This window comes from Catharus ustulatus, chromosome 4 (genome assembly GCF_009819885.2).
Source record: "Catharus ustulatus isolate bCatUst1 chromosome 4, bCatUst1.pri.v2, whole genome shotgun sequence".
Classification (NCBI taxonomy): domain Eukaryota; kingdom Metazoa; phylum Chordata; class Aves; order Passeriformes; family Turdidae; genus Catharus; species Catharus ustulatus.
The window spans coordinates 46,469,020-47,622,452 of record NC_046224.1 but is presented as its reverse complement, the minus strand read 5'-3'; the positions used below and the strand labels follow the sequence as shown (position 1 = coordinate 47,622,452).

Below are 1,153,433 nucleotides of genomic sequence, written 5' to 3'. Positions count from 1 at the left end.
CAGTCTAAAAGAGAAAAGGATCTTTTCCCATCAATCTTCTTGGCAGTCTCTGAAATGCACTATTTATTGCTCTCAAATGTCTGGTTAAATAATATTCAGTCACCTCTGCAGCAATTTCAAATGGAGAATGTCCCTGAGGACAGTTAGTAGTCGGCAATGCCTTTTCATTGTATGGGATGCCATAAATGACAAATGACAAGTGAGGACACCATTAAGCTTCATAATTTCTTCAGATGAGTTTGCTTGACACCTGTTTAAATTGAACACCAGCAGTTGCAGAGTGAATACCAATTCTTTATCACAAGCCTTCTTGTGGATTTTGTAGGGAGAAGAGTATTTTGATTGCACAATATAAAAATTACAGAAGAAAAAGGAAATTAGTGTTATGCATAAACTGTGAACAATCTTTGCAAGCAACCAGCCTTAAATGCACCTCAAAGATGCAACCAGAGTAAAGGAGGCACAGTAGAAGCAGCCTTGGGGGATGTCAGTGTACCCAGGGACAGCTGCAGGTCTTGGTGCACCACATCCATGACCAGCCAGACATTTCAGGTCAAAGCCACACTGACCTCATCTGCTCACAAACAAGCTGGTTCCCCTCTCAGATTAAGGGGTCTCTAATGACAGTACCCTAATTAACTCCAGTTCATCAGTGTGCAGCAGAAGCAATGGTTTTTTTACCGGGCAGATGTGCATTCCCAGGCCCTGCTGTGCTTTTCCCAATCTGCCCCATATGGTCACTGCTGACCTCTGGCTCAAGGTCACCATTAATTTGGCATTGTCAGTGCAAAGGTTTCAACCCAATTCAGTCAACAAAAGACAGAAATCAGCAATTTAAACTGTGCACTTGTGGAATTTTTGATATTAGTAAGATAAGCATAATTCCAAATACACTTTACAGCCGTAAACCTGACCAAAATTTCTGGGACTCCGAGTTCCACATAAGGCCACAAAGAACTACACACCTAAAACAGGCTTACTCCCAAAAGTCAGGGTCATCTGACAGATTGCTAGCATGATTGAATTGGGTCTGATATCTCAAACATTTATTCTAATTTTAGACACCACTCACATTGCTCAGATGGGCACATACTTTTAGAGAATTCCGTAATTCTACTTTTAGAGAATTCCACTATTCAACAACCCATATCATGTTCAGTGTCCTCAGTACATGTGAGCATAATTCGTTCTCCAAAATCCTCATTGGTAAGAACATGTATGAACAGGAGAAAAAAAAGCAGAAGAAGAGACTGGATTTTCAGAATGAACGTAAAAAAACACTTCTTCAACTGTCATGAGTTAGCAGAACATTATAAATAACCAAATCCATGCATATTGCCCCCATTCTGTTCTTGTGATAAGCACAATTAATTAAAATCATTTCTTAAGTTGTGCAGCCAGGTAAGTGTACACTGGTTGCCTGCGCAGAGCATACAACAGGACAGAGCAAAATCTTACTGCCAGATATAGAACTCTTGCCTGAGGTAGAAGGTCGCTGCATGAGGAATAATGGGATTAAAGGTGGGAAGTAAACCCCTCAAATCTAGTGGTGTCAGTCACATTTGTGGTGAGGGCCATCCTTAGATGTTCTACTGGTTCCCAGTCTTCAGGTTTACTTGTGTCACTTTTGTACAAAAAGCAGATTAAAGAGGTGGTCCATCTGTTTAAAATGAAATTCCTAGAAGGTAAAATATGTGTCCCTGCTAAGACAACCTTTCTCTACTCATTTACCCTTACGTGGCCTTGTTCAAACTGCATTTACATGCTGAGGGGTCTCCTTCAAGAAGTTTCTGATCTCTGTAGTTCCAGTGAAAGAAGAAAATTTATCCCAGCAAATATGTTCCAGATCTGTCTCTCAGGAGCCAAGATTCAACAAAAATGAGCTGCCAGCTGCATGAAAGTTTTACAAGAAGAGTAATGGAATGAGAGCAACAGTTTATTTGTAGAAGTAGAAGCAAGCAGTCTAAATAAATGAAGCAACTGATAATTGTTTAGATATTCAGAGGTTTTGTAAACATTTCATTAAATTGATGGAATCAAATGCATCCTTCCAAATTTTTGCAACATAGAAAATTATATGGCTAGGCCCTTTAGCATATCTCTCTTCAGCATTTTTTTCCAAACTATTGAGGGCACTGAGACTTCTAGGTCTCAAATAATTTCAGGTCTGTGACCTTAGTGAACTTCAGTTTTGAAATTTAGAGGACACAGACCATCTCACAGCTATGCCTAGACAATGTTTTGTAGAACTTCTGCCATGTACATCTGCAACCATTTACTGTCCTTCAGTGTTCTTCAGGAGAGCCTAACCTAAAGAAAACATGTAAGATCCTGCTCAGAAATAGGAATGTCTAGATCCAAAGCAAACCAAAGCTCACTGTCAAAGTCACTGCTTTCGACCCCTCTACATAAAATGGTCTGGTGACCTTCAGGGGAAGGTCAGATCCAAGGAAGGAACACCTTCTACAGCAATTCAAAGCCCATGTAAAGTCAGACACTGCCCTTCCATCTCCACTTTTCTCAGATGAAATCTTTTGGAGGTGATTTTTTAAGTCCTCTGCCCACAATGTTGGCAAAGGTTGGACTATGTTGCCAGCACTGAGCAGCCAGCAGAAAACAGTAAATAATTCTCTTTAGGGAAAAAAAAATTATCCTGAGTAGAGTTGTTTGGTTTATTCAGTATGGTTGGGGGAAAAAAAAGGAGAAAAATGCATCCTCTAATCATCTGTCTGGAGCTGCTAGCACAAGATCAGGTGGTTCAGGCCAGTAATGGGAGTTTCTGTGAAAATAAAGCCAGTCCTCAGGAAAGGGTCCCTATGTTCTTCGGCCTCTGCCTTGGTTAGATTCACATCACATGCTGCTGGTGCCAGGTCAGAAGTGGGGCTGCTGCTGGCCAGGTATGTCCCAATATCTGTAGAGTCTTTGTTTCCTTTTTGTTTCAGCTGGGAACTAAACAGTCCACGGTGCTAATGGTGTACAAATTCCTTTGCTCTAAATCCAGAGAAAGGGGCTAGATAATCAAGACCTCACTATCATCTTTATATTCAACCTGTGGTTCCAATTTCATGCTCTTGCAATCACCTGAGTTCTGAATTCTGTTTATTAGAAAGCCATGGACAGTATGAAGACTCTCTTATAGAGACCATACTTTCTGATAAAATGTTGAATCACTGCAAGATAAAAAGATGTTTTATTTTAAGATTGTGCAAACAGTAGACTAGATTACAGAAAAAAAATCATTCAACAAATCTGAAAGAGCACTTTTCCCCTTACCTGTTCTATTTAATTGCCTTGTTTTTATGTCAGTGAGCTCAGAGCAACATTTTTCCAGAAAGACCAGTCTGCCAATACCGATCAGTTAACACCCAGAACGTTCCTCTTTTGGTCACATGTCAAAACAAATGCCATCATTACAACAGAGCTTCCCTGTTTGTGAGGATGTATAGAAGTGCACTGCTGCACACTGCAATAGAATGTGACCAAAGCAGGTGTAGAGGTGACACGTGTTACTGCCAAATGCTGGGGACAAGGCGGAAGGGGTGACAGGGTGTGTTTGTTGTTCTTCTCTGGAGGGATAAAATGGAGATGATAAAGGTCAGAAGAGGATTCGGAGACTGTAAGAGTCATACCTCTGTTAAGCAACGCTATCAAATACCTAGTTAGTGAAATATGAGAAGAACAAAGCACAATATCAAAAAGCCCAGCCTCCTGTATCAGCCTCATAAATGTAAAATTAAGCAAAGAAACTGTTGTGAGAAACTGAGGTAATATGAGAGCCTCATAATTTGTATAAAGATGCACTTACAAAGTAGAATGAGAAAATTGCTAACACTTGCTTGATCCATTGACTATTAAAAGACACCAGCAGTGAAAAGAAGTGAGGACACCATAGGGGATAGGAGAGTTCTATAACTACCCAGTATGGGAAAGTGTTGAGGGGAGCTCGAGTGTCCATCTTTGCACCAGGTAAAGGCTGTACCTGCCTCTCTACCAACCAGACACAAAAACATGTTCTAAATGCATGTGAAAATAACCATTTCCATCTTCCTTATGGACAGGGCCAACAAATTCCTAGAAGTTACACAGTAAATGTGACGCCTCTAAAGGAATATTTCTGTAGCCCTGTTAGCTCTGTACTACACACTACACAAAACACAGTAGATTAGACTTCTAACACACAATTTCTTTTAGCTGGCAAATAATAATCTCTGTCTTTCAAAGCTTTGGCAGGAGCCATTTAAGAATTGTAGGCTGAGCTTTGAAAGAAATCTGTTTTGAAATCCCATCTTTATTAGTTGAGCTATCATTATTACTATTCAATTCTAGCCTAAATGTGCAGCTTTCATAATGCAAAATGCCACTTCAAACTCTTTTGACAGCATTAGATGCAATGTCACTTTCGCTATTCAGGCCAGTTCTTCAAGATCCCAAAATGTCCCAAATCACCCTGAAACCTACTGACAATACAAACTGGAGGGGATGAGACCTCTAAGAACAGCACAAAGGATCAGAGAAGCCTTCCTTCCAATTAACAGTGGCAATTATTCGTAACAGGCAAAAATTCAATTTCTGCTGGGTTGTAGCTTTGAGAAAGACAAGGCAACAGGACAGGCTCACCCTTTTACTAAGGAAGAATAACAGTTTGAAAAGAGTAATCCCTGATAAAAAATGCTGAGGAGGAGAAGAGGTGGGAAGAGAATTGAGAAGGAATCATCTGTTTCAATAATACTGCCTTGTTGATCTTCCCTCCCTCCACCATGTGGTTTCTATTTTCTTGCATTAAACCATGCTTCCCCTCCCTACATTTTTTCATGTGGTTGCCAGTTTGAGGTCAACAAGTACTAAGAATGGACTGAAAAGAATTTCCAGGATGTTTTTTAAGACTATTAATAACCGTAGCAGCTATTCAAGCAAATAGCACTTCATGTTCATTGTACTCCAGGGCACAAAATCATCCCTTGAGGAGGCTGATTCAGAATTTCCTCACATTGCAACTTGTATAGACAGTCAGGTACAGTGTAGGGTGTTGGAGGCAAGATATCATTTTCACTGGACACTGAAAAATAAGGAGCCAATACTGTACATATCAATGGGGACATTTCCCAAGGATGAGAAAACTCCAGAGACTAGTCTCACAGGGGATTTTTAAGTGTTGCCACTTAAAAGATTGTATTTCCTAATTTCCTACCACCCCACAGAGAGGCATCCTCAAAGCCCTAAGATGTGAGCTATTGCTCAACAACATGCAGCAAGGCTGAAGTACTTACAAGTAAAATCTGCAGAAGACAGCCAAGCCAGCAGACTGCCAGAGTCCTCAGGGGCAGGAGGCACATCTGGAAACCTGTGATTAAGTTTCATCAGTACTGAGCCATGAAAGCCTGAGCAGCATCCCTCACCACAGAGATGCAGGGGCACTCATCTGGGCCTTGGAGGAGAAAGGCACTGTGAAACCCACAAGGCAGTGAATAAAGCAAAAAATAATCAGACCCATGATGTTGAGGACAACACACCTCGAAATTACACCAGAGCCTTCCACAGGACAAATTGCCAACCAGATGATCATCAAACAGGGCAGAATTCTGTGGCTTCACATGCCTCAGTACTCTGCTTTAACAGATATAATGGGCAATTTGCAAAGACACAGTCAATCTCATTCCTCACTATTTTCTGTGGGAGGCCTAAAACAGCATACATGCTCTGAGAATGCCCCAGATTAGAAAAAATTAGAAAAAGAGAGTAAGGCCTGGAACATGAGAGAGGCCATGGAAGAGATGATCTGAGAGCCCCTCAGAGGCCCAGGCAGGAGGCAGCCTGAAGGCGCCAGGTGTGGCTGCTCACACACAGACAGATGTCTCCGTTCATGTGTAATCCCCTCTGCTTCCAAGGGGATTAGACATCTGACCTTGAAATACTTCAAACAGGGCCCAAAGCCTATTTTAAAGCTTTTACTTACAAATTGGAATATTATGTTTATAAAAAAAAAGGAAGAGACTAAAACTTATTCAAGAGGAAAAGAAGCACTATGTCAAATTTCAGACTGATATACGAGGGCATAAATTGCATATCTGAAAGGAAATATCAGGGAAAGAAGTGATGAGTTCAAACCAAGGGGAATGTGTGCTATATCCTAGTCCTCCAACAGACAACAGCTTTTGGGCCCACAGGGCTTTCCAACCCTAAAAACTCACCATAGGAAATAATGCAAACTTTTTTCCCCAAGGCTTTGCCTTGTGTTTTCCTTATTGATTTTGTATTTCAGAGGATAAACGAAAACAAGCAAAGGGATACTTAGGAAGGATATTAATTTTCTTTCTTGTCTTCCCTGAAAAGGACACAGTTAATCAGGAGAAAGATCACAGGCATTTATGGATTTTTTGTTTGAGATGCAATGCTAGTTCTGGCATTCATATAAGCACTGTACACCCAATCTGAGTCTCAGAGGTTTCCAGTACTCATTCACAAAGGTAACCAGAGACAAGGAGTGACCCAAACCTGCAGCTGACATAGCTGGACCTGAAGGGCAATGAACTGAGGCTCCTCACAGAAAGAAGAACAAAATTCCAATAAATAATGAGCCAGAAATGCAATTGAATTATTCTTTCTCTAAAGCAACTGCAGCCCTTTCCATTTTTCACTTTTTCTGATGCCTGTGGCTCTGAAGAAGGCTTGTATACCTTACAGTAATTTAGCTAAGTGCCTGATCCTAGCAAAGAGAAACAATGGAGAAATTTGTCTGGTTGATGGCTGTAGAAATAGCAGATGGAATCATAGAATCATTTAGTTTGGAAAAGACCTCTAAGATCATCAAGTCCAACTGTTAACCCAGCACTGCCAAACCCACCACTAAACCATGTTCCCAAAGCCACATCTATGTGTCTTTTAAATATCTCCAGAGAAGGTAACTCCATCACTTCCCTAGGCAGCCTCTTCCGGTGCTTGACAACCATTTTGGTGAAGAAAATTTTCTCAATGTCCAATCTAAACCTCCCCTGCTACAACATGAGGCCATTTCCTCCTCATATTCCTGGTTGCCTTGGAGAAGATACTGATCCCCATCCAGGTACAACCCCCCTCAGGTAGTTGAGGGTGTGCCAAGGTCTCCCCCTGAGCCTCGTTTTGTTCCTCAGCTGCTCCTCGTAGAAGCTGGAGTGTCTCTGGCCACACCACACTGTAGGCAATGCCGTGGGGACCTGCTTACTCTTTTTATGTTGAACATTACTGTTACATTTCCTGCCCGGTGCCTCAACGATTCACATTAACTAGACTCAGTTAATCTTAAGAGCAACTTTGGTGTTGAGTGCTAAATACATACAGTCAGCAAACCTGGTTCACTCCTTTACCTGCTCTCTCCAGCACCAGAATGCCTGGGGCAGACTCCTAGGGCAGGGCACGGGGAGCAGCTGAGCTGAGTTTGCAGAGCTCCCACATCCCAGCAGAACAGGAGTAAATACTGCACTGTGCTGGGATGGGGATTTCAGCTGCTGGGCTTTCCTCCAGGCTTATTTATTACCTTGGGCAACTTATTTAACCGTGTCCTGAGGGCCCAAATTAAAAGCAAAGCAGTGGCAATCCTGTTCAGCAACTGTGCTCCTTGGGCTTTTCTAAACATCCCTGAGGCCAAGGACTTTTTCTCACTAGAGCTTGTTCTAGCCATGTTCTAAATGTGGAGCTGAATGCCTGTGTGGCTCCTCTCTAATGTACTGGGCAACACACTCCCACGCAGAGGAGTGCCCATTCCCCTCTCCTGGTTAGCTCTCCTTTATTTCCCTCTGTATCTATGCAATGACTGCTCCAAAGCATTTGCATTTCAGCTGGTCCAACATTCCCAACATTATTTAGCCGTGTCATTGGAAATCTAATGGCTTTTTTTTCTAGTGCACAGACATGTTTTCATTAACTGTGGTTAAATTCCAGCTAATGCCTTTACATGATCCCTACCTTCCCTGGCAGTTGCAGGGGAGTTAATATTGCATTTTCACTTCCTGCCTTTAAAAATGAGACAACTGTATTGTTTCAAATTGCCCTGTGTATAGCACATTCCCTTCATAGTTTCAGAAAATCTGGGAAAGCTTGTGAGATATGATAAAGGTCATCAGAAATCTGTTCTCCATTGGATATCCCTAGAAGAGTGTCTGCATTGAAATGTTTGTGATGAAGCTTTGGGCACTGGTGTGTACATGAGTGTGAGTGCAGAGGAAGGCTGGCAAGAGCCATTATGCTTTGGGAGGAGGAGAGGGACAAAGGGGCACTGGTACTGTTGAAAGTGAGTCTGAAATAGATTTTATATCCTCTGAGCTAAACCAGTAAGAGGAGTCTTGGGGGACATGGCAAACAAATTTTTCTCACCTCTAAAAAGCCAAAAATTATTGCAGAGCTGGTTGTAACCATAAGTCTGGACACAGCCTGGAATGCTCTTGTCAGAGCTGTAGAGAGACAGCCCCACTCCACCTCCCCCTTAGCACAACAGGGCCACATCACACTCTCCTTGGAGGAAACCCCCGCCCAGTGCCTCTCCTCGGGCTGGATCTCTGCAAAAGTCCCCAGATCCACTTCCAGCAGGCAGAGCAGAATGAAGGTCTTTCTTTGGCAGTCTTGGGGAGCAGAAAGGCCAAAGTGCATAGTCCTCCTCCAGCAGCCCTTTACACAGCCCACCTGTCCCCACATGAGCCCAGATTAGACACAGTGTGCAGGGAGTATGCAGTGCAGTGCTCCATCCTGCCTCCAGCAAATCCACCCCTGGTTACCACAAATAACTTTTTGTGGGACGTCACAAGGAGTGGAACAAGGTTTGGTCAAGGGCACCACATTTTCAGATCAAAAGCATGCATTTATATCCTGAGTAGATTAGATTAGGACTCAAGTGGATGTGGATCTGCAGCCAGGATGACATTTCCTGTTGATTTTTTCTAACACTTTTTGGGGCAGAAGTTGGATACATGTGGTAGATGGGTTTCCTGAAGGCGTGATATAATCTTTGCTATATGGGTGATATAATCTTTGCTATATAGGTGATATAATCTTTGCTATATAGATGATGGAGTTGAGATGCCTAACACCAGAGCCAGAATAATGCTCCATTTCTGTCATTATTGATGGCTAATCCCATCTGAGGCCTGTGGACTCAGATAGGTACTAGTCACTGAGCTGGCTGGATTTCCAGCTGCAATTAATTTTATTTCAGGCAGGTGATGGCTCCTTCTGTTTCACTTTTCATTCCCAGATTTTGGAAGACCACAATGGCTTTTTATGTTAATTGGACTCTGCTTCCTCAGACAAACATTTAGCACAAAGCACAGACTGCTCTTTCCTCAGCCATCTGGCGAACGGAAATCAACAATTTTTCAAAAATCAGACATCTGAAAATAATGTATTATATCCCCCTTATATACACTGAACAAATCAACAGGCAACTTGGAATATGGAGAATGGGATGTCGGTAGGGCACACCATTCATCTTGCCCTTCAGCATCCCTAAACAATCAGACTAAGGCTGCAAGATTATCAACACAAACCCACCCTCTCCTAGAAAGCCAATGCCTCCTGCAGCCCAGCATCTGCTACACAAAACATTAGGCATGGAAACTGTTTTTTTAAAATGGATTTATGCTGCCAAAAAGAAATAGACATGTATCTTTAAATATACACATGCATGCACACCCCTATGTCTGGGATGTGGAGCATTTTTTGCTGTCACATTACATCATACTTGCCTTGGCAATAAAGCTTTTCTAGCTAAAATAATTTGTAAGGTCCACAGTCAACACCTTTATCAGACAGGGCTGGAGAGCCTGTCTCGGTGATGTAACAGACTCCAGTTTGCTGGAAGACAGACTTGTGAAATGATTTCTTCTGTGTGACACAGCTACCTGAGGAAAAAAGAGAACAAAATTTCAGCTTCCTGGAGCGCCCCCAGTCATCCCATTGCCCAGTGACAGAGCAGGAGGAAGCCACCCCTGTGTTTAATGCCAGTGGCAGTCCAAGAAGTAAAAAAAACCCACACTGCATTCAAGGCGCCCACCTCAAAAAGAAGTGTATGATATTCACAAAATAAACCTGCACTGTACCTGTGTTTGTGCTTTTCATATTTACCTGCATAGCACAGCCTAGTCCCTTGCAGTTCACTTACATCAACTCTGAGTTTATCAGGAATACCGCTTTTGCAGGACTTTTCCAAAGAGGAAAACATATAAAACATTTAATGGGACAGTCACAGTAGCACTGAATGATGAGGACTAAGAAACTGTAACAGCAAGCGAATTGACATTTGGTAGAATTTTTGTCATCCTTGACCAGTTTCTAAATGAAAGACCATATTCACACAGAAGATTGTTGCAGTGGAAATATATGAAAATTCTATTTGAGCCTCTTTCCAAAGAATAAATTATTTTTTGATTTGTTACATTTAAACCAACATTTAAAAAAAAATTTCTGAGCACAGCTTTTCTAAAAAACCTATTGCAAAATCGGTGCTTGATATCGTCATTTGCAATATGTGGCACTTTTCCCCTTGCATTAATTCTGCCAGCAAAACCCCCAAACAGCTGTATGCAGCAGGTACCTCACTTCTACCCAATTGTGTCTATGACACAATATCTATATGTTTATCCCACAATTTGTGTATGTGGTCATCCTAAAGGCTCACAAACAACTAGAGACAGCAGTTTCTGCATTTCCAATTTCCTTTCCCTGCTCTCTGAATTTGTCAAACTACCACAATATGCTGTCTGGAGTACACAATCTCCAAAGTAAATCTGGAGGGTTAACTTCCCACTGGAGATGGTGGGTGTTTCAGTGTGCTGGAGACATACTGGTACCTCTCCATTATCACTGTACCCCTTATCTGGTAAGAATAGCACAACTATTGAAAGGAAACAACACCTTCTTTGTCGACATGACTTTGCTATTAGAATGGTTTTCATAGCTTAAAAAATGCTGGGCAAAATTGATCTCAGAGGAGGATGTCATCGCTGTCCAGCCAGCAAGGATAAATTATCATCAGCTCTCAAAAGCAGCAGTCTATCTTCCCAGTGCAGGGAGCCAAGCAGATGGATGCCTGGATGGACGGTGTGGGGGTAGCCATAGTAACCATCATCCTGTGCAGCTCCTGCTCACATCTCTCTCTCTATCACTGCTGGGGAATAAAGCCAAGGCTTGCCGCCAGGGTGCCGATATCCGGTCAGACCTTCGCCTCCCAGCTCCAGCTGGGCTTCCCTTTTCTCTGCAGCAATTTTCTATTTTCACCTCCTGTGTCTTCACTTCATGGATAGTGAGTAAAATTCAGTCCCAGGGGAAGATGCCTTGAGCAAGTGACTTCCCAGCTGCTGCAGCCCACAAAATGGGTGGGTGTACTGGTGACTTTTACTCTCTGCTGGGTGCAGGATGCCCCTCAGCCTCTCCTGAGCCAGCAAACAACTCTTCTGAACTCACCTGGAGTGCTGCATGGCCCATGAAGGGACATTAGGGTTGACCCAGCCCCGAGGCTGGATGCAGCCCATAAGAATTCATTAAGAACACAGGTACAAGCAGCTTTGTGCTGTCTGGCTCCTAAGGGAGCTGCCTGGAGAGTGCTCTCGTGCCAGTACCACCCTGGCTCATCAGAGGGGACAACAGACCTGAGAGAAGACTACTCTGCCAAAGGTGTAACGCACTCTCATTTTCACTTAAGGTTTTATCATCATTTCCATCAAGGGAAGAAGGCTCTTCTCAGAGCAAAATGATACCTGAGGCAACTCATCCAGCTGCCCTGGATGCTCACAGAATGTGCTTGCTGAAAAGCAAATACAATCACTTGCATTAAGCTGGAAGGATAAAGCCTGCTCCTGTTTTGGAATCATGGAACAGTTGAAGCTGGAACTAGCCTCTGTAGACAATCTAGTCCCACCCCTTCATCCTTTTCTATAGCCTGTACTTCATCACTGAAGGCAGCGTTGAAAGCCTTGCTAAAGTCAAGATAAACAATGTACTGCTCTCTGCTCTTGCACAAAGCCAGTCAATGCACTGCAGAAGGCTACAGGGATGGTCAGATGTGGTTTTCACTTGGTAAATCCACACTGACTGCTCCCAGTCACCTTCTCATCCTCCACACATTTAGAAGTGGTTCCCAGAGTGATTTGCTTCATCGCCATCCCAGAGATCAAGGTGAGGCTGACTGGCTTGTAATTCCCTGCCTCCACCTTCTTGCCCTTCTTGAAGAAAACAGGGCATCTGCTTTATTTTGTTTCCCAGTAACACCCCCCAGTTGATGTGACCCTCCAAAGACAATTAAGAGCTGCCTCACAATGACAGTGTCAGCTTTGGCTTAATCTGTCAGGTTCCATAGGCTTCTGTGTGTTAGTTTAAATGTTCCCTGTCCTGATCTTCCTCCACCAAAGTAAGTCTTTCCCATGGTTTCAGGAACCTGGAATTCCTGAAGGCAAATCTTATCCATGAAAAACAAGAGAGTGAGTACATGAAGACCTGTGTGTCTGAAATCTCCTACTGCAAACTTGCTTGACTCAACGTGTATTTGCTTTGTCTGAAAACCACAGCTAAGTCACAATCATAGTAAGGGACTGCCAGGCACTGCTGGTGACCTGATCTACCTTCAGGAGGTTAATTGGCACAGCAGTCACCTGGAGCCTGACAGTGTCACTCTCTGCAGCTCCACCCTTCAAACAGGCCTTGGACTTTAGCCAAAATCAAACTACTTCCAGTTCAGTTTTGGGAACTGTGAGAATTTGTTAATTTTAAAGCTTGGTGACAATGAGTAGATTAGGTTAGACAGTTTGTTTTGAAGAGGCTAATCCAAGTTATTCCATCACACAAATACCATTGACTTTATTAGCATGCACTGAAAGGGCAGCCATAAATTACTGAATGTATCACAGCTGTCACCTCCTTCTCTCTCAGCCTTGTGAAGATTTGGAATTGGCTAAAACGTGCCTGGTTTATGAGTGGAAGAGAGCAGGTAAAGGGAGCTGGAAACCACCCATCATTACCTGGCAGCAGGAAGGGCAGGGGCTGCAGAGCCCTGCTCACTCACCAGCCCTGCAGCTGTATGCAGCCCTCCTGCTATCAGCATGTGGACCCTGCTGCATGTTGTCCCTCCTCTTTTCATTAAATAAACAGCCAAATGTTAAATTTATTTGTGTGTTTACTTTGCAAGGCATGGATCTAAAACAAAAACCCCTCACTTTAGCGGAACGGCTTCTTCTGCCTTACTCTTCACTTCTTTCTCCCCTCTCACCCAAGGCTTGCAAAATTGCATTTGTGAAGCACAGAAGTGTTAAGCAAGGAGCACTGAGAAAAGAAAAGCTTACAAACAAATTAATAATTCTGTATTCATAGCAGGGCTTGAATAATGGTCCCTGGAACCACATGCTGCGAAAGGAGGAGAAAACCAAATACTGAACAGATGCTCATTAGAAAAGCACTAGCCTTCCCAAGCCCTTGAAAGACACAGGAGTTCTGTGGGGAGAAAACACTGCGTGACCAGGTAATTAAAGGCTCTATCAGTGTCACAGGGGACTGCAGCAAGGCTACCCTGGCTTTGCAAGCCTGGCACTCTTAAAACACAAACACCTGTCATTTTCTGGGGTCAAAAAACAGGGATCCAGCTCCCCAGGACACAAATTGTGCTGTGTGTGGTTCCAGGAACACATTCCAAGGGGGAGCTGAGAGCTCAAAAGAAGGGGCCTCTGCCACTGAGCCAACAGGAGAGCTGGCAGCACTGTTTGATATCCTCTCACTTGCACATAGAGTTGGGGTAAGATGCTCTGTGCTGGCACTTACCTGGGCTCCTCTAGCATTTGCCAGCAGTAAAAAGGACCCTCAAGTGCCAGACACCAGCGTGACTGAGTCCCTGGGATTTTGTTTCTGTGTATCGTGTTTCTGTGTGCCTTACCTGCACAAGTCTGCAATTCTACCAGGATGTTTTATCACAAGTGAAATAATACATTCTCCTCTGGCTCCATTTTGGAAAACAGTAGAACTACTACAGCAGCAAGTTTGGAATGAAAAATCAGCTTCACATGGATACTGAAAATGAAATATTTAGTGTCTGATGGGTTTATCTGGCACAGCCATCAGCAGTTCACAACAGAGGTATGGAACAGAAGCATTGAGCAAACCAGCCCTGCCCTAAAATGCTGATGTTCAGATTGAGGTGCCGTGATTTTACTGCTGTTTTTGTGGAATACAGGTGCTTAGAGGGAATGCCTGATCTCCAGATGTGTTGGAGAAGAAAGAGTAATTGCTGTTGGACTGCAATCACTCCCAAAGCTTTCTGCCGCGAAACACCGGAAGAGGAGGCATTTTTGCACTCTAGTGAGGTGTAAAAATGCCACAAACATGGACCAGCAGGACTGGCTTTCTGAGCCTGTAGTTATCCTGCAATTTTGACTCTGGTTAATGGAAAATGAGGGTTGTAAGCCAATGAAGGCAAAATTCGAAAGCATCCACTGGGAAACTCCCAGGAATTAAAAAAAAACCCATGAAGCTTCTATTATTTTCTGGGTTAATTTTACTCCTTAAAGCTCCACATCACACTTTTCTAACTATACAAATGCCCAGCACTTCTGCCACACCTAACCCCATCTTCTGAGGTTTCAGTGGTAACTTTTAGCCTTTGGCATGAGTGGGGGAAGGTACAAAGCTACTTTTCTGCAGGGGTGAGGAGAAGGAAAACCATTCTTTGGAAATTTCCCCTCTCCAACATGTGAAATTTATTTCCCTTTGCCCCATGTCTCCCCAGGAAGCACTCCTGTGGCTCTAGGGGAGCCCATTTTTGCTGTAGAACTGCACTTATCTTGCCTCCTCAACTTGGTTGTCTGGTCTGAGCAGCTCTCCTGAGTCACCCTCGCAGCACTGGCACCTTTGGTCAAAAGCAACAAATTTAATGCAGAAATTTCTGGGTTGTTCTTTTTCTTCCTTCTGCCTTCTCCCTTCCCCTTTGTTTCCTTTCTCAGCATGAGTGATGAACCTGTAGGGATGTTCTGTGCCTACAGATTTCCTGTGTGACTAGCTTTAGTGTAAGGCAGTAAATACTGCAGGTCTGCCTTACCAGGAAAAATAAGTGGCTCTGTGTGTGTATATGTAGATATACACACTAATATAATTATACCTGTATAAGAGAGGGAGCACAATGTAAGTACACATAATTACAAGTAGGTAAAAATAATGGAACAGCTTGAACCTAGTGGAAAAAAAAAATATGTTTGCAGTTTCCACTGATGCATTGAGCATCTGCAGAAACAGCCAAGTGCCCATTTTAATAGCAAAGTTAAATACCGCAGGCTTCCTATTTGATTAAAATAACTGCATGAAGGAGTTTCCCCAAGATAAGGTTATTTGCCTTTGGAAACAAAGGCCTCTGTTTGCCTGCCGGGCACAGCTTTGATCTGTGCCAACAGCACCCCCCAAAATTGCTGGGCACTTTTCTTCTGTGTGGAGTGAGGATATTCTGAGATCCCCGCAGACACCCCGCAGGTGTTTCCACAAGCCCACCTGCACTCTCTGAGAGCCAGGTGTCCCTGTTTGCCAGCCTGCAGAGGGGTGTGCACTGGCAGAGCTGGGAGCTGCAGGGGGACACCCTTCCAGAGACACCCATCATTCCACAGGCACCTCACAAACGGGGTGCCACCAGCTTATCTTCTACACCAGCACACGGCTTGCCTTAGCCATGCAAGGTTCAGGTGAGAGCCAGATCAGTACCACTAATGCAAGACAAACCACGCCAACAATACTTGTCTCAGGCACAGGTCCCATTGGGACAAGGTGCCCAAAGTTTGGCACTTTGTTTGTGCACTAGTTTGCACCAGCTCAGCCCTAAGAGTCACCAGGTTGCTATATTTGTGTCAGGTGAGAATCAAATGCAATAATTAGCAATAAGCCTCCAGTGTACCATGAAAAAAAATTGTCCAAGTTTTGAATTAATTACTTCCTATTATATGTACCTCTGGGAAATAAATATGTTTTGATGTTTTTTCTAGAGTCTTCAAGCAAGAGGATGAATATCAACACTACAGTATAAAAACACTATCAAAGTTCCCATAATTACCAAACTTTCAGCTTCTGGGACCCAAAATCCAATTCCTTTGGAAAGTGTATTGAAAGTGTAAGTGAACATGAGCTGCCCACTGCTTCACAGACATTTACATCTGGATTTTTCTTCCCTTTCAAAGAGATGTACGAGGAGTGTTCCAAGAGGTGTATCCTTCAAACCAAACACTACTCAGAACTACAAGTGATGTTGGCCTCATTTTGTTACTGCTGCTTTGTATCACCAAGGCAGCTGGGCACAGACTTAGGGTGGTGTATTAATTAACCTTTAAATAAAAAACACACTCACATTCAACTGGAACATCTTGCTCCAGTCTCATGTTGCCATCCCTTTGAGGTGCAAGCTGGCACTTACTTATATCAGGGCTCCATTTTGTCCTGTAGAGGATGAGAACATGCAGTTTTCAACTGTGAGTATTGAAAGGACAGAGGCATTGCCATAATTCTGCCTGGGACGTGGCCAGCAGGGAGAATCCAACAAAGTCGCAGTTGCTACTTGCCTTCCCTTCAGCCCCTATACAAACACCAACTCCCTGAGCACAATTAACATTTAAGTGATTGCTACCATCTCACTTCCACCTTACCACATTTGCACACCCCTCTACGCTGGATAAATGGCAGGATGGGGAGGGATCTTTGGCTGCCCATGCCACCGTCTTCAAGTAATCTTGGAACAAAGAGATGGTCTCTGAAATTTGCAGGTAAATTCACTATTTGTAACTTAATTTCCCCTTTCCTGCTCCAAAAAACTCCCCCAAAACATGCACCGTTTTCAAGCCAGCTGCCAGCACAAATGTAGCCTATTTATACCATCTGTTTCTCAGGTAAGAAAGCAAATTCAGGTTATCTGCCTGACCCCAGCCTTGCTGAAGTTGATTGCAGTGCTTGCTAATGCAAAGCCTGACCCTGTTGCACTCCCAGCATAATTTCCACCATCTTCAAAGAGGTCCCAGGACTGCCGCAATGACTCCCACGGGCTTGGCACCAGGCTTTAAATCACCGTACAAAGTCACTTGAGAAGCTGTCGGCAGTCAGAAATGAGTCATTAGTATGCTGCCAACACAGTATTCAGTGACAAAACCCAGCTGCCACTGTAGTCAAGAATGCAGTTTCTTTAGCACTACTGTAAGTCTTATTAGCATAGAAATCAAGTGTATGTATGTAATTGAATTTCTTTGTCACATCCTACTATGAGATTTTCCATCAATCCTGATTGTTACTAAATTTGAACTAACAGCCCATATTTGCACTTAAGCAACATCTGAAAGAGGACTACACAAAGAAAGACTTTCCTAAGTCAACACATCCTAGAAAACAGCAGCTGTGCAAAGGCAGAGGCAAGCAATATTTCATTTTCCTCCCCGTAGCACTCTATCTCTTGGCACCTCCGCTTTAAATCTGGGTTCTGCTGGCAGCCCTGCATTTTCCCTCAGCAGAAAAGAGCTGTGATGCAGCCAGTGTGAGAGCAGGGGCTGTCCCCAGCAGGAGAGTCTGTCTGCAGGATCTGTCAGGATGTTGTGGTGCTGGTTACTGTTGATTAGGAAGTGAAATAATGCTGTAGGTAAAGTTCATTTTAGGGCACTGGTAAGATCAGCTCCTGGGGAAAAAAAAAAGAAGTAATAAAGACAAAAAGGGAATATCAAAAGTGTTGAGGAGAATAATTTCTGAGTTGATTTCACAGACATAGCTGTTCAGAGTAAAATGAGTCTCAGAAACATGTACATGGGCTGTCTCTGCAGGTTTGGGGTGTGCTGGGGATAGGTAAAACTGACTAATCCAGCCTGCAGTGAGAATGCAGCCACCATCACTGTGGCTGACTTTTCAGCGGTTATTTCTCAAGGGACCACATTAATCCAGTTAAACCACCTGGCCATATTTTCCAATGTTTTCCAAGCATAACTGTGGTCTAAACCACAGACACTTGATGAAGCAGAAAAAAGATGGTGAGCGAGGAAACTAAATATCCTCTCCCTGTACAGATAAATAGTCATGGTAGACCTTGACTAGGTTTGGCAGCTAATGGCTGTATTGTGTACACATCCCTCCAGCTTTGCTACTACAACAACACTTCTCCAAGGTCACTGTCCCAAGCAATCTACAGAGCCATCAGCCCTTGTCCATAAACTCAAAACCAAGTCCTACAACCCCCAGGCAGCCTAGTACTGGAGTGGGGTCAGAACCAGGGCACAAGATGTAGCCAAGGACCAAAGGTAGAGTCACTCTGCAAAATTTCACAGTTCATTCTGTCAAAGATTCTGACAGGAACCAATTTCCCCTGAGATAGCTATTGATTTTCAGGAAACATGACTGTTACTTCTACAGCTCTCCAGACCGTTGTAAGGCAGGATTTTGCTCCTGGCTTTTAATTGTTGTTGTGGGTTTGGTGGTTTTTCTTAATGATGGTAACTGCAACTAAATAGAGACAACAGAGGAAGAATAACTTTGAATAGTGGATTCCCTGTAAGTGGCAAATCATAGTCAGATTTTTCCCAGTATATTGCAATTCCACGTGATTTCCTCGCATTATGAAACTGATATCATCACCCACTGAAGGGAGTGGGCAGACACAGAGTTCACTTTGGGGTCCAAAATTCCCCACTGCATTTTTTCTTCAAGAAATAAGCTCCATGACCAGGTGTCTTCTAAATCAGCTGGAAGGAAGGAGTGAGCTCCTCTCTCCCCTGCCAGAGAACAACAGAAACATCAAGGAACAGCTAACTCCACCACGAACAATGATCCTGAGCCTTGTCTGGGCAGCTCTGGGATATTGCTGGCTGGATGTTCCTTTTAGGGAATCATAAAGAAGGAAGGGAATGGGTAGGCTGTGTGTGTGTAGCATTAGCTTTTCCCTGTAGTTTCCATCCATGCTGCTGATTAATTACTTCACTTCAGTCAAATTGTGTAACTGTGTCTCCCTTTGGATTGCTATAAAATTGACTTTTATTCCAGGCTGAATTTACCATTATTTAACTTTTCACTTTCACTTCTAGGAATTTATTTTGCTACTATAATTTCAGTTATTGTGAGCTCGTCCCTTTTCAAATTTACACAAAATTTCAGATATAGAAGGCAATAATTTAGGAAAACATAAGGATTTCAGAGAAAGGGGACAGTGATGTGATGGGCTCTATCAGCCAGGCTGGGAGACCTCCCACACTGCCCTGTGGCTTCCTTTGCCTTCCTGGCTCCACAATGCCAACGGGTGCCAGCCTGCCCTCTGCAAAGAAGGGACAGTTTTGGAGGCATAGAGTCACTTCAGTCAGCACTTGCAGAATGGTCTCTACAACAAAACCTTACTTCTGCAGGAGCAGATCCCAGCCCTGTCCTTGAGCTGATGTTTTTGGCACCAAGTGATATAAAACGGGGATTCCTCTGACGTCACCATCTGTCAGTTCCTGTTGCAGACACTAAATATCCCCAAGGACATGGAGTGCATTTGCTCCAGCAGAACACTTAGCTAATATTGCTGCCAGCCTCTCTTGGGGAGTTTTTTCTGTTTTGGTTAGTTTGCTAATTTAGTAAATATTTAGAAATCCATGTTCTGGCAAAACTGCAACACTGGATACCATTCCCTTTTGTTCAAAATTATTTACAGAAATAGGCACAGTTATATCATGATTCCTAGTTAATATTCACTGGGCTAAAAGCAAGAGATCCTAAAAGGGGTAAAAACAGGGTAGGAGGAAAAATGGGAATTTGCTACAGCAGTTCAACAGTGCCTTGAAGCCTGTGTAGCTGAAACTGTAACAGAAAACTTGTTTCCAAACAAAAACCAGAAAGAATTCAAAAATAAGGCAGGGACAATGAAGGTTCAAGACAGCATATCAAATGTGAACTTTCAAAAGGTGAAAGATGGCAAGAGGCTGCCTCTAGCACATGGCACAGAAAGCCAGGCTGTGCATGACTATAGGGAGACATCTCCCAGGAACATGACATTTTTATGGAAGTGCTTCTGCTGGGCATGAGCGCAGGCCCCTGGGTTTCCTACCCACTGGTGCTCCTTTTGCTGCACACTGGTGCCCACTGGTTTGCCCCCAGCCCACAAGGGGCCAGTGTCCCTGCCCCAAGTGTTTATCTGCAAGGGAGCCAGCAAACCATGGGAGCAGCCGCCCACTGGGCACAGGTCTCCAGAGCAAAGCAAAAACAGCTGGCACCAGAGAGCCCAGGTCCAAAGTCCAGACGATTTTAGGGGGAAATTCTGAATTCCCACCAGTCCTTAGCAGGCCTGAATACTAGAGAACACAATCCAAAATGTCAACAAGGAATTGTGGTGCCCTCGAGGATGCAAAAGGCACCTGGTGGCATCAGGCATTCTGGGCTTAGCTTCTGACTGAGGAAGTCAGCCCAGGAACTTGCTGCCTGTCACTTCTGCGTGGCTTTTTCTCCCAGGAATGAAAAAAACCCAGGAAGGCTTCCCACTCCCTGCAGCTGCTGTAACTCTGCTGTGAGCAACACCCATGGTGGATGGTTAAAAAAGGGTTCAGCTGTGTCCATAGGACAATTCTTCAGCCAGCTCACAGGCAGGCAGTTGCCCCTCAAGTGTCCAGGCGGAGGTCAGCAACTGTACAACCTGGAATTACTTTAATTATAGGACAATCACTTTCTAATGTATTGGATAAACACCTATTTTACACAGGACCAACCCCAGGGAGTCAGCTCCACTTCAAAAGGAGGGCTAATATCATGGTTTGCAAAGCACACACACGGCTTCTTTGAGCCAGCTTATCAAGATGGTTTTCCACAGCAGTGTAATTTACCTTCTCACAATGCAGGTCAAAGCACAAGGCTCTCAGTGGAGGGATTTCCTCCTGAGAAATGTACTAGGGAGACAATTCTGACTTTTAAGTCCCATTTTAACCTGCCACCAAAACCAGTCCAGGCAGCACAAAGAGCAAAGGGATGGAAATCCAGCACTTCTGCACAATGTTACATTACATCCCCAACGTGAGTGCTCCCAGGGAACCCCCAGGAGAAACCCACTGCAGCTCTCCAAGGGAATTAGAAGTAATTATCCTCTCTTCTGTCAAGAGTGTTGGGATAATCCATGGGATTTGTCTCTCTGTAGATGAATCTGTGGATGCTGTATCTGGTCCTGAACATTACTGAGGGGTCTGCTCTTCTTTCATGGTGCAAGAATCTTGAAATAGGAAAGGAGCCCTCCTGCCTAACAACATCCCTTCATAGGCTTCTTCCCCTTAACGTTTTCCATCAGATTTCAAATCTTTACATTATTCCCCTCTTGACAATTACAGTTTAGTAAGATTTACACTCTTCCACCATGGCAGGATAGGTGTTTCCTTTGAAGAGGGCTGAGCAGACAAAGAAAAGATACTCTGGGATGTACTACATGTATTTGGCTACTCTGAAATGTGAAAATAAAGCATGACAGACCCTTGCCACACGACATCAGACTATATTTGAAAAAAGCACCAGGTATGCTGTATTCAATAGTGTAATTTATGTGAGGCCCAGTACACCATCTCAATGTACATTACAATGTGGGCACCAAAATAACATGGAGAGCTGAAATGCATTAGGACAGCGGCTGTACCTGAATCTGCTGATTCAACTCTCAAAGCTGCATTTAGCAGCTGTACTCTTTGAGCCCTGCAGATGTCTATTTTAATCATCTGTCTTAAAATATCAGCTGGTTTTATGCCCTATTCTGAGGCTTACCATCCCTCACAGAGGCTGAGTTGATTTCTCCAGGCACTGCCATCCAATCAAAATTGCAAATGGGCAGGAAAGAGAGAATATACGAGCAAGTTGCTTTTGTTTGTAGTTATTTCCACACATCTTGTACTGCTTGTGGCTGAAACACCTTGGGAGGGCGTAGCTGCAGAAACTGAACCTGCCATCTGGATGACAGCAGAGGGATTTTTTCCTTGGAGATCTGAAACACAGCTAATTGAGGCAAAATCCTCATCAAAAGCAGAAATTCAAGTCAGCAGAGACATCCCTTATCCAAGACTTCCTCCTTCTATTCTGACTTGCTGGCTAAGAAACATGGCACTGAACAGCAGAGAAGGTGTTCCTTTTTGTGGTAAAGTGTCCTGCCACCAAGCAGGGCAAGGATCCTTCCTAAGCCACACTCACAGCATCAGCCCACCAATTTCTGCACTGCCCTTTTAGGTTACTTTTTGCAAAAACTAACAAAGAGAATTTCATAATATTGTTCCTCTATTGAAGGCTCTGCTCCCTCTCACTGCTGTGCTGGCCCACATGCTGACCATCCAAGGTGTGCCATGCTCATGTGGTCTTAGTATTTCAGCTATCCTCAATGTGCCTGCAGTTTGTGCAGAGCCTAGGAACACCTGTAATCTTGGTAATTATTACAATTATGGTCATTAAGGACATATTAGGGAGCTCACTGTTAATAGGAGTTTCCATAAAGACTTTCAGCCAGAGCAGCTGAGGCCAGATCCATACACAACTCTTCACAGACTTCCAAACAAAGAGTGTGAAGTGTGGGATCTCATGATCCTCTGCCCTGCACTCTCAACCATGGAGCTTTGCTCATCCATGGCCCATGTCTGTTACTTATCATCCTGAAGCCAAGGCCTTTAGCATGTCTCCTTGTGGCTGGAATAAGGAGGAAACACCTAGGAGGAAAGGAGATTGTGGCGAGTTGGGAAGCCTAAAGTTCACCAGGGGAGGTTTAGATAGGATATTAGGAAAAAAATCTTCATATAAAGGGTTGTTAAGCATTGGAACAAGCTTTCCAGGGAAGTAGTTGAGTCATTATACTCAGAAATATTTAAAATATATGTAAGTGTGGTATTTGGGGACATGGTTTTCCTGTGGACTTGGCAGTGCTGGGTTACCTGTTGTACTCAATGATCTTAGAGGTCTGTTCCAACCTAAACAATTCTATGAATCTGTTATTCTAAGAGGTAAAAATGGTGTCTGGGAATGTGAGCCACAGCCCAGCAGCAAGAGGTGAGACAGGTGTGAATGGCTTGTAGACTGGTAGCCCCTTCTAACAACCACAGGAAGGAGCTACTCTTGTGGCTCTGACACAAGCCTGTTCTGCACTAGTCCTGGCCAGAGCTGATGCCTACCTTTCACAATGCAAGAGTGGGTGAGGTGGCTGCAAGCCTCGTGCCACAGTCTGCCCAAGTCAGCCTTGCTCCCCAGGGCAGCAGCTGCAGGTGAGGCCAGGTGAATCACTCCCTTGACTCACAGCAATCTTTTTGTTACAATTGCAGCCTTCAGGATGGAGTTGAGGCTCTTCCCCTGGTCAGCCAGGCTTTGCAGACACCAAGCCAGACCTTTGCTAGGCACCTGTGTTTAGAAGGGTGGGAGGAGGTTTTCCCTCCAGAGACAGCAGCCTCTCATCACAGCAAAACAGCGTGAGTGAGCTATGGTTTCTCATGCGGTGTCACACCGAACCCTCAGGCTCCAGGCATGTGTATGACTCTCCATGTATCTCAGAGAGCTTACAAACACATTCTGAGGGCTTTTATGCTAATAAATGCTAAATAAATTTTAGCTGCTGTTTTCAATTTTCAAAGCCTGCTTTGTCGGTGGAAACCCGCATCCTCCTAACCATGGCATGGCAAGCTCTGCTGTAATCCCGCCAGCAGTTACAACACTTCACATTAGGTGGTCCTATCTCGGGAGAGGAGACAGCTGATGGATGGGGAGGGGAAACTGATATAGCCTAACCATGGAGTCTCACTGCCTGCCTGGGAAATAAAGGACACCAAAATATAACTGCGTGGGAAGGACTTCTAAGAAGAATTTGTCCCAAACCATTTCTGGAAACTGATGATAACATTATTTACTCAAATACAGGAAGCTTGAGATTGCAATGAATGATGAAAGGATGAGGGGGAGAAATATGTACTTTCCCCTCCCCCTTCCCAAAAGATGGAAGTAAAATCCCCACCAGCAAACTCCTGGTTGTTAGGCTGTGCAATCAGAAGCTGATACACCCTCCTGTGTCTGTGCATGTGCACATCTCACACCCACACACTTCTGCCCGTCCTTCTTTGGACCCTAATGCCAGGGGCTCTTTCCAAAGCCAGGCACAGCATCCCACAGAGAAGAGTCCAGCTGTTGGGATCTTTCCCAGAAATCAAACACTGCTGCATTGAAGCTTTTCTGGCCTTTCAGTAGTTAATCTGGGATACCCAGAAACCCTCTCCAATGAGAAGGGATAGGAAGTGAGGGAATGTGCTTAAAAGGTTTTGTATTTATTTATTTATTTATTTATATATTTGTGTTCATGTTTATGTGAATTTTGCATAAATCTAGATTGAACTTTGGGAGGTTGATCTCTCAAATACAGAATCCAGCTGTTTGAAATCACGAGGAATGTACATTCCCACCAGCAGTGTAAAGCCAAAATATAAAAAGGCAAATAGCTCGGCTAGCCAAAAGAGGGGCAGAGGGGGGAATAGCTCTCAGACTGGCATCCTATCTCCTTGTGTATTTAGTTTTTTATTGCTGCTGCTTACTCTGGCGGGGTGGGGAGAAGAGGTGGGGTGGGATAGATGTTGGTTGTTTTGGAATCCACCACAAGATGAAGAATCTGTGAGCATCTACTCAAAGAGATTCCCAGCCATGGACTCTGCTATGCTCAAACCCAGTGACAGCAGTACAGTCCCCCAGGTGTTTTACTACGCTGACAGACTGACTGATCTCGATTCAGCATCCTATTTATCTCAGCAGTGCCAAACAGCCCAGCCACTGTGAATCTGCTGGTAGACCAAAGAGTGCCTCCTCATCACACTCCATGGCTCAGTGTACCCATAGTGTACCCACAGAATCATAGAACCACATAGATTTTGTTGGAAGGCACTTTAAAGGCCATCTAGTCCAACTCCCCTTGGAGTGACCAAGGATATCTTCAACTAGACCAAGTTACTCAGAGCCCCATCCAACTTGAAAGCTACCAGGGATGAAGCATGTATCATCTGTCTGGGCAACCTGTTCCAGGTTCCTGTTCCTCACTGTAAAAAACCTCTTCCTTACATCTAATCTAAATCATTCCTCTTTTAGTTTAAAACAATTGCCACTTGTACTACCCCAAGGCCAGCTCAGCTCCTGGAGGGTTTTAGAAAAGCTGAAGGTCACAGTTATTCTGGTCCTGGCTCCATGGCACACTGACAACATTCTCAGTCCGACTGCAGAATGCCAAGCACCAAGACAACACAAACTCACCATTTTCATTTGTCTATCCTCAAAGCAATCCAGCTTGTTAACTTTGTTTGAAGGAGCTACATGTTAGTACAAGTGTCAGCTGCAGGCCACATCCTCAGCACAAGCTCCACGTCGTGTGTTCTGTAAAATTTAATGGCAATGTCAGCACACACACATGCACACACCTGATCTGTACGTACACAAATGATGGGGCACTCCAGTGAGAGCTGCAGTACTGGTGACCTCTGAGGTTCAGGCTGACACTCACTGACTTCAGGGTAGGTTATAGCTGTTCCTTAGGCACAGAAATGTATATAACATCTCTGCAGAATACATTAAAGTACCTGCTACAGAGATCAGCCCTCTCTTCCCAACTATTACTTTATAAAAGGGGGAGAAGTTACCTTCTGAACATTCTTTAAAGCCCTAAGTTAATTGTCAGATTTTCAACAGCATTGTTTTAGTGAAATCAGTGAATATTATAATTATTATTACAATAAAGGTTATAATAAACGTTTTGGCAATCTGCTTTGATACCTGAATGTGGAATTAGGGTTATAATGCAAAAACGTCTGTTCAAATGGGAAATAAGCTCATGGCTTAGGGCATGCATGTACTTACCTTGCACCCTAAATGAGCTATGCAGTACATGCAAACACATGAATTAACAGCTCTCCAGTTTTTATAGATAATCGTTTGCACACACGCAAAAATGCATTGGCAGAAAGGAATAACCAAGGGTGAAGTCAGCAATTCAGAGGTTAATTACTATCATTAAGAAAAATATCCCACTTCAGGCACATCAACTCTAAAGCTAGTTGGAAGTGGCCCTCTAAGAGGTGGAAGCAGCAAACAGCCATAAATAGAAGCTGTTCAATCTGTGATATAGTAAGTGTGATGTGATACAAAGTCTGCGATAAAATTTCATTGTAAAAGTGCCTTGCCAGAAGAGAGAAGGGGCAAATCAGTTCAATGAACTCTGAGAGCCCCTAAACCCGGATGGATCTCTCACTGATGCCTAAGGTATTTTATCCCCTGGCCTGGCACAGCTCTGGGAGTGTGACAAGTATGTGGCCTGACTTACACCAGCACTTTGCAAGTAACAGATGAGCCCTGATTCCTGCAACATTGGGGCCCTGACTTCACCACTACAGAAAACTCCCTGAGTTTCTGTACAAAGCCTCTGCAGCTCAGGGGTGGGTACCCTCTGCCTGCATAACCCAGTTTTCTCTCCTCCTGTTTTCCAGATGGGAGCTCAAAGGGAGCAGTGCTCCCCCAAACCTCCCTGATGGCTCTTCATCCTTTCAGCCACCAACACCACTTTTCCTAGTCCTCAAGGCGGCCTTTGCTAGTCCTTGTTGAGTGAGTAGCTGTGGCTGAGCAGAGAGAGGTAAGGATAGCACTTGTGGGTGGATACACCTTGGGGCACAAAGTGAACACTTCAGCTGAGCACAAGAGATTTCTTCCTGCTGACTGATGCATTTCAATGTCAAAAATCACGTATCAGTGTTTAGATTACAGCTTTTTTTACATTTACGATGCCTGTGTTACAATGATACCTCTCCAGAGCCCACTGGTGACTGAGTGCTGGTAATTAAAATTATTCAGATTATCCCTATTTATGCCTTTTCCCAGTGAAACTGCCTTGATGACACTTCCCTTAAATGCTTCTGCAGCACCTGCCACTGCAGAGAATCACTAAGGAATGAATTACAGCCACGATTAAGTTTCAGCTTTCAGAAAAGAAAATGCTTGAACTAAAACCCATCACCTGTTTTGATACAAATTAAAAACATTAGTTTTCTTCAGTAAGTCATAGCTCCAAATGCTGCAGCACCCTAAATTCAAGCAGATGTTCTTTAGTCACAGCTATCTGCTATTACTTTTTCCTCAGCTAAACAACAGTGCAGTTAGCAGAAGTCATGTGAAAGGGGCTGACATTAAACAGAGAATGTCATTAATGTTATGATTCCAAAGAAAAGTGAGATTTCTTTTATATTTGTTCATGACTGTGGCTGATAATTGCTTCCTGTCTTACACCTACACAAAATTCATGAATATAATTACAGCAGCACAGTGCTGAATTCAATCAGAAGGGAGTATTGATTTGTGTATAAATCAAAAGCTATCTTCCTCCAGTTCTATTTACATGGAAAAGAAAAAAAAAAAGACTTTTCTGAAAAGGCTGCAGAGCAAGGAAGGGTAGCGTACTGCAGAAAACCTCACTTGTAGATTATATGGCCAGAAGGGAATATGATAATCTAAATATGTCTACATATCAAACCACAGATTTCCCAAATTAATTAAGCTTTTCTCTACAATGTACTTTTTGAAGAAAAAAACACCCACTTATTTTGGTAATTTTTCAAGTGCATAACATCATTTATATGCACATAAATTATTTCCATGTTCTGTGCAGCAGAGCCTGCTGCCTGGAACAGGAGCAGGTGCTTCTGTTCTTGGGGTGCACATCCAGGTGACTGTTACTCACTGGCAAAGGCAGGGATGCCAGCTAGCACTAGGGGCTGCTAACAGGAGTGGGGAGAAACAGCTGTGATTTTTCAGCTCGCTCACTTTCTTCCCCTGCTAAAGCCTCATCATGACTGGGGGACACGAAATGAACTTTGCAGTAAAGACAAACAAGACCACATCAGTCCCTTTGCTAAACATCCCTCACTGAGTATTCAGCTCAAATCGACTCTCTTGGGAACACTTGCAAGTTCTTGACTTCACCTGGGACTAGTAGCAATTAAAGCTTGTTGTTGTCAGGCGAGAAAGAATCGATCAGAATCAATGGCTGCATGGTTCTGTGCGGATGGTTCTTTCTCCTGAGCCACCTAAACAATATTAAAATTGATTTTGTGAAGTATTCTTAGATGTTTTAGTAAATGTATAATAACAGTCCATTTATGAGGCCACAATGTAGAAGGATTAAAGCCTGATCAATTGTGACATGCCTTCATTTTTAAATAGGAGCCTGTTTGAAGAAACACAATCTATGCAGACTATACTTACATATATTAAGTTATGCCAGAGTCTGTTCTGCCACTGACTTTGTAAAATTAAAAACATTGCTAGGAAATGGCTAACTAACTAATCAAACTGGCTCATTCCCAACCGCATTCATTTTATCAATTTTACCTCAGATCTACTTTTATAGAAACAGTCAATCAAAATAAAAAGCTACTGCAATGGAAATTGCCTTCAGAAAGTCCTTTAAGAAATCACAATAAAGAGTGCATTTTTTTCCATTGCTCTAATACAATTCAGAAATTTGAAAAAATAAAGTGTAAATATCTTATTTCCAAGTATCAGGGAAAGATGATGGATGAGGGGCACTGCCAAAGCACATCCTACACATGAATACATACAGCACTTACCTTCTTTGCCAAGTGTCATCCTCCACAGATAAAAACACAGAAAGGAATACTCGAAGTCTTAAGACTTAGGTAGCTGCATTGTATTAAGCACTTGTGTCACTGAGTTTGTAGAAGATACCTGAAGAGCAGCTATTGCTGGGTAACTAAGGACTTAAAGCCATGGAAAAGTGTTGTAGGATTTTCCTTGAAGTCTCATTTAGTAAGACTACTGCCAGAGTCTCAAAGACAGTGTTGTTGTATTCCGGCACCTAGCAAGCAAATGACCAGCTCTGTGGGGCATTTCACAGAGTAAGGTTAAGAGTAAATGCTCACACACAACATAGAAGAAGAGTTTAACCTCTCAAAACGGCATCCTGAGCAGACAGCACGTAGCTACCTGAGAAGATGATGAAAGGCAAGGGATGTTTCCTGCAGCTTTCTCAGGTGAGGCACCTCATGAGGCACTGAGCCACAGCAACACCTCCCTTCTGAAGATGAACCATTGTCCCCTGGGGCATGGAGGGCCACATCTTCATTTTCTCTGTGCACATAGAGCACAATAAGCAGTCTTGTTGAACCAAGGTTTATTTAAAGAATGTTAGAAACATAAAGGGAATGATAATGTAATAAAACTAGCAGTTTTTCAACAAGGTTCCTAGCACAGTTTCTACAGTGTATTGTGTCTGTTGATAAAGGAATATCTAAGGAAATGAAATGCATGATCCAACAGCTGATCAAAAACCCCCACTGCCTCAGAGAGCAATGTCAAAAGATGTGGTAACCCCTAGCTTTTGGCCTGGGATCTAGAATACTCATAGAGAGATCCTGGGGAAAACATGCCTTCCCATCCCTTCCTGTGAAGCAAGAGTTTTGGGCAGATGGGTCTGGGAAGATGATGAGGCAATGCAAAAAATAAGCTAGAAAATAACTTGACTCTGTAAAGTAAAAAACCACTGTATATAGAATATAAAGAAGACAGTCCTTTTAAACAGAGTCTTAGATACACAAGTCCTTTTATGAAGACTTGATTTTTCTCCTACTGAATTAAAGAGGATTCAGACAGTGAGCCTACCAAGGTGCTCTGGAAACCCTCTCAATAGCATATGTGCATATTGACTTGCTTACCAGCTTGAGAAATTGGACCCTGACTGCTCACAGCATGACAGCCTAGGTTGCAAGAAGGTGACACTCTCTTCTGTGTACAGAATTAGTTAATCCCCATCTGCTAGTGTGCCTACAATTCTAGTCATCTCCTGAAAAGAGATCAAAAGCCAGGCAGATAATTACAACACAAGATGTTTTAAAATGCAAAAATTTTCACTCAGTCAAGCAGCTGAAATAGTTTTTGCCATTTTGTCTCCTTTTGCCTTCCCCAAGCATTTGATGAATTTGTTTCCTGACAGGGATATTCACTAGACATTAATGTTCTGTGAAATGCTTATGGAATATCTATAAAAAGCAGGTCTGAATGATGCCAGCACTGATGTTGGCATATGCAGCCTACACCTTGCCAGTCAGGAGTCACTGCATGTCACACACACTCACTGAGGAAGCAGAACACAGCTGAGAAGACCAGGGATAAGGAGAAACATCATCATTATGAATGGGTACAAAAAGTTCTCCAGGAAGAGAGAGATGTTGCATAATTTGAAGATGTCCATTTGGCCAGATGACATCATAAGCCTAATCAGCAAGCAGGATCTCCAATGAATACTTAGTTGGGGAAATACCTGGGATGAAGATGAGAAAAGCCAGCCCAGGCCAGACTGTCCAGCAAGACCACAGCCCAAGGACAGACAGCCCTTGTCCCCAGCTGCTCCAGGGAGCAGCACCAGCGGTGGTGGCACAGGGCCATGAGCTCAGTGGCTGCAGGGTGGGACCATGCTGCTACAGCAGGGCAGGGGGCAGAGCTGGCTTGAGTCCAGCTGACAGGGACATGTCACTGCTGCCACACATCCCTGCAGGCACTCCACTGAGGACCTTGATTTTAGGCACATTTAAGATCACTTAGCATTTTAGCAAGGGTTTTGCAAAATTGCATTTTCAGTTGATGTTCCTGCAGTGATACTGGGATGGTTCCTGTTCGTTTACCTGCCTATGGCCTAATTATTTGAGAGAATGCTCCTAGCAGCATTACAAAGAGTGAACTTTATTCTTTGAGCTCTTAACACATGGCTAAATTTGACTAAAGCCCCTTCCAAACTCCACAGTCCTTAAAGGCCTTGGAATTTGAACCATCATGACAACTAATTACTTAATATCTGTGGCCCAATTTGAAATAATTAATGTTGTTTCACCTTCTTTTATTCAAATTAGAGTTCATCCTGAGTACAGGCTACTTAAAACACGAGAGACTTACTAAGATGGACTGTCTTACGGATGGTCCTTGGATAATTAATTTTTGTTCAAATGCTTACTGAATTACACATGTATGCCACAAAATAAATTCAATAACGTCAGAAATTTCATCTCCGTGGTAAAAGTGTCCTGACATAAGGACTGTTCATGTTCCCCAAATGCAGCCATTTGTTCACAAAAGAAATCTCCAGTTACAGCCTCCCTTAGAAGCTGTCCTCCAGCACAGCAGAATTAAAATCCCTTCATTTCTTAGTGAGAAGGCTTTGTGACAAGGAAATCTGGAAAGAAAAGAAAAAACTCTTATATTCTTTTTTTATTGTTGTTGCTTGCAAAATCTAATAGTCACTACATGGCAACCAGCATATGAGCGCTGAGAAATGGAAATACTGTTCTTTTGTCTCCTTTTTTACAAGGCTGCTTTCCCACATGGGATTGATGTATGCAGACAACCACTCACAGTGTCCACAGCACACCTGGTACATGATTGAGGACATCAGGGTGAATGGGAGAAGTCACCTGTGAACACTACAGTCCTGCTTTAAGCAAAATATCCCAAAATATTACCCCAGGCTTGACTCCCATTGCATGAAGGGCAAGGTCCCTTTACCTCTCTCTCCCTCAGCATTCCTGCCACTCTGGGTCTCACAACATAATGATCAAATTTGATTATTTGATTTGTTCATCAGAGGGCAGGAGCACCTCCCTTATGAGGACAGGCTGAGAGAGTTGAGGCTGTTCAGCCTGGAGAAAAGAAGGTTTTGAGGAGATCTTATTGCTCCTTTCAGGATATGAAGGGGGCTACAAGAGAGTTGAAGAGGGACTTTTTGCAAGGGCCTGTAATGAGAGACGACAAGGGGGGTGGCCTTGAACTGAAAGCAGCCAGTTTCAATTAGCTATTAGGAAGAAGTTTGCCATGATGGTGATGAGGAACCAGAAGCAGCTGCCCAGAGCAGTTGTGTCCCATCCCTGGAAGCGTTCAAGACCAGTTTGGATGGAACTTTGAGCAATCTGGTCTTGTAGAAAGTGTCCCTGCCTGTGGCAGAGGGGTTGGAACTTAGGGTCTTTAAGGTCCCTTACAATACACACCATTCTGTGATGATTCAATGAATATCATTAAGGTCCACCCTTCAACTGGAATCATCAGGACTCTCCTCACAAGAGCAGGACAAAGCCCTTTGTTAATACACTCTTTCAACACCTAACAACCCAGTGATAAGCCATCTGAAGTGAGTGGCTTGGAGGGGTATTCTCCAAATCGGTGGGAACTTGATTCAGAGGAATCCTCATCCCTTAACTGTCCCTTACATCTCCTCCTCACACACAGTCATGGGGATCTGGTCCCCCATGGGCAGTGTCCTCTCCAGAGAAGTTCAAAATGGAGATGGAGGAGGCAAGGAAGGCAGCTCTCACAAGCTGCTGGCAATACCGCTGCAATCTGCAGGAAACTCCGTGGAGCTGGGGAAGAAGAGTGGGAATCAGAAAGTTCCTTGCCTACGAAACAGCAACCCAGAGGCACTGTGAGGCTGAGGATAAGACACAGGAGGGAGCATGGGGAGAGAATACAGATGGGTTTTGTGAAACTGTCCTCTGCTATATAACAACCACTGCTAAACACTCCGTGTTTAAAATGTCCTTAAACTGGAAACTGTCTACCAAATGTAGCCTGAGGGCAGCTCTCCAGCTTGCCTTGAAACGCTAATCTGCTATCAAGGCAAGGAAAACATAAAAAACAGATTTCACAATTAGGCAGGTAGCAGCTCCCCCAGCCCCTTGTTCAAGTGGGAAAACTAGGTAAGAGACACAGTGGTGGGGCCAGGCAGATGCTCCAGGCTGGACCAGGTTTCCCTCCCCGTGCTATGGGGTAGGGCTCGTGCAAGAGGGACACATCCTGGCCTCCTGACCCACGAGGGGGTGAGCCTCCAGGGCAGCCAGGTTTCAGCATTCAGACATGTGAGGAGGAGCACAAAGAAGCCATTTATGCTGCTGCAATTGCAACATTAGATTTCAGTTTTATTCCCAAACATGAGCTGAGCTCTCAGTCATAGACGGGCTTTTTAATCAGCCCTGGCAGAGATGAAAAGCCTGAGAAAGAGAGGCAGTGTCTGTGCAAGAACAGCTCATTTACATTAAATAATTATCCTGAAGGAGAGAAACAGCAAGGGAGTTAATTTTTTTAATTATAAAGAAATAATTGTAGTCTGGAGGACCGTATATAGAGTCATAGCTTTCCCTGCAAGTTACCTATTTGCAGTAGAATCCAAACAGTAGGTCTGAGAGATAAGAAATATTTGTTTGTTATTATTTTGAAAACAGGGTATTGTACGAGAAGAAACACAGGGAAATACTTCTGCATTCCCAAAAGGCTGCTGCTTTTATAATGTCTCCTCTGCACAGCGGGATTATCGCAAACATAAATGCTAAAAATACAAGAGCTGACACAGAAACACATTCTGTAATCTGTTAGGAATGACTGTCAATGAATGTCTGTGTGTGTGTGTACGAGAGAGCAATACAGCATTCTCGTACAGGGGTGTCTGACTGCTGCACAAACTGCTTGTGCAAACTGCTCCATGCTTCTTCTTCCTTGATATTGCTTATTTAGTACAGAGAGAAAGGATTCAACTCAAATATTTCCCCATCAAAACTACTTTTGAGATGAGATTAATAATAGTAATAATAATAATAGTACCAAGTCCTCAAATAAGGAACTTCTTTTTCTTTTCTTTTTTTTTTTTTTCATTGCCAGGAATTTATGATAGGGCTGCAATCTCTTCTGGTCTTTTTGGATTACTTCCCTGGATGGAGCTGAAGCCCTGAGCCTCCTGGCACATAGCACAAGAGCACCGTTTTTTGGAACATGAGCCTTCCACTGCAGGCTCTGTTGCTTCCACCGAGGAAAGTGCCAAAATCTGTGAGATCCTGCCTGTTCCTCCTGCAGAATCAGGGCAGTGCTCAGCAATTCACTACTGCTCCTCAGCACAGGGCAGTGAGCACATTTTAGCTTTACTTGGGGCCAGCCTAGGAGACAACCAGCACTACATTCAGCAACAGCATGAAGGTGGCAGGAGACAGGGAGCTCCTGTGCTCCCTGCTGACCTGAGTCACTCTACAGCACAGCCCTGGTCATGCCATGTGCCTCAGGGCCACCAGTGGGGACCTACAGGCACAGCAACCTGCAGCACCTCGGGGTGCCCTGCTCTCCCAAGCCTCTCTCCTCCTTGGGCTGTAAAAGTTACAGGACTGCCATATTTATGCTCTGAAGGGGTCTGCCTCCTGCTTTTATCCACTGCATCTTACTGTGCCTTATCCTTGATTAAAGACCTCCTTAGTAAATGTACCTCTAGCAACGGCGACAGCTTAAAATTTGAAAAATATTAGTTCACTTTGAAAAGAGAGAGAAGTGCAGTCGTAGGGGAGACAGGTAGAAGTGAGAGGCTGGAGAGAAGAGGCATGGCAATGGTCACTGGTGGGATAGGGCAAGGAAGGGCTCCCACAGCCAGGAAGATGAGCAAAGAAACAAGGCTTCTTTGAAACAAGGCTTCTTTTAGACTTCCCCCTGAGAGCACATGGCAGCTGCTGCTTTGCACCTTAGCTTTGCCCTGTCACCAACACCAAGTGATGGCAGGGTTTATCAGTTCACATAGCCTTAGTTTTTACACTGGTAAAAAGTCTGAAATGTTGGTTTCTATCTGCAAGTGAAAGCAGGCTGTGAGCTGACCATCCTCCTGTGATGATCAAAATGATTGCTGCTGAGATCACAGCACATGTAATTAATACAGAGCTTTTGTGTTGCATACAGTTGCAGAAAAATATATAGAAAAATAACAATGTATACAATTACAGAATAAAATTTACTACATTAATTCCTTCATATGCCAATTCTAGAATTTTTTTGCTGTCTTAAATTCCCAGTAAATCTCCTTTTCAGGCCCTGCAAGCTACTATGTTAGAAAATTTAAAAGCTTACAATAGCAGATATACAAATGAGACTGTAGTGCTCATCTATACAAATGTCACTGGAACGTGACCATCAGGAACACTGATTTACATTTACAGCTCTAGAAAACGGATTTGGTGTCATGAACTGTGTCAAGTACCCAAGACAGCATAGCAAAATTAATGTGCATAATACATTAAGCTAATGGGATTCAGTCAAGGGTGAATATGTCTCTTTGGGCTAAGAAAGCATCAAGTCTGCTCACGTCTTCTGAAAGCTCTGCAGCCTGCTGAGTGCTTCTGCTATGGGCATGAATGTGAAACCAGAGCAGGAGAGGAAAAGACACAGGGTGTATCTGAGAGAGCAGGGATGAAAAGATGTCAAAGAACACAAAAAAAGACCAATTATTTTCAGCTGGGGGAAAAAAAAAAGAAAAACAAACAAAACAAAAAAAAAGAAGAAAATAATAAAAAAAACACCAAAATTTATTTTCCTTCATATACCTATTTTGAACCAAATCCAGCTGTGAAAGGCTGACCACTGCTTTGAAAGAATATGATCAAAATGGCCTTGTTTAAGGAGAAGATAATTTTAAACAGCAAACTTATTTTTGATAAACATGGGTGAAAAAATACTTCCCTCTGATCCCTACTGAATCCTTTAGACAGATAACTTCCTCCCAGATAAATTCCTCCCACCTCTACCGTGCCATGAAATTTAATAGGGAAGTAAGTTCAAAGACTGAAAATTAAATATGAAGAGTAAAGATAAATACCATTGATATAAAGGATTATATTTTAACCTCATTTTTACTATTTCCACAGATGAATAGAAATAGCACCACCAACACCACCACCTCCCCAGTCCTCAGCCAAGGCTTCAAACAGGCTCTTCCTTGGCTTTGTCCTCTTCCTATAAGGAAGCAAGGAAGGAGGAATTTACCTTTACTTATAAGCAGCAGATGAGGCAGGTTACCAAAAACAGAACAATCCAGAGCACAGCCAAGAGTTTCTCCTGCAAACTCTCTGCTTGCAAGGACTGAATCAGCACTTGTCTTCAAACATCTACACATAATTTTTTAGGTCAGCTCTTAACACTAGAGCTTCTCAGCTGTTTTATATATTCATACAGAAATATGTTTCCTCTATGGCTTGGCTCAAAACTTTCTTTTATGGCAGTGCATTTTATTTCAAGACTTCAGAATTTTCTATTATTCTCAAAGAAATAGAATTTGAAAAGCTGAGGAAATTCTTCTTCATAAGGTGTGAGATAAACCATGGGTAAAACTCCCAGCAGAGAATATTAATTTAAGTATTAGTAGGCCCCTCTATATGTCTGTGTTTGTATGCAGGTGTCTAAGCTCACTGTGTCTTCAGTTCCAGCTCCTTGCATTCATATTCTTCCTTCTGGGTACCTCCTGTTTGCCTTGTCCGTGTCCCACCAGCCCACTCAGATGTGCCTCTGCTTTCCCCCCTTTGGCTGCCAGTCTGATCTCAGGCACTTGTACCTCTCCTGTGCCATCCTACATGGAGCCTTTCAGGAAAGGTTTTGTCACACAGTGCCATCACAAAGACTGGTAGGATACACAGGACAGGAGAGTATTCTCAGGCATAGCAGATTCACTTTTACATGAGACTCACAAATACTCAACACAATGAAAACTCTGCAGCATTTTCCAGTGGACAGACATATTTAGTAGGCAGTATTTTCCTGAGTGCAAAAAGGTCAGAATAAATTAAAATATTATAATAACTCTAAGCTAAACACTAACTGGTCATTGGTCTGCAATGCAGTTGTATATTTATATGTTTAAATATTGGTGTAAAATAGTTGTCAGAAAACTGGTTTTCTCTGGAAGATGTCACACCCAATCAGTGACCTCTTCAAGAACTCAGGAAAAGCTTAAAAGATGATAGATCTAGCTTTGTGATCTAGCAGCCAAATTCTAATCACGTTTTAAGGGAAGATGGAGATATCAGAACTATAACAAGCTATGAAATATTCAAAATACTTGGAGGATTTGAGCAGCAAAGCTTCCTTGTCAGCAGAAGATATTAAATCATAAAAGTCCAGATTATGCTGCACAAAGTCTTGCTCTGGAAGAAGATCCACAGAAATAAATTAAAGGAAAATAACAGGACTATTCAAAGGCTTCATTATTTTTCACCAGAAGGATATCAAAATCTGGTCTCTAATACAGTTGATTTCATTCCTTCCCCTTATTTCTGAGATTATTTGCAAAACTATAATCAATCACACAAGCCAGTACTTAATTAAAACTGCAGTACTGGGCCAATATGAATGGTCATGACCTCAATGGCATCGAAATCTGAAACAAGAGAAGAAAAGAACTGTGGTGAATGAGACCATCCTCTAAACAAAACCTGGGCAGAAATGGTAACCCCTGGGGAGGGCTGGGTGCAGGAGATGTTGGCAGGACAGACCAAGTTCTTACCACTGGACTTGGGTAAGCAGCTCTGGGTTCAGAGGCAGGCTACCCATCAGCTTCATTCAATCCCCACTGAATTAAATTCAATCCTTACTACGGGCGGTCGTGCACAAATAAAACCCAGCTGAAAGACAGCAAGTAGCAGATCTTTCCTGGAAGCAAACACATCCTATTTTAGTGGGCCACTGTAGACACTGATGCCTGGTGTATAAGGAAATGGGCATGAGATAACACTTTCAAAATAGACGGCGACACTTGTGCCGCATGGGGTCCGTGGTATTCTGATGAGTAATGTCCGTCCTTATCGGCGCGTGGGATTCATGCCCAGCAGCGGCACGGGGTCCAAATGCCAGCCAGTGCTGGAGCAAATGCCACAGCAGCACTGGTGGCCCTTCACCTTCCCCCGCCCCAGAGCTGTGTGCCCCTCCAGAGGGATGTACCCTCGCACCACAGCTACTGCTGGCACCAGCACAGGGTCCAGGAGGGCACGCTTGTGCTAATTTAAAACGCTCTTCCTCTGCAGACACATCGGCTCTTCCACATCGCCAGGATGGCTGAGCACACAGTATGAGAGCATTGCTGCAGAGAGGTCACAGACCAGAGGCCTGTGGAGAAGGGGAGCACAACTGGAAGGTGGAAGCCATATTCAGCAGGATTTTGTTGTCCTTGCACTGATAAACTGCCTGAAAGGTCTGGCATCAAACCCAGCTGGCCTCGTATGAAGTGTGTCTTCATGGAAGGCAGAGTGATGCCGAAATACTCAAAGCAACCCACATTCCACACCATGAGTGGAAAGAAAACAACTCAAGATATGAGAAAAATCATGGCATCTTCTGATTAGAAAGACGTGATTCATGTTTTCAGTGCCACAGTATACATGTTCTTATCATCAAAGTTTACAGTAGCAATAGAAAAAATTTTAGCACAAAAAGAAATTAATATCTTGCATCAAAACAGTTATTTATTTTCTTATTCATTTCTCTGGATAGATAATTCAAGCAGGAAAAACATCAACATATTTTTTCTAAAAAACTCCAATGTTTTCTCACTCAATCCTAGCCTTTTCTTCTCCCATTTCCCTCTAATTTCCCTGTCCTCACAATAAAAAATTAATGTGGAAAGTAAGGAATGTCAGATAATGTTTCTAAATAGATGGAGAATGGCCCAGACCCTTTCACAGCTCAGTCAGGATTTTGGAGTAGGGTGGAGGGGGATGGAAGCAGCTCAGTTCAGGTTACTTGTGTCACATTATACTCAGGAATTATTATTTTTTGCTTGAAAACAGTTACTAGGTAAAAGGAATTTCAGGGTATACCCACAGCCTTTACAACCATATACTGTTCTTCATGAATCATTTCCTCTGAAGTTAAGGAGATGAGGTACACAATCGTATCATTGCACACGCTTGTATGAAAGGTACAAAAGGCCTTTTCTTTTGAAGTTAATAGCAGGAGAATGAAATAATCTCTTCTTTTTTTACAAGAGAATAGTTTCATTGTTCTGCCCACATACTTTATTTGTTGATCTGACATCTGTAATAGTGAAGTGGAAGAGGAAAGGGAAGCGGATGAGAGAAATAAGTGAATTAAAATATTTGGGATAAGCTTTTGGAGAACACTATACAACTATGCTTGAGTAAACTTGATGTGATCTAAGTAATAGCACAAATAATCAAATGCTGAAGGAAAAAGTCCACTCTGATCTGATTGCAAACATTGACCTCTCTCATACCATCATCCTTCCTACAGTGTTATTCTAATTTGCTTCTAAAGCTGTTCCCTGAAGACCTAATTCCCCTTTGTGCGTAGACAAAATTTCCACTGCTGCCTCTGAGAGTTGTTTTTTACTAAAATGTGTTTGCTTCTGACAGGAGCTCCTTGTGCTGAGTTAACTCCTTCAACTTAAATTTGGTTCCTCGGTTTTAGATGCCCCATGGGGTTCACAACATACTGCTGTGGACAGTGCTGAAAATATCAACTCCTTGGCAGGGCTAGGGAGTCTTGTCCTTATCTCCAACCCAGAGTCCAGGAGAGGGGCAGCCCCATGTCCTTGCAAGGTATGAACCAAATGTGGCTGGAGGGAGCCTTCACATCTCACTTCTGGCAGACAACACCAGTGCTGGCATCTCCAAGCCACTACAGCCAGTGGTTGAGCATCCTCCTTCAGGGGAATAACTCACACAGAATGGGGCTGTCTGGAGGGATAGCAGCCACCTGGCTTGGTGGCCCTATCCTGTCACCAGGCAGGGGAATTTGTGCTGGAGAGGAGGAGGAGACTGAACTGCATAGGAAAAAAACATACCCCAAGATTTGCAAAGTTCTGCTGATGAAGGCAACAGTCCTTGCATTCTTTCCTTGTGCCAGGAACTTGCTGCTGAACCAACAAGACTTAGGACCTTGAATAGCAAGTTAGAAGAATTTGGCACCGTGCAAGGAAGCCCCTCAAATTTTGCCAGTATTCCTCAGCAATGTCTCTGCTTGTTAAATATTTTCTGGGTGTCATGCGAGGGATAGGTTAATTACCATGTACATTTTTATGCGGACCAGCTGTCTACTCTGTCTGCTGTCAGAAACGAAAAGTCCTCTGGGAATCCCTCTGAGAAAACACATTTTGTCTTCTAGGAATAGAATGGTTTTCTTTTAATATCCCCTTCAACTGTAACTCATTTAGCTTATAAATCTTGACAACAGATTCTGGCCACTGATGTACTGTTTTCTTACCCTAAGCCTTTTTTTCTCTCCTTCCTCCTTGGATACCTTATACTCTGTGTTTAATGTGAGACACAGCTGTCTCTGCCAGCAGGAGTTCACATTCTAAAAATCACCAAGATTTATGCAACAGGTGTTCTACTAACCCACTGTGATAAAAAACAAATCAAAATAAAAGAAGAACAGATTTGCTGACTGGAAATAAGACTTGGCGCAACTTCAGCTTAAGAGCTGAGGGGTGTTTTTGTCTTACAGGAAACCTAACTAGCTTCCATGTAAGTGGATAGGTGAAAATATGCAGGTAGAATATAAGTAAAGGATTGACAACCATGGGACAAGGCTTAGTAGCAGGAGGATAATTGGGAAGAATCTTCTTTTAAATACATGTGTCAGTTGCCCCAGTACCACTTCATAGAATACTCCAGGTACATTTACTAACAGAAACAAGGCCACAGAACAAAGCATTTCAACCTCTTACAACTTTCAGTTCCATAATATTTTTCCAATTCATGATATGCAGAGCCATGTGTAGAAACTTTTAAGTTTAGTGATTTTTACTTTTTTCTTCTAGTCCCATTTCGAAGATCCTTCAGTTACCCACAGACCACGAGTTTAAAACTATTGCTTGAGTCAAACAAGCTTCATGGCTGACAGAAGCTCCTCACATCCCCAAAAAGCTGAAAATAGCTACTAGTAGTTTTAAAATATATGCTGTATGTACACAGTGTATGTATATATAATGTAGAATGTCATTATATTTAGACATGTGACACATAATATTACAGCAAAAGTGCCTCTGCTGTTGCAAAGAGAGGAGGACTTTAAATGTTTTATTCAGTTCTGTAAAAAATCATTCAAAATTTCAGTATGTAAGAGACAGAATGACACTTGGTAGTCAAGCTTTCCAATGGATCAGATTAGCTGTCCCTCAGGAGACAGAGTTACGAGCTCAGGAAACGCTTGAGCACTTATCTGCTTGCTTTCTTCTGACAATGTGTTGGGAGGCAGAAAGTGGGGACAGCAAGAGAAGCAACCATTTCACAGGGGAAATACACAGTACAGAAAATGCCACTCGAGTTCTAGGAGTGGGATCCTGCTCTTCACACCAAAAAGAAAGACAGATTTGATAGCTCAAAGCTCTTTACAAAGAGGACTTTCAGTCTGGGCACATCTACCTGTCTCCTGCCTCTCCCCAAGGCCAATGCCAAGTGTTTGAATGGCCTTAATTCATACTCAGGAGTAAGACCATACACCCCTGAGAGCTGTGTGGTTTTAAACACGTGGAGCATTTCACCCTTCCTTCTCTAAATAGGTTTATGATGAGAAACTTCAAGCAAAGAAGGAAGATAAGTGAAAAAAGAAAGTTGGGAAAAAACCCTATGATAGGATTACACACACGTTTAATCCAAATAATGATGATACAGAATAGATAAGACAGTGTTGATCATGACCATACATGTGTCTCCTCAATGTTAGCAATGTATTTGAGTACAAAGTCTTGAATATTTTGGTTAAATCACAGGGTTCACTATCAACACATGTAAAGAAAACTGTGCCAAATAGGTGTGACTAGGGCAAAAATGAAGGAAGGATTTTTGAAGTCCAGGCACTTCATATTACTGTCTTGTGGACATCCAGTGGAAGACTGTAGTGCCAAGAAACTGAGCATAGCCCAACCTGGAAAAGCACCATGCAAATTCAAAATTATCTCATATCCCTTCCTCGATTACAGCTGATCAGTCAGTAAGACAAACCTGCTGCCTTTCAGTAAGCACAAAGGAAGCAAAACCTCCAAGGGTCACTGTGTACCTGTATCAAAAAGCTCCTGAGGGAAATAAAAAGAGCTAGCCAAATGTTGACTGTGAGGATTTAAAGCTCTACTGAAACATGTGCTTCAAATTCAGGCTTTTTCTGTGAATTAGCTAGCTGTTCTGAGGGCACTGAAGATACATGAGAAAAACTTCAAGTCCTAAACTGAATGGAGGGATTGTATTTTTTAATACTGTTCCACAGTGCCCTGAATCCCCGAGGATGAACAACACCTGCCTGCATATGTGACGATTAATTACTGTTGTGATTTGGGATTGACAACTGACAATCACTGTGCCTCCTTGCTAATCACAGTGCAGCCATCAGCACTAAAAGCATTCAGCACTGCAAAGCTGCGTTATTAAGACAACCTCTGTGTTTCTGTGGTGATCAGAGGTGGCTATGAAATGCTTTCAGAGAAAACAGGCCTTCAGATGTGTGAAATGCTCAGACTTCATGCTGCCTGTGTCAGTCACAAGCAGCATGGCGGCAGCAAGACCAGCTCAGCTGCCCAAGCCACAGCAGCATCACTTGCAGGGGGCCACAGGTGGGCACTTAATTTTGTGCTTTCTGTTCTTAAATAAAGCCTCCTTTCCCACTGTATGGCCAGACTCTCTGGAGGCTGGCACACTCAGTGTGGCAGTGCCAACAGCCCATCACCCAGCCAAGACTGCCAGCAGCCCCGCTGCCCCTGTGGCCATGCTGGGTCGGTGGGGACCGTTCCTGCACAGGGATGTGCTGCAGAAGATGCCCAGCCAAGCCCTGCTGCAGTGGGAAGGCCATGATGCACAAGCACAGCTGTTTCCTGGCAGCCTCAAGGCAGGGAGGATGCCCAAGCAGGTTCAACTCATGGCATCCCATCAGTAGCAGTGCAGACCCTCAGCTGTCAGGGTTCTCCCCCTGCCTGAGAGCACTCAGGGTCCTGTAAATGGAAACTCTTTGGCCAAAGATAAGTTATTCCTGCCAGGAATGTATTCCTACCCAGTGCAAGGGCAGCCAGAGGTGCAAGAGGTTTCCCTTATGCTCAGTGCAGCAAGCACTGTGCTTGGAAGGAGCTTGGCAGGAGGTCAGAGCCTCCCAGCCCTTCCACACCTCAGACCAAGCCCTCCCCTGGCCTGCCTCCTGTGCCTTCAGAGAGGGAGCACACCATATGTCATCCCCTTGTAGCTCATCTCCCTTTTAATTAGATTTCCTGTCTTCAGCTAATAATAATTGCTGTAGAGCCATGACCTTATGGTGGCAGCACAAAAAGCTGAGCAGAAAGTCCCATGTGGCTCCAGGATGATGTTCACATGGATGCCCTGTCAGGGAAACAGCTGGAATATTATTTGGAAGTGGCTCACCCAGGAACCACCACCAGCTGACATGCTCCCCTTCTGCTTTTAGCTCCTCAAACCTCTGCCCTCTGAATGGACAAGCAGGGACATACTGACACCAGCTTCTGCAGGAGCACTCCCACACCAGGGTGGGACATGCTTCCCTCTCAGATGTCTGACAGCCAAGAGAGACCCGGCCTCTGCAGAAGGGACAGTTCTAGGACTGGCCAGGCTCTATTCCATCAAATGTGTCTAGACCTTGATGAACACGGGAGAAAACTCAGCCCTGCCCTCTCTACCTGTCCTGGCACTGCCAGTCCCACATGTGCCAAGATAAAAGGGGAGGCTAGAAACCTCTAAAGGATCCTGTGAAGAAGCCTGACTCACCACTGCAGCTCCTAATAGTCCTAATGGCATGGGAGAAACAGGGCAGCAAAAATAAATAGGTCTACTCTGGAGGAAGTTCAGAACATTTAGAGCTTGCAGCTGGGCAGCTCTTCTGGAAAAAATTTAGTAGAGGGAACTAAATGTTTTCCCTGGAAGTCTGCACTAAAACTGGATCTCTTGAGTGAGAGGATGCATCCTTTTGGCAGTAATTTGCTGATGCTATTTCAAAAGTGTTGAGGTTGATCATGTACAACTTCTCTCAGCATCTCAGTCATTTTAGTTTTTATGCTCTTCATTGTGGGGATGGGCTTGTTCCAAGTGTTTGCAGCTCATAACACAGTAGTATTATACTGGTTTCTCAATGTTAATACAAAGACAAAATCCTTCAGCAGAATCACTTCTGCACTAACATGGAAACTTCATTCCAAGAGGTAATCAGTTCAGCCCCAACTATTCTGTTTTATCAGGTCACTTCCCTTTGGGAAACCTCTCCCTCTCCATAACAAACAAGCATTTCAAACAGGACTGCATGACAGGCTTCCCTCTGTCCTTCTGCCATGTGATAATTGATTAGCCATAGGCAGCCATATATTTGAGTCCTTGTAATACTTCTGGAAGAAGTAAGATTTCCCACAGACATGGTAGATGATACCTACAGAGCCTACGGTTTTAAGTAACTAAGGATATTTGTGACTGGGGATGTGAAATGATGATGGTAACTTGGCTGCGATGTTCAAGGGTCACTGAGGATCTGAAGGTCTTTTGCTCAGAGATTGTTGCCTCTTCAGGCTGCTCTTCCATGACTCACTCCATAAACCAACCTCATTGCCACAGCCAGGAGGAAATGATTCATAAATAGTGACCTTTCCCCTTGCCACCCCTGCAAAATGAGGTCTGTGTATAAGCACTCACAGAGCTGGAGCCATGGGAATTACAACTAGATAAACCATCCACTGACGGCAACATCACGCAACCACTTCCTTGCCTGTGCTAATGGTGGAGATGTTTGCTGTGAGCCAGGCACACTCATAGAACATAACTGGGGCAAAACAGACAAATTAGGCAAGAAGAAGGTGACTCAGAATTGGGGAGGTTGAAAAGGAAGGTTCAGAGCTGGATGAAATCCCTTGGTCTCCTGTTTGCAGATTAGCATGTCAATGTCTCACAGAAAAATAGAGAGTTAATGAAATTGATATCCTTCATGCCACACACAGTCTGTGGGATTCACAGTGTCAAGTCAGCAGTCATTAAAGAATAATATTGTTTTGTTTATGTTATTGATGTCCTCAGGACACAGGATGCTCAGCCTTGGGTTTGCAGCCTGTCATCGACATGCTGCACAACCGTGAGGTGATGAGGGGTTGGGACCCAAAGCACTCTAAGCTCAAGCTCCTGTCTCAGGAGTAAGTTCAGCAGATGGCAGGCAAATGCAAGAGGGAAGGATGGATGCCTCTTTGTCTCCCTCATGAACCATCCTCATGACCTCAGAGGTCCTCCCCACTTCTAGGCAGATGATTTGGCATCTAGGTACAAGTTGCTCTTCATGTACCAGATAGAACTTCCACCTTTGGACACAGTGAGTGTGGATAGGGAGTCTGACAGCCAATGTGTACTCACAGGGAAAGCCACAGTCTTTAGAGGTGGGGCTTTTCTCCAAGTTGAAGCATTAGGTGGCCCAGCTGCAGCACATAGCTGTGGCCAGCCTGCAGTAGGTCGGCAGCCAGTCCCCAGTGTGGCAGGCTGCCGTGGGCACTGCTGTGCTGGAGTTTGGGGAGGCAGCCGTCCCCCAGCATTGCCCTGGCTTGCCCCCAGGCAGCCAGCTCCCTGACCAACCAGTCCTACAGGTGACAGCATGACAGCATGGACTTGCAGCCAGGGCAGGGCATGTAGGACCATGCAAAGGCAGATTAAGGACCTGCTCCTGCGACAAATTTGGACTTCCACGTTTTTCCCCCAGCAGTGATAAGGTTTTTGCAAAGGAGGCAGCAGCTGTGAATCCAAGTGTGGGGTGCACAGGGTGCTGGCTGCCAGGAGCAGGCAGCTGCCCAACAGAGCATCCTCAGGCAGCCATGGAGGTGGGACAGTGCCATCTCCTCCTTGGCTCTCCTCCGTGGCAAGCACCCCCAGCACAGCTTTCCTCGCAGGCTGCGTGGGACAGCATGTCAGGGCTCGCAGACAGACTCAGCCTTAGCATAAATACAACTCTGGCTGCAAGGGCTGGCTCAGAGGCAGGGTGAGCAACACAGGAGAAGACAGCTCAGTAATTATTTATGCTGCACAGAGGAAAGAATCATTAGGTAGCTGTTGGCAAGCAGGCAGAGGTACTGAGATAAGCCAGGCTTTGTGGTTTAAGAGTTCTGAGGAACCAGTGACCAAGAGCAGTATTTCAGCCACTTGGTGCCATATAGACCCATCTCTGCCAGTGTGACAGAGGTTTACCTTCCTCTCTGATGTCCTCAAAGCAAGTTCTCAACTCCAGCATCCTGCAAAGAAATGTAAGCCAAGAGAAAGGCAGCAAACTTTCATCATTATTGAACAATACAATTTTGTTGCCAGTGACAAATTTTGAATTCCCAGAGGAACTCAATTGGGAAATTGGGAAGTTTGGAAAGTGGAAATGTGTTGAAATGGCTGCTAAAGACTTGGACCCAGGCTAGCTGTCTCTTCAAGGGTGCACAACTGGGTACCATGTACCAATGAAACTCTTTCTTCATTATCTAAACAAGCACTGGAGCTTCTTCTGGGACCAACAGGACTCATTTCTCAGAAATCAGCCTATGAGAGGATGAATGCCTGAATATCTGGTACTTCCCCTTTGGGTGCCTTCATCTCCTCCCAATAAATGAGTAGCTAAAGCAAACAATGGCAAATGCAACTGACTTCTTTTTTTTTTTTTTAAATCTCGTTTTTGTATCAAATATAAATTGAGTAGGATTCCAAGTTTCCCATTTTTATCACAGATTTCCTAAAGGGGCAAATCCTTCAGTCAGTGAAAATCTGTCACAAATTTCAGCAGTGCCATAATTACACCTCTAGAGCTTTATTCTTTATTTTCCTGAATGCCCCATTCACTTAAGCTGTTCTAAATTTTTGGAAAGGTTTAATCACTGCTGTTAGCATGGCAAAGGGGGCTGCACCAGGAACATGTTCACCTGGGGTCAAAGGGATCTCCATGGGTTGTGCATATCTGAGGAAAGCCAGGTCTGCTCTTCACTAAAGCTCCCATCAGCATGTTTGGAAGTCTCTTAGAAAGACTCCCTCAGACATGGGCACTATCTGATTACGAGGCAGGGAGGGGCAGGGAGAGGCCTTGGTGTCCCATATCCTCAGGACCTTTCATGGAGCTGCTGTGTTTGAAGTCACTGTTTCTTAAGCCATTTCACTAATGTGTCGCTCCCACCAAAGGACCGAGGCTCTCCCTGTGCCCCTGGGTAATGCTTAGGCTGAAGGGCAAATGCTGAAGTATGGTGTGCCTTTCCCTCTGGGCCAGCCTGAGATCAAATTGCCAAGGAGGCCAAGCTGTAAGTCAGAGGAAGGGGGGTGAGTTATGCAGCCCCCTCCACCATCCACTTTCCATCAACATCAAATCCAGCAACAAATCCATGCTCTGCTGAATAGCCTTGCAGGGTGCCAGGGGACCAGAGAGGAGGAATCTCCATGTGTCCATCAGGGATTTACCTCCTTTGTGGGCAGCAGGGCTCTGGCACCTGCTGTGGAGCCTCTGTGTTCCATCACATCCATGAGTGACCCTGGGGGTGTGCACATTTCCACTCCTGTGCCCTCCTACACGCTGAAGTACAGGCATTCATTTCTCCAGCAGAGTAGACCCAAGAACTTTTAAATCATCCACTTCCTATGTCCTGAGCTGCAAGATGCAGGAATATGACAGCTTGCCAAGGGTGGGCATTTACTGAACCTCTCTGGCTGCTGAACAGACTAACTCTTCCTCAGTCTTAGCACTGCACTTGTACGTGTTCTGTGAACGTGAAGGAACTGAACACCCTGAGTAGGCTGTGTGCAAACCTAGGGGCTGGAGATCTCTTTGAAGCTGCTGAACAAACTTAAGAGCAAAGTTTCTTGGAGAAGGGAGCATATAAAAACTGAGCTTTACTCTTCAAAAAGCCAGTAAAGGATGTAAAGGGTTGGAGAAAAAGAGACAAAGTTTATAAAAGCTAAGGATTTTATGGGTTGAGAGCATCAGGAAAATTAATCCACAAACACCAGAGGTTTATTTCCAAAAAGGAGACAGAGAAGTCCATTTTGCTGTATTCAAATTAAGGGAGAGGTCATGGGGCATTCCCCTAGAGTCTCTCAGATTTTTGGAGGTTGCAGCCTCCTTTATATCCTATTTTCCCGGCCGCATTTCCCTCTCTCTTTCCCCATTGGCTGAGGTACTTGAGAGGCACAGACTTCCCAGAATGCCCGATATCTAAGATTCCCCTCTAATGTACAACCCTCTCTTATAATTTTTAATTCTTACAGAATTCATAGTTTTCCCCCATTGTTTCTTTCATCTCCAAATATCCCGTTTCATTTATCAGCAAACCTACAGTTTGTTTGTAAATGCAAACATCTTTTCCCATTCATCAATCAGTGGAATCAATCCCATTGTTTCTTTTCTCTCTCAGTGCTAGTCTTATCTGCCAGCAAATCCACAGCTCGTTTGTAAAGACAAATACAACATTCCTCTCAAGAGTGGACAGCAATTAATACAGCTCCCTGCAGTTCTGAGCTATTCAGCTCAGTCATTGTAGCATCTATAGCAATACTGCTAAATAGATCAGCAACAGTAAATTTCAGATACAGCTTTCTGGTGTCATGTAGTCAACATCTGGGAGCTGAAAACAGCACAGGAACAGGGGTGGCCCTCATGAGTGGCCCTAAATCTGGGCTAACCCTGCCAGCTCCAGAGAATGCTGTGTTATTAGGAGTTAGGCACCTGCATAAGAATCATACTGAACAACACCTGGCTTGCATTGCATCACAAACTGGGAATTCTGTTGTAAAAACATTTTTCTCTTCCAAGAGGTACATACAAACCTTGCCACCCTGACCTCTCCCAGGCTACAGGTTAGTGAGATACTGAATTTTGCAGCAGTTCTGTGAAGTCTAGGCTGAAGAAAGGCCACACACACAGTAAGGGAAGACCTGTTAAGAGTATCACATAACTATCCAGTGCTTTTAGAGCATTCCTGCCTTTCAGTGCACCTAAACTCTTGCCTGCAGCAGAAGGGCAGCAGTGACAGCAGGAAAGGCAAACCAGCTTTCACCTTAATCAATCACATGTGGAAAGCAATGTTAGCAGCTGGGAGAGGGGGAGCACCATCTCCTTAACGCCTGTGAATGCTTTTTGTGACTGCAACAAAGGTGTGGCAATAAAAAGGACCTTCCTGAAGGACACCGGTGCAGCAGTGCTAGTGTAGGGCTTTGCCTACCAAGTACCCCTGGGCCAGCCTGGTGCAGACTGTGACAGCTGAATTAAGAGCAAGCTCCAGCTATGCTGGAATTTCATTTTGCAAGGGCAAAGCTAATAGAGGATGGCTGCATACAGACTGAGCAGGGGACGTAGCTGTGGCTGCTCCAGGGCTACCATACCTTTAGGAGACACTAGCCTCATCAGTAAGCCACACAGGATGAAGCATATCCAGAGCTCAGCAAAAAGTAAATTACTTCTCCCAAATTCAGCTTAATTTAAGGTTTCAACTTTGAGTGAAAAAAAATCCTTAAGTGAATATACTGAAGATTAACCATTAAATCCGCTTAGATTCAGTTAAATTAAAACATTAGGAAATCAAAGGCAGCAAAATGATCTTTGCAGCCATGACAGATTTGCAACTATATTTTATTCTTTATTTTATAATTTTATTATTTATTCTTTACTTTTATGCAAGCTTTGCATTGTGTTAGATCTCTACCATTGCCCAGAACCAAAATGAAATATTACATTAAGGTTACCTGCATAAGCATTCACCCTTTTGCACTGTATTTCAGCAGCAAAAGTGATTGCTGAGGATTTTCTACTGTCAGGAAAATTGACCAAGTTATTTAGAATTACCTTTGAGAAGAAAATACCCTTTGGTAGATGGCTCTTGGATGAAACCAGCAGAATTAGGGAAAAACTAGGAAGAAAGACCCCAACCCTGCAAGAGAAGGTGCCACTAAGCATGGATGCTATAGTCCCACCCCTGGGATGACTAGCACCCAGCCCACTGGGCTAGGGGACCTCTGTTCCCAAGGTGTGTTCACCTTGCACCTCCAGCTCAGAGCACCAATTTCCCCCAGCCTAGTTCAAGACACGGCACTGGAGCTGTTTCTGAGCGTATCAGCAGCAGAACTGCAGGGTTGAAGGTGTTCTGCAGAGCCCTGTGAAGCTTTCAGACCTCATTCAGCTCACAGAACCCTGGTGAGGAGTGGCAGCGCTGGGGAAGCTGCCAGCAAGGCAGTGCCATGACACAGCCCAGGGGGGCTAGCAAGTGCCTTCAGTGTCATTTGTGACAACCCTTGTTCCTCTTCTGTGGGGCAGGAAGATTTCTCTGATCAGACATACCTGGCAGAAGGACAGAGGTGAGTCTGGAGCCCACCCATCAGCTCCTGTCTGCCTCCCTCCCGGATGACTAAGGATGACAGTGAGGGTGGCAGGCAGCTGATTGCCCCATGGCTGCAGTTTCACAACTCTAGCCATCTGTGGGCTGCAAGCTTCTTAAGCCCTCAGGAAAACACACAGGAACACTTTCCAAATTGCTTGGGAGTGATTGTAGCAGCTTCCCCGGGGCAGCAGAAGCTAAGTGCTCCTTTGCAGCTGCTGCTCCCAACTGTCTGGGCTAAATCTTCAGCACAGGAACAGGCCCACCTGTCATCCTCTCACTTATGCAAACTGCACTTTTCTCTTAGTCAGGAGGGGGGGTGGAAAGGGAAAATGGCTAATTGTTCATAATTGCCATTGTGGTATGATGTCTTACTGCCATCTCAGCCATGAGGTACCCCTCTCTCTTTGCACCCAACAACTCAGCTTGTGCCTGCAGAATCGTGGTGTTTGCTTTGTGTTCTGCAGATGCATAGGTCTGACTCTCCTCTGACCAGAAAGAGGTCATCCGACCATCCCTGTCCATCCTGCTCACTTCTGGAAGGACAGTCAGTTTATTTTAGAGCCCCAGCCCCCACCCCCAAAACAGCAGCCTTTTCCCAGGCCAGCTGGGTGCCCTGGTGAGGAATGCTGACAATCTGCCGTCCTGGAGCAGAGCTGTCAGCGTTACTTCCCTACTGCTGAGCCCTCAGTCATCACTCACATAAAGGATAAGTATGCAGCCGCTGCCTTGTGACAAGAGCTGTGACTTTGTTTAGGAGCCAAGCACTAGGAAAGAGTACCAGGGAAACGTGGCTTAGTAGAACAGGAAATATTAACAATCTGTGATAAAAATGAAAAAAGCAGCCAGCACACATTTAACTCAGCTGGAGGCACAGCTCTATGACTTGCTGTGAGTAGCAGCAGCCTCTGAAAAAAACAATAAAGAAATAGCTTTTCCAATTCAAGGCTGACTTTTATAAGAACAGTAATTTTTCATGTGTTCATCGGCGTACAAGAAAAAGCCCCTAAGCAAAGTCATCTGCATATTGCAGTAGCTACTGGCACAGGAAAGGACAAAGAGTTTTCAGCTCCACAGATGGCTGAAGGAGCTGTTGTGAAAGCCCACAAAGATAGACTCACAGAGCCCCACTACGGTCCAGCAGCAAGTTAGGATAAGTGGGTTAGTTCCTACAGCTTTGTCCACCAGTCAGTTTTGGGTTTTTTCTGCTAGGAAAACAAGATTGGGGTGTCTCTGACTAAAAGGATTTCTCTCAAAACTCCTTGTTTCTGAGTGAAATGGTTAAATGACAGCAGAATAGTAGGGAAAAGAAAATTATTCCCCCCCTCCACCATTTTCCTTTGTATGTTTTAGTCAAAGCAGGTATCAGGCTGGAAAAGCGGGGTTAACACTGGATTCATATCTAGAGAGTCCTTTCAAGTTATTATGGGTCTGATAACCTCTCTTTGTCCTTGTAATCCACAGTAAATAGAGGAGCTTAATCACTCAGGAAATAGGGAACAACTTGCAGATCCCTTCGTTCCTAGTACGCTGTTAGCACAATGCCTAGTGCTGGGAATAGCCAGAAGCTGATTTAATAATCTGAAGTCATCCAAGACTCTGCTAAATCCCAAGTGAAGCCCAAGTGTGTCTGACTGGCTCTTGTCTCCAAGGACAGGTAACTGCAACACGATGAATCTTTAAGGCTGGTAATTAAATGGCGAGGCAGTCACTCATTCCGGTCTCCATCCAAGGAGCCGTGGCACTGGCAGGGGGATGGGACACTGCATGTGCAGGTGATTGTAAGGAAGGTCTCTACCAGGCACAGAAAATGAAGCAGGCACTGCTGTGAGAGGCAGCACTTCTCACACAGGGCAGGGACCCTGGCTGTGGATGGAGCACTGCTCTCTGGCTCCCAAGGCATGACCTTGGGCAGGCAGCATGGGCTCTCCGGTCCCGAGTTTCCTCTTCTCTAAAACTGAGATATGATATACAAGTGGGCTGAGAGCCTTGCAGAGAGGTGCTATCGCTGGTACAGAGAATTATCATCCCAGGCCTAGGTCCAAAGCACACAGCAACATGGAGAGCCATTCCCTCAAAGGACCCTGGCTCTGGCACCCAACCCAAGAATAGGCCAGATGTGTTCTTTGAGCTGTAGGTTCACTGCTATATTTTCACCTTTGTAAATGGCAGTAGGTACAAGAAATCCTAAAGGCTGAGCCTCAAAACCTGACAACAATTACCAATAATGAAATTATCTCCTCCTAGATGCATATGACCCAGCTCTTGAGCCTCCTACAAGCTAGAATCGAAGCCATATGTACAGTCATAAATATCAGAAATATTTACAAAACACAGACAAGATCTTAAAAACAAAAGCAGTGATTTCTTCATCTCACTGGAAGCCTTACAAAACATGGGGTAAATTGTCTCAATTGAAATATTCTGCTGACCACAGAGAGCTGTATGCTTCATTGTAATGGTTAGTCATTCTATACATATTTACTGGTTCAGTTAATCTACTACAACCGCTCACAACTTTGCAAGACAAAGATTGGGAAGCAGGGTCATTAGAAATTTTGTTTATATAAAATCCACTGTGGTCGTAGCACAATACAACACAAAAGGTAAATCTGAACAATCATTTCCCCTGCACTGGTAGCTGGTATGGCCAGAGACATCTAGATCAGGAAAGGCTGTAAAAGTGGCTAATTTAAAGTTCCCATGATGAGTCTGTACCAGGATACATATCTCTGCTTTGATGCTTTTTTCCAAAAGCCTAAACAAAACCAAAAAAACCCCAAGTACTTAAGCACAGAAACTTCACCTCTGGCTTTTCCTACAAATCTCCAAAGGAAAACTTGTAGGTGCTGCAATCCAACCAGGCTGTTGAGGTAGAGCACAAGCTTCATGCAGATGCCAGCTGGCAGTGCTTCATTCAGGAGCTGATGTCCCTTTCCTTGTGTGTACCATTAGGCCAAGGCTCCACAAGTAATTAAGCCCCATGCTGAGATCCCAAGCAGCTCCCAGGTCCTTTGGGTGCCAGGACACCTTGAGGATGTTCAGCTCTTAGCAGACCAAAGGCACCTCTGCTCTGCTCATCTTCAGCACAGAAGGCACAAAGCAACACTCCCAGGGTCCTTACCTAACACATCAAAAATGCCACACAGAAAAAAAATATAACAAAGACCCATGGTACTGTCTATAACTTTTTTTTTAAAGCTTATTTCAAATTTATAAAACACCTAAGTTGAAAGTCTTTACAATAGTTGATTTTATTAAAAAAAAAGATATGGATAGGTGTGGAAAGCAATTTGGCATTTTCCAAAAAGGACTGAGATGTTCCTGCTAGAAACAAGCAATCAGAGGAGTAAAGGCTTTCATATAATTCTGGTTTGGGTTCAATTACAAAGAAAATTTTTCAGTTTTAGCTGTGCTGTGAATTCAGTGAAATTGCACTCTGGTCTAGATTTACCTGGGGGTAAGGGGACACACACATTTAGATTTGCCTTCTTTTGTATTTTGTTTTTCTAAAAAAAGTATAGGCATTATTTCATCTTCCTCTCCCTGTCATTTAATTGGGAAATATGAAAGGCCAGAATGTCAGTGTTACCCTAACCACATGCCATCAATACTGACACAGATCATGGGCAAAGGTCTTCCTTCTGGTGGGTTTCATTGCTGAGTTTTCTAATTCAAAAGAGAAGCAGCCACCATTTGTGAAAAAAGTCAGTATCTGTTCCAGTCTGGAAAAATTCTGGTTGATTCAATGAACTTTGAATCGTATTCAGATTTTCTCTCTGTACCCCACATTGTACTTCAGATGAGAGAAAACTTCAGAGAAAACGCTAGTAAGGCAATATTCCCCAATAGGAAAATAACGCACCTATTTCTAGGACCATTTCATATGTACCATAAATATGTAAGCAGTCTTATTTCACATGCTCTTAATCAAAAGTTAAAGCAGAGAAGCATGTACTCATGGACTTTTGTAAAGATACCACCAATGATGATGGATCAGGTACAACCACAAACTATAAAACTCTTGTTCTAGTATATTTACATCCTTACGGAGACACTCACCACTGTTATTAAAAGCTTTTAAGGGATACCTCTAACAGCTGTAAGCAACAGTGGGTCCTTGAATAGAAAAGAAATTTAGAGATGCTGAACTGACTTTTCAAAGCTGCTGAGCACCAGTGCTTGTGAGAGGTCAGATCTTTAAGCTATAATTTGCATATCAATATTAGGTTAAAATGCCTGTATTTTGGGTGTTTACTATTGAAAAGAGAACTTGTACTTATTACAGCAAAAGCCTTTTTGTGGAAGAGGTTACTGACATCTCCCCAGTGAAGGCAAACAGCACCAACACGTCTAGCTCAATGTACACTGTCACTGAAAGTAATACACCTTCAGGAAATGCTTGAAAATGAGGACCTGCTGCAATACAAATACATATCAGGGGAGTTCAAGACATCTGAGCAGCTGCAGCTCTACAGAGAGCCCAAAGCAGCACATTCTTCTTGTCATACCTCACTTCTTTTCCTATGAAGCTAGAAAGGAACAGGTTGGAGTTTAAGCCAGATGGTGGAAGTGCTTTTTTTTTTCTGGATTAATTTCAGGTTACTTGAAATGCAATCACAGTGTTTAAGGTATATGAAGAAAAGAGAAACAAAGCACATTTAATGCTTCAGTTTAGACTCCTAATGTCACACGGAGCAAGGCATTTACAGGTAACGGTGATAAGCCTGAATTCTGTGTCCCAAAGACCTGCTGTACATGAACTGTGACACTGAATATTAAGAAAACAGCTACACTTGGTGTGGGTGCTCACACATCACACACTGCAAGAAGCAAAACTGAGGACTCTGAGTCTCATAATTGTGCTATATATAAAAAGATTAATTGGAGTGGTTCTTCAGAGAGTACCTACTCAGGTTCAAAGTGTTCCTCTTAGCCTCTTAGACTGAGCTTAAGGGATAGGAAAAGCTTAGACCAGGCTTTAATCATCACAAATAGCCCATCAAACAACCATTCTTCCAACATATTGAGAGCTCTTTCAATAGATACCTCTTTATTTGAAATGGAATGTATCTTGAAAAATATGAAAAATAAATCACATCTCTCAGAAATCATTTATGAGTCATATTTACACACAATTTTTTTTGACGACACTGGTATTTCTGCTCATGAGAGGATATGCTAGAAAACATTTTGTACATCACTGCAGCCATAATTCAGAAGCTGGCATTTGAATATCACAAACCTTAAAAAAGAGGAATTACTTCAGGATGTCACAGAAAGAACATCCACTTGATCTTCCTTCCCCCCCAGTTCCTAAATTGTCTTGATCACCACAGCCTGCTGAATCTGCCCCTTGAGTACTTCTTTTTTTTTTTTAATTATAACAAGTAATTTTGACCTTTTTATGAACAGACTGCCCCCATTTTGCTATCTATACCAAGCATTTGCCTGTGTGTTTACCAGCATTTTTGCTTATGAAGATGAAAAAAAACCCAGAAGTACCCTTTATAATATCAAACACTTTCTTGGTCAAAAATTACTATCAGTCAAAAAAAACCCCAAAAAAAAAAAACCACCAAAAAAAAAAAACCCAAAACAAAACAAAATAAAAAAAAAAACCAAACAAAAATTCCCCAAAACCCCAAAAAACCCACATGCCGTGGAATTCAGAGCGTGAGAAAGTTGTCAGACTGTCCCCATCAGACAATTTAGCCTTATTTATACTGACAGAGCATGAGCCACACGGTCCAGCTGTCCCCAGGGGACCCCAGCCAATTTCTTCCCATTCAGTTTCCAGGAGACAGTTGGGAGACACAAGTTTGATCCTTACACTCATCCCACCCACTCAGGCTGGAGTTATGAAGGTAGATTTTGTGATGTGACCACCTCTCACACGAGGAGGCTGGCTGACACCACAGTTTTTGAACAGGTAACACAGCAGGCAATGACAAGCAACAAAAGTTTGTTGAATTACATTAGTCCAAAAGGTGTTCAGATCATCCTTCAGACCAACTTAAAACAAGAAACATAAAAGTGGGGTATTGACCTTGAAGCAGTGAAAAGGAACAGCAAATTCAAAATGAGAGTCATTTCCCCATACCTTCATGTCAATTTTCTCACTAAAATTATCATCTTTAGCTTTCAAAGTACAAGGACTTCCAGAAGAACAGTAAAATTTCAGCTTTAGGCTACATCCATAGACTTCTGTGTCATTCAGAGGCTTGCATCCACTGAGGACAATAATAACTGCCTCTCTCAGAGAAATACATGTGTCTCTGATCAAATAAGAATTAATTCTCATCAGTTACATTTATCCTTCAGAAGGCTAAAATGCATTTTAGTAGGTGAGACCAGCAATACATCTGTATACCTGAAAAGGTGGATTAGTTTCTCAGTAACCTGTACTTAATCACTCTAAAGAGAAGAGCCAAATTATAGTCTATTTGGTGAGTCTTTGACTAGCTCATTAGAGAATCCCCTTGCAGCTCTAACATCCAAGCGTTAGCAGAATGACAATGGCAGATGTACGGAGATGTGGAAATTGAGTATTATGATTGCCAAGCCAACGAACCTAATCCTCGAAGATGCGGGGCACCTTCGATTTCAATTAATCACAAAATAACGGCTTTATTAGGACAGCTGTAACCTACCACCTCAAGTTCATCACTCAGCCTTGCCAAGGGCCAGGTCAAAAAGAAGTGCTCAGGAGTAACTACAGAGGGCTTTGATTCTGCACCATGACATGTCTTGCTTGTCTAGGTATGTGACCCTGACCCCTGGGGGAAGGAACAAAGGATGAGACCTGACTCGGACCTCAACTTACTCCTGACAGGACTAAGCTTAATCATAGAGTGCAGAGGAAGGGACTGGCATACACAGTAGCAAATTCTAAAATCTTCCTTTGGCTATCACTTCAGCTTTTTGCTTTTGAAAAAACTTTTGCTTTTACAGATATAAGCTTGTACCAAGAATGTAAGGCTCTTGCTGTCAAGTTACACCTCATTTACACACAAAGAAAAGCCTTGGATGTGTAGCTTTAAAAGACTTTTTTCTATATTAATGTAAATTGTAAAGGGGCCAAAAGCCATTTTCCTCACCACACCAGCTAAAATAAATATCTCCATGGCTTTGACATTTTACCTTGGACCAGAGATAATGGGCCACATTGCTCTGTCTTTCTTGCAGCCTCCCTATTTCATTTAAACCAGAGAACCTGGGTGGTAGCAGCACCCAATGTGAAGCCACCCTTCATTAGAACCCTGTCCTAGAAAGCTGACTGCCCACGCCCGACTCCCTCCTCTGCACTGGGCAAGGAGCTCCGACCCGCTCCCGCCAGCAGCCAAACTCCCTCTGACTTGTAAGAGGCAGCGAAACATACACCAGCTGTGCAATTAGCCCTTTGTTTTCCAACTTCATGGCTTCATCAACGTTTTTAGAGGCAAGATGGCACGCCTCTCTCAACATCTGACAGTGCTGAACACCAAAATTAATCTAGTTCATCTCAGCGAGAGAGCAACTTTCAGCTTATGAAAACTGTGACCAAAATAATCCATTTGCACACTAAAACATACATAAAATGGATTTTAAACTATGGGCTGCTTTAATGCAAGACATTAAAAAACCGCCATGAAAATGCAACAGAGCTTTAGAGTCCAGATCCCTTAGACACAGATGCCTTAGCGTGCAGAGGGAGCCCTGGACACTAAGAAATGTTCATGAACACTTTCCAGCTCTGGCCCACCAGCCTAGGAGCAAGCACACCACACAGATAGCTGGAACCCAACTCAGATTCCTGTATCACAAAATAAGTTGGTCAGATTTTTTCTGCTCATACACTAAACAGATTGGTTTTAATCTCTGAATGACAAGCATGAACAGCCGAGCATTATTAACTTTTTAACATCTTCCATGACATTTAATATGAAAAAAAAAAAATAATTTAAACCCCAGATTATAATTGTTGTTCTCATTAGAGAATAGGTTTCGTATGCAGTATGGGTTTCAGCCATATTTTGAAACACACATCACATTTTCCATGCTGGTGGAATATAGTGTATTTTGGGTAAAAAATGAATAACTTTTTTGTCAAATTGCACACAGTCAAAGTACCCAGAACTTTTTTGTTTTTTCAGGGACCTAACATGCATATTATTATCTTCTCCTTTACTTTTTATGCTACGGCCTACATTCAGGAACGTCTTGCAAATAAGCCTTAAAAAAAAATAAAAAGGAAAACAAAACCAAAAGAAAACAACCCTAATAAATAAAATAAAATACATTAAAATAAAGTTACATCATGTCTCCTAGAAGTCCCATCGCACCAAAGGATCCTTTCCAAGGTTCATAAATAATGGATTTGAAATGCTTCTCGGCACCGAGGTCGGCAAAGCAGCAGCAGCAGCTGGCTGAGGTTCAGGCTATCGAGCCGCTTCTCTCCGGTGTACCTGCAGCTCCGGCGTTTGCCCAGCGTCTGAGCCCCGGGTGCAGGTCCGCCACGAACGCGCTCTGTCCGTCCCGTGCGAAGCGCTCCGTGCCCGTGACCTGCAGTGGGACAGAGAGCACAGGGGGCAGGCAGCCCGTCAGGCGGAGCGCCGGGCGGCAGCCCCGCGGTGCCGGAGCGGGCGCGGTGCGGTGCCGGAGCGGGAGCGGTGCGGGGCCGTACCTGCCTAGGCGGAGTTGGAGGCGCCGCGGAGGCGCGGCCCGTGCGGGGCCGCCAGGTGCTGCTGCTTCTGCCGGGTGGAGCGCACGGCCAGGATGGCCTGCCGGTTCTTGTACTGCACCATCTGCAGCGTGATCGCCGCGTTCCAGCCCTGCTCCTGGGCGCACCGAAAGTCGATCTCCTTCCCCTCGGCCATCACCACCGTGAAGTACACGTACTTGCCCTTCCTCTCCACGCAGTCCACCGTCTTCATGTTGGAGAAGTGAAGCTCCTTGATCTTGGCCGCCGGCTCGGCCGGCGGTGCCGGCTGCTGCTGCTGCTGTGGCGGCGGGGGATGCTTGGGGGGGATGAGGAGCAGCCCCTCCTCGGTGAGGATACAGCGCTTCTTCTTCCAGAGCTGCAGCAGCCCGTCGCTCCTCTTCTCCAGCATGCCCTCCTTCACCGCCTTACAGCCGCTCTCCAGCATCCTTCTGGCAGGGTTAGACGGCCTCCGCCCGCAGGGGCTGGGCTCGGGGTGCAGGCGGCACCAGCCGAGCACTCTCCGCCGGGCGCCGGCTCCGAGGCGGAGGGCCGGGAGCGCCCCGGCCCGCAGGAAGCGGAGCGGCTGCCGCCCGTGCCGCGGCGTGGCGAGCGGCGGGCGCTGCCGGTGCGGGCGGCCGGGCTTGTCGGCGGGCTTTTCCCTCCCCTCCGCTTTTGAACGCGCCTCTCCCAGCCCAGAGTGACACCCAGCGGAAACAGCGGCTCCTCCCGCCCGCCGGCCGCGGGGAAGCCCAGCGCGCTGAGCAGCGGGGCCGGGCGGGGCGGGGGCTGCGCTCCCCGGCGGCAGCGGGGCCGGCACGGCTCCCCGCCCCTCGCCCCAGGCTACGGCACAGCACGGCGGGCGCCGCACGGAAGGAAGGGGTTCCCCGCCGTGCTGAACCGGCGCGGGGCTGATACAGAGAGATGACAGGACGCGGCAAATGCCCGACAGCGCTCCTTTGCCTTCCTCGGGGTGTTCCCGCATTATTTAGTTGAAACGTATTTCCTCAGCCTGCCTCCTTGGACAAGAACAGTAAAGGGTCCTCTTCCGCGTGTCTTTAATTAAAGCCCAGTGAAACGGTCCCAGTTTTCAGCGGAACCCTGATTTTTAAGCGATCACGGCTCCATTAAACAAAGAAAGCCTGAAAGAACCTGGTACAAGAGCTTGATCCCTACAGTGGCCTGGGGAGAAGCCGCTTTAACAGCATATACAAAATAAATCTTTACTTTCTGCAGCAGCTTGACTAATGTCTAAAGAGAGACATCCGCACTGCTTCCCTACGGAAAACTGCAAAAGCAGACTGGGAGAAAAAAAAAAAAACCCAAACAAAACCAAACTGGCAAGCAGCTAGTAGCGATTTTATCATTCTGCTTTGCAGCCACACATTTGCTTATTGTTTGGATTCTCCCCCGAGGTTATCTTTTGAATAAATTTGAGTAGAAAAGTAAAGTGACCTAAGGTTAACATGAAACTATTTAATTCTTAATCCTCTGATGTGTTAGATGCAAATCAAAATTCCACATAGCTGAATTTGGCTGACAAAGCCAATGTAAACTGAATGCTAGAAGTTTCATACTATGTCTGAGAGCACTTACATTTATTATGGCCATTAAAAAACCCCTCCTCACATCAATCTTGGCAGCTAGGAAGCAGATCATGCTGGAGCATGTGCTATGTTCTAACAGATTAGAAAAAAAATCAACAATAATGATAGCTTCAATGGAGTTCATTGCTGATAACATTTTAAAAAGGATTTCCTCTTATAATCTTTTCCTCTTGAAGTTCAAAGTTAATTCTGATAACTGTTGAGGGGTGAACAAATTAAGGCAATAAAAGCAATTAAAATTTAGCTGATTTACCCTTCCCGAGGTAACTGGAAAACACTCAGTAACCAAGGTAACTTGACTAGCTATAAACTAGATGAAAAAGGAAATCAATATCCTAAAACATCCATTTACATAAAGAATAGTCCCTTCTCCTTAGAGCTGAATAGATACACTGTAAGATACAGGTCATTCTCACAATCATTTTATGCCTATTTTAACAGAAGCACTAATTTTCAAAAGATCTGAACACCATTCACCAATTGACTCCACCAGCAGTTCACTGCCATTTGAACCTAAATTTCCTGCATTGTGCAAATACAAGGTCTCAAAAACAGCTGGAGCAACATAAGAGAATTCCTGCCTTTTCACCTGTGTTTTGCACCTATTTCTTTGCTCCTGATGAGGTCTCTGCTCATGTGACACACACTTTTGAAACTCTCCTACTAAAGCATGCTGGTTAAAAAGCATTCACCTAAACAGAACAGCTTAATAAAATACTGAATTTATGTAAGGCACAGGACACTAGACTAAACTTAGAGAAGACCAATTTCTAACAATTCACCTGTTCAGTTTTGGTAGCTGCTCCAATGCTGTAAGCAAGCAGCCATTTGATTCCAGGTAAATGAGCTAACCAGTAGTGTAGAAACTCACAGTAGATTTGAGGGTGCCACTTTACACTGTAACAGCATTCAAAAACTCTGCCCCCACCCCACAACACTGCACTGTAACACTTGAGGACATTAACATACAACCTGTATCTGTATAATTTAATGTGAGCTTTTTCTCTTGCTCTCAGTACTGAGAGTAAACTGCAATGAATCCAGTGGAAAAATGATGACTAGTGTGGAAGGCCAAATATTTTCATCAAACATACAGGAGAAAGAGACTAAATTCCTTCTACTTTGCCCTTCCATGACAAAGCATTGAACGTCAGATTTTTAAACCATCTCCAAACACTGATGAACATACTCTGCTAATATAAAGACTCACAGCACTCTTTATTCCTGGTGAAATTCACCTAAGCATGTGGTCAGAAGCACATATACACAACATCCATTTAAATTTGTACTCTAGAAGCCAACAAACATTAACAGCCATTGAAAACACACTACATTTGACCAAAAAAAACCCCCAAATCAGTCAAAAGTTACAAGACTAGTGCAAGATGAAATACTGACAGTTCCATGACAAAAGAACAAAATATTGTCCAGAACTTGCCAGTAAAGGATGACAAACTTTGTTTTCCTCAATGAAGTCAAAAATGAACTTTAGTAAATGTTTCTTACATTACTATTTTGAAAAACCACATTCAACACAGGCACACTACGATATCCCACTGAGATCTTACTTTTCTTGAAATATATATTTAAACCACTGCATTTATAGTAAATGCTTCACATGTGCTCCCATTATTGAAGTTTTAGTAAATACCAGGCAGGTTCTGCAGCCATTCCTCCAGAAATAACTGATGTTAAGATGCCTCCTACTGTCAAACCTGAAATACTACAGTCTGAAAATGTGACCTTGGGTGCAGACTTTTCCTTTCAGGAACTCCATCTCTGGTACCTGCATATACCCCTCAGTAAACAAAGCCTAAATGAAACATTTACCATAACTAACATAACATTTACCCCAGGCCTTAGCATTCCCTAAAACCCAAACAAAGAAACTGTGGGCAATTCACCAGCTATTGGCGTAGCAGCTTCTCCAGCCCAGCATTTCCAAAGTTCTTTGCACTTCCAAGGCAGTTGTTTTCCAAAAATATTGCAACTTAAGCACACACATTGTAGAGAAAAACTAGGCTGTAAAGGAGCTTTTAAGCTTCTTAGATTTGGCCACTGCAGTAAAATATGCTATGAGTTCAGAACATTTCCTCCACTACAAAGCAAATGTAAATCTGAGCAATTACTTGCCAACACTTGAGCACACAGAAGCAAAGCTCATAACACCAAGTTCAGGACTCAATCAAGCCCTTTCTGCAGCTGCAGAGCCAACTTGTCTTGTCAATTCATGGGCTTTGGTTATGCACCTTCAAACACAAGAGCCCTTCTGCCATAGCCTCTCATGCCTTGTGTGTCCATCCCTGGTATACACCTGGCACAAATATCGAATAGCTTATCTGTGCTTGGTGTACCCTGTCTTGTCTGCTATACTCACTCTGATTTTCCTACAAAAACTGAAAAACAGGCCACACGTGGAAGACTACCAGGCCTGAGCAAAGGTCTGACAAGAAGATTTTAAGAGCAATGAGAAGTGCCGTGGACACACGTGTACCTCCTGTTGATAGTGTATAGAAGTAAAACTTTATTATTTTCAGTAGATAATTTATGCTCAACTTAGGCATACATTAGCAATTAAAAGTCAATTATTTCAACATCCTCTTGAAATCCTAGGGTAACCTCAAACAGGTTGCAGAGGAGCTATTAAGAAATGAAAATGGAAATGTGGTTGCAAAAACTTCTGACCTGTGAAAGTCTTGGATTAGAGAAGACCACATCCATACAGAAAAAAGGAGAAGGTGCTGTAGAGCTGAGTCTACCTACTCCAACATCCATTGTGGCTCTAGACCCAGCCTAGCAGGCCATCAAGGCTGTTCATGCTTTCATTATCAGGCTGTGCCTTTTGTACTGAGGGGTGTAGCATTTTGCTTCCTTTGCTTCCTGCTGAGTGTCACAGCACAATCCTCTGCCCAACAGACGCCATTTGATAAACAACTGCTGCACAGACATCTTCAGAAATAGGAAACCTCTAGCAGAAAGGTTAATCATTCATCCACATGAAAGATTCTTATCAATTTCCAAATCAGATCAACAACAATGAGCCCTGAAATACAGGGAAAGTTTTGACTACTAGTTTGAAGACAAAGATGAACGCAATACTTTTCTGCATTTTTCTATATTCTGCTGGTTTTTTCCACTTAAAAAGTGAAACATGTCAGAATTACAGTATGTGCTATTAGTTTCAGAAACATCAATTTCAAGAACCCAGAACAGAATCTAAGTTAATGAAGCTAGGAGACACTGGTAAGCAGTGTAGCTATGCCCAGTGTTCAAATAATACAATGGCACATGACATCACTCTTCTCCAAAAAGTAAATTAGAATGCAAAGTTTAAATCTGGGTTCCTTTGCTTCAGAATGCTGTTGTTTTTTGGTTTTTTTTTAATATGAACAAAGTTATATCAAACAGGCAATCTCTGCAGTGCTAATCAAATCTAGACTGATAAAAGCAATTATGAAAGAATTGCAAAGAAGCCTCCCTATCCATCGAGCATAAGTCCTGAACACCCTTGCCTGTCATCCAAAGTCTCACTTTATTCTCCTTTCCTCATGAACCTCCCACTTTTCCCCCTAAAATAATTCTCCCTTCAATACAGCAAACAAAACTGGACAGAAGACACCATTTACACAGGTGTTAAATTATGGTGCATTTCTGCAACTGCTGCAAAAGACAGCACTTTCTATTTCAGTGACACATTTTCCAGCTTGAACCTCTTAACAAGGTAACTTACCCTACTCAAATGCTAAATGAGGAGATTCTCTATAGCTGGTATAAATTAAAAGTGAAAAGAATGAGTCACAACACTCCAATCAATCTTGAAAGTTTAATGTTCCTGCTACATACTGCCTTTCAGAACTGCTAAACAAGAGTGTCATTGATAACAAAACTACAGTAAGCACCAGAACAGTTTTAATTTAACCAATGCCATAAAAACTGGCACCTCATTTATATTCTTCTTTTTGCTGCAGTCTGGAGAGCACAAGAACTGCTGATTTAGAACTAGCATGTCAATCTGGAGAGAAGCTTACCAAAATCTGTCAATAGGATGTATTCATGACCCTGGATCTTGCAGGCTGCAGGTGCGCTTTGACATCTAACAACTTCCCTTTCCAAATATTGTATCCCATTTTATGTTATAAAGTATTAAACAAAGTCATCAAAGAGCAAGCCAAATTTGTTTAATAGTGAGTTCTGAAACTTACAATTTTGAACAGTTCCTTTCCTTTTTAAAATACAACTACCAGATGCTGTTAGCAAAAATGGGCTAGATCTAAGTAAGGACTTCAGAGATTTCCCATATTCAGAAGTATGAACCCCAAAGCCCCATCTTCATAACTTCTCAAGCTCAGAACATACCATCACAGTTTGGTCTCTACATGTCCTCAAGTTTAAACTTAACCCTGGGAGATGCTTAGAGAAGAGACCATGTGAAACTCAAAACACTTGGCAGGGTCAGTGCCTCAAAGGATAAGCATATTCTGATACCACAAAAACACAAACACATCTACACTTTAACACATAGCTACTGAGAGTGGTTGTTCACCTTTTGTAATTGCTTTTTTTATGCTATGATCTGTGTTACCTAAAAACCACCCAAGATCACAGCTTTAATGGTCCTGCTTTACATACAGCTATAGATAAAAAGCTCCTTCTCCCAAATCCACAGATACTGGAGATGAGACAGATGAAGCCTGACAGGGATTCTGAAATGAAGGAATGTGGTATTTAAGCCTTCAAGGAGTCAAAAAAAAGTTAAAAAATGAAAACAATTTAGTTAGAGGACACTAGACCCACATCTTCTTGAGGGGGGGCTGAGGATTTAGAAGGGCACTTGGGATAAGCTTCATTCTATAGTACTTATCCTCCAGGCAAGAAACATGCTACAAAAACTCTTCCACCAGCCCTATCCTCATGTGGTTGCTGCCTCCTGCTTGCCCTGCTCTTTTCAAACCTTTATGGCTAAGTGTGTTAAGTGGCATTAAAAAAAACCCCCGTAGCTGCTCCAGAAATAGATCCATGGCTAGCTAGACATTTCTTTCCAACACTACAAGGACCATTCCATCCCTGAAAAAGTTATCTACTTGTTTAAAAGATCAGAACTTACATCAGCTGTGTGAAGGACAAGACACAGAGTACAGTTAGCATGCTACTGACTGGAAAAACCCAGAATATATCAGTTCACAGCCTATTTCAGCTCAGTATGCTTAAATCCACATCTCATCAAGCACCTCCACTGCTAAGTCAGAGACAAGGTCAGAACAAGACGAGAAATATCTTCTAGCCCATGTTTCAACTGACAAAAATATCCAATATGGACAAAGTATGAACCAGAATGTGCAAACACAAGCACAGTGAACAGAACATTAGGTGAAGAAAGCAGAATTTCTTTGGGTTTGTTTCCTCGTAGATACTTGATACAGTGAGGACAAACTAGAATACAGCCATGTATTTCCAGCACTCCCTTTGGCTGCAGGGCATGTTTTCTTCAGGACCACCTAGCTCCGCCTACACAGACGGAAAATCCAAGGCACTTTGCTCCAGATTTCATACTAGTAGACAATGCCTTAGACTCAGGCACGGCAATACTGAAGTCCTTTACCAGATCTAGCCCCACTTCTAAGAACTTGTCTTCTGTAAAATGGCAGTGTGGACCAATCACTGAAACATTGAGCTCAGATTCACAAGTATCACACTGCAAGTGCAAAGTATGGATTAAACTTTCCAAACTATTGTGTTTGTTTTTTAAATGCTATATAATTTACTTTTCAGTAATTATCACTTTTATGTCTAGTAAAACGTGAACTGCAGCATGTAAGATATGCATTACTAGTTTACACATGCAGATACACAAGTAATAAAACAAGACTAGCTTCTTAAAATACTAGGCTTTATTCACACCCCTGCGGTAAACAATAACCTTAATATGATGACTAGGTTTCTTTTGTAGATCACTATGTCACATAAAATACAAAACATAAAATAGCATAAACAAGCTGACAGTTATGAATGTTCAATGTGGTCTCGTTGGGAAATTAAACAAGTTATACTAGTCTTCTCAAGTAGTCAAATTAAAAATGCATCATCATCTTCTAGTTAGTACAAGTCACTGCCATTTCTATAACAAAGTAATGAAGGCACAGCTAGTGCAAGCAGACTTAAACCCGTTCAGACTACTGGGCTGAAAAAATACTTTGGTTGGTTCTTCAGGAGAGAGTTTTCTCTAAACAAATATTGGTCTCAATTAACAGTTCTGATCATCTTCACAGCTGCAGTCTAATAGCTACATGACAAAGACTTCACAAGAACCAAACTATGTAGCAATGAATTAACATTCATGCTTTAGGGCATTTACTGCATTCTACATATTGGCAGAAAATTATACTGTTAAAATGCTAGGTAGATTGAACCTACATTTTAAACTGGTTCTTAAGTGTTCAATTTCTTTTTTTTAACAAATTGGTTACTTAATTCTACCAAGATACAAAACATAAGGCTGTAAGTAACTAATAGTTGTGTTTAGGCTATTACAGTGCAGGTAATCCTCAAGGCCACAGACACACTGCTTCACTGTTGCTTGCATTCTGCTGGGTTTTGATCCTTCTGTTGAAAAAAAAGGAAATACCATTTTACAAAAACTGGTATTTTAAAAGAACTATCAATATTGCTAAGCATGCTTTCTCAAGCTGCAATACTCAAGCTCTTTCATCTTTTCCCTTGCACTTGTCGTTCAGCATTAGCAACACTACTGTCTTTGGATGCAGCAATATCCACACTGCATTTATTCTGGCTTTGTTAGCACATCAGGATACAATCCAGAACAAAAACCTGTTCAGAACTAAGTGTGGTAAAGTACTCTAAAAGACACTGTAACTGGAAAAAGGAGAAGAGAGATGTGCAGGAAGAAACAGCCCAACACAGAAGAAGCATGCAGACCCTCTTCACAGTTTGAGACAAAAGAAACTTCCTATGGGCAGTAACAAGAGCATAGTCTATACCAGAAGACATTGTAGAGCAATGCAATGAAATGCCATATCACAGTTCCTAATGCTCTGAAAGCATCTTTTGCAATAACTTTCAGTTGTTAAAAAATTCTAACATGGAAAATTTCTTCTGTTCCTGAAACAGAGAGTCAGTAATATGTCCCAGTAATATGGGAATTCAAGAAAGTTTTTGGGAGGGCAGAGTTCAGTTGCAGGTTTTACTCTATCTTCCTTGACCTGAACAGCTAATCCAGGACCACGATTCAGCTGGTGAGATCAGTTTGCAACACTATAATACCACTACTATCTCTAGCCCTTGAGCAGCTCTCTGAAACTGAGCATAGTCTTTCCCTTTTCTCAGTTCTGCTTCACTGAGAAAAAAAACAATCTGAAATGGTGGAAGTAAGTCCAACTTGCAACTGTTTCATTTAGATTCCAAAACTTTCTTGACTAGGAAGCAATTTGAATACACTACAGCAGATCAAACAGCACCAAGACGGCTGTACATTTTGATTACAAGTTTGTACCCTGCCTTTCTATGCACAATGCTAAGATTATGTAATTTTCTCAACAGTACTTTGATAATAGCTCAAACCTACTGAAAAACACTTATTTGAAATGACAAGCCCTTTGAACACCAGGCATTTTGGAGCACTTCAGACTTCATGACTGCAACTTTCACCTACCACAATCAGATGCTTTCAGGTAGCCAGATGTACCTTTCCCTCAGCTATTAAAAAGCCATGAATTGTGTGGCTCAGTCTTTTTTTCAGCCTCATTAGTAATTTTCCCTTCCCGTGGAATAAGAAAGCTCCCAGTTGCTGTTGGCTGTTCACATTTTAGGACTTGGCTGTAGACGCATTCCTGAACCTTGACTTCTGCTACTTCAAACAATGAAAGACTTGCCATTTACCTAATGTAAAAGAGCCTACTTTGTATTCTGCTGGGAAAAACTGTGCCAGAGCCAGCTTGTAGCAAGTTCCCAAAAACTGAAGCTGGATGACACAGTTCTTTCCATGTCCTTATAACTAACCATTTAGCAATTTCATCATTAGGCAGCAATTTGGTGCAAGACAAGTTTATAGAAAACCAAGCCTGACTAATCTTAGCACTCAAAGCCAAAAGTAATTTTTAGAAAATGACTCCTGAAGAACTTTTTAAAAAATTCTCTGTCAATTCTAGTCTGTCGGAATTAGGCGGAATTAGCCTCAAATCAAAGCATGCTCACCCAAAGCGATTATTGGTTTAATACTTAAACTAAAATCAAGATTCGACACACATAAAATTTTAAATGTCTGTATGCATACACAAACTTTAAACATTCATTTTAATTCCTTACTTTTGGGTCATAATCAGGATCATTTTCTTCATCTGCTTCTTCTTCTCCCTCCTGAAAGAAAACACTTAATATTTCTCTAGCTTATTCACATTCAGCTTCCTGAGCCATTTTCACGAAAATTAAGATTCAATTGTACTCAGAAATGCATTAATTACCCCTTGGCATTATAAATATTGTATTAGTTTATCCTCCATAAAGCATATCTTTTGACATCAGTGGCAGGTTAATTTTTTAAGATACCTCAAGGGTTGTCCTAGCTTGGTTTGGGTTTTTCTGTTGTTGTCTTGCTGGTTGTTTGCTTTGTCTTGTTTTGTTTTTTTTTTTACTTATTCATCTGAGATCCACAAAACAACACGTTCTATCTTATTTCAGAAGTAATTCTTAAACTTAATGTCGAGAGCGCTCAAAAATTAAAGAAACTCTTATTCCAGATAACAAACTACAACAGGGAAACTATTTGAATCAAGGGCATCTGTCATCTTACCTCATCATCTGCCTCTTCACCTTCTTCATCATACTAGAAGAGAAAATAAATATTTTTGATAGCATCATAAATGCAGTAACTTATAGCTCAAGTAGATGTCAGAGACCACTCAATATTGTGATCTTAAGAGAATCATAGAATGGTTTGAGTTGTAAGGGCCCTTGAAGGTCATTAGCTCCAACCACCCTGCCATGGGTAGGGAAACCTTCCACTAGACCAGGATGCTCAGAGTCTCATCCAATCCTCTCCATCCATCCTGGCCTTGAATATCTGCAGGGATGGGACATCCAGTTTTCATGGGCAACCTGTTCCAGTGTCTCACAACCCTCACAGTAAAGAACTTCTTCCTAATATCTAATCTAAACCTAGTCTCTCAATTTGAACCCAGAAGCTCCTGTGTCTGTCAGATTTAAAAATACTTTTTGCAACCACAAAAGCAATGCTCAGCTGGTGAGCTCTGGCAGGGTAGACTGTCCTTGTTCCACGCAGCCCAGGAGGAGCTGATTACATTGTGGTTCCACTTGGGGACGGCAGGGGACAGCGGAGCCCAAGGTAACCCGTCCTGGCAGTACCCCCTCCTCCTCAGCCCCAGCCAAGCCTTTGCAACAAGGGCCAACAGTTTGGATTCCAAAAATTATTTTTAAGACAGGACATATCTAAGCCACCTTTACAGTCACACTGTCCTTGTCTGAGCGGAGGCAGCGACATAAAAGTGTTTTACACCTGTATAAAGTTCTGAGGCTTCGTGGGTTGTCAACTTCAAGCTTAGCTCTTTTAAAACACTTAGAACACTTTAAGCTTTTGCAGAACTTGCTTTGATTTTTTGGCACGCTTTGAATGTGCTTATCTAGTTCTTTTTTTTTTTTTTTTTTTAAAGTAAGAGTATTTTTGAAAGGATGAGGTTTGAATCCCCTAAAACTTCATAGCCCAGTATCACTGTAAGCACAAAGAACAGGCTGAGCAGTTAGATAAACAGTTTCATTTGTTCTTTGGCAGCTCATTACAGTTCCACAAAGTACTGGGTACACTTCTCTAGGAATGTCTCATACACAAAATGCTACTATGACATCCTCTAGGTGATCAGCTTCCACCATTGCTTTTGCCACAAAACTCTGAAGTCACTACTTCAAAGATTATTTTTATGCTGCTTATTCCTGTACAATCTAGAAAGCTCTGCTGTAACCAACATTACTAGATCCCATTCTGCAGATACTAATGTAAGAAATTACCCAAGGTCTTCAAACAGCATTATTTCAAGGTTTTTACTGTTCTGAATGAACATTATACTTACATCATCATCATCATCTTCAATAGCTTCTCCAGTGAAGTACAGTACTGACCGGGGCACTATACGTTCACGCAAGAAATGACCTATTTCAAAGTCTGCAGCAAGGATTGCCTCGGAATCATCATCCTGCATAAAACAATATTATTTCCTAAACTACAAGACGGTAACTACTTTTGACACATACACACAAGTTAAATAGATTTTGATGTGGTCAGATTTACACAAATTCTGTAACTGACTTTTTGTTTCAGGAGCTGTTTTACAGAACTGAAACTGAGGGGCCAAGTTTGACACTTTCAACAGCCCACCCACATTATACAGTGAGGAGCTGCTGCTTCAGTAAGCCTAGTTATATGCAATTCTGAATTTTCTTTTGTTCCAAGTATAAAGATTATTTAGTAACTCCCATAGGCTTTCAGTTCATATGCACAATATTCTTTAAGAACTGAGCAACAGCCAGGTGAGCCTATCACATTAAAGATTTTACGACCTACTTCTGATTCCTACAGTGCATCTCCTTGATTCCCCCATCAGATAAAGCCACTACTGAAGCACTTGAGCACCCTAAAAATGCTCTCAGATCCAATCCCAGACTTTCACTCCTCTTGTTTTCATATCAAGTGTTCTGCTGTCTCCCATCTGAGCAATTATTTTCAATTCAAAAGATTTCATTTTGGGTTTTGTTTTTCTAAACATTATGAACATACAAATGTTGGTGTCCATGCCAACTAGAGTTCTAACAGCATGCTTCTGGAAGCCTTAATTTTGCATTTCTAACTCAAACTGCATAATATATTCCCTACTGCTAAGTATTTTTGGTAGTTTTTTCCTCCTTACAAAACGTGGCTTATTGCCATAGTGAGCACACAGAAAAGCAGGCGCTTGCAGTTTTCTGTTCGTATTACTTTCTTCAAGAGTTAACAGCTTGAGACATTTTTAACAGAATAAAATACAAACTGGATACATTCTGCCGTTAGATAAAATCATCCGAAGAACACCTGAAGGGACTTACACCACCCATTAAATCGAAGACTAATAATGTAGATCACTACGTTTCTACAACTGTTAACAATTCACAAGGTGACTTTCAGGAAGCATAAACTGTTAAAGTTGACTAAATTAAACTCTACCATTCAACTCAAACACGCCTTCTAAAAAAGAAAACTCAAATACATACTAGTCTTCTCAGTTAAAGACAGGAGCAGTTAAAGCTGAGGTCATTTAACAAATTCCAAAATTCCATAAACACTCCATCATCATTTTTTAAATAAGCCAACTTACCAGGTCTCCACTTTCAGGAACTGTAGAAAAAAGAACAGAAGAAACACTTGTGAGATACAAGTGAGTAAGATACATTCTACATTTAAAGTTAATACATGTAAAGTAGCGTTCAGCTTACCTTCAGGTGGACTAAAGAAGTTGAAGAAAGAGTCATTGGAAACAGTTTTTGTCACTGTCCTGACTGTTCCGCGGCCCTTATGTTTTTGCTTCTTCTTAATGGTTTTCAAAGTAACATTCTTTCCTTTTTTCCAGTCTATTTGGCAACTAAAGAGTAAATAAAAAATGACACTAAAAACCCACAACTACCTGAAGCTTAATAACCGTTCCCCTGGTTACAAGGTTACTGAGATTATCACAACTGCAAGAGAAAACACTATGGTAGTATTTATTTAGTGCTATCTTTTCATTAGTTTATTGGTTGAGTACAAGAGTAACAGATTCATTTTAGGATTATTTTCATCCAGAAGTTTTTCCTTCTCCACTCTATCTCTGAAATGCTAATTTTCATTAGCTACCAAGTAGTGCCTAGTTTTATACCAACAACTAGTATTGCACCATTTTTAAAGGCACCTATCCATTACACAGTACTGTCTTATTTGAGCACGTTAGTAACATGGCCAGTTCACCACATCTATCATTATAACCAGTAAGTCCTTAAAACAATACATCAAGCAGGCATGTAGCTTTGGACTGATTTTGAGTTGTTTGTGAGGGTTTTGTCTTCTTGTGTTATATTCATTTCTTTGGGTTTTTTTGTTCTGGGATTTTTTAACTCTACGCTGCTTACAGAGCAAAATCATGCTTACTGTTTCTCTAACAGTCAAAGCATTCTGGAGACACAAATGAAAGTTACATCAGTGAAACAAACTGCATGTGCAGAAGTTTCTGATGAGATTCTTTTACAGATTCAAAGAAATGGAGTGAGTTGCCTTGGGACAAGAAGGGGCTGTCTAAGCTAAAAGAGAAAACAAGGACTAGGAGTTAATAATTTTTACAGAAGCAGTGGCATCTCACACCAAACTCTGCCAAGATTCATGATTTTCCAATCAGTCCAAACTGGGGAAGACAAAACAGTTTAACCAAAGCTACCCCAAGCACTTAAAACTAAATCTTACAGGACGTGGCAAAACATGTTAAATGACTGGGCAAGAAAGAGATAAATAAGTCAGTATGAACAACTGGAGATTAATTTAAGAGTAAAACCAAACTGTCTATGCAGTGATAGGCTGTAACTTAGTTGTTATCACTCAGAAAAGCAGTCAGAACATTGGAGACTCGAACACAAAAACTACTCAACAGGCCCAAGTGTACTTATGTCAAACCTAGTTGTTCACAAGTTACATGGGGAAGTATCTTTTCCAGCACCTCCCCAAGATGCTGCAAAATTCTACAGCTGGATAATGTTAAGGAAAAGAACTGTTATATTGCCTTAAAGCTATCTAATTAGCACTTACCCTGTACAACCCATGATTTCTGGTCCATCGAAGGAAAAGGGATCAGAATCATCTGGCTCTGACCTCATTCTATATGTCTTTGTCAACACTTCATTTGTGAAGTAGTCATTTGGTTCAAAATGAAACTCTAATGTAAAACTCTTAAAAAGAATTGCAGAACAATAACTTTAGTTACTGACAAACACCTTTAACTTCTTAACACATAAATCCAAACAATACACATGCAACAGAATGCACTCTTCTCCAATACATCCATAAGTTATTCTAGAATTTTCTGCCCAAATTACACAGTAAATCGTTAAATATTTTCATTTACTTGATCTTGCACTTCCTAGTTCAATAATGACAGATCTCCCAGCACATAGCTTTCCTAGCATTAATGTACAGGGAGAATTAAAAAAATATTAGAACTTGGAAAACTATCTGATTTCTGCCAAGGAAATATATGAAATTACAGCAGTTAGACAAAAATTGCCCAAAGGTATCAAGATGCAATAGTGAAACTTAAGTTATCAGATATTAAGGCCAATCTCATCAGAAGCTGAAGGTTAAATTTAGTATACATTCATTCATAGGGTGGTGCAAGACTAGCACTAGACTAGTTCAAGACTTTCCCAAAGCAGCAGCTGTATATTTTCTCATGATTTCCACAAGACAATTGGCTATCACAGACCATGTTGCTAAAATACAAATAATTCTTAAGATAACACAAAAGTAATCTTGTTTAATAAGTCAAACTAACCATAGGCTGTCCAACTTCTGAAAATTTCACTTTTATATCTTTTAAGTATTTCAGGATAGGTTCATCATGTTCCTGCAGAGAAAACACAGTGTATTTAATTTTCGTAACGTTCAATTATACACAGATTTAAGGTCTCACAGAGATAAAAAGCCATGTTTAGAACAAGTTTTCCTTAGGAAAAAAACCTTGTTACAATGCTGAAATGCTTCCATGAACATGACCAGCAGATGGCAACAATGGCTGGGTGCAGAGTCCCCAATACAGTACACAATCAAAACTCATGTAAACACCATGTACAGTTTTCAGTAATGTCTAATACACTTTTCACACACACTCCTACAAGCTGGAAGTTTAATAGTATTGAAAAATAGGTTCAAAAAATAAAACAGCAGGAAGGTATTTCAGTGCTCTGTACTCCCACTTGAAAAGTTACCAGAGATGACATTCAAGTAACAATTCCATTATTGCTCTCCAATAGACATATCAAGCATCATAGTGTTTCCACGGTTTCTTAAAGACCCTTGGATTAATTACCAATGCAACTTTAAACAAGACTAGACCACCACCTACCTGAACCAAATCACTGAGCAAGTCCACATTCTTGAATACTGTCAGCCAAAACTCAGGGATTCCTTTAGGGTCTTCTTTTTCTTCATCTTTTTTTTCTTCTTCAAGCTTAGCTTTCTCTTTCATTTCGTCCTTAAGAAAATAAAAAAATTGGGTTTCCTTAAACTAAGAGCCCATAAGGTTCATCAGTTCTTTGTTCATACCAGTACAATTAAGATGCAATCTTAATCATGTGGATGCTTTAAGGATCCATTAAGTATTAGCATCATTATTAATAGCAAGTAAGCATTACAAATCTGCTTTTTAAAAATTTCAGCTTATTGAATCTTGTTTCATGCTAAAGCTTGAGATACTGATAAGAACCAATTACAATACTCACTGAAATTTCTTCATCAGCATCTGCTTTCCATTCACATTCTTCTTCTGTAGGTTCATAAATGGCATTGATGATTTCACTTCGCTGGAAGATTAAATGAAGAATATTTTCAAATGTCCTCGTCACTGCAATCAGCAGTGCCCTAACCGATAAATTCCTAACCCTAAATTAAACAATTAGTCATACATTAACTACTTATCAAAACTTTTTTTTCTGGCTCTAGAAGATAGATTCAGCAGTTAGGCGTTTTTCAACACACTATAATAAACACTAAAGTCCCAGAAAAGTTACAGTATCATCTGACATTTGCTCAATTAAAATGAGGTCTGATATACTGAAGTAATTTTGGTAACTATGGAACAGACTTAACTTTTCACTCTCTTATTCTTGGTTGATATTCACTTGGACAGCAAAATTGTATCAGCTGAATTGAAGGGACACACATGAGACCAAGTAAACTGGAACATGAGTCTTCTGGTTTTAATAGTCCCTTGTATTTTAGATGAAGTGTTAAAGTACAAATCAGTGTGGCATTAAAATACCTTGTCAAATAAGGGCTGATAGAGAGCAGCATACTTTCTTTCCAGCTCATGAACTTCCTCATAGAACTTCGCTTCTATCTGTGCACACTGAACTTGAAGGTTCTTGAGAGCATTCACACGTCTTTTAACAACTTTAGGCAAGCTGAAAAATTCAGGGATAGAACTGTTACTAACACTGCATTTTAAGCACATATTGATCTCTCCCTAACCAGACCCCTTGCAAATCAACCAACTTGTACGACAACAGATTTTACACTCTGTTTTAAGCTTTAGGAAGTTTAAATCAAAGCTGCAACCAATTACACCAATGAGAGTGAAATCCTTAGCACAAGCTCTTAAACCGAGGCTCAAGCACAGTTAGAACCAGAGTATTCCAAACACCTGGGTAAATCATGAGAGAAATTTGTGCAATAAATCTTCATTCTAAAAACAGGTTCTGCATTATCAATGAGTACCAAAGTAAAATCATAGTATTGAGTACAACTAAGAAAGGTCTCACCATTAATTTGCTTGGTTTTATGAAAAAGTTCAGGACAGCTGAGTTATTCTTTGTCAAGAAATTTAATCTCCAAAATTTGCTGCTTTGTTTCACTGAGCACAGCAGCTAGCAGCACTGTCTTCAGACACACTGTCTGACCCAAAGTGAGCCAAAACTGGTTTGCTAAATGAGCCACTGTATTACAAACGTGTACAAGGAAAGCAATTACTGCATACCTCATAAATGCAGATCAACTACAAAAATTTTGGCAAGAATTCATAGCAAGTTTTGATACATGAGAAAATCACATGAAGTACTGCTGATAACATTCCTCTATCAGCTAATGATTACAGCCTAAGCATAAAATTACTGTATTAGAGACACCACTATAGTTTAAACAGCTGAGGTTTCATGACCAAGGCAAAGCTACAAAACAGATTCCAAGGAGCAGGATAGTATCCTAAGAAGTGTCACATACTGTAGCTACAGTAAATATTAGCATTATTTTCTTCATGAAGCCTCAAATAAAAACTCTTCAATTCTGAGATGCACTACAGACAGACTGTATTAGGTTTTTTGCTATCTGAGCAGCACAGAGGTTTATGACTACTAATGTCATAGACAACACTGTGCAGGAAACAAAGGAACCATTTTAACACTCTGCTCATACTAAATAAATGTTATACCTTTCTACATATCCTGCAGATGATCCTACCAGACCATCAAGTCTTTCCTGAAGGGCTGCAAGAATCTGAGGATTTTGCATCATCTGCACAGTCAACTGCCGAGCTAAATTAAAAAAGAAAATTATGTAAGCACAAAGTGCATCTTTTGGACCAATCTTGAAAGAAAGAATTGTGCATAAAAAAATATTAGACAAGAATTACAGATGCAGAAGAGCTGTTTAAAACTGTAGCAAGTTCTCCTATTATCAAAACATGTTTCTGATCTATAAAATCCAACTTCCCTCCAGGATTCCTAGAGTAGAATTTCCCCTGTTTCTCACTTGTAATAGCTGAGAAACCACTGAAAAAAAGACATTAGTCCTCTCTAGGTTCCTGTGGGACACCTGAGTACTTGCCATTTAATTACTGTATGCCATTTAATTACTTCAGCTAGTGAAAGTGTTCCCTAAAATTGTGCCATCCAGTTTTGAAAACCCTTCTTTTAATAGATTAGCAAAGCGTAACATCTTAAGCAAAATATTTTACTATACTGTTATTACTCTGTTTAAGCAGGCATGTAACATGGCACTATTAGCAGTCCAAGTAATTTTATTGCAGAGATTATTAGTTATTTCTCTTTTGGCTAATTGCTCTTTGGATTCCATCTGTGTTCCCACATTTTAAATACAAAGCCTGAGTAAGACTGTTCAGCACTGACAAAATGAAAGTATTTTGATATGTGCTTATGTTTCTTTTCAGGGGGGGAGGAAGGGATTTATTAATTTCAAAGAGTGGTAACACTACACATGATTTGCTCTGTTCACTGTCAACTTATCAGCAAATTATTAGCAACTAATGAAAAGTAAGAAATACACACACACATATATATATACACATTATTTTTTTATACCCAAAGCTTCACATGTGTGAAGTTTTAAACTGCTTTCAGTTTTGAAATAATTCAGTCACATATCCACAATAATCCTGTCTTTTCCAATTACACAGGTGGGCAGCACTGCCTGAATCTGGTAGTAACCATAACTAAACTGAGTAACTGCAGACAACTTATAAAACTCAGACAATTTGAAAAAAAAAGTCCTTGCTTCACAACTTAAATACAATTGTACATCTTTAGAAACTTAGTTTCAACATTACCTTTGCTGTTGGCATCTTCACCAGTTTCTTCTTCTTCTACTTCTTCAACATCTTCCATATCTTGCTGATCAAGTTCAGACTGTTCTTTGCTTTTAGAAATATTCAATAACAGCATCAAGAAGTTAATTTTATAATATACTATAACGATACTAATGATCTCAAACTAAAGATTTGGGTAGAAACAAACTGTTGCATCTTTTGATCTATGACAAACAAGTCTTAATAGCCAAGCAAAGCCAAATTTGTCTTCATAGAAGTTTCCCTTTAGACAATCCCAGAACAGTTTAAAGAATTAGCAACTTTCCAGAATTACAAAGTTTTCTTTTGTAAAAAGAACTCCTTCTTCTCTTATTCATATCAACCAGCCAAAGCCGCCTCCTGCTCCACATAGCTTCCTTAAGATGTGCAGGCCTTGAGAACTGTGGGCAGGATCACCTAAACTGTACCTCAAGTATCACAAAATAAGAGCACTAGAAGTATAGAAAAAAACCCCACATAAAGTGAAACAACAGGAATGGGCAATCATATCTCTTTTTCCCCTCCAGAATTCCAAATAATAGAGGAAGTTGACTCATGTCTTCTTCCACGTTTATATTTACTTAAAATTAAGATCACAAACCCATTTATGATAAGCAAAATAAGCTTTTCTCCCATATGCTATAAACCTCAGGTCTTGCCACAGTGCTAAGGTCAGTATCTACGTACTGACTATCCAGTATCTGGAGAGCCCACCCATGTAAAATACAGCACAGGACACACTCAGAGCCTCAGTAACCTACAGGTTTTACTTACTTGTCTATGTCTGCCATTCTGCTAGATTTCAAACACTAGGGGAAAAAACCAAAAAAACAAAATAACTTATATGAACAGCAGCACAAGATTCCAGTTATAAACTCTACGGTCATATTCCATAATACTAAAAGAAACATGTCAGTTTTATGAAACATGATAAATACATATTACAGTCTGAAGAGAGGCACATCTCCCTTGCACATCTTGTGCTCTCAGTCTAAAACACACAGAAACATTGAAAAAACTTTGTTCTCATTTAGAACCTACAGATCTACTCACATAAGTTGAAGTACCAAGCACCAGCAAAATGCCATGTTGAGTTTTCGATCTTAGGACTGTACTAGTATGAAAATTAGTCCTAAGTATAGAACTGGAATATAACCTTAGAAAAACTGAAGCAAAAATGGTGCTGGTAACAGTTTACTAATTTCCAGCATAAGACTGCAGACAGAGCATACTTACAGCTAAAACAATTTAGGAATGAAGATGCCTTTTTGGGGCTTTACTTTTAATCCCAACTTTACAAAACCCATCCAAGTAGTTCCTCAGAATAGCCACAATATTACAATATTTTACCAAAAAAAATTTATGTCAGGTGCCAGGCTATTTAACATGACTAATTCCCATGTTCAGAACGATCTCAATTTTCTTAACTATCTCAGTATAATCACTGACCTATTCTATACACAGTAACTAGAAACATTTTACATTATTACAAATAATGTAACAAAGATTATTACAAATCTATTTCAAAGATTATTACAAATCTCGCATACCATGAAAAACCTATGTTCTCAAATATATTATAAAATGAGCAACATATTCTACCAGCAAAACAGCACCTGGGAGCCTAGTCTCCAAAAAGATGTTCTGGGTAACTTGAAGTCTAACACAATACTATGCACAAGAAAACACTGTCCTGTTAACTACCATTTGCTAGTAACTCAGGAGGTTCCAACTACCAGGAATAATTCACTGGCCCAGAAAGCCAGGAACTTAAAGTTTTAGAGTCTCCATTTTACCTGCTGTCCTGTAAGCTAAACAAATTCAAGTTTCCTTCAGGAATTACAATTCCTTACAATGTATTCAAAGGGGAATTTTATTAAAGGGTTGGATGGATGTGTTCCAGAAAAAAGTGAAAACTGCATTTGATCTGTCCAAAGTGTAACACAAAAACACAATCCCAATAAGATCAGGATATTAACAGTCAATATGAAGAAACATTTTAGAACCTAAACACCTACATTTTATGTAAATATAATCTAAATATATTTTTCTGGTGTCGTAACTACTTCCCAACAATTACATGGAAAGAAAAGTATCTGATGTCCACATTTAGGACCACAATTTCATAGTGCCAAATAAAGATCTAGACTGTAATCAAGAAGACTGCATTCCCTAATATGCAGCAAAACTAGAACCAAGTACTTGTCCATCTATTTCAGAAAAATACAGTATTTGCTAATAAATAGAATGGCAGCACTGCTATAAACCAAAGAACATCTAACAATTCAGTAAGAGGAATTACAGCAATATTCTTGACTCATTTTATTCAGATTACATTTGCTTGTCTTGTGATTTCAGTTTTATACATGTAACAATTCCAAAGATAGCATGAACTGAAGACCTACAGAAACTGAAAGCATACAATTACAACTCTCACATATGAGTCCCTGTTTTTCTTGAGTGATGTAACAATTAGCATTATTTTTGATGCACACAACATTGTATCCATGAAACATATACAATTTTTCCTTACACTTACTCTTAACTTGCTTTTAATGCAGGATCATTTCAAGGAGACTGACAGTATTGCTGTGCAAAACAATACAAGATGCAGTCTCTTATACATTTTTTGAAAATGCAACACAGTGATGCTCCTTGCAGAGACCAGTATTTCCTTTCTCTGTTCTGCCTATCAAAAAAACCCCTTAAATTTCTATAAAACAAAAGGCAGTTCTTTCAACAAAGGTGTGACCAGTGGCAGCACAAATCCTGTGGACTCTCCAAGCCAGCGGGCTGGATGAAACAGCAGCTCAAACACCTTAGAGGTTTTCTGAGAGAGACCAACTTCCACAGTTCATTTAAACATTTTTTCCTAAACGAAGACAAAACTGGCTATGAACAAATGATGCCTAAAAACTTTAAGAGGCATGGGATGGATAACCCATCTCCAACAAGGGCCATTAGCCAATATCTTGGAAAAAAAGCAATGACATGGTAAGAACTCCCCCAGAAAGACTTGTAGCTATCAATTACATTCAGAAAAAACACACTGGATCAGAACTGAAGCTATTTGACAATGTCTTAACACATTTTTATTTCAGAAGCTAGTCCTCATTTTGTCCAAGACCATGCAGGTAAGCTGATGATATCATTTAAGTTTTTGAGTTGTAATATTCATCTCAGAGACCAGTTTTAATGTTTTTCTACACTACTGTGTAGCAGAGAAAGTTTCACCAGCAGTCTTGTGTTACTGAATTCCTCGTTGGGCCCTTGTTTTCATCTCTGAACAACTCTACTTGTCATCACAAACTTTCATCCATCCTTTCACTGTTCATCCTCTTTCCAAGATCACTTCTGACCATGCTAAAGGCATTCATCTCACTACAGCACCCTGTGGGACTCCAGCGTCTGCCTCCCTCTGTCACTGCAATGGGCAGTTATCACCCTCCACTTTCCAGCTCTTAAAACAATCCATGCAAGCATTGTATGTTTTCAAATTATGGCCCAGTTTACTGGAAGACTTTGAATAACATTCTTCAAAGATTTTTTTTTTAAATTAAAATAGACTATATAAAGCTGCTGTCAACTTCAGAGCCTCCCTCTAGTGTGTTTCTCTCTCACATCCAATTTTTCCTTATTCTCCTTGCAGCAGTCTTTTTCATGTCCCATCCTTTAATCTTCCCTCCACTTTTCACACAACTCAGTATCAAAATGCACACAGTTGGAAGAGTTCTTCTGCAAACTGAGGAGATACTAGTGTCTGTCATGACAATTATCTGCCAGCTCTAGACAACTGTTCTGGAGTAAGGAGACTACAAGGCACTGCCAAGAAAACTATGCTGGCAGACATTTAGGCTAATCTGTGCAACCCACTAGCATGGAAGAGATGTAGCTGCATCACACTTTGTTTACTGTCATTTACTTAAACAACCATAAGTTTCTCTGCAAACACAGTTCTACTGGCTAAAAAAAACCCAAACAGAATCAAAAACATTACAGAAAGGCACTGAGAAAAATGCAGTCTTTAAGAGCAAACAAACTCCACTATCTGTGCAATGCTCAGCTCAGGGTCCTGGTCTTGTCTTCAGAGTTTCAAATACACTATATACCACAATCAATAGCATTAGACTAGATCACTGCAGTATTTATTTTGCAGTATCTCCTCAAGAGCAAATATTTAAATATAGGACTCTTATCACTCCACTTTCCATAAGACACAGCTGTCCTTCCTAGTTCATTCAGAGGTGCATTTAGGTTCGTAAATAGCAGTTGCATCTTGGCACGTGAGCAACAAAACCACTAGCATCACTGCCTGAAGTAATGCCAGGGAGATATCAGTCCACCAGTTGTCAGTGCAGGATTATAACAAACCTGGTGTATTACTTCAATCCTCAGTGTCTAGGTGACTGGTTTGGACTAAGATACTGCTTGGAATCTAGGCCTCCTGACTGTGTGAAGAGATTTATGAGCACAAATAAAGGGTAGTCTACATGCCTGTATAAAGCCAGCATGCAAAAAACATTACTAGTAAAATATTTTATTTCCCTGTTACTTGAACAGCTACAGCCACTAACTGTTCTAATGCAGTAGACTGCATTATGGTCAAATACAGAGGTACCCACAGGCTTCATTTACAATGTTTTGCTGCTCATTGTAAAAATTTGCAGAAGAAAAGCAACAGTTTATCTTTTCAGGGCTTGAAAGAGAATGTGTAGGAAGTTCATGCTACAAAAAGAAAGCCAAAGTACAGAAAAGCCAGCTACAGTGCAAGTTTCCTAAAGGTTCAAATTTAAAACCTCTTTCATAGAGGTACCTTAAGCCTGCTTGCCATCACAAGAAAGCATTTTCTTTATCAAAATGGAAAGGTTAGAAGACTTAATTAAGCACTATCTTATCCACAGTTGTAAGTGTATCCTGCAGAATTCCTAAAAATTAGGAAAACCCCTGCTAGAATTTAAAACTTATCAAAACTGTGTGAAAATTTGCTAAGTGATTTTGCATAAGTGAAGACAGAAATACAAGTGTTCAGCAGTTCCAAATCTTTCCTTTATCCACACAGGAACTAACCTGAATTTGCACAGAGGCACCAGCCACGTTACAGCTAGGGTGCAGGCTTTGGTGAGAAGCCTTTTTTTCAGATCAGCTTTACATGTCCCAAGTAAGCACACCACTATTAGATTACCCGGACATCCGCACGCCCTCAGGAAGATGGGTCACAGCGAGGTGAACTGCAAGTCAGCTGAGGTAGCAAGACATTCCTGAGACACAGTTCCTCCAGAAAAAAACGGCATTTTTGCACAAGCCCCAAGGCTGGCAGGGTGACAACACAGCTGTGTTCAGCATCTCTGAGCATACCACACCCCAAACAGTAACCATGCCCTCTCTCTCAGGAAACACCTCTTCCCCTTCTCTAGACAGATTGTTCACACAATTACCTTGGAATAGCAATGGAAAGAAATTTTTCATGTTGCTCAAAAGTCAGAAATAGGTTTTTTGAGGCTACCAGACCCCAACTACAGCCAAACTTATTAATTCACATTTTTAAACAAAACTATCCTTTTGTTCAAACTGATTTCCTCAGAAGTCAGTAATTGAGAGCACTACAAATAAAAGTCAACTTGTCCACAAAATAGCATATCAGCCTCTTCCTGTCCCTGCAAGCCTTGGGCAACTGAAAGCAATACATTAACAGAAAACAGGTAACACAAATGAGCCCTATGTGGGATTCAGAGGCTGCAACATAAGGTAACAAACTAAGTGGTGGACTAAGTCAGATGTCAGTGAAGAAAAAAAGAGGTCCAGCTGGAGGACAGCTAGCTGTATTTAAAAATAATCATCAGGATTAAGTCTGGTAAACTATTTGCAGTGTGTGCAGAAACCAAAGGTGCCAGACAAATGACATCATACCAGCCAAGTTCAACTGTCACTAAAGACTGGAAAACTCAAGAGCAATACATTCACTAGAAGTTATTTTTAACTGATGTTCTTGCCTAGAATTCCAGGATAACTTGTAAGATTTCTCCTTACATCATCATTAAATACAGAAAACAAAAATTAGAATAGTGTAGAGATGCATTAGAACACACTAATTGCAGATGGTCAAAATAACTGGGATAGTTCACTCAAAACCTCTAACAGAGGTTTGTAACTTTAAAGAGCTCAGATGCTCTGCACAGTGGTCTTAAAGGTCCTTTCCAACCTGAACAATTCTGTGAGAACTGAGTGAACTGTTTAAAAAGTGCACAGTACATGGTATAGTTTCACACTTCAAATGTCTTGGAACTACAACCAAAAAATGCATCACCCATTCCAAACCGGTTAATATAAGTTGGGTAGGGAAATTGTTATGAGCGAAAATATCATACAGTTCAGTAGTAACTAGAACATTTAGCTCTTCTCAAAAAGATGCAATAGAATAATGCAGTAGGTTAAAAATGTCATTTTAAAAGGGAATAAAGCAGAAGACCAACTGTTTCCTTTATGCTTGTGAGATCAAATTCATGCATCCATTACCACTAGCATGAACATTGATCATGAAACCAGGGATCTGGTATTATTATCCTGAGGGGAGACCTCATCACTCCCTACGACAACCCAAAAGGAGGCTGTAGCCAAATGGGGAGTGGTCTCTTGTCCCAGATTAACAAGCAACAGGATGAGAGGAAATGGCCTCAAGTTATGCCAGGTATGTTTAGATTGGATATTAGGAAAACTTTCTCCACTGAAAAGGTTGTCAGGCATTTAAACTAGCCTAAGGAAGTGCTGCCATCACTATCCCTGGCAGTGCTCAAAAGATGTGTTGATGTGGCACTTGGGCACATGGTTAAGCAGTGACTCCAGCTGTTAATCAGCACAGCAGTGCTGGGTTAACAGCTGGACTCGGTCTTAGAGGAGCGGTCTTTTTCAACCTAAACAATTCTATGTTTAATACAGCAGATAAACATGTTAAACAGATTGTATCATTTATCTTGGAGAAAAGATATACCTTCTGAGGAAAGCTGAAGGTCCCCTCCCCCCTCAAAAAATATCAATCTCAATCAAATGAGCATAATGCAGCACTAGAACATCAAGATACCACATCTGTGTGATGAAAGACATCACCAGCCACTGAACTCTCCAGAGATAATTCTTTTATTAGTGCCTCAAAGTTATTCTCTTAACAAAATATTTCTAACTGTTAACGTAGGAACAAAAATTGACAAAATTTATTTAAATTTTCAAATTTAGAATAGATAATTAAAACTGTCTGCCCAAATACAAGCATAGAAAACAGGAGTATGATATAATAAAAAATACAATACTAATATAAAAGCTACTAAGTTCTGCATAAAGAGACTGAGGAGCTAATGGTCAGTGGAAGCAAGGAATCCAGGTGCCTCAATACAGTAACAAGAAGGTGACACTGGACCCTTGCAGTAACTCAAATCCCTTAATTTTGACACAACTTAACTGTGCTAGTACCAACCCATCCACTACGTGCACAAGACATGCACAGTTAACTGCAGAAATGCTAAACGGCATGGCAATCTATGGGAATCTTTACCAGAAGATGAAGTAAGGTATCTTGATAAAGCAGAAAAGGGCAAGAAATTTGGACAAGCACTGTTTCACAAAACCACCTGGAACTTTTAGCTATGCACATGAGTTTAAATAACTGAGATGGGAAGCCCTCATATCACCATGTGAGGGATATATTCCTTTCATAAAGGGAACACCCAGTTTTTCTTCTGAATGATCTTCAAGTCAGAGAAAGTAAAGCCTGCTGGAAAAGTTTATTGTAGTTCTTCCTTAGCTATGCATAATCCCATACTCCCTTCCTTTCATCAATGCCTGAATGACAGTAAAGTTAAAAAATGTTCAAAGCATTTCTTTGTACAGTGTTAACACCTTCAGTTACAAGAGTAACAGCAGGGTCAAGAGACAGAGGCTGTCACAGGCAAGTGCTTTTTATAACAAGTTACAAGGGTTAGGTAAGTTTGAAGTTACTATGAAACCACTGTTACCTCTCACTTAGGGTAATACAGCAAAATTCAGAATCTGGCTGTAGAGAACAAAACAACACTGAAACAGGATAATGCTGAACCAAGTAACACAACACAATTGAAACTGTTCTCTCCCCTTCAAGTGGTATTTTTTGCACTCCCTCATCACTCCTGAGGTAAAGGCATCAACTTCAGCCATTTTCCAATGCAACTATTTCACTAGTGTGTTACAGCATGAAAACACATTTTCCACATTTCAACTCAAAAGTGCTCTGCTCTTGTATGAGAATGTCAGTTGATAGGAAAAAATCAAATTTTGCAAAACAAAACAGAGGGATGATATATATGTAGTAATATTATCACTCAGCTATTAGTAACTGCAGGATTTGTTTTCATTCATATGGAAACTCATTCTAAGCTTTCCCCTGTACTGCTTTTTCAATCAGGAAATGAGGATTCAATCAACAAATACTGAACTCGTGTCTTTATAGTATTTTTACTGCATTTTAGATAGTGCCTGTCAACTCTTTCAGCAGAAAAAAGTCTCCATACTGAGAAGATGGGACCACAAAATTACAAATTAAAATCAGGACTAAATCATATCTGCATGCTTGTCTATGCTACTGACCTGAGCTCCCTGATCATGTTCTAAAAATAGGGTAATTAGCACACAATGTTGCTTTTGTTCTGAATGCCAAGATTTTGTAGCAGAAAACCTAACAATTTCTATTTAGAACAATCTTTCATTATTAGAAAGGTAACAAGTTTAAATCCAAACCAAGGAAAAAATTAACAAGGATCTTTGTTTCTTTTTAAAACAAACTACTCGCTACAGGTTTTTTATGGTTTTACTTCCCATCAGGCATAACAGGACGAACAACAGCCATCCTAGAGGGTTGAAATAAAAATCTTCATGTATAAAGAAGTATTTTAAATTTCCTAAGATTTCTCAGTATAGTTCATGTTGGTACAGGTATTCAGTTCATTAAAAAGTGGCAAAATAATTTTTTAAAAAATTATCTTTTAACAAAGTTCTTCAGGTGGCAGAGCACACTCTAACAGCTTTAAAAAAACCCAAACTTGCGCGTCCCACAATATCAGACAAGGGGAAAGAGAGCATTAATTGGCTGCCTAGATGGCCACATAATGAAACAACCATATTGGCAATTACATTGCTATCTGCAAAACCCACATGCTGCAGCATTCAAGTTTTTTATCAAATTTGACTTCAAAAACACCTAAGCACTCTTATGTGAAAAGAAGTTTAAAAATACTTAAAAATTACATACAGGTTTCAGAAATTTGCTTTTTGCTAGAACATCTGATGAATGCAATTTTAAATTCATTCACTAACCAAGAAGCCTGAAATTCCTAAATGTATTTGAAATTCCTAAAATGTATTTAGCAACTTCTTTGTTAGCTTCCATTCAGTACTTTTTTCCATGGAAGCCAGGCCACTACTTTAAAACATCCAGTTTTCAACTACCAAGTTAGTGTGCACTTAAAAAAAGAACACAACCACAACTTTAACACATTTTGGAGGCTGTTGGGATGAGGTGTTACAACTGGCAGTAAAACCCAACAGAATGCCCATGGTTATGGTTTCAGCTAGTCACTTTCAAATGAATAGAGGTGCAGTTTAAAAAGCGATTGTAAACATGTAGTAGGGCTGTAGAGAACTTGAACCATAGAACTTGAGCACTGTTTACAAAGTTATCTCCAGAAATGCTCTCTTGTGAATCTCACACAGTCTTGCCTTTGGAACCAATACAGAAGTATGTGATACCTCCAAAACACTGAAAATGGTGGTAAAAGAATCTGTGTCATGAAGATCTCACCCGTTCAAACACAGCAAGCAGGTTTCCGATAAAGCCACCTTGCATACAAAAGAAACAGCATAAAGCACTACACCAGTTCACAAACATTCAAAGATGAGTAATTTCCAAAACTGTGGTATCATGACTTAACAAGTGCTTAAAAGGGTGACCCAAGTGAGGCAAAATAAATAGTATTGAAATCTAAAGTAACAAATAAAACAATTCCAACTACTTCAGAATTCAAAAGCTCAAAACCTGCTATGTAAAGACATATAATAGCATGCAGCCCACTGAAGACTTCTACTCAACATGCAGAAGTGGCAAGAACTGAAATGAATGTGCAGTGACCAAAACACATGACAAAAATCAATCACTGTGCACTTCAGTAATATATTCTCAATGAAAATACTGTATTCACTGCTCAACACTGACAAGAGGAACTAGCTCAGTTAAGGGCCCAGTAACATGAATACCTGAGCAACAGAAGCAGTTCATGTTTTATATAAATAGTATTTGAGCGGACAGCCACAAGAAATTACACAAAAATACGTACATTAACAAGAAGCTCAAAAAGAACTGACTCAAACTTGGTTTCAATATGAACAACTTTTTTTCATGCACCTTCACTGAGTTCCACAACTTAACTTTTCAATGTCTGTCAGGTTTTTAACTAGGGTCTGAACTAAACCAAAACTTTCCCTCACGGGCAAGTCATCCCATAAGAAATCTGAAAGAACTGCTTCTCCTTCCTTTGAAATACTGCATACTTAAACAACACCTAAAGTAGTGGATTGAACCAATCACAGTGCAGATGGTCAGAAAAGATAACAAGCATTTATGTTTCTAACCTGGGTCTTAGAAGTCTAGCAGTTTTTCCATTCCGGATTACAGGCACCCACTTAGTCAAATCTCTTAGCAAGAATCTCCAACACTTGGCTAATTCTAGTATCTCTCATGTTTTGGGTGAAGGTTGCTTCATTATTTGTTTGTTATTTGGGTGGTGGTAGTGATAATTTTTTAAAGAATAAATGTAAAATCATCAGGTGAATGCTTCAAAGCTACAGGTATATCCAAAACCCACCATTTTTTGATCTAAAATTTGCTTTCACCTTTTGAAAAAACCAAGGAGAAAGTGGTAGTACTTTGTTCATAGTCCTCAATGACCAGATGAAACAGTCGATGTGTGAACTGTCTATTCACTCCGGCAAGTTGAGATATAAACTGAGGCATCGTCATTGCAAGTCATGTCCATGCATATGTACATTTAAACACACAGCCCCCAAATGCATCTGTATTTTCCAGTACTAAAATCTAAACAGCTTTCCATCTAGAACAGACCTCCAGTTTAACCTTTGACAAGTAGTTAAGATGCAGATGATGTCTTCATTTAAGCAGATGATGCAAATTCATTTAAAAGATTCATCTTTTGGAAAAATACAAGTCACTTCATATCTTAAATCATTTATATTTTTAAGTAATTCTAGAGTAGCAAAGCTATATTAGAAAACTCTCATTTTTTTATGCTGAAGCTTTAATCTACAGTATGTGAAGTCTTCCTGAAAACTTAAGGTCAAAAGTTATGACTAAATACACAAGGTCACACATCAGTAATTAGGATTTTTCCTTCTGCATTAAGTTTGCAGATTCAGAAAATACATTTAGTATAGGAAGCCCTCATACATTGCTTCTAAATAGCTTAATTTTTCAGAAGGTCATCAAATGTATCCCCAAGCAACTTTTGTGATGCCTTCCAGGCATGTCTGGTTTTCTAGACAAACACATTATGACACCAGACCTACTCTCCAGATTAGCAATGTTGGGTGATGAGGAAGTGCACTAACCTCTGAGCTGAGTGAGAATCAGCTAGATTGAATTAGCTTTAATTATAATCACTTCTGAATGCTAAGTAATTTACAAATGAAAACTGACCTATAAGCATTAAAGCCAGCATCACAACCCTTCCTCAGATTAAACACATATCATGAAGTCCCACTCTATTATTTACTAGCCACTTCCCTAAGGAGAAGCTTGATAGAATGCAGTTGCCCAGACGAACTGAGAAGTCTCCTCAGCTGTACTAAAATAAAACCAGCATTAAACAGTCTCACTTCTGTCTGCACAGTTCTGCCTTCTGTGTAAATGGCTATTAGTACCTCACAAATATCAAAGCACTCCCAGCTCATGGAAAATCACAGAGCCGAAGTTCCATGGAACGTGTATACGGATGCAGAAAAACAAACAGGCATTGAAAGAACACCTGCATTTCCATTTTCTGTAACCTGCCCAATTTCTGCAGTTTCCTTTAGAATCAGATCCTTAGTTTGAGATATGCCATGTTTGCAGCTGTTTCACAAGAACCTGAAGATGAACTGGGTTATAACTACGTTAGCAAAAATGTGAAGACACCAGAGACAAGTCCATTATACCTGTTGTTCTACTGGAATAAACTGCTTTCACCAAAGGATTGAACCAAAATTCAAAATAGAAGATACTTGTTTTATTCCCCCCTAAGATTTTTCACTATTGAAATTAATAGCCTCAAGCTATTTTACTCCCTGAAGGAATACAATTTCTGCCATGATGAATCGAGTTCTTCATGTTACAATTGCTTTAACATTCAGGAGCCTAGTGAAAACAAGTTTTTATCAAATGTACAGGGTAAGCCAAAGTTTCCTTACAGACGTGGAGTTGTGTATTAGAGGACATAGCCTTAGCCTGGAAGATCCAGGTCTCACTCCTAACAGAGTTAACAAAGGTTCATAACACCATGCCCACAGCACCTTGGTTTCAGTTTCGCTCATGCACACGTGCTCAAAACTAAGAAAAAAACCACACTACCCCTTTCCAGGGTGCTCAGTAAGCAGGTCACCGTAACAAGTCCCCCACCTGCTTCCAGGAATAGTTTCTGAGTGAGGCAGGAGCTAGATGGTGCACAAGTGATGGTGGGACCATTACTGTGTATATGTAAACAGACAGCTCCGCAGCAGGTCCGGCCCTTTTGGCACTTCTTGCAACACCGGGCTGGCAGCACAGATGCAGCACGGTACTTCTGCGTGCTTCCGACACTCACTTCCTAGTCTTGTCAAAGTCAAAGACCAGGAGCTCTGAAAAACACCAACCTACCTACTGTGCACAGGACCAACATTCTATAATACTCTGTCCTCAGAAACCAAGAGTACGTGACTGTCACAAAGCACAGAAAGAGTGGAGGGCAGTAGCTAACATGTATCACTCTCACAGGACTAAATGGGACACACAAGCTCAGGTGTCAGTGCCCTGTTCTGAGCATTTATATCAAAGTTTCAGGTACCCAAAGCCTGAGAGGCCTCAAATTCTGCCTGGTACAGGAGCATCCAAGTCACTTAAATTTCCACGTATCTGTATTTTAAATGCTTTTTTCCCCAAAAGATTAATATAATTTCTGCATTTACAAGAGACTGGAAACCACTCAGCCTGCTTCAATCAAAGTACAGTGCTTCTCTCATTCTTTAAAGAGTACTATTGTAAAATGGGCACACCAGGAAGGCTGCTAAAAAGCTACTAACATTTTTGTCAAAAACTACCTTCAACAGTTCACTGCCTTAGGCCTTAAATCTTCTCTCAAGTTTCATTTTGTGACTGTAATTAAAATTATCAGGCACTATCTCCTGCCTGATTAATGCAGCATCTACCAGCAGATGTTAAAATCCCAGGAGGGGCCAAGTAGAGGAGAGTATTTGTCATACCTTGTAGACACCGTGCCTGCTTCTCTTACCCTCCACGCATGAGTTGGAATATGAAATATTAAGTGTATCTCAACAGGGCTGCAGTGAGCTTGAAGACAAACTGTGGAAGGTATTACTATTATACCAGTTGCTTTGTGTTTGGTTTGTGGTTTTTTTCTGCAAGCAAATGAGGTAGGATTTTTTACTCTTTATTGAAAGTTTCACAAGTATGGGCAGTGTAAGGCCCCTAAACATTCAATACAGAACAGACAAAAGTATGTTTTACACGTATACAGATCTAGATGCAAGCTGAACACAAGATAATACTTGTAGTAACTAAACCTTCCAGGTACTATCTCAGCGTTCCTTGGGGACACTAATTTGGGTAGCACCAGCTAACAGGCACCCGGAGAAGCGACATGTTGCACTCCCGGACACCACACCGCTGCACCCTGAGGCAGGACGCGGGAGCTGCCCGGCCCCTTGCTGAATCTCTGGGTCCCCCTGCCAGCAGCACAGCACAACACAGCCGCGCCGCGGCTCCGCACGGGAGCGGGAACAGGGAGCGGGAACAAGGCGCGGGAGGCGGCCCCAGGCACGGCGCGCTGCCATCCGCGCTCCCCGCTCCGCCATGTGCGCACTCACCGCGCGGGCCCCCGCGCCGGACCGGCACCGAGCCCCTCCCGCGCCCGGCCGGACGCTGACCCGCTCCTCCCCGCGCCGCTTTCCGGCCCCGCCGCCCTCCCGCTCCCCGGCCGCGCCGGGCGCGGCCCCGCTCGGGCGCCCACGTGTTGCGGGGCCGACCCGCCTCCCCCAGCGCCGGCCACGCCACGGGCCCCGGCCTAGCGCGGCCCGGGCGCTCCGCGGGGCGCGGCGGAGAGACGCGCGGGAGGCGGCGAGCAGCGCTGCCCGCTGCGGGCCCGGAAACGAGCAGCGGCGCGGCCGCCCCGCGGAGGGGTGCTCGGTGTGGCACGGGCACCGCCGGCCCCCCGCGTCCCGCCAGCCGCGGGGCCCCGCTAGGCCGGGCAGGCATCCACGGCCTCTCCGCGAGGGAGCGGGAACCCAGCGCCCCCCGCCCGCCCCCCGTACCCCCCACACCCCCGGCCCGGGCGGCGGCGGCGGCCGCGCTCCGGCGGTACCTGCGCGGCCCGCGGGCGGCGGTGACTCAGGAGCAGCGAGGCGGAGGCGCCGCGCGGCCGGCGGTGAAAGGACCCGCGCTCCCGCCGCTCGCGCTCATATAGAATTAACGTCACCACGTAACCCCCCTCCCCCGCCGCCCGCGTCTCATGGCAACGCGTGCGCGCGCCCTCGCGCCGCCCGCCCCGGGAGCGCGCGCCGGCCGTTGGCCGAGGGCCGTTGGGCCCGAGCGGGGCGCGCGCGGAGCCGCCCCCGCCGCCGCCCCCCGGGCCGCGTGCCCGGGCCTCGTGCCCGCCGCGTGCCCGTGCCGCCCCCGGCCCGGGAGAAGGGCCCAGGCCGCGGGGCCGCCAGCCGCGCCGCCAGGTGCTGCCCCGGGAGCGGGGGGCCGGACCCGCCCCCGGTCAGCGTGCGAGGCCGCCCCGACTGCTGCGGTGTGCCCCAAGCCCGAGCGCGGGGGTTTCTGAAGGCGCCTGAGCATAAGCAGGAGTTACTCGGGCAGGCACCACAAAACCACAGTCGGTGCTAGCTTACCTGGAAAGACCGAGCTGAGCACCGCGGTGGTTCATCAGAGTTTCGACCATTTCTGCCCTGGCTGGGATGCGCAGCCAAAGGCAGCAACAGCTCCAGCCCTCCCATTTTGACTCGCAGTACTTGCCTGCCAGACTTGGTTTCCTGCAAATGCCTGTCATGCCTGACTTGGGGCTCCAAACAAAGCCGTTCCTAAAACCGATCCCTTTCTAGGGTTTCTCTCCCATGCTCATGGTCTTGAGTAATAACACGGAGCACGCTTGGAGAAGACATCTGTGATCTACACTAAACTTACAGAAATGTAAATGTCTTTGAGACTTCTAGCTCCCCTTGGCTGCAATCAGCCAGTGATTCCAAATATAATTAGGTGGGATGGCCAGACACATGGTGTGGCGGCGTGAGAGCTGTTTGCTGAGGATATATTGCCAAATACTTAATGTGTATTCTTTGGAATTTACCAAATCCTATCTACTTGTCTAAGCAATCTGCAGCCTAAACGTATCTATTTAAATAATGGAAATGAACAACAGAAAGCAAAAGAAGAAGAAAAAGTGGTGGATCTGCCAAGTATCTGCAACACATTCTATATCAAGAACAAGGAAACTATAAAGGATTCTATTCCTTATGGTGCTGCACCAGCTTTGTTCCAGTGTTTGGCAGTAAAATCTCAGCCCCCAAAAGCAGGTGTCTATGGGGGAAATAAATCCCATCTGCAGGGCAGAAGTTTATGCACAGAACTTAAGGATGCCCTCCTATTCCCCAGCACAGTGAATTTTTGAAGGCAGGCTTCTTTATATCATGCAATTTTAAATAGTTTGAAACTACAAAGCTGTAAGGAGGAAAAAGAAGGATCCAGGACAAGGGTTGCACAGCATTGTCCAATAGGTAGGAATTAGGGAGAAATAGAGATGGAGATGCCACATGATTCTAAAATTAAAATACCTGTACCCTCCCTTGCAACCCTTTTAAAATTGTACTGGATACTAATGTCTGGTGCTTGGGAATACGAAGAGGACAGATATGTACAGAAGGCATTTGGTAAAAATGAACAGTCGATTGCTATTATTGTAACAACAATTATAAGCCATTGCAGGCGCTCCCTTTATTCAATCAGCTGAAGTGGCAATCGACTGTAAACAAGTGATTCACAAGGCAGTGGCTCGCCTTGCTTGTCTTTCTGAGATCTGCCACCTCGTGACATGCAGAGCCCTGAGGTGACACCCAGTGGCCCCTGCGAAGGGGTGTGGAAGGAATGAGACGTGCAGAAAGCCAGCAGTGTGGAGTAGAGAGCATAAGGTAGTCGACAGCCACTAAGCATGTCTGAGCTGGAAACGTACCTCTAGGTTGGAGGGAAATGCCTTTTCAACAAGAATTCAGAAATGTCTTTTGGGGGTTTGAATTAGCCAAGTGTCCTTGTTCGGGGACAGGAAGGTGATATCCTTGACAGTCAGGGGAAACTGAACATTCTCAAAAAATGACTTAACAGATTCAAAGGAGAAGAAGGAAAGGCTGAAAAGCCTCATCCCCTGCTCCTCCTCTAACAAACTGTGTGCAATTACTAATAAACCCCCAAAACATGCTATCGGAACTGGGACGCAGGGTAGGACGAAGAAACCATAAACCAAACATACCTGGAACAAACTCCAGCAGCTTTATAAACTTTCTGTAAATCATTATCACCAAGCCCAGCACAATAGTTATTCTAATCCATGCACCTCTACTGAAAAAACAGCAGTGTTAGGGACACTACTGGAGCTATCTCTGGGTAAGAAAATAAGCCTAGGGACCAGAAAGGTATTAAAAAATAAAAAAAGCCTAGGGACCCAAGACACATGGAGGCCTCCACCCCAAGAGACATTATGAATTCAGACAACATGGTTACTGACTGCTTTACCCCAATACAGAGTAAGTACAACCAAAATGCAATCAGAACTGGTTTTTTCCACTTTCTTGGGGTGCAATTTCTGTGACCAGCTAGAAAGGGACAAGTGACAGGCTATAAGGACACAGCTCCTGCTTCCACATGGCACCTGCCATCACAGATGGGTGGAAAGAGGAAAAGACAAACTTACTTCTTACCTGAATTGTATGCACATGCAAGATTTATAGTTTGAGTTGTTTTGCTGTCAAATGGTTCCACTTTATCCTGACATTTGTACAGTCATGAAAATTGAATAAAGAAACTGTAGTTAAACTTGTTTTGATGGCTGATATATTTTTCTTTGCTTTTTGTGTGTTTCCCATGTGCATGCTATGTAACTTGTAATTTCAGTCTGTCTGGATAGTTGAAGTACTGCCTTGGAAATGCACAGAACATCATACTAATGCCATTTTTTGAATAATGGGAATAAAAACACCTGAGAATACCTTAGATATTGACATAGATATATTGCCTTGTAAACATGGAGGGGTTTTGGGGTTGGTTTTTTTAATATTACATCTTGAAGCTTTTTTAAAAGACTTAGAGCATGTAAGAAACATTCAGGTGTGGTCACTGAGTGCACAGAGACACAGTGTTCTCCCAGCTGGGACAAAGAACCTTGGTAAGAGACACTAAGAGAACTTCCCTATGGTATAAGAGTTGGGATATGTCTTCTGAGGACGGTGACTTGACATCAAATTGCTGCTCCAAATCAGCAGAGTTTGAATCAGGTCCCTCACATGCTAGGTTACTGTCTCCTACACAGAGCTGTACAATACCAGGGAATCTGACCTCTCCCTCAGTGCCTAGCACTTATTGGAATGCTCCCTTCTGCATCCAGTCCCCTGGAGCTTGCATCACTAACTCAGTCATTGCCTGTGAAAGGGGCTCAAGCAGAGGCTGTCTCCAGAAGCCTGGAGGGCACTCAGGGACAGAGCACAGCTCTGGGTTTGTACATGGAGGGCCCTGAAGAAGGTCAAGCACTGATGCTGTTGCAGGAGGCTAAACCAGTATTTCTGTAACAGCCTGTTGCAACAGACGGGTTTGGCACTGAGATCCAGGCTCAGTCTTGCTAAGGACAGCCTCCAGCATGCTTGTGCTGCATTCAGGCCACAGCCAAGCTAAAGCAGCTGTGCCTTAGCTTAGCACATTTTTGTGTGTTGGTTTTGAAGCTTAGTATGCTTACTTCAGATCAAGAATTCCACTGTGGCAGATCATTCGTTGAACATTAAAGCTCCTTTCTTTTTTGTACTACTAGAAAAATGCAGAAGGTGCTTAGTATGAACCTGGATGTGATTACCTGGACACCTAGACATGCCTTCAGACCACTAGCCACAGGTTTGGCACCTAACAAAGGGTCAGTTTTAAGGGATTCATGTCCTGCTCAGTCCTGCAAACCTGCAATGTATGAAAAACTGTGACTACACATTCTCTTCTGATCATGGCTGATTTCAGAGCAGCTCGCCCTGATTATTTTCCAAAGGATCAATTACCCAAGGTTACCATCTCCTGAAATCTGTTGGCAGATGTGAGCACTGAGTTACAGCAATGGATGATATGAGCATTCCTTGTCTATTTGTGTCTCTGGTAGCTGGCTGAACTTACAATCACCATGGAAAATTGTCTTGGTTTGAAAGACAGGTGTTTGCTAAGAAAAGCAGGAGCCTCTCTTTGAAATGGAGAATGTAACTCCTCTCCCTCCAAATTATTATAATTTTGGAATTAAGCGGCTCTTGGGCAAAGATATGGGAATTAGCAATAACAGTTATTTACTAGGAAAAGAATGATAATAAAATAAAGATAAATACAGTATTACAAAGATCAAACCCAAAATGCTGACAGAGTCAGAATACAACCTGACACTCCTTCAGTCAGGGTGTTGGTAGCAGTCCCATTAAATGATGGTTGCAGTCCCCCTGCAGTGACAGATGTGATTCAGTTGAAGCAGTGCTCCTGTACAAGGTGCAGTTTTCCTCCAAAGGACCAGTGATGATGTGGAAAGGTCCTGTTTTCCACTGGAATCCAGTGGAAAAAGGTTTCTTTGGTGTTTCAAATCTCAGTTTTTATCTAGGTACGAAAGGCTTGGCTCCTCCCTCTGGCTGCAGCGTCTCCCAATGGGATGGTGTAATTTTATCAGTCATGCAGTGGGACTCAATGGCCTATTAACAGCCAACATCTTCCTGGAGGAAGGATGAGTTGTGGAAAAATAAAGACGATTGTTTCACCTGGTTTTAACGGATGGCCCATTGGCAGAGTATCTCCCACGGAGATAAGGATCACTGCCTTACCTGGTTTCAGCAGATGGTGATAGAATACATACTTTTGGTCACATCCTGTATTGCAACCTCAGACAAAGATATCATCAGTCGCTGGAAATGAGAACAGTCACTGAACTATTTACAAAGCAAAAACTACAAGTGTCAGAAGAGGTGCCCTTTCCTTGGTACATTTTCAAACAGCACTGAAACCCTGTGTGGAACTAGTAGGTTTATCAGCACACAGTGAAAACAGAGAATCCAGAGTATTCCTTTAAAAAGACTAGATTGCTTTCTTGTGGCTGAAAGCACTTTACTGGATGATTATTCCAAATTACATGGCTAGACAATGAATGACACAGCACAGAGCTGGTTAGTTTTCCCATGTATTGTTTACTTTTTGAGGAGTTACTTGTTTTATAAAGGAAAACATCATCCCAGAAAGCAAGTCATGGTTTAGAAACAGTGCCACAGGCAGCATAGAAAGTTCTGCTGAACTAACACATGGCAAATCATGCAAATCCCCATGCAGAGCTGAGTGAACAGCTCTCATAGGTTTCTGGTTTGCACTTACTTCTGCTTTTTGTGAATGAGTGCAAATTTTCCCTCAGGGAACACAGGAGTAGCAGCAAACTAAAGAAATACAGTGCGTGTAACCTTTGACATACTGTAATGAAAGACAAAGAAAAATTACATGGTTTGAAAAAAAGTGAAATGCTGAAATAACACTTCTATTAAATATGCACTTTTTGATACAGTAAAATCTTTAATTTTTCAATGTTTTTTACTGTCTAGGGACTAAATTATGACTCTTTCTTATATTAGAGTAATTGCTCATAGATACAGAAGGTAGAAATGAAAACTAACAGAAAGGATAAAAAAAAAAGGAGAGATAGAGAATATAGGGATATGATGTGTAGTAATTATTCAGGTGTACTGACAGCAATGAAGAAATATATGTACAATTACTTTAGAGGTAGTACAAAAGTTAAAATCCCAAGTATGGAACACTTGGTGGTTTTGGGGTCATTGCTGGTGGCTAGCACTCACTGTAGGTTTTTCAAAATATTGCACTTACTGTGAAATAGATTTATTGGGAAAAAAATCAACAGTCCTAACTGAAATGTCACTGTATAATAGACCTTTTTAAAGAAGCTGTATGTGAAAACTCATGAACTATTAAACCATTATATTAGAAAAAATCCTTTTTTTAATGAATGTAAATTAGTTAAGTAATAAGAGGAAAAGAAGCTGTATCTCTTGTAGTGCTTGTGATCGGTGCTAATGTATCTAACAATAAGACAGTATCTAACACTAATGTATCTAACACTAACAGTAAAACTATGTCCAGAGGGATTCTTGTTTCTAGTATTATTGTTCACTTCGCTTGATAAAATAAATGCCATGGAAATGGATAGTTACAGTCAAGGGGTTTGCTTTGGTATCATAAGGATGTAAGTAATATATTGCTTAAAGGGTGTCCAATACCTTATACATAAAAGGAGGCAGCTCACTCCCTTAAACTACTCTGGTTCTCTGACCTTCCCAGGTTTAATGGTTTGGAATTGGGTTTGTTTTGGTTTGGTTTTTTCATGGTAAGAGAGTATACTGGCCATGCAGAACTCTCTTGTTGTTAAAGTGCCCACTACCACCCCTGGATATATATTCAACCTCAAAGTGAGGCAGGAAATGGTTTGGAGCCATTTGAAAAAAAGTAGCATCCAAAATAATGGGGAAAAAACAATAACCCGTTCTTGCGGGCAGAATTCCTTCCATGCTTTTTCCCCCTCTAAAAAAAAATCACAGATGGAGCAATTACAAATATTCCATCCAGATTATCTTCAAGTGTTTAGTTTTATTGTTACTATTTCACTATCTCTTTATTAGTGTTAGCTCCAATGTTTTCAATCAAAAATCATAATAAAGCCAAATCTTATATTTTATAATCTAAAAATACTAAAAAAACTTTGGCAATATTAGCGCTTTTGTCCCATACACACATCAGGTTGAAACATTTGCTAAGACGTACCCTTTTGGACAAGCAGTGTATTTTCAATGATTTGACAATTACAAATTTAATCTATGACCTTGACCTTTAAAATAAAAATTCTCAGCATCTCTAGTCAGAGTATGACCTGGCACAGGAGAGCTACTTCTTTCCCCTTCTGATTTCTCAGAAGGTGATGAACCTTCAATGAGGACAGACACAGACACTACTTGCTTTTCTCAGTGCATTTATCTAAATCTTCTTTTTTTTCTTCACAACATGAGTAAAACATTTTTTTTCTGAAGGCAGGTGCATTGTCACCACATAGCAGTACAGAATACATGTGGAAAGAATTGTACCTACTCCAGTCAGCAAAAAAATTAAGGGTGCCTCTAAATTACAGTTCAAAACACAGCACTTCAAGTAGATGACATTCAAAAGCTGATTAGCTCCATGGCAAAAGCTACCTGAAGCATGCCAACGCAGGGATACAAACAAGTAAATTTGTAAGAAATGGTGCATATTTAAAACTTTTGTGTAAGGCTCATTTTCTCTCTTTGCTCCTGTACTGCTTCCTCTGTAGCTTTGACTCGGGACTGGAGCTGAGAGGAGTTGAAAGGAAAGGCAAGGATATTCCACTGAGATGTCTGAGTTTGGGTCAATAGCTGCATTGGATCTTGCATACAGATTCTTAGGACAGTCTGTCACGGGCTGACACCGGTTCTGTCCCAGAGGGTGTCTGAAAGAGTTTGTACCGATGGGGTTCTCAGATGCTTAAATCCTGTCTACTGCAACGGAAGTGCACTTTTGACTGGAAAATTGTGCTGGATATTGGTATTGCTCAAGGCCCCCCTCTACCCATCTGAACTGGTTTCTAGGGAGATTTGTTACTTGCTAGGGGCTTGGTCTGCGACATTGTGGAGACACTGATGTGGCATGCCTTGTCCTCGGAATATTGACCCCAGCTGTGCTTCCAGGTGGACACCAAAGCTGCTACCAGGGAAGACATGAGTTGGTGTATGGAGTGTGTCTGCCTGACTGTGGGCAGAGCATGGAGGGCAGATGGGTTTGTTCTTGATCCTGCTGGTGAGGGGAAAGGCTTGACATGGAATGAATGAATCCTTTGGATCAACAAGTGGTTGTGTACCTCATGTCAATGATAGGGATTTTTATTTATGAGCCTAGATCCTTTGTGAGGATCAAAGATCATTGGGGAAGAGATGGGATCCCATCATAGTCGGCAAACCAAAAGCATTTTTGCCAACAGGCTGGCCAACATGGTAAAGGTATTTTGAAAATGGGAAAGATGGGAGAGTGTCAAGTGTCAAGTGAGGAAGGGATTGGCTGGGCTGACAAGTGAAAGATGTAGGGTGAACAAGAAAGACCGTGAAACCAGCACCGCAGGACTGAAGGGGACCTCCAGCCCCTACACCCAAATAAGAAAGTGCTAAGATAACAACATTATGGGGGAAGCTCTCACACTTTTCATGGTAAAAAACCTGCTTAGGGACCTACTTGATGAATCCTACAGGAGATGGACCTGCAGAGAGGAGAGGTCCATATCAGTTTGCTAATTTTTCAAAGCTTAGGAGCAGTCCATCCTGATTTGCAGAAAGCCAAAAAAGTGGCAGGAGGTCTTCATGGACAAGGAACTCCTGAAAAAACACTGTCATATGAAGGGAGCATCACAAGAGGTGGCAACAGGGATATGTGAGAATATATAGAATATATAGAAATATAGAAAATCTTCTTTCCCTTGCATGCTGTCTGAGCATGCAAGAGTAGCATTAGAAAAGGCAAAGCCTCCCAGGACTTGAACCTGCTAAGGGACGTGAAAGGCCGCCAGAAGTGTCTCAGCAGGAAGGGCCATGTGGTGAATAGGACAAACAAATGACATTAAAATGGCCAAAATGCACAATGTTGCCTTTGCCTCAGTTTGCACAGATAAGATTTGCCTTCAGAACTTCCAGGTGCCTGACAGGGTGAAAGTTTGCACCCAACAGCCTCCAGGGTTTCATCAGGCCTAGGGAGGTGTTCCTTCCCCTCTGGTCTGCCCTGGTGAGATGTATCTGTAGTGCTGAATCCCGTCCTGGGCTCTTCAGTAAGGCATGGATATACATACCAGCTCTGGAAAAGAGCTGTCCTGATTAAGAGACTGGGGTATCTCTCCTATGAGATAAGACTGAGATTGTTTAGTCTTGAGAAGGAAAGGCTAAGGGCAATTTTATCAATATTTATTAACACCTGCTGGGAGTAATAAAGAAGACAAAGCCAGACTGTTCTGAGTGGTACCAAGTATAAAGACAACAGGCAACAGACACAGATTGAACTATGCTAAATTTCATTAAACATAAGAGAAAACTTACTCACTCTGAGAGTGAATGGCACAGGACATCAATTTGAATCCTTGGAGATAATCAAACCCCAATTGAGAACAGCCCTCAGCAACCTGTTCTAGATGTTCCTGCTTTCAGCAGGAGTTTAAACTAGATGACTATTCTGTGATTCTATGATAATTGCATAAAAGCCTTGTTGACATTTGATGTTCAAGGATGTGAGATGGAAAAGCTGCAGAAAAACCTCTCAGCTGAAGTTTTCATTATGGAAAATGCCGTGTGATACCATTGGTTTAAAACCACCAGAACAGCAGCACAGCATGCCTAACATACACCATGCTCAAATGTCATCTTATTAATTCAAACATGTCCATGAAGAAGGCAAATCAAAATTGTTCACTATGATTTGCATGGGGAAAGAAAGCATTCATACTTGGGGAAGTTGAAATTGGCTATATTCTCTGTTATTTATTAGGTCTCTTTCTAGAAAGCCATGCTGAGTCCCAGTTATAAATATAGCATTTTAGTGTTCTGCAGGAGAGCAGACTGCTACTGCATCATTTGGCTTTATAATCTCTATACATTTCAAATAATATCTGTAGCCTAATTTAGGCTGTTTTCTTATAAAATATACTAGTATTTAAATGCTGATGGTACTGCTAAAACTGCTTTGACTTTTTTGCTTGTCATTCTGTTTTGTTGCTTTATTTTGATGCTTTTGCTTTTCATCTTTCTCTATCTTCCACTGCAATAAGCAGACTTGGGGTTCTTAAGAACTCTGTGATATTGCTACATCAGCTGAAAAAGGTTGCAGGGCAGAAACTAGGCAGAAAAATAAAGGGAAGTTGCAAAGTATGAGAGAAAAGCAAAGGAGAGGAAGTTTGGTGACTGAAGTAACCAAAGCCTTTGAAAATAAGGTGGAATTAATTCTACCTGACTTCAGGTGTCCTCAGCTTCAAAATCTCCACTTTCCTGTGTTGCATTAATAATGGAGAAAGATAAGCCTTGGTACAGTATAATTCACCTGGGCTGTTTCAGTTGTTGGAAGGTGGGAGGACTTATGCCCTAGAAATGCCTCTTTCTGTCTGTTAACAATACAAGGTCTAGAGGATGATCTCAAATGTAAGTGTGTGCATTTAATGACTCAACATAAATTCTCTAGCACTATTTTCAACACCTGAAGTGAAGAACAGAAAGCTGAATGTTACAAGCAGTCTGGGCAGCTTGTACTGCCAAAGTTGAGTGCCCTGGAATGCCTGGAACAAAACTTGCCCAGGATATTTATTTTGCAATATTAGTATTGTTTTTCCTTTCTATTTTCCACAGTGGTGTCTGGGACTGAAATGCAGAAAGTGTACATACAGCTAGTAGATTGTTTGGCTTGTGTTTGGATCTGTAAGCATAACATCTCTGTCCAGCTTCACCTTTTTCCTCAGGTGCTCCAGAACTACTTTGATTTATGGTGGTTGCAAAATCCCAGGTGTGGGCAGATGTGCAAATATTATGTGATATGTTTCTCCTTTCCCTTAGCACAGCTTTGTTGTTTTGGGGCAGATGTGGTGTTTATCCTCACGATAGCTTTTCTCATTAATTTGCTACTCCAGGAAGCAAGGTATCTTAGTTTTATTGCTGATGCCAGAAGGACAAGAAAGATGGTCAAGATTCCTGAAAGATCTCTATGATAGCCTAGAACAGTGTATGTGACCCTTGGGTGAACAAATCTGCATTGAGCTAGAAACACCTGGTTTTGAAGCATCATTTAAGCCTGGAGAATTCATCCAAAAAGGACACCATACCAGTAAAGAAGCAATCTGATGCAGCAGTCAAGCTATGCAGAGAGAAAAGACAGAAAGCAGACTTATTAATCCAAAAGTGCATCTGTTACATAAACAACTTCTTGAAGAAAACATCACTGTTGAATAGCTTTTTTTTTCAGCTCAAAAGGAATAATAAATGGTAGGTAAAATAACAAAGAACTCAGAAGACCGGGTGAAAATATCCTTTCTTCAAAATCCCTTAAGGGATTCTGAAAAAATGTTTCCCCACGTGTCAAAGGCCAGATTCCCCAATTTCTTAATAGCTGATCATCCAGTCATTAATTCACTGCTAATGCACAATGAAAAATAATAATGATTACAACATAAATAATTTATAAGCATTAGCCATGACTGGAAATACAGACATAGTTTAAAAGGATTCCCACTTTTTATTTAGGAATGGACAAGCATAATTACATTTGTTCTGTAAAAATCAGGTGTCCTGTGTAAATTCAAGATTATACAATCAACTTTTATGACAAGTCTTCAGTAAATTCCTGAATTCAGAAATTTCTAGGGAAGATTTATTTGTTCACAAAGTAAATTCTACCCTGGAGCTCTTGTGATTTCTTTACCAAACCAGTTTTACATTTAGGATAACATACTGGTTTTAAATTATCCATAGCTACTCAAGTAGTGGCATTTCACATATCAATATATTATGTACCATAAAGCACTAATATAAACATTTACTATTATAAACATTTTATTATGTCTATCAATAAAGCGAGTTTTTAAAAATATAATTTCCTATTAGATATTCAGACATGAATATATTCATTAGAATGTCATGGTATTTAAAATATCTGACAAGTTACATAGCATTTTATAACATTAGAGTGGAATTACTTGCATTAGAGGAATAGGAATACAATAATTAAGTAATTAGTAGATGGGATATAAGCTCTTAGGCAATCAGTGCTCCAAATATTTATGAATGTCTAGCATGCTCAAAGCTCTAGTTTTTTTAAATCATAAAAAATACGAGTTGATGCTTTGCAGATATATGCTCTTGACAGTCAATGAACTGGAGGAATCCTGCTTCATTAAACTGATTGCTTACTCCAAAAATATCTCCATCTACAGCTATTCCTCCCAAATCCCATGAGGCAGACAGCAACAGCCACCTGAATGCTTTTCAGTCTTGCAGGATCTCATTAGATGCTGAGTATTCCAGCCATGCTTCTGTTCCTGCTGCCCTCCTTCCTGCTGCTAAACAGTCAGCCTGATCCCAGTCCTACTGACTCCTTGTGCCCAAATAGGCAGTGCTGTGCTGCCCTCTGAACTCAGCCTCTTGCTGTGCTCTTGTGTTTCTCTACATTCTGGTGTGTGTGGCCTTCAGGCAGCTCAAGTCTCCCTCCTGTGTGTTCCCCTTGGTGCTGTTACTGCTGCTCAGTGGAGTCTCTGCCCCTGGCTCCTGGCTCCACATTTAGCCTTCAGTTCCTGTAATCAATAACTACGACTGATAACTGTTATCTAACGTCTCACTAGCATTACATGTATTTGTTTCTGTATTCCTACCAAGGGACTGAAAACATCTAGATGGTGGCTGGGAAAGCAGGTGCAGCAAAGTGCAGCTGCATGAACCAGAGGGTTCTGTAAAGAAAGATGTACAAGTTTTTCAAACCATTTAAACAATAACTATTTTCTGTTTGAACTTTGGCACCTTAATAAAAGGCACTTTCGACATAGCTAAAATGAAAGAACAACTTCAAAGGAAATAAGAATGTGCGGCCTCCTGAATTTTAATTCATTTGCTTCAGCTAATTAACTACTTGCACTGTCTATGTGTATAAATGTGCTCTCTACTCTAACTAGTTTACTTACCACTGTGGGTTTGGGGGGGGTTGTTTGTTGTTTTTGTTCTGGTTTTTTTGTGTGGGTTTTTGGGTGGTTTTTTTGGTTTTTTGGGGTTTTTTTTGTTTTTTGTTTTTTGGTTTTTTTTTTTTAGTTTTTTGCTGTCAGAGTGTTCTGGAAAAAAAATTGAAGCAGATGCAGTGATAGGTGATTAGAGGCCTAATCTTCTTCATGCATTGCTCAGCAACAAAAATTATGAAGTTGGTTTATAGTCTATAAAATACCCACTTGTTGCTTTGGACTTAGATATTGTCAAGACTGGTTGAAGTGTTTGGATAAGAGCCTGTACACTGCAGGAAATCTGTGGAAAAAAGCAAGTATTGAAAGTCCTGCATAGCCATTGGAAAAAGATTAAAAACCCACCAGGATTAAGCAGCAGGCAGGGCATGCATCAGCAAAGGAGAGAGCTACACATCTTTGCACTGCTCCTTGGAAGCACTCCTGCATAGATCCCAACCTGAACAGCCCAGCATCTTTCAGCCACACCTAGAATTGCTCCTTGCTTTGATTTTTCATCCAGTTAGTGTGCAACATTTGTTTAATGGGACTATTGCAGTGGAACAGCATAATTGAAGTTCTTTTCTTCCTTGGTATGAGCATGTGTATTTCGTCTGCCTCATCTGCATTAGTCATGTTTGCTGGGAACATGCAGCTGTTAAGTGGGTCTCTTGGAGCTGGATGGCATGACATCAACACACACAGTCCTTCCCAGTTTCCTTCCCACATGCTGCTTTGCCCTCATGGATAGGACAGACCACTTACTACTCTGTTCCAGCATTCCTGATAAAAGAGAGGCATTATTCTGTACTATTTCTTACCTTGACAAATTAGTTTCTTCCTCCTGAAAACAGAAATTTCTGCTTGCAGCCCTGCAAACTGCAGCTTGATTCTCCCCTTCCTCTTCTCTCCTCCTTTCCACAGGAGCCCAGTGCACTTCAGAAGTTCCTTCAATAGGCACATGGCTACTAATGGCCACTGGTAATTTTAGGGGAAAATCTTAGAGTTGCAGGCTGTGTGTCCCTTTCTTAACTTCATGGTTATGACATACCTTTAGAACTCTTTCCAGAGCGCTAGATGTTCCATTTGATCTGCGTGTTGCATTCAAAATAATTCCTGTCAACCACAGGTGGCATTTTGCAGATGCCATAAATAAAATGTAGACTTGTGGAAAAAGAAAAAAAACCTATGTAAATTCTAATGTAAAGTATCTCTGATAAAGCCCCAAAGACATTTTATGTAGGAAGAACGTAATTTTGAAATTATTTTACAAAGGGAAAAGATGAGAAAGCTGGGAAAATGAGACTGTTTACTTGCTCTTGCTTCTTCTTTGCCCTATCATTCCTTATCCTGCACTTAACCAACAAGAGGTGACTCTGAGGACAGGTTTTTTCTGTTCCCTACAGAACTGATCTGAGAGGCAGGAGCTCCCCTATGCAGCACAGTCATTTCATTAAGACACCATCCAGCCCAGAGCCTTCAGCAGAGCAAAACCATTAAGAGCATCAGCCTGAGCATCTAGCAAGGATTTCCTGGATTACAGCTCAAGCTGATTTTACATCAAAAATGGCAGATAAACCTAGAGATTAAGATTTTCCTCTGTTTCTGGTGGATCTTACTAGAGACCCTGCAAGCACTGTAAAGAGCCTAACCAGGTAGGATCGCTCACCCTGAAGGGTGAAGACAGACATGTACAGGGAATGTGTAATCATTCACCCCTCCTTGATGGCCTGCATATTTGACAGATAAAGTAATATGCAGAACAAAGATAACATCAGGTCCCTAAATTAATGGACTACATGGAACTTCAAAAGAGAAGCAGGAAAACTGGGGAAACTCAGGCAGGATTTTAATAGTCAGGAATCTACTTGCAGTCATATATCATCAAATAGAATTTCATTTGCAAAGGATGGTCAGGGCTTATAAGGAGACAAATTCCATTCTGTGCTCACCACATGGTGTAAAAGGATCAAAAAAGGGCAAAAATACTATGAGTAAGAAGTGAGTAAGAAATTTCTGACTCTGCTGACTTCATCAATGCGCTCATTAGCACCTTTTCAATTATTAATTGCTCTGGCTGCTGCTGTTATTACTGATCCATATTAATCCTCCAAGGAAGTCAGGATGACAATACCAAGTCATGATGACCTTGTCTTTCCATATGCTATGGCTGGTCAGGAATTTTCCAGTGAAACAGCTGTTCACTGGGAAGTGTGAATTTTCAAAAGATACTTGTTTTGGAAATAAACACATTTCATTGATTTCTGTTGTGAAAGTGTTTTTCGATCTGACATGGTCTTTCCACAGCTGATGTTTATGAAGAGGGTTTTTCCTGAGGAGTTTGGATAAATAGGCTCTCTTTCTTCCTGGCAATTTACACAAAGTGAATGAGAGGAGACTGAGGAACACCCAACACAGGCTGTGTTCTAGGCTGACCCACCTTTGAGACCAATATTTCCCAGACAGGCCTCACACAATGCAGCAGATTAAAAAAATAATCTCAAACCTTAACAAAAAATAGGGAAGTGACATCAACCTTTGTTAATTTTCTCATGAGTGTTTCAGACATTTTGTAAGAGTCACAGCTGTGTGAGAAGGAAACATCAGAGATTAACTGTCAGACACCATCAGTTCAACCAAATATTGAATTAAATCTATTGTATTCTGAAAGAAACAGATTCTTCTATTTCAATATACTTTAAAATTATTTAAATTATTTTAAATATATTTTAAAATACAGCTCTGTCATTTGGGTCAATATCTTCTTCCCAAAGTCCAACCAAGCTCCAGTAAATTTAGGAACAATACATAGTTCTGTGTGCATTGAAATGCTTTAGAGTATTTATAGTATTTTAGTATAATTATAGGCTTTTTGCCTTTCCTTTTCTTTTTCCATACTCCTGAATGGTTCAGTGCTCTTTCTGCATATTCAGCTGGGTAGTGGTTCTGAGCAACAAAGAATTATGTGATTAATGGTTATACTGAAATGAACACATTTATCCAGTTGGGAGAGTCTGCTGGAAGCCAACAGATCCAAGAAGATATTAACTCAGGCTTTGTTATCATCAAAGTTTTTATTCATCTTTGCATGTGAGATGAGCAGAGGTCTTTAGAAGGTTCCAGAGGAACCAAAGAGTTATTCTTTTTAGTGTGAGAAACAAAGCTTAGGAACAGCAAGTAAATGGCCAGTGTGCAAGTTACAAGGCCAGTGCAAATTAAGGCAAAAATTTGCTAGAAAAGGGAATGAATGGGATAGCAGATTCATGAAAAAGGAAGAAGATAGGAAGAAAACCAGAATAGAAAATGAGTGAAGATAAAAAGAGAAGGCTGAAATCTGGATTTATAGACTGAAAGATGTAAGACATCATAATTTTTATTATTATTATTACAATTACTACAGTTGCCATTGTTTCCTTTTCTTTAGCAATAATAGTACTAACAGAAATGTGAGGAGTTAGGACAAGAATCCCATAAAACTTGCAAGAGGCTCTTAAAGAGGGACAGAAATCTGCATAAGTGTTAATCGGTTTGGTTGTTGGGTAAAATGTCTCCCACTTTCTATACAAAAATTAGTGGAAAGTCAATATTTGTGCCCTGGAGGCAGGTGTTGATTTGAATGAACTAGAACTAGGGATGATCAAAGGAATGTAAAAATTCTTCAAAAAAGGATTACCTTCTCAGAGAGGGAAACCACTCAAAGTGTTAATTTTTCTGAATGTCAGAATGTTTCAATTCCATTCCCAAGTCAGTAGCAGAGATGCTTAGGAGAAGATGCTTATATGCCAAAACTCTCCCTTTGCTCTCTAGAGTAGCATGGTTCTTAGGGAAAGGGTGTTAATGGCCTGAAAAAATCTCCCAACCCAAAGCCACAGAGATGTTTGAAGGTTGGTCTGTATCGCCTCCCAGGCACATCAAGGGAAAGGACTGAGCCCTAGACAAAAGCTTGCATTTTGTTTTTTTTTTTGGAGGAGAAGATGAGTTGTCCTCATTTTGAATTTAGATAATTTTTAGAATGTTATTTTAATTTAATTTTATTTAAGCAGCTGCTAAATCCCTTAAATGAATCAAATTTTAATTAATTAGACAATGACAGGAACAAGGTGGTGGGAAGGAAACATGCTACCTACTTCTTTTCAGAGGAACATCCTTTTTCATGGAAAGGAAGAAGGAGTCAGAATCCCTCTAAGAATGCATTGAGCTCATAGCATCTTAGGTGATTAAAAAAAAAAAAAAAAGATTTGCAGTAGAACTGTGTAAGAAAAAAAAGAATAAATACGGAACAGCTGAAATAAAATGGGTACTTAGTCCTTAAAATCAGAATATCATCAGACTTAGCATGTCCTTCCTTTCAACTCTCACAGGACACTGATTTAGCTATTCACTCATGTTTTTTCAATTCTGTTTTATTCCCAATCAATGCAATTTAATAAAGATGCATTGTCTGATAGGCCACAGCTATGTTTTCCGAACATTAAATAAAAGGAAATTCCCTGGACTTCCAGGTTTTGTTTATGTTCCTTTTTCTACAGCTTTATATCAACATGGGTAAGCACTTCCAGTGCTGGAATTCACATTCCAAGTGGCCTCTAAAAATGATCCTTCCTTATAAGAGAAAACTTAGCAAGGTGAGTCCATTCAGTAATAATTCTCTGGAGAAGCACCAAATAACCCTAAGCAATTAAGAATTTTGCCTTTAGCTCTTTTCACCCTTATGGCTTCTAATGGGAAGAAGGATGGAATGAAAAGTGTATTTTCCCCTTATTTGTGTGAGTTTCAGTTCATGCTAAATGAGCAGAGATGATGTGCAGGTACAGTGGAATTTTAGCAGTTGAACCATTTGTCTGGGTAGGGTTTTTCCTCCTTAGTGCCATTTAGCACCATTATTTTTGAATGAGACATGCTGAAGAGAGAAGAAATGGGCTGTGTGAAAATATGCAATGCAATTTCCATGTGAATTATTTTAAATCTTCACTTCCGGGATGTCAAACATTAGGGAACAAATGCAGACAATCCTAGTTTCTTCTCTGAAGGAGATCATAAGTACATGCTCATACTTTTTGGAAGGTCAGATGATGCATTAAAATCCCATAAATCCCAACTTTGAGTAGGCAGTCCTTGCAGCAGTTGTAGAGATCATTCAGTGCTTGTTCCCTTTTAGGTTGTTGTTTCTATATCCACTCTTGGAAAGGAAAAAGATGTTCACAATACATTGATCTGTTTATTTATAAATTGCCAGATCTTTGGCTGGAAGCATCCCAAGCACAAGAAAAAAACCAACAAACTTAATATGGAATGCTATCATTTAATTAAATGTGTTTATGTTATCCTAGAATTTCTCCACTAGTTTATTTTCTTTCCTGATTAAAAGGAAAATATTCTATTATTAGCAATGTACTTGTCTCTCATAGTTGAAATTAATCTTCAAAGAAGGGAAGTTCTTACTGAAAATTATTTAAACTTATAATTTTGATGCAAAAAAAACAACACCAATTTTGCATTTAGCTGTCATCCTCACCGTCTCCATTTACATTTCCAGGAGAATTTGGAGCTCAGAAAAGGTGCCAGACTGACAGTGCTGGAAGCCAAGGCCATTTCTTTCTTCTTTCATGGTGCCGCACTGGTGAGGGGACTGGGGGTGCCCGGGAGGTTGGGAGGAGACAGAGCCAGAACATGTCACCCAAACTGACCAAAGGGGTATTCCAGACCGTATGAAATGGTGCACAGTTATATAAAGTGGGGGGAAGAAGGAGGAAGGGGTAATGTTTGGAGTGATGGTGTTTGTCATCCCAAGTCACTGTTACACAGGTGGGGCTCTCCTGGAGATGGCTGAGCATGCCTGCCCATGGGGAGGGATGAGTTCGTTCCTTGTTGTGCTTTGCTTCCGTGTGTGGCTTTTGCTTTCTCTATTAACATTTCTTCATCTCAACCCCCAAGTTCTCCAGTTTTTACCCTTCTGATTCTGTCCCCAGTCCTGCTGGTGGGGGAGTGAGTGAGTGGCTGTGTGGGGTTTGGCAGCTGGCTGGGCTTAAACCAACAAGAGCAAGTTATTTGGCTTGAAGCTATTCCTGCAGGTGGTGAGGAAGAAGACAATCTTCCATCAGGGAGTTGCTATGTAATCTGACATTTCTGTAGTCCATCTCAATTTAAAAGTCCTCTTGCAAAATCTCTGACTAGCAGTCCCAAAGGGGCATACTAGGGAGGAGGGAAAGAAACTAATAATCCATCCTGAAACTTCACCCTGAGACTGAATGTGACAAGGGGCTTCCAAAGTGAGAAGACATTCAGAGCCACTCATTTTTGCCATGTCTTTGCATTATACATAGAGGATGCTTCTCAGCAGGGCAGATGAATCTGTGCCGAGTTCCCTGTTGCAGTGGCGAAATTGCATCCTGCACCCCTGGGCAGCAGGAGTTCACTGCACCCCTCTGCTCTTCCCTTTCCTTGGGGCCTGCAGGGGGGACACCTGATGAGAAGCTATGAAAATGGTGGAATTTTGCTTTCTCCTCAGCAGTTTGGTTTTCAGAAGGACAAAATTGTCAAAACCAATGGTGCTGTTTCTTATTATGCATGTGTACAATAATTGAATCCGGGGCATTGGTAGGTAAAAATGACAAAAATTAAATGCTCAATCTGCAGTTCAAGGAGAGGAGCACACTGAGGGGCATAGGGACACCAGTGTGTGCATATCTTTGGATTATTTGGCACTGTTTTTATTGGTTTCACATGGCAAGGTCTTGGTGTGAACCAAAATCCCCATTCCCCATCTCCCTGCGCTGCTCCAGGGGAGAAGGAATCAGGAGTGAAGTGAAGCCTGGGAAAAAGGGGGGAAAGGTGATTTATGATTTGGTTTTATTTCTTGTTATCCCACTCTGATCTAATTGGCAACAAATTCAATCAATTTCCCCGAGTCAAGTCTGCTTTGCCTGTGACAGTAACGGAGTGGTCTCTCCCTGTCCTTATCTCCAGCCAGGAATCTTTGATTGTATTCTGTCCAGCTGGGGAGACAAGGGGTAGAGCAGCTATGGAGGGCACATGGCATCCAGCCAAGGTCAATCTACCACACTGTTACAACATTTCTACAAAGAAAAAGCCATTTAATTTCTTAGAAATAGTCCATTTTTTATTGTTTCTTTTTAATGTAGCATACTATATATGGAATCTGTGTTGTCATTTGCTGTAATTCTTGCTGCATTAAAAGTTATGTTTATGATGTGAAACACAATGACCCAGCTGACAGGATGTCACCGGTGTAACCCATGTAATCTGTCCCAAACACTTGTTCCAATGGCAAATTTCTGATCTAAATCTATGGTAGTGAATGCAAACAAAGTCAAGACAGGTAAGATAACAAACACTGTGGTTCAACAGCTCATCAAATTATTTTCAGGTATTCTGTGAAGGCTTTTTGGTGAAATTTTGTCCAATCTTCTAAACACTTCACTGAAGAATTAGAGTGCAGAATTTGGGCAGGGTGTGTCTTTTTTTGGTGGGATAGCTTTGCAGATGGCTAAAATGAGGTGTTACAAATGACCTTCTTGTTTGTTTTACCTAGCTGTTTAATCCAACTTTTAAAAGCGGATAGAACTCAAAAGCTGTCCGGTCAGGACACCAGAACACAAATTGTTCGGGACAACCCTTCAGAAGATGATTTAAAAGATCACTACTAATGAGTTTCCAAGGCAATGAATTGTAAACTGCCATGAAGTAATGGTCACAACACTGTCACAGTATTGTCTTTAACCACTACTATCTCTTTTTAGTATCTTGGGGCTGGACCTATATACAAAAATACAATACAGAAAATGAAAACAAAAATAGCAATGGAAGGTTTGGTGTTCACTTTAGCTGAGTATTTAGATGTCTGGTTTTCAGAAATTATTTCTATCCCATAGGATAAAAAAGGCATCTTGACACTTCAGGAACAGGTGAGAATATTGCCATTTTGGGCAGCAGCACAGTGGGCACAGAAAGCCTTAGGGGCAAGGTTTTTTTAACAACTGACACAACCTGGCAAGCAAGCAAATATGAAAGGCAAAGTGTGATGATATGGGCTACTCAGAAATGAGTACAACTTAGGATCTAAAAGCCTTTTTATGAAATATATGTGAAACCAGTTACCCATGGACCTGAATTCTGAAAATCTCCTTATCCCTGCTATTATCGTATTCTGGCAGGTGAACTCTCACTTTTCTCATGCCACAGCCCTCAGCTTACACAAGGGAGGTTACTGAGCCCACGCACGCCAGTGAATCTGCAGATAATCCAGTGTTACCAACAGAATTACCTTGTATTTCCCTCAGGGGGAAAAAAAGAGAAAGAAGATAACTTGTCCTGAATAAATAGGTGTTTTGTCTTTGATTCAGCCAGGTGTCACAGCACTCTCTCAGGTCCCTTGCCTTTTTTTTCCAAGAGCTGCACTTCACCTGCCACACTGGCATCCAAATCCATATATCCTCACTTGTCTGTTACCCTCCAGACCACCAGCATCACGCAGCACTGTCTAGACCCCCTTTTTTCTGGGTTATTTTGAAGTACCCAGTTCTAATGCAGTGTCATCCTCCAAAGCGCCCCGAGGTTATTATTTATTTCTTTGTATCAAGATAAGGTTAAGGTACAGACCTTCAATAGCAAGCAAACTAAGTTTTTGTCCTTTCTTAATGGAATTTTATTCCCTCTCTATTTCTGTACCAGGCAGAGTACAAAAACATGAGAAACATATTTGCCTGAATACATCTCAGAGGGCATTGCAGCAGCTCGGGTGGTAAACACAGCCTCTGCCTTCATATTGACAAAATAAAATAGGCCAACACTCTCTCAGAAGCTGCATAATCTGGAAAAGCTGCTGACTGTGGATAGCAGATGATCGTGATTATCCTGGATACAAAGGGAATAGGAACAAGGAGGTCAAGCCAGAAGTAAATAGGGGCCATAGGATCCAGGTATGCAAATGTAACATTAAAGATGAAAAAACTGTGCTAATGCAAATGCATGACTGACCAGTGGAAGGACCTGGTGAGGAAATTTGTAACACAAGCTTCATTTTTACCAACAGGAAAAAATCTCAGAAAGCTACAGTGACATGCACAGAGTGACCCAGTAAGGTATTTTATAGTCCTGAAGAAAGCACTTTGTCTCCTTATTTCTATAGTTTGCTCTCTCTGGGTTCTTTAGTAGCACTGTAAGGGTCAGAGCATAGACTATCCTAGCAGGATAGACTGCAGGACAAGGAGTGTGCTTTTTCCAGGGTTTGTGAGCTCTGCTGAGTATAGGGTGAGAGATTCTCCTGCCTGTATATTATGCCTTGTTTTCACAAATGCATCCTGAAAAAAAAAAGAGTGCTTTGACTGCTAAAGTGCTTTTCCTTTGAACCTGACCCAGATCTTTCTAAACCATCTCAGCTACAGAGCTAAGTGGAATGTGGCAAAATCCCACTGCTTGCCCTGGCACACAGCACACCTCCTGCTGCACGACTGCAGAGAGAGCTCAGAGGAGCGGAGGTGGGCTCTGTGCTGCACACAGTCTGCACAAGCACTGGCAGGCATGCTGGGCATCTGTCTTGTCCCACTGCTGGCAGTCTGTTCCTGTGTTTTCACAGTGGCAGACTGTGACAGACATTTTCAAAGAAATGCTGCATTCTTTAATATTTAAACTTGCATTGCTCTGAGGTGGGATTGCAATGTGTATGGCGTCCTCATGAAAATCCAGTGAAACACTTCGGCTCAAGGTTTTACTGCAGTGTACTGGTTGAAGACCAAAGGTTATCTTTGTACTCCAGTGCATTGTCAGTACAGGATTTCAGAAACACAAGAAACAACAAAAAAAGGCGGGTTGGAAGCTGCCAGTGACCTTTCCCAAGGACTGACCTCCCCAGAAGTGTGTGGCAAGGATCCAGTACTGAAAGATGTGTTTCAAAGAGACAGCCTGCTGAAATCCTAGCCTGGTAGAAGCACATGGAAGTTCGGATCAGCAGATTTCTACCTGGTTTTTGTAACAGGAAGGCTGAGGTGGAGCTAGCATTTCAGTTTCAAACATTGGGTTTCGAACATGGTAGCCAAACAGTGAGCAAAGTCTAATAATAAAAGCAGGACCTTGAGGACTGCAGAGTCAAGGGCTGTGTCTACTCTTACTCCAGGATGGTTGGACAACCTTGGCAAAAACTTGGCAACAAGACATTCCAAGGCTGAGAAAAGTAAATGGAAAGATGGAGCTTGCAGGAGACAGCTGTTCAAGGACAGAGATAGAGACATGGCATTAGTGTGAGACTGGGCAATGTGTGGGGGAGAGATGGCTTTTGAGGAAAGGGAATCAAGCACACTACTGTTTCAAGAGAAAACTTTTAGCTAGAAAATTACAGGTACTGACAGGTGGAGGGGAGGCATATTTTTCTCCCCCAGTATAGCAAAATCAGTGCTCATTAATGGCTGCAAAACACTGTTGAATATGCAAAGCCTCACCCAGGCTGCTAACAAAAATGTGAGTGTATGGATAGGATTATCCTATTATTATTTTGCAACATTCTCAGGAGTAAGGTCAAAGGAAGGATCCCTGCTCCACTGTAGATAAAAGGTAATTTTCCTTCTTAAAAAAGAAGAGTGACTTTTTTCTTTTTTACTCAAAGAATGGCTCAGTAGAAATAATTCCCATGTAAACATCTAGAGGGCAAGGCTGGAAGTGCTCAAGTGAAATCCTAAATTTTCAGAAAACCACAGCAAAATCATAATCTTCATCTGGTCAAGAGAAAGAAAAATATTAGTACAGATCTGTCCTGACCAAGCTCCAGAGAATCAAGAGATGCTTGTTGAAAGAGCTTTTCCTAGTGGTTATTATTCTCTCAGAATGGGGTGGGGGGTAGAAAGCCAAAGAAAAAAAAAAATTAAAAGACGTTGAATAAAAATGTAGCTATTTCTATTTCCCTAACCATTATGAATTTTGAAAAGATGTTTCATCTTTTGAGCAAGACTAAATTACAGACAGGATGACAGATGGGGTTTGGGCTGAGTACAAGGCTCTGCTGACATCAGACTGCAGGGATGCTACCAGTTTAGGGATTTAGAAATGCTACCACTCAAACACCATTTATTGATTAGTTTGCATAAAATCACAGGTTGATAAATGCTTTTTCCCCCCCGTATATGAACTATGTGTGATCTCCTGATCAGTGCTGAGTTGTATTTGACCAAGTGAAATTAAACAAACCTTGCAACAGTGATGCAGCTGCTCTGCTTCTCTTTCTATGGTTACCCCAGATGTGCTTACTGCCTAGCCCAATCTCCTGGTTCCCTACCAAGCCAGTGTCCTTGCTCTTTTCCACCAGGAAAATATCACTGTGCTGGGCTGTGCAGTGAACACATGGGCTTACCTTAACACATCAGACCTAATGTGCAGCACATTAAGTTCAGGAGAGGCTGCAGCTCAGGGAGAATCCCTGTGCTGAGTGGCACTGAGGAGCCCAGCCCCAGCAGCTGATCACAGATCGCACGGGCAGGCAGATTGGCACATGAGGCTGTGGGTTGGGAGGTGAAACTCAAGGACAGCACATGCTTCTGCTTGCAAGGGACAGTGAGTCAAGAAACAACTGTGGGTGAGCAAGACTGGAGAGCTCAATCTTCTCCACCGCAGCCTTAGTCCTATTTTTGGAAAGATCTGTGCTAACAAGGTCAGGGTGTCATGCAGTCCTATTGCTCCCAGCAGCAGCAGCATCTTCCTGCCCCTTTTCCTGATAGCTTTCTAATAACAAGGCCTGGAAATTACCTTGCTTTGCCATTCATTTAATACTCCCACTGCTGTAATACCTGGTTTTCACAAAGACCTGTTGAGGTATTATTCCTGGGAGGTCAGGGGCATCACATTGCCAGTGGAGCAAGGCAGGAGAAGAGGCACACCTGTGACATGGAGCACAGTGTGGCCAGCAAGTGCTGAGCTCCTGCTGACCCTGTTCCAGAGCTGGGACCTTCTCAGCTGTGCCTGGCAGTGCTGAGCAGGCTGCAGACAGCTGGCTGGCACAGCCACCTCCCTGGGAGGCTCCCGGGCATGAGACTGCGTGTGGTGACAAGGTGCCATATCTGTGCCTGCCTCTACTGCTTGGACGTGCCCAGTGATGTCCCTAAGTACTATTTTAGGATATCAATTCAGCACCATTTTCAGGCTTATAGATATTCCAAATGGAAAACCTGTTATCTCTTTTGGCCATCCTTCCTGCCGAGAAAGGATTATGGCAGCCACTGATAGCTGAATTTGCACCAGTCTTTCCAGCTGTTCTCTTTGCAGAAGTGTAAGCACATTGGCTGCAGATTGTTCCTTACTTGCAGCTTCTGAATCAGACACATCACCACTAGCAATGCTTAGAGGGAAACAGGGAGCATCTGGGTGCAGCTTGCCAAAGACAGGAAAAATCTGTGGGCAGTAGTATTCATTCTTCCTTATCTGCCTCATAATACTCACAGAAGAGAATAATGAAGAATGGCCTGATGTGTGACAACTTCATGCTTCTCCTGCATGCACTCACCCCTCCTGGTGCCTGCAGGACAAGTCAGATTTCCCAGTGTTGGGACTGGATATGGTAGGCTTAATTCCCAATTTTGTCAGTCAAGGCAAATATTCGGAACTATTAATTCCGTCTCTGGAATGTGACGAGGAAGCAACTATCTTGCCTTTACGTGCTTAAACATCATTGCCTCCTGGGGATTGGCAGAGCCTGTTTGATGGTTCTTAAATTGGGTTCTTAATTGCTTTTAGGAAGTAGGTAGGTACTGCTCACACTGCCGAATCAAGTACTTGCTTTGTTATGCAAAGACTCAGGTTAGAGGAGAGAGAAACAAGAACCTGCTTGCGAGCTCCTTTACATCCCTTTGCATCAGGAGCATCTCATCTGAGCCTGCAAGGGTTAACCTGGCACAGAGCTGCTGGGAAGGAGAAGAGAAGCAGGCCCCAGTAGCATACCATTTTTTTCTTGCTAGCAGCCAATTTCTCTTTTGGATTCCTTTGTTTCCCTACTGCAAGAAGTTCCCGGCTCCCGACAGAAGTCGGAGGGAACCTCATTAAAAGTGCAGCCTGTGCCACCTCCACAAAGGAGCCAGAACTCACATAGTGCTGGTGGGGTGGGCAGGTTTATAAAATATTGGAATGTGATGCTGCACTTTATTAAACACAGAGGGCAGAGAACATAAACTAGGAGAGGCGAGCCTGGCGCTCCTTGCTGGACCTATAGGATGATGGATGAGTGTTTGTTCTCAGTGCACTCAGCACTTCCCACCTCCCATGCTAATTCAGCATTTCTGTGGGGCTGCCTTTGCTGCTGGGAGCAGCTGACGGTGAGCACTGGCAGTGCCTGGCTCTGCGGGGTAGGTGTGGCACTGCAGGGACACCCGGACAGAAATCCGACAGCACCACAATGATCTGACAATTAATGTGCTTGCACAAAGCAGCAATTGCAGTAAAACCAGAGAAATCCATGCTGTTATCCTGCCCAGCAGCAGCTCTAAATGGACCAGGACAGTACCAGAAGCTGACCAAAGCCTTGAATTTTTTCAAAGAATAAAATCCCTTTTCTTTAATGCAATATTCCTTTAAATTGGTGTTTGATTTTCTTCAGGCAACTGAACAAACACAATAGCAGATGGAGTCCCTGTTTTATCTCCTGGCATGTTCGCAGCTGGAATGTGCAAAGCCTTAATCTCCCTTTGTAAGAATATTAGGAAATATATTTACCTTCAGTGTTGCTATGGAGGCTGAATGGTAAATAATTATGATCTCAATATACTGAGATGGTTGGCAACATATTAGTAATTGGTACTGCAATACTTCTGTGTCATACTGCAATACTGAAAGATTTCTATAGGAAAATACCTGTTTGATGCATTAATAGATACAACAAATGCAGAATTTTACTGGTGTAATCCTACATAATACTGAGGTCATTTATACGGAATTTTTTTTAAAAGAACAAATCATAAAATTATTCTTTTAGTATGGCAAGGCATAATTTGCCAGGAACTGTCTAAGCACTAGAATACTTTTAAGCTACAGTTTGGGACAAAGAATCCAACAGCTTCTTTAAAATGTGTTCTGGGGTCAGCCCTTCAGTTATCACCTCAGTATGTGAGGGTGCCAATTAAATCTGGTGTTGACACAAACTTATGAGGTTTTGTTGGTCCAGGGGCAGATGGTGGGGTGGTAATCAGATGGCCCAGAGGGCTCAAGTAGCAGGAATCAAATTGTATGAAGCAGAGAAAGGTGGAGGACCAGTACCAGGGGACTAATAAGATGGTAAACTCAGAGCACATCAGCTGGAAACTGCAGAGGAGGAGAAACACCTGGGGACAGCAGCCAAACTCAGGGAGACTATGTGTGATAGCTGCCAGTGGGATAGCCTCAAATGGTCCCTGGGGATGTATTTCCAGAGGCAGGGAAATATGAGACAGTGGCTAACTTCAGGCACTTTAATAGTTTGGGACTATGAATTATTAATATCATAAATGTTAGAGATTATCAATACATCAAGACTAAACATAGAGCAGCACAGCAAACTCTCCCTGCCTTTGGTGTGGAGTTTGTCCTGCCTCTGGTACATGCCATATGCCACTGCAGTGGATTGGATATGGAGAGCCATCTCATTCCTGGCTGGAATCTGCCCCACCTGCCTTTGAGGACAGCCCCTACATCATCCAGACTCCTTTGTGAGAGCCTGCCACCAGGCCTGCTCTGAAGTTGAAAAGGAGCAGGTATTTTAGGAGCTGCAGTGTGTCTGATCTATTTTAGAGAACTACTCTGGGATAAGGCATATCATGTCCTGGAAGTGCCTGTTTCACTCCCTTGCTAGACATCTACATCTGCTCCAACACTCCCACCCTGCCTGCCATCAGCAGGCTCAGCAGGCCAGGCAGCCCAGCTGACTGTGGGAAAGTTCTGCTAAACAGACAGATTCCTCTCTGTATATTACTATTTTATTTACTTTTCAGGAAGGTGTTATTTACTTGGGTTTATTTTTGTTCAGAATCTCTAAATAGTTTGAGAGGTGAACTCTGTGTTTGAATTCTGAAGTATGAATTTAAATACTTACTCGTTTAAGAATAAGTATTTTTGCTGGAAGCTTCTTTCAAAGAGTTCCTTAAAAATAACAAGGGTTTTAATTACTGTGAATTTGTGCACTTATTTTTAGAAAACTGGATTTTTTTTCCAGAAAATATATGAAAATTAGGGATTTCTCGCCTTGATCTAATTTAAGTAAGCTGGCTCCGAGTGTGAGAATCCCAGCTGCTGGTTTTTTTGACTTCTTTTTGACTGGCACATTCTTAATTTCAGTATGGCAACAACTGAGAAAAAGCATGATTTTAACATCCACCATGGTGGTTTTACACCAGCAGCAGGAAATCCAGTGCCTGGTCCAGTCATGCCCCATAAGTGATTGAAGGTCTGTTTTGCAAAGTAGTACGATGCTTGTGTACACTCCTGGGCTGATGTTACCTGTTTGTGCATAGAATCACAGAACCCTGGAATCATCAAATGGCTTGGGTTGGAAAGAACCTTAAAAATCCCCCAGCCATGGGCAGGGACACCTTTCACTTGACCAGGTTACTCAAAGCCCCAGCCAACCTGACCTTGAACGCTTCCAGAGACGGGAAATTCACGTTCCCACATTTCCCAGAACATCTGGGAACATGGAGCCTGTATATTGAGGACAGGGCCTGAAGATGTAGCAGTGCTTCCAAGAGAAAGCCATAAGCAGTTTTTAATGGAAAATAGAAGGAAATACACATTACAGGTTTCACATATCTGACTGTGATTGTGCCCCTTCCTTCACCACTGCTGAAACACCAGCTCTGTCCCCTAGCACACAGCCATTACTGATTACCTCTAAGCCTTGCCATTATTTTGAGGCTTCAACATGAATTTTGTTGGACTCTGTTACATTGTTGGAGGTGTTTTGAGGCGGTTCAAGCATCCACTGTGATCTCCAGGCAGTGCAGACCTGTCCTGTACTCACGCAGGTGATTCCCACTCACTGAAGAAATCCTGCTCAAATAAACGTCAGCAACTGCACAAGTACAGAACTATATAACCAGACTGAACACCCTGGAAAATTTTGCCATCAAAGGAAAGACAGCTCTCTAGAGTTCTCCTTTTCATGTTCATGAAAGGTGGCAGAATTGCAGAGGAGTGAAAGTAAACACCATGCATAATTTAACATGTATTGGCTGCTAAAATATTTTTAAGATTACCTGCAGAAGACCCAGAAAAATGTGACAAATTCATGTTGTGCAGTGTGGAAAACAAGAGAGCCCTCAGCAGTTTGCCATGCTGCCTGCCTGATGGTACTGCTGAGAGGTGGCACAGCCTGATGGTGCTGCTCTGGTGCAGCTGCACCCCTCTCTGGTAGAGATACTCCTGTGGAATGGTGATGGTGGTGGTGCTGTTCTCAGTGCCATGCTCGGGCTCATGGGTGCACCTGCAGCCCCATTTCCACTGTCAGGCAGTACATCTGCTTCCTGCCTGTCCTCAGAGCCCAGCCATGTGGTTAGGAGAGATGGATTTTGGCTGGGTTTCCCTGGCATCTCCCTCGGTGTTATTTCATCTAACTGTTCCTTGCCATGGCAGAGTAGATGTTGTTAAAGGCAACTTTTTGAGAGTTTGGGATTTGGGGTGGAGAATGGATGGAAAGGAGTGGAAGTCCTGTTGGGATGCCATGTCTACCTACATGCACCTGCTTTGAAACAAAAAGGAAAAATACAGAAGACAGAGTATAAAGCACCAGTTATTAGCAAGAAGCAGAAGACTGGCAATACTGAGCTGGCATTGCCTGCCAAGCTATATCCTCTCTGAAAAGCAGCCTAGAACAGCTGTCTCCAAGAAACCTGGACACCACTATTATTGGGTAGCTTCCTGTGGGTAAGATGTTTTTTGTACCTGTTTTAAATGAAGGGGATGTTATGGTCTGAGAAAGGGGTATTTACATTTATGTCAAAACTCAAGTCTTTTTATCTTTAGAAAACAATCACTTCCAGCAATATGAATAGAAATAGAGTGCCTTTCTTAAACACAAGCAAGGATTCCTGCATGCCAGTCTGGGCATACGGTTTGATTTTCTTCCAGTTTCAAGTCAGTGAAAATAAAGACTCATAGTGAAATAAAGACCAGAAAGAGCAAGCAAAACTAGACCAAAACAAGCCAAAAACCTTTAGGAATTTAATTTCAGAAACCAAAGAGGGGAGGCACAGTTAGGTGTTGCAGAGCGCAGGAGAGAGGCCATTGTCATTCCAAGCTGGGTTAATGCAAAGCCTCAGAGCCCTGAGAAGGTGGTTTGTTTTCTTCCTTCTTTCTCTTCCATGTAGGTATGGCCTTTGGGTAACCTGGGCACACAGCAGAAGAAATGTCAAGAAATCGAACTGAGTTTATTTTTTGGGGAATACCCATCAAGCTGAAAGAAAGAAAAGGTCACTATCTATTTAACAGGGTTTTTAAACATTCTCCAGATGCTATGGCTGATACAAAAGCAAAGATTGTCTAATTCTGGGGCAGCAGGAGTGCTCCTAGTGGTGTTTCCTTCCCTATTCTCTGGAGAGAGAAGCCAATTAGAAAAAGTAGCTACACTTCTAAAAAAAATTCTTCTAACTGCATGAAGTGTAGGCTTTGCTATTTGCTTTATTCTGTTGCAGGCACATCAGTTGTTGGGTGAATGGTAATCACTGTGGGATTTGTGGAAAATTTACCCTTACAAGACACCTCTTTCAGGACTGGTTGCAGGTATGTTCTCCAGAGCACCATTTAATCAAATGGTTGTAGCCATAAATTATGTTTTCACTGGAAACCAGATAAATTCAAAAGAGTGAGATGCAGAGTCTTGAATACTCCAAAAACAGTGAACAAAAACTCCCCAGCTTCTTGAAAATTGCCTTGAGTTACTCAGATGTAATTAAAGGTTCATTTAAATTGAAAAAAACAAAAAGCAAAAGGAAATTGTTACACTTTTACAAAAACCTATTTTTAAAATTTGAACAGCCTGTTTCTCCTTAGTATTTTCATCTGTTTTGAATAAAGTGCTACAGATCCAAGTACAGCACTGCTGCCCTTCCTGTTCCAGGGCTGTGTGGGCACTGGGTGCAGGAGAGAACAGCAGGGTCCTCTGCAGGGTCTTCCAGGCAGGCACTTGAGCCCTTTGCAAACACCACTCAATATCTGGAGGTGAGATCATTAGGTATCAAATAGCCATATTGGGTTGTAGATGGCACAGAGAGCCCAAGGGATTAAGGATCACATCTCATGCCTCCTCCTCATGCACTGCAGGGATGCAGTGCCCAAGAAATGCATCTCTTTGTGTCTGCACGGCTACCGACTGCATCTGCTGTCCCCAGCTTCTTCTCCAGCCTGGGCCATGCTCCTTCCAAAGGGATAGTGGGCAGAGCCAAATGTCTGAGCAGTGGGAGCTGACAATAACTCCATGGGTGAGGGGGTGTGTGTGCAGGAGAGAAGCACCTTAGTGGGATGAGGGCAGGGGCCAAAGCTGGCATGAGAGGAATTGCCCAAGAGCTGAGCCCAAGTACAGATGCCAAGAACCACTGCAGCTGTGTGATTCACAGCCCTGCTTTACTCCATAAGAAACACAACTGCTTGAAAAAAAATTCCACCGACATTTTATAAGGGAAAAAAAAAAGGCCAGTTTTTCAAAATATTTTTGGTTTCTGCAGGTTTTATCAATAAGCCCAACACAGACTCCTAGATTTTAGGTTCCCAGACACCCACAGGTTTCCCCAGTGCCCTTGAGAGGGAGTCAGGGCCCTCCCTCCTGCTGCTCCCTCTCCCTGCAATGAATGTCACCAGTTTCCTTATGTCACACGTGTGTGGTCAGGCTAAGGGCACAGAGAGCCAGTCTGGCAGTAAAAATGAAGGCAAGTATCCACTCCCAAATCCAAAGGGCAAAAAAGAACTCTTTCTCCAGAAAACCTTTGGCTGCAAAGAAAACATTCCTGCTGCAAGCCCCTGCATGGGAGGTGCAAGTGAGTTTCTGCATGCAAAGAGCAGAGTTCCCCTGGGAAAAGTCTTTTACTGTAATTCCCACCTCATCCATGTTTTTCTTTCAGCCTCTGTTCACTGTTAATTATTTTTTTCAGACTCTACCAATTTCTCCTGTCTTTTCTCCCCAGGCAATTGCTTCAAGGTACTTCAGCGTTAATGGGCCATGTGTTTATTTTTAGCTCTGCATCTCTTTAGTGTAGGAGAACTTGGTGGATGGCAGAGTAAGTACCTCTAGCCATCAGGAACAAATTCTGCCTCCAGCGCCCTTCCAGATACTATTTTGTCATTTTTTTCAATGAAGTGACAGTAAATACACGGTGACCTGCTGCACAAGATGCAACACGTGCATCTCTGTGACAGGCACCTGCAGGCAGAGACTGCCTGGAAGGGCAGAAATGCTTCCAGCAAACTGTGGGACACCAGCTTCTTCTCTCTGCAAGTGCACAGACACAGCAGAGAATGGAAGAACACTCCAAAAGGACACCATTGCCCAGTACAAATTGCAGACTACCCCTTCCACCCCAGCTGGAAGGACTTCATAAAAGGCATGCCAGTGCTGAAGCACCCCAGAAAACATGAAACTGTATTGAAGGTCTAACTGGTGGTGAGGAGGGCTGGGACAAAACGCTCACAGAGGCATAGGGACAGCCCAGAATAAAGCCCTGGGCTTCTGAGTAGGATTTGCCAAACAAGTTCCTGGCTCAGGCTTGCTGTGTCTGAATTAGCTGTGTGCCAGCACTGCAGGTGGTGCAGAGCCCTCAGCACTATGGTGAGACCTGGAAACACAGCTCAAAGATCACAGCCCTAAATGATATGCACATGCCTCTCCAAGCCATGAGAATTCCCAAAACGGGGATGGGGAGGGACCAACCTGAAATCCAAAGATATCTTCAATATCTTCAGGTAGTCAAGTGCCAGAATTATTGCCATTGGGGCAGAAAGAAAATCCATGAGCAGTGGAAGAGGGTAAAACTCACTTTGTGTCCAAGTGACTATACAGGAGGGTATAGGATGTCAGGGTGCAAGTCACCAGAGGGACTGCAGGTGTTTCTAGGGCATAATTAATCTCACCCCAAAGGAGATGTCAGCATTCAGTCAGAGGGACTGTACCATTTCTCCATCACAAAGGTGTCTCCCTTTGTCATCCTAAGGGAACACTGCCAGAATGGTTCAGTCACCAGTGATTGTTAGGAAAAAAAATAATCTCCCAAAAAGTACGTCATTAACCACTGCCCAGGATAAAGACAGATCTGTTGGGCTACAGTGTCAGAAATATAATTCTGTATGATAGGACACAACCTTGCAAAATAATTGTCACAATGTTTAGCACTCTAAGGCCAAGGAGGATCCTTCCCAGGCCCAGTTATGGCTATACGGGAAAATTTTCTTACTATGTAAGAAATTTTTCAAAGATATCACTGTTCATTCAAAGGAGCTACAGAAAAAGCTTTTTAAAAGGTCAAATCTGAACTTTTTGATTTAGTTTAATTTAATTCCTTTAGTTTCCTTAAGGAATTGAGAAGTCTAAGGAAAGAACCAGATATTTTATAGAGGTCTTAGATGAACAAAATTAATGATACATTTCTAAGACTTACTGTGTGTGCACAAGAGCCCAGGGAAGTAGAACAGGCCTTTCTGGGCAGCATCTGGACAAACCACACACGTTCTGGCAAGAGGGTATGGGGGTTTTACCTCTCCTCTGAGCAAGTGCTGCTCACAGGCTGCTGTTTGGGATGTTTAAGGCACTTTGATTCTTCTTGGGGGTCATTTGAGAAGAGACGAGCACACACAGAGTGCCTGGAGTGGCAGGTCTGGCTCAGCAGTGCCTTGGCCACTGAGGCACCAGGGAGGGAGAGGCACCTTCATCCCTGCACCTCTCCCTGGTGTTGCAAGGGAACCAAGCTCAAGGACTGCACTGCTGCATTGCAAAACATCCACAGCCTTGGGAGGGCTTGTGCAACGGGCTCAGGTGGTTGCTTGTCCACCAGAAACTCAAAAAGCTCCATAAAGTCAGTATGCATCAACACTAGTTTCATCTCCTTGAAAACATGTGTGTGGGAAGGGCTCACCAGCTGCACAGTTTCCCTTACAACTGTTTAACACATGATTTTTTTGACCCATGGCATCTTTTAGGGGCCGTATCTGCCATGGTTCATGCTTCAATATTCTATCTTGGAAGCGATATGTAATCCTGGAGCATAATGGTGATGTCAGGTTTTCCAAAGAGTTGTATCCACTCACACCAGACAAAAATGAAGGATCTAAATGGCTTACTTAACTGGAGCAGGGCTTATTCCTGCAATGTTTTGGCTGATCTGTTCAATGTTGAGCATGTCTTTTCACCAGTGGGACACTCTTCTTGGGCTGGCATTTATTTTATATTCTGCATGGCGTGTGCGATGCTTTAAAAGCTCAAGGCTTTTCCTGACCATTTCCTAGAGTAGTTTTTCATATTGACAATACAGAAGTGACACCACCATGGTGTTCCCTAAAGGACTTCCAAAACATTTCACTCACCACGTGTGGTCCCCTGCCAATGACTTACCCAGCAGGAGCAGCACTGTGGCTTTGCTGCAGTCCAGCAGCCCAATTACACGAAATACTCAGCTCCCATGACTGATTTCCCAGCCCTGGCACCTCGCTGATTGCACAAACAAAAACTTGGAGATTAAGGCTGTGTGTCACACGACCTCTTTGCAGGATGCTGACACAGCAGTGTCCTGTGCAAGACGCAGGAAAAGCAGCAGCCAGGGCAGGTCACCTCAGGACTGGGCCATGTTTGCAAGGAGAAATGCCTTCTGACAAGCTCCTCTTTTCCACAGGCAGGTCTGCATGCTTATCTCTGGGGTTGAAGGTTTTCTTCAAAGCAGGCGTCAGGGAAAAACACCACCTGTACTTCGAATGCTCCTGGCCTCCTTCTGACCTTTCCTCAGCCCCCTCCAGGAGTGAAACCTGGGTGAGGGCCAGGATTACCTCTCTCCTTTCATATCAGTAATTAAATGCAAAAGGATAAGGAGAAAAACTCTGGGATTTCATCCAAGAGAGGCCAGGACAGGGGACTGGGAACTTCGTGTGGGTAAAAGTGTGGAGGTCAGGAGGTCACCCATCCTGGTGCAGTGCTAGACAAGGATGGGTGAGCAAGCCCCATTCATCTTTGTTCCTCCAGTTGCAGGATTTTAATAATGCATGGCGCAGGAAAGTGCTGCATAAAGCAATTACTCATAAAGTCCATCCAACTCATGTGTGAATGAATTCCAAAATATTCAGTTTGCTCTTAGCCTTTAATAAAGAACAGGTTGAGTCTCATTTGGATCATTGATTTTAAGTGAGAGTTCAATATCAAAATGCTTTTGACACATTTGCCACCTCTGTAGATTGCAGAAGTTATTTGCTGTTACTGCATTTTCGATTTGTCTCCTGGCTCCGGGAGCAGAGTTGGCAGGTGTGCTCCCAGACAGGGGGGCCTCTCTGGTGAGCAGACGGCTGGTGGCTGGCCTCCAGGATGGCAAGGTAATGAGATCTGCTTGCAGAAGGTGTCAGGAGCCCCAGCCTCTCTGGGGAAAGCACAGGCACTGGGCAGGAGAAGGACAGGGATTCATCCACCCCTGTCAGCTCCACCCCATTTCACATTACAGAGGTCGGCACACATGCTGGGAGGACATGTATGCAAGCTCATGATGGGACTTGAACTTGAATTGAAAGCTTTTTTTCAGTCCAGGGGGAAAATACCTGACTGAATTGGATGGCTTTTGACCTCACTGGGGGTCCATATAATGCCATTAGTTTGTGGAACGTTATTAAGCTGAGGGAAACCAGTAAAATCTGTGAAAACTATTTTCCAAAATTTTATACTGCATTTCATGTCTTTTTTCACTTTTTAACAGGAGTATTCCACACTACATGTTCTTTCATCTTCTTGCTTTCCTTCCCTGTTGTTGACAGTGATTCAGATCTGCTGAGGGCAAAAAAGCCACACAAGTACTTAGACGGTGAAACATAAAGTTTAATACTTAAATAAAAACTTGCACAAAGATTAGGCAATTTCTTGTAATTAATACCAATCTGTAAGTTTTACTGATGAACATTTCAGCCAAGAAATAATTTTTCTAGGTCTATAAAGTATTTTATAGAGTTATTTTCCCAAGTTCCTTCATAGTCTTACAATAATCAACGCCTGATGTGTTTTTATCTCCGTAACATAATTGCTGGCTGGGATCAGGAAGAAATGTTTCTGTATGTACTTTCCCTCAGTGCATTCCAGCGTGGATTTGTTGTTTTGGAGGCAGTTTTTTGTGTGTTCTGTGGCTTCATAAATAGGTTGCTGCTGAAGAAACGAGACCATTGGCAAATCCTGATGTCACAGTTCATGCACACCTGTGCAATATGGGGATAGGGGGGCATTCTTAGTGCAGGGGGTCAAACCAGGTTTCCTTTAGAGGTCCTTTCCAACTCAAAGTCTTCTATGATTCTATCCTGGCCTCTGGGTCTTGGTCTTTATCCCCAAGTCTGATCTATTTTGCTGAGGATTAGGATAACATGCTGGGAGTTTTTGCAGGGGTGTGTAATTGTGCCCTGAAGTTGCTTCTCAGAGTCAAAAAGAGAGCCTGAGCTGGTGCAGGATTTCACTGCTGGCTATGAAATATGCTGCCATCTCAGAAACAGGGAAATTGAAGGAAGACATTCACACATGAGGTGTTGGCCCACCTGTCAGTTAGGCACAGCTTTCCTGGAGAGGGGCAAGAAGGTGTTTATCTACTCAAAGCTCTGTGAAGTCAGGGAGAAGGAGAGGGCACACAGTGCTACAGATGCCAGCACCCAGTGTCAGGTGGGACCAAGATGGGGATTGGAAAAGGACCACCTTCTAGTTGGAGTTATGAGTTAATAAATCAGAGGTCAGGCAGGGAGATGCATTGCCTGCAATTGCTTGCAGGCCCCTGTGTGTGAGTTTGTGCAAAGGGAGGAATGATGACTGTGATGGAGGATGCAATAGAGGCTCTGCCAGTCATGCTGGATTCCTTTGCACAGGGTCACCATGGCACAGACATGGAGCTGCAAATCCACCTGTCAAATGCTGGAGCAAAGCCTGGCTGCCCAAGCTGATGCAGCTCTGTGGGCAGCAGGTGGTTCTGCAGGCAGGGGTCAGTGGGGGATGCACCTCTGGGACACAGGTGAAATGATGCTCTGAGGGATCCCTGCAGGGAAACACAAGAGCAAAGCATGAAGAAGGGCCTTTCCCCACTCAAGTGGGGAACTGCACCTGGTGTGCAGTGTTGCACCCACCTAAAAGTCCTTGTTGCCTTTCAGATGGAAATGAGCATTACTGAAATGCTTTGAAAATGCTGTGTCATAATTCCCCCAACCCAAAAAGACAGATGCTAAAGAGCACTTTGTGATGAATAAATGATGTGACAAAAAGGAACAAGAGTGAGTATGCAAGCACTTCCCCCCATCACATGCCTGGGCTGAGCTCTTTCCTGCTGCTTCCTCACAACCTCTTTACCCTTTCTATTTTGTACTCATGCAAATATGCACCCTGTACTCTAATATCCCCTATAGCCTTGCTTTATAATCCTCTGTTATCACTTAATCTTCCAGCACTTGACACACAGCCTGACCCACCTTTGAAACAACCCATCTGAGCTCTCTCTTCGAGGGGCTGACTCTCAGCACCCCACAGCTGCCCCGTGCCTTTGTGTCCCTCTGCACTGCCATGGAAGCAGGGCATGGCACCCAGTGGGCTCCCTCCTCCTTTCCACAGCCCCCGAATTCATGACTGCTTCCAATGCCTCTGTGGAAATCAAAGCTGCAGGATCAGAGGCCTAAGGGCTAGAAAATATTGAAGTGTTAACATTTATTCAGTCTCCTTGGGTGTTAGGTAACAGCTGAGAAGGAGGCAGCAGGCAGGAGGGCTTGAGAAGAGAGAGTGAGAGGCTGCAGTGGGAAGGAAAGGATGGATGGGGCTCACATGAGGACTCCTAACTCTAAACCCTGAGCAGCTCAAGCAATATGTGCTGAATGTCAGAGGCAAGTAACAGGCGAGGAGACACTATTTTCATTTAATAGAGAAACATAATTTCTGCAAAATGCTGCCTGCAATATTTTGCCTCTCTGGAGCACGAGTAGTATTTGTGGGAGAGCTCAAGTGTTTGCAAGTCATTGAGCAGGAATAAAACATCTCTCATGTTTCTCCAAGTGCCTGACTGCCTGGGGAGCAGCCACTGGACTCATTGGGCCGAAGTCAATGGGAATTTGACTCCGTGGATCTGCTCCCCCAGTGATACCAGCACCTACATCTCAGGCAGTGTGCTCCATTCCTAGCGGCTGGGCATGAGCAGCCCAGCACCGAGAGCAGTGTGGTGGCACAGAGCAGTGCCAGGGCACACAGCTTGTTAGCCCCCACCCAGAGCCAGGTTCCAGGGGCTCTGCTCACCCTGCCAGCATCACAGACAGGGCACAGGCAGAACAAGTAAAAGGAGATTTGGATAGCTGCCAACTCACCATCTAATTTCCCTACTTGGATTGCAAACTCTTTGGGTAGGGGTCGTCACTAGAACACAACCCAGAAATGTTTGGGATTGGAGATAATCCAGTAATAGCAGGAGATACTAGTTCTTCAGAAAGTTTGTTGCTGGATGCTTATCTCCTTGGATGATTCATTATTGATGGTCTCCACATGACTTTTTTTCAGCAGTCTCTTTTAAGTACAGTTATATGCTCCTTCATTTGTAGAGGAAGAGGAACTGAATGAACATGTCACCAGCTTGTCACTTTTTCATTCCTCTTTCTGCCACGGCCCTTCCTTTAATAGTCTGAACCAATTTTAGAAAAGTCTCTGATGTCATTGATGATCCATGGCCTCTGAGAACGGGAGAGCCAGCTACCAGTCAACGTGGGCTCGCTGTCACTACCGGGGACAGAACAGTGCTAACACAGGCAGGGCTGGTGCAAAGCTGATATGTGCTGTACGATCCCTGCAGCAGCTTCAAAAATTCCATTTTTAGTCCTTTTTTGATTAAACTGACAGATCCTACCCCTGTTCAAGAGACATTTTAGGTTGAACTGAATGCAGCTATCATATGCAGATATACCAAATATGCTACAAGAGAAAAACAGTGAATCTTTAAAGCCATGGTGCCCTGCAAAGACATAACTTGTGATCCACCTCAGTGCCCTTAACTCATGCAGTCCAGCACTGTGCTCAGCCCAAGCCCTCAGTCCAGGCATTGGCATACCTCATCCTCGTTGCAAAGAAGAATAAATGAGGGCTGGGCTCCCCCCTAGCTGAGCAATGGGTCCTTATTCTGGCTAAACATGTCATTGCATGAATAAAGAGGAAAATCTAGTTCTGTTCTATCTCAACCTCACTACTGCATCAGTGCCATGGACCCTGCAGACACAGCCTGGGAGAGGCAGCTCCTGACTGGGCAGCAGGAGCTCCAGATGGCAGCTAGGCTCTGTGCCTATTTTGCCACAGCTGGAGCCAGAACTAATGAAGAAAAGCCACCCAAGGCTTTTTCCAATTTTCCTTGAAGTCATTCCTGAACTTCCCTGGTTGGGCAAGAGCAGTAGGAGTGGGGAAGACAAAAAAAAGAAAAAAAAATCTTTCTCTGCCAGTGAGAGAGAGGAAAAAAGATGAGGGTGGAATCACAAGGGTGAAATTAGCACTGTGCCAAAAGCCAGTCAGGAGTCCTCCATGGATTTCAGAATATGACAGAGAGAGGAAAACCCAACACATTAAATCTAGCCACGCTTGAAAACTATAGCATAAAATCTTTCCTGTTCAGATGCCAAACCTAAGCTGTGGTAAGAGACTTTGCTTGGCTGGCGTTTGGGCTAGCAACACACTTGGTACCAGCTGCTGTACAAATTGTGTTAGCGACTTCTGTTCAAGACACATGATGCTCAAGCCATATAACTGCAAATTCTTATTAATTCTGGGCATAAAAATCCCCCAATGAAGGTTTTTCAATAATATTGCTTATTACATCAGTTGGGAACAGCCTGAAGAGAAATCCCACTTTACTACAAAGAGCCTGTTTACAGCCTGGCATGCAGGAAAGGCCAGTGGCAAGGCTGTAGCTCACACACCCAGTGAAGCCACCTGGGGACTGCACGTGTCCCTAGGAGAGCCTTCATCCTGCAGCATCAACAGAGGCCTGGTGTAAATGGCTCTGCACTGCCAAACCTGGGAGCACTGGAGGAGAAACAGCAACAAAACTTCGATGTATGGAGGCTTTGGGCCTTCTGCATGTAGGAACAAGACAGGTGAAGCCATCCTGGCCACTCTCACTGGCTGTGGCTGATACAGCAGCTGAGCATCTCAACACCACAGGGATGGCTCAGAGCAAATGCCCTGTCAGCCTGGTGTCTCGATGCCTGAGCAGCTCAGAGACATGAGGTCCTCACACCCCTAATCTGAATGCTCCTTGGATGATTCAGCACCTACACTGGCAACTTGTCAAAGCCAGGCTTTCCTGTGCCAGTGATGAGGATCTTCCATGGCAGAGGCAGCTTGACAAGACAGTGGTTTATGTCACCACGATCACTGACCTGGTAGATGTTGTGCCACACCTGGTGAGCAACAGGGGCTACATCACACTAGGCACATTCTCCAGAAACAGAGTCCTATGGTTATGCTAAATGGAATCTTCCCACACCCAGTTTAAAGTATCCACATGTTTTGATCTGCAGGCAGCAGAAAGCTCTGCTTGAGACACAGCCATCATAAATTAGAGCTCTTTATTTTATGCTCAACTCTTCTGATTTTATGACCATGAATGGTAATTTATGTCTGAAGAGATTTATTGCTTTGCTGTCACTCTTCTGTCACAGTGCCACCCAGCACCCAATGCTGGCACCCAGAGGTGTGCAACAGCACTTGGAAAAAACAGGCTGGGCTGGTTTTTCTTCTGTGCTCATTATCATTTCAGATTTACAGGTGGCCTTCGTGTGCCAAAGTCAGAGCAGAGTTCAAGCAACATAAATTCAAATCCAAGCCATGCCTAATGTTTCCCGTGATCTCTGCAGGAAGTTACATAAACTCCTAAGCTGCAGAATAGAGACAAACCCTCCTAGAATTTTGCTGCCCCTAATGCATTGTCTGGATGAACTGCTTAGAATAGTCCCTTTGGTGTTTGCACATCTGGCCTTGAATTTGGCTGAAGACCTGCTCTCCCCATGAGACAAATCAATGAATAGTGTTTACTCCTTCTGGCCTTCAGTAAGGGGAGAGGCTCCTCAAAAAGCCTCTGAGAGCTGGGATCCTGCCAAGCAGGATACAGCACCAAGCACCACAGGCAACAACTCAGTACAACAGACAAGCCAGTGAGTGCATCACCAATAGAACTATGCCTCAGTGTAGCTGGAGAGAAAATGGATTGATGCCGGGCCTAGACAGCTGTGAGGTGACAAGAAGATCTTGCTGGGAATTTGCCATTCCTTAGATCCATGTTTCTGCCCTCATGCATCCCCAGTGCTGCTCAGAATCATTGCTGGGGGGGCGGATCTGCAGCTTGTGCCCATCAGCTGTCAGCAAATCATCAGCCGTGCCTGTGCTGAGGAGGTCAGGGTAGCTTGGGCCAGATAAAACTTTGTCCTCCTGCCATGTCAGGCAGTCAGGACATCCTACCCCAAAAATCAGGGGAGAGGCAAGGCTGTGCTCTCATAACAGAGAGCAGATGACAGCTCGGGGATATTTTATTTGTTTTAATTTGTGGTATGCAAATTCAGATGCTGCAGCAGATGTTCTGTGGTCTTTAGTCAGAAAATGTTTTCTAAATGTCACTTTAGTGATCTTTCCTGCTTTTTTTTGTCAGGTTGGTGATCCTCTGCATTAAATTTGTTTTTAGTGGTTCTTTGTTATTTAGTGGCAGAACACCCCGCAAAACAAGCGTTTTTTCTCTTCTAGAGGTTAGTATGATTTGAAAATCATCCGGCCTATTTTATATATTTTGTGCAAATATCCACAACCTTCTGCAAAGCTGACGTGGAGACACTTCTGACAGTCATCAAGCTATGCAAAAAAATCTTAAATTATTCCGTTTGGGGAATTTCTACCGGAAAGATGACACAGAGTGATGCACTTCACTCAAGTGCCCTTGAAAATACTTTTTATCACATCACTTTCATGTCAAGAAAGTGCTGAAAGCATTGATGGAAAAAATTCAGTATTCAATGTACTTTCTGAGAGCTTTCCAGCAAACATATAGGAGTGCAGCAAAAGCCTCTATTTTTATTTTAATATTTTCATACAACTCCTCATCAGAAATCCAGCAGGACTGGAACTGGCAAGCTCCAGAAGGGCTGTGGCCAGCTAGCAAAGGGGGAAAACATTCCCTGGTGCAAAAAAAAATATAAAAATACAGTTTTCAAACTTGCAAAAAACACAGTAACCCCTTTGGCTGGTCAAAAAGGTGGAATAAGGTCTGGATGCTTTCCCCAGTCTTTCTCCTGGGAAATCCATGAATCAAGGGCTGGGGCATCGTGCAACATCTCAATGGGCAATAGGTTTGTAGTTGTGTGAGGAAAAGTTCTGTCCAAAGATGAATGGGATCTGTGGCTCTGTGGGGAGGCTGCAAGGCTCCTCAGTGAATGTCAGTTTGAGGGTTTTGTTGCTTCAGCCTCTGCTCACCATCACCTCTCTCAGGGCTGCTTCTCCCAGTGGGCTGTTTTCCCTCCTTCTATGCTTCAGGTTTCATTTTATGTCATTTCTGAGCCTCACCTGAGCAAGAGAAATGCAAAAATCTTCTTTGTCAAGAAAATTATTGCAATTAGCGGTAATTTACTAAAGAGTTCTCATGTGAACAATAAGAAAGATTAACATTACACATTGAAAATACATTCAAGTGACAAATGTGTTTCTTTTAAAGACAACATTTGACTCATTGAAATTGGCAATTGAAATTTCAGTGGGTACTGGGAGATTAGTCTCTAGTAAATATGGTCCTGATCCAAAGCTATCTTGCTGAAGGGGGCAAATGTCTGTTCATCCAAGTGAAATACTGATTCCTCTGACAGATACTAAGCTAGCTTGAAATCTTAATCATCTGAACTGATTTCTACAGCAGAGTTAGGGTGACAAAGGGTCTTTCCATACCAGATGTCTCTGAAGCCAAGGTACCACACATTGGCTCTGCATAAGCTAAAATGTGGGCATTTTCATCCTGTTCTCTGTGGCAATCATCAGGAAAACCTGGAGGAATTTCTGAGAGTACTGCTTATGGTAGGGAGAGCACAAGGTCAAAAGCAGAGGCTGATGATTTTGACAAGCTATTTGCATGGTTTTGTTTGCTGTAGATCAAAGCAGGTACTGGGGTGGTGTGTACAACAACAGGCAATGTTAATGTGTGCTCTCACAGATACAACCTGTGGAGGAGTTTGATTGCCTGTGTGAACAATTACTTAGGGCTGGGCTCAGGAGGGGTTGTGTGGGATAGCTGCAGACGGCAAAGCAGCTTCAAACAACAGTTTGTACATGATACAAACCTGGGAGGAGCTGCTGACTGCCTTGAGGGCAGGAGGGCCCTGCACAGACTCCACAAATCAGGGTCTGGGCAGTCACCAACCACATGAAGTTCAACAGGGCAAAGTGCTGGATTCTGCACCTGGGACAGGACAGCTCTGGACGTACGGACAGACTGGGGAATGAGAGGCTGGAGAGCAGTGCCAGGGAAAGGGACCTGGGGGTCCTGGTCTGTGGCAAGTTGGACAGAGCCAACAGTGCCCTGGCAGCCAGGAGGGACAACCCTGTCCTGGGGGCATCAGGCACAGCATCACAGCTGGGCAAGGGAGGGGATTGTCCTGCTCTGCTCTGAGCTGGGATGGCCTCACCTTGAATATTGTGTGAAGTTTTGGGCACCACAATATAAAAAAGATGTTAAATTATTAGAGAGTACCCAAAGGAGGACAACAAGGATGGTGAAGGGCCTTGAGTGGAAGCCTCATGAGGAGCAGCTGAGGTCATCTAGGCTGCTCAGCCTGGGGGAGACTGAGGGGAGACCTCATGGCAGCTACAACTTCCCCATGAGGGGAAGAGGAGGGGCAGACACTGATGTATTCAGTGTGGTGACCAGTGACAGGACAAGAGGGAATGGCCTGAAATTGTGTCAGGGGAGGTTTAGATTAGGTATTAGGAAAAGGTCCTTCACCCAGAGTGTGGTTGGGTGCAGGAACAGCTCCCCAGGGCAGTGGTCACAGCACCAAGCCTGACAGAGCTCAAGAAGCGTTTGGACAATGCTCTTGGGCACACAGTGTGACTCTTGATGATGGTCCTGTGCAGGACCAGGAGTTGGACTCAAAGATCCTTGTGGGTCCCTTCCAGTTCACCTGATTCTGTGATTCTGTGAATATCTGCTTGTCAGTGATAGAAGTCAAGGAGAAAAAAATGCCACAGTCTTGAGCGAGGATGTCCCAGTTGCTCAGGCTTAATCCCAGCTTAGTTCAGGGCAGGACTGGAATCATTATTATGGACAAAAATAAACCCCAGTTGTTGTAGGAAGCTTTCAGAACAAAAGCAGGATCAGAGCACAGCCAGCAACCTTCTTCTTGACTGTGTCTCCCCCAAGAAATAGTTGAAAAGGCACAAAAAAAGTGGGAATTTACTTTTTTGATTAGTCACAGTGGTGTTTCCCCTCCATCTCACTTGTCCTCTCCAGAGCACTTTTTGGTGCCCACCATTTTTTGTTCACTGCTATATTTCTGTGAAGGACAATGCCAAGAAGGCTGTTGCCATTGCCATGGTCTAAGGTCGAAGGAGAAGCAAGATTTGCAAGGAGGAGTTGTGTCTTTTAGACCAAACAATACACTCAGAAAAAAAATGAGACACCTGAATCCCCAAAACCTGCCCGCTCTTTTCTCCTGCCTGTCTGATAATCTTATAAAAGCTATGAGCTCTCCTGACAGAGCCTGTCTCCTGATGCCAAGGGCTCACTTTGCTCTAGCACTTTTGGTAAGCATAAAGACTGCAGGGTGCTTTGTTCCTGCACTCAGGAGTCCCAGGAGAGCCTTCCCACATCCTCTGGTGGGTGCAGACTCAGAACTCCCAACCAGCAGAGACCTCCCTGTTGTGCAAAGCAGTCCTTTGCATAGTTAGACACACCGAGGGCACTGAGCCACCTGGTCAGCTAATTGTCTCCAAATGCCTTCCAGCAGGTATAGACAAACCCCAGAGCAAGGAAGCACTGTATGTATTTAGTCATGTGCTGTGAGACACACACAACCAGCCAGCTGCCTTTGTCCCCACCAGCCAGCCACACCAGCTAATATCTCTAAGTTGAGCCTGTTTTGCTTTGATGGTATTTAATGAGTGATCTCTCTCCCTGTCCTTATCTCACTCATGAATCCTTCATTAAACTTTCTCTCCTCTGTCCAGCGGTAGAGGGGAGTGAGCAAGAAGCTTTCACGAGTGCCTGGCATCTGGCCAGCATCAAACCACAACAGTCAAGTCCCAGGCATGAGAATTGCCCTGTTGGGCTGGGAGAGCCCTCAGTACCCAGCCTGTCCAAGTGCAGAGGACAAGGTCTGCAGGGAGCTGTGGTTTTTCCATCCCAGGGCTATCCTCCTTTGGGCTGTGCAGCTCAAACTGGACCCTGGTGAGCACAGGCTGGGATCTCCTTGGCCAGGTTCTCCTCACCCCAAGATCCCTGGGAGGCAGGTGGCTGCTTGCTGCCCCAGGGAGGGGGACACCAGCAGGAGCAGCTGGATGCTGGGCACATGAGGGATGGGACAGTATCCTGCTTTGCACTTTTGGGGTCCCTGGGAGCCTGGGCCCTGCAGCTGGGTTCTGAGTACTGAGGCAAGAATAATTTCTCCTTCTGCCCAAAAGAGAGGGCAGAATGGTTTCAGGTCTCTGCTAGCACTGCTGACACACTGTGGAGCAGCCATGGCTGAAAATGCTTGTTTCCCTGAGCAAAGATTAAATAGCTCACCAGAATAAGATTGCTATGGTTTCAGACTTATTCCAGTTTTGCAAAAATATCAAAAGAGGGCAAAACCGTAGAAAGAGTTCACTTGCTCTTATATTCAGATTGCTCTTTGGAGGCAGTGGCTGCAATGATCACCCATCCCTGAGCTCCCTTCCCACTCTGTGTCCTGGCTGAACAGGGGGGACATGGGCAGCAAGGCAGCTCCTTCAGTGTGCTCAATTTTCACACCCACACATAAGCAGTTTCCTTTCACCTATGGTCACATGTAGCATCTTTATTCTTAGGACTGAATATTTTATCAAAATTTTGCAAATTGATGCCACTCCTCCCCCAAGTAGTCTGATTTCTGGAAACTCATGTGGTTACTTCTTTTAATGCATAATGTCTGCTCAGTTCTGAATCCAAATAAAGACGAGGAAACTGCAGAGGTCTGCTAGGCAGAAAGAGTTGGATTTATCTTTTTTCCAACCTGATAGGGAAAGGCCAGTATAAGCAATCCTGGAGGGGACATGCTCCAAGTTCAAGGACAAGAGCTGGCAGGGACAGTGGGTGACCTTGGCAAACCACCCTGCAGCGAAACCCAAGTGAAACCACAGCTCTGCTTTCACCTCAGGGCTGCTCACCCTTGAGCCTTGCCTGGGTGGGGAGTTCAGAAACACCCCACATGCCCCCACACTCTCCTCCTCGTGGTCTGTGTTTCTTTCCTTCCATGTGCTAAAGCGAAACAGGCAGCCAGCAACTCCCAGGGCCTTTCCTCTCACAGCCAGGGGATATTTTTGGAGGTGGATTAGGTGGACTTGTTTGGTTGGCTTTTGCTTGTCTCGCACTGGATCAGATACCAGCAGCTCATCTTCCCAGGAGCAGAGTCTGGCAGGGAGCGTGCTGGTAGACATGGCTTAGCCCGCTTTCCTCTCCTTGGGCAAATTGCCTTTCTGCATAATGAAGGCCATATCCTCGGGGCTGGCATGTGCCAGGCAATCCATACTGCAGGATGACTCTGCTCCAGAGGTCCTGAGAGCAGCACTAAAACCATCAGCACTTGGGCAGTCAGTCAGGAGATGCGGCAGCCTCAGTAACCTCCAATCCCAGCCAGGAGATGTCCTGAAGGAACCTGACCTCCAGATACCTTTACTCTGTACTGAGCTTCAGAAGAGCAAAATGAGAAATCACTGTGGGTGACTCACCTCTCCAAGGGCATGACAGACAGTAGCTGTGGCCACTGCCCTCTGCTGTGGATGGTGCTATGAGGTGTCTGGGGTGGACCTGGAGCCCCCGGTCGTGGGCAAGCAGCTGTGAGCCCTGCCAGCCACAACACTACGAGCCCCTGGAGCTGGCACTCTGGGCTGAGAGACTGCATGCTGCAGGAGATTACTTCCCTCTCTGTTGGCGAGGACTCAGAGCAGCCAAGGACCCAGACAGGGACCAGCAGCAGAGCTGAGATGAGGGCAGACACCTCTGTAGGGTCTGATGAGCATCAACACCATCAGAGCACACCACAGGCTGTGATGCCAAAGAATAAGCCACCTGAAGCAGAAGATCCATATTCCTCCTGAAAGCCCAAAAGGCATAACAAGACTGGTGTGACATTCTTGTTCTCTAGTTCTGGAGAACACACACATCTTGATAGTGGGGGCCTCGTGCTGCACTAACAGCCTGGGCAGCTGCTTTGGGCTGGTATGGCCGTTCTGAAGGCAAAGTGATGTCTTGAAGGCCCTTCTTTCCAGGCTGTTCAAGATGATTCTTTAGGGCAACAGTAATTCTTTAGAGATAAAGGGAGAGAAAGAAACAAAGAAAAATTGGCAATGGTAAACACCATTGAGAGGGCATCTTTTCAAAACAAAGCAAGAGTCAGCTGGGACTCAGGACAGATGGGCTGCTTCTGCTCAGCTGTGATTCTGTTGTTTATGCAGCCTCTGAAGCCAGCCTAGGTCACTGACCTCAGCTGTCAAGGACCACAGGCCCTTGCTCAGAGGAGTTCAAAGGAGGCTGCTCTCAGGCCAGCACACACACACTCCCACAACAGGAGGCAGACAGAGGTTTGGTGTTAGGTGTTAATTCTTGGGACCAGCCTCCCAAACAAGGGATGAGCTGCCAAGTACTCCCATTTAGACATTCCATCTGTGTCCCTGGGGCAGTTTCTCAGGGACGGGTTGATAACTCTCTGGGTTAGAGTCAAAGCTGCTGTGGAATTCCCGCTTATCAAGCTGGAGTCAGCAATGCTGAGGCTTTGCTGGAGCTTCACAGCGGCCATGGAGCAGTGATATCACCTACTAACTAAGCAGAAAGTGAATTAAGGAGTCTGTGAGCCAAACCTGCCTTGGTCACCTGTGTGTTCTCACCTACAGAACATGCAAAGTGAAGACTTCCTACACAGCAGACCTGACCTCCCAAACCACTTTCCCACTGCCACTTTCTAGTTACCAACTGACCAGCAATGGGAAATGAGAAATTAACTGTATTCAGATGGCTGTGAAGCACTCCTCACAACACCATGACACTCTTGCTGTTTGTTTACAGTCCAAAATGAGTCACTAGCCTAGCACAGGTCTCCAGATGCCTGCATGGCCCTTGTTGAACATTTTCCTGTGCTGACCATCCATCTTCAAATCCCTATCTATGGCCAGCAGGTACCAGTCCTCTCCCCAGACCTGACTGTGCAGCAGGGGAGCTGTTCATTGAGACTGAGGGCATTGACCTGCACAGCCAGTTTAGCTGCTGTTACACACAAGCCTACACGTACATAGCTGTATCTGTGCACTCTCCCTGTGTGTGGTCCAGAGTGAGCAGAGATCCTTGTGCCCAGAGGCAGAGGAGGCTTTGTGCATACACGTTGTTAGCACGGGACCTGTCAGACCCTGATGGATGCTGAGTCTTTCCTGGGCAAACATGGTGCTCCAGAGGTGCAGAAACAGGGAGAGCTGCACCACCAAGCCATGAGACACCTGCACCTCCAGAAAGTCCCTCTCCAGTGCCTTGGGCAAACATGTTTGAGTCTGGGTGCAGCATCCCTGGGGACAGCAGGTGACGTGCCTTTTGTGCTCCGTGGCCAAGCATATGAGTTCTGTGGCTAATTTAGCAATGGCCACTCAAATCACGAGCACTGCCCCCCCTGTGGGCTCCTCGTGTCCCAGGATGACCGTGCTGCCCATGAGCAAGCCCGAGCTGGCGGGGGCAGCACTGGCTGCCTGCCGGAGCACAGCGTGTCCTGCCCCTCTGCCAGCCCCGCAGTCCCACTGGCAGCCAGCTCTCCAGCAAAGCTCAGGGACAGCACAAACACCAGGGATCACTCACTGAATCATCATGGTTCAAGCTAGAAGGGACCTTAAATATCATCTAATGCAGTGCCACTGCCATGGGCAGAACACCTTCCACCACACCAGGCAGCTCATCCAGCCTGGCCTTGAGCGCTCTCAGATTAATCTCCTTCCCCTTCTGGATGGCAGAAGGAACATCCAAGCTGGATGTTCAGCAGTGTGTCCAGACACCCCAGAGCCATGCACGGGCACCATGCAGGCAGGACTGGAGGCAGAGGTCTCCTAGAGTCTGCCTGAAACACTACAGCCTTCAGGTCAGTCCTAGGGGAGGTGAACCAACCGGAGCTCATTCGGATCAGGCACCCACAAACTCTGCAGCTAGTTCTGCCTGAGCAATAATTCTTGTGCCACCACTGTGGCCTGAGTTAGCAGGGGAAAGGAGCTTTGCATAGTACGTTGAAGCAACCCCACAAATTCACATTTCCAGTGAATTCACATGTGTTCTCCAGAAACTGTCTCAGGGAACAGATGCTTTTATTATGTGCAGATGGTACAGGTGTTAAAACTGACACAATACAGGGTAGGACCTGTACCCATGCACAAAGAACAGAAAAATTTGCTGCAAAATACTGCTCTGTGAGACCTCCCTTGCAGTTGTCCTTCCCCTGGTGAGTAACAAGATTTACTCAAACCCAGCAGGTTTCCCAGTACCTGCAGCAGCCTTCCTGTGGAGACTTGGTGCAGGAGGCGCATGTGGGCTGTAGGAGACCACCCACCTGCACCTGCATCCCTCCTCTGAGACCAAAGCTGTTGCTTTGGGCCATGCAAAGAGTGGAAACACTTAAGGAGGAGACACCAGTGAGCAGGCAGCCTGTTCCAAGCACTGGGCAGCTGGCCCTAACCAGCCTGTGGTGCTCTGGGCAGAATAAAGGAAAAGGGAAAAAACCCAAAAGTAGCCAAGATGACAACAAAACAAAAGCCAAAAATACTCAACCAACCCCCATAGAATTAAGCCAGTCAATCTGCCTCTCTTTTAAGCCAGTTACTTCCTCTCTTTCACAGTTGATTTCTCACTTGCTTGATGCCAATTGCTCAGGCAGGAATTACCTAATTATAGGTTGACTCTTCCTGCAGTTTGCCTTACTACTGAACTGTGCATGATTCTCTGGCAGCATCTGTGCCAGTAGCTACTGTCCACAGTCTTTGTACCTGGTGAGTGTGCGCCCCTCCACAGGAGAGGCATGAGAAGGTTGCTCCCACTTTTCAGGAAGATTTTTGGTTGCAGGCCACACATGGCTGATAGCTCATGATTCCTGCTATTGTCCTACAGTCAGGATAAAATGGACAGTGAGATTGACTTCTTTCACTTTGTTTTCTTAATTTTCTATTTATTTAACATGGGCAACACTATTCATCCTGTAACATTTATTAAAGGCAAGGGACAAAAAGCATGACAATGATTCATTCACACAGAGCAAATTTTACAGGAAAGTTTTGTTTATTTGTTGAGAAAAAGATTAAGTTAATACCAGAAGGGAAAAAAACAAAATTAAGAAAAAACAAATAGGCTGGGCAGGGGGAGTCAGAAGACAGAGAACTGGGTGGGAAGGTGAGGGACAGCAAGGCATCTGTTGTCAGCCATCAAAAATAAGCTGGAATCCACTTTCCATTGATTGCATCATTCACACATATCTGAGGAGGCTCCTGCTTCTTAATCCATGGCTTTACCACAGGAAAGGCTGGAGATTTCAGCAGCAACCCTATCCTTGTGCTTGTCTAATGCCAAGGGTTGCTGTGGCACAGCAACAAGCCAAATGCCCATCACACCAGCTGCTTTCTCACCAGCCCAGAGGGTGAATCACAGGGTCAGCGTTTGGCAGGAGCCAGCAGGGGCTGGTGGCCAGGCTGCCAGCCTAACTCCTCCTTCAGGGCCAGCTCCTGATGGCAGCTGAGACCAGGTGAGGTTTCCATCCTGCACCACTTCACTCAGTGGTTTTATGGACACAGGATTATTAGCAGATTAGTGCACAAGTATTGTAAAGATTTTTTCCTAACAAGTTAAAAAAAGAATTGTGAAAGCATGGCTTTAGCTTTCCAAAGTTAAAGCTGCTGTCCTGGGTACACCAAGGACAAAACCACACATGGGAAAGGTGCCCTTTTCATTCTTATTAGCATCACAGGAGACGGCAGATTAAAAATATACAATAAACAAGCAAATATATTTTCATATGTTTGTGGTTTGGATCTCCAGCAGACATCAGAAAAGCACCTCTTTTTGCAGTGAAGAAAAGCCACTGTGAAAAATATTTACAGCAATAACTTGCTTTATATGCTTGGACTGGGTAAAGAAAGACCTGGTTTGTAGCCTGCTGTTCAGCAACAGCTCATTTCCAGGTCTCTGACTCACTTGGAGCACAGCAGCCATGTGCATTGTTTACTGAACTGCGGCAAAACTGTGTGCAGTGCTCACAGATAATGCCTGATGCTTTGTAGTGTAGCAGGCAGCAAATGCCTGCTGTGGGTGATTTATACCTGAAGCAAAGCAGAGGTACAAAATGAAACTCAAAGTTGCAAGGACTTGGGCTACTTCTGTAAGGGGAGAGAAGGCAGCAAGCACATGAACTCCTCCTATCCACAGCCACTGGAGTTACAGCTGGACAAACTTCTTTTCCAGAAGCATGACTGGGCAGGCATAAATAGCAGGTTGTCTCAAAGAAGTCAGCTGGGGAGAACAAACCAAAGTGGTATCAGGGAAAGGGCCAGTTCTGAGGATACAATATGCAGTATTTAAGGTGGAGTGCTTTGGTTGGGTAATTCACGTTACCTCTGTTAAGAAGGACAGCAATTCCTGCTCAAGCTGCCATGTTACTTTATGACAACACAGAAAAACATGCCTGCAGTACGAGTCCCAAAAACTGGAGCTATGCCAATCATTTAAAGGTTATTTGATCCCCTAGCTTACCCAAAAATTTCTGGACATTTGAGGCTTGCTGCTCCTTTGCTGGCACTGCAGTACTATGCAGACAGCAAGATGTGAAGGCAGTTGCAGCACTCAAGTGCCTCGGTGGCACTTGCCTGGTGTCCCTTCACAGGGGTTTGGAGAGCGCTCTGCCATCCTTGCCCAGACCTGCTGCCATCACTGACCTCAGTGGCCTGGAGCCCCTGCAGCAGCTGCCACACAATGCACCTTCCTCTGCCAAAAACAGGGAACACAGCCAGCCTGCCTGGGACCACTGCTCTGCTCTGTTTTCCATGCCTGCCCAGGGCATTGAGCCTAAAATGCTCCCTTTCCAAATGGCTCCTGAGGAACTGGGGCCTCTGCAGCCCAGTCCTGAGATGGATTTTAAAAGAAAACCATGCAAAAATGATCAACTGCTAAGAAACACAATAGTCTCGATGGGTTGCTCATAGTCACAGCGTACCACCTCTTAGAATGGGCTGGCAGGGATTTAAAACACTGGCAAATGCAATCAGTGGGTTTTGGTGGGACTTTTGAAAAGTATTTTTTGAGCAAAACCTTGTGATAGAACACAGCTTCATTTTCAACATTTTTTAATACTTTTGGGTTTTAATTAATTATTTTCATCCTTTTAAAATTCAGGTTTCAGCTTATTTCTTAGCTATTATTCAATGTTTTCATTACTGTTAACTAAATCCAGGGAGCTTTTGGGGTTTTAGTCTGAATTAAGCCTTTATTCCTCATTGTTTTAAATGCATGGAAGTCAACTGAGTTGTTTTGTTTGATATTCTCCATGGCACAGTGAATTCTGTGCTGGTAGGACTGTAAATGGGCCATGTTGTTCATGAATTACTAATCCCTGTCACTCACATTTTCTGGGGAACACATGCTATATTTAGTCTTTATATTTGGAAAAGTAAAGCTGGAGAACTCTGAGGCTTTTTTTTTCTCATTAGGAGTCTATAGAATATTCCCTAAAAATGATAATTCAAGTCAGATAATTCAACCACCAAGTATAAGTGTTCTTCATTAACCATGGTGGAAATTAGACCCTTGAATTGAGAGGCTAATTAAGATAATTATATCTAAAGACTGAAAGGAAACTATACAGACATTCCATAAAATCCTATTTGTCCTTATGTAAATCTGGACCAACTCCACTGTCATTTTCTGGATTTATACCCAAGTAATTGAAAGCACTATTGAGCTCTTCTAAGCTCTCAATATCAGCAAAAGGCATTGAAGTAAAGCAATTAACAGTCAGGCTGTGTTTTTCTCTGTAACTTCTGGATGAACTTAATATCACAATGTTCTTCTTTCCTTAGGTGTTTTGCCATTCTTATGAATTACTTTTTTAAGAAAAATACAAACCAAACCCCATGATGTATTTATAGGGCAGTCACTAATTTAAATACCTGCCAACTTTTACAACATTAGCAAATGAAGAGAGTTGAAAAGTTCCAGTGTCAACTACTGCCTCCTCTAGGGGCAATGTTATTTTTAATCTGTGTCTTTTCTGTGGAAGGAACTTTCTCCTCTGCTGTTTGTTGTGACTGCAAACTGCACTGAGACCACCCCTCAGTAAAAACACAAAGTGAACACTATACATGAAGGAAGTAGAAAAATGGACAAAGCGAGCAAAGAACACCATTTAATTATACACAGTTATGAATTTTAGCAGTGTGCATTCATGTGCAGTCACCTGCCATGCAGTGGTCAGGAAGGCAAGCCTTTCTTGGTTTATATTTATTAGGAGGGATGGGCAGATTTCCGACCACGACACGCTCTTCTGCCCCCCAGCCCATCCCACCAGCAATATCAGCTGCAGATAGAGCTGTGCCACTCTATCCTACACACAGCAAATGTCAACTGAAAGGCAGCTTGCCTGGCTATGAAACACCAAGCCCTGCTGTCTGCTTATCTCTTATATCCAAAACTTCATGAGAAACAGGGAGAGCTCACAGCTCTCTCTGACCCAGCTCACCAGGACAATTCCAGGAAGCACATCTCTCACATCTAAACTCTGCAGACAGGCAGGACCTAAAAAATCTAAGACCCAAACCATGTCCATCCACATTATTCCATACTGTGGAGCTGGTTTTCCTCTCAGCCTCAAAGAACTGAAGGAACCAAGAGCAAGAAGCAGCCTGGAGGAGACCAGATGCATACAGTTTACAAAAATACATTAACAGGAAAGAAAGAAGGGGATGGAAAGAAGGGCACCATAAGATAACAGCAGGAGTACCAGCTCAGCCCAAGAGGCTCTCCAGTCTTTTAACCTGTTGGCTGTCACCTACCAAGCAAATGCTTGCAAAGCTTCTTGGGATTCCTGGTTCTTCCATCATCATTTGGTGACATTTCAAGCAGACCAAAAACAGAGAAAGTGTGCACAACCTTTACCTGTTTTCACAGGCAGTGTCTGGGATAGGAGGAAGGCCCTCAGGGAAAGAGAAAAGAAAGAGGCTTCCTTTCATCTGGGTCAAAAAGATAGAGGGGAGCCTGGTTAATTTAGAATAAAAGCACCTAAACTGCTTTTGCATACAGCTCAGAAGAGTATCCAGGATACCTGAAGCAGATGTGGCATCTGAGGCCAACATCTGTTCTCATTACTGATACAAAGTGTTGTTTCTTTTTAAAAAATTCTCTTCTTTGGAAGGTTTTCTAGTGCCACACACAGCAGTCAGAGAGAGACTGCCAGCCTCAGCATGGGAGGCTGCTGCATCACAGGGAATGTTAGCTGGCCTCTGGAAGACAGCCAGTTCTGTCTCCTGCAGTTCTGGCATCTCAGCAGGAACTGAGAGTCACTGCCTTGCAGACAGCAGATATCCTCAGCTCCATAAACACATAGGATGCTCTCAACAAAACAGGAGACAAATGCAAATAGGCCCCCTCCGCCCAGCCCCGACTCCCATTCCCATTTCACAGCACCTGCAATCTGAATTCAAATTGAAGAGTCCATGCAAGTATTCCATCAGCTCTCTGGAGTTCAGCATCAGCTCTTCCCAAATGTCTCTTGCCTCATAAAGCTAAAACCTTCAAGTTGCTATCCTGTCAGAACCCAGGCTCTGTAGAGTATCTTGAATTTAGGAAACAAAAGAGCTCTTCATTTCACCAAATGAAAAGGGGAGTTCAAGCTCCAGGACTGTACACTCTGAATTTTTTCCCTATTTGTACTCAGGGATTTGATTTTTATATATTAGGGCAAATCACTGCAAGAGACTTCTTTCAGCAGCAGTAAGGCAAGGCAGCTTTCCAGACAGCTTTCCATGCCCAGGGCATTAAACCAGTCTGCCCCTCTGTGACACAGGAAAGCTGAAAAAACCTTCCCCCCATTTCCCACTTCCATCAGTACTCTGACATTTAATACTCTGTGCACTGGTGGGATTGGGCTTCACCAGTCAATCTCCTGTGCAACAGCAGTCAGATTTTAATCAAAATTTGTTGCTTGTTTTATGAGCAACAATAGGCATCAACCTTCTTTTTTTTTAACACAAAATTGGGGTTTCAGTTGCTAATGGCATATGATTCAGTTCTCTCTGACTTTCCCATATAACCCTGAGGATAATTAATCAGCTTTTTAACACAATCATGCCTCTCTGTCCTTGTCTTTGCTGCTAGGATGTTCTGTCAAGGTACCTGTGGAAATTTAATTTCAAAGTCAGAACATCTTAACAACCTGTCTACAACTAACATGTAATTCTATGAATAAATATCTAATACTCATTCAGAGTACAAGAATTGCTATAGAAATGGCATTCTGTGAATTAAGTATTATACAGCAGATTCCCAAGCAACCAAAATCATCTCTCATAACACCCAAAAAATGTTGCTTTTGGTCCATTGGAACAAATCTGAGCAAAATTACTTCCTTCTCTTTTGTAGATTAGGACTGAAGGACTGAATGTGGATTAGGATCTCAGATAAGTACCTGATTTTGATCTAGAGGTTTGTGTTGGAGCTGTTATCAGTGTAAAGTTAAAAATTATAACTTATTAGTTACAAGTTTCTAGTATTATTTTTTAAAATGTGATCTCCAGTATCTATGGAGAAAGAAGCAAAATTCCACACGTTACATGGGTGGTCTGCTGCACACTTAACCCAGGCTCCTAGCAAACCAAGTGACACACTACATAACAATTTGTTGTTCCCTAAAAAGTTAGACCTAGACTTGGAATAAATGAATGAAAGATCTGGCTGCAAGGGGAGAAGAGACAGTTTCCCAGGCAGTGATTTTCCATACACCTTTCCTCCACTGCTTTTAGGAGACAGAGCTGGTGCCAGGCAGTATGGCAATACTCCTGGTTGGCTGACTATGGAGAAGGACATATCATTGACCTGGGCATCATTACACCACACACAGGCCATGCCAGCTCCAGAAGGGAGGCAGCTTGCCCTTGAAGGCTGGCTCAGCCAGGGATACCAGGGCTTCCTCTGCACCTTTTGGAAGTCACTGCTTCCTGTCCTGGCTGGGCTACACAACACATATCCTGATTTTCACAGAATCACAGAATCAAACTCTCACTTGGAACAAGTTGCTTGGAGTTCAAATCACAAGCAATGGCTCAGAGAAAAACAGGAGGGAAAAAAGGGAAGGACTCATTAAGACCATTGCATTTTAAACATTTCTCTGTGCTGTATGCAGAAATCCTTAGCATGTGAGGGAGCTGTTTTTTTATTAGAAGGGAAAGGAATGTAGGAAATGGTCCCTGCTTCCTCATTAGCAACTCAGTTTTCCTACAGCAGTCATGGGTAAAGGAATACAATATGCAATATCCACAATCCTGAAAGAAATAGTTTTCCTCACTCCATAAAAAGAAAATTGAGAGACTGAGAGGATATCTAATACATTACTTTTTTTTTTTTTTGTCCCTAAACAGACAGTGATTGCACTTGCATCTATCCTTGAATTCCCAATCATTTAAAGCATGGTCTGAAACCTTTATGAATATGAAGCCCACAATTATGATGAAAAATTAATCACGTGGGTATTAACTGACTTACTCCACGCTATGCAGTAAATCAGTGCCAGCAGTAATAAAACCCTGGGCTCCTAAACTCCGCCTCCTCCTCTAGCTGATTATTGTCACTCCATGGCATTTAATAGCTATTCCTGCAGAAGACCAACTGTTGGTTAAGTTTTTTTACAATAAATGCCTGTTATTGTGAAAAGTTTGGAAAGTCCTCAGCATTTGCTTTCTTTAAATTGAATATTCATATCTGCTGTTCCCTATTGAATCATTCAATTACTCTTAAACATAATTTTTGAATAGGGTGATTAAAAAAATGAGAACAGGGAAATAGTAAGTCAAGAGAAATTCGGCATCTAAGATTTTAACAAAATATGACAAGTCTCAACCTTGAGGAAAGAATAAGGATAAGGAATGGCCAGTGTCACATGGCACATCAAAACAGTGCCAGGGAGGAAAATTATGGAGGAAAACACATGTCACATTATGGAAACTAAAGAAAGGTACATGCACACATTTCTTCCTACACACGTGGGTGTTTTTACGAGTGGAGTAAATTTATTCCAAGTTCAAAACTGGAGCATTTGGAAAGCTCACGATGACATTAGGAGCTGTAGAGGCAGCATTTCAAGGCACTAGCATTTATTCTACCTTCTGACACAAACACCCACTCATTCTGACAACAGGAATCCAGAGGGAATAATGATGAGAAATTTATTTCTCTGCATTTTGATATAAATTCAGACTTTGTTATAAGCCTGAGCAATGTCAAAATGTAAAGGTACAATTTTAAAAAGCTGTACAGTTTATGAGATCCCAAATGCCATTTGCAGATGCTGCTAGTTCAGGATCCAATCCTAACTTCAGGCTCAAATTGTTATAAAACTCCAGAAGAAAAAATCCACTAGTTTCCCCCAATGGTTCACAGAGTCAGGTTTCCAAAATATTCAGAGAATTTTCCTACATTTTTATTATCATTTGATCTCTGCAGTTAAAATGCTACAGCCAAAGTCAGTCAGTTACCAAATCATAAAAGGTTTTTGAAATATATATTTACAAAGAAATATTAAAGAAATATATATTTACAAAACCCTAGAGACACAACTGAATAAATGGTTAAAACTCAAATATGTTAAATACAATAGCAGGAAAATGATTTATGATCTTGTTCATGCATTTTAATTCAACCATGTATTTTTTTTTCAGCAGGAAAAGCAATGTGAACTATTACTAAAAAAATCTGGTATCAATCATCTGCTCTAAAGTGCTAGGCAATTAATTTTACTGGTCTGGTAGTCTGTCAAGTCAATATCTTCTGCTTATAATCACTTGAATACATTTGGATTAGAGGTTTGGGGTCTGAATATGCAGAGGCTGAAACCTGCTGTTTTCAGCAGGGGACAGACATTTTTCATAAGTGCTTGCTATTAAACAGACAAGATGCTACCAGCACTGGATTGGTATTGGAGATGCTGGAAACCTATGATTTTTACAAGAACTGTTTCTCTTAAAATGGTTCAGTCTTATGAGAAGTCAGAACTACACAAGAAAATTATTTTTTCTCTACAATTCAATGAGGAGGCTAAAAGCACTGAAAAATAAGCTTGGAGGTCCTCGGCAGGCTTTCTATGCTCTAACACGAGTAAATTTAGATTCATTATCTAAGGCCTAGCAGATGGCAAATTTATCAGCTGATGATTTATGACTTAAATCAGAGCTCATACAATTAGTTTCAAAGCAGTAAACCCAGCAGCTCCCCTGCAGCCCTGTGTTGTTCTCTGGGTGCCCTGAACACGAAGCTGGGCGCGTTCCCCAGGCACAAGGCACCACTCAAGCCCAAGGCAGGAGCCCCTCGTTGCAGAGGCTGGGGAGCCAAACTGCGTTGCTGATACCAGCCTGTACCTGCAAAAGACCTAAGGATCTAAGCACATTCCAGAGGCTCAGGACAGTGAGGACAAGATGTGCTATCTAAATAAATGTAATCCACACCCAGTAATTTCTTACCCACTCCTAGACACTGAGCTTCGGGAACAGAAATGTGAATCTTTATCTCAGGCTGTTGCAACTTTACAGCCCAGGACACCTTGAGATACGTAGACAGACTGTCTCCACAGCTCCTAACGCTTTCCAAGCTAGTCCCCTACACCAGGACAAGAGAAAAACAGTTGTATGGATTTTATAATTTTCCATTTGGCAACTGCAATTTGCAACCAGTCTTCCAAGGGGAGTGGAGAACTTAATGTCTTCCCTTTGCTACTGCTTCTTCAGGGAGAGAGGTGTGGAAGGTGGGGCTGCTTCTCCCCATTCATGTATCTGAGACTCTATTCTTCCTTCTACACAACAGTCCTTTTCTATTTTCTATTCATCAATCAACCTTAATCTTTCCTCCCTCTTCCTTTTGAACTGAGTTTTCTTATCTCCTGTCTTCTCTTATTCCCTCCTTCTCTCCACCCACACACACATGGAGTTATTACCATATTTCACTGCCTCATAAGCTCTACAGTCAAATAGAAAGAAAAAGCAATGACACAGGGGGAGGAAAAAAATCCTACTTTCTGCGTGATTGCACACTGGCTCCTCTTGTAACTTCTGCAGCACTTAGGATTATAGCCCAGGTGGCAAACTTTTCAACAGAGGGAAGTCCTAGAACAAAATGATCCTGATACTACTTGCTAATTACTGCCAAGGTTTAAAACATGTTTCACTGAAAAATTCTGCAAGGTGACAAAAATGTCTTAGATTATGGGGAATGGAATTTCTGATACTTGCTGCATTATAAACAGTGGTTGTTTGGAAGTGCCCCAAAACCCCCTCTGCTTACCTACACCACAGCTTGCAAGATTTACTGAGCTGCTGAAATTCAATGCTAAACACTCTGGTAAGGTGAACGTACTGTACCCCATCTAATCTTGGCACCGCAAGGCTTCTCTTTGTGCAACTGCTGGAGTGCAAGGGCAGAGCTACCTCCAGTACCAACAGGAATGGCAGCAGTAGCAGCAGCCCTGCTGTGGGGCACTTCTCCTCAGGATTATATTCCTAACACCAGGACATTAAAAACACTCATGCCAATAACATCTCTGGTACAGTCAACACTGATAATAGATTTAAATTGTTTCAGCACTTTGTGACTATTTAATACTTTTTCAAAACTGCATAAATACGTAATTAAAAGTCTAAGAGTATTTCTGATTTTAGGAAAAAGCTTACAAGCAGTTTATTTGCTCTACAAATATAATCAAGCAGTTTCTACAATCACTTTCAGTGTTCCAAAAGCAGTGGCATATAAATATAATCCTTATACATGATACCAGACATGTATCAAATCTAAAGTTAATATCTCATTGGATATTACTCTAATCTGGAGCTGTCTGTTCCCCCACGCACACAGAGGAAGCCCTGCTTTGTATTTCCTCTCTGGATTCCCATTTCAAGGTAATATTTAAGCAGATTCTTAGCCTGCAAAATGAAGACACGCACTGAAAGTAGGTCATGATTCTTATCAAAAGCAAGATCACTATGCTGGATTGTTTTACCAGGAATCTCAAAATAAGAATAGATTAGAAAATTTGTTCTGTAAACCAATACTGTTTTTAAAATACTTTTAATGGAAATTTTATCTTTTATAGTTATTCCTGCTGTTGGTGGCTTAGGACACAGCCATGCACGACAGAGCATTACTGATGTGCCCTTAATCCGGCACTGGACCAAAGCCTCAGTGTAACAGTTCTTTTATCTGCTGGTGACTTTGTGAGAAACAAGCTGTTCGCTGAACCAGCACAAATGGCGTCCCTATGGAAAACTGTTTTGTTTTCTTTTTGCCAGGACTGTTTTTAAAAAGAGTACACTGCTTGAGCTATTACAGGAACAAGCATCACTTACAAAGTCTGGTCTTTTATTGAAACATATAATAAAGAAGGAGCTACTATGTATTACACCTATTACATTTTTCTTATTGTTTTTAGTTTTGGAATGCAAAAATTTAAATTCTTAATCCTAGAAGTAATTATTAGCTTAATATTCCATTAAGGAAGAAGTAATTTGCATAATCCTAGATCTAAACATCTATTTCTAGTCTTATTAACAGAATATGAAAAACACCTTACACAAAGTGATACTGCAAAACTATAATTGTGTTAATCACAGCCAATGCATTTCCAAAGTGACTGGTGTTAAATTCAGACATTTACTCCCTTATTTAGTTTTAATAGCAATAATGGGATTAATACTATAGTAAATAGAGCAACTATTTAGTATTTGGGTTTACTAGTGACAAAACCATATAGTTTCTTAGATTTCAAGATCAAAATTAAACTAATCAGAATTTTGCAACTGAACAGTGAAAGCTTCTCTCTCTTAATATGAGATTTAAAAGAACTTGATTAAAAAAATATGCAAGAGAATAGATTAACCTAAACACACATAGAAATAATTCAGCAACGAAAACAGAAGTTTCTACCACGAACAGCAGATCTCTCATGAAACAAAAGGGAAATTCAGAACAGATTAATGCAATTCTAGTGAAGTCCAGAAGATATATCAAGTGAAGAATTTAATCTTCCTTCATCTTCTCAGATGGGCTCTGGAAGATGACTTCTAGAGATAGCAACACAAACAAAATAAATTTTTCTGCATATATAAGATACAGAAAAATATAAAATATGCCACTATACAGTTATGTTCCTAAACAAAGTGTTGCTTTCTCCTGTCCCCTCTTACAAATGTGATTCCACAGTGTGAGATTTATGGCACAACAGAACAAAATTCCTTGTTGTGCCTGGCTCCTATTTAATGATGCTCTCTGCATAGCTGCCAAAACCGCTGAAGGTCAGCTAAGCATGGATGGAAATGTAAGGCCACACTCAGGTTGCATAACTTCCACTAGAGAAGTTAAGCAGTACCTATTTGGTAACCAGGGAGCTGGTGTCATGGAGAGCAGTGAGCAGGGCCAGGAAAGGTGCTGAGCAATGAGGAGCTGGCAGGGTCAGCCATGGGGACAGCACCTCCAGGAGAGCTGGGGAACAGAGCCCGCCTCAGTGTGGACCCAGCACCTGCAAAACTCTGTTCAGACTCGACCCCCACACAAATCAACAAATAAAAAAGTGTGATCCTGTCATGTAAATAGATTATTCCTATTCTCAAGAACTGCATGCAGGAGGCAGTTTCAACCTAATCTTACTGCACATTACTAGACACTATTTATTAAAACTGGGCTTTTTAAAATTTAAGAAAAAAGAGTGAAGGACCTAAAGGTCCTTGTGGGTGGGATGAATGCCTTCAAAATATTCTTATGAATTGTATGTGGGGCAGAATCTAAGTTTTCTAAGGGCTTCAGAAAGGAAAGTTAAACATCAAGATTTTTTAAAGTCATTCTTTTAATATTGGGCTATTAGTATCAGTATCCCTGAACTTTATATTGTATTTCAAGACTGGATCTGAGTTGAAAATCATGTCCATGTGTACCTGACTTCCACTTTGTGTGGAAGCCCACCCATATTTAGAAATATAAAAATAATAGAATAATGGTGCAAAATATAAATAATCTGTGTGAAACAGTGCATGAAGAAAAAGCTTAGGCTGTTACAACCCCAGTGAATGTCCCAACATTGCTGTATGGAGCTGTGGAGCGGCAGAAGAATGCAGCAACAAGACTTCCTTCATGCAGAAGCAGCAGAAGAAGCACTTTATTACACACCACTCTTACATTTATAGAAAGGATCGGAGACAGGGAAAGAACAGTAACTCATTGGTCCAGAGAAAGCAACACCCCTTGTCACAGCTCTCATGCATGCAGCAGGTGTTTATCTTTTGTTATAATTCTTTCTCTTTTTATGTTTACCTTTGAGAAAGCTTCAAGACTGGGAAAAAATCCGAGCAGGGACTGAGAAAGCTCTCAGCCTTGGAAAATCCTGTTAGGATCTTTCCCTGACCCTTTAACAGCATCCACACCAGCATACCTGTCCCTGTAGTTCTGAGTGAGTAAACACATTGTCTCAAGCTATCCCAGGTAATCTCTTTGGTCCCTGTCACTGTGTCAAGTTTTGTCCCCCTGCCAAAGGGCAAGCTACAGCTAGAGGCAGCTTTAAAAATCGGGATAGCTGTGAGATGTCATGAACAATTGCATACCTAAGGCTTAGGCACCAAGGAACATTAAGAGCCCAAGCAGCCTCTGCAGCGTGCTGCTGGAGCAGGTCAGAAACATCAGCAGAGCAGAAATGGCAGTGACAGCACCTGAGCCAGAGCTCAGAAGACAGACTGAGCTGCTTCTCAGGGCTACAAGCAGCCTTTCACTTAAAGGGTAGATGGGACAGCAGTGAACCCAGAACATTTTCTAAGCTAGATCATGTTTAGACATCCGGGCTAATTACTGGAGAAGACTCCTGAGGATAAGAAAGAGCTGAATCCAGCAGTAAATCTGCTCTTCTCTCCAAAGACTAAGTTAATGCCTTTTTTTTTTTCCCCTTGAGCTGGTGCACATCTTGTAATGAGCTTAGACTCCAGGACTGGAACCAAACAGCCAAATCTTGAACAAGCATCCATTTCTGCAGACCAGGACAAAGAAGGAAGGGACATTCCTCTCCAAGAGAAAAGCCTGCCATTTTCCCAGTTCTGCAGACAGAACAGGGAAACAGTAGTTCAAAATGGAAAACTGATCTTTCATAAAATATAAAAGGACAGAGAAGTCAAAGAAATACAGTTCCCGCTTCAATGAATCTTCAGACTCAAGAGGTTTCACCAAAAACAGGTCAGAAAGAAGTTTTATGTAACTCATTTTTAAATTCTCCTTTGCATCCTGGCATGCAAAAGTAAGAGTTCTAGATATGATAAAATTTCTGGACTTTATTCTTCTCAGTAAGAATGACACAATTTAAATCAAATGACCAGAAGGCTGTTCATGTAACAAAATATTTTTAACCTTTCAAAGAAACTGCAGCAAATCTCAAAGTAATCAGATGTGCAAATGGTATAAAGTAATGTGAAATGACACAGTACTCTCTTTATTCAGACAGCACCTTGATTCAGAATACAAAAGCTGCTTCTGCAGAGAACCCCTGCTGCCACCAGGCTTCACATGTTCAGTGCCACAGTTGATAGATTAACCACAGAACAAATCACTCATCTTTGGCCAGCAAGTTGTCAGCACTTTGAAGAGAGTATTGGAGAAACTTGTGCAAGAGCAAAACTGTCTCATCAGCTCATCACAGCAGTAAAATGCAGACCCAAGCGCCTGCTGAAGTGCCAGGGCTGGTGGGAACTCCCAATGCCATCCAGGCAGAACAGGGCACACAGCTCCAAAACCTTCCACAATGGAGACTGCTCTTGGCTCATACTGGAACTGTGACTTTAAGCAGCTTTCAAGAGCTCATGGCAGCAACAAGAATGGGATTCTCTTTCCTCCCTGTTTAATTTTCCCCCACCCCCACACCTGCCAAAAGATTCTAACAAAAAGAATTACTGTCCTTAGTTCTTTATTAAAGAAATCACTCTGGTGAGCCGAGTTTCATATTATTCATCTGTAGATGTCTGTAAGAGTATATTTAGTCAGGAAAAATCCAAAAACCTACCGTGTTTTGTACTACCAGGAATATATGTAAAATGTCAATGGAAAGTTGTAGTCAAACAAAGCACTGCTGAACAATGCTTCAACAACAAAACATCTGAAAGAACTTTGGTAATTTGAGTCTTCTGAAGAAACTGAAAAAGCATAAATTAATGGAGGGGAAAAATCTCTAGTTATAATCATCCCAGGTATAGCAGGTAAATATTTTTTATTCCTATGGTTTTAAACAGCCCCACTAAATCTTATTTAATGGTAGATTTTTTAAAAAATCAAAAAAACCCATTACTCTCAGTATTATGCAACACCGGGAGATGCACAGAGAACCAACTATCAGCTGCAGCTGGTCCAATTACTCAAAAATCTTCTCCATCAAACCTGTAGTTTTTAGGACCCAGCAGAAAGGGAGGTGCACATGCAGGTGCTACTGGGCTTACAGCAAGTATTATTACGGTAAAAATCCTAGGGAAAAAAGAATTAGGGAAAAATAGAACCAAACAAAAAACAAACCCAGAATAAAATCCCTAATGATCAAAGACTGAACTGTCTCATGTTTTTAACACAGAACTGGGTAAACTTTTCCCATAAATACACAGCCTTTTACAGCAGGACTTCAACTCAACCCATGGTAGTTAAAATTTATAGTTGTACTAACCAATTTTAATAAACAAATTTTAAATAAACTAATTTTCCAGAGAAACTGCCCTGAAGTCACAGTATGAAATTATTCTTAACTCTTCTAGTTCAGCTGAAATAAACTCAATGGAAAATTTAAATGCTGCATCTCCTATCAGGTTCACTGGGATACACAACAGTGGTTTACCGCTGCCTGCCCCAGTGCTGAACAGGCTAACAACAGTTATATTTCTCCCTTTATAGTCAAACTCATGATGTACACAAAATACTTTTATTAAAAAAAAATTAATCTGGCTAATTATAAAGTCTACAAAATCCACCCCTTGGTTTGTAACTTGGAAGTTCAGTGGCTCTGCCATACTGGCAAATTTTAACATGCCAAGAACACAAATCACATCTAGCTTGTGAAAATACTCAATCTACCAAAAGAGGCGAATTTGACCCTGGGCTTGAATGTACACAGGATCTTCAGCATGTGGATGGAGACTGCATGGCACATTTTCTGCAGTGGAAATTGGCTACACTTCCTCAAGTTCATATTGTTCACAACCCATTTTTCAAAGCCTTTTTCTTCTAAGAGAAGCAGCATCTTTTAGTCTCTAGCACTGACGTGAGGGTGTCCATTTGGCAAGAAGACATAAGGAAACAACACATAATGAAAATCATTCTTTATTAACAATTTCAAGAGTCATCTTCTGAATCATGATCTGCAATTTTTTGGAGTGGCCGCCTAATACCAATTACTAAGTCTATGGAGAGAAGCTCTGTAACACAATGGAGAACTGAAATGACTAACTGGTACTTGCAATACACTGACTCTAAGCCTTCATCGTTTACAGGTAGTGGCTGATTTTTTCGGAGTAAATTAGTGGTTTCAAGATAGAATTTGGTAAAGCCATCTCGTTCTGCTGTGCGGTACAAGGCCTTGGGAATGCTTAGCAAAGCATCAGCGACCACGTTAGATACAACGATTATCTCTGACTGCTGACACTGTTTTGCATAGTCCTGGATATAATAATGTAACAGGATTTCAAAGTAACCTCCTACTGGCAAAACTGATCCTGCTTGTATGAGGCAATTGGGGCAATCCTGTGCAATACCTGCACAACTCTCCTCCTGCTTAAATGGAACTATACGGCAACATGTTTTCTCCAGACCTTTGCCAGCATCCAGGCACTCACATGCAGTGACTCTATCAGTGTTATGTGCCACTAACACAGCGGTGCCGTGGTTCTTTTGACTGTGGACCAACAGATCACTTTTATCAGGGTCTAAAATTTTTCTTTCTGTTTCATCACCAAGTGCTTTCAACTGACATTCAGAAACCTGGTTACTATTGCAAGTATTTTCTATTACCAGTTGTTTCTGAGTTGCTGAAGAATGCCAAGTGCAAACATCTGACGCTTTGCTCTGGCTTTCACCTTCTGCTTTCCATTCCTCCCTCTGATGAACTGCTTTAAACAGCTGCTGCAGCATTGTGAACGCCTCTTGTAAAGCAGCAGCGTGCTGCTCATTAACACCATCCACCGGCCCACAAAGGATCAGGCAGTGGGGCTGGAAGGCACACACACTGGTGAAGCCAATGTGGGCGCATCTCTTGGAGGCGAGCAGCAAGGGCTGGCAAAACGTTACCACTGCAGTTTCGGTTATTTCTCTGTCCATGTTATCACCGAAAGGTGCGTAAGGGCAGACACCGGTGATTTCTCTGATAAGGGCCATTTCTTCCGACGATAAGCACTCTACCACAGACACACCATATAATTTGGCATAGTAGATAACTACTTCTTCTTGCTTCGCACTCGACAGTAACAGCTTCACGTTGTTACTCTGCAAGTGTTTCATTAAGGCTTCTGTCCTTCTGGCGATCCAGCGCAGGGAAGCCTGATACTGACCTTCGGAGTCTACAACAAACTCGACACCGGGGGCCGTCAGGGCGGGCCGCAGGGGCTCGGTGACGAGCAGGGCCCGCAGCTCCCCGTCCGTCGGGCAGTAGACAGCGAAGTCCCTGCGGAGGACGATGCCGGGCAGGACCCTGGAGCTGGCCAGGGGCAGGCCGGGCACGGCGGCGTGCAGCTCCGCGAACCGCCGGCCGAGGAGCCGCAGCACCCGCGGGCGGGCGGCGGCGGCCGGGGCGCAGCGGCGGCACATCTCGGCGCAGAGCCGCGCCAGGCAGCGCCGCTCGCCGGGGCCCAGCCGGCCGGCCAGGTACGGCTCCAGCAGCGGCTCCAGCAGCGGCTCCAGCGGCGGCTCCGGCAGCCCGGGCGGCGCCGGCCGCAGGTGCCGCCGCAGCCCCCGCGCCGCCGCCCGCTCCAGCACCTGCGCCTCGAAGTCCCGCAGCGCCCGCCGCAGCCCGGCGCCGCCGCCCGCCGCCCGCAGCCCGCCCAGCACGGCCGCCAGCAGCACCACGAAGCTCTTGGCGCCGTCCCCCGTCGCGGCGCGGTGGCTGCAGGCGCGGGCCGCCATCACCCTGCGGGGACACGGGCAGCGTTAGGGAGCCGCCCCCGCCGGCCTCGCCCGGCCCCTCCGCTGCGGTACCTGGCCGCGGGCGGCTCCACGCTCAGCGCCTCCAGCAGCCGCCGCCCGTCCCGCGTTGGCATCGCCTGGCCCGTGGGCCGCAGCAGCAGCGCCCGCCCGCCCCGCGGCCCCAGCGCGCCGCGCACCGCGCCCGCCAGCGCCGCCGCCTCCTGCCACAGCCGCGGCTGCTCCGGGCCGGCCGCCGCCATGGCCCGCCCGGGCCGCCCCTTCCGCCCGCCGCGCGTCACGGCCGCGCCCGGCCGCGGCTGAGGGCGGGACAGCGCGGGCCGGGGAGCGGGAACCGGGAACCGCGCCGCAGGGAGCCCGGGGCCGCAGGGGAACAGAGCCCGGAGACGGAGGTGCGACACATCTTTATTGGAGGCGGCTGTAACAGCTCAGATCCCGCACACAAAGCGCTGAGCCCGGTGTCGGGCAGGGCCGGACAGGACGGGGAAGGGGCGCTGTGTCCTGAGGGCTAGGCTTCCCGCTTGGCAGAGCGAAAGGCCGGGTAGGGCACAGAGGAGAAAAAGTCCAAATAATCTTGCCCTGAAGTTACATCGTTCGAGCTATTTCTGTATTACCACAAAGTAGTGCAGCTTCACTGTAAACATCCCAAATCTTCCACTCTCGGCTCACCAGCCAGAAAGAAGGAATAGTGTAATGTTACAATATTTGTTTCCCCCCGCCCCCCCGGACTGACTAAGCAGGAACATCAATTCTCAAACACAACAGCCCGGACAAAAGGTCTGATACATATGGCACAAACTTGACAAATCTTTACATGTCTCCAAACAGCATAGAAACCCAGCAAGAAGGCACTGTTTACAATACTTGAATATCTGCTAAATTTTCTGTGATTTGCGGGTACTCTTGAAATAAAAATAATTAAAACTTAGAGATGTACAGAGTCTTTGTTACACATTATTTACACAAACAATGATAATAGCTAAAAATAACAGGCTTTAAGAAACACTGAATTACAAGTCTATTTCATCATCATGAGTCTAAGAAGAAAAAAAAATTGCCAAAGGCACAGAAGGGCAGCAAGCAACAAACAAAAAGAAGAAACTTCAACCCTTACATTTTACAGGAGAACCTTGCAAACAATTTGTGAGATTTCACAAGTGAGAGGAAGGACACGAAAACCGGGCTATACACCCTCATCAAGTAATAACTATTAAAAAGGAATCAACACATGAAATTTAAGAAACATCATCTACTGCAAATGATACTTGTTGCATTTCACATGGCATATTTACTTTTTCTTAGCTTAGGTTATCTTACCCAATTAGGCAACCTGTACCTAAATGGCAAATTAAAGGCATAGAGTGCATCTGAAAACAAACCAACCCAACAAAACCACATGGCAATAAATTCTGCAGATATTTCCTGTACAGGGAAAAAAACCCAAAGAAAAACGGGATTTGGAAATCAAATGTGAAAGCAAGTGCTGTTATAAACTTTAAAAACTAGAAGGCCACAGCCCTCAAACATCTGCAAACTGTACAATCAATTTTTATATATGTGCAGAGGTCAGTCTTAGGCAGGTAGTAGTCAAGATCTGCTGTACATCATGGCTGAAGAGGACAGTGGTGACACACTAAAGAAAAGGATCCATACATGTCTGTGACCAACTGTACAGTAAAAAATGAGGGAAGAAGTGTCTTTGCTCTATTCAAATGAGGGAACATACAAAACTCAGCAAAATAAGAATTGCTAACAAAGTTTCATCACATATCCTTGACATTTCCAGATCATCACTAAAACCACTTTTTCAATAGAATTCAACTCTAAAAAATAAGTTGAAAAGGAAAATAAGCATAAGGATTTTGTTTTGCTCTGTTCAAGTGTTTTACTCATCTTGAGCTGAGCATCAACTTCAGCTATGGAATATCTTTTTAGTCTGACAGTGTCCAACACCAAGCTGCCAGCCAGCCAGCTGGCTGGGTCAAATGCAGTCACTACCATGTGGCCCATGTAAAAATGCATGCAGACTGTATTATTCACTGGTCTTGAATAGAAGTGATTGAAAAAAATCAGCATGAAAAGGCAGAAGGACATTTCTATTTACAAGGAAGATAAAAGCTTGTAACTATCGGTCAAGAGTTTCAGCACCACAAATTTAGCAGAGTATTATTTTAGGGGATTTAAGTTATTGCCCAAATCTCACTCATTGGATTATTCTCATGTTCAGAGTATGTTTAAAGGCTTGTAATGGATCTTAAGACAGGTGAAGCTTTGACATCTGAATGCAATAATGAGCAGCCAAATTCCAGGCTATGAATGTTAAAGTGAATGCTGTAATACTCTTTCTTAATGCCTTTTCATACATGGATAACAACTTCAGTTTCCATTTAGAGACGGAGGCATTTGTAATTATTTTGTTTGTTTATGAAGGGACTTTCTATGTTCACAAATCTTGCCCCATCAGCTGTAGATTTAATAGAAGTCCAACCAGGTTTGGTCTTGCTCATGGCTACAAGATCTGGTTAACGTAACACGTTCCAGAAAAATTATTCAAGACCAAACCATGCTAAGGTGAAGGTATATGAAATATCTAAAGTTCACTGCTTACACAATAAACTTTTACATAGCTGAGGCCCAAGGAAGAGGAAGGTTAATGAGAAGGAGGTGTCTGAAAGAGTCAGCCACAGAAATATATATGCTGGACAGATAACCAAGTAAACAGTATTTTCACTAAATACTAGTGAGACTGATGCAAACAGAAAGGCAGATCACCTGGACAGTCAGGTAAGCTGCCCAAGGCAGAAGCATAACCTGGCCACGGCAAAAAGCCAAACATGATTATCGAACTGTTCCACTGCCCAGGATGAATTTGATTTCTGAGAGGATCCTCTGAAATCAAACTTGGCTGTCCTTCACATTGTGTCACTCATCCTCCTGTTGTCTCACCTGGGGTACTGAAAATACCTTTTCATTTCTACAGCCCCTTTTTGCCTTGCTATGCTTGACTGGCACAGGGAACTCACCAGCACTACATTTTTTGCTGGAATTTTACAAATTCTATACATGCATATATTTCTTCAGATAAAAAAGGTTAGAAACCTTGGTTTTGAATTTAAACTGAAGCTTTGAATGAATTTTTATGCCTACAGCATACTAAGAAGGTGCATCCATGTATTCTGGTAGGTAGTATATAGTTGCACTAAAGAGGGATTTCACAAACACTTGGATTTTCCTCTTAGTTGTTTTGAGATGCGTGGTGTTAGCCATCACACAGTTTCTGAGCTTGCCCTGTGTAAACACACACATTGTCACTTGCAAGTCTACTCAACACAGTGCCTGAATCCTGCTCCACTGCCTTTTGGAGATTCAGCTCAACCTACACACTAAGCACACCTCTTCACATTTTGTTTCAAAAATAACTGTGAGTCCTGGAATCAGCAGTCTGTCTGCTTACCGTGACATGGCCATACACAAATGTAAATCCAAAGCTGTAGATTTTTCAAGACTTACAAACATACCAGCACTCCATGACATTTGCGATTCATGAGAGTAGACTAAAACTATCTCCCTGGCTGTCGTACTGTTAAAAATGTGCTCTGTACAGTAGATGTGGGAATGTTTTTATGATGAATCTGAAATTTTAAAACTATAAAACAGCTGGCTTACAATCCTATAGTAAGTAATTCAGGATAAAAACCTCATACTTCCATAACAAGGACATTGTGTTGCAGATTTCCCAAAGACTTCAGCTTTTTACTTGCCATTTCCTAACGCTCACAATTTTTCGTATAATATTGTATTTGTTTGACCTTAAACAAAAGTTTACTTCCAAACACCCAATACCATTTTACAAAAACTGTTGGCTACTTCAAAAGTTTCTTTGTTACAAAAACAGTATATTTATATTTAATGAAGTATGCCTGTTTATCATTCTACCATAATAGGAGTCATATCATACCTACGGGGTCTGACCTCAAAGTTTAATTTGATCTATTCTGTGGTGAAGATTCACCAATATGACGCAATATAAACACAAGGCTGATGTCGTATGACTGCAAGACAGAGGCACACACCAGGAGCAAGAGTGTACTGGCACTTACACAATTCTTACTGCAACTGGGTAGACAGAAGTATGATTCTGAACCATGAACGCTGAGGCAAAGTTCTGTAAGTTGTTGCTACACAGTTCTTGTACATAATATTGCATCATTTAAAGTCCAGCTTAAAATATGGTCCCCAGTAACAGTTTGATCATTCCAGTTCAAGAAGGCCCTTGTTCATGCTTCTTATTTGAACAAGAAATTAATGATAAGCTGTAGCAGAACCATGAGTACAATGAAGACATAGTGCTTAAACTGCAAGGAATGGTAGTCCCAGGGTGATGAATTAGAAATGACTCTATTTCGTAGTGCCATGATCTCCCTGTAAGATAGAAAACAATATCCAGTAAATTACAGACTAGACAATTTGACATTTTCTACTATGTTAGGGCTCCCTTCAGAAGGCAGCTTTAGAGGAAAACTCTGAAACATCAATGAGCAATCAATATTTGAGAAGAGTAAAGCTACATACCAGCCTCCAAGAGAAAAAAAATAACCCCAAACCTATGAGATAACTATTCTCTAAACCATTTCAATTAGTACTACCTCTTAATGTCTTCCTGCGTCTCCTTTATAGACTCAATGGCACTCTGCAGTTCACCAAGGTCTGCCCCTTTTTTCCTGATTCTTGTACTATGCTTCAGTTGTGCTAGAAGAAAACAGAAGGCAGATGTAAGTGACTGCTGCCATAAAAGGAACAAAGTACGAATGACAAACTAAACCCATAGTAAAAATGAGGAGAAAATTTTCTAACTAGCTTCTAGTAAAAACGTCATTTCAGAGTCACCTATACCACACAACAGCAACTGAAGTTCTTGAAATATAATTTAAACCCTCATCATATTGTTTAGCTTCTGCAAACATTATCAACAACAAAAATCTACTCTCTAGCCAGATACTAATCTACAAATTAAAACAATTAACTTTTTAAGAAAGAAAACAGTTTATGAACACCACTCTTTTTCCCTACACATTAAATATGTGCAGCACTTAAGCCAACCCACACTGCATTTTAAAAGGCAGGAAAATTTGCAATTAAAAATATGAGCAATTCTTCTCCTTTTGTTTTCCAGAACCTGCTTCACTGGATAGAACTAAAGCACAATAAAAACATTGAGATAAGAGTATGTGTGACATGGAACTCTTCAGTTTATTTGTGTATGTAAATATATCTTTTCATACCTTCACTCCCAGAGGAATCCTGGTTATCAGGCTCTGGTCCTATCTTCTGACTGGCTGGCTTTCGTTTGATTTTTGGAACAGTAACCTAAAATCAATAAATGTACATTATTTCCAGAGAACCAGAACTGTAGCAAAGCAGCACATTTCAACAATGACAGTTTAAAGCACGATATCTAATAGAAGTCCAAGTTAAAATTTTTGATGTATTAGCAGTCTGAATTTTGTGCATCTTCCCATTTAAGGGAAAATACATATTAAGCTGCTGAGCTCAAGTTTGCATATTTTATATTCCTATCCAATCAAGTAATTTCTACTGCTTAGGAAGCAACACAGAAGTGAAAGACATTGTATGGACTGTGTAGACAACATTTTTTAGGATAATAGCATTTCCCATCAATCCCATTGCTCTGATAATCTTCATACACATAATGTATAATACATACAAGTTCCTGGATCTTGCATGTGCTGTCAGAACTGGAACATACCATTGGTGTTCGATGTCGAACTTTGGTCTGGATTGTGCCATCCTTTTCAAACTGGATCATATCATTCAAAGGGTCCCATGGTCTGGTACTAGACAAAGTAAATAGTATTAATACTACAGCAATTTAAATAAGAAATACTTTCCTGCTCAGAAACTACTCAGTATGAAGTGTTTAAAACTCTCCCTATATAGAAATCAGGTAAGGCATCATGATCTTCTACCTATGGTCCAGTCTTTACCTGAAGGGTCAATAGAGCTAAAAAATGAACTTCACGTCCAGATCAACCCTCCAGCCAGCAGACAGGAGTACAAATATTATATTAACCAACAATATCATTACGATATTTTTTTTAACCAATCATATGTATTTGCAAACATGGAAAGATTTCCTGCTTCAGATACAGTTATTATTTTAAAGCTACAGGGAAAATAGGGGAATTTAAAAATATTTAGACTGCTTTTTGTTGAGTTTTCTTTTTTTCCTTTTAAAAGATGCCTATGAAGGAGATTTTAAGAATCAGTTACCTCAGACCTGATTTCATCCCAAAGTGGCTAATGGTAATCAAGACTGGTTTAATGAAACACTAATGAGCTATGTACAGTTTTCTTATTCTGATTTTTTAAGAGTGCTTTTCCAATTACAGTCTGATACAGAATTTTTAAAAAACCACAACAGCATAAGACACATAGCTCACTGGAGAACAGCAAGCAGCCAAAGGAAAATACCAACATCACCACTGATTACAGACATTTCAGGACAGAAACTGCGAGCTGCAGGAAGGATGTTGTGTCGCACAGCTTTAGTGAGAGTATCTTAAGCATGGATTTCCTTCTGTGTCCTGTATGCCTTTTAAATACCTGTAGCTGTTTCAGATGTTGTGAACACAGACTTACACTTACATCTTAGCTTAACCTGACTTGAATTAAATGTCATCTGAGGTAAGTGGGTTAAGAACTAGGCATTGCTCTCTTCTCTATTTGTAATCCAGATGCCTAAATCCATAATCCAGATACCTTAACAAATGCTCCAGCTCACTGAACACATCTTTCACAGTAACTGTAGAAGACTGCTCTCTACATGGACCAGGTGGTGAGCCAGCATTATATGCTTGAAAGGAGAGAGGGGCTTCTTCCAGGGAATGCTGTCAGTGCAGACTTCTTTCTGATACATAGCAAAATTTCTGTGGCACAGCCTTGAACCACAAGGCCTCAAGGACATCAGAAATAATGCAGGTTAACAAAATAGGTGTTAAAGCTGCAGGGCACAGTCTAACAGATTTCAAGAATAGTTCTCTTCCTAATGGTTTTGAACAGGGTTCAAGAGTACAGGCAGTCAGTTCAGCTGGACTATTCACAACTCTTCCAACAGGAAAGGCACAAACAGCACTAGAGGATTCAAACCAAGAAAGGGTGCTTCACTGAGCATTTAGTGGGGGAATTTCCCTGCTGCACAATGTTTTCAGTGGTGAAAGTCTGCACCAACTTAATAAGAAACCAATGAAATTCATTGAATATAAATTTACTGAGGGCTGGTAAATACCGATTCCTTGTTTGGCTTCAGGAAACCTTCAAATTGCAAATTTGCTGGAGACATGTAGAGTACTCAGGATTCTTATACTCTTCCCTGTACATACACTTAGGCCATGACCTCAGTATCACCCTTCCTGTACAGAGAGGTAAAGGCCTCTCAGGTTTAGCCATGGGAATATGCTTCCAGCATCTACAGATTCAGTTACTTAACTTTGTGTGTATCATCTTTGGCTCTTTTACTTTTACAATCCCTACAATACACAAGCATGCTGGGTACTGGAAAAAAAAAAAAAATCAGCAGAACATGGGTGCTCTGTGAAAACCATCACTAGTAAAGGGCTCAGCTTCAAGATGACTTTTGCAACATTGGTGAGGACACAGAATACATCCTTTCCAGCAGTCAGGGAGACAGCTACATCTTCAGCTTCTGACCAGAGCATCACACGAAGAGATTCACAGACACTCATGTGCAGAACATATTTGACAGCCAAGCAGAGCCACCTGGTCCCAGCCTTAACTATTGCTGTAAACCAATATTTACAGTTACAATAACCACAGTTATTCTAATATGTAACAAATTAAATAGCTCAATACAACTAAGCACAGGCTTCTCTGATTTTCAGACACTAGATTTTCTGATTCCCAGTTGGTATGCCCATATGTACCATATTTTCCAGTTTGGGAAAATCTGTGTAGATGTTCTGGTCAGTCTAGTGGGAAAAAAAAGGAGGACAATGCACCCCAAACTACCATGCCCCAAAAAATCTAGAACATAGCACAGCTATGTCATTATACATAAATAAGCTATATGGATCAGTTCTTTTGCCACTGACACCACAGGAAGAGGTTCAGCAATATTACCAAGCACTCCAGGACTCACTCAGCATATTTGTAGTGCCATTCTCCTGTGACTGCATCCTGATCAAACAGCTTGCATGTCCACTCTTCACCTTTAAGTTTCCTCTCTTTGGCACTCTTTCTCTGAGCTTCTTCCAGAATATATTTCTCCTGAGTAGCTTCTGTTTGGTCTTTATTATTTATTGCTTTTGTCACTTGCTGCCAAAGCCTGACAAATGAACAATATACAGAGTCACAATCTGGTTGATAGAAATAATTGCAAACAATTTCCTCAATTATAGGCTAAGTAAATGGACCACCCTCCAAAGAGAATATTACCATTTTAATGGATGTTTTATCTACATTTCTATCAAAATATCCCTGATTGTAAGATATATATAATGATCTTATATTTAACAGTGTTACTTTCTTTTATCATCAAAGGCTAGTATCATCAAACATGGGAAAGTAATGATAATTTGCTTTTAATTTGGAGAAGATTATGAGTTTTATTTCAGCAAAATAAATACATGGTTCTAAAGTAAACTTACTTCTCTGACTCGAAGTCATCTTGCTCTTCAAACTTCACAGTGTATCTATGTAATCTACGCTGCTTTATATCAGATGTTGGGTCCCAGAATGTCTCTGAATCACCTGTCTTCTTGTCAGTAATAGTAACTTCACTGTCCTGTAACAGATATGATTGGTATCTTAATTGTAATTATCTCAAAGAGTGCCAAAATAACAAAAAAGGAATAACCTTTTTTTTGTAAGAAGAATTTATTTTCTTTAGAATGCAGGCAGTTAAGAATAATGAGATATGCTAACTTTAAAATTCAATTTCCGCCCTCTGTGCTAGGTTCTAGCTTGGAACAGAGATGCCATATCCAAAAATGAGTCACTTCACAAGAACAGAAACAATCATAAATATTTCATGCTGGTGCCATAAAAATTGTTCACAGTACTAATATATCAAAATATTTCACAAGCTTCACTGTGAAGCTTCATTTAATTTTCTTCTTAAACTACTTAAACATGCACTTTTCCACCTTTTAAGAGTTGCAAATAGAACAATGTTGATTCTATATTTTCTTGAATACTTTCAGCAAAAGCAGTACTTAACTTTTTTTAAACATGAGTCTTTTTTGTATTTAAGTGCTATTTTCACCTGTCTCAACTGTGAGTCAGAATTTATAAAAGAGCAGCACTCACTACTTACCCAGTGGCCCTCTAAAAATGCTAGAACTTCTTTGCCAAGCTTAATTTTCCCTGATATTTGGTTAACACTGTCATGGTTACCCAAAAAAGGCTGCAAAACAAAAATAAATATTTCATGTTTATTTTAATAACATATTTTTGTTTATACGTTTAGTCTTAAAGAAAAATGTGAATTTATGAAATGTGCTGTAAACAGCCCTGATATCTTTAATATTGTACCTTCTACCTTTTAATCTTAAAGAAGTGTAAAACCAGAGTAAGTAGTTTCCTCTTCCCTTCTTCTTAAAAGATTTAATGAGTAAAAGTATTGTCTAGCATATGTGGAAAGGAAACATAAAATAATGCAGAAAACCGTGACAAGATATCCCGAAGGACACAGTCATTTGCTACTAATTTCACAGCTTTGACATGGGCCATTTGTTACTAGAGATTATCTTTTGTAAACAGCAATTGCCAAGGATTTTCTTTGGCCTTTTGACAGGCTGCACATAGATCCTGTGGACTGACAAGTAAAACTGTCAGTTAACATACCCTCCCAAGTTTAATGTTTACCCTTTAATTTCAATTAAATACAGTTTCCCTCTCCATGTGCACACTTCCTGAAAACTGTTTTTTCAGTTTTCAATCAGTTTCCACCTCAAGGATGGCAACTGCATTTTTCAGAAGTCATCTAGAAGTAGTTCAGAAATCTTGTTTAGCTTATGCAAGTGGACATTATGTTAATTCTCCTTCTTATGCCCATTCACAGCATTCACTAACCTTGAGTTTGAATTCAATCATTGCACTGTAGCCAGTTTTCTCACAGGTGATATTGACTACTCCTCCAAGCTCTAAGGTCATTGTTCCATAAAGAATTCCTGCAAGAGAAAAGAAGGAAAAAACCAATAACCCCCACCTTAACTAAATGCTTTTAATTGAACAAAACAAAGTTTGTTTATGGTTAACAAAACCTAAGTTACTTGGGTACAATTCCTAGAGTAAACATGCTTGTGCCAGGAAAAAAAAAAAGTATTTTCAATGTGTTTTCACTTTCCTGTGTGATTCTGTGTATACTGAAAGGGAATTCTGGAGTATATGGGTAGACAATACTGATTAAGTTACAGCTTAAAAGTGAGCAATTCTGCAATCTATTTTGTGCTATTACTGACCTTCCAGAAAACTTTACAAAGCACTGACCTGTTTTCCATAGTGAAACTAAGGACGAATGTTCACGATTTACATCAAATCACACTGTGGTGTAGATACTACCTTGCCTTTCGTGTTTACAAGAGGAAAATAGTGGAAAAGCTCCTGCTCTAAAAAAAGGCAACTCAAACAGTAAATTAATGTCATGTAGTGACATAACTACATATATATACACTCTTACTATTTTCTACTAGTTATAAAAAAAAAAATTTTTCCTGTGTCAAAAATTAAAACATGGCAGACACAACAGATCTATTTTTCTCCTGATGTAATATGTGGAAGCCTAGAGCCACCTATGTTGCCAATGTTCAGAACACTCTCCACCAGATGACAGCACATTATTTACAACTACTTAGAATAACAAACTTATTTTCTCTTAACTTTGCCACCTAGAGAATGAAAAAACCCACTACCTTTACAATGGGCATATGGCATTGTCATTACATAATCTTCTCCCCTATTTAGAAACGTTAGCCGTCCTTCTCCGTCTAGTATGGCAGATAATGAATTCCCTGAAATTCAAAGACAGACTGTCACATTTCTCACCCTGCAAGACAGCAGTCAACATTCCCTTATAACTAAGCAATACAATTAAGAACATCAGTATATTTAACACTGCAACATATCCTGTCTAGTGAAGCCACTATAATACACAGTGTCTCCAATTAAAAAGTAAAACAATCCAAAAATAGAAATTAAAATTCTGAAGACCAGTAGCAAAAGCTTTGTAAGGAAAGGACAAATAAAACAACCCAAACACTGACCCTTCTAACAGCCTTCTTTCATTGACAACAACAAAGCTCAGGTGCACAAATTTTGCATGCCTCAATACATGTACAACCAAAAAATCCCCATTATTTACCATAGAATTTTGATTTGGCCAGAATGTTACCACTAAGGCAAAAACCATCCTTGCGGTTGCTAACATAAAAGGCAGATATTGGAGGATGATGTGACACCTGTTGGAAAAAACCACATATTTGAGAAAAACAAAAACAAGCAATATAGTAAATATAGTATAAACTTTGAGCTAATAACAACAATGCAAAATTCAGGCTGCACCTATTAGAATGCAGTTAACATATGTGAAGTTTGACTGAAATCCATAGAGAAGAAGATCAAGCAATCCCCCACTGAATTTTGAGAATTAAGAAAATCAGCACTTGACTTATTCCAGGGGAAGAAGGACATAAATATTGGAAACACCTTCCTCCCTCTCTCTCTTTAGGAAGGCACACTTAAGAGACATCTGTAAGAAAATTATGCTCACCAGGAGAGATTTTAGGATACTATTTGTACATTTCAGTAAATTTTCTGAAACTACCATAGCATTTAACTAGCACAAATATACATTTATTTTTCCTAAAATTATTTATTTCAGTTTTTGCATCTACCTGTTCTGCAATATAAAAAGTCTTGCTGTTTGTCCTTGGATGAATCCACATGCAGCGGAAAAACTCTCCAAGTATAGGATTGTACGGCTTTTTTAGTCCCTAAAGAGAAATTGAATAGAGAGTAAACATACTGTGCAAGTCACAAAACATTTATCAGTCTATCACTGAAGATAAGATACACAGGAAAAAAAAATAAATCACAATATATATGCTAAAGTACATGGTACATTGACTTAGTAATTTGAATATCATGCTCTTCATTCTAGGGAAACTTTCATACCGTCAGTATATCCACTAAACTATTCTACACATAAGGACACAGAGAATATAAGGGTTTGGGGTTTTTTGCAGAATTATTACAGAGTTTTTGTCTGAAGTTAGGTAATAAGTACTTTCTGTCAATACTATTTCCCAACAACATGACCATGAAGAGCATTTAGGGCAAAGCTAAATGAAGTGATGGAAACATTAGTCCTCCAACTGCAGACTGTTATCACTGAAGAATGGTAAATCTAGAACTGGCTCAACTTTATCAAAAAAATATTTAGTTCACCTTCTACTCCAAGGGACAAATGCAATTGAATATAGTCTATTTTAAGCAGGGACCAAAAATTTCCATGATATGTTTGTGTAAGCAATGAAAACTTAACTTTGCTTTTTAAAAAAAATGCATAAAAAAAAAATTTAACAAGAAAAATTTACTCCAGCATATCCCTAAGTCCTCTAACTAGACACAGTACTAAAGACAAAATAGTATATGAAAGTATACCTTTGGCTTTTTGTAGAATCCTGACAAATACCACTTCACTACTTTTTTCATGCGGTTGTAAGCATTCTCTTCAAGAGCAGCTCTGAAAACAGCACACACAGATCAAATATGAGTATTGCATCATTTATAACATGCTATCAATTGTTGTGACATATCTTGAATCTATGAGCTGACTAAAACAGGTCTGTGATTTGCACTACTGCAAAACTTTCAGCCCAACCTCACGAAATTTAAAGTTTTCAAATAGTCTGAAAATTGAAGTCAAACAAAAATGCCTAAAATAGTAGCTCCATATTTGAGTCTGTTCTTTGTAACATTAAATTCTGTCCCACTCCCACTCAAGTTCTTCCATTTATAGGTTACTACTTTTGTATCTTTTTACTACCAGCCTATTTACATGCAGAGCTCTGAGCTGAATAATATTTCAATTTACAATCTTTCATTTATTAGCTACATTTGAGCAAGCAACTGTAAATCTGGACAGAACTTGACACTGTATTAAAAAAAAATTAACTAGTATTGGTTTCTCATTTTAAATATGCTTCTTGGATAAAAAAAAACAAACTCATTTTCATAAGTCTTTCAGCCAGTCTTCAGAAGCTAAACCAGAAATGCCTGCAACACGACTGCTATGAAACTGTATGAGGGGCCAGACTTCAAGATCTACCATATGAGCGCTCAAAGTTAGCTTTCAGGAAACGACAGTATCTGACACTGTTACCTATTTTAATTTAAAAAATGGTAAGAATAAAAACCAGAGACCAGGATCAACTTACTCAGACAGAAAGTCTGCATGGTAGTAGTAATCAGACAGCTTGTCCAGGAAAGAGCGAGGTTCCAAAATAAACGTGGGCAGTACAACCTTGGACAAGTCCATTCCTGGTCGGACTTGCTTCAGCAGCGTCCAGATCAAACTTTTGTTTTCTTCTGACACTACTTCTGTCTGAGAAGCCTCACCTGCCTAGGACGAACCAAAAAACTGCTTATAGAGACGAGAAAGCAAACAACCTCCAGAAGACAGGTCAACACATTCTAAGGTTACAGTGAGAATGGGAAATGGATACTTAAAATAAATCACTCTGGGATGCTGAAGCAACTATGGAAGTTAGATCAAGTTTCTATAAATACACTTATGATACATATTTAATTAAGTATGATAGATATCCTATTCAGCATTAAAAACTGCATTTGTCTTCATCATCTCTAGGCTGGAAAAATTTGAGGTAGAACATTGCTCAGAAATCCTTCCTTAGTCCTTTTCCTGGGCATCAACTGCATTACTCTCTTCTCACATGACGGACTGATACACCAAAGGGCTGTTATTCTGCCAGCTTTTCCCACCCATAAAAGCTGGCATGTCTATGCTTTTCACTGCCTTGGATCAGTCAGCAGCATCAGTAGTTTTCCTTAAAAAAAATACATGACTTAGGGGTAACTGAGCAAAACCAGCAGCCACACCCCATGCTCCTTTCTGTTAAAGATGAGGGGAGATACTATCCCAATTTCTGAAATCAAGAGCAGTGGTTGTAGGAAAAGCAAGGAAAGGCATCCCTTTTTCCAGAACAGTTCTAAAATGCATACTCAAAAATTTGTCACTTAAAAGTCCTCAGCTTTTCCTAAAATACTGCTTTGTTTAGACATGGTACTACAAAGCACTAAAACATAAGATATCCAAGTTCCATGAGTACAAAAAAAAATCTCATAGCATTTGCTCTTAAGGAGAAAGAGATTTGTGAAAAGACTTATTTCAATTTCTGTTACCAAGATTTTTGGTTTATAAATCCCTGTCATATTTGCCTGTATAGGCAAATATATAAAACAACCTGCAGAGGTGGAATAGCAGCTCTGAGGAATCATTAGAATGCAAGGTGACATCTGAAGCACAGCAAGCCTTCCACTAAATTCTGTAGACTACAACTGCCTAACTTCTCTCTTGCAGGAAAAAAAAAACCCAAAAAACAGAAGTGTCAGGTTGCATTCAAACCTTCAACTCGATGACTTTTGGCTGAAGAAAAAACCAGGACTAAGTTAATAAAACTCAAACAGAAGTAACAACAAAAGAACAAGTAGTCATGAAGAACTTCTGCTGCAGGTGGCCCTTTCTGTACCTTCTGTCTGAGCAATACACCATGTAATTTCATTACCTCTGTTAAAATCTCACACATTAGCACAAGAGTGGCAAGGCAGAGAAGAATATATACATTATTGCTGAAAATATGAAAGCCAATCCTGCAAGTCAGCTTTCAAGTATAGTCTGACCCTTAAAGCATCAGCTTACTATTTGGAGAAGCTGCTTGCTCAATACATCAACAGCACTCTTACCTCCCCAAGTTCTTCATGGCTCTGTTCTACGTAAGTAGTTTCCCTGATATCAATCGGTTCTGGATCGACGTAAGAATCATCCTGTCGCTCTGATGTGTCACTGTCGCTTTCTTCGCTTTTCCCCAATCCATCGTTATCAGATTCCTCGTGGTCGGGTTCATTTTCCTTATCAGACTTGTCAGAGTATGTATCTTGATCTTTGAAGTGATGCCTGTCAATTTCACTGTCATTTAACCTATTAAAAACAAAGGCTAAATGAATCATCAACTTTACACAATCATTTCATTGTTTCCAAACCAGGATCTTGATGAAATACACACCAAAATTGCCAGTATCACGCCTGAGGTGGCAGCAGTGTCAAACTAGCCTTGCTGGAAACATATAGGATGTATACTCTTCTCACTGAACTGTCAAATGACACTGATAGGCCTGGGACATCAATCACCTCTCTGAAGCTAACAAGAGACACCAACTTAAAATTTTAATTTTTTTCTTTTTCAAACAGTTTAACAGAGTACTTAACCTTATGGATGTAATACTCCAAGTTCCTTGGGTCAAACTTTCCCCTGAATCCACTTTGCTTAAAAAAAAGACTTTGTTTTATGTGCAGGGCATAAAACACTGCAAACAAGGAATATAAAGAGAACTCAGGAGCAAAACACACTGCAGCCTTTGCCTCCTTGTGCTAAAATTATCACTACAAGGATCTGCCAAAAAGCAATCTGGTTTAGTAATGAATTCACTTACGGTAAGTTTTCTCCACTGTGCAAGTTGTTAGCACGAAGCAGACCATAGAATGAAACATGAGTACTGTCAGATGAGGAGTTCAAATCGTGTTCTTTACCTTCCCGAATCATTGTACGTTTAAGCAGACTTGAACATTTCAGTGCCAGCTCCAAAGCATCCATCCAACACCTGCCTAAAGACAAATTCAGTATTAGACTAAAAATTAAGGATTTAATAGAACTACATCACTTCTGTTTCCTAACTGGGGAAATGAGTCCTTTGGGCCTGCTTGCATTGCCTTTGAAGACACACTTCAGAGTTGTTCCATGTTACGTGCATTGGATTTTACGGTCTGGTGGGGACATAAAAACAACTCACAACCACCCAGCTTCAGTACAAGGGCTGCTTCAGGGCAGGACAAGCAAGGTAAATCATGATTTTATTAGAGCATATTCCAGTATTTCTTCCTTAATGCAAGTCTGATTCCACCCAGGCCATGACTGTGCAATGTACCCAAGTTGCCTGAGGCCCTGCTCTAGCTCTGAAGATTAAGTAACTGCATCATTTGGCAAAATGTGCCCAAATAATATGATAATAGTGTGGAAAAAGAGTTATAATGATAGCATGTAACATTTCAAAGGATAAAAAAGCAGATATTCTAATTTTCTTTAGCAAAAAGTAACTCAACAAATTTGTGCACTCGTTCCTCTTCTTGCTTCTTTTCCATGTATCTAATCTGTTTCTCACCACAGAAGTCAGAGAAAAGTCCTATTTTTTAAGTCTGCAAGGGTATGCTTAATTAACCAGTAGATGAAAAGCACCTGCTAGAAAGAGCTACACAAGAGTCTTAAATTTTTTCACATTGTAACTTTAGAAGACAGTTGCACTGATCACCGCCTTCCCAGTGAAGGGCGTTTACAGAACAACATTTTGAAGGAATTTTTATTACTAGAGTTTTGTGCAACTGCTGCACTTAACACAGAAATGCTTTAATAAGAACACACTCATATTCGCACTTTACAAAGGCACTTGATATTTAGACATACATTAACACAGCTAAATCATAGATAACCCTTTTCCCCTCCTCTACCCAGTCAACTGCAAGGAGTTCAATAACTTTTCCTTCAGGTCAATATTCTCCTTTAACAACCGTGAAAAAGTACTACTACCAACACAACTGAATGCTCTAAATTAATGAACCTCAACAACAATTAAACCTCAATCAAAGTGCTGTAACAGACATAAGACAATTGAAATCATCTTTCTCATAACTGTTGTCACTGCTGAAAGTCAAGGAAGTATCTGTTTACCATCTGATTCTGAAGCAGCTCGGATGATCAAGTAACTGCTGGGCAATGGCAGAGTTATAGCACCAACTGCTTCACCTCTTGGACCCTTGAAATACACAAAACAAGAAACAGCATCAGATATTTTAATTCAGTTTTACAGTTTAGCATTCAATGCAGTAAGAAGCTGACACACCGCAGGGCTATTTACTGTCACTCAGCAACATCTAATGAAGACATGAATAGAAAGATAGACAGCCCTCTTTCACTGGATTTCTTCTTCAAAGACTTAATTTCTAAGTATAGGACCCAATTCAAGCCCACTTTTCAAAAGAATAGACTTTGGGATAAAAAATACTAGTTTTTGGTTTGGGTGCAGTGGGTTTTCCTTTTTTGGTTTTTTTTGTTTTGTTTTGTTTTTTTTGGTTTTTTTTTTTGGGGGGGGGTGGTGCATTGTTTTTTTAGTGTATAAATCAGACTTGGCCAGAGTTTTATTTTCACTATGAAGTTCTTAACACTTCACATTAAAAAAAAAAAAAATCAAAAGACTTTTCCATTTCTGTCAACCTTCATTTTGGAATAAAATGTTAAATAACAATTTTAAGTCCCTTCTAAAAAGTGTTTAAAGACAATTGATAGGCAAAGAGGGCTGTATTAAACATACTTGAATCTATTGCTGAAAGCTGGGTTAAGCCTGCCTAACTGATGAGTTAACATATTTTGATCTTTACTGATTTGCCCCAGAGAAGCCTAATAGAAAGCCAATTCAAGACTTAGAAAAGGGAATTGGAAAGCCAGCAGAAGTTTTGAGCAAAAGCAGATAAAGGCAGGTAATTTTTGAAGCAAGCAAATGAAACAGCCAGAAGGTTTCTGAGGGCAAGAAGTGTGGAAAAGGAGTGGGTTTGGTGGCACTTAAATACCAATACAGACAAGATAGTGCTGGTGTAAATGATGGTCAGAAACTCCCAAGGAGTCACTACAGAGTGACAGCATTTGGGGGTTAGAAACAAGATTCCAAACCTCAGTCTTCTGAGAGAGTGGAGAGGTGTGCCTAAAAAAAGTCCTTGGTGAAGGAGCAATGCTGGGATTAGGAGTTAGTGGGCACCAAGAATCAAGAGGGACAGCCCCAATGCATGACCACTCCTCGCCCCAAGGGGGGAAGGGGGGCAGGGAGGAAGCCCAGTGTCACCTCAGGAGGGGAGAACACCACACCAGCAGGGCTGGGAGAGGTGCTGGGGTGCTGCCAGCACCGTGCAAAGGCCTCAGCCACCAGAAGCCTTGGAACTCTTGGGTCACAGGACTCTGGGCAGATTAAGGGCACACTTCTGCTCATGAGATCTGCCCTTTGGGTTCATACTGTGGGCACTTAAGGGTACACTACTTACTCTGTACCAAACAACTACAGTTTAGAGATGAAGGGCGGTTTTGGTGTCTGGTTTTACTTATTTTAAAATGCAAGAAAGTTGTACTCCCTAAGGATTTTAACAATATATTGATTAAAACCAAGTGAGTAATTTTTAGGAAAGATTTAAGTAAGTTGACTTATTTTACATAACTGCTCATGGATCTTGATTTACTCTAACTGGTTACTGTTCCAAAAACACTAGATACTTTTCTTTGGTATCACCCATTATGGTTTCAAAACTAATGTATAGTAGTTAGTGATCTGTACAAGAGGCACATTAATTCCTTCTTGCTGCTTGACTTTATTTGGATTGTCTCTGTTTCTGATGGAATGATGCTACTACTCCAAGCCAATGGTCGAGTTAAAAATTCCATTAGATTAAAAAATGTTGAAGGTTGCCTTTTACAGAATATTCATGCCAGGAAAACTTAAATACCATGAACACTGTTTCAAAGACAACAATGAAAACTTTTACGCAGTCACCCATGACTAAATTTACTCAGAAAAAATTATTTGCATTAACATTTCTAATTATTAATTGCAGAAAACTGAAATGGCATCAGTACCAGGCACACAAGGAAGATGAACAAGGTACATTACATGAGCCACCTCAGAGCACAGGAGGAACATCAAAGACCACAGCAAAAGGCTTAAGGGAGCATGTGAAGTGACTGGCCACAAACTACTGCAGAAGAGAACCTGCAGTCTGCCAGAAGGACACACCATGGGTAGTGTGTTCAAGTGAGAAAATCTCCTGCAGGACTTATACCTCTATACATGTTTTTTGCAATGCTATCTTTCTGCATTAACTGCAAACAAGGCTCACTTTGTCTTGGACTTGAGGCTCTTTCTGGTAAATCTACTCTAGATCAGTCAATTGCTATCACACTTATGCAAGTTTGCCTCGTGGTAATAAATCTGTAATTAGGACATTATGATTGACTAGGTAAACAAGGCAGAAAAGGGTTTCAATTTAAAGGTCTTTTATCTAATGGAATCCAGTAATTCTCAACTGCAAATAGCCATACCAAAATGAACAAATGCCACTCCATCTCTCAGCACATTTAGAATGGACAATATCAACTTGTTCAGGTTCAAAATTTGACCTACCTTAAAAAAGTAAAAATCTGGTGGGGCATGTCCTCTAAATTCTAAATATCTAGTTAAAAAAACAAACAAATCCATTTCTCATTGCCAAGCAATAAAGAAATATAAGGCTGATTTGTGATCTTCTGCAGACAGACCGCCACTTTGCAATGTATATATATATATATATATAAAATAAAGCACATAACACCAAATGCTATAGCTTTGGAAAAGGATATGGAGTTTGTGTTCTGAAAATGTGAGATCACCACTAATTTCTGAAAAGTTTGCCTAAGCAACAATAAAATATAATAAAATATAAATAAAATAAAATTATTCAAAATAAACTACAAGTGATTTGATCTAAGTTTGGTAAATTTAGATAACACTGATAAATGATCACAATCCAGAATGACCACAAGCATAGGAATTATACTGACTTTCTGGAGAAAAGGATGACAAATTTAACACAGCATATACTACAGATCTGACAGTACATCTTGGCAATTTAAGATTTAGAAGAGCTACTAACTGCGAGACTGTAAGATGTAGATTTTAGAAGGCATAATTAATTAAACAAGAGTCCTAATATTGTACAGTAATTTCATCTAAAGCAAGACTTTATTTTAGAAGGAAAATACGTTCACTTGTGCTGTGCTTCCACATCCCCTCTCCACGTGTAAACATAAAACAAGGACTAAAATAGTTTATCAGATTATAAACAGTGAGTAAGAGCAAGCATTAAAGATCCTTAGAAGATACTGAAATAAACCTTAGCTCTGCAGAACACACCTGTGCTTTTCAACACAGGTAAGAGTTGCTCACAATATCATGCCATGTATGACAAGACAAACAGACATCAGAACCAAATGAAAACATTTATCTTCCTAACACCTTAACAAAAAGGAACAGACTCGGCTAACAAGTAGCAATATGAGCTATTATTGCACAAGCAAGTAATCTGCTTTTTGACTCTCACAAGTAAATTGAACTAAGGTAACATTTTATTACATGAATACAGAGTTGGATACCAAGAAATGTTTGTAACAAAACTCTTTTATTCTGGCACATCTTTCCTTAATTTCTCAGACTTGACTGATGCAAAATATAACGTTAAATACTCATTCCTTTAATTTGTGATTGCCAGTGATGGCATCAACCTTTTAAATGGTAAACCTTAGCACACCACACTTCTGAAGCTCTTTAAGTACACAGAGCAGCATAAATCAAATACTTTTTCTGAAGAATAGGACTAAATGTTGAGGCCTTATATTCAGAATCAACACAAACTGAAGCTGAAACAGAAAACACAGTTCAGCTTTTCATTGAGGTTGTCTTTACTTGCACTTGATTAATGCTAGCCATCCCTTCAGAACCATGCATGCTACCACTAACCTTTGTAGCCCATATGGTCTGCTCCAAAGGATGAAAAAGTTTGAAACAAAAGCCATCTTTTTTAGAAGGCCTCTCGATGAGTTCACAAACGTTCAGCAGCACTGTTCCTACCCACTGGTCATTTTTGGGAGTTTTGTAAAGAAGCAACACTCCTGGTTTCAGTACACACCACAGTTTGGTCCAGCTTTTCAAGGTACCACGAATCTAGAAGATAAATAGTTACAGATGTATCTTGGTGAAGTCAATACCAAAACCACTCCCCTTAACAAAATTAAATTTGAAATTTATTAGCTTTTATTTCAAAGCAAAGTTTATCAGGTCTTTCAAAAGTTTACCCAGGTTTATTAAAGAATATAAAGGTATGCTTGTTCTTCTGTCTTGATGAATACTCAGTTCTACAAATGGGTATGCACTCATTCAGAAATGGGAAGTATGGCAATTCAACTGCACTACTGTTGATAATATGAACTGCTGTTATTAAGAGAGCAGTACCAGCAAGTTCTTAAGAGAGGAAAGGAAAATTACCAGAAATACACAAAGAAACCTGCTTGAAATATCTCACTGAATCATTTTTGCAATTGTTATGTCTGTAACAGAGGCACTTCAAAGGGTAAAATGAGAAGGACAAAGTGAGAATTGCAAAGCCCGCTCATCCCAAGTTGATGGCTATGCACACAAGAACAATGTGACTAAGGTGACTGCAGTAAGTGGGAGCTAAGTTCCTCTATTAGTCCCCTAGGATTTGAGCACAGAGACCTTGGGAGGCAATTAGTGACTGCTGTTCCTGTAGAAAAACATTAACAGCAAGTAAAAGATTGAGCCTTTTCTATTCTGGCCAGAAAGCAGCAAGCAACTAACTGCTCCATCTTCAACTCAGGTTGCACACTTGGATTCTGACCTTCAGCCAGTCAGCCATAACAATAACTGAGGGGTCCGTGATCGTGCTAAGCAATTCTTTCGTGGCTCTCTTCTTTTCTTCTCTGTAGTTTTTCTTCTGAACCTGTAAATAAAAATGTTTACCATGTCATGGACATAAGCCAGTTATCAGCACAAAAAGGTATTGACCAACACAAGCTGAGGAAAAACCTGCTAAATTCAATTTGCAATACAGATATAGAAAAATAGTTAGACCAGCTATGACATAGTAAATTTCAGGTTCTTCTGCAATTTTCTTTTAAAAAGAGGATTTGAAACTCCTGTTACAATCAAAAGGGAGGAAAAACCAACCAAACCAAGTTTCAATATACAGGTACATTATCTGATCTGTGGCCTTTACCCACCAGTTATATTTCCCCGAGAGAAATTCACAGTAATTTATCTCCCTCATTTAAAGCCAAACAATTTTACATTTCTCCTGAAACAGTATCAACCAAACAGTAGAATTTGTTCTTGCTCTAGTGCAGGGGGAAGAAGGTAGTCGAAATGCACTCAAATTGCAATTTTTATCATTCCATTTGTCATTTCATTACATGTAGATATCCTGAGGTCTCTGCCAATCTGAAATAATCTATGATCTTCTGAGTTATTCTACAATATTGTGCCATCTTAAAGACTATTATAGAAACCAATATTCAAGTAAAAATAGAGTAAAACTTGAAGAGACTCAACAGCACAACTTCTCACAATACTTAAATATTCCCCAAGTCTCATCATTATTTGGCATTTTTGTTTTCTCATTAGAGAATAAGGTAAAACTATGTGAATGCATTTATAGTTCACGAGGATTTACTAGGAAATTAATTCACCTTGAGAGATTCTTTTTTCGTAAGTTTGCTTGCAGATTGAGAGATGTCCTTCTCAGAGCCATTGAAAAGCTTGGATTCAGACTGAAATTCATAACACACATAATAAATAAATGACAATGATAGATACAAGAATATATTACTGCTGCTGGCACTTCAGCAAGTGTTTAAAGTGCAATTATGTTTGCAAGGTTCCCATTCCCTCTCACATCTCTACTGCTTCCCCCACTAAAAAACCCCAAACAAACCAACAAACCACAACTTTTAACATGAGCTGTTCACCACCTATTCACAGAGACTCTTTCTGTAAGGGCTTTATGGGAAAGAAGTCTGAGGTTCCTTCAAAAGCAGCTGACCTATATACAGTAAGCATTTAGCTCATGTGGATTGTTACTAGACAGAGCATGCTAGAATAGTTAGGCATTATTTTAGCAGAGAGAGGGTGTTTTAGAAGAATCCAAGTGTTTTAACACAGAAGTCATTCCCAGGATATACAAATCAGAATGCAGAATCAGCTGTCTTCTTCCAAAACTTGACAGCTATAGAGGCACTTACCCTGTGACTCATGAAGGAAAATACAGCCTCTTCAGTCTAGGATTCAGTGCTCTAAATCATGAGAATACAACTGCCCACTAACAGCACTTGTTCTGCTCCTTGCACCCTAACTCCATGCTCTGATTACTTTGCAAGTCATCTTCAAGAAGCTCACGGTGGTGCCAGGCAGAACAAGACCCAGGTTTGTTCGTGACACCCAAGTCTTGATCATGCAGGACAGTGAGCTGCCTCAGCACCACATGATTGCTCCCCCCTCCTCTCCCCCAGGTCTTGTAAGGTTCAAAGTTTACTCCCAGGGGTTTGTTGCCTACTAGTTGAAAGGGAACTCAAGTCACCCAATATACACTGTGGGAACAGCACTCTTTAGGGGAAAAAAAAAGCGGGGGAGAAAGACGAGTCTAAGAGGAGTCTGTGAGAGTTTTCATACCATTCCTATTGGAGGTCAAAGAACATTGAGTAGGTATTCACTATTTACAAACTTCAGATAAATTACAGAGTTGTATTTCTTTCTGCACTGAAGCATAAGCCTGGTGGACCCAAAATTTCTGCATTGTCAAAAAAAAAAAAAAAAAAATCCCCAAAACCAAAACAATGTGACATTCTAAACTGTGCATCCAATTCAAACTCAAGGACATTTTATCAAAACTGACCCTCAAGATGCTCCACATTTCAGATCCCAAACTACAGTGCAAAGTCTATTCACTGAATTTCTATTTTGGAATACTATAAAATGACAAAAAATATGAAAGCTTAGAGTAAAACTTACAACAATAATAAAAACAGTGCACTTGAGCATTTTCTTAAATCAGAGGCTGCTCAAACAAAAGAAACAAAACCTCGAGAGTCACAAGCTGAACAATTTAACCTGGATTCTACTTTACATCTTTAATTCAGAATTAAGAGTTTACAGGAGTCTACTTAGTTACTGTAAAAAAGGTATGCGCAATATCTGGCAAAAAGTAATTTTAGCTCAAATTCTTTTTAAAGATAAATAAATATTCTTTAACTTCTCTATCTGTCTTGGGAAAATGAAGGAATCATCTTGTAATAAAGGCATATTCTTGACACTCAAAATTTCACTTTAAGATGAGTGCGCAACTTGAAACTAAATACCTCTCTCTAGAATTTAAAGGAAATACAGTACTTTAAATGCAGTAACAGAAGAGGGGGAAAATGATTATCACTGTCACATAAGAAGAGGTAATGAACTCATTATGCAAGCTATAATGGAACAACTTAAGCAAAACATTCATAAATATTCTAGTTGCTCCCTAACAGAAAGCTAAGGCAATCTAAAGGTCACGCATAGAAAAGCCCCAAACCAGTAAGTTTCCTAGGCTACAAAACCTCATTTTCTCATTGTCTCAGTTTTAAAGCTCATCAATATAACACTGAGTAAAGGTCTACATTTAGCTGTTCAATGTTAGGAGAAAGGTCAGTGATCTGTATATTTTTAAGCCAGTAACCTTCTGTTATACCTACACAAAGCAGATGGGATAAAAAATTTAGAAGAAAACATCTTAAGAGAACCTTCTGTAACTCCCAGCAAGGTACATTCAGTACAAGATTCCAGGCAACTCCCATGACTGCTTTTCCATTCTCTTAGGAAGAAGGGCTGCTATTTAACTTCCACTAGTAAAATCAAGCCCCACATTGGTAATAATGGCAATAATATTAGTAATATTGTAATATAGTAATATTGGTCTCATCTTTGACAGAAAGACACAAAATATGTAATAGCAAAGAACCCAAAGACTTAAGATGTGTTAAGACAAGAAATAAGAAAAATAAATATAAGGGAGAGGAAAAGGGAATTGGATAGTGAAAGATAAATGATTCTTGAGAGTCTGGAATAAATCCAAGTCAAAGGAGATCATAATAACTTGATTTCCAAGTCAAACTGATTTTGAGGTTTCTGGACAAATATAAATATTTGGATCACAAGATGGTTGGATAGTAAAGTACACTTCCTTCATAGCCCTGACAAGTGAGGCTCTAGGATGTAGTAAAGCAAATATATATGAGGTTTTGTGATCCCAAGTCATGTGTACGACACCAACAGTTTGAAATGCTTAGCTACACACAAAACTGTAGCATCAGCTGCAGAATCTAAACTGCTTATCCCATTGCAATTTCAATGACACCATTTAAGCCTGGAAATGGTACTATAATCTTTAAGTCTCTCTGTTTTTTCGTCAGCATCTTTGTAATGTTTCTCTTTATGGCTCTGATATATCAAATACCACAGAAAAAAAATCTGTGTCCAGACCTTGAGTGCAAACCCTATATGCAAGGGGTGAGGCTGCCTGTGCCCAGGACAAAGTGCTGTGCAAAAGCAGCAAAAAGCAGGAGTTTCCCCCTTTCCCCTGGGAGCTAGCTGTGCTCTAGATCAGGTCATCAGCTTCCAGAGCAACCCACACCTGCTGCATCCCAACTGTTTAAGTGTCTGTTACCACATTTGCCTCCTTAAAAGACAGTGGACATCCCAGCAGAAAATAGGAAACCACACAGCTAGGTAAATTAGAGCCTTTAAACTCTATGGCAAAGCAATTTAAAATCTATGGCAAGGCAACATCCCACTCCAAGACAACAGCAAGAAGACTCAGTATTAGTATTAGTAATTAGAATTAGTATTCAATTTTCACTACTTTGAACCACAGATTTGGATGTGATGTCATCCTGGGAACCATATTAAGAGATTCCATTTAATCTTGATCTATAGCTGAATCTGAAGAGTAATGTTCAAGATTATCTACAACAAAAGTTAAATACATTTGCCTTTAATTAAAAATGTGTAACTCCTATACACACCAACATTTTTAACATAGGTTAGGAGGTTGTTTTCCTTACCTTGCTTTTTGACATAGAATACGCCCCATCTTCTTTACTTTGTGATGTATCATCCTTCCCTTTATCAAAACCTTAAAGAGAAAACAGTATTGTTGCAAATGACTTAAATTCATTAACAAAATGTATATGAACTAGCTTTTGAAATAAATTTGCCAATGTGTTTAGCATAAAAAAGTACAAGTAAATCAGATTTTCAAATAACATATATATACCAATCCACTCATCAGTTGAAAACAGCAGTTACCACCATATACACGAATTTAATACTTCTCACTAAGAGGCAAGAACAGTCCACTGTATTTGGAGCATGCTGCACCTGATCCAATAACCCGATGAATTGCAAATATAACGTGCCAACTTTCGTCCTTTTATTTTCACATTCTCCCCTACCTGCATACAAGCAGGCACAGAGAAGAGCACTAAATAAAACCTTTTTTTTGTTTGTTCATTTCTGTAGCTTTCTGTAACTAGTTAATTGTTAAATATCACCAACATGAAAGCAAATCTGATTAAAATCATCAGTCAGGATTTTTTTGCAAGAAAATGGAAAACATTAGCCTTGAATTTATACTTTCAACATGACACTGAAGAAGCGTAACTACAAGGTTTTATATTAAAACAGTTGTCAAAATCCCATGTTTCTCTTCTGTGACAAACCCCACAGTTCCCCAGTATCCAAAAAGCAAAGTAGGTCAGTGTCCATGTGACAATGGAAAACAGGGACACAGCTGGTGTGGGTGCTGCCACACAGCTGCTATGTGCCAGAGAACATACACTGAGAACCTGGCACTCTCTTGCAGAAAAATCACCTACTGTGCTTACAAGACACATCTCACTCGTTGATCCATTTTATTTGAAAAGCGTGGTGGCAGCATAAAGCTTTTATAAACAGGAATAAAACAAACTGCACAATGCATTTATCTGAGTACATCAGCATGCCATCATTTACACAGCCTCTGGAGAGAAGGCAGATGGGACCATGAAGTCATGCATGGATTTCAGAACAGGCACAGGGGTGTCCAAGAGCTGTGCCCATGAGAGGGCACTGCACCAGCAGGCACACTGCACCCATGGACAACACCAGTGCTTTCGAGTGTCCCTCTGGGCATGGTCCCAACTTCAAAACAGAAATCAGTATTCTGATCCCTGAAATGAGAAGACTTACCAGAGAAACTCTTTGATTTCACATTCTTCAAGGGAATGTGTGTATGCGAGGGGAAACTATGAGCTTTGAAAGAATTTTTAACTTTCTGTAGTAGTGTTGGGTAGTTTGTCTATACTAGGAATTTTTTCTTTTTTTTTTCTTTTTTTTGGTTATTATTATCTTCAGCCTTCCAAAACTTGTAATACCTAGAAATTCCAAGACAGAACTGATTTGTCACAATTACACATCCTGGGAAGATTCATGGACTTAAAGGGGCATTAGGTTGATCTCCAGGTTACATGAGAAATCTCAAGATTCCTCTTGATTTTGGTCTGGTAATCAGTCTTTTAGGGATTTTTCTTCCTTTATATTTATTACCCTTGTGCAGATATTCCTTTTTAAGATCAGACTTTAAAAAATTTTAAACTGCACTTCAATATCTTATTTTACATTCACAGAAAGGAAAACCTACATGCCTTTACAAACCACTTTTACACATCTTCATAGAAGCCCCACGCGGGCATAGTTCATTAAACCCTTCATTTTTAAATTCTTCCAACACACCTGCAATATATTTGTTTAGTTAATGAAAACCTATGTCAAAGACCATTTGACAACAGGGAAGAAGTACCTTGACAGGCAGAAGATTTGTAGTACCAGGGAATCCACAAAAAATCCAGACACCAGAGGCCACACTTCCTATATAATACCAAATGCAAAAGCACATTTTCTACAGCACTAGTTATGGGGTGTGAAACAAAACAAAGGTTGTTTAAAGCCTCAGAGGCTACACTTGCCTTAGTTCACTGAGAAGTTACTGGATGCAATGCTAGACTTAGGCAAACACACACCAGAACCATAGTGGAGGCTTCCTCCTTAACCAGTGCCCAAATGAAATTCCTCAAAAGGAATCAAATCCCAGTGAGAATGCAGTGCAGGCATTTTCTAATGATCTTCCCACTTTTGCTTATTTAATGGCACATATAGAAGCCTTAGTGAGAGGGAATCAGCAAAGAACTGCTAAATCAGGTTGTTCTTACAGATGAGAAGCTATAATTCCAAGCTTGCTTTCTAAAGCACAACAGTTTTATGGACTTTATACACCTTTATCCAACAGACATACCTTTTTTTATTTTCACAAACAAGCTTTGCATCAGTATCACCAAGAAGAAATAAAACCAGAAAGAACCGTTCTGTCCCAGAGAACTGGACATGAAGGCCAAAGTTAGTTACATTTCCATGCATTTCACCTCCTTGCTTTCAGTGTCTTGAGCTGGAGAGACGTGTGTGCCAGCTGACTGATGAATTTACCCACCACAGGGACTGTTCCCTGCTCACCCACAGCACAGAAAAGGGCTCTTTCAGGGGTTCATTAGGAAAGCCAAGTCTGGGTGCTGCACCTCCTGGAACACCTTGCACTGCCCCACCTTGGTCTGTGAGGAAACCCAGTCATCCAGCCTTGCATCCCCCAGCATCCTACAGGCAGCCTCACTCTGTGTGGGGGGATAAGCTCACAATACAGACAGCTGTCTGGAGCAGAGACTGCCAGAGCACAAGAGGTTAGAAGCAGGGTGTAAATAAAAAGAAAGTTTTTCAAGTTTTTCAATATTTATCAGCAGTGGTTTTGGGCTTAATATTTTAGCTTACTTGTTCTTTCCCACTTTGTAAGTCAATCAGCAGCTCTTTAATGAAATAACCGAGCCCACATTTCACAATGTAGAAATTCAGGTGTTGAAGACAGTCTCTTTCTGTAACTTCCTCTCTTTTGAATCCTTTGAATTTATGTATAATTTTCTATCTACAATCCTGAAAGCAATCTTTAGAGTTAGGAGCACCACTACTGTACTCTCTAAAGCAGTTCTGAGCATCAGCAACAGCGTTCAAAGCAATACCACATCTTAACAGACTTTCTCCGAGTGTGACCTTCCTTATCTTAACAGCACAGGTGCCATGGGCCCTGAAAGCTGATCCAATGCCAGTGCAGTCAGTCACAGTTCATGGTATGACCTCAGAACCCAAGTGAAACTGTCCATTAGTGCATTCCTGCTGTGAGCACTCAGCATGTTCTTCCAAAATTTGCAGGTGAAAATCTGCATTAAAACTCATTAGGAGGTTTCAGAGATATTTAAGAGTCTGACAGAGGAACCAGAACCCTTGCATACAAGAGGTCGATGAAGCAAAATCAAATAGTGCTGTTTTAGAGATTGAGACAGGTTATGCAGTCAATACCCACAAAAATAAAAAAATCTTCAAAACACTGTTATTGACAAAAACCGAGGCTATATACAGTGCAAAATTAAAGACTATTTAGGATAAAGACTGTTGCAGGGTACAGTTTCAAAGAAAACTAAGTAATAGATTTCAATTTTTAAGCACAACATATACTTTTTGAAGTTGCACCCACAGCCTGTCCCTTCAGTCAATTTTGAAGGAAGAGAAAAACCAAAACCAAACATAACTCTTACATCTCGAATACTGGTTTTGTGCCTCTCACTAAATGCCATCTGCAATTATGATACATGAGAAAAATACATCAGAAAATAAGCATGTTACTTTTTAATGTCAGATCTATTTTATCCATAAAAGAAATAATTACTATCCACTGGAGGCTCTTTTTCAAACATACAGCAAAAACAGTAAAAAAATCAATGCAATGCACAAAAAGATCACAAACAGCAATCCAAGCAACAGTATTACTGACTTCCAAGTCAAAAGAAAGGAACAGCCTGATTTGATTACTGGTATGCAAATGCAGTTTTGAGGAACAAATAATTGAGCTGGAAAATGCTTCTGGAAGAAGTATGAGAGAATTATCAATACTGGTGCTATATAATAAACACATCAGAAAGAAAAAGAAAAATCTTTTTAAAGAATTGAACACAGGGAAACAATCTTTTTAACTGACTGACTTTCAAAAGCTTATTGACAACCAGATTTGAGAGTACAATCTCATATTAAGTAATTCAGATTCCTCCATGGACTTCAAAAGCAAAGTAATCAGAAAAGTAAGCAAAGTCCTTTTATGTATTTTCTTACAGTAGCATTTTCTTTTGTAAGCACTAGATAAAATAAAAAAACCCAAAGAAACAAAAAACAAAAAAAACTAAAGACTGTCATTGCTGGACCTATACATGAGTATATTTAAAACAGAAAATTACTCTTTGTTTAAACAAATCTGAAGGAGTATATAAACAGTGTTCATTAGGCAAGTTAGGAATGTTGAAATTCTTCAAGAGCTATACGGAAGATTCCAAAAGACAAAGCATTTTTTAATTCTATGTACACACTTGAATTTTTTCATTAAAAACTGCTTTCCATTTGTTCTGCATTTTAAGTAGTCATTCATTGTCTGCTTATGAACAGTGATTAGCTTTAATTGCAGAATTCTATATAGAAAGGAAGCAAATACAAAATAAGATCCCTTTTTTTCTCACTGATTACCCTACTACTCATATTTATTTTAAAGGTATCAAGCACTTGTCTAGTTGCCAACCTCATGCTTTCATGCTTTGAGATCTTTTATTTTGTAAGCAGCTTGAATAAAACTCAGTGTTAGACTCTTGGTAGAAGGCTAATCATTTCCTGAAACAGAGTGAAAGGAAACATTCCAGGATAAAACAAGTTTAATAAAACATGGTGTCTGCAACCTCCCCCATGCTCTGCACTCAACTCTGCTCCAGGGCTTCAGAACCAGGGCTTCCAAATTTAGTGAACCACACAATAGAAAGTGAAAACTATTCTATTCCCCCTTTCCTTCGCCCACAACATTCTGGCCCCACGGGGCTACACAATAAAGTGCATCTCTCTGCATGCACAAGACAAATCATACATCCAAAGCAATTCTGGAGAGAATGCACAATTTGTACTATGCCCCCCCTTCAGGAATGGGTGACCTTGTAACACATTTTCAAGCACTGAAGCTTTCTGAAATAAACTGCTGAAATTCAGGTACCTATGTCAGAAGTGCACAGTATGAACAATGACATGCAATGATCTACAAATTCATTTCAATATTCCAGTACTTTTTCCAGTATAGATTTTCACAAAGCAACAAATCTGAGCAAAAGGAGATTAAAGCCTTTTCAGGGGTTGTAAGTCGTCAAAATCTTGCACTACAGAGTTTAGCAAGGCAATGTTTTTAGCTCTCATTTTCTATCTTGTAATTTTTTGTCAAAACATTGATGACCAGCCTGCAGATTTTCCAGTAGTTACAGCTACATGAAAACCTTCTGCTGTACCTTACAATTTTAAAGCAGATCTATTATGTGTGGCGGAAGGGGGGAGGGAGGGCAGTGGAAAGTACAAGAGAGGAAGGCATTTATAAACCACATCACAGAACCTCAGTCCTAAAAGCCCAAACAACCAAAACAAACATTCCAGTCAGTCTCAAATACAACAGTGCATTTTCAAGTGAGATTTGTGGCAGTGTAAAAGCTAACTTACCACCTCCCCTGTCTGCAAATCTGTCACTACAAAGAGCTGTTATCTAAATACACACGAGCGATACTCTTTCTGATTTCTGCTGACATCTCAGTACATTACTTTCGTTCGAGCGTGAAAATCCGAGGTGGAAATTATATTCGCTTCTGTACATTTTAAGAAACGCAAGAACCAAAACAAACCTGGTAAAGCAGGAGAGAGCTCGTTATATCCACCAAACGAAGCATTCCGGACGAGCTTTCGGCCATCAGCTCTTGGAGAAAACACTGATGAAATCCCAGCACACGAAGAAAACCTACGTCGCACTGGACCTTCTTCCTTCATGAGTTAAGGTGTTTGTGTAAGGATTATGCTCTCTGTGAAAGCTGGTTAGCATAAGCTGCTTGGAGCAAGAGTGTTGCAGTAGCAGCCTCTTACCTCATATTCTGATGAGTAAGATACAAAAGAGGAAAAAAAAGAAACAAACGAAGGGCGCACATGAAAAATGCAGTGAAGGGACAGAGGCTGCCAAATCAGCAGCAAGCCAAGCAACACTATACTGCTCTAGCAAAGCCCTTAGGATGCTTAAAGTGGAATGGCTTTGCTTCAGCTCCTTTTTTCTGGGAAACTCACCACATCTCAGTTTTTACCTCTCAGTTTTGGTCCTACTCATTTCGAAGCACACAAAAATGGTACTTCTGTTTTAAGGATTCCTTGAATCAAGTTCCTGTTAGTCTTTCAAGTCCCAAATTTATACTGCACAAAGGACAACTCATGAGCTATGTGGCTTCCCTGTTTGATATTGTGGTACACTACGGGAATCTGAAAAGGGAGTCCATCGTTTGCATTACACAGCCAAGTTGAACCTTCTGTTCAGGCCCTCACCTAACTCGTTTTTATCAACTGACTGCCATGGCCTCTACATCTTCATTTCTTATTTTTCTTTAAAAGGTGAGGCAACTGCTTTTTCTTCTTAAAAGTCTCCCATTTTTTAATATACAAACCAGCCTGACTCATGGAAGAGCTGCCCTAAATAATCTGCAAAAAAAAGGCTTTTTATTATTAATGCCCCAAATATTTTATTCAATTAATAAAACACTTAAATGGGCCAGCTTAAATTTTAAACATAATAAATATTCCAGTTAACTGTGCTTGAAGACTGGAAATCTGCTGATCCAAACTCCTCCTGCTGGCAGCTACCAGAATAAAGTCAAATAATCTCTCCCTCACCACCTTCATCCACTGCTTGTCATATCAGCAGCCTCTTTGCCACAATGACAAGTGTGCACAGACACTCTCTTGCAAATGTGGAACTTCCTTCCCATTTCTCTGCTGGTCCCATTTTCCCATCAAACCTTAGTTCTGACAAAACGGGTTTTGAAGCCTCTACTAAAAAACAGGACAATGGGACACCAAGAATTGCCTTGAAAATAAGAACTTGAGTTCTTAACTTACTCCATACTAGAGGTCTCCTTTTCTTAGAAAGCGAATCACACACCATAAATTAAATCAATAGCAGCGTGAACATGGTAAATCCTCAAGTTATACTATTTACTCCATCTCCTTATAAAAAGAAGTGTAGTTGACAAGGTAAAAAGATGTACCAGAAAAAAAACAAAGATGAGGCATGGATAGCCATCAACAGAAACCATTTCACACTATATGAAAAACACAATTCACTTAAGCACAGGGAGTAGGAAAAGTTGGATAAGCATCATGTATTCAGGTCTGTCTCCATTTAGCCAATCCTGCATCTCACACTTCCTTCACTGAAACAGTCCTTATCCAGATCTTCCAAAAGGAACAGAAAAAACAACTAAAAAACTAAAGGAGTGGAGTGGGCAGGGACGAGGAGGAAATGCAGGGAGGGAGAACTACTTTTTTTCTGTTTGGCTTTGTTTGGTTTTTTTTTTTTTTTGTTTGTTTGTTTGTTTTAATAAACACAGTTCTATATCAACTCTCCAAATCTGTCTTAAATACAAAACAGAGCAAATACCTTGGTCCAAATCTATTCAAAATATGCATTTTCTTTTTTTTTCCCTAACTAAAATCAAGAAAAGCTGCAGTGGAACTCCCCTTAGATACAGAAGGAACTGCATCCTCTCATTACAGATCTACCTTGCCCAGTTAATGGGGCTGTATTTGCCCCTTTCAGAGTCAGGGTTGTGACCCTGCCCAGAACACTCTGCTGGCACTGGTATCCAGCCTTTCCACGTCTCTCTCCTAACGGGAATGGCTGGGTCACACAGACTATAGGGAGGGGAGGCTCCTCCATCAGGCACCTGCCTCCGGCTGCTGGGCCCCACCTGCCAGCCCTCCAGCTTGTTTTACAACTGGGTCTTCTCTGCCACCTTATGTTCACACTGCTACAGAGTGGCTGTATTCCCATGGGATTTGGGAAACAACATCATCCTGAAAGCCTTTCCCTCCATGCCCTCTCAGGTCCCTTGACATGGCTCATGTAGCCAAACTGTAAACAGGAACAGATTAAAATACCTCTTTGTCCTTCCTATGCCCTTTTCTCCATCTACAACTGAAACTGAGCTCTTTGGGTAGATAAAATTAAGAATTTCAATACATATAATGTTACGTTTCCCCTCTCTGATGTTCTCTCCAGCCAAGGAAGCTGTTATCCAGTATTTTAAGCAACTTTTGCTTTAACTCAACAGCAATACAGGAGAGGCAGGCTCTGAGCCTTTTACCAAAATATGACTATCTCAACCACTACAACAGAGGAGGAAAAGAAAAAAACTAATTTAATCTTCTTTCTTCATCTCCTCACCCCTTCCCCCTGCAAAGACCAAAAAAATCCCATAAATCCTTTTTCTTCTTCTTTCCTTCCTGAAAATAAATTCAGAGAGAATAGGTCCATCCACTGATGAAACAGACTTTGTCATCTTAGACTAATGTCCCAGGCAGCCTTCTATCCTTTAGGCATTAGTTTCAAGTGCTTTCAGAATTTATATACTAGAAAATGCACTCTCATACACAGCTAAGAAGTTTACACAGTTTCAGATACTCAAAAATAGAACTACAGCCAAGTCCAATTGCATCAGTCAGACAAGGCTAAAAACTCTGCATAAATATAGAAGTATCAGCACCTTAGCCTAAAGGCATCAGGTGCGTGACACAGTGTATTTGTACATGAATATCTAAGTTTTTTCACAACAAAAGTTTAAGTCACAATAGAAGGCACTACACTAAGTATGCCACTGAAACAGAAAAATAGTTTCCTGGTTCCTCTGTTTTATAAAACACCTATATCAGCAGGAAGACAAAAATCCCAACATGACTGAAATGTTTAGTTCATATATCTCAGAACAGGAAGGTGGGGAGGAGCACCAGGGGAAGAATCCATTCTCAGTCAGTCTCTTTAGAGGAGGAAAACTTATTAAACGTATATATTTTTCTAAAGGACAGGACACATTTCTCATATCAGATATTGAATTGGGGCTTCTCCAACAGTAAACAGTAAGCAGTGGCTGAAACACCTATCCTAATCCCGTGCATAAGACATTCTTCCAGGATATTACCTGGAACAAAATGTAAAATCTCAGTGTACCAAACAAAATCAAACAGAAGATACATGGAGTTCCGATAACCTGAACACTTTTGACAAAGTCTGGTTTTAGTTTTAAAACATTTCTCCAATGGAAAAATATTTACAGCTGAAAAAACCACAGTCTTAACAAAATAGACCTCTCTGAATTGCAAAGGCATGAATTTAATGAAGCTGAACTCAAAGTAAACTTATCTGGACTACCCGAATGAGAAATTTTCACTATAATAATCCTTTTTAGAGAGATTTTAGAAATTTAGAATAACTGGCACATTCTGCAAACTGATACTGATGCAGTAATACAACTAAGACTATGTCTAGTGATGCAAAGTAAAAAAAAAATAGTCCTTTTGCCCTTACAGGTACTGAAGGAAAAGTCAAAATCTTCTTAAAATCAAACTCGGTGAAAGCTAGAGAAAAAGAAAGAGGAAGGAAAGCTTGGTGTATTAGAGGAAGGCAGAAGCATTTTAGACTTGCCCTGCAACTGACAGTAATTTGCCCTGACATTTCAACATTACTACCTTTTCCAGAAGAATTCTTCCCCCTGTCCATGAAAAGGTCATAAATAATTCTCTATGTGCAGAAAACAGAAAAAGAAAACAGGTGGACTATCATATCTATGAAGGTTTTATCCAACACCTGATTTTCACATATGGATTTGAAGTAAAAGAGATTTTTTTCCTATTTAATAAAAAGGGTATTAAAGATATACTTGCCTTCAGCACTGATATTTGATTCAGAAAAAAATTATACTTAAACCACGAGGTTACAAGTTGGAAAATAGTTGAGAGAAGCAAATTTTTTTCACCAAATATTCTTCTGTTCTCTGGTATTTCCAAGTCCAGTGCAGTTTAGCTGAGAAGTAATTCCAGAGGCAAGCTTCAGAGTGGTGATGAATGACCACCAAGGCTTCCCAGGCACTTCTGGCAACTGTACCTAGCTGCACCTCCTCATTTGCAGGCTGTTGCCTGCTCAGCTCCTCCCATATGGAGTAAATAGCTTTGCTCACTGCTCAGGTTTCAACACTGTCATGTCAACCCTTATGAAATTCTCAAAGTCACGGCTCAGGTTCAAGTAGGCCAGTCCTGCAGAGACTGTCATGAAGAAAGAGAACTTGCTTGAGATGTTTCCCAGCAATCAGCTCTGCTGTGCCTTTTAAACCCAGTACCACAATTTCATAAAGTTATAACCCACACAGAAAGGAGTATATGCAATTTAGCCAAGCCACAAATACTGGGTGGAGTAGCATTTCAGAAATGGCAAGTTCTAATAAACACAATGACTTACAGAGAAGAATGTGCCAGAGTACGCATGAGAGTAAGAAAGCAGGAGGTCAGGATAATGTATTCAGGAGATTAACCACACACAGCAGAACTTAAAACATTTTACAAGAAATTCAGTTTTATAACACAGACTAAGATCAGATTATTTAAGCTCCTTCCTCCTACTGTGACCAGAGCCTCACTCACATCCCATTTAAGACAAGCATCCCTAAAGCTACTCTGAATAAGTTACACAGTTTTGTGGAACTGCGGCTTCACTTCCATACTCTGCCAAAAAACTGAGACGTGACCAGCCGTGTCCCTAGGCTCAGGACCCTGCAGTAGGACAAGAGGCATTAATCCAATACCACCTAAAAATCAACCAGTGCCCACGGCTCCCACACAGTGTTGATTACAAAATACTTGTCATCAAAAGCAAGGCAAGACAAATTAAAATGCATCCTAATAAAACAAGAAAGACCAAGAGTCTCCAAGCATGAGGGCTTGCAAGGTTTGAGAAAGAACTCTTATGCAACAGATGAAAGCAAAAGTGTTAATATTTTTCTAAGACATTAAATGCATTTACTCTGCAGAGAATGTGCCTTACTTCAGAAGCAACAATTACTGTTAATATCGAAGTATCAAGAAAAAAACTTAGTCATGGGAAGTAAGTTCACGCAGTCTCCTGTTTCCCTTCACTGTATCTGTTCTTTGAATAGAGAAGCTAAATAACTTACTATCTTGACACAGTGAGAACAATTTATTACTAAGCATGTCATGTTTCCCATCAGTCTGTCTCATTGTCTCCCTGCTAAAGAAGAAACTGTTAAAGGTCTAATTGAGTTTTTGGAAGAAAAAAACCAACAGTAGTAATTGGCATTTAAGCAGTGATCAACTCCCAGTGCAGTTACAGCCTCACCTGTGCTCAATGCATCCATTTGCTGTAATTATGGGCGTGAGATTTCCCTCCCCAGCTCCAAGGCAGTTCCCCTCTGCTGTGGCTTCAGTCTCATGCATCCATATGAAAGAAGAGGCCCTTGTGACCTCTTGGCAGAAATGTGCCCAGAGCACCACAGCCAAGTGCTGTCTCAGGTAGAGTTGCTCGTACTTTGAAAAGGCTTTGAGTTCACTGTCACAAGGTTGCATCTTTCCTTCTGTTGGCCCACAGTAATTTGTCTTCCACTGACAGCTGGTGAGGAGATGCATTGCTGTATCTCCAGGGCTTCTCGTACACTGACCATCAGGAACCCAGAACAGGGATGAACAGGAGCTCCAAGACCTTTGTTACTGCCCAGCGTAACAAACTGTGCTCCTGCTGTCAAGCTGAGCCAAACAACTGAAACAAATGGGGTTTTTTTAAAGCTGCACAGGTTAACAATAAATCAGCTTTAACTTGTTAGCCTTGGGTGCACAGTCAGTAACATCTGAGTTTGGTATTTTCTGGGTCATTAAGGCTCCAAAAGCATCTCATCCCTTCAACAGCTAATAACTGTTCTTTAGGACCTACTGCTTGAAAATGCCTATTCTTTGCTTTCCACCTTCTCTCACAAAAATAGGTAAATTCCTGTCTTCTTCAAAAATGCAGCATCCTGTGGATTATAATCCTAGCACTAGCACATCCTTTAAATGTTTCTTCAGGAGCTGTTTAAAGTACAAGCCTAGCACAGCCAAAATACCCTAACTCTTCCCCCAAATCACCTTCACTTCCAATTCATGGTGATCATCATCATCACTGCAGACATGTAATTTTGTTTCCACTGTCAACCCTCCTCCCTGCACCTAAGCCACTTCTGTTTCTCAGTCATGTAACACAGTATGTTTTTAATCGCATTGCAAATTGAATTAACAACTACTACTGCTCTGCTCAGATCCTATTTCTTATCTCCTGCCAGGCTCCTTTCTGGGCACACAAATCCCACAGTCACACTCACATTTTCACCTTATCTGCATCTCACTGATGTTTTGAACAAAGACATGAAAAATACAGAAAAGTCCGACATCTTCAAGCATTCTATAACAGTATTTTTAATAATACTATCTTAAATAGATACTTCATTTACCACAAATACTGCTATTTAAGCATTTATGCTGTCTTCATAAAAGGTATGAAATATGTTTTAAGAAAAGATTGGTAAGTTAAAAACATTATTAATCATTTATAAGCAGACTGATGACTTTTCTCATAAATCTTATGTGATCACTATTTCTGCATTATTTCATTTTATGGAAGAAATAAATCAGTATGCCCAAATTAATAAGATTTATCAGAATTCAATTTACCAAGGATAATTTGACATAAACAGATGACATCAGCAAGCAGAGTTCTGCTCTACAACTTTTGAACATGCAGTCTTGTACTTGGTATTTTTATTGTTAATTTTTAATAAAAATAAAAAATTAAAAATAATTTTTAAAATTAAAAAATTAAAATAATTAATAAAAATTTAAAATTTAAGTTTGCAATAAAGTAATTTTGTCAATTATTCCTTTTGGTCACACGCTAGGTTAAAAAAGGAAACATTCTAAAAGTAAGCTCAATAGAAGTTCAGTTGTTTGTTCATTAATAGTTAATAATATTTTTAACCACTGAATGCAAACACAGAAAATGAGCTAAATTAGCATCATACTATTTGTATATCAGCTGCTAGAACTGAAAGATGATTTAGCAGTACTAACATGTATTGCACTACACTTTAAAAATACGGTCTTGGTGAGTTGGCAAGGCCATGCTGCCCACTAGAGCCTAAAGACACACCATCCCACAAACAGAAGCAAAGCTTCACAGATAAAGCCAAATCCACCAGCTCATTAAAGTTTCCATCAAAAGGCTACTGAATTATTTAGGTTGTATTCCAAGTCTGACAAGTTAAATAAAATATTGAGGAAAAAATCCATGGTATAAACATTTAGTATATTCAAGACACATTAGTTCTAGCATTATGATCAGGACTAGGCTCTTCTGACCTAGTTAACTACTTGATGGGCAAGGCAGGAATAAATTAAATCCATGAAAAATAAAATTAAAAGCCCATCTCAGGATCAATGCTATATATGGGTAAGTTCAGCCACCAAAATTCTAAACTTTCTACAGAAACAAGTTAAAATCATACAGGAAAAATCTCCACTGTCCCTTTTTTTTTAAAAAATACATTTCCATCAAACAACCTTTCTTGTGACCTCCATACCTACACATGCCAGTCTGCAGTCTGACAGCTAAGCTACTTCAGCCTCAGAATACAGAACAGCATAACTTCAAGGATCTCAAAAATATTTTGTAAAACAGTGCAAAGATTATATAGAACAGCGACATATGAAATAGACTTTTGCTGAACAATCACTAGACAATGCTGCCAGATCAAACAGTATTCTGCATTTATAAAATAGATCTGCACTGGACTCCAAGAAGAAAACCCCCATCTCTGTCTCAGACAACATACTAAACTCCATCTCACAAGAGGGACAGAAGTGAAGGAGGAGGAAGAAGACATGTCTTAAACTAAGACACCAAGAAGAGGAAAATAGAAGCTTTCTGAAATCCAGAGCTATAGTCAGAAATGAAAATAGTATTTATACACAGCACCTAAAACGATAAAACACATAACATTTACAACTTTACACTGAGATATTATACGGTTCTCTTTGTTCCAAATAGGCAGTCAGTGGCTGAAGCTGATATTAAAATGTTTACCTACCCTCCCTTGAATTAACACTCATGTAGTTTTAGCCATATTTTTAATACTTGTCATTAGGACCTTACTTAAAACACAAACAGATGACACAAATTTAACTTGTTCCAGTAGATTTTCCTAAAAAGGGTCACTGAGCTTGCTTGTCCCTGGACAGCTGCTGGACAGCCACCATGGGGTTTCCATGTTAACACCAAAGTTAGTGCTGGTTGTTCCAGAGACTTGCCCATCACAGGCTTTGTTTCATTCCGACTCACCTGGTTTTGAGCTACAAGTCTTATGCCAAAGTGGCCTTGCAACACAGGTGGTTTTTATTCAGGTAGCAGGAAACAACCTAGGTAAAAGTGGCCAAATAGCATTGTACAACATCCAACTGCCCAGCAGCAAAAGCTAAGTACCTGTGTCACAGCTCTCCCTTATATATATTTAATCAGTTATTTGTAGACAGTATCACACACTTTTCTGTTTTGACTCTGTTATTCTGTGTCTAACATGATATTGAATTGTTTATTTACACTACTCATCTCCTAAGCATGACTTCAAGGTGGCAGTGACTACAAGTATTTTCATTTAGTTCCTTGTGAATGCCTTCAAATTCTCTATCTAAACATTTCCTATCTCATTATGCCACACCACAGGCACATTGTAAAGAGTTTGGTTAACTGGATTTCAGTTACAACAGTCAGCCTCAAGTACTCCATCACACTAAGCTCTGTTCTACTTCACATTTTTCAGGCTTCCACTACATTTCTTCTCCAATATAACAGGCTCACATTTTCACAAGCATTGTAATTTTGCCATAGGAATAACTACCATCAAATCACCACCCACTCTGTAAATTCACCTCTCCAGCTGTAGATAGGCTGCAAGACAGTAACTGTGGGTGCTGAAGCCTAGCCCACATTGTACCATTTCTCTACTAAAATCAAATGCAAGCCAAATTTATTGTTTCATGAAAGCACAGCATTATATCTAGTAGTGCTTCTGGAAAACTAATCAGTGATGACTGATGCTGAAAAAGGCCCTAATTCATTTAACTGGCTTAAATTCACTTACAGAAGCCCTAAAATATTCAGAAGAAAAAAAAATCTGGAGAGAAAACTTAGTATCTGCAAGGAGCTTGACACAGGACAATCAAGTCTTAGTGCTTTTCAAGCCCATTTAAATGATTTTCCTATGAGTGAAAGCCCTGAAAAAACCCAATGGTTTGACTTTATAACTTAGCAGGAACATCAATACTAAAAGGAAGAATTTATTAGAATATTCAAATATACTTGCATTAACTCCAGCATTTGTCCAGTAAAGGATACAAAGTACAGAGGGAAAATAACCAAAAGTTCTTTCAACATAATAAAAATTACAAACAAGTTATATTTATATTGTACAGAAAATATTTTCACAGGCTAAGCTTGACTCAAGCCAGAGGACATCAAGTGCTGTTCCAGTGAGATAACACCAGGAATTAGAAAAGATGTCTGAGCTAGGTGTGTGCAGTACCAAAAATGCTACCATAATAACTTTAAAATACACCAAAATACTCTAAGATTCAGCACAGCAACAACTGTCTTTGTTTCAAAGTTTTTTCTTTTCTAGTAGAACTGAACGGGAAAACAGGAATATGACTCCAAGTTATCTAAGACACTGCCCTGAAACACTGGTATCATTACTTTGACAAAGCAAGCTATAGCAGTTAGGGAGACTCATAACAAAACCTGTTAAAAATATAAAAACATGTTAGGAACACTACTCATGAAAAAAACTAAAGGAAGCATGAATGACTAGCATAGTTGCCAACAGTAAAAGGAAAGAGAATATTAATTTTAGAAGCCTGAAGTTGTCATTAAGAACTGCACCCAAGAAAGATGTCCAATGATTTCCTAAGCAATAAATGCAAGTAGTTTCAAGTGCAAGTAAGCACAAGGAGAGGAACTATTGCTTGTTTTTTTGTTCCTTGAATAGTCTATCAGCATGTCAGGTCTACTAATGAGTTTAATTTTCCATCCAGTCAGTTCTCATGGATCCATAGAGTTTGTTTTCAATGTGTTTAGCAAGGCAGAAGGACCACTTTAAAGTTGACAAAAAGTAGTGTGGAGACTTTTTGTTTTCTTTTTCTAAAGAGAAGGATCTTTTAGTAGAAGTAATTGCTGAAGTATCTTTCCACAAAAGTTCCACCTGTGGTACATCATAACACTGCTGCATAAAGACACAACTTGAATACTGAGAAAAGAATGTTACTGTGGGTTTTACAGGACTGCACACAAATAATCATTTATCATCATGTGGACTATTCTCCTATCAAACAAATCATAGCATGCCTTAATAAATTAGTGCATCACATCATGCATTTTTTTCCTGTTTCAGATTAACACATTAACACATTGTAAAAATACAAATAATCACATACAAAATTTCAGTATGTTTCCTCCTTACCTTTTTATTGTAAAAGGCAGTGATTTGGAACCAATATTTGGAACAGATAATTCATGTCAGAATTAAAGTTCTTTAAAACACCTGTAAAAATAACTTTGTCTTACCATGGCTATGGGTGGGTCCTGGACTGAGACATGGTTGGAGTAACTCTTTGGTTGGAGTAAAATAGGCTTCTTTTCCCTGGTGCTGGTTCATTTTTCCTGGAGTTACAGGCTGTTCATCACTGTTTGTTACCACTGCTGAAATACAAAAATAGATGTTCATTCAATGATGTTATGTGCTTATGGATAGATTTCTATTAAGAACTTCACTGCTGTTTATGAAACTGGTATTCAACTGCTCTGTTGCAAAACATTTCATTCTAAAAACTGAGGTTTTCAAATCAGGCAGTTGCATTGGAGAGGATGGCAGAAAAAAGCCAGTAAAACTAGTCAAAGACATAAGGCAAAAGATGGAAACAAAAATTAGCATGAGCTTGGAAAGGTTGATACTCAATAGATCAGCATTAAGCTGTTGTTTATCTCCTGAAATACTTATTTTCTTTGCCGCTTTTGTGGTACCTTTTGGTTTAACTAGCCATAACTCAGCTAACCCATGAAACAGCTTGCCAGATCAAGCTGTACCAACATCCCAGAAAACTAAGATGAATGTCTGTATATACATCTCAAGAAACAAGTCTTAGCAATACAAATCATGTACAAATTCTGTCAAGGCAAAGGCTTAAAGCAGAAAAGTTACTCCCCTTGAACCTCATCAGTCTGAAAGACTTGTCTGGTGTCTTCTTACCTATTTCTAGGATCACCTGGCCAGCCATCCTGTTTTACAGTTCCTGTACATTTCATTAAGCTGCACACAACAAAACTGTACCTTTCTCATAGTCAAAGAATGGCTGACTCTGTAACACCTGTCGTGTGAAAGCAGATATACTGACAACGTGCTCAAAGAGGGAAACAAGCAATATTTACTAAAGAAAAGACTGGAACTTACAACATGGATGATTTTAAGAGTTCCCAAGCTTTCCTTAAAAGTTCAGCAGAAGATTTGAGTCAAACCAAACAAGTTCTATTCTCTGGATGGACTCTGCAAAGTACAAAGGCCTTCTTAGCTTTATCACTACTCTTATTACAGTAGTGGAAACATTTTGTAGCAAAACCTGGAATGAACACAAAGCAGTATGAAAAAATAAAAAGGTGCTTGAGTGTCCAGAGAAGGGCAAGGAAGAGGAAGATAGTGAAGGGTCTGGAGCACAAGTCTGATGAGGATGGCTGAGGGAGCTGGAGTTGTTTAGCCTGGAGAAAAGGGGATTCAGGGTAGACTTACTGCTCTCTACATCTACCTGAAATAGAGGCACAGACCCAAATAACTTCTCACACCTAACAAGTGACAGGACAAGAGGAAACAACCTCAAATTGTAGCATGAGAGGTTTAGATTGGATATTAGAAAAAATTCTTCACCACAAGGCTTCTCAAGCGTTGGAAGAGGTTGCCCAGGGAAGTGGCACCAATCCTGGAGGGATTTAAAAGATGTACAGAAGTAGCACTGGGGGACATGGTTTAGTGGTGGACCAATTCTGGGTTAACAGTTGGACTTGATTCTCACATGTGTTTTCCATCCTAAATAATAGTTAAATAATTCTATGAAGAATGCAAGGACTGCAGTACACCCACCTGTATTATTATTCTATGTCACTTAAGCTATCTAAAGCTCTGCTCCAGACAAACCATGCTCTATGTGAACTATTGCTGAGGAAAAATATGTGAGGAAATGGACAAGGCAGGCAATGAGCTCATTTTACCAGCTGAGTTTAAGTCTATCAGTGCCAGAAGGCAGGTATTTCAAAGTAGTGTCTGATGTTGCTCTTGTTGTACCAAAATAGCTGCTTATTGTTCTGCAACTACAAGTAAGGGAAAGAGGGGAGCCTGGCAGTTGCTGAAGTCTTGGGAAGGGACTATACTACAGAAGGTCTTGTATGTGAAAATAAAAGGGGAGGTAAGGAAACAGCTGCTTCACAGGTTTGCACAAAATGGGTTGCTGCAAGGAGAGTGAGCTACACTTGTTTTAAAGATTTAAGGTGTACAGTACACTGAAGGAGGACCAACTTTCAGCCAACTAGCTGAAAACTCCTTTTGATGAGCTGCTGGCCACTTAGTTTCTGCAGGAATGGGATTTCTCAGCCTACTGTGCTCTACTGCAGCAGCTGACACTGTGGGCTCCACAGCAGGAGCTGCACTAGCAACCCTCTCCTGAGTAACCTGTGCAGAAGGCTTGTTTGGGAATGGGCAGCATGCAGTACTGCTAGCTCTTTTTTGAGCTTTAAGCTTTGGGAATTCCAAAGGTTTCTTTAAGCTGTCACAATGCAGTATTTTCTCAGGCAGTACTTGCCAGTAACCAGGAGGGTAAGCGGGTCTGCGCACGAGTGTTACTAAAGCATGAGCTACATTCAGCAGCGCTGACTCAGGCACACTAACGGGACTACAAGCTTCAAGCTCACTGTAGAATTCATATCCTTCATTAGGAGTCAATTAGGTCCTGCAACAACTCCTAGAATTGTCAGAAAAACTCAGGTAGGAAAAGAGCCTATGTATCATTTAATATAAAATACCATGTGGCAAAGCACTTCACGTGCCTGTGGATTCAAAGTGAACTTCTTAAACCAAGTGGGTTTTTGAGAAATTCCATCTATAACGCTGAAGAATGATTGGCAGGAGAGTTTTTAAATCTCCTTTTTATACAAAGCATCATAAAAGTACTAAACAAATGGAAATAAATCAGTTAACATCATAACTATTTATCCACACCACAGCAGCCATTAGGAGGAAGTTGTCCCCTTTCTTGCAAAATGCCTCATCCTAATGTTCAGATGTTTGCTCTGAAGTAAGGGAGAAGACAAGGCATTATTTTGGAGAAGAAACAACAAATAGTAAATATCAAAGCCTCCTTGTGACTCTTTAGAGGCTGCTGAGAGTCCAGAATACATGCTTTGTTCATGTTCATCATACTCGTCATCAAATTACTAATACAAAAGTTTGTCAGCACAGTTCATATCTTAGAAGGCACATAAATTGGGGTCTTTATAGCCATTTTGGGTAAAATCACAAAAAATCTGAAGTGTCAGATTCCCACTTCTGTTTCTATAATGAGGCTGTGAAAGTGCCTATACCACTGAAAATTGCACAAAGACATCGTATTCAGGAAGAGGTTTATTACAATTCAGCATTGTTTCTTAAGGTCTATAATAAGCCATATCAGCTAAGACCACAGCTTCTGCACAGATTTCTCACAGAAAAAAGAAACAATTTGTGCCTGCACCTTTCTTTTTCCCACATACACAAACTCTTAATCCCAGACAAAATTACTCTGCCAATCATACTAATGCCCACAAACCAATGGTACCAGTACTGGTGCTGTGTATATACACAAACATCTATCTGAAGTTTTCCCCAGCACCTCATCAGATCCAATCCTGAAGAATTACACTATATATGCACCTGTTCAATTCTGAATATACAAAATTATTGAAATTAAGTGAACCACACATAGCAATAGAAATTTACAAGCTCAAAAATAAAAAACTGTTTCTGAACCATTATTTCTGTATCTTTACAATCTATACTACAATAGCTTTTGAAAGTTTCATTTCAAACTGATAAAAATAGTTTTTTCTCTTCCAGATAAATGATATAAAATAATTTTTCCTGGCCATTATTAGGAGATGTGAAGAATAAACTTTTCCCAGTAAAAAAAATAAAGGTTACAGTAGGGAAACACTTGGATGAGTGGTATGCCAGGCAAAATACTTTTCCAACAGCAAATTTTCATCGCACTTCAACTTCTCAATTATGATACAGAAGAAAACCTAGTATTTATGACAGCAACTATATGCAAAGATATATGCTAACTACTATGAAGATTTATGCAAACATAATGTAGGAGAGAGAAGTCACTTACTTGATGGTCCAGGAGAATCTCTGTTCTCACCATGATGCTGTGTACACATACAATTGAGGAATGAAGAACAGCAAACATAAAAATCCAGGCCAGGAAGAAGCAAGTGCACAAAAAGCAGCAGCAGCAGCGGGAAAGAAGGACAATGAAAACAGTGTTAGTTCATAACTAAAATACAACATGCACCTCAATGCCAAAGGCAAGACCTCAAGGGACTCCACAGTTCAGAAAAGTTGAAGCAACAAATCTGACAAATACGCTTACAGAAAAGCCATTATTAGAAGCCATCATTAGTAAACAGCAACTGCCTCAACTACTTCTTCTGAGTGGAAACTCTCCAGCAGCAATTTAGTGCTTGTGTGACTTGATACACAGCATTTTTTAAGAAATTTTAAGTTGGAGTAGTTTCAAAAGATTGGAGCCCTGAAGAAAGCTGAAATAACACAAAATGTTTCCAAAACCAGTCCACTTTCAGAAAAGGGTTTTGAAAGAGAAAAAAAAAAAACCACCTTTAAAGCCATAAGTAATGTGCAAGCACCTACTAATGCTAGATCCAAGCCTAACTGCTTCTGCATACAAACACAAACTTAAAAGCCACAGATTCAGTTCATCTACAAACATTTAACATTTGAAATTGCTTAGGCTACAAGACAAACAGTGCAGTTTTAAATTTAAGAGGATATTTTATACCTAAGTATTTCCATAGAACCAAGTTGCATAAAATTTCTCTCACTGAATGCATCAAATACAGGCACTAAAGGAGGGTAACTGCACAGTAATAGCCTGTACACTTTTCTGATATTTGATCTGGAATCTTTTTTAAATCCTTGCTAACCAAGACCACAATCAAGGCTAAGATCCCACTGTGTTCAGCCATGTACACATAAAAGGCAAATTCCACTTATGTCTTTAAGGATTTACTACTTTTGAAATCTGAATAATAGAAAAGGAGAAAACAAGAACACTGATCAGCATGAACATTTCCTCCTTAAAAATAAAATAAATCCAAACATAATCTATCTTCTATATCCCAAAGAAAAAACTTGTGCTCCAAAAAAGAGCAAAATCCTTGTTCTGCTTTAAAGAAGATCCAATCTTTCCTCTCTTATGAGGACTTAACAGCAGGAAATGTAAAAAAGAAAAATCATAATCAAAATCTTTGCAAGCAAGAATCTTGTCTTGCACTCCTGACACTGATTTTCCTTTTTTTTTTTTAATCCCTCACATCTGCCTAAGGGTGTTAAATTGTAAATTGACAGTGCAATGTGCAAATGCAAAGTACTGCAATGAATTTACAGCAATTGCAGTACACATAATTGGAAAGGTGAGGGAACCCTTCTTTCATAATTCTGCACTTCCTGAAACAGGACCTTACTGAACAGGAAAAACTGAAATAAAATATAAGCACAGCTGGCAAATAAACTTCTGTTACTGCCAGAGACTAAATTCAGGTCCAAGAGTGAAACCCATGAATTCACCAGACAGGTCTGAGTAGTAGTACATGAAATGTATTCAAGAATTCAATGGTTTTCAAGGCAAAGTGTTTATTCTTAATGTACAGATAACATACTGCAGACTAGGAAACAGTTTATGCTCAGACTGGAACTGTCCTACCCTATGCTGATTTTAGATTCAAGAGAATAGTGGCTGACAAGAGAAGAAGAAGCCTGCAGAAACTATACAGAGATCCAGCAACTGTCTGGGGAGGGTTGGGAGCACACATCCCACACTGGGCTGCTTTATTTGCCACTGGGAGTTGGAAAACAAGAGCACAGAGCTGGAGAAATGCATGGTAAACAGACACATAGGATCAGAGGTACCTCAGACTCAGCCACTGCTCACTGGCAGTGCATTACTTACGTGTGGAAGAAATAAGAGTGAAAAGGCAACACAGCAGGTCCTGTCTCACTGCCTGCCCTGCAAGCAGCCCTGGCCAAGATACAACATGACACCAGAGAGCAGGGCAACCCGTCACCCGAGATGATGATGCAGGGGCTTTTCATATAAATATTTTAGCATTGCATGGTTAATCCCATGAACTGGTACAAACAGCTCCTATGCCAGAGGCTGAAACACAAGCCTGTCTAACTCTGTCCTTGATCTTCTGTTTAATTGGCATTCTGTTTACACACTCAACTCCCTCTGTTGCTGGTCAACTCCCTCTCTTCATCAGAGGTATTTGGGTCTGTGCATTTACCTAAAACTGCAGATATTAATATATACATTTCTAAACATTGGTGCAAGACGTTAAGGTACTGAAATGAAACTATTTTGGCCAAAAAATCCTCCAATGACCTCCATCATCTGTAATTCATATTGCATATTGTAGACTGGGGTTCCAAACAACTAAGGGAAAAAAGCCATGACAGCTTTACTACTTCAGGGCTTTCTCTGAAAAGAATGCTCTCAGGACATTCCTGTCCATCACCGCCCACAACTCTTATTCTAAATATACAAAATTAAGAGAAACATACACATATTCCCAGAGGCACAGCCTACCCTTATTTTCACATTATATAATTAATGACTTTGATTACAGATTACAGAACAAGTCCTTTGACAGTACTCAACACTACGTGATAGATTTCGTTTCTACAGAGGTACAATTATTTTAAAATGTTGCTACCAAAATAGATGAAGCCTAGTCCTCCTACTTAGTAGTTTTACTAAGACTTAGAAGCAAAATCAGCAATATAAATCCAGCAATATAAAGCAACACATGAGACAGCAGGTGTAATTGTTTGTACACAAGCGCAGCTCATGTGCTTCAAAAAAGCACTATTTTTAGATGTTCATTTCTCAGAAGCAAAAGTTTAGTAGCAATTGTTATAAACTTAAGTTATATCTGCCAAGTTTTGCTAAAAAACAATACCCTTTGAATATTAGGGTAAAAGCATATGTCACACTAGCATGCCTGAAATCTCAGACTACAAAAGTTTTCTAAAAACATTGGTTTTACAATCAAAATATAGAGCTAAATTATTAATAGTTTAAATTAACATTCTAAAGTCAAGTTTGAGTTTTCACCTTGCTGAAGACAGTCTCTGATACGTGTAAACCACTAACATTAATCCAGTTAGGTTTAAATTCAGGATAACTAACCCAGCCTACAACTCTGATCAATAAAAAGGACCTCTATCCAATGGTTCAAGGAAAAAAGGTACTTTTATCTCTGTTGATATACTAAGAAGCAAGGACTGACACTGACTGCACAAGTTACATCATAGGTGAATTATCTATTAAATATAGGTCTTAGCAAAAACTAGAAGTGACTAAAGATGACAAAAAATGTATTTCAAAAAAGAATGGTTTATACCATACATTTCCACGTAATGTTCTAAGTTCTGGAGCACTGAGACTTGATTAAATGATTTCATAGAAAAGTAGACAAAAACTGTTCTCAAACAAAATCTCAAAGCATCAATTATTTTGCCCTGTTTTAATGGTGCCAGACTACAAAAATAGTTTGCTGAGCTGTCACAGCCTTTGTCTTCAAATTTATATTCAGTACATATCAACCTAATTGTTAGACAGGAAGAGCATTTAATATTAGACTTTTCTCCATACACTGATTCTGGAAAGACCACAGCATTAAGGTCTGTGATCTCCTCATCTCTTGTTCTTTTACAAGCAAGCCAAAAAAGCAAATCAGAATGCTGACACCTCCAAAAATTGTTTATTTAGATACCTCCTAGAAACATCCCAAAAGACTTAAAACTGGAGAAAAAAGGTGATCAGTATTCCTCATGCACATTGCAACACATATATTTCATTAATTTTATCATGACAATGGAACTTAAAAAAAACCCAAAAATCCAAACAAAGAGATTGCACCTCAAAGTCTGGAATACTGAAAAAATTTAAACATGATTTCAAAAAATTTCCATTTTTGGGAAGTGTCAGGATTTGCACTGACTAAACGTCTTCAAAACTACTGGGCCAATCTCTCTTAAAATACATATGATATTTGTAATATTTAATTTTCACTTTTTTTACTATGATATACACTAGGCTGTATATTAGACTACCAAATAGAGCTTTCAGAAACGTTTTTAGCAACTGTAGTGCAACACACAAAACTTCACATTTTAACTGCAATTCAGACAGACAATTACTCCACTGGTGATATTTTGATAAGAAATGCTTAGAGTACCCTATAACAATATATTATCAGTTAAAAAAGATTATTCTGAGATGACATTTCAGAAGCACACAGGATGAAAGGCAATCTATCCTTACACTTAGCATACTTCTAAAGGAGTCTTGGTAAAACAGAGACTCATTTTGAGGTACCTTCTTGAGATCATGCTATTCTGAAGGCATGTCACAAAAAGAAAAGTAGCACATTTTATGTTACTTTGAAGTGTTTTGTAGACTGGTACTTTTTAATGTATTTTGAGGAAACAAGGAGCGCAGCAACTGAACTGACAGCATTTTTTTTAAAAAATGAAGACACCCTACTGCACAGTTGACAGGTGATACTGATAGCATGCTGAATCTGGGCTATAAATGCATGGGCCAAGCAGCAAATTGCTCATTACAAAAAAAAAAAGCCAAAAATTTTCCTAACACACTGCAAAACCGTTTGTCTCCAAACTCATCACTTAAGATAAAAACAGTAATAAAACACTTGATCAAATTAGTAGCTCCATGTAGTAGCTGACTATCACAAATAAAGTTTGTCAGTAATGAGGTGCTAAATTTGACCTTCACCTCAGTTACAGAAAAACATATCCTATTTTGCCTTTGGGAGGTAATGCTTTGGAAACTATAAAACATTTCCTGCTTCAGCTATTGAAGTGCTTCTACATGACACAGCTTGTGGAAAAACCAAACTCTTAAATAATTTCAACATTTATGATCATGATGAAGCACAATAGTACCCACTAGCCTTTCCTGTTTTTAAATTGTGCTTAGAAAGAGCTTCATTGCCTCAGAAATTTTATAATCAGTACAGATTATCAACTCTTACACCTCAGATTACTCTGATAACAATTAATTATCACTCCTTCTGTATTTTCTGCTCCTCATTCCATCAAGAACTACATTATTTTTTTCTATTGTGCATAGTCACTAACTAGCAAAGGGTCAATTAGACAGAGAAAAACCTTTTTCCTTCGGGACTTTGAGACAAAATCCAAAAATCAAATCCAAAATCCTAAAGTATTTTGACATTCGGGCCTCCTGCCATGAGAATCTAGTAAATGATACGTGATGCTACACGATACTCCAAATGCATTCACCAGAAAAGCACAAATTCAAACCCAAAGAGAACAGACTCGAGTAATTTAACTCTCTCCCTGCAAAAGCATCTTCACATGAATCTCATTATGCAAAGGCACACTTAAGTTACTCACTGAATTTCTATCCAGTTCCCCATCAACTGGGACGCTCTCCATGTTGAAAAAGCTTGTTCTCTGTCTCTATCACTTAGAGTTCTTCCATCCTGCTACTCGAGATCCTAGAGAAGAAAAGAAAAACGCAATAATGTAATTCCAAGGACTGAAATCCAGTAGAGAGCTACACTTGCTCTTCCCTCCGCTTTAAGAGGCTAAATAGTCTTACACGGTAACCTCTGCGTTTGACAGTACCTTGCAAAACACGAACATTCACCCAGAGTAATCAACTCGGGAATGGAGACAACAGTTTCAGCTAAAATGGCCAAAACAGAAACTACTCACAGAGGCAAATGCTTACTTCTACAAATAAGGAAGAGTTATGCAAAAAAGAAGAAAGCCACAGGTTTTGCCCTGTATTTCCCGTTGTTCCAGAGTTCCCAGCAGCACACTGCTCCCGCCCCACAGGCATGTGCACACCAGCTGTTTGGGTACAAAACAAAGCTGTCCTGGGGCAGCCAGAGTTGAGGGCTTCCCAGCATAACTCCAGAAACAGCCATGTATTGCTTTGTGGAGCCAAAACACAGAAATGAAATAATACGTGCAAGCCAGCACCTTCTGTGGCACAACGGGCACTCATCGGGGGTCACCACACACAGCCAGAAAGCAATGCCTCATTCTCTAGGCATTTCCTATTTACTTCTGTTTTTGCAAGACAATGAACCTACAATGACTCTTAGTATTCACAGCATATTTAAAGTCACTAGTGAGACACCCTGGAATCAAGCAAAACTTGGTGGGAAAAAAGTTCTTTGACCATTGACTTGTTAAGCAAGTTTCAGGAGAGGTGCAGATCAAACTGGAATGCCTATTGGTTTTCCAGCTACAGCCCATCACTCTCTCTCTCTCTCTCTCTCCAAGACCTCCATCGAACAAGACAGCAGAGGATTAGCAGGCTGTGTGCTTACCTGTTCAAAACACCAGAGTCAGTATCGCACAGGGAGAAAACCCTTGGTCCCACCCTGCACAAAGCTGCGCTCACTCTGCCCTTCCTAGCCAAGTGTTTGATCAGAGAACTAGCCCAAGGACAATTTTCTTCTTTCCTTTTGTCTTGGGTGTGGTGAGGGGGCAGGAAGCAGCTAAATTACAAACTCAATTGCTAAACCAAAACTTGTGCAAGAACAGGGGCAGCATGGAGATGGTGATTATTTTTACGCTATAATGTTAGCATATTGTGCTTAATTTATGTATCGAGCTCATGGCAAGGTTCAGTACAAGCAGATAAGTGAAGACAGAGGGTGAGGCGGGAAGACACCTCACACAGTCCCTCCAGGGAAGCTGAGAAACATCTTCAATGCAGGAGGATGGAAGAAAGGCAAACAGATAACCAGAATACACAGGATCTTCTGGTTCAAGGTCTGTCTCAGGAAACAGACACTCATGAAAACAAATCTCACTAAAAAGAATAACTATTTATGCAGCTGCTTTCCATGTTCTATTATAATTGTGTTTTTTGTCTTCTATTATGTAAAGCAAGTCAAAATTTTCCTTCAGGAAAAAATATACAGTATTAATACAGTCTCGCTAATTACCATAACATATGCCAGTAAAACACAAAAGAAACCTTTAAAAAAATAGTTGAACAAAACAACTGTGTGCTAAAAAACCTGCAAAGTTAAAAGTTTTTTATGACTTAGTCCAATGAACTGAGAGGGACCTTGCTCAAGCACCTGAGTGATTAACTGAGATGGCACATAACTGGGTAGCATGGCTAGATGTTCTCATGTGTGTAAGCATCTGAAAGGAGATAATCAAGCTATTAATTTTCATCTAATAAAACGAAAGATCCCATTACCACAGAAAGAGGAATTCACCCTAAAGCTCTGTTTCCCAGAGCAGCAGCCACTGTGACCCTTACCTTCTACACCCAAAAATGAGATGCAGAACTGGAGGACGATTTTTGATGTCTGTTCCTTGTCATCTCTCCCCCACACTCCCATTTTAGCTTCTCTTATTAGCAGAAAACTCAGCAACACCAGACTGCATGCATATTCAATTTGCAGGAACACTAAACTCTTCTAAATAGGATGAAAAATGAGTGGCATTACAAACAGATGCAAGCACTGGTGTTTAAAACAGTTTTTCAGCTTTTTTTAGTTACACAAACTTGTAGCCATACTCAAGTATCTGAACAAGATCTTTGCTGACAGGAACATTCAACCTAAAACACTTTTAAACCATTTTTATATTTAACGTGTTTGAACTCTTAATTTTTATTGTCAGTGCTCCAGGTGTATTCTGCTCCTCCATCTGTTCACATAACCACAGCCTTCTTTACATTAGTCTCAAGAGCAGTACCATCAGACAGGTACCCTAAGGTCTAATTCTTAGCATTCATGATCACTTGTGGTCCCAAAGACTCCTAATCCAGCATGCTCCCAAAGGCTGCAGAGGTGTTTTCTGGGAAAAGGAAGGAAAAAATTCTACCCGCTCATGTTTAAACAGTAAAGTAGGTGCAGAAATGGTTAAGAACTACCTTCCTCCAAGTTGTTTAGCTTATGAGTAGATAGCCAGCTTGCCTTATTTTTCTTGGCAAAATGAAGGCTGAAAGTGAACAATATTGCTTCTGTTACATGCCAAAATAAATACAAAGGAAGGAAAAGGGCTCTCTCAGCAAAAGGATATTGCCAAAGAGTCAAGTCAGGATGAAACTGGAGAACAGATTTATTTTGAAAATTACAGAATGCTTCTAACCATCTGAGCCCCAAGGCTTTGAAACAATTTTTGAACCAATGTAGGGAAGGGGAATTTTCTTATTTGTAAATGTAAGGGTGCTTCAACAAACAAGCACGCTCTTTTCCACTTTAGCTAATCCAATAATTAAATTTGAAGATACAACCCCAAATGTAACATTTTATTGATTTGGTATATTTTTCAGCTTTTGGGGAATGTTCATGACACGCTTTTGCTGCTCTCTGTTACATTAACAAGTGTTTACAGTTTGGTCAGCTTGAGGTTTTAATTAACAAATGCTCCTTCACAGTCTTAATTCTTAAAAGCTCAAGGAGGACACACAGAAAGTGAAATCATTATTTGAAAATAACTCCACAATGGCATCCAATTTTTCCTTTATAGACAATGGACACAATCAGGCACTCCCAAAGGTATTACTAAAAGCATTGTACCAATCAGACAAATGCTGCCACAAAATAAGCTCCTTCTCTCCAACTGTCAAGAAGGTTGAACAAGTCAAAAACACGTATTTAAAGCAGAAGAGAAATGTTTTCTTCTTATCACACAATCCATAACCTGTCCTGTTAATACCTGTATTCTGTCTCACTTTTGCTGATGACACCAAACTGTGTGGTGCAGCTGAAAAGCTGAAGGGAAGGGGTGCCATCTACCTTGGCACACTTCAGAGCTGGGTCTGTGTGAACCTCAGGACATGAGTTCAACAAGGCCAGGTGCAAGGTCCTGCACCTGGGCTGGGGCTATCCCCAGGACAAGCACAAATGCACAAGGCTGAGTGGAGAATGGGTTGAGAACATGACCTGGCAACATGAGCTTGCAGCTCAGAAAGCAAACTGTATCCTGGGCTGCATCAAAAGAAGTGTGGTTAGCAGGTCAGTCCACCAGGTCATTCACAGATCCACTCTGCTTTTGCAATGTTTATACTCGATATTAGAAAGAAATTCTTTACTGTGAAGATGGTGAGACGCTGGAACAGGCTGCCCAGAGCAGCCGTGGATGCCCCATGCCTGGAAGTGTTCAAGGCCAGGTTGGATAGAGCTTTGAGCAATCTTGTCTAGTGGAAGGTATTCCTGCTCATGACAGGAAGATTGGAGCTAGACCGTTGTTAGGGTCCTTTCCAACCCAAACCATTCTGTGGCTCCATGGTTTTAACAGATTGCTTCAGCCATTGGCAGTTTTTCTAACAATCTGGTTTTCAGTTCATTGCACCTTGAGAATAGGAAAATCCTCTTTAGGTCTCCCACAGAAGAAAAGAAAAATATGCATCAATGAAAGCTACTACTCTGCATGAACAGGATCTTTTCTAACTATCTATGCACATGCATGCTGAAAAGTCCTATGGGAACTCAAGAAGACAACTCCTGCCCATCAAAAAAAAAAATTTCAAAAGCCATAAAGTGGATGTCTCAGTACTATACTGTTACCCAATATTCTCTTAGATATAGTTATACAGACCACAGATCAAAAGTAGCACAACTTAGGTGCCTCAGCCATGAGAGAAACTGTGGCAGCAAGCTTTTGTTCAGTCCTATAGAGATCAGTGGATATGGCAGTGATCTGCTTTGACTTACGCATTCTCTATCTTAACCAGATGACATCAGCTTTTATTGCAGGGTATGTTAAACTAAATAAAGGGGTTACTAGGCAATGCAAGGCCTCAGCATAACAAGAGCTGATCATCAAACATATTTGTTCTAGGCACAAGAGAGTTTAGCCCTGACACCATGGTAGTAATACCCTATTGGTGGTATATTCATAATGTTAAATCATAATTCAATTCATAAAAGGACTCTTCTTCTCCCACACAAGGTTAGCTTCAGTTCAAACACTTCACTAGATTTGTCCCCACACAAATTCCTGAATTTCAGCCACAATGTACAAGTGGTAGAGATGACCCCTGAAGCTAATACATTTTCTTTTCATCAGTAGACCAAGTTACTTGAACACCTGCATACTGTACTACATAGGCAGGTTTTAGCTTTCTTCCTAAGGACTATCACCTGCAGTCATTAGATAGGGCACTTGCACTGTGATACTGCTCTGTGATCTGTTAGAGTATCACAGTGCCCTCCTGCACTCACAGGGTGCAGCCTCACCCTGACCTGCCACCGGGCTGTGTGCTGAAATGGCTGCTGCCTTCTGACCCAGCCTTTCCAGAGGGGAAGTGTTCTCCTGGGCTCTGACCTCCCAACTGACCCAAACTCTGCTGGATGCCTACCTTCCTTCCCTAAAGCATAAAAGAAGCAGAAGCATTTAAATTGATTTAGATGAGCATCACATAAGAATATACTGTAATTTTTCTAAGATGACAAAAGCATAATAATGTATAGACTTTAAAGGTGAATGTGGCAGTAGGCAAAGGCAAGGCACTCTAGGAGAAAACTAGTTGTTTACATTGAGGTCAAGAAGGGTAAAAATTCACCTAGGTCTTTGCTGGAAAGCAGAGTCACAACAGTACCAAAGAAACGCTATTTCACAGGGAATCAGAGAATGGCTGAGGTAGGAAAAGACCTCTGAAGGTCATCTTGCCCAAGTCCCCTTTCGCAGAAGGATAGCTAGACAGCTTTTGAATATCTTTCTCCAAGGACGAAGACTACACAAACCCCCTGGCCAACCTGTGCCAGTGCTTGGTTGCCCTTCAAGTCAAGAAGTGTTCCTGATGTTGGGATGAAACTTCCTGTGTTTCTGTTTGTACCTATTGCCTCTTGTATCATCACTAAGCACCACTGGGAAGAACCTATACCTGTCACCTTTATACCCTCCCTACAGGTATTTATACACATTGATGAGTTCTCCCTGAGCCTTCTCTTCTCCAGGCTAAAAAGAGCCAGCTCGTTCATCCTTTCCTCACACAAGAGTTGATCCAGGCCTTTGATCATCTTCACAGCCCTTCTCTGGACTCTCTCCAGTACATCCACATCCCTCTTGTACTCAGGAGCCCTGAACTGTACCCAATACCCCAAATGTGAACTCAGCAGTGCTCAGTAGAGAGGAAGGATCACAATTCTCAACCTGCTGGTAATGCTTTGTCTACAGGATTCAGGAACACCATGCATCTTCTTTTATAGCAAGGACATGTTACTGACTCATGTTGACCTTCCTGTCAGGATAACCAAGTGAACTCCAGGGAAGCAGTTTTATAAGATCCATAGCAGGTCTATAAGGAAGTTTAAGGGTATGTAAGTGCTGAAACAAACCAAAACCAAGAAGTTTCCTAGATATTAAGAGCTAACTGTGACAGTTATAGCTACCTAGAACTCCTAAGAGGTATAGGATCAGTTTTAAGAGATTAAAGGAAATCTATACCCTAAAGGGTGATCAAACCAAGGCTCTCAAACAATCAAAGTGTCTTCCAGGCTGTCGTGTGACTGCTGAAGGCACTTTCACTTGGCTCTATGCAGTGGGGGAGCAGCAATAGCACAGAAGGTAATAGAGGTAACATGTCTTACTCTCAAGGCTCTTTGAATACAGTGCACCAGAGGAAGAGCAGCCTCCTGGTTGTAGCACAAGGCCACAGATCATCTTTCTCAGCTAACAAGCCTGCACACCAAGTACACTCCATTATCAAGCTACAGATCAGGCCAGCTTCTTGCACATGACACAGTGCCACTGCATGCCAAGTACCCCGTGTTTGTTGAGTTCCAAGAAAGCAGGAACTGAAGCAGAGTTACTGGTAAAACCGGAGGAGGGGCAACAGGGTCAAAAAAATCAGCAAAATATGTTGTAAACAAAGAAACCATAACTTTTTCTCAACTCTCAGACAAAGCATCTTACAAGAACTCAGAAGAACTAGGAACTGGTTGTATTCTGCAATTCCAGAGGAGAAATCTGAGAGTTATGTAAATCTCTAGGTTCAATTTCTTCGACTGTGAAGTCAGTCCAAACAGGAGCGCTTGACAAAAGCAGTGATTACATGGAAGTCATAGATGACAACCTGCATAGTTACATTAACTCTGAATTGCAATGTTTGAATGCTCAAAAGTCTGCTAACAAGTATAAACACAACAGAGTCAACAACTGCCTCAAGTTCCCCAAGTACACTGTGATCACTTAATGCTATCAGCCACCAAATCTACCCTTATGAAACACTTCCTTCCATCCTGAGTTTCATCACCTGCCTTCTCATTTCCTGAATAAACAGTCCACACGCAGAGCAAGCTGTTTCCTCTGTTTCTGTATTGCTATTTTCAGAAGGGAAAAAATAACAAATAATAAACCACCAAAAAAACCAAGGAAAGTCGAAATGTTTAAGAACAGGACTCGAAAACATCTCTCATCTGGAAAAAACCTGGCATAGTCCAGATACCTCTGCTATCTTTTGAGAGTTAGATGGCAATGAAGGCTAAGGAAAACATAAAAACTTCTGAATGACACTGCAACTTTAATAATTACTACCTCAAACTGGGTTCCAGAAACAAAACTCATCCTGAAAATAATGAAGGAGTACAGAAAATATGGTAAGAGTTACCTACAGGTACTAAATCCAACATTCTCTCTAAAAGCTCGAGTTCCTAGGGTTCTGGAGTCCTTTGGCCAATGAAATATGCTTCAAAGCTCCCAAACTTATCCTACCCAGTCTTCATGATAAGTATTCTGCAAGACTGTTCCATGACTCAAAGAGTTGTTGGTCCTAATGGTAAAAATGTCTATTTCTTCACTCAAAAGTATCTTTATATCTAGTTACCTGCATCATACACTTCAACTTCACAAATAATGCTCCATTATTACCTAGGGCTCAGTCTAACTCTGGAGCATAAAAATAAGAGATGTAATAAACCATTGATTTTATTCATTTAAGAGAGAACCTATGAAACTTCATAAAATATTCTGATGATTTTTTGTTTGTTTCATTGTGAAGTACGACAAGAAGATTTAGTCAACCTTACAACACCAAATCTAGCATTTTATTTTCACATACTTCTTTTTGTTTCTTTGCTGCAGTACTAACCAGCAAAATAACTAAGTGGGTGGCATACACAACCTTAAACAAGGTTAAATTGGCCAATGACAATCTTGATTTTGAAGAAAAAAAGATGGACTAAAACTACGTGGTTAGAGACATTGCAAACTATATTCCTTTCAGAACTCTACCCTGTGATTTTCTTCCACAGCTGTAGAGTTATTAATAATAGCCTCCCACATGGTACTCTGTCTTCCTCATCTCCCATTTTGGCAGCTGTATGTAGAGGCAGTGTGACACACTCTGCTAGAGACAGCTGGAAGGGATTAGGAGATTACCAGTCCTCCACACCTGGTCCTTACCACCTCTTTCCTCACTGTGGCTGACGTTTTTCTGAACTGCCTGTGGACCTCTCTGTGCAGGTGCTCCCTAACCCTCCTCTGTCAAGAGGAATCCCCACTATTGCAAATTATTTTAAACAGACACTCACAAAATGTGTATAATGTCAACTGAGCTGGGTCATAGAATTCTGCAGGCCTGGCACAGCAGGGGTAACAAACAGCTGAGGCACACCTCTTCACTCACCTCCATTCCAGCCATAACAGCCTGGGTAAGCATGGACTGTGTTTACAGCTACAGACTCCCCCAACACCAACTGCTTCAGGAAATGAAGGGAATCAAGCCAAGACAAAAGGAAAAGCAATGTTGTTGTTAGAGGCTTTTCTGAAATGAAAAAGTAAGATAAGTCAGCAGAGATGTTTCCACAGACAAGATGGATAGGTGGCAGAACAAATCCTTCTGATACTGATGCCAAAATGGAATGGAAGTTGCCCTCCTGAAAGAGCAAATAGACCTGGATTTCTTCTGCATGGAACTTTCCAAAACAAAATACAAGATTATGAAAAACATTTTAAGAATATAAGAATTAATTCATCACGCTGAAAAAACCTCAGTAAGAGGATCTTAAAAGTCTAATACATCAAATTATGTAGCCAAACATTTTAGTTATAATAAGATCATAGACAAATATTTTAAGTCTCACCTGCAGGTCAAGAATGCAATCTACTTCACAAGAAATAAAGTTTCAGAAAGCTATTCTGAGAGTATTTATAAATTGTTGCAAGTAATCATAATATTACAGATCAATGAATTATTAACTGCTAGACAAACCGTATGTGACTTGGTGAGTACTTTTTACCTACTGCAAATAAAGTAAAAAAGCTGAAACTATCATATAGTTTCTGTATCTCAGAAGCTGTAGCAATTTTGTGTGGACAAATAGGCACCAACACACAGACAGTTCACTGCTGCATCAGATCCTACTGCAGTCAACTTCCTAAATGAACCCACAAGACTTTCCATTAAATGAATAATATACCTCCAAAACTGAGCCAGTGCAAAGAACAATTTTCTAATGGCAATTGTAATAGGTTTTTAGTCCTTCCTTTGCTCTATGTATTTTGCCACCTCTCAGAACTGAAAAGAATGCGCAACCTATTTTCAAGGATAAAAGAGACCTTAGGGCCTCATTTAAATTTTCATAGTTATTGAAAGGACACCCTAAGTGTCAGATGTCCCAAAGATCTACCAGTACAGAACCACTTTTCTGTATCCCAGTGAGTGTTTCAGCAAAGCAAGAGCTGAGATTACCTCTATAATGAGCATCATGAACACACTTCAGAGGAACTCAGTTAAGAGAGTAACTACAATCCTCATTTCTACTGCTCTAAATGGAAATAAATAAAAAAATTGATTCAAGTTCCAAGATTAAAAATATGAAACAAGTCTTAACACAGACAAACAAGTTTTCAGTTGAGCTGTGTTGGCTGCAATACAGTTATGTTGTGTGAGAGGTTTCTAAAAAACAGGCTTTCTGCAGGTTTAAATGCGGATATTTCAGACAGGAACCTTATGTTTATTCTCATGTACAATTTAATTTTCTTATTTTAGCAGCAGTGTCTCTTTGTGATATTAAAACAGGGTTGATGACATAATGAATGGCCTTCATTTCCATTTCTTTTGGCAAGAGCTAGAAGGTAGTTTACACAAGTTTAAGATACAGGATATCTGCACAAAAATTTAAGAACAAAAGGTCAAAGTAGCCTACTGCAATAGGAAAAACCCTAGAAATCCTAACTTGAAGCAGTAGCAGGTTCAAACAGGCAGCAATAGTATCTGGTTTACACATCATGGTTTATTAAAAAGCTTTAGAAAGTCTAATTTAGATTTCCATTGGTTATGCCAAGTTTGTTTTTTTCACTCTAAAGTAAAACGAGCTGGTGAACCCAACTTTGCTTTTTAGATGACAGTGGTGTTCAACATGATCACGATTCAGGATCTTTCATAGGTTTTTTCGGCAGGGTTGGTTTGTTTGTTTATTTATGGTTTGTGAGGATTTTGGGGGGATCCTAGGGAAGAAAATGTGGAGGTTTTTTGGGAGGTTTTTCATTGCTGTTCTGTGGGGTTTTTTTTTAAATACGGGAGAACAGTATTACAAATAGACTTCATATAGGCTTAACAAGAACTAGTGCTTTTAGCACCAAATATCCAAGCTTGTCTTCTGAAGCTACTGAGTAACTGCTGATCAACTTTGATTTGGAACTGCTATAACAATCTTGCATAGCTTTTAGTTTAATAGGATGAACCAACAATACTTAAACAATATAGCCTGATCTACAGGAACGATACAGTATTATTGCACTGCAGACTTAGCTGGTGACCTAACAATAAACCTCTTGTTTACCTACCCGTTTCTGTTTAACAAATTACAAGCTCCTCTATGACATTTCTTTGGGCAATGACAAGCACCTGGCCTGCCACAACAAACAGCTATGGATGAGTTACAAGGATCAGCAAGTGACAGCCTTCCTGCACTTCACAGCCCTCAGAAATCAGGTCTAGATCTGTCTAATCTAAGTAAGGCCACTGCTCACCCTATTTGCAACAAACAAGCGACTTACATAAAAATTATTTTTGACAGAGATGAAAACAGAAATCAAGCCTTACACAGATCAAAGCCAGCCCTCAAGAACAGAAATTAAAAATATTTCTTCCCAAAGCTATCCCATTTCAGAAGAGCAGAATGCTTTTTGCTCCCAGTACTGCAAGGAGACACTAAGACTTTTCATAGCAAGAACCATATATTATGAGGGTACTTTTAATGCTCTGTTTCAGAGACCAATATAGTAGATAGTGTTTTTTCTGCTTCAGTCAAGAAGGTACCATGGTTGGGATAAAGGGTTCTGTTTTGACAACCAGGGAGTGGCAGTAAGCATGCACAGGAAAACAAGGTCTTGACATTTCCTTGGAAGTTCTTTGAAATGCTTCAGAGAAGAAAACAAAGAGAGAAAATATTATATCCTAGGCAAAACATTATTCTGTTCAAAGCCAACGAATATTTGATGGACAAGGAACCTCCTCCTGCTCTTCCATCCAGTCTGCTCAAGTACTGGGAATTCTCTTTCCCACAAAATGGTTTAATGGGGCCATCAGATAGCTTGAGCACCTGATTTAAAATGGATACATTCCTCTCAGCTGTGCAATCCTATAGGACTGTGTGACAGGAACTTTTGAATCCTGCTTCCCCACCAACCTTTATCCAGCCCCTCAATAATCAGCTAGTTAAAGGAGGTAGTTAAGAGGCAAGAGCCATCACATAGTTCAGGAATGCAGAAGACAGACACAAATGCTGAGAAGGAAGGATGCAATACTTGTAAGCTCAAACAAATTAAATTGCTATTTTGACAATGATAAGGGAAAGAATAATTCCAAGAGGGAATGTATTTCTTTTTTGAAAGGAATAAACCTTCCCTTTAACAGCATTACAGTATTCCAATACTGTCCCCCAAACCAACAAGAATTATCTATTAACAGCATTAGTTTCATATTTAAAATCACACACAATACCAAGATAATACAAGCTTAACTACCAAGATAATATTAGCATAATGCAATTCAATACCCTCTATCTCTGCCAAAGCAGTTAACTACACCTCTATGTACAATGTTACACGTTTTATTCCCTTGAAGGCAGCTTACACGTGTATTTCCAAGTCTAAGGTGCAGGAAAAGAATGAAATGCTAATTTCCATGCTTCACAAAGTAAATGGAGCCAGGCAGCAATAGCTCAGAAGCTGTAACTGAACAAAGACGTATGTCCCAACCTACCCATAGAGGAAGAGTGCGTCCCTGGGGCACGTTCCATCTGTGACGCTCACTTTCAGAAGGAAGAACACTGCAGGCTTTCCCATTTAGACTCCCTACAGGAGCAGCTGTAAGAGCAATTGCCAGCACATGCTTCCAACCATGTGCAATGCTAAAACGGGCAGATGGAGGAACCTCGTGCCCTGCACTTCCAATCCTTTACTGAGTATCCAAAAACAGCTGTCACAGATACAAATCACTCAACTTCAGCAGGTACAGTGTAGTTACAACTAGAGTCTTTAACTTATAAAAACTATGATTTGTCCAAGAAATCTTATAAATGAACATGTAGGAAAGTAAAATTGTATTGATTTCAGGGTTTCTGTTCTGAAACTGTAAAGCGAAAGCCCGTGTAATACTGATTTTAATGACAGCAACAAGCATGCAGAGCCTCTAATCTCAAAACCAGTTTGGCAGAAGAAAGATTTGGTAAGCTTTCCCATGAGAAAGGACTTCATTCCTTCATTTTGCAACCCTCAACAGAATTCAGAGAAGGATGAGCTGTCCTCTTTCTGATGATCACAACCTGAGAAAAAATACCATATGCCAGCAGTTCTTATTACAGTGGCACATTTTACACTCCCATGACAGCTTCTAGAACATCTGTGAAATTCAAAACTTTGGTTTTTTCATATCCAAATCGTCTGCAACAGACATGGAATATGAAATTAGGGCTTGTAACTCCAGAAGTGCTATTAACTTCATAAAATCCAGATTAAAAGTGAATAGCCAGCTAGATATTTCAAAGCCATTTATAAGCACCAAACTGTAAAGTAACTGAGACACCCATCAAAACCACCTAACCAAGATGAGCACACAAACATTCCAGCTACAGCATGAAGCAATAAGCAATTTCCACCCCATGAGAAAAGCACTATGCCAACACTTCACATACAATGAGAATTGACTGTTCCCAAAATGTTAATAAGTATAATTAACCTTCTAACCCTGTCTTTGGCCTTGAACATTAAACCTGAATTCATCTTGAAAACCAATTAAAATGCTAAGCAGTCTGTCTACTTTGGGATGGGAGAACAGCACTCAAAAAAAAGCATAGCACAATTGTCTCAGACACGTTCAAGGATCTGTTAGCTGTTTTAGTAAAACTTGTAATTCATAAATCCCATTTTAACAAGAACTGAAAAATTCTTCAATTGTTCATGAAGATCCTGAAACATTTCAGTTTTATGAAGGCAAAATTGAAGGTTTAACAGAAAAAAGTAGCCACAGGGAAGAAAGACAGAGATGATCTAGGTGAGCTATGAAGTTTGATTTTGCATTTTCATGATATCTTTAACGACAGATATTAATTGTATAGTATAGTTTGCAAAAAGCTTAACTTTTCTCTCTCTCATTCATTCTGCCTTTTAAATTGACTACTCATGAGGAAATTTACTTATCATTTATGTCACCCAACCTGCTTTTTTATGTCTGCCATTTTGAAATTAGCAGAACAACTTAGGCACAAGGAGATAGAACTCTCACTTTTCTAACTTTTTCTTTCCAACATGATAGATATTTCCTCTTATGAAAAAAAACTCCATGCCTACTTGCTATGAAATTTAGATGCATGTGACTCTGTGATGATCACATTTATTTTCATAACCTTACTTGTTCAACAGAAGGAAAAGCAGGTAAAATGATTTCTGATTCTCTAGTGAATCTGAGCTGATGAGTACCATTTTATAGTTACTATTCAGTTTTAACATCAAATTTCTTTTTTCCACTGATATATTCCAGTATTATATTTTAGCATAACTTCATTCACTATTGGAGTTCAGAGTGGCATTAATTACTTGTTCTTCCTCATTTTTAGAATTTATTTTTAAATACACACAATATATCTGCTTAACAGGCATCTGGTCGTGTATTTCAACAATCTTAAACTGGCTCTTCATTTTGAAACTTCATTATGAAGTGGTTGCAAATCAGAATCATCTTCATGTCATATTTCAGGCCTTGAACTTCCAAGGAGTTCTCTCGATGCTGTTGGGTTATCCCTGACAGTGCTGTAGATGGCAGTATTTCACAGAGCTCACCTCCTGCCCTAACCTGGGGCTAAGGACTGCAATACAGGAAATACACTGTAAGGATGCTTCGACAATCTTCAGGCACTTACACAACATACCATACACAGTAAGAACTGCTTTAATTTGAAAAGGAACCTCCTCAGGTGACTAAAGAAATTTACCACAATGCAAGTCAAACAAAAACATTAAAGTTTACCACAGGTGAGATCATCCTTAAAACAGAGATCCACAAGAAATAGTTCCCATGTATGGGATTTGAGCACACTCAGACATTTCATTTCAGATTACCAAAAGAAAAATCAATTTTTCCATAGTAACCTCATATTTCTGACTAGAAAGTGCTGTTCTACAGGTGTACATCTGGATCACCTGGGCTTTCATTTTACTTGAAATTGAGGCACTTCCAGGAAATAACTGCTTGCACAGAAAACATCTCAGTTTTGCACTAAAATATAGTTCTAGTCTGACAGCAACACACTTCACAAGCAGAACCCCCCAAAAGCAGTCACTTTTGTCTGGAAGCTGACTGTTCACATCATGGCATGCATGGCACGAGCTTCAAAGGAATGAACTACTACTCACTCCTGGAAAACATAAGTAACATGAATCCAAGTATATATATTCCTTTGACTTCCAATTCCCTCTCTTCCTAAAATTTTAGCAGGAGTTGACAAAAGCAAAGTACACTATATCCTATTGCTACAACTCTGTGTTCTGCTGCACGTGCCAGAAGCAGACTGAGGACCAAGCTGTGCAAATCCCATGCCACCATGATGGCAGGATCACATTATTTCATAATGGGTAGAAAAATGACTCCATCACTAGCAAATCAGTAGCTTTAGGAACCACCTCAACAGCAATTTCACTGCTCCCCCCAGATAAAATCTATCTCCTAGCTGTCAGCCTCATTATGCGCCTCAAACAAAGTACATAACACTAACTCCCAGGACACTGAGTATGCGAGCTTGTCTTTGTAATGCTCACATATCAGAATTCATAGGAGTCCAGCATTTCTGTTCCTTACATGGAAGGGCAGCCTGATGAAGACCAAAATTACTTTCTTTGTTACTCAGCAAAACATTTGCTGGGAACTAGAAGATGCATGAGACACCAGAAACAGTGATGAAAGAAGAGCAGAAGCCAAGACACAATAATATGTCATCCTCATTAGCTCAGGAAACAAAGTCCAAGGTTGTAATGGAGAGACTGATACCACTGCATTCCACCAGAGTATCAGCAGTAGGGCTCCTACAAGTGCTGGTCAGAGCAAATAAATTTATGCTGATAACAACCTCTCTGGACTCAGTAGTGGGAGGAGAGGAGTGTTGCTAATTTTGCTTTACAGCTCATGCTTGCAGTAATTTGTTTGAGGAGGGAGGAGACGTTGACATAAGCACCTGAACTGCAGCTTCTCCCAGACTGTTCTAATAGCATGATCTTTGCAAGGTAAGCAGTAATCTGTCATGCATGGGACTCAAGTAGAGATATTTAAAATTTCACGACTGCAAAATATTCATGCATCATGCAAGTTTCCATCAGTGAACACCTGTATTTTTCTCTAGAGAAAGTGAATCAAAGCACAAAAACACAGAAGAATGCTGCTAGGTTTCTGAATTGCTAAGACAGGCAGGACAGCAGCAAAGAAGAAAAAACAAATATGCTACCATATGCTGAAATAAAATGAGTGAGGTACATGAGGATAAAGATAAAATCTTCATGGACTTAGAAAAAAGCTAGGATGGAGAAAAGATGTTGAGAAGTGTCAGACAATTAGAACCAAAACAGCTAATTACACAAAACCATCACATAAAAGAGGACTACAGCAAGACAAATATGGAGATAAATGGTTTTTTTTTTAATCACGGAACAAATTTCAAGCAAACGTGACCTTGCAACAGGATGTCACCTAAGGCTGCCAGAGCTCAAGTGGGCTTTTGTTCAGTACTGATGGCAACAGCAGCATTGTGTCACAAGAAGAAAAGAGATGCCAAGTGGAGTTGGAAAATTGTACCTATTGGATCTGTGAATGGTAGAAAAACCTCATCATTTCTTTTCTTCCCCCTCACCACTCAATTCTTGGGACCCTTGACACTGGAGAAGGAAGTGAGGCTTCAGTGAGCTCTTTCAGACAGAAAAGTAAAACCCTGATAACACATGCACACCTTCCTTCACTCAGGTCCTTTTTAAGACTTCACACGAAATTCATTTAGCAATTACTTTTTCCTCCTCCACAATTTCCCCTGTCTTGGCTGCCCTGCTGCAGAACACACTGTGCGGATTGCAGGTGGTCAGCTATAGCAAGTTACAAGTCATTAAAACACCATCTGCTCCCTGACCAAAAAAAAACCAACCAATCAAAAAAAACCACACCACCAAAAACCCCTCATAAACCTTTCTTCCTCCATCCAAAAGTTGACAGAGGTGCAAAATCAAACACCATCTCTATGAAGGCACTTAACTATATTCAGAAAACTATTCTATGAGCCAAGAGCTTGCTTCCATAACATTTCCCCAAAACCTTAAAGCCAAATGAATCACAACAGATGCTACTCATTTGGCAAGAAAGACAACCCAAGCCTCTTAAAATCTGCATTTGTAAGATGGAAATATCTGCTAAGCAAGCAGTTTGTTTTAATCACTTACAAGAAACTAACAGTCAGAAAACCCCAACCAAACCATTTCAGTGAAATTCTTAGCTAACACTGGAAACTAATGCATATTTTTAAACCCACAGAGATGTCTACAAAATGCCTACAATGAATCACAGTTCAGATTTACCTGCCATACCACACACGTTTCAGCCATCACTTTTGAACATCATACATTAAAATCAACACCCTCACTCTAATTTCTCTTTCCTCTTTCTGGCCTGCCAGCACAAATGCTTTTTCACATATTAAATTCTCAGAAAGTCAACTGCCAGACAATATTCCACATACAGAATTAAAAGGAAAAACAAATTAAAACTCATTGTCTTCAGTTCTTAAGAACAATACACAATGAAATTACCCTTAACAATGTTCTCTTAAAATGCAACAAGCCATAGCTTCCTGAAGTTTAAAATTAAACCCAAAACTCAGAAGAGCCAGCAGTCTGAGAAGCCCAAACCTCATTGGTACACAGCAATACCAAGTTGTTACAGAAAAATTACTGGTTTCTTTTTCCAAAAGCAGACTAAGGCATCCGATTTTTCTGCTGGATCTTCATGAGCCTGATGCATAATAGACTGTTGCAAGTTCTAAAGAAGAAGACAGGAAGATATGATTTTTAACTGTTCTCAGCATGAGAAACATCATGCTGGTAAATATTTCAGATGCATAATGAATTCTTGTACCTCTTATAAGAGGAAGGAGTCCACAAATCATTATCCAGAATAATTAAAGAACAGAGTTCAGAAATAAATCCATGTAAGGGAACAAAATGAAAATACAGGAAGACAGGCAAAGCTACATCTGCAACATATTTGTCTGAGATTCCTACTGGCAAATATTTAATTTATATAGGATGTAAAGATAAACAATTTCTTCTCTTTTTGAATGAAAGACTACAGGTGACACTTTGAAGCATTCACAGAATACAGCAATTGAAACAGTACAGCTCAATGTTGACTTTTGCCTTATTCTGTTCATGCCTCAATTTCATCTATGCTGCTAATATGGCAATTAATAAGATGGAGATTATTTCAGTATATTTACACTAAGAGATAACACAAGTCCTGTTCATAAGTAGGTTATATTTACAAAAATAATCTATCAATCACTGAGGAAAGTGACTTAAGATAAGCAAAAAAAGCCAGTTTTCTTCATTTCATAAAGAAGGATGAAATGCAATTCAATATTTGATAAAATAAATAATAAAAATGTGCGCATTGAAGTTCTTTTCTGGTCAATTAGTAACAAAAAATAAATATTTAAACTCAATAAATGGTACAGCATGTAGCCATCGATTTGTTACACTTGAAAAATAACCACCACCTATCAGATCCTTAATCTTCTTCTTGACATAATTCGAGTTCTGTTTAGGAAGATGGTAAAAATCAACAATAAGATATAAAAGGAAGCTTCTTAAGTCTGCTGAAGACAGATTTTGTTTATAAGCCAAAAACAGGGGAAAAGTACAAAAGCTTGTTTTAATTCAACAAGGATGTGTCCCTGAACACCAAAGTAGCACAATCTGTAACATGTGATCTGACGGGGACTAGAGCAGAGGTCTTCTACAAATTTAAAAGGAAAGCAAAGCAAAACCACCAAAAACCAAGCCCTCTCAGACCTCATTTCCAGTTCTTAATTTTCTTAAGAAGAAAGTATGTTTCCCTGCTCCAAGCTGACAGCCAAACAGAGCCGATGACACTGAAAAAAACCTGATTATTAAGCTTCAAAGTAAAATATCCTCGTTAGTGCATGGAGAGGAATATTGAGCGGCGTTCTTTGAAGCACTGACAGTAAGTGGGTATAGTTAATATTTAATTGAAGTAGCTGACATGGTACAGATCCATCTGCACACTCTCTCAGGTTTATTTTTCGACAGTTTCTCCTTCACTTTACAGGACAGCTCATTTCTCTCTGTTCTGCATTCTACTTTGATTAGAACGTATCAGCTTTCTGCTCAGTGCTCCTTTGTTTTTGCAGACTTCTTTTTTTAATCAAAGACGAACTTTTTTCATGAAGGAGGAACATTTATTCTTGTTGATGATTTCAGAATTGTTTTAATTCTGTTTACACTCAGTAATTTGTGACCTATTTAAATAGATGGAAATTTCATTTCTGTAGAGGAAACGCTCTCTGCTTGCCAGTATCACAGGCCTCAAGTTCATGCTTTCCTCTGACAACTTTCTACCCCAAGTATTTTAATGTATCTGCTTGCACAAAGGTTTACCCTGCCCATTTTCAAGGCAGCACAGGTTTGTAATGTTTAAGTACATTCCTGTTTGCAAGCTGGAATCAAGGTACAGTTTTTAAAGACAGCAAGCAGTAAATTTTATAGGTAGTTTAGTGTGGGGTCCTTAAATCTATGTACAAAATAAGATCCAAGTGGTGGCTTATTGGCTTCTCTGCACAAAGAGCACATTTTAATTACTGATGAGAAATTATAGAATTGTGATTTCAGCAGAGGAAATATGTATTGTAACATAAATCTTCCAGCCTCCAAGAGATCATAACAGACAGGCAACCAAGACCCTTAGTGTTAGAATTGTAACCTGCAATGTATTGTGCAGATTCAGTTTAGATTTTTTTTTTAAAGACACTAATTGAAGCAGAGATACCTTCAAAGTCTGCAATTTCCATCATACAGATAAGGAAAGTTGCTTTACTTACCCACACCAAAAACTTCTTTTTTTTCTAAAGGAGTCTGCAAATAAAATGAGGGACTGCAGGTCACAGCTACCCTGACTTGTGTTAAGCAGAAGACCTAGCTGGGAGCCCTGCACTGAGAATTGCCAGCTCGCAGTTTACAGGAGGTTATCTCCTTCTAATCTATTGCTAGGACACTCTTTCCTATGCAAATATATACATGCACACATGCAAATCATATTCTACAGGTTTAGCAAGTCCCTGCAGCAAAGCAGATACTTCACAGACCCTGTATCACATCCAAACTGCACACACCTCTAAGTTACATGGCCAAGCATACCACTTAAGAAAAAAATAAACCCTCCTCCAGCTAGTATTCCTCCACAGTGTCTGATCTATCTGGAGAGAATATAAGGGTATCATCATGCCCTCTTCTAAAATTATGATCTCCTGAAAAACTAGATAAAGCCACAATTAGTCAGATGGTGCCTAGAGCTACAAGAAATCAGACAGAAAAATCAGACAGAAAATTCCCTTCAGCACTTTAATGGTTGTTTTTTAGGAGACCAAGGCAGAAGACAGATGGTAAGTATCCAGTGAAATTGGAACAGGTAATGTAGCTGGAACTGCAAACGAAGTAGACAGGATAGATCTCACAAGAAAAAGCAGCAATCCCAGATGTCTATTCCTCAATAAAGCTAACAGAAGGAGGCCCTCACCATCCTATTAACACAGAAAAAAAAAAAAAAAGAAGAGAAACAAAAAGGCTACCTCTACATTGGCAAATCAGATGTTATTAATTAGGAAAGTGATGCAAGTAGTCTTCACTCACAAAAGAAACTCCTCCATTAGTAAAGTGCACGACATCCACTTTAAGTCAGCCAAAAAAGGATGGCCAGATGTTCAGTCACTAAATTAATCTTATCTGCTACTTCAGGAAAGAATTTAACAGTATTCCTCAATCCTCCTTTCCCTCTCCTGCACATTACCATAACTTTCGTGACATTGCTTGAACTAGAAAAATACATTATCAGGGATAAAAATCAGAAGCCAATACAACATTGCAAGGTTCCCCCATAAGAAACAGAAAGAGAAGAACAGCAGATTTCTTATTCAGAGAATCACTCATGATCAGCCATCTAGAGAGCTGGAAAATATGCAAGTCTAAAAGCTAATATTGGTATGGAAATTTCTCCTTGTAGGCCTTGTCCCTTGGCTCCCCAGTACAATACCTAAATGACTTCTCCTGTTGCAGAACCTCTCTTTTTGTCTCCCAAAGTGGAAAGAGTGCATTAAGAATTATGAACATTAAGAGAAGAGAGCATGCCTGCATTATCTTCTGCTGCAGCATAACCAGTTACTCAGCTGTACAGTCATACAGACAATATTTAACATGTTTTCCAAAATTATATTGTCTGGTGTACTATACCCAGAATAAACGTGTGGTGGCTGCATGGTACATGTAACAAATCCACTGAGATGAGTCAAAGCCAAATTTTCCCTCCATGTGGTCCAGTCTACCGTGCAGACTATTAACCAAGTTTAGCTGATGTACAGTATCTCCATGTGCCAATATTGTTCAGAAGGAGAACAAGCTATTAGAAACAATGAACTGACACTGAGTTGATGCCAATTTGTGGCCCAAGTCTACAGAACTTTTACTTTGCAGTTTCCCTCCCAATCACACTAGCTCTTATTTGCCATCTTCAACAAATAAATTCTAAGCTTTTTCTGTATTTAACTCTGCATCTAGACAAAATTTGTTTCCTCTAGACTTGGATTAAACACATTCATAATTACTGAAACACTACTTTTAAAAGGAGCAATAGCTCCTTAGAATGCTCCCTAGTGGCAATAGAAGTGTCACTTCCATGTCTTGCCATTTTCATCTTGTTATTGTTTCAACTGAGAACCACTCCTCTATTTCTAGAACTGGTATACTAGAACACAGTTAACGCTTCCCTTAGGTACTAACCTGATGTCTTTGGCTACTTTAGTCCATATTTATGGAATACAGACTATGCATTAATAAAATCATCATGTTTCAAGTACTTAAAATATATACTCAGTCTTCTCAATAAAAAAAGTCCAGTAATCTTGAGTGTCCAATAGACCCCCAAAAAGTGCAGTACAGCAGCTTCCAAGACATGGAAAAATGACAAACCTAGCATTAGCCATATTAAAATATTCAACTTCCAGCAAAAAAATTAAATTTACATCTACCTATTAGGAGAAAAAGAGCACTTGGTTGAGGTCTCAGGTACTCTTCACCTGAAAATGACCAAGGCCTGAAGCAAAGCTGTTCCAGGGGTTCATGCCATCTCCACCCAGCATCTCTCCTCTGTCATTTACATCTCATTTAGCTCCCAGTTCTATGGAGCCAGTGTTTGGTACAGCACACAAATGCAGTTTCATGTGCAGCAGCCATGGTGTAGGTGGCAAGGAGTCAGCACAACTGACATGTTCCTACACAGGAAGCACAAAGATTATCTGTGCCTGTCTAAAAAGCAGGAGATATACCAATGGTAAGGTGCCCAAGAACAAATAAATGCCTCCATCAAGATGAGCTGCCTCATTTCCATACTGCACATGTGAGGGTGGAGATGAAGAACAAAAAGTTAAGTTCACTCTTCAAAGTCAGGCCCAAGTAACATAGACTGCATTATATGCATTGCCATAACACATCTGTTTAGACCAAAACATTTTCCTTGCATATGTAATTAATTGCACTGCTCTAAATGGAGATCTAAACTGCCTCAGTTCCGTTCAGAGACACAAATAAACTTGGTCTTGTGATTGCTTTCCACTGGAAAAAGTACTGAAAGAAATATCACTCTGATTACATCAAAAGCCTTATAACAGAGCTCTTACTAGACAAAGGTAAAGTTATGCAAGGAAAGACTGGTGACCTTCTACAGCCACGTTAAATACGTGGTTTTGTATTTGTTATGTATTTAGAGTCTCAGACTGAAACTCCAGTGTGTTTCAGTCCTGCTCTCAGACCAGCTCTCCAGCAAGGAACAATAGGAAACCTGCTCTCCTGGTACAGTATGGTGTTGCTGTATGTGAGTCCCACAGTTGACAAACAATGAACTGCAGTTTATGCAGACCCACTGCTTTATGCCTAAACAATATCCTAGCTATCTTTTCTGTAGTAAAGAACAATATTTGACTAATGCAGCATAAAGGTTCACAAGCTGTGCCAAAACCACCACTGCGAATAAACTGCTCCTCTTCTCCTGGCAGCACCAGCATCCCACCACACAAAGAACAAACCCTACCCTGCTCCTCCCAGCACCCGTCCCATGCACATCGCAGGTCTCTCGGGCAGCCACCTCCGAGTGCAAGAACAGCTTGCACAGGGAGTGGCAAACCTGGGATTTATTCTGAAAGCTTCATGTGACTGTGAAGAGTATTTTTCCCTAACTCGTCATACACTCTTACAGAATGCTCATGCCCTGCAGAAACAAACCATGATATGGCCTACTTTAAAGAAAAACAGTGACCCATAGCAGCTATTTATATCAGAACTAAATATGCAAGAATAAAGAAAAATACACTATTTAGTACTGAAACGAGCTTATATCTGTCACCATGTATCCTCATACCAAGTGATCTTTTCTACTACACTTAGAAAACTAAGTTTTCTCAATTCAGTGCCATTTAAATAGTATCTATTCACAGATTTACAGCACTGTCACAATAATTTTTAAAACCTGAAAAGATTGCAAGACCATAAAATAGTTAATATATTAACTAAAAAATTAGATTAATGCAATATTGAAGCAAATACCACCCATATTTTACCTAAAAAGAGTATTGACTTTGCCCATAAAGGATACTTTTTATTACAAGTCTCAAAAGTAATTAGAAAAAAAATTCACACGAAATTTCAAGCAAATGAATTTGCTGTGTACCTGGCCAAGTGTTTCACGAATCTTACTACATCACATTTCACCTTTAGAATAAAGCCAGGAATCTTTTATAATTTGTGAACTTGACACCAACTAAATCTGTAATTTACTTTCACAAATCTTGTCTCAACAATATGACTCTCCTTTTAAGTATTACCATCCAGTTATAAGTAATAAATTGTTTGCCTTAACTCTCCAAATCATCTGTAATAAATACAAGAGCTAAAGAACATTTGTGAGGAAAAAATATGCCAATCACTGAGACATGGCCCTCTTAGGTAGTTTTCTAAGACCTACTGTACATGAGACAAAGCCTGGTTTGGAATGATGCTCCTGCTACTTGAAGAGTCAAGTAAACTGTTCATGGGTGTTATTCATTACTTTGGAGTGGAATGAGAGGCAAAAAGTATCCTTTAATTTATTAAGCCTTAGGAATAGTTAGGAACAGATAAATAACATCCAAGCCGCAGTTAAGTACCCAACTCTGTTTACTAGACCAGCTGCTTAATATCAGCTTTAAACACGAATTCTAAAAAAACCCACTTATTTTCTCATGTGCAATTCCTTAAATAGCTAAAACTGTCAACCAAAAAAAGTCTCTCTACAACACGCATGCTTCCCTGATAATTTTTTTTTCACATACTTAAATGACCAGTATTACACCTGCACTTCCAAGACCAAGTCTATTCAAAAGAAACTCACTGGTCTTTTAAAATAACCTTCAAAATACCATGGTTTCTGTTTGCAGGCAAGAAAAAGATAACTCTGGAAGGAAACATGCTGGTTTTCTTATCTTAACTGAATAGTCACATTAACAGCTTCTGTAGTACTGCAACACAAACACTGGGTGACAGGATTAATGCACTGCAAAACGGCTGAACATACAGATAGCACATGAACTAGCTCAAGCTTAGATGCAACGAGAACTCTTTCAAATGGATGAATGAATCGTTAATAGAAAAAAAAAAAAAAAGAAAGAAAAAAAAAGTAAGATCAGATAAACACATTCCCATATGGTGTCAAAGTCTCTGTAACCTTAAGAACTTCCTGAGAGACAGATGTAGCATTTTTAGTGGATGGTAAATGCTGTACCCTGTACTGAGGGAACAAGTTGAGATGAAACCTCACATCCAAAATTAAGAGTGTGAAGAAAATGAGGATTATTTATTCCTCTCCTAGCACCAGAAGTCCAAGCTATTTCCTCAAAGTGAAAATCTTACTTCCCAAATGCCTCCTACCATCTGTCAAACAGTTTTAGCTGTTCTCAAGAAGCTTCTTATGCTACTATACACGTTACATCTGCAACAGATTTCCTTCTTGTAGAGTACAGATGGGATTAAACACTGTTTTATAACAAATATAGCAAAATACTGCTCCAGATTTCAACTGTGTACAATCCAGAACCAGTTACTCTGAATAAAACACTTTTAACATATCTGCTCCTAATCAGTGGCCTATTATGAGCACTGTTTCCCAAACTTCACTTGCCACATTTATAGAATTCAACACTCTATATAGGCCTTCCTTTCAAAAGCCAACATCAGTCCTCACAACATCAAGCTCCACCACGGTCTGAAATTACCAAAATGAGACAAATCACCAGACAAACATGCAATTTGCTGTTCCCACAAGCTGGACAAGCATATGTTTTAAGACAAAGCTACACAGACAGAGATGCTTCTACTGCATCTAAACCCCACAAGCTGGACAAGCTTATGTTTTAAGACAAAGCTACACAGAGATGCTTCTACTGCATCTAAACTGATGGAGTTCCTTAGGCAGAGAAACCATCTCCTTCAACACAAGCTAATTTATAAATTTATACTTTATAAACAATGCAGATTTTTTAAGTCCAGGGTAAAAATTAGTCCACAAGGCAGCAATAATATATCTCCTCTACTAGTTATCAATACCATGAAGTATTTTTCCAAGTCAGTAACTCATTTTTTCTAATTTCTGATTACTAGACCTTCCAACACTTAGGAAACTTGTGCAAGTCATACTTGTCTCAAGAGAAACAAGAGAGCCTTACAAAGCCCTTCACATTGCTCCAGCTCTAAACTCAGAGGATGACTCTCCACTCTGTATTAGTGGGAGAGGTGCACGTAGCAGAGGGAAGGAAGGGAACTATGTACCAGCTGAAGCTAAACACAGAGGACATCAACTTTGCCCAAAAGACAAGAGAACAGCAAAAGGAATCACTCAGGCAAAATTCAGAGAGTCCTTTACAATGAGTCAAAGGCTTTGGGAAAACCATTTTTTCGTTGTTGTCACGTTTTTTGTTGGGTTGGGGGTTTTTTTAAACAAAACAAATGACCAAGACTGTGCCCATCATTTCTTCTGTCTTAAACAAGATTTATTTCTGAACTATCAACCACCTGTTCTAATAGAAGATAATTGTAACTGCTGTCTAACAAACCAGAAAAGATCAACTAATTCAACATCATCATGACCACATCAGAATACTGAGAGGGGGAAAAAAGAAAGCTAAAAAGTAAATGCAGTTCACTCCGGAAACCATCTAAAGAATCATTTCACACTTAGAAGCAGCATTTTTAACTTCCACACCAATTCACCAAAACAGCCAAGGCGAAGAACCACGCTGTTTCACTCTTCCTGTGAAAACAGTGCCTATACAAATACCTCCCTTAAAAAGCTCTCTGCTACTGCTCCTCTGCTTCCCAACTGTACATCTGCCATAGAAGATCTTCATGAACACCATAGTCTGTTATGAAACACAATTTACCTGACCAAGATGTTCACATTACAGTTCAGAGAATAGGATCACCAACTTCTGTGTTTGTGCTACTTTAATTACATTGCATAGACTGGAGAAAAACCCACACTTGTTGAGAGTAAGATTATGATGTTTTCTACAGCTATCATTATTGCTTCGCTGAAGATCTTTCCTGTTTTCCTTCACAATTCTCTGTTTTGTTGAACAATAAAGAAATGTTCTTCTGTGTTTAATCATAAATTTTAGCAATGTAGAGTTTGATGCATGTTCATTAAAAAGAAACTAAAAACTAAAACAAACCACATTGCCTGGCCATTAGGAAGTTTTAAGTATATGACAATATGTATATTCCCCAACAAATTTATTTTCTATTCTGAAGACCAAGAGACTAAGGGACAAGTCAGTTGACAGACAGCCTAAAGCAACAGGAATTACATAGCACAGGAAGGGAGAAGGGAGAAAAGGGCCTTTAAAAACTCTCCTGCATGCTTCAGGAAACAGAATTTGTGGGAAATGCAGTGGGGAAGCAGGTGGTGAAACAGCAATCAGTGAAGAGATGAAAGCCTAATAACTGACTCGACACAGTTCATTAAAACTTGGCTGAGTATTCTATGCCAAGATTTACTGGACAGAGAGGAGGCTGGAACACAACTTCACAGAATACAAAGTCTGCATAGTTTCTTTACTAGGGAGCTGCACAACCATTTATTTCAAAGTGTAACAGTAGACCAGACAAAAGAAAATGGGTAAGTGCTGCATCGCCTCAGTCCATTCTTGATCACTTCAACAGAATTTAAGAAAAGGCAATCTAAAAATGAGCCATCTTCAACAAACTTCCCTTTCCCCTAAATTATTTTCCTTTCGTTTTTGCATTTTAGTTCTCTTTGAAGCAAAATCTGAGATAATGCAGTAAGCACTATTAAAAACACAGGAGCCCAGAAGTCTTTCTGTCCCAGTTCAGTTCCCCATAAAAAGTGCATGACTCCAACATTGTTTCCTGCAACATCAGAAAATTCCTCCCTGTGTTGTAAAAGCTAACAAACATCAACAAGCATTTATACAACAGAGTTTGAGGTACTCTGGGGGTTTACACATGCAGCAGGGATATGAGCTAGATAGCCCTTTACTAAAAAGTAATTTTTAAACTAATTTGACAAAGCAGTATGTCTAAAAGGAGTTCTTTCCCTGACCCGTGTTAAAACCAGAAAAAGGATTATGTATTGCTAGGTCTAAGCTACATCAGCCTCAAAATATTTGGTCTACTTATAACAGGATTTTTAGGGTCTTTTTTAAGCTAAAGGATTCTAAGATCTTCACAACTCCACAATAAAAAAAATTTTAAAAAAAAAATAAAATTAAAAAAAAAAATAAAAAAAGAGGAGCCAAGGGGTCCACAAGTGACCACAATCACACATCTCTTTTCCCCACAACTAGTTTCAATTCTGAAGTAGACACATCAAATCAGCATCTGGAAAGGAGGGCTCTATGGCCAGGTTTTGGAAAGTTACATAATCACAAAACACGCTACTTCAAAGCTCAGGAGTTTTGACTAAAAACTAGCACTTGGCTAAAACAACAAATTACCTCTGACATTTACAGAGACTTTTAAAACAAAACAGCACACGGAAAAATTCACCAGTCCTTTCTACAGTTACTTGGTAGCCAACAATGCAACTGTGTTCTTCTCACATTTTCCGCATCACTTAAAAGCAGAACTGTATCAACTCTAAACTCTCACTCAACAGAACTGACAAAGACCACGGGAAGCGCTGCTCCTTCCACTTTGTTACTGCCCATTACGCTCACTAACAGCTCAGAACGAACGCCTGTCTTTCCAAAACTTCAAAACTGAGATTGAGAATTAACAAGCATTAGCAGCGCTCTGATTGCATTAACACTCAACAGATCAAACACATTTATATTTCCTATGTTTAAGTTGAAATGATTGAAGTTATGAAAGTTGCCAGATGAAAATCAACTCTTTTTAAAAGGTATCCTGATCTTAGTCGCAACAATTCTGTTTTGGACAGTGGCAGAACAAAACATGTTAGAAGCTACTTCAGTGACACACCGAATTTCTGGCTTTCCGTCTCTCAGGAGAGTTCTCCGGCGCACTGCAATAACACAGTTTGAGAGCGCTACTATTGCAAGCAGCCGTGCGAAGCCCATCCGAGCGATCCCCGAGCGCGCTGAGCCAAACCCCACGGAGTCCAGGCTCTTTCGGCATTGGGCCATTTGCAAGGCCTGCTGAGAGATGCAGCAGCGCGGCTGGCAGCGCCACGGCACTGGGGACAGCAACTAGGCTGCACTCCCCGGGGCACGGCTACAGCGCAAGGTTATTTTCCCGGTGCGAGGGGAAGGAGGTTACCGGCACTCACCGGAGCTACACTCCAACCGCATTTAACGCGACCGCTTCCAACGGCGGCGGCCGGGCCCGGGGTGCGCGCAGGGCACCGCCCGCAGCCGGCCCGTGGCTGCCGAGCCCCCGGTCGCGGTGCCCGGCTCCGCGGGGCGTGCCGGCGGCCCGACACCGCCCCGAGCCGCCGCAGCCCGCTCAGCCTCCCCGCGGGACCCAGCAACACCCACCGGGCCCGGCGCTACCGGAGACCAGGGGCTCCCAGCAACGCCCTCCCGCCCGGCAGCCGCGGGCAGGCGGCGCGCACGGCGGCGCGGCACACGCCCCCCGCCTCCCGTCCGCTGCGGCGGTGCCCCGGAGCCGCCGCTGCCCTCACCTCTGCCCGCAGCAGTCCGGCGGGAGGCGCGGAGGGGCGCCCGGCCAGTGCGGGTCGGCGGCGGCCGGGACCCCTCTCCTGCCCCGCCCGGCCGTCCCCTGCAGGCGCGGGCTCCGCTGCCCCGCCGGCACGGAGCGCTCCCGCCGCTCGGCTCCCGCTGCTGCCGCCGCGGCCCCGCCCGGTCGCCGCCTGATCCGCTCATCCGCCGCGGCGGGAGGCGCGCGCGCAGGCGCGGGCGGAGGCGGCCCCGCCCCGCGGAGCCGCGCGTGGGCAGCGGGAGCCGCCGCAGCGCCGGGAGCGGGCCCGGAGCCGCGGGAGCGATCCGCGCTGTCCCGGGACAAACCCGCGCTGTCTCGAGCGGCCACAGCCCTGCCGCTGGGAGCCACGGGCAGAAGTGGCGCGGCAGCGCTGTGGCATCACCCAGCGCGGAGCCACGGGATAACTTAGGCAGCGGAGAAGTAACAGTGGAAATAAAACGCGGTCTGAAGCACGCCCGGAAAACTGCAAGACGTGGTCTCAGATGAACATCATAACATTGATGTTTTTCTATTTTTTTTTTCCTATCACCTCAAAATGTGACTTCAAGAAGGTCGCAGAATCAATTAGGTTGGAAAAGACCTCTGAGATCATCGGGTCCAACCTCTGACCCAGCAGCACGACGTCAATTAGACCATGGCACTAAGTGTCATATCCAGTCTTTTCCTACACGTCCAGGGGCGGACGGTGGCTCCACCACCTCCCTGTGCAGCCCACTCCCTTGTCCAATCAGCCGGTCTAGGAGAAATCCTTCCTAGGGTCCAACTTAAACCTTTCCTGCTGCAGCTTAAGGCTGTGTCCTTCTGGCTTGTTGCTGGCTGGCTGGGAGGAGAGACTGTCCCTCACCTGGCTGCATCCTCCTTTCAGGCAGTTGGAGAGAGCAATCATGTTTCCCCTGAGCCTCCCCCTAGCATTTTTAAACACATCCTCGGTAAAAAGAACCACCGTGAGAAATTAACATCTATTACTGTATTTCAAGTAAGAACAGCGTGTGCCTCACACTGTTGCCAGTTGACAGTGCTGAAAACAGTTGCAAGATGAACATCTTCGCTTCTTTCAGGGGAAAGCACTGTCAGTGCATTCAGAAGATATCCAGCACCTTCAGTACTGACCCCCAACGAATGACGCAGAAAAGTTGACACAGGATTAATGTTTTCAGCTCCAAAAATAAGTCTTTTTGCTCCATCCAATTTTCATAAAATCATCTGCTGTATCTCAATTATGTAGCAGTGCAACTGGGAGTCCATTAGCTTGGGCTAATGTTCCACTCACAATCTTTTCATTCCGTTCCTTGGAATCAGAGTTAATTAAAAGGCTGGCTATTATTTCCTCAGTACTTTTTAATGCTTCTGTAGAAAGATGTGTATATATTCCTGCCTGTGGAAGATTGCTTTGTCTTATCAGCACTGAGATATAAAATGTCGAATAATACAGAGAACATATCTAATAATAAAAACAAAATTGAAGTTTCTTTGTACAAAGCTTTTTATAATTAAACAGTACTTCTTCCCAAAGGAGGGCTCTGGAATGAGATAATTCACTCTGACAAGAGCTACTCACCCAGACTTTCTTACTGGGAAGCTTTAATTCACAAGGGTGGTTGCAGCCTACAGAACAGACTCGGTCTAGATTTGGGAAGCAGTCCTGCGCATGTGTGCATTTCATGACTCATTTATGTCTTGCCTTGTGACAGAGCAATGCTTTAAAAGCTGCTTTCAAGGACACCATATTTCACACTTTAGCACTTTGAGGACTCCATAAAAAAACATGGAGTTCTTCAAGTCATGCTAAACACCCATGGAGGGGTCACAGTTTCAGATGGACAAAGTATGTGATATCAGGGTGTTGTGTGCAGCTCAGTGAGTATGCCAGGTGAATCCACACTATGCTTTTTGCTTCTCCTGGAGAGCGCTGGTAAACTCTTGTTTTGTTCCTCGGAGTGCTTTCCTAGCTTTATAGAGTTGTTGTATTCTTGTCTGAGACAGAAGGGGGAGGCTGGCAGCACACCAAAGTAGCAAGAGTTTATGGAGATCTCAGGCCTCTCCTCACAGGGCTTACACTGATTCATATGCATGCTGATGCTTTCACAGGTTGCACAATGCTGAATTATGTCTCCAGTATTTTTCATTAAAGGATCTCCTACAGGGTAAATGGGAGTGAAATGCCCTTAAATATCACAGCTTCAGATCTGAGGACACAGAGAACTGATGAGTAGTGGGAGTCTGCACCTCACTCCTAAGCAGATTTGCCAGGTGCAAAACATACTTAACTACCACCACAAATACAGAGAATCATAAACAGTTTGGGTTGAAAGGGACCTTTAAAGAGCATCTAGCCCTAACGCACTGCCAAGTGCGGGGATGCTCCCACCTAGACCAGGTTGCTCACAGCCCCATCCAATGTGGTCTTGGATGCTCACAGGGATGAGACATCAGCCTGTTCCTGTCTCTTACCACTCTTCATGGTAAGGGATATCTTCCTTACATGTACCCCGATTCTTCCCTCATTCAGTGTAAATCCATTCCCCCTTACCCTATCACTACACACTCTAGTAAAAAGTCTCTTCCCTGCTTTCTTGTTGGTCCCCTTTAGGTACTAGAAGGTGCCATAAGGTCTCCAGAGCCTTTTCATCTCCATGCTGAGCAGCCCCAGCTCTCACAGCCTTATAAGAGATGTGCTTTATGCCTCTGATCCTCTTCATGGCCTTCCTCTGGACTTTTTTCAGCAGGCCCAGATCCTTCTTATGTGGGAGATCCTAGAGCTGGATGCTCTGGACTAGGGAAAGCATTTGGCTGCACTGTATACATCTGACCAGGAATAAACAAACAGGAAGTCCTCAGCTAGCAGAATAAGAGAACTATCTATTTTTTTCCTGTAGAAACACCAGAACTACCAATCTCAGTAATATGAGAGTCAGAGAAAGGATGGAAAAACTTCTCCATGAAAGGGGAGAAGTTGCTTTCCATCTTTGACATAGGCTTTTAATTAGGGCATATTTCTAATCCATTTAAAAGAGCAGGGATACAAGTGACTTAAAGGAGGATCTGATGTTTGAGGTTGTCAGGGAATGGCAAGAACAGGACTGTTCCCTAAGGGAAAGGTGGATGGAAGGCCAAAATTGATAACATACCTGTCAGGGCAGGTGCCTCACCATCCAGGACCCACTCTCACATTCAGTTGAGCCGGATAGACCTAGAGACAGTCACAGCCAGCCAGAAATCCAGAGCATAAGGCAATATCACAATGAAGAGAGATGTGAGGTGAAGTCAGGAGCAAAATCCTTTAGGATGTGTTTAGGATGAGGTCCAGTAACCATCAAGGCAACGAGACCAGGCTGATGTCAAGCCAGAAAGTCAGGGCAGAGGTTGAAGCTTGAATCAAAACCTGCCATCTCACAGACTTAATACTCTTCTGACACAGCTCCAGTAAGGAGTACGGGCCCAGGGCTGTGCTTAAATAGAGCTCTTGGGCCTGTGGGTATAAGTAGAAGCTCCAGATGAGGCTGCTTAGAGCCATTAAGGCTTATTAGTGCACTCAGGACCAGAAAGAGTTCATCTGGTGCCTTTTTACCTTACAGGATAAATTTCGCAATAGTAGATTGCAGCAATCTTTTTACCTCAGCTACCCACAGCTGCTCCTTTCTGACTCAGCTCTTGGGAAAGGAGGGGTGAAATGGTGACAGAAGAGCTGTGTGCTAGACATGAAGCTGAGCCACAGGAAGAGCAGCTTCCCCCTTAGGTGTGGGAGCTTCTGACAGTGCCACCATCTCAAGGTTCATTCCCAAGTGCATCTGTTCTCAGAAAACCAGATAAAATACTTCAGAGTAGAAGGCGAACAACAAAAAGGCAGAGTGTTTTGTTTTGTGGCTGTGCATATCTTTGATTATAATATGCATATGATTAGGGCTGGTAGGTGCTATAGGAACACAAACAAGCTCTGTTTAAAAAGAAGGAAAATTTGCACTATTCTCAGATAACATGCTTGCAGTCACTAGAGGATATTCATTGTAATCCTGCCGGGTGTTGTCTTATTATCTAGTGTTAATACACACCACAGGGGGTTTACCGGTAAAGGAAAACAGAAAGACTAAAAGCAACAGCAGAATCTGAAATAAAGTGAGACTTCTGCACATACTTTATTTTTTGTTTTTTTCTGAAGTGGACAGTAGTTTCCTGCTATATTTACAGGTGTATGGAACCCTGAAAACATGGGAAAAATTAACATAACCAGAAAAACCCCAGAGATACTTTATTAAAAATGTTAAAACCACAGCAGTTTTGTGTTTTCAGGGAAGCTGAAAAGAAGTCTTCCTTGCTCTTCCTGAAGTTTCTGCTTCCAACATCTGTCATATAGTACAGAGGCTTTAGTTCTCAGCTTAAAAAAAAATCGTTTTTAGTTAAAGCTAAAATTGGGACCTTCGTTCTAATTAACAAAACTTGGTTTTAATTGAAAAGCAGCAGGGGTTTGGCAGAGAAGCAAAAAGCTTCATAGGTAATGCTCACTTAGAGTGGTTTAACCTATTCTCTTGGAAAGAAGCTCAGTTCTGGGTCCTTCCTTTGTGGGAGAGCCTTAGTGCTGCTGATAGAGCCATCAGCCCTGTGGCCTTTGAGCTTTTATGGCCTCACTGCAAAGCTTCGTGTTTTGGAGAGATTATCTGCATTCTGACATTAGTGAAATTAGAATTTTAATTAAAATTAGAAAGGATTATTATTATTGGGTGGTGTTTAGTAGTAGCCTCTTTATCATTGAATTTGGTAATGCACAGTTGGTTTGGAACAAATGCTTGGAAACTTTAAGACCACTGACATTGCTAATGATTTGAGTTTTTAATTTAAAGTTAGCAGATTTATGCTAATTAAAAATGAGATTAAAATATTTCCACTTTGATTCTAAAAGCTGTATGGCAGGTATCTGAAGTATTTCTTATTTACAGTACAGTAATTCTCACTGTCTTCACAGTTCAATTTCTTCACAGTTACAAATGCTATCCTTAGGAAATTACTTTTGCTGCAGTAATCCATCATTTACCCCAGTCATTCATAGGGCTACATAAAAGAAGTCAAACTTAGTTTTCCACTGTTAGATAACATTTTTATTTTATTCATTCTGTCACAGACCTTGGCTCTGCAGTGCTCCTCCCTCCTTTAGATCTAAGCTTGTCTCTATGAGATACATCAGTCCTGATTTTCTGCATTACATTTAGTTATTTAGGACATGATGTTACAGGATTTTTAATTCAACTCAGGCATTTTTCAAGTACCCTCATATTTTTATTCTTTTGCATCACCAGTTCAAGTATTCTTAGCCCTGATCTGGTTTGTCATTTCTGCAGCTTTCAGTACGCTCTTGTCTGACAAGACCTCTTTAAATATCTGCTGTATCAGCTCCTCTTCTGTCTTGGAGAAGCTCCTTCCCCCCATGTGTCTGTTTTTAGCCTCCAACTTTCATGTAGAGAACTTCACATTTCTCCTGTACAGTGAACAGAGCTTGATAGGATTATATTTAGCTGTATCAGTAGGATTTTAATCCAGTAATCCTGTTGAGTGGGAGTTCTTCAAGCAAGGAGACCTAATGCACCTGTTTCACCTGCCACTTCGCTTACACACCTTTGCAGTCAGTTTTCTCAGAGCTCTTTGTATTAGTTTTGGCATTGTGAAGAAATAGCAAACAGCAATGTATCAATTCCTGCACTAAATGGTAAACATGAAGGATGCAAAACATTCACATTGCACAGAATGTCAGTTCTTTCTGCCTGCTGCTGGGATGTAGTGAGTGAATTGCTTATTTTGCTTTGCGTATATGCATGGCCCTTGTTTTCCTTACTAAAATCTCTTTATCTAAACCCACAAGTTTTCTCATTTTCACGTTTTCTTGGATGCTCTCCCCATCCTACAGAGGGGAGATGTTGAGGTGTGGAGTGAGCAGTTGCATGGGTCCAAGATGCTGGCTGCGGGTAGCCCATTGGCACATCTCCTTTACCACATGAGATTTTTTCTAGGAAGGAGGGAAGTCATACACACATTAAGATCAGCATGCTCCAGGTTGAACCTTCTTTTACAGAATTTCTTGCTGATGTGTGTTTTCCTCTGTTGCAGAATGGAATAAATATAGTTAAAGTCATAAATCTGTCTCTAAAAAGGACAGAGCTTACTTGTGGGAGGAGGAAGGGACCTCCATAGCTGTCAGGCTTCTTTTTGTTCCCTTCTCAAGTCAGTGGGTGATATCTGCTGGTCCCTCCATTACAGGCTGTTTAACAAGGCTCTCAATTTCCTTTAAGTGAGTATTTTAGTTCCCTGGGATGATTCTTGCACTTTTTTTTATGACTTCTATATTGGATGCAATACGATTCTAGCCTAAATTTGTGAAAAGAAAGCTAATTAAATTCAGAGTGAGTCCAGGCCCTTCCTTTTCTCAGACCTATTTTCGATTGGACCACAACATGTACAAATAAGGTCCCCCTGTGACTAGCTGTTGAGATTGATGCCTCAGTTGAAGCAGCAACTGCAATTGGTCCTTAGCAGATGCTCTCTCTCTGTAAGCTTCCCTCCTGACCCTTGACTGCCAGCTTGACTCATACACTTAATATATGTAGGCTTTATGTCTTTCTATTTTATGTTTTTAATTCATAATCCACAAAACATACACTATTTCCTGGCCTCATCTTAACCTTAAGCAGTGTTGATCATGTCTCATTCTTTTTTTTGGCAGATAACTCTGTTCAGTTGGCTTGTAAATTCTTGGTCTCCAGCACATCATTACTGAAAACAAAACATGTATTCACCATTCAGGGTAGTTAAATAGTCAGTGCTTGGGGGATTTTGTCAAAGAAAGTGTACTGTCACATTTGATTTCCTCTCACAGACAAACATTCATTAATTCAGTGTAAAGCACAGACATCTCTCAGAGTCTTGTTTGGATTCTTATTTAGCAGTAGGGCAATTGAATCAAGATTCCATGCACCTTTGCAAATGTGTGTTGTGATTACTTAGTCTCCAGCCTGTCAGAAGCTTATGAAACATTTTCTAATCAGGGAAAGGCAACTCAAGCAATTGTCTCTCCTTCGGCTCTTGTACCACACAGCTCCTGTGTTATCTGACACTTTGTTTATATCATAAGAAAGCCTGATACAGAGAAAACTATGTAAAAGTAACACACTCCATGTGGTTTTAGGTCCTTTCCATGTCATGCAATTCTATTTTGCATCCTTCAGCATGTATTTCTTATCATCTTAATATAAAAGGCCAGTGTCTGACATCTGGTCCTTGACGGGCTGATGCTGATATGCTGAGAGCTATATTTATAGATGTAAACATCACAAATAGAATATGATGTGTATGCTCACCATTGCCCCAGCTACAGGAAACTTCTTGTCATTCCTCTCTGCTTGTAGCCTTGCTGTCTGCAAATCTAGTTGGAAGTTGCCTAGATGTCTTTGCATTTCTGTCTTATGAAATATCTGAGCTGTCTTTTCCTCTTAGGTTTCATTTGTGTGTGTACAGTTGTCATGAAACTTGTCCGTGAACAACAGCCCGAGTCCTGAGCCCTTTATTTATTTGCAGAAGAGAATATACATTATCAAGGATAAGGGAAATTCTAGAGGTATGTGAAATGGAAATCGCAGTGGCCTCTTTGAAAGGATGGAAGGGGAGAAGAAAACAACCAAGGAAAATACACTTAGCCACTTTTCCCTTCGTAGAAATAGCCCAGCATAAGTTGTCTATGTGTAACCCCTAGAAGATAGCAAGGTAATGAGCAACAGCTGGCATTAATAAATCAGAACAAATCATATGGCATTGCCATCCTTTTCTCTATCCAATGAATTTTCTGAATGGGACAAAGTCAATGTGATATATTTTAAATTTGGTAGTACCTTAGTAAGTACAAGGATACAGTCTACATACAGCATCTGTAAAGTGAGAATATAATATATATTGAATTGTCATTTTCTGGTTTGAAAATAGAGAAGTTGACAGTGGCTCCTGTGGATTTTAGAAACTGGTTAAAGGTAATAGTGTCCTTAATTCCATATACTTCATTGAAATAAATGTGAAAATTCATGAAGTCTGGCCAGTCCACAGCATTTATTTGCTGAAGGAAAGCATTCCTACAGTGTAACATTTCTTCAGTAACCATGAACACATATGAGTGAAAAAAACCCACTGCAATTGGACACTTTATTAAATTATTCTCCAGTGTGCATTTCTGACCTGATTCTGCACTGTGGTACTTTTATACTACAGGAATGAATCTACCTCTTCCTAATGAGCTTCGTCAGAAGGAACGGGTGTGGAGTCAAGCTTATTGCATCCTGGAAACTGAAAAACATAGTTTCAAGGTCTGATTTTCTTTCATGAAAGTTTTAACCGAGCAAATAGCTCTATTAAATAATTCTTCTCATAACTGAAAATGGCTGAGTCTAAACCTAGATGATTACTTCTAATAAATGGTAGTGATTCTGAATTCAATCCTGCCTCCATGGGTAGGGTTCTGTAAAGTCAATGGAGTGATCATTGTACCATAACTCTGAATATGACTAAAACCACTGGCTCCTTCCCCAGCATACCTCAGATGAACTGCTGTACTTCATACAAATGATACAACTGTGAAGTCTAGAATAAAAAAACAAACAGCAGAGGGAGGCATAAGAACAGGGACAGGACAAAAAATGTGGACTTGAGACCTGAAAGCAAATGAGGTGAAAAGAGAGAGCTTGAGGTGCAGTGGGACAGTGAAGGGCAGGGCTGCACAAGTGGGAGGTGGGAGGGTAGCTGCTGGTAGGTACCCAGCCTGTCAGCCTCTGAGAAACCAGCCCATTGCTAGGATAAATAAAAAAGTGGGGGCAGGCAATTTTGAATTTCCTGGAATTCCAAGGAGGGGGAATAACTGGGTTGGGTTTTTTTTGCCCTTTGTCCTGTTTCAAGTGAAACGCTCTCAACTCAGAGAATTTTTACTTTACTTACTCCCAGGTAGCACCAGTTACTGATCAATGATTCAGGTATTGGGTAATGCTGTAACAGAGGTCTTAAACATTTCTTCATTCTGGTAAATCCATGGTTTTCTCTGGTACTGCAAAAATGGCTAGGCAGGCCATACGTTCATATATGTGCAAAAATTCTATAAAGAAAATGTTGCTTTTAAACAATTTTAAACTGAAAAATTCTAAAATGCTACTGATTAAATCCCAACCAAATCTAGGTGAAATTGCATGATTTTCCCTAAATGCCCTCCCCTGTCTTCCATCAGGTACAATTTTTGTGTCTACTAAAAGCAGCTGTTAGCCTATTGATGATGGGGAGAGACTGCCTCCTACTAAACCTATGTGCAATGTGGCTCTATGTGGTGAAAGCCAAAAACAAGGAAAATACTTCCAGGTACTCCATCCCTGCTAGTGCATCACTTGTGAGCAATAATGTAATCAAGTTGTAGCAAAGTTATTTTTGTCCCCAGAAGTCCAAGTTTTTTCTTGAAAAAGAGAGAAGGTTCTCACATAGGCAGTTTTTTTCAATCTCTGCAAATCATATATTGCTGCAAGCATTAGTTGTGATAACAGCCTGTGAGGATGGTGATGGGTTGTGAAAACGCCTTGCCTTTTTAATCTATCTTAATCTAAAGCCTCAGACGCAAAAACTTTTTCCTTCTGTTTCTGTACTTGCAGGTGAAGGGAAGTCTCAGAAATATTTTTCCCAAAAGTACATTCTTTGTGTGATATTCAGGGTTTGGTGTGGGGTATTTTTCCCCTTGCCAAGTTGGTATCTTAATGCCAAAGTGTTTGTATTTTCTCATTTCTTCAGTGTCAGGACTGTTCCAGCTTACTCAGAATTTTTCAAGAATATTTGTCTGCAGTAATGAAGATGTGCTTTACCTCTGTACCCTTCCTTTGTGTTTGAATTGTGAGACAAATTGTCTCTCTGATAAATTTCCACATTTGTTTCAATGTTTTCCAGCCTGTAGTTTTCAAGAGCTGTAGAGATACACTCCAATTGTCCTCTTGCTGGTTTAAGTCCCAAACATGATATTGCTCGAGCCAGGGGCTGAGGTGTAACAAAAAGATGTCAAACTTCCCATCCTGAAGTGCTAAAATAGGAACCCTGTCAAACTCCTGATTAAATTCCATGGGGCCAGGATTTTATCCTTATCTGAAAGCCATGCTATTTCTCCTTCATGGTCAGTGTCTGACCCTGAAGTCTAAACAACTAATTCAAATGTTTTGGTACAGTGTGAGTCTTGTCTGAATTACTACAATTTGGACTCATCTCTCCTGAGGATAAGAAAAGCAGTTTTGAAATATATGCTTTGTATGTCCCAAAACAGGGGCTGGCAGCCTTTCAGAAACAGCATGCATTGTATTGCACTGTGGAGTGCATTTGCATGTTAATAGCATTATAACAATATAGAAATATTTTCATAATATCTCCAAGAGCTAAGTAAAGTATCCTGTTTTTTTAATAGATTGAAATATTGAAGTAGAAAGTCAAGGATTTGACCCAAATTCCAAAGAATAAGCATGTCAGGATTTATGGCTGTTTCTCGAACAGAGGAAAACTTTACCCTGAAAAGGCTGTTATGTCTGTGAGTGATGCCCTGGGGTACCTTCAGCAGGAGCTTCCTGCCTCAGCAAGCAAGAGGCAAACTACTCTTCCCAGGGAGCTCAAAATCTTCATTACAACTGATCTTAGTGCACTTCCACTATAGCTCACAGGGAACGCAAAAATCTTCATTATAACTGATCTTAGTGCACTTCCACTCTAGCTCCCAGCCACCTGTGTACTGAAGGCTCCTCTTGCTGGTGTCAAGCCCAAATGTAATGAATGGACGGTAGGATCAGTGTACGAAGCAGCAGATGGCTCCTATAAGCACTCTCACTTATCCTCTGTGCCCGACAATGCATAAATCACTAGCACCATCTGCCTGCTATTTCTTTCAGCGCCTTGGGCATTTTAACTCATTAGGAGGTGGCAGGGAAATTCATCTCAAACAACAAGGACTTTGCCAAAATGCACAAGACTCAACTCGCAGGGAGAACAATGCCTCATCATTTTGCTAGCACACCGTTGCAAGAAGAAATGCCTGCTTCATTTTGTACTTTTGTTGAGATAGAGAATGGGCTATTCAAAAGCCTGAGGTATTAAGCAGGAAATCCTCATTCTCTGTTTTTCTGTGTTTTATAGTGAGACAGAGTGATGACATGTTCATATCCTGGCAAAACTCACCATCATTCTTTTTTGGCCTGGAGTCACTTGCAGTCACCCCTGTGCTTGCCTGCTTACTATAAATAATAAACAGTCAGAAAAAAAAATTTCACAACTTCTTATTCTATTGCTGGCAAAAGGAAGCTATTTTAACTATGCTTGTTGAATATTTTGGGCTTTGGCTTGGATTTCTACAATCATGCCTGTAATAAATCACAGTAAAACAGATTAGTTGTGTTATATGTTGAGTTTTGTTCAAGGGAGTTTTTACTTGAGAGTGTGAATGAGGAAGCAGGACACCAGACGAGGGGAGTATTCAAAATTGTCTGAGCTACAGAGAGCAAGTAGAGTGGGAGGATGCAGACTGAAAGAGAAAAAGCTACAGGGAAAAAATATGGTGAACAGAATCCCTTAGGGTTCATGAGGAAGAGAACTCATAGGTGAGAGGAAGACATCTGTAGCTGGAGCATGACTAAACTGAGTGGCTGTGGGAGACAGGGACTCCAAGCTGCCAGTTTGATAAAGGTGGTAGAATTCTCATTTCTACTGATAGGAGTTTATTTCTAATTAGAAATATTTACAACTTTTTCCTGATGGTGACCTTCTTAACTAGATGATTTGGAAATTGAATGAACGTTTTCAGTATCTGAATGTTCGACTAGCATCTGTTACCTTTAAAATTATCCCTGTTCTGATCTCTGCAGGCATCTTTTGTTTACTTACTGCTTTTCCCCAGTGCAGGTGCATTCCCTGTGCTGTGTTCAGGCAGCAGTCCTAGTTCAGACAAGTAGTTGTACTGGGTGAGGACTGCATGTGGCCAGGCAACTCAACAACTAGCAAAGGCACCCTTCTCTTGCTCATGTCCTGGCTCTGACTGCATCTCTCAATGAAGTGTTCTTCCAAACCCAGTTTTTGGGGATGTGTGGCCCTGCATGCCTGAACCTGAGTGGTGTTGAGGTTCATAGATGTATAAGGAGCAGAGTGATCAAAGTGCTACAAAACAAGGATGTGCTTAGTCATTTCACTCACAGAGAGAATGCATTTTTCTCTAACCTTGGTTTCTAGAATGATGGAAACATTGGCAATGACTTCCTCAAAAGATATTCTTGCTGTTTTGAGCACTACTCAGTAAAATATTTACAGTCTTGTCCATATACAGAATTCAATGACATTTTTAGAAATTGTTTAATGATACCAGTGTGGGTAAATATGTATATAGCCTTAAGTTGTTTTATGTTGATTTTTATCAAGTTGATGATCTAAACAAATAGCTTATAAAATCTGTGGGTGTCTGTGTAGGGGTGTTACATCAGATAAACCAATTTAAGTTCTAATTTATCTAGTAATATAGGTGTGTCTGCAAGCAAGATTCTGGTATGGATTTTCTCTCCTTACTTAAACATCTTTAGAATTACCTGTTCTGCTTCTTCTAGTTTTTTATTTTTGCATCTTTCCTGCATTTTCTTGCATATATGCATTTTAAATTATTTACAGTATCTCTTTCTGATACTTCCTGAGAAAATCTACGATGTTCTTGTTTAGAATACCTTAGGCACACCAAGGGACTTATTTTGGTGCAAGGTGTTCTTCTAGCTTTTTTTTTTTCCAATTCTGTATGTGGCTTTAGATCAGAAGAACCTATTCCCTTTAAAAAGTAAAGCATCAAGAGACTCCGCCTTTATATTCTTACCCAGTTGTACAATGAAAAGAAATTCTAATCTGCAGCAGTACCTTGTAAAAAGGAAAATATCCTGCCTAATGCCAATGCATTTTAGTCAGGCAGAAGTTTTATGGTAACTGCTGGATTGCTGCAAGTACAGGGAATAGAAATCAGGAGAGGCACATCTTGCCACTACCACTCCAGGCTGTAACTTTGTAATAAAATCTCCCAGAGCCCTCATTCTCTGCCAACTTGTGCTTTGCAGAAGCACATTTTGCAGAAAATTCTCTAGAACTCAATGATCTGCCAGAGTTAGATTATTCCATCTTTGGATACACTCCAGAATGCATATTTTTTATTTTATGTTTTTTTCCAGAAGTCCAGGAAGGAACAAACAGTGGGTTGGATGGATTTTCGTCTTTTCAAATAAAGGATTTTGAATTGTTAAACAAAAGTCCTTTTACAGGATTCTGTTTTATTATTCTAGGTGTAAGATGCACAGAATGCACAGTGAAACCTAGTGTTTTCATTTAGGTACTTGAGTAGAGAAATAATACATGAGATCAAAGATACTTTAGCTACCTTCCTGGATTTTCATGTGCTCCTTGTTGTTTTACTGTTTGATAATGCAGACAGGTATATATTCTGCTTCTTTTGATGATGTTTCTGCAGGTGACTAAAGCAGAATAACCATGTTCAAAATTGGGGGTCACATTACTTTTGGTTTTCTTGCATTACACATGGTAGAAAGAATAAAATATTCTATTTTAAACCTGTGACTTGCAGTGTTATGGAAGAGTTTGACTCCTAGATTGTACATCACTATAAATGCTGTTTAAAAACTGGCAGTCTAGATAGGAATATGTTGGACATTGGGGTTACATTTGGGGTTTAAATAGTGAAACTGAGGAAGAACCTGCCTAGCTTCCTGCAGGCTTTTGTTATGCTCTACCATAGAACAAAAGCTCAGTTTACCTGGAAGAGAAATACCACTAGGTTTTACATGGGTTAAAGGTAAGTAGAGTTGCAGTGTCTGTGATACAGCCAAGCTCCATACAGCTCTGCTCTGACCCCAGCAGACCCATCCAAGAATGCATTCCTGCTGTCTTTGCCCTAGGGCTTGCAGCAGGAGTCAGGGTGGTGCTCTGGAGAAGTAGCATGAGAGAGAACCGTGACTGTTGCTCTGACTCCAGCCAGTGCACCCATCAGAGCCTTGGCAGATGGAGCCAGGATGCAAGGCTGGGCTTGTGGCATGTATGTGTGCTTGATTTAAGAGCTGGTGTCCTGTGTTTACCACAGGGCACACACACCATGTGGCAGGGATGGCAAATGTGCCAGCCTTCTGTCCTCTTGAATCAAGGTTAGCCATTGAATGCAGTCTCATAGAACAAAGTGTCACCATACCGGGTTTGTCTTTCAGGTAACTTGAATTGTGTTGAAACAGATACCAGGCTGGCAAGATGGACAAAGAGAAACCATTACCATGCTTTAAATATGTAATGGGCACATGTTCTGCACTGGTTTGGGGTCTTGAAGAAGGCTGGCTGTGAACAGGATCCAAAGAATCCAGTCTTGAAAAGGATCCAATTCTTGGTGAGATATCTTGTCCCCCAACACAGCTGCCCGTGTTATTCCTGCACAGCATTCCTTTCACTGCGAGGGACAGGTAGCGCATGGATCAGTGTTGCATTTACTGTGTACTTTAAGAAAAAATGGTGTCAAACCTCCCAGCAGGTAATGGAGTCTAGGGGTTTCTCCTTGTTTCCAGTCTCAGATGGCCTCTGAAGTGTGAAGAACTTCTGCTGTGACAAGTGCTTTGTTCAAGTGGCTCAGTTCACCTGCAATACTGACCAGGATTTGAAGAGCTGACTAAAGCCATTTCTGTTCTCAGACCAAGGCACAGGGAGAATTGCCGGCCTTGCTTCCTAGGAACAAGCTAGTGGGAAGTTGCAAAGTGATAAGTAATGAGCTGTACAGGATTGGAGTTACTACTACTATTGAGTTAATTTGCTTCTATTCTGTTCTAGTCAGCACAAAACCCCTGCTTTCCAGAAATGTACTATACCAGGTCACCTTATACCTCAAGAAGTAATAAACTACGTTGAAGTAAACTTTTTTTCCTTGCATGCAGTTTCTAATTAGTACAAATGATGCTAGACTATGTTTGCCTTGGTATGAAACAGAAGCAGGAATTAAAAAACAGAGTTAACACCCAAGATATTAACATATGTATGCACACAAATTACTTAGACAAATTTTTGTACACACAGGATAATTAAAATTTTAAGCTAAAAAAAAAAATAAATATGGAATTACTGAAACAAAAATGAGACCAGAGAACATGAGATGCAGAAAGAGGAGTAGTTATAGCTGCAGAAACCAGAGCTGATTTTCTTCTCTCCAGCAGATGGCAGAATTTTCTCAGCGACGAACAGGTAACAAGTCGAATCACCCGAAATCTGATCTCTAAAGAAGCAACACCCAGCCTTTTTTGACTTGCAGATCCCTGAAAAATCTGGTGGAATAGGGAGTTCAATAGATAACAAAATACATAATCTCTTCTGATGGAAGAAATATGGAAGTCACCTGGCAGGACAGCTAGCAATAATCCATGTAGCTCATATTTATTCTACAGCAGAATTGTCATACCTTATCCACAGTACATATGAAAGCCCACAGAGCTTCTCCACATAGCTTTGACATGCAGTTGAGGAAGTTCAGACAAGCAAATGTGTAGAGTAGGAGGAAGGGGAGTAGAAGGATATTCCAGCTTTTGTGACTGCTCTCAACATCTGTTTTCAGCCACTGATGAAGGTAGGATGCTGGACTAGATAGACCTTTGAATGACATCATATGGCTACTCTTATAGCACTTCACTATGCTACTTACTCTTAAAATTGTTCAAATAATGTGAGAAAATAATATTTTGCTATAGTTGTTTTTAAAACAGACCTTATTCACCACTATGTTGTAAAGCAGCTGCTGGGTTTAAACTCCAGGCATTAATACCTTATTCTCTGTATTTATTTAGGCAAGTCACTCATCAGTGAGTTTTTTCAGCTTTCTACCTGAAAATTTGGTGCAATGCCCTCAAGAGATAAGGTTGTATTCTTTGTATGAATTTGTCTTCATTACGTGCTCAGACACAATACAGAAGAGTTAGATTGATAACCAGGAAGAGGGACTGTAAGCATGAGCTCTTGATCCAAATGCATCTTTTTAGCTAAACTTTGAAATAGCTCCTGAGATCTCATCTAGCAAACACTGCATTTTAGGTTTTTTAATGATGACAATTAATGCTTGTTTTGTTGTTGAAATTGTTGTTTGAGGGTTCAGAACCTTCTTTTAACAGCCCAAGTAGAAGGGTTTATTTCCACTGGGAATAGCAGCTAGTTATCAGGTACTTATTCAGCTTGTGCCAAAATTGTTTTTTATTGTGTTGCTTGACTTTTTAAATGATAAATACATAGAATGTTTTTCAGCTACAGAAACACATGGCCAAATAATCTTTTCTCAGAGTGTAATTCTGGCATATTTCTCATCTGATGTCTTATTGCACAAGTCAGTCTATTAGAATCGGTGGTCAGAGTGCTGTTCTTGCTCTGCTCCCAGCTTCTGTCTTCCTCAGATTGCATCCCAGCTGTGAAACCCTACAATTAAATTCTTCTGCCTGTGCTCTCTTAATACAAGCAGAGTTTTAAATAGATGAAGATTCAAGAACTTTGTGCCCTCTCTTTGAGAAGGTAGAAGGAGAGAACTGAATGCAGCATGGTTCTGTATTAATTCATACATTCTATTCAAAATCAAGGTCAGTGGAGCAGACAGAATGGCTCTTAAAAAATCGGCTGTCATTTATTTCTTGTTCTTTTAATGAGCCACATTAAATATGAGTTTGGAAGTACTAATCCATATTTTCAGATGTGTAGGTTTTATTTATGCTGTTTGGCTTCTGAGTTAACCTTACCTTTTGTGCAGGTTTAGAATTTGTGGATTAGCAGAATTCAAGGGTTGTCATAATACTTCTATTAGCAACCTCTGAATAGATAGATATTCAACCATCTGTCACAGGCATTGTTTACAAGGTGGCTAAATCACTCCTTCAGCCCTAGGATGGCAAGAGTCCCTTAATAATTTTGCTGTAGCTTTTACCATGTTCATTCCCAGCCATCTGCAGTCCCTGGAGCATCATGGATGTCCCCAGAGCATTTAAACCTATTTTCCATCTGTTTCCTTCCCACCTATCAGCAGTACTAACATGCCCCAGAAGATTTTGCTGCTCTCACTGACAGTGAGAGCAACATTTGGAGCCTCCTGTTGTGTGCTGGTGCTGCTGGGAGCTGGCAGGGAAGCATCAAGAATTAACAGCTTCAGAGCCCTGCAGATTAAGGTTAGACTCAGAATTAGACCATGGTCAAAGCCATGGGAATTGAGAAGTTCACCTACAACCTTAGGAGTGCTACTGGGACCTGACACCTGAATGTTCAGAGCTGTTAAAATGATTCCCCTCGCCGTGGGTAGCCAGGCAGAGGGCAGAGCCTTGATTCCGTTTTGCTGTACTTGCTGGTCTGACCAGCGGAGGCAGCAAATCAAAATCAATTTACTGCCCTGAGATCTGGGAAGAAGGAGAAGGAGGAAGGGTGAAGGCGAATTTGATGAGTCTTCTGGGCATAACTACCTGCAAGATATCCCCTCAGCTGCTCAGACCTAAAGCCACAAGGACAACTCATCTCTTTGCATGGAGGAGTGGGAGTGGAGAATGGAGGCAGGTAGTTTCTCGTGCTTTGGGGGATGGGGTAATACTGGAAGAGTTAGTAGAGGGAGTGATTGGAAATAACAAGCAAAAAAAGGAATATCTATTGATTTAGTGATCTTACCTCAGGCCTGGGACAGAGTCCTAGAATTTATTAATCATTCAGCTGTGTGTGCACTTTGGTCATTCATGGTTTCCATATAGGCTCCCCTTTCCTTGGTGCTTCACCTTGGAAGTTCTGTGTCAGCCACATGGGAAGAAGACTGGAGAATGTCTCCATATGTCCTTCTCCATACCAGCTTCCCTGCCACAGCTACATTAACATATCCATGTTTCATGGAGAAATTATTGGTGATTCACAGAAAGCAGTATTGGAGTACTCATTTTTTCCCTAGGTATTATGGTTCATCAATAAACAGCCAAACCATTATTTTGTAATGCCACTTTTATCCATAAATGACTGCAGGGATTGGGATATTACATGATTGTGTTGAAATGATGGGATGGCATTAGGAACAATATCTCTGAAGCAGAAAGATTTTTTATGAGCGAGTCAGAGGCTGAGTAAGCCTAATGATAGGAAAGAAAGATAAAGGGATAGAGAGACACCCATGTGCAGTTCAAGAAACCAAAAAGGTGAAAAAGCAAGAATAGAGTAGAGCAGAACAAAACTCTTAAAAGAGCAGAACTGAAGGTGGTTTTGTAGGGAGGCGTTGTGGATCTTGTGCTGCAGTGATGCAGCAGTGACTGTTGCCAGCAAAATCTGATTCAATGTAATGTTGGGTAATAATCTGACCCTTCATGGCGACATTCAGAGCCTCTTCTGGGTAATGTGAACATCCAGGTTAGGAGGGGTTATGACCAGCCCCTGAAGGTGAGGGTAACTCAGGTTCTTGTTGATAAATCCTGCTTGATAAACCTTGTTGATAAATCCTGGGGTGCAAACCTGGCCCCAGCAAAGCAGCCTGTAGCCTCTGCAAATGGCTGATTGCATGGAGTCATTAACCTCTAGCATTCCAGGCTCTCACAGCAGGAACTTCACTGGAAGGGAACCCTTTCATTCAGCTGAACTTAAGAGCAGCTACCAGCACCAGCAAGGCACGGAGGCTCTTCTGCTGCCACCTTTCTGGTCACACAGAAGTTTCCCCATCCTGGCAGCTTCACTTGACTCTTGGCACGACCCAGGGTTCTCTGTATTAAAACAAGTTCTCTGCTGCCTCCCTGCTTTAGAGATGGAAGTTGATGTTTGGCAGGAGAATGTCCTAGTGTCAGATATTTGCTACTTTTTTGTCTCCTAACAACAGGCTGTTTTTGGAAAGGTTATAAAGCACTCTGGTAGCTCAGTTATTGTGAACTCCAGAAAGACAGTTTGGTACCCATTCTCCCAAGAAATCTGATCTGCAGTAAGCACAGTTCTTGCCCAAGCTGAGACACAGCAAGTAAGAGCCCTGCAGATGCTGCTTCCGGCTGATGAAGACTTTGTGGTCCTCGATAGAAAGCTGAGAGCAAAGAGCTGGCCTGTTTGGGATTTTCGCGGCTCCTCCCACTGCATCAATACTGGCAGCAACAGGACAAGAAATGGAGTACAGCAGGGAGTGATGGGGAGGTGGAGCAGAGTGATGAAAAGGGGCAAGGTGCCTAGAAGGAAGACTGGAGAAGCGAGTTTTTGGAAGGGCACAAATGCTAGAACCTGTATAAAACTGGATAAGGGATTTGATTGTTTCATGTACTTTGAGAAAGGAGTCTGGGATGCAAGAAAAAGGAGTTTCTCCTAAAGAAAGCGTTGTGAAAGCATGAAAGACCAACAATCTATTTCTAAACAAGATGGAAACAAGATTCACAATAACTAACTGATAATGGAAACTAGGAAGTACAGGAGACAAGAAAGAGAAGAGGGACTAGCAATAAAATAGACCTGCAAAGATATTGCTTGAAACATTTGGATACTGAGAGGACAGAGGGAAGGGAAAAGGAAAATAATTTAAAATATGTTTTTCCATCATATTTTATAATGGATAAACAAAATAAATATGAAGATGACAAGAGCTACTGTGAAGTTTACAGAACAGTTTTAAAACCAGAAACAGCAACTTCTTACACATCTACAGGACTTTAACCCATACATATCTCATTCAATGTTCTTTCTAGAAGAATTTGCCCTCCAGCTTCCTACACAAATTGCTGAAGCACTGTGATGCCTGTGATTTATTTTATACTGTAGATAATTTAGAGGAACTGGTAATGTTTGGTCATCAACAAAATCATAAAAATTCTACCTTCACTTCTGAGTGTTCCTGGCATAATTAATAAAAGGAGGGAGTTTAATTAACAGCATACTGGTAACTGCATTATTTTTCCTCTGTAGAGCTCCTGCAGAAAGATTGAACAGGATTAACTGCAGAAATGGTAAAGGAGAATAAAAGAAGAACAAAGAGAAAAGTGAAAATAGACTCCTTAGCAAATAGCTGTCTAATTAGGCACTGTCTTGCAGCATGAATTAGATCAAGAGAAATTTCATCCCTGCTGCCCATCCATTGACTCCACCAGAGACAGAGCAGTACAGAAAAAAACTGTGGCATTCTCAAATATGTGTTTCCTTTGTAGCGAGCATCTAAATTAATTGTGTCTATGTAGAAGAAAAGTGAAAGAAAAATGAAATTCTGTTTCTAGTTTTGTTATTGACTTGGCAAAAAGATACTGTTTATATGCTTAATTTTTATGTAGGATTGTTTCTCTGCACTGCTTCTGAGCATTAGGAGGGATACTTTGTTCCTTGCGCCAGACCCAACTCTTGGGCCACCCGTGTCCTTCAGGACTTAAGGACCACATTGCCTGGGATTGAGAAAAACAGGGATGGACAGAGCTCTCCATACAGCCCAAAACAGAGTGGGCTTCCTGTTCCTGTTGTGTACAGCACCTCCTTCTGCAGCCATTATGTTTTGCTTGCTGCTGACAAAGTCCCTCTGAGAAACAAATGGACACACAGCTGCACCACGCCTCTCAAAGCAATTGGAAACGGAGAGTCCTTTTCGCTGCTGCTCCTGTGTTTCATCTCTGCAAAGCTTGTTGCAGTGGAATACCGTATGGTCTCATCCACTAATGACTCTGAAGCTCTTTTATCTTTGGAGGAAAGGCTTTACAATGACAACTGTAATATTGCAATCCTGTATTAATCTCTAGATGTCCTGCACAGATGGGACTAGAATTTGTGTGTGTTATCCAGTTCAATAAAGAGCAATGTAGTGTTCTCAGCAGACCCCTGAATGACCTTTCTAGGCTTTAAAAAATTGCATATCCAGGTTTGTTATGCTTTTGCAGCAGCAGCATCTTCTAGTACTATTTTCTCCTTGACTGGAAACCAATACCAAATTACTCAAGTAAAGGAAGCTGTATGTGTTTAATAACGCTAGTCATCACTCTGTAATCAAAATCTCATTTCAAATTGTAGAACTATGTGAAAATGCTTTTCTTTTTTGTTGTTGTTCCTTTTTTTTTGTTCTTATTTTTAAAAGTGTTTATTCATTTGGTTTTTATTATGACTGTATATTTCCACTTGGCACTAAATGTCTTGCATATATTATAGCAACTACCATGAACCTAACACCACAGAAAACCAGTTTAAATCAACATAATCCACTGGCTGATGTTATTACACTGCTGTCTAAACAGAGAGCTCCCCTTGGTCTCTTTTCAAATCTGCATATGCAAATTTCCTGATAAACCTCCCTAGGTATCCAAGGAGTACCCAAAAGGTAATTCCTTAGAAAAGTAAGCAAGAGGCATGCATCCCTGAATAGAACAATTATTTCTAAACTAGCAATTGTCAGCAAGTAGTCAGTAAAGAAAGGCCACATCTTTCAAAAGGATTCCTCTATAGGGCACAAGTTTGGGTGGGCAATAACTGGACCAATAACCTAATGTGACATTGACGGAGAGCTGCTACCCTCCTGGCAGAGATAAGGAGCAATCTATGTTCACTTCAACTTACAGACACATGAGTAAAACTGACATACACAAGAACGTGTAAGTACAGAAAATAAATGAAAAAAATAATTATGACCTACAAAAGTGTCTCTCTCAGCAACGTTTAACCCTTTCTGATATTTTTATGTTGCCATTGACAGATCAAGGATTTAGACAGCAAGGATCAAATGAGAAGACACTTCAAATTGTAGTCAAACAAAAGCACCTGTACTATTCATTCTTTTCTTTGCCTTACATTTGGGATTCTCAATTTGATGGGGGGAAAGGGGGGAGGAATTATTATCTCCAATGCTCTCATTGTACTTCTGAGTTAATTTTTTGAGCCCTGCAGTGTGTCTGCACTGTGCCACGGGGAGCTGCACTTCCCCAAAGCAGACCAAGAGAAGCGTGTCCCTTGGGCACACTCTCTCCTCTGTGTGATGGGGAAGGAGGCTGACTACATTTCACAGTGAAAGAAACCAGAGAATGATTCCAGTAATGCAATGAAGACATTTAAATTCTCCTAAAGGGGAGTGCACCTTTGGGTCAGAACTGCTGGATGGAAATGTATTAGTGGAAACTGTAAGAAGCTGTCAGGCACTGAGACACTGACACTGTCAAGGAAAAGCAAATTAGAAGAATGTAATTGGTCCAAGTAAAATAGCACTGGCTGAAAGTATGGATAGTCAGACCAGCTACTGGAGTGAATTTATACTAATAATTTGACCCTTTCCACTCATTAAGAAGTGAAACATAAGGCAGAGAACAGCCAAGTTGTTGAATAAGACTCCTTATTATTCCAGTCAGTTCAAGCAGGAGCTGGAATGTATTTCAGAAGAGTGACAAAGGAAAAGGAAGAAACATGAGAGCAGATGTGCTAAGCTGTTGCCTCTTTTATAAGTGAAATATTGATATATTCACATAAAAGAAAAGAAATATGGGGGAAATAGAAGAGACCAGGAAGGTCAGAGATGACTCTGTGCTCCCAGGTGGGTGAGTGGCTGTCAGTAGTTGCTGTATGTTGAGAGGGCCTTGATGCAGTGTTACTTTTGGCAGGTGAACCAAAGGGTGTGAAAAAGGCCCTTGATACCCCGGTAATTAAACAGTAGGTCCTCTTTGATGTGCTCCTTCTTACTGATTTGGATGCACAAAACTTCAGTGCTGGAGCCAGATCCTAAAATCCATACGTGGAAGTTAGCAACTTCTCTCTGTGTGGGGAGTCAGAAATGGGATGAAAACATGCCTGTCTGCTGATAAGATGGGCTGAGGGAAACACAGCCATGAAGAAAGGATACTGCATGGGATGTTCCCGAATTCAGCTCTCCCCTACTGCCAGGATGAACTCCCTTTTTCTCTTAGGCACCTAGCCTGACTTTTGGATGTCCTCCCTCCCCACTCTGCCTTCTAGAGGGGCATAGCCAAGAAGGAAATTTGATATTTTTGGGACAAGGAAGAGCTTGCTTGGTGAGGAGAGAAAGGCAAATCAAATAAATTTCTCTGCAGGTTCATGTTGCCTCTTGCTCTCTGGTTTTCCTGCCTTGGAAATCTTCTTTGCTGATTGCTGGCCCAGCTTTAACAGGCAGACTGTATTATATTATCTTTTTTCTTATCTTCTTTGCTGTCAGTATCATGATAGATAATAGAAAATTTTTACTGTCAGGGTGGTCAGGCATTGGAATGGGCTGCCCAGGGAGGTGCTGGAGTCACGATCCCTGGAGGTGTTTTAAGGGGATCTGGTATTGGGTGATGTGGTTTAGTGGTTCAGTGGTTAGTTACAGTGGCAGTGCTGGATAGATGGTTGGACTTGATGATATTAAAGGTGTTTTCCAACCTTGATGATGCTGTGATTCTGTGGGAACACGAAGACAGAGACTTGAATCAAGTTGCATACATCCTACTCTGCTGCCCCAGCAACTGAATTGCAGAAAGCACTTCACTAGGCATGTCCTAAGCTGATTTCACTCCTGTAAAGCTTCTGCTGACTGCTGTATAAAGATAAAACTCAAATTTAAATAAGTTTTCTTTAAAGACTACATCTATGGAATTCTAATACTCAAGATTGATTGTTCTGTAACTTGATATCTGGAACAGTTAAAATACCACTAGAAAATAAGAATAATAAAATAAAGTGTTAATAGAATCATTGAAATACCACCTTATTGGTGAACCCATCTGTATTAGTGCACATTATTATTTTAGTAACTAGCTCATGACATATGTTCCACCCTCTGCTTGGAAGGAAACACTCCTTTTCTGCAGAATCATCTATTTTAGCAGAACCTCTAGAGATAAAATCAGTTGGGCAATGTTTCATGAAAGAGTAACTGTTTTTATAACCAGTTTTCTGTTTGTAGAAACTGAATTTGTGAATAATGTCTAAGAAAAATGACAGGAAAAAAATGAAGACAGAACAAAAAGAAAGGCCTAATATATTTTTACGTTGAATCAAGTCTGTCAACCTATAAAATTTCCATTCCCTAATTTTTTAGGATTCAAGACTTTGCCCTGACTGCCCACAGCATGTCTCAGCATGGCAAACAGTAGCATGGGCTTTTAATAAAATGCACATTTAACCAGACAAGAGCTTGGGAAAACTTTCCCAAATCCCAACTATCCTGGGATAGAGCAGCAGAAGCATTTGTTAGAACCACACAGTCCTTTGGGACACATAAGATGTGTAAAGAGCAGCCACTGTGTTTATAAGGGATGGTAAATGAATCCCTTTGCACAGTCACCATCTGTAACAATGTCACTTCAGAAGGATTACACCATCTTCCTCTTGCTTTTGCCAGCATCATTTAGCCACAGAGGCCATACAGCATTCACTTACGTGCAGAGCCTAAAGAAAAGGAGTTCTTGAAGGTCCTTGGGTTTCATCTCTTTCACATTCCCTCTGCAGATCTGACTGAGAGTTTTTTTTCAATTGCTCTGTGTAAGAAAACACAGTGCCTTGTCTTTGTAATCCATGGTTCACACAGATACCACCTGCCACAAGGAGTGCTTTGGGACACCTTCATCATCCAGAGGGGACGGATGTTTCTTCATGCCTTGGCTGGGGGTGCCTTGCAGGCCCTTGGGTTAGGAGACCAGAGCAGTGAGGCATAAGTGACAGCAGAGCCACTGCCAGAGCATCAGAGGGCTCGGTCGCGCACACTGGAGAGTGAGGTTAACCCATTGTTGAGAAAAATCCGCCTGTCACATCTTTGGCAGACACTTTTCTGAGCTCTTCCACTATGCTTCCCTGCTGGGAACAGAACTTCTTGCAGAGCAGGGGTATTTTTCATAGAATCACAGCTGAAAAGTTTGTTTTCTGCAACAATAATGTAGCCTATTATGCTACAGGCTATTCTCAGTCACATTTACACCACTGCTGCTTTTCTGCATCCCTTTCTGCCACCTGAAGGTATAAAATTCCAAGAGAAAGTCGTAAAAAACTGCCATAATATTGCAGGCCATTGTGCTTAATTATGTGTGAACATAATTTAATGAATTAAAAAACGCTAGCCTAACCCCTTCACTTTTTTTGAATGGAAAATTCTCCTTCCCTACTGATCAAAGAAAAGTCCAATTTAATTTTGTCTTTACAGTTTGTTTGATCAATTCTTGCTTCTTAATAGGTGAAAAGCAATTCTTGTCTTGCAGAAACAGTTTATCAGCATTCATATGTCCAGAAATATCTGGTGAAAGGAGCACCTGTTGAAACACAGAGATTTTCAGGAAGACTATTTTTAACACAGCAAAAAAGAGAGAGTATTTGATGTGACTGGCAGGTAGGGTTTTGTGTCACCAGGCCACCACCATAATGGGAATTAATTGGCCACTTTCCTTTATGAATGTTAAATCTATGCAATGATACCTAGCAACATTAATTTAAAAAAATTGTTAAAAAGAAATGCAAAAATGGAGGACAATCTTTTGAAGGTGGCTATAATATTGCTCTTTTATACATATCTGTAATGGTAAATTGTCATAAAAGATTTTTGTGGAAACTGTGGGTTTTTTTTTTTCCAGGCCAAGCATTGAGCATCTGCTGCCCTAATTGCACTAGAATATAATTCTTTATCATAAAATGAGACTTCTCCTGTGCACAGCATGTAATCTTTACTGCCTTTTATAACTCCAGCACTTACTGCATATTTATATTTTCAATTATTCTATTCAGAAATTAACAATCTCATAGTTAATAAAGAAACTTTTTTTCCCCCCACTGGGCATCTGTGGCTAAAAGAAGAGACAATCTTGATATGTTGATCATGTTACACAGGAACGAGATGAACATGCAGAATGCTCAGAAATATCCAGACACGTTTAACACTGGCAGCCACTAACGAGACTGTCAAGTGCCTGTCGAATTTCAGATGTTTTCCTTGCTAGGCTTGGTACTGCCTATGAGCATTGCCAACAGATTGTTAAAATAACCCCAGGAACACACCCTTTCTAGGTCAAAACCAACTGTGAAGCTGAGTGCACTGTAATTATAGTGCACTAAATGAGTTACAGCTTGAGCTAATCACACCCCACTGAACTAAAAAGCTGTAATTACACAGGGAGATAATGTGAGCTTGGCAGGATCTCCTATGGCAGCCTATGGCTTTGAGGGAGAAGCTTCATAGCTGATGTGCTGGTCATTACAAGCTGGGGCTCAACTGGGCAACTTTGTAATTAAAGAGGTAGAATCAAGTTTGTGGTCAGCAGAAGGCAAAACTTAGTGGTATTTACCCAGCTAATACAAAAATGTTTCCATTGAGCGTTTACTTGCAATTAGTGATTTTTGTCAAACCAACCAATATGGTGCTGGGTTTATGACAACATTGTGCTGTTTGAAGGAAGCTAATAAAATTTATTGATGTAACTAAGTAAAGAACTGGGGCCTCTGTATTTTTCTAGTGTTCCATCTGTTCCTCTTATGTTCCACCTATGAAAAAAGTGTCTCGATGAGTTATTAAATTTAGGGCTTCTCATTTACCTCTTGATTTCCTAATTTTCTGAAAGTCTCAATTTTACCTTATATTACTGGAAAGGTACTACTGTTTAGGCAAATTCAACTTTACGCTACTAAATATTTAGTTATTGGTTAGATCTTAATGAGTGGATGGGTTTGGTTCTGTTTGTGATGCATAATGGCTGTGTTACAGGTAGAGCATTTGACAAACAGGACCTCCTCAGCACTACAGGAGATCCCACAGAGAACAGTTCACAGAAATAACTATTTTAATCTTCAATGAAATGCCAGATTTTTGTATTGAGAAACTCATGGTGACCTCCTCTTTATAGAGGAGAAAAGCTGTGATGAATACAACAATGTGAGGCGTAGAAGAAGAGATTACGGGCGACCTCTGGATCACCTGTAAGGGGAGGATTTGGGACTGGAATGTTACATCATTCAGCCTCAGGAGCAACCAGGAGAGCGAACTATGTTCAAGTCCTTGTGCTAGGAGCTGAGTTACTCTCCAGAATCAGTGAACTTTCTTGTCAGCACCCAGGCCCAAGAGGAAAAAGGTTGCTATGTGAAGCCATACAATGATTTGCCATTATCAGTTGGTGAAAAGCAATTTTTGAGTCAACAGTTTGCTGTAGGCAAGTTTGCTGTAGTGAAGTCTCCAGAAGCCCCTCCACTGGCCCTCAGTCCTTGCATGATCAGTGTCTGCATGTCTCTGGTAAAATGTATACCAGAAGAGAAAGGGCTGTGATAACTATTGGCATTTTCACGATGCCCACGTGGAAATGAGTGCCCATGAACTCACATCCTCAGCAGAAGCAATTGGTTAGGACTTTGGTTCATTTTATTAATGTTTTACTTGTTCATATGTATGAAGGCAAAAAAGTCCAGCTGAAAATCTAAAGAATGGGGAGAACCATATAAATATTCAACATAATTCAATATGTATATTTCATGTGTTATATTTATAAACCTTGTGCTTGTATTTTGGAATTAAGGCAGTGCATTAATGTAAATATTAAGCTAGTTCCAAAACTTATGCTATAAAAGAAGGTTGCAAAGTGGAGTTTGGTTTTTAAAAATCTCCACTGCAAATACCTGGCTTCATTTTTATATTCTTAGTTTTATTAGCAAAGCCATCAATGTGTGAACAATGGAGGTTCTGCACTTGCCTTCCCCAGGAAAAGTCTCTCATTATCCTAAACTAAATAGCAGTTCCCTGGAGCCTCAAAGTGCTACAGCAGTATGGGAGCACTGCTGAGAGAGGAGATGCAGGATTAAGCCACCTCCACCCACTGCATCACTGGAGACTTCTCTGGTTTTGTACAGACCACTGTGTGTAAGATGACTTTCAAACCATCACTGTAACACAGAAAGGCCATGGTCACTCAGAGGCTTTGAAAAGCTTGATTTTTTGGCTGGGGTTCAAGGTGGTCAGGCACTGGGAAAGGGATCCTCATAGATTACAGACTCTCCTTCCTTGGAGATGTTTAACTAACTCTTGATGGGATTCTGAACAATTGTTCTAGCCAGGCATTCTTTGAGCAGGCAAATGGACTAGGTGGCCTCCAGAGGGCCCTTCTAGCTTGAATTATTCTATGATTCTATGATCTTGGCAGAAAATCCCTCTCTACTGGGTCACATACGGGAATTTGCATTATTTGTAGATAGCTAATAAAAGATGCTTTTATTGCCTTACTTGTTGGAAATACATTTTGGCTTTTGTTACTGTAACTCTCAACTGTGTCTGTACTTGTTTGACCCCACTGAGAAGGTAATAGAGGTCTCTGAGGCACACTATCCATGTATATTGTTTAATTTAAACTCTGTGCTGCAGGATGGTGCTAGCCTTTCAAATTTTCTCCTTTACCAGGGCATGTGAGTGCTCATGTACTAAGCTATACAACATAATAAGGAAAATCACAAATTAGTTTCTTTAGGAAATTCTCAGCATTTTAATAACAGTACTCAGGCTGGAAATGCTTTAGAGCATTTCATTACAGTGAAAGTTATTTGGAGTCCAAGGCCATCATGAGAATCAATGACACAGGTCTGAAAGCATGAAAGACTTGCATATTGTTTAGATCATTTTCAGGAATTATTTCCAGTTCCCTTAAATGCAGGGAAGAGTAAGGTATTTGTGGTGTATCACTTCAGTGGGGTTACATCTTGGATAATGTTGTCTATCTTTCACTGTCAACTGGGGGATATTTCAAGCTGAGACCCCAATTAAGTATACAGTATTCATGAGCTATGCCTGTGTTATTTACAGGATTGCACTTCATAATAAACACTATTCTGTATTGCATGGTAAATGACAATCAATGTAATTACTGTAACCTGGGTAGAAAATTGCTTCTGAGTTATAATGAAGCATTTTATAAAAAAATAGAATTACTCCAACACTTGAGATAACAGCTTTAATGGAACATTACCCTTTTTTTTCCCTCCCTTCCCACTTTTTTTTCCCCAACTTCAGTACTTTTAAGGCAATTCACCTCAAATGTGCAATTTAGAAGACCATAATCAGCAAAGTGGAGGACTGGAAGACTAGAATGTATTAAGATGCTATCTTTAATGCACTCACATGTCTCTCTGGTTTGTTCTTACTATATCAGTAAAATCATTATCAAAATATAGGGAAGTCTGTGCATGTATGTAAATATGTACGTATGTACACGATCATCCAGACTTACACATGCAACAGCATGACCAAATCCTTGTGTTGTATACTTTAAGGAAGAAAAAAATAAACTATTTGGTCAAGCTATTACTAGAGGTCCTTCAGTATCAACCCAGGGAGCATTTGACAGCTGCAGCCTGGTTTTTGACAGGAAAGGGAAAACTAAAGGGAAATTACTGGTTATTGAATTCAGTTACATGGTCATGCAAGATTTGGGGAGCACAAAGTGGTGTAGCCTCATCAATACAAAGAGCATTTCCTTTCCTTGGTCATGTTGTACAGCAGCAGCAGTGTAATTCCCTCAGCCAGCAATTCCCTCACTTATGGAGATGTCACCACCTGCAGCTGGACCCTGCAGCTGCCCTGTGCTCATACAGCTTCTCTCTCTGCTTTTATGTCTCATATCATTTTCACCCATCCAATTTTTCCAGAACTATTAATAGGTTTTAACCTCAATTGCTCGGTTATTTCCCAAACTGTATACCAACAGACATGTTTAATTTTAGCTACCAAGATGCTAAGTTTATAAAAATTCTTCAATCCTTGTTTCAAATTGCAAAGCAGATGATCTTTCCTGAAATCCATTCCTCTTCTTTCCCCCCCTCCTAAAAAGGTTAATATTCATGCTTCCCCAATTATTCCTTATTGCAAGGAAGCAACCTTTAATCTCTGAGACCTCCTGTACCAGTATTAAGCATTAACCACTGCCAAACATAAAAGTTCTAGGCACATCTAAAATATTACTTTATGGAAATTTGGGCTAGATTCCTCTTTTTGCTTTAGTCAGCATAGGGCTTACTTGGGAATGACTCATTTATATGTTTTCAGGATATATCATGAATGACAAGCTAAAAATCTTTCATCTCTTGTTTGTACATAGTTACTGCAGCTTGTCAATAAGCAATTTGGATTTTGCCCAGTTCTTGCAATGAAAGGCTGAAACTTCTTGTTCAATTGAAAAATATTTACCCTGTACAAATAATGCTATATTAATTACATATGGAGTCTGAGCATGCCCATTTTGATTACATTGATTTTCTTCCACAGCCTAAGGATTATTTTTTATCTTATCTAGATATCATACATCTACTATAATTTCTTTTTTATTGAGTCACTGCTGAACAAAGCTATCTTAGGAGCATGAGAGTCAAACTAGATGGTTCTACCAGTTGATGAGGAAAAATAAATTCAAGCAAGATGCAGCTTTTTTGGTCTAATTAAGCACCTTGTTAATTAGAGAAAAAATTATGGGAGTGATGACAGTCCTATAGATAAAGAAGAGTACAGACTTGGACAGTGCTTTATTAGCTGCTGCTTTGTACCAGGAGGTGCTAGATTTTTAAGACCCAGTAAGAAAGGCATTCAGACTCTGACTGCTATTTATTAGCATCAGTGTTATAGAGAAAGACAGGTAGTATGGATAATCTTATGTCCTTCCAGATGTGTTGTGCAGCTTCAGACAGGTCTCCAGATCCTGTCCATGTAGAAGTTTACCACTTTTAATTTTTTGTTCATTCCTGCTCTTTCAGGACTCTCTTAAAGCAAAACTCTGTTCATCGCTTGTGCTGTCAGATAGAAAGGATGTTTACAGAAGAACTTGTGCTGCAGTTTCAGATAAAGGTGAGGACATGCACATGGTGTAAGTGCTGACACCAAGCTTCTTGCAGGCTCCTCTGTTAGGAGCTAGCACCCAAGTTTACCCTGCAGCAAAGAGACCTGAGCAGCACAGCACGGGTCAGAAAGCTGAGCTGTAGCAGGCCATGCCTGCTCAGGTTAGATGTTGTGTGCATCACTCATGCCTCAATGTATAGTGATCTTCTGGTCCTGAGCACAATGTCTGCTCGCTACATCTGCTTTCTGTAAATCAATAGTTAAGTTTAGCATTTCTGCTACCATATCTTTATATAATTGGGCAAGTTCTATGAGTAATCATAAAAAAATTATCACAAATAAGAAAGAATGCAATTGCATGTTAAATAGAGAAGGTAATTGCCTAAATCAGTCTTACAGTTCACTTGGCAGAATGATGTATTTGGCACGTGTGAAGGAAGAACTTTAACTGAACCATAAAGGTTAGAGAGGTTAAACCTTTGAAACATGGTTGCTGGCAGGTTTGAATGCTTTTCTCTGGAGATCCTTTAATAAAGAGCCCTGTGTATTGGTCTACTTGTGCTTTGACAGTCATAAATATGTCAAGCAAAATGTAAGCTAATTAGAAAGCACTTATTCAAGCCCTCCAGAGTGTATTAAGATGGCAAGTTTCACTTTCAGTCTACAGCTTACTCCTTTCTTATTCAGTCCTATTTTCCTGTTGTGTTGCTAATATTGCCATCGCCATTCAGTGACGGGGCTGTATATCCAGCAGACCTTTCAATGTAGATTCCTTTCTGTGGTCCTACTGAGTACAAGTCATTATCTGGGGAGACTCAGTCACAAAAGTCCTTGAGGAAGTGTGGCATCAGCTCTTTTTGTCCATCCAAGATTGATTACCCCTTTCTCCCCCTTCCCCAAATCATACACACATGTCTCTTTGAAACTCAAAACTGGTGGAACTGGGCTACCTCCAGCTGGGGCTATGGGATTTATTAGACTTGCAAATGGTAAAAGTTCCTGCCTGTGCTATATGCTGCTCCCCAATGGGGTAAAATGGTACTGACTCCCCTATGGCTACATTAAGACTACTCAGTAAATTTACTTGGTGAATTTGGTAAAGCAAACAATCTAATGAGACCAAGTACGTTTATTTAATGGCAAGCAAGTTAGTTGGAGATAGGGTAGTGAAATTATTGGAAATGGAACAAAGTTAAATAAAATTGTATCTTTACATTACTGGTATTTTTGAGATAAAATAGACTCTAGTGTCCTTATAATTAAACCACCCTCTTCTACAGCATTATCCTTTCCTGTGACTCAGTTACTTGAGTAATACTTCATCTTTGCTTCTGCTTGCAAATTAATTCCAGGATAGACTTGCTAGAACTATTCTTTAAAAGTGAAGATAATGGCTCTGTTGAAGAGGGATGGCATTTCACAGCAGGCGCAGTTGGAAAATGGGTTGTTTGTGCACAATCCTATTTCTCTTTATCTATAGTTATGACCAATGACCTCATCTCACTTGGCCTTGTTTGAACACCACCAGTGAGAGAAGCAGAAAGTAGCCTAGATTGGGCTGGAGTGTTTGAGTCTTAAACTTCTGTATTTTCAAATTCAGGGAAATGGAAAGGGACTCTGGCCCTATTCACTACTGTTGAAGGTGATCTGGCTAGAATTTGACTGGAGTTGGAGTTAGATCTGTTGGAGGAGGGGTGTTGCCAGTAGAAGAGAGAAGGCTTTGAGATGCATGGTCTTCAGACTGGCTTTTGGGTGAATATGAGGATGGGCTACTTGGATGAATTTGAGTCCTCAGCTGTCTGGGTATAATAATGTAAGTGAACACAGAGATTAAGTTTATTATTTCAGTTTTACACATTGAAGGCCTCACAGAAGAGGATCTACAGAGGAGAAGGGTAGGCTCCTTCTGGACTGGGTCAGGTGTAAGGATAGCATGGTAGTCATTGCACTGATCATGTGACTGGGTCAAGTTTTTGGGCTGATGCACAAATCTCCCAGTCACTTGCTAGGCTTCTGGGAGAAGCAGCTCAGAGATCTGACCTTGAGCAGGTAAGCAGAGGACAAATGAGGGAAAATGCTATCTCATATATGCCACAAAATTTGAGCTTCTTATTCCTGATATCCTCTGTTATAGGGGATATTAGGCAAGGTACTGGCACAGGGAAAGGTCTGTGGTCCACTTTTTCTGACATGAAATAGGATTGGCCACAACAAGAGCTAGGTCAGGACGACAGTCTGACAAATCTCTCAGGTAGCTGGCTGCAATATCTTGCTCACATTCCCAGGGCCAAACTAATTGTCAGTTTGGGTGTTTATTTGAGGGTTAAATTTTTCCTTCATATCAGATTGGCAGAGGCTCAGCAGCTTTTCGTTTCCTATAGGGCATAGTGCTGGGTCCATCTGCTAGAAATTCTCCAGGGATGTTTCACTAATGGCAGTGCTGTGCCTCTCTTATGTTCTCTTTACAATGATGTTTGGTGTAATTTTTGAGGCTTTTTGCCTTTTGCACTAATGGTCCTGCAACTGTTACATGGCTTCAGAGACTGCTTTGTGATATGAGGTTTAGGTGAGGGAGAAGATACACCAGGATCTATCTGATCCTAATGCTGGTACCATGACAGTGTGATTGCAGAGTTGAACTCAGTGATTCAGAGGCTCTTTCCCACCTGCTGCCTCACCCACTGAGAGCTCACAGATACTGTGACCCCCTTTCTATTTAATTTTCCTATTTATCTGCTGCTCTTCAATTTTCTCTTCCTTACATATATGCTGCTCTGTCTGGTTAGAAGACTACCTAACAGCCTCAACAGAACATTTCTGATATAATTGAATATGGTTAATAATAGTGACATTGGAAATTGTACTATTGTAACAATTCTCACCCATATCTTTGAATTCCTGGATTAGCTTTGGAGCCAGAATTTCCACAAAGTGCTGGAGTTGTAGGTGAATCTTTACATAGTTTGGAAGCTGTGACTATATGTTTTCAGATGAAACATGGCATTTTTTCAAACATAAATTACTTGGAGGCAGCAGCCATTTAAATCGGGTCAGAACCAGTGAATCAATGCAAGCGGGGAGGATGTTAGTGAAAGTAATGTGATTTTTATCTTCAAACTCTCATGAACCACTGAGCCTAGAAAACAAACTGCTGTACATCTTTGGAAGGCTGGACTGAAATCATTAGCCTTCTAGTGGCATACTGCATTGATTTTTGTTCTTAAAGATATCCTGAGTCATCAATAGTCAATGAATTTCCAAATCAGGCAAACACACTGGACACAACAGGACGTTCTCTGCATCTCAAGTGTCTTGAACCATTCACTGGATATCATTCAGCTCTGGTGAAATAAGGACTACCCAGCAGGAGTAAATTGATCTTTAAATAAATAGGTTTTGTTCTCACAGTGTGGGAGAGAAAGAAACGCAGACTTAGATATATATATATAAAAAGATAAAAAAGAAATTGTCTGCGTGGGGCTTTCTTTTCAAGGGTGTACACGTGGAGTGTAAAGCTGCTCCTAAACATGCACTTCTCAGGAAATGGCACTAATGGCACACCATGCATATGGTCTTCAGTTTTAAACAGCAGCTGCTTGGTTAAAGAGGAGGTTCTGCTGCCTGATTTTCTAACTCTGCATGCATTGTTTTTGGAAATACCCTTCATCTGCAAAGCCTTGGGGAAGAAAGTATATTATTTTCCATTTTTCAGTGTGTGGGATTTGAAACTCTAGAAACAGGCCAAATCTTTGATGACATTTTGAAGTCAGCTAGGCTAAAAGTCAAACACTGCTTAATCACAGACAAAGAAAAAAAAAAAAGGCTAGTATTGCACTTCAGATGCATGAGACCCCAGGGCTTTGTTCCCTTGCTCCAGCCTGCAGGCTGTATACATTCTGTAGCAGATTTAGTACAACTGAAAAATTACCAAGTAGTGCCTTTATGATTAACAAACACTTCATGAAACAGAAAACTTTGTTTCAAGAGAAGATGGGTGAGAAATCCCCTATTCTTTCCCTAGCCACCCTTCTTTTCCTCTTTAGTACCCTTCTTTCTCTACCATTTGCTGCCTGTTATAATGGTTTGTCTGCAATTCTATTTCCTCCAAAGCTTTACAGACTCATTTATTTTCTACTCAAGGATCTTTTCCTGGTTTCTCATGCGCCCCTACTCACTCCTTAATTTGCACCTTGTCTCTTTCTCTTTTTATTTCTCAACCTATTGAGAGATTGCTGCCAGGTTAAGACAAGGCTACTGGCAGAGGACAGGACGACAGAGGTGAACTCTTTAAGGAACAAACAACTTAAGAAGGCATTAGGCTTCAGTAATCTGCACTGTGCCCTTGGAGAAAGCATTGAGGTTCATTAGTGCCTAATGCAATAAGCACAATCACACAGTGGCAACTTGTCATTGGAGCAAAAGGGAAGAGCAGATGCTGATCTCAGAGCATTGATTAATGGAAGTCTTAAGTAATTTAATTGATATTAATGTTATCATACTGTCTACACCAGTGTTTGCATAGATACCCACTGATCCTTTTACTTAATAAAATACCCCTGCAAATACTGGACCTGACTCACAGTTATCAGGTGAAATTTTGCACCAGCAGAACTTCAGTGCTGTCAGTGGAGGTAGGCCAAGTTTAGTGATACGAGACCAGGAGCAGCAAACCCAGCCTGTACATTTTCTGAGTGTTTTCCAAAGTCTCCAGTTGTGTTTTCAGAGTCTCTGCATATCTGTTCAAATTCCATTATTCATGTTTGACAGAACCTGCTCTGGCACTATTGTGCTTTTAAAAACTGAAAACTCCTCCAAGGTACAGCATAGAAAAAACTCCCAGAACCACGCTATTGTCCTTGAAGGAAACACTGCAAGGCTGCTGATTCTGTTATTTCAAGTAGACTGATAGCTTTTTGTCCTATTGTGTCCGTTCATAGTTGCTGAATATATTCTAAAACATCTCAATTGCTCCCTATTTTACAGACATTTTTATTAGATCTCTAATCTCATGCCTCATATCCTCAGAGGGTCCACAGTGCTCTGCCATTGCTAAACAATTATCAGGGGGATGTATTTTCTCCCTGATGGATTATAAGCTTTTCTTCCAGAGGCTAGATTTTATTGCACATTTTATGTCAGGACAGCAGAGGCTCCTTGTTTTTTAATTGTTCCCACTAGAAGTCAAAAACATAAATACAGAAAGAAGAGCTGGAGTGATAATCCAGGCAAGAGAGAGCAAGCAATTTTTGATGTCCAACATTCTCATAAAAATGCATTTCATGTTCCTGCTGACCTCTTTCTTGTTGATTCATAGCAGATAAACAGAACACATATCTCTTTTTTCCTCTGTCATAATGCATCAGAGAGGCCAGGCTCCTCTCTTAGCCAACCTCTTTACTGAAGAATAACAGGCTACAGGGTGGCAGATAATTTTGCAAACTTTCATATGTTTGCTGTTCTTTCTGCCCATGCCTTTCACTTCATCCTCTTCATATCCTTGTAAACGTCACCAGCCATAGGTAGTCTCAACTCCACAGAAACCACCACTGAAAAAGCTTGTTAATGCTGTCCCCAGAGCATGATATTTCAGATGCCTGTACTTTCCACAGCAAAACTACACAGAAATACATTCCTGTCTTTCAGGTAAAGGTGTCAAATACATTATTCAGCTTTCTGCTTAATGTTAAGTCTAAACATCCACTGTCTTTCCTCCAGTCATCACAGTAGCAATGTCATAGATAAACAAGACTTCTTAAAGCATTGCACATGACCTGTTTCATTCATATAATGGGCACTTCCAAATAGATATTTTAAGGAATATATATCTTAATGAATTGAAAGGTCAGCATGGCCTGAAGGAATCAGGCTAGATTTCTCAGTATGAGTATTTGGGAGATTTTCTACCAGCTGGCTGCTATGAAGTTGCCAAGATGACAGACTGCTGACATTCTTTAAGCTCAAAGGAGAAGATGGGGAACCCCGAAGACAATAGCACTTTGAGAAATGAAACAGCAAGACAATCACAATAGAATTTTTTAACATAATTCCAGTGGGTCCTTACAGAAGCAAATAAGAGTGTAGCATTAGATTTTTCACTAAAAGGCCAATCGCTACAATGATTTTACTGATTTTGCTGAAAAAATGTAAGGTTTGTGTCTGCAAAAGTCTCACAATTTGAGGCTACTGCTGCCAAGTTTTTTCTCATTTACTCTTCCTTCATTCTGAACACTTTCTTTGCTATGCATTTGACAAGCACTTGAAATACCACCACAAAACAAATGCACAGAGTCAAGCTGTCATCCTCTTGCATAAATGTATTATCTTCAGAAACACCAACATTACTTTGGAGCCAAAGAAATTTTTAAAAATATCCCTCAGAGGAGTGATAGGGTGAAATTATATCACTCCCCAGTGGAGTGCCAAAGGCAGTAGCCTCTGTTGGGGATCACTCACGAATTCTGTCTGTGAGGTTGATGTCTGAACACTGCTACAGCTTTCACAGGTAGGATGTAGGGTCTCTCTCACCACCATAGAAACTGGATTTTATCTACATAGGCTGCACGAGAGAAGCTGGGCCAGGTCCCTCAGTAACCTGAGATGCTTCATTCTTGCCAAGCAGCAATTTGAGAAGGAGATAAATACTCACACAATTAATAATATTTAATGTTTCCAAATCAGGTTTTTTCCCACCCAATTTCTTGCAAAGGTTATCTACTGCCTCCTTCCTGATTCTGGCAGCTGCCTATGTATAGGAAAACCCATGTCTTGGAAAGAAGGGAGCTCATAACCACAGATTTGAAGTGCTCAAGCCTGATAAGGGATAATTTTCAGGTTTAGAATGACCACAACCCCAATGTTGTGGGTTTTTCTGTATTGCTCCTTTAAAAGAATAATACAGTTACACGTGGCTCCTTTTGTTATATTTTGCATTTCTGATTTGCCTTCTATTTGGATATACCTGGATAGGAACTGAACATTTGTAAAGGGCAAACTATGAGGGCTGACTGAGTTTCCAACCAAACAGCACAGTGTCTTACACAACATAGCTTGCCATGGGTTGCACTTCTGTGGGGCAACTGCATTACTTCAGTTTGCTACTTTAAATTGAAGATCTCTTTTGATTTGTTGTCTCTCTCTTGTAGAACTAATGTAAAAATGTTTGGGACTTGGTTCTGATGTGCATCTTTTCCACGTGCCCATCTGGCTCTGCATGATCCCGACCCTGAGCTGGGTTCACATGAACTGGCTCTGCTAACTTTGGAGCTGGGAGCCTTAGGGTGTTATCCAGCTGGCATCTGCAGAAGTGCTGCTCAGTTACTTCTTGTGCTACTTGGTCAGCACAGTGGCTCCATGCTGCAGCAGAGGGCTGCTCAAGCTCAGGTCAGCCCACACCAGGGCTCTCTCTGTGCCCTGCTCCATCCAGCAGAGCTCTGCCTGTCCCTCCTTGACACAGTAATGCACTGAGAGGTTTTTAGGCAGTTCAGCTGGGCTTGATTCTCTGTATTCGGTTTTAATATTCTGTGAGTGGCAGAATCAACCTTGTGAGGATGGACAATTGTCCGCAGAAAGTGCAGGTTTAGATTGTGTATATATATGTTTTTATCTGCTTCAGTACACTACCTTGGGCAGAAATGGTAGGAAAGTATTTTCCATACAATTGTGAGGGGAAATGGAGGCAGAAAAGAGGATTTTATCGATCTACTCAGTACAGGAGGACCCCAATGGTACTACCAGCCCTGATTGTTCCAGCCCATACTCCTGAGGTTCCTCCACACTTCCCATCCCATGTCAGCCACCAGGGCCATCAGCCCCTGCTCCAGAGATGCCACAGCAGCACCAGCCTGCAGCTTCCTACAACTCTGTCTGTCCTGTCCCCCTCCCCAGGGCAGTGACTGATACTGGTGCCCCTCTGCTGCCCCTCTCCCAGCCCAGTGGGTACTCATGCAGCAGCAGCAGCTCTGCTCCTTTGCCTGAAGCTGTAGGACATGATGCTAAGAAAAATTACTGAGTTAAAAACTGAGAATGCCAGACACAGGCTGTCAAGAAAAATGAAGATATTCATAAGAAACTAAGCATATGGCTACTAGGTCTGTATTACATTTCATTTCACCTTCACAGAATTACCCCTTCTCCCTGTGAGACAGGCAGAGACTGGGTTAGTGTTACACAGGGGAGCTCACATCTATGCAAATGCCAGAGTATTCTCAGCTGCAATACACTGACCTGCAACTTTGCAGATGAAATTATTATTTTTGCTGTCAGCCCCCTCCTGCTCTATTAAAATTCAATTCTATGGTGTAACTTTCCCTATGGACGTGTTTTGTTATTTGTTTCCAAGACGTGACAGAAACGTTCATGTGCTTCTAGCAACTGCTGAAACCTAAGAGAAAGAGCTTATAAATTAGCAGCAGCTATAGCATAATAAACTCCTTACTTCTTTTGCTACAGTAGATGACCATTTGTAGCAGTTTTAAAGCCCAGATATATACTCATCTATTAAATACCATTCTGTGTGCCAAACCTTTTACTTCCACTGTATTAAAGCATGAGTGAGCCTTTTTTCTTTTCTTTTTCTTTTTTTTTTTTTTTTTTTTTTCTAGGACCACTAAAAGCACCAGCAGTAAATGAAACCCAAGGTGACCAAGGTCCTGCAAATTTGGAAGTGTTGCCACTTCCCATTACCATCAAGATGTGCAGTTAGAGTGCTGGGAAATCTCTTAAGTGATGATTCTCTTGAGAACAGGAGATGAGAGTCTTAAACTTTGCAGCAATCCAAGGGAAGTCTGTCTCATCAAGCTGCAAGAACCATTGATGCTACTTTGACTGTGTTACCTCAGCATCTGAAGGGAGATAACACAGTCATTACATTGAAAATGTCTTGGCATCTAGAGACTGTTTTAGAAAAGAATCATGAAAGAGGATTAAATAATCTGCCTCCTTCTGGAATTATCTACATTGCCCACGTTTTTTGATGTTTCTGATCAGGCATGTTTTTTGACTTTGATCTGAAAGCTCAGAAAAGCAGACTTGGAATAGTGCATCTGTAGATTTCCATCCTCTCCTAACCCAGATCTTTGCACAGCAGATTAGAGCTGCGTAGCAGGGCTGTCAGCTTTAATGTGACAGCTCAGTTTGCCTGCATTTATTCCAAAAACAGTGCTACTGGTTCATTCCCCACAGCTTCAAGATTTGATTATATCAACTATGCACCTCCTATACATTTTGATGTCTTTTATGATTCCTCTCAAAGCATACAACTTTCCGAACTCCAGGCTTGATTTTTTTGGAATCACACAGCATGATGTTTAACACGGTGTATTGAATATTAGCAATGTTTGAATTTGCATTTCAGATTAGCCATTTTCAATCAAACATTATGAATATTTGATGTATTTACTTACTTTATTATTTTAAAGACTGGTTGTGGGGATTATGTCTTCATTTAGTACCTTCAGTATTCTGGCAGTCCTTATATGAATCTAACAAGGGAATTTTCTCCCACTGTATCAATGAGTAAGTAGAAGAGGTTTTTGCTATGCATCTTTGCTTAGTCAAGAGCAGAAAACTGCTACCACTCTTTCCCATTAAAACACAGTTGAATTTATACTGACCCCTGTGCTTAAAGTACTTGCCTGTGTGCAACCTTATTAATTCATCATAAATTCAACAAAAACCTAAATGAGATTGTATTTCATGCAACATTTTCCATCACAATTTTGAAAGTTTTTCGTAAGTGCTGTTGGCTAATTTTGTCTGTCCTTAATTCCAGTAATTTAATAAATCTAAAATACCTGCATGGCATGCTCTAAGGACTTCAGTAAGCCAATTTATTGTTCTTTACAAAAAACCTCAAACAAAACCAATCATAGAGAATTTAAACATCTCCCATGAAAAGCACATAGGTCAGGCAGTTGGGCTAGATGATACTGTAGGTCTCTTCCAAGTGAGACTTCTTGTCTCTTGCTCTTCTCTAATATCAGAACCTTTCTGGGTTTAATATCTCATTTTCTATTTTACTACTTTTGATGAAGTTTCCCTCTTTAATATTTTTTGCCTGTACTATTCCTTTTTTCTCCTCTTACACGAAGGCAAAGTACCTTTCATGCTCAATGAATGAGCAGGTCAGTCCCTGGGAATACACTTCCCTTGACAATGGGTTCTACATATTCACTGCCATGACCATGATGACAACAATTCCTGAAGAGGATTATAAGACAACAGCATTCTACCATCACACTATTTATAGAAGGGTCTTATTATTTTACCTTGGTTACTGAAAATTATTTTAATTCAGCTAGAAAATTCGCATTTGTAAAGGGGAAGGCTGTTAGTCCACAATGCTCCTCAGAGCTTGCTTTAGATATGAGCAGGGAAAATATTTACTTCATTTGATATAAAGTACCAAAAATAATTCATTTATCAGCTTTCAACCAAAGATTGTAAATGAAACTCTTAACATTTTTTTTTCTCTTATTTTATCATTCAGTCCACTTCAACCCAAATTCCTGAGGATGCAATAATTCCATAAAACCATTGTTGAATATTTATTGTTTCATTCTCAATGGTATCTTTTTAAAGTAGTGGAATTACTATTAATTTTATTTTCTTGGTTTTTCATTGGTGTTCATTTTGGCAGTGAGTTTCTGCCTCAGCAATTGCCTGTATTTCAAAAATTCATTCTTTGGATATATTCTGCACCCTCTCCAAAGGCAGCTAGAATAATCAGCCCAACACAAAAGACGTAAAGAGAGGTCCGGGAGAACAAAGGATAATGAAAATAGAAAAGGAAAAAAGTTAATAAACTGCAATCCAGTCTTCAGTTTCCAGTCTGTTCATTTTCCTTTACAAATATGGAGCATAATCCAGTGTCAGATGTTTTACAGGGCTGTATCACAGTAGTCCTGGATTTCCCCAAAGAATAAGCACAGGCAGATATGTTAGCAGAACAAAGTGGTACGTGTGGTGTGTTACTGAATGTGCCAAGAACAAGCTCTGGGGGAAAACTCACAGGAGACTAACAGACTCAGGTAAGTTAAAAATTATTTTACTACCTAGTCTAAGTGATGGGACCACTTGGTAATAGCCACTTTGACTATAATGAACAAAGAAAAGAGAGATGGTTCTTCGACCTAAAAGAGAGCAGCAAAGTCATCCATGAGTATGATATGGTATCAAGATAAGATATTTAAAACACAATGAGTGGGAAACAGAAGCACATCATCCTAAAGGGGAAAAAAAAAGTGGGAATTAAAAGTCAAGTTAGATAACCCCACTCATTTTCTGCACTTTTAAATCAATGCAGAATTTGTCAGCAATGGAATTGCATCAGCAAAGATAATCACCTAGGGAAAAAATGTGATTGCTTTATGTCACTCAAGGGCTATACATATTTCATGCTAATAAGATTATTTTGGCAGAAAAGAATTACACAATAAAATGCAAAACCACAAAAATGAAGAGCAAGGGTGCTATGCTTAGTAGCAGCTTACTTTTAGTGCTTATCTGTCTGTGTTCAAATACTAAGTAATGATTCTACAAAAAACCTATTTGAAAGCAACAGAAAGTGACAGAAAGAATCTCTCCATAAAGAGAAAAGAGATATTGGATTCACAGGTGATGTGCTTACTGTTTTGAAAGCACAACATTCATTTAGACATTTAGTATTCAAAAAATACAATTTATTCAGTTTTTTTTTAAATAGATGTCTAGCATCTTGCAGTTGATCCCTGTTTTCTCTATGTGCTTATGTCATCAGCATTATATTTCAATAACTCTATGGGGAAATATCCCCGAATGTAATTTAATACAGGGATTTGGGGTCTAATTATACTGTGGGAAACTACATGTAGAAAAGGCTCCCTTTAAATGAAATGGGTGACAATTTCACCACTGGAAGGGCATTTCCATCTTCCAGTAGTCAAATGGACAGTTTGTTCCCTTAAGGAAAGTGAGGGGGAAACAGTACACATGTATTATTTTTCTGATGTTTTACATCAAACATTGTCATTAGGCCTTTTTTAAGACTAGCAACCTCCTGGATGGTTTCCAAGGGATCAAGAGGCTATGCAGCAAAAGAGAAGACTTCTTTAGGCAGAGTCATCCTGTTCCATAAAAGCACCTATCATTTGCAGACCGGCAGACAATATTATGGTTTCCTATCCCATCAAAAGAAGCTTGCCCCAACAGATACACTCAGGAGGAGTAGAGAAGCAGGTGACTTTCCCTTTTAGGACCCCTATCCAGGTTGTGTACTCTACAGGAGGACCCAGACATCGGATATAGTTCAGCTGGGATTTTTCCAACATTTTCCAACAGTTTCCCGCCCTGTTTTAGGAGGATTGCTTCATGGTATCTAAAACTGCCTGGCATGATATGCAGTGCTATTTGGCAAATAGTAAAGGTAAAGGATAGTATAAACTCTTCTCTTCTCTTCTCTTCTCTTCTCTTCTCTTCTCTTCTCTTCTCTTCTCTTCTCTTCTCTTCTCTTCTCTTCTCTTCTCTTCTCTTCTCTTCTCTTCTCTTCTCTTCTCTTCTCTTCTCTTCTCTTCTCTTCTCTTCTCTTCTCTTCTCTTCTCTTCTCTTCTCTTCTCTTCTCTTCTCTTCTCTTCTCTCCTCTCCTCTCCTCTCCTCTCCTCTCCTCTCCTCTCCTCTCCTCTCCTCTCCTCTCCTCTCCTCCCCTCCCCTCCCCTCCCCTCCCCTCCCCTCCCCTCCCCTCCCCTTCCCTTCCCTTCTCGACAATGTAAATCAAGATGACCACCAGTGAATTCAGAAACACAAACTGATTATAAAACTGGTGTAAGAGCATTGCCAGGCTCTCTTTGGTGATGCTCAGGAACAAGCTGCCTTACACAGCGACTGTGACTAATCCTCTGCACTGGCTGGGCAGAGAAGAACCTGACCACACTCAGTAGTGAGGGAAATCACATCACCCACTGCTCTCTTGCACTGGCAGCACCGACTGACATGCGGCAGCACATTGCATGGTCACACGGTCGAGTGGCTGCTGTCCCCTGTCACACCGGCTGACAGATGCTGCCACCGCTGAGTAAGGACACTTGATCCCCTCCTGAATCCTCTCCTGAACTGCCATGGCTTTCAGCCCAGGATGCTAAAATCTCACATCACCTTAGAAGAGAGGGCTGAAGCCTGCAGTGGTTCAGGATTGGATCCACAGTGAGATCTGCCTTCCAGGACAGTCACCTCTCTCAAGAGGGTGAGGCAGCCAGTTGGGACCAAAATCAGGTTTAGTCATACAGGTTTCATTCATATCCACACAACTGTCAGAGCCCTGAAATACTATAACAGAAGCAGTGCCTGCAGTTACAGGAGGCACTGTATTGAACAATTTCACTATCTTATTTCTCTTTTCAATCATGCATATTTAATATTCTCTTAATGCACTTGCTTTGAGAGCATTTTCAGCTGGATTGTACTTTTAAAGACAAATTCTGGGGAGCTGTCATGCAAACTCCCAGACTTTCAGTCACCCAAACTGGTCCAAACTGTGAGAAGTGGATGCTCTCCATGTAGGAGTGAAGGCAGAGAGAAACCATAGACTTGAATAAATCCATGCAAAATGACAGGTTTTATACATTCATTTTGGTATACACATTTACATAGGTGGGTGTAATTTCCAATACATAAAGTACAAGGCTCAAACAGTAACATGATTAGAAATGAAGCATACATAGAGAATAATAAAGATAATTACTCATAGCCTCTCTGCAAACATACTCAGAGAACAGGACCATGACATGGCTTCTCCAGATATTTTAGCCCTGGATAGTGAAGCCTATTTTTTGGATCACTATGTAAGTGACAACTATGCAAGCAAAAATTTCAGAGGCACCTCAGTATGATGGCAAATGCATCTCATTATTTATTAATTAGAATAGGATTAATCAAAACAATGTTTGAAAAGTGAAGGACATGTATAACTGTTCTAAAGATACACATTCTTGTAGGGCTGGGAAAGGTACTTTTGACTTCCTACCTATTTTTGTACTAAGACATTTCATTATTTTAACTTTGGACCTGCCATGAGAATAAACATTTAGCTGTAATTTCAATATTTTGTTGCAAAGGTAGGCACTGTTTACTCACACTATAATACAAAGCTACTACTAAGAAATGTAGAAATGTTAAATGTCTTTTATTTCACTGTCACATTTCACAGTTTAGCAGAAGATAGAAGCTAAAAAGGCTGCACAGTCATGCCTAGTACTGAATCAAGTGTACAGACGTATTCCACAAATGCTTTGTCTCTGCCAAGGGCTTTTTTTTTTTTTCCCCCTAATAGTTTGTTGAAGAAGATAAAATTCATGTTGAAGAATAGAGAATCGTAAGACTTTGTGCCACTTACTTTCCAGTTTGGCTGTTTTTTGGCTTACCTGAAAATTAAAACGCATCCAGACATTATGCCCTTTTCCACAGTCATTAACATAAAGCAAAACAAAGGGAAGAAAATCTGTTTGTCTGTGGTACTGGTGACTATTTTCCTTTTGTGAAAATATGACTTAAAGTAATTTTCTAGTGTGTGTGGTGTTTAACCAATATTACAGACTTGTCCCTATTGCATGCCTAGTTAAGTAGAAATGGATCAAACCTCTTTGGTCAATACGGAGAGCACTTCACACATCAGCTACGGAGCATTCAATGCAATCACACAGAAGAGCATTTCCTGCCCATTGATCAACAATAATTCCTGGCATTTACAAGGCATCTTTAATCAGAGACATGAAATTGCTCTGCAATGGTAATAAATTCCCAGAGTACCCCCCTGAATGAGATGACAAAGTTTTTGATTTACAGAAGAGCAAAGTAAATCATAGAGAAGTGAAATACTTGCTCAAGGTCAGATGGTAAATTTTTTGGCAGAGCCCAGAAAAACATCTAACCTTAAAGCCTTTTAAATTTGTGGGAAATAGGAGTAAACTTTACTGTAGCAGATTACTGAGTTTTAATCTGCCATTTGCCTACTCTGCACAGAGCATAACCTCTTTGTAATGACAATGCAAAACAATGAAGAATCGTGTTTCCATGCAATTATGTTAGATTGTATGTATGCTAGGAAAGGACAGGGAATACTTGAAGCGTGGAAAACTTTTTAAACTTGGGAACCACTGCAAGCTTTTGAACGAGGAGCTCTAATGCAGAGGCACAGTAGTACAATCCTGTATTCTAGTTCTGCTGTTACTTGGCAGTAAAAGGGACACTCATTCTGAAGAAAGATATAATAGGCTGCATATGAACTACACTCACAGATGAGGCCCCAGTTTAAAGAGCAAAAATTCTCTCTACAGATACATATGGAACAGAATTGGTTTGCAAATGTGTAGATCTGTGAAGAACAGGCTATAAATACCTAGACAGATGTCAGAGTATTTGTTTACAAACCTGTTCAGAGCTATGGGACAAATCATAACTTCTTCAGAGCTGCAAGGAAAAAGAATCTGAATAGTAAAAATACTATAAACATTTTTAGTTATTTTATCATCCTTGCTTTTATTATAAACAGGAGTGATGAACTGTCATGATTAATAGGATATCTATTTCTGGAGGTTGTAGGGGGTTGAAAACCCTCTTCCTCATGCAAATCAAATTGCAAATTATATCTAAGCCCTAGTACATTTAATAATATAGACAGTTAAAAAAAGATCCTTTCCTGTATACTCCACATCTTGTTCTGCTCTTTTAGCACTTCGGTCCTTATGGTTTCAAATATGTGCTTTGAGACCTGTTTCACACCCCCGGTTTCTAAATCTTTTGTCATTCTTCTTCACAATTTTGAATTTAAATACAGAAAAAAAAGACATTTATGGTTTAACATTTTAATAATGCTGCAGTCAGATTTTATTAGTGCTTCTCTGTTACATTTTGCATGAGATAGGAAAGAGTAATGAAGAGAAAGAATATCATTGTAGGGTTTTAGGCTTATGAGCTTAATGTATTATGATACAACAAAATGTATTATCTAAAGGTCCCCTTCTCACAAAGGCAAATGACAGCGCCATAGATACAGCAATATAAAGCAGCAGTCAAACCAGCAATAACATTCTGTAACTGCAAAACCATTTTTGATTAAAATGTAATTTATTTTAAAAAAAAAGAAAGAAAGAAATAAAGCGCTTTAGGATTCCAGCTCTTGGCTGTATACACACAGTAGGTAGCCTGTGAGAACAGAAATGACCGGCTAAACAGAACCAAGGCTATTGTGTAACTTGTCCCCAAATCTGCAGCCACCTGGGCAGCGCGAGTGGCTCGGGATGTGAGGAACCACCGGCACAGCAGGGCACAGATGGCTGGCAGGAATTACTTTCTCGGGAAGTCTGGGCAGTTTCAGACATTCCTGCAGCTGCTAGAAAAAGTCTAATTAAAATCTTATTGCTTTCTTCCTATGCTCTCTTTGCTACCCTAGCAGGCATGAAGGTAACGCCAAAGGAAAAATGGACAATTTCTTAGTGTGGAACCAAATCCACATTAAAGGTAGAAGGTGAAGGGCTCTCTTCGCTCACATTCCAACTTGTCATGAACCTTACTCCTTATTAGGAGTACCTCCGTAAACCTCTGCTACACTAAATACTGATTCCAGGAGAACTGATGCTGGTGTACCAGAAGCCTGGCGGGTGTACATACCCGTACGCAGGTACCCTATACAAACACGGTGTGTGTGTGTGTCCATGTGCACACACACAAACAACCCACACCCACAGCCGGCCATGCTGTGACACGGCCCTCCCGCGCGGGCCCCCAGAGGAAGCGGCGGCGCGCGGGGCCGCCGCGGGCACGCGCACTACCCGGCATGCAGCGGGCGCGGGGCTCGCAGGAAGATGGCGGCGCCGCTGGAGGAGTACGAGAAGGAGGCGGGCTGCGTCCCCATCCTGCACCCGGAGGTGCGAGCGGCCCGCCCGCAGGGAGCGGGGCGCAGGAGCGGGGCTCGGGGCGCGGCCGGGACGGCGTCCCGCCGTGGGGCGGTGGGGAGCGGGGCTCGGCGGGAGGACGGGCGGGCGGGTTGCGCGAAGGGCGGGAGGTGCGCCGCCGCCCCCCGCCGCCGGCCTGGGTGTGCGCGGCGGCGGGCCGGGGTGGGCAGGGCCGGGCCGGGCCGGGAGGCGGGTGCGGGTGGCGGGGAGCGGTGCAAGGTCCACTGGGGGCCCTCCGTGCGCCCTCGCCGGCGGTGCTGCCCGCCCCCGGGGCGGGGGGCGAAGCAGCGGCGGGGACAGAGGTGCCGCGGCAGCGCTCGGGGCTCCGCGCCCGGCCCGGGCCGGCTGCCCGGGGGAAAGCGGCTCGGAGGAATAAGTGCTTCCCTTGGGTTTGGATGGCACTGGTGTGCCGCTCAGCGCAGCTCGGGGCTGGCCCCATCCAGCCCAGCGCTCCCCGTGTGGCGTGAGAGCAAGCGGTCTGTTTTTTCCAGTGTGTTGATGATGGGAGAAATGTTTACAGGTAACATGTAGAGGTCGTTTCGTGACATTTTTTTTTTTACCCTTCTTGGGCCGCCCACCGTCAGCAGCATGTGTGTATCCTTGAGGACTAGTATGATTGTTTTGAAACGTGTTTTAAATAGCTTAGAAAAGCTTTTACATACGGACTTGTCACCTGATACGTTAAGGGCTGTAAGAATTGATTTTTTTCAACCTACAAAACAGATAAGTGCGTATGTCAGGCTCCAGTTTTTGAAAAACAGATGGTATCCTTAAACAGTATCTTAAAAGACAGTTTAATTGATCACTGAAAGCTCGGTAGGCCCCTCTGTGCTAGGTCGTCTACCTTACCTACTCTACCTCTCTAAACTGCGCTCAAGACTAGAATAGTCCAGTCTTTTCTGAAAGGAGATTAGCTAGCAATAAACCCCAAGTAAGTTTCTCGATTTTTTTTTGTGGTTTTGTTTTGAGGTTTTTTTTGTTTGTTTTTTGGGGAATATATTTTAAAGAATGTGTATAGATGTTGCTACATGTTTTTTCAGCCTAACTGGATTCACACTAAATGCAGTATCCTCAGTAGCAGTGTCTGATGATTTTCAGAAGTGACACAAGTTTTCAGTAGTGATCCAGACTGTAGGATGTTGATGCTCTTGGAAAGACAGTGTTCTTAACTTGTGGAAACTTTAGATAGGCAATCTAAGACTGGAAAATGGAATAAAAAACATTTACAGCTTGTCAGAAATCCATTGTGTTTTAAAGATTGAAGACTAGTGTTTTTTAACTTTGAGTACTGTATAGCAAACTAAAATCTCTCAGTTTAAATTGGTAGTCTAGCTAGTTAATGTGGTAGAATTTTATACTGTTCCTTTGATGCATGAAGTTGAATGTGTCCACAAAAGATAGGAAAGGAAGTTAATATATATTGTCTGCTATAACATCAACTGAAATTTTTTAATATGCAATAAATATCACTAGTTTGGAGGGAGTTTCATAAGATTGTTCCAGAAATGCTGACTGTCTGACTAGATGTTACTCACAAGATAGTTTCTACATGGATTTCAGTTAGTGTTTCCTTATTCCCTAAAGTCTTTGTACAGATAAGCTTTAAAAGAAAATGATGATTTTCATGTTGGTGGTGAGACAGACTGACTGTTAACAGACACTCCAGACTCTCTTAAAAGCTTAAGGATTGTGTGCCATAGCAGAGCTGTATTGTGACAGACCTGCCCACTGAACAATGCAGTGCATCTGAGCTCAGTTGTTTCTGAGGGTCAGGGGCCTTAATACGTGGTGATTTCCACTTTTTAAGAGAATAGCACCATGTCCTTATGCAAGTAATGATGTTGGAGCATATCATCAATTTCAATATTTGTGTACATTTAAAACTTACACTTTTTATAGGACTGTCAAAATCTTAATTTTTTGTTTCATGGTGCTGTTGTTTGTTTCGGATACTTTTTCAGGTATTTTTTGTATGCTTTTTAGCAAGACTTTTGCTTTTTACTGTCTTTTTGTATTGACTAATTTGGATTATTTTCAGATTGCTGTAAGTTTTTTGTTTGTTTTTGTTTTTTTTTAAAGGCTATATTTGTTTTTATCTAGTCTCCAAGACTTTGGATTTTGCCATGAAATACTATGAATGCAGTATTAATGTTACAGGAAAGAGGTTCTAAGGAATAGTGAAAAATTATTTAAATAGATGTCATGAAAGACTCAGTTTAAAGTGATTGAGTAATTTTGGTAAGAAGAGGTAGAAACTGATGGAAATATGAATGCTTTAGGAAACTTATGGTGGGAGTGCTTTTTGTGGGGCATTTGTGTGGTACCTTATGAGTTCTTAGGCCTCCCTTGCTCCCTCCCTCATGAATGCAAGCTGAACTTAAGTAATAGACTCTTCTTTCTAAGGATATTTATTCTGTCTAATGACAAGTTCAGTTTAGTATGACAGTACAGATCCCACTTTTCTAGCTGTGAGATTGCTAGTGAAACATCAAAGCTTCTGAAGATAATTTTAGTGGTGAAGTACAACAAATAGTATTAATTGCATGTGTGATATTTGTAGAATGATCTTGCAATAGGTGATAAATGCTTAGAGAACTATTGGTTAACTGATACATCCTGGAAATAGTTGTTAGGATTATTCTGGAATTTCACTGTTCCTAAAAGTCTTGGAGGAGTTAGTCTACTGGACTCTGATTTTTTTCTTTAATGTTTTGGATGTAATATCAAAATTGTCAATAATAAGACTTGCAGACAAACAAGATGGATGGGTGCTAAGCAGGGAGGATGGAACTGTACAAAGCCATCTAGAATTAACGTGAAATTATGTTGGTAAAGCAAGGCACATGTTAATGCAGCTATATTCAAAGTAGTACACTGAAGGGAAGGAGCATATGCATGGGATTGTATCCCAAAAGTTATTGACTGATAGGATACAAATACGAACAAGCAGTTCAGCAGAAGTTCTCAGTATAATGCTTTGTTTAAAAATGTATAAGAACAAGGAGATGATTTTTGCTTGAACATGTGGTAATGCTAATGATGAACTTTTGTCTTTAGAAGTTATTTTTAAATAGTGTATGGGAAAGAATTAAAATTTGTTTTAATAATGCTTTACAGTAAATGCCTGCAAAAACCCTGTTGGCATGATCTGAAAAAGTGAGAGGTGTCTTTTTTTTCCCTCTACGTTAATATTTTCTTACTGAAATCCAGTGCTTTATTCAGTTCGTGCTTTACAAGATCCAGTGACTGGAAAGTGAAGTTGAATGGGAACAAATTGAAAAGCACAAGTGGTAAAGGAGGATGAGTAATCATTGTAATGAAGGAAGGAGGGCAGTGGTGGATTATCCAGCTGTTGATGTTTTCAGCTGGAGTTCAGGGATCTTTCTAAAGACCAACTGCAAGTTTTTTTAATTTCACAAATGTGTAACTGAGTGGTGTGTCAAATATGTGAGCGTAGAGGAGTGTAGACTGTATTGGAGTGACTCTGATGCATGTACATGAATTCTTCAGCAGGATTGGAAAGTGCACAGTCGACCAAAGGGAGCCCTGTAGGTGTAGATCTCAGAGTGGACATGACATTGGTTGACTTGCAGTGGGATATGGTAGCTCCACAATGAGGGATGCAGAGCACCCTGCAATGGCAGAGTAACACTGGGCTGAGGTGGTCCCTGCTGGTTTGTTTCCTTCTCAGTGTTCAGGTTTCTGACAGAATAGCAAGCTCTACTTCCTTTTATACAGTGTAGCCCTGGTGTGGGAATGCTACTCATGGTGATTATGTTTGTTATCCTCTGATCAAATTATTTTAATGGGCCAACAGACCTTCTGACTTCAAATTTTTTAGATCCTCTAAATAGGAGTGAATTCCTGACTCTTCTGTGGTAGGTGATGATAGGTTTGGATGTTTCATTCTGAAATTCAAGGGGTGGGCAGGTAGCACAGTCTTAGAAAATGGATTTTGCTTGTAATGCTCCTTTGTATTTGAAAAATACTCTAGATGTGTGCTCAGTATGGACTAAACTGCCAAAGATATTGCAGCTGTTGAGAACTGTATCTCTTCCTAAATGGTAAGAACTATTACTGGAAAGGAAGATCTGGATTGTTACTTCAGTGTAGTGTATTTAGCAGTGTCAGGTGGTATGGGATATATTTGAGAAAGATGGAAATTACTGTTTATTACAGACATCTCTCGGCATTTAAAAAATCTTGTCCAAGAACAATCTTCCTGCAAAGTTGAAAAGCAATTTTAACAGTTATGGGCTCTGTTTGACAGGAATTTTTCCAGATGGAAGACATCATACTTATCTTTGTTTCTGTCCTTGTGGTTCAATTTGTAACTACCTAGGAAGTTAGAAGCGTATATATTTGTATTCCTTGTTGGTACTTTTAAGAAAACAAGTAAACCTACTGTAAGTAGCTTTGCTCTGGTTTTTTTCTGTTCAAAATTTCAGTTCTATTCTACATGAAGTTTTGTAGATATTACTGGGATTGTACTAGAGTGCAGGCTGCTTTTAATTGTCCTGTACGGATACAGGACTTATTGTGTTGTTTAGTCAGGATCACTCCGGAGACAAGTCTTGCATTTGTGAGCTCATTCAAAGATCAGGTATCACTTATTATCCTGCTTAGAATGGACAGCAGAATTATAAAGTCTCAGACCAATTAACGTACTTGATATTGAAGGTTGAGCCTTGCTTTGTGTATCTTGGGCAGCTTTGGAGGTTGAGGATGGAGAGAACTGCAGATCTAATCCAACCTTATATTACAGGCTGAAGTTTTTTAAAGTATTTCTTTTTATTGCCAGAGTACTAATTATAAAGTAAAAAAGAAAACGAAATCGTATGGTAATAGGTCATATTGCATAACTGGGGAAGTTGCCCTCAAATTTAATTAGTCTGTTTAAGACTTAAACATGTTTCTGGTCTGAATTTAATTTATTTCTGTTCATTACATCTGGTGAGATATCTATCCAAATATAGGTCTCTCTGTATCTCTTTAATATGCTGATGATTATCAGATCCCTACACTACTGTTATGGTCTGCAGTCCTGACCCTTTTGAGTCTCTCACGTTCATTCGTTCTTTCTGTGTTTTGATGGCTTTGCTCTCGGTGCAGTAGCTGTGGCAGGAACTTGGGAGCAGAGCAGTTTTCTGGCAGTCACACAGCTGTGGCAGTTGACACCTTCTGGATAACCCATCCCTGGAAGTCTTCGAGGCCAGGCTGGATCAGGCTCTGAACTCTTGTGACAGGAGTCCTTGCCTACAGCAGAGGGCTTGGAACTAGATGGGCTTCAAGGTCGCTTCCAACTGAGGCCGTCCTATGATTCCTGCTCATCATTCCCCATATATATTTGTACTGGTTTTATTGGGAGCTGTCACACTGGAAACTTGTACTCAAATAATGACCATCCCTTCAAGGTAGTTTCTAGGATAGGTCTTTCTTTTAGATAGGACTTTGTTTTTGTTGATAGTTGAAAAAACCTAATTTTGTCCTGTCCCAACATTGCCCAAGTTGTATCAGAGAGTATTAGTTATTCCCCTTTTTCTCTCTCCACACGCTCCCTGCCCTCCCCTCCCAGTAAGAATGATCTGTTGTTTACTTCTAGGTTGCAGACAATGGTAAAAGAGGGTTGGTCAAGGCACAGCCTCTGAAGGATACTTAGTGTTATCATATTGACACTTCTCAGGAGGTTTCAAATGAGAAAAAAATAATACAGGGTTTTTTTTGGAGCATACTCCTTAACTAGGAGAGTATGTATAATATCACAAAGCAAATCATAAGAATAAAGCTTGCTCACCTGTAGTTTTTAATGCATACGAGACAGACCACATTAACTTCCATTATATTCTAATTTCTTAATCAAAATATCAGACACTACTAACCCAAACACTTTGGACATTAACTGTGTTTGACCATTGCTACTAATTTATCAAATGAAAGTGACAGGTTTAATTTCCTGTGAAACCATGGTACTAGTCTTTGCTAGTCTGCTATATTGGTAGTGTTTGCTTTTTTGTCAGTTTTACATCAAAATGTAGAAAAGCCAGCAATAACTTAAAATGGCAGCCATTTATAACCCATGTCATCTTGTATCCAGACTGCAGGAGTTTCTTCTGGCTTAATGAATAGCAATCTTCACATCTTTTGGACTGTACGGTTGACCCAAACAACCTGTATTTCTCAGAAGTTTAATACTTGTTGTTCTATGGAAAGCATTTTATTGGGGCAACTGAAATTTTCTGGCCAGACTTTATTCTGCACTTACCGAACATTTTCAAATTTTTTGTGTATTTGTGTTTTTATTCACAGTTCTATCATTCTTCATAATCTTGACAACTTTTGTTCATCTCTCTTATTGCTAGGATGGTGCTTGCCCTTCTAGGGACAGGGAGGTATTGTATCCTCTTGCTAGCATTTTATTTTTTCATATTTTTCTAATTTGTCACGGTCATTACCACTGCTTCACTTGCCATTCTTACAAGATATGTTTTTTAATAGTTGTTTTGTAACAGTAACCTTTGAAAAGTGCAGTTTTTCACCATCTGGTCTTTTTCTTAATGGTAAAATTGTGGCTTCTTGGGCATCTGGAAAAACACTTAAACTAGTTTTCAGCTATTTAAATTTTTGTTCTGCATATCTTTTTCTGATTTGGGCAGTAATTGATTTTAAAGTTAAAATTTTGTGTTGAGACATCTCTTAATTTATTAATTTATCTCTTAATGCATACGAGATAAATGCCTGGTTTTACCCAAATTTGTGTTGATTCAGTTTGCCTTTACTTATTAAGCACAGGCCTTATTTCTCTCAGATTTCACGGAAGATCTGTCTTTCAACAGTGCTTGTTTCACTGTGTTTGCCTGTTTGCTTATGCAAGTAATGAGACTTTATGAATGTGGAAGAAAATATACAGAATTAAGGAGGAAGATGTTTATTTGCTGTTTGCGTGAAAGCTGAACAACATTGCCATTGGTACTGACATGTTTAGATAGGAGCAGTCTCAGTAATTGGTATTGCAGCATGCACACTGTCCTCTGGCTTTTCAAAGACAGTATGAGATAAAGATTTGACTTTCATTGTATCCTTGTAGCTGAGAGAAACACTGGGGTATATTACAAATGAGACTGTGGAGCAACATGGAAAGCTGTTTCTGAAGTCAAAGGGAGTCTGGCTGAATGGAAGCCTTGGGCCTGTCACGCCAGTGCGTGCTGTTACATTAGACTGCAATTTGTCTTGTGCAATTTTGAAATCTAGTAATTTTGTTCGACGCTTGTAGGATGCCCTGAGGTACGTAGAAGTGTTTCCTTGATTCTCCCTGTAAGGGAGGAGGTACCAAAAGTGGAGGGTAGTGGGCATGCTGTGGTCAGAGCTTGAAAAGCTGCTTAAGATCAGGAGATGATTCGAGAAGGAGGGAGTGCAGTAGCAAGAGAGGGAGGACATCAGAGCATGCTCTGAGAACACTTGCGTTGCTGGCTCTGAGGATGTAATTTTTGTGATTGAGTTTAAACTGGTTTCAAGCCATGGTGGAACCCAGACACAACTCCTCACTCTTCTTGGGGGGAGCTCTTGCAGTTGTGTGGCCAGTGAGTGACTTGGGGTGGTGCTTGCTTGGTGAGTCTGTGACCTAATCTGATGCCCTTACTGTGCTGTTGTGAGAAACGGGAGGTGGTAATGGAGAAGGTGCAGCCAGGACCAAGAGTGTCATCACCTGCCTGATTGCAGGTCACTTCTAGCTTGTCTTAAGCTGATTGTGATTTAGGTGCTTGCAGCAACACTTCTATGCCAGTGATGCTTGTCTGCTCCCAGGATGAGTCAGTTCAGGGAAGTAAATCAGTAGAAAATGGATCCAGTAAAAAACCACTGTGAATAACCTTCTGTCAGTTCACTAAGCCTTCTCCTGGAAGGGTCAAGTGCACTAAAGCACCGACAGAAGGTAGATGGTGAGCTGGCAGTTCTGGTTTGAAAAGTGAGGAGCTGGAGAGAATGGGACCCTTCTGCAGTGTTAGACCACGGATTCACTGAGCTGTCTCATTTGCAGCAGAAGATTGTCTATTAGCATGACTGGAAGCACCTTTCATGCACTTCCTAGTTGTGGTGGGTTAACCAGCCTGTGTTTGTTAAAAGTGGGAGTGGGTGTTTGCTGGCTATTGATGTGAGGCTTCATTGGCTACTAAAAAGCTGAGATGGGAATGGTGAATTGATTTTTTTTTAAGGATTGAACACAACTTATACTAACTTTTTTTCTCTGTATAAGCCAAGGAGAAAAGAGCATCTGTAGCTAGGCTGACTGCTCATTCTGTTGTGTGTACTTACTGGTGATCTAATTCTTGATGGATAGAAAAAACATCTACCTTTGAAAAAGATTTTTAAGAATATCCTCTTCTGTGTATTTTAAAAAGAGGACTGTTTTTCCTCCAAGTAGCTAAGTATCAGTATTTAGCTAGACACATACTTGGGTGCATTTTTGAAGTTTAGTACTTTAAAAGAGTGAAATATGTAAATGGTTTTGCATTAATCTCATGATTGACTCTCTTAATGGTCGGTCTTTCAGGGATTTTTTTTTAGGTTGATGGCTCTGTAAGCTTGTTTATTGTGAGACCCAGACCTGTGTAAATTACTTGGAAAAAGAATAGTTTCGTTTTTGCCAAAGACCTGAGATTTTTGGCTGAGAACATAATGCAACACTCCTTGAAAGGAAAGACAGAAAGATACATGTACATGTTAGTGTAAGTTGCTGCCTAAACAAAAGCTTTATAGTGAGCTTTATGACATAGCATTTTAAACTTTTAATTTTTTTAACCTTTACAAATGCTAGTAAATGTAGCTCTTTTAAATGGCACTTAGGTTTTGATGCTTTGTGTGCAAATACAAAGACTCTTGAAAAGCCTATTTGTGAAGCTATGGCTTCCTAAAGTATAACTATTCAATTTAGGAGCAAATTCAAGGAAATTGCTAGAAAACAGTTGACTGGTTTTGGGTGCTTATTTTGAAGAAACAAAACTTACCATTACCAGCTGTGCTTTAAATCACATGAGCTCTGACCTCTGCCTAGAGTGGTTGGATTAAGGGCTCTAGTTGAGCATCTCTAACTCGTTATGTAAAAAATTAGATTTGTGTTGGAGAGTGTGCAGGATTATGCTCTCTGTGTGATGCCTGACTTGCATGTGGGTGGAAATCTGTAGCAGCAAAAGGACTGATTTATGGTGTTAGAGGTGAGGCTTTTCTCAATCTTATTTCACCATTTTATAAAGAAAACATTGTCAATTTAAACTGTAGATTGATTAAAGAAAGGTTGAGTATTAGGCATAGATTTATTTCCATTGTTTATATGTTCTATAATTAGCTTCTCTAGGGATTTTTATAAATGCATCTTTTCTTCTAGTGCGTCAAGAAACACGCAGTTAGACCAAAATTGTAGGAGGTAAACTGAACAGACTTTACAAAATTCAGTAATATATAAAAAGTAGTGGAAAACAATAACATAAATGCCATTTAATGGAATTTGATTTTATCATGTCATACTCATTTTGTGTAATTTAGTGCTATAATAGGAGCAGGGAGAATCCTAATGGTAAACCATGAAGGCAAGTCTGATGGTATTTATATGCAAGCCAAACACTGAAGTTTTTTTTTAAATGCATAATTTTATCAGTTCATAAAATAAGTGGTATGGCATGCTTTTTTATTTTTTTTTTTCATGGAGAATCTAGTCTGGTTGAGGTGGAAATTTTCTAGCATGGATTAGCTAAACTGAAGGTGTATATGAATCATCCTGGTCCAGACAATCTATAACAGCTCATAGCTACTGAACACTCTGGCTCCTCAAAGTTATGAACCTGCATAGCCCTAGAGAATTTTTAACTTTCTGGGCTAGGTGTTTGTGTGGGTATGAGAAGGATCAGACTGTTCCCACTTGATGACGGTCAACAGTTAGATTAATTGTTGCAGCAGTAAATGTTGGGAGAAACTGGTTTCTGGAGAAGAAAAAGCTACTCTTCTTATGCCTGTAAAATGAACAAATTTTAGCTTCTGTTTCTGTGACTTTGTAAATTGCAGAGTTAGCTTAAGAGGTAGGGGAAGGAGAGTTACCATAAACTTCAGAAGAGGATCTTTCATTAAGAAAATTAAAATACCAGCAGTGTCTCATTGTTGTCGTTTCTGTTTGATCAATTTGCTTGTATTTATTTTGGGAGCATTTTGCTATTAATGTTAGTTCATAAGTGACTAGTCTTTGTGTGTATAAATGAATGTGGGTGTTTATAATATGCAAATAACTATATATATAAATTTGTTATAGAAGTAGGAGGAAAACTGGGAGAGCAAACTATAAAGCACTATACTGTAATAAATGAAAAACAGGGAAATTGAACACCCAAATACGGAGGAAGGAATTCTTTAATACTAATCTCGAGTAGTCCCTGCTAAATGTAACACACATACATGAGGATTATAATTTAGCTTCCTTGAAACAGTTGCAATTACTTCCAATTTTGTGATGATTCTCGGACTGCAGCCAGATATGGAAATATTGTAGTCATCAATTTAAAAAGAAACTATCTTATTTCTGTTAAGAAACAGGTGCATAGTATGGAATATTTTATGGAAGGTAATACTTTTATTTCTAAGTTTTTATTTTAAAATCTGTTAGTATTTTCTCTCTAAGTCTCAATGATCTTGGTCACCATTCAGAATTTGAGTGTCTGATTTTGATCATGGTATCGCTTCCTTGCAGCAACATTGCATAATGTTGAAGGAAAAGCAGACCTAGCCATCTGTTAATGCCTACCAGAGCCATGTGTGGCAGCTGTAAGCAGCAGTTCTTTCCTCCCTTCCTTATGCCCAAGCAGGCGTATTGACCTATTCATATCCTCCTGCTCTGTATAATTGTGAATTATGAAAACTGCTATCTCAGAATAATTCAGTCTTGGTCATCTTATTCTTTCATACATAACTGCTTAGCTTATTTTATTCTGTAAATACTATTCTAAGAATCCTTCTTAAGCTTGTTTCATTTAGGATTTTTTATTGGAAAATATTAAAAGCTTTGAGTACTGAGGGGAAACAAGCATAACTTTATTATGCGTTTGGTTGTGAGGAGGACTGATTGGAAATGCTGATATTAGCAGAGCTTCCAAGAATAAACACTTTTCCCCTCTCCTCTCTGTTGTGCGTCATGCTTTTTCCTTTGGAGTTATATTTCATATTTTGCATTGTCTTCTCTCTCCCTATGTTACTGGTCCTGTTTTCCAGAGGAGATTTGCTTTTTTCTGTGTTGTTTCTTTTTTTTTTGCCAAAACTTTTTTGTTGTTGTTGTTATTTTTAAAGCATTATTCTCTTTTGTGGTTTTTTTTTTCTACGCTGCATTACTTGTGCATCTGTGCAAGCAGTCTGCACATTTTCTGACTAATGAGTAATGACAAAATAGTCACAGATGCATATGAGTAAGATTTGGGCCTTGTCAAAGGATAGTCACTGAAGTGGGAAGCTCATCTAGAAAAAGTGATCCTTGGTAGGAATGGGGGAACCAAATAATACTCTTACAGATGAGCAAAATTTGTATTTCTTGCAGTCTTGCAGCCAACTCTAGCTGTTTCTAAGCAGAATAATTTTCTTCAACCCATGAGCTCAACTTCTTGGTTATTTAAAAGCTGAAGTGTGTTGTCCCTGATTACTTAGTAAATTAACAATTAGCAGGTGTAGGAATGTTCCTGCTGCCTGCTGTTGGCTTACTTTCACTCTGTCAGTGGCTCTGGAGCCTGTGTTTTCACAGGAGAAGCACATTTAGCTTGCTGTCCTACTAAAAGATAAGGTTTTATCTGTTCCTTGTTGACCCCTCCCTTCCCTGTCCTGTAATGAGAGGAGTGGGTGTGGTGTGACCACAGCTCCGAGTACCAAAGCTGGCTTGAGTGAGGCAGCAGGAGCATGGAACCAAGAGCAGTGGATGAGAGTGGGCAGAGGAATGACCTTTCTCTTTTAGTGAAGGTAGCAATGTTGGCTCAAGTCCTGCTTGAAAATGGCTCCTTGAAACAGGATGAAACAAGTAGAAATCTAGTGTTTGCAACTTGCCTCTTTTAAATCAGTGACATCAGACCTCTGACCTACTACCTTCTTACTGGCTTTGCTGACTCAGCTGGGGAAGAGCCATTGTCACTAAAGATCAAGACAGTAAAAAACAAATGCACTTGGGTTTCAATTAGCTTTTCATCTTTTAATTGACTGTTAAGGTTTTTTATCAGTGGATCATTATTGAAAAATTAAGTTTTTCTGGAATAAATATTTTCATCGAAAAAGAGAAAATATTTTAACACTTGGGAAATGTTGAAGCCATTTGTGAATGCCGTTTATACTCTAGGCTCAAAATGTTAAGTTGCTATTTTATTATCAATCTGTCATATCATATGTTTACAAAAGTTATAGTAGTTTCAAGAATTTAAAGTATATTCCTAAAATTTGTGTGAGGGTGTATGAATTTAGGGGAAGTTCATTCTTTTAAGTGGGAACTTAAAAGCCTATACTCACAATTTTTCACTTTTTTAATGCTTATTTTTGTGCCTTTAATAGTGGAAGGCAGGTAATCTAGATCATTGTAGAATTTAAAAGTTGAACTTTCTCTTTTGTCCAGCAAGATGAAGGAAGTAATCTCTATTTTGTGTGTTACTATTTTTTGTTAACTCTGAAAAGATATACTGTGTAAGTGTCCTAGGTGTGATTTCTTTCTGGTTTAGCTGCTGATGCAAAATGACCCACACTGGGCAAATTCCCCCAGGTGTAGCACCACTGCAGCTGGTCCTGCTGTGGCTGAGCAGGCTGTGTGATGCCTGGGCAGGGGGAGCTTTGTTCAGGCAGCCTGCTGTCCAGTTAGAGAGGTGTCTGGATGTGTTACAGCAGTATCTGATGGTGGAGCCTGCTGAAACCATTGTTTGTCGTAGCAATGCATATGAGAAGAGACTACCATTTAAAAAGCCTGTTGTTATTAAACACAGTCTTTTAAATTGCTATGCTAAAAGTTTAGCAATGGGAAATGTGCCCCCTTGAGCAGATACCTGGTTTGTATTTGCTTATTGCAGGTCTTCTAAGGGTCTTCTACTTCGGGCTGTCAGTTGTTTTCCTGTTATTGGTAACTTGCCCAGTTAGTGGCATTGTCTTATTATTAGTCTTTGGTTATTTCTTTCTGAATTATTCTTTCTAGAATAACTAGGAAAAATGATTCTTCTACATTTATATTCAGGTGCCCTAGCCCTGCATGGGAATTTCAGAACTCTGAAGCAATTATTTTCAGTTCCTAGTTGCTACTTTGCCTCTTTCATTTTTGCCTTGTCAGCCAAGCATAGTGTGTAACAGCGTTATTTGCACTGACATGGTCCAAATCACCTATCACCAAGTGAATCAAGTGTTACTGCGATTCACAAAATCCAGGTTTTCTCCTGATTCCTGATAGCTTTTTTGCTCAGGAACCCAGAGGTTCCTCTGCAGATTACAGCCATAAACCAGGCAGTCATAATGCCAGGTTAGAATTACCCCTGTAGAATGGCACTTAAAGTAGCCGGCATGCTACTGTGATAATAGATAATAATGAGTAAAGATTTTGAGTCTAAGATTGGGAATCTGTGTGCAGGCTGCAGAGAATTGACGATATTGGCTGAGAATTCAGATTTTATATGCTTTACTGTGATTTACTGTTAAAGATTTACTTCCAAAATGAGCAGAGTCTGCGTATTCTTCTCAGGCACATCTAAAGTAATCTTTTTTCCTACAGCTTACACTGTAGTATAGAAGACTCCATGGTATGATTTTGGAGGTTGTGATGTTTGTAAAACTTGGGGAATTTTTTTGGAATTGTTTCAATTATTCCTAAACCTAAGATATGAACTCAACTCTCTCTATAAATTATCTATCTCTGGCTTATCTATTAGCTGGGGGAAGAAAAGGTTTGGTCAAGCTGTTGCCTTTTTCAGGTGTGAAGCAAAGCTGTGTTTCTGAATTGTTAGGGGATTGGTTGTAGCATATGATTTGGATGACAGCAGATGCCCTGTTACATTTTTAGGTTGTCTCTCCTGTAGAGATGGAGCAGAGCAATCTTCCTGCTGGGCTGGCAATGCTTAATTGGTTCATCTAGGTAATTTTTCAGGCTAGGGAAGAAAATTAAATTCTGCAGAATAACACTGTGGTAAAAAAAAGAGATAATCTACTGATCACTTAGGAACTGTGTGAAATGGAAGAATTTGGTTTTTTGAAGAAAAGTCATGCATAAGAATAAGTCTTTTGAAAATGACTTGCTGCACTAATCATCAGTGTTAACTGTGTTCTGGTTTTAAAGCTCTAAGTGCTTCAGATTCTTGGAAGGTTTTTAGTGTATAAATTTTCACAATTTTTCCAACTGTATAAATTACTATATTCATTTAGTGCAACCAAATGTACTTAATGCATTAGAAATTCCTACTTGAATTTGTTTTCCTTCTGTCCAGAATAGGTATATGGTATGTAATGAATGCAAGCATGCTTGACTGAAGTTACTCAGTTTTTAGATAAATATCAAGAGTTTTCAGATTTGCAACTAGACTAATTTATTGTTAGTTTACTCTGAAATTACAACTGTTTTTAGACTTCAACCTAAGTGGTACTTCAGCATGTTGAAATTTAGAAATACTTAAAATGTGGGTTTCAGAGTTTGGTTTTTTTAGCCTCTTTCAAAGAGATTATGTATATAATAATGTTAGAGTAGAACTAGTTATTTTAAAATAGCAGCCAAGATAGTGACATCTAAGGGTTAGAGGGCAGTTCACTTCAACTCCCATCCATTCAATGGAGAGCTGTTAATGCCCCAGGAAGCAAGAAAACACTTTGGCTCACTAGCCACAGCTGGGCACAGTAAGAAGTTATTTCTCATTGTGCCAAACATCTCCTTTTGCAGAAATTACTGCCCAGCTGAGAGAACTTGAGAAATAGGAAGGCCTGCTCCTGATGGCAATTGGAATTCTCTCTGGCTGTAATATATCTCTTAGTCAGTTGAGCTAGCAGGGCAACATACACCTTTAGAGAGAGGTAGTGGTGGAGAGTTGTGACTATGAATCCTTGTTAAGGTTAGGTGCACTGCATGATCATTGTCTTGACTCATCTTTATTTTAAAAAAATTAAAAATCTGTGAAGTATAATAATGAACTAGTTGATTGCTCATTTCGGTAACTGTGTAGAAGTTGGAATTGTTTCAATTGAACACCTTTCCTGAAGTGTTTAAAAGCTTTTCGAGGTTTAAAGATAATAATTCTTCTCATGGCAGTATATGTTGGGGAAAACAGAAAGTAAGCATTTTAATGAATTCAGCTGTAATACATTTTTAGAACTTGCAGAGAGCTTGCTCCTTTTTTTTTTGCTTTTTCACTCATGTTGCAGTTTTCATGCTTTATGGAGCTATGCTGAGTTGCATGGCTGGTGCACAGAGGCAGTAAGCTATAGCATCTGCAACATATAGAAAATTGTCCAGAAGATGTATGAAATTAATTGTTCAGTTTCTGCTTGCTGAGCTTTCATGTGTTTGTAAAGAAAAAATGATATATTGCTGCCCTAGTGATGTGTTAATGCAGTGGTTTCCACCAAGGGAAACACTGACCCTGGAAGTGTTTCCCTTCATAAACAGAATTAAGTCAGGGAGCTGTATCTGCCAAAGAACACATGATAGTCCTGCCAGTTACTTTTGAGACCCACAGCTTAAGCATCCACAGATAACCTCTGCTGTTTGAAATGCAACATTTATTTGTAGTAACAGAGAGAAACTTTGTCGGTTTATGGCAAATAACTTTTCTACCTATGTTATGTTGCCTTTATTAAAGCAAACCAAAAATAAAAACCCAAGCCCAATACCATGTAAAGAAATTTGTTCTTAGTTTTTGCTAGTCTTCTGTAAAAATGCAAGTAGGAAAAAAGTGTAGGATTTGGCACAACCTTGTGATTGCAAGTCGTGTTTTCTGTTAAGTGTTTGAAAAGTGTACAGGGAATATGGTGGTGGCCTGCTTTCCAAAATGTAGAAATGTACCATTCTTACATTTAGGTGGCTTTGTAGTACATTGAATTGTGTACTGGTTCTAGTTTTGCTTATTTTTTTTTCCTCAGAAACTTGCTGATTTGGGTGTTCTAAAAGCCAGTTTATATTTTTTAGGAAGTAAAACCTCAAAGCCATTACAACCATGGATACAGTGAATCTCTTGGACGGAAAAGCCACATTGATGATTACAGCACTTGGGACATTGTCAAAGCCACACAGTAAGTTTATTTTCGAATGTTAGATTTGTCTGTGTATCAGTTAGAAACAGTAAAACAGGTTATTTGTGTAAAGTGGAAGATAAACTGTATTTTTCAATCCAATAGTGGAAGATTTCAGAAATAACCTCTACAAAATTACAAATTTATGATCATGGTATAAGAAATATGGAAGGAATTGTGGCAAGTTGTAAATATAGGTGGTTGGTGGACAGATTGTTGCAAAAGAGAATGGTACTGATGTTTATTTTTCATAGGTGGTGATAGGTAAATTTATATGCAAACATAAGGGTTTGATTGATTTCTAGGTTAGGAGGAATGTGTCTCTAACTTACATTATCTCTGATTCTGCAGTCTCAATCCTACTGTGAAACAAAGTTTAGTACTGAAGGAGGACTGTAGGGGTAAACTGAGTACAGATCTAATTGCTGTTCTTTATGCAGATGTATTATACAAATTTGTTTGTTCCACAGTCCTCTAGCAGACACTAATTTACAAGACTTTTGAGAAAGTTGTGATGGCACTATATTTTGGTTTGCTACTCTTTGCCATTCAGAAACCATCACCACCATTACTTCTTTAATGAATTGAGATAGTTCTGTAATATTTTTATTTTGATTATTATATTGCTAACTTGAATGCTTAAACAATTATTTATTTTGTAGAACTATTTGGCTTTTTCTTCTTAAGAGAAGATTTTTCTTGCATTTTTTTCTTGCAAGAAAACCCCTGCCTAAACTGAAAGCAACTTTGCACCTCTGTGTGTGGCACAGGCCCAGTTTAGGCTTAGGAAGTATGTGCTTTCCTTCACTTCTTGTTCTGAGCTGTAAGGAGTTTAACTTCCTGAAAAATATATCTGACTGCTGTTGTTGCTCTAAATACTTAATGTAGCACTGCAACCTATAAGACTCACATTAGGGTATTTTTAGAAATTAAAATATTGGCATGATATCAAGCTAGCTGTTTCTTATAGAAGCATGGAAGCATGTTTGTCGGCAAAAGTGGTTTTAGAAGTTACCTCTTTCTATTCTTGTATGCTCATTGTATGTTTGAAAATCTAAAATATCTTTATCCCTCTTAAACCCGCTTTCAGCTGAGTTGTTACTCTTCTTTTCTGGTCTCCTCATACAAGAACCAACAACTCTGAGTTGACATCTTACCACAAGGACTGCAGTTTCATATTGTAGCCCTAATGGTTACTCTAGCAGGGAAGGGGGACTGTCAACATGATCAAGTCATGGTATCCACGCAGCACTTCCCTAACTAGAAGGAGAATTCACAGAATCACGGAATAAGCTAGGTTGTAAAAGACCTTTGAGATCATCAAGTCCAAGCTGTGACCCAATATTACTTTATCAGCTAAACCATGGTACTGAGTGCCTCATCAAGTCTTTTTTAAACACCTCCAAGGATGGTGACTCGAACACCTCCCTGTGCAGCCTGTTCCAATGCTGAACAACGCTTTCTGTGAAGAATTTCTTTACAATAGCCTAAACTTCCCTGGCGCAGCTTGAGGCTGTGTCTTCTCAGACACACCTTTATTTAAGCATTTACTAGGTTTTGAAGGCCATATTATAAAAGATGTCGGTCATAAAGGGAAAGATCTCTGAAATGTAAGGTAGAAAATAAAACCACCAAATATCATAAGACTTGCAGTAAAATAAATAATGCTGCTGCTATATTAATTCAATGTTCTTGGAAAGATACTTTTTCTCCTAAAATGATGTAGCTATCTGCATTTATAGAAGCATAAGCTATTGGATCCACGTAGAAAAATAGGTGATCTTATCGTCTACCTTTTGTCCTCAAATGTTAATATTAACTTACATTAGAGTTTCTGCTGATTTTCTCTCACTTTGTAATTCAGCACTAATGTAAGAATGTTGTCACAATTTTTTTTTTTAAAAAGGGCCACTCATTAGTCTCCTTTAACTCTTCCCCCAAGCAGGGCAGTAAATTGAAGCAAGATGTAGCAAAATATACTAAGAATTACTTTCAGTCTCTTGGTTTGGGTGAGTTTTTTTTCCCAAGTCCAGTTTCTTTTGGAAAAAAATCAGTTATGTTATTGTCCCAACACATGAAATTTGAGAGCATAGTTCCTTAAACCTTAAAGATGATGGTGAGAAAAATGCGATGAAAACATTTAAAACTCATCTATATTTCATGTATGCTGTTTGAGTTTAGAATTCTATTTTGACATATTTTCATTGACGCTAGATTGCACAGAAATAAAACAATGTTAGTAAAATACTGTGCTCAATTTTGTTTTTCAGCAAGGAGAGATAAGAGCTTGCAAACTCCTCACATGCCTCCATAAGTATTTGTATGTTGCTTCATATCTTACTAAACTATTTTCAGTGCTTTATCTTCTTCATCTGTAGATCGGACACAAATTAACATGATCATACGTTACAATCTACAAATATAATAACTTCTTATAATCACATTAACATTTCATATAGAAAACAGTGGTTTGGCTCACTGCTGAAAGTGTATTGGTATTTGTATTTTTTGTCCAATATGCTCCTTGTAAGTTCTCACAAAGACCTGGGGCCCTAGGCATATTTTGTATCAAAAATATTCAGTCTCTGTTTTTTGTTTTGCAGGAACTTCTTCCGGAGTAAAAATCATAGTGTTTGGTTTTAGGACCTGTTCATACAAAGAACTCTTTTCACTGACTTTGTTGTATGTCCAGGAGCATCTAGGTAGCTTTAAAAGTTGCACTGTCTAGGCCCTTCGTGTTGCAGATGTTAGAACGTGTGTAATTTTTTTTGCCATCTTATATTTGGTTATAACAAAGTTGTTTGGTTCATAGGAAGTCTCCACTGTGTTACTGAAAGCAGTGGCAGGTCACTCATCTGTATTTGAAAAACTATTTTCAGAGGAATAGTGGAAAAATCATCCATGCTTGCCTTTGGTTTTGTTCCTCTGTGATATTCAGAGTTCTCACTGGAGCTCCAGGGAGGGAATGCAGTGTTGTTTAGAGAAAAAGCAAATGACAAAACTATCACAAGTGATTGAAAAGTGAAATTTAATGGTGGCATGTTGGGTATGTCTGTTTCTATTGTGTGGCAGCAGTGGCCCACTGTCATCCAAGGCAGCACTCATAACTTTTAATGTGATGTCTTGGGAAGCGTCTGGTGTTAACCTGACAGAGTTGCTGCCTTTGTTTTGTTCTAGTTTTTTTAAGATGAGAAACTGAGAAGTAGCTGAAGTTCTCAGGTGGAGAAGCATGTGATGAGCTGTCAATAGGAGAACAAAATCTGAGACACATTAATGCTTGCATTGTGTTCTTCTGTTCTACTGAGAGTGAATAGACATTTTTTGCTTGTAGAGAGTTTGATCAAATTCCGGCTTTGTTGAAAGTAAGTTAAATGACCATTTTGAACATGGGTATTAAACATTAATGGTATTAATAAGTGCTTTTGTGACTCTGGAAGATTGATTCCTTGTGCTCAAGTGTTACGATCTCATTATCACAAGATTAACTTTTTTGTTAAGTTTTATTCAGTGAGATCATTCAAAATGAAGTTGTGCACATTGTGAAATAGTGCAGTATAAAATATGAATTATGTTGAATCTCACCAAGGAAAAAGGTTATTGGATACATGCTTTTTTCTCATCAGTCACAGGGTAACTAATTAAAAAAAAAAGGTGCATGTGGAATAAATTAAATTGGTAAGGGTTGGCCAAAGGAACAGTTACTCCTGGCTCTTTTCAGCTACTCACAGGAGAGGGTGGACAGACTGTGACACAGGTACACAACCATTATTCCTGATAATTTGTGTCCATAGAGTCGATTATATTGCTGAAAATGAAATGTACCTGAACCTTATTAGTAATATGGCCACAACTGTCTAGACAATTCAGGGCTTTGGAACAGTATTTAAGAGCTGAATGACTTTTAACACTGCTATTAATAGTCTATTAAGCAGCTCTTGAGTTAAACCTTTTCTATTGAAAACAAAACTGTCTTACTGTTAACACAAAAGCCTTGGGAATGAATAAAAGGCTTTCTTAGTATTTAGTACCATTATTTATGGGAATGAGATTTCCAAAGAGAAAAAAAGATTGTTTTTCTGTTAATTGCATTTCCAGTTCAAACAGCTTTGATTTGAGGTACAATGATAGCAAGATGAGAGAGTGAGCTCCTGGTTTACCTACTCTTTGTTGGCATGGTGATGTGTTCACTGCAGAGAGATTCCTTCCTATTATTTGTGGCCAAATTTAATGTTAATCGTACTGCAAAGCTGGCACTGTCTATTTTCAATAGTCTGTGTGTTTGTAGACAAAAGAATAGACAATGGATTACATACTTAAAATGCAGAAGGCAGTAGGGTACTGTTTTTGAAAGTATTAAAGTCAGAATATCTTTAACCTGGAATGACAAATAAAATGTTGCTGGTTAGTTACTGAAATGGCTTAGAGACTGTGGTAGCAAAATGAGCTTGCACAATAGTATTTTTGTCCTGGACTAATCCCATTTCTTTCAGAACAAGACAAGCTCAGTAATATACTTTAATTATGCTCCATGTTGATGTTTACAGCATCACCCTGTAGAATTCACTCAGATGCTGAATATTTGTTAGATTAATATATCAGTCTTCTGTGAGGATTTCAGTCTTACTCTCCATTACTCTTCAAGGGCATAGAGCCCTTTATAACAACATTGCAAGTGTGATTATGCTGAGTGTCTGAAATAGGTGACTTTGTCTTTTTCTAACCTAACAGTGCGTCGTGAACCTTTGGAGAAGGCAAGGTGAAGTCAGCTGCAGCAAATTGGTGGAACAAGACTGTAGGTTGTATATGAGAGAATAATGCTGCACTTCTGGGACAGAGCTGAAGAAATCATAGCTGCAGCAGATTCAGTGTTTTATTTAATTGTAGAGAGCCTGCTGTTTCCAGGAAGAGGAGCAAATTGTTGTAAATTCCTAATGTTTTTGCCAGGCAGATTTTGTCTGTCAAGATCCTTAAGACCTCTTGTGACAATCTAATAAATTGAAGATTCAGAAAATTGTACCTTGTGTGCTGCATCTTTAGTAAACAGTTATGATTGAGTTCAAAATACCAAACGTAAATTGCTAGGAACAGACAAACTGAGGGTGACTTAAATTTAAAAATTGCTGTATACCTCATTCTCACTATCACTTTTGGGAAGAGCTTTGTTTTCCTGTAAAGGCTGTTCTGATGTATTGCAGATTTTCATGTTCTGTTTTGTGACCATGTACTGTGACTTGCAGATTGCCTTCTACTGGGGAGAATAGGAAGTCTGTAATGCTAAGCCCAAAAGAAGGAATCCATTCCTACTATTCCTTCTTGTATCTGAAGCCATGCCAGCAGTCTTTGCCCAGGGCCTCACAGCAGCATATGGGTGAATTCTAGAAGGAGGTACTTGTAAACATCAGTGGAGCATAATTGGAGCATTCTATGGGAACTGGCAACAGCATTCTGCCTCAGTAGGCAGCAGGGTCACTTATCGCAGCTTTCCTCTGCTTTCATACTTCTTGAACCAAATTCTTCAGAAAGTAGCATCACATTTTCTCTAAGACTAGAATTTATTTTTTTTTTAATTAAATAACCTGACAAATAACCCCTCCAACCTCCTTGCCACAAAAACCCCCGAAGAATATTCATCTCTCCCCAAGACTTGGGGGAATAATTCCCCCAAGACTGTCATAGTGCTTCTTGGTGTTACGCCTATCTTGGCAACATGGTCTGACAAAAACTCGGGTAGCAATCAAAGGATACTTTCAAGGAGGTTCATTTTGTGTTGTGTAGTCAGCTTGATAAGACACTCATCTTAAAGCATATGTTCAGTTTGCACAGCTACTCCCTTGCATCCCTCTGGGATGGAGAAATTGACCAAAAGGGTAAAGATAAACAAAGTTTAATGGATAAAGCAAAGACTGCACACACAGGCAAAGCAAAAAAAAGAATTCATTCACTGCTTCCCATGGGCAGGTAGGGGTTCAGCCATGTCAATGTAATGGTTACTTGGGAGAACAAGCCCCTTCACTCCTGTCCCTCTTTTTTCCCTCAGCTTTTATTGCTGGGCACACTGCCATGCAATATTGGATCTCTCTTTGGTTGGTTGGCATCAGCTGTCCCTGCTGTGTCCCCACTCAACTTCTTGTGCACACACCCCCAGCCTGCTCACTGACAGGGCACCGTGAGGAGCAGCAAAGGTCTTGACCCTGTGTCAGCACTACTCATCAGTAGCTAAAATATTGGTGTGTTAATCAATGCTGTTTTGCTCACAAATAATAAACATAGCCTTGTAGAAACCACTCTGAAGAAGAGTAACTTAATCCCGCCCAAAACAAATACATGTAAGGAAAATCCTAATCCATTGCATGAAGGTTTTAAATTATTGCCTCTTGCATTTTATAGGAAGTTAACATTATTGTATCCTTGTGTTCTTTGTATCTTTTCAAAACTTAGAATATTTTATTTTAAAAATTCCTACTTGTTGTTTTGTACTACTTACTTAAGCAGGATGAGAGTCAGCTAAACTCAGCCTTAGGCAATCAATTTTTTTTTTCAGCTGGTAGTTGTTAAACCTGATAGGAGGCTTAGGTGAATTATTTCTTTCATTATGGGTTTCAGTTTGTAGTTTAAGTGAAGGCAGCAGGCTATCTCCAGCAGGAAGGAGTGTCATAACAGCTGACTGAAGTAGAACAGATTGGTTGCATTGCCATTTTATATAAGTCACTTTCCAGGCTGCCTTCAGACACTGTAATATGGCGGTGTGATACTGTACTGTAGGAAGGTAAGAATTTGTTGTCCTGGTTTTGGAAGTCCTTTCTTCCCCCATCTCTCCTTATTTCTCTTGACTTCTTGTTCTTGCCTGACCTACCTTTTGTAGTTCTAGCCTGTTGCAGTGGTCTTTCCAGCTGACATGAGAAGTCAGGAATGGTATGTGTGTGTTAAGCCAGTTGTACAGGCACTCATCAGGCCACACTGCTCATGTAAACTAGGACTTGGTAGGTGATGTGCTTAAAGGCTGGATTGACTTAGAAGTTTACCAGTTTTCTTAGCAGTTGTGTTTGTCTGAGTATGTGTATCTTGTCTTACTGGTTGCATATTTGTAAGGGATTGTAACCCAGACATCTTCTTCCCACCTGCCCCAATGTATTAAAAAAAAAAGAAAAAGCTTTGTTGTCAAAATTGTTCATGGTTGCTGCTTTTTTACTCAGTCTGAAGGACCACATTTTACCAGTGCATTGCCAGTTGGTATATATTGCATGCAATAGTCTTTGTTCTGATCTCTTGTAATGTTTGAAAAGATAATACATATGACAACAATTTCCAGTATTTTTTGTAGTTTCTCGTGCCACTTTCTTAAGAAATTGAAAACAACACGATCTATGTGGGCTGTTATGTCTGGTACTTTTTAAACAGTGTCTGTCTAATTTCTGTGCTTCAAATCCATGATAGGCTTAGAAAGCGTTCCTGAGTTTTGTTGGCTTTGAGCCATTTGATCATTCATTATGGGAGCACCATCCAGGTTGAGGTTCCATTCAAATACATGAAAGAAAAAGTAAGAATGGGAACTACCCTAGGAAGAAGATCTCTGCATCAGTTATGCAAGCTGCTCAAGTGGAACAGAATAGCCTTTTCTAAGGCTGTCTCTTCTGCAGAAAGTAGAACATAGAAGCAGCATATGAAAAACCTAAGTCACTGAGAGGATTTGAAAATTCTGTTTTAGCAGAAGTCAGATATCACAGGGCATTGACCTTGATTTCAAGGCATTCCCACATTCTCCTCCTTGAGATTTGAGAAATCCCTATCGGATGTACAGAATTTTGAAATGTAATCTTTACTTGCTTTTCTGCATTGCATTTTTGACACTAAAAATAGATGGTAAAACAGTGTAAACATCAAGGCAAAAATTATTTAATGTTGGAGTTACATTAAATGCCTAAGTGATGTTTATGCTTCCTGATTTGTTTCAAATATATGCAGAATTTTTTTTCAAATGGCAGTACATCACATTTAATAGTTCTCTTTAATAAAAGAATAAATTTTGTATTAATGTACAGAATTTCAAAGTGCCCTAAAAAAGAAAATTATACTAACTTGTATCAGAAAGATTGCTATTTGTTGTCTTGAGAAGAATGGGAAATACTTGAGCTGCTAGTGTTTGTAATTGGCTTGATGATCTTATCTTCTGAATTTTAGGAAGATACTGTCAAATCAGCTGACAAAGTTTTATTTGCCCTTCAAGAGCTGGAAAGGAAGGAGAACCGAAGTGGGAGAAACGAATGTAGTGGAGTCCCTGAAAGTGAACAGTTACTTAAATTTAGTATACTACTGGTAGATATTTGCCTTGCTCTGCTGTACAGTTTTCTATGGACAAAAGTTTTCTGTAATATCTTGATTTGATTACTGTAACTTTTGCCAATGGAAACTTCTTGTCACAAGACATCTATAGTCATATAGAAAAGGAAAGTAAAGTTTCCTCTTTTCTCTTCTGTTGAAGATTTTGTATTGTGACCAAAAGTATAGTATTTGCTGAATACATTTTAATCTAAGGTAAACATTTTAACAAATGCTTGTTTTATTCTTCAAGATACGGAATATACGAACGATGTAGAGAGTTGGTGGAAGCTGGTTATGATGTTCGACAACCAGACAAAGAAAACGTAACGCTTCTCCACTGGGCTGCAATCAACAACAGGATAGATCTGGTGAAGTATGTATTATTACGCTTTAAGTTAAATTAATTATGTCCTTAAAAATGTTGATTTCTTTTTTTAAGAGAACTGAATGTCTTTAAATTTTATGTGTCTAATTTGTCCTTTTTTCCTTGACAGTATGTCAAAGCTCTTGGCTATTAACGCATCTCTACCACTGTGGCATACAGCATTGTATCTTCTTCTATTCTTTTGCTATTTACTAGAGTGCATGTAACTACTGATTTGTCAACTGTATCTAAAATTCCCTTTTCTTGATGCAGCTCTTGTACTTCAGATTCCTGTGTCTTTGGTAGAACTTGATTTATTTTTGTTTATGCCACTTTTGTGTGCACTCTCTTTTTGCAGTTAATTTTATTTCCTCAGAATTAAATTACAGTAATTTCACGAATACAAGCCGCACCAATTTGACCAAAATTTTGGTGGAAACCCGGAAGTGCGGCTAATATTCCGGGGCGGCTAATCTATTAACAAAATTCTAAAAGCTGCCAACACGGAAGTGAGAGCCCGCGGCAGCCCCAAGCCAAGCTGGAGCCCGGCCGGCCCCGGCAGAGGTGGGAAAGCCTGGCAGAGGCGGGGCCAGCAGTGTGGGGGGCGGGCGGCAGAGCCTGAGCCAGCAGGGCGGGGCAGGGAGGGCGGCAGAGCCTGAGCCAGCATGGCGGGGGAGCCCGGGAGAACTGGGGCTAGCAGTGCAGGGGAGCATGGCAGAAGCAGGAAGGCCGGCGGGTGGGGCTGCCTGGCAGCGGGGGAAGCCCAGCAAAATGGGGGCCAGCAGCGTGGGGGAGCCCGGCGGTGCGGGGGCCTGCAGTGCCGGCCAGGGCGAGGAAACGCGGCGGCGGTGCAGACGGGAGGGGGCGGCCGGCGAGCCTGGTGGCGGCGGCGGCAGCCCTGCCGGCGGGGCGAGCCGAAGCGCCGTTCGCCGAAGCGCGCGAGCCGAAGCGCCGTTCGCCGAAGCGCGCGAGCCGAAGCGCCGCGAGCCGAAGCGCCGCGCGGCGAGCCGAAGCGGCGCGAGCCGAAGCGGCGCGAGCCGAAGCGCCGCGCGGCGAGCCGAAGCGGCGCGAGCCGAAGCGCCGCGAGCCGAAGCGCCGCGCGGCGAGCCGAAGCGGCGCTCGCCGAAGCGCCGCGCGGCGAGCCGAAGCGGCGCGCGCCGAAGCGGCGCGAGCCGAAGCGCCGCTCGCGAAAGCGCCGCGGGGCGGGCGCGGCGCTCGCGAGGCGCGGCAGCGGGGCGAGCGAAAGCGGCAGCGGGGCTGGCGGCGAGCCCGGCGGCGGCAGCCCTGCCAGCCGGGCGAGCGAACGCGGCAGGGGGGCGGTGCTGACGGGAGAGGGGGGCCAGCGAGCCCGGCGGCGGCGGCAGCACCACCCGGCCAGCCCCGCCGAGCCGTGGCGCTGAGCTGGGCCACCCGGCCCCGTCGGCAACCATGAGCGGGCCGAGCCTGCCTGGCCCCGCCCCGAGCCAGTAAAGCCCGCTATGCCGCGATCCTGTTACTAATTGGCCAATTTGTGAAAGCTGCGCACGGATTCTCGCGACGAACGAAAGTGCGGCTAATATTCGGGGTGCGGCTTATCTATTGACAAAGACAGCAACATTGTCGAGGCACCGGGGGTGCGGCTTATAATCCGTGCGGCTTGTATTCGTGAAACTACTGTATTTAGTGTTTTCTCTTTTTGTTCAAGCCTATCACATCTTTCTCCAAGTGTTTTCAATTTCCACAGTATGTGCAGTGGATAATTTTAGTAAATGTGTTGGCTATTAAGCTTGGTACTACAGAGATAAAGTTATCTACTGTTGTGATACTAGATCTGTGTCTTGCTTAGTGAGTGTTACTAAGTTCACTATGTAAGTTCTTTGTGGTGAAGTAGCTTAGCAGCTTGTCTGTCAAGAGTGCAAGCTTGAAATTAGACTTCTCTTATTTTTAGTATTTCTTCATCCCGTCTATTTTGAGACTTGAGATTCAATGTAGATAATGGTGAAACCCATTGATAGGAAAACTACAGAACCTTTTCATATTTCTATAAATCAGGGATAAGTGTCTACAACACTATTCTGTTTTCATCATGACACTGATCTGTTGGTATCTCTTTAACTCAGTGTTGTAAAAATGCAAAAAAATGGCCTTATGTCTCTGCAGTTACTTACTTCCTACATTTCCCCATCTTCCATGTCAAGCTTTCTCCAGACAAGGATTTCTCTTCTACTTTTCCTTCTAATAACAGTGACTGCATGTACTTTGATTCCTCAAGCGCTGAATGCAAGCTGAGATAGTTTTCAAATGCTTGCCAAAGTCTTGATGATCCTAATGTGGAGATCAGTGGAAGTATTTTCTTCTTAGGGCAACCTCTTATGAGATCTGCTTGCTTTGAGTGCAAGTAGTTTGCTTAAATAGGGCTTGCATGCCTGGCATGTTCTAGTGGAAACTTAAATGACTCACTGAGAGTGGGATTGCCCAGTTCTTTCTTTCTTCAGGGATCTTCTCACCTAGCACAAATTTCCTTCTGCAAGATCTGCTTAGACAAGGAGATTAATTTCTCAGTCTGATTTTGCAGAAAAGTCTTACCATTTTTGTATACTGAAACTGAAATGCAGTGATAAATCTCAACCAAGTCTAAAAACACCCTTAAAGAAACATAAAATGTTATTTCAATGCACCATCTGGCAGGAGATTGTCACCTTGTCTTTTCCCAGTTGTCAAACTGCAAGTTCTTCCTTCTAAATAAAACCTACTAACCAGTAAGCAGTTCTGCTGTCAGAATCTGAACGTATTCTGCGTTTCTGCAAGGACCAGTGTTTGAAGGAAGACAATCTGTTTAGTGTTCACCTCCCCATGAGTGGCTGTCACATCAGAGAGATGAATCCAAGCTTTGGCTGTGAATTCCTCTGCTGTCTTTTTATCTAGACAAGACTTCCTTTGGAGCTCCTTCCCAAGAGGGAAATAAATAGCTCCTCAGTTAGTAGTTGATACTTTACTGTAACAAAAATTGCTTCATTTCTTTACCATATAATGTACTTTTTGTTTTCATCTAGGTGGGATCAAGACTTTTCACAAAATCTTTTCTCATGGAGAAATAAAAAAAACTTCTGCAGAAAGATGTCGAAGTTTTGTTCTTTTAATGTTGGAGATGAGTGGAATAGACTGTTGTGCATCAATCAGAGCAGATCTTGTTTGTCTTTCACACTATTTTTTTTACTTTGGCAAATCTGTTGAAGTACTTCATTGTGTCTGGTGGCTCTAAAGCAACTGTATAAAAATTTTTTCTTTGCATTTGTTTAGTCTGACATGGATTTTTCAGTTTCTATTCCTAAAGGTTCCTAAAAAGGCTGTTTTTGAAATTTCATTTTCTGAATCAATAAGCACTCTAGAAACTGAAGGTAGTTAATTAAAAGTAATGTTTTTTCAAGTTGTTCTGTTTGTTGCTCTTCTTGCCATGTCTTGAAACACTTAACAGAGTTTGAGATGCCAGAAATTCAATGCTGAGGATTTGAAGGACAGCTCGTGTGGGTGGGAGAGCAGTGTTCATATATACCTGACAGGTATTTTCAAAGTGAAAAGTCTGTAGGCACAGGTACTTGAAATGTGCAAACACAAATCTGTAGCTCAGTGGTACTTTTCAAAGGTTAGACAGTAGTGAATGAAAACCTGTAAGTCTTCTGGGAAGGCCTGTATTTAGAAACATTAATTTCTTTCTAAAGCATACATTTTCTTTCACAAAGAAAAAGTAATATTGCCGGTTTAGTGTCCCAGATAAAACAGCAATGAGAACAGTTCACAGAAACATTACAAATTACTGTGAATATCAATTATTGCAGTTAAAAATAGGTAACTTCTTTTGTTCTTACAGATAACTCATTTTTTTATAAATGTCCTTGAGGGAAAAATAATTTTTATCCCATAATTTAGAAATATTTTTTAAATACTCAGATGATTTTTGTCCTTTGATTAATAACAATTGGAAAGTATGTAAAAATCTCAGTCCTGCACTAAATGTGTAACTTAAATGTGATCTCTGGGATCAAGACCTCAGCAGGATTATTCCAGTGATGATACAAGCTGCAAGTGTAATGGTATGTAATTTTACTATTTAGCCAAAATTCTCTAAAACTGATAGTTTTCTAGCATCATAATCTTTTACCAGTAATTCAGAATTCTCTTTAATGCAACAGCCCCATAATATTTAAGAATAGTTTATTAAATACTTCAGAGGTGGCACAGTTTGTACTACTGCATATAGTAATTACTCTATTTTACCTTAGAATAAAATTAGGAAACAGCATAATGTTTAAAACTCAGTAGGAGGCATTTCTAGTCTCCCAACCCATGTCAGAAAATCCAACAAAATTGAAAGTATATGCATGACCTCTACAAAGGAATGTTATATGAAGGCAAGAAAAGGTTCTGGTCTTCTGATCTCTAACTGCCTATTTTACATAACATCAAACATGCTCAATTGTGTCCTCTCTTTAACCAAAACAAGCAATAATGTTTACTATTTGTTATTCCAGATACTATATATCAAAAGGTGCTATTGTTGATCAACTTGGGGGAGATTTAAATTCTACCCCACTTCACTGGGCAACAAGGTAGGAAAAAATCTTCTGAAATTTTCTTTTCTGTTTCTTTGCTTAAACGTGGAGTACAGATAGTTTTATGAAATTGTTATATTTTATGGGAATACTTTGTTCTAGAATTAATTCAGTCTTTCATAATTGGGCTGACTGTGAATGTGGTATGTTTGAACTAAAGGAGCTTTCAGCATATGTTTTTTTTCTGATACAGACAAAAATGATTGCTACAATAAGAAAACATGTAGAGTATGGGCAGCTTACCTTACTCTTACCTCTGAGATCTTTTTTATCAAGTCATCTGAAGTTCAGCGGCACTTTTGCAGATGGGTTGTGGGATGATTTTGTGTGCCTTTGTTCTTGCAGTGTTCTGTTGCGTATGTGGGTTTTTTTTAAGATGTACAGTAATTTCACGATTATAAAGCTGCACTATTTTGACTAAAATTTTGGTCCGAACCCGAAGTGCGGCTTATAATCAGGTGCGGCTTATATATGGACAAAGAATGAAAAGTTGCTGTTTTAGTTTGGAGGACAGGTGTCTGCTGAGAAAGGCAGGAGATTCTCTTTGAAATGGAGAACGCAAACTCCCTCCCTCCAAATTGTTATAATTTTGAAATCAAGGGGCTCTCAGGCAAAGATATGGGAATTAGGAATAACAGTTCTTTTCTAGGGAAATTAAAATAGAAATACAGTACTACAAAGAAACAAACTCCAAACCCTGGCAAAGTCAGAGTGCAACCCGGCACCCCGTCAGGCAGGGTGTTGGTAGCAGTCCCATTAAATGGTGGCTGCATCCTCCTGCAGTGACAGATGTGATTCAGTTGAAGCAGTGCTCCTGTACAAGGTGCAGTTTCCCTCCGGAGGTCCAGTGGTGATGAGGAGAAATCCAGTTTTCCTCTGGAGTCCAGTGGAGAAAGGGGCTCCCTTAGTGTCCCAAAACCTCTGTTTTTATCTTGGTAAGAAATACTGTGCTCTTCCCCCTGGCTGGAGCAACTTCCAATGGGATGCAGTAATTTTATCAGTCACACAGTGGGACTCAATGGGCCATTAGCAGAAAATGACTCTCTGGAGGAAGGATGGGTTGTGAAAAGATAAAGAACAATGCCCTGCCTGGTTTCAATGGATGTCCCATTAGCAGAATATCTGCCGTTGAGATAAGGATCACTGTCCCCACCCTCAACAGATGGTGATAGAATAGATGCCTTTTATCACACTCTGTGGGGCTTATAATCAGGTGCGGCTTATGTATGGACAAAGAATGAAAAGTTGCTGGCACCCGGAAGTGCGGCTTATACTCAGTGCGACTTATAATTGTGAAATTACTGTACTTAAAATCAGATTTCTTATGTAGAAGATCATCAGAGAATGATAAATGGCTGGAAAAATTGAAGACAACCTTCAAGCAGTCAGCCTGCTCCTTCAGAACACCACCTAGAAATAGGTGGGAAAGAAACAGTGTCCATATTAATATTTTTAACTGTAGATGGCAAAAGGACATTTGGAAAATTGCCTTTTAGAAGATTTAATGTATCAAAATAATCTGTTTGCTGAAGGTGAGGACTTGCTTGTTAACCTCTATTAAAGATTTTAACTTCCGTATTTATTTTTGTTACAGAACACAGTCTGTGGATCTGTGTTAATAGCACGAAATTTTGACTAAATTTCCTGGTGTTCATTTGTACCTCTAATCAGTTCTGTGAAGCATTGTCTGAAGTGGCTCCTGCAAAATTGAAAAGGTCTTTTGCTCATGTCAGAAGCTGTACTGACACTTAGGCACTGTCGCTAAAAGAAGGATATGCCTATTTTCATTATGCCAAAAAGATGCATAAACTTTTAAGATAGTGTGGAGGAAATGTAGACCTTCAGTTTTCCTTTTTTCCCCCCTCTTTTTCTTTTACTACAGTTTTTAAGCTCCACAAAAAGTGAGAGTATCTAGCCAGTTCGACATCTCTTAAAATAGCCGGTTTCATATGTGGTTTGTAACAAGTCACAGTGGACTAGATTTCTCAGCTATAACCTGTTTTTTCTGTTGACTTTTTTGCCATGCACTACAGCTAAGCAAATTGCATGTGATGAGTGCACTATACGCATGGAATTTCTCATATAAATGAGTTTGCTTACTTGGAGAATCAGGTCCATGGCAGTTCCTGTTTTTAAAGTGTGAGTTAGTGTGGGATTTCTGATAGTGTAATTAAATGCTAAACATATTTGTTGTATTTTATTATTCAAATTTTAATAGTTTTACTGCATATAGTTATTCAGTTGCTTGTTTTTTGTGTTTTGTTACATTTAGACAGGGTCACTTATCCATGGTTGTACAGCTGATGAAATATGGGGCAGATCCGTCGCTAATTGATGGAGAAGGATGTAGCTGTATTCATTTGGCTGCCCAGTTTGGACATACTTCGATTGTTGCTTACCTGATAGCAAAGGGACAGGTAAATTTTAAGTAATACCATATTTAAATAGATTCTACTAAAATTTAGAGTAGGAACACAATTGAAAGTTACACCTGTCATTAAGGAAATGCAGAATATTTGCTTGAATAAATACAAAAATAATTCCATGTCCTTTTTTGTAGACTACAGTGTTGTGTGACACCTATTAAATTAATTTCCTGCAACAGTTGTCTGAGTACTTTGGCTTTAGTTCACACCTATCTGATGCAGTATATGGAAAATCTAATTCTTTATTTCTGTTGGATATAATCTTTAAGTGTAACTGTGATAATGGTAGCAAGTGTTACAGCGTTCTTCATAGAATCGTGAGTTATACATGGATAAAGAATCTAATGGTACATCAGTCGACAACTTTTAATTATTGCTGTTCCTAAATAGAAAATGTAACACCTGCATACCTTCTTGCTAGCCCCTTATATTACTGCCAGATCCGTAAAGTGTGTATATAACGTGTATTCATTACTGTTCCTGTTTGTCCCATCTGTCCATCTGTCTGCTCAAAACCTTGATCTTGTTTGCTATGCACCTTGCACTATAATTTGTAGATTTACTCACCCGTAGGCATGTTCCTGAAGCACAAATCAGATTTACTCTATAAACCATAGAGAAAAGTGAAAACCTTCCTCTTGCATGACAGTCCCACTAATGGTATTCACACTGCTGTATTCTGCTTCTTCTTTCAAATACCAAGTGAGTTATGATCCAATGAGTCATGTAGAATATGAAATCAGTGAGTTTGGTCTGTGTAAAACAAATGCTAAACTTGCTGCAGAAAATTATTTATACCTGTACATGTGAAAAACCGCAAACTATTGCTCCAGGCAGTATTCAGTTTGCATCTGTTTGGTATAACAGTACTTAGTGTATGATAAAGAGTAAGCTAGGCAAAAGAAGAGTCTGATCCTGTTTTTTATATTTTGTAGGAAATAATGATTGGAGAGGAGTGTGTATTTATGAGGAGCAAGTTTTGTATTTTCTTCTCAAATTATATTTAATTGTGTGTGGATTTTATGTTACCAGAGAAAAAATCTTGCTGATATTATACAAGTGTAAACTTGTTCGAAGCAAAGCATTATTAAAGTACTAATAGCCTTTAAAGTATTGTACTGTGATTTTAAGGTCTCCCTGTGTTTGTCTTTATGTTTATATGCAGATTTGTCCTGTTTATATGAACATATAATGCTTCAATTCAAAATCAGCTCTATGTCTTTACATGATTACATACATAAAGACACAAAGATTGCCTTAAGATGTATTGTTACTTTGAAAACAGCTCTTCTTATCAATAGTTTTTAAAATACTGTTTTTTATTAAATCCATCAAATATTTTCAAGTATGATTTTGGTATTCTTTCCATTATATAAATTTAAATTAATTTTAACAGTAATTTTTCACAACACTTCTAAAAGTTCAGCTTTAAAAATGATGTATTGATCTGTATGTTTAAAATCTAGTAATATCAATACAATTATAATTATAATAACCATTCTTAAAATTATAGTTCTCTAGTTATATTACATACACCTACAGAAACTACATCATTTCTCTAGAAGCTGAAGCTGTGGGAGATAGATGATTCTGTTTTTTAATTTTCCTTTAATTAGTAATGAGGTCATTAATCTCTTCACTTTATTTCTTTCCCCACTTTCTTTGTGGTGCTGAGATTTGGATTTGGAAACTTGAACTACTTTTGCTTTTGTGGGTTTACTCTATAGACTGCTACTTATTTTCCTTTCCAAAGACCAGATAGTCTTTAGCCAAAGAGTAGGCTAACCCTTGTTCTGAACCTAATTCTAGTACCTGTATGGCAAATGACAGCTAAATAAATGTCAAGGGTCAGTGTAGGCTGTTGTGCTGTGTTAGTTCAGATCCTGATGCCTTTGTGGAGGAGTGTTGTCAAAGAAAGCCAGTTTTCATAACTGAATAGAAGACTTACAGGTGGATTAAGAAATTGTTCGTAATGGAGCCCAGCTTCAGTGTTGCTGTTTCACTTTCTTCTGGGCTGCAGCAGCCAATGATAAAATTTGTAATCTGAGGCTTGAGTCCAGTCCTCCAACTTCCAGAGTGGAGTGAAGGGGAAGAACTCCTAGTCTGATGTCCTCTAGCTTTGCTTGAAACCACTTTCATGCCAGCAAGTACTACTCAGCCAAGAAGAGGCAGCAGTGGCTGATAGGTGTTGCTTTTTATTTAGTCACACCTCTTACTGAATTCCAAAAGACTGATAGCTGGCTGTATCAGAATTTGAACATGTTTGTGTCAGTAGGCTGCCTGGGTCAAAATCAAGCCTGGTACAAGTACATAATATAAATATAATCAGAAATCAAATAACAGAATCTGTAGCACAGTTCAAGTTTAGCTAAGATCATTATTTTAAAAATACAAGAAAGAAAAAATGAAAAAGAACTTGAAGACACTTAAAAATGTTCAATGTGCAGTTTGACTGCTTGATATTGTACTTACGCTACTTAAAATGCCAGGGGCAAATCAGGACCTTGCATACATTCACATGGAATAAGTTAAGATATGGATGTGGTATACGAATGGTTGAATAGTGTCTTCTCATCCTGTGTGAGTAACTTAATCATAGATAATGAGTGACTATAAAGTTGATTGTAGGGTAATACAATGTAAGAAATATTCCAGTTCTAAAATTATAGTTTAACTATTTCATACTCATAGTTCAGCTATCACTTTCATGGTTTAACTAGCACTTACTCATCAAGTACATTATTTTTTATTCCCAGAGTTGCAATTTTGTATGTTAACTAATGTCTTGAGCTCTGTAGGATCATCTGCTGAGCTATGGCCTAGAAGTAGGTGGCATCTAGACTGGGAGATGCCAGAGTGGTACCAGCAGATTTGGTTACTTTGGTGCTGTGATCCATGAGCTGTGCTCCTAAGCAGTGTCACTTCAACTTGCCACTGAGGCTCTTTCACTCCACCAAGGCTCAGGCCAGTGTTAAGACACTGAACCAACTGTTTTGTTTCCTAGGCCAACTCAGAGTGCATTACTTAGAGGATTTTAAGACCAGCTGTGGTCTTTCTTATGACTCTCAAGACTGTGTGTTTGATGGACTAGGGTATTCAGAACAGAGCTTTTGTTTGAAGCAATGAGGTAGGTTTAGTTCTGTGTGTCATCTTCCTTGTTGGTCTGTGCTCCATTCTATGGGAATCTTACAAAATCTCTGCTCCTAGTCAGTAACTAGCACATCTTTTCTAAATTAAGAAATCTTGTCAGACTTACATTAGCCTTACTGATAAATCTTCTTTGTTAAATGCTTTAAAAACCTTTTTTCCTTTCCATGGCCAACAGTTCATGTGAAAGGGATCTTTTCCTTATGGGTAATAGGATTCTGAACAAGGATGTGATGAGTCTTTTCTATGAAGGTCTGTGTTTTGTGAAATAAGCAGTAATGGTTCTAAAGAGGATCAGACTCCTAGTTCCTTTCTGTGTGATTTAATGTAATTCTGAGTGGGATCTCGATGCATTATATGCTTTTGGAAAGGCTGTATTGTATCACAGTACTGGTTTGATGATTGCTTGTTGAATGTCCTGTTAAGCCTAATGCTGCTCCAATCTCTGACTGCTCTTCAGAATCTTTCCTTGTCAAGGCTTGCTTTCAGAAAGTAGTATTAAGCAGCAGAAGAGTCGCTGCAACTTCTTTTTATGCAGAAAGCTCTTTCTCCCCAGTATTTTTGCCTCTGAAACTTTTTGTGCAATCTTGTATTAGTGTCCTAGGATTAAGTCTGGTTATCTTCGCATGTGCAAAGTGTTGTCTCTTTTTGAACCAGAGTTGTTATACTTTAGAAACAAGAAGAAATTTTGCCATTTGTGGTCCACAGAATACTTGAACCAGATGCAGAGGGCAGCAGTATGTGCAGTAGTTGATCCTTGCATCACTTACTGTTGGAATCTTTGGTTCTTGTGGTGCTTGCACCATGTCCTGACAGCACAGTCACACCTCTCCATGAGCAATGATCAGTTACTGAGAATTAAACAAGAAAGTAAAGCAGAAGTGCTACTTGGGACATAGCAGAATGGAAGAACAGTCTCTTAATATGAACCAGCTGCTGAAGGTTTACTTTTTTGCCTTTGCACTTTCTTTGATAAAAAGCAGGAGCAGAGCTTCCATTCTAAAAAGTCTCACTTTTGGAGAGTGGAGTAATAACAAGGAATTTTTGATGAGAGGTTTGTTAGAGCATGTGTTCACAGCTACATCTTTGTTACGTCTGTCCAACAGTGGGCAAGTCAGTCTTAGCTGCTTTGCCTCTAGTTAAAGTTCCTTTGAAAAGGGATTTGCCTAAGACAACATAGTAGCTTGAGTAGCAGTTGTAGCCTGCCTGGGTAACTTATGTGCAGGGAATACTCTGGAGCTCATGGGTTTGCGTTTTTTCTTTTAGCTGTGTCACCTAGAGTGCAAAGTGTGGTTTGGATTTCTCAGGTGGAATCATTGAAGAAATTGTTCTATTTACATCCAAACATGTTCCTAATGTCACAAAGAGGTGCTTTTCTAGAAGAAAAGATGAAAGAGTGATTGTTCACACTGCAGTAATTTGTACAATCCTCCACGTATGTTGTTCACACAGTATGAACTGTGAATTGGTCATGCTTCTCAGGGGTGAATGAGCTTGAGATTGGGCTGTGGTTTTAGTTTCCTTCATGACTTCAACCACAGAGGATTAAAGGCAATGCCAGCAGTTGCATGGTCCTGGTAGGCTCAAAAGGATCTAACCTATACTAGTGCTGTGGATAAACAGAGTTGGATCCTGATCTCACACCGTGTAACTCTTCTGAATAAACAGTACAAGGAAGTAAATAAAGTAACTGTTCTGCTTCTCGTCCATCAACTGTGTTTATTTTTTTTTAAATTCAGCAGCAGAGTAAAATCTCAGAAATATGAAGTTATCTGTAGGCTAGAGGTGTTTTAAAAAGCAATTACTTGGAGGAACTAAGTTGGATTTTCTGGGAAACAACTGTGTGAGTCAGGCTAGCAGCAGCATGAGTGGGGATACCAGGATCCTGAGCGTTCGTAGATTGCTGGAGCAGATGAGGTTCTGGGGGTAATGGAAAACAACATCAGTCACTTCCTGGGTTTTTGTCAGGAATTTCTCTAGCAGAAGACTTTATTGAAACACTTTCAATCTAGTTTTTCTGGTAAGAACTGAGGAAAGTGGTATAGGAGGTACTGTCATAGCTCTGTTCCCTCTAAGGAAAACTCCTCATGTTCTGCATTATGTTAATTTGCAGTGATTTTGTTAGTACTGACACCTGCCCAAAATATGCTTGAGAGTTTAATCTGCTTTGAGATATGTAGGAATTACCAACTTCCCTAGGTGAGAAAGAGGAAAAAATGCTTAGATATTAAATCCTTTCTGATGGGTCTAAAGGAGTTGTCTGGGTGATGCCTTTTTGTCATTCTGTGGCTACCTTCTGTTAAATATAATAACATTTTTAATTTTTAATTTATTTTTAGCCATTGATTTAGTCATGACTTGATTGTAGATCAGTTTCGTTTCTGAGCAGACTGTTTTTATTAATGGCTTTTTTCCAACCTTAAAATTCTCTGGCATCCATTAACTGGATTTCCAGATCCATAAATACCTTTGGAACTCAGTGAACTAAGGAAAATTGCTTTGCAAGTGGAAAAATAGGCGCAACAAGCATTTAGTAGGATGTAGGATTCAGACAGCAGTATTTACAGTAATTTATCAAGAATATTTTCAAATATTGGTGCATTATTTTAATTTTCCTCTGCTTTTTAATGCAATAATATACTGTCTATATATATATCTTTAATGTTGAAGATTAATAGTAAGTTAGAAATTACTGGTCTTACATAGCATGACTGTTTCATAGTTTCCAAAATAGATTAGAATAGTTATATTTTGGCCATGGTGGCGTTAATGTTTATTTTCATTTTTTAAGTACTATTTGAGTGCTGAAAGCTTGCCAGTTTTTCTTCCAATTTAGATGATTAGTCTTAGAACACTGCTCCTCATAGCATATGTTGCATCTGCTGGATCTTGAGTATGCTTACTTACCTCACCGATTTCTTTTCTTTTTTTAGGATGTTGATATGATGGATCAAAATGGAATGACACCTTTAATGTGGGCAGCGTACAGAACACATAGGTAATACATGCAGTTCTGACTTCATCTTAGTGCCAAGTGGCATATAGTAGTGACTGGGTGGTTTTTTTGGTTTGTTTTTTGTTTTTTTTTTTTTTTTTAAGATTTTTTCTTGTTCTTTCCACATTTTATTTTTCTTCATTTATGGTTTTGTGAATTGGTAGCTTAGCTGCTTCCTCACTCCTGCCAAGTGGGATGAGGAGGAGAATCAAGAGGGTAAAAATGAGTAAACTCATGCGTTGCAATAAAGACAGTTGAATACATAAAGCAAAATAAGGAATTAATTTGTTACTTCCCATCAGTAGGCAGAAGTCAGAATTTCCAGGTCAGCAGGGCTCTGTCACCTGTAACAGTTACTTGGCAAGGCAGATGCTGTAACTCTGAATGGCCTCTGGTTTCTGCTTCTCTTCCCCAGCTTTTATTGCTGAGCACACTTCCATGCAATTTTGGATCTCTTTGGTCAGTTGGGGTCGGCTGTCCCTGCTGTTCCCCTCCCAGCTCCTTGTGCACCCCCACCCTGCTCACTGTGGGGCAGCATGAGGAACAGCAGAGACCTTGACCCCATGTAAGCAATAACTAAAACATCCCTATGTTATCAATACTGCTTTGGTCACCAATCAAAACATAGCACCATAGGAACCACTGTGGAGAAGATCAACTTGATTTCAGCCAAACCCAGTACAATGACTTTTTCAAGAGAGAAGGAACTGTGAAGAAGCGTTCACTAATCCTTCCTGTGGCAATGACTGGGAAGAATTGATGAAAAATAACACTTCTCTAGAGAACAAATGCTTGAATGAGATTCCTGTTTGGAAGGGCCTATCTTCATCGATTGTTGGGAGGAACACAAACTAGCTCTTACCAATACCTGCCATTATCAATATTCTCATCCTGGTTTATTTTCATCTTCTGGGTTGTGAAGTGGAAACATGTTTTGAGCTTTCGTTGTTTAAGTATATAATCACGTGCATATTTTTACATCTGTTAGTAGTGTTAGATTTTGGTAAACACAAAACTAGATTTGTAGAACAAATGTTTCTTGATCTCTCAGAATCAGCTGTCTTGGGGAGATCCTTTAAAGTCAACAGAATGGTGGTTGGTTTTGGTGGGAAGAAATTTTGAGTCATTCATAATTTGCAGCAAAAAAACATCACTTTGTTATTACATAGTGTACCTGATCAATGATCATAGAAATGGAATGCATCAACAAGAAGTTGGGATGTATTTGACTTCATCTGTAGATCTAACAAGAATTTTCTTTTCTAGTGTGGATCCAACACGATTACTACTTACATTTAACGTTTCAGTTAATCTGGGAGACAAATATCACAAAAACACAGCATTGCACTGGGCTGTGCTAGCAGGAAATACTACAGTTATTAGTCTTCTGTTAGAAGCTGGAGCTAATGTTGATGCTCAAAATATTAAGGTAAATATTTGGTCTGTTTTAATTGTAAGTGGTTTGAGGCAGAAATAACAGAGCCTATGATAAATCTCAAGAATAGGTTATTATTGTGGATATAACAGGATTGTGATATTGAACCAAAAGCAATGCCACTAATGTGTCATTTGGCATTTTTTTCCTAACCACTAGATTTGCACCATAAAAGATACTCAAGTAAATAGTGTAACAATGATTATGTGTAAATATAGGGGAGTGGGGTGTGCAATTAGACTGCATGTGTGAAGACCAGTGTATTTGGATGGAGAATTGGAAACCTGACTGAATATCAGGACAGAAAAGTGAAAATCTGGAGTGATTGTTTGTTGGAGTGAGATGTGAGACAGTCCTATGCAGAGAGCTGACCAATGCTCTGGTTGTTCTCCCAGTGCCAGTAAGCAAAATGGAGGCCTGAAAATGCCAGTTGGAGTAAAATAAGCAAATGGGCACATTAACTTAACTTGCCTGATTGCCAGAATTTCTTAACAATGAATCTAGATTCTGTGCTAACAGAACCCATCTCCAGTGTGTGTTAGACCAGCAAAACAGCTCATAGAATTTCTGCCATAGACTTGGAGCTTCTCCAGCCTTGGGAGCTTTTGCAATGTGGATTTGTCCATTACTTCCAGATACTCTCAGTAATCAAATTAGATGCATTTTGCTACCCAAGCTGTTTCATCTGTGATGTCAGAGAAGAATTCACTTTTAGAAAAAGAATTCTCTTACTCAGTTTCTCTTTGAATATTTGTATTTTCCACTTAGAGTGTTACAGGCAGAGTGGTTATGCTTGAAACACAGCAGTAATTTAATTTATTTGACCTTTTACCATTTTTCTTACTGATTAAGATGGACGGGACCTATTTTGTTTGGCCACAAGTGATAGAAATATATATATATATATGTATATTAAAAAAAATATGCATCAGGTTTCTTGAAGAGTGTGTAACAGCCTTTTTAAGGGAGCAGCCAAATTTTACTGGCAGCTTTTTAGGTCCTACATCCACTTCAGAACATCTGAAATGTTCATAATCATGAATGAAAACTCATTAGAAGAAATCACCTTTATACATGTTTAAAACAAATCTTCTAGCCTCTTGCATGCACTGAGGTGAATCTATATTAATTATTCCTGGTCTGTAAGGTCAGTTGCGTGGAGAAATTGTGCTTCTAGTGTCACTTCTTGTGTTCAAAAGCTATTTTCCTATGCTACCTATGGTAAAAAATTAAGGTATTTTTATGGAAAAAAAAATCAGTGTGTCATACCTTGTCTTGACAGACTGATTAGTATGAGTTCTAAAGTCATCAGCTTACCTACATTTCTGGAGTCTTATGAAATCTGAAACAAAAATTTCTGTGTTTGGCTCTGTTACAAGGTATCTGCTAGCCTGAAGTAGTTAATGCTCTTGCCTTCTTCATTGACAGACAGCAGCAGTCAGTAGAAAAATAGGTTTTTGAATCTGCTGGATCATGGTATCTTTCCAGTCATGCCAGAAGATGTGTCTGGTTTCACTGACCACTGCCTATCTTCTGCAGTGAAGTCTAGGTTTCTTGCGTGCCTTCCCAGGTTTTTAGAAGCTTCAGAGGATCAAAATTATTTGAGCAATGGCAGTATTGCCATCTAGCCAGTGACTTTTATAACAATGCTGATTTAAGTAGTAGTAAATATATAGGAAATACAAAAATGTGGTTGATTGTTAAAGGTCAATAGAAACTCAGTTTGGTGCCCCTCCTTTGACTGTTCAGAAAAAATTTTCTTTGAGCTGGAAACTTAAGTGTTTGGCTCATGTTTCCTCATAAATAAAAGGAATTGTGAAGGGCCTCTTTCTGATGCAGTCAGTTCCAGATTTCTGTAACACTATCTAGTGAAGTCCTTTTCTCAGACAGCCCATGGAATTGACCAAGAATGGTAATAAGACGGCTGAGATTAAAGAAATACATTGGGTGAAAGCTGTTAATCTTCTTCAGATGATGAAGTGACTGAAATATTAGACATGAGCTTTGACTTTATCAGCTCTAGTCAGTGTGTGTTAGAAAGGCACATGCTGCTGGCTGCCTAGGCTTGGAACAGATTGTGACCAGTCATCTCAATAAGGTGTTCTTTGCTTTGCATGATAGTTTGTGAAGTATTTGAACAATAGCACTCCAATTCTAGAGCAAAGCTCGATACAAGCAGTGTGTTAGTTCTGTTTTGCTTACCCTCTTTTTATTATGCTGTAACAAGAAATTAGTATTTTCCTTTTGGTTGTAAGATGCTTCTTTTTTCGTTTTTGAGAACTAGATGAATGTTATAGAGTTGGAAGCTGCTTTTCAGTAATGAAAATAGAGTGGTTTTCTTTGTTTGGTTGATTTTTTTCCTTAAGGAAATTGTCTTGTCACACCAGTAGATAGATTGGGCAGATGAGAACAGGATTTCCCAGGGAGCCAAGTTATCACTAGGGACTTCAGGAGAACTTGTAAATTTTATTGAAGTATGAGGAGAAATTCCCTTTTTTTTTTTAGTAGAGAGATATAGAGTCCAAAAAGTGCTCTTATGGTCTAAGGAAGAACTTTTAAAAAAAATCTGTGAATCATTTATTGAACTTTAAATGTAGTTTCTTGATTATGCAGTGTATCTTAGGTTTGTCCATGGAAGTCTACATGTGCAGTTCCCTATCATAATGACTCTTCAGATTATTTTTTCTGTCTGAATATTTAAATATATATTATTGAAGCCTTATTGCTTGCTGACAATCTTAAATGTGTTTCTAGATCAAGTTCCCCAATAGATTTTTAAAAAATTTTTAAACCATCCACTATTCTTGTAAAGACAAGGAAAATGTTAAAATGGCCAGATGATGAGAAGCATAGTCAAAGACTTCTTTAAAGCTCCCTCAATTTTTTCATCTAGGGAGTTCCTAGGTGTCTCATAGCCCTCTAGTGGAAGGGATGCTCAGCTGGACCCCAAGACAACTTCAGGATTTACTTGGGAGATCAACTCCCAGAGGGGATTGCTTGTCCACAGGTAATCTTTACAGTCTAGATATATAAGGTGATACTAAAACAACAGCATCTCTGAAGTTTCCCAGATATTAGCAATTCAAGGTACTATTAAACCTGTGATGACACAGGCATCAGTAGTTTGATTTCAAGCATTTCTAGTGAGAATGGAGTTAATTTAATTGTTTTTTTTTAATCTGGCTAAATAACTTTGAAGCCAAGTCATAAGTCATAAGGTTATTCTTTTCTAACTGATTTTGCTAGTTAAAATTCTCACACAAAAGGTGTGAAAGGTCCTGTTGAGTAGCAAAAAACTTTACCACATAATTTATATTCTGTGCTATTTACTCTCCGAAAGATTTGGAGCAAGATTTCAAAGGCAGAGATGACAGTTAAGTACTCTGTTCCCATTGTCTTTCTATGGGATATAGGTAGCTAACTGTAGGTTTTAATCTTTGAAATAGCTTCTGTCTATAGTAATTATTGCCCTTTCTGGGTAGTTTCAGTTTCTAGTACCTGTCTCACTTTTTTTTTAGGAGGGGGCCGAGCGATGGAGGATTCAGCCATTTTTCAAGCCTCCATGAATGATTTGTTTAGGAGGGGAGTTAACTCCAGTAGAAGAGAGGAAGAGTCAAATGCAAAACTGAAGCTGGAGGTACCTGCAATTGGTTGTCTCTTGCCTCCTCTATAATTTTAGACCAAGTCAATAACTTTTTCGTTTAGCTCTCTTCCTAAATGTTTAAAAAGCAGTAAAATCAAATCAGTTTGGTAGGCACCTTGGGTCCCTGTATCTTTCGCTCTGTTTCTCTTTTGCTTCATCTGTTAGTCCTTTCTGAAGTTATGGAAATAAATGCATGAGCCATTGCTGGCTTAGCATCCCAAATACATGAAACACAAACTCAGAGTAAAAGCTCAGAGTTGTGAAATAAGTTGGACATGAGCACTTAGTTTGTTCTTTTATGTTTTCTTCCTAGGACTTCCGTAACTGAAATGAACCTAAGAACATGAGGCTTATGGGGAAAAAAAAAATCCTAGAAGCATTCCATAATATTAGAAACTTCAGTCTGCCAAAAGGCAGAGAATTAACTAAGAAGTCAGGCTTTAGACTTGGGAGAGTTTCCATGATCCAGTGGGTCACGAGTTCTTATTCTTTGCTTGATTTCTGCTGCCTGTCAATAGTTGAGGGGGAAGCAGAGTCTCTAATTTACAGACTAGTAGACTGTGTGTAGAATAGTGGAACACAGATTTGTTCTCTGCCAAAGGCAACAATTACTACTGTCAGGACGTACATCTTGTCAGGATCATACACTTAATATGTGACTTGTCCACACTTGTATAGTTATGAGAGAGTGAAAAACCAAAAGGAATGAATGATGTTTGGTGTCAAGTAAGGTGCAGAGCAAAAACTATGCCAGAATGTAGTTAAACTGATTTAAAATGTGTTGGCTTTAACAGCCAATCTTCTGTTTAAAAAGTGTTCTAAATGCATTTTATTTTTTAAATCAGATGTTTCCCACATTTATACTCTTGACAGGGGGAATCACCACTTGATCTTGCAAAACAGAGGAAGAATGTTTGGATGATCAATCATCTACAAGAAGCAAGACAGGCAAAGGGATATGATAGTCCATCCTTTCTGAGAAAACTAAAAGCAGATAAGGTAAGTAGTAGCATAATAGTTGTGTAAACCAATCTTACGGCTGCTCTAGGTTTAGGGACCTGTGTATTTGTTTAAAAGGAGTTCAGGACTGTGGTTTCCCCACATTTCAGCTTTACGGAAAGTCTTTATTATGACTAAAGTAATTGCAGAAGAAAAAGAAAAAGTGCTTTATTTAGGGTAGGAGGAAATAAAACCCTAAGCTTCCAATCACTTACTTTTAACTTTTGTGCTAATTAGAAGCAAGTGTTAGGAAAGTATTGTGTGGTCTCATATTGTGGGGGCTAGCTGAGATGTTCCAAAGCTGACTCTCAGGTAGCTGAGGAAAGAAGCATTTTGGGTATGCTGAACTCTGATCTCTCTAATTATGTATTGTTTATTGTTATTGTGTTGAATGAAAGAAGCAGTATGTCTTAGCAATATAAAGTAATACATAAATCTCTAATGTGGAGACATTTTGCTTCTCAGAGTATTGTTTAATACTGCAGATAGGAAGAGGCCGTCAATGAGGGTGTAAGGCTTAACATACTGCTCTAGCATGTCCTCCTGCCTATTGTTTGATAGTTTGAAAAGAGTAAATGTTTTGTTCTTCGTATCCGTCAACAGGCAGAGTGTTGTGCTGGATATTGAGTGTTGCTACCACTGATTTGTTACAATTTTTTAAATTAAAGATACATTGCATCAAGATGCTCAAAGTAATGCTACACCCTGTGGCACTGTAACAATGCAGTGCTTTAGTTATTTGGAAAGAGTTCAGGGCTCTCATCAGGAGTTGAATCCACACAGTGTAAAACAAAAAAGGTCCTGTGTTTATTCACAGATGCTTCAGTATAACTTAAAAACTGCAGTTGCATGAATAATAAAAATTTACTGACATTATGTGCTGTGCAGCAGCTTAAATACTTACGTATTTGTTTGTGTTTGTTCCTGTACAGGAATTCCGTCAGAAGGTGATGCTGGGAACTCCTTTCCTAGTTATTTGGCTGGTTGGGTTTATAGCAGACCTAGACATTGATTCTTGGCTCATTAAAGGGCTCATGTATGGTGGTGTTTGGGCTATGGTACAGTTTCTTTCCAAGTAAGTGTTTTACTGGGACATTGTCTGTTTGGTGTGCATACAAGAAGTATTTTGCTGGCATCTTTATTGGATAAATGACCTTAAATTTCCAATTGGTCTTTATTTCTGCAAAAGATCTTGTGCAGCTATTGCTCCTGTAATGCTCTATTGTCTTGTGAAACATGGAATTACCTTGGGTGAATACCATTGAGATGAAAGAAGCTAACAGCAGAAGAGAAATTCAGTCATTATCCAGAGGAGGGTGCTGAATGTCTGTCTACAAAGTTTCAGCATGAATATTGCAGATACCAGGAAATGGAAAGGTTACTAGAAATTAAAAAAGACAATGTGCAAGTGTACTATTAAAACTGTTTTCTTTTAATAATTTAAATGCACAAAGGCATCTAAAGAGATTTATAGAGAGAAATCAAGTCAGAATCAGATTTGTGTAACTTTGTTGCTGTAGAAATAGGTGACTAAAGAAAAAGTCTGCTTTCTAATAGCGTCTTTTGTACATCTTGTTACCCGATCATACTTATAGTTTGTTTACTTTAAATTTTTGTAAATGAAACTACCAATATACATACACACACACACATGTGTGTGTAGTCATGCTCCACTGGATTTTCAGGATCTCTAGACTGCATCATCGCTCCTTGGCTTTTCATTATCACGTGTGGCCAAGATAGGAGAACTTGCTGTATCCCCATGCTCAGGAGCTTTCTGGTTTTCTGGGGTGGGATGACATGTTTATTTAGAACCACTTGCTTCTCTTCTCTTTTCCTTCTGTATAAAAAGGAAAATATATCTGCTCCTTAAACCAAGTTCAGGAGATTTTAGTGAACTTAGTAGACCAGGAGGGAAGTGGAAGGTTATCAAGTTTTTTCAGGATCTTGGTGATGATCTGTTTAGTCTTTTTGTCACCTCAGAGGCTGAGCAATTTGCTGGCTTCCTCCCACAAAAAACCCTATTTGCCAATGCAAATCCTCAACTGTGCCTGCTACAGAAAGGAAGGACAAGATTTTTTCCAATCTCTCAAGATCTGTAGTTTTTAAGTTTTATTTTTTTGGCCTAACTGACATGAGTTCAGGATTAACATGTTTATTTTCTCTTACCTGTTGCTTAATATTTAGTATAATTCCTTTTTGAAGTGTTTTGCACTAAGTCCAGGTTTGAATTAAACTTGTGCTGTTATTCTAATAGTGTTTTCTTTCCCTACAGTGTTTTAGCTGATCTACTTAGCTGTGTTTTCCTCCCTACTTTCACACACACAAAAATGCACAAAACTCACTGAAAGAAAGATTAGTGCAGAGTAACTATGGTGTGTCCAAATGTATATTTACTTATTATTCATCAAATGAGCTCATGTTCCTTACAGGGTTTTCTCCAAAGACCTAAGGAACTTCCACTAGAGAAGAGAGAGATACTGTAAGGGAATAAAGAAGTGAAATGGGAACTACTCCCTGCACACATTTGTCTGTGGCACACCCTGAGGGAATCACCAGCACAAAAAGCAAAATGGATAAATATCAGGATGTTTAGGCAGATGACGCAGAAATTTTATTTTAGGGAGGTTAGTAGTTTAGAGTGTCGCTTTCCATAGGTTTCGTAGCAATTTATTCTTGAATGTGGAGTAGCCTAGTCATTCTTCACCTGGTTTGTCTTCACTGTATTCAGCTTTATTCAGAAGAGTCTTTAAAATGCAAAAGTATAAGAAAGTGAAAACAATTCTGATGTCTTAATTTTTTCATATTAATGTAGCAGCATTTTATCTTAGAACTGGGCAAATGTTGTGATATATGGGAAATTAATTTGTCTGGATTTTTTTTCAAATTTCTGTTGGCAACTGTAGCAGAAGCAAAATATTGAATAATCTGAAATATTTCAAGTATATAGGCTGATAACACCGAGGTCTCTTAAGCTTTTTTCTTAGTGATTGTAACGTGCAGTTTTTACTGTATGAGTTTCCAAAATGTCTTTAGCATGAGAATCTCAAAACTTAATATAGTTTTTAACCACTGTCCATGTTGTTAAGAATCTCAGAGGTTCCTAACTGCTTTCAAAGTGTAGTTTTGGCATGAGTATTTACTCATTCTGCCTGTCTGGCAGGTTGAAAAAGGGAATTTGTGGTGAACTTTGAGCAGAAAAGAGAGGAAAATGTATTTATGGCATATTTTGCAATATCCCATATAGTATGTATTTTAATAGGAAGGTTTTTTCCTGAAGCAGTAGTTCAGGATTTGCATTTTAAAAATTGAAACTTACTGTGTGACATTGTTCCTACATTACAGGTCATTCTTTGATCACTCCATGCACAGTGCACTGCCACTTGGAATATATTTGGCAACAAAATTTTGGATGTATGTGACGTGGTTCTTCTGGTTTTGGAATGATATCCTTTTTTATGTACAGTAGCATTTTTTTCATGTCCATATTATGAGGATTTACATAACATATATATGTATATATACATATAATAGTAAGTAAACTAATAAAGTTTTTTAAAAGGGAATCGCCACTAAGCATTGCTTTCTATATTAATGTTGATTGTTTTATTCCTTTAAGAATGTGCATGCTATTGCTGTGCTTCGGTAAGTAGAAGATTTTTCTTAAATTTTACTTACAGTAATCTGCAGGATTTCCTGTGCTTTACCAACTTCTTATGTGGAGGAAACGTTAGCAACTTCGTAAAATATTCTCTGACTGTGGGGTGGCCAATGTAATTGACTCTATTTTTTAGACACTATTCTGAAGAGCGGTAGGCTCTTCGTCATCTGTATCAATTCCAGTGGAATTGGTTTCATAGTTTGATCTTCTTAAAGATTTTGGAAATTCCATTTTATACAAACTTTAGATATATTTGATAACTATATTTTCAGTTATTTTGAAAATGTGTGTATTAACAATACTAGATTATAGAGAGCATATTGTCACATTTTTGTGGATTTGATTGTCTGTCTAGATATGAATTTCCCTTACTCATGGAGGTAGAAATTGATTCAGAGTTCAGTGGGGAATGTTAGTTTTCTATGACAAGGAAATAAATTCAAATGTTTAAACAACTTTCTTGGGTACTGTAGTTTCAGTAGCCAAAAAACCAAAGTAGAAATTCCATGTTTAATACAGTTCTTACAGTTACAAATAATTGAAGTTAATTTTATGAGGATATTGGTTTGACTGTTTTAGAATCTGGTTTTCTTTTCATCTTGGAAGGAATTGCCATGAAATAGGATAGTAGCAGTGCTTTTGTTTTGGCATCTTCTTGATACGTTCTGCAAGCCTAACTAAATCAACTGTGTATTTTTGGGTTGAGAACAGAGAGGAGACCCTGCTTCCACCCTCTACCTTTGGCTTTCATCCTGGCAGTGTTTGCAAAGATACTGCTATGAATAGCAGTCCCATGCAGCTGGAAATTACTCTTACGGCATGTTTAAGAAAAACCAAACCCAACAGCTTAAAGATTAAAATCTAGTTGCTGATAAAAAAAAGAGATAGTAATATTTTTATAAGTATGTCTTGAAACAGTTATTTAGAAATGCTGATCCTACTACCAGTCTTTCTGCCTGGCCTGATTTTTTATGTTTTTACTCAAATTTAGTAGAAACTGCAGAATGAGAAAAGTGAGTACAAAATGAATATGAGAAAGATTTTTAAAAACAGTAGTTAGAAATAGAAGCTCATGTTAGCCAATGCTGTTACATGTTTTGGGTTGAGGTACCGTGAAATGCTTTCTTGTGCTTATATAACATCAGTTTGGACCTAATCTAAGAATGTGTCCAACTTTGATTTAAAGTCCTTGACCACATTAAAATGGCTGCACAACCAATATGACTTGATGGTGGCATGTATCTTAATGTAAAAAGCTGTCCCTTAAAGCTGGCAAATTGTGAAGTTTTTATTCTGAAGGTCATATTTCATTAATATTTCCACCAACTTGCTTAGATTTTTATTTCTGTTACTTATTCTGATTAAATAGCTTGAAGTTTGACTTTTTTTTTTTTTTGGTCATAGAATAATCTTAGATTTTCACTAGAAGTATAGACAATTGCCCTAATAAAACCTGACTTCAGAATGTCAGTGTAATACTGTCCTGCTTCTGTTCCAAGGTGGTGTCTCACAACCTTTGCAACAGTCTTTTTGTACACAGAAGTAGTGGTCCAAGACCTTCAGTTACTAATTACTTTCATTAGACCTGACACAATTCTCTGACAAGCAGTTTTAGAGACCAAGTGCTTGAGGCTATCTTTCTTTAATTGCTGATTTTTAATTGGAAGTTTTTGTATAAGATTCCAAATTCATTCTTCTGGAAAATAGCCCTGTAGCTTGGCTGCAAAAAAGAAATTGCATGCCTCCTCTATTTTTATAGCATGAGGCACAGCATTGTGTTTGGATAAAGAATTCCTGTATTTTTACAGCTTTATATGATTGCTTACATCAAACTGAAATACTGCTTTGTAGTGTTCAATTGATAAAACCCATCCTGGTAGTTTCCACAAATTCTGTCTACCTTTTGCTTAGGGAAGAGAATTTTTTACCTTGAACAACTACCAGGAGTTCCCTTATTGGAACTTTATATTATAAATAACATAAAGATCTTAATGGCTGCAAGTGCAATTTTAATATTGAGGTGTTTAGTGATAATTTTGTTTCAGATATATTGAAAGTGTCTGGGAGATCATCAACTCTTGTGAGGTTAATCCCAATGGGACAGAAAAGGGCAATTAATGCAATGTGTCACAAAGAAAAAGAAGACCAAGGATTTGCAGTGCATTTTCTTGAATTTTAGTGTGGTCACATGAAAAATATGTCTCTAAATTCTAATGTTTAATGATATGTCTTTCAAAAAGCCAGTATTGAAAACGTACTGAATTTTTGGTAAATGTTTCCATTCTATTGGATTTTTCTCAGCAGCTTCTGAGTCTGGTGTATTTGGTAAAGTAGAAATCCTATTCCTACAGGGAATGAGGAATATGATCTGTGTACTTTTGAGTCTGTATATGAGTTTATGCTCCTATGCCTCCCTGTCACTGTTTTGCTGCATCCCTGTAACTATATTTTGCCTGTAACCAAGGTTAGTTATGTCTTGCTCCATTAGTATATTCTAGTTTTCTTGTGTTTGCAGAGTAGGAATGAAAATGCCCTCAAAAATCCTACACACTAAGTCACTAGGTTTTAATTTAGTTTTATTTTCACAAGGAAAAAACTTACTCAAAACTACACTTTTAATAATGTGAGACTGGAGTTCCACATTTCATTCTTTTTCATTAGTATTTATAGGTAGAACATTCTCTTGTGTCTCATAAATGTCCTACCAAGATTATATCTCGATTGTTCATGCCATCTTTTCAGTTCCAGCTGAACAAATACTGCTTGTTATGTCAAAAGGTTCTTACACTACTCTGTTTTTCTAAGATGTCAGGAGTTTACTATAACCTAAAATACTCACTTTTTTTTGGTTTTGTTTCTTGGTGCAAATGGGAGTGTGCATTTTTAATTAAGCATGCTGTTACAACCATCACATCTTATTTGGAGTGCTGAGATTATGAAATTATATAAGGCAATTTATATTTTTAAAAATAATTTATCACTAACTAATACTGTATTGATTATGTTATCTCAAATATACTTCACCAATTGATGGGGTCTAGGTTAAAGAAAACAAACATTACCCACTTTTTCAATTAGGGATAATTTTAAAACTGGGTGTAAGAGAATTCATAATGATTTTCATTCTTTCACAAAGCTGACACTATTGTATAGGATTAAAAAAAAACTGTAACAAGCTAATTGGTACAGTTAAGCAGTTAAGATTGTTACCAAAATTACTTTCAGGAAAAGAGCAAAAAACTTTCATGCAGGAAAAAAAAGTCAGCAGCCATGTTTCTACAGGAACCAAAGACCCCAAAAATCCAAACTCTGGACCCAGCTGTCCAGATTTTCTGTTTCCATGTCTAAATACTTTTTCTGAAGTGAAAAGTTTTTTAAGAAAATCCGGGGTGGAAGAGATAGGATAACTGAATTTATTTGAAAGCCAAGGGATTCTTTTATGTCAGATAGAAATAGAGGTAGAGGGCTTTTGCAGAGCTTCAGTTGATTACAAACTGATTTTGTCTAATAAATGCCCAGTCAAATGAGGCTTCTCACATAGCTATCTGTTACCTGCCTGGGCTCTTAGATTCATATATACAGCTGTTACAAACTGGGGATTTGGAGCATCTTACTTACAAGGAAAGGCTGAGAAAGTTGAGCCTGTTGAAATCCAAGAAGAGATGACTGAGAGGGGCCTCCATCAGTGTGTATAGGAATCTGAAGGGAGGGTGTCAGGATGTTTCCAGGCTCTTCCTAATTGTGTGAAGCAATAGGACAAGAGGTGGTGGGCAGAAACTGATAAACAGGAAGTTCCAGTGAATATGAAAAGGAGCTGCTGTAGTGTGAGGGTGAGCAAGCACTGGAACAGATTGCCCAGGGAGGTTCTCCTCTTCTGGAGGTATTCCAGAAGTGTCTGGATGCAGTCCTGTGCCATGTGCTCTGCTGTGACCCTGCTTGAGCAGGAAGGTTGGACCAGATGACCCAGTGTGGTCTCTTCCAGCCTGACCCATTGTGTGATGCTGTGATTATGTGAATTGGCAGGTTTATTAGCATATATTTGATCTCTTGACAGCTTACACTGGCTGCAGATTTTTCTGCATAGGAGAAAAGGTTTTTTGGTTAGTGAAAGGGCACCTCTGGGTCTGTAATGTGCGTTTTGGCTTGATTTCAGACTTGTATGGTGTCTGATAGCAGGAAGCTGCATGTATTTGGGGCCTTTTAAATAGACTACAGCTCACAATGAAAAATTAACTTATCCCATGTGTACCTGACTTCGAGGTTCTGCAGTGCTTGTTTGGTTTTAATTTTCTTTTTAATGAAATTACCTTTTTCGTTCCAATTCCTGAATAATTTTCAGTGTCTTGTACTTGTTCTAATAATTAAAGGATATTGTTCAGGACTAAAAGTAGGAAGTGTTTCTTGGGTGCTTCTGCTTTGTCTCTCAATGAAAAGTGGGGAAACTGCATAAAAAAGGAGCAAATTAGTGACAAGGCAGAAGGTGTGAATGCCTGGTATATTATGCATTTTGCAGCCCTTAATAATATAGTCATGTACTTTTTCCTTGTGTAACTGTAAATGAGGATGTTAACAGAAAATGAGATACTCTCTCTAGAGAATCAATTCCCTACTGTAAAGCTATTGCAAACCTACTAGGGTTTCTTACATGGGAAGAGTTTTGAGAGATGTCTGTGATGCAAGTTGCTAAGATCTCTTTCAAAGTATACTTCAGAGGGGAGTTCAGCATGATATTAGATACCTCTAGAGTGGGCGTCTATATGGAAGTGTAAACCCTCTTCACAGGCAGTGACAAGAAATAGCCACTTGTAAGAGCTCTGATTCTTTTGCATAATTTAAATAACTTGATACTGAAGATAGATTGGACATGGCTTTTCTTCCTGCCTCATGTCTGTGAAAGCATACTGAGTGATTTCAAGTGGGTGAGATGAATCTTACAGCTGAAGTTGTTTATCTACATCACATGCTGGAAATACCCTGGAGAATAAAACTTCTAAATTCTTATGTAGTCTCCCAGCAGCACAGAAATCCCTTATCTGCCACAATTTACGTTGTCAGCATTGCACTCATCCAACACCACCTTGATAAAAGGACAGGGAAAACAGGCTCTGTGGGGCATCTCATATTCTCTCTGTATTTGAGGGAGTAAAATGGGGGAGGAATAAGGTTAGACAATGGGCAGCTGCTTTGTTACAGGTTACCCAAATTTAAATTAATAGAAAAACAGTTGCAAAGCATTAAAGTTACAAAAACCCTCTTAGTATTTTCTCACATCATCTTTAAAAGTCTAGACATGACATATGGTATTTGGAAATGGGTCATAAAATTGCTTCCAGTTGCACCTTTATTGTTTATTTTAATTGTTGTTTGATTAAGGTACATTTAATGGAAGACCAGTTTTCACTGTAGTAAAAAACCCAGTGATTATTTTAGTATTCTGTAGAAAATGTAATTTCTCTCTAGCCAAGCAATTCAGTTGCACCAGCTAATTCTTGGCAACAGGTAGCTTTAGGAAAAAAATTGGAAGAAGTTGGATTGTGTAAATTTTGAAGTCAGAGCTTTTCGTCTCTAATGTATAAAACAGAACCGTGAGTGTTTAGGGTATAGCTGATGTTTTTCCCCCTCTGTTACAATTTGCAGGAAGCATATTGTTACTGGAAAGATTAATTGCCTTTAGTGAACTGATGTACTAACATTCTACTATATATTATTAAAATTTTAATTTAACTTACCAGTATTTTTTATTAGAAATTCACAACCAATTCCTTGCCCCAACAGGAGGAAAACAAAAATTATTTGGGGTACACTTCACATGAACAACTTTGTCAAAAAAAAAAAAAACAAAAAAAACCAACACATGAGACTTCCTCAAAAAAGAGGATTTGTATTTGTTTTGTATTTGTTTGTATTTCAGGGTTCTTCTGCATCACAAGCTCTTTAGATCTGAATGTATCTAAGTTTCTCAAAATGTAGTGTAATTTGGGTGTGTAGTGTTTTCTGCCTGAGTACTAGGTGTCCTTTTTGTTTGGATAATGCTATAGAGGCTTCTACCACCACAGATTTGTCAAGTAGGGCATCTTCTTGCAGTGATAATTGGCAGCTGACAGCAAGTATCTTTAGTCAGTTTTGTCAGGTCTTTTGTAGGTTTATGAGAATAAATATTTATTCTTGTGGAAGAGAAACATCTGAAGTATTTAGTTTTTCAACATCACTGCTAAAAATGTTTTAATTCTCTGAAGAAATATCAAGTGCTGTAAGACTAGCATGTTACATAGCAAGACATTGAATGCAGGAAATGTATTTTAAAACAAATGGTTATTTTCTGTCTTTATGGTAAGTGATTTTATAAACACTTCAGAGAATAATAAATCCTGTGGGTTTTTTTAAGTATTAGACATATTAGTATGTTAAAAACAACTTTCAGTGATGCAAAGCATGTGTACTGCTTTATTACAGGACCAGGTTTCAGACACTACCTTTCTTGGAGATAAGTGTTGTGACATGATTGCCATGCAACAGTGGCCATTGCAGCAAAATTCCTTCTATGGCTAGAAACAGCCCGTTCTGTGATATCATAGGAATGTCAAGCCACTGAAGACATAGGCAGTCAAATGTCTGTCTTATAAATAGAGCTCCAAAATGTTTATTCTGAAAACAGGAAATAGTTATTAAGAAGATAAATTTCATGGGATTTGATTTAATTTAATAAAAAGGGAAAACAGTTAGAAAAACTGCAGTATCGTTATTCATCTTTCAGAAGGATAAATGCTTTAGAAATAGCTTATGGAATAGAACATTCTAAAAAGTAAGTTTTGGAGGTCGAGCAATGGAAAATGCCAAGTGCCAAGCTAGTTCTTACTGCAGTGCTGAATTTTGTTTGTTCTGAAGACAGTGACTCAAGGGCATTAGTAAAATTTAAATTTAGTTAAATTTTATTTCAGAATTATGAGTGAGAGTGTTTAAGAGGAAATTCAGTTTTACACTTGAGATTCCTTGACTGTAAACACATCTCAATTTTTTCTTTATACATCTTCCGTTCCTTGCTAATAGTGTTGCACTTTTCTACAATTTTGGAAAATCATGGAAATCTGATCCAGGAATCATCAAAGCCACAGAAGAACAAAAGAAAAAGGTAAATCCAAGAGATGCGAACTTGTTCTTCAACAGCCTTCCACCAGCTGATCAGAGTAGTTTTCTTTTCAGTACATCACGTTTCAATAAGTTGTATAACAAAAGGTTTAAAATGTTGAAAATTTTCCCAGATTTATTTTTCTAACATGTGGAATGCATTTCAAGTCTTAACTGGTGCAAAATTGCATATTGGTAATTGTGAGTAGCAAAATAAAATTGTAACTTGGATTTTCCATTTTAAATTTTGAAAAGCAGTTAAGTGAAAAAGAAAAGGCGAAGTTTCCGATTTTTGCCATACTTATTGCCATACTAAAGCAAATAGCCCATTACGGGAAAAGCGTTAATTTTATGAAAACTTTTAGGACTTTCAAGCACCTCTAATTTTCTTTACCTTTGTATCTACAAATATTAAGCTGGCAAACATTTTGTGGCTAAAACAGCCAAAACCCCAGGCAGTTTGGGGTGGGCTTTTATTTTGGCATAAATGTCAGAGAAAATATGGGTGATCTAATGATACCTAAGACATTGTATCATTATTAGCATCTCATATTTTGATTTTAAGTGCATTGTTCTCAGCAGCCAAACTGAGCATTGGATATGCCAAATTTATACAAGCAACAAAAGCATTTTGTTTTGTTTAAGTTTCCTAGAAGCCAGCATTCCACCTAAAATGAACTTTGAGCTTCTACTTCATGGTTCTTTGTGAAAAGGCCTATGTGAGTCAAGATCAGACCACTTGGAATTATGTCCTTATGTAGGAATGAAAATATAATGGCCATGAAAAGGACGGTGTAGATGAAATTATTTTTGTATTTCGCAATAGCTTATAACTAAGTTCTTATTCAATGTGCAGCTTTGGATTTACTCTGAAAATTCCTTTTCTGTTATGCCAGTTTGCCAAAGTAAATTCCAACTAAATTCTCCTCCTTCAACTGGACTGAATTAAGTAAAATAGTCAACTATGATACTTTGGATACTTGCTTACGTAGGCAAGTGTGGTTCCAAAAGTCTTGTTGAACTGGGTAGGAATTGCACAATGCAACTTCTTGAGGCAGATGCTTATGGCTGTGAATGTTTTGGGTTTCTCACATTGCAGCTTACCACATGGTAAAATGTTCTGTTACTAGGGGTATGAACCACTGTAGGTGTGTGTAACATTCATGCAGTGTAGCACTTCCTAACATTTTCATAATTTGTCTTGAACTATATAATGCTGTGTTAGACTTTAGCTTTGAAATAACTGAGTAAGAAAATTCATTTCAGATGACCATATTAAGTATGTGTAGAAGTGTGTAGTAAGCAACAGTTTCAGATATTTGTTTTTATAAGATGTCATGTCCTTTCTTCTGTGTTACAAAATAACCCAAGTCACTCTTAAAGCAGATGAACGAATAAATAAAATAAATTTTCCTATAGTTCAGAAACACAGAAGGTACACAAAAGTTTGTAAAGCACAATGGTGTGGATCTAACTGAAGTGGTCCTGGGTCTGCACAAGACTTATATTTGAAAACTGTTCATCTGCTCTTGTTCAGTTCTGTTCTCCTGAGGTTTGGGATTTTGCACGTGGACAATACTGAACTCCAGTGTTGAGTGTCAGACCTTTTTGCATCCTTTCATTAGTCTGTAGTGTGGTGTTATACTCCCACTGAAATCAGAGGGATTAATTATGAAATTGTCCAGGGTACCAGCAGCACTGAAATCACAGTAGGTGACTACAAATAAGTATAAACTAGAATTAATTTAGAAGTAAATATGCATATTGATTTAATAAAATAGATTCAAAATCAGTTTCATCTGAATTGAATCTGTGTGTAGAAAGTACCCAAAATGAAGGGCTCACAGCCACTGGTCTGAAAATGCTTGTCACCATTTGTTTATATGCTAAATTCTAACTTTTATTTTTCCTGCAGACAATAGTAGAGCTTGCAGAGACAGGAAGTCTGGACCTCAGTATATTCTGCAGTACCTGCTTGGTAGTATATTTTTAAATCAATTTCACCCTTTTTTTTTTTTCTTTAATTCTAAGCCAAAATTAGTTTTCCTGTAATGAATACATATTTGACCTTATTATTCCAGTTTCAAAGGCAGAATTTAGTCTAAGTGGTGTTTTCAATACACAGTATGTACAGAAAAAAAAATGCAACAGTGAGACGAAGAAAAATGATCACTGGGGAAATAACTTGCCAGTGTCAAAATGCAAGTATCCAGTATGTCTACCATGTTGGTTGGTTATACAGCTGGCAAATTATAAAAATAACATGTGACTTTCCAGTACCTCTCTAGCTCATAGTAAAATTATGTTGTGCTTCTAGTAGAATATGTTTTTCAAAAATCAAGTGTGTTTCTCTATCTGGCAATAGTCAGGAGGGGGGAAAATCTTAATTTTTATAAGGCAAATATAACATGCTTTTTCCTTGGAAGTTAACTAGCGAATACAATATGCAGAGCTGTGATGTGTGTGGAACATGAATGATGTTTGTATCTCCAAATTTGATGCTGGAAAATTATATACACATGTGGCACCTTAAAAATTATGTGTCTATATATACATATATATCTCAGGCTACTTCTTTCAAGACATAATCTTTTAAGATAAATTTTTGGGAGTAATTTAGCATTCTAAATTCCATTGAGTTCTGCTGGTTGAGTCATATTTCTGTCTTTAGAAAATAACCTGAAAAGTTTGTTAGAGCTTGGTTATGAATGATACAGAATCATGGAACTCAAGTTCATTCTTTACTTTCATTGTTAAAAGCTGAAATGAAGCTGATTGCTATACAAGGCTCAGTAGCTGGAGGTGACAGAAGTGCTTTGAAAAAATTCTTTGTATATGAAAAATAATGTGAAAATAATTTCAGTGCAGTTTGTAAGGATGTTTGTGTTAAACAGTGTGTAGATTAAGCGAAATAGCTAGGATTGCCTTAAGAATTAGCTTCAAGTTTGAAGTTCTCTGAGGAATTACCAGTAGCACAATAATTTACATTTAAATGGAGGGTTTATATTTTCTTCTATTTAAAATGTATCAGGGTAACTTTCCTTTCTAAGGAAATGTTTATTATCCGTTATAGATACGGAAGCCAGTGAGGTCCAAACACTGCGGTGTTTGCAATCGATGTATAGCAAAGTTTGATCACCACTGCCCGTGGGTGGGGAACTGTGTAGGTGAGTATTTGCTAAAATGCTCTGCAAGGTTTTGCCTGTTCCCATTTCACAGTGGAAGTGACTTGGCTTCTTAAGCTTTTCAATATTGAGCTTAATTCTTTTTGTACATGTGATTCTCTGCATTATTCTCATTTGTATTGTCTATTATAAGCCTGTCTTCAAAATTGCTCTGTCTTAATTCAGTTTGTTACATATGTATTTTTATTAACATAAAGTTTAGTAATGAAAAGATGCAAAGCTTCACTTTCGAAAATGCACGTGGCAATTCCACAACTGATTATTATCCATTACATAAGATGAAAATTTTCATTTTGACCAGTAATACTCAGTAACTTATTGGTAAAGTATGCATATTTTAAATTGTTACGATTATAGACGTTAGATACACAATAACCTTCTGTTGAGGTGTTCTCCTCTTTTCGACCATCCAGGTTCTCTTTTGTTCTCCGCAGTGATTATGAAATGAATGGATATAGAACAGATATAAAGTCTCTAAATGCTACCATTCCCAGTTATACTTTTTGAGAAATGTATTATAAAACCATTGTTATGCAGGCAGCACTGAAGACCTCTCAGCTAGAAAATGAGTGCAGCTTGCTTCACATGTTTAATTTTTTAGGACACAAGCAGAGATAACTTTAATCTTGGGGAAGAATTAAGACCTGGGTTCACAGGCGCTTGACAGTTCATAAAAGCTTCATTGTAGTAATTTCAAATAGATATAGTAATGAATAATCGGAATAGTTTGGTCTGAAAATGAAGAGTAAAATAGTGGATCCTGGCATTTAAATTGTAATAGAACATCTCTAAAGTCTCATTGAGGTAAACTTATATCGCCTCCTCCTGTTTTATGTTCCCTCCACATGTTACTGTCTGAGATATTTTTGGTCTATATTTTAGGTGTTTTACAATGAAAAACTAAGCAACTTTTCATTCGGACAGGCAGGGGAGCATGGGCTCAGGTTTTGCAAGAGTACTGAAGAGTATGTGTTGATGGGACAGAAAGATGCAGTATTTTAATCAATAAGTTAATTTTAATAAGTTACTGATTTTAATCAGTAACTGGAAAAACACCCAAAAAACAGATGGGGGAGGAAAGACCTTAGTTTGTGTGTATTGGGAGAGTCTGTGAGTGATGGGATCAGCGTAGGTGTAGGAAATGGTTTTTAAGTGACCTTGATAATGGAAAAGTAGAATCTGTCTTTCAGTGGTGGTGTAAAGAGTGAGGTAACTGGGCGTAAAACTAGAGCCCTTGAAAGCATGCTGGGAAAAAGCATTAGAAATCATAGTATGGGAGCTGGAGTTGAACTTGAGGGAGTGCTGGTCTGAACAACCTTATATGGCTTCTCTGTCTCAGATTGGTATGTGGTCACTCTAAGCATGGGATTGCAAAACAGAGTCCATTCTTAAAACAGGATGTGTGATATGTTTGCCAAAAAGGGAAACATGAATCATGCCTTTCTGGAAAGGTGGAATTTGGATGTGTGTGGAATTTGTTAAAAGGATAAGAATGTTGCTAAAGATAGGACTGAGAAATCTTGTAGGAGAGTTTACAGACACTCCAAAATAAATCCTTTGGAGATAAAACTTGGCACATAAAGAGACTTAAAATATTTTTACCATTTTGAACAGGTTGACAAAAAGTGAGACTATTTGAAAAATAATTGAATTGGCAACTAGGGCAAATTGTTTTCTTCAATATTTTAGTTAAAATACAGCAAGCGTCTAGAAGTTATTGTATTTATCTTCTAAATGGAGTATCAACATAATTTTGTGTTTTCAGGAACTTGTTTGATTTTCAAGGAAGTGTCTTATGTTTAGTCTAGCTTGTGTTATATGTATGTTTTTCCTCATTTCTTATTGATACAGTCTTCCAGCTCACTTGCTAAAAACTCTTGATTATTTTCTGCCTCCAGAGGATGCTCTCGTTTTAGCAGGGAAAACATTTGACATAATAAAGAAGTAAATGCTGTGCTGGTAAATGATGACAGCCAAATCTTTTTGTAGTCCATTATCATCTCTGTGGGTTTAGTTTACAGCCTGGAGCTATTGGAAGGTTGCAACACTGGACATATTTTGCAAACAGAAGGAAGGCTGAGTACTTCAGAATTATGATGTACTCTCATAAGAGGCATATTTTTAGCTCTACTACTGTTAAAAATAGATCAGTCTTTTAGTAACTGAATTTTCTTGCATTAGAATTCAGTGTAAAGTAATTTTTATCCCATTCATTGTTACAGCTAAGTTCTTAGGCCTTGTCTGTTCAGAATTTGTTCTCCAAGTTTTACTAGATATTTTTATTTTTCACTAACTTCGTCAAGCATCAAAACATAAGATGGGAGTTAGCTTATTTTCAAGGAAGGTTGTATATTTATTCATATTTCTGTTGCTTTTAAGAAAGTGAACTCTGCAGTTTGATGGTTTTTCAGTGGCTTAAAAAAATACTGATGTGTAATTCTTGGCTGTTAAGGGCTCTGCAACAGCTGTCACCAACATTACCTATCAATAATTTTATTCGTTCTTGAAAGAGGTTGCAAATTAATTAGTGAATTGCAGTTGTAATGTGACAGAAAATTAAGAAAAGTTGTTTTGGTGTCTGAGAAATAAAATCATAAGTAAAACAGTTAATTTCACTGAATTGAAGTTGTAGTGGCTTAATATTGTAGAGTAATGTTTCTATGTACCATAATAAACAGTGCTTCCAAGCAAGCAATTAAACTTTCTGGTGTAATGTTCTCTTTCCGCTGCTGAAAGTGTAGTAATTTGGTCCCTGTTGTGCACCTTTAGGAGCAGGGAACCATCGCTATTTTATGGGATACCTGTTCTTCCTGCTTTTTATGATCTGCTGGATGATCTATGGATGTATCTCTTGTGAGTAAATGTGATTTTTTTGGCTTTTTAAAGAATTGCTTCTGAGTAATTTCACAATTATAAGCCGCACCATTTTGACTAAAATTTTGGTCTGAACCCAAAGTGCAGCTTATAATCAGGTGCGACTTATATATGGACAAAGAACAAAAAGTTGTTGTTTTAGTTTGGAGGACAGGTGTCTGCTGAGAAAGGCAGGAGCTTCTCTTTGAAATGGAGAATGTAAACCCCCTCCCTCCAAATTGTTATAATTTTGAAATCAAGGGGCTCTCAGGCAAAGATATGGGAATTAGGAATAACAGTTCTTTTCTAGGGAAATTAAAATAGAAATACAGTACTACAAAGAAACAAACTCCAAACCCTGACAAAGTCAGAGTACAACCTGACACCCTGTCAGGCAGGGTGTTGGTAGCAGTCCCATTAAATGGTGGCTGCATCCTCCTGCAGTGACAGATGTCCAGTGATGATGTGGAGAAATCCGGTTTTCCTCTGGAGTCCAGTAGAGAAAGGGGCTCCCTTAGTGTCCCAAAACCTCTGTTTTTATCTTGGTAAGAAAAGTGGGGCTCTTCCTTCCCCCTGGCTGGAGCAACTTCCAATGGGATGCAGTAATTTTATCAGTCACACAGTGGGATTCAATGGGCCATTAGCAGAAAATGACTGGCTGGAGGAAGGATGGGTTGTGAAAAGATAAAGAACAATGCCCCACCTGGTTTCAGTGGATGTCCCATTAGCAGAATATCTGCCGTTGAGATAAGGATCACTGCCCCCACCCTCAACAGATGGTGATAGAATAGATACCTTTCATCACACTCTGTATTGTAACCCAAGACAGTTGCTGACACCCGGACGTGCAGTTTATAATTGTGAAATTACTGTACTTTATCTCCTCATATGGATTTTTACAGGTCTTTGCTCTATCAGAGTTTTGGGTATTTTTATCCTGGAATTGAACTGCACATTAATATTTTACTATATTGGGTGTTTCAATTTAGAAGATTGTTTTTCTTGTCCTAAATCTTTTTTTCTTCATCACAGATAAGTATGTGCATATGTCATGTGTTCAAGGAGTTGGGAAAGGAAGAGGAAGCAATTAAAGCTCTTTTGGCACTTGTCATTTTCTTGTTTAATTTAACATATTCTAATGTGGGCATTATATGTTGCTGTACAATAAACATACCTTAAATCTTCCGTATATTTTTTGACATTTTTTTCCTCTAGACTGGGGTTTCCACTGTGAGACAAGTTACACAAAGGATGGATTTTGGACCTACGTTACACAGATTGCTACCTGTTCTCCATGGATGTTTTGGATGTTTCTAAACAGTGTGTTTCACTTCATGTGGGTGGCTGTGTTACTCATGTGTCAGATGTATCAGGTATGGAAGAGCACTTCACTCATAATGCTGTATCTAGGGAGTGACATAAGAATATCAAACAGTTCTGTCATTTAAATTCTCACGTTCATTATGCTAGACTGAGTGTTTAATCTCTCGCTTCAGGAGGCAAGTGTCTACTGTCTCTCAGTATTAGGCATCATTCATTTCTAATTCACATGGCCTCTTTTTTGTGCAAGAGGTTAAAATGTCTACCTCCATCTTTCCATTCTCAGAACGACAAAAAGGTAAAACAGACCAGTAAAAGGCAATAAAGACTAATAGAGGATAAGAGCTGTGGGGCCAACCTATAATAATGTGGTATGTTATTAACAGAAAGGGAGTGGTAGCTTGAAAGAGGATGCAATAGTTTCTTACACTGCATCACTGACTGTGAGTTGAGACTATACTGTTGTACTCTAATCTGACCAAACCCAAGTTTTCTTTATCCTTTCTAAGCAAAGAAAATCCATACTGAAAGCCTTGAAGTATGACTTGTCAATAATGAATCATAAGACTTAATCTTTCCAGAAAAATTTCCTGAGAATAGAAATTATCCTCTAAGGCTTAGGTAAAGCTTTTCAGTGAGTTTAAGTTTTGTCCTCTGTTTTTACAACATTCGTTACTTACAACATATATCAATTTCAAAATCTTATGGTTTATGTTTGCTCCTGATAATTTCCCCAGTCAAAAACTCGTTTGTCAAAAGGACTTTAACCCAGTAAATTTGGTCTTTTTTCAGTTTGTCTCATGCAGTACTTGGTTGCATGTTTTTATGTGAGCTAAATTACTTTTTCTTCCTGTCTTAAGATATCTTGCTTGGGTATCACTACAAATGAAAGGATGAATGCAAGAAGATATAAGCACTTTAAAGTTACAACCACATCTATTGAAAGCCCATTCAAGTAAGTTTTGAAGCATATACAAATTTCTTATTTGTGTAGCCTTGCATACATTTGAATCATGTTGCTCATTGAAACAAAACACACCTAAATGCTTTCAGAGTATTTTCTCTACTTGGAGTGCTGAATCTTGTCAGCTGTTTTCACAGTCATACATTTTATGCAGTTAAAGGAAATGATTGATGTTTTGTAGTGTAGAGTGCATAAACAAAGAAAAGAAGGCTTTCCAGCAGTGATTGTATTTCAGTGTAGAGTTGATGGGGAGATACCATCTTTATAAAGCAGATGCTCAAACCAGAGGTAGTTGCTTACTGCAGCATGTCTGTGTTGACCTGGACATTGATTTCCACACAGGGCACTTTCTCCTGAGTAATACTTAACTGTGCTGTTGAATTTCCTCTGTGCAGTAGCTCCCCTTTCTCTCTACTCTGAGAAAAGAGGCTTCACTTTCTTCCTATTCATGAGGAAGAGCATGACCAAAGCTATTTATGGGGAAGGGAGCTGGTTGTCCCTGGAACTGAAGTGGGTGTTGCATGGGAGAGAGCAAGCTAAACATACAGGTTTTGGGCATCAGTATGTGAAAGGGTAGGTTGGGATTCTGGTTTCTGTAGTGATGAGGGTGCAAGGTGAAAGATGGAGGCTTGGGGATGAAATAGCACTGAGATGGGAATACAGGGTCATGGAGCAGCCTGTGGAGCCAAAGCAGGACATAAATGAAGGCATGAAGCTGGTATATTGATGGGTTGGGAGCATGGTACAAAAGGAGCTGGAAAAAGGAAAAAACACATCTCGTCCTGCTGCATATGCTGTGTCTCCTCTGGGAGCTACTGCTCTTTGAGGTGCCATACAGGAGAAGGAGATAATGGGAATTGCGATCAGGAGCAGTCAACATGGCTTCACAAAATCCTGTGCAATTGATGACCCTGGTTCAACCAGGGACCCACTGTGGTTCCTTTCAACCTTGCCCATTCTGTGATTCTGTTATGCAGCAGATGGATTTCTGTGCTAGAAATGTGTGTGGTCTTTTTTGGTATCTCTTCATACAGAACTTGTAATGAGAAGCAGACAAACATCTCTGTGTAGTTGCAGTGTTCCTACAGATCAGGATTGTAAGAAAACCAGATAATTGCTTTGTCTGGAAAACACAGGCTGGTGCACAGGATAGGAAAAAAGTGCTTGTTTGAACCCAAATTACTGTCACATTCACAAACCATTTTAACTAAAATAACTGCTATTATAAAAATTACTCCTGAAAATAACACCAGATGTCTGAAATAACTGACTTGGCATCACCTGTCACATGAAGCATTGACATCAGTTTCATCTCCTTTTTGCTTCGACCTGCTCTCACACATATCATTACATGAGCTTCTCTTCCAGAAAACTGTGATCTATTCAGCGCATGTCCAGTTAAGTTAAAAACTCCATGTTGGGAGATTTTATGTAGGCTTTTTAAATATATAACAGTTAATTTATTCAGCTACAGAAAGTGCTTGAATAGTTACTTAATTTAGGTAATGCTTTCTTAATTTTGTGTTGTCAAGGGACCTAATCGATCCTAGATCTGCAGCTGGTGAACCAGTATTTATGCAGAAACAGGTATCAATAAAGATGGAAATTATTCTAGTAAGACATTCACTTCACGCCTATTTGTTTTGCATCCATCTGTACAATGCAACCGTCCTCTTAGAACAGGATCTGAATTACCAGGGTGTACTACATGGTGGTGGACTTCTAAAAATATGTTTTGGTAGATAGTGGAAGAAAGTTGGTGTCTTGATTATGCCCAAGGATCAAACATTCAGTATTTTGGTGACCACTTCTTGTCTCAGAACTTGCTTATCAATTTGCTTGTCAAGTATGAATAATTCTGAATAGAGTTGGTTTTCTGAAGTTAGAAGCTTCAAGGGTGAAGAATCAAATTTGTACGTAGGTAAAAGAAGATCAGTACTTTGTTAGATGAGCTACAATATTGCTTGCTAACGTGTGTTTTTCTTTTGTTTTTAGCCATGGATGTATAAGGAACATTATAGACTTCTTTGAATTCAGATGCTGTGGTCTTTTTCGGCCTGTTATTGTGGACTGGACAAGGCAGTATACAATAGAATATGACCAAACTTCAGGATCAGGCTACCAGCTAGTGTAGCACCACCTTCATCCTGTGAGCATATCATACGAGTGGTGCCTGAAAAATTCTCTCTCTCTCTCGACTCCGCATCCCTTGAAGAGTAGCATGTTATGTGTAGGGCTGATGATGAATCATAAAGGTACCTTCTCTTCATCAGAATTTTATTAACAAAAGTAAAAATGGACAGAATAAACTGCCAAACCTGATAAGGAAGAGGAGGAAGATCAAAAAGGGATTTTAACAGTTCTTAACATGAGAATTATTCATGACAACATATTCACAGTATTTGTTATTGGGTTTTTTATTTAAGGTCTTTCACAATGGAGCATGAGATTATTGAAGTATTGACATAAGTAGTTATATTGTGCTGGGCAGAAAAATTTGTATCCCAATTATCAATAATTCCACTGAAACAAGAATCTAGAATATAAAGCTAAATTTCATGATACAGAGTTCACTGATTGCTATGTTGTAGTTCCTGTAATGTGATTTTTTAAATACAAATTTTCTGTAGTAAGATGTACATTGAAAAATATGCTTTTCAGTACTGTTAAAAATATCCTGTGGTGGGGATCCCCTGTAACATGTTAAGTTATAGCAGTAGGGCACGTCAGGTAATGTTGAGTAAAAATATGTTGCCCACATTTTTTGGTGATTGTTTTTGCCACCATTTAGTGGTACAATTGAATATTTGTAATAACCCTGTTCTGAAATAATGTAGTCTGAAATAAACAACTGCGCCAATAAGGAAAGCTTTTCTGTCAAAGTTAAAGCCCTGCTTAAATGCATGATACACGTGTAAAATTAGTTTACAGTATATAATGTTCAGGGAAAAAAAGTGGGGAAAAAATAATTATCTTTGAAGTAATTGTCTAAGCAACTTACAAACTAGCAATGTTTTAGTATTAGGTTTGGTCCTCATGCAGTACAGTGTAGTGTATTTGGAGACACGTTGGAAGGGAAATTACATGGGGGATACCACAGATATAAAAGCAAATGTCTCAGTTATGAAAAGGCAAGATAGTTCTAAATTGAATGTGATTGCAGAAGAAGAACCCAAAGTTGCCTGAAATGCTTATTCCATTTGGATGTGAAATAATGGAACCCAGACTTTAACAAAAACAAAAAATTAAGAATCCCCATAGCAGCACGTGCGCACAGAAAATGCAGAGCAGTGTTCTGAATAAGATGGTGTATTGGCACGTGGAAATCACCCTTAATTTCTGTTTTTAAGTTCTCATGCTACAGATGTGTTTGGAAGGTAAGGAATGATCTGAAATTGCATTCCAAAGGGGCTTTTCTTGAATGTGATGCACTGATTTTTGTTATGGTGTTTTCATAAACTCATAGTGAATTGTTCACTGCTTCCTTAACTATTGTTTACAGAGAGACTGAGAATCAGTTTAGTTCTCTTCTAAGTGCTGTAGCAACCCAGTGGTTCGAGGAAACCTGTGAGGGGAGTTTGGGGAGGGACCTGAAAACAGATGTCTGAGACCAGTGTAAAGAATGTGTATCTGTATATAAATAATTTATCAAATAGTTTTCTCTGTGAGTGTGTGTTTAGTGTATTTAAAGCTGCTCATTTTCATTTTATTCAACCAAAAAAGTGTAGGAAGATATCTAATGAGCTTTTAGTGATGTTAAATATTGCTGTTAATAGGCATTACGCCCTGCAAATTCACTGCATGTTTGATGCTTGGCAAAATTAGCGTTTTCTGTAATACGCAGATTACAGGTAATAAAGCAATCTAGTGGTATTCCCGGCCCTTGCCTTAGTAAGAGGAGCAGTGAAACTGTAAATAGTTGATGTTCAGTATTTGCAAGTAAACATTTTTTCTGTAGCTGTTCATGGATCTCAAGACACACACTTAGTTTGCAAGTACCAGATATCAGGATTTACAGAAGTGCAGCATTGGAGTCCTTGAATGTTTAATACTGGAAAAATCAACATTGTCTTGGACACTTTTGACAGGAGAGGTTTGGGTATAAGGGTGTCAAGAAGCTTTGGCTACTGTTGTCAGACAAAATTTGTAATCCTAACAAAAACATGCTCTATTTCTGTGAGAACAGTTTACTTCAGTTATTAATATTTTTTCTAATCAGAAAAAAGCATGAAAGCTTTACACTATGGTTTCTTCTAATCACCAATGATGTTCTGCATATTTGTTCATTCATTTCTTTTTTTGCTTTTTATTTGGGGGTCGGTTGTTGAGGAGCTTCAATATATGTTATTAAATATCACCCAGCCACCAGAAGAGCAGTGCAGTGCATGATGCAAGTTTTGGTCATGTTTGCCCAGTAGCATTAACTGCCATGAATTGTGTCATGCACTCCATGTCAAAAATGTTTGCAAAAGAAAAGGTGATCCTTGGTAGCACATAGCAATTCTGCACTATTTACGTGTCAGGGGCTCTCTGGTGACAGATCTGTTGAGACCTGCAGAATCAGTGATAGTAGGTAGTTGTGAAAATTAACATGCATACATGGATTTGGGATGTATGAAGTTTCCAGTGCAAAATGTAACTTGTCTTGAGTTAAAACTGAATTGTTGATGTAAAATCCTAAAGCAAGCAGGGGGGAGCCAACTATGCAGCGTTTTTCTGTCAAGTTATCAAACTTAAAATTCACTTGTTGAACCAAAACTGCATTGCTTCTGAAATTTAAACTGATCCAGACCAACAGCAGATCAGACCAACTTAATCTGACATAGGTAGAATAAATAGGAATTTTGTCTTGGCCCTAAACATGTACTGTTTCTTTGCAGGTTTTTGTATTCTTTGATGTCCACCAGATTTTTTTCAAATAATGTGTAAGACAGCATCACTACATTTTAAGCTGTGGATTTTTTTGTATATTATTTATAACTGTGCCAAGTATTATTTTAATACTGTCGAGATCTTGATGTGTATTACATTGTGAACAAAAAAAATCTGTAAAATGTTTAATAAACTAGCTCTCCTTACATAAATTAAATCTGTTAAATTTTGTAAGTTATTAATCAAATAAATATTGACTCTTAGATGCAGTGTTTGTATTGACTTGGGGTGTGATTTCATACAGTGTAGTTTGTGTCCAGTTTCAGAAGCCTTTCTGGAAAGATGTACAGGTGTCTTACAGATGGCATGCACCCAAATCTGTACAGGTGCCAAATCCTATGAATTACTGCACTCATAGGATTATTTATTTGTGATAAATTACACCATTGCACTACCAATTAAAGTTAGCATTCACTACTTAAATATTCCTGTCTTTTGAGCGAAGCGTGCTGACAAAGTAACATTTCTTAGGGGATAACTCCATCTAGGGAATGTTTCATGTGGCCTGATGCACTTACATAAAGACATTTGAGGTAGTCTAAGGGTCAGCCAGACCTCTACATAGGGCTAGGATGTGTCTCCAAAGATGCAAGGTTCTGGCTGGCACTTGTAGGAGGAGACAGCCTACCTTCGCTCTTCTGGTCCATGCTGAAGGTTGGAGTTTGAGTTGAAACAAGGTAATAATCCAAGTTCGAATTTAACCAGGATCTTCATAACCAGCAGTATCTATGAAAGTATAAGGCTAGACTTTGGAGCATATCTAAAGGGAAGAAAAAAAGTATTTTCTACTGAGTCTTGGTTTGGTATTGACAGTGAGAATTGATGGTGGTCTTCTCCCCTTCCCCAAGTATTCCTGGTGAGGCTGTGTCCAGGCTGACCACCATTTGGCTTGTCAGGAAAAGATCAGGGAAGTCTTTCAACCTGTGCTGGAGATCTCCATCCAAGATTTGCAGTGCTTGATCAGAGGCATTGCTGTACTTGGGAGTCCTGATGATTTGAAAGCTGGTTCCTGGCTCTGGGGCTTTTCTGGAAAGAAGCCAGCCCTCTGCATCCTCATTACGCCTTGACTAGAGTTCAGTGCCTTGCACCTCCCCGTTAGCTGCCTTTTAGTAAAATCAGACTCGCTTGCTATGAAGCAATGTCAATGGTGTGAGTAGCAGGACGGAGAGTTTTTCCCCATGTTTCCTAGGTTGTGCTGTTCTTTCTGCCGCACTCTCACCCGAAATGTGCTGCTTCAGACTTACTGTAGTAGTTTTCAGTTCTAATCTTCCCTGCTCAGTGAACTGGACAAGCTCTTGGGTCACATTTTGGGCTGGCTTGTTTTTCCTCCTATCCACATGGTTCCTTTATAACCTGTACAAAATGCTCTTTGTGTATTATTTTGAGTAGTACATATTTTTCTAATTAGGCTTTTGGCTTGAATTGCTTTGCTGCCTTAGACCATGCTCATAGATGTTGCTTGAAACCATTTTAAACTGTGCTGACACACAAGCATTCCCAGTCTTGAATGTGTTTGCATAAATTCAGTGTTGTGAAGGGTTCTTTTATCCCAAAAAACAATCAGCCTGCTTCCCAAACCAGACAAGAGTTTCAGTTTTTGGGTTTTTTTTAAATCTAATTTCTTAATCTGCAGCTGTCTGGGTAGAGTACTCCTGCATAGTAGGTTTTGTGCATAACAGCTTTTTAATACCAAAGCATGCACAGCCCCTCAGAATATTATGGTGAAAATGGTTTGGTTTTCATTTGCTAGAGACTCTGTGCCAGAGACAGGCAGCCTTTTAGGCACACAGTTACCCCTTATCTATCACTTTCAGAGCTGTGTGCCCGTACAGTAGATTAAGATTTCTGTGCACCAAGCAGCTCCTTGCCTTTGCACACGCATAGATGATGGAGGAGAGTCATTCAGCTCTGAAGGCCATGACTATGTATGTCCAGCTTTCAGCAGAGCTGTGCATCAAGTTTACAAAGCATTCTTCTTCCATCCCTGAAGTACACAGCAACACTCCGCTCATTTTTATTGCTGACAAAGTAGGCAACACTTAAATTTAGGGTATATCAACAAGCAAAGCTTTATTGAATTGATAATCAAAAGTGTTACAGTGTGATACACAAGGCAAGGAAAAAAGCAGTGTGTGTGTTTGTTTTTAAAATCATGGGCTGAACGTATACTACAGTAACTAGTATCTGTTTCACAGTAGTTAGTAACATTTAGGAAGCTCTCTTGTTCCTTGAGCAGGATCTCAGCAGAGCTGGAAGGCGTTTTTTAGCCCCCTTACTGGGCATGAACAAGGGCACCTGCGCCCTGGCCATACCCAAATCCCTTGGGGCCAAAGTTCTTCGCGTAACAACCTGCGAGGAAGATGAACATACAATAGCTGAGTCTTCTGGCACATTAATTAAGAGCAGCACTCTCTAGGCTAAGCTTCTCAGCAGCCTCTTAGGCACTAAAATATCCTCCTGGGAAGCAATGCTTAGGAAAATTTTGTTAAGCTGCACAGCTAACAGGACTCTTTGGTCCGTGTAGCTCCCCACCCACTGTGTGACAGCAACTCACAGGTCAGTTCTGTGGCTTGGTATCTGTAAGGCATTTGTTGTCATCAAACGTGTGGACACATCCATCATGTGTGGATCGAGTTTATATCCACAACCACTCAAGAAGGCAGAGCAGGATGCTAGCTGGCTTGTTTCCTTAACTCTGATCAGGCACAGGGCAAGTCTGCTGCTGCATTTCTCAGTATGTGATGTTTTACCTGATGCCAATGTCAGCTACAGCAGCAGCTTCAGTAATATCTATTTCATTTTTTACTCCATTCCTATGACTTACAGAGCACTTCCATGTGAACATGAGCCTGAAAGTCTCTTACATCAGCAATATATTGATCACTTGTCCTTTTAAGACATTCTCTTGAACCGTAAACAAATGGTCTTTGCTTCTTTTCTCACCTTTACAATAGATTTCTCCCTCTTTTTCAGTTAGGGTTGTAGATTCTAGGCTTTTTCCACACTTGGCACATCGGAAGCAGTTCTTGTGCCATGGCTAGAGAAAAAAATAAAAATAAAAAAGATAGTATTAATACACAGGATGCCCAGGTTGGTAAAAAACCACATTAACTGGAGATTTCTGCGTCACTGGTGATTAGAGATTGGGGCAATGAAAACCAGCTGAAGTGCACCAGTAGCAGACGAGAGCATCTGCATTCTGTGAGCAGCACACCCAGAATCCTGCTCAGAGCAGCATTCTAAAAGGTTTGGGCTTGCTGTGATCAATTCAGAGCACAATTTGGCTCTCTGTAGTGAGTGAGTCAGACAGCTGGCAGACTGACATGCAGTTTTACATGGTATTTTCACAGACCATCCCCCTTTTGCTGAAATATTCAGCCTCCCTCACAAGCTGCACACCTCAAGATTGTTTCCTCTTCTGGGTAAGAGGGGCTTCTTCTATAGTCTGCTTCAAGTATCTAGCAAGAGACAAAATCTTCACCTCTGAAATTTAAGGTGATCACTCAACACCGTGCATTTCAAGTGCTTTTTTTTTTCAATTAAGTTGATTGATTTGACTATTTCCAGTGCAAAAAAATGCAGTTTTAAGGTAACTGCCCTGCAGTTGGTTCCCTGCTGGGGCAGACATAACACACCTTGCTCAATTTAAAGTCCACAGAGCAAGTACAAAACAGCATAAGCAGTTCATTACCTTTCCAGCTCCTATTACTTTCTCTGCTGCATAAACAGAATCTCCACACCTCGAGCATTTCTCTGTCCCTCCAAACTTCTGAGCAAACTTGGAAGGGTTTGGATTTGTGGTGGGCCGATGAGGAGAAGGCGAGCTGAAAGAAACAGGACATTAGTTTTCTCTACTCTTTTACTAAGTGATCTCTTGCTCTGCTTAGCAACATCAACCAGCATCTGTCACATCATACAGAATAAAGCAGTGCTGCAAAACTGGATAAGTAAGTTACCAGCAAGGCTATCCAATTACATTTGGTAGGGGAAAAACCAAAGCTATGACAACAAAAAGAGAAAGGCCGTGCTTTAAAGGATAAAAAGAAGCTTCTATAAAGGCTAATTTCCTGAGGAGCCTTCCCCTTTCCACTGAACTAGAAGACCTGGACTCTATCAGGACATGGGTTTTTCAGATAGTAAGCTACAAATAATTCTGTTAAGTTCCTGTCCACTGATTATAATCAAGAACCTGAATGGATCACTGAACCTGGCTGGAAAGCATACATCATATAAACATTAAGTAATAATTTGGGAACTTGCATGAAGCAAATTGTGAGACATACCTCAGCCTCTTTCCACATGCTTTGCTTTACAGCAAGAACTTAATCAGACTAGGAATGTTTACTATTTAATGTGACTTTTGGTTTTGGCTATAATTAAGCACAAATGGTTTTTCATTTGCTAGTTAAAAATTCATTCTGCTTGTAGCCCCAGATTCTCAGCTGTCCAAATTCATCCCAGAGCAATGTTAGACCCACAGTCATCTCTGTGAGCTCATCCAATGCCATCAGCAAGTCCATAATCCAATCCCCTACGGCTCATTCATAGGATGAGTGTGTCCTTGCTTCCACTAAATCCTGCTTCTACTATTCTGACTCACACAGCCACCAGTGGGAGCTTTGTGCAATGCAGGTTCAATGCCCTGCATTCAACTAGACTGGGGTATTTTGCAGCACTTCTATTCCAAACATGAACATAAACAAAATCCAGCCTGAAAGACTCCTCTGAAAACAGTACTGAAGGACATGGGTCATGCACCCCTCAATTCGTTCACTCACCTCTCAGGCTTGATGCCTAGTCTCTCTCCCCTGTCCATGTTCAGTGTGCCTGCCCCTTGGCCATATCCATAACCTTTTGGGCCATACTTTTTCCCATAGCAAGATTTGCAATAAACTTCAGCATCATGGATTGCTACAGTTGTGCTGTCCAAGTTTTTCCGGCAGACCACTGGATGTAAAAAAAAAAAAAGAAGTTAAACTGCCTTAAGGGACTATTTCCATCAGCACATATAGTAAGCCAAAAATCAAGTGAGAAGTGATGTTATGGGGTTCCCTGTCCAAAATTCTTCCCATTAGGCTGTGAGACCACCAGAGATTAGAAGGGAGCAAGTTGCTGTTTAAATTCGTGAATTATGCTTAGCCCCATAAAGGGCTCTATTCCCTCCCACCTCTTCATGACTGTGACATTTAAAACCTGGGAACTTGCTGTGGTTTGATGAATGAGGCTGCTCAGAAACCCAGAGAGAGCAGTCAGCAGTTTCCCTTGACAGATGCCATACAGCAGGAAGCAAAAGCCTATCAGTACAGAAGAGCCCCTGTCCTGCCCTTTTGGCCAGTCTGGGGCTGGGAAAAAAAACAAACCTTCAAGGTTGCCTGCCCCTCCCACCTCAATACTGCTTCAGGGCAGAGCTGGGGCTGGTTCACAGCTGTCACCAGAGGGGCTGTGCTTTCCTGGCATTCCTACATTGTCCTTCAGCACAATGCAAACCCTCTACTCAAGGTTACAGTAGAAGGGAGAACTATTTCCTTCTTAAACCTCCTTTTGTATGCCAACTGGCACATTCTTTCCATCTGCAACAGCATTATGCCTATGAAAAAGAATTTGGGGAGAAAAAAAGAAATGCCCTCATGAATTTTTTGTTTAAAGATTTAAATGTTTTCAAAACACTGGGTGAATTTTGCTTATGGCCACATTAGCTCCAAGGTTCTTTTTACAAGACACTAATATCCAATAAGTAAATCAATTAATGCATGCTTTTTAAGTCTACTAACCCCAACACAAGTATGCACTAAGGAAAACCATGTATTCAGACACACTAGAGCCATTGTTTGACTGTAAGTTCCAGGTTTCTTTTAATAGTAACTCCCATAAAAGGCTGAAAATGAGGCAGCCGAGGCACCTAATCTTTGTTTTTTGTGACCACTGTAGAGCTCAAGGAAAGGAGCGTAGGTGTGCCGAGGCCCTCAATGCCAGCACAGCACACCAAGGTTAGGCAGCAGATTTAACAGCAAACTTGTTTGAGGGGCCCAGCTGTAACTGCAGCCAATGAAGGCTAAACCCTAGCTCTGTCCATATGTATTAATCACCAAGCAGGACAAAACAGTATCTCGTATTTGCAATAAGGTAAAATTCTCTACTTCAGACAGAGAGGCTGTCTGCTTGCAAAGTAGGAGCCTGATTCACAGGACCCTTTGTTCCCTTCATCTAAGCAGAGGTATTTTCAGCAGAGAAAGTGATTTTTAATGCCTCACTGGGCTCGTTGGTTGGACTGGAAAATAATGTTTTGGACTCCTTTCATCTGAAATAAACCACAGGCCTCTGTGCCAAGAAAGTTTAGGCTTTTGGCTATGCTAAAGCATCAACAAACTTGGCTGTGCTCGTGTGCACTGCTGTCCTGGTCTGCACAGGACTCCAGGGCAGCAGTTTGATAACTGTTCCTTCAGCTTCTGCCAGCCCCAGGACCACGGGGAGAAGCCCAGCTGAGCTCAGATCAGTGCAAACAAGGCTCTGCCACTGGCCTTCCTCCGCTGCATAAGCAACACTTAAGCCAGGTTTCCAACCTCAAGATCCCTTAGACCCCTGAGGAAAAGGCTGGCAAGAGTGCAAGTGGAAGTCCTCTGCTCTGAGACATACATCCCACCCCCGATACGATAAAACCTCCAGAAGGTGAGCTCTCTCCTTGAGACTGATGAGCCCAGGAAGCACATGGGGAAAACAGGAATCAACCCAAACACGTGGACAAAGTCATCTCTGGCCACTGCCATCCCCAGTGCATCACAAGTACCAGCTGAGTCTGGAACACCTCCTGTGGACCAGCCCCTTGCTGCTGTGACCCTCCCCACAGGTATGCCAGGAGAGATTTTGGAGGAGAATACTTACTGCAGAGGAAGCAGCACCGGTGGAAGCTCCTCCCGTCGCACTGCACCTCCTCAGCATGGTAGACGGTGCGGCCACAGGCACCACATTTGTTGCCACCTCCCCAGTTCGGCATGGTGGTTCTGTGTGCCCAGCCAGGCAGGAGGGGAGAAGGGGAGACCTTTGTTAAACACAGTGTCCTCCACCACCCTGGCCCCAGGACAGCTGGGGTTACAGGCTCCTTTAAACCAGATTTGTGAAGTTTGTGTGGCATCAGAGCACAACCCTGCAATTTCATCAACTGCTAAAAAACGTGACCTTCCACTGCGTGAGAAGTTTTTGGGACCAGTTCAACTTCCTAGCTCTTCAGATGCCAGACCAGACTTAAAGGCTTAGGCAGGCTCTCTATGGTTATTTGTAAAAGCAGACGAACTGGCAAGGGGAACAGAGACCACTGCTGCTGAACAGCAAGAAAACAGAGACACAGTCTCACGAGCCATGTCCTCTGTCCCTGCCGGGGGATTTTGAAAGTTACATAAATTGGATATGCACAAATTACAGTTTCATGCACAAGAGCTTTACTGTACCTGGAACAAATGTCCCCCCAGATGGATATAATTTCAGTTTCTATGCTTCATTAATGCTGGGCCTCTTTTCTGGTAGAAACAAACCAATTGTGCCAGCAATGGCATTTTGTTTTACTGCAGGACCTGTCATTTGGGATGTGGTACAAGCCAAAGTCCACTTCACCGGAAAACCGCTTATTAGGGTTCTAGGAATGTTCTGAGCTCTTTTGAGGTCACACTTGCACTTCAAAGTTTAAGGGCCATTATTTTCCAGGGACTCCACCCCTTTTATATGAACTGCACCTTTACAAGGCAGGTATATCAACCAAACCCAACTGCTCAAGCAGCCACAGCTGGTTTAAAAGGAAGTGAAACCCCCTCTCCTGCATTGCTGGTAATGGACACTCAGAAAACTGTGGGGACAGGCATCTCACCCGTTGTGTCAACCTTTAGCCTTGGGAACAGTTTCTGACATTAAGCCAGAAACGGTGGCTGTTCCATCTCAAGCTGATCTGCCCCACCAACCCCCCCCAAACTCCCCAGTCACCATCACCAGCAGTTCCCCCCCAGCTCAACAGGGAGCTCCTCCCATTAACTGTCTGGGGTTAAAGTTCCAAAGCAGCACTCTGATCATCACCGTTGGGATTTCTGACGCTTTCCTCCCGCCACCACCACCAGGAGTTAATACAGCCGTGTTTGCTGAACTGCCCTTGGCTTGTGACTGCTGTTTAATGCTGGCTGGCTCTCCTGCACCTCTCACCAGCACAGAGGCCAACAGCAGCCACACAAGGTTACCGCCTCCATGAGCTTAATCCAGCAGAGCTGCTCAGCACTCATCACCCCCAGTGCTCCATGCTGACCCTCATTTCACACAGGGTTTTTGGGTAACAACCATGGTTTGCCCACTGGAAGCCCAGAGGGCAACTCCTGCTGCCCTACACCACCACCAAAAGCAGAGTTCCCACAGCAACACTGCAGTTCAGGTCAACTACAAGGGAGGGAGGGAGGCTGGGAAGGAATTTCTTGGGAGCTTCTGACTTTTCTCTGCAAAACTCACCTTCAGTTACCTTGAGAATCTCTCCTAGGCCTGACAAGGAGAAGATACACCCAACAGCACCCCCACACAAAGCCCACAGCCTGCTGCCTTCAGTGAACTTTGCACTCATCCTTCTGAGCCAGAAGCAGACTACCAACCTCCGGTTCCCTCCCTCGTCAATAGGGAGGTGCTGCAAGTGCCACCGCAGGGAGCCAGACAGCAGCACTTTGCTTCAAGAGTTCCTTCTTCTCCCAACGTGTGGGACAGGCCTCAGGGCAGAGCGAGCCACCTCACACCCCAGGCAAGGTAGAGCAGACTCTATCCCAGCTGAGAGCAGCAGTTTTGGCTAAGCCTGAATTACATGACCCATCTTGCTTGGTAAAACAAGCCTCCTGCCCCAGCAGCATGAGCAGCAGTTCAGCAGTTTTAGGGATGCAAGGCAGGATGTGTGGTTCCCAAGTAAGACATGCTGCCAGGTAGCTGCTACAAGACCTTTGTCCAAGACAAGCAGAGAGCCATTCATGGCATCTGGGAAAATAAGATTAGTTTATTAACCTAAATTGGGCCACCTGGGGTACATTCCGAAGCAAGAGCTTAGGAAACTTCCTCAGAGTGGCTGAGCAGTGCCTTTTGCACACCGACACCAATTACTGAGATAGCCCTTTGTTTAATACTTCCACGGGATTAGCATCATTACTGCTCCATGGTTTAGCACTAACACCCTGACCTAGCTCATAAAATTAGTTTTATGACATTTCCCACTTTGCTTTTGTCATTCTTGGCACAACTGTACAGTCTAAAAATCAAGATTCCATTTCTTTTATCCAAGTGCTTGGCTGTGCTACTGCACAGCAGCTGACATCAATCACAGCAAAGAGCGTCCTTAGTTAAAGAGAATATAGGCTGCACAACGTTTTGGAAAAGGAATGCATGCACTGGAAAAAAAACAGAAAAAAGGAGAAGAGATTCCTTTCCACACTGTGTGCTTTCCAAAATGTAAATGGTATTTGGTACAAGAATTACTTCTGTCTTTTCCTCTCATCACTGCCATGCTCATGTTCTTTTGTGCATTTACATGAGCCTACATTATTTTAATCATTTTGTTAGCAAACAATAATTTAATTTCATGCACACTAGAAATGAGGACCTGAATCAGGTTTCCCCAGCTTTGCCCCAGATTTCACATACAATATTGGGCAACATAGGGTGCAGCTCCACCTTTTCTTCCTGAGACAAAATACTAGACGACCCGACAACCATTAGCTAACTCAAAACTTCTCATAAGGGCTTTGGGAATTCATTAAATGAAAAACAAAAAGGAACTAAAGTCGGTACTCCAAGGTAACCATATTCTCTTCCAGAGAAAGTATTTCCATTTATCCTCCCCACGATGTCCCCATGACGGCTTGCGTGGGAAGAACGGCCAATATTTCCCCAGTTATTCACCAGCAGCAGCTCCCTCCTGGCAGTGGGGCTCAGGAGGAGGCGAGGGAGTGCCCTGCAGTACGGAGGTGCCCCGGGACAGCCGCGGTGCCCTGCAGCCATGGAGGTGCCCCGGGACAGCCATGGAGGTGCCCCGGGACAGCCGCGGTGCCCCGCAGCCATGGAGGTGCCCCGGGACAGCCGCGGTGCCCTGCAGCCATGGAGGTGCCCCGGGACAGCCGCGGTGCCCCGGGACAGCCGGTGGTGTCCCGGGACAGCCGCGGTGCTGCCCGCACGCCGCTCCCAGCATTGCCCCGCCGCCTCCCGCCGCCCAGGGCTCAGACCTCCAGCCCCGCCTCAAGCCTGCCCTGCTCCCTCGGGACTCTGCCTAGCCCATGCTCCAGGGAGCTCAAAAGCAGCAATTAAACATCCAGGTGATCTCACTGCCAGCACCAACAATTCTGTCTGGGCTGCGGCTTGATGGCAGCTGTTTGTACTCAGCACGTCACCCACGGGACAAGCCACGGCAGCCGCCAAGTCCTTTCCGACCCGTTGGTTAACAGCGGCTCTAATCCAAGAGACCTAAGCCAGCCGCAAGACAGACACACAAGAATTCCAGGCTCTCCGGTTATCCCAGACGGCTTTCTCGGCGGCCCGTCGGGGAAGCCCCGGTGCGTGGCAGCTCCATCACTAGAGCAGCCAAGCAGCAGGAGCGGGTGAGCATCGCCCCGGCACCCGCCCGTGTCGTGCCGCTCGCCACCCTGTCCCGGTACTCACCTCGGCTCGGCTCGGCGCGTCTCAGCACGGCGCGGCCCCGCGGCGCCTTAAAGGGCCGGGGCGGAGCCACGAGTGCCGGGCCCAGCCCCGCGGCCCCGCTGCCGGCGCGGCGCTGCCCGCGCTGGGCCGCCCGAGGGCGAGCGGCGCAGGCCCGGCCCTGCCGCGGCCTCCCCGGGGGCGTAGGACGTGTCCGGGCTGCAGCTCGCACCGCAGGACCCCAGCCTGTGCTTTTACCCAGTTTAAGGATTCTGCTTGACATTCGTGCAGGCTCCGTGACCGTGTTTCCCCAGGGCACGGGGAAGGAAGGGATGGATGGAGGGCTCGGAAAGAGGTTTCCCGGGAGGTGAGGAGGGGCGAAGGCAGGAGCCCGTGCTCCCTCGGGGGACCCGGCACCGCCGCTCCCGCTGAACCGCTGCTCCCGTGGGGACTGATTAGGGGAGGCTTTAATAGTTTTCACTAAAGGCCGGCAATTAGGGCTGTCTACAGCATGCTGGAGAAAACTGCCCGAGGCTTCAGCTGCTTTTTATAAGTGTCCCCGTCTCCCAGTTTCCCAGGGCTGTTGCACACTGGCTCTGTGGGTTTGAGGATTATGCACAGCGCTCCCTATTTCTAGCGGGAGATGTGGGTTTATTCCCTGCTGGTTATTAACCCAATACCAAATCACCTACTCGTTGCCCACAGGAATGCCGGGCAGCGGGACATTTTCACACGCACCAGAGACAGAGCCCAGGAATGAAGGCCAGCGGGCTTGGTGGAGCAGCACCTACGAGCCCTCCTGCACAAGCACTGCGGGGAAATGGCTGTGTGCTGCTGGGGTGACACATCCCGGCAGTGTTGGCACAGACAGCTGGGTGACATGCAGCCTGTGCCCAAACTGCCTGTACTGTGAGATGACTGAGAATTACCTCCACACCAGGCCAGAGAATGAGAAGGCTTACCTGTCCTCTCCCTTAAAATGTTCTTTCCATGTAATGCAGCCGGCGTGCTGGCAGCTGCAACTTGCTGAGATTTCTTTGCTTTCCAGTTTTTAGTTTTCTTTTTTTAATTTGTAATGAATCTTGAATGACCAGACTGTGCATGATTTCTGTGTGTCTCAAAGTCCTGCTCGTTAAGCAAAGGCAGTATCTGTTCCTGTGGAACAAGTTGGTGTTCCCTGTGAGCAAGACCAAGAGTCTGACCTCAAGCATCATAGCAAAAACTTTAACTTAGGCTTTGAGGGAAGCGAGCTCTAGGAGAAGCAGAAGTGTTAGCAACTGCTGTTTCTCGAGCTGGAGGTTGCATGAAGGGAGGGGATGTCTCAAAATCGGGCAAGAGGCTATGAGTCAGAGTAGGCTGACTCCATTTGCTGCAAGAATTGCCTGTGCTTTCTTGTCCAACCTGTCCTGCTCCCAGCCCTGCTGGAACCACTTGTGATGATGCTAAGTTATTTGCCATGTCTCCTCGGGTAGCCTCCAGAGCTGATAGATTTTGTCGTTTGATACATTTCCTACAGACTATAAAAAATAAACAGCAGAGATCTCAACGGGAAGAGAGAAGCTTTGCAGACCTAGCAAGGGCTGACCATACTCAATGAAAGGAAATTCTCACTGTGACTAAGGGGCCGTGCTGGTATGAAATAAAACACTCTTCAGTGGTGAGGCACTGCTGGCTGAGCTAGAAGACAGTCTAATATCCAGTATTTCATTTTCTCATGTTTAGTACTTAGTTTGTCATAAACAGAGTAACTATGAGGGTCAGACATAAGTATATTAAGTCCATTACTATAGGAACAATATTAAGGAATACATTACTGCAACACTTAGGAATAATACCTTGGAATGTAGGAAAACTAATGAAAGAATGACAACTTTTACTATATACTTTTAAAAAATATTGTTATGGACTATTTTTATCAATAAACTTTAAAAATATAAGTATGTGTATTTGTTATCTATAAATAATGTATATTTGTTATCTATAAATACACAGTTATTTTATTTTTAAGCATACTTATTCTGTCTCCTCTGCAGGTCTCTTTTTCTCTGTTTCTTTCCTGAGAGCATAGTTCAGAATGTATTTAAGATAAAGTCTGAATCCAGCCCTGCTGCATTCCTCTTTGCTGTCCTGCACTCCTTCAACCTGTCACCCTGCCATTGCCCAAACAGCCCACTGCCCCTTCACCTTTCTCAGCCTCCTCCTGACCCGATCCTATCCTTCCCTGTGTTCCTGCCTAACACCTGCTGTAAACTACTCTTTCTGACTCACCCAAAGTTTCAGGTGATGTCTGTAATCACTGGCCTGGGGAGGAATTCCCACCAACCACCGTGGCAGGCCCAAGTAGGCAGCCTGGCTCCTGCAGTCTGCCAGCTTTTTGTCTGACTTTTGCCATTTTGAGCTCAGCAGATTATAATTAGGACAGTTTGTTTTCTGAAAAGCAAGTGTTCAAGTGTATTAACAGCTCCTGCTGCTTTCTCCTGCTGATTCAGCAGCTCAGGGGTAGGGTGGTGGTGTGTGTGTGCTTCCTCTCTGTTCTTCTGCTTCCTTAGCCATGGGAAAGGCTCTACACAAAACTAGTTCTACCCCACATGTAAAATTCACCTGAAGCACGTTTATCACCTCAGAACAAATTTCTCAAGGTTTTAGCCATGCCATAATTTTATGCAAGAGTCATTTTCCATGTTTTGAAAAGCTGAGTAAATCATCAGCTTGTTTGACCTAGTTCTCGAAAGACTTTGCACACATCAGTGTACTCAGGCCTTTTGCATCCACTAAATACCTTCCACTCACCTGGGATTATCTTATCCTCGTTTGATCTTGTAAGCATGGCCCCATGGCAGAGTCAATCTGCTCTGCTGGTAATCTTTGCTATCATTTTCTGAATGTTTATTCCAGCTACTCCAGATCTTACTTTGTAGGGGGTATATTCATATTCTGACACTGTTTTTTTTGTCAGAAGCAGTTTCATCCAAATACTGTTACTACTGACCAACTACCTGAAGTATGTTCTCCTAAGAGCATGATTTTAGGTATTTTCTTCTATTAGGAAAGCTGTTTTGAAGCTAGCATTAGAATTTATTGTTTACTAGCCTGGGAGGTCAGACACTGTGCAGTGCTTCCCATGGTACTGTGGTTAATTTCTCACTGGCCATCCCCTAAACTTACCCCTAGTAAACGTGATTTTCAAGTGCAATATCAGCTAGTGAAAAATTAATTTGTGCCCAGCATTACTCAGATTTTTCCTATCACAGAAGGAACTATGTGTTTTGGTGATTTCCTTGTCTAAGCATCCATGCATCTCAAGAGTGTTATACATTTATTCTACTTTAACTACAATAATGATAAATTAGTGAAGTTTGCACAAATTAATGAAAATACAACAGACAATTCTAGAGTTTTCCAGAGCTGTGATTTTTGTTTTTTAATTGTCTCTTCAAGTCCAATGTACAGATATGGAAAGCATTCTCAGTAAGAGAAGACTGTGCTTGCTAAGATTATTGATTTCTTTATCATTGGCCATGTTTTTATTTTATTTTACTTTGGGGGCTCCAAGTAGAAATGGAAGCAGCTGCAGAGCTGCCCACTGTTAGAAGTGTGAGTGCTGATGGGATTTTAAGGAGATTGAGATTGATTGGGTTTTGACTCAGAGGCTCTCAGATTCCTCCTCAGTTCAGCAAAGCTTTTGGGATCCAGTGTGTTCCTGGTCTCCCAGGGTGATAGATCCATTCATTCTGAGGGTCTTGCATGCAACACTTCAGCCTGATGTGAGACTTTACTAAATGAAACACACGGTTTGCATCTAATCCTGAATACATTTAGTGAGGTTAAGCACAGTGTAGGCTGCTAGTGATGAAGTTATCAGATCACAGCACTGTAAAAACCCAGCAAAACACTGAAGTTACTGTATTGAAGTTGTAAGGGTTTGAACAGAGGTTTCTGAATAGTCTGGGGAAACATGAGCTCTGTTTTACATGCCAGCTCAGCAGAATATGAATACCTGGACTAGTAATGATGTCACCTCCCTGGCAGGAGGCATAATCTAGGCTGAAAGTATGGATTTCTTTAATAAAACTCAATTTTTTCGCTGTACGCTCACAAGGCCACACTATCCCTTGTGTTGTGCCATGGAAAAACCTGCAGGCAAGAGCTTCAGTAATCTCAACCATGTACAAGTTCTGTTGCTGCCTGACAGGATATCATTTGCAGAGGACAAAATCTGAGCACCCACACAGCTTGTTCCAATAATACTGTTACTGATTTTGAGGAGGGCAGGGAAATGTGTTCAATATTAGACATAAAGCAAAGAGGGGATGGCCAGGTGAAACACTCTGCTGTTTTCAGAAACCTTCCCAACTCCATCAGGCTGCTGAGGAAGTTACCCGTATAGCAGATAGCAGTTTCTCCAAATACATAATGTCAAAAAGCACCGGTTGGGCCAGAAAAAAGGAATCCATATGATCTTGTTTTCCCCCCATTGTACCTTCTCCAGTAACTCTTAGTACTCCAAACCCTCCTCACCTCTGCATGCAGCTTCTTGTCCTGATAAGAAGAGGAAGCTCAAAGGCATATTGTGCCAGGGCGTTACATCACCTGTGAGCAGCCTTCCTCAGAGCCACTGGCAGTCTTGTGCCAGAGCTCCCTGCTAAGTATTGTGAGAAAGAAGAGGGCGGACGGTTTCCAAATTGCATTGTGTTGCCATTACCTGAAGTTTCCAGCATCCTTACATCAAAAGAAAAGCATTTCAGACTCCACAGAAACAGCTAGGGGGTGGTCAGCAGTAAACCCAGCAACATGCTGATGCTTGCTACAGACCATTGCTACAAAAGCTGTCCCTGCCCCGGCAGCACCACACGCTAAGGTGCAATGACGCTTTACCCTTCCCAGGCTAGGAACATCAGATGTAGAGAAAGGAAGTGAAAAATTTGGCAGAAAAACTATCCCCCTGAAGGAGAATAAGCTATTGAGTGTAGTGGGGCTGATAGTTTCTAACATGTCTCCTTGCAGTCAGCAAGTGCTTTAATTACCCTGGCTCTCTGCAGAGAGTCTCGGTGGGATTTTGTTCTCATGTGAACAAAACATGAGCATCAGACTCTTTTTTACTGACTGTAATGCCAGTACCAAGCACGTGTCATTTGGGAGTGTATGAGCATGCTGTGAAGCCTGTTTTTCTCCAGCAGTAGAAAAGGAAAGGGTAGGTAAACCTCATCTCACATTGAATCTCCTGGCGGGAGAAAGACAGGACTCTCCATAAATATGATAGTGCATCATTAACAGCCACTGGAGGGGAATAGGTGGCACTGGTCACCACCTTAGTGGTGCTTCTAAGACCGGGTGTGGCAGCAGCAACAAGAGTCAGCCGTAAGACACAGCCCCCCTCTGATCCCTTTGCCTGAAAACTAAGCACCTGAAGCAGGCTCTGTCTAAAAAAGCAAGGGTATTCTGGCTGCACGCAGCTTGTCAAGGGAGACCTGTGTCTGAGAGCTATTCCCAGCGTGCAGAGCTCCTGGTTTGGTGCCTAGCAGCTGCGAATCTGAGCCTCTGTGGTGAACCAGCAGCAGCACTGCATTTGTGCGATGCCTTTCTCCAGTGGATACCAGCTACAGGTGAGGCTGCATTAGCTCCTGCCATCAAAGTGACCTTCCATTAAGCTCTGGCTGAACCCATTTCTTTCTCTGATGTATCCCTGGTGGGCAGGATCCATGGCAGCAGCTGTGTGGATGCCTTGATTTAAAAGACAAATATCTGCCAAGGAAGGTGGAAAACTTCCTGGAATGGAAAGATGCCCCCTCCCTCCAAATTATTGTGACTGCGTGACACAACAGTAATACCTCACATCTGCATTTTGAAGCTGAGCAGCTCACCTCAGTGCTGTCTGAGGAGGAAAGAATACCTTGTCAGTTCAATTAGCTAATCTTATTATTAATTAATTTAGTTATCATCACTGGTAGAAGTATTTTAATTACCTCTATCACTAAATAATTATTTGAACCAGTAAAACCAGGTAATAATAATGCCATAGAAATGCTGATTGTATGCAAAGGTTTTAGCAAGGAGAGGCTGTCAGGACTGAGTGCTTGGAGATGTGTTTGTGATTGTATTAACATAACAGCCATTGTAGTGCACAGGGAGCACCTGATGCAAGCTGCCCAGCAGAAACTGCTCATTTGGATGCTGTTTTTCCCCATCAGCCGATATATCCATAAACCTGCACTGACACTGGAACTCCCCATGTCCCTCAGCCCCAATGCTCATTCCTACTCCATTCCTGTCCATGCTTTACTCCTCTTATTGGCCACAGCATTAATCAGGGTAGGGTGCTCAACAGTCTCCAGTAGAACCGACTGTGCAAAAATCCTACCTAGCGGCAATGCTGCATCATCAGGAATAAATCATTGCAAGGCACTCTGCTTGCCTGTGGTTTCTGTGGATAGCAATTTATGACCCCTTCCACACACAGCGAGTGAAAACAACTGTGCTTAGGAAGAGCACTTGGCCAGCTCTTGCACATCACACAGTCTTGGCAGTGATCCCTTCTTTCTTGGCACAAATACAGAAGCTCTAGGAGGCTGGGGGTGTCAGAACCTCGTCTGCATGGCGCCGATGGGCAGTTTTCAGTGCTTGGCTTAGTCATTATTGGTTAATGCTGCTTTCAGATTATGACAACCACTGTCATGTAATGCACGGTCTGTGACAGCCACACACCGTCCTGCTATGATAGACCAGATCTCTTTTGCTGAGAAATGTGGGCATAAAAAAGCAATGAAAGAGCTGAAAGGATTCCTATGGAAATTTTATCACTTGGGAAGAAGATCCAGCATCAACAGCAGTGAAATTCCATGGTCAGGAAAAAGCCCATACAATTTCCAATATTTTCCTTAATTGGATTACAAATGTCACCTTTGGAATACATTTTAAAGTCAATTATCCTTTTCTCTTTGTTGTGCTGTCAGTTTGTTTTTTACACTTCATTAAGCAAGGCAATGAAATGAAGCTGTTGTGTTTCTTATTGATTCTGCTTTGTGTTTGAAGTCAGTTTATCTTTCTAGATGTTAGGCCACAGCAAACTGTTTTCTATGCTAGCACAGATGAGATGCCTATCTGCACAAACTTTAAAAATAAGGAAATTGTCTACCACAGAGTAATTTCTGGTCTTCCTTGATGTGTATATTCTTCCATACACTTAATTAAAAGACATATTACACCCTAAAAGAGATTGTAGGGAGGTTGGGAAGACAGCCTGCTTAACCCAGCCCCAAGAGGAGATGTACTAACAGAGACTGAAGGGGAGGTGGCTGAGATTTATTGTCTAAAGCGTAGAGATTAAAAAGGGATTTTAAAAAGGAATGTTCTGGAGGTTGTTTTGTAGGCATAAGTGGGGACACTGTAGGAGGCAGAAGAGAAAGTGTCAAGTTCGGAGTGAGCATAGGAAACAAAGACAGTAAACAGGATAAATGTGTAAATAGGGGAGACAAGATGAATGGTACTAAGGGAAACTGGAACAGAGATAAGTAGGAAGATAATATGCAAGATCCTAGGGGAAAAGATTCTGGAGAAGGACAAAGAACCAGCCTTTAATACTGTTTGAGACTGGAGATTGACCTAGGGAGACACTCATCAGCATAAGGTTGAAAAAATATTTTTAAATCCAGAAGCTTATTAACTCCAAACTGGCTATGAGATGCAGAATAGATGTATTTTCTGTATTTCTTGCAAGTTATGTTACTGTTTGTACAGTTAGATTTATCTTTGATTTTACTTTTTTGTCCTAAGATTTTTTCCCTGCAGCAGTCCAGATATTCAAAAGCTTTAATAAACAACACATTAATTGGAATTTAAGGATTTAAGGGTGATCTTTTCTTACCACTTAAAGGTTTGTTCTTGTAACTGAAAATAATTTGCACATTTTGTCAGAGACTGAATTTTAAGTCAGAAATGTATATGGCTCTATCTATCTATCTATCTGGATGCAGATGTGAACCTGTTGGCATGGGTCCAGAGACAGCCAGAACAATGATCAGAGGTCTGGAATACCTCTTGTATGAAGGCAGGCTGAGTTGTGGTTGTTCAGTCTAGAGAAGACTCCAGGGACACCTTATAGCCCTTTCCAGTACCTAAAGGGGCTGGCAAGAAAGCTAGAGAGGGACTTTTTACAGGGACATGTAGTGACAGGGCAAGGGGAATGGCTTCAAACTGAAGGAGGGTAGGTTTGGTTTAGGTATTAGGAAGAGATTCGTTACTGTGGGGGTGGTGAGGCACTGGAACAGGTTGCAAGAGAAGTTGTGGATGCCCCATTGCTGGAAGTGTTCAAGGTCATGTTGGCTGGGGCTTTGAGCAACCTGGTCTAGTAGAAGATGTCACTACTCATTGCAGGGGGATGTTGGACTAGATGGCCTTTAAAGGTCCATTCCAACTGAAATTAATCTATGATTGTATAATACTGATGTCTAGGCTATACACATTATTATTTATTCTCTATCATTTTCTTAACAGAAGTACACACCCAGCAGTCCAATGTAAATCACCTAAACATTTCTGCTCTCAATTGAAAACCCGTAAGTTACCATGTTGTACCCTGCAGTTTAATACTGTGCTTTGTGGGCACATAACAGCCTCAGTGAAATGGTTCAGAGTGGGAGGAAGAGCAGAAGGATTTTGGCATTTTTCTCTCCCAGGGGCTGGTGTAGGCCATGCTAGAGCAGCTCTGGCTGCTGGCTGTTGCTGGCTGCAGAACCCTCCTAAGAGTAGGCGATCCCCTTGTCTAGCCAAGGCTGAGGCCAAATTAAGAACCCACTAATCACAGAGTCATAGAATGGTTTGGATTGGAAAGGAACTTAAAAGTTTGCCTAGTTCCAGCCTTCCTCCCTGTCCCCCCACCATGGCAGCTAAAAGAAGACCATGGATTTCAGCAAGTTTTGGATGGTTTTCCCTCCTTTTCCTTGGCCATCTTACCCTTGGCAAGCGAGGATGGAAGCTGACATTGTGATCACTGAGCAAGGGCAGTAAGTTTTAGAGAGCCATATCCCTATCACAGCTGGTTGAAACTATAATTAAAGGTCACTAATTAAAGGTCAACAGTGTAGTCTGAAGATGAAATGTTAGGCCGTACTGTTATGGTGCTGGCCATTTAGCAAGCAGCCTGCAGTCTGTCTCTCCTTCACCATACGTGGTTTCAGTCTTGTTCCTGCAGTGAGCCACAACTTCTCTTTGCCCAGAAGCAATCTTCAGCACAACTCAGCCAAACCCTGCAGAAACAGCAGTGGAGCAAAAGTGCAACAAACACTGAAAAATTTCAGCAGGTATTGCAGCAGTAAAAGCTTAATAATTTTTCAATCCAAAACCTAACTGTTTTTCTTGCTTTACAAAAGAAATAAAAGACTTTTATTTATTTTGGTTTCTAGCCCATGATAATTTGGTGTTAATCAGGCCTTGTAAAGGCCCCTTGGCATTGTACACGTTCTTCTAAACCTGGAGTTTAATGTTCTAAGAGTAATTACGTGGGCTTGAAATTCACAGATAAAATTTGTTTTGATTTATTTACATGTAATTGTTGTCAGGCAACCAGATACTGTTTTCAATTAGGCATTATGTTCTCAGCAAGAGGGTTAACAGAAGTCAAAAGTAATTAACTCTCCTAAAAAGCAGCCATTTTATGCCAAATAGAAGAGGATTTTTATTTTTGCAGAAGATGTAAGCTGAAATAGAACTGTCTAGCAGGTTAGCAGAATTTTTACTGTTTGGTGATTCTTTTGATGGTGTTTAATAATCAGAGAAGGGAATGGAGCAATTCCATTGCTTGTGGTGAATTTGAAGTCTGGTGGCAAATCCAGTGTGGAAATCAGCTGAGAGATGAGCATTCAACCATTGAACAAGACTCTTACTGATAATTTGGGGTAGCCAGTGATGGTAGTTTCCATCAGCTGTTTTGCTTGAGCAGAGGACTTTCCAAATTTAGGGCACACAGCAGAAGCTCCCTCATGTGCATATTGCCTCCTCTCTCAGCCCACCTGTTGCTCTTACCAGTTTGGTATTTCAGGAAAATGTTCCCTAAGAGCTGGTGTGCTTCTGGAGTACAGCTCTTGTTTGGAGAGATGGCAGGCAGGCTGGTTAGATACTAAATCAGTTTTTGATCATGCAGGTTTACTGCAGATTTACTGGACTTACCTTGGAGGCTTGGAGGTGTTGGAGTTTTCTATCACTTTCTTTCCTTGCTTCCAGCCCATTGTTTCACAGCCCAGCAATAAGTACAAGGCTGGCATGGCACTCAGCCAGACATTTTTTAGCCTGTTTGCCCATGTTTTGTTCATTGTGCTGGGATCTGATTGTATGTGCTCAAGCCTGTGCCAGCTCAGTGAGGCTTTCACAGCTGAGGATGGGGACCCTGCACTTGCCTGTGGATGTTTGTGGGGGTCAGCACATCACTGGGGCCTCGCTTGAAATGAGTTTGTACAAATGAGGAAACAATGGGCTGCCTGGTCCTGCAGATGGAGACCATTGACAGCTTGCTGCCATCAGGACAGAGCTCTTGTTGCTTTGGACAAAGTCTTTCTTCAATGAGGAAAGTCAGTGATTCTTGGAGTTGTTTATTTTAGCTACTGAAACTTAGTATGATATTCAAATCTCTGTGAATGTAATCCTTGTGTTTTCTATGCTAATCACCTTAGTAATGTGTATGGAAGTAGTTTCTAGGGGCTGTTCCCTAACTTGCACAAGCATTTCCTGATACTCATTTTGCTTTCATTGCCTTTTTGCTCCTCCTGCTCTTGCTGTATGGAAAATGCAGGACATAACATGTTGCTTAATCCTTTATTTTCCCCTAGGCCTGGCAGTCTTTTTTGCCACCTTAATTCCAAAGCCTTAATCTGACGTATTTTACTCCTCCTTGCCTTAGAGCAGCCCTCAAGGAGGTATGGAATGCACACACATGCACAGACTCCTGTGCCCATGTATACATGTCTATATACAAACGTATTCTTTTCACATGGACTGGGAGGACAATGTGGTTTACATCATCTCACATCTATTGCCCTGACCTTTCAAATAACTCATGTGAAATTTCAGTGCTATTTTAGTTTGTGTTATAACAAGTTTGAAGTTGAATTTATATAGTGCTTTATAGTTTGAGTCTTTTTTTTCCCTGGTTCAACTCTACTTCAGGGAAGAAATGTTGGAAAAAATAAATACATGTGAAATAAATTTTTTGTGCAATATACCACTAATATATGAATATATCATTCAATATACTCTAATGTTAGAATTTCACTGTGCTATAAATAATTTCATATATAGACGAGGAACAGACTTTGATTTACTACTGTCTGTCTGAATTATTCATATATGGTAAATTTCTCTAAAGAGGTCATATTTGACCGAAGGTGTCTGTTATTGTTGGCATTAGGTGATATGCTTTCTAGAACTGCTAGTCTACTCATGGCACTAGACCAGTTTGTTATTTTGGTAGTAGATAAAGTCTTTGTTTAGCCTTCTGGCACTCGGTGTAGCTCTTAAAAATGGTTTTCTTTGTTTTGCTAAGGTTTTCTGTTCCTCTTAAATCTACTCTGGTCTATGGGGTTTTGTCAAAGGAGACAAGAGGCCTGAGTATTAGGTGTTTTCTTGCTTGGATGTCTTCCCAGAAGGCTCAGTTTCAGGTGGGTGGGAGGGGGACACAAGCAGATAATGTACAATACTGTACTTGTACTTTGCAGTGTCAGCACTCCAGCATTGTCTAAAACCAGGAGCTGTCACTGTTGCTGACACTCACTAGATGTCAGATATGATTTTCATACTATACAATAGTACCTGGAGAAGTTGAATCATAATTTTTTCCACCTATAAGTGTTACCTCATTGTGTACAACTTGCAGTCAAATCCAGTAGAGGACTTGGGCACTTAAAGTGTGGGGATTTTTACCTGATGGCAAAACTTCCTCAGTTCCTGATTTTAAGATGGCTGGACCTGCATGTTTACACAGACCCAGAGCTGCCCTAGCTCTGGCACAGATGTTACCTCGGGGTGTGGAGGATACCAGAGACCAGCTGGGTCTGGGTATTATCCTAAGAAGAATGTTCCTGCCCCGCAGCCACTGCCGTGCTTAGTACACTGGCAGGATTGTTCTCGCAGAAATACCATTGCCAGCTTCCCTGAAGGCTGCTTGTGGTGCTATTGTGTGTGACAACCTTGCAATTAGAGCAGTTAACAAGAGCCTGGGAAACCTGGATTTAGGTCTTTTTCCAGGCAGAGGGGGTGCCAGCTGTCCCCTTGCCAGGCTCCAATCTGCCCTGTGGAAGTGGGACTGTCACCTGAGGGTGCAGAGGGGCCCCTTGCTGTTGGAATAAGGGCTTATCCACCCTGCTCTTCCTTATGCCTAGGGCTGCTTTAGTTCATCACTCAGGGACTGCATCCATAAGAGCATCCACAGGGGTCTGAGCATCTGTGCTACCCCCAGGGCTGTGGGCTTGATCCCAGAGAGGCTTTCATCCTGTTACACAGGATGTTGAGACAGATTTTTGTGAAGCTCAGGAGGTCAGTGGGCTCCACTGATTTACAATCCAGAGCAGTTTGCTAGATTCAGGCTCTGTACTTATGCTATTTTTATTGCAGAAGTTTCCAACAATGCCTTTTGTTTGGTCAGGGATGAAGTAGTAAGGTCCCTGATAAAATGCCCACTTCAGGACATACTTAAGTCCCCAACAGCTTGAATTAATCTTAAGTAGGCTCCCTTTAGTTGCTTTGCAGAAGAGAACTGTGACCCACAGGACCTGATTTCACTGTCCCTGCTCAGGCATTGTAGTCAGTGGAAGGAAGGGGCTAGTATTGCCATGCTATGGCTCAGGTCTTGGAGCTGAGTGAGGGTTGCAAGCTTTGATTCTTAGCAGAAGACATGACTGCCCTTTTAGATGTATAGCACAGAAATGGCACTGTGTTGTCTTTCTGTACTCTCCTGCCACGGCATGTTTTCTAGAGAGTTCAACAGAGGTGGTAGACTTAAAACATTTTTTCATTTGAGGCTCATAAAATGACTCCTCAGCCCTTTGAACTGAAGCACTTCCATATTTTCTCAAGGCGTTTATTAAAATGCCAAACAATGAAAATATCTCCAGGAATCCAGTTTTCTAGGAGACAGCTCCTCATTCATCACAAGTTCCAATTTACACTGTAAAAGGCCCGATTCAGCAATTGTAAACCCAAAAATTTACCTTAAGTACCAAGGGAGCCTTGCTGGATACAGTTCTGGCTTGCATTAGCATGTGTTTGAAAAGCCTGAACCCATGGAAACAGTTATGATGGTTTCATGATGGTTTTATTTGGAAATGTCACTCCAGCAGCCTGTGGAGCTCACTACAGCCCTCAGGAAAGCAGCAGGTTGGTGTCACTGATGCCCTGTGTTCCAGGCACTCTGGTAAAAAAAGTTCAAATGATTTTTAGAGGGATGAAAATATCTTTCAGCACTTGGTTAATTTTTATCCAACACGTGTCCAGTCTGTTCAATTTAGATGACTAAATGAGAGCTTGCAGTGTTGCTTAAAATGTAGGGCTGCACTTTGTGGCCTTTTAGTGAATACTTGAGGCAACTGGATCTTCTGAAACAGCTGAAGGAGCTGACGTGGACAGTCCTGTGTCACAGGTGTATGCAGTACCCCCAATATCCCTGTTTTCCTGAGACCTTGGCTTCTGGCTGTACCCCCACCTTTTGTGGGGCCTGAGAAGAAGGACATGCTCCAACATCCTTGTCTATAATCCCCTAATTCTGGAATCAAGGCTTTGAAATCTCAGCGATGTCCTTTGGTTTGCTTGTAGTTCCTGTGAAGTGACAGGACAGGGAATGTTAGATGAAAAGAAGGGAGGCCATCCAAAGAGAGCAGCACTTAGCTGATGGGGGCAGGCTGGTGGGCAGCACTGAGAGGGCTTGAAAGGTACAGTGTGCTATTGCTGGCCACACCCTGAAGTCCTCATGCTGCTATTGGCTCAAGTGGGCTGTTAGCATCAGATGGTTTGTCTGTATGAGGTGAGGTATATACAGAGTAAGAGTATTTGGTGTCTTACAGTGAGGGAGGGAACTGTAAAATTACAAATAAAGAATATGCTTTAACAAACAGCTTGAAGGACAGAATGGGGGTAAGGGGTTGGACAGGAAGGCAGGTCTCTTGGCTTGTAGCTTCAATGGATTTATACACAGAAGAGCATTGCGGGTACAAGATTCAGCTGCTTTTCGGTTCAGTGTTCTGGCCAACTCATCGCTTTGCTTGGTTTTGGCCGAGTGGCTGTAGTGGCTTGTTTCCATGGTCATTGCTGTCTCATCAGCTTTGCTCAATTCTTTGGCATTTTCAAAGGGACCAATTAAAGCCATTTCCATGAACTTCATCATTAGAGACAGTGCTCAGTTTGTGCATTCTGGTTACTTGCCAGATCTGGTGCAGCTGTCCCGTGTTTGGGGACTTGTGTGCAGCTTCATTTTGTAGAACTGGGATTTCTCCTGTCAGCAGAAGAAAAGTTTTTACCTGACTTGAATTTCCCCAGGCCTAGAATGATACCCAAGAGGAAACTGGAACCCCTGTTTCTTTTATTTTAAATAGATCTGCACAAACATCTGCCGTGAAGGGGGCTTTGAATTACTTGGAGCAGGGGCAAATGGGAGCACTCCACAGGATATGGGAACATTTTGTAATGCATAGGATTTGGGTCTTAATTTGAGTTTAGCCAAAAGAAAGGTGTCAAAATATTGATCTTTCCAAATTCTATGCAGCATGTAATACACTTGGCTGCTGAGATTTTGCTTCAGTTTGCATCAGGATCATTGATACAAGTCACTAATATAAACATTACTAAAAGGTTCATTTTCCCCCTTTAGCATGGCTGCTAGTGCTCTGGAGTTTTCAGTTTCGTATTTTTTTTCCCTGACTATTACTTACTAAAAATACACATTTAATGGGTTACCTTTTTGGCTAGATAGATATTTTATGGTGTGATCTGTGATGTGTATTGAACAAAGCTACAGTCGGGGTCAAAAGTGGTGCAAAATTGCAACTGTGCCTTCCTAATATCTTTTAACAGGAAAGTAATTTTGAAGAAATATAGTTGCTGTCCTACAGTACCTGGCAGTGGATGTATTCTCCTACTTGAAGATTTTTTAGCATCACACTCATGTGAGGAAATGAAACATATTAGATTTTTTAGATGACAAGTGTGCAGACATTTTAATCACAGTTACCCCAGCCAGGAGCCAAGCCCCACACAGCTGCTCATTCATTCCCCCACCAGCAGGATCAAGGAGAGAACTTGGAGGGTAAAAGCCAGAAAACCCATGGGTTGAGATAAAGACAGTTTGTTTGGGACAGCAAAGCACAACAAGGAACGAACTCATCCCTCCCCATGGGCAGGCATGCTCAGCCATCTCCAGGAGAGCCCCATCTGTGTAACAGTAACTTGGGATGACAAACACCATCACTCCAAACATTACCACTTCCTCCTTCTTCCCCCCACTTTATATAACTGTGCGCCATTTCATATGGTCTGGAATACCCCTTTGGTCAGTTTGGGTGACATGTTCTGGCTCTGTCTCCTCCCAACCTCACAGGCACCCCCAGTCCCCTCACCAGTGTGGCACCATGAAAAGCAGCAAAGGCCTTGGCTCTGTGTAAGCCCTGCTCAACAATAACAGAAACATCTCTATATTATCAACCCTGTGTTCAGCATAAATCCAAAACACAGCCCCACATCAGCCACTGTGAAGAAAATTATTTCTACCCTGGCCAAAACCAGCACACTGCTCAGGAAGTTAGGATCAAAGAGCAGAAATGATGCTTCATCTTTTCTTTTTTTTTCTTAATGAATTAAACAAGTTATTTGCTCCTGTCCTGGGCTCTGGCAGCCTGAAATGCGTGGATCTGGTAATGGCTGTTTTGCAGAAAAGATTCCTTCTCTCTTTTTCCCTTTTCCCAGCTCACCTATTTATTTCAAATATATCCATCCATTTATTTAAGTCCTTGTAACTGGGTTTAATTGAAAAATTCAGAAGTTATCTGTTTCCAGATAGTAGTATAGTTAGGAATGAAAATTCAGATTGCTCCAGGTTATGCTGTACGAGCAGTAAATGTACTCCTGCTAGAGAAAATCACTCCATTTGCAATGTTTTGAATGAATGAGCAATCAAAGTGATAAACGTCATACTTTTTATAGGTTTTTTCCTCCTCAGAAAGCACTATTAAACAAAGAATTTATGCATTTATTTTCTATTCAGTACTCACCTGGATTCTGTTCTCATATATACAGAAGCTACATCCTACTTATGTCTCTGGTCTTTCAGCAAGTCACCTCAGCTGAGGGCACTGGGGTTATACCACGTGAATATGTTGATTTATGCCCAGGACAACACATATATTCCCCATGTACTGTGAGCAAATGCCCTGTGGTGAGTAAACACTGGTCCAAGGCTTCCCATCAAATGCAGAACCGGTTATGGATGAGACAATGAACCTGGACCTCCCTTTTCATCCATGAAACAATCTTCTGCTTTTTGAAAACTGGCTAAGAAGCCCATTTGCCAGTAGATTTCCATGCTGAACAAATGAATGCAGGAAGTAAGGAGAACTAAGTACAACAGCAGATGTAGGTAAGGAGTTAATAGCAGGAGCAATGGAAGTTTTAGGATGTGGTAATTTTCTCCCACTGCAGTGTTACAACTCTCTTATATTGTGGAAGGGAAGATGATTAACCATGGCTGTGTTGCTGTAAGGTTATAAAATGGATGGGATTGTATCTTTCAAGGAGACTTTCTAATGGTGCAGTAGCATGGAAAACTAACTGCAGATTTCTCTGCATGACAAGACTAGGGTTGTAATAACAGCTTGGGAATAATTCTGTTACATTTTTCCATTAACAAAAGTTTAATTTCTGGAACTTTGATAGATTTTTAAAGTAATGTAGACATTTCTAACCACTGAAACCCACATCTTTATTACAAAGCCAAACTGTTCTCTCTGAAACCGCATTATGCATGTTGTAACAGTACTCTCCCACAGATGATGAATACTTAGGACATATTTTTCCATGTGAATCATCCATTCACTTAAAAATAAATTCTCTTCTTAAACAAACTACAACCATGTGACACGTTTTGTAGGTTTCTCTCTCCTTTTCATTAGCTTATCAATGTTTTATAACTGCCTCAAATAATTTTCTGATGAGTTCATTATTTTTCCTCTTTACCCCTTCCTCCGCTTCTTTTCAATGTAATATAAAGCAGTTTCCAGCCTCACTTTGTTGCAAGCACAGCTCTGTAAAATCAGTTTCCAAGAACTGATCCTGCAGTGAGATGAGTGCAAATAGAACTGTAGTGTTCCTTGAAACCAGTGGTCACACAGCTGTATATGAAATTGCCTGACTGTATTTCTCTGCTGGAAATAACCCTTAAAGAGAAATCCATCATTGCAGTTCCTGAGCCTGACCCCTGAAGAAAACAGCCTCCACATTTTTTTAAAATTTCCTTCAAAACTAGAAAGTTACGTACAAGGGAGCATGAAAAACGTATGTTGCAATGCTGGTGCTCTGGGTGAGCATTCATCACCAGATGCTGTGTCTTGCCACAGGTGATATGGTTTTCATGGTTATTATCTGACTGTTTCACAGCCCCAGATAAAAGATAAACAACATTCTATGTTCCAGGACTGATTAGTTTTGATAATTGTTCTGCTGCTTGCTTTGTGCAATTTACTTCTATAAATACACACTAGGGGAATCATTTGTCTAGTGTACCATGGCACAGTAATTTCCTATATAATTTCATCCAACTGCTGCAGGAACTCATTTGAGCAATTGTTAATTAATCATTAGCAGTCATTAACTTTGGGTAGCAATGATTGCTAATCAAGATTTTCATGCTGCATTTTTTATTTCTGAAGGTTCTTAATTAATCAAATTAGTAACATTTTTATTATTTGAGAAAAAGAAACAGTATGTTTCTACCAGAACTCTTAGTTGCATCTTTGCCTTTAAAATCCTTGCATGCCTTCACTCTGGCTGGTTTTTTTCTGCATAAATTGCTGGAAAATATTTTGCAGTTTAAGTTAACAATGCTCTCCCATTGTTCATGCTATTGGCATTTATGCTGCTAGGAATAACCATGAAAGTAGTGACACCACTCCAACTATTTCCCTCATGGTTAATTTTCTTTGCCTCATACCTCATGTCTTTGAAAAAAAGAAAAACCCCAGATATTTATAGTACTTTTAATGTCAGCTTTTTCTCAGTGGTGTAGCTAATAATAATCTATTTTTATATTAGTGTACCCTTGTGGCCCATCACCACCATGATTGTAGGCGAGGTAGATATTGCTACAGCAAGATTTTGTGCAGCTCCTCAATAAAGGAACATTAATTCCGACTTTCTCTTTCACTGAAGTGACTTTGCAGTGTCCCCTTAGAAAGAATAGAGGGGCACAACCCATGGATGACAGTGGGATGGAAACTTTCCCTTAGGGAGAAAGGTTGGCCAGGTATCTCTGCTTTCCTTCCTCCACACCTTTGCCTGCTACCCTGGATAGCAATGGTGGTGGGAAGAAAGGAGCTGCAGCTGGGCTACACCACATCTCTGTGTAGCTTGGCCAGGCTGCATTAGACCCACACAGAACTTAGGGTGACCATGTGGGAGAAACTGGACTTAGAGAGTCAAATATTCCCCTTTGTGAGGCGATGGAGAAGCAGCCCAGAAGATGTCAGGTTAACAGTGGAACCTTTGCAAGCACTGGGAGGACAAGCACAAGGGGCTTCCTAAATTAGTGACAGGAGCAGCTCCAGCACCCTGGCTTTAGGCAAGCAACTCCCATATATGTGCCTTCACTCTGGCCAGAAATGTTAATAATTAACTCAGGACTGTGAAGTACTTGAACAAGAAAAGAGCAGCATATTTGAACAGCACCTAAATCCACCTGAGCCTCCCTGTGCGACGCCAGAGCGAGCTGGACAGGGTGTGACCCATCATCCCTGGGACTGAGATTAGCACTCCTATCACTGTGGTTACTGAGATAAACTGATACACACTCACCTCACTGGAGGCTGCAAGGACTAAGATTGGCAAGTGCCTTGACAGAGAAAATGTGTTGAATTGTGCTAACACTTTATCACTGCTGCTTGCTGCACAAATACTTGCTATTACATCTGTTATGAAAACACATTTCCTATAGAGCTATAGACTGCAAGGCTATGAAAAGTAAAAGGCTGAAATCAGGGTGATCTTTTTTCAAGGAATTCCAGAGGAATGAACAATAATTTGCCACTAATTGCAAGGAAGCTTTGATAAAAAACTCTGAACAGATTCCCAACTGCACATATTTTCCAGAGGCCGCCTGGTAATTTTCAGTAAAATCCAAGAACAATATGACCATTAACTTGTATGTTAAATGTCATCCAGATTTGTTAATATCATTCTTCTCTGCAATGAATCTTTTCTAGGCATGTTTTCGTAATTTATGGTGTGTGGCCACATTTGGGCTCGCTCAGTTATACACCCATGGAAAAACACTAGATGAAGGTCAAATTAAGCACACAGCGATGGTGATTATCTTTCCCATTTAACTCTTTAAAAAGTACCAAAGTTACCTTCTAGCCTGTGGCTTCATTTGTAGGGAGATTGTATCTGCACAGTTCTCTTCCCACATAAAGGTGCAGTCAATAGTTCCTTGAAAGGAGCAAGGTCACAGGCAGGGTTTGATGGCACAGTGAGCCCTACAGGAATGGCTTGTGACACTGTCTGCTCTGCAAGGACATGTGAAATAATGGGATGTACTTGTTGAGAAAAATCCCAAACCTCTTCATGCTTGGCTAGTGCTGCTGATGTTGTTTGATGGCTGTAAATATTCAGAAAATTGCCAGCTATTGGTGAGGCTGTGCTGAAGGCTTCTCAGTTCTAGTAATGCAATTTTGTTCTTGCGAGCATTATACAAGGTACAGGTTGGGTCTGCGTGGATTTGTCACCATTTTAACTTCCAATAGCAGTAATCAATACCAGACGAGTTAAGTCACCAGCCAAACAAGACTGATGGATGGTTAAAACAATTTGTAGTACCTCATGGGAAAGTTAATTGTTCAAATTATTCAGCAAATATTGCAAGTTCTAAGACAAATAGAACATTTGAATATTTTGTCATCATGTAAGATCTACGTCTGTGCAGAATATTGTTTTAAATTAATATTTCAACTGACTCATGTTTTATTTCTGTGTAGCTGGCCTGGTTTTGTCCTATTGATAGAGGAAGTAAAAAATGCCTGAACGTGTTCTGATTCCCCAATTCCCTATTTAATAAAACTTATAAAAAAATTAAAAACAAGCTCTAAGGCACGTCCTGCTGTGTGGTTAGTTCTCTTAAGAAGATTAGCAGACAATCCTAGCTGTGCTGTGACCCCAGCTGGCAGTGGCTGAAAGGTTGGGATGCACAAGTCATTAAAAAATATAGTTGTTGATATTTTTAAGTTGCCTGAATTAGAGGTCCTGATATTGCCTAAACTAGGAGATGTGCACAATAATCATTAGTTCAAATTCTTTGCTGACATTAAGCTACGGAAAGAAATGCAATTGACTCTTAAGAACTGGAAATATTTTTAACACAAGACTACTTATTTCAAAATAAAAATACCAGCTATGAGAGTTTTGTGTTTAAATACTAAGGGTCAGTGCAGATGAGATTCTTTGTATGATACACTGCACTTGCTAAGCATGTCAGTAAGGTTTGTTGTTTGTGTCCTGCTTTAAGGTGTCCTCTCCAACTCACGACTTAGATGTGGCCACCACTCTTTCTGGCTGTTTGTTGGTCTGAAGGTACCAAAGAGGAATTTTGTATGAGTCTCTCACAATTTAAGTGTACTCTGATTTAAAATGTAGAGCAATGGTAGATGCTGATGTATTTTGTCATTTAATGAAGCCTCCTTGAGAACTTTTGTATGAAAGAAAATGGCTTGTACCCCAGCAAAGCACTGACACTTTGCTGGGACATGTTGATCTAGTTTTTTGTGGATGAGAATGAGACCAGGTAGAGCAGCAGATTACACCAAGAGAGGAGAATGTGTTTTCCCTGGGGACAGCAGTTTTCCCTCTGCATTGAGTTACAGAAGCTGGTTGGTGGGATGGAGCTGAAGAGCCAGGATGTCTGTCTGCTGGTTTCTAGAAGCTTTTGCCCAAAAGGACATGCTGAATTTAACTGCACTTGGGCATTCAATTAAATGATAACTCAAGCTTCCTAAAATACCTGAAAATCTGGTGTGGATGCTTTCCACATACTCGATCAAAGGTGTGTATCTTAGCCATGGGATCAGCAAAGATAAGGACTGAATGCCTGAAAACCACAAATGTTTGCAGCTGGTCTTTTTTTATAATAGAAAATCCATTATAGCTGCAATTCTGGGGCAGCACAAAGTAAAGATGCACAGGTAGGACTGTGAGACAAGCCCTGGCAAAGGGCTGAGAGGGTCAGAGCAGGAGTATCAGCTTCCCCCATTCACATCTCAGCCTCTGAGTAGGTTCTGCTACAAAAGACAGGGGTCACTGACAGATTTATTGAACTGGAATTGTCAGAGTGCAATTTGTCAACTTTAATCTAACAACAGGGAAAAAGAGCCAAGCAATATGCCCTAACAACACCCACTGGTAAACAAAAAAATGCTTTTCATCAAGACACGTTGCAGATCTGCACCTCAATTTTGCTGTTGTCAGAAAGCACTAAGGTGACAAAATGCTTATCCTTTAAAATATTTATGCAAAAGGACACGGATAGATCTGATATCTTCATTTTTGTCCTTTTGTATCATAAGGTATTTTTAAATTGCAGCCTTCCTATAACTTTATAGAACAGCTATAATTTCTTTCCCCCCGGTTTTTGCTGTGCTTTGTAAAGTCACATTACACTGCAACATTTAAAGCATGGACAGAATTTGACAGTACCTCATACCAAATGTACTTTTCAGGAACAAAAATAATAAATCCCCAGGAAATTGCTGTTTTTACTGTTATTGTCCATTAAATCCATGGAAAGAGAGAAAAACACACTGCAAAGTTGGTAAAAGACCCACCAGCTCAATCTGATTTTTAAACACAGAGGAAACTTCAGTGATGTTTTCTTCAAGCAGGAAATTCTTGAACTAAGAAAATTTCATTTAGAAACCACTAATATAAATGGTAAGCTTTGCCCTCTATTGTGCAAATAAGTTTTTCCATGTCCTTTTCCTTGTATTAGGTGTTCCATTTGAGGCCAGGCAGATTTTGTAAGGCCAAAACCTCAGTTGTCATTAGATTTATGAATCTGTTTTGCTACAATAAGGAGCTCTAAAAGAAGTGAAGCAATCTGATATTTCTGCTATAGGAAACAAATAGTTTTCCACAAACTCAAAAGCATATATTTTTGGTTGCTTAATGATAATATTCTATTCTCTTCCTGGTTTACATGTTTTGGCCCTTCCAAATACCCTTTATCTTCCAATTAGTTTCTCTATTACATGTATAATTGAAGACAAATCAGATTATGGTGATTAGCATATATTATAAGTCATTTTACTAATTTCTGAGGGCATATTCCTACAAGGGATAACATAGAAATTAGAAGACTAATTAGGCCAAAATTACCTTTGCTAATGAATCTAAGCAGTAGTTAAATCCTCGAACAAAAGAGACGTTTTTGCACTTTGGAGGTTGAAGGTATGATTCTCAGGAACCTACTTTAGGAATAAATGTGTGGAATTTCAATATCTAGAAAGGGCTCAGCTCCAAAACACCTGAGCTAATTCTCTGCAAATCTGCTGCCATTGGGTCTGACTGTGGGTGCTGGAGATTTTCATGAAATAGCTCTCTGTGAAGTACAGCTCTTTCCTCTGCTCTTGGGACTCACAAGGAAAAAGAAGGGTTCAGGAGTGAATGCCAAATTTTATTTGTGATGTGAGGTTGTGGTCAGGCAAGGACAACACCACCCCTGTAAAGGCAGGGAGTGTGTCCATGTGCTTGCCCCTTTCCCAGGCAGAGATGTCGCATGAGCAGTTGATGCAGGGCTGCAGCCAAAGTGTCAAAGACAGAAACCTGCAGTGGAGGAGTTCCTTGTGCCTGTCTGTCCACATCATGTGTGCACTGGTCACACTCCTTTATTGAGCAAGAAAATATTCTGAACTCGGGAACAGTTCTAGCAGAACAAAACATCTCTAGGTGTTGAAACACAAGCACAGAGTTCAGGAAACCCAGTGAGATTTGAGGCCATGCTGTGCGTACACAGCCTTTGAAGGTTAGTTGTCCCAAACTTTCACATGCATTTGAGTTGTTGAATTTCCTTGAAATTAGGAACCAAAGGGCTTGCATCTCAGTATCCCCATCATAGAGTACTCTATCTGTAAAGAGGAAAAAAAACCAACTTTCAGCTTCAGATAGGCTAAGTATGCCGAAGAAGGAGGAGTGGTTCAATAGTAGAATAAAGGCAATAAAAGTACTTAAGATCCACCAACTAAGGATTGCCAGAGATGTTGCTGGCACAGTCCTTCCCCTGGCTTGGACTCCCAATGAAGTAGCACTATTCACTGTTCTCCTTCCCTCCTGTTCTCCACTGGGATAGGTATCTGTGCTCAGCCTGGAACAGACTGTTTCTTCCCCTTATTCTTAATCGGGGCGTATCTTCATTCCTGTTTAACAGCTCTATTTTCAGATTATAATTACCCGCTGAAAATTTGGACCTCTGAGCCTAAGCTTTCCAGACCAGGTTTCTACCATGGATTAATTTTATTTAGATGTGTAGTTAACAAAGAGTAGCTATTTTTGTAGGCAGGAAAAATCTCCCGTCATCTGAAGGAAAAAAGAAGAAAGTGATAGATTATTTTGAACAGCTTTGGTGTCAAAATGGGTGGGAGCAAGTAAAGACTGAAATAGTATAAGAAAATAGTCCTTGGAGAGGTGACAAGACTTTCGGAATTCCAGTGAAGCTAGCCAAGGTTTGGGTATGATAGTTTCCATGTGTATAACTGGTTTGCTCAACCACTTCCCTACTTTCTGCATAAAATGAAGCATTGCTGCACGTGGTGATGCTGGCTTTTTGTGCACACTGGAAAACCTCCCTGCCTGGTGAGGTGGGCTGTACCTCCAGCACTCTGCTACAGGTGAGGGTGTGGGAGCAGTGAACATGCAGAAGGGAGCCAGCTTTAACATGCAAAGGTGTACATTGGAAGTGATGGGGTTTGATCTGTCCAACAGCCAGAGAGCTTTTTCCCTAAAAAAAAAAAAAGAATAGGAAAAGACCTGCTACTGCAGTCACTGAGCATGTGCGTGTGTGCATGTAGGCTGAGCTGACTCCAAACTGTGTGCCTCAAGCTGTTGATTGAGGCAGCATGCAGTATCAAAGAAAATGAACTATACATTTCAAGAAGAATATTATGGATTCAGAAACTGAAAGAAGAGAAGTAGGTAAAAGGGATAAAAGGCTTTTTGGAGGAATCAAGTCCCATGAGGGGCTTGTAACTGTTTTTCAAATCTATCTTAAGTCCAAGGACAGTTTTCAAAGTGACACTGGCAAAAGAGCCTTGACTTTGGAAATTAGTTTAATTTTTGTCACATTAACATAATGTTTTAATTGCCAGTTTGGATTTTGAGGAAATGAAGATGATTAAAATAACAGAAAAACACCTTTCCTCCTCATTCTCCTAACTCAGCTTAAGCCAGTTACCTCCCAAGCCTCAGATTCCTTTGTTTCTGCCAACCCTCACACCCAGCCCCTTCCAGGTCCTGTGGAGATAGGCACTGCTGGGATGGTGGATCTGGGCACAGGGGTTTCTTTCAACTACTGGTTCCTTCTTACATTTTTTCCATCTGTTCACCAGCTGCAGGAGTGTCCCTGCTCTGACATGGGTCATGAGTCCTCTGAGGTACTGCCCCAAGCACAGAGCAGCTCCTCCCAGAAGTGCATCACCAGTGTGCTGCCAAGGAGGGGAGAACAAAGTACCAAGTATGAGCAGTAGTGCAGAAGAAATCCAAAGAGGTCAGAGCTGAATGCATGAGTTACTTGGCAAAGATTTGGAAAGTGGAGGTAACATCCCTGGTGCACAGCAAATCTTGTGTCTGAGAGAGGGGTACACGCTCCTGGTCAGACAGCAGGCCAAGAGGGGCTTGGGCTGGAAGTCCAACTCCAGGAGTTTGCAGGAATACATCCAAGCCCAGGATGAGTGTGATGGGGCTAGGTTATATTACGCCCTTCCTTTAAGCATTTCCTTTTGGCTAGGTCAGGTTTCTGCCTCTTAACCTCCAATGCTGGCATGGTCAAGGACTGCAAATCCCTCTCTGGAAGGCAGCCGGCTGAAAAGCTGATCACTCACTACTGCAGCTGCTTGTTGTGGTTTAAGGTCTGTTTACTTTTTCAGAAGACACTGCTGGCATCTCTGCTCCATGTACAGTGGTCCCCAAGCCCAGTTTTTGTGGAAGAAAGCTAAATTCTAGCCAGAATTAGGTGAATGGTGTTATGCACACTATGACTGGGCAAGGACGAAGAGACTATATAAAAAGAAAAGGCTGAGAAAATCCTGGAGATGTAAAGCAAAATTCCCTTAGGGAATTTATTGTCCTATATCCTGAGTGATACATGGATGTGTTCTCCTCCATTTTCCCTGGACATCACTGCCACTCAGCACCTGTGCTTCCTCTTCACCACAAAGTCTTCCTTCCTACAGACTTATACAACAGTTTGTCCTGGTGCCTGTGAGCTTGGTCCATCCCTTTGGCAAGGACATAAAGCTGCCATAAATCGCAGCTTTAGGCTGAGCTCCCCAGCACTGGGAAAGCCTGGCCACCAAAAATTACCATCTTCACTTGGAGGAGACCTGCCTTGAGTGGAGCATGAGTGGAGCAGCTGGAGACCTTCTAAGACATGTGGTTCCCAGTCTTTCCTACCCTTCCTGACTGTGCTGGGTGTTGCTGTGGTTTGATTGATCTGATTGTCCTTGTCCTCTGAAGTGGATACCCCTCAGAGGGGAGTCCTTCAGCTTCAGGTAGCTGGACTTGTTCACGCTGACTGTCTACAACCATCACTGCAGCACATATTTAATCTCTTTAGAACATTTGCTCTAGCCTCAGGAAGGTTTTGTGTTAGTGCAAGCCCTAGGAGATAGCCTGATTAAGGTTGAGTGAGTGTAGTTTTACTGCCTTGGGAGGAAACAGTTTCTGCGACTAACACGCAACAATTTATAACACTTTTCTTCCCTGTGGCACTTAGACAATATGTCAAGTGCAAAGAATTCCTGCCAAATATAGAATTCAAAACACAAAGAGCCTTAATTAATTTTCTGTGGGAATTTATCATGGGGGAATCAGCGGGAGGTGAGAAGCAGAGCTTTTCTCTGTATTTCATTTTCCTTAGCTGTATGTGACAGTAGCTGTCTCTCATCATGGCTCTTTCTTGGAAGCATGCTCAGATACAGCTGGTTAGACTGTGACAGATGGTGCCAAACCTCTATTGTTTGGCTGGAGGTGGGTATTTCGGAATTGTTTTGCTTTGAAAACAACTCTCCTCCAAACTTTCCATTCTCTCTGAAGTCCCGGAAAGATTTCCAGTGAGGCAGGAATCCTTGTAGTGATGTAATGAGTGTAAATCTACCATTACTCTGAGATCATTTCTATGGGCTGGAAGATGGAAAAGCTCAGAAGCATTCCCATGCCTGGTTAAGCATTGCTGCTGAGCCGTTGCTAGAATGCCGTGCTGCGGGACAAAGCTTTCACCAGAGAGCAGACAGACGCTGCCTGTGGTTGTGTACGATTACAGCTGGCAGGGAGCTCCAGCCAGGCTTACCCTGGAAATGCTGGCTGCAGCAGGAATGTTGGCTGGGGTGGAGGCATGTGTTTAATACAGAAGATCAGTGCCAGCAGCTGTAGTGTAGAAGCAGCCATGCTAACACAAGTGCTCTGGCCAGCACAGCGTATGCACAGTATAAGAGCCGCAGAGTCCCTTTCCAGCACTTGGCATCCAAGATGAATTGGATTAGAACCTCCTGTGCAAGCTGCAGAGCTGAGGCCTTGGAGGAGGAATAATTGTCTCTGAACTGGGCATAACACACCTGCCCCGGTGTGGGATGGTGGCTACTGCTGCTGTCCTGAGCACAGCCGCAGGAACCAGTGGTTCCCACTGGCGGAGCAGGCTGCACCTTCAAACAGGGACAGAAGGAACTGGTTCTTCCTGTGCACTGGGACTGCATGGATGTGCCTGTACTGTTGTCTGGTCTCCTGAGAGCTCAAATCAGGACTAATCCCCATTATGGGTAAGTCCCTACAAAAATTCTGCTAAGAAGGGTAAATCTTGGTAAACAGCCATTCCTGCTGGCAAGAGCCATGGCCAGCTGGCTGAAGCAGGCTCAGATAGCTGGTACTGACTGTCTCTTCAAACTGAGCACCCACAAGGCCCTTCAAAAAACACCCCCACTGATACATTCCCAGAGCCAGCATATTGCAAAAGCCAAAGGGATCTTGGGTAGAAGAGATTTTGTTTATTGCTGGGGAGCTTGACATCCTGTAAGAACAGCTTACCTTGTTAGAGGCTAGCGGGTGCCAGTGGGAGGGAATTTGTGTTCACTAGACAAATGTAAATTCCAGTGAGGAGATTAAACTTGTAAGAGTCTTATGGAAAATAAACATCCTGGTTAGGGAGGGAGGCTGGAGAAACAGCACTAAGTATAACCATTGAGTGCTTAGCCTCAGCAAAGAGTATTAATGGATAACTTGATATCCGAAGTGCTAAAGAAAACCTCAAAAGCCCATTTGAAAGGAGTTAAAGAAACTCTGTGTGTATAAGATAAGGAAAGAGGCCAACAAACACAGCACTGTTGAAGGTGCTGGGAGTGATTTAAGAGACAGGAAGAAGATCCAAAAAGCTGTTAAGGCTGCAGGAGACCCTACTTGCAAGGGTAATGGGATTCTGATTTTCACAATCTGAGGTACAGGATACAAGCAAGAAAAAAGATTCAATTCTCAATGAAAACATAACTATTTGAGTAGAAAGGAGCAGAGCCAAAGCTGTTACACCCTTACTTCTATTATGGCTGTTATCTGCCATTTTTCTGTCTAAAGCATATGCTTTTGGGAAAGAATAAGGTGATAGGGCAGAGGGTAAGTCCTGCCAGACCTTTATTTGAGAATCTCTCTCACATACACAAACACACACACACACACACACACACACACACACACACGCACAAATAAAATAAAATAAAATAAAATAAAATAAAATAAAATAAAATAAAATAAAATAAAATAGATTATGTAAAAATTAAATACTGAACTACCTACTTAATATGGGAGGCCTGATTCTGCACTACTCAGTGCTTGAAAGCAGAGGGAAACAAAAATGAATAAGCAACTACAATGACTTCTTGGATTTGTTAGCTTTTTTATTTATTCAGCCAGATTTGCACAAGCATAAATGAATGTGCAAGGCACCAAAATCTGCAGTGTAATAGGGTGTCCATGTTACATCTTAGTGAGCCATACTTTCTTGAGAAAGCATCAGAAGACAGAAGCAGACAACTATAGAGCTGTGCTCATCCTACCCATGGAGGTACTATGGGCTTGTTTAGATAACAAACAAATTATGTTATTAAAAAAGGGAAGTGGTTCCATGTCAACATTCAGGATGAAAGTTGATGAGCTACACACAAAAAGGAATTCACCAGGTGCTAATAGAAGGGCAGGCAGCAAAGGAGTTGTATGAAACCTTTGCTTTAATGTGTGTACACAAAATCAGGAAGGTCAAAGTCCTGGAGCTGATGCTAGTGAGGGATCTTAAGGATACCAGGAATCCTACAAGCATGCTAATTGCAAGAGTGGATGCAGGTCTGTTGGAGGAGAAAAGTTAGTTTTGGACAATATTAAAAAGACTGAGAAACTCAAACAGCTTGTTGCTTTGGTTTGCACAAGCAGAATCTGCTCCCAGACCACTGTGTGCATCAGCACAAGTTGGAGACTGGAAGGACAGGCAGCAGTAAGAACAGCACAGTTGATACTGCCTGGAGAACCTGGATGTATTCAGACCTCAGGGGTTGGATTAAATTTTCCTGGGTGCTGAAAGAATTTGTTTATTTCACAGTGTGTTGGCTGTTCCCTGTGACACATCAGGTGACTGGGAGAGGTCTGTGACAGCAGGAAAAAAAAATTGTAGTAAAACATTAAGAAGTGGAAAAGGGAAGAAATTACTAGGAAACCTCACTGTGTTAAGGCCAGCCAACTTCACTTTTGTTCTGAAAAGGTTATGGGATATATCTTCTTGGAATCCATTTACAGACATGAGATGGGCAAGAAGGTACTCAGAAATAGCCAACATGGATTGCCTTCTACAACAGTGTGACTGTGTGGAGAAGGAGAGAGCCATGTGGGCAGTACACCCACATGGGTGACATTATTAAAGATCTTGGTGCCATCCATCACCTACAGAATTCTCATTTGAAAGCTGAAGAAATATGGGCTAGAGAAACAAAATGCTTGGTGGACTGAGGAGCAGCTGAACCTCTGGAGTCAAAGCTCATGTCTGATTGGTGGTGACTTATGGGAGGACTACTAAAGATGTTGCTTAACATTTTCAGCAGCAGCCTGAATGATTACACAGAAAGAACCATCAGTGAATGTATACAAGATATTTAATTAAAATACACATTTTACAAGATGAGTGGCAGAGCTTCAATCTAAAACACGTTTGCTAAACATAAGGACCAGGCCAACCTGGTCAAACAGATCAAAACAGTTTAACAAGCAGAAATGCAGAGTTTTGCACCTCTTGCAGAATAACCCCATGTATAAGCACAGGCTGGGAAGTGACTGGCTAGGGGTAGTCCTGCTCAAAGTCCTGAGTGTTTGGATGCTGGCAGGGCACTCTCTTTGTAGATAAGTCAACCACTGTCTCACTTGCAAATAAGACAAGACCTAATGTAGTTTTCCATTAGGAAAAATATTGGGATGGCAGCAGTTCTGCTTTGAGCATGAAACTGGGGGAGATGGTATTTAAAGATATATTCTAACCCACAGATCTGTGATCCTATAGCTTCAATATCAACAGCAGCTTAGTTTTTAAATGTTTTTTTCCCCAATAAATCTGTATGAAAGACTCCACTCTCTAGGTATACATCAGTGTGGAATTTAGACAGTACTTCAGTTTTCCACATAGGGTCATCTCCCTTCCCAGGCAGAAACACTTACATGAAATAATAAGGTGGACAGAAGAATATGAATGTGGTGTGTGAAAGTTGGGAGTTGGGCCAGTTACACTCCTACCCTGGATATTTCTGGTTGTCTTAAAACTACTTTCTTTATAGCTTAGCTAATTGATGTTGGTTGTTATGAGTCTTGATAGCTGGGAGGAATTGGGTTATAGTGCTTTCTAGTTTTCACTCCTGGCCTGTATAATCAGAGTTAATAAAAGCAATGATTTTTTAAAATCCACTTTATGTATTCCAGGTATCCTCAGATAAGAGAACAGTATGCCTTATTATACACTCAGCCTTTGTAGCAGCAGCATAAAGTCTGATCTTCTCCTCTGAATCATGGGAGAGGATAATGGAGCACATCCCTTGCTGAGAACAGGGTTTTGAAATTATTTTCTCCATCTTGTTCTGGTTACTCAGAACCCATTTTGGTATACTCATTCATACACCCACTCTCTTTCTAAATTGAAAATGGAATGCTTTGTGCTTTTGGGGATTAGTGACTTGAGCAGAGCCTCTGAGATGAGATCAAAGCTCATGGGAAAATGATGAGCTAGACTTTCTCCAATTAAAAACACAACAGAACCCCCCTCAGGGTCCTGTTGTTGCAGTGGCATGAACACCTTTGGCCCAAATTCATCCCACCACATCATAGGCAGTTAACAAAGCATCTAAATTAAGAGTCTAAATGCTTGAAGTTCTCTTATTCCTGTAGTCAAGGGACTCTGGAATGCCATTTATTCCTCTTACAACCTGAATTACTCTTTCAGACTGTCTGTCACTGGATGCTCAGGAAGTCTTGGCTGACTCAGGGAGGCACTCCAAAACTTTCATTTTGGTATGAAACTCAGGATCTAGATATTTTTCTATGGAAAGATTACAAGTGGTGATTAATTCTGTTAGTTGTATGATTTGCTGCTGTGAGCCAGCCTGGGGCTGACACACTGCTGATTTACTCTATCCCGTCTAGAGGATGCTACAGAGGAATGAGGGAGTCAGCAACCTCAGTGACTCTGCTGTGGACAGATGGGCAAGAGATTAGCAAAGGGTAAGATCAGAACTTGAGAAATAGTTCCACAGCTGAGCCTGCACAGCAGCCTAGTGCTGGCAACATGCTGCAGCTGTCCCCACTCCATTTTCTTGCCTCTTTTTCCTTTTTGGAGGCGTCAGACAGGCTGTGAGAGCAGTATGGTTTGTTGCATCTGTCTGCATGTATTGAGGGAAGAGACTTCCAATATTTCCATTAGCTTCTTTGGACACACATATACAGTAACTCTGTTGCTAGCTGTTTGAGACTCTGAGACATAAATTAGGTGGGAAAAGACCTGTCATAGAGATCTGGTAGCACTTATCTTCTTGCCTCTCCAGATCTTTCTTTTACTTATGTCTTCTTTCAGTCTCTGGATGATCCAATCCCAATAGACATGCAAGTGTTAAGGAAACTTCCCAGTCTGGCCATTCACATGACTCTCTGCCCATCCCACTCCTAATGCCACAAATTTTCACTGCTGGGAGTTAAGCCCCTTCATGGGGGGCAGCTCCAGGGTGCCCACAGGTGCCCTGCTTGACTCCCTGCACATCCCATTTACACTCACACCATGTTTCCTGACTGGTTCGACCCTGGGTTTCCCACAGCAGTATCTCAGATGTCTTGTTCCGTAAAACCATTTGTTCACAGTGCAGTCACACAGAAGCAGCCCAAGCTGGTGTCTCTGAAGGGAGATCCCCCAGCCAAGGAACCCCATGGCTTTTATGCCCTCACAGTCTACTTGTGCACAAGTCTTTCTCCTCTCCTGAGACCTCCTCTCCCTTTGTGTCCATCCACCTGAGGGAGATGCCTCTGCTCTTTGTGTACTTTGTTATCCAAAGGGTTGGCAGTTCATGGGCTCTTGTCTTGGGCTCCCACCCAGAGCTCAACCTGCACCTCAATCTGCATCTCCACCAGCAGCGAGCTGCTGCACCAGATGCATTCCTCAACACAAATGTGAGCTGGCCCTGCTGACCCTGCGCCCCCTGTCAGCTGGGGTCTTTCAGAAGGGTGTGAGATGGTTTGGGTAACATCCTTCCATGCAGCATTTTACACACTAAGTGTGTTGAGAATAATAATGTTTAGCTTTCCTTAGGGTTGGATTGCTTCCTGCTAATGGTTTCTTTACCAGCAGCTTATGTGGACTTTTCTTGGACCTGAGCTGATTCAATCATATTAATTCTCAGCACCATCTCCAAATAGCTCTGGAAGATGGCACCTTCTCCTCCCATTCTAAGGAATGCATTGATGTCTCCCCCTCCATTTATCATACTCACCAGGAATTTTTCTGGACATACTAGTTGTGTCATACTTTAAGAAAAGTATTTATTGCCAGTGTATGGACAGAAACAGAAAGGGGCACCACAAGACAAGCTTTTGCAATCATATCAGGGAAGATTTTTAAAAAACTGTACCAAAGAGTCCAGTAAACCAAGCTAACTCCAGGTGGCAGTTGGTATTTTTTAGGTTTTTTTCAGGTTCCATCAGAATATGTCCATCTTTACTGTTTGCCTATCCTGGACCAGGGCTGGACTGTGCCGTGACTCCTGAAATGCTAAAGGAGGTTATCTGCATCCTGGAAATCCTCTTTCCTGCTGTCAGCCTGGAAAATGCATCCCAAGCCTCAAGAGTTGTTTCTATGAAATAATGGTGTTGGTACCCATGCTGGCTTTCCTGTTCAGATGTCCAAATATACATTTAGCTTTTGTTTCATGCAGCCACCCACTTGTTTGAAGTTGCAAGCACATGCTGAGTGTTAGTTTCCTTCTTTCCTTGTTTCAAAGTGTACACTCCATGTCTGTATAAAAGTATCTCTAAGTGTAGGAAATCCTTCTTCCTTTCATTGTGCATCTATTGGACATGTGATCCATTTGTGTAAACAAGAAGGGAAATTTTGAAAAACTGGAAGGAAAATCCCGAGCACTTAATTGAATTAACACATCTTTTGCCTTTCAATAGATTTCATATTCCAGTGTTACACTCCTGAAACTTTCCACACATTCCTGAGGGAACCAAATTTCCCCCTAGAGACTCAAGATATTAGATCAAGCAGGGATGACTCAGATGTCTGTGTAAGCCTGGCTAGAGACAGAGTGGGCTCCAGCTCCCTGGAAATCATCTGGAGGATGTATATTATATACAAGGAATAGAAATTCTTAGTTCATCTAGGCAGAAGTAAGCAGTGCAGAGTCATGTAGCTGTTGCAGCACTCAGAAGAGCTCCTCTGCAGGGGACAGCCAACCAGGCTGGGCAGTGCTGGGCAGCTCTGGTTGCCCCTGAGGTGCTGCCAGCTGCAGCATCCAACCTTCCAGCCACACACCAGCAGGGACCTGGAGCAGCTGCACAGCCTCCAGTGGCTGGCCTAGCACAGGGGACAGCGACAATGGCCACTCATGTGTAGCCAAGTGTTTCCACAGGACTTTGAAGTGCATTTTTTTCTTTTCCATAGTCTTGCTATCCCAAAGAACCACAGAACACGTTTTACTTCCCAAGGACACCCATGTACCTGTGGGCAGGAAGGAAACACCTGTGGAGGTGAGCAGGCGTGGTGAGTGTTTGCTCTGTGCTGGTTTGTGGGAATTTATTGCAAGCCATTTATTGGAGCCCAGGCATGTGTCTGGTGGGACTGAAGAGCGTGTCCAAACTGATCAGGTGCAGGCTGCTCCCTGGGCACCTGGCAGGAGCTGGGAGGCAGCATCCTGGCACCCTCACTCTGTGTTCTGGTGTGTACAATGCCCACACGTTGTGTGGCACTAGCACACATCATCTGACACAAATGGTGGGGTCAGGGCTCCAGGGCACCCCTGGCTGCTCCAGTCCCCAGGGTGACTTGGCACAGCGTGGGCACATGGACAGCTGGGAGAGAGAGCCCACAAAGAGGTGATACAGAGCTTCTGCTGGAATGCTGGCTGCCCAAGCTGCTTCTGCAGAATGTTTTGGAGATTCGTGGGGCTTTGGGCTATGGTAATTCAACATTTAAAAACAAATGAGTTCTCCTGCCCTACTTATCCACCAGACGATGATGTTGATCCAAAATGTTCGCAGAGCCAAAGGTCTATTCAAAGTGATGGGGGCTTTGAATCCTGCCTTCCAACACTGGGTGTTAACATATGTCTCCTTGGAAATTAGTGCTACAGGCCTAATCTGGCAGGCATGGCTTCAGAAGAGCCTAGATTTGTCTGTAAAAGAATGGCAGGGGTATTTCTAACCCCAGTTGCTTTAAACTATAACAGGATCTGTAATGCTGTAGTTGTTCAGATAGGTGCCTTGGCAATTGTTTCCTTCACCTGGCATTTTCCCATTTTTTCTTGAAATGCATATATAAGAAATACTATCCTATTTTATGGAATTGGTCAGAAACTGGAAAAAAAATCAATTAGAGCAATCGCTGATCCCGTTTTGAAGCAACTTCTCCCCATTGCTCTCTCTTCTCCAGGGTTGGCAGCTCTCTTCATTCCCAGGCATTCCCTTCATTCCCAGCTTGTAATGTCTGAGATGAAGTGCTATTAAATATAATTAAACACATTTAGGAGACACAATCTACCACCTTGGTGGTATCTATAAGAACAGGTGCTTAAAAGCTGTGTGGAAAAAGAGAAGTCCATTATTCCAAGTGTAGCAAACCTACTGCTCAGTAATTTTTTCTGTCAAACTGAATCTCCATGCTCTACTGTTAAAACCCAGGAATCTGGTAGAGTATTTATTTCCAGAAAACCTTTTTTCCCCCTACTGTCTGAAAATGGCCTCTTAGTTTTAAATGATGATTTTAAAACACACCAGAAATTTATTTTCCTACATTGGCTATTCATTCTGCCTTAAGAATATATATAAAAAACAGATGGGACTCATTTTCTCTTACTCGGTCCAAACATTTCAACAAGTGGGTTATTTTTCTTACCAGCCTTTGGACTCCCCACTGTTCTTAACAGGATTATTTGGATAAATAAACTGATCCAACTTTGACCCTTTACTAACCATTCACCTGAGGCAGAGTATGCAGAATTTAAGGGAAAGAAAGAATGTCTGTTCTGGAAAGAAGTGAGCTAATATTGCTTTACTATGAAAAGACATAAAATTATTCTTGTCTGAAACAAAAAATCGTGCATTTTTGGCATAAATATCTTGTTTTATTTTTGATATAGTTGAACAAACACCAAAAAATTAACAGGTTGGAACAGTTTGGAAAGGAAAAAGAAGGAAGGCTTACTCTAACTACTTTATGGTTTACAGATGTTTCAGGTAGGCATATAGACATCTTTGTTTCAGAGTTATCCCTGTAGGACTTTGCCAGTGTTCAAATTAATTTTTCCCTTTAAGGCTTTGTCTGCCTTAACTACAATTGGAGGAAAGCAGGATACAGTCTAGCATACAGCAAAAGCAGTATAAAAGCAAACAGTGAGACAAAACCAGTTTCCGCTATAGACAGGAAAAAGAAATTTAAAAATTGAAATGATAAGTAAAATAGGACAGACATCCTCCTTGTTCTTCAGGGCTGAGTGAATTAATAATACAAAGATTCAGTGGGATACCTGTGTCAGTGGTAGATTTCAAAGACAATACCAAGGTGGAGATCCTGAACCAGGGAAATTAAAAGCTGAGCAGTGCTCTAAGTGTTCAGGTCACAAAAGAGGTGCAGGTTAAATTCATGTATGTCATTCTTCAACTGCTTCTCAAACTCTGATCACCAAGGAGCTGAAGCTGTAGTAAATTGTTCCAGTGGGCTGTACCTACCTTTTGGATTAAATATTTTGGTGCTGTGAATGACAGCCATGACTGAGGTGCTCTGACATGCCACATTGTGTAATGTTTCTGGCTTTCTCCTCATTACCTGGTCTTTTTGTAGAGGGACTATAGGCTCAGTGGAATTGATGCTATGATACAATGGAAGTAGGAGTGGGACTGAAGCATGCTTGTGCCTGGTGGCCAGAGGTACAAGTGACACAAGGAAGCATGCATTGCAAGATGCAGCAGTGAAAGAAGGTGTTCCCTGCTCCTTTTGTTTCTGCTGGGCTGCCAAAAGCTCCTGTTTGCTCAGGTGTGCTAGCAGGGCAACACACGAAACTCCCTTCCTCCCTTCAGTCCCTGTGAGCTGAGGTCACCAACACCTCTGGATGGAATTGTTTGGACTAAGGAGGGGTTGAGGAGATGCTCTCCTGAGGAGAGGGCAGAGTGGTGAGGAGTGGTTTGCAGCAAGCTGAGCGCTTGTCTCTTTGGCTGTCAGCGTGGCATTTGTCCTTGGTGTCAGGCACTGTGAATTTGGCCCAGGAATTCATCACCCTCTAAACAAGGATCTGATTCCATCTGTGCATTTCAAGAGCAGGCATATAATTATAATGTTTTTACCAACTCCTTCAGCTAGAGCTCCATTAGAACAATTAACTGTGGCAACCAAGAAACCAGACAGATCTGTAGCAGTCCTTTTATTTTATATATAAAGTACAAACTAAAAAGAATTCAAGTTGTATAAGAGTGTGTAGGTAATTGCCCTGTACTATATTTTCTCTTTATATTCTATATTGTGGGAATAAACCAAGGAGACAGAGCAGCATATTTCCCAAGAGGTAGAGGAGATGACCCTACACAAGATCATTTTGTTTCGGTATGGGACATATGTCACAGCTGCAATAGCGTTCTGCTCTGGATGAGAAGGTTGTGCAATGTAATTTAAATGAAATATTTAATTCCAGTGTGAATATGGTCCCAATGTGAATATGGTCTAATGAACACTGTGTACTAGTCTCCATTAATGTTGACTGTGTAGTGACCTTGGATAAATCATTGCGTGTCTTTGTGCATAAGCGCATCTACAAAATCTCCTTCTCACAGATATGTAGTGAAGATTCATTAGTTAATGTTTACAAAGTGCTCTGAAGACATAAATAAATACCATTATTATTTTAACAGTGCTGAAGTTTTGAGGTCAAGAGGGCATTTTACCCTCTGCATCCCCCTGCTATTTGGGAGCTACAGTGACTGCCCATAAGTAAATGCAAATATCACATTGGTATTTGCACATAACTGTTATAAATCTACAGGTCACTGGCTATCCACTGTCTATGAGTGCCCAATCTTTTATAATAGGTAAGCAAAAAATTATAATCATTTTTGCAAAACCTGTACACCAGAGATGAAAATCTTTTACATGCACTGGCATGATTTGGCACTCCAAGCAAGTACAGGGTGATTCGGTTTCCATCATTCCTTCATTCATCTAATCCACAGCACTTCAATTCCCAGGCAAACAGCAGAATCATGTCTGTTCCTGGGGATGCCATTAAAATGAAACAAGTTTGAAATTCATAAATTTATTTTATGCCAAATCCCTGGAAGACATTGGCATTGTTGTGTCTTTTCTGAACTTTCAGATGAATTTGCTAAACTGATGTAACTACATTTGTTATGCTGTAGTTTAATATGCAATGGGACATCTCTCTAGTACAGCAAAGCAATAGAAATCTTGATCTGAACTATGGAAAAAATATGCATCTCGTAAAATCTGACTAAAAATAGTATTAATTGCCAAACATTGGATTTCCACCAATTAAAGTTAAATTAGACTTTGTCCCAAATTGGTTGTTGATTGGTTTTTTGTACTCAAACATATTTTTTGGGTATTTTTTGCCCAAAGGAGCAGCACTGCCATGGAAATAAAGAGGAGCTAAAAACTATAAGAGTCGTTCAACATTGTTTCCATGTTGATAAGCACACGGTTGTTATCATGCCTCCATTTCCCTTCTGTTCTTTTGTATTGGAGCTGAACGGGTTCATTTCCACCACGAAGGGACGCATACATGGGGATATGGGGAAAAACAGCTGTGTGTTCTGGAATGGCATGAAGCAGACCATGAAACAGCGGATGAGAGTACTTCCCTTTACCAGGAAGGGTTAATAGGAAGGAAGCAAGGAAGACCATGACAACCAGGAGCATCAGTCACTGATGACAAAACAAACCATGAAGCCACAGGTTTTTTGGCTTTGCTGCCATCTAGCAGGAGATGGACAGCCTGACATCCATCCACCCGCTGGGAGAGAGAAGAACATTGGATTGCTGAGGTGGGTAGGGGATGATGTGCATTGTGGCTCAGGTCAGAGCTGGCCATTCTGGCTAGTTGACTCTTAAAACATGGCTTGTTTCTGGAAGAGCAGATTTAGAAGCAGAACTAGCTGAGACTCACTCCTGTTGTTGGATGAGTGAAAAAAGCCGGTCTCCCCTGTTGGCACTGTTGGATTGAAGGAGATGTGCAGCCAAAAGAACAGGACTTAAGAACGTTCAGATATGCCTTCTAAAGACAAACCTTCTGAATAAGAGAAGAGCCATTTTCCTTTCTGGGGAAAGAAAAGCACTCTTTATGTGTACAGACCACATTTGAAAAGAATCAGTTAATAGTATCAGTCACCTTGATCAAGGCTTGGACAAGGCTCATGCTAAAAATCCCTTTAACTTGTAACACATTTCAAGTAAGTGGTTAGCTGGTTCTGAGTGTGTACTGCTTTATCATCTGAAGGGTCTTGAACAAAACTTAGTTGCATAATGATCATGTTAGGCTCCTAAATGAGTTTCCTTTCCTGTAATTATTAATCCTCCAGCTTCTTTCTTTCTTGCAATCTCATTTTCTCCTGCACTGTATGTTCCTTTTGCAGGGACAGATAACTATGTCTTGCAGACAGTCATTTATGGTCTGTGTTCATTAGTTCACAGGCAGAGGAAGCAAAGCAGACTGTACTCTGATTTTCCCTTTGTGCAATGGAAACTGAACATTTATTATGGTTTAGTTGCTGAGGAGAAATTCAATTGCTAATGTAACACAGGCTAAAAATTTGCAGAAAGAAATATTTCGTGTTCTGGAACAACTGAACTCACATGTGTTTTCCTGGGAGGGAAAAAATTGGCTAAACCTGGGTCAAGGTGTTCTTGGGAGGCTGAGAAACATTACAATAATGTTATGCTTAAACTCAGACTAAGGATTAAACAGGTCACTCAGCCTGAAGGTTTATCTTTAAAAGAAATTCATACAAGTGATGATAGAGGACTATACACTCAAATAATCCAGGTAAGTTTGCCCTGTAGCTGTATTCTTTATATGATTGAAAGTAAATAATTGTCCTGCCAGATCCACTTAGACTGAATTTTTAAAGGATAAATTGAGACGTTTTATTCCCATTCTTCTTCTATTGGACATCACAACATGGCAAAGGCCATTTGACTGTGATGGGCATATCAGAAACTATGAGGCCCATACTCAGCTGAGATTCTGTGACTCTGCTTTTTCTTAGGGCTTATAAATGCAATAGCAAATCACATCCTAGGTGTCTAAATTACATTAGAGATGTACATTATGTTACATTAGATGTCACATGAATGCAAATGTATGTTAAGTAGTTGAAGAAGTGCCCTGGGGAGGGGATGGTGCCCACCCTTCCATGCTGGAAGGGCACAGGGCATGTCTTACCTTCCTCAGAGGAGCTGCCAGCTGGACAATCCCCTTCAGCCAAGCATGGGGAAGCTCTCAGGGGCAGAGGGCTGTTTCACACATTCAGCACCTCCAGAGCCACAGCCCCTCTCCAAGAGCTGTGCATCAGGATACCACTTGCCAGGGCCTGTGTCTAGTGTGGGATAGACATTACCCCATGAACACCCACTTCAGAGTGCTGGGGTGATGGGCTGCAGGGAGGGAGCTGGGGGGTGAGGGTGTGCACAAAACCATCATGGCCCATCAGGATGCATGGGGTATCCAGAGGAAAAGCCTGGGTGCTATGGGCACCCTGTCCCATCCTATACATTACAGGCACTGGGTGCTCCTCCTCTTAACTTTGCAGTAGGAATACTTTAAAGTATTTCACAAGTCTTCTTCACCTATTCCTTTTCCCCAGGTCCAGCAGATCAGCAGGCAGTGGTGTCTCTGCTCAGATATGCCCCAGTAGCCAGCCCTGAAGGGCTCACCCCACATGTGGTGTCTGCAGTGCAGTGACATGAACTGCATGTGCTCCTTGTGGGGCTCAGCCTGGCAGAGCTCCATGGTTAGCCTCTGCTCCTGATTAAGAAGGAAAACATTCATGTATGCTTAGGTAACATAAATGACTTTATCTGAGAGAAAATGAGAGAGTAACTTTAAAACAAAATTGTTTTCAAAGCGTATTGTCAGTGTCACCAAATAATTGTTTTGAATCCAGTTAACTCCAATACAATAATTTGCCAAAATGAGAGTGTCTCATGCTATAGAAATGTGCATTTAAGCCATCTAAACAACACTATTGTGGCAGTTTAAATTATTATTTAAAGTCAGATTTAAATAAATTGATTTTTGCTTCAACACTGATCCCTTTACAATCATTTCAGTCTTTCTGAAGTCCACCCCAATGCATGTTTCCTTTATGAACTGGGAACTCCTAAACACTCTAGAGAACATTCCTTTTTTGTGTTCACCAGGTCCAGACTGGCAGAATTTGGGTTGTTTTTGTTTTGTTATGTGCTGTCCAAACCAACCTCTCAAAGCAAAGGATGTGTAAAGTGCCAATCAGATTCAAAGAAAGTGGAGTTATGAGCATGTTCCTTATATTATTCTGAGTGATGGCTTTATTAAATCACTCATGGCCTGTAAGTGCCCTCTGTGATAATTTACTTGCAGTTGGTCTGGTGATGGGAATGGACCATGGGTATTTTAGTGCAGTCTCGTTAACTGTAAGATGTTGTTGGTGATGCTCTGACCACACTTTAACTGGAGTTAAATTTTCAGGGCAGGAATTATGTTTTCAGATGTCCATATGGGTCCAGTGCAGGATACCAGCATGCTTTTTTGCAACCAATAAATGCAGCTAACTAGAGGAGGCAGAGTTGTGTCTTTCTCTTTGTAAAGGATGTAAGGTATGGCCTGGAAAAGGACAATTTGTCCAACCACCATGGATAAAATCAATTTACAAAAACCCAGTATTAGATGATGGGTTTATGGGCTACTGACAAGTGACTAAAAGGAAAGAGCAAAGCTGCCTAAACCACCATCATCTCTGTTGTGAGTGTGCATTTATGCCTTCCAACATGCGTTGGTGATACTCATTCACTCTTCAGTGTGTTTTATTCATTCCTTTTAACATATTGTCTGGTTTTCCCACAGGAGGAGAAGATGGCTCTTTTTCTAATGCCCTCTCTATACTGTTTTCCCTTCCTCACTCAAACCAACAGCTGTCTGTGTGCAGATAACTGAATGGACAGTTTCAGCTTCCAGCAGAGCCTTTCATGTTCAGGAGATGTCAGCCATGGAACATTTTGGAATGATGCTCCAGAAACCACAGTTTGGAAGCATGATGTTACCCACAAGGAAACAGTTTGTTCTCTCATGTGAAGGCTGATAACTTTGTGGAAAAAATGCCAGGTGCTATCAAGGAAAATGCTTTCTGAAAATTCTCAAAAGCTCAAGGCTTTTAAAAAATGTTTTTCAGAAAACTAAAAAAAATTTGCAGAAAATGTGAGGAATGTCATCTTTCTCTCCAAGATGGAAACCATAAGCTGAAATAGAAATTATTTTCTGTGCTCCCCTGCTGTTGAGATATTTCCAGTCTCAGAGAATTTATGGTTGCTTGGAAAAACTCCTACCTGGGTAGAAGAGTAATAAACATAAGGAAAACTAAAAGACATGCCAAGACAGTATTATCTATGTTATTTAAACTGTTTAGAAACTGGAAAAACCCTACTCTGTTTAAATCATGCATAGCTTTAATTTCTTGCTTGCTAAGGAAAGCTGAAATTACTCACTGCTTTTTGGAATATGAGTGCAATATGATCACTTTGTAATGCTGGGGAAAAGAGGAGGGAGCTCTACATGATAGAGATGGTCCCTGGAGGCAGTAGCATCATTTGATCCTCGGCACAGCCAGTGTCTGACATCATCTGAGCCCAAAGACTGGCAGGTTAGCAGCTATAATATTTACATAAAAAGGCAGCAGTTATGCACCTTAACTGTTTTCTGGAATTCCCATCCTACAGAGTAAATGCCCAGTGCACAGGTTATACTTTGCACATATCTTGAGGAAATGTATGTGCCTGGCTACAAAGAGAGAAAACTAGGGCAGGCACTGGCAAGTTGGCTGGACCCAGAGACCTGTTTTATCCTTGCAGCTGAGCTATTGTCAGCAATGCTGCATTTCTAGGAGCAGCTTCTGCATTCATTCCAGCTGGGGATATTGCTAGTGCTTGCCAGAACCCCAGACTAAAGCACTGACTTGCTCAGGGTCCTTCTAAACCCCCCTATGCAGCACTGTATGTCACATAAAAAAATACACTGTATGTCATATGAAAAAAATACCCCAAGAAACCCCCAAACAACATTTTGGTTACAATGTATTTGGGTTATGAGCATATTTGGGTCTTGAGTGCAGCATTACATATTTCATGATCAAAAGCTGTCATCAATTTGAGGTCACTTGGTGAGAGCTTCAGTGGTGCAAGACTGAGTGGCCACAGTTTTGCTGATGCTGGGGATTTGGGGTGGTTAAAGTGGAGTTAAGAAAGCTTCTTATTCAACTCCACAGTGGGTATTTGCTCAGAAATCAGCAAGCTGTTCATGTGGACAAAGTTTGGCAGAAGTTGAACATATCAGCACTTGTGTAGTGAAGGATGCTCCCACCTGCTTGTCCTCTGAGATCCCCATTATTAAGATTATTTGTGTCTAGGACTTTCTGGAAATTGTAAGTTTCTTAGGGCTAAACCTTTGTAATTCTCTGTCTGGAGCAGGTGTTTGGAAGAGGAACCAGCTGCAAGTGCACTAAGAACTGTGACAAAATAGTGTTGAATAGATGATGAGGAGCACTACTAGCTGGGCTGTTAGGAGCTCTTGGAGACTATTCCATTATTATTATTATTATTATTATTATTATTATTGTTGTTGTTGTTGTTGTTGTTGTTGTTGTTGCTGCTGCTGCTGCTGTTATTATTATTATTATATTATTATTATTATATAGCCAAACAGTAGTTTTATAGGATAGTAGACTTCATCTATCTGTGTTAACTAAAATATCTATATAGCACTTTTCTCAGCTCTTAAATACATTATACTTGGTATGTGATTTTCCTGGCCACAGCAGTTTGTGGTTTGGACATGGTGGTGAAGTGCTCACAGCCATTTGTTGCTAAGTAGAAATGTTGCTTAGTTTCATATCAACTGAAATATTTCCATTAAGTACAGCTCCCATTCCAGATGTGTATTTCAGTGGCATAAACTCAGAAGCTATGAACATCTTGTCACACGTTGCTCCAGGGACAGTGTTGATAGGTCAGAATTTAATTGAGATGAATGCAGGGAGATAACAATCTTACATGGTATGACCTTACTGCAGGCATTAAAAAATGTCTTGCAATGAGACACCTGAGCCTAACTAGCATGCTGCCAAGATATCTTTTTTAGGCATTAATTTTCTCCACATCTCCAGCTACAGCCATTGTCCTATAGTCAGAGAAATCAGTCCCACAAGCCTCACAAAACTGAAAGCCTTAGGAAGCAGAGATCAAAGCAAGATCTTTTGATAGTTTTGTTTTTGTGTGTAACAAACACTCTCCCTGTAGTATGTCATAACATGAATTCTGATGCTTTTCCAATGATATTTAATCCAGGTCCAAAGCAGGATTTTTAAAACCTATGTTATGGCATAGCCAGTGTGCTATAGGAGTGGCTCATTCATCCCTAAAATCTCCTGGAACTGGGTCACTATGCAACAGGATAATCATTGAAAAAATCTACTCCAAAACAACAAGCCAAAAATGCACAGTTGAATTACACACTGTAAAAATAGGAGGTGATTGTGGTAAGGTTGAATGCTGAATCCACTAAATTGAGAGTTTAAAGAATACCTTCAGTATTTTATATATAGATACATATGGATATTTTGCTCATGGTATAACTTTAACTATCTTGAGAAAAAGCACAAAAATATTTGACTCCTCTAGAAGAGACCACAAATATGATTTATGGATTCAAATTGATCTATGAGTTTCTGCTTACATAACTCATGACTTACCTGAATGAGCAGAAGTTTTATTCTGCAATTTCAGCAGAATAAAGGACTCAATATATAAGAAGAAAAGAAAAGAAAAGAAAAGAAAAGAAAAGAAAAGAAAAGAAAAGAAAAGAAAAGAAAAGAAAAGAAAAGAAAAGAAAAGAAAAGAGAAAAAAGAAAAAAGAAAAAAGAAAAAAGAGAAAAGAAAAGAAAAAAAAAAAGGATTTTTGCTCTTTATTTATGGAAGTTCAGCTATAATGCAATAAGGACTCAATTAAAATGTAGCAGAAAAGTTTCTGAGAACAGACTGACACACATTCATTTGATTCCTTAAAATGTAATGTGGCATACCAATGTTCTGGAGACTGTAAGGTGTGGAACAGTCCTCTGTTATCAGGACTAGATGAATTCTCTATTCCTTTTTGAAAGAACTGCTGCAGTGAGGTAAATTCCCTGGCCCCACTTCCAGGAGCTTCCATGCATTGCCTGTGTGTTAGAATGGCTGATTTCTAAATGACAGCTTGGGACAAGAAAGCAAGGACTGTCCCTATGGAAGTGATAGTTACTTTCCCTTTTTAGTCCCATCTCAAAGGATGTGAACAGCAGGCAGTCCTTGAGAAAATTGTTCCCTGAAGCAAGATGGATGGGTGAGGAGAGTCATGCCCCAGAGGGCATGAACAGCTGTGCCACTTTCCAGGCAGCACAAGTATGGATTTACCTCAAATCATAACATCTTCCCTGTTTTACAGAACTTAATTAGGATGTGCATCTGGTTTGCAACATGGAGAGGGATGGGGCCCATCAGAAAATGTCAAAATGCAGGGATGTAACAGGAATACATGGGAAAAGACATTCATATGAGGGGCTATCTTTTGGGAATGCAGGATGTTTGACTCAAAGGGTTTCACCCTCAGTTAATGCATGTCTGTCTCCAGCTGTGCTGGATGAACACCAGAGCTGTGCCAGCTACTGCAATCCCATAGAAGATCAGGTGAAGCTTCAGGGGATGAGAAAACTGGCATGAGAAAACATCCCAGTGCAATATTCAGTGACTGATTGCTCGGATTTGCTGACATTTTTCACTCTTTGTAGGACTGTTTTTGAACCTGGGATCATCTCACAGTTGTTTCACATTTTCCTAGGTTGAAATGGAAATGACCTAACTTCTGTTCTGGTTCAGCTGGCTGCTGTTACCACAAAGGTTTCTGAATTTATTTTCTTACTCTCCTTCTCTATAGAATTGGTGTCAGTTCAGCAATTTCAAGCTTCTGTAAAAAAGTTGTATTACTGGTGAGCAGACAGGAAACAACTTGAAAGGATAAGAAGGACACAGAAAAATGAATTCCCTTTAGAAAAGGACTTGAGTATCATCAGTTGTGGTTAGGCAAATATTTACACTTCCAGTGTGGCAATTAGATGCTTCAATGTTGGGCTATTGGAGGGATATGCAAATATCTTATTATACAGCTTTCTCACCTTTCTGATAAGCTGCTAAGAAACTTTTTTTTTTTTTAACAAATGCTCTGACTGTTTGCTAGAGGAGAGCTTTAGCCAGATATAGTAGGGCACAATTCCCCTTGTGCCCCCAGGGTGGATCAGTGTTCAGTGAGCAGTGGCTGCTGCCATCATCCCACAAATGGCTGAGTTCAACTGGTCCTGGTGAGAGAGTGACCACAGATCCTCTGGCTGGAAAGATATTTAATCTGTCTCTTCTTGCTGCTAGTCATAGATCCAAATGTCCTCTGTTTGAAGTACTGCTGAAGGGGGAAGTTCTTTTTACTCCCATCTGGTTATGATTAATCTTCTCAGCCAGGGTTCCCTTGGCCAAGGAGGAGCCCAAGACAAGAATGGTCTCTCTCCCCCTTAATTACACTGGTTTAACAGAAGAACACCAGTAATTAGAGCCCAGAGATGCCAGTGGGTGTATGTGAACATGGTGTCAGTTTACAAGGTGATATGTTAAAGCTGATTCAAGTCTTTACACAATCTCTCTCTCATACAGAGGTGTAATTAATCACTTTGTCTCATTAGCACACTATTGGATTAAACAGAGTCATTTTAACCTTCCTCCCTATCTTGGAATCTACCCTCACACAACAGAAGCCAATTTCCTTTGGAAAATATGATCAAGCTTTTGCATCTGTGTGGATGTGGCTCTGCAGAGTTAAGTTAATTTAGCCTTTTTATTATTCACCTGAGCTTGAATGACAGGCTAAAGTCATTGTCTTGGAGACATCCCTGTCCAGACATGTCATTGCTAAGCTGAGGAGCTTGGCTGGCTGAGTCCAAGGTGGGGTCCTTTGCTGATAAGGGCTGTGGTGAAGAGAGCTGAAGGTGAGACACTGGCCCTGCTCTCCCTTGGGAGCTGGTTTTAAGCTTTAAGGCTGGTCCCACCCAGGCTAGATGGGTGTGGGCTCAGCCTGTGGCTCGGCCTCAGAGCAGCCTGGTGGCTCAGGCTGGGTGATTGTTGGGCCAGCTGGCCATGGCTGCTGTCTCTGGGCCCAAACCAGATCCTCATGGGCATTCCAGCTCCTGGCTGCTGAGGTGCTGCCTCCACCAGCCTTGCTACCCGCTTGGCTCCCAGCTGTCCTTCCCTGGGGAGCAGTAGTCATTGCTGAGCCCTGCCGCAAGCTCTGAGGAGTCACCCGATGGAGAAGGGTCCAGGTCTGTGTCATACCTCAGACCTTCTCGGTGCCTCACAGCCCTTCATAGGGAGATATTTCAGGGAGGGATTTCTGCTACTTATCTATGAAGCTCATTTTTCTTTTAATATTGGCCAAGAAGAATCCCTCCTTGACAATGAAACGAGCAAATAAGTATGACCCATTTTTGCATAGTATTACAAAAATAACATTTTTCTGTGCAAAATCATAATCCAGACCAAGATTTTCTGAGCTTCAACAGACTTAAAAGGTTTATGAACCTTTGAGATTAATTTTGCTCTCTTTAATTAAACTCACATCTTGAGAAAGCCAAGGGGAGGTTTACAGACATCTTTAACAAATAACAAATGGCAAGGACTTTGCTAGGAAAAAGCTGGTGGTCTGGTACTTTCTTCCTGTCTGCTGTTTTTTCCCAGAGATAACAATTCACTAGGGTTGTGCAGGACTTTGCAGCTTGCCTTCACTTGAAGAGATGTCCAGAGAGACTCTTAACAGGGCAGGAGGGAGGCTGGCGCCTAAGTGAATCCTTTTATCCCCTACAGAGGCTCCTGGAGCTCAGCCCTAGCTACTCTGGCAGGGCATTGCATAGTTATCTGATTATACCAAAATATATTCCCTGAAACATTTTTTCCTCTTTAATTGTGTATGCTGGGAAGAGCTTTTGCTTTCTCAACCTCTTAAAATACGCTTTTTCCTAATGCATTTGAAATGTTTTTGTAAATGTCTCATAGGCATAAGGGCTTCAAACTATGTGATTTCTGCCTCACACTGATGGAGAGGAATCTTGCATTACAAATCAGTGTTCAGACAGCATGGAAGGTCATGCCAAGTTATGCCAAGACCATCAGGCTTGTACTGCAGGAGCACAAGGTTTTGATGCTGTTCCAATCCAGTAGGCTCTGACATGTCCAAGTAATGGGAAGACCCAAGCAAGGCTGAGCAGAAAATTCCTAAATTATTTTCAAAATTATTTTCAAATCAGTATTGTCTGACTGTTCCTTAACACCTGCTCAACAGGGCCAATCCCTGCATTCTTTCCATCTTCCTCCACATCCACAAGCTAGATCCTCAGCTCTTGTGAGACCAGGTGATATTCCTGGTTGTTTGACATTTCTCTGGCTTTAGAGAAGTCAAAGGCTGCTTTGCTCAGTGATGTGCAGTAGATGACGGGTAGAATTAAAAATTCCAGAACCAGGAGACTGACCCTCCTCCCCTTCAAGCCAATGTAGATCAAGAGTGAGTCCACTGGAACTATAAAGGCAGAGAAGAACATGATGTTTGAGTATTTGACACTTAGGCCTAGATTATCTGTAGAAACATTTTAAACCATTGTCGTGCAAACATCCTAGTTTCAGTGCAATAAGGATGAAAATCCCAGTGTAGGTGAGGTGCCCAGTGGGGGATTTTGTCATTACTTGGGGCAAGCCTCAGAGCAGCGCTCCAGTCAGCTCCTCCCTAACATCTTCTACCTTCTGTTCATTTAATTCCTGGTGCATTTCAGGCACATAACTAATTGTTACCAGTTAATTGAGATTTTGAAGAGTGTAGGGTAATTAAATTACATGCTAGTTGGTTATCAGTGAGAAGCAGAGACTAAGAACAGGCAAAGTGTTTTTCTTAATGTTGAAGAATTGGCTGCCCAGAGAAGTGTTCCTTCTGGACAATTTATTGTGGAATCCTTATATTTACTTCTTATTTTCTAGGCTTTAAATTGTTTCCCTTTTCTCCTCAACAGATTAAACCTGGTCCAAATTGGCCCATTTCAGCTGCTGTTACAGACACTTACCAAGATGCAGTATTTTACGTATATTGATGGTATGTTTGGTGTCACTACATCATTATAATGTCATGCTGTGGAGATTAGAGTGTGAACTGCTGGGTCATAGCTCAGTTTTGAAACAAGACAGCAGCTGTTGAAATAAACAAGTTTCATGCTCCCCTCCCACCCAGATTTGGTATATCATCTATGAAATTGCACTGTTGTTACATCCAAGGTGAGAAATACTCAGGCAGAGGGAGGAGAAAGGCATACAAGGCTGGCATCTCACATTCAGGACCAAAATGAGAATTTATTAATTTAGAAAATGCAGTAAAATGGAGGGGCTCCAGCTGAGGCAGAAGGTTTTGTCTCCTAGGAGGTCTGGCGGTAGCAGATTTGGCAGTCCCAGCCTTTTGCCACCCACAAACAAGGTTACCATGGCCTGCAAGGGGAACACGGGAAGGCTTCATGCTCTCAGAACTCAAGCTGGTGTTGACTGACAGGATTAGAATTCACTTCATCGCTCTTGGAGTCCTTGGAGAAAGTGCTTGAAAAAAATACCCTAAATTCTCATCGCATTTCTGGTGCAATAAATGAATCTGGAAAGAATCTGGACGCTAATACTTCCTGCACACATGGATCTTCTCAGACGATAACAGCATGGCTTGGATTTGTCTCAGCTGTGTCTGAAGCCTTTAACTCCTTTACAAACCAAGCTGTTACATTTTAAATTTTTAAGCAGGCCATGGAGCCTTGCTCGGGAACTCTGGGTGGGAAGGAGAAAGCATTGCCGTGACCCAAGCACCTCTCAGGACACCCTCCTTGTTGGGTCAAGACAGCTGGTGAAGACCTGCTTCCCTGGACATGGGGGAGCAGGCTTTGCTTTGCTGCCCTTTGGAGGTTTCCTTTTTGCTTGCCTCGGGCTGGGTTTGCTGGCAGTGCTCAACACCTTCCAGCACCAGGGATGACTCTCCCAGCTGGCTCTGGGCTGCCCAGCCCCGGCTGGGAAGCACTAAGATGTTCATCCACAATGGTACTGCCTGTTAATTTCCTTTTTTCATAGAGAGAACTGAATCAGATGGAATTTGGTGTACTCCCCTAGATATTTTTTACTTCAAAAAAAGGGAGTTTTAAGTGCACCAGTGAGGACAAGAACTGTTGGAAGATACAGCCCTGCTCTTCCTCAAGGAAGCAATGGCCATGGTCTCATCAGTGCAGCTGGAGCAGGGTTAGAGCTTACTAGTGATTCTCATAGTGTATTCAGTCTTACTAAACTTCTAGTTTCTCCTGTATAAATTGAAAGGGAAAGGTATTATTGTTGGAGTAGCAGGTCAGTCCAAGAACAACACTGAGTGAGCTGCTGAGTTTTCCTTTTAGAAATGAGCATTGAGCATCTCAACCATTTGCAATTCCACAATCATTTTGAAGCTGTTGCTGGTGACATGGGACATTAACTCACTTTTAATTAATCACGGGGTGAGGTAAGGTTTGCTGAGATCAATAGTGAACCTGCCATTGTTTTTAATCTGAGCAAACTCAGTTTTGGGTCGAGCTGTGTCTAATGCGTGTGGTTAGGGAAGGGCATGGGAAAGGGAAGTGGATGCCACAGGTCTGTGGCTGTGTTGAGCACTTGCTCTTGCAGCAGCTGGTGGTTCTAAGGACGCAAAGCAAGCACCAGCTCCTCGGGTGCCTGTGGCTGCAGTCAGGCAGGCATTGCTGCCATCCTGTGGAGAGCAGGACCGAGGGATGGCTGCAGGGACACAGGGTCTGGGAAGAGACCCAGGGAGGGTCTGGGCAGGCCCTTGGCGGTGCTGGGGTGGGCTCCCATGGCGCCCAGCTGAGGATCACCACGCATGGCTTTGGGCCAGGGCCACCCAGTCTTGCCCTGGCCTGCTCCAGGACTTTAAGAAGCCAATTTACACAGCACTGTCACTGTTGTTGTGCCTGCAACAGCTGGGTGGGAATTGTGCCCATGCTGCATGCAATAGCTGGATGCTGGAACCACTGGGACAAGCTCTGCTAGTCCTCCAGTGCTCACACGTCCTCAGCTGGACATGCGGTGCAGGAATATTTCTTTTCAAGGAGGTCCTTTGAAAGTCTTCCACACTGAAATCACAGCCTCAGTTTTAATTTATTTTTTTTTATTCTGTAAAACTTTAATATTTTGCTAAAAGATAGTATAAAAAAAAGTATTCAACCCAACAGTGTGATTGGAGTAAAGCTATATGCAGACAGATAAACAGATAGCTAGAGAGCAGGAAAAGCAGGACATCTAATCACTGAAGAACAGTTATAAACAGCAATAAGATTAATATCTATATTAAACTAGCAGTGCAAAAAAACAAACTGAAAGCAGCTTTACATTAAAAATACAGCTTTTTAAATACAGAAATAGCACCAATTTACAGAAGACAATCAGAAATGTAAACGTGGCAGATAGATTCAAGTATAAGTTACATGCTCAGCCTCCTCACCAACTGACTTGGGACAGAAAGTTTTCACAGACCCTGCAGAACCTCCTGGGTATGCACTTTGCTTCAGTGCAAATACAAATTCTGCTTTTCCAAAGCTACTTTGCTGATGAGTTGTTCCTAGTTTATTTAAATTCTTAGCTTTCAGTGAAGGTAAAGATAGGAAAGGTAAACCCATTCCCTCTTGACAACCAACTGCTCCCCCTGACCAGTCTAGTTCAGCAGCTTGGGTACAGAATGAAGCTGCCCGACTGCTTCAGTGATCTCACTCTATTTTAGTGAGAATTTTGCATTGACAAAAGCAAGACAGCATATCAACATCCTCTTTTTCCTAGGCTCAAAAAATACTTTCCCGACCATGACTCACTGAAGAGGGAGTCAATCCTCATTTCCAGACTTGCTGTATTTACAGAAAGTCAAACTGTAAGCAGAAATTGGAAATGGAAAATCCATTTTCACTCCCTGCATTTTCAAGTATAGTTAAGTTAGTTATGGCACACAATAACACCACTGACAAAGAAAGGCAATTTTGGTGATGATGCTTCAACTGGAGCAAAGAGACAATATTAGCTCTAATCCTCCTCCCTGCTCCCAGCTGCCATTTCACTAAAAGGCTGCATTGTACTAGAGGGAGAGAGAAGAGACGAGGTTTGGAGAATCAGCACTCACCATTTTCCCTGAAACACCAGCAGCCTCTTCCTGCCCTGGCAGCAACACATGCATGCCAGCAGAAGTGCAGGGGCAACACTGTGCTAGTTACACACTGCTTTTCAAAGCAAAATTAATCTAAGTGGGTGTATAAGAAGAAATAATTCAGAAGAAAAAACTGTAAACTTTCATAACTGTAGTGTCATTAAAATATAAAAAAATTAGCAGTCTGAAGATGTCTCTTTACCACCCCTGAAATTTCCTATGATAATTCTGATACAGATTTTCTTTCAACCAGGGCTAACCAAGCCCTCTCAAAAACCTGTTATTGGTCTATTCTAAGAGAAGGCCGCATTACTCAAGCTCTCAGCTTCACTACAATTCTTTCTTAAATTTAATTTTCATTATAAAAATAAGATGCCTTCAACAAATCCCCAGCCTCAAAATCTTAACGTCCCTTGCCCAACAAGATGGCACATCCCAGAGTGCATCAACCCTTGAAAAATCAATACCAGTACCAGAGAGCCAATTATGCTGGCCTTACATTTGCTAGAAGTCCAGGCTAAGGTGATGTCAACAGCAACACCTTCTGTCTTTTGAACATGAGACTGCACAAATTTAATTGCAGTTTGCTACATTAGTGAAAACAAATCCAAACATAAGAGCACTAGCTCTTAAAATTATGTCCTATATAGATAATAGCACCATCCATTATTTGAGGACTCTGAATGTGAATTGTTAAGACTTTTCTTCCTCATTATCTTCTCCTAAGGTATACTGATACTTTTTAATTAATTTTTATATTACTTTAAAACTCAAGGCTCCTGGTCTTTTCAGCTTTTTTTCTGGTTTATATAGATAAGATCTCCTTTGTCTTTCTAACACTCTCAAAGGAACTATTAACTAGTCACAAAATTCCTGTAAGTTACGAGTTAGGCACTTAAGTAGATACCCCTTAAGTGCACTTAAGTAAACAGCTAAGTAGGCACTTAGTAGACTCAGGTTAGACTGAATCTAATAATGAGTGAGGTTAATGACTTATCAGTATTCCTGGTCATAAAGTCTAGACTGGATATTTAAACAGGAGATAAAATCTTAGCACAGTCCCCTCAGTGGTTTGTCACTCTCAATCACTTTGTCAAATCTGTTTAAAGATTCAGCTTTTGTATTCTTTACATCTAACTTGCATATTTTGCTCAAAGAAAAAAAAACCCAAAATCAACCAACCCAAGGACTAATACAGTTCATTAACACAACTATAAAAATGTTAACATTCACAGTTATTTTGGTCTTAATATTTTTCACGCGTATACATTCAATCATACTGTGTTATTATCAGGTTTTTTAACCACAAGTGCTGGGCAAATTGTACAACAACCAAATGACATTCAAGTAATCCTACCCTGAGAAAATCTGTTATTCTGAAACTGCAAAAATCCTTTCTTGCACTAATCCCACTCAACATACAAAATAAAAAGCAAGAGGCTGCACTGCAGAGGCAGGATTTGACAGATTGGAACCAAGGAAGCAGTTGCTCTCACAATTGCAAAAGTTTATAATTTTCACCACAGATTTACTCAGGGTAAGTAGAGTACATGCAAATGAAATGCTTACCCCAGATAAGTGCTAGACATCTCACTTAAAACCATGAATAAAGAACCCCTGGGGCTCCAAAAGAATCTGTTTGCATCTCCTCACAGAAATAGTTTTCCAAATTAAAATCACAATTACAATTTGTTGCCCACAAGGCTGAGTGAAGTACAGAATCTGAATTCAAATCAGTACTGAGGAACAATTCAGTAAAAGGATTTCTGTACCAAGGGTGATTTTGAAGAAGATGGCTAACAGAACCAGTGGGTGAATGGTTAGTGGGGAAGCCTGCCCAAAGGGGTGACATTTTAATGCGCTCCGCTTGCCAGGTAAGGGCTTGTTCTCTTGTAATTGATACAGGGTCCGAGGACAATCTGCCCACCCCTTGCAAAGAGTGGAATTAGTCAGGGCTGGTACTAGAGATTTCCAGTCTTCTCTGCACAGAGCTGGCATTTCTGGTCTGGTTGCCTTCATTTTTCTTCCATGCCACAGGGTCTCCAAGACTTCCAGGAGTTTTGAAAAATGCCTCATGATGTGCAGGACGAATGTTCTTGGGAGTGAGAGGAGCTGACGAAGGCTATTTGTGAAAAAAAACCACAAAAACAAAAAAACCCCAAGGTGATTCAGCAGGGTTCTCTCAAAGTCTACACACAAACAGGCAAACAGAGGACATCTGGGAGACATTAATCCCTGTACCCTGCTACTAGAGGTCACACACCCTTTCAGGAACGCCACGTGAAAAGCTATGAGCTTTGTCCCTGCTTTTCATTCTGGAACAGGATGCCAGTACATCACTGCTGGAAGATGAATGCCTGATTTTTTAACCAAAAATCTGGTTCTATGGTAGGTAGATCTTTATATAAAAAGATCAACAATCCCACAAGAATAAATGTTTTCATTCAGCTCTGATGCTATTACCTTTCCATTACAGAGTGAAGAGAGATCAGAACAGGGCTGAGGGGATAACCCAGGACACTACTACCTGAAAAAGTGTTGCAGCCAGCTGACTCCTGAATTCTGACACCTAATCCTCCTGTCCTCCTAATGTTTTTCTGTAGCCATTGCATAACGTACAATGACACTGTCAGATGGGGGAAAAACCTTAGATTGCTGGGGGATTTTAGAATTTCTGTAAGTTATAAAACCACTTCACTGTTCAGGACTAAATGTGCTATGCTGGGCTATGACTTCAGCAGTGTCCCATACCCTGTGCCCCCACTAAGATGGGCACACACAACCTAAGTGGAAGACACCAGCTCTCAGCATGACAACTTGGCACCTGGCACAGCTCTGTTATCACCACTCCTGTTCATCTTTCCCCCTTACCTGCTGCAGCTTCAGAAGGGTCACTGGGTGTCCCATACACACAGGGGAGTCCAGCTTAACAGCACTGCAAGATCTTGTAAGCACAGGGCTCAGGTGCAGAGCAGGGTGAGCCGGCTGCTGTGGATCTGCCGAAGGGGCGGGTGAGACCTTGGGGGTGACAACAGCCGTGGTGCTTATGAACACAGGGGTGGTTGATGCCAGGCTGGACATACTGAAATTCGTGGAGGCAGCAGCAGAGAAGGAGCTGTCGGGAACTGGGGAAAGAGGACTGGTGAATGGGACGAGAGGGAAGGAAGCCAAGGCTGCTGATGGCACCATGACACAAGGTACGCTTACAGAAGGCAACTGGTTTGCGGCCAGGCTGATGGCACCAGGGGCTTGGTTTGCAGAGAACAGGAAATTGAAACTGCTTAATCCTAAACCAAAGAGAGAAAAAACAAAGCATTAATAAACTTGAAAAAGGGAATTAAACTACTGTAACTTTATCTAGAACAAGAAAAAGGTATGACAATAAAGAAAAGTCTGCCCAGGGAGTAAACTATGACAAAAATAACAAAAAATTAGGAAGAAAACTGTCACAAACAGTGACTCTTCTGTCCAGCACCCTTTCCTTATCTTTCTCCATTTTCCCCCCTACTTGTCTATTCACTATACCTGCATCCTTTTACTTCAGTCATATGAAGTGCCAACCATACCCCTTGCTGTTTTCTACTTTTAACTTCAATTACAAGCAACATCCTGGCTAAACAAACTCTTTTTCATCACTAACTGGAATCATCCTCTGCTATATGAAAACAAATGCATTACTTTTAATGAGGAAAAAAACCCCAGATAAACCAAACCCAACAAATGGGAGACACACATTAGGATATATTACAGAGGCATTACTTTTCCTGAGAACAGCTGAACTACTGTGTTGAAGCAGAAGCTGCTCTGGCCCCGGTTTGTCTAACCTTCGAAAACCCCAGGACCAGCAAATGGCACAGACCCCACTCCATGTCATGAGTGAATCAAAGACTAAAGCAGTAGTGATGGAAATATGCCACACATCCTGTTTCCACAAAGCAGTCACCCACTGCACACAAACACAGGCACAAAACACGGTGGACACGAAATCCCATTCCAGTATTTTCAGCTGCTTCCTCTAGAACTCCACAGTGTCATACAAGCAGGGCTGGCTACATTGCCAGTGCCTTGGGTTTCAGGGGCTATACTGATAATGCATGTTACAATACAGTACAAAGTTTGAAGGTGATGAAATTCATAAACTCAGTGGATGCTGCTGTTTTGTATTGGTCAGCTTACTGCCAAATCTAGACTTCCAGCCCCTTTGTGTTTTGAATGCTGGATAAGTGTTTTGTTTTTTTTCTGCACATAATTCAGTCATGCAAATCCCACATTGTTCAATGTTATAAATGTTTGGGAGCAACAGCTCACATTGAATCAAGAGATTTCAGAATTACTAAACTATTGCAGACAACTGCTGTCAGGGCTTGTTATGCTAAATATTCACCTATTTGTAGGACTCAGTATTTGCTCAGTAAACAGACACAGAGATATGGGTGCCTCTAGGTCTCATGGCTGTCCTTACCAGCAGTAGGCTGAACATAAAGATACTGTGGTTGGAAAGGTTGATTGGCATTTTCTTTAGAGATGTGCTCATTTCCTGGAGGAGGGTCATCAGGATCTTTTTTCTGAGATTGTTTTCCTTGCTCCTGACAATCTAACGGCTTAGTAGACTCCTTGTTTGCTGTCTCTGGAGCAGCAGGACTTGGAAGATCAAGATGATTTGTTTCTAGATGTACAGCAGCTGAACAGCCATTTCCTGAGCAAGATTCTGCCTCGGGTGACTCAGAAGGTTTCTAAGCAAAAACAAAAGTGGAAATGAAGAGTCCAAACTGAAATAAAGCAGTGCAACACCTCTCATGCACCTTCCTCATGCATCTGTACAATGGAGCAGCACAAACCTGATTAGCAAATCACCAAGTTAAAAATTTTGTTTGAGGGTTTGCAGAACCATATTAGTGATGCCTAAACCCTGTGCCCTTTGCTGTAGTTCACATTCAGTACTTGGACACACTACATAAGAAATACCTGACCTCTGGGATTACTTTTCTATTGATAAGGAAAAACACTTGTTTCAAATGGTTTATATTCAATATTCAAATGGCTTATATGACAGTCTTGAGTCAGACCCTACTTTCAGTATTTAAGAGAATTATGAGATAACTATGCATCACCTTCATCATCATCATCTTTCTCTCACCAGCCTACTCTGGGCCTGAGAGAGAGGGACTCAGGCTGGAGGGTAGGGGGAAAGAACGTCACATTTGCTATAGCTCAGTGGAGTAAGCAATGCTACTGCTGTCTGTGAAAGCCCAAGCTAACAGGGGAAGATGAGAAGTAATAATTACATTGATTTCTTCCTCTCTGACCCATTGTTTTGCTGAAGAATATAATCAGGATGCTAATTCCAAAGAACTGAGCTTCACATCACTATGCAAAGCAATCCAAGTCCATTTTCCCCTGGCAGTGTGAAAACATCTCCCATTTAATGCTTTTACTTCCTTGACACAGACCACTTGCCAGTTTATTAACATGTGGGACGCAGCATTTTTATCTCTCAAGAGCAGGGTATGAATTTTCCCTTCTGAAAAAACTGTCTTGGACAAAAGTCTTTCCTTACTATGAGATGGCCTAAGTGATAATGAAATTCACTTTACCTTGGATACTACAAGGGAGAGGGGCAGATCCCCATGCTCCAATGTCTGCTTTTTAGCAGCTGGCTCTTCATCATCTCCAGGTGCAGAGGGTGATGAGCACTTTTGGGAGCTGCGTTTTTGGCAGACAGTGGCAGGAATGGCAGCCTGAGCTTCTGCATTCCTGCTTCCCAGTTCTCCTGCAGTGGGTAGGGGCTCACTCAAGTTATTTTCCTGAAGACCACCACACAACATAAAAAGGGATGAAGATGGGAAGCACAGGAAGGGTTGGTTGGGGACCAGGGTAGGTTTTCCATTTTCTGTTTTGGAAGCTGCTGGCATGGAAGGGTGTGGAGCCTGGTTGCTGATGCCAATTGGTAGTGAGAAGCTTGGCACATCGGCCTGAACCACAGGGAAAACTGCCTGAGGCAAAGGGTTAACACAAAAATCAGAGTCCCCAGGAACTGGAAGAAGGGAGACAGGTAAGGTTGTGTTGGACTTCTTTGCTGAACTTAGTACCGTTTCGGTGTCACAAGCTTTATTCCTAAAAAACAAAAAGCCCAAACAGTAATGAAAAGAGGGAAAACATTTATTCTGAAATGAAATCCCTATTTTATCCTTAGAAAAAAAGAGATACATATTTAGACATAAATGTGGGAAAAACCCCACCTTCAAACAACAATTTTTACACAGTTTAGAAGAAGGATCACTTTTTATAATTTCTAATTTTTGCTGGACCAATATTGCTTTTAGCTGCCCTTGACCAGTCAATCATTCACAAATGAATTTAAATTGGAATAGGTGTAGAGAAGACACATGAGAGACAGAAATGCCCTTCCATGGAATCATAATTTGCTCAATCTACCCAGACAATAGGTCAAAGGATGCAGGAATGACCTATATAAGCAGATATGACAGAAAGAACTACTGAAGCAAAACACCAACACTGGTACAAGTACAGATGGGTATAAAACGACCACGAGAACAAAAAGCTATGCTAACATCTATTAAAATTGTAATAATGAGACTTTATGGCATTTTTTAATCTCAGTCTCATCAATGGAGTCTATCCTTAAACTAAACATTACAAACACAAAGCTGCAACTGGACAAGAGTTAAGGACAACCTACCCAGTATCTTCCTCTATTTTCTGCCTGCAGACAGCAGCTAGATTTATCATTTTGGAACTATTTTCATCTGAATTCACAATACAGGCTGAAAGAAAAAAGAGGCATTCAATTAATCACAGATAGGTTTACCAACCATATTTTGATACTGGCCGTATAAAATAATTGCTATAATTTTTCAATCCTGACACATTTTTATAACATCCACTAATCACCTAGAGTCAGAACCTGCAAGACATTCAGAACTTTCAGTCCCACCGGAGACCTGTTCAACATCATCATTTCCTACAAGAGGAAACTGTGAAAAGCCCTGTAATTACGTTATCTTTTTCAACAACTATCCATTAGATTGTTACAGTAAATTTCACTACATTAGAAACTATAAAATAAAGCAAGCATTTTGTGGCTAAAGAATTTTTCTTAATAAAGTTTTCACAGAAGAAACTGTAGTATAGTTGCAGTTAGTACAGAACAGAAGCGTTTACCTGCAGAAAATAAACTGCAGTTTCAATTGCAGTACGGCCCAGATCCACCTAATGTAACTTTAGGCATTTAACTGGAGGTTCTAAACCAGAAGTTCATTATCACATAGACAGTAGAAATATAGGTACCTCCCAAGAATAATTGACATATTTAATTATGCTGATTCACCCAATCAAGTGCCTTAAATTGGTGCATGCCCACATTTGGGCAGGTCCAGTGGAATAGAAAAGAACATGCTTCATTTGTAGTTACCTTGCCTCTCTTGATGTGGGCTGTTAGGCTCAGAACTGAACTTCCTTCTGCTTGCTTCACAAGGCTGTGCACTGTTAAAGGAAGCGTGACGTGTAAACCTCTGCTTTCCAGTAGCACTGGTCTGGTACTGGGCACAGGCTCCTCTCTGTGTCTCTGGCAGAGGATCTGATGCTGGGCTATGCTCTCTCAGCTCATCTGTAGGGACACAATTTTGCATAACAGTCCTTCAGGCTACAGAGCTTATCATTCAGGCTTCTGCGTAATACCAAACTTGGTGTTAAGGGAAGAGGCAACCTCTATATTATCTCACACCTTACAACACTGAAACGAACCTAGAACTCAGTAAGCACCAGTAGACAAGGTAAGGGCTTCCTTCCTATCCACTTCATAGCACCTACAACAACAGCTACATTGTAGTGTGCTAGCCAAGGCAGTATTTACATTATCCTTCATTTTACTTGTTCCTGGCACTGTCCTGATGCAAATATCAAAGCCAAAGGGCTTCCCTTTCCTCTGGTTTCTAGACAAGGAACATCAGCGTACAGAGATGCTCTATCCTACCACCTTGTGCTTAGCAGACAAAGCTTTTTGTAAAAAGGGCCATATGCAAGAAACAGTCCTGCTCTGCCTTATTATGTCCTCTTAGAAAACAAATAATTCACTGTATAATTATTAAAGAATTACCAAAATTTTGCAACCCAGAACATCTGTGGACCCAGGTTTGAAGATGCCAGTGCTATCTGCTACTGCTCTACGATTCATACAGTTATGCATAGAGTTATCTAAGTCAATGTAAAAATACCTACAAGACACAGTATCCTTCATCAATGCTCCTGGGCGTGAAGTCTAACAAGGGCAAATGTTGAGCTGGCAGCAATTAATAACCATGGAGTACCCACTGAATGCTGAGTCATTCTTTACATGCAGAAACCAACCTTTTACCACTTGGGAAGGGACTGTCAAAGCAAAAAGAAAATAAATGCAAGCTTCACAAGTTACCAGTATTTTTAGGGAATTCCACAGGCCCAATCCACTTGAAAGCTGGTTTGCGTCCTCGTTCCTCGGTGACATGGACTTTCTTGATCAAGCCTAAGCTGGTGAGAACGTTGGCAATATCATACAGTCTTCGTACCTTTGCTAACAAGAGAGAGCAAGAGTAGATAAGAGTCAGATTTACAATGCATGTAGGACATATTTATGTGCTAACTTCATTCCAGATTATCACCACAGCTTTCATAGATGAGGTGGGCAAAATCAAATTGGGAAGGACTGAGGCCACCTCCCATGAAGCGTGCCATGCCAGCTCCCACCTGATTGTCACTGCTACTTCATAGTTTAGCAGCTCAGCTTTAAACTCATCTACCTCATTTTGATGGATATAGGTTAGGGAGTGATTACATCATCAACTTGCCCAGAAAAGGCAACTATCTCCACATGGGTAAAGAGAAGCTGGGGGAAAGAGGCACAAGAGTGCACAGCTGATCACAAAGAGGACACATATTTATCATTTCTAAAAAGGTAACACACTCAGAAAAATCTCTGTGGCTTGAGTAAATAACATCTTTGAGCAGACCATGATACCCACATATTTTCCAGCTGAACTCCTCATATTTCTTCTTATATTTGGGGTAGAATTTCAAGAATGAAGTGCAAGTATTGTATTTTAAAAGTACTTTAAAGACCTAAAAGTCTTTATCTCAGAAGATTTATTTACTAATGCTAAGTTTTCCCATGTTATCCAAGCAATTGAAGTAGTAATCCTCACTAACTGAAAGCAAACTCTGCCATCCATCTCTAAAAGAGTTCTGGAGTAAAAAGGACAAGGAACATATTTCTGCAGAGAGAAAATTCATTCCATTAAATTGAACAACATGTTTCAGTTCTGAAACATCATCCAGAGCAGTACAGGAGACAGGGTTTAAGTAGGAAAAAAATCAACAACGATAAGAAATTTTCTTCTGAAGCTGAACTAGGGAGATAATCTCAAAGTGACTCTTCCCCACATGCCAAGCTCTGTTTTCACAAATATGCATTTGCAATGAAAAAAACCCCAGAACACATTCCAGGAAGAGATGCACAAATTGCTTTTGCTGTTACATACTGGTGTCTTTCTGGTGTCAGTCCAAACATGCCCCATTTTCTTTACTCACTGACTGATTTGCCTCTCATTAGCCATCTTACTTTTAAATTTGCTGTGGTCCACTGTATCCTGGGTTTCTTCTATCAATATCTTTGCTGCGATGTCCAGAGTGACTATCTTGGTCTTGGAGACAAGGAACAGCATGACAAACTTTTGGCTCATAATCCGCAATGATTTGTCCTTTCTGCTGTTTGCAGATGCTGTGTTACAAATAATACCCAAGCCTCTTAGCATACGTCATCCGTAACAGTCAGAAAACAAGTAAGAAGGTTTCTCATACACAAAATAACTAAAGTATTTCCTTGCCAGAAAGCAGAAATTTAATAAAAGGCAGCAAGTAACTGATTAATGCAGACGGGAGTCTCTCTATTCACAGAGCAATAAAAATTCAAACTTGCAGAAATAGCTTTTAGAAAGCAAAATTTCAAAGCTGATTTTATGTTATGTTACACAGTTTTGTGCCATTTTAATTTTGCGACTCTAATGGACTTTGTAACTTAAAATCATTATGTTTTATACGGGTAGCATGCAAAAGAGCGGACAAATGAAGATGGTGCTTTCTGTCAGGATAAAGCATTTACTGTCAAATACAGCTGGGGAAAGAACTGGATTGTCCAGCAGAACTTCCTGACAGTCCGCATGACAGAGAGAAAAATCTGTCTTGAGACCTGTTTTAGGGAGAGAATAGAAGGAAGAATTCTGTACCTTCCATGGTGAATTCAGCACCTTTTTGTGTGATTACTTAGTAATCATCTTACCAGAGATGCAATCCGGTTCTGAAAAGTCCAGTAATGGTCTGTCTTGAGAATCTGGAATAATTGCCTTTTTCCGTTCTCCAAATTTGTAATCTAAGTCCTGCTCCTTGTGCTGGGAGGTCATTAACTCTCCATACTGCAGCTCTCCTGCATCCTGAAGCATTTTCAGAGTTTGGCTGAGGTTGTGCCTGCCATGCCAGCAGTATTGGTTCTTGGCCACACGACTGACCAACTGCAACGACTCCAGGACATTCACGATATCGTAAATTCGTCTCCGCTCAACTCCTGTTTGGGAAGGGGGGATGAACAGACAAAAAAGACATAGATGCTCATCTTGGTTCAGCAGAAGCAAACAGAGAACAGGTTGCTCTCTAATAGACATTTTCAATGTTCATGTGGACATATTCTATTAGGTACATCTATTTGCACACTGAAAATCTGACTTATGCGTGGCCAGCTTCACGGTATGCTGCTCTTTGTTAATTTTCTTAACTTCCAGCCCAGCCGTAGCTTCATCTTAAAGCACCTACACTGTGTTTAGAACTGACTGCAGTCTGCCAGACCCATTCACTCAGACCTCCCCAAACTGCCTCAGGGTCTTCAGAGCACTTTGGCTCTCCCTTAAAGAGAGCTTCAACACTCAGACACGTACCTGTACACAAGCCTGTGTGTAACAGAGGGCAGAAAAGGGTCTGCCACAGCAGAGAGACAAAAGCCACTCATACAGGAACCGGGGGAGTGCAGTTCTCCACTTGCACTTACAGTGACACTATTACTTTTACTTGCTACACAAGTACCAAGTAAAGGGGTATCAAAAGCTTCACAAGGTAACATCAGCTGAGCAGACCAAGTACTAGTTCAGGTAAAAGGTTTTGAAAACTTCCCTCTGGGAGGCAAGGCCTAATGTACCTGTTTACCCATCTAAAGATTAGGGATAATACCAGCCTCAAACACATATTGGGTGAAACAACTCATGAGCGTTTTCAAATGTGTGAAGAATTTGGAGTGAAACATAATTCAGAAAAACAAGAGTGCTACACATATTCTAGTGTCTGTCAGGCACCAACAGTACAGCCCCCTTCTGTCAAGAAAGTAATACACATTTGCAGCAAAAGCCGTATCACAGACATAATTTGTTACACTGAGAGCAGCAACATCAGCAGGGGGTAATTTTGTGGTCACCAAAGCAAGTGGATACAAGCAAAGAAGAGAAAAACCAAAGGAAGAAGGACAACAAAAACTTTCCGCCTTCCAGGAGGAAAAATTTCCAAAAATAAGTTTTAGAAGAAAGCTTCAGTTATTTAGGAAAGCAAGGTAATGTCACTCCCAACACAGAATAAAGCACTATTCATGTTCAGCTGTACAAGGTTAGAGCATGAGCATCTCATGTAAACACATAAAGGAGTAACTGCAGAATCTAAAAGAACAATTAATTTTAAAAGCAATTTATCTATTTACCTCATCTGTATTCTATCCTATTTCTAATTCACTCTGTCAAAGCAAATAAATGGGTATTTCAAGGCCTTTCTTAACAGAGTCACAGAAGACATCATTCTTCTATTCCTTTTCTTCCCAAACCAGAAAATTTCATTTTTGCTACTTTTCATTTTAGATGTAAATACAAGATTTATTTAGTTCAACTCCAATTTTATTAAGCCCTTCCTAGCTAAGAAACAATCTCTCCATAATAATGTGTCCTGGCTGAGTCCTTTCTCCCAAGTTTTATTACTTCTTGCAGATATTTCATTAATCTTTTAACTAAAACCAAACTTAACAGCAGAACCAGCAAATGGGCTAATCAAAACCTTCTTGCCGCCTCAAGACATTTTCTCATGGTGCCCTTGCAGTTCTCCCAGTACCTTCCCGTCACAAGGTGATATTTAAAGCTAAGGTAATCTTGATGAACCATGAGATCTCAGAAGATATGATGTCACACATTTAGAAGTCAGGGTGTAAACACAACTGATCTCTTACACATACTAGTTTATAATCATTTCCCCAAAATATTTCATTTTGATAAATTTGTTGTCTATAAGTTCTCCTCCAGAGGGTTTAAATCCTAACTCCTTCAGTGTTCAGCAAATTGAATATTTAAGAAAGCAACAGAATGGGTAAACAGCTGGAAGCAAGATCTGTCTAGTAAAAAAGTGCAGAAAGTCAGAAAGCAGATTTCAAAATGGTCGTGCTACCAAACAACAAAGTCACTGAAGAATATTAGGCATTTCCAACTCTTGATTAGTATGATTAGAAGAGAATCCAGATCCTGGGGAAGGCAGATCAGGAATGCAGTCTGTTAGAACATGAGCTTTGGAAGGCCCACCTGTTAGGTTACCCCAGGTGATCAGTTACCCAGTTTTGCAGGTATACATACCAAGAATTGAAGCCACTTCATCCAAAGAAATGGTAGTTTTCTCTGTTGACAATGGATAATTTGGATAGCGAGCTAGAAACTTTTGGCACAAGAGTCCTAAGCTTTTCTGTTTTCTGCTGGGTCTCTGCTTTTCAAATTCATCAACCGTGCTGTCATCTACTATATCATACTGTTAAAAAATAAATGTTAACCCTTTAGTGCAGAGCTTTTAAAAGCAAGACATAGTCAAGTGAGGCATATTTCAGATGTTACCAATATTTAAGACCAGATTTTCTAATTTAAAAAAACTAACAAGGACTCCTTGAAAGCACAGAGCACTTGGATAACACAACTGCAAGCTCTTCTTATTTCATGACACAACATACCTACAGAAAAATTCTTATGTGCAATCATGAAACTGTGGTCATGCATAAGGAAAAAACCCAGTAAGATCAACACTCAAGACTAGCAGATGATAAGATTATACTTGGAAAGAGTATTTCTTTTGGAAAGAAGAAAGAATATGCTCTCAGACACTTCTGGATTAATAAACCAGGAGATGCAAAAGCCATCACGAAGTTCCTGCAATACCTTTTTTCACTGACTTTTACAGTGACTATCACTTTAAGAAACTGGTGAATAGAAGGGGTGGGGGGCACTTTTCTCAGAAACTATAAAATGTGCTACTCAGTCTTTGAACCTTAAACTTAGTCAAGATGTTAGCTTAAGTAATTCTGTAAGATGGCTTGAACGTGGTCTTTCTGACCTTGCGGCACAAAAAAAATAGAAACCAGCAAAACCGTGGTGGCAAGAATGTAGGAAGAGGTATGTGTATTTATCACAAAACAAGAATGATAGAGGATTATTTTGCACTGGTAACTCTGGAGTTTTCTTCTGTTTTATAAAAAGGAAAAGAAGTCTTGCCCTCTGGCAAAGAAAAGCTGAAGGTAGTAGATGTAGAAACCTATGTTTCTCCGCTTATGGGATCTTAAACTGTCCTTTGCTAGTTGTAACTAAGTAACCTTGTGGCAGGCTGGTGCTCTGATAGAATTGTTTTATACGGTATGGAAATAGCAGTATTCTTTCTTACTCTATAACTTCTACTTCTTTTGTATGCTATCTTTGTAAGTGGAGAAAATTATTAAAGGAAAGTTTTATTAACTAGAAAATATTTGCACTCTTTATAGTTGCCACCCCAAAAATGCTTTGTGATCTTAGCAGGCTTGGAGTGGTAATGAACTAACCTTAAACATCAACTATTTTTTACCTAATAGACACTATGTTAGGAATGATCTTTAAAGAACTGTTTGTTGCTTTGTTATGACCATGAAAACTGCAGAATTTTCTACATTACTGCTGCTACTGCAGTTGCTGTAAAAACTATACTTCTAGAGTGATGTGTACATATGAAATGATGCTTCTCAGTAGAAGGACCAAGAACTATTGTCCTGTTGCTGAAATCACCAGGGAAGGATATCCTACAGTGGTTGGAACAAAAAAAAAAAAAGGCATGAAGGAAGAAAACCGTAATGATGCTTACTACATCTGATGTCATTCTCTCCAGGGACAGACCTCCTAAAGTGAGGACAGGGGTCAACCCCTGCATTGCCTGAGTTTTGTGAAGTAGAAATCTTAATGCTTCACCTTGAGTTCAGACCACTAGTTTGGGGGCTGGGGTGGAAAGTGGTAAAAAGGGTTTTGGTGGACCACTTTGCAGGACAGTTGCAGATGAGGTCTAAGATTTGGAAAGTAGAAATTTTGTCAAATTTATTTTTGAAAAGGATGTTTGTTTAAAACAGATCTGGCAATTGTCTTCGTAATGTGGTTCAAAAGTACAGTAATTTCACAACTATAAGGCGCACCTTAAATCCTAATATTTGATCAAAACCTGGAAGTGCGCCTTATAATCCGGTGCACCTTATATATGGAAAAAGTTTGGAAAGTTACCGTTAACTGACACTGTGCCTTATAATCCGCTGCGCGTTATGATCATGAAATTACTGTACTTCAGCTGGGGAAATCAAACCTTTAAGCTCTACTTCCTTCACTGTCCTTTTAAGTAACATTCAGGCTCTTGAGGGGATCTCAGGTCAATTACTAATAAGACAGTTACTTTTGAAGTCCTACTGCTCCACCTGTGCTGTGTAGGCAGCTGTCCTTGGGGTCTTACAATTCTGCATCTTTCCATAGGGAGCAAAGAACCAGTTAGAAGAAAACTGAGGAGCAACTTAAGGAAGGTCTGAATCATGTCTGAATATAAGGTAATCATACTCTGAGTCTCACCTGTAATGAATCAGGCGTGTCACTCTGCTCACTATTTTCTATGGGTCTGAAGAGCTCTTTCTTCTTTTCCCTGTCCCTCATGTCAGGACTAGCAGCACTAACAAGAATCTTCAGGTTAGCAGTAGGAGTCCAGGGATCAGGCTGAGGTCTGTCAATGATCTTAACAGGTGTAATTGGATTTCTTTCTGGTGTGCAGCCTTTTTGCTTCGATAAATCGATTGGTTCATTCTTAACGGGAGTCTTTGGGGCCATCCTGGATCGATCAAATATGTTTTCCTATTAAAAACAAAGTTTTTTAGACACAAGAGGGGAAAAAACATTCCATCAATCAATTTCATGATTCTTATGAAGGTAATTTTACTGACTTGTGCCTCAGCACTCATAGCTATATTTAGCACAGGTCTTCTGCCTTTGTTCAGAATGCTAAAATATTCTACATGCTGCTGTACTGGAGGAAGTGTACTTGAGATACTGCCTTGAAATACAGAACCTGAGATCAACCAATACAACCTGTGGCCTATTAGGCTTTTAAGCACTGACTGTTATTACAAGACAGCATTGCCCACAAACATAAATCACCAATGACAGGGAAACTGACATCATGCACTGGCCACATTACACTGAGCAAGAAAGCAGAGCTCTGTTTGAAAGGTCCCAGGTTAAAAGCTATGCTGAGGAGGCAGCTCAAACTCACAAAATGTCAAATTAAAGGGGATGTACCCTCATGTGCAAGCAAGCTTTGCATCTTCATTGTCTGCTACTCAAAGCAACCAAGAAAATCTCCATTACTGTTCCTTGACTACAGCTAAGAGCTGCTAGAAGGAAAAGTCTAATTCATCAGCTGATTTTTATCTTTCCAGTCCCTAGCTGCCATCAAACTTTTTCATATTTCATCTATGGAGCTCTTTCTCTTACTGCAAGAATTATCACTACAGATGAATTCACTTCAAGGGACCAACTGAAGGAAGCATTATTGATATCCTCGACATAATGTATTTCATTTTGTGCTGCAAGAAATCCAATTCAGAAATTGAATAAAAGCCTGAAACAAAATCTGAATTTATATTGGATTACCACAAGAACTTTCTTAGTTTTGCCTTTTACTTGGAGTAGTTTAACTATTCTGTAGCTGAAATATATTTAAATAGGCGATTTTAAAGGTCATCCAAACATGTACAGTTTATCTAGAAAGCAGAAAAAAGTTCTAATAACAACTGAAACTGGCTTTTACTAGAAGCAGCTTTGTAGCATTCAGTCTGGAAATAAATCTGGCAAATCAGAAGCATTGTGCTCTGAGCACTGATGAAGAACTCTTCTGCATACATTCATCTATGAATTACCCAAAAGGATGTAATAAATATATCTCCTTTTTTTACAACTAACAGTCAGCCAGTTGTAACTTACTACACTGTGATAAACGGGTCAATTTAGAGGCCACGGTACTTCTTGGAATATATATTCATATAGTGTTGGCACTCAATATTTTCTTGCAATTTCATGTTTGGCAGCAAATCAACAGAAAGACTATCTTCCCCTAAAGTTCCTGTTCATTATGGCGGGTGGTAATAGAACTGCAGTATGGGCAGCTGAAGCAACCTGCTCTTTCAGTACTTCAGCACCACAAAATACCACAATGAAAAAAGTAGTAACTCTACATGAAAAGTATATGACTATGCCCTTTAAAATATTTTTTCCTACCATCATATCTTTATTTTCTGCAATCATAATTACCTACTAAGGTAAGAAACACTTTTACCGTCTCTCCTTTTTTTTTTCCAGCAGCTGCAACACTTTGTGAAGTCCTACCTGTATGGCACAAAACCGCACGGGCAATTGGCAGAAGTATGAGATAGAGGACAGGAAAGGCCAGCTTGATGAACTTTGTATGTAAGCAGTAATTGAAACAAATCTCTGCTACAATAGGAGCAGCATTTGACAAGAAGTGTGTGAATTTTGGAGGACTCAGATTGAGTTTGGACAACAGGTCATGAATTGCATCCAGTTCAGGAGACGTTACAGAGCAAGGTTATGCCAGAGGTTGCATATTCTCTCCTGGCTGGTGAGGCAGTAGGGAAACAATGAGCTTGTTCCTTGCTGAGTGACCCTACTTAGCCTCTTGACTGGAGAACACCACTTCATGAATATAGACCAGAAGGTGAGCCCAGTGGACATGTCCATCAGCATGCTCAAACTATGCTAAATAACAGAACTATGCTATTCTTGTGCCAGGTCAGGCCTGGTAGTTCTTACCTTTAGAACCATGAGTCTCTACAAGAGCCCTCCCCACCTTACCACATGGTAGCCATCGGGATACTTGAGATCACTGTGTGAGTTTTACTCACGTAAAAGCTAAACAGTGTTTCCCGGTGTGTAGTACCAGGGTGCAATCACTTCACTCACTGACAAGGGTGGCATGACTCAGGCTTCTTACACTGGATTATTATCTTAAGGGTAGCGCTGGACATCCCAGTGCTCCAAGTGCTCACAGGTAAGATGCTGCTGTACAGATCGACAGGGCAGAGCGGGTCAGAAGGGCAGCACCTCAAAGGGCAGCCACAGGCGCACGCCCCAGAGCCCGACCCCCTTCCGAGCCCCCGGCTGGCGGCCCTGCACTCGCGGGGCTGCGGCTCTGTGGCGCCCACCGCTCTCGCCACCCTCTCCTCTCCACCCTCTCCTCCCGCACCGCCGGGCCCCGGACCGGAGCGGAGCCCCCGCCGGCCCTCCGCTCACCTTCTGGGCCGCCTCGGTGCGGCCCCGCCGCCCCGGCCGGGCGCTCGCCAGGTCCCGCAGCGCCAGGACGCTCACCTCCATCTGCAAAGCGAGAAGGCGCTTTTAGCCCGGCTCTTAAGAGGAGCCGCTGCCGTCCCCGGAGGGACGCGCGGCTGCTCGGGGCTGCTTTCCCGGACAGGGAGGGACGGAGGGAGAAGGACGGAGGGAAGGGAGGGGGCGGGAGGCTCGGCGGGCTCCGCGCCCTCACCTCGGCCGGGGCCGGGGCGCGCGGGGGGCGCGCGGCTCTGCCGCTCCCGCCAGGCGCCCTCAGACATCGCTTTACAATCCGGCCAATCAGGCGCGGCCGCCGGGGAGCCCCGGCCGCGCCGCCGGCCAATCAGCGCGCGGCAGGCGGCGCGCGGCATCGGGCGCGCGGGACGGGGCTCCCGCCCGCGCGGAGCCGTTTCGCTCCTTTTCTTGGCGCTGCCCGCCCTCCTCCTCGCGCGCCCTTCCCGCCGCCGCCGCCGCGCCGGGCGGGAACGGGCCGGCGGTGCCTGTGCCGGGAGAGCCGCGGGAGAGCCGCGGGAGAGCCGCCGGCCTCTCCCCCGAGCCGCTGCCGCCCTCCTGAAAGCGGGGAGGGAGGGCTGGGGCCGCGGGAGGCGGGTGTCGCCTCGGCCTCCCGGCCACCCTCCCGCTGGAAAGGCGGTGTCCGCGCCGGGGCAGCGCCGCCCGGGGCGTGGGTCGAGCGGCCCCGCAGCCCCGGGCAGCTCGGACAGCCTTGTCATCCTCCGCCTCAGCTCTGCTGCCGGCAAGGTGGAGACGCCATGGGAGCAGCCTGGACTTCTCGCTTCTCCCCGAGACTCTGCTCTGTGGTTTTCCCTCCTTGGGTACCTCATGACATACCGACATAAAGGAAGAGCTGGAGGGGAGCCTTGTCCAAAGTGAACAAACCAAATCCCGGCGGCCTGCAGAGCGGTGCAGCGATGAGATTTTAGCTGTACCTGTTGAGACTGTAAATACAATGTTGCAAAAAAAAAAACGGGGAAAAAATTGTCAAAATTCTAGCTTTCTGCAATGCAGAATACTTCAGTCATGAAAGTAGTTGCTCTAAGCTTGTGATCCTTTCTGGAAAAATTTGCTCTGTGCAGTGTGATTAAATTTGTGTTTTGAAGTGTATTTAAGATTTTTTTTCTGCCTTGTTTTGTTTTGGGAGGACTTCCCTCTGAAATAGCTCATGAGCCCCAGTAATGAGTGGTTGAGGAAAAAAAAAATCCAAGGCGCAGTTCTGATAATTTACAAAAGTATTCACTTAGAAATTTTTGAGGAATAGAAAAAAATTTCTTTCCGATAAGAATGTTGAAAACAGGTAGATGTTTTTTCTTGCATTAATTATAATTTATTCATTTTAAAAATACTCTGATTTTTTTCTTTTCAGCAAGTTCCAGTACACCACAGTTTGCTGAAGAGAATGAAATATTAACTCAGAGAACTTCCTTTTATGAAATAAAAATAAAAAAATAAAATTCCCCATACAAGAAAGCTCTTCATGCTTTTGAAATCTTCCTATTTTTAAGAGGAACATTAATTCCATAACTGCAAAGTGTGTATCTCAGTACATATTTGCAGATATGAAGAGAGAAATATTTCTAAGGAGTGAACTATTACTGCAGCTCTCACTCATAGGAACTCTGAAAACAAACTCATGAGAGTTATAAGAAATGCAGAGTCATGGAAATGCAGAATGTCGCAGACTGACAAGCCCAGGCATGATTTCTAGATCAAAGGAAAGAAGTTGAGAAGAGAGTGTAGCAACTGAGAACTTGCTTGCATGCTGCAGCCCCAGTGACAGGAAATTACCATCTGTCCCTTTTAGTCATCTACTTAAACTAAGGTGACACAGAAATATAAATTCTCAGACCTTTGTCTTAGATCTGTCACAGGCGTTTGAGTATCCACTGCCAATAAGTAACATCTATTGTAAGGTATTACGTGTTGTGAAAGTTTAATAGGTCTAACTGCATTTGCAGCTCTAGCACAGAGACTTTCTTGTTAAGACCTTAATGCTGGTTAGGAGCTTAATATTTGAGTCACTTGCTGAAATACCATGGCATGTGCATGTAGAAATTCATTTGATCATTACAGTGATTGCTTCTGGGCTTAGAAATCTGATCATTTATAAGCCATTAATTGGAATATCTGTAGGTTGACGTGAGACTTGGGAGGCCTAAGTCTGAAAACCTGTCAACATCATTACAGGCTATGTAGGCAATGGAGCACTTTCCACTTGGGATATTTCTGATTTATAATACCATAATTTTGCTACTGTAATGGACCTGGGGCCTTATTTGACATGCAAGATTTGTGTCTTCTTACAGGTTAAGGATGCCTCTGAATGTAAATGAGTTACTATTAAAGTTCTCTCCAAGTCATCAAGGGAGAACTAATTTGAATCGAGTTTGACACTTTCATTTGATGTTGCTGTCGTTTTACACAGACAGTATTCCTGGCAGCAGAGCTGGGTACTGCTTGAAGGGCCCTGGCTGAAATCTGCTGGGTTAAATTCAGCCCCAGAAGGTGTGGAGCTCAGCATGTGAACGAGAAGCAGAAAAGCAGAGTTGGAGGGAGAAAGGCGTCACTGCTGCGCTTAAGGGAGGTGCTAGAGCCACTTTGGCACTGAGCACAGTAAGGGGTGCGTGTGAGTCACATATATAGACTGAGGTGGGAGAAATGAGACATAGCACCAGGTGGGCAGCTGTGGGGGCTGCAGCAGGTGTGAAGGGACACTGGGGGCTGGTTTAGTCTGAGGAAATTATTTTTATTTAGACTGAAGTGCTTTCCATGGGAGTTACTGACAGGGATTTAGATTCCTCTGTAATATGGAAACAAGACTATTTGGGATTAACATATTAAACTGTTACACAATGTGATGAACATATATAACATAAAAATATACTTTGCTATTTGTTATATATTTTTATATAGAAATCTATTTGTTAAGCAATGCTAATCTTTTCCTTAAGGTGAATACACAGTGTTGTAGTGCATTTAATAAGCAATTTGTTTGTTTGGTGCAATAAACGAAAAACCAAATCTCTAATAGTGAAATGCAAATTTTAACTGGTAAACAAGTTACAGGCTAATCAGAACAAAACTATGACACTGTATTTCCTTGCTTGGCTATAGCAGCTGAAAGAAGGTTTCTGATAATCAGGTAAGATTAATTGTTGCAGCCATCATATAACATTTTCCTAGGTGATTTTTATATTTATTTTGTTATGCAAAGGTAATCTACTACAATTGTCAGGAATAAGTTAACGAACTGACAACTAAATTTAAACACAAGTACCTGCTCTTGAAAGACTTCATTATATAACTTTTTTACTGGACCAAAACCCACTATCTGATTATTTATGATTTTGATTGAATGGTACATGCACTATGATATATATATATATAAAAAACATATTCTATTTAAAATTAATATTATTTGTAATATTACTAAAAGTTAAGCATTTCCATTAATTTATGTCCATTTATTTCTAGATTTTAAATACATTTTTCATGCAAGGTAGAGGTGGAAGTGCCAATTCTTTGTGACAAAAAGCCAATACCTTTGACAGAGGAGATGGATAAAAACAAATATCGATGTGTTCAACAGCACTTTTAATTTAGAATAGGAAATAGTTTTTAAGACCTTTAAACCTGTATGACTTCTCGTAATGCAAAAAATATGATGACCAAAGACCGAGTAGTTCCTCTATTCTCTCTTATTTTCTTGGCTGCCTTTTCCTATGTGCTCAGTTGTGATGGAAAATTATATTTCTCCATCTGTTTTGGCTGATATTTGAAATTTCAGGTCAAAAGGAAGAAGAGACAGATGCAATGACAAGCTTTTATTTCCATTAAAAGCCAGATTGAGTCATTCAATTGCTGAGTCGTCAGGGAATCTGTGCATACCAGCATTCTCACCAGTGAAGGTAATGGTGTGCCCAGTGTCTGTTGGTGATGGTTTCCCAAAATGCTGCTGACTTAGGTATCATCTCTTCCCTGGGGCAGCTTGGAAGTTCCCACCCTTCAAGGCTGCCTTCATTTAGGCATGTTCTGCACCAGCAGAGGCAATAGCCATGACCATTTGACATTCAAGAACAGCTGGAGGAGATTGCATTAAGAGTGATTCTATGGACGTATGGCATCAGTAGCAGGGCTGGGAGTGGGACCTGGACCCAGCAAAGCCCTTCTCCCTCTGTGCTGTGGGGTCACTTGCTTTTGTATTCTGCATTCTCTGTAACACAGAACCCCAGCTCTGGCAGGAGGGGCAGAGAGGGGTCACAAATAGATCACAAGTGAGTGGTTCACTTAGTGACAGGGAAGATATGCATGTTGGAAACCATTCCACTAGAGGAAGGCACTGGATGAGTTTCCCGTTTCCTGCCTGCTGTAGTTGCTTAATGTTCTATCAGTATCATTGCTTTGTCCCTTGGCTCTGTCTTATCTATAAAAGCAGTAGGTGATTTCCCTGGACTCACCTACTATTCAAATCAAGGAAGGCACTGATGATGTTTAACCTGAGGCTACAGGTTCATGGAAGTGTTTCCCATTGCCTAATTCAGGTGCAGCCCTGCTCAGGGTTGCTGATTCACACAAGGCATTGCCTAGTGGGTATTGTAGGTAAGTGCTCCAGCTGGTTTGAAAAATCCCTTCCAGCAGCTGAGGAGCAGGCATGGCCATGCCTCAGTCCTTTTATGGGTCTGATCTCAAGTAACCTGACAAAGGTCACATAAGGAAGCAGGTAGCTTGCTGAATCACACAGCCCTTGAATCAGCTTTGCACCTGAAAATCACTTCCAGCCGCTGCTGTTAAAAAATCTGAATCCTTCACAAAGGATTGCACTGATAGCATTGCAATGCCATTATTTTGTTCAGAATTAAATTGCTGTTTGTATACCGAAATTAATGGTCAGCTCTGTGTAAAGTTCCAATTACTCTTATCTAGGTGGGATACAGTTTACTTAATGTCTCACACTGCAAACCTTCTCTGCTAGGGCTCAGGTAGATAACTTTGTGTTAAAGAGACGTGAACAAAGAATCAATGTGTTTACTGCAAAAACATTTAAAAATTATTAAAATGATTACTGAATGGTGAATCTAGAACGCCACATTGATATTTGAAGCCCTGTCCTCCTGCACACAGTGTAATATCTTCATTCTGGATAACCCTTGATCGAAAAGAAAAGGGTCCGTGGATATCTTTCATCTGGTTACTGTAGCAGAGCCAAGCTGTGCAAACTGTCTCTTGTCAGGTTACCTTTAGAGAAAAGTGCTTAAGTACCTCTGCACAGCTTGTTTTGACTCATCCTAAGATGAATCAGGACCTCACAGCATAGGATGCTCTTCAGGCATGAGATCACACATCTATGCAGCTGCAATCTCCATTGATTCAAATTAAAGTCTAGAGTTCTTTGTTTCCTTTGTGGAATATCAATAGAGAGCCATTCCTGCCTAAAATTCACAGCAAAAGATTTCTTGTTCCGTAAAACTGTCAGTAGTTTAACATAAAAAGGGATGCATTCTGTATTGTAAATATTCAGAACTTCTCTTTAGTGATTATTTGGTGTTATTTTGTGTAGAATGGTTCAGCAGTGCTAGTTTCTTCTATGGATCTGCCACCTGAAAGTTTAACTATTGAACTGTCAGTGAAATAGAAGGCCAGGTATCTTACAAATGAATTGTTTTCCTTCCCAATTTTCTGTCTAAAAACACGACAGCTGCTTTTCTTAATAATTTAAAAAATTCTCTTGAGACCAAACATGGAAAAATAAAAATTTGAAAAAAAGGCTCTTACCTGGAAATTACTGTCATAGATGTTATAACAGAAGTCTCCATATAACCCTAGTGATGTGCTACCCAGGGAATTCTGTAAGACTGTTTACAGTGATAAAATCTATTCATGAAATATCCTCTATTGGAGAAAGAAAACCAAACAGATGGACAGGCATGACAGAAAAAAGAAAGTCCCATATTTGTTAAATTTTTAGCACAGTAGTCCTGGCAAAGACTGCCATAAACACTCCTAACTCATTTAATTTCTCTGCCCTGTACTCTTTGATCTGATATGATTGTTCCTAGATTATAAAGCCAGAGGGACCATTAAATCATCTGGTTTGACCTCACATGTGTTGCAGACCATTAAAATTGTATTCATTACCCTTGTATTGATTCTAAGGACTTCTGCTTAGCTAAGGCTTGTGTTCCAGAGAAGCATGTAGTATTGATCTGAAGACAACAAAAGACTGTGTATCCATCATTTCCATTATTATTAGTTTAAATATTATCCCATTGTCCCTATTAATTTTTTTCCTTCTTTCTAATTGGATTTTTTCTGACTTAAGTTTCAAGTCATTAGTTCCTGTTATGCTTTCCTATCCTAAACTGCAAGACCTTCCAAGTATTTCTTTTTCCTATGGCAATAATAAGCAGGTCACCTCTTGCTCATTTTAACAGACTTCACTTCTCACTAAAAGCTATTTTTTATTTTTATGGAGCAGATCATCCTGAGTGCCATCATATAGCACAGACAGGACAGCCAAGGGGTCAGGCCCAGCCGGAATGGGTGTATGAAAGGCAGGTCCTGTTTAAGCAACCTGATCTAACTCTATGACAAATTAGCCCTCATAGTGGATGAGGGGAATGTTGTTGATGTTGTCTACCTAAAAAGTAGGTACCTAGTAAAGCGTCTGACACCATTTCCCACTGGAGAATAGGCTTGCCATGGCTTCCACAGGTGTGCTGTTGGCTGGGTAAGAAACTGGCTGGATGGCCAAGCTCAGGGAGTGGTGAATGGAGACACACCCAGCTGGCAGCCGGTCACTGGTAGCATTCCCAGGGCTCAGTGTTGGGATTGGTCCTGTTTAGTGTTTTTGTTAATGATCTGCATGAGAGGATGAAGTGCACTCTCAGTAAACTGGCAGACAGCACTTATCTGGGTGGGAGTGTTGAACTGGGAGGGCAGGAAGGCTCTGCAGAGGGATCTGGACAAACTGGATCCAGGGGCCGAGGATCAACAAGGCCAAGTGCCAACTCCTGCCCTTGGGTCACAACAACCCCATGCAGTGCTACAGGCTGGGCACAGAGTGGCTGGAAACTGCCCAAAGGATAAAGTAGCTGGGGATGCTGGTGACTGTGGGTGAACATGAGCCAGCGTGTGCCCAGGTGGCCAAGAAGGCCAAAGGCATCCTGGCCTGGATCAGCAATAGTGTGGCCAGCAGGAGCAGGGCAGGGATTGTCCCCCTGTACTTGGCACTGGTGAGGCCACACCTCAAATCCTGTGTCCAGTTCTGAGCTCCTCAGTACAAGCAAGACATTGAGGGGCCGGAGTGTGTCCAGAGAGCAGCAAAGAAGCTGGGGAAGGGTTTGGAGTGCAAGTCCAGTGAGGAGTGGCTGAGGGAGCTGGGGTTGCTATTCCTGGAGAAAGGAGGCTCAGGGAAGGTCTTTATCATTCTTCTTATGAAACAGTCCTTATCTCCTATGTGACAACCCTCCTCACCTGTGAATTTTATCAGTCTTCAGTTTTTTGTCCTTGTTTAAAGTTTGCACTTGCTGAGAAGATACTGCCACAGCTGTCCTTTCACAGTATGTTTATAAAGTTTGCTGCTTCGGCAAGTTACCATCCATCAGCAAAACTGTCACTGGACTCACTGCCCATCAACCTGCCATGGAAAGGACAGCAGTTCCCACTGGTCCCTCATGTTGTATGTGCCATGCTTTAACAAAACTGCTTGGCTGGTGCCAGCTTCTATAAAGCAGAGTTACAAAAATAGGTAAAGAAAACCACTTAAAAAAAAAAAGGGAAGATCTCTGCTGCCAGTAGGACTGAAGAAGCTCTTAGATGTTAATAAGGAATTTATTAGATCCAAATTTGAAGGTAAGGAGCATGTCAGGTAGATTTCAGCATCTAAAGTAGAAGGTTGTTACCAGGACAGCATCTTGTGATCACCAAACATCCATTGTGGCCCCCAAACCTCAGAAGTCAGCTCTTCTGCAGAAAGAGATAGGGGGTTTTCACCTGAGCAGTTCCTGCTGCCTGGGAAGACACTAGATGCAGCCAGAGCTGGAACTGGGCTGCTTACCCCATCACCCTCAGCTGTAGTTGCCGTCAATAGCTAGCTCTAAACTTGATACAAACATATTTGCGTGGCCAGTACAGCTCAATGCATTTGCTCTAAGGGGTGTTTGGGGCTGTGGGTGCCAACTCGCAGGTTCCCGATTCTCACGTTGGAATCTGAAACTCAGTGCTGATCACATTCAGCGTTTGCAGAGGTAGATGCCACACTGAAATGTAAACCCACATGCACAGTGGGAAGCCCTTTACACCCAGACAGCAGGAGATAAGGACAAGACTGTGTTCTGAAGCACAGCTTTACACAAGTCTCTGCCCTATGTGATAGAGCCTGGTGAAGGTGTCTTCAGAGCAACTGAACTTTGGGGTGAAGTCTTGAACTAAAAGTGTGCATTGCACAGACGCTCTGAGTACTGCGTGTCACATTATCTGGAGATTTTGATTTCAGAAGTGTATTGTCTGGATGTTGAACCTGAGCTGGTGCCACCTGACCCTGCACTCATGCTAATAAGCCCTCAGACTGACAAACCCTCCTCACTTCCATTGTGGGCAAAGTATTTGGAACTCCTGTTGCTTATATCACTTTGCGTTTTTTCATACCCCTACTTTTCCCTTTTACCCCAAGGCCATTAACCAGTTCGCTTGGAGCTGCCCTTGATCTGTTGTTTTATAGGCAGTGATATCTCTACTGTTTTTCAATATTTCATTTCTTAGAGTTCTGAGCAAAAGAGAGCTCCATGGTTCTTCAGGGAACTAATTGCAGTCTGGCAGAGAAGCTGTGTTTACTAGCTGGACTACTTCCACACAAAAGCGTTGTTTCCAGGCTATAGCGTGGAGCAATACAGATGCACTCATGCAGGGCTGTCCCTGGGGTAATAAACTAGCACTGAGCTGCTTCTGCACAGAGCCATATGATGTGTCTCCAGCTGTGGTGAGGTCAGTCTGGCAGCCAGATAAATTGCCAATAAGAAACAGAGCAGAGCCGACTATATATCTGAAGTCTTGTGTACTGTGTTTTTAAAAATAATAGCACTTAAAGAAAGCAATGGTGCAGTATTACATTTGATAGATAGTAGGGGCTTATTTGACCTACAAAGGAATGAAGACATTTAGCACCTTCCAGAAGCAGACCCTAAATCTGTTGGTATTTGTAAGGCTTTAGTATTATACTTACAATGCACTTCAATGAAAATAGAAGTCTCATAGTCGGCACATGAAAGCTGTGATTTATCAAAATTTGTTCCCCAATATGAAAGGCAGCTCTTGGAAGTTAAAAAAAAAAACCAAACCTATTTGTAATGATCTTGTCAGGGCTGGAGAAGAGGATAGCATTGCCATCTTTTATGTTTTTGCCATCTTATATGTTTTGTGGGATATATTACAAAAGGTGTCCCAGAGATTTCTTTAAATACATTTTCATTTCTCCAATGTATGTAACCCTGAGTAATATTTTCCCCTTTCTTTGATGTATGAATATGACTGTTTTGGCAGGGGTCAACCAATGCCATAAAATTAACAACAGAACCCCTGCCTAATAGAGTTCAAAATGCCAATAGAGAATGGAGCTATGTGTCTCTGCTAAAAAACAAGTACTATTTGTCTGATGCTCAAGACTTGCTCTATAAGCCCCACAAATAAACTGGGGAACAGCTAGGAATTCGGTACATTTTAGGACCTGACTTACTACATCTTTTCTGTTGCAGTGCAGGGGATTGGATATGAAAGTGGTTTACAAGCCCAGAAAGCCCACCTACCCTCCAGACAGTTGCACTTTTTATTTCCCTTTCTACATTTCTTGCTTCAGTATACTATAGAGTAAACCACAGGAAAACACCCCCTCTCATCAACTGGTAAAATTTCTAAGTGAACCGAACTGTTATCTTTTTTTTTTTAATATAACATAACCATCATGTGCTTAAGCTTGATATAGTTCATACAAAACAAAATGGGAAATGAGATATTCTGCTGGAGCCTTTGGGGTGTGTTTTGAGCAGTGGTTTACTAGAAAGATTGTCAAATTTATGTTCTTTTAGAAAAATACAAACCTCTTTTTGAATCAAAGATAACATTACCTTCTCTCCAATATAACTCTGCCATATGCCCTGTGGGGAGATGATAGTAAGAAATCAGAGGAAGGACAGAGAAGGAAATCACTTAGATTGGGTCTGGTCAGGCCTATTGGCTGCAATTAGCTTGTGTAAACACATTTAATATCCATTTTATTTTTTTATTATTTATTGTATGTACAGTCTGTCGGTCACAGGAAGGATACCAGGTTCAGGGAGGTTACCTTCAGCAAAACTGTGCAGCATCCATGTTGCTCAGGAATTGCAGTTAGTGCTGGTAACAGGAAAACACAGGGATGAGCATATCAGACTAAGCCAGAAGTCTGCCCTAAGCAGCCCTGTTTTTCACAACTAGCAAGGAAAAAACATTTAAGGCAAGTACATCAAATCAGAATATACAGAAAGTGATCTTTTCCCTGATCATTATTCCCAGGCCCAGTACTTCAAGGAGCTTTCTGAGAAAGCACTTGCATCTAGGCAGTCACATGGAGTGGCCACCTCTGAACTTCGCCTGCACAAAGTCGCTTCTGAACTCAGCTGCACTCTGGGCCACCTCAGTGTTCTGAAGTGACAAGTTCCACACTGGAATTACACAGCGGAATTACACAGTATGGAAAGTACTTTGCTTTGAAATATGATGTCCGACTGAGTACATTAAGCTGTATGTTAAAACAGTAAAAATGAACAAATGAAAGGTCTGCTATGATATACCACTGCAGGATTGATCTCCAAGTGTGTTAACATTGCTAGTTGACTTGCAGGTGTAAATCACATGTTTAAGTGACAGTGCTGGTCTTATTCCCAAAAGCCTTCTAGAGCATATGAATGAGATGCTGTGTTTGAGCTACAGTGTGTGCAACCAGAGGCTTCTGGTTCCTTTGGGAATTCAGTTAGAGCATGAAACTGATCTCTTTCAGCTACTCTGGTTGAGCAGGTGAAAAGTGAAAATAATTATCAAGGCTCTGTTGCCCCTAGTAATTGTGTGAAAACTCAGAATATGCCTGCGCTGCAGCTTGCTGACATAGTTTGCAATTGTCTGAAATGAGACAGTGCTCAAAATAAAGAACAGTACCGCTTTCCTCCTAAATGTCTGGAAAGCTGCAAAAACTGGGTAGTCTGTCACATGCCTTTAAAATGCTACTCATTTGCAGTGCAGACATTGAGTGAATTGCTTATTCAACATATCTGGTGTCCTTTTGACATATAGCTGGGAACACCAATAATTGGGCTCAGTGCAGTGGCTTATCTCTTTAGATGAAATACCAAGAACTGATTTTACTGGTGCTGCCTACACTATCAAGGAACAATGCTGTATCCAACCTAGAAAATTGACGCCAAACATTAAATGGAAGCCACTGGGGTTTGGGTTTTTTTTTTGGTGTTTTTTTTTTTTTTTGTCTGAATACCAATGGCTAAATAAAAGGTAAGGGTTTACTTTCATTGCTTGGTAAAAATTGTTAATAATCTAGTGCTTAAACCTTCTCACTCATTAAGGAATTAGAATAATTTCCAGAAAAGTCAGGAACTGATTTTGCTCTTATTTTCACTTAGTCCTTTTTATTTTTTTTCTTTTCTTTTTCAAATGATCTGTACAAATGAGAGACTCAAAGATGCTTAGGAGGGAGGAGGGCTGTTGAAGAATTTCCTGTCTATACTCAACAAATATATAAGAAGATAGTGAAAAAAATATTAGCATGTATATTCTTCTCTTGAGCTTTACAAGGTTTGAAGTTTACAATGAGCTCTGTTCCAGATTAGGTTTGATCATTCTTTTGTTGCTACATTAACAAAAAAGAATAAATTAATTACTAGAGCCAGTAAAGAACCGCTTGGTACACTCACCTGAGTGGACTCTGAAGTCCACAGTTAGAAGCTCACACTCCTGCCTGTGAGAGTGGGTTGTTTTGGAATACAGACAAGACAAATATGTCCCTGAAACCTGAATTCCTTGGCTTCCATGAAAGTATGATTAACAGCCACTACAACAGCTTGGTATCCAAAATCCAGGAGGTGTTTTTAGTCTTGCATTTCTAATCAGGTTACAGACATGGAAGGATGCTTGAAGCACTGGTTTCAGGCCCAGAGGCTATTCCAAATTTCAGATCATCCTAATTCAGTCAGGTGGATTAGGCTTGACCCACTCTCTGCACATTGTGCTGAATATCTAATTTTGTACTTTCTGCAAGAAGACCTTGGCTTTAGGAATTCCACATAGGGCAATACCCTAATTAAATGTAAAATTGAGATCCAGATGGTGTTCATGCATTGATGCTGAGTGTTCCCCAGTTATGTGGGATCTGGACATTCCTCCGTGTTTTAGAGGAGTCACACAGAAAGGTGTGTAGTAAACTGATGTTCCTAGGGCAATAGAGGGAAATGCTGGAAACTGGAGGGAAATGCGGAGTGATTTGGAAGGCAAAGTTGCATCCCACAGCCATCTCCAGTGAGGATTCTTGGTTGCATTTAGTCCAAGAATAGCAGGCTTTCTCAAACATTCAGGTAATAACGTGGCTTCTTGTACAAAATCACAGAACAAGTGGATCTCCTGCTGCTGGCTGGTGACGGGTGACATTGATTCAAGGTCAGAATCTTGTCATCAGCACTAGAGATAAGCATGAAGTATTTACAGGAATGAAATGTCCTTGCTCTGATTGAGACTTGATGACTTGTCTAGCTGAGAATGGAGAAATGCCTCTTTTCTTGTGAACAGACTTGTATTATCAGTCTTGCAAACATGTAGATGGGTTTGTCAAAGTTGCTGCATTCCCAACAAAATTGGGAAGCATGTTAAGTACAAATTATTCAGCAAGTACATTTGTGTATACAGTGTGCTTAGGCACATCAATCACAGACATGCCTAATTGAAGGTCTCAAGGTTTTGCTTTTCTTATGTTGTCTGTGCAGATGCAGTTTGATATGGAGTAGATTTGATTCATGAGGATGCTGATATTTAGAAGGACTGGCTGTCAGTCAGTATTGGTTCTGGGAGTGTACTGTTGCTGGAATGAATTTGACAGAATCAAAGTTCTAAGTGTATACCTGTCACTACTCATTTGTACTTCCTGACCATTTTTATAGGTGTGACACTGGCATCTGAAATGAAAAAAAAGCATGTTAATAGTTAAGAGGTGAAAACAACAGTGTGTAGAGGATGTGGTAAAAAAAAAAAAAGCATGGGGCAGCCTTCTGTTTTCCAAGTAATTTCAATGAAAGTACATTGACATACCATATGTTCACTGAACAAGGTAAGTCAAACTGGAGTGTGGAAAACCCTGTTAAACTGGGGGGAAGAACAGAAAGACATGCTTCAGCTACTGTTTTAAACTGGATTGTGACTATTCTATGCCTACAAAAAGATCCATGACTTGTGCCATGTGTCATGTAGGCAGAGGATAAATTCAGCATGCTATCAACAAGAATTATAAGGACTTCAGTCTAAACACACATCTGCATTCTTCTCATGCACTTGGTTTATACTATTGTCAGATTTCAGTTTAGAGAGGATGTTGAGCTTTTCATCTCCTACTGCGGCATGAGGTCTTCTTCCACCAATGATTTTTTCCAGACATTTCTTGCTCAATAATTTCTCTCCCTCTTGTGGATTCCAATGTTCTGTATTCATAGCATGCCCGTGACATACCTTTGAGATGTTTAATAATTGAAACATTTAGCATTCATTGAGTGGATGAGATATTCTGTCATTTCAGAGTAGATCCTCTTGGTTTTTATTCAGTGAGACTCTGAAAGACACAAGGGATTGGATACACAGCACAAGACAAATGGTTGAGAACTTTTCATGTCATTCCTGCATTTTCAACCTATGTATTATTATTGGGAAGAATAATATTGACACACCACTTTTAAGTAAAGACAACTCCTTTTCTTATGAAAGTTCTATCTGTGTTTCTACAGAGTATTCAAAGAGATGTTCTCAGAAAGGAGTGTGTTACTGGATTTTTGAGGAAACCCCCTTTTGTGAGCAACTGGGCTTCTCTGTTCAATATGTCATTCAATACATCTAGCCTTAGGTCCAGCCAGATTCTATGGCCTGATATTGATCAACTGGATGACAGTAGCCTAATTAAATAAAGGGATATGACCAACTTGACTCAACCTGAACTTTAGTCTTGAAATATTCTTGCTGTTTCTTGACGGATGCAAGGACATGACAGGAAAATAAAATGGAGCTGGAAAGGAAGTTAAATTATTTATTAAATATTTAATGTGACTGTGCTTTAGGTATAGTAATTCTTCTTGCTGCTCATTCTGGTCTGTCTGCCCCTTCCCTTTCTGGAGATCACTGCCAGCTGAGTGTTTGCCTGACTGCTCTTTAAATATCTCTAATGGTTTGGCTTCATGAAATACACAGCACTCTCTCTCAAATCCAGGTTATTGTAATCTCATACTTTCTTCAGCAGACATGCTGCTTTGGGAGTTCCTGTCCCTGGGCACCAAAGGATTACTTCTGACCCCGAGGAATTGCCTGGCCTAGTTCCCAGCACAGCCCCAGAAGTGCTTGGCACTGTTGTGAGGGATGAAGTATCTGAAGACCAGAAGAGAGAAGCAGGACCTTCCTGGGACAGGACTGCCTCTTACAGGAGGACACAGGCTCAAGGACAGACCTGGCATCCCATGGGGGTGGTTTCCACCTGCTGAAGAACCGATGGTCTTTCCATAGCTCTCCCTCTCCTTCCCATCTCCATTCTGCAGTCCATGGGCACTCTTTTAATGCACTGGTGCAGCTTTTTCTGTGCATGCTGTACATGCCAGACCATAAGATATACCAGGTATTAAAAATCTCTATTTGTGGCATGTTTTTAATTTGGATCCATTTTTAATCTGGATCATCCTACTGATATGGTTTAGAGCATAATATGCTAAGGAGTTGCCTCAGCATAACACTGGAAAGAGTGAAGGGAATAATTCCTGGAGTCCAGAAAGGAGGGACAAGGAGAAGAAAGCTCTTCTAAATTGGCTTTGCAGCGGAAGGAAAAACGTACAGTGTTCCAACTATCTCCTGCAGTGAAAGCAGTAGCAAGAACTGCCTTAGAGGGGCTTCTCTCTTCAATTGGCTCTTCTGAGTGAGCTGCAGACTTCTGTGGGGCATGGGGATGAGGGACCAGCTTGTCTGGAAGATGTAACATGCCTAACCACTCCAAAGACACAGCCACCACAACAGTAATTTTGCTCTGTAGCAAACTACATCTCTAATGTGTCTTCACTAGTCTGATACAGCTGATATTGGTATATGCAAAACTCTTAAAAATGTGAAGGAGATTTGGCCTTTTCATGCAGCTTCTTGTAGTCCTCAGACAAGCACAGAGCTCTCTGAAAGGATCTGCAGATATTGTAATGTTAGAGAAGAGTCCTGAGGTAGCAAGAGCTATAATAGAGCATCCCTTCACTGTGTGATGGGCCAAAGACAAGACTGAATATGTAGGAAGAAGCAGCAGTGTTGGTATTACAAGCCTTTTATAGACAATTTCTATGAAGGAAAAAAAATGCTTCTCCACATCTTAGCTATTGTAAAATGCAGACTCGGCAGTATTTTTTATCCTGTCTCTAGAACGTCAAATTTATGGGTTTGATTCAGCGGCATCTTGAAATTTTATGGCCTGGGGGTTTTACTGCTATTTTTATTTTGTTTTCAAACAAAGAAGGTCAAATTAAATGAGCAAAATGGTGCTTCCTGGAGTTGGAGGATATGAAAGGTTCATTCACTCTTATTCATGTTCTCCTTTATAGTCACAAGGCATAAAGTAGCTACCATAGCATTCTTCTTATTAAAAGAAGAAGGGCTCTCAGAACAGGTCTTGCTGTCCTGTTATCTATCTGTTGTTCTACAACTTTCAGTTGTGTATCAAATGCAGCATTAAAACCATCCAATATTGACACAAATGTGTTTTGGACAAGGTAGATAATGTTATACCATGTACCAGATGAAAAATACATGTAAGCTTTAAAGCCTGAAGCATCTCTTGGGTGTTGCAAGTTTTAGTGGCTTTGAAAGTTTAAATTTGCTTAAATTCCAGACAGTCTTAAGTTCTTCAGGCTCCAAAGGCAGCCATTTGAAACCAAACTGATCTGGTCATTGTTCTAGTCTGGTGTGTCAAAACAACCCTTACCAATGGAAGGGTGCATGGAAATTCATATCCAGTAGATGGATTTCAGGTCTTGGCTTTGACCCTTCATATTTCCAAAGTCCTGAAGTTTTCAAATCACTCAAGAGTAACAGTTTGCAGTTTGTTTTTTTTTAATTTGGCCCTTTCAGAGAGTGCCACATCACGTGAGTCTATGCAAGGGTGTCTATTAAATGATGTCTAATTAGATCACATAGTATTTGAAGGGTGTCTCCGTAGAAGAGAATTTAAAGCCCAACTATCATCCTAATAATTATTGAGGAGCTGTGTCTGGGGACAGATGAGCTATGGGCTCTGTCACTGCTTTGTGGTGTGACACAGAGCTGGTCACTGCACTGCTCTGTGTGTCAGTCTCTCTCTCCCCAAAGCAGGGAGAGGATGCTGATCGTGGTAAAGCTATGTACAAAAATAGGAAGATATTAATACTTATTTATGCAATGTCCTATTTATGCAATCTGCTTCAGGTCAAATTTGGATATCTTGGAACAAAATCTTCAATCTGTCAAGGGGAAACGTGTCTGCAAAAGCTGCTGCAGAAGAGCTGCCAGACCAGAACAGCAGCCTGAGCAGAAAGCCTCATACATACACTGCATACAGGTTCCTGTCAGCTGGTCAGGTCCTGGTAGGGTGATACCTTTCCGCCTGAAAATACCTTGATTTTCATCTCTCATTTTTTGGCACTTGTGTGGCAGTCACTTTGGAAGGGGCATCTGTCATTTCTTCCAGCAGTCAGAAGAAGCCAGAGCTTGTTTTCACATTCATCTGGTAGATGCTTTCAGCATGAACAGTGTGTCACCTTCTGTCAAAGAGGAGGCAGGGAGGAAGGAAAGAGCAACAAAAAAGGAATAATCAATTAACAAGGCAAAAGGCTAAAGGCAGAGAAAAATTAAACAGGAAAGGAGAAGAGAACAAGAGGTTCCATAAAAAAAACCCAAACAGGTGAAGAAAAGAGTAAGATTCGTGGAGCAAGATTAGTAAAAACGCAAAGCATGCCTGTTCAAAGGACTTGTGCTTTTTGTTCTTGTGGAATAGTGTTGGGTGGAGTTAGCCAATGAGGTCTATCCCCAAGGAAGATCCCCCTGAAAGGGCTGACCTGCTTCTAGCTGAATCATTGCAAACATCACACAAGTAATGAAACAGCAGTGCCATGGCAGCTGCCAGGGCAGCAGCAGCAGCTCACTGTGCCCAGGAAGCCCCACCATCTCTGATCTGTTACACAGTGGTGTGATGGGGCAGAAACGTGGTCCAGACTAGTCTGGAGCAGGGATAGGGATCAGTCTGCCAAGGCAACTGAGCACCCTCTAAGGAGACAGATGAACAGGTTTCTCTGAACAAGTATAGGCCATTCTTCAAGCTCATTAAATAGGCTTACATTTTAGCTCAGTTCCCAACAGCACGATTTAGCTGGTTTCTGATTTTTACTATGTGTAAATCTTGTGTGAGTTGCTGGCTGTCAAAACTGTGGCTAGAAGTACAGTTAAGTCTATCAGATCATGCTTTAGGAAAGAGCAGGCAACTGAACATAACTTCTCTCCTGAGCTTTTAGAAAGTATCTCATGTCCATTTAGCCATAACCATTCTAAAAAATATAACCTACACTCCTGAAAGTACCTTAATCTTTGTAAAGAATAATCATATTTTTTTCCAGTGGACTGTTTTGAGACATTTTGCAAAAGGCAACCTAAACTAAACATATTTGCAGTTAGTTTTCATTCCTTAAAAAGCACAGAAAGTTGTGTTACAACAAAAGATTGTAGGTTTCATATGCCCTTCCACAGGCAGATCATTGCTGTACTATAGTGCTATAAAAACTATTAATTGCATGTAGAGTGTTGTAGTAGAGGAAGGTGGGTGTCTGGAAGTGAGGAAAGATCCTGACTGTCCAGCCAGGAAGCAAATGTATATTTGGTTTTGTTTGCCAGGAATCATAACAGCGCTAAGCCCCTGGATATGCCTGTGAGCACACACAACACAACAGCCACCCACTGGATGTGTAAGGGGAAATAGTGAATGTGAGACAAAGGCAGCATGTTGAAGTGGGACAGTAAAGCAGAGGAGGTTATAATAATCATTTGGCTGCATAAATTATGAAGTTCAGGGTTGGTTTTTTTTTGTTTGTTTGCTTTATGGTTTGGTTTTTTTAAGTGCTTTTTTGTTTGTTTTGTTTATTTTTTGGTTTGGTTTTAGTTTGGTTTGGTTTGCGTTTTTGGGGTGGGGTTTTTTTGAGGTTTTTTTCTTATATATGGGTCTCATCCTCTGGAGGGACAGTGCTAACATAAATGTCTACCTGACCATCTTTTTCCTCTTTTCCACAACATGCCATACTACTGTATTCCCCTTTCTAGACAGCAGGCGTGTTCCACCATGAGGATGCTGTGTAGCAGGAACCATTTAACCTGAAGAGAGATGGGCTCAGAGCCCCAGGCAGCATGGGGAGGGCACCATCCGATGGCTGTGGGAAGAGAGCACTCACTGCCTGTGAGTTCCTGGCTGTTGCTGCCAGGAGACTGTGCAGTAGCTGGGAAGGGCCTGAGGAGGGTGAGAGTGAGCTCAAAATACCTCTTTACAGATCTGGTTGGGCTGATTAATGTCTGGTGAAAGAGATTTTAATGAGATGTTGGACTTGCATGGGTAGGAAGCTTTTCTCTTGGAGGATCTTGAAGAGCTGTGTCGCTGGCAGCCTGCTAGTCCTGGCAGCTGTCTGGGTCCCAGCAGGATTCCTTCTGCCACTACCAGGATATTTCAAGGGTACTGTGTAGCCTCCTGCTATTTTATGCTGAGAAGTAGCCCCTGCAGGCAGTACAGTAGAAGTTACAGCTCTGAAAAATAAAGGACAGAATATTAATGTCTCCTTCCTAAGTTTAAGCAGGGACTCCATCAGGCAACTGCAGTATGGACAAGGATTCCCAAGGACTGTTCCAGCTGGGTGCCTTAAACAGTCTGTGGAGGCAGGAGGAGCTGAGGGTGGTTCAAGGTCCTGCTTGACATGCTGGAGCAGTCATCTGCAGCTCAGGATAGACTGTACACAGCTGAAGCCATACAGGCATGTGTTAAGTCCAGAAAGGCACTGTCCTTGGGAGGAAGGTGTTGGAAAAAGAAGTGGCAGGGAGGAAAATCACAGACAACCGGTCCATCAGGCTCCCTCAGGCAAGAGGGGCCCTTCAGAAAGTCATGCACTTCTGACATTTCCTTCAGATTTTATATTTAATCCCATAATAACTCGTCTTTGTCATAAAACTTTATGTGACAGCCTGTGCTTAAGAAAATCTTTTATCTTCATCATCTCTAAAGATAACCTCTACCTTTCAGAAGAAGCACAAACTCCAGAAATCCTAACACCACAAATGCAAAAAAGGAAAATAAAAATAGATCTGATGATATACCTGGTGGCCGTTTTTTATGTCAGTGTTGTGGCTGTCAACCTGTTTCTTATGTGGGCTTTGCCTTCAGCTCAGGAGTCTCAAAATTGCTTTCTCCCTCTTGCCACTGAGGAAAACAGAGCTTTGCAAATCCTCTCTGTTGTTATGAACAGCAAACTGAGCATGTTTTAATTAAGGGACGTATTCCTCATAATGAATTACCATGAAAAATTTGTGCTTGTTTATCAGATTGCTTGGATGTGTTTTTCATAGATTTTTACGTGGAATAGCAGGAGACACGATGTGCATGCTTTGGGCAGCACCTCCAATGGGTGAGATGGGCTGCTTCTGCTCTGAGCTCTGTAACAGTGGACTCCAATGTGCTTAGATGTCCCATTTAGCTCTCTTCCTGGTAAACCCATGAAGGAAGCCAGCGGTTCAAGTATGGACTGAATCCTAGCCAGATAATGGATGTTCTGCATTTTCAGGGCAGGCAATAATTTGTAACTGTTGTTCAGATCCTTTGCAGAATGGGAGCCCAGGACTGTGGCTGTGCTCTACTGACTTGTAGGTGATAGTGATCTAATGTCCTATGGTGCATGGTTTCTGGTCCTTCTTCCCAGATAACATTCATTTCTTGTGCCCCTATCATGTTCTTCCCGAGTACCTCCAAAAACTAGGCTTTTCCTTGATGCAAGGAAAAAATCACCAACAGCTATAGATTAAAAAACTCGTCAAAGATAGATTGTTCATTTTATATGTCATTTTATTATTTATTACTTAAGTGCTTCTTAATCTGATTTTCTATTTCATATTTTTCCTGCCCTGTAAAGTTTGGGAATCATTCTTTAGTTTTGGTGTCTGTAAGTAGAATTAGACACCTGCCAAAGTGACACAAGTCTAACAAACAGGTACTAGCATCAAGGGATTTACTGGGCAAAGGAATCCTTAAAAACATCAAATGACTGATCTGGTAAAGTATACCCTGGCTTAAGGGGAAACATTATAAAATGCTTTAGAGCCTCGAGAATGGCTAGGCATGAATTATGCTGATATATATCCACATTACTCTTTTATTGAAAAAGATAAGCATAAAACAGGAAAATCAATCATATTCAAGCAATCCAGAACTACCAAATACATTTTCAACTGCATTAGGCAAGTGTTTTTATCCATTTATGTAGACAAATACTTTGTCTTGGTCATAAACAAAATAAAATGTGTGTTTTTTATCACTGGTCTTTTAAAGCTTTGCTCCAGACATAATGGAACAAAATGGCACAATAGCCTAAGGCTGCACATTCTGTCTGAGGAGCCAATATTGTCTCTTTTTCGTGCCTGAGTGAGTATTTATCTTGGGAGGAAAAACATTCTTTTACCTGGAAATAAAGTATTTCTCAGTGTTTTGGCTTTGATTTTAGTGCTGAATGTATTTTTAGGAATAATGCAGTTAAAATCTGTTCTGGAACCAAAAGTAAAGTCTAACCTTTGTTAGTTTAGTAATGTGAAATGCAAAAATCTAAATCTGTAGTATGCTTCTGTGTAGCTGAGGTGTTGTCTACCAGAAAGCTTTAACAAAAACAATCCTTGAATCTGGCCACTTGAAAAACATATCATGCAACCCTACTCTAGTTATGGAATTTAATCTGTTTCTAGAGGGACCTGTGCTATATCATTCCACAGTTCACTAGAATTCTGCTTTTTATTCAAGAACACTCACTGAACCAAAGAACTCTAGGTTTGACTCAAACTAATTATGCTTGTGAGGATTTACAAACATAATCAAAATCGTGCAAGCAAAATATTCAATGGGTTACATTGCAGAAGCTCAAACCTCTCCCTGCAAATTGAAGAGCTTTCCTCAGATCTCCAGCTAGGAGTATGAGGCTTAGGGGATATCTTTGTTTTAAATAGGGATTTTCAGAGCACAACATGGAAGCAAAATGCTTAGAGACCAAAATGTTTTACAAACTTTTCCTAGTAGGCTGTGCTAAATGTCTGAAAGTATTAATGGCTGAACAGATCATTAGTTTACAGATGGAAAGGTGGATTGCCTTAACCTGGCCTGTTTATGCACTTCTGACTTGGTGCCATGGTAAAGCAAAACATATTAAACTAAGCTAAATATATTGGGTTTATTCCTTAGTTGCAATGAGTCAGAAGCATGCAGATGGTTAGTTAAAATCTTTCTGGGGATGAGTCAGCTTCTCAGACCACAGTAACTCAGTTTGCAGTTAACTTTAATGCCTGTTGTGGTCTGACTTTACCCTTGCCAAACGATAAAACCCCAACAGTCTTAATTTTCCATTCCCTGAGCAGTAATATTGCACCTGGCACCACACACGCCACACCTGGGTGTAACACAACCCAAGAAAGTGTTTCAGAGCCTACATGTCATACAACCATTTCCATTCCCATGTCCTTTCATGAATCTTGAGTCAGGTGGGAGGATTTCAGTCTGGCAAATCTGTGTATTTTTATATCGACACTGCGTCGGCCTGTGAAGCTGTGAACACGATTAAGGATTAGTGACCCACTGAGCAGTGAACTTGCTTGTGTTTGTGGAACTGGCTCCTCTCTCTGAGTCTGCATGGTGCTCACCAGCAGATGCCTAGAGCTGATGAATGTCATGCAGACTCAGAGAGGAGAGCCAGTTCCATGAATGCAAGCATGGCCAGCCCATCTGTTACAGGATTCAGACTCTGGGTTAGATCTGCTTCCTTCATGTATCTCCTGTTTCTGCTGGGTACAGTCCTTAGTAATGGATTCCTAACTTAATAAAACTCAAACTGGCTTTGTTAGGAAGAAAATATGCACTGAACTGCAATGTTTTAAAACCACATAATTGCTGATAGTGGTGTTAAACTTTTTTCTGCATGCTCTACCTCTCACGTGGTGTGTTGAGGGGTAAGAGACCCTCAGAGAATGATGGAGAGCAGGTTCCAGAGGGTGAGCACACTCCTGCTCAAGTTGTGATAGAGGTTCTCTGGAAACCTTGCACCTTAACAGAGAGGCATCTGGAATTGACAGGCTAGGATGTTAGATGACCGTATTCAGAGGAGTGAATTGAACAGAATATACTTCTGTTGCCTTCAGAAGAATATGATGGCACTATGACCCTTTTAATGGTAGGCTCTGCAGGATATATGGGTTATGTCAGAAGCTGTAGCACTTACTGAAGCCATGGTATCCAGTGTTGTGTGCCATCAGATGTTCCACTTTCCAGGCATGAGAATTCCCTGGCTCTGGGAATGAGCAGGAAATACCTGATCCAGGTTTTTCCGGAGAGAAAAGCAGCTGGTGGGGGGAAAGGGTCAGAGGCAAAGGGTCTGGATTAGAGATGACAAGTTTCTTCCAGAGAGCAGGAAAAGGAGTTTCAGAGGAAATTATGGATCCAAGCTGGCAGGAAAACTTTAACAAATATAGACCAATATATGTGTTTGCATGTTTTTCTTCAGCATTTGCCTAGAGTAGAGGCCATGCAATACGGAACTCAACCTTCCATCAAACCCAGTATTTTTGAGGAAAGCCACTGCAGTTGCTGACTGTCCTGCCTGTGTTAGGGGACAGTCACCAGGGAGGGGTAAAGGATGTCACTGCCAGGATGCTACTGAAGATCCCAGAAAGTGTTACATTCCCACCATAACTAAATGTAGTTGTGATGAACTACAAGACTCTAAATATTTACAAGCAATTTGTCCTCCCCCTTAGTAAATTCTTCTTACACACATATATGCTGCTGCATTTGCACCTATTCCATCTTTATACCTACGCTTGCACAGCTAGTGAGCTGTAAATTTTGTCTTTAAATGAACAGATGATGTCATTCTGAAAATATTTATTGCCAGCTTCCTCCTCCATCAGGAATCACAGAATGGCTCAGGTTGGAAGGTACCACAGGGGTCATCTGGTCCAACCTCCCAGCTCAAGCAGGGTCATTCCAGAGCACATGGCACAGGATTGTATTCAGATGCTTCTTGAATATTCCATCAAGGGAAGCTCCATACCTCTCTGAGAAATCTGTTCTACTGCATGACCACCCACACAGTAGTTATTTCTTATATTCAGGCTGAAATTTCTGAGCTTCAGTTTCTGCTCAAGGAGAAGGAAGAAGCAAGAGCTAGGAAAATGATTCTTTCTTTCTGGAGACAGTCTGTGAATAGAGAAGAAATACGAAGAATAAATTTTATTTTGGAATATATTTTCAAATGATACTGGGGTATATCCTCTCTTAGAAAATGGAGATACTTAGAGAACTTTATAAAACAGGTTGTTCCAAAACTGATGGGAAGAATACTAAACAGTAAATTGTATCTCATGAAATGCCTTTCTTCCATCTACTGCTTTTTTTCTTCACCAAACCTTATATCTAACTATGTTTCTATTGCACTTTTCAATAATTCTTTACATATAGGTCATATCTGTTAGCTATTAATTGTGTTCAGCACCAATTACTTTCCTGGTCAATAGCTGTAACAAGTAATATAGTAGCCCTACACCTGCTCAAGTGCTTCCTGCACAAAGGTTGTGCAATCCAGTTCCTACTGAAATCATTGTTATAGCTTTATATTGAACACTCAGGTTATTCTGTATCAGACAAAAGGAGCACAGGGACATCATGAAATCGCGTGGTTGTTGACGAGTAATACTGAAGGATTGCTTCCTAATTGCCATCAGTTATTTGGGTAGTTTCAGCCAGCCAATGGCATTTATTAATCCTACTTTAAATCTGAAGATTATTCTCTTCAAAGTCTCCTCTTTTATCTTTTTCATGTACTGTAAGGTCTATTTGCCATATTTTAAATGAGCTATTTTTTATCCTGTCTGAAGTATTGAAAAAAATTGCCATCTTAGTAATTACTTCAGAATAGCAAATTACCAGTACGTCATAGCATTTTATCTTCTGAAAATAAAAATGCAACATCAATAATTTTAGTCAGGATATAGTGGCTTATTAATTCCATTGTTTTTCGTTCTACTTTTTGAGGGAGAAGGAAGGTAAGTGTGTGTTTGTTTGGTTTCAAAAATGGACAGGAAGATGAGCAACTCTTGACAGAATGATCGCAGCAGATAAGTAACTGGGTTTGTGTGTACAGAGATATGAACAAAAAGGGCAAAAGAGATGTCTGCAAAGAAATTTGAAGTTGATTAAGTGAGGGGTCCTGTGGGATGCTTGCAAGGGCTTTATTTTGAACATTAATTATTTTAGCAAGATCAGCATTATGAATAATGCTGTGTAATTAGCAGCAGAGATAATTGTGAGCAGAATACTGCTCCCACTACTGGCTGATGGCCATTGACAAGCCCTGTGGAAAAGGCAAAGTTCGGAGAGGTCTCTGAATGAACAACCAGCAACTTCCAGGGTAAGAGAGGACTTGTGCTTCTTGAACTTAATATGTGGCAGAGGCAAGGACAGAGGGCTGGAGACAGCATGACAGTGTCAGGTGTGAGGGTTCAGGAGGGGCAGGGTTTTAGCCAACAAGTAATTGCTTCACAATAATATTTTGTTGTTAATCTCACAGCTATAGCTCCATGATGTTAAGCAGACACAGTCTTAACCACAATACCTTTTATGTATCTTTTTCCCCCTAGAGTGCTTCTTGAAATTTATTCTTCTGTACAGTAGATCACTTTATTGCAGGAATGGAAGAGAGAGTTTCATCTATTTCATGTTTTTCAATTTTAAGTTCAGATATGCAAGGAGAGAATAGGAAGCCCAAGGCTTTTCAAAGTCATGCTGCCTACCACTGTTTGAGGAAGGAGAACTTAAGTTCCATACTGTCATCTGGGATTTCAGGTGGGATCCTTGGAGTGGGCTGAAATTATCTATGAAGTCTGTAGCAAAACAATAAGATTTTGTTAAAAGAAAATGAAGGGTGGTTGTGGTTGTTGTTAAAAAGAAAGGGGGAAGAGGCTGTGACTATAACAATAAAAACATTTGCTTAAAGGAATCAAACATTCCTGTTGATAGTAGAGATAATGTCTCTAATTATAAATTAAAATTTAAAAATATAATTAAATGCATACATCATATATAAAATATATAATTAACAATATATGTAGTGGTTTAATTTGTTGATCCTTTTTTCTGCCTTTTTCTTTTGACAGTTTTCTTTTGACAGTTTTCTTTTGACAGTAAAGAAAGGGGCAGAGACTGCTGATGAGCAAAGAGGAAGAAGTGCTATAATAATTCTATTTACTCTGTGCAGAATGTGTGTGCCAGTGCTTTGAAAAGGTGGGTTTAGTTTCAGAGAGATAAATCAGTTTTCTGTTAATTTTGTACACAAAAAGAGGTTACCTGTGCTTTGGATTTATAATGGCGAATTTATTCCCACTCTCAACTTCAGATATAATGCTATTCTACTTTTTCTCGTTATTCACAAGTTTAAATCATTTTTAAACACTGTTTTAAAAGCCCTTTTCTGTATGCTTGTATTGGGATTGTGTGGTGAGGTTTCGGTAGTGGGAGCAGGGATGACAGAAGCTGACAGAAGATTCCCCCATGTCCCACAGAGCCAACTCCAGCTGGCTCCAAGATGGATCCACTGCTGGCCAAGGCTGGTAGCACCTCTGGGATAACAGATTTAATGCTGTGATATGGCAGCAAGAGCATGTGAGAGGAGCAGCTCTGCAGACACCAAGGTCAGTGCAGAAGGAGGAGCAGGAGGTGCTCCAGGCACTGGAGCAGAGATCCAACTGCAGCCCGTGGTGCAGCCCATGGAAAGGCAGGATGTGACCCTCTGGTCTGTGGAGGTCCATGGGGGAACAGAGATCCAGCTGCAGCCTGTGGGGGACCCCACACTGGAGCATGGAGAGCCTGAAGGGGGCTGTGGCCCCGTGGAGACTGTGCTGGAGCAGGGTCCTGGCAGGAGCTGTGCCCCATGGAGACAGGAGCCCGCACTGAGCAGCTTGCTGGCAGGACTGGTGGTCCCATGGAGGACCCACTCTGCAGCAGTGTGTTCCTGAAGGACTGCACCCTGTGAAAGGGACCATGCTGGAGCAGTTTGTGAAGAACCATACTCCATGAGAAGGAAGAGAAGTTTGTGAAGGACTGTCTCCTGTTGGAGGGACCCCACTGGAGCAGGAGAAGAGTGTGAGGAGTCCTTCCCCTGAGGAGAGGGAGCAGGAGAGACAGTGTTTGATGAACTGGCCACAAACCCCATTCTCATCCCCCTGCACTGCTGGGCTGGGGAGGAGGTAGATAAAGTCAGGAGTGAAGTTGAGCCCAGGAGGAGGCAGAGGTGATGTGAGGTGTTTCATGATTTGGTTTTATTTCTCACCACCCTACTCTGACTTTTGTTTTGGAATAAATTAAATTAATTTGCTAAGTTCAGTCTGTTTGGCCCAAGTTGTTAGTGGAAAGTGCTAAGTCATTATGATTGGAGAAATGCTAAGAGTTTCTATCCTGATTTCCTTCTTCCAGTCAATACTTTACCCGCAGCGTGCTTAATCTTTCTGATTTTGAGCATGACATAACCATGTTCAAACCTCCTTAGCACATTAGTGTGGTCTCTGGGCTGGATCTTTGGGAATTAAATCACTTGCTTATTCTGTTTACACTAAAATTTCATTTATAAGGTATATTTATAAAATCTGCTGGCACAAGCTTCTTTTTCCCTTTTGACCTTGTGCATCAGACTCGTATCCTGTAATATAGATGCACATAGAGTAAGTATCCTTGCAGGAAATTGTAGAGAGCAATTCAGAGATCTGGTCCTCTGGTAAAGGCTGATCTATGAGCAAGTGTCCTTGCTGCATACCCTAACCTCACAAAGGAAAAGATTATGGAACATGATCAGATTATCAGGGGTTTGGAATAGCTTTATCACGTGCTGTTAACTATTCCACACCTCTGTCTTTGTTGCAGATATGCAGAAAAAGAAATGTTACTGCCTCTGAATCACAGAATCTTAGAATCCTAGAATCATAGGATATTCTGAATTGGAAGGGACTCACAAGGATCACCAAATTCCAATTCCTGTCCCTGCACAGCTCCAGTCCCAAGAATCACAGCATGTGCTCCAGTCAAAATTATTTTTGAACTCTGTCAGGTTTGGTGCTGTGATCACTGCCCTGGGGAGCCTGTTTCAGTGCCCAGCCACATTCTGGATGAAGAACCTTTTCCTAATACCCAACCTGAACCTCCCCTGACACAACTCCAGGCCATTCCCTCAGGTCCCGTCACTGGGCACCACAGAGAGGAGATCGGTGCCTGCCCCTCCTCTTCCCCTGATGAGGCAGTTGCAGACTGCTAAGAGGACTCCTTCAGACTGAAGAAACCAAGTGACCTCAGGTATTCCTTGGATAGCTTCCCTTCTAGATCCTTCACCATCTTTGTAGACCTCCTTCGGATGCTTTCTAATATCTTGCTTTTCTTGTGGTGGCCAAAAGTTGTGAGAAAAGAGAGAAAGGATCACCAGTAAGACAAAAATAAGCTGAAGAACACACAGTTTTTTCTACTGTGAGTCCTAAAATTTGATTTACAAGTCTTAGTGGTACATAAACCATTCAGATTTCTCACTGAGTATCCAGAAAAGTATTGGATTATGAAGCTAAAATTGATAAAATTTCAGAAGCAAGTAAAAGAGAAACATTGAATATAAATTTAAATTCTCACCTTTCTTCATAATTGTACTGCTTTTAAATTCGCCCATGAAACTTAGAAATTACATGATCATTTTTTTGACTTTGAAATAAAATTGTTACCAAATTATTCATGGTAAACTTTTCCATATACAGTTCAAGCAACAAAAGGAAACCACCTAAGTCCACAAATAAAAGGGCAGAAAAAAAACAGATTTCTCTCAGGATTTAGGAAGTGTTGGTAAGTAATACATGTTGTAGATTGAATCTATGTCAATATTTTCTTTGCGGTTCTTCAAACTGTATGTAAAGCTGGTCAAAGGATCCACCAGTTCCATATTGCTGTGCATGGAGACAGGTTGGTATTGAGCATAGATCACAGAATCATTTTAGGGTTGGTAAAGACTCTTAAGATCCTCAAGTCCAACTGTTAACACAGCACTGCCAAGCCTCACTAGACCATGACTCAAAGTGCTACATCTTTACATTTTTAAATACCTCCAGAAATGGCCACTCAACCACTTTGCTGGGAAGCCTTTTCCAAAGCTTAAGAACATTTTCCATGAAGAAAATCCTAATATTCAATTTAAACCTTTCCTGGAATACATCAGCAGAAGACAAGGATCCAAACTGAAATGCTAATGGTTACTCAGTGCGCCAGATAGCAGCTGGGAAAGCTAAATTATGGGATGAGATGTTAAAATGGTTAATCTTAACTGACAAAAGCCTTGGTTGGTTCTATAATTCAAAATTCATCCTTTGAGAAATTAGTCTATAAACCAAATCTTTTCCTGAGCCTAAACTTGCAGCCACTTAGAATGTACAGGACTCTCCTGAGATAATCTGTCAAGTTTATTTGTCTCTCCAGATAGATTGCCAATCTATTTTCATTGCATTCACACTCCAAAGCAATTTAATAGAAATTTGAAAAGTATGAATTAAAACAGTGGGTACATAAAGCCTAGGCCTCCCTGTGAAATAAGAGGGTGCAAGTTTTTAATTGTTATTTGATGAGGAGTTTCTATTGCCCCTTTCTCACAGCCTATACCTAGGCTCGAAAATAGAGTTTTGAATGTTTTTATTATCACTGCCCCTCATGTATGACATGTATCTTTAATTAAAGAGCCCAGGTTTCAAAAGGTTGAAAATTTCTTTGTGATTATTTCATAAAATAACATGAAACTGTGGGCAGAGATGGGGGCGGGGTGGGGGGGATGTCTTTTGCAGACGCCCCACCATTCTGTGCAGGCTATAGAAAAGCATTCATGAAAACCACCCTCTGGCATTAGCCAGAGGAAGCACTTCTTAAAAAAAAGTAAGTTATTAAAAGACTATAAAATAAAACATGTGTGAGCCCACAATTTCCACTCACACCCAAGTCTTGTTATCTCCACTGAGAGTCTCAGGAGTCAGTACTTCACTTTCAGGGTCCAAATCTGCACATCAAAGCTGTCTCAAACTGAGTAAGGTGGGGAGCAAAGGGGGAAAGCTCTTTTGTTTTAAGAAAATCATGGAAGCATTGCATCAGCAGGCTGCCAATAGTAGCTAAAATATCCATTCCAGTGAGATCACAGCTCTTTGCGCACCTCCCTTCTTCCTCTCTAACCTATTGTTATCTGCAGGGACTAACTCAAAGATGTTCCTGTCATTTGTCTTTCAGGGTTAACTAGGATCAGATCATGAGTAAAGATTTCCTTTTAAAACTTGCTTCTTTCATTACAATGCTCTGTAATAATTTTTCTAGACTCTGTTCACAGACTGAAACCCTCCCCTCCTTTTGCTGCCTAACACTGAAGGAACTCAGATAAATCTCCTCGGTGTCTCTGTGCTTGCATGGAGGCAGTCACTCACTGCCAGTGATTCCCCACCACTTACACTCCTCCCAGAAGTTACTGGCAATCCAGGGGCCAACCATATTTAAACCCCATCCCTAAGGCTGTTTCTGCTTCTTTGTTTTTCTACCCTGAATTTACAGCCTGTAGCTGGTGAGTGTGATCCTCTTGTGCTCTCTCAGCGCACACTGTGAGCGTACAGCAGGACTGGCTTGCGTCACAGCTGACTGACACTCTGGGTGCTGCCTCTGAGTAGGTCACCTCTAGGGTGCTGAGCTGCCTAGGACTGAGGGATCCAGTACCAGGCTCAACACACCCTTATTCCTCTCTTTACTTGGAAGAAGTCTTTTTTCCGCAGGGACAAAGGCAGCTGCCCTTCGGGGGGCCTGCCGTATCACCACCCTCTTTCTTTGGACACAGTTGGTCCCTGCAGTGGTTGCAGCTGCAGTGGTGTCACACAAAGCTGATGTCACGGGAGCTTGCTGTTCCCATGGGATGCTGCTCTCATTTTGGTGTGTTACCAGCCTTGGCTAGGAGACTCCTAGCTTTACCCAGGCCAAGTGACCTCAGTGCTGTGGGCGCTGGCTGAAGGTGACAATCACAAATTCATCCAAGTCTTAATTGCAGAAGTAGTGGATGGATCCTGTGTCCCCACCATAAGGTGGGGCCCCTAAAAGTCAAGATCTTAATACTTCCCCTGCAGTGGAAGGGAAAGAGGATGCAATAAGGATATTCATAGTGTTTAAGGTTCTGGAGAGCAGGCCATCCTAAGCCCACATAGCTAAGGCTTGCCTGTATTGAACTCTTGGCTTGAGCTATGTTAAATAATTCTTCTGCTCTTGAGTCACCAAAATAAGGTTTTCTCTCTGATTCCCAGATCTCAGATCTATAGGATTTCTCTCCCAAGCACAGAAAATGTTCACTGAAGCACCTGAGTGGGGGCTTGCTGGTCAGAGCCTTCCTACAGTGCATCAATAGATGGCAGCAGGCAGTTCCTCCAGGAACTGTCTTCAAAGCAGCAGCAGTAGCAGTCAGTCATGATCTTCCCTTGCGGTGGTTTGAGATTCAAATCTGCCCACAGACACTTTTTAGGATGCAGTCCCCATGAAAAGCAAAATGTGCTGGTTCTCAGGTAGGGTTTATGTTACTGCAGTATGAAAGCAGTAAATAAGTATTGGCCTCTAACTCTATAGTATTGTAAGAAGATTAAATATTTGGAACCCAAGAGATTTTGTGCTACATTCAGCCGCTTTCTTGGCAGTCTTGAGTGTTCACAAATCCCACTTCTTTCATTCCTTCTTGAGTCGGATAACTTCACAAAACTCTGGCAAGGGGATATGCTATTCTAAGAAGAGAAAATCACAGGTAGATTCCATGTACTTAAGAAGATAGAGAAAAAAAACATGTCTTAAAGAAGAGTAGTGTGCTTCATGGGCTTACTCACTCCCTTTCATTCTGAACATTTCAATTGTGAGTTTTACACAGAGGTTGGTTGTTAAATCATGTCAGTCTGTCCCAAGCAATAAGCAATAGCTGCAGGTTGTGTTAAAAATGAAGCTCAAATTCCACACAGAAGAGTATAGACCTAGATCAGGTGTTTGGTGAAATCAACCCCCTATTCACTAAAAAAAAAAAAAAGAAAAAAAAAAGGGGAGAACTTTTGGTATGTCGAACACTTGTAATGGCATAGCACAGAGCTGATACTGCTTACTGACTGAGAGCTGAAATAGCTGCAATTTTACTATGAGTCCAAGCCAGAGCTGGCAAAAAGCTTTTTTGTTTGAGGAAACTCTTATGCTGCAAGGCATTTATGCCCATAATTTGAAAGTATAGCTTTGTTCAGTTCTTCTTAATGAATAGTTGTATTACACTTCAGAATGTGTTGAAAATTACCTGTAGTGACCAGAGTGATGGAAGAGAGTTTTAATGTCCCATCTAGTGGACAGAATTGGCCCGCTCTTGTGTTTTTACCCTTATATGAGACTAAAAGGCTTTGTAAGCTATCAAGCTGATGGTTAACGACCAAGCTTTTGCCTTGCAAACAGTATTAGCAGGCCCTTTATCAAGAGGACGTGATGTCTCTGTGAGCTGGCTCCAGAGTCACGAGCACCAATCCATCATGGTCATTTACAGTGAAAACAGCAAATTTCAGTCTGCAGTGCAATAAAATGTTTTGCTTCCCAGATTTGTGCAATCTCCAGAGAGGTAAAAAAAGAAATTTAAAGTCAAGTTTTCATGTGAAAACATAATATAAACATAAAATTCAGTTAAAGTCGAGGTGAGCTGTATAACAAATTTCTGACCTCAACCTTCAAACAAGGCCTTAAGATGATGTTTTTAATACAAGCACATAGGTTTCTGAGTCAGGAAACACTTCACATGGAGGAATACATTTGAAACCTGTGGGAACCCCCTGCATGGAGGATTCTATTCCTTCTGGGGGTATGTAGATTCTTGGCCCTCTCTTACATCTCTGCCTTCACAGCATAAGGCATTTTTATTTTGAGATGTTAGCTACATTATATGGACTGGAGCAAGGACTACAGTTAATGTTTCAAGGCTGCTGTGGACCTCGATGATTTTCAGACTTGGTGTCACTTTGAATATTTGTGTGTGTAACTGAACAATTTAGAGAGAGGAAAAGAGAGTGAACAGAGACCAAAGGTATTTGACTGATTCACAAAGACCTAGAAATCTGTGTGTTTATTTAAGAACTCCAGGAAGGCATCAAGGAAAGGTTGATAAAATCAGGATGAAATCCAGTGTATCTAAAGCTATTGAACATGAGCAGGCTGCCTTGCCATCTCTTTCCTGTAGGATGTTTTCAAAAGCACAATAATTGAGGCAGAATTGCTCTGTATGCCTGTAGTCAAAGTCTTGATATGTGAATACAGTCAGTGTAAGCATTAACATATTATTCTAAATTTTTTCCATTTGAAACAAGACCTAAATAGCAGAACAAACCCAGCTGCAGATACCAGCCATCAATATCTTTTCATTTTACATTCCACAAATATGGCAGAGCTGCTGTGTTTGTAGTTTTCCACACAGCTGAATAAGTCAGCACTGAATTACTCACCAGCCTTTGGAAATCTTTCATATGTGCTGGCTTCTGTGAGCTGTAGAGCACCAGCATTCACACTCCAGGGGACTAAATAACTTCCTTCCTCTATCCTGATATATATCAGGATGTATGTGTCTTCTTGGTGCCTGGGTGATAAGCTATCATCTTTACATCCTCTGCTGATTGTTCTGGAATGCCTCCACAAGTAAGTTGAGGAAGCTAAAAAGATGTGTAAACATGGAGTGAGAAATGCCTGTGATAAATAGCATCACCAAAATCCTCTTGCACAAACAAGTGCTCTTCAGCTACATCACACTTGAAATCTGCTGTTTATTCTGCCTGTGGCAGCAGCAGTCAGGACCCTTTATCCAGCTACTGGGATAGAAAGAAAATGAGACACTTCACCAGGGCTTTTGGTTCAAGGAAAGTTGGACTGGAAAAGGTCTGAGGTCATTTCCAGCTGTGCAATTTGATGCTGGGGTGACTTGATTTAATAGCTAATTGTCCCTGAAAGTGGCATTCCTGTGGCTCTTCCTGCACTCACATCCCTTTCCTGGTGCTGGCACTCCCCTGTCTGCTCAGAGACTGACTGCTGACATTTCCACCATTATGTGGAGCTCATGGAATTTGGTCCTCTGTGTGGATGGAGTAGCTGAAGCTTGTGTGTTCAGTAGTGCTGGTTTTGACGAGAGGCTCCCATCAGTCCAGCTAGCAGTGCTGCTTTACACGTTGTGCATGAGCAGGAAGCAAGATCAGGGTGGAAATTACTGTAGTTTATTCTGGTCTTTCCTTGAGTCAGTGCTGGCCACTAAATAATTTGCTTAAATATAACTGAAGTAAGGTACATTTACTTTAACACCAGCTCAAAATGCATGTCTCGCTCACCAGAGGGATTAAATCCAGCCTCAACACGGGCCAGCAGCTCTCCACTCAGCAATGAAGGTCAGGGATTGGCAGCAACACCCCAGTCTTTGAGGCAGTCTTGAAAGACATGATGGGCTCATGAAGCCATGGCTTTGCAGCCTCAAGGGATGGTTCTGAAGGACCAGTGGAGTGTTGTTTGTGTGCTGGAGTGCACAGGGGTCAGCTTCAATTGCCTGGATGACACCTGGTGTTACATCCAATGCTCTACAGTATTTTAGACCCATGGGTTTTTAGTCTTGTTTTTTATATTTCTTTTTCCTTTGTCACCCCTTTCTTAGTTATGCCAAGCTATCTTGAATACATAAGATAATGTCTTCCTTGGACAGCTGTGGCTGTTATGTGATTGACCTGGCTGAAAAATTTAGCTCCAGGAAGTGGTATACAATATATAAGAATTATATAGGAATTGCTGTTATTGCAGTTCCATTTTTTTCCTGTTATTTCCTGCTGGCTAAGATATAACAGAATGGTGACTTCTCAGCATGGTGATTTCTCAGCATTGTCCTGCTGGATGTCTGGCTCTCCCCATGCATGGTTTAAAGTACCATGTACCTTTATTGCAGCAGTGATTTTCACTGTGGGACCTGGTATCCTTAGAGTCTGACTCACCCACAAGTTCCTTCTGCCTTAGTTGTCTCAGGATCCATGCTGCAGTATCTGCTGTAAATTTGCACCCATCACTTTGTCAGGTGTGTCAGAGCTGGAAGCTAGTAGACAGGATCCTGTGGCACAGCTGAGAAATATGTCAGTGCAACCCAAAAGACCCTAAATCTAACCTTGGACATGGATGCTTCAGCAGACAGGTGAAGTGGCAGCTAGAGGAGGAAGAGATCTGGTCAGAGGGACCTCCCCTGGGTCGCAGAGATGAGGGAGCAGCCAAGAGGGAGCTCTGTCACAGTGCACACTGGTGCTGCTGCCTGCAGAGGATGTCGAGCTCCTGATACAACCTCCTACTGGTGCTTTGCCCCAGGAATTCAAAGCGTGGTTTGTATTTCTGTATCCCCTCCGGCAGATACGTGTGGTGCTTGGAGAACAGAAATATTCCACTCTGTGTGTGTGTGTGCTGTTTTTCCACGTGGAAATGGATTCAGTCTCACTCAGAGATCTCAAAATAGCATATGGAAATGCGTTCCTGCTTTTATGTTCATTTTGTTCTGCCTTACACCTGTTAGACTTCACATTTTCCACAAAAAGAAAAAGCCATTACCTTTTTTCAGAAAACAACGTTTTATTTCTTTTTGCTGGAGCCAGCTGAACACCTTGTTCTCCTGATCAGTTTAAAAAAGAGCTGTTCACCTAAACCCACAGATAAGTGAATCATATACAATGAGGTCACTTCTTCCCAACTAAACAAATGATTTTCCTTGCAGGGTAATACAATCTTCTGTTACACATAGATTAAATTACTGGGTTTTAAGAAACAGAAGTCTTAACCTTTTATAATAGCAAAAGTTTGGAATTTTTTGTTCAACAGTCTGACTAGCAGAGTGGCTTACGAAAGCAAAACAAGAAATGGTTCTTCTTGAAAATCTTCAGAAAAAATTTGCAGTGTTCTAGCATTCACTTAAATAAAGATTGGTGCTGGAGACTTTTTTCTCTACTGTCCCCAAACTGATCTATTTACTGCTTTTACTGCTATAGCTACAAATGGCTTATGACTTCAAAAAGTCAATTAGGAGAGGGGCTTTGAATCTCTCTTCTACCTAACTCCTGTCTGTGGCTGATGTGTTGCCAAGGGAGATGCATTGTTTCCTAGTGCAGCAAATGAATAAAGTTAAATTCACATCTTGCTGTGTGCTAGAGAAATAGAGATGTAGTTATGTATGCATTACCTTGAATATAAATCATATAGAGATCCCCACCTTCTCTGTCTGCTGCAAGGCATGCATGAAAATGTCCCCCTAGAATAGAAATAAAACCATAAAACACCATGTCTGTAGCTAGAGATGAGTCAGATGCAGATTTTAGAAGTGGATCCAGATTTCAAATGCCACCTAAATCTGTGTGTGCGATCAAAGGTTTTGATTCTAACCCAACTCTAAATCACCATAACAGCCTGGATAAGATCCTGAATCCATAAATCTCTGCCATTTTACACGTCCATTTAACCATATGGAGCTCTTTTCTCAGACTGGAGCCATATGAAGCTGGGGAATGCCTTGCAGGGCATTGCAGGATGTAGGTACGACTGCCAGGTCAGATGCAAAGCTATCTTGTGGCCTTGGGTACACAATTTGCTCCTGGCTGGCATTTCACAAGCAGTGGGGCTCAAAGGGGCAGCAGTGGGGCTGTCAGGCACTTGGGCAAGGCACTGCCACGCTGTGGCACCTTGGGCATGGGCATGCAGGAGTCAGTCCTTAAGCTGGAAGTGCCCTACGGTGAGAGGCTCCCTGCAACCTACTAGCAGGCTCTGCAGCATGCTTGGGGCTGATCCCAGCTACAGCCTGCACAGGAGGAAGAAGGGGAAAAGCTGGGCTCAGTTCCCCTATTTTAGCACAGCTTCTTGTCCTCGTTCCAAATTAAAGCTGCCTCCATGCTCTTAAAAAATCCACTGTCTTGATAATCCTTCTGTCAGTGGGATAAATGCTTTTTCCACTTCACAAAGTCAGTATGCAAAGGGGTAAAATACTCTTTAAATTTTGGGTCACTGAGATCTGACATTTACAAAGGCACAGACTTGCCAGCACTGGGGAGATGGCTAAGATATTTTGTGGATTCATTGGGTGATCTTTAATGATAATTTTATGTGTTTGTTTTGGTGTTTTTTCCTGAGTACAATTTAAAATAGTTTGTTTTCCAACTTTCATTTGGCATAAAATGTTTTGTCCCAAATGCTTTTGTCCCATTTTCAGGACTACAGGTGAAACAAGAAGCAGCATTAAGCACACTTCTCTTAAATTATGTTTGCTTTCTCTTCTACTGTGTTCAAAGTTGCCTTTTTGGTGAGTGCTGAAGGTGAATCAAAGTACCAGTTAACCTTCAGGTCAGACTCAGGTACCAGACTTGAGTTTAGGCAAGTCACCCAACTCAGTGTGACCTATTATGTTCCATCTCCATATGTTACATCCTTGGGAAGCACCATGCATATATTTTGCTCTTCAGGGCAAATGAATTAATTAATGAGCTATTAAAAGCATTAGTGCTTATATCTCCCTCAGTGAAAAAGGACCTTATGTACCACTATGTAACATGACATTAAGCTTGAATGAAAATTATTCCTCTCAGTCCTAATTAAACATGATTTAGCTCAAATTTAGTATGGCTCTTGAAATCAACAAGTGATTTTTGTTGTTAGGACAATGGACGGGATGAGGCACGGTGGCAGGTGATAAATTCTGTCCTTAGGAAGTGTCCACCCCCTCGTGCACTGTTCTCTTTAGAGAGGGAATTACTACAGCTAGAAAGTGAGCAGAAACATTCCTTGTCTACATTTAGGTGCAAAGTCTGCATTACTGCATTCAAGGTTAAGACATGAAGTGAAAGAAAGCATTACTTTCAGCATACAGTAACAACTCCAATTCTAAATGGGAACATTATTTCAAAAGTACATGTGTTAAAGCACAACCGTTCAACTTCAGCCTTTTAAAACTGTTTCTTGTTTTCTGAGGAGAAAAAGAAGCTTAAGGGTTGGAGCAGAGGGCATTTAGGATGAAAATTAGAACAGAAATTTGAAAGTCCAGAAAACTTTCAGATGCCTTAAAAAAATCAAATAAAGAGAACCCTTTAAAATGCTTTTGAGGCATTAACTTAGGTTTCTGGAGGCTTCCAGTTTGACAGAGACACTATTTTATTGCCTCAGCTCCGTGCAGAGAAAATCAGAGCTCATGAGCACTGTGTGGAGATGCCATATGGGAAGCTTTGTAAGCCTCTGGCAAATATCTGTATCAAACATGCACTTGTGTATTACCTCCTGCATACAAAGCACAAAATGGCAACAAACAGAACCTCCCAGCACCAGCGGGAGGCAACAAATTACCTTTTCCACTTACAGATGGCAAAACGGGACCCACCTGCGATCCTTGTAGCCTCATCTCAGAGAATGTAGTGAAAAATGTTGTTGCTCTAAGTCAGTGCGTTTTGTCTGTGGTTAACAAGAGAAGGCTTGGTGGGAAGGGTGATGAATATGATCTAGATCAGGCTCTCAGGCCACCCTTCTCCTTAGGACAGCTACCCACAAGTGGTAAACATGTATTCTCTGCAAAGAACACAGATGCAGGTATTGTACTGATTTGGTAACTGAAAGCTGTGCACATTTATTAATTGTGTGAGAAATACAAATATGAATCAGCTCAGGTTGTGTGGTGGCATTGCAGCATCCTTCAGTGCATGGGGGGTGCCCTCCTTCCGACACCCCTTACTGTCACATGAAATTTCCACATTAATAAGGTTTATCTTGGTGGACCACAGACCTGTCACGGCTCGGAGTGAGGAATCTGGTCTTCAAGGAGCAGTGAGCCGGACGATACCCTTTATGGCATTCGCCCAGGGAAGGCACATGCTGCAAAGCAGAAATGTAAATCATTTCTTCCCAGGCAGACTGTGAAGCAGGATGACTGTTATCAGGTCCATCCAAAATGAAAATAAAAAAAAATGGGCACATCAGTCTTTCCCTTTTCACATACATCTCTCGCACTCAGTAGTCTCCCTGAGCCTGAAATATGGAAGCACCTTTATTGAGCATTAAGATATATCCTACACACCATTAATTCAGCTTCATAATACCATTACCAAACAAGCAATTACGACCATCTAAACTGAGTGTCACAGTAGGTAAATATGTGGAAGCAGCCTTCATTCAGCTCATAGAGTTATTCTGTTCAAAACTATCCTATATTCTGATTACTCAGGCACCATGTAGAGTGCTATGGATTCCTCCCCAAGCACAGCAATTTTCAAGTCCTAAATTTTTCCTAGCCATTTTTACAGAGAGGCAGTTGCAATACTGCAACTATTCCTTGTACAGTCTCTCATCAATAACACCAGCCTCCCTCTCAGACGCCACTAATAAATGCTGAATTTAGCAGCTGTGTGCCCAAGCAAGGAAATCTAACTGCAGGGTTATTTATTGCCTGGAGCATCTACTGATAACAAAAAAAGGGATACAATCTTTATGAACGTCTTACATGCAAGCTAGGTTATGTATCCATAGCTTAATTTAGCTCCCTTATGCTGAGGCATTATGATACATTTGTTGATTACATGATCACATGCTGTGTTTTCCACATTCAACTCCTGCTTGAGTTGTTGCATGGGATGCTCTGTGATGGGCAGCTGTTCAGCAGTCCTCCTTTTCCAGCTCTTCCATGCAGGAGTCTTGTGTCACTCTGACTAAGCACCAAGCAGTGTGAAATGGAGGGAATCAGTTTTTCCTCCTGTGTTCCTCTGAAGCACGAATTGCTGGGATATTGGACCTCTTCACTAATATCAGCACAGTTATCTTTAGAGCTGCCCTATGATAATACGCAAAAGGGATTATCCCGTTTCAGAGACATGGCTGAAGATCATGCAATTCTTGTATCTACTGCAATATTTGCCTGAATTTGACCCCTAACATTGCCAGAAGTTATTCAGTCTCACTTCAGCAATCCCAGGCTGAGAGGTAAAAAACGGACATTTGATTTACAAGGGAAGTGTGTGAAGCCTCCTTCAGAAAAGCTTTGAAATGCAACAAGCTCTTAGCACCCATCCCTGGATGAGCTCCAGACTGTAACTCACAGCTTCCACTGACTCAACATGGATCCTCTTCCCAGAAGAAAGCCAAAGAGGGATGGAGGGTTTTGTGAAATATCCCAGCAGAAAGGGAAATGGATAGCACATGGACCATCATCCAGAAGCAAAGACCTTCCCCTAGGAGGGGAAGATCAGCCCAGATCTTTAGTCCAGTAAAAGAGAGAGAAAACTGATAAGAGAGCTATGTGACTTCAGCTCTGACTACTCTGCCTGGAGTACATCTGAAGACCAAAGCTGCCTAAGCAAACATAAGTGCATGCACAAGGCAAGATCGTGTCTCAGCTGTGAGCGAGGAGAGTGGTTCTGCCAAGGCCCCTTCCATCAGTCCAGTGTTACTGATGTTAATTAAATCCTTCGGCATGTACACCTGCCTGCAAGCCAGAGCTGGCCCAGACTTTATAGCTGTAATGTTACATTAATGACTTCAGATGGCGGGTCATGCCACTGATTTCAGCAAGGCTGTGTCGGTTGCAGCCATAGGTGGAAGTGATCCTTCCTCTTTCTGTAACTGTAGAGCAGCAAGGCAGGAACATTCCACAAGGGACCACCAATAGACTGAGACAAATTAAAGCTGGCATAAGGTATGGCTGTTGACATAATAGTATTTGTGGTAATTAATCTATCAGTTTCAAACAAGCATGACTTTCAAAGTGTGTTTTTCATTGGATTTTCCATGCTTTCCACCCCCACTGAGAAATTTTGTGCATAGCAGGCAACATGCACAAATATGAGATGAAATGCTCTCAGGTACATGGCATGATTCCTGGAGTTGTCATGTGCAGGGCCAGGAGATCATTTGGGTCCCTTTCAACTTGGGACATTTTGTGATTTATTCTAGACATTTTAAACTGAGGGAAAGAGTCTCATCACAAAGGAAATGTCTTTTTGCATAATGATTTGTGAAATCCTGTCCTATAGGAAGTCATGGAGGACGTGAACATTCAGGTTACAGAGAGCAGGTATTTATACCAAGTAGCAGAATAAATAAATTTAAAACAGTAAGCTCCTTAAAAGATTGGTGTGGGTGAAGGGAAGCCTGAAACCTCATACTTCCAGGTTAAGGCATGAAGGAAAAAGCTGTCCAAAACTGTTTTGTAGAACTTTATGTATTTTTGAAGTGTCTGCTGTGTCAAACTTGGCAACTTGATCCACTGTAGAAAAATCTGTATTCCAGCCTGAATAGGATACATCTCGCTTTGTATTAGACTCATGTAAAATATTCTTCATTCTCAATAAATGGAGCAGTCAATGCTGACTGGCAGTGTAAGAACTGACAACAGCATAGTAATAATTGTGGCTTTTCTTCCTCCAAAATGGTAGCATTCTCTGCAAATCATCTTTTACATGGCAGCCTGAAGATCTTGGTGAAGGACTGGAAAATGGAGGTTTGATGCCTACTTCAGTGTAAGGAAGGTTTTAAACTCATTGTTCCAGATTTTTAAGAGACGGTGCTACTCATTATGGAATAGACAAGATGAATGGGGGAAAAAGGTTGGAGACAGGAAGACAAGTTTATAGGTTCCTTTACCTCTGCTCGTTGAAATTGTGCAATTGTAAAAGGAAAAATTAATGGCCTAAGAACAAGGTTGCAAGCAAGAGCCACTCTCTTACCCCAGCAAAGTGGAGACTCTGAGCTATGGGTTGAACCCAGGAGCAGTTTCATTGCACTTTTCCATTAACTGCTGGATAAAATTGTTGGGAGGGGGAAGGGACCAAACCTAACAGAGCAGGACTTAGAGCCAATTCTAGATAAGTACCCCCCAACTAAAGACCAGATGGTTGAGGCTGGTTATACCTGATGGCATTACTCCTCAATTCCTTTGCACTAAGGCCATTGAGTTGGCTCTGCGATGGAGCACCTTGAAGGCTGACAGACAGATGTTTGATTTCTATCAGTATTAACATAGCCTGGTATGAAGGTGTTTTCAATAAAAATGGATAATTTGCTTATTTGACAGACCTGACATTCTAAGTTGTGCTGTAGAAGGGGTTTGCTCATGACTGTGAGTTCTACTGGTCAGAAGTCACAAGAGTGATTAAAGTAACACCTCCAATTTACTTATCTTGACCACAAACATCTAGTACTTTCTACACAAGGCTTCTTTGAAAGAGGGGACTCTTCTCAGCTCCTACATGCACTAGGACAAAATGTTGGGCAAATGCAAGGATGCGAAGCACACAGGTATCAGCTTAGAGGACCATGTGCCAGCAGGTTTTGCCTCCAGTCCACCAGGATCACACCCTCAGGAGCGCCATTCTAGTACAGAACACTTTTTATCCCTGGCCTGGCATTAAAAGGCGACATTTCCTTTCAATTCACAGGAAAAGCATCTGTTGCCCTCTCCCAGCTGAACAGGGTTGGCCTCAAATCTCTAAAGAAACAGCCTCCTCTTGCAAGAAATCTCTCAATGTTTATTAGCTGTGGAGAAGAAGGCACACACCCATTCCCACAGGGCTGGGATGAAACCATCTCTCCTGACTTTGGGCACTGGAAGCACATTAAAACCTGCCAGCTCTGACGAAGGCTCGTGGGCTGAGTCCCAGCACCTGCACTTAATTTTCCTCCAGAGCACATGGGGCCAGTCCTATTTCTGGGTCCTTAAAGAAAACGCACATGTATGTGCTGGAACCTGCTGGGTTTGGGATACTTCACCTTGTATGAGGCTTGTGCCAACTGAGCAAATTGTGGTGTAAATGCTCCATCACCATCCCACTATAGAAGGAAAAGACTGTTTCTGGCGTCTGCAAGGGTCTACCTCCAGCTGCAAGCTCCCTCAAGTGCCATAGTTCAGACAACCATGTGCAGAAAAATTAAAGATCCAGGACATTTTACGTCTTAAACAACTTGGCAGCATTTTAAGACCTGCCACCTATCTTCAAGACACTATGGCAGCCCAGCCTGGAAGTGCTGTGAGCCTCCACTGGCTGCATGGGAAGCAAGGCTGCTGAAGATCTGTAGTGAGGAAAATTCTAAAAGCTGTTAAGTTTGTACCACTCTGATGCTCTTTTCAGCCTAATTCACAAAGGCTTTTACACAACCACTGTTACAGCCTAAGCTCCATTGTTCTCTATGGCCTTGCAATTTCGTTGGAGGTCATGGGGTTGTGTACTCTATCACATTGAGTTATTAAGTGGGAAACACACATACACTACAAAAAATCGAACGAGTCATATTAAGCAGGACTATTCCTTGCAGTCTGCAGAACTGTGCTGTTAAACCCTGAAATGGAGGGTTTAACAAAGGCAGGAGACCATTCTCTCACCGTCTCTAACCACTTGCAATTCGCGGTTGGGTTTTAGCGGAGTAGGTGCCGCAGGATTTGGCTATCATTGAGCTTCTACTCACTCAAAATCTGACAGATGCAGATTTTTGTCAGGAAGCAGATGAATGCAACACTAGTGTCATGGCAGGAGACAGATTGTTTAGAATTCAGAAGATTTACTGTGAATCCAAATTTAAAAAGCATCATTTAATATTTGGCACATTATTAAAGCAGTGTCAATTTCCAATTTTTTTTTATTACACATATGTGGGTTCAGTATAATTACACTTCTGTACAGTGTGTACACATTTTTTGTCTGCATAAGTGTGTGACCTCACATGGGACCATTTTGTGCAATTCATTTAAAAGCACAATTAACAGTCTCTTAATCTTACTTCTATCCTAAGTAGCAATATCTAGTCCAAAAACACAGTAGTAAGGCAAAATGTTCCTAGAGCAAGCCAATCTCTTTTGGAAAACAGGAAAACTGTGTAGCTGTTTTATGCACATAAATACTGTTTAAGTGTATAATTACATGTAGGAAATTATTTCAAACACAGAAACACAAGAAACATCAAATCAAGCATGATTCAGTAAAGGCAGTCCTTCACTGTGCATTTCCAGGAGGGAAGCCTCCAGTTTTAATCTGACATAGTGGTAGTTTCCAGAAATGAAAGGAAAAGCTGAAAGCAGGATTCATTTCATATAACTTTTTCATCTAAAAATAAGGCCTCTTGCACAAGTGTTCACCTAGACTCCCTCAATGATCTGAGAAGTGAGAGGAGAGATCAAGGAGGAAACTCCAGCAGGTACCTTGTCACCTTGTATGATAGGATTGTCAGGAGAGGGTTTTCTCCCAAAGCTACAAATTCCAATCACTATCTAGGCAAAGAGAGGATTAAATCCTATTTTTTTTTCAAATGGCCCAAATCCTGTGATTAAACCCCACCCTGTAGTACTTGCCAGAAGCCTCAGAGGAGGAGGGGAGGGGTACTGGTGGAAGTGATCCCATGGACAGCAACTTGACTCTTGCTAGAGGTGAAATGTCACCATCCTTTCTCTGATCCACTGGCAATCCTCCTGAACTCCACATTTCAGGGTTTCTGTAGGACAGTACTCTTTAGCAGGATTTTCTTGGCTCATGTTTGAACACCTGCTGTCTGTTGAGTCCCACATTCCTGGAGAGGTGCAGACAGAAGTCAGACAGCGAACAGCTGAACAAGGTGCCTTGCACCAAACTGGTACCTTCTCCCCAAGCTTGTTTCTTGCTCTGCACATCAGCATTATACAACTCTAGATTTCTTCAACCCTATATTATTTACTTACCCCTTCTGATTGAACAATATTTTTGATTTTCTTTTCTATTTTCAATTTTTTCCCCTTCATTCATGAAGATACCCTACATGTATATTTTTTAATATGTTTCCCTTGGGGATAAATTAACCATCTCCTGTGCCTTATTTGGGAGCTTGTTTGTATTAAATGCTGACAATAGATAAGATGGTAGTAGAACTATTTGACCTCCAAACATATGCTTCTGATTAGATTATTATTATGAACTACCCTAGGTTTAGTTTAATTAGTAATTTAAACATTATGATGACATATTTGTTGAATTCATTGGATTAAACAGAAGCCAAGTGAGCATGCCAATGGAAATTACGTCCCTCCAAAAGCTGTTCTCAGACCCCTCCTTCCTGGCTCCACTGAGGCTGCTTGCTTAAACACCCCAGGACAACACAGCATTGCAAACCCTACCAGTGCCTGAAAGAGCCTTGTGTGAACACTTCCCCAGGCACCAAGCTGGCTGCTCTGGGCCAAGACTCAGCAGAAGAGAGCCCAGACACCAGGATTTGTGCTAATGCCCACTCACAAAATAGCCTAATCCCACCAAACAGTCATGTTATTTTGTAGTAACAGGGCCATGCTCTGCCTCACTGAGTGTTCCTTGCAGCACTCGTGCTTGTGGGTTGGGTCTGTGATGTCCTTTTGAGAGAACTAGAGGATATCTGGCTGAAGATTCATCTTCCTCCCATGGCGTGTTATTTCACTAGGCTTTCTTGAGATATATTTTGAAGCATTTTTTCCTCCCAAATTACTCTATACATCATCACTGTTGCTTTAGATAGTACGGCAAAAGGAGACCTAAACCAGTGATATAATATTTTCCTCATTCAATGGAAAGCATAAATTCTTGTTTGCTTGTTTTTAAATCAAAGCATAAATCTGCAATTTTATTGGAACATGGTCTCTGTAAAAGGTTTTATGGTTATTTAAGAGGAATACAGGCTGTAAAAAAAATGCAAGTTTATTACACACTTGGATTAAAATTTTCCAGTTTCCCTGCTAAAAAAATACAACTTCTGAAAAACACATTAATATGCTATCTCTCCGATTTTCATACAAGAGTATAAATACTAACACAATAAATTGTGCAAATAAAGACAATACACTTGATATCCAAAATTTTCCTCTTCTGTATTTTGAATAATCTCTTGTAAATATGAGAACAGAGATCTCCATGAGCTCACCCCACCATGTCAGCCCACCTGTTTATTGCTGCTTGAAAACGAACTGGATCTCTAGACACTGGGGCATTTCTAGAGTGATTTATCTCAAAGCCACTAAAGGCAACAGTGAGACCTCAGCTGTTTCTGAGCCAGCTCTTGATGTTATTGTGCAAACTTGACATAATGAATATTTTTACACTGAGGTTTTGCCTTTATTTTTCTTTTCATCAGACAATTTTCAGGCTTTGCGTCACCTAAAAGGTCACTTGCTATTCCTATGTGTTCAGCTTCGTATGCATCTATGCAGTTCTGCGTTTTTAACTGACTAACTGGCACAGAAGTATCTCCTCTTTTCTACTGCATGATCTAGCTCTCAGTTGTGGGTCTTTATTGTCCTACACATATTACTGACTTCTATGTTTTTATTACCTTAAACCCACCTTTAAAGCATCTTCATGGCAATATATAGGAAGAGTAATAAAATACTTATTGAAAACACTATCAGATGCTTGGTGAATTAGCACACAATTTCCCATCTGGCAATATCTGAAATGGATTTGCCACCCTGTCTGGTGAAGGAGACATCCTCCATCCCAGGAGCTGCTCACACCAGTAACAACGCATCCACAGAAATCCCTGGTGCAGAGACATCTTCTTACATTGTAAATGCAACCAACCAACCAAGTGCCTTACAGTTTTCCACAATGAGTGGATGGGATGCACGTGGCAAATGACTCCTATTAATGTTGGGAAGCAATATGTGAACCTCTGGTGAACTGGTGAAAAAATAGACTGAAAAATTGGCAGCGTTGCAGTCTCGTCTGATTCGCATATTTAAATACTTGTGTCCTCTGCACTTTTTCAGTGAGAATGCATAATGTAATCAGGAACAAAATGCAAATTTTTAGCTAAGGAATGTAACTTTAACAAAAGGAGACAGAAGTGACTAGCATCATGTCGTGCTGGGAGTAAAAGAAACACCTTTGGTTTACAACACTAATTACAGTGCGGTCTGTTTTTCTGTTGTTTTGGGCTTTTGTTATTTTAATCTATTCAGTATTGCTGAAACCCGGTCATATTCAATGTCATTAAAATCTTTCTAACTGGTCTGTGTAAAAACGCTGCCATTTGTACACAGAGCTGAGGGGGCAAATATTGAGGATGGTTCAGAAGGAAATGATGATGAATATTGTCTGTAGGAGCAGAAAACTCATTCCATATGTACCCACAAATGTTTTAAAGCTTTAATTTAGAAACCTTTATTTTAAAGAGTTATGTTGATGTATGTTGTATTCAATCTTTAAGATACCACTGTTAGAATAATTTATACACATGAACTAAATTTCCCTTGATTTGTCATGTTCACCAAAAGAGCGATACCAGGGTTTTGCTAAAAGCTAAGTACTGTAAGTGGATGCCCTTTTCTTTAAACTGACTTCAGCCATTTTGTCTGAAGGTTTGTGGGTAATGATGGAATAATTTTCAACTTACTCTGGGACTGTTCATTGAAATTAGTGTGGGACCCATAGAAAACTGTAGCTCATAATGTTTGCTAAGCTTTATGCACAGTATGTCCTGATTTAAAAGGGATATTCCTTATAAAGTGCTGGAGGACACTGTCCCCTTTGGCATGCCATTTTTTAGCTTGCTCTTACTGTAACCTCCACTTTCTGATCTAGCTTTCCTTTTACATGAGACATTGCTATTGAAGTTACTGAAAAATGAGGGTGTTCAAGAAAAGTAGCTCTATTTTCATATTTTAACATAAAGATGCAAATTAGGACCAGTATTAAAACCCTAACAAAATGGATGGAATTGTAAAGCAGAGTTTGTATTGGATGTAAGTAATTTGTTCTGACATTTTGTATAAACATTACAAATAAATCAGGAGCTTTACTATAAATAATGCTTACTGCTGAATAATCTGGAGAGATAGTTGCTGTTATGGAACAGCTTTTCAGTTAGTGCTTTCAGTGTCGGTTTTGAACTGGATTTAGGAATTTACTAGAGTGCCCTTTCATGATGTTTGTGTAGACATTTCTGCGGACAAACTGGGAGGATGAAAGCATTAAGATTGTGCCCAGCTCCTCAAATAGAAAAACCAAAATTTAGGTTTTGAGTATTCAAGGATCACCTCCTCCAAGCTCAGGAGCAATGCCTCCTAGCAAAGAGGAAATCAGGCAGAAGTGTCAGGTGGCTTGCATGGGTGGATAAAGGAGACCCTGGACATACTCAAGCACAAAAAGGAAGTCTACAGAGATGGAAGCAAGGACAAGGAACCTGGTTATGATACAGAGACATTGTCTGTGTGGACAATGATGGGTTTGAAAAGCTCAGAGCTCTTGTGGAATCAAATAACGCTGGGGACATCAAGGCCAACAAGAAAAGCTTCTATAGGTACCTTAGTATTAAAGAACAACCAGGGAAAATATGATGTCTCTCTGGAAGGAAATGGGAGACCTGGTAATCAACGATAAGAGAAGGTGCTCAAAGAATTTTGCCTCAGATTTCATTGACAAGAGTTCCAGCCACCGTGCCAAATCATAGAAGGCAAAGGCACTGGGAGAATGAAGAACCACCCATTGTAGGGGAAAATCAGGTTAGAGACCATCTAAGGAACTTGAAGGTGCACAAGTCCATGGGATCTGATGAGATACTTTTGTGTGTCCTAAGGGAACTGGCAGATGAATTGGCTAAGCCACTAACCATCATATTTGAGAACTCTCGGCAGTCTGGTGAAGTTCCCACTGACAGGAAAAGCGGAAACACAATCCCCATTTTTACAAAGGGAAAAAAAGGAAGACCATAGAAGTCAGTCTCACCTCTATGCCCAGCAAGACCATAGTGCAGATCTTCCTGAAAACTGTGCTAAGACAAATGGGAAATGCAGAAGTGGTTAGTGATAGTCAACATGTCTTCATGAAGGGCAAATTGTGCTAACATGATTGACAGCAGGTTGAGACTAGGTGGTCTTTAAGGGCTCTTCTAACTCAAACTTTTCTATAACTGTGTGATTTTAACTGTGAGACTAGTCTCATGTCACAGGCAATAGATATCTTCTTCCTGTAGGGAATGCCTCTGCTCACATCAGGTGGATGCATCTTGGCTGACCAGCTGTGATAAGCCCTAGTCTCCAGTAGCACTGGTGATGGGACATCCATGAACTCTCATGGGAATTATGTGAGTTCCCTAAATTACAAACCTGAGATACAGTGCTGTAACTGAACCCAAGGGGAAATGAATTCCCCTTCCAAGATTTTTTCTATCGCGCATGTGACCTTATGAAAGGATAAGTCAGGGACTATTTCCAATTGGAAGCCATGGAATGGAATTAGGACATTCTACTGTCACAAAATCAGTACCTGCTGCTCCCTCCACATCTGTGGGGTTGAGTCTCTGCCTGGGACTCTGCCTGGCTGCTGCTGCTCAGTCAGGATCATTTCTTTCATGTGACTCATTGCGTGGGCTCCCAACTGGTCCAAGAGGCTGAAAGAAAGTGCCTTTCCAAACCATGTCATGTGCTCAGTTACTGAGTGGTTTAGAGGTTTCAGAATCCTTGTTGAAACATTGCATCCAAAGGAAATAGAAAGTCTTGTATTTTATTCCAAAACAACCCCCAAGTGAAAAAAAAAATAATAATTTTTAAAAAGGGAAGGAGCTATTTAAAAAATCTAATCTGTAAGAGGACTTTGAGCTCTTATTGGGTGAATAAATCTAGCAAAGAAAACATGTAAGTCTCAAACGAGATAACTAGTGTCAACATGAGTCTGTAGTTTAGGGCCTACAGAAACTATTCTCCATGATACTTCTGCCTGAAAGGTACTTATTTTTATATAAACTGTATTTATGACAAGCAAGATAAGATGTTAAGAACGGGAAAAGTGAAGGAATAAATTGTGATAGTGACGTGAGACAGGAAAGAGAAGAAACTGACTCAAATATCAATTTTCTAAAATAATTTTTTCTTATTTAATTGCTGAAGAACTTACAGTTTTGGGTCACTACAAATGGATGTTCTCATAATGTAAGGTCAGGCAATCCATTGCTGGAGCACCTGTGATTCGTGTTGCAATGAATGTGCTCTGTTGGTTTGGTTCAATGCATTTATCCTCAATACAAGAGCTTTTGGATGGACATGGTATCAGAGCAGCTCTTAGCCTTGCAGTTGTCTCAGCCAGCACCAGGGAGATGCCAACTCAACAGTCAAATAAAAGGTATTGGAGGCTTACCATAGAAAACATCACATTTCCTCTGTAATTTTCTTCCATGCCATCACTTGCAAAAACCTCCAAAAAGACTCTTGCCTTTCTGCAGCCTTTTTTTTTTTTACACCAAAGGGGAGTTTTATCTGACTGAGGATTTTTCCTGCCTAGGGTGAATCCTGACTACACTGAGACCAATGGTGCACATGTTCTTGGTAGTCTGTCCTGACTGTGTCTCCTGGACCACAGAAAATGAGCTGGATCATGGAGCAAAAGGACTCTTCCTTTCAAATGAGTGGGAATCAGGATTCTTTCCTGGAAAACATCAGTTCTACTTTAGCCACTACCTTACAGCTAAAATTTACTAGAGATAGGTAAATTTGGCTGAAACATTAATGGTGAAGTAAATATGTTCTATTCTGTAATCAGATATTAATTACATATAATCAAACAGAAATTACAGATTATATTTCCATGTTACCTACAACTACTGATTGATATACTGTGTTTAACATATGATACTGAGTGTTATGACACTCAGTTTACAGCATAAACTCAACTGAGTATATCCAGGGTCTAAAAATACACTAGGTGATCAAAAAGTAACTCAACCCCCAGCTTTAGAAATGGTGTGCTCAGGGATGTACAGGGAAAGCCTAGTTGTAATATAATCACACTACATTTTAGGAGTAACTTGAAACCACTGCATGCTGTGGTCTTAAAATAAGGTTTTATGATGTTAAAAAATGATGATGTTAAAAGATGCAGAAATCTTTATAGTTATAGCTAATACATGGCTAGAGTACAAAATGCTAGTACAACTACTCATTTCCACATTTTTAGAAATTATTCCTAAAATCAATATAAGTTCTTTGATAATCTATATAGGTTGAAAAGTCAGGAATGAAAACCTGCCTAAGCACAAAGTGTATATCATTTGTATTTACATTTTTCCCATGTCATGCCACAGTTTCAGAAAAGGAGAACAAAACCCAAGGAGGACAGTAGCAGATTTCCCAGGGAGTTCCAAGACCTGGAAAAAAACCCAAAACAAACAACAAAATAACAAAATAACAAAGTAACCATAGAAGGGCCTTATGTGATCTACTGAGTCTCTCAACTCATTGTGCAATGATTTTGCCTTCCAGCCTGAACTTTTGCTTGAACCATAGCATATTGTTTTGTGATACGTTCTTTCCTGTTTTAAAAGCTGCAAGTGAAGGATCAACTATTATTCATCCTCTTTGTTGGAAAGGAAGCGTTTCTAGTCTGAGTTTATCTGGCTCTGCTTTCCAGCCAGTGAATTGTGTGTCTTTTTCTATCAGAAAAAGCATTTAATAATAAAATAAACTCTTATCCTTTTTTTGGGTAAGCAAAATAGACTAAAACTTCAGACCTTTTCAGCAGAAGACATGTCTCAAATTAGAGCATTCTTCCCCTTCTTTTATACTTCCCTGATAAATCAGTATGACACCCTGATCTCCACACCTGCAGCATCCCTGGACCCCTCAAGGACAAGGATAACCAGCACCTTGCCCTCAGTTATCCTGCTTAATGTTTCAGGTGCTGAGGTTGGCTGGCCCCTGCCACTGGGACACAGAAGCAGAAGCTGGAAACAGACTGGCCACCTGGGAAACAGGAGTGGCAGCTTCATTAGTGCTCATGGTCAATTTTGTACTTTGAACTAGCAAACATTATGTACAACAAAACAATAGTATTTCCTTACTTCTTCTTGGCTGTGATGGAAATGATTTGGCTGTGATGGAAATGATTTGCTCTTTTAGCCATTATGCTAATTTTCCTATATTTTACAGCTACTAAATCCTTCTAAAAGCCACTGCTTCCTCTGATATTCTCTGCTCCCCTTTATAAAGGGGTTTGTTTTCTCCTGAAAAATGACCTTATATTTGGTTGTGTTGAAATGTGCATTCAAATGAAACCCTCTTTCCAAGTGACCCTGACCTATGCCCATCATCTCTTCTCTCTCCATTATTTTCTTTTTGCTACAAATTCTATCAGCAATGATTTAATGTTTTCTTCAAGATTGTTGAATGTGATGAAAGCAGCTCCCTGGAGGCTTCTGCTCAAAAAAACCCTAGCCACTGCAAATGCCTTACTTGGATCTACCAGCTGAGCAATCCTTGATCTTTTTAAAATGAGTCTGTATTGATTTTCCTGTACAGCTAATCTTTCTGGGAATGTTATGAAGGACTTGCTCTAATGACCTATAAGGGTTGGGCAACTGAATCAAATTTGTAATGTCACAAAACTTTTGAGGTAGATTATAAAAATTAAAAAACCCCAACAATATTGATTGAATCTCTTGTTCTTTTGACTCCTTGCTGATTGTTTTCCCTGTCAGCCTTTCCTGGATTTTATTAGAGACCAATGTCAATGAAAGCTTGTTTGTAACCTTGCAGGTTGGAATTTTTTTTATTCTAAATTATTGTAGGGTTTATTATCATTAATAATTCAGAGAGCTTCTTGACCACAATTTTTATCCCTTATAGATGAGACTTACCTGGCCTTGCAAAGTCAGAATTGTCTAAACAGGATGTGTGGGAAAGCGTTGTCTGCTGTGCCAGTCCCCAGTGGCTGACTCTGGCTGTTGGTAGCTCAGCTTCTTAGCACCTGGGGGAATCACTGCTTGAGTATTTCTGCCTTTTGTACTTTGTGATCAGTAATCCTGCCAACCTTGTCTAATAGCAGGTCCAAGCTGTTAATGGGATTTAATTTCATTATTCCTGATGTATGTTAATAACTCCTCCTGGTTAGCCTTACCCTGGATGACCAGTGTTGTCTCTTCTATCCTTAGCAATTACGTGTATTTCCACATTTCTTTATTTCTACCCATACTATCAGGATAATTTTGGGTTTAGTAATATTTCTACCTCCCTTTCATCACTGAATTAAGAGAAGCATTTCTCCTCTGAGGAACTGAGTCTTTGTACAGATATGGGTGATTAGGGGTTGCTGCTCTCCTTTCTGCAGCATTTGCTTTCTCTCAACCTGAAATAGAGAGAATATCCACCAGAGTACAGAGCTGGCCTCCCTAGGATGGTGTCTATTGGGTTCATCGGCTGTGGTAAGCTCTGTCCCTGTGGTTACAGTGTTGAGTTTCTTCAAGGCTTTCCATCAGAACAGGCAGACTGAATGTGATGTGGAGCTGCTGCTGCTGCTGCTGAAGGAGAGGCAGAAGTTGTATAAGATCTGGAATGATTTCCTGGAAAACCTGGCTTCTTCCTCCAGCCCCAAATGGAAGGGGAGAAGAGACTTCCAGGTGCTACCAACTTAACAACTGTTCTGGTAGGCTCCTCACCCCCTTACCCCAAAAGCAGGCAGTTCCTGTGTGTTTGGCGACCCTTCCCCTTGGCAATAACAGCACTGTGGCACAGGCAGCCATTCCACCTGTGGCAGCCCACTGTCCTGACCCACCAGGGATACAGCAGGTATTACCCTGCACTCTCACTGGGATGGCTGACTACCATGGGCAGCATAGTCACATTGGTTTGGATCTGTACTTGGTGTGAAAACTCATCCAAGAAGGGCAAATGCCAACAGACAATGCCAAACTTACTTGAGTGCTACCACACATACATTCATTGCTTATCACCACCCTGGAGCTGGTGTTGACAGATTTTCTCCTACTTGCTTTAGCTTGTTTTTTTTCAGCTTTAGGAAAGTGGTGTTCTCAAAGAAGCAAGTATATGTACTACTGGTGAACACTGTAGCTGTTAGCCTATAGCAAGTAAATGATCATAACCCCTTGAATCTACACTGACTGACATGGGTTTTTCACATGTAAAGTGGTTTTATCCCCAGGTCTTGTACTTTTTGATAGACAAATCAAAATTTCACTGTCTAGAGAGAATTTACCTCACAGGTAAAGGGGAACAGCTTTTTGTATTATGCAACCACTAGCTGTTGCTGATAGTTTGTGACATATTTTAGTGTATGATGTTGTTTGTATGGGAAAAGCCAGAAAATGATATTGGAAAGGATACTTGCATTGGTGGCTGATAGACTGGCAGAGGATATCTCAAATAAAAATACTGTTTTTATTAAGTAGTGTGCAATTTAATACATTTTGTCTTTACATGCCAGAGTCCAGTTGATCTTTTAATTAATCCCTTGGATATTATAAATGTTTAGAAATACTAGTAGTTTCCAAAAAAACCCCAAAAAACACTGCAGTTTAGTCTTAGTGAGACAGGTCTTAGCACAGTCGAATTTTTTCAGTTTCTTAGATGGACCCTGAGGGCAGGTGGCAAACTCACCCTGGGGGCCACAGGACACAGAGCCCCACCATATGCATGGCTGGGTGCAGTGAATGATAAAAGCCATATAGGGAAGGGCAGGCTGTGCCACAGGCTATTCCCCCACCATTGCTGCTATTATGGAAAAGGGATCAAATACAGAACAGCAAACCCTGTGTATTAAGCATGGGCCAGTTCAGCTCATATGCAAGATGGAGCATTGAGAGATGTCTTTTTCTTTTTGTAGTTACCATTTGGATCAACTTAGGATTCATGCTTGTAAGTGGAATATTATCCAGGAAATATTAACTAAACTGAATTCAGTTCTGAGTTTGCAGAAGCCATGAGCACAAGGTAGCACACACAGCCTTGGGATGGCAAAAGCTTGCACAATTACAGGACCTTAAACTAATATATAATGCTTCAGTTCTGTTTTCTCTTCAGATGCATGAGGGGCCACTAAGGAGTTACCAAAAATTACATAAATTGAGGTAATTCAAAGAAATTTGCTTTAAGATGCCATAACTTATATACGACAGTTTTATTGCCAATGAGAATCATATGAGAGGCCAACATGCACATTTATGCAAAAATCAGCCAGTTGCATTTACAACAAAGCAGAGTAAACTGAATCCAGACCAAAAGGGGTTTGTTAGCAGCTTCAGATTTTGTTTAAATTTCCTCATAGGACATCTGAACCATATGTGGAAATAAAATCCATGCATAAAACTGCATGTTCTTGTGCAGTTTATTAGATACTTGACATCTCAATCAACATACTAATGTACTTCCTGAGACAACTCTTAAGCATCTAAAAATGTTTCCTTTTGATTGCTTTTTTTCTCTTTGTGTGAAAGAAATCTTCCTCTTCTGAATGTTCTTCTCTGTAACCCTCTTCTGTAACCCTCCCTGTCTGTCCTTGTCTCAGTCCTGGCCAAGCTCAGTCCTATCTTTCCAAAAATGTGGTGAGTCAGAAATTTGTCTTCACACTGGGAGTGTCCAGCTTCTCAGGAGAATCTCCTTTGGTTTCAAACTCTAAGATTTAAAAGATGGAACTTGTAAAGGATACAAAAAGTATTTCAGTATAATTGAAGAGATTTTTCATGTCCTTATGCTTTTTTTGTTTTGGTCAGAATTGTGTCATTTGACTTCTATTAGTAACGAAAAAAAGGTCTGCAGTCTGGCTTGAAGCGTCCCAGGGTACATAAATGTTAATAAATTAGGTAGAGCGTCTGTTCTTCATTCCCCGAAGGGAAGTGGCAAGCTTTGGACTATACTTCTGTAGCAGAAGTTGCTTCCCCATTTCCTCCTGGGCAGAGTGACTGTATCTATTCTGTCTTCTGGAAGCAGATCCTGGCCTGTGTGTCACACAAACTGTGCTTGGGGGCTGTCCAGGAAAATACCGCTTGGCATGGGTCAAATCCATGCTGGGTAATGTGTTACTCCATCTACTCAGTTAAATAGCAGGATGATCACAGGCCAATGCTCTGTCTGTCACCCTGCTTCGTTTGCTAGAATAGGCATAGCCCCCAGATCCCGTCAGTAGGCGTTTCCAGGAAGCTATTCAGAGAATCTTGTCTCAACAGCTTGCTGGAGGAACTCGATAGAGTGATGTAGTATTTATAGGGAGAATAAAAGCCTAGCCCTGTCAGGGATTGGCACTGCTCCTCCAGCTCACCTGCTCTGGAGTTTCCAGAGGAGCATGCAGGAATCTGGTACAGCACAATAGAGGTTTTATTACCTCTCTTTTGGGGTGGTGATGCGCAGGATCACCATGATAGCAGATAGACAAAAAACCCTTTGTATTATGCCATCGTGTTTTCCTTATATATCTTCCTCCCTCTCTGCTCTTGCTTTCTCTGTCCTTCCATCTGTCTCTAGACATCTCTTATAAGGGCTGAAGCAGCACAGATTCTCAATACTGACAGCTCCCAAGAATGCAGAATATCAGGAATTTGCTCAGACCCATTGGTAATACATCTTCTCCCTGCCAAGGTAGCCACACGCTAACGAGAAGGTGACAAAGCAAGCTATTCAGAAAAATCATTAAGTGCAATATGTTTTTCGTTTGCTCGCACTGGAGCACAGAAAGACTCCATAACCTGTGCTAACTCAGTGCAAACACTAATGAGCAGCTAATGAAGACTGCTGACCCCAGAGATCTCAGATCCTCAACTCTAAGCAAAATACCAATCCTACCAGTATGGTGAAGGTAACCAAAACATCACAACCACAACTAAACACAGTCAGGTAATTGAGCTAGGGCACCCTAAGTCCATCTGCCCTTCAGCTTGCACCTAACTTCGGCTCTTTTCTCTTTCCAGGGTCACTCTGTTTCAATGCATCAGGGCCATGTGCTTTGATCCTTCTGTCTGCCCCTGGTGCGTGGAGACAGAACCTTTGCTCTGCTGCTCCATCGCAGCCCCTAATGACACCTGGGTTGCCTGAGCTCTAAGTGCTCTGGGCTGAAAGGGTCCTTCAAGCCACAACAGTTGCTCAGGCTTACCTGAGCAGCAGCTGAGCTACACCAAAGTAGCATCTTTGGTGTATCTGTCCAGAAGTAGAACGCAATGTGAAGACAGAACAAATCTGACTCTATGAGTTACTTGTAACTTTAGGCAGCATGGGAAAGATCTCACAAAATACCCGTGTATGTCAGCAGTATTTTTCTTCACTCTTTCCCTAGCGCTTTAGTTTAAATCAGGACGTCTGAGGACCTCACAGCATCCTTGCTCAGTCTGTCCCCTCATCCCTATCCCCACCTTGCTAATTCAGAGTCGCTGCATTTGGTTGGACATGGAAAGCAAAGAAGAGGAGAGAAAAGAGAACATTTGTGCTCCCCAGTGAGTGTCAGGAGGCTATCCCTGCAGCAGGGACATCCCTGTGGATTACACCAAGGTGGAGGGGAAAGAGCCCATTTACTTGATACAGGAGGAAAGAGACGTGAGTGCTGGGTTGCTGCAGGAGCAGATGGGCCCAGGTGAGGCTCTGTGCTGGAGCCACCACGGAGTGCAGGTGGTGCTGTGGCTCACGTTCAAGCAGGGCTTGGCTCCGGCTGCAGCACCATCAGCCTGGCTCTGGCATGAGCCCCGGCCACGGCTGTGCCTGCAGGAACACAGCCAGCGACCTGCAGCACCGACAAACTGGAGCTGAGTGAAGCCCAAGCTTTCCAACACAGGCTTTCCCAGCAGTCCCACTGACCTCAGACACCTCTGGGCTCTGGGCCTTGGTGGCCAAAAGGGGCCCTGGTGACAAGAGGGTTTATTCAAGAGCTTGAACAGACTGTGTGCCAGCTGAGCATCCCTCCCAGGCTCCTGGTGTCTGAGTAAAAAGCAGCTGCCTGGGAAATAACTTACAAATATTAGCCCTAATTGAACTCCTGGCAAATACCATGGTAAGGTAAGCTGCTGTGGGAGTTAGATTTTTAGGATAAAATTAGCAAGGTTAATTTCAACTGTTTTTCCAGACAAATAATGAACATGGGTAGTAATTCAAACGTTTCAGAGAGCTGGACTAGTACATTTGGAATGGCCCAAGGGCATATGAAGAGATGGTGCTGATGGACAACATCACCTCTTTTTTAGTTTGGAAGCAACATTAGGAGGCTGCATTGCTGAAGCAGAACATTCATGTCTGTTGGCACTGCCATCACAGCCCCTGACAGATGGGGATGCTTCACAGTGACAATTAGAAAATTAGACAATTAGAAAAGCAGAGATAAACAAAACTAATTGTTTTACTGTTCTTCAAACATCTAGTATGGACTAATTTAAAAAACATATTGTTTGAAGATACCATAATAATTTTATTGCAATTTTGTTCCGAAAAAATAATCAGTTTATCAGGTTTTCTTCATCATGTTCACAACTAGCTGAGGAAATAATGAAGAGAAAATAACAAATCTTACAAAAATTTCTGGATTTTCAGGTTAATGTGTTTTTCAGTACCCATTCACTAAGAAATTTGAAAAAGGAAAAAGATATGTAGTTATACATGATGGTAACCACATCTAGCTAAGATAAATTTTATCTATATATTTGTTTATATACATTTATAAATGGTATAAAATAGACTTCTTTAATAAAAAAGGAACAAACCAAATGAACTTATTTAGGAAGCATGCAAGCTGTGAAATCTCTCCATTCATGTTGAAAACTTGCCTATTGGTTTACAAATTGTCTGCATGGATGCCTGATTTTTGACATGGTCTTTGGTCCTTGGGGCTTGGTGGTTGGAGACCAGGCTGGAACCTCAGCTCAGCTCAGCTCAGCTCAGCTCAGCTCAGCTCAGCCTCTCTTCTGCTGCTTGACTTCAGTCCTTCTACTTGTTCTTCCAGTGGGAGCAGAGAATTCACAGTATCTCCTTTTAGACATTAGATAATTTGGGCACTGGACTCTGTTCTGGGGAATTTCACCTCACTCTATATTATCCAGATATGAATCATGGAATAATTTAGGCTGGAAAAACTTCAAAGATCATTGAGTCCAACCACTAACCCAGCACTGCCAAGTGCACCACTAAACCAAGTCCCCATGCGCCACATCTGCACATCCTGAAAACACCTCCAGGGACAGCGATTCTGCCACTGCCCTGGGCAGCCTGTTCCAATGCTTGGCAGCCCTTTCCATGAAGAAATTTTTCCTAATATCCAATCTAAACCTCCCCTAGCACAACCTGAGGCCGTTTCCTCTGGTTCTGTTGCTTGCTAACTGGGAGAAGAGACCAACCCATCCACCTCCTTTCAGGCTGTTGTCGAGAGCTATGAGGCTGACCAGAGCCTCCTTTACTCCAGGCTAAACAACCCCAGCTCCTTCAGCCAAGGACTTCTGACCCAGACCCTTCACCAGCTCTGTTGCCCTTCTCTGGACACGCTCCAGCACCTCAGTGTCTTTCTTGTGCTGAAGGGCACAGAACTGGCTGCAGTATTCAAGGTGTGGCATCACCAGTGCCAAATACTGGGTTACAATCAGGGATCTTGTCCTGCTAGCCACACTATTGCTGATACGAGACATATTTTTGATATAAAGGTCAGGCCTGAAATGATGAGATTTGAAATTATTATTGCAGGGCAGAAAATCCAAAACTTTACCTTTTATGTCATAAATGCAAAAAGCACATGGCTATTGCAAATATGAAGAAGAAATGTCTATTTATCTAACTTACCATAGTCAAATTTTGAAAGGGCACCACTGCATAAAAGCCCATGGGAGGGAGAAAAGAACACACAAAGCCTGACAAGAAAGACATGATATGTCTGAGCAAAGCAATGGAGATGTTAAAACTCAGAAGCCCCAAAGACATCTGCTAACTCGAACATGCAACTGGCAGCTATCACCATGCTGTGCTCTCATGTGGTTCTTGGCTGTTGCTTGCCTGTATTTTCTAATTCCAGCATGTCTCCTTGGTGTTACTCCTACATGAACTGGCAGTGTTGTCAGAGGAAATCATGTCAGTGCATTGCAGACCATTTTTTGCCTTGTGAAGAAGCTAATATTATGGATCTTAATGTTTAAAATAGAAATGCAAGTTCCATCTACACAGAGCTTTATATTTTTGTGCTGGGAACACTGCAACCATGTGAAAAAATCTTCTTTCAGCCATGAAAAAATATCAAGTAGGAGGAAGATGCTTCCTTTCACTGTAGGGTGATGAGGTTCACAAGCAGTTGCAATGGATACTCACATGGTTCAGGGAGAACAGTACTAAAATGTTACTTTCTTCAGTAGTCACTGAAACCAGTGAGATAAAAAAGGTAGGTTGGCCAATTCAACCTAGTTTTGGGCTCACATGGACTCTCAGTAGAAAGCTGAAGTTGGGTATAATTAATTATCAGTGCCAAACAAATTCTTGCAGTCTGCAAGACATATGACATGGATCATAACATTACCCTTTCCCTTTCCCCTGTTTTCATGTGGTAGGTAGAAACACCTCTTTTTATACCATCCTATAGCCAAACCATCATGCACCTGTCTCCTTTTCTGAAACAAAGTCCACTGAAAAGACTGTAAAAATCTTGAATGAATATGACTCATGTCTTTTAGACACGTTCATAAAAATCCCCTTCTCATGGATTGACCTTTGCTATATGTTTTGGGCTGTTGGACAGATGCATTTTGTCTATAGCTTTCATTGTCTTTATATCAAAGGACATGTTTCATAGCACTGATAAAATTCCCCTCTCACTTCCCATGAAACAAACTCTTAAAGCTGAAACCTGCAAAACAGCAATCCCTCTGCTGTTGTTCTTTAAACATTGGTCTCCTGGAGCCCGCCCTACCTCAGGGTTTACTTTGGAGATGGAAAGGAATACCAAGGCATTTTGAGAAATACCCACACTCTTCAGAACAAGATTCAAATGCAGCATTATAATTGTCTGAAAAATTGTGGCTTGCAAGGCAGTCTCCAGTTCTGAGCCTGTAGCCCTGCCCTTTGCATTCATGAAATGCAAACCATCAAGATGGAATTCTGGGAGGATGTAGCTGCCTTAATGTGTGAGGAAAACAGAGAGAAGCTTGTAGGGCATCCTCCAGGAATCCCATAACAGTGTGACAAAACAAGTTTTGCAATAAGGCGCAATGCTCTAATAAATACACCAAATGCTTGTGATAACTATGTTATTCAGAGCTCCCAGGTCCTGTTTTCTGCAGTATGTTCACCTTGCAAATAGGATTGAGCCCAACAGTGCTTCATGGTCTTCAGTGGGGTCAAATAATTGTAAAAAATACACTGCAAAAGATAATCTTCTCCATTTTGTTGCTTCCTTTCAATTTTTCCTCTACCTAACTTCCTCTTTAAAGACAGAGATAACAAATTAACGAAGTGGTTAAATGAAAGCTCATCCTATTGCAGGCAAATAATGTTCTCTGAAACTTCTTCAGTCTGCAAATCCCAGCCTCCCCTCTAGCAAGTGTTTTGTGCAATGTACAGCCACTCAATCTGATTATATGTGACTTTGAGCAGTGGGCGGTTTTGTGCTTGTCATTATGCGTAAAGGTAAATGCCAGAAAAATGAATGGAGCTTTGGATATTACTTATGTGTTTGATGAAACCCTTATACTCTCTTTACCAAGTATACTGTAAGTGCTTGTCTAGATTTATCAGCTGCTTTATAAGGAGCAGCAAGAAACCCAGATTAAAGGTTGCTAAGTTACAAACCAGATAAAGCATAGGCATATTTCCAAATTTATATAAGCACCATGCCTAAATTAAAGAGAAGTGTAAGATGTGTTTTGAGCTCAGGAATAGGTTAATGTGCAAGACATTTTTTTTTTCTGTATTTCTCTGCATGGTTTTACTCCCAGTGATATTTCAAAGGGATATTACAGCATTCAGAACCGATTTCAACATGCCAAGTATGAGAGAAGTAATGCCTAATACCCAGCATGGGGGCTTTTTAATGGGAGTACAAATATTATGCAGCATTTTGCTCCCAAGTCAAGCCGTGCTTGCCTTGAATACAATCTTCCTACAAATACAAACACGTACATCCTCGGTGTACAAGCCCTTGTTACAATGGGGACAAAGTAGAACTGCATTCACACACAGATAACACAGACATTAATCCGACGATTGAAGAAATGGGATTTTGAGCTGTGCAAATTCCAGTTCAAAGGAGGGATCTTTCTCAATATAGATGTCTTTGTTATCAGCCTGTGTTTAGCTAATAAATGGTTTATTAAAAATGATATGGCTGTGAGTGGCTTACATACATATTATTGGGTTTGGAGTGGTCCAAAATTATGGCTTACTGTGCTAGAAGAGGTCTTAGGAGATGCTTGTGCTCACCACATGGGGAAGCAGCATGCAGAAAAATGGAGTTCTAGAGGCAACACTTTTTCAGCCTACTTAAGTTCCCAGGCTTTATTTTGGTCTCATATTATTATTAAATGCCTCTGAAGCACTGAGCACTCAGACTAGAGGTGAGGCCACTTGGTGTGAGGTACCTCATGGCTGGCAGGTGAGCCAGCTGTGAGCCCAGCTTCCCTGGAAACACATCTGCTGCAGACTCCTTCTGCAGGAGAGAACAAACTGATTACTTTGCAATATCTTGTGGAGAAATAATCATATTTTGCAGGCCAGCTTTTGCCTTCAGAAAGGCTAACCTGAGACATTTATGAAGTGATTATTTCCACATATATAGATTTTCTAAGGAAAAAAATAGAAAGAAAGAAAACTTTAATTGAATTCCATCTATGTGTGGCCTGGTGGCTACAAAAGACTCCAGGAGGGGCTGGATAGCTGGGGCACAGAAGCACATTGCCCATGGGCCTTTTTTTCATGCCCTGCTCCTTATGTGGGTACAGAGTCCAGCAAAACCAGGCAAAGTTATGCTACACCATATTGATGCCTTCAGGGAATTTCCAGGAAAAAGGTCAACTAGGGCCTTCTGGCTTCATTGTGGTAGCTAAAAACAGAACAAACACCTGACTTCCAGACTGTGGACACCACTCAGTCTGGCTATAGCATCGCTTGGAGCTCTGCAACATAATGTCTTAATAAAGTAGAATGATGCTGTACTTTCATCTTTTTTTAATTTTTATTTTTAAGGAGTATTTTCACTTACATGAAAGAACAACAAAAATGCAACCTGATTCCTATCCTTCTATTTAATTACCAGTCTTTCTGTTATCAAGCAGTTTTAAGGTAAGGATAACTATTTTTAAAGGGGTTAGGAAGCAGGAAATAATGCTTTTTTTTTTTAGTTAGGAGACAAAAATGTTCTCTGAAAGCCTTGCCAAAGCAGACAGCAAAACATGCCTTAATGTTGCTAAGTTATAGCAAGAAAAAAAAAAGTAGTATGACCCTAGATCTAATGGAAATTCAGGGCATTACTAGGCCTATGGGCTGACTGTGCTCCTGTCTGCAAGCCAGAGACATTTGGGCATTGATTAAAGTCCAGCCTTGTCAGGGGTCCTAAATTTATGTTACCTTTCAGCTGCTGCAACAAAATGCTCATAAGAAGTAGTGTACTTTAGTTTGGAATCCTTTCTGAAGTTGCACATTTTTCGTTCTTCTTAGTAATCAGTCTTATCTCTGGAAAGAAGCACTTCCCATCGGGTTTTTATTTTCTTTGCCATGAAGCCTTTCTCCATTCTCAGCTCAGAACCCTAGAGAGAATTACACTTGGTGGTTCCTCTGCTGGTGGTTCCTTTGTCACTGCTAGGATACTACATCTGTACCAGCTGTTTAACACAAGACACTTGCTCCTTGGTGCTCTGAGTAAAGCAGAGCACATCCTTAGAGCTGCAATCAAAATGATGTTGTTTGGTAATCAATGTTTTGAGGGTGTTTTGTAGACATGTTCTACATTATCCTACTCTTCCTTGCTCCTGGCAAGAGACCACCCTGAGAACATCCAGTAGAAATGAATCTTACTGCAAGATAGATTTTTTGACTAAATATTTGAGTCACTGGCCTTATAGCTAGGTGCTCTGTCTTTTTCTTTATGTATTTGCTAAGCTGACAATTTAATCTCTCCCTACCTGTCAGCTCTTGAGTGTAAAATCCTTCAGTCTGTGCTCCTGGAGATCTCAGTCATCCCAACAACCAGTGCCACTGTTTTGATCATTTCAACCTCTGTGGACTTTTCTATAGTCGTCCTTCAATTTATTATAATACCTGAGTTTGATTCTCTCTTTTCAGCAAGGGAGTAATATGGCATTAACCATTATGTCCATTCTCAGCCGAGTCACTGGAAATTTCTTCAGGGATATCAGGAAATTAGGTTCTGCAGTTTCTATTTCATAGTGTCATGGAATCATAGAATCATTTTGTTTGGAAGATGCACCAGTGCCTCCAAACATTAACCCTAAGTCCACCACTAAATCACACCCCTAGATTTTAAACACCTCTAGGGATGGTGATTCAACCACTTCCCCCAGAAGTGCTGAAGTTCCAGTGCTCTATAGCTCTTGTACTGAAGAAAGTTTTCCTAATGTTCAACCTAAACCTCCCCTTAAGACCATTTCCTCACCCTATTGCTTGTCCTATTTTCAATTCTCTCTCATCCCTTCTGAGATAATCCAGAAGCTTTTAAACCTCCCAAGGAGCAGCATATCAGTGTTAAAACAACAGCGGCCTTTAAAGCTCTTTCCTTATATATCCGTCTTCTCTTTCCTTCTCCCCTTCTTCTAGCAAAAACCAAGGCTTTGTGAAAGATGAAATCCCGTGGAAAAGCTGCTGCAGGGATTGCGACGTAGCATTTCATGGGATAGTCACTGCCACTTCTGAAGTAAGGTCTGCACTAAAGGTTTTTGTAAATCCTATGAAGACCAAGGTCATTTGGGGCTGGACTGCGTTTGCTTAACTGTGCTTACCTAACTCAAATTTGATGTCCAAGGTCAGCCACCTTGAGTCCTTCCTAATTCACAATCTTCCTGATGAGTCAGCCTTCCTGCAGGTTGCCTTCTTTTCCATTGGTTGGGTAGCAAACAACCTGAGAAGAAAATTGCCATTTTTAGAGAGTTGAGATTAGAAGAGATTAATCATATCTCACTACTGTGGTGCCTTCTTGCTGTCATGAGATGTCTACAAGTTGAATCCCTGCATTCCTTAAGTTACCTCTCTAACTTAAGAGGCTTTTATGAGGTTCCCTGCAGCAATCTCTGCTCAATGTCAAAACTCAAGTGGGTGAGTCATGGCCAATGTTACCCACATTAGGTTAAATACAATTACATGCTTATGGAACAAGAGCAATACTTCACATCCAAAGCCCCCTACTTGAACATATTCCTGTTGAGATTTTATTTATTATTTACAATATCTTCGGAAAATCTCACAGTAGTGTGTAAATTACATTGGAGATTACAGCATGTGCATTCTAACCCAAACACTGTGATTTACAGAGAATTTGGAACTCATAATGGAAAAAAGAACTAAAAGCTCCACAACTAAGGAAAAGGACCAGGAGTTAGCATGAATCTTTACAGCATTATCTGTGATAAAGCTGCAGAGATGAAACACAGTTCTATTTCACTTTTATGAGATTATATTCACCAGCAGTAGAGGTAACATCAGTGTTTTCAGAGACCCATGAGAAATTTTAAAAACTATTTTTAAGGAACCCAAAGCAGCAAACTCTAACCAGTATAAGCTGTGGCAAAAAAAGATAGACAGTGTCTGAGACCCATGGATTTATAGATATTTTAAGACTAGCTGTAAATGGGGAAGAGAAAATTTCACTCTATTTTTCTATTCTGTGTAATTTTCCACTTCAGGTACATTGCCATACTCATGCTAGATTTATGACGTTTCTGTTGAGAACAAAGAAGCCACATGCAGTGAGACAGACACCCCACACACCCAGAAACGCTCCCCACAGCCATGGCTGAGAGCTGCAGTTCCCTGGGGGGGCTTTAATGGGGATGTGCTGGGATTGGTGCTGCATCTGCAGCACGTATCCATTTGTGGAGAATCCATACATAATCAGGCCAGCAGGGACATCCGAAAGCCAAACCACCATGCAGCATCTCCATAACAATATCTGAGCCCATGATGGTTACTAATATAATTCTGCAGATGGAGAATCACAAGGGTTCAGGACTAATGGGGAGTCTGGGATAACTGGAAGTTAAAAATAAATGAATATCTCAAACATGAGACATTTAAACCGAGTTTATGTGAGGAATACAAAGCTGAAGAATCTGTTCAGTAACAGACAGATTTAGTCAGAGGTTTAAATTCAACCTAGAAATAAAAACTCCTGGTAATACACACTAGCCCAGCAGCAACCATGATCCTGATGAAGCAAACAGATAAGAGAGTGAAAAAATCCAGGCTCTCTGTTGTCCTGATTCAGAGCCTTCCCCTCTCCTTGTGTCTATTTAATTAAAGCAGGTAAATGGCAGTAGTGCCTGCCAGCTCGTGGCTTTGCATTGGGCAGCCGTGTCTCTCAGACTCGCTGCCGAGTCAATCTGACCGATGAGGAGAGTGCTTTGGCTTTTGCAGTCATTTAGTTCCAGCCTCCACATATCTGTGGTGCCATGCAGAAGTGGTAGGATCTGTTCCTGTGCCAAGGCTTTGGAGGAGCACCCTGTAACTGAGCACTTGCTGCTCCGTGGGCATCCATTCTCTGAGCAAACCCTTTACTATCCCTCACAATTTACCTTTTTTTTTTTTTCCCTTTTCTTTTCCTCTGTATTTTTTTTATTTGGGTTTTTTATTTATTTTTTGGTTTTTTTTGGTCAAATGTAATTCGCAGACAATGCAGATTGCTGTACTCCAGGGAAAGGTAATTATGGGAGAGGAGTAGGGGATTTGCGCATTGTTTCAAGAGGGAAAAGAAGGTCATAAGCAGTATTGTAGAAAAACAAATAACTGCAAATCTTATTATTGGCAAAAAGCCCCAAGACTAAGAAATCAGCTCTGAATTGGGGAAGTACCATTCATGGGTTCATTAATTATTTTTTTTTTTTCTGAATGCATTCTGAATCCGGTAACACTGGACAGCTGCTGATGTCCAAGTAAAAGTGATACAGATAGAAACAAGCTCTGATCATTTTATTTTTCATGTAGAGCTGTCACGCATCAAAGAACTTCACAGACACCAGTGAAGTCTCCTGACACCAGAGTGGGCAAATGAGCGTTATACAGCAGATGGGGAAAATGAGACTTAAAAAGGCTGAACAGAAGTGGCCTCCCTGGAAATACAGCTCAGCAACCTCCTGCTCAGATAACCCTCAGCCTTTCTCCATCTTCCCCTTTGCAGCCACAACACATCTGTGACAGTTGCTTGTGTGAACATTATCTTGGGAGCTGCAGGAGGACTGCAACATCAGACATGGGATCTGTTGCCATTGCCCCCATGCTATGCTGTGGGAGTATGATGTCTGGCCTTCCTCCTCTGGGAATTGATGCCTGTGAGATGTCCATTGGAAACAAAAGGAGCCAGAATTATCCTGCAAGAAGTGCTGGGAATCCCACTGAACTATGTGTCACAGTCTAAACACATCTTTACATTGTGTTTCAGCTGTTAGAATATTTTTAGTCCAACTGAATGCAACCAGCTACACAAAATTTTAGAGTTAAAGTCTAAGATAACCTCTTCAGACAACTCCACTCTGGCAATCACCCAGACAAGGAAGGCAGCAACTGGTAGAGGGCATGTTTCACCATCAAATGAGCTCAGGATGTTGCAGTATTTTTAAAGGAAGCCAGTTCTTTGCTCTCACAGCAACCCTTTGAAAAATGACAGTAAGAATCAAGCCTCTCTATTAGGGAAACTCTCTAGTGCACTTGAAATTGAAATTTTGAAATGAACATCAGCAAAAACCATCTACCTGAAAAATGCTGTTTTATATGACGTGCACTAGAAATATGGAGAGGCCAATTTTATTGGCAGTAAGGTGTGTTCTTTCCTATGGCTTTAACACCAAACTTCTCAATCTTAGAAATAATTTCAGACCTTTGACTCGGTGTTAGAAAAATATTTAGTTTTGTGCACAAACCTGAGAGACGGCCAAAATCTTCCTCTTACAAAATGCAAAAATTTCTGGAGTTACTCCAAGGATACATTTAGTCCCTTCTGTTCAAAATTTAAGACCTGCTGTTTTTCTGACAGTGCAGGTAATTGCTACAGCTGGAGCAAGGCTGTATCTCATAGTCTTCAACCTCAGCCCCTCCCTCCTGCTATTCTCTTTTCCCTCAACAGAAACGCAGTGAATCCCTCAGAGCATGCCAAGGGATGGATCCAGTGCTAAATCCTCACCCAGTGGTAGCCGGGGATATCTCTGCAACCTGCAGCACATTCCACACTGTTTTCCCTGCAGCAAAGAAGGGTCAAGACCTCACCCACATGGGTGTCTTGAAGAAATTCTGCAGATTTCAAGGTGCCTACAGATACTCCCTCCCTTCCACTAGCCCTGAGTAACAAGGGCAAACCCTCCTGCAGTGGGGTCAGTTTCAGAGCTTTTTCTTCCACTTACCTGCTTCTGAGACTGCAGTGTGCCTCCTGTTTCCCCATCACAGGTTGATGATTTGGCCATAGGATGAAAAGCAACTTAAGGCAAACACACGTCTTCCAAATATAACAGGGTAAAAGCCTCTGCCCTGGGGAGCTCTGGAAGAAAGAGAGAAAAAAGGCACCAAGCAGATAATATTAGCTTGTTTTTACAGATGGAGGCCTGAAGCTTAGAGCTGAGATCTCCACAGTAGCAATTTGTGCAAGCCCACAAGCTCAGTCAGATCCATGGTGGGGTGGCGACTCCTCCACTGAGTCCAACTGCAGCATCTCCATTACATGGGGTGGTCTAAACCAAACCCCTCTGTCAAGTCCTGCTGTAGCTACACCTGTGTAGTTCTAAAACCTTCCCAAATGGGAGAAAAATCATGATTTGTGCATGGAGATGAGATGTTTGCCATCTTTCTGGCTTCCTAGCTGTAATAATTCCTTGAGAAACGTCTTTGAAAAGGGCAGGATCAAAAGGTGAATTGTCGGGCACTGTGCTAAGAACTAATTGACTGGCTTTCTCTTGTGCCATTCTGCTGTTGTACAGACACACATGCTCACTCATAAACCCAAATGTCAACAGATTATATTTCTTTCCAGACAGGATAATCTATGAATATATAAACTCTATCTTAAATTAGAAAAATCCATTTTTCTTCTCCCTGTAGGTACACACATACATATGCACGAGTCTGTGTAGACATGTAGTACACTACAAACAAATGTGGAAGGGTAATTACTAAGTCTAAAATAGAGTGGATTCAAGTTACTCATACCAGTAACTCCTCAGATTCCAACACCTCCATGGCTGTATATATCCACCCCATAGGTTTTCAGACTTACTGTTACAAATAATTTCAATTTGCAGTCTTTCCCTTAAACTGATTTTAGATTAATCTTATTTCTTCTCATTAGATACATCTTTCATGCAGAGGGTAAACCAATAATCCGCTTGTAAAGCTTACTGGCATTGGCTCTCATCAAAGGGGCAGGCAGAGAGTTGCAGTTAATGGCAATAGCAGAGAGAGCCTGCTTGCTGGGTGGCAGCACCTCGGCGTTTTTTCTCCCTCCCTGCTGTGCGACTGAAATCCAGGAATTTGAAAGCTGCTTCTGTCTTCATAGTCACTGTGGAGGTATCTGTCAGGCAGCAGCAATTAATGGCACCTGTAACTTTTAAAGATGAGAAATGTCAGCAGCACCTGGAATTCCTCGAAATTGAAAAGCCTGTGGACTTGTCTTCTGCAGCAACCTCCAGTGCCACGACCAATACACAATCAGACTGACCTTTATCATTTTCACTTCTACCTTTTACACTTGTTTGCTCACTAGAATGTGTTGGAATGCATGGATTTTGGTGGTCGAAGGATTTTTCCAGTTGCTTCACCTGCTGGTGGTTGGCAAAGCAGCAGTGGCCCCTAACTGCACACTGGGAAGCACTATTGCTCAGTCTGCTTTGCTCCAGTTCTGAAAAGTCTTTGTCTTCCCTAGAACAGTCGTGACTATGCAAGTAACAGGAGTCATTTTGACTATCCAAAAGGTGAAGCCTAACCTTGCCTTATTTTTCATTTACCTTAAATTAAAAAATGAATTAAATGAAAAGTTATTTTCAAACTGCCTAAAATTCTTCAGTATTTTTAAATGAAATGCAAGAGGAAAGATCAACCAATAACACCATGTTTCAACTTTTAAACAGAGAACCCAAGCTAGAAAATTGTCCCTTACCTGTCTCCCAGTCATATATGTGTATTTTTCCTGCAAAGATATAGTGTTCAGCTATAAGCATTGGTATATAACCTGTGAAAACTTGTTATAGGTCAGTCATTTCACACTGGTCTTCCAATACTATCTGGTATTTTCAAACATATGTTTTAAATTCCATGCAAAGACTTTGCAAGTAATTTTGCATGTATCCTTTTTTTTTTTTTTTTGAGGACTCTGGACCTGTAGAAATAAAATCTGATTTTGTATTGATGAATCTGGAAATGAAATGCAAAATACATTTTTGAGCTGAAGGGATATGAGGAGATCAGAGATACAATACAAATTACATGAAATATAGAATATGTGACCTATTAAAATGAAAATTTTCCCTTTTTTGAGAGCTCCAGTGTCCTGAACGAATAAGAAGCAGCCTTTTCCCTGCTCTGAACTATCTTAATGGCCATTTTAATGACTGTCTACTCAAGTTTAAAGCCAACTGTTTAATTACTAAATGCCAATATTTATGGAAGTCCAGCACATATAAGTTATAATGACGCAATTCAATATTTATGATGAGCAGATTTTTGGTAACTGCCAACACTGAGTAATCACAGTGCTATCTGTACTGCCACTAATTTCAGAGGACAATGAACAAGATTTCCTTGAAATTTAAAATCCAGAGACTATTCACCCTTTACCCTTTCAGTGACTTTAGACCCAGCATGTAGTAGCAGCAAGAAAAGGTTATGATTTCTTATCTCTGAAAACCATTGTTGAATTGATGGAGTGAGGGATATTTTTAAGGTGCTGGGACTAGTTTGCAGACGGTGGGGAGCCTGATGAGGAGATCAGCAGGAAGACAGTGCTCAGTGCTCTGGCTTTTGCACAATAGCTCAGTGATTGAAATATTTGGGGAGTGGGGAGAAGAGGTGGTCAGAGTATCAAACTCTCTTTACCTCATAAAATCCTGCTTTTCTTGCTAGTAGAGTCCAAAGCCCCTTAGAAAACTGGTCAAAAGCAGAGGCTCTTCTTGACTTTAGGTCCTGTGAGATGCAAAGGTCCTTGTTGAGCATAAATCGTTCTCCAAGACTTAGCTGACTCAAATGCACCTACGCGCTGGTTTTGCTGGGCTTTAGCCAGTGGGCACCAGATCCAAAACCTGCAAGGATAGTGCAGGACATCAGGGAGGGTGGGACTGTGCTGGCTAACTTTGTTTCCATGTAGTAAGGGAAAAATTACAAATTTGAACATTAGGGAAGCTGTTTCTGTCTACTGCTGATTTCTGTACTTACATGTTTAGGTTGCAATTATATTTACCATATAACTGCATCCAGAGAAGAACCTCGGGTTTATATTTTATTCAAGAGAAAACTCTCTACTGTTGCAATATTTTATAGTGCTAGAAATGATAGCAGAAATTATGTCAGTAGCTCACACCATTTCCTGCAGAGCCTGTTTTGCAAAGGCATGTTGCAGAGCAATCTGAAGTAATGAAAGGTGTAAATTAAATGGAATAAAATTAAATTAAGTTGAGGAAATATTCATTCTGCCTGGGAATGACAATACAGATATCTAATGCAGTTTAAATTATACATCCTAAATATTTTCCTTTTGGTAACTTGATTACTGTTCCTGACCAGCTCCATCAGATGTTCTCTGCTGGAGTATTAACCTGGCTTTTGCCTTAAGGAGTCTGCTCTGGAGATCTGAAAAAAGATTTCACTGAATTCACCGGGATTTGCATCAGAGACCTGGCTTGCAGGACCGCTGAAGGGAGAGTGGGTATCAGGAGAGCGGCTTGTCTGGCTAACATCAGCGTGTCACATAGCAGGGAACATCCACATGATGTCAGTGCCAGGGCTCATCTGGTCCTGCTTCCTCTATCCCTGCACATTATTAAGGGAAAGGAGTATAAGAACAAAGAAGTGTGTGTTTGCTCCTGGGACTGTGGAGGTGGGATGGTACAGAAGTACAGGCGGGGTAGATCTTTGTATACTTCCAAAGGAACAAGAGAATCCCTGGACTCTGGGTCAAAATTAGGTGTTCATGGTTAGTAGCCACAATGGACCACTCTTTCATGATTTTGTTCCTCTTCCCTAAACTTTTTACACTAATTAAGCTCCATGTGAAAATGCCTTTTATAAAATATCCATTATGCTTTAGCTGCAGGTATCTCTTGTGTTCCCTATCCTATCCTGTTTTTTCTGCTCCTAGGAGGAGCAGTGGCTTCAGCAGCAGGAATAATTAAATGATAGCAGCATAAATTAAGATTTTTATTATTGTCATTTACTTTTGGAGGCTGAGAGGAGGCAAGATGATGAAATGTCAATGGTTAGTTGCCCAAAGTAAAGAAAGAAAGAAAAATGGAAAAAAGTAGAGGGATGTAGTAAGGTAAGCTGAGCCAGAAGCCCTGTGTTTTCACCCAGTACTTGATCCTAACACTCAAATTCTTTTAGTTTCTTTCCAAATGTGTGAAACAGAAACGTGTAGCATACATGATAACATGAGCTACTATGATTATAATCTGTATATTATTTTGAAGGTTTTGGTTACATTATAAAAGCCAAACACATGGGATTTCTTTGTCCTTATTTGCTTGCATTGGCACTGTCCTTACTTAAATGGGTTAAATTATCATTCATTTTTACATATACATACATAAATCATTGAATTCTTATTGAATGTGCTTGCAAGTAATTAAAGCAGCAGTTATCAACCTCTTTAGATCCCACCCTCCCCTTCTGGTTGTAACCATAACCTTTGATGCTTGATTTTCCCATGCTGCAAATTTGCTCTTTTGCTCAATTTTCCTTTTGTTCAGTGAGACAAAGAATTCATGTGACTGAAACTCATTTTCCTGTATGAGGCATGGTAATAACAATTAAAAACTATCTTTTGAACAAAATATTCATATACTTATGGCTCATATCTGAAAGCTTCATTAGAGTGATGCATGAAACCAGAACTTTGACATGAAGGTGTGAAGTAGATCCTGAAACAGAATGAAAGGGTCATTTTTGCAAATACACATTAAATATTCGCCACTTATTCCAACAGTCTTTGCTGAATGGCAGTGCATGTAGATTTTGTTTTGCTGTGAAAAGCTGCTCTTGCCAGCACCTGATAGGGAGAACAAGTCAGCATTTAAACTAAATGACCCATTAAGCAACAGTTATAAAGAGATACAAAATGCCTCTTCCTCATGACTATGAATAAGGTATGCTGAAAAAGGACTGATATTTTGAAAAGTTATTTACAGGACCGAATAATAACAACCTTTGATACACAATTTTGTCTCTGTGATTATCCCTCCTCTTCTCCCTCAACCAAGAATCCTCAGCTTTTAGTCATGATCCATTTTGATTCCTATATTTCAAGGAATTAATGTGCATAGTTCACGTCTTAATTTACTAAGCATGTTGAAGTCTCTTCAGTACCATATCAGAGGATATACATTGTTTTTTGAGCTTTGGTAGTTTACTCAAAAGCATCACCTTCCCTTATTTCTTTTTAAGTGTTTTTAACTGGGGCTTTGGAAGTGTTGAGATGTTACAGAGCATGCAGATCATCATTATGTCAAAGAACAGACAGGAGGAAGTTGTGGTCTAAAAACAGACTGTTCAGACAGCCTGGTTCTCCTTATTCCCACCCACTGCCATTTCTATCTTAGCCTTATCTTAGAAATATATTATTATATAGCTGCTTTCTGTGCATTACAAAGGCAAAGACAATGCAAGTCTTGACACTGTCTGTGCCGTGCCTGTAGAGTGAGGTGCAAAGTCAGCAAGAGAGCAGCTGAGGTATGACAGGGAGGCTCTTTTAATGGGTTACTGGCACCATATGAAGACTACATTAGTTATTTACTGCTGACATGACAAGATACTCCCTCCACAGGGACTATGGATCGAAAGAAAAGAGGTATTGCCAGCCTGAAATCTAAACTGGCCAAGTTTTCGTGCACCCTGGTATGTGCCGGCTGTCAGCTTCCTTGGAGGAGGCTTTGTGAAGTTAGCTAACATTTATAATTTATAATAAGTCTTCAAATAAAATCTGTGCATGAAATGAACTAAAAGGATATGCCAAGTCATGGTACCCTCCTCAGCTGTGGATGTGGCTATTTGGCAGCCTGTGTCCTTGTATCAGAAATGCCACGTCTAAGACAAGGATACAGGTGCTACCATCCCAGCCCCCTTCCTTGGGATTTATATTCACAGGGGGACCTTGTGAGTTAAATGATGGAATTAATCTGGATCAAACAGGCAAAATACAGTCAACGTGTTCAGGAATAAAACCAGTGCAAAAGCACCTGTCTCCCTACCTTTGTATCCATGTCCCTTGGTCACAAAATGGAATACATTTTAAGGAAACTTTCAACTTGCATGCATTTAGCCCTTCAAAAAGATAACTCCTCCATACCCCAAAGGATGGGAGGGCAATCATTTGAAGTATCTATTAAACTCTTTTCATTATTCATTGGATGTCTAGAGAAACATTTTGACTACTGTAATTTTATACACCCAACAGGCTGGTGCCAGAGTTTCCATTAAACGGGTGCACGGACTACCTGAGCTGCCTGCACAGGGACAGCCACAGCCCTGTACTAACCCTTATCGATCTGTGCACCAGTCAGAAAAGATTAAACAATGTGTGAGGAGCCCTAGCCTGTCATTCTGTCTGCTCACGAAAACCTAAAACTTCCATTTCTTCTAACTGGAGCTGAACACACTCAGGAAATAGTTGTTAATTTGAGGATTTCTGCCACCATTTAAATACTAGACAGGGTGCTCTGCCTGAGTCCTCTGTTCTGGACTTGGAGGAAGAAGGTGTGATTCTGCTGAGGTGATACAAAGAGTCTGGAGTTGCACAGACAATAATGAATAAAGGCTCACTTTTGATATATATTTAACTCTGTGCCAGTTGAAGCAGTTTCCTTATCACCTTCAGTGTTGACTCTGGCCAGGTGCCCTGGCCCTGGCCTGCTACATCATTCCCACTCATACCCACTGCCTCAGAAAGCCTTTCAAGATTCCATCAGCCCTTACCACCTTCTCATTCTCAGCTAAAACAAAAATCAGGACTGAGGCAACATGATGGTTTATACAGGCACTGGTTACCTGATTCATCCCAGATGGGCTCTGAACTTGCCCCACAGTGACCTCACATGGGCCCAGTGCATGTGCACATACAGTGAAGAAATGGAATGGCAATTTGAAATTCAGAGGGAGCATTCACATTCTCTAAGCCTACCTCTGTTCCAGAGAAGCATGGCTTTTGTTTAAAATATAGTTTTGTCTGTCTTCAGAGTCACTCTCATTAAGTCCGTTAATCCTGTTAATCCCCTAAAGTAATTTTAATTTACCTTTTGTTGCCCTTTTGCAGCACTGTCATCACAAGTGCTTTTTGGTGTATGAAAATGCAAAGAAAAGGAATTTATGTGCATAAAAAAACCCCCTTTCAACCGAGTTTTGTCTTGCAAACAGACAACTTTCCTCATTTTGCTGTAAGTTCAGGGCAGTGCTGTAGTCTCCTTGCTTTCATCTCTTTTGGCCCTTTTTATATCTGTTCCATTATTCTCTTCTCTTTCTTACAGAAAAAATATGAGTTTTAAAGGTACAAACAGTATATGTGGGTATATATCTTGAAAGAACCCAACCAATACCCAGGTACCATGCATTCTGCTTAAAATCCCATCAACTCAAATGTTTTTCTTCCAAAAGAGTGGGGTGAAGCCTCTTGGACTGCCACGGAAGCAGACTGGGTAGAGTTGTCAAAAAGAATAAGAGTTCAATTGTACAAATAATCTGCAGTTAATGTGAATATTGCTCATTGCCAGGGTAAAAATATCGTACTTCATAAGAAAAAAGTTTCCAGCAGATGTTCCTGTAATACTATTCTCTTTCCTCCAGTTGTATGACATGATTTTTCAGTTTTACTCATATGTCAAAAAAACTTTAATGAATACAATATAAGAAATAATTCATTACAGGCAGGGGAATGGAATAGAAGACCTAAATGATTTCCAATTTCTACTGTTTATTGTTATATTAAGTGTGCTCATAACTAGAAGACAAAAGAAAATTTTTTCTGGTATAAAAACATTCATGTTATTTTTCAGAAAAGTAAAAAAAAATGGCAAAAAGTCATGCCCAACAATTAAGTACTTGTACAAGAACTGTGCATAAGCCAGGCTTGGCAAATGGCTCTATGTGTGGGAAGTTATGCTGGACTGTGCCCTGGCCCCAGTACACTACTTTTCTTAGGACATTTACTGTATAATTTCCTGAAATATTAAGCTAAACACTAGGGTTTTTTTAATCCTTGTTTACAGAACACAAATAAAATTTGCAAGAAGTGCAGCTTCTCATATTCACAGGGTTGTACCTTCTCTCTTTTCTCTCTTCCAATCTGGAGAATGTTTGATTCGAAATTTTGGAAATCTCTTCCTGGGAAATCGCCCTCACAACAAAAAGACGGGAGAGAAAGAAATAAGGAAAGTAGCTGTCTTTACTAAAAGAAAGCAAAGTGCAAAATATAATATTTTAACCCTAGATATGGTAGCAGCCCTCATGGGTTAGTATTGTGAAAGGAATTTCATTATTTTGGGGGTCCCAACATAAAAAAGTGTATGGATCTGTTGGAGCAAGTCTAGAGAAGGGCCATAAAGATGATCAGGGTGCTGCAGCACTTCTCTTATGAAGCCAGACTGTAAGAGCTTGGGAGAGGAGAGAGGAGAGGAGAGGAGAGGAGAGGAGAGGAGAGGAGAGGAGAGGAGAGGAGAGGAGAGGAGAGGAGAGGAGAGGAGAGGAGAGGAGAGGAGAGGAGAGGAGAGGAGAGGAGAGGAGAGGAGAGGAGAGGAGAGGAGAGGAGAGGAGAGGAGAGGAGAGGAGAGGAGAGGAGAGGAGAGGAGAGGAGAGGAGAGGAGGCTCTGGGAAGACATTATACCACCTTCCTGTTCCTTAAGGGAACACACGAAATGGCTGAAGAAGAACTATTTATGAGGGCTGTCATGACAGGACAACAAGGAGGGGTTTCAAACTGAAAGAGGGCAGATTTAGACCAGAGGCAAGGAGGGGATTCTTTACTGAGAGGGCGGTGTGGTACTGAACAAGTTGCCCAGAGAAGTTGTGGATGTCCCATCCTTGGACATGTTCAATGCCAGGTTGTCTGGGACTATGAGCAAATTATTCATGCTATGGAAGGGAGATTTGGGGACTCAGTTATCTTTAGGGTATCTTCTAACTCAAACCACTGTATAATTCTTTGTTTTTTAGTGCTCACTTAACTTCCTAGCAGGAAAATCTAGGCAGTTGTTTCTATTTCCCATATTTACCAGAGATGTGCAAATTGCTTTGATGAAAGAAGGATCAGTTCAAGCAATGGTAATAGATTGGTCAACACTGGGTGCCCCAGCTGAAGGATGGAGATGAAACAAATATTCCTCCCCATGACTATAGTGTTGTCATGCAGTTCAGTATGTCATGTGCAATATAACAGAGTTTCCTTTTGTCACTTCTCAGCAGAACCAACTGAAAAGGCGTTTTTCCACAGGTTTCTTCATTCTGTAGAAAATTGCAATGAACCCTTTACAACACATTTTTATCTAACACCTCCCAATAAAATATAATATTTTTATTAAAGAATTTAATGTCTGAAAATGTATTTTATATATATATATATTTTTTATGTATCTAATCAGCTTTCAATAAAGTAATCAAAGTGTTTTTAACTTTGTTAAATGTCAGGATTATATTTAGTCTAAAAATTGTTAATAATTTTGAAACAGTCCACCAAGAAGTAAACCAAAGCTGGAAGTTAGAAGGAAGCTAGTAGAAACTGTAAAGTACAAATGGAAGTATGAGACCTTCTGTCAGAGTGTATTGCACTCATACACAATGTAGCAAGCAAATATGCTTTTAAGACTTTTAAAATGTACATTATTGAATCTGTAATTGCTGTCTTTGATGCAGGTACAGTATGTATTTGGTTAGGATATATTTGAAGAAGATTATGTTATGTGCAGAGGACAAATTTCAGTGTCATAACACACAGCAGTTTTTCTTCACAAAATTTCTTACACTTTCTTACATCATTGAATTTCAGCCAAGTATTGCAATATACCAGAGGATATTCTGCTCTTATTTCTGCAATAAATGAATCAGTTGCCAATATTTCAAGCAGACTTTAGTGAGACAGATATAATTAAGCAGACTAAAGGGTTTATAAATCATCTTTTTTAGATATCATAGACTATCTTAAAAAAAAAAAGACACATATCATTAATTTCCACAGATAGATGAAGTGCTGATCCCTCTGAAATGCAAGCAAAAACGTATAAGTCAGTGTCTGTCCAGATTAGGGAAACTCCATGGCTGAGCTGGTCTCTCATGCCTCTCCCAGCACTGCTACCATTCCCTGGAAATCAATCCAAATCCAGGCTGGGACATGGACCCAGGCACGCCAAGTCAAGTGCAAGTGTCTGAAGATCTGAACCACTCGTGTCTTTCCTGAGTCCTCTTCTGGTGCACCCTTCCTGCTTCTCAATCCAAAAGCAGTGGGAGTTCCAGGAGGAGGTGTCTAAGAGCAGATTTAGGTCCCTGGGCTATTTGTTTTTTGAGTTAAAAAGACTAAAGTGGTTTCAGTAGTATAATATACACATCGCTTGTCAAGTTTAGATCAAAGCAGCTTTAGTTGTATGAGAATAGAAGATGTCTGCACTTGGCAAACTCCTATTTTTCCTCCAGGTATGCTATACATTCATCAAAGAGCAACTTCACAAGACATACTTTCAGCTGTCACCCACTCCTAAAAAAATATTGCAGCTACCTTCCTTTCTTCCTCAAAAAGATAGAATGGGGCTTTTTTTTAGCCCCAGTCATCCTCCCCACTGTGCAGAGATGTGCTGTGCCATGTGAGTCCTTCAGCTTGGGGACAGGTGTTCATTCCCTCCTGCCCCCAGTGGTGTCAGGAATAAACTTGCAAGCAGAACGCACTAATAGAAGCAGGTGTCTCTGGCTTTTGCTGTTTTATTTTTTTTGTCACTTTCCAGTACTCTGTGAGCAAGTAAACATGTTTAAATTTTTGCAGGGGTAACTAAGTGTTTTGTTCTTGTTGTTGTTTGATGAAAAATTTGGGGGGTTGCCAAGATACAGGTCAAACCAACAGCAATCACGGTCAGTGGGAATTTTCTTTCCAAGTTGAAAAAATTTAACAATTGAATTGAACAATTTACTCTGACATGTTGAGATCTCAGTCATTATTCCATGCACCAAGCTCTTATTCTGGATCATATCTCCCAAGTATTCGTTTAGTACAATGGTCTTTTCACCAAAAGATTCGATGTTCCATAGAAGATGCAATTATTGTACCGAGTTTATGCAACAAAAAGGAAACTACTCAACTACTGACATATTTATAGACCTGAAAAAGGAAAGAAATTCAGTACCAGAGTTGGGTAAAATGGCTCATGGTTTAAGTGGTTTTTTTAATGCTTTCAATAAAAAAATCCTCTGCTGTTGTTTTCAAATATATATGGTCAAATTTGGAAAATGAATATAAGAACATGATGCAGCCACAGTAGGATAATAACTTACATGACTAAAAAAAATAAGCACTCCCCACTCTGCCACCCAATTTTTATGGAAATGTTTAAAGATAAAAACTACAAAACCAAAATTTACAGGGTTATTTTTTCATAAGAGTGGACTAGTATCAATATGATAATGAAAATGAGAACAAACCTCCTGGGATTGTGGTGCTAGTTTGCCCTGCCAGATACAGAAACATTTCTATACTTTTATTATGTTATGTTGTCTTTAATTTTCTTTCATTTCTAGGGAACAACAGTACCTCAGGTCATTTTGATGTCAGATTTTATTTCACATCATTTCTGTATGAGTTGAATTTCTTTTCTTTGGATACTTCAGGAAAACATTATGAGGAGCCTGAAAATTGATTGTATGAGCTGTGGCTAGGATGCAGCCTTACAAAAAGATCATGAGCACTAACTTTCCTTGCCAGCAACTATTAAAATATGTAAACTGGCATTTTAAAGAGTTTGAGTTGACTGGTGGTGACTCTAAACGATTTTTTAAAGATGGTGACAAAAGTACTTATGGGGATTTTTCCCTACACTCCTACAATTCTCTCTTTAATGCAGCAATCATAATAAATTTTTCCAGACCTGAAGAAGCAGAGCCTGAGAGCTTGTCCATCTTTCCTAAGAGTTTCTACTGTTCTCATAAATGTTTCTCTACAACTCTCTCTTCTCTTGTATACACTGTGACATGACCATGGTGCCATAACAAGCACTAACAACAGAAATCAAATTCAGAGCTACAAAACTCATTTTACAAGGAAAACAGATAATGACATAGTGAGTAGTGTCAATATACATTCATGGGAAGAATTGCCTAAGCCCTGCATGGCTCTGAAAGAGCAAGCTTTCCAGTTATTTTGGAATATTCTGATCAGCATGGAAAACTCTGAGAAGTCCTCCTTTGCAGCACTGATTTGCTTCCTGTGTGAGCCGTAGCAAGGTCAGAATCTCTGGAAGCACACTGCTGCTTACCTCAAGATTTCTAGGAGCTTCTGCCTTGCTTCTGGCTTGGAAGACCTTGAAAGACAAAAAGGAAGAGGAAACAAGTGCACTTTTTACCAGGGGTTACTCCATCCATTACAGCTGGCCATGCTTTACAGAGCACAAAGGGAAGATTGACTGCCCATGGGGACATCTGAACCTTGGGTCAGTGCTGGGAACCCCTCCTGGGTGCACCTTGCTTCATTAGACTCAGAACTCTGAAGGCACTGGAGCCAGCAAGCTGGGGGTTAAATGCAACCATTTCATTTTGGGCAGTAATTCACTAATATTTGGGGACTGAGAGGGTTTGGGTTAAACACTTATTACAGCTTTGTTTTTTGGCAGGAGGAGGTGAGAAGTACAGAGCACCTGAAGCAGGAAAGAAGGGAAATGTGCCAAAGGCCAGAGAGTTTGATTGACCACTCGAAGCAGATTTTCGTGGGAGCTGTGGGATGGCTGCTCTCACCTGCTTCATGACCTGCCTTTCTTTGCATGTAAATTATTCCCATTTCTGCCACTGGTGGTGTCTTCTTTTGTTGCTCTCTTTGCTCCTTACTATGAATTATGAATATGCTGCTCAGAGCTAAATGTCAACTGAATTGATGAAGATAGATTATTTATGTCTTCTCAGGATTTAAACTCCATAGAAGAAAAGTGGGGGTCTTGAGCAGATCAAGCAATTTTTTGCCCATGTAGCCCCAGGTAAGTGACTAACTGCTTTGATGGCAGGTGCATTGACAGCTTTAGTTTGGATATGGATGGAAAATAGATTGTTTTTTTGGAAGATACTACTACTTTACTCAAACTTGCTACACCACAGCTCTCTCAAGGATTAGAGAACACCTGGACAGTGTGATCATGCTGTAGCTATCACTATGTCCATGTGTAGTTTTTACTCAGGAGTTGAAGCTTCTTCTTCTTCTAATTAGCTACATCCATCAGGATCTGTTTTGTTTTCTATTATAATAATTTCTTTTTGGAGGAACACAGGAATCCAAGCACCATTCCTGCTGGGGAGGAACTTCTCCATCTGTTTGAAAAGACGGGAATGAAGCTTTAGGGCTACAGAGCATTCTCCTTCAAAAGCCTAATTTCTGATCCCTTTCTGACATTGTCGGGAGGAGATCACTGGGAATGCTGAGGGTGGGAGGATAGGATACTCTCCATAGCCTGCTCTCATGCCCTGCTGTCTCTGACAGTGACTCACACCAGCAATCTTTGGAAAAGTGATGCACTGCTTGCTGCACTGACTACTGGGGCAGCTGCTGCTTAATCCACATTTCTTTCCTGTTTGTCTTCTGGAAAATGCCTGATTTTCTTTTCTGCTTCAGGGAGAAATGAGGAGAAGCTGTCTCACTTGAGATCTACACAAGAAGCAGAAGGATTTCCTCTGCCCCTCTCCTCTCTGGGACAATTGAGTCCAATGCATACCTTGATCTGCACTCACTCCTAAAATCATTCAATCATTGTCCCAGGGAGTGACTGGGAAATATAAACACAACCCAGGGCATACTCAATGAAGGGATTATTGCTCCTTTCTGTCTGTGTATGTGTGTATATATTTTCTGATGGCTTTTTCAGTCCTCCACCCTTGCAGTAAGGGAGAACATGGACTCCACTCTGAGGACATGGAGTCAAGGAAGAGAAACCTCTTCTCTGAGGCTCCTTTTTATAACATAATGCCATACATCACCACCACTTTCTCATTTCCTAAGTCCCTTATTCCACCTGTCAGCACATGCAGCTTCTCTCTTAGCCAAATCATCCTCCATTCCTTTGGTGGTCTTGCCAAGCTCAGAGCCAAATTGAATTGTTACTTGAGACTACAGCTACAGTCTTAAAAGCCTGCTTACCCTGAGGAGGCAGAAATTAATTTGTGCAGACTTGAGCAGAGATAGACAGTCATTTCTCTGTGGATGAGGCACAGAGATGACTAAAGGGTCCCTCACTTTAAAGGTCATGTTTTTTTGGGTTTTTTTAGTAGCCACTGTGGAAAGTGATTGCATCTTCTCACCTGGAAGAAAATCCCAGTACCTCCCGCTCTGTTTTTTATATCCTCATGAACCTCCTATTGACAGCAGGATGTAACAGCCTGTGTAGAGACTGATTAGGTGTTCAGAAAAACCAAAACCGTAAGTCTAGACTGCAGACTCTTGGATCTGGAAATCAAATGCATGCATGGATGACTCATTCTTATTTTCCAGAAAGAAAACTGTACACTTCCTTTTAACTAAGTTTTATGAGTAAAACCCTTCTCACTGTGTGTATTTGAAAGATCTGGAAATGTGTCATATATTGGCAGCATATCCTTGTAATAAAATAAACGCAAATTCATAAGCACCATCCTCTCAAACTATTTCTGCCCAAATCTCTCTGAAATCAATGAAAAACCTTGACAAGGGAAGTAAAATAATACATATTGGATAAAAAAAAATAAAAAAATTCTTCTCCTTTGGCCTTCTCTGTCTTTTTGACCTAGCTTAAAATCCTCCAGTGAGGCATTTATGCTGTATGTGACTTTGGAGAGGCTATACGTGGACATATACAATCGCGCATACCTCAAACTGACAACCAAAACATTTATGAAAAGGTTTCTGAACAATTTTTCAGATACATAGACTTTTTTTTTTTTCAATCATACTATCCTGTTTGTATGTGTTAGAGTGTTTGGACATCAAGAGGAATATTTCGTTTTGTCCCTTTTAAGAACCGCAAATTGCCCAGCCTGTCTGCCAAGTGTGAGGTACAAGCACTGTGAATTTATTGTCTGTTTTCTGACTCTGGCACCCGTCTTTTATGTGGGTATGGGTATGACCCTACACTTTGTACCTCTCCTTGACTCCTGTACCACTCACTTGGATAGCAAACTTTGCAAGGCAGAGTTTCCTGCTTATAATGTGTCTTCTCCAGATCCCCCATGTTAGCTGGAGGTTAATGAACATAACATGAATGGTGTAAATAAACAACACATCAAAATAATATACCTCACTGTTAATTTCACCCCACTCCAAACAATCTTATATCTTGGCCTCCAGATATTAATATTTTACATAAAATAGATAATTTGGAGATATATAAACATTTACCTCCGTCATTATAGAGGGTTAATCTCTTGGTATAGGTTTCCATTCTTTCTGGCCTACTGTGATTATTTTTGCTGGAAGATGCCTCCCTGTGTTCCCCTGCCTTTCTCACAATAAGCCACAGCATGATGTTACGGCAGGCTTTTTGGTTGCCAGTCAAATTATACCATCACAGATGCCCCAAGTTTTTTCCTTCTGTGGGTGATGTAGGCAGTAAAGCTTTTTTGCCTCCTGATCACTATGCTTCTTCTATTATGTTGGGATAATGGGATGATGTCCAGTCTCTGTTAAGGCACAAATGGTAGCAGTGGTAACATATCCATAGGTAATGCCTTAAATAGTATAATCCAGTGGCAGTGAAACCTTTGATTACCAGAAGAGAGGCCTTGAATTAGGTTCTACACTGAACAAAGAAGAAGGAAAAAGCACAGATTACTATTATTAATGATCAGCATATGATGGTCTTTATTGCTAGGTAAAAGGCTGATACATTTTCTACTGGTCAGCTTTCAAGGAGCTCCAGTTTCAGCAGTAGATCTGCAGGAATCAACATCAACATGGCAGTGACCAGATTTAGCTCTTCGTGGTTTATCCAAAATATTCTTATTAATTGAAGACAGACTTATGAGTTTTACTCATCACATTTGATAGGTCAATGGGAATCCAAAACCAATAAGTCCAAAAACTTGACTTATTAACAATCTTAAGATTTATGTTTTTGAAATAAGGATAAGATTTTAAAACATGGTTTCCTCTTCCCATAAGCAACTGCTCTGTTTTGTCTGTATTTGCCTCAATATGACTATTTTTCACAGATAGACAGGACTGCTCTCCATGGGATGCAGAGAAGAAAGGAACTGAAGTCTTTGTGTTTCAGGCTCTCTTACATGGTTTCTCTCATAATCTCACAGCACTCCCCACACCCCAGACGGGATATGAGACTTCAAATGGAGATGTATGTCTGAACAGAGGAGAGTTTGGCGTCAGCTGATACACAGATTTGTCAGGAGCAGTGTTGTGGTTGTGGTCAGTGTAACAAGGCTGAGCTGCAGGACATGCCCCCTGCTCTGCCACACTTCAGCAGTGCAGGTCACTTCATGTGCATCCAATTCTATTCAGTGCTTGAGACAAAACAGCTCTTTCTGCTGCTGCTTGAAGGGGCAGGTGAGATGGTTTGAGATATGCTTGTAGGAAGCTACCAAAGCAATAATGGCCTCTTCAGCTCCACACCCACTAGGCAGAGGAATTTACCTCAAGGCACACGTGGGACCTGAAGGCACATCTGGAAGTGTAAAAGCACCCTCTGAAAAAATTTCCAAATTTAGTTTTAGAGGAAGAATTTGAACCACCTCAGAGCTTTCTGACTTTTTCTATTGTTTTGTTTTTGGGGTTTTTTTTTTTGGGTTTTTTTTTTTTTTTTGAGGGTGTAATAATTGTAATGAACACTACCAAATGTGATTTTTCTGTCTCCCTTCTTTGATGGAAGACAAGCAATGAAAAAGTGGCAATTGCTATTTCTCTGCAGTTTCCTCCAACAGTTATTACAATTTGTATCTTCAGTAGTCCATCAGTTTGAGGTGATGTCTGGAAATGAATAAACATTTTCTTGCTTTGCATTACCACTGCATCCTCAGCTTTAAGAGGATTCTCTCCCTTTCATGTTTAGATCTGGTATTACATTTTCTGCTTTATTCATCCTTAAAATACCAGAAGCCTTTCCCCTCTGCTTTTTAATTTACTTAGGAAAAGCACATTAATTAAACAGTTACATTTGGTTGGTTGAAGGTCGCACATGATATTTATTTAGCTGGAGGTTTATCTGACTGTCAGAATAACTCACTGGTGAGATCACAATTTGATAACAATACTGGGCAACCAATGTGACCTTCAACAGACCACCTGTGGTGGACCATGTGAGCCCACCTGTGGCACTCATCCCTGCTTTTTCTGGCATGATTTCATATGCTACTGCACCTCAGGCACACAGTATGGAACTTCTGTCAAGCCTTCAAGAGACCAGCAGTGTGATTCCGAAAATGCTGATAAATATACAAGGTACCATGCAGAGATAGTCATGTTACCACTTCTTCTAAGGTTTCCAGACTGTAAATGAGGGAGGACTGGAACAACCAGACAATCAATTTATGGAACACTGAAAAGGTCAAGATATTTTAATGTGCTGTGTTGCACTGAACCTACAGGATATTAAAATGCAGATGGTTCATTCCTAGAAAATAATTGCAGTTGCGCAAATACAGAAGTATGGATTTCCACCGTGATGGCAATTACACAAACAAATGGATCTATTCCAATTACAGTCTGAGACAAACATTCTTGTGTGATCCTCTTTGGAGTTTGTATATTGGGAGTATTAAATTGTCCCACTCAAGCAGAATAACTTAACCTGATAACAGGGATAGAAGTCTTCTTGCCACCTTCTTTCTCATAAAGGAAATGATGAGGAAACATTAACAGTCAGATCAACCTCTGCTAACCTTTTAAATTCAACTGTTGATATGACAAAGTCAGGAGCCTCTGTTAGAATCTTTTTACACCTTATTTTCTTTCCTTTCTGACCCTTAATTTGCACTTTGCATTTCTATTGTTTTGCTGGGATAAGGAATTTTGCCACTGACTATTAGCTTTATTTTGACAAGCCTCCGAAATTTAGCTAGGAGCCATTTTAATATAAGGGAAAGACCAGATTTCTGGTCTGTATGACCCTGTACCTCTTACAAACTTTTGAGAAAAAAAACCCTTTCTACAGGATGTGATTTCCAAACCCCTGGTCATTGCTAGTCTAATTGACCCTAAGTGGTGCCCAACATTTTTTAAATCCTTACCAAAATCTACAGCTCAGGCTGCAGCAGGAACACATGGAGCAGAAAGGATATTATATATATCTTGCAGAAAATACTATTCTCAGTACATCCCTCCTCTCAGTGCTTGCTTATACTAAGCACAAAGAGTCACAATCCTCTATACACAGCAGAAGCTGACTATTTAGAAAGGAAATAATTTAGCCAGCTGACCTAGACAGAGAATTGAGGCATTACTTCAGGGGAAATGAGGAAGGGGATGTCTGCCATTTGTCTTCAGTTACAGGAAGAAATAAGGTCTGTCCCAAATTAAAGTAAGAGTTGCAGCCTCTTGCATTGCAACTACAAACAAAGTTGAAAGAGTGTTCTGGTGAGAGCTTCTGACTTAAAATACAGGACATCAGAAGAGATCCAGGTCATGTGAGAACCAAAGAACTGATAGATTAATAAAGGAAAAAAACCATGTCCACATCAACCCAAGATTTGTTTTCTGAAATCCATGACAGAATGGAGAATTTGACAGAAACATATTTGCATATGCCAGGCAGATATCCAGTTACAGGAAAAAAATATTGGCCAATGAAAGCTCTGTTTTCAGTAAGAAAATTGTGGAAACTAATATATTTAATTCCAATTTATATCTAATATATTTAAACTCTTCTATAAACAATACAAAATCATTCTTCAGGATATCTTTATGTATCAGGAGGCACATCTTTTATAATCCTCTTTTATTGCTATATTTGATACAACTGTTTTGCAGTGTTATTTTAAATAATTTAGCTTTCCTTCTGTTTTATGTTTAGAAGTTCAGGGGTTGGGTTATTTTTTGGCATTTGCAAGCAAGTCAACTGGAGAGCATTTTCTGTGCTGTCTAAGGTCAAAAGTAACAACATGGAGTCAGAGGGGGCCATTCAGCAGGCAATTTGTATCCCCAGTTGGGTATCCCTTCTGTTGAATGAAACTGGAATAAACCATAGAGGGTCTGGGACTAATAGAAACAGCAGAAATCAAGAAAGTTAATTTTCTGGAAAAGCTTGAAGTATAGAAAACTTTGAGCATGCTGTTAAAGAAGTTGTGAGTTTGGTTCAGGGTATTCCAGAGTTTATCCCTTCTTCAGTCATATTGTAATTGCTAATGCAGGAAAAAATAGATAATGTTTTTAGATACTTCTAATAGATTGTTTTGCAGCCATAATGTGATAAAAACCAAAATTGTTGAAAAATTCAGCTACATGTGAAAATGAGACTTGGAAAAAATGGTGCTCCTTTACAAGTATTGAAGTTGTCCTCTCTTCTTTGAGTAACTCCAGCTTTAGAGCAGGTATTTGAAAATTACTAGTGAATTAATCATAGGTATGTCCTTCACCATTCTATAGAAACACCTCCACTTCGAGCAATTTTGGAAGCCCCAGCTGCTCTGTGCAGTGGGTTCTCCATAAACAGCCCAAAAGAAAGGTGCTGGAGACTCCACTGAGAAAACCCATTTCAAAACTTGCTCAAACTGTTAAATGTGGAAAACCACATTTGTCCAGTTGCTGCAGGGGTGCCTTGCATTTCAGCAGTTCTGTTTTCTGAGCCCATCACTGTGCACTCCTGTGCACCCACAGCTTTGCAGGCAGCCAGGCCTTGCCTTCCCCAACAGGGAAGAGGGCATGACGATCCCCAGCTATGCAGAGATCCAAGTGCAAGGTTAGGCTTTTGTTGTGCCTCTGCTCCAAAGTGGTGTCAATGTCAGAGGGAACTTTCCTCTCCTTTGTTCTCAGTAACTCCCCATGTGCTAATTAATGATGAAGTTTTACTGCCTACACTACTAAGGGACATAGATATGCAAAAAATTTTGCCTACAGGGCATGATAAAGACATTACAAGACTATATAGTGAGTAATTAGGATAAAAGATATAATTGAGAAGATGCTCATCAAGCGAACATCCTCCAATAGGTAGACCAAGTCTTATATAAGCTCGTTTAAGAGTATGACTGGGCTTAAGTGGCCAAATTATGTTTGGCAGACAATTTAAATTGTATTATTTCCTAATTGTGGAATGCTTAACTTTGTAATTTTTGTTCCTATAAGTGTGTGTGTGCATGTGTTTGTGTACATGTAAACAGGAGATCTGTACACATGATTTGCTTTCAGTGAGGATTAGAGCCTTCTGGGGATTATTCCTTGAACTTTAAGGAAAAAACTATGGGTCTTGCAGATATCTTGGAGAGGAAAGGGTCATAAGACATCGCAATATAGCCAGACGTTCTCCAGAATACAGAAGCTATATCGATATGATAACAGAAATATGGAAACTACTGCAGCTATTTTTTCCCCCACATCAAAACACAATTTCTCTCTCCTGTTTCTCTCCCCCAATATACATTCTTGTGAATTTGCCCATGCCTGGTGTTACAACAAAAGAATGCAAATCATTTTTCAGATCACACTGCCCCATATGAGATGTCCCTACCACCTGAAAGCAGTTGTGCTTTAGTCTTGGGGTCATGTGTGTCCTTGTAGAAAACATGGACATGCCAGTGGATGGTGATTCCAGTATCACACTTGAAAATGGAACATACTTTCACTTGGAAAGTATAGCTCCTAATCAGCGACAATTGCAATATCAACAGTGTTTCAGAGAACTTGAAAATAAGCTCAATTTACAGAAAAAAATGCAGAAAATCACCTAAAAAGGCCAACAATGTAGAAAGAAGGCCACTGTCAAAACCTGGAAGAAGGATGGTTCTTACCAAGAACTTTACTTAAACAAAGAAGGGTTAAGGCAATCCTAACAACAAACAGATGATCTGAAATGTCTTATCCAGTCATTCTCCTGATGGAGACTGGAATTGCCTATTCTTGATAGAGCCTTCCCTTCCCTTCCCTTCCCTTCCCTTCCCTTCCCTTCCCTTCCCTTCCCTTCCCTTCCCTTCCCTTCCCTTCCCTTCCCTTCCCTCTTCCCTTCCCTTCCCTTCCCTTCCCTTCCCTTCCCTTCCCTTCCCTTCCCTTCCCTTCCCTTCCCTTCCCTTCCCTTCCCTTCCCTTCCCTTCCCTTCCCTTCCCTTCCCTTCCCTTCCCTTCCCTTCCCTTCCCTTCCCTTCCCTTCCCTTCCCTTCCCTTCCCTTCCCTTCCCTTCCCTTCCCTTCCCTTCCCTTCCCTTCCCTTCCCTTCCCTTCCCTCTTTTTGACTATTTTTCCTATTTTTCTTTATATCTTTTCCTTTTTTTCCTTTTTTCCTTTTTCTTTTTTCCCCTTTTTTCCTTTTTTCCTTTTTCCTTTTTTTTTTCCTTTTTTCCTTTCATCTTCCACCAGTGCTTTCCTTTTCCTGCTGAGGCAGGGAGGGACCAGGGCATCAGGAACATGGACTCACACTGGGTTTAGCAGAGTCACAAACTGGAAAATTTGAGGGAACCTCTCAGCTGAGAGTAGAAGGAGGAAGTTCTGTCACAGTGCCTGAAGGAAGGGGGACAGGCAGGGAAGGGTCTCACAAACAGCCGCAGCAGGTATCTGGGGGGATGTCAAGTTAAAGTGCAGAGGTACAAATGGACTTTTGACATTTGTACATCTGAAAGGAACTCTGCAAATGCTGGTTACTTGTCCTGCACAGTATCTTTATGGAAAGAAGCTACAGAGCTCCCCTATAGGTTCACCTGCAAGATGTGAAATGTTTGAGCTTTACCATGTCATTTGCATCTGAAAGCTTTTTCAGTTATTAAAAGTTCAGCTATAGTTTTGCATTCAGACATGCCAATATATGATGTGTGAATCAAGATTACCATGTTTTTCATGTCAAGTTAAGAAGGTTTTGCATTTTATTTTAGAGCAGAAAATACTAAGAATATTCAGAATGATTAAGTTAAGATTTTGAGACAAACTTTAGAATTTGGTGTTTTCAAACTTTTTAATAATGCTGTAGCAAAAACTTTTGCTTTAATAAGGCATCCTTTGGGGATGAAGAAGCACACTCTTCTGCTGTCACTTGACACCAGAATCATGAACAGGTTTTTGTCTGAGATGGGAATTTAGCAGACAAAAGGTGCTAATGTATTTGACTAGTGACATTTAAATCTTTGTGGTTAATAGGAGACTCCTTTAGTCTTTGTAATGAGGTCACATGTCATATGATAATGTAATTTTAAAAGGACTGAAAGTCCACAGAGATAATATGTTAGATTGCCTTTGTAAGTTTGTCATTGTTTGGTCATTCACTTACACAAACATATGTTAGCTAAAATATTTGATAGTATTTAAATACACAAGCCAAGATATTGCAATTTCAAATTCCTCTGTATCCTAAAAAAATATTTACATTTAATCTCATGTCAAGGATACCACCATATTTGTTTGTAGCCCATGTAGAAGAAAATTACAATGTAACTAATGTGTTGAAGTTTCATATACTAAAGAGATAACTATGCAGTTTATTCTAAAACTGTCTTAGAATCACCTTTTTATTCTCCACCATTCTTTGTAAGTGAAATGTTTTGCAACAAAGGAAAAAAATAGATAATTATTTAGGTATTTTCTGAGTAAAACTACAAAAGCCATTGCAGGAAATTCTTGCTAAAAAGTAAAGTTTCAATATGTTTTTCTTCTCTGTAATATCACTTCCTACAGAACTGGAGGACTGGTTACATCTCGCTGTAAGACACAGGCTCCTAAAACTGCTTGAGGCATAAGATTAAATGGTTGAGCCTAGGAAACAAAAAAATATTCTATCCATTTGCAAAACCTTTTACGAGAAGGACCAGTAATTCCAGAGTAGCCATTGGCAAAAAGGAGACGGGAGCCTTGTGCCTGCTGCTGTCTGTTTTGGTACCAGGGTCTGCACCTTTACTGACAGAGTGGCCGAGCAGAGGTGGCTGGACCACCAGGTCTGATCTTTGTGCTGGTGAAATGAAATTACTCCACACCACAGTGAAAAATGTCATGCTAACAAAACCATAGTTCTGTCAATGCGAACTGCATTTACATTAGAGGCCTCTGCTGGCACATCTCTGCTGGGTAAAAATTACACCTCTAACCCAATTAACCTTTCAGGGAGAAGTCTTGCAGCACAGAGACTGCTGAGATAACTCACTGCTCTGTGCCTTTCATGCATTGAAAGAAATAACCTCCAGGTTATCCACTCCAGGGACTGTCATTTCTGAGAGATGTCGGTCACCTGGGATCTTCACTCATGTATTTGTAATTCTAATTTTAAGATACTCAGCCACTCTCTTGTCTCACAGCTTTAAGAAAAGGCAGCCTCAGATGTCCCATTATGTTTTATTGTATATGGCCAAAATCTATCCTTGTTTATTTTAAGGAATATTTCAAGTTATGATGATATTTGGAAAGCTGGATTCTTGGACCATGTAGCTGTCAACTCTTGCCTTTTGGTCAGCCCTTTTAAATAATCTTACTTTATTTCCTAACACTACTAAGCTCTCACTAGACTGCAAGTTGCTGTATATTTTATGCCTCTTGCTTTCTTTTTAAATAGAAATAGCTAGCTGAAATGTCAGGCATTATTCAGAACGGGAAAATACCACACAGCTCAATGGGAGAGGTTTTTTGTTTCTTTTGTTTATTTTTCACTCCTGCATCCAAGCATGCCTCCAATAACCAATTCCCTCACCTCATGAAGTAGTTTCAGCTGCAACTGTGCTGACCAGTATTGATGAATATTTGTGCAAAATAAAGAGCTGCAAGCCTTGACTGGTTGATAGACTGGAAGAGGAAGGTTTTTGGAAGACCTACGGGCATCATGGGTACCACTAACTGCAAGCCATCTTCCCTAAACCTATGACTTGCAAAGTGTTCTTCCTCTGGAAAGAATATATTCACATTTTTACTCCAGAAGGGGCTCATTTTCTTCATAGGTATTAAAAGCAATCATCTGAAGACTTTTTTTCCCACTTTTCCCCTTTCTTGGGAGCTGAAACACATATAGTGTTAGGCTGCCACAACAGAGCAAGGGTGGGATTTCACTGTGCTCTGCAGGCAGTAATTTTGCAGAGCTGGAATAACTTAGAAGCCTCATTTTCCATCAGCAGAAACTTGTGGAATATATTCCGTAGGGATTAAAACCCTACCTTTGGGTGCTAGATCCTGAATCAACTGCAGAACCTCACACTGCCAGAGAAGAGAGAGGGCTCATGGCGAGAAATGGGTCACACAGGAGTGGGACAGAGCAGAGCAGCATGTGAGGGGTAAAGGTGGGGACAGATAGGGCAGAGTGAAGTGGTGGCAAGGGCTGCTGAGCTCTGTCCACCCAATCAGGTCAAACTCTGCGTGTGCCTGTGAGTGGCAGCTGTTGGCACAGCTCTCTCACAGTTGGGCTTCAAATGGATCCAGGCTTGCAAGCATGTCCTGCAGGCCAAGCTTGCTTCTCAGAAAAGGCAGGCTTGACAAACGCTTCTGTTTATGAATAATGGACAGGATGATGTGTGTCAGAACTGTTTGTTGTATTTTTTGAGTCTTTTAGTTGCAATTTAAAAATTGTGATTTCCGGGCTGGGGTGATTAGGAAGTTTTCAACCCTTCCTCAAGCGTTTTACACAGTTTTTTTCCCTTCTGTCTGTCCTCACTGCTCACATTACAAGCTCTCAGAGACCGGGGCTGCCTCTTATCCGTGTCTGCGTACAACGCTCATTGCAACCGAGCTCTGTTGAGGCCTTTGGATCCTGCTGTTACGCCTATAATAATTCATATCGCCCAGGGCTACGCACAGCAAACGCGGCGCTCGCTCATCCCCGGTTCCCTGCGGATGCCCGTATCTCGGCGCACCCGCGGGAAACTTTTGGCTACAAAGGCACACCCAGCCGGCCCTGGGCGGCGGGGGCAGCGGCGCCCGGAGAGCACGGCCCCTTTAAATTCCAGCTGTGCGGCGGGGGGCAGCACCGCTGGCGGCGCGGCGCGGGGCTGGGGCCGGGGCCGCTGCCGGTGCGGGGGAGAGAGAACGGCCGGGAGAGAGAGAGCAGCCGGGGGAGAGAGAGCAGCCGGGGGAAAACAGCCGGGGCAGAGCAGCGGGCGGAGAACAGCGCGCAGCCCTGCGCCCGGGGAGGCAGCGGCTCCGGCGCCGCGGTCCCTCGCGGAGGCGGAGAGGATGAGGATGGCTCCTGGCTTTTTTTTTTGCCTCCTCGCGACGATTTCCATAGTAACCTGATCGAGCGGTGCAATTTCGGAAACTGGGGTGGCTTTATTATTATTTTTTTCCTCCCCATTTTTCCCCCCCGCTTCGTCCCTCCGCTCGCCGAGGAGTGCCAGCCGACAGGTAAGGTGCCCCGACCCCGCGGGGGTGTTTCCGCGCCGCCGAACTTCCCGGGGCGGCAGCGGCCGGGCGCGGGGTCCTGCCCGCGGGGCTCCGCTGTGCAGCATCCCGGGGCTGCTGGGGGCCGAACGTCGGGCGGGGTGCCGCGGGGCCGGGGAGCCCGGCGGGGGGTGCCCCCCGAGGAGACCGCCGAGCTCTTTTCCCCTCTCTTTGTTAGCTTGTTCCCGGAGAGGGTTTTATTCTTCCCTTTGTTTCTCCCTCCTTTTCTTCTCCCCCCCTCCCCTTCATCGCTCCCCTGCCTGGTTTGTTTCCTTGATCATCTTTCCTTCCCCCTCCCTTTTGTGAGGGTGAGGGATCGCACGCACTTAACCTTAGAATCTGCGGCGGGCGAGGGCGCAGCCAGCCGGCTGTCCTCTCCCGGCGCTGCCGGTACCTGCGGCATCCCCGCTCGCCCCCCGGCCCGGCCGTGCCCCCGCCGCCCTCTGTAGCCCTCCGGCTGCGGCGGGCAGGGGACCGCCCTCTCCCGTCGCGTCGGAGGCGAGAGGAGCGGGGCAGAGCAGCCCAGAGCATCCCCCAAGCCGGGTGTCACGGTCTGGGTCCCCTGAGGTGGGGAGAAAGCGCACCGTGGAAACCTGTGAGCAGGTTAGTCTAGAAGCTTCTGCCTCCGTGACCTCCTCATTGCCCACCTGCTTGGCCCGTCCGGAGAACTCGGGGATGGTAGACACGTCTTGCCGCTGCCTCGGCGTTGGGTTGGCAAGGATACTGGTGGGTCCTGAGCCACCCAGCCCTGTTCCACAGCCTTCTCAGCAGCCTACATTGTCTCCCCTTCCTGGGTGGGTAGCACGGGAAGGCCCAGCAGACAGGGTTAGTGGCCAGGACTTACTCAGTTGCGATCATACTTGGTTGGCAGTGCCATTGCTCTGGCCAGGTGGTAGTTGTTCACCATGCAGGTCTCTGGTAAAACTTACTGTTGTTTGCCATCTTCCCTGACTGTCCGGGTTTCATCCTGAAATGGTGTTTTTGACTGTGACTATTTTATTTTTTTGGTTTTTTTGAAGGGGGACAGGTTGGGATGGGCAGGAAGAGGGGAGTGTTTGTCATTTTTCACATCACTTTGCAATGAGCACAATGAATAGATAAGTCTGCTCAAGGCTTTTTGTTTCTGTCATAAGTGATCAATAATCATCTGGTGGTAAGATGATCTTATTACAGAAAAAGCCAAAGTGCACACTGAGAACAGCTGAAATACAAGGTCAATAACTCTTGTTATCAACAGTAAACCTGCTTTGCATATTTGAAGATGACGTATTTCTTTCAAAGTAAAGGCAACTTCAAGCCTTTGATGAGATTTATTTTCAGTGCAAAACAGTCAACATAGAAAACAAGCCTTGCTTGAGTGGTCCACTCATCCTTAAACATCCCCACACCTCATTTAATCTTCCTCTGTAGTGAAGGTGGACGGGAATTGCAGTCCTCTTAGGTAAGAAGAGTTTTGTAGCCCCCAATACAAAGGTTGGTTTGTTCCTAGTGCCCAGCAACTGCTACAGGCTTTCCAGACACAAAAGAAAGGCGTAGTCTGTGGCCTGAAAGATCGTACATGCTAAAAAGGCAGTCAGCTGGAGGGTACCACAGACCAACAAGCAGCCCCGCCGCCGCCGCCGCCTGGTAACTGGCTTCGTTCCGGGAAATGTAGCAGTTCCCTGAGACAAGGGATCGGTGCCGAGGTGTGGGGGCTCGGACAGGACTGCCGCAAGCCTCGGGGCAAGCCTGGGGTATGAGGAGCCGGGGCTGCGAGAGAGGGAGCTTGGACGGGAGGAAGCGCTGGGGGCAGGTGAGGCAACCTTTGAGACAGCGTTGGATTACAGCACCGAAGCAGGGGGATGAAATATGAAAAGGGAGCAGGGCAGATAATCGGCAGGGGAAGAGGTTATGCGGGGACTCAGAGCCTAACATAAAAAGCTTCAAGTAATGAGTTTAATCTACGAAATCTAGTTCTTAAATTGTATGTGCTTGCCAATTAGCTAACCATTCTGCAAATCAGAATGGAATTCAGATTGTATCTTGGTAAATGTATTGACTCTGAAGTGCTGCAAGGAGAAAAAAATAATTCTCTCCTCTTTCCCCTACTGTGGGCTTTAAATATGAACAAAAATCAGATCTGAGCATTGAGGAACCTTTTAATAGACTTACTTTCCTGAGTTCACATGCTATCTAGCCTAGACTACCACAGCTAAAATCAAAAACTCCTATGGTAATATGACTTCAGGGGTCCAAATTCAGAGCAGTTGAAGGGCTTTTTACCAGTGAATATTGCCGTGCATTGTGAGGAGGGGTCACCATCAGTCACAGAATGGATTAAAGTGCAGGAGATGTGAGGCTGTTACCTTGCAGGGAGAAAAGCACTTACAGTGTATTGAGGGAACCCATGGCCCTCTCAGGCTCCTCTAATAAACACTCAAACATTGCATGTGTATAAAAAGGAGTTGCAGTGTAGCCTTTATTCTCCTGTATTAAAGAATGTGTTCATGTAGGCATTAGTTTATGTGTGTCATAACAGCTTTCAAAATGGCTGAATGATATTGATTCAACTAAAAATACTATGAGAGAATAGCTGAAATTAGTTTGAATTTCAGTTTAAGAGAATTGTAAAAATAATGTCAGTTTTACATCACTGGACAGCTAGCTGCAGTAATTCATAAGAACTAACAGAAACCTTCATAGAGCTATTGTTTTAGCCAGATTTTACTGGTATGGACTTAGGAAAAGTAGGCATGAGTCAGTGCCAGACATTGCCCCAAGATCAGCACCCTGAACAAGAATATTTACAGCTATGTTTCAGAGTCTGGGAATGTTTGCTTTAGATGGCTGGTAGTAGTGTGCTTTACACTGCAGAGGATCAAAAATTCATTATGTTTGATTGGTAACACAGGGATGTAATAATGCAGAGCTTTTCATTTTCTTGGAAAAGTGCTATCTAATTTGTGCTAAATTTTGCGGTTAAATTTTGCTCCACATTGGGATGGATCAGAGGTGTATGGCTGGGAGGTGTGTTGCTGGCTTTTTTTAGCAGGAAATCTGACTTGCAATGATGCATATGCATTTTTTTGTACTAGCCTCCTGTGGTACTGCCTGCACGTGCTAATGAAATAATCTTCCTGAGAGCTGTTAGAATTTGTATGTAAGGAGCTGGTTTGTTTATATGTAGATTAGTTATTACTGCAAAGATAAATGCATGCATGGAAAATTGTTACCACAGATGGATGCTGGCTTCTGGAAACTGGGCCTCTTCAAGATAAACTTCATACATCATGTCAGAGAAATAAGCAAGATGGGGGCAAAACCAGTACTGTGTTTTTTATTACGTTCTGCTTATGACAACCAGTGTAATACGCATTGCAAGGACCTGATACTACACTTGCCATGAAAAGACTTGGGATTTTGTCAGTGTCAAATCAGACCCTCACCCACATTCTCACAGTTTGCCTGACAATGGCTATAAGAAATACCATGGTAAAATTTCCTTGCAGAAACATTTTGTAAAATCTGCAATATGTATTGGTAATTGCTGCATGTTTTGCTTGTACTGTAATGTTTCTTTTCTCCTCTTGAAAATGACTGCATGCTAATAGCACCTCTTGGTTGTCTTTTTCCACTTCCCTATCTATATTTAGAATTGTATCTATTTAATTGAGTGACAAATGTTCTTTTGATAACCCAAAAAAGACAGGATAATGGGACCGTGAGCTGTCCTCTCTTCCCAACGGTACGTTAGCAGACCACGGTTTGGGTTTGAGTCCCATCTCTTACCATTCCCAAGGCTCACCAGTCCTTATTCCTGCTTTCAGTCCTCTGGATTTGGACTACCTTGAGGCATCACAGAAACCCTGTGCAAGACAGAAGCATTTAAAAAGTTGGTCTTCCTTCTGACAGTTTCTTGGTCCTCACTAGCTTCTTGGAGCGCTGGTTCAGATGGTTGACTGCATGCAAATCAGGTGTCCACTGGTGACACTGTTGGATGGGGCAAGCACTAATGCTCCTTTCTGTGTAACCCTATCAGGAAGCTGTATGCAAAAAAGACCTTTTCCAGGGATTTGTCTGAAATGGAGCCAGTGGATCTTGAGATCTGCTACTCTTTGTTAATTTTTGTGGATAGAGATGGTCAGGTCTCCCAGGAAGGGGCTGGTAAATGTCACTTACTGCAATGACTGGTTCATAGTGTTAAGTGGACTCTATAGAACTAAAGTCAGGCTCATGGCTCTGCAGATCAAATGTGTTCCACATCCAGACACGTATGACAGGAGACGTATTTGAGATGAGACAGCGATGTTCTTCTAGACTAATTCCAAGAGACAGAAAGGAAATGTGAGCAAGAAAAATAAGGTCACGCCATTATGTCTACTGATGGCTCTCAATCTCTGGTGACTTTCCATCTCCAAACTTAATTTAGACAATAATAATTATGTTCTGTTACACCACAATACAGTCATGACTGTTTGGTTTACTTGTACTGCAGCAGTGAGTGTTAAGCTCTAATTTGAAACAGAGGTGGTCCCAGTTGGTGCTTGGAGGGTAGCCCACTGATGATACACTTTAGATGAAAACATTGCAAATAATTGAGAAATAACTGGAAGTTGGTGAAGTAATAGTTTTAATAAAGAAAGTTAATATTTATACTGAACCAGAAAAAACATTTGCATAAAGTTAAAAAAAACCTAAGCACTATTAAAAATTGTAAGAAAGAATGCTTGACTGAGAGCTGACAGAAATAGTACCACTTGCTGTTTCCCCAGATTTTAACCAATCTTCTGTCAGTGTCAAATAAAACATGAAATTTTGTTATTATTTGGAACCATGCTCATAGAGAAATAAAATGTAAACCTGGAGTCCTTTTAAGTGGGATATCCTGCAGTGTACTAAATAATTTGATTTGAAGGGAAAATATATCAAATACGTTTACATGTCATAAAAACAACATGAGATTTTTTCATATTAGGTTTATTACTTATGTACCCTCTTTGTGGAAAATGTGCTTCTTCTCTCTGTGTTATTGACATTTTCATTAACAAGATAATAGATGCTGTTTGAAACAAAATGTTTTGCTGAAGACTAGCGGAAACACTGTTTTAGGTTTGGGAAGAAATATCATCCATAAGGAAGACGCTACAATCTCTTAATGAAGCATTAATTAAGTTTGCAGTTACAAATATGAAATTATGGTGCAATTACCTTTTTTGGGAGTCATTATGGTATTAAGGATACTGTTTTGTTTATATTTGTCTTTTTTCACAATGATGTCAATTACCTGCTACAGTGAAATGTTACTTTTCCTCAAATATGTGCAACATCTAACTTTTTCTGGCCAACTTTTTCACTTCCACCTTGTTTTAAAATAGAAGTCCATGTCTTTCTTTGTTTTATAAAATGTCAAGTTAATTGGAACACCAATCCTAGGTAGCATGGCAACTTGGAAGAGCATGTCAAAATCAAAATTGTTTAATTGTTCATTATGAACAATTCTGTTTACTGCAGATGAATGGGTTTATGGTAAACCTCCAGCTGGACTATAAAACTTTCATCATTGGACTATGTCCTAATGTGTTGTTATTAAGCTTTAAAAATCAATAAAGCAGGGGGAAGTACATTAAATTGGCAAAAGTTAAAATAGCATTGACAAACTGGCAGTTAAAAATTGTTGATGGAACAGCTGATGAATTTGCAGAAGAGTCAAAGATGATAAGGGTTGTTATGGTCTATTTAAAACCATTGCAAATTCATGCAGTATTCCAGCTCTTCTGGAAGTAGCAAATCCAGATATCCTTACAGAAAGTCTTGACTCACAACAAAGCTGATTAGTCATCCAAGCCACCAAAATAGTTAATGCCAATATGTTGGAATATACACTGGAGGATTGATGCAGTTATTTGAAGGCATTTCAGCACACATAAGGCACTGAGTTACACTATAAACTATTAGGCAGTATGAGATTTCAGTAAAATCACTATTATTTAATTGTGAAGCTTTAGCTTCAGTTGAAGACACAAACTCCTGTAGAGTTCATGTATTTTGGGGCATGGCTTCTTTAAGATATATCTGAGGAAACTGAAAAATATAATTTTGAAGAATATAAGAAGGAGGTAGCTGCATGTACGAATCGACTCAGTAAAAGTGAAAGAAAGTGTAGTGTGGCACATCTGCACTGATGCACAGGGCATTTTTGAAGGGTTTTTTGAGATGCAGGCTGGTTATCAAGAGAGAGGAAAACACACAAATTTTAGGAAAAAAACCTAGCAGTGATTTAGTCTGGAGCAGTAATAAATGAACTAGGCTGTTGCTTTAGAGGGTCTGGGAGGAATTTGTTTATCTTCTGTGGCTAGAAAACGCTGTTTATGTAACCTGTTGTCCTTTCTCTTGAGTATCAAAGCAGTCCAGTGGTTCTGTGTCACCATGATGCAGAGGTAATCAAAGCAAACCTTCAGAGACTGTCACAACATTGTCATTATTTTGGCAGAGCATTGGAGATAATTTCAGCTAAGAGGCAAAGAAGCTCTGCATTGATAAGTAGGCTTCAGTCTGGACAGCTGGGTAAAATAAACAGTCCCAAGTGGTCCAATACCAGTTTAAAAACACCCTGCTGAGATTTTTATTGTTAGCAGAATACAGTGCCCAGATCATGAATTACTTCTAAATAAAAGCAATGTCTGTTTAGCTTTTTTATCTCCCCCTCTCTATCCAACACTAACACTCCTAGAATTTGTGCTACGGCACATGGAGAACAGGGAGATGACACAAGACAGGCAGCAGAGCTTCACCAAGGGCAAGTCCTGCCTGACCAGCTGAGGGGCCTTCTGTGATGGAGTGACTGCATCTGTGGACAAGGGAAGGGCTGCAGATGCCATTTATATGGATTTCTGTAAAGACATTGATACGGTGACCCAAAACATCCTACTCCCTAAAGTGAAGAGCAATGGATTCAATGAATTGTCTGTTAGGTGGATGAGGAATTGGTGGGATGCTGACATCCAGAGGGTAGTGGTCAGCAGCTCAATATCCAGATGGAGGTCACTGACAAGGAGTGTCCCTCAGGGATCTGCTCTGAGGCCAGTACAGGTCAGTATCTTCATCAATGACAGTGGGATTGAGTGCGCCCTCAGCAAGTTTGCACAGGACACCAAGCTGAGTGGTGTAGTGACAAACTGAGGGATGGGATGCTGTCCAGAGGGAGTGGACAAGCTGGAGAAACAAGCCCATGGGCACCTCATGAGGTTCAACAAGGCCAAGTGCAACCCCCAGTAACAGTACAAGCTGAGGGATGGAGGAATTGACAGCAGCCCTGCTGAGAAGGAATCAGGGATAATGGTAGATGAAAAACTGGAACTAGAAAGCCTGGTTAGAAAACTAGAAAGTATTCTGGGCTGCAACAAAAGCAGCCACCAGGTTAGGGAGGGGATTCTACCCCTCTACTCTGCCATGGTCAGACTGCACATGGATCACTGCATCTCCCTCTGGAGTCCCTAGCATAAGGATATAGACCCATTGGAGGGGGTCTACAGGAGCACCATGAGGTGATCAGAGGGATGGAAAACAGACTGAAAGAGACGGGGCTGTCAGCCTGCAGAGGAGAAGGCTCCATGGACACCTTATTGCAGATTTTCAATACTGTAAGTGGTCTTCAAGAAAGATGGAAACAGATTTTATAGTAGGGCTTGTGTAATAGGAGAAAGGGTAACGGCTTTAAACTAAAAGGGGGTAGATTTAGATTGGACATAAAGAAGACATTTTTTACAATGAGGGTGGTAAACAATGGAACAGGTTGCTCACAAGGGTGGTAGATTTCTCATTCCTGGAAAGTGCTCAGTACATTCTGAATTGGAAAGACATTTTAGTTAGTTTTTAATAACCACCTTAAAGGAGTTGAAAGAAAGGACTTCTATAACAAGTTACTATAAGCACACTACAAGTATACTTGCTTATACATGTAAGTAGTTTCTCACCCCATGTTATTAATAAATAGATAAAGACAAAATAACAGTCTGTATCACTGGTAGGTTTGGTTGGTAAATGGAAAAGTGTTGTGGGAATCTTACATGTGGCAGTGGCACTAAAAAAGACGCAAGTGAGCATTTGAGCCTAACATAGACATACTATTAGTGTGGATGACAATGCACTAATAATATATAAATCTGCATTTTCTGTAGTGCCTTTTAAATGATGCTTGTGTCCGTGTGATTATTTTATCTGTAGCTGTTCATTTTCATGGAGTCAGTTTCTAAAAACTGACTTTTACACTGAGTCAGTTTTGACTAAAAAACTCTGTAATTTGTTTTTTAAAGGTCTACTACATTAGAAACAAAACATACATTTCTCTTATTTACCATAGGTTGGCTGTAAGATAATTTTCTGTGATCTCATCCATAGAGGAATCAATGAAAAATTCTTGCTACATTCTGTATGCATTTTGTGTGCCTTGATAGAAAATTAAACTCCAGTACCTTTGATTTATATTTTCATTTGGGGGGAATTTACAAATATCTCTGTTGTAAGAGAACTCTGTGGATCTACACCAAATACTGTATCTCTTTCTTGCATAGAGTACTGGAAATAGTTTGCATTATGGGTAAAAACCAAAGCTCCTTAAGTTACCTTGTGGATGTAAAGTAACCAGTTAGGAGTTAACTGGCTGACTACCTGGAAAGCACTATCATATTCTGTAGTCGTTTCGTTTTGGGGCATTGCCTTGGCTTTATTTCTTCATTTTTTATTTCTTGTTTGTAATCTGCCGTAGAAACCATACTTGTTACAACACTGAATAACTGATGGCTTAAATGTTGAACAGCAAAGTAATAAACCGCTTTCAATGCATGTAAAGTAAAATAAGTTTCCTTAGTTTTTAAGGATCATTGCAAGAATTTCCTAGCATCAATGATATGATTAAAGACCAGATTAACACCAGGTGTGAGTCCATGAAATTCTCAAGTGTACAAATTTACAAGCACTTTTTAAAGCATATATAATAATATAGCTAAAGGCGGTAGTTGGCAATCTGCTCCGCCCTAGCTTACTCATCCTCTGCTCATGCTGATGAAAACTTCAGTGCAGTAACTTCATGGCACATAATTCAATGATGTTAAAATAGGATAATTTATTCCCTTCTCTCTCACATTTTATTTCTCTCTATTTAATAAATTTCAGGCTCGGAAATAACAAGAGAGCTGAGTTCGTGACCTGAATATAGCTGAGATTTACCTGCAGATTGCTTCCAGTCCCATCACATGTTCCTTCCATTTTTGAACTGCTGTTCTCTTTACTAATATCACATTAGTTTTCCATGAAAAGATTTTTAGGCTCTGAGTTCCAATAATTTTCTTTTTATGAAGATCGGTCAATGTATGCAAGTCAAATCATGATTTATTCCAGCCATTAGGTGGCAGAGATTCTTGGGTATTTGGACTACAAGCACTGCAGTTGCTAGAACCAGATGCTTCTGATGTTCCAGCACACATATTTTGTGATCTTCACACAGTCAGAGCCACAGAACTGGTGTGTCCTTCCTTGAAGAATGAGAGGGGTAAGTAAAGTTTCTCCCAGGAGGGAGAGGGAGGAGGCCTCAAGGGTTCCAACACACTCCATTACAGATAGAGCGGTCCTAGACTGATGTAACAATGGCCTCAGCATCATCTCTTGGCTCAGTTTTTTTCTCTGATAGGACCTGGTCTACCTGGCAGTTTCTCTGTAGCCACAGTAGGAGAGTTACACATGACATAACACTAGCTGAAGCTTGGTGTGGAAGGTGGCTTCCTTCCTGCTGCTTCCTTGTTGCATGGGCACACAGGATTTCCAATGTATGCCCCAAATATTGCATAGGCTAAGGTTGGCCCGAGGTTAACTCAGTTATTTAAAATCATATGGACTGCTGATAACGTTAGCACTATAGATTTAACATTAATCTTCTGAAAATGTGTGGCACATTTTGAGAAGAAAGAGGGAAAAAACTAAAAAACCGCATTTTTAGAAGCAATGAGTAATGGAAAGTTAAAGAGGGCCCAAGATGTTTGTTTCTGTTTCTTTTTCAAGCCCACTTCCCCAAATTGCTGAATAACAGTGCATGTTTGGATGTCCATTCCTAGCTGCACATGTGTATTAGCTACACGTGTACCCATCCTGTTTCAGGGAGCAGACAGAACAGAGTCAGTCTTGAGCTGCTTAAGGCACAATCCTCCTCCTACCCAGCCCTCTCATCCATGTCTCCTGTGAGATAAAATGACTGATAGTGTTAAGTGACCTGCACTACCACTTTTCACTTTGAGATCCTGAAATAGATTTCCATGAGTCTGATGTGAAAGTCCTGACAGTGCCCTACAACCTTTTGCCAAAGCATGCAGGACAGCAAATAGCAGATATGGAGGCATTGGAGTTTAAGGTAGGATAAATCTGTCTGCAAAGCACCAAAACATGCAACTATCTTTCTACGTGGCATAAAAACGGCCTCCCCTGACAAATTTCTGGAGTTGACCAAAGTAATCATAAAATATACATCCTGCTGCACATACGAAGTGCTTTCCCATCCAGTAATTCCACAACAGAAGAGTATTTAGCAATAAGGTTAACAGACTTAATACAATACAATACAATACAATACAATACAAGACAATTCGACCAGAAGTTATAAGGAGATTTGTTTTAGACTTACTTATTGAAGACTTATCTCTGGTTTTGAATATGAGTTGTCATCTGAGAATATTCACCAGGAAACTTGTCTGGATATAAGCAGAGGCCAGATTTTTTTTATCGACCTGCTAAAATCAAATGTGTTTACTGTAAGTTGCCACTCCTGAAGAGTAGTTATAAATTCATCTGTTTTTTTTAATTCAGCAAATGTGTGTTCGGTAGAGTGGAATTAAACCTAATAAGGAACTTGCAAGCTCAGTCTGTCCAACCAGCCTTGATGTGCCAGAAGTCAGAGGTTCTCATGACTGAGCTATACAGGTGTTTAAATCTCACTCTTGGGGTTTTTTCCCCCTCTTTTCTAACATAATGGCTTAATAGAGTTAGAGAAATATTTTAGGAGTAAATACCGTAGCCTTTTTTTTCACTACTGAAAGGACGACTTGGGAAGAATCTTTGTTCTGTAAATACAAGTAATGATGTTAGAGATTTGCTTAGAATCATGAAGACAGTTTAGGGAGAATTAAAAATAAAACATCAGTGTGAGAAATGAAAAAGATGCATTATACCAATAGGTTCATTCTACCTTGTGGGAAATAACAGAGGAAAAAAATCTAAGTTATCTTGTTACTCTTTTGGTACCTTTCCTTATTGATATGGAAATGCTTTTGAAATTTTTCAAATACTGCTCTATATTTTCTAGATAAGTAGACAACAGAGAGGAACAATGTCTGCTTTCCTCTCTTTGCTTTTATTTTTTTTTCCAGTAAATATGATGGAACACACATTCAGAGAGGGATTATTTCATCCTGGTTCCATCACAGCCCAATATTTTTTATTTTACTGAAGATTTCTGACAATCCTTGAGATAGGAATTTTAATTAATGGGCCAATTATTAAGAATATACCCACTCAGAGAAGCATTCTAAACAGCACAACTGTGAATGTTAATTGTTCAGATATAATTAGAACCATACTCTATCCTTAAAAGTGCTTGTGGATTTCTACAAACACATTATTTAAATAATTTAAATCTAAGTTGGACTAATGTCATTATCTCTAAAATCAAAATCTCCTCCATAGACCTTGGTTATCCTCTTGCTTATGATATTTTTGTTGTGTTACAATGTCAGTGTCTTCAAGATAATAGTGAAACCAGTCTTCTCATCTTTAAACAAACAACAAAGCCTCAAACAAACAAACAAACAAACAAAGCAAACCCCAAAAACCCGGGCAAACTCTTTAGGGGAGAAATGAAACAATTGCTTCTCTCTAGTGGTCATTCCCTTCAGACCTTGGAACAGAAGGCAGAGTCTGTTTTCTATGCAGCAGTTTCCTGAAGATTAACTGCAAAATAATTACTACTTTTCAGTTGTGTGAATAAGTGAGACACAAGGCAAGAATAGTTGGAGGGGTGTTGAAAGACAGGGAGGAGGTGATGGTGTTAATGGAAAAGAAGTGGGTGGTAAATGCACATTAAAGACCCTGGGATATTAACCTTTGACTTGCACATGTTGTTTATTTCATTCTTGATTGATGTTTTTAAAATTTAGAAGGAAAGGCACCTTTTGGCCTTTTAAATGATGCACACCTTCAGTAAAACACTTCTCTTTGTTTTGTTTTTTTGTTGGAAAGGGGAAAATCAAATTATGCTATTCAGGCTCCCAGCCATTTGTCTGCATTTATAGCAGTAGTTGATGGCCTCTTATGTGGTTTCATTTGGAGTGCAACACATGCTGCATTCATCCAGAGGGTTAACTGAATTCTCTGAATTAGGAGGGTGACCTTGTTGAGCACAATGTGTTTGGAGATGTGAGGTATTGGTTCTCCTTGCTTTTTTAGGGAATTTTGGTGTTCAGGCTTTTTTTTTTTTTTTTCCCCTCTTTATTCCTGAAATTTGTAGGCTAGCTTATTTGTGTTCTCTTTCTTATTTATGTTTTTGTGTGATACTGATAATATTCTTAATGTGACTTAGGATGTCACTGTCTTCCAGATACTAGTGAAACCAGTGTTTTATCCTTAAACAAACAATGAGTATTAGACAAAATCCTGCCAGTGCCACACCTGTAGGGTCCTGCTGCTTCCCAATGGAAACCACTTTCAAGAATCCAGTTTGGCTTATAAATCTTCAACCATGCATTGGGAAAGGCTAGCTCTAGGATGGATGAATTGGGCTAAGTGCTGCTCTGCTGACAGTCTTATATTTCACATTTTAACTCATAGTAATAAGTAAATTGTCATCTTTGTATGTGACCTTGTCATATTTCCAGAGCTGAATCAGTGTGATCAGTGCAATTCGCTTGATATTGGCATTTTGCATGACCTCCTTAAAAAAAATTCAAATTCCCACTTTCAGTCTGGGATATTAAAGAACAGATTTTTTAAGACTGTTAAAGGTCTTTGGGTACCAGGTTCCCATTGAATTGTACAGGTCTCTGGTCTAGCTGTGAAATTCCAAGGTCTTGAAGGGGAAACAATCCCCATTTTCATCCAATCCTTAATCCAAATTTCTTTTAGCAACAGAACATAACAATATATAGATACTCTTTTTCTGTAGATGCTTCTCCTTGCATTAGGTGACTGAAATGTCTCCAACATATTCACCTGCAATAGGCTTTAGTTTGAAAAATCAGCATAATGAGTTTTTGGTGTTGTAGACTTTAGTCTGTTTGCATAGCATTCAGTTTATTTCTGTAAACATCAGATATTCATATCTGTTATTTATGTAAATTTCTCTGTCTGCCATAGATTTGCAATCTTTGCATATTCTCTGTTGAACTTTGATTATGCTGTTTGTAAAACACAGACAAGAATTTAAAGCCCATTCCTGGTGATGATGAAGCATTTTCTTGCATCTCAGAAGTATATTTACCCATTTAATTTTATCGGAGGGGAATTTAAATAAATACATCTGGAAAGCTGTCTGAATGGGATTGTTTTTGTTTCTAAAGCACCTTTCAGTAAATGTAATATGGCTGAGAAGAACTTCTGTGTGTGGGAGTAGTGGTGTTTGAACTGCTGATTGCTGCCAAAGGTTACTGGAGTGAAGACAAATGAATCCTTCAAGGCAATTAAAAGTAATATAATTGATGAAACAGAAGCTACTAATCCCTTCCAGTTTCATATAACTTAATATTTAGGGCATCATGCCAGAGACATAAGCTACAGAGAAGGTGAAAGCCACTGCTAAAAGTTTTGTACAAATTGTGTGTCTTTTGGGGTGGAGGGAGTACCAGAAGCATATCCCACAAATGCTCTACACACTCCTGTGGCTCCCTGTTCAATTCAGAATACACTTTGAGGTCGTGATCCTGCTGTTCTTAATGGACTAGAGCCTGCTTGGAGACCACCTTTGCATTTTTAGCCAGGTTGCACAGGTTTAACAAAGATTCTGCTGTGATTACAGCATGGTGTGAAGCTGGGAGCCAAAGGCTGAGAGACCATGGCTTGAGTGCAGGCAAAGGTGAGAGTGAGCCTGGGCTGCTTTTGGCAAGTTGTAAAGACTAGAATTTTCCTTATATATCTTCCTTCAGTGGAGAGATCCAAGTTAGTTTAATTCTCATAAAGAAGTTTTTAATTATTAGGTAGTTTCTCAGGAAAGAAGTGATAAGAGGAAAAAGGTGAAGTGATAGGATAAAAAAACATGGCAGTAAAAAAAGCCAGGAGAATGTAATAAGCATGTGCTGTTCTGGAGAGCAGGCTGATTTTAAAAAATGCAACTTTTTGCTATTAATTGAATTAATTTGCATCCAACAATATTAAAACAGCCATATTTCCTATCTTTCTTGAAAAAAAAATAAAGAAGAAAAAAGAAACCATCTTTGATTTTTATCAATTTTTTCTTTTTTTTATTTTAAGATGAAACTTGCATTTTTTCTCATTTCAAAGATCAGGTTTCTGTGCTCTCATAAAAGTGCATGTGAACTGCTGGCTAGTTGAAGGGTCATCACTTTAGGTCTGCTAAGAGCAGTGTGGTTTCTGTTTTAGAAAAGAAAGATTTAAGTGGAAAGAACAGCTGAACCCAGAGGTTGGAGCATTCCATTGGCAGAAACTGTTGCTGCCCTAAGCAGGTCAGCTGAACTTCTAATATACAGAATTTTTAGCTTACTGTGTCACAACCAGAGCTTGGCTCTGTAACATTTCATACTATGCTTCCACTTTATATTTACACGTAATCAAAAAAAGGATCAAGTTAGGCAAGCCCATGTAATTGGTAAATGTCCATGTAAATCAATCTTGGCTCTCTGTAGATTCATTGCTGTAGAAGGAACTCAGCAAAATATAGTGGATACAACTGCCTCACTCCCTGTGCCAGGTCAGTGGGATGTGGATATTCAAGACACTTTCAGATACCTAGATATTATGTATTTTCACACTCAAAGAGGCAGGCTTACAGAGCAAAGCAGGATTTTTTTCTCTAAAATTCAGCACATTTTTACTATAGCTAATCTATGAGGGGATTAATGCTGTGGGAAGCAGGTATTTATATTGCTGTCCATTTGTGCAGTGTGTGCTTCTCCTGTAGCACAGGGGTTCAGGGAATCTAAAATGTCTTTAGTTATATCAACTGTGGTCTTTTGAGGTGTCCCAAGATAATATTCAGAGAAAAAGCTCACATGGTGTTCATCTTTATAATGATCTCTTCTCTTACCCATTTTCTTTAAGGAATTTCTTTAGGCACACAAATAGGTCAAGACCAATACGTCATATTTAAAAATAGACCTCAAAGCAGAAGTTTTCAAAATACTTTTCATCCTCATGTATCTCCAATATGACCATCACTCATAATCTTTTCTCTACTAAGGACATCTCACATTATGTGATGATATAGGGGATATCTATATGATGATGTAGAGGATATGGGATATGTGCTGCACCTTTAGCTTCTAATCCTCAGGCAGTGATCTATTAGCTCCAGCAGTTGTTAGCCATTAACATCCCTGGGAGATCATGTTGTGTCTGAGCAGCTCCATGACTGAGTACCTGAGCCCTTCAGGGAAGAGCAGGTACCATCCTGCAGCAAGGTTCCTGCAGTGTCACTGGGGCTAGGGTGGGGGACAGCTCAGGGCTGTGGTGTGAGCTCAGGTTTGCTGTACAGCCTGTGTGAGCAGTGCTCCCCACTGCTGCCTGTGCAACTTCACCCTGACCTCCTCTTCTCTCCTGTCTGCTCCAAGGACAGTCCTGTGGGCTGCGCCTCACTTCCATGGATACAATGGGAAGCTGATTTTCCAGTTCCAGGCAGCTGCACCGATTGCGGGCAATACAACTGTTTCTGAAGGCAATCTTCCTAGAAACCTACCTGGAAATATGTGCAAGTGCTCTTGGCCGAGGTCAGGCAAGGTCCAATTTTCCCTGTGGGGTAGAGACAGAAGTAGGGGACAAAACACTATAAGGAAAATATTCTTCATGTATGCTGAGCTAAGTTCTGGAAGCTCTTTCCTGCGATAATACCTGGAGCACAGAGATTGCATCAAGTGCCCACAGCAGTGCTGTGCCCCAGGGAACCCACCATCCAAACTTTCACAGAGACAACAATTGCATGAATAGTTGGAGAGGGAGATGGGGTAGAGAGGTTAAGCTGGGACACAGGAAGAAAGGGAAATGGTCTTCTGCTGGCAGAGGATAGACTGGACCAACTACTCATTGTATAAAGCAATGAGACAAAAGACTTTGTAGAATGAATGGTGTCTATTTTTAGGAGAAAGTAAATTGCTTCTGCATCTTTTACATAAGCAGGGGAACACTATAGATCTTTGTGTAAAATGAAGGATTCAATCTAGCTATCCAATTCAGCCAAAATGCCAGTAGCTTTCATGGATATCTTTAGTGATAGAAAGTGACTTGGAGATGCCATGTCCATGTCCTTTCTACCATATCCAGTAATGTCCTGACAGCTGCAGCACGTTCTTCTGCAAATTCTGAGTTTCATGGGGAGGCCATGAGAGACCCAGGGAAGGGCGTCACTTCCCCACCTTGTCGTGCAAGGCCTGGATTTCACTTTGGGGCAGCAACACTAGGTCTCATTTGCAGATGTGATGGGGCATGGCAGGGAGCAGATCCCCAGCCATTCCGGATTTCAGACTCGGAGGTGACAGAGCGGCTGCGTGCACCAAAGTTGTTATCTTGTTACCATAACAACGTGGCACATCCTCTGCAGTCCAGGCACTCCATGCCTGGCGTGCAGTGCTCAGCAGTTGCTCTAACAACATTCACTTTTATTTTATTCTTGTATCATCTATTGTTTGGGATGGAGAAGGAACACAGCCGTTGGGTTTTCTGACGCGCTTTGCCAGCTTGTCCTAAAACTCCCGAGTACAAGGGAATGGAATGTCCAGATGGCACTGTTTTGCATTCCTGTTTTGAAGATTTGGAAAATAAGTGCACGGCATGTGTATGTGCATGGACAGAAAACACATACAAAAACAATTCAGCATATCTGGGAGTTGAATGTCACAGTTGTTTTTCTGAGTTTTAATCATTGTTAGTAATAGAAAATATTGCTGGAGTTTTAATAGTGTGGTATCCCCATAGTATGAAGTGACTGAGAATTGGTCTGCTCTGTCAGTAATGTGATATAAATTATTAGTGCAGACCATTCTTCACTATAAATTTTAAACCCTCCAATTTTTTGTTAAAGGGTCAGGGTCAGGAATAACATGTAAACAAGGTTTTTTATTCTCTGTGTACGGTCTGTGCTCTCTTATTCTGCAGACATTGAAGAGTCACGTCACTTTCTCAGGAATATGTGAAAGAAGACGTAATTTCTGTTGTGTAATATCCCTAGCATTCAGGAGGACTTTTGTGTGCCTAATGTTTCATACAGGCACAGTTCTTTGCCACTAAATCAAATTCTGTGATTTTATTTACTACCTCTCTATTCGGTAGTACTTACAGTAATTTCTGTGGGACCTGGCTCTTACCCTAATTCTCAAAAAGACCAGAATCCTTTTTACGTGACTACAATCACCTTTTAACACTTTGTGCTAAAGTGCTCTAAAGGTTATTCCAAAGCAAGAATATTAAAATGTTTCCTTTTAAAATAATGAAAAAATCATGTTACAGTTTTTTACACTTTTCTCAGCTGGGTGGGTAAAATATTTTCCTGTTGGCATTTCTGAAGGATGCAAGAAAATCCTTGTTCAAGAGCAAGTTTATATGCAATGAGAAGCTGGAATAGCAACAGCAATCTTTGTAAATCCTAATGAAAGCCAGAGGAATAAGTCTGCTTTATAACACTAAATCATTATAATTGCCACCTACTCTTTCAAACCCACAGACCAGCAGCTCCAAAGTACTGACTCGCTGTTTAGATATACCAGAGTCAAGAAAATTTCTCTCTGTGTGTATACATACATCACCCACTTACAATTCCTAACTCAAGCATCAACGTCAAAATTTTAACCACAATGCCTTGAGGGCAGATGGTCAGCATATTAGTTTACTATTCAGCTGAATCAGTGCTCCCTCCACTTGATTTCTTCATTCAGCATGCATTCCTGTGTGCCATTAAGCTAACTCTGGCTCAAAACCTCACAAATAATCACAATTCCCTTTAAATATTTTGAGGAAATTTTTTCAATAACCCACCTTGAGTAACTGGATGCATTTTACTGCTGCAATGTATTGCAGGTATTTAGTATTTTTTGACTTTGAGACAATAGTTCTCATATTTACAACCGTGGTGGATTAGCAATGGGATATTTGCAACATCATGTTGCACTTGTCAAACTGCCTCTATTATTAGCAGGAGTCCCTGCACAATATAGTAATTTGAGGCCAAAAACAACAACAACTACAACAACAGAGAAGTATGTATTTTCCATAATAAGAAACCTTCTCCTGTGTGACCAAATTACAGTCTGCTAAAATCAACAGTCAATAAACTAGTGAAGTTTTGAAGACTTTTAGGGTAATTCTGGTGCCTGAGCAGTCCAAAAGTTAGGCGCTTGTTTTCCAAGTTCCAAAATGCTAACTTCTTTTTTCAATCACATAATTAATTGTTTCAGAATTAAAACTATGTTATCATGAGGTATTTCAGTGTTTAGTATTTTGAACATTGAATGAAGCATATGTGCGAAAGCTTTTTTTTTTTTAATAAGAATGGGACAAAGGCCGTACACAAGAAAATACAGTGCTTAATTTCTTCAATGTTTATGTAAACATTTCTTGATTTTGGGCAGCTACTCCATGCTACTGTTGGCAATGAGAGTCATGTTAGATAAAAAAAGCTAAAAAGATGGCCAGTAAGAAAAAAATGAATTCTCAACCAGTTTGCATGAGAAAATTTATCTGAGTTCAGGTCTTGGGAACAAAGGAAGTGTTAACACTCCTCTGGGCTGCTCTCCCACTTCAGCTAAGAAGCTGTGAAAAAATAGACTCTTTCAGGGCTCTAATGTGAATGAGTTGAACTCTCCTGTAACTAGGAAATCTTTTCAGAATCAGACAGAACTGAGCAGGTTTTCAGTTGGTCGTATCCCATTCATTCCCTCACTCCTTATCCTCCTCATGCTGATTCAGCTTGTAACTGAGCACGTTAAGGCTTTTGAAGTCTGATCAAAGATCCCACACTGGCTGCAGAGAGGTGGAAAAGAAGGAAGGCACCTTGTCTTTTGTGCTCATCCTAGTTGCAGACTTCACGGCTCCATCGTCTAAATCAGAAGCAAAAAAAGAAAATTCCTCTGGAACTTGGATGGTATTTTAATTGTTCAATTATGACTAATCCAAGAGGTTGGCTAGTGCTAAATTATTTTGTTCTTTCTGTTCATGTGCTGATTGCTTCTCAAATGCTACTCCCTCACCTCCCCAATGTTAACTGGTACTTCTATCTAAAATGCCTTATAAGAAATATTGCCGAGTACACCTGCATCACTACTCATGAGGGAAGAAAAAATTGCCTGGCCCATGTCTAAAGGCCACACCTTATGATGCATTTTTAATCTTCCCATGGCATTGGAAAGATGAGGCAACGGTAAAGCATCTTGCCATTAAATATTTTTCTCCTAAGTGTGATCAGAAGCCTCCTTTTTGTACGAGCTCCATGTGGTTCATCTGCCAGGAAGGAGGAACTGGCAGGGAAGGACTCTGCCCATGCTGAGCATTTTGAAAGAAACAGAAATATTTCTATAGTCTCTGGAGTGATACTAGCAGCTTAAGGTACACAATAATGCAGTCCTGGATAAACTATTACAGTTTTCTTTTAACAAACTTAAAATTATCATAAAGATGCATATTTCCATTGAGGAATAAGCTGTACAATCTCTATATTTTTGCTAACATGTGCTCTACTATTTATCTTTACCCCTGAGAGTACCTGGACATTCAATTTTAAATTACAGAGGTAACCTCAATTATTTTTTTCAATCAAATGCTGGATCATGAGTCAGTGACTCAAGCTGTACCTTCAGCACATGACTATTAGCCCACAACTTTTATGGGCTTGTTGGTGTTTACAGCTTATTGCTGTTTTTCCATTCCTTCCACTTATCCCTAAATTGCTGGGGAGGATAAGGTTTTTATTTCTGTTCGTCTTTTGAACTACTCCTCAGTTCTTATGAAGAAGAAGAGATGGGTTCCATGCCTGTTTTGCATGCCACAAAGCTTTCTGCAGAAGCAGCCCTTGAAAGGATATCATAAGGTCCTTGGAAGATGCGTGTATAACTAGATCCCTGTGCTTTTCTCTTTGCTTTACAGGTCATCTTCCTCAGTAGCAACCTCTTCTCCTGCCAGGGAGCATAGCACCAGGAAGGGTTATGAGGGATTTCTCTAACTGGACACTGGTGTAATTTTGCTGTCCAGCTCTCTTATTACTGAGAGTTTCTCACTGTCCACATCTGATGTCAGTATTGAAATGAACCAAACTGACCAAACTGCTTTTACTAGTCAGCAGCACAGCTCACAAGCTGGCATTTTTCACTTATCTCAGTGGTTTTTTTTCTGCAGAGGAAAAAGCTAATGATTTCTGTATAGCTTCTGATGCAGGGTAAAGTCTGCATCCCACTGTCACTTCATTTCAATTCACATTGCATCTTGTGATTCTATGCGCAGTCAAAAATTATTATTTTTATTATCTGCAGCATGGCAAACAATGAGAGTGCTGATCTGCAGCAAATTCTGCCTCAAGCCTCACACTGGATTGTCCCAAGTCTGTGAAAGGTGGGCAAAGTTCTGGGCAAAGCAAAGTCTGAAGAGCTCTGTTTTCCTTCACAACCTTTTATTTAAATGGCTGCTGATAAATGAGGTACAGAAAATGGCATTAAAGTGACTCATGATGTCAGCGAACATTGCTGCTTGGAAATGTCACATTACTGTGATTGCACAGAGAGAAAAGGACCCAGCATTGGCTGGTGTATACTGTCAATTAGGAGAATCAATCCCTGATCCTTCCTTGCCCTTTGCAGAATAGAAGTTCTTTTGACCAGAAGAGATAAGGAGAGAAAAAGAAACATATAGTTGCATCTATGTTTGTTAATAATTTTTAAATAAAACAGAAATAAATATTTTTGTGACCTAAAATATAATGCATTGAAATGTTTCCTGGTGAGAGTGGTTAGAACAGCATGTAATAGTGTCTGACGAGCAACATGAATTCATTGAAAACCAGCTGTTGAGTCTTACATATTTGATCTGTTTCTATTCCTTATGTTTTATTAATGCCATCCTTCAGTTCTAATAATGCCTGATTCTGTGCTTCTCAGTCAGCTACTGAGAAATTAATTTTCTGGGACTTGTTTCTAAGGAAGAAATGATGTGGGATTGAACCTGTCATTCCTGAGGAGCATTAACCAGGCTTTGGTCTTGGGAGAACTCTTTTAGATCCCTCCATACAACACACGTTTTATAAGGATAATAACATACAGTATGAAACATATTCTGTGAGCTTTGTAGCTTTATATTTTGCTACACTGAAGTCTGGTAGGAAGAACAGGACCACAGTTGGAATACCTCTCTGTGATAGTGAATGGGCACACGTGGGGCCAGGTAGGGAGTGCAAGGATCTCCAACTCATTGTACAGCAAGTAACGGGAACAAATACGACTAATCACCAGTTGTGATAGTGTATTATAGCTTGTAGATTCAGCACCTCTGGGTCTATGTGTAAACCATGAAGACCAGACCTCTGGTCAGCATAAAAAATAAAGACTATGATGAAGCCTTGCTCACACCCTGCACTTTGCTGCTAGAGGAAATCTGAGGATGCTGAGAGGAAGCAGAAGAGCTTTGGCACTGGCTCCATCAGGTGGCCTGGCCCCAGTGGGTGTGGGTTTACTGCCTGCAGAGCATTCAACAATCAGTACATGGGCTGTTGCACCCACACCCAGTGCCTTGCCACAGCCCAGAGCCTCTGCCACTGCCACAGACCCTGCCACCAGGTGTAGAACTCCATTTGGTCTGTCCTGACGTCTGCATACAGAGCCATTAAAAACATGTTGTGAGGGAAAGGACATATGGAGGCAGGAACCATGGCCTGACCTGATGAACTTTTCATTTCCTTTAGGCTGGTTCAGCTGCAGCCTGACTTGGCAGAGAGGGAATGCATATAGTTCTTAGAGGTTTTTTTCTTTTCCCCAATTTTTTTTAATAATTGTTGTCTTTTCATTTGTATTTATTTTAAAATAGACTTGATTTGAAGCTAACAGATTCTTCTAGTGGGATGGTTTCTGAGGCAGGGGGATCAGCATTAAGGCAGAATGGGCAGCCCAGATTTAATGAAAAAAAATGGCAATTGCTCATGTGTAACTGTTGTCTAATAGAGAACCTTACCTAAGTGTACCTTGGTGTTTCTGGGATACAATAAGCTAGCCAAAGTCTCCCCTTTATTTATCTTACAAGCAAGAGATGGCACTTCTGATAATGTTTTCTTAATTTAAATTTAAAAGCAAACACTTGAATGTGTTTTGTTTCTGCAGTTTTGGACTTTTTTTGTTTTGGGCTTTGTTTCTGCAGTACAAAGGTCACAAAATTTGGACTGCATGGGTGCAAACCACTGACTGTAAACATTATACTGTTTGCCTTTGGGATAGCATACAATGTCAATATGTGTTCTATTTATCAGATGAGTGCTGTGTCCTTTTGCATGAAACATCTATAAAGTAAGCATCTCCCTTTGTGTTCTCAAAGCACTTTTAGCCTGATGTTTTAATGCACAGGCGTATTGCAGAATTGGTGTCACACAGCATGTCTTCATTTGTATTTACTGTGTTGCACCACAGAACTATTTTGTTTTCACATTGTAACGTACATTTGCGAGATGCTTTTCTGAAGTAAAAGTACACAATCGATGCTTTAAAAAATATTGCTCGAGGAAATAATTTTATTAATCCTACACACAATATCCTTCCTGTCATATAGTGGAATTTAGATGGCAGAATCAATAATGTAGTATTCACATGGGAATTGCTAATACACAAATTAGTGCATGGTGCTTCTGCACTTGGTAGAAAAGATAGCCTGTGTTCCCTCAGCCTTTTATTGCTGTGCAATCAAAGAGAATTATGGACATAAAAACTCCAGTAAAATATAATGGAATATTTCATGAATTGCAATGTTTACTAACAAGAGAAGTTGCTCTTTTCAAGTAGTGGCTGAACAGAGCAGCAAGCAATATTTAGGGTAGTAATAAAAGGCCAATTATCCCTGTTTTCCTTTAAAACCTATCATGGAGGTAAACTAAAATCTAATGCAATCTGGTGCATTAATGCACTCTCTTATGGCATGGAGTGTAAATACTGTGTACTAATGGTTCATCATATTTATTCCACATAGAAATATCCTTTTGTGTTATTGAAAATATAAAGGAATATAAATTAAATATAATGAAATAATTTAATTTCTAATGGCTACAGAATGATCTAAATATACCGAACAAGACCCTGTGACTGCCTGCTCTAGTAATTGCTCAGTTGTATGCTTATTTTCATAATCAATGCATTACTCAGACTATCTTTAGTGGAATTTATTACCTCATTTTCAGTTTCACGGTACTTAAATATGCAGTAGGCAGTCCCACAGAAAATTGTGATCTGTAGAGCAAAGAATCATGGTGTCAGAGGTCAGAGTTCTTTGTTTTCATTCCTTTGAAATCGCTCTTTAATATTCTAAAAGGGGCAAAAAGCATGTAATTTGCATTTAAAGTACAGCTTTCCTGCATTACATCCCCTTGAATGTATCTTTTGGGTAGTGGACATTTATCATAGAATTCCTCTTGACTCTGGAAACAGTGCAGAAGGTAGCTGAAGAACCTTTGTAACTGTGCAGTACAAGGCAATAAATCTGAAGCTGCCACAGGATTACTATGGTAACCATCCAGACTGTCACTCTTCCAGCTCTACTGAAAGGTAGGTTCAATTTTCAGCTCGTCAACTCCTCTCCGTGATTTACTTGTTGACACCACGCATTTGATGTAGTAGTGTTAATGCCCTCTTGCAGCACAAGGGACTAATACTGACACTGTTTTATATGGCAATGCATAGGAGCGACCCCAGGAAATAATTTAAAATTGTAGCATAGTATTCCTGTCAGCAAATGCATAAAGTGGCATAAATTGCCAGATTTTGAATCCTGTTTTAAGCTGCTCCAACTTTGTATGGAAGAAAGCACTGTCTTCATGGGGCTGTGTGCAGTATGAGCTTAGAAATGAGGTTAAAATTGTCTACTTATTTAAACATTTATAGGAGAGGATATGTGCAGGTCATCCTGGGGTGTTTATCCCAGTGCTTGCACCCTTTTTCAATTCCTTACCAAAGAGCTAGAGAGGGTTTTGGTATGCAGTGGGGATGATTTGTCTTTTTTGTCTTTTAGTATTCTCTATGGAAATGATCTGTGGTTTTGAATAAGTATGGCAAATGCTGTTATCTGCCTCAAAACAGATTACTTGAAATGTTATGTTTTGCATTTATGCACTCACTTACTTTATCCCTAGGGCAGACTGAGGCTGTGTCAGGTGAGCCAAAGAACCCAGGGACTCCTGACTGACATCTTGATATTTTTGTTTTTGAAGCTGTCCGCCAGCTTTCTGGGGTCAATCCAAGTAAGAATAGTGTTTAACTGAGCTTAAAGTGCCTTTGTTACTGAAGAATTAAGAGAAACTTATACTAGTTTTTAACATTGAAATGCATTCAGGAGCAGTGAGATTTGTGAAGCCTGGTTTACAAAGAGTGTTTTTGGGTGTGGATGTGCATGTGTCATATGGAATGTAGTTTGATCCTTTCACGTCTAGTTAGAGGGGAAATTTGGTTTTCTGAATAGGGATAAAGGAAATTTAATCTCTGTTATCATGTATTTGATATGAGTTGATTCTTCCTTGTGTGTTGGAAGCCAGACTCAGAATTTGGCTTTTCTCTCAGTGGGGGCACTGATCAAATTTAACGTCTCTGCTCTGATTCCTGTCTTCTAAAACACTGTAGAAACCTAGTAGATTTTTGACTTCCTCTCTCTGTCAAATTTGGTGGAAACTGACTGGTTGTTGCTAAAGGTAGCAAAAACAGGAGGGAGTTTGTACCCCCTCACATATGCCACTCTATAGCCATCTTTGGAAAAAACCAAGCAGAGAAAAAACTCTGCATACAGAAATTGATATGCTGTTAGTCCAGTGTCCTTTGAAGTGGAGCTTCTTGACTAGAAAAGGTGTGGCTCAGTTTGAAATAACTTTCTCAAGCCATGCCTTTTGGTACCTAATATTGTCATTCACCCCATCTTTGATTGTAAGGAGGATTTGAAGATTTTCAGCTTGAAGGATCTTTAGATATCCATTTCTTCCTTTCCCTAAAATATTCCCCAAGATACCTCTCAAAACTATATATTCATATTAAAGAAACCAGCCAAAACACTACTGATAGTAGTGGTGATTTGCAGCAACGTATCTGCATAAAATGTTACCCTTCTGCTGCTGTGAAATATTCCACCTGCTGAAAATTGTTGGTTTGCTCTCATTGGGACATAAATGCTATTTATCTGTTGGCAATATTCAGTTTGGTTAGTGTGAACAACACAGGAAGATAACATGGAAAACCACCAAATTGGAAGTGTGCTGTCCTGTCCTCTTCTCCTGTACTCCCAGCTGAATCTGGATTGCCTTCTGAATGACAAGAGCAGAAGCAGGAGTGGGTCCCTCATCAGACAGGCAGTGGTTCAGCCACATGCACAAGTTTCTGTTCACTGAGAGGTGGAGTAAGTGATCTCTAACCAGCTGTACAGGTGCTTTGTTTAGTTTTTATTTCCATCTGCAGGGATTAGTTGTTATTATTGGGAAGAGCAATTTTGACCTTGGCTGGCTGCCAGATGCCCACCCAGTCGCTGTCTCACTCTTCCTTGTCAACAGGATGGGGGAAGAAAATAAACTCACGTATTGAAATAAGGAGAGGGAGGTAACTCATGGGTTACCATCACAGGCAAAACAGGCTTAGCCTGGGGGAGATTAATTTAATTTTCTCCTAGTTAAAAATGGAGTAGGACTGTGAGAAAAAGACAGGACTGAAAACCACTTGCCCCATCTCCTACTCCGTCTCAGTTCACTCTTAGGTATTCTACCTCTTCTACCCCTCAGCTGATGCAGAGGGATGGGGAATGGGGTTGTGGTCACTTCATAACATTTCATCTCTGCCGCTCCTTCCTCCTCCCACTCTTCCCCTGCTCCAGCATGGGATTCCTACCACAGGATACAGTCCCTCATGAACTGCTCCAGAGCGGGTCCTTCCCATGGGCAACAATTCTTTATGAACTCCCCCAGCTTTGACAATGCCAATCAAAGCTTATAGTGATCAGCATAGAAATGGAGACCAGCACATTTCCTTACAGGACAAGGAGTAGGAGGTATAAGGGCAAGGTATAAGAGAAGTGGTAGGCATGAGAAGGTGTCAACTTCTGACTTCATGCTGGCACCATATATGCGTTATATCTGATGAAATTATGAAGAAATGTGTTTCTTCAAGAAGGATGGCCTTCAAAAATATAATGTCTTCCTTACCTTAATTAGGCAGATTATCCTGTGTGATGACCTAGTCTCATACTTGGGGATTAGTAGCATATTGTAATTTAGGACCATGGACTTGATGAGGAAACGCTGGAAGAAAACAAACACGGCCCTTTATAAGGGATAGCAAGAAGGAAAATCTGAGAAAGGAATAATGTGTTTTTGTTTAAACATTTGACGGTGATAGATGTTGGCTAGTGTTGCTTTCCAGACCACAGTTGCTTGAAGGCAGTAAAGCTGACTTTTTCTGGCAGGCCATAGCTAGAGCTCTGTTTGAGACAATGTTTCTTGGCTACACTATTAAGTAGAAACTTAGCAGGCATCCATATTTTTACAGTCCTAAAGCTCTATCTGGTCTGAGATTTAGTATATATATGTATCTCTCTGGAGATGGATTCAGTTCTTGTTGGAAAGCTGCTCATAATTTTCTTTGCGTATTTTATGCATATCTCAAATTAGGAACATGCCTGGTACCATTTTATAATTAGAGCTATGTTCAAATAATCTCTTCTAGAAAGGTGTTAAGACTTTAAAAACACTGTTGATTTCCTAGCACGAACATAGTAGATAATTTAGCAAAAGTCTTCTATTTTCTATAATTGTCCATCTTCAAAATTTATCCTTTGCTATAGCATTTGGTTCTGAAATCTGAATTTTTGTTTAAAGGGAAAATGGTCTCTTGACTCTTATTGTGTAAAAACAGTCTTAAAAAATGTAAAGGGAAGTGTGTCTTCATAATTTTGGCAAGGTGAAATATGAGAACTTAATTTAAGAGGTTATTAACTATGAAACTTAGTGCTCTGATAATTTTAAGGCTTGCTCAACTACATCACAAAGGACAGTGCTGTCCTTTTTAGTGGATGCTGCTTCTTTGCTGGCCTGTGCTATCATCATTAATAGCTATATTGATTCAGTCATTTATTTTTATATTTAATTCATTACAAAGTGCTACCACTGAAGATGTTACATAATCCAGGAGTCTCGGTAGATGAAATTGGAAGTTGAAAGAAAGAAGCTATAAATGCAAGGGACCCCTGCTTCCTCTTCATCACAGGAGTTGTCTTGTTTTCTTGATATTTCTGACATATTTTACACACTGTCATTTGGGTAACTTTTGAATTTTCTTCTTCCCTCCATCTCTATATGTTGCTGCCAGGAATTTTTTGTTTGTTTGTTTTGACAGTGTTATTGGCTCTACGCCATCAGATTCCTGCAATACTGCAGCAATGGGAAACCAGTGACTATATAGGAAAGCATGGGTGAAGGAGAGACAGCATCATTATTTTCCATGTTTTTGCAGTTGCAAAGCTGTGATGCATTCACTAGTGCTATTTATATATGTGCCACTAAGCAGTCAATAATATCTCAGTTTTAAAATAAAATATGGCTTTAAAATTCTGTAATAAAACCAAATGCATTGAGATGCAAAAGAGAGTTAATTTTGTTTAACATAGTTTCTTTTGTTATCAAAGACTATTATCTGCCAATAATGGAGCTGAGAGAAGTTATTGTTTGCAACACAGATCTATGACAGTTCTTCTTCCAAAGTGTAAAGGTTTGTAAGGGGTGGAAAATGGAGCTAGGTGGACACTTGAGTCTTAAATCATGATATCAATAGATAGCTAAACATTAGAGAAGGGATTTTAGGGGGATGACAAATGGAACAGGTGCTTTACAGTACATGCAAGCATGGACTGGCTCTCTTCAGGGCAGGAATGGGACTTGGTGCTCTGAGGTAAAGGTTCTGGCAATGTCTCTCATGCCCAGACATTTCACAGAGTGGGTAGGTGACATGTAAATATCCATGCTGGCCTTGGTTCCCTGGGAAGGACTGGCCAGGCCAGAGGAGCCTCACTTTGGGGACATGTTTAGAAGAACTCCATGGTGGATAACCTGTACCTGAAGCACAGGGGTTGGCAGCATAATGGAGAAGTGCATGGGGGGAAATGCAAAGGGTATCTGGGAAGAGATAAACATCAGCACGAGCGTACAGTCACCTGCAGATTTAAAAAAATTACAATAGCTACTTCTTCTAAGAACACAGAATTAATCCCCCTCTATTACAGGCACTATCACATTGTGTATGCAAATTTGAAATTCTCTTTATAACTTACTTCATTTGCAAATCATGCCATTCAATTCCCCTGACATGCAAACCAAAGCTCCTGAATGAAATATGTTTTTTTAAGAAAAGGTGGACAGCAGAATAAATTAAGTATGAAGATGTCGTTGTTCCATGCCTCTTTCCCTTTGGATAACACACAGGAATGAGATTTAGAAAAGGGGGAGGCAGGGCTTGCACTAGAGAAATATATGGTGGTGACTGACAACCAAAGCATGAAGAATAAAGGGACCCATGTTTTCAATTAACCGTGTCCAAGATCAGGCCTTGAAAATATGACATAGTCTCTATGTAAGCTATGCATAATTTTTGCCAGTCTGTGTCCAAATGAGACATTATCACACTGTGCATTAGAATGGGTTGCCAGAGGCAAATGCTTGTGTGATAACTCCCCTAAGGGAATAAAGAAAAGAGCCAAACTTACATGGTGTCAGTTGCAACATTTCACTTGTTTGGCAGCCATTTGCCATTTGAAAAGCATGCTTTGCAAGCATCAGAAACACACCCTTTACACCCAAGAAGAAGGGACAGAGAAATGGAACATATTAGGCTGTATATTTTTGTTTGATTCTAATTTTTTTAAAGTATTTTGCTTTTGGGAATCTTTATCACTCATGTGTATAAATTTTCACTAATTTAATACATTGCTAGTCATCAGAGGTACACAGTACTGCGGAGTCTAAATTTGTATCTGAATTGCCATTTCTGTGATATTTTAATGATCTATTACAGCCATCTATACATTTTTCCATATGGATCTCTTTTAGTGGTAGGAATAATAAAGAGTTTGATTTGTACCTGAATCAAAGATGGATTCTGCTGATAAGGAAAATCCAAAATAGCTTAATTATAGCTTAATATTGGCTGGTGGGTATATCTGACAGTAGACATAGTGCACAGTATCTTATAGATGCTGCAGGTGTTTCCTCTCTGTTCAGGGAGGTGTAGCAGGTGAAAATACCTTGTCTTTGAAGACATGGCAGGTTCCTCAGTTGCAATGAGCTAAATTTGCTAAGCCTATTGATTCATGCGCAGTATTGCACTGGAGCATTCTCCAAGTGAAATCTGTTTTTTAGACATAGTCCGACAAATTTTCTGTATGGAAGAATGTACTTGCTCTGCATTTAGGTTCCAATTTCAAAAACTCCATATTGGTCCAAAGCCTATGCTTTCTAACAGCTGTTAGGCTGCAGACCTTTCAGTCATGGTCACAGTAGGAAAATGGCACTTTCTCTGAGATAAATCTCGGTAATTAGGTACAGTAATTTCACGATTACAAGCCGCACTGAGTATAAACCACATTGCCGGGTGTTGGCAAACATTTCGTTTTTTGTCCTTAGATAAGCCACACCCGAGTACAAGCCACTCTGTCGTTCGCAGCGAGGACCCACGTGCAACAAAGTTGCCAAATAGTAACAGAACCGCGGCATGGCGGGGTTTACTGGTTCAGCTCGGGCTGTGCAGGCTCGGCCCACTAGGGGTGGCCCAGCTTGGCGCTGCTGCTCAGTGGGGCCACTCGGGGCCGGCTGCCACCTCTGGGCTCACTCACCTTGGCCCGACGCTGCCCCGCGGTGGTAGGGGGGCATGGAGCCCGCCGGTAACCACGGTGGCAGTGGCAGGAGGGGAAGGAGCGCCCCCGCTCCCGCAGCGGTGGTGGCAGGCGGGAGCACCCTGCCTCCCTCCTGAGCCGCGGGGATGGCAGCACGGAGCCCCTGCCTCCCCCGGGCTGCGGGAGAGGAGGGAAGGAGGGAGCTCCCCTGTCTCACTCTCCCTCCTGCGCTGCCAGCAGGCATCCCGGCTCCACCCACTGCACAACAGACTAACCAGTTTGTAACAATCACATAAACCCGGGTTTTACTGGCCGGTGCTCAGCTCAGCGCCTCGGTTTGCACTTCTGGGGTTGGAAATGTCAGAAAATTATTCACATATTAGCCGCCCTGAGTGTAAGCCGCATTTCCGGTGTGGGAGCAAAATTTTAGTCAAAATGGTGTGGCTTGTAATCGTGACATTACTGTAGTTATAAAGACTGACGTATTTGCCCCTCTAGCCCCATGCACATCTCAGTGCAAGGCTTGGCTTTGTGCATAACACGGTTTGAGTAGAGGCTGTGTTCAGACCCATGCTTCCTCCATCTCATCTATTTCCCTGGCTTATGTTGCACTGGGTTGAGCAATCTGTGAGTGCAGAGTGAGTCAGTTCAGCCAACTGATTGGATCAAAAACCTCTTGGCAGATTAATCTTCTGCCAGGCAGGTCACTGCACCAGCTGGTGCTGCGGTCGCATGGTTGCTGCTTCTGATGCTAGGGTGGAGTCTGGTAGGCGAGTGCTTCTTTCCATGGTAACCCATGGTTTCACCAGCCTGGGTTTAACTTTGTACTGAATTTCAGGATTGGTGCCGGATTCTGAGGCCTGGTGACTGGATTTAATGCAGTCATTTGTTATGCAATTCATGCTGGACTGATTTTCAGTCTCCAGAAGCACTGAACTGTAACTGCCAACAAGCTCTGGAATTGCATTAGTCTTTATGAAGGGGTTTGTGTCTTTACCAATTCTGTGTGATTACAAACTATAATGAATACTGTTAAAGTGTTGGTTTTTTTCCTCCTCTGTTCATTGCTGCCTGTATTTCTCAAGGTACTGCTGTAAAGTTGACTAGTCTGTAGTGTCTTGGATTCTCTGTGCATTTTTCTAAAGTTCATTCTCAGAAATTCTTTTCTTTTGCCCATGGACACCTCCTCTGTTTATTTTTGGTTTGGTTATTGCCATAAGCCGGTGAAGGAGAATTAATGTAAGCAGGTGGCCTTCTGTGCTGCGTGAGAGAAGAGGAAAGTGCTCTTTCAGTACAGACTTGCGTAAGCTCTCCTGCAGCTCTTTCCAGAGCAGCAAATACATGACAAACACTTTACAGAACACAGAGATTAAGCAGCTGCTCGCTCAAGGCAGCTCCAGAACCCAGACAAGAACTTTCCTTCTGATCCCTGGGAAGTCCTGAGGTCGCTGTTTAGGGTGATTGGTAGACTCTGTAGAGCCAGGTCTTACCCTGCAGGATGGGTGATGCTCCAAAGTTTTTTGAGTGCCTTACTCCAATATTTGGTCCCATTTTAGTACCTCCTTATTAGGCTTTTGGTGGAGAGAGATCTTTTATTCTCTAAGGAGAGGGAAGGTACTTGCTTTGTCTTATGACATTTATCTCCTCTGAAAATTTGTTACTTCTTTCCTACCAGTTTTGTTTTTCTCTTCCATTAATGTTTTAATCACTTATTTTAATGATTCTTGCCATCCATTTTTCTTATTTTTGTTAGTATTCATTCCTTTAATTTGAGGTTAAGATGTTTCACTTTGCTTCCAAAGCCCTCCTAGTGGTGTATGGACTAATGCCTTTAACACGTCAGTTTGAAGACACTATTGCAAAGCTTTCATGTTACCACTTGAGTGTTTCCTCCAGCCCTTATCTGGTGACAGTCTCATAAGTATCTGCAAATGTATTTTGAGGGGGTGTGTGGTGTGTATGTTTGTTTTCCCTCAGATTCCTTCTCTGTTGTAATGTTCTAAAACCAATGGCATGCTGGTGTATTGTATGTCTAGTTGCCAAATACATCATTTCCCTGTCATTTCAATCTCTCTTTCTTTTCCCTTCTTTCTCATCTCTTCCCACATGTTAGCTCTCTAAGACAGAAAACTAATTTTGATTTCCTTTTTAGACAGGCCCAACAGGGGCTTGGTCTATGACAAAGATCACTAAGTGCTTAGGTGTGTGCCACTGATATCCCTAGTCCATGGAAACCTTCTCTGCAGTACCTGTTCCTCAGCCTTAGTAACTCTTTCCCTTCCATCAGTTTTTTAACCACCATCTAGCAATTACCACTGTTGTCATTTATATAAATTTTGGATAACAGCCACAACTCAAAGAAGTCTAATTATTTCACCCAAAGTGAAAGAAAAAATAATCAAGTATCTCGTGTGTTCTTAGTTTGCTATAATATTAATAACAGTAACTTAATTACAGTCGTTATGATTGGAAGCTCTCTCATATGGGAAATAATGTTTATGACATGTATGGAAAACATGTTGTAGAAGTAGAATTAGGATTTTGAAGCTGACATGCTGTGCTTGAATAACCAAGCTGAATAAATGATTTCTCTCATTCTTGGGAAAGCAAATTTATTTCACCCTTCTAGATTTCTCTTTTCTCTCAATTTTATCATCTTCTGCTCACAATATTCCTCCTCTTCTCTTAGCGTTGTCTCAGTTCTATACCATAGATATATATTTCTAAGGTCACAATTGCAATTTTTAAATGTTCATTGCTGTTTAGTTTCAAATAGCTTGATGAAAAGTTGTCTTAAAGGATGTTGGCTTCTAATATAACTGGCTAAAAATGTAAAAAATATATATGGCTAAAACATAGTTACTAGAGAACAACTTTGTAGAACTATAAGAACAAGATCAACTCAAAAGTTCTTCACTAAAATAAGCCATTTGAAATCAACATGTATGTAATGGAGAGCAGAAATAAATTCTTCAGTTAGGAACAATAAAATAATAATATTTTTAAAATAATAAATAATATAAATAGCAATAAAAATATTAATAAAATACAATATTTCCCCTTTCCCCCCTCTTTTTTATATAAGGGACCATGTACCACTGTGGCCATTGTACTTGCCTTATACATGTACGAAATCAAAATTTCTATTCAGCAAGTGCTGCTTAAGGCTCTGAACCCTGGAAAATCCCATATTTAACCTGAAGCATTAATGTAAGAACATCTCAGTAATAAAGCTTAACTGCCTAGTATCTTTACATGTAACTTTACATCTATGTGAAATACACTGCTGTATTTGGAACCAAATCTTGGACAATATCAGATGATGCCAAAATGCTGATCAAGTAACAAAGACATTGAATAATTTAAAAATTAGCTAAAATCTGAGACATTATGTGATTTCCCAGGGCAATGTTTCTTACTTTATGAAGATGGTATTTGCTGATATATATGCATATATATTAGCTTTTTTATCTTTTTAAGCCCTTAGAACAGTTTATAATCCTTTGGTTTATCCATTGCTTTCGTTTTTCCTTTCCTCTTGCCACACCTAACTTGAATCAGGTGCATAAAATAAAATTTGGATGCATGGAATGCTGATTCTATTCTTTTGTTCAAGACTGTCTTTCTTGCTTCATACAATGAAAGTAAAACCTCCTCTGCTTTTCCTCCAAAGACCTTTCTGTTGTGTTGCACATTATTCCCTGATGTTGCATACTCTATATTTTATAGTATCTGTTTCACTTCCCGATATTATTTCATTCTCTCTACTGATCTCCATGTTCTACTTGTTTCTTCTTACCTGTCTGGTTGTTATAAAATCTCTCTTTTCCTCTAGGAAATAGCAGCTGCTTGAGTTCAGTAATTAACTGATGCACACCAGATCAAAGAGCTGAAGACAGGTTTTTAATCTGAAAGTTCATTCAATTGCAGTGTATGAAAGACTCCTGAAACTTCCTGGATCAAAACATTGAGACAGTTGCCTCATGCTATTTTTGCAATATGTTCAGGAATCTACTTGTAAAGAATCCAGATGTTGACACACATCACCCAAATACTTGAGCAAGGATGGGAAGATCATTCCCTTATTGTGTATGATAGAGAGAGGGCTGGATGGAAAATACATTTGCTTTGTGATTTCTATGCCAGTGGGAGATCTGTTTCCTGGAGCCACTGACATTCTAACCAATGACATTAACCTTAGCCTCCTTAACTGATGCCACTTCCCTCCTTCCTGCCCATCATAACAGCAGATTCTAGGCTGGAAAAGATGGTTACAGGTGGATAACAGAATTTCAAAAGTTGTATGATCATGAGTGGCTTTAACCCTGTAAGAAGCATGTGCATTGAAGTGCAGAGAAGGTTTTAGGACAGTCCTCCAGGAGCAGTACCAGTCCAGCGGCATATTTCATCATCAGTCAATATAGCTTTAATTGTGGTTTAGGTTAATAGAGGCTTCAGTCATGAACAAGACAACTGTAATAATATTGTGCATATTTTTTCTATCATATTCCCTGCAGAGCAGAGCTCTTCCCACCATTTCTTTCCCTTTTAATCCAGCTTATCCATGTTTTCAGGCTATGAAATTCATCCTTGACTAATAACACTGATAGAGAAAAGACTATGTTTAATACAGTTCTCTGGTTGAAACATTAGACATCGTTGTTCATCTTCCAGGAAGAAATAAAACAAAATGGTGTTGAAATCATTTGTGACAAAGCAGGAAATGGTTTGGGCATGCTTTCTTACTCTTGTCCTCAAACATGATTATGTTCTTCTCCTTATTGTATATTGCCTTTATCAGCATGAGGATTAGACTTAGCAATGAATAAATTATGAGGAGAAAAGTATACTGCTGTCCAAGAATAACCAGCCTTATTGGATGCTGCATTCAGGAGGATGCTCAAGCAATGTTAGAGGTAGTTTCTGACTTCTGTAGTATATTGTTGTAAAACAAGAGTACTGTCACTCTGACTTTTCATATTCTCCGCTGTTACTGTTGTGTTCTTTGTGTAAACCCATTGGAAAAGTTATAGTTCCCTGTGAAACATGTGAAATATTTCTGCTCTGGTGTGTTCCTGAGGTACTGGCATCCCAAACTTAGCATATGCATGAGTTTAACCTGTGTTCAAGGATGTTGACAGTGATTAGACGTAAGGATCCAACATCTTTGTGGGCTGAACCAGGGAAACTCCCCACCACTCATTGCTATCAGTTGCTGTAGGAATTACTTTTCTGTCCTTTGAAGACTAGGAGAGCAACATTTCCAAACCAAACTGTTCTATGATTCTGTAAGGCACCCACTTCTACTCCCATGGAGATTTTAAGCAATGAGACAGCCTAGGCTGGGGGGCTTCATAGCTGTAAGAAATTCCACTGAGGGTTGGCCTCTTCTCTTAAGCAGTTAGAGAAAGGACAAAGGGAAATGGCCTCATGTGGCACCAAGGGAGGTTCAGGGTAGATATTAGGAACAATTTCTTCACTGAAAGCATGTTTAAGCATTGAAGTAGGCTTCCCAAGGAAATAGTGGAGTTACTTGGGGGTGTTCATAAAATGAATGGACAGGGCACTTTGTGATATGGTTTGGCAGGCATGGTGGTATTCATTTGGATGTTGGACTGGATGGTCTTGGAGGTCTTTCCCGACCTTTTCCTTAACACTGTAGGGTTAAATGCTTTCAGATGACTTCACCCTGCAGCTTCATGCAAGAAAAGAAAGCCTGATTGAAGTTCCACCTTTGAGGGATATCCAAAGCTGTGCAGGCAACTTAGACATGCAGCACCATGTACTGTGGCTCAGAAGACTGTGGGCAGTAGAATGTCTTGGCTTAAACCCAGATGAAAACCCACATTTGTTTCTACAGTGAGAACTGTCAGAATAAACATTTGGCAAGGGGAAGCAGCCCCACTTGAGGGCAGTGGCAAGGAAGGAATTGCGTGTGTGGTCGGTACTTTGCAGTCACTGGGTGGCAGCTGTCACCCTGTAAAGCTCACAGCTGCTGCCTCTAAATCCTGCTTGTGTTTGCCTGTGGTCTTACTGCGGGACTCTGCTTTCTACAAGTAGTGCTGACCCCTCAAGGGATGCAGGAGCACATGGAGGGAGAGAGGAGCCATGCCTGGTACAAGACAGAAGTATTATGCTACAGCTTGGATCACAGCTAGTGTTTTCCAAGAGGGATTTGGACCCATGACCCCATCCTTGGAAGAGGACAGCAGTCCTCTTGACAGCCTTGGAAGAGAGCAGTCTATCTCCAGTGATTTTAATCACAAAGGAAAAAGACCACTTAACATTCTTCCTGTGTGTCCTGGAGTCCTTGTAGAGAGGCCAGAAATATCTAGCCTTCAATGCTTTCCAATGCAAATTTGATTTATTCGTTACTGCCAAAATATGTGCTTTCTGTTTTGTTTACGTTTGGAGAATTGTGGTCTTAGACAAATTGTCATTATTTCCAAGTAAAATAACCTATTCCTTGGTATTGCTTTCAAACTTCAAAGATAGACTGAGGGGCTGGAAGTGTCAATATGTTATTAATTTTACAGTGGCAAGTTCCTGGCACCAGTCATTCAGATGAAGAGCTGTGATAAAGTGGAGCAGTTTAAAATTACAGCAACTTCAAGGTAGATATAGTGCCTCATTCACAGTATCTTCAGGAAAAGTACTGAGATGAAATTGGTGAACTTTGGTTGATTGTTTGTTAATCACACCCACGGACCGAGCTGATGAAATAACCTGTCCTTGCAAGGTAGTGTGCAGATATTCATTTCTGTCTTATCATTCATGCAATTTGTGCAAGAAACAGCTTTTTAAAATGAATTAAAATTGATGCAAGTAGTAGGTAGTGTGGATGCAACTCATGTAAATTGCAGCAATACCCATTTCCCAGGGGCAGGAGAGACAAAACACATCTTCATTATCCCCCATTCATATTTGATGAAGATGGACTAATGTGATTATAGACAGAAAAATAGCTCTGAGGGAAGGGTGCCACCTTGCCTTGCCGTTCAATCCCCCAGAGTGCTGAGCTGTATTTGCTCATGTCCATGGAGGAAAGGAAGATTGCCCCTCAGTGAAGCAGTGAAGCAGCAGGCTTCAGACTGGCTCTGTATAACCCTCCTCATGTGTTGTACTGGAGTCTTTTTACATCTACTGGCATCTCTTCACCTCTTTTCACACAAATTTATTGTGAAACATCCATGTTTCAGGGCTTTACCGAAGCAATGTGATATTTCTGATTTTTCTGAGTAGTTACCTTCCACTTTTCACTGCTGCTATAATAAGCTTCCAGTTCATTACAGAAATGGGTTGAACCTCTTCCTGGAAGTATTCCCATCTCCTTCTCCAAATAGCAGCAAATACAAATAATCACTCTTTGTGTGTGTACCCGAGGATGAGCCCCAGTCTGCTCCTGTCTCTAAGCTGAGGAGGAAGCCATGTGTGATGCTGAGGACAGTGAGGGGGTTGTTGTTTATAAGTAAAGCCTTATAAAATAAGGACCTTGTTACCCTTGTAAAATCATGGCTCAGGCCTGGTACTTAGGCTAAGTAGAAGGGAACTGTGGGAGTGGCTCAGCTGGAATAGGAATAGAGAGATGTGAGAGAGGTGCTGTGTGACTGCCCCATGTCCATATTGTGGTACGTGGTGACAGTTGACTTGGGCTTGTTGTGCCTTAAAGCAATGTAAATTGATAACCAGCTAACTGCTTAAAAATGCCTGGTTTTTGCAATAAAGGGGCACTGCCTGGGGACTCTGCATCGCTCTGCTTTGCACAGGTAATGTGTGCAGGGCGGACCTGGGAATAGCAGCTTTTGCTCTTCTGATGCATTTGGAAGAAATGGAGGAGTACTGTGCAAGAGACAGCCCTGGGAAGAATTTGTATTGAGAGTCCATATGTCGAATTTGCTGTGCAGGCAGCACAAAAAGTGTACTTTGATTTGCAAATGGCTGCATTCTATATGCAAATTACTGAAAAAAGATAAATGTGGAACCCCACAAAGTTGCTTTCAGTTAATGTCAGAATGGAATCCAATTTTAATGAATACAGCCTAAACTTTTAAAGAGATTTCACTTAATTGGAAAAATGTTTATTTGCTGTGTTCATCTTTTTTTCTTAATGAATATTTGAGATGTGCTTGGACTATATTGCATAACATCAATAAACATTTTACTAGCAATATGTCTGGATTTGTGTGTGTTTGAATAAGTTTACTTTCCTGTATTTATACCAGATTGTAATGCAGGAACTCTATTATCTGTCTTACAGCCTGCAAAATAAGCAACAATTTAATGACTCGCTGGGACTAATTAAAAATGAGTCTTGCTGTTCTCTCCTTGTTTTCACATAGGCAAATTTGGAAGTAGTACATCAAAAGTTTTATACATTCCACCTGATCTGTGAAAATTGCCTGTTCACTGCAGGTAGTTTCAGGAAAACTGAAACTTTCAGGGAAAGTTTTTCTCTCTTTACAAGACTGTGAGACCAGTGTGCAGCTCTTCACAAAGGGAGACAGTTTGCTCCCAGTCTGCTAGAGCAGAATCTCAGCTGGGCTTTCCAGAAGGTAAGCACAATGCTCAGGGCTTTTGCTGTGTAAGGGGCTGGACACAGAGGGAAAATTGTTTTTTTTATGAACAAATGGAGCTGAGAGGGTGACAGGATGGTTTGCAACAAGTTGAGAGGGCAGAGGGGCAAAGGGCAAGAGATTGTAGCAGAGAACGGTATTTGGAAAACCTATGTATTGAAATGCTAGAGAAGTGGTAATAGCAGAGGATTTTCATAAACAAAGGGATTCACTACTTAGATTTTTGTATTGCTGTGGTCCTAAGTTAAATGACAGGAGATGAGAATATGGAGGTTATACGTATTCTCTCTTCGCCACCCTCCCTTGCCTTTGGTGTTTTTATTTTTTTTTTTATTTGGTTGTTTTTTTTCCCCCATGGTAATATTTTTCAATTAGTTCCTAAGTTTGAAAAAAAACCTGCTTTTCTTCTCAGACTATAGGAAAACCTCGAGAATTAAACCACAAAGTGTTAGGGCTGTGTGATTGATTTGTCACATTCATGTTGAAAAATAAGTTTTCTTTTTGTTTGTTTGGCTTTTTTTTTTTTTTTTTTTTTTTTACCTAAGGAGGTGATATCAATCTCCAGATCAAAAGATCTTGTTATCTATTCAGTCCACCCAGTCTGGCTTTTATGAGTTATCAAATTTTTTGATAGCAAGAATGACATAATGAAAGAATCATGATTTAAATCAAACTTACACCACTGAAAAGAGACAGAGGCATAGGACAATGTTTCAATTTATTTTAATTCTAATTTTGCCAGGAATAATTTAAGATTTCTTTTATCCAGATCTCTATTATTATTGAAGTTTTAAGTAAATATATGCCTATGTCTGCCAGTAAAATTCTATTTTTTTTTTCAAAAATTCAGAAATAATGTGAATTTCTGGCACTCTAAATTTCTGTGGAGAAGTAAACTACAATTAGGCAGCCAAGAAATCATCTTCCCTGCCAAAAGAATTGGCTTTCACTTTAATTGCAGAAAACAATGCTGTTAGAATAAGCTCAAAATTTCAAAAATGTTTACTTTTTAATAAATTAAAATGTATATGGTAGCTAGTTTAGCAACAGCTTTCTGCAGCAAGCTTTCTCAGAGGCTCTTCTGGCACCCTGAGGCTAACACTGAGATCTCTAATGGTAGACACTCTGACTCAAACTTGTTTGGTTTATTGAACTGAAGATATGGATAATGAATTCTTTAAAACATGGAGGAAAAAATGTTGCATGTCCTCCCCCAAATAGTCAGCCAGCCCTGAGTACTATTTGTCTTATTTGACCACTGCCTGGAATCTATCCTTTCTAATTTTTTTCCTCTATAAATTTTTATCATCTTTCAGGAGCAAATTAGAACACAGATTTGTGTGAAGAGCAGAAATTACTAAGTTATCTGGGAAAGGGTGAGAAGTCATCACACATTTTAGTCTAAAACTCCATTAATTTTTTTGTCTAGAAATGAAGCTTTTCAAAGCTTTGTATATGTTCTTCGTATTTCTCCATTTTTGACATTCATCTTAAGGGAGTGAAAAGGTTGAAGGGGTAATGCAAGGTAAGGTCATATGAACCTATTTTGAATATGCCCTTTGAGCACTATATTTGATGAAGTATCTCAAATGAGCACATCTCAAATATAGTGGCTTCTGACTGGCTGGGCACTGCAAAAAAAACCCCAAACCTTATTTAACTACTCTCACTGCTGAAATATTTCTGAATTCCTCATGCAAAAGTGGAATCTGACAGACTATTTTTCTGGTAAGTGGAGAGGTTTTCATCTTATCCAGGCTGGCTTTTTTATTTTGTAGGGCAACACCTGGTTCTCAAAGTTAAAAGTATAAGAAAAATTAGAATGCAGAAATATTGCATGAATAGCAGAAATTGATAATTTATCTTGGAAAGGATTGTGATTAGCAGTTACCACACAAATGTACAGGGTATGATCAGACGGTAATATGCGAACTCAAGTAGGTGTTTCAACCTCTCTAAAACATGTTATGAACGAGCTCTCCTGTGAACTAATCAAGTGAGTTTTAGATCCTTTGTACCACATTTCATTACAAAATAAATAGGTGTTTCTTGTTGCTGATGAACTGTTGAAACAACATACTCAAATGCAGAGAGGTTAAATTATCTATTCCCTATAGCACTTCAGCACTTCTTGACGGTCTAAAAATTACTACTTGATATTAGCAATTTCTTCTTTTTTTCTTTTTATACAATCCCCAAATTGCATAAACTTGAGATGTTGTCTGAACACACTTGATAACAGCTTTGCCTCACACCATCCACTAGAAAAAAGTAAATTTGTAACATTTCCCTGTTCATTGCTGTCCCTACCAGCTAGCACCAGTGGTTTTGTGTTCATGAACCAGCTGGGGAAAAAAGCCCCATTTTCTGATTTGATTCATCTCAAACCTGTTGAATCAGTGGCTGAGAATGGGAAGACCATGTAGGGAGTGAAAGGAGTGGCCAGGGGGAATGAGGAGAGGGGAGGACTGCTGCCTTTGGCACTGTGATGATGAAGGTGGCTGCTGAGCGCTGTAGGTTCATGCCACACACAACCAGTGAAACTGCCAGCAGGGGATAGCCCTGCTTCTTCTCCATCCCCACTGATTGCAGGCCAAGTCTGTGGAAAGCAAACCAACCTAAACTGAAGTTCTGTGTTAGATCTGATCTTTAAGCAGACTTGTAACCTCCTCCTTGCTATACCAAATGCAGGTAGGAGTTGTTTTACCAGCAGGGTAAGGGATGTGAAGATGAAAGCTGATAGTGTCATGGTGACAACCTGCATGTATGAACTGAACTTGACAAACAGCACATCATTCTTTGCTTTACATTACCTGCTGAAGGTGAGAAGTTCAGTTGTCTTAGGGAGTGAGGCTCCACAGGATTTTTATTTGCATTTGTTTCTCTGATTTCCTGGATTTTATAAAAAAAATTCCATCTTGGAGCTATAAAATATTTGCTGAACAGCTGTAGACTGCTTATTTTGGTTCTTCCAAGACTTTAAGTATCAGTAGTACTGTTATAAATTGTAGCCACCAAGACTGACCTCCATAAACTAGAATACTGAATCTCAGTAAAGATGAACTCTGCTCTTAGAGTCTTACAATTTAAATAAAGACTGAAAAAGAAGGTTTATTCTCCTTATAAAAGGTGAATTGAATCTCAGTGAAATTCAACAGGAAATCTTCTTTCTGCAAAAGTGAGTAAAATAGTTGATTTTTAACAGTAACTTCCCCCTTATTGTGGACTTGCTCAGAGAACAAAGAGAAGAAATCAGATTTTCAGAATCTCGGTCCTGCATCCTAACCAGTTATTCTGGTCATCTTTCTTTACCATATACTTTAAAAATAATTAAATTGCCTTGTTAAGAAAAGGCAGAACTGCTTGGTTAGTGCCAGAGGAATTGATTGAACTCCTTATGGTAAGAGAAAGGTGCACTAGTTATTATTAAACATGTTCTTGATGCAGCCCCAAGCTCAAAAGGTCATTAAACTGTTGCCAGGAGCTGCTAAAGCAGAATTTCTCTATTTACCTTTTTTTTTTGGACATTCTTCCTTCAGGCATCTGGTGTAGAGGTCCCTCACAAAAAAATCCCAAAACCCTATACCCTTAAAGTCGTCCCTAATTATGTGAAGAAAACAGAAAAATATTAATCTGGAGGGAAATGAAATAAAATAAAAGCTCCAGATGATTCTGCAGACAAGTAAGACCAGAATGAGGGTCACTAATTGGAATCATGATACTGAGCTAAATTGTCAGTTGGTTGGGAGAAGTTTGTGTGGTGTCAAAGTTTTAAATAAGAAAACTTTCATGACATTGATCAAGGAGCCCTAGAAGGCCCTTTCAGTTTGCCAGGGAAGATAAGCTCTTCTGACCTTCAGTAGCAGCACATCCATTTGATTTGTTAACATTTGTGTGCAGAAGCTGTTAATCTTGATTAAGTGTTAAAGACTGATTTAATACTGTCACTTTTAGATCAGTATGCAAGGAGATGGTTCCTGGGTGGCAGAAGGCAGAAAGAAAACATGTCTGTCTTTGGGCTTGTTCTCATATCAACCCTTTCAGAACTGTGATGTGGGTATTTATGTTTCTTCTTGCAACATAAAACTTGCCAGAGTGATGACCTCCAGTGTGAACAGTATTTTAAGAAAGTTTCCTGTTCCCCTTGAGCTATTATTTGCTTTTCCTTTGCCTATTGCTGCATAGGTTGTCTGTACCAGTGTGGTAAGTGACACTGGTGGTAGCAATGAGGCTGCAGACTTCTCTCTGATTGAAACTTGTTACCCTTCTCATTAAGTCTGCAGGATGTGTGTTGCCCCATTAATCCAAACTACTGTTGTAATTTCTTCTCCCCATTCCCCACCTGGCAGCTCCTCAGTCAAACACATCCCTCCTCATTCTGCCCTGCCTCCACTGTATTTTTTCCCCCTGAGGAATCACTGAAAATACCTATACACTCTTTGGTGGGCTGTTGCAACAGCTTTTTATTTTAATCTGTAGCTAGCGCTGACGGAGAAGGCTTATGTGGTTTGTTACTGTAAGTCTGTTGCTCTTTGTCAGTGCTATGGTGGCTTTTTTTTCTTTGTATAATTACAGATATATTTATCCAACTTTATGTGACAGTAATGTTCTGACTTGCAGTAAGAGACTCATAAATCAGGAATACTGTGCCTTGCAAAACAGTTGAAAAACACAACATATTTTCAAAGAGATTCCATAATAAAGCATATTTTTTATGGTATGGTATTTTTGAGTATATTTTTTTGCCTCAATTCTACAGAAAACGAATTAAAATGAGTCAGAATGGTAAAACTCATGGGAAGATATTAATAAACAGTGGCTCTGTAGCTGTACACAGATCGTGCTCACATTGAATCAACTTCCACAGTGACATTCTTCTGGTTACAGGATATTCTAAAGCTTCATAAATAAAAGAATTTTCATCACAATGCAAATGACTATTGAGAAAAAAAAAGAAATTTGACACTGTATAACCTGGAAATTCCAGTGTACAAATCTCTAGATTCCAATTAAGATGAAATAATGTCACTTAAACTTGAAAATGAAAATGCTGTCTCTTTAAGGTAACATTTTTCTTTACATTGTCAAAGACAACTGCAATCCCTGTGCCAATGCACCTTCAAGGTGCAGTGGTAGCACTCTGAAATTTGACAGGTTGAAGTTTGGAGTTGAATTATAGTGGCAACCTTTGCCCTTTATGCTTCCCTTTAAGGTAGAAACCTGGAAAACAGTACCCAGTTAATAACAATTGTGCATGTTGGCATAATGTATGTGCCTGAGAGAAAGGAATCTCTCTGAGAGAAAATTTTAGGGCTAAAATCTCATAAATGAGGATGAAATGAACGTGAAGCAGAAATTTGTTGCTCAATAGATGTGATTTTTTTTTAAACTACTGGTCAAACAACCACCCTGGAAACCTTAAGGATAATTCAAAGTGATCTCTTAAGATGATAAGCTGCCTGTAGGAGTGGTGGTGCATCTACCTTCAGCATATGAATTATCTGTTACCTAGACTGCTGCCTTTCAAGGGGTGCAGTCAACTGAAGGTCTCATTTTGCAGGTATATGAACAAACAAGATGCTAGGTAAGCTGTTTTTCTACACAGAAAACCTTTGCAGGGGCAATGAGGACTGACTATGTCTGGGGAGTGTGACTGATGGCAAAAGAAATGCAGAAATCACATGGCTGAGTAAAACCTTCCAAGCTGTTGAAAGAATAGCAAGATTGGAGGGGGGTTTGGTATATTTGTTTGGTTTTGCCTTTTTAAAATTTTTTTGTTCCTGTGTTTGTGTGTGCTGGGTTTGGTTTTCTTTATTCTTGTTATTATTTTGTGGTTTTCTTGTTTGTTTGTTGTTTTTTTTTAGATACCTGGTCCTTTAGGATATATTCAGTTTATGCCTTTGTATTTTTTTTCCCCCTTAAACTATGAGATCCAGAAATCTCCTTTTAAAGTGGAAGTATAGAGGTGTTTTTAAGCTGTTTTTACTTTTATAATTACAGGTTGCAGATAATTTAAGTGACACCAAATACTTTTTTTTCATATTATGTGGTCTAGCTCGCTCCTAGCTCCATTAATTTGACAAGACTTCCTAGCATCTGTTTTGCTTTGGTCCTGAAACCCTCCAGACAGCTTTTGTTCTGCAGCAAGTAAGCTGAGAGCATGGAGAGTCAGTTGGAAATGTGATCCTGCAGATCCAGATGCAGCAGTAAGTTTCTGAAGGCAGCAAATGTGGCTTTGCCAAATGCTCTTGTCATGTACTTTTAACAAAATGTGGTGTCTGATAACTTCAGCTGTAAAGCCCTGGGCCAGCCCAAGCTCTCAAAAGGCTGCTCTGACTGCATGAGGTATCACTCTGCCAGCCAGGAACATCTGGAAGAGTAAGCTCATGCTCTGCTTTCACTGAGAGTCTTGGGGTTCCAGGGATGGTGGGCACAAAAGCAAAACTATAGCTGGATGCAAATTAAATTTAAAGTGTATCAAGCTAGTCATAAAGAGCTGTACTTCATATTGTGGACTGTGCTTTTAATCTAGTTTCCAGTGGAAGCCTATGTGCTTATTTCCAAGCATGATGTAGACGTGATCAGAAATTTCATAAGACCATCTGCTTGGATTTCACTCTAGAGTATCTCCCATGTGATAATTGGTGTATTTATTAAGCTTTCTAGTAAGCTTTATTCTTCCTGAAGATAAAGCAGCACTGAAAAAAGCAGCAGGTAGACTGTGCATTTGTAAAACTCCCAGTCTTAACAGGGAGCTTCCTTCTATTCTGGTGGAGCGCCATCTCTGCTATACTCTAAATAGCTATTCATTATCACTTAATACCTGTGCACATGACAGTGTGAAAAGTGCTTATTTTTATGCCTTTTATCACTGTTAAAAACTTATTCTGTTATATATGTTTTTTATTCTGAACACATGATACACATGAGGTAAGCCATGACAGTACTGTGCGTTTTTCCCCATTTCTCGCCCCTACTGAATTTGAAGGAAAAAAACTTCAAGTTCTTTAAAATCTGTAACAGTGAATGTTTGCTGGGTGATTAAGGATATATCTGGTTGTTTTCTCTAAATGTAGACCACATATGTGTAGAAAGGCAAAAAGAAAATTGAAAATTTCTTGTCAGAAATCTTAGACTCAAGAGACAAAAAATTTAAAGATGACCATATTTCTTCCTCCTAACTGATATCGCTAGTTAAAATATTTTTTTTAGTGTCATTTTTCCTCTCCTCCATTGCTCATGGGAGTGCAGGAAAAATCTGAGATAAATGTGTCTTTGGAGCATTATAGATCTAAGGTCCCAGAATGAAATCTGTGTTTGCTTCTGCAGGTCCCAGAGCCCTCAGGTGAATGGGTCCTGGGGGATCTTCTGATTTACTATTTCAGTTTAGCACTTTAGTGAGGCCGCAAAGTGAAAGTCATCCATAGGCAGAATTCAGTCTTTTCACGTGTGTTGGTGTTCATCAGGGAACAGAGTCTGCTGGTGGAATTAGCTCAGCTGCTTCTCTGATAATGTGTCCTGATGCAGGAATTTGGACACTGTCCAGCCCTGTTGCTTCCTCTCTGGGCCTATCCCACTCAGAGGAACCACTCTAAAGTATTGGGTGTGGTGCATCAGGCTGCTGAGTTTTTGAGTACGAGTCAGAGAAGCTCTGGCTACATTGGAAGCGACTCTGCAGTGATCCCTATGGATCTTGCCTCCTCCATACCTGGGTTGTGGGCCATAGTGTCAGACAGAAACAGTCCCTCTGTGTGTTCTCTTAGCTCTCTTTTTTTTTGGACATCACATGACACAAGTTTTATCTAGGCTACAGAAGTAATTTCTGGGCTTAACACAAGCTTCTTGTAAATTTTTTTCTCTTTTTGTATGTGGTTTAAGGCTAATGTGTTTTCTTACATTTTGTATACACTAGATGAGACTGACTTAGACAATTTTCAGGCAGGGCTTAGTATGATTTTGGATGGTTATAAGTTCTCCAGAAGGGATAGTTAGGAGAGAAAGGAGAGTCAATAGGCTGGCTCTGTACATTGGGGAGTGTTTTGACTATATGGTGCTCCAGGACAGTGATGATTGAGTGTCTTACTTGTGGGAAAGGCTGTAAATGTTGTCAACCTGCACTTCAGTAAAACTTTTGATACTACCTCCCACAGCATTCTCCTGGAGAAGCTGGCAGCCCATGTCTTGGACAGCAGCACTCTTTGCTGGGTAAAACTGTCTAGGTTTTACACCTGAGAGTGCTGGTGAATGGAGGTGGATCCTGGTGGTGCCAGTCCCTGTGCTCTCTCCAAGCACCTGAAAAGGGGCTGTAGCCAGGTGGGGCTTGGTCTCTTCTCCCAGGCAACCAGCAACAGGACAAGAGGCAGCCTCAAGCTGCAATGAGGGAAGGTTCAGGCTGGGTATTGGGAAGAGTTTTTTCACTGGAAGGCTTGTCAAGCTCTGGAACAGGCTGCCCAGGGAGGTGGTGGAGCCACTATCTCTGGAGTGTTTGAGAAACAGCTGAACATGGCACTTTGCGCTATAGTTTATTTGGCATGATGATGTTTGGTCAAAGGTTGGACGCGGTGATCTTTTAAGTCTTTTCCAATTTTTATTATTCTATAATTTTGATTTTGGTATTAGTTTTTAGTGTCTTCAGTCACTAGATGAAAATTGTATAAATTTCTCTTTTCTATCCAAGATAAACCACAGTGTGTGTGATTTCTGGTCACTCAGCCACTGCAGCTCATCAGATAATCTTTGATGAAACAGGGACTTCACAGACAATTTCATGGCTCTATCAACAGAAGATTTAATCTTCTTCAAATACAAATCACTCAAACAATTTCCCCAATGAAAAAAGGTGGTCGTGACTGCTGAACTGATTAAAAGAAAAAACAAACTGATTTCTGCTGGATGTGAGTGCAGTGTTAGAATTGCCACTTATGCTGTGATATCATGGACTTGGGCCTTGTAAAATCAAGATCTCAGAATGAATGCTTGAATGTAATGTTTAGAGAGCAGTAAGGTATGCATGTGCCTTTCCTGGAAATGTTGGTATATTTGTATGAATTAGCTTGGTATGTGGTATAAATACAAATAATTTTAGGCATCATAAATGAGAAAAACTGTTTTTCAACCCTCTCTGTTAGAAGAGAGTTACATTGCATTATTAAGTCTTAAGTTGCTTGAAACTTTTCTGAATATTAAACTTTTGGGTAAAAATCATCCATGGCTCCTATGTGTCTCAAAAGATCTCTGAGGGGAAGAGGTTTATATGGAAAAACATAGCAAAAGCAGCTCTCCCATTTCTCAGAGCAAGTGTATGAAAAGGTAAGTGTTTTGGCCATGTTAGTATCCCATAGGAATATGGGTGAGAAGCTGTTCTCTTCCTGAAGTGTTTTGTCTGGTGGCTTTTTTGTTTGTTTGTTTGGCTTTTTATTTCTGTGAAATCATGTATCTTTTTTCCATTTTCTGAGGGGGTGTTGTTTGGGGTGTGGGTGTAATTTTTAACAATAGCTCAAATCTAATTATGAACCTCTGGAATCTGTTTTCACAGTTACAATATTACAGCTGGTTGAAACTTGGCATGCCTGTTTTCAATGAAATGCCAACGCTGAATTTCTTTTGAATGAGGATGAAAACAAACATTAATTTGTCCATAAAACTGATTTTTCAAAACATGTTATTTTAGCTTCATTGAAGCACTATTTTAAGGAAATCAAAACATTGTATTCGGCTTTTGACTCTTCTAATTGTTCCATACAATAAAAAATAACATTCTAAATTATGTCTTTGAATGAAACATGGCTTTACAGAAAGAAAAAAAGATCATGAATTCAAGAAATTTGTTGTTATTGTACTTATATTTGTTAATTGAAATCCTGAAAAGGAATCCTTGAAATTTCAGTTTCATCAGAATGGTCATTTCCGTCGTTGGTTCTGAACACAACTGAATCATATTAATGTTCAGGAAATGATTAAAATCTCATCTTCATGCAACATTTTCCAAGCCAGGAAGCATTGACTGAATAAGACCTCTCTGTAGCTGCTTCTGTCTGTGGCCAGGAGACAGAGCTCAAGAACACTTCATCTCTATCCTGTTATTTGTTCCTGGGCAGCAGGAGAGAATTTAGTTATTGTTGAGAGAATGTAAAGTACTTCCCTGCATTTTAGGGAGCTGGAAATGGAATATCTGCGGTGACAGTGGACTAACCGTAGATTTAAGATGAGACAACTGTGTGAGTTAGGAATGAGGGGCTGTGCTGTGTCACCCTGGGTTTGACCATCCTGTCATCAGCAAGGATTACAAATGGCACTGAGGAAGCATGTGGCTTTGTAGCTCCCCAAAGAGGACTATTTTGGCTTGCTCAGTGTGCAGTGTGGTATTGTGGATCTAGCTATTTTCTCTGCTCATTTTCTTCCTTAGAGGAAGTAAATAAGGAGAGGGTATTACACTATTTGCAATTGGAGATTTGTAGAATCTATACAACAGTAAAATCTCAAGCAAATAAAAGGATGTCTGTTCTATGTAATATGGTGTAGAATCTGTTGCCAGACAGAACTTCTTATTTTGATATTTTTTTAAAAGTAAGTGTCCCTGTGCTTTGCATGCTTGAAACCTGTAATAGTTGCGACTGAATTGCTGCTTAAAAAAAAAATCAGATTTATTCCTTAGTTTTGCTGCTTTTAAGTTCATTTCTACTTTGCCAGTAATGTTGATCATGATTCTTATTATGTTTTCTGGAATGCTTCTAGTAAATGTTTAGCAGAAAGCTTTCAAAGATAGTGTTTAACTTCTATCTCAGAATTTTCTTCAGGAATGTTTGAACATGAGCAGTGTTAAATGCAAAATTACTCTTTTGTTTTTCTCAAAACCATGTTTGTATTTACCTCCCATTTCTCTGAGTGTTGAAGGAAAAAGGGATGCATTTGCTATTGTATAAATGTGGCTTTATTTTACCAAATTCATCCTTTCCTCAGCAGAAACCCACAGGAGAGCCCACTAGGGAGACAGTAGCATCCCTGTGATTGATTTAAATTTCCTGCAGTGTATGTGATGAGAGATTTGTGGACGTGGGACAGTGCAGTCCCACAGCCCTGCTTGTCTGAAAGACTCTTGGACAAGAGACTCCCTGGGTACCTGAAGGCTTTGGAGAGGGAAGAAGTGACTTCCACAGAAGCAACTGCCTTCCTGAGCTGCAGCCAGACCTTTCTTTTCCTCTTCAGGTGTCACATTTTAAATATATTTTCAGTTGTTTTCCAGATCCCTTGATATAAGCCACAGGGGAGATTCAATGGCTGCTTCTGGAGGAATGTGAGCACTGTCAGTGACTGCTCACTTTATTTCTCATTAACATTGAGAGACAAGATATAGCCACAAACCAGCTATCTAAATTAAACTACAAATGAAGCTTGTAATAAAGTTTTACATGGCAATAAGAACTAAATACAAGATTACAGTGCCAGTAGATTGTAGATATATTTTCTGACTTGAATTCAGGTTTACACCTAGAGGTTTTAAGGTGTTTTTCTACAGTGAAGATACAAAAACTTTGTTTGAGGGTTGATTGCTGGATTAATCTTTCACAAGTAAACCTTGAACTACACTGAGCCCTATAATCATTGTACCCTAGGCTATTTTTTAGCTAAGACTTATCAGCATTTTTCAACTGGATTACCAAGTGTAGAGCTCCTAGGCATGCTTATGAACAATGCATAGTAAACATGATGCCAAAGTGTTTTCTGCTCCCTTCTTCAAAGCCTCCAACTCTTCAAGTTGAAAAATAGTTTTCTACATGCACTATCCAATCCTTTGTAATTTAAATATATAGCGGATGGAGCTGTATTTTTCTATTGTTTGCATGGGAAGTAGATTGCATTTCCATGGGATTTGCATTCAATTTGTCATTATTCTCCAACTTGGCAGCTGGTGCACATCTCAAAATGCTGGCCAAAAGGAAAGGTGAGAGAAGGGGTGCAAGCTTCTAAAGAGAGAATATTTGGTTTTGAGCACCTTTCCCTTTTCCTTATGTGCTAATATATCTTGGGGTTTATTGCAGTTTGAGACTGGTACCTGAATTTTAAACATTTATCACTAGTTCTTACACATGAGTAGGGTGTCTAACTCCTGCTATATTGGTGAAGAGCTCAGAAGTCCCTGAATAGGCTCCCTACCCCTGTGCCTAATACTGGACACCCCTTGTGGTCTTCAGCTGCTGATCCATAGACATGTGAGCCTTCCATCAGCCCCATCTGGTATCTGTCATCCCTTGAGCACTTTAAATGATGGGAAATACCAATGGCAAGGCAAGCTGCATTGAGCAAGTCAGGACAGGCTACAGGCTCCTAGAGAGTGATTTGACTTTTCCCGAAGCAGATACTTTAAATCCATTGCCTTGACTAGTAACTATACTGGGAGCTCAAATGCTTTTCAGAGACTCTTAAGTATGGATGTTTTAATCTTGGATAGATCCCAGCCAGAGCAATTACCTTGCCTCTGATAACGGTTTGGGATTTTGGCTGCCTTAGTTGTTAATTTACATTATGAGAACTTAATTTTTGTTGAACAGCAGTTTTCACTAATAACAAACCTTTAATAAGATTTTCCATTTTAGTGCTGGCCTTCTTTATTATTAGCTACATAATGTTGTTACTAGAAAACCTATAAATAGATGTGAATACCTAGCTGGAGAATACTTAGTTCAGTAATTGTTTAAGCTGAAAGTGGCTTGCTGGGAATAATTTGTACATTGGCCTGCATATAGTCTCCCTGTACACATATACACTAAGAACATGTTTCTTGTATCATCTGATTTAATTTCAAATTGTCCTAACAGCACTTAACATTGTTACCGCAAAATAATTTATATTATAAAGTAATAGTTCTATAAACTATTTATTGATGACTTTTTATGTGGTCTTGGTTAAAGTAGTACCTGCAGCAGTAGAAATACATCCAGGAGTGGCCTGCCTCTTAATCACTCTGACTTCTGAGCAACAAGGCATATCTCTTACCATCAGTTTCCTGGGCTGCATCTCACATGTTGCCTGAATTGCTGTCAGTGTAGATCCTATTTTATTTTGACAGTGATGTTATTAAAAAAACAAAGAAAAAACAACAAAAATCCCAATAGCTGCATGAATATGTAAATCAATTTATCTCCTGTTTGTATTATTCTACACACAGAGCCATTTAGGTTCAAAAAGACCCCTAGATCACTACTTTGTCAACTGAACCATAGCACTATGTCTGCTTGTTCCTTGAGTTCCTGGATGATGTCCAGTGAGAGACATCTCCCAGGGCAGCCCATTCCAATGCTTGACCCTTTCTGTGAAGAAATTCTTCCTGATGTCCAGCGTGGACCTTCCCTGGTGCAGTCGAGGCTGTGTCTTCTTGTCCTGCTGCTGGTTGCCAGGGAGAGGAGGCTGACTCCCACCTTGCTACAAGCAGTAACATTGCTTTGTTGCCTGTATTTTACACAAAGGCTAGGGGTAAATTGTCAGTCATGGAATTTGACAAAGAAATTCGCCATTTAAAACTGTAACAACAGAATCTGGAAATCTTCTAATTCAGGGTGTTGCAAGTATGTTCCCTACCAAATAACTGAAATCAGGTTTGTGAAGAGGGGTAGGAGAAAAATGTCATATTGATGCAAATAGACCTCAGCCCTAATAAAGGGGTCTTGAATTTTCCCTGTATATTAAGTTATGCAGGCTGAAACATTTTTGCTAATAACTAGCAAAGGTAGAGGAAATAATTAAGCTCAAGTAGAATACTGTTTCCTTTTGAGATTTTTAAAACTCGATTTTGAAAGAAGCACAAAATAATTAGGAAAATGGGTGGAAAAACTAATTCTTCTGTGATGAAGTTGAGTGAGATATTTAAGCATATGCTCAACTGTAAACATTCAATGTATTTTTGGGCTAGATCCAACAAGAAAACATATGATTTATTCTATCTAAAGTAAAAATTTAAAATTTTGGCTTGCTTGCTCAGTTACCATCTATCCTGGAGGGAAAAAAAATTATTTGCAGAAAACTTCAATATTTTCTGTGGGCTACAAATATTTCTTATGAAAATGAGACCATTCACTGACAGAATAATGGTATGAATTTTAACGTGATTTTGCCTTTCCAGATTTTAATGTCATTTAGCTTTGGAAGCTACTGTCCAATGTGAAGGCATTTCTGGGTTTTGTTGGGGCCTGACTTCCCCATTGCACTGAATGGGAGAATTCAGGTTTTTTAATTAGGGTTTATGGTTTAGACTGTACAGCTATCTGCTACTAAACTGACCCTTCCTTCACCAAAGTGTAAGTTGATGTTGTGCATAAATCACTGTAGTGTTATTTTGGACTTGCAGATAAAGTTTCTATTGTTTTGTTAAAATTTTCTAATGTTTGAAATAATTACATGAAATGTAGCTTTATCTTTTTAGGTGCAGTAAATGCTTGGTTTACATTCGGGTATTTTTTTATTTTGATATTTCCGTGTGAAAGTCATGGTTTTGCATAAGGATACAAGGCAAAGAATGATAGAGAAGTAAAGATTGATAGTGGAAAACTAATCTGGTGTGTTGTTCAGAAAAATGCAGTGATATTTCCTTTACAGAATGTGCCCCAATAATGAAATACAGCCTGTAGGAAGGCAACAGTTCCAACAATCTGGGTCATTCATGCAGCTTCTGCACACAGATGCCACTGAACGTGAATAGGTATTTCTGGTCTTTCTCTAGCTGAACACACACAAGGTGCTGTCTCTGGCTGCCCAAGCAAGAGTTGGTGGTTCAGGTTATGGCTGAGGTTATTGTGGTGCAGCTGGTTTGCAGAAGCCTGTGAAGTGCAACTTGTGTGCTCAGCTGACAGCCAGCACAGGACAGCTGTGCTTGGTTCAGCCGTGTTTCCCTGTGGGCTAAGAGAAGTCTTTAGCCCCCACCAAATGCCAGTTAGCATGTGCAGAGATAATTGTTCATCTTTTGAGCATCAAAGTAGTAGCCTGTAGTAACTTGCTCTGTATGTTTCCCTGTTTTGGACCCTCTTTGTAGAACTTGAGAACTTGTGACCATTACTTGCTTCTTCCAATTTGTAACTAGTTTGAGAAGAGGATGTAGAAAATAGTATAGCTGACAGGGCATCATCTCAGTGAGGAAAGTTCACTCAGTGAGGAAAGCAAACAGATGTGTTCCTTGCAAAAAGTTCAGCACTTCTCATTTTAGAAAGTACTAGTTCTTCATTCCATCCTTGCCTCTCTGAAAGGCTCCTTAGAAACTGGGCCAGGATCATTTGAAATCTCTCTAGAACATCTTTTTTGAAAGTCTGGTCTCTGCAGGTTGCTCTCTTTTTTTTGCTGTAGCTGATTATTCTTACCTTGTCTCTATCTTGTCAAATCTTTCTCGTGTCTGTCTCTTCTGAGTCTCTACTGTGTGATTTTTCTAATTTGTTTTCACTCTAACATGTATTTAAACTTCTGTGTTCCTTGCCTTTCTTGTCCACAATTCAATACATACACACATGTGGGTCTGATTTGGAGAAATATCTATTTCTTCAAAGTTTTGCTAGCTTACTATTCCTACAAGGAAGGTGGCTATCCCGGATTTTACCAGGACATGGTTTTAAATTTTTTGTGTTCATACAGGTCCTGAGTTAAGTTTGCCTTCTGATAATGTCTATTCTTCCTTTGATTGCTGGTCAGAGCAGTACTCTCGGAGCAGGCATGCTGTTCAGTATTGAGCTGTAAACACTGAACGAATGGGATGCTTTGGGAATCAATTTTTTAATGCAGGTTTCATAGCTAAGGTTGCAATTGGAAGCATAGTTTAGCTGCACTACAGATATTAGAGCAACTAAATGACTGTGCTATATGATGTATGTATAAGATGAATACAACTGTCCAAATCCTATCACATATTTAGTGTTTCATGTGATGCCCTAACTAATGCAAAGGATGGTGAATTATGGATGATGATGAAGGACTGATGTCAGTGATTAACAATATTTTCATTGCCTTTATGTAGATTTCACTTGGAGTCTTTTAATCTCTTCGAGCTTTATTACCTTAGAGAAAATACTTGCCCAGCTTATTTTAAGAGTCAGGTTTATGCCTGGCCAATCCATGAATAAAAAACTTCTCCTCCAACACTTGAGTTCTGCTCAAGTTCTGTTTCGTTTTGTATTTGATATCTCAGTAAATGGTGTTTGGATTACAAAACAACTCCAAACTCACACAAAATTAAAAAAACAACACCAGGAAGTAAAAGAAAAAAAATATTTCCAAAGGTGATGCAGAAAACAAGGATGATGTAACTGCCAGCCATACTTTGCTTATAAATCAGGTAGTCTTTATTTTCATGCTCAGCAATTGTCGTCAGGTTTCTGCATTTTCTTCATGAATCATTTCTCAGATTTGGATTCCAAGGTTAATATGAGTAACTCATGCTGTACCTCCATAATGGTGGGTTTAGAGAGGCAGAATGCTGGAAAGGATGTAATTGCTCAGAAATTACTGGGGTGTTGACTTTATCACACTCTCCAGTGGTGGGGCAGTGGGTGTGAGATACCTATTCTGCCTGCTGAGCTCCAGTACTAAGCAGGATACTGTCCTGTGCAATACTCTACTGTGGAGCACAGCTTCATAATCAGATCTTGTCCAGCTGATATGCCTTACTCTCATCCTGTTTTAATTTGCCAGGGCAAATAATGTCTGAGACTTCTATGAGCAGTGTTGCTTGCAAGCTGTGCAAGGATTTGGACATTGTGATGGAATGTACGTGTCCTTATTTATGCTGACTGATGATGAAAGACAGGCATGGTCTATAAAGATAGTATCCAACTTTTCATACATCTCAGTTCTAGAAGTGATCTGAAAAAGGCTTTTTTTTGGTGGAACACCTGTGTTGTGTGCTGGGCTGCACACACAGTGCATGAGCATATAAAATCACAGGGACTTGTCTGTGTGTTTCTCCAGCTGGGGCCTGTTAACCCCATCAAATAGATCACTTCTGCCCCCCTGCCCTTAGGAGAATGTAAATCATGACTTTCCACTGTTCTTGGTTTCACTAGAGCTAGCCATGTGGGTTTTTTGGGTTATCCTGCAATACAGCTGGACTTTGAAAAGGTTGGACTTTTTCAATACCCCTCCTTCCCTTCCTATCTTTGCAGCAGGATAAAGCTAAAGCTACCTAGAGATATATCTAAAAATTGGAGGCCAGATGTCCCACATGAGTCACAAAGAAAACTCTGAGGCATTTCACTGAAAACACAGTCTTTACTTTCTCAAACTGCAAGAAATTTCAGTCTGTGCAGAACTTTGAGTATTAAAATTCAGCATAGCACAGGATTGCGTCATGTCACACATGCTCTCAAAAATAGCATCTTGTTGATGGCATTAAAGTAACAGCATTTAATTGCGTATTTTTTCACATATTTTCAAGATTCTTGGTGGAATTACATATAGTAAGAAAACCAAATCCTTTTTATTTTGCTCTGTGTTCTGGAAGAGAGCCCAAGGATTGGAAAGGACAAAGCATTTAATTTTACCCTCAAAACTTTATCTACTCTATTTTAATTGGCAGAGCTGTGTCCAATCTACATTTCCCTGCCTCTCTTTGAAACCCTCTGGTTAGTAGAAAGCATTTGAGATTGTGTTGTCCCTCAGAGTCAGGCAGCACTTCAGTCAATATCTGCAGTGGCTAAAATTGTCACTTTTTAATGGGGGATACTACTACAAGTACAGATTTTCTCTGGCAAGAGCCAGGTTTTACAGAGTGTGAGTTTGTTCTAACTTTAACTCTTCAAATAGCTCTAGGTCACTGGAGTAGGATCTTTCAGTAATAAATTTCTGCCATAGAGGAGACAACCAATATGTTCTTTGATCATTCCAAGTGTGTTGATCCCAGTATAGGGCAAAAAAAGTTGAGACCAAGGCTTGGCAGTGGCAGATGCATGCTAGCAGGAAGTCTCCTGGAATAGGGTTTTGGCTGGTGAAGTCTGGCAGGATAAGAGCTTCTCTTTGCTTCTCAGTGTGAAAAGATGATTCGTGCTTGGGAATATGTCGCTGTGTCTTTTGCTGCATATGTAGGCACAGAGCAGGTGGCATATAGATTGTACCACATAGGGATCCACACATGCAAATTAGCATGAACTGAAATACAGGGTGACTCAAGATGGAGGTGCCATGTACCACATACTTGGGAAATGGTGCTGCTTCTTGGAGTTCTGTTCTGCATGCTCTTACTCTCTCTTCCCAAACAGATCTGCACTTGTCCTTCGACTAGGGAAGCAGTTTAAGCCACCAGATGTGATGTATTTGTACAAGACGAACTCAAATTAAAAGAATATTTGTTTCATGTCCCTTTCCTGGATTTGGAATGTAGGCATGCTCTGAACACCTATGGGTTTGAATAGTGGACAGGTTCTCCTGTTCTCTCATTGATTATGTAATGCTTCACACATCAAAAAGCAAGGTAGCTGTAAAGAGCGGGAGATAAGCCTTTTGATCAAATGACCTGTCTTGGTTGCCTAAGTATGGTGAGCTCCAAGTTTAGTTTTTATTTATGTTAGTGTTTGAGCTCAAATTATGGATACACTTTTTAAAAAATTTTGGTTCATAGAGCAGTATTTGAGCACTTACCTCCAGGATGAAACTACACGATCCAACCACCAGTGTGTGTTCAGTCCATGGAGTTATTTAGAAATAGTCACCTTCCCACGCACTATATGCCTACCGTGGATATCATATATTCGACACCAGCTGCTTCACACTACAAATCCTGTATTGGGATTTGCTGCTTCCTGATACAACCCTAAAGCTCTGCTCATGGGAAGAAGGATGGGTGCTTTGACTCAGGGCAATTTGGTGGGGGGAAAGTCTCATCCTGGAGATACAACTTGGTTCTGCTTTACGGTCTAAAGTAATTGAGCATCACTCTCCTTCTAGAGGCAGAGGGTCTGCTTTATGATCAGCAGAAATGATAATCAGACTGGGTCTGAAAATCTGCATTCAGTATACAAACCCTAATTTGTGAAACCCATTGGCTAAGGTCAGCATCTTAAGTAACTATGCTTTGACAGCGTAGAAGTCTTTTACTCCCAAAACTGCTTTATGCAAATATGGACCTATATAGTAGAGAAATTAAATTAACAATGTTAATCATAAAAGAGAAGGACTTTTAAGACCTGTGGCTTGCAGCACCTCTGATCCTCTTGTCTCAGTGTTCCGGAGAAAAAACTCAGTGTTAAATAATTGGCTGCTTTGAGCCTGTAGCTCCAGAGCCTGGCAGAGCTTTATTGTATGCTCAGGTAGATTATAATTTGTTTTCAAGCTTGCACAGCTGTTTTTTGGTGGCTTCACAAGTGCCTATGATGGCTGAGTTAATCTCTCCATGCATATGCCCGATTTACCAGTGCATCATGCAAGATCATGTGCATTATAGATGTCTGCTGATCTTACTCTTTCTTTATGTACTTTAATGAATATATACTTCTCAAGGGAAAATGGTGACGATAACAGCCCTATGTAGGGCAACTTTGATGCAGTTACAGGATATCATAATCCCCAATGAAGCTGCAAATTTGCACTTGTACGTCCTTTTTTCTATGTTCCTTGTACTCATCAAAAAAAAGTCAGAGGTGGATTTTCCCCTTGCCACCCTTATTAAGATCTATTGTGATGAAAACCTGTATTACTTAATTTTTACTGTTATGATTGTTAATCTTTTTAAGGTCTTTACTTCTAAAATCCTGTGTCTGTGGATGTCCTGGTTCTGACAGGATCTTGCCTGTATTGGATAGAATAACACCTTTGGACTGGCCACCCCACTGTAGCTTCACAGCCCCACTCTCAATGACCCCATCTGTCTTTCATTCCCCAGTGTCTCTGCTCACATATAAATCAGAGCAGAAGTGTCAAAATGCTCAGGATGACTTCTGAAGACTTTTTGGCACACCCATGCATTGCTCATACCTCCAACCATGCTTGTGAACACTGACTGTTAATCCTGGCAGCTTGCTTGTTCTGCATGCTCCTCTTCTTGCCTTGTTCCTGTTCTGATCTTTACTTCATCCAGTGGCAAACCCTTGAGGCTTCCTGGATTTTCTAGGTGCTCTGATATTCCTATTTCTACTACTGCTGTAGAAACAACAATTCAATTCAAAGCCCAACCCCTTTTTCTTCTATGGAAAGATTATTCTTTACATAACTGTGCATTATTTTTGCTTTTCTGCCTAGTAATGGGTTTTTTGCAAATCATACTGTTCATTGCTATCACTGTTAAGTCCGCTATTCTGTCACCCATTGTCACATTGCAATGTGTTTATTGCATCTTGTCTCATCTTGTCCTTTAAGTGTTGCAAGCCCTGTCCCTTGTTAGCACCACAAAATCTTGATTGCTTTGGAACTTCTATTACCATAATGAAAATATTAAACAGTAATTTCCTCCTCAGAGGGCAATAGATGTAGCATTACTGTGCCTCCTGAACTGCTTATCAAATAGAAAATTTGTCTTAACACCTGTAGCTGAAATGAAGTAAAATACTTAGTGGCTGCTGTGCTAATGTTTCCACCAAGGAGAAAATCCTGAAATTATATTCAAAACCAGTGATGATGTGTAGTATAAATGTTTAAATCCACCTTTATTAATTGGTGAGGGGAAGTACCATTCTGATATATAGTTTAATAGTGACATTTTTACAGAGAAGAGATTTTTATCAGCATTCTGTTGAGCAAAGAGACTATCAAGCATGTTTCACCTGTAGGTTTTAAGATAGGATGGTATTTCCCTCTTTCCCCCTCTCTCTTGCTCTTCTGCAAGAATTTGATGCTTTGATTGCTTTGATTGGTGCAGGAAAGGTAAATGCTGTCTGCGGTGCTGTTGGATTATTTCCAATAATAGCTGATTCTGTTAAGGAAATTATTTTAAAATATGTTATGGCCTCTGACCAGTGTTGAAATATCTTTTGAAATTAGAGCCATAACTCTGCCTTTACTGGCAGACACTGATGATCCCTCAAGTTTGTGGTCTTGCTCAGATCTAAGAATCCATTGCATCCAGTGAACATGGTGCAAGGGAATAGTCTTTGAACAGGTACCTCTTCAGAGTTACTCACCTATTTGAAGACAGCTTTGCCTTGTCTGCAACAGCTCTCAACTTCAATTCTCCTGTGGTATTGAGACACACCATTTAAATGCTATTATACTTTGGTTTCTGTTTTCCCTGTCATATTATAGAATAGTATTTATGGTGCTATGGCAAGAATATATTTTATGATTTATAATTTACACTGCTCTGTATTTCAGTGTTTAATCACCATGAACAATATCCTTGAAGAGGTAACAGGATGTGCACATCCTAGTTCATGAAGAACATATGCAACAGGATTATTAAGCAATTAGTTACCATAAATCATATTTTCTTTCTGAATTACTATAAGTTTCAAGCATGTTCCAATGCTTGACAGCCCTTTCCATGATGAAATTTTTCTTAATATTCAATGTATATGCCCCCTTAATGCTATGTCCTCTGGTCCTATGGCTTATTACCTGGGGGGAGAGACCAGCTCCCACCTGGACACACTCCAGCACCTCAATATCCTTCTTGCGGTGATGGACCCCAAACTGAACCCAGAACTCAAGGTGCAGCATCACCAGTGCAGAGTACATGGGGAGATTCAGTGTCCCGTTCCTGCTGGCCACGCTGTTCCTGCCTGATACAGAGCAGGATGCCTTTGGCCTTTCTGGCCATCTGGACACACTGCTGGTTCATGTTTAGCTGGCTGCCAACCAGCATCCCCAGGTTCTTTCCTGCTGGGCTGCTTTTCAGCCACTCTTCTGCCAGCCTGTAGCACTGCACTGAGTTGTGACTCATGTTGCAGTAATTTCTTCTTCCCCACTTCGTCCTTTAAATGTATGTAGCTGAATTATTTCTGTACATTCCAGAGTTTTTAAGGAAGAAGAGCTCAGAAATGGACTGAGTTTTACAAGAAATATTGCACCCTTCTCCTGAAATAATCAGTGTTTCATAACTTAAAAGAATGACAAACCTCTTAAACCTTTTGAAAAAATAGACTTAAGTTGAGTATCTTTAATAGGAAACAGTATTAAAATTTCATTATACTAAGATAGCCAAAGTTCAGTTATCATTAATTATCACAGACCTTCAGTGAACAAGTCCAATTTAAAATTCTTTATCCAAATATCATTCATCATTAAAGCTAATTGTTGTTTAATTATTCACAGAACTGTCAGATTGATTTGTCTGCAGTCCTGGGAACTGGAGAATCTGACTCAAATTTTAGAAAAATTGTATAAAACATTTCTCTCATTTTATTTGCAGCATATGTAATTTAAAAAGTGTTGGGTTTGGTTCTTTCTCCTTAAAAGCATTTTGGTTTACCTGTTAATAATCTAAATTTCAAAAACAAAGAACAACATTCGATTTATTGCCTGATATTAAAAGAAAGTTAAAGGAAAATTACAGGGTTTTGCATTAACTTCTATATTTACTGCTTCTAAAGAATAATATTAAGATACCTTGACAGCATGTTTAATGTAGACTGAGTGGAAAAGTTGACATATATTGATGATAATCCTGTTCCTCTTCCTTTATCATTTATTTCAGTGTATATTTCTGTCTGAGGCTATGCTATCTCTCTTCTTTCAGCTCTTTTGGTATTGGATGCCTGATGTTGAGAACCATGTTTCTTAGAGGTGTATAATCTCAGCCATGACAGATATAAATCCAGAGAAATAGGGATGGCAAGAGACCTGGTCATGTGTCCACTGTGTTCCCACACTGATCAGCTTAAGTCATTCCTCACCAGCATTTGAAAAACTTGTTGAAGTTTGTGTGTGTTCATGGATCACATCTATTCACTTTTCTCTTTTTGTGTATCCTGTTTTCTAGACCTCTGGATATCCTCATGGTCATTAGCTGAGTTTGTTTCAGAGGGTTCCCATCTTTATGGACATGCAGAGATATGTAAGCCTGAGCAGTGAAGAGAGCATGATTTTTCACATCTTGCATGTCTTTTATGTTTCAAAGTGCTGGCTAGCTTATCTCTCAGTGTGAAATGGATTCATCTTTTAATAAGTTTCTACCAATATTAAAGAAGGGATGAATTTGCCTAATATTCAGTTTATAGGTGATGGTACTCAGTCAAGCCTTTGCAAGGAAGAGATGCATGACCACAGCAATCCCAAGTATGTTTATATTGTATACTGATCTAGCTTTTCCTCAGTTTACAGGCTTCTTGAACTGAAGTCATGCCTGAACACTGTTGGATGTGGAGCTTAAATATTTTGTCTGGAAATAAATTACTTTTTTTTTTTATCATCAAACTTCAGTTCGCTAATTTAATTTTGACACTTCGTGTCTCATTAGAATTAGGGAATATTATTTTCTATGTACCTTTTTGGGTGATTTGTGATTGTGCAGAAATTTATATCACTTTTGTATTCTCTCCCATGCTCAGACTGAATAGTTCTGCTTTATAGTTCTCTAATACAAAAGTCTTTTCCATTAATTTGTCTCCCTCTCTATTTTTTCTCAGACTTCTGTGATGAGAGTTAGACGCAAGAACTCCATGCAGTATTCAAACTGTGAGCACGTAGCATATATATATAAAATTACCAGATAAAGATTTCAATGTAATTCTTCCCAATATTCTGTTGTCCTTTGGAAAGCCATCAAACTGAGAAATGTCTGTGGGGTGCCTTTGGTTGTGTGGGTTTTTTTGTAGTTAAGGGTTTTTTTCTTTTGTTAACTGATGCTTTTGATAATGGATCTACACTACAGTACTGAAATGGTAATAGCAAGTTTAGAGTCTATTACTGCTTTTGACAGCCAGTGCAAGTCTTGGTTATGTGCCTTGTTTTGGTACTTGAATTTCAATTGCTTTTTATTGCCCAGTTTCTCAGTACTGGGAGAGTTTTCTGTTCTTCATAGATCGGATTTTTGGGAATTTCGCAGTTACTAAAGATGCTTTTTGTTCATATTCCTTTTATCATTAAGCACATATTAATCTCTAAGTTGATCTTTCCTCCTATTTCAAGATGACCATGTTTTTCATAGCTTTTAATCTGAAACCTTGCTGGCTTTGTGACTGCTCTCCTGCTTCCTGATCAAAGGCATTTTGCAAACCCACGAGATCATCTTTTACTTGCATGCTAGCTAATTCCTTCAAAGAGTTTTTAATATTTTTGTCTATTATCATTTCTCTTGCTAAATCTACGTTGGCTCTTCTCCTGTATATCATGGATATTCATTAATCTAATGATGCTATTCTTTACTGTAATTTCCAACACTGAAGATTATTTAAATGATAGATTGTACAAATGGGATATTGCACAATGGTTATGACAATACTTTGGCAGTTTCACATAAGAACCCCTTCAAATCTCTGGGGTGAAAGCCATCTGGCCTTGAAAATTTGTTACCGTTTTTATCGATCTGCCCTACAGCTATTCCACTGACACATTAGTTCAAGACGACATTCTGTGAAAAAGAATGAATTGGTGTGGGATCATTCAAACATCTTCTAGGGCAAACGAGTCTTGTAACCATTTTGCAAGCTTTACAGTTTATCCTTTAGGTTTCTCATTCACTTAATTGTATTTGAGGGAAAACAACTATTGCTGCTACATCATTAGTAAATTGTTTACAAATTATTTACTAATAAATCATCTTATTTTCCATTTAAGCTGCCAGAATTAAGTTGCCAGTGCACTTTATTTCCTTGTGACTTCTGTGACCAGTAGTTGATTTCTCTTGTCTTATTGAACAGGCAAACAATGCGATTACCTTGTGGTTTTTTTTGTTTGGTTGGTTTTTTTGTTGTTGTTTTTTTGTTGTTGTTGTTGTTGTTTTTTACTTCTGTAGGGTTTTTTTAGTTTAGTTTGGTGGTTAGTTTACTTGTTTGGGTTTTTTTTCCTTCCCCTTCCAGATCATCGTCTTTGATCCTTTGCTTTTGTTATGGAGCATGAGCACAAGAACTGGCCCTACCATAGCACTTCTGGACAGATCATCTAGACATGTTTAGAAGTGCCCCCTCTGTACCCAGCAGAGCAGTGTGAGCTTCACTGGCATCACTGACCCAGCCTTGCTTGCTTGGGACTTGCATGTTACAGAGCAGCTTCCAGCATCCTGTACAGTGGTGTGAGCCAGAAAATGTGTGAGCTCCTGCTGGGCTTGTGTTCATGTTTGCTTTCACCAGTAGATTTTGAAGTTCTCTCTGGTTTTTATGTGTTTGTTCATTCCCTCTGTTCTGTTTCTCTTCTGCTTTAGTCTATTGCTCTGTGGTTTTGTTTGTGTTTTGGCTCAAAGTTAGAGGCAAAGGTCCAATTAGCAGATGCACAATTTCATCTGATCACTTGGGAAAGTCTTGCTATACGAAGTTTTTGTTTGTGAATGCTAACAGAAACTAAGGCTTTATTACCTATTTTTTGTGTGTTCTTTGCTGTTTGGTTTTTTTTTTATAGCTACACATTCTTGATGGTTGTATTGTTGCTTTACCAGAGCTTTCAGGAGGAAAGGTAGAATTCAGTTTGTTTATGGGTTTAGATAAAATTAGAAGTTGCCTTGGAGGTTCAGAGCTTTCATGTCATTGCAAAAAAATAAAGGAAGTGTTATTGAAGGGGATGTATACAAGTGATTTGCAATGCTTCAGGAATATCAGACAAAGCTTGAAAGGGTAGGGAGTAAAAACATGAGGGGATTAATACTCATGAAATTAAGTGTAGGATAGTGTTCTTCATATTGCAAATTACATTAAATATTTTAGTCTGATTCCTTTGTGACATGATGACCACTTGCCCTAAATGTGTCTCCTTACAGTGATAAGATTTGTCTCCTGATACTTTTATGACTTCGCACAGATTTATACACTTTATGTGTGTAAATCTTGAATTGCAAGGAGCATTTAATTAATTTGTATGAGCATGGTTTGGACAGCAAGATCTTTCTTCTTACCACTGTCACTGTACCAAGGGCAGCAGGGTTGCAGAGTGCTCTTGTGGAGTTACTGAGAGCAGCTGCAGGACTGCTGCAGAGACGTACAGTTGAGGCCAGGACATGTGCATGGGGAATTCGTTGCCAACTCTTAGCGAGTCTTTGAGCATGCATTAACTTTTTACCCAATGCAGATTATCAGTGATGACAAAAGTCTGGTCCAGGTAGCAGAGGTGCTGCCTGACTGTTTTGAAACTTATACCTCTGGAGCAGCAGTTCCCAGCTTGGTGCTGCTGTTTGAGAATGGGATCTCCACCCCATTCATGGGATGCAGGATGCCTGCCCAATCACGTGACTTTCTTGCAAAAAAAAAATCTGTGTCTTCCTGTGTCTGAGGAGTGTCCAGATAATAATGGCTTGGCTATAACAGATTTCACAGTGCATTTTTGGTTATCCCTTATCCTACCTGCTGGTCAGCATTTTCCCATCCCTCCTGTTTCTCCGTGTGTTTCTAACCTCCTCCCATCCAGTGGGTGGGAGTGATGCTCTAGGACTGCAGGGGAAGGGATAGGTGTGGATAGACTTTGCAGACAGAGGAATCCCTCTGATTGGCAAAGGGGGTGTAACCAAAGGAAGCCTTCTCTCGGATGCATGGACCACTCCTCTCTCATGCTTCAAATAAAAATTGAAAATGTTAGACTACCTCAGACAAACCACTAATAGCCCATTTGATTGATTTTAGCAGGGATTAAGTAATGGAACTGCTAAATCAGAATTATCTGGAACTTTCTACTATAATGTTCCATGTTAAATTAATGCATCCTAAAGTGGGTACTTGGGGTAGACTATTTCAGTTAGAATAGTTCAGGTTATCAAATACATAACTGACCAAAATCAGTCTTAAAACAGATTGTACAATTAATTGAATTTAGTGTTTGCAGACTCACCTCTGTGCATATGCAGATATCTCTGAACACGTCTTTAAAAATAATAGTATACTCCTACTCCATAACTGCATAACTCCTCATTCTAGAGGCTCAAATAACTTTGTAATCCAGCGTGAATGGTTCTTCAAAGTCTCTGTGAGCTGGATAGCTCTTTAGTTTATTTTAGGCCACATAGAATTAGGCTGTCTTCATCATCTGGCTGAAGATTTTATTCTAGAGTTACATTTCTATTAGTAATGCTGTCATTAGTGAAAAGGCCAAGTTGTTAGTGTTTTGTGGGAGTGTTTGGTGAAGATCATTTGAGCATAGAATTCAAGCAGCTTATTGGCTGGAGAAAGATGTTTGTTTATAGGATTAATCATTTGGATAATACTTTTAAATCTAATAAGGGGTTTAACTAAGATTTGTCAGTCCTTCAAGACCACTCAGATGCTCAGATTTCAGTTAAAAATTAATTAATAAAGCACATACCAAAGATAATAGGGAGTATTTAGTGATATGACTATATCCTATGTATATGAATATATTCGATTGCTATTAAACACATTGCAGAAGTTCAGTAGTCTTGCATACTGTTATCTGAGCCAACTAAAATGTATTTTATGTGCCATTACTTTTTTCACCCTCACAGTTTCTTTAATGCTATGGGCTTTTTTTCTTTAATTTGTCAGGAGAGTCTTAGCAAAAAATGAAAATGTACCTTTAGCTGAGAGGATAAATGTTCTTTGATTCTGAGCTGAAACATGACTACAGAAATTGCACCTTTCGGATCTCTATATTTTTTTTCTGTTTCATTCATTAATTTTAATGAATAAAAGGTCATATTTCACTGGGTTTTATCCCAGTAGGTTAGTGAGCTATCATGTAGCAAAAAATAGATTTTATTTTCCTTCATATTTAATCACTGAAGCTGTTAGCTAATCCTCAGATGCAGGGCCAATTTATTCCAAGTTTGGTCAGTCAAATTCCATAGTATAAATTATTTTAAGTGCTAAAGAACTGCATTGGAATAGCTGCAGATATATTTTATTTTTCCTTGCTGTAAGTTTGATAACCCTAGCTGGGCAGAAAAGAAATTAGCTTGTCCTTCAAAACCCACTAGTGCGTGTTTTCCAGCCGCTAGATCTGTACTTTTACAAAGAAACTGTCTTTAAGGTAATTCAGTGAAGATGATTGAGATATTCCCACAAGTATCTTCAAGAATAAAAGCTAAGAAGAGGCGGGACTAATTCTTGGGACTTGCGTGGGCTTTGGGCCATTCTTATGAAAACATTCTTAACTAGTTGTTGACATCATAAATGAATCTGCCTTGTAGTTGTTGCTTTCATGGGGTTTTCTGGGGGCTGGCAATATGGGTATGGTTGACATTTCTTAAATAATTTTTAAGATTAGATAAATAGTTTCTACTGTCTACTGCTGTTTTGACCATAAATGGGAAACTACTATAAATTAAAACGTATACTTGTGTTTTTGATTAATTTTTAATTTATGCTTTCAAAGCTTTGCTTTTTTTTTTTCCTAATTTCCTGCTTCTGATGACCTATTTTGCTAATATGCTAACCCTCCTGTTTGTTCATTAAAATGACTGCCAACTAAATTTATTTAATGTTTATTTAAAGTCTTGTGGAAAAAAAGCCATTCTTTTTGTTCACAATGCCCACAAAGGGCTCTTCAGACATGGTCCAATCTATGTCTTTTGTGGAAGAATTTATACATGCAGGTTTGAATGAATTGCATTTGGAGCACAGGGTTTTAACTACAACCCTCCTCCTTGGTCTCTACAGAGGGGAGGTGGGAAGAACTTACAGGTGCCTGTGCATTTGCTGCCTTAACACAGGTGTGTTACTGTGGGAGCACAAGTTGTACCTAAGGTGGCTCCTGTCTCTTGGACTTTGAGTCATGTCCTGAGTTTCATGTTGGCCAGAACTTGAAAGTTAGTGTCTCAGCTTCCCCCCGCTATTCACCAAATACAAACTGCTTTTTTCTTTGGGTGTGAGAGTGAAATGGTGTGGAGGGAAACCCATGTTTTCTTTGATCAGAGATATTACCTCTGTTGCCTCACTTGAAACATCGAAAGGCCATTCTCAGATGGAGAACTGGGAAATGTTTTATCCTTTCCTTATTGGTATATGGATTATGGAAAAAAGCCAGACCTTGAATCTGATTTTTCTATGTTTATTTTGTAAAGGTCATCTCTGTACAAATTTACAGAAAGATCTTACTGATTCCTTCTGTGGCATTCTTTTGCTTGGTAGGGAGACTCTAGCATGGAGAAATGAAGTTGTTGGTTTGTGTAACGTGTTTGCTGGCCTGGAGAAGGGAGAATTCACTAACATAATTTCTAAGCATGTATGTAGTTAACCAGAATAATCAGATTATTTTGTTTCAAGTAATAGGCGCATATGATAATGTAATTCATACAACTATACAAAATAGAATAGTTGGTCAATTAATATATTTTTTGCCACTATAAAGCCTGATTCAGATATAATGTCCAGATATAATTATCCAAGCAAGAAGTTACTATTTTGATATGCAGAGATTCTTTGCTATATCATTGCCTAATGGCTGGATGTTAGAAAAAAGGCTTCAATGGCAGGATTAAGCATTGGGGAGTAATTAGAGAGAAAACTTGCTCTTTGCTATTCCCATTAACTACAAAATAACTGAAAGATGTTTTATTGAATTGCAGGGCTGTAATCTATAGCCCAAAATATTATTCTGTGTTCTCTTTAATTAGCAGAGATCCATTTCTGGTCCGTGTTGGCCTTTTGTGGCACTACAGTAGTTGCCAATGTGAGTATTTTGGAAACTGCATTAATCCTATTCCGGCTTTTCTGCTCTTGAGAGGTGACAGCTACTGATGCTCAGAGATTGAGGTAGCCCTGGTACAGCTGCAGCAGGCAGGATCCTGTGCCTGCAGGCAGGTGCATCACCTCAGACTTAGCACAGGAACCAGAAAAAATACTAGATTAATTAAATTCATTAATTGAGTTCTTCCAACAGCTTGCAGAAAATTGGGTAGGAAGAGATAATTGAGGATTCAGGGGTAGGTTTCTGAAGTGTACTATAATTTGACAGTTAATTGATAAACTTGGTTTGGCAGCTCTGTTTTATTTTAACAAATGAGAGGATACTTTTTTCCTCTTGAAGTAAATGATAGCATGCTCAATTTCCAGTAAAACAGCAGCTGTTATCTAAAGCATCTATACAAGTGTGAAAAAGTTTGGTAATGTCGCACTATAATTTCTATTTTAATACCAAAAATTAGATGGCTTAGTTATTACAACCAAGTCTTGAGTATAGTTACCTTATGTATGTTAATGCACATCCTGGAACTCCATGCTGAGATTAAATATTCAGATTGGCTTCAACTGATTTACTTAACTTGCTAATTTATGCAGCAGCTGTGCTCCTATAGCAGTCAGCAAAGGAACTCTGTAGCAACCTGGCTTTGTTTGGACTGTGTAAGGGAAATGTGGTGGACCAGATTAATTCCTGCTCTTGAGCTACATATAGAGTTGCTCTGTATCATGCAGCTGTAGGAATTGTTACTATTCATGAAGCATGATATATCTGGACATTTGGGGAGTAGTTCTGATAAAACTCCCTGAGAGTGCCAATGTGTTGTTTTGTTCTAGAAACCTAAAGCAGTTTGTAAAGCATCACCTGAGTAGCTACAGCCAATGCTGTGGGCAAGGGTGTCACACAAAATGTACCTGCATGCAAAACGTGATTCAGATGGAAACCTCTGGTAGCTGATTTGTAAGTAAGGAAAAGGAGCTGAGAGGAAGGCTGGTTTGTCTGGAACCAGAAGGGGACAGAACAGTGGTTCCTGCAATGGGAACTGCAGGATTGAGACAGGAAGGGTCTGGTCAGGAGCACCAGGAGGATTTGGGTATTGCTTCCCATGGCCTTCCTTGTACGGAGCTTTCTCAGGAGCTACAGTCTTTAACATCAGATAAATGGAAATTGTGCTGGTATGCTTCTCTTTGTTGTGCTCTACCTATTTGATTTGCTTCCATGTGCTTCTGTAATTTGCCTTTATTCTTTTTGCATTTTAATTTTTAGTATGGAAAAGAGGAAGGGAAGAAGTCTCTAAATACTTCAGGTAGAGCTGTTGAAACACTAGATTTGGAACTGTGTCCTGTTATTACAGACTTTAAATTACAAGGCAGACCTACATCTCCTTTTCCAGTTCTGTGAGTGGCTGCTGGGAAATCAACCCAAAAAAGTAAAATGTAAGAGATGAATCATGGCATCCCTTTCAGCATTCAGTTCTTTAATCCAAAATTATTCACCACATTTAATCTGAATTTATATACAGTTTTGACCATCTTAATGGTATTTTTCAGTGAATGAAAATTTATGTCTAAGCATTCTCTCTATGTAACTTACATTGGAGCTCCTAAAAATATTAGGATGGTAGATAGCTCTGTGAAAATAAATTATCTGGCAAATGCCCCAGATACTTCCAAGTTCTCTACAGGCAGTTTGACAGACTACTTGGTTTTCCCACTGTAATTTTGTATTACTGATTTCTGCATAATTCAGCATTAGCCTTCTTAATCTGTTTTGATGTCTTACTGTAATAGCAAGGCAGTAAAAGCAAGACTTGAACTGTGAGCATTTGATTTCTCTTGTCAGGCATCTTCTCTTATTTTTGAATTTTATTTTACTTTAGAAGAAGAGATATGTAAAATGGGGAGGGTTTAAAAATAAATTCCTTCTTTAGAGATAGGACCGGGTTCTGAATTTGTTTAGTAGCTTCAGTATTTTAGAGGTAGTGTATTCATTAGATTTTTATAAGAAGGTTTGATAGACTTTGTTGAATACATGTAGGTGATTTGAATCTGCTTCCAAATCCCGTATTTTCATCTACAAGGCTGATCCTGTGGATAAACTGTGAGGATCCAAGTTTTCCCTCCTCAGGCTACTCTGCCTCAAAGTGGCCCCAGTAGAGGATGTTGATTTCTTTTCACAGGGATGCAAATGAATGTCACCCAGTTAAGATTTAAGGTGATTTCTTTTAGTTTCTGTCATTTTGTAGGTGACTGGTAGGTACAGAGGAAATGGTGTATCTTCTATTCACATGTGCCCTATGTGATATTTGGTGCACATACTTGAGGAGGGAAAGTATTATTATCTACATATAAAGATCACAAGGTAACAGTTTTCTTCCATCCTGTTCACAAACCTAAGTTGTACTTTCTGCAAAACCACAGTAACTGGACTTGTTTTTTTAAAGGTTAGTGCAACCCTTAGAACTACAGTGGATGATTTGGGGCTTTGTTTCCTCGTGGCTTGTTTGTGCCCAGGAACTGGTTGCTAAGCAGGGAGGCACATCTGGAGTAGTCTGGTATCTCCCAGTATTTCTAGTTACAGTACCAGCAGCACACTGGAGAGTTCCTCTCACCCATTCTTGTCCCCACTGCCTTCCCCCAACCCTGCCCCTTAACAGGACTAGTTCTTGGCTCTAAGAGAAGGTCACACTTCATGTTTATTATGAATAAAGTATTGTATTCTAAAATCATTGTGCAATTTTATCCCTTGGTAAGGAATCTCTTTGTTGGAGGCATAAATTCATGGAAACATGTAATTTTCCAATATTAGCCTTAGTCCAGATTTGTTGTAGTTTCATATTGAGTCTATAATAGTCTTTGTCTTGGTTTTGCTATCTTCATTCTTTGTAGTAGCTTTTTAAAAAAATTGCCCTGTATATTGAAATAAAATTTTCAGCAGTGGAATAATGATGTTCCACAGAAAAAGGAAACTTTGGTAGAAATGGGTCCTTGATTAATTTAATGTCAAATTTAAAATAGGTAAGTATTAAAATTGAATGCATGAATCATTATAAAATAAAGATCCTGCATTCCTTTAAAAGTTGTAGATATACTCACTGCTAAATAAAAGCAGTATTGGCAAAACTTCTAATGCACATTTTTAGGATCAGGAGTAAATGATTGGTGCATGTGTGATAAGCACTGGTATTTGGACTGACATGGAAAGCCCCTTGGAGGCAGCACTCTGGGTGCTCCCTCTGCCCCATCTCTGTATCATGTGAGGGGAAGTGTTAAGAGTACCAAAGCAGCTCTGAAGTCATGGCTGGTTTGGTATTTGTATTTTTGTGTTTTTGTGTATTTTTTATTTGTATTTCTGTATTTCTACGTCCCCTTCCCTAGGGAAGCCATCAGATCACAAGCCATCTTTGCGTTCATTTTTATTTTTCATTCTTGCAAAAATGGATGACAATAATTTTAAATATATTTGGGAATATGCTTAAAACAAAAAGCATTGAGGTTGCCAGGTTTTAACATTGGGTAAAATAAATTTTACTGAAATCTTATGACTATCAATGCTGACACATGTGGAATTATGGCTGAGAATTTAAAGCCAAGAAGGAAAAAAAAAAAGTCAAGAAAATTCAAAGGGATGGTTACCAAAGCAACTATGATTCTTCCACACTTGTGCTCTTAGTAGTGCTGTATGCTTCTCAGTGCCACCAAGTGCTGATGTGTTAATACATGCATGCAGCATAGCTGAGTTACTGAGGGAACCAAAGTTGTGGGGGATTTTAGATTAAAAATGTGTGCAGGTCTCCCAGCTCAGCAGACAAAAGCACAGGGTAGGAGAATGCAGCCTTTCACATGGCAGAGTATGGTTATTTTCTTGCTCCTGGTAAAGAAAATAAATTTAAATATTAGATTAAAACCAATAAATTAAAACCCGTGAGTTTAGAAAATGGGAAATTATTTAAAGAAAAGGATCTAGCTGGAAGAGTGAGGCACCCTTCCCACCAGCACGAGGCCGCCAAAGCATGGCATTGGGAGGCAGAAACGATGATGCCCAAACTCTCCTGTTCGGCAGAAGAGCCATTCCTGACCAGTTTCTGCTATGTGGTGCAGTGAGAGCTCCCCCTCCTGTTTTCTACCTTACCTGAGCTTTCAGATAGCACCAACCCTCATCAGCACTTCAAGAGTATTTTCAAAATCTGTGAGGAGCTATGGAGCCTGTGGCCAACACTTCTGCACAGGGGAGAATGGCCTTTAGGTGAGGCAGAGAGTGAATCCATTACATGCTGTGTCTTTGGGCGCTTGGAGTACCAGAACAGGTGCTTGAGCTGAGTAAATGCAAGACTGGCAGTGCCATTTAATAGAACAGTCAACAGTTGTTGAACAAAAACACAGTCCCTCTGTCTCAGAGGGAAGTTCTTTATGTTTTGTAACCAGTCTGCTTTTTCAGATTTCTATTTTTGAGCTTTCCCCAGTCAACAAGCAACCCTGTACAGTAAATGACTGTTTTCTTGCTGAGCCCTGCCAACAAGACCAAATAAATAGCAGTAGGAAAGGACATGATAAGATGATGGGAAGAAAATCAGGAAGTTTGCAAGACAAGTTAATATGCCTGCTTCCTTGTATCTCAAACCCTTCAGTGGCAGCTTTATTCAAGCAGTTGCATTCCTTTTGCATTAATCAGAAAATATGATTGTTTTATTCTAGCTTCATGGTTTTTGTGCCAGATAAAATACCTGATCAAGTGACAGCATTACTGGTAGGGTGATACCTTTTCTATTGTAATGCAACTGCACAAGTTGAATTGTCAGAATTGTTTGAGCTTAGATCAGTTATTTATGTCATATAGTCATTGTGGTTTGAGTCTGGACATTAAAATTGGATTTTTCCATCCTGTCAATTCAAAGTTTGGGAACAATCACAAGAAAATAGGCAACTCAAACTTGCAGGTTGAGCCAGCGTTCTTCACACCTTTACAACTCCAATTATTGGTTGGCTAAGAGGTCAGATAATCTTCATTTAGTGTGCAGCATATCCTTTATGAAGATGATAAATTTTATCAAATGTTGAAATTTTTGTTTCATGCTAATAAACCAGAATTTATATACCCTACATTTTAGAATTCACCTGTAGAAATATATTTCTGTGGAGAAGCGCTAGTTAAGCACCCAGACATGTGACCAATTTCAACTTTGCTTTTTTATCTGGATTTTGGGTTTCCGAAAAGAAATTGGAAAAAGCTATATTGATATCATGGATGCTGCATGAGATCTAAAATGTCCTTTAACTTATTGCTGGAAATAGATATCTGATAAGCAGTGTTGGCTTTTTCGACCATGATAAGCAGATTACAATAGTTTGAGAAATGTTACAAACCTTGTAGCTGTGCTCATAAGGTAGGAAGTGATTCATTGTCAGTACATAAGTGAATTTGCTAGAGAATACTTCATTCAAGTGACATAATCACCTTAATGCTTAAGTCAGCCTGGGATACCTTCTTCAGAGCTGCTCTTCATGTAAAGTGGATCACCTATTGCCATCCACATTTAAAAATATTTAAATAACAGTTGTTTGCTGCCTTGTTACAGGGTTCCCTCCTTGATTTATTTTTGGGCACAGCCTTGTTCTGTTTCTTCTTGAGCAGTGCAGTAGAATTAATTCCATAAATAACTTGCCACTTTTGTATAGCACATCTAGCAGACAGCTTCTCTTTTTTCCCAGTGAATATATTCTTGTGTAGGTTACCATTACGTTTTTTTGATGACTTTTGAATGTAGCCACAGCAATGTGATATTAATTTAAATGTCAAATTAAGAATGCCTCTATGGGAGTCAAGTATCCTACCCTAGCTAATTATTCACTAGGGCGTCTGCATTCTATGTTAATGAGGTATAACACACAAAAGACAAAATAGCTGAATATCAAAGCTGCTATGAGTGAATATGCAAGTGACTTAAAACCAAAAAATCCCTGTACAGCACTTCCTCAATGTGTCGATAAAAAAGGAGGTATGTGGATGGCTTAAAGCCATAATAAAATATGAATTCACGTCCCTAAATGTCAGCTAGGAAAGACTTCAGCTATCCACAAATCAGTGGATGGCACATACCTGTGACAGCACAGACATAAACTGATAGAGCTATGCAAATGTGGAGATGGCATTATCAATTTCCAAAGAGCACAGGTCACTGTTCTGAATGGGTCTGAAATTAAGACAGCCTGGATGTATTTTAGGAAAATCTGCAACAAAACTGCTATTAGAATCCCCATTTTCATTTTAGTATTTGGGTTAGCAGTTTTTTTGGATAACCACCATAAAAAGGACTGTGTATCTTTTATCTGTCTAGAGTGGAATATTGAAAGCTGCTGTCTGTTTTTCAGGTTGACCTTAGTCTGGTCCTTCATGTGTGTCTGCCACCTTGCAATCACACTGATCTGATGTGTTAGGTAAGAGCAGCAATTTCCCGCTGGCCTTCAGCAGAGTCTGCCTAGAGCCGTGTCTTGGGAGCTATTTTGGCAACCTGCATGTTTCAGTAAAACCCCTGGCTTTTGCAATTTGAGAGCTTTAAGTTTTTCTAGATTTAGTTAAGAGGGAGAATATCTAGCCCATTTCTGATAGCATTGGCAGAGATGACATACTTTATGTTATGGTCACCTAGAGCAGGCAGTTATTGAGGTATTTTTGTGAAATCACTGGAAAGGATATGAGAGTGTTTATGTTCCCCTGGTGTTTTATTTGTTCTGTAAACTATTATAGAACTGTTTAGTGAGCATAGAACAATTTTCTGTTTGTTGCAATGACATTCATTAGATTGTGAATCTGTTGTACAGGATTCTACACCACAGAAAAGGCCCCTCCAGAATGCCTGACATATTCTATAAATCTAAAGGAATAATAAAAATAGAAAACGTGTGTTGTGCCCAGAATACACAGACAGTAACAGTTCACCTGGGAAATATCTTCTACTGATTCACTGATTGGTAAATAGCTGATGGGATTAGAGAATAGTCAGAGAATCAGTGCTGTCAGAAAGGAGTTTCCTTCTTTGAACTTTAAAATGTTTGGTTTTTAGGGCCATTTAATCATAAATCAGAGGTGTTTGTTTTCTAAAAAAAACGTTATAGATAAAGAATGTTGATTTTTCTTATGAAAATTCTATCCTATTACATCAATAGTTCTTTATAGTAAAGCGTACGAACTTAGATGTATACATATCTATATCTATCCATATATATAAATAGATATATGTGTGTGTGTATATATATACATATAGACATAAACAAGTTTGCATTACATTATACTGCAATGTAATGAGTGTAATGAGGCAGTGGATTTTACTGGAGACTCTGGTATTGCTCATGCTTAAGTAAAAGCCTAGCCCTGAAAACAAACACTTGGCTTAGTAGAAACAGAGATTTCTGTGGAGGATAAAGGATATCCCTGGACAGCCAAAATATCCCCAGAATCCTGTCCTTGCTAGCAAGTCTTTGAAACATTCCCAGTGTTGTCTGACATCATAGGTATGTAGCTATAGCAGGACTGACATCTGGATCAACAGACATATCGGGAATATCGTTGCCTTGCAAAGTTTTATTCTAAGCAGTAATCAGTAGTGTGGGTGCTAGTACTTTGCCAAATGGTGTTATACCTGAAAATTTGAAGAGTATACCAACCTCTTGTAGATCACATTTGAGGTACCCCAGTTTGGCTTTGACACCTCATATACCTGAATGAATATTTACTCTTGCCATTCTACGCTTTCAATTCTAATCTCTCTCCCTGGTCGCCATGGGCTAGCTGTGAATTTTTGTGACAGTTTCTGCTTGTCTCATCATATATTGTTTTGTCGCCTCGTCCTTTCTTCTGTCTTTCACTTCTTGGTGTTCTCACATTATTTATCTTTTTTTGTCTCCATTTCTTCTTCATTGTTTTCGCATTGCGTTGTCCTTTCAGTGTCTCCAGTGATTTTTTTTTTTTTAGTCCTTCTTTTCCCTTCAACCCCTTCCTAATTGCTTCTTTATTTTTCTCATACCTCATAAAATGTTCCATGTGCATCTAAGAGAGGGAAAAAAAATCAGTTCTCTTGGTGCCAATTATGAACCTTCTTACCAGATCTTTCTATCCTTCCAGCACAAGGTGCTTTGTGTGTTCACATAAAGTTGCACTGAGCAACCAGACTGGCTCATAATACTCTCCTGCACATTCTGATTCAAACAGTAAATCATATATGTACTGAGGATTGGAGGGCTGAGGGGGAATAATATTAGGCTTTTTTTTCCACCTCCTGCTTTGAAATAGCATCTAACCTTTCTGGCCTTCTTTGTTCTTGAATAAATCAGAACAAAGGGAAAACATTTAGAAGGGGGAGTGAGGTTGGATATTTACTACACAAACGAAAGGAAAATCCCATTCTTTTGTACTGAGACAACATTGGATCTGTGATTAGTTTCAGGGGTGTTTTTTTCCTAGCCATGGGAGCTACTGTGAATGAGCCAAGCTTTCAGATACTCTACATGCATATAACATATTTTGCACAATTTTAACTGTGTTTTACTTCACTATGTACATGTCCTCTCAATGATGACATTATTGACCTTGAAATTCAGTGAATGTTGAAGGAGGCATAATTTTTTCCTCCTTTTTATGATTGTATTTTAACCTGTCTATTTGTGTGGTCTAAACCTCTGTTCATTTAGCATTATCTATTAAAATGATCTGAGAATCATGTGAGACTCAAGGCTAAGATGTTTAACCAAAAATCTGATTTTTATTCTGAACTTTTAGGAACTAATACTCGTGCATTTAGTTGCCCCCAAATGGTAAGCAGATCAGAAGCAAAATTATCTTTAAAGGGCTTTAGACATACCAGCAGAAACCTACAGCATATAGTGATACACTGATTTAAATGTCAGAGGTCTCAAAAAGTTGCTGCTTGAAGCTGGCAGGGCACATTTGTTTGCCTTATAGCTGCAGTGATTTTTATTGTGAACATCTGCCTGCAAAACAATTCTTACTGTGAATTTTGATGAACTCTTCTTCAATGGTTGTGTTAATTAGTACATATTGACAAACCTGTCCTTATAGGCTACAAGGTGATGTAGAAGTTTTCACTGCCGTACCTGTAGTTTGTCTGTCTATGAGGTTAGCTAAAACCTATCATAGATACTGGATTAAGATAAAAATGTATGGTTGGCAGCACTGGGTAGGGTGTGGTAAGTCTGACTTTGAAAGATTATGAACATTCATCTGTTTTCTAAGAGCACAGTTTCTCTTGTTCCATGGCGGTGATGAATTACAGGAGCTAGAGGTCGTAGAGGACGGTGTGACAGCCCCAGCCTGTGTCTCAGCCTGCCTTTCAAGCTGCGTGCCTCAGCCTGCCTTTCAAACTGACAGACCAGTGTGTGTGCTCTGTGAGCATTGTACTGATGTTGATCATGCTCATTTCCCAGTGCCTCTAAAGGAAGGTGAGGGTCCTCAGCCTATCTGCAGCGCTGGATTTCTTCCTATTAGTCCAAATGTGCCAAATTGTAGCTCTTCAACCTTGCTGGCAGAGCACGGACTGTAAACTGGTGTACAGGATGGGAGCCATCAGGATTGCTGTCCTGGGTCCTCAACAGTGCCATTTGGGTCCTATTACAGAGCTCTTGTGCACAGGCTTCAGCTGAGGCAACTCCCAGAATGTTCCAGTCCAGGGAGGTGATGCAGCCCATAAGCAGATCTGTCACAGCCTCTGCTATGATTAGTTGATGCTGTGAAGCATGAAATAGCATTTGCTTTCTGTGCTACAGCTATCAGATGGTGTGCCCTTCTTACTGCTCCAGAGGTATGATGAACAACTGTATTTCATGAACTGGCATTTCCAAAGAGGTCTTGCTTGTTGAACCAAAGCCCATTAACACAAAGTTTAACCAGCAATGACATATAAAACTCTAAAACTAATTAATTCTAATAGTGAAAACCCATCTAAAAAATGATGTCTGCAGCATTAAAATATAGCATACTGTAGTTTCATTTTCTGCACCTCTGCTTACCCTAGTGGGTATAAAATTTTGACCTTTATTTAAAATGGGATTACTTACAGGTGATCATTTTTTGAAGAAAGGTTATATAAAGGATATAGCTAAAAAAAAATCTCTTCAGTATGAGGGGAAGAATAGAGGGTCTGTAATAGTTGAAAGATGCATCTGTAAGTAAATATGGAAAAAAAAAGAAGAAAAATCTTGTTTCAATTGGCTGATTTTAACAGAAGTATATTTTAGACAGACAGGAGGTTTTGTCCTCACCAACAAATTATTTCAATGAGCTTTCTTTTCAAAACCTAAAGTCTTGGACAAAATCCTTAGCACTGGGCAGACTTTCAAATGTTGTTTTCGGGCTTTGATCACTATCGTTTGAATGACACTCAGTTCTTGTTTAATCTTGGAAATTTTCTTTTGAATTAAAAGCTACTCTTGTTTTTGCTTAGGGAATGTGTCCATTAAGGTGATTGCAGCAGAAATCAACCTCATCTTTCTCTGGATAATGTACATATCGATTGTCAAATACAGATAGGATATTACAACCTGAGCCTCTGTTATGTGCACTGTTCATGCTTGGTTTTAGGGAAGTACTGCTTTTGTTTTAGTACAGAAATCTAGTAACAAAATCTGATTATCCATTCACACAGAATAATTTATTTACATAGATTGCCCCCTTGCAGTTGCTTTGTCTACTAATTTTCTGTCAGCATTATTCATGTTTCTCCTAGAGTGAGTCAATTACATAAAAGTTACCATGAATATTCGCCAATTTGTTTTAATATTAAAGTAATATACAGCACTGTAACTTCTGAACTACTTAAATTCCTGTAGCTTGAATCCTTCCCATTTTTCCTTTTTATATGACACAGGACTTGCTGAGATGATTACATTAATAATGCATAACTATAAAAATTAAAGTGCATCACAGAGAACATACTAATAGGTTTAATTGATTTAAATTTGTAAATGGGTGCCAGCAATCAGAAGCCAGGTGCAAGTCTGACTTCAAATGAACTGATAGTGATAATAGTGCCAAAATCATAGGCAAGATTAATAGTTCTGGTGTTGAAGGAAAAAATAGTTAAATGTTATGGAGTTACTTAAAATTAAACTTGAAGAAAAAAAAGTGAAGTACATGCACTAGACTTTCACGCTGATGCTCTTCATTGCTGCAATTTAGTAGTTTCACACTTTTCTATTTAATTTCTTTTTGAATTTAGTTTCATATTTTAGGATTTAGAATTAATTGTTGAGTAAGATTAGTTTTATCCTATGCAAATGGTGAAAGAAATTTTCTCAAGAATTAATTTAGATTTCAAAGCATCAGAAAAACAGTGAATATTTAGTACCAGTTAAAAGCAGGAGTCTGCTATTATAGTTAGTATTTCTGCTTCTAGTAGCTCTCTAAAAGCAGGGGGAAATGTTAGTATCCTTCATCTTAAAGAAAACAGAATATTTACAAAGCTTGGCTGTCATTGACACACAAGTATTTTTCTGTTTTATTAGCAAGAAGAATTTATATTTCTAAAAAATAGAAATATATAGTACTTTGTAGAGATCTATGGTCATGATTTTATCTATGTTTCTCTGGTTTTGATTTATAATTGCACTTTAAGGTAACTTTGAAAGTGGCTTTGAACTTCCTAACTTGTGTTGCTGTTAAAATTTGGTCATGGAGACAATATTTTAAAATAAATTAATTATGAATATTCAAATGTAAAGTTTACTACTGCATAGTAGATTTCTATAAGAGTTGGCTCCTGTCCAGATTTTACCATGTTCAATATTGTGTATGAAGAGTGGAAACTGGAAATGAGGGTGTTGTCAGCTATTTTCTGACCACTTCAGATACTATGACTCAAATACTGATTTTTGTTGTTCTGTTTTTTTTCATGCAGACCTCTTCTACAGCTTTTGTATCATGTCAATAACATTGAGAAACCTACTCTTTGTTTATGGCAACTCTTGTTCAGGAGGTTTTTGTTTTCCTTTATATTTTTCCTGTCTGTTCCATGGCATAGTCCTTCAGAAAACTTATCTAGAATCTCTACAGGAAGCAGGGGAATACCAATATCTTAAATGTACAGACCTGAAGATAAAAATGGAGGCTTGGGGAAAATCATGGAGGAAACTTATATCAGATCTGGAAATTGAATCCACATTTTAACACATAACTAAACATCAACTGGCTACTATCCATGTCTTTATTTCCTGCAAATTTAAATTTTAGACAGGAAACTTTGGAGATTGTGGGCAAGATTATAGACTATTGAGATTCTTGTGGCTTTTTGTAGAGATCTTTAGAATACAGCACTCTTCCTTTTACAAGAGATAAATCAGCACAAAGGTCCATCCTGTGAATTTGCCAAGTACCTGACCCAGATGTGCCTTGCTATGCAGAGATAAAGCAAGAAACTCTTTGATGAAAGGAGGGGGGAAAAAATGAAAACGGAGAAGAGAATCCAGCAAAAGCAAGTATTGGAGCAGGCATGTTAAATATGTCTTGAAATCGGTGGTTCATCAATTACTTGAATGATTGGCCTGGATGCCTGCTTCACTCAGGCTTTGTAAGTTGTCGGAGAGGCTGGATGCATGGAAGTGGTGGGGGGAATTGCAGAGTGGTGGGGATGAGGATGGGCTTTTAAAAACCGGCAGTGAATATAAGAACAATATACTATCTCTAAAGTCCTGTAGTCTTTAGTTAGATCCTTCACTGTTTCAGGAATAAGTCCCTATTAAAATGTAGTGGGCTATATTGCTGTTCAATTCCTTTGTTTGCTCTCTTGCTTGTGCTGGGGAAGAAGGCAGCTGCCCATTTGTCTTGTCCTGTGGGCTGCGTGCCAGCTTCGATGAAGGCTCTGGGAGGAGGATGACGGCTTGTTCCCAAGGGGAGAAATAAATGTGCAGGAGAATGGTAATTCCTGGGAACAGCAAGGAAGGAACACATGGGAAGCAGCTGGGGTGACTTTCTATGTAGTGCCTTTGGGTCTCAAGAGAGTCTGGTGGGGGAGATCGAGGGGAGCAAGAAACCTCAGAGAAAGTGTAAGCATAAACAAAAGGGTACTTTTGGAAAAGGCAGGCTGATCAGACCTGGAGAGGGATTTGAAAATCTCTCTTACTGTTATTCTGCTTTACACACCAGAAAGAAGTTCCCTCTATTTTAAAAGGCCCTACCTTTTATTCTAATAAAACCCAGCATGGAAGACTCAAAGCCCTTTTTGTCTTCTTTAGGATGCTGAGTGAAAGAAAAGGTGTAGTCTAGGTCGTCTGAAAGGTCATGACCCAGTCAGAAACCCATAGGACAAAGATTCCTTATTTTTGAGACCTGAGTCTCAAGGTTAAAATGACTCCAAAACATTGCAAATGGTAGTGACGTAATTATCTGTGGGTTTATCGATGAACAGTTATTAACATTATTAATGAACAGTTATATTTATTGCTGCATCAGTTATTTATTTAGAAATACTTAAAATTCAGATCTGGAAGCAGCATTTTCTTAATCACACCCTAGAATGGATTCTTGGATTTTCTTCTTTCATAACAGAGGCTTGGCTAAACAGGAAAAAAAATAAAAGGTGTTTGATGGTACATATTAGAAAGCTGTGTGTGGGAGATAAGCTGATGTTTGAAAAATTACAACAGTTAATTACACTTCAGGTGGTGGTGGTGAGAAACTATAGAGGGTTGATATATTTATGTGCTGACTACTGTTTTCTTGTCTACAATATACAAGGGAAAGAATACTGAAAAAGTACTCCACAAACATATTTAAAAAAAAAATTCTCAGAAGTCTGTCAGATTAATTTCTAATACAGTTGTGACAGTTGCATTATATATGCTTTACATGTATCACTTATACATTTGCCTCTGGTGTTCAAATAAGAATTAGTAACTAGTTACTTTTTTAATCAAAATTTTCATTCAAAGGGGGTTGAAAACATGAACACTAGTCATGAATTAATTATTATCTGATTATCCTCTTGTGCATGTGTTTATGGCACTGACAGAACAGACTAACATGACTGGCCTTTTTAAGCAGCACCCTGTTATTATTATTATTATTATTATTATTATTATTATTATTATTATTATTACCTGGTGTATTTAATTGTAATTTTAATTATAGGTTTTATGAGGTGTGGATTAAAGGTAAAAATCTCTCGAATTCAACTGCCAATAGTCATGCTGTGGGTTTCAATTATTCATTTATAATTTCTCCATTTATTCTGCTTAATTTTAGGAAGCAAAGGTCACAGGAATAAATTTTCTTTGTATGAATAAACACTGGGGAAATTGAGGACCCAACTATTACCCTATGAGAAGACAGTCAGTTCAATCAATCTAGATATTTGCAAGTCACAGTGATGGCAAATCTGCAGTTTTATTAGCAATGATGCTAATAGTCAGAAATTTTAAGGGAGCCTTTGAAAATACTCTCTCTGGGGATGGTTGCTCTAGTAAAGCCACTGCAGAATCTGTAGGCCTTACCATGCACACAGATAGATCAATGCTGAACATTTTGGTGACTTCCCTCTTTTTTTAGCAGAATGGTAAGGAATAGAGTAGTGAATGCTATGGATGTGTGGAAACTCCTCCAGCTCCTGTCTAGGACTGCATCAATAATGTCCCTTCAGCTCTCTGTCCAATTTGACTCACCCTTTTTTGAAAATTAGGATATTTTCCTACAAGAAAATATTTCTTATGCCATTTCCTTGGCTGAGGAATCTATCCACATCAGAACTACCAGACTGGAACTAGAAGCTTAACTCTGTCTCAATTAGCTTTGCTGTGAATGCTGTCTCAGCCTTGTGGACACATATAGAGAGGTTTGTAGTGGCTAATGGAATACAGCTGAATGAAAATACATGATGTTATATAAAGAATGATTCTTGGGAATATGGACAAGGAAAAATGATAAAAGGCAGCCAGTGTTTCAGACAAAGAGCTATAATGGAGATCTGTCAAGATGAGGCCTTAGGGTAAGAAATGAAGAACAGTTTTATTCCTGTGTATAAATAGAATTCAGAGCTCCCTGACACAGTGAAGTAAAAAGGCAAAGATTTGTCACTTAGATTTAAAGGAAATGTTGGAGATTTATGTCCCTACACTAAAAAATTTCATATATATAAGCCAGCCAACCATTTTAGTTTTGTCAAATGAGAGGGGAATAATTATTCATTCTGGTTCATGTTCTATAAAGGAATGTGCTTTTTCAAACTAGATGCATCTGATAGAAAATGAAAAGCTTTGCCTTTTCTCTCCTTATAAAAATCTGGTTGCTTTTTTAACAGTGGCATTTTAAAGGAAGAGAAAAAAGTTAGCAAGCAGTAGCCAAAAAAACCCCAACAAAACCCAGCCCAAACCTCCAAACTGAAAATCTTTTGCTGTAGGGGAAGAGGGGAATTGTAATTAATGTTATGCATTTAAACATAAAAAAATTAATAAATCCTGGGAACAAAAACTGAAGGAATTTTAACTGAAGCCTTATTGTAAAGTTTCAAGATGAAATTGTTTGGTTTTGAATCACTGCAAACTGGGATGGAGATTTTCATCTTTGTTGAACATTATTAGCATTATTTTAGTTTTCCTCCAAATTATTCAAATGTGAATTCATTTACACATAGCTAGGATAGGAAAAGTCTTAAGAGAATTTTTTGAAAGATGGTCAGGATCACAGTAACAAAGGTGATGTCTGGACCCTTAACAAGTGCTCAAATGTAACTGCAGATGAGGCCAGGCCTTGAGCACAAACAACTTGGTGAGAGTCTGTGAAGGGTATTTTAAAATCATACACAGCTCCTCTCCCTTATTTTCTTAAGGGAAATTTTAATAAGACCTTGCCAGCCCTTAGGATTTTCTTGCTGGTCATTGTCATTTGACATCTCACCTCTCTATGTTTGTGGTGAGGGAAAGGTTGCCGTTGCCATACTTAAGCACAGGGGTAAAATAATCACTCTGGAAGGAGAGTTCTGTGTTTATGGGTTCTCCTGTTACTGTCAGCGCCTCTACACTTTCATATTGCTGAAGCACAATTTTCATGCTTCTAGGACTCTTACATAACTGCTTTGTTTGTGTGTTCTGAGGAGCCAGTTCTAGCTGTCTTTCCTAGAAAATTATCTATGTAGCTTATTATGATTTTTTTTTGTCATTTAAGAGGGAAAAGTGCTTTTTACCAAGATATTGCACTTTTCCCCCCTTATGCCTCTATTTCCAAATCTGTTTATGTGGAAATGATTATTTTTTCAAGGCTTTGTGGAGGTGATTCTTGGATGCATTTCTGCATTTCTTTCCTCTTTGAGATGATGCCATACACTCGGCATACAAGCAGAGACTGGATATTGCTGTGCTTCATGGGGAAATGACATTGTCTTGTGATCATAACTCATCGCTCATGACACAGAGTTCAGATTGTTTCTTTTGTTCTACCTGAGTGTGAGCCTCACTGTGCAAGTGAAATCTGAATCAGAATACCAATAGCTCTGAAGGTGTTTATAAATGGAATGCATCAAACTAGTTGCTAGTAAGTGTGTTTAAAATATAACTGTTATTAAAGTGTCCTCAGTGTTAGTTTAGACAGGCTTTAGTGGATGCTGGGCAAAGTCTGCTGCCACCTCATCTGTATAAGAAGTCCCAGTGAGAGTAGTGGGGAATTACATTAAAAGAATGAACAACTTCAATTTGAAAGAGACATGAAAGAATTCCTGTGACTTTCTGGGAAGCTCTAATGAGAACTCTTTCAGTGATCCCCATGATCTGGGGAAAGGACAGAAGGAGGAGGAGTGTATAAATATCTGTGAAGAAGTGATAAAAATCTTTCTGAATTCTCTAAATAAAACCAGCCATATGCCCAGAAATAATTTTATCAACTTTTTCCAATGTGTTTCCTGACAGAATGTATCTTAAAAGTGGAAACACGCTCTTATACTTTTAAAATATGGATTTCTTAAAATTAAAAATATGCCACTGCACATTTTAATGGCAGTGGCACTCTTCTAATATAATATTTCTCAAACTTTAGATTTTTCTTAGTAATAATTTTGAGCAGTTTTACAAAAGTGTTGAGCTTTCTTACTCTTTTAGTGTTGTAAAATATATGATTAACATAGTTACCATTGTACATAGATGACACTTCAATTGTTAAAGCTATAGTTCAGTGTCAGAGCCTACTTCCATATTTTATTTGTACTTTGGATAAAAGGAAAAAATGTATAAAACCTTTTATCAATTATATTTTACCTTAGTTAGGAGGATTGAGATATGCAGGTAATATATGACAAACATTTATTAAGTATCTTTACTTCTCTTGAAAAGTCATCTGCTGTCATCTGCACGGCAGCTGTGATCACTGTTATAGGAAGGATTTCAGCATTGTCACTCTTCAAAATGTTTCCATGAATCTGACAGTTGGTACCCAAATAAAGTCATTTCTGAAAGCAACAGCAGAGTAGAGAGTGTGCTGCTGCTGTTACCTTTGAAGAGAATAATTTTTAAGCTCTGATCAGCCTGCTATTATGTGCATGCTGGTTTTACCTTGTTATTAAAATATCACAATGGGAATCAAATTCAGCTGTGAAGAAGAACCATGCTATTGGTATGTAATTCTATTGCTTAAAAGTATAGTATGCTAATAGTCACCTGATGGAAAGATCCCCACAGTCTAAGAATTTATTCAGCTGTATAAAGATGAGGCTGGGCTTAAATATTCATAGTTTTTCCTTTTTAATTTTATTAAGAGATAGAATGGAAATGCAAGTATCTGGGTCAATTTTTCAGGCACATGTTAAATGTACTAAATGCAAGTGGTTTGGGAAGGTATCTCACCCCTATACACAGGGCTAAGAGGGATTTGGTTAGCTCTCACACAGCATGTGGTGGCTGAAGGCAGTTCTAGTTGATGCTGACAGTGACAGCCCCATCAGGGCTTTTGTTGGCATGTGAACTGAGATGACTTTCTGTCCCACATATATATTTCTGCAGTATGGAAAAAGAGTCAGAATAAAATCCATTACTTTATCCTTTCTCAATGCTGTTTTTCTTTTCTTTTATGTTATATAGATTTGTATTTCAGTAAGCTGTCCTGAAACATGTAGAAGTTATTTAGGTTACCTTTTTATAATCCAGGAAATGACCATCTCTTTATGAGGGGTTAAGAGATAATGAGGGATGTGAAGCTGTAATTCCCCAATGTTCTTGCGATCTTCAGAGAACTGGCTATGATATAATAAGCAAAACAATGTAATACTTCATCTTCTGTGTCACTGGCTATGGCACTGTCTTGTTTCCTTTGCTTGCCAACTGCAATGCAAAATTCTGGAAACTTAAGGTACTCCCATAAGCATTTAGCACCTTTTTAGGAGTAAAGCAGGAGGAATTTTCTCTCAAGGATGGATGGTAAATGTACCAATAATGGCTGAAGCATGGCTGCTTTAGTCTTCAGAAATTGTATTCATGTGGGGGAAAGCTCTCATCTCTCAGTCAAATAGTCCTTTTTTCTTTCCCTTGTGGCATTCGCATGCCTAAACGTTCTAGTGAACTGGGACAAATGGGAGAGCTATTGTTTTGGTAGAACAGCTTTGATCCAGCTCTCTGTGAAGTCTGTGGAAAGAGTCCAACTGACTTTCCTGGGAAATACAAAGTGGATGAAAAATGCAATCCATGGGAAGCAAAGCTATTGCATTTTCCTTTTCAAATTTAACTGAGGCATATTAAGCATTTCTGTGCTCCAGTTTTCTTCAGAGAGCAATAACTTTTGTCACCCTCCTTCCCTCTTCTGCCTACAGAAAATCTGGTTTTGCTGGTGTCTTGTTCAATCGGACTTTTTAATGCAAGTGTGATGATACAATATATACCTGCCTTATTTGCAGCATGACTGTGTGCTCTGCTCAGATGAAAAGGCCTCATTCAAGTTGTTAAACAGGAGAAAAAACTCTACCTTATTCCAGTGGCTTACGACTAGGTTGGGAACTGTCAGTTATAAATGTTGAAAAACCATCTAACCATTCTTGCCCTGGGTTAACAGAAGTGTAGCTGAGAGATGGCTGTAAATAGCACTTAGTGTCTGAAAATGCAAACTGGGCTTGTGTGTGACAAAGAGGGACTAAATAAAAGCATCCATTGCCTAGAATATATGGCACTCCACACAGTGGGTACAAAATGTCATACTATCTTCCCAGTTGAGCAAGGCAGGCCTGAATGCAGTGTGGCTGCTGGCTGGCTATCTCTTTCAAATGTGTGGTTGTTTGTGTAGCTTTATGATCTCAAAGATCTTTTCCAACCTAGCTGATTCTGTAATTCTGTGACAGTGAGGAGATGAGGCTTGAGGGCTGCGCAGGTTGAATGCTTGCATGTGCATGGACTGACCCCTCTTGATCTTGTTTGTCAACCAGCTCTTGAACTGCTCCTACCTATCATTATCTGAAGAGGCAGGAAGTGAGAACAGAAGTCAGCAGAGTGTAGCTGTCCTTCTTGGCCTTGCATTCTCTTACTGTGACTTGTATGTTCCTGGAGAGAGCAGAGAGGATGAAAGGAAGGGTACCAGGTGTGCTCTGTCCTTAGTGCTAGTAGGCTAGTACCAGGCAGGTGGCTCTGAAAAGTCTCAGCCTTTGAATAAGAAATGTTAGTATGTGTATGTAGAGAATAGGCATATTTCTGTGAGGCTCTCTAGTTCATCAGATTCCCAGCCCAAGACTGAGAGCGCTTATCAGCCCCTGGGCGACACCCTTGTTGGTGCTCATTATGAACCTGAAACACAGCAGACTTCTTCTGCCAGACATAAAACTAGATGGCTTCACAGGTCATGTGTGTGACCTCATTAATCTGCAAGACTGTGTTATGTGCAGATACCGTTTTTTTAAAGAGCTGGAAGAGGAGAGAATCTTCTACCAGGTGAAGATACCACCCTTCCTAACCTTTTCTCCTAAATTCCTTATTCCCCCTGCTCCAGTGCTGTAATTTTATGTGATGGGATTAACACTGAATTTCACTAAATGCTGTAGTGAGAATTGCTGGGCAACTCTGAAAAGAAGGCAATGCATGGTAGTTCTTGCTTCCTGCACAAGAATATTTAGTGAGACTTTCCCTTAATCGTTTATTTTTATTTGTAAGGCCTGAGTATTTAGTTTTACTTTAAGGGAAAGTTAAAATCCAGATCACATAATATTATCAGTTGTTAGCTCCTAGAGTTACTAGTAACACTGCTTCATATTTGACTTCCAAATATCTTGGGGATGATGAGGAGTAAGGGAACAGCTGTGAAAAGGTCAATCTTGGCATCATCACCACAATTAACTTACTTTAATTTGTTGACTAACAAATGTTCCTATCACCTGGAGACAGGGGTATATTGGTAACAAGTGATAAAGTGACAGAACAAAGTGACCTGATGGAGCCTGACAACAGGCTTGTTAAATACCTTCTCAGTAAAGCTTTGCTTCTGTTTCTCTCGTGTAATTTGTATGTATAAATAAAACACAGAGGTGAACTTGGGAAAAGGGAAATTCCTCTAACTTTTTCTTAAAGTGTATGGAAAAGACAGTTTTGGAGGAATCAATGATACACATTTCCTGTGAGTCTCAAAAGGGAGAGCCCTTTTGCCTCGACCTTCCCGGGCAGCTTCACCAACTGTACTTCCCTTTTTCTGGTTGGTGGCCTGCTTCTTACAAAGGTTTTGTCAAGGTCTTCCCTAGATTCTCTGAGTAATGTCACAGCAGATTTGGAAGTTCTTCAAGGCTTTGTGAGTGTTAGATTGTACCATTGATTAAAGGACAAAAGCACCTGCTTTATAGTATTAACACAGGTGAAACCACTTGTTCTCCATTGTGCTTAACTTGCTGTGAACCTCAGAGTATCTGACAAGTCCTGCTAATAGCTGATAGGAGTGGGTCTGGTGGGTTGGAAACCTGGGGTTCTGATGTGTGAGAATGCTACAGGATACCTGTTCTAGTAAACGAAGCAACATTCAAAATGTGAAGATATGGGTTATGATGTTTGAGGGCATGGCACCCTAGCTGCTGAAAGGCACAGGCCAGCATTGACTACAGTGTGGAAATGCTCGCTGGCTCTTTGTGCAGTATTCAGATTTGTCTGCCTCAAGGAGAACTTTGACCATCTGCTTCAGTCACTTAAGGTGAGGTGAAAGTGTATATTTGGCAGCCAATTAAATAAGGTACCATAAGAGAAGCACCTCGGACTGTACAGAAATTATAAGTACTACCATTTGTAGGCTCTTAAGTTGGGAGCTTCTGTTTTCAAAGGAGTACTATAAGAAGGTACAGATGTTGGACAACATAGCCAGATGTAACTGCGAGTTCTGTAAGTTGCAGGTCATGAAGAGCTTATGCTGTTCTCATAGGTACAAGTGTGTGGCTTTATCTCTTCCCCAATAAGTCTCTGATATTATCTTTGCATACAATTTAATGTTAATTTGATTGAATGTTACTGTAGTTCTTCTCTTGAGAATAACAACAGGTATGAGGAGGACTTGATCTTTATTTAAGAATTTAGAGTGGCAATACAGGAGTCTACTTAAAATGACTGATGTCTTACCTAAACATCTAAATAGGTGGGTTTTAGAGGCTTTTTCATTAAACTAGGCTATATAAATTAAATTATCTTCATGTTTTCCTTCAGCTTGTACGTCGAATACACCTACATTTAAGTGGAATGTAACCTCTGTTTAAAAATTTAATAGAAACATTTAAAATTTGCATGAAGAAAAGATGTTTGAGGGAAAACTGTAGTTTTTAGATTATCTTACCCAAAGTAAACAGGTATTTCATTATGAATTTCAATTTATCTTTATTTTCTGAGCTGACTTAAGATTCAAATAGTGTTTGAACTGAGGTTTTAGGGATTTCCTGCATACAGTACTACAAATGAATTTAAAAAGTTAAACTTCTGGTCAAAACAGAAAAGCTTATATTTACTCCTACTTTGCATATCAAATTACTCCTACCATGTAACAGAATTTTAGTAAATGATAATGCTAATGGGTGGGTTATAAATTTTAATTTTTTTTCTTCTCAGTTTAGAAACAGCCTGATTTCCCTCCCACTCTTCTTTACATGTTTCCAAAAAGCATGTAGTAACATAGTTATAATGTATTTAGGGATTGGGGAGGAAGAAAATTAATAGGATAAACTTTCAACCACTTGCAGCTTGCTTGAGCTCATTTTATTTAAGAAAGGGAATACAAAGTTCTAAATTGACCTCTTTGCATAATGCCTGTTTATTCTGGAGCCACTCAGCTTAGGTCCCAAGTAGTTCTTAAACATCAACAAATATTTGGATAGACATCTTTCAGAGCAGATTTTAGGGATTTCTCTGAACAGTGAGGTATGCAGGCTAGGTAGTACAGAACAATCTCCGGTTTTGGTGATGAAGCCTTTCTAAGAAGTCTCTGTTTGCCTTGTGCCAGTCCTGAGTAGGAGTCTACACTTTGTTCACTGCCATGCTAGGAGTCCTATAGATATTGGGCAGCTGAACTATAAGTGACCTCTATGGAAAAAAAAACTGAGTAAAAAGCACAAAAGAAAGATTTCCCCATTTTCGTACATTTGAACATATTTACATGAGTTCTTTGAACAAAGATTATTAGCTTAAGCAAGTGGGATGTAAGTGTCTCCAAAATACTGTATATTGAGTTTGATTTAACTGTCAGTGGAAGTATCTAGTAAAACTGTCATATGTAGTTGGATAAAATCAGCTGATTATAATGAGCTGCTATGTTAATTTAAAACATATTCACCATGACAGAGACATGCCATGTAATTGTTGAATCGCCTTTGTATTTCTTATAATTGAATATTTAATTATAATTTTGCAATGATAATATAATTAGCATAATTTATTTTTAAGAATCCCTATTACTATCCTTAATTACATTATTTCTAACAATACTGCACATTAAAGATAGTCTGATAAGGGTTCATATACTTCTGTGCCTTGGTACTTGCCCTCTAGATGTCTGATAATAATCCTTACATTTCTGAGGAAAAAAAATCCATCCTTTCAATATTATAGAAATTCACATAGTTTGACAAATCAATCCTATTAACCTCCTTTACCCCATTGGTTTCATTCTTCAGAGCTTTTTGCATGAAACTATAAAAGCATAAAACTAACAGTAAAGTAGGTTTAAATCCTTGCAATCTGTTCTGCTTTCTGGATGTTTGTATCACTGCAGATGTTCCAAAAGAATATAATCCAAGTACAGTGTATATTGGATTGCTCACTTTTAAAGACTCATCTTTGAAGACATATCTGCTCAGTGCTATAAACTTCTAGTTGAACCAGATGTCACAAACGAAAGACTGAACCAGGGTCCTTCTGCAGCAATGCCTATTTATACTATACTATTATTGTGTAAACTGGAAATATTTGGGATATAAGCACGCAGGGAGAACACTGACAGCATTCTAGAGGGAGCTGAGGCAGTGCTGGCCCTATGACTTACACAGGGACTGTCTGTGAAGGAGCTGGAGTGGAGCAGCTGGCTCTCACCCCAGCTCCTGGCGTGCAGGAGCCTGGCTCTGTGCGCCAGCTCTGTCTTGACTGGGTCACATCGGGAGTCCAGCTTCCTGCACATCCCTGCACCCTCCAGCTCCTGCAGGCAAAAATGATACCCTGGGAGCTGCTGCCTAGATTTGGGATCTGGCATGTGAATGTCCCTGCTTCACCAGTCCATGCATCTCTGTCTGAAGGTGGAGAGCCTTTGTCTTATTAAAGCCATTGATGCCAGGAAAGTGAACAAAACTCTTTGGAGTCTATATAAGATACTTACGGGTAAAATATTTATTGCAATTAAAGAAATAAATGGTTCTTTGTCTGTTTGAACGGTTCTGTGTTCTCTTTTTGCGTATTTTTTCTGTTTTGTTGGTTTTGTTTTTTGTCTTTTTCTGTTTTCTTTTCATCCAAACAGAAGCTATATTTGGGGAGAAATATCAGTGAAGTCCAGAGGAATGCATCAAGTTGTCTTTGGAACTTAAAAGTCTTGGCTGTGGCAGGACGCAGACTGTCTGTGTCTGGTGACACTGGCCAGATTTTGAGCATTTGGCCAGATGAGGAGGTTGATTGAAGCATTTTTATTTCACAACCCTTGCAAATTGTTGGTAATTTTAATTTGATGCTAGGCATTTGAAACCCCATTTCTCTCTATGCTTATATAGCCCAGTACAAGGGAAGTATTTTTTTTGTTTGCCACCGGAGACAGAGGATCATCACAACTCAGTAGGGAGATAATATAGTTTAGCAATGTTATATATGTGCATGCATGTCCCTGGAAAAAATCTTTTATATTTCTCATTTGTGTATTTTGGTATGCTTTTCGATTATCATTGATTTTCTTTATTACACCATACAAAGCAACAACTTAAAGTATTCAGCTAAAGTCAGAGTATTAAACATGAATTAAATAGAAGAAAAAAGCCTAAAATATATTTTGAGAAAATAAGATTAAATAAAACAAGAAAAGAACAAGGTTTATTGGACAGAAAAGAAATTGGTAATCCTATGAACAAGAGAGGCTGAGGCTAAAAGTACAAAAGAAATAATGAGCATAGAAAATTAGTTGTTTGTGTAAGGAAAGATGCAAGTTGTATGCAGAGGTGGCAAATGAGGGATTAGAGAGTAAAATAAGGCAGTTACTGGATCAAATGTTAAGGAACCCGGATCAGTACAAAGGGGTGAAAATCTAGGCTGCTTGGGAAAGGATTAGTATTGAAAAGTGATAATTGCAGTTGAAAAGGAAGACAATAAGGCTTGCATGAGAGGGGGGGAAAGGATAAAAATGAATCTGAAAAGCAAAGTAGAAAACCCAGTATTTTGTGAAACAGAGGTCTACTCTACAATAGAAGCCTCTCATTTATTCTAGGAGGGAATGATGATAATACAAATGTATAATCGATTTGGTTTCAGTTGTTCTCACATGATGTGTGCCTCAAATGTTTCCTGGAGGACAGAAACAGGGAAGTCACAGCTGTGATTTCAGGAAATTGATTCAGAGCACTTACCATATTCAGCTGCTGCCTGGTATGGTCCAAGAGGTAAACTTTCAAAACCACAATTGTAAGATGATGTGTGCACAAAAGTTTGGGGTTTGTTTGGATTAAGGATGCATCTCTCTTCCGCTGAGTTTCAATCCTTAAATTTGTAAAGAGACCTCCCATTCTTCCCTAGAGTTACGCATTTGTTAAATGTCTGTGTTTGGATAGTGGTAGGAAATCTCTGTGCAACCAGTGTGAGTTTTGTTTTCTTCCCTTGAGGAGGAAATTGTGGTGGAAGAATAACTCTACTTGCTAATAGTAGAGTTTGGAGAAATTTTGGCATTTTTCTTGATGGAATTTAGTGAAGCATTAATGAACAGAGTCTAACACTAGTAAAATATTTAAATCTCTGATTAGAGGAGTTATCATTGAATGAATTATTCATAAGCTATTTTTCACACACAGATTAAAGCAAAATGTGTTCACATTTTATTTGAAGCAATATTGGAAAATTAAAATAGGATTGAAATTAATAATTTCAACAATAGTAGGCATTGTTCATGATGATTTTTACTTTCTATTACAGCTAAGATATGAAAAGGACTAAGTCAGGTATAGTGATCTGCAATAAAAAGGTTTATGCTGCAGATCTGACCTCTTCCAAGGGAAAAAAAACACTGAGTCCTTTCAGAAATAGCATTTTCACTTTAGTGTCCAAAGTTGATGGCTGCATTAATCTGGTTCTTTGTGTGCTCTGATCATAAGGATGAGGGAGTCCAAAGTTCCAAGTAGCAAATATTCTCTTTTTTGTTTCACAAACAAGTTCTTAAATTTACTTACTGCCTGAGGACTCAATTCTTATGACTTCAGCATTTTGTTTAATTTTTGTCCTTGTCAATAAAGTAAAACATGGAAGTGTAATGAACATCTGTGTATGTGTGCCTTAGTTGGTGCAAGGTTGGATGTATTTTTCAAAGGTCTGTGCTAGTGTGCCATAAGTTCTCGGTTTCAGTCCCAGACCAACTATGATGGTCCCCATTATATGGGCCATGATACACTAGACCAGACTAAAGGCCCCAATCTGGCCTTTTTCAGCCTTGAGTTGTATTGCTCTTGGATAATATATATCTGTTCAATGTGAGACAGAAGCAAAAAGGGTAGACTCTAGTTTGAAATTAGGTATATTAGTAAAAGAAGGTGGTTTTCATCTTTTAACAAGACTATTTTAATTAGAGGGATCTAACAGTAATTGCTACATTTTAAATATTTTGTTACTGCTATTATGGCAGTAGAAGTACAAAGAGAAGGTCTTGGTGCACTCTGGCACTCCAGATCGTAACGCTGTTTCTTGTCAAGCTAGGAGAAACAATATATGCAATGCTCTTGGTGCTCTTCATGTAACTTCTTGCTGCAATTTAAACTTTCCCTGCTGCCATCTGATCAAAACGGACCAATTGTTAAAGATGCCCAAAGAAAACAATGCCTAATGTGTTTTTTATTTCCAAGGTGACTACTTCTTATGAGATCACTGTCTTATCCAGGAATTTGGTAGAACCATACTGATTTAGCAGATGCCTCCAAGTCACCTCTCAGTGCCTACCCACATCATATACTAATGCATCAAATAATGAGACAGGGTAAGAAAAGCTGCCTGGTATGGATAATCATGTTCAGCTTAGTCTGATTATAGTCTGAGTGCTAGACTAAAAAAGTATTTTAAATGGCTCTTTAGGATCACTGACATATCAGATTTGTAACCAACCTCTTCACTTTGCAATGTAAATCTGCATTTTAAAAAGTCTTGTCATTTTTTTTTCCTAAAGGATCACTTACTTTGAATGTATTTCTACTTCCTGAATAGGACATAATAGCTTTTTGATAGTCTTGTTGGATATGCTTACTCAGAAACAAGTGTGGTGCTTTCACTTTTTAGAAGGGTGAAAGATGTATTAAGGGTTAATTGAAATGAGAAGGCAGACAAGTTTTGTCTTTATGAAAACTAGATGTGAAACTTCAAGCATGCGTGAAAGAGCACAGTTAATGTTGTTTTCATCAGCAAAATTGTAAAATTTCCATAGCCAAATTCACCTTGGACCAATTTGTTTCTTTGCTCAAGTTCTGTAGTGAGTGGAATTGATGTTAGAAGCCTTATCCACAAACAAGAGAGTTTTTTTTGAGCAGTCCTTATCATTATATCTTCTTATGGAAGCTCCCACACACCCCTGGGCTGGAGATGAGATCCTTCAATGTGCTGCTGCCTTTGCCCATCTCAGCTCAGCAAGAGATGTGACTGGATGTTTCTTCCCTTCAATGCACAAGATATCTTGCACAGTGTCTTTAGAAATTACTGAACTTTACATTAAGGCTTATTTTTCCCCTTGGCATTGCTCTGGTTTTTGGCTGTGGCAGCACACTTATCTAACTATCTCACCAGACAGAGACATAGCAAAATTTTCAGAAAAATTCTCAAGGCATTCACACTGCATATTGACTCTGATCAGCAAGAAATTATATCTATTATCTATTTTTTTTTACCTCTGTTAGGCAGAATTTTGATTTCTGATGTGGAATAAAGGCAAATTCCTCAGCCCTTGATTGTCTGAGAATTAAAGATAATTGAGAATAAATGTGAATGGACAGAACAAATATCACCTGGATGCAGTGATATATACTGAATAAACTTTAGCTTAATTTGTGGTTTAATGATTCGCTGGACTGCATACCAGCTTCAAACTTTTAAGCAATGCAGATGTTTTGTGGCACAAGATTCCATTTCTGAAATTTCATGTAAACTATAGAAGATCAATTATCAGAAAATTTTCTTGAATGAAAAAATTGCGGGTTTTGACCAGTCTCTTTCAAATGCCAGATGTTGCTGCTGCATGTTGATAGTAAAATATTCAGAATTTCTGTGAGAGCTCTTAACTGAGCACTTCATTTTGTGCAGTAGAGATAGCAATTGGCCCAGGTGACTGTGGTATGAACCAATTCACCCAAATAATTTTTATTGTTACCGTTTTCAATTTAAATACAGACTTACTATATTTCAAAATATTCTTTGAGTTTAATATTGAGGGATAGGTAATGCACATAGGTCTATCACAGCACAGATGATCACTGTTTAAGTACCACGTAAAGGATTACTTATCACAGAAATATCCCAAACATTTTAATTAAATGAATAATTATCTATTATATCAAAGTTTGAAACTAAACAAGGGGAAAAAAGGATTTTGCTGCCGCTGCCTTTTTTCTCTCTATAGAATGGTGCATTGAACTATGTCTCATCTTTGAATATTAAATTAAATTATTAAATGTGCATGTATTCCACACCGCCAGGGATTTAAAATTTGTTTGGCTTTTCTTCTTCTCCCTGGTCTTCTCATGTTTTTTAAAACAGAACCCCATCACCACCATCAATTCAACTTAGAACCACAGGTTCATCAAGGCTGTCTTAGATCAGAATTCTAATTACTATTTTGAAGAAATAAAAAGTCATGAAGACTTAATCTCAGACCCTCTTTTTTTATCCCTCCAAACTGCATGGTAATACATTGGTACAGTCATTATGTACTTTAGTTGAGAATACAGCCTTGCCTTTAAAAAGTGCAAAAAGGATTATCTTCATTTATTTTAACCTATGACAGGAGGGTTAAGGGACAGTAAAAGATTATTTATCAGTTCAAAAGGTTATTGAAGTTAAATTTCCAACCATCCTTCTGTGTTCTGAAAATATCTTGAAGTGATTGCATACTGTTAGCATACAATAAAGATCACACTGTTCAAGGCAAGTTTCTGTGACAAGTTTTTTGGTAGTTATAGAATTTAAAGCATTTGCTGCTGTACTTCGGGCCTAAATTCATGCTCAGCATTCTGACAGCTGGCAATTCTCCAGCAATCTTTGTCTTTGGGGAATTTCAGTGACTACTTACAGGATAGTTCTGATGGTCCCTCCCTGATTGACCTCACTGTTTGAGAGTCTCCATTACTAACTGCGTAACTTGCTGAAGAAAAATTATAACATACCTTCTTTCTATATTGGGTACCAGAATTTCCTCTCATGAGTTCCTTTCCTTCTTATTGTAGCTATATCTACTGAGGATCATGGTTTGGTCAGCAGATGATTTGTCCAGATTTTCAGTGTTCTTGCGGAAGTAAGAGCAGGCCTGTTAGCAAGGTCCCAAAGTAAGAATTTGCCCATCTAATGCATCTGTTTTAAGCACTGAAGCACACAAATGTCTCCAGGTGAAATATGTATCTACAAGAGCATTTGTTATTGTACATTTTTCTTTTAATAACAGTTGAAGTTAGCAAGCTGAAATATATTGGCAGAAATTTTTTTAGTGTGTATGTGACCTGTAATTCATGTTAGAAATCCCCATCTATTTTCACCCTTTTGGAGATGGAGGTGTAGTGAGTTTATGTGATACATTTTTCTAATTACATTGCTTTTGTTTCCTGCTTCTTAAGATCTGCTTCTTAAGATTGCAATTTAAGAAACTTAGGGAAAGAAAACCAGCTAACAGAAACGGGAAATTGACAGGTATTCCTGTCAGCATGTGGTTAACTTGATTGACATTGAATTTCAAGTGTTTGTGTAGCAAACATTTCATCCACTTATTGTAAGCTAAACCTGTGTGACTAAAACATTTGTCTGCGTTTTTGCTTTTGAACAAAATGTGGTCAAAGTTAACAATAGTTCTTGGCTACTTTTTGTGGCATTTGCCAGGCCAAACAACCATCCCTGGATATCTGTTACTGTGAAGATTATATTATTCTCTAGTTCCTCCCAGTAAGGAAATGATAAAGCTCAACTGGCACTGGGTATCTCTCAGTTAGCTTTGTAGCCTGTAGTTGGGTTGAATGCCTAACCATTAGAAAAGTAAGTAAACAAAATTGAAAACAAGGATTTTTTTATGATTTAAAAACCCACAAAAAGAAACCTAACATAACAAAAAGCTAAAAGAACACAAAAGATGAACAAAAGTCATTTAAAAGTAAGACTTGTTCTATTTTGGACTTAATTTACATTTATATGCTAACTAATTATCTTAAACACTTCCATCTGGGGAGATATTTTTATTAGGAATGATTGCTATTTTACCTGTATTTAATTCTTCCCTCACCACCCCCCTCCGCCTGAGGTGATTCAGACCATCACAAGGATAGGTTCCTTTAAGAAAAATAATTTTGAACTTTTGTCATTTCAGTTGTTAATTTAGTGTTCTGCATAATTTCAAAAGCAGGGACTTTCTTTTTACAACAGCCAAACCTCCACAGTAAGATGTGACTTTATTGTGACCTTATTAATAGACTGGAAATCAGAAATTGCCAGAGTGAATGTGATTAATCCCTGTTGCTGTTCCTTGGGACTACAGTGAAGTAGGGTGATTATTTGCTGCCTCATAGCTCAAAAGAGGTGAAATATCCAGCTCCAACATGAGAGCCCACTCGGATGCTGCACAATGGGAGGAAAATTGCTGTCAAAGTTGGAAAACAAAATGTGGAGTTTATAATTCTGTCAAACAAATGAGGAATGTTGGGCAGAAAGGAGACGTAGAGCATTCATGGTGGTCAGGAGACTACTGAAGGAAAGAGAAACAGAGAGGATCCCTTACTGCCATTGCACCTGTGCCTTGTAGAAGAGCTTTCAGGGCAGACATCACTTCTTATTCTCTTCTCTCTTGTCAGGTGTGACAGTGATGACCCTTTTGTATTTTGCTGCAGAAGGCCCTCGGGTGGCTGGTGGTGGTGTGGAGTGGAAGAAACAATTACAGTAATTTCACGAATACAAGCTGCACGGACTATAAGCCGCATCTCTGGGTGTTAGCAAATATTTTGTTCTTTGTCCATAAATAAGCTGCACCTGAGTATAAGCCGCTCTGTTGTTCGCAGCGAAGACCCACGTGCAACAAAGTTGCCAAATAGTAACAGAATCGCAGCACGATGGGGTTTACTGGCTCGGCTAAGGCTGTGCAGGCTTGGGGCTGCTGATGGGGCCAGGTGGCCCAGCTTGGTGGGGTCGCTCGGCGGGGCCACTCGAGGCCGGCCGCCGCCTCTGGGCTCGCTCGCCCTGGCCCAGCGCTGCCCTGCGGTGGCAGGCAGGGACGGAGCACCCCCGCTCCTGCGGCAGGCAGGCATGGAGCATGCCCCGCTCCTGCCGCAGTGGCAGCAGGCGGGGGCGGAGCCTGCCTGCTCCTGCCGTGGCAGGCCGGGGCCGGAGCCCCCCGCTTACCCCACGGGCCGTGGGGATGGCAGCACGGAGCCCCCCGCCTGAAGTAGGGAACTCCCCTGCCTCCCTCCCTCACCCCGCGCTGCTGGCCCTGAGCTGGCCCCACCCGCCGAGCAACACAGGAACCAATTTGTAACAATCGCGAAATCCTGGGTTTTACTGGCAGGTGCTTGGCTCGGCACCCTGGCTGGCACTTCTGGGGTTGTAAATGTAAGAAAATTATTCACATATTAACCACTCCTGAGTATAAGCTGCATTTCCAGTGTGGGAGCAAAATTTTAGTCAAATGGTGTGGCTTGTATTCGTGAAATTACTGTATGTCAGTGGTGTGCAGTGTCCCACTGCTCATCCTCCCCATACTGTGCAGCAGCTGGTGTTAGACATCTCCACCTCACGCACCTTCAGACCCAGCTTTTCCTTCAAAGCTGTGTCTCCCAAACTGGTACCAAAGAACAGGATTTGGCAAGCTGACGTGGCAGACATGGAGCACAAGGTGTAGCAGGCTTGGGAGCTCAGGCAGGATGGGACCTGGGACCTGGACAGGTCCTTCCCAGCAGTTCTTTCTTCCAGTTAACAAACAATAGGACAAAAGGAAAAGGCCTGGAGCCACTACAGGGGAGGTTGTTAACTGGATGTTAGAATAAATTTATTCACCCATAACCTGGTCAAACATTGGAACAGGCTGTCCAGGGAAGTGGTTGAGTCACCATACCTGGGAGTATTTAAAAGACATGTAGATGTGATGCTCAGAGGCATGGATTAGTGGTGGGATTGGTAGTGCTGGGTTAATCATCGAACTCCATGATCTTAGAGGTCTTTTTCAATCCTAATGATTCTATGGTTCCAAAAAAGGTAGCTGCAACCTTTTTAAATACAAGTCATGAATCCACATTGTGGTCTGTTAATCAGCCAGCTTTTGTACCTTGTTTACCATATTTATTCAAAACAGTTTTTTGATTTGGTTTTGTTGTTTGTTTGTTTTCTTCCCCTGGGTATTTAAAAACTCCTTTTTGATGTTGACACATAAACCATTTTTGTTGTTAACTTAGGTGCTGTTGGTCACAGCCAAATGCTCTTGCCTGGCTGCAAATGCAGGGAAATTTGAGTTATTCTGCCCAATGAAACATATTTTTATTTAGATTTTCACTGTGCCATTTCTGAACTGTTGCAACTGGCTCAGAATGCGTTCTAATTAGGAAAACTATTTCTGCTTGGTTCACAATGGATCTGTATCTGAAACAGGGAGAACCCGGTAAAATTTATGCATCTTGTGTGAGAACAGCAACACTGTAATGAAAGGAAATCAGTTGCTGTTCAGAGGTATGAAGAGAGGAAAAGTAGCTCTTCCTAGTAATGCACTGTGGTTAAAAGAAAACACATTTACTGGCTGGCTTTGTTAAAATTGCATGACTATATAAAAAGGTGTTAGAAAATTGAGCATTTTTTTCTCTTCCTTTTTAGATACCTCCCATATTAGCCATATTGTAAGCCTCTAGCTTTAGGAAATAATTTTTTTTTTTAATTTTTTTTTTAGCGACCTTGTGTTCTAAATTTGGGCTTTTCTTGGATTTGGGTAAAATGCAGTATTTCAAAGTAATTAATCTGTTTGTGTCGAGTTTATTCTGGGGACTATAGCCATATTTTAAAAAAAGAGCTATGAGGTCATAAGACTTTTATGAAATAGGCCATTGATGGAAAAAGCATAGGATGAAGCAGCATTCATGTAGGCAGTGTTGGGAGTGGATTTTGGCACAGAAGCAGCACCCACACTGGCTGTGAAGATCAACGTGCCTTCCATTCCGCCGGCTTGGAGCACTGCTTGGTAAGGAGAGATCAGCTACCAGTAATCAGGTACTGACACTTCTAAAATTCAGGGATTTTTGGTATTGAGAGCTTAAAAAGTCTATGGCTTTAGTTCTTGTCTTCCATAAAGAGGAATCTTCTCAGAAGTGATTAAATTGTTCTCCCATGTTATTTATTCTCTGTCTCTGTTGGCAGTATTAGTAGCCATTTGTTGAATCCAGTCTGACAACAGCAAACAGTTGTGAAAGAGTCACATAGTTGTCTAGTACTAGAGTCAGTCATGCATGAAATGACTCGTGAAAAGGTATCAGAACATCTAAATAGCCTGCATTTATGTTTTGAGGGGTGTACTGGCTTGTACTATGGACTGTCAGGTGACTGTAGATGGATGGCTGTTATTTTGTTATCTCAGACACAGAACTATAATTAAGCACTTCAGTGTTGGGCTACTTAACAGGAAGAGAATAAAAAATCTCCTAAGAATTTGAGAGAATTTTTATTCCATTCTTTGCTTTCTTATGTGCAAGTTCTTTTTCAGATTTAAATTTTGTTGCCAGTTCAACTTTCTCCCCTTGCCTGATCCTTTCTTCTTGGGTCTCGTGATCTGCTTTGGTTAATGTGAAAGCATTTTTTTCCTGTCTTGTAGTTCTCCTAAAAAGCCTTGGTGGGGTTAAGTCTGTCTTTGCCAAAATCAATCTGTATGATTTACTCAGTTACTCTGTTTTTAGATCTCTTCCTGCTCTGTGGGAGATGCAACAAGCAGAACCCTCATTTCTATGCTGAATCGTAAATTCTGTAGCAGTTCTAGTGCATATGTTCCGAGTCAGGAAGAACAGAGAATAGTACCTTTGCTTGCTACATCCAAGCTTAAAGATGGGCTCAGCAGGATGCAGACATATGTTTTTCTTATTTCCCCCGGCTACTTTTGGATATCAGTGCTGGATGAATACAGCTTGCTTCAGAGTCTGAGAACTCTGGGGACATGATTGTCTTCTGGCACTTCCCTCAGAAGTGAGAGGTGTTTTAGGTTTTTTGGAACCTGCAAGGGGAAGAAATTACTGATATGTAGAAGGACTTGCAAACTTTGACTGGGAAAAATTGAAATGCCCCAGAGACTTGAGAAGTAACAGGGTGCTGAAATGTGGACAAAGTGTTTGGTGTGATTAGATGCTTGTAAGTCTCTGCAAAACTCATTCTCCCTGTAAATGAATGTCTGAAGTTGCCCGAGGTGATGAATAGAAGCATGGATAAGATTTCCATGCATAGAGTGGATTTGTCCATGATTTACTGAATACTGCTAAAATTCTCAGAAAGGAGTCTTAGCACTTTATTCTGTAGCACTTAGCCCAGGAAATCATGGTCTTGACTAGAATTTCATGGCAGTACCACAGAACAAATATAGAATAATAGCTCTTAACCAAAAAAGTATTGTAGTAGATGCTTTCCAGACCAGTGGAGAAAATTTTATCCCAGAATGAAGTAAAGAAATGCAGGTGATTTCAGTAGGAACCATTTCTTGCCAATGCCATTGAGAATTGCAGACTTACAGCTTCTTTGAATCAAGCTGCATCGATACAGTTTTAACTTGCATTTATTGGAAATGGTTGCACCCAGGCACCTGTAAAAGTATTGAACAGCAAATTAATTTTTGGTTCTTGTAGCAAATAAAATGAACAGCGACTGAAGCTGAAGTATTCATCAGTCTTGAACCTGTGAGTTACAGGAATAATTTTTGAGGGGCACAAAATACAGTTGTTGTTCCCAAATACCATATAACCTGTTCCAAAGGGAACTCCTGGAAACTTGGGCCATGAAAAAGTGCACTATGTACGTTCATATTTCAAGCGCTTTTGAAAATGTTTCACAAATATGTAATGACATGAATTCACAACTGCTGTTTTTTGTGATGTCACTAGATCTTGGTTGTGTCCAGGTAAGTCTTCACTGTTTATTACCATGTCTCTCTTGTATCTTTTCCATTATTAACTATCCAGACTATATAAACAATGATAATTTTAGAGAGAATCCTAGGTTTGGTTTTGCTGGTATTGCAGTGATACAGCTTCTGTTGGCACCTGACTTCTAGTTAGACTGGCTACAGACTTTTGTTTGCTCCTTTTTCATACAGATAACCTAAATAAAGAACAACAGTAATGTTTGCTAGAAGCAGAAGGTAATTCCATAATTTTTTAAAAAAAATTAGAGTTAGTTTGGTACTTCATATGATATTCTGTTTCTGGGAAATCTATAAAACATGCTCAAAGAGAATCAGAAATATTTCTGAGGTTTTTTTTCCCCTCATATTTTCATTTTCATTGATCATTTGGAAGCTAACTCTCTAGCAAGTTAAGTGCAGTTGTTTTCTGACTATGCTGCCGCATGATCCTGTTTCAATTTAAAATCTGAATTGAAGGAAGAACTGTATTTTTGTCAGTCTCCCTGTGTTAATTCCATCAGCTGTTTAAAGATGCAGTTCCACAGCACAAAAGGGATTGGACTTTCTGGTGGAAAGGCTGAATAAGCAAACCTGAATGTATCTGCAATAATAGTTGTGATCAATTTCTGTGCCTGCTAAAATGACAGAGGTTAGATTAGCCTTGAGGTCTGCCACAAATTGCGGCTTTGCAACAGGGCTTAGTAATATGTGTGTGTCTGCCTGCCTGTCTGTCACACTGTTTGATATGTGTCAGGCTCTTGCATAATCTTTTCATTGAATAAATAGGGCACTTGAAAATGTGTCAGAAAGAATAGTCACTCTACACACAGGCAGAGTGATCGACTTGATGATTTATCAGCCTCTTTGCTTCTGTTTTTATTAGACTCTGGTTTGTCCTATATATACATAGCTTTACTATCAAAATACATTCTGTTGTCATAATTAATATCCAATTAAAATTGAGTGATTTAATAATATCCTCGTAAAAAAGATGTTTTCCTTCCCTTCTCCATAAAAGTAAACTTTTGAACTAGACTGAAACTGGGTTTTTTACACAGAATAGTGCTTTCAGTTCACTTTAACACATGCTTAGTTTTAAAGAAATTTCTGTTTGCATTTGTCACAATGCTTCACTCCTGTGAAAGGTGTTTTGCTCACTATAAAGTCTGCTGAAGATTGGTTGCTTAAGGCCCTTTTCACATTCTCTTTTTTAAGCTTCATTGCAGATCAGTTCATTCAACTGACAGAGTAACAAACCTTCAGCTCCTAATTATAGTTCTATCAACTAAAGGGTTATTTTTGAGAAGAATAGAGTGCAAGTGATGGACCCTATTTTGTGCAGAGCCATCATTACACACAAAATTTTATGTGTGCAATTGTAGTGCTTGTATATTTGTTATCTACTTACATCTGCATGATCAGTTGCATTTTTTGTTTTTAAAAAATATGGCTCCAACATGAATCATATTTTATGGATGAAGTTCATTTGCATTAGGCTTAATTTTTGTTCATTTACCTACCATTATCATTGTAATTTTCTGAAAATTACAGTTTAGTCAAGAGGGACTTCAGGATGAATAATAGAGGGGTGAATGAATGCAGCATGTATGTTACTGTTCCAGCCATCTGCAATAGGTTTATCCTGGGAGTTTCCATTCTGATTGAATCAGTACTGTCAACTTTGGGATCCTATCCAGTCTCTGACTACAGAAGTGCAGAGAGAAATTCTGCTTTTGCATGTATCTGTGCTTTTCAGGGTTAGGTAACTTTGGTGTGGAGTGGTATACCAGTCTGAGCTCCAAGGTTGCCCTGTGTGCATTGTGTATGTCTTTCAATGTGAACACTTTCTCTTAAATGAGCTCTTTCAATTTCAGTCATGATTCATCTTCTTGGAAAGAAGCTGCTGTGCCCCTCATAAAAATAAATTTCTTGATATAATAGTAGAGAAACAGACTTTGAAATGTCTGCTTGTGTCAGGACCAGGAAACTCATATCTGTTCAGCTCCTTGGATGGTGGGATGTAACATCTTGTAGCTGGGCAAAGTATGGAATTACTTATGAATGTCATATTTGCTGCATGGAAGGAATGCAAGGAATTATTGGTAGGGAGCACTTTGGTTAGTGGGATTATGTCCAAATACTTTTTTTTAATGTTTTTTTTTTCCTCTGCTAGGGGTTTTGCAGAAACTGAACTTGCACATCAGATTTCAGGTGAAAATCTGGTCTCCTGCCAACAACTTCCATCCCTTAAGGGGGCAAGAAAAAATTCAACCATAATAGCATTATCCTACGGGATAAAGGGGAAGTCCCTCAAAACCAAGAAGCTGATTAATATATCTAAAAGTACATAATTACTAAATTTTTCAACTCAGAGTAAAGAAATACGTAATTATATTTGGGATTGTAAGCTCATCTCTGAGGTTACTTGTGTAGCTTCCAAGTACTTAGAAGTTGGTTATTTTCCTGTCACATTCAGTGAGAATTGAGCTTTGTAATTTTATTTTTTCTTTAGTCTAACAAATGTTTAGATGCCATAAGCACAATGAAAGTGACTTCACCAATCATAGTAGTATAGCATTTTGCCACTGATTACTCTTATGGATTTCTCAATTTTTTGCCATGTAACATTTACTAATTTCTTCTTGTCAGGTCTCTTCTCCCAAATTTTTCATATTTCTTAGTGTAACTAAATGCTTTCTAAGTCACATAGTGGAATTCTATTGTAATAGAAAATTATCATCTTGATTGAAATATCTGATTAAGTTATGTTCTTGGTCTTCCACTGTATCTGATTTTTTACTTCTAGGGGTTTTCATGAAGATATAGATCCACTTTTGACATAGTAAAATTTCTTTTGCATGCAATGGAGAGCTGAAGGTAAAAATAACCATGAGAACAAATACATTTTTTGCAGGGAAATTTAATATTTTACATCTTTCAGTTAGGGAAAAAACCGAATAATCTACATGAAAAGAAGATGCGAGTGTTTCAACTTCTTAATTTTCACTGTGTGGTTTGCCAGTTGGGCATTGGTTTATTTTTGCTGTCAGGGAAGTTCATATGAAGTCTTCTTGCAGCTGGTTGTTTTTGGTTCTCTACAAATCGTTGCTGGTTCTAGCATTTATACAATTTATTGCAAATAAATATTATCATTCAAAATGACTTATGATAAAGAATAATCAAGAATCTAGGTGGCCAAGAAAGCACTGAGTCAAGAAAGAAACAACTTTTCAAAACTTGAAACAAAAGCATACCAAAATAATTATCACATCTTTGCCGTAAGATTCAAAAAATTGCTCAGATTCAAATACTTATTTTAATTGCTTTTGTTCAAGTTCTTGTTCATTCATAAGTGCAGCACTTATTAGAACAGTCTGGCTTCAGATATTCTGCAGGTGAACTAACACATCAAGAACTGCTGGGCCATGGTAAGAGTAACTGATTCTCATGATAACTAATTGATTTTTTATTTTTTAAACTGTGTTTAGCTTGGGGAAAGCTGCATTAGCGTAAGTATAGAGCTAAATGAATAAGATTCAGGAACTTTTAACTTATTTCCTAATAAGAAGAATATTCTTTAATCAGCAGAAATACATGCTGAGATATGCATGTGTGCCTTCTCTTTAGCCCACTTTCCTGATTTTTGCCTTAAGGGTTCCTAAGAAGTATTCTTCCATTTCATGCAGACTAAACATTTCTTTGCAACATCTTTCCTGTGCAAAAACCTTTTTCTGTCTTCTTCCTTAGCAGCATTTTTTTCAAATGTAAATATATAAATTAAAAAAAAGCCTGAGAGGAAAATAAGACAAAGCCTCCAAAAAACTATTAATGCCAGGTATATCCCTATAGCAACATGAATGCAGAGAAACCAAGTAGAATGTGGAGTCTATCTAGAGAGGAGTTGTATTTCTTGATTTAACCTAACTCCTGGAAGGTCTCTTCAAACTCTTGCAAACTGCAGAGCAGAAAAACCCTGGTCTTAGCACAGGGTGTGCTGATGGCAGCAGGAACACCTCATAAGCACTGTCTTCCTCCTCAGCTTCGCTCTTGTACTCTATTGTCACACCATTCTCAGAGAATTGTTATCACAATGAATCAGTGCACTGTTTTGTTCTGCAGGTGCTGATTAAAGGGTGGCAAATATGGTGCAGGACTGGCAAACCTGTTAGGTGTCTTGGGAAATTGCACTGCTGCTCTAGGCTTTACAGAAGAACTTGGGAGAGGCATTTTTTCCTTGAGACTTCAGCAATGAGGCTGTTAGCACTTCTTTCTCATGTTTGTTTGAGAACTGAATGTTTCAAAGCAACTGTCCTGCAGTGGGGCATTATAGATATATGAAATGCACAAGAACAAGGGATTTTGTTTGTGCCCTTATTTTCAGCTGGTTGTTGGGCTTGTTAATTTTCGTGTCCTATATCCCATGTGAACTCTAAAAGAAGTCTTCCCAAAGCAATGATTATCATTTCTTTTTCCCACATGTATAGGAAGCACATGTGTAAACATGTAGTGACTTTTTTTTGAATGACAGCAGTCACATCTGACAGTAACTGCTGCTTATGATTTCTTATAAAAGTGGAAGAAGTCTTTTATATGCTTAATTATATAGAAATATAACATTGAAAAGTGTGGTTTTTTTCAAACTGGGGCTTGGAGCTGATGTGTCTAGTTGGTGAGGAAATACAGTAATAGCTAAAAATGTGTTATTAATAATTCTGAAGATCTGTAAAGACATTCCTGCAAACAAATAATTTTCTGTTGGGAATTTTGTTTTCACTTTCCTTGTTGGATTCTTTCCTAGTAGAGATCATGTGAAAATGTGCTGGCTTACCCTGGTATGAGAACAGCTCTGAGTACATAAATGCAGTTTTGTGCTTATCTAAAATTAAAAGAAGAGCATTATTCTCAGATAGTTCACTGCACCATTAATATGAATTTTTAAGTATTGATATCTTGTAAGAATATCAACAGATATTCTTTTCCATTGGAGCTATGAAGCAGCATCCAACCAGTGTATTATGAGCAGTAAATGAATAACCTTTTTACTAGCCTGTCAGATAATGCTACTATTTACAACTTTGGGATGTATTACATGGCTTTTTATTCCCGAGTAAGCTGTCACAGACTGCTCTGTGGCTTTTAAATGAATATATACTATGAGAAGACACAGCTCTATCCTGGTAACATGAATTCATTGTTACCGGTAATTTTCTGAGTGTTTGTGGCAATACAGAGCTATCTTTTTATTTATTTTCTTTGTTATTTTTATTTTATAAGCTTCAGATACTAGTAGTGAATTCCTTATATTTTCTCCCACTGGAGTAGTGAAGAATGAATTGTTCTATGATGACATTCTGAAATATATAAATGTTTGAGATACTGCATCACATCTGACTTTCCTTCAAAATAATTTTCTTTAATTTTATAATATGTCCACAGTGGAGATGGGGGAGGAATAGGAGCAGGGGAAACTGTCTAGATTGAAATGCAAGTCTTTGTGTAAACTTTTAAATAATTTCCCAAGAGAATGATATTGCAGAAAGGATGGAAGAGAAATGCTCCTAATGGTCCTGGTTGTGCCACAGGGGAATGTAGTCATGAACTTATAACCTGCAAACAAAATTATGGCTTTTTGTTAGGGATGAGCCACATTTTGGGAGCTGAATTTTGTGTTTACTATAATCAAGATTCCAAATGGACAAACCCTCCTCATTGCAGCCTGGGGCTGGGTGCTCTATTAACTCCATAGAGCAGCTCGTGGCCAAGCAATAGAGATTTTGCACATCGTGAGAAGAGACTCAATGTAGTCATAGGACTGGTGCTGGTAACAGAGAGCAGTCCTTAGATGCCCTTGTGGGGAGAGTGAAGTGGAGACAGACTTGGACATGCAGGACTGTGTCAAGTAAACTGTTGAACTGCTGCCTTTGTTGCCTGTGGTCATGTAGCAGGGTTGGATTTTCTATTTTTCTGTTTGTTTTGGAACTTTCACCATTGCAGGAATAAAAATGTTGGAATAATTTGATTCATCTTTGCGCATAACTGCACTTAAGGCTATGAGTCATTTCAGGACTAAACAATACCAGTCCTTCAGGCCTTGTGCTGTGCATTGTGCTGCTTAATTTTTCAGCTATGTAAATATTTCAGTCACTTCATGCTAAATGACTGTTTTCCCTTCTTCCTCTGACCTTAGCATTTATAATCAAATTCAATTTTCCAGGATGGTTTTGTCAAATTGATCTAGATTTTGGAGTCTCCAGGTTGTTTAGCTTCAGCAGGCTCTTTGAGAAAACACCATTTGTTATAGTGCCTAATATTAACTGCTTTGAGGAGCATAATTAGTAACATTGGGAGTCTCTAAGGAGGGAAAGTATAAATATACCATAGTCCAGATTGGCACATGGGCTTCTGAAGGACAGAAGCTGTGGGGAGGGTATGGAAAGACACATCAGTGTGAGCAACTCACTGCCCATGGAGTCTGGGAGGTAGAGGATAGATGTGCCTGCTCTTGTGCAGCAGAGTTTAGGCTGAGCTTTGAAGGAGTTTCTAATAAAGTTTATCACCAACTAAAACAAAGTAGTTTTACATGCCTTCCTAAAGAAGGCTTTTGGCAGTATCAAGGAAAAAATATCACTCTGATATGAAAATATATGAGTTCCTGGAGGTAAGTTTCATCTTTTTCTATGGGTACTTGTTTCTGGAATAAACTTTCTTCTGAGATGGGCTCTAATCCTCTGTTTTCAGACACAAATGAGGATCATGAGCAGCTCTAGCAGATGTGTGGTGTTTTACTGTTTCCTGAAGCATGAGGAGACTGATAGTCAGACAAGATATGACTGACTAACTCCAGATGTGCTATGGCAGTAGCACCGTGTGCTTGGGTGGTGTACGAATCCCATGTCATTGAGTAGTGGGCAATAGCAGCATAGTGATGTGAAAAGCAATTTGTGTGCTTCAAAACAATCAGTCCTGTGCTAAGATAATAGACTGCTATAGAGCCTTTCAAGCAGTGACTCAAAGTAAAAACTGATGGGTAAAGATTTTGGTGTTTTTCTTCTAAGCTTTTCTTGAAAGGTAACCTGTCCTCAGCTTTGTGCATTGTCAAAGGCAAGTGGAGTGATGAGACTTTACCTATGTTAGGCCTTTAAAAATATGGATATTCACCAAGCATAGCTGCATGATGAAAATAAAATGGCTTACAAGAGAGTTGAATGGCATTAGAAACTTAGAGGATCAAGTCTCCTTTTTGCTGGAAAATAATCTATTCTGTATGGGTGAACAGGCCCTGGTGATGATGCAGATATATGGAGCAGATGACAGAATGAGAAAAACTTGTTTCTCAGGGATGAACGGCAACTCATGAAGTCAGGTTGAACAGTTTTCCATACATCAATAGACAAGATTGTCAAATCATCCTAATAGTGTCCCACTTTTTCTGAAGAAGCAATATTTCAGAATGAAGCTAATTATATTTAATACATTTATTCGATGACTTTATGTATAGCATGTCTCCTTGCATTTGATACTAATGAAAAAATTACGGTTTCACAGTGTATTTCGTTCTCTTCATTTCATATGCTTTGGTGCTATCACTGTCAGAAGCTGTATAATCCTACCTTCCTCTCAGTGTACTGTGTTTTATCTGGCCAATTTAAGATGCTAACTCTTCTACCAGTTCTCTTTGCTTTCATTAGATCTGAAAATTTAATTATGCAGAGAGATGATGTTATTAATTATTGTTCTCTTCTTCAAAGCAACCTATAGACTCTATACTTAAAGCAAGCCTACTGATTGTAGATGTATTAATTAAGTTTTTTAAACCTAATTCTAGTAACTCTTACTTCAGTTATAACTCAGGCTATTGGTTTTCTGCTAGGAAGATCTGTATAATAACTCAGCAAATGATGGATTATTATTTATTGAAAACAAAAGGCAGGTACATTAAAAAGATACTTCTAAAGGTAGTAAAAGAAGGGATACTTGGTAGTAAAGAGATTGGACTTTTGTGGTTTACCGCATTTTTCCTTTTTTTCCCCTGTGTTCCTAGATGTCTCTGTTCTTGATCATCTGTTTCTGCCGATATGGCTTGTTTGCCTTTTCTTGTGAAGTTTCTGACGTACTGAAGTTTTATTTAGCCATTGCAGTCTGCTTTGATGCACTTCCTTCAACATTCTATTAGATACTGAAAACTTTCTGATCTTAAACAGCTTGTCTTGTCTATGTTCACTAGGGAGTACGCCAAAGTAATCAAATAGAAGTATATTTACATTTACACTACCTTATTTATGAAGTCAGAGATTAGTGGTTTTTAAATTTCATTCTCTATTTTAGTAATTAAAAATGACTCGGATATTCTCAGTCACCAATACTCAGTTTACTCATGAATAAGTAATTATAATTTATCTCCTAAAGAATCAAAATGCCAAGAGACCTCTACCTGGCAATAAATGTTATGGATGTAGAGTATTATGTAACACAGTATAGCAAATTGCAAGTCCAATTCTACTATACTTTCCAGAGATGGGAGTTCCTTGAGGATTTCTTCGTAGCTCGCTCTCATCTCCTGTCATGTCTTGATTTGGAAAGAAATTTTCACAGAACAGAACTACTTGCTGGACCATGCCCCTACTGTCCCATTCCTCAGATGATAAACCGGCTTCTTTGAATTCCATAGAGCTGAGTGCAAACGAAAACAATCTCTGGATTGCTTTAATTTTCATTCTGTACCTGTTGTGGCCAAAGCACTGAGTGTAAATGTGACTTTTACCCCTTTTTCTCTGCTTGTGCTGAGCTAGGATGGAAGATTTAACCTCCAATTTAGGAATGCCAAAATTCTGAGCATCTGTTTTGAAGCGACTAGTGTTGGAAGGGCCATTCTCAGTGTTATGAACTGGTAACATGGTTAGGATATTTTCAGCCAATTTTTGAACTTTCTGCAGAACCCCATGGATCACAGGTTGCAAAGTACAGTGGTGGTACTAAGCTAATATAGAAACAAGTTAAGCTAGCTGTTACGGTGGTTAGAAAACATCTGCTAAAGCGAGTCGGTGGTAAAGATAAAACAATTTGAGTTGAGAAGAAGATGCTCAGGGGAGACCCTATCACTCCCTGCAACTCCCTGTAGGGAATTTGTAACCAAGCTGGTCTCTTCTTCTTCTTGCTCTTCCAGGCAACCAGCAAGAGGACAAGAGCACACAGACCTAAGCTGTACCAGCAGAGGTTTAGATTGGATATTAGTAAGAAGTTCTTCACAGAAAGAGTGATTGGGCATTAGAATGGTTGGCCCAGGGAGGTGGTGAACTCGTGATCCCTGGAGGTGTTCAATGAAAGACTGGACGTGGCACTAAGTGCCATGGTCTAGCTGACAAGGTGGTTTAAGGTCATAGGTTGGACTGGACCTCAAAGGTCTTTTCCAACCTAGTTGATTCTGTGTCAGTTGCCAATTTATTAACATTTCAGAAAAGCAATTTTCTGAGGTTTTAGTAATAAGTTTCAGACAGCTTTTTGATCTCTCTTTTCCTATTCATTTTTCTGTAAATATTATGTTATAAAGCCAGTCTGATATTTGATGGCCTGGTTGGAGTGCAGGAGTGCACCACACAGATTTTGTCTCTGTGGCTGAATTTCAGGAGGTAGATCTAAGTGGAATATGAACCTCATAATTCTACCTCTATAGTTTGCATATTTTATCATCAAAGGGCAGATTGAATGTCAACAGGCAATATGAAAGAAGGCATAATAAATGTGTTATAGCACTGTCAGTGGTGACTGGAGATTTTGATGAGGAGGGTGGTAATGTGTCTCAATAATTCCTAAGAGACTGGAATGAAGTTGTGTTCTCCTTAAGCAGAAGTGTAATGAAAAGATCTACAGCAACAAAAACCCCAACACCTTTGGGGTGTGAGTTTTATGAATTTTCTAATATAGTGTATTAGAAATGCTGCATGGTAATGAAGGGAATTTATAGAATAGAAAGAAGCTGTAAATAAAGGTGATAAATAGGCACTGAGTGTTTTGTTTCATTTGTTTTTCATTTGTTCTGTTTTCATGGCTCATGAGAAAACTATAGAGACAGTTTGAGTCATCTAATCTTTCATTTTAATATTTTAGTATAGTAGAAATAGGTAAGGTTTACCCTGGAAGGTAAAATCATAGAAGCTAAGGTTGATTAGGCTGGGAACAGATTAACTGGCTTACATATTCATGAAATAAACTGCATTTTCTAAAGAGATCTTTAAATAAAGCAAATGTAAGGAAGTGCTGGTGGAAAAGCAGGGGAAGGCTAGGCTGAGATGAAATCGAGGAAGTTGGCATATTGAAGCAAAATAATTATGTATTATGTATGTGTGCATATTTGTTCATTTAGCTGATTTCTAGATTTGGAAACCTCTTTTCAGATTATGAATGAAATTTCATGGGTTGTGTTCCTTTTTGCTAAATTTTGGTTTTGAGGAAATAGAAGAAAGGCAGCATGATATCCAGTTGGTAGGCTACTTTATATGCATGGAACTGTTGTTTCTTGATGTAATTGAATGCAGCAATACTGAGATTCCAAAATAATGATGCTGCCTTGACCCAAAACCCACTGAGCTAAACGGGCAAGAAAACACTGAATGATGAGTTTTCAGTCAGGCCAGAAAACTGCCCCTCGTAAACCCAGATGTTTTCCCACTGACCTAGTGCTAATAGACCTGTCATTAGAATATCTCAGATGCAATTACAGGGCTTGTTGGAGGTATTATTGCTCTGTTTCTACTGCATGTGTTATTATCTTGTGTCAATTGTAGTGTAATCCCCCATCCTCGTGCACTGTCTGGTAAACCATGGTGATCTCTGTGATGTGGGTTAATTGAAGGGAAAGGAAGTCCTGTGAATCAGCAGTAACAGGCATTACAGGCATTATCAGATTATAACATTTTATTGGCTCCTCATTATACAAGCTTTGAAATCTGGAGACTTCCTTCCAGAGGCGAGGGGGTGGGAAGAAGGATCTGCATTTCATATCAGCAGCCATACCAATCTACCCTCAGGCTACCTTATTTGCCCTTTTTTATTTTCCCTTTTCATTCCCCACCCCTCTTGCCCCACTTTTTTTTTTTTTTTTAATTGGGTATGTCTTTGTCTTAAGAGCCGAATAATTTATTTTTATACTGTAGCACTATTAATTTTTGCCTTTTGGAATAGTTTCAATGCAATGTGTGTTTTAAAAAAGGCAATGAGAGCTTGGTTTTATTTTGGGTAAGAGCTCTTGCTCTTGGAGGAAGCTAAAGAAAAGACATCCTGTAAAAGAATTACGATTCATCATTTTTAGTGACTGACATGTATCCTAATAACCCTTTGCTCTAATTGGCATTTTAATTAAAGATGACATTTTAATTGGTTATTTTACCAATTTAGCTTGGTTATTAGCATCAGCTACTTCTTTCATTACAGATAATTTATCTATACCATCTCAATATCCATACTAGATATTTTAAAATAGTATTTTGCTGTTCTGTCAAAACGGAAATCTTTTTTCTTGCTCCTCCAATGCACTTCCTAGTGCTTGCACTGGAGCCTGCAGTGCTTGCCATTGAAAAAAGTGGAATAAAAGTATAATGAATAGTGCAGATGAACAAGAAAAATATCTCAATACCAAATAATTATCAACTAATAATCACTGTTAATACATTAAGTCCTTAAAATGCAAACCTGCTGTTCAATATTACTTATCACTTACCTGCCAGTCATTGTGTGGCTATGTATTTTTAGACATTTAGAAATAGTCTCATAATTGTCTCCTTCACTATTCTTATTCCGTCCTGGTTTTGTGTATGGTCTTAATTTCGTATTTTGAATTTTACATGAAGGTCAATAGAAAGCATACTCTTAAATCAGAGATATAGTAATAGGATATCCTTCTAGAAAGTAGGAGAGTGCAAATTATTTCACAGGAAACAAAAATGCCCATAAGTACTGCATAAAAACTTTAAAAACCACTCAAATAACAAAATAAAGCCAGGATGGGGCAAAGGTATGTGCTTAATAGTGGGTTTAATAATATTGAGATTCTCATTTCTCTTTGAAAAAAGATCCTTGGGTTGATTAGGAAAGCTAGAAGCTTCAAAGGAGCCCACAGGAGCTCAGCTGTGGCCTTGAATAGGCTTTGAAAATTCAAGCTTAAGAAAATTTACCCTCAGCAGCTTTAGGTTCTCCATTATTATATTTTGCTTTTTAAGTAGCTGTCATATTGTTGTCACCACATTATGCCACAGAGGACAGAAGTGTGGATGAAATTATTATCTATTCTTTAAATACGCCTTTTGAAAGCTAATTAATATTAAGTACTTGAAAATTGTCTGGCAAAAGGGCACAATATAAATGGAATATATGAGAAAATATTTTTTATCATGAAATCAGCAAACTATTTTTAAATACTTGGCTCTTCTGTAATGCCAGATTGACAGTGCTGTCTGATGTTGTATTCAGAGAACATATGCACCCTGGGCAGCAGTATGACAAGTCATCCCACCTGTGTCTGCCCTGTCCTAGGTGGATTGCTTCCAGCTCCCAGCCTGCCTCCTGGCTCTGCTAAAACTGACATTTCATTCCTGCTTTTGCAATCATAGCTTTGTTTTACTATGGGTGATTGCCTGCTGTGAACAGGATGGAGACTATCTTCTCCATTTTGTTTTTCATTCCGTGCTAATGAAGGACATGGTGTTAAGTGGTTTATCTATCTAGTATAGCAATTTTTATATAAAGGAAAGAGACTTCACAAAAAAGGTGATGAAATGTGAATCTCATGGTCATTGTCATTAATTCCTTCACCATTTCACGTGGAGATAGAAAATTGTGTTCTTGTGAGTGTGAATGGTTGCTAAGATGCTTGTTAGCTTGACTGCAGGAGCTGGACCAGAAAGCTGTTTGCTTATAAAACATCAGCATTGTTTTGATTATATTTTAGTTTTGAAAATATTATTCAGAGAAAGGTTACTATAAGAACTTAATGAAAACAATTTCAGGTCATGAATTATAATATGTGTCTCTTCATTTTGACTTTTATGCTGCTAACATCTATTGTAAACTGCACATATAACCTGTCTTTGTTACTAGCCCAATTTTTATGAGTCAGTCATGAAAATTGGCCATGTTTATTTGTTTCAACTTATTTTATTAAGAGTTAAGAATAAAAATGGGGTAAGGGAGGGGATGCATGGTATTGTTCCTTTGTCCTACAAATTAGTAGCATGTTCAAGGTAAACAAGTATGTTCATAATACAGAGACCCTACAAGCTTAATCAGATTTTTAAAATTCCTTTAAATATGACATTTAAAAAAAAAATTTTGAAAAACCAACCATTTTTATGGCCCTATAAAAGAGAGCCTGATATTGCTCTCAGTGATGTTTTCTGTATGTATTAATTAAGAGATATTTAAAGCAGAGTGTAATTGTTCCAGTTGAAGGTATTGATGTTTAGGGTGTGCGTGTCCAGCACTGCAGTGGAGTGCTAATAAAACTTGCTGATTTCAGAGCAAGAAGTTCCTCTAGACTGTAAATACTAGAGAACAATTTGAACTTACTGATAAGTTATGCATAGAAATATCTAACTCAGAAAGCTAGCTGAGGCTTTTTTTTGTTATTATTTGTTTACAGTATAGCTGAGTACATGTTTCATTGCTTACAAGTCTTACTTACCAACCCTATCTCAGACCCTTACAGAGCATTCAGCTTTCTGGTTGCTTCAGTTACACTGAATGACCAGATCATGAATTTTCACGATGATTCTTATGCAAAAGACTGTGTTCTGCTTCCTATTATCTAGGAATGTTGTGTGTCTAAATGCTTAGTTGCTGAGTTAGAGTGGTTTTCTTTCTGCTGTTGTTTTGGAGAAAGCTTAGTCAAATGCTTCTGCAACCCCAAATGTTTCACAGCTTTCCCTTTTATTTTGGTACTCAAGGCTTCTATATTAGAGATCCATTTTCTATCAGAGGGTGTCTGTGCAGAATATTCTTGCAGCCAATCGATACTGCTCCTAATGTGTCAGGATAAAGCAGTGTTCCTTCCACTCCAGGGGACTGCCTTTACTGCCTGTGCAGCTCCCCGCTGCCTGCCAAGACCAGACTTGCCTTGTCAATGTAGTGGTATGGGGAACTGGGCTGTGGGCTGCCAGATTTGCAAAGACCAATAGGCTCAAGTTAAACAGAGTTGTTCTCGATTTGTGGTACTGAGAAATACAGAAAGGTCTCTTTGTCTGGACTGCAGTATCTGAACTAGCTTGGTAGGCTGCTTGGTAATGCTTGTCTCTGATGACAGCAGGGTTTAACATGTTGAGGGTTTAGCACTCTCAGGCAAGCCTCTGTGTATCAGTTTCTGGTAAGGATGACAAGCTGTCACCACTCAATGTGTGTGGAGAACAGAGGTGTCCTGAGATAAGGCTGTTCGTTGTGCTTCCTGAAGAGCATTAAATTTCTATATGACTGCAATGTGATCCACTCCTTGGATAAAGACATTGTTTTCTGAGCCTTTTCTTCTGTCCTAGCCTCTAATTATATGATGCTATTTATTTTTTGTTAAATCTATGAACAACAAGAATGTAGAAAAATGTAAGTACATAATAATAATTCAGTGTTTTCACAGAATCAGTAGATTGGAAGGTCATTCAAGATCATTGAATCCAACACATGCCCTAATATCTCAACTAAACCATGGCACTGAGACTGCCACATCCAGTCTTTTTTTAAACCCAGCTAGGGATGGTGACTCTACCACCTCCCCCAGCAGATAATTCCAGTATTTTATCACTCTTTCTGTAAAAGACTTTTTCCTAATACCCAACCTATATTTCCCTGACCTCAGCTTCAAGCTGTGTCCTCTCATTCTGTCAGTGCTACCTGGAGAAAGAGACCAACACCCACCTGACCACAGTCACCTTTCAGGGAGCTGTAGAGAGTGATAAGGTCACCTCTGAGTCTCCTTTTTTCCAGGCTGAACAAGCCCAGCTCCCTCAGCTGTTCCTCACAGGGTTTGTGTTCCCAGCCCCTCACCAGCTTTGTTGCATCCTCTGGACGTGCTTGAGTGTCTCCACATCCTCCCTGACCTGAGGAGCCAGAACTGGACACAGCACTCAAGGTGTGGCCTCACCAGTGCTGAGTACAGGGGAAGAATGACCTCCCTGCTCCTGCTGGCCACACTGTTCCTGACACGGGCCTGGATGCCTGTATTATTCCTAACACAGGCCTTCTTGGCCACCAGGGCACACTGCTGGCTCATGATCAGTTGGCTGTACCAGCACCCCCAGGTCCCTTTCTGCCTGGGCACTGTCCAGCCACACCATCCTCAGACTCTAACACTGCAGGGGGTTGTTGTGGCCAAAATGCAGGACTTGGCACTTGGACTTATTAAACTTCATCCTATTGGACTCTGCCCATCCATCCAACCATTCCAGGTCTCTGCAGAGCCCTCCTCCCTTCCAACAGATCAACACATGCTCCCAGATTAGTGTCATCTGCAAATTTACTGATGAAGGACTCAATACCCTCATCCATGTCATCAATAAAATATTGAACAGGACTGACCCCAGCACAGACCCCTGAGGGACACCACTGGTGACTGACCCCCAGCTGGATGCAGCATTATTCACCACCCCTCTCTGGTCTGTCCATCCAGCCAGTTCTTAACCCAGCACAGAGTGCTCCTGTCCAAGACATGGGCTACCAGCTTTTCCAGGGAATGCTGTGGGAGACAGTGTCAAAGGCCTTGCTGAAATCCATGTACACAGCATCCACAGCCTTTCCCACATCCACCAGGCGGGTCACTTGGTCATAAAAGGAGACCAGGTCGGTCAAACACGACCTTCCCCTCCTGAACCCGTGCTGGCTGGGTCTGATACCCTGGTCATCCTGTAAGTGCTGCATGATGACACTCAATATACATTTTTACATTACCATGCTGGGTATTGAGCTCAGGTTAGCTGGCCTATAATTACCAGGATCCTCCTTCCCACCCTTTTTGTGAATGGGCATCACACTGGCCAGCTTCCAGTCACCTGGAACCTCCCCAGTGAGCCAGGACTGCTGATAAATGATGGAGAGAGGCTTCCCAAGCTCATCTGCCAGCTCCCTCATCACCCTGGGATGGATCCCATTTGGACCCATAGCTTTATGAACATCCAAAATATTCTCATACAGAATCACACAGTGATATGATGAAAAATTTCACGTTTTTACTGCGTTACCTGGTACGTATAAGCATTTATCGTTCAGATATAATTCATGTCACATTGCTTTGTATAAATTTGTGGGATTTGGGAAACAGTGCTCTATTTTTAAAAACAAATCAATAATGTACCAGTATTTCGTGTGGTTGTTAGTATTATCCAGTAATAACTGTAAAAAGCTTTATTTTGGTTGAGGCTGTTTAGACTGGTTCATCTAAACTACTAAAAGAGAAGTTGGGTCTCATTATGGGAAAATAATTGAAGTACAATGCAAATACTAAGATTTCGTAACTATCTGAAATTTGTGTGCATGCTATTTAATAGCAGTCACTGAATTTGTGTGTAAATTTACACTGAGTGTGTGAAAAAAGCATGGAGTATTTTTCTGCACAAAAATAATATTCTGTGTATATTGGCTATATTTTTAGTTACAGTAATATGTTGAGGATTACACTTTTACTCTGAAATGTCTGAAATGTTATTGGCTGTCAAAAATTAATAGGACTGGGACATCTTTTTAGGGTGAAATCTTTTAATATTTGTACACAAATATATGGTGCAATTAATTACAGACAGTTCTTCAGATAGATACTTTTTTTGAGGTTGAGTGCATAATGCATTCTACAGAATGTATTTTCAGTCTTTTTTGTCAGTTTGAGTATCTGGTGAACAAAATAATTAAATTTGAGTTTTGAATTTCAGAAACCAGATTTTCTTAAAAAACCACTAAATTTCTCTCTGAGTTTTTTATATGCCTGATTTCTGATTATGTAAGGCTAATGGTAAAGCTGGATTATTATACATATGAGATGCAGATATTATCCAGCTACATACTGTTTGCAAGTCTATACATGTTTTACCACATGAAACAATTGTGCTTATTTTGTCATTGTGGATGATCTCTGACCTTTGCATTTCTTTATCTTGAATGATACATATTCTGTGTGTTCACTACCAAGGGTGTCTGGGAGACTGACAATATTTAGATGCAAATACAGCAGTGCAAGCAGTGCACATTTGTGGTCTAATTCAGCAGTGTTTTTGTGACATGAATCACATTTTAATAATTGGGAGGGCAAATTACAAGACAGCTGTCTCAGCAGAGAAAATAAGAATTGTTTACATTGATAATTAGCATTTTTTTTTTAATTATTGCACGTTTCAAACAGAGTTAATTTTTTGGCACTTTTTGAAGGGCTGGAATATGTGTTTGTTTAAAAAGAGGAATAGAACCTCTGGTAGCTCACCTTGTCTGAGCTGTGGATCAGTGTTACCATCAATTTTAACTAGTAATCTGTTCTGATCTCAACATAAAAGTTTTAGATTGCTTTTCCACCCCATTCCATCAGGGTGGGAGGGAGGCAAATAGAGAGTTTGAGCAAACAGCTGTGCCATGCTCAATTTTCAGCTGGTCTTAAAATCACAGCAGAGATCCTGTAGTTAACTTGGATGAAGGTGGATTAACAACCAGAAATTCACTGTTACAATTTAGCTTTTAGGATCTGAGGAAAGTTTGCAGTATTATATGATATTTAAAATTGCTTAGCTATGAGAAATAAAATCTAAGGTGCTACAGACAATGTAATTAGTAGTAAACAGTAGAAGATACTACAAATGTTATTATAAAATGTTGCAAACTATGTCTTTGATTTAAATTTCTTTAATCTCACTGTGACAAAGAATCACAGAATCTCTAAATATTAGCCCAGGATATGGGTGAGGAGGGAACTTGTAGCTAGGTCAGGGATCTATGTTACTCAGGTCTAAGGAATGGTATTTACACAGGAAGGAGTCAAAAGATTGTCCCAGTTATTGTTATTTTTTAAGGGCAACTAACTTGTATGATGCAATAAGGAGATCATCAGTGCTATATTACAGAAATAGGTCAAGCTATGTCTGCTAAGAAAAGACTGTGTCAAATGTTCTGCATATTAAGAGGCAAAAAAACCTCTAAAAGCAGTTTCAAAGGTTTAAAAGACAATGGGAAAGGCCGACTTTACGTCTTCACAAGTGTCTTACTTTTGGCCACGACAGAGTTAATATTCTGCAGTGGCTGAGGAGGTTTTTCTGTATTATCTCACAGTCATTTCCTGGGGTTGAGAAAAGGGTCTTGTGGTTGCTTTTGAGGATGTTCCTTCCAATGAGAGATAATGTGGGAAGAACTGATTGGTATTTGATTGCTGCCTACTGTTGCAGGATTTCTTTGTAAATCCTTTCTTTGTCTTACACCTTTTCCTATTAATACTGTTGCTGTTACTGTTCATTTTCTTATCTTGCTCTTTATAGTAAATGGCTCTTATCTCAACCCATGATCTATGCCTTTTGTGCTCCCACTTACAGGGGAAGAGGGAAACAAGTGCGGAGTGGTTTTAGCAGGACTAAATTGGAAAGTATCATTCTTAAACCACAACAACGAGGTTTATTGTTGATTTGAGTAGCTATGGAATACATTTTATTTAACATAAATGAAAAACAGAAAGAAGTTTTAAGTACTTGAGGTGTGTTTGTGCCTTTTGTACTTAAAATAAACCAGTAAGTATTTGTGATACTATTGAAAAAACTATCTGCCAAGTCAACATTAAACTTTTACGAAAGAAGAGGTATAGCTCTCAGTGAAGCAATTCTTGTAGGCAGCTTTTTGTGAAAGGAGAAGATTTGTTTCTGCTAGAGTAGCTCAGTTATTGTGGCAGCCAGCATTTTCATCTGTGACAAACCAGAAAAATCTGTTGTTCCTGTATCATCCACTTTGAATAAACTGATAGCTGGTAGATTACTTGTATGGGTTTATTCCAGTAGGACCTGATCAGATGTGTTGGCATGTTTCGACTTTCTTTGGTTTTTGATGGTATATATTTTGTTTGTTTGCTTGTTTGTTTTGGTTTTTTTGGTTTTTTTTATAGTAGCTTCCTAACATTTGAATGCATAAGTCTCACGTATTCTGTCTCTTAAGACGTGTGGTTCGAAGCAGAAGATTTCTTTCATCTGATTTCATACATATAGCAAAATTCTGTGCATTCCAAAGCCACTTAGATAATGATTCCTCTTGGTCATGATTCATCTCTGTTAGTTTGGATGAGAAGAATTCTATTCTAAAAATACTTATTTATTTTCTCAAACTACAGAGAGACCACTAAACCATGATTTTAGACTTCTGCAACAGTGTTTGTTCAGATGAATCCCAGTTAAGATTGTCTCACAGACACGGGGTAATTTGGTGTACCTAGTGATACATATCTCTTTACAAGTATAGTGTGACATTATTCTTTAAATATCTTACTGTCAAAAGACATAGTTTAGGCACTCATGAGTGAGCATGTGCTCTAGGTAGACACAAAGACCTTATACTATCCATAATAATGATTTCCTTCATGTTACCTCAAAACTTTTTTTGTTCTACATTTTCAGTAAAACTTAGGACTGTCAAGGTATTTCCAGTCCATGTTATTGTTAGCTAAAGTTCTTTTAACATATGCTTAGAGATTCTTGGGAACAACTGATATAGTGCTTTGACATCTTAAAATGCAGTTGTGTATGTGGTACTCTCAAGGTCTGTTTGAGTTTCACTTGAATGGACTGAGACCTAAGAAAAGTAAAAAATCAAAGATACTCATATTAATAAAAGATTTTTTTATGTGTTCCAAATTGTTGCAATCAGTATATAAAATACATGGAGTGAGCAATTTTAAATATTGATACAATTTGCTTGAAGAATGTAAAATTCGGCTTAAATTTAAAGTCAATATACCCAACTTTTGAGAAACTTTTTAGAGGATTCTTTTCTATTGGGCTGTTTAACATTCTCGTGTAGGAAGCACTGTGAGCTGTGTCACTTGGGAATTTAGAGTAATACAAGAATAGAGCATTAGAAAATACAATGTAGTAATGAATTCTGCACTGGCAGACCAGGAAGCAATTTACCCAGAGGGTCTTTCCCAGCCCAAATTTAAACTAGGTTGTGATGCAGTGATTGTGAGGACAGACTTCTACCATCAAAGGTCATCTTTTTGCTTCACGATTAAGACAGCACTATCTACTGATGCTTTTTGTCTTCAAATTTTTGAAATATTTTTTGTCACTTGCCTCTTTCTACAAAAAATATGTATCATCCTTTTGCATCCCCTTCCCCCCCACCCTTTACCTCTTTCCCCTACTCCAATCAGCAGTCTCATTTAGTCAGTAATCTCTCTGCTCTGCAGTCTCTAGGAGGTGTTGTTTCAGCCACATATTTGCTTGAATCAATTGATTTAATTGCAGAAGACTGGTCTGGACATGGACTGAATACTGAGGTAGCAGAGCACTGTTTGCAATGTTTGATCAGTGCCTATATGCAATTTCTTGTGATGAGCATGGGGTTCACCAGAAAAAGCTGCCACTAAACAAATACTGAAAGAATTAATTGGCAGCTTTTGAAGCAACTGTGAAATTGTCTGTGAGCATAGGTAAGATTTTTTGCTTTATCTCTTGGAGCAGGCATTGAGGTAAAAATGTTCTGAAAATGCAGCTCAATCTTTTATCCAAATGAGTTCTCTAGCAAGTCTGGACAGATCAAGAGAGGCTGTGTAATTTAATTGTATTCTTAAGTTTCAAGAAATTAGATTTATCAAGTTGGGGAGTATAAGTTTTTATTTCCTGTAAAGTAGAGGAGGTGGATTTAAGTGTTTCATGCAAGACTAGCTTCAGTAGGCTCTTTTTGTCTTTGAATATGTAAATTGCTCAAAATAGCAACATATGTCAAACTTTGTGTGCTCCTGTTTTTCATATTCACAGCCTATGAACCAGAAAGAAAACACCTCCCCTTGGGCTGCATTCCATTCATGGATGGTAGCAAGGTTTTAACATACATGGGGTATTGCAATATACCAGATATACTAGCCTCCATAGACCTGCCATATATCTACATATTTCCCAAAGCCCAGGGCCTTTTTCTTCCTGAAAATTATTTAAAGTGCACCAAAAAAAGTGTTTAGTAATTTTTCTGGGATTTTTTTATGTCTTGGCAACCTGATTAGAGCAATAGCTGTAAATGATTAAGACTCCCAAAAGATCAGCCACTGCACAGACACAGGTCAGCTGCATCTTTTTTCAGCATGCCAATCAAAACTTAAAAGCAAGAGAAATGAAGGCTTAATAGCTCCCTAGGAAACAAAATTTCAAAGGTATGTGAGCTCTCTGCTATTTTTGATTAGCCTTTGTCTTTCTCATGAGCCTCATAAATAGTTTTCTTGCATAAAGAGACTGCTTTGGTTAATGGGTCAGAGCAATTTAAGATCCATATAGGTGTACTTGCATTGTTTGATTGAATTGTATTTTCTTGCTTACTCTTTCTATTGCATACCTAGAAAATATGAGAATATGCTTTCTGTGTTCCTCTTCACTTCCACCTCAGTGTTGTCTTTACTTCTCATATCCTATCCAGGTTTTTGGTAGGTTTTGGAGAATGTTTACCTATCTTCTTTTTTAAAGTAGCTCTTTTGTTATACATCCAGAGTTATAATAATACGGACATTGCAGAGTATTTAGCATGTAAAAAAGGAATATTCATTCTTTCTATTTATTTCCAAACATTAGAAATGTAAAAGCTGCACCATACTGTTTTCATCTATTTCAGTAGTATAGAGGAACATTCAAAACAAATTTGGACAGAAATAGAGAAATATTCCACTGAAACTAGAGGTGGAATTGATATAAGATGGAATTTGTCCTTTGCAGCATGTCTGCAGAAGTGCTGTAAGGCACAGTGAAATGTAGACACTTCATGAATCTTTTTAGAGATTGCATATGTAGCAGGGCAGTACTGGGTAAGATAACCAAATATCATTTCGGTCTCATGTCTTGGCACAGAGTACTGTGCGTGCAACAAAACTGTCACCCCTCGCAACAAATCTGTAGGAGACATCATAATAAAAGGCTACAATGGACTATCTCTTAAAAATAGTCTTTGTATTCCCTTTCTTATGCTTCTTTATCTCTGATGCTCAGTGGCGAAAGAATTGGATGATGGGAGGGGGAAGGCATTCCCGTTTGGTAGTCGTTCCAAGCCTGAAATAAAATGGTCATGTAATAGCAGCTCTAAATTCTGCATAGAGAGTTCAGCCTGCTTGATGGAGGTTGCTACGTAAGATAAAAAGGATTTGAGAAAATAAAAAAAAAATTGAGTTGCTGTACCATTTATAACAATGGTTTCTGGGAACAGAACAGTCTCAAATATGTATGTGTGTATATATATATACATATTAGTTTAAATTTATTTTTAGATTTTAATTTATTTTTTATAATTAATTATGTGCTCCAGTGTTAACTTGCGCATTCAGTTTGATGATTTTGAGGCAATTGGCATCCTGTTTAGCAGAAAAACATTGCAAGGATTTGAATATTAGATCGTCCTTTATCTTTTCCTTTAATCCATACAAATCTGAAAATACATGTTTTAATATGCATTGACTAGAGCCAGGAACAATGCAAACAATTGTAATTGTATCCTCACTTATAACGTGGTGGCTCCACATAGCATTCTGTACTGAAGAGTTTTGCCCTATGAAGAAATGCACAGGATAAGGTGACCCCACTTACAGAAACAATACAAAATGTTTCAGCCACACATGCACTTAATAAAGGAATCTCTAGACTTGTCCTTATGGGATCACTTTTTATCTAAGTAAAAACCATTACATTGATTAGAAAGAGCTGCAAACACCACAGCTTCTTGTATTGCCGTGAATCAGGCATGTTTTTGCAGCAGAATTAATTTTGTATCAGAATAAACAATTCTGTAGGCAAGCCTCAGTGCTTAGAGATATGTTTTTGGCTCACCAGCTGCTTTCTCACTGCTTTTATCTGGTGCAGACAAGCCTTTCTATGGCACTTCTATCATATGTTTGTGCAGAGAACAGATACTCACTTCTTTTTCTGAATGCTGGCTAAAAGCAATGTTCCCTGAAAATTGCTCTGAAATCCTCCAAGAGTCAACATCATCTTCTTTTTCTGATAACTCTTTGTGTGTCTGAACATAATGTTTGAAGTTAGACCCATATGGAGAGCCTTAATGCTTTCTCCTTGTCAGAAAAGACTACAAAGAAAGATAAGAAGCTTTCATGGTTGGAGGTTTTTTGAGACCATTGTGAAGCTCTTGCTATGGGTAAGTTAGTAGAGCCGTACTGGTCTGCCACATCACCTAGAAGATTCATAGGATTATATCAAGCATGGAAGTTATACCCCTGATATTCCTGACCTGCCTATCTTCTATGCGAGACTGAATAATTTTGCAGAATGCTAGTAGTGAGCCTTATTGACCCAAGGACAAGTGTGGCAGAGCACGCCTTGCACAAGATGTGCCCCATTGCAATGTCCAAGGAGTTATAGTGTCTTGATATTCTCCCACCATTTCTCTCAGCCATGCTGCCATCCCTGGGAACACTGATGGGCAAGAAGAAAGGCTGTTTTGTATCCGGGATTTGCTTTAGCTGTACACTGAGATTTACAGATGGCACTTATTTTGGTCCTGGCATACACACAGTCGTGTTTGAAACAGGTAAATGGGTATCGTCTCGTTTGTTCTCCCTTCCCAGCCCCCAAATTCCACATCTAGTATAGCTACACATGAACGAGAAGCTCCGTTTTAATGAGATATTAGTACTGAAAATTGCTGTTGTATCCTTCTAAAATTTGCATGGCATTTCCTATCAGCATATCCAGAAAATAATTTCTCTATCTAAATTTACAGAAATTATTTAATAAAAATATAACTCTATAAACATAAACCATTATCAGTGCCACTGATAATACCCAGGATGCAGTTCAGCAGACTTACCCTGTACACAAACAAGAAAATTTGAAAAGTGCGAATTAGTCATAGTTTTATACCTGGAGCTGTCTCATAATGGTATTAATGGTATTATGGTTTTATCGGTATGTCAAAAATTGAGAATGTCCACATGGGTACAAGAGGATTTTGTAAAAGAAAGTAATCTGTTGGGTGTCTAATGTAGCCCTCATCCCCACCCTTGCCAGTGATAACAACCACAGAGCAGTTTTGATGTGAAGCCTTCCAGATAGCTGTTGGAATGAATCTCATGTGGTCATGGAGTTTTAATACATCTGAAGGCCAATTACAGTGGGAAGAAACTTGGGGAAGAAAAATCTAAATTTTTGCTATGATTGTACAGCAACTTTTTCTTTGTAGATTTTGTAGAACCATTATAATTGTCTAAAACAGTAGTTGCTTAAAACACAACCTCCTTCAAACATTCTCCTCAACCAGGTTAATTTGCAACATCCAGGCTCTATAAAGATATTTGTGTGAACATCCACCAAATATTTAGTGAATGTGCCACTTACAGGAAAATACTATTATTATTACTACTACTACTACTACTGCTACTACTGCTGCTACTACTAGTACATGGAAGAGGCCTGCAGGGAGCTTGAGGATTCTGGTTGCTTTCTGAAAATTCTGTCTGTGTAAACTTTTCAAGAACTATCTGTGTTGGTAAAAAGGGCAGCATAGAAGGAATAATTCTAGATAATTCTCAGAATATATTTTGAGGTTTTTCCCCAGTAACTTATCAGTAACCTGTAGCTCACAGAGAAGTAGAAGTGATTTCAGAGACATTTCACCTAACTTGAGGCCATTTGAATTCAGGCAAATATTTGAGGTACTTAAACCAGAAGTTTTACCACTCTGAATGCTTTCCACAGATTCTCTAGAAGAGGAAGTCACTAACCTCCTCCTCCACCCCCATCACAAATATTTCCACATAGTATTTCCCTCATCGTGTTGTTTAGTGAGAATGTCTAAGGATGTTCCTGGCTTGGATAGCTTGCTCCACTTCATTTAGGCCTGTGTTTGCAGTGTTAAATGCATCTGGAAGACTATTTTACTCTAAGTATCTGTAAATTGTTAGAAATTGTTAACCTCTAACTCACCTTGACTTTTATATGTCAAGGTAGCCTACTAAAAATCTATTATTTAGTGTGTGTGATCATCATGCTGTCTAGGACTCTGGATATTTTATTCTGTGATTGTGTTCACATTACATATCAGTGTAAAATAGTGAATAATAAATTTTGTTCCACTGTTTAAAAAAAATTGCCAGACAAGAGCATTTAATTACAGTTGTTTATATTGAAAAGACTGAAGACCATGGAACAATGTGCTGAATGGAATGAGTAAGAATTGCCACCCTGTGCTTTGCATGTTAAAAGTAATGAGGGCAGTCCAAACAAAATTATTTGCATTCTGTCCAACTTTGGCTTGAAAATACCATGCAATTCCACAGAATAGCTTAATTGCCTAGCATAGCATAATTGCCAGCCATGGGAAGTAATATAATTCACATGTCTGACCATGAAATGAACCAGAGAAACTGCTGGGTTTTAACAGCTTGGTTTTGACTTACCTTGGCTTTACAACTGCTGTGAGCATGAATCCAGATGTTGATCCCTGCAGCAGTATCTCATGTTTCGTCTTCCTGCATCCTGGCATTACAGTTTTGTGCCTTCCCTGGATCTGTGAAACTGTCAAATGGGGGAAATCACAGGTGGGGGTGGGAACAGGCTGCACCAGAGAGTGGTACCTGTCTCTGTCCTGGTGTGCTTCAGATTCTGTGGAAATGGGGTGAGAAAAGCTACATGTACTTGGGAAGGTTATTGAATCTGATCTGCTTATTAAGCCAATGAAATCCTAAATTTATGGAAGATTTTAACAGCGTAGTTTTAATGACTACTTCCTATTTTATGGGCAGTTAACACCTTAGTCTTGTTTTTTATTTCACTGACTTTTCTAGGATACTCTAAATTATGAACAGAAAAATGGTCCCTAAGCATTTGAGTTTCCCTTGGTGAGTGTGTTTGTAATATATTGTTTATTTGCAGAAGGAGGTGATTCTCAAAAGTTAGAATAGCAAGGAAAATTTATTTGATTCTAAGGTAAGATATAGCAGGCTAAAGTAGTGTTTGGTTAACAAGCTATCTGGGTATGTGTTCTCTCATATAATAGCTTAGTGCACAATTGTTTGTATTCCTGTGATTTCCCAAGGCAAATGCATCTTCTGTTTGTTTCTAGTTATTTTTGTGAAGGACTTGTTCTTATTGCTTGATTAATCCTTTATTGCTATCGTGTTCAATTGTATATGAAGATAAATATGGATAAGAATAGGTGCCTCACACTATTGTGTTGAGAGTAACTACAATTTTGTTTCTTGTTGGAACACTCTCTAATCTGGGGAAGAAATTTTATCTTAATGGTTCTTTGTTCTCAGTGCTTCTTTGTATCAATATTGATCTCTTGATGTTATCTCATTATCTCACCCTTGTGCCTTTCTCCTACTTGTAACTGGATCACAATAAGAAAGCTTACAGGCTGGACTTGTCATTTTATGAAGGATTTTTTGGTCCATTTTTAATTTAGTGTTTTTAGTATTTTAGCCAAATAGTTCTTGCTATTCTATTTCATATAACTTTTCCTTTACATTGGTAGCTGGAGTTCACTAGCTGTTCGCAATGAATACTCTGTGTGGCCCAGGGATGGAGAGAGGGATGAAAGGGGTCATATATTACTTTACCCTGCCAAGTACTAAATGCATCTCCAGTGCCACTTATCAAAAACAAACAAACAAAAATGCAACAAAACAAAAAAACAAAAGCCAAAAACCAAGCCAAAAACAACAACCAAAAAAAGAAAAAATCCCAAACCTAAACCTCCAAGACAAAAACCACCCAAAATCCACACATACACCTAACGAAGACAGATAATAAAGAGTGACAGAAAACTGTAAATCAATCTTGATTTTTTTTTTTTTTGTCTCAATAGGTCCACAGTCAGGATGTAACCTCCTGTAAAATGGAAACCTGTGAAGAAAGATACAGATAACAGTTGGAGTTAAAACTGGTCGATGAATATTTCTCTTCTTAAGCATCAGCTTCTAAAAACGCTATGGTGATTTGGAAAGCCTCAAGAGTGAACTGCAAAGTTTTCCCCAGCTCAATCAATGCATTTCTTAGTCATTTCTCCAAGTCATTGATGTTCAGAGATGGTGTGTGATGGAAAAAAGCACCATGTTTCTGTGTTTGTAGCCCCTGTTTTGTGGATTAGTTTGCTGCGTTGCTGAACCGATTTCATTTTGAAGGACAAGGAGTGAATGTGATGGATTTATCTTCAGAGATGAACAAACATGGAAGGAATCCAGTAAGTCACAAACTAGAAGATCAAAAGAAGGTAAGACTATTTTTAATTACTTAATTATATTTGAATGACTTGCAAACTCTTCGATGATTTTCAGTAAACTGGAAATGAATGTGCTTTTGAGAGTAAAATAGCCTGCTAAACTCACACAATATTATAGTACAGAAAACTCCCTGAATTTGTCTAGCAAACTGTCTGTCAAACCTGTACTTGCTGATCTGAAGCAAAAACCTGACATCAGCCTGAGACAGGGTGAGATCTTTGTTTTTTACTGTGGATGGGTTTTTTTAATGTGACTACTTCTCATTCTGTCCTGCACATAGTCCTGGATAATGTATTGCTCAATTTTAATCCTTCTATATCTAAGGTAGTTTCAGCATATAAATTCACGATTCTACAGTATGGGAAATTCTTTCACAAATCCCACTTTGGTGACAGACTCTCCTAAAAATCTCATCTTCCAAGTTCATGTCCTTTACTTACTCATATTATGGTCTAGAAATTTGTCTAATGCTTATTTCATAAACCTCAATTTGATGTCTTAAGCTTTTTGGGCATAATAGAAGGATCCATTCTTTATTGGTATTTTTGTACTACATTAATGGATTTTCCATGAAAAGAGCTTTTTACTTGCTTTGTTTTGTGGATTTTCTCAATCTCTAGTTTATAAAAAGTCCAAAACACTCTAATTTTCTTTTTGCCTGTGTTCTAAGATAAGACCTGCATTGACTGGCAGCCAGCAGAGAGAATATGTTCTGATGTAGCATCTGAGGCTGTGGTGTGCTTCATACAGTGCCTTGAAGTGAGATTCACTAGCCTCTTTGAGTTATTGCATAGGTTCAGTGGGACTTTCCAAAATAATGTATTGAAGTGCAGGTTATATGCTTCATTATTGCACAGACTTATAATATATTCTTCTGCTTCTGACTTAGGTCTATTTTTTTCTGTGTGTGTTTCTAAAGTTTCTAATGTCTTTTCTAATGAGTTTGTATAATGTTTTAAATAATTTTGATCTTATTTGGGGAAAAAGTAGAAACTGGTGTAGTTTATGGAAACAAAACAATTTTAAGTCCTATAAAATCAAATATTGGTTTTAGTGTCTCTGAGATTTGTATGTGTTAATCTAAATCATTCAGTCATAACCAATAACCCTCCAAAGTGCAGAGAATCAGAGGAAATATACTATAACACAAATGATGAAATTATTACAGAAAACATATTCAGTCTTTGAGCATTTTTTATGTAATGGAGAAGAGAGAGAGAGGTATATGAGAAAAGACAATTAGTTTACAACATGGTACTTTCTCCACTTCATAATTCCCACCCTTCTGTGGCACAAAAGAAAAGCTGAGAAGCATTAATTTCACCATCTTGTGAACTGTGTTCTGAAGCATTATTTTGTGACCTGGAACTCAGTATACTCAAGTCCCCTTTTCTTCCAAACCCCCTCTTATTTCAAAAGATTTTTTTTCCCTTCATGTCCAATACCTGAAAATACACTCTTAGACACTAGCACTTTGGATTGCTTAGGAGGAGAAGGTTATTTTCAAAGAAGATCTGTTGTACCTAAGGTCAAATCTTTTCTTTGAGCCAGTCTGTAGATATTTTATCCATCTGTAGAACCATCCAGTGACCACCAAAGGTTTTGCAGTTGATAACAGGCTCTGCTTTTGTGCTGTGGTTGGTATTCAAGAAGTGAATGTGATGGTAATAAACAGAAATCTTTTTAGTTTTAATTCAATTCAGGGATCTTTACTAGCAATTGAATATCACTGATATGCTGATATCATTATTGAAGGCTAATATTTTTAAAAAGGAAGCTTTTCTAGGTGGTGGTGAAACATAAGTAGTAGTAGTAATTTGGCTATCACTTTTTGCTGCATTGTCTCTAAATAAAATTTTTACATAATTTTGCATTTTACCACTTTAGGAAATATTGGTTGACTTACTGGCTGACATGGATGGCTTAGTTGCATACTACCCGGGTCAGACTAGGCAAGAGTAAAGCTGAACTTCTTGGATATCTTACGTCCTTTCAATAAATAAAAAATATTGTATTCTGAAAAGACTCAACTGTTATGTTGCTGCAAAATATATTGTTACTGTTTTCTGCATGAGCTATTTAGGAAAAAAGCCAAATTGAGAAAAAAAACTCCATATAAGACTTTTCAAGTAGCTTTAAAAATGCAAACTGTGCCTTGGGATGTAACTTTTCTAATAATTTCATAGCTATGCTATATACATTATTGCATAAGGTTGTTTCTCTGTGGTCTATATTTGGGCTTGAACAACTATATTTAAATAATTTTTCATATTGTTAGTATGTATGACACTCAAATATACTTCTTATCACAAAACCCATTAAACACTATCACTTGCATTTTAAATAGGTGCATACATTTCTTGTGGCTGTCAATTTCCTTATTCTTCCTGTAGCTGCAAGTTGCACTGGCATTTTTGATTTTTGGCAATAGCTTGCTTATATTTGTGGGACTGTCATGTGTCACTGGACTGATGCTCACAGTAAAAGATGAAGCTTAGTCATGAAGTTAGAGCTTTTGGTAGCCATGTGGAAGCAGTAGTCTGATTTTTGTGGCTGCAGTGTTGGGGAAATTAGGGAGGCAGGCTAATAATGCAAAGAGGAAAAAGGTTTTAAAAAGATCATTGTAATTAATTAATTAATGTGACCTCTTACAGTAAACAAATTTTTCTGTCTGGATGCAAAGCCTCAGGAAACTGGGAATGAGCTGGAGCAGGTAGTTCTGGGCTGCCCATCATTTCTATCTACCAAGGACCATGTGTCCATGGTAACTCTGTCTAAAAGAAACCTTTCCTTCCTCCAGGCTTGATGTGCCAGCCATACAGCTTCATCCATGTAGATATTTCAGGTTAAATGCTGTGCTTCTGTGTCTGTTTGCCCTTTCCGCAGTGTACTGTAATTCCTTATTAAATCAGTATGATAAAACTCAAGGCTTTAGGACAGAAATGTCAATGAATAGCAGGTCCATATATTGGTGTTTACAGTATGGTGTGCAAGTTCATGATTTTAGCACATGGCAGAGAGAGCCACAACCTAGCCTATTGAATAACAGATTTCTCTAGGCAACTTGTTTAAAATTACTATTTTAAAACCTGAAAAGGGATATCTTATCTATCTCTATTTCATCGTTCAGAAGGGTTCTTCTGTTTTCAAAATCAACATTGCAATTTGTAATCTACTGCCACATACATGGTTTATGCTAGCCAATCTGCAAAACACATATTTAAAATTTCCCAGCTACTCCAGTCATTTAATTTTAATGTTTTCCTTACACAAAGGTCCCATTGTGGCCATTTCTTTGACAGACTATCCAGGTGACAGTGTATCTTCAAAAAACACCTGCTTGCTGCAGGCAGGCAAAGCCAAGCCTTAGAATGATGCTGCTGCTGTGGCCCTGCTAAAGTCTGGAACCTGGGGGTGGGAGCCTGGCTGTGGTTCACTGTGGGTGTGCAGATGTCTGTGAGGCAACACACAAGTAAATAACACAGGCTGTTGTACCCTCAAGTATCATTTTTGTACTTCATCTTGTGTAAATCTCTAAAATTGCTTCAGAAATACAGGAATGTACAGCATGTTTCCCAATAACAAAAATACTCTGTGCCTTAAAGGTTTGTCATATCTGCTTTGTCTGCCAACTAATTTACTGCTTTCTGCTCCACAATGTCTAGGGTGTTTCAGACAAGCCCTCTGAGTTCCTATCCTGACTCACACCAAAAGATGTGTGCCTGGGTTTGAAATCCATTATGCAGAATACAGGAATTATATTCTTGCAGAATTCCTTGTTTCCAAAATAGGAGACTTTGCACTTCTACACATCTTGTCCATATCCTGGAATTCTGCATGGTCACAGGGACAGTTTTTCATGTAATTTCCTTTAAACTCTCTTGACAAAAGACCTTGGTTGTTCTGTTTAGAGGCAGAGCCAAACCAAATGAAAATAGAAGATAGTTTTTAGCACTGCACCATCTCCTTCCCAAATATATGCTTTGAAGCTAAAAATGAGAAAGTATAAGAATCTCTGTTGTTTTCAGAACAAATGACATTAATTTCTTGTCTTTCTTTTGGTAGGCAGGTGAGCCACTGTACCCAGAGGGACTTTCAAATAGACACTAAGGCTCTATTACTGGACAATAATTAAATATAACTAATTAGCAGCAATAGCAAGCAAACCTTGTCTAGTGTTAGATGTTTTGCTGATCTCCCTGGTAGCCATTTGGAGATTAATTAAAAGTCCAATAATCAGTCAGGTTTTGCTTGATAGGGTAAAATAATAGTTTACTGTGGAAAGCATCAGGCAGTCTTGATATGCAATTCTTTAAAACAACAAATCAAGAGAGAAGGTTTAGAAGGGACAGATATAATAGGAATAATCAGCATGTGCATCACACTGTTCCACCATCCCCTGTCTCCTTTGTCCTAGTCAATATTCAGTGCACAGGACAGCATTTCAGGAAAATCAGATGTTGTCCTCATGAGGCAGTTGGGCCAGAAGCATAATTTGTTCTCATGAACACTCCACTACTGCTGTGTCTGTGCTTCCCATTTTCACACCTCAGTTTTCATTTTTATGACTCAATCTGCAGTCATCCATCCACTGTTTTGAAAAATAATGGCATGAAATCTTGAGCAGGCTAGAGTTGTGCTCTTCTTGTTTAATAGTGTGTTTTCATTTGAAGACCTAGGATCTGAATGATGTTGCTTGTTATGTGAACAAAAAGGTTGATTTCTCCCACTCTATTTTTATTTCTCTCTCTGAGACTGCTCTGAGCTATCTATCCCTTCTCTGCATGCACCCCAGTCCCTCCTACACACGTATATATATACACACGTACATAGACATAAACATAGGCATATACATGTATATTCTGTGCAGCTCTTGTCCATCTACCCATCTGTCTGTCAGGGGATGCTTTGCAAACAACTGGAGGTCTGCAGATCTGCTGAAGAATCAGAGATTCATTAGGCTCAATGCTCACTGTTATCCCATATTGCACAACAACTGGCAGGGATTTTGTGGGGTATTTTTCAGGACACATAAGTATTTTAACAAAAAATAGTGCATCAAGGGAATGGTGAGGCATCATCAGGGTTGAGGGAAGATATCTGGGGTTTTTTTTGCTTTTTTACTTTGATACCCTAGAATTAGGCACAGATAAGAAGAGCCAACACAACTGATAAGAAGAAATGGGCTGAAAGGATGAAACTGCAGTTGCTTTTCTATATGAGCTTGTCATATATTACCTCTGTCATTCCTTCCCTTAAGCTTTCTCCCTCCATAGTCCATGTGTTTTCTGTTTCAAAAGTTTTGCTAGAAAGACTTGAATTATCTCCCTGTCTGTCAAACCTCCCTGGGGCCCCACCATCTGACTCTTCTCAATTTCTTAAATTGTTCTGGGCACACTGCAAGGGAAGTTCAAATTAAAAAAAAAAAACCAAAGAAACACACAACCTTTATAGTCTTAATAAATGGAGTTAAACATCATTTTATGGAATATGGATCCTGTATTTAATAATTTATAAAGTAAACTCGTGTCCTCTGCTGCATATTAACAGGGCTTTTTCTTCCTTTTGGAGAACTATGATGTAAGTAAGACAGTACATATTTCTCTTTTATAGTTTTTCACTGCCTTCCCCAAACCGCTATTTGCAAAAGACTTGATTACAGAAAAGTATTTTGTCCCAGTGCTGCACCAAAGAGCTAAGAAATTAAATACCGATTAAATGAATTATTTTATTAAAATTGTACTGACTGGTTGTTTTTAAAAATATTTTGTTAGTATGCCTCGGGTTTACAGATGGTTGCTTTCCTCCTCCATTGTTATCAATTTTGTCTTAGAGTTGTTGCTGTTAATGTATGCCTGATAAGTGAATAAATCTTCATTTTATTCAGGAATACCAAGTAAAAGTTGTACAGGGTTTCATCACTGCCTGGTAGGAAGAAAATCAGCTGCTTTGCAGCTGTTACTGCTGGCAGATTTTTGTGTAATCAGATAGCTGAAGTGAATCCTATTCTATGTGTATGTATACAGCATGGCTTGGGACACACACTACAGAGATGAGCAAGAGAAGAAGGCGGCTTCTCACTTGGTTGTTTATTCTCTCCCTTTCCCCACTGAAAGAGCAAACAGACTGACTGGCCTTGGTCTTCACTTGGTGCTAAAGACACAGTTTTTAATTTCTATCAGTTACATTGCAAAGGTAGAGTTAAGTGTCTTGTCTCAAATGGTCTTCTCTGATTTGGAATAAGGTACAATGGCTAAGAAGCAAAAAACAGTGAAATTAATGAAATTATTATCATGATTATACAAGATTCTCTAGGACACTTTGGTGGTTACAAACTACCTGCAAGGTTTAAATATGTCAAGTATAAAGGAAAACACAACACTAGAGAACTTTATACTATAAATCCTGGTTTTGGTTGCTTCTGCTCCTACATTTTAAAAAGAAAACGCTTATTAGGCTAGGTACAAAAAATGTTTTAAGTGATAATAAATAGCTAAGCAAGTAAATGAAGCTTTCTTTTTGTTGTTGTTTCATTACAGTGGCACTGCAAATCACAGAAATCACTGTAATTTTTCTTTAGTATTTTCCCACTCTTAGCATTGTTATTTTTCAAACTGTTCTCAGTAACATTTATCTACTTTTGTCCTGAAATAATCATCTGGGAAAATCTTAGGGACTTCAAGGATGAAATGCTGAGCTAATCTGCAAACTTGTCCTATCTTTTATCTTCTAAGAAGGAGCTTAAGCTTGAAAAGAAGTTGCATACAACACTGTACAGTGGAGAATCTGAACTTGTCCTTCTAGCTGCTCCCTCCTCTTGCACTGTGACATTGTTTTGGGAATTTTATCACCCAGCTTCATTAAGATCATACCTTCAAAAGGTGATTTGAGGTTTCTGTTACTTGAAATCTTGTCTTTGTGATAGGTTTCATGATGAGTGCATTAGCACTCAGCTATTCTGCTTGCTGATTATGAAAGTACTTTCCTAAATTTTATTGATTACTCTTTATCAAACCATGCATTTAGAGGAAATTTTCTTGTTCCCCTTGTTCCTTGAACTTACACTTCCTATGGAATTCTTCACTATTTTGAACAGGTTTCATATAACGAAGAATAATAAAAGAATAGAAAGAATTCCTCCCAAAATGTTGGAAGAAGTAAGTAAAAATCACCTGACCCTCCCGCTTATTCCAATTCTAGGTTAGATTTGAATCTCTGAAAGACACAAGAAATCACTAGAGCAAGGTTGACATGGCTGCAACTTAAGATTTTTTTCACTTTGATAATTTTTCTACTTTAAGTGAAAAGTACTGTTGTGTTTACAAGGTAGCTGGGAAAACCTGCTGCTGTTGTTATTTTTACCATATTTGCATTGAGCTAGTTGCTTGAAATCACTCTGTAACATTACCTTGAGATTTAACAGGATCCTAAATTCAGGTCAAGGACTCTGCAGCTTCCTAATTATCTCTGCAGTCTTACAGTACAAGTAAAGCATTGAAAGTGTTGTTGAATCTCTGTCACACAAGGAAGTCCTGCTATTTGCTTCTCTAATTCCCTTGGAAGGCTAATTTTTGAAATTGGAAGGAGAAGCATCTGCTGCTGCTATATCAGAAGTAAACAAGTGAGGGGCTGTACTGCAGTGTGCCTTTGTGGGAGGGATATAAAGACCTTTTTAAGATTGCATTTTATAAACATTAAAGTAAGAATTTTCTTGTGAAATTGCGTTGGGTGTCTGTTTATAGAGCAGAGTTAATAACCTTTTAAACTCATTCTGGATAGGCCTAGCCTAAAGCAATATATGACAAGACAACCTTGCCTGGTACTGTGGCTTTTAGCTCCTGAATAAAATAATCTGGTGGAATATTGAGTGATTGCCAGCAACAATTAGTAGTCACAAATTAAACCAGTTCTGCTCTTCTTAGATATGATATGTCACACACCCTGAATAGAGAAAATGAGAAAGGATTGTATGAACGTAGGCATGATGCACAGAAAATTTAAAGCCTAGCTACTACAAATGTGCTTTTTTTCTGGGTTTTTTTTGGTTTTTTTTTTCCTAAGATTTTTGCATCCTTACTGAAGGAAATACATGTGAAAACCCTCCCAAACCTCAAAACCTGTAGAATCAAGGACAAGGTGTATTGTGAAGGCTGCACTAGTTTGTCACATTAACTTCATAGTACACACAGCCCTTGAATGTGAATCTCTAGAGTCTGGGTATTGTACCAGAATGGAAGACTGTGCTTTGTTACACCTTAACCTGAAGTGCCAGGGTGCATTCATGCTGTGGTCCAGTACAAGAATACTGCTGGCAAGATACTTCATTATTATCAATTTAATAACTTGGTACTGATGTTAGCTGCTCTCCCAGTGCTCAAGTACAGAAGAATACAAAGGCAGGGAAGAGCTCTGGAAATGGCTACCATTTTCTTCCTTCCTTTCACTGCTAGTTAATGGCAAGCACATACATATCCATTTTGGTTTGAATATGTGTGTATGTACAAACTAATATAATTATGCTGTTTCCTGCAGGTAAATGAGAAAAGTTTATTTGCTAGAAGAGAATAAAAAGTTGATAGAGCTACTGAGTTTAATACCAATGTTTCCTCTAATTCACATCTAGGTTTTGTGAGTTTTGTGGTTGGGCTTTTTTGACTGCTTTTTGTTTTGTTTGTTTGGGTTTTTTTTTTTGTTGTTGTTGTTTTTTGTTTTTTTGTTTTTTGTTTTGTTTTTTTTTTCACTTCAGAACACTCTACAATTGGCCAAGTGAGCCTTAGAATATTCCTTTTGTAACATATTAAGGTGTAATAACATTGTAACTCAATAGTAACTGGAGTATGTAAAATCCCTATACTTTTTTGATGTTAAAAGTTCTTGATATCTTCCGGAATTGTCAGCACTGGGCATGGAAATGTTTCTTAATGTCACTTTTTCTTAAGTGACTCAATGTAGATTTTACCAGGGTGAGGGACAGCTCCAGAATACAAGGATTTATCAAAAGTCTGTAGCAAAGCAGCTGTTGTACCAATTTAACATTTATTATTTTTGATGTAAAACTAGACCTGTAGTTGAAATGCAAGTCAACAGGCTGTCTTTATTAGTTGGGCTTTTGGTATTATTTCTTTTGCCTGCTTCTCCTTTCCTTTTGTTGTTACTGTTGTTTTCTCCTTTCTCTGTCAGGACTATTCTCATTACTTGTCATTTTCCCTCCAACCTTATTGCACGTTTGTTGCCCCTTATCTGTTTTGTTTTCATTTTCCTTCTTCTGTGCTCAACTTACCTCAGCTTATCACTTTTTCCAGTATATGTGCATGTACAAACATGCATTCTCATACTGTGTGTGTGAATATGCATGATCATGCATACCTGCATGTATATTTTTGTGTACAAGTATTTTGAGTGAGTGCTTATACATAAACATGCAGTACAGACAACAATGCATAGGAAAATCTCTGAAAATGTTTTTCTTTCTCCATAGTCCATTTGTTTCTTGGTTGTTTTTTTTTTTTTTTTTTTGAAAAATAGTATCCTTAGTGCAAGGTCTTTGTCACACTGTACCTGTGTGCACATTTGTGCAGTGCTTAGGACAGGAACATAGCTGAGGGATCTTGAGTCTTTTAAAACAATTGTAATAGTAGCTATATAATTTAATTTTTTTTTTTTAAGATTTTTTTGTTGGTGGTGGTGAGGAATTTGTGTTTACTTGCTTCCTCAGCTAGATCCTGTCAGTGTTCTCTACCTCAGAAACGTGGCTGTTGCTCTTAGCCCTTGATATATGAGATGCAGCCTTAAAATATTATTGGTCCCTGTGCCATCTGAGTGACATGGATAAAGTTCCTGCTTTGTCTGAAACACTGCCATGATGCCACTAGTAAGTTGCATGGTAGGTCCATGACAATGAGTAGTTATTAGTAAGTACGGTTGAGGCATTGTATTAAGAGAAGACGACTGGGGGGAAGCTGCCAAAAATCATTTTTTATTGTTGTTTTGAGTTGCCTGATGTAAACACTGTGCCCATAATGTGTAATTTGGAAGGGATAATTTTCAACAGGTGCTATTTTTGGCTTGATTGCAGAGGTCCGGCGACTTTGGACTTATTGTTGGCATTGTAAATGAGAAAAAAAAGGGAATCGCAATGCACAAACACAAACCACCCCTGCCCCCTCTACCAAAATCTGGCCACAAAAATCCAGTACAAGGTAGCAGATCAATATTAAATCACAGTTCTGGAAGGTGGTAGTTTAGTTTGCCTGAACATACTCTATAGATGGAGAGGAGCAGTTACAACTTTGTGAAACATCATTTCTGTCTATAGATGTTATACAATAGCTTATTAATAATATAAATATTCCTATTGCTATATGATAGCTGCTGCATTATTGCTTTTAGGAAGGATTATGTATATTGAGGTTTAGGCAAAATACTGAAGGTCTGTTTCTCTTTTAGCTTTGTCAATTTTCTTTGTACCCTCAGGGAAGTTGCTTAAACTCTGTTTTATTCATCTGTAAAATTAAAAGATCTTCTGAATCATTTATCATTGAGTTTCCTCAGAGTATTAAGATCCTCATATTGAAGGTCAAATATATTTACCTAGTGTTTAAAATAAATATGCTGCACTCATGGCTATTTATTTGCATTGTGGAGTCTCAGTCATGAATCAGGATACAGTTCTGCTGCTGCTGTAGGAATACATTAAAAAAGACTGTCTGGTTTAAAGACCTTACAACTTCCTTGTACTATCCCTTGATTCCACCCTTGTATTTAATCCCTGAGAGATGAATGTGTCTTTTTCTTGGTAGAATGTGATCTCCTATGCAAAAACACATGTCATTTAGAAATATGTGTGAGGGAGGAGGGAGAGGAGTGTGTACAGAAAAGAATGAATATACAGGCTTTCTCTTTGTCATGTTCCCCAAAATACTTATCATGCCTTAGCAGTTACTGCATTGTATCTATTTTTTTATCCTAATTTCCCAGTAGTAATCTAAATATGCTCTCAGAAATACAGGAACCTGTTTGACTATACATTAGATAAGGGAATACTTTCTTAATTAGTTCCATTTAGGTGATAGCTAAAGTAGATGGCACTTTCTTGTTATTAGCTACTGCAACATGAATACTTTTTACAATGCCACTTCTCTATGTATTTCCAAATGGTCACATAAAGAGATAAATTTAAGATGACCAAATGGATCAGTCAGAGGAATGGAAGATAGAAACAATAGAAGAAAATGACAGGATTTTCCTATTTTTTTCCTTTGTGAGTGTAGACAACTGGGATTGTGTTCTTTTTTGAAAGCAGATGGAACTGGTTACAATTGGCTCTGGAGTAGCACCAGTCCTGCTGTAAAATGAGACTTCTGGCTCAAAATTCAGAGGAACTATGTTCTTAAAAAATGCACCAGTAATGCAAGCTGATTTTCAGAACTGACAGATATTTAAAAAAATACAACAAAATTATGCATGAAAGAAACACTTATGAGCTATATCTGTCTGTTAGGAGTTAACATTACATCAAGATTTTATTTGCATCTCTTGCAGAAAAGGAGTTCAATATTCTATGCTATCCCATGCTCAACAGTAATGACCTAAAATGGTATGTAAATATTATAAACAAAAATGATCCCAAGAGCCAGATTCCTAAGTGGATCTATATTTCAAAAGTGCCAAGGAGTGATTATGGAGATCTCAGAGTTCATTTTAGCCCATCATAGGAAGAAACAATGCATGTCTACTTTGCTCCCTTCTCCTCTCTCTCTTAGTGTTTTTGTTTGCTTTTGGTTAGCACTGCTATAAACAAACTATTAAAGAGATCCAAAATACCTTTAACAGTAGTTAGTCTTTTTATTGACCTTTATTTATATGCATATTTCCATCAAAGGATTAAAGCAAACCAAGCCATTATTCCATAACATACATCTAATAATTGTGGCCAATCCAAATTTGATCTGTCAAAAATCTTGTGTTATCTTGATATGCCACAACTAAAAAGAAAGGAGGAGTTGTCATTCTGCTAATGTAGAACAGCTGGCATAACAGACTCCAAGTTGTGTGTTCCAAGAATTAATTTATTACGAAGGTAAGTTGAGTTGTAGATTTTAAACTGTTAAACTTTCAGCTCTGGCTGTGCTGCTTGCCTGGGTAGCAATAGAATTCAAAAGAGATAAAAGGGAAATGGTGCAATGTATGTTTGACGGGTGCTGGTCTTAATTTTTATTTTATTTTTATTCCCTCTAAAGGAGTTTTCTGTGACTGAAGTTGATTTCTCTGACAGTTGTGTAGAGAAATCAGAGACTCTTCTCTGTGTTAGTCAGCACATGTATATTATATGATTTTTTAAAAATTTTGTATCTTTATTTTTTTCTCTTAGGAGGATTTTTCATAATAAAGCAACAACTGATACCTCATTAGGGGGGAAAGTAAATCCATTGCTGCTATTTAATAATTTCAAAAATTACTTGTTTCTTCCTATCATGAGATCCTTGTGAGATGAAAAGGACAGGCAGACACTGATCTACAGGACCTGAGGGAATGGCCTGAAGTTGTGTCAGGGGAGGTTTAGGTTGGGTATTAGAGAAGGGTTTTTCACCCAGAGGGTGGTTGGGCACAGGAACAGCTCCCCAGGGCAGTGGTCACAGCACCAGCCTGACAGAGCTCAAGAAGTGTTTGGATAGAGCTCTCAGGCACAGGGTGTGACTCTTGGGGATGGTGCTGTGCTCCTGGAGCAGCTGGACCCAAAGATCCTTGTGGATCCCTTCTAACACAGAATATTCTGTGAGATATTTGTTGTCAATGTATTTTCAGTAGGCTGAACTCCATTATTCTTCTTCCTTATTTATTGCAGGGTATGTTTGGGAATGCTGAGGACACCATATTCCTAGAAGTACACCACTTGAATCATGAGGGTGCTAGTAAAGAAAAAGAATAAATAATAATAATCTTTACCATAATCTTTATGGTAAACCCTGCCCCCCTCCATTTTTAGACTTTAAAATTTATTTCTCTAGGTGTTTTTAATGCTGTGTAAGATTTTTACCATTTAATAACAGATAGTGATTGAATGGGGTAGATACCATTTGTAATATTCGCAAGACACACCATGAATATTTTGGTACTGTATCTACAAATGCATCCTGATAAGTGCTCTGGGCATGTGCCATGAGTGTTTCTAACGTAATGTTTCTGAAAATAAGATCAGTAGCTGAACATGAATTTTTTAAAGAGGTGTAGTATTGCTGTCAATCTCGTGGTTTACGCTGTTCTTGGATTTGCATTAAAATACTTCACAGTTATACTCTAAAGGTGTAATTACTCAGACCTCTAGATAACAGTGGGAATCTTTCCAATGATTTTTGGCAGGCTTTCTGTAGAAAATTTTCATTTGAACTTTGGATGGAACATTTTTTTTCTGAGAAATAGCATATTGGCTAATTTTTTTCTGTGTTTGTTTGGGTATTTTAACTCACCAAAACCCCCCAAAATGAAAAAAACAACAGGCCCAAATGTATCTAGTCACACAGGTGAGAGTTACAATCCCCATTAGTTGCTAGTTTATGTGTATGCATGCATTCTGTGACAAAACTTGACCCCTGGGGTTACATTAAAATAAGGTGTTTATAGCTGTTAACTTCGTAGAGAACAACCTAAATTTAGTTTGTCAGACAAAGGCTTATCAATCTGCCAAAGCTGTTGCAGAGCCATTGAGGTCTCTTTTGTGTTACCTCTTGGTAACATTAGTTTACTGGACTTGAAGAAAAGAAGTCCTAATAACAAACAAACAAATCAATGCCATCCAAAATTTTGAAAAGAAGGTTCCTCAATGGCTTTGTTTTTAAAGCAACAATGCTTTTAAAGGCAACAAATTGCTTTTAAAGACTGAAAAATCTTCCAAACCATTTTTTGTCTGAATGAGACCCTCCAATGAGGCTGACTTAAGACAAGGATTGAATGGGTTGAATTGACTTTAATGTTTTTAGGAATAAACACATATTGTTTCTTCTAGAGGAAACATTTTAATGTTTCTTAAAATTCTTCATTGAATGTATTGTGCTTTTTGATTTAACAGAAGGTCCAGAAAGCAGAACATGAGCTGGTACCTGAAAACAAGAAAATACTCTGATTTTTACTTAAACATTATTTCTCATATAGTCACTTTGCTGCTGAAAATTTATCAGATTTCTCCAGATCTACCAGCTGCTATCTTTCCATAGCTTCCCATGTTATGATTTAAAGTTCATGGTTTCCATGTGCAGTACACCCAACTTGCCTTGATAGGAAAGAGCAACATATAAGTTAAACTGAAGGGGTTGACATGGGTCTGGGTGTTGTCAGTGCTCTTCCTAGGGAGTGAGCTAGGGAGAAGAATGCTCATAAGGGACCTGTGCTCTGCATTTTCTGGGCTGTCCCATCAGTGGCTGCTGCACATCACATCATCTAGTCCTATGTCTTAGTGAATAAAGTCTTTTTAAGAAGATAGACAGTGTAGATGATAGCAGGGGGAGCAGCTTTTCCAGTCATCCCTCCTCTTATAAACACCTATGAGTTTTTTTTTTGTCAAAGGTAGTCAAGCTGTTGGGCGGTGGATGAAGAAAGTTGATTAAAAATTGATGCAGATGAGATTTTTTTGTTTGTTTTTAGAATTTATATGGGAAGATTGTTGTAAATGTGCTTAAAGTTCAGGGTAGAATAATGAGACTTGTGACCCTGGAGACAATTATAATAATTCCTTATATTTTCAATATCAAATCAAACTTTTGTACACTATTTTTATTTGGTTTGTGCTCTGATGCTTAATTTTTTGGGCTGCTTTTATTTTGTGTTTATTACCTTCTATTAAAAGTGTGAGCTTTTAGCACTGTAGAAACTCATTCTCTGAGTGGTATTGATATTACCTTGAAACAATTCATGCCACCTATATAGAATGAGCTGATGCCTTATTTTTCAAATACACATGCATTGCATGCTAGTTTTGAAAACCTAACTGCAGTAAAGCCCAGAGCTTTGGTGCTATACATTATTTTCCTTATGAAAATACATTGGCATATTAATGTTTCTGGCAATTTCAGATACAAATGTCAGGTTAATTTTTTCTACTTTCACCGAGTTCTGAATCGGGTTTTTTGATAAGTTATAAGTGTCCAGGTTTCCATTCATATGGAAATAAATGCGGAAGATGAGAATATCTGTTCTACAGTTTCATGAAGCTGAGTCTTCAGACTGTGTGGCTCTGAAGGCCACTAAAAAGAAAATCAAGCAGTAAATTATCAGGGAAAAAGAACACATTCTAATCCTTAAATGAAAACCTGAAGAAACTGTCATTTAACTTGCATTTCATATCTTTGTTACAGCCTGGATTTTTCAAATAAGCATTCATCTTTTTTTTTTTTTTTAAATTTATTTTATGGTCTTGACAGAAGTAAAAAATCATCTGATGATCTGGTTTGAGTAAATTTTAGGAGTGGCTTGTGAAAGGAGAGAATTTTTTACATGAAGAGGCAATGTATACTTGCCTTTCCCTGCAGTTTACTATTTTTCAGAATCACAGATGCCTATAAATGTGCTATTTTTAGTCAGTAAAGTTGATATTATCTTACATTATTTATGTGGTATCCAGTTTTTTCATTGACTGTAGTATTTTGACTGATAATTTGACAAATAAAAGTTTTGATCTTCATATATAATGTCAAAGATATAATAGGGAGGGAGAGACTGTCTACTCATAGAATCAAGGAAGGAGTGAAGGAAAAATTAGAATACTAGGGGTTAAAGTAGCACATCTCTGTTTGTGCAACACAGATTCTGTGCTGGAGGACACTGGCAAACTCAGGAAACACAGCAATGCCTGTATGCTTCTACCATAGCCCAAACTCTGAAATTGTTGAAATTATGGTAACCACTGGGATTTAACTTGTTGATCTCCTTAACTAGCTCACTATTGCTCATCCTAGAGTATTAGTCTCTTTTTGTTACTACATTCAGTTTTGTTTGCCTGTGTTTTCATTCATCTTTTTTCTCTCAACCCCTGCATCTGTGGTACTTTATCCTAAACTGAGGAGTCTTTGGGACAGTGACTTTTTCTTTTTATGGTATGTCTATGCAGTGCTTGGCTAAACTAAGTTTTCAGTTTCATTTTATACTTGTAGGTTAGATCTCTTAAAGTTTAGTAAATCTGATTGATTTAGCATGCTGACAAGAGAATAAAGATGACCTAACTCATAGCACAGGATGGAGATCCATCTATTTTAGTGCTGTCATTTTGCAGGTAGGCACCTGCTGGATGTTTGTATGCCTCTTGTGACTGAATCCCCGTCTTTAGCTTGGACTTGACAGCAATTGCCCCAGGGAAGAACAAATAATTACTAATGTTATTGTTATTTCATAGTGATTTGTATTTAAGAAGATTTTGGAATTAAGAGTCAGGGCCAGAAAGTCCCATAGTAGTAGGTACTCCTTGTACACATACAAATCATAGGTTGAATTGAAAAATTTTGAGTCTGAAGCAGCATAAGTAAGGTAAGCAGCCTATTCTGAGTAGCTAGTCTACTTTAAGGGGTTTCCAAAATTGTTTAAAAAATTGAAATTTATGCACACTCCCACTGTAAATGTCCTGAATAAAAGGTAATATTTCAAGGCTATGAGTCTATGAGCAAACTGGGTATGTTCTAGTATATTTTTAGTGTAGAACAATTTGACAATTAGAGTTATATTAGAAAGGTAGAGTGCTACCAAATGACATAATTAGGTGGTTGTTAATGAATGAGTAGCTGTACTTCCATTTAGAGACATGATCAAAATAATGTCATAGAAAAAGTAGCTTTTTTGGGACCACATAAAGTGCTGTGTTCAAGACTTACTGCACAGATTTTCACTCACAAAACCTTGCCTCAATGTTCTTAGCATTTCTTCTACTTTATTTTATAAAATAAAACAAGTGTCAATTATTTTATCCCTCCAGTATTCCCTCCTTCCCTCCTCTTTGCTTTGTTTTGCACAAATTTGGCAGCATTTCATCTCAGGGCTCAACATGAATGCTTTCAATCACAGAGCTGAATTTTTCTGTTTTTTTTGTTTTGTTTTTTTTTCCCACAGAAATACATATACTTGTATGGTATATAAATTAGAACAATCCTTTTCATGTTTAAGCAGTCCTGTTAATTAATGTTAAGATGCCATAGAAATATTTTTATCTTCCTTTTACTTTGATTTAAGTGAGAATAGGTGGCAATGACAATTAGATAGGAATAGACTTTTGGAAGAAGAAAATAGTTATATGCACGAAGTCCTAACTACCTTTTGGTGAATTTTGCATCACTCTTGCGGTGTTTGTGTTACAGTTGTATCTAGCCATGACCTTAAATCAGACCACATGGTACCTGTCATCACCACACAAAATTATACTGAGTAATTATTTTTGCATTGAAGTCCAAGTGCCAGACCGGAATCTGTGTGAGCAGGTTGGGAATTTCTAATTATTGTCTATGATTCTACAGTATCTTCGCTTGCTTTTTTTTTTCCCCCCAAGAAATGGATTGTCCCAGTCATGATGCAAAGGTGTAGTCTCCTGAGAAAAGAAAATGCAGAGGACTTAAGGCATTCCTGACTTGAAAGCTGTAACCACGGGATGCATGAGCTAGAGAGAAGAGGAGGAGGGGAGAAAATCTTTCAACTATTGTCAATAGACAGCATATTTGAATGTACTGAAAGGAGCCTTGCAATTTATCCACTACAGCACAGGATATGGTTGATGGCTATACTGTATTCTCCTGACATTTTGTCACAATTAAAGTGACATCTGCCAGAATATCAACAGATTTGAGAATTTTTTTCCTGCATGAATATGCAGCCCTTGTATATGAAGGGAGATGACCCCAAACTGGAAGCACATTAAAAAGTTTCTTGAGAAAGTCAAGTGAAGCACAGATTTTTATAAATATTAGGAAAATATCCTACATTGTTATGTATTCTCATTTAGCCTGACAGTCCCTGGATAGCAGGAGAGAATCATCCTGAGATGGACTATATTGTTTTCTTCTAGGTTTTTCTAATGAAGGATTCTTATTTCTCTTGTGGTTCACTTATTCAGCATGTAGTCTCAAAAGCCTTAATTCAATTTCCTTTCCTTAAAAGGAAACCTTTCTGTGGCTTGGGACCCACATTGAAAATTCTGTCAATAAGTGATTCTTACATCATTCTTACCACATTTTCTTTCCAGTGTTCTGAAGGCTGGGAGGCAAAGTCATGATGTCAAATAGCAAATAATATAGAGCTGAATTTGAAAGAGGTCAACAGTGATGAGAATAAAAAAACACCTGTTATTCCACAATATAGTTGTGATGGTCTACTGCTTGTAAGAGAGTTTGTCCTGATAACAGAAGAGGCACCATTATTTCTCTTGTTTACAACTGTCTGAATCTTTGTTACTGCATAAATTTTGTATTATGTATGATTGTACAATTAAAAATGCACCCATTTCAATATTTTGGTGTTGATACTATTATACGGCCAATGTACAGAAAATAAAAGTCAATGGACTCTGTAGAATTTTAGGTACTGCTTTGAGAAAACTTTGCCTTTAGCTAAATCTGTGCAGTTGCACTAGAATATAAGAGCTTGTTGTCTGAGAACAGCTGAAACCAAATTGTAAAGACCTTTAAGTAACACATCTGCTACTGAGAGTTAAATTTGATCAGTAGGAGTTATTTTCTGCAGTTGGTATTACACCAGCTGAAAACAAAAAATGCTTGATTATCAGTTTCAAGGTGAGGTGAAAAGCTTGTCTCTGCTCCAAGTACATTTGATCTGTATATCATGGGAGAAGTCCAAAATGTTTTACATTCTGCTTTGAAAAGTGTCAGTAAGTGCTGTCATTGAATTAGCAATAGAAACATGAAGTATTTAGTGTATCTAGCCCTTCCAGCATACATGATCTTTACACTTTACACTGCTGCTCTGAGTGAACTCATTAATGTTGTTGATGACACAGCCTGCCTGTGAACCATATAAAACTTCAAAAGGAGAGCATTTCTGAAGAACCTTTTGGGTAGTTCTGTATTTTTCATGTTGTCTTACACCACTTCTCCCTACTCAGGAAGACATGCATGTATAAATGTTGCTTATTAGAATTTAACTAAATGGCTACTGAACTAAATACATGTACTTTTTATAGTTTCCCTGACTCTCTTCCTAAGAAATAGGAAATACAAAGGAAACAAATTTTAAACACTCTTCTAGCCCCGTAGTACTCAGAATAGTATTTTTATGACCTTTGAGCTAAAGAAGTGGGTTATTGAATATACACACTCAGCTATTTTAAACATCCCATCGTGGCATCATTGCTTTTGATGTAATTAAATTTTTGAAACAGCAGTAAGAGTAGCCTCTATACATTCAAAATAAAAGTTTACTAGGTATTATTGAGGTAGAGAAGCTTTTTTCATCTTTCTTCACCAGTGTTTTGATTTAGAAGAATTTTATGATTTCATGGGGTATTTTTTCCCCTCTGGGGCTTACCTCTTGTGCTCGGTAAATCCAAGTTGTACTTTATTAAATGAATTTGACTATCCATTTTCCTTTTATCAACATTTACACTATTTTTGAAACTAGTCTGTATTTTTGATGAGCATTAATCTAGAATATTTCTTTCTTAAAAAGATATGATGTTAACAATCTTCTTGTTACAGTCCTAATCTATTAATGGATAGTTGGAGTTCAATAAAAAGAGTATTTTTCTATTTTTAGGGTTTTTGATAGCCTTTCTGATCTAATATTTTAGACTATTAGCTTAGAAATGTGGTAAGCATGGAAAATGAGATTAAAATTGCAACCTTATAAATATCAACTTAACCTTTCTGGAAAATTATTTTATAGCTTTTAAAATGTTTTATAAATGCTGTAATTACTACAGTAATGGGTAAATAACTAATTAAAATTATAATAAGGATATCAATTGAACATTTACAGTCTTGTGATAACCATTTATCATCTTTTTCTGTTATCAGTGTACATGTAAATTCATGAATATATGCACTTAGATTTGTGCATGTATATGTAAATCTATGTAATATTCCTCTATTACTGCAGTAAGATACAGAAGTCACTTGTAACCTTTCAGCATAACTGTGCTTCAATTGGTAGTGGTGGGTGTTTGTACCAATTTTTATTTAAATGTACACTTCAGAAATATTTTTATCATCAAACCTGAAAAATAATAAATACCTATAAAGAACAAGAATGGACAGATAAAGACTCCTTTGGAAGGCACTGACGGAGCTGACTCAATTTGCTTATGCATTACTACTATTCTGATCTTGTTTTTTTTAAAAATAACTTTCAAGCATGTAGCAGATAAAGTGGGAAATTAATACAGTCAAACCACACTAGGCCTACTCACAATGTACTCATAAAATTCATAAATATGATAAAACTCCAGAATTATGCCATTCAAATAGTATACTGTATTTTAATAGATGTGCAAATAGGATTAGAGATGTTCAGGATCATTGCTGTTTAACATCTGTGAGCCACTGCAAATAGCAGGAATGTCTCCGGCTATTATGAGGTTGTCAGATCATCCAGTGCTGCCTCAAGTCAGGTGGAGAATGAACCACACTGGAATGAGCAAGACAGGGGATCCTATGCACTAAAACACCTGTAATTTATCCCACTGTGTACTAGGAGAAACTGGACAATTTCTTCCACCCAACAGATGTGTCTCTGAAATACAGCTGTGCATTTCCGTGAGTAGGCCTAACAGGCCAGGTGGAGGACACCCTCCAGTTTTGATCAATTTGACAGTGAAAAAAAAAGAATAGCTTTGACTCAGATGTTTCTGAGAAAGCTGTAAAAAAATTGTAGTTATTTCAACTGTTTAGCTGTCATGTTTTGATTTTGGGCTTCTCAGGTGCAGGTGCTTATGTCCAGGCACACCATGGAGACACAAATTCAGTGACTCGTATCGGTGAACTCTCTCTTCACAAGGTCTTTACTATTAAGAAATCCATCTTGCAGTCTGTCCTGAAAGGCAGCAAATCAAATCTGAGACATGGATGCAGTAAAGGGACAGAATATATATGTAGGGTTTGCAAAATGAAAATTCTGCAGAGGCTTTAACTGAGAGAGGTTCGACTTTGGCAGGGTAGGTGACAGAGAGAATTTGGAAAGGGCCGGGAAGCATTAAAACAAAAGAGACTTTGTAGCTAATCCTTGTGTCTTTAAACTCCAGCTATGAAGCCTTGCTTTTCAAATAATTGTAAGAACTGTAGGAAATGGAATGTGCCAGTGTAACATGTCTTCTGGACCATGGTGGATTTTCTCTCAAATGAAAGGTTGCATTCAAGGGGCAACATGTAAAAATAAGAAATCTCTTTAACTCAGTGTCCAAGGAAGATCTAATCAAAGCAATGCAGAAGTGCTATGCTTTCTAAAAGAGATGATACAGTACTATTGGGTACCAAATCTTTTCTTGGGCTGGCAAAAATTATTTCTCTGTTATTAATTGCTCTATTTAATACTGTTTTGTTTCTCTCTTTTTATGTATTTTTAAATTTTTTTCCCAATTAATTTTCTCATTTAACTCATTCCCAGTGAATGAGTCTTCAAAAAAATGTATTCTAAATGGCAGTCAGACATTTATCTTGGAATGGGTGTTTGACCAGAGAGAATTTTTCTGAATAAGAAGTCACATTGGACATTAAGCTAAATCCTAGGTTTCATGTTAAAACTAAACTAAAAATAACTAATTTTTCATTATCAAGTTCCAAATATACATGCAAGCTGATAAAGTGTTTTAAAATGTTTTCCTCATCTGGAAAATGTACAATTTCATATACATTACTTGCAGCACAATTGGCTTAAAATAATGGGATGCTGAGATTTGAGTTACTTTTGACCTCTTTATGGTTCCTAAAAGGCTATATTTGATTGCATTTTTCTTTGGATTGATTAATCTCATATCTGTTTCTCTTTAAGCAGAGGTTTTCACATTCTTTACTTCTTTTGCCTTTCTGCATATATGCCATTGTATTTTAATATTTGAATCATCACTTGGGGCTAAGCAAGTAACATTGGGCCAAAACCTTCATTACTGCTGATGCTGAAGCAAGGCATTAAGTTTGCTGCCAGTGCTGTGCACCTGAACAAAACAAAAAACTTTTCACATTCATATTTCAAGATCTTCAGCTCGTAAGGACAGCGTCATCTATCAGTGGTGGTAGCTCATTGATGTCTAGAGCCATGAATGCTGTTGGGGTTAGTAGCACTGCTTCCCTGTGTTGTTTTTTGCAGCCACCTTTCTGAAGGCATAGCTAGATTTTTGTGGGGTTTTTTAATCTTTAATCTGGTGTGACACAGCTCTGGATTACTGTGGCAGGGTGTGATTGTGTTCTGCAGGTATGACTAGGCTTCTAAAGCCATCTGGCAGTGCTAAGGGGCCAAATTATATGGGACCATCCAGACAATGAAATGGAAAAGATATCACAGTAGCCTTGCTTCACCTGGTTTTGTGTGCCTTGTATGCAGACATCAAATAGATTGTAATGTTTATTCATTTTGGACAAATAAGAGCATGCTGAGCTTCTTAGCCAGCAAATGCAACCTTTAGCTTTTCTCAGTATCCCTGCAAAGATATTCATAACTTAATGTTGCAGTTACATGGTTTTATGCATTTAATTCCTAATTATTTTTTTTTAAGTACTGACTGCCTGAAGACCCAAATCTTCATCTCTCTGCTGAAGCTTGTATGTTAAGATTCATCTAAAACCTGAGCTGTGGCATGCGCTTTTTGAAGTCTTTGAACTGAATATAGCTTTAGTTTGAGTTCTGTCTGCTTCAGAGGGAAAGGAAACACTTTCCTATTCTACTCACAGTCAGCCTGTGCTGGAGGGCTGCTGCCTCTTCTCACAATGAGTGCAGCAGCTAATCATGTGTAATCCCTGTGTTACTGCTTACAAAGAAAATCAGCATCTTTGGAAAATCATAAATCGCTGGATATACACATTTTCCATGGGTACATGCTTATATTTTATTTTATAAACCTCCTCCTTTTGGATCTGCCATTATTCTGCTTTTTATGTGGCAGGTGTCAAGATTTTGTTTGCACAACTTTGCTATTGTGGATTCTTAAAACATCTCCATAATGAGAGGAAAATCAAGGGGGAGGGAAAAAGGGGGAGTTTTCATTTTCATTTTCTAAGATACAATGATTAACTGTTACAACTATATAAAAAACCTATATAAACTCTATGTTTAATAAACAAGAAATAATATGTCTGGGTCTTGGACATGTCTTTTTTTCCAACCTTGTGCAAATGCTGTATCTGGATCTCTTTGCCAACCTGTCAAAAATTTCGAAATCTTGGACAAATAGCCATTGCAAATAGATGAAGTGATTTTCTATTGCAGTGAGTCCAGTGCAACAGGGTTTGTCAGAATAAGTGAATTATGCAATATATGTTTCCATTTTCATATCCAGAATTTTCCAGACAGAATTTTTGGTCCCACTGAGTGTGATGGGTTGTACTTTAACTTATAATATCGAGATCTGGATGATTTGATGCTCATAAGCAAATGTGAGTGCAAATTTTCAACACTTGCAGATGATGATTTAGATGAGATTGCCTACTTCCATTACTGTATTCCAAATTGAGTTGAGCACAGATATATATTTTTTCATTGATGGTTTGATAATTTAGTTCACTGATGGTATCAAAGTACTAGCTACAAGTTGGCCTTTAGGCATTCATCTTCGCTCCCTGTAGAAAAGCCTGGGACAGGTTTAAGTGTTTTGGGATTTCTTCGTGATTTTTGTAATTTCTTTTTACTGGTTAATTCTGGAATTGAGTTTTAGAAAGGGATAGTAGAATGGTGTTTAAATCTTTCTATTCTCTTATTTTGATGGAGTTAAAACTTGATGACTTTCCTGTTCTATTAGCACTCATGCCAATTCAGGATTTAATTTTTCACCTCTTCTAGTGACGATACTAGGTCAAGCATTTTTCTACACTATATCTGTGAAACAATTCTGGGAAGGATTTGGGTTACAGCTGAGAGTCTGTTTGAGTCCAAATTTCCTTTTGCCAAAAGCAGACTTCATTAAATATGGATTTTCTATTATCTGTATGAAATTAAGGCAGAAGTAAAAATTACTTCATCTTTAGTCAAAATCATGCAGAAGAATATTTGAGATGTGGACTGAGTGTTTTTAAATGACAGGAGAGTTATGTTTAATCTCCTGAAAGATGTTTACTAGCCACTTTTAACAAGCTGAGAAGTTTATTAATCTTGGTGAATATTCCTCATGTATTTTTCTAAAACAGATGTTTTTAATATGTCCTTGATTGTACCATATCTGTTAGGGCGACCTTTTCTTCCAGATCAGCCTTTACAATTTTTATCCCTGTCTTTGTCACAGACAGATTGAATCATGGTGTTCTAGACTGAGTTTAGCAAGATACAAAGGCCGTTCAGAAATTCTTATAAAAATAAGTCATCTCTCTTACTTAATCATGTCCCATATAGATCTATACTCTATAGATATTATAGCTAATAATTAATTTACAGACTTTAGAATCTCTTAGCAAAAGAGAGGTAAATCTGGTCTTTTGAGATTTATTGTAACAACAGCTAAAACACTGGAAAAAAATAAAACGAGAAGTACACTTGGCATGTATTTATTTACAACTGGGTCTGCTATTCTGGGTAATAAATGATGTGGGATAGGGAAGATAAAGCAAACCCACAAATTTAAAACATATGTAAAATAACTGCAAGAGCATTCTATACATAATTTATATTTAAACATAAAATGAAGATATGGAGTGAGGTTAAAAATGAAAGGGGAAAAGTTCAGGATCTTTTCTGCATGTATTATGGTTAGTCTGAAATCTGGATAGTTTTTCCATGAGTAATTGAAAATTGACTATACTTCACATTTGTTTTGGCTTAACAAAAATATGTCGGCTTCTACTTCCACTCAGAGCACAAGTCCTTGCATCTTGTTCAAAAGAGTGCTTTATCTGTACCATTTTTTTGTATTTTGCAGGTTGTAGTTGAGGCCCACAGTGTAACCATAATGACTGTTTTAACTGCTCTCCTTGATCCCCCCCTTTATTTTTTGTTTTTGTTTCATTCTATAGTTCTAATATCTGTTATAAGGTACTAAAGGAATTATGTCTTTCCTGTTAAAGCAACTTTACAGTACAAAGACATTGTGAGAGTACTTGTGAGGAAATCTGAGCATCCTTAGCTTGTATTACCAGGCAGACGATATAAGTTTGTTTTGTTAATTTACTCCTGTCTTTTAAAATCAGTCATTGTTCTTGTTCTTTAGATACTGTAAATAATGAAAGACTGAAAGACAAATTATCTTAAAGATTTAGACTAAGATTTTTTGTTATATTCTTGACATGATCTGATTCAATTTGTGCTTTCAGATGCTTCAATCAGTGTCAGAGTATAATTGTGTTATTTTCTGTTCAGCCAAGATGTACTCCCTCTGTAATACAAATTCAAGCTACTTTTTTGATACTCTTCAAGCTACTCTTTTAGATACAGAATATACAGAGTAATCATTAGATTTAAAAAAAAAATATTTCAGGGAATATATTTAGGTTGAATTTCTGTTCTGTTTTAGAAAGAGACTTATGTTTTATGTGAAGCTTCAGAATTTGCAGAAAAGGAGCAATCCCCACATTCAGTTCTGCTCCTATGCTTCAAGGAAAGGTGTGGTGCCATGTTTTGCAGTGTGAGTGCTGTCCTCAGAAAGGATTGTGAAAGAAGTGAAGGAATCCTTGACTGTTTTAGGGATGACATCATGGGTTTCCAACTGCTGAACCCGATTAAAACTGTCATGGCCCTACTTAGCTATTTCTTACTGAGGTGGTTGTCTTTTTATGTGTATTAATCAACTCCAAAATTTAAGTGTATTCACGACTTTTCTGAACTTTGACATACTTATCTGGTATTCTGGTGAGCTGCAGAAGCTTCTTTGCTTACTGAACACCGTTTCCTAGAACAATCCAATTTCTGTTTGCTAGGGGACATGGACACGAAAATGAGCGTAACTGTGATTTCAAGCTAACCCTGCAGGGAAATGTGAGGAAGCTGTTTAAATTACTCATCTCTTAGCAACTGTTGTATCAGACAGATAAAATGTTTCTGAAAAAGATCTGGAGGAAGGAGGTGGGGCAGATTCTGACACTAACTGCCTTTACTATGTCTTTAAATAAGGTGCAAAATCAGCATCTGTACTCCAAATCTAGTTCAAGGAATAGAGGACTGCTGCTGTTTTAAAGTTAGGAAAAAAACCAGAATCTTAGTTTAGAAGCAAAAATTAAGAGAAGATAAGTGGTAACTTGCTTTGCTCCTAATTCCCTGTGCTCTCAGACAGAACATAGACCCATCATGTCCAGTACTTTCATCTCCAAGTCTTCACCATCCTGGGAAAGGCTCATGAGCACTGAAGCCTGAAGGAGAGGACGTATCCTTCCAAAAAATGGCACCTGAACAGTGTGACTGTGCCACAGACTGAAATCTATGGTGGGGCTAGACAGAGGAGAGCTGAAGACCTTGCTCTTCACCACCTTTGCAACATGTCAAGATTCTGTAGATGAACAAAATATGCAGTCCTGTGCTCACAGGAATGCATCTGTTCCCCTCTCTTCCTGTATGGTCCTAGTTCAGCCTCATCCCCTCCTGATACAACTCTGCCATCCCCCATCACCAGGCTGGTCATTGAAGTAGTCTGTCTGCTTCCCATATAACCCAGACTTTTGTTCTAAAGTACACAGTGAAGAAAAGATGAAAACAGAGATGGGTTTTAGCACGTATGTGTAAAAAATTAGGATCTCTCAGAAATAAATAGCTGTGCCATGGTTTGAGTTTTTACAGAACCCAGAAATCATCAATCACTCAGCAGGTGTGAAAATTGCTTTAACATTAAAGCTCTTCAAGGATCAGAACAATAGTATAAAAGCCTCTCAAAACTTTAGTTCTTTATTTTTACTCTTGATGCCAGGTTATGGCTTTGATTTGTCTGACTTCACTGGAAATATAAATGTGCCTCAGTTGTTACATGTAGAGCTTAGGTGAAGCCTTATAGGAAGACTGCCCTGCTTTTTGTAGCAGCAATTTTTGCAGTATGTTTTAATTCTGTCCCAAATAAACAATACTATAGAAAGCAATCAATTTTCTTCACTGACTACACGAAACCACAACACTGGCATTTGACCTTTGCACTTACAGAAAGACTCTTTTAATATAAGCTTGAAATTATTGTTGTGTATATTGCTTGATCCATATGATCTGGGGCAAAGGCTATGGGGATGCTATTTTCAAATTCTGGAATCAAATAGAAATGTCTTAATACCTCTGAATTTAGCAGGTTCTTCTTTCATAATTGCCTTTTTCCACCCCCCTCCCCAGGGGGCTTTCTTCTATTTAGTAGCACATTTTGATGGGCAGAAATAAAGTTGAAGACAGAATTGTTCCAGTGTTTGTGAAGTTCAAAGTATTTGGAAACTTGGACATTAAAACAGTGCAAATATCAGTTCAAATGCATTTTAATTCATCCAAGTCTCTTTGCAATGTTGACGCTAGCACCCCAAGTTTGATATATTTCTAGGTATAATTACTCTGACTTCTGAGAATGGAACTATTTGTTTATTTATTTATTTATTTATTTTGGGGATCCCCGTCTACTGAGATTTGATGCTATGGGAAATTAATTTAAATTCTCTTAATACTGCAGGAAACAGTTTTTTTAGAAAGCAAAGGTTATCCACAGTCCTGGAACTTGCAAGGAGGAATTCTAGCATGGAAACTGGACCACAGTGCCAGCTGAAATAACACCAGAGAAAATGCCATTTTGCAAGTGACAGCTGGAAGAAATCCAGGATACAAAGTCAACAGCTGTCTTCAGTTATCCCAGTACAGTGATTTCATCAGTGGCTCACAGTGAGAATTTTTTGCCAGCTTCTTAGTTTGGGATAAAATTACTATTTATTTGTAGGAATGCTATAGATGAATGAATTTGTCTCTCAAGAAAAAATACAGAGTGAGAGTAGATTTTAGGCAAAGCTTTTGATGCTCTCTCACACAGCATTCTTGTTTGAAGGTGTTTGAAGTCTGAGTTGTGCTCTGATGGACAACTACATAGTTTGGATCATTGAGCCCAGAGAGGGATTTTAATGGGTCATACTTTGCTTGGAGGATGGCAGTTAGAGAAGTACTACAGGGTTCTGTTCTGGTTGTGTTCAATATCTTAAACTATGCCTTGCAGGAGGGTAAAAAAAATGCTGCTTTGGGAGTCTTGATCCTGGGAAAGAACAATTCTGCACAAAGTTACAGACTGAGGTGTACCAGTCTGTGGAAAATGTACTGGGCCTGTGGTGGGTAGAAAGGCAAAGGCAACAAACACCTCCTCAGCTGTGTGAACAGACACATAACCTGAGCTCAAATGAAGTGATGATGCTCTTTACTTGGCATTTCTTATAACCCATCTAAACTACTCCTTACAGTTTGGGGCCCTCTGAACAAGAAGGATATCGATATGCTGTAGGAAGTTCAGCAGTGGGCTACCTGTCATGAGAAGCCAAGGAGCTGGGGCTCCTTGTCTTAAGTCTGGAAGAAGGGATGACTTGAGGAGCAGTCCATCAGCTCCTACCAGGAGGTCATCAAGGACATGAGAGACTCTTTGTCTCTTGTTCTCTCATGTTCAACAGGAGTAAATTGAAAAAAGAGGAGCTGTACTGAAAGGAAAATATGTTTTACCATGAGGACAGTACGTCCTTGGATATTTTCCATCTGGGAACAGCCCTGAGCAAGCTGACCTGAGCAGACTCTACTTGGAAGAGATTGGAGTAGAGGGGTCTCTTGAGGTCTCTTCCAACCAGTAGTAGTATTCTGTGGTTATCCAGAGGGGGTACTTCATAAGCAAATAGAACAACTGCGTCCTGGTCTCAGAATTGAAAGGAAAAAGCCCAAACAAATCTCACAAAAAACCATCAAAACCACCCCCATCAAAAACCCACAACACATCCCTTCCTGAAATATTTCTTATATAAGGACAGGGGCATCAATAGACATATATATCCTCAGAACAGAATGAAGTGTCCATTCCTTCTCAAGGGTCCTTCTCCATCCTGTTGGCAGACATGCAAAATGAGAAACAAACACAGAAGGGCTCTGTATGCAACATCTGAAGAAGAGACTCTGGCTTTCCCCCCAGCTCACTAACTATTCCATAGGCTTCCTCTGTAGAGAAGGGGATTTTCCTCTTTGGCTGGGACTCCTGTTTTATATTACTTTCTTAATAACTTTGATCACTACCATTTGATCTGACAAGAGCTTCCCCCAGGGACTTTTCCAGAAGGCAATGACAATGTATTGGTGTCATTCCTAAGGAAGAAGGGAACTAATATGTGTGTGTATCTGCATATATGAATGTATTTCCTGATTGGAGCTCTGCAAGTGGGGGGACAAAGAACAGGATGTAGTGATTGCAGAGAAGAAGAACACAGAGAGCTAAGGAAGTCAGTCTCAGACACTAAGATGCATGTTCAGTCTCATCGCAAAAGAATGCTAAATGAAGATTACCATAAGAGAAGACAAGTGATGCCACATAAAACAAGACCCAGCTCTTTGTGAAGCATCTTGGGAATGCTGATCTCATATACAGTCATGGCTTACAGAATCAGTGTTCTCATGCAGCCTTCTCTGATCTATCTCTCTCCTACCCTTTGTCCAGCTTAAAGCATTGCTTCCCTTGGAGAACACAAACCCAAATACTTCTTACCTGGATAAAGTGAAATTCCTTACCACAATGCATCATTCATCAGCAGTTTGAGGAACACAAGCACTTCCTCAGTGTGTTGCAATGGAATCTGTGCCTGAAATTTTCCTCATTTCATCAAAAGTAATTGTTATAATTTCTTGACGTGACAATAGAGTACCTTGTGGCCTTGTCCAGCTATCAGCACTGAGTACAAATTGATTATTTCTCATGATGTTGCTTTCAGTTGCCTCCAATTGCGACATACATTTTTCTGCAGAGTGCATAAATCATGCTTTTCACATTCCTGGATAGTGCTGCTGTTTCTGAACACGCTCATAAGAAAATGACTATTGTTTCACAAGATCTTAAAATAAATTAACTATTGAGATTTTTTTTTATTTGCATTGAAGCAATTCTGACTTTCCCTAGGAAAGCTTTTGGTGTGAAAGCTAAAATGGTTATGTTTTCTGCAGTACAATATTAAGATCATCAAAGAAGAAATACAGTGTAATCTGCCAGATATTTCTGTATTGTCTACTGCAATTCCTGCTTTCCAGTCTAACAGACAACAATCCTTAAACCTGTGTTTTCTCCCTGCGTTATTCCAGAGACATGGTATAGTATAATGATAGTATTCATATTCGATTGTGCTGCTTTGTGACAGCACTATTTCAATCCAGATGATATTATCCAACTGGGAATTTTTCTCAAGTTAGCTCCAATGTTACGTCATCAGTTTGATAAAATAGATCTTGTCATAGATGTAAATCACTTCTCAAAATAAATTCAATGCACTTGTTTTTATTTTTTTTTGTGAGGTATGAGTCCTCTTTCTAGAAGTAGTGTCAATATCAAAGTGAAAAGTTCAGGTCTCTGGTTTTTAACCATTCAAATTAATTAGAACTTTTCATTAGAACTTTATCTATGTCCCCTGATGCTGATGCATATGTGCAGGCTGTTGCAAACATCCATTCTGTTCCTTATTACTGACATTTTGGGTATTTAAACTGTCTTTGCTTTTTTTTTTTTTTTTTTTTTTTTCTGGATGAGAAATTCACAACTGTACAAGTCTTATGGTAACAGTTCTCTAGACCATGACCTGAAGTAGAGAACAGATGCATTGTAACTGAATTTACCTCTCTTAGTAGTAAAGCTCACAGATATGACCCAATTCTGTATTAAAATCTTTATTGAGCATTGATGCCCAAGTAATTAGTTTGTTGGTTAATCAAATTAGTTTTGTATTCTTCAGCGGGAGAGACTGAAATAGATTACTATTGACAAGTATTTTCCAAAGAGTGAAAAAAATCTTTCAACTGAAAGATATTTTATATTCATCAAGTCATTCCTATTTGCCATTGACAGACTGATTGCTGTCCCCAAGGCTTAGGGAGACCAAATGTGTCTTTTGTAATGTATGTCTGGAATTTGTAGCTTGAGGAAAGAATTTTCAGATATTCACATACATATATGCTATTCTGTCAGTATGCAAACCTCAAAAATGTCTGGTTGATTAAAAAACAAAACAAGAAACACCAGCAATCAAAAGCAAGCAATTTTTTTTACTATTTTAATTTATTTTTTTTTAATTATGAACATTTTTTGTTTCTCTGGATTGCTGTTGTATTTGCCTTACAAATACTTCATTATCTACAAACTCTTAATCAGAACATGAAAGGATCATTTTATCTCCTGTACTACTTTTTGTGCTCTATTTCCCAAGGCTTCTATTGATTTTTTTAAAAATGCAAATAACTTAAAAGGATTTAATTTCAGTTGTTGCAAAGCAATTACCTTTAGTTAGAAAGGGTTTAATTGTGATTTTATTTGAATGCTATATTGGAATTTCTTCTAGTGGTTCATGATGTTTCAATGTTTTAAGTGAATAAATTATGTATGTGTAAAAATACAAATGAATTTCTATTAGATATTTAAAAAAAAATTTATTAGAGTTCTACTAGGACTGTGTAGGGATTCCCAAACTGTCGACTGTTTTCTGAAGAAATTTTTAATAGATGTTTCACAAGTACTGGGGTATTTTCATTATAACCTTCCACAAATGATTTTGTAATCAAATTAATTGATAATAGTAATAGTTAGCATTAAGTAGTCTGAGGATAAAGACAATGAACATATTTTTAATGATATGGGAATGTGGGGATATTTTTTTTTAAATGTATAAATTTCTTTAGATTTCTGAGTCAACTGGTCATATTTCACTGCCGTATGAAGTATATAGTGCCTGAATTGCAGGGTGATGTTTTGTAACTACTGATCTAACTGCTTCTAATAGTATGAGTACATTTTAAAGTTGAATGGAAAGCTTTCATTGTTCCTGCATAAGAATCAGATTTCTTGACCGATTAATGTTCCAGTAACTTTGGGATATTTTCATATAAGCACTCCCCTTAGTCTTTTCAGCTAGATCTAATGCCCTGAAATTACTCTATTGTTCTCCAGAATCCTCATTTTTACAGGTTAAGAAAGTATGGCCTTCACTTAGGATGCTAAAGGGTATTGAAGATGTTTGCCTAGGTTTGCATAGCATGGATGTTTTATGTTTTAACTTTCCCAGTTTTTCTGTGTGATTTATCTGTGATATAAATCTCCCTCTTAATAGACTGTCAATGCAATGGGTTCTGCTATATTGAGAATACACTTACAGAGCTTGTTTCTCCTTGTGTATCTTAGCCATATGTTGACATCCCTGCTAGTGCTGAGGGGCTCTCAGTTTTGTACAGCCGAAGGAAACACAGTGGTTAGGGGAAGAGGCGGGATGAAGCTGTGTGGTATGCACACAGGGTGTCCAGACAGCCAAAGGTGCAGTTGTGGCTGTGTACTGAAGGTGCAGCAGGAGTAGAGCACACAGCAATAATGGCACAGCAATAATGGCACAACAATAACGGCATGTCACAGGCCAGCTGCTCTGTTCCCAACCAGAATCAGCTCTCTGTAGAGTCTGTGCCGCTGCCGGCTGTGCTGGGCACCAGCCAGCCCCAGTGTGAGCCCGAGGGCTGCGCTCTGCTGCCCTAGGAACCAGGATAGCTATCTGTGGGACAGGAGTGGCACACAGCACTGGGAGCTGAAAGCACTCATGGCACACTGTCTCGAGTGTGCATCTGTCCTTTGATAACCACTCAGTATCAGTATCTTTTGATTTGCTGTCAAGACTGTGAACTGCAAAGTTGCCCATGTCAGTTCTGCAGCACTCTAGATTGTGCCCAAAAATTTAGGACCGACTAAATTCTCTCTAGTTTTTCTCCCTACCACCCCCAGGCTGCTATAACACCTCTGAGTGCCTCACCTTTTCCAATTCCAGAAGAAACAGTAAGGTAGAGGCAGTTGCAAAAATGCCTTGGACAGGCTTCCTAGATCGCAGATCCTCTTTGCTAAATCAGACACGGACAGTGCAGAAATGCAGCATTTCCGTAATTATTAATCAGGGAATTCTCTGAAAGGGACAAGGAAGATTTTTAGTGCAAGGGGTCAATTTCAGGAAGATGTGGTGATGCTGCTCCCCTGTGTCTGCTCCAGCAGCAAAGCACACAGTGCTGAGTGAGAGCTTCAGGACAGATCCCTATCCTAGCTGAAGGCAGGAAATCTAAGCTGTTCTTTCTTTCTGCCTCTCCTGTTACAGCAGTTTTTTTCAGAGGGAGGTGTTGATCTTGCACTGCATTTGGAGTTAAGGATCCAGGGATCCCAGTCTACGTAGTCAGTTCTGTTTCTCTCTGTTCCCTCCTTGCACTTTATTGTGGCTTGCTCAACCTTTTGCACCTAAACATTCTTGAAACAGGGCTGAAAGTTCCTCTGTTCTGTATACATTCAGGGACAACTTTTTCAGTAAGGAATTGTTTAGTCCCAATGAAGAGGGTGAATAACAAGGGAATTTTTTTACTTAATCAAAGCTCTCCAAATGTTAGCTTTGTCTGAGCAGTTTTATCCTTGATGAATCAACTGTCTCTCTTAAAAGCCTCTTATTCTTTAAGGCTATGACTTATTTTTGTAGGAGTGTTTTTTTGTAACACTTGCTGTTTCCATTCTTCTTTGTTTGGATGTTTTGACAATATTAGTGGGCTTACTGTTTCAAAGGCAGCGTTTTAAGGCAAGCAACATCTTACCCTTTTTGAAAAGTGAGGTACTGTGCTATTTCTAGCTAACGTTTGCTTTTCTGCTTAAATGCAGTTAGTCTCATTTTGAAATGACCCCATGTTTTCATACAAGGGTCTCCTTGACAAGAGCCAAATGCATAGCACGTGTGGGATTCATGTTTTCTTACAGAGCAGGATCACATCCCTCAAACAAATAACCTCCATCACTGAGTACAAGGAAAAGTTGAAAATTTAATTCTCTTCAGCTTGTTACTGCATTTATCTCGTTCTATGTGTGGTGTACAACTGAGAAACTGTAAGAGCTTCAATACCTTTGCAGACGACCTCTAGATCTCATAGGGCTTTCCCCCCCACCTCATACTTCTTATCTTTGATTATGAAAGTGAAATGCAGGTATGGTAGGACAGCCTCAAAATTTTTAGGGAGCCTCTGGGATGCAGAGCATTAATGCAGGTATTTGCTTCTACATTAGAAAAGCTATCATTTTGCTTCTTTTATATGCATCATACTGTTCATGCTCTATGAAATATGGTACTCAGTAGAAATTTTTAAAGCTGTGTGCCTGTGTCAGCTTCAACTCTTGTTGCATCTTGATTTGCATGTTATGATAACGATATCAAGGAGAGAGAATAACAAGTTCTTTCCTTTTTTTCTGTAGTTTCATTGACTCACACAGCACCTTTGGCCCTTCAGTCTCTCTACTGATAGTAGTTAACTTTTTCTTAGTATTTGAAGAGATTTAATTTTCATCACATGCACTTGCTTGAATATAGGAATGTTGTGAGCGTATACGTGATCTATGCACATTACTTTTAGCTACGGTAAGTACTCTTAATTAAACTCTCTGAGATTTTGTTTGTTATGTAAGTGAAAGTACATGTGGGTGTGTAAAGATGTCAACTGTGTCTGTTGCACACATCTAATGCGCAAGACAACACATATTTGGCACATAACTGTACGTGATGTTTCTGTAAAACACGAAAGTGCTTTTAGTGTCACTCACTTAGTGATTTCATTGGCTTTTCTCAATATTTAAGACAAAATATCATATGACTATGGCATTTTCAGGAGTGTTTGCATTGGTGAAAACTTTGTTCCAGTCAAAATCTTAGCTAAGGATTTAAAAATTGTCCATGTTGCTCAATATTACTTAATGGTTTAAACTTCAGAAAAAAAAAAAATCTCAGAGGAGTAAATTCAACAAAATTTGCATTAGAAGAGAATAGATGCTTGTTCCCTGTACCAGTTTCTGCCAAGTGAGAGACAGTTCTGTATAAGGCAGATTGTATTTATGCTAACTTTTAAGCCCATTTGAGTACAACAAAAGCTTGTTAGCCCAAATATGTTCCCAGTACACTACCATAAAGATCAAAACCCAGTTGGCCCTGAATGGTGGTACTTCCTCTACAACCCTCTCTGTTTTTGGCCTTTAAATAGACCCTTGTGGCATCTTTAGAAGGGGGCGCTTCTGTTAACCTGGAAGAAATTATGGAGGAGGATCTGGACACATGTCATTGTGTCCTAGTTTTAGGAACTGCTGAGAAAGTGAGGACTTAATGTTCTTTGGTTTTGATTACAAATACCTTGTTTTCAGACAGATGGTTAAGTCAGCCCTGACTCAAGCCCAGTTGAGGTGAAATGCAGAAAGAGTATTTTTAGAGCATCAGAAGAGTTAATTGTAGGAGCGACGGTTCATCCTCCCCAAAGTTAATCAATTTAAAATATTTGATCCAGATATGAAGAAGTTAAAGAAAATATAATTTATGAATCTATATTCACGTGTATGGTGTGAGATCCTCTAAAGATGGTACTTTGGATTTGATATGGGCATGTATGGTTTTTGTTTTAAATGAACATGAGAAGACAATGTGGAGTCCATTTGATTTAGGCTTGTTATGGAAGGACAGATCATGTCTGGTTTGATGTAAACCCTGCTAGTACAAAGCTGTAAATTCACATTGAATCTTTACAAGTATCAGTGGCTATATGAAAAAGGGAATTTTGAGATTACACAGACACTTAGCTGTTTTCAGATGCCCTCTTTCTCTCCCTTCCTATTGTAAATGAAGTAATGACCATTGTTCATTATTGCTTTTGCTTTCACAGTACAATTCCTGTTCAAAGAAATAAAATGCACAACAATTTATCTGTGACACTGACAGTAAATTTGGTCAGAATACCCTCAAGTGATAGTTGATTAATAATTTTTATTTATAAGTATACCATCATTTCCTAGCCAACTGTGTTCTTTAAATGGAAGTTTTTACTTTTTAATAAAATATTTAATGAAGATTTATGAAGAAAGTAAGTTCTTAAGTTCTCTGCTCACAATTTATGAGCAGCAGAAAATGCAGTGTAAAAACATTTCCCTGTGTAAATAAATGTACGTCTCTGTGTTTAACAATAAGATTGCTATCAGTGGTTTTTCTCTTAAAGTAAGTGATTAGATAATTTATTTTATGCAGGTTGTCAGGATTTGATAGATAACAGCTGTACAATAATTTCTCAAAAGTGTAATAGAAGATATCTCCCAGCTGGGCTGTTTGGTTTGGGAGTAAGTTTTGGGGGTCACTATGAAGAGGGATTTTATAAGTCATGTGTGCATAATTGTCCTTTTGGTGAAACTCTGGTAAATATTTGGACTTGTTCTGTGTTTTAGTAAAACTATTTATGTGAGAAAAACTTACGTTTGTAGAGAAAAAAACTCCTTCGGCTGTGTGCTCTACCACTGATCATGTGCAGGAGTGAGGAAAGCATGAAGACTATATAAATCAGTAGCTTATTTAAGACCATTGGTTTCAGAGCAGTAAATGGGAATGTTACCTCTCTGAAAGATGAGAATATAATAGTTCTGCCATTTTTCATTAAAGTACTGAGATAAAGCTATCTTTAGTTTTATGAATGGAATGAAGTATAATATACAGCTCTACACTGAAGGATGATTACATTCAGGTAGAAACGGGGGACTCCACAACTTTATTTTATTTCTTTCTTATCTACAAAAAGATGTTCTTATGTTCTTCATTAGAATTCAGCTCATATCATCTGCCTTTCTGACTGACTGTGGTTTTATTATTAAATACACAGAAGAATAGCAACCAACTACTATAATTTGCCTGAGGAAAAAGTCCATAATGAAGAGTGCTTAGAGCCAAAATTTGTGCCTCTACTGACATCATGGGAATTGCAGTCTAGGCTAGAAAATGCCACTGATCATAAGGTCACATAGTAGAGATTACTGATCTGAAATGTAGCCCTTAAATCTCCTTAGCTTCCCTGCCAGGTTTAGAACTGCAAATTACATTACTTTTCTTAAAAATCTGAAGAAAAATATTTCCTGTAAGCATGAAGATAAAAAATTTTGGGTGAGAAAAAAAAAAGAACAGCTGCAGCTAAACTCTACTTAATAAACCAAACAAGTCCTGATTAAATAGAAAATCACCTTTGAGTTTACAGACGTATATGTACTGAATTCAGCTTGATAGGAATGTTCAGTAAACTGGATGTTGTGAAAAGTTGGAAATGCTAGGAAATCTCTGACTACCTGGTTTGTATGTTTTTGTTTTTCTGTTTTTCTCCAGACAGTCAAGATGCAAAAAAAATAAATTTATCCTTTTCCCTTACCTCACACTTATCAACATATTCACCTTATGCTATCTAGAACCTATATTTTATGAAAATATAAAAAAATACATTGTAGTGCACCAAAATCATTGATGAACCATTTTCTAACAGTTATTTTACAGTGTTGGACATAGCAGAGTTACTTATTCTGTGGTAGCATCATGGTCTCTTATTTCTCTTTATATTGTGTACCACTCAAAAATTTTCCTTGTTTCTTCAGGCACTCCTGAGATTTATCTATATTTTATGGAATGCTGATTTCACTGTGGGACAGGAGCTCTTAATTCAGTCTTTTAGGACTCTTAAGAGTCTGGGAGACTGTAGAGGTAGAAGAACAATTCCATGTAGACTTTATGGTCTTTCTGTCAGAGACAGATTGACCTTTTGGTGTAGCAGTGACGAGGAAGTTAGGTCAGGACTGCACTAAGTCTCAAATCTGAATGTCCATCTTTGGATTTGTGCTTATATTGCAATCCCTAAACTCATGGTAATAAGGAAGTTGATCACATTATCATGTGTTTCAGTTTTGAGTACTTTGATGATAGGCCCTTCAAAAATTCTTCAAATAACCATACCTGAATTTTCTGCCAGACAGAAGACAGGTTACACCATATGCTTATTTAAACTCTAAGACATATTGGTCACTGGCAGTTTCAGAGAATGAGACTCTGCTCTTGTAGGCTATTTAAGATAAAAATGGGAGCTGCTGTACTCAACAGCCATGAAAATAGGAACAGCTTCAAGTTATCTACTTCTAGGTAGGTAAAAGAACATGTCTTCAGACTCCAGGAGGTTAAAGGAGAGTCACATCAATGGTGGGAGGTAGTGACGTAAATGTGAACATATACATATACAGTAGTTTCACGAATACAAGCCGCACGGATTATAAGCCGCACCCCCGGTGCCTCGACAATGTTGCTGTCTTTGTCAATAGATAAGCCGCACCCCGAATATTAGCCGCACTTTCGTTCGTCGCGAGAATCCGTGTGCAGCTTTCACAAATTGGCCAATTAGTAACAGGATCGCGGCATAGCGGGCTTTACTGGCTCGGGGCGGGGCCAGGAAGGCTCGGCCCGCTCATGGTTGCCGACGGGGCCGGGTGGCCCAGCTCAGCGCCACGGCTCGGCGGGGCTGGCCGGGTGGTGCTGCCGCCGCCGCCGGGCTCGCTGGCCCCCCTCTCCCGTCAGCACCGCCCCGCTGCCGCGTTCGCTAGCCCCGCCGCCGGGCTCGCCGGCCGCGCCGCGTTCGCTAGCCCCGCCGCCGGGCTCACCGGCCACGGCGCGCCGCGTTCCCTAGCCCCGCCGCCGGGCTCGCCGGCCGCGGCGCGCCGCGTTCCCTAGCCCCGCCGCCGGGCTCGCCGGCCGCGGCGCGCCGCGTTCCCTAGCCCCGCCACCGGGCTGCCGCCGCCGCTGCCCGGCTCGCCGGCCGCCCCCTCCCGTCTGCACCACCGCCGCGTTTCCTCGCCCTGGCCGGCACTGCAGGCCCCCGCACCGCCGGGCTCCCCCACGCTGCTGGCCCCGATTCTGCTGGGCTTCCCCCGCTGCCAGGCAGCCCCACCCGCTGGCCTTCCTGCTTCTGCCATGCTCCCCTGCACTGCTAGCCCCAGTTCTCCCGGGCTCCCCCGCCCTGCTGGCCCGGGCTCTGCCTCCCCCCTGCCCCGCCCTGCTGGCTCAGGCTCTGCCGCCCGCCCCCGACACTGCTGGCCCCGCCTCTGCCAGGCTTTCCCACCTCAGCCGGGGCCAGCCAGGCTCCAGCTTGGCTTGGGGCTGCCGCGGGCTCTCACTTCCGTGTTGGCAGCTTTTAGAATTTTGTTAATGTATTAGCCGCCCCGGAATATTAGCCGCACTTCCGGGTTTCCACCAAAATTTTGGTCAAATTGGTGCGGCTTGTATTCGTGAAATTACTGTAATTTTTCTTAGTATGATAAAATAAGTATTGCAGATTCTAAATTATGGATGGAATAAACAAAAAGAAACAGAACAGAAATCATAAAACTATGACTATAGCAGTATTTGTTTTTTTAATATCAGTAGAGATGTATTATGCTTGCATCTGTCCTTTTAAGTACAAGAGATGTTAATAGGGCAGTCTGAACTTCTCAGAAGGGAAATCCAGTGCACAAAGGGTTCTTGACTGTATTTTTCTATAATACAGATTATCAGAAGCAACCCTAATGAGAAAATTCAGTGTTGTGTGCTCTTTATGACTATTTGGGCTTCATGGCATGAAGGTAATCTTGATTTCAGATTGAAAGCATCATTGAGACAGTGTTTGTTCACCCTGTGAATTTCATCTGATGCATCCTACTGTTGAACTCAGAACTGTAGTTTCCTGATGTCATTATAATCTTGTCAGTGTTGTTTGCAAATACATAAGTCCTAAGAACTTTGCTTGGTGATGTATTCTGATTCACTTTTAGTATGAGATCAGGTAATACATTGGCTGGTTTTTATTCTACCTTTGTAGAAAATCACAAATCCATTCATTAGCTGAAGTAAAACACTGAAAAGATACTGTATACAAAAGACAAAAATACCATTTGCTTGGTGATAATTGCTAGTGTTCATTTTCTCACTTAAGTGATATGGCACATCACACTGTTGCCATAGCAACCCCGATTCTGTCCCATTAACTGCCTAATGTGAATTTATGAATGCAAGTTTCAATGTGTGGAAAGCTACTCAAAATAGGGAGTGATTCATCATGTACAGCACAGACAGCTGAGTTGCAGGCTAAGTCAGGGCTGTCTCCAGTTTTCAGTGTTAAAAGGCTATGCTGTGGTGTAGGCATCCAATTAAAGATGAAGCAATTTGATATTTACTGAGATTTAAAATGATCGTTGAATAGCTGTTTTAATTTTTGAAATGTTCTGTACTGCATCACAACACTAAAAAAATAAAATCTCTCTTTATGGGAAAGATAATGACTCTTTTACAATTATTTTTTTGAGATTTGAAATATTTTTAAGTTAGCTTGCTAATGCTGAATATGCTCTTGGATACAGTGTTGTAATGGATTTATCCCAAGCTTTAATTTTAGCAGTTTACGCCTCAAGAAAACAAACCTGTGACTATGGAACTGAAAAGACATCTGGATTCAAATCTTGCCTGGCCCATAGACTTCCCTGGTTTTGTGGTACATGTTTAGATCTGTGCATGCTTTTCTCCAGTGAAACAGGGAAAAAATGAAAAATAAAATAAAATTTTAAAAATCCCCTCTTTACTTTTCCTCTTCTATGTCATAGAATTATTAAGGTTGAAAGGGACCTTGAAGTTCATTGAATCCAACTATTAACCCAGCACTGCCAAGTCCAGCACTAAACCCTGTCCCTAAACTATGTCATAGCTATTTAGGCTCCAATCCTGTGCCTGTTTGCAGTTTTCACACTTGTGAAGTTTTAGTAAATGCATCAGCATTTGTAGGAATAGTCTTCTAGCTGAAATAGAAAACGTGTCTCTGCTTACAGCTGCCGACTCAGTCCCAATGTGCTGTGCCCATACCATTCCCTGGCTTTGTTCAGTCCCAGGGGCTATGGAATGGACAGTATCAAATGCAGTAAAACTGTGTTAAAGAAATGATATTATGAACATGAAGCTAATCATGTAGAGGTGGAATTAAGGTAGATTATGCAATTTTATTTTGCATTTGTGCATCTGCATGATGTTGCAGTCCTGTATTACATTATTATAAACTCTTTAGCAGGTTCTTTGGAGTTACAGAAATGCTCTATGTCTTTCTCTAAGAAGTATGTTAGTCTATTCACTGGGATAATAAGTGTTTAAGTTTATTTGAGATAAAATAAATGTACTTCCTTCTACAATATAGCCATCTTTTGGTATTAGACTCATACTATGGGACTATATACTCAATCTTTTTTGAATAGCATAGCAGTGGAGTCAGACTTCAGCCTTCAAGCTTTGCTTTTCTGTGTATTATTACATTACACTGAACCACTCAGTTCCAGAGAAAGATTTCTATTTTATTGCAGTTGATAAATTTGCCTTTCAGGGTTGTTTTGTATGGAAACAAAGGACTCATTATTGCTGCTGTCCTACCTCTAATACATACGACCAAACACAACTTACCCCACTCCTCTTGCTCTTTTTCATGGTACCATTATGGCACCTCTGATCCTGTGTGCACCTACTCATCTCTTCCAACCACTACTGGCAACACCATTTGGTGAAGACAATCCCCCCAACATTACTAGTTTTCCAGACAAAAAGGCCAATTTTGCTCACAAAGCCTTGAACACAAACTTTCAAGTATGTAAGAAAGGTCTTGTTTTCTTTAATGCATGAACTAGAACTTGCAGCAAGTGCTTTGAAACCTCTTGCTGTCAGGATGTTCAGTGAAAGCGTACCGCAGTTTAAAGGATTAAAAAGCCTCATAGTCTTGGGCAGCTGTTCAGATTATCACCTCCCAGAATCACAGAATAGGTCAGGTTGGAAGGGATCACTGTGGGTCATCTGGTCTACCTATCTGCCCAAGCAGGGTCCTGAAGACAATTAACAAGAGATCTTTATATTTTTGGTGTCGCACAAAGCCTATGATATTACTGGAACTGAAACATACATGGCATGTGTAAACCATAAATGTACATTTACATGTGTAGTCTCACATATGTACATGATTGCTGTATAGATGACCTAGCCTCATCATTTTTAACAAAGAAAAAACAAGGAATTTATTTCAATTTATTGGCTTCTTAGGAGTTTCATTTGTTAAAGTAAGCAGATCACAGATGCAAATTCAAGATAATTCCATGGTTACCAATGACGTTAAAGGGGAGCCCACTATTCATACAAAGATGTCACTTTTCCTGCTGACTTGTGGCCTTCTGAAATGTGTTGACCTCATAACTAAATCGACTGCAGATAGTTCACAGTCAGCATCTCAAGGAGTTGTTGAAAGTATACCAAAGTTGAAAAGCTGGGAGGGGAAGGAAGTAAGCTTTGTAAGCAATGTCAGAGAATTTCCTGTATTTCAGTTAATGGAAATTTTGTAGAGTTGGTGGACAAGAATGTCCGCTAAGGATATGCGCTTGACATGACTTTTATTTATTTTTAATTATTGAAATTGACATCAGGGAATAAAAGTTTTTTACATTCAAAGACTGGCAATTAATTGATAAGTTTTAAAGTTTAGTTTTTCTACTAAATGCTGTATATATATATATGCAATGCGAAAGCTCATGAAAGGTATTGCAGTTGACTGACAAATATTTGAAAAATGATTTATAGCATACTGAAAACTTGACAAGAGGTTTTCTAAATTACTTGTATGATTAAGAATTTGAAGCTTGATGTTTGGGGCCCAGAATTAGTAATATAATTAAAGTATACTTAAACCTCAATTGCTTAGTGCAATTTAAAAATATTTTAAAACATAAAGACATAATAAATGCTGTCTGAATACCTAAATTTTCTGCTTATCAAGATTGTAATAATTTTCACTAATTGTTACCAAATAGATCTTAGTGACATACACTTTAAAGGAAAAAAAAAAATTTCTTCTTTTTTTTTTTAATGTGGAAAATCACATCTGTGTTTGCAACTGCTTGTAATAGCAGATTAACAAATAAGGGTGATGCCAGTTACAAATTCATAGCCTCAACTGTGGTTTATACTTGATTTGTATCCTTTTAACCATATCTTTTGCAGAAAAGTTTCCTCTGCTTCACATGCTCTTTGAAAAGATGAGTATTTATAAGTGGTTTTATTTAATGTTGTGATTAGAAAGCAATATATCAATATTTAGCTCTGTATCTTATTAAAATATGTATGTAAGAAAAAGTAAATGTGGACATATTTTGTTTCCAATATTCTTAATGGTATATCACTCTCTTCCTATTAAATTCTCTTAATGAAATCTAGTAAATCCTTTACACTTACGGAATTTTATGGGAATTATTTTCTTCACAACATAGACTTTTTTTTCAGGAGAAGATAACAAGATTCTTCCATTAACAAGCACAGTAAAGACCGTGACTGTTTTTGTGGACTGTTCTGAACAGTCAATATATTCGGTGGATTTAGATCATCTTCCAGAAATACTAACACTACCTTTCAAAAAGGGAGTTATTTTAAATGATAATTGTTGGAAATTATCTTAATGTCTGTCAAGAACGTTTGTAACTTTCAGCAATTTGAAATGGAGTAAGTGTTTGTAATTTTTTCAATAGTACATTATTTTTCTCCTGTTCTTAGATGAGGTACTTTCTGTTATCCTTGAAGATGACTAAAGATACCCTACAATTAATTCTAAGCATTTCAGAACTACCTGTTGCAAAAGGTACACTTGCTGGTACGCAGTGGAATGAGGAGATGAGGTGAATGGAAAGAAGGCAGGAAAATTCAGAGAGTGACATGGGGAGGTCGGATGAAAAAGCAAGGAACTGGATGTTTGCTTTTTGTGGAAGGTTTGAAAAGCATTGTTCATGCAATCCAGTAAATTACATTCTCAAAGTTGTATTTAAGGATCAATCTTGATGGTTTTTAAATGAAGTAACCATAATGACACCCCAAACAATACATATTCTGAGGAATGTTAAATCTTAAGTCTAGGGCTTGGTGAGCCTGAGACTGCAAAGGAGGAAAGTGGTGAGTCATCATTAGCATTGAAGTAGTGAACAGGCTGTCACAGTTTTTTCCTGGCTACCTTTACCAGTTGCATCTGGGTTTAGAGCTGTCTACTAAAGGGGAAAACCTGATTTAAAAACAAACAAATTTCTGAACCTAGCTGACAGCAAAAATATTTAGAAGTTGTAGGAGGTTGCTTGGACGCTATAATACTTAGATGGATCTCAGTGCTTGCAGAGACTGGGAATATGAAGAAGTCTTCCTCTCCAAGGAACCTGAGTGGAAGTCATGCCTAGGCAAGGTGTGCCTCAAAGCACAAATGTATTTGGGCCGTCTCTACATTCAGTGTATGCTACAGGGTTTTGCAGAGCAACCACAGCTGTTCAATTGGGTTCACATCTTCCCTTCTGTAAACCTTTGATGCTAATATGATGCTCTTATGAGAGATTTGTGTGGAAACAGAAGCCCTTTATTTTCAGGTTTGAGCTGAAATTTGAGAGGAGCCTATTTAAAAAAAAAAAATCAAAGTACCTAGAAAGTAGCCACATTACAGATAATCATCTTCATTGGAGAGATTGTACAGCAGTTTTTAGATTACGATTACTAAATAAAAGGCTTTCACAGACAATAGGTTTCCTTTGATAAACCAAGGAGGACCTTTGTCTTTCTGTTTTTTCAGTTTTTGCCAAGTTTATTTTTGTAGTACAGTGCAACACAGACTAAGGTCTCCTCAGGGGTTTATTCAGCTAGTGACCGTTAATTGAAAAACTCATTTCAGATAATCCCTATGAGTGAAATTAATCTCTTGGTTGCGATGAAGTCATACATGACCAATTTCATTAAAAAATGAATTGGTAATGCTTTCCATTTATTTTTAAAAGTCAGGTTTGGATGCTTGCTTTTTTCATTAGCTATTATGACATAATGTTCTTTGTTCTTGATAATTTAAAGAATAGTACTACTATTGCTTCTATGAAATAAAAGCAGGATCTAATTTTTATGCCCTTACATGTTTCACAAAGACTGTGGCTGCCTTTGTTTGTTTTCTATGCCAGCAGAACTGTTCTTGAAATTGATTGACACAGTTCTCAATCAGTTTTAATCTCATTGTGAATTAATTTTTCCACTAATAAATATTTAGAATTTAATCTAGAGAGGCATTTTTAACAATTCTAGCAGAAGACAGAGTAGGGTACTTAGGAGGATCCGTCAAAAACTTGTAAGGAGAACTGGGGTCCTGAAGCAGTTTAATGGCATGTAATTATAGAGTACACTTGAGCAGCAGTGCTTTCTTCTTCTCCTGACACTGCTGTATATTATGCATGGATTTAGTATTCAGTGTGGTGTTACACAACTGCTTTTTGGTACCTTGCAGGTGAGAGACTAACAAAATTTGCTTTTTCAGGACTACAAATTATACATAAATCAGTACCATTCTAGTTTCCATATGTTTTTTTACATAAAATCATGTGTTTACACATGACATTTAGTCATAATAAAAGAGCATTGTCAAAATAGCATTATCACATTAGCAAAGACCAAAGTTGAAGGTGCTGATTCCTCAGAAATTCATTGCTTAGATTTCCATGCACCAGACTCTGACAGCTCTCTACACTTCATGCAGAAACTAGTGAGGAAATTTTCAAACCAAATACCTGATTTTTGACAAAAGTACGTACTATTGAAATACAAGTTTTGTAACAAAATTCAGGTAACATTGATATGCTATGCTGCCATTCCTGTGCTTTGTATGAAGTCAAGCTACCGTCAGCATCATTATATAATAATAAAGATTTAATGGAACCAGTTTGGGTAGCTTTAACCAGTCATTGGCATAAGTGTCATGCTGTGCCCTTTGAAATAGAGGCCAAAGGATTGATTGCCAAACAGGTCCTGTCTGGTGGACACTGCTGCCTGCACAGAAGCATCTGAATATCAGAATTTCCACCTGAGTCCAAGTACTAGTATGTGTCAGTAGGGTCACAGAATACAGGCCTGATATGGTTTGCAACTTTAAGCATGATTTTCAGATAAAGTAGTCACTGTCCATTTAATTTTTTATGCTCTTGGAGAGAAGAGGCTGACTTGGGCATGGACAGTATGGACTCTCTGAATATATTTTATAAGTACGTATGTTGCAATAGGAAGCAGTTTTGCTTAAGTATAAATTCATTATGAACCCTAGCAAGGAAGACTTGGAAAAAAGGCAAGAGAAAAGTTTAGTAAATATTATCAAGTAGGTTACTGTTGTCAGTGATATGTGACTTGCCTAAGCTTGCCTTCAGTAACTTCAAGGCTTGTAAAAATGACAGACTGAAGTAATCACCCTTCATGAATGAATGGATGAAGTGATGGAGATACTCCTGACTTATAATTGTTTTGGTAAGGCAGATATCTCACTTCCTTTCAATGCAGAAGGTTGTGGCATTCCCAGCTTGCTAATGCTGAGAGGACAGTATAGGCCCCTAGTCAGTAAATCTAATTAGAGAATGTTCTGCTCCCCTATCAACTGCAGCGGTAGAGGCAATCTCATTAGTGCGTGACCTGCTGAATGCAGACAATGTTTGTGCCTTTTCAAGCTGGAATGCATATTTTGCTGATAACACATTCTTTGCAACTATCCTTTTCTCCATCAATTTTGTGGGGTGTTTAAAGCTCTGGAATATTAGCTCTTCTTTCGTCTGTCACTGTTGAAAACATCTGAAAGAAATACAGTGTGTCAGCCTTCGGCTCATACACAGCTGATACAGCTCCGTTGTCACACTCTAGTCTGTCTGTGCTGGCAATACAAATGCTCCCATGTTGATAGGTGCAGGTGTGTGCAAAGGTTTTGCAGCATTGAGGATCAAATTCAAATGTTGTGGACTTCTACAATTTGGTTTTTTGGCTACTTGAAGCAGAAGTACTCTTAGAATCATGCTGCAACTGTGCTTATTGAATATTTTGACATTTATTTCCAATTTTCAAAAACAACAGGAGACATTTGCTAAAAGTACCTGATTTCTTAAAAAACCCCTCACTACAACAACAACAAAATAACCATTAAAGAACAAACAAAAAACATGGGAAAAAACCATTAGAGGAAAATAATAAGTTTTCTGTACCTTTTAACATTTCCCTAGTACTAACAGAGCTATTTTTTAAAAATTGCACAATATTGTTTACACAGCAAGAATACATACTTACAAAATGAAAAAAAACCCCAAGATACAAATTCCTCCTCTACTAGTAGCTACTAGTAGCTATTCTAAGCTCCTTTCTGTGTGAAAATCATACTAATATAATTCTTTTGTTTCTATTTTTTTATTTAGTGGGTTCTTTACTGAAGTGACAGAAAGTAGTATTTACAAAGCTAATTCAATTAAAAAAACAAGACCTTCTTAGTGGATTAAAAAATACATAAATTTGAGGATTTCAGAGGGAAAAGATAAAATGTTATTAGTGTCATAAGTAATACAAAAACCGAAAGTAATTTAATAGTAATTGTTTATGTAATTATAAGACACATATGCATTTTCACTACAAGCAACAAAAATCACAGTTTCTTCTGCTGAAGTCTGTTTTCCTAGTTTTAAATAGCTCATTTCTCTGAGCTAATGGAGAACTGTTTGTCATAATAAAGTGTTTCCAGAGATTCATCCATTGTAGAATACAGACTGCAGGTGTACAAATTTGCAAGAAACTTATTAGTAGCTTAAAACAGGCACTAAAAAGTAAAATTAAAAATGAGAGATTCCAGAGCTGAACTTTTACCTGGTATGTTAATTTATTTTTAAACAAATACTTTTGAGACAAATACTTTCTATATCTCCAAGAAAAACCTAGATTTTAATTTAAAATCGTGTTTATTTGACAGTAATGCTATTGGGTGCCAGTGATGAAATAATTCTACAAATAGCAGTTCTGATCTCCTTTATTATATCTGATTCTTTTATAAAATCAAGTTTTGTAAATTAATCAGGTTCATCATTGCATATCGGAGAACTGTCCTCTTAAACCTCGTGTTCCCTCAGGTTTATTGTTATTATTTTTATTTGGGAGAAGCATAGGTGGCCTAAGCACAGCTACATAAAAATTAGGTTTCTAGTCTGTATTTGTTATCTAGCATCTCTGAACAGCAAACACAGAAAATGGGAACCCTCAGTGGGTGAGTCATTCCCCCTCCTCCTTTCCAATATTTGCAAGAAAAGCTCAAGTATAGATACTAAAGGTGGTTGAAATTTGTTAAAGTGATGCTGTCATTAGTGCTGGGCTCTTCATATTGGTATTTTCTACATTTCCCACCTAACTTGAATTAACATTGACTAGAAGTAATAGAGTTTGCTTTATCTTTCCAGAACAGACTGTTTTCCATGATGATTTCAGGGCAGTCAAACAGAGTAGCTCCTGAGTTCTGTATTCAAGCTTTCTTGTGATGCTGAGTTATCTTCTGAATTTTGCCTGGTCTGTCTTGGCTTGTTTAGTGGATCTGATAATACATGCTGTGATGGTTTACAGACCAGACTTTTCCTGTCTTTCCACATTGTGAACATCATAAACAAACAAACACACAAACAAAAAAGGATGCTGCAGGTTATTAAAATAATTTTAAGCAACTCTTAACTCAAATAGAGCAAGAACATAGTGTCTGAATTCTTTACTAGAGTTTGGATGGAAAAATAATGCCAGATCCAGGCAGATTTACTTGAAAGTGCTTGTTCATGAAAAGTAATATTGCTGCTTCACAACTGTATCTCACAGTGAACTTTAAAGGTGTTTTTATTCTGCTTTACCCATTGTGTAAGCTTGTTAACAAGATAATGACATATTTTTAAGAAAATAAATGATGGCTTTATTTAAATACAGGGCCAACCTTGCTTTCAAGAAAATGGGCTTTATCTTTCTGCCCCCCTCCATGCTTCCTGGCCCCATTCTTTGTGCAAAATTGTACCCTGCCTAACAGTTATTTTGAGTTTTCTAATGGGTATGTCTTCTGAAAAATTATTAGTGAGACCAAGCAGTTGGTGGGAGATTGCTGAGTCCTCTCTGATGGTACTGCTGTGTCCCTTCTGGGATGCAGAGGGCAATCCCAGAAGGTAACACTGCCACCTTGGGCTCCAGCTCTGTAAAAGCACAAGGAAGAACTTGTGCCCAGAAAATAGTTTTCTGATGCTGGAGAGCTGCTTGTTGTCTCAGGGTCGGGAAACACAAACCCTGATGTTCCTTCTAAAGAGCAGTTAAGCAATGACTCATTGCAATGAGATTTTCTTGCTCTAACTGTAATTAGTTTCTTCTGGATGCTTTTTGGTGCCTTTAAGAATTAGTTCTAAAAGCTGTTTCATTTCCAGTAGCTCTGTAGTTTAAGAAGTTTTATTTTCCTGTACCTTCTATAATTTCATATTTAACTGACTGAAAATATATTTTGCGTTTATTCTCCTTAAACACATTCTTAGCTTATTTGCCTTCAGTTTGCATTAACTGATGTTTCAGCAAATGCAATATGAATAGGCAGAGATTTGTATGGTTCTGCTTCCTGAAAGGTTTCACCACAGGAAAAAAGAAGGAGGTTTTTTTGTAGTGAATTTTCCCATATGTACTTTGGGTGATGCCAATTCCATAGAGTATAAAAAAGGAAAAAAACAAACACATCAAGATTTTTTTATTAGACTCTGAATTGCATCTCATGAAACTTCTCCAATAGCTAAGCATGCATCTAATACTTCCCTAATTATTAAGAAGATAGGGGAGAAAGTATGGATTAGCATGTCCTTCTTACCCTTCCAAACAACCTTCACAAGTATGACTAGAATATAAAGAGGTGCAACCCTTCAACTCCATGTTGAAGACATTTAAAAATAAAACCATATTCACCAGCATAATTCCTCTAAATTTTGCATACATATTTTTTCACCTCTTTTTACTTGCACTGTTCTGGTTGTTATTTGTAGGTGTGAATGATCAAGGACAAAAAAAAAAATAATAAAAAAAAAGCTATCTGCAGTGAAAAGTAATTATGGGAGTGGAGTGCATCTGATGCAGCTGGGGAAAAGAAATAAAATTTTAAAGGTCAGATATCTAATTAAAGATACCGATTGCCTCTAAAAACTGGGGAAAACGCACTTTTCCTCTGTATAGTAAAGCATTTTCTCCAACTACTCTAGGTAAAGGAACATAAATTATTTCCTTTCATAAGTAAAGTAAGAAGTATGTGTTTTGCACACTGTATGTAAATGATCTTGCAAATTGCCCGATCTTATTTAAAGGAGTATAGACATGGATGCTGTACTTAGGTAAATCATACTCATGCGCATATTTGTGTTATATAGAAATAAATAATATAATATGAATAGCATAAAAACACTGTGCACGGATCTTCTGCAGTCTATTCCATGGCTTCATTACGCCTAATTGCAATTATATAGAAAGTGAGCTACACCCTTGTAGCTGGTGTGGTGTGAAACAATAAGGATACATATCTGAAACAAGAGATCTTAAATATGCTTTAAATTAAGAATAAGTACTAACAATGGGATATGAAAAAGGTAAGTGTTTGTATTTTGGGACTTGTATATTTTCAGAACTGCAACAAAAATTCTGAATTAGTAATGAGGAGTTTTGACTGGTGGCTTGTGAAGCACTCTCAAGGGAATTAATAAACCATTAATGTGATGTTCATTTTTCTTATGCTGGTCATCTTTTCACTTTAGTGCCCGAGACAGTCTGTCCCTATGTCACTTCAATAAACAGCATGTTTTATTCATTCTCTTACAGAATAAAGGCATTATGGTCACTCTCACATGCAACAAGAGTGGTAGAGTGGTGATACTTAAGAAGGTTTTGCAGTGATGGAGATGTTCAGTTACATTTATGGGACTAAGCAAATACTACAAGACATCTAGCCTATAGCTTGAGATGAGTTATGTTCATGGGTAGAATAGCAAGTTGGCTTCACTTAACTGTTTATGGGAGATCTTTGCAGAATTTTAATTTTTTCCCTCTGTCTTAGAGGAGATTGATCTATGGTTATAGCTATTAAGTTTTTTACCAAATGAAAGAATAACTCTCCTGCCCAAATATCTCAGTATAATCTAGTTCCTGCATGTTACCTCAAATTAATCTTGTGCCCACTGCTTAACTAAATTATTAACTCTATTGCAAATCCAAGGTCTAATCTTCTGTCTTTGAAAAGCTGCATAAACAGCATGGATTTGCTTTGAGGATAAAAGGAAAAGAGTACTCCCCAAAGCTGTTTGCCACAAGGAAATCTACTCTGTAGTTGCTATTATGCTCCAGGAGCTTTTGCACCCCTTGCTGTCGCCTGAGGAGCGCTTACATCTAGTGTCAAAAAGGCATTTAATTGTGTGCTTAACACTTAATTCAGCAAGACCTATACACGTTGGTAACTTCAGCACTTGCTCTCCATTATTGGAAAGAGTAGTTTGCTCAACTGAGATTACAGGAAGGAAAGACAGATTGTCCTGGTAAAGTAGATATACATGGATGCCTGCATCTATACCAACATCAAAGAGGTCTTTATTCAGCTCAGAAGCACTCAGATCAAAACTGTAATGCTTCCTTTCCAATGACATGCATAGCAGAATAAAGAAAACAACTCTTCCCTCTCTCTAGAAACATCTTTTATTTCTACACATCCTGCATGCTCATCAGGACAAATGAGGGTGCTGTGGAATTGTCTTTCTTCCTCTACTTGTTTCCACCATAGAGTGGTTGGTATTGCGATATTATTTTTTCTATATTGCCTCATACCTTTGATGCTACCAAAGATAAGTGTGGAAGGAAGGCCATAGTGACCTGCTGTACAAATGTTATTTCTGTTATTCTCTCAGAAGATGTCAAGTCTCAACATTGTACATTCTTAACATCAAAACTTCACAGATGCTCACTCAGTGTCTGTCCATTTCTGTACTTGACAGTTGTAGGATAGAGCTTACTGCTTAAATTATTAACACAAAATTCAAATTAACAGCAGCCAACCAGCACTGACTTACAGTCTAATGCAGCTCCAGCTCAGCTGCCATATTTTCCCTTGGGATTCACCTGAACTACTGTAGTCAGCTCCCTGCCAAGCATGGGAAACCATAGCCGTGTAGATTTCTGACAAGGTATTTCATTAAAGGCTTCAAAAGAAGATGAAGTGTAATGGATGTCACACAGTTAACAATTGGAATGGAAGCATATTGTCATTTTTTTAATGATAGACAGAGGCTTCTAGCTGATTTCCTTTAAGGATTTGTGCTACTCCTGTGAAAAGGTCTATGAAAGAGAATCAGCATTCAACTGACAGAAATCTTTATGTAATACAACATTAGATACTGTAATTCATTGCTGTTCATTTATTTTCTTCTATTTAATTATTGGTGTAAGTGGAACATTTGAATGCCTGGTATTTTCTTATTAGAGAGTTTATCATCAGAATTCAAGTGTAAGTTATAGTCTGCATTTTGTTGGCCAATTATTCAGAAACAGTGCCCAGTCTAACAGCTTTCCTACTGGATCATGCTGTATTAATACACACAGATCTTAGTAGCAAGCTGTCTTTTAGTTTTGCAGTGCTGCAAGGAGTAGGTTTGAATCCTGGACAAACTGGCACGGGAAAGTTGGAAGGAATTCAGAGAAAGCTATCAATGATGATTAATGATTTAGATTTTGTGAAGTCTTACTAAAAACTAACTACATAGAATTCATCCAAATGATGAAATAGCAATATGCCAGTGCAGAATTGTCCTCACTGGAGAAAGGTGAGAATCACTAATAAAGATCAATTTCCAGTCCTCAAACCCCCTCTCCCCGCTCACCAAACAAACAAATGCCAAATCCTGTGGGGTAACACCACTGCTTTCCTAGTCTAGAGAAACAGCTCGCTAGAAAGCAGCAGGATTTGGAGAAGGCAGCGTCCTTGTCTATGTTACTTTGTATAATCAACTTAAAGTTACTTAATTTATAGTTTCATTCTCATGCCCATTGCTGTTACACACTTCTCTCACAGATTGTGAGAGTGAACTTGATGGTAGACTGGTCACTCAGTGTGCACTGTGATTGCCTGCTGCGTAATTCACAAACGTCAAACAACTAGACAGTCAGTGTAGTGAAGTTTTAAGCAATCAGTTGGGAATTGGAAACTGGAGTCCCTCAAACCTAGCAACACTTGATCAGAAAAAAAAAATGCTTTGTACAGCTATTAAACACCTTCAGCATAACAGCATTTGACTGATTAGGTGCCTGAGCCCTCAGAAGTATCGAGTGTTTGTGTTGGGTTTTTTAAACTGATTAGCACAAGTACACAGCGTCATGAAAATCATAGTGTAACCACAAGCCCAGTTACAGAACATTGCTACATTTTGACAGAGCCTATAGAGTATAGATGGAAGATCCTATAGATTTTACTTTTACAAACCAAACTCCCCACTGATATCTTGTGCTCTCAGTCTAGGGCTCTTCCAGCTTGCAAATGAAGTCTGTGATGGAGGGATTCTCCATTGTTATTTCAAGGTTTACCACTGCAGCACCAACCAGCATATAAGTAGATTTTTTTTTCCAATTTCTAAGTTGTTTTTAATTTTATTTTCAGTGTGAATGAGTTGTATATCTCTGAACTGTGGAAAAAACTTGCACATTTCTGCCTTTATCAAAGCTTGTTTTCATGCACATCTTGCAAGGAATACTTCTTTTTAATACTTATATTATAGTGCTGACTACAAGCCCTAGTGAAAATCAAGAAGGTGCCTTGCTTGTTTCTTTGTCTTTTTTTTAAGAATATGGTCTGAAGCAATGTAGCAAGTGAATGATGGCTGATGAAAATGGCTAATTAGCTCAGGTATCTTTGCTTGTGTGAGATTTGGCAAAAATAAAAAGTCTCAGCTTTGGAAAAGTGGTGGGTTTTCTGCAACCCACTTGATAACAACTGCCATTGAAAATGAAAACAGCACATCCTCCTGCTTGATTTACGAGTTTCCTCTCTGGTTGTATTATATTCAGCTATCCACCTCTAATTGTCATAATAGAAATGCCTACCTTAATTTCTTCTTTTAGACTTGTGAAATATGAAGCACATTCTATAGGAAACAGATAATCAAACAGCATGGGGAAGTGAAAAATCTAAATACTGAACCTCATGATAGAACAAAAAAAAATATTTAAAAAGGAAAAAATGCCATGAGGAAAGAACACAGTAATAAGCTTCCTAGCTGTTTTACAAACATTTTCAGAAGCATATTAGGATTAGCCTAACTCCTGTATACACATACCAAATTTCCTCTTGAGCACTACATAGATGCCCATGAAAATAAGCATGACTGAAAAACAAAAGCCAATGAAGAGCTACAAAGGGAGCATGGAACAATCCAGTTTTTACCAGTTAAGTGAGTTAAAGCATGAAAGAGGAAGCTGAAACTATAATAAGGTGAAAGACATGCATGAAATAGCAAAGAATATTTTAGAATGCTAACAGTGATGAGCAGGTTAAATGAATAGTTCAAGCAATAAAAGAAACAACCTTTAAAAATCTGCCTGTTTAATATGGTTTCCTGTAATTATTTCATCTGACCAAGATAATCCACTCAGTGAATGCTCACCAAATTGTAGTTAATGTCAAAGACTATTTAAATAAAATTTTGAGTCTTTCAATTTAGGATTTTTTGTCTGACTTAATAGTTACTCATGCCACCAGTAGTGCTCAGAGTCCATTAATTATTTTTACAAAAATTTTATAGTGCTTCAAAACAAGGTTTATTCTTCAGCTCTGGAAATGGTTTTGACAATACATAGCTGTACAAAGCCATCATCCAGTGATTCAAAGCAGCATTCTTCAAGAAATATGAATCAATAATCATAAATCATATATAAAACTTGCTTCCTTTTGCCTTCTTCTAATTTTTCAAACATGAAGAAGCACCCTCTATTCCACCAAGCCAAACAATTCAGTCGCACTGAATAAATACCTGATTAAAACCTTAATATCTAATTCACTTTGTGTGAGAGGGAGAGACTAAAAAATAAGCCTGGTTTCTAAATCTTTAGATCTCCAGATCAGTGCTTAGCTGTCAATGTGAGCTGCATCTTAAACAGACAGGAAGGACTTGATTTATCTACAGTGTCTGCTTTGTATGATAAAAGAGATCATTTGACCTAGCTAGAATGTGTTCCTGAGCCACAGAAGATGAGTGTTGTTTTAATGGCCTTCAAATTTAAAAAAGAAATACAAGTGATGTGAAATGTACTGTACTCCTTGCTGCAAGCAAGCTCTCACTATTGTTATAGAAGCTGACTTAGTTAAAAGAGAAGGAATACTGGAAAACTGAGGAGACAATAATGGCAAGGAATTTTCCAAGTCTTACATCTGATAATGGAGATCATAACTACAGCATTTGAAGATTTAGTTGGCAGCGCAAGCTAATGAAAGGGCTGATTTTTATACTTAAACCACTAAATAGCTGGATTGACAAGCATAAGTTTTGTGCAGTTTATTGTGTCCTCTGGAAAAATCACTATGTGGAATTTAGGACAAAATTGTTTCAGCTTTATATGTGTCATATTTAAAAAACCTGGAGCTTTGCATAAACTTTGCCCTGACCCCCTCTATGGCAAATAATCTCTCTTCTGTGGAAAATGGGCACAGGGAGTCTCCCGACTTTTCCTCTGCAGTGTGTTTATGCTACCTTCCTCTTCTAGGGAGATGCTTCCTCACCCTCCTTTCAGGACTGGCATCTTTAAAGAAAGATGTGGAGGTGTTTTGCCCCTGGGCCACTGTCAGTCCTTGGACCATTAAATACACCATCCTTGGGTCAGCCTTTCTCTTGGCTTCAATTTTTTAATCAAGTTATAGTCCCTTGACATAAGGACCCCAACATGAATGGGTTTAATTTGTTCAAGTTGGAATAGGTATGACATTTGAGATGTACTAATACTTTATATTTGGGTTTCTTAGCCCATGTTTTTCCTTATCGAATTGAGAATTGTTCCAGTACATAGTGAGACATTGTAATGTTGTCTGCTTTGGTCATTAAAGACCTTCAGTGACGGAATATGCTTGACAGGCATGGAAATAATGCTTACATCCAATAGATCTGTTCAACTTATGATTAATTTTAAACGTTTGTTCTCTTGAAAGAATTTGCTTTTTTAAATGTGTACACACTGCATTTTACTTTCAGAGCTGCTAACTTTTTTTACCTCTGCTGTATATTGGTGACTTTGTATTTATATTTTCTTTTTTTCCCCTTCCTGTTCATTCTATCTCCTTATATTTAAAGAAGAAAATAAATTCAGCAAGTGCAGGCACCATATTTGAATCCTTAAAATGTGACAGAACTTCTGGGAACTGGTTTATTATTAGCTGGCTTCTCCATTCATTAATATATATTAGAGTTCTTAATTTTATAGTCTTTTCTTTTTCCTTTCTTCTTCTTACATCCTGTCCTTATGCCTGCCATAGCTTACCATCAAGTTGGGTCCTTTTCCTCCTGAGGCAGTGACTGATGGTCAGTAGCCACCATGTCCCCTTTCTCCCACTGCAAAAACATGGGCAATCTCTGACTATTGCCTAGTGCCATACATGAGAACCACTGTGCTAGATTTACCAATACAGTGGTGAAAACTTGTTCCAGGCCATGAACAGTGCTGAATATTGTACTAGCAGAAAACATTGAAAAATCAGTGTCTTAAAATTTATTTTTGTTATTGTTGTTGCAATGAAATCGTGGAGAGTCCTCCTCAAGTGTAACGTTTCAATTACAGATGTGACCATGGAGAAACTGTCCCTCCTTAACATGAATAACCAGCTATGATTCTCTCAACTTCCAAACCCGTTATTATAGCATAAAAAACCCTCAGTCAGTGCTGCTGTAATGTCTTTCCTTTTATGAAGAGTGCATTGGCTATATATGACCCCCTAGCTTTACTTCTTTTCTTATTGATTGACAATTTATACTTTAAGAAAATGAGGCATGTTTATTGAATTAAACTAATTTACAATGTGATGCAGCATTCAACTACAAACCTCTGTGCAGAGAGGTCCTCTGCTTTGTTTTGGCAGTGTCTGTATTTTTGTGTCCTACAATGAGAGCTCAGCCAGACTCCCCTCTCTGCATTTCCTAACGTGCAATTTATGTTTACCTGGCAAAAAATATTTTTGACATCTTGTCTTGTCAATATCAACCAATACGAATGCAAAGAATGAGAAGGAAAAAAGTTACAGGTGTCTCTTCTGACACTGCAGATTCCTGAAGTGCAGTTTCTTGTATGACCTTTCCATGTATTCCAAAAATCCTGTGCAGGTACTCACTCTAGAACACAAGTAGGTGGCCATGTACTCAAATGATGACAAAGCAGAGATGAAACTTTGTAGGCCAGAACTTTTTTTTTTTTTCTTTAATTAAGCCTGGTGAGTTCAGTGAATCTCATTACCCTAACAGTTCAATAGGGACTGAAGGAGATTACGCAGCATTCTGTAAAGGATGCATTTTAATGTACACATGCAGTCAGCTAAAGTGAGGTTTTGTTATCTGTGATTTCCAGTATAATCTGCAGAGCAATGCTTGGATAAATGTAGAAGCAAACAAGGTCTGGAAAACAGTAAATAAATAACAGAAGAAAATTAACTGATATTGAAGTACCACTTAGCACACCCACTGATTTTCTTATCTAAGACTAAATAAATGTCCAGGTTCTGTGAGCTCTTTTTAATTCTAAAAATATTTATAGTCATATCCTGAATCAAAGTTGATACCTATGTGCGCATATATATTAACTTAGACAATGTGGTGATAACATCTTCTGGTACAGTGGTCCCAAAATTTGCATTCCAAGTCAGAGTCAAATTAGGATTTTCAGGAGACTCCAGAGAGAAGATAGAAATTGAATCTGATAATGAGAGCATTGCAGGTGACTTTGAAAGATCTGTGATCAATAGAAACTGGTGGCAAGGCTCAAGAGAAGCAGAGCCAGGAGCAGGAATGGCATTCTACCCTACAGATACTGCACAATGCTTCTAAACAGCAGGAGGACTCAGGGAACCATTGCATCAAAAAGCAGATAAATCTAATGGGCTCGCCCAAGCTGCCTCTTTCATACAATCAGTACAGTCTGACTCTGATCAAGAAAGACTGAACATAAATTGTCAGGCTTTTCTTCCATCCTCCAGTTTACTTGGCAGATCACTGTCCCATGCTTGTTTTAGCTTTTGCAATTCTTGTTCTGTGTGTCTGGACTCTCGCTACATGATCTTGTTGGGTAACTCCCTACCCATTCTGAAGGGCATTAGGGTAAAAATACAGATTAAAATTTGCAAGGCTAATTAAGGATTTTAACCAATTCTGCTCTGTGAGGTTTTTTTCCTTTTCCTTTTTTTTTTTTAATGGAATGTATGAGCACATATCTTCAAGGTACATCCTTCAAGAATTAATTTTGAGCTAAAAAAAATGGCTTTTGCCTTTCTTATATGTATGTTATTCCTGTTTGCTGTTCTTTTTTGGCATATTATTATTCTTCATATTTCATTCCTGTTCTTTTGAATACAATAAGATACAAAGTGACATAAATTTTCACTCCAAAATGGGTGGCAGCACTAGAAACATGTAATTTACTGTGTACCGGTTTCTATCCAGTAGTATCGATTGATTGATTGATGTGGGGACCTTATTGCTTAATCTGTAGATGCAAATGCTATAGTTTGACCTGATGATTATAAATTTAAGTGTCAGACATATTACCAATTAGACAGAATGCCCCACAGGAAGACTTTGATGATAGACTTTGATAACAGGCTCTTGCAAATAAATTCTTAGGCTGTGGAGGTTTTAACTCATCAATGTATGAACCTTTGTGTTTACTGCTGAGTATTATCTAGAATTAGGAAATAAAGTTATTGCAGACCAAGAATTTTGCATGTTGAAGGTATTGCATAGATGGATTCAATATCTTTGAAGTAGAACACTGCAAGGCCACAAACAAATTCAGCATGTCGAGAGTAACCTCAGATGTACAAAGAGGAATAGAATGCTCAGGATAAGAAATTTGGTAGCATATAATTTCTTTTCTTCCTATTCTCCTTTAAGATGCCTTAATCAGGTAGATCTAAATAGCTCCAAAAAATAGCAATGTCTTCCTTGTGTATTAAATATTCCTATAATATTCAGTGCTTTGTTACATAGTAGGATTTAAAAAAAAAATCCAAACAGTTGGTTGTATAGTAAATGTACCTGCACTGTATAATAGTCCCTATCACGTATAATGTTTCCTCTCCCAAAAGTTTGAGAAGCTTAGTTTCTACCTAAGGATATCTTTGTATTTAAATGAAAGACAATATATTTTTATATATATTTCTGTATGTGCCTGGATTTTATTCTGTAAGCAGTATTTAATTATGAAAACATGTTCACCAGCTTTCTGGTGTCTCAATTTTCACTCACCATCTTGGTTTGTTTTCCTCGTCCTCATCCCTCCTCCCCGAGATTGTTAAAATAAATAAAGGATGAGCTTCTGGTGTTTTCGATAGAAAGTTAAATTTCGTTGACACTGAGTAATTTCTTTTACAGCTCACATGCACTTTGAATTTAAAATTTAATCTGTTCAAATCAGCTTGCATTACCAGGGAATTGTGCTTAGCATGTTCCATGAATGATTCAGTGGATCTTAATAGCTACCTTAGTAATTTCTTCTGAATCATTGAAAGAGATCACATTAGTAAACATCTCTGGTAAGTGCTAAGCACATTTTTCATAAAATTGTATTTTGCTAATACTGTTGATTCCAATATCTGTTGTGTAGGTTTCTTAAATATAATTTTATGTTGTACCTTAGACTTGGTGTGCTTGTAAAAAAAAATTAACTCTCTGTAACTGAAACAAACAGTGCACCAGCATGACCACTGTTGCATTGTGCTTGCTAGCTCACACAGTGCCACACTCCATGGACCAACCCAAAAAGTGATACAAAAGTTCCTCTGGCTTCCATGTGGAGCCTTTCTTACATTGTACTTACTTATCACATACACTACTTCTGAATTCTAGGAAGACAAATAATGCTATTAGCCATTGGAGGAATAAATATAACATGTGAGACTAATATGTACTAAGGGAGGGGGATCTTTCATAAACTTTATGTCCCAATGACTTTCAAGTAGCTGCTAATTCAGCAGTACAAAAGTGGAGTGATTTTTCTTAATTATGGTTCCCATGAATATTTAAATTATGAATGAAGAATGCCGTTGTTCCTTGAAAGGTGACAATACTTATTTAATTTCAGCTGCATTAATAAAAAAACCCAGAAAAACTAAATATCTTCACATTCAAAACCTTCATTAAACTTCATACTCACAGTTATCACCTATTAATTATACTTAAAATCTTCACCTTTATTTTGAATTTATAGGAAACCTAATACAAGAAACTTTTAAAAATTGTTTTTATTTAGGAAAGATATATGTCACTATGAAGGAATCTGTGTGTTTTATTATCATCTATTATTTGGATGTTTTCAGTGAATTGTTTCAAGTGTGATTTTAGCATTATTATTGACTAAATGCATAAACCATAATGATACAAGGACATAGATGGATAATTATAAACTCTAGGAGTGTCAGTAAAAGTACTTGTATATATTTTGATTTTTTTTTTCCTTAGATTAATTGCCATAAAAATTAATTTAAAGACCCACCACATTTCTCTTTGAAGTGTGAGATGGGAGGACAAAGATCCCAAACTTGGGGACAGAGCTTGGTTGTGGAACTGCTGTGAACACAGAATTATCTGTGGTCAAAAATGAGCAGGATCAGAAGACAGACAGGGCACATTGAATTGCTCTACTGTTCTACAGAGCATCTAAATATATATATATAGAAATATTTTTTCAGTCTCATATATATCCATCATTCTTAACAGTCCTGTTTTGAATTTTATAGTTCTTTTGATTTCACAACATCCCAGAATGGAATTCAAAGTATGCAGAAATAGGTGCATAAAAGATTTTGACACATGCACACCTCTGGTACCCATCAACCTGTACATACAGAAACAGGGAAGAAACTCTGGCAAGTTCTTAAGTTCTCCTAAGTTTCCTAAGAAAGAACAGCCAGGACATGCATCTATTTTGTGAAGTGAGATTCCTTTCTTCTTGCTCTGGAAAGTTCTGTGGGTACAGACTTCACAGTTTTGTGGTTGTCCTGTTACATGACCCTTAGTTAACTTCAGCCTGTATAAAAGTGCTGGTTTTGTCCTTGTGATAATGTCTGTGCTTTGGGGTTTGCTAGTGAGAATGCATCCTGGTAATGAGTACTGTGCCTATGACTTAAGGTTTGGAAGATCTGGCTCTAATGCATGACAATGCATTAATTCCTAGAAGGACACATAAACAGGGTGAATTAAGGTGGGACAAATAGGCATAATTTTAACATTCTTAAAATTTTTAGTGTTTGGTTTTGCAATTACATTTTTTTTTGTTAGTATAGCCTTCGGTTAAAACAGAAAAAACAATTTTTGAACATGTTTGGAAACTGTTAGAGGACATTTGTGCATTTCAGGTGTGAATTTTCCTCATAAACAGGAGCTCAAAGTAAAACTACAGGAGGCAAAATTGGACTTTATTTTGAGATGTAAATAGAAATTTGAGTTAAATGACCCATGTGTCAGCTGACATTCAAGAAAGTCTGCCCTTTTCTAAAAGAGATCCATTATATTTAGCTGGAAAGCAGGAGCTATATTTAATCTTTTTTCAGGAATTTCTTACTCTTTTAGTTTCTATCTTAATTCCAGACTTAATAAAAATAGTGTGCTTCTCGAGTAAATTCATCATGTAGCTATATAAACAGGATTATATTTGCCTTTGTCTCTGGAAAGCTTATGCTGGAAACCATTGATTTATATAGGCATAATAAAGGTTAATGTAAGCAGCAACAACATTTGTCTCTGACCATAAGGAGTCATCACTTTTTCTTTAATAGCAGTATATACCCATATTGTTGACATAGTAGTAAATCAAAGACTTCAATAAGGATTGGATTGCAAGAGAGAACTGTATTGGATTTTTGCTACTTTTGGAGGAAGAAAATAAAATCATAGTACCAACAAGGTTTATGACAATATGTAGGCACAAAATAATGTGCAAGCAGATCTTTTGTCCTCTCTTCCTATATTATCAGCCATTGCAAGGGAGTTTCTGTATAGCAGAGTACAAAATATGAGTGTTTACCTATTGAGGCTGTATTGTCAAACGAGAATTTTGTTTTAGTTGAAAAAAAATGGATCTCAGTTCAATATTTCTTGCAGCTCTTTTTAAAGTAGGTCAATCTTGAAATAAAAATCCTATTCCAGAACAAAATGTTGAAACATTTTCTTTTAAAAATTACTTCTAGAAAGTCAAAAAGCTATCCCAGGATTTTCATTCAGCCAGAATTCTTTGCCAAATCTGAGTTGAAATTGTGAGTAATTTGGCCATGTCCAAAAAAAGCATTTTTAGTTGGATTTACTCTTGGCCAATAAATTGTTTCTGGCTCTGTTATTATGTCCTTACTGTTAGCAGAATGGAGACTGTTAAAGCCAAGAAAAATGTCTCTCCATATTCTTCTAGGCCACTTAAAACATGTAGGGCACCGTAGCCTGCAAAACCACCTTAATAATGGTGTTTAAGGAACAGCTGCAATTATTTTTGATTTCTGTATATAAAACTAATCAGAAGTAGAGCCAAGTGAGACCTTACACATACACAAACTTTCTCAGTGTTTCAAATATGCTGAAGCAGGCATGAAAAGCATGAAAGATAAAGGAGAATTTGGGGTATTTTACAACCACATTAATTTTCAGAACAGATGCAGGGACTTTCTTTTTTGTTGTTTGTTTTTATTGAAGATGTTTCATCTACAATGAAAGAGCTGCTTTTTCAAATGGCATTTTGGAAGGTAATTAGCTTGTGATATTGCTATACTTCTTGTTGATATTTCAGAAATATTTTTAAATAATTCAGCATTTATTGTTTTCAAAGTCCTAAGACTAGTTTTTTCCATGCATCTATTTCACAGTAATAAATAACATGTTACATTATCGGCATATAAATTCTGTTTCATTTATTTGGAATGATTACTGGCAATGTGGAATTGAATGCACCTGCTAATTTTTCTCTCTCACGCTCCCTTGCATGTGCACTCCTAATTTGCACATTTGAATCATTCGTTGTCCATAATATCAGAAGTTTTCTGTTCACTGATGCCTTGACTCATACTCCCTCCACCTCTGAGCTCCTGGTGGCATGGGGAGGGTCCACATGTCCCTGAGGAGCATTGCTGCAGGAGTACCTGCTCCTCCTGGGGTCTCTGATGCCAAGCCCCTCTATTGTTGGTGCCTGTGTCACCTAATGCTGGCAATCAGAACACATCTTTGATTTTTTTTATCTCTCATTTCTAGCACCTAGCATGTGTTTTGAGTAGCCTGTGGTTCCCCTTTTCGGTCAGATAGCTTGAGTGTTACTGCAGCAAGAGCAGAAGCTTGTGGTATAATTAATTCCTTTATTTTAGAAGGAGCATATGCAGCTATCGTCCTGAGATGCAGTTTGGCAGAAAATGTTACAAAGAGTCTGACTTTGGGAAAGTGTATTCTCATATGTGGTGTCTGAGACTGATGTCACTTGAAGGTAATGAACTATGTGCTACATTTTCAAAGGAATAACTCTCATTGTAGACATTTACTTAAGAAATATTACATGTAATTTTCTTTCCCAGCTCACAAGAGAGAGGAGATGTGAGGCTCAGAGAACAGTAATATAATTGTGATTGTCACCTCCTCCCTTCTTGTTGGATCTACAAGCTCTTAGCAACTAAAAATTAATTATTATCTTGCACACTGTTTATTGTGTCTAAAACAACTTAGCAATTGTGCTTCAGTTTTCAGTGTCAGGTATCCTCATGACACATACAATGAGGCCAGTTGGCATAAATTGTCAAAATAGTTTAGACTTTGAAAGAGAAGAAAACATAGGGAAAAACTGACCTGGGTATAAAATGATGGGTTTGTCATCTCTGTTCATCACAGAAACTATAGGATGCTGTTGAGAAATATTCATTGTTCTCTTTTGATCCCTTCGAACTGATCAAAAGTGAAGAGCTTCCTTGTTTTCATAATTTCCTGAGAAATTTTGATTTTTTTTCTTTAGTATTCCTATTTATTAAATTTTTTTTTTTGCTTGCAACACTAGATGTTTATGAAATGTCAGTACCCCAGAAGACGTTACATTATTTTGTTGCTGGGCTAATTATTTAAAGTCATGTTGAAAATAAGGAATCTTGCTTATTAAAAATAAATGAGATTTATCATTGACTTCTGTTGGCTGAACAAAAGATCATATCATTGTGTTTCTCACCAAGGAAAACACATGCTTTATTTTATTCAAATTTGACTTTTTTTAGCCTCTAGCACCTTAGAAACATCAAAAACTCTGTTCTTGAAACTAGGAAAGTTGTTTCTTTAAAAATAGTTTTATGTAGGTCTAGAAGAATATTTAGACGTAGAAAGAAGGAAAAAAAAATCCATACAATTATTTTTAGGCCTACCCCTCAAAAACCCTTAGGCTCAAGGAATTTTAATGTATTTTATTTTTTCATCACCTATACCTGCAAAAATGTTTCTATTTCATAAACAGACTGAATGGTGAGCTTCTACAGAGTAGGACATAATTTCTGATTTCAAGCCCTGTGAAGAGTTATGAATTTTGTATTCTGATGCTTAAAAGCAGATCTTTGAAGAGTCTTGATGAAGACAGTATTAGAAGCCTAATGCATAATCTGATCTATGCGAATTCATAGAGCAGCAGTTTTCCTCTGCTGAAGGACAAGAGGCTCATTAGGGAACTTTAAGCCGGTATAACCTGATTAGTGTGAATACAAGTTATAAAGTATATCAGCTGAAAAAAGGTAAAAACCCGGTTTTCCTAATACTGATTAGTTAGCTATTTTTCCCTCAAGAATAATTTTTCTTAAATTAATGTAAGCTAAGAAACACTGGCAAAACATTTTGTTTATTACAGTCTTGTACTTACAGACCCAGCCATAAATTCAGGATTTAAAAGTGGTTTTGGAAGGTTCTAAAAGTATAGAAAAAGCTTCATCCTGTCTTTCCAGCTGGGAATATGGACAGGTGGTATGGAGAGTCAAGTGGGATTTGAGAATTATGAAGCCTGATTGCACACAGACATTTAAAAACTCAATTAATGTCATGAGTCATGGTTGGACAATTCAGTTACAGTCTGTGACCTTCCCCTTTTAATTTCATCAGTTACTTCTGCCCACGTTAGCCTAGTCTACATCTCCAGCTATTAAAGAATAGTTATGTTTTCATTTTAAATGGAAAAAGAATAGTGACAGACATCCCATTTTGTCACGTTCCAAAAGATTGTGTACCTCTTTTCATAGAGCCAGCTTACAAAATTGCATTAACATTAATGCTTTTAGACTCTTGAAAGTATTTTAATTTATAATTCAAATGAAATTTCAGGGGGTTTTCTTAGCAAATTCTGTGTTTCGTTATATCCTTTTACAAGTGTTGCAAAATCCTGAAAATGAGCATCGAGTTTTATAAAATCATTACATTAACAATTTTTTTTACTTAATGTTTTTCTGATCCTGAGAAAGCACATGGTGAATTCTGCCTTGTCCTGAAAACCATGGTGTTTTAAGAAAATAAAATTTAAAAAAAACTGGTTTCCATTGTTTGAAAGAGCTTTTAGGTTTGTGTTTCAGCCTTGCTTGTTAATTACATTGAGATTCCTACTTTGGTGCTTTATATAATTAAGAATTATGTATGAGGACAGGTTAACTTTTCTTAACTATTATCAGTGTTTTTCAGAGGGCCTTTCTGCATTTCTGTAACTTTATTGTATTGCATGTGGTATCTGCCACCTACCGGGTATTGTCAGAATTGCCAGTTGTTTACATTCTCTTTACAATAATTGAAAAGTACCTTGATCCCCCACGTATCTGTCACAGAAATGAGTGCAATGAGTATCCTTGCACAGGTTAATGTACCAAAGGAAATAGCCCACATATCCCACCACTTCAGCGGTGTGTAGTGGTTTTAGATTGAAATCTGGTCAAGTTTCAAGCAGTGTTTCTATGTCCTGCATCATTCTAACAAATTGATTGTTGCTCCAAAATAGTTATGCATTTTGATCAGGCAGTGAAAAGCAAAATATGAAATAAAAGCAGTAAGCTATCAGAAAAATAGCCAAACCAACCCAACTGTGAAACATACACAAAATTGTTCAGATGGGAGAACTATTCCCATGTTGCAGAAAAATTTGAGACATGGAGTGAAAGCTTTTCAAAGTTAGTTATAAATATTCTGAAAATCATTTTCAGATTTTATGTGTAGTTGCTGATAAAAAGTGGGGTTTGATTTACTGAGTCTGAAAGAGAGTTAAAGTGCCTTGCCAAGTCCCTATAATTTCAGTGCCCTTTAGTCCCAACCATAATTCATTCGCTCTTCTACATGCCTTAATTTGAAATAACCTTTCCTCAAATAGAAATATGCTGAGTCTTGTACACTGCCCTTCACTTCACAGTCCTCTGTTGGTACTGGAAAAGTCTTTCTACCCTTGTTCTATGTCCCAGTCTCATGCATGCAAAATGACCACATGCTGCCTTCTTGGTTTAAAATTACAAACAGGATTAATTTCTTATGTGCAATAACAGTTGAATCTACTTTTCGAATTAGGCTGCTACCTAATTAGAGCTTTCATTCTGGAAAAATTAAAGTTCCAGCTTTTTCAGTCTGCTGGACTCCATCAGTATTTGATTCAATGTGAGATCCTTGGTTCCTTCTACTAAGTTTTTTGCTTATTTTCATTGGTTGATATTAACAGGCTTAATTTTGTCTTTTGTTTAGTTTCCAGTATAAGCTGCTCTCTTTAATAAGATTTAAGTTCTAAATAGGATTTCAGATTTCATACATGAATTGCATACAAACTCAAAGATAATTGAGAGATGAGCTTTTTCAAGTCTGATGGGTAGTGAAAGGGAAGCCTGGAGTTTATAGCAAAGCTTGTAGTTTGACATGATACAGCAGGAATTTCAGGCAGAAATGCATGAAAATTATGTTGACTCTTAAGACTGTCCCTTCAGATATTCTTTCTCCAACTGCTGTTTCTCTTAAAGAGATGCTCTGTGCAAGCTGTTGACACCAGGAATTAATTCTTTTAAATCTTTCCAAAATATGTCTTCCCAGGGGAATTTCAACTTCCAGTTAAAAAAGGCAAAATGTTAAGCTTTTCTCCTCAGTTTCCTAATGTCAGTGTGTTGGCTGATGAGCTGAAGGAATTTTACACCCCACTAAGTGCAAAAGAAAGGGAAAAAACCTCTGCCCTTGAGATTTGTTTAAGGGAACTCGGTTAATTTTTTTAAAAAAAATGCAAAATAGGAACCTAATGCAAGACTAAGTGCCTTAAGTGTGTGTCTCTGTTTAAGCTTTTAAAGCTCTAGATGTACATTCTGGAGGAAGCATGAGATGGAAGAAGAATTATGAAAAAATGTGATATAAAAGAAAAGTAGCTTTAAAGTGATTGGTGTGCATATGGAGCAGAACAAGTAAACTATGAAAAAGCGGCACTCAATATTCAACAGTTCATTTCAGGCCATGCTGCACTTGAAGATATTCTAACCTGAGCCTACAAGAAAATTAAGCACTGTTCCATGAACATGGAATTGAAGTAAATATCATAAGGCAAACCAATATTCAAGTCAGATTACAAAGTACATCCTAGACCAAATATTCCTTTAAGTTTCTACAGTACAACTTCAAGAATTTTCTCCTTCAAGAAGATTTTCCTTCTTGTTCTTTGAATAAAGTTCTAACACTTAAGGTTAAATAGAAGGCAAAAGGTCCTTAGAAGGGTGTGCAGCATATCCCTGCTTTCTGACATGTGATTCATTTATGTGGCAGCTTCTAAAATGAAAGTTGGTTTGAATATAATTTTTCCAGAAGGTTTGGTTGCATTCTTCTTCACTCAAATGCAAAACAGAGTTCATCCCCAAGCATTGTTAGCCAAGAGATGCACAGCTATGAAATGTAAACAGTTTAAAACACAGAGGTTAGAGGGGGAAACCAGAAACATGTCAGTTCCCAGCCCACATAGTCTTCCTATCTCAGGGGGTGAAACAGTCACTATGAGTTGTATTTTGAAATCCTCTGGAATAGAAAAGCAACTTCAGAAAAAACCAAAACCACAGCTCAAAACCTGTTCTCAGAGGAGTATCCAGTAAATATATATTTTATATACAGTCAACTAGCGCTCCATTAACACTTTTGATGTACCACATTAAAGCAAGCATATGGAATTAAGTTCACTTTCATGTTATATTTAACTGGTATTTCCTTTAAAAGGATTTCTTTCCCCCTTACCCTGTCAAAGTTAAAGGAGTCCATACTTGTCTCCACTGTAACTCTTTTTCCGTGTTGCAAACATCAAATACAATGGTTAAAAGAGGTTTGAGTCACACCATCATATAATGAAGCATTTACAATTACATTTTTTGGTAAAGCTTTTCTGCACTAAGGTTCATTTAGTGACTTGATGGAAAGGACTGTTGTGCTTTTGTTTGTGGAAATAGACACTGGGAGATAAATAGTTGATAAAATATAAAACTGTATTCCTGGTAGAGCGTGAGCATCAGTTGCTAAAACTTGCTATTTTGTTTTCTTTGTCTGATTAAGGTGCAGCATCAGAGGAATAGATTTTATCTGGTGTAGCTCAGACAAAAATGTCTAGGTAACGTCGGCTGAGATTTGTTTATGCAATGAGTGTGGTACAGAATGAACAATTATACAAGCCTAGACTGCATTCACAGAAATGGGTCCCTTCACTGTGGATAGACTGCAGTTCTGGCTTTGGCATGAATAATTACTTAAATGCAAAGCAAGGGAAAGAATTGTGTAGTCTTGTAACCCATTTTTATGAAGTAGAAAGGTGACAATTGGACGAAAAAGGGCTGTCATTTTGACAGAATGAAGTAGCAAATGTAAGGAAAGCAAATATTTATGTGACTTTCAAGGTAAATTGTATAAATAATGGAAGGGCCATAGTTAGTGTGACCTGGAACTGACTGTGCTCCACCAATCATAGCTGAAGGGCTTATACCTAAATGTGAAAAATCTGGAGTTTAGACTTTGAAACCAGATATAGTTAGTTTAACAAAGTATGGTTGAGTAATTAATACAACTGGCACAAAGACTGAAGGGCTCAGCATATACTTATATGGATGGCAAGCAGGATAGGTAAATAAATTTGGATCAATGTCTCTTACATGGGATAATGAAGACATAGAGATTTTAATGTAGAATGTGGTATCTTTAGAGTTGTTAGAGAGAAAAATATTTCTGAAATGTGGGTCAATATGGAAGATCAGTCCTTAATTACAAGTTTGAGAACAAACATTTATGACAAAGGTAGATCCCAGCTGTCTCAGAAATGAAAGCAGCATTTTTTACCACAATGCCAGTGAACCAGCAAAAAGAATTTTTTTACTTTTGATTCTGTTCAATTGTGAAGACATTGTAGAACTGTTAGTAGAAAAGATCCTCATATAATGTAGTCCCACATTGAAACATTTAAATAAAATGTAGACTTCTATCAACTTTCATTTGTAATACAGCAAATTCTGGGGAAATAAGGAAGCTTTGCAACAAGATTGACTAGGCTTGGGGGTTGCAGAACTTTTTTTTTTTTTTTTTTTTTGGCAAAACTGAAGGATTTAGAACTTTTACTCTCCCTCCTCTTCTCCCCCCTCCCCAGCTGCCCCCCCACCCCCAAAAAAAAAAAGGTTTTTGTCTTAACAAAATACTATGAGTGTTTGAAAGAGATATCTAGATATGAAAAGAACTTGAGCAGGCAGTACTGCAAGTCCATTTTAAAAGCCAGGAAGTACTGTGAATAAGTGACATTCCTGAAGCGAAGTTGATTAAGCATTTTTCAGGAACTTATGAGAAATTGTGGCAGGTTCTTTAGTCACGTGAAAAGAGAAAGGAGAAAGATGGGAGATCATTCACTGTGAATGTATCATCCAGATTAAAGGTAACGTCTGTGTGACCTCACAACTCAATGAACACTTTGAGTCAGTTTTCAGTAAGGATGTTGATGTGGAACAAGAGGCCAAAGACCAAGTGACTAAATAACAGGAATGAGTGTATAAAATGGAAATTACCATACCTGAGAGGCACAAAGGACTGTATTCTCAGTAAACAGACTGGAATCTTTTGTTCATAAGGTACAGAATGGGAGAAGGGGGAGGCATGGGGCAAGTCTGGCATGTATGAAACCACAGGCCTTGAGTTTTATTGACTATCAAACCAGGGATGGCACTGGATGAACAAAAAATGATGAGTGTTTTACAAATATTTTAGGAAAAATAAATAATTCAAGGAGCTATAAAACTTTATAAAATCCTCTATGAAATACTTCAGAAGAATGAATGTGGAGGTAAATGTATGGTGAGCAAGAAAGTGACATGGATTGACCAAGGTAGGTTATACCTTCTTGTCTTGACTAGACATTTGACCCTCTTACTGAAGGATGTATGATAGACCACAGAAAATCAATAACTATCTGAGGAAGTATTTGTTAAGACAGAGAAAGTTAAAATTAGTACATGATTAAAAAGATGTGTAAGGAACATTAATGAGGAAATCTCATACTAGAGTTTGAAGCAGATTGCTTGAAAATTTGCTGTAGGATAGGTTTGAGGGTGGATCTTATTTAACATTCTCAGTAATGACTATGGCACAACAAGGTTTTGCCAGTGGCATTTGGAGATTAAAAAGTTGAGATGCATCATCAAAGGAGGATCAAAAAATCATGAAAGAGTCTCTAAGGTCCATGAAGTAACATGAAATGGGCCAAAGTGACTCTGCATTTATAATATATGAGCTGCTTCATCAGAAAATAAAAGAAGAGAAAATTATACCTGTTGATCATAAGATTAATATGAGCTCTAAGAGGGATGAAAAGCCAAATGTGATCCTGTAGTCAATGTGCACTGAAAATAATGGAATGAAAACTTCCTTTCTGCAGTGTTGATAAGGTGTCATTTGGAATGTTGTTGTCAGTTCTAGCCTTCATAGTACACATATTGGGATGCAACTAGAGGACTGCTGGGATGACCAGGAGGATCCTCAATTTATCTTGTCTGTTTCTGGAGAGATTCTCTAGCCAAGTGAATCAGAAGTTGAGAGGGGATATAATTTCTCTTTATGAATATATGATAGGGAAGAATGAGCATTAGTGAAAAAGCAAAATTTAATGACTCTTCCAAGAAAGAAAATTCCTCATAAAATGATCCTAAAAAAAAATCAAGGTTAGAAATTAGAACCATGAGAGAAATGAAGTTATGGAATAGTTTTCAAATTTAAATACTTGGGGCGGGGGGGAAAATGACGTTTTAAAATGGAGTAGGGTAATAATCCATGAAAGAGATGATGTGAAGTGCTTGTTCTCCATCCTCTGAACAGAAAAAAGAAAATTAAAAAAACAAAACGAAACAAAGCACAACAACAACAACAACAAGAAATTAAAACACAAAAACCACAAAAAAACCCAAATGTTGATTCTCTTAAATCACTGTTGTATAACTTTAAAAAAAACCAAAACCTCTGTAAGACTCTTATTTATACCAACATGCAGTATTTTTTCCTGTTGCTTCTATAAATGAGTTTCTGCTTAAAATATTAAAATGTTGGCAGACTTTAAAAAGAACTCCAACTTGCTTTCTGTTTCTGTAATCCTACATTTATGTCCATAATCCTGTTTGTTTCTGGAAGTTCCATCTCTGTTATTTGAGTGCTTGTAAACTCAGTTGCTATGAATAAGGATATAAACACTAATAAGAGAGTGGAGTGTTTGTTGCCCTAGGAGAAAGCTGATAATAATAGGATAAAACTAAGCAAACCAAGAGAGGTGAACACCAGGAAGCTGTGAAATCCCTATCATAGAGACATGGAAAAATCCACTGGAAAAATCCATAGCATAAAGTGCAGAGAAGATACAGTCCTGTGGAAAGGAAAAATTACACCACCCGATTTTTCAGTCTAATCTTGATTTTTTTTTTTCTTCTTGCTACTCTTTTCTTTTTTTTTCACCAGTGCATTGTTATGTTATTACAGTGTACATTTCCACATGGTGACTGCTCATAACACTGTAAGCACTAAGATGACTAAACATAACCGACTCATAACAAAATGTGACAGGAAAAGAGGAATTACATTGTAAGATCATCAGTTAAGCTACAAGCAGCTTTACTGGTTTGACCACCCTGTTGCTGCTGATACATATTTTAATCATTAGTCAAGATACAAATGAAACAGCTACTTTCCCTTAAAATCTTAGAGTAAATCAGTCCTATAAGAAGTCTTTTGTCTTTCCCCTAAATCTTCAATACTTGTTTTTCTGAATCATGACTACTGCATGTCAGTGCTACCGCGTGTCATTGTGCTTTGTTCCTGTCTGCACACTGTCCTGTCCCTCCATTCTGCTTTGTTTCCTTTCCTGGACTAATTCAGAATGAATGGATGAAGCTAAGCTTAGTGGATTTTGGTTTTGTATTGATGTGGATTCTTCTGGCGGCTATTTTCATCTTATTTGAAATGTCTTGGCTTTGTTCTTATTTGGATTTTCTCTCTTGGCATGAATATTATACTATTATATTGGTTAGTTGATTTCCAAATCAAATAGCTTATGAAATAATTGGAGTAAAGTACTCTTATAATGGTGAAATACTTTGTACTGCACAATAACATTTGGAATGAGCATAATTGCCATTTCTGGATACTCCTTTGTTTTGGGAATAATTGTAGGTTGGGCTTTTTTCTCTATAATTTTAATAAAGCAAAGTAAAATCATTGAAATGCTGGGCATTTTAAACAAAGTATTAGTTACCAAAAAGAACCTTGTATGGCAGCAGTGTCAGCTTCCTGGTGTTATTCTGGTTTGGAGCATCCTGATTGCACCAGTCTTCTCTTTAACACTGTTACTGAAGATCCTAGAAATAGTCAGGGGTCTTTCCACCAAAGCATGTTATTAATATCTGACTACTGCTTTTTCTTCCTAACAATTTAAGCACCAAGCTGAGAACAGCCAGCACTAGCAGTTCACTTCCATCTTAGAACTCATCAAAATCCCAGCAGGAGAAACTTCTGAGCAGACAAGAAAGAGCCTGAACGAAACCATGCAGATAGAGCACTTGGAGGACAGGCACAGGAAGTGCTCAGAGCCCTGGCCTTTGCTCTCTGGTTTTTTTGGCTTTTTTTTTTGGTGTTATTATCTGATGGAAGTCTCATGCAAAATACATGCAGCTTCCAGGAAATTTCCGGGGTCTGTCCTCTCACAGTTGAGTGTCCTGATCAGAGGGTCAGCTTTTGCTTGATCTGCACTTCAGCTGATCAGTTTTTGTCTGCACAGAAGCTCAGGTGGGCTAGAAAAGAGAGACCTGTGAACCTGCTGGTGGCCTGTAAGTGTAGGATAGTCCTCTGTGTTACAGAGATCTAATTCCATTGCTATGCAAACTGAATACATCTGAAGCCAAGACTCCCTAATTCAGGTCTTCAGCCACACTCCTGACCTTAGCTGTTCTGTAAGGATCTTTCTGAGCAAGTGGAGTGCAACTCATGCCTCGGTGAACCTTGGAAGGACGAGAATTTTGAATAGTAGAAAGCAGTTGTCCTTCCAGGACACACTCACAATTTTCCTATTGATAAAATTCAGAGACCTCCTGTTTCATCAAAATTTTCAAAATGCATACATTTTTTTTTTTTTCTTCTTTCCACAGTTTATTAATTAATGCTGCACAGCATTTTTGCCTCAAGCATACACATACTCTGAAGATGGGGAAAATATAAGTCACTTTAAAACTAAGTCAATACTGTGCAAAATTAATCCAGGCTGGCCAACTCCTAATAAACTGAGGTCTCTATTTGTAATAGTGTATGTCTGGATTTGACATAAAATGAAATTTTCCTTATTAAAACCAAAAACAAAAAACAAACAAACAAACAAAAACAAAAAAACAAAACAAAACAAAAAACAAAGAAAAAAAGAAGCCCAATGAACTATTATACCATTTTGCATCTTTGAAAAAGCTATTTTTTTGTGAGAAATGGTATACTTTAGAACTGAAAGCTATTTTACTGTATCATAGAATTGTCTTAAAGATTGCTAAGGAATTAGTGCCAGTGGAGAATAACAATAAAAGTAAAAATGGGGAAATTACAACACAATTATTTTGTATATTTGCATTTCACCTCTCTGTTGTTTTTTAAAAAGGGCTTGTTTCATAAAAATGTAGTTCTTTTTAATGCCCAGTGCTGCAGGTGGTTCTGAGTTCCTTGACATTTATCCTTTTAGCAGATATTTTTTTCCTTCATGTTGCTTATATTTCTCTATGTGAATGGCAAAAAAAGTCTGGCGGAAAATGAAAGGAAATGTGCCCTGAAAGCTTCACCAAGTGTGTTAGTTTAGATGTCTCAAATAACATAATCTTTTGGATGGAAATATGGCATAGAATCAGAGGTACTCTTCTGTCCTAGGGAAGAGCTTGTGATTTTTCTGTAACCTGTTGACTGCTGCTTTGGTTGCTGTCCTGTGGGTTTGTGTGCTCTGGGACCAACACAGGGTGGCCACAAGTCTCATGATTTGTCACTTACTTCCAGCTCTCACTATTTACTGTGTATGAGCAGAGCAGGAGAGGATGTAAAATCAAGACAGTAGCTGTCATTTCAGTAGTAAACAAAGGTAATAGAAACACTTAGGCATCTCAAAAGAGTAACTATTTACTTGAACAATTTTTTTACCGTGGTGCTTTACAATCAATCAATCAATCAGGAAAAGAGCAAAGAGATATTAAAGCAGAGATGCAGTCATTACATAGCAATTCTCTTGATGCAAGTAATCACATATGACATAATGAATAAAGAAATAAGGCAAGATAAAGAAAACTAGGTTGTTAAATTTATATTAAAATTAGCATCAACAGCAAGCATGAAGGTTAACAGCATGAACTAAAATGCCTCAAACTTCCAACCTCCTGACCCCCAACCAACATATTTTATGCCAATGTGTGTATAAATGGATGAACACAATATAGATATTGAATAAACCCCTTCTCTGTTTAGTTTAATTAAAACACATGAGCACATTAACAATGTTAATTGACACATGCCTGTTGTCATGGAAGTATCACAAACCTTGATCAAGAATCGAATAACTAAGCATAATGGACCATAAATATTTTCCTTAATAAAAGTAAAATTATAGAATTATTACAGTGTGGAAAAAATACAAGTATTTTAATAAGTGAAATAAAACTTACTATTACCAGGAAAAGGGTTTTTTTTAAAAAAAAGTACAAATTATTGATGAACTTTGAGATGGTATTCATTTTTTCTATTAGTTTTTGTTAATATACCTCAGAGTTTATTGTTAACTAAGCTCAGAACATATGGTCTGAATATTTGCTGACATGGTTCTATTCATTTCAAGTATTTTTGTTAACAGCCATATGTGAATTCTGCTGAGAATGAAGAAGTGAATTATGATAAAGTTCTGTTATTTTTCCTGGAGGACTCAGCTTGTTTACAGCCTGATAATGTACAGTTATGCCAATCAACTTTTGTTTACAGGGCCTATTTCAACCCCTATAAAGCAGAGCATCAGTAGGAGAATAGTGCAAAGTTTAGGAAAGGAGAGTACAGTTAATGTGTATTTACAAGACGTAAGTGCAGCAAGTATTTAGTCTTTCACAGTACAACTTTAGAGTGCTGGTTTTAAAGTCTTCACATTTACATGCTTGTCAGAGGTGGTATGAGTCTCTGTGTAATATATTTATCTTTCATTTCTTTGTTGCCCCTTCAAGGCCCCATAGAAATAACGCAGAACTCCCTTGTGTTTCTTGGACTTGCTGTTGCAAGCCACTGCTTAGAAAACTAAGACGAACACTTTAGAAAGAAAAAAATACCAAGAACTGAAGTCATTTTATATACTACCATATACACACCACTATAACCAATGGTAATATTAGTATTTATATAATTTCAAGGGGAAGAGAAGGTTTTAGTCCCAAATTATTTATATGGTTACATCAAGATATTGAAGCTTATGAAAGTCACTTTAGAGTAACCTGACACTACTACATCAACTCTCAAATACAGAATAACTGGCAAAAGTGACACAATGTTAGAAAAAAAAAGGATCCTATACAGTAACAGATGTGGCACAAGGTGTATGCCTGTAGGGATTCCACACCTAAGTTATGGGTTAACAAGCAAACTAGCAAGTATGGGAAAACCTGGTTGAAAACAAATAAATATCAATCAGAAAACATGTTTTGTTCACATTGTTTGAAAACTGTGATAAGTTACTTGTTTAAGCAAGGATTTCAAAGTGTGCTGGTGGACAACCTCCAGTCAGATGGAATGCAGTCTTTGTGGCAGGACCTTTGCACACAAGCCTTGTGCTCAGAAGTGGTTGACTCAGGAGCACACACTGAGAGTTTCAGTGTTGCCACTACAGTACAGAAGGAGTTGGAGGGTAAATTGCTCAGAAATAAGATAGGTTTTCCTTCACATATAATTTCCATTGCTCTTGGATACAAAACAGATGGGGTCTCAATAAGGAGATGATTTTAAAACCAATTTTTGATCTCACCTATACAAATACTATTATATTTTAGGTTGATTACCTTTGTTAGTACTATAGATATGTGACTAGATGGTAAAGAATTAGAAACCTTTAGTTAATGAAATTTATGTGAGGAGATGCAGGAATCTGATATGAAGATCTGTAGCCTGAAACTTTTTGCTGATTATACTAAATAAATAAATACCTTCTATATTCTTCATATTAATGGTGCATTACATTAGGTTTTGATTAGCCTTAATGAGATTTACTTCATGTCTGCAACAGTGTTCAAATTACATCAAAATTACAGAAATGGAATAAAATGAAAATACTCTCCTTCCATTTGGTTGAACTAGCCTTAATTTATGTTATTATGCAGCCCATTGAGCTCTTTGAAGAACATCCAAGCTGTTTCCACACTTATTTTTATAGGGATATGGTTTAAATAAAAGAACTATCAGAACTGTTCTTGTATTTAGCCACATACATTGTCATTACTGGCAGAATATCATCCCATTCCTTTAAAATTGGAAATGTTTGTGAGATATCACAGGTTTCAACCACTCTTCTCTGTAAATTTTAATTAACATGCTATGCTTAATAAGCTGCCCTGAAGTTTTTTTGCCTCATTTTTTATTATGAGTATTTCTAGTGTCTGTTTTAGGATTCCAAACCATGATACAAGGGTTTTCCTAGGAGTTTTATGAGTTTTCTGCATCACTTTTTACTGTTTTGATTATTTGGTATTACACTGTTGCATGAAGTTTGAGCAGATTGCTATCCATTTTGCAATGGGGATAGTCAAATGGGCAGAAGAACATAGGCCAAACTTGACTTTAGAATCAGAATAGAAAATAAAGGAAAAGCTAAAAAATCCCCCTAAAAACCCAGCCAACGAACAGTAGGCAAACACTAATGCTAGAGTCCCATGGCAGCCTAACCGCAAAATCCGCAAGGGGCTCTGCTCTCCTGACTGCAGATTGGATCCAGCACACTGGCATATGTTTTTGGAGAGGCCTCACAGGCATTGGCAGGGGTTGATATCTGAGCTAGCTGATCATGGCTCTGTACCCCAATTCCTTTTTCAGTGACCTTGTCTCTTCATTCCCCAGAATTATTTTCCCCCTGACTCCTGACCAGGGTGCCTGTGGATGCAATCTCAGATCCCTGGCTCTCCTGTCAACTGAGAGAGGTTGTTTGCTCTGGGTTGCCTGACAGGTGCACACCCAAGTTTGGCAGTGAAAGAACTGGAAGAACTTAGAACTTGGTCCTGGAGACATCAGGTCTGGTAGACATTGAGTTTGAGAAAGTCTAGTGGGTCATGGTTTAAGAAACAGGTTTTTAAACATACTTCCAGGCAGCAACTTTGAGACTGTTTTAATATTAAGATAAGAGTGGGAGGATCATTTAAATTCTCTTCTCACCTCATGCATTACACAGTGCTGTTTATAACGTGCGCATCCTTGATATTGAATTGGGAGATAAGTTTCTCTAAGATAAATTGCTTAAAAATATCTTTTCCATTCAAATTAATTTCTCTTTTGTTTTATTTTTCAAAACATAGCTACATTTTCATTAAAAGTACAGTAAAGGCGTACTAGTATAAGGTGTACTAGATTATAAGACGCACTTCCAGGTGTCAGCAAATTTCCAAATGTTGTCCATATATAAGGTGCACCGGACTATAAGACGCACTTTTTGTTTGCAGAGAGGATCCGCGTGCAACAAAGTAACGAATTAGTAACGGAATCGCGTGATCGCGGAGTTTACTGACAGGTGCTCAATTTACAAACATTTTTCATGGATCAGCGTAGCCTTTAAACACGGCTCCAGGCACCCTCCCCGTGCTGCCAGCCCCAGCACTCCCGCCTGCCCCTGGTGCTGGCTGGCACAGCTTACGGCTGAAAAGCAGAACTAAAACTACATTTCACATAGTAAAATCAAATATTTTCAGCAACAATCACGTTCTCCTTAGAATTCTTCCTTAAATTGAACCATATTTTTAGCCTTGAAAGCTTTTGTAGAGAAAAGGTTTTCATCAGCTTTGCTTGAACACAGGAATTTTGGAGGAACAGACTGTGGTTTGTACTGAAAGGAACATCTGCACCCATATGGAGCATGGCAACCTGTGAGTCCACGCGAGCGCTGATGTAGCCAGCGCAGTGGGGAAGGTGACACATGTGCCAAGTTCTTAACAGGAATACATTGATCCAAATTGCCTGCTAAGGGGCAACAACTGCTATTTCAGTCCACAGCCAGCAAGAGACCAAACTGAAACCATGGCCTTTTTGTTAATTATAGAATAATCACTCTGTCTTCAGATACAGAAGGGTGGATTTCAGCCGCAATGTATTTTTTGTGTATTAACAAAACACCAGTCTCTTGCTTTATTCATACACAGCATTCAACTAAGATTCACTTCTTTCACTAGAATTGCAAGATGCTCTTTTCCTAAAATTCACTGCCTCATGGGTTTTAGTGCTGCCATGAAGTGTCCTAACTTCATTGCAAGGAACCTGGGAAGTGCGCTGAGCTGTTACAGCAGATTTACTCATAGCAGATAGGGAACTATTGCCAATGTGGAATTATTGGATTTTTGTGGCTGAAAGCAAATCCTAGTCCATTAAAGACAATGAAATTTAACAATAAATTATTTATTCTCGTGGATATTTTCCAAATCAAAAAGATCATTTTCTCTATACTATCGTCTATGTACATCTATCCTACCTTAAGATATGACTACTGTAGTTTATTTAAATTTTTCAATAATTATCTGTTAATTTGTTGTCTAAAGAATCTCGCTTTATGGTAGATAAGATGAAGCACACATTGTCCAAAACGTGATCAATAATTGAAGCATGTTGCCTTGTTTAGACTTGTTTTAATTCCATTCAAATATAAAATAATGTATTAAATTGTAAAGATGGTCAAATAGCGACACAGGGTGTCCAGAGAAATCATGGAGATATTAAAAACTTGACTGTACACAGAACCAGAAAAACCTCTTCTAGTCAGACCCTGCTTTGGGCAGAGTGTTGGACTAAATGATCTCCAGAGGTCCCTTCCATCCCAATAATTTGGTGGTTGTGTGAAGTTTTAGAATTGTAGGCCACTGCCTCTTTCATTTAACTTCATTTACTGACACGAGTCTTCATTATAAAGCGCTATAAAGTTTGATGACCAGCAGAATAAAAGGCAGGCATTTCTAAGCTCAGTAATTTCATGCACTGTCTCCTCCTCACGGCTGTCTCAGCATGTTTAGTCAGTTCAGTTAAATTTTGAATAGCTTGATTTATTATCCTGAGCTAAAACTTAGCATCTTTCTGCTTCCTTCTTCATATTTGTCTGGCTACATAGTCATCCCAAAGTGGTTCTTCACATAAAAATCTGGGAAAATTTACATGTTTTTAAAAGCTGTTTATAGATATGCTATTATTAGCCTTTCAGTACACCACTATGGTCAATTGTGAAATCAAGAAATTTCAGGTTTGTTTGTGGTGTTGTTTTGGGGTTTTTGTTTATTTGTTTGTGGGTTTGGGTTTTGTTTTGTAAATAGAAATATCTCTGCTTTTAAACAGGTGATATTGCTGTTCTTCCTTTGCAGGTACTGCTGCTAGGCAGTATGAGTGAAATTAGCATAACTTATCTTTATGTTCCTATGTAGAATGTAAGTAGCTGGTCTCATGTTTCCTGCTGATGACAGCATATATTCTCTTTTGTAATTTTAGTAATTAGAAAAGTGCAAAATTGACAGCTATCATAGGCAGAATATTGTTCATTAGAGCAGTGTGGGAATCAGCAGTACATGTGTTCAAATTACTACACATCTGTGTACTTGGGAACACCAAAGTTTGGGGACTGAGGTAGAATTTGGCCAAATTGTGCTTAATTTTAATTAAATTTTACCTTTTCATTTTCTGTCAGAAACTGGTTCTGAAAGTTTCATGTTTAGGAAAAACTGGAAAAAACATAATTTTTAAGGATTGAAATAATTTTGATATTTCATTTTAAGTGATTTAAAATGTGGTGGCCATGTGACCTCTGTGTCGAACACATGACTTTTTTGTAGTTGTGAAAACCTGTCCAGATCTGAGAGATAAATAAGTCTTTGAAGATTGTCATCAATCAGACATGTTCAGTAAAGGCTTCTGTGGCCTATTCTGTGCTTGCACAAATTTTTGTTTGTATGTGTCCATGAATTGCACAGGAACTGTTTGCCAGAGTGACTCTGTGGTTCTCAGCCCAGGCAGGTAAAGCAGGATTTTCCTGAAATGTTAGTGTTTTGTGGAGGCCATAAAGTACTCTCCAGGGTTAGGCAACCAGTCATTCCTGAATTCTCAACAACTATCCTGTTTCTCCCTCTGCCAAAGCAGGAATTTGTTTAGTTAGAAGGCTTGGTTAGGGGAGGAGAAGACTGGGACCAGAAGACAGGACAATGGAAAGAAAACAAGCTGTGAGGGGAATTATGATGGAGAGGTTTGGAAATCAACAGAAGAGATTAGTAGAATTTGGACTGGTTTTGAGTGGGAAGGAGAGAACTGTGAGCCAGCCACTGGTGAGAGCCATGGAGATCAGTCAAGCCCAGAGGACGAGGAAAGGGAGTCTGGCTGGACAAACAGAATATTCCTTTACAGAATTTCTTATTCCCTAGTCCCCTATACATTGCATGCATGCACGTCCAAAGTAAATTGTGGTTACAAAGGGTACCTTTTTCTTCCTCAGCATTGCACATGTACATTTATATTGTCTTCTTTTCAGAATTGCTACACCCTTTTTTCCTCATGTCTGTTTAATAGACAGCAACTCTAGGTTCTAAATACATTCTTTTTGGGTATGGGGAGAAATCACTAAAAATAAAGCAAAAAAGAAAGTAATACTAAATCCCCTTTTACTATTTAGAGCTTTCTGGGGTCTCTATGTATTTTTGTCTTTCAGGAAAAATCTGGCAACGTTTCTGCAAGATGAGATTTCTATCTTTCCTTTGATTTTTCTGGATTCTTACTTTCCCAATGCATCTTTGAAATGTCATTACTGTGCAGAGGCAACCATTGCCCTTTTAAATGGTTCTATTAAAGTACATTCGAAGTGCCCTGAAGCTTTCTCAGGCAAATCCCAGCAATAACAGATTGAGGTCTCTCAGTGAATGATTGATTTGGTAGACCTACCATTCAAAATAGTAGATTTTGTTTTGTTATTTTTTCTTCTGCTTTTAAGCAACACAAGTAAATAAGTAAATACCTGTCTTTTTAATTTTTTGTCTTTTTTTTTGTCTTTTTAAAAAATTTTATTTTATTTTTATACAGAGAAGTAAATTTTAAATAAAATAGATAGTGGCATCAAAGAGTTTGCCTAGGTATAACCTTTATTTAAAGCACCCTTTTGGTTTTTAGTAAGTTACAATACTAGCAATGAGAGTCAGAGTAGGATTTGGTTGGAAAAGGGAGCTCTAACAACCGCTTTATTCATGGTTCTGCATTATTAATATGTAGGATTACTTGTAATTATTTCCCTTTCTGCTCTGCAGACAATAGCTATTCTAAAAAAATGGTAGGGAAGCCATCCTTCTCTAAAGTCAATGCATTTTCAAAGCTGGCTTTTAAAAGGTCACTAAGACATTCTAGTGTCTCAGAGGATCTGTTATTTCCCACCCCCCCCTTTTTTTTTTTGATCCTGATACAAATATGGAAGAAGAAAGGGAATTCATTTGGATTCCTACCATGTGAAATTCAATGTAATTGAAGACAAAACCAGTACTTTTTATAACTGTTGACATTAATAGAAGCATAGAATGAATTTTTCCAGAAAAGCTGTATTCAATTTCCTTTTTCTTATGAAAAAAAAAAAAAAATGGTTTTCAGTTGGTTCATGAGGTCCAGTTATGAACAGCATATATCAAAAATATTATTCTTAAAATAAGACCAATAACCAAAGTAGTCAGATTTATTCTGATATTTTTCAGGTGAATTCCAGTTTAGTAAGATATTTAATTCTGTAGCTTTTAACAGATGCATAATCTAATTTCACTGCTTGAGCATCTAACTAGCATCCTTACTTGAAAATGTACCAATAGGAGCACATATGTGTAGGTACTGATCTGAATGCATGGTTTAGTTCTTTCTTTGACTCAAATGGTAACTGTGGAAAGGAAATCAAATTTGGCATGAAATTTCAATAGTCTCACCTAAAATATCATTAGAAGAAATATCATTACATCAAGCAGTATACATTTTATTTACATGCAAGTGAAACTCTTAAGTCATCAAACAAAATTTATTTTTCCTGCAGAATGATTGCTAAATGCTTCATATGTTTGAGTACCTATTAATTTTGGATAGATATTAGGAAAAAGCAAGCCAGAAAAAATGTGTAAGTAATATAAGTTTTCATATGTTCTGTTTTTCCCTTTTTTTCTTTGCACCACTGAATTTAGATTCAAAGTTTGAGTAGAAGCAATGGCTAATTATGGTAATAGTTTTGGAATTGTTACAAACTAGTCATTCACCTGCTAAAACCATCACCTCTTTCATCTCTGTTGCAACACTTTTTGATGTTTATTACAGACTTTGAAGTTATTTTTTTAAATATTACAAATCACTTCATATATTGCACAGAGAAAAACTGTTGTGTGGCTGCAGCAATTTAAATTTCTCCTTTTAGTTCATGCTTATATTTACTTAAAACTGAAGTGTTAATGCCAGTATTTTGAAAGGAAAAATATTGGCTTAGCTGAAGCCTGCCTCTTCTTGTGCATAAGACAAATCTGACTCCATCTGGTAAATGTCAAGGCTGTCAGGGAGTAAAGACAATTCAAAGGAGAGTGAAAGATACAGCCATGCTCCCTCTCCCTGCAATTCTAATTGCATGTCTGTGTGTCCTTGTATTTTTTAAACATCTCCTCAAGGTTGACATGACAAGAACGTTGTTTTCACCTTATCCACCAATATATCCAAATATACTGTTGGCTTTTAAAATTTTTTTTTAAAAAGAAACCACCGACATTCCTTTCATTGGAAGGTCAGAAACATTATAAAATCAGCTGTGTCTTTTATCTCTTCATTCACTGTGTGGATCCCAGTGGGAAGCGCTGATGAAATGCATAGAGAAAATTGACAAGGAATTTACAAGGCTAATGTGATGAAGGATATATGTGCACACTATATAACATGAGATGACTTCGGCTGCCCATTATACTGTTGTTCTTCTTCCCTTCTCCCACCTCTGTTTTAATGATCAATGCAGAGACTGAATCTGTGAAACAGGCTCTCTGAAGACCAAAGTGCCTTCTCTTGCACAAAGTGCACATTTTAAACACTATCTATGCAAAGATAGAAAAATATTGCTGCAAAGAGTCGCTCCTTGGTTTGGTGTTCTGCATAGGAGTAGTAAGAAAGAATGACTTATTCCACAAGTATTTTTAATATAGACATTTGTTTCTTTACATTGTACATTAAATATTTACCCAGATGTGTATTCCAAATAACCTTACTGGAAGAAGGTCCACAGGTATTTGAGACCTTAAATGGTAACAGGGATTTTGGACAGCCCACTGCTGCAGTTGCTGGAGCAGATATCTCTGTAGGCACCCTTTTCCACTCTGCAGAGTAACAGGATAATATTTCAATACCCCATCCGATGGTGGAGAAAGAGGGTTTGTCTTTTGGATATTGATTGACTTGTCTAATAACTCTCTTCGTATATATTTTTTCTGGAAATGTGTTGGAGATAAGGTAATTTTCTACACATTCTTGGACAAAATACCAAGCTAACTGTCTCAGAAGGTACTGCACTTGGATGCTTTATTACCTTGTAAAACCTGGAGCCATTTTTAAAATAATAAGTTTAGATCTCTGACAGACAGTAGCTGACTTATCTCTACTGTGTACTTCAGCTTTGATCCAGGCCTGTGCTGTCATTTTGCTCAGCAGTAAATTGGTAACTTTGGGCACGTATTTGCAAAATGAGTTACCATAACCTCAGTCATTCAGTGGGCCATTGGGGCTTGAACAAACTTCTGACTTCGCATTTTCAAAGCTGAATATTTAAAGCCAAATTGTGTGACTGCACATGATCAGGTTGATATTTAACTGTGAAAATTAGAGTGCAGTTTTCTTGTGCTCTCAGCTCTGCATCTATCCGACTTTAGGCTTGCTCAAGAAACTTGCCTTTGACTATCCTGACCCTTGAAGATGTGGTACTTCTTTCTTTGTATGTTTACTAAATTTTACAAAATATTTTATATACTATTGCTCATAAATATAATGCCATCTAAATGCCTGATATTATCCTTGAATATAACCTAAAAAAACCAAACCAAAAAAAACAACCACCATAAAAACCCACCTAAACCCTTAAATAACATCAGTAGGAGGAAACCTTAAACTGTGAGCAAGTTAATACAGATGATTAGGGTAATTTTACATCTCCAAAAATAATTTATGGCTTTTAATAAAAATGGACCTAATGAAGTATGACCTTCAAAATATATTTATTAGTTTGTATTTTTCAGCTAATTTTGTTTACTGACATCTTCTAATTGGGAAGATGGTTGTATGTTGATTACACAGATATTAATCCTTGTGTTTCTTCTTCTCCAATGTGTGAATTTGTGGTGTCTCTGCAATCTGACTGTGAATGTTTCTACTGTACCAAGAAATATAAGAAGAGAGGTAACGAAGTGGAAGGATGCAGCAGAGTGGAGCTCTGGGGATCAGCCCCCAGTGGGTGGCATGTCTTTAGGGAGCTTGCAGCACCCAGCCATTCTCTTGTGGCATGTGTGGCCACTCAGCAGATCAAACATGCACCTGCCCTGCAGGGTAGTCCACAACCCAGGCTGGGTCTGTAATGTCAACCTAACACTTCAATGTTAGATTTAGAGAAAGGAAATTATGCATTTTGTTGCCTCTCCTTCTTTCCCCTTTCCCCAGTTACTGGAAGTGCAATCATTCACTATTTTAAAAATATTTTGGCCCTATTTTCTTCTTAAGTTCTTCTGAGCTATTTAGGAATTGTTGCTTATTTTTTCTGTCCTGTTTTGTTGCTACAGCAATGAGAGAAAACTTTGATGTATGAACATTCACTGCGCTGTACAAAAAAATTATGAATCACTGCATTTATTGCCTCTTTCCTAGAGTAAAAGTATCTTACTCAGCATATTTCATGACAAAATATATTATTACATGTTTGCCTGAAGCCTACAGTCCCACTAATAGGAATCATGGTTCCCATATTAAAAATTGACAGAGTTTCCATCACAAGCAGGTTTTAAAGGGATATATAAAGTATCTCTGTGTTATTTTGTATATGTGTATGTTATTTAATTGTGCTTTACTGAACAGTGAAGTACCGTTAGTAAATGTTATTTCTGTGTGTGGTGGTGAAGGGGAAGATGTCTCAAAGATCATGGTGATGAATTGACTTTGGCAATATATATTATATTTACAAATAAATCCTACCCCCTTTCCTTTATACTTCAACAGAATCTCCATGGCTTCCCAGCACTGTGGTGAAACATAGCGTATCACTAGATGAGAAGCAGTTAATTTAAGGAAGTCCAAACACAGATACACAGCAATACATTTCACAGCAATTTGTACTTCATCCATGTATTTATTCTAGTGAGAAGAAGCTTCCAAATTAGTAGACTTTTAGGTCTTTTAGGTAGTCTTAAGTTTAGTGTGTTAGAAAACAGTGTAGGCAGCCTAAATAAGGATCAGACATCACCTAATTCTTGCATTCTTTGAAACAGAAACATCAGCTGTGTATTCAAGTGTTTATTATTCCATCAGAATGATACATACCGCATGCGCTTTAGTATTGTCCCACATTTTACAATGACAAAATCTAAAAGTAACCTGTTTATGTTTTCCTTTTATACCTCTGCAGAGAAGGAAGGATTTGTAGTTATTATCTGAAAGGGAAGGTGACAAGTAGTTTATAGAAGGACATACCTGGACTCAAGAGGAATCACTTGAAGACCTAATATTTCTTACCCTCTTGCAATTCAAATCAACACAGTATCCTTGTGTTCCTAAAGACATTACTGTGCTCATATCAGAAGTGTGATAAAACTGTTGTGTAATGCCACAAGGCATTACAATTCTCTGCCTGTTTTTTCTTACAATTCATCTTCTCACCTACCTGTGAATTAGGGTAGTTGAGGTGTAGGTGCGCATTTGCTTCTTTCAGATCTTCCAGAGGTGTGATAATCTCTGGCTAAGGAATGAGTAAGACAACAGTGAGATAAAAGGGGTTGTGTATTTGAGAATATGTAAAAATAAATTATTAAAATATCTTCTAGGACTTCCAGAACTGTCAGAAACATGAGGCAGGATGTGTTGGTGCTTGAATTTTTCACTTCTCCTGACCCAGTTTATGGTATTGACTTTTTTCTAAGTATTGAATTTGATGTGATTACATTCCTGCCAGTCAAACAAGTATAAATGTTTATAAATGACACTATATATGCAAAACAAATCAGGATGAAAATCTTCAAGTAGAAGAAATAAGAAAATGAAACCAGACTCAAATTTTCAAAGTCCTATGAAAAAGAAAAGTAATTTCCTTTAGAATTGTTTTTACCTTCCTAAGAAGAAACTTAGTATCTAATATACCTAGAGCACATTAGGAATTACCCTATTTCTTTCTTCATCTCACTCTTCCTCTCTTCCTCCTTTCCTCTGTCCCTTGCTCACTCTTTATATCTTTGCTCTAATAATTTGATCTAAAATGCATATTGCAGTTCAAGGCCAGTCATTTTCCTACTATTCACAAAGTTGTAAGCTATTCCATGACATCAACTATTTTAAATGATCCTTCTGCCTGATTATTTGGTTGGTCATTTAGGGGTAATATTGGAAATATTAGACTACTTTGAGAATATAAATCATATACCACCAGACAGACGGGAGTTTGCCTTGTCCAAAAATATAAGATATATGACTCATTTTATCTTTGGTTTTCCTCTGTAAAGAATGGGTGTCAGTTTCCTCTGTAATTTTGATTTGTTTATCCAGCAGTTTTGTTTGTCCATGCAGTTTTCTCTTTGCCAGTTGTGGTCTATATTTGGTTTCCATAAAAGGTATGTTTTCTTTGAGGCAATTTTTTTTTTTTTTTTTACTATTGCCAAAACCACAAGTGATGCACCATTACTTGGACTTTTGTTCTTAATTTAAACTTGGCATAGTGTCTTCCTCTGGTGTAAAACATGAAACAAAATCCTTTCTGACATAAAATCTAGGAGGCAAATCCTTCACTTGAGATTCAGTGTGGGTTCTGTTGTATCAAGTGAGCTTTTCTACTTTCCTTGCATTGGGAAACAGGATATAAGGGATGAGGCAAGAAAATTCACCTGATGATTGAATATTTACTGGGGTCAATCTGTCTTATGGAGTATAAGGAGAAGGCTGTAATAAGACATAGAAGTTGAAAGTTGAGGAGAGGTAGTTTATTTTGATGAGGGTGTTCCATCAGAAAGTTGTACCAACTCTTTCTTACTTTTTTCCAGTCTGAATGACTTTGGTGTCTTTGAGCAAACTGGAAATATGTGAAAGTGGAAAAAATTGGTTCCAGTTGCTAAAACATAAACACATGTGGGTTTGCCCAGTAGCAATGGTAATAAGAAGTGCTAAAGTAAAATACTTGTTAGACTAAGATGACAGCAGAGAAGGTTTCTTTTCCTTTCCATGCTTTTTTGTCCTCCCTCTCTTCCACTCCTCTTCTTCCTTCTCCTCTCCTTCATCCCCTTCCTCCATTTCCTTTTCTTTCCTATTTACTTCTTTTCTTTATTTCCTTCCTTTTAAGACCAAACTTGAAATGCCAAATTGGTGTGAAGCGTGAAAAATACAGAAGTGGACAACAGGGAGGTAATAGACATGAAAGCACAAAAATTTCCTGTACTTCACCTTGTATTGTAAATGCAATTTACTTATTCATCCTGGAAAGAAGTGGAATTACAATATAATACTTTATGTTATGCAGTCTTAGCCAACGATATCCAAAACAATCTGTGAAGATTTCTGTGGATAAGATGGTGAACTTACTTACCTCTTGCAGGCTACGGCGACCTCTTATCTTGTCATGGTTGTGCCATCTATTTGCCCGCTCCAAAGATGTGTCACTGCAATCTCAGACAGCACCTGCTAAAGTTTTTCTGAGAACAAGTTGTTAAAGTACAGCCTTTAACTTTTCTCAGTCCTTCACCTCTACTGAAATTGGTATGAGTTCAGTCTATGTTTGTTGCAGTATAGAATATCACAAGCAAGTTCTTAATTGCCTACCTTTCTCTTTCTGCCCTTTATAAATCTATAATCTACAAGCTATGCTGCTTTGTCACAGTCTCTTTCTTTCCTTGCCTATTTATGAAGTGGAAAATGTTGCGATTTATGCTTCTAAACAGTGGGGAAAAGAAAAGAGAGCATACCTTTCTATTTGTTAGAGAAGCTCAGTTCAGCTAGTAATATAAATAGTGTTAGCTTAGAACTTAAGGATGATTGTTCTATATTTTATAAATAAAGGTGAAAAAAAAAAGAAACTATTTCAACAACTAACCTAACTCTCCTAAGAAGCAGATCAAGTGCTCTGCTATTTGGCCTAGACATATAAACATGAATCTCCAGGTGTTTGTATCCTTGCTGCTGTGATGTCTGACAGTGCAAGTCATTCCAACTTCATTCCTACCGACATTTTTAACGGATGCTTTTCTGAGATTTTCAAAGCAAAACCCACAAGAAATCCTAGTACTACCTCTTAATATCTTCACATGAATATAACAGCAGGGTGGGATCTGTTGCAAAAGCAAAACTTCATTTTGTAGTGTACTAATTTCTTCCTATCTTTATCAAAATTTTCAGTCAGCTACAGTCTGCACTGAAAATAAAGGAAAGAAGTCTCCCATTTAAGTAAAAGCACAGAAAAACAGTGCTTTTGGCATGCAGGGTGTGATTTGTGTTTGAATCTGAGCAATGAAAAATACAGATATATAGTTAAAATCTGCAACTGTGTGCCTAAAAAGCTTAGGGCTAGTTAAAGCCTGGGAAAGTGATGATATGTAGATGTAGATTAGATATAGATATAGATGATATAGATATAGATAGATACAAATATAGATATAGATAGATATAGATGATAGATATAGATATAGATGATATAGACATAGATAGATATATAAATAGATTAGATACAGATATATAAATAGATTAGATGTAGATATAGGTCAGTTATAATTCTGACCAAAGTCTCATATTTGGTATAGGTAGTTTCTGTTGCTTTGGGATTTTCTACTGTAAAAGTGGTAATTTATTGCCTTCAGTATGAAATACTGAAATGACTAATTTTTGTAATGATATCTAGTAGTAAAAGAGAACTAAACCATACTGTTATTTTCATGTTAAAATACACTGTGACATATTTGAAATACTAATTTATTTTTTTTTCTCAACAGAAAGGCCCACAGTTTCTATGGCACTTTAATTTATTCAGGATTTCCATGTACAGTTCATTGGAAAAATCACATATAAACCACAGTTATGTAGCATAGCTTATTAGAAAATTTCTTTTTTATAATAAGTTTCTATGTATTATCTAGTAGACAATCTGTGACAGCCACATTATATCACTAGGCATTTCTATCACCCCTTACAAGAGTAAGAAAATTGAATTTTGTTTAGCAAGGATCAATTAAAAAAATAAAGAGAGAAGACTTTAAGCACGAGTCAGAGGACACTTAAGTCAAGTGGACTCCCCAAAGTATTGGAAGTCTGGTCTTTGTTGCTCTTGACTTTTAATCCCATCCAAGATATTCTCCAGCCATATAAAATGAACTTTTGTTTCATGGTTCTCAGGGCTTAGTTGCAAAAGAGAAATGCAGCTGTGATGGCCTTGGCCATAGACTTTTTCACTGAGACACATTCCTTTCTCTTTGCCTGCATCACTGGGCTTTTCTCCAAAACCAACAACATCAAGTTTATATTGTGTCCTCCTATGCTTTGGCCTTCCTTAGGATCCTGTCCTGCTCAGCCCTCACACCATGTCACATTCATTATGGTGACTTTATTCCCTCTCTTCAGACTAAGTTGTGAGAACTGTGTCACATCACTTTGTGCTGAGCACATTGAAGATTTTTTTGGTTAGAAAAGATATGGACAAACTGTTGCAGGGATACCAGGAGAAAAAAATCTTCATCAGTCAAAATTCTTAGTACTCTTGATAATTTTAGCTTCAGCTTGATTTTCTAAGAATGTTCAAGTTCTGTCAGAATTTCTAAAGGACCTAAAGCTTCAAGGGCCAGACTGCCATCCAAGACTTTTCTTGGATTTCTTCATGCCTTTTTCCGTTCTTCTGCTTTTGATATCGCAGCCCCTTGGTCCAGTGTTCTTAAGACTGAACCATTTGCTTGAAAGTCTAAGCAGAAGTACATGGCTAGTAGTGCTAAGATTTTCTACTGACTGAACAAAGTAGTGATTACAAATTGACAGGCAATTCTATTTTCATGTGCCTTTGAAAACATTCTTAGCAACTTCACCCTTACAATGAAAGAATTGCAAAACTTTCTAATCAACTTGTGTCAATATATCTTGCTGCAGAAAATGAGGTGAGTCTGATTTTCATTTAAAAATTGCTCTTGCTCTTTCCTGTGTGGTTCACTTTTGGATGAATATTGCAGTTCAGTTTTTCAGTACTGTGACAACTGCATTTTTCTTTATGCAAAACTGGAGAAAACAAAACTGGCAAAGGTTATTGAGAGAAATGCATATAATTTGCATAGCCCTGCAATTTAATGTACAAGTGATTGTATTAAGAGTTCCATCCTTTCCTTCCCTTTCTGTTCCCCTTCCTTCTTTTCCATTCCTTTTCCTTTTGATAAAATGAAATTACATTAAAAATCTAAGCCTCCCTAGAGTACTAGGTCACATTTTACCATGAAAGCCAATGATATTATGAAAATATATGAGGATCTCCCTGAGGCCCTATGTTACAGTTTTCTATCTAGTGTTTATCAGTGATTTATTTCTGTTATGCAATGCTCCATCTCTAGATGCTGCGAATACCTTTTCCACAGCTGACATGTCTCTTGGCTCATAAAATTTTCTTGAAATGATAAATATTGCAGATCTGGGCACAGTAAATAGGAGGAAAATAATTTCATGGTGGAGGTTATCCATAAACAATTTATCCACCACATCTTCCATCAAGTAACACAAACGTAGCAGTATCCTATCTACATGCGCTGTGTGTTTTGTCAGAAGCATATAAACAAATGCGACTTAATGAGCTATCTCTTCTTTTTTATTTTTAGTTAGGAAAGAAAAATATTTCTTCCAGTCCCTTTTTAATGATAAATGACAAAACACATGAGGGTTTTTTTAATGTATTTTGATATTTTGAAATTTCAGTGACACATCATGGCGAGTGTATTTACTAGAGGTTTTTATAAAATCTGTTTCTCTACACAAATATCTCCTTTTGGTGTTTTGAAAGAATATTTTGAAGTACTTTTTAAATCCAGACAAATATATTGGGCTATAATCTTTAAAGTGTGAAACAAAATGTGTACCCTTGGAGTTTTTTGAAACTGAGGAGAAGATTTTTAGAAGTGCAAATAGCACATAGTTACATACAATGGTGTAAAAGTCCCTTCTGGAAATCGCCTGGAGTGTACTCTGCCTAGATGATCCACTTGCTTTGAGTGATGGTGTTGTGTCTCTGCAAACCCAGCTGCACGATTGAGATAATGTGGTTTGTCCAAACCCAATCAGTTTATCATCACCCAGGAAATTTGAACGGGGGGTTCACAAGAATTTTTAAGAATGAGAATCAGACAAAGCAGTATATAAATTATTGAAAAACCTGGTAGACATTAATGTTTCTGATCCTTTACTGATCCTTTACTAGGTCCTCTACTGTGACTCCTATGTCACTTTGTTAGTATCACTGAAACTTGAGTTTTATGTTCTCCTGAGAACTGTTCTGCTTCTCCTGCAAAAAACTGACTCCTGCTTCCCATTCCAGCTGTACATGATGCACTTATCTATTTAAGGTGACTTTTAGCACTTTTAAACTGACAACCTTGTAAGAGTTTGCAAAATGGAAAGTAAAGAGAAAGAAAAGTATAAAATTTGAATTAGATTTTTTGAAAACAGACTTTTGAGTCCCTGAAAACTTATCCTTGTCACCAACTTACAAAAGTGGTATAAAATACCTGTTGGGGACCACTTGGCCTTAAGGACCTTCCTTGCCTTAGTAAATACAGATTTCTTTTAAATATTGCATTTAGATGTGCTCCTGATAACTTCTTTTATACATAAACAGTGCTCAGGGCCCTCTGCATCCATATGTACTCAAATATACAGATTTTTATTATTTTCAAGTGCATGGAGTAGCACAGTTTTCCAGGAAATTCCCAGCTGAAAAATTACTTCAGGCTGCAGATCATTCTTCTGATCTTTCTTCTTCTCATGAATTTTAAACCAGCAGGAAATGCATTCTCATACAGCTGAAGGGTGAAGTAATTATAGGTTTTCTTTGCTTTGGACACAGTTATTTCTCTGGGGGGAAGTGGGGGGGGGGGGTCCTTTCCTAAATGTGGAGCATAAGAACCACCTAAATAAACCAGGTGTCAGAAATTGATTTGTGCAATCATTTTTATAGTGAGCTGGGTAGCTGAGCTTTCTAGACTCCTGATCTCTGCTAAAGCTGTAAGGATTCTCCTGTGTAAAATTAGGATGTGAGGCATCTAAAATTACAAAACCTATTTTTTATGAAGTTAGGCCTAAGCATTGCGGGGTAAGTTCATGTGAGTTAGGAAAATTGTTGTTTGAATTTGCTGTGGTTATGATGAAGAAAGCATTTCTTTTTAATTTGCCTACTCTCTTTGTTGGCAGTCATTATTAGATTTTAAGCTGGAATTTTTTCATTAATTGGCAGTTGCTGAAGTTCTACCCTAAATTTGTATCAGTTTTTAGTTCAATAATCATAAAAAAAAGATCTGAAAATCTCTGGCCCATGCTAGAAAGTGCTCCATCATTCTTACCTCATGATTAGCTGCTGTCTTATAAAAAAACCAACATTATATCGCACTTCGCACTTGAATGGCTCTAATTTATTAAATAAGGACTAAGGTGATCCCCATCTGCATTTTGGACTATGCTATACTTACCTACATTCAAAGGCTTATCCTGCTGCTTTTGAGAACAGTGGGACCATCACTTGGACTTGAAAAAGTAATTTAGGTTCTTTTGACTCTTTCATGGATGTTATTTCCATGGTTACCATAAAAGAAAGAACTTTGATATAAAATACTCCTTCACTGAGGTGCCATCTCAGGTCAAAATAAATAGTTAGAAAATATTAAAAAACAGACAAAACCATTTTCACTTGCTTTACAGTTTGAATGAGAGTTTTAGAGGACAGGACTTCCTTGCCAAAAGCGGACTACTGGGAACAGAGCAGAGCTAAGAGAGTGAGTGGGTGTTCAGGGCAGGAACTGGGTTTTGGGATACATTTCTTAATTTCCAGTCTGTTCCTCTCAAATAAGGCTCTGATCCTTCACGTATGTCCTGGTTTTCCCACTACAGGGTTGCACTATTCATCTGAATACTGAACATTTTACATCAAACTGATTGGTGATGCTGCTTTTCAGGGGGATTAATGTAGTAGCACCAGCTACAGCACACTTAGAAGTATTTTAATTTCTTGGTTATTAAAATCTACATAGGAGTTCTACACTTACCAGCCAAAATTGGCAAAATGTCCTAGTGTTGTTTCCATTGGTTCAGTTTCTTTAGTAGAAACAGCACTGAACCCCAGTGCAGAGCTAATACACTAATACATCCAGCTCTGGGTGCATGCTTATAACATCTGTTGATAAAAATATTTCAAAACTCCAAGAGGTAGAAGAGTGTGTGTGTGTGTATATAAAAGCAGTTCAAAACATCATAATGCTGCTCTAAGAACAGTGGTGCTATTGGTCATTTTGATTCTCTCAAGTGTTTTGCTTCTTAGGCGGGATGTGTGTTATATTAAGTAGTACAGTCTTTAAAATTGGCCCTTAAAATAGTTTAATGTAAATATACTTACAGGTAATAGATTCTTCTCTCCCTGTTGAACAGTGCTGGTATTGCACTTTTTTTAGAGGAGCTGTAGGAACTATAAAGGGATGCTGATTTTCTGCACTCTTACTTTCTACTAAAAGCTCCAATGAGTTCACGGTGCTACTCCTTATTAAAAAAGACATGCTGTTATGCATTCAGCAAACTTTAGTCCTAGAAGTAGGACATCAAATATTACTCTATTATTAGAAACTTCTTTATTATTTAAGAAGCAGGAGTGGAACATTCTTTATGTAAATTATGCATGGGAATTAAAAAATTCCTGAGTGACTGGTGGTACAAAGCCAATTAAAGCCCCAAACTGTTCAGGTAGTTTAAATATCTCATCTTAAATGAAGTACAGAAAACAATTATGATCTTGTGGTAAAGTTCATGAAATAAACTGCAGGGCTTTATAATTCCTGGTTGTGTTGTAAGGTGACATGTTTGATTCTGGAGGAGTAGTTTTCTCTGTTCCCAAGTTCCATACCACTAAAGGAGGAATAGCACTGCAGAGACAGGCGATGATGATAAATCAACTGGGTTTTAAAAACAATTCCTGTGTTGATTACAATTTTTAAAAAAAATTAGAAGCAGTATCAAAAAACACAGTGCAATGATATCTCATTATCTCTCTTTTAAAAATCGGTCTTGACATAAGGCTGCTGTATGTTGGCTTCAATTTCTTGGAATTTTTTTAAGTCTTCTTGGCGCATACAGAATGCTTGATTGCCAAGAACAATCAATTTATAGAGATGAGAATGGCTTCCAGAACTGTGAATATTAAATGATGTCTTAAAAATTTTCTGTAAAAACATATTGGTGATTATGTTTGAATGAGTGAATTCTGACTGCTGTGATCATTCCTTCAAATAGTTATGTAGTAATGTAAAATTCCTCTTCCTTACTCCTTTCACTCGCCAAATCCAATTCTCATTAGTGAGACCATTAGTGCATCCATTTTCAACAACTGCAGTTGAGGTCAGTGAGGGCACTAAGTTGAAAAGAAAAGGTTAAATTGCAAATATAAATCCACAGATTGTACTTAACTGTTTGGTAAAGATCAACAAAGTGTGTGGAACTTTCAGCAATCCCTAATGCTTAGATCCTTAAAACTGTCAGGGCCTTCTGTTTCCCTCTTTCTGTGGCAGTGACACATCTTAATGCTGCAGAGAATTTGGATTTAATTGATGTATCTAAAGCCCCAATTTACAAAAAAAGCCTAGATTTTCAAGGAGTCTTCTCATTCAAATAGGAATTTGTGGAGTTTTGAAAATACCCTTAAGAACTTACCAGCATGTTAGGCAAGAAATGACTTTAAAAACCAGACACAAGTGACTTCAAAACTAGGGTTAAACACAGATGTTTAAGATTATTGACTCCTGTTTATGTCAGTGGGAGTTAAATGCTTAAGTACCTTTGCAGATTTGGTCATTGGGATGTGAGAATGCTTTACACTTCTGAATCCATGTCCCTCTATGCAGTCATCTAAATATCTATCCCTAAGGATGAATATGTGCTTCATCCCATATGTATTCAACAGCGTCCTGTGGGTTCAATTTTAAACTGCAATAAATTGCAAGCTTCCAGTACTTTTTATGGGAATGAGATGATAAAATACATCTGAAACCTTTATCTAATAGTTTTTCAGTTTCAAGATGGATTGCAGAGTGTTCCAGATATAAATGAGCTCTGCAGGTTTCTGAGCCATGTAGTCAAAGTACCAGGAGTGGACAAACTGTCGTAACACCAAGTCCTACACAAATTACTTTGCTTTGTCAAACACATTAACCCATAGAAAGAGCCATACTGCCCTGGATCACTTAAAGCAGCTGCAGTCTATTTTAAAAGAAATATTTCAGTGCTTTCAAATACTTTCTTTGTTTCTTGTATTTGCTTAAGGATCACAGTTATGAATGAAATGTAAATCTGGAAGTAGACACATAACAGAGTGACTCCATCTTGGCACTATTGTAAATGCAAATATAGTCATTTATCACCCCTGGAGTAGCTGAACAATAGGCTGGGTCAATATTCTGTGCAAAAGGAAAAGAGGTGGGCAGAGAGCATCTGTAACTGCATTACTGAGGGTATATCAACAAGCTAAAATGGTCAATATTCTCCTGAAAAATTAGAAATGTGAAGAGGAAATTATTATTATACCATTAGGAAGAAATAGATGTTCTGAAAAAAGAGTTCAGGAATAAGAAAGGCTCATAACACCACAGGAAGGACTTAAAATCAGAATTAATACTAAAACCCCAAGGAATTGATCTTAATCCAGAACTTCTACTAAGGAAAAAATTACACAAAAAAAATGACCTAAAACCTTAAATCCTGCCTTGCTTAAAACAATATAAAATTTTAGAAAGTACTGATTCTGTATATATTGGATGCAAGCAAAGATACCTTTTGTGTTTAATGGGTTTTAGGCTGCTAGATCATACATGTGTGCACTACGGGATAGAAAAAATTTCTTTTCTTGGAAAAGAGCTAATGAAAGCAATATCAAGAATACTCTTGAGAATCACTGGGACTGTGCATGTGGGTGAGTGTACAAAGATTTGAAGGATAAGGACATGGAAAAGTAAATTATGTGGCTCTCCAGTATCTCTGTGTAATCTCAATTTTTATATGAAGATTTTTGTTTTTCTTGGCCTTTCACAAATTTTTGCTTTGTTTTTGATAGGTTTTTGAGTGTATTTATTTTGGTTTTAGGGGCAGTAGTTAAAAGTGAGGAAAGATGTAATTGTCTTTTTTTTTTTTGCTTAATATTTTAAGTATACAAAATAACCCCCCTAATTATTCAGTTGGCTAATTGCATATTTTTTCTGGCTCATTGTTATCAGTAGACAGTAATTTGTTGTCATAGATGGTCTGTTGGGAAAGAGAGTTAGTCTAGTCCAGTGGTGATAGAACAGATGGGAACATGAATTACTGAATTACTTCAGTGCTCATTTTTTGATGGTTTGAAGCTTCCATGCTTGTTTCTCTACTCTGTGGAATGGCACATAATATTCCGTGGGTAAGATCACTGAGAAGCAGTCCTTCAGCAGGGCCAGATTTTACTCCTGAGGTCTATTTCACAGTAGACTTTTGACAACAAGCTTAATATGCTTTAAAAGCCTTATTTTAAAATAGAGTGATACAGGTTTTGTGTAATAGAATATAATTAGAATAATTAGAGTATGTGTTGTTCAGAGAGCTTTGTACTTTGAACATTTCATGTGACAGTGTTTAATTGTCACAGATGAGGAATTTTTGCTCTCTGGTTTCTTGAGGTGGCTTCCAATATACTCCACAGTGGTAGAAGTACATACTTCCAGGAGGTCCACACAGAGGCCTTCACTGCTAGCAAAGTATCAAGTCTTAAATCTTTTGTGACTTTATTTATAAGGCTTTAAATTCCAAAATAATTTTGGGACACTGAATTTAAAAATATGAATTTTTCTTAGCCTGCAGTTCAAATTCTTCAATATTAGAACTATTGCCATTGAGATAAGTGTAGTCATGGTTTTTCTGAAAAGTCAGGAGAGGACAACCATAGATGTAGTGGGTCTGTAAATGTTGATGTGAGAGCTAAGGTAAAATCCCATGACTAGAGAACAAAAAGTTAACACTAGGAAAACAAGGAAAAAAAATGATAAGAAATGTGAACCCCATAAGCCTATTGCATCTAGCTCCCTTTGCACCATTCTAATGGCAATTTTGATACAATCAAGCATGCACATATCCAAAGGAAAAGTGCGTCAGAACTGAGTGGCTCTGGGATAGGCAACTTTGGGATATTTCCTTCTTTAAAAACCGTTTGCAATGTGACCACAACTGAAAAACAGTATTCCAGGTTATATTTGGCCAGACATTGTGCTCAACTGAAAGAAGAAAAAAATTCTGAGTTAAATATGGGGAAAGGGGCAGAGTCTTGGCTAGGTCCCAGGCAGTTAGTGGTCACAGGTGATCCTACGATGCAAGAGCACGAGAACTGTGAGTTTACTCCACCCCCTGAAAGCCAACAAGGGATTCGCCAATCTGCTTCATGAGGTTTTTTTTGTGTCTCAGCAAAGGATGGCTAACCCAAGGGTCTCTGTGCCTCTTATTTTGTGCTTTGAGGGTTTGAGCAGGACTAAAGTAGAGACTACATCTTCACTGACCTCCTGTGCTAAAGTGAATTTCACCCTAAAGGCCTCTTTTGGAATAAACAGCTTTTATTTCCTTAAGTAAAAACAGAGTTTCTTCTGATTTGCTGAAACCAGATAAAAGAATCCAAATCCTTTCAATTCTGTTTGGTTTGGGTTCTGAAGAAAGGCTTCATCTCAGCTGGGTTCATACTGCAATTTATTTTTGAGGATTTTTTACATTAGGGAGAAGAAAGGGGATGTGGAAGGGAGAGATAACTATGTTAAATCAGAAGCAGCTCTTTTCTAAAAGAGTTGAGAGCTCCTTTTTCCATAATTAGCACGGTTTTTAAACTGCTGACAGGGCTGCACTGCTCCTTATTATGAATAATAGCTGGACATGAATAAAGTTGGGTTGAAATCTTGCCCGGAAGGTTTTGAACACAGAACTATATTTTATGTTCAAATGTTATATTTTTATCTTAATTTTCTGTCCCTTTTGACTACTATTATGAGATTAAAGTTAGATGCATAAAGTCATTTGAGAAGCTGGGTAAAAGTTAAATTGCCTGAGTCAGTACAAACAACCAGAAACAAAGATGCATTCTTCTTGGGTTGAATGGATTACTTCTGATCACTAAAATGGTCTTTTGTGACATTGAGATTAAGCAACGTTATATGATAGTGCTCAGACTTGGTTCTCCTCATTCCACTGGAGTGCTCTTCCTACCAGCTGTTACTAGCATCAATTCACTGTTTTCAGGTTTGCTCTAAGGATCTCCTCTCATTAAAGGAACATCAGATTGATCCTTCTGGGCTTTGTAGGGGTATCAATATACAAAATAATTCAATTAGTGTCATAATAGAAGATGTTTTTCTGTATTCTGGCTAAACATGATAATAAGGAGAAAAGCTGCAACTATATGGTGCTGCTGTCAGTTAGGCTTGACATATGGTGGGGTGGGGATGGTGTGTGCACGATTTTTATCTGAATACCAGTGGTAGCAGTAGCAAAAAATCCCCCATATGGCAGTATTTAAAGCTTGGGTCTGATTTTAACTCTGCATCTTTGGATCTCTTACCTGCAATTTGAGGACTGAGAAAGTTTGGGCTTTGTTCAGTAAAGATAGGTTTCTATTTAATTAAGAATTGTTGCTCTGAGTGTCAGGTGTTCAGTCAATACTATGTAATTTTTTATTCCTATTTAACTCATAAGGAGAGAATGTTTAATTGCTGTGTCACGAGTAAAATGCATGGGAGATGTGAAAGACTTGACTGAATACCGGAGATAAAAATGGAATCCTTCCCTCCAGAAATGTCTTGTCTTCTCATCAGTTCAGCAGAAGTGTATCTAGTAGGTGAAGGTGTAATAAGTTCAGGTGCAGATGGGTCTCTGCAGAGAACTCTTAGGAATGGAAAACCTGGGAGTTGCAGGCAAGAGGTGTCACCAATTCAGGGATTTCTGTCCTAAATGTGTCTTGATGGCTCAATATAGAGATAGCATAGAGGGAAAACACTGTAGCAGAGAAAAAAAGAGCACAGAATACTAAGTGGTTTAAGTGTGTATATATATATATATATAAAACTTATATTGATATTTATATCTATATCTTATTTGTTTCTTAACCTATATTTTCACTCCATCTGTGTTTTCTCATTTTGGGGTCTGTGTTTCCATTTTTTACCCTTTTGCTGCTCTTGATAACCTCTTTTCTAGCTCCTTCATTTTGTGTGTATGGGAACAATAACATTTCACTGCAAATTGTACATTTTAGTCCAGATGACAGTAATTTTCTTTCTGCACATTTTCTGAGATGCTGAGGACATATGTCACAAACAGTTCTTTGCAGTGGTTAGCTTAGGCAAATCCTTAGAGCTATATCCCCTGTGTGCTATGCACAGCAGTGCCTCAGTAGACACTCTTAATTGTCCTTTTGGAGGTCATCTGTCTAAAACCTGGGAGAATTGTATTCTTGTTATAAAATTTTTCTCATCAGTGTAACACAGAGACAATTTAAAGAGAATGCTGTTTGAAATGTTTTTCTTTCACTGTAAAGCTTGTCATATGAAATACTGTTTGTACACTTGGGCAATACATCAACAGAAACAAAGTTCAAAGAATGAAGATAATTTCTTCAGTGTTTTGAGGCTGCCTATACTGAGCAGCAATCTGGGTGAAGGGTAGACATTTTAATGGAAGCTAGTCACCTAAATCCAAAATCTTTGCTGAAACTATTGCTACGCATTCCATAGAGCCATCTTTTATCTTTACTCATATCATAAAATGCATACTTTTTTCTGTATTAGTCATTCAGTATTTCAGATATTTCAACAAAGATACAATGAAATGGAAAAACTCTCAGTAAAACTTGTTTTCCTTATGTGTAGCAGCTGTCAGTCTAAGGAAAAATGCAAATATAGAATCTTTACTCTTTGATGGAAAGGCTTTACTCAGTGACCGTATACTCCTCATCAGAAAAATTTAACTAAAATATTCCTGTTTTGAGGGGCTTTTTTTGTTTTGTTTTGTTTTGTTTTTTTCTGGTTAGTTTATTTTGGATTGGAGTTTTTTGTTTATCTGTAGGGTTTGGGATCTTTAAAATTGTATCATTTCCCAGATGTAACTCCCAGTGCCCAGGAATCAGAAGATGTATTTCTGCTTCAAAGAAACTGCTCATATGAGATTCATTCTGAAAACAGTACTATTGCAGATGCTTGCAGATTAGCCTGTGCATTTTTTGTGGACAGTATCTTCTATAGGTACTGAGAAGTCTGTAACAGCCATCAGTGGGAGTAGGCTGAAAATATGGGCTTAGAGGATGTCGTGCATCATAGCAGTCTATCAAGCTTTGCTATGTCTGCTTCCAGCACTGCATGAATGTCAGGTCTAAACGCAGGTGTTGTGGGAGGTTGTTTAGTCTCTTAAAATAGCTAACATTAAGGTCCTATGGGTAAGTTTTAGATTTTCACACTATCTGTGATGCTTTGCTCAGTGTTTGTCTTCTAATAATGAAAGTTACTTAACTAGAGCTAGTGACTTAGGAATGGGTGACTTACTCAGACGGAAATTTTAATGCTATTGTGAGATAAAAATTGGCATTTTTGCACTTGTTTGTATATGTAGGTGTGAGGACTGCAATTTTTGGGTTGGAAATGTCAGAATAAATTCTGATTTTTTTCATGGAAGCATTATACTAAAGATGGAAAAATGTTCTCTGTAATGCTCTCAGTTGTATGGAGATTGTCAGAAAACAAAGCACTCTTGTCTTCAAGACTCCCAGCAGGAAAAGAGTTTCCACAGTGTGATCGGATACAGAAACAAAACTTAACTTTCTGCACCTAGGATCAGACACGGGACCACTTGAGATCCTCCAGTCCAACCCCGCTGCCAAGGCAGGGTCAGCTGGAGCAGGTTACACAGGAAAGCATCCAGGTGGGTTTTGACAAGGAATGTACAAATGGCTCATGGGTGGCATTGCAGTTTTTCTGCTTCCCTCCAGGTCCCAGATCCCTTAATCTCACCAGATTCTTCATCTGCCCTCACATGAGGTGGTTCTGGTGCTTGTGGCTCTGCGTGCCGTGTGGCAGGAGATCCATGTGGGATGTACCCTGTCCCCAAGCACCAGTTCAAACTAATCCACTCACTGCATAACAATCTTGGGAAGCACAGCTTAATGGGATTTTAAAGGGATTTGAAGCAAGAGGTTGAGGTCTCATTTCAGTGCACTAGAACTGAGCTGGAGAAAAACAGCAATATTTACTTTTTTTTTAATAAGGACAAACTCCTGCATGAATTCTAAAATAGAACCTTTCATTTTATTTGAATTTTATCATGCTGCAATTTGTTTTCTTGGAAGAATAGAAGGCTAAAGTGAGGAAAAAATATTGGAAGTTGTTCAGTATTCCATTAATAGTCCCCGATTAGGAGAAAATTAAAGAACAATATAGTAATGACAAATTATTCCAAGAGTGGCTAAAAATTGTGCATATGCTCATAGAAAATCAGGGACATAACTTCAGATTGAAGAAAATTCATTATTTACTGTTTTTTAATCGGGATTGGCATACTGCAGGAAAGGCAGAAATTCGCATGCATAGAGAGAGGAAAGATATTTTACAGAGTCTAAGAAATAATTGTGTCAGCATGAATTTATGCATCCATTCCTAAAATGGTACTTAAGTAAGATATAAGAAGTACACAAGTCTTGTGCCAGCTCTCTTCACAGGGGTGAATTTAATATAGAATGAATAAGGGTCTTTTACTTATTTTGTTTATTTTTTGCAGTCTCTCTTGCCCACTTCCCAACACTTCCTGTGTTTTTTAGAGAGTATTTTGGACAGCAATGCACCACCTGTAAGTCAAATACCAAAGGCAGCAGTGTTTGTAGGAAAGTTAATATATTGCTTTAATGTAAATCAACATCTTGCCTTTATGGCTTACTCAAATGTTAACAAATACACCAATATTTTTAAAATTACATAGTTTAGAACAAATGTTCAACATTTGTGAACTAAAACCAAAGACAAAAAGAAATATTTGCTAATAATTGGGACAGAACTGGATTTTTTTCTCATCAGGTGTGTAATTTGTGGTGCAGCACCTGATGATTACTGGCATAATTTGTGTGGTATCTTGATGAGTGCAACCTGTGGCTGTAGATTTTGTCACTGTTTCGCCGTTAACCTTTTTTGTGAACTGTGATTTCAGCATGCTGAGCTGTAAATTCAACCATTTAAACATTTTAAGAGCTAGATTTCTGAATGTTCATGGGAGTAATCTGGTTTCTTTTCAATACAACTGATGTAAGTGTTGTTAACACAGCTAAATTTTCTTTTAATATTTATTTTAAAATACATCCTTAAAAATGTAAAGCCTGCAAGAAACATCCGAGTGGTTTAAAGGTAATTTGCCTTTCATCAACAATTATTTTATGCCTGATGTTAAACAAAGTAGTTTGCACTAAGAACCTAAGAGACAAGTTTAGAGTTTTGTGCTTGAAATGAAAGGTATTCATTTTTACTTTGAAGAGAAATATAATGGCAATGGAGGTGGATCACAGTATATTTCACAAGTTATTCTGTTTGGATATTTCTTGTGTTCAGCTGAGCAATTACTCTTTTTAATTACTTATCTTTGTGTGAATTTTGATATATGTGCATAAATGCTTGCTTTTGTAATTTCTATTTATTTTAAAATAAAATTTGTTGGTAGATGCACTTTTGTAAAGGCAGTTGTTGCATACAATTTTATTTTGTCCAAAGTTACCCAGGGCTGAATTGTCTCCAATACACCAGAAGGCACAAAACTCACAAAAATTTTGTAATGTAGGCTTGCTTTCCTTTTGTGTCAGACATTTTTTCATATTAATTCATATTAATTCTTTGATAGATTCTTAAGACCAAAATCAGCCTCTTTTTTTCAATGCATGTAATTCATACAGGTTGCAGTGGGAAAATTTTATGGCTATTTTGAAAGAATCTTATTCTGTATATACGCAAGCAGTCTTTCTGCTGAGCTCTGAAGAGAAGGTCGAATTTTTCAAGGGAACTCTCATACACGAGGTGGAGGTACACATCTGTTTTTTTTTTTTTTTCCAAATATCAAAAAGCATCTAGACTTTATGGATGCTAGAAATCTTAATGTAAACATTTGTCTAAGCAATGGTAAACTTTGCCTCAGGTGTTTTTTCAAAGAAAGTTATTTTCATCCTACAGGGATACCATACATTAAAGAAAAAGTGCATACAGCTGTTTGTGGAGGGAACTGTATTCAGGAAGATATTTGGTGGTACTAAAAAACTCAGCTTTGGGGCTACTTTTAACTCACCTCAGTGCAAGAAGTAGTGTAAATATTTTGCTTTCCTAATGTGCTTTACAAACAATTCATAAAATGTTATTATATGAGGATGAAATACACTTGTCCTCAGGCTTCTTCATGGAGATCAAAATAGACATGAAAAAAGCATGAACTTTGAGCATTAGGTTATCATCTGTAGGTTATAAATAAGAAGGTGCAGCTATAATCTTGTAGTGGATGCTTTCTGCAATTCTTTTTGAGCAAAGTGTGCAATGTCCCTTTACGGCAACTTTACAGCTGAGACAATGTGATGGATGTGATGCAACCCTTTAGACTTTAAATAGGGGGTCTCTTCTTAAATCATGTTACTTGAAAGCTCTTTTTGTTCAGGCTTATGTAATAGCCAATTTAATGACAAAGCCAGATCAATATTTAAGAAAGTATTATTTTGCTCAACCATAGTAATCGGTTTGCCAAAGTTGTCGGACAAGTTATAAAGCCCTGGATGTAGGAATTTAAAACAAAAGAACTGGAAAATCCTTAACTGTAATGGCCTCCATGTCATAAGGTAGCTGTGTCATGGTTAGAGACATGTTTTACAAATTGAGATAATTACAGTGACCCTTTCATACTCTGTTCTTCCTTGTGTTCACACATCACATTATGTTCATTTACTGATCATACATTCAAGTTAGTATTGGTAATAAACCTCTCAGATAAGTACAAGCTAAAGTAAAGGGATAAATATATGTGCTACCCCTAGAGTAGAATACTAGGTACAATATTACTGGAGTAGAATTCTAGGTAACAGCTGGACTTGGAGTCCTTTCCTATCTACCTCCAATTGTATAATTACACAAACCATGAACATTCATGGAGTGTAATTCTCTCTCCCTCCTCTCACCACTCCCATCTCCTGTCACTTGAAAATCCTGTAAATTATCTCTCATCAGACTGCAAATATGTGACTGTTTCCTCCTTTCAGAAAACATACAGTCAAACCTGCCAAATTTGATGGGATTAGCAAGAAACAGGAGTAATCACAGAGGACATCTACTCAGGTAGTTACCTACTCAGTGCCATAATTATAACACTTCTCAGCCCCAGCATTTCACAGGAATCCCCAAAAAGTCTGCCAGTAGCCTGAAGTAGTTTTCTAGTAAACTTCATAGCATGAATGGGGTATGTTTTCTATTCCCACTTAAAGGAAAACCCACAATGACAGCTGTGAAGCCATAATGGTGCTCCTGGTGTCTATCTCCTCTTCCTCAAACTGCACAGGGTAACCTACTCTGACTCAGACTTCTCCGGAAGTAATGGAGTGTTGCTCCATCACTAGGAATTAACCTCACACCATTAAAAAGGGGGAGCAAGGCACACTCATTATCAGATTTGAACCCTGCCACTTCTTGTACAGGATCACCCTGATTACACGTCATACTTTTCACACCTTTTAACATGCGTGTGGCTTACGTCCCAGTAAGGCATTTGAAGCAGTGCTGTTAATATGCAGTATTTCCATCTGCTGCTGGATTAACAGGCCTGTGTGACCTGGTGTCTCAATCTGCAATAAGAGTGCTTAGCTATTCAAATGCTACTGCATTTGGAGGTAGAGAAGATATTGTTGAGAAGCCTTGATTCCCCCAGCATTATGCCTTGATTCCTCCCTTGGCTCACCTGAGGCCAGATTGAAGCTAGCTCAAATCACACAGAAACTAGGACCAGGCAATCAGAAAATCAAAGCAGTCAAGTGTCAGCCTAGGTTCCCTTTTAACACTTTTTCATTTGTTACAGCTTTTGTTTTTTCTTTGACTTCCACTATAACTGACATCTGCTTTTTAGATTTTTTTTTTCTACAAAATCTCATCAAGTTGTTGAATGCTCAACACTTGCTTCTTTTCAGCCTTCTGAATTCCACATTTGCCTTTGTCAGAAGGAAAATGGTGCTTTCAGCTACAGATATTTCGGCTTCCATTGATGAAAGGACAGCTTATGGCTTACAGGGAGATGTGCTATCTTTTATTATAACAGCTGATACAGCTGAAGGAAAAGACAAGCTTTTGAGCACAAAGCCCTACTCAAGGACAAGCTTATGAGAAAAATTTTTACTCCCAGCTTGATCCACATTAAATAGAATGTGGATGAGTACAAACTAGGAAAATCTCTGAGCAACAACAGCTGCTCTGTGTTTTGCAGTAGTTCAATACAGAAATGTTATTTCAGCCCAAACTTCCCTTTTTTAACAGATGACAAGAGAAGTGGTAGTCATGCTGAGTTCACTTGGAAAGCTAGTCAATGCCCTTCCATGTTCTTCTACAAGTTTCCCAGTAAAAGTGTAGGTAAAGAAATTAAAATGTTTTAATAATGTACATTTTGATTTAGATTATTGAAGAGATTGTATGTATATAAAGACATGCAAATTCCATGTTTATGTGGTCATTTTTGACATTTAGAAAAACCAGCCCCCTCAACCGATATCTGCTCATGCTAGCCATGAGCCGATTGGTCTCACCATCAGTAAATAAAACTACTTCTGGGTCCTGGGATGGAGGTCAGCCCTGGGCCAGCTCTAGCCATGCTAGAAACACCTCAAAATCTCTTTAAAGCAGAAGTAGCCATTCCCTGAATCAATCTGTTTTTCTGTATTCAAAGCTGGAGCTGGATATCACTCCTCTCCTATCTACCTCCAAACATTCAGGACAATGAGTAACCAACTCAGGGTATTTCCCAGCATATTTAAAGGACAGAGAACAGAAAATGCAGGGAGAAACTGCTAGTTTTATTTTCATTTTTTGGTGCCTTGGGATAATAATTCAATATCTTGGGGCTACCCCTGTTATATCAGTCACCTTTTACTCTTACTCTTAGAAAACAGATGCTGATTTTGAGGTCTGCACCATCAGGGTTGTTTTTGCCTGAGAAATACACTGCATGCACATCTAGCTCTCAGTCTCTCTCCTTTACATTTATGATTGGCTTTATGGTTAGTTCCTTATCAAAACAGGTTGCCTGACACAATAGATTATGGGAATACTATGTGATACCTGATCTGGATTTCTGAGTCTCCAGCAGTTGCAGCTGAACTATGGTCTGTCTTTTCAGCAAAAATTTAGGGTTACCTAAAAAATTTATGGTAATGAAGAGATCATCATAACCATTGACTTACATGTTTATTGGTTAATTATTCTGACAATTAAGAAATGTATATGTATTTTCTGGTTTTAATCTGGGGATTTGAGCTTTCAGCCCTCCTACACCTTCTTTCTATTTTGCTGTCAACTGTCTACAGATGAGCAGCCCACTTATCTCAGTTGTGTTGTCTGGCCTTGGGAAGAGGATTTTTCTCCTCTATGTGTATTAATCTGATTACAGCATTCATATAATAGGTTGAGACTGCCTCTTCTTTTATTATGTTAAAAAAAAAGAAAGAAATTTTATCAATCTACTCAAAGTATTTATTACTTTATGGGTGATAAAAGTCATGACATTAAGAAAAAAATGTACTTTGCTTAAGTTCATTATGTGTTGGAAATAGCACTTACAGTGATCTAGAGTTTAATGTTGGGGAAAACTGGCCTATTTTTGAGATGTGGTTTGCTTTGATCTCTTATTTCCTGGGGATTTTCCACAGCTTCTGTGTCATGAAAGCTGCTTTGCCTCTTTGACCTTAGTAGAAGTCATATAGCAGGCTGTTTCCTTATGTTTGTATAGCCTGAAGTTTCTCTTTTCTCCCCCTACACTTTCTGTTATGTAATCCTTGACTACCTTTTTCCTTAAATAAAATTTTTCCAAGTATCTGTTCGAAATATCTTCTTCAAAGTAATGAGAGTTTCCTTGTCTTCATTCTTCTTCACTAAAATGACACTTAGTTTTATGCACTGTCAGTGGGCTAAGGCTTTTGCCAGAAGACAGAAGAGACTCAGTGGAATTTGGCAAAATTCTGGCCTTTTTAAATCTAGCTGGAACATACACAAGAACCAAATCCATGGCATTTGTTTCGGGCTAATTCTTTGAATTTTAAACCATACATTTCAGACAGTTCATTGCTTTGCTTCTCTGAATCTTGCTGAAGATAATGTACATCCCCTTTATATCTATCATGATGGCATATAATGTTTCTGTTGTTTTGACATGAATTTCCTGTTATTTCTTCCTCTGCGTATTTTAGAGTAGCAGCTGACAGAGAGAGAGAAAAAAAAAATTTGAACATGCATATACTTTTGGAAAAATACAAATATCCTGGATGAAATAACCAAGAAAGTAATTTTGTATTCTGTTAGAAACTCTTGGAATGAAATGAGGTTTTGACCCTGATGCTGCCATGTTTATAGAAACAAGATATTCCTCTGGAAAAAAGTGCTAATGTAGTCAAAAGTTTGTCTCCTGTCAGTGTCTTCTGTGCTCACACTTTATCAAAGCTTTAAGGAACCAAGTTATTCTTTTGTTCAATTAGCATTTGAAGAGTTCTGTGTGTCATAATGGCTGTGTAGGAATGTGCAGTTTAAGGAAGAGATTAATTTTTTTCCGTCTTTTTTCATGCCTTAATTTTTGCTCTCCTGAGATGGAGATTTTTTCTTTTCCTTATGAAATAAAATAAATCCAAATCAAACACAGTTTCTTTGCTCTAAGTTATTTTCTTTTGCTTCTTTTTGTCTTTTTATTTTCTTTTTTTTCTTTCTCTTTGCACTCTGTTGTTGAAATTGGGTTGAAATGTTCAGTCCCATTTGATAGCAAACCCACAGTTTTGCAGCTTTTTCCATGGTGAATTACAGAACAGTTTTTCTTTCAAGCATAATAGACATGCACTTGGTTGGACTGTTGTATCTGTCTTAACTTGGGTTCATCATATTCCACTCTAGAAAAAAAAGACTTGCCAAATATTTTTATTGGCTTGTCACCTTTACCGTTATAAAAACATTAAATTGTGAACCTATTAAAACCAGATTTTAAAATGCCTGAAAATCATAAGTGTGTCTTGCAGTAATGTGCATGGACTCATTTTAGTGAATGTCTGATTTTTCATTAAGTTTCTGTAATTTTCAAAATTGGCCTGCCTAATTTAAAAGCTCCTTAGGCACCACAAATGCTGTCTTTTACTGTTTCATGAGGGAATGGATAATTAGTCTGAAAACTGTGAAAAGTTTCAGTTAAATTTTCTCTCTGAAATGTCAGGGGAGGGCATGGTAGGAAGAACTGCCCTTCGAGCAAGCTGATCAGCAGTGTCACATGGAAGGTAATGCCATATGTCTGGCAGAAAGGCTCCAGGAGACAGGCACTAGCTCAGATTTGCAGAAGGGAAAAAAGATTGTAGGGAGCAGGAAAATCTGAGCCATTTGAACTGAAATAAAAGGAGAATGAACTGCAAAATTACAAGGCATCATTGTATTTTGTGTGGCATATGGTCCTGGATACTTCCTAAAGTTTTGATGGATTTGACCCCATTTATAATAATTTGCCAAAACTTTAGAGACATACAAAGTTTAGTAAAACTGAGTCTTTGTATAATATATGCGAATTATGATTTGCAATACTCTCCTGAGGAGCACTTTGTGATGAGGGTTATGATTAAATGGAATATCCTCTTATAATAGCAGAGGTATTAGCGGTGGTTTTTATTTCCTTCCTGCCACAGAGCTGTCTCTAGGCCACCAGTGACTTTTCTTCATTTCTTCATTTTTCTCCCTTTTGCATTGGTGAAATCAAGGTTGAATTACCCAAGAATTAAGTAAGACGAAAACCAAAACTGAGTATATTTTTGAGAACCTTTTTAAAAGTTAAAATTAAAACCAATTTACACACATGCACATATATATTTGCAATCTCTTGCTGAAATATAAATTAAGGAAATACAGCACAATTCTTTCCTGTAAGCCAAATTCTCTCAATTTGACAATGATGGGAGCTCAGGCACAACCAAAAGACCAGTAGACCTGACTGCTGTGAACTGAAGTGCTCAAGTCTGCCAAGAACTGCAGAGTACAACCAAAGGACCAGCCTTTATTAAAGATATCCTACATCACTTGTAGGATAATAAAATTGTTGCAAGTGAATCTCAACATAGTAGTCTCATAAAATTTTTTTTTTTTGCTCCTTGACATGATATGCTAAGAAAAATTCAAAGGGGTTATTAAGTTCACTCAAAAAGATTTAGTTGCAGAGCTCCCACTAATTAATTAATTTTGCTAAAATTGCCACTTAAATTGTAGAAGAGTTAAATATACAAATAATTTTTAAAGAACCAAGGAGTTTTTAAAATTTATGCCTTTAAAAGTGTTTTTCTTTTTATTTGGACTATATTGTGCTTTATTTTATTAAGAACAATTTTTGTTTGCTTTCTGGGTATATTGGTAAATTTTCTGTTGAGAAAAGACTATAGTAACATTGTATGAAAAGAAAAGTCATTAACGGATTTTTCCCCCCACTCTGGTTTGAAATACAACGGAAAAGTTGCAGTGTGAGGTGTGATAAAATTAGTACCCAAGGATTTGGACTGTACAAAAACACGATCAGTGACAGAACAAAATTTGACTGAACTTACTGAGGTGCTGCCCACAAGAAAGATTTTAGGGCAGCTTCCTAAGTTACAAAAGCAACAACCCGAATACTTCATGCTGCTAAAGGCCACTCCCATACACATGCTCCCTTGTCATCCAAACCTGTCCCAAGCCAGAATACATGCTGTTACCCAAACACCATGTGCCAGGAAAAGCTTTCTAATTGCTTTGAAGATAAAGTGCTGGAACAGGTTGCTTAACAAAACTGTATTATCCCCTTCATGGGAGATGGTGAAGAAATGCTCAGGCAGTGAGCTGATGTGTGTGGCCCCTATATTTAATCCCCCTCTGTGCTTGGCAGTTGACTGGATACCCTCTGGAGAGCCCTTAGGCAAATTTCTAGGATTTTTGTGATGGCAAACAGATGTGATGGCAACAATTAGTAAATAGTTGGCATTGGTATTTCTTAAATCATTAGTATTAGAAGGACTCAACCAGTACTTGGATAGAGAGGAAAATTTCCCCAAAGCTCTCAGCACAGACCCAGTTTGACTTATAAATCAATAAACATTTCAGTTAAAGCTACACAAAACCCTGTGGTCCTTAAATCCAGGGAGTGACAAGAAGCGGAATTGTCCATCTAGTTAAAGAAAGTAATTTCAATCCCTTTTTGGTCTAGATAAAAATGCAGATAACCCAGGTTTTGCCACCAGTCATATCAAGCCAGATGAAGTCATATGAGCTGCAGTCATAGCATAGCAAATATTCCAGATACCTCTGTGTTACTTCTGAGCTGATATCCTTGGAGATCTTCTACCCTGAGGGCAGAAAACCTATCAAAGAGAGGAAATTAGGAGTGAGTTGTGCCTTTGAACCAAAATATACTGTAAGGACCAGCCATAAGCAATAACACTCAAAAATAAATTTGTGGTAAGACACTTCACAATATCACTCTATGTGCCTGCATAAGTAACCATTTCAAATATTAGGGTGTGAACAGAAAGATAGATAAAGCACAGTCATATGTGGAAAAACACTTATTTGATTGACTAGTTTTTTAATTGCTGTTTTCCTGCTAATCACATAAAAGCCATTCCCAAAAAGATTTATGATTTTTATTTATAAATACTTTTTGATGTGCTCTAATGAAGTTTGCCTCTAAACTGATGTCCTTTAGACATGTAAATTATAAAATATGCCCTTCTACTGTAATATTCTGGAGTTGAAGTACCCAAAAAATATTAAAGGTTTGACAGACTGTTTAAATGCAAAGAGCTCATGTTGTTACATTTGCCCAAGTACAGATATTCCATCCACAACCTTTTTACTTGCTGAAATTCTGAGTAAGAAACTTAGATTTTCATATATGTTTGCTATGTGGCTAGCAGTAGACGGTCAAAGACATTGAGTACTGGATGGGAAGCACTTTGGGAACAATTTTCCTTAAGAGATTAAGAGAAGAATTGGAGATTATTCAATTCACATATGGGTTTCTTGAGTTTCACATAAAATTGCTAATCATCAGTGAAAGATGAAAGATTGTTACAAGGCTATGAGTTTGAGCTCACAGTTTGAGCATCAGGACCAATAATTTACTTGCCAAAAACTATGACTAAAATTTTGGACATGTACAAAAGTTGTTGAGACTTGAGATTGATTTTATGCTGAGACTAATTTTTCCTCCGCAGGAAATTTGCAATGGTGCAATTCTCTTATCCCACTACAGTTTTATCTAACAGTATTGAGCACTTGAATAGTCCCATGTGTAAGTGAAGAACAAAATAAAACCACTGTTGCTGTTTGGGGTTAAGTTTGTGCTTAAGTAAACCAGTCTTGTTGCGCTACCTGATTCAGAGCTGTAGTTCTCAGATTATCAAAGGGCTTGCAGCAAAGAAATGGTTGTGTTCAGTGCCAGTCTTCCATATGTGTTTTGTGTTTTGATCCTTGTTTTCATAATCAGGATACATGGAACTCTGAAGATGCAGGCTAAGAATTATCCAGAAAGCTTGGGGACCATCAGTTTAGAGATGTGCAATATCAGCTATTGAGCTGAAGTATTTGCAGTCTACGTGGATGCAAGGGATCTCCTGTATGTGGCAACTGGGACCATTTAGTCCCATCTCAGCTGGCTTTGGATGGAACATAATCACTGTCCTTGTATATGGGACCAGTGCACAGTCACAGTCTCAAAACTTATCTTTGATGATTGGTGGAATAGGGTGCTCCTGTCCTTAGCACAAAAATTTGAGTTGTCTTGGATAACTGGATTGTAACCTGAGGCTCTTGTTATAAGACAAACTTTAGACTGACTAAGAATACACTGACTTTTTTTTTAGTTTTTTTAATTTTTGCCAATGCAAGCAAATGCAAAAAGATGGAGGAAGACCCAAAAAGAAAAAAGAAATAATAATAATAAAAGACCATCAGTGGTATTGTGACTTTTTTTCACAGTCAACTCAGGAGATGAGTGAGTTTGTCCTTGTTCTGGCTAGTCCCGGTTTATTTCTGTCTTCTATCAGGCATGATCTGTAGCCATAGTTTCCATTCTTCACAAAAAAATTGTTGTTTATTCTGGAGTTAGAGAAGTTATTCTACACTTAGGAAATTTTAAAAAAAAAAAAAAAAAAAAAAAAAAAGAAGAAGAAGAAGAAATGTCCTCAGGCAGAAAAAAGGAAAAAGGTTTGTTTAAAAATGGATCCATTCAATTAATAGACATCATTGGCACTTCTAAGGAGCAGAGGCCTGTGGCATGGAGCTGGGATTAATGCTGGGGTCAGAAGGACAAAGGTGAGAATAGTCTAATTGAGTAATTCAGTGGTTTTGCCTCATTTTTTGTAACTTGAAACAGTAACGTAGGAATCCAGTGATACCTACAGAAGCCTCACAGTGATGAGTGGAAGGAAGCAGGAGGTTGGTTAGTGTCATACTCAAAGCAGCCTCTAGTTTCTCTCTATTGAACACAATTACAGCTGGGGCTGGTTTGCTTGGACCTAGATCTATGAAGATGCATGAGATTAATTCCTGCTTGCACGTGTCCTAGAACAGGCAAAACTCTCATTAATCTTCTTACTCTCTTGTGTGATTCCTTTCTTTCATACAGATCAGATCTTAACTATTTCTTCTACTGGTCTTATCAAAGACTCCCTTTCCATACTAAGTTGCCTCCTCAATTTTAGTGACTCCCTGCCTAGCATTATATAGCTATTCCATGGGATAACTTTAGTCAAACAGATGAAGTAGTCTTAACAGTTGAGGAAGTAGGCTTCAAGTTGCAGTTTCAATGGTTTTTCAGTGTTATTCTTCCACTTAGATGTCAAGCATCTTTTGCAGGAAGGGCAGCTGTCTGGCAAGGAATTCGATAGGTTTGCTTTGGGCAAGATTAGACATATGTTCTGACATAATACAAAATGTAGTTCATAATTTCATAGAGACATGTTCCTCTCTGTAACAGATACAACAGACAGATGGGGGAGCACAAGTTTCAAGAGACACAATTATGATTCATTTGTGAAACAGGCGTGTTGCACAACAGCTGCTTGCCAACATCAGCTATTCTTCTTTTGCCTTACAGCTGTGCAACTCTTTTAAAATTTTTAAATTGTTTCAGAGAGAGAAAAGTATTTTGCTTCATCTAAAATATTTTAAATGCTTTTTATAAATAGAACATTTAGAATATTTTGAAATGAAACACTTTCAAAATTAAGAGTAAAATATTTGGAAGAAAGGTGACAAAGAAATTATTTTCAGGTAAAGCCTAGTGTTTTTTGAAATGTTTCTTTTGTTGCCATCTGTCTCCTCATGGTTTTATAAATTCTCTTTGTCAAGTCTCAGTCCAGATCTCACTCTATGATGGTTGTATATTTTCAAAGTTGGAGGAATAGCTAAATCAATTTTCTAATAAAATCACTACTGCCTGAAATATAAAAGCCTGTGCTTTTATAGTTATTTATTTAGTGCTCAGTAGATATTTTATTGCTCAGTGGATAACAACCAAACATAAACTTTGTTGTTGTACTTGTAAGTAAAAAGTTTATTACTCCTATTACAATTTTTTTGGCTTTCTTAGAGAACCGACTAACATCTATACATTAGGATAGCAGCTTCTAATTGTTTCAGAACCTTCCTGGAAATGTGGGATGATTTAATATTTCATGTGGTTTTCTTTCCTTCTTTTGTGCTTCAAAGGCTGGTGAACAAATTAGCAAAAACCTCAGAGCCAGCTACTGTCCTATATCTGCATGACTCCCACCTGCTTCAACTTGCAAGCTCTGCTTAATGACTTGAAATGGATATGGCTTTATAGTCTGCATGTGATGATTGAACTCATGATGGTGATGAGAAATGAGTATGTGCTAGAGCTGCAGGATCAAACCTTTAGGAAGTACATTACCCTATTGTACAGCTGAAGGCTTGTACTATTCCTTAGGTTTTTTTCACTACTATTGAACTCATATATTTTAATCTGTACCTCATCATATTTGACTTAATGTGAGAAATAAAATTTTAAAATTACTCATTAACTACAGCTATTTATGCATACTTCCAACAAACTCTATAGACACACATTGTTTTAAAACAGGTTCAGCTGCAAGCAGAGAAAAATGGTGACTCTCAGTTCTCCTCTTTAAGAACTTTAAGAGCTAATAAAACTTGGATTTAGTATAGAATCTTTAAAGTAAAAAAATCATGGTAAGTTAGGAATTTTGTAAATGGAGGGAAAAAACAAGTATTAATTTCAAGCTGGACCCATAATAGTTACAGGGTATATTTTAAAATCTATATAATTAAGGGCTCTAGAAGGATTCGAAGGAAGCTTAAATCATAGTATTTTTTTAACTGAAATGCAGTCATGGGCTATGCATAATAATGTGGTGTTTTTTCCTACATTGATCAGCTGAAGGACAGCAGAATGGGTAATGACGAAATTACTGTAGAATCCAGGTCATGACTCATAAACACCAATTACTGTAAGCATAAGGGATACAGCACTACTGTTTTCTTTTTCAGTAGATAGGTATATGAATAAAATGAACATGAGTGGCCAGGCTCCCATAATGTTTTTGACATAGATAGATAGATGCATGAATGGATGATGGATGGTGATGGAATATCATCTTGCTTTTCCTGCAAGTAGATACTTTTTCTGACTATCTACTCTGTTCCATCTGAATTCTACTGACTGCATCATAGTTGTGATGGTTTCCTGATCTGACAGTTCAGATCTCTTCAAACAGTCTGGCATGTGTTGAGGTTTTACCAGCAAAATCTGGATGATGTCTCTCACCCACTATATCCCTTAAGGGAGGACAGATTTTTTTATTCTCTGTACAGATCTTAGGGTCCTGTGGTTATGATTCTTGTCTTGAAACAAATAGAAAAAGACTACTGAGGTTTGAAACTTCTTTCCAGTGCTATACAGTCTCATCTGTATAAAATTAATAGTCATAGGAAGGTTTCTAACAGACTTCAAAAAGACTCTGGTAGCCCTGCCTTTAGGGTCAAAACTCTAGGCCATGAGACTTGGAATTTGGGAGTCATTTGGGAATAGACTTTTTACTATTATGGCAAAAAAAGCAATGGCTTCTCTCAGTGACCTCTCTCCAGAAAGGAGAAACCATATTTATATAGATCCAAAATAATCTAAAAAGCATCTGAGGCTTTCAGATTCTAAATCTTTTTCTGACTTCTCAGACTAGCACTATCAATATAACCTTCACAGATTTACTTCTGGGCAAAAAGTCTTAGCTTTTACATAACCCACTGACATTCAAACAATTTTTTCCAATCACAGTTGAGTTTTGACTTCAACTTGGCTGCCAGTACCATAAGAGAATTTGAATAAATAAATCTTTAAAACCAGCCTTGATAAGTTTTTTAATCAGTTCAGAAGAGCTTCTGCTTGAGCCAAATTTGTTTCAAGGAGTTTATAGAAGTGATGCTGAATAGTTTAGCCTGCCAATTTAAGCAAATCTCATAGTGGTCCTAAAGTTTCTACCATTCCCACTAATTTCTACATTTTCTTTGAACTCATTTACATAAGTGAATAATATAATCCCAGCCTCAGAGTCCTTGAGTGAAAACTATTTAGCACATGTGGCCACCAAAGTCTATGGAAAGATTTCTGTCTGTGGAAAGATTTTTGTGGAAATTGGGCTTGATTCTTGGGTTCCCTGAGACCACTGTGATTAGGAATGGATTTTTCCTCTCTCTTTCATTGAAATCAGTGAGAATTGCTTACTCAGAGACCTTTAAAGTAGAGACCTTTAAAATTCTAGCCTTTCAACAGCCTAGCTTGAAGCCATGTTTGAGAAATAGTTATTCTGTAAGATTTTTATTTCATTTGTACACTGTAAATCCAGATATTAGTGAGAATTTAAGGTAGCTTAAACTGAAGCTTAAAAGGACTGGATATTTACACCCTACTGAGGGCATGATCCTAAAGGTATGGTGCTAAGGTTTGGCTCACTTTAACTCTGCTTCCTGTTGGGAAATTCTCCTGTTTAATATTTTTATTTTTTTTTTAAATTAAAACCAACTGTCTTGCCTCAAAGAGGGGGAAAACGTAGGATACTTGAAAGCAAAGATCAAAGTAAAGTAATTCTCTAGTCACAGTTGGACAATGTCAGAATTTCTGGGCTCCAGGTACTTTGGTGTTATGTGAACAAACAGGGTGGGTTGAAGCCACTAGCATGCACAAGAATATCTCTGAGACCCTGCTGGCTTCTGTGAAAAGCAAAGAAAGGGTGACATTATCAGCAAAATTGTTTCCAGAAAAACCCTACTGGGATAAATTATTAAACAGAAGTTATAGCATAAGAAGAATTCATATTTTGTTAATTCTAGAAAATTGTTGGCCTGTAATATAAACAATAAATTCTTTCCTGCTGGAGGAAAACTCAGTGGAATTAATTAAACTTATACCAGGGATAAAGTTTACCCAACACATAAAAAGTATAATTCATTGAAATAATTTTTATTTTTAATGAGTTCAGTGGTTACAAAATAGTTGTGTAACAGTTTTAAAAATACAGAATTAGTGAACTTTTTGAGCTGCTTGCTATTTAAATTATACTAGCAGTCTAGAGATTAATAAATAATAACAGTTCTGCAGACTTGAAAAAGAGCTGGACAGCCATGTATGCAGCCTGTGTCAGCCCAGAATAATGCTTTTGTATTGTTCTTAACGATTTTCTCTGAGGAAAAAAATGCTCCTCTTGATACATACATTCTCAGTAGTTACATTTTCCCTTGATTTGTAAGTAAAATATTTCCAAATATGATTTGTATTAAAAATTCCAAATATTGTGTCAACTTGTAGAATAGTTTAAAGGAAAGAAGAAGGGGCTAGGGTAAAGTTGAGTAGTCACAAGTGAGTTGGAGGATAGAAATCTTAACTAGTATAATATCTACGAGCAACCAAGAAACTACATTCTGCTCTCAATTACCCTGGCATCAATCTAGAATTACTCATTGGAAGTTCAAAGTTTTTGCTGCAGATTTACACCCATATAATGAAGAACAGGGTTCAGTTATGTAAGGGTGGGAAAATCAATTTGGCCAGAATGTAACTAGCCTGGAACACAAACCATAATCACAGAAGGAAACCTTTTCCAGGTCAGAAAGCAGACTGAACATAGTGTATCCCTCTTTTATTCTTCCCCTCCTCCTCCACCATCTTTAGCTAACATATCCAAACAAGTATAGACTCCTGCTCCTTGCATTAGCATCCCATGGCATTAGGCACTGGACTTCTTCAGCTTTATTATGTAAGGCAGAATAAAAGTGCTCAGGTATGTTAGAGTCAAGAAATTCCATAGAAGGCTAAAAATAAGTAGTGCAATATAACCAAAAGTGGTTGGATTATAGTTTAGGTGAGTAAAATAGAAAAATATAAAATATAAAAGCAAAATAATGGGATATTGGGAAATTTCCTAAATAGAAGTAGGTTTCAGAGAAGACCAGAATCTTTTGACAGGTTATTGGAGGAGATTTTTGGAACAGTCTGCTAGCTCAGTGTTGCTCAGGTGGTTTGTACTGCAGAAATTGTAATGCTGTGCTGTAATGGTTTCTGAAAAGAAAATAAAAATACTGCCTGCACATCTTGTTCTTATTCTGGAGAATATTCCCTCACTGGGTGCAGAGAAGGGAATGGAATGAAAAATAAAACTTTCAAAGAGAATGTAAAAAAATAATAAAGGCATAGAAAGGAGTAATGTATGGAATCTTACTGTATCTTTTCTAAACGGAGAGACTGTACTGTATGTCTGGTACTTGGCCTAGAGAAGAAGCAGGAATCACACGGTTTTGTAGCAATAGAAAATCTTCCTGGTTCTATCAGCAAAGTTACTGTATTGTGGCTCTGATTCTGCATGAACATGTAATGAAGACATTTTCTGTCTGAAGATGTATCTATCTGAAGATAATAGTTTCTGCCTTTGACACCATTGAAGGCGCACATGCCACCAGTGACATTTTCACTAGTGGCTCTTAACTTACTGTATCTAGCAGTGTCTGTTTAGCTGGATGCTGCAGCTAAATAACCAGATTAGTCTCCCTTCTGGTTTTGATAAAACCGTGCTTTCTTTGTAGCTCATCCTAGGGTTATTGTAGGTGGAAAAAAAAATTATTTTGGCTTTCTGTTTTATTTTTTAATTTGTGAATGTTGATGTTGCTTTTATGGCTGCCAAATGCTTGTTACATATGCCAGTTCTAAAAGCCCTCGTGATGAATGAAAGCTGGGAGAGGAGTTGTATCATTTGTCTCCCATCTAGTACTTTTCTTGCTCTTGAAGGTAAAACCAATATACAACCATAGCTTCCTTTTTTTTTTTTTTTTTTTTTTAATAACATACCACATCTGTAAGGTAATATTTCTCCCCAGTATACAGAGAAGCAGGAAGGAAGCATCTAACATCTGCAGGATTTGAAGTTATTTTTGACAGCTGTGTGCTATTGAGGTTTTGATGGTTTTTAATTTTTTTTAATGAAAGATAAAACAACCCAGGTGAATTGCTTAAAGCGTATTAATGTCTGTCTGACATGTTAAACATGTGTACTCATGTGTACATAAAGATATACACAAAAGATAAAATCATGCATCTATAGACAGAGTAGTGGTGAGAAAATACAGTTTGCTGACCAGAAAAGCTGCTATTGTAATTTACTCTTAGATTTTTGTTAGGATGACACAAGGTGTATGGTTTAGCATAGATGGGAGATGTTTGGTAATGAAAAACAGCAGTTCCTTGACACTTATTGATCAAAAATTGGAAGGTTTAGTCTAGTGACATACAGAACTCATTTCAGAAGTTGGCCTGGAGCACGCTCTGATCACAGCAGAATGGAGAAAGGCACAAGCTTGCAAGGCTCACTGCAGCAAATGTTCACATATGGCAAACAGGAGATAGAGGCAGATGGTTGAGATTTTTAGTATGTGCATTAGGTCAATTTTTATTTGAAAGAAAAGAGCACCCGCTTACAGCTCAACTAGACGTGGTCAAGGTTTTTCATTCATTGACACACAAGGCCTGTCTGCTTAATATTTCACAGGTAGAGGTGAGTGACCACCTCCGCCAGAGTTCCAAGCTGGCCAAGCACAAGACAGGAGCAGGAAAACCACAGTGAGTGTAGTGATATGCCCTGGTGAGGAAACACTGTTGAAAAATGTAGATTGCATATAGTGTTACCATAGCTCCTCAATAAGAGCAGGCAAATGGCACAAAAAACATAGTTAAAAGAGTATGTCTGTTTATCAAAGCAAAACAAAAACCCTAGCATGACTTCAAGGTACAATATCTGTTCATGCAACAACTTGAGATACAAAACAAAAGTCCTGGTCACAGAAAAGATCCAACACTCAGGGTGGTGGCTCTGACCATTAGCAAGAGGTGATAGGCAAGAGAGGTGTGTGGCAATGGGGCCTATAGAATCATACAATTATTTAGGTTGGAAAAGACCCTTGAGACCATACAGTCAAGCTGCAAATCTAGCACTGCCAGGGGGAGTAATGCTTCACCAGTGCATCCAATCGACATGAGAACACTCTAAATGCCAGATTTTCTGATGCAAATTGGTGCAGGGAAGGAGATATAATGGTGATCTTGTAATGCTTCACCAAGAGATATAATGTTTGTTCATACCTTATGCTGACGTACTATGATTGCCAAGGGAAATCTTGCTTTTAAAATGTGCATCAGTATCTCCTGAATTAGTGCAAATCATAGGAAATGTAGGATAAAAATCAAATATTTATCTGATCAAAGAAGATGAAAATAATATGGGCATTGTAGGAAGGGTTACTTGATAACAAAATTAGTTATGATGACTATCTGCAAAGGCCAACAGGAAAACAAAAATATTGTTGGGATAATTCCACTATAGTGATAAGCGGTGAGGAATAACAGGTAATATTATGCAATAACTAATACTTAGATCAGGGTCTGGGATTGCAGATGGGTAGAGGTGACATAACTATAGTAGGTATAAACTGTGGGGGATGCAAGCTGGCATTGAATGATTACAGTCTCAAAGTAACAAGGAAGTAGACAGTAGATCATGAGTCAGAAGTTCTCCTGCAGCTGCAGTGCAGCTTGCACTTGTTTAAGGTCAAATATCAAAGCTAATCCCTTAAAAATATATCCATCTTTGTTTTCACGATGTATTCTCTAAGTATTAATATAGTCTTTTTTATTTTTAACACCTATTGCTAACCTTTCACTCCTAACAGTTTTCATGATTATAAAAAAATGTTCTTTTTTTTCATTGCTGTCGATATACACTTTTGGCAGAGCAAGTTTTCTTCATATCTACTAAACTCTCTGTGTAGTAATTTCCACTGACTGCAGGGGTATCTGCTGGTGATAGCAAAGCTGATTGACTTCAAAGTCTCTTACTGTTGTTGCTGCTCTTGGCCAAGAGTCTGATCATGACTGTAGCAGATGTTTCTAAGCTATTCTCCTACAGTAACTTTTTTTTTTTTTAATAGACTAGTGAGAACCTTATGTAGAACTTTTTCACTGCAATGCTGAAGTGAATGCCAACTTAACTGCGATTTTGAAACCCTCTATCAGATCCACAGTGCTCGTAAGGGGAAAGTTTCCTGCAGATGAAAGCATAGGTTTACCACTCTGCCAGCCACCTGATGCCAGATAATCAGCAGATTCCTTCCTGCTTAGTCTCAGTTTCTTTTTATGGGTTATTTTTTACAGTTTTTAAGGATATTTCATAGTAAGTAAAGCAGGTAAATTTCTCTGAATAAATTTTGGATGAAAGTTCTGAACAGGTCACGCTTAGTATCAAGACTCAGAACAGCTTTGATTAACCACAAATATTGCCAATTTGCTTCTCATCTAATTAGGACTTATAAATGTCTCTGTAGCATGATGAAATATTCCATCAAAATTTTAGAGTGTATGTGCCTTGGGATTTTTTTTTCCCCTGGGGAATCTGGATTGAAAGCAGTAGTGATTGCAAAGAATTTACGAGGACTATTTTTCGAGGGTAACACAAGATAATTTGAGCTTTGGTCAAAATTTGAAATGGAACAAAACTTCTTCCATCAATAACATTATTAAAAACAGGCTAGGAATTCTGTTCCTCACCATGTACACTGAAAGTAATGTTATCACTTAAGAGCTCAATCATGCATTCTATAAATGTCTGGTTTTGTCGTGTCTACCTTAGACATTCCTCCAGCAGTTCTAAAAAGAGCTGAAGCACTTAATTACCCTGATAAGTGGGAGAAATGCTCTTTGCCAATGCAGCACTGAAGTTATGTATGTGTCTTGTGTTCTAAGACAGAAAAATGTAGGGCAAGCAGTCGAAATCATAATTCACCAGGGCCTACCAAAAGTGATACAATGCCAGAAATCCTTTCAGAGGAAGAAAGACATACTGGGAGGACAGCAGAACTGGAAAAAGGCAAAGATACTTGCCAGTGTCCAGAAGGATACTGGAGAAGCCAGTGTGCCTGCTATGACTGTGTCCTGGAGGGAGTTTTTAGATGAGAAACCAAGGAGACAAGGAAAAAGGGGTATAAAAGCTGTCACTTCAATCCTTAGGATGACAACTTTCTGATCAGTTTATGCTGATTGTGGGCATTTGCTTGTTGATGCAGTTCACATCAGCTTTGAGAGCCTTTAGTATTTGTTTTTTGGGTCACTTGCTTAAAAATGAACAAATAGGTTATCCTTTTTTTCCCCCCTTTTCCTCTTCTACCTCCCAAAGAGAAAAGTTGATCCTCTCATTAAGCTTTACCAGCTGGTTGTGTGGTCTAGCCAGTAGATCAGTATGTAAATACTTACATAGTGTCTTCAGTTGCCATCAGTTCTTTCTTATCCTTATAAAATTTTAGTTTATGTTTTCCAATCCTATAGTATTTAAGCTCAATTCCTTTAAGCCAAATACTTCATGATTAAATAGAGTGGACAACAAAGAGAAATAACTAATTTTTAACCCACACAGCTTTATAATAAAAAAAAAAAACAAACCTCTAGTTAAGAAAAAAAAGTACTGAAGCCCTGTATAGACCTGGGACGGTCATTTCGCCTCATGATTCCACTTGAAAATATTTTAATATACCTTACATACTTTACAAGGTGGTATGGTACTAAATTGCACATAAAGGATTGAAACCATCTGATGGAAGATGCTGCAAACTTATAGCATGAATGAAAATTATAGAAGAACTGGTCACTTTATCAATTAATGCATTCAAACCCTTGAACTCCTGTCTGAGTTTTGAAAGGCCAAATTGTTCAGACAATAAAAACTATATCCTTATTTAAAAGTTGTCCTCTTTGAAAAACTTCCCCAAACATTCAGCCAAAGCAGAAGGATTTCCTTTAGGAAGCCGGATGCACCTTTTTCTGTGACTGTAACTGGGCTTTGGATACTATGTCTTTTGGAATACAAAACTGTTAAGAAAAACAACAGCGGCTTACTCAGTTGCATTACATACTTGCAGATAGGATTATACACTTGTTAAATATATCTTGCCTTGTGACTAATGGATTCACCTGAGTTTTGTAATAATTAAAATAATCTCCATAGAATTATGCTGTGAACATGAGTCAGAGCTGAAGGATTTGGCTCACCAGTACCTGACAGGTTGAACCTATTTTATTACACCAAACAGACACATGGTGTGCATCATACTTGCATTATTAAAGTTTAAACCTTTCTTATCTGGAGTAAATAAATTAATCATATTGGTTCAGGTACCTTCAGTATTTTAGAACCACTGTTTGCTTTTTCAAGAGTTGTCCATCCCCAGTTGGGGAAAACTTTCTGCTCAGCCTGAAATTAGTGAGCACAAATTCGTGTGATTGTATCAGCACATTCAAGCTCACTCCAAAGTTGGCCTGGCTCATGTAAACTCTACACACAGCTGCTACGCCAGTGGGATGAAGTGGGGAAACAGCTCAGAACAGAGCTCTGCAGTCCCTGGACCCCTGACATTTACTGTTTGACCCTGTACACATGCAACAGCTTCCTTGTTGAAGATCATAGAGCAGAAGGAGCAAACAAATATCTTGGCTCCACTTTTGAGGCAGGTGTCCCCTCTCTTGATATTTCCTGTGCTCTGGGAGACTCTGCCAGCTGTCTGTTCAGTTCATGTGAGTGGTTTGTCTGAGGGCTGGGGGTGCAGAAGGGGAGCAGCCTTCAAGGGACTTCTACTACTATCAGACTCAATGAAGGAAAGAAATGTTGTGCTGTGAACAGTTATTTCTGTTCAGTCCTGAGAACAAAAATTCATCATAACATTAAAAGTGACTGATACCTTCTTTCATGAAGTGATTTAGACTTCAGGTGTGTTGCTTCTGCTATTTGAAATAAGTATTACAGCTTTTTTTAGGATGTGGGGACTATTATACTGAATGCATACATGCTGCCTTACTTTGAGGTACAGATCATTAATATAATCTATAATTTCTGTAAAAATGTTGATTGTGTGACACTTTCACAGTCATGCTTTACAGCCACATTGCCACTACTTTATCAGCTGAAGCAGTGGGCCTACCTTCAACATATCACTGGAACTGCCATTACCATTACCATTGACAAAACTACTAAAGCTTGTGTTTTGACCTTTGCTCTGTTTTCCCATTTTTTGCTTCTTCTTTACACTTTTATCTTTTTATCTAGCATCCCACTTGAATTGTTAGCCTTTATTTTTTTCTCACAAATCAATTTTCTTCTAGCATCCTCATAACTCTGCAACCTTTCCTGCACATTATTTCCCTTGTGTCAGGACTTCAGTCGTGATCTGTGTTTATCCTCCTGAATTCTGAATCCAGATGATGTCCCCTACCTGCCTGGCTGGAGGATGTCTGCTCTAAAGTGTAAGAGGATAAATTACAAACCTACAGTTCCTCTCTGAACAATGGTTAGCCTGACCTGTTTATCTACAATCCCTCTCTAGATATATCAGTTTCATGTAACCAAGTGAATATGTGTCCCTTATTTCTGTCAGCCGTACTTTTTACTCACTGCTTTCTCTATCTTGACTGTAATACTTTTGTGCCTTATGCCAGTCTGGTGGTGTATTTGATTTCATGTAACTCCAGATTATAGCCACAGTTTACACCTTCTCCACCCTATTTTCTCACAGATATGCCTTTTTCCTGTTTGGACATTATTCCCACATATCTAAATCATCCTCATTTTGACGTTAGGTTCTCCCTGTCTGCCCTGCTTAATCACTCAGCTTTTCACTCCACAGATACTGAGGAAAATCCCACCAAACTCACATATTCAGCTTGATGCCTGACAATGTGCCCTTCTTTGCAGCTTCCAACTCTGCCCTTTTCCCACAATTCCTTCCCTTACGGAATGTTCAGACACCTTCTCCCTGCAGGGTCATCCCACCACCACCTGCATCTCTCCCACCTGTGAGAGTTTGTGTATGTTGTCCACAGATGCTTTATCCTGTACTTTCCTATTTGTGTGGAAAACAGTATACTGAAGTTTAGCTGTTAAATATTCTTTCCCCCAAAACAGCCTTCATAAAACCCACATTCACCAAGAGGTACACATGGGCCTTTCAAGCAAAAATTGTAGCTAAGTGATTTCTAAGAATATAGATGTTTGTTTATTTACCTTTTGCTTAGAATTAGAGAAAAAAAGAAAAGGAAGACTAGTTTTTTAGCTGCATTTTTACTTACAGAGTATAATTGTTTTCCTCCATTATTTTTCATGATTCCTTCAAAGAATCTTGCATACTCTTGTTTGCATCTTCAATAGACCAGAAGCACTTCTGTGATTTATCATTGTACAAATTCAAGGTAGATGGGGTTCTGAAAGTAGTACCAAGGCCCTGACTTGGTACTAGCTCTAAAGTCAACATATAATGAAGGTTTATTTCGAAAGAGTAGCAGTAACACCAGCCTCACATCACATCATTGTTTCCAAATCCTGTTGGTTATGTATTACAGATGACTCTCTCCTAGTAAGTTTGCTTACTTATTACTTTCAGGGTTTCTGTGCTGGGAAAATGGGTTGCAAAAGAGGCTGTGGGTATCATGACCTCATCATTCATATTCAAAAGAAGATCAGCAAGATTACCAAAGTGCATTACTTTGTAAAATTATAACCCCGGAAAGTAATAAGATTCAATTACATTTTTTTGGCAAAGTTCATTTTAAGAAAGTATCTGTCTCATGGCTGTAGTTTATTCTTTGTCTTGATCATTTGGTAACAGTTCTCATGAGGATTTTTTATCTTCTCAAACCTTGAAAGAGATAAATCCCTTTTTTCCTGTGGTCCACTTCAGTCTTTGCATATGTGTATTTTCTGAAGCGTTAACTGTTACCAGTTGTGCCTAAGAAATCTAAATTCATTACACATCCTCAGCACTTTATAATGCTGGGGAATGAATGTAGACTGCACAAGGAGCTTTCTTCCCCTTCGCTCTGCAGAAGATCTGAAATAGCACACTGAACAAGAATATTCCAATCATTGGAGCAAATAGATAGATCCTGTGGGCTGAATAGTCTAAAATGCAAGCTGCAAAGCTGCAAAACTTCACAGGGCAGCTACCTCTGTGCATTCTTGCACAAAACCCATTGCATTTATTGTTAAGGATGGCAAAACCAAATGGCAGATAGGCAGAGGATGCTGAAATGTGTTTGCTGATTCTCTGTATTCTCACTTCAAAACTCAGGAGATTATTACAACAGGTCACATTCACTTCTACAAACCACAAACAAGAACGGGATAATTTATAAGTCAATACAGAGACCTGAATTTATGTATTATGTCAGTGTGATCTTTGTAAATGAATGATAGAGGACAATGCTGCAGGTATCAAAGGTTTCTTCTGCAAAATAATTTTAAAGCACGATTTAAGATCTTTTCAGTCCGCTTCTCATTTACTTTCTTTTCAATTATTTTTTTTAACTTTTGCCATTCTTGTTTTGAGAACACAAAAGTGAAGAGGGCTCTTCTTTTCTCTTGTGCTTTTATCTATGGTGGTAATAGTACATACTGTTCAAGGAAGGCATAGTTAATACCATGTAGTATATTGGGGCAGAGTAAGTCAAGTCATCTTATGTTTTATTTTGGAAGACAGCAGAAAACCCCATGTCTATAATACTGGGGGGTAAAATCCCATAGGAGTTGAATGGTGTGATGTGTCTGCATATTTTTTTTTCTCATGTCACTTTTAAAGGGTACAGGATCTCAAAGGAATTTACAGTTGTTCTTTTGAGTAAGTGTTTATGCTGCTTAACAATATGGACTGTCCATCATGACTCATTTTAGAGCCTGCCCTGCCTGCCTGACTTGTATTTCTATTTGCAAGGATTTGAGGCTGGCAGAAAGAATATTTCTGTGAGCAACAAGCAGAAATGATGCGTTGGACATGGACTTCATGGAGCTTTCAATGTTTTTTAGAAAGGGAAGTGTTAACACTGAATAGATGACGTTAACACCACCACCAAGAAAGGAAAAAAAAAAAAAAAAAAGAGTTCTGAAAACTGTATTGACTAAATCTTCTAACAATGCTTGTGATTCTCCTATATCCTGCTCTGTGTTTCTGTATGGATTTCTCATAGCACAGACAGACGCTACCCACAGTGTGATTCAGCGTCTGTTTCTAGCCACGCTCTTCCATGATTTTAACCTGATTTCACGGGAGGAACAGAGAATGAAACACCGTAGCTCATGGCTGTCAGCAGTGAAAAATAGCCAGGAATCAGACAAACAGCTTCATTGCTGAGATTATTTCCGGGATGAAAACTCGTCCAACAGCTGTTTGCTTTGGCCACTACTCAGATTTCTTTTTGGTTTTTTTTATACAGAAAAAAAGAGGTTTTTTTTTTTTTTTTTTTTTTTTAAGATGTGGGCTGGTTATTTATGTAGTCAGGAAGAGGTCTCTGCTTCCAGTGTTGTGGTCTCTGAGCTGTTTTGACAGTTGGAGTACGGGGAGGTTTCCTCTCTTCTCTCTCTCCTTTTCTACCATCCTTCATTCACTTAATGCACAGACCTGGAATGCTGTAGGAAGAGGAGAAAGCGAATTTATGAGTCCTTTAATCCCAGACAGGCAGCTCTGTGGCAGTTACCTTCAAGAAAAGTTCACGCCCCAAAGGAGCGTTTAGTCTTACAGAGCCACTGACTCACTGAGCAGTGCGTGTGAGTGGCTGCAAGGCAGAAGGGGAGAGATGAAGGAAAATTTTTGCTTCCTTGTGAAACTCGTAATATTATTGTTTTAAGACTTTTTGAAAAGATGACTGCTACTTTTGTTTAAAGTATTTGTTCTGAAATTGCTGAAGCTGGAGCCTACCAGACTGAGGTCAGGAGCATTTTCTTTGGCAGAAAGAAGATACTTTTATAGAAGCCATGCCTGTGCTTGGGGTTGCCTCCAAGCTGAGGCAGCCAGCCGTAGGGTCAAAGCCTGTCCACACTGCCCTCCCGATACCCAACCTTGGCCCCGCCGGCTCACAGAAGTACTCACCAAAGGCTTTGGAGCTTACAGGGGCAGAGAGCTCGATGCTTTCTTGTCAGCTCACATTAAAGTCAACCTGTGATTTTGGAGAGAGGAAAACGCTTCAAGGAAAAACCCAGGAGATCGAAGATAGCAAGGTTAGTTGTAAACTTTATCTGTGGAACTCAATTCTAAAAAAAAATGTTGATTTGCTTTGAAAAAGTCTTTAATGCAAACTTTCTGCATGCAGAACTTGGGGGTAAATGGGTAAATAGACTTTTGCTGTCATCACTGAACTCCCATAGCAGCCTTGAAAATTTGTTTTGCTCAGTGCTGCTGTCTGAATAAATATTCTAGTTTTAAATGTTAGTGTTATTCACTTCACAGATGAATTTTGATAAGGATCAGTAGAATCACAAGGAGAGAAAAATCATTCTGGCACCCAGTAAACAGAGTATTTAAAAAAAAAAATCTTGGCAGCTTTATGCTATATTATGAAATTTAAAAAGAGATCTCACGCCCACACCTATTCCCACAGGGAGGCTCTTTCAAAATAAAAACATGCAATTGATTTTCTTTTCAATTTTCAAATGATCTGGCTATTCTTGCTGCAGAACTGCTGAACCAGAAAAACAGCTTCTCAGTGAAAAGTACTTGTGCTTTTCTCTTCTGCAAAATAGCTTCTTCCTAGTTCCTATGTAGCCCCAATTATGTGTGAATAAAAAAACCAAAAACTATTATCTGAAGTAGGATGCCACAATATTTTTTAGACTGCATAGGGTTTTTTTCTTTTGTAAGGGGATTATTTTTGAGTCCTAATTAACTTCTAAAAAAACTTCTGTTAGATTTTCAACTAGTCTTTCTGTAGTAGTTGAAAACATTTTTCATGCTTTGTACATGAGTATTGAGTCCCTTCTTGTCAGCAGCATATATTTCTGTAGATCTTTCAGTCACTACATTAGGGCTGCATGTGTGGTTTACACAGCTTCAGCAAGCTGTGAGGCTACTTCCTCTTGCTTTTCTAGTACTCTTGGTTTGTGGAACTGATTACCACACTGGAATTAAACATATATTTTTATTTGTATCTCACTTTGAAAACACTTAAATGTTATCAGAGTTGTTACAGTGGCAAGATGCACAAAATATATGCACTTGTTTTTTCTTTGTTTTTAGTTAGTGGGTTAATTCAGTTACAGTGAAGAAAGTTGGTTTTGTTGTTAAAGCATAGTGTTGGGATTCTGAACATTTGTTTTCCTTTTTAAACCTTGCCACATATTTACACATGAGATTTTAGTCATGCCACTTAACTTTTCCCTTGGAGTTTTCTGTGTCACATCTCCCTGTATCTCAGAGATGATGCATTGGTGGTGTCAGATAGCCTATACAGAAATGTAAAAAAGGGAGAAAACTGTTCATCTCATGATTACAAGTGATGAACAGCCTATTTCTATGAGCATGAAGATAATATAAGTTTGAAGATAGTAAGTTTTCAACACAGTGCAATTCCTGCTTGTTTACTTCTTTTTAATAGAAAAGATTCTTTGTTTTTTAATGGTGCTCCTCAATGGATATTCCATGAAAAGTAAATTAGATTTGCAAATAATACTTTCCATGAAAAAAGCAAAGGCTGCTGAGAAGTGTTTCTTGTTTACTTATAAAAGTGTGGTGAAAGATATAAAGCATCTTGTCTTCAGTATTTAAACCACTTGAGAGCTATTAGCAATTAGTGAGAGACCAATTGGGAGACATAGCCTTCCAAGGCAGCTGGTCCTGAACTCTGCTGAACTTCTAGTGAGTAAAGTAACAGCCTGGGTGGATACAAACTGTGGTACCAATTTGCCATTTCATTGGTTTGACAATAGCTGTCATCTCAGAGACTGTGTTTTTAAAGAACAAAAAGCAAACTAACTTCCCAAAAATCACCTACCAGCCATGACATCCTTCTCTATATACGCTCTCAAGGGAGGCTGCTCAGCAGTTTTAAAAGATGATCCATGAAGAGTAAGACCAGGCTGTGCACATGATGGTCTGAAAACTTCCCCCAGCCACCTGGGTTCGTGGAAGTGCTGAACATTCAAAAAGTTACTAAATTCTGAAGCCTTTCTGTATTAGCCTCTTGTAAGTCTGACATTCCCAGTAATGCTTAGCGGCAGCTCTTTACTCAATCCTGGCAGATTTTTTAAAAGATTCTCTTTTATTCAACTTTTAATCAAGGGGTTTGGTCTGTAAGGTGGATGGGTATTTATGAAGATGATATTAATTTAATGCTCTTCTTACTAGTAAGCTTCAAAGGATCACCCTATAATGCTGTTTTCTTCATCAGTGATGGAGGTCCACACCATCTGGGTAGCCTCAGAAATATGTATAGGTTATTTAAACAATGGTTCTAAGCACAGATCTGATGAAGCTGCTAGAGTTAATGTCTCTTCAGTTTCAGATGCAAGTTCTTCACTCCAGGTTGTGTTGTCCCAAAGCTTGACCATTTGTGAGTGCTGATTCCAACAGACCTTTTGTTAGCAAAGAAAATAATCCATGTGATATCTCTGTGTGACTGTTGTATGCAATGCTGTACACAGGGACTCTGTAACTATAAAAATGGTCAGATAAAAGGTTTTTCAATCAAACTGTAGTGAACACCTAGTCTGAGTTTCCAACTCAGAGTAAAATCTAACATATTTCTTGCATGCTTATGTTATATATATCATTGCATATAAGGCAGCACTGATTTTAGATGGAAAAAATATGGACCTCTATCTGCAAGAGACCATGGAATATATGAATTCATAATCTAGTCAACTATGGCTATGGCTCTTGTCTGCTGAAAACTGCGTTTTGCATTGCTTGCTTTGGTGTTTTACATTTGCTGCACTGCGGGTCATAAGTTTTCTCATCCTGTCTGCAAGGCACTTAGATTGACACGTGACATATCCTGTTGCTATTTATTAAGTGCTAATAATTCTAAAATAAATTTGGGTTACGCATGTCAATACAGTAGGTCATTGCCACCCAGCTGTTTCCTCTATGAACTTCACTCTCACCAAACCTGATTGTTTGAGACTTTTGTCACTTGTTACCTTTCTCACAAGGCCAAGGCTGGTTGGGGATACAGTGGCAAACATCAGTTCTCTTTTCGCTTGCTGTTTCTCTCATCTCACAACATTTTGTTGCGCTTGCACATGCAGTCTTGGTTGTTTTCTTGTTTGTGGAGATGATGAAGTTTGAGGTTTAATAAAAGTGATACTGTCAAAAAAACTGTGGTAGAAAAAGTTTGAGGTGATTATGTTTACCTTTTTTCTTAATTGTATAAAACTTAGTTAAGCTTATGAAAGTAAATAATAAGTTGCTAATGATTTAAATTATTTTGTGTGTAGTTTATGCAAATGCACTTTTGTTCAAGATTTTCATAATTTGTGCTTTGGTACCTAAGTCTCATACAACAGGTCCATCTGCTTTCTTGCTAAACTCACTAATATTTAGGCTGACTGCATGAACACTTTTTGATGTGAATAGTCATGCAAAATATTTGAACACAAGTATTCAGAGCACATTCTTTTTCCCTGAGTATCATATAGACAAAAGTTTATTCCTATATATGTACACAGGAACAGAATCCAGCTGCTGAATTCATGAGGTGAAATACTGGCTGCTTTGAAGCAGATGAAGTTTTTCTGTTCAGCTGGACCATAGAGTGATTCTATGCAAAACCATGCCTGTAAACATCACTATATTTTCTAATACTTTTCTAATATAGTGTGTATAGTATTATTTATAATGCTTGCAAAATAAATCATCAGATCATGGTAGGCTGCATTTTGATACTGTTCTAGTTGTAGAATGAACCACTAAACAATAACAAAGTAAAAAAAGAATCCACTGATATTGTAGAAAGGTAAATTAAACAATTAACTAAAACTATAGGAAGAAGAAAAAATTATTTTCAAAGCCAACTTTTTTGGTCACTAAATCATAACTCTACACTATATTATTTGAAGGGTGGGTGTTGAGAGGCTGGGGCCAGACTGCTCAGCTGTGCCAAGAAACAGGGCAAGGATAAAAGGGCACAAACAGAAGCATAGAAATTTCCATTGAATTTCAGGGAAAAAATTCTTTACTTTGAGGGTGACAGAGCACTGAAACAGGATATCCAGAGAAGCTGGGCAGTCTTCTTCTCAGGACTCATTCAAAACCTGTCTAGATGCAATCCTGTGCAACCTGTTCTAGGTGAACCTGCTTTAGTAGGGGGGGGTGGAGGACAGGATCTCCCTTCAGTGAGTCTGCAATGTTGACCTGTAGCAAAATGCCAATGGCAATAGTGTTTTACTCCAGGACACCTGAAAGCATGATTGACTTCAGCTACTCTCACACATTTGACGGCGTAATCACAAGTGTGTTCCCATGAGTCCTCTCCAGCACAAACCTGTGCAGCTGCCAGGAGTCAGCAAATCCTGCTAGGCACACTGGTCTTCTAGTCTGGTTTCTTGGGGCTGCTCCTTGCAGTGAGAGCACTGCTTTCTGTTGCCAAAGTTTTCCTCCCATCATTAGACTTCCTTCTTTCAAGAGCCCTGCACCATCATTTATGCTTCCAAAGTGAATTTTCTCTGAGATTAATCTGATATATTAATTGTAGTGTTTTGGTTGTATGACTTGGATGATAAGATTTTAGCCTTCTTTCCTGATTTAATTAATTCCTTTACTGTTGTATTATCTTATTTCTTTTGAGTTTTTTTTATTTTCAGTTTCTCTTTGTTCCTGCTATCTCTCTGCTGCTGTCTGTTTTATCAGCTTCTTTCTTCCTTTTGGCAGACATCTTTACAGGCTACTGAAGACGACTTGTTTCTCTCTGTATCCCCTAATCAAGTCTTCCTGTCTTGCCTGCAGCATTTTTCATATCACTGTTCATTATCAGAAAGTGCTAGTCAGCCTCCCCAGCTGATCCAGTACATATATGTAAAACCAAAACTTTTCTAGATAGCTGAGTTTTGGGGCCTTGTTGTAAGATCCTAGTAGTAAGGAGATACTGGTATCCAGAGGATGAATAGAGAGTTGTTTGTGATCTCTCTGACAGGATCCAGCCCCACTAAGTTCTTTAAACAATTCCATTTTTATACAGGGAGATCTTAGGGGAGCTCATGAAATTGATCTTCTGCAAGGCCTTCTGGAAGAAACAATAAAGAGTGTTATGTGTCCCCCTGAGTAAAGAGACACAACTAACTTCTCTAGAGCCCTGAAATCTGGACAATTAAGCTGGGGAAGCAGTCCCCAGTAAATCAGCAGGATAGAGAACAGATTGCGCTACCTGGGGAGCATGTCCAACAGAGAATGGGATCCAAGTGAATGTTGTTAAAGTGCTCTAAAATGAGTGTCAGTGTCAAAAAACCAAGCTAAATACTTTGATCTGATTAGGCAAAAGCATGTTGGAGCTGTTAAAGTGACTCTTAAGGTCAATTTCACTTGGCATCGTACCATTTCATCTCAGTTTTATTCTGAGGGTTTCCGGTGTCTTTCAGCTAGCCCTTTTGCACTAGGTCATTAAGATGTGCATGGAAACCTTTCATTTTTCCTTCATCAATTTTAAGTAGTTTGTCAGTGATGTCATAAATCCTGCCCGTCACAAGACTCCAAACTGGGAAAACAGCAAGGCTCTTTTATAAAGACAGATCTCAAGACAAATGTTTTTGTTTTCCATACATGGGTGGAGCTCCTGGTCACGTCTATGGGAGTACTGTGCACATTGGAATACCAGATGTGTGCCATAAATGACTTCCATATCTCTGTCTTTCCTCAGCTAACCCTTCCACACCACTTACTTAGGTTTCATGTGACCCTTTCCCACCATTCCCCAAGTCTCTCCAAAGCAAGGCATCTGTTGCAATCACACATCTCTTTGACTTTTCAATTTCTTGGATACATTTTTGTCTGGTCTCTGAGGGCCAAGCTCCACTGAGTTTCCTGATGCACTGAATCTAGGGAACAAAAATAAATGAGTTTCTTTCCCCATTTTGTCATACCCTTCCTTTTCTCAGCACTAGTGCCCTGGAGGTATCTGCCTTGTGGGTTGGCAAGAAAAGAGGCTGCTCATTGTGCCGAGTGTTTCATTTACAGCACTACAGCCAAGGCAGCAGAAAGGGCAGCAGAAGCAGCCAGAAACCGCCTATCTTCTCCCCATAGTGACCGCTAGTGATGGGAAGCCAGCAGTGTTTCAAAAGCATTGAACTAGCTGCCAGAAATTTCAGTCAGCACTGTGGACACCTGGGAGTATGTGTGTTTAAAATTCACACAGCCCCAGTGAAGCCAGGACAGTTGGCAGGAGTTCAGATTGTCAGCAATTTCAGCTTCTTGTCTAGTGCTCTGAATTATTTCTTTATCAAACAGATAACAGTGTCTTTAATGTGCTTTATGTACCCAGTACCATCTGTCTACGCTATATTATAACTGATTTAAGAGCTTCATTCTCTATGAGCTTGGAGTAAATTTCACTGTTACATGTTTATTGTCTGGTCATCTGTGTCAAGCACATTTTCATAGAGTTGAGATAAATGTAAAGTAACAAAATATCAACTGTTAAATATTTCGTATTTGTGAACAAATTGTATTGAATGTAGGTTGAATGATGTTTCTTGTTTGTAATTTGTAATTGGGATCATGGATAGGAGGGTATTCACCAATCCGAGCTTAAGACCTCTGCCTAAATTTCTACTGCTTTCATGTAATTTCTCTTACAAAATTAGAACATAGAACTCAACTTATTCCATATTAATTGGTGTGTGGCGAGCTAGTATTATACCTCATCAGAAAACAATCACACTCTTTCATATTGCATTTGTGCCTGCTTGGGGATTTTCTGACCAAACAACTATTCAGTAAAAAAATCTTTTCCTCAAAAATGGGAGCGTGTCTGCAGGATGATGCACTATGAATACACCAGCAGAACTGAAGCAACCCAGCAACATTTGGTTGGTGCAACACTCTTGCAGCCTTCTGGGATAATCTGTTCTTCACAACAACAAATAGATATAAGTGGTCTCCATCTTCAGACAAAGATAATGGGCTTGTATTGTACCCCAGGAGGTTTTAGTTAGGCATTAGTAAAACTTCCCAGTCATAACAGTAGTCAAATAGAGGAACTTTGCTTGTAGGAAATATAGTATCTCCATCATTGGAAACCCCAGTGTGTACAGTTTCCAGTCATAGTACTATTAGCAGTGATCCTTCGTTGTGCAAAGGAATCAGTGACAACCTTGATGGTCTTCTCCTTCTCTTTTGTCATTCCTTGGTTCAGCTGACTTCAGGCACATGATAATGGAACGATGCTTCCCTTGGAACCTGAGCTGACAGCACCATGGCCCACAACGGTAGGCCATATGTAAGGACTCACTTTGGAGACAGATTTACTTCTTAGAAAAAGTGCCTTTATGCAGTATGGGTATTTCCAGGGGCATTGCACTGAAATATTGCAGTTCCTGTTAAGTTTCCCAAAAGCACTGGTAGGGTGCTCTTGAAGCCCAGAAAGCCCAAGCAAGCTATTGGCTTGCTTGGAAACAGTCATTTCCCTGGCATGAGTGTCCTCATGCCTCAAGAGCCTGTGAGACAGTGGAGTGACTCTTGGGGACTCAGTTCTTTATAGCAAGGAAGTTAGAGGCCCTATGAACATAAAAATCCTTAATTTAAAATCCCTTCAGGAGCACTGCAATGAATATTTCTTCCAGCTGTATTTTATGGGGGGTCCCTAGAAGACAGGAGCATCCCAAGGTACCCCTCAGAGTGAGGGGTTTGCTAAGGGGTTTACTAAGATTAGGGAGTTTGGTTGCACTGAAAAACATTTCTTCTCTCAAATAATGTTCTTTCTGTGGATTTTTCTGTTTATTTCAACCATGCTTTGATCCTAGCTATTTTTACTAGATTGATGTCCTACTATGACAGGTAGTCTGCATGTGTGCAAAAGTCAGTCCAGCCCTGCAGAACACATGGCTGTATTACACAGACTGTGGGAGAAAGGGGAAAGCATAAACCCCATAGTGCAGAGGGAAGGCAGAGATTAAAGGGAAAATGGATGATTTTCCCACACTCAGGCTGGGACTCTGTGGCTGGACTAAGAATTTCAAGTCATATATATCTCAAGTCCCAATCTCCACATCATAACCACAAGCCTATCCTTTGTCTTTTCTAAGGGATTAGTTAAGAATGAAACATCTAAATAATGAGTTATTTTTCCTGCTTGCCTCACAAGGACAGTTTGGCTTTGTCATCATTTTTATGTCAATAGCTAGCCTAAGTATGGGCCCAGCTCTGAGATGGAGGTGGAATTTTACTCCAGGAGACATATTCTCTTGATTTTGATGTATCCAACCAGCACAGACTAGCACAGTTTTTCAAAGATGCAGAATATTTTGTGCCCTTTGTGAGGCAGTATAACACTCATCAATGGTCCTGTCTGTAATGCTGTTGATGGGCTGCTGACTTGTTAATACGATGTGGAAAATCTACGTATTTGTGAAGCAGGCCTGTTTGGAAGAAAAATGGCTTTTTTGATACTAATTTGTACCTTTGAGTACACTGCCTAGCTTCTTTATAGCAGAAACTTATATTTAATAAGTACTAATGGTGTGAATTATGAATGAGAACTGCTAATTTTTTTTACTATCTGTTCATTCTGCTCTAGGTCCACTGTCCCTTTTTCTCTACTATACTGGACTAGTTTTTGAGTCACACAGTTTTTGTTGCACTTACATACAGGGTGCGCAAAGAGTAGTTCATTTAAATCAACTCTGTGTTTCACTCTGACCTGATTCACAGGATGTGGTCTTGGAGGAAGCCCATGCCTTAACAATAGCCTTTTGACAAGTGAGGGTGTTTGGGGATTAAGCTGGAAGAGGAGGAAGCATATATCTATTCTCAAACCTAGTAGTGGACTATTTTGTGCGAATCTTCACTTGCCCATGATGTTTTTAAGGTCACAAACCTTCTTTTTTGTTTTTGCTGGCAAGAGGATGTTGGCTGAAAGATAGCATAACTTCTTTAAAATTCAGAAAAGGAATGCAGAGTGTTTTGTCTGGTAAACGTGAAGGGATAATTCCCTCATGTAAGATGTGCAGATTTCTGATGGGTCTTGGGTGTGTTCTGTGTAAACCAAGCTGAAAGAACTTGGAAAATAAGCAAATCGAAGGGAAGCATAATTTTGAAGTGGTTAGAGCTGGATCATAATATTTCTGGATATATAAACTGAGAAGGTGCCAGCCACTAAATGTACTAACTCTGCATAAAACATGAGAGAATTTGACCAAGTATAATATTAGTATTGTCCTAACCTACTTTCAGCATGACATTTGGTCTGACTTATCTTTTTAGTTATATTTATTCCTTGTAAACCCTCCTTTGCTGCTCTACCCTTCTGATCTTAATTCAGCAGAAAGAATTTCATCCTTCAATATATCTCTCAACAGTTGATCACAATATTTTTTTCAGGTGAAACTCTCCAATTGCAGCAAATTTGAAAACAAATAGGAACAAAAATAGTTGTTGAGCTCTCTCTTGTGTTTTCCATTTCGAATTATCTCTCTGTGACAGTTTTAACACCTGGCTTTGAATCTTGTTGATGTTGTGTTAAGCTCCAAAAGGTTTGGCAGTGAAAACTTCCTGTTGTGCATCAGGATTTAAATTACAGGGCATGAGTAGAACCATCCCAGCTTAGTAATGAGCATGGCCATGCCCAGAAAGATTATTTCCTAGTAAGTGCTGTAAAACATTTGACCACTTTCATTAATCAGGAAAGGCAGCACTGCTCATACGTGATTTAGGGGTGAGTAAGACATAAGTCAGGATGCAGGATTTTTACTCACCACTACAACAATGAGATTTCCTGGCAACACATCTATGCAGTAAACAAGTTGGTTTCTTTGGGGTTTTTTTTTGTTTTTTTTTTTTTTTAGAGTATTTTTGTGTTGGTTTGTTTTTTGTTTTGGTTTGTTTTTCAGGCTCTTTTTTTGTAAGCTGTCTCTGTAGTGGAAATAAATAGGCATTAAATAAGAATGTGAAATAACAAATAAAAGTTCAAAAGGAGTTTAGAAATTTCTTTAGCTGAGCAGCCTGCCTGCTTTCATCATTGCTGGCCAGCTCACCAGCCATAGACAGAGTGCTGGAAGGAAGAGCTGAAGGAATCTGTTTCTCATGAAGGAGCAGCACAAGTCTGAAAGCTTGAGAGATGTAGGTTCAGATTTTCTTTTGAAATGCTTCTGAGAGGGAGTAACTCACATGGGAATTCACAATCTAGTTTCATCTCTGGTTGCTATCAAGTACCTCCTTGAAATCAACTCATATGTGAAATGGTAATAATGAATGGAGTTTTTAGAGTGAAGATGTTTCTTGGCTAACTATTAATTGATTATTAATTTTTTTTAATACTGAAGAAATAATATAATTAGCTACTTTTTAAAGTGTTATTGAAGTTACTTTTATTATAATAAATTTTTTTTTTAACCTCATCTGTTACTGATTTTTGCAGCTTCCTGTCTGCCAGGCTAATAATGTATCTATTCTTTTTTCCTGCTTGTAATAAGAAGACACAGGTAGAAGGTATTTTATTCAGAACATGCATTTTTTTTCCGTATAACGTTGTGATCCTGGCAAAAATAAGGAGAGAATAACAGCTTCTTTGCTGTTTCTTTTACCTTGCTGCAGTATCACTCTGAAGAATGGTATGGTTCTGTAGTATTAGCTGAAATAGGTTGCTCCACAAAGAAACTATTGCAATGATTGATAGTCAAGTACTCTGTTCATAGGTGATGCCATCTCCAGATGTGGGGGGGTTTAATACAGTCCAATTTGCAGAACTTTCTCATCTAGACTTATGCAAGAGCAAGGTTTCTACAGCTGGGTGCTGGGAATGGGCTGGTGTTTGTGTTACTGATGAAGGAGAGCAAAGCAACCCTCCCCATCTGTGACAGCTATGTCAGTCACAGCCTTAAAGAGTTTTGGTTTATAAGATAAGCTATTAGCACAAGGGAGTGGGGAATAAAAGAAAAATGTGTGGAAATGAAAACAAGGCTTTCTTCCCAGGGCCCCACCAAGAAAGTGCAGGATTTTTTCTGAGTTATTCAGCCTTATTTGTGGACATGATACAGAGATGTAGAGTACTGAGGGGAGCTGATTAAGGAAAGTTTCAGAAAAGGGAGCATGCAAATCTCAACATACTGAGTACCAGTGTGTTGAACTGAATAATGTAATTCAAAAAATTGATTAAAGGTGATTTGGCAAAAGAAAAATAATATTATACAGCATCCAGATCAGCAAAATAGATACTGGATAACTCAGAGATCCTAAAAGCAAGAGGATTATGGAAATACTTGCATCTATGGAAAATATTATTCCTTTTTTTCCTGGAAAATTGATAGGCTAATTTATTTGAGCAAAGTTGCAAGATTTCATTTTGAAATACTTATATAAATGCCAGCAAAGACAGAGTTATAGTAGTCACATTTCAGTCTAAGGGACAAAACTTGACCTCCCATTAAAATTTTTATTTTGTATGACAATAAAGTCACTATTTTCAAAACTAATTTTCACTCAGATGTATATTTGTCTGTAAAGGTCTCAGTAGCCTTTGCATAGCGTAATGTGATTCACAACACAATTTCAATATAAGCAAGTTATTCTGTCCTAATTAATTTGAGAAAAATACTATGTATCTCCATCAATATATAAATCAGTGTCATATCCTAGTATTGGTCTTTTGGAAGGTATAAGTGAATATTAGTTCTTGCCATATTGTAAGCCTATATTTGTAATTTAGTTCATTTCTCATAAAATTCTGCATGGATGCAGTAGTTAACCTGAACTGAAGGTTAAGTAGAAGCTTTTTACAATGTATGAATACTGCCACCATTTCAAAGCAACAAAACATTTCAGGTCATTTTGGAAAAGGCTGGGCTATTACTTCACATAGATCCACTATGAGGCAAAGTGTAATTTATTGATAATTACTGAACTGCTTGGTAAGATTAATGTGGATTAATCACCAGCTGTGTGATTATATAACTATTTTATTTTTCTTTTAATGCTGAAATATTTTAACAGAAAAATTCAAGTAGAGCCTTAGATACAAAAATAAGAAATTCCAAGTGCAACAGTGCTCTTCTACAACTACCTTTGGTTTTCTTATTTTGACTTTTGGAATGATGATATTTAAACTAATATTTGATACAATTCCAATTGGATACTTAAGGACTATACAGTGCTTTTTCTTTGAGATCAACACACTGTCTTCCTTTGAGTGCAGTTTGGAGGTATTGCTCTTAACAGTTAGAGTTTTTAGGACAGCTATTTAACTAATATTTTTTGTGCTCATATGATTAATTTTGTTCTGCAGATGCTTTTAGGATACTTTCAAATGTGTTTCAGTGTGACAAGTATTGGTTTGCCCCAACATTTTTGGAGTAGCAGGATACAGCTTGGATATGACTCCAAGTGTTAAACCAGCAATTCATTGAATAGATTAGTACAGCTCTTCTAAAGCCACCTGAGATTTAATTTTGTAGCACAGAGATAATAAATGTAACCTTAGCATTTTGGCACCAGCAGTGAATCCTACATAGAGTGAAACCACTATACATATTTATTCTATGGTTCATATTAAAATACAGAGATGGATATTTGCTGTCATATACAGATACCTGTTAACACTTATCTATGTATTTACAGAAGTTTGAAGTGTAGTCAATAATTTTTTTTATTAATGTGGAAGGTGTTTTAGAGATGCCTACATGGATATTATACATGTGCACATACACTTACATATACATCACATGTCATAGATGTTATCTTTTTGGTAAAGAACAGATAGACTTTTGAAAGAAAGGATAGAACTACTGTTTATAGTAATGTGCAAAAAAGTGAGATGTAGGACATATCTTTTTGCTTGTCATTAATTGTAGCATTAACTGATATGTTCAATACTGAAACCCAGCAGAAGCACTGATTCCCTATGCTGCTCAGACAATGTGTTTCAGTCAGTGCACCCACAGCACCAGCAGCAACTCTGCAGCCCAAATTCCCAGTGACAGGCCAGGGTCTGGCAGGTGGTGCTCTCCTCTGTCCCTCCACTAGTCCTCTCTCAGGCTGAATTACCCCCTCCATTTTTTCTGGGGTGTGAATCTGCCCCTGCAATGTTGAGGAGACTGATGCTAAATAAATTTGTTAACTTATTGGGAGTCAGTTTCCAAACAGATTAGATTCTCTCACCCTACATTTGTATGCTTCTGCAGCTCTCTCCTTTCACCATCTCTGTGATGTCTTCTAGGAAGATGTCCATTGCTTGCTCCATCACTTTAAATACCTCATTCTAGACACATCACAAAATAATCCTTCTGAAATTAGAACTTGCTGCATTCTTTAAATCAATGGGAGTTTTTCTGTTTGTTCACTGGAGTAAGAACATCATCCCATTTCATTGTGGTTAGACAATTTACAACGTCTTACATTTTCACAAGGTAAGATTTTCAAGCCATGCTTTTGTGTCTCATTTTTGGGAATGTTGGGCTATGTTTGTGTCCTGTGATACACAGCTGATGAGTATTTTCTGATAACCGTTTAATCTGAGATCTTTTATTCAGAGAAATTATGCACTTAGAGAGAGGAAAAAAAGAACTTCTACTTCTTTGTGTACTAACAACATTCAGAATGAATTGTTTTTTGAAATCTGGGCTTGTTACAGAAATAAATAAAACTCTGCCCATTCACTATTTTTTAAATTCTATCTGTTTAGATGACATGGGGAATTTGGTCAATTAAAAATTCCCAAATATTTAGGTTATCCGTGTTGCTGAAGAATTTGGACATTTAGATATTTCTTATAAGTGATGCCCTGTTGTATTTCTGAACAAAAATTTAGGAACTATGATTGGCATGTCACTGCCTTTAATTTCCTTGTATGGTACAGTATGCAGTTCATGTCCATTTTATGCACTGTATAGCCAAACTGGAGCATGCACAAATAGTATAAGGGAAGGGTAATCAATCTGACTGCGTGAAAACTCTGAGGAAATACTGATAAGTAAAACAGCTCATAAATTCTGCAGAGAGAATTGTTCACATTCATGGCTCTAAAGATTAAAATTGAGGCTCCTTCTGCCCCACCCATAAATCACTTTTGGCAGTAGAAATGTGGTCAGTAAAAATCCACTCACAATCTTTACTGCCAATCCATGTCGGCTTTCTCTGTCTTATTCAATGTTCCAAAAGAGACCAGTCTATTGGGCCCATTGTCCTAAAATATTGTGTTTCTTTAAGGAAATCTTTCTTTCCAAGTTCAGTAATATTAGGTCCTGATTGCTGAATGTTGCTGTTAAGTCAGGACTACGTGTGTGATTAGTGGTCAGTATGAACAGAAAATGTGAAGCACAGGCAAGAGACTCTTTAGGACTGCTTTATCCTGTCTGCAAATAGCCTGGGACCAATGGAAAATATTAGAAAAGTGCAAGTGAGTCCTAACTCTTTTTTACTGCATCATAAATCAGTGAAGCTCAGAATCAACAAAGAATGGGGAGCATGGAACAAAAATTGTTTGAAGAAAAGTTGTTAATTCTGTCTTGTAATTTTTATATTTATTGAGAATTAGAACCCTATTGATTATATTTGTCAGTTTAGGAAGGGATGGAGGTCCTGCTGAAAACTGAGACCTCTCTGAGAACTGAGAACACATACCTGAAAGGAAGGCTGTAACCAGGAGAGAGTCAGCATCCTCTCCCAGGCAACCAGCAGCAGGACAAGAGGACAGAGTCTCAAGCTGCATCTAGGGAAGTTCAGGATAACCATCAGGAAATATTTCTCCAGTGAAAGGAGGGTTAAGCAGTGTAGATGGTGAATTTACCATCACTGGAAGTGTTCCAGAAACAGCTTGGTGTGGCACTGTTGTTTAGTTGATATGGTGGTGTTTGGTCAAAGGTTGGACTCGATAACTGAGATCTTTTCCAACCTTAATGATCCTTCAGTCAGAGTAGAATTAACCTTCCTCATTAAAACCAGTTAAAAGGTTGATGTCTAGTCTGAGCTCCTAGTCTATCCAGATGGAAGAGATAAATATTTCTTGAGGGCAATTCCTTCATTTTTTCTGAGTTGTTTATGTAAATGTAGAATGACTCAACCTCTGGCAGTATGTGCATCTATTGCTTAATTAAGGAGAGATGAACCACCTAATTTAAGTTAAACCCTTGATTTTCAGTGTCTGAAATTAGCTGAGATGAATCTTACCTGTAGTACAGAACTTTTATTTTATTTTATTTGTGAAGTTCTTTTCAGGTACTTATTACTAATGTTATCATTATTACAACAGATTGTACTATTGCTTTTCAAAGTACATAATTTAAATCTTTTGAGGCTACTTTGCAAGCTAGTGGAGACAGCCCTCGTGAAGGTGACGGATCTGGGCATGCTTTTATCAGAGGGATAGCCTCTTTTTTGATTCTTAAAACAGATTAGGGATATGAAGATATGTAAAGTCCCTGAGAAGTGGTGAAGTAATAGGCAAGTAAAAATAATATTCAAAATGAACTATTGCACAGGAGATGGAGACATATCTGTGAAGAAGACAGGCTTCATTTTGATGTATTCTTATAGCTTTCTGCTTAATACTGCAGAGATTGTAGAGACAATGAAATGAGTCATTACTCAGAAATACTATAATGAATTAGTTTACTGAATGTATGGTAACACAACTGTGTATATAAATGCGAGTCTTATGTGTGCACACACAAGAAGAAGTATTTAATGAGTTGGTGGGCAATCAACTTGCACATGTGGATGTACACATGGGTGTACTTCCACAAATGTCTGAAGTTCTCTATTATCTCTGCAGAATCTCATACAGATGTATACAGCACTTGCACTCATCTGCCAGGATTAGACTCTCTCCCTCCCCTCTTGCTGTCACAGTCATTCTGGGAAGGGTGGCATTAATCTAGAAGCTACTCATATACTTAAGGAGACAGAATCTGAAGACAAGTATTTCAGCCAGTATAAAAATGGGATGTTCATGAATGTGTTCTGAGTCTTGCAGAGTATTGCATGCATCATTTTAGGAAAGTTTGTCTTGAGGATTACCACCTCCCTCATGTGATTTTTTTTTCTTCTTGTTAGGAACTGAATGACATTGCTGTAACTGCTACAGCCATTGCTTATGGGAAAGGATATCATTAAGGAATTGTGGTTTCTGCTTAACAACTTGAAATAAGCAGGAAGGCTTATAGCAAGTGACAGGGCTACATGCAGGCTTAATCAGGTTGGATGTGTGCTCTGCAAAGGGTGCTGCTCGCTGGCTGTAGTTGCTGTAATCTCTGGTAAATCCCTCATGAGCTGTAAGCTACTTTGCTTGGCAAATTGTCATGAAGTGGAGATGTTTGGAAAGCATTGGAAATGTCACCTGTCTAACCAGTCTGCTTATTTTCATTTTGGACATTGTGCTTGTTGTCTTCGTTAGAGGGAACATGCAGATTGGTCCGAGTGTGCCCTGCAGGTGTGTGTTGTTCCTGACAATTTGGTTGCTGCCATTTGTATTTCAAGCTAGGCAGTCTCAAGAGCACAGGTGCAGAGCCTTATACCAGTGTAAGAAAGAGAAGGCATCAGTCAAATTACCATGATATCTTGCAAAATAGACATCAAATGGTAGCCATTTTAAAATGCCTGTCATTTCAATATAAACATTTTGATGTGTAAGTGTTAAAGGCATATGGGAAATGATTATATTAAAGGGGTCACTGGCTTTTGCATCTGAGGGTCTTTACAGAGCACAGAAACTATTTTCCTTTCAAAATTTTTAAGTTAGACAATCTAATATTTCAGGCTATAAAGTTCATTAGATAAATTTAAAAATAATTCCTCTTCATCTAAAACACTGCTGATCTTGCTAAAGAAAGTGCAAATTTTCTCATATCTGTTCCATTATATTAGAAGCAGAAATAAAACAGATTAACTCAGAGAAAAGTAAATAATCAAGTTGTTAATATTTTCATGTTCTTTGGAATCAGTTTTAAACAAAAAAATTATTTTTAATTGTAGCAGGCTGAACTTAGTCCTTTTAACAATTTCTCGGGAAAATTTTGGTTGCTTGTAGGAACATTGATTATGTTTTCCACTTTTTCCACTGTGCAACTGTAGTACAACTACTGCACAGCACAGCTTATTCTTAAAGGACTACAGTGCTTATTCCTAAAGGGCTCCAGTACTGGCCTTGTGTTCTAGTATTGTACCTGCTTCCAGGATATTTCTTAATAGATCTTCCAAGCTGTCTTTTTAAGGCTGAGGAAGCTATATTTTTCAGCTTCATGACAATGAATTTGACAGTGTATCAGAAAAAAAGAATGGCATAATGTAGGCAAAAGCTCAATTAAAAGCCCCCACCTTTTATCTTCTACCACTTATGACTTAAAAACTATTAAAACCATGCACTTAAATGACAGATCAGTGATACTAGATGCTATAGAAGTGGACTAGTGATCTAAATTCCATTTACATCATTTGTGATGTAAAAGGTGTCTCAAATAAGTGAGGAGAGAAGGAAGCAACTCACAGATACATAAAAATTTTTATCTATGTTTATGTTAGAACATAAATGTTTAAATATTGAACTTCTTTTGGCCCTGCCGTACTATGCTAACTTATTTCTTGTCAAATACCTCACAGAAATCACTCTTTGGAAGAGGCAGTTAGGGTCTTAGAGATTTTCAGTGCCCTGGGGATGGGATGAAAACAGCATGTATGTTTGGGTGAGGACTGGATGAGCGAGGAGCAAAGCTCTGCTATTACTGTGAAGACAGTGGAGCAGTGTTAGCAGTTGGATAGATGTGTAAGAGCTGTGTCTTTTTGAAAGAGCCTGAAGTTAAAGACTAGAAAATTGAACTCAACTCAAGTGAATCAAAGGAAGGATGTTCAGAGAAATGGACAAAAAAAGTCTTCACAGCTGTCTCTTCTGTTTGGCATGTCCTAATTGCTATGATTGTTTTTTATGCTGTGCTTTGATGATTAGGGGAATCTTTTCTAAACAAAGTACACATTGAGGCTGATACTGCAAAGTTATCTGAAACTGTTTGTATGAAAATGGCTGCAACACAAATGCCACAGTCACTGCATTCACTTGCTTGTTCAGGCAGCCTTTATTTTCTCATTGAAAGAGAGCTTTTTTTCCCAACTCCACAGGAGGGTAGAAGCAAAGAAAGCAGAAAACTAATACAGATTTTTCTGTCTTACTTGTTCTGTATCTGAGAGTCACTGTGCTTACAACTAGCATGTCCTTCCCAAGTATTTTCCTTGCAAGGCTCAAACCAATGAAAGGGATTTTAAGAAGGTGTGAGCAGGGAGGGAGATGGGAACCCTGAGGAGACAGGATGGGATTACCAGCTACAGAGAATAGGCTAGTCTCTGCCATGACAGGGTTCACAGACACAGTCCAGCAAGTTTTCTATGTGCACTGACTCCATGTGCATTTAGGTTCCCTGACTTTCTACATTACTACTTAGAGACCTTATGACCTTAATCCTGGAAAATGCAGGATATTTGAAATGTAGATATTTGAAAAGGAAATTACAACTTGACCCTTAGCTGATTGTTTACAAGAACTGGAATTCAACAAAGGCAAATGCAGGGTCATGCACCTGGGGAAGAATTACCCCAGGGACCAGTACAGATTGAGGGTTGGCTGCTGGAAAGCAACTCTGCAGAGGAAGACCTGGGGGTCCTGGTGCACAACAAACTGTCCATGACCCAGCAGTGCCCTTTTTGACAAGAATGCCAGTGGTGTCCTGGGGTGCATTAGGAAGAGCATTGCCAACAGGTCAAGGGAATTAATCCTGCTTGTCTACTCAGTCCTAGTGAGGCCGCATCTGAAGTGCTGTGTGCAGTTCTGGGCTCCTTAGGACAGGAGACACACAGAGCTCCTGGAGCAGGTCCAGCGAACAGCAGCAAAGACGATGAAGGGACTGGAGCATCTCTCTTATGAGGAAAGGCTGGGAGAGCTGGACCTGTTCAGCCTCCAGAAGACATGGATGAGAGGGAACCTCATTAATGTCTATCAGTATCTGAAGTGGGGGTATCAAGAGGAGGCTTCCAGGCTCTTCTCAGTGGTGCCCAGCAACAGGACAAGAGGCAATGGGCAGAAACTGATGCACAGGAAGTTCCACCTGAATATGAAGAACTTTACTGTGTGAGTGGCTGAGCACTGGAACAGGTTGCCCAGAGAGACTGTGGAGTCTTCTTCACTGGAGGTATTCAGGAACTGGATGCAGTCCTGCACCATGTGCTCTAAGGATGACCCTGCTTGAGCAGGGAGGTTGGACCAGATGACCCACAGTGGCCCTTTCCAACCTGACCCATTCTGTGATTCTCTGAATCTACCCATTTATTGGAGTGTTTTACATTTCTATAGCTGACTTAATTAGAGTCACAATTTAACTAAAGATTGAGGAAAATACCTTTTGTTGATTCTGCTCCTCCCCTGTTTCTTAAAAAAACTCTTATCTAAGGTTGAATCATCTTTCAAAATTTATCACTAAAAGAAAGAAAAACCAGCTTTTTTCCTTTGACTTTACATTGGATCGTGTTTATATGAAATGGAGAAAACTTGGTAAATTTTGCCAAGTTTAGGACAGATGATGTAAAATGCAAGATAATTAAAATGGCCTATAAAGAGTACTGAACCCAGCTACTGTAGTCTTTGTAGGTGGATGTCCTTTCTGATTCCTCATTTGCCCATGCACAATCACCAGATTGTGGTGTCATCTCTACTGGTCTGGAAAAAAGTTAGATGGGTTGTTTCCTGAAGCTCCTCGGTGAGCTCTTGGTTTGATTGGAGAGGATAACTTGGGAACAGCACCAGATGAGTCATCCTCTACCACTACCTTCATGGAGTGAATGTTTCCCTTACCCAACACTTTCAACTCTTGTTAGGTTATTCCTGCTGAGTAGAGCTGTGGGAAGCGTTGCCAGCATGGGCTTCTCTCTAGGAAGTTCTGTCTGTGGATGATTGCAGATGATGTCAGTTACTGCAGATTTCCCTTCCTGGAGCTAGGGAAAATTTCTCCAGCAGTCGAATTTGTATCTAAGGGGTCGCTAACATACAGGAAAGTGGCTGACTGCAGAGTTTGAAGTCTATGTCATACTTGATTGGTATGTAAGCAATCATTGGTGCTCTGCTGGATACTGCTGTAGCAGCATCATGCTGCTTCCAAAACTGGATATGGTTTTGTGTACATTTTTAACATGCAGTTTGCATCTATGGACTTACCTAGTGCTAGTTAAGACTAACAATAGTTTGAGGTTCTATAAAGATCACAGTGTATGATGCTTGTAAAACTAGTTAGTGCCTTTTCTCCATTATTCATTCTTACTATTTAAAGTTATCATAGTTCCTTTAATAGTGATGCATTTTTATATACAACTGATTGCATTTTATATGCAATGTCACCCATGAAAAAAGTAGGGATGACTGGTTTTTAGTACATACTTAGCCCTTTTGGTAATCACTTGCTCAGAACTAAAATCTAACCAAGGTTGGCCTCACACTGCAGTCTTCATTGGGAGCTTGTTTCTTTTTCTCTTGGCTTCCTGTTTCCATTTGTAAGAGAAAAGAAAAGAAAAGAGAAGAGAAAAGAAAAAGAAAAGAAAAGAGAAAAAGAAAAGAAAGAAAAGAAAAGAGAAAAGAAAAGAAAAGAAAAGAAAAGAAAAGAAAAGAAAAGAAAAGAAAAGGAGACAGAAATGAAAATTTTTAAAGTCTTTGCGAATTCTAAGTTTCCTTCAGATTTTGTTCACAGTAATCAACGTTCAATTCTGAGGTATAGGGATGAATGGAATAAAATGCAATAATATCATTTGCATTAGGAAATAAATTTGCAATCTATGTGAGAGTAGAGTACACATAAGGAGAAAACCCCCACTATTTTCCCTATTCCTCATCATGTCTATATATAGTATCCACAGTATATATGGAGATGTGTATGTATCTGTAGAATATTATACATCCATATAGCCTCTCCAACTTTTGAAGTTCAGATTCTCTCTCTTCCTGTCACGTGCTTCGCAATTTATTAAATTTCTGAACATTTTTTCCTACGTCTTTTTGCATTTTCTCATTTATATGCTTGTCATAGAGGGACTTTCATTTTTGGTGTGACTCTTGAAGAACATGGACTTTGTTGAGATAAAACTCACACTTTACTTTGCCATTAAAGTTTAAAAAGTCTCTGTCTTGTGGAAAATGAGATACATCCAGAGTAGTAACGTGGGAAAACTCTATTATGCAAAGTTTATCAGCCTGAAAACCATCAGATAAAGTGCAACAAAAAAAAAAAAGGTATGGCTTCTCTTTACTGTTACCAGGATAAACCTTAAATACCAATTAGGCCTTTTTCGGAGAGATATATTTTAAAGTATTCATTATGCTGCCTATACATGGTAAAACTCTAAGTAATACCAACATGAACAATGCTGAGCTAAATAGGCAAACTCCAGCTTTTAGGGGCAACTATTCAATTTTGAACCTAAAAATACAAGCTTCAGTTGTTTAGTTGTACAGTTCCCATGTTTGAATACAGTACCATTATGCAAGAAGACAAAAAACAAATCAACATTAACTGTTTGGCACACTTTATAGCAATTCAGTTGGAGAGGAAGAACAGAGCTTAACGGTCAAAATATTAGAAGCAGCTGTGGATACCTTAAGCAGGTTTAAAATTTTAAGAGAAGTGCATATGGCTTTAAAAGGGAACAGGGTTCAGTGTTGGCATTGCCTCATACAATTTTTGAATGGCAAGGAACATAATATTTCAGGAAGTCTTAGGCAAGATGTTCTAATTAGCCCACAAAAGAAAAAAGATCTTATGAACTGAAAACATCTTGCACTGAATGGGTAAACTTGATCAGTTTAGTCTGAATTACTTGGCTTCAGTCTACATGTCTCATTTGATGTTCGTTGGCGTTTGTACAACTGCAGAAGAGTCATGTAGGAGAGAAGGGCTGGAAGCACTGTAGACTGTTCTTTTCTGAGACATTTGTCCCTCAAGTTTGTGTACTTGAGCCAGAAAGTTCAGGGTAACGCTATGAAAAATAGTGCTTCTTGAAGCATAGCCATATTTATCTGGCATTAATTCATATACAGTGGATGCAACACTGGCACAATTACAGAAAAGGAACTGATTACAAAAGTGTATGGAGTGATGGTTTTAATAGGGTCACAGTTTATTAAAATCATAGCAAATAGAAAAGGAAAACTCTTTAGAAATTTTCTCTTATTTCTCCTCCTTCCAAGCTTTCTCCTATATATATTAATCTATCACTATCTGCTGGGTTTTAATTTTAAATCCAAAGAGAAAAAAAATATAGGATCTTTAAATGTTTCATCTTTGTAAGGCTCTTCAGCCACCAAAAAAATCAAAAGTTCACTCTAGCACATTGTTTTCATTTGTGTCATAGTGATGAAGGCAAGTTCCAGAAGATTGAAATTAATAATATAAAACATGCCAGCAGTTGTCCTTCCTCAGAATCCATACCTCAGAAAGCATTTGCTGCATGTGTAAAATCTGGAGATAGTCTGAATGTTACCTAGTAGATGCAGCTTTTCTAGCTTTTTAGGGCCTAATTTAAATTGCTGGTGAACAGAGGCCAAAAGTCAAATATATATACACATACATAAATGTACTTTTGAGTTAGAAAGGACTTTGGATGTCTGCAAGTGCACAGACACTGTTTGACCTGAACTCTTCTGACATTAACCACCTGTTGCATAAGCTATAGGACTAATAAAATAGAGTTGCAGAAGTATTCTGTTCTTTTTACTTTCAGGACAGCAAAGCATTGCAGCCAATTTTTGAAAACTGAGCGGGAAACAGAAAGGAGGCAATAAAAAAAACCCTCTAGAGATATGGAGTGGTTTTTCTCATTGTTGTTGATGGAACTGTCAAAGGTATAGTTGTGCTCTACAGAAAGGAGTAAAACTATATTGCTCTAAGACACTAGAAAAATTGCTATTTGGACTCAGTCCAAAAACCTACTGCTAATTATATCAGTTTTTATCAAATGCTCAAAGGAGAAACTGTGTCTGAAGTGATTTTAAAGTAAATCTCCAAATCATAATATAATTCACTTTTGCTTCCAAAATGTGTTTAGATTAATTGAAGACTTTATTTCTTTTTCTATTCTCCTTTTCCAGTCTTTCTGGTGTTTTCTCAGTAGAGATTTGGTACCCTTGAAAGGTTTTTTAAACTTGGCTTTCTGTAACTCAGCTTTCTGTAACTCTTAAGGGGCTTTTCCAGATGTTGGATGCTCATTAAAATGAATTCTGTTCTAGTTCAAAAGTCTTTGGAGAAGCACTGAGTAAGGCAACAGTCCATTGATTCTCTCATATTAGACTCAGTGTTGGGTTCATTTCACGGACTTAAGTTCAGCAAGTAAAAATGTGCAGCTGTTAGTTCATTTCTCAACAGTGTTTTTGGCCAAAGAAGACTTTTATGTACTATTGCAGTGACTTATAGTTGTTGTTCTTCTGTTTTTGTGTTTTTGGGTTTTTTGTGGTAAAGGATGGTTTTTGCTTCCTTTGATCATTGTTGTGTGAATCTGAATGCACCAATGATGAATTGCTTTTAAATACACACTGACAAAATTGAGTTTTCTGCCATTGGTGAAAGAAGCTAGAAACAACAACACGACCAGACTTTGCTGAGTAATTTCAGCATGTTTAGATTGACTTGTTTTTATGTTTGGGAGAAGAAAAAAGAGAACAAGAGTCAACTTTAAAATTCGTTTTAAGAGCAGGGTAATCCCACGTAAAGTAAGAACACATTACAATGGAAGGAAGTAAATTCAAGAACACAGAGGCTATATCCTACTTCCTTTGCTTTTTATACTGGCACATAGTAACTTAATAAACTGTACTAGAGAAGTTGATAGGAGAAATATCTTTTTTATTTTCCTAGGGAAGGCAATTATATTTCAGATTTGATTGGTAATTGCAGCCTTATTTTTTACCTAACAGTTCATGTTAGAGCTGTTGCCATCAAATGGTAATGAATGATTTCCATTTTGCCTGATAACTGAATTTATCTAGGACTGTTAACATGTCTTTACTGACTTTTCTAACACATCCATTATTGTAACCATTATAAACTGGATAGTGTAATATTCACCATATCTGATACATTAATTATTTTAGTATGCTAAATCGTACTTCATTACAAAGACTTTACTTTTGGGCTGCTTTCACTAAATTGAGAAGCTTTAGGTTTTCTTATTGGGAAAAAATACAAATTCACCTGATGTAATATATATAAGATGCTTCTGGATGGCTGACAGTAGGCAGCATTTGAGGACACTTTAAAGACCTATATGGCACAAAGATAGTCAAAACGTCTACAGAAGGAAAAGAAATTACTGAGCTGAAAACATATATGCTTATTATACAAAGAAAGCATGGGAATGGCACCTAAAATGAAGAAATTTAGTTTTCAGATTGAAAATGTGGTTTGAAAATAATTCTTCTGTAGCTTACCCTGTTTTCATGGTTTACTGGAAAAGCTTTTTCATTACTCTGTGAAATCTATGACAGATTCTTAAGGCATCCCTACAAATAAGGCGAGTATTCATTAGCCCTGAAATTTCTAAACATTTATCTACATGAATAATTACCACAATGCTAATTATCACTAATCCAGGGATTGGGATTTATATTGCTATCCCATGATAATATCATGCACGTTTATCACTGTAACCTAAATGCAGGGAATAAAACCCACCAGCTTACTTCTTGTTCGTAACCTTAATTACAAATATTTCTTTAGTTTTACCAGGGCACACGGGAGGACAGGAACCACTGTTACTGTGTGTAACTGTCACTAATATCAAAGACATTTTTGCAGCAACTTCAGGGGGGCCCAGATTAAAGCAGATGTGAGATGAGGCAAAATTCACACCAAACCTGACATCACTTTGGGCTGAGTATTTTATCTGTGAGTACATCTGGGATCCATGCGTATCTGAGGACAGAATGTAGTCCTTTAACTCTTTGCCAGAAGTTAAGGATTTGGAAGTCCCATTGGCCTCATGGTTGTTATTTATTCTAATGAAACTATCCTAGCACTTAGAAAATTTATTTATAACATATATTAGGAGTTGTCTTTCTTCTTCAGAAGACTGCACATGTGCACAACAGCAGACTTATGGTGGTTGGCAGGTATCCTTCCCTCACTCAAGCATCAAACTGTTGAGTTTTTTTCCTGAAATTCCTACACAGAAAAAAATTATACTCATGGTCACCATCTGGTTGGCTATGTTCTTTTGTTTTCAAATGGCAGGGAAATCTGTGTCAACTGTTTAAGGAAAGTTTTTGAAACCTGATTTGACTGTAATGATTGTTGTGTGTAGGTCTGTTTCCAGGCACCTTTTTTTTGAAAAAAAAAAGTTTATTATTTGTATTTAAAAACCTGTAACATCTTAGCATAATAGACTTGAGCATAAGGATACATATTACAGATCTACTCATAAGATGCAATTTCCTTGCAGCCTAATTTTCTTGGGAAACGTTCTTCCCTGCTTTGGGCAACAAATTATTTTCTGATAAATATTTGGGTAAAATCTTCATATTGTTCCCCTCTACTTCTTTCGCTGGGTCTTTTGGTGAAACCTGTGTTTTTCTGCACTTCAGCAGGGTCTAATACTGAAATTTTGTTCCTCAGGTGTTTCTTGTCAACAAAAGAGGAGTATCCTTTAATCTGCACCTTTCTGCACAAGTATTCTTTATGATATCTATTATTCTTCAGTAAATGTTGTTGAATTACACTTTCTTCGTAATAGTTTCCTTCTGTGATTTTACCTCAGACTGATTTCAACTTATCAAAAAGATATTTCCACTTCCTTTGCTGCCAATGTATGTCATCCACATCAAAGATAGTACACGATTCAACTTATTGCTGAGCCACAGATATCTGTACATTTTCATGATTCTCTGCTTTCATTCTTATGGAGAGAGAGAGGGGATATATCTCAGCATTCCTGACCTCTGTGGGTACATCAGGATGCCCAGAAATGCAGGTCTCTGTAAAAACTGAACCACTCTGTAAGGTCTTGGGTGTACATGATCAAAGTACTGCAACTCCTGTAAGCTTAATAACTCACAATTCTGCCTAAAAGACTTTGGAGCTAAGTCTTTTCCCATTCCTCGGTCAAAGACTAAAATTTTATTCCTAACAATTTCTGCATGCCTTTCTCTTGAACAGAAGGAAAACTGCAGTTTTCACGGAGATTGTCATTGCAGCAAATTGGAAAGGCTGATGGTCTTTGATGCCCTTAGTAGCCTTTGGATGGAGCAGTAATTAATATTCTCATTTCTTCATGCCAAGTGAAAAGATGGTGCACCTCACCTCACTGCAGATGGGAAGATGGATGATCTTAGCAGGCATCAGCCCTTTCAGAGTTCCTGTGTGCTTATGACATGATTCCCTCCTCTCTACCACCCACTCACATCTGTTTAAAAATTTGGTATGATTTCATATATCAGCACAACTCCAGAGACAGCTCAGAGCTTCCCTTCACGATGTCTTGTGAGTTAGCAGGAGTTGCTTTGGCACCTCTTATACTTGCTCTCCATTCCACAGCAAATAAAAGAGGCCTCAATAAAGGTGTTGTCTGTTTATTTGTTTTTGTCGGTCCCCTACTGAGGTCCTCTGAGGAAGCTGACATTGATGTTGGAGTTGAAGCTTGTTGTCTGGGTCGCTAATCCTAATTTAGACTTCGTAAAGCAAACTTTCTGAAAGGCAGTATGAGACATCATTATGTATTGTAAATAGCACGGTGATGAGGTTTAAAACTAGAAAGATGGTGTGCTTTGGGTTGAGTCTAGGTGTCTCTCTTAATGTTAAATATTTCCTCATAGATGAATAATGTTTCATTTTCATCCAATTTTATTTTACTTTTCTTTCCTTTACATGGGAAAGGATATTACACTGACAGTTGCAAAAACCCACTGAAAACACTCAGTGTTGTCATTAAACCAAATTAGGATCCATTAAAAGTGTAGTAGAAATGAAACACAGATTAGATATTAAATGCACAAAACATGATTAATGATACTTAGATTTAAGTTCCTGTATTTCAGTTTTCTTTTTTGCCACAAATGACGTTGAATTATGGACATTCCTACTCTCGAATGGTCTTCATTCTCCTCATAAGTGGGCAGGTGAAAAAGTGTAATAGACACCCTCTGGTTCTGTTAAATCTTCCATTAATCATTACAGAATTTTTTCAAATGTAGCATCTGGAAAATGTCTGATTTTTACAGTTTGATCAACTGGCATTTTCTGGATAACATGTACCACTTCTGTCATACTGCTGTAGATAAAGAGGGTGCTTATAAATGGCCTCATCTGTTTATTGGGGGACCTTGCTGCTACTATATAGGTGATTACAGTAGTTTCACGAATACAAGCCGCACGGATTATAAGCCGCACTTCCGGTGCCTCGACAATGTTGCTGTCTTTGTCAATAGATAAGCCGCACCCCAAATATTAGCCGCACTTTCGTTCGTCGCGAGAATCCGTGCGCAGCTTTCACAAATTGGCCAATTAGTAACAGGATCGCGGCATAGCAGGCTTTACTGGCTCGGGGCGGGGCCAGGAAGGCTCGGCCCGTTCATGGTTGCCGAGGGGGCCGGGTAGCCCAGCTCAGCGCCACGGCTCGGCGGGGCTGGCCGGGTGGTGCTGCCGCCGCCGCCGGGCTCGCTGGCCCCCCTCTCCCGTCAGCACCGCCCCGCTGCCGCGTTCGCTAGCCCTGCCAGCGGGCTGCCGCCGCCGCCGGCCGCGCCGCGTTCCCTAGCCCTGCCGGCGGGCTGCCGCCGCTGCCGCCAGGCTCGCCGGCCGCCCCCTCCCGTCTGCACCTCCGCCGCATTTCCTTGCCCTGGCCGGCACTGCAGGCCCCTGCACCGCCGGGCTCCCCCACGCTGCTGGCCCCGATTCTGCTGGGCTTCCCCCGCTGCCAGGCAGCCCCACCTGTCGGCCTTCCTGCTTCTGCCATGCTCCCCTGCACTGCTAGCCCCAGTTCTCCCAGGCTCCCCCGCCCTACTGACCCGGCTCTGCCGCCCTCCCTGCCCCGCCCTGCTGGCTCAGGCTCTGCCGCCCGCCCCCCACACTGCTGGCCCCGCCTCTGCCAGGCTTTCCCACCTCTGCCGGGGCCGGCCGGGCTCCAGCTTGGCTTGGGGATGCCGCGGGCTCTCACTTCCGTGTTGGCAGCTTTTAGAATTTTGTTAATGTATTAGCCGCCCCGGAATATTGGCCGCACTTCCGGGTTTCCACCAAAATTTTGGTCAAATTGGTGCGGCTTGTATTCGTGAAATTACTGTATGTAAAAACCTACTCATGTATGATATTTTTAAATCTGAGTGGCCAGTTTGATTTTAACATGGCCTTGCTGATGCCCAAGAAATTTCATCAAACAATTTCTCAAACCCATTTTTTATCTCCTCATATGTTTTATACCTTTCAAGTCTAAATGAAGGTAATGTCAGGTTCTCATCAGCACACATGCAAATCAGAAAGGCAAGTACTGAAGGTTAAAAAATTTTCTGAAGAGCTTCCCTTGAAATTGTGTTCATTTTATTGTAGATTGGTCAGTGCCTCTTTGAGAAAGTTACCTAACAGCTTTATAAATGTGAGTTCAGGAAATTCCCTGGAAATTACTGAAACAGTGTTGCTAATTTTGCTTTTAACTACCAGATCCTACTGGAGGTCTAGTGTGCAGTCTAACTTATGAAGAAAGAATAAAATCATGTAATTCCTAAAATTTAAATGGTGTTGTTTTCAGTAAAATTTATTTCAAATGTACATGTTGGCCAAATAGTTTCATAATTAGCCCATGACCTACACACGTCCCAAAGACTACCTCTGATCCCCACATTACTTTGAATATTTCCTGAAGTTGTGTGCAATGCATAAGGCATTAGTGCTTTTCCACCTGCATTTTCTGGATAATGGTTTGAGTCTCTCCAGTCCTGCTTTTGCAAACACTCAACTATGGCTGTTATTCTCTTTTGGACTCCTCTTACACTCAGACTTGAACTAGCACAAGTATTTGAGTAGTCATGTAGATAAATAGATCAGAATTTGTAGACTTTTACCAGAAGTTAAATAAAAAGCATGACTTAATCTGGATCTGTTTTTTAGTGCTGTTCACAGACTTTTGGAACAAGAGATGAAGGGAGGAGTAAGCAGTGGGTGTAGGAAGCGGATAGGACTTTTGAAGCTGTTGTCAGTTTATATCAATTTGAAACATTCCTTAGACTAAGACTCAATAGCCTCAGATTAAAAATAAAATCACCTAAGATAAATAGGGGAGGCTTTTTTAAATTTGCATTTGTGTTTTTGAAGGATAGGAAATTATTATTTGAAAGTACTGTGGGTGGACTTAGAGTAATTCTAGTGTTATTTCCTAAATTGATCTAGAATCATTGAAAGATCATCTGCCAATCAGACAATCTGAACCTGAATATGCTTGGTTTGAAAACTAAGCCTTAGATTTATACAAAATAAAGCCATGGAACTGGGAAGTTGCATGTAAGAAATAAATAAGAAAGGAATTCTACAGGATATTGAGTATTGTAAGCTTTTTATAAAATGGCTGCCAGATGAAATGGTAGCTCTAAAATGCCTGGAGTTACTTTTATCTAGAACTACTACCAAAATCACCTTTGTATGATTTTTCCTGGGATGGCATATACATATATATTTCTAGATAGAAATTTCTTTTTTTTTCCCTATTATGACAAACTGTAGTTGAACCAGTGCTAGGTTTTAGGGGTTAAGAATAAATTTTCCTGTGAACCTGACATATTTAAACTAGTATTCATAAAGTTTTGATAAAGCTTTGTAACTCTATATGATTTTCTACTAAGATGTGTAAAGAAAGAAGGAATGTTATGTCCTGCTTTAAATAAGAAACATAATGATGTTTCAAAGGAGAAACACACATAATTGGAAGGAAGGAAACATTTAGTTGACTGAAAATTCTTTTAAATTAGTGCCTAACAATGAAAAACAGGTATATATGTATATGTGTTTTGGAAACATGAAGGGAGTTATTTCTGAACATTCAGAGAAAGTCAGCTATTTCCTTAGCTAATCAAATTTATCTCTCTTTTTTATTATTCTTTTTATGGGACTTACTAAGCAGATTTATGAAACAAGTAATCCTTTTGAATTTTTATTGTTAAATCAAGACGAGATATTTCCAAAGACAATATAATTATTATTATTATTGTTAATATTATATATTAGTATTGTCTGACCAGAGGTCAGCTTTTCTTCTGCTCTACCCTAGGTTTCTCTTTTTATTGTCCCTATGATGAATTGCTCAAGAAACTCACTTCTTTCAGTTTGTCTTTCACTCCATACTTCTTTTCCCCCTTAAGATCCTCTGTTGCTTCTGAAAGATTCTCTGGCTACATTCCTTATCACATCTCCTCCATTGTTTACATTCCTTTTGTCTTGTGACACCTTTCTCCTTCACCTTCGTGGTATGCCTAAGTGTGGAAGAAAAACGGAGGGATGTTGATGGGGTGTTTGAGGAGAAAAGGGTGCTTCTGATTCTCTAAGAGCTTTTTTATTTCCCTAGCATGTCAGTCACAGTAGGAGAATTATAATAATATAAAATATATAATATAAAATAATATAAAATATATAATATAAAATAATTTTAGAAATACAAGAGACACAGAAAGAGAACTGTGAACTTTGACTTGTTCAGATTGAGTTAATTTGGAGGGTGGACTTGTGAGTTGGCACATCCTTTTTGTAATTTTTGTCCTTTTTGACCAAATAATTGAAACATTCTATTCCACTCTTCACCACAGACAGTAACTACATTATAAATACCTTATGCAACAAGCCATTTTTCATTTAAACATGTAACTCTTATGAGGATAAAAGAGTTTTGAACCAGCAAATACTAATTATGGTCTTTAATGTTCATAAAAATATAAAGACTATGCACTGCGAAGATGATTTATCATTAAATTATGCATCAACATAATTTTTAAATTCATATGTGTGTTTAGACTGTGGTAAAATTAATGCAAAAGTTGTATGTGAGATTTGGGCATAGAATGTAGTTACAGTAATTTCACAACTATAAGGCGCACCCTTTTGACTAAAATTTTCCCCCGAACCCAGAAGTGCGCCTTATAGTCCGGTGCACCTTATATGATGGACAAAGTTCAGAAATTTGCCTATCCGGAAGTGAGAGCTGTGACCTGTGGGGGGAGCCGGCAGGGCCATGGCTGCCAGGTGGAGGCGAGGCGGAGCGGCGGCGGGCACGCCCTGGCCCCATGGAGGAGGGACGACCCTCTACAGGCATAGCCCGGCCCCATGGAGGGGGCACAGAGGGGCGGCAGGCATGCCCCAGCTCCGCTGGGTACAGGTGGACCTGGGGGCCAATGGCTGCCGGGTTGAGGAGGGGCCTCGGCCAGCAATCGCGCAGGGGGAGCTGGGGGTGGAGCCTCACTGCAAAAAAAAGTGCACCCTATAGTCCGGTGCACCTTATCTGATCCACAAAGTTGCGAATTTTGCCGACTCCCTGGGGGTGAGCCTTATAGTCCGGTGCGCCTTATGGTCATGAAATTACTGCACTTTATTTTGTTACAACTGTGAATAAAAGCTATGGAAGGGAGAGATGAAAAGGCTTGAAAAGGAGCAGAATAAATTAGAGAGTCTGTCAAATGCAGAACTCTTTTTCCAGGAGGTGAAAGATACACTATGGAAGGGGAATTAATCCCATTCAGTGGCCAGACAAAGAGAGGCATTGGAAAAAGAAGACATCTGTTGATGAAGTAGAACACAGATTGGCAAGAGATGAAGTGGGATAACTGAAGGAAAACTTTTTAAACATCTCAGAGGAACATATTTTAAATTACATTTTGGAATGGAACAGACTCAGGATTGCAATGCATTTTGATCTGAATATAGAAAGATGATGCCAAATTAGGAAAAAAAACATTCCATGGTGGAATTAAATATTAAGGAATGAATTTACTCTAGATGAACAGGGGAAAAGAGTATATAGTTTTTTTCAAAGGTAGGCATGTGGTTGTGAAAGTGAAAACTGAACAAGATTCTGGTTGTAAGATAAAGATCCATGCTCTGAGCCGCAGGTAGAAGGCATTTGAAGAATGTCCTTTATTAGAAGTGCTGACTAACAGTGGCAAAATTTCTGCTGGGACAATGGTTCTTGATACATTAATCCAATATGAGCTGATCCATCTTGACATGAGGGAGGTGGAAACAAGCAGTATGTTTACAATCTCTGAGATTATAATCTTGTAAATAAAGGACTTGATTTTAAGAGCAGTCAGGAAAATTGTTTAAAGATAGAAACAAAGAACACAGCAGTTAAAGCTAAAAGGTACTATATTAACAGTGAGATCACAAAGTCACAAATTGGATCAACCCCCAAGGATTTAGGAAAATGAGCCAAAAAATTTTACCTTGCTTTCTAGCCAGTGGCAGGCACACTTTAGTTTTCCCTCAAAGATGTACCTAAGCGAAACATTCTGTTAGTCAGGGTGCCTCAGAGAGGCTCCTGTGGTCAAACTGAAAAGCTATGTCCCTGTTTTATTCATGAGGCTTTCTGGGATTTGCTAGTCCCCAGAACGTTTTAGTTCTTTCACTAAACTCCAAACACATCTCTTGGGGGTTTTTTTTTTTGTCTTGTTTTTTCTGCTATTGCAGGAGGATGTGTTTACTTTGTGCTTAACAGCTGAATATTGTACCTAAATTTTATACCCACAGAAAGAAACAGTAGACATGAATTTTAAGCTTTTCTCAGTCTGAATTCACAGACCCCCATTTCCTTGATGAGTGCCCTACTCACACTGGTTTTATTGGGAGAATCCATCAGTCATTCTGTTGAAATGCTTTGGAGCCAGGAGCAGAGGTTACTGAGAAATTCATTCTGACACCATCCAGAAAAAGAGATTCTGTTTCTATTCTGTAAGTGAATAAGAATAATTCTTTTTGATAGTATCAGGCTGTAGGATCAAATTCGAGGTAAATGCAATGTTATTAGATTATTTGATGAGAAGATTTACAAAAGGAAGAGATAAGTCTCCACCAGGCTGCCTCTATGGCCTGAGCAATGAGAGTGAGATGGCAGCTGCAACTTGCAGAGCACAGACCACACAGCTTTCAGCTCCTTCTCACCATGGGGGACTGCTCAAAGTATGGCTGGTGATTAATTGAAAGGGAAAGAAAACCCATTGCCTTTATAAATGCTCCCTACAATATGTAGAAAGGAAATCAGTTTATTTGAATTTCAGTGTGATATGATACTCAGATTCCCATTACTTCTATAGAGGATGAAACATGTTCCTGGGGACTGAATATATTAAATAGGTCCCCAGTACAATGTGTCTAGGAAGAAATGGAGAAATAGGTGCCTGAAAGCCAGATACATGAAATAACAGGATAAGGGCCCTTTAATACAGCTCCTTGTGAAAGCTGGCTTTACACTGTAAAAGTGAAGAGGTAGACCACCAATGAACAACTCGATTTATAGATTTATAGCAAACATTACTTCAGGGGGATTAGATGATGTGACAGTTTTTATACTCCTCTAAACTTTTTAAAAAAATATAGAAAGGAACCACTTTCTTTGTGAGAACAGAAATTTCCATAACCAATCCCTTCGTTTTCTGTTTTATTTTCCAAAAGGGCAAAATGGATTTAATATTAGAAATATGTTCTCTCTGGATCCAATTTCAATCTCGGCCACACTCTCTAAATAGGAATTTATAATCCAACTGACTGCTCTCGCAAAGTTCCCTCTAATATATCTGTAAATGAAAATATGTGTGCTAGAACAGACTGCTTAAGTTTAACTAAGTTGGCTTGAAACACACATATTTTAGCTAAGTGAGTGCAGGATTTTGTGCAGACAATGTCTATATCACCTGCCTGTGTGCTCTGTTTTAGTTAGGAACTATAAGAATGGAATGCCTGTGGGGGGAGAAGAAAAGTCAGTTATAATCAGTTATTAAAGGTTTTTTTTAATGCAGGCCACATTATGGAGGGAATAACTACCAGTTTTCAACTGGTTAGTGTGAAGGTACTGTAAATCTGTAAACCTTGTTACTGATTTTTGAATAAACAAAACAAATATCTATCTTGCTGGGAAATATTCTTCCACATTAATAGGGACAATAGAAAGAAATATCCATTGAAATAAACGGAAAATAATTTTTGAATGTTTAACACCACAATTTAGAGTATTTAAAGAAAAAAAAAAAAGAACCAAAATCTGCTCTTGATTATACATGATTTTCAATGAGTCAAAAAGGGGTAGCACAAGTACATCCAAAGAATAGAATTTGTCTCATGGGACATAAGACAAAGAAGCAACTTGAGAAATAAAAGCTCTGTATAAGCATCATCACCATTATTATAATAACACACCTTTGAATTTTAGAAATTGTTTGAAATTACTAAAAACAAAACAGCTACTAAAAACTATTTCTGTTCAATAGCAGACACGTTACAGGGTTATCTGCAAATTTAGATGATACATATATTTTGAATTTAATTCTTCCAAGTTATGTGTCATTTGCGCTTGGGGTATTGGTGTGGTTTTGTTGTTTGTGTTTTTTAAATATAAATGATGCATTATAATTATACTCCACTTATAAGTTTTACAATAAATTCTTATTTAAATGTTCAAAATTTAGAACTGCTTAAAAGGATGAATTCGTCCATGAAGATCTGTCATGGTAGAATCAAAACAATGGTGGCATCCTTTAAGTGCCATATCTTTGTAATTCATGTTGCACCTGTGCAATTTCAGACTAAAAAGGAGCTGCTGTGTCTGGTTGTGCTTAACAAAACTGTAAGCAACCTCGTGTCCACAGCGTTGATAATAACACTCCAAGCTCTAGGGAACTGGTGTAAGAGCTGTTGGCAGAACTGCACTTCCTTCCACCACCTGCAATTGCACAACACAAGAGAGCTGAAAGGAAATAAATAGCTGCTCTTTTCCCTGTTTGATAAGTGGATCCTATACCAGGAATCTCCGTGACAGTTCAAAGTATTGGAGACAGGAAAAGAGGAAGGTGTCATGAGCTCTGCTAACTTGAAAATGTTCAAAAAAAGGCTCATGTGAACAGGAGCACTGTTGGTGAATAAAATATTGCAATATGTTTATGGAGTCCTAAGGGGAAATTATCATAGCTCATCTTCCTAGAAAAAGACTGGATGCTTCCAAGTAATGTTTGGTAACTAAGTACACTGTGTGGCTGTCATTAACTTCTGGTAACAAAAACGATCAGATTATAAAGAATTATATTGTACAATTCTTGTGAAAGTCAGTAGTCTTCTACTTTAAAAACACAGATGCATCTGTTTAAATGAACTTCCAATAGAAATGCAAAGCTGGCGTTTTCTATGAGTCTATGTGATGTTTAGTAATCTTTTGATTTTCCCTCTGTAATACAACAGTTAGTCCTGCTATACAATGAATCCTGGATTCCTTTTAAATGTAAATATATGTGAAAATTGCATACACAAATTTAGAATTTCAGACTTGTCAAGCAATAGTAAAATTGCCTTAATCTGAAAACAACAGAAAATGAAATTAATATTTAAGATATGATGAAGACTCACTGGTCACAAATACATATCTTCAACATTCCGTGTTTTATTCTAATTAGATTATGCATTTCATAAAACATAGATAAAAATGAAATATAAATATTCTATAGTCCTTCAATGGAAGTATGGTAATTAATTCTCATGGTGATACCTATATATTGGATGAAATTCTTACTGAACCAAAGTTGTACTAGAGAGAGAACTTCTCCAGATGTTGATTTTCTGTCCATTTCAGTCCCCAGTAGATCTCAACATCAATCCTCTTCTTGATTGCGTTCACTGAAACCCTGAATATTTTTATTTTACAAGTCAAGCATACATAGCTGGCAACACCTAGTGTTTCTTTCTTTTATTTCCTCTCATAGGTTACACTGCTATAGTCCCATTCATCAGGCTAACCTTTATTTATTTTCTGAGACTTGAGTCAATGCATCTCACTCCACATTTTAAGTCATAGTTGATAGTCACTTGTGGAAGGAAGTAGGTTTCTACTGGTGATTCAGAATTTTTTTTTTAAATTGATAGATCAGTGAATACTCCTACATGATTCATAATGTTCTTTCAGGATTCCAAGAGTGTTTCCACACTTGAAAGGAAGATCAGAGGCTTGGAATGGAAAGATTTTGAATATTCATTTCAGAGGTACTGGAGCAGAGATAGCAAATAACAACCATTAGTCTCTAACTGCAGTCTTCCTTTCATAGAGTTCTCTCCTTGCCAGTAAGCCCTGGTTTTAAAAAGTGTTTGAACTTTGGATGCCTAATGGAATACCCCTACTTGGACCACACCTCCTGTTAATATTTTGCTTGAAATAGACAACACTGATGCGAATTCATATCCAATCTAAACATATATATATTCTTCAAAAACATTTGTTACTGTTTTTTCAAAGAATATTCCTTCTACTCTTCATGCCTACTTTCTTTCTTTATCAGTGTGAGGAATAAACACTGGCCAGCTCTGCTGGCATGACTGCAGGAAACACAGACCCCCAGTGCAGATCACTGCTATTTCTCCCTGTTCTGACTCTGAGCTGCATGTGCTATTTCACATACTATTCACCAAAGCCAAGGCTTGCAGGAATGCACCATGGCTGTTTGAAATGTCCATTACATCTGGGGACAGTTTTACTCTTTAGTTGGTTTGTAGAGCAAAAATGCATTGATTTGGCCTTGCCTCAGATCAAGCATGCTTTTTTTTCAGTAATTACATTAATTAATGTTGCAAATAAGATAGGTAAAAATAATTTGCCCAATAAAATAAACACAAAAAATTCTGAAGAATGTTTGTAGTGTTAAAAAAGCTTTGCAAAACCTCTTTCCTTGAGGAAATAAAAATGCTGGGTGGAAGCCAAAATATCTGGTGTTATCCTGATGTGTACTGAACCACTATATTTTTTCAAATAATAATTCAATTTATTGTGGTAATTCAAACTATTAACATGTAAGGAATTTTGAAACCTAGTCACCATTTGCTGGCTTCTTGCAGTTAGACTTGTACTTCATTCTCTTGCAGAGGAAATGCATGAAAATAAAAGTAGCCCCTAGCAATGCATTGGAAGGACAGTTTGTAAAACTTGGGCTGGGCCACTGCACAGTGGGGAAGTTGGTTCTAGGCAAAAGTTATAGGTCATATTTGTGCTGAAAGTGGGTTGATTATTTGTAGAATCCTGCTAGATAATTATTCAAATGAGACAATATTTGTAAGTGCTAACAGCTGCCAAAAAATATTGCAGTTCAAATTGCAGTTATGAGTGTGCAGCCAAAATCAGGAAGTAATGCTGAAGTTCATCTCTGTAAGTGATGAGAAAAGTTCATAGCATTTAAAATGAGACATTAGAAAGACTAATAAGACAAGATTTTAGGTTTTAAATTTTTTATTCAATTTGATTAAAAGTTTAAATTAAAAGGGTAGGTGAATTGGAGTAAAGAAATTCTGTTCATTAGTTCTATCCCATTCTTACCACACTGTGGATCACAAATGAGTTCTGCTCTGAAATGGATGGAAAAGTTCCCAAGAATTTTTTTATACATCCTATATGAAAAAGTTGGTTATCCAAGCAATATTTCATTGAAATTTTATCTTAATCTCTCCCTTAAGTAAGACATTAATTCATTTCTGAAACTGAATGCATAATTAAGACTCATAAGTATATCCATGGGTTGATTTGTCTTGAAAAATCAACTAAAAGAGAAAATTGAAAGTGTGCACAAAAAGAGCAGTAAAGTCAGATTCTTAGTGAACACGAGGAAAGACCCTTCAGTTTGCTCTTGGTAAACATCTTGATGGGTAGATTTTGTCAGGCAAGGAATTGATTCCTCGGAAGATGGAAAGGCTTGTCAGGTTAGAAGATATAAAATACATGTCATCAGCAGGGTGGTTGAAATATTTCAGCCTAACATCTCCTGATACCTCAGCCTTCAGTATCTTAAATTTACCAGATGTCTCTCAGCGTAACATTAGAGCCCACTATGAACGTGACTTCTGGCTCTGGAGCAAGCCCAGGCTGTCCAACTCTTCTGCCTGAGATGAGTCAAAGATTAAAAGCTGATCAGAAGAGCCTGTGTCCTGCCCCAAGAAGGTATTCCCACCAATCAAAAGCTCTTAAATACACATTTTGCAATTTTAATGCAAGTGGATTACCACTTTTGGTGAGGGTTGTTTTAAATAAAAAGGTGTGAAATCTGACACTCATCTTCTTGTAAGAGTCTGATGATTGCAGATACCTGAGAGCAAAAGTCTGAAATTTTGAATTCTACTTAGGGAGTCAACCCCACCTTTCCTACTTCATGCAGGAGAGCTGAAATCACTGGACTATGGGCAAATGTAGCATGATCTGTTGTTTTTGAATCACTTAACAGCCAATAACAGAAGACTTGGGAAGAACAGCTCACTGAGTTTGGGGTTTTTTTGGAAAGGGATGGCCCTGAATTCCAGTCTTGCTTTAAGGCCTGTTTACTTAGTGTATGTTTAATGTACATGTTAAAGAAATACTGGGGAAAATGAACATATAAATAATTTCAACATTCCAAGTACAAAAGTAAACACCATCTTTATCACCTCAAATGTGACACAGAAATGTAAGCCTTAGCTCATGAATCCTGTGAGAAAAATCCTCAAGAAAATTGAGTCTTCTCTGAGCCTTTTACCTGAGTCTCAGTCTTTGAACATGCTCTGCACTGAAGTATTTCTTTAGGCACTTGTAATTCCAGTATGTGGATCACTTAGACTGGTTTTTGTTGATGCCTGTTTTCCCACAAGCACTATATAAGTAGCCTAGATGACTCAGAAAGATTTATGGATTCTTGTTTTGTAGAAAAATTTTTAAGATTTGTCAATTTAACATCTGATTTCTTTAACCTTTTTCATTTAACAGCAATGCTCTGCTTTGTTAGAATGTTCTATGTCTTACTTGATCGCTTCAAATGTGTTCTTTTATGAGATGGCAAATAATCAAATTTCCTCGTATGAATCAGTACATGTTGCTGACTCTATGAAAAATGCTTAGGAGACCAGGAGACACGATGTTCCTGCTTAATCCAGAAAAGTAGGTCATTGACAAACATAAAATATTTATGGTTATATATGGTGTGGAAAGAGAGGTACAGCAGATGCTTGTAGTGGGACATGATGTGGAAAAATAGGTGCAGCAGATTTTCCCTTTGTAACTGTTGAGGTGATTCCCAGAAACTCTGCATCAGTTTCAACTAGAGGCCACCCAGCTTTCCTAATGAATCAAAAATCTTGTGAGCACAACAGTCTGGGCTGTTCTAAAGGAGTATTTTATTTGCTAATGAGTCTTTAGTATCACGTTCTCGTTTCTTTTCACTCCAGTTTATCAGGGTTGAATTTAGTTGCTATGACCACTGAGGGGAAAAAAAAAGGATAATTTGATGCCTAGTGTTCTAGGTTATATCAACTAATGCATATTAATGACTTCATGCTTCTGTAATCAAGCTAATAGTGACCTCAGACCTTGCTAAGTAAGGCAAAAGCCAACTAAAACAGAACTCTAATAATTTTGCAGACAAAGTGGAGTTTTCACATAATGTAGGAATTCCATTTGGAGTCTACCCATTTTGATGAATTTTGCTGAAGAATGAGGAAGAGCATAGTATTTCTAACAAGAATGTTTAGCTGAGTTTTCTTGCAACCACATTATTAAAAAAAAATAAATAGCATTAAGTATTATTACAAGATGTAAAGTCAGTGAAAAGCTTGTGGAAAATATAATGTTCTTCACTCTAAAAGCCTCAAAAAAGAAAATGCAGTTTACTAAGATTCTTACTTATCACATACTTTATCCATTGTTTTAAGTTATACCTTCTGTATCAGTGAAACCTTATTTTGTGTTTCTGGATTGAAATTTAGTTTTCCCTAAATACAGTCATGAGACCATAGCCTACTAAAAGCCTTCGGTGAAACAAGATTCATAAGAGAAGTTGTGGGAAGAGTGCACAAAACTCAGGAGATTTGTGCCCCTGCAGAAGCTTCCAAATCATCCCTGTAGGAACATCTCTGCTATTCTAATCATATTTCTGAAGATAGCATTCATTTGTACCTGTACTATACATACATCTATTCATTTCTGTCTGCAGATCAAAGAATTAAATCAGCACAAAAAGGAATACAGTTGGATTTCTACAGCCTCTTAGTTCCTAGTCAAAAAGTTCTTATGCAAAAGTGTGTTAAACTTTTTAGGTTTAAAATCATACACTATTTATCAGGTATTTGAATATTACTGACTTACCTCAGTTTAATGCTTTCTTATTTGTCTGATGCTTTAAGTTATCTTCCTGTTTAAAAAAGATTCTCAAAAACCATGTTAAGAAAAAGTTTTCCAAAATACATCTGAAAGAGGAAAGCAAAAGATTAAAAAAGGAAAATTAGAAACTAAAATTAGGAATTTAAATGGATTTATTGGGAAACAGTAACTAAGGAAAAGTCAAACTAATGTGAACATTGTAGACACTTTTACTTCTAGGAGGTTGTGATTTAGCTGAAGTCCAGATCAGTCAGAACTAGCTGTGTTAGGCCTGTGTAGGATAAGTGTGTGGTCTTGCATGTGAACAGATGTTGATATTTCAGAAGTCTATACTACAACTGCAACTAATTAATACCATGCTGGAGAACACAGCAAGGAGGCCAGCGACTGAGATAATTTGGAGACTAAACTGTCCTCTGACCCAAGAAATGACTGCTTGTGGCAGCTGACATAGTCATCATTGAGAAACTTGCTATCATATGCCTGCTTTGGGTAAACAGAGAAATTGCACATTTTTAGATTCCAGAGGCCTTTAATGGTTGTTAAACTTGTATAAAACAGGGTATGTAAAAATGGTAGACTCCAGTGTCCCTGTCTTGTTTTCAGGCAACAGTATTGATGTTAATCATTTGCATAAAGAAGTGTTGCCAGATCTTGTAAAGCCAATTATAATTATAAATCCTTGTTTGTAATGATGGTAATGAAAATCCCGTGGATACTCTAGTTGAATTTAAATTTACGTTACCTTTTCAAACCCCATATGTGTATAGAGAGGTGGAAACCGCAGCACCTTACTAGAGATCCCTTTGTATCCAGAGACATTAAACGCTGACATCATATGGCTGGAATACCTTCTCTTTTAGGGAAAAGTCTTGTGGAGGATTTCAATGTGGAGAAATTAAGGTCCTTGACTAAATCATTTGTGTACAGTTCCATACAGTTACTTCCAAATTTTGGACCAATTTCAAAAAGCAATGCATGTATAGGATACCACACAGATAGTAGTTAATTTTGCTGCCAATATATTACATTTCAGCTTGCTCATTGGAATCTGAGGTAATTTGTGACATTTCCAAGATGGTTAGGATGCCTACATCAATTTTGTGTTTGTGCAGAGCGATGCTGTCTGCCGGTGGCAAGCAGATGTGTGATAGAAGAGGAGCTGAGCTTCTGTGTTAGATCAGAAGTTACAGGCTTCTCCCCACTTGGGCCATTGACTGTCTTAAGCAAAGATGATTAATAATTGCCTGTCTCAGAGCTGTCAAAATAAGGTATGCAAGTCTAAATGCAGTAAGACAGCAGATATATTCATGCATAAAGTAAATGTGGAAGATTTTTTTTAAAAGTTTGGACTATAAAGTGACTTTCTGAAATCTTGAACAATCTTACTTTTGAGGACAGGATTTTCAAGACAATTTGGAAAATTTTCGTCATTGCATGTAAATGATCCTAAAAACCTCTAAAGTTACTATCTCTAGCATTATTTGATTCGACCTATAAACATGCAAACCCGTATTTCCACCTACTTTGAAATATTTCTTCAGTCATGACAGTAACGAGACACAATAAGGCCTCAAGTCTTTCCTTTTACCCATTGGAAGAGTGTTTCCTAGCATATGATTTTTTTTTTTTTGACAGTTTGGGGGAAAATTTTTTACCTCTGTGTGCACATGCTTTGCCCTTTAACATAGATAGTGACTAAAGATACATAAACACTCAAATGAAATAGATTTAAAGTGCAGTCAGCGCAGTCTGAGTTGAGGACTTCCATTGGTGAAACACCCCAAGATCCTTGTGTAAAGCCTGAATGATTTGTGCAGTGCTGGCTGGTCATCAGCAGTGACTTTTGGATTCTCTGGCAAAGTACTTCAGAAAATAGCAAAACAATATATTTTAATGCTCTATAAATGGGAAAGGAGAGTTCCCATTTCTCAAGTGGTGAATTTCTTTGTTAAGACCTGAACCACATTTGCTGTGCAGGACCATTTTATAATACTGCTGGAAATACTTTATTGTCAAACAAGAGGAATTAGGACAGCCATGAATGGACAAACTTATCTTTAGACATTGCTTTCCTAGCACCATTTTCTTTACCCATGTAAATGTTCAGAAAGAGCAGGGAACCATAACCACAGGAATTCTCCTGCAATTCTTTGGTGTAAATCATTACAGTAAAAGCATTTTAAGATTTAATATGAACAAAAGCATTACCTTTTCTGTGGGTTTAAAGGTTCAATCAAATTTATAAATTGGATTTAGCTATCCAATGCAGGTGGGTGCATAGAGTTGTTATTTCTGTTGCAAGCTATCAGGAGTCAGAAGCCTAAGGTTTTCACAGATGCCTAAAGCTCCTTTTTTTAAGTGTGTGTATAAAGATGAAGTCAATTTTAGTAGACCTGGACACTTGTCAAATTATAAACCTTGGGTGAAATCAGTGCTATAATAAACATATAGTCAGAATATTTTATCATATTTAACAGTGCAAAAAAAATACAGTAAATTCACGAATACAAGCCGCACTGAGTATAAGCCGCATCTCTGGGTGTTGGCAAACATTTCGGTTTTTGTCCATAGATAAGCCGCACCCGAATATAAGCCGCTTTGTCGTTCGCAGCGAGGACCCGCGTGCAATTAGTAACAGAACCGCGGGAGGGCGGGGTTTACTGGCTGAGCTAAGGCTGTGCAGGCTCAGCCCGCTAGGGGCCGCTGACGGGGCCAGGTGGCCCAGCCCGGTGCTGCAGCTCGGGGCCGGCCGCCGCTGCCACTGGGCTCGGTCACCCCGGGTCGGCGCTGCCCTGCGGTGGCAGGCAGGGACGGAGCTTCCCCTGCTCCTACGGCAGCGGCGGCGGGCGGGGACGGAGCTTTCCCGCGCCCGTGGCGCCGGCGGCGGGCAGGGACGGAGTTTCCCCGCTCCTGCCGCGGCGGCGGCGGGCGGGGACAAAGCACCCCGTGGGCTCCCCGAGCCGCGGCAATGGCTGCGCGGGGCTCCCGTCGGCTCCCCGGGCCACAGCAATGGCAGCGCGGGGCTCCTGTCGGCTCCCCGAGCTGCAGCAATGGCGGCGCGCGCTTCCCCCCCACTCCCCGGGCCGCAGCAATGGCGGCGCGGGCTTCCCCCCACCTCCCCGGGCCGCGGTAGAGGCGGCCCGGGTCCCCCCCCCCTCCCCGGGCCGCGGTAGGGGCGGCCCGGGTCCCCCCCCCCCCTCCCCGGGCTGCGGCAATGGCGGCGCCGGCCCCCCCCCGTCTCTCCCCTGGGCTGTGGCAGAGGAGGAAAGAGAGCTCTCCCGCCTCTCTCCCCGCCCCCCGTGCTGCCTACAGGGAGCCAGGCTCCACCCGCGGTGCAACAGAGTAGCGATTTGTAACAATCGCAAAATGCCGACTTTGCAGCTGCTCGGCTCAGCACTCTGGTTTAGGAGCAAAATCTTAGTCAAATTGGTGCGACTTGTATTCGTGAAATTACTGTAGTTTGTTTCAAATGGCAATGGTATGCTTTACCAAAAACTGGTAATAATGGACATAAGGGTACAAGAATGCTGGTTTTATGATAGGTCCATCTGCAAAGCCATCTAATGGAAAAAATATTATTTTCAAAACTCTGCAAAATACATTTTAGATTTTCAGATCGCCATTACTACTTCTCATATCAGATTTTATAACTTTATTATAAAATACATTCTGGGCTACTTTACTGAAGTTAGATCTGAAACTGTAAGTCTGGGTCAGTGCCATACACCTGGCTTCTGTGTTATTATAATGTGAGCTTTGAGATGGAAACCAGCTGAGTATTGTGTTTTAGGGTGCATCACTGTTTACATGGCATATGTTTATTAACTAACTTTTGGTATTTCTTTTGGAATATCAAATTAAGCTCATGGATCAACAGAAGTCAGTGGCTTAAATCAGTTGTGTCTTACCCAAAGCTCATTAAAATCCTTGAAAAAATTCTCATTTACTTCAGCATACTTGGAAATAGTGACATTTAACTAAACATTGAGCAGAACTCTACTATGGTGTTTCTGAGACATCAAGATTGTTGCAAGGAGTTATAACTTTCAGTGCAAATTGTTGTTTGGCTTTAAAAAAGAGAGAAGTGTGTTGTTGTTGTTTTGGAGTTTTTTATGCTCTGGGTCACCACAGCACGATAGCAGAAGGGTCCTTAAGATTCAGAAATAACATATGGAAGTTGATGGGGTTAAGAAACAAAATGGGTTTGATTGTACATAGTTAGTCATCTGTTGGGTTACATCCCATCCTTTCCAAGAGAGGAGCCAGAGAGAGAACAATTGGGTGGAAAAGATATAAACAAAAGAGTTAGAGATGGCCCTGAGGCATCCCCATTTAATTGGTGTGTGCATTTTGGATATACATAGATGCTGTTCCCTCTTGCTGGTGTGCATTCATGATGCACTTCACAACATTTACTCAAGTGTGTTGACTACATGTTACCGTGCAAGGATCAGGACAGGAAAGGTAAAATTTTAGTCACTTCCACGTGCTAATCTATTTACAGAAGTTTCATTAACTGCTACTGTTAGCTGGTTTTGATTTGATTTTTCTCTCTTTTTAAAAAATAGTAATAACAACATGCAAGCAAAGCAAACGTGTATCTTCACTCTGTTTAACTGGAAAGAAGTGTGGGCTTAAAGTTTACACACAAGTAATAGGTCACTGTATTGTGAAAGCCTCTATTTAAATATGTGCCGATGAAAGTTGAGCACATGTATAAGTCTAACTATTTAAATCTTATTCACAGGATTCTTTTCTACTTGTTGTTTTATGTTTTATGCTGTTTGCTGTGTTCTCATTTTCCTTACTAATGCATTCTTTGCTGGTGCTTTTCTGAAAATTCTTTGAAGACATAAGCTTTTATTCACCAGCAGTTTATACCCTGCTGTTGTCTGAAGCTACGAAGACCAACAGTAAATAAATAACATTGTCCCAAAATAGAGTTTAGTGACAAAGCTGAGCAGAAATAATGTTTGTTAATGAAGAGGACATTTTCCTGCCCCTTCCTCATCTGCTGCCTCCCTTCCTGCTCAAGAACACATGTTCTCTTCTCCTGCCTTTGGCCAGCACTGATGCTTGCCAGACAGTTGGATTGATTCAGTTTTCCCACCTTTTTGATAATAACTTTTCTCTACTTGTCAAGCTGGTTTCTGCAGTATTAAATGACATTTGTTCAGCAAGGTGGGTGATAGCTATCCAATTTTGGAGAAGACTCATTGCGGCAATAGGTCTATAGGAGCAGGTGACAGAGATTAATAGAAGAAGACATAAATCTGTACCTTATCATGCGATGTAAGCCTTGATGTTTCCTCATGCATCTGTGGCTTTAATTTCCTACGTGCAAAGTTCTTTATTTGCTATATAAGATGAAGAAACTTGGAGAATTCCATCCATATATCACATATCAATTTTTGATGTCAGCTGTCTATCCACTTCTTTAGTAATTCTTTTTTTTTTCGGTTTTTATGTGCATTAATAGGTATTTAATATTGATCTATTATAACAGCATTGCGTCGAATTGTCTTTCTAAGAGAAGACAAAGAGAATTTGAAAAAATAACAGTATTTTAGTAACTTAAAGTAAGCTTTCAGCTTGATTGAAAAAGTGAAAAGATTAATGAGGTGTGACTATAAAAGTCACTCACCATGAGCTTATACCGGCAGCTTGGAGTACCGAGTGTTCTGCAGTATTTTTTCCCAGGTAGAGTTTGATGATAGTTGAAAAATGGTTCACACATATTAAAATAGTGTGTCTAGGACCCAGTTGAGAAGCAACTGAAGTAAGAATATTTGTGAGTAAGCCATTTTCTGCTGGTGTGTGTTTGCTGACCACTTGGAGGTGATACAAAGGGAACGTGTATCTGGAACTACAGATACTGCTGGAACCTTAACATCAGCAAGGAGCCCAGAAGTGCTCCTAAATCAGGTCTGAATTGACAAGTTTCACTGTGACCATAAATAATTTTAAATGTGCTTCCCTTTCCTTTTCTTCCTCCTTGCTCAGCTGATCTTCCCAGAGCTTCAAACAGGTGTGTGACTCACAGAATAAATGTTCTTTTGCTGATACTTGAGTTCACATTATATGATTTGTGTACCCAGATATTGCAAATGTATGGCAGCTGTTAGAATTCACCTCCTTGTGATCCCTTAACATAGGCCCTTTAAGCAGGCAAATGGCTCCATTTGGATTTTTATTTAGGCTAAAATTCCCCACTTGCCTCACATTTCAGAAGAGTCTAAAACTTTTCAATTTTCAAATTATTCCACTTTATGAAGTAAATCATGTTCCTTGTCTGAAGTTCCCAGCTTTGTATTCTACTTTCGTAACTTTTCCTTAGCAACCTATTATATGTTTTTATATGACTATCCAAAGACAGATAATGTGTGGGAAGAGGTTATCAGTTGAGATATTTGTATCTGTATATCTGTAAAGTGGATTCAATGTCTTTGGATATATTTTTTTTTCTTATAATTTGCTCTCAGTTTTTTTAATCTGCTTTAAATGTTTTTATTTCATTTGTTTGGGATACTCCTGAGATATTAACAGAACATAGTGATTCTGTACTTTCATATTTCTTTCTGCATTGTGTTTCTATATGAAAACTAGAGCAATGCACAAGTTTTATCTCTGAACTCATTTGGATGTAGTGCTAATTTAATGACTAAAAATCCAACTTTTGAAATTACCAATAAGCAGTTATTTCTATATTCTAAGACCATGCCAGAGTATTGTTCAGATAGAATAATCAAGCACAGATTTCTTTTACTTTTTTGTGCAGAATAAAAAGCCATGTCCTTTTGTTCTTCAGATGCTGCATAAAAAGCTGACTCTGCATCTTTCTATTCCAAAACAGCATTTTTTATCACTTCCTCATCGTTTCCATTTATTATGTTTTATGTCCCTCTCCTGCTTTCACTAAATATCTACAGGTGCTGTCACCAATATACCAATGTAATGACATACAGGTAAATTAAAACTGCATGTCAAAACTTCCTTGCTAGCCCTCCTTCTTCTTCCCCTTTTGTGTTTTCCCCGAGATAAACATTTGTCATTCTTCTCTTTCTCCCAGGTACTTTTTTACAGATTGTAGGATACAGTGTATATTGGACTTTCTAAGGTATACATTCATTTGTGAGAGAGCTTTCTAATGAATATCTAAATATCAGTAGGTATTGGTTGATTTTCATATTATTCTTATAACAATAATGTATTTGATGATAGTATGTGAAATTTTATTGTTTAAGCCAATTTATAAAATCTTAATGAGCAGTAAAAAGCGTAGAGGTTTAGAAAGGAGGATGGTAAAACAGTAGCCACAAGGCTATCCATTGTTCTTAAATCACCTTAAAATTAAAAATAGTAAATACTGGAACACTGCATGTCTGGTATTCAATGAATAATAATTAAAGAAAGAAGGTAGGGTATTGAGATTTTTTTCAATTTTCATCACAATATTACATACAATTTTCAATAATGGATCCGTCTGTACATAGTATTTTCTTGACAGATTTTCTTCAACCTTATATCTAATCCTGCCCAAAATTATACCCTTACACATATTGTATTTGTGGATATTAAAAAAATATGTGTGACGACTGGTTTTACCCTTTCCCTTAAGGACTAGTTTTAATTACTAACAGAAATTATACAGCTGTTAATATTTTTATTATACAACTGTGGAGAATTACATGGGAGCTGCATTGCTAAAATTGTAACAGCAACCAGTCTTCTTCCGGTTACATCATTGTAAACACAGAGCACAGATTTTAAGAAGTTAGATTCAGCTGCAAAATCATGTACCTGCAGAATACAAGTACAGTAAATTCACGAATACAAGCCGCACGGAATACAAGCCGCACTGCTGGTGTGTTGGCAACATTGTTGCCTTTGTTAATAGATAAGCCGCACCCGGAATATTAGCCGCACTTTAGTTCGCAGCGAACTTTCACAAAGTCGTCATTTAGTAACACAATCGCGGGATCGCCGGGGCTTACTGGCTTACTGCCGACCTCGGAAACATTGTTTCCAAGTGAAAAAAGACACACCCTTTATTTACAAGCCGAAAAAGACAGGAACAATAGTGTGGTCATTTTGCGAGCATTCCCAATGGATCCGCGTTGCCTTTAAACAGCTGCTCAGCCGCGCGGGCAGGCAGCTGAGCTACGAGCGGAGCCACATCTCTGTGCTGGCACAGGAGCGGCCGTTGTAGCCCTCGCAGCCCACGGGGGAAGCGGCCGTTTTAGCCCTCGCAGCCCGTGGGGGGAAGCGGCCGTTTTAGCCCTCGCAGCCGGGCGGGGGGAGCGGCCGTTTTAGCCCTCGCAGCCGGGTGGGGGGAGCGGCCGTTTTAGCCCTCGCAGCCCACGGGGGAAGCGGCCGTTTTAGCCCTCGCAGCCGGGCGGGGGGAGCGGCCGTTTTAGCCCTCGCAGCCGGGCGGGGGGAGCGGCCGTTGTACCCCTCTCCCTGAGGGGAGAGAGGCTCCCCCAGCCCTCTCCCTGCGAGCCCAGCCAGCCCCGTAGCCGCACAAGACTGAAAACACTTTAAAAAGTACAGAGAAATATCACACACTTTTATCGAACTGCCGAGGTAACTCACCCCGATAACAACCCCCGCCCCTCAGTAATGCCGCCATCCACAGGCAGGCAATAAGCTGTTCTCTGATTGGTTCATCGTCGGAACACCGGGAAACCATGGATTTCAGACTGTTTTGGCTCGGGACTGGACCAGCATGATACTAGGTAAGGGCAGATATCACATTTTTGTCCATAGATTAGCCGCACCGGAATATTGGCCGCATTTCCGGGTTTCCACCAAAATTTTAGTCTTCTTCCTGCGGCTTGTATTCGTGAAATTACTGTACTCTTATTTTAAAAAATCACAAATGAAGAGTGACATGGTATATGATCTCCCTAAATTAGTTGGCCTCAAAAGGACAATGAAAACAAATTTAATTCAGGAAATACACAGTCCCCTTTCTCTGCTGAACAAATAAAGCATTTCATTGACTTCCATATGGTTTTGTGGTTCCCCTCCCCCCTTACTTTCATATGAAAGAAGACAGCTTTTATGGAATTTCCGGGTTGATTGCTGTATTTTTAAAAAATGAAAAGCAATTATTACGAAGGAAAAGCGTAACAGGAAAACAGATCCGAGTACTCTGAGCCTGAATGTTGGTGGCTCTATTTGAATAAAAACAAACCTCAAACCTTCCTGTGGCCGCAGTCTCATGCCTGCTTTTGCTGGAGCATTGTTTAAACTCTGAGCTTACTGTGAGTACTGTAAAACAAATCATGCCAAAAGTGAAATGACAGCATATTTTTCTCTGAAAAAAATTGCTCCCCGCTGTTGTCAGAATCTCCGCACCCCTTGTCAGTCAGTTAATGGCACAGAGTAGCTAACAGTGCATTAAGATCCTAGTAGGCTTCAAATCAGATAACAAATGGCTTTAGTGACTTCTCCAGTAATGACCAAATTCCTCTAACGTATTTATTGGGCTTTTGCAAACTGTTAATTTTGCCATCTTGTGCTTTCAAGACTTAAAAGTGTATGCTTGCCCAGTTCTGCTTCCTTTTCCAGGCTTCATTTCTCAAGGGAGACTTTTACCCCCTCAGGCCAATATGTTCCTCTGAAGTTCCCACACAACCCCTTTTTTAGTTGCCCATAATATGTTTTTTTACTTCAGGTGGTTTTTGATGTACAGATAATCTATATTCAGAAAAAATCAGAAATTGTGGTGCTTTTCATATAACCAGAGAACACCTTTTATTGCAGGTGTTTTCTTTATGAAAACAATAAATACTTTCGAGAAAGGAGCCTTTCTGAGTAGGCTACTTCTCTAAGGCAATTGTTTCATTTATAGGCCTATTTTATAGTAGTTTCAGAAACTTGAAGATATGCTATTTTTAGAATATGGGTTGTGGTCTGCTGGGATAGACAGAAAATTATAACTTTTATTTTGGATGGAGAAAACCAGCACACTCTACATGCGAAATGCTTAAAACAATTAATAAAATAATCTTGCTGAACTATGGATTATCCTTTGGGACAGTGTTACTCCATTTCTGAGTGCCATAATGTCCCTAATGTGCCAGAGACCCCATAGCACAGGGGTGTGCAGTTACCTCCAGCTCAGAGGGCTGGGCTGGGGTCTCCACTGAGTCTGCCCAGCAGCTTCAGGGTGCTTCTGCCACATCTGGCTTCTGACTCAAGGGCTTATTTATTATTGTTCCTCCTTCCATCCAGCTGCTTAGCACACCACACCATTCATAGGTTGTGGATTTTAACTCTGTTCCATGTCTTTTTCCGGCAGAGGATTTGCATCTGCAAACAGGTGAGGCTGCAGTTAAAATAGTCAGGTCCTGGAGGTGAGACATCTGATCGTATAGGCTCACTGAGGCTCTGCACACAACTGTCCTAGGGTGGGGTGAGGGGTTTCTGAGAGACTTTCTGAAAGACTAGAATCTCTCCCTGACTTTACAGTTTAGAGATATCCACCCTTTGAAGTAACTGTAGAAAGGAGACAACCCTGAAATCTTTCCCTTTATTTCCAGGGAGAGGATAGTCCACCTTTCCCTTACAAGCCATAAAAGCACCCAAGAGAAATAAAGCTGAAGTAATGCTTCTCAGCTAATTTTCAGAGTGATTTAGGGACCTAGCATATAGGGCTCAATAAAATTCAGTGCCAATCTACCAGATATATCAGAAGATGTAAGGATGATGGACCATCTCTGTTCATCACAAGGCCTTGTTTATAGCTTTGAAAAGTTTGAATATATGGGCTAATACTTTAAAGCAAGTATTTGATTTAAGCAGAAGTTTTAGAAGAATAGAAAATTGTATTTCATTTACTTGAAATAATTAAAATGAAATGGAGATAAGCACTATGATGCTGGATACAATGAGGAGAGTCTTAGGACTGTTTCACTACGAAGCTATGACAACTCTGTTTTGAAACAGTCTTTAAATTTGGCAAGGGAATGCTGGAGGGTCAGCAAAATGCTTTTCACTCCTTCCATGTGAAAAATCTTCTGAAATTTGAGCAGGATGTGAGCATTGGAAAGTCTCAGTTCACACAAGCTTTCTAAACTTGGAGATTAGAAAATAAACTATCCTTAATTATACTTGTACTGAACACACTCCAGTGCTTGGGCTTGCCTTTCCCAGCAACCAGAGGTCACTGTAACACTGGACATGGGCACTGAGAAAATTGCGGCTCTGCCCTGACAACAGGATTTATCTTCCTCAGGTCTGGTTGGCATTTGGGGGAAACATCAATGAAATAATAAAGATGTTGTAGTTTAGAGCTCTGTTGAGAAGAGAAACCAAGTTTACAAGAAAGCTGGGGCTGAAGAAATGGGCAAGTGATAAAAAAAAATGCGGTCTTGAAAGTTGGATGAGAAGTCAGAAGGAGTGCCACCAGTGAGAATTAAGTTATAATGTTGATCTAGACTATTTACAGTAGGGCCATACCAGGAGTGGAAAAGGAAGCAGTCAAAACTAAGTTTTGGGAACCTTAATTTGGCAGAATAAATGTCCTCAGAGCCCATGATATTTGAGTAAATTAAGAACTTGCTAAAAATCCTTACTCTTGAACTAGAGACTGAACAGTACAAAACAAGAAGGCTGTCTGAGGCGGGAAAGATGCATTAACTGTGGCTCCCCATGGTGCCTGGCTACTGTCACCTGGGCAGCACAGGACTCAGTCTTCCAGTTTGCTGACTGGCACTGCTGATGTGGGAAGTGCCCCTGACCCTGCTCCAGGGGGTTTCCCCTCCTTACCTGCCAATGGAGTTTCTCTGCTAAGGTGATAAGAACATTCTGCAATTGAACAAGAAGGACACGTAGATTTTTCTGAGCCTTCTGTTGAAGCCCTAGCTAGGCTTTGTAGGTTTCCTTTTAGTCATGTTGCTTTGAAAATTTGTGAGAAAAAAGAATGCAATTTAAAAAAAAAAATCACTGTACAGATATTTTTTCAGCGCCTTCAGGCATAGTCTTGACACTATTTTCTAATTACATATAATTCTGGTTCCCCCAGCTATTTCTCTACTAATGCACTAAATAATCCAGTGCTTCACAGTTTGGCCCCACATCCATAGAGCTCAAAACATCATAAAACTTTTCCTTTTGCATGGTAATTGCCTTCACTTGTGAATGGTCAGTACATCCAGCTATAGAGACCAACCTCTAATGCCAAATACTGAGAGCAGAACATGTGCACACTTTCTTTACTACCTTGCTGTACTGCAGAACCTGTTTATTTTCCCCTCAGAAAAGGTAGATGTTGATTTTTCACAGCAGAGTATTTTGACTACTACGTTTATGTTTGTGCATAAGTCATGGATAATTTGCCTTTCAATTAACCTCATTCACTGTGTGACTATTGCAAACATTTTCTTTTGTAAACTGTGCATTTGCAAGAGGATCTTGAGGCCCCAGTTGGGATTCATTTGGATCTGCATGTAGATAGTAGTGATTCAGAAGAGTGTAAAAATAGGGTAGCTCACAGAGCTGTCTGCATGAAAGACCGCTGGGATTGCATCTTGTAAGGAAAGGGGTGGAGCTGCAGAAAAATAAAAGCTCCCTTATGGCTATTTAAATCACAGTTTTTGTCCTATTCTTACTTTGTTTTCTAAATGCACTTTTCTACTGTCTGATGCCTAACACTTGCTGAAGAGTGAGTGTGATTAATTTTTCTTCTTGCTTTGCATTTTTCTTACTCGTCTGCTCTTTACACATTTCTTTCACTTCACTGCCCAGGGCCCCACCTCCACTTCCCACCTCCTACCTGCTGGAGGATAAGAATATCCAGTTTTCACAGTTTTACATCTATTGGCAGAAAGCCAAAAGTGCCAGTCACAGCATGTCTCTTAGTTCAGAACTATGGAAGAACTACAAGGATGAACAGCTGCTTTGGAGGGAAGGGAGGTACTTTAAAAGACAAATTTGTGAAATAATTTAGGTCTTTCTGAAGCAGTTAATTTCAGGCAACCATTCCCCAGGCAATTTGAGTTCTCACCTTTGCAAAATAATTCATCCTAATAATTCATTTAAGAAAGAAAGGGTTGATTTTTGTTTGTTTGTTTGTTTGTTTGTTTGTTTGTTTCCCCTGTTGTTGATAAACAGCTTCAGTGGTGGTGATTTCTTGGATGATATACCAGCTGGTCATTGAGATCTGGGAGAGGCACCACTGCTATGGAAGAGGAGGATTTTCTCAGAGTGCAACAACTTCAGAAGTTTCTTTATCAGGAAGCTTACTGTTTAAGAAGGAGTGCAATTGCTGTTCTTTTGCCTTTTCCTCCTTGCCTTTTGGTATTGGATCAATAAAGTGTTCAGCAGAATTAAGTATGCTACTTTTTGGTGACTGACTATAAAATAAGATATATTTTTAATTAGATGACATACTGATGTGAATCAAATCCTGTTATAGCTTCAACTGTCAGTATTTTCAAATAATAATTAAACTGCTTTCAGTGCCAAGCCACATGTGATATGAGAATTTGAAGAGTGAAATTTCAAAAGATGAGTAGCATGGCTGTAAAATATCTGGGCAGTCTTTCTCAATAGGGCAAAACATTGTTTAAATAGAGTTGAAAATCCAAAAGAAGTGAGGTAAAACATGAATTAGATTGGGCAGATCATTTGAGAAGGCTAACGTGCTGAAGAATACATGGTGATAATTCCAGCGAGAAATAGAAAAAAAAATGTAAGTAGAAACCTCTTAGCTAGAAATATGTTATACACTTAAGTTCCAGCAAAATAGGTATGAAGAAACCTCCTTCCAAGATCAGCATGGACCAAGATGAGGACTTCTTGGACTGTGCAGAAAATAAGACGTAAACCATTTGGCGTTTTCTTCTATTTATCATATTAACACTGAAAACTCCTTCCTTAGCACGCCAAGTAAGCTATAGAGTCCTGTCTAAGCCTGTATGACCTGAGTCTCAAAACACGTTAAGTGTAATGCCTGAAGTAAACCTGATGTTCAGTGTGCTGGTGATGTGCAGTGAATGTTGTCTACTCTAGTCACCCATGCTTGTGTCCCATGCATGCCCAAAAGCTGCTGTCCTCGGCAAGGTGCAAACCCCGTCCCCGTGAGCTGACTCACCACTTGCACATCTTGTTGCACTTTGACCTCTGGATTAGTACTTGTGCACCAGCAAAACATGCAACTGGAGGCCAGGATTCACTCCCTGAGGGATAGGAGGTTTGTCTTTCTGGAGTATTTCTAGGGTGATACAATTTATTAGTGTACCTGCACTTACAGAATGGGCGTGTCTGGTATGCTCCTAAAGATAACTTTTTCTATCAATCTGCAATATCTGCTCTTGTAGATGGATCTTACACTATTTAAGGCAAGAAATAATTTTATTCCTTTTCTATTCTATATTATTTATTTATTTATAATATTTATTATATTTATTATTTCATTCCTTATTTATTATTCCAATTCTTTATTTTCTGTAGTTGCATTGAAGATCCTAGAGTGTAGGAGGACTTCTTGATGCTACAGTACTTTAATTAGTAACATGCACAGCACTTTGTTTAGCTGCTCTAGAATATTTTTAAATCTCTGTGATGGGGGAGTGTTTTAGTTTAAATCATTACAGCTGCTGTTATTTCTGAAGTACATTTCAGGGGCAGTGCGGTAGTTGAAACTCTCTAGATGTTTCTCTTCATTAGTGGTGCTGCACTGTGGCTCTGAGAGCAATTTGAGGAGTGTAACAGGTGCCAAAAAGAAAGGATTTGCTGGTGAAATTGCAGAGATTGGGCAGGCTACTGGGAGAGAGAGGTAATTTTTTTTTTTTGGGTGTAAATTTCTCATATTAGAAGTGGACTTAGTTTCATTAACAATTTTCCTTCTCCTTACTAAGCTGAGATACTTCGGGCTGTCACTTGTTCTTTGGGAGACAAAATACGGAATTTTTATTTTAGTCAGCATTTTGAAAATCTTGATTTCCACTACAATATGCTGAGGAAAGAACTTGAAGCTCATGTAAGACTATGTAAGCTGGCAGAGAAGAAATAATGTAATCAGCACCAAATGTGTTTTCTCCAATGTTAGTTATTTTTTCAGTGCTTCTAGCATAGGTTCTTGAGATTTTACTTTGAAATAGGATGCAACTACATCCTGGATGCTGTGAGCTTCCCCCAGGCTCTGTTTGCTGCTTTGCCCCCCAGCATCTTTCCTTATTCTGTCAGCTCAGTGCATCTGAGGGGCTGCCTCAGTTGAGCTGGCAAGCTGCTCTCGCTGGAGCTCAGGCTTTCCTTTGCCTTCAAGTTCTGCTCCATTAAAATGAACGATCCACCTGGGTGCTGAAAAGGTGCAGGCTGTTCCTGGGAAAGCATGGCCAAGCTGAGTACATTCAGATGGTTCCAGAGGTGTCCATGCAGAGGACATGGGTCCTGCCCTTAAATTAAAGCTGTTTTGCTGCCAGTGCAAAGTGCTGTTAGTGATGAGAAAGGCTCAGGAGTTTTGTAGCAGCAGCAGCTGCTTCAGGAGATGTGCCTTTCAGCTGTGTGAGGGATCTCTTCCAGTCAGGAGCTGAATGCAGGCTTTTGGGACAAATGGCTGATGGGATGAGAGTCAGAGTGAGCTAAAAGCATATACAGAATGTTATTAGTTTGCTCCAACAAACATCTGGCCTGCTTTGAGAGGTGTTTGAATGCAGCCATTGTATTAAACAGGACTAATTTTTTTCATCAAAAACACATTCCTGGCATAGTGGCCTAGTTTCCTCCCCCTGTTCTGATTTGTTTTCTTACTGAACTGTGAAGCTGGTGGTGTGGGTGGGAAGAGATGTTGCTTTTCTTACTCATGTATACATACTAATTTTTAATTTATTTTTTCAGTTCTGGTTAATGTGGTTTTGTTTCTTCTCCTTAGTTGACAGGTATTTTGATGATATTACAGTTTCATGAGTCTAAGTTAAGTGAGAGTCAAAAATATAATATATCCCTAGCATTCCTGGAGCAGAATTTTCACTCAGTCTTTACTGCAGTTATTTGGATATCCATCATATTTTAAGAGAATAAAAATAACAAATTCACCTGTTATTACCTCTACAGCACATATTCCCTCATAACCAATTAAAAAAAACCTGTGTTTTTTCAGTATTTGAATATGCCATGGTATTTGAGACTCTCAAGCACTGTACACTGTCTACTTAGGTAGCAAGCTAAACAGCCAGGCTTATGAACAGATTCAAAGAATGAGGAAGGATTTTTAGCTGGTCGATCAGCTAGCCAGTTTATAGTTTTTCTCACATTATTTCCAGAAGTTTTCATTGGAAAATTTTCATGATCCCAAATGGAATAGCATCACAGGAATAAGAAATACAGAAAAGGCAAAGTAGACTGGAGTCTACCTCTGCCTAGTGGCAAAACATTCTTCCATGTTAGTTGATAGCACCTACACATGTAAGCCAGGAAAAACTTTTGAAACAGAAAACTTTAAATAACTTGTACTGATTATCAGAGTGTTTTTAGTTGTTTGCAAGACCACTGAATTCCTATAACCAATATGCAAATATGAAATATATTTCCTGTTATACACACTCTTATGTGATATTTCAGAATCAGAGATCAGGTGATTTTACAGTGATCCTTTCATTATGAGTCTAATTTCTTGCTTCACATTCTGATCTGGTTTGGGACAGTTTCTTTCTTTTCCTGTCTGCTCTATATTCTTATTGACTTTTTCCAAGCAGAGAATCAGGTGCTCTTATAAATTTTAACATCATCTTAAAGATTCTGGCTTGCAGTATACCCTGGGAGGTTTGTAATAGATTTCTTCATATGATATTTATGTTATTTTATAAATTCTTTAACCTTGTGGAAGAAAGTTGATGATCACATTTTATACTTGTTTTGATGTGATGGAAAAAGTAATGTTTCACATTGAAAATAAAATAGATTTTTTAATAGGATGTGCATGCTGTTGGCTTAAGGCACCTGTTTAGAACACACTGTTCTGGCCTGCTTATGGATGTCACATATTTTGTTTACATAAAGCTTCACTTGAAAGAGTCCCTTTAGAGTTAATAAACCTCTGTTTAATAGAGTTAATAAACCACCTGAATTACAAATGATTTGACCAAAAATGCCCTTGAAGTAATAGTGAATGAGAATGTGGAGTTTTGCAACAAGTGGAATTGCTACTATAGAGGGATGCCAATGATTTAAAAAGAAAATTGAGGGTAGGAAAAGGGTTACAGCTGCACATCAACAAAAGTCAGGAGGAAGTTACCTGTTGGGTTATCTTGGGATAAACTTACCTTGGGATAACCTTTCCTGCAATCTGAAATGCTTTAGTGGTCTCTGTAAGTGCATGTCAAGACAGCCTACTTCTCCTTGGCTGTAAGCAATCCAAGATAATTCGTACTCCATGTGAAACACCCTACAATTGAAATTATATAGAGTCCAGTTTTTACCAAAACACCTTTCCAAATTCTTTCTGCTGAAAATCCAAGTCCAGAAAACGTACTACTCCCATAAGACTCCAGGCTGCTGCTCAAGAGTGGCTTTTATCATACTCCTCCCAGTTTTCATTTCAGACATTTGAGTCACTCAAGAAACAACCACAAATTGTATGTACAGTAGTTTCACGAATACAAGCCGCACGGATTATAAGCCGCACCCCCGGTGCCTCGACAATGTTGCTGTCTTTGTCAATAGATAAGCCGCACCCCGAATATTAGCCGCACTTTCATTCGTCGCGAGAATCCGTGCGCAGCTTTCACAAATTGGCCAATTAGTAACAGGATCGCGGCATAGCGGGCTTTACTGGCTCGGGGCGGGGCCAGGAAGGCTCAGCCCGCTCATGGTTGCCGACGGGGCCGGGTGGCCCAGCTCAGCGCCACGGCTCGGCGGGGCTGGCCGGGTGGTGCTGCCGCCGCCGCCGGGCTCGCTGGCCCCCCTCTCCCGTCAGCACCGCCCCGCTGCCGCGTTCGCTCGCCCGGCTGGCAGGGCTGCCGCCGCCGGGCTCGCCCCGCTGCCGCTTTCGCTCGCCCCGCTGCCGCTTTCGCTCGCCCCGCGCCGCGCCTCGCGAGCGCCGCGCCCGACCCGCTGCCGCTTTCGGTCGCCCTGCGCCGCGCCTCGCGAGCGCCGCGCCCGCCCCGCGGCGCTTTCGTGGCGAGCAGCGGCGCTTTCGCGGCGAGCGGCGGCGCTTTCGCTCGCCGAGCGGCGCTTTCGCGGCGAGCGGCGGCGCTTTCGCGAGCGGCGCTTTCGCTCGCCGAGCGGCGCTTTCGCGAGCGCCGCTTTCGCTTGCCCCGCCGGCAGGGCTGCCGCCGCCGCCGCCAGGCTCGCCGGCCGCCCCCTCCCGTCTGCACCGCCGCCGCGTTTCCTCGCCCTGGCCGGCACTGCAGGCCCCCGCACCGCCGGGCTCCCCCACGCTGCTGGCCCCGATTCTGCTGGGCTTCCCCCGCTGCCAGGCAGCCCCACCCTCCGGCCTTCCTGCTTCTGCCATGCTCCCCTGCACTGCTAGCCCCAGTTCTCCCGGGCTCCCCCGCCCTACTGACCCGGCTCTGCCGCCCCCCTGCCCCGCCCTGCTGGCTCAGGCTCTGCCGCCCGCCCCCCACACTGCTGGCCCCGCCTCTGCCAGGCTTTCCCACCTCTGCCGGGGCCGGCCGGGCTCCAGCTTGGCTTGGGGCTGCCGCGGGCTCTCACTTCCGTGTTGGCATCTTTTAGAATTTTGTTAATAGATTAGCCGCCCCGGAATATTAGCCGCACTTCCGGGTTTCCACCAAAATTTTGGTCAAATTGGTGCGGCTTGTATTCGTGAAATTACTGTAGTTTTCTTTTACACTGTATAACAAACAAGCAGTGAGAATCCTACAGTTCTGTCTACAAAGGTAGTAATTTTTAAATGCTCTGCAGATTTTCCTTTTGTAAGTAAAATATGTGTCTAGAAACAAGTGTTCTACGAAACCAGGCTGAGAACATTTCTCTCACTAAAATATTGATTTGTTCAAAAAGTTGACATTGATATTGGAATTGATCACAACTTATCACACTGATAATTCCCTTCCCTTTCTCTCACCAAGGATTTTCATTAAAATAAAGCTCACCAGCAGCTTTAGTTCTGTATGTGTGGACTGTTTAAATGGAACTCAAAACACCTCATCAAAGTATGACCCTTTCCCTTGGTATTTTCCCCCAGTGCTGGGCTCTTAATAGTGCATTATTGTATAGCCAGATGAGTACTGGTACGTGCAATTTAGGTCAGACTTGGGACGACTCAGAGCAGCACTTTCTCCAGGTGAGATAGTTGCCATTCCATGTCCTGGTGGGGGATGCTCAGTCTGGTGGGTGATGGAGAACCATGACTGCTGGTAGGTGTGGTAGAGGAGCCATAACTTGGGGCAGCTTCAGCCCCTTAATTCATGAGAACTATAGGACAATTTAGTCAGCTGGCACAAGGTGAAGCATTTTTAATTCTACATTAATTAATGCCAAAATATTGACCTGATACAGAGCTGGCTCAGGATCACAGAATGAAAGCAATTTATTATGTTCATCTGTATATGCTCTGTATTTGTCATATAAATGTATTATTAGTTCTTGACATATTTATATTTTTATATTGAGAGGATGGATAGCTCTAGAGTAAATTACTGCTGTTACTTTGTTTCTCATATGTAGTTTGGTTTTTTTCCATAGGTGGAATAAACTGAATTTTCTAGCAGTTGACTGCATTTCTATGCTCTACCAGGTTATTAGGCATCTGCTTAGATATACATTCTCACTTCTCTCCCCATATCACCTCCTTCAGTTAGATAAACCCCTAAATAGAGGTTTTGCCATATTATGAAATCCTGTTTTCAACATCTTTGTCTGTATTTTTATTTCTAGCCTTCAGTTCCTACTAAATACATGATCACTTTTTTGAGTGTGTGATCAGCTTGTTCATAGCAATATATGTGCCAAGCCTGGGATACTTTTTTACTCTGCAGGTAGAAAAACAAAAAAGGGACAGTGAGCTAGTGAGATATGGGGTGTTTATCAATATTGATATTCCAGGAGTGTGGCCCTCCTGGAACGCTGGCATCTCCATAAACTCCTGCTTTGCAAATTCCTGCTGTCCCTTTGCAGGATCAAGTCAATACAGAACAGATGTACTCCATTCAGTCTTACTCCAGTAGAAATCAGCAGATAAATTGGCAAAGATTTCACTAAAATTGTGCAGAGCATCTACTGTGCACTTTTTCTACAAACCCTCCTACTCCACTCTTTCAACCAAATGCTCCAGAGTCAACCACGAAATTACAGTTTAAAGATAGTCGTGCACTACATGTGGGATTAGTCTCACTAGTTTTTGTCTTCTAAAAAATAGGAATTTAACTGCAGAGAGGAATTAGTTCTTCTTGTACTAGATTCCCATCCTGCTTGGGTTAAACTGCTTCACACTTACCTGTTTCTCTTGGTACAGACTATCAATGGAGCCTAGATGCCTACCTCAGGCTAGATACCTGCATTTTGGAGGAAAATATACTACCAACTTTAACTGATCAACCATATTTATTTCCATATCAGATAAACTGGTATGGAATTTGCATATAAGTATAAATAACTCAAATATGCCTACATAATCAAATATGCAAAAATCAGAAATATTGCAGCATAGTTAAACAAGGTTATTATACTATATACTATTTTATATATTCTGTTGCAGTTAGTTAGTGCATTTATTGCTCTGAGGCATGGGAGGAGCAGAGGTCACAGAACTGAGCTGGCAGTGTGTGCAGTGGTGGATGCAGCCCTGCTTTTCCACAGGTCTCTTCCTGTGTAAATGCCAGTTGTTGGTGCTCTCCTGCATCCTCTGTGTCACTGAGCTGCGGGATGTGGGGGTGACTCCTTCCCCACCAGGGTTAGTCACACCACATTCTGCTTTCCTTGACTCACCCAGTGGCCTCAGTGCCACCCCTGTCCTGAGAGCTCCCTTTTCTGGGAATGCTGTGCTTCTTCTGCCTGCCTTGAACTGATTCTTGATGCCTGGTAAAGATGACAGTGCTAGACAAAGCAGTTCATTCCACCTAATTCCACACGAAAAAGGATTAGGGCAGGACAAAGTTTTGACAGGCATTAATGAAGCAGTTGATCCAGCATAGAAACAAGCCAGCTTTCTAAGTGTCTGCAAACAAGACAGAGCATCAGATACTCATTAGTACCATAAGCTTACAATAAGCTGTGATGAACACTTCAATTTGCTCAGCAGTGCCAAGGGGGGATGTGGTTGGTAGGTTGGTTTGTTTGTTTAGCACCAGGCCCTACTTCTTACCCTAAATGCAACAATTCTTCTGTTTATGTGTTGTCTTTAGTGGAGTTTCTTGCGGCACAGGTAGGGGGAGGCCAGACCCCAGAAACTGTAATGAAAAATTCAGCTGAAAACAGGTGAATATGTTTATGAGGAGAGGAATGTTATTTATTTTTTGCATCAGTATATGCTGCAGTCGGATATTTTAGAGGGAAATTAAGATCTTGCCTGTACTTGATGTCATGACATTGAGCGTCCTTCTAGTAAACAGATTTACTGAAGCACATTCCTAACCTTTTAAATTTAATAGCTAGTAAAAAAAAATATATTTTAGTAGGTTATTCCTAGCAAAAGGAAGAAAAGAGACTATTTATTAGTCCCATTTTCTACCTTACATGAATTTAGGACAACTTTCTATCTTAAAAGGTAAAATACCCAATTAATCCAGGCCAATCTCCTTGCCTACATCCCAAGATTATTTTAGTCACAATCTTAACATGAATTGTTTAGTTATTCTTAACACTGGTACTATTCAGGTTATTCTTTGATTTTGGGGTTTTTTTCTTCAGTGATTTTTCTGACCCTGAGTTTTGTCTCTGCTTCTTCTAGTCAGCTCATTTTCCTTTGTTCATCACCTCAACAAAAGTAATTTTCACAAAGTCATTCTGACAAATTTATTTGAATCCCTGAAAACCTTATATTTGCCTTTGCTCCTAGCAAAACTCCATGCCTAGCTGTTTTTCACAGATATACCTTATCTTTTAATTTAGATATATCTTCACAGAGACAACATAAAACATATCAACCTGTTCTCTTAAGGGAAAAAGCAGTTATGAAAATATGATATAAGAATATTTTATGAAAGGATATCTTCTTTCCTAATTATTTTCCTCCTTAATTCTCAATATTTGATGTCATATAAAATATTCCCTCCTTATTTTAAGGTTTAAAACACATCATATAGCAGACCTACATGAATCAGTGGACTGTTTTTAAGGCATCTGTGAAAAATAGTTGAAAAAATGCTAACTGTAATCAGCTTACATTCCTGTAGAGAAGATAAAACAATTCTGCAGGAAAATGTTTTGAGGCCACCAGAGATTTTGACAGCCACTCAGGTTTGGATTCAAGGTAGAACCATATATAAGGTTTGTGAAGAATAGAACAAGAAGTGATGGCAAAAATGATCTTCCATGCAAAAACAAGAGAAGTAATTATATGGAAATATTTTCTGCCTTTGCCCTCTTCAGGTTGAGAACAATTTACTCTTCTCAAAGATGAGTGTAGAGAGGAAGGCTAAAGGGCATCTTAAAGCTTAAAAATGATGGTGCTAGAAAGCAGAAGCATCAGTAAGAGATTGTAGGCACAGAAAGACATAAATAGATAAACACTACTTTTGAAAGGTTGCTGTTTTAAAGGGACAGAGCACTTCCAATCAGCTTACACAGGAGAGGTGGATACAGGGCCCCTGCATCTCCTGGATCCACATGAATTACTTCAGGGTTTAAGAGAATATTTCTACTTCAAGGGACCCATCTGCAGGCTTGGAATGGACTGGGCCATTATGTGTCTGTCATGGCTCTTTAAAAACTCCATAGTCACAGTGATAGGAGAAAAGAAGCCAGCTCCTTCCAGCCAGGAACAGAGAACAAACTAAAGTGAGTTTGTAAATGATTTCAAGGAACATTGAAAACAGGCAATGGGAAAAAAAGCCCCTGTTTGTTGCTTTAAGCCTTTGTTCTGCCTCCTGACTTCAAGTGAATAAATACATGAAGTTTGTTTGGAAGTGTTTGGGGTTCCCTGTACATTCTGATAGCTTTACACAAAAAGAGGTTCACTTGTGCCAAAGTCGGATGGTCTGGTCAGTTGAAAAAAAAAAAACACATAAGAAACTGAGCATGCTACAGCTCCTTTGAGGTGTTTGCACTGCCTGTTCCCACGAAGGGCATCAAGAGGAGTGTGTACATAGCTGAGGATTTGCACAATTCCACAGGTTGTGCCTCAACATCATGCCTTCCCTAACTTCTGTTGCCTCTCATCACATGGCTTTGCTGTTCATTTAATTGTTAGATTCTTCATGAACTCTGCTTATATAGTGTGTATTTTTAAATAACATTTGCTTCATATCAGGTGCATTCAGATGAGTTCCCTACTCTATGGGCAGTTTGTTGGTTGAGTATCATTTCAAAGCTTATTGTGCAGAATTGTCTTGTGCCCTCTGTACCACTGTGGCTGTTGTGTGATTAGAATTTGGAGTGTGCAAACACAATTAATTGAAATACATTCTTAAGATAATTATTCACAGAAATGTGTTGTACCACTGAATATCACAGTGAGCATTTTAAATACCATTCTTAGGATATAGTATTTTTAAATGGCTTAAAATGCAAGACACTTCATCACTTATATGCTAAAATGCATATTTTACTGCAGTATTTTCATTTTAGAGTGCTCCTTGGGGATTCAAATCCTGCAAGTTTGTTTGACATGTAACAAATTCACCTATTTTGCACTGTGGTATAAACAGTTTCTTATAAGAGACTGCTTCTGTGGATTAGAAGTTGAAGGAATACAGTAAATTTATTGACACAATACATTTTTTTGTATTTATATTTATATATATATAATATGTTTATATTTTTCATATATATAAAGATAAATTATGGTGAGGTGCATTTAATCTATCTAACTGTGATGGGATTTTTTTACTGTAAAACCACAGACTAGAGAATCCATTTGCCCACTTTCATTCTTCTTTAATGTAAGGAACATCTTTTTTTGGTCAAAGAGACACAGATGAAGATTAAGTAGTTCTGCAGACTCCAGATCAGAGCTTCAGACTTAAAAGAGTTTTACTACTGTTACTCAAGAATAATTATTAGGCAGATAATGCCAATACCATTATAACCTGTAACAAGATAATGACAGTAACATAAAATGAAGCATTGGTGTAAGTATGGGATTTTATTCCTGATAGTAACATTAAACTGTCCAGGGAAGGTGAGAACAAAGCCATCTGGTGCAATGTTTGAGAAACTTTTCTGTGGAACTGAACAACTTGAGAGATATACCAGTCTTATAAAATTTCAAACTTCACTTTCCACTCCAACTTCAAGTCCCCAAAAGTACAAATTAAAAAAAAAAAAAAAAATCATTAGGGTTCTTTATGTTCCCAGGAAGTTCCTCCAAAACATTTGTCCTTACACTTACATCAAAATGAGAGATATTCGGCAAGTGCTATTAAAAACCCGCAATCCTTTGTTATCAGGGACCTTCTAGAGCAACTTTAAGAATTTAAGGAAAAAATTGTTTTAAGGACTATCCTATTCCCTACGTCTGCACTAAATAATGTAGGAAATGGTTGGACTTTTAACGAAGTATATCCTTTGTACAGTAATTCCTGAAATATGATCTTCCCTCCTCCCCCAAAGAATTTGTGTTCCTATGACCTATCTCACTTGCATTTTAGGTGTCTATATCCATCATTGTCGTTCTCAGAACTCCCACTCAGCAGCTGTCAATTTTGGCAGCGCTCATGTTCCGTCCATAGCCAGTCCAGGTTTTTACATTAAGGATCTGTACAGACATGAAATTGTACCTCTGAGAATGCTCAAGAGCTGCGTTGGCTTCACAAAGTCAAGTACCTTGCCAGCAAGGTTTATTTAAAGGGCAGGTGAAATAAGCACCTGCCTACTATTAAAAAAAATTTGAGTTGGGAAAAAAAACCCTTGCCAATATTTTAGAATGAAATATTTATTATTCATCAACAATTAGTATTTCTTTTAAAAAAAAAGAAAATAAAAGAAAATCTAGCACGTGTAATTTATCTTTTTTCTTATGTTATCAGGGAGTTAGGAAGTTAATAGGAAAGGTTAGAAAAAAATATTTTTTCCTGTTGAAAAAAGTAGACTTAATGGAGGAGTGTCAAAGGAGTGTCAACAGAAGACCCTGAAGTAATACTCCATATCCCTGTGAATGACTGAACAGCTGTGTGGGCTGTCCTGTAGTGCCAGCTTCTCAGAGCTACCTGAGGAGAGAGCTACTGGTGCCATCAATGCCATGCAGCACCACAGTCCAAGGAAACACCTGAGCCTGACATGGGATGAGACACAAGGTGGTAGGCAGCTCAGTTAGGGACTCACTTGAGAGGAGACTTTTTACTGGAGGAGACCTTTTATTGGATCATTTCTGTTTCTTACTTACATTAGTAGGACAAAATGCAAAAAGGCTGTTGGAAGGAATGGCTGGAACACAATCGCCTCTGTCCAAAATAAATGCTATAATCTCTAGCCAGCAGAGTTATTTGTTTGTGTTTTCAGTGAGTCCCTTTCTTCCTCGTCTGCTTCCTGCTCACAACTTCCCAATCTTGAATTATTTTCTCTATAGTGGTGTGGTTGCAATGAGAGTATCCCCTTCCTAATCCTTTACAGAAACCTTCAGTCCCAAGGGGTGATTGTGTGGGAGGTGGAAGATATGGATTTAATTAAATTTACAGGCAGTGGCCCTTTAAAGTGAGTTAGTCAGTCCTTATCCTTCATTTCTAGTCTGTCATCCAAGAGACAGGGTATCACCAGAATGTGTATTTTAAAAGAAAATATAGGCCAGTGAATGAAGAGTTGCAGATGTGGAAAGCAGTCCCCTGAGGAAGAGGGCCCTGTGAATGGGCAGTCATGAGGACCCAGGCCACAAACCTCAAACACTAAAGCACCATTTTGTCTCATAAAAGGAGGGAGTTTCATTGTCTTCAAAGGTAAATCATGGGTGAAAATATTTTGAGTCATAGATCATATATCTTTGGGGTTATTTTGGGTGGTGCTGTGCTCCTATAGAAGGGTGTAGGAGAATCAAAATCTGGTAGAATGTATGCATGGGAAACTGCAGATTGAACAGTGAACAAAACCCCCCACATCCTAAGGTCCTCCCTTTATGAGACACTGGCTCTTCTATGTCATGTGCAGCCAAAGCATTCACTAGAGACTTTAGGGACCTTTTATCATAGAAAGGAAGGGGGTTAAGGGCATATTTTTTAGGAATCTAGAACCTTTTTCTTTCCATTGTAGGATCCTTCCAAATCTGTTTGTGTTACAGAAGGTGTACGTGAGACATGCCTTTCACTAAGAAATGAGAAAGATTAGAACACTGATTCCTATTTCAGATGAAAAGTCTTCTGTTGTCATAACTATGATAAGATTTTTTCCTCCTTTTCGTTGTTTAAAATTAATTGGACTGAATGATTGTAAATTTAAGTATTATTATAATCAGAACATGCAGGTATTTATTATGGATAGTGCTTTCAATGTTGATCAAAGGAAAAAAAAGGAAGTGTCCTGATATCCCAATTGTACCAAGCTGCATTTTCAGTCTTTCAAATCCTTGAAACACTGTATTTCCTGAGCTAAAGAGGTACAAGTATAGGCTGTCATCTGTGTAAGTGTAATTTCTTTTTCCTAAGCTTCAGAGAGGTAGTAAAAGGCAAAGCAGTTGCACACAGTAAGAGTCTCAGATCACAACACTTGAAATCATTAGCTTACTATTGTGTTACCTATAGCACCTCAGTGGTGTTCTGAATATTGATATTCAGAGTAGCAAGACCATATTAAAACCATAAGACCATATTAAAATCATAGACTTGGTGAAAAACAACTTTTAAACATCAAAGCACAGAGAAAAATTATCCAGGAGTTAAAATATCATGTTATAAAATATGTAGACCAGAAAGCAGTGTATTTTGTTAAGTTTGATTTGTAAAACTGTTCTTCCACAGAAGAGGAAACTATACAATTTAAATTAGTGATCTAAGCCCCAAAAAGTGCTGAAGACTCTATATTTAAAGTTAGTTATGGCCTTATCTGCTACTGTTTTCTTATAAGAAGAGAACAAATGTATGTCCTAATATTTTTGAATTTCTGTATATCAGAAATTTGCCTTTCCACACTTAAAAAGAAGTGCTGGCAAAGAGGGTTATTTTGGTCCCTGGGCCAAGATCTTTAATGCCAAATTGCAGTGTGGAAAGAATGTCCCTGTCCAAGTAATAAATCCTTAAAATGAGCTTTGATGGAAAATCTGGAATAGTTTCACAGTGGAATCTTCTCAACTCCATGTGAGGAGCCCCATGGCTGATTCGCAGAGGCAGGTGCTCACCCAGAAATTGTCTGTTTGATAGCAAGAATGGCTTTTAACTTGGGAACAAAAAAAAAAGAACCAACAAAGCAATAATGTTTTTGTTCTTAAAATTATTTCATGCTTTCTAGTCAGATTGTAGAAGTCTAGTCCATTCATCTGTGGTGTTATACTGGTGAGTATAACACCAATGAAATTGAAATTTGTAGTGTCAAGGGGATTTTCGAGAGCCCAAGTGATAGGACACTGCCTTTAGATTCACACTGCTTATCTGAACTAAAATGTTGACGCCTTCTTAGTGGTGTCTCTAGGCGTAACGCTTTTGTCCATTGGGTAATCCTGGTCTTCCTCACTGTTAAAATTATCTGAGACATTAGTTTAAATCAATGTTTAATGTAAAAGCTGCATTGACTAATAGGCCCAGTATTTATTGTATTTTCACTAAATGGATGTGGAATTGCACTTTATAACACTTTATAACACTAATTGTACTTTATCTATCTATACATATATGTATCTATCTATATCCAAATCTATATCTAAGCAATAGTTTCAAAGTTGTATGAACAAGTATATGGCATAGTTATAACAGAAAGTCTCAAGGTCAACTGCTTTGGAGGATTGCTTTGTGTAGGTGGCACTTAATATTGTCTCCTGATAATTCAGGAAGCTCGAGGCCAGTGTTAATAACTGTGGTGCTGTTGCTCCCTTGACAAGTACCACTTTCCCACAGCACAAGCCTGTAGAGAAGCAGCTGCCTGTTCAGGGTCCCTGCAGCTTCAGGACGAAGATCTGGCTCCTTCCAGTGGCATTTTATTGCTATTGCACAAGACTGAAGCCAGTAAATAAAATTATTAAACTGTAAAACAAATCAGTAAGATTCTTTTTAAAGTATGAAGAAGTGAATTTATTCTATAAAATGTTGGATTTTTATCTGGGCCAATAAACAAATTACTCAGTGAACCTTACAGGCAAACACACACACACAAATATACGTTCAAAGAAGCTTGTACCGTCACCTTCTGTTTGGCACAGAAGCATCAAAAGTATTGCTCCTGTGCCATTGCTGAGTATTGGCCTCAAACATACGTGTTAAATTAATTCTGAGTTGGGGTTTGGGAAGAAATTAGTAGAAAGGGAGCACAGTAAGCCAGTATTAATGTTACTTCAGTGATTTGATCACAAACTGCAAGTGGAACTTGGAAATATAAATCAGCCTCCTTAAAGTTGGGTAAGTCATCTAAAGCTTGCCAGTGATTGTTTAATAGTATTGTTTCTACTAATTTTCTTAGCTGGGATTAGTGGAGTTTTGTTTAATTGTGTTTTTATCTGTAAACTGCTGAGTAGTGTTGATGGATACATGCTGCTATTTACAAAATAGAATTGTTCTACAGGGATTCTGACATTTTGGTTAATTGGCATATATCCCTCTAAGTGGTTTCTATTCCTTAACTCATAATTGTTCTCTATTGCTCAGTGGGATTCAGAAATAGGGTTTGTGGAATGTCATTTAATACTCATTTAATTTTGTTAAATAAAGCGCATTGGCTTCTATTTTGCCTATAAATTAAGTAATTCTAGTTCCATTTTCTGACTATATATTTTTAATTGTGTAAATATTTTTCTTTCTCATGTAATATGCTTAATGTTACAAAAAGTGCCACCCCCAGACCCTAGATTTAATTCATAACAGATGAATTACAGAGTATTTTCTATAGCCAATTAAACCAAGACATAAATTGAATGGTTGATATGTCTCTTATGGCACTCTAAATGTGAATCATTGTTTTCAAAGTTAGTCTTTTTACTTGCTAAGTGGAGGACTGAAACTAATAAATTATTCTTCTGCATCCCAGAGGCATAACCTTCAATAAGAAAATATTTAAAAGGTCACATCCTGCCCTCCACTTGAGCTTTCCTTAATGTATAGGCAGTGAGAAGGAGAAAGGCTTCTCTCTGCAATCTGATTTCCTCACCCTAATCCAACACTAATCAGTGTGTTTCCCAGGTTCTCTTTATAAATACAAGCTGCTTCAGGGACACTCCAACACGTGCTTTGCTACCACAATTTATTAACCAAGAATAGTTAAGTTGAAATAAAGCTGTGGTCATGCCCTCTCCTCTGGCAAATCCTCTTCACAGGGACTCTGGGACTGTTATGCAGTCTCTGGTATTCAGCATCCAGGGGAGGCCACACACTGGAAAACCTCCCAGGAAATGGATATACAGCGTTTACAGCCCATTTTGTAACATACTGGAGAACAACAGAAACAACTCATCAATCTCTTCTTTTTCAGGGGCAATCTGAAAAAGTGTCCATGGGTGAAAAGCTCTAAGTGCTATCAACTAACAGTCATTTCCAATGGCAACATTTTAAACAGAGTGAAAGCATTACAGTAGAAGTCGCATAACCCTTTTATTAAGTTAACAGTGCCATATTCCCACTTTGGGTGACTGTTAAAATTCTAGTCTTGGAGTTATTAAATAGTTTCATTTTCCTTTACTCTATTTTTCATAAAGAAAAAAAAATATGAAATGTATTGATATAATCCAAACAGAATAAAAGACAGACTCCTGCTCTGTTGAGAAGTAGCATTGTGTATTGCTGTGAAATACTGCAACCCAAGTATACTGCTAGCAACATTTTTTTTAATAGATAAATTTTCCTTCCGTTTGTCCAACTGTTACTTGCCACAAAATAAACACTAAAGAAAATCGTGTGAGAAGCTTGCTCTTGTCTACAGATTCCTTTTGGGAGCAGGAGTACTTAAAAAGTCTCCCCACCCCCAAAGGTGCTTATGATAGTGAGCACTGGAGGACAGCATTTCAAGTCTGCCATCGGATACAATTGTCTCCTACAGAGTATTTTAAAGGACAAGTGATGAGAACTGGATTCTGTCTGTTCAATTCACATACCTTTTTTATTAAGTAGAAAAATATTTAAACATTTTTGAAAATTAACCTATGCTCCCAAATGGGATGGAAGTCTGTCAAGGTCTTATTGCACCTCAATTGGCAGCAACTGCTTTTCTCCCTAAGCAGCAGCATTGGCACATAAAGGAGTGACAGTGGCATATGGAAAGCCATCTTCTGATAGCAACAGGAGACCATTTGAAGAGCTGAGATTCTATATTCTGTAGCAAACAAACAAGCAAACAAAAATCAGGAGGGATACAAATTCTTGGAATATGCATTTTCCCACCAAGAATTTTTCTAAAAGTACCTGGTATACAAGCTCACAGAAGAAATTATTTTCAACTTGGAATATCTGGGGTTCAGTCCCAGCTGTTTGCCCTTGAGTGAGTCACATCCAAAAGCAGCCTTTATGCCTCAGTTTCCTCACATCTAAAGAAATAATAAATAGAAGGAGTGATCTCATTTATGCCTGGAAAGCATGTTGAGCTGATCTGGTGAAAGACACTGACGAAGTGTCATGCATTATTAGTGCATTAGTCTGACTGCACATCTGACATTTCCCACTTGGCGCTGATCGTGGGCGGTAACATTTCTGTAGTAGTTTTAAAGAGGATGCTTTATATCACTGCCTGATGCGTATTACATGGTTTATGACTAAACATTTTCTAAAAAGGCAGTAACCTGTGAGATCCCTTCACTTTCTCACTTCATTAAGCTACTGCATTACCAAGTGTTTTGCTTCATTACGGATCCTGCCAAGCGGCTCTTCTGCGCTCCTTGTGCAGTATCGAGGTGAAGTTCATAACTATATTTGGGTATCAGGGATTATTTCCTCTAGTCTATCGAAGGGGAGCATGACGAGCAGCTCAGGAATGCTGGGGGAAGCCGTCATTAGCAGGAGCAGCCTGTGCCCGGGCTGGGATTGCCCGGCCGGATGGATCCCGTCAGACCGCCGGGCTTTGGCGCGGGGCTCGGAGCGCTCCAGCACGGACCAGGTCTGTGCCGCTATCGCGCTGCCGGCACCGGGCACGGCAGCTCGCAGTGCCAGCATCCAGCTCGCAGTGCCTGTCCCCTAGGCTGCCAGCATCCAGCTCGCAGTGCCTGTCCCCTAGGCTGCCAGCGTCCAGGTGGCAGTGGCCGTCCCGCAGGTTGCCAGCAGTCTGTCCCGTAGGCTGCACTCAGATCGCAGTGTCCCGTACCAGATCCGCAGCTGGAGCGAACACTGCGGTGCCTGTGGAGCAGGGTGGTAGGAGACGAAGCCTGCGGAGGAAATGAGTAAGTCAGCAGCCCGCCCAGTGTGGGGCTGTAGTGCAGGAGCAGTGGAGAGGGAAGGAAGTGTTGCAACAACTAGTACTGGTGTCTGTGCTTCTCTCTGAAACAGCCTCGTTACTGAAAAATCTGAGATAAGATTTGGGGGAAACATTGCTGCGCAATTAATGCAAGATGTCATGATGTATTGCTGGCTCTGAGAAGAGACAGCATGCACAGCTCCTCCATAGAGCTGCTCTGCACCCAGTGAAAGGGGCGTTTGACTCAAACAAAGCAGACTTTCATGAAATTACTGCTTTTTCATCTTCTGTTCTGAGTTTTCTCCCATGATAACTGAGTATTGTGAATGATGAAGCACATTCGAGCTTTTTATTTTCCCAAGGATTTAAAGATAAAACTTACAAGGTGCAGTGATACTTGAAAACTGTGAAGGGGAGAGTCTCTATATCTCATTACATTTACATGAGAGAATTTAATGTAAAAAGATTATAGTGGCATGTGTACAGTCTTATAATTTCACGTGTCTATCTACATGCTTTTCATTTTTTGTAAGACTCCTGACCAATTGGGTCCCCAGAAGAATGAGATGAATGAGAAAGGCATGCTATGGGGAAGGGGGGAGAAACAGAAGAAAGTGGTATTTCCTACAGAAATAGAGGGGGAAAAATGAGACATTCCACTGCCAACTGGGTGTTGGTTTGCTATATTAAACATCAATAGATATTTGCCTTCTTGATTTTTTATCATATTTTTTAACACTGGCTCCTCCCAGTACTGTTTCTGTGCTATTGCATGGCTTTCAAATGCTACACCATCAAAAAAATTTTGGTATGATGTGCATAATCAACCTTTGCTTACAAAACACTGTTTGCATTCTTTATGCTTATCACTTTTAAATTAATGAAAAAGTAAAATTATTAAGGGGGTGGCTGGATCAATGAAGTCCATTCTTTGAATACTAGACACTTGCAAAGCAGCTGCTATATTGAAATCTCCTTGTCTGCTTAGTGGGAGGATAGTTCAAATTGTAGTCAGAACTAGGACTGATACACCCAATTATGTGAGGGTGTGACAAATGAAAAAGGAAATGCCTGGTATTTTTATTTGTAATATGAAACTAACCTAAAATAATACTAGTGGTATTACATTTTGTTTGTTCCAATGGATCAGTTTCATTGGAATACAGAAAATATTTTTGCTTATATTAATAGAGGGTATTTTTGAAACATTACTTTAAAAGTATGACTGAAGTTGAAATACTAGTAGTAGGGAATATATGATGCTATGGGTGTGGTATGTGTCTTTTATCATCATGGTTTCATATTATTTTAAATATGTGTTCATACAATCTTTGTAGAGACCCCACATTCACTCCATATGATTATAAGGTTGGAGAAACACTTTCTTAGCTACAGTTTGCTTTAAAAAAAAGACATTGCAATGAAGCTTTTTAAGTTACTCAGCTGTAATAGGGAAAAAAAAGGATATCAATCAGTGAAAACACTGATTTTAGTCAGTGAAAACAGAGGTGATTCAAGTGGACTTCTGAGTATAGCAGGGAGATTTAGGGCTCTATTTAACAGCAGCATCCTTTGACTGTGGGAGAGCTGAATCCACCTCCACAGTTTAATTCCATGGAGCTATTTAAAGTTCTGAAGCTGTCAAGAAAGCTATGACAAATCAACTGGGGATCCACCTGCAAGAATATGGGAAGAAATGGAGTAGACCAAACAAGTTCTATTTTTCTCTCTTTTAATAAAGAGGGAGGAAATCTGTTTCAAAGATGCTCAGGTAGCAAAGGAGTCCTTAGCAGGTGAGCATGGACTAAGTGGTGATACTTTTGTGGGGTGGAAAGCAGATTATGGTTCTTTGGGTTAGGCTCTGGACTGGAAATTGCATCTGTTTTCCCACCCTGGCTCTGCCACAGATTTCCTTGTTGAAATAAGCAAGTAGTTAATGGCTTTGACCTCTGTTTTCATCTACACAAAATGGGATTCTGACCCCTTCCTCTCCCAAGGGTCTATGAGGTTAAATAAAAGGATGTTTATAAAGTAAGCTTATTTTTTTTTTAAAAAAAAGGTGCAGTTTCATCATTTTCAAACAATATTCTCAGCAGAGAAAGACTCTCAATTATTATATTTACTCACACAGTGGTGCTGTCATACATCTGTGCTTTCCCTTATTGGTATCATCCCACGGCAGTGGGAGGTTTGGGAGTTTCTGTACAAGTTCTGTTTTCTGGAGTGAGGAAAGAGGTCACAGACACCCTGCAAAAGGGAGCCAGGGCTGGCTGCCGAAGGCCACAGATGCCCTCCTGCTGTGTGTGACACCCCCTGCTAATCTCCACTTCTGTGAGGTGCCTCTGCATGCTGGGACATCTCAGTAAGGTGTGAGAAGCTCTTGGAGTGCACTGCTCTGGCAGTGTAGATGGGAAGGTGTCCCTCTTTTCCCACCCTGAGTAAACCTGGTTCTGCTTGTGTGTGTGCTGTAGGTGTTACCAAATGCTCTGGGTACATACCCAGTTTATAAAACGTCTTCAACCTGTCTCTTCATGCCCCTCTCCTCCCTTATTTTGGAGGATGTAATTCAGATGGTCCTTTTCAACTTTTTGTTGATAAGTGCCATTTTTGTGCTGCCTGTTGTCAAGTATTTGGTGCTGCTCAGTCTCACCGTTCCTCCCTGCTCTTTAGGCAAATAAAGGGCACAGCATATTTCCAGAATATGTGTACTCTAATCCCAGTGATAAGAATACTGCACATCTGGTACTCTCAGCCTCCTCTGAGCACATTAGAGCACTTTGAACTGCAGGCAAGGGGGCAAACAACCTGTCCCTGGGCAGTGGGACACAGTAATTACTGCACAGTGTTACAGAGGCATCACCAGCGACACCCCAATTAATCCTTACTCAAACACAGGCACGACTCTTCTGTCACTTTCTCTTAGGCAGCCCCAGAGTATGAAAATCGTTGGCAGGGCACGCGTGGAGGTAGAAACGTGGTGGGAGGTGGAATGTTGGTGGATGTGACTGATTTACGACAGGAGTTTCCTTTACAGTCATAAGGGGAATTTTGCTTGGTCACAGCAAGTTTGAACCCTCATGAAACAGACTGAATCATTTGAAGCTAAAATAAAACAGAGGATGGTAGGGGGAGGGGCATGACCGTTAGGGGGAAAAAAAAAGTCAAAAAACACATTAAAATTGTTTCCCTTGGTTCTGACTTCTTAAATGGGAATGTATTCCAGAATAGCTCTGCTATGTAAGCCAACATTTGTTTTAAGACTTTTTATTGTCTTTTTTCCTCTCTTCCCCTTCTTCCCCTCGCCCTCCCTCTCTGCTCTGCAGATTTACACTGACTGGGCTAACCACTACCTAGCAAAATCTGGCCACAAGCGGTTGATCAAGGATTTGCAACAGGACATTGCAGATGGAGTTCTGCTAGCAGAAATCATCCAGATCATCGGTAAGACCAGGGCTGAGGGAAGCACTGTGAGCTGACTCCTTGCATGGGGGAATATATAATTCAAGCTGAATGTATTTAACAATAAGATGAACCCGGAATAATACAATTTGACTGGGTCCATATGTCTCCGATATTTGTGTGGTTCATCCTTGTCTTAATTAAAAAATATGTTTATGTGAGCATGTTTGGAAGTTGCTGTTTAACCATACTTTAAATGGCCAGAACTGTATCTTACACACTTAGAATTGTCAGAAATGAATGCTCCATTAAACCATATGTCTCCCATGTGTTAGTTGGAGTGGCTCATACTTTCTGGGATGCCTTGAAACTGTATCCTGACCCTGCAAAGACAATTGTGGAAGATTTCATGTCAGCAGTTATTTTGCAGGGGCTGAAGAATTAGCAGCGACCTCCTTCGCACTTCCCCCTTTGCATGATTTGGCATATGGAAGCAACTGCTGCTAACAAGAGTGTTGTTACTGTACAACTCAGCTTTACTTAGAAGGGAGCTCTCTGTCAACAAAACCCTCTGCATTTTATTGCTGTGCCTTTTCTGCTTTTCTTCAGGGTTTGGTGTTTCCTTTTTTTTTCTGTTTTGATTTTTAAGTTTTTGGGTTTGAGCTTTATTCTTTTCTTTTTTTCAATTTTTGACCAGGGGTTGGAAAGGAAAGTTTTATCTCATTGTTTATTTTTGCTTTTCCCCTCACTGTTTTTGTTTAGCAAATGAAAAGGTTGAAGATATCAATGGCTGTCCACGGAGCCAATCTCAAATGGTAAGAATAAAATATATTTTTAGTTTGTGTTGGCACCACTCCACCTTCCTAAAATGCTTTTTATTAAGGATTTATATAAAATATGAATATTCTGTCCCATTTTTACTATAAAGTCCTCATTCTCATACAGGTTCCTGAGACTTATTTTCCACACATGCTTCATGTTTTTAACGTTGTTTCTGTGCTTTGGCTCTTGAGAGAACCTGGCAGCAAAACTTCATCACTTCTAATTAATCCAGAATTGCCTTATCAGACCTGTTCTTCTGAGAATCCAAATAATTTCATTTAGCTTCATTTTTAAGGGCAATAAATCCAAGAATAAATTATTAAGTGGAGTCTTTGTGTCTGGAAAACTGGTTTGATAAATAACACTTGCCAAATTTTTTTTAAATATAAATAGCCTTTTGGATTGTCCACTGTGAAGTCCAGTTAGATGAACTCCAAGACTTTCAGAAATAGCACTTTAGTCATATAGCTCTCTGAGCTATAGCTGGCAGCTGCCTAAAGACTTTTTAATACCCTCAGACAAGAGGCATTTAGTGACTGTGATTCATATGGAGTCTTATTAGTCTTTTACTGTGTTTATGGCCAGTCAACTGCATTTAATAAGATGAAACCTTCTTAGAATACTGTGAAAGTGACAGACACAAAATCTGAGCCTGAGTAAAATCACCATGCATTTATTGAATCATTTGCAATGCAAGTCATGTTCTCCCATGCTGAGGTCTTTGCCTTTCTGTTCACATTCAAATAGTATATACATAAGGTGCATAATTGTGTAACTGGCAATGATTTTGCAGTATAGTGACTTGGTTGAACTTGCATAATAGCAAACTGCTGAAACCGAGTTTAAAAATGGAAATGAAATAGGAAAAAAAGTGCATTTGTTCCGTGAATTTTTTAAAGGTGGAAAGTGTTTGAAGTTTTTTTCTGCAAAGCATCAAAAGGTAAGGGGAAAATTTTTGAGTGAAGTGAATAGTGGGATCTTTTGGTTCTTACTGTTCAAAAAATGTGCCAGTTTAGAATAAGTTTTTTATCTGACTTCCAGACTTTTTGAAACAGTCCATAGAAAGAATATACACTCTTTCCTTAATAATAGCTATTATTTTAATTGCTCATATTACAGCAGCACCTAGTGGCTCTGGCTGAGAACTTTGGGAGCTCCAGTGTGGAACTCTACTATTACACACACAGATCAAGAGATAATCCCTCTCTACTTTAATCATGTTAAAACTTGCCATTCCAGACAGACAAGACAAACAAAGAGACACAAAAGCACAGGAAAGTGGAGTGATTTTCCAAGATTATATATATGGTTAGTGGCCATCTAGAACTGCTTAGGGACCCACTGCTCCGTTGTCTATCGAGCTTCATTTCCATGAGAGAAAGATGAGCTGCAGAGAGAACTATTCACTCCAGCAATGTTTACAAAGCAACATTGGTGTATGTTTCTTGTTGCATTAATATGTGGCAAAGAGGTTCTGGATTTCATTTCTAGCTCCTTGCAGCTATGGGGTAAACGTGGTCAGTGCCTGCCCACGCTGCAGCAGTACCTGTGGCTCTCCTTGTGTCCATCTTTCTCCTCCCATAAGCCCAGCACTTTAGCTCAGCCAGGCCAAAGAATATGTCCCAGGTGCTCTGGGTGTCAAACCAGGTGCTTTGCAAACTGCTGTGCATAGTCATACATCAGTGTTTGCACAGTGACTAAAGTGTCACATTTAGCCACTTTAACTTCACAGTAATATACGTATTTATGCATCCTTAGACACAATCTCTTTACTGAATTGTTTTATCTCTACACTGTTCAAATTATTTTCCTGACTTTTGTCATACTGCTGATTTCTAAACTGAGTTAAGAAATTTAAAATGTACTGAAGTTAAATTCATTCAAACTTGTCAGTTTTTCTCTCAGAGACCCCAGTTTTTGAGCCTGCTCTCCATTTGTTTCCTTCAGGCCTGCACTGGTATAACCTAGCCACAGGCACAATTTTACCATATTTTCAGGTAATTTTCCTTGGCAGTGCTCAATTTTGCTAGCCCACTCAGTTAATGGTAGGGCAATTCTCTTTTCCTTGTAACAGTGGACTCTAAAGTTGATTGTGATATTCAGGGAAAACAAAATATAACAGTAGCCAAAGCTAGTTTGTATGCTATGTGTTTGACAAACACACCAGTATGTAGCAATCTGTCCTGTCAGAATTTGCTAGAACAACAGCCATCAAACTAGCAACAGTCAAAATACTCCAATAACATTTGGTAGCCATTCATTCACCACTTTAATTTTAAATTTTTTTGTTAATAAACCTCAAGAATCCCACTACCCTCTTGCACATATGTTTTCATAATCCTTGCTCTCATAACTTGCAATTAAGGGGAAATGTTTTCTCTATTCATCTACCATTTGATACCCTTTTCCAGGAAGCCTTTGATACCCATTTTCAGGAGGTCTAAGATATTTTGTTAGTTTTAAAAAAGTTAGGGAGCACTTACATGGATTGTCTGCTGTTGGTAAATCTTGATACTCTCTGTGGATGATATTGATACCAGCTCATAATTAATCACTACCAATATTCCCAAGTTTTGTTTCATTCATAATTTGGTTTTCCTCTTGCCAATAGCATCATCTTTCAAGTGATCTTTGAGGAATCTCAATTCAGCTGTTACCTTAAATTGTAAACATATTTAAATGTTTATTTTAAATGTATATAAAATGCTTGGGGTTTAGTTTTCCTTCAGTTAGTTCTATTGCAATGATCTCTGTGCTCATTTTGGCATTGATATATAAAGTACTTGCAGACAAGCTGAATTGACTCCATAAGTCCAAGCGCATAAAAACTAAAAACCTGTGAAGCCCAGCAGGACACAGTTTCTGCATAGTTAGCTTTACCAGGATTTGTTACATTCATCCATTTGATATTGCACACAGAACCTGAGAAGCTGAGATGCGCTGAGGGATAAATTATTTCATATTCATATCTCAGGAGCTTTAAATTAAGGAAATTCGTTAGAGAATTGGTGAGGTTTGCTTGTTTGCTGGGTCAGCCTACCGTGGTGAAAAGATTTTAGCATTTCTTATGAATTGTTTTCATAAATATAATAAGGATTTAAACCTCTGTGCATTACAACATATGTTGTCTGGCTGGAGTGTTATGTAGAGTCTTGCCTATTTTTTTTTTCTTACAGTTATGTTTTCAAGGAGCAATATAGAACTTTTATTTTTTCATCATCTTTTTGAATGCCTTCAATGGAAAATAATGCCACACGAATTTCTATCTTCTTGTGTAAATTATTCCATAAGTCTATCAATTAAGGACATTTCATATCATCTTTATTTAGAAAATAATGGGATTTAAAGGGCTTATCTTTTGATAAAATCTATAGCTAATTCTTTTCTGCTTCTTTATAATCCATTTGTTTCCTTAATTTCTGTTTTAAGTCCCACCATCATTAGAACAAGTGAGATTGCTTTCTGGGTAGAAAATGTGTTACAAAGCTTTTTTTTAATTGTTCAAAAAGAGAAAACATTCAGGACTTTTTCCTTCTTTTTCTCCTCCTGAACAAATGATAAATATAATGGAAAATCTCAGTGTTTCTGGAGATTCAGAACATCAAACATACAGTAAGCACACAAAACATACCAATTCAATCCATCCTGGGGGGGTTAAAGAAAAAAGCAATAGAATCAAAAGGTGTTGGACTGAAAGTCCTTTAATGGTGGCATTTGCCCTACCCTAGTGACTTTTACAAAACTTATGTTTCTATTCTTTCCTCATTTACAGTGCTGTCAACAGCATAAATCATAAAATAAGTTCAAAGTTGACAAAAATTTTTAGTTTATTGCAATTCACGTTGATTTTTCCTTCAGAGATTAATGCTGCCTTAATAGGTATTTTTTTCTTAAAATTAGCTCTTGCTACTTCCCACATTGTCTCTGCCAATACCCATCTAGGTATACTAAAGTATCCTTAATTTTTGTTGGTAGCAGGGTTTTTCTTACAGCACCAGAGAGACCTTTCTTATTGAGTCTCCTAGTGTTGTTGCATGCACTTCATGAAGATTGTTTTTTATTTTGTCACTCTGATCTTTGGCACACTTTTCTACCTGTTTATACAACCAAACATATGCATCAAAGGTAATTTTTATGATTTAGAATACGGATGTGCTGCAGTCCCACAGAGAAATTTGAGTTCCCTAAAAATGCCGGTTTTGCTCATCCTGGAAATCAGGAAGTGGAGAAAAGGTGTTGAAACTGTAGAACATTGCCAAATTGATAAAAATCTTCAGTAAAAAGCTTTAGTTATCAGAGCTAGCACCAATTTTGGGTGAACAGCAGTGTATGTGATAGAAGTGGGAATTGTTGTGACTATGTTTAGAACTAATAAGATAATTTCTACAACATAGTACTTGATTTCATTAGTAATGCCTTTAAAAAGATGATAATACATTTAAAATGTTTTGTAAAAATGACAGAAGAATGCCAAAAATGTTACTTTATTGTATGAGACTGAAGAAAAGTTGTGTACATTAACAAGAAGGTGGAGTAGGTGAATCAGTCTCTGCTTAACCAGGGAGCTTTTTCTGTGAGAAAGTTAAAGAAGTATGTGAGGCCTAAAGACAAACATAGTTATTATATACATAGTGGTAGACATCGCTTTGTAATTTATTGTGCTAGATGTGTTCTGTAGTGTTCCTGTTGTCCCCCAGGAGCCCATGATGGCTCCATCTCTGCTTATATGCTTGTGTTTTTCGCTAGAGGATGGGGTGCCTGCAGATGTCTTCTTAACAGGGAGTCAGTATGTCAACAGAATAAATGGGTGGAAACTACAACTACGAAATGTGCCATGTGTCCTTCAGACTGTCTCTGACATGGATATGCTGGGCAGACACTGTGGAGTAGTACCCATCTGTGTTCAGCAATTTCAATATCCAAGGATGGATGTTGATGGATACCATCAGCATGATATTCTGTATCTAAAAATTGTGAAAAACAGGATAATTGTGTATAAAGTAAGCATTTAGGGTTCCACTAAGGTTCATGGATTCCATGTGAAAATGTGTGTGGTATGGTTGTGCGTAGCTCTTTGAGGAATAGGAAACCTGAAAATGTCATCCCTATGCTCACTGGCAAGTGGGCTCACATGTGAGCTCTTCCTGCCGGCACAGTTTTGAACTCCTAAGAATCTCCTGGCTTTGCTGGTGCAGTTATTGCTGAGATTGGCTGTATGGATTCAAAAGATACTTTTTCTCCTTTGGAGCAGCTGCAGGTGCTTTGGAGCAGCTTCAGGTGAGCCTTCCATACAAGTGTGACAGATTGAAATATATTCAGAAATTTGTCTGGGTGAAGAAATACGGTCCCTTGGCAAATGGAGAATTCAATCTGAGTTTTGAAAACTAACCCCAACTCCTTCAAGGTGTGGACCAGTTTCTTCCTGCAGTGACACCTATATGACCTATTTTGACATTTGTACCACCCTCTTTTTTAAAAATTCAGAGCATATTGTCCACTTTTTTGTGCAGCCTCAAACCAGGCTTTTGTCCAGCTGGGAATTTCCTGAGGACATTTTACCCTCAGTGTAGATGAGCCTGTCCCCAAAAGCTACCAAGCTCCCATCAATTACATTTTGTCCTTGGACTCTTTAAGAGGTGGCAGAAGCAGCACGATGCCCATTCCCTGGGAAAATTAAGTCGTGGTAGTGCACAGCTTATATGCTCTTTGGTGTCTTGCCTCACAAGCATTCATTTACCTGTTAAGTACACATTTCTGAATCCAACTCTCATGGTTTGGCAGAATTAAGTCTTGTGCAAAATTTTTTTGGGGGAACTGTGGGTTAAATACACATTGCAACCACACTGGTAACAAACACTTCCTTTCACAATCTGTTCTCTCCTGCCTTGCAGCATTGGCAGCTCCAGGTTGATATATAGCTCCACTATGAAAGGATGTAAGCAGATGTTTTTCTGTGAGGGAAATGACACCTCAACCTGATACATATTCAGATTTCCCATTTTCTGATGGGACTTTCAAGTATATATTTTTCCTTAACTAGCTGTGCTTTGTGAGTTTCTTCACTAGGTAGGTGATTTACATTAAACTTTTAACCTTTCTGGGATTCCCAGAACCCCAGGGCCCAATACTGTCATAGCCAGGAGCATGTCCTAACTAGCCTTCTGAAGATGCTTTCTTGCACAAGTCCTCTCATTTCCTAGGTAGGTTCAGGGCGTGATCTTTTCAAGAAGTAATCCCATCCCCACATCCTTCCCCAGTGACTGGCCTCAGCTGTTTGAGGGAAGACTTTCTTGAACATGTTTGACACATCCAGACACTTGCAAGCCACTGTTCAGTGTACAGTATACAAGACAGCTTCAGAGCATTTGTAATTTATCTGGCATTAAGTGAATGCTGAAGCCAACTATCATTGAAGTTTCCCATTTTTCAACTCTTGAATCATGAATGATAAGTGCAGGACAAAATTTTAGAAGCTTCCTTCTTTGTTTTAGACATCAACAAAGCCATTTTATAAACTTGTGTATGCCTTGTAGGGGGCTCATGCCTTTTTTTATGCAATCCTCTGTGCCACAGAAATTTAAAAATTCTCAGGCAAAAAGCACTGCATGTAGATATATCTACAATGAAAATATGCAAATAGATAATGCAAATTGAAGGACAGTTACAGGAAGTAATATCTTCATTAGTGTAGACATTTAAGTTTATTTTTTTGTTTGCAGAGAAAATTAACTTGACCTAATGAGTAGAGTAAAAATGAAAATCAGTGTATCAAGACTAGAGATATGTGGAACCTCAAAAGAAAAAAGCTAAAGGGAATAATGAGGGTCTATATAAGAATACATTTTGGGAATACTTGTGACTGTATGAATGGAGAGACTAAAGAAAGTAAAGAGAACAATTTCTGTAAGGGCAAGGTTAAGGGTGTTAACGATGGTTGAATCTCGAGGATGTAAATGTTTGAATTCTTGTTTCAAGTTTTGCTGATAAGAGATTTTAATGTTATTAACACAGACAATTTGAGAGAGAGGCAAACTGGTTTCACGTAAACTGCAAGAGAAGGAATTCTAAGTGCTTTTGTAAACAAACCCTAAAATTTCCAGGAACTCAAGAAATTTAAGAGGAAAATATAGATGGTATGACAGCTGAACAGAGTAACAGTTGCCTTTTTGTGGTAGACCAAGAATATTTTTACTCTGAGAAAGTAGGAAAGCTGAGGAAAGGATGGAAGAACTGCTGCAAGTGTTGGATTAGTAGAGAGTAAAGAATGGAACACTTCATTCATCCTGCCTAAGAATGTTACTGTCTTAGAAAGGAAGGGGAAGAAAAGGCAACAAAATCATCTCTTTTTTTAATATGGTTTGATTCTAGCTTGATTCTTTGTGAGACCTCTTTATTCTGCACTGAAACAAGCAGTTCTCTTTACATTTAGAGCATTACATTTGAGAATATTAAAAGGACCACAAGACTTATAACAATCTGTCTTCACAGAATAGCTCAGAGTTACTCACTGGTATCACTGAGGTTCATATTCCCCTGAGTCACTCACATTTGACTCTCTGAAGCCATAAAAGAAAATGCTGCAGGAGCACATCCTGAATGTTGTTTTACTGGGCTAGAAGTACATTATTCATGAAGTATAAATCATGCACTGTTATTAACCTCTTTGTTTACACTTACAAATCCCTTGTGTTATTACTGTGTAGAATCATATGAGAATAACTCATCTAGATGTTAATGAAGTAATCATGTAATGAAAAGTACATATATTGTGATGAATACTTATACAGTCTCCAGGAAATCTACTGAGTCATTAGGTTATAGTTGGGTTTGCTTGGTTAGGACTGGAATTAGGGTTTTGCCCACTTTGCTCCTGTAGATCAAGACTACTAAACAATAAAAGATCTTTTTGTTCCTTAAAGTCAACGTTTCCCCTCAAACCCTGCCTTCCTTCTCCCTCTGCCCTCTGCAGTTCTTTGAAACCCATCTCCCTTCAATCTCCATCTGGAATATGCCACTCATGCCCCTGAGATATGACCACCTCACCCATCTATCTTCTCTCCCCATCCCTCAGCTGTGTTTGTCAGGAACGTAAATTGATCAGAAACTTGACTTAAACTCTATTGGGAGGACATGCAGAGATTAAATGCTGCAGTATGCATTGAAAACTAATGAGTGATGTATACTTTGAAGTATTTATTGCTTGAAGAGATGCAGTTTACAACATCTCCATTTCACCCATCTGTAATTAGCTTTCCACGCTCTTCGATTTTTAGTTGGTTTTTTTGTGGTGGGTTTTTCCACCCCCCATCAAAAATATCCAGTGAACATTCCCTGGAGTCTTGGAATAGAACAAATATTAGCAATGCATATACTTAGACAAAGAGGTGAGGAATAAGTGGCCTAGAAACCTCCATTAATAGCAATACATGAAAAGTCTTAATATAAACATGTAGTTAAAATATATACACACAAATTGACTATGACATACATTCCAGAAAGCACCTGTGGTTATAAGACATTACCAGATTTTTCCCAGATAGCAGCAACAGATTACAGTAAATATGTCTGCTTCATGATGGTATATTTTTATCATCTATAGGGAGAGTATGTTATAAATACCAGGAATGTCTAGAATGTTTACTGGATTTAAAAATAGAGAAGAAAGTGCATGATATTTAGCTGAACAGCAAAAATGCATATTTAAGCTGAACAAGAAAATAAACAATGTATCTGAAGGGGTTTTATTTTACATTATAACCAAACAAGGCTTTCTGGTAATGTTGAGATTTTGTCAGCTTTCTAGGTTTTTTCAAAATGTCTGATTATTTTGGAACTGTGGCAAAATGCCAGTTCTCTTATAGTTATAGTTGAGGACTTCTATTTTTCTAACCACTCTCACTTCTGCTTAGACTTTCATAATTTTGAGTGCTGTATGTTATTTAGAGAATAACATACATAATGTTATTTAGAGAATAACATACATATTGTACTGTTTGTGGAGCTCTGAGTTTCCTCAGAGAGGTAGACTTTTCACAAAAGAACATTTCTTAACATTGAGGTGAAGTACCCAGGCCATTCACTCATCCTTCTTCCTCATCCTGCTTCTCTTGACAATGGAGAATTCTGAAGCTTCAGTAATATGCAAGTCTCTTGAGGAACAATGGGAGTGCGTGTTTTAGTGAGTGACTCACACACGTGGCCATACATCTCTGTAAAGTACTTTGCACAGTTCTGGTTGAACTCTCAATGATTTTATCTACTTCCAAAGGTATTTAAGCCACTCTGCTTCTCATTTGTGAATCGAATTTTGTGGGAGCTTTCAAATTCTTGGAATTATTGTATTATTTGGACATCTCTGAGAGCAGGAGATGGCCACTCTTCTACAGATTTGCCAGAACTAATATCTCTGTTCCTTATGATGAGTCCAGATAAAGTTTAGAAAAGAACTACTAGACAGATTTTGAGAATTAAGCATTAACATCTGCAAACAATAAATTAGGGCGCACACCAAGTATGAGTACCATTAGCTTTTACTTGCTTGGGCTGGGAAATGTAACTACTGGAAAGATGTTTTAATGGAGATACAGGAACTGTGAGACAATCCATAAACTGCTGTCTGTGGTGTAATGTGTGGAGCAGCAGAGGGTGCCAGAAAGCAACAAGTTGTGGCTTCCATTGTAATTACATGAACTAGCAATGTTAGGGTGCAACAGGGATTGCATTGTGAGTTTAGCTGCAGAAGGGAAGAAAGAATACACCCTTCCTGTAATTTTAACCACCTACATATGTTTAAAATTAAAATAAACACTATCCAACCAATGCTTAAGCTTTTGGAGGTACTGTGTGGTGCATTATGGTTAGTTGACAGTACTGGTCACTCAATCATCTTTTAGCCATTGTACATACCTGGTATTTAAAAGTTTGGTCTTACAGCAAAGAGACTGCAAGACATGAGGCTAATAAAGTAACAGAATGTCTTAGCAAGCTAGTTGTTAATTATAGACTAATGTGGCAACAAAAACTATCCTGTCTCACTACATTTAAAATTATGACACATTAGAAAGTCTTGACAACCTCTCCCTGCTCTCCTGTTAGAAAGTAAAATATCAAAAATTTGTTTCTTCAAAAAGTTTTGAGTTTTTTTCAGCACTATTGCATTACTTCCAGAATATAATACAATTACAATGCTAGAAAATGAAGAGAAAGAATGAAAGTAGGTGCATATTGAAACTAGTGTGATCTGTCCAGATGTATTTTCTCACTCTGCCCTTGATCTTTGCTGGAACAGAAGCTGCCTACATCTGCTGCAGCTTAGTGTAAGCCTGTTTCATGGAAAGAGTGCCAAATCTGCTTGATTTTACAGAGTCTTTTACATACTCACCATTTTGGAGTTCCTTGACTTTTATGCACACTAACCCTCCTAACCTTGTGCTTTTATTTCCCCTTAATCATATCCCAAGAACAAATTCCTCTTTGAACCCTGCTGCAAATCCCTTCCACTTACAGCCTCTCCCCAATCTGCTATTGCTGGCACACATGACTAGCCTGCTGCAGTGGTCCATCAGGTCACTATTCCCTCTCTGAGACTGACAATGCTGGGGTCACTTAAAAAGAACAACTGACCCTGGCATTTTTTTCCTACATTCCCCTCCTCTTACCCCAGTATCTAAAGTTACTGTGTTAGGGAGTTAGAAGGTACTTCTTTGTCTGCTCTTCCAGTATATATTTATGCACTGCTGTTGTAGCCACCATATATTCCATGAAACGTCAAAATGAAACATGCTGTATTTGTCAGAAAATGTCTCGTGTCCTTCACAATCATGTCCACAGCCTTGGGACCAGATGGAGAGTAGTCATGGCTTTTTCATTCATTGAAATAACTGCTCTGCCAGCCTTCTGCTGTCAAGAACCCATGCATCTGACCACTCTGAAGGGGGACCAGACAGCATGAGGCACCTGAAATTCTGTGTTGGTAAAGATTTTGACAGACTTTGAACAGGACTGATGTTAACTCTAAGTATAAACATAATTACAGATGGTGACCCTATTAGAGGCAATGCTATTAAGGTACGGATGGGTAAATTGGCTTAAAATAACTGTAGAACAAGCAAGTTATCACAAAGACTGCTTATTTCAACAGCATTAACTAATCTCTTTTCATGTAAAGGCTTTTGATCAAGTTAATTAAAATATTAGCACAATCTTCTTATTTTATTTTTTTTATGTAACTTGTCTGTTTAAGTCCACTATGACCTGAAACTTAATACATAAATAGTTAGAATACACTACACCCATTTTTGTTTCGGCAGAAATAAACAGTATAAATATAAATATAGTAATCTATTTGGCAGCTATCAGATGTGCAGGAATTATTTAAAACACTCCTAGTCTGAGGAGTCTGCTGACCATATGATCAACAGATGACCACATGACATAAATCAGAGGTATACTTATTTAGAGTTGAACTTATTTTAAGTTGGCCCAGTGTCTGGATATGTATTAGTCTGGGCAGGGCTCATTTTCAGTGTCTGTCCAAGATACTTTTTTTTGTTGTTGGGACAAGGTTGTATTCAATCTCACAAACTGATCAAAAATCCATTTTGCCTTTTTGATAGTTTATATCAATTTAAAGAATTTCTTTACCTATGCAGTTCCTAGCATCTCCTTCAGGTGGCATCTGGACCAATACCAAACCATAAAGTTCTGAAAGGTGAATGTGAACAGTCTTCCTGAAAGAGAAATATATTTGCATTTTAGCTTGTAGCTTTTGGCAGTCTTTAATTCTATAACCATTAGATTATATTTTGTTTAGGCTTGTATTGGTAGCTAATTAGAACCTTGTTTGGATTATTCATACCTCTTGGTTCTTCAGCATTTCTTTGAATTACAGTGGGAATGTACAAATGGCTTTTTCCTCTAGGGGAAAAAATAAACCACAAGAATTTTCTTTGTCCCTTGGTTTCCACACTTAAGAACTGAGACCTATTTGCATGTAATAGTTAATATTATTTTTTTTTATTTTTCATAAATAGTAGTTCATGTAGTTAGGTTATTATAATCTTCTGTATTCTAACTGTGCACATAACTAACTAGCCAGCATCCCAGCCTTGTCAGCTGTTTTTCCTGTCACACAGATTTTTCTCAGTAATTCCTCCCAATAACAACTTTAAATTAGGTGTTTGTTGTTTTTCTTTTGGTAAGAGCTCTTACTTACTTCATGGGCAGATCAGCAGTAATACTGCAGGGTAAACATATGTGCAAGGGTGTTTTCACAGTTCTTGTATATATAAAGCTTCTATTTAGATTTCTTGGCATAAACAGTTTTGAAAGATTTAGATTGCTGCATTGTATGAATTAATGTATTTGAAGATATGTGCCACCTCTAAAATGCTTATTTTTTTCAAGCAAAACTGGCAGTATTTTGGAACTTTAAAACACTTGGATAACTATTAAAAAATTATTTCCTCCTACACTTTACACTTCATTGGCTACAATCGGAAGTGAAGTGACAACAAACCCTAAGTGCTTGTCAAGGCTTCATTTTATAACTTGAGCACTTCTGATACTTCTCTTATAGCATTTGGCTGAGAAGTCAAGGAAAGAAAAAGACCCTGTTGAGCTTCCAAGCAGATATCCCACTGCCTTCTGTGGTTCCAGGTGCTCTTATTGTCCCTGACCAAGTATCTAGACACAAGATCTTATAAAAATGGGGAAAATTCTTACCACAGTTATGAGAAAAGGGCAGAGATTGGCAAGCATGAAAGCTATTTAGAAGCATGGAATGAAAATATATACAACATGACCTCATATTCCTGTGTATATTATGCTAAGCATAGTTTGAAATGCAATACTCAGGTGCATGAGAAATAGTGGAAGCCTGAATATGAACCTTTTGTATTATCCCTGTGGATTTTAAAGACATCTGATTTAATCTGAATGGTTTTGATAACTTATGATGTCAATTCACCATCAGGTTTTCTTGTATTTTTCTTTAGGGCTTAGATCAATTTGAGTAAGTAATATGAAAACTAAACATAGAGGAAAACCAGTGACTTATGTTCTCTCATGCATGTATTCCCAAGGACTTTAAGTTCCAGCAGGAGGACCAAGCCATAACCTTAGTCCTAGGGAAAACTCTGGGCTGTGCTTGTAGAGGTTGCTAATAACAAGTACTTTTTATCACTTTTCTTTTGATGAGCTCAATGTTCTATAAACACTGTATGTTCTATAAATTCTATAACTATTCCCAGGGTAATATGAAAAATATATCTAATTTAAAAAAACCTTAGAATGTTTATAAAATCAAAAGGCCAGATGGATAGGAGCAAACTTAGTGTCTCTCCTGCACAAGCTGTAGCATTATGACTTCTGGTGTAGTCAAGAGGGAGGGTTCAGCAAGCACGCAGTACATCTGGAAGGATTCTAGTTGCAAAGTTCAAGAGATTAAGTGAAATGCCTCATAGTTTACTTGTTTACTTATTTTTTAAAGGGTTCATTTCATCACTGGTTGTACTGCCCTTATTTATTCTAAAAGCTCCTTTTTTGAGTGAGCTGAATGAAGTTGCTATGCATTAAGTACTGGTGAAAGAGAGAACTGGAATTCTTTCAGAGGTTTAATTAAATCTAATAAATGAAGACTCTGTTGTAGACTCTCTTTTGACCTAATGGAGAGAACTTCCTCTGTTTTAAAGAAGCGTGCTTTTTCACATTGCTCTCCAGTTTTCAGAAGTTGCCAAGCTCCATAAATATTTAGACACTGGTACCTTGCTGACTCAGAAGTGTTGCATAATTTAAAAAAAAGTTTGTAAAAAGGCTCACTAGAGTAGAGCATTGCTTTAAGAAACACAGTGTTTAAACAGAGTTCTTTTTATCATTGCCTTAAAAAAAGGTCCTCCCAGGGTAGTATTTATCTTCAATTTTGTGTTCTTAGTGCATGTATAAGGCTCTTTCATGGTGGTGGTGGCCTCAGGCCTATAGAGATGAGAGTCCTGAAGTAGCAAGTTATTTGTAGACTCTGGAAGGATATTTTGTCCAGTCTTTTCTTTTGACTGTTTCTGCTGTGCAGCCATATTTAGTTTTCTATGAAATTTGTGCAACATATTGAAATACATCCATGGTTTTCAGAGTTCAAACCCAGTACTATATTCCAGCAAAAAATCCAAAATTTTCTTCTCACAATTTCTATTATAGCAGTGCAAAAGCACTTCAGAAATTGCTATAATTGTATTTTGTGCTTTACAATGTCTACTGCAGAGACTACTGCATAAAAATGGGGAGAGCAAATGCAGATAAGACAAGAAACAGAAAGAAGAGTGAGTAAAAAAGTGGAGGAGCAAGTTCACACCATTATATAGATGATAAGAGTAAAATTTTGCGTTCTTCTCTTATGTGGTGGAGGGTTTTTTGTGTTTGTGGATAAAGCATTTTTTTGTTTTATATGAAAATGACCAGCAGATGTTTATAATGATCTGTTTGGCCATCTGAAAATTATGATTAGGATTGTTCTTTATTTGGAATAAAAAAAAATTCATTAAATTCCTGATGTGTGCAGACAGAAACAAAGAGTTTTCTGTATTTGCCATTACATAAATTTTCTTGCATTCACTCTAAGGTTTCCAAGCACCAAGTGAGGAGCTAGGTGAAAAATGTGCATTACCAATTGCCACTTTTGTGCTCCTGACAGGGCTGACTAATTCATGCCAGAAGTGATCCTATTCCCACTGTACCATTTTCTTAAAAACAATACACACCCCAGTTCATGCTTTGACCTCAGTAGTGACCTCATACAGTCTTTTATCAGCAGGTCAGTACATATGTCTGTTGAATTCTCCAAGTACTTGAGAAGTTAATTTGTTTTCACATTTCTGGATTTACTGGTCATATTTCGTGTTTGGACTGCATGTTGGAAGAATTTGATGTGCGTGTTCCTTAATATCTGTTGGAAAAGGAAGTGGAAGGTATTTCAGTTTTAAGTAAGATTGTCATTTTTTCCTCAAAAAATAACTAGTAATTAAATAACTCCAGCATCATTTCCTAAAAATTTTTGCCTGGGAGGCTTTCTACATACCAGTAGTTATTATTCTCTAAGGTAAAATTCTCCCCAAATGCCTCCAGTAAATCAGTTTTTAATTTGCATGTATGGTCTCTTATTGCAAAGTCAATGCTTAGTTTGGAATAGTTTTCTGGAATGAAGCTACATGGTTCACTGATAGATTTTTTTATTAAATGCTCCTTAAATTATTCTATTGCAAATAATATGGAGTTTGCTACAAAAGAGTTAAGCTGAATGTGTCTGCATGTCAGTGTATTCTACTTAACCCCCTAACAAGTCCTAATTTTGACAGAAATATGGAATGTGCCTTAATCTAGGCCACATGCAACAGCAAGTCAGCAGAATGCACGAAACATCTCCCAGAAGGACTCTTAACACCTGTTTTATCTGGGTGGGTTTCCGAATTTACACCACCCATGGAAATTTGACATTACCTTCCAGTGTAGTCACAAAAAGTTATTCCAATAAGCTGCCATGGTAGGAGCTTATGGGAAATATATTACCATAAAATAAATAACATGATTTTTGAGAGCTTGTTTGTCTCCCAATTTTGCCTTTCCTCAAATTTCCCCATTTCTACAAGGGAAACTGAGAATTCATGGCAAATTTCGCTCAGTCTCAGTAGTCTGTGGCCAAGGGAACTGTGTAACACATAGCCTGCCATATAAGCATCTTCCACAGAAACTGCAAATTTGAAATGAAACTGCTTCCTCAGAAGAGTCATTAGAAGTTTTGCATTACTCTGGGCCACATTTCTTCCCATTGAATTTACTTTCAGATTTAGAAGAATTTGTGTGTATTCTCTGCTCTTCAAAGTGTCCTTATTATGTAGTATTAGTAAAACTTTTTTATTACATAAAAATATCTTGCATGCTTTCTTCACAAGGAATCTTGATGGAAATATAAAACTTTTAGAAAGTCTTGCTCAAAAGTAAAAATGTGTAAATATTTTAGTATGAACACATTTATATGTTAACAAGAACATACCAATTTGAATATGCAAGAGGCAAGAAAGCAGATCTCTTTGTCTGTGTTCAAACTAGTTTAAATTGCACCATATAACCAGCTTGCTTGTGATAGTTCAATTATAACACTCACAAAATGAGCCCATATAAGCCTATTTCACATTGTTCCCTTTTAAACCCTACTCTTAAATTTAAAAAAGGATCCTCCCTTTTAGAATACCTATGAATCACCTATTGTGGATAACATACAACCGTACAGTGTAGTGAAAATGGTATGACAGTTCTGCAAGTAAAATTTCATGACAGCTTTTCACAGAAAACAGGTGAATCAACAATGGATTGGAATCGAACACGTGGCATAGCAGGTGCTTCTTATAGTGATTGAGGTTACTGACTGATATGTTTACAAATAATTGAAATAAATCTTACCATACGTTATAAAAAATAAATCATAATTGCTTACTTTTAATGGATTAGATAAGTTAAATCCCACAGGACATGTACAATTATGAAGGCGTTAGGGGGGTTTTATCTTTTATTTATATTACCAGTTGCACATTTTTCTTAAAAGATGAACAGAATTTCAGCTGTGCTGAACATCTGTTTTATAGTGAAGAACAGGGAACTCTCACTGCTGAATATTATTTAAGTGATCATTTAAGAATTGCCTGGACTCCCAAACAGGGTTGAATGTGCAGTCTTTGAAGAATGGATAGGCAGGAGGATAAAGACATTGGACTGGGTAATCCATTTTGGTATATCAGCTTTAATCTGGATGGTGCTTTTGACCTCTTCAGTTGGATCTCTTTAGAGTAAGTCAGCTATCAAAAATGTATTTCTGCACCCAATAATCAGCCTTGGAAAATCAGAGCATATAGACCTGTATAAAACAAGCATGCTCATAAGTAGTGAGCAGCGTATTCCATTATCACTGAAATGGAGCAAGTTCTTGTGATGTTTATTTTTTGGTGAAGGAAGTATTTGACATATGCCCATTTGTACATAGTGAAAAAAATGAAATGTCCACCTGACTAGCTTGTGAAGCCTGGTTTATCAAGCCTGGTTTTGTTAATCTGAATGATAAAACTGAGGATAAAAATATGGCACTATAGAGCAGCAGACATTTCTGATTTCTATTTCTCTGTCTTGCAACTTTTTAGCTCTTTGTTTTTAAGGACTGGCAGAACATAAATACAAACTAGTGAAACCAGCTGGGAAGAAAACCCATAAGGAGCAAAATTACAAAACAAACCAAAAATCTGGGTGTTTCCCACACGACAAGTGAGTTGTCAACAGGTCACAATGTGTGTAATGGATGTGTCATTTAATAACAGAAAGCGAAATAAACTTGTCCTTTTAAATCTCTGAGAACACCTATGGGAATTGCAGGCTGTGAAAGCTTATACATTTGGGCAAAGAATAGTTTGTTTAGGTAGTGTGGGTATGAGGATTAACCATGGATTTGTGAGACTGTACATGACAATTCTCTTACTGCTATTAGACATGGGAAAATCAGAGTTTAGGCCATTTCCACCTTGAAATAATTTTCAGCGTCTCCCAGAGCATTCTGTATCACTAAATCTATATGTAAAGTTTAATTCTCTTACCAAGTCTAACATATGCATCAAAAATTATTTGATTTACTCTTGAAGACATCTTGGTTGCTTGCCTGAACCTCTGATCTTTCTAGAGCCTGCAACTGAGACCAGATCACTGGCACTTCACCTACTAAATAAGCAACCAGAACTCAAAAGTTTGTGCATCTCCTTATATGAGTGACTCTGTTAAAAACAGACAAATAGTATCTGCTTTTTACATTCTTTAAACTTTAATAATTTTAAGCAACCTACAAATGGTAAATATCTAGAATCCTGAATATTATTTGATTTTGATTGTACTAGTGCTACAGAACTTGAAGGAGAAGGCGATAAGTAACAACAATAATATGTTTTCTAATTCTGCATTCATTTAAATCCTCCACAAATTGTATTAGTGATGAATATCCATGAAAGAGGAAGATTCAAAGGCATGTCTCTGAACTGAAGTAAATACTCTGAAGACATTTAGGAAGAATGCTGGTAAAGTGAATTTGAAATACAGATATTGTAACACATCCTATCTCATACCATAATACCAATCTCAAAGTAGTACTATTTATTAATTGCAATTAAAAAGAGAAAAAACTTATAATATACTGAAGAGTTTTGTGAAGTTTCTGCTCTCTAGAAAGTGAATATGTATGTGATTCTCTGGATTTCTGTGGAATACTATTTCCATGGATGTTCTTAATCAACCATCAACAACATTATGAAACTTCTACAGGGAAAATCCTTTGCCAAATTTTATCTGAGAATTGGGTCACAAATCAGAATGTCAAAACACACACATGGAACTGTGGAAGATAGTGCTGAATGAAGTGCTAACAGAAATTATTATTTTACTTTTGCTGCCAAAATAATCAAGAGTATTTAAGAGCATATATATATATATATATATATAAACTATGTGGTTATAACAATTAGTTGTTATAAAGGTGTCCCATTTTTCAGGAAGAATTGAGCTCAAAGTAGGCAAACAGTAACAAACTTGTGTTTCTATGTGTTCTTGTAAGCCGTATTGCCATAAACTTAATAAGAGGGAGTTAGTTAAAGCAAGATAATTTTTGAGCTTCTTAAACACACAGAGAACATAATGCTGCATTAGTCATAATTACATGTCTTCTGAGCATCCCACAATTAAATTTATTTTTGGAAGTGAAGAAAGTGTCTTTCTGAAAGACAAAGGAGATGAAAACTAATCTTGGCAAAAGCAAAAATACAGACTATTCTATGTGTTGAGTCACTGGTGAGTACAAGTCAGCTGGGTATGAAGTACTACTGTTTATCTACATGCAAGTGATTTATTTCTGTCAATAAATTTCAAATAGCTTTCATTCAAGAGCAGATTACTCACAACTATGCAATATCATATGTATCAACATATCTCTAATATATCTTCTTTGCATGCCACCTAATATTTTAATATTATCAGAGCTGTGACATTTTATTTGTACATCATCATATAAACTGCATCCCCTTAAATGTCAGTGCAAAAATATATTGGGGATCACTAATATTTATGGTGTTGAGTATTCCAGGTGCTTTTTTATGATGCTCTATGTATGAATACTATTAAAAGGATCGCATTTATGAAAAAAGCTTAATATATTGTAAGCATAACCCATTAGACTTAAATTAAAAAGTATCAAATGGTGTTATCTACCTGATGATAGCCACAAATTAATTCCTAAATTATCATCATCTCAGCCAAGTGTATCTTTACACACAATGCTGGAGTTACATTTCAGAATTTGACATAATATCCTTGAAGTTTTGATAAGGAGGTGATTAGGTATCAGAATTAGGGTTTTGTTACCCCTGAAAAGCAATTTCACATAGTGTTGTTTAACTTTCAACATGGTTAATTAAATAGCTGAGTGGCAAATATCTATATGGCAATGAAGGTTTATCAAAATGTTAACTTATCCTATTAATAGTTGTTAGGGTTTTTAATACTGAAATTCTGCTATTCAATGTACTGCTTTTATTCCACTCTTTTAAATCTTTAATATAAAATAAGAGCCTTGGCACAAAATAAAAATCAGGGATTGGTAGTGGTAGAGAACTTTATCAAGAGCAACAGTCTGATCTTGGCAACATGTACCTGTCCAAGCAAATTTGCAAATTTGGGACTTCCCTCTGTCATGATATGTAAGATTTGGAGTAAATCTGTATATCCTGAATTCTGTACTGTAATGAGGGATATCTTCTGCTACAATACCTTGTAGCTCTTATGATACTACTCACTATAATGATAAATGAGTTCTTTTTGCAGGCAAAATCCACTACAGAATTGTGGTCATATGTAAGGTACAAAGCTTGTCTGGTGTCTATGTTGTGTTACACCACAAAATTTTCAGCCACTGATAAATAAGCAGTAGAATTCTACACGCTCAGTGTGAGCTCTAGGAGGAGTTTATCCCAGTGAATAACTACTTATATAAACATGGACTTCAGGAATTTCTACCACTCTTGATTGAAACAGTACTGAGGAATGGAAGCTGCTTGAAATCTCTTGGAACTTTTATAATTGCAAAATTACTCTCATCTGTGTGTGAGGTTGAAGAAAAAGTGTTTGAGGCTGCTTGGGTTTGAGTTCAAAGAATAACTGCGGTTTGCCAGGGCAAGAAGTAGGTAATTAAAGCAATATTTAGAGACACACTAAGAGATTCAAAACGGGACAATTTTAAGGCTAACATTTTCTAGACAGGACTGGAAAGAAAGTGAAAATAACCAAAAATGTATTAATGCATGTCTCGTTGAATCCGCTAAGAGTTTCTGAGAGTTGTATAGTAACTGCAGTTATTATCAGAAAACTGGCTGCAAGAGTTGTTTTCTGACATTTTCAGGGTATTATGGGCCTGTGAGTTGCCACACCAAACTTGCTCAATTCACAAGTCAAAACAAGACTTTATTATAAGGCTAACAGTGCAACCCCAGTCTATTGTTTGAAAGTTGGCCACTGCTATTGCTTCATACACCCCTACCAAAAGGGTGACTTTGGACTCAGAGCGTCTGTTGCACTTCGCTTGGTGAACTCTGAAGCCAAACAGAATTTGCTTTGTAGTTCTGCAGCATACTGAGTCACTGGTGTTAGTGGTAATGATTAGGTTTTTTTCTGAAAGTTTGAGACATGACTTCAAAGACACATGTTGTAAAAGTAGACACATCAAGTAACCATCAAGGATATTTTTCAGTAATGTATGTGAAGGTTTAGGTATTAGGCTTGTTATTTTCTGGATATTCAGTATTGAAGAGAGATACTGAGATGTTTTCACATTAGAGCTTAAATATTCTCCAGTGAACTAGGCATTTATTATAACTGTGGTGTCTTAAACTACTGCAGAGGGGACATGCCCATTATCAAAAATTACTTGATTAAACAAGAATATGTGTTAAGAAATACTGTTCCAGTTATTTGAAGATGGTTGTTACTGATGTACTCTACTGATTTTTATTGCTTTTTTTCCCCCTCCTTTTGGCTTCCAGTACTAAATTATAGAGCAGAATTTCCTTAAAGTCCGGACACAATGAGTTATGCAGCTAATAACCCAAAAATCTTCATTTCTTTTCAATTTTTCAAGGCAGAAACATTTCCATTCAAAGTTTTTTTCTCATGTAGTTGACATTGTTTAAAGGTTGAGTAGAAGTATTCTCTTCATGTGCACTATTTTCTCACCTGACGCAGGATTTAGCTGGAGGTCAGGGCTGAGCCAGCCTCACCACTGCCACCAGGAGTGGCACCATGCACCTTGTCCCTCCTTCCCACCTCCCCTTTCCTCTCCCAAACCACGATTTACTCAGACTGGGGCACGCCCTCCCCTCTGCTGGCTCCTGGGCTTATCTGGCTGTCCGGGGAGCTGGAATGACTGAAATCCCTTTGCCTTTTTGCGGGGTGAGTTCTCTGCGCGTAGCCAGCTCCTGGTGTGCTCAGAGAAGCGCTGAAGCCCAGCAGCAGCAGGGCCCTCGCACCTGGGGAGGTGAGGAAGAATCTGACCTTCCTATTTTAGCTGCAGTCAGCTTGCAACTGATTTAGCTGTGTCGCGTCTCTATGTCTTAACAAAATTACCTAGTTGATTTGAGTGTTTTCGTGGTGTAAAGCTACATAAAAATTTAAGAAAATGACAGTTAATCCCTGCGTTTCTGCGGTGATTGCGCTTGGCCAGAGCTGGAGTAATCCCATTGCTTTTAGGATGGTTATTCCACATTCTAAGTTGAGAAAATTAATGACCAAACTGATTTATGAAAACTTTATGGTAGACCCCACTTTTTTAGTAAATTTCATTAATTTAACTGCAGACTTTGTGTTTTGGTTTTCTTCTGTAATTGATTCAGTCTTGAAAAGACTTCTTAAAATGTGTTTAGCCATGTATTGTGCTTTATTGTCCTTGAAGAGCATACTTAAATATTTATAAATTTATACATTTATACCCATGGATCAAGACGACTCTTAATACATATTTCTAGGGTCAGTAGTAAAAAGAATGCTTATATCCTTTTAACTACTACCATTTCTGGAGAACAGTGTCAGAACTCTAATATAGAAAGATGACAGTAGTCAAAGACCTTCCTAGGTGAGAAAAGATACTGCCTAGGATCTTCTGTTTTCATAGCAGCATATTTATAGACAAAGATAGTAATTTTTACTTTTATAGCTGATTATTCCGTTAGAGATCCTGGAAGGACTGCGGTAATCTGCTGAGGATGGTGACTCAAGAACCTTTTAGAACATCCCATCTTCCTCATCTAATAGAAATAGACACATGAAAGCAGTCTAATTTTGTGATTATTCATTTTAGAGGCAGAAGTTTTATCCTTTTATTGATCTACATTTAGGCTACATTTTTGTACCTAAAGCTCTCTGCGGTAACTGTAGATTTCTTCTAAATCACCAGAAGAAGCCAGCACCATGTTCTTTATTAAGCAAGAACTCCTCTGAGGACCATAAACAATAAATAAATTAAATTTATTTATTGTAAGACTTGAAGGAAGATAATTATGTGATACCATTTTCACAGAATCCTACATCATCCCAAGCAAGCACCTTTGCTTACACTGTTACAGGTTTTTGCTTACATTTTTTAACAAACTCAGCCATTCACATCTCCAGACATATACTCAGTGTCTAATTCTGTATGTGTGCTTTCAGTGCTGCTTGTTTGTAGCATACAAAATCCAGTTTTATGTTAACTAGGTGGGTTGCTGAGTTGCCAGCATGCCATTCTGGATTGGGCATTTGTGAATTGTTTTTAAGCACCAAAGAGGACAATGAAAGCTTTATCTTGATTCCCCAATTAGCAATAATCATTCTTGCTAAACTTTGGTAAAGAGCTGCAGTATGCGATGAATGTAAAGTATTCATTCCTGGACAGTTTTATTTTTTCATCCCCCCTCTCCTTACATTTCTATGTTTTGTCACATAGTCTTATCCTGCTTGTTATTTCTATTCATGTTGCAGATTGAGAATGTTGATGTCTGCCTTAGCTTTCTGGCAGCCAGAGGCGTAAATGTCCAAGGTCTTTCTGCAGAAGGTAAGAGAAACAAATAATCAGAACAAATAACACGATTTTCTTCTGAAATCACTTGCACCTAAATACCAAGCTCCAGCTGTCTTGAACAGCATACAAATATAGATTAGTGATAACAAGTGAGAGAGTTTCCTTTTAATTTTCCCTTGAAATCGAACCAAGAAATGCAATGTTTATGAAGCTTGAGACAATGTTTTAAAGCGATGTTTTTGCAATGGTAATAATCTTTTCATGTTACCTCCACAATATTAGATAGGCACAGAACATCCCAAGCATACTTTTTTTTTTCCACTTGTTCATATATTTGATTCAAAACAGCAAACATGAACATAATAATCTTGCTCAGTTAAATAAACCCAGGGAAGATTATTTGTTTCAGCAAATTTATTATTAGTAGTAATGCTGTCCAGATGAGTCTGAAAATTGCAGTACTCCTTTGATGTCTCCTATTAAGTGAAAGAGTGAATGGCTTTGCTGCTTCAGTTATTCTCTTGTATTAGTCACCATGATTGCCTAACATGGTTGCAACTAAATTAATAAATATAATAAACAAAAGCATTAAAAATACCAATTGTCTTAATTATTATGTAATACTGCCCTGTTCATGTAAGAGGCAAATGAATTAATAACATGTTTATGTCTTTATCCTGTAGCAAATTAAGCAGTTCTGAAAGGTGCTGTGCACCTTCAAAATCTCTTTGACCTCTATGGCACCTGAAGGTAACAGGTCCAGAGACGCAGCCCTGTATTTTTATTTTGTTTGTAGCACAACTAAAAGCTGGAAGGATTTTTTTGTTTTCTTGAGATGATAATTTCAGTTGAATTCTAGAAGATTCATGGAGAAAAAAATCAAAATGCTGACCACTATTAGATTTTTTAATTAACTTAGAATTACTGTCTTTCAGCATCTATGATATGTGCTATCTATTCACCTTGATTGTCAAATTGTGAAAAGCTCTTTAAGTGATATAAGGGAATCTTTGTCTGTACATTGTAGATGTCTTGTTGCAAGAGAATACTGAAATTTTTCAAGCTGTCATTTACCTCAAAGCTATTTATAACCAGAATTTCTAGAGCAACCTATTTTTACATTCATCTAAAGTATGAATTAAATGTGTGAATAACATGAATTTATTTTATGAGGATACTCATCATTCTTTAATACCTTGACATGTCACAAGACACATTTTGTGTTCTTTTCAAAATTCTGTGTGCATTCTGTAATGCCTTTATTTCTCCTTTTGTTTTGCTTTGGAAAATAATTGAAATACGAAATAAACTGTAATTGTGTAGCTTTAAGTTCATATACTGCTAAAAGCAGTACTACTACATAGGACTAAATGCAAGGACTCAGATTTAAAATGTTCATTATTCTTCAAAACTGAATTTTAACATTTAATGCTGAACTAAAATTAAAATTAATTCTGCTGTTACATAACTGGGTGTGAATCTGGAGTAAATACACTACTATCTTCATAATGATCTAATGATGGTCTTCAAAGTACTGCAGAGGTATGATTTCCTTAAATATACCATATTTACTGTGTATAATCCTGAATAGTACAATTTTTTAGGGGGGGAAGAAATTGAGTTTCTTGTAATAAGCTTTGGTAAATGTGTCTTGTTACTATTGGGTCATTTATTAATGACCAGAAAGGTTGTGGAACAATAAACTATAAACTTATCAATTTTGAAGATTTCACAACCAGTTTATGACATCATTTTCGCAATTGAGCAAAGAGGTCTAGAAAAAAAGCAATTTTCAAATCTTGACTGCCACATCCCTACTTGAGAGCTCAGTTGATAAATAATTATCTAGTTACTACAAAGAAAAACAATCCCCTCATTTTCCGAGTGTATGTTTAGTACACATTGGAAGTTTCTGGATTTTTTGCTTGTGAGAAATCTTTTAACTTTAATGCTATTAAAAGTAGGAAAGGAGAATTTACTGAAAGCATCCATCTCTAAAAATATTAATATATTAACTCAAGAAGAGCAAAATGTTAAGATTAAAAAATGTTGAGAGGGATTTAACAAAGGATTGTTCTTCTGAGCATTGAATGATGCAAAGTGATAAGAGTAAATAAACAGGTGTCATATACCAATGGTCTTCTCAAATCACAGCCACTTAAAAGGGATAGTTACATTTTTTTTGGGGGTGTTTTTAGGATAATTTTAAATCCAAATTTTCTGTATTCCCTGAAAGTGATCTTCCTTGAAATCAACATAACTTTAAACGTCATAATTGCCTAAAAATTTTACTTGTTTTAGGAGAGTTCTGCATATGTGTCGTGGTCTCATTGCTAATCAAAGATCCTGCAGCATCTTCCCAAGGAAGATGAATAAGTATGGATGCTTAGAACAAATTCACATTTTGAAAAGTATATTCCAGTGTCCAGGATTGGGTTTGCTTTGAACAACAGGTTGTGAGCTCAAAAGTTCCACTGTTTGCTGGCCTTAGTACATGTATTAACATTTCACCTAATCCAACATTTCACCTATTTGAAAGAAAATTAATGGTTTAAGAGACATGAAAATGACATTAATTTTGTAAAAATTCAACTTGAAAGTTTGCCCAGGAAAGCTGTGTAGCACACACAGCTCAGTATTTTGATTTGCAGGGAAGGCAGAATAGTTGTGGCATTACATGTCAGGTTGCAAGTATATAGGTCTAATAAAAACCTTTCACAAGGTGGTCAGTGCCAAAGAAAATTAATAATGAGGTTATGAACGGACCTACATGCTGCAGATAATTTCATTAAAGTCTTATGAGGTCTCCTTTTTGACACTGAAATAATTTATCAGCAAAGAATAACAACATCCTTTTAAATCTTCATCTCAGGCTGGGCAAAAGCTAAAAAAGTAATGGGAGACATAGGGATACTAGTGGGGTTCACTAGAATTGTATTCAGGTAGCTGTTTACCCACATCAAAGCTTAGTTTTTGTCTTCATTATCAGTAACAGCAGTACAAAATAGAATGTTATATAATCATGTCATTTGAAAATTCAAATCATGAGCGTTGCAGTCATATTTTTAAAAAGCGACCTTCCATTTATTTTCTTCTCTCATGTTTCCTGCACATCTGTATGAATGGATATGTGCTCACCAAAAAGAACCATTACTACACAGTCTTTTAATTTTCCAGAAATTTTTTATTACCAATGTGCAGAATTTGCCCCAAAAGTAAAAGGAGTAATTTAAGGTCATGAGGTTAGAAGGGATGTATATTTAAGATCAGAAAAAATCTAAGATTTTTCTGAATGAGCTTTGATTAGAATATTTGTACCATGTTGAGACAGGAGTATTACTTTCAGGTTGTGTGTCCTGTTTAAGGTTGGATATGCAAAAGAATCATCATGAAGACATTGTAGAGATAGGTGTTTATTGCAGCACTGACACATAAAAACCCAAAAATTACAATTAAAAAAAACTATCAGTGACACCTAAAATGTCTCTGATATTACAGGTAAATGAAGAGATATAGGACATAAACATGTATAGCTATAGGTATGTACAAACATATTTTAGTATGACTTTTACAAAACTGAAGTGTAAAACCAAAGTTTTTCACTTCCTTTTCTCTTTCTTTTTTTTACATAGAAATAAGGAATGGAAATTTGAAAGCCATTTTAGGGCTGTTTTTCAGTTTGTCTCGGTACAAACAGCAGCAACATCATCAGCAACAGTACTACCAGTCTTTGGTGGAGCTACAACAGCAAGTCCCTTCAACTCCAGCTGAAATCAGCCAGTCCAAAACGCACCAAGATATGCAGTCAAGGTAGGATAAAAAGTTATTTTTCTCAGGTGTAAAAGCTTTTTTTTTTTTTTCCATTTGAAAAAGACAAAATTTTGTATAAAAATTAGGCCATGTTAATTTTATTTAGCTATTTAAGCAGGGGTTTCAATGTGTGTTTTGGTAACAAGCCCACATTGGGAGTAGTGTTAAAGCAAGAGCAGAGAACATGTTCCCAAGTTAGATTTAGTTCCAATTTTAATTAATTGTAAGCCTGTCTTTTGCTTTAATATTGATTTTTCTGCCCATTTTAAGATAAGACACTGCCAGCACATTTGTGGTTAGTATACTGGTTATTTTCATGTTTTCTTCCCATACCCAGTTTCACATGTAAATTAACAATTTCCAATAGTTAATCAAACTTATGGGGAAAAGGCACAATTAATACTTTAATTTGTTATAAACTCTTTTTGTCCCCACACATTCTGGTTTTTGAGGGCCTAATTCTATTTGAATGTTTTTTAAAAGGGAGAAGAAATAGCCCTAATCTTGTTATTTATTTTAAGGAGCCAGTTTTTTGTTTCGTTTTAAGAAAGCAAAGTACGTACTTATCAGAATCCAATAATTGCTGAATTACCTTCCTTTCAGACTGCATTTGAAAACATATTTTAAGAGGATAATTGCTTAAAGGCCACTATAAAAGAATGAATTTGAAACACAAGTAACTGTTTAAATGGAAAAAGTATTAACAATATATATTTTATTGGTGAAGTTTGAAAAAACCCTCAACTGTAGATCTTCACGAAGAGTTTTGTCTATTGCTTTGTTGGGTTTAGTACTTGTTCCATTGTTTTATATCCTTACTTAAAACATTTTTGTGGACTTACTGGATGACTGTATGTCTAGAATGTGGTAAGTCAATGATCTAGATTGGATTAAAAGTATCAGACTAATACATTGAGATTCTGGTTCTTAACTCCATTGATATATAAATTACACTTTCATGTATAATAAACATATTTCTTCTTCAATTGACAAAGCTTTAACACTTCAACCTGATAGAAATCTGAATCTTGGAACTGGAAATGTTTTTAAAATATGTTTTGGAGGAAAGTGTTGCTAATAGCATTTTAGTTATCTCATTTGATGCAAAAATTAAGATGTTTGGCTGGGGCATTATAAAGTGAAATGCTTTTATTTTCTCTGCTGCTGAAAATTAATGTCTTTGAAGGCATTTCCTGTGAAATATACTATTAACGTGTAATCTAGGAAATTATGGTGGGGTCCTAGAAGAATCTGACCATTTGTAATATTTTCCAAAGTTGAATTTCTGCTTTATGAAGGATATTTAATATTGCATGAGAGGCACTAACATCTTGTTATTCAGGAATTAAGTGTTCACAGCTTTAATTAGGGGAATTAAGAGCTTAGCCAGCATCCTGTAAATACTTTTGGTTGCTGTTTTTTTGTTTTTAATTTAGTGAAAGAACTGACACATTTCCTGATTTTATAATTTACCCACAGTGAATTTTTAATAACAAAAATAAATAAATAAAATTACAGTGTTCCTTTATACTTTTTGACTGTTGCAACGATTTTTCCAAACAAAGCAGGTAAAGCAGGTTTTTACTATTTGGATGACAATGATTGCACATGGTAGGCAAAGAGGTGATGAATCTTTTATTAAGTTTTCCATTATAATTTCCTGAGATCTCATGGTGCTTCTGCACTTTTTTCTCCTCTTTTTTTTTTCGTTATATTATAACATGCTTCATTAAGAAGAAAGACAATTATTCCATGTCCCAAATCCTCCACATATATGATTTTGCAGAGTGACATCTAAGGCTGGTGTAAAAAAAATTCAATTTCCATCAGTGTGTTTTAGACCTTCCATTTTAATCTAGGAGTTTAAAATAATTTAATTAATTGATTAAATTTCTGTTCATAGCTAGGTTTCAGATGTAAAATATTTCTGTGTAAAAAATTACTAGACCAAGATCTTACTCGACCAAGATGCCATCTTTCCTATTTCTCATGTGTAACCTGAAAGCAAGATTTTTTCTGTTTGCTTTCACACATAGTGAAGCTTAGTGCTTGTTACTATAAACTTCTGTATTGCCTGAGGGAGTATGGTTTCTTCTATCCATATATTTTTCATTTAAATCTTTAAGGATAAAGAAAGATATCTACTAAAAAACTTGCCCCTATATGAAATAAGTTTCTATCTTCTGCCTTAAATACATCTAGTAGTATGAGCTGCTAACAAAACAAGGAGCCCTGGAACTTAAAAACAAACAGAAATAAAATTTATTTTCAATACTTTTTTTTTTTTTCATTTGTCACTGTTTTGAAGTAATATAAAGAAATTAGCATAAAATAATACTTCCCCTCCAAAGATAAATGACCACATGTGAAAACAAGTTTTCCACAAATAGATGGGTATATATAAATGTACACTGATGTGAATTTTCTGTGGTGGAATTACCAGCACTTCTTTACATAGCAGTCATTTACTTAAATTAATTCTCTTTTCCCAATAAAATAAACAATTTGAAATACTATTTAAAAATATTAACCAAACACCTTTCTAGTTTAAAGGTGCTAATGAGTAAACAAGAGCTTATTTCTAGAAAAAAGACAAAAAATTAAAAAAGAAAAGATGACTTTGGTGAGATTTATCTTGCCTCTTGCTATATGAAATATGGACAGGTAACTTACATGATTCTTAAACTGATTTCTAAGATTCCTTTCATGTCAAGTGTGTCAGCAATAATTACAAAAGCAACCCACATAACTGAGCTGGGGGAAGTTCATGACTTAGAAAGTCCTGAAGAACTCTCAAGGCTGCTCAATGAGACATTTGAGACCTTTAGCTATTTTTGACAAAAAGTGGTTTCGTACAGATACTGAACCTACACATTTCACTGTATGGAGAATTTTGGAAAGTAAAAAAATGGGAAGTGTATTTTAATGCAGATTCTTCACACTGTCCATATAAAATTATTAACTCAATAAATAGTCTAACTGCTATCAATCAAAAATTTAGTAATTTTATGGTTTTTTCTGCTGATGAAACAAGCTGGTTTATCCTTTCATAGTGGTTGTTAGTTTTACAGCTATTTATTACTACACACTCATTGTGCAGGTATGCCTTTTTTTCATTACTGTGTTGCAGTTCTGAGTATGTTTTTGAAAATTCTTGATTCTTTCTGTTTTCTAACATTTGTAACATAACTGTGGAAAGGTTTGGTATGCAGAAGCCTTAAGGCAGAGAATACCTTATGGTGTATCTTTTGGAAAAAATAATTGGCAAATGCACATAATAGTTTGCACTAAATTGACCTGTGGTGTTTCATTACCTAGAAATAGTTCTTTCAGGTTTTTGGAAGGAACAAGAAAAATTATCTTCTTATTATGGCAGAAGCCAGATAATGAATGTAGCTGCTAACAAGTGAAGAGGACACTCACCTTTTTTCAATAATGGCAAAACACCTCAAATCTGATTTGAGTAAATTTTTAAGGGGATTGCGAAAATCATCTTCTTACTCACCTGAGGAATAAAGATGCCTTTTTGATGCACTCTGTACATTAAAGTGCATTTGATATCTATGTGCTTGTATGTGTGCATACATGTAAGCAAAAGCAAAATACATACACTGAAAAGGGTGGGCTCTTATTATAGTCTTCATACTTTTTTTTAAAATCTAAAATAATCAATTACATTTCATGTTGTACTTTAAGTATTTGAAACTATGTCTTAGTTTCAGTTAATAACTGAGGTTATTTTAGGTTAGAATATTCCACGAGAAAAGTTATTTTCTTTATTACTTCCAGCTAACATATACTAAGCATACTGTGTATTTTCAACCTTATTTCCTGGGAGGTAAAAAGTTGCTGTGTTTTCTTTATTAAACAAATATGAGAAGATGATTTCCTTCACTTTTTCCAAGAGCAATAGAGATTATACATGAGAGGGAAATACCTCTAAAGATGGTCAAATTACAGAGATTGTAGCATTCAAGCCCTACTGAAGACCATGAAAGTTTTGTCTTTTTATGTGCAGGGCTAGCATCTCACTCTCCTAATTTAAAAGATTGGTCCTGTTGGTGATGCTGATGATGATGATGATGGTGATGGTGATGGTGATGGTGGTGATGGTACTCATCCCCATTTCCAGATTATGGTGTCCTCAGTGATGATCAATGTCTGTGATCATTACTGTGTCTGCAAGCTTCCATGTGCCACTGAAGACAAGTTACTTGGAAGTGTTTGAATTCTTTGTTAACAAAAACTGAAATAGGCACCAAATTATATTGGGACTCTACAGGTTTCATACACAGGTTTTTTGCTAATGTAAATGAAGAAGTCCCAGGGGTGAAGTTATAAGTAGAATATCAAAAGACTGGATGGATTAGTTTTGTTCAGAAATGGGGAATTCACGAGACTAATTCAGAAGATTAGTTGTCCTCGTGTGACTAGGAGTCAACACAGACCAGGAATGTAATTAAACCAGTTTCTGGAAGAACTTCTCTTTCCTAAGTGCAAAGTTTGCATGGGAGGATAATGAATCTCCTTTCACAGGCTCCTTACAAAGTTATCCAAATCTGGTCAGTGTGGCAATACTCTGACATTTCTATTCCCATGTAAGCTGTCTGTAACCAACATCAGAATTGTGAAAACTGTGCATACAGAAGGCAAGCAAGATTCTTCTTGTGAAAGAGTATCATTGGCCTATCTAGTCCTATGGCCAACAGCAACATTTCAAGTTAAATATAAAAGGAAGGAAAGAAGTTGATTCATGATAATTGAAATTGCCTTGAAAAAGCATACTTTCTTTATGGAAAATCATAGTTTTGTACCAGTAATTATAAAAACTCTGAAATTATTAGACTATTAGTGAAAACATCTGTGGTGAATAAATTGTATCCAAATGCAAAGAATCGTTTTAGATGTGATTTCTGATTTCTTTTGACCCTAAAATTTCCTATATTCTTACATGACCAATGGTGGGAATTTAATATTTCGAAATCTGAAGTTGGCACTTCACTCTTTCCTTATTACTTTATTGTAGCTCTGAGATTTATTTTTAAAAATACAGTGCTGGTGGCCTTATTTATATCTGTCAGTGCATATAGATGACAACAATGGCTACATTATATTTTTATGCTTCGCTTTGGTAGTGGATTCCATTATCAGAGCAATACATCTGTGGTGATGATCTTTCAACCACCCAGACACTAAGAGAAAACACATGTGGATGAAATAAATTCTGTCTCATCTGCAGATTAGACAGAAACTGGTTTCAGTAAGCTGTCAGAAAAATTCCCCTAGATGGACAAACTATTTTATCACGTACAGGAATGATGAGCACAGCTTGAGGTCCAGATGGATTTTGTTAAATTTATTAAATTAAAAGTGCACCCTGGTTTTCCTGGGCATATAAACAAAGTTAGGTAGCTGATTTCTACAGGAAGTTGCATATATAACTACCGCAAGGAACAGGGTTTCATGTTGCCAGCTACTCAGAAGTACTAGGGAAGAAATTAAGCATATTGGACACAGAGCTTGTGCTGTGTGAAATACAGTAATGAAAATGTAGTGGTTATGATTATGAATTGAAATAGATCCATGTCAGAATAGTGGCAATCTGCATAGCAATCTTGATTGCATCACCCTGTTTAGAAAAAGGCCTTCATTTAAATTCTGAAGGTTTAAAATATGGTTACAGCAGTCTACACCAAGTGCATTGCACTGCCATAGGCTGGAAAATGGAAAGTGTACATAGTTGTGTGTGTTTCTTGTTTAGTATATAAGAAAGTGATGAAACAAGTTCCTTTGCTGTCCTTAGCTCTTCCCACTGCTAGTCACTTGCTTTTGGTAAAGAGGAAAGGTAGTAGCTCCTGCTTTTCCCATTATCATTATCAAATCACTGATTCTGAAGAGAAGAAAAATTAGGAAAATATTTATTTCTTCTTTCTATTTTCTGCTAGTAAGAGTCTAAGCAAACAAAGTGCTATTAATCTAATCTGATGTATTTTTATATGTCTGGGAGATAATGCAGAATGAGTTGCTTAATATGATTGTTCCAGCATCTGCAGGAAGCTGACCTTCAAATGGCCCTTAGGTATTTAATTTTATTTTAACCTTTTATTTTGCCTTGCAAATCATCTATGACCCCCAAAGATGCAGTCATTACAAGCCCTGAAGGTTCCAAATCACAGAAACTTCAGGAAGGAGTTCTTTCATCATATTTGTCCTGAAGTCCAAGTAAATAAAGCATTTAGTGTGTCTCAGTGGCAAATGACTAACCTATCTGATAACCTTCACACAGAAAAGATAGAACAAAGCAGTAGTAAGGATGTATTTTTCATATACTTCTTCCATGTAACCCATCCTCTCTAAGAAAATATCTAATAACATTTCTTAAGCTTAAAATAATTAGGTAAAGGGTGTTTCAAAGTGAAATTCAGTTTCTAAAATAAATCGTTTTTCTATAGTTATAATACACCACTCTAGAAGACTATAGCAAGTCTATAGAGAAAATAAAAACTGTAAATTGAAAAGCATTTTTGGTCTTTTAATAGCATTTCAGATTTTTTTAAACTGTTCATCCCCTATTTGACCATTTCAGTACCAATCCTTCATAAACTGCTTGTATCTTTTACCTTCTTATATCTTTCTGAGGGTTGGATCCTTCAAACTTGCCCGTTGCTGATTGGTGTCTCCCCTTGTTTGTTGCACAGTTTTTTTCTCCTTGCAAAGTGCCTGATGTATGTCTGAACACTTTCTTGAGGAACCTGTGACATGCAGTTACCCTGATTTCTTCAGTTCATAAATTACCTCTGCTCAAGAACAGTATTTTTCCCTGCCTCTTTGGCTGTTTGCAGTTCAAAATGAACTGTCGTCTTTTCTCATTATCTGTTCTTGCAGCTTTCAAAAGAGTGTTTTAAATCAGTTTAGTGGCAATTTTAATTTTGTACATTTCAGATATTCTCATTGTCTGGCCTGTGTCACCCTTGCCACTCATTACTTTTTATATGGCAGTTTTGATGCATTTTGGCCATAATTTTCACTGTTGCTAAACCAGATCATGTGGAATTTAATGGGAAGTGTTCGATTCATTCTTAGAGCACTTTAATCCAATCTTTTAGATATTTCCCTTTGAAGGAATAGAAGCTTTATAATGAAGTTATTTTTCCTTCAGACATTCTTTGTTTCTCTATCCTCACTCTCTACTGAGATTCATTAGATCTTCTCATTCTCTGAAAATGCAATCTGATGCAAATGTCCATACAATTATTACTTTCCCAAACCGGCCACCAATTTAATTCTGGTATCTTATGAACATTAGAGGTTGCCAATAATTATTTGCATATGGCAAATAGAATCTGAACACATGTAAAATGCAAGGGTAGCCATATTAAATTAGCACCGTGTTTGTTATCTTTTTTTTTTTTTTGTCAGATGATTCCTTTTTTACCTATTATGAAGCAAAATGTTCTTTCTTTGTTCCTATTTATTCCTTAATATATTCCTTGATATGTGTGGCCTAGTATTTTCCTTGCATTTTTAGATTAAGTCTTAGTTTTATATTTGTACTGTTACTTTCTTTGCTTCTGTCAATCCTTTTTATTATCTGTTATATCTTACTATTTTCTCAGACTGTGCAACAAATTTGATATTCTACATGTTGTGGTTTTGCAGGTGTCAGTTAATGGAAAAACATTATAGTTGGACTCTGCTGTGAAGGAGATGCCTTTCTCTCTCCATTTACCAAAAATCCTCCAAAATAAAAATCCATATTAACTCCAAGGAGGCTTAGTGTTTGGTAATCATTGACTGTGGAAAATCGATTAAATACAAGTGAAAAAAAAAGGGGGGTTTTATTTATAATTCACCAGACGTACAAGAATTTACTTGTGTAAAATACTTAGGGGAAACTAACTGAACTGCTGGTAGAATCCTTTGTATTTTCTTTATATTACAAAGCACTTGACCATTTTAAAGTAAATGGGGAGACCGAACAAAATGCTCACAAACACATTTTATTGCTGTTAATAGAAACAGTTAACCATGTGATAATTTTTTGACTGAGGCAGTTTTGTAGCAAACCCAACCATATGTTAGGATGTGTTACGGATGTTGACTTTCTGAAAATCTGTGCAAAGATTCCAGAGATAATTAGCACAGATTTGAAGAAGTGAAAGCATCAGCATTTCTGTCACCTCTGTTTCCATTCCCTCTAGGAAAAAACTTTATTACAGTTTTATTGTATCAAACTGTGAAGTGGAATGGTGGGCATATGTTTCTATGCAGATACTCTGATATAATTTTGTTCTAGTATAAGATCATAAATGTTATGGAGATAAGGTCATAAAATGGTACAATTGTTCCCTAAGGGCTTGATCCTAGTTCTGGCAGCACACTGTTATCTACTTGTCCAATTTGTTCAGAGAAAAATGATAAGGTTTAAAATATGGTATTTTAGGTGTGCTACAGGTTAAGTTAAAACCAGCAGCTAAGTAGCACAGTGTCCTAAACCATGACAGACAGTTACTGCTAGATACCCATTTCTTTTCTTTAATGTTTCGGTTCACGTACTCCTTCATTAAATCCCACAAAATACCTGTACTACAACAATGGGTCCAAAGCTGGAAAGTTATAGTCACTATAGCAGACAATTCAACCTTATTAAAGTCTCTGTATTCTGCAGGAACATAAATATTGATGAAAAACTGGGTTATCTGCATTTTGGTGTAGGAGTTGTGAACAATAGGAAAACACTGAAAACATAATTTTACTTGTACCTTCAAGCATGAATCATTTGGAGACAGACTGCTTAAATAAGATGCCAGAAGTTCAAAGAGCGGAAAGGAGAAATGTCCAAATAATTTAGAACAGATGACAGGGTATGAGCTAGAACTGCCTGAGCCATAGACATTTCCTCTTGTGAATGAAAAAAAAAGTGTATTTATGTGTTAGATATGTATTAGAGAATAAACCTCTATCTATAAAATAACATTCATAAATAAATAAATACGTATAGGTATAAATATATGTAGATATATAGATACATACATGTAGATATGGCTATATACTAATTCACGAAGACTGGGCTAAAAAGGGAAAATAAATGTCTGAAAAATATTGTTTGTATAGGAAATCAGGTTTTTTTGGTTTCTTCCTCAGTGTTCCTTTGAAGTACATTTAAGGGATTAGGGATGTTCTACCAGCCCAAACTGTTTGGTATGGTGACGGCTTGGAAACTTTTGTTTCCAGTGGAATTTTTCCAGGCACACTTGGAATTTGGAGTCAAGATTACCTTAGAATGTTACCTCTTGTGCTTTTCAACCAGTAGGATGATGAGCAGCCAAATAGCTTACTTAAGAAAAAAATATTTAAAAGATAAAATGAAGCACAGGGCAACTGATACCTTCTGGGCAAATTTTTACATTGAAAAAGAATTCTTTTTAAACTAGTCTTTTTTCAGAGAATTGTTCTAATGCAAAAGTCTTGAACTGCTCTCACACTAGAGACTAAATGCACTTTATAATATCAACAGCATATTAAAATTCAAGTATGCCAATAAGGAAAAAAGAGTCTGATTATATACTACAAAACACTTTTGCCTTCTTGTAATTTTAACATAGTGCTAGCTGGCGTTTTAGAACCACCATGTGACTCTTAACATTATAGGAAAATGACAGTGTGATGTAACATGATCCTTTTGATCTTTTGGAAGACTTAATAAAAAGTATATGCTATTCAGGGTGTCACTGCATGGGTTACTTTTTGAAGACAGAGGTTAAAATATTTTTAGCTTGATTCAAGCTCTTTTCAGGCTATAGAAGCTTCATCCTTCAGCTTTATGTGTTAACCCACTTTCAAGGACCTGCTTCTTTTCTGACATAGTGTATGGCAACAAGATAGAGTTTCTGGTACTTTAGCCCAGTATCAAACAATCTGTTGCCTTCCTTCTTCAAAAAATCATAGAATGGTTTAGGTTGGAAAAGACCTCTAAGTTTATCAAGTCCTAGTGCTGGCAAGTCCACCACTAAAACCTGTCCCTAAGTGCCACATAAAGTCATTAAATATTGTAGCCTATATTGATTTCCTAGTCTCCTCTACACCTTTTAGGACCATTTTGTAACTACGTCATGCCTGCAAATGAACACTCTATCAGTGTCCCATCCTGATGGGACATGGTGCATGTTCCCAGTGCAGCTGACTGTGCTGATATGAGCATTATGACAGTGGAAAGGGTCTTGGCAGTAGACAGCTGAGAACCACAGGCCTTAAAAATCCCCCTTTCCAGCCCTCTGACAAGTAAAGCCTTCCTTGTCCTGAATGCTGTACCATTAAACTGGTACTGTCTGGCATGTTGAGATCCATTTACTGCTTTATCACAGACACATACTTCCTATATCATGGTGTGGGTTTGTAAGCATTACAAATAACTTCTAAGCAAAACAGGTTTATTTTCCTGACTGACAGATACTACCCACAGACAATTATCTGGTAGTATGGAGGGCAGTAGGTAAATATTTGTTTATACATTTAGAAGAGTGGCTAGGCAAGTCTAGTCTGAAACAGCATTGCAGTTCACATCCATAACAGTGAGACCAGCAACTTTACATCCCTGCAAAGCTTTCATGGGCTCAGCACATCCAGAGCTAATTGACAAGGAAAACCTAAAATCATTACGAGCTTGATGCACATGCTTTAAGAGTTGTTAAATTTTATTTTTGCTTTTCTTTTGTCACATTACTTTGGAAAGTAAATTTACTCAGTCACAGTGGAAATCATGCTTTACAAATCATGTTTTCCTGACATTGACACTTTCATCAGTGCCTGTCAAACCTGTCTGGAAAGTTTGAAAGAAGTCTATAGGGTGATGTTTCATGAATTTGCTAGTGGATGGAGTCTCAAGTAACAGGCACAGAAGGGAAGCATTCTAGCAAGCATTATCAGATAGGTATTTTATGTATTTATTGCTAGTAAAAGTCTGTGAGCTAGTTTATCAGTACTGAGATTAAGGGGTTTTATCTTTCAGTTTACTTTGGAGTGTATTGTTTGAGGTAGAAATGCTATGATGCACTAAGGCACTGTAACCTACTCACTCTTTATTCCCATCTGACTTTCTGTGTTGATTGTACTGTGTATCATTCCACCTTTTACAACATAAATACACTAAGGTTTTGTTTGACATACAATTTTTCTCACAAATCTCTTACTTTAGTCAACGCAGATAACCAGCTATTCATTTCTAGTTTACTTCAATTTAAATATGTTGGGTAAAAAAGTATGAGAGAAAGAGCTCATCAAAAGATGGGCTATTATGCCAGACACAAACTCAGTAAAGCAACCTATGTCACATTTGCATCCTAAGTCCGCACATTATTAAGAAATATAGCCATAAGTGAAGTATAATTCAATGTACCAAAAACCAGATAGATAGAAATACATAAAGTGCAATTATTATGATATTATTTTGGTATTATTATAGGTAATATATTATATTATTGTAAGTGATATTATACATTATAATATCCACAGAAGCTATGGTTATATAAAAAAGCAATTTGTCAGCATTAATCTCAAGATATATGTCAGAGAATTAAATGCTGCTTTTACATATTGAACGATTCCTTTTTGCCCTCCTAAGACTAAAGTACTCTTCTTTCTTTAATATCCATGATGTACAAATATGCCATTTTTAATTGGCAGGAACAGAAGAAGCTCTGAACCTTTGCTGCGGTTTAATTTAGTAAAGTAGCAATTATCTCACATCCCATTCCAGTCTCACATTGTCCCTTGGTTTGTGCCTTCTTCGTGCCCCTTTTCAGCACTGCAGTGCTAAGGAAGGGAAGACTTTTCTTACCTGACAGTTTCTCCCATCTGGTTTACACTCAGGTCTGGCTGCTTCAGTGGACTGGTAGAAATTGCTTAACACTGTTCTGGTAGACTCAACACCACCAGGTGTTTCTTAAAAGTGCTGTCAGTCTATAAAGCTGGGACTAGAGCATTGTGGTACCTGCTGCTACTCAGAAGAATTGCTGGAAGATGCAGAACTGAGAAACAAGACATCTGTGACTATCAGAATTTCTGCTTACTCAGTTGTCCATGACTTCCTTAATAATTCAAGGGTTAGATGTTGTGATTGCACCTGGCTTAGGCACCTGTCTACAGCCTTAGACTGTGTGCCTCTCAAAGGATGTACCTGTCTATGGAAATTGCCTGACAGGAGGCTGTACCTTGTCCATACATTTGACATGTCCTCTATGAAAATGTCTAAAATATTAGAGGAAATTATTTGCTGTCTAGTAATGCCAAATTGCTGGGTGTCAGAAATATTAGCTCTATGAGATAGCATATTTTCTGTTGCAGAAATGCTACTTGGATGCCTTCATAGACAAAGGTGGATTTTCTTATGGAATTTCACAGGGGGTCTAAGCACATGCCAGGACTTTCTTATTCAGCCTCTGATTCACTACCTGGGTCATCACATTCATGACCTGTGCTGCAACAGTGATAAAATTTGTGACAGGGTGCTTCCTCCATGTAGCTCTACTGTCAGGAGGGTCACCTTGCTTTAGCAGGAATTCTTCTGAGTCCAGACTGAATTTGGTATAGCAGATCTGTTCCTAAGAGCCCTACTGCAAATTCAGTCAGATTGGTGGAGAGGCCAGTAGGAGTGCATTTGTGCTTAATGCTTTTCATGGAGGGGAAAAAAAAAAAAAAAAAGAACAATGTTTTAGAGTTCACATTCTGTGTGAATTGAGCTATACTTCAGGAATTCAGTCACTGTGAAAATTTGCTCGCTTTTCCTATTCATAAGATAATTTCTAGCAAATGAGACATTTTATAACAATATCCATTATTTCATAACCTGTTCATTGCATCTCATAAAAATCTGCATGTTTACATTGTTTCATATTGTTGCCAGTTAATTTGCATTTTCTATCCATGTTCAATTTGCATTCATTAACTCATCGTTTGCTGGTAAGTGTGTTCTTTCTATACATATTCAAAGAAATTCTTTAATTCAATTTCTCTGTTTCTTCTCATACAGTCTCACAGCCAGATATGCAACTCAGTCTAATCACAGTGGAATTGCAACCAGTCAAAAAAAGGCTTCTAGGTCAGTTAAATATCTCTAATTTATTGCTTGTTAGTGATACTCAAGCAAGTATATGCCCATTGATATTTTATCCTTTGGACTTAAGCGGACACTAAACAATGTGTAATTTTTGTTATGTGTGCAAGCTTTGGAATGATGAGCTTTGCCACAGAAAAGCCTTGTATTAATTGGCTTTTGGCCAGTTGGCTGATTTGTACTATACATTAGCAATATTTCTGGTTGTTTTGTATCCTGCATCTTTGTATTTTGCATGTAAAATATTGGATGTGAAGGATTAGTTGGTGATTTTAGTGCTCTGTACTTTCTGGCTCAATTCCTGACTTTAGTCATGAGTGAAAAGAAGTTTGGGAGTCCACTTCAGTTCCCACTAGATGTTTTGCATATATAGCAAACCCACCTGAAAGTTTGAGTTCACAGAGTCAAGTTTACACAGAAGCAAAATAGAGCAGAAAAAAAGAATTATTCCAAGACTTCTGCTCCATCAAGAGCAGCCTGCACACAGTCCCCATGAATGAGAGGCTTTGTTTTGGCAGTGAATTTGACAGAACTGTGTGTAGGAGCTGACTTGTTTCAGATTTTGTGAGTACTTTTAGTCTGTCATTTCCATGAGCACTAAAATCTACAAGCCAGATTGTAGAAGAAAGAAGTGGAGAACTAAAAGCTTACTCTTTTTTCCAGCTTCTTTTTTTTTTTTTTTTTTGGGGAGGGGGATAATTAATGTGTTCATTAATTATACCTTTGCTGTACAGTTCATTGGTGAGACTAATGAACTCGGAATTGCATAATCTACAATAAAGATTGCATTTTGCAGCATAGAACACTAACAAAATGTGAGTTGCTGGTGATAGCTTGAAATGAGCTATACCACGGTCCAGTTGCTTTGCACCTGCATTTGTAGGTCTTCGTTTTCCTTACTGCTGATGCTCCTGTCTTGTCCACATTCAACATGTCAAAGTTAACAGTCTTATTGTCTAATACTTTAAATTTGTGGCAGTGTTTCCGAAGCCTGTTCAGAGGTATGTGACTTGTCCCTTATTTGTTATACTCTTCTTTGCATTTCCTTAGCTGCTTAACGTGATTCTTCAAGAGCAATTTAAAACCTGAATTCAATTAAGAAAGTCAGCAAATGAGGTAAACTGGAAAGTGTATAGAGAAAATGACCTCATGCATAATGTGCTTATTGTGACAAGTTCTTGAATTCTGGCATACAGAATATATGCAGAACTCTTTTGTATTTTAACAGAACAGATCAGTTTCTAGTGTTGCACATGCCTTTTCATTGCTTTTGTCATTACCTTTGACAAATGGTCTCAGGGCTCTTACTGCCTGTCAAATTAGGGTAATGAGAAGGAGCAAATGGATTTTTAAGTTTGTTTTAGTGCATTCTTCAGGGAACAGAAGATCACTCGAATTCACGGGTCATGGTAAAGGTTAGCATGCGTACAGCTGCAGAGCAGAGACAGTCTGCTCTGGGCTCAGCACAGAGACTAGCAGGGCAGGCTGGTGGCCAGAATGAACCATGAACATAACCAGTGGATTAATTCTCCAAGGTTTAAACTGGTAAAGAAAGAGAATGTGGAATTGTTTACATATGTTTACAAATGAAAATACAATTATTTGAACATTTCGGTTATGCCAGTAGATTAAATAAACAAAAAAAGGTTGGAAAAAATCAAATGTTTTGTACTTCTTTGTAATGTGATTTTTTTTTTCTTCCTTCTAATGCTGCTCTTTCATAATAAAGTAAAACTAACAGAATTTTATAACTCTTGTATAATTTGCACTGCCATTATTAAAATCATTCCAATAAGCAAGAAACAGAAAAGAGATATTCTTCTATGGCAAAAGCTTATTACTGATTTGAGCAATTAATTTTGTCTAAGAAATAACAAAATCAGTGGGGGGCCCACAAAGGTGCTTTAGAAAGTCTGAAGTAAGCACGTATTAAGGAATTTTACAGCACAAAACAAACTGAAAAAGATGCAGGCTTACACATGCCAGAAACAACAAGAATCCACATTTTTTCCTTAGCATAGCCACATAGTAAGGATTCAGATGGTGGCAGCAAATACTAAGAAATGAACTGTATAGTCTAAATGCATCTGTATCATCTATGTAAAATAAGTACTTTCAATGTTTTTCTTTTAAAATAGTAAGGTGGAAGTATTTTAGCCACTAGCCTTCTGAAAAATAACTGAAGAAGATAATTAAACGCCAGCTTTTATGCTAAACGCAACTGTGAAAAATTTAATAGAGTAAGAGATAAAAAATATTTCTCAACTATGTATTGCTGTGATTTCTAATCTATGTCTTTAATATTTCCTCTCCAAAAGCAACATATTAATAAAGGTTGATATTGCACTTCAATATTTGTTAGGGTGAATCTGTTTTAGCAATGTTAATGGCAAATGCAAAGCATCTTCTTATGTGTCTTGTGACTCTAAAAAGCATCTTTTTCCCTTTTTGTGTGCATAAGGATAAGCTTTAATTTTCATTTGTGGAGTCCAACTAATTTGAATCCTCCTGTTTGTTGTTGCTTCCTGAATTCACTGAGCTTAGTTGGTTTAAAATTGTGATCAGTCTCTGCTATATGTTGTATTATATATACTTAAAAGCTTTCTCACTGGTTTCTCACTGATTTTCTCACCATTCCAGGCTTCCAGGACCCTCAAGGGTGCCAGCTGCAGGCAGCAGTACCAAAGTCCAGGGAGCTTCCAATTTAAATCGGAGAAGTCAGAGCTTCAACAGCATCGACAAAAACAAGCCTCCACAATATGCAAATGGAAATGAAAAAGGTAAGGCATTAAAGTTACTAGGTTTACTCTCTGTAACACACAAGAAGGAAATGAAAAGAACCATCCACCAGGGTCAAAGAAGAGAATTTAGGTATTTAGGTATTTAGGCTTGGTAAGGAATACCTATGCAAATTGGGGCCTGAATTAGGACTTGTGGTTCAGTTGGGATTTAAGTTCAGGTGTGAAAACTTTAGAGATGTTATAATCATATTTTATCCATCTTTGATGGAAATATCCCAGGGTGACTTTTACAAAGTAAAAGTTAATCCATATTGGATAAACTATAATCTTATTCTGTATACTCTTACCCAAAGGAATACTGCCATCATTTTCAGGGGACTTGGCATCTTAGTGTCTAATGGAGAAGAATCAAAATATTATATATGCATCAGAATGTTACATGTATCTATTCTTTAAGAACCTGACCTAGTGTGTGTGTTTAATAATGAATAAAGGATTGCAAATGAAATTAAATTTTGCAGGGATTTGGAGCAGCCATTAGGACAATGAACTGAGTACCCTGGGTCCTTCCGTTTCTCTCACCCTGACTCTATTTTCTTGGAAAATGTGCCTCTTCAGGCTTTATCTCAAAAAGAATAATGCAAAAATGCTGCTTTCTGAGTTGTGTAACTAATCCATCCCATTCCTCCCCTTCTTTCTCCCTTTGTGTAATGAACAGCATTTTATTCATATCTCTGGGTTAGAACCCAGTGAAAATGATACAATATACATAGTACCCGTTTGCATCCTTGGGGTCTGTGGGAGGAACAAGTATGCAGTGAATGTTCTTCATCCAAGCAACAGGCAGCTATCCAGATTTTTTTTTCCAAAATTCTGATGAACACACTTTGCCCCTAGCTGTATCTGGAGATATAAAACCATCCTTTCAATAGTTATTTCTTTATTTTTACTATCAGGATTGGATGTTTCACATAGTTCTATACTGAGTTTTATTTCATCAAGGACTTGTTTGTGTCAAGACATCCAAGCTAAAACTAGAAAAAGATCAGAGTGAAAACTGAGCACACACTGTATAGTTCACAAATACGATAGTGAAGTTATGAAGCAGGAGATGTGGCTACTTGAGTGAAGGTATGTACGGCAGTTTAGGTTTTAGAATTGCTTCATAACGTTGACATGTTTGCTACTGAAATATGTGAGAATTGAATTATTCAAGGTGAGACATTAATGTAGATAATATTCTTAGCTCATTACTTGGAAAGTGTCTTTTGACTGCTAAGGTTTGCATTGCATTGTACATTTATGTGACTTTTTGCATTTTGTATTTCTTTACTTCCCCATTTCTTTAAAGTAGAGAATGAGAACCTTGATGAGGTTTTTAGTGCAATGATCACTTGCCAGAGGATAAGGGGTGGCTTTTTTTGTAAAGTCAATCAATTAATTTTTCATAAAATAGAAGATGTAATGCTACTTAACTACAGAATACTGTATATGAGATGTTTCCATGTGCTCTTTTTTTTTCCTATCAAAACAGCAGAATAAATGAAAAAGCATTAATTTTACATGATAATCAAAGATAAATACAAGCTTGTTTTAGGGCATAAAGCAGAAGATCATTAGAAAAAATGACTGCTGTGACGCAAGGGTAGCAAAGTGATATTCTTTCATAATATCCTAAAAGAACAGAAGAACCTGTATTTGAGCATGCTGTGCTCTGCTTTTCTGAAAGAGAAAAACAGCTGTACCATGCTATATTTTAAACTCAGTTGTTACAGTGACTAATTTTTGACTATTAAAATGAGATTTCCAGTTACTTTTTGATATTTTAGAAAGTATTTTAGGATGTTCTGTAACCTGAGATTTTTGAATAATTTGTTTAGAAACAAACTTCAACCTTTGCAGTAGTAATAATATAAAATAATATAAAAACCATCTTTTTTTAAAATAGTGTCACCATACAGTAACAAACTGATATTTCCCTACAGTGCAGCACAAATAATAGATCTTATACTTCAATTTTGCTTCTGATGCAGATGCTTGGAGCAATATAACTTTACCAGCTTTTTTGGAATAGATGCACTGTTGATATGCCATAATTTCTAAAATAGAGAGATGACTTGTGCTAATTAAATAGCTGTTAGATATTGGGACCGTCAAACCCCTTAAAGGCCAGACCACTGTTGTTACATTTTTCTCTGCTGTACACCTTCCTGTATGTGCAATGAAGAGACCTCAGAAAATATATACAGCATAAGATTTTTTTTTAATCCAGTTGTAAATAGTACTTGTAATCCATTCCTGTGTATCATGGTCACTTGGTCACAGTGGGGACTGGATGTGTAGCCACAGAGTTAAAAGAGACTTGAAGGTGATACAAAAGAAGATGTGATACCAGCCTCTTATTTAGTATTCCATTAGTTAGTCTCTCATTGATATGATCTCCTTTGAATGTTTCTTAGGGAGTAGTTCAACTTTGTAAGAAACCTGGCACCCCTGAGCAAATGCAGGTTTGCTCTTTACTAAGTAGTTTTCACCGGCAGGTCCAGGTAACTGTGTATAGCTCTGGTTAAATCTGAAACACAGAATGCACCAAAACATTCAACAAGCCATTAGCTGAAACTTGTTTGTGGAGCTTTAGTGCGATTCTTTTTATTTATTTTTTTTTTTCCCTGGACTTTGCAGCTTATGGATCAATTTCAAAGAACATGCCTGCTTTTTAGACATGTCAAATTTATCTGCCTCTGGTGTAATACCATAAAGCTAGAAATAAAACTACGAAAATTAAACTATTTAAATGAAGTAAGCATTCAGCATGTTAATAAGGTGGAAAAACGGTGCATTTTGAGTACAGCAATGAAACAATGTTCTAATTCGTTGCACATTTTTAAAACATATCTTTACTCCTCAGATCTTAGAAACAGTGCATTTGAACACTGATGAAGGTCTCTGTCATGGAGCTGTACCTCCAGCTTTTCAATATAATTTAGTGATATAAGATGGTGTTTCTGTTTTCTCAAAACCCAGTTTTAACAGTATTTGTTATTTTGCCCATATGAACTCTGAGAAACTCTGCCCTGGAACTCTGTTGTCAGATTATGCCGATGCAAATTGTTTATCTCTGGGCAGTATGTACACCTATAGCTAATTTGTGTATGTTTCTTCTGTTGCCACTGTTTTTCCAGTTGTCCCTGGTGGTGTTCTCCTCTTGTGCTGATAAAGGGTAGCTACTTTCTCATGGATAATTAGAAAGGGAGAGTTGAACAAGCTGAATTATTTTAATCTTGCAAGATAAACCCCCACCCCCCCCCACCCCCCGCTTTTCAAACATTCTTATAGCAATACCTTGCAACTCTTCCATTTCCTACTAACCTTTTTTATAGTGATTGACTAAAAATGGATAATCTGGACACCTGCCTGCTACAGAATACTTAGATTATCATATGTTATTTTGCTGCAGTGAAGGAGCTGCTGTTAAGAGGTTGTCTTCTCCAGCAGCACAAAACACAGTAAAGGTCACAGACGAGAAGACAAAGGAGGTTGGTTGTGTACTGGGCCCAAGTTCAGCTCTTCACATGTCCTTTATTTGTTCAATAGCCTATGAAAAGTGGATTTGAAACTGTCCATTCGATCATCATGGTCTTGCTGGGTTATGATAGAAATTTCTCTTTTTGCACCGAACATCTGAGGGTCTTGTGTTTCTGCTGTGCTTTTACAGCAGAGGCTGAGCTCTGAAGCACTGAGTTCTCAAGCAGAATGCAAAACTGTTTTCACCAGAAGCTGACTGTGCATCTCAGGAATAAGAGGCTAAGCCCAAAACAGAAGACTGAGTTCTTGTAAAATTTAGTTTACAGAAATAAGAAATCCTTTTCATGGATTGTGTTCATTCTGTCTCAAAATCACCACAAGGTGGGGACAGGTTTCGTGTAATGAGCAGCTAAAGCCAAGCCCAATTGAATACACAGAAAGCAGTTAATTGTGTTCAGCTTCAAGTAATGCATTTGTGCTGGAGATGGGGGGAATAATCTTTTAATTCCACATCTTTAAACACCCAGACAGGTTGTCAATATTTCTTGAGAGCATGCAGTTCACATTCCTTGCAGAAATATTAAGGATGACCTTTAAATTGAAGATTAATGACAAGCTGAAGTTCTCCATAATTTTTTGTTCCTGTTTATGATTTGTGACTTGGGGATCAAATAAATACTAGTGGGTCCAGGAACCTGTATTTTTTTGTGTATATGTAATATAATAAGCTGCTGATGAAAGAGTAAATAGTCTTCTTTTTACAATTTTCCCCTCAATGAGTTCAATGTTATACAGCTGGAAAGATGGCAAGGCAGGCATTCTTTTTAATCAGAACACTTTTCTTTATTATTTTTTGTAGTAAAGCTAATAGCCTGAAGCCATAAATATGTAACATAACTAATACAACAGAATGTAGTTGCATCCCACTGTTCACAGATTGTTACATTTATTTTGCATTAGCTTTGCATATTTGTATGGTGAATTGTTCTGCTGCAAAACTATTGGTATAGCTTAAGACCCCAATCCTCCTGTGTATTTAGGGCTAGCTAGTGCAAGGCAAGATGTGTGCAAGTGCACACCGATTTTGAGCTATCAGCCCTGTGGCTGATTCCTGGTATAAATTAAGAAAGCCTGAGGGCTGCAGTAATTTCCAACAGCTGTGGTTGGCCCCAGGCTCTCTCACAGCGTCTGGGGCTCACTAGACAAGAACAGGGGCCCGGCTGTAATTCCTGCCTTGGTCCCAAGGAATCAGCTATGCAGCTGCCCACCAAAGGTCCTCCATGGTGCAATCTGGAGCCCAGGAAATATGCTGTAACTTTGACTGTCAGAAAAAGTATCTCTGAAGCAAGCTCTACCAGGTAATGTTTTCTTGCTTAGAAGACCAGGATTTGCCAGAACTGCTTGAAACCTTTTGTGACAGTGGAATGAGCTCATTTACTGAATCACAGATTGGGTCAGGTTGGAAGGGACCACAGTGGGTCATCTGGACCAACCCCCTGCTCAAGCAGGGTTATCTCACAATACACTGAACATGGGTTCATCCAGATGGTTTTTAGTATCTCCAGTGAAGCAGACTTCATAACTTTGCTGGGCAATCTGTTCCAGTTCTCAGTCACCCACACAGTAAATAAGCTCTTCCACATATTCAGGTGGAACTTCATGTGCACCGGCATCTTCCTGTTGTCTTCTATCCAATTTCTGGCACCTATGAAAAAAGCCTGACTTGACACCCTCCCTCTAGATATTTCTATACATTGATGAGGACCCCTCTCAGTCATCTCTTCTGGAGGCTGCATAAGCCCAACTCTCACAGCCTGTTCTTGCAGGAGAGATGCTCCAGTCCCTTCATCATCTTTGTCACCAATGTAGCAATGTGGCATTTGCATACCAGGCTGAGGAGCACACAAAAAATGCTGATGGAATGTAGATGGAATTATATAGCATGTATTAAGGTGAAGATGATTGGGTTAATGGAACTAGTTGTTAATACAGTTAAGCAAGTAAAAATGTTACATGTTGTCATGTTACTTTAGTTCAGATTTTTTAAAAATATTTTTGAACTAGAACTTCCTAATGCTACTCAGAGCAGTAAATTTTGCTATGCTCACATTCTCTTTGTTAAAGGAAAAACAGATTCACTTTCAGTATTCTCAAAATCCTGCCTTTCCTGAATGTACTAGAAGCCTTCAGACTTCCATATGGGTAGTTGAACCTTTACTTGAGGTTTAGAGCTGAGACTGCAAAAATGAAAACGCTTCATAACTTCATACTCTGTGCTGAAGGGACGACTGTCCTCAGCATTCTCACCTATGATATTGTTCAGAAACTGGGCCTCAAGTTATGACATAGTGTGCGTATATGCAAAGCATTAAGCGCTCTTTTCGTCATTATACAAACTAAATGTGCATTGCATGTTTCATGGGTTTTTTGTGGTACAGAATTAAGTATACTATAGACCAACTTACATCTAATTCCCAATACTGAATGTCACAGCAAGATATATCTACTAAAAAATATATGTCAGCTGCTGGCATAGCTATGTACTGCATGATTTTACTGCCATTACCACTTCATTTCTCTGGTGTTTCAGAATGATGGTGTTTATATATTCAGGTATGTGTTGGGAATCTGAACTTCATGCAGAAGGACTTAACCCTTTCAGACATTGGTCTGTTTTGGTTAATAAGGCTAGATGACGAAAATTACAGCTATTAATTGGCATGGTTTGATTACTGCAGAAGGAGCTTTGTTCTCATTCATTCTGAAGATTCATTGAAGTTCCTGGATGGTGCAAATGTAATGAATGTGCCAGAGCCTTCCATACCTTACCTGAGTTCAGAACCAAACCAACTATCATTGCTCTACCCATGCAGATGATATATCAGTGTAACTTTCAAGTACTGACACTGGTGGAGTTGTTGATAAAATTTTTTCCTACCTATAAGTTCCTGAAGTGAGCTGCTAAATATTTTTAACAGTACTTAAAAGTAAAAAATATGTTGTCACTAGCCTTTTTTGCCTTTATGGCTATTGATGTTATCAATTTCATTTCAGTATTACTGAGTCCTTCTCCTCTTTCCTAAAACCTTAACTTTCTAGCACATATTTTTCTTTCACTAAACATCAAACTCCTCTTTGTCCAGTTTTGTTTTTCTGTCATAATTGTAGCATTCTTTTTTTTTTTTTTTCTCTTCTTCAGTGTTTTGTTAAGAACAAGTGATTGGAAGATTTTGTTACAGATAAAAAGGAAAATCTTGGAAGGTTTGGTCTGCATAGTTAAATTATGTAATGAAGGTGTTTCTGAGGCTTTCTTGGACTTGTGAAAGTATCAAACACCATGATAATGAAGGAAAGAAAGGCGTATTCTATTAGCAACCTTCATGTTCCATGTACATATATATGATGTTTATTCTAGATCACATGTGTGTTTTAAATCCCAGGGGAGTATGACATCACCTTCAAGCACGAGATGGGAGACTAACTATACCACTGTGGTTTTTCTTCTGTTTCTTAAGCAGATTCACCAAAAGGCCCTCACCCCTCTGCAGGCATGAATGGAAATGTGCAGCATCCCACCAGCACTGGGCAGCAGCAGGTCTCTGCCATACCCTCTCCAAGTGCCAGCAAGCCTTGGCGCAGCAAATCCATGAATGTCAAACACAGCGCGACCTCTACCATGCTGTCTGTGAAGCAGCCCAGCCCCGCAACCTCCCCTACTCCAACTTCAGATAGGCTCAAACCACCCCCTTCTGAAGGTGTGAAGCCCCCTTCGTCTGGACAAAAATCTATGCTGGAAAAATTCAAGCTGGTTAATGCTAGGACTGCTCTAAGACCTCCTTTGTCGCTGAGCTCAGGACCCGGTGACAGTGGGAGAGAGGATGACAACTTTTCAGAGTGTGGTGAAGTGGATGTCTTAAGTGGTGGGGTGAACAGCGGCGGCTCCACAAGTAGCAGTCCCAAAGTATCACCGAAGTTAACCCCTCCGAAAGCTGGCAGCAAAAATCTCAGCAATAAAAAGTCTTTGCTACAGCCAAAGGACAAAGAGGAAAAGAACAGGGACAAAAACAAAGTTTGCACTGAGAAAGCAGTCAAGGAAGAGAAGGATCAGGTCATTGAATCATCTACAAAGAAGAGCTCAAAAATTGCAAGCTTAATTCCAAAGGGAAGCAAGACAACAGCAGCCAAGAAAGAAAGTTTAATATCATCTTCTAGTGGGATCCCAAAACCTGGATCAAAGGTACCAACAGCAAAACAGAGCACTTCCTCTGCATGCACAGGGAGTAAGGAGGCTGAAAAACTGAGGACTACAAAAGGAAACCAGTCCCAGTCAACACCAAAATCTCAGCTTAGTGAGAAGGCTTCTCCTTCCTCTGGTCTTGCTTCTTCTGAAGGGAAAGAACCAAGTGCTGCTGTCACCCCAGGATCCTCTGTGGGTCTGTCCACCTCGATGGCTACAGGCAGTGGCCAAGGCACAGGAAATGGTGTAGTCCAGCTTCCTCAGCAACAGCAATACAGCCACCCCAACACTGCCACGGTAGCTCCTTTCATTTATAGGTAAGATCATGAAGGAAAATTGGGGCTTGTGCTACAATTTAGGAAAGAGAGATAAAATGGATAAAGTAATGGTGGATCATGCTCTTATCCCCTAGTTCTGTCACAGCATCATGCAAATGTTTTCCTAATATTATTTTTAATTAATATTACTGTATGAAAAATTTCTTACAAGAACTCTGAGACTTTACCTTGTACAAAAGCAATCCACTGCAAATATTTGTTATTTAATATTCGGGGTGTTTTGATTAGAAATACAGATCATGTGGTACATTCTCTGTGCTGCTTTTGAAAGGTCACAGCTGAGTCAGGTTTCTAGTGTGAATATTCTTGTTTGCATTCTAAGAAGATCAACATCTATTGGCTGATATTCAATAATATTTGCTTAGAATTCACCATTATTTTCAAATATCATAAAATAAACGCCTGATGATTTCAGAATGTGTACCAGTACTGGTGGATATTTGAGGAAAAAACATATACAAACTTCTACAAGTATTCAAAAATATTTCAACAGTTTGTGTTGACAGAAAAGGTTCCTGTTTGCACTTCTTTTCCTGTTTAGTTTTCTACATGAAATAGGTGTAGATTAACTCCTTGCAGGCAGTTAATTTTTACAGGCAATAGTAACTCTTCAGAGGGTTAAGGCTCTGAAAAAGAAGAAGGAACAGTTAAATTCTCTGAATTTATTTTACTGTATGATAGAACAGTCAAAGAGAAGCTGGGAGATTCATTGTTGTGCAATTTCAGAAGACAGAAAAAGTGTAGAAAGATTGACAGGCTGATTTGAATAATGTTTTCAGATGTCAGCTGTTGGAGGGCTTTAGTTACAGTTGTGGGTAAAGTTGACATCTGATAAAATGACATTATTAAGCAAAATATACTGCCAGTTTTTGTTAGTGACTAGTACTCTGGATAATCTTGGCTAAAGATTAAAGAGGTGATGAAGTAGGCTCTGAGGAAGTATATATATCATTACACACAACTACACATAGCTTCAAAACCAATCTGGATGACTGATAAATTCAGAAAATCATATGGGAGGAAGAAAAGGCTCAGTATGGGTTATATTTATTCTAATATGGAGTGGTGCCTCTTGAGTTTCAATTATATGTATCACTGGATGCACTTAATATGCATGTGACTATCTGGAATAACCTCAGGGATACAAAGGATTTGTAGTGTGGTACATGAGACATATGTGTAGGGTGCATATAGAAGGAGAGAGAAAAAGGAGCTATGCTTTGCCTTCAGATGCATGTGATGCTTAATGGCTATTTTACTAAATATTCATGCCAGTTCATTGCATGATGGAGATGTCTTAGTTTTGCTTTAAGCTTCATCTTGAAGCAGAATGTATTTTGAATTTTAAAGGGTGATAGAAGCATGCATTTTCCAGTAATATTTCTTATTAATAATTGTCTCTTTACTTCAAACAAACAGCAAAGGAGACTGTATTTGAAGTTAAATCTCACATGAAAATAAAATTCTCAGAGCCAGTGTCTGATCTCAAAATAAACTCAGAGTAAAAGACTGACTTTGATGAGGTTGCTTCAATATGTATCTCTCTAACTGAGTACAGAATCTGACTAAAAAATACACAGTAACTAATTTTCTTTACAATCTCGAGGGCTTTGTAATACCACACAATGATTTAATAGAAAAATATAACCAAGGATACAATATCCACATTTTCAAAGTCAGGGTATTTATTTTTGTGGATATATGGTAAGTGGAAATGAGCAAGAGCTGGGGGGATTATATTTAGATTTTTCTGTTCTTCAAAGTAATTTTTTTTCAAAGCAGTCACCACAATTAATACACATAATTTTCAGGTGTACTTTTTAACAGCTTTATATGAGTTAGTAAACCATTACTACCATTTAGACTAAAAGGGTTTTTTCCTCAGCTGCAAGGAATATCTAGGCTCTGTGAGTTTGTATTTCAGTCCTTGTAAAAAATGTCAATAAAATTTGATTTAAAAATAGTACTTTTTATCCAGAGTTCTGCAGAATCTTGTAGTATACTTGTGTCCTCTATTTAGACCATTAGCACAAGCATAAGTAAGCTAATTCTTTTTTGATTAGTTGCTGATACCTAGATACCATATATTTTGAAATATTTTTTTTGTTAACCAAGAGGATATTACTGTAGATTTTTGAGGAAAAGCAGGTATTCCAATGAGGTTTTTTGAGACTGCCATGTATTTTCCTTAAGTATTGCAAACTTATAATAGTTATTAATAATTGTGTTTTCAAGAAGTCTATATTTTTATTAATGGACAGTAAATAGAAAATACTATTTTACTGGGAGGTTCTCAAGTGGGATATTGCACTATTCAGGTTTTTAGTCTTGGTGCTTTGCCATATCTGATATCACATTGTATTTTTTTTCCTCCTAAACACCTGACAACAAAATTCATATGGGATTATAACTTCTCTTCAAAGATCAGCAGCAACAGTCAGAGTTGCATTTGAGATTATCTAAACTTCTATAATTTAAATTCTTCCATTGTGCCAGAAAGTGATTATTTATTTTCAAATGTGGCTGTGAATATATTATTTACAGTCCCCTATGAGTCCCCTCTGAAGGGGGGGACTGCAGGGTCCAACTAATTTAAGACCGAAGAAGACGTAATTTATTTGCCAGAAAGCTTAATAACAGAGATACAGTAAGAAGATATAAGAGACTGCAATGTTGCTTGAAGTATACCAGCCACTACTTAAAATTCTTCTACTCAGAACTGTAGGAGGCTGGAAATTGTGCCATTTTCCCGAGTCCCTTAAACTTATATTGAAATTGACCTTAGAATTCAGCTGTCTTCCTAGTATTGCTTAAATTTCAAATGGAGAAAGGAAAAAGGCACATTAATAACAAAAAAATAAATCCTACTGAATTTCAGTAGCTATAACTGGATGGATGTACTGCACTTCAGCTTTATTTTATTGACTCCTCCAGTATCCAGTGTAGGGGCTCAGCTGGCTTTTTTCCCATGGCTGAGATATAAAATCTAAAGCTCTCAAATCCCAGGACCTGTGTTGCTCAGGAATTGCTTACTGCCTGAAATGCTGAAAATATAGAAATTGCTGCTGAGAATTAGCTGACCACTCATCTTCCCAAGCTGCACTTCTATGTTGTGCATTGCTTAAATTTCCATTTTTCAGCTAAGTTTTAGTTTGATGATAGCAACATCTGGAAGAAGTTTCAACAGTGTCTGAATTGTAGTCTTGGAGAGATATTCTTTCAGTGTTAATGCTGGACTACAAATATCAGTTTGGCACTTCTTTTGTCCCTGCAAAGTAAGAAACTGGTAACTTCAGCTAGCTAATATGTTGGTGCAGAGAAGATGTTGCTGGACTCTTTTTGAAATGCAAAGGATAGGATGAAAGGATAAAAGCTAACAGATGCAAGTTACAGCAGGGGAGGTGCTGATAAGTTTAAAAAATATGGTTTTAATTTGAGGGTGGTGAAATACTTGGTGCAGCCTGTGGAGCGAAGTTGTGGAATCTCTGTCCTTGGGCATGTCTAGGATCCAACAAATCAAGGCTCTGAGCAACTTAATGTGACCAGACCCTCTTTAAGAAAGTTCTTGGCCCAGATGGCACCTAGAACATCTTCGTGATCTCAATTAGTTTATGATTCTGTAAGGACTAAAGTATACAATAGCTAGGGCAGAAAAAGGACATATAAATGTAATAAATAAACATGTTACTGGTTACTAAAACTTTCTTCCCAATTCCTTTAATACGTGGTGATTAACACAATTCTTGCACTAGGCCATAGCTTGAAGGGTGAGCAGGAGGTTCAGAGCAGTGACAGATGGGCAGGAGGATATAATCTGCTTGAATCTCTGGAAGTACAGTGAAATTCAATTCCACATGCCTATTCAGGATGTTTTTATATAGGCTTAGGGAAAAAATGATACTGCTCTTCAAGGATCCTGCAACCATAATGTGTGCAGGGTTTCTTGAAGCTATACTGATGTCCATTTTTAATGATCAGAAGCTACTTCTCTGTCATGGATTGTGGAGTTGAAACTTAGTTTACAGAAAACAAACATTCTGTCAGTTAATTGCATTTGTTAATAATAGATTATGCTGCTAAACATACTTTCTGCAATGAAGTGAGGACTCAAAGTCATGCTGCACTGCTTTATTGATTCCTGTTATTTACATTGCTGCTGTGAAAATAAAGCAACACTCACTACCAAAGTTTTGCAGTTTCAGATAGTGCTAAAGATTGCCACTCATCAGTTTTACTTGTAACAAATACATGGTCTTTAGACAAATCCTCCCATTTTTCCATGATTGATTTTTAAGTAATTGTGCAAGAAAAGTTTCCATTGTATAGGTGTTAGTTTAAGAGATGGGATGAAGCATAATAAGTGAAGAAATCATTATAAACACGTATTTTATTAACTGTCTTTTGACTGGAAAATGTGTTTTCCTTCTCTTTGATTGCTCTTTTAAAATATGTGAGGGAATAATCCCATCCCTTCTGTTTTGTGAGACTAAACCAAATCAACTCTTTCTGGTTTTGGGTTTAGTTTTTTTTGGTTGGTTTTTTTGGTTTTTTTTTCCATCTAGAAGGGTTTCTTCTTCCCTGTAAGCATCCTAGTAGCCCTTCCTTGCATCTGTTCCCCATTTAACTCACAGTTCTTGAACAGGAGTGATCTAACTGCTCATATTGCAGACGTGGTCCTGCCAGTCTGTTACACTGACAGTGATACACATTCAAGGCAGCTGCATCTCAGAGAGCTGCTGGAAAAACGCCATCATATTCATCTGATATCTTTTGGAATGTCAACTAAAAATCAAACAAATCTTTGATGTTATCTGTGTTTATCTAATGTTGGCTGTTTTGTTAGAGACAGGAAATGACTGACTGTGTTAGAGACCACTTACTAAGTAGTGTTTCAAATTCTGTTCTTAATTACCCCATACAGGCTCATTTTAATCAGAATGAATAAGCTTGTGCAGGTCTGACTGAAGGAAGGATTTGTCCCATTAAGTGAGTTTGATACTTTTACATATAGGTAGCATGTAACTCAGCAGGTTGGGGATAAATATATGCTCTCATTGCCATGATTAAAATAGAAACGCACTGTTGTTTTCATGAAAGTTGCCTAAATTAACCTGCACTATTGATGCACAGCACTGGAAGAGATATCACTGGGCTGGCTTTGACTAAACTAAAATTCTTTTCCCTTTTCTTTATACCAAGAGAGATGCAAGAATTTAATTATTTTTAAGGCAGTGAGCTGTGAATAAGTAGAGTATAGAGGATAATTCATTAAGACTGGCATGCAAGGTTAATGAGAAGATCACTTAATTTGCTGTTTACTTGCTTCAAGATTAATCTGTGCTGCAGTCCTGCAATGATCACTTGAGTCGTTCTTAGGATTAATATGTCCCACAGAAAGACATAAAGCCAGAAGTACAGAAGAAAAATCTCACAAATTCATTTCCCATTTTTTTAAAAACATTAGAAGAGACATTCATATTCTTGGTCCAGTGTATCACAACCCACAACAAGCCCACAGCAATGCAACTTGAGGTTTTGGTACTCAGTGTTTACCTGGGCCTCCTTGTTTCCCAAGAGCCCCAAAATCCTACATTATTTTACTTGGAAATCTTTCACACCTAGTCTATCACTATTCTCAGTGCATCTGTGCTAAGCTCCACTCCAGAGAAAATCAGGGCCTTGGCCATGGTGCATGAAAAGGCAGGATTGGTGTGTGAGAGCTGGCAGCCAGCAACCCCCTGGAAACCTCGATGAAAAAGGGCTGTTTGTGAGAGACCTGTTCCCTGTTCCCTCCTTATGGTATCTCCATCACAGCTGCCCAAGGACCGGTGCTTTCTAGTCCCCTCTGTACCACAACAATTAACCAGTTGTCTCAAGTAAGCAGAACTTACGTTGCTGTGAAATCCATAGTCCTCCATGAGATTTCTGTTGTTTCCTCAGACAACTAAAATTTTAATGATTTAAAGCCCTTTGGGAAAGCAAGCAGGACTGTGGAATTTCAGAGGGAATTTCATTTACAGAGGGGTACAGTGAGCTCTTTTATTACTTAAGAGATTCTCCTCTCAAGCATCAAATGTAAAACTAGATTCAAGGTTGGCAGGACATAGTTAACCTTGCAACATGTGCTGAGCTTGGGTTTCCATTAGTGTGTGACAGAAAAGAACTAAAAGTAGTTTTTTATAGAGCAGTTGTCTACTTCCAGTATCTCAAAAGTACAGAAATTGATAAGAAAACAGGTTCAGCACACAGATGTTTCTTTTTTAAATTTAGTTGGTCATTGGAAACACTTTATGGTGAATTTTGAAAATTGAACTATAAATGTCACATTTTAAAATTAGGATATAAATATTTCACTAGTCTTTTAATAAATCATAAGAGTCCAATTCATGCCAGGAAAGCTGGAAGAACTTAAGCTCTAAGTGAAGATCTTTTAAAATTTTATATCAAAAGGTGACTATTATATCTTTAGATGTATTCTTTTACTGTATATACATGGTGGTACATGTTGCTGTTTGATGACATCATCATTCAGTAGTTCCAGTGTAAGGTAGATTCTACAGCTGTTCTTAAGAAGAGGCAATAGGGGTGAGATATTTTTTATTATAATCAGTGTACTCATGTATTTCTTGCTATTTATCTTAATATAAGAGAAAGTAACTGTATTCAACAATGGGTTCCCATTATAATTTATCCTTAATATTCACAGAAATGTACCCTTAAAGAAAATATGAGCTATTTGTTAGAAAGTTAATGGAAAAAGTTGTATTATTCCATTCCCCAGAGTTATATAAGGGGCATTATCAAAAGAAGCCGCACATGGATTTAAATATCTGGGCCAAATTTCCATCCAGCCTTGCATAAGCTTTTTCCCAGCGGCCTTTCTCACTTAATATTTCATCAATTACAAGTTTTTATTTCCTTTATGTATGTGCAGGGATGTGAATTAACCAATGTAAATGGATTCTGACTAGATTTGCTTGACAAATCCTGAAAAAAAAAGTGGAAAAAAAATGGCTTCAAATTTCACAGAAATAACTACAAGTAGTTTTTGCACAGAGAGGAGGAGGAGAGAAAGCCTAGTTGCTTGTACATTTGTGTATCTGGACTTTAAACCAGCATAATAATAATGTGACAAAAGCTGTATTTTCACCCTATAGTGATATGATTTTAGATGGAGCTGCAACTAGCACTTTTTTCCATGAATACATGAATGATAGACAATAATAATCCATCTTTTTGCTTGATTTCAGAACTCTCTCAGAAAATGACAGTACCTCTTTACCACCTGCTGACTCCTGTACCAGTCCTACTAAAATGGATTTGTCGTTTAGTAAGACTGCCAAACAGTGCCTAGAGGAGATATCTGGTGAGTAACAATAAGTCAGAAGAAGACTGTGAACTTCTCTGTTTACATCTGTTTCTTACCAGGAGTTGTGTGATGGGTTGAAATAATACTTCTGACCGCTAATCATGAGTGGTATTAAATACACAGAAAATTTAGGTCATGGATATTTAGTGCTTCAAATCCACTGTTATCTCTTTGAACTGGTTCCTTCTGCTCAAATACTCTGTCATTTTGCAGAAACTGGGTTTTCACAATTTAGGGTTTCATGTAATTTTTCTTTTATTTAATCATACTGAATGTTCCAAGAGGAGCAGTGGAAATTTGATTTCAGAAATTTTAACACTCTCCTTTAATAACAAAAAATTAAATCATAACATCAGAACTGAGACATAAATTATATAGTATACATGTTGCTTTTATAAATAAATCTATATTCAGAAAACAAGCAAGTCCTTACTATTGTACCTGACCTGTAAGCTGCTGCTACAGCTAAGCTGCTAAAGGTTGTGTTACAAGGAATTCCTTGTACACATGGATTGAAGTCCTTACTGGGTTACAAAGCTGAAAGGATGGGGTATTCAGTCATGTTGGAATAATTTCTTTGAAGTCAACAGAACCATGCTGAGTTACATCATCATTGGATCTGGCCATGACTCTGCCTGTGGATGCAAAAAGCAATGTGTTCCACAGCTCACTTTTTCATCAGGACTGAATTGCACTGCAGGGTTGCATGCAAGTTGTTCCAAAGGGACTCTTTCCCCAGCTGTTACCTGGGTTTTAGGTTTTGGTTTTGATGTTGCTTTGGTTTGTTTTTCATTAGCATCCTTACTCTTATAAAAAAATAAAAGGTGATATCCTATCTCACTGGTTTTACCTATAGTTTTGCCCTTTTACCACAAGTTTTTAACATTCAAATAGATTTGTAATGAGTAATGTGGTTCTCACACAGGATATAACTCACTTAAAGCATTCATTTGACACATCATCTAAAATTATCTCTCCACCAGAAGGGAAGTCAGATGCCCAAGATTTATGGGGACTGTCTTGGCATTTAGCTGACTCATACTGAAAAACATTTTGTCCTGGTTTGTCTCCATCCCTTTGGAAGTTTTCTAACATCCTTTATTTGCATAGCCAGCTTCTGTGACAAATATTTCACTCTGAAACATGGTGTAATGTTTTGGAGATGATGCATGCCTGTTAAAATATAAAACTATTTTTAATTACTCAAGAAGTTGGACTCTTGGGTCTAATATATATAAAGAGTTCAATTGAAACACCACAAATCAAGAAACACTTCAAGGAATCATCCAGAGAGATGCTAGAAAAACCCCAAACAATTCAATACATGCTGAAATGATCAAACAGAATATCATATCTGATGACCTTTTACATTCTGAACAGAAAAGAAACAGCATCAAAAAGAAGAAAATGACAGAAAGAAAACTAGACACAAGAGATGTTCCTAATCTGATTATTTAGACCCTGGCATTAGCTGTTGATTGGCATAACAGGCTGTAAAGCAGAACCACTGGGAAAATGTGGTCAGTGATTTGCTGTGTGCATAAGGAAACAGAGGTGTCTCACTCTTCTTTAACTGTTAGCAGCAAAAGGAATATCAGTACTATGTTTGCTGAATAATTAATTGTCTGTGTAGATGAACTATCAACAAGTCATTGGTGATTCTGTTATTAGATCTGTATGGATAAAAGCTCATGTGATAGTTGCTCAGAGTGTTCCATGATGGATTAGCTATGAGAAAGGACAGTTAAATTCTTATTCTTAAAAGCATCTTTATTGTGGTATAATCAAGGAGTTACACTAGTAGTAGCAAAGAGATAGGCATAGTTAATTTCCATGGTCTGATCACTTATTTTCAAGGTATTAAATGATGAATCCAGTTTCCTTCATTTTGATGTTACCTTTTTTCTAAAATTGTCAACTGTTGCTATGGGTAGGCATCATCTTCATATTATCTTGATCTTTTTTTGAAGCTTGGTAGCCACCACTCTAGCACAATATGTTCATAAACAGTAAGGATCAATAAGGATGATGCAAAAGGGTGAACATCAGTGGAAATCACTAAACAGCTTGAAGGAGTGTGTTCATAAAGGGCTGTCCCACCAGTATTGTGTTTCCAGTTCATTAATCATTATTATTTTTAAAATACCAAATATTTTTGAACTAAGGCTGACATCCTCAGGACTAGAATATTTTAGCCAATATTGTTGTATAATGTTTTCTACTTGCTGAATATTTACACATTCCTGTTTGTTAGTGCTTCTTGCCTGAGCATTAGTGCTCCCATAACCAGCCAAGCTGTTTATATCAGAACTCCTAATCCACTTTGGAGCAATATCAGCCAATTTAACCTTAACTAATGCCTTAAGCATGTCTGGTTCAAGACTTTTCCATAATAAAGACAAAAGTTGGATGCAGAGAAAATAATGTTAAAATTATTTAGGAGTGGTTGGCTAGGAACCATTCTCCTGATGTAATTCAGGAACCAAACGCAAGTTAATTTCCTTGGTATAGTAGTGAAAAGTCATGACTCTGCTTTCTGCATCCAGCGAGGCAGTTCACATCCCTTTGTTACTGTCTAAACAGCGATGATGGGAAAGCAGAAAGTAAAGCAATCTGTAGAATCTGTAGAAGATGTTCTCAGCTCTCCTCTGCTCTGTCTTCCTCCTCCAAGGGAGCTGTTTACCTTTGTAGCCTCTTCGGTCTTCTAGCTTAGAGCTGGTGAAAGGTAAAGTCAGAGCTCAAGCTGCTTGTTTCCTGCCCGTTGCTTTGCAAGTGTTGACTTGGTTTTGCCTGCACAGGCTTGAGAAGACAATAGTGCTGGAAGGCATGGGAGGTGGGGAGGCTGGTGTAGGCATGGACTCAGAAGTGTGGCTTGTGGTTGTCCTGATAAACTGGACAACCTCTTTATTTTTACAGTGTCAACCTCTTTATTTTTAGTGTCAACCTCTTTATTTTTACTGTGTCATCAATAATCTGCTGCTCTTGGTGAATATATACATGGTTTATGCCAACAGGAAGTTCTGCATCTTGGTGGAACTACTGTAAATCTGTTCCTGTGGCTCTGGTGGGGATTTGCTCTAGATGTGAGCTGACTTTTTTCCTACTTTTTTTTTCCCTCTTTGAATATTCCACAGCTCAGCCAGAGCAGCCCCAAGTGTTTCCACAGTGCCCATGCAGATCAGCACTAGAGCACACCTAGAGCAGTGTTTAGTTTTCCTGCAGACCTTAAATCCCTTCTGTGTGCACAGCTTCAGCGATACATGTACTTCCATTGAATGAGCCCTTTTTGTAGGCATGAGCAACCTGAGGAGTAGCTCTGGTGTGTTCTGTGTATGGAAGGCTTGTTGCTCATGTGGTACACAGCTGTGCAGACCTCTGTCTGGGAAATCCCAGAGACACCTAAATAAGCAACAACTCTGCATTCAAGTATGAACACAATTTCTTGCATGTACGTTATGTATCATTTGCCTCAATAAGACTCCTAAGTATGTATCCACTCAGTTTCTACAAAACTGGAATACACCTTTATAAACAGGATTATAAAATGAAAATGGAAAGAAAGACTAATAAAGTAATCTAGTTTGGTTGTTGTCATTCATGGTATGGCTGGGAACAAGTTGTTCAGGCTTTCTTACCAACTATTTCTTCATAAAGTAGCTGTTACATTTATCACCTTCTGCAGCAAGTTTATTGGAGAAGGATGTCAGTAAGTTAATTAGTTAATAATCCATTGTAAACTGTACATGTCAGTAAACTACAAAGTATTATTTTATAAAATCAGTGATAACGTTTTGCTTTCAGAAGTGCTGGCATGTTCCAAGACCTTAATGCAAAGTGTTTGATTAAGTAATTATTCATGAATTTATAAATACTGACTAATTATTAAAAATGTGAGGGATGAAGCAGAAATGAAATAGTACTTTTAAAAGTTATAGGCCTATCTCAATGGCAGGATTAGCATAGAAACATTCACATTTTAATATTTTATGTTTATTGTGCTTAAGTATTTGCTTTGTGAAAGAAGTAGTTAATTAATATATGCAGGAATAGTTTACATTTTTTCAAAGAAAGCATAGTTGAAGAGATTAATAATCTTATGCATTTCTATTACATAATTCATTTGTAGGGTTCTAAACTATCCACTGAGACTTCAAAGAAAAGTCTTATCTGACAGCAAAATTTGCCCAAAGATTATTAGTTCTTAAAATAATTTTTATAATTCTTTTTATGAAAGAGATAGTAAAAATAAAGTAGTATGTTACACTGACTGTGATGGATTGAAGAAGTTCCCTAAGCTCCTCTTGATGTAAAGATATTCTGCTTGGTGGGTGGAGAACACAGTGAATTGCAAAGTAGTTGCGGAATAATGCTGTCATGACATTTGCTCTCCTCTAGTCTCTCAAACTTTTGTCTTAGCTTAGAAAGGTGTTTTTTTAGTTGCTGTATCAAAACATTTTAAAATGGAGAACCGAGCTTTAGAAAGTTATTTTTCAATAAATAAACCTGAGAATTTTCCACATTGCAATTTTATGTTTTGGCAAATGACACCCTGCAGAGAGATGTGGTGAAGTACAAGAGTAAATTCAGTGTTGTTTCTACTAAGCACTTAGTCCAAGATAAGTATCTGCTGTATCTGGAGATGATCACTCTCAATGGCCTGTCTACCAAGCAAGGCAATGGGATTAATGGGAGAAAAGTTCCTTAATATATTATAGTAAGAGATGTAGTAAAATGTTTGAACACAGGAAGGCTGTATGAAATTTGTGTGATCAGCCTCAGTACCTCTGTATAGAAGCATTTGACTCACTGTGTTTTCAATGTATTTTGAAATGAGGCAGATGAATGCTGTAGCTGCCAGCTACCCTCACATGACACTTACACAGTCCAGCTGTCATTCCCTTTTCAGTATGATGGCCTGTGACCTGTGTGCTGCTGAAGCTGGGCTGCAACGAACAGCTCAGCTGGGAGAAGTAACAGGTCAGCAGAGACACTGAGGCTCACTGGGTTGCCCAGAACACAGCTGTGAGCTGTGCTTGCTACCAGAGACCCATCCAGCCTGGAGGGCTGTGGCACCTATTGCCAGCACCCTTGGTGTGGCTCATTGGATGAACATTTTCATCCCCTGCCATAACTTTTTCTGCTCCCAGCTAGAAAGAGGACTGACTGTACCTGTGCAATTCTGGCAGTCTTGTATCTGTTTGTCGTGTTGGAGCTGAGCAACCATGCCATGCACTGCTTCCCTAGCAGAGCAGTGCTGAGCAGGAGGGCTATGCCCTGCCCATAAGGGCTCCTGAGGCCAGCTGCAGCTCTGCAGGGCTGACTGCTGCATGTGAGCACACACTCTGGGAGCCTGGATGGAGGCAGAGAGGATCCACATCTGTCTACAGCTTACCATGGCGACAAGTCACTGCCTGCGGATGTTGGGGCAGAAAGGGCAGGTGGGGAATTCATGGATTTGAAATATCAAGGAGAGATTGAGACTGGCTCTTTTTGGTAGGAAAAGAGTTTGTTCTCCTGATTCCAAGACAATCACCAAGAGAACTTTGGTATCACAGGGGCCAAATCACAGAATCACAGAATAGTCTGAGCTGGAAGGGACCCAGAGTGATCATCAAGTCCAGCTCTTCAGTGAATGGCCTATACAGGGATTGGATCCATGACCTTGGCATTATTAGCACTGTGCTCTGACCAACTGCGCTAAAAATCATTTTCCTTCCTGTTAATTCAAAACAATGGAGAATACTGTACCAATTTGGGTGTAAATTTAGGATATAAAACAAATTAATGTGAAAAGAGTGAGATTGCCCTTTGTTTTTGAAACTCTCTATTGTCAATCCCTCCCTGTGAGGGCTTTATAACAACCACAGCTTAATCAGGCATGTTGGACAGGCTGGGGCAGCCAATGGAACTGTCATTGCCCACCAACACAGGAGTGTGCAGGCAGTGCTGGAACTCTGGGACAGCACCAGCACCATCAGCATCCACACCACACCGGGCTCTGCTGCAGGCACGTTCATAAAACCCTTCCAAGCATCCATATGTCACTGCAGCTGGCAGACCCTGGCAGTAAACACAGCAGTCTTATCTTTTGTTTGCATGCTGGAAAAGTGATAGGTGTTCACTATTTGGGACAGTTTTGTACTTGGGAGGATAGACCATTCCTCTTGTCTCCTCTGACTGTGTGCTCTAGGTGGGGATGGGAGTGGCACCTCCTCTTGATGTGGAACATGTCTTTCTAGGAATTTGTCAGTGCTTTAATATGGAAAACTACCATTGCTTTAGACTACTGATTTTTTTTTCTGTGTTATTCTGTGTTTCTGAGAGTTATCTAGGAAGAAATGTACCTTTCCTTTGAAATTTCCAAGAATTTTCCCCTGTTTATCTTCAAAAACTGTAAATTGAACCAGTGAAAGGCAAGAAATACACACTGAGGCTTCTGTTAACATCTGTTTATTCATACAGGAAATCTGTGAACAGCTTGTAATTCTTAGGGTGGCATTTTTAAAGGTTATTTGTCTGTCAAGGTTTCTCAGGTAGAGACTTGCACACTGACAAAAGCAGCTTTTTTTATATAGCAATTTTATTATTTGTAGATTTCTACTTAATGTTTTGCAAAATTAATTTCCCCTAGATAAAAAGTTTGTATCTAAAGAAAACTATAATTAAATCCAGCTATTTCTTTGTTCATCTGTCCATTATTTCTGGGACTAATACCTTTTTCTTTGTGAGAAAAGACATACATTTAAGCATAAGTTTTCTTTCTCTCTGGATAATGAATTTAAAAATAGCATTCAAAATTGCTGAACTTTGTTCAGACACAATATCGATTTGCTTTATAAGAAAAATTACTCCTCCATTAATAGATTTTCTTCAGAATATTGTGAAACAATGATTTTTTAACAGCTTTTTAAATTCCATACTAGCCTCTGAATCTCACAGAGATGCAAACAGGGTAGCTTTCTAAGGAGAAAGAAATTAAATATTTCCTTTTATGAATCATCTTAACAGACAAATACTGTTGTGTTCTGTGTCGTATGATCTTAATTTTTTATTATGATTATTTAGAGCAGAAATTGCCATCCCGAATGTCCTTTTGCAAGTCTGCTTTTAGCTTCCTGCATAGGGAGTAACAGTGATATGGAAGAAATAGTTTTTCATCCTTACCTTTCAGGGAGAAAAATAGGATTTGACCATGATCTAGATCTGTTACTGTAGCATCCCATTCAGGTGAAGCTGTGTCTTGAAACCTGTGGCACTGCAAACTGGGCAGAGGCTTCTGTGTCTCCGGTTTAATTCACCAGGATGTTTGCTGCCATGGCAGCCAGCAGCATTCACTGCAGTAGCAGAGAAGAGTCATATATCTGGGAATGCAGGTTGAATACTAAAATGTAAGGAGGCTTGTGCTTCAGTGGTTAATTTTGGCTCTTTATTGAGCTCTGACGTGGAGGCTGTACTTGCAGCTCTGTGTCAGCCCATCTAAAGTGGAGAGCTGTGCACTAGGATCAGTCATGAGCTGGTGAGAGGGAGGGAAGAGCCCGAGACAGTACTTGTGCCTACTTTGGATTTCAGAAGGCAGCAGCTGTAGAAAGAGATGCAGGCCCACTGCTCCGATGAGACTGGTGATTGGATGGAGAGGGGAAAACACAGTTGGCTTTTGGGATTACTTCTGTGCTGGAGCAGAGTGTTTGATCAACTCTCTTCTGCTTGAGAGAAATCGAAGTGAAAATGACTGTAAGTACTGCAGATTAATGTGACGGACGAGAAGTGGCTTAGCAGAGACAGCAGCATAATTTCAAAGGAGATGACTGTGCCTGTCTAGTCCCTTGCAGTGCACAGAGTGCATGTGTGAGCTGTGCTTTCACTGCGACTGCAAGTATGTGCTACCTGGGGTGCGCAGCGTGCGGCGGCACGGGGAGCACCGCCCGGACCTTCCAGGGGAATTGAGCTGCTGTCCATCTCACAAATATGAAATCTAACTGAGGTGAAGCCCCAGCCAGAAAGATGCAGCGATCTGCTGAACTGTCAGTGTTTAAAGGCACAGAGGTTGGAAGAGGGTGTGTTCGTCTCCAGAAGCAGAAGTCTCTAACCAACCTCACGCTCATCAGTGAAGGGGAGAAGAGGCGATACTCATACAGGGAGAACTGGTTTGGAAACGCCTCCAAGTCCAGCCAGAGTTACCAACTGCGGGATGCAGAAGCTGGGTGCAGAGGCTCCCTGTCCAAGGCATTCTCACAGTCAGTGCACTCTCTCTGCCACTCCAGCTTCACCACACCCCAGACATTTCAGGGGATACCACCTGCAGGAAGCAGGACATCCAGGAGGTCAGGAGACCGGTGTACAGGTGAAGGCTTTCAGACTGGAAATGAGGAGGGCAAAATCTCCGATGATGAAAATGCATCGTGCACATCCCATTTCCCCAGCAGAACCTGGGCAGAGGAGGAGGAGGAGGAGGGGTGCTTGCGTGAAGGGACTGCACATCTGGATGAAGAAGTCATAATAACAATGCTGGGTGACCTAGAACAGGTCCTTTATACTGATATTTTAGGTAAGTGAACTTTGGCTTAACAACAGGAAGGGCAGGAGGAGACTCAAGTGTTAGCACATATCTGTGCAGAGCAGATTTTTCATCTTGACAGTGATTTCCCAAGACAGAACTGGGTTTATTTGCAGTAGTATGCAAAAATAGGGTCTAGACATTTCTTCTTTGTTTGGTTACTATGACCTCTTAAGACTGTGTGAAATGAAGACAAATGTCTAAATTGCTTTTGACGGAGGCAGGGGCAGCAACAGCCTGTGAATAACTGAACATAGTTTGATTAGCTTTTTGAAAAATAAAATTACATATTTAAGTGCTATGAGTTTATTGTTAAATAATTTTATTTTAATGACATTTTTCTCATTAATTTGAAATTGATATCTTGAATCCAGGTTTTGGGTGGGACAAAATATATCTTGGCCTTCCTACAAACTGTCCCTCCAGTATTTCTTCCCCCTTCTCTAGCCCCCCTGCAGATAACTGCATCCCTACATGTGGAATTGTAAGTGCCAGGGTTTCAGTTTAGCTTAAATAGCCAGTTTTGTTATATCTGTGTATGCCAGTGAGTATTTGAAGTCCACAGACATAGGTGCTTCAAAGGCTTCTGTGTTACTGGCTTTACTTTTCATGTCTCAGCCCTTTATAAGAGTGCTCAAAGTGTTCATTTCCAAAGCTTTGTTCTGCAGCCAGTTAAATGGTTGAAGTAGCTGCTTGCTTTTCAAAGGTTATATGCCATGTGTCCAGCCTGGAGCTTCCTGCTGGTAGATATGTTAGCCCTGATTGTGTTTAAACATTAAGGACAAAATTTTTGCTATGTATGTAGTGCAAAAAGCTGCCATCTCAAAACAAGAAAGAAACAAGAATTCTCTTTGTATGCATACCTTTTATTATTAGATGTACCAGTAGGTTAAAAGGGCTCCTGCTAAGATCCTTGCTAGCACAGGAGACTGAGCACTAACCTGCCTCTGCTCCTCTTCAGCTGTTTGTCACTGACAAATCCCGGCTCTCTTGTAAGCCTCAGTTTCCCCACTTGCAGAGTAAAACTGGTACTTTCCTTTCTGAATTGAGTTAATATCTAATAGTGGACAATTCTCGGGGGAAATGTTTATTATTTGTAAATCATTTGAAGCAAATCAGACAATTGATGGAATTGTTACTCTCCCATTTGCTTTGGGCTGTGAATACATGTGCAGAAGAACAGAAAATATTATGAACAGCATTATTGAATGTGAAATTATGGGTGAGCTTCAGAAATGTGAATGTTAAAGTCTGACCTGGGCATCTAGTGGTATCTGTAAAATGTCTATTTTGATTTCCTGTGAATATATCTCACACAGTGGAAGAAGTCAATGTGTTTTCAAGAAATTTACTGAGGGAATACTGATTCAATGTTTATTGGCAAGAATTTGGGGATGATCTTTTGGAATATTCATGTTTAATATAAATTATGAAGCTACAGATGATTGGAGAAAATGGCCTTTCTTGTAAGAGGAACAGAATTTTTACAGAAAGTTTCAGGTTACCCTGGTTTTAGTCTTATCCCAGTCTCCCCAGGTGTGAAACAGAATGGTATTTTCTTACTGTACAAACCAGAATCACTTGAGATAACAAGACAGGGAGCTTTTCTGATATGTTAGGTCCTGCAAATATGGCAGTGTACCATATTATAAGACACTTGGTATCCAGAGGAGTCTGGAATCTCTTTGGATCCAATTCTGATGCAATAAGCACCATAGAGTCTCTACTAGCAGGCATGGTGTAGCTAGTTTTCAGAAAAATAAACATACTCATCATCCCCATGGCCCTCTTTACAGAAGGGGGCTTGATGTGGATCAGTGCTCTCATGAAAATGAAGGATCTTGTATTCACTACAGAAAATTTCTTCACTGTCATGTTCAACTATTTATACTTTCTGACTTGTTCATCCATGGTACAGCAGGATTCCAGTGATAAGGCCTTTAGAGAGTGACGAAAAGAGAAAAGATCAATTCCTTTTAAACCACTCTAACAGTTAGCATGAGAATTTTTAAAATAGTATTATGTAGTATTTTAATATAATGAGACTTCAGTTTTCACTTTTTTTTTGTTAGTTAAAACTGGTGGAAATGTTTTTAAGTTACCCTCTGTGTCACTGAGAGATCAAAAGAGATTAGATCTCAAGCTTTTTACCTCTGCAGGTTAGAATAACACCAATTTTATGGTATAACTTGTCTGAAAGTGCAGTATTCTTCACTGGGAGAATATACTTTGGCAGCTTGCCATATATGTACCTTTTTATTTAATGTATTGCAATTGCACCTCAAGGCTTTGTTATGCCATTTACTGTGCAATACATATTAAAAAAGACAGTTGGTGTCATTTTTGCTGCAAGAATTTGCAATGTTAACATACAGCAAAGGACAACTGACAAGGGTAAACAAGGAAGGAAAAGGGCAAGGTCACTGTAAAATAGGAATTGTATTCAGTTCCTCAAATAAATATAAAGGTAAACTATTGCTTTGCCTTCAATTCTGCCCACATAGACCCCTGAATTTGTCTTTCTACGTAAATAGAAGATTTTCTTATACCAACAAGCTACTCTTTCACCTCTGGTTCAAGGCAGGACAGGTAACATTTCCTGGATCTTCCCTATATTGGTATTATGGCAGGAATATAACATGCCCTTGGCAGTCAATTTGAACTCATTTGGCAGAGCAGGGAAGGCAAAGGGCAGTGACAGTGAGGAACTGAGTGCACCACAAACAACTGGCTGGAGGCAGGCATGGTCAGCGTGCCTGGAAATTGTCTAGGCTTTAAAAAGCAGTCTCAGTCTAACGAGGTCTAAATGTCTTCAACTTAGCCTGTCCATGAGCCCTTTTGCCTTGCAGCAATCTCCAGGGTGGTACAGAAGCTTCTGCAAAGAGCTGGTGGGATCCATGAGTACGTTGATTGCCAGTGCTTTATGGAATACATCTAGCTTGAAACACAGGAACAGCTGTAATTTCAGTGACTGTGAACATTTGCCTCCTTCAAGGCACTATGTGTAAAAATGTACACAGGTAGTTTATTTTATGGAACTGAATATTGTGAACAGAAATTGGGGTGAGGCTTGAGAAGAGAGAGTTTGGAAGCAGTGCAGGGCCTGTATCCCCACTTTTTGTTTCTATCCTGCCCAGGTGTTGATCCACTTTCAGTTCCATGGTGCCAAACCAGAGGTTTATAGACATTAGCATCATTAAAGCACTGAAGAATTTTTTGTGAGTGATAAAATAGGCAAACATAATTTCCCAAGGGACTGTTTGGCTGCATCAAAGAGAACAGAAGACACGACCAGGGCAGAGTAGATGAGAAAACCACAAAATGGCATTGCTGTGAAAGCTGGTTTGACATTAAGCCACAACTGCAGGTTATGTTGGCTAGTTCAATGCATCATTTGCCTATTGAAGAAGAAATAAAGCTTATATGGAATATATATGAAATAATTTATTTCCATTTAATGTCAGGAATTGAGATTTTTCTTACCAGCCTGCAGAGTATTTGGGCAATAGGGCCTGACTGCAGCAAGTTTGTGAGGTATCATGTGAAATTCATAATTGATAGAGTCAAAAAGGATTTATTTGCATTTCAAGTCCAGCGTTTTACGTGTAACTCTAATATTGATGCTTGCTAGCCTTCTTACAAGCAACAGATACAGGACACGATCAGAAGTAGAACACTTTGAACAAATCTTAGATTTTTGTCACAGAATTTCTTTTGAAATTCTCTTATTTTTCAAAAGTAAAATGAATTCATCTTCCTTGATCTATGAATTTGCTAGAAAACCTGCATTCCATTTCTTTGTGTATGACCACTGGAGGATTCTTTGAGGTTTATGTTTGTCTTTTGTAACGTATCATATATAACTTCTCTCCTTTTTAAAATTTATTTTTAATTGTACAAAGTAAACATTGTTCAGGATGTCCCAGGTGAAGTTATGAAAGTTTCATTATCTGAGATACGAAATTAGCTTTTCACAATGGATCCTGAAGGCTGTTGAAACTGTAATTGTATAAATGATGAATATGCTTCCAGATTTGTATCAGAAGCATATTTTATTTTATCCCATATGAAGAATAATGTCCCTCTTTAGGAAAGCATTACAGTCCAGGAAAGATGCTTTATTAAGTGCCTTACTTAAGAAGTATTTTGAAATATCCTGGATGTTAAGTGAATACTGGAGAGTTGTTCCAAGAGTCATCCCAGTTTTTTCAAGACACAGATTTACTGTGGCTTTTTTCGTACTGAGTTATGTAAAATGTCAAGGACTAAAAAGGGACTTTATAATGTATCAAGTAGTCTAGGACTGCATCATGCCTTGATTACAGAGGATAAACATCCCAACACTGTAAATCAGAGTTTCATTAATAGATTTGGGCCTTAACAGGGATGCTTTGATGGTTTTTTTTATATTCCACATGTTATTTATAAGCATATATGTGTTTTATTAATGAAATGATGAAGTTTTACTTTTCAAAAGAATAAAGGGACAGCCCTATTTACAATCATATGTGTGCATTCTCAGCTGTGGATACATGTGTGCGCTTTATTCAACCTTATAAACTCACATGCTAAAGTGTATGCTGGTTTTACTGTTTTCTTCCAGGGGAAGACCCTGAGACAAGAAGAATGAGAACCGTTAAGAATATTGCAGACCTGAGACAGAATTTGGAAGAAACCATGTCCAGCCTTAGAGGGACCCAGATAAGCCACAGGTATACTGGTTTTGTGTAGACTACTAAAAATATGGACCATGAGACAGTATTATTCATTGCTGAATGAATTAGATACTTGCAAGGGAAAATTAGCTATGACACTAAGCTACCTAAGCAATTTACATGTGACTTTAATATACTCCAGTGTCACAGTGTCTTATACAATCAATCACAAAGATAATTATTGTATCATACACATTCACTTAGAAGCCTTAGTTTCAGGTAATTTTATAAGTAGATGTTGAGAGATGTTTGGCATGAGATCAAATGCAAGGAAAAATCTAAATCTAAAAAATAAATGTCAGTGATGGGAAGCAGACACATTTGTGTAGTGTTATAGTTTTGAGCTCTCCAGGTGGTGGTCTTTTCCTCTCCATCTCTTCCCACATGAGGTCCTTTTTATTTTTGTTACAGATAAACCACTGCCTTCTGATTGGTCCCTAAGGTCTCTGCTAATTTTGTAACACACAAAACAGTTCTCAAGCATTCAATGCATGTGATTATTTTCAATCACACTATGTCACACACTCATATGGTGGATTTTCCACCAAAATAGTTTCCCCACAGCACCTTCAATCACATGCACAGCTTAACAAAGCCTCTAGGGTCAATATTCTCCTGTTCTAATGTTGGTTAAGATACCAGGTATTTGGCACCATTCCTACAAGTAGAGGTTCTAGTATCATGGATTCATAAAATAGTTTAGGTTGGAAAAGACCTATAAGATCACCAAGTCTAACCATTAGCCCAGCACTGCCAAGTCCACCAATAAACCCTGTCCTGAAGCACCACATCTACAAGTCTTGTAGATACTTTCAGTAATGGTGACCCCACCTCTTCACTGGAAAGCCTGTTCCAGTGCTTGACGACCCTATCCACAAAGAAACTTTTCCTTATACCTAATCTAAACCTCCCCTGTCTCAACTTGAGGCCATTTCCTTTTGTCCTATCACTTGTTATCTAAGAGAAGAGGCCAACCCCCATCTGACTGCAGCCTCCTTTCAGGTAGTTGTAGAGACTGATAAGGTGTCCCCAAGCCTCCTTTTCTTCAGGCCACTCCCACAGCCACTCCTCCTCAGACTTGTGCTCCAGACCCTTCACCAGCTCTGGTGCCCTTCTCTGGACTCACTCCAGCACCTCAGGGTCTTGCTTGTACTGAGTAGCCCTGAACTGGACACAGGATTTGAGGTGTGGGGTCACCAGTGCCAAGTACAGGGGGACAATCCCTGCCCTGCTCCTGCTGGCCACACTATTGCTGATCCAGGCCAGGATGCCTTTGGCCTTCTTGGCCACCTGGGCACACGCTGGCTCATGTTCACCCACTGTCACCAGCATCCCCAGCTACTTTATCCTTTGGGCAGTTTCCAGCCACTCTGTGCCCAGCCTGTAGCATTGCATGGGGTTGCTGTGACCCCATGTTGTTGGGGTGTAGGACCCAGCACTTGGCCTCATTGAACCTCATCTGATTGGCCTCAGCCCATTGAGCCAGCCTGTCCAGAACCCTCTGAAGAGCCTTTCTGACCTCCGGCAGATCAACACTTGCCGAACTTTCTATCAAGAGTAAAGTGACTGAGGGGACACTCAATCCCCTCATCCAGATCATTCATAAACATATTAAACAGGACTGGCCTCAGTACTGAGGGCGTATACAAGCACGTGCACATATAGTGAAAGCACACACAGAGAAATTTTTAAAAATATAAAGTAAAATATAAAGTATACCAATATACTTTCCTTCAGCCTTCACTTTTCTTGATTTCTCAGGAACACAGAAAGCACAGTTCACTGACTTCTCCATTCTGTTTGGCAGCACATTGGAGACAACTTTTGACAGCACTGTGACAACTGAGGTGAATGGGAGAAGCATACCAAGCTTATCCAGCCGATCCACACCTGTGACTTGGAGGCTGGGGCAGGCCAGCCCTCGGCTGCAGGCAGGAGATGCCCCATCCTTGGGTGCTGGTTATCCTCGCAGCAGTGCGAGTCGCTTCATACACACAGACCCTTCTCGATTCATGTACACTACCCCGCTGCGCCGAGCAGCTGTCTCTCGCCTTGGAAATATCTCACAGATCGATATGAGTGAGAAGGGAAGTGCTGATTTGGACATAGCATCTGAAGCTGATGTTGGTGGCTACATGAGTGATGGAGACATTCTTGGGAAAAGCCTGAGGACTGATGACATCAACAGTGGGTAAGCATCACATGTTCCCCATTTGAATTAATGCATGATTGGTAGGAGTAGAAGGATTTTTCTAAAAAAATTTGGCACACAAGTAGAAGTTGCATTATAGTTGCAATATTCAAATATATATATATACATATTAAAAAAACAAACCTCTAATCTGCCAGTGGTACTCTCAACTGCCTTCATATTCTGTTCTTCTCCTTTAACATTAAAACAACTTTGCTATGAACTTTGAGTTCCAATATTATTTACTGGAAAATTTTGGTTGTCTTGTGAACCATTATTTTGCATTGCTTTCCCTGGGATGAGTCTTCTTTTGGTATTTTTATATTTTGTTTGAGATGGTAGGTATGGCATTGGATGCAGCTGATGAAAAGAAGTTGTTGACAGCACTGACTTTCTCTGTTTCCAGTTCAGATATTTTCTAACATAGTCATTGTAATGAGCCTTTATTGTAGATTTTCAACTCATTTGAGCAGAAGCAATATCTTTTCATAGAAGACTAGACCAGTTACTCTCTTAGTATATCCAGAAGGAAGAATTACTTTTTTTTTTGTTTGTTCAATCAATTGGGGTATTGCAATTTGAGATATTTTGAGGTACTGCATTGCCTATATTTCAAATTCAACAGTTTTTATATGTCTAGAAATAGAAGTCACTTCAGTCCTGTGTATGTTAGAACTGCTAGAACACCATTTAAAAAGAACAGCCACATTACAATTTTACTCATACTTAAACTACTATTCAGTGCTGCTGTTGGCATCTCAAGGCTGCTTCCTGACTGGTGTAACACTATGTTGAATAGAAGTTCCCTAGAGTACCTGGTCATGTCACATCACACTGCTTCACTCACTCTATAATTTTAGAATTCTTGCTGTCAATCTAATCTCTTAGTTTGAACTATGGCTTTGATTAGAGAATAGTGGGTGATAAAATTGAGTATGATACATTCCTAAAGGCAAATCTAAGTCTGTGATCAAAGCTGTCTCTAGAGTAGCATCTCATCTTAAGCAGCATCCAAAGATAGATCTCTAGAGAAAGCATCATTTTAAAGAAAGCATGTTCCTGTATCTCCCTGGTCTACTTTTTCAGTGATCTGTGTATGGAGCGCTGCTGACAACATTGTCCACAGCACATCATTAATGACTGTCAAGTAGGATGCCATATTTATATGTGCTAGAAAAGTGACAAGAGGTATGGAAAATATGATACTTTAATGTCTGAGGACCTCTTATCATTAAGGAAATATTAATGCTGCCTTTGACAGATGCATGGTTTTATTGAAAATTTTTAAAAAAGGTAATTCTGTACAGTGCCTCAAGAGTTGTATTAATTAATTAGCTTATCACATTAAAGGGTGAATATAGTCATCTTATGTGACTTTTCTTTGCATCTGCAATAAGGATAACTCAATAGATAGTAAGGTGCTCTGTGCTTGGTTAACATTTTTAGGTGTGGTAAATATTAAAAACAAGTTGATAAGCTCTGAAATTCAAGGATTCACTGAGGCATGTAAACTCTTATCTCCTCTATGCCTCTTCTATTATCAGTTTAATTACTTTAAACACTTGGGGAAAAGAATGCAGCAGTAATCAGAAATTAGTGCAAGGAAGGCCTGTTGCACTTGTTAAGTCTCTCCATACTTACACAGGAAAGAAAATGCATATAGTCTGGATAGCACTCAAACCACAGCCAAATTTAATACGCAGTTTTAGAGCTGTGGAATCTACTGGATAATTCAAGGCTAGATAAATAATCTGTCAAAAAAATCTGATTTTTGTCTTTAATAAAAAGATGAATATATTATGGAAATGTGACTGTTAATTTACCTTTGAAAACAAATGTGAAATTAACTTCTCCTTGGTATCTCCAGATACCAAGGCTTCAGAAATATTTTGCCAAACTGATAAATCTTACCCATGCATTAAATGCCTCAGAGTTCTGTTGAAAATAATCAAAGGAGCCCTTTGTGTTTTAATGTACTTGAGGTTGCCTTCGTCCATGTTGCCCCCCAGGACACAATGCCCTCATACTGGAGCTACCACACAGCACCATTATTGCACCTTTGCTCCCCAGGGCTGCATCTGTTCAGCCATCCCAAACCATGTGGATGGAAACGGAGGCAGGTGCTCCCAGACTGCTGTATTGGCCCTCAGCTCTCTGTCACAGATGATTTCATTTAAATCTGCTCCCAGAAGGAGCCACAGGGAGAGGGCCAATGGAACAGCTGGAGAAGCAGCAGTGCATACGCATGTGTGTGCGCGTGCACCCTGGTTCGTGCCTGGGATTGTGCTTGCACACATGCTTAGACTGAAAGGTGGATTTGTGTGGCACCATTTCATGGCTCAAGGAGAGCTTGTGTTAAAGACTGAATTGTCAGTAAACTCTGGGAGATCATTTTAGCCATCAACCTGATGTTGGGACTACACCTATTTCAGTAAGTCTGCATTTTATTTTGTGTAGGTTCAATGAGGTGCAGAATTTTTTTTCTGAATGTGTATGCTTCTATGTTCAGTGCCGTGCATGGGCAAGGTCTTTCACAAATGAATTTATGTTACTATGTTGGTACATTGAAATTGTCAGAAAACACAGAAGGGAAACAAAAATAATAAGAGCCTAAGAGGGAAGACAGTTTGACAAAAAGTCCTTTGGGAACATAATGGAGAGGTCTTGGGGGTAAGACAGGCTTGTGATGCTGCTCCATTATAAGTGCCAAGACCTCTCAGAGAGACAACCAAACTGTAGGTAGACATTGCAGAAATTATTGCTGGTACTTTCAGTTCATGAACTTTCTATGATTCTCTAGTGAGTAAACAGCACTATAGTCACTGTTTCGTTCATTAGACTTTACATTATAATGTAAAGTGGAGAGAATTAAGTAAAAGGAGCAGACATTAAAAAATATTCTTAAATATCATTGTAAGGTCTTCAGTGGATATCTTTTTGATATCTGAATAATTGAATCCCAACAGGGACTATGAATTTGGGTTCCTAATATTTTTTTTCCTATTTGGACAAATCCTACTAATTTTTTGTTTGTTTGTTTGTTTGTGTATGTTTGTTTTTAGCTGGAGTGATGTTTATTGCACTTAGTGCTATGTTTCGGCTAAACCACAGCATTTAAAATGTGCTTTTGAACATACTTGAGGGCTTCAGTCTAAAAATATTTCAGCAAAAGAGGTTGGCCTCTAAGCCATCACAGAAAAAAGCAAATGATCCCAGAAAAGGCAGGCAGGTACCCCGTCTCCCTGTGCTGGGCACATAAAGTGGGAGTATTTAGCGTAAGTCTACCATCTAATAAGACAACCTGTACCTTAAACATTTGAATTTCACAGACCATTAACTTTAGAGTGAAACATGTTGCCAGATGGCTGCATTTCCCACTGATTGACCACAAATTTATTTTCAGGTACATGACAGATGGAGGACTCAACCTATATACAAGAAGTCTGAACCGAATACCAGACCTTGCTGCCTCTCGAGACGTCATCCAGAGAGGGGTTCATGACGTGACTGTGGATGCTGACAGGTAACAGTGCTTTGCTAAGTGAAAACCTATCAGCTCTATAAATATTTTGATCCTTCATACTTGCTAAAATATCACATAAGGAATAGGAAGCAAGCTGCTGAGGCTGCGAGGTTTCTGAGCACCCAAAATAGCAAATACCACAACGAGTGGGGGAAAAAAGGAAATTTCTCTCATGGGAAGGAGACTCAGAAAGAACTTTTTGTTGTAGATGTAAGAAAAAATATTGAAAAGCCCAGACCTTGTTTGCAGTCTTAAACTTCTGAAATGGGACATGATTTTTCCAGGTTGCCCTATCAGTTGATGAGCAAAGGGAAAAAGGGACATGGTCCCTAGGCAGCAGAAAACTTGTGTGTGCCTGACATGGTTCAAAAGATGCATTTGGATTGGGGTGGAACTAGAGCTATGGTCTTGTCCACTTGTTCTGCCCTTTGCAAGTATCAGAAGGCAGTGCCAACAAGTAGTGAAAAGTGGGAATTGGGCTTCTATCCCATTGTTTGTACAGTGTGAAAAAACAAACAACTCCATTCTGTCCTTATATATGGGTGTGAGCATAAAAACATGCTCCCACTAATGTGTCTGTTTCTTTTCGTTAAGCTTAAAGTAGATTCATATTGGTGGCTTGTATCCTCATCTGAGAAATAAAAATTCATAAAGCAGCCTTTGCACAACTTGGAGCTGTCAGCTCTGAGGTTTTTTTCAGACCATCATAGAGATAAGGAACAGCTGGGAAATTTGACGGTCTAAAATGTTACGGGGTCAATTTGAGTGCCCTCATTTTAAAATCAAGTTTCTTTTAGGAAAAAAGAAAGTATTGAATCACAAAGGGGGAAAGGTTCATAGAGTGGTTCTGGTTTTATAAACCTGTAAAATTAGTTGAAGAAGTTCTAGGATATTTACTTAGATATGACATAATTTTTACTTTTCACATTTTCTGATGAAAATATGCCTGTGATGTAAGTCAGAATAATCTGCATTGGTCAAACAGTGTAAGCAATGTATCAGGATAAAGGACATAATTTTCATCTAGGAAACCACTTACTTAAAAAAGAAGGTTGCTTTAGCTGACATCAGAGCTTTTATTGATCTTGCAGGAAAACCCTATTTTAGATGGAAATTCAAATGAACATGGATAGGTTCTTTGGAGTGCAAGCAATGCAAAGACCAGAAAAAGTGTACAGTAGGCGTTTAAGAAAATAATTTGGATAGAGCTCAGGCAGTAACAGAAGGAGAAAATGAGAAATGAGATGTGGGCAGGAGGGACTTTTGTGGAGCTCTGTATGTGAGAACAGAAACCTTATGCTTAAAGTGAGAGAGAGGGTGGAAAATTTAGAGGCTGGCAGTCGTGTAATTGGCGAATGTCACTAGTGCCCACGTTTGCGCATGTCTCTCTTTATTCCCTTGGGAAAGAAGTTATTAGAGCTCTTCCCACCATGCAATATTCACACCCAGGTTTCAAACCACGCAGATTTCCCCTGGGGAAGAAAAAAAAAAACCAGAGGTCCAAAATAAGGGATTTTTTTACTTTTTCTTAGTATTCATGAAGCTCTAGTTGTCACTCAAACATTAGATGCTTATTTGTCTTAATGTAGACATTTTTTTGTTCTGTACAGTGTGCACGTACATACATGTTTTGCTAAGAGACTATCATCTACAAATATTAAGTAAAACTTGCTTCAAGTGACTGTTTTCCCTTACAAAAAGAAAGAAAACTGGGTTCCTATGTTCTTCTAGACCCTGTAAATGAGGTTTCATGGAACATACTATGTTAATATTTAATTAAAAGGTTTGTCATAATGCACAGGTATGAGGTATTTAAATTATGGCTATTCAGACAATACTGGTATTTGCTGCCCTTTCAATACTTAAATTTTACAAACTTAATCATTCTTCATGGAAATAGGGTGGAGTTTTTTTACATGTAAGTGTATGTTACTCCTTGAAAAAAGCAAAAGTTCATTATGAAGTGGAAAATGCAAATAATTTTATGAGTTCTGATAGTAATAAAACACATGCTTACCACAATTAGCAAAAAACCTATGGTATGTAGAAAAAAAATATTTATGATGATCTTCAGGAATGTGTGCCACATTTATGATGTGAAATCAAGGAATAAAAGCAATAGAAATTGCTGAGACTTTGGCAGGGTAAGTTTCAATCCTTCACAACAGTGTGGGTACCCAAGATTTCATCTGATCTCACAGACCCTTTTACAACTTTTTTTTGTCTTCCCTGAACAAAAATAATAGGGTTTGTGTCGCAGCTTCAAGATATACCTTGCCACTGGGATGATGAACTTTTGTGAAAGAGGATTATTTTCAATGTCATCCCTTCACATAGATATGTGAAGGACATATGCATTGTCTCTGTGGTATCATTACTGTAAACCTTTTTCATAATCGGCATGATCTGCCCTTGCCTTTCTGTTGTAAAGGACTCTGCTGCATCTCTTTTTGGGCAGAAAGTAAACTATGTGCTGCAAATGTCTAATTTACATTAGCAAGAGGGAGAGAAGTTTTGGTATTTGTCCATTACTGAGGCAGCAGCTTTTGCTGACAGGAATCCTATGTTCATGAAAACTCAACCTGGGTTTTCTCTGACAACTGAAGTTGTAGCTTCTGCTTATATTTTAAAACTTTTCCTCTTTGTCAGCTGGAAGTACAATATTCCTTAGAGATGTGGGATGATATCTCTAGGGGTAATGCCGTTTCTGGTAAATTTATACTTTCAGACTGATTCTCATTTCCTGGATCATGTAAAAGGACAAGCAGGTCTCCAGTGTGATGACACTAAATTGGCTCCGATAGCACCTGTATCTCCACATCTTGCCAAAAAGCAAAGCATTGAAGGATATCGTGTTGGAAACGTAGCCCAATAGAGCTCATCCCCATAACATTAAATCACTCTTTGAACGACTTCATAAAAATTAAATTCACAAAGTCAACATAAGCCAAGGCTTGAGTGTTGCTTGCGTACTGCTCTATAAAGCATATTGGTGCAGAAACTAGTACAGCAAACTTTCTTTTTCTGGGAAAGGAATTGTGAAGGGTGAAACGACACTGGCAGCAACAGGTGTCAACAGTTGTTTCATTGGGTGTTGGTTTTTGGGGGTTTTGGGGTGGGTTTTTTTTGTTTTGTTGGTTTTTTTTTTTAATTTGATGCTTTTTTTGTTTGTTTGTTTTTTAATAAATGCCTATTCCTTCCAATTTACCTTGCTTCATTTACCATAAGAAATTAATCAGAGAGGAAGATGTATTTTCTGCATCAGATATAACATGGGATATGGCTAAGAGATTTCTCAGTGGTATTATATTACATTTCATTTATTGTCCTGTCTACTTCCTCTAAGTTCCAGCATTTGCCTCCTGGGACTTATAGAGAGAACATTAGAGGAACATTCTTGGAGTTCAAAGTCTTTTTCAAAATAAGATGAGCCAAAAGACATTAGATATAAACACACAAAATGAATTATGTTCTACGGAAGAATAAAGTTTGTTGCAATGTAAGTTGTAATGTTTCCAAACCACCGTGTGATGTCCTTCAAAACTGTTAAGGAAGTTTAAAGTAAGCCCTATTAGAAGGGAATATAGCTCCACTGAGTTCAAACATTTTTCTTCCACTCCCTATACCTGCAGAATTTAGTGCAGCGTGTCATAAGCCACGGTTTCCTTCACCTTCAACTGTCAACATAGGTTGTACAACCACTTTCCCCTTGACATCTCTTGAATGAAATATTCTTTTTCACCATTTCTTTGGATGAAACCCAAAGCTTTAAAGTTTATGCTGCTTAGTGTGCTTCTATCATGACCCACTTCAGCTACTTTGCTGTTGCATTGAATCTGAGCCCCTGTAATACAGAGCTCTTATGCATAAGGAGTCCCCCAAATGCTTCCACCATCTGCCACATGTGCAGAAGATTTGGCAGTTATCTCAGACTAGCTCAGACTGGCCTGTTTGTTCTCAGCCAAACCATAATCACCATAATACATTATTAATTATAATAAAATAATTCCAGATTTCATCTGTAGTTTATTAGCTAACTTCCTGCATGAAAGACTATAAGTCTTCTTCTAGTGTTTGTCTGAGTAGATGAGCCTTAAGTTGGAATACTGTGCTTTTGAAAAAGGAACTTTTCCAGAGTTCAACAGGCATTGAACTAGGAGCTCTGTTTCATATGGTTGGTTGTATCAGAAAAGGCTGAGACATCCTGAATAGTAACTTGAAATCCAAATAGAGTACAATGCTTGTTCTCTTATTGTACAGTTCTAGAAGCACATAGAAATTTTTGCTGTCATTTGGAATTTACCCCATTGAATGGGATGTTGGTGAATGGAGTGGCATACTTCACATTTTACCTTTCTATCCAGGTGATTCTGTGCGATATGTGTTTCATCACTGTACTGTGTTTTCTGCTGTGTGTCTTTGCAATATGGTACTGATGTTACCATTTTTCTGCCAAGTTGCAACTATGACCTGTTCAGTTTATTGCTTCTGGTTGCAGAGCAGGATTTACTATGGATAAAGGAAATGTATATGCCACCGTATTGAACTGTTCACTGGGTGTACACGTTCAGCACTCTACCCTTTCCTTTGTCTTCAGGTCTCTGCAACACTGGGTACCTGTGTCTGTGGCAATAAATATAAATATCTATCCCACAGATATGAAATAATAAAACACAGAAACCACAGATATACCTTCTTCTTGCTGTCTAAGGCTTTCTTGGGCAAAACTGAGTTTTGCTGTAAAACCTAACTGCATGGAGGGCTTCCAATGTCTTTACATATAGCTTCACCACTCAGTGTGCCTGTGACTGTTACTCTGTTCACAATCTAAAAAAGTCATTGTAGACCTTAAATTCAGCATGGTTCATAGAGTTGTGTGATCTACTATAATTTTCAGTTGTGTGATTCAGATTCAGTGGTTGTGATTTTATAGTATTAGTAAGTTCTTAAGATATTGGAAAAATTTTAAATACCTATACCTCACTGTTTTTGCAGTTACAATTCAAATACCTATAGAAGCCATAATTATAGAATCTCTTGTGAAGCCATTTAAATTTTAAAGTGTTTTTACTATTATTGTTGTTCTCTTCTATACTTTTAATCTTCTCTAATTCCTTTTCACAGCTGTTGCTGTTAACACTTCCCACCATTTACTTTTTTATTATTCTCAAATGATCCTGCATTTTCATGGTCTCTGGTGTAAATCTTTCCTCATCTTGGCATCTGCTAGGCTATCAAAAAAGTTACTAGTTAGAGGTATCTATTTCAATGTGTATCTCGGCTTTTATTGTTTCTGGAAAGTATGGATGCTAAATTTAAGTACCTAAAGCATAAATATGTGTGTATCCATGCATGAAGGGCAGAATAATTGTGTCAAAGGGAGCACTTCTGGAGTTTTGGCTCATTATGTTAAGTATTCAGAATTCTTTGAGGATGAATTCCTTCTTTTTGAAAGCATAATGAGAAATAAATTTTTCAGTAATACAATTTTGTACAGCATTATTAATTTATAAAGAATGTTATTTGAAGTAGTATGATTTGTTTCTGGTCATGCTTTGAAAAGTCAGGATTTGGACAACATAAAATAGGCAAAGCAACTGGACTTTGATATAATTTTGTGAAGTTCACCCTTCCTTACTTGCTTTAAGGACCTACTGTAATTGCCCATAGAACCACAAACCAAAACATGGAAACATTCACCAGATGTGTGATTTTAGGTTCAGATACTATATTAATATTAGTGACATAAACAAACTGCCCTGTAAGCATGCTGTCATTAATATGCTAAGCTGTCATGATCCTGCAACATCATGTCTGCAGACACATTTTTTGCACTCAGCTTACATAAGAAAATCACACTCAGGAAAGGCAAATGTGAACAGCAGATGTTCACCTTAAAACAGGACCAGGCTGCAAATGACAAATTAAGTTTTCTGTTTTAAAAAAAAATTATTAAGTGGAAGAAAGAGGGGCAACTAGTTTCAGTTTAGATTAAAAAGGAATTATTAGAAATAAGTAAAACTTTTGCAGGTATACAAGTCCATTCTCATGCAATGCTAAATGGGTGGTGCATACAGTTTGCTGTAGGTTGATTGAGCCAAAGGCTGACTCTTTAGAGATGACATGTAATATTCTCATAAATTTACTTTTTAAAAGTGGATGGTGTAGAGCTAGGTATTAATGACATGCAGTCTGTTAGCATTTCTGCTTGTTTCAAAATTTGGTTTAATACTTTAAAATTATTTGAAGTAAGGAATGACTTTATCTTTTATTAACAGATTTCTAATACTTCAGGCAAAATGTAGATGGTTTGTTTTGATTGCAATCTACTTCTGAAGAGAGTATCAATGTATTTAATAAAAGCTTTCCAAAACTCAGTTTACAGTTTCAGCAGAAGCAATGATTTGGTCCACCACTGTACTTCATTGTTACCAGCAAAGACTACTGTACTGCCTCTTTGTGTTAGAATAAAACGTGGGTAGTATGATTTTAATCATTAACCAAAGTACCCCAGGCTCAAATATAAAATTCAAGAACTTGGATCTCCCTTGTGATACCTACTTGAGTCCTGAAGTCATGAAGCAAATTGATTTCTTTAAAATGTCTTGATTCATTTGATGGCTGGAGGAAACAATTGTCATTTTGCTCTCCTGCATGGCTATTTTTTAAAAAATCATATTGAAACTTGTAATAGAATAGCTGCATCAATGCTACAGTTCTTACACTAACAAGCATGCAATATTTTAGATAGAAGCCTCATAAAACATAAAAATATACATTTTGATGATTTATTATTGGAGATAAAGCAGCTCATGATTCTAAGCTGTCTTTTGTTCTAAATAGCCTGAAAGATACTCTTTCTTGGTTAAGTAAATTTTTAAAGAACTGTTTTTCTAATAGTTGCATGCTGGACTGAGGTAGTTGCATGCTTGTCAAATGTAATATATGAATTATAAGAACATTCCAATTAACCCTTTCATGGAAATAAATTAATTTGTAACACTACAAAAATCCTTTGCCTTGGATTTATAAGTTAAATTCAAATAAAATATGAATTTGACAACTTCAACAGACCTCTAGAACAATGAGAAAAAGGTAGAAATGGAGATCCCCATCATGATGGACTTTTTGCACTCATGAGATGTTACGAGGAAGGGATTAAATGAACTGTTGTTTTGTACACCTGCTCTTTCTCCTAGTGACAGGTGGAAAAAATAGTTAAGTGAAAGGAAGAATAAATTGAAGCTAAACTAAACATCTAAAGTGCAAGTGCCCTTTGCTGCTCAGGCTGTAGGGCTGCTTACACAGCACAAGAGGAAAATTGAAAGGTTTTGACTCTTTCCTTAACAATGTGCTTCTCTTGGAGCAAAACAGTGCTGCTCAGTCCTGGGCCTCCAGGAAAGCAGTGATGTTCATTTTGGAATTGAAATTGCATTGCAAGGTAACTTTATCCTTGGTTGTTAAAGATAGCTGGAATCCAGATGAAAACTGGTCGTGGGTTGTCTATGATTAAATAAAATTAAAGGCAGGATGTCTCTAAAGCTGTGCAGGTTTAAAAACACGGAAGCCTTTTATTTTCCTTGACAGAGAAGTAGACTTTGAACACTGTAGGCTGGCTAAAGACTGTGTTCAAAGGGAGAGAGCATGAAGGGAAAGCTGGGAAGAACACCACGTGGCTGACAACCTGCCAGCCAGTGCATGGAATACCCTGCCTGCTGCAGAGCGCAGCATGTGTTAATCTTATATTTTGGGGGGAAAAATCCCTCCATTTGTTTATATCAACATTTTATTTATAAATCTTAACTATGTCACCTCTAAGTCTTCTCTTGATGGAGAGAGAAAAAGACAAGCCCCCCTCATCAATCTGTTCTCCAAGTACTGTTGTGGAGGCTCCCTGCCCCTCCTGAGCCCCTTGTGACAACTCCAGCTCCACACAGGGAAGTGTTTGGTGCAGCAATATGCTAGGAGTTTGTTTTCTTTTGAAGTTACAACACTAATCTCATCTGTATCTAATTGTTAAAGTATTCAATCTTCAAAGATTTCCTTTGTAAACAAAAGATTGTCATAACAATTTAAGCAGGATCAGATGTGTAAATTTAAAGAGTGGAACCCTCAATGAATGCTGCAGAAGTTTTTTTGAAAAAGGATACAATATACTTATAATTCAAACCTGCTTAATGGACTGAATAATCTAAAATAATCGAAAATACATCATTTGAAGGCGATTTTAAAACCAAATTTACCTAATTAAATTTACCGTAATAAATAAGCTTTTAATCTCCTACCTATGTGCATTACCTTTAATTTCTGATGTGCTAAATTTTTCCTTTTATTCTTTTTGAATGCATTACACTCTAGTATGTTTCATACTGCAGAATAGAATGTAAAATGGCTGCTAACCCTATCAACTGCTGCAAATGTAAATTCATAAAAGCAAAAATTGCTTTGCTGCAGTTTAAATACATGTGCAGTGTTGGAAATAATTGCATTGCTCTGGGAAGTACAATAACTGTTAGAACAGGTGTCTGTCATTCCTCAAAGTGTTTTATCTAGAAACAAATCTTACTGATATAAGCTAGAGTCTTTTATGTTTAAATACCCAATAGTTTTTGATCAGACAGTATGTATACTGATTTAAAAATGAAATTTAGAGTATTTTAAATGGGTAGGATTTCAACCAGTTTCTGCAAAAAAAACAAACTAAAAACAACTACAGAGCCAGAAAACACTAAGTTATGTATCGCGTGTCTTCTGAGAGTTTATCAGTGAACAGATTCATACTGATAGCCAGGACATAAAAGCAGAATTTTTTTCTGATCCAAAGTACAAATGCACACACAATTTCAATAGCATTGTGAACATTAGGAACAAGATATGAAGAATAAAGGTACTTTTTTTTTTTAAATCAAGCCTAATCCTTCTCTAAGAAAGATATTTATCTATTGATTTAAATACTAAAGTAGACAAAATTTAATAATGGTCTGTGTCTAGGGTGACTGGGGGACATGTAATGCTTTCTGAGAAGCCAGAGATCATCAAAGGTGTATAATCTTTATGACTCATGAATCACTATCTGGAAGCCCTTATCTTTATTGACTGTGCTAGGAGCACCGCTAGACGTCTAGCTTTTGGGTTATATTAAGATGAAACATAACTGTTTTGAAAAATTAAAAAAGAAAAAGCTAATGTTTTTTTCTTTTAAATAAAATAAATTCTAGTCAAGTATTGAAGTGACGGGACAACCTGTCTGTCAGGGATAGTTCCTTAGTGAAAGGAATTATATTTCAAGGGTTTTTACAATGATTTCCCTAAATTGGAGTCTTTCTCTGTACATCAAGGTTACTGAAGGAGAAATCAGCATGTTTTTTTAAGGCTGAAGAATTATTCTTTTTCCTCTTTGAATTAAAATCATTCCCCTTCATGAAAAGAGCTGACTCAGTGTGCCACTTATGACCCAAACTTTCTGATGCATAGTAAATAACTGAATTTACTCTATTTTACAAGTCTTTTTTCTTTGTTCAGTACAGCAAGAAATGTATGATCCCTTCATTTGTACATCTTTCTGTCTAATAATTTAAATTAATGAGACCAGCCCTACTCTTGAGAAATGGATTAATATCAAGTGGGTAAACTCAATGCAAAATCATGTAGGAAAAATATTTTTATTAGAAATAATATATGTTGACAATGATAATTTAGAGCCTTCCAGATAAATTTTGAAACTTAATATCCTAACTAGATTTTCAATAGCTTTCCCTAAGCAGCTTATTTTCAGTAAAATTATCCATGTATTTTCTTTTGAAATGCATCTGTTGGATTGGAAATGTTGGAAACTTTAGACCGACCAGGCTTGTGTGTATGTGTGTCATTACAGCAAGCCACTGAACTGTTGAGTGAGCCCCTGTAACTCTGAATCAATTTCTGCAGCTTTCCAGTGTGGTCAGTAAGAACAGCCTACATCACTGGAAATTTATGAAAGATAGTTTATTAATTTTGGATAGCTGCCTTGGTGGTGTTTTGTCAGATTCTTGGACTTACTGCAGCTATTTGGTCCAAGTCAGCACAAAGGCAATAAATACTGAAGGTAGCTGGTCAGCAGTGCCACATGTGATTTTGGTCCTCAGTCTGTAGTGGGTTTGACTAATGCTTATTGAGGTCACCATAACTATGTCTTTGAGAAGAGCTCCTTTCCTTTACTAGCCATGACTCTGCTACAAGGGAGAACTGAATAATGTATTTGCTGTCTTAAAAAGCTGCTAGGAAATTCTATTTCTGCTACCAGTTTCTGAGAAAACACCTTCTTGTATCTGAGTAGCAGCTTTGTGGTTTTTGTTCCTCGTATTTCAATTGTGTTTTGCAAGGAGAAGCTGGGATAAAAGCCCAAGATAAATCCTAAGAAGACTAATCCAATTTAAGTATCTCATACCTGGTTTTATAGGATTTTTATTTGAAAACATGAGCTGCGTTATCAAGACATAAGTGTTGTCTAGAAAGGAATAATAGGAGAATTTAGGCAAAATAAATAAGAATCTTTTGATTTAAAAAGTAAGAATTGTATGTAACCTAATAATTTCAGGATGGCTTGCATTATGGAGGTTGAAAAGCTATAAATAAAAATAGATTTTCAGAGGACAGTGTTAAATCCTTACATGTTTACTATTCATCTTTTAGGCAAACAGAAATGCTCCTGAGTGAACTTTAGAAAACTGAATCTTTCCCAGTTAATTGTCTTCTATTTCACCTTTGAATGTTTTTCCAAAATATTGTTTGCAGAAGCATGGTAGAAAATATGCCAAACGTGTTGTCAGGTCTTTCTGAATGGCACATGATTAGATTCAAGAGCTGAATGCTTAAGCCATAGATTTAGCAAATTACATTCTCTTTTCATTTGACCCTGGAGAATTTCCTCAAGAGAAACTTGTGGATTAATGTACATGTCATAGAAAACCATATCTATTTAAGGAAACTCAGTTAGACATGGATGTTACTCTTCTTCCCTGTCTTTTTCTATTTCTGATAGGAAAATAAACCCCTTTATGTTGAACAGCTATGATTTTAGAAGATGTGGAACAGTCTGGTAAGAATATTGTGGGTCTCTAATGTATTTAAACAACCTAACTTTCACTATATGTATTTTACTACTCAGTCCCAGTGAAAAAAGATGAAAAAGCTCCTACACTTCTTTTCCAATGCACACCCTACATGTAATCCTGTATTTGCCATTCCGAGCTTCCCAAAAAGGTTTTTATTAACACACTCTAAATATTCTTTACAGATTGCCAAAATGATTTAGTACTTTCCTGAGCAGCTCTTGAAGATGAGAATATGTTAAAAGGGCAGTCAGAAAGGGACCTGCTGGCTGGGCTAAACCAGTAGCAGGAAGCTTTCAGAGACAGCCTTTATCATGAAGAAGATGCAAACTGTGTTAGTAATTATGTATCAAAGCAGAATTATCATACATCTCCTAACACCTCAAGGTCTTCTAAAGAGACTGCTGAAACTGTGCATAAAGGATCTCAAAAGGGTACTGAGGAGACTGCTGTTCTCTGCTGTGTTTGTAGCATGACAAGCACAGTGTGTGTGCCTGTGTGGCTGCCCTTCTGCTCTGCTTAGTCTGCCAGCAACATTAGACCCTACAATATCATCATTCAACTCAACTGGGATGTTCTCAAATTATTTTGTAGCCTGTTGACTTAAAAAAACCAAATAATTGTTTTTTGTGTTTTTGTCTTAGTTTGGAGGACAGGTGTCTGTTAAGAAAGGCAGGACCCTCTCTTTGAAATGGTGAATGTAAATCCCCTCCCTCCAAATTATTATAATTTTGAAATCAAGGGGCTCTCAGGCAAAAATATGGGAATTAGGAATAACAGTTCTTTACTAGGGAAATTAAAATAGAAATACAGTACTACAAAGAAACAAACCCCAAACCCTGACAAAGTCAGAGTACAACCTGACACCCTGTCAGGCAGGGTGTTGGTAGCAGTCCCATTAAATGGTGGTTGCATCCTCCTGCAGTGACAGATGTGGTTCAGTTGAAGCAGTGCTCCTGCAGAAGGTGCAGTTTCCCTCCAGAGGTCCAGTGGTGATGTGGAGAAATCCGGTTTTCCTCTGGAGTCCAGTGGAGAAAGGGGCTCCCTTAGTGTCCCAAAACCTCTGGTTTTATCTTGGTAAGAAATGTTGGGCTCTTCCCCCTGGCTGGATCAACTTCCAATGGTATGAAGTAATTTTATCAGTCACACAGTGGGACTCAATGGCCATTAGCAGAAAATTACTCCCTGGAGGAAGGATGGATTGTGAAAAGATAAAGAACAATGCCCTGCCTGGTTTCAGTGGATGTCCCATTAGCAGAATATCTGCCGTGGAGATAAGGATCACTGCCCCGACCCTCAACGGATGGTGATAGAAGAGATACCTTTTATCACACTCTGTATTGTAATCCAAGACAGTTTTGCTTTAGCTTGGATGCTTTGACTTCTTTTAGAGAAACATGATTGGCCTTTTGTTGCAGAGGATGTTGGTCAGGTGCAGAGAGAGCCCTAAGCATCCATGAAATGCTGCTGGTGGTTCAGAGGGACCTGAGAGCTCTGCAGTGGTGGAGTGGCTCCCTAAGCTTCATGCCTCAGCACTTCCCAGTTGCTACATGTAGCCAAATGAACACAGAAGAGCCCTTTGTAATGCTCTCAATTACAAAAAAACATTTCATTAATTGCCAGCTATCCCCAGATTGTGAAAATGCAGACATGGCCTGGAGGCATCAATGTATTCTGTGTGCAGTTGGGATGGAACAGGGAGTTTAAACTGCAGTAGCTGGGTATGTAAAACTCAAATGAAGTACATGAGGGGGAATGTATTAAATCTCGATAAATCACTGCTTATTGTGTCAGGAATGGAAAAACATTTATCACAATAGTACTTCAGAATAATATCCTACAGTGACAAAAAATTACTGATAGTTTTTCTTTGTGCTACAGTTTCAAAGTTCTTTGATTCATTTTAGCTCCCAGTTTGGAAAAAGGACTGTGTGTCAGTTCCATCAGGACTTTGTACAAGCCCTAGGAATCAGCTGGCTTCATGTTCTAATCAGAGTAAGATGTCACAAAGCCAATATCAGAGATTCTATAAAAATGTATGGCAGCAACAGTTTTTAAGAAAAAATACATAATTGAAGGTGTGGTGTGTAACAAGTTGCAGTCTTTATACATCAATTCACTTTAATAGTCAGGTCGCTTTAATTTTCCATTGGTTAAACAAGGGAAAGATGTTTTTGGTTTCCTGGTATATTTTCATTTCTGTGTTGGCAGAGAGAAAAATAATTTGTTGGACAAGTACGTATAGAATCATTCATGCATTTCTGGAAAGCTTGTATTATAATGTTTCTCTATGAAGCTCTTACATCTGCTATTTTTCTCTAAATTCCAAGAGAAATCATAGAATTTATTTATTTATTTATTTATTTATTTATTTTAATTGTCACTGGTAAAGCAAGGATTTCTTAAGAACAAACTTCTGGCAGAGTTTTGTTTTTTTTCTTGTTGGAGATGGATTTTTTTAAAATAAGCAGCTACCTCAGTTATTTCTGAGTCACAGCTAATTTAAAGTTAGACCTCCTTCCTTAATGGGTTTCTCTTCCTAGTGCTAGTTTTTCTTCTGATATTTTTATAAAAACCTTAGTATTCCCATTTGGGTAGCATTGCTTCACGATGCTTCTTCTCTGGCGTTATCTCTTGCCTGCAAGACTTGTCTGAAGCCATATTGCTAATTGGTTTCCTCCCCATTTTTCTTTTACAAGAAAGGGCTTTTTTAACCTTCGAACTTTTAACTCACTTTGGTCATTTCTTTTTCCTTGCATTTTTCCTTTTGAAGCAATATTGAATTCCATTATACCTCCTAGGGTGTCTTTTAAGTTCCACCAGCTTTCCTGTATTCCAGTAGTTGTGTTCTTTGCATTTGGGTTTTTTTTCACATTTTCATCTGCTTTCATTCTTATACTCAACATATGTTGGTTTGGTTTGCTTGTTTGTTTGACCAAAGAAAAATATACCAAGCTCTTTCCTCTAGTTGCACCTTTCTAGGATAGACTGTAACTCACTCTGATTCTCCATTTTAATAGGTATTTGATTCTATTAGTTACTCAGCAATTAGCTGTAGACCTTTCCATAGTGATCCTCTCTTTTAAATTTATTGCCACAATGTTTTTGATGGTGAGATTGTAGGTCACCAATGGGTCCATTCTGAAATTTCACTATTTTTTCTGTCCCTTTCTGTCACTGCAGTAAATATGAGAACCTGCTTTTGCTGTTCAGTTATATTTATAAAGATGATTGCCATTTGTTTTCTGGATTGGTTTTGTGGTATCAGATTTTTTTTCCAGTATACCAATTTTCAACAGCTCTGTCCTCTTCCAGCTTATCTTTCAATCTCTTCTAATATCAGAGTAAACTTAAGTGATAGACACTGGCTGGACTCTGGGAGATAGGAACTGCAGTCAGGAATGAGAAAGAACTGCAAAAGGTTGTTGTTGGTATTCAATTTGGGAAAAACTTCTTTGACATACTGCTGCTATGTGGAATAGCCAAAGAATGATTTCAGCTTTGCAAAGTGGGTGACAACAAACATGACAACCAAGAAGTCTGGAGCATGAGAGGAGGAGAAAGTTTCCCAAGACGGCAGAGACTTAACTGCAACAGATTTTAAATGTTTTTGCTGTCTGCAGCTATGTTTTTATTTTATCTCTCACCTGCTAGCCTGCTCTCCAACTTGAATATTACATCTATTAATGTAGGAAGTGGGGAAAGTATTTCACTGTAATGGAGAGCTTTTAAGTAGGGATTTTTTTTGCCCTATATAGTGAAGCCATTTATGGCCACCTTCCTTCACTGCTATGTCTTCCTCAAGATTTCTAGCTCATAAAGGGTTTTTTAATTTGTTTTGTTTTGGGCTTGTGGTTGTTATTTTTGTGTGTGTGCACAGCCAAGCAGTAGGCCTGTTTTTTTGTCTTTTCTGGCTTTAACTCAAGATGGCATTTATGGGAGATGAGAGAGCTTCAGTATGCTGGGATGAGATCCTGCGTGATTGGCTGCCTTTTGGCAGTGATTTACTAAAGCAGCTTTCCTTATCTCCCTGACTGTGAGCCTGGTACATTTACTGCTACAAACACAGATAGCCAGAGGTCTGATCACCTACTCAGCAAAAGTTTGTTGTGTCACAGACTTAGTCATTCAAGTCCTAAGCCTAAGAGTTATTTAATTTTTAATATGAAACATTGATAAGTTCCAACTAAACTGTGGAAGCAATCAGCCATTTTGGATGCATATTGCCATTTGTATAATTTAAATGCAAAGTCTGTTTTGCTTTCTCCAACAAAATAGCATATGCTTTATAGAATTTTTGAAAAAGGATGAATGTGCTCTGGGTTTCAGCCAGAACTATACTAGCTCTTTGTATTGTGTGCAGGTGCTTTGGGACTTTAATAATTAGAGGATCTAATAAAAGAATCAGAGGATAAGCCAGGAAAACTACTACAACGTGGGTTCTCTTTGCCAATATAAAACTCAATCTTTTCTGTTTCACCTAATACTAAATTGGAAACTTACAGGTGTATTTCAGCCCAAACTTACAGCAAACATATTGACGAAATCATTAAATCATTATTAAGTAGCCTCTATTTCAAGCTACCTAGATTTAATTGGTTTACCTTGAAAAATAAACTCCAAAATCCCAAACCAAATAATATGCTATAATTGAACAAGCAAGCAGAGCAAAGGTCCGAAGTTCCTGGATTAATGCTATGTCACTTACTGTTTTTAAATTGTCATAGTACAGTAAATCTACATGGACTATTTCCCTAGACTGACTGGAGAAGGGGGTATGCTTTTTTGTTGTAGGCAACTTTCAGAAGGCAAAATTGTGACCTTTTTCTTTTCCATGTCCACCCTTATGTCACACAAGATTTGAACAAACTCCAAGTGTTGCTTTAATGTTCTGCAGAAAACCCATCCCTGCAAATCACGAGCCAGCACATTACATTTGTATCATCATACCTATGCCTACGTGTGTCCTGCCTGCAGGTGCTTGTCCAAGTGGTGTGAGCCTGTACTCGTGGTACACACCCATGAGCCAGTGCCTGTGTGTGTGTACAGTGAGGGATCAGATTTTAGTGGAGGAAGAAGCGGTGTTCACAAGCTGCTCTGCCTCTTCATGCTGTCACCATCTGTGCTGGCTCTTTGCCTAAAGGTGGTTGACTTTGAATATCACCCTGAAAACTGATAGGTGTTAAAAAACTTAGACGTTGTGACCTTAAGTGGTTAGCAGTGACACAGCGTGGTAAGTTTTTAGCCCTTGAAGGATAAAGTATAAGGCTTGTCTTAGGAAGGTAACAGATAAATAATGACACTATGAGCCAAAGAGAAAAAGGCAGTGAAAATGTTCCCCTAGTGATTATAGATATGTTCTCCAAGTGATTACGGATAGAGTAAAATTATTCATCAAAGAATTTTGCAAAGATGCGTTAGGTTCCAGAAGCTATTTTGGCTCTTCCAGTCTGATGAACTAGATAATTAAAAATTTACTCTGACAGTGTCATTTGGATCTACTAATTATTTACCAATTTCTGCTTGACAGCATAGTGCTGTATACTAGACCTAATTTACATTATCTCTCACTGTATATTTCAGAAGTAGAAATGAGCAAGCAGCATATGCTGGTATTTTCTTTTTGTTACAATTACAAAAGAAGGAAATTTTCTATTATCACTCTGCCATCACCAGTCTTAGGAAGTATCTGGTATTTAATATTTTTATCTACATGTACAGACATTCTCTGATACTCTGAACATCCTTGTGCTGAGTATTTTCCTTATTTTGAAATCAGGGAAATAGAAGAAAAGAGCTGGCTTTTTCCTAAAAATTGATGTACCAAGTCTGCTGGTTTTGTAGACTGGTTATCAACCCTTTTAATCCTCCAGAGTTTAGTTTTCAAAAGTCAAACACCCATTTTTCCTCAAAAGCATCCATTCATTACCTGTGCTTTATTTCTGCACTGTAAGAATGTATTCTTTTTATTAACTGTGATAGATCTGGTCTTTACACCCTTACTTCTCATTTTATTGATTAGGGAAACAACTTTTGTCCGGCTTCTTCTGCTTCTCTGCTCAGTTTTTGCATGTGGTCACCACTAGTGCTTCTACACTTATCCTGGCTGTTTTCTCATCCTCTTGCATCCTAAACACTGGAAATTATGACTAACTGCGGCAAAGATTTCAGTTGCATGTTGCTCCAGTGTGCCGGGAACATATTCAACTAAAATATTTTAGTATTATTTCTAGAGGATACCATAATACATCTTAGAGTAACCTTTAGTAAAGAATATCTGTTAACAACCCCTACAAAGTTAGCTTTACAGCCATTATTCAAATTCAGTCAAAAGCATCACCTAATGTTATTCCTTAATGATTCAGTTGTGCTGGGCGTTGTTCCTTTTCAGCAGAATTCTTCCTTGAAATGGCATTCCTAAAATAGATGGAATATAGCTGTTCATGAAAAGATTAATTGAGGGTATTTGTACTGATAGTGGGGCTGTGAAATTAGAGATTTGGATTGGAAAGTCCCTTTGTTTCACCGTGTAGTCTAATTCAGCACTGTTGCTAAATAATTATATTTGGCTGTTCTCACTTGAATATTCTATTTCCCATACTAAAGATTTTATGTTATGCCCAGAGCATCTCATTAAATTTACTCTTCTGACTGGGCTGGGTTTTTATATAGGTTTTCTCAAATGCAGTAACATAAAATACTAATATAAAAATTAGCAGTTAATACTAGAAGGCAAGAAATTGCAGGGAATATCTGTGAGAGAGCTATCAGAAAAGGAGTCAGAGCATAAAAGGCAAAGAAGCAAAGCAAAATAATATAAAGATCTCGAGGGAATAAAAAAAAGTAATAGCTTTCATAATCTCACTAATAATGCATTAGAAAAGAGGCTTTTCTTTTATCAGATAGTAATGTTTATGTCCATTTTGATGAAGTATTTACTGATTTTCTGCAAGGCTGGGGTTGATTATAAAGCTACAATTAGCACTTAGTAACGATGACAGAAAGAAAAGTTCCTTGATAACTTTTAAATCTGATGTATCTGGACAAAAAGAATCCTAGAATTATGAAAGGAAAAGCAGGGAAACACTTCAAAATTATGCTCTGTGAATTCTCAAAGGCAGGAAATTAGTATTAGTTAATTTGAGAAAATAAATGCTGAGCCGCACAATGGGAATACAACCCACAGGGAATCAAGAGTCATTGTTTAGTAATTCTTATGTTTTATGCAATAAATTTCAGTGTATATTATTTACATAATCCTCACAATGTGATGAAGGTCTGTTATATTTGACAAACAGCCACGATGTGATGGAAGAGAAAATGCCAAGCATATTTCTGTTTTCTGTAGTGCTACTCCTTTGCATTTGCTTTGTGTTTTTTGAAAAAGCTATTTTATAAAGCTTTCAATACCTCCTCTCACTGATAGTTGATTTCTGCTATAAAATAACAGAGGCCTCCCAGACCTGGTACATGAGAACTCAGAAAGAGCTCATTATCTAATCAAGGGGAGGAATCTCCTGACTCACTCTGTGGTATTATATAACTGTGCACATGGTAGGTGGTCTACCTATTAAATGCTAACCCCCAGAGCAGGTTGTAATAAACAGTTTGCTAGACAAAATGGTAGACCAAAATGAGATTTAGCAATTTCAAAACTCTTTTTGGCACATAAACCACAAAGAAACAGAATTATGGCATTTCAGAGTGATTGTTGTCACTGGATAATGTTTTAATATTCATTGTGCTCTTAGTATATCACTAAGTTAATGGACATATTAATAGAATAATGAAAACATTTTCTCTGTAGTAGCAGAAAAATGATTGAGGAAGTTCTCATCCATCAAATATCTGAATATCAAATTAAATTAGAGCAATTCTCAGTAAACTGATTAGAAAATGGTGAGAATGAAGTTAGGTAAAACAATTCAACCTAGATCAAAATAAGATAAATTTTCCAGAACGCCGTTTCCAGATTCCATTTTTCTTCAGGCAATTTCTTGAAAATAACTGCAGCTACTTTAAAATCTTTTCTTTTAATCAATATTTTTTACAGCAGTTGAGATTAGGTTGTTCATTGTAGTGACAACAATGTCGATGAACTCATTTGGCTTTAATGATTTGATTCTGGCAGCAGCTACTAATTCTGCTTACCACGATACCTAAGGTTTTTGTACAAAGGTTAAAGATAGAAGAGGCTCCTGGGACGGCTGACAGGGTGGATTAGTGCTGCTGAGCCCTGCAGGAAAAGGTCACCACTGCAGTACACAAAGGAGGGTTGTCATGGGGGAGGTGAAACCACAACTAGCCTACAAAGAGAGCTTTTGGGTAAATTAGACACTGGCAGGGATAGGTAGGATTTGGTTGTTCTCTCCTGCTTATCTTTGCTTTTACCTATCAACACTGCTTCTAATTTCGCTGCCAGGCAGCCATCATGTCAATGAGACTGTTCTTCCTTCTCTCTCCTCACAATACTGTTTGTTTGTGCCATTTCCAAATAGAACATATTGAGCCAGCATAGCACTGCTGGGTGAGCAAGGGGAAATAAAAGACCTCTTTCTACTGGCAGAGGGTTTTAAGCTATGGGAAGTTCCTCTTGGGTTATAATTTATTTTTGAAGTTGCATGCAGTATTCTGCACTCATCTATGTCTCACTGAGAATTCATGTTCAATCCTAATAATGTCTGTGTCCCACTTTCAGTAAGGGAGTAACAAGATCTCATTACTTAACACTTTACATGATTAGTTGTTGGTGTGTAGGTTTTGGACAGATTCATAGGACTGTGTAGCATGTCGTGGCCTTAGGAGACAATTTCTCAGTTGCACAAGGTAATCTTGGCTATGAAATATGGCTCGCTAGGAAAACGATGGCTCAGCTGTTCACCCTGAAATGTCACACCATTTCAAAGGCTTATCTTTCACAGTGCTGCATATTGTGAACTTACTAGGCTGTACATTGAAGCCTACATACCCGGTGAGAATATTATACATAAATGGCAGTGCATGAAAAAGTGGTAGTTAGCAAAATGATGCCTGAATTAGAAGACATAGGAAGCGATTGCCAGCTTTTGATTTGCATTTAATGGTAGCAAGCTGCATTGAGAGGAAAACTGCTATCTGAATTTGGTGAACTGATGGTCTGGTCTCATTTAAGAGGACTGATTTTTTTCAATACTGGATTTCTCCATCTGGGAGGTGGAGAGTTTTTTTTCCTTACACCACCTTCGTGATATGCTCTCTCATCGACCATTCAGAGTGTTCAGATTTTGGGTTTTTTTGCTGACCTTGTATACTCCAGTTATACTGCAGTATGTTGCAATGTAAAAGTTTTTATTTTATTATTTTTAGGGGTCCAATTGCAAATCACAATAGACATTCCTTTCCAGTCCCAAAAAGTAAACTTCCTAGTGGAGAGTAAGCTGTCAAAAGACATGTTTCACAAACTTCCACTGATTTTAATGACATCACAGAGAGAAGGCGTGGTCTTGAAAATACAGTTTAGTGATTCTACTTCTCAGTTGTGTCCCAGCAAAAAGCACCTCGGATGCATTAAAAAAAGGCAGAGGAAATGAAATGGCTAGTTTGAAGAGCTGTAAACCAGTGAATTTAGTTTTGGAACATGAATATTCATCAGATCTTATTCCCTAAAATAATCATCAAACACAACCTTTATTTGGGAAAGCTGTCAAGTTTGACATACTGTGCATTCAGAACCTGGCTCAGAAATTATTAACTTTCAAATGGAAGGATCTTTTCGAGCAGCATTAAACAGGACATTTTAGCAGTTTATCCTTACATTTTCTTTAGCATTTGTAAAGTTCATGGATTTCAGAGAAATAAAAAGCATCAGTGTAAAATGATGAAGACTTAGTACTCGGGAGTAAACCAACTTCTCCTCCTTCAAACTTTAGAAGGCTAAGAAATGAACTCAGATAATTTTAAGTGGCAAACTAACCTGTCTCATATTTGGGAGCAATAGATAAAAACAAAGAATAGGAGACCTTTCTGCTTTCCCTGCTCAGATGCATTATTTGCCATAATTTTAGGCATATTGTCATCAGACTGAAGGGTGTACAGTAGCTGGGGAAATCAGGACATTTGATGGTATCCTTAACTACTTAAATGTCACAGTTTTAGACATCTGCGGTTGAGAATTTTGATCCCTACCTGAATCCTACATGTCGTAAAGAAAAATTATGTTACCTAATATCGAGAAACTTGTCTTTTGAATCACTCAGAAGTGCTGAAAATCCTCTACATTACAGCCTAATAACAAAGGCAATCTCTGTTCTCTAAGGAAAGTTTCAGGAAAATGCTAATCCTAGGGGAAGAATATTTAGGGATCAATTATACCTTAGAACATAAAGGGCTTTTATTTTTACTCTAATATTAAAAATGTACATTTGCATTATCCTTCTGAATTTCTAATTCCTTTGAAAAGGCTGGCTAGGATCAGGTATTTAATTTTGCACTGCTTTATTAAATATATTTCACTGTTTTCAGTAGGTGTTTTTAAAAATTAGTAAAGTAGTTTTATAGCTCAGTTTGTTTCATTTCTTCCCCAAGAGACTGGTGCCTTTGTTAGTGTCTCAAGTAAAGGATTTTAAAAGAAATTACTTTCAGCAATTGAACCATAAATAAAATAGTTAAAATTTCCTTCAGACAAACTCTGGTAAAAGTTTTTATATCGTAAAAACAAGAAAACAGTCAAAAAATTTTTAGAAAAACCTAAACTGAAGAATTTGATAAGACAAAAGGCAAATAAGCAGAGAATGAAGTATCAGTAGATGTCAGAATTGGTTTTGCTAGCAAATAAATGTCTTGACTTCTACTGACAGAATATTTTGATAGTGGAAAAGAATAAAGATATAATGAGATGGACTCACATGCTGCACAATCTACAGGAGACCACTTAATAGCTTGTTTATTTTCCAAGCATGCACACTGCAGCATTCCCAAGTGTAAGCCATCACATTTGACAGATTTGAGAATGACCAGAGGCCTGAACCAGCAGCTTGCCACGTTCAACTCTGCCAAATGCTTTTAACAGCAGAGTAACAGCAAAAAAGGTGGGGGCTGAGTGCCTTGCCAGTCTTTGGAGATTCCTGGGCTTCGCTGCTAACAGACCATGCCTGACTCATATCCATATTTTAATAAGAAGAGGAAGGAGTAAATTTACAATTTTTCATAGAAAAACTCAAATAAGTGAATGAAAATCCAATGGAGTCTTCTTGTTTGTCACATGAAGTAATCCTTTGATGTTTTCTGTAATTATCTGTAGCAACCATATTCTCTTTGCTTTATGGGGGAGCACCTGCCAAGAGCTGGACAAGTCTGTTTGCAGACAACTGGAACTGGCTTCCAACTCGAACTTTGATTTGGCACTCTTGTTTCTGCTCTTCACCAGCATTAACTACAGTGGCATTTTGGTTTGGTGCCCAGATCTCTGTAGAATGAATCTGAGGCCAAAAAGCAAGCGTGTGCTTAAGCCAACACATGTATCAGGTGCCTCAGCAGGGAAAGAAGCAATACCAAGGGAGGGGAAGGCCACACGCAGAGCTTTGCTGCTGAACACAGAGTATGCTATGGTCTTTTATATTTGACCCTGTACCCTATCCCAGCTTGGCTTTTGAACAGTGTCTATGTATTGTCTCCAACATCCAGTTTTCATATTGTTACTAAAAATTAGTCTTTAACCCATTTAACAATCATTTGCAATTGTCTCACAATCTGAACATTAGAATGGTATTACTTGAATAAGACAAGAATTTCACATGGATTTCTCTTCGATGCAATGGCAATGTTAGAGGTGCCAAGAGAAAATCAGAGATTTGAATGAAAGATAAAGAGAGCAACCATCCTTATTAAGGCAGTGAGTTGGCAAAAAAGTGAAGTGAGGTCAGAGGTCCTCTGACTGTTCTCTCTGGTGTTCTCCTCCTTTGGAAAGTTCCACAAAAATAGCAAGACAATTGAAAAATTCCATCTGTGATACTGCTGCCCCTTTGCCTTTGCAGCAACTGAAGCAATATAGTCAAGAAAAGGGAGTGGTGCTTTTGCAGGATTTTCTTCTGTACTACTGCAAAAAGAAAAGGGTACTCATCATTCATTATTTTAGAAATCTAATACAGAAATAAATGTTGCTTCTCTCATAGTTGGTCCTATCTGTTACATTTTAGCACAATAATCCTAATTGTTACCCACTATAAGATAGGTACCTGTTACTCAAATTTTAGTTCTTCAAAACAATTTTAGGACATTTTGGGTTTTGTATTTATGCCAGTAATTCTGTATCTTTCCTGAAAAATGAAATTTTGGGGGAATTACTTGTGGAAATGGGGACTTCTTATAAGGAAGAAAGTTAGATGTTATAAGCATGGATTATTTGTAGAAGAGATATCATATCAGTAATAGTACATACTGTATGTGTTGGGGATTTTAAGAGGTAAGTTTACAGTAGAGTTTTCACCCTGCCATAACCTGTTCTCACTGCTGCAATACCCTCTGCCCTTTAATTTCCACTGTTTCTGGTAATTTTATGTGGTCTGTCAGAGAGCAAAAATTATCTGAATTTTAGGTTAAACGGGAGACAACAGGGCAATTTCAAGTGGAAAGTAAGTAAACAAAGACTTGACTAATGTAAAGATAACTTCGTTTCTCTGCTGGAATTGTATGGGAGGGGTTTTGCTGCAGGCCCTGTGCTGCTGTCTGTAGTGCCCTTTGTCTGGCTGTGTGTGTCTAGGGTAGAGATGATGCAGCAATTCAATTCTGCAAAGTCCACTCCCTGCTAATGTCTAGAGCTCTGACCTTTGTAGGTGACATTCACCCTTTTTTCATGCAGGATTTGAGCTTGGTGTCCCTCCCTGCTGCAATCCATCATATTTCCACAATCTCTTGTTGTCTCGTCTTTTGTTGCCTTTCTTGCATCCTAATTCTTTCTACAACATTGCAGATTAGAATTTTAATTCTCAGTTCTCCTTGCAGGTGATGAAGAGGATTCTAGTCTTTTCTGTTCTCTTTCCAGCAGGACTACAGGCTTCATGCCTATCCTTTATGGTTTGTTTGGTTTTTTTTCCACATAGAAAAACTGAACTGAAAGAGCAGTAGGCATGCATTCTTTCTTTTTCTTTTCTCAATGATTTTAGATTCACTTCTCCACTTTGACAGCTCGCCTGGGGTTGGGATCTTTTGGGTGGTAATAATAAATACTGAACTTACTCTTTATATTACTAAAGTTAATTAAAAAGTCACACAGCTGCAAGGATAACTTGCACTCAAAATGTGTCTTGCTTGCAAGCCCAGTGGAATCATCACCATTTTGGAGGAACATTTAGACTGGCTCCGAGATGAGGTGTGAGGTGCAGCAAAGTGAGATGCAGCCTGAAGAGATCCTGCCCCTGGTGCCCAGCAGGATGCAGTGGTACTGACAGAGCACATATCCCTTGACAGACAGTAAAGTCCCATGAAGGTGCCAAAATCTCCTCTGCTATGGTCTCTGCCTGCTACCACCACTCCTCAAGCACATGTATGGCTGTGGGAGGCTGGGGAGAACCAACCAGAGGACTTTTGTCCCTGTCATTTATGACTTCTTCAGTCCTATCACAAAATTATTTTTCTGCCCCTTGGTGTTGAACTCAGTGCACTTCCCAATCTTCCAGATTCAATTAAAAACAACCAGAACTTAATTCCTTACATTTTTGGTAGATTTTGATATGTTTGGGGAGTAAATCCACTTGGACAATTATAGATGTGCCTACAGGGAGATCAGGCATTATTTTTCTGCTACTGAAAATGTTTACAGGTAGAAATGTGTTCCCTTTTTAAAACCTGCCATTCACACCACCTCTGCAAACTGTGTCAAAAGTGTCTTGAGTCCATGAGTACCATTATTCTCTCTCAGTCGATCTGGCAATAATAGCAATTTCAGTACTTTCATCCCCAGGAAAGGGAGAACTCATGGTGAGATACATTAGTGCAGCCACCTTTTCAGCTGATAGGGGTTCTTTTAATGTGCTGTTTCTCTGAAATTTGAGCTAAAAATAGCCAAGGGAATTATTCTGTTATCCAGAAGAAGGACTGCGACTTTCTAAAGGGTTTAGGTTCTTTATTTTTTGAAGAAAATTGTTTACAAAACAGATGGCAGCAATGCTTCCAAGAAATAAATATCTGTCACTGTACTGGGAAGAATACCAAAATGTTTAGTATGCATAAAAATTGATTATTATTTTTTGGTTGTGTATCTTTAGAGATTTAATCAAAATATGTCATTTCTTTTTAGAGGAATTTTTCATATTTTGGCTCTGGTTTCGCATTCAATTTGGAGTGATTTCTTTTAGATTATTACAAGAGAAATTAAAATATGTTTCATTTAGGAAAAATGAAATGATCTTTTAAAATGTTGGTTGCCATTTTGTGTTACCCTTTATTATTTTATTATATATACATTTCTTCATATGGCTAGCATATGTTATAATATTTCATTGAAGATACTTCAATTTACTGAAAGGTACTTTGGTTCAATGTTGAATCATTTCCACAATGATTTGAAATATCAAGTGAAGTAAATTGAACCTTCTGAAAGCTCAGATATAAAAAGAACATTTGTAGTGTCCTATTACACCTGTTTTCTCCCTGCAAGAGTTACTTCTGATTTTAATATGATTAAGTAAGTATAGATTGACTGAAATTTAAAAATTAGCTCCTAAGCTATTCCATTTTTTGAGAAAATAATATTTTTATAATTTTGCAAGATGTTTCATTTTGCATTTTAAAAACAGTGTATTGTCGACTATATTTTATTTGAAAATTTCCACCTATCTTTATATCCCCACAGCTCCATGATAGTTTACTCTTTCATAGTCCAGAAACCTAAGCAGTTTATCTGGCCTATAACTTACTCCTAAATCCCTGCCTCTTCCAGACTCTTTAAAATTGGATAAGGATTAAGTTGAAACCTCAAGTAACAGTTCCAAAAGTGAGCTCCTACCCTTACTGGCAAGATGATAAACACATGGCTTTTTTAAGGACTTTTTAAGAGACTATGAGACCAACAGGGATTGGGTACCACTAGCATATGGAATAAGAAATATGTTTGAAAATGTGTGGTGATAGAATTAATGACAGCTGTGATCTCTGAGCACAATTACATTACTATTACTGTCAATGACTGCTGTTAACCACCATGTGAAAAGCAGTCATGTAACATAAGGTGCAAATGAATAGTGTTTAGATTTGCTGCAAAAGCCTGGCACAAGTCAGGATTAAAGATAACATTAAACCCTTCAAACAGAATTTATCTTAAAGTAAGCAGGATCAATAATATAAATTCCAAGATAGCCCTTTAATGCAGAGCAAGAAAATTTTGAATATTTGAGATATTGAAAAAAAAAATCAAATACCAAATAAATGCTTGGATGGCTAAGCCTCTGTAAACAGTTAGGTTCTAAAATCTGTGTTTTCTAAACTCAGCACCCTGGGCTTTGTGAGCAAAAAGGCTAGAGGGTTTTGAAAATCTCCAAATCTCAAACCTGAATAAAAATGTTCTGTGAACCTATTTATTGAAAAAAGACTAAAGATATACCTGAACTGCATTAAGGTTTTGGTTTTGCTAATTTATAAATAGTCTGATTTTACATATATAATCATGAATACATTTAATTCATATTGCACGTTTTGTCTCAGAAATACTTCTGCTTTGCCTGTGTCCTCATGTGACTGTGTATTTGCTCGAGAGTTATGAAATATAATTTTTGACCTTTATGTTTTAAGCAAAGTTTTATTAAAATCAGCCAGTAGTTTTTTCCAGGCAGCAGTGATGAGCAAGACCCTGAAGGCCAGATGCACAGGGAGTGTGACTACTGAAGCCTTTATTCCTTACTGATGCTGAAAATCAGGTCATGCAGATGCAGGAGAAAGTCCCTTCCCGCTTTCTACTAAAGCTGTAACCTGGGTCATTACTCAGCAAAATTTGGGAAAGAAGCAAGAGGTATGAGATACAATCATGCCAAAACAAAACCAAATAAAGAAAGACCCTTGTGTTCTGCTTAACTTGTCCTTTGCCAGACAGGTTGTTGTTGGGATGCTGACTGCAAGCAAGTAATCCTATTAGATTTCAGGAAATAGGCTTACCTTGTTATCTGAAAATATTTGGGTGGATCAAGCTCTCAAAGAGGTTCAAGGGGGAAGGTTTTTGTTAAGAACCACTTTGACCTAGCACCTTTTCCCATAATCACAGCTTATTGCTAAACTCAACAAACCAGCACCTCCTCTTGAGACCTGGAGGGAAAGAATAACTTTGCACAAGGCTATGTGTGAGGAAGCACACTGTTCCCCCCCACCAGACTGAACTGCTTTTACACTTTCAGAGGCACTGTTTTTCCAACAGTTCTCTTGTGTTCAGAAATGCTCCCTGCAGCCAGAATGCTCTTCCTGGAATGCCCTACTTGGATGGCAGTGCAAGGCTGCCAACTCTGGGGCCATGTTATGGTAAGAAGGTTATTAGGGAAGGCTGCAATGAGGTGACAGGGTCCAACTCTATGTTGTTGCCATCAGCCTACACTTGTAAAGTATGATTTTAAAAAACCCAGTGAAATTACAAATTAAATATAAAAATTTTGGTTTAGTCTCTGTCTGCCACATCTTCCCATTGTAAGCAAATGACAGTGTGGGGTAACAAATATTCATTACCAAGCCAAAACCACTCTAAATTTTGCTGTACCACAGCAGCAAAACTGGATTTAAGACTTGCTACATCATGATTTAGAGGATGAGTATCATGACTACAGTGAGGACAGATTTACTTACCATTCTGCTAGCATAGTTATGTACACTGTTTTTTTCAGATTGATTTAAATCAGATGCAGACAGGAAAAATAAATCCTTGCTTCTGCTCATAAGCAAAAGCAAGACAGGTAGTTCTAGCAACAAAGATGATTAAGCATGAGAGACTATACGCAGCAGGAGAGGCTACCAGTAAATCAGGATTTTGACATTGGGCAAATAATTACTGGGAATAGTTCTCCTCTGAACAATTATCAGGAAGATCTATTTGGTTTCTTAATATGCTGTAGAGACAAGGTTGAATGAAGATGTTTGATATTTTAATACCTCTCTGAAGCAGCTGACTGACAGTTTGCAAAGGTGAATGACAAATTCTGCTTATTGCGTGTTTCAGGGGCTGGTTTTGGTATGATTTTTCTTGCACTATAAATACACATACCATGACATACTTCTTTATGTTTGATACATCGTATTTATCTTCTCAATTTGGGGATGGGAATTGGCCATACACAAAATGAAGATTTTTACTTCATAAAGTCATGAGGTAACAAGAAGTAACAGGGTTTTATATTGCTTGTTAACTTCTGAAGAACTGCATGGGCAGTTTGTATTTTGCTTATTTATGCTCATTCAACTAATGGTAATTAGCCCGTCTGAATCCGCATTTGAAAAATGTAAGCATCTCTTGCATCCAGTGTGTAGAGAACTGAACAAACAGCAGCAGGAAGACAATTCCATCAAAAGATTTTCTCCCTTTGTTGTGATATTGTCAACAGCTCTTGATGGAATTACTTTCTTACATCTTGCTTCAGTCCATATATTACTATTTTTCAAAGATTGTTCAAAATATAATTAAAAATGGATGCTTTTTTTGTACCTCATGTAAAAAAATAATAATAGAACAACCCTGTACATTCCATAAACAATATATCTTTCTAATTGGATAATTATTGTTTTGTTCACTTGCATAAATTTCATTGTACAGAATTCCTTCTTCTGATTGTTTATTCATTCTCTTAGGAATTGAGAGCTAGGTAATGACTTTCTGCTGTCCATATCATGTCAGATTAAGTGTTGTATTCAGAAATAAGTGGAAATCAGAAGGGGTTCTGGCAAGGACTTATTCAGATCCTGTGGTGTAGGTGTGAAGGTTTTGCATGGTATGTATAATTATCTCAAGGAGTGTAAGTCTTCCATTAGTTCTTTTTTTTTTTTTTTTCCCTGCTGGGTCTAAAACCAAATTATTTCTTAAGGCACTTATTAAATGCTTGGAAGAATATGGAAATTAACTGACCTTGCAAAAATGCATTTTTCTTTAATTGTGCTCTTGGGTTAGCTGTATTTTCTGTAGCAGGATATAATTCTCTAATTGGATCTTCTTATAAGAAAAATTTCTAACATGAAATAAGAAATCCTTGCAATGTGATACCGCATTAAAGCAGATGCATAAATGCATTCCTATTCTTTTTAACTCTAAACTGCTTTCCTTCAAATATGCTGAGGGCATCCATTTTGAAATGCACATGGCATGTTTTTCTACCTTAAAGGCCTCAAAGTAATTCAGGATTAAGGCTTCAGCAGTCGCCTTATTTCGGTATGACATGTAATGCATTACACTTGCTGAGGAAAAAGTGGTGGAGTATGAGTCCAACTGGCCATGTTTTCATTTAGCTATGAGCACAGAATAGCTATAGGGAATTTTATGACTCCTGTAAGTTTCTAGTTTGATTCAGGGTCTGAGCTTTGGCTCTCCCAGTCTGTGGAATGAAGGAAAGTATTGATCTTACAAACTCTGTGCCCTCTTGAATCTGTCTGTGAAGGGTCAGTGTAGCTGTTTCATGAATAATGAGCAGCTGAGATCACAGAAGAAGATTTAAAAAGGATTAATTCATGTCGAATTGAACTTTGAAGGAGAAATTTTGCCAGCTGATATATTGGCATGTTAGTGAGGAGTTGCTTGAAGTAAAACTGTCCAATTATTTTCTTATCTTTTCCTCTTAATGAGCTAAGAGATCATTTCTGTTTTCAGAAGTCAATTATGGGAGTAGCTATAAAATCTTTATATTCAGCTGAATCCTGTCTTACTCTCCTGAAACATGACCTGAAATATGGGTGTCAGAGAACAGAGTTCATGGCAGCAGCCCAGAATGCATGTTAATATTCACTTCATTGGTGTGCTGTAGAGAAGCAATGACCACCTGCATGGAGTGTGTTGTGGAGGCTGATTTTTCTATTTTGTTCCCTGTTTCATGGATTTTATATATGTAGAAGTACCTTAAACACTATCTTCCACTTGCAGGGCTTCACTTGCTTGAGTAAAGGTGTACTAAGTTCAAACTTTCTGCTGTGGGCATGTAATTTAAGTCCTATGCTTGCTGTTATCTCTCCAGTCTTTCCTGTGTACCTTTTGGATGTCTCTGCCTTTGTTGACTACCTAAGTGATTAAATGCTGACTTTGTGTTTCCTAACTCACATTTAATGTGGATTCCTTGCACATCACTTACACAAACTCTCTTACACCCCAGGTAGCTGTTCACCTCACAGGCACCTAAATCTAGGGATTTTGTGGGTTTAGAACACTGTAATTTATAGAAGTATCCAGTTTAACTGAGGATGTCCAAGTCCTATCCACTGCAGTAAACTACTGTACAAACATCTTCTTTGGCAACCCTGGAAGTATGCTATACTAATCAAAGAAATTCCTAGTGTTTCTCATAAATCTATTGTTTCTATGCAAAACTGTGTAGTGACATACAGAGGCTCTAAGAAAGGGACAGGAGACCTGCATCATCTATGGATTCTTTGACATAAAACAATGAGCTGTGTGCAGGCAAAGGAAGGGGTAACACCTTACTGCTCTCCACTGATCCCTGAGGGTATGTGAGTTCCATTGGCATTAGCAAGAATGTGACCAAGGATTTCTCTTTCCTAATCAAGTACACGTGTCCACTGTGGTCTAAAGCTCTTCATATGCAGTACAAAACATGTGACACATACAGTGCTACTTTTCATTCAGCTACAGACAGAACAGTTATTCTGATTAAATGAATACTTCAAGAGGAAAGCTGGTGTCATTTTCTAGATCTGTGTTTTTGAAAGCTCCTACTTCCGCTCACAAAAATGGGTGATGAACCCAAGAACACAATGCGAGCAACTTGTCAAATTGTGCAAGGACTGGATACATTGAAGGAAACATTTTCTGGTGCTCATGATAGCAAGACTGGAGTCTTGCTGTGTCTGATGATCTCGTGAAAAGCTTCTTTATTTGCATACTTAGTCACTTTGGCTGGAGGTGATCTCAGAAATTAATGTAGTATGCCGATGTTAAAACAAATTCCAGGCACTGATCCAGCTTAACAGTATGGTGAACTTCAATAAGCTGGCAAGTTTAAGGGTTTGTAGGAAAATGCTGAAAGTAGAAGCAGGAAGGGTGGGCGGAACAATGATCATGTCTAAGTGCTCTGTCGTGTCCTGTCTGCAACTAGACTGCTTTGATTTTCTGAAACAACTACTTTGAAAGGAGAATATTTATCCATGGAGCTAATACAGATTGTTAATACCACTTCCTCTTGTGGTATTGCCTTCAGAATTCATTCCTCTCCTAATCCAGTGCATTTTTACTTTCAGACATCATGCAAAAATCTAGGAAAATGTGTTGTATATTATCTGCAGGTCCTCATTGTGTAGGCTACAGTCAACTGGCATCTTTGCCCTGAAGCTCTATTGGTTGCCTGCCTGATGCATGAAATAATGTCTTATTTTGTATGAAATATTCTTCATTTGGTTCATATACTTCATTGTGTGAACTCAAAAGAAAAGTCCCAGATACTTGTGGAAAGCAAAAGAAATCAAGATTCATGAGCACAGCTGAGTGCAATTTATCTTTCCTTTTGAGGATACTTGTTGGAATGTGTTTGTAAGCTTTGTTCACTCTCCATACTGATGTTAAGTACTGTGTTTTGCCTTCAGACACCTTGCTATTTCCAGAACATTATGTGGTAGGGAAGTCAATGAGAGGATTATTTTAAGGAGATCTTTTCAGGACTAGCACACACAAATGAAAGTGAGACAAAGAGTGATACTGAGACTAACCAACTGTGTAGATAGCAAGTTGTGGATTTCTCAGCTTTATGGAGTATTTGATATGGTCAAGGAGTTGAAATGTTGCTTGAAGGATTTGGAACAATTTGTGAAATACTGGGATGTGTGCAATATTCATAGCCACCTTCACCAATTAGTGACAATGTCTTGCATCAACATGGGCAAGTATTGTTCAGATTTGACAGATGCATGCTAGAACTGGGGGATGAGCTTTAGCTAGTGCAAATTATCTCATTGGCATAACTAGTACATCAAAAGAAAACAAAGATCTAAGCAGAAAGAAAATTGACAAAGTTACTGCAAAGAATCTGGGCAAAGTCAGAAGGCATGATGTATGTTTTTGGATGAAAACTGTAACACAGTGGCCATAAGTTTAACCATTTGTGCATGTATTTGTCTGCATTTTACAGATGTAAAGCTGAGGTACAGCAATAGTAAGGCCAAAAAAGTGGTGCTGGGTTTTTACATGGAGTTTGAGTTGATAGTAACTTCAATTTTAAGATATCCCTGCAGCAAAATGTAGGTTCAAAGCACATATTTCCATGCATTACATTTTTGCAAGTTGAATGCAAACCACTAAAATAAATTAGAAGCTCTTATTGGTGTCCAATTTATTTTAAAATGTTGGTTAAAGTCACCTTGCAGATTGCAGGGAGTCTGACACACCAGAGGTTTCAATCATGCATCATAGAGTCCCTTTTGTTGCAGAACTTTCAGCTCTTTTGAATGAAGACAGAAAACATGTTTCCTTAATGCAAAATTCAGATTAATCCCTTAAGCAGGCCTCTTACAAGCACTAAATTAATTAAACATTTCTAGAGAAAAAATAATATGTGGTTGTGTTATCAAACACTGTGGTGTTGTATGCATTCACAATGCATCCAGTGACTACTGGATTGTTTGCTTGTTCTCTGTTTGCTGATTTGAACCTAAACAAAGCAGAATGAGCTGAGCTGCTGAAAATAAAAATCTGCCAGGTACATGCAAGCAGTGATTTTTGAAGACAATTATGAATTATCCAGATTTAAGATTTCTCTTAGAAATAGCAAAATTCATACCCTTAACGTGAATATTATGTCTCCAGGTCCTCTTGGGATCCAAGGGTTTCTACAAGAAGTTGCCAGAACTTGTCAAAACAATGCACTTTTCTCTGAGAGCCTTAGTCTCCCAGATAGCTGAACACCATTTGGTGACATTTCCTTTTAAAGAAATCAGCCTGAGTCTAATGCCAAGAAAAATGAAGCAAATTCTGTCATCATTATACAGCAAAGTGGTGTAACACATTAATGAGCAGCAGCGCTAACCTGACCTGTCATACACTGTAGAATGTGTGAAAAAGAGAAAAGTAGATGAAAAATAAAATAATAAAATGAAAGATGGATCTCAGACAGTATATTAAAATATAAATAAATATTGTTTTGATGAAGGGTAGGAGGAACAAGAACTAAAATTAGTTTTCTACAGGCTCCCACAATGGGTTTTGAATCTCAAAGTGATACACAATAATTTTATCAGATATTTGTCATGAGTTTGCAAGTTTAAAGGATACATTAATATGAATCATCAATAATTTTTTTCCAAATTATAAACAAGGCATTTTCATAATAAAAATCATACTTGACTGATAGCAGCTCTAGTATCTAGATTTGGGGAAAGACATCTGTAAAAGTAGAAACAGTAAGTACTGAAATGCAAAAATTTAGCTGCATGAGCATGTTAAAACAACTCTGGATAATAAATTAAAGTATGCAAAAATAACAATCTTCATTGCCAAAGGGGAAACTGCTATGGTCTGTTCTGTTGTAGTTTTTGGGTTTTACGTTGGGTCAAGTAGGCATCCATTTCTGTAACAGTCCTTAGAATATGCCAGAAAGAAAGCAGGTTCCAATAGTCCTGGTTTTTAAAGGCATACTGAATATTGTCAGAAATTTTGGTGTATGAAAACCCCCAGATTTACAAAACGTCTTGAACACCTATCATAAGAGAAAAAAAATCCAGGCAAATACAGTGATGACTCTGAAAGGTCAGTGGTGGAGGTGTCAGAATCATCTTCTATACGACTTACAAGATGGCCATGAGTGTTCCCCAAACCCACTAATAATCTACTGGTGACTGAGGTGTGATCAGTGTTAAACACCACAGAGAAGCCATAATAGAAAACATACTAATATTTGCCTGAAAAATTTAGCTGTAGAGAGCATAGTTATATTTTATTAATCAGTTGAACTATTCCAAAATTTAGAAAATGTGAATTCTCTTACAGAAAAAAAGGAGCACAAAATGAAGTATGAAAAATTAAAATAGAGTATAATAACAAAGGGACATGGAGAAAGAGGATGATATTTTATCTTTAGAGTCTTAGGTAGAGTCAGAAAACTGATGGTCAAATATTATTTGACATGAATTTCATACATTAAAAGCTCATGTTCCTTCTGGAAGTATCTAATATATATAATTTTGGATCTGGTTTATGATTTTTTTTGTTGTTTTTTAAAGAGCAGCTTTTAATTAGGTCATATTATCTTTTCTACAACTTAATCACATTTATATTATTTATGTTTTTATCCATCCTTAAGGTTCTCAGTCTTAACACTGTTCTAAAGATATATTCCCATGTGGTACACAGCATTTTATTAATGGCTTTTTAGCATCAGTGAAATTATGTATCACATTAGACAGTGAAAAACACAGAAAGCTTGTGAACAAAATGAGTAGTGCCTCAAAGATGGTTCTTAGATGAATGTGGACAGCCTATTATGTATGACACTATAACTTCGTTATTAAATCACTCATGTGTTTATCACCTGGAAGTGTAGCAGAAGACATATTTATTTGTAGTCATTGTGCTCAGTGGTGGAAAGTGCAGTACTGTAATAAACTCTTGCCCTCTGAAATATGTTTATCTTGTCACCGAGCTGGCTTACTAATGTGATTTTCCACCTTTCTCAAAAGAAAGGTAATGCTTGCTGCAGTTGCTATGATACAAGACTAGTGCACTGAACTTTCTGGTACATCAGCACACATTTTGTTCCTTGTCATTGCTGCTGTCTCCCAAAACTCCAGATGTAAAATAAGGATTCACAGATATTTTTCTTGTTTGCTCTGAATTACTAGTGGCAATATCACTGAGATTTAATTTAATTAGGGGATTGAATTACATTTATTTTTTCTAAAAATTGTCTCATGAGGCTACAACAAAACAGGATAAAAGGCACTCTCTTGTGTTTGGGACTTAATCAGCAGGTGTGAATGCCTAGCTTTGTCTTTCTAGAAGTTACATATCTAGAAAAGGCTTTATCAACCACTCTAAGAGAGGAAAAGACAAAAAGAGTCATCTTCAGTGGACAGTTTACACCACAAGCCTGAGACATTTTAAGCCAGGATGAATTACCTCTGGAGGAGGCTACTTTTAATGCTGGTTAGAGAGGACACCAAGATAATGTAAATGAGATACCTAATTTTTATATACCTAAAATTATAGCAGATGAATCCCACTGAAAGTGATAAGGTGAATTTTTTTTCAAACTTTTGGCCTGTGAATAATCCAAAACAAGATGAACAGGTGGAGATGTAGCAAAAATACTGGAAGTATAATGCTGTATATGGCAATAAAATAAAAGTCAAAATGTGAAGCCATAGAGAAGTAATTCTGTGGAGAAAAGTCTGAGAAATACAAATAGATTTCCCTTCCTTGCAAAAGCAGGGCTTTTGTGAGAGTTGGTAATGACATCCTTGTAAGAGCAGCCTCTTTCTCATTTGCATCCTTTTCCTCAATCTCCCAAAGCAAAGCAGTTGACAGACTGTGTTTCTTAAGAGATGTGTAACGTGTTCTCTGTCAGCTCCAGTGACTGTTCTCAGGGATTCCTATTTTGATGACATTGGCGCAGCCAGATAGAGACTGAAGACAAGAAAATAAAATTCTTGCTGTCAGTGGATTAGTCTGCAGAAAAGATGCTCCTTTTTTTGTTTTTTGTTTTTTTTTTTTGGTAGCCTGGCAATTCAACAGGTCTTCTTCAAGATATTAATAATGTTTTGACTACCAGTATCAGGTAAGCTTAATGGATTTCCCTGCCAGTGTACTGAATGCGATTGCAGTGAAGTATGAAACGAACTATTTTAATGACTTATACTTAGACCTGGTGTTAATTTTTCAAGGACACCTGCATCTTTCTTTCATTAATTGAACAAGCAACCTCTTGACTGCGAGTGAATAATTAATTTAAAAGTCTGAAGAACAATATTCATTGTACCTTAGGAAATAGTACTGGAAGGTTTCTGGTGTGAATTGCTTGAAAAATAAGTAATCTCATCTATTGATTCTGAGATGCTTTCTGTCCATTGAGACACAGTATGTAAAGTAGATGTGCTCCTTTCTCTGCAGCTGGGATGACAGCAGCTCGGTTAGCAGTGGCCTCAGTGACACTCTTGACAACCTCAGCACAGATGATTTGAATACCACCTCATCTGTCAGCTCTTATTCCAACATAACAGCCTCTTCAAGGAAGAACACCCATGCCCAGGTGAGTAGCTATGTTGCAATTTGTTGCAACACCCCCCAAGAAGACAGGATAACAAAAGAAAAAGTTTGGTATCAATGCCTCTAAACAAATGAAGTATTCATATATTTTAAAATCCCCTATTACACCAGAATGCAAGATCCATAGACTCCATTGACCCAGCCTTGGGCAGTGAGCTGACATTCCAGATTCCCTGCTCTCAGGGCATGCATGACTGCTGAAGGTGCTGGTTGGTGAGACCCAGCTCTGCCCATCCTGGGGGAGCTCCCACTGGTCCTAGCCCCTGCTGCACCTAACACAAAAAAACCACAATGTAATTGTGGATTTCTACTCACTTCAGCTCATTTGGAATATCTCTTTCAACAGATAGCAGCTTTTTATGAGCTGAAACACATTAGGGAAGAAATAAACCGACTGTACTGTCCTTTCAAATGGCAGAGATTGTCTTCTCCCCACTTAAGTCCAGGGATGAAAGTGTCAATGCAAGCTGACAATGCATAGTGTCAAAATAGAGTTTAGGAGCATACAGACACAAACTATATACATAACACATAAATATGTGTGTGTGTGTCTGTGTATGTTGAGCTCTTGTGGCAGGTGTCCAAGCAATACTTCCCAGCTCCCTTCAAAATTGCAACTGATAGAAAAGTCAATACAGAATCCTTGCAGAACTTGTTCTCTCCAAAAGAGAAATAAAACCAGAAAAGTTTGTCTCAATAGGAAAGTATTCTCTGCTGTGTCATCTCCTGTTTACAAGCAGGGAACTTTGAGACTGAACACTCAGCATAGAGGAAGAATGACTGCCTCTAGTGATTTGATGTCAACTATTCAGGACACAAGACTGACACTTCTGATTTCATTTAGACTCCTGCAGGCAGCCAGTGTCTGCAATTCAGAGGTCTGTGTTATCGATGTAGATTGCAGTAGACCCTGAGAGCAGGGGAAAAACACATATTTGTCATTTCCCCCAGAAAACAGGGAAATATAGTTACTTTTGGAATTAAAATTACTTTAATCTCCAACAGGGCAGATATCTGACCAATGCTACATTCATGTAAAGATAGTCACTCAAATGGCAACATTCTTCAGCCCTTACCATTGCCTTTCCAACTCCATCAGGGACTTCCATGATTGCTAACTGGAGATCAGCCTCTTCCCTTTCACATCAACAGAGATGGCCAGCTAGTTCTGGCTTACTTGTCATCAGGATTGGAAAATCTCAGGCTGATTATTTAACTCTTTGTAGTTTTGTTTTCATTTGGATTATCTCATGTCCTAGCTGCTCTATAATAAGCCTCTGTTTTATCTGCAAATTGTTCAGCGATAGACAGAGATGCAGTGCATGTTCAAATTTTACTTGAATTCCAGAGTTTCTTTATATTATGAAGACTAGGAAAAGACCTTTATCAGGTATGCCTTTACCAGGCACATTAAGTGGAACTTGCTGTATTCCATGCTAGCTGGCAATCTCAGTCAGAAGCTGAAATGAAAAGAATACTCATTTTGCTGGCTTTTTTCCAGGTCTTAGATGTCCTGCAACGCAGAGATCCTTTTCTCAGTCTTTTTAAGTCATTGGAGCACTAAGGACTGGCTATGGACTGAGACAGAAATTGCATATTTTGCTGTTGTTTTCTTATTAAAATAATTATGATGGTGAAGAGAGGCTTTTAGAAAGTATTGTACTGCTAATTTTTTTTAATTATGCAGTTTGCTTAAAAAGTATATGACTATATGTTTGCAGTCATTCAGTTATGGTAGAATGTCTGTAAGCATGTTGTTACATGTTACACATGTGGTAACAATAATTTAATGAATTCAATGAAAACTCTCTTTTGAAGGACCCTGCAATATTTCTGTAGATATTTGCTTGGGCTTTTTTCCCATTGATCTTTACCCATAATCTGTGCTATCATGTCCAAAGCACATACGTAATTATGGAAATGCAGAGAGCTGTTGCATTTTGTACACCTCAGTTGACAAATATGTAAACAGGAACCGATTATTCTGTTGGTCATCTAATCTGTATTAATCCTACTTATGACAGCAGTGCCTAGGAAACAGCCAGAGAGGGGTCTCTGTGGTGAAGAAGCTGGGACAGCACAGAATAATAAATAGCCTGTCCCTCAATGTGATCAATTTTGCAGCCCCTCTTAGGCTAGTGATACTTGAGAGCAGCACCATATTTTTGCTGTTAAAGAGAGGCAGAGGCAAGCAGGAGTGGTGAGAGGGTGATGTGCAAATAAGGCTCCAGACTGAGGTCAGAAGGCTGCAGAAAAACACAGAAGGAAGAGTTACACCGAACAGCCTGTCAGCACAAAGAACACAAGTTTTGTCAAACGCAGAGTCTAGGGTCAGTCTCTGTTTCTATTTAAGCCACTTTCACAGCTTCTACATTGTCTACTCGGGCTGCTCCCTCAGCACTCCCTTATCAGCATGCCTCAGGGAAGGCAGATGCCACAGGGTGGTTAGGTCCTCACTGGTGCATCTCCACATGGGTCTGAGTTTCAGAAAAAGCATGAGCTCAGCTGGTTGCCTTCACAACACGGATGAGTAGTGCTGGCATAACCCTCTCTTCTGTTCTGTTAGCTGATATAGCTAGAGAGAGTTTCTTGTTGGAAACAATTCATTTCTGTGGAGACAGACCAGTAGAAAAGCCATCAGCTGTAGCAGTAATAACTTTGGGGAAGATGCTATCCTTGCTCACTGGTGGCACAATATACTCTGTTTTGCTGGAGACATATTCCTAATCCAGTCGCTGGAAGTCTTGGGTAGGAAAAGGCAAGAAGCCAGACAGGTGATTTTAATAGTATATTCAGGAATTTGTTCACTCAAGCTTTTAGTAAAACCTCTCAGCACTGTGATTCACTTCTGAAATTCAGACTGAATTGAGGAACAATAGACTATCACTACTGATGATTAGAGTGAATTACGTTTCACTTCATTATAGTTCATCTATAAAGGAAAGGCATTAAATCTTTTGAAAATAAAAGAGAAATGTCATCCTCAAATGGCTATATTTTCTGTATGTTTTTAAACTTTTGGAATCAGGATACTAATGTTTTCAAAGGAAAGTTTCTGTGGCCCTTGCTTCAAATAGCCCAAATTCTCCTCCCCTGCAATGATTTAAGAAATCAGTAAATAATGGAAATGCTGATAATTTCTCATGCGAATCCCTTGTAGCTGAAGACAGACTCAGAGAAGCGCTCAGTTACGGACAGTGAAACTTGGGGCAGCACTGAAGAGCTGAAGAAGCCAGAGGAAGACTTTGACAGCAGTGTAGACAGCGGTGGCAAGTGGAAAGGCCTTCCCTCAGGGCTGTCTGAAGAGTCAGAGAAGGGAGGACAGAAAACATCTCTCTCTGTATCACAGACTGGATCTTGGAGGAGAGGCATGACTGCACAAGTAGGATCAGCTCAGTCCAGGCACAAAGCTGGAACAAGTGCACTCAAGACCCCAGGTTGGAAACTTCTATAGTTCAGATTACAGTGGTCTTAAAATAATGGATGGGTGATAAATATATATATATATATATTATATGCATATTGTTCTCCCATAAATGACTGCAAGCCAAGGTTGTAATGTTATAATAACTTTTTCATTTCTATAACTGCTAGTTTGCTACATGCATAATAATAATTTATTAAGTACACATGGGTGCATCCATAAGAAAAATTGTGATTGCATTTTGTTATGCTATCATCTGTGTATGTCAATGTCTATTAATGTTTTGAAGTATTTTTGGACTCATCTGTGCCCTGTGCTTATTCTCTAGAAAACTTTACCTTTGATAATTCAACATATGTATAGAAATGACCGAATATTAGAAGTTGAACCAAAAAGATTGAATATTCAAAGGAGCGGACTCCAAATTATATTTTTAGTTATTTCCGAACTAAAACTGAAATATCACGTTCCACTTACTATGGGTTCTCCGCAGACTGTTAAGCAATAAAAATTTGTAAAAAAAAAGTCTTTTTACACACTTGCCCTCTTACCTAATTTTGGAAGGCCTCTCGGAAGTAGTAACCATGTCTGCAATCTATTTTTGAAACAAAAATCCCAAAGCTGGTGAAAGAGATAATTATTAAAATCATCTAATCCTAATCTATCATTTTACTAAGGAAATGTGTATTCTCAGTAGAACATTTTCTGGAGATTTGTCATGTTCTCACAAAATAGTGCATGCTTCAACCCCTAGTTGTAAAGGCAACTAAAAAAGATCTCCTCAGAATGAATTCCTACCCTATGTGAACCCCTTTTGTTGCTTTGCAATTTGGAACTGCTAAACACTGATCAGTCTCTGGTCTGTGAGATCCCTGAGGAACACTGCCATGGTGATCATATGGATACAGAAACTATAGCCCTCTAATAGCAATTAAACATGGAGATACTAAAAGGTTTGCTGTATGCCAAGCTAAGATTTCCAGGTGTGTTTTGGTCAAGGTGATGAGGCAGCCACTGTGCGACACAGAATTGAAGCCTTAACTACTGATGGTCTGTATGTTTGCTGGGTCAGAGTCTGATCTGTATCATGGCATGTGCATCTGTGTCGCATAAAATGGGTGCTGGATAAAAATATGAGTGGAGGTAGTTCTGCTTTGCAGGTGTTACTCTTTATTACATTTTAGTTTCTTAAGAGAAATTAGGTCATCCACCTCCTAGGCTTCCATAATTACTTGAAGAGTTAATTAAAAACTTCGGTATATTTTGGGAGTTATTAATGGCATACAATAGATGCTTAGAGATAAATTAGAATTGAAATGGCAATTTTAATCTATTTGTAAAATAGGAAGAGGGTCATTTCTGGTATAGCAGAACATCTTACTTTGACCTTACTGCATGTCACAATAAAGTTTTAGAAAATATGGAAGAAACATAGAAATATATGTTATATAGTTACAAGCCTACTCAGGACTGAAGAAAACCTCTCAAAAAATCAAAAATCTTGAGAAGACATCAAGGATATGACAAAGACCAATTAACTTGTGTAATTGATATTGTTACAGATCAAGATGATTCATTCCATAACATAATCTCTCCCTGATAATTTTGTATAACTAAAACCAGAACAAACTTAGTCATAAGCTAAAAAGATGTAATCAGTGAAAACCAGAGAAATCTATAAGTACCACTAATTACTGCATAATTGATGTCATACTTCAGGAAATGTTTGTTACATGTAATGTTTTATTTTCAAGTCACATTTCTTTCATATAGAAATACTGTTAACAGAAAAAAAATAGTCAAAATTCCTTATAGTTCATTCAAGATAATTTTTTATATTTACCACCTATACACGAAACTGGAAGTCGTCACAGGAATTTCAAGCTTTTAGTACTTTAAGCTTACCTGTAATGTGTCATACCTGCTACAGATAGCTGATGGGAAACTAAAGACCAAACCAGTCTGTTTCCTTAGGGAAATTCTATTTGTATATTTTATCATTTTGAAATTGTAATCATACAGTGTTGAAATTATATATTAAGACATTGCAGCTTAAACACAAGTGATCTTTTCAAATATTCTTTTACTTAGGAAAAACTGATGACGCAAAAGCTTCAGAGAAAGTGAAGACTCCCCTGAAAGGAGCCTCCATACAGCGATCTCCATCAGATGCAGGAAAAAGCAGTGGTGATGAAGGGAAAAAGCCTCCCTCTGGCATTGGGAGATCAACTGCTACAGGGTCATTCGGATTCAAGAAGTCTGGGTTGGGATCTTCTACTATAATCACCACAAGTGGAGCGACCATCACCAGTGGGTCAGCAACACTAGGAAAAATGCCCAAATCTTCAGCCATCAGTGGCAAGTCCAACGCAGGGAGGAAGACAAGCTTAGATGGTTCCCAAAACCAGGATGACGGCGTCCTGCACGTGAGCTCAAAGACAACTCTGCAGTACCGCAGTCTGCCTCGCCCATCGAAATCCAGCGGCAGCGGGATCCCTGGCAGGGGCGGCCACCGCTCCAGCACCAGCAGCATCGACTCCAACGTCAGCAGCAAGTCTGCGGGCGCTGCTGCCACCAAACTGAGAGAGCCAAGCAAGATCGGGTCCGGGAGGTCCAGCCCTGTCACCATCAACCAGACGGACAAGGAAAAAGAGAAAGTGGCCGTGTCGGATTCTGAAAGCGTCTCACTGTCCAGCTCCCCTAAATCCAGCCCAACCTCAGCAAGTGCCTCTGGCACACCAGGACTTAGACAGCCAGGATCCAAATACCCAGATATTGCTTCCCCCACGTTTCGAAGGTTAGTGCATTTCTATGATTCCCTGAAGTTGCAGTATTATAAAGCAAGGATTTTCAATATGTTGAAGTACTGTTCAAAAAGGCTTTTCAGGGAATATTTTGCCACAAACAAATCACGTACAGGAAAATAAAAGGGAAATATTTTTTTCATACAACATAATCATTTCTTTGAGATTTGAAGATCTTACCAGACCTGAAATGGCTGCTCCTTGAGCTTTAAGCATTTTAGGTACATCTCCATAACCACAGTTTGAAGCTTAGAAGGTGGACTCACTGATCCTTATGGGTCCCTTCCTTTCAAGATATTCTATGATTCTAAGTTCAGTCACATGTGCAGTTTCTTCTCAATACTGTGGTAAACCCCCAAAGGGAAGAAGGACACAATGTTCAGGCACATTCTCTTAATGGAACAGGCATTTCCACATTGTGGATGGAGAATTGAAGAGCTCTTTAAATTATAAAGAATTAGATTTGCTTTCACATTGTTGGCTGCTCCAGCTACAAACGCTTCATTCATTATCTTAGCAGCTTCGTTACATTTTTCGACACAAACATTGGCAAAATTGTAATAGCTCTATTGTAACATTTCTGGAAGTATAAATCTGGATGAATACTCCATGAATTGGGATGGAGTCCTTGCTCTGCTGGAGAAAAAGCCAATAGTGCCCTCTTGTGCCTACTTAACAAAACATCATCTCCAAGCAGCTGGGGAGGTGCAGCTTAGTTTTGTGGGCTTGATAAAATGTAAAACGGATTCTTATATTATTAGACATGCTTTCTTTACATCATGATAACTTTTGCATTTATTTACCTTTAATTTATAAGCTCTACATTAACTGCAGCTTAAAATATTTCCAGAAATACATTAAAACATTGCATGACCTTTTAGTTCAAATTTTAAAGGACTTGTAGTTTATTTTTTCATCATCACCATAGAATTTTCATATCTAGAATTGCTGGAAGGCGTTATGTGAAATACACTTTTATCATTCCTGCTCTTGGAGACAAACTGTGCCCATTTGGCCATGGTGCAGTTTATTCTGTCTGAGTGGTTACAACATGACTGATGACCACATGACCATCTGTGCAGAAAAACAATGAGAGAGGAATTTTGCACAAATACTTAGATGTGTATTAAACTATGAAGGATTTTGCAAGTGTTTGTTGCAATCATTTAAGCAGATTTGAGAAGTGAGTAGTTTAAAAGCTAATGACTTGGGAATGCTTAATTACTGAATTTGGGTGAAAGTGTAATCTGTTTATGCGCTAATAAGACAAAAATGTGATTATTTTTCTTCTCTCTGGGAGGGTCTCTGTGCAAAGAGCACATCTGAATAGGAGTGAATAAGAACGGTTACTAAAGAAACAAACCATGATTATTATGAAATGGTTAAGTGAATTTGAATTTTCACTGCGATTGATCAACTAGGTAGGCGTGATTTTCATAGCAGTAATTAAAAATGTGTAGTTTGGCTCTTAGGATGTTGCGCCATGAATGTTTAATGCGGCTATCAGTTTCTCTAAAGCTATTTGTTTTACATTTAGGTTGTTTGGTGCCAAGGCAAGTGGTAAAGCTGCCTCTGCACCCAGTACTGAAGGTGTGAAACCCACATCGGCAATGCCCAGCCCTAGTACCACATTGGCACGGCAAGGCAGCCTGGAATCGCCATCCTCGGGCACAGGCAGCATGGGCAGTGCAGGTGGGCAAAGTGGTAGCAGCAGCCCCCTCTTCAGTAAACCTTCGGACTTAAATGCAGATGTTGTAAGCTTAAGTCACTCCCTGGCTTCCAGTCCCGCCTCAGTGCACTCTTTCACATCAGGTGGTCTTGTGTGGGCTGCAAACCTGAGCAGCTCTTCAGCGGGCAGTAAGGACACACCAAGTTACCAGTCCATGACTAGCCTTCACACCAGTTCCGAGTCTATTGACCTTCCTCTTAGCCATCATGGCTCTCTCTCTGGACTGACTACAAGCACTCAGGAGGTTCAGAGCCTGCTCATGAGGACTGGCAGCGTCAGATCTACTCTTTCGGAAAGGTGAGCTTGCCTGTAGGTATAGTGACCACAAAATAAGTGAGAGGCAAAAGGACAGGAGCCAAAAATATAAATCCTCCACCTGTTTTGCTAAAGGGACACTGTTTAATTAGCAGCTTAGTCCTTTATGAAAAAAAAAAAAAAAGGAAGGAAGAAAAGAGAGCTGAAAGGCATTGTAATGTGGAATCAACTGCCTTTTAAGGTTTTACAAGCACTTTTTCTATCTTGAGAATTTTTTTTTTGTTGTTTCCTTGTTCTGGACACAACGAGAGAAAAGAGGGGAAATTGTCTAATTAAGGGCAAGTGTAAACATCCAACAAGTACATAATGATTCCTGCGTGCTGGATCCACCTGCTGTCCCACTGTTTGGCAGTTCCAAAGCAAGCAAACCTCCAGCTGTAGGACCCCAGCTTTTCTCCTCCCATTAGCTGAAAGCACAGGCAGAGCTGGTATGTCCTGGTCTTCAGCTGACCAGTTTTGCCTTAAAATGCTCAGTCTTGACAAGTTGCTTCTTACATGGTAATCATTACACAGATCTTTACTTGAAGTGCAGTTTCGCTGGCAGGGAAACAGTTTACGAGATGGGATCCTTGCTATGTGGTCAGTCTTGGCAAGTGCCCAGAACAGACAAAGAAATATAAGAAAACATTTTTACATTTTTCTGTGTATTTGCTCTATTAAAGATATTTTTTATATGCAGATGTTTTACCATATAAGTTACATTATAAAAGGTGCAACCAGCCTGGCACAATTGAACCAAGATTTTTCTTAATTTTTTTTCTTTTCTTTTTTTTTTTCTTTTTTTTTCTTTTTTTTTCTTTTTTTTAATCTTTGTGAGGCACTAAGTAACTTCCACCCTCATTAAAATTTTCAGGATTTGACAGTGAAACTCTTATCTCACATGGGGACTGTAAAATCAATATTAAATATTTCATTAGTCTTTGATTCAAAGAAGAAAATTTTACTGAATCAGTCAGAAATATTTTAAATTTAATTGTTTAACAACAAAAATATTTTAAGGAGAAAAGACATTTTACATACAACATCAAGGTTTTTTGCCCTTTATATGAACTCAGAGATTTTTTTATACCCATCCTTTGCATAGAAGGAATTCACTTTCAGTGAGCCAGTATTTAAAATAAAATACTCACAATCAAAACCTTGAGTAATCTGGATGGAAACTTTTCATAGATTTAATTTTATTATGTTACATTCATAAGTATTACTATATCAGCTAAAAATCACACCTCTTATTAATGTAATTACAAATTATACTACTATTATATACTGATATGTTATATATTTTAATAATTATAAAACCTATAGTTTACTCTAGCAATACATAGTATTGTTAACAATACAGTAGTTATAAATGCACTGATACATAAGCAATTTATAGTTTGCACCATGTCTTTGATTCTTAAATAGGAATTTGAATTTGAGTACTATGAACTGAATGTGACAATATTTCTGGAAAGGTCAATTATTAATACTAAGCTTAAAAAATCCTTCACTGCCACATATACTGATGATGAGGTCAATAGGATGATATGGATGAGTATGAATTTATGCCAAAGATTATATTTATATGCAGGATCTTAAACATTACATTTTAAAAATTAATGGCTTGGCAGGAGTTCCTGAGCAACCCCCACTGCTAATACTTTATGAATTTGTTCAGTGACTTAATTTCAGTGGTTCCAAATACTTTGCCATTGGCAATATTTTTAAGTTTCAGATTTATCCATATGGGGTTATTATGATTGAGTCCAGAGAGAGCCATTGTTCATGTTGATCTGGCCTCAAAACAAATATATGTACCTAGAGTAAATGGTGTCACTTCTTGAATTATAGCCCCAACAGGGTTTTAGCAGTTTGATTTTTCTGAAAGGTCTGATACAAGTGCTGAGTTTCTAAACTCTTTTATACATTAAAACTTACATGTAGCACGTTATTTTTTCCCAATAAAAGCATTTATTTGCAATGTTGTAGACAGATATATTTGGCAGCAGATTATGTTCTTTTTTCTTTGTAATCTCATATTTGGAAAGCCTTTGACTGTAGTAATTATAGCATGGCATAGCATAAAAAATTATCTGCAAGGAGATTTTTTTATTTTTCTTTAGTCCCCCTAGAGCTTGCAAAAGACTGAATCAGTAGTCCTTATAATCAGATGTTCTAATATAGTGTAGGGACAAAATCAGAAAGACCAAAGTGCACAATGAGGTACAACTAGAAGAGAAACTGCAGGAAAAACTGAAAGAGAGGAGAGAGCTAATGATAGATGACATAAAAAAAAATGTATTTCTTTCATTGAAGCTGTAATTTGATGGATATCAGTAATGGCAAGCATACTAAGAGGAAGTGAAAAGGTTAAAGATATCTTTTACTGGTCCTGATGAACTTCTCATTTCCCTGCTTCAAGCACAGCCTGAAAATCCTGCAGTCATTAGATTTGGAGAAAAGTTTTCAAAGGGTCTGTGCTGAGAAAGGAGTGAGGAGGAGAGATGGGATGGAGGGCAAGGGGATTACGTGATGGCCAGTTTGCCTGGAAAAATACAGAAGATATTAAACAAAATGGGTTAAGTAACAGATAACATGGGATTAGTCAGGCTTTTAAATAATAAGACTAATTTAATTCATTTTCAGGATAACATGATCTCTGAATACAGGGAAAATAGTAAATAAATGCATTAAAAATCCTGAATTTACTAAAGCTTTAAGTGATATTCCTGATAACACTCTCATAATCAAATGGGGAAAAATAAAGGTGCTTGGATAGTTGGTACTGAAGATGAGTGATCAAAGACTTATTAGTCTGAAGGGATAGAACAGGACAGGATATATTTGCTTAGATAAAAAATGGCAAATAGTGAGGCTAATTTGCAGAGCGTATATACAGAGTTGTAGTGCCATTGCTGGGACAAAGCATTTTGAAAATTAAAATATTGCATATAAGTCTTAGAAAGTAGCTCTCCCATAATACTTTTTAATGCAAAGGCTTTAACTTGAGACTTTGAGACATCAAATTTTAGGAAAGAACAGCCAGAAAGAACACAGAAAATGAGAACAAAATGTCAGGGTACATCCTCATTTTCTGCGAAGTTAAGAAGTCCTTGAGTGCCTCCAAAAAAAGAGTCTCTCCACCTTTCATGGAGACAGCAAATATGCAAGGTCTCTGCTATATTTGCCCACCTGTCCCTCCAGGGATGATCAGATGTTGCCCGCAGTTTTCAGGCTACCCACTGAGTGATGGTGCAGCATCAACACAGAACTGCCTGACTGCTCCTGAAGTGTCAAAATTTACTCCAGCCAAATTCTGCATCATTCAGTGAGATTCTATAGCACTTAAACAGCTGAAAATAGGCTCAGTAAAAGCAAACAAAATATTTTCTTTTTCAGAAGGAAAGGAGATTTTGCATCTCTCTCAGGCTTTTTGCTGGTTTTGCACTAGCAGTATTTTAAAAAGTCTAATTGTACTGTCATAGCAATGTAGCTCCCTATATGGGAGGACACTGCTATTTTATCCTACAACAATTTAGAGGGATTAAAAAAAAATCATGCAGGTACTTTAAAATAAAAACATCTGGAATTCATTGAAAATATTACTGATTTAGTTGTAAAATTTTCCAGGTGGACATATGACCAGTAGTTCTTTCAAACCCTTAATTGCTGTTGAGCATTGCAAATTTGTAACTTTCTTCTGCTTGATCCAAAGGACACTGCAAGGAAGGCATAAGATTGCAGAGACATAGAAATAAACAGTGGTCTGATCAGCAGTAATAGCTGCATTTTAATATTAGCAAAGTAGAAGTGGTTTTTAGTTATATTACTGGCTTTCTCTGGTTTACTTTAAAAGAATGTTTAGTTTTGAGTGCTATGAAAGTGCATGGAAATCCACTTAAGCCTTCAAGAATTTCAGTTATTTTAAATTATCATAATTGGTAATTGTGATTTTAAGGTGTGAAACATTCCATCTTGTATCAGGTTTTCTATTATGCCTAGCCTTTTGTAGAAACTAATTTGTAAGACCTATATCAGCTTGGCCAAGCCTATCATGTAGTTCTCTGGTTGTTTCTTAGCTCACAATAATTTGTTTTATTACCTAATAGCTCTGAAACAGTTAGATGTAGCTCAAGGATATGCTATTTTGGCCTTTTCCCAAGATAGCCTCATCACCAAGGGCAGGTAGGAAAATGGGGAATGTAAGGTTTCCTGTAATTTCTGTCATAAAAGTTGCAGTCAGTTTCAGGAGTGTAAAATAAACAGAAGAGAATGAGATACAGTGGGCTTGATAACTTCAGCCTATGTCTTCAGTTCTCTTTCTGCAAGACTGCTTTTTCCAATTTACATGGCAAAGGAAAATAACAGAAATACTATGATATTCTCAACCTCACTTTTTATTGGTTTTTGTCCATGTATGCATTGCTTCTCTCAGGAAAGGACTGTCTTTATTATCATTATCAACTTCAGAGATGTGAAGTAAATTCAGTTCTATTTACCAAAAGCCCAGTTTCTGTGGAAGCAATGAACCCAGATTTTGGTGGATGAATGATTTCAGATATTAAAAAGATAAGGACAGTTATTGAAATGAAGTAATAGTTACCATGCTTAATGGTTTCGTAGAATTATCCCAAATCTAGGAGCATCTTTGTAAGCTTTATTATTTTAAAAACATAGAATGAGCTACACTATCTTTAATGTAGTTGCAATAACTCCATGTTTATGTTGAGGAATATTCATCCCTATTTCATTTGATATTCTGAATTCAAAAGATTTATGGAAAATCCTATGGTCACTCTTAATCTACTTATACAACTGGCATACCTTTTGGCTTGGGGATTGGTCTAAAGGAGCACTGACTTCTTCATTTTTAGATAATGTGCTATAGATTACTTTGAAATACATATATCTCTCAGTTAAAGTAGTATTGGAAAATACATTGTTCATTTGGGCTTTTAAATGTTTGCATACGAAACTGGTATTATGATTATGTTTATTCATCTTGAAATTTAGAGGTGCATAAAGGTAAATAAAGGAACATCAAGGCCCCATTTTTCTCGGTGAAGAAAAAAAAGTGAATCATTAATTCAAATTTATGTTGTCTTTTTGCCAGTCATTCTGGGTCTTGTTAGATATGTTGGGAGCAAAATGTTGAAAGTCCAGTCCTCTGACTCTCACATGAACCATGATAACTGGGCCTGTGCTGAAAAACTGCTAATTTTCTCCTTCCCTTTGCTTCCTCCAAATGCAGAACAAGGCCCTTTATTAAACTAGCAAAATTGTCTGTAATATTTCCTGGAGGTAAGAGTAGTTGGCTTCCATTCGTCCAAACCCTGATAGTAATGCATTTTCCATGCCAACAGTGTTTACACTGCCTTTATCTACTTGCATCAAGGATACATGACAATATCATCACCCCCAACACAATAGGAAACACTTTTAATAAGGGTATTTCTTGGGTAGCAAGGGTCCTAAGTTATTGCTGCTCTCAGAGGTGTGATTATGATATGTAATACAGAGGCTTTCAAAAGCCATTTTGCCATTTTGCCATATGGTGACACTAAGATATGTTCTAACGGGAGAAAACCTTGCAATATTTACTCAATGATAACTAGTTCAGCCCACACCAACCAGAGACCAGTTTACCATGACTTTATAATGAAATGCTCAAATGACACTTGGAAGGAGGGCTAGTGGGTGCCCTTCTGGTGATGTGGTTTAAATGAGGAAAATTCCATCCATATATTTTGGGTGATCAGCCACTCTGACACTGTGTGTGAGAAAATGAAACAACATCACTCTGGTGCCCCTTTTCAGTGTCCCCACCATTGCCTTACCATGTGAGCCCCTCAACAACAGAAAGCCAAGAGTCTGAATCTTTAGGACATATTTCTACATGCAGAGCTGTCATTTGGCTTCTGGCAAGGCCATGCTGCCTCTTAGCAGGTGCCACAACCATCATTCCTTTTGGAAATCTTTTGCCTTATCATATGCAACTGTGAAAAATAAAGATTCATACTGTGACCATATGATTCTCACACAGATTGCAGAGCAAAGATGTAGAAAGGTTAGAAATGGTAAAGAAGCACTTCTTTCTGACTTGGACAGTCTCCAAATTACTATTGACCCAGCCCAGAGCATGTCTAGATGAAAAATGAATGTGCAGCAGTCCTTGTCCTATTGTTCCCTCCAATGAGTAAAGAATTTATCATGGAAGTTTTATTAAAAATCATTAAATGACCTTCTGTTATGCACACAAACCTAAAGCTTTAAAATATTTAATTCTGACCAGTCCTGTTTACTGCATGTCCTTAGGGATTTTTTTTGTTTTAACAGCATGCAGCTTGACAGAAATACACTACCCAAAAAGGGATTAAGGTATATTTTTTTTTATTTTTGAGCATGACTGCTGCTTCTCTATTTTTCTGTAACCTTTTCTACACTGCCTTTATTTTTCTTTCTCCTTTTGTTGATCCTGTTTACCACAGAGTTCTTGGAATTTCGATTCAAACCAGAAAATGTAAATTTTAACAATGAAATTTTTGTTTCCATGTCTGCCTAAGGAATACATCTTCTTTCAATATATACCATGGAAAGAAAATACTATTAGGGATCATTTCCTTATGCAATGAATCTTAAAAGGCATTGAATCCTGGAGAGCTAGAAAAGACAGAACAAGATATTTATGCAATTCAATAGGACGAATTATTGAAAACTTTACGGAGAAAAACAAGGTTTTAGAGATGGATTTGACCTGAACTCATGCAAACACTCAGGCAATTTCAACTGGAGAGCTACTAAAGGGTAGGGCTAGAAAATACTAATTTTACTATCCAAGGTTTGTAAGTATAAAATGCATGCTGCTCCATACAGTTTTCTTGGTCCTTACCCAGCAATACACAGAGTCCAACTTTGCTACTGACTCGTCACTAAATTCTGTCTTCATCAGAGAAAACAGAATTTATCCACCCTCTTCTCTCTTCCATGGTTAAAACAGCGGGTCATCAGGTAACTTGGCTGGTTTCATCAGGCATGGAAGCCCATCTCCACAATCCAGGAAAAGGATTTGGCAAGCAAGGATATATGTGCATGTACACAGACACTCTGCAGCTTTCCAATAAGTGAAATTACACCATTAAATCTCATGAAAATCTATTTATAAAATTTTAAGATAGTGCTAACCTGTTGTCACTATAATGCATCTTCTGACCTTCTGCACTAGCTGTTCCTTAATAAGAATTTAATAGTCAAATTTCCTATCATCACAAACCAATCACTTTGGATTTGGAGAGAATGGAAAAGGTGAAAGACATTAAGGGCATAATGGGGTCCCTTGTGAGGATACAATGGGATGACTGAGGTTTGTGGATGTACAGCTGTAATGGTGGCTGAAAGCTGAAGGTGAATGGAGTGGGAAAACTGCTTATAGGCATGTAAGAATGATCAGTTAGACAAAAAAAATAAAAACAAACAAACAAAAAAAAAAAAACCCAAACCAAGCAAAAACCCCAGCTTGATTTAATGTGCAGAGATCCCAGTCCAAAACTCTGATCCTGAATTCTCATTTTTCCATCTTTCCAATCTGATAACCACTTTAACTGTTCTCTACCACATTTATAGGCAAAGATCATAGCTTCTTTTTGAAAAGAGAAAGGAAGTAAATATTTAATAAGGACAAGATGGTTTACTGCTGTAAAATATTGTACAAAACCCCAAGCACAACACAAGAACTTACATGTTCATTTAATCTTCTCTCTAAGCAGAAACACTTGTGCCTCACAAGCCTGAAGCCAGAATATCAAAAGCCCTTTCTCTTTTGGGGAACACTGATGGCTCATGACAGTAGCAAAGAAGGTGTTCATTTCTCAGCAGGATATTGTCTGAATGAAGCAAACTATTTCAGACACTTCTGAAAACAATCTCTTGATTAAGACTCACACTGTCTGCACATTTTAATGTTTAATCACTGCCAGAATTGCCCTTCTTCCAGCTCAGCCAAGGCTGGACCAGTGAGTTACCAGTTCTTCCTCTTAGCCCACGTCACACTGCTCTTGTTTTATTGGTTTACCATAGGAAGCAGTTGATTAATTATTTAATTGCCAAAATTCTTCCTTCCAGAGAACTTGTTTCTGCTAATTGTTTATTTTTCCTGTCCCTTTCCCTCCCCTCAATTTGGGGCAGGACAAAATGTCAGGTAGCATTCAGAGTGGCAGAGAGTATGACCATGAGTAGCTGTCATTATCAATGCAAACTCCTTTTTCAGAATTGTTGATCTGTTTCACTTCTGTTGTCTAATCAGTTGCCCACATGATATGTGACAGATTTCATTTTGTAAGTGGCTACTAATGTACCTTGGCTTCTATTCTGTCAATCCCCCATCCTAACCATACAGCTTCCAAGCTTTTGCATCAATCTGTGCACTTCCTGTAGCTTTGAAATCCTTTTCTGTCAGCTGTCTGTCTGCTATGATTTACCGTCCTGTCTCTTCAAAGGAAGGGAATGCTGTTTTGGGTGGAGGGGGATGAAGAGTAAGGGGAGTTCAAATCCTATATATTTTCTCTTATAACCCAATGGTAAATTGCACCTAATTAAACTCTCTGGTGATAACCACTTGACTAGATTTTATGTTTTCCTAGGGATTTGTTCTAACTGGTGAAGGGTATTTATGTGACAGCTGTTTCTTTCCAAAACATGACCTTGTCGTTGTCTTGAGCATGTCAGCTGTGGTTTTTCAGATATACACCATCATCCCGGCAGACAAGTCAGGAGGAAGGCAAGGAATGGCTGCGCTCCCATTCAACTGGAGGCCTGCAAGACACTGGCAGTCAGTCTCCGCTTGTTTCTCCTTCAGCTATGTCTTCATCTGCAACTGGAAAATACCACTTTTCCAACCTGGGTAAATGCTGTTTCCCTTCACTGTTTCTTCCCTCCATAACAGAGCCATAAAATTCAAATGTACATATTTCTTAGTCTGCCAGACCAGGTAGTTTATTTTTGACATCTTCATCACCATATTGTTTTACCTCACTAATGAGGGGAAACTCACAGTGTTTTTAATGATGTGGGTCAAGGTACCACCTATTTTGCACACAGAGAAAAAAAGCACAGATTCTTTACAACTTGACCAAGGAAGTAAATTTTGAGGGAGAGCTGGAAATCAGCTTCTAGTTCAAAGCTATACATAATTTAGGTTTTGCAGTCAGTAGGGTTATTTCTATTGATTTTAGTGAATGTCAGAAACTAAACATTGCATTTTTCCTGCATGTAGGTTTGCTTTGAGGCAGACCTTTTCAATGTTTTTCAGTAGCTGGACCTGGCTATAACTGCACTGGGTGCAATCCAAATCCTAACATTGAATGCAATATAGTATTTTGGGATGTGGGCCATTGCAGTTTTATTTGATTACACACCAAGGTTCTTCTGAAACTTGTTTCAAATTAATCCAACACAAGTTTGGTTTGGGTTTGTGGGGTTTTTTGTTATAATTTTAATACTTTCTTTAATTCTGATTAAAAACTACTTATCTGCACTGCACTTGACACATACCTAGGTTCACAATGAACTTTTTGTGGTTTAGGCTCTTACTGAGGAATTAGCAACATCCTTTGAAGCACTAAGACTTCTATCACTCTGTCAAAGCTTATGGCATCTATAGGTTGTGATCACTCTAAAGAAATTTGATCAGACATACACATGTTAGTCTTTAGTACATACAGGAAGAGAAGTTGAGCTAAGCTACTTTTAAAAATTAAATTGGATCCTCGCTAAATGAGCCACTGCTTTGAATTTTTCTCCTATAGTTTTAGACACAGCTCTTTGTAAGCATTGGTTTTTCACTGTATTATTTTCTGTTTACAGTTATCTCCTTTTCACTTTGTTCACATTTCTTGTGAACTCACAATACAGAGCGATAAGATCATGGGGGTTAAAATTTATTTTTTCATTTTCCTTTGCTTTTTTCCAATTTTCATAACCCTATGGAATAATTTGCTCTCACAACATAACTGTTCTGGTAGTTTACAAGTTAGGACACATCTTGAGTGATCTAAAATAGAAGTCCAGACACTGAGGCTGAATTTGGCTAGACAGTTCGATTTTTCTGCTACACTTTGAGATTGTGTGGTCCAGGGGCACCATAGCCAAGCTTTCCTTCCTAGTGCCAAGAAAACATTGCAAAAGCTTAAAGTTCATCAAGGTTCATCAATGCTATTCTTGATTTCAACCATGTCTGACTACACCTGTTTATTAGGATGAGATTCAACTGAGGCCTGTGCATAAATATTTAACCTAAAATATTGATAAGTGCTCCTAAAAACAAAGGATAAATGTCTTACATATGCAAATGTACTTTAATCTTAACAGCAGTCAGTAATACAGGTATATAACAAAAAAATACAGATACTAATTAAAAGAGCTGTTTGTAGAAGAGTTATGACCTCTTATTCCTTTTTAACTTTTGAATCTCCCCCACTGGTTTTCTGTCTTGGGCTGCCAAAGTGTGTTCAGACACCAGAGTTAGTATTGCGCTGTGTTTTGCAGGATTAATGTCATCCATCTCCTGCTTCTTTGAGGCCATCTGCTTCACCTTTTTGTTGTAGCTTTAAATGCAGGAATAAAAGCCTTCCATTTTCTCAAGAACATGAAGTCCACCTTGTACTCCTACATTACAATTTTGTGCAGAACCAAAATTCACTTAATGGACATGTGCTTCATTAATAAAGCTTTTTATTCCAGTGAGTCCAACCAACCTATCACAGTTTAACCTTCCTGGACCCAGCATGATGCGTTCAAACAGCATCCCTGCACAAGACACTTCTTTTGACCTTTATGATGACTCCCAGCTGTGTGGCAGTGCTACGTCCTTAGAAGAGAGACCACGAGCCATCAGTCATTCAGGTTCATTCAGGGACAGCATGGAAGAAGGTAAGACTGAGTAACTACTTAGATCAGCAAACATGTCCCAAAATAGATGTCCAAAGCACAGTAAAATTTAAAAATATTTCTTCTGCACCCTGCACCATAGAAACTTCAATGATTTTGTGAAGCTTTTATTAACCCTGTTGAGTTGCACTGACAAGCTTGCCTTGTCCTAAAACATGGAAGGCATTACTTTCAACCAGTAATAACCAGTGCTCATACATGTACAAATCCTCTATCAGAAATTTTGGAGAAAAAGAAGCCATTCTTGGAAAATTACTCTTTTTTCCTCTAAATCCGAAATATCTGAACGTACCTTGACTACTATGTTTCTCTGTTTTCTTAGTCTTACTTTTGTGCTTCCTTTTTTTCCCCAAATACCATTGCTACTTAGCATCTCCTTTCTTTTGCAGTCATTTAATCTCCCCACTTTCCTACAACCTCCTACAGCAAACACTGTGTGAATTTCTATATTGAAATTCTATCATTTAAACTGACCTCACTATTTTATGCAGATTATTACTGTCTGAGTTTTTTAATGCCATCTGCAACATCTGGAACTTGGTGGATATTGTTTGGTTTGGTTTTGGATTTTGCTCTTTTTATCCACAGAGAACCTGACAACTCCTAATTAAATGCACTGTGACATTTTCTTTTGAATTACATTTCTGGTAAATCTGATTGTTTGCAGAATTCTCATTAGTCCAAAGTCCTTACATCCTTTAATTCAACAAAAATAGACAACTGAAATTCCGTGAAATTCATTCTATGACATTCATCTTGTTTACTGCTAAGTGATGGCAATGTAAATTATCTTTATAATTGGCAAATGAAAAAAGTCTTGCTTTAGCCCCAAAGGTCACTGTTACAAGATAAAAGGGTGGGGGGAAAGTCCTAGGTAAAACAGCAGACAAATAATACTTCTACTTTTTGATTCCTTTTACTGTATTTTAGAGGATATATCAGGCAGACATCTGGGTATGTAATATTAGCAGTAGGGTGCAGGACAACTCAAGCTGTGAGTTGTCAGCACAGAGAGGATGGCTGACTGCACAGAAGAGTATCACATAATTCAAGGACAGAGCTGACTACAGACCCTTTCTGAGAAACAGAATTATCAAAGGAAACACTGGAAAAATAATAGAGCTAACAAAGCACTTTATGCATAGAAAAAGAAGGGTTAAGTGTAGAATTTCAGTAACGGGTCACCAGTGGCTTCATGAAAGCTTTTTCATTGGTTATGTTTCTTGTCCAGCTGGAGTGGCTAACCGTGATCAACCTGAGTAAATGAAAGTCAATGCAGCAGTAATAAACAGTTTTCGGCAGTTTATGATCATTACAGATTAACATGAAATGATGCTTTTACAAGGTCAAATGTATTTTAAGATAGAAGCTCTGAGGAAGGTTCAAGTGAAGGAAGTGAGGGAATTCATAGAGCCATTGTGTATGAATGCAGAATGGCAGTTTGGCTGAGATATTTAAACTGGAGACTGAAAACCAAAAATACTTTGGAAGCCTCTCCATTTCAATGGTCAGTGTACCACATTTCTATAAATACAAACCTAGATTTAAAGTCCATTTGGCTAGTCCAAATATTCTTGTAGTGTCTGTTTTCTCAAACCCTGGCAAATTAAAGTATCACAAAAAATTTCTTGTGAAACAAAAATAAAAAGATGCAATTAAATAAATTATCTTCTTTTAAATTATCTGTAGATATAGCCTTCCTCAGGAGAATAATCAGAAGCAGAAAGGGGCACTTTTTTTTTTTACAGTTTTAGTATTCGTTTGCCATTTCCAGGTAGACCAGGAACCCCATTTCTGAAAGTGCAGCCCTGAAACATTCACTCATTGTTCTTGAGGCCAACTCCACTGAGGATTAGGGGAAATAAAGCACTACCCCTCACAGTTACCCTTTCCCATGGACTACAGCTACACAGGTCAGCATTGCTGAGGGAAGACTGGGAGCTCACCCCATGGAGTATGAACTATTTCCCAAGGCATAGTCTCTTACTAAAGTAATTTGCTCATCTTAAGTCAGGTGTATAAACAGCTTGATTTCTGGTTTCTCTGAAGAGTGTAATTATCAAGTGATTTCTTGTCAGAGCAACAAAGGTGATGCTTGGTTTTCTCATAATAATACAAAATGTCATTGGCTCACTCACCTGCCCCGTATGCAAGAAAATGTTTTTTCTGTATAGGACAATCTTTCTAAATCTATCAATAGCTATTCTATACTGATAGCTCATAATTGCTCTTTGCAGAAAATCGTTTCTCATTTTAAAATTTTGTTTACTTATTGAGCTACTTGGAGGAAATTTTATGCTTTTATCAATATTTCATGTTATTTTCCTTTTCTTAAAGTACATGGTTCCTCATTGTCACTTGTCTCGAGCACATCTTCTCTCTACTCTACGGTGAGTATTGATATTTTAGAAAAAGTTCTGCCTGCATCTGTTCTTGTTCGATGTTCATGAAAATTTCAGTGCTTTGTGATCTAGAAGAATTAGAATTTTACTGCAAAAAAGTAGTTGTGTTTATTTTCAGCTTTGTACTATTGCATACTGGTTTAGAAAACATTTTTTTCACCTTTTTATGTAAATTTCTTATAAATGTTTAAAATTACCCAGTATATATTTTGAAAGCTAAAAACAAAAGGTGACAGACTAAGAGTGTCTCTTTTATGGGGGTCCTTATGCTATTGTAGTTGACCATTTTGAGTCATTTTGCTAACTTTCCGCTAGTGCACAATTTAGAAAATTATTTATGTCCTGGCACTGTTTGAGGTAAACTTGAAAACCACAAGATTGCCTTAGGATAAGGGAGACGAAATTTGACGTTTAGGTGTCTACTGATTGTACTGGCAAGTGACAGCATTTAGATGTTATTTACAAAGAGAGGAATAACTTTATAAAATTTCAGTCTTTGTTAGTTAGGTTAATTAGATTGAGTAATATCTGTTTTGATCTCCAGAAGTTGTTTTAGGTTTGACTTTTTTCCTTTATTTTATTGTTTGGTTTTTTGGGGTTTTTTTAAATCTTACGGGGAGGTTTTAAATATATTTTGCATCATTTATTGCTTCAGTTGCTCTACTGGCAAGAAATCATCCATAGGGGAGTAGTTGAACATATTTGGACATTCCCTTGCTGATGCACAGCAGTTGCTTTGCAACCTCCTCACTAACTACAATTACATGCTGCAGTCGCTCCTTTTCACAGGACAGCAACTCACTCACCCTTTCCTGTGCATTCATGGGTAGTGTGTGTCCTCTCCATATGTTAGTGTCAGCTGACATTACAGAGATGGGCTCCTCTACCCAGACCCAGCGCCACTTCTTGCCTAGGAATACCAAGCTCATGCAGTTTGATGCATTTGCAGCGCGTGGCAGCTCTGTCTCAGTGCTAAACTCATGTTAGCTTGAAAAGTATGTTGTATCCTTGCACAATGGTGCCTCTCCTAGTTCTGTTTAATCATAAAAAGGTTCATACAAGGGCATATCTAAAACATCAAGTACGCATGCCTTAGGTTTTTACAGGCCTTAAACTGCAAATTGCAAGTCATTTCAGTCCAGACCAGTCCTGCATTATTTGGAAGTGTGAGAAGGGAGATGAAAGTGGGAAGTGTAGAGCGTATATACAGACTGGCTACACGTGAGGCATGACTAACATTCAGAGTAATTTATGTTTTGGTGGTTGAAAAAAATCTTTAGAACAATTTCCCTGTCTGTGAGATACAGCAAGAAGCTTGCACGGGAAGTTGTGTCAAAAAATTATAATTCAAGTTTTGGTGTTAAATTTTCAAAGAATGTTATGAAAGTGATAGATGAAAAAAATCAAGCTATAAAGTGACACAGGATGCTTTCAGCACCCAGTAAGTGAGTAACTCTGAAATATCTGTGCTCTGATGTTGTGTAATGTAGCAAGAATTTATGAATACTTACTATTTATATAACCTGTTACCTTTCAACACAGTATCTTGGAAATATTAAGTAAACCCCATGATAGTAAAAAATGGTATTTTTCCTGCAAAATAAACTTTAAACTGCTTACCCAGGTTCATACTATAAATATCCTCTTACTGTAAATTTATATTGCAGCTGAGCCCCCTTAAGTAATGGATTATATAGGCAAGATAATAGAAGCTGCAGAAAAATCTGAAAAGAACCAGAAAGAAATTGGTAAGAAAAAAATTACTAGGATTGACTTTTAGCAAAGATTTTTGATCTGAATTTCTTCTGCTTGAGCTTCCTGTGAAAACAGTTTAAACTTTTCAGCAATTAATCAAAAGATGATGCATAAGTGGAGTATAGAAACATGAAAAGTTTAATACTCGGTTTCACATCAGCTGAAGACAGCAATGGTATAGCTTCACATGGTTATCCGAATTAATTGTATTTATCAGATTTTTCAAGCATTATCTTAAGCTTTAGTGCTAGTGTTTTTTGTGACTTAATCACTGGAGAAATTCAGACAAAGTACTAAATGAAGATCAAGACTATCATGTATAATTACCAGAGGATAGTTGAGAGTCTTCAAGTTATTCTTTGAAGACTGTTTCTTTCAGGATTAGAATATGAGATTCAGAAGATACATTTCATTATTTTCTGCCATTGAATAAGTCCAATGACACAGAAGTTCTGCATTCACTACTATTTTCTGAATATATTGGCTTTCTTCTTGATTTGCATTTGGGTTTTCAGGACTTAACTTGCATAGACTGGAATCTAGCTGGTAGAGATATGCTTGTACAGAGACGTCCATTTTGTTTCACAGAAAAATATACCATGTAAGCAGATGTAGTAAACTGATGTAGTTTTGGCAGTGAATACATTTAAGCCTGTGAGTAATTGAAAAAATTATGATAGGTTGTCTCCTGTTTCAATTGCCTCCTGCTCAGTAGGTGAAACACTTAAATTTTCACATATTTAGTTAATTGCCAATTTCTCACACTGGCTCTCAGCATTGGTTACACTTTGACTCCCTAGGCTTCATTGATTGTACTGAGCCATGCTCAGAGGAGTTGTGTAAGAACATGTCATTTGCACCTTAATTTTCTGAGACTTAAAAAAAGAGAAAATAATCCTTGCAAGGATGGGATGAATGCATATGATGGAGAAGTAGAGTGAGAAAAAGAGTTTTTTCCATTTAGAGCCTATTGGCTGAGTCCTGGGTTGCAATGGTGTGAGCATGAACTTAAGTAAAAATTGTACAGATATATTTGGTTGTCAGATTTTATTTTCTAAGCTGATAGTATGTCCAAAATCCGGGTCTTTCTCATTCATTTACAGTAATTTCACGATTACAAACCGCACTGACTATAAGCCGCATCTCCGGGTGTTGGCAAACATTTCGTTCTTTGTCCATACACAAGCTGCTCCTGAGTATAAGCTGCTCTGTCGTTCGCAGCGAGGACCCGCGTGCAACAAAGTTGCCAAATAGTAACAGAATCGCGGCATGGCAGGGTTTACTGGCTTGGCTCGGGCCGTGAGGGCTCAGCCCGCTCAGGGCTGCCGATGGGGCCAGGCGGCCCAGCTCAGCGCTGCCGCTCAGCAGGGCACTCAGGGCAGGCTGCTGCCACCGCTGGGCTCGCTCGCCCCGGCCCGGCGCTGCGCTGCATTGGCATGGGGGACGGAGCCCACCGGCACCTGCAGCGGTGGTGGGAGGCGGGGATGGAGCCCGCTGGCACCCACCGTGGCGGCAGGCGGGGACGGGAGCCCCCTGCCTTCCCCCAAGCCATGGGGCCAGCAGGAGGGAGCTTCCCCGCCTCTCCCCTGCCATGCCGCCAGCATTGAGCCGGCTCCACCCGCCGTGCAACAGAGTAACCAATTTGTAACAATCGCATAAATACCGGTTTTTACTGGCAGGTGCTCAACTTGGCAGTTTGCACTGACTTGGTTTGCACTTATGGGGTTGGAAATGTCAGAAACTTATTCACATATTAGCCACTCCTGAGTGTAAGCCGCATTTCTGGTGTGGGAGCAAAATTTTGGTCAAAACGGTGCGGCTTGTAATCGTGAAATTACTGTACTTCCTTTGCTGCCCACAAAATCTGACTTGTGGGAGCCACTTCTCTGAGCCCAGGGTGAGGCAACACTTCCTTGTGCTTCTTTAAAATTAAGGGAGTTGTCTAGTAACAACACATGGCAATGCTTTCATCGGTAGGTTTGGTGGTCCAAGGACAAGTACCATGTCCCCACATGGCAGTTTTGCAAAAAGGTCAACAAGCCTAATTTTTTGCTTTTGTTATCGCAGAAGAAATCATAAGGGGACATCATCACCTCAATCCCTGACTCTCCATGCACTACGTATTTGATGTAACAATGATGGGCATAGAATATAACTTTTTTCTGTATGTAGATCTCCTTTTTACAAACATAGATCAGACAGTTAGTGTGTTACAGTATGTGTCACATCAGTGAAAAGAAAAATCTCTTTATACTAAATTATCCTCACATAGTAATGTGTCAGGTATTAGAGTACTTTCAGCCAAAACCATTTCTAGGTGTTGCCAAGGTAAATATCATAGCATCATAGTCTGTTTAGTGACTGCTCACAGATAAGCATGTATGGAAAGAGGCATTTTCCAGAAGTCTTCTCTTACACAAGGCAAAGCAAAAAAAAAATTTCTTTTATAAATAACTAAAATAATTAAAAACCCAAAATTAATGGCTAATACAGGCCCAAAGTCAGCTATATTAATTTATAATAACACAGAATAAGACAGTTTGATGCCAGAGAATCTTCAGAAGAACCCTTACTTTGGGTTTTCTGAGTGTTTCTAGTGTTATTTATGGATAATTCCTCTACCTACATTTTCCTTTTACTGCTTGCCTCTCTTCCAGATAATGTAGATTGCTTCTCTGAACACGGGCCACTTCAGACCATGGGGTGGAGTAATTTCCTATTTTATGTTATGAAAGGGTTCCCTTCTCATGGCATGCCATTCTTTTCCATTATTTTCCCACTGAAGCAAGATTTATCCGTCCACCAAATGTCTCCTGACAAGGACTAATCCAATGTTTAGAAACTGAATGACTTTCAAATGTTTGCCTTGCTGTGGTTTAGTTTCTTAACTTCTTGAAAAAGGCTGCTGAGTAAAAATCTTCAATATATGACACAATTCATTGCAATATGGAAAATACCTAAATTATTAAATAATATTAGCAAGTTTAATTGAATACTTTAACATGCCTTGATAGCTCTTAATATTTTGTTCAGTACTCTGTATGGAAGAAATTACATTAAATTGCAAGATCCCCTCACCTTTCCTGATGTGTTTTACAGGTATTCCATCAATTTATCAGGAATTACTTATCATATTAGGAACATTTCTTTGTATGCAGTAAAACAAATAAAAGTCCAGGAGCTCTAATAATTATTGCAGCATAAATGTTTTTTTTGTGTCAGACTGAGGTCCATTCAGTAAGAGCATAGTGAATTTTTGTTTACATCTTAGAAATGTAGCTTCAGATTCTGCAGTTCTGGTCCTGCTCTTCCTTTCTCCACCATTTCATTTTGTCAGTATGCTGGCAAGCTCTTTGGGGTTGCAGCTGGAGCCTTGCCAAGCAAGTTGAAAGAAGTTTCGTTTTTTGTTTTTTCTGGATATTTTTCTTAAATGTAATGGGTGTGTGAAGCTATTAATTTCACTTCAGTGTAGCTGGCTTTTATGTTCTATTACCACAATTATGTTGCACCCTGATTCTAAGCCATTTCTTCTTTGTTTTCTTCCAGGCAGAAGAAAAGGCACATTCAGAGGTAAGAACTTTCCTTTATATTTATACTTATGTATTGCCTTACATTATTTTATAGTTTATTGTTTACCTGCTTTGGCTAAACTGCAGAGTTAGTGGGGAAAATACATCCTGTGTCTTTGCATCACCTTTCAAGAAGTATTGGTGAAAACCTGGTGCAGCTTTCAGTGTACTGGAAGGTGTTTTCTTAACACTGTGCTGAAGAAAGCCTCCTGGCTGTCATTCTGAAAAGATGAAAAGATGGGTGTTGAGTGAAGGAGTTGAGATAGGTCTGGTTTCAGACTTAATACCACTCTGTGCAGGATCTAAGGGATTGTGCAATTCAAGGTAAGGTGCTACCTTTCAGGAGGAAAAATACTTGAAATGATCGCTTTGAACTTCTCTCCCTCACATTTTGCATTATATTAAATTTCTGAAACTGACCGCTTTGATGGATTTCAGAGCAATGTAGATTGATTTCAGATATAAATCAAATTTGATGTGGAAAATGGCTTCTTTCTCCTCACAGTGTATAAGAATGTGAGACAAACCTGGGTCAGCAGCTGGATACAATTACAGCCTTTCTCAAAATGAAGTCCTGGTTGTATTGAAAGGGCACCAAAGAGTAGCAGCAATAAAATATAGCACCAAGGGGTACATTTGCACTTCACAGAACTGCATGCCTTCCAACTCCTGCATTTATGCTGCTCCTATTTTTACTAGTCTAATCAAAGAAAATGTCAACAAAAAGATATTTTGAGGCAATTGAACAAATAAGCGTATCCTTCCCTCCTTGCTGCAGTATATTTCAGTATAATTTTGTCTAAGCTCACATCTCTTAAAGTTAAAACAAAGAAGCTAATGAGGCATGCCATAGCTCAGTAGTGCAAATTACAATTCCTTGTTTTATTGCTTTTATAGAGGGATGTACATAGAGATGAAACAACATTTCATTCCTATGTTTCTACGTGATGTTTTCTCAGTATCTGGGTCTGCTTGAGATGCTCTTACAGGAGATGTTGAACAGTGCTTCATGAGACCTACCTTTGTGAATTTGCAAGAACATTATAAAAGTGTAACTTAAGCTGGAATGTAAAAAAATTGCATTTAAAAACCAAAGAGAAAACTTGGAAAAATTAAGGGGTCAGTCCAGGATGGAGAGCAGTTTGATAATCTGTCCCTGTTGCACTGAGCTAGTGTAAATGACTGAGCTGTTTTTGTGTTATACAGGAACATGGTTGGTTTACATGGGAGTCATAAAACTACAGTACTGTAATAGTCTTTACTAGTGACTGTTACATGTTCCCTTTCCTAGGTTGGTTTTTCCCATTTTACTTCTCCAGTCTGGAATAATTTATGTCTGAATATGAAAGGCTCTTCGAAGTGAAACTCCATGCTGTGCTTGATTTCAATACAATGCCCAGAAGTCACTGTAAGATCTCAAATAGGGTTAAATGAGCTTAAAATTATGTGCAAGCTTCATGCTAGGTATCTACCCTAGCTGAAATGGAAACAGATATTTTTCTTAAGGATTCTGTTTTTCATTAAAGGATAAAGGACTCTTGAGTTTATTTTCATGTCAACAAGCACATTTGAAGCTACATTTATTTTTTTTAAGTTGGCAAGCAAATTTTTGATACCATATACAGTTTAAAGAGGTTGAATTGTTTGAATTTCAGGGACTATAGGAAGCATGTGTTAGAGAAAAAAAAATGCTATTTTACCTTACCTAGTTTTAGACATCCATAAAGAAAAAATTTGTGTCTGAGGTCGCCATCAAAGTCTTCTTCATTTCAGGCAGTGTGAGAGTACAGTAATTTCACGATTATGAGCCGCACCTGATTATAAAGCTGCACGTCCGGGTGTCAGCAACTTTTCGTTCTTTGTCCATATATAAGCCGCACTTTCTTTCACAGCAAGTTACACAACTTACACAAAGTTACCAGTTAGTAACAGAATTGTGGCATCACGGGGTTTACTGGCTCGGCTCAGGGCTACTGCGGGCTCACACTTCTGGGTTGGCAAATTTCTGAACTTCATCCATATTAATGGCCGCACCTGATTATAAGCCGCACTTCCAGGTTCAGACCAAAATTTTAGTCAAAATGGTGCGGCTTATAATCATGAAATTACTGTACATTTTTCAAGTTAACTTATTCTAATGTAGACCTCATTGATTGCATCATGTCTACAGTCAGGCACAGCAAACCTCACCCAAATGCACTTATGTTTCAAAACCTCCGGCCACATCCAGGGTGCCTCTCCTTGATTGCACTAAATGGGATTTGGTAAAAACCCATGATATTTCCCTTGCAAAAGAGGATAGCAGATACAAAGTAATTAAACCCATACATGCTCCGTACTGGAATCCTGGCTTGTACATTGGTTAAGTGCTAGAAAACAGTCAGAGCAACACTAAGAGACAACTTTTAATAATTTGTGTTTCTGGATTTTTCTGAGATCAAAATCTGAAGCTAAAACATTGTAAACCTATTGGCGATCTCTCAAGAAAACATACAAACTATCCATAACAAAAAAAAATTTGGTGAAATACTGACAGTAGTCTGTTGTTTCTCTAGCAAATTCAGAAACTACGAAGAGAGTTGGTTGCATCACAAGAGAAAGTTGCTACCCTTACTTCTCAGCTTTCAGCAAACGTAAGTATTTTTTACTTGTGATGATAAGTAGTATCAACAAATATATTATGAATAGCTATTACTCAACACATAGTCTTGGAGACTTTCATTATTTATTTATTTACTTGGGTTTTTTTTTTTTTTCCAAGTTAATGATTTCATTAGATTTCTATATTGCCCCAGCTTCAAGGAGAAGAAATCTTGTGGGAATGGAAAGTAGACAGTGAAAATGAAGATTTCCACACTTTGAATATAACAGTCCTATGCTGTTCAGTTTTACCCTTTTCTTAGAATCAATGTTAAAAAAAGACCAGAAGTAAGGAGACGCAACCAAAGAAAGGCATGATTTGCATATTCTGATAGAATTCGTTAGAGTTTCATTTCACATAGACAAACCCTGCAAAATGCAGTCAGGTGTGAAGGGAAACACAGTATACAAGTGTATATAGAATTTATATGCTACAAAACCAGTGCTGATATATAACTAATTAAAACTGGGCTATTTCACAGAGAGCTTCCTGGTGTTCCTTCCAATTGACATATGTTGATAATATGAGTTATGGAACATGTTACCTGAAAATAATGCCGGTTACCGAATGTGAGTCTATACAATCCTGTCTGGTTGCTGTGGTTTCAAGTGAAGTTACTGAACAATCTAGTACTGTGATTTTTAAATGCAGTTCAGACTGTAATTATCCTTACTACTGTGAGGGAAATCTGAGATGCTGTTAGAAGAATGTATCGTTTTGCAGTTCAAGAAAGCAGTTTCCTGATGTCTTGGCAGCCCATAGAGTGCCTTTGTTTGAAGTGTAGGTGTCCTGAATATTTAGATTTACAAATACTGCTGTTTTAAAAGAAATTATTTCATGTTGTTAGAAAACAATCGCTAACTCTGTGAAATCTGCTTGATCATGTGTGACTTCTACACATGAAAATGTGGAAGAACTGTGCTTAGCACTTCTCTGTTCAGATGGCTGCAGAGCACCTGAGGATATTTGTACATCTGTAGCAGTGTAGGTTGCCAGACTCTTCTGAGTACTGAGAATGAATTAGTGGATCAGGTGATGTGGGACATTGCGATGTTTGTAAATTCAAAATCTGGATTCTGAGTTGGATTATTCATTTGAGAATGTATAACTAGAATAGCTGACATATCTATATTGGTATGGGGTTCCTTCACTCACATGTTTTAGACACTAACCTTCATCTTTACCAGTTTGGGCAGTTCTTCATTCACCTATCTTGAGAACAACAAACTAAAACCCACACTGAGAGGTCAGAAGAGCTAAATTAGCATGCTTTGCATAGGTGTGCTTGCTAGAGAGTCTATTGGTCTCTACAGGGCAGTTTTCTTTACACCATAAATCCAGAGGTGCAGCAACTCTGCATGAAAGTGGGGGCAAAGGGAGGTGATCCTTGTCTGGGCTTGTGACACAGCACAATCACAGACATGCCCACATACACTCTGAGTGCCCTGGTGTTTTCCAGAGGAGTTATCTTGATTACAGCAGGCCCCTGATTTAATGAAAGATGTGTCTGCCCACAGTCAGAAGTTGGACTAGATGATCATTAAATGTCCCTTCCAACCCAAACCTTTTCATGATTCTAAATAGAGGTGTCATATCAGTAAAACTAAATTGTTTGCCTTAGGTGGGCTACTGCTCAGTACCTGTTCCAGGTGGTATCTCAGGACCCTGGTACCACTCCTCTCTTTACTCTGCAGGCAGAAAAACAGTTTTCCCTCTCCTTCCACTGCTCAGAACAGAAAACACCAGCATATTCTTTCTAACTGCTGTGTTGAAAGGGAAAGCTGAAAGATTACTCAGTCTCCATCACTTTCAGTCAATCCAGAAGTGCTGTAGTCTATAATATGGGAACAAGTGCAGTATGGTGAGGATGTCAGAGCATTCTCTCCAATCTCTCCTCAGTCTTATTTGGAAGTCCTTCACTATTCCTCTGGCCAATATGTCTTTCTATTAAATAAACACCATACAGCATATTTGCTAATAAAATTATTTATTCTAGACAAATTGTCAAAGCCAGCTCCAAGTTACTATCAGATCTGATCGATAAATCAAATAAACTGAGTCAAGTTAAAAATGGATATTTTGGCTTGGTTTTCACTTAAACTAAATAGCTGCATGGGTAAGAAATAAATTTGGGTTGATCTGTATTAATCAGATTGGATTGTTGGGAATTTGTTCCTATATACTCCCTCTGGGCTTCTGAATAACTAGCAAGAATGCTTTTCTACTGATCTGATTGTAAGGACAACATTTTCAATAGGATAGCTAAAATATATGCATAGATATCTGTTTTTCCTATCCAGAAGTACCACATTTAGTTAATTTAATAATTTTCTTTTGACTGGTATACACCTTCTAATCCATCTCCATGGATTAGAAGTTCTTTAAACTCTAAATCTATAAGCACCCCTAAGGCTGATCCATTTTGCACATGCATTTTTTAAATAATACAAGAGAAATCTTTCCTCTTGCCAAATCCCCAACAAGCAGAAATTCCTTCACAATTAAATTTTTCAGGAGCATGAAACTTAGAGGCTTCAAATTCTCCATGAACAAAATTATATACATGATCAATATAATCTTAAAATAAAAGTAGATATTACTGGATAGTGGGGGTAAATATCTTTGGCAGGATGTTTTCATGAGATACATACTTTACAAAACCAAAAAATTGGAAAGCATTTCACTATAAACCTGGTCCTGAGTTCATTCTCTGCTGTTTCTTGTACAGAACTTGTGAAGTATTAAAAAACACTTCCTCATGAATACAAACAATCAAAATCGACTGCTTAAACATTTTAGTGCTCCTTCTGTCAATCTTTCAAGCACTTTATGAGAAGAAATTCTACAAAGTATCACTTAAACCTCAGAAATAAAATCCAGCTTGAAAGCAGAGAGTATATTTAACTCTTTAATTGTGATAGAACCACTGAAATTTAGTCTACTTACAGAATTGATGTTTAAATGCCAGTTATTAAGTATTTTTCATAAAAATTCTGAGAATTATTAACAAATAGTTGATTTAACTTGGCAAATGGAAAACCCAGATGACTTTCTAAATTTCATTAACTTGTACTACCCTAGCAATGCATTCCTTGCATCTATTCGTTTATCATTTATTTTGTAGTCTAAGTTACTAGTTATTCCTTTTAAAGTAGAAATATTCCTAATCACAAAATCTGGAATTTATTTTTAGAGAAGAAATCAAATCTCTACATGGATAATACTACTGTGACCCTCATTTTAAGTCATGTTTGCTCATCAGTAAGGCTAAAAATTGAACAAACATTAAGTTTAACTCAGGAAAGTTTGATCACTGCCTGTCTTTGTTAATCTGTCTCTGGCAGGCAGAGAAATGTGTGAACAGAGTATCTTTTGTGATGCTTTTACTAACCAGAAAAATGCACTGTTCTTTCCAATGCTTTTGCTACAAATGCATTCACCTTAGAGGTAGACCTTAGTGTTAGTTAGTCCTAACCTCCTTCTAATTTCCATACTTCCACTGAAAAAAGGCAGCACCTTTTGCTTTGCTGTGGTCTGAAGAAGGAAACTGTTAATAGCTATAAAACTTGTTCCTTCATAGTTCATCTCGATGTGTACTTGTTGTTATTTCTCTTTGTAGAATTGAGCAAAAGTATTGTATGTGAGTGAAAATAGAGCATCTTATTCAGCTCATTTCAAAGCTATTTGTGCGTTTCTTTGCTTCTCCACAGAAGACTATTGGTGACATTAGTACATAAGTCATTAGAAGACTGGCAGGCTGAAATTTGACCTATTTGATCAAGCCTTTGCTTGATACATTATTTTATACTGGAATCTGTCAATTGGAAGTGACAGCATTTCTCAGGCATTATTGAAAACTCTGCTAAAATTTTTCTTATTTGATTTCATTTGTTGTTCAGGTTTTGTTGGCTGGACTCAAGTACTATCTTTGACTTCAGCAGTTTATTTCTTTTGATTAACCCCAAAGTGCTGAAGTGTTTTGCTTGCATATGATTAAATTCAAGCTGGGTCCAGCTGTCGTTTGGATGCTTAATTTACAGATTTTTTTCTGAGATTCTTGCTTTACCCCTGGCATCTGTCTTAGTGTGGCTAAAGGCTAAATCTCAGTACTAATTCAGAAAGGGCTTGTTTTCAGTGCAGAAAATGCACAACCAGCAGACTCTGTGTGTGACTGACAAGGGCTCAAATTCCAGTGAGTAGCCTGACCCAGCCTGTTCAGAGGGACTTTGTTCAGTGCTTTGTGCTGTATAAAGCTGAAGGGTGCATGCTTGCAAACTGCAGTGGAGCCAGGATGCCAGTAGAAAGCAGAGGAGGTTTGCTGGCTAATGCTATGGTTTGGCCAGCTCTGAACCACTATCCTACAGCCAAGCAGCAAGATGCTAGCAGGCAGCAAGCAGAAAAGGTCACCAGATGTACACTTGCTGCTTGCAATCAGCCCGATCTCTTCTGGCCTTTCACACCTCCTTTCATTCAGCCGTGTCAGGTGGGAGGAACTTCATTTATTTACCTTTGTTTTGTAAATCTGAATGCCACAGGTCAAATCCCAATGTGTATTGGAAGACAGATGTTTCATGTGTGAATGTCATGCTCAAGATAGGCTATAAACCTGAGAGCTGAGGTATTTGGGATTTGCCTGGCTGAGGAAACGCTTAAAATCAAATCTGTCGTCTTAGCACAGAAGTCATTCCCTAAGCATTCATCTCTTTGACTGTTTCCAGTGGGCATTTCACACATTAATAGAAGTCAAAATTAATTCATACATGAAGGATATCTACAGATTAAGAGCTGTCCATCTCTGTATCTAATATGTGTGTCATGTTAATGATAGATATATTTTGCTGCAGTCATACTTCGAGTAATGCCCAGTTACTTAACTCTTAATTCCAGGATGTCTTTTTTCAGGTACAAATACTGCATTCAATTGTGAAGACAAATTTTTACTTTAGAATGAGTATTATATAAAGGACATGCAATATTCAGGCTACTCTTTGAAGTATTGCAATGATGTGTGTGTGCCATGAATGAAACTACTGAAACTAATACAGAGATTTCTAAGGTGTGAGACAAGAATGGAAACTTTTAGACAAATTAAATCATCCTCAGAAATTGAAGATTAGCAATCCAATCAAAATAAATTACCAAATTTTTAAGTGTAAAAAACGTTTCTAATTAAAATTTCTGATTTCTGATGAACATTGCTAGACAAATACTTTTCTCTTTGCTTTAATTGTTTTATGAATTCTTCTGCATTTAACTATTTAAATGCAAAGCCTGATCTCAAATGGAAATAAATGCATAAACATATGCTTTATGTATACTTCAACACACAAGTAAGTACACTGATAATTTAGCCTTTGTAAAACTAAACTTTCTTATTTTGTTGTATGGTATTTCTGTTGGCAAAATCTACTTAAGTTTTCAAGTAGGAGTTCCCTAGACAGTTGAATAAATGAATGTTAGCTACCATGGAAGAAGACAGAACAGTTTATTACTCTGAATGTAAAATTAATACTTCAGTAGAAGAGTCTGCTGTCTTGCAATAAACATTTAATGTAATGAACAATGCAATTAAAAGGCTTTCTTCTTGAATAGTTTTTGGTCAATGGGACTTTGAATTACATTTATTTCTTATTAGCAAATCAAGACCTAATAATCTGTATTTGAAATGAGTTAGGAAAAATGCATCATCTTTATCTAATTGCATTTATGACGAAAAAAAGTTTGGGATAATATTCCAAGAAGTTAATGTACTTTGTCACTGCTGAATTTTAGCAGGAATCCTTGTGAAATGGCTGTCTTTCTCTAAAGATTGTCAGAAAATAACAGTCTCAGTGACTTTTGATGACATTTTTAATCCTGCTTTTTAGTGCTTAATTTTCCCTGTAAGTTCTTTGTTGTCTGTTCCTGTGAAATACAGGATGAACTTGTATCCATGGAATAGAAGAATGCTTTGCACAAGTATGCATAGTTTGGTACCAAAGTACTGTGGTTATTACAGTCTAATTGCTGAAAAAGGACAAAAGCAATGCATAATTAAACAAATTATTCCTCTTTCAAGCCCTCAGCCCCCCCTGTAATTCTCAGAGTAAAGCAGAACCATGGGCCATCAACCAAGCCATATATTTTTTATGGGGCAGGGAACAGTGAGCTCCATTAGTTTCTTGTTAAACAAAAGCAATGAAGAGACATTTGGCTGAAATTCTGTAGTAGAGCATCTATTTTGTCTCTGATGGTGTTCTGGGTCTGTGGTCATCGTCTTTGGAAGTAAAACATCATAGATTAGTCAGGATTTTTTAACATGTCGCTAATTAATAAAGTTAAAAGTAAATTTAAAAACCAGTTTTATTTTCTCAGAGGAATAGAGTAGTAAAAACAACCAAAGACTGTAGTATAGATTTACAGGTTTCCAGGTTCATTTTATCGAAGATTATAACTTCAAGAATGTAGCCTAAGTTATAAACATTAAAATAGGAATATATGCAATTACTAATTAACCTTTAAGAGACTGCATATTTATCTAGTCTCATCTGAAGTTAGTCCTTGTGATACATGTCATTTACCACAAGAATTATCCCTGCAGATGCAGAAAGCAGGTAGATTGACCACTATACCCATAAGTAATTATTTCTAAGTATACTAATAGTGTGGTTTACAAGAAATAAACTTTAATAGTTTAAGTTTAATAAGAATAAAATAAGGTACTTTCAAGATACCTAAATATTTATAGCAATCCAAAATTATTTATAAAACACAAAAGTCACTCATCAGTATAACAGCTCTGAAGCAGAGATGCAAAAGTAACCCACTATTATATATATGAATATATATAGTAATAACTTTCCCTTGGCTGTACGAGCTGGCTTAGCTTGGGATTTTTATGACCACTTGCTCTTCTTTGCCTACAAAGCTCAATACCAGTTTGCTCTGATGAAATATCATTTGTATAAATTTAACTTTCATGCAGTGTAAGATGCTGGTTGTTTAAAAATAAAAAGAAGGGTTTGGGTTTTTTTTAATCTTTTGATCTGTTTCAACTTTATTGCTTTTTGTACTGAGAAGTAAGACTTCCAGTTTTCAAGATTTTATTTTTATATATATTTGCACACATCATAAATGTTATATTTATATTTTTTAAAATATATTTTATACACACACAGAAATCAATATAATATTAATAGACTAAGCAATGAGATTTTATAAGAGTAGCTGTGATTTTTTTTTGTTTGAGGCTCAGAATTTTTCTGAAGTGTTTCATTTGTGAAGTTAAAATTTGCTTTTCAAGATAAAATACTTGAATTCCTGTTTTGAAGTGTCCAGTAATTGAAAATAATTGCTCCTGGACTTCTCTTTGGGAGCAGACTACTTTTGGCCAATATATCAGTAAACTTAAAGCTGGGCATTAAATCCATAATTCATTTCCAGGCAGAGATACCTGAGCTAATCTCATTGGGGCTAAAGACGCCTCAGGAACACTGGGTTCATTTGGCTGATTCATCTATCCAATTTAGCTTAGTCTGAGTTTAAACTAATATTAAAGAGCTGGAGAAAATGTGCTTGCAGGAAAAACATACTTTTAAAATCAAATAGATCAGGGAAAATTGCCTTATTATAATGACAAATGTTGTCTTTCTTTCACAGGCTCATCTAGTAGCAGCTTTTGAAAAAAGCTTGGGAAATATGACAGGCCGATTGCAAAGTCTAACAATGACAGCTGAACAAAAGGTAAGTTTATCAAAGCAGATGCTTTAATGTAGAAAGCAGTCAGCAAATTCTGTTAGAGTTTTATTTTAAAAAACACTGAAAGGAAACAGGGACATCTGTGACAATAAGAAAGATTTTTCTTTAATGGTTTCTACAGTCAAATTTTCATGAATGTCCAGCAGCATCTGTAAAAAACTATATAGCATCAGGTTTACACAGACAGTGTCATAAAACAGTTCTAAGATAAAACCTTTCGTTTCCAGAATTTAATTAAAACATGTGACTTGAGGTTTACTGCACACTGAAACATCCTGTAACAAAACCTTATCAGAAGCTGCTGCAGAGCTTTATTCCAGCCTCCCATCGCCACCAGAATAATAGAATTAGAGCAAAAAAAGTAGAGAAAAAGAGCTCCATTGAGAAAGTTAACAAAGGTTAGGCATCCTATCCATAAGTAAGCAGTTTTGTCTAATGGGGGGGAAAAAACTGTAAACCTGATAGGAAGAAATTTTATATACAGTAATTTCACGATTACAAGCCGCACTGACTATAAGCTGCATCTCCGGGTGTTAGCAAACATTTCGTTCTTTGTCCATACACAAGGCACACCCAAGTATAAGCCACTCTGTCGTTCACAGCGAGGACCTGCGTGCAACAAAGTTGCCAAATAGTAACAGAATCGCGGCAGGGCAGGGTTTACTGGCTTAGCTCGGGCCGTGAGGGCTCGGTGCTGCTGACAGGGCCAGGTGGCCCAGCTCGGTGCTGCTGCTCGGCAGGGTCACTCGGGGCCGACCGCCGCCGCCACTGGGCTCGCTCGCCCCGGCCCGGCGCTGTGCCGCAGTGGCAGGGGGACACAGAGCCTGCCGGCACCCGTGGCGGTGGTGGGAGGCAGGGATGAAGCCCACTGGCACCCATGGCGGCGGCAGCACACGGCGAAGGGAGCCCCCCGCCTCCCCCTGAGCCATGGGGCCAGCAGGAGGGAGCTCCCCCGACTCTCCCCCCACCACACTGCCTGCACAGAACTGGCTCCACGCGTCGCGCAACAGAGTAACCAATTTGTAACAATCGCGTAAATGCCGGGTTTTACTGACAGGTGCTCGACTTGGCAGTTTGCACTGACCCGGTATGGTTCCAGGGTTGGAAATGTCAGAAAATTATTCACATATTGGCCGCTCCTGAGTGTAAGCCCCATTTCCGGTGTGGGAGCAAAATTTTGGTCAAAACGGTGCGGCTTATAATCGTAAAATTACTGTAAATCCTTTTACCAAGCTCAGGATTGAACTTCTGCAACTTTTTGTCCTTATGAGTTTTGAACAATATCCTATTAACAGAAAGGCTTCCTGTGAAATAGACTTCATCTGTGAGCTGCTAGCCACCACTGGAGTCTGTAACTGTCTACAAAAATAACATTTCAGAGTCTGCTTGAGCACCAACAGGTGAAATGTGGCAAGACTCATTGTGAACTGGATAGAAAATATTTTTATTGTATGCTTTTGTTTCATCTTATAAGAAGGAAGGAAAACAATCACAATCACAATGGGATTTTATGAAAACCAAAACTTTTAACTATTTTAAAAAGTATAATTCCATCAGAAGGTTTTATTTCCAGAAGGAGTTTAACAGTGACATTGAAACAGATCATATCCAAGTCTTTCCCAAAATATTTAGGACTTATTCTTTTCCTTCTTTTCTCTATTGTTGAGTTTAAATTCCTTTAACCCTAATTATATAAGTACAGACTGGAAGGACAGAGAGTAATCAATAAAATATTGCTTATGAAAGCAATAATAAAAGACATTTTTTAACAAAAATCAGCTGTGCATTCTAATACAGAAGTTCCAACACTCAAGTGGAGTAATTTTACTTCAATTTGCAGGACAATTTCTATTAAATAGGGGCTTTTTAATTGAATTAGTGTTTAACAAATTAAGTCTTTTGAATTCATCCATTAAACAGTAGCCTCACATATAAAAGGATGTACTTCAAATGGTTTCATTGTTTTTTGCAATGTCATTGAGCTTTTCTTAATTTTATATTGAAGAACTGATTGAGAACCTTTTTCGATTTCTCCTTATTAAAAATGTTTTCTTTTTAAAAGTGACATTTTTGCTTTTTATAGAATAAATGAAAAAGAATATGTTAGTTGACTTCAATATCTTTGGGGAGGAAGTATGCATTCTCTTTATTGTTGCCCTTATGTTCACCCTAGCAGTTCCAGGATTGTTTATTTGAAAACTCTTTTCTTCTAATCTTTTGTTTTAGTTTAGACAAACATTGTTCTTTTGCCATTATTTTGATCTCTCTTTGCTCTTCCCACAGGAATCTGAGCTTATAGAGCTAAGGGAAACCATTGAAATGCTGAAAGCCCAGAATTCTGCTGCTCAAGCTGCTATTCAAGGAGCCTTGAATGGCCCTGATCATACCCACAAAGGTATGGCTTTGTCATTATCAAAATAAATGTGGAATTCTCCCCAGGGGAAAAAAAACCAAAGAAAGCTAAGTCACTACTTTTCTGTTGTTTGGGAACTCTGTTGCAAAGCAAAGCACATTCTGAAGGAAATAGTGGGCATACTTGTGGTGTTTCCAGAGCTGGAAACCTTGCAGAAGTTTCTGTCCACCAATGCTCCTGGAGCTTTATCTTCTGAGAACTAGGTGGCCAGAATTGATCAAGAGTTCACTGTGTCCCTGCAATGGGCTAGTGAAGTGTGTGAAGACACAAGTGAAGTCTTATGGTATAACATGGTTAGAGCTTGGGAACCCAGTCAAAGTTGTAGCTTTTTAAATTTGGTGTTCGCATTGGTAACTGTTGACAAGAGCTCAGCTCCATCGTGAAGTGCTAATCAGTGCAGGAAAGCAGATTTTAAATTCCAGATGTCGAATTAATTTGTTATTGCATCTAGGCAGATATTGCATGATAAATATTTACTTCAAAAGTGACAGCTGATAAGCAACAGCAAAGGAATTACTTGAAAGAAATTATTGTGATATTCGTTTTTGAGAGTGTTAATGATCTTCCATTAGAGAGGTCATTATTTAGGCGTTTGCCTTAAGGTCATTTCCCTTCATGACTCGAGTGCAGCAAAGCAAATTTCTAGGAAGTAGAAAATAATCTGAAAAGTAATTTCCATTGCTATTAGTGAGCATGTTCTGCAAGAATAATTTCCAGTGATTAAGATATAGCTATCAGAGACTTTTAAGAAATTGAAACTCAGAAGCCTCACCAACCATTTTTTAATATTCTCCATTTCTGGTTATTTTGTTTCATTCAGTTTTGATGAACTCCTGCCTGTTTCTTTCCATCATGGTATATTAGAAGGTATCATCTGAACACTGATTAGGGCTACTACGAGTTGAGTAGTGCCTACACTCCTCAGAACTGTAATACATGTGGCACTGATGTGTCAGGTAGTCCATGTGCTCAGATATGAGGATACACGTGCATGCATTGCTGTGAAGGGTCATTGCCTTCAGGGCAAGAACAGCCTTGTTTGGAGAAGCACCTGAGTGTTGGATTAATTGTATGCATCCCCCTTGGTCCCTATGTGGTTTCTCACGGGCTTCAGTAGCTTGAATCTGAGCCACTGCAAGCGTCAATGCCATTTATGTTCATTTAGACTGTCTTTGAGGAGGCAGATGCTACACAAATATAAGAATTATTATCTTGAAACAGATTTCACGGTAATGTGTTTCCTTTAGATTTACGTATAAGGCGGCAACATTCTTCAGAAAGTGTTTCCAGTATCAACAGCGCTACAAGTCATTCAAGTATTGGCAGTGGTAATGATGCTGATTCCAAAAAAAAGAAAAAGAAAAACTGGGTGAGTACTCAGCAGGTTTAAACCTATCTTTTAGCTATTTTGTCATTTCGTAGTGTCTGAGTAACATAATGGTCGTTTTCATCTACAATATTCTTGTGGGGCCAGATGGATAGCAAGAAATTCCATGTGTATCCATACTGTGGCACTACCAGCAAACTAAAAATTACTAAATACCAGCAGGGTTTTATTTACATAAGTCAGAGTCATTAAAACAAACAAATGTACAAACAACAATTACAAAACAACAGCAACATCAATTTAAAATAGCTGTTGTGACCAGAACCACCTCTGGGCCACATTGAAACCCTGTTTAATTTTTATTCAGTTGGAGTTTAGTTCAAAAGCTTGACTCAAATATATTACCCAGCTGAGGAGGAATTGGAAATCTGTTAAGAATTCTCACTTAAAAATAGTACAGTGTTTGAGGAAATTAAGATGTTTCTCAACCAGAACATACAAATACCACATACTGCTAAATATTTAATTAAATACTTCCAGTAAAGAATCCAAAAATATATTTTTATTGTTTTAAAAATATTTGCATAAAATTTGTTTTAAAATACTGATGAGCCTTTATTCCCTTGATTTGTAATTCCACACTCTTTCATGTTTCTGCAAGGTGAACTCTAGAGGAAGTGAGGTGAATATAAACCATGGAAAAGTTGGCATGCATCTATAAAAAACCCTATCTTGGCATGATTGCTCTTTATTTTGGCAGTAGGCTTTTATACCTTCTAAAACCAGATTATCCTGTATGTCTTCTCAGTTTGTCTTTATTAATTTTAATCTCAAAGTATAGGCTATAGAAAGGGGGAGTGTAGCCAAAATCCATTTCTTTCTCATCAGACATCATGAGCTGGAAAGGACTTAAATATTGTTTCTCATTAAGATCAGTGGTCACACTCCCCACTCTCCAATTATACCATGAGAATAATGTGTTTGAAGTCCTCATTTTTTTCATAGAGGAGCCAGCTGGTTGTTGTGTTCTGTACAGTTTTGATCAGAACAACTTTCTGAAAATAAAAATAAACTCTGCATTTTTCTTAAGATTAGTAAGTTCTGTATTTAGACAAAGGTGTGAACAAATGAGATAGTTAAAATTAACTGCCAACAAAACTCTTGTCATCTTGGCTTCTGAAATAAATGGCTCTTTGGCTATTCTGTCCCTTTTCAATCCTGGATACAAGCTTCTAGAGGGAAAAGGCAATGCTTGTACTTTCAGAGATCTTACCACTCTAAAGGAAACTGCAACAAACAGTATATATCTTTCAGCTAACATTCTTCTCAATAGTACAGCTAGGCAAACCTCATCTCCCAGCTTAGATCCTCTTGATTGTGATCCAAATCATGGCATTTGCGTAGTTTGACCATTCAAAGTTTTAATGGGGAAGAAAATTTGGCAAACCCTGTAAATTGGATTTGGCGTTTGATTTCAGCATTTAGTTCTGCCTGTACCTAGATGCAAAGTGGTTATTTAAAGCCACCCCTTTGAAGGGAATGCCATGGGAATGGGATTCCATTGGGGCTTAATGGCTTTAAATGAGCACCCCTCCCCAACAGCTGTACCACTCAGTCCTGCACTTTTTCCATAGCATTACTTTTGCACTGCGCTGGATTAATAAAGTCAAAACAAAGCACTGTATCATGTTTTTAGAGATACTGTGTTGCATATGTTAATACCTTGCTTCTGCATACTGACCTCAGGCAGTGGCTAGGATGGCATCTGCAAACTAACTCTTCAAAACATGAGCTGCACACAAAGTGCTGTGATGAGGAAAATAATCTTGCTCTGTATTTTTTTTTCCAGCTAAGAAGCTCTTTCAAACAGGCCTTTGGAAAGAAAAAGTCCACCAAACCTCCTTCCTCACATTCAGACATAGAAGAGCTGACAGATTCCTCTCTTCCTTCGTCACCTAAATTGCCCCACAGCTCGGGAGAGTGTGCAGCAACATCGATGAAACCATCACAGTCAGCATCTGCGTAAGTGTCTATATTGTCAAATGGGATGGACTGGGAAACAGACCTGCTCCAGTGCAGCCATTTGCAGTTCAGAAACCATTGTCAACAGCTGTGATCTTTTAACCCTGAGCTCCATCCATCTGCCAACATTCGTCAACATTTGTACACTGGTTCTGCAGCAGCTCTTTATTCATAATCTTTACTCCTTCCACAGACTTTACCCAAAATCACCTAGCTATACAAACTTCCAAAAGCTCATGTTGTGCTCTCCCTGCACTGTTAGCAAGTCTATCGAATCCACTTATTAAAGGCCAAATCCTGAAGTTTCATGGCATTCTAAATTTTTTTTTTCCAAGTGTCTGTAAGTTTTTACGGTATACTCATTCCTCCTGTTATTACTTTATCTATTTTGTAGCTACTGATATATATAATCTTTAATCTGTTTCTCCTCTTTTATCAACTGGGATTTTTGGTGGGATTTTACTTTTATATTGTATTCAAATCAACACCCTTAAGGTTTCAGGTCTGCGAACAAGTCATCAGTCAACAGCTGTCCCATGTCTTCAATATTTTTTTAATATCTGATATGTTCTTATAGAGTTCCCAACTCTTATTCATATTCCTCTGCTTTTTTTTTTTTTATTTTGCTAAACTCATCTCTTTTTCTAATATGGCGAACTCTACCTCTTTGAACCAAAAAATGCCTACTACTTATGCTAGCCTTACTTTCCTTCTCTAATTGAGATTAATTGGGTCACAATTACTCTTTCTTAAGGCACTGAAGGAATTCTAGTCTCATGACTATTTTACTAAATAATGAATGGAATATGCATGGAAATAAAATTTAATTTCTTATTTGCTGAGCATAGGTAGGTATGGACACATCACAGAAAGAGCTGTACCATAATATTCAGAGAAAAAAGTCCTAGTGTATGTCTTTATTATTTTTTAATCGCATTTAAAGTATTTGTGTATGTTTTTAATTATATTCATTAATTTTCTTACTCTATTTGACATATATTTGATTTACCATTAACTTCTTCATCTTCCCTTTGCTTATGATTTCTTCATATATTTTCTTGACTGAGTCTCGTGTTCTAAACCATTACCTTTACTTTCTTCCAATTGCATCTGTCTAATACATGTGTGTGCAGGTCATCTCTAGTCTGGGCATCAAAGAAAAGGCAAAACGGTCGTGTGGTCTACAAGCATAGATCCCGGTAAAACTGAGTGTGGGGCATGGAGTTGTATACCCAACTGCTCACCTGAAGAGTGCTGCATCTTCTTTCCCAAAATGCATTTGCATGCATTCTGGCAATTAAATGCTGACCTTTGTTTTTTGGGTTTTTTTTTATTAGCAGTAATAATCACAATAATAATACTTATTTTCATAAAATACTTTTCATATCGAGATTTTTCTGCAAATATTAACTATTTATAGTCACAGTAATAAAGAGCATATAACATTTACTGAATTGACTGAAGTACTGCTTAGTGTAACAATGTAGTCAAAATTCAGTGTTTTATTTTCCACTGGTGGTTCTGATGATGATACAAATAGGCAAAACAGTCTGACATGAGCTGGACAGTTGTGGATCCCTGAGTGAGTCATGTTTCAATCTTTTCTTACAATATAGTGGTTTCTTCCCTTAAGATAAGTGCTCATGAAAAATAACCACATGGTAATCCAATCTTCAAGGGAAAAAAATGATATTATATATGATTTCATATACATTACAAAATGACAGGCTATAGGCAAAGCATCAGCCATCACAAATCAAAACCATTACAGACCAAAATCTTCTAGACCATGAATTCAAGGACTGTCCCTTTGTGTAATATTCAAATCAGAGAAAAGTATTGATAGAAATAAGAAATATCAGCAGCACAGTTTAATTGGCACATCTCAGTTCTGACTACTTTTACGTGGAGAAGTCATAAACTTTGCACCAAAGAAATTATGTGAGTATAATGGATGATACACACTTAAAACAAGATACCTGAAAAGTAGTTAAGAATTTGTTTTTCACCATAGTGAACTAAACTAAAAAGCTGTAAAGAAATCTGATCACTTCTTCTGGAGAGGGCTTTTTTTCCTGTTTTAATTTGCTGTTTGATAATTTTCATGTTTCTTTGATAAGTTTCTTTCTTCACTCATAGGTTTCACCAGCAGCAAGCATTTTTCTGTTCTTTGATATTTAATAATGACACTGCTTTGGGGAGAGAACCTTCCTTTAATCTCCTGCCTGTTTCCTGCTCCTCTTTAGGATCTGTGAGTGCACAGAGGCAGAAGCTGAAATTATTCTTCAGCTAAAAAGTGAGCTGAGGGAGAAGGAGCTAAAATTAACAGATATTCGTCTGGAAGCCCTCAGCTCTGCACACCATCTGGATCAGATCCGGGAAGCCATGAACCGCATGCAGGTCAGTGCAGTAGCTTAAATGATGACAGAGATGCACACCAAAGGTATAACAGGTGTATTTCCTTTCCCAGTACTTTGTTTCAGGCACCAAAATCTATGCAAAGTAAATTGCTGGATTGACAGGTCTTCTGAAGGATGGGTATGATAAGTGTTCACCTTATAATAAAGTCATTCTTAGCATGTATATTAATAGCTAAAATGTGTTTAAGAGATATAGAAGAAGACATAATCCCTGCCCGAAGGATATTTAGTATCTCAAGCCTGTGACTGGGGTAAGCAACATGACAGAGAAGCAGATCAAAAAGTCAATTCTACAGCATTTAAATCCTTGAGTCATGGAGGGGCCAGGGTTTTATATGCATACTCTTTCATCATTTCTGATTCTTAACTCAGTTATGGCTTGCCAAGGCAAAGAACATAAAATTGAACTAATTACTGTATCCAACATTATAAAATTTTGCTGCATTATTTTGTTACACTGCTCCAATTCCTTTCATGAACACATTTTTCATTAGAAGATTTTTCCCTTCCTGAGGCTGAAAGAATGGCAGTTCTTCAGTGGAGCACAGAGCTTTATGGGTCTTGACTCTGTTGTTTATATGCAAATGCCCACTACCATGGTGGGTGCCCAAAAGTATCTCACTCAGTAATCCACACAGTGTAACATACAGTATAACACGCTGTCCTTCAGCAGACCTGGGCCCTACTGGAATGGCAGCTAACATACCTGCACCATCCCTGAAGGCACTATAAATCTGTGTTTGGGGAACAGAATCAAGGCTATGTGTTGGGGATTCAGGTTGAGACAGGGTTGGTTACATTTAAAAGTCTGGGAATGAGCTGCATGATAAACTTTTGTTGCACTCCATCAAGTTTTAGTCCTGTAGTAGTGTGGGCTAAAGAGTTAATTACCTAACATTACCCCGAGATAGGTGCAGAAGGTGAAATGGAGTTCCTGGAGCATAGGCACTTCTTACCTTGGAACCAGCTTCAAGTATTTGCATCTGCACAGGACATTTGGGTTTAGCATTCTTCCATGGAAGACCATATTTGTCATGCCACTGGAAACCCACACTTGCAGAGATTAATCCAGCCCAGTGTCTTGCTGACTGAATTGCTCTGTGTTGGGTGCTTAGGTCAGGTGCACCTTTAAGCACTTCTGTGTAGATGCCCATAGCACCTGATTTCATAACTACAGAAATGGTGTATTTGATGCCTTTTCTAGACCTCTTTGTTTAGACAATGCCTGTGTCAGTCTCAGCCAGATCTTTAAACATCTCTGATACCTGCCATCCTCCCAGGTGCTCACACCCCTTGGTGTCAACATTATTGTGGGATATTTGGCTGAAGTTCAATTAGAGGAAGACTTATTAAGAACTGGTCCATAAATATGGTTTGTTTTGACCAGATATAAGTAAGACATCAATCTCGAGGCACTGGAAAGTTTTAAGGAGCTATGAGGAATAGAATACAGTTAATTGCAGTGGTGGAGAAAAGGATTTGAAGGCTTATCATCTGATTGCAGAGGGAGGAATCTGCTGTAAGCACAGTTGTCCAAAGTCTGAACTTCCTCGAATCTGGGCAGAGGCAACTAGTTGAGATGCTGTTACTAGTAATCACCATTTCTGAAGTTCACCCAAAATAACAGGCAGCTGCCTTGCAGTTGCCAAACTGTGATGTTTTAGAGCACTGATGAGGACTGCTAAGGGGAAAAAATAGGACTGGTGGAAGGGATGCATGAATACTTTTAGATTTAAAGCACCTTAAAAGCCTAAAGCTCAGGTGAATTGAAGACTGCTCAGAGCTGCATAATTAATCAGCATAAATTGCAGAGTGGCTCCTGATTTGAACCCTAGATTAAATTGATCACACATCTATTATCTTCTCTTACTATTATGCTGGCTTGTTCCTTCCCTTTCACTATCTCCTCACGTGTGTATGTGATCTAATATTTTTGTAGCTGTAGTAGGAGTTTTTCTATTATGCCATCTATCCTTTACATATTGTATGCATATTGTATAATACAGCTGTGCAGCCTCCATAAAAATATGGAACTTTTAGGAGGGTGATAGTGAATGTAGAATTAAATTTGATGTGCAGAACCATGTGCAAGAATAAGCAGTTGCTTTGTAATTTGCTTTGTGAAGTGACTGTAAGCTAGATTTAGCTGGTACCAGACTGCTCTCAGGCTAAGTTTTCATTTTATTATTGTAGATTCAATCATCACTTGGCACCACAGAGGATTTAGCTAAAAAAATTCCAGTTGTTCTGATTCATCTGTCACTGTCAGTTTCATCAGAGAGAGTTTGCTCCCTGCTATGTGAGCAATCCTGTGTTTGAATGATCAAAAAGTCTTATTTGATAGCAAGAAGGGTTATGAAACTGTTAAACTATCAATTTCTAATTTTTCTTTTTTAATTTAATTTCTCTGTGAAGTTACTGCTTAAATTTTATTTTCAATGGCAGTAATAATTTTCTGTGACTTTAGAAACATTGAAATATCCAGTGACTTTCTTAACTGACTGTTACCTGAGGTATTTGAAAATAGAAAGTAGCTGAAAAAAATGGAGATCGCTGGGGAAATTCTAACCACTCTCATATTATGGTCAAATGTACTATAAGCACAAAATCTTGAAGCTTATATTGTTTAGGATCTATTTGAGGCAAAAGCTAAAGCAAGGTAAGTGGGGTTTTCCTTCATTTAAGAAGACAATCAGTTTTTCACTGTGTCATATCTCTGCTGTGAAAGTGGTAAACCAGTTAACTGGTTTAGGTCAGGGGAACAGCATCACCAGACTAGCCACCAACACTGGTTTTCCAAAAGAATAACCTCCTGTTCTTTTGTTTTGGTTTCTTTTGTATATAGAATGAAATTGAGATATTGAAAGCTGAGAATGATCGCCTAAAGGCAGAGACTGGAAATACTGGCAAGCCTGCCCGGCCGTCATCAGAGTCGTCAAGTAGCACATCATCTTCTTCATCACGGCAGTCACTAGGGCTCTCCCTGAACAATTTAAACATCACAGAATCTGTTACATCAGGTAAACATACCTTGGGCACATGCATGCCTCAGCAGTTAGTAAGAATTCTTCAGCCCCTTAATGGGCCACGTAGGAGAAGCATGACTGGAAATTAAAACACCTCGTATCATTCAGGTTAACATCAGATATGCATTCAGTAAAAGAGATGGGGAAGAATGCTAGTGGTCATGTCTGAAATGTAGTTTTTAGAAGCCCCTGAACCGCAGTAACAGGCTGTTCAATATGTTTGCTTTGTTCCTAGCTATGACACTCTGCCTACATAGTTTACAATACTCTTCGGTCATCCAGTTTACAATTTCTTTGAAAATAAATATCTGTTGATGTATACATTGGTATACTATCTTGCCCATATGGGATAAATATGAGTGTACTATGTGAAACTTTCCTCTTTTGGTTTGCAGATCTTTGATCATTCAGTTAGCTCCCTTAACTTCATATTTGCAGCTAAGGCAGAAGGTGTTCTCAGTTAGCTTTATCCCTTACATTTTTTAAATTTGGTACAGCTAGCTAGCCTATGTTGGACTAAATCATCATTTAAAACAGGAGCCAAACCCCTCCTGGCCTATTAGGCACTTTCATTGTCTTATGTTAATGAAGGAATGCAAGCAGTGCTTTGGTCCACATCCTGAGCATTAACATTTGATTATTTTCCATGCCATGGAGTCTATGATAACAAGCCTTCTACATTTGTTTTGATAATGTAGCCAAGAAAGAGAAGTGCTGTCTCTTAACATTAGAATCAGGAGTAAAGCAGGAGCAAAGCAGCACTCATTAGCATAGACGCCACAGAAATTGTAATGCAGTCTCTGGAAGCAATAAAAATGTGGCTAATAATTGTGGAAAGAGTCTAGGCAAGAATATAGCTGGGCTCATGCCAAACTGACTGTAATTTGTATTGGCAGTTAGTCATATTATCTCACCAGTCATTGATTACATGGATATTTGAACATTTTTTCTGGTTAATATCAGATTTTGTATGAAAATTGGTGTATTTTTTATTTACATTCCAACTCTTTGAGAAGTTTAACTTTTAGCATGTAGGACCCTGAACTAGGCCTCAACATGCAATGAGGTGTTGCAAAAGCAGGGAGAAAAAAATTTCGCTGTTCACAGATCCACACATATTAAAAACAAACAAACAAAAAACAAACAAGAAACCCAGGAAAAGTAACAGAATTTTTTGCAATATGGTGGTTATAGAATATCTCTCATGAGTAGCAGCCATTAGCACTTTGTTGCTTGGCACTAACTCTGTCTAGATACAGGAACAAGCATGTAGGAAAAAAAGTCTGAAGAAAAGGAGGGGAAACTAGATAAGAATACAATGGTTGAAGAGGAATGTGGGAAAGAAAAGGAAAGGTAAAAGGTAAGATAAAAGAAAGAAAATGAAGAAAATTAGGAGGAAGTGTTGAGCAAAAGAATAGAAAAAATAAAAGCTGGAAGAAAAAAAGAGGAAGGGGAAGAGGAAAAGAGGGGAAAGGAACAGGAAGAAGGAGACCAGGATGACTGTGAGAAGTGATTGGATTAGATGATCTTAAGGGTGTTTTCCAGCCTAAATGATTCCATTATTTAATAAACTTTATATAATTTTCTCTGTTATTGTTCTAAATGCTTTTCACACATGCAAAGTATTTACTTTTTGTTATAAAAAGTTAAAGATATAAGGATGCCTAATGAGGAGTGGATAATTTCATTTAATTATGAATCTAGATTTTTTGATCATTGTAATGATCATTTTGTTGCCATGCCAGAGAACTTGGAAGGGTGACAGCATCTCACCAAGTCTTGTGGGAATTCTGAGACAGCTGGAGTAGTACTGAACAAAATTCTCTGAGATATGGGGAGGTTAATCATGATGAGAACTAAGCTCAGAGAATTGAGTGCTCTGGCTCTTCATATTATAAAAATGCCATTGGGCTTTCTGGGAGCAATATCTTCAATTAACCATGGTCATCTGGAAATGGCCAAAGCTATCCACTGTCACTTCCTATGATGACACCCTCCAGACCAGTGTGAGTGGCAACCTGGGAAGGGATTTGGTGGTTACAGGTGCCCCTATTTCAGTCTGTCACTGGAGTGAAGGGAGCAAACAAGGAACAGTACAAGACTGGCCCAGAGTGCCAGAGCTCTGACGAGAATTGATCTGAAGTAATCATAGCATGCCTAAAAATCACACTGGCAGGGGGTAATTAAAGCAATTAGTACCACCATGAAATGAGAGGCCCTTGATCATCTTCTCAGCCCCCTGTATCAGTGATAGAGAGAGCTCTTAGAATGTGGAATTAGTTATTTCGCTATAGAGTGGTTCCTCATTCCTAAAGACTTAAAGAAAAATGAATTTAAAGGGCTACATAAGGGTCATTTAGAGATTGAAAAATTTCACAGGGGTATCATACTATAATGTGCCCTCAGAGAAACTATGACATTATCAAAGCTCTTAGGTTTGCTCAAAGGTTTGTCAAATATGACAAAACACAAGACAAGTGAAGTGAAACATCCAGTGTTGACATAGAAAATCTGTCTGCCTGGAACAAAGCAAACATAGATTTATTAAAACTCACCAAGAATAAAAAAAAAAAAAATTCTTTGTTCAACAAATTTAAAAAAAACAAACCAAACCAAACAACCAAACAAAAAAAACCAAAAACACAATCCAACAGCAGAATCTGCATTCTGTATCTGGATGTAAGTTATCAAACTTTTAACATGAAAACTTATTTTTAATAAATTAATTGGAATTATATTCATAAGCCTTCTTTGGTTTTCCTTTGAACAAGTGACTGGATCTTACTGGGACATCATTTAAATTCGATGAAATCTGACCTTGTGCAGACTATGTCATGGAGTCGATGTTTTTCACACTAAGAATGAACAGGGCTTAGGTTAGTGGATTACTGTGCTGACCTTTGAAGAAAATGCAAATCCATAATCTCATCTAATTTTATAGTTAATTTAAATGTCTAACGGTAAAATCTTAGAGAGAACTTCTAGAAGAAAGGAGAAGTTTTATCACTTGCAATAAAGCTGTAAGCCCAGCCTTTAACAGAAATACATCTACTTTCTTATTTTAGGAATTAATGAAGTGGTAGAAACAGAGGTACAGAGCAGATCAAAATTACTCTTTACCTCCAAGAAAAATTAAGCCTTTCCTTAGAGGAATGGCTGATAATAGAGTCTCATATTCTGGAGGAGTCCAAAGTGGTTTTCTAGTGGGGGTGAAAAGGACTCTATCCATGCCATATGTAGAGAAGGTAAAGGAATCATCTGGAAAATGAAATTAAATGCTATTTTACTGAACAGCGAAAATATCAATGCAAGGATTTCTTGTTTTATCTTCTTACAACATTCTAAAGGACAAAATGAGTGCCCCAAGACATAAATTTATTTTCATTTTTAAACATTACTTTGTGAAGATATTGTAATTTTGAAAAAGTTCCAAGTGGGAAAGCAAAGACACGATTTTATTTGTTTGTAGATCATCTATTCATTTCTACATGATTAAAACTCCTAATATTCCTGCAAAAAATGACAACATTTTTTTTCACCTCCAACAGAAATGCTAAATTAGAAACAAGTACAGATTATAACAATTGCGAATTGTTGTCATGGTAGTCATTCTTTTTAATCAAAAAATTATTTGATCAAATATTGAACTGATGATGTGAACATAACTGATGTGATTTTTTGGACTGATCACTTCCTTTCTGTTAATGTAGATATTTTGTTGGATGATGTCACTGATGGAGCACTCCACAAAGAAGGTCACAGTGTCAAAATTCTAGTCACTATAAACAAAGGTTATAGTCGAGCCAAGGTGAGTGCATTACCTAGAGGAGAATTATAGCTCAAGCAAATGCTGGAATATAGTAGGTCAAATTTTTTTTTTTTTTTTTTTTTTCAGTATTTTAAGCCAGGAACGGAAGGGAAATATCCCATAGAGAACAGCTCTGCTCCGCCACCCATGCTCAATACATTTAGGCACACTCCATAGACGAATGCCATATAGCCTCTTTCTGCCTTTGTGGTGGCTTAGACGCTACCAGTTTTCAGTTTAATTAGTCGTAGGATGTCCAGGGACTTGCTATCTCTGTTTAAAAGTCATTATAAATTAGATTTATGCCTAGGTCTCCTTAGGGTGCAACTATGAATTTGCTGCTGAGAAGTTGTCTTGTCATGTTTTCATGTTCGGTGTTATAAAAAATTATAAATGCAATGCAACCTTTATATTTAGTCATCTCTTTAAAAATACAGATGCAATCAAGGAGTAGAACAAGATTCTGTATTCCTTTCTTTATAAAGATGTATCAAAGCAACACAATCTATACCTATTTCTGTCACCAAAGTTGAAACCACCTCTCATTCTAAATAATATTCCTGTTCTTCATTATGAAAACTATGAATTCTTCATAGAAAACTACTTAGCACCATTTTTAGTCCAGTTTCCAAAAATCTCTCTTTGCAGGATCAAAAGCCACATGCATACTTGATAGGATCAATTGGAGTAAGTGGAAAAACAAAATGGGATGTTTTAGATGGTGTAATCAGACGTCTCTTTAAGGTAAGATGCTGAAAAATTGGCTTATGTGTTGTTGCGATTTTCTTTTTCATTTTAGAAAATTTCTGTATTCTTTGAGTTGTCTTGCCAAGTTTTTGGTTTGGTTTGGAGTTTTTTTATATATAGCTAACAACACCTCTAAGCTTTATTCTTAATGTTGCAGTTCTTTGTTTTTATGACTGTAGGCAGCTTTCCAAATAGCTTTCATTCAATAAATATTGTTATGAATTATGTTTTCATATAATTTCAGGAGTATATTTTTCGAGTGGATCCAACTACTAGCCTGGGTTTAAGCTCTGACTGCATTGCTAGCTATTGTATAGGGGATGTAACTAGAGCCCATAGCCTAGAAGTGCCTGAACTGCTGCCTTGTGGATATCTGGTTGGAGATAATAACGTCATCACTGTGAACCTGAAAGGTAAAACCCAAAGAGTACTTCTGCAGATACAGTACTTCTGCAGATAGAGTTCTACACTGCAGTTCCCTATCCTTTATGTTTATTTTTCTTACACATGATCTTTCTGTATTTTCTCTAGAACAAGGACACATATATCACATAAACTGTCTGTAAGACAATGCATGATATCTATCACAGCCTTTTGAGGGAAATCTTAAAATAATCTAAGAATATATGTCCTCCCCTGCCTGACCGCCAAATCAGAAAAAAGTACAGATTTCAAAGTAGTGGCAAAAAAACCATTCCCAAAACAGAGACTACAATGAGAAATATTTGTGCTTTATTCAGTTCCACAGGAAAAAATTCTATGCTTTTTAAAAGCTCTTAGGGATTTGCTATTGGAGGGGAGAGGCGGCCTTCAGGAGGACTTTACACACCTTGATGTGACAACTGGTAACCCTTGTGGCTGTCAATTTGACCTTTTTTTTGTCATCACTGCCAGTATCTTTGCCTTACTGAGCCTTCTCTTCATATTTACTTTGATTGCATCTTTCCCACTCATCTCGACTCACTAGTGCTGTTTAATTTTTTGGAAAAGGATACCGGTATTTCTACAGTAAAGAAGTCCTTAACAGGCATTTGATTTATAAGATTTGATTTAAGAGGTATCTTACCTTGCTTTGGGCATAGCACTGATGCCTTTAGATGCTGGGCCAAATAACTACCTTAGCAAGGATAAGACAGGCCATTTTTCTTTTCTTTTATCCCCAGGAATAGAAGAAAACAGTTTGGACAGTTTTGTGTTTGACACATTAATTCCTAAGCCAATTACCCAAAGGTACTTTAATTTACTGATGGAGCATCGAAGAATTATTCTGTCGGGACCCAGTGGTACAGGAAAGACCTATTTAGCTAACAGGCTGGCTGAATATATTATATCTAAATCTGGCAGGAAAAAAACTGAGGATGCAATTGCTACTTTTAACATAGACCACAAGTCAAGCAAGGTAAGTTACAGTTGAAAGCATAATCTATTGCCCAATTTGTAGTGATGATGCAGTAACGACTCCATTAATTGGTGTACTCTTTTGCTGCTCAGTTAGCATTTCTTCCTGCAAGAATTCAGTCTTCAATCCCAGTAATGTACAGGGACCAGATCTTTCTGTTCTACACAAACCATTGTAGAATGGTCAAAGAAGTCTCAATTTTCCCCCTCTTAAGAAACCCACTTTAAGTATAGATGCAAAGTCCAACACTATGTATATTAAATTTTTTGAGTGCCTGTAATTTCTTTGTCAGAAGGTTGGCTATATAGTAATACTATTTTTTTTTTTTAATGATGATAACATCAGCCTTTGTTAGCAAAGATTTCAAAGGGGTGATTTGAAATTACTGTCTTAGGCTCAATTTCTTAATCAGTACTGGAGAGATACAACTGTCATGATTTCTGGTGTGCCTCAGTTGGAAAGCTGACCATACTGAAATTGCCTCACGCATCACGTCACATTCCCTGTGATTTACATAGCTCAGATTATCAGGTTTTCAGCAGGACTACTGTGCTAGCCACAGATAATACTATTCACTTGGCTGTCCTGAATTGAGTGTACTCCTAACTTGGTACCTGGGGGTAAAAAATGAAAGAGCTTTCTGATTTACACAGAAAGCTAATGAATGCTAACATAAGAAGGGAGAATGCACAGATCCCAAAGGGGCAAAAGGACTATTCTGGCAAAAATATCTGCTTTGCACTGTCTTTATATAGAGGATTTGTGATGCCATTTACTTTGGCAGAGAATATGTTTATGTTTTATTGTTATACATACACATCTGTAAAGAAAATTGTCCCACAAACGAACCAGTTTTTGGATTTCTGGTAAATTGCTTGGTCTTTGTGTTTTGGTGTTTGGCTGCTGCTTTTGGGATTGGATTGGTTGGGGTTTTTTTTCCCCTTTGTCTTTACTTATATCAAAATTCATGTCGAATTTTTGAGTTTGCAATAAAAAAAAGAAAAAGCAACACTGACAAATACCAAGGATGTTTGAATAACACAGATGGTACTATTCCATGGAAGAAACCTATAATGTTTCCTGAAAGACACTCGATCATAAAAAGGCAAAGAAAAAAATCTTTCTTGAAATAAAAAAGCTGCAAGTTTCCATTAAAGAGGAAAAGATTCTGCTATCCCTGCTCCAGAAAATAAAATGGCAATAGGAACTTTGTTCATAATAGTGAGTATTTCCAACCCTGACAAAATTAGATACCTCTAGAGATACAGCTGTAAAACTTGACTAGTCTAAATTCTCAAGAGGAACTGTTAACAAACATATGAAATATTTTGTATATAGAAAGCTCTCTTTTACTTCTACACTAAACAGCAGGCAGGCAGCTGACAGGAAAGAAGAATTTACACAACAAATTTTATTATGAGGTGTGATAAAGCATCCCCAAGAAGGCAGGCAGATTTTTAGTGAGAGTGCTGAAAGGAGATATCTAAAGGAGCAGTTCAATACACCAAAATTATGTGACAGTGTGGTGGGGTTTTGGTATACAAATGTGGTATTCATAAGAACTAAGGTCCAAAAATTACTGAGTATCTCAGCCCCTCAGAAATGGCATATTTCATTGCAGTGTATTTTCCTCTGGATACGAGATATTTTTTAGCAAATTTCTAAGGATTATATCCCCCAAATCACAATGCTTCAGTCATTTGCCTTATGTTTAGCACCTTTTTTTTTCCTAGCATGTCCTGTGTAAGCAGCATGTTTTCCTACATGTGCAGATCCAGCTGAGTGATCCACAGAAGGAAAACCTTTTAGCAGCCATTTTATCTTTCTGAATATTTTTCTTCCAGTAAAATTACATCTATGGTCTAATTGAATTAATCTTTTCTGGGCTTGGGATGTTTTTTTGAGGTTTTGTTTTTGGTTTTTATTCATTCTGCTGAAGGATCTGCGACAATACCTAGCAAACTTAGCTGAGCAATGCAGTGCTGACAACAATGGTGCTGACCTCCCTGTCGTCATAATTCTTGATAATCTCCACCACATCAGTTCACTGAGTGACATCTTCAATGGTTTCCTCAACTGTAAATATAATAAATGGTAAGTAGTACCTCTTCTCTCTCCTTGTGCATAGGTTTTACAATTAAAACAGTAAAAACTCGTTGCTATTTTGCAAAATAAAATGTCCCAGTGAAAACTTAGTGTCCCATAGGCCATCTGCAAGGCTGTTATGTGCTACAATAATTTTAACCCTTTTCAGCCAAGAATGTAGTTGTCTCCTTTGCTTCATTTACATGACTCCTGTGCTTCTCAGTGAGATTTAAATGTACCATAAAATTTAAGAATGTACTTAAACTCTTGTCTGAATTATAGTCTTATCCTTTGCACCCTGTCAGATTACACAAGCTCATTAGTACCACGACAACAGCTTACACTTTGTAATAGTGGAATTTGGGATAAACCATGCCATATAGAAGCAGCTGTGTATCTAGCAGATTTGTCCTTCCCACAGTTTTCCTGCAGCAGTGCAGAAGTACAAAGTTGGCTGACTGTCCTTTATCTTAAGAAAGAGTGAAGAGTAATAATAGAGTACAGTATATTCACGATTAAAAGCTGCACCATTTTGACTAAAATTTTGGTCTGAACCCGAAGTACGGCTTATAATCAGGTGTGGCGTATATATGGACAAAGAATGAAAAGTTGCTGTTTTAGTTTGGAGGACAGGTGTCTGCTGAGAAAGGCAGGAACTTCTCTTTGAAATGGAGAATGTAAAACCCCTCCCTCCAAATTATTATAATTTTGAAATCAAGGGGCTTTCAGGCAAAGATATGGGAATTAGGAATAACAGTTCTTTTCTAGGGAAATTAAAATAGAAATATAGTACTACAAAGAAACAAACTCCAAACCCTGACAAAGTCAGAGTACAACCTGACACCCTGTCAGGCAGGGTGTTGGTAGCAGTCCCATTCAATGGTGGCTGCATCCTCCTGCAGTGACAGATGTGATTCAGTTGGAGCAGTGCTCCTGTACAAGGTGCAGTTTCCCTCTGGAGGTCCATTGGTGATGTGGAGAAATCCAGTTTTCCTCTGGAGTCCAGTGGAGAAAGGAGCTACCTTAGTGTCCCAAAACCTCTGTTTTTATTTTGGTAAGAAATGTTGGGCTCTTCCCCCTGGCTGGAGCAACTTCCAATGGGACGCAGTAATTTTATCAGTCCCACAGTGGGACTCAATGGCCATTAGCAGAAAATGACTCGCTGGAGGAAGGATGGGTTGTGAAAAGATAAAGAACAATGCCCCACCTGGTTTCAATTGATGGTTTATTAGCAGATAATATCTCCCGTGGAGATAAGCATCACTGCCCCCACCCTCAACAGATGGTGATAGAATAGATACCTTTTATCACACTCTGTATTGTAACGTGCGGCTTATAATCAGGTGCGGCTTATGTATGGACAAAGAACGAAAAGTTGCCAACACCTGGAGATGTGGCTTATAGTTAGTGCGGCTTATAATTGTGAAATTACTGTAATAATAATATTTTGTAGAACTTTTACTGGCCTATAATGTTGGTTATTTCTGCTGTAAAAGTGACATCATAGGGACTTCCCTTCATAAAATCATTGCATGCAATTTCTTACTCATGAGATTCACTGGCTTTTGAAGTTAAAAAGCTAAGCCTACTGCCAAATTATGATTTACATTAAAACAGGGTTGCTTTATTTATTTCTTCATTACAGATGAGCACTAGTAACATACATATGTGCAAGAGGGAAATCATACAAGAATAAACAATTTTAAAAGGGTACCTGAGAAATATTTTAGATCTGTGACTGTAGTAGAGCCAGAGACTCTTTTGAAATTGGCCTAGTGCAGATAATAAGAAGGAATATACTTTGAATATTTGAACGAGTTCTACCTCAAAAAATCCTTCTGCTTTTCTATTTCCAGTCCCTATATTATTGGAACCATGAACCAGGGAGTTTCTTCTTCACCAAATCTGGAGATGCATCACAATTTCAGGTACATTCACTCTATATTTACTGTGGCCATGTTTGCACAGCTCCCTTCTTCTAAGCCATTCTTTGACAAATATTGATCCTGTGTCTCATCACAGTAAAGTATTTCGGTTTCACTGTGTCTCCTCTGTTGATGGGTCTCTAAATGCTCTTAGGGAATGGTAAAAGAAATAAGATACTGTCTGGAACCTCTAGCAAGTTGCTGAAGATGATTGCATTCCTGCATTTCATTGGTCTTCAGCAGTGTCTTGAATTCCTGCTGAAGCCTGAAATGGTTGTGTTGAAGCAGTGAGCAGTAATGTGGTTTATTGGAACAGAGTTATACTTGATAACTAATGAGACTCTATAACATAACTTTCATCTATATATTTAAGAGGAAATAATGTATTTGCTATTCATTGCTGCTTGACATTTCTCTCTTCTACCCAGGTGGGTGCTGTGTGCTAATCACACAGAGCCAGTTAAAGGTTTCTTAGGCAGATATCTGAGAAGGAAACTGATTGAAACTGAAATAGAAAAGAACATACGCAATAATGAGCTTATGAAAATCATTGACTGGATCCCCAAAACATGGCATCATCTCAACAGCTTCCTAGAAACACACAGCTCCTCAGATGTAACCATTGGTGAGTCCATTGGTGGAATGGTTTGAAATAAGGATGCAGGCTGAGCCTTTTAGGGATTTGTGAAGATAATATTATTATTATTATTTTAAGTTACCATGCCTCAATGGGAAGTACAACATAGTGTGGTGTGGGGAATTTGTTTAGTTGTCAGCAAGATTTAAAAGAAAATGGGAAGTTTAAAGAAAGAGTGTATATATATTTCCTGGTAGTTCTTCCTTTGTTGCTAAATACTTCCAAGTCAAATATCGCAATTTTTAAAACTAAATTTTAAATGCAATTACCCCAATAGTAACTTTCCTAAGCTTATTTTTTTTTTCTTCTGCTTTCACACTGCAGTATAATTACAGCAATAAAAACCCTTGGACCTGAGGGCTTTTAATGGAATTACTATGTTAGCAGAGATGTCTGTTTTTACATAGCTTTGCCATAAAACTTCTAAGTGTTCATCAGGCCCTAAAATTGGACTAAATGACACCAGTTCATTTTTAATAACAGGAGGCTTTTAGCTCCTTTAATGTACCTTGGTTTTGTATTCTCTTAGCTTGAACTTGTTCCGGTAGTGCTCTTTTAATTTTGAGAAAATTACTTTAAGTGTGTTTCCTAGTTCTACTTTCTTAATTCACAACTTGACTTTTCAGGTCCCCGTCTCTTCCTCCCTTGCCCTATGGATGTTGATGGCTCCAGAGTGTGGTTCACAGACCTTTGGAACTATTCCCTGGTTCCATATCTTCTGGAAGCTGTGAGAGAAGGACTCCAGGTATGTAATTTGTTTCCCAGAAATTTTTTTAGTCACTTTTAAAGGCTTTCTCCAAACTGTTTTTAAACAGTGCATTCTGGTGTGAATGTTTTTGCATTTTTAAGAAGAAAACCTTTGAATGGTTTATTGAAGGCAAACTCAAATTCCTTCTGACCTACTCTTACTCTGGTGTATAATTTGGCTTTGTCTGCTCCAGCACTAACATATCTTGTATTTTATGAAGAGGTTTTTTTCTCTGTGACTGAAGGAAGGTGAGTTTTTTCCACCATTTAAAGACCTCCCAGCATGACTAAAAACAGCTCAGATTGTCTCCTTGAGTAAAGGCAGTCAGCCTACCCTTGAATGGAACAATTAATAAGCTTTACACTGGTGCCAGAAAATAGCTTTGGTCTGTGTGGCCCTCTCACCACCTACACACACATGTAGGTAAACAGGTTTGTGGGAAAAAGCTTGTGAACAAGGATGTTTTCATAGAAAGTCTTGGATTGAAAGGGACCTAAAAGATCCTGACCTTGAACACTTCCAGGGACGGAGCATCCACAGCTTCTCTGGGCAATTTGTTCCACTGCCTCACCACCCTCACTGTAAAGAATTTCTTCCTAACATCTAATCTAAATCTCTCCTGCCTTAGTTTAAAACCATTCTCCCCTGTCCTATCACTATCTGCCCACATTAAAATGTTGTTCTCCCTCTTTGTTGTAAACCTCCTGAAAGGTTGCAGTGAGGTCTTCCCCATGAGGATAACTCTCCAGGTTATACCAGAGGAGGTCAGGATTTTGGATAATTCCCTATCTTTGGAGGAAACCTAAATCTTTACATTAATCCATTTTCTTTTTTGTTTCTTTTTTTCTTTTTTTTTTATTTTCCCCCCAATGTTTAATTGGCTTTCTCCCTTTTCCTTTTTTTTTTGGTTGTTTTGTTTATGCACTGCAATTCTATGTCATCTAAAAAGATGCTTTTTGGAAAGGCATTTTTTCCACATAGCATCTTTCCACATGACACCAAAAGAAATTACTGCGTAGTGCAGGGGGGATTGTTATGGAGTAGGCAAGGAGATGTATAAGCAGCTGCAGTTTCTTTATCCTGTATTGACACAGTGACATACTGATGTGATGGAGGTTTAGAATCTTCCCTGTTGAGTATCTCATGCTTTCCTAAAACTGCTTCTCTCTCTGGGAATTACAGTGTTTATGCCTGGTGCAGAATGCTGCCAAACATTTGATAGAACAGCCACAGTGAGATTAACAGCACTTGTTTAGACCAGCTATAAAAATGCAGTGATATTCTTCACGCTCATATTTTCCCAAGCATACAGGGTAGCTGCTTAAATGAAAACTTCAGTTGTGGAGCAGAAGATGGCAGCATATAGAAGAAAATATGTTTGTTTCATGAGCTGTACCAATTTTTAGCTGCTTTGGATGGCTTCCATAGAATAAAACTATTAATCATAAACAGAAATATTTTATATCATATAATTAAGTGTTCCTAGAACCAAAGATGGATAGAAACTGCATTTCTGGTCAGGTACTTTGCAAACTCACTTTTCAGACATAGGATTTACAAGCCTTGCTCTAGATTCCAGAAAAGATTTAGTTGCTGTTAATCTCAGATGAAGGGAAGTGCTACAGCCTGGAGTTAGCCTTCTACCTCTGAGAAACATTTCTCTTGGCTTATTTGGGCAGATCCCTATTGTAGTAGCCTAGCCTTAGTGCAGGGCAGAAGTCTGAGTATCTCTGTGCCTAGTACAGGGATTTTGGGTACCTAAGCTGCAGCTGTGCATTCAGAAGTGCCTGGCAGCAGGTGGTGCAGTGATAAGCACAACCCATCATTCTGCCTTTATCACTAAAGTCCTCCCCTGTTATAGTCCCTTTAGGAGTGCAGCCCACCTATATCCTCCAGGAGTGCCTGCCCTGCCAATAGCACGGTGTTCTTTGGATTTTATGAAACTGTTCAAGGTGGGAGAAATTACAAAAAGCCCTGGTGGGTGGCTCCCCATCCCAATGTGGTGTTGTCACAGCTAAAGCAAATCTTTAAAGCAGCAACCAAAGGGCCCTCAGTTAACATGTTGCTTGTGAACAGCAATACAGAGAGGGATGAATTTTAGTAAGGAAGCTACCAGATCTCCTAATATTACAAAATTCTAATTCTTACTTCCTCTGTCCTCCTCCCAGATTTATAAGCATTTTATGCTTCATAGTAAGGGAAAATATGTCCCTTGGTATGTTCTTCTCTTAACCTTCTGAAAGTTGACATGTAGGATGTGCACAAATGTCTGCTTCAGCATCTCATTTTGCTAGGAAAAGTGAACAATAGTTCAAAAAGTGCAACCTTCTAACTCACTTCAAACAAAATCTAATTAACTTCAGTGCTTTTGATAGGTCTATGTTAATTTCTCTGATATGCCTTAAGCAAATTACCTGGAGGTCTCATTTCACGTTGTACCAATGTGTTGTTGTCTACAAATGTCACTAGTTATGGAGCATTTTCCAACTTGAAGTCACTGTGTGTATTGAAGGAGCATTAGTGGAGACGATCTGATCCCCTTAAGGTCTAATTTTACCTGAGTACTGAGAACACCTGAAAGCAAATCTCTTTCTAAAACAGTTTAGATGTTTGTGTTGACTTTTTTTCTGCTGTTACAACTATTACTGAAAACTCTGTAGAATACTTACCTGTGTTATATCCATAATATAGATGTACGGTAAGAGAGCACCCTGGGAGGATCCCTCCAAGTGGGTAGGTGATACCTATCCATGGAGCTCTGCAACTCTACAGCATGAGTGGCCATCACTACTTCAGTTAAGGCCTGAAGATGTTGGTTATGAAGGTTATGCATCAGCAAAAGAAGGAACAACCTCTAAGCATGTTCCACAGACTGATACAGAGGGAGATCCCTTGGTAAGATTCAAACTTTTGGGAAAAGGCTTTTTAGTATGCACTTCACTCTCACGTTAAACTGTATATTGTGCAGTAAAAAAGTACTGTGCACCTGTTCCAAAACAGGCTTTTAAACTGAATCCTCCTATAATGTATGAAAATGTTGAAAATTAAAGGAAGCAGGAGGGCATGTACCACCAGCACATTGATATGTCCTTACTCTGTTTGTATTCCCATCTGCCCAGGTGTATCTGGTACCATGTATCAGGTCTTCAGCATTATATTGTTTGGGTACCACTCTCCAGCAGCTGATTTGTCAATTTTATCATGAAAACATCTTTCTCCATTGGGCAGTTTTTCATCTACATTATACAAATGAAGGACTGCAATATTCACGTTATCTAACTTACCTATCGTAGAGAATTTAGTGGAAATAGAAATTAGTCATCCTCCCATTTCTCATAATATTTCAAGATAACTGATGACTGTCTAATAGTCTTAATGTAGAAGGAATGCAAGTGTGGTGGCATTAAATGATAAGAAGTTGATTTCCCTCAATGCCACATATTGTTTAATTTTAATAAGATCCCAGACATTCAAGTTTAGCATTGCCTCCTCTGATAATGGGCTATTAAAATGCATATGTTGAACTGCTATTCTTATGTAGTGCTTTCTCTGTGGACTGCCTTTATCCCAATTCAAAATACCATTTTAGAGAACTGTATTTCTAGAATACAGGCAGCCCTTGGAAAAGGTAATTTCTCAGAGAAAAATGCATTTAACTCTTAACAGTGTTGAGAAAACAGTTCCTCAGCCTCACTGTTTCACATTCAAAAACAGACCTTGCATCCTGAAGAGGTGTAGAAAATCATCTTATTTGAACTCCTCTCCCATTCCATAAGCTTTCCCTGTGATTTGGGCTTCCAGTGAGCGTGTTGGACAGGCTTCCAGCACAGCATAATCTCCACTATGGGCTGTGGACAGCCTGAGTTCAGTGTCCACTCACCTCTGCTCCCTGCACACTGTGGTCAGCATCTGTACCTGAGTAAATATCAGAAGCTTGACAGTTGTGACTGAAGGGTTTGCCCCTGCCTCCAGTGGAGCTCATGGGTGGACAGACACTGCACTTGTGGAAACAGCACACGTCCCATGCAGATGTATTGAACACCCACCACAGGTGTCCTGTGTTCACAAGCATGGATACCTATTAAGCTTCAACCAAAGCTACACAATATTTTTGAACGTTCTTCAATGCTAAAGAAAACTTCACTGTGCAAGTTGAAAGCATAGAGATGTAAGGGTTTCTGAACAAACTTAGAATGGGGGCTTGAAACACAAACCAATAGAAATACATACTTGGTTTTTGTTTTTCTCTGCCTGCTTTTTTTAATGACAGTGATATCTTCCTTGCAAAACACTGAAGTGTTGTCGACATTGTTTGCAGTCCTTAGTATACTGGCAAAAGTGGAGGCTTCATAAATAAAATCCTGACCATTGTACAGCTAGGCATCAAGCATCCAAGTAATTTTCTGGATCTTAATGCTGCTATTTGATAATTTTAAGATGAATTTCAGGTACTAATAATCCCTAAATTATGGGGGGGTTCTACTCTCCTGGGTGCGAGGATCTGTTGCTGTTCTACTCCTCAGATCAGCTCCTCAACAGCAGATGGGACTCATTGATGAAGCAGCTGGCATCAGTCCACCCCTCTTTCATTCCCTCCCCATCTTTCTCTTGTAGAGGGGCTATGTTAGGTTTTCAGTTGCTTTTCCAGTGTAATGCATCTAAACCATCCAGAAATTATCTGGAAGCTTGACTGTCTACAAATAAGGGCCCAGATGTCCAGCTGAGATACAGCTTCCTTCCTCTGCCAGTGTTGCAGCTGCAGCTGGCCTCACCCCTAAATTAAAGAGAGTTATCAGGCAGCTCCATTGTATCCCTCTTTGGACCTTTCAACTTCTATTTAAAAACCAGAAGGCAATGAGAAGAGTGCCAGTAGGAGCCGCTAACACCCTGCCCTTTCTGAAATCCTTTTGTACAGTCGCTCATCTAGGTACCAGCACACCTCAGACAGCAAGGGGGCTTAATTAAATTTTAACACGGTCACTGCAGTATTAGATGAGATGAGATTATGTAAACATTGCTTTCTTCTTTCAGATGAATATGCTAATGAGGCTTCAAGAGGCAGCCAACTATTCGAGTGCACAGAGCTGTGACAGTGATAGCACCAGCCACCATGACGACATTTTGGATTCATCCCTTGAATCAACTCTCTGAAAGGGACAAACCTTGCTGTGGGATGATGGTAAAATCTGTTTCCACTAGACCACTGCCAGTATTAAAACAGCACACCAAGGTCTCTGAGTAAGAATGGTGTGTTGTAGGGAGGCAGGAGACCTAACTGCAAAGTCAGGAAGAAAAATTGAAGTGGAAAGCTTGAATTAGTTTAATTTCAAGGCATTTCAATACCTATGGAGCCATTTGAGGCTCCATTTGTCAACTGGAAAGTGCCCTAGACCAAGGGCATCTGAGCAGATTGCACACGTGTTAGCCAAACTGGAATATTTTTTTCTCCTTATCCTCTTTGTCTCTCTGTCTCTCTGTGTTTCTCTGTGCAAGTTTACAGTGAAACTTCTTTGATTTTTTTTTCCTTTGGTTTACCCTGAGATGCTGCATGAACAATGCAGTCTTCTAATTAATCTTCTAACCTCTGTTGTGCCGCATGGTGCTGGTCACAGGACGGCAGTGGTGTTTGTGTTATACACTACTGCCCATTCCAAAATGAGTAAAAGATGATAGTAACTCAGAAAGCACAAACAGTATTGTGCAATCACCAGAAAACATGACTGTGATATGCTGGATAAGTGCCAATTTAATTCTAACTGCCATGGTCACGGTGATGCGCTCCATCAAGTTTTTAGTACACAAGTCACAGATTTTATAAAGTTATTTTTACCACAAGGGTCTTTTTTAACCGCCTGCCCACTCCTTAACAACAGTTTTCTACCAATTATTAACCAACACTGATTAAAGGCTTTTTAGGGCTTCATTTGTTTGAGCCTTTTCAGTGAAAGAAGGAACATTTCTTATGGTGCTGTCTCACTGCCTTAAAACAGATTTCTAGAACAGTTTTACAGTTGGTTTAATTCCTAAACCATTGGTAACTTACACTGTTTTTTTCTTCATTTACTAATGAGAAAACATCAGTTAACATAGTAGCCTCATATCTGTATATCATGATTTTTTAAAGTAATGGATACGAGAAAGAACAGTTGCTATATAATATTTTTATCTTGTGAATAGATTTCTCTGCCTACCCTCAGAAGTACACAAGGAACCTAAACCCACTTTCACTGTCACCTAAATGCTGACAAAATAGGCTCAAATCCATTTGGTCCCATGGAATGGAATTTTTGGGAGGATAGATGTTTTGAATACTTATCCAGCAGAGCTGGATGCACTTGATGCAGCATGAGCACAAATATATGGGTTTTGTTGTTTTTTTTTTCCTTTTTCTAGTTTCAGCATGTTGTTTTGATTGCTATAGTTGTACATGAAGAATTCAGCATAAAAGAACACTGAAGCAGTGATGTCCACTGTGGAAGAGGAAGAGTTTATACTGTAAAAGTGGGTTGGTTTTGCACAGTCTACTGGGTGGGTATTGTAAATATAGAGAAAAAGAAAAAAAAAAAAAAAGAAAAAAAAAGAAAAAAAAAAGCCTTGCACAAATCAAATTAAAAACAAACAAACAAAAAAATTGTATTTTATTCTGTTGGTGTTAAGAGATGTTTCACTTGCTGAGATTTCCTGTGTGTTGCAAACAAATACAGAATGCAAAACCTAAAAGCTGTTATTACCTGGTGTGTTTGTCCTGTACTTACAGTTGTTACAACTATGCAGGAGCTATCAATGCTACAGTTAGCACGTTTCAATATCTGTATGAAACCAATACATTTTGGGGGGAAATGTCTGAAAATGTTTTAAGTTCATGTCACAGCAAGCTACAACCAGACTGCATCCGGACTGCTCAGAGTAACTGGAAACACTCTTTTACCACAAGAGCCATGAGGTTAGAACAGGTGCATGTGAACAAGAAGGTACCTAAGGGCTCTGGCATTGTGTAGTCATGTACTGTACACCTCCATGGATGTTACCTTCGGGATGGGTATCTGGTGCTATTCACTCCTCGTGGCCTCCCCGTGGCCACCTGCTGTAACTTTAAAAAATCAATGCAGTTTCCAAATGGCACTGAGCTGCATCGCTGAACCTAGCGGTTCCTACACGGTGCTACTGCCCTAATAAATCTCTGAATTTATGCACATAGGATTCAGTCTGACCAACATCGTACCCCCCAAATCTGGATCCATTTCTGATGCAAAATGTCAGTTCATACACCTTGACTGACTCAAAGAACTAAAGCAAAGCTGCTCTTTCTTGTACCTGTGCTCTGAGCAAACCTGCAAATCTTTTCCTGCCATATTTAGCTCACAAACACACAATATTACATATACAAAACTTCCTGCAATACATCTCAGTGAGTCCATCTAGTTTACAACTCAGAAATTGTTTGTGAAACATTTGTCTGTACACATTTTATATTTTGTACATTTTTGATGTAACATATCTTGTAAATAGACAGAAACAGTGAAATAAATCATCTGAAAATTTTTGTAGTCTTTGTAAAACCCTAATAATAAGTATTTGGTGTCATCGGACTTAACTGGATGATGTATTTTCTATTGGTTTATTGTTCCTCTAGCTTGTAAACCAGCTTGCATTTTTTTTGGTTTTGTTTTTTTTTGTTTTTTGTTTTTTTTGGGTTTTTTTTGCAGGTGTGCACACTGTATCTGTCTAAATTATTACTTTGCCATTAAAGTGGAATTATTTATTGAAAACACAGTCTGGTGTTTTTGCAGTTCAGGACTACTTAACAGATATTAATTCAAATATATGAACATGAAAGCAAAATGACATACTGAAGGATGTGATTTTTCTGCATTCAGCAGAACTAATCTCTGTAGAAACAAAATTAAGCACTGTTTCCAGTTCCAGTGATTCAGCAGGATTTTCGAATGGCTGTTTCCTTGGTGGGAACAGGTTATATCAGAAACACCTTCACAATCTCCCCATTCTCAGGATTATTTTAAAATACAAGCCTGTTGATTTTAGGGACAAAAAGTCCGTCCAAAACCAATGAAGCATAATGCTTTATTTTGAAAACCAAAGAACTTAGAGCTGCTTCCTGAGCAGGTATACATCAATATTATTTTATAGCATTCAAAGAAAAAAGTGTAATTTTCTTAGTCACCTAATCATCGAAGAGATCGTTATGCTCCTGCAAGTTGCAGCACGTCAGCTGTAAGTCTCAGCAGCAGGTCTGTAATTTCTGCTGGAAGGGCAATATCCCAGGAAAGACCTTTAGACGTATCAGTGCAGATTAAAAGATTCATCACCTTGTTAAAGGTGTGGATAATTATTCACTGGGTGGTTTGGGTTTTTTGAAGGTTTTATTTGCAGTTAAATCTTAACATAGCACTTTTTCAAGAGATTAATATCCCATACTGTCCTTTGTTACGCTCTTTCTTCTTATACTAAAAAACCAATCACAATCAAAAACATCTTTTACATCTTTTACAATACTTCACTTGTCTTTTTGATAAGACAGGCAGCTTGCTCATTGCTAGCTTTTCACAATTAGCCATGCCTTCCAGTCCTCAATATGTTTATTGCAGGACTTTCTGACTGTGTGGTTTATCAGATAATCCGTTCCTAAATGTGGGTATGAGAGATGCATGCAACATTCCTGCTGTGGTTTTACATTTGCTATAAACAGAGCTAATATCACCTTCCTACTCCCACTTCATATTTTCCCTTCTTAGGCTTCAGGGATGACATTCACTCTCTAATTGCATCATCCCACTGCAAACTCATGTTCAGTTAATTATCTACCAAGACCCTGACTTCTTTTTATGTTCTATCATTTTGAAATACTTAGTCCAATCCTGTCTGTATGAACTATGCTCTTTCTTCCTTAGCTATATGAGTGCAAATTTATCTGTATTAAAAGAGGATATTCAAATCAGCCCACCCTACTAAATGATTAATTCTCTACAATTATCATCTGTCTAATTTACAGTTTCAGCAGCTTTCATAATTTCCAAAACCTGTGCTGTCATTTTACTTTGTCTTTTAGTTTGTACATAAAGGTAATAAGTTATGTTTTGTCAAGAGCAGAGCCCTGTTGAATCCTGTAAACAGGAAATCTTCCATGAGGATTTGGTGTTTACAGCTACATTGTTTACAGCTACTCCTGCCATGGGTATATTTATCTTTCAGTTAATATGGATATAAGCATACAAAGCCATATGTATATAGTAATACAGGAAATACATGATGAGTTACATGGCTTCTCCATCACTGTGGGCCTCCAAGGATGGATTAGATTAGTTTCTGTTGAAAATTGTGGAGATGATCTTCCACAGAGAAAGGACTAGACTAGAACAATCTCAGTATGCCTTTCCTATAATTCAGTGCTGCAGTCTTTGCACGTTGTCCAGCTGCCATTACTTAAGGGAAAATGTGTGAAATTTAATTGTTAAACCCATTCTGTGTCTCCTGTCTCAGCATATCTACCTGTCAGCCTTCATCTGGAGACCTGATTGGTGAATGCCCAAGCTCCCATGTGAGGAATGGGATAGTGCAGTCTCAGAAAGAAATGTTTTCAGCAAAGTACTTGAGACATTGCTCTTGCTTAGAAGAACTCATTTTTTATGCTATCATTAACTAACTACAGCATTTCTCAGCATGAGCTTTTTCTTGATAACTGAATAATGTCACACAAATTAAATGCTACCACTAAGTTTGGCAATGCAAGAGCTCCAGATGCACTATCATGGGAGAAATGTAATGCTGGTAATAATACTAGTAGCAGAAAATAGAATCTGTCATGAAAGATAAATTAACTAAAGCCAAGGCCATGTGACCTTGCCTTCCTACACTAAACTGCATTTACTGTTCTTTGTTCAATTGCAGCCCTAAACAAATGCTGATAAATAGCATTGAGAGAGCTCACTGAATAATCATGTCTTTAATAAAAATGTTCATAAATGAAATGATGTTTCACCTTTGTTAGTGCATTTACTTGTTTTTCCAGCAGTTTTTGTTGCTTTAGATTATACAATTTAGGAAACTTAAATGCATCTTGACAATTAAATGCCAAACCTGGACGAAAAGACACTGGTAAAAAAAAAAACATTTATGTGGTGACACATAACCAGCACTAATGATTTTATCATGCCATATATGGATGGCTTTGACAGAACAAAGCAAACAAAATACATGTAACTGTATGACAAAAGCCCAAGGACTTAGAGAACAAAAAATGAATTTAAATTAGTTAACTGTATTTTAACACTGGTAATTCAATACACCTTAAATATGTCCTGCTGCACTCTGCAAATGCAGTGAAAAGACATACACAATCTGAAAACAGACTCTTCAGTGCAGGTAAGCTGTTCCACTCTTGTCGGCTGAATGGTGGTGAAATGAATAATTTAGCTCCATCGTGACCACGCCCTTCATGTAATTGCCATGATCTTTTGCAGACTCTGTCCCTGCTTTTCTGGGTCAGGATAGTGGCATTGTTTTGAACTCATGGTACTGACTCTTGATTGTGGCTGTGCAAAGTCACACTGGAGGCAGAATTTGCATCTTAACAAACATTATAATGCAAATGTATTCTTCATCTAGAGGAAATAAGAAACCTAAAAGCTATATAGAAAAACCTTGTTGTCTCATTAGTAATTACTGTGATTAATCTCATTACTACTTAATGTCTTTGTATTACTGCTTTTGTAGAGGCAGAGTGTCTCAAATACTTTATAAATAGTTTTCTTGTAAAAACAAATTATGTTTCCAAATATAAAATTATACAGCTTGTTTGAGAGCTGTTTATTGCCTTGTATCAATCTACCAGCCTGTTTAATGAACTACGTCCTCACAAAGTGAATTTCATCTCTAGCTTAAGGGTCTCTGGGGTTAAATAACATGTTTAGTCTTGCTATGTATTCTGAGTAAGTCATGTTCTTTAATTTCTGTCCTGAATATAGGGTTAAGCATGTGAAGTTCTTCCCTAATTTCAGCTTCGGTGTCTGCAATTTATTCCTCCATAAACCATTATCTTCAGAGAATAAGATGGTCAACTAACTGCTGCAAGAGTCAGCTGAACATTGTAGCAACTGTGCAGAGTATTACACTCAAGAATTATAATGTAATTGCATGCTTAGGCACAGCATTCAGTGGTTTGCCATTTTGCCAATTGTAGTGTTGAAAAAAATCTTCAGACCATGTTGGTAATTAGAATGGAGGGAGGTCTCCTCTTTTTCTGGGGTGGAGCAGCTGCTGGCAGTAAAGACTAACTGCCTAGTTTTTAGCTACAAGACGATAGAGAGGTTACTTCACCTAGAGAAAGACAGACACGCTATAGTGTAATGTTACAGAGCATGCTGGAATAAATGGTTTGTACTGAAAAAATATCACTATCATTCAGCTGTTACCATTCCTTGATAAATCAGATAATTTTTTTTAAGTAATTGTAATATTTTCTTACCAGGTGTCAAAGGTATGGGGGAGAAGGGAGTATCTGAGCTAAGCAGTAATCAAAACACAAAATATAAGACTGAAATTCGGTGTGAACTTTAGAACAAATATCCAGGCTTTAAGGGCACTTGTACTGAAACTCTGACTAATTCTGGAGACATGCTATGATGCACAGAAATTTCACCTATATCCACATAATCTTCCATATTTGCTCAGTTGTACAGACTCCTGTTCTTGTTCTTCCTCTGAGGGAGCAGGATAAAAAGAAAAAGAAAAATATTCTGGTTCATTTTGTGTCTATGAATTCTCTCCCCTTAGTTTTATTGGCAGACCTCCTGAACACCAAACCCCAGCTGGTCAGGAAGTTTCCATCTAACAAGGCTGTCCTTTGAAGCCAGAGTGGTGCACCAAACAATGTCAGAGTAACTAAACTCTGGATGTACCACAAGCAGAGAATTTTTTTGTCCTTGTTTTCTGCCAGCTCCCGAGCAGATGCTTCAGAACAGGAATTGCAGAGATCTGCAGCACTGGTGGAGTTTTGTTCAGGATTCAGAGCATGAAGCTTCTTGCTACAGAGACAAAGATGTCTGTTGCAGGAATTCAGGCTCTCACTCCCCTGGAAGCTCCAGCAGCCCAGTGGGCAGGGTATCCTAGCGTACCTCACTATGAATACCCTCACCTCCCATGGAGGAACACATCCTAAAGTTGTTGATGGGGTAAAAGTCACTAAGAGGTGTGGGAGGAGGAGGGGACAGAGCAGACATTGCTCTGATCTGTTCCAGACATTATGAGTAAAACCATCTCTTCCTTCTAGAATGAAAGCATGGAGAATTTCTTTCCAGTGGTATTTTTTAGATAAGCTTTTATTGAAATTATTTCCAACACATACACATAGAGGACATTACTGTAAAGGTAATTTCTATATGGATCCAGCTTTTTGTTAACACGGGGTCCTTAACAGTCTGTTTAGACTGCAGTGACAATGGTAGCTTTTTTGAGCAGGCTTTGCAACTTGCTCTGAGGACTGCCATTTCCAAAGAAAGGAAGGCATTTTCTCAGAGAACTCCAAGCATTGAGATTTTAGCCTTTTTTTTTTTCTTCCTGGATATAGATAAAAAAATATCTCCTGTCACTGTCACAGGTCCTTTCCCTGCTTTTGTTCACTCCCCTCTTTGCCCTTATGCATTTAGCACATTCCTTCTTCTTTTGCTTTTCTCATACATGCTCCTCTTCTCTCTTCTGTTTCCATTGACACTCAGTTTGGCTCCCCTTCTCTGCCTGACACATTTCACTTGTCCATCTCCTCAGTCCCCAGAAGGCTGCTGGCTGCTCAGAGTGTGCAAGGACAGCATCATGTCCTTTTCTGGCTCTGAATGCTGAGCATATGCTGTCACAGCTGAGCAGAGTGTGGCAATCACAATCCAGCCAGCAACATCCCCTCCTGGACTCTGCCTGAGTGCTGACTCCTCTGCCAGTGCCATGGCAAGACCCACTCAGCAGCAGGAGAGGTCAGCAGCCTCTGGGAAGCCCGTACCTTACCCATGATAATAAGTTTGCAGTGAAAAAGCTGAATGACTTGCAAGGTCATGGCCCCTCAGTATTCCCATCCATTTCTCTATACCCCATCTCTGCTGACTGAAGAATATTAAGTTAAAAGCAACCTTTTCCTGCTTTTAGTACTCTGCCAAAACTAATAGCTTATATTTTGTAGCCTAGAGGAAGACTGCTGGATGTAAGATGGGAGACACAGAGTTATCTAGGATACAGGACAGTGGGAACAGAGGCTCCAAAGCTGTTCTTCTGCTCTCAGATTGAGTCTTTTCAAAGGAATTTTCTTCTCTTTCTTTATGGCTGGCTAAAGGATAAGAAGGCTATCAGCACTGCCACTTCTGTGATGAAGAGGGGTGAATTTTTATTGCAAAATTGGTAGAATTTTTCAATTTCAGAAATTACAAGCAGAAACATCTCATCTAGAAAGTGAAGCAAAGTCTCATTGGTAATTTGAAAGAAAATTAGAAATAGTCATGTTACTATAGTGATATTTGTTAAGTAGTCATTAGCTCTGGGCAAACACAGAAAATATTTTTCCATGGTTGTCACAGGAGTCATAATGATCAGGTAATATTATTTAATATTTCTTAGTGATTTTGAAGCATCATGTTGAAGTACTTTACAAAGGTCAGGATGAGCATTATTGTTAAGGAGTGAATGGGAAAGAAACCTCATTAACAGCAGCAGGGTGCAGATAGCCTGGCTTCCTGCAAGGACTGTGTGTCAGGGTGCTGCTAATGAAGAAAGCTCTGGAATTAATTGGCACTCCAACTTTCTATCACCCCTTATTTCAGAGGATACTGTATGGAATACGTAGCTTTAGAACATTTTCTGGATTTTATTGGTAACATACTGCTTTTAATATCTGAAAAGGAAAAATCTAGGAAAGCCTTTTAGACCCACATAATTGCTTCTAAAAAGGTATTGTCTATGAGAACATACTCGATCACATGTCCACATATGGAGAAAGAGAAGGGAAAAAACAATCATTTGATTTGGGGATTTTATAAATGGGAATTTCACGGGGCTGTTGATGTTACTTAGTTGGTGAAGGAGACTGAATTGCATTTTCAATGGTGGCTCAGGATTACCTGAGAAGGTTTCATATTATCCCTTGGCAGTTTTTAAATTTATGCCAGTTTATGACAGTTTTCCTCAAAATTCCTATGCTCAGGATTAAATGAGAGAAGGTAAGTATTTCTGCTTAGAGTCCCATCAACATTTATGTCTCTGAATTCAAAATTTCAGGTGTCTAGTTAGCTGGACTTGGAGGCCTCTGTGGCTCAGTAGAGCAGGGATTTCCTGTGTGCCTTTGGGAAGCAGAGAAGATTAATCACATCATACACTGTGATCTAATGTTATGTCTGCAAATGAGATTTCCAGGCAACTGCTAGACATGTGGGTTTGGATCCCATATTTCTAGTTTGATAACTGTAATCTTAGATATAATTCATTTACAGACTAGTCTAGTCCAGCCAAAAGACCCCATTTCATTAGGACATGGTCAGGCAGACATTCTGGCAGCAGCAGCAGCTTCTGTAACTCCATTAAATGTGCTCAACCTAGCTTTTCTCAGGAGATGGCAGCAGCAGCATTCCTGAATTGGCTGCAATCCTTTCCATCCACTTTATGTGGCATGAGGTGTAAAGCAATAGTTAGGTGGAAAACAACCTCTTCCCCCTGAAAAATCCTCCCTGGAGCCACGTGGAGCATTATGCTTAGAAATACAGACCCGTGGGTCTCTCGTGCAATGAGAGTGATGGTTGAAGGAGTACAGATAAAGAAATATGAGAGTTAGCTGGGCCTTACCTGAATATTTCGTATGTAACCCAAAAAAAGCCTGCCACTTTTTGAGACATCCAAATAATGCAATGCTGTGGCAGGGTAGCATCATTGCATGTCACTGCTCCGACTTGCCTACAAAGGTCCCCTCTGTCAACACAGCAGAGAGCTGAAGAAGGAGAGTGAGAGTCGACTGACAGGCTTGTGCTTGCTGGTGAGCAGGATTCCACTTTGCCATGGGAGACAAAACTGAGGAAAAGGAGAAAAGAAAAGATAGGCAGCAACATGAGAGAAGCAGGCAGGAAGCAGAGAAGGCTATTTTATATTTTAATCCTTGTGGGTTTTTTCTGTGCTGTATTGAGAGCACTTGAGCACTTACGTTCCATGACAAACAACTTTCATGTCTTGTTTGCATTATAATCCTTGACTCAGGGGGAGAAGCAAGGGGCAGAACATTTTGTTTTCTGAAGACATTTTCATTTGCTTTTCTATAAATCCATGTGCTGCTGTGAGACTGGAGTGGTTGGAGGTGGGTCTCTGGGAGCAGTAGGTGAGGAGCCTGGTCTCAGTACAATGCTCCCAGTGGAGCATGCATGGGCAGGATCCACCCTGCTCACAGAGATCCTCTGCACCAACTGCACAGAGAGGTGGAGGACTCTCTTCCACTCTGATGTACAGAGTCACATTTATTAATATATCTTGGGCACAACTTCACTAGTATTTTTATTATATCAATGTGTTTAGTTTTCTTTTAAATGCTACAAAAAGCTTGTATGCAGCTCAGAGAGAGGTTTGCTACATATGCAGCATCCTGACTTGCAGACAAAGGTAGCTATTTTACTCCATGTTACCTGCAATTTTCTGGGGCTCTGGACTTCACACTCAGATATATCACAGAGTCTCAGTCCACCTGACAGGTGACAAAAGCAAGAATAACCATTTCCCTGCCCTTACCCTCCACTGTTTGCCAGTTGTAATCTGTATTACATTTCAGCCTGCCCCTTTTCATCAGTGCTCTGATCACATCCAAATATGAGACGGTATTGATGACAATGATATAGTTATCTGTGACAAAGGATGAGTTACATGTATTTTTCACATATGGTTGCACAAGAGTCCAAACTTATTGCTCTTGGCTAGGAAAAAAATCCCAAAATGTTCTCTAATTATTAATGTAACGGCTGCTCAAAAAAGAAAAAATAAACAAACAAAAACCCTCAAGAAGAAACAAAGGAAAAAAAAAAAAGACAGACAAGACCATAGTGCTGTGCTTTTTTCTTACTCAGTTCATCTAGGAATCCCATGTAGGGAAGCAAGTTTTCCTAGACAAAGATGGTAGCTCGTCTCAGATCCATAGTCAGGCCCTCCATCCATTTCTGCTGTCTTTAAAAAGCTGCAGGTTGCTCCTAACTTTGGCAGTGCCTGAGTGTCTGATCAGTGCCCAAACACTAAGAGACCCTTGAAGCTGCTTGAGTGCATCATCTGTGGTTATATATTTAACAGCAGTTATTATTTTTTTACTAACCCATCCAATAAATCTGGCACATCCCAAGTATTCTGACACATACACAGCCTTCTTCAGCCTGATGTTTACAGCAGGTAGAAAGGGTAGGTTCTGTATAACCTGTAGATTCTAGGTATACCTGTGATCTTAAAAGAAAAACTATAAAAAGGCAGGGGAAGGAGAAAGGAGTTGCAGATAAGCCACATTTGCTTTAAGGTGGAGAAATGAAGCATCGGTTATTTGTTCACGTCTTTGGGGTGCCAAATAGCCGAATAAGGAAGAAAAACTGAATTTCTTCAGGGAAGGGCTTCTCCCTTTCTTTTCAATGCTCCTAAAAGAGACAACTCCTAAGAAGGACAAGGCAGGTGACTTTTGAGGAAACAATGTGTTTTCTAAAATTAGATATTTTACCCCTGTCCAGAGCAGACATGTCAAGAGCTGGAGTTAATACGTGAAGTTTATGTGACAACTGAAGAATTATCTTTTAAGAAGGCCATAGCCAAGACTGTGATAGCAATCATCTGTAGGCCAGAAGAAACAGGAGAATCTACAGAAGAGGTATTTTGTAGGAGCAGCAGTCTTTATCTAAAAACTCAGTAATGTTTCTGTACTTCCTTTTGTATCACACCCTTCTGATTTCAAATAGTTAATGGTGTGGTGAGGTGGGTGGTTTTTGCTTTGCTATTTCTAAGTGGCATGGCTGGATCCTGTCTGGATCAAGTTCTCTGAAGCTAAAAAACAGAGGTTATTAGTGGCAGAGGCAGGGTTTTGAGAGAAAAGTTTACAGAAACATTAAATATTTGCCATTAGAACGACTCTCAATTGTCAGAATATTTTACATTCTCTTTTGTCTTTGAAAGTAAAAGCTCAGCAAGATGACAAAATGTATCCTTTTCTCAGCTAAAATGGTAGATTGTAGGACAAAAAAGCTCAGTAGGGATCAAAATTAAGATGGTGAAGCACTGAAAGAGCTTGCACAGGTGCTCTAAACCTGAAAGGATAAGACCACAAGCAGCCTGCTCCAGCTGCTAAGTCAAACATCATTTGAGCAAGCAGTCAGGCAATGTAACCTTCAGAAGCTGATTCCAACTTTAGTTATTCTGTGATTCTCGTAAAGAAGGATCAGAAAATAAATATGTCCATAAAAAGTGACTTTATTTACTGAAATGAAATGCTGCATCTTGCTGCAGCCAGTTGTAATTCTGCTCTAAAGAGAACAAGTAGGAGAAGCACCAATTCCTTTGTACATTTCTTTTCAATATCTCTTCACTGCATTCCAGCAGGAAGAACTCAGATAATAATCCCATCTTCTGAACAGAAGCTTTTCATCCTCTTTAATCAATCATCTGTGCCTCAGGCACCCTCTTCTTCACCAAATTTTCATCTTTGTTACAAGATACGCTGATTACTTCCCATGGTGAGACCTATAGATATTCCTTGATTATTTTAAGGTATGTGAGGTGGAAGAGTGAATTCTAATTCTAATGGGAATGTTCAACACTGAGTTCACAGTTAAATTTAGTGAGTGTGACAGACAAGAACCTGACATCTTTACAGACTTGTGCTGTGGTAACAACCTTCATCTCGGACGGGCAGCATTTAGGACTGTATCACTGTTTAATGTGATTATTCATGATGTGGAAACAATGAAAACAGTCACAGGTAATAGCATTACTTCGTTTGTAATGTCTGGAGGTGGTCACCTTCAGAATATGGAGGTGATAAGATTTGCAGAGGATTTGGGAAAAAAAAAAACCACACATAACAGCAAATGAAAAATGCCTTAGAAAACAGAAGTATTTCCGTCTTTTACAAGTACATGGAATTATTCATATACTTGCTAGGTTCTCAATTAATGGTAAGCATTAACCATCTGTGAAAAACCTGCATACTTCACAGTAGCAATTCAAAAGGCGTATGGATTGCTGGGAAATCTGAAAAATGGAATTTAACACTGAGGTTATTATATGAATAAATACTTTACATTGATCTGGTATGCTGATGATCCCCATTCAAAAAGGATAGTAGAAGAAGAAAATTATTAACAGTGTGTGAGTGGAGATGAATATCCAGGGAATTCTTGGAAAAGAAAAGATCAGTAAAAGTATTATAAGCAGTGAACAATAATACAGAATAAAAAATTAATGCTTTTAATTTCCTGTTTCTGTACTCCAAGTGAGGAAGGAGAAGGACAACCAGTGAACCAGATTATGAGTTAACAGCCTGGCACTGTTGGTAGGCAGGATGCATTATACAAACACAGCTGGGCAAAGGATATCAGCCATCAGAGTCCAAGGGTCAAGATAAAGAAACAACAATGTGCCTTTAAAAAAGGAGGGTCCCATTAGGTCCACAAACATTTATTATGAGCTGCTGAAACACAATGATCAGAATCCCTACCAACACTATACATTTAGCTGAGTACTGGGCACTGTGTCCTTTTACTGGTTGTACTGTTACTCTGGAAAACTCTGTGGGTGTAGCAAAGCACATCTCTTACACAACCCTGGGAAGCTGTCTGGCACAAGGAAGGCAAATCCTGCATGCTTCCAGTCTCCTCTTGCTGTGATGTTATTCTCTTGCTTTTGTGGCATGGTTTATTTAAAGGAGGAGAAAAAAGGAGTACAACATTGAAAGCACAAAGGCAGCCAGGACTCACACCACCTGTTTTCCCCTGGTGCTTTTGTGTAGTATTCAACCGGGTAGACTTTGGCAACAGAAAAATACAGTAATTTCACGATTATAAGCCACACCATTTTGACTAAAATTTTGGTCCGAACCCAAAGTGCGGCTTATAATCAGGTGCGGCTTATATACGGACAAAGAACGAAAAGTTACTGTTTTAGTTTGGAGGACAGGTGTCTGCTGAGAAAGGCAGGAACTTCTCTTTGAAATGGAGAATGCAAACCCCCTCCCTCCAAATTATTGTAATTTTGAAATCAAGGGGCTTTCAGGCAAAGATATGGGAATTAGGAATATCAGTTCTTTTCTAGGGAAATTAAAATAGAAATACAGTACTACAAAGAAACAAACTCCAAACCCTGACAAAGTCAGAATACAACCTGACACCCTGTCAGGCAGGGTGTTGGTAGCTGTCCCATTAAATAAATGGTGGCTGCATCCTCCTGCAGTGACAGATGTGATTCAGTTGGAGCAGTGCTCCTGTACAAGGTGCAGTTTCCCTCTGGAGGTCCAGTGGTGATGTGGAGAAATCCAGTTTTCCTCTGGAGTCCAGTGGAGAAAGGGGCTACCTTAGTGTCCCAAAACCTCTGTTTTTATCTTGGTAAGAAATGTTGGGCTCTTGCCCCTGGCTGGAGCACCTTCCAATGGGACGCAGTAATTTTATCAGTCCCACAGTGGGACTCAATGGGCCATTAGCAGAAAATTACTCCCTGGAGGAAGGATGGGTTGTGAAAAGATAAAGAACAATGCCCCGCCTGGTTTCAATGGATGGCCCATTAGCAGAATATCTGCCATGGAGATAAGGATCACTGCCCCCCAACAGATGGTGGTAGAATAGATACCTTTTATCACACTCTGTATTGTAACTCAAGACAGTTGCCGACACCTGGACATGTGGCTTATAATCAGGTGCGGCTTATAATTGTGAAATTACTGTACATTCATTGGCACAAATGGTTTTAGTCACAACCTTTAACTTTGTTTAGCTGTTATCATAGAAAATCAGTTTTGCTATGACTTTGTGCCTGTAATACCATGGCAGTTCACCTTAATTAGACACACAAACTAACTTTGAAATCCCTGTTGTTCTACTGGATAGAAAGATCAGCCAAAAGTCTGGTGCCTTTGCTAAATATTTGAGATTTTGGTCTACCTGCTTGTCTATTGATGACATGAATATGTGCTGCAAGCAGAAGTGACAGAGTGCTGATGGGCTTGTTAAAATATCACAAACAAGGAAAAACAACAAAATTGTGGTGTGCCTTTACATACACTTGACACAAACTAATGATTTTAAGGAACATTTTTCATTTATTGGACCTATTTAAGAATTCTTTCCCCTCTGTAGAAGAGCTTCAATTCTCAGAAATCTTTCTCAAACATGTACTTATAAGCTATGACTATGTGATCTTTTAGCCTTGTTTATCAAACAAATACCCAGAATCTTGCTCAAAAACTGTTTTTTTTTTTTACCCTTTTACACCATCTCATGTTTCCTTCCTGACCCAATTCTGATTTACAAGCCTCCATTTTCAAGTCTGAGTTTAGAAACTGGGCAATCTGTTCCAGGCAATGTGATTCATATCACCTTCTAAATCCTTAAAATTTACCCTGGTCATTATTACCTTGTGGGTGCTACTCCTGTTCAAAAGTTTAGAACCATGACAAGTATCATTCTTCTAGAAGGGTTTGGAGTTATTCAGTTTGTCCCATTCACTCCGTTTTAACAGGATTGCTCAAGTAGTCTGATGTTGCTAAAAAATTTCTGTGATCAGTTTTCACTTTTGAAAAGTTCTTGCATTATAAGTATTCTGCGTTTTGTAAATTGCTTCTATTGAATCCTTGCTGTTTAAAAAAATCCTAAAGCACTCTGGGAAAGAAAGTATTTTATCACGGTATGACATAATTTCACTATTTGCTATCTTTCCTTACTGTGGATAAATGTAGTTCTGTTTTGCCTTTTATCTATGATTTTTGGCAATCCTATCTTATCTATTAATTATTGGAATTTTTTTTGTGCAGGCTCTGCTTTATGAACTTAGAATCAATTCATATTTTCCTGCAACAGGTTACTTCTCCTTTAGCTGTACTTTTCAGTGTTTCTCAATTCCTTGTTCCTGATTCATATAATTCAAAATATCAAAAAGGTCTTATCTTGGGAATATGTCTATAATATACATACCAGAAGAAAAATCTTTCTAATGTAAATATAAATATAGACATAAGTGAACACACAGATAGACAAATAAATAAGGGGCTATATATATATGTTTTATATTTTTTGTTTTCATCTGAGTAGAGGAATTACAGTTTTTGACATTCTTAAATTTCCAGTCATGTTCATATAGTTCTGTCAAATTACTTTTACAAATGGTTCATTTCCCCAATTTTTTTTTTGCAGGTTTCAAGAAACCTCATTATCAAGAATTTTTTTTATTTCTTATTCTGTTTGCAAAAAGCCAACATAAAAAGTCATCATTTAATCTGCAGTATGTAAGCACATCTGAACAACCACAAAGATCACAGAGAGGGTCTTTCTGTGATGCCAAGGTATCACAAGTTATTCATGATTTCTGGCCCTGTGATCCAAACCCTACTTATCTGTTGAGATGAGGCTCAACACAAAGTTGCTTCGTGTTGAGTGAGCACATCTGACTTAAGGCATAAGCATGCAAATATAAGTTAGTATTGGCAGTGTCATGCAGAACTAAAGCTCTCATGGTAATGAAGTATTCCATCATTTCTCTCAGCTAGTAGAAGATATGTGACGCTGAAATATTCTCTCATCTACTCTGGGGGTTTTTATGATCAGAATTTATACCAATTCCTGTTTGAAGTCTTGGAATAGGTGATATTGCACAGTCCAAGACACTGTTACCCAGATACTAGACCAGTAATTTCTGAGCTTGTCTAACTCTTGCCCTTCAGCCCACTTCAGTGACCTGAAATTGAATCTACCCAATAGCTGATCATGTCAAAGTTCCCACATCTCAGTAATAATTTCAAGGTGAAGTTTATACCCTTTAATAAGCAATTCTGATTACTTGTGTTCATTAATCAGGTCCCTTATATTGTCTTGTATGCAACTAGAGGTTTTTCCTCCCCATGTTCTTTCATGTCTAGATTAATTTTGACTGCAAACCTTATTCTGGTACTCAATTCCTCTTCCCATATTTTCTCTTTCTTCCCAATTTTTTCTGACTTGTTTATCTGGGCTGTCCGCTCAAAGCTTTCATGACACTGAGACAGATTCCACCCAAATCATATAACCCCTTTACCTTGTGAAAGGCTAACAAAATGTTCTAGCAGAAGAGAGAACATCAGTGTTATAACAACTAACTTGAAAAAACAAAGCAACCAAAAATATTGGCTTGTTCTTCAGGTGCTAGTGAAAGATGAAAAAGCCAGGAAACCCCCTGGCAGTGTTCTACCTTCAGTTCACTTCTGATTGTCTATAAAGCAGTCTCTGGGCCATGAAGGTGCTATTGGGCAGCATCCTTCTGCCACCACCTTCAGTCTATCCTCATAAGGGATGTCTATTGACTCTCCAAGTACAGTAGAGGCTACAGTAATGTAGAGGTACCAGCCAACCTTAAATGAACTCACTTGGCAATTACAGCTTGCAATGGCCATAGCCCTAAAACTGTAATTTACTGAAGAAGCAAGGACAATTAACTCACTTTGACTTCTTGACTTATTTAATGCTTGGTCCCCTGCAGCCAAGACTCAAGCAAACCTTTTCTTTTCTTTTCTTTTCTTTTCTTTTCTTTTCTTTTCTTTTCTTTTCTTTTCTTTTCTTTTCTTTTCTTTTCTTTTCTTTTCTTTTCTTTTCTTTTCTTTTCTTTTCTTTTCTTTTCTTTTCTTTTCTTTTCTTTTCTTTTCTTTTCTTTTCTTTTCCTTTCTTTTCTTTTTTCTTTTCTTTTCTTTTCTTTTCTTTTCTTTTCTTTTCTTTTCTTTTCTTTTCTTTTCTTTTCTTTTCTTTTCTTTTCCTTTTCTTTTTTCTTTTCTTTTCCTTTCCTTTTCTTTTCTTTTTTCTTTTCTTTTTTCTTTTCTTCTTCAACTTTTTTTTTTTTTGTATCAGTTCTGAAAACCAGTTCTGATACTGAAATACCTCACTGCAGACCTGCCAGTAGCTGTACTTAGAGAGTGACACCTTGTGTCTCTGCCTCAGGGAGATAGCACACCATCTGCTGTCTCATCCTTTACAGGATGTTCTCTCCATTCCATTTTGGAGGAGAAGGCATCATACCAAACTCCATTCTGATCTGCAAACTTGTTTTAAACATCATACAATTGAAAATGAAATTAACTTAAACTTTTATTTGAAATCTTTATTTTAACCCAACACTGACAAACTGACTATTGTTTCTTGAACCTTGATTGATTTTCTTACCTGAAATTTATGAAAAAAAGGTAAACAAAAAATAATCCAAACCCAAACCATAAACCTTCGATCACAGCTAAGTTCAAAACAGGCTGGACTGTTTTGGACAAGTCTGTGTGACTTTTTGGGATAGATGGCATCTTTTTTATAGATTTACTTAGTTTTCCTACAGCTGAGACTTGTGTGCCTGTGTCTTCCTCTCCTCTTTCTTCACAGTAGCTTTTCTTCCTTCTTGGCCAACTGCCACCTACAGTATCAGCTGCAGTTGTCGTGTCTAATGATCTAACATCAAATTCTCCTGCTTTTCTCTGTGCTGGCAAGAATGAAGCCATTCTTCTCTACCTCCCTGTCCTGGTCCTCAACTTCTAATTTCCACTGGCTATGAGTAATAAATCTCTCTCTCCCATTCCTCAGTGGCTAGCTCTTTCTCCTTTGAAATTTTGTCTTATCCTAAATTACTCATCTCTACTTCTTGGTCTAATTTATCACTCTTCTGGAACAGCCATCATTTTGCATTTTATACACAGGATGTTTCTCCTGGCTTGTGGTAGGGAAAACCCCAACTCATCCATTATCAGAAATAATCACTGTGGTTCATGATTTCTTAACTCCCTGGAGAATCTAGACACTATACATATTTTCAAAGTAAATATTTGAAATGTTGTATCAGCGTGGGTTTACATATAAACTGAAGACCCAATGAGTTTGATGAAGAATCTACTCTTTTGGTTTTTCTGTTTTTATAATTCATCAGATACAATATCTAAAATTAACCAGTGGTCATTTGTAGAGGAAAAAAGACTGATTTAGATAATATCAACGGATTGTAATGTAAGGAAATTTTCAAGCTCAGTGTGAAATACCATAACCTTGACAAGTGATTATATGCCAAAATATTTTGAAGGGGTTTCCAAATGAGATGAAGAGCAAACATAACTGCTACCTTTTCAGTCTCCCTGTCTACAGCAGTAACAAATAATAGTAAATATGGAAAATATTTTCTTGATATGAAGAGCTAGATAGAAATCATCAGATATTTCTGTGTTCTCATAAATGCTCTCACATTATTTCCAATTTGTATAATTTTATTATTATACTACAACTTGAAATTAATAATCAAATGAAAGAGGAAAGGCTTCTTAAATATATTGTTGATGGGACAAGAATAAGTCCTTGAAGATAAGAAAAAACACTGTAATAATACTCACAAAAATGCAAAATAGCTAAATATTCAAATCAGCAGAACTACAGAAAGACTAAGGTGAAGTAAGTAAATAGCAGCAAGCATTTAAACTCCCTGTTGTACTTCGTATTGCAAAAGCATGATAGTACTGATGTGGAACAGGACTGCCCAGGCTTACTAGCTCTGAAGATCCCCCACTCATAAAATTTTAATAACCTTTATTACATGCAGCTTTCAGAGATAAAGAGCCTGGTTGTAAAATTACAAACAGCCTTTGTGGAGTAAAGGCTAAAATTGCAGAACAGCATCTGGACTAAGATGAGCTTGAAGAAAATACACATGCTTACTCCAGAATTAATCAGGCAACACTGTAAAAATTTTGGCATTCAATATAAATTAATTGAGGGAGGGAAGATTGTTGGGTTTTGGTTCATAGCGCTCTTCACAAAACCTGGTTTCTGCACAACTCCCTTTGAAGTACAGAGGTGTTGCTACTAAAGCCAATGTCCTATGTTAGTATTCTAAACCAGCTTCTACTTCAATTATTCATATGTATTTCATATAAATTGTACTTGAAGGACTTCTGATCTTGAAAACAGACGCTCTTAAGGAAAATTTCTAAGCCTTTTCCTTCACTACATATGTATATATATATATTCATAGCTCTTCAAGGTAATATTTTAGCTCAATTTTTTGTGGAACATGCATTTTCATGTCTTCAGAAGTAAGAATTTAGAAAACCAGGGGCAGCAGTGAGAATAGTGATGAGGAAAAACTGATTATGGGGTGAGAGAGAAGCCCCTTGGCCATGTAGAGGTTATACAGGAGGCAAAGTTGAAAAAGAAAACAGGAGAACCAGGAATGGAAGTCAGAAAGAAGCAGGGACAGGGGTGAAGAAATTGGGATGGACAAAGAAGATGGTAGATAGACCTTCACTGAAGCTGCAATCAAATTCCAGGGGAGAAGCTAGTCCCACCAAGAACAAGTCTAACTGCAGAGGGGCTGTAAGGAAAAGGAGAAATGAAGCTGATGCCTGAGAGGACGGCGTTTCCTAGAGGCTTGTGATGGAATGAGAGGTCTGTTGGCAGACATCAAGTCTGCACCAGCACTAGTAAAGATTAGCCAAATGTAATCACTCGTGTTTGGTACCAGTTCAGTGCCTTTCTGAGAAGGTATGCCCTGCTCTTTCTGTCCTGCAGCTTTCAGCATCCTGAAAATATGTATACTGCTCTCCATTATGTAAAAAGCCTTTTTTTTTCCCCTGTTCAGATTCCTACAGCATGCCAGGTGGCATGGAAGGCAGAACACTTGCACAAAATACCCTTTTTGCATCAGGCAGCACTTAAATCGTGCTGTTCATAGTGTGTGGCCCTGTTCCCACTGAAGTCAGTGGGTGCTATTGAGCAAAGAACCACGACGAGTTTAGGCCTTATGCTTTTGAGGCACTGTCCCGTTATAGTCCACACCTCAAATAGCATCTTCTCTCTAACAAACAAGCAGGGATGGATGGGAGCAAGCTGCTTCCCTGGCTGTTTCCTGCAGCACTATTTTATACTCACCGTCTGCCCACCCATCTGTTCAATCTCTCTCACAAAATCTGAAAGCATTCCTGCTTTTTAAATGGGTGAAAAATGCCTCAAAAGAAGAATGAGTACTGTGAGATCTCCATGAAACGACAACCAGGCTTTTCCCAATTAAAGGAGATAAAACCTGGAAATTAAGAACATTTTTATTTGCTGAAGGATATGGTCTTTTTTGAGAAATTTGTGAAAGCAGCATATTTTTTCAAGGATTTAGCAAAAAGCCAGCTATCAACTCTGGTTCCACTCAGTGCCCATTTATGGATTGATGGCTGATATTGAAATGTTTGACAGAACAAAACTGCTGGCTGATGTTTCTGGGAGCCTTTGCCTGTAGAGTGAGCCACAAAGCTCCAACCTGAGTCCATAGGTTGTCAGGAACGTTCCCAAAAATACTGGGAAGCCACCAGCAGCAGAAAGCTTTTCACAGCCAAGCTCCAGATGATGGAACCATCAGTCACTGGTTAGTTCTTGTCCTCTGCAGACCTGCTTTTAGTCACAGATAAAACTTTGGAACTTGTGACCAGGCCTTGGCTCACAACTAGTGTGAGGATGTCAGGCTGGTCTTCTGATTTGTGAAACAAGAACAAGGGGAAGCTCGAGGTGGGCAATGAGAGCTGCTGACATGGGGGACCCTTCTTGGAATCCCAGGTTCCTGTAGAGGCAATCCTCAGCTGGGAGTGGCAGGGCTTGGTGCTGACCCAGGCTGGTGTCTGGTTTCTGTACTGTCAGAGGCTGCCTCTCTTAAGAGGGGACCACTCCTTGCCAGTGTCTTAGCATCCTTAGGAGAGTCAGACAAGGATCTTCTCTTAATGAGGCTGTGGTCCTTCCATGGTCCTTCCTTCTGAGCAAGAAGGAAGGCTTTTGGGTCAGAAAAGAGGAAAGAGATTTTCTAAAGCAGTCAAATAAGAAGGCCCATTACGAAACTTCTTGGAAAAATGAGGTAAGGCTACTTGATGTTTTGCCATGGCTCAGAGAGGCCTATTGAGCTGGCAAAGACTCAATAATACTCCTTGAGCAGGAAGGAATTTGCCTGCTTTTAGACACAGTTATAAGGATCACTGTTAAATTATCTAGATACCAAACCTCAAGTCTTACTGCTGGCTTTGTAAGTGGCTGGGGAATAATCTTTCCAAAACCCCCAAATAGAAAACTCTAGTAGGGATTAGGTCTGGCTGTGCATGGGGAGTGGCTCATCATGTTTTATAGCCCTTGAGTTTTGCTCTTCTGGTAATTAAATAATTTCATTCATGAGCTTTTCAGGAAGGGGAAAGAAAAGATAGACTGAAGATTCTCTCTGTGACACAAGGGAACACTGCTTTTGAGGCTACCTTGGCTTTTGCACAGATGAAGGAGAGTGAGCACGAAAAATTGCATGTATGATAGCAGACACAGCTGAGAAACAGCCTCTAGAAATCATGTGTTTCAGAGCTGCATTTGCCTTCTTATAAAAGTAGCCAAGTTCAAGCAATGTCTGTCTCATATGGAACCTTTATAATTATCTAGTCTTAGATGGGGAACCACTACTAATGACAGCTGTTCATCATTTAACAAACAGAAAAAGTATTTCTTGTTTTCCAGAGTAGGCTGGTGCTGAACTTCATCTCTTTTTGACTTCTTATAAAACTAAGATAGCTCAGCACCCTGGATGTTTTTCATGTAGTGAGTAATGCCTTGTTTCATTGAAATCAAGGTTTATGAAGGAGACTCTTCAAACTTTCCCATTTGAAGCTTATGATTTAAGCTCTTATCTGAAGAAAAGGGATCATACACAACACAGGAATGAATTTTAGCTTGAATTACAGAATGCAGAGTTAGATTCCAATAAAAACTAAATAACTAGGATTTGAGATATTTTTGAACATTAGTTTCAAATCAAACTGTTGACAATCTTTTCTGCACAGAGGGCAGAATCCTGCTGTATTAAAGAACAGGCTTATCAGCAGACAATATGCACTTCAAAGACTTAGTCTTTTCCACTAGGCTTGTCTTCAATTAGAAAAATACATATTAGAAACTTCTGAGCAGTTGCTCTAAACAGGAAAAATTCAGAAAATTTTCTAGCTGAGACAATATTGTCTACTGTAAAATTTGGAGTGCAAGAATGTTGAGTACTGCCTCTGGAACAAATGGTACCACTGTTCATCTTGAAAGATCCATCCAATAACAATTACTCTCATTTTATGCCATTTGTAGACTACAAGTCCCACTCTGCAATGCTTCACAGTGCTGCAGGTCAGAAGACAGCTTGCAGGATGTTGAGTATTGGCAACTGCAGTCTGTGCATGATGAAGCTCCATATTACAAGTTTTTACAAAATACCTGTTTTCTGCAGGCAGACTGCTATATTTCTGACAGATTCTAACCCACAGTTTGTCAAAAAAAAAGCAGTCTTCTAGTGCTTAGTTAAAGGAGAATATATTTCTGCAAATTGAAATAATAGTGTTTTTCAGGTGATGGGAGAATTTTAATTTTTATAAAATTATTTTCTTGTTAGGGAAGCAAAAAGAGATTGAATAAGGCAGACTGCCTAAAACTAACTTAAACTTCATGTGAGGAGCTGGTGCAGTCAAATGTGTTTTTTATTTTTCATTTCCTAAGCCTGAATATCTCTTCATCTCAGATTTTGCCTAAAGAAAATGCAGCTGATCAAAAGAGGCTCCATATACTAGAATAAAGGGAAAAAACAGTAGGGATTTTTGGAATCAGAGCTTGCTTTTCTGTTTCTGATTGGTATTTACACACTGAAGTCAGAGTATTCTCAATACTTCTGTGGTAGGAGGCAAGGCTGGTGTGTACCAGGCCATTATTGGTGCCACCCCTGCTTTTCCCAGAAGTGTGTAAAACTACTGCTCATCTCCAAGTCCCACATGGCCTATGTAATCTTTAGATGTTGGAGCTCAGCAGTCATTACAGACCTGGAGGCTTGGAGCTTCAGTCCCAGACTCTGGAGTGTGTTGAGGGCTAAATGAGATCCTGTGCTACATGGCTGACTGTAATTGCCATTGTCAGCACTGCAAGGCTGCAGCTATCATCCATTTCCAGTGGATATAAATATATGTGCAGAAGGTAGTAAAGAAAGTCTTAATTTGCATAAAGGTAAAAAAAAATTAGCTGGAAGTCTTCAAAGAAAAAAGATAGATAACATTAAGATAGAAGCTCCCTACTCCCTGAGCAAACAAGTTTTCAAGAAGGTTTTTTTTTCTCTTCTGTGTTGGCAGCCACTTCGTTAGATAATTGTTGTGTTCCAGCCAAATAATACTGCTAAACAGCTTCTGGAGATTGTCTGTTGCTTATTAGGGTAGAGAAATTGTCCTTTTTATAAGAGTTGCAAGCAAAATAATAAGAAACTTCTAGCATTCTGTCTTTTCTGCTGTGCATACTTTTGGGACTTAGAAATCAGTTTTGCAGATGAGAAGTGTATCTAGCACAAGCAGTTGCTCTAGAGATGTATTTATTTTCTTCTGGAAGTGAAGAGCTCATTAATTTAACTTTGCTATTAAGATGGAATTTCTCTATTGAGAATGCAGAGAATGGAAGATGCAGTGAAATAGTTTTCTTCTAGACTAGGGGATTATACAAGTGAGGAACTAAAGCATTTCTTCTTCTCACTGGCCTGCTGCTACTTATAATTGTGATGGAGTAGCACAATCTACCTTTTTTCCCCAGACTCTCTGAGTGGTTTTATAGGAAACGTGTAGTATGGAGGAGGACAATCCATACAGTGTGCATGCCAAATTAAAATTAAAGTACAAAACAAGTTGCAGCTTTTTGAAACAGCCTCCTAATAACTCCACACCACAGTGGCAAGAGGCAGTCTAGTACCTCCTGTAAGACTATCTTAATCAGCTGCCCAAATACCAAAGTAAATCTCTACCAATTTCCCAACAAGCTTGTTTAAATCCAAGCAGTGCTTAGTTTGCCCAGGAGAACAATTTAAAAGACCACACGGTGAAGTAGATTTGTCACTTTCTTGCAGTTATGACAAAGTTTGGCAGAGTAGCTTGGCACCCTGACAAGATGCTGAGGGTGTCAGATCTAATTAGGCTCCTGATCCATCCCCGAAAGTGCACTAGGGCAGCATTTCCTTCACTGCAACAAAGAACTGGGACCACAGTATGGATTCAGCTGGTCAGGTATACCTGAGACTTTTGTCCTCTTCATTCAAGGTGGAATCCTGGATCCTCATATGATGCATGTCAGTGTAATTATCCTTTATCTGGTCATGTAATATGAGAATATTTTTTATAGAATGCGTGTGGTAGATCACAGTCAGTGGCTTCTCAACATGGTTTCTAAACTAAACAGTTAGGGATTTGGTAGGGCAAAAGATCTCACCTTCATATTTGAGTGTATTTTTCTGGAAATGAAATTCATTTTCTTCATCCTAATGTAGAAAACCAACCAAAGAAACTTTCTTCCAAGGAGAGGTCATTAAAGTTCTGATATCTAACATTAATCTGGCTACCACTGCCTTCTTTTATAGAAATAGTTCTTCTAGAGAGCGATTCATCTCATCCACAAAAAGACATCTAATGTAGGTCAAATGAATTGCTGTTTTGAGGTATCTATTTTTCTTCCTTACTACAAAGAGATCTTGAGATGAGTAACATTGGTGCCTGAAGGTGAAATATCTAAGCCAGGGTGCTGAATACCACTTGGAACATGGAGACAGAGAAGCTCCGTGGGGGAAAGTGTTCTGGACGTCCTCAGGGAACAGACCTCGCCAGTGTAAGTGTTCAGTGTATATACTATTAACATTTATTTTATGCTACTGTTTGACTTGCTAGTGACTCCTTAATATTGTTCTTTTTGTCTCTGACTTTATGGTGCCTGTATCTTTTCTCATTACATTCTCTGATGATCCCTTCCTTTTTGTCTGTTCTGGATTTTCCCCTTTCCCTCACTATTCTTTCAGTAAGTTTCTCCTGACAATCTTTTTCTCTCAACCTCTTACAGACAAGGACCCTCTAGGTGCCTAATGCACAACTGCATGAGCTCACAACTCATCCCATGTAGAAGAGCTTTAAGGAGTTGATATTGCACAGAGGAGAATCTGGGGGTTGAGGACAGTCCTTGGCAATGTGCTTTTCATTACTGGCAGTGCTCCTGTATGAGACTGGTGGTTTTTATTCCTTTTCTGTCTCTGGTTCTTGTATTCTATTTTTCTTTCAAAGGGAACTATAGTAGCTTCCTGCTTCTGCAGATGGGAAATTGGCAGAGCCCAGGCCAAACCATGGAGAAACCAAGTCTGTTCAGCAGGGAGGCAAAAGAGACTGCTGCAGGCAGGGGATTTTCAGACCAGAGACTATTTAAGCAAGTCACTCAGGGATAGACGTTTCCCTTTTACTATAACAGCTTCTCTGGAAGATCTTTAGGTAGTGAAATCTGTTTGGAATTTCACTTGCAAGGTCACAGAACTCACTGGAATGCCCATTCCAGATGAATCATGGGTTTTGTGCATTCATGGCACAAATTCTGGGAACATCTTCCACAAGATCATCTCTCCTTTTAAAGCAAACTTTTCTAATACCCTGAGCAGCTAATGGTACTATAATTGATATTTTTTTACTTAAGGTTTTTTCACCCTTACTAGAGCTACATACTTAGAACAAAATGGAATGCAGTATTTTCCCCGTAGAACAATAGAAAAAAAACGTAAATGAGAGAAAGAAAAGTCTTATGTTTCCTGTTACACATTTGTAGAAGCGTTCTTATAAGTCTTTGGAGAGATAAATGGATGATAATTGCATTAAGTTTTAATTGGGTTGGCTTCTAACAGGTAATAGTCATGAGAGACACAGATCCTTTTGGTATGTAAGTTGCTGTCATTCCATTGACCACCACTGAGCTTTACAAACTCAAACAATCTGACAATTAGGTCTATGAGGTCTCCCTGAATCTTCAGAGTTCACTGTAAATGGATCCCAACATACCTGAGACTGGCATTAAGGAGCTATAAATCATTTGTTGTAGTGAGAGCAACCTATTTATTGTTTTCAGCTTTTGTTTTCTTCTTTATTCCCCAGTCTGTTAGTTTGTGTTTTAGGGTTTTTTTTCTTGTCTCTTTGTTCAGTGACATTAATTTTGCTTATCAGTAAAAGTTATGCTAGAAAATGTTAAAATAAGGGGAATTTTCTTATGCACAACATAATTTTATTATTTGATAGTGATGAAAAACAATTTCTTATTGCTTATTTCCAGTGCATTAGCTCTTTCAACCTTAATTAGGTCAGGGCCCCACTGTACTAGATGGGGATGCCATAAAAGACAGTCCCCGAAGCAGAAGACCTAAACTGTAGAGATAAGAAACAGCAACTGAGAGAAACAAAAGAACAGAGGGGACATGAAAAGGTCTAGATAGGCATGAAAAACAGACTCTAATTTCTATCTGCACAATTCCTGGGTGTATTATGCCTATCAGTAGCAATGATAGTACCTCTGTTATTTGCTTTTCCAGTACAGCTAGGCTGAACAGAATTTAAATTTCAGAGCACTGCATACTAATTGTGTTTGCATTACCCACTTGCCTTTTTCTCCTTTTTTTTAAAAATGCTTTATCACAGGCCTTGTATTAATTAAAGCTTTGCAATAGATAGGACTGTTTGGCCTGTACAAATGTGACTTAAAATATCAGCCTCTTTCACAGCATCAAGGAAGCCATGGCCAATTGCTTGGATAATGACCTGCAGAGTAAGGCCCTCCCACCATTATGGTGCACAGGTTGATCCTTTTCCCTTCTGACAGACACCAATGGATTGAAAGCAGTCAGTCCAAGGCCATCAAAGGCACCTTCCACGCCTGGTATGTCACTGCAATATAGCTGCTCCTTACACTGGGATACACAGTGCTCCATGGTTTTAGTGAATGCAAGAAGTGCACCTTTAAACACAGTATAACAATGAAGGCATGGCTAGGACTCTACATTTGCTGGATTGTTTATTGTTTAAATCTTACTTCAAGACATAGAAGAATTAGACTGTACATAATTCACCTTGGTTTAACAATCAGGAAGGTTTATCCAGAATCTCATCTCCTTTCCAATGATGCCTCCTGTTATTTCAATTATTTATTTCAATAACCAACATAATTCCCGCAGTCAACTTTCCTGATACCCATTTTCCTCATCATTAACCTCACAGACTTATATTCTGCATGTTTCCGAGAGCAAAATTATTAAGGTCTGGGGCTTAAGAGGTTAGTATCTAGTCCAGCAATGTTCTGAAAGAAATAACAAGCAAGTATAAGAATTAGCATTGCAAAACATATTTGCTATTATTTATTTGATGAACCAGAAGGTCACAAAGGAAATGTGATACCTCATATACAAGAATACTAATAGTTTTAGGATGGCAAAGAAGCAGGAGTGAACTAACTGAACTGCAGCTCCATGATTTTGCATCTCAGCTACCAGCCATAATCAACATGATCAGTTGTGCTGTAGTTTGTAACATTTTCAAACTGGTCTTCCTTACAAAGTTACCCCAGCCCAGTTTGCATATAGACTAGCTTCTTATACTACCACATTCAAAACTGATCTGCATTTCAGGGGATAATGTACTGGAAAAAAAATTATTTATATGTAAAATATGGCTCTGAAGAATCTTTTTGTCCTTTCTATCATTAGCGGTTTTTTGCAGAATTGTGTATAAATGTCTGTGCCTCTCAAAAGAATTTTTGGTAGCAAACAGTTCTTTATGGAGTTTGTATTTACTGGGGTATAACATCTACTAATGTTGGTGCTTCAAAGGACAGGCAGATTTCCTGGCTGAAGAACAAGCATCTTAATTTTAGGTTTCGACACAGCAGGAGATGTATGACAGCAAGAAAGTGAAGGAAGGATGCTCTTTGTACATAATTAACTGGAACACCCAGACAGATATCTTCATAACTGGAGTTGCTGCAAAACCAAATTTTTATTGCGTTTTCACTTTGTCTATAGATCAATATTTATTTTATCTGATGCTGCAGAATCCAGAAGTCACATATTTCCAGGCTGAAAAAGCTTCAGAAACTAAACTGATTTATTTCCTGATCTCTGCAAAAGGTTTGTTTCATTCTGAGATATTTTTAGTAATTTAAGATCATGCATTCTTTTGAACTGAAATTAATTGTCCTGTTTCAAGATATGCAAATTTTTTGTTTCTAGAAAATGCAGATATATGTTTAAGCATTTAAAAGTACATGTATGACATTTTTTTCTTCCTAGCAATGGACCAATGGTCCATTTATATTTCCATTCAGCAACTTTATTCTCTGGTATCTTAAGTCTTCAATCTCTGAGAATATCTCCAGAAATATCAGCAAATTCCTAAAAAATGAATGTGTATTGCAGTATCATGCCATAGGAAAGAGATAAATATAAGATGAAAACCCCTAGAGTCCTAAAATCAAGTTACCAAATCTTGAGTTTCCTTAGATTGGATACATTTTTCATCTTAAAGGAAGAAAAAAAAACTCCTTGCCTTACTTCTGGGAATTGTGATACACTTTAACCTCACATTTAATCTAACTCTAGTGACTTACAGCAGCAGGTTCTAATCCATGTGCAGAACAGGAGGAGAAGTCTGGTGGGGAACAGATTTTGTGAAGTATGCTAAGAAAAGTCTTGCAGTTCCCCTGGATTAAGAATAGCTCTGAATACCCTCAGATTTCCACAGTCATTCTAATTTCATTCCCAATTTCAATATACAATGCAGTTTGACTGCATTTTTATTTCTTTTATTCTTGTAGACAGTCTAAAATGTCCCTAGGATGATCAATTCTCTTTCTCAGAAGTAATTCACACATGTAGATGCTATCTCATTTATTTACTTCCCAGATGTTACTGTACCATGGTTTCGGAGCGGTGTAGAGACAGTAACATGGCACTTTCTTGCAGGAGCAGGAAAGAGCAATTTTATTCAAGGAAATCATGGGCTTAAATAATATACATTGTGCAAAACAAATTAGAGACAATTCATTGGGCAGAGGAGTAACACCCCTTTAGAAACATGCTCTGTGAAAAACAACACATCCTCTAGCAGGTGTTTATCTACGTTATTAAATTCTCGAAACCTTTCTCCTGGGAAAAGAATGAGAGCTGATAGCAGCCTGGGAAATATCCTGGCTGGATTTTTCCTAGGCCTCTGACACTTGCCCACACCCAGATCATTTAAATGTGCAGCATCAGTATTATCAACTCTGTGTGGACATAAATGCTTTGAATTCATGCTTGAATGGCAACCATGGTCATTAACATGCCATATTATTTGGCTGCAAGAGTGGGATTATAGCAGAAAATCACTGATAAGTGATGTTAGGGCAGAATTCATAATCCAGGATCCAGGAATAGAATAGTGGATGATTTTAATAACTATAATAACAAAATATGATCCCCTCAAAAGTTCAGGTTATAATGATAATAATAAATCATCCCCTGCAAGTGCTGAGCTACTTCAGTGTCTTTGAGCTTCTAAGGTATCAACCCCTGGATGACTGTTTCAAAGTGCACTTTCTGTGTAGGAAGGTACATCCATTTGTCTGCTACACTGTACATGCAGCAGTCCCCCTTCCACCTAGGTTTTGTAAATTCTGGAGTTGCTCACAGCAGTTTCCACAGTACCAATTCATCACAGGTTTCTGAGATAGGCCATACAAATACTCAGAAATACATCCTGTGTTGGATGTTAAAATCTAGTGACTGATTCTGCTTCCAAAATACAATTCAGGCACATGAGGGTTGGACCAACAAGTAAATTAGGATCATGTACACTTATCAGAAGGCAAACATCATTAGGTGTTGTTAGAACAAATTCCACCTTGGTTAAATTTTCTCTTTTCTTCCTCATTTTATTCTTTTATCAGCCCATCAAAGTATAAAAGTAATGCTCCTGGTCTTTCAAGCTTTATTATTTAGCAAAGGCTTAACAGGAAATTAGAACCAGGCCTCTTGTTTGGAGAATGATCAAGACAGGACCTACTTCATTCTCACCTAGTTACAGCCATTTTAAGAGCATTTTGTCTTTTGTTCAGGAGATTTAGTCAATATACAGACAAATGAAAAAGCAGGGGATTTTAATAACATTTTCCCGACCTTCAAGAAGGATTTAGAATACCCAGTTGTCCCCAAAAAGTCAAATGAAGGCTCAGGGACAAATTCCAGCACAAAAGCAGGGATATGTTGAGATTAAACTATTGTTGTCTCAGTGATGCAAACATTAAAGCCTATATAAAAGAAAACCCTGTATAAAAGCAAAAAACAAAAAAAAATCAAACAAACAAACAAAAAAACCCCAAAAAAATCAACAACAACAACAAAAAAAACCACTAGCAAAAAACATCCAGAAAATATGTGCTCATTAGGTTGTTACAAGCATATACCTGCCTTTCAGCCATTTGCAAGAGAAAGCTGGTGAGCTTTAAGGCAGTTTCCTTAGTGGGAGACTGGCTTCCCTCCCTCTCCAAGACCTCTACAAATGGAGGTATTTGTCTTTCTCTGGGGAGAGAATACCATCACTCCATTAGAAGTGAAGTCAAACAATTGATATAGGCTTGACATTTCAGAGTGTGAGTAATATTAATGGGTCAAGTTGCCACATGTGGGCTTTTACTTGCTTTTCCTGAGGCAGTAACCCTACTGGATATGGGAAATTCTCTAGAAATATTTTCTCCCCCTTTAATTGTAAAACAAACAGTGAATTAAACAGTTTCACGCTGTGTAGCGAAATTGTAGGAACTGTACTGTTAAATCATAAAAATCTTGCTTTCAGCAGGGAACAGGGTACAGTCATGGGCTGCTAGGAAGCTGAACTGCTGGCAGATGAAACTGCTTAAGATTTTGTTGGAAGTGTGTGGGTACTGGCTAAGCTTTGCTGGACCCTTTTCTGTAATGATAATTTTAAAGTGACATCAGGGATGAATAAACAAGTAGTCCTGCAGCATGAATTCTTGCTATTTTTGTACTTAATGGGAGAGTGTGCGTGTGAAGTACCTGCATGTGTTTAAATAGTAAATCTTTTCCTCCTCCTCCTCTGAGGGAAGTTTTGTTCTGGAGGAGGGGAAGCAATGCAAGCAGCGCAATGTGAGCAATGCACCCTATTTGCTTCTTCCTCCCTTTATTCTCTTTTTTTTTTTACCTTTAGGCCAAGGACTGGCTAAAAGGCATGTACCTTAAACACAGCACATTTATAGAACAGTGACCTTAAGAGCCTTAAATGACTACATTGCTTAATGTGAAGGAAAAGAATACCACAGATCAGTGGAAATGTCAGCAGTACTTTTAATGAATCCAGTTTGTTTTAATCGATAGCCAAGTCTTCCTTCCTTTGCCCTGAGATTGTCGTGCTTTGCAAAGAGATAATAGTAAATGTCATGCTCTGAAAAAGCAGTGACTTGGTTGCTATAAATCAACAGAAGCTTTGTTCTACTGGATGTGGCATATGAAGAGGCAGGAGTGCTGTCTTTCCAAGAAATCACTGTTTCCATACCCCACGTAGAAATTGAATGTGAGGAGTATTGTTCAGCACCTCATCACTCTGTATCCAGATGGACTCTTTAATAGCCCAGTGAAAAGTGAGAAAATGCTCACAGAACACCACTGATTCTGAGAACTACCTGAATTGCTCAAACATAGAATTTTTTTTAATTTGTAGTCTGTACTGTGAGAGTTAAGTTCACATAAAGCTGAGAAATAAGCTTGCTCCTTTTTTACATTCAGGTGAAACCAGAAACTGCAGAACCCCACCACAGGGTTTTCCTGTACAGGCAGCTGAAGGTTATATCTATGGGAAAACCTCTTTCCCTTTTCAGGGTTTTTTTTTGTTGTTGTGGTAGTTTGATTTTTGGTTCTTTTTGCTCCCTAGCTTTTACAAGAATGTCTGTAACTTGTTCTATATCTTGTTTGCTTGTTCATTTGCTTGTTTGCTTTATAGGTCATTCTGTCTTGCTTTTCTGGGGTATAGTTAGGAGTAAGAGCCTGTAAATTTTATAGCCAAGCTAAGAGATATCTGTCTTCATAAACTCCATCCGTCTCTGGTCCTGTCAGTGATGCAAATGAGGGAAGGGGCCTGTCACTTAGTTCAACACAAGCAGTGACAAGAATTCATTACTTTAATGCCCAAAGCAGGCAAAAGTATGCCAAAGTATAAAATGTATTTATTCTGGACCTTAAGACTAGGACCATTTGGATTTTACACTTACTTTCTCAACCTTGACTTTATACCTCTGCAATTTATGAAGTAGTGTGGAATTTGAACAGACAGCACCTGTCTAGGTTTGTGCTCCAGAAGCTTTATCAACTTTATAAACCCTTGGAGTGTGTTCCTCTCAGTGCCATAATTTCATGCTCTTTGTTTAGCACCTTACAGGCGTGTTGCTCGACCAGTCAGGAAGCAGCAATCTGTTTGTTGTTGGCTTTCTCTGGCTGCTCCCTCTAGTCTCAACAACATTTCTTCCATCTTCTGCTTCTGCTTAGGACATTGCTCCAGCTGCATTAACCCTTATCCACCTCTTTCATGCCTGAAACCTTTTTAAGAACACTTTACCTCATGTGTTACTGTCATATGCTTCTGAAACTGGCAACTTTTCTGCCTGGCAGCTCACTCCTGAATTTACACCACTTCTATTCAAGCCAAAAACCCCTAATGTATTTATATGTAATCCTACTGGGACTCAAAACTTACAGATGAATGGGTGGAAAAGTCCAGAGCACAGTAATGCAATAGTATCAGTATGCACCAGACTGCTGTTATTCCCAAGGAAACAGGCCAATTGTTTGAACTTCTTGACAACTTCTTCAAATTTCTCTGCATATGCCTTTTATTTTCCAGGTTAGTCTGTACTTACACCAATACCAAAATTCCCAGAGTAAGGAGAAGCCTGGGACTGAGAGAAGTTGGCTGAGAATCAGCTTCTTGTCTGTGCTGTACCAAGATCTGAAATGTTCACTTTTGAATAAAGATCCATTTGATGGCAATTTTCTTCCTTCTTTGTTGTCTTTCAAAGACAGCTTCTGTTTCACTGCAGCAGAAGGCTAAAAAGTACCATAGGCAATGCAGTTCTTGCTGACCTATTTCCTTAGGTATAAGATTGGCATCAGTTCTGGGGTGGGAAAAAGTTCCTTTAAAATTCAGCATAGAACATCCAGACTCCACCACAGACTGCAAGTTTTACATCCTTGTTTGCTAGCAGGCAGACACTAGTGGCATGGTTGGTACCTAGGAAAAGAAATTGCTGTGATAGTGGTTTTCTGATTCGTGTATTCATTGTACTAAATAGGAACCATATTGGGAGGTTCATTAAATGGACAAATTTATGAGATTCTAGACAGGAAAAAAAGCAGAATCATATGACTACACTGAAAGATTGAAAAACCTTAATTCCTACATTGTATAGAGAGATTGATGAATTTGAAGAGACACAACTTCTGTAGTTTGAATTTCATTGGAAAATTTACAGAGCCTCCTCCTGATTGAGTGAATGGGTTTTTTTTATTTGGTTTTGTGTTACAACAGCTTTAAATTTAGAGGTATCTTTAAGTTATGAGAATAACTACCAAATTGTAGGCCAAATTGTGACCTTTCCTTCTGCCTTGGTTTAGATATTCTGATTGACAAGCACTCTGGCATTCTATTTAAGCCTTGGTTCTTTGGGAGGTGGGGGTGAAGCATTCTTACTTATTTTCCTTTTTTCACATTTCTTATTATATAAACGACATAATGGAAATCTGGCTTCTCCCTGCACACTTGCAAAGACCTGGTAGAGTAGTGAAAGTAAGAAAAAACAAATTACTAGTACACCACGAAAGGATAAGCATGCTGAGATGCCCTCTGTGATATAATTCCTTTTGGATGAATTAGATGTTGTGCTGCATGCATTTGCTCTGAGCGTGCCCTCTGAATAGCTTTTTCCGTCAGCAAGTCCCATCATGTTTATTGTAAACTCTATTAAGAGTTCTGGGAAAGCTAAGAAATGTATTTACTTTAAGCATAACGCAGAGAGACTTGTTTAGGCAAAGAAAATCTAATACTACAACAGTATGCAAAACTGGACCACAAGATTGCTGTTGAGTTATCATCCTGAAGTGAAATAGGGGACTGAGGAAATGTTGGTTTTGAACAAATTGGCAAGTTTAATGAAAGGCAGGAGGAACAGGTAGTGTTTAGAGTCCCTTCTTGGGAAGAGGGTTGCATTCCTCAGGCAGTTATGTACCCATCTATGTCAGTACCTTGCTGTCCAAACTTAGATCTTCAGTTCAGGCTCACATCAGGCAAAACAGTGGTTTGCTGGTTTGAATATTAAGCACTATATAAGAATATTTAGAGTATTGAACATTATATAAGAAGTTTTCTGGGATGCTTTTTGGTGGCCCACCAGGAAATAAATGAGTTTTCTAGAAGAGATTAGCTTCTGATGCCAGTCCACAGGGAAGTCTGGAAAACTATCATTCATAGCTTTGACTCATTTTCCCTCAGTCTAAATGGCTGTTGACCCATTCTACAGTTAACAGCATTTATATTTTATCCTGATCATTTGTGATTAAGCCTTGTGTTCTTCACATACCTGCAGAGGCTCCTTACCGCCTTCCATAACCTTTTGCAACTCTGCTTCAGACAAGCTTCACAAGATTACTCGCAAAGCATCTCTGTGTTAAGAAATGGGAAGGAACATGCTTAAATAAAATAGAATTCAGTTAAACAAGGCATAAAAATCACCTATTCTCCCCAAAAGACTCTTCTCACTTTTAAGCATATTTGCAAGTTTGTAAACTTGCAGATGCACATCACTTCTCAAGAAAGTGAGTCGGAAGGTCAGAATACCCAGGTTGGCATTACATCTGGCTTTGAGATGTGGCTTTTGCTGACTGACAGGACAGTTGTTTGAATTGTGATGGCTGAACATACCAGATCTGCAGAAGTCTTTTTGTGTGGATACAGCTCCTGGCAGGAGTTGTAAGGTGAAACTGAGCCAGTGGAACAGTCTAATATTGCCAAAACTGCTTAAAACTATTGAAAGAATCCACTTTTACTACTGCTTGGTTTCTTTTATATCACTTAATTATGATTGCATCACTAAGTGTGCTCACAGAAATGCAGGATGCAATCATACAGTAAGCAGAATTAAGGACCCTGTAAATGGAACAGATATAATGAATTATAAAATGTACATATAATAAACTACAAAAACATATGCAGAGATATTTAGGAAAATAATAATCTTTAAATCATCCAAAATCTATTCATTAGTAGGACCAAACACTTGATGTAAGCCAGAACACGTTTTTGAGACTAGCTTCTAGTTTGCTCTCACAACACCATTTTTTATCATTCATCCCTGTCTTACCCTGTATGTCTCAGATGCTGTAGACTCCATATACAGGTCAATTAAATGCACCCAGGAACATTTGTGGGCAGGGAGGCACAGACCTGGGAAATTTTTTGTGAGACTGCTGGCGTGGGAGTGTTCCATGAAGTAAATAGCATTCGAGATAGGGTTGGTAATTGCAGGGAATAGTCATAATTGTTAGAGGCCAAAATAGTCCAAGGAAGCATTCTAACAGTTTTATTAATGTGTAAAAAACTGATTTTCTACATTTTCCTGAATACTTTGATTTACTGGTATACCTTCAGTTGCTTTTTCTGGAAGGCTTAAATTTGTTTTTCACACATCATAGATCTATTTTATAGTCTTTTACAGAGGTAGTTGGTGTTGTATAGTGTATGAATATACTGGTCACTTCTTCATGTTAATTCAGCAATTCCCCTTGATTTTAGAGATAATTTCTTGGTTTTTCCAAACCCATTATCATATTTAGTACCTTCTTAATTTATGTCATGTTTAATGATAGAAAAAAAAAATTAAGAAAAATTGATTGAAATGTTTTTTTTGTTTTCTTCCCCACTACTCCTCTTCAGCACCACAACATCTTTGCTGCTTGAAAAAGAGATTGTTCATCCCTTGTATGATAGAGATTGAGTCTTAGGTGCACACTTATATATCCTTTTCTCTCTACTTAAAACACCACTGAGCTATTTACAATCATCACATGCAGAAATCTGAAGACCAAAGGAAATAAAATCAGCCAGTTAATCCTGTTAGCTGATGCTCTGTCACTAGATTGTGATGTATTTGCCCAAGTTAATTATCCCACTGATGGTACCGTAATGGAGATTTCAAATTCATTTTCCTGTTTGGCAAATGGCAAATCACAAAAATTTGTTTTATGAGATATAGATTACATTGCTGCAGTACCTCTCAAAATGGTGGTGTCATTTGATGTGCTGTATGGTTTGGAGGAAAAACAAAGGTATTATTTTTTGGGAGGAGACAACAGGAGAACAGACTTGTCCATAGCACAGTTATGTGGCTTCTTTGCTCCCAGCAGCACTCCAGTGGCTTCTTGGTGTTGGAAAACTTGCAGGGACATTTCTTATGCTTCAGCGTGTATGCAAGTTCTGCTGATGGTAATCCTCAATGAAGCAGAGGGCGTATTTGCTAGTACGATCCAAGAATAAAGCCCCTACACGTCTATTATATACAACTATATTTTAAGAGATCAATCAGAGGTGTGAAGTTGCTCCAATAATGTGAACAGAAGAGGTTTGGTCTGTCTCTCCACTTGCCAGAGTTGTCACTTATGATTTACTGTACCTGGAGCTAAGAGGACTGAATCCATCAAGGAATTCAATAAGGCTCACATCTCCTTGCCCTTTGCCTTACATAAAAGTTAAGAAGAACAAAAAACCCCTCCAAAATAAACTAAACTAAAACTTTCCCAGCAGGGCACATCCTAATACAACTGTCAGCCCATCCTTTTCTAAACATAACTGCCACCTTAAGTAAGTGCTGTATAACAAATGTGATGCACTTAGTAATCATCCTATAGGTAATTAGACATAAAAATTCCTATAGAATTTAGGACTAGAAAGAGTTATTTGAGCTGAAAATGTACATTTCCATTATTTACAGAACCATCTATCCAGATTAAGAGGGTCCTATCTCTGTGTGATTTACAGAATTTCATAGCACTATCGCTTATGTTACTTAAATATCCCATAAAATATTTTGCTCATAGAAAGACTTGTTTTGTTTGGAGCAGAACACACTGTATTTCTGGTATGTCACCCTTTATAAGAGTGCCTTTTGAAAGAATTAATAAACCCTATCTTCCTAAAAATGAAATACATTGAAAAGCAACAGCAACCTAAATACTACAGCAATATAATCAAATTTCTAAAACACATGATCCATAATGATGGGCAACAACAGTTTCATGCTGTCATGGCAACAGGAAATCTTAGGGTTGCAAATCCATAATTTGAAAAGATTATTTTGAGAGAGCAAAGGGGTTTTATACTGCAGCTGCAGCCATAGTAGACACAATATACTGTTGCTGGTTACTTCACAAGCTGTACATATCTATTTTTATTAATTTGTCTTGCTTTTCATGGTCTTTAAGCCTCCTTTGTGTGTGCGATGTCATTTTCTTAAAGGACTTGTTTGTCCTTTATTTCACTGTGAAGTTATTATTAATCTGATTTCATGCTAGTTTATAATATGCTTTTATGAGAAGTCTGGGGGTTTGGCCACATATTTATTTTGTAATAGAAAATTCAGTTCTTCTTTTAAGGGGTATGTTATTTTGTGTCAGAAGTATTTTTTTTTAATTTAATGTGTATGATCTCTGAATTATAGGTACCTAGGCAAAGTTCCCTTTAGTGAAAAACCCTTTACTCCAAGCACTGCTGGTTACTACACAGCTGTTGGTGTTGATTTGGGTTTTTTTATCCTCCAAATATTGGTAAGAAGTAAGCAAAGAATAACAAAGAATAACAAGGAGCAATGACGGTTTTGTTTGTTTTTTTTTTCTGTAACAGTTACCCTGTGATTTCAGCAGCTTGACCCTCTCACTGTTTGCTTTTTTGCAATGTTGAGTAGCCATAGCATTATTCATATAATATGTAGACTGTAATATGTTGTCTTTTACAAACATTGCATCTTTTATCAGTTACAAAATTGCTATAATCTTCTGGGGAGCTGAGATTATAAAGCAAAAGAATATTTTGTTCTAAGGAAAGGAAGCATGAACAAATTATGTAATGTCTCTCCTGATCCAAGATGCAAGATTTCTCTGCTTAGTCACATGGAAGAGAATGTTTCCCCATCCTAAATTTATCCTTAGATAGCAATCGTGGAGGAGGAACCTTATCTGAGTAGATGTACCTCATTAGCACATTTCATAAGATGAAGGGAATTCCTGGATACATGCCATCATAAGAAATTGTGTCATACAGTTAATGAAGCTTTATCCTAATGCTATGCAAGTTGTTTGCCTCTTGATTACTCATACTGAAAGGCCATTCCTGTAAATATTCCTAACTTCCAGCCTAAACTGAGTCATACCACATACTCATTTATTCTTCTGTTAGTGTTGCTCCTTAGATTTAATAGACCTTCTCTCCTTCTGCTGTCAGCCTCTAATATATTTAGAGAGAAAAATCATGTCTTCTCTCAACCTTCATGTTGAGAGCTGGACTTCTTGTTTGCCCTGGTGGTTCTTTTCTGCTTTTCTTCCCTTTTGAATTCAGCTGTCCTGAACCACAGGGAAGGCAGACTACTGCATTTCACAGGATAACCAGTGCCACATTGGGTCCACATGGCAGAACTTACGTACATAAAATCTCCAGATCCACTCTGGTCCAAAATATGTGTGTATTCTATACTTCACAAATTGGGATTAACTTCTTATGTGGTTATATCCTTATCTCCTCTTAGTGTTTGTTTTCTTACAGTGAAGTGTCATTATGTGTAGAAATGAAAACATATAAATCTTACCAATAACAAAATTCCTAATAAATATGAACACAAGATGTGGCCCCAACTTTTTAGTCAAAAGTTACTTAGGAGAAAATCCTTATACAGTCTTTGCATCACATGAGATGTTAATAAAATGAAATGTTCAGTTTCCTTGAAATCCCAATATGGCATAGTAGAGACCTTAAGATGAAAGTCAGGTTCACTGGAGGACTACTCTACATGGCTGTCTGAAGATAAATCTCTAAATATTTATGGACCATGGGTTATTCTAAACATGAATAAAATTAATTTGTGTCTCTGTTCTAAGTGGATCACATATGCACAGAATGGTAGCACCTCAAATGTCTGCATATGTTAGGAAATAATGATTTTGTATTTCGTAGAGGTAAGACTGAGCTAGAAGACTATACCTATGTTTGCAAAACTAAAAGTCTTAGCAAGGACTCACAGTAAAACTGAAATAATAAATATTGCTATAAGATGGTTACTGACTAGAGGATAGATAGGGCTTTATCTTTTTAAGTTCTTATCTAGAACAGCACATAGAGAATACAGAACAGACACGGCTTGAGTTTATCTTACTTATTTCACAGTACTGTGAAAAGTTGTAAATTCACTCTTGAGACTCCAGGGCTTTTTCAGACCTAGACTGAGATTTGCATTAGTGCACACATCCTGAGGCTTTGCTCCCTTGGCATCGCTCTAGTCATAAGATCCACAGAGAGTCACAAACTCATTTGGGCTGCAAATTATGCTGGAGGTCTCCTGGACAAACTTCCTGGGTGAAGTGGGGTCAGTACAGAATTCAGAGCTGGCTTTTTCCACTGCCCTGGGCCACTTATTCCCATGATTAGTTTTCCTTATTGGAATTTTTATTTTTCTATATTTCAAGTCAGAAGCTCCCATTTTGTGACCACTGTTGTCATTCTTTCATCACATACCACAGTAAAGGATTTGTTTCTGTCTTGCTGGTGAGCACCAGGGGGAAGCTATCAGGTCACCCGAAGCTGTCTTTTCTCCAGGCTGAACATGCCCCCTCCTCACAGGGCAAATGCTCCAGTTCCCAACCATCCTGGTACCCCTGAAAATCAGATTAAAAGATTTATTAAAATTGCTTTACTTCTGCACAAGGAGTTATAAGAACTACAGAGTGTCTGTGTTGTCATGATTGCTGAGGAAGTTGTTATTTAATAGTATTTAATAATACTGAAATGCATGAATGCCTACTTGATGCTGGAATGAAGGGGACTAGAATGATTTCACTTCATAGACTGATTTCAGTGAACTGAACAATGCTGTCACATTGGTTAAGAAATGAGTTGTCTATCAGTGACTTATTTCTGAAACCTGCTGGAAAAAAAATCCTACATGGGTAAATTGCAGCAAAGCTTAAGATACCTGTGTCTGGCTAGGTATCCCACTGTTCACAGGGGATGCCTGGTCATTCCCCCCTCTCTAAAGAGAAGCTTTGTGCAAACTTTAAGTGCAGCTGGACCAAGACCCGAGATTCTGTATCTTACTCCTTGAAGAAAAGTAGGAATGTCACATAATGTATAATGACTGTCAGTAACACTGGTTCTGATGTCAGACTCGAGTTTCCCCTTCTCTTGTCCTTTTTTGCAGCTCAGTGTTTCAAGCTGTGTGAGCTCAGCTGCTTGTCTCTTCTGCTCCTTCAAAGCCCTGCTCCTGTGGCTGCTCAGCTCTGTGCATGGAAGCAAAGCTTTGAAATCGATTCTGTGTGACCACGGCATCCAAGTAATGAGTATTTAAAAAGAAGATATGAGAGCACTGGGGGAAAGGAGAAAAGGATGGGCTGAGACGGGAAACATTCCTCTGTTTGAAATGTCAAGGCTTAAAATACTGCTCCCAAGGAATTTCAGGGAGCTTTGAGCCCAGTCAGGAGCTGCCTGCTTGTCCTGCTTCAGGCATTTTGAGAGAGAGCTATGGCCTGCTTAGAATGGGGGCAATTTTTTCTTTTTTTTTCTGTGTTTGAATGCTCCTTAACACTGCTTTTTTGGAAATCCTGTTTTATTTCTTTTGAATCACTAAAATATTAATCCAATAGTATATCCTGAGTGTATATTTGTCAAGTTGTACTTATGTGGTCTGTTGATGAGATGAGATTTTCACATATCTGATGGGTACACATAGAGCTTAACATATCGAATAGGTGTCTTTCCCACTGGCTATAATGAAGTTTTGATGCTCCCTGCCCATTCCTTCCCAAATTTTCTGATGAATGCATTGTGTGTTATTCCTTATGGCTTGTGACATTGAAATTACTGCAATTTAATTAAAACAATTAATATTCATGTAGTAATAAATAGTAGGAGCGATTTTGTGAACAAAATTGGTTTGAAAGTACCCTTTGTGCATACAAATGGTTTAATTTAAATAAACACTATAATTAATGTCTTATAGCATAAATTAGGAAATGTTTGCAGAGCTCTGTGTTGTGTAGCACTTTTGAAAGACAAAGCTCCAGGCACCTGCAAACATGCAAAGAAACAGGGATGAGGGGACAAACAATACAGTCACTGTAGTCTTTTCTCCAATTTTATTGTCCAAGATACATATAATCATAATTAAATGCAGGATATAGGAATAAAAGAAAGGTAAATGGAAACTGAAAGACATAAATCACACTACTGTGACAAAAGAGATTCAACTGAAATCCTTATGAGGAAGTGCTGAGTCTGAATCCTCTCACTTGTCACCATTTCGTTACATTATTTTTAGCGACAAGCTCAATATGAAGTGTTCACTGGATGACAAAAGTCACTGTCTTCCTGCAGATCTATAATTCTAAGCTATCAGGTGTGGAAAAACAACCGATATGCACAAGGACATCCAGTCGATGCATCAAGGTGGGAGAGCACTTTGAATATGAGTACTGTGCTATGGTTTCTCCATAAAGGTCATGTCAACATCAAAATTATTCCCAAATAAATAAAGTTTCATCTACAATTTTTTTTAAAGCATTCCTCTTCATTCAAATTATTAGTAAGTAGCATTTGTACTTGGGGAAGGAGCAGGAAAATCTTTTTTCACTCCATCCTCCTTGCTTTCATTAACAAGGCTTTCTGCTGGTCTGATTTGTCATTGAAGCAGGGATGCTCTGAAGAGATGATTCTTTTTGCTCTGTGATGGTTTCCTCTGCAGTAATAAAACTCTTTTTCACACGTGGGAAATATTTTTCTTAACATCTCTCAAGGTGGTCTTTCTAGTTGTAGCCTATTCTCTTTCTTTCCTCCTTCTTCCCTTCCCTGCCTATTTGCTTAATTCTCCATTTCTCATGCATCGTGCCTAGGCTTTCAGAGCAGACTGGATTGGACCCACCTTATATGTTCACACTGTTTCTCCAGGAGCATTTAGTCACCATTCAAAATATAGAAGGAAAAATTGCAGGATTTTTCAAGTAGATACTTCCACTACCTCAGAATAAATCCTAAAATGTCAAAGCTAGAATAAAGAATAAATAGTGTTATACTGCATGGATCTGGAAGGTATCCCTTTTCCCTGGGAACCTGAAACACCTGTACACTGTCCAAATCTTGATTATACCCAGCAGTTCGTCCTAAGTTGCAAGCAGCACAGATATAGAGAATTTGTTCCTACTGCTGTTTGAGTTCTCCTGTGGGTAGAGGCTGCAGAGTACTGAGGTAGGGGAATTATCTTTCTGCATGTTGAAATCCATATTGACATTCTTTGGTCTTCAACCAAGACTGAAAATTTTAAGAATCAGGATACAAACAATTAAAATACAGTCTAATCTGTATTTTAACAATTTTAACAAGTCTAACAATTAGAGTATTCATATTTGGAACAGGCTAGACTTCTGCTCCTTCCAGTTTGGCCTCTATCTAATAGTAAAAGGCTATGTTTGTTAGATAGAAGACAGAAATCCTGGATAGGAGGCTCATGGTCTCTGCCTCTTTTAATAAGAGGTCTAAATAAGCCTGGCATCAGGGTAGACTGAGAATGTTATGCCCAAACTTTTACATAGAGTTACCTACTCATCAGTCTGGGAGATGGAATTTCGACAGGATGCTTTGCTGGAAGAGTCACTGAAAATGTGCCCATATCTTTATTCTGCTTCATTATTATTTATTATTATTTAGATTGAGAATGTATTTTCCTATGTAGAAAGACAATATTTTCTAAATATGCAACAGGTATAGAAGAAGATTTTTTTTCCTGCAGATGCAAAAGGGATTGTAGAAGAGATACCCCCATAAAAGTGCCTAGATTAAGCATAAAGCCAACTAAATAATTATTGACTTACAACAAAACGTATTTCAAAGCCTGTTCATTCATCTTTCCAGGAGGTTTATTGACTTTGGGTCTGATTTGACTTATTAGTGATTTTTTTTGTTTAATTGTAATCTACTGGTTTTAACCCTTGCTGAAAAACAACTCTTGCATTGTGAGACATTTTTTATTTTTCAATCTAGTACTCTTATGTGATGGTAAATGTGTCATGAGGATGGGGCATTTGAGGGAAATACTTTCAAGAACTGGAGTACAGACATAGAAGCAAAGTATAGAGGAATGCACTGGTAGAAGAAAACTTTGGAGTTAGCATAGAAATGGAATTCATTTCCTAAGAAGCAGCTCAGTAGGAAGCTTGTGTGGTTTTAATGCTTGAAGAGTTGTGAAACAATTTTTAGGTTGTGGTTCTTCCCCCAAGGCAAGGCTTATTTTAAAAACATCAGTGTGATATTACTAATAGATTTCATTTAGAAGGAAGGCCAAATGAAAATATAATGTCTGCTTCTTTCAGAAAATTCAGATGTATCTCATCATTTGTATTTTGTCTCATCCAGAAATTTATTGGCCCAAGGAGAACTGCCAAGGTTTCATTTGTGTGAATTGTTCTTTTTTTCCCTTCAGTAAAGTGGCTTAGCAAAACTCAGTAAATTGCTATCTAATTTTGTTTCTTTATCCCTTTGCAGCATGCAGTTTTCATTTGTATTTCTGGAAAGCATTGCTTCAGGACAATAGGTTTCTGTCATGGCTGTGGTTCAGGTTTAGCTGGAATTGCATTGTCTCTTCAGTAAAAAACGAACCTCTGTTATTGGTCTTGCACAGTACAGAAGGTGCTTAGCAAGAGAAAGAAAGTAATTTCAACTATCATCATACAAAAGTGCTCGTGCGGATGTCCTGGAAAACTCTTTTGGCTGTTTATCAAATCAGTTTAAAAGTAGTTGCTTGATTTTTCCCACTCTATCAGAGAAAGACTCAAGCTCTATTGTATACAAATCAAAGTGGAGATCCTGCACTGGCGGACACCAAAGCACAGCGAGTTCCTCCTGAGTATGATGAGAAACTCCCTTCCTGAGCAGACAACTGAGCACTGGAACAGACTGCCCAGAGAGGTTGTAGAGTCTCCCTCACTGGAGGTGTTCAAGAACCATCTGGATACAGTCCTGTGCCATGTGCTCTGGAATGACCTGCTTGAGCAGGGAGGTTGGGCAGATCACCCACCTCTGTGTGCGACCCTTTGTATGGTACGGGAGTCAGACAGTGGGCACCTTCTTCAAAACATTTCTCTGGAGGAGTGGATGCAAGAGGAAAATTGAAAATTAATTACTTCTTTTTTAAGAATCTGGAGCAGACTAGGAGGGTAAAACCCAAACAAAAATATCTGAGTGAAGAAAAGAGCAGAGCACTTCAAGGAGTCAATGGTACTATTTGAGAAGATATTAACCAAAGAGGAGGAAACAGGCATCAAAGCTGTAACACACAGACAAAATCAATTGGGTGCTCCCCACAGATGAGATAAGCTCATCCCATTAGCACCACTTTTTTGTAGTAGCAGCAGTGAAGGCCCTGGCAGTGAGAATAAAGCTGTAACACTGAGCCTCCTGCTCTCCAGAAGAGGGAGCTTAACGTGGCCTGATGCATTCTTGTTAACCCCTGAGTCCCAGTATAAGCTATCCTAGGTCCTTGTCACAGCTACAACAACCATCTCTGTGGAGCCTGTGCCCCAAAGCACTATCAGGGTGGTTGCAGCAGCACTTACTCTTTGATCTAACCATTTCCTGAAGTGGCCCCTGACTTCCCTGCTCCCCACCACCCTCAAGGAAAATTGACTAGTGATTTGGGGTCTGAGGGACTACTCCAGATCCCGCTAGAGTTAAGAGTTTCTTAAACCGCTTCTTCATTCATCAACTATGTAATGTTGTCTACTCTCCTAGGTTCACTGACACATTTCTCCAACATCTACTTATTGATGTTTCAGGAATACTGGCTTTCAGGCTTTCTTTCAGTCACTTTCTGCTGCAGGAAGGAAGAACTGAAAAGGAGGTGGCTAGCCATTGATTTGTTTAAATCAATTGCTCTGGGTCTTGCAATGCCTCCCTTTTGAAATCTTTTCTTCATACCTTTCATATTTGGTAACATAAGGTTTCAAATTTCCCTGTTCTTATATATCATTTTGTGTAGGAGTCCTTTCGTTTCCTGGTGATCGTGACTGTCATACTTCTTTCTAAAGGGTGAAGATCCCCGTTAATTTTTTTTCCTAATTTTCTTAATCCAGAAATTTTGCATTTGCTTGAGACTCACAGTTTTATTTATTAATTATAGATGCAACTGTTGTATTAATGGTTCCAGCGAAGTATTACAAGAATGGTCCAGTGAACATTGAGATTACATTACACTGAGAAGGTAATAACAAAGTTGTTGAAGCACTTAAACTAAGCACTATGAAAGTAATATAGACGTTATGGATGAAGTGATTGTTTTTCTTGTTATGTTATTTTTTAAGCTCTATCTTTAACACTTTAATATGCCTCCTAGGATTTCAATGAGCTTATTCAAAACCTCATTTTGTACAGTTACCATCTTTTTGCAAAAAGGAGCATAAATATATTCTCAATATAATTTGAAATAGTTTGACTATGGCAATTATAGCCATATAATTGTGTAACATCCTATAGATGAAACAATTGCTTAACTGTGCAGAACAAGATAAGACAATTGTGTTTCTAAAGACAGAGACATTGACTTGATTGCAGTGTTATTTAAGTATTTGATTTTTGTCTCAAAACAACAATGTTCCATTAGTAGTTCCAGCGTAGGAACTTAAGACAACAGTAGGACTCTACTGTTGTAGAAGAGTTAAAAAATTTTAGAGGGCAAAGGATATACTTATTTGCATGGCTATCAGAGGCTTGCATGTTATGCCAAAGTGTGAATGTTTCCTCTCCATGGGGAAGCCTCTGTATTACCCTATGACCCTCTTGTGTGAAGAGAAGATTACACAAAAACAGCCTGGGCCTATCAAGAGGAAATTCCGCCTATAAGTGCTTTCCTACTACAGGTATTTCATACTTGGAATCCAATGATGAAGCAAGGAATGAGGAAGGGCATCTAGAGATAGGTTAACATGTTTTTGTGTGTGTGTAGATGTTGGATCTGATAGCTGTGTTAGTAGAGTTATGCATAAAGTACCTAAGGCCAATCCCTGTCTGTTTTTGTCCTGGTAATACAGGACATCAGTCCATCAGAGCAATGGTTACAATAAGGGTCATTGTGGCATCCCATAGCGAGATTCATTAAGGGAAAGATGGGGAGGGGGGAAAAAAAGGAGAACATTAATTCTTATTTATCACTCATCCAGGGATAGTGATCTCTATAATGAGGCACATGTCTTGAACTTAAGTTCTATCCCTTCTTCATCAAGCAATGTAATTTCTCTCCTCCTAAAACTCTGTGTTACTATCCAGCAAATACTAAGCAAGTAAAACTGTTGGCTCTTTTATAGACTCCCATTATATTAGATTGGTTTCAGATATTCCAATTGTAAGATGCAGCAAATGAAAGGTGACTATTAGCATTACATTTGCATTTTAATTAACAGATAATTAGTGTTCTTTAGTATTCATATTAATGCAATTTAGAAAATAACTTACAGGTGATAATTAAAGAAAATGCATTTATTCAGTTTTTATCTAGCACTCTATAAAAAATCAAAGGGATTTTTACAGCAAAAAGTGAACTAGAAGGAATCATTCATATTTTTATTCACTTCTTATCATTATCATGTTCAATTCTATTCATTAAACAATAGCTCTTAAACTCTATCTTTAACATTACTTTTTCCCATTGTAAAGCTACTTCACTCCTGTGATGGTTTGAAATCTTTTCTCATTTCAAGTCTAAATGTATTCATGACTGCTTTATAATCATTTATTCTTGTGCCAGTACTGCCTCCAAGTTTAAAAAGTTCCAGTGTCTCTGCATTTATTCTTTCTTCCCCCACTCTATGTATTACTAGATAGGAGTCTTCTCCACCCTCATCATTCTCATAGTTTAGTTTAGCAGACCAAGTTCTACTAAGCCCAAGTCTTTAATCCTGCCAGTCCAGGAAAAGTACACTGCATCTGCTCGATCTGCAGCATTTCCATTGTGAGTCAGGTATTTTGAACATATGGAAATGAAAACATCTGTCTTGCAGAGAAGGTCCCAGTAGGAAAATGTATGTGAAGCATAGAGAAAAACTGAAGCTATAGTATATCTCTCTCCTGCTGATTTTTTTTTTTTTTTGAGAGTATCTTGTTTTCTGTGTCTGTGTAAATTACATGTTAAAATTTTCTTGCATCGTTTTTCTTATATCTCTATAGTTCTAAAGGTACTGGATGACTCTTTGAGGACCAGCACAGCATTTTGTGCATATGTTGTGTCATGTTTGTCTCTTTTTGCCTTGTATGCAAGTCATCATTACAGAATGATTAATTCACATGCCTTGCTTCTACCTCAGATCTGATGCTTTCACTTCCACTCCCTCAAGGAGTCTATAACATTTTCTCCTAGGATAAAAAAAATGCTTTGACAGAGGCTTCTTAATGAAGTTATTGTGACTCAAACAAAAATCTGCTTTGTCTGTGTTATTTTTTTATCTCATATCTCATTATATCATTAATGCAGGTTATATAATGCACTTTTACCTACATTTCCTGGTTTCCAAAAGAGTTTCATACTTTGGCTCACCACCTTGTCTTCCACTAGGTTTTTTTTTCTACCTCTGCAGCATCACTTTTAATATTCTAAATCAGTGGCTAGAGTTGCTCTTTGCAATAGTATCCTGGGTGCCCTCCCAGACCCAGTTTACTTGGAGGACTAGCTATAGCCATTTAATTTACACCACTGTTTCTCTGGGCACTGACCTCACCCATATGGGTACCTTCTGCTCTACTCAGCTTTTTTCTGTTCTCTTCTCAATAGAAGTCTGAATCAAAACACAGGGCTCCTCGTTCTCCAGCTGAAGGGAGTGATAATAACAATGACTTAAAATGAGAACTAGGCACAAGCACAGATGGAAATTTGCTGTAAAAATAACCATTGTGATTAATCTGCATTTCAAACTCTGTGTCCCCCTCATCCCCTGTCATTTCCCTCCCTCCTCCCCCCATCCACCATGGTAAACTCACCTAAAGGTTGTAGGTTACACACTGATGTTTTACTTTTCTACACCTTTGAACTATTGTAATAAAAAGGGTGATCAATATTTTGGTTAAAAAAGAGTTTGGAGGGGAGGAGAAGGTTTGACTGCTTGTGAGCCAGACAGCTCATCTCATGCAATGAGGCTGAACAACTTCTGTTTGATGATCGTCACAGTTGGGTGAAGTGGAGCAGGGAGGGAATAAATGTCTTTCAAATTAGATTGCAAAACTACAGGGTGAAAATGCTGCCTTGAATTTTTAACCAGCCAAAGATATGGTTAACTAGAATTATGGCTTTATTTAATTGGATAGCTACTTCCCTAATTTACACTTACGTAAATTACTGTGGTCCAGTCCTTTTTGAGAGGGGTCTGTTCTGAGGCTGGTTTTGTCTGCACAGCCCTCCATAGGTACCACTAAGGACAGTTTTGTCTGCCCCCTCTGCCTCTCCCAGCTTTCAGTGAGTGCAATTATCTTTGCACAAGCCAGGATGGGTAACATCTGGCAACATCTGAATTCATTCACAGCATCCTAAGACATCTAATTCTGAAACACTCTCAGGCACTTGTGGTGTCAGATTCTTCAAATGGGGCAAATTCACAGTCAGGATAGACTGTGCCTAAACTTCAAATGCAAGCAGGAAGGCCCTCAAAGGTCAGGGTAGATATAACCACTGAATTTTAATGGAAAGGCTGCCTTACTGGTTTATGGATTGACAGCCCAAAGGCTTTACAAGAGTCCTGTTTGTTTTAGCAGAGTCTAAAAATGCACTCAAATTCATTGTTGAAGTAGGACCTCTCAGATTAAGACAGTAAAACTAAATAAGCAGAATATAAAGCAAACTTCACGAACTTTGCTTCCAACTAAAATGCTTCTATCCTATTTCTCAAACAGTAACAGTCAGTTAATTTGCTTCTGCTGCTGTTTTAACAGATGAATTACAGACGTGTTTGCTTTTCACAGGGACTTTGTGTTATGCTGGATACATCACATTTGCTTTCGATTGAGCAAAGTCGATGCTGTGTTGTCAGTCACTGTTTACATGAATCTTTTCATCATCAAAATTTATACTGTGAGCTCAATTGTCAGTGGTTTAATAGTGTGATATGTGGAAATATTCTCATGGTAGAGGTCAGGCATCTCTTCAGAGTGGCAATGAAACCTTTTGTTTAGAAGCTTAGGTGATATTGTGACGGTGCTGATTTACACCATTTAACAAACTGGCCCTCCAGTATTAGCCCAAGGGGACAATAAAATTCTTCAGAATAGCTTTAATTCAGAAGCTACGTTCCTGTGTTCCTGCTGCTACCCTCCAAAGGAAAGTGATTGACTTGTATTTGTTGTGATTTCTCTGTCAGGGAAAAAAAAAAACAACAGGTAAATGGTGCTGCCTCTGCCATCAGCAAAAGGGAGCAGCATAATGGAACAACAGACAACCTGTTATGACACTCCCGGGTACCTGGAGGAAATCAGTTCAGCTCCTACCACCAGATAAAGATTTAGGGTAAAAGAATCAATTTACCCCACACAACTTAGGCTTCAAAAGAATAAAGCTGTCCTTTCCAAGTCCTTAGCTGATTGTAGCAGACAGGAGAAATGAGGTGTCACTAATCTTCTTGCTGCTTTCCCTGGCTGTTTGAGTAGTACAGACCTCTTTTAAAAAGACCTCCTGTAGGCAGCTCTCAGGCAGGTGAGTGTCTGCAGTGTCAGTGGGGCTCAGTACTGTACTCAGGTAACAAGGCAGTGGTCAACTTCAAGGTTGTTAAAAGGTTAGGTTTTCAAAAGAGTGTCCTTTCATTTTCAGGATAAAAGTCTCTAAATGCCTTGTTTACTGGGGTTATAGCTTAAATAATAATTAACAATAGATTCGGTAGTGGCACCATGAATTCTATTCTTTTTTTCCACAGCTTTCATAAACTTCACAGTCTAAGGAAAGCTTAATCCTTAGCTTGATTTGCCTCTTTATTGCTGTTGTTTGGGCAAAATGCCATCGTGCAACTGAAAATTGCTAGGATAGCATAAGCTTGGACAGTCTTACAAATAGTAGATGTAGCATGAGCACCTGCAAATTCCTTCACTGTTCAGAGTGGTTGAACCTAGTGAACCGGGGTGCACACTGGGGGTAATGTGCATCCCTACATGCAGGTCTGTGCCCTTCCTCATGCCTTGCTCCACCTTTATCAGAAATCTGTCTTTAAGAGGTATCTTGGCTGAACTTATTTCTGCTGGGACAGCCAAAAATCAACTGAGCCACTGGGAGCAGGAGGTGGAGGGATAATGTGCATGTGAGCAGGACTGCAGAGACAGCATCCAGTTCATGGAGAAAGGCATTTTAACAAAGCTAGGCCAGTTCTTTCCTGCAGGCTCCCACTGTGGAGCAAGATCATGACCCTTGTTCTTTTTCAAGCAGACATATTTTCAATTAAAGCTGTCTTCTTAACAAAAAAGGTACGTATTAGAAAGGGCAGGCTGGGACATGTGATGGCTCCTCCAGGCTTTTTCCCTGCAGTGTAGCTGGAACAATGGCCTCAGGCAAGGCTGCTTACTGGAATGGGGGAAAACTTTCTCTTGATACCTTTCAAGAAACGGCAAGGGTGGGAGGGCATTTTTTCCTCTGAGAGTTGGGTTTTTTCCTCTATATAGATATCCCCGGTTACAGTTCAGCCAGCATTAATATGTCCATTACAAACCTGTTTATGTGAAACATCCCATCTATTTTATATGGTTTCTTAAAAGAAAATCACATATAATTTATAAATGGGGCATTTATAAATGGGAGAAACTTTTGATGTGAAAGAAATAGTATCCTACACAAAAAATAAGCAAACAGAGAAACTATAATATATCCTTCCATATTGTGTCCCAGTGATATCAGTGGCACATCCCCTATTGATCCAGTTACTGGGTCACCACTGCTCTGGCCTCATCAGCTTTTGAGTCTTGCTTAGTCTGAATAGCTTTCAGGGTTAGCTCCTTTCATGACCAAACTGTCATACTTACTGGGACAGGCCTGAAGGTAACCCTCAATAATTTTTTTCTAAGAAAACCCTTGAGTTTCCTTGTTCCTTGGAAAATAACCCTTCATTTCATATTTTTAATGAGTTCCATATTATTCAGAGCACTGGCTTCTCTGAATTCTTTAAAGACCCACCAAGATGTTAGTAGAGAGAGGCATAGAGTCATGCTCTTTGCTCTCACTGATACAAATATGCAGATCTTGAGGTAGCAGCAAATGACAAAAGAGCAGATGTAGAGTGTCTGGCCAAAGGCCTGTCAAACCCCCTATGGTGACTCTGACACTTGTGAGATGCTGACACTTGTCTTCATTCTCTTCTGTTGTCTGCTCTCCACCTATTTTCTCATCACTCCTGGGACCAGTACAAGAGTCCAGCTTCTTCTCACCTCCTGTTCAGATGGCTGCTTCCCTGGAAGCTCTTTTGCTTCTCAGAAATCCTTTCTGCTTCCATTTCCCATAGTCCTTTAACAGCTCCTTTACTGCAGCTGTGTAAAACTGACAGTGCTTTAAACCTAGGTCCTATGGGTGTGCTTTATAGGTGCAGATCTTTATAGCTGTGACTAGGTTTCACTATTCCACTGAGAGTTTTGAACCTATTCCACAACCAGTCAAGTTCCTCAGAAAAGGTACACCATGAGCTGATACTCCATTTAGCTCTGAAGGAATACCCTGCACATACCCCTTCCATATTTTCCCAATAAAGAATTCAATGTTCATGTAATGCAGAAGAAACATTGCACCACACCTGTGATTTGCCTCTTTCACTGGTCCCTCATTTTCAGAACAAATGTGACTCCCAGCAAGAAAGTGTCTCCTCAAAGACCCTGGAAGTCACTGTGTCTTACAAGATGCTATCTTACCAAGACTGGGGCTCAGATGCAAAAGCATAGGTGTACGGGGATGAGCAGAACTAATAGACTATGAATGCTTTGCCCACAATCCAAAATGGGAATTTTCTAAAATGTAATATCTTTTTTTGAAAAAAAGATATCTTCACCTAGCTGTGATTTTTGAGAGTCCAGCAATATCCTGTAATATGGAGCAAAAGAGATAAAAAACAAGTTCTCTGCTATGAAACAATAAGGAAGTGGACATGCAAGAAATCCTTGCAATACAATCCCTGAGACTTAATGTGGTTTATTCTTTGACAGTGGCTATAGGGGAGCAAAGCTGCATGGATTATGAACAACACAAGCCCTGATGCTCCTAGAGTTTGCTTCTGGTCTCCAGGAGGAAATGCCCTTCCACTCTGCAAAACTGCAGGAGCTCAAGGGCTGTGCTACTATTGACCGTTAGCAAGTTTTCATTCCAGTTAAAGGGCAAAATGTTGTCCAAGGAAAGTGAATGCTGTGATACTGCCAGGCTGAGGAACTTAACATCTTCTTTGCCTCAGTTTTCAACACTAAGACCACACATTGGTTTGTAGTCCATCCTAAAGTGATTCTAGCATGGAGCTTTCATGATAAGTTGCACTCACTGAGTTGAAACAATAACTTTAAAGTACCAGTGGGGGAAAAAAAGTGTAATTTCTCTCCAGGTGGTTTGCCCTCAGCAAATAAGGACGGTTTGAATTGTGTTAAAGTACAAATATAAAATTCAGCCATGTATCAACCACTTCCACAGTTGCTACTGCAGAAGCAAGGAAGGACTTATCTTAGAAGGATTTTACAGGCCACAAAAAACCTAAAAGCTCTGAGGACTTGTATGCCCATGCTTTTAAGTTTTGCCAAGTGTAGAACAGACTATATTGAATTATGTACTCATAGACCTGTTTTATTTGGGGTTTTTTTGTAGATCCAGTAATGCTAATTTTTCTATTGCACATCACTGTTTTCTTTGTGAAGCTCTTCACAGCAGCTTTTAACTCCCAGCTCTGTGCTTTAATAAAAATACCATCTGGCTGAGTTTTTCAGACTTGCCTCTAGGGATTGAAAGACCATTTTTTCCATTATAATTCATGAGATTTGGGTGTCCAAACCCCTGGGAAGTTTTGAATACATCTGCATGTTTTGGGGTTCAGAAGTGCTTTGAGACTTTCAGACACAAAAGCCATGAAGCTGACCTGAGATGACAGGATGCTGTCCAGTATTAATGCTCAACACTACTTTCTGTGTGAAATGACCAAAGCTTGCTCTGTTGTACCTGACAGTCAATGCTGTTTTCTTGGTTAAGAATGAACAAACCTCTGGAAGACCTTATCAAGTACATTTAATTTTTATTTTGGAAGCATTAACCTGAAGCCCAGAAATATATTTTTTTTTAGTTGTCCATATAAACCATTTTTAATGTCTTACATTAGAGCAAAATTGGGTATTTACAAAAGTACAGTAATTTCACGAATACAAGTCGCACCACTTTGACTAAAATTTTGCTCCCACCCCGGAAATGCAGCTTACAGTCAGAAGTGGCTAATATCTGAAAAATTTTCTGAAATTTCCAACCCCGGAAGTGCAGCCGAGGTGCTGAGCCGAGCACCTGCCAGTAAAACCCAGGATTGCGCGATTGTTACAAATTGGTTACTGTGTTGTGCGGTGGGTGCAGGCGGACGCTGTGCCAGCAGCGTTGGGGGGAGGGAGGCCGGGGGCTCCCTCCTTCAGGCAACGTAGCCCGGGGCAGAGGCAGGGGGGCTCCATGCCGGCTGCCATCCCTGCGGCCCAGGGGGAGGCAGGGGGCTCCCTCCTGCCAGCTCCACAGCCCAGGGGTGAGGCGGGGGTCTCCCACCCCTGCCTGCCGTGGCGGGAGTGGGGGGCTCCTTCCCCTCCTGCTGCCGCCATGGGTGCCAGCGGGCTCCATCCCCACCTGCCACCACCGCCGTGGGTGCCAGCGGGCTCTGTCCCCGCCTGCCACCGCGGGGCAGCACCAGGCTGGGCCGAGCAAGCCCGTCTGCAGCAATGGCCGGCCCTGAGCGGCCCCGCCGATCGGCAGCGCCGAGTTGGACCACCTGGCCCCGGCAGCAGCCCCGAGCGGGCTGAGCCCTCACGGCCTCAGCCAAGCCAGTAAACCCTGCGATCCCACAATTCTGTTACTAATTGGCAACTTTGTTGCACGCAGGTCCTCACTGCGAACGACAGAGTGGCTTATAATCAGGTGCGGCTTTTGTATGGACAAAGAACGAAATGTTTGCCAACACCCAGAGATGCAGTTTAGAGTCAGTGCAGCTTGTAACCGTGAAATTACTGTATATAAAATTCTGGCAAGCCTTAGTAGCAGTGGTTACCTTTCTTAGGATAAATGTTAAAAAAATTTGCTTCAAAATGCCATGCAACAAAGGGTGGCTAGCCTTAATGTCAGGTTCTAAAACCTTCATATAATCCAAGTCAACCAAACTCCTTCCATATTTACAGAAGAGATGAAAAAAGAGAGCAAGTAGTTGCTCCTAGACATCTTGCAGACTGGATTTCTGCTGTGAGGGCAGATCTTAACTCTTCATAATTTCTGGCAGCTGAGGGCTTAGAGGCTTCCACAGTTGGAACATCTGGACCCAGTTGTGCTGGGGAGTCACATTTGAATTGAACTTCACCCTAGTCACTTCATTCTTAAGCAAACTGCTAAATAGATTGGCAGCATAAATGCTACATTAAATTATTTCTGTCCTGTGAGTAAGTAAAGCCTGTCTGATGGCAGATGTATTTCATAAACATAAGCAGGTCTTCGGCATTTATTATGAAACATTTCTCCATGACAATTGTTTAAAAATAAAGGTTTCTAAGACAGAATTAAAAATGTTTTCTATCTACTGCAGGAGAATCCCTTCAGCAAAGGTAAGATAGATGGGATCACTAAAATAGCAAATGATATAAAAAGAAAGTGGCTTCAAGCAGAAGGCAGTTATTTGCTGCTAAATGGCAAATAAAAAGTAAGTAGTGAGTCAGTTCAAATAATATTGTTTTGGGTAATCTATTTGGATGTGCTTATATAATCTATTTATAAGACTAGAATTTACATAAAAATCTCTGTACTCGGCCTTAATAGTCTTGTTCAGTTTTATGTTGTTTTGGCCTATAACAAAGGTTCCTTTTGATGTTTTACAGAAAAAAAAAAAAGGAATAAAAAAAGAATTTTAAAGAAAACTCATGAACTCAGAATTTTCATGCAGTAGTTTTCTGAACTTAAACATGATACTTCAGATATGACTCAGTTATTAGATTTGTAAGCTGCATGTGGGAGGATGTGGTTCTACACTCAATGTAAGCAGATACATATCTTGTACTACCTCTCTCAAAATAGCAATTTTAACTGCAGGATCTCAATTTTCCCTTGTGCCAGTGTTCGCAGGGATCAGATCTGGCTGAAGATTAACCATCAACTGAGAAAATTAAAAATAAAAAACAAGCACAAATTTTTCAGCAAGGTCAATTTTCTTGGCTGAGCCAACTCAATGAAAGGATGGAAGCACAAGGTTAAGGGCAGAGAGGGAACATGAATCACCCTTATGGCCCCTATGAGGTCTCAGGTCAGGTTATACTTCTAATGTCATCACACTTGATATGAACACACATATACAGAAAACATACAGGCAATTCAAGATATCAGAAGCAGTTGGCTACATGCCAGCATATAATAATTCTTGATAGATCGTGTTGCTGACTATTGGATCTAGAGGGGGTTGTGTGTCTTTGAGGCTGTGGATTTTCTTTAAGACTGCCAGCTCTATATTCTACATGGATTTTAGGCAAGATCAGAGAAATAATTAGCTATGTAAGTATGTGCAGAAATTTCTCTCCTAGTGAAACAGAAGGGAATCCTGACAGACTTAGATGAGATGGAAGAAAGGACAGCAATTTTCCCAGGAATTAGACACGTGTTTCGGAATAAATGCTGTGTGTAAAGAAAATGACAGTAGACTCAGTAGGATGTCAAAAGATATGAGTATGGTAATGTCTGCATTATTATTTGTTGTGAATTCCAAAGACTGCAGACTGACCTCCAGAACAGTTTATTAGCTGGGCTCAGCAAATCACTTCTTCCCTTGTTTACTGGTATAAGTGAGCAAAAAGGGAATAATACTGTAATTCAAGGAATTACAGGGAATTCATTGTAGAACATTTGCACCATGTAGTCAGTTGTTAAATGATACAAATATTAAAAAGGCAAGACCCCACTTATGCTTGTGGAAGGGTAGAACCTTTGTATTAAAGCGAAAAATAATGTAAACCAATTTGAGAGCAATAATCCAAGAGGGGATTGTTGATTCATGTGTACTGTAAGAAAATCATTGTGAGCCACTGCAAGCTTCTATTTATTTTTCCATGTTTCCACCACCACCCCCCTCCTGAGACAGTAACTGTGACTGAAATATTGTTTTTCCATCCCCAGATGGCAGTGCTGCCTTCCAAGATAATAACACTCAGTAGCTCTGGGAGAGAAATGCTGCAGGTCTCTGGCTGTCTTATGTGCCGTGTTTCTTTGTTTCAAGGGAAATATGCTACAAATTTTGGAGTAACAAGTCTGGGGTGATCAGGATGGGCTTTCTCATCCAAGTCAGACACTGCAGCCATCTTCTGTTAGAGGCACTCACCAGAACACAGCCTATTCATGAGAAATTATGATGTCTGTGACTGCCAGTCAGGAATTCTGCTGAACTTTAACTGTGCAGTTTCGAATTCTTCTAGGTGGATTAGACAAGAAATAAGCATGATGGACATTTTGGTTCTTAAAGGTGCCATAGAAGAGGACTGCACATACTAATCCTGGTTCACAAGCCTTTGGCATCTGGCCTAACTCTGCTTCCACTTTCCTCACCAGCACAATCCTTGCAGTCCTCGACAGGGCAGGCACTGTGCACATTGTAGGTACTACATTAGGCTGTTAAATCTCACACTGGTGTGCAAGCTGAGTGAGATACTGGCTTGGTCCCTCTGTGCCTTTCTCTGCACAATTGCATGGTGCCTTCAGTTACCTGAAGCAAGAACTGAGCTGTTATTACACCCTGGACAGCCCTCACTGAGGTGTAACAATACACCTGGGCAATCTGTAATGTTCATTACTTTAACCTAAACAAAAAATAAATGTATTTCAGAATAAAAGAAACCTGGTGCGTAGGGATGGCTACCAGCTCCAGTGGTATATTGAAAAGATGATAAGAAGCTCTTAGCCCCTCTAGAGAAACCAGGAGAGCCAGACCTTGGTAAGTGAAGCTTTTCAGCAATTGAAAATCCAACTGAATGCTCTAGCATGTTGTTCTCTTCTATTTTGAAATGATGAGCAAGGTCCTTCCAGGTTGGGAGGGTGTGATCTTTTTCAAAGATCTTCACTCCCACTGCAGCAGTTTTGTGGGTAGCAGGCAGGAAGCTGGAAAAGAGCTTGTTCTTTTCCTTCACCAGAGAGGGTGACACACACACTTCATTTGTGTGTGTCGAGCCCTCTCTAGCCCTTTCTGCTACTTCTTGAATATCCTAAATCCCAAGTGGCACTAAAATATACTTCAAGGTAATTCTCTGACCCCCTCCCCCAGCTACCCTGTCTGTGGTTTACAATTCAGTGTAAAAAAAGCCTCTGCTTTTTCCACCTTTCCTGACGACATGCTCACAGACTCAGTAAGGAAAGATTAAATGCAATCAGAGCATCGATGTGCACTCCCCTCCCCTGACAAGCCGAGGGCAGAGGAGGACAAGGGGGCTCCCCAGGTCATAGTTGAGCAGGGAGGAAGAAGGGGAGGACAGCAGTAACTGCACGAAGAACCTGCCACAGAGGCTTTGTCTGGAGGTGGTGCTGCTCTGTGCTGCTCTTTAATTGGAGTAAGCAGTAAATATAACCTGGCCTTCCCAGTTAATAGGATAAGAGAAATGCAGATTTAGTTCAGAGCAGCTACTGTGTTGTTAATGGTGCTTGGGTCACAGCTTCCATCCTCAAGCCCTCCTTTATCCGCTTTTATTCCCTTTGATTTTCTACATAGAAAAAAAAATATTTTTTCTTCAGAAGGAAATATTTACTGTCCTTTTCCAGGTTTCTATAATTCATTCCCTTTCACCCCAAATTCCTATTATGTCCAGAGCCATGTTTTCTAATGCATCACCTCCATGTCCACTTCTTTCACTGACCTCAGAAATTAATAACCTATCTTACCTAAAATGAAGAGTTATCAAACATAAATCATGCATTCTCAGCTCTACCACAGGGAATTTCCCTATTCTTCTCTGCTAGCTATAGAAAGCTTAGAGAAAAATTTTAAAAGCTAAAACTAAAAAAAACCCTAAAAAACCTTAAAATCAACCCCATAAGCAATTTGTTTTTTTCATGTGGAAGCACTCAGCCTTCTAGCCTGTTGAGAAGACCAGGACCTCCTTATCACTACACCACACACATAGGCCAACAAATAAACATATGTCTAAATAAAATGCAATAGACCTAGCATTAGAAACAGTGAAGATGAAGCTATCTTTCAAAATGGAGGCTGGATTTTGTACTATTTTCTCAATCAAAAGCCCCCTCCTTCTAAAAAACATGAGCAAAGATGAAAAAGTCAGCTTGTTTTTAAAGTTGTATTATCAAACCCCTAAAATACATTTTTTCCCTCCTTAAGTCTGTATACACAAAAAGAGGGAAAAGGAACTCAGTAATCTCGGCCATTTAAAGACACATCTGCTCATCCCCAGAATTTGATTTCAGCTGTCACCAATTCACCTGAAATGATTATATGGGAAGCCAAGCTTATCAACTCCAGTTTCTTATTTCCAGTGATTACTGCACTTTGCAAGTCTGATTTTTTTTCCTGCAGAATATGGCAGACTGAAATATAATATTGGTTTATTTTTTAAATAACCAGATTTCTCAGTTCAAAAGAAAACCAACACAAAATATAAACAATATTACTGCTGCTTCAGAATAAAGATAAATGCATTTTCTAGAATAAGTTTGCTGCCAAATCGATGATTTTCTCATGGCTGGAACATGTTTTTCATCTAAATGTTAAATATGTAAAGTTTAATGAAAACAGAGATACTTTATCTGAAATTAAAAAACCCAGAACAGTCTTCTTCCTTCTAAATAAAAGGAAAAAATTGTAACTTCTTTTTATAATTTCCCTTATAAGTGTACTAAAAAATTGTGTTTGACACAACTTGGAAATAGAATCTGCCTCTTTTTTTTCAATGTATAAAATTGGAAGACAGTAGCAAAATTTGCTGCTATGTTTGGATTGACTCACCCTGACTTTAATATTACATATCTTTCACAATTAATAAACAATGTAAAAAAAGTAAGAACATTTGGTGTCTTCTCCTTTAGACCAAGATGGTACAACACTTTCTGGGATACAGCCATCCCTGGAATACTTACAGGGTACATGTAGATAAAGAGATATAGTTAAGGGTTTCTCCTTCTTTTGCAGGGAAATATGTGTGAAAAAAGGTATTGAAGAATCTATGGGGAAAAAAAGCAATTATAAGAAAAATAAATATTATGGGGTTTAAGAGAAAGAGCTAAATAAAAAGAGGCTGTGAATTCACTCATACACAAATTGTTTTCTTATTTTGCCTTTGGAACCCTAGTTAGAAATACACAGGTTGCATTGGAGAGTTGTCAGTCTAATCTTAGATTTTCCTTTGAACCAAAAATCCTCTGTCTAACTGCACAGGTCAAAAAGGGCAGCTGAGTTATAGAGTTTAGCTGGCAGAACTTGGTTAAATGCCTGTCTTCTGACAAATCAGTGTTTTAAAAAACAGAAGTGACTCAGACATGTGGGACAGGAAGGCTGTGCACCTCAACTAGCAATGACTTAACTCTCCAAATCCTCCCAGGGAATGCAAACTTAAAAGGAACGTTTATTTTGATTCTGTGACATGTCTTGTAAATATGTATACTGTTAGGACAAAGGGCAATAGAAGATGTCCCTTACCCAATTTTGCTAGTTTGAGTAGGAAGGATTTTGTTGCAGGTCTTCTTTCATAGCTTGGCATAATTGGGAATTCTCTTACTCCTGGTTTCGTCTTTCTGCCATCACCTATTACGCAGCTGGAGCACAAGTTTCATTCCAGACATTTTAATTGCAGTATTCGTTAAGGGTACTAATAAATATGACCCACTGCAGTGGCACTTGGTGTTTCAAAGAGGTCTTTCTCTGTCTTGCAAACTGACAGATTTGGTTTTCTTTACGCAAGTACCCAATTCAGCTGGTGAGCAACCACACTGATTTGGCTGAGTGAGCCAGAGGGGGCCATCCACCAGAATTCCCAAGACTGAGCCAGCCTGGCCCCCCATACCAGGAAGCAGGATCACACTGTGATCCGGATTCCCCTTCAGCCAGATATTGTCAATTTCTATACACTTTTTTATTTTGATTTATTTATTCACAGTGACTATTCAACCTGGACCAGATTCTGACATTTTGACACCCTAATTAGCAGTCTAACAGGGAAGCCTACGTTAATTGTCAGTAAGACAGTGAGACTATTATTGAAGTTACTGTTGGCAACAAACCTAAATGCCTGTTATCAGCAAGGGAGAAAGCCTGCCAACTTTATGCTAAAGAGAGTTTTTACAGAGTGGGTTTTTGATTTGGGAAATTAAATCAAAATGCAGAGGGTATTTCCAAAAAGAATTATTATTATGGGATACCAAAAGAAAGCTGAAGCCAAGAGAATAAGAAAGAAAAAATGCTGGGGAAATTTTTCTCTGGATGCATAATTTGGTTTGAGGGAAACAGGAGATGGGGAAATGAAAAGAGGAGAAGTTTTCTTTTTATGCACTAGCAGCTGGAGATAGGTTGGTGGGAGTAGCACAGCAGCACTCCTACTGCTTCTAAAATTTCTCAGGGGCTTGATTACTCTGGCTTGCTCAGAATTAAAGAGACTAATGCCTTTGTGAGAATGAAGGAATGTTTCCATGGGGTGGACATTCAAAGCCTGTTTTATATCTCTCTTTTTTTTTTTTTCCTTATTTCATGGAGCATTACCACAGATGGTCCAGGAATTTACTGCACAAATTTCTTCCTCCTGCAGAGACCCTTGATCTCTTTTGGTCTGCACTTGTGACACATTGTAATAATGTGCTTTTACTGTTTAACTGTACACTTAGAGTATTCGGGGTTTATGCAGCCCCATAGACCTTTCCGAAATAATTTTTATTGTGTTTGCAAACGTCAGTGAGGGAGATAAACCTGTCGGAGGAGCAGACCACCTAATGGCACCTGATACCATCACACAGAGAAAAAATTGCCCTGAAATCACATGGCAGCTTGTAGCCTGCTCCCTGTGAAGCACTGGGCGTGCCTTAGGGCAAAACTCCTACCCCCAGGTCTTTGTACCACGCAATACTCTCAGGTATTTTCATCCACTCCTAAGTTCTATGCAAGTAAATAGGCTAAATCAGCTGCCATCCAGTACACTTCATTGAGAGTTAATGTTAAATCATAATTTCTCTGAGTTATAAGGGAAAAAAAGTCCAGGATAACTTGGAAGATTATCCCAATTTGATAATGACTACAAATAGTGGGGTGGGCTATGACCTACATGACAGGTGTTTCTCAGAAATTATCTAATAAATCACCACTAAACAACATGGAAAACTAAGATGCATAGATTGCTGTGGAAAGCAATCAGTCAGCTCATTTCTGTTAACTTTGCAATGCTTCTTTCTCAACTAGATGCCAGAGAGATCTCTTGGTGGCAATGGATATTTCCACTCACTAAGGCCAGCTCAGTTGTTTGAAGATGTTTATTCTACTGGTAAATTTATGTTGATATACACTGTGCGACGATATAGCCCATTCTGGTAAGAAGATCTTAGGATAAAGTTGATGGAGATAGCAAAAATACTTCCCAGAGAAAGAGGCAGATTTTCTTTTTAGACACCCATGTGTCTTGCCCTTCTTACAAAAGTTTTAAAAATATAGACAGTCTTTAGAAAATTCAATTGAAAAATAATATTTCTCCATCAAATTCATGGAAGTAGCTACAGTGGGATGTAAGTGCTGAGTTTGGTGTACAGGTGTTGACCACGTAAAATGACAATATTGCATTTTGTGTGTGCTTTTTCTTGAAATATTCTATGTGATAATCTAGATGAGCTTTCAAACTCTAGTTGTACCACCAGCAATTCTTGAGTAAACCACCCCTTTTTCTCAAAGAAGCAAGATCATCTGATCCTCTTAGTATTTTTCCATAATGACGAATCTAATTTTCTCTTTCCTGATTATTCAGAGTCTTGCCTGATACAAACTCAAAAGCTAGTACCACTCTGTTCTTTTCCTTCTAACTGCTTGAGTTTTCTAAAGGTAGTTTTAATTTTAATTGCCTTCCCTGCTGTACAGCCTAACGCTGGACTATGATAGCAGCTACCACCTGATCTATTTCTGTGCTCCTAATCTGAAAAATAATTTAAATTTAATTTATGAAAGAATGTTTACCAATTTTTCTTGTCTTGCATGATTTGGATTGTGAAGTCAGGTTTTTCTGATGTTGAAATTTCACAGAATGTTTTTCAGCCATGCTTTGTAATATGTTTCTTCCTTGTTCCATAATGACTCAGTTAAATACTGTTTATTATGGCAAAGTTTGCAGAACATTTTCTCTTTCTATGTCTGCTGGGGCATCTTTGTTAATGCTCATTATGGGCCTGTACCAAATCCTCACAAAGTAAAAGGGAACATTCCCCTTGGAGGAATCTGACTTTGGCTCAAGCTCTCAAACTCCCTTTTGGTTTTAAATGGCTTCTCCTTCCCTAACTCTCCCACATCTTTGCAATGCATTGAGGGAAGGAAAAAAGCTAACACTGTTGTAGTATCCTTTGCTCATTTAAAAGCAATGCTTTTAGAAGGAAATAAATGTCATATTGTGTACTCACTTTCAATAGCCATGGGTAAAATTATGCTGCATTGGTTATTGTTCTTTACATATATTACCAATTGAAAAGGAAATGAAGTTAGAATTAATGGACCCATTTGTACAAACATGATTGTTAATATTAATATGCAGGGTAAATCAGTTGGCAAGAGCAGAAATAAATTAGTGAGTGTCTCAAACACAGTATTTCACTAGAGACTTACTGCACAGATGCTGAAAATACAATCCTGTAGTTAAACCAGTGTGTGGGGAGGCTTTTCTTAGAGTTCAGGAGAAATATCAAAGTGCAGATTCCCCATTGTACACTCCTATTATCCAAAAGTCTACAGGTGTTGCCAGGACATTATTAGTGTTTTCTTAGAAAAAGCACTTGGCAAAGGAAGGAGCTGGTGGAAGTGACAACCTTCCCCGTTTCCTTCTAAGGTTGCTGGGTTCACACTGCAGCTGCAGGACCAGGTTGTTTTTTAATTTGAAAAAAAATAACCACTGGAAGTCGGGAGTCAGGGGGTTTTTTTTGTTTGGTTGGTTTTTGTTTTTTGGTAAGCTCAGGCAGAGTTACTATAACCCAGTTTCTGCACAGGTAGACTTCCTCGTACCACCACTGTAAGAGCAGACAACACAAGCAGAAGGACTGCAAATGCAGTTGTCACCCCCAGATGTGCAATCTCTCAGGACAAAACTCTGTTCCTAGTTAAAAGGTAAAGCTTTGGACAGCTCAGTAGGAATCCTAGTAGTGGAGTAGTATTTTTGATAGTCAGTTAACCTTGCTTATAAATTATTCCTCTAAAACCATTCAGTGATCTTTCATTATAATGTTGGAAATAGTATTTTTGTGCATCAAGCCCAAATTTCTTTTAATTATTAAATTACCTTCCAGGAAATTAGTTTTTTGGGAAAAGGAAAGACACCCATCATAACGACACATCCTTGTTTTGCAATCTCCTTTATTACATCTGATTCTTTAAAAAAAAATTAAAAAGTGTGATAGTTTTCCTGGCCTTTTTCAGAGCTGATTTTAAATTTTAATTTAGACAAAGCTAACAATCTCTTAATCTGAGAAAACTGCAGATCAATTCAAAGCTTTCTTTTTTGTATAACAAGAAAGGGAAATTTTCCTAAAATCAAGGAATCCTCTTGGACATGGTCTTTCTTTGTTTATGTGAAACACACTAATAATTTTTTTCCTTTTATCCATTCATCAAGCTTTTCAAATGTAACAGTGGAATAACATTAGGGAAAAAAAAGAAAATCCCTAAAATGTTATATTCTGCATCTGAATGATAAGAATCCCATTAAAACTCAACATTAAAGCATTGTCTGCTGGAAGAAAAATTGTCATGACTTTGATAAAGAAAAACAAAAATAACCTTGGCTTTTCCAGCCTTAATCAAGTAATTTGCAACCCAGTAAGAGCTCTGTACTGCTGAGTTATTTTCAGAGTATTTATCACAGGTGTTTCACTTGTGTTCAGCACATCCTGATTCTAATCTTAATACTCTTAACAACAGTAGGGCAGCTTTTGAGAACAAGCAGACTGACTCTCCTGGCTATTTTGTACTGCATTCTTACACAAACACTATTTATTTAGGATTTGAATACATTTTCCAGCATTTCTTTCTCTTAAAACTTGGCTCCATCCACATAGGGGGGTCTTCTCACATCGCTGAGTTGTACAAAGAGAGACATTCATGGAGAAATCTAAAATTTGGACCAGTTCCTTCAAATTTGAGCAGTGATCTTTGTGCTGGACAGCAACAATCTGAAGTAACATTCCTATTCTGGGTGCTCACCACTTTGGGTCTTCTTGTCCAGTTGACTGGCACCTGGACTGCATTGTGGGCTTAAATCATGGCTCCATAAAACAGAAGCAGAAATAACCCACAGTTCTCTAATTAGCCTCATTAATTCATTACTTGTGAGAGCTCCTGGCTTCACTGGTGCTATGATGGATTGCAGCAAATGCAGTGTGCATCCCAAGCCAAAGGCGAGGGCATGTAAGAGCAATGTCCATGAGATGATCTTCAGATCCAGCAGAGAATATTTCTATTTAAGTACTTAATATCTTTTTAAGTACTCCAGATCATTTTTCTTCGAATGATTATGCTTTTACTCTGTGATAAATAAGACTCTGCCCGAGGATACCAGAGGGCATGCAGCACCAGAATAATATCTTTGCAACATATTTTGAGTGGTGATCACACCATTTCTAGCTCACCATATGGCTTAGTGCAGCTGTCCTAGCATTAAAATGACCTTCTTCATTACATAAAGGTCACAGATGCAGATTTCAACATTTTGTAACCCTTGGCAGGGGTACTGGCTATGCAGGAGTACACCTGTTGTCCTGCCTGCAGTTCAGGACACCATTCATTGATTGAAATGCAGGGACTGAAATTTAGCTTGCATTGCTGTAGATACCACCAGTTAATAAACTCAGATATTTTAAACAATTTAATGTGTTGAGTTTAATAAATAGGAATGCTAACATACTAGCATCCACTACTCTATAGGTTTTCATTTATTATCCCTAGTAAGCAGAATCACTACACCCTTCTTTACCTGGTAATAGTCTCATCTTTAAGAGAAGAGAAAATAGAAAGTAATTTAAGGCAATGACCAGGTGTTTCTGTACAAAAAACAGTTCAATTTTTCTTCGCTTTGAAAATAATTTTTTTGCATATTAATAGTGGAGTGGAGTGGAGAGAATGCCCAATTTTAAGCATTTCCCGCTACCTTGTTCTGCAGAAGCTGCTCTGCTAATGAAGAGCTGAACAGGATTTCCCTACTGTTTTCCCCATACTAGAAGAAAAACCTTGGGGTGCTCCTCGGTGTGTTTCTCCTGCTGCTTCATGCTGCTTCAGTCAGGCAGCATTTTGAACAAAATGGAGTACTCGGCCTCTTGACTTAACCAAGGTTGTGAAGGTCAATAAAGGGCATGGATAACCACTAACACACACTTCTAGGAGAGTGTTCAACAATGTTGCCTTTTGATGGGTATCGCTAGAAAAGAAGAAAAAAAAAAAAAAGCTGTCGTTTGCTTGCACCTCTGAAGAACTACTAGATAGAATGTTTTAAACAGTATATTCTAAGAACTAGAATTGAATTGAACCAAATCTAGTTGAATCAAACAGAACTACTATTTCATCTAGAAGGGACCTAGTCCAACTGCCTGACCACCTCAGTTAAAGCATGGTTTTAAGGACATTGTCCAAATACCTCCTGAATATTGATAGGTTTGGGGCATCAACCACCTCTCTAGGAAGTCTGTTTCAGTGTATGACTACCCCTTCAGTAAAGAAATGTTCTTTCTAGCTGACCATCCAAAAGTACTTTGTGGCAGCCACTGCAAATTCAGGACACCTTTCGGAGGGATTTCATCAACACAACGCTAATATATTTAGGAATACCTCAAAATCACTTTCTCTCAGCCAGTCTCAGAGCAGCATATTACTCATGCTTTTTCTGCCTGCTCTGTGTGACTTCCTTAGCAGTGAGCTTTCATAAAAGCTGCTGATTTTATTTGTTTAGGATATAACTAGAACATGCCCTCTGACAACCTAACTGAACTCGGAGCACCCAATGTGGGAGCAGTTCATTACAAAGAGACTCCAACCATTGATCTGGGATGTGACATTTTTCCTAATAATTAATAAAAATATCCTAAGGCATTTGAAAAATTGACACAAATAACACCCCAAACCAAACAAACACCCTAAGACTGTATTTTATTCCCACAGGTAATGGACAAAAAGAAGTGAAAAGGCATTGAAGGTAAAGCACATGATGCTCAGGGAGATTGGCACAGCATTATGAAGCATCTAATTTGAGCTGCCAAAGGGGCTCATATTGATTTTTTTTTTTCTTTCTCTGTGTGTTCTTTTATAGAGACTTCAAATAGAGTCTCCATTTTGCTTGGAGGGCAATGTGGGGGAGGGAAAAGAATAGCTCTTTCTGCTTGAAAAATAGCAGCCTACTTAGCACTTACTAGAGGATTAGACACCTTAATGTTCTGAGAAGGGCCTTTTCAGGTACGTAGAGGGAAGATGGATACCTCGGGAATATTTAGAATTTATTTAAATCCATGCATGTTGCTGAGTGTTTTTTCATTTGTGCATTGTGAGAGACAGATCCAGATTCTAGCCATCACTTTTGGAGCTATAACATTTAAATTAAGGGCAAAGAACATGGAGCAATTCAGAAATACCTCTATTTGTAGGTCATAATTGAAGTTATTGAAAAGGTTGTTACAGAGAAAATATTCTCTCTTCAGAGCTGCCCCAGCAGCTAGAATCTGACTCCTGGATGTTCTGACAGGGAATATGGAAAACTCCAGTCATGATACAGGTCTGAATGACTGAAAGATCAACTCTTCATTCAATCAATTATTTCTGACATTTTATAAAATTGTAAATCTTGTCAGGATGAAAGGAAGCTATATTTGCAGCACCAATACCTGATTTTATTATTTTTTTTTTCAGCAAGGTTGTTATTCCTAAGTAAAAGATGCAAAAGTTCTAAGAGGCGCATAAAGCTTATCAACATAAACATTTTACTTCAGCATGAGGAAGGGAGAGGACTCATCTTTCCTCACTTTTCCTTGTTTAGTTTTTGGAGAGGCTTTAACCAGAGTCCCTCCAAACTTTTGTCTCCCCCATACCTTCCTAAGAGCTGAAGTGTCACACTGTGCAGTTACACACTTGTTTACACTTGTTAGAAAAAAAAAATTAGAACTGTGCTGGAATTTCAGCAGAGGAAAAGAAAAATACTGTAAAAGGTGCTATTGCTGCTTCTCAGTATTTGGCACTGTAACAGACCAAAATATGAGCACTCAAATGACAGTTTTAGAGAAGGGGGTTATTTGACAGAATTAATAATCCAGCAGGAAATTAAACCTATACACCTGACTAAGAACTGCTTATGCTTAGATGTGATGTGTGATTATAGATGACTCATTCCCATTCAGGAAGACTGGCCTCCTTTAAAGATTCTAGAAAGCTCTGTTTTCTTTATTTTTTTCCCCAAAAGACATTTTGCATCTTCATTTTATAAATATGATATTTAGATAGTGTTTATTTCATATAAAATAGGAAACATAACAAGCTTCTTATAATTCTGTTTCCTAGACAGTCAAGTGATTATGAATTTATATGCCAGGTTTTCAAATGAAAATATTTTAATACTGTTTTCCAAACCTGTGGAAAGAATTGCTTCCTATCTACCTGTGACCTGTATTTTTAAACATGTGTGGAGATAGATGAATACTGCTGAAAAAAAAATCAATGTAACGATAACCTTGCAAGCAACATAATACTTAACCCTTACATGGGCAGCTCTTGCATAGAAGTCTGCAGTACCTTAACCATGACTGAAATTATTATTTTTCATAACACCTCTAAGATGCACAATGAGCACTCAGTTAAGGATGGAATTAGCAGAGGTGATTCCTTTCGGTGCTGAAAACCACCAGTAGTTAAAGTCTTCATCAATAATAAACAGTTCAAGAAGTAACTTGGTTCCTATCACTGAAATTATCAAGGGATTTGAGTTTTCAGCATGTTGATCCTGAGCTGGAATTTATCTAAAATATCCAGGTTAAGAGGCAATCTATGACTTTCAGAAAAATTATTGTGCATGTTACATGATCAAAAAGAGGGCACATCCCAACAGTAGGCCTCATCAAAGGATTAGACCTGCAACATCAGGGTGCTCTTTAATAAGCCCCTATCAGAGTATTGACTCAGTACAGACTTAAAAGGAAGACTGCAGTCTAGTGAATCACCAGCACTGTTTAGTGCAGACTGAGTGTAATGTCACTTCCCTTGAAGGATTTGACATGATGAGAACACAGAGTGGTGATATGTACAGCCTACAACCACCAAGGACTTGTGCTTTCAGGAAACACATTTAAAATATTGTACTAAATTTTCAAGGACTGTATTCGACTCACTGCTGCACTGGGCAATCATTACTGTGGTAAGTGATGCACCTGTAAGACTGAGAAGACTCTGCACACATTACTTTGAGAGGCTCTTACTAAATGCCTATAACATTAAATAACTTGAATGGTTCAGAATAGTGGGTTTTTTCTGTTCAGATGCATAATTTATTTGTTTTTGAAAGTTTAAGGTCTTTCCAGGACTGATATTACTAATAAAAGAAGGTTTTTTCCACACTAAAAGGTAGGTTGTTTGACTGTTGAATCCTATTCTCTATTTGTTATTGGTTTCTCACTTCTAATAATAACTAGTACACATTTTTATTCTTTTTAGTATTTTCTTCCTCTGGTAGGGCCTTTACCACATGTATAAACTTCTGCTCCCCAGAGCTGTTTATATCTCCTGCAGATGGTCTGGGCACCACCAGGTTACCTAATGAGGATTTCCAGGTCCCAGGTCCTGACAAGGCTCAGGGGTGATGCTCAGGTCTCCCTGAGCTCAGGAGCCCCTGTACAGCTGGATCTGACACTCACTCCAGGATTATCTCAGTCACCACCACTGCCACCCCATGGACTATTGTTTTGAAAGATAGAGTATCTTGTTATCTTAGCAAAAATCAATTACAGATAGTCAAAATGACACGTTTATGTTACTGTAAGTGGTAACTTATAAATCTGATAGCAAAATTCTGACATGTTCCAGCAAATGGACTGGACTTGACAGCTTGTCTCCTTGTCCAAGGAATAACTTTCATCTTCTGGCCCTTCTAAATTTTGCTAGAAAAAACCTATTTTTCTCTTCAATGGCAAGAGGTTGGACCAAAACACAGACAAGTGAGGAACAAGAGATAAGAGACGTACAGAAAAGAAGACAGAGCAGAAGACAACAGTGAAAGCTAGAACTGGGAACAATTAATTTGAAACAGAAAATCTGTAAGGGAAAGAAAACAAGAGAGTGAAGACCTGCTTGGAAAAGGAGGGACTGAGGAATGAAAAATAAGCCATCTTGTGTTCAGTGTCAATAAAAAATGGGGAGAATCTTAAATATGATGACAGAAATAGGCAGTGGAGAGAAAGGGTGAAAAGAGTAGGCAAGATTCAAGAGCTGGGGAGATGAACATTAGTATAACAAGACTTCTTGAAATGGCAGCTCTTGATACAGCTCAGGAGAAATTCATCCCTTAGATTTTAAGGGATTTTTCTCCCCCTCAAACTTGCATAAGTAAGGCTTTGCTCAAAGCTTGGTAAGACCGCTAAGATATGAACTCAGAATCTAAGAAATGACAGAAGCAACAGTGAGTGATTTTATCTGGTTTGGGCATTTTTTTGCTTATGTTACAATGAATGACTTATATTAAATCTGGGCATTTATCTAGGGGGAGAGAAGTAAATCTATGTCTATTAAAAAGAAAGGGAGAAGCTGAAATAGAAAGATCAAGGGAGGCGGAGATCATTTGGAATGGGTGCAAGATTTTGGAGCCTTTTCTAAACTGCATTGTTGGTCACAATTGAGCCCCGTCCAATAGAGATTGAAAGTGATAGTCATCTGCTGGCATATGAAATGCTTCAAGTTTTGATAGAAAGTAAAGAATAATTTTCTTGTTTTGACAGAAAAAAAAGAGCTCTGAGAACAAATTCTATGGGTATGGAATATGAGTTTTGTTGTTGACAACCGGGACGGGACGTTGTGGATGCCATATGGTGAGAGCAGAAGCACACACACCACGCAAAGTTTTGGCACACTAGGAACACCTTCCAGGGGAAAAATGATGTTGTTTTCCAATGACCTCTTACTGGAAGGCTAAGGGCCACTTCCCAGACTCTTGATATCAGAGGTGGCCCTGACAGTACTGCAGGATACCTGCAGACCTTTGCATACCCTACTCAGAAGTGGCTGAAGTAGGATCCTTGGTTTATTTCATTGACCAAATAAAAGGCGTGAACCACTCTGCTGTGCTAAAGCCCTTCTTGAATTTGCAGTAGCTTTGCTTGTAGACAACTGAGGAGATTTACAGATCTGTACAAAAAACAGTATCTGACAGCAAATTCCTCCTCTTGTATCATCACCATTACTGGGATACCTTTCAGCATCCTTAGGGAGAACATGTCTTTCCAGTCCTTCAGTTGCTCAGCTCAGCCCTCTGATGTGGTTGGTGATTCGTCTCTTTTTGTTCTTCCTGAAGAGCCTGTCTCTTTGATGACAGTCTTTGATGTTCCTGTTTAAGATTCAAAGATACTCCTTTTTTCTACCATAAAAAAGAAAGTTTTAAAGCAAAGCAGAGGTCATAGTAATAAATAGAGTTCATAAAATCAAACAAAATTAATTAAGATTGTATCATCATATTCCTAATAGTTTGTAGTGCAGTGAAAATCACTGATAGTTTAAGGATTTTTCTGTATATATTTTTGAATTGATGTTTGAGGGTTTTCTGTTTTGTTTTGTTTTGTTTTATTTTGGGGTTTTTTTTTTTTGTTTTTTTGGTTTTTTTTTTTTGTTTTTTGGTTTTTTTTGCACTACTATGTTTCCACAATTTAGATAAAACTGTCATTATGACCATAGTTTCAACTATTTTGGGTGTAGCTTACCTTACTGAAAGACTTTATCACTGCTTTTGAGGGCATTTTTTTAGAGAGGAGAGAGGTCTCATAACAATGACATCCATCCTCTTTCTTCTCAGGAATTCCTCCAAATCATTTCTTTCTGGTTTCTGGAGGATTTGCCCAAACTCTCCAGTGGCACTGCAGTGACAAAATAATCATTAAGTAGATACCCCCAAAATGTCCAATTTCTTTTATTGGGCAGATACAGACAGTTATGGACCAGAAAAAGTCTTTTCCTTCTAATGCAGTAAATTTTCCATTGTGGCAGTACTTTCAGACATAGGAAGGTGCAGTGCTCAAGGAGCAGTGTGTCATCATTCACTGCCTTGGCTCTTGGGCTTATTCCCTCTCTGTTATTCCTAACTGGTGTCATAGATTGTCACTTTTGAATTTTAAAGCAATGAAATATGCCATTAATATAATAGACTCCTTGACTTCCATGAGTTTGGATGATCAGAAAATTCATTCCCCGGTAGGGATTTTTAAACTGCAATGAAGAATTAAAAAACCCTCACTGCATGTCAAGGAACCTGTCAGATTTTCCTAAGCTCTTTTACTTATAGGGTAGGAAAAGGCAGAGAGTCCAACTGTTAATGGAAATTATAGAGGAGAACTAGCACTTTGCCCAGCAGAACTGTCTGGGCTCTACACAGGCCAGTGAGCTGTAAACAACTTTACAAAATGCCTGCTTGGGAAGGACTATAGGTGCATTATGTCGCTCTATATATTTTCCTCAGAAAGCACCAAATTAGGTATTGACTGGTATTATAGATATGACTGGTATTATGACAATTTGGACAATGAGCTAGCAGAGGATACTCATGCAATTTCCAGAACAATATGGTTGTATATAGAAATTTCATGGTTAGTGACTAATAGTGAAATTAGGCTTGCAATTTTTTACAGTAAAAGAAAAGAACTGTAACCCAGCTCTTCCAAAAAGCATCAGAAAGTGGAAATTTCGTCTTTGAGGAGTCTGACACAATTGTGTGGGGTGTTGAGAACATATTAGCTATAAGCCATAGTTCTATTCAGAGCCTCACTCTATAAATGACATTGCAACTGCTTTGTTCAGGAGAAAAGAAAGTGAAGATTTGTAATTCGTGCTGTAGGATTCACTGAAGAGAGTGGGATATAACAAGCAAGCCTCAGCTTGCCCATTACTGGGGGAAATGAAATATCTATTTAAGGAAAATGCTTTGAGGCATGTAAATTTTAAAGTTCACACTAGTTCTCAAACAGTATAGATTGAATATGTATAAATAGTTGGTGACTGTTACAGTGTGATATTAACCCTCATAAGGCTGTTGCCACAGTGATGCCTCTTCTTGCCGTCTTCCAGGATGTATCTTTGAGGATTTGGATTTGGAATTACAGTGATGGAGAGTATGAGACCAGCCCTCTACCTTCCTCAGCTCAACAAGATTCTAAGGATGAACTGGGGCATTCAAGATCAGCAGGGGAGGTAAAGGGAACCACTGAGATTCAACTGAGTACTAGGAATTCAGCTCTTTACCTGTTCATCAGATAAATGAGGGAATAGGGGAAGTGGGAAATGGGGCAAACTGAGTGTCAAGGAAGTGTCAAAGGTAGATGATAGAATAGACAGAGGAAGAGATGGACAGGTGTCTGCCCCTCTACCCATGCCTTGGTGCAGCTGCCACCATCCACAGCCCTGCACCCACAGGGTAAGCCCAACCCAGTGACACTGGAAAAGTGCCTTTAGGTGAGCCACAACCCAAAACTCACAGCTGGTAACAGCCAGTTGTAAATAACTTCTACTACAGGTATCAATAGTTTAGACAAATATTCTCTGCTACATAACACAGGTAAAGAGATTAAGAGAGAATGTGGTCTGCGCAAGAGAACAGGAAATGTGTACAGCAATCTAGAGATAGGCATGGGAAGGAGGGGCCTGGGAGAAGGAAGAGCAAGAAGGATATGCACTGGGATAATACCTGTGGCCTTTCAAACCCCTCACCTCTCGCTGTTGCCTTTACTGCTTGGACATATAGCTTGACAGATTCTCTAGCTAAATTATCAGTGCTACATTCCTCTAATTTTTTTTTTATTTTGCTGCCTGAATATGTAATTTTGAGATGGTCTCTGCAACACTGAGAAGCACTGTATGCAACAAGTTACATGAGCACCCCTCAGCATGGAGGCAATTAATTTCCTACTTCTTAGACATGGGTCTAAGGAGCAAGAATAATAAAGCATAATGGGTGAAAGCAAATGAAAGAAAAGTAAACAATTTTCTAAGTCGAGCTTCTTGGGGTGGCTTAGAAATACAGCTTTTAAGGCAGAACAATAATTAAAGTGTATTTTCACTTTCTATTTCTCTTGTGCCAAATTCTGCAATTTTTCTGGCATTGACATAAAAAGGGAGCACCTGCATCTACTTAAAAAATCTGAAAATTCTTGTCTTAAAAATAAAGCCTTCAGACAGCAAGGCATTTCTCCATCACACGTGTTGTTTTCCTTTATCAATTTACAACCTGGATCAGCAAAGGAATTTTGCTGTTTGTTTGTTTGTTTGTTTGAGGATGTTTTCCTTCCCAGGGGCTTATGGGACTTGAAGGTAGAAAATCTTTAGGTAGGGATATATTTTATTCTTGAGCAGTGAAATTGCATTTCATTTTGACTGATGTGAAAGTTATTTATAAAAATTAATTGCCTTCAGTAATGTGTCTTGATTGGGGAGATTCTTCAGTGTGTTAAAAGTAATGTGTAAAAATGTTTTACAGAGGATTGCACACTAGCTTGATCAGCATCTCTAGCACCAGTTGCATCACCTACTGTGTCCTAAAATATCTCTGGACTCAAAATATATCACCAGTGCCACTGTCTCATTTTGTATGGGTCACCCCTCCCACTCCCTCATATCTGCTGGGTGGACAAAAATACACAGAGCTCTCTGGAATTACAGTTGGTACCAGCCCCACTCCTGTGGTGAGATGATGAGGAAAGTCATCATGGGAAGTTTCTAGATTCCTCACTTTTTCCCTGTGTATGAGTGCTAAATGACTATTTGTTGGGCTTGATTCTTCTGTCCCCGGGAACAAGAGACTTGTCCTTTATCAGCAGCTTGCAAGCAGATATGCTGTAAGATGTCTGTTCTGGAGGCATGCAGCCCAAACACTCCTTATGCTAAAATCTGGGTTTGCTATGAAAAGTTACATCATGCTTAAATTGAAAGGCCAAACTTCTGAAATGCAGGATGTTTCTGTAATTAGCTTGTCTGTGTAATCTTAATTTACACATACATTTGTATGGATAGATACAGTTTATAAAGCTTTCACCGTAGGAGCCAGGTCTGGGTAAAAATACATTCTGCATGTAAAGGAGGCAGAGCTAAGGATTTCCAGGCAACCATGGAAAATGTATTTTCCAACCTATTAATCTTCAAATCCTGTGGACCTGCCAGGATTCCTGGCGTAGATGCAGAAATCCCTAGGCAGTATAGAATAATGGAGGGTAAACATAGAAATGCTCATCACAGAAGGATTTCAAAAAGACTTTTGAGGCTGCTTACCCAGAAAGGCAAGACTGTTGCCAATACTAGATCGGATCAGCCATGACAGTGTGTAGCTGTTTCTTGAAAACCTCAAAAAATTGATGGAAATTTCAATGTACCTGCACAGCTTGACAGGGCTACACTGCAAAGGTTTTCTTCCTAGTGAAAAGCTTTTCCTTAAGTACTTAAATTTTTTTTTTTTTTTACTCTTCTTCAAGTAGTTGTTGCCTGCTTTTAGACCAAACCTAAGACTCTTCAGCAGTGTAAGGATCTCTCAGTATGTCCTTGTGGTCCAGTAGGTTGTTCAAAACTTGATTCATTTTTTCACATGAAGCCTCCCAAGTGCCAATTAGATGGGAAAAGCAACTTCCTCATCTCTTTTAGGGAACTCCTTTCAACAACAGGGTGGTCTTCATTTTACCTTATTCACAGGGAGAAAGAGTATTCAAGCTAGAATCCTACAATAATCTTCTTTTTCAGCAGGATTACTACAAATCCTTTACTCACACATGAGTTTACACTATTCCAAGAGAGGAAGTTTGCTTGTCTCCTTTTTGGACATCATGAAGTTTCTGTTCTCCCAGTTCTCTAGTTTATCAAAACCCCTGTGGATTCAAGTTATGACATTCATTTTGCAAGTAACCCCCTCTAATTTGGTATAGTTCATAGATTTGCAGGTGGTACACCTGAGGTCATCACCTAGGTCATTGATTGAGACATCCAACAGTGAGAAAGTGCGACCATTAAACTGCTCTGTTCACTGCTGGCCACCAAGCAGATGCTGAGCTACTCATTGATAAATTTTAAGCCGAGAGGTACTGTTCATTTTCAGTCCATCTAAACAGCATTCCTTCCAGTCCACAATTCCTCAGTTGCCAGCTGGCAGAGTATGGAGTCAAAAGCTTTCCTAATGCTGAGATGCATGACATCCAAAAACCTCACTTTGTTGTGGGAGGCACCCGGCTTTGCTGAACATCATTTTTCCCTGGTAAATCTGGGGATTGCTGATTAGTTTTCATTCTTCATATGCTTATTAATGGATCTCAGACTGTGTGATTCTTCCAAGGTCTGAGGTGAGCCTGGCTGACCTGTAAATCCCTGGACCTTTTCTCTTATCATTTTTAGAAAAGGCACTGTGCAAAACCATCCAGGGAAATGTGTGTTTTCTCTGTGAAGGGCACAGTATCCTGGAATTGTTTTGCCATGACAGAAGGGTCTGAGCCTGGGAAAGCACCATGACCATGGCAGCATACAGTGAGCTCTTGCTGCTCCTTGAAAATTTGGAGGTGACTGTGTGAATCAGATGCTGGCCATGCTCGTATGTACAGAGGTATTTATCCCAGCTGACTGTGTAATTTGTGTGCAGTCATACCAGTTTTTGGCTTTTCACTTAGATACCTGAATTAGGAGGACATACACAACAATTCCTCTAGTAAATAATCCAGAACTCTCATTTTAATCAACATTTTAGCTCAACTTCATTCTGTGCTTTTCCCTCTTGGGGGTATGATGATAATAAAGGAATCTGACTCAGTCCCCTGAGTTAGGAAATTGCTCCCTTAGGCAGTGTGACTCGTCCTACTGAGTTCAACTGGAAATTTATTTTGTTGCATAAAATAGAAAAATATGATTCATATACTGTTAATACTCAGCTGCATGTTTGCAATTTGAGCATTTAATGAATTTCAGTTCAACAAATTAATTGCCAGTTTAGCCTGAAAATGTTTTAGAGGTCCTTGGGAATCAGAAAGAGCACAATTGCGTTCCCTCATCTGCATGGATCAGCACATGACCTCTGCAGCTAAGACTGTCTTAAGAAAAATGTTTTTTTCTGTTTCAAATAGCAATCACCAAGCCATGGAAAACCATTCTATAAGTGAGGTCACATGCTAAGGGCACTTTTGCTAATTATTTCTGGGCATTAATGCAAAGAAGATAATTCAAATTTCATCCAAACTAGTCGACTCTCTACTTGAAAACAATCACAGGAACATAAATTTTTGAAACTAATAAAGCCTTTTAAAAGACTCCTTTAGGAAAATATTTAAAGATTGATTGTTTTAGAGGTAGTTGCACTTGGAAGTGCCTTAGTAGTTATGGTCTTCAATTTTACATCTAGTGCATTGGGAAAAACTTTTGGCCCACTAGAGGCTTCCTGCAATGCAGGCAGGCACTGAACTGGTCCTTGATCCTTGGGCTTAAGTGGCAGGATGGGGAATATCTACACGGAGAGCACAAGCAGCAGCAGCAGCAGTCTGTGTTTTGGAAAACCTACAGCTCAGGACTGAAAACATTGACAGAACAAACTAAGGAATCCTCTCCCTCTGGATTTAGTTATTTCTAAACTCAGCCTTAAGAACTTCCTTCTGCCCCATAGATGATACTGCTGCAAGTGGTAACAAACATGGAACACTAATAGAGATTTTGGTGAGGGTTACTGAAAGGCCAAATGAAAGCTCTGGGAGAAGCAGTGTGTGGCTTTGTACTTCCCAGGCCTACTAACAGAAACACAGGAAAAAATCCATCCCAGCATGGATGCCTCTGGAATGGTGTTAATTGAGGGCATGGATCATGAAAATATTGCCAGCTCTTGTCACTTGTAATAAGTTGTTGATTTATATGGGAAATGAGAGCTACAAAGGTGTGTTTGTGGATAAGTATTCATGTTTCTCTCTTGGTATAAAGGGCTGAGAATAGAGGTGAAAAAGGCAAGAAATGAGAAGAATACAAAAGATACCCGCACATCTAGTGAATATTATCTTGTTCAGTAAGTGACATGCTAATTTCCTCTTTGAGCATACATACTGTGGCCGTGCTAAAGTTTATTATCAAGTAAATTAAACTGGAACCTTTGGTATCTCAGTCAGTCCAGAGAATAAATGCATCTCATTATTGTTAAAAAAAATAGAAAAGAAAATTGATTTATTTTCAAAAAATAGGTGTAGTGATGCATGCAATCTGTGCTGTATTTTAAGTGCTTTATCATGCAATCTCCCATCTCTATATGAAGTTACTTAAAAGCTATAGCAAAATAGCAAAAAAACCCTAGAAATTCCAATTTCTTAAAAGCTTGTCACTTTGGCTGGACATTAACTGTCTCTTTAAATGAAGTGAACTGATGGGTGAAGGACAAAATATGCTAACTTTGCCCCATGTCTCTGAGCTACTCCTGATAATAAAGTTCTGCTTTACTCACTGTGCTTATTTCAAAAGTATACAGCAATGTGTTCATGTGTTCACAAAACTGTGATCTAAACTTAGCTTCCACGTGTAAGACTTCAGTAAAGAGTGAAAAAAAAAAGGTGTCTCCAATTCGAAAAGACAATAGTTTTGATCTCTTAGAGGTCATGGTCTTCATGCAATAGAGTTGCATTTTTAAACACATCCCAAAGCCAGAAAACCAAAAGACCTAGACATGAGTATTCAAAGCAGCAATCATGGTTTGTCTCTGTTTTGAAGCTGGACTGCAAGGCATGTGTTGTTGCCTTTGCAATTTATATCTATATTTTTCAGAGTTCCTCAAGTAGTTATATTTTTATGAATTTATTTGGATTTTATTTAAAGTAGTTCAACTAATTATGCTAGGGAAGACAGTAAAACGTTTGGTGTAGAGGAGCTGTCATTTATTTGGGTGTTGTGACACTCAATCTTTTTAATTCTTTCTAAATCTGCCATTAGCAGGTTATAATGAACTTGACTCTCTAAAATCTATAAATCTTAGTAATTCCTTAAAATCAATTTTTTATAAACTTCTCAATAGGCTAAGCAAGACAATTTCTCTGAAAAATTAATTTACATAGTCCTTGAAAACAGAACACTGAATGGTTAAGCCTTTGTCAGGTAGTTGTTTGGGTTTTTATATTGCTTTGGTTTCCCTTTTTTCCCCAAAAATGCAATATTTCCTAAGAAATAAAGACATTTTTTCTGCTGCCATCATTGAACTGACTGATGGCTTTGTGTGGGAGTTGCTTATTGTGGTTATGCAAAAGAAATCATGAGTCACAAGCAAGTGGAAGAAAGCAGCTGCTGTAGGCACTGCCACCAGCCCTGGGAGCGGCAGAGTGCAGCAGACGTGGGGAGAGCTGCAGTTCTCTCCCATTTTGGCTCCTCGTTTTTCCTCCAGCGTTGCATTTGACATGTCATTTAAATGGTGAAGAGAATGCTTGTAAACAGAAAGAGGAGCTGGGACTGAACTAGGCAAAAATACAAAAATAAGATGGATTAGGCAAAATGAAGAAACAGAAACTAAGTATACTAGTAATGATACAGGAATTTTAGTGACATTTGATTAGGGACCAGTTTGCTATAACCCCCAAACCCAGAGTATGATCTGCCCACCTGTAGCAGCTGTGATATTTTTTTCCCACCTTCTTTCCATTCAAGTGAGACAAACAGGATAAACAGCAAATCTGCCTTTGCAACAAGTTTCTCATTCCACTAATCTATCAGCATTATCTCCTGAGCAACTTCCTTCTCCTGTGAACCTGCAACACACGTAGTTACATTGCAAAAAAACCCCATGGAAATCACTTTCCAAGTAATTTCAGTCAATACCGTAAGATTACTTAAGAAATGCTACACTGACCACTTGCACTGAGTCTAAGACCCTCCATCTGAGGCCCTGCTCTGAGCCTCTCCCTCCATTCTGAGTCATGATCAGAGAGGTATCAGCAACAAGAGGTGTCAACACAAGACAGAGAAGAATTGCCAAAACCCCAGGAAAAATGAAAAAACGAGCAGCCAGATGTGTGCTGTCAAAATAAAAGACAATAGGGTTAGATGAGGAAATAGCAACATATGAATCTTGTGGTCATAGAAAGTATGTAAGTACTTACATGTAAGTAAAAGTATCTGGCAAAAAATATTATTCTCCCAGTTTTCTAATAAAGATATGAAATGAATAAACAAATAGACAGGAGGTTTGATAATGGTAATAATTTGATGAGGAGCTTAACGTGTCTGTCCTCTGAACATCCTTGTGTCTGTCCCACGTGAACATCCTTGGCATTGTAAAAGGATGTAATTGTCCTCTGTTTCTCATTTAATACACCAAGAAATCATCCTTCAACACAAATTTCCTTGAACACTTCTGATCTTGCTGTGGAAAAAAGGTAACAATTACAGTGTGGCTCTGTTTCTCAGTTCTAGGCCTGGGTACCAGGGAGCTAGAAACCTAGCAGAAGCAATGTCATTGATCCATTACAGTACCTTAAGGAAGTCAGCCACCTTCTGGATCTCTGTTTGTTGTGAGGATTCAGCAATTGTTATGTTTATCTCTCTGCACCATCATCTGATAGCATTGATCCTACCTGATATTACTAAAAAAATATTTAGGTGTAATTTTTTTGTCATTGCAAGAAATACAAGTTTCCTTGGATAGAATTATCTCAGATTTTGTATTCAAATCCATCAAGGACTTTTTTATTAAAACAGTAGCATTGGAAGATATATCCAGCAAAAGTTTAATTAACAAATGGAGTGGGAAGAAACCCCTTTTGATGCAAAAATCAATTGAATACAGTATTGTTGCTAATAATCCCTAGACCAAGGTTTTCATTTTGCACTGCCTATGACTAGCTCCTACTCCAGGCAGTAACTAACATCTTGCAGTTTGGTCTTGTTTTTCTGAGATAGAAGAGTAGTGCTGAAAGCAAATTCGAACTAGAAGGAAGAGGCATTAAGACACTGAAGCATATCCCTGAACCTCAGGTAACAAATGCCAGCCTGTGTCTGTGAAACACATTAAAGTAGCTTCAGGGCTGCTGTCAGTCATGCTGCCTGCCTGCTCCAGAAGTGCCATTAGGGCTGCTGGAGAGAAGATGAATCGAGTGACTCTTCAGCAATTTCTGGTGGCTTAGCTTTGGAGGAGTGGCATGGCACAGAAGTAACCATGGCTCTTGTATGACATGGTGACAAGATGGCTACATATTCAGCCAGTAAAAACTGGAAACTGAGGCTTTTCACCTGGCTAAGAGACATTGAATGCACTCACTGGATTTTGGTTTAACAAAGGTGCCAGTGTCCATAGACTTTCCAGTTTTAATATTCCTGAGAAAGAAAGCACATATTTTTCCTTTACCCTTCAAAGAAATTACAGACTAGCTGCCAAATTTAACTCTCTTTTGTGATTAAATACATGCCACCAACTCCTTTCTGTCACTATAATCTTCAGATTTACTAATTAGTGCTCTTCAGGGCTGTTAGCTGATGGTCAGAGCATGAATTCTTTTCAAAAGCTTTTGTTCAGACTGGTAGTCAAGATCAAACTGTGTCCCATGTAATACTCTCCAGGAGCAGCACCTGTACAAAAATTACTGGTCTTACAGTTTTATGAAGCACTTTTCTTCATGAAATTGTCCTCCTAACTGATGACAAAACCAGAAGTCTGCTATTATCAGAAGGCTGTTGCAGAGCCCAGAAGGCAGGGTACTCTGCATGCTTTCGGCAGCCTCACTTTCTATTCTTCAATGTTTCCTTTAATCCTCCAAACCTCTGCAAAGCCAGGTTTTCTCTTTTATTGCAAATGGACCATTTTGAGATAAATATGTGCTAGAAAAGCAGAGTACTTTAATGTCCACATCCACCAGACTAATTTTCATGGTATGGCAATGTTTGACAGATGGAAAAGTTGTTGAGTTTTCCTAAGAACTTAAGAAATGAAAGGAAATAAGCTTGTAACAAACCTTGTCTCTGAAACTGCAGGCTGCTTGCAAAACTGACAACACAGAGAGTGCTCTGTGCTGAAATACACAAAATTCTGAGAAAACAGGTATGTGAAACTCAGCAATAAATAAAGATAAAACTAATGCAGCATTTCAGTCTCTTTTTTTCAATCCATAAATGTTTCCATTTATATACTTATTTATGTAGGTGGTGATCTATAGTTTTCACAAATTGACACACAGAACATTGCTATGCAGATGGGACAAATAACCATGATAAGTAGTGACAGACACGACTAAAAGCCTTAAACACTACAGGGCAAAGAATATTTTGCCCACCACCCTTGCATGTATCGGGGCACTGTGTATATATATGTGTGTGTGTCTGTGTGTGTGTGTGTATATATATATATATATATGCTCTAAGCAAAGATAATCATGTGGTAATCCACAATCTTATATAACAATCTTTACAGTTTTGTGATTTCTGCATTCAGGTTTTGCCACACAGCTTGCACTACGGTTTGTTTCTTCATATCTTTAGGCTGTGTTTCCATCATTCCAAATGTGCAGTAGCAGATAGAGTTCCAATCTGCCAGCTTCTTCTTTTTCTTTTCTCTATCCTCTGTGAATTAACATTCCAAGCAAGTGTCTTTGTCACAAACAGAAAATGTAAGAAAAGGTAACCTGCATGTGGTGAAATTCAATTCTTGTCACTAGATCAAACAGGAAAAAAATTTACTTTTCCTCATTGTTTTTGATCATATTTAAAAGGCAGTTATAATCCATCCACAATGGACTGCAATGTGTCTCTGTTCCCAGATTTATAAATAGGAATTTATAACACAAAAGTTGTTATAAGGTATAGTTATCTCAGACACATGGTCCTAATCAACAACACATTAATTAGCAGTACTGAAAAATGCATAAGAAGATATATCTTTATTTTTTGCACAATTTTTCTCTTAATGTCCCTGAAGTGGCTCAATATCTGCATCAGTAAAGCAGCCATTGACCAAAATTTCATGGCTGTGTGATCTATGGTGGTTATTTTTCTGAACATGAATATTTAAATATTACATAAGCCATTAATTGTCAGGGATGTTTGGGAGGTGTTTTCTCTATTAAAAAGCCTTAGAAATCTCAGATTTCTTTCTTGAGAGTTGATATTAGTTGATAGAAAAACCATTGCATGGACATGTAATATGTCTGGTGCACAGCTATGTCCAAATCACTTCCTTGTCTGGGGAGTTGGTGTCTGAAGAGTACCCTTCTGTTTCAGAGGTTGGGTTTTGACATTAGAAATGGCTCTTATTTTTTACAGCCACCATCTTTCAGTTTCCAGAATTAGCAACAAAACCGTCCAGGCATATTTGTGGGGAAACAGGGTATTCAGAGTCACTCTTTGTTCATTTGAAAATGAAACGAATCAGGCAATGTGCTCTACATGTTTGTCACAAAGGCTAGTATTATTGCCATTTAACCAATGGCTGTCATTTACTGAAACACCAAAACACATATTTAATTTTAATGCCACTGTCACATCTGAATTGATAAGTTAGGTATGCAAATTTGATTTCAAATGAGAAATTAAGTGGTTAATCAGCTGATCACTGCACTCATAGTATGTCATTAGCATTTTTGGATTTACATTACTATTTATCTTTGACTACTGGGTAGTTTTGCTCTCACAGCACGTTATTTAATCCAACTGCCATTTTTCTTGTTATATTTAATTAAAACTAATAAAAAAAAAACAGTTACAAGGGAAATAAAATTACTATTTTAAAATAGCCTGGTATATAGGTTACAGAGGTAAGAACAATGCTGGATAAACATGTCTGTGGATGTAAGATACCGCATATACTCCTTCAGCACCCAGGCCATTCTGATGAACTTGAATTTTCTTATTTTCCACTGAGTGCTAAATTTATACGAATGGGGTAGAACAAATCAATGACAGTAACGAGTTGATTTTTTACTTTTCCAGCATTTGTGCTTTGGATTGCTTTCCATTGTTTTGAACATTCATCATACTGCCAAGCTAGCAGCTGGTCCATTGAACTGATAACAGGTTACTCCTGAAGCATGTTAGGGGACTTTTTTCTTATATCTGGTTCTCTAGCTTGATCTTCAAGTTCCAATCCTCAGATGATTATTCTCTGTGGAAAGCATTAGCAGATTTTTGGAATTTTTTCCCCTGTAACTTTTTTTTTGTACTGTAGATTAATTTGGAAGAATGCTAAGAAGAATGTCTAAGGCTTTTTTAAGCCACTAACTTCTCTTTCTTAAAGAGGGAGATTGGAGTAGAGAAAGTTTGGAGGGAATATACATTGTCAGAACATTTTTTTGCCTAGAAACTCTAGTAGTTCTCGGCTTGGAGGCAAATTTTACATTTAGTGAGGAGCAACTTCTTTATACATGAAAACCCACACATACTTGATAAGTCAATGTAGACAGATCACACATTTTGAAATTCCAGAATATAAATGCCCTGAAAATGTCATTTTCTCTGAATGTGGAGTGGAAGGAGATATCTTACTGCCATTGCAGTTCTGTGATGCTGTGACTGTACATGGTCTCCACCCCCACACTGGATGAGTTGTGTGCTTTTCCAGTTCTCTTCCTGTCCCTTGATCCAGTAGTTTGCAAAAAGCTAACTAGATTTTATGCACAGGGAACAAGGCAGACCTGAGGCAAAGATGCTGGAAAGGTGCAGAGTAAACAAAGTGAGAAACTTAGACTGTGAGTTGGACTGGGGGACAAAATTGGAAATTTGGCATAGAGCTTCTGTCAGAGACTCTTAAATGTTTTCAGGCAACACCAGGAACCTCTGAGAGTAGCCAATGCTCTTGATCTCTTAAGCAGCTTGCACAGTGATGTAGGAACTGGTGAAATCTGAAAAAAAAAAAAGCAGAAATGGATCTGAAAAGAAGCTTCAGTGCCAGCAGGACAGCAGCAACTTCTTAGTGGTAGTGGGGAGCAAAGCTGAAGGAGGTAACTGGAACAGATACCGAGTTTAGAAGACAACTGAATACCTGGTGAGACAAGAAAAATAGAACTGAGCAACCAGAAAGGGAAAATGAGACTAGTTAACAAGACTACTGGGTGGGAGAGCAGGCAGTGCGGCAGTGAGTGGGCAGCAGTGCAGAAAAGTAGAGGAGGGTTGGTTATGCAAAAGAACCTGGAGTAGGATGAGAAATCAGAATACTTCTCTGGGACTAATGAAGTGAGAGGATGTGTCTTAGGAGCAACCAGGAGTTGAGCAGAGGCATTTGAGGAGCACGGGCACACTGAATCAAGTTTGGAGAAGGTGGTGAACAAAACATCAAAGTCTGTTCAAGTAAAGCACAGTTTTCTATAGAGCCTGGCACTGGACCTGAGATCCAGGGCCTCTTACATACTACAGTATGCTATTGTTTCCAGTAAAGGCCAGGTGTCCATGAATTTGCAACAGATACCACCTGTGTCAGTTTTCTCAATTTAGACAAGATAAGAATATGGCAGTTTGATCTCCTTTAGGTGTTAAGTGCACCTCAACAGAGATCCAGGAAGGGCTCGATTCATACCAACACCTCTGACACCAGACATACACTAGGGTTAAATGAAAGCTCATGTGTTGCAATATACAACAGTATATAAATACTCCACGGTGTGTTCCACACTGGTGTCTCTTTGATACACACTGCTTTTGCAGTCTGCGATAGACTGTACCAGTTCTCAGGCCAAAAATCCCCATATCTGCATAAGAAGTCAAAAGTTTGGCCCACTTCTGGTCTGGCTGAGAGCTCCCACATGCACAGTTGGGATTGTTGAGAGAGTTTAATTTCAATAAAACAGGGAACACCCCAGTGACATACACAGAAACATATTGCTTGCAATAAAGTGTTAGGAGAGTGCTATCCAATAGGTCTAGATGTGGTGGGATGGATGACTGCCAACCTGAACACCAAGTTGAACTTTGCCTCTTTTCCACATCCCCAGACACCCATGCCTTACTGTGACTTACTGTTATTTTCCTACTCTAGCTAAGTCTTGTAAATCTTGGCAATGCTGAATAACTACCTATCTTTCAATTAAATGTTGTCAAGATTCACAAATTGCCATTCTTTTGCCTTATATTGGGTAGCTGTTTCAGAGACTAACTCTTAGATTAATCTTTACACAATACAGGATGCCACTGGCAAAGGCACTGCCACTGGTTCTTTTCAGAATTCCAGTGTCTAGAATATCCCCTTAGATGTGGGAAACTCAGCTGAAACTATTAAACTATAAGCTGTACTGTAATGACTGTATTGAATGGCAGTTTTTGGCATAAAAAACTCAGTGATTTCTGCTGACTCTTGTCCATTCTGACAAAAATAGTTAAAACATTCAGTTGAAGTAGTATCAGGACTTGTTCCCTAGGTTTTGCATCTACTACCCATAGTAACATGTCCATGAATGCCCATCTGTTAAGTCTGAAGCCTTTTCTGCTTCTCTAGTTCAACAAATACATGTTTATTTCACATGGAAAATAGGTTCCACTGAGGGTGAATAAGCAAGTCTGTGAATTCTGCTCTTCGATATTGTGCAGGGAGTATGAGGTTATAGAAAGCTACAAATGGACTGGGTGCAGTATTGGAGTCTGGGGTATCGGTCGACCTGGTTTTAAACCTTTACTTTGCACTGATACTCAGTGCTTTCATCCCTTGGCTTCCAGAGCCTGACCTGGGACATGTGCTTTGATTTCCAGGAGTACCATATGAACTTCACTATAACTGATGCAGTAGCAGCTACACTTGTGGTGTATATGGTAGTGCATAAGTCTGACTAATTTGAACATGTAGGCTCTGGGGTTCAGACTGAGCACCCAAACGTTGGGAGAGCTCCACGCCTGGGCTCTTTGGCTGTCAGGGGGAATTAACACCACTCCTGACAATGCCCAAGGCTACCCTGTGCACAGTGTGTGTGAAACATCCAAATTGTATTTTTAAGAGCACCAGAGAAAAACCTTTAAGGAGATTAAACTTCAGAAGGGTTTGGTTTATGTGAATCTGAAACCTAAAAAATGAGGAGAAGGAAAACTGTCACAGTCAGCTCATTAAGTGAGGTGGGGGTAGGGGGAGAAAGAGTGTATAACTGTTAAATTGGATAATATATCATTTTGTAAATGTGCATGATATTAAGTACTCTAGCATTAATTTCCTCATTTCTAAATTTCTGAATGTTAGACGTCATGATCTGTTAATGTAGTTCTGCATTTATTTTTTTATATATGACTTATAATCTGACAGATGGTAAGCTTTTGCAATTATTATCCCTTTATTTCCTCAGAATGTGACCTAGTAATTTTTGGAATATATGCCTAAGGGAAATGTTGGTTGTTTCAATGGTTGTGTAAGTTAAAACTGAAGCATAAAATATAATGCAAAGGACAATTCTATAGTGATAAGTCAGAGGACCGTATGACTTCATAGGGCTTTTTCTATTTGTGCTTTGTGTGGTTCTGGAAAAGGGAGTTAGCTTTTCTCTGTGTTGTCCTGCTGCTGTGCCTCAGGGAAAGACTGGACTTGGACAGGATAAATTAATTTTCATTTGGACTGTGCCTCTCTCCCTTTCTCCCAGCATCACATTTGAAGTTGCTGTGTTGTGTGATCAAAAGGCATGTGATGCAGAAAGTCAGTCAGCTCTGCTACCATCAGCACAACTGTGTGCAATACAGATGGTACTAGGGATTATGGAGATACTATCTGACCAGTAAAGAGAACAAAAGCATCCAGTCTTTAATAAAATGGTTGTATCAGTGGCAGCGGAAAAACATTTGATCAGTGTAAACAAGGTAACACTTAGTAAAAAGCTTAAGGATTAACTTCTAAACTCTAGATGATGTGGAGAAAGGAAAAAGGAAAATGTTAACCTTCTGAAATAAAATGCATTTTCCTCCCGGGGAACCAAACATCCACACAGAAAAATCTTCCTTTGGTTAACATGCATTGCCTAACTCCAGAAATAGTGCCTTAAACCAGGTTAGTCACAGAGAATCAGGCTTCCCAAAATTTGACCCTGCCTACTTATTGTCTTTGGAGATAAGCTATGAAATTGAGAGCATCTCAATTTGTATGAATGGGATTTTTTTCCCCTTTTCCCTTCCCTTCCCTTCCCTTCCCTTCCCTTCCCTTCCCTTCCCTTCCCTTCCCTTCCCTTCCCTTCCCTTCCCTTCCCTTCCCTTCCCTTCCCTTCCCTTCCCTTCCCTTCCCTTCCCTTCCCTTCCCTTCCCTTCCCTTCCCTTCCCTTCCCTTCCCTTCCCTTCCCTTCCCTTCCCTTCCCTTCCCTTCCCTTCCCTCTCCCTCCATCTTCCGTTGTAACACCCTTTCAGCTGCAGTCTCCGTACTGTGTGTCTGGATCTTTTTTTCCTCAGTAAACTCAGTACTTTGAGGTTTTGGTCCAGTTGGCAGGACTGCTGATACATGAACTGTTCTTAGTCCTCCTGCTGTGCCTGGAGGTAAAAAGTGTTACTGTATGAACAGGATAACTAGCAAGGGATAATCTTGGCAAAAATAATTTCTATTAGCATTGTGAAATTTGACATGGTTTCTTTGATTACCTGTTCTAGAAATAATATATTTCCTAACTGCAGCAATGTGTGTAATGACTACTCCAGTTAACTTTTGGAAAACATATATCATTCTGAAGCTGTTTCCAGGTTCTCATAGCTTTATGGAAGCTATGGAAGTTATTCAAATTTCATTCTTCAAAACTGCTTAGCTAATGACAGCTAAAGACTTTCACAATGCCTTCAGCTGGTAATCATGTAGAGGGATGTGGTATTGTGGAGAAAACAGTGTTCTACAACTTGAGAAGAAAAGTAGGAGCTGGAAATTGGATCATTTCTATTTAATAGAAACAGACTATTTATTCTCGTCCTTTATTGAAGAAGAAATATCCTGAATATTAGGACTAGGTATCTGCAACTTGGCTAATCATACATAATGAGTCTAATTGTCCTAGCCACATCTCCATTGTTGTGTTGTCTTCTTACAGCAGTGTAAAACTTGTCTATACAAAAGCAGTGTTACAAAGATGAACCTAATGAAGCAATAAATACCACTTTCTATTCTAGAAAGTGGAAGTCTCCACAGTCTTCAACAAAAGCTGTCTTGTGGGTTCCATTGCTCCTTCATCCCAAGAACAACAGCTGTCCAACCTTTCTTTTAAAACTTCTCCCTGCCATGTAGAGGAATACATTTATCTACTCTGTCTTTTCTTCAGTTTCCTGAAATTGGAAGGGAGGACAGGAAACAGTTTCCCCTAAATGGACCAGCCAAAAATGTGTTTGCTATGGATGATACCACTCAGCTCTGCAGGACTCAAAGCACCACTTAGTGTTGTTATTGCAAAATCATGTTTATCACGGAATTCAACTGACAGGCTGAGAACTCTCTTTGAAATTGTCTGCTGTGCGGCTTTGAACGGCTCACTTGTTTTTTCCAGTCTAGAAGAAAAAGGTCTATAAACCCTTTGCAAACTTACTTTAATATTGCAGCTGATAGCAAAGGAATCTATGCAAGAGAGAAACACACTTCAGCAATTGTTCCAAAACTGTATTCTGTTTGGAAGTCTAGTTCAGGCTGCTCTATATCAAGTTATTTTGGAGGCAACCTGATCTAGCAAAACCTGAAGTATCACAACACAAGCTGGCTTATGTCCCCAGTCAATGTTATACTGAAGCAGTCACTCCTTAAATGTTGCCTTGCTGTTAAACAAGTGCCACCCTTGATGAAGGGAACAAGAAGCTTCTTCTGTACAGGGTAACATGAAACGAATTTGAAAAATGATCTGCCACTTGCGTTGGTGGGAAAAATTTATGAGAGCTTTGTCATGGTCAGCTTGGAAGATTAATAGAAGCTGGGACTTGAGTCGATCAGTGCTGAAACACACCAAAGCAATTAAATAAATGGAAACATTTAACAGAGCTTGTATCAATAAATACAGATTAATATTAATGCAGATCTATAAGATTTGGAATGGGGGAAAATAAACAGCGGGAAGAGTAAAAAGTGCTTAGAGGGGAAGAGTTTCACTACATTTCCGCCAGTGATGACCCAGAAGGATTTGGCACTGAAAGGTAAACTGTGCTAGGAATCATACAGATAAGCTGGAGCTGTATTATTTTTCCATAATATATCTGCTTTACCTTTCTCTCCTATTTTTCACCCGTAATCTTCACATAGCTTTTACATTTTTTGGGTTTGTGTTTTATATTATTGACTCATAATAGAGAACAGATATGAATTCTTGTGTTTAATTACATGATCAATGAAAAGTTCATGATTGGATTTTGAAATGTATGGCACCACAGGACAGTTAATATAAATATGGGCACTGCCTTTTCCCTAGATCAATTAATCAGTGGGTGGCAATTCCTTCTAGCTGTGTATAATAAAAGCATCCTTGTGACTGGGTAAGTTTCTCTAGACTACTTAACTTTCTGAATTTTCCCAGAGACCCTGTTTATAACTTGCGAAGACAAGGTTTTGATGATGACAGGAGTCTTAGAACTGCAATTAGTCAGCTCTTAAGAGATGTTTAGGTTTAACTAATGCTGTAGATGTATCTTTTAAGAGCATGAGAAAGTAGTGGACAGTGCTTAAGTGGAGTCTGACTGTGAAAATGAGGAGTACTGTGGTGAAACACAAATACTGAGGATTAGTAAGTGGATACAAAGATGTTCAAACTCTTACATCAAAGAAAGTGGTGCTCAAAAACAATTTGTAGAATCTGGTGTGTTGGAGGAAAGAGTATGTTATTCAGATTGGAAATTTTGCAGAACCTCGGAAACAATTTAATGATTATAAAAAACATGAGGTATTTTTTTGTCTTTCAAATGACTGAAAAGGTGAATACATATTCAGAATAAGAAATAGAATAATTTGTGTATTTGTCCTCCACTTCCTGGTCACAGCATTAGTAACTGAGACATACACACACACACACACACACGCGCACACACACACACACACACATACAATTTTGAAAAAATACGAATTTTTCTAAAGAATTTGATTTCTGTATGGCAACCAGTTATCTTTGGGGTGCAGCTTTCTTTTCTAAGGGAACTGCTGGAAGGGCTCTAAACAAGCTTCTTTCTATAGAATCCTAATTGAATTCAAGTGTCCCTCTGAGCTGGGAAGTGTCTCTGAAAGACAGAAGAAACAAAAGAGTGCATCTTGCAGTTAAATTCACCTTGCTGTGTCTCAGCTTCAGTAAGTTGGTGGATGGTACGACCTCAGAGAGGTTCATCTCACTGCTACAGGGAATTGTTCAGCTGAGTGAGAGCAGACAGGAAAACAAGCAAACAAACCACCACCAGCAACAACAATGAAATCTGCTGCTTCTAATTACAGACTGAACCGAAAAGGATCAAAATTTACTCTCTGCGCCTGATATAGTTGCTTATAAGATTGTATATTCTACACTAACATAATTCAGAGCAGTTAGAAATTTCATTTCTCTTTTTTAGTTCTGAGGCACCTTTTTATTGCTTTATAATGACATGAACATCAAAATGTTCAATATTTTTAGAAGTTAAGCAGGAAAATAAGTTTGCTTGCTGCCATCCTCTTTCCCAGGAGGGCAACAGAGCACCTGCATATAAATAAGAGCACAGCTTTGACCATTTGTCAGAAGAGAGGAGGAAATATCCATTACTTAGCAAAGAAATAGGTTTTAAAATTTAAACCTAGTGTGGAGGCAATAAGAAAACCGACTATGCCAAGAAGATTGGTACAAACACAACCACATTGTCTATTGAATTTTATTCCCATATTTTATCTTTTGGGCTCTTGAATTGGCCTACTGTAGCTCAACAATACCACAAAAACAGACATAACAGTTCTTTTGGTTTTAGACACCCTATAGTTTTCAGGCCAGGTAAGTTTTATGAAGGTAACCATTCTGATAGGATATAAATATGTTCTTAATCATGTTGTGAAAATCACTGCAGAAATGTGCTGGTTCTTTGTCCCATTCCTGATGTGCTTCACAGAGCTAATATATTATATTGGCATGAACACTTGTATAACATAATTTTCACTAGGGAATTCTGAAATTCTGACTTTTCTGGCATATCCAGACATGCAAAATATTCCTTAAAATGACAAGAGAGTAAAAAGTCTTTCTTCACTATCTCTCCTTTGGCACATTAGATTTTTATTTTGTTTTGTAACTTGTGTGGGTAGTCGTCTGTGTGATGACTCTCAAAATGAGAAAAAGAATTAAAAGGACACCAATGTCGACTGAAACTAGCAGAAGTCCCTTCTCAGTCAGTCCTCAGGTCTGTGCCTTCCCTGACTACTCATAACATCAAAGAAGACCCAATTTAAATTAAGAGGCTCTAATAATCTCTTGAGACTTTTCCTAATAATTGCATCCATATGTAAGAATAGGAGGAATTTATAGGTAATACCCTATGCTTCATAACAGATAAGAATGGATGGGAGTGTCAATTGGTTTTTGTGAAAATAAGTCCCCTAAACCTCTATCTGTCAATTAAGAGAATTCCTCAGAAAATGAAAGTGAACAACTGAGAGTATAATTGTAACATGCTATAGAATTATGGAATGACTCGGTTTGGAAGGGACCTTAAAGATCATCTAATTCCAAATGCCCAGACATGGGGGTATAGTTTCACTATAATTGTCAGTTTTACAGTTTTATGCTATAGATTTTCATTACTAGTTCCCAACTGTAGATGAACTTCAACTGCATAATTCTTAGTTCATTATTAGAGTGTCTAGATGGTGAAGGGTGGCTTATACCAAGTGAGACTTGCAGGTGCTATCAATTTCTTTGCACTATTGAATTGTTTGCTTAAAAGTGGATAAAATCCCAAGTTCACCCTACATGATAGCACAGAATAAGTGAGGATGTTTTTTCTGTTATGGCTGAAAAGAATCCCTGTTCTGGGTGCTGTTGGGAATAATGGAGTTTTGTTAGCTCAGCATGGTATGCCTGCATTTGAGACACTGGGATGGGAATTTCACTGAGATTATTATTAGAGCTCCTGTCTTCCCAACATCTCAAAAAAACCTGAACTGAACCAGTGAGAAAATACAAACTCACAGTCACATTTATAGGCAAGAAAATTTTAATTTTAGAGCAGTGGCAAGTACCCAAGCCATTTTTAAATGTTTTGTGCTTGCTCAAAGGCAACTGGGTTATCAAAATAAGGTTCTCATTACTTAAGCTTAGTAACAGCTCAAGCAGACAGTTTTATCCCATCAGGATATGAGAGGAGTTTCTACAAAGAACTCAAAAAATAAGCCCAGTGGCCATCCCCAATGTCATATGCTGCAGAGTAGAGGAATCCCAGTGGCTTCCTGCAGGAAGTGACATTAAATGATTTTTCTGTTTGTTACCATATTAAATGGAACAGTGCTTTACTCTCCTATTCAGAGACACTTTGCTGGATCGTTCAGCATAATTAGTTAAAAGCATAATACTTTAGCAGAACATAGCTGACTAATTTCCTAGCTTAGAAGACACAGGTGTGCAAGGATAAAAGCTTTCTTTGTTCAGATAAACAGAAAATGTCTCATAGCTTTTCAAATAACTTCCTTTAAAGGAATCTAGGTAAATGAAGACAGAAGTACCTGTTCAATATTTATTCATGGAAAAGCAGAGGGATTTCTGCTCTGTCTTGTTTTTGAAGCAGTTTTAAAAGCTGTCCTAGTGTAATTGTATTGAGTCTAAAGAATTGTCACTGGAGATGAATTTGGTCCTGGTATCTCTGTTTTCACCTGCCAGAAAAAAAAAAAAAGCGGTTTTAATCTGACTTTACATATTAATCACTCACAGACAAGGAGACAAGTCCTGGAACGTTTCTGTCTTCTTTACACAGACTTTCTAATTCAGCTTGTTATATAAAGAGGTTACAGGAAAGTCAAGATCACTCATTTTTTAAATGACTTTGAATCGGGTCCACAGATTTTATCAGGTTTACCCCCAAACTCAAGAATTTCTAGCTGGATTAATAATTATCTGAGAAAATGCGTAACTTTAAAAGTATATTTGAAGCATGGAAAAAGAAAAAACATCTTGGAAATTTATTACCTGACTTGTGTACAAATGGTTGATTTAAAGAAATTTGGGTTACTTTTAAATATCATCAATACTCTGACTTTCAGATTGGTGGGGAAAGTGCTGTGTTCATGCTCTGTCTAGCACAGGGAGTGGCCCTGCAGTGTCTGGGCAAAGAGCCTGGGATCTCTGGGCTTGCAGTGGCCAGGGAGGTGCTGTGGAGGCAAGGCTGGGCTCTCCTCCTGCCTTCCCTCAGACTGTCCCTCCCTGCACCAAACCCTCTGGCACAGCTGACAGGCTCTGGCTCCCTGCACCAAGAGTATAGGGAAATAGGCTGAATTTAAAAAGTAGTCTCTTCTCTCTACATTTAACAGAATGGCCTGAAATTTTTCTTGGAAAATACTTAATTTTCATAGTCTCATGGCTTCCAAATTCAGTATTGATAGCATGCATCTCCTGGAGAGCTCTTATTTAAGACTAATTCTGCCAGGTAGCCTAATTTGGAAATCAAAGAAATCTTTCCTTAATCAAAAAAATTTCTCTCATTAATGAAAACTTATCTCTATCAGAGGCATGGACTTGCAGAATTAGTCCAAATTATTTGTTGTTTTGACTTGTCCTAAAAAGTCACATTATATAATACAGATTTCAAATACTGACATTTTGAAAGTGTTGCATTTTTGTGATTTCTCTTTTAAAGGAGAGGTTGGTTTCTCTTCCCTCAACACAATTGAGTAATTGGTGGGCTGGCATGAATAAAGCCCTGAGCTGCCTACATCAGGGCTACTTAAGTCAACTTAAAGTCCTTCAAATCAGTTGATAATTAGAAATGAGAGTAGGTAGGTAGGTAGGTCCTCAAATTGGAAGTCACTTAAAATAATTGCAGAAGGAATTAATGCAATTTAAAATATTCTCACCTTGGTAGGTTAATCCTAGTTGTTGAGCAAAAATCTCATAAAATATGCTTGAATTTGATAATGTAAAATTTCAGATTATGTGTATTAAAAAAAATGATTGCTCAGATATACAAAAGTAACCCAAAGTAGACTGAGACAAATGTCAGCAGTAAGTTAACAGTCATATAGTGTTTTATATTAGGTGTTATGTTCTCTATTACACTATATAGAATTGCTATTATTGCATTGTCTTTAATAATGGAAACATTACTTTGATAAACCAGCTATATTTAGGCATAACTGCCCTTTTTCTTCATTCATGACATTCACTTGCAAAACACCCATGCAATTTCATTATGTGAGTCTATTTGCACCCTCATCTCCTTCTATTTTAACCTGAATTTCCCGCCATGTACGCAATTATTTCCTCCTTTTACTTTTCCTGTTTTGATTTCTGCATTTGTGAGACACTGATTGAGAATCACAGCTGTTTGGGAATGAGGTTTAAAATATCTGCTTGGGCCACTGTAAAGCTTGAGGACGGGGTTTTTTGGAGACTTCTTGTACTTCCCCAAAATCTTCTGAATAGTGATATACACATTATGGAGTACTGCTGTCATCCCAAGGCAGCCTTCCATAAAGTATTGACCATTAGTGCACTATCTGTCCTACTGCATCATTCACATGATTCATCAAGAGCCAAGAAGGAACAGTTTGATTTTTCTGGCTAGTACACAATCATCCTTAATGTATTTGCTGAGATTTAAATTCAAAGCCAGGTATTGCAAGGATTTCAAATACAATGCCATTAAAAGCTTTTGTGTCTTCGTCAAGAGCTGTAGTTTAAGCCATATGTATCCCACATCTTCCTATTATGACTGGTTTTTAGGCTTTTTTGTTGATTCCCCCCTGCTCTTGCTTGAATTCGCATTGCCTTGGGAATAGATTTGCAGTTTTGTCCTGATCTTGTCATTGTGTAGATGGCAGAGCAGTACTGCAATGATATTTTACTTTCATAGTAAACCAGTTTTCACTTCTTCTCCAAGTCTGTGAGCTATCAGGATTTCTAAAGGGAAAAAAATGAAGGGATTGAGCAACTCTTTCTCCTCCCTCAACAGAAATGTGAGTTGTAACTTATATTTATGCTCCTACTGAATTCTACTTTTTAAAATTATATTTATGTAGGACAGAATGAGAACTTCTTCTAGATCTATCTACATCTAGCAGATAGATGTTCATGCTCTGTTTCAGGAGGGCTGTGTCCATCTGATGAATCCACATGCACACCTCTTGTCAGAGCTGTTTCCTGTTAGGCTTTGTGCTGACCCGTTTTGGTTTTGTGCAACAGGAGACCAGGAAAGCATTGGCAGGATCACATGCATATGTTCAAAAGTTCCATAAATGTGTAAGATTTTAAAGTATGTGCGTTTTGTTGACCCAAGAACCAAACTCTCAGAAACCTGCAGCCTAAGGACATTAGAGCACAGTTTTGGATCTTCCATTTTGGGGAGTATAACTGTCCACAGAAGGTGACTGTGAAAAGTTGTGACTTTGAGCTGGTGGCACTCTTTGTGTCTTTATGTTGTCCAGGGAAGTGGAGCCATCATCAGTGTTTGAGAAACGACTGGACATGGCACTTATTGCTATGGTTTAGGTGACACCGTGGTTTTTAATCAAAGTTTGCACTTGATCATCTTGAAGGTTTTTTTCCAATCTAAATGATTTCGTGGTTCTGTGATGCAAGAAGCAAACATTTCTGATCAAATTAACTCACTTAAGGAGAACTTTGATTTCTGATCAATTAACTGACTTTTGGAGAACTCTAGGTCAATCCAGTGAAGGAGTACACAACACAAAAAGAAAATGTTAATTTTTTATTTAGGACCTGTTTAAGCTTAGATAGGTTTATAACAATTTTTATAATAAAATCAAAATGACAGGAGCAGAAAACCATACTCATTTCAAGATATTTCACCCAGAACTTCTAGACATGCATAAACTAGATTTAATTCATATGTCTTATTGATCTCAATAGAGGAAAAAACTGTTGCAAATTTCCTTGGCTGAATGAGGAAAGGTTACTTTTAAGGAGAACAAAGTGGAAATGTGTGTGTTTACTGGCAGACTATGTTGGTTATATATTTATGGACCTTTACATTGCTAACGTACTTCTCCTGTCCTTGAAAATATAGTTGCTCAAAGTTCTTTGTAGAATGTGTCATAAAAGACAGTGGTCAAGCAGGAGTGATATGTGGGTACTGAAGCCCTTAGCAATATTTATTTTATCTTTTAAAAAAGAGATTTAGCTTACAGTTTATCTGTAACTTCTTTTTTCTTTTGAGATTACTTTGAAAAAATAGGGGAAGATAAACTGTGTATCAAATTATGATTTTTTAAATTAGAATTTTATGAATTTTTCAGAATATTCTGACCATTTATTCTGCATGCTATCTTAGTTTGAAAATCTCAGGATGAAGTATCTCTTTTTCCTTTATTATCTGAGGCTGTCTACTTCTAGGAAATCCATGCTGATGTCACTCATAGAAGGACAACATAACAGGAAGTATTTTCATTCTTGATTTGTTACAGGAACAAGTTCGAATTTCTTTTTAAAAACACATAATAAACATGCATGAAATTTCTATTTCAATGAAATATTGAGATCAAATTGTGAGATTTTGTTTTTCTTCCCTCAGCTTAATGGGTATAGTAAGTACTAAAGTGATCCTTCATAGGGCACAGCACCTCAATTTAATGGGCATATGGCATAAGGTCAGCTTTGGAAAAATGACATTCTTACATTACATCTTTGCCAAAACATTCCTATTCAATTTTAGAAGCACTAATTTAGAGCTTTAAATACAGAATGTATTTATATGTATATCAGGAATATATCAAAGCAAGGATTGTTGATGAAGCTTTTATATAGGATCTATTGTAGCTGAGAATCCTCAAATATCACTTTTCTGGCAGAGCCGTCTTTTAAACTAAACCCCACAGTGTTGGCTAGACTATGCAATTTCCAGTGGAGCAATAATGAGATGGAAAGGGAAAGCAGCTCCTGTTCACTCTGTGCCCAGCTTCTTCCTCTGACCCTCAATTTAGTGACTCACATAGAGTGTACCTGGCTTACCTTCAAGCCTTTACACAAACATGTCATTTTCTGCAAAAGGTTTCAGTGTTGCTGGCTCCACTGTAGATTCCTAACACCAGTTCACAGCTATAATGCCCAACAAACTGGACATGCTGCTTATTGGGTGGCTTCTGTTCCTGCCAGCCATGAGGACACCATCAGAGTGCGGCCAGTACAACTCCACACAAAATGTACTTAATATCTGCACAAACCTTCACCTCCAGACTGAGAACATGTTTGGTGGTAAAGTGAGAAGTGGCACAAGGAGACACCTAATCCTTTCTGATATCTATTATCTATCCAAATTCCTGTCAGGAAATTTATTCTTTCTAGCAGAAACTGTTTCCACTTAACAAGGCACTTTGGAGCTTTCCACCTGTCCAAGGGAAGGTACAGTTGCTAAGCTGAGCTGCTCAGGTGTCACCCGACCCACAGCTGGGGCCACCTCTGCAGCCACAACTGGAAACCTCTGCAGACCCTAAATTTGGACAAGGTGTAACACCACCCTGTGTGTGCCATGCCAGAGCAGCTCTCCATGCACAAGAGGAGAGCTCCAGCACAAGGGTTTCAGACCCACTGTCTCCACAGGGCTGTTTGGCCTCTGCCCTGGTGCTGCTCACTGCATCTCCCTCGGTCCACATGCTGTTTTTTCCACCCTGATGCCTGCAAAGGACATTTAAAAAATGTTGTGGCTCTTTTCCTTCAGATCTGGGTAAGTACATTTGTAGGAGTCTTTCTTTCTCCACTTTTGAGTCCTGAGACCCTAATCCACATTAGGGTCCATGTCATTCCATTCCTGACTTATTTAAGCATATGACCTGTACTTGTTGGCAGAAATGAAAGTTTTGGTCTGAGACAAGGGGTAAGCATGTTTTGAGTGTCATGTACTACCAGCAGATATCATCACAAAAGAAGAGTGCTTCCCAGTTAAAGACATTGCAGTCCCCCCATGGCATTACATGCTCTAATAGAGGAAAGCTGCATAAAAAAATTCTGAGAAATTGAAAAATCCTATCCGCTATGCAAAAAGTTAGTTTTTAATATATGCTCAGGTGTCTAAGAAAATGAATGAAATGTCATTTTGAGAGCTGGAAATATATTTTTAGATAATATTTTAATATGAGCGGGTGAAGATAAAGTACATCTCATGTAGTCAGATAAATAGAAAAATCTGGTGCACTTACTTGCAAAGCATACATGCAAATAATTGCATTGAAGTGGAGCAGTATTTAGACCAGCTGAGAATTAATATCATGTTTAGCAGGAGATGTATTCTTATTTCCATAAAGGCCAAAACTATGAGGAATTACTGAAAGAGATTTCAGCACCTTCTCTTAGGTGCAGTGTGATGATAGTGTGCTAATGGAAATCAAACTATATGAGTTGAAAGTAGCTGTAATCTTCACGCCTGTTAACAGTTGTAAACTCACTGACATAACCACAATATCATTCAGGATGGAGTTTAAGACATTGGTGGGCAGATGGAGGAAAGAGGAATTAAATCACACTTTCTTTGGAAAACTGTATACAGTCCTTTGCTTTGTTTTTCATGCCTGCTCTCACACTAAAAAGAAATCTCATCCTCTTTATTATGATTATTAGTCGTAGTAATATAGTAGTAGTTGTAGGAGTAGCAGCCATGAGTTTCAACTAAATTTGGCAGAAAACTGAAGCTCTCACAGTAATTAAACTCTGTCATGTCTTATGGAGCTGTGACACTGTTGCCCAGTAAAGAAAGGCTTATGTTAGCTCACCAAGCGATGCTTGGTCAAATAAACAGTCTCCATATGCTTTGGCATTTCTTTGTTCCTCCTAACACCTGTAGGACAACAGACCATTTGGTTTGGGGGCTGATGAACTAGTTTTTTAGTTCACAGTGGATTTGCTCAAAAATTTAATCCTAACTACCAGTAGAAATATTTCATTTTTGCAATATCTTATGAAATGGCTGGGTGTTGTTTTTGTTTTATTTTATATTAAATCAATGATGTATGCATAAGTGACTGGTTGAACAATATGCTCAACACTTCTATTCTTTCCTGGCACAGGAATGCCAGTTTCCACCTATTTACTTTCTGTCTGAAGCTCTAACGCTGGTTCTGTGGTTATAATTCTATTCCAAATACAGATATACAGAACTACTTCCATGAAATTCAGCATTAGGAGTGTCAGGGAAAGAAGTGATTAAGAATGTGAAATGTTAAGCAAAACTCTTGCTAAGCATGGTGAGTCTAACAGTCTCCAAAAGCAGGTAGTTGAACTTTAAAGGTTGTGTACGCTTCAGCAGGCAAAAGCTGTGGTTCAGCAAACCTTAGACTAAGTGGCACTAATGCTAAATGCACATTGCCCACTTCTATAAAAAGCAGTGAAAAAAACCCTCAAAATCACACTTCTTACGGATTTAGCAAAACAGGTGACTTGTGAATGGATGAGATGTAAGCATCATATAAAAAAGCTAAGTGTTCTGAGGAACACTTGAGTCTCTTTAAGAAATGGAATTGACACAGAGGAATCAGTAAGTCTTAAACCAACAAAGGACCCCATTGCAATATCTCATTGATAAGGCACTGTGGCATTACGATATCTTTGTATTTAGGGAATTTCTATGATGACTCAGGTACATTAATGACTATTACTTCAATATCATTTTCTCTTTTATATCTCACAGGAATTGACTCACAATGACAATTAAATACATTTACTCAAGGAAAAAATGCAAAAGGTAAAAACAGAATGATGTTCCAGATATGTTAAATATTACCCAATTTTAATAGAAATGCATTTAGCATTTTTACTTTATTTACTATGAAGTATAAGAAGATCTGCAGCTACAGCATTCAGTATTCTTGACAATATCAAGCAATTGTACTTGTAAATGAAGTTACTTTTCTTCTCAGTATTCTTTACAATAAGCACTTTTCAAGAGATGCTTTGATATTTATTTAAGCAGTTTTAAAACAAAGCCTCAGGTTGTAAAATCATATGCATGTCACTGGCTTTTTCTACAAATCAAGAGCCAGTGCATCTTTTCAAGAAGTCTCAGTTTATAGTTAGCTGGCCACGTTAAAGATTTAAACTCTCAGTTAATATTTGCCCTTTTCAAGGGAAGATAGTTTGCCACATCTCACTTTCCTGCAGACTCTCTGTACATCCTTTCTCCTGACAAATGGAGCTAGTGCTGTACTACAGCTTCAGCCCTGCTCCCCATTATTTTCAGATAAACAGAACCAATTTACCTGGTGGCCAGAAAATGTACACTGCAGCTTTGTCAGAAGGAAGATATGACAGTCAAAAGAATTGCCGTGGCTACAGAAGTATGTGCTGTCCTTGGCCGCGTGAATTCACAGATCTTCTTTCCTTGCTTGTTTTTGATAGGTTTTGCGCAATTCAGACCCTGTATCTGATGTGGGGCCATAAGACTACTCCTGCAGTGTTTAGCTGCTAGCACTCTGTTAGAAATTCACTCACAGTTTCTGTTAGTTAGCGTCCTTCTTTCATGTCTATACTGCTGGAAACCCTGAGGCATAGGCCTAAGGCAAAATAATCATGGTCTCCCTGCTGGAATCAGGAAAATGAGAATTTCCCAAGTGAAGATAGTTTCCCTTTCCTTCCTTTTTTGCCTTTGAGTTTTGTTCTTTTGTTCAATGTAGTACCAAACAGGTTATTAAGGTGAAACACCTTGTACCTTTCTGCATTGTTTTCTCCTGTTCTTTTTGCTTTGTTTCCTCCATCCATTTTGTTGCTTTCTTTAAATCTTCCTTAAGAGGCTTTCAGAAATCCATTTAGTTTGACTCAGTTTTAAATATAAATAGCAGGCAGATCACTGTCCCAAATATCATCTGTGTGACTCTCTTTAGCGCTTAAACAGCATCCGGTGTGTGCCTGGCACCGGCACAGAGAGGAGTCTCTGCAGACTAAGCTGATTTAGACACACGTCATGAGACCAGCATGACAGCAATTGCTGGGTTACACACTGAAGAGCTCCTATCTGCTACTGAAGGAGAACATTTCGTGATAAATCACCCCGGAGTAGGTCTTAATATAGGTCATGTATATTTTTACCGTGTTACAAGTTAACTCCTTAATGACTCCTGAAGTAACACATTTGTCTGGCTGTACCCAAAAATCAGAATTTCCCAGAGGGAGAGGTCTGTATCACTGTTAAAGTACCTGTGGTATCTACCAGACCTTTCATGTAAAGATTTTTAAGAAGAAGGAAATGGACCAATGTAATTACTGTGGGTTTAACACATTTCACTCCCGTTTCTGTTCTATGGCATGTCTTAATTTACCAAAAATACTACCTGGAGGATAACCTGTGGACTCTTATCTCACTTATGCTTCAGCATGGTTCAAGATGAGGTCACCACCTGTCTTGGAGTTGTAAATCCTGGCCTAAAAACATGAAAGCTCAACCTGTTTGTGTCAGTATTTAGCTTATCTATGCAAATACAGAAAGATTATATGTAGGACTGATAGCATTCAGGAGGCATTTTTATAAAAAATAAGTGGTTGGAAATATCACTGACGAATTTTACAACCGGGAATAATTTCCATCAAATTTCTGCTACAACAAGAGATTTAAATTTTTTAAATCCTCCAACAATGTTTTCCAACAACATAATAATATCTTAGACTTCTTTATTTAATTTAATTATTTTGCATGATCTATATACCAAAATCACACGTGGAAAAAGTTCCACTTTTTTATATCTTTGAGTTGGAGTGTCTATTTTGGTATTGTGCTTCTAAGGAAAACCACCTGTCTTTAAGTCAAATTTTTGAACGGGTAAAGATATCCCCATTATTGTGGTTTGATTTGATTAAACTTCAGATGAAAGAAGAATAAATTACTTGTTTCAAGAGAGGCTTGAAAAAAATTTTTCTGTTCCCTTGTGATATCAGCAAGCCATGTTGAGGTGCCTGAAACACTTTGTAGTAGTCAATTTGAGTTTTGCCCTCAGCTGTCTGGAACAAGCAGACTGAAGGTCCCTGAGTACAGGAGGGGTGAGATAGGACATGCAGGCACGATGCTCCCAGCTGGCAGCTGTTCACTTTCACAATAGTTTGGTCCAGTTAGATCTTCATTTTTCAGTGTAGCAGATACATTTGGTCACACTAAAGTACTTGTATGAAAACTAGGTGACTTTCGCCCCAAAATAGGTCAACAGTTAAAATGAATGCTGATTTTAAAATTTTCTTTCTTTGTGTCAAGCTTTAGCCTCAGAATTCAGAAGTTGTTCTTAATTTAGCATTTTTACCTCTCTTGGAGGATGTTATCCTTAAATGAACCTTATCATTCCAGTGACTATGTCTTTTAAAAGAGGTGTAAGGAAGAGATATGGCAGCACCTTTAAATTTTAGAAGTGTAGTATATGCTATAGGTCACATTGGAAAAAATGTAAGTGCACTATATGCTAGAAGCCATTTCAATCACAGAACTCTATTAACAGTGTTCTTTTCTCTGATCATGATGTACTGCATTACAAATATTTTTTATCAGTGTTAATGTTTGCTACAAGCAGGTGAAGCAAGAAAATATATAAATAAAGTGGCATAAAGTAGGATTAAGTGAAATCACTCCTCAAGGATTATCAGAGCACCTTATATCTTACAGAGTCTTATATCATCATATCATGTGGAAACAGCTTCTATTTTATGAGATTCTCTTTAATTCCTAACCCTTGCCCTCCTTCATTACAGCAGACATTTTTTGCTTGATATTAGTATTTTAACCACTTAGTAGCTTAAATTTAGCCATTTAGCCTTATGAGGCATTCAACTTCATACAATTTTTTAAAACATAATTTAACTATTAACCACTACACCACTGCTTCATTTTTACATTTAAATAATATTTTTCATGTTCTTGCCAATTCATGTAAATAAGTAAAGGTCTTTAAACATGACAGTTATTTTTTTCTCCTTACACTGATGTCCCTTAAAGGGATTTTTATGCAATAAAAATTACATAAAAGTTGCAATATGTCCTACATATTCAAGACCATAAATGCAAGAAGATGCATATACCATTTTATGACCTTATTTTTGGCCAAGACAAGTGGGTTTTCATTGGTGTCTTGATGTCTAAGCAGGAGAATATCAAGCCCATTTATTTTTCTGAGCCTGTGACATTAAAAACCAGTTGTGACTATTAAGAAAGCATTGAGATATACTGGATAACCTGAGCTGGTTGAGCAGAGGCTAGCAAGGTAACCATCTGGCCAGCACGGTAGAGAACTCTCAAACTGCATAGTCAAAGTAAATCTTAGTTTATCCAAGATTTATCACAGCTTAATTCTAGATATAATGTAAGTGCTCTGCGTAACACATGATAATGGTTTATCTGCATACTCAATTGTCTAACATGCATTTGGCTGATAGCTGGAAAATAAATCAAGGCTGTACATCTCTACACCAGGTCACTATCCTGAGTTCAAAATGCTCCTTTCTGATGGAAGATTCTGATCCTTAAAGAATCATCCACTTCTCCAAAGTTAAGGTCAGTTGCCATTAACACGTAGTTTCCAAAAATGTCCAATGCTGACTCTTCCATCACCCCCCTAAGAAATCTCTTGTATTTCTTACCACTTCCACCAACCTCACTCCAAACACCCAGCCTAAGGCCTTGCTTTACATTTATGAGATCTCTTTTTTCCTACTATGTCTTCTCAGAGCAGATGAGACAAGTTATGAGGACTATCTAGATTAAAGTTTTCAACAATTCTCATCATAGCTATTTGCACTAGGAAACTTCCACCTGGTCAAGCTATGTTCAGCCAGGATAAACAAAGACAATTAGAGTGTCAGTGTTTTCTAAAGAGCCACTTTTGCAGAAAATGGCTTTCCTTTTATCTAATAAAAGTGCAATTGAATATAATTTTGTTCTTTTAAGTAAACGGTTCTCTAAAAGAGATACAATTACAAAATCACAACTCAATCTGTAAAAAACCGATGTTCAGCAGGTTCCAAGAAGTAGATCCTTGATTATCTTTAGAGTTCTTCAAAACAGTCTTTCAAGAGCCACTGCTTAATAACAACTGATAGTTGCACTCTTTGTACCTAAACTTAGCCCTTTATGACTTGAAGCATAAGATACCTATCTTGTCTTCTGTTGCTGTTAGTGGAAAATAGAGGGACTGAATTGCCCTATGGCTGCTCCTGACTGCAGATGAAACCTAGACAACAATCTGTGATGGCCACTACATTTTTTATCTTTCACTAAAATAAGCTTTATGATTCAATCTATTTGTAAAGTTACCATCCTCTGATGAATCTTGAGACGACTCCAGCTCTTCCTCCAATCCCTCTAAAACTGCAGAGTGTCTCCAGATGATTTCTTTCTTTGTTGAAAGAAGACTTTTGTCCAATCCTGTAGAGTTCATAGCCACTCCACTCTCCATGTTAGTTCCTACTCAGATCATATGAACCTTTACTAAAGATCTACACAATTAATTTCACTATGAAATTAATTGAAAGTTTCTCTCTGATTCCACAAGGCTCTGAACTAAGCCTTTTTGCTTGCATTGTGGTCCTATAGGATTTTTCTAGTCTTCCCTCTTTTTTAGTCAACTCTCTAAACTTGATGATCAGCTCCTGATTCAAACAGCTGCCAAATATCCTGCTGGGCACTAAGTAACTGCTGCTAATTTCCCATTCATAGATAATGAAGCCTGACGAACATACAACACAGCACGTGAGATTTAATCTTAGCTTTCTAAACTATACTAAATGGAAACATTAGCTGTAATTCACAGTTTATTTTCTTTGATTTCTGAGTAGATATAGTTTAAAGCTACCACAGACCCTTCATGTGTATATTTTTGATGTACACTTGATTTCTCCCATATTCCATTAATAATAAGAACATCCAAGAGTGTTACTGTCGCTCACAAACACATGCTCTGTGCCAAAACACATTTTTACCCACATATTGTCATCTTTGTTAATGGCAGGGTATAAGAGTCTGGGAAGAAAAAGCATTTCAAGGCATAGGCTCTGCTCTCACTAGTAGAACAGATTAGGGGTCTCATACAAGTTTGGAGAACCATCTGCCACAACTTCTTTCTCATTGTACCACTGTTTGAACTACTTGAGAGCCCGGATCTGTTTTGTGCAATGGCTCTGCCTGTCATTTCTCAGGAGGTTACAATAGGAAGCTGTGCCTGCCTCGGGAAGCTCCCGGTTGCTCTGCCACATAGCCCATGCCAGTGTTTCCCATATGAGTCTGGGCTGCTATTCCAAGGCTCCTCTCTGCCGCCTCCATGACAGATGGTGCACAGCTCTGCAGCAGCCACAGCCAAAAGTAACTCATGGAGGTGTGATTCCACTGTAAAGAATTTCCAGCATTGCTGCTCAGAAAAACTCTAGTGACAGGAAGTGGCAGTTAAAAATTCTATTATGTACCTAGAAACATTTATTCACCCCTCATTGAACACAGAGTTGGAGCGTTCCACTGTGCCTATTAGTGTAAATTTGCATTACCTGAGCATCATGAATTTCTGCTGCATCAAAGCTAACATGTTGCATCCTGACTTGCCAAGCTGGTACAGGGAACAGCTATAATGTTGTGGAGGTCTTTAACAGTCATTGGAACCACACATGTCTGAGAAGCTGCACGGTCAGGTAATGGGCTAACAGTGAGGGCTTGTCATCTGGGGCCAGTGCACACTGCCAACCTTGCACATGAGGCAGCTGCACCAAGAGCAATGCAAGAGCAGTGCAGCTGGCTGGGTTACGTGAGCCTGGTGGCACCACCTCAGTAGCACAGTCACCCTGCTCAAGGCTGGCTCACAGCTGACTTAGGGACATATGCAAGCATCACATGGAAAGTGCAGAAGAGCCTTGTTTGATATTCAGCCTACAGAAAGCCCAGATTTAAGGCAGTCTTAAGAAAAAACAAGATGGTGTAGTCCAGAGCTCACTAAACTCACTAAAAATATTATGTGAGTTCGTAGGGGACATAAAGAAAACTCTGTAGCATAGGGGCAAGTAATTGAAGCAAGAGAGATTAATTTTTAAATAAGCTACCTATTCCCCAAAAAAGCTAAGACTACGGGTAGTTCTACTGGGACCCTATAAAGGGGAACAACAGCTTTTAATATGCACTTCTTTTAAAATAACACAAAAATAGAACTTTTGGGAGAAAAATTAACATGCATCTCACCTCAGTGACCTAATAGTGATAATGACCATTATAAAGTTAGGTCTACAGAAGCATATTTGTGCCTCTTTGGATATTATAAACATTTAGGCTCCTCAGTAATAGGATCCATACTGGTAATCATATCCTTAAAGAATGTAGGCTAGCAGCCTATGGCGTGTGCATTACAGCATCTTAGAGCAGAAGGCAGGTGTTGAATTTTCAGTTAAGAGGGTTATAAATTTACTTTAACTCTCTTCCTTTCTCATCCTAGCTCTAGCTGGCTTCACTTCTCCTCTGATGTTCTTCACTTCTCTGATTTCTCAACTTGAGACAGCAGGATTGCTTGTTGACAGTGAGTGTACTGTATAATGTGTGTACCTCTAAATTGAATTCAAGCTGATAACTCTTTCTAATAAGCTTTGAGACAGTGTTCAGCATGTTTAATGTTTCTATTATTTTTCTACAGAATTAAAAACCATTGCCAATATTTTTTTCCTTGTTTAAATTTTCTTACCTCCAATTAGTTGGAAAAGAGAGAAGGACTTATGCTACAGGTGCACAATTCTGAGCACAGCTGTCTCTCCTGACTGTTTATGAAGGCTTGTCATAGAAAATAAGACCACTGCCAACCTAGCTTGTAACAGGAAAATATGTATTCACTGATTATTATTTTTGTTTTGGTTTTATTTCTCTGTAAAATAAAAATGCAGATGTAGAGTTCTATGTGTTCTTGGAACTGGTGCCCCATAGGTCTTGTCACA

General features: G+C 39.2%; 9 protein-coding genes and 3 long non-coding RNA genes across 26 annotated transcripts; 4 read left to right on the top strand and 8 right to left on the bottom strand.

Annotated features, from left to right (window-relative positions):
* Nucleotides 1–55,118: 55,118 nt before the first annotated feature.
* PHLDA1 (pleckstrin homology like domain family A member 1) lies at nt 55,119–59,757 on the bottom strand. Its single transcript, XM_033058457.2, is given in 4 exon segments — nt 55,119–58,636; nt 58,758–59,389; nt 59,392–59,532; nt 59,669–59,757. Coding segments are annotated over 3 exon segments (858 nt in total). The 3' UTR covers nt 55,119–58,636; nt 58,758–58,761.
* A 4,431-nt stretch (nt 59,758–64,188) lies between these two features.
* On the bottom strand, nt 64,189–92,988 carry NAP1L1 (nucleosome assembly protein 1 like 1). Of its 3 annotated transcripts, none has more exons than XM_033057490.2 (15): nt 92,920–92,988; nt 78,523–78,557; nt 77,731–77,819; nt 76,597–76,699; nt 75,433–75,574; nt 74,894–74,974; nt 74,518–74,646; nt 73,948–74,019; nt 73,206–73,345; nt 71,870–72,015; nt 71,752–71,771; nt 70,474–70,596; nt 69,183–69,215; nt 68,699–68,749; nt 64,189–66,979 (listed from the first exon to the last, which is right to left on the bottom strand). In XM_033057490.2, exons 2-15 carry the CDS (start codon nt 78,537–78,539, stop codon nt 66,944–66,946), a joined length of 1,182 nt encoding a protein of 393 aa, XP_032913381.1. In that variant the 5' UTR covers nt 78,540–78,557; nt 92,920–92,988; the 3' UTR covers nt 64,189–66,943. The 3 variants fall into 3 exon arrangements, with proteins under 3 accessions (XP_032913381.1, XP_032913383.1, XP_032913382.1); XM_033057492.2 differs by lacking the exon at nt 92,920–92,988 and adding an exon at nt 92,391–92,504; XM_033057491.2 differs by lacking the exon at nt 68,699–68,749.
* Nucleotides 91,883–92,914, top strand: LOC116995601 (basic proline-rich protein-like). Its single transcript, XM_033058456.1, has one exon. The coding sequence runs from the start codon at nt 91,883–91,885 to the stop codon at nt 92,912–92,914; it is 1,032 nt and encodes a 343-aa protein (XP_032914347.1).
* A 61,875-nt stretch (nt 92,989–154,863) lies between the features above and the next one.
* On the bottom strand, nt 154,864–159,989 carry LOC116995884. Its single transcript, XR_004417813.1, has 2 exons — nt 159,923–159,989; nt 154,864–155,802 (listed from the first exon to the last, which is right to left on the bottom strand). It is a non-coding gene; the product is annotated as an uncharacterized LOC116995884 (long non-coding RNA).
* BBS10 (Bardet-Biedl syndrome 10) lies at nt 158,041–159,865 on the bottom strand. Its single transcript, XM_033058968.1, has one exon. It carries the CDS (start codon nt 159,848–159,850, stop codon nt 158,069–158,071), a length of 1,782 nt encoding a protein of 593 aa, XP_032914859.1. The 5' UTR covers nt 159,851–159,865; the 3' UTR covers nt 158,041–158,068.
* A 268-nt stretch (nt 159,990–160,257) lies between the features above and the next one.
* Nucleotides 160,258–240,359, bottom strand: OSBPL8 (oxysterol binding protein like 8). Of its 6 annotated transcripts, none has more exons than XM_033057770.2 (24): nt 240,275–240,359; nt 211,738–211,841; nt 206,384–206,420; nt 202,539–202,673; nt 185,935–186,005; nt 182,533–182,613; nt 181,686–181,787; nt 180,788–180,991; nt 176,926–177,010; nt 175,637–175,808; nt 174,890–175,124; nt 173,344–173,528; nt 172,568–172,649; nt 171,799–171,897; nt 171,267–171,363; nt 170,818–170,916; nt 169,979–170,076; nt 169,221–169,310; nt 168,553–168,689; nt 168,045–168,230; nt 165,636–165,723; nt 165,151–165,235; nt 164,515–164,617; nt 160,258–164,290 (listed from the first exon to the last, which is right to left on the bottom strand). In XM_033057770.2, the coding sequence occupies exons 2-24, from the start codon at nt 211,777–211,779 to the stop codon at nt 164,155–164,157; spliced, it is 2,649 nt and encodes an 882-aa protein (XP_032913661.1). In that variant the 5' UTR covers nt 211,780–211,841; nt 240,275–240,359; the 3' UTR covers nt 160,258–164,154. The 6 variants fall into 6 exon arrangements, with proteins under 6 accessions (XP_032913661.1, XP_032913663.1, XP_032913664.1 ...); XM_033057772.2 differs by having other exon boundaries at nt 202,539–202,670; XM_033057773.2 differs by lacking the exon at nt 240,275–240,359 and adding an exon at nt 203,422–203,514 and having other exon boundaries at nt 211,738–211,803.
* Nucleotides 240,360–287,890: 47,531 nt separating this feature from the next.
* ZDHHC17 (zinc finger DHHC-type palmitoyltransferase 17) lies at nt 287,891–356,435 on the top strand. The gene is made up of 17 exons (XM_033057969.1): nt 287,891–287,997; nt 304,172–304,275; nt 312,845–312,967; nt 317,467–317,544; nt 319,820–319,964; nt 326,054–326,118; nt 327,382–327,544; nt 332,067–332,192; nt 333,125–333,267; nt 335,538–335,638; nt 342,858–342,982; nt 344,894–344,956; nt 346,052–346,145; nt 348,933–349,016; nt 350,232–350,389; nt 351,197–351,291; nt 353,296–356,435. Exons 1-17 carry the CDS (start codon nt 287,935–287,937, stop codon nt 353,432–353,434), a joined length of 1,869 nt encoding a protein of 622 aa, XP_032913860.1. The 5' UTR covers nt 287,891–287,934; the 3' UTR covers nt 353,435–356,435.
* A 1,841-nt stretch (nt 356,436–358,276) lies between these two features.
* CSRP2 (cysteine and glycine rich protein 2) lies at nt 358,277–366,970 on the bottom strand. Its single transcript, XM_033059017.1, has 6 exons — nt 366,889–366,970; nt 363,112–363,230; nt 361,011–361,179; nt 359,924–360,056; nt 359,176–359,269; nt 358,277–358,581 (listed from the first exon to the last, which is right to left on the bottom strand). The coding sequence occupies exons 2-6, from the start codon at nt 363,221–363,223 to the stop codon at nt 358,505–358,507; spliced, it is 585 nt and encodes a 194-aa protein (XP_032914908.1). The 5' UTR covers nt 363,224–363,230; nt 366,889–366,970; the 3' UTR covers nt 358,277–358,504.
* Nucleotides 366,971–367,046: 76 nt separating this feature from the next.
* LOC116995567 lies at nt 367,047–368,720 on the top strand. Its single transcript, XR_004417757.1, has 2 exons — nt 367,047–367,231; nt 367,570–368,720. It is a non-coding gene; the product is annotated as an uncharacterized LOC116995567 (long non-coding RNA).
* A 49,134-nt stretch (nt 368,721–417,854) lies between these two features.
* On the bottom strand, nt 417,855–433,870 carry E2F7 (E2F transcription factor 7). The gene is made up of 11 exons (XM_033056937.1): nt 433,601–433,870; nt 431,339–431,507; nt 428,971–429,252; nt 428,254–428,412; nt 427,072–427,209; nt 426,073–426,267; nt 425,341–425,425; nt 424,235–424,754; nt 423,103–423,373; nt 421,512–421,927; nt 417,855–420,762 (listed from the first exon to the last, which is right to left on the bottom strand). The coding sequence occupies exons 1-11, from the start codon at nt 433,850–433,852 to the stop codon at nt 420,586–420,588; spliced, it is 2,664 nt and encodes an 887-aa protein (XP_032912828.1). The 5' UTR covers nt 433,853–433,870; the 3' UTR covers nt 417,855–420,585.
* Nucleotides 433,871–529,431: 95,561 nt separating this feature from the next.
* On the top strand, nt 529,432–1,047,091 carry NAV3 (neuron navigator 3). Of its 8 annotated transcripts, none has more exons than XM_033057346.2 (39): nt 529,432–529,721; nt 660,221–660,625; nt 865,067–865,184; nt 865,905–865,957; nt 889,038–889,110; nt 892,710–892,887; nt 905,915–905,983; nt 908,639–908,778; nt 915,780–916,818; nt 924,090–924,205; nt 937,366–937,474; nt 939,285–939,668; nt 943,072–943,191; nt 979,537–979,675; nt 982,853–983,129; nt 985,208–985,913; nt 987,458–987,946; nt 994,283–994,324; nt 996,682–996,842; nt 998,681–998,869; nt 1,001,225–1,001,277; nt 1,006,591–1,006,614; nt 1,009,169–1,009,246; nt 1,016,893–1,016,976; nt 1,019,275–1,019,386; nt 1,020,652–1,020,773; nt 1,022,581–1,022,753; nt 1,025,000–1,025,153; nt 1,028,019–1,028,193; nt 1,031,910–1,032,007; nt 1,032,656–1,032,751; nt 1,032,999–1,033,167; nt 1,033,918–1,034,153; nt 1,036,093–1,036,247; nt 1,038,095–1,038,166; nt 1,038,592–1,038,788; nt 1,039,427–1,039,545; nt 1,042,240–1,042,443; nt 1,044,580–1,047,091. In XM_033057346.2, the coding sequence occupies exons 2-39, from the start codon at nt 660,554–660,556 to the stop codon at nt 1,044,697–1,044,699; spliced, it is 6,915 nt and encodes a 2,304-aa protein (XP_032913237.1). In that variant the 5' UTR covers nt 529,432–529,721; nt 660,221–660,553; the 3' UTR covers nt 1,044,700–1,047,091. The 8 variants fall into 8 exon arrangements, with proteins under 8 accessions (XP_032913237.1, XP_032913232.1, XP_032913233.1 ...); XM_033057341.1 differs by lacking the exons at nt 529,432–529,721; nt 660,221–660,625 and adding an exon at nt 789,216–789,916 and having other exon boundaries at nt 1,044,580–1,044,727; nt 1,045,942–1,047,091; XM_033057342.1 differs by lacking the exons at nt 529,432–529,721; nt 660,221–660,625 and adding an exon at nt 789,216–789,916 and having other exon boundaries at nt 915,783–916,818.
* A 64,070-nt stretch (nt 1,047,092–1,111,161) lies between these two features.
* Nucleotides 1,111,162–1,117,782, bottom strand: LOC116995470. The gene is made up of 3 exons (XR_004417740.1): nt 1,117,245–1,117,782; nt 1,116,740–1,116,874; nt 1,111,162–1,111,723 (listed from the first exon to the last, which is right to left on the bottom strand). It is a non-coding gene; the product is annotated as an uncharacterized LOC116995470 (long non-coding RNA).
* Between the last annotated feature and the right edge of the window lie 35,651 nt (nt 1,117,783–1,153,433).

Bases quoted from the DNA above. Each gene is read 5' to 3' on its own strand.
- NAP1L1 (XM_033057490.2), bottom strand. The intron at 72,016-73,205 runs GTAAGTGCTAAT...TTTACTCTTTAG, and splicing joins GAAATCATGGGTTGTACAGG to TTGCCAAATAGACTGGAAAA. The intron at 69,216-70,473 runs GTAAGTATAATG...TTTCTCTTCTAG, and splicing joins TTGAAGATGATGATGATGAT to TATGATGAAGAAGGTGAAGA.
- LOC116995601 (XM_033058456.1), top strand. From the start codon at position 91,883: ATGTGCGCACTCACCGCGCGGGCCCCCGCGCCGGACCGGCACCGAGCC.
- BBS10 (XM_033058968.1), bottom strand. From the start codon at position 159,850: ATGGCGGCCCGCGCCTGCAGCCACCGCGCCGCGACGGGGGACGGCGCC.
- OSBPL8 (XM_033057770.2), bottom strand. From the start codon at position 211,779: ATGGAGAGCGTCCCAGTTGATGGGGAACTGGATAGAAATTCA. The intron at 206,421-211,737 runs GTGAGTAACTTA...ATGTGTACACAG, and splicing joins GGGAACTGGATAGAAATTCA to CATCATGGTGAGAACAGAGA. The intron at 171,898-172,567 runs GTATACTTTCAT...ATTTCTCTTTAG, and splicing joins GATTCTACAAAAAGCCAAAG to GGACTAAAAAAGCCGTACAA.
- ZDHHC17 (XM_033057969.1), top strand. From the start codon at position 287,935: ATGGCGGCGCCGCTGGAGGAGTACGAGAAGGAGGCGGGCTGCGTCCCC. The intron at 332,193-333,124 runs GTAAGTAGTAGC...GTTCCTGTACAG, and splicing joins GAAAACTAAAAGCAGATAAG to GAATTCCGTCAGAAGGTGAT. The intron at 335,639-342,857 runs ATATCCTTTTTT...GACTGTAAACAC, and splicing joins GTTCTTCTGGTTTTGGAATG to ATCTCAATTTTTTCTTTATA.
- CSRP2 (XM_033059017.1), bottom strand. From the start codon at position 363,223: ATGCCGAACTGGGGAGGTGGCAACAAATGTGGTGCCTGTGGCCGCACC. The intron at 361,180-363,111 runs GTAAGTATTCTC...TTTTACATCCAG, and splicing joins CCGGTGCTGCTTCCTCTGCA to TGGTCTGCCGGAAAAACTTG. The intron at 360,057-361,010 runs GTGAGTGAACGA...TGTTTCTTTCAG, and splicing joins CTAGGCATCAAGCCTGAGAG to CTCGCCTTCTCCTCATCGGC.
- E2F7 (XM_033056937.1), bottom strand. From the start codon at position 433,852: ATGGCCCCAAAGACTCCCGTTAAGAATGAACCAATCGATTTATCGAAG. The intron at 426,268-427,071 runs GTAACTTGTGAA...GTGTCCCTACAG, and splicing joins GGAATTCCCTAAAAATACTG to ATGAGCTGAGAGAGCATAGC. The intron at 425,426-426,072 runs GTAACTACAAAT...TTTTTCTTTCAG, and splicing joins CCCACATCAAGAGAGGCAAG to CCTGTATTGTGAATTCAGAT.
- NAV3 (XM_033057341.1), top strand. From the start codon at position 789,674: ATGCCTGTGCTTGGGGTTGCCTCCAAGCTGAGGCAGCCAGCCGTAGGG. The intron at 1,025,154-1,028,018 runs GTCAGTGCAGTA...TTTTGTATATAG, and splicing joins AAGCCATGAACCGCATGCAG to AATGAAATTGAGATATTGAA. The intron at 1,028,194-1,031,909 runs GTAAACATACCT...CTGTTAATGTAG, and splicing joins CACAGAATCTGTTACATCAG to ATATTTTGTTGGATGATGTC.